Source organism: Mustelus asterias, chromosome 12 (genome assembly GCF_964213995.1).
Source record: "Mustelus asterias chromosome 12, sMusAst1.hap1.1, whole genome shotgun sequence".
In the NCBI taxonomy this organism is placed as follows: Eukaryota; Metazoa; Chordata; class Chondrichthyes; order Carcharhiniformes; family Triakidae; genus Mustelus; species Mustelus asterias.
Window position 1 is genome coordinate 17,550,770 of NC_135812.1, and position 897,648 is coordinate 18,448,417.

The 897,648-nt window shown below is 43.3% G+C and overlaps 6 protein-coding genes across 17 annotated transcripts; 4 read left to right on the plus strand and 2 right to left on the minus strand.

The window, feature by feature from the left end:
* Positions 1-493: 493 nt before the first annotated feature.
* On the plus strand, positions 494-157,180 carry taok1a (TAO kinase 1a). 4 transcript variants are annotated; one of them, XM_078224842.1, is made up of 20 exons: positions 494-861; positions 78,150-78,373; positions 84,016-84,087; positions 106,406-106,507; positions 107,041-107,086; positions 108,631-108,727; positions 110,337-110,450; positions 114,781-114,872; positions 115,094-115,187; positions 123,875-123,956; positions 127,827-127,994; positions 128,808-129,014; positions 131,236-131,370; positions 134,044-134,280; positions 137,948-138,076; positions 140,515-140,718; positions 143,527-143,766; positions 146,945-147,157; positions 150,685-150,867; positions 154,989-157,180. In XM_078224842.1, the coding sequence occupies exons 2-20, from the start codon at positions 78,242-78,244 to the stop codon at positions 155,448-155,450; spliced, it is 3,009 nt and encodes a 1,002-aa protein (XP_078080968.1). In that variant the 5' UTR covers positions 494-861; positions 78,150-78,241; the 3' UTR covers positions 155,451-157,180. The 4 variants fall into 4 exon arrangements, with proteins under 4 accessions (XP_078080968.1, XP_078080969.1, XP_078080971.1 ...); XM_078224843.1 differs by having other exon boundaries at positions 510-1,069; positions 154,989-157,172; XM_078224845.1 differs by lacking the exon at positions 494-861 and adding an exon at positions 1,054-1,073 and having other exon boundaries at positions 154,989-157,172.
* A 17,511-nt stretch (positions 157,181-174,691) lies between these two features.
* Positions 174,692-181,387, minus strand: LOC144501290 (protein ABHD15-like). The gene is made up of 2 exons (XM_078224858.1): positions 180,487-181,387; positions 174,692-176,069 (listed from the first exon to the last, which is right to left on the minus strand). The coding sequence occupies exons 1-2, from the start codon at positions 181,242-181,244 to the stop codon at positions 175,547-175,549; spliced, it is 1,281 nt and encodes a 426-aa protein (XP_078080984.1). The 5' UTR covers positions 181,245-181,387; the 3' UTR covers positions 174,692-175,546.
* A 26,064-nt stretch (positions 181,388-207,451) lies between these two features.
* On the plus strand, positions 207,452-208,441 carry LOC144501873 (armadillo repeat-containing protein 10-like). Its single transcript, XM_078225917.1, has one exon. The coding sequence runs from the start codon at positions 207,452-207,454 to the stop codon at positions 208,439-208,441; it is 990 nt and encodes a 329-aa protein (XP_078082043.1).
* Positions 208,442-225,527: 17,086 nt separating this feature from the next.
* On the plus strand, positions 225,528-260,722 carry tp53i13 (tumor protein p53 inducible protein 13). Of its 2 annotated transcripts, none has more exons than XM_078224855.1 (9): positions 225,528-225,977; positions 227,178-227,252; positions 231,896-231,931; positions 236,907-236,965; positions 243,903-243,981; positions 246,069-246,197; positions 249,096-249,302; positions 250,821-252,091; positions 257,921-260,722. In XM_078224855.1, exons 1-9 carry the CDS (start codon positions 225,891-225,893, stop codon positions 257,979-257,981), a joined length of 2,004 nt encoding a protein of 667 aa, XP_078080981.1. In that variant the 5' UTR covers positions 225,528-225,890; the 3' UTR covers positions 257,982-260,722. The 2 variants fall into 2 exon arrangements, with proteins under 2 accessions (XP_078080981.1, XP_078080980.1); XM_078224854.1 differs by having other exon boundaries at positions 250,821-252,087; positions 257,921-258,178.
* An 8,380-nt stretch (positions 260,723-269,102) lies between these two features.
* git1 (G protein-coupled receptor kinase interacting ArfGAP 1) lies at positions 269,103-463,531 on the minus strand. 7 transcript variants are annotated; one of them, XM_078224850.1, is made up of 20 exons: positions 463,212-463,467; positions 389,707-389,840; positions 380,201-380,313; positions 379,633-379,738; positions 365,527-365,613; positions 363,587-363,717; positions 361,137-361,231; positions 354,940-354,982; positions 338,025-338,073; positions 329,751-329,823; positions 311,965-312,062; positions 302,594-302,705; positions 299,843-299,994; positions 291,480-291,632; positions 283,771-283,974; positions 282,211-282,321; positions 275,880-275,956; positions 273,981-274,154; positions 272,344-272,407; positions 269,103-271,398 (listed from the first exon to the last, which is right to left on the minus strand). In XM_078224850.1, the coding sequence occupies exons 1-20, from the start codon at positions 463,261-463,263 to the stop codon at positions 271,186-271,188; spliced, it is 2,241 nt and encodes a 746-aa protein (XP_078080976.1). In that variant the 5' UTR covers positions 463,264-463,467; the 3' UTR covers positions 269,103-271,185. The 7 variants fall into 7 exon arrangements, with proteins under 7 accessions (XP_078080976.1, XP_078080973.1, XP_078080975.1 ...); XM_078224847.1 differs by having other exon boundaries at positions 283,771-283,989; positions 463,212-463,356; XM_078224849.1 differs by having other exon boundaries at positions 338,025-338,076; positions 463,212-463,356.
* Positions 463,532-464,274: 743 nt separating this feature from the next.
* ankrd13b (ankyrin repeat domain 13B) lies at positions 464,275-861,904 on the plus strand. Of its 2 annotated transcripts, XM_078224857.1 has the most exons (17): positions 464,327-464,523; positions 743,688-743,823; positions 765,862-765,986; positions 767,542-767,587; positions 786,436-786,579; positions 799,114-799,303; positions 803,992-804,058; positions 807,161-807,242; positions 809,301-809,387; positions 815,068-815,132; positions 817,000-817,130; positions 824,686-824,843; positions 827,721-827,873; positions 844,417-844,577; positions 845,954-846,030; positions 860,083-860,122; positions 861,531-861,801. In XM_078224857.1, the coding sequence occupies exons 1-16, from the start codon at positions 464,425-464,427 to the stop codon at positions 860,087-860,089; spliced, it is 1,728 nt and encodes a 575-aa protein (XP_078080983.1). In that variant the 5' UTR covers positions 464,327-464,424; the 3' UTR covers positions 860,090-860,122; positions 861,531-861,801. The 2 variants fall into 2 exon arrangements, with proteins under 2 accessions (XP_078080982.1, XP_078080983.1); XM_078224856.1 differs by lacking the exon at positions 860,083-860,122 and having other exon boundaries at positions 464,275-464,523; positions 861,531-861,904.
* Positions 861,905-897,648: the final 35,744 nt, after the last annotated feature.

An 897,648-nucleotide genomic window follows, 5' to 3' on the forward strand; every position in this document is an offset into this window, starting at 1 on the left:
CATTATACATAGTACAACGATGTAAGTTATCTAACGTCACTTTATTCTATTCAACGAAAGGTGGGGCAGGGGGCAAGGTCAGGGGGCCTTACTAAAGCTCAGCCTAGGGGTCCGGGTGGTAGTTATTCCGCCACTGAGCGTATCAGTTATCCCTCACTCCACACCTCTGCGAAAAGATTAGATGATTGCACTTCTTCAAGATGGCAAAGTAGCACTTAAACAACTTTTTGTCTCAAGTTACACTTGAAACAAACTGAGTAAAATTGGTTAATTTTGATCCCAACACGTTTGACCCAGGAGGGGTGGGGAGGAAAAAAGTTGGCAAGTAAGAAAAGTTGCCAAGTGTGCGCGCGCCCCCACCCACACGCGTGCACGCGCCCCCACCACCCTCGTGCACGCGCCCCCACCCCTCGTGCACGCGCGCAGGGGGGGGTTGGAATCTCGCGATGGCAGCGCGCGGGGCGGGTGCACGGGATTTGTGGGGCTTCCCGTTGGGCTGCGGTTGGAGCGACAGCGGAGAGAGAGAGAGAAGGTGGCGGCGGCGGAGAAGAGCAGGGACAAACCTCCCCCCATTCCACACCATTAACAACAAGATAATCCCTCTTTAATAACTCCCACCTCCTCAAATACTGACCAGAGGAAAAAAAACCCCACTCGAGTTGATATATAGTGGGGAAAAAAAAGAGGAGAAAGTGTGTGTGTGTTGAAGAGAGAAGCGGCGGCGGCGGCGGCAGCGACAGCAGCGGGGGACAAGTGGCGAGGCCTGCGAGTTGTCCTTGTTGTTGTCTCCGGGCGGGGCAGAGGGGGCAGCGGCCTGGATGCTGGAGGCGGCGGCCGGAGCCGGGGGGCCGAGTGGGTGAGGTAAATGTGCGCATAATCCGACCCTTCACTCCCGCCATCTTGAGTGTGTGGAGAGGGGAGAGAGGGAGGAAAAATTGGGAGGAGTTTTTCTCTCTCTCTCTGTGTCTTTTGCTCCACACTCCTGACATTCATTTTTTTTTATTTCTCTCCTCGGAGGGAGTTTTCTGGCTGGACTGGCGTGAAGGGCAAGCAAGCCGCCTTTCCAGTGGTAAGTGAGTGAAGTGTGTTACTTACCCTTCACCCCCCATCACTTCTTTCACCCCCCCTTCCCTTCCCTTCCCCTCCCCTCATAAATTCTCCTCAATCACTGTATGTTTGGATTAGAGAGGGACAGAGAGAGAGAAATGCAAGGATTCCGCTGCCCCAAATTCCTCTCTCTCTGACTGCAATGCTGCTACGAGCTTGCGTACATCCGTCATGTCTGTTTGGCAGAGGGGGGGGGGGAAAGAAAAAAACATCAGGATAAAGAAAGGCTTTATTGGAAAGGCAGGGTGGGGGGGACTGTGCTTTTCACCACATTTTTTTTATTGGAAAGGCGGGGGGGAAGGTTCTGGTTTTCACATTTTTATTGGAAAGGGGGGGGACACTGCTTTTCACTACATTTCTATTGGAAAAAACGGGGGACTGTGCTTTTCACTACATTTCTGTTGGAAATAAAAAGGGGGGACTGCTTTTCACTACCTTTCTGTTGGAAATAGAAAGGGGGGACTGCTTTTCACTACATTTCTGTTGGAAATAAAAAGGGGGGACTGCTTTTCACTACATTTCTGTTGGAAATAGAAAGGGGGGACTGTGCTTTTCACTACATTTCTATTGGAAAAAACGGGGGACTGCTTTTCACTACCTTTCTATTGGGGAAAAAACGGGGGCTATGTTTTTCACGTCATTTTTTAATTGGAAAGGCGGGGGGACGGTGTTTTTGACTACATTTCTATTGGGGGGGAAAAACCAGGAGGGACTGTGCTTTTCACCTAATTTCTCTTCATAAAAAAGAACCACAACGCATTTTTCACTTGCCTGCTCCATATATTTGTGTATTTTCGGGGGGGGGGGGTGGTAGTTGGCTGTTTACAAACCCGCAGAGTCGTGACAGTATTTTCGAAGGTTGCTGTTGATCATCATCTCCCCCTCTCTCGAAGGATTTTCCAGCCTCCCTCCCTCTTTTCCTTTTTTTAAAAAAGGAGAGAGATTCGTCCTTTTTCATTTTACAAAAAAAACATACCTGCCTCCAGTCCTGTCAGTATTGATGGCTATTGCGTTTCATTTAGGAATCCGATTTAAAAGTCCAATTGGAGGGGAAGGGGGTGTTGGGGGTGGTTTCCATTATCAGGCTGTATGAAATGGGGTATGCTCACTTTTATTGAACTGCAGTCATCGTTTTGAGCAAGATAAAAGCCTTTACTGTCATAAGTCGACTTTTTAGCTTGTGCATTGTGTGGTATTTTGCTAAAGAAAATATATCTTCAGCCCTGGGTGTTTGTAAATGTATTGTCAGACTACACAGATATAGGCTGAAAAAGTATTTATGAACATATGTTGTATTGGAATGCTGTAAAACTATGATCTATAAAAGTGTGTATGAATACTTCTTTTGTGGTTGAACTTGAGTTGTCCTGGAGTAATTTGTATTTTAATGTCAATCATGTATTGCTTTAATGTTGTGTATCTGAAAAGGTGATTGATTATAGAAGTTGTTCTATGGGGAGATGATGGCATAGTGGTAATGTCACTGGACTAGTGTTCTGGGGATATGGATTCGTATCCTACCATGGCAGCTGGTGGAATTTAAATTCAATTAATTCATTAATTTGGAATTGAAAAGTGGTCTGAGTAATGGGGCCATGAAACTACCATCAATAGTAAAATAAATCCACAAATGCCCTTTAGAGAAGGAAATCTGCTCTCCATTCCTGGTTTGGCCTACATGTGATTCCAGATCTACTCTTGACAGCACTCTGAAAAAGCCTAGCAAGGCATTCAGTTGTGCCAAACTGCTATTGATATCAGTTGTACTGCAGTGGTTCAAGAATTGGGCTCACTACCTATCACCTTCTCAAGGGCAATTAGGGATGGGCACCAAATGCTTACCAGACTTTGCCAACAGTACCCACATCCAATCAGAGAATTAAAAAAAAAGATTGTCTGGGAAAAATTAACTTTCATTAGAACAGTTAGGAAACACTATGCATGTAAATTGTCATCAATTCTCAATGCAAATTGCTATTAGCATGAATCTCTCTTGGAGAAAACTTTGACTGCATTAAATAAAGGTTGTGATTTCACTGCAGGCTCTTGACATGATACATGAGCATCTTTTAACCAAATGTAGGAATCGTAATGCTTCAACAAATAAGATAGTGAATGTTTTGTTGATACCAGCTGACTCCTATTGAGATGTTTTTCACCCTCTGAACCTGTAAAAGTGTTTGTGCAGCCTGTGATAAATAGTGATGATGACATTCTGGTGGCTTGAAGTATTTAATCCTGCATGTAAGCTTCCAAAACCATTGTCGCAGGAAATGAGGGTAAACTAGCATGTGTGTATGCACAGTGAATGATGGATACCTGGGAGTCTTCTGATAGAGGAGTTCAGGTGATAGGTATAAAATGCTTCAGCTTTTCTGTCAAACGAAACCCCTCAATTAGTTAACTGCCATGACATTTCTTTATATGTTTTTATTCAACGAGGTTATCTTTTGTTCAGTTTTCCTTTTTTTTGTTAGCATGATCTTGACTGCAGCTGCAGGTTTGTGTTGTACATTGTCAATCATTAAACTTGCTGTGTAATTGATTACTTTTAAATTTATGGAAAACTTGTTGTTAATTACAGTGTGTAGTTACACGCTCAGTTTTATTACCTCAAAATTGGAGAGCATGGAAGAACTTCTATCAAGCATTTGTAAAAGGTGTGTGAGACACTTAAATCAGTAAAACCAGCATACAAGATTTTATGACATTTGCAGTTGAACAGCATTGGAATGGAGAAGTTACAAGTGGAATTTAATGAGTTAAATTGCAAATGTTGTATCTTTCCCAAAGAAGAGATTGTGCTGGTAATTCTAACATGGGTGAATTCAAAATTGAATCCATTGTGATACGTTGAAGGAAGTTTCTATAATCAGTAAATTAGCATTTCTATATTCGGATCCATCCTAGCCTGTGCATGGGTTAAATTCTACAATTCTAGATGGCATTTTCTCATGCATGTTGAGATTGTTTTTTTTTAATCCCCTCACACTTACTGTGAGGTTACTGTAGGATTATTTTACATTGTGAATCATCCTTCATAAAGTCATTACTCGCATTCGAATCAATGTATTTGTCATGAGGTATCAGTTTTGAATTAAAAGCTAGAAAATGATAAACCTCTTTTTAAAAATCTCCATTTTATATGTATATTATTTGAAAAGATAAACTGCAAATGTTCATAAAATATATTTATTGAATAGAGGATGCTGTATAACAGGTATCCCAAATTAATTTTGATAGCAACCATTTTGGACTTGTACATTTTTGTCTCAAATGTCACTGGCTTTGCAAAACTGGTTGTCTGGCAGATTTTTTTAAAATGATAGCGGAAGTATGAAGTTTTCATCAAAATCTTCCACTACTATGCAGATTGCAATAGGGAATGGGCATTTTTACATTTCCATAATATCAAATGTTTTCATAATTTTGTTTAATTGTCATGCAAAGGGAAGAAAGGGGAAGCCAGTTTCAACATGCAAAATTGTAAAATCCTATGATGTGCAGAATGCAAGCTATCATAGACCTCCTAGATAAGTACCATTAACAATGAATCGATGGAAATGTAATCTTGGCTAATAGAATAGTGAATGCAGATATTAATATCTGTTTAGTGCACTTTACCTCAGTTTTGAAACGGTTATTTGCAATTTTTAGTCATTTGCTGCAGGTAGTTTGCATATGTCAAGGTGTCGCTTTTAAAGTTTCTACTACTGTAAGTTGACAGTGGTTAGAACAGTGGTTAGCACTACTGTCTCACAGCGGCAGGGATCTGGGTCCAATTCCGATCTTGGGTGACTGTCCGTATAGAGTTTACATGTTTTCCAGAGTCTGCATGGGTTTCCTCCAGGTGCTCCAGTTTCCTCCCACAGTCCAAAGATGTGTAGGTTAGGTTGATTAGCCATGCTAAATTGTCCCTAAATGTCTCAGGTTATGTAGGTTGGGGGGGATTAGCGGGTTAAGGGGATGGGACAGGAGGTGGGCCTGGATAAGATGTTTTGTTGGAGAGTCGGTGCAGACTTGATGGGCTGAATGGCCTCATTCTGCACAGTAAAGATTCTATGAAATTAGTGAATTGCTGTCCAGTGCTTCCGAAGGTGCAGTTTCAGGCTTTGGAAGTATGATGTTGCAGAAATGTCAAATTTCCATTCCTAATTGCCAAAATATTGTTCAATTATAGCAAGTGCTGTTGCATATTTTTTCCAGAAGAGAAAGCATATGATCCTTATCAAAACATTATAACTTTTGACCTTGACGAGCAAGTTTCTTGGTTTCATTTTTGATCATTCATTGCATTATAGGTCGTGAGAAATTGGCAAATATTCTATGAAGTAAAAATGTATTTTCGTGGAGAATTGCCTGTCTTGATTTCAAATTTATTGATCCAGATGGAAAAAGTTATTTTTTTTTTCTCTGAACAGTATTCAAAATTTCTGCCTTGTGTTTTGATTTTCAAAAAATAATTCAGATGTGTAACCCTATTTTTCTTATCTTGTTTTTAGCTTCATAATTCTCCTTTGTGCCTAGATTATATTTGTTAACCAAGAGATTTGTTGATAACTGGTTGAAAAGGCAGATCAATTATAGCGCTAAACTATACCTGCTTGAAGGTCAAAGTTTTAGTTTCTAATTTGTGATGAGTGGGCTGATCTTAACAGGGGTAACAGGTTGGGGCAATAAGAATGTTTCCGCACTCCTTATTTAGGGAGGGACAAAAAAAAGTTAGCCAAGATTTTTGTCTTAACTGCTATGCGATAACTGTTGCTGAAAGATGTGCCTATGTGGGTGTTGAATGTAAGTACGATCAGGCTTGATAATGATGCTCTTCACAGTTGACTAGCTTGCCAACATACTTGTGCATGAAGGATGAGCACTTGGGCTGCCACTGCCTTTGAATTGTACACCAGTGAAAGTTTATATTTTCAGGAGAGAAAAGGGGACGAAGAAAAATTGTTCTGTGGGTAGGGTTGTGGAGGGTAGGGGGTTATTTAGTTAAGTTATGGTCAGTTTTGTGCTAATTTTTACTGGGTTAAAACTATTTGTGCATCCTTGACTGGATTCTAATGCAACTCTTTTTGCTTGACAAAAGACTTAAAAACAAGAAATCCTGAATTTTGAAGCATTTTTCATGTTTTGTTTGACTTCTGATCAGTTTTAGTTTTGCCTGTATTTTATTTGCTATTTGATATTTATAAACATAAGATATTTTTAAAATCAAATTTGTATACAGTTTCTACTTTTTGTAATGTGCTACAATTTGGTCTTTGTTTAGATGAAATGTCATGCACAAAATGTAGTCAAAATGTTTGTATTGTAATATTTGAGTCTTTGTATTTCACTAGGCTTGCACAGAGAATGAATAGATTGCAATGGCTATTGTTTAATACTTAAAACATATTCAAATTAGAAGCTCAATTGTAATGTAATATGGTTTAACTTTAGGGCAATGGTGGCATTTGACTTGATTAAATCAAAGTTGAACAATACTTTTAAAAATATGTAACTCCCTCTGGTGGGCCTTTAATTAAACAGATTCGTTTGGCGTGAAAATTGGACCAAATGATGAATTATTGAGACTTCAAAGTTCATCACTCTTGGGTTTGAGATGCAATATTATGCTTTCTATGCTGATTGCCAAAGAAGAATTTTTTTTTATATGCCGTGGGATATGGGCATTGCTGCATTGCCATTCCCAATTGTCCTCATGAAGGTGATGGTGTGCTGCCTTCTCAAGCCACTGCAGTCTGTGTTGTAAGAACATTCATAGTGCTGTTGGGAAGGATGTCCCAGGATTTTGACCCAGTGACAGTGAAGGAACAGTGATATAGTTCCAAGTCAGGTGCTGTGTATCTTGGAGGGAAACCTTCAGGGAATGGTGCTCTCATGTATCTGCTGCCCTGTCCTTGTAGTAGATTGAGGTTGCGGGTTTGGAAGGACCCTTGCTGCAGTGAATCTTGGAGATGGTGTACACTTTGTCACCCTCCTCCACTGTGTGAGGAGGGAGTGAATGTATATTGTGGTGAATGGGGTGCCAATCAAGTGCGTTGCTTTGTCCTGGCTGGTGTTTAGCTGTGCTGAAGCTGCACTCATTCAGGCAAGTGGAGAGTATTCTATCAGACACCTGACTTTGTGCCTTGTAGATGGTGGATCCTCTTTGGGGAGTCAGGAGGTAAATGACTGAAATGGGGAAAGTTCATATTTGATTAATACTTAGAGATATTAAAAAATGAAGATAAAATTACCACTAATATTAAGCTTTGTTTATAAATCTGCAGTAATGCATATCTTGCATTTACCTGTACAGACAATTCATTAGTAGCTCAAAGGTTCAGCTTTCTGATTAGTACATTGTTTTCACTGTGAAGGTGTTCTATTTTTTCATTATATACTCAATTTTGCTTCCTTTGAGCTACAATGACAGTTCACTAATGGGACAACCAATATAGAAAAGTGCAAAAACATAACTAAACCCAAGACTTGAGTGATCAGCAGTTCACAGCTGCGATGGAATGCCGAGTGAATAATATTAGGAGGACATGCAGAGGACATGCATTGCAGGAATTTACAGAGCATGCTAACTTTGAAGTTGGTTGAAGGAAAGGTAAATAGAGATATGGGGATTTAGTGAACACACTGCGTTCGACCTATTGCTTGTGTGGGTTATAAACAGATACAGATTGAATTGAATGGTCTATGTGTTACCATTTCTGCATATGTCAAGGCCTTTCAGCCCTCTTTCTTGCAGGCGCCTATCATGTCACTTATCTTAATTCGTATGTTCTCCAGGTCTCCAATAGCATAGTGTGGGCTCTCCACTCACTGGTCCGTTGCACCTTGCCTTAACCCTGTGCTTCTGTTTGCTTTTGGGTATTGGCTCCTAGGATGGAGCCTAAAACTACCACCTCAATCTAATGACCAAAGAGCAACACTTGCAAGCAAGAAACAGTGGCACGCCCTGTGAACGGGCAGTTTTCTGTCAGTCGCAAAAATATTTATTGCCTTCTCTGGTTTTCAGGTTAGATGCTAAATCAAAGCTCTGCCTACATTGGTGTAACGGATCCAGTGACATACTTTCGCAGAGATGAGCGGAAAGTTTGCCCTCTAGTCAACCTCAAATCCATCAAAAATGATGAGCATATTCATTTGTTTCAATACTGTTTGTGAGACCTATGGTGCTGCTCTTGCATATGAAATATCAGTGACTTAATATCAAGCCAATCATTAATTGTGGTTTTTTTTATTCGTTCAGGGATGGGGTCGTTGTTGGCTGGGCCAACTTTTGTTGCCCATCCCTAATTACCCATAAACTCAGTGGTTTTCTAGGCTGTTTGAAAAGGCATTTACTCCAGACCCATTACTGTGGGCCTGGAGCCACATGTAGGCCAGACCAGATAAAAATGACAGATTTCCTTCCCTAAAGGACGTTAGTAAACCAGATGGGTTGTGCAGTACATTTGAAATGTCCCTTTGATGTGAAGGGCAGTAATAAATTGAAGTTCTGTATGCTTCCCTTTTAAAGTTCTTCTTAGCCTATCTTTTCAACCAAACGTTTGCTCACTGCTAATCTTTTCTCTCTGATGTGGGATGTGTTCATCCATTCATTTTTAATTTAAGTGCCAAAGGACTTTATGCCTTTATATAATTTTAACGTAAAATGTAAAAATTTCTTGTGTATATTGTTATGGTTGGAAACTGTATAGTTTGACCATGATCATACGTTTATATATTTAGCAAACTGTTATGCAATACAGTGATTTCTCAACTGTGCTGCAGTTACTTCATTTATGTTTGCTGCATAAACTATCATCGGCTTCTGGTGAATTGGAGGACGGTTATATTACTGATGGTACACAGGAAATATTGTGAAATCAGAAAAGTTGGCAAATCTTTTGAAGAAACCAAACTATCAATTAAGCTAATTGACCTGTGAATTTCATGGCGTACATATTTAGTTTTTTAAAAAAGTGTATTGCTTTATATTTTCTCCCCTCACCCACTTTTTCTTTGTTGAATAAACTATTCAACAAACTGATTTTTTTCCCGTAACCTTTCCAGCAGTGCACTAACATTACCTATGCTGTTACCTCTATGCTTGGTTTCACTTTCCATCAGGTCATGAATCTGGGGTGTGTTGAGACTTCAATGTGATCATTTATTTTGAAGTACGCCCATCAATTGGGATACTACATTACAAGCCAAATTGAGCGATAGTGGAAAGACGATCAATGATTTCAAAAGGAAATTGAGCGGGCACTTGAAGGAAATAAACTTGCAGGGTTACAGCAGGGGACTGGGACTGGCTAGTTTGCTCTAACGAAAATCACCATGGGCTTAAGAGTTGAACATGCCTTAATTATTTCAGCAGTTCATTATTTTAATAGTATTCCTTGACCTCCAGTGCAGTGGCTCTTAAAGTTGAAATAATCAGTTAACCGTTTTCATAGTCTAAAGAGCAAATAGAAAATCTTGGATTTGCATGTTCCCTGTGAAGGCTTTTTGTAAGCATGGAAATGATCGTCAATGTTTTCATACTGATGCTGCTTTGGTTTAGCATAGTTCTGCATGTCACCCATTTGTGGGCGGCAGTTTGCTGTGTTACAAGGAAGAAATAAAGCTTTCTAATATGTGAATTATTTAGCCAAGGTCATAAATGTTTTAATGTTTCACAAAATAAAATCTGTATCTTTTTAGATCTGTGGAATGCATAAACACCTCTTTTGTGATGCAATCGAGCTATGCTGTGGTAACTGTATGATGCAGTGAACTTTGTGTAATTTGGGTAAAGTAATTTAACAATTCATGATTGTGGAATGTCTTTTTATTTTCAGTTCAAAATGTTTGTGTACAGTATATTATTGATTTAGGTGGGCTTGATTTTGTTCCACTAAAAGCTTTGAAAGAGTTTGATCATCTTCAGTTGAGAATACAAGTACTCCTAATATTTCTAATTATGGCAGACATGACTAATCTCTCCCAGTTTTTTTGTACTAAAATAATTCATTTGGCTGAAATCTTCGTTATTTGTTTGTTTGGTTAATACTATAGAACTGGTGCTGGTTTTCACATGGATATTAACTGCCAAGTTTTCAAATATAGCTCTTGACACTAACATTTTTGTTTAGTGACTCAGTAAAACCATGCTGGAAATGTAATTATCATTTACCTTTCTTTAAGCCCAATCAGTATTTGTGTGGCAGCATTTCAGTTGAGTTGGTCTTGGGATCAGTCTGTGCCCATATGCAAGGTTAGATTGAAGTTTTTTCCTTTGACTGTCATGCTTATCAAACTTTTGGATTTATGCTAGTCATAGTTTATGAATGACATGCATATTTAGCTATGCTACTGGAGTTGCTGCACTTCAACCTGTATGTTGTTGTCTTCTCTGCAGTTAGCCAAATAAATAACAATGTAATTATACTAAGATTTGTCATTGTTTTAGAAAATTAATATTGTTAACAGATCATATTTGTTCTAAAGTTTCAAAATTTCTGACATCTGGTCAGAGGAGTCTGGTGTTTGCAATTTTTTGAGGGGAGGGAGGAACATAAGGATGCCAATTAGGTTGCAAGGATCATGATCAGAGCCAGTAACAGCTGCAAAGCAGAAAAATTCAATTCAAGCTACGGTTTACAGAATTTTAAAATTGTTACAATCCCATTGGGATTTTTTTTGTACAGTTTGTTTTTAAAAGCTGTTGGTACAAGTAACTAAATGACTGCTGACTGCCTATTAATGTACTCATCCACAGAAAAAGGCAGAACCAAATGCAGAATATTGTGGTCTTGCTGTTTGTGTACAAATAGAAGGTTTGCACTCTGCCAAATGATTTTTTTATTGATTGCTATTACATGTTAACTCTGACTTTAGCAATCCAGAGCAATTTTTTTCAGGAGAAAGTGTTTTAAATTGCACAGATATCTAATTCTTGTTTTAAAAAAAAATTACTTCACTGAAAAGTAGGGCAAACATTTGGAAAGGTTTCGCTAATCACTTTATAAACATCAAAAAATGCTTATTAATTCAGATTGTCGTCTTATCTGTTCCAGTCACTTAGTGTGTACTGCGACTGGTGTAATTGTAAAACAAGTTTTGAGGCCATTGTGTCATCAGTGTCTGAAACAGGTCATATCCAGCAAGGCAAATAAAGAGCCTAAAGCTCAACCTGCATGTGAGAAAATATTCCACAGAAAATTGGACTTAGTATTTATAAAAGCCCACAATATGTATTATATTAGAGATGAGTTGTTGGCTGTCATCATTGGCAATGTTGGATAAATTCATCACCAAACCGTATCTATATTGTCTGTATACCAGAAGGCCCCAAGTACGATTCACATTAATTTAGTTAGACTTTTTCGAAAGTACTAATTGAGATATTATACTTTGTCTGCATGCCTTTGGATCTGCAAGGAGAAAAATAAACTAGGTCCATTGCTCACTGGTAAGACCCTGCTAGAAATGGTATCGGCATAGTTCTTAAATTGGGTTTTGATGTTCCCTACAGTCAGTTTGCCTGTTGACTCGCACTTCTTTAGGTTCACACACACTTCTCACTTGTGTTAAGGATCATTAATGTGTAAAGAGAAATCCGAACATCAATAATTAACTGACAGAGCTATGCCATAAGATCTTGTTTTTTTTATAAACAAAGCAAGCACCACTAACCTTTAGCTTATAAAGTCTTGTGCAAAAAACTCAGTTCTATTTTTACTTATCCCAGGTTCCTTTATCTTATGGAGTCTTGAATGTTAATTTGCTTTTTCTGGGACCTACTGAAAAGGAATGCTATAGCCTTCCAGAATTTACTTTAACTGCCCTTGATATTCTAGCTACTCACAAATTACGCGGGCATCCATTTATGTACTTCTGGCTAAGCATTCCTCCGGTTTTTAAAAAAATCCTCCTGACTTGTGATTGTTCAGCCTCTCGTCCCGGCTTTGGACATGCTTCGACTGTTTTTTGTGGGCATCTCAAATTGCATCTGCCACTGTTGATTACTAAAGATCAAGGAAGTGTTTCATAATGAAGGTCATAGATTAGGTAGTCAACATGTTCTCCCCAAAGTTGGGGAACGTAAAACTAGAAGGCATAGGTTTAAGATGAGAGGGGAGAGATAAAGGGTCCAGAAGGGCAATCTTTTCACACTGGGTGGGGAATATCTGGAATGATATTCCCCACCCCAGAGGCAGCAGTAGAGGTGGATACAATTTTATCTTTTAAAAAGCATTTAGACAGTTACATGGGTAAGATGGATATAGGCAGAATCAAGTGCAGACTGTTTGTGTAACTTTGTGTACAAATAGAAGGGCCAAATGCAGGCAATTAGGACTAACTTAGTGGTAAAAACTGGTGGCATGGACAAATTGGGCTGAAAGGCCTATTTCCATGCTGTAATCCTCAGACTCTGTGTAGTCAACTGAGAAGTCATGGTTCTTTGCCATTGAGAAGAATAAATTTAAATGATAAGAACAAATTTAAGTGATAAATATTGAACATTTGCCTGTTCTTTCACTAATACAATGATAAAACATTGTGGCTCTTTGTTGTATGGTGGCTCCACACTGTTTTTAGATGCTATATGTTTCCAGGGTCATTGAATATTTGAATTAATATCATTATTTCTGAACTCTGCTATAATTTGTTTTATGATACCATCCTTCTTTCTGTAGCTGCTGAATCTTGCTGGATGTGGCTTCATGACACTGGCAGTCTCCTGTATCTCTCCCAGTTGACCATTCTTAATGCCTAAAGCCATGCCATGAGTTTTGGCAGCCCATTTGACTCTAAGGCATTAGAATCCTCATCTGTAGTCTGTACATGCTTATTGAAATTGACCCCTGCCTGATTATATTTTTCTTTGCTCATTTCTAGTAAGTTTTTGATTCTTTCTTGGCATGTATGCATTGTAGACTGGGCCAGCATTTGTTGTCCATTCCTAAATACTTTCGAGAAGTTGGTCATAAGCCTCTGCCTTGAACCATATGATGTAAGTACACTCAGTGGTGTTAGGGATGAAGTTCCAGGCTTCTTAATTCAGCAACATGATATAGTTCCTAGTCAGGATAGTGTGTGTGTTGGAGGGAAACTTGCCAATGGTAGCGTTTTCATGAAACTGCTGGCCACATTCTTCTAGGTGATGGAGGTCATGGGTTAAGAAGGTGCTGGAGAAGGAGGCTTGGTGGTTTGGGGATGAGATTAGGTCAATTATAGAAATTCAGTTGCTACATTTGTTGAGGCAACAATTGAGCACAACAATTGACTAACTTGATATGAACCAGGGATTAAGCATATTTCTGCTAGTTTGAGTTAGTGTCATCAGTGCAGAATAGGTGATATTAGCCAGACAAGTGCAGAGAATGGGTTTTTAATACACGTTGCATCAAGCATATATCGAGTTTCCATAATCTTTAAACAGTGGTTTAAAAATCATTTTTGCCTGAAACCAGTGTCATCCACAAAGCTGGTCCCTGCACAGATCAAAATAATAAGAATGGTGAGTTTCTGTTTGCAGCCATTTCAAGAGGCATTTCAAATTACAGCATCATCACCGCTTCTCTGAACGATCTGCCACCAGGAAAGTCAGTCAGAAGATGGTCTGTCTATTGTAATAATCTCTAGAGTAGAGTGTTCGGTATGTTATCAGGTGTGTGATAGAATGAATTGTCCATTATGTTGGATAAAAATTTGCAAATTCAACAGCTGAGCATAATCTTGGAATGGAACTTGAGTTAAATGGGCTTACGATGAGAGTGATAAGTGCAGATGGTTTAAATGTTCAATTTTATTTGGTGGATTTGCAACAGTGTCGTGTGATTAAAAGAGCTTTCATTGTGGTGGCCTGAGAAAGAAAGGTACTTTCAAGGTGATTACTGCGAGCAGGCAGCAGTATCCTGGCGGATACTGTAGCACAGTGGTTAGCACTGCTGCTTCACAGCTCCAGGGACTTGGGTTCGATTCCTGGCTTGGGTCACTGTCTGTGTGGAGTTTGCACATTCTCCTCGTGTCTGCATGGGTTTTCTCCGGGTGCTCCGGTTTCCTCCCACAGTCCAAAGATGTGCGGGTTAGGTTGATTGGCCATGCTAAAAAATTGCCCCTTAGTGTCCTGAGATGTGTAGGTTAGTGGGTAAAATATGTAGGGATATGGGAGGAGGGTCTAGGTGGGATTGTGGTCGGTACAGACTCGAAGGGCCGAATGGCGTCTTTCTGTACTGTAGGGTTTCTATGATTTCTATGATCCTTTTGGGGGATTTGTAGCTGAAACTTATATCAGGCAATATGCTCAGTGACCCATTTGTTAGAGAGTTGAAGGTTTTTGTGCTGAAGTCTTGGGTCAGTGAGTGGTGGAGAAAGATGCTCAGCTACCCACTTCTGATTTGATTTTCTAGCATTTTGTTTGATCACAGTTTCTCAATGTTGCGCTCCTGTGTAGTTAGTTCCTCATCTAGGCATAACATTTCACTTGGCTGAAGTTCTTCATTTCCTATTATATTGGATTGTACAGTTACTTTCAAACATGACGGCTGGCTTACTGGCTGAAAGGATGCAGGATTTTTATTTGATAAACTTTACAGGATTCCATGTGTATAGTGGGGAAATTAAGTAATTATATGGATTTGTTTAACATATGCTGTTAAATATTATGCTAAATTGTTAGTCAGTCATTCGTAGTCAGTCATTCCTATCGTTGAAGATGAAATAAAATTTGAGAAGCAACAAGAGCATTAAATTAACTTCAAGTTACCTAGTAACATAGACTAAGAAATGTTTATTTTTCTATAAGCTTGCACGTGCTGTGGGTCTGTTTTGTAACTGTCAAATGAAATTGCCAGCATAATGTAATGAGTTTTAGTGAGTGAAATGATCCAAATTTTTAATTGTTCAATGGGTAAAATAAACTTTCATGGAGGGCTTGTCACCGCTCCTGTAGAAGTTTTCCTTGTATTCTCAGGGATCAACGTTAACTGCAAACTTGGAGCTTTCTAGGGTGTGGGTGCACAGCTGTATTTCATTTGTATCTGCTGTCTTACTATGGAGCCATATTTCTATCTCTTTCCCTTGGGTAGAGAATGGAGGGCTAAACAGCAATATCATTTTGGCCAGTGAAACAAAATGGAAAGGACTGATTTCACTCGAGAGCATTTGCATCAGGGATTTTGGGGGGCATATTCTAAATTCTTCTTTCCCACTATCCGAGATTCCTAATTGTTTTTATAGAAATTGCACCAATATACTCAGTACAGGGTTAACACGCAATTGCAGGCATTAGATCAGAAAATGATAACTAATAGTTCTGTTGGTACAGCTGCAGAGAAATACTACTTGGATGAAGTTTTCACAACAAGAACAGCAGAAAATGCTGAGCTAAAAAAATCAGTAGGATAAACTAGAAACTGTTTTCAACAGCGAGGAGTCATTTTTTCGGTGTAATTTACCACTTCCATTGCTGTCAAATATTGTGGTCATTGTAACTAAAAGTGTCTAGCTAAATAGCGCAAGTTATAATATTGCATGGGTTGCCCTTCATTACATTTAAGTAAAGTGGTATGATGCAATGGCTAGCAAATTCTTTTCTTTTGGACTTGAATGCAGCCAGCTCCAATTGAGAAAAAATATCTGTCTTCATTATTGGAGTCCGAAACAAAATTGTGCTGTATCAACTCAACTCGAACTGGGAGTGGGTCCACAAAATTGGCACTGCGAAGCCACAAGTTTGTAGGAACAAGGGAATATAATATGTCAGTGGTGCAGCATCTGAGAACAGTTTAAAGGCACACTGTTGGCAAAGGGAGAATTCTTCATCTGGCTGTACTGTGGCCTGATGAGGGAATACTTTATTCTGATGCTGGGTGTGTGAGTGCGAGAATCTTTTTTTCCCTGGTATTAACTTCCTTTGTTTTGGTAAGCAAACTTTTTTTTTGCTGTTTTGTCCTTGCTAGGAGTGACTCCAATTGTGTTGGTTGCTTTCTATTTATCTTTCAAAGGTCATTATTCATAAAGTTTTGATGATGAGTGACGGCACTTTATTCAACTTTGGGGGGGAAGGGAACATAGAGCATAACGTCCAAATGTGCATATCCAGTAGAGGTCACTGGGTAGGTTCTGTAAAATATTTTCCCATGTCAAAAGTAGATATATGAATCCTGCCAAACCACAAATATAATTCATTACTTATGACTGCTCTGTAATAAGAGAAACCATAAATAAACATTCTCATTATAGCACACACCTCATTCTAACATATACATTTATGTAATAACTCTGGGTAATAGTCACTCAGATTCTGTGATGTTGAAGATTGAAATTCTGAGAGATTTCAAATTAATTGAAATTGTGGTCAAATTATTTAATATGAAACAAAGTTAGCTACATGATAAGGCACTATTTTTGGTTTGCAATGTTACTTCCATTATTAGAGTCGAGAGTAGTGCACTGAACAAAGAACAATACAGCACAGGAACAGGCCCTTCGGCCTCCAAGCCTGCGCTGCTCATGTGCCCAACTAGACCAGTCGTTTGTATCCCTCTATTCCCAGTCTGTTCATGTGGCTATCTAGATAAGTCTTAAACGATCTCAGCGTGTCTGCCTCAATCACCTTGCTTGGGAGTGCATTCCAGGCCCCCATCACCCTCTGTGTAAAATACGTCCCCCTGACATCTGTGTTGAACCTTGCCCCCATCACTGCTTCAGCTCCTTCATCAAATACAGATAAAGCTTTCTAATTATGTTTGTAAATTACAACAGTACATCTTCAAATGGGAGAAGGAATGCTCCATTATGGAAAATAGGGCAAGTGAAATGCAATGCATGTAGCAAACAAGTTCAAGAATTGCATTGCTTGATATCAAAAGTTTTCACTTTCCTTACAGTTGGGTATATTTTTCTAATTTGAATTATTGTAATGTTTTTGGGCTTTTTGGAGGGGGACTAGAGGAGGTTCACAAGAATGATCCCAGGAATGAAGGGTTTGTCATATGAGGAGCAGCTGAGGAGTCTGGGTCTATACTCAATGGAGTTTAGAAGGATGAGGGGGATCTAATTGAGACTTACAGAATACGGAGAGGCTTAGATAGAGTGGACTTGGAGAGGATGTTTCCACTAGTGGGAGAGACTAGAACTTGAGGGCACAACCCCAGAGTGAAGGCTAAAACTAAGATGAGGAATTTCTTCAGCCAGATGGTGGTGAATCTGTGGAATTCATTGCCACAGAGGGCTGTGGAGGCCAGGTCACTGTGTCTTTAAGACAAAGATAGCTTCTTGATCAATAAGGGGATCAAGGGTTACGGGGGCAAAGCAGGAGGATGGGGATGAGAATCATATCAGCCTTGATTGAATCTGCTCCGCCACTCGATGAGCCGAATGGCCTAATGCTGCTCCTTTACCTTATGGCCTTTTTGAAAAACCTCAAATGCTTATTCCTCTGGACTGTTAAAATGGCAGGTATTGTAGATACATCCTTGGCGGCACAGTGGTTAGTACTGCTGCCTCACAGCGCCAGGGACCTGGGTTTGATTCCTGGCTTGGGTCACTGTCTGTGTGGAGTTTGTACGTTCTCCGTATGTCTGCGTGGGTTTCCTCCGGATGCTCTGGTTTCCTCCCACAGTCGAAAGATGTGCAGGTTAGGTGCATTGGCCGTGCTAAATTCTCCCTCAGTGTACCCGAACAGGCACCGGAGTGTGGCGACTAGGTTATTTTCACAGTAACTTCATTGCAGTGTTAATGTAAGCCTACTTGTGACTAATAAACAAAAATGTAGTTCTGGAGAAAATAAGTGACGTTCAACCAAAGTGTCACTTTTTTGGGATATGGTTACAAAGAATAGTAACCCTGAATTTTTAGTTGTGTTGGAAGAAGTTTATTTGATCCATATTGTGAACATCCTTTGAATTTTAGTTATTTTGAAAAAGCTGTAAAACCTGTTACATAATTTGTGGCTGGAGATTTTGACAATGGAGCACTGTATAAGTCTCACACATTTCAAGTCTGCATATTTTCCACAAATTTTCTCACCTTGCATCCTAAAAGAGGCCATTTGTCTCATGGCAGCAGTTTTTTTTAGCTGGAGCTATCTACTCTAAATCTATTGGATTTTGCTATAATAGCAACAATAGTTTGTCCTTACAATAATAACAGTAACTTGTTTCTATATATTTAACATAAAATGTCTCAATGTGCTTCATTTAGGCATTGTAAAACTAAAGTTGGCACTGAGCCCCATAAGAGGATATTTGGGAAAATGGCCAAAAGCTTGGTCAAAGAAGTAGGTGTTAAAGAGTATCTGAAAGGAGGAAGGCTAGATTGAAAGTTAAGGAGGGAATTCCAGAGCTAGGCAACTGAAGGCATGGCCAGCAATTGTGGAGCATTAAAATTGTGGATGTTCAAGAGGTTGGAATTAGAGGAGCACAGAAGTTGTAGGGCTGAAGAATCTTCGAGATAGGGAGGGCCAAGCCATGGCTATAGCTTTGAAACAAGGATGTGAATTTTAAAATCAAAGCATTGCTTGACTGGGAGATTGTGGATCAATGAGCACAGAGGTGATGGGTGATTGGGATTTTTTGAGATAGGACATGGACAGAAGAGTTTTGGATAAGCTCATGTTTATGGAGGATAGAATGTGGAGCCTGGCCAAGGGTGCGTCAGAATATTGAGCCCACAAAGGTCTGGAAGAAGGTTTCAACAGCAGGTAGCTGAAGCAGGAGTCTGATCAGGTGATGTTACAGAGGCGAAAGTAGGAGCAGATGTATGGTTGAAAGTTCATTCCAGATTCAAATATGACACCAAATTATGAACATTCTTTTTGAGCCTCAGATAGTTCTTCGGGAAAATAATGGAATTTTGTGGTGGGACTGAAAACTTTGGCTTCAGTCTTTCCAGTATTGGAAGAAATTTCTACTCATCCTGTACTGGATGTCAAATGTGCAGACTCTCAATTTAGAGACAGTGGGGGGTGCCAAGGATAGGTTGGGGAACAGTGGAGGTAACAGTGCAGGAGTGAGAAGAGGTGATGGTCATTTTCTGGCTATGATTACTCTAATCAAGGTTTGAAAGGTGGGAGAATGAGGAGAGGTGATTGAAAGCTGAAAAATGTTTTGAAAATGTTTAGGGAGACAGCTCTGGTGAGTGAAACTGTAGTAGCTGTGTGCTCTGTCGTTATTGGTTGTGCCAAGGGAGGTGAAAGGAGTTGGAGCCCTGGAATGTGTGATGGGAGAGATAAGATTGTATGTAGGTGGTGTGAGGCCATGGAGCAATTTGGAATCACTGGTATTTTATATTTGTGCACTGGTTTCTTGTCCCCCCAGTGCACAATCAATGTGAATTTTGGTGATCGACATGCAGAACTTATTGTGAGACAGAGTACAGGTAGTAGAGTTTTGAATAATGGAGTATTAGAAGTTGGAGAAATCAAATCTTGAGAACTGCAACAATTTATATATTCTTTCCCCCTCACGCATACAATGTAAAAATATAAATTTATTCTCTTGTGATAACCTTGGAGATCATCTTGTAATATTTTCTAATGAGGAGAGCTGCATTTTCAAGCCTTTTTTTGTTAACTGGCTTTTAATTTTTTACTAATTCTTGTGCTTGTATTTCCATGCCGAAAGGATTAATCTTATGGGCATACAGAAATGCATGCAGTACTTAACTATGGTCCCAACCAGTCATGTACAAATTACTTCCTTTCATATTCAGTGCCTCTCTATACAAACTTAGAATTCCATCTCCATTTTAATTACTTGTCCAACTGCACTTGATTTTTAAATATATATATATATATATATATATATAATGGATTGAGTATGAACACCAAAAAGACAAACAATGGTATTTAGAAGGAATACATTAGAAGAAACTAGAGTGAAGATTGAAGTGGATGGGGTCACATTGGAATAACTAGATAAGTTTGTATATTCAGGACAAATAATGGCAGACATGACACACAAGTTAGAAGGAGGATCGAGATAGCCAGAAGTAATTTTGTGATGCTGAAGGATGTGTTGACAAAACTCAAGCTTGTAACGAGGAAAAACTCATTAGGTGCTATATTCTATCCACTTTCCTGGATGAAATGTGCTTGAAATAGCAAGAGCAAAAAGGACTTTTAAAAAGTGATGATTAAAAAGAGCCAGTATTTTGGCCATTTAGTCAGAACTGAAAAGCTGCAGAGATCTCTTCTAGAGGGCAAAATGGAGGATAGCAGAACGTGGGGTCGACTTGGGCATAGTTAAATGAGAAACCTCATAGAGCAGTTGCAGATGAACTGCAGTGGATGTGTGAGAATGGCACAAGACAGATGAGTGTGATATACCACGACAGCCAATCTCCTAACAGGAGTAAGTTACTAGTAGCAGCATGTAACTGGAAACGTGTCTCAGTTCCTTGATTTTGCTTAGAATATTACTATTTAGGGTCTACTTGCAATTAATTCTAAGTCACTTTTTCCCATTTTAAAATACACATTAACTACTAGTAACTTAAATAACAGACTGGAATAATAGCAAACTGTATTTGCTTTCGCTATGTTTATTCCCAAAATCTACTCTTTCACATCTGTCACCTTTAACATCTGTCAGCCCAGTTATCTATGTCCTCCAGCATTCTTCCATGCAGTTTGCCTGTCATCTTAATTTGGTATATTAGCAAACTTTGATCTCATTCCTCTTGTGTATGTGACCAAATCATTTATAGAAGAATGGAAAACAAAGATGGGTATTTGATACTGGCTTGGTGCAACCATTTCCCTGTATTGATATTCCTCACCGTCGGGAGAAAAATTGGAAAAAAAGTCCATATATGAAAATGTGCATTTATATTTGTGTTAAAGGAAGCAACTTTATACATGACAACATGCAGAACATGACTGTGATATGTTCAAAAGATCACTAAATAATTGTGATGAAAAAGGTTATTCAATCCATCTTCTTTCATCTGTCCAGAGAATCTAATATTGCTGTTTCATTGTAGCATCCAGTTCTTCCTTAAATATTTCTATGATATAATAGTCCTTCACTTGTCTTACCTGGAAAGTTATTCCACATAATTACATATTGTGTGAAAATTACTGTCCTTCTATTAATCTTAATTTACCCTTTACTGGTTTAAACGTCTATCCCATAATTTTTCTTCTGTGGTTTAAATTGAATTCTTGGTTAATAATTTTATTTATGTTGTCGTCTTTCTATATTAGAAATCCTAAATTCCTGTTTATTTTTCTTCCGAAACCAGACCCATGATGCTGGAAATCAGCCTCATAGCACTTTTCTGCACTGCGTCCAGCGTTGAAATTTCTCATTGCTTGACGGCCAGAAATGACTGCAATATTCAAGCTGCAGTTTGTATAGAGGTTGATAAATATTTCTTAGAACTTGTGCTCTAATGTTTAGGCTCCATGTTTCAACTTCTGAGTTTCGCTGGGTGCTGATTTGCATTGGTTGGGCATGTGGAGGAGTATAGACTCTAAGATTATAGGTCTCTATTTGCTTAATTTTAAGCTATTTAAACATAATTCATGTCATAGAATCATAGAATCCTACAGTGCAGAAGGAGGCCATTCGACCCATGGAGTCTGCACCGACCACAATCTCATCCAGGTTATCCCCATAACCCCATGCATTTACCCTAGCTAGTCATTTATGCAAATTAGAAGCAGCAATGATTCCTGAACTCCGATCTGTCCCCTCTCCCCTACTCTAATGCATTTTCTTGTTTGTCACCATTCAGTCAGGTTTTTTAAATCCAGTCCTATAGGTTTGAGCTTAATTAATAAACTGCTGTGCAAAACTTTATCCAAAGCTTTTGGAAGTCAAGGTACACAATATCCTATGGCTTACCACAATCCACTTGGATTACCGTTTTTGGGGTTACCATTTTTGTTAAATCATAAAGGTTGGCCAGGCAATTTTTTCTTCTTCAGAATCTATGATGACGGCTGTAAGCTAGGTGATATGTGTACGGAATAAAGACGAAAAAGGTGATCCCTGTTTATTCCTGATATTGCTTCTATTATTTTGCATGGGATAGAGTAAGGCTAAAGGGCCACTTGTGTCTTTGTTACCCTTTTTGAATATGCATACCAATAACCATGATTATAATAATTATCAGTGCCTCACAGACTGTCTCCCTAATCGTTTTCGGCATGATAGAATAAATCTGAGTACTTGTTTGTTTTCAACCTCCTTTAACTGTCTAGGACTTCCATCTCGCAATGAAGGCATTGGTTTTGCTTGGGAAATTTTGTTTAGAGTGGGTATGTTGCTCATATGTCCCCTTGTGAATACTTGAAGTATTCATTCAAAATATTTACTATTTTATGCTCCTCCTTAATTTGACACTCATTTGTGTGTCTTCTGCTTTTCACCCCCTTTCAGCCGCTCTTATTGTGGTACTGACAGACTTTTTGACCATTATTATTGCCAACAGCTGCTGTGTCTTTTTGCAGCTCTCTGCCCTCTGATCTCTACTTAAAATGTATTTTTGCATTTTCTTCTTCTCATTCCAGTGAGCCCCTTTTTCTCCCTGCAACACTTGTACAGCCCGTTTTTCTTCTTTATCTCACTTTTAATGTGCAAGTTGCTTCGTGTCACAAACCCAGCTGATAACTGCAAGAGTGCCCCAACTTGGAAATATTGATTTGTGGTGGTGCAGAGTTTTGTCTACAGGAACGGTGTAAGGGGCCACGTGTGATGCCCAGTGAGAACAGCAACCAGCCTACCTGCAGTAAAACACACATTTAAAGACATTTCATTACAATAAACAAAAGACACATATATCAACAGGACTATGAGAATCTGAAAGATTTACGTACAGGACTACTAAACGCACCCACACTTAAGTAGGAAATACCCTTCTGATCCAAAGTACATTTACAAGATCTGAACTCTCTCAGGACTCTGCCTAAACAACATCCAATCCAATAGATCTATAAGTAAAGGCCAGCTGTATACAGTTGTAATTATTTTAGGGAACATTTCCTCTTTTGTTCAGTGAAGGTATGGGTTTTAACTGCCTCCACAAAAGAGCCTCTGCGCACTTGCTTCTGACCTGCTAACCAGCGCCAGTTTATAGGCTGCGAGCTGGACTCTGCACCTCAGGCTGCAAGATGCTGCCTCCACAAAACGTTTGCCAATTATATCATGGATCCGTAGTGGTCAACACTGGAATGCCTTTGTTCTTTGAATGTGGGATTGGGCAGTGCGCAATTGCCTTGTTGGTTGTGACCTGCAGCAGTCCTTTGTTGGGCCCACAAACCATTTGGTTGGCCCTCGTATGGGATAAATATTCCTTATTTGCATCTTTATCTTGTACGGTACCAGGTGGTTATTTTCAGGTATTCCTGACTCGTTACCATTCTTCAAGGTTGCTCTGGCTTCTTGTATATTTTCCAGGTCATTAACAACCATTCAGCATTGCGCTCTCAGCTTCATTGGTGAAATGGGTTAAGAACCTTCGTGCACCCTACCTACCAACTCTTGCCTCTAAACCTCTTGGGTTTTCCCAACTTGTATTCAGTTTATTGAAGTCTACTATTTAAATAGCTTTCTATTTTCAAATACTTGTATATCTTTTTATGGAGCAAGCTATCTTCCTCCTTGCGTTGACTAAAGAAGTCTATAGTGTACCCCTATTTTGCCTTAGATTTCTATTAGGATTAAAGATATCTTTTGCAGGGTTGACTTTTTTGTTTACCCCGCAAGTGTCCCTAACAGAGCACTGCACTACCTCTTTTCTGTCTACTGTCATTTCTAAAGGCATTTTGCTCCTGAAATTTGTGTTCATTTTCATCCCTTGGATTAGCCATATTTCTGCTTTTCCCTCTATACAGTGCTTCCTAAATGTTTTCCCAGTGTGACCCCTTTTTACCCACTAAATTTACACTCTGGGGTCCCACCCACATCTGAGGTTAAGAGTTGATAGGGTGGGAGGCAGTTGGCACACCAAAATAAAGCAACCTCCACTCCTCAACTATTAAAGTGAACACTAACTTTAAACATATGACAATTGTGTTTTTAAATTTATTTGTGAAAATGTTATTACTGGGCCTAATGAGACATATGGGAATGCTTCTTGCGACACAGTCCCTCAAAATCCGGCATGGTGCATATCTAATCTCCAATGTAACATCTAGGCTTGAACAATGTAGACATCTGATACAGACCAGTATGCTTAAAAAACAATTGGGTGTACTCAAGGCTGACAGTGAGGCTGCCTATGCAAAGCCTGTTCACTCCCCTCCTAGCGAGTTGCAAACCAAAAAAAAAATCAGGTGGGCTCATGGCAGACGCAAAGCTGCCAGTGCAAAGCTTGTTAACTGCCCCCTCAGCGAATTGGAAAAGAAAATTCAGGTGTCGTATCGTGGGGCCTTGGAGTCAGTCTCAGGACTTTCCTGACAGAGCCTCTGCTCCACAATCACAATGATCATGGTGGTTAGCATTGCTGTCTCACAGCGCCAGGGACCTGGGTTCAATTCCCGGCTTGGGTCACTCTGTGCAGAGCCTGCACATTCTCCTTGTGTCTGCATGGATTTCTGCCGGGTGCTCTGGCTTCCTCCCACAGTCCGAAAGATGTGCTGGTTAGGTGCATTGGCCATGCTAAAATTCTCCCTCGGTGTACTTGAACAGGCAGTAGAATGTGGTGACTAGGGGGTTTTCACAGTAACTTCATTGCGGTGTTAATGTAAGCCTACTTGTGACAAATAAATAATGGCTTTAGAACTTGCAATCCTAAAATCTTGGCTCTGGTTTAGGAACCCCAGCTCAACAGGATACACACACACACACACACTGGTTGATTGTAGCCGTTATATTTATGATTTCAAACAGTGATGATAATGCTAGAAGGAACTTGATAAATTAAAGCAAACTGCGCAACAATCCATTGTAATCGGCAGTCACCATTCGCCAGAAGCAATTTAACGTTTTTCTAAAACTTGGCGCTAGTTTTGTTTTCTGTCTTAAAAATTAGCATGCTCCATTCCAAAAACTAGGAGATGAATACATAAAATTATACATGTGCAATGCGCCCTAAACATATTACAAGATATTGCTTCCTTCAGTACTTGTTTAAAACCTGTTATTTAGGTAACATTTTCCTGTTTAAACCAAAGGTCAAACATCAACCCTGTTTCTCTTTCCAAAGATGTTTCCCAACTTGTATTTTCTGTTCTTTTTTTCAGATTTCTAGCTTCCATAGTATTTATCTTTGTATTGCATTGAAATTCTTTGTTTTCTAGTTTGTGAGATGTGAATGTTTATCAACTATGGTGCAGGCAAAGCCCAAAGCTATCATGTGAGATTTCATCCTGGGACCATCCAATCAATTTGCAGTTATGTAATATTTCCAAAAAATAAATAAGGCAATGATGTATTTCTTTGTGGACAGCTGACTATAGAAGTGAAATAATGAAAGAGAAATTGGTTGTATTTTAGGCTTAAAAATCTATGCTGTTACAACTGTAGTAACCTCTGGTGTGTTCTGAGGGAGTAAATTTTGAGGTGTTTGAAGTAACAGAAGCAAGTTTGCCATTTTAGGGTAAATTATGATATTTGACCTACACTAGTAGCGATGATATTCACCTGTGGAATGTTCTCTTTAAAGTTGTTCAATTGCTGCAGGAAGTGTTGAGTTCTGTTGTTTCTGGATTGCAGCCAATAAAATCATGTAGTTTTTTTGTCCATTCGCCAACAGCATAATGCTATTGAGGAATTAAAGTTCTGAAAGATTGAATATTTAGTCTGGTATTTTAGCTATCTAGTTTTAGCTAGCTTTTCCTATTTTAGTTTACTGGTATCCTCAAATTTTGAACCACTGCTAATTTCTCCCTCAGCATACCTGAACAGGCGCCGGAATGTGGCGACTAGGGGATTTTCACTGTAACTTCATTGCAGCATTAATGTAAACCTACTTGTGACACTAATAAATAAACGTTAATCATGCCACAGCTAAAGTATTGTGCGCAGTTCTGTAATCCACATTATAGGAGTAATGTGATAGCATTGGAAAGGATGCAGAGGAGATTTGCTAGAATCTTACCTGGGCTGGAGAGTTTTAGTTACGATGAGAGATTGGATAGACTGGGGTTGTTTTCCTTGGAACAGAGGAGACTGAAAGGGGACTTGATTGAGATGTATAAAACTGAGGGGCATAGATAAACAGGAACTCGGCACAACATCGTGGGCCGAAGGGCCTGTTCTGTGCTGTACTGTTCTATGTTCTAGGAAGAATTTTTTTCCCCTTGCTGGAAAAATTAGTGACTAGGGTGCATGGATTTAAAATAAGGGGCAGGAGGTTCAGAGATGATGTGAGGAAAAGTGTTTTCACCCAAAGGGTGAGTATGGAACTCACTGCCTGAAAGGACAGTGGAGGCAGAGATTCTCATAACATTTAAGAAATATTTAGATATAGTTATAATTAAAAATTGGCCAAACTGGATGCTAGATTTCCAGCCTTTTAATCTTTCTGGACAGATACAGAAAGGCATGTCTTCTGATTCCTTCGGCTCCCAGAGAAAAATCTATCCCCAAACAGCAGAACCTCCGAGGAAGAGACCCACTTTCTGGCAGATCCCAGTCTCCAAATCCAGTGAAAGATAGAGACACAGAACTATTTCTCTCTAAAAATACCAAACAGCAACTGAGCATATTTCTCTGTGTAAACCTTGTTCTGCCCTGTTACATTTTTCCTGTCTATCAACCTAAGCAAGACCTACTCTGAAAGACCTCGGGGGCGGGGGGGGGGGGGGAAGCACAAATAACAACTGCATTAGTCCAGATTAAAACAAACACTTTAGCAATTAAGATCAATTATGCTTCTGCAGTATCAACTGGGGCTGCCGTTTGTAGACAAAGCAGCACCGATAAGTAGAACTGACACAAAAAAATCCTGCACGAGAAACATGGCACACATACATTTCTTAAAGGCACAGTCTCATCACATTGAATGTGTTAGCAGGAGTGAACATCTCAGTCCTTCTGGAGTTGAGATCCTGTCTTCATCTTGATGTACTTCATTGTGTCGGGTGGCTTACCAGAACATATTGAGTAGCTCAAAACTGGTGATCGACCAAGCTCGATGAACCATTACCAACAAAATTGTATGCAGTCGCACTCTAATCACATGGCCCAGCAAATCCCTCCCTCTAGTATTATCATAAAGCCAGGTGATCAATGAGGACTGTAGGAGAGCTTGCCTGGAGCAACACCAGAATGAAGTGCCAACCTTATTAAAGCTACAATGCAGGGCTACATGTATGCTGAGACATGGAAGCAGAATGCAATGGATAGAGCTAAGCGATTCCACACTCAATGGATCAAATCAAAACTCAGGTCATGAATACTCTTGGACAATTAAACAGTTAACTTGAGGTGTGGCTCCACCAATGCCCATACTCCGTGATAAGGGTGTCCAGCATGCCAGTGCAGAAATATGGCTGCTACATTCGCAACTATCTTCAGTCAGAATTGCCAATGGATGATTATCTTGGTCTCCCTTTGAGGTCTCTAACATCACAGATACCAATCTTCAGCCAACTCAGTTCACTCCACGTGGCACCAAATACAGAAAAGGCTCTGGGGTCCTGACAACCTTCTGGCTGCAGGACTGAAGATCTGTGCTCCAGAACTTGCTGCACATCCAGCTTAGCTGTTCCAATATACCTACAACATTGAGGATTACCGGAATATTGTTCATCTCTGGCCTGTTGTCTTTATATGCTCTGTTTGTGAACAGAACTCCCACTCACCTGATGAAGGAGCAGTGCCTGAAAGCTTGTGGCTTGTGCTACCATTTAAACCTGTTGGACTTTAACCTGGTGTTGTGAGACTTCTTACTGTTGACAAAAAGCGGGACAAATGCAATCCAGCCAATTACCACTGCATCTGTCTGCCGTCAATCATCAGCAAAGTGATAGATGGTGTTTTGTCAGTGTTACCAGGTGGCTCTTACTCAGCAATAACCTCACTTCTGCTTAGTTTGGGGTTCTACCAGAAACACTCATCTCTAGGACCTCATTACAGTCTTGGTCCAAACATGGACAATATAACCAAGTTCCAGAGGTGAGCTAAGAATGACTTCCCTTGACATTAAGACAACAGTTGACCTGGTGTGGCATCAAGGAGTCCCAGGAAAATTGAGGGGAATAGTGGGAAAACTCTCTACTGGTTGAGTCATGCCGAGCATAAAGGAAAGTGTTGTGGTTGTTGGAGATCAATCATAGTCCCAGGATACCACAGGAGGACTTTCTCAGGCTAGTGTCCTAGACCTAGCCATCTTCAGCTGTTTCATAAATGGCTGTTCCTCCAACATTAGGTCAGAAGTAGGGATGTTTACTGGTGATTGAACATTATTCACAAACATTCATTACTCCTCAGATACCGAAGTAGTCCGTGCCTGCATCAAGATTGAATTTATAAGTGACAAGTAATAATCGTGCCAGACAATACCATCTTCAACATGAGAGAATCTAATCATCTCTCCATGATGTTCAACAGCATTGCAGTCATTGAAATTCCACTGTCAACATCCTGGGGGTTACCATTGATCAGAAACTTAATGGACCAGCCACAGATATACTGTGGCTTCAAGAGCAGGTCAGATAGAGACTGTGAATTGTGTAGTGAGTAACTCACCTCTTGACTCCCCAAAACCTACCTGCCATCTGCAAGGCAGAAGTCAAGAGTGTGGTGGAATAATCTCAACATGCCTGGATGTCTGCCACGTCAACTCCACTCGAGAAGCATGACACCGCTGTCGCACAGTAGCAGCAGTATGTGCTGTATATACAAAATGCACTATCAACTTGCTGAAGCCTCCTAGAAGGATATGGGTAGAAGAAGGATAAGAATACCACCATTTGCATGCATCCTTCCAAGCTAAACACTATTCCTTCACAGTCACTGGGTCAAAATCTGGAACTCCCTTCTTAATAGCACTGTTGGTGTACCTGCATCAGATGTGCTGAAGCAGTTCAATAAGGCGGCTGACCCCTGTCTTCTCGAGAGCAATTAAGGATGCGGAACAAATGCTGGCTTACCAGCAATGCTCATCGTAAATGTCAGCATATAAGTTGACCTCTGAGGCCCCTCAAAATCTTCCAAAAACAGGACAACTAAACACAAAGTGTAAAATGTAAACCGTAGGTCTGCGTGGTTGCCATTTTTAAATATGGAAAAAAAACATAACCACACAGTTCATATTAATGTAGCAAGCTTTATTGAATAAACTAATTGTACAAAGATCTTTAACCACAATGAAAGCATTTTAAAACCCATCAAATTAATTGTCTTTGGCAAATAGTTCATTGAATTCATTGAGTCACTTTGGCTACGGCATCATTACAAAGATCCCACTCTGGATCAGATGTGCTTTCAGTATCATCTCGACAACCATTCATCATTCCAATACATGCTTGGCATGATCAGGCCAATGGCTGGTCGCTGTTCTTGTGCATTTAGGACATAGGAACATATAACTTTGGAATATGAGTAGACCATTCAGCCCTTCAAGCCTACTGTGCCATTCAATAAGATCATGGCCGATCTGGTTATGGTCTCAACTACACTTTGCCACCTGTCTCCCATAAGCCTTGACTCCCTGGTCTATTGGAAATCTAACTCTGCCTTGAATAAATTCAATGCTTTCTGGTAAAGAAAATTCCACGTACTAATGCCCCTTTGAGAGAGAGAGAACTTTCTTAATTTCTGTTTTAAACGGTAGAATTCTTATTTTCAAACTTTGTCCCTAGTTCTCGTTTCTTCCACAAGCGGAAACATCTTCCTGGTATCTACTCAAGATCAGCTCTGTTTTCTAAACTCAAGGCCCAGCGTTTTCAATCTTTCTTCACAAGACAAGCGCATAGTCCCAGGAATGAGCTGAGTAAACCTTCTTGAACTGCTTCAAACACAATTATTTTTTCAAATGAAGAGACCAAAACTACATGGTATTTTAGATGTGGTCTCTCACCAAGGCCCTGTACAACTACAGTAATACATCCCTACTTTTATGTTCATTTCCCTCTACATGAAATGCCAACATTTCTTTTGCCTTCCAAATCACAGAACTTGGTACAGAGGGAGTTGGGTGTCCTGGTCCATGAATCACAAAGTTAGTATGCAGATACAGCAAGTGATTAGAAAGACAAATTAAATGTTGCCATTCATTGCAAGAGAAATTGAATATAAAAGTAGGGATGCTTTATTGTAGCTGTACAAGGCTTTGTTGAGACCACACACATCAGGAGTAGGAATTTCCTCCCTAATGGCATTGTGGGTCAACCCGCAGCACCGTGGACTGCAGCAATTCAAGAAGGCAGCTCACCACCACCTTCTCAAGGGCAACTAGGGATGGACAATAAATGCTGGCCAGCCAGCGCCATTCATTGCCCACGAATGAATAAACAAAAGTTTGGTCTATTTATTTGAAAAAAGACAACTACTTTAGACACAGTTCAGAGATGGTTTACTCGTATATATTATGACTATAAATGCCACAAATATTTTTGAACATAAATGATTCTCAACATCATTCTATAAATGTTTCTAAACTTGATAATAGGATTTCTCATTGCCAATTTGGGTTTACTGAATTGCTTGACTCAGCCACTTCAGTTGACTGGTTCTTGGACTGGTAATGAGAAACTGATGGCATTTATTTTACCTCCTCTATCTGCTCTGATCTGTAAGTTATACCTGGAGTGGAGGTTCAGGAAGAATCCGGGTGGGAATAATGCATTTCTGGTTCTCAATCTTTGTTGTTTGAACATGGTGTGATAGTCAGTATTTGGCAAAATCTAAAATATGAACCAACAAGCTTACTGTTTTAAGAACTTCACAACACAGCTGTTTTGTATTAAAATTTTATCTTTTTGATCTGAAATTGTTTTAAAGATCACATTACTTGTCCTGTAATTCAAAAAATATCAAAACTATTTCAGTATGCTGCACCTGAAAAGCTGTTTTTCATTGAGGTTCTGTAAACTTTAAAAAAAAAGTAAAAGATAACTAGATAATGGCATGGTGATTTCCAAGACATTTTTTTCTAAATGTTCACATCCTCGTAACATGTGAAAAAGCAACAGAAAAATCAAAAAGATTCAAAAATCAGTGTTTAGTGTCTTAAAATTATGTTGGTGTGAGTTGCATCATAATTCACTGATGATTTCATCATGTAGGGAATTTGCCATGTTGTGTGCCTGACTCTACAGGAACCGGATTTAATGTTTTAACGTGAAACAACCACAAACTGCATTATGTAGATGATTTAAGTTATGCTACCAAAACAAGGTGATGTTCCAGTTAAAATAGGTATATTTGATTTGTGTGGATCCAATATATCATTAACTAATAGATACAAATAACAGTAATTAAAATATTGGCACTAAAGAGTGGCAAACGCATCAGACCAGATGCTTTCTATCTCGGAGTTTTAAAAGAAGTAGGTGAGAACATTGGAAAATGATACTTGGGGTATGTGCAATATTCTTTTGATTTGAGAGTTTTTTTCTTTAAATTCAAAAATTCTGTATGCCACTCCACTATTTATGGAAGATGAGAGAGAAACCAGGGAATGACAGACCTGGTTAGCCCAACATCCGTTACTGGAAAACTACTCGAATCTATATAATTAAGGATAAGATGACAACACCTTGAAAATTTTTAACCGATCAGTGCTGTCATCATGGGTTTGTAAAGGGCAATATGCCCGATGAACCTGATTCAATATTTTGAGGTAATTATAATAATGGACCTAATAGATGTTATTTATTTGAACTCCCAGAAGATGTATAACAAAGTCTTTCAAAAGAGACTGTTAAATTTGAAGCTGTTGGAACTGGAAACAAATTATTGCCCTGATTAGGAAATTGGATAAGTGACAGGATGCACAGAATAGGATTAATGCACATGTACTCTACAAAATGTGACTAGTGTGTGTCTCAGGATCTGTATTGGGATCTAAGTATTCCCTATTTGTTAATGGCTTTTGAATGTAAACCACATATCCAAGTTTGCCAATGGCTCAAAGATGGGTGGTGAATAGTGTAGATGGAAATGTAGGATTACAAAGAGATAGTGATAGGTTAACTGGGCAAACTGTGGCAAATGGATATCCGTGTAGACAAATGTGAGGTCATCTGCTTTGGAGCTGAAAACAATAGAAAAGGCTACTTCTAAATAGTGAAAAGTTAGAAATAGTGAAAGTTCAAAGAGATGGTCCAGGTATGCAGAGCAATAAAATTTCATGAACAGGTACAAAAAATAACCAAGCAGGCCAATAGAATGCTCGTCTTTTTAGAATTCAAGGAGGTTGAAGGCATGCTGCAGTTATACGAATCCCTTTGCAGACTACACTTGACGTATGGAGAGTTTGGCGCACTGCACCGTAGGTATGCAAGAAATAGAAGCAGGAGTAGGCCAGCAGGCCCTTCAAGCCTGCCCTGCCATTCAATTTGTTCATGGCTGATCTACGAAGAACACATTGGCCTTGGAGGGAATGCAGAGTAAGTTTACAGAATGCAACCTGGACTCCAAGGAAGAGAGGTTACACAAACTTTGGTTGTATTCATTAGAATTTAGGTGATTAAAGGGTGATCTTTTCAAGATATTAAGGGGAACTAATGAGGTAGAAAGAGAGAGAAACTATTTCTGCAAGTTGAGGAGTTTAGGCTTAGGGAGCATAATCTTAAAAATTAAAGCCAAGCTTTTCAGGAGTGAAATTGGGAATCACTTATACACAAGGGTGGTAGTTATGTGGCACTCTTTCACAAATGGGAATTTATGCTTTATCAGGTTTTAATTTAAAAAGTGGGGTGAATAGATTTTTGTTAACCAAAAGTATTAAGGGCTATGAGGCAAAGGAGAGTATATGGAGTTAGGTGACTAAGCGTGCTCTCATTGAATGGCAGAATGGGTTTGGAGGGCTAACAGGCCCACTCCTGTTCCTGTGTTCCTAGACAAAAGACAGGTTGTGTTTTCATATGATCTGTTTTATTTGAAATGAAGGAAGCTATATCAAAACAGGCCACTCTGTTAAATAGACATTAAATGAATATATCCATTGGATTGTAATTGTATGGGAATTTTCACTTAAAAAAAAAGAATATTTTCCATATGTATATGTGCTATGGCTCAATTGGTAGCACTCTTGTCTCTGAGTCACACATTTGTGGGTTCAACTTCCACTCGCACAAAAATTGAGATTGACATTCCAGTGTGGTACTTGTTGCAGCATTGCATTGTTGGAAGTACGTTCTTTTAGATGAGACCTTAAACTGTGCGCCATCTCAAGTGGATATAAAAGATCCTGTGGCACTATTGTTATAATCCAGGTCAAAAACTCCAAGGTATTTTATGAAGTCAGCCTAGACCATACGTTTTGCACGTTGAATTTGGCTAGGGTAAGCATATCTGTCTCACTTCATATATGATTCAAATGATTCACTAGGGAGTTTTTAATCAAAGTTTATTTAGGAATACAGCTAACATAGAAAATTAGCAATAACTTTTACCAATTACAAACAAGAGAAAAGGCAACCATGATATTGTATAAAACTTAACAACTAAATGCATTGTTCCAACATAACAAACCTCCTTAATAAACATGCACCTGTCATAGGTTTAGCCCAGAAAATAAGAATGCTCATTTGATACTGGATCCTTTGGTTATAACTGATCCTTTGGTTGTAGAATTGAAACTCTGACTTTCCAACCATGTAACTTTCAGCAGACCTAAAGGCAGAGATAATACCACTGGTGGCCTCTAGCTTTTAGCCAGCAAACCACTGCAAGAGACAGAGGCAATCCTTGCCTCTAGTTATTAGCTAGCAAACCCTGACACCATTTTCACTCCAGGGAGAGAGGCACAGAAATACTGCTTTTTGTTCTGGAGTCCAAACACCTAACTAAAACAGCAGCCCAAACTGAAATTGAAAGAAGTCTTGGGAAAGAGAAAAGGTGTCCCACCTGACCTGTCGGTCATTCTTCCCACAACAATTCAAAAAGTCGTAAACTCCACTAAAGTGCATTAGGCCTAGATTAAAAATAAACAAAACCCCATTTAAATCTTGTAAGCAGCAATAAAAGGACATTTAATCAGGCGGCCGTTGCTACAATAAAAACAAAAGGCCTACTTAGGCCTGCAGAGAATATGATTTTAAAAAATACATTTCTTAAAGGCACAGTACACTATTTTGCAGAAGACCAGGACCATTGCCCTGGTGTCCTGGCTAATAATTATCCCTCGGTCAACATCACAAAAAATCAGATATTCTCCTCATTAACACATGGTAATTTGTGGGACTTTGCTGTGTGTAATGCTGTGTTTCCTGCATTGCAAGTGTGGCTATACTGCAGAAGTACTTCATTGGCTGCAAAGCACTTTGGGATGTCAGATGGTCATGGAAAGTACTATTCGAATGCAAATCTTTCTTTATATCCACTGGTATCTCTGAAGCAAAATAGAGAAAAAAGTCCTTGGACAATCTTGAATCATGTTTGTATTTCATCAACATAAAGCAGAAACTGATGCACTTTCTTCAATCTGTGCAACTTTTAACTCGAGTTTAAAAGATTTAGCTTTAGCAGAATGTTTTTTTTATTGTAGTTTGAATGCTACAAGACATGGTTGAAATGTTATCTGAACCACTCAAATAATTTTGAAATGCAACATATTGTCTGTCACTGTTGAACTGCTTCGTATACAATTAGTTAAAACATTTCAGGTCTACATGTATATCCCAGAAATACATTAAGTGTGTGTGGTATAGCGCAAGTGCACCATATAAGGTTTCAGTTCTCTCATTTCAAAATAACTGAAATTGCTAATTATTGGAGGTGTAGAAAAGCATCTGCAACATGGGCAGCTGCTTAAAATTTATTTTCCAGTGGTATTGAACCAAGCTGAGGGCAGCACTGGGCATGGGAGTGGGGTCAGAAATAAATTGCAGATGGGCCAGGAAGCAACAGATTTCAATAAATAGCATATGTTCAAATTGTTAGCTGCATTTCTGTGAGCTATATCCAAATTTCTAAGAGTAAAATTCTATATCATTTATAACATCCTCATGGAAGGTATTGATCTAGATTTGGTGGTAGATATTGGCTCTAAGATGCAACTTTATATTTTACTTTTGAGTTTAACTCAGAAGGTTTGGGGGTGGTCGGTGCTCCCAGGCTCAAAACTAAAGTGTGTCTAGATGAGGTGTAATACTTTATTATGGGCATCTAATCTGATTTTTAATTATTCAAACAATGCATTTAGTTTGATTAGCCTCCCTTCATAGTTCACTGGTTTAAAATTTAGAATCATTGCTACCTTCTGAATATTTTTCTAAATATGCTTAGTGACTAGTGCATTAGTGCTTCACAATGTTGATATCAGTTTCTTATACATTTAAGCTGCATTTTGGGCAACTCGGCTCTGGTTTGGCAGAAGTCACAGGATTGAATAGATTTAAGAGTGATTTGCCTTTGCATCCATTTCCCTCAGTTACTGAGTTTTTTTTTACTGAGGACAACTTTGCCATATATTTCAAGATGGAAAAAACATTATTCTCTTGGGTTGGGAATATGTTGTGAAGACTGAACATATGTTCATCTTGTTTAATTGTTCATCTTCCCTTTCAGGAATGACTTTGGTTAAAGCTACATGAGTGTAACACGAGCAAGGATAGTTTTACAAACCCTTATGGTACCCTGTGCAAGATTCAATTTGCTTCTGAGGGACACACAGTGATCCTATTCAATGTGTGAAATCCTAATGTAAAATTGAATAGCAGGTTTTTGCATCGATTATTTTCACACATTTTAAATAGTATTTGGAGGCGAATGGGCTATTTTTGCATAATTCTCAGCTTTAACCATCAGATATTAAGATGCATCTTATTACTGAGCGAGCACAAGCAATCTATTTTAGAAATAATTGGGTCTCCTATGGAATGTTTACAACGAGTCAGAGAAATCTATCCCTTATCTGTCTTTGCCGGCTTTCCACACTGTTCAATTTATGTTGCTTCTCCCATTTCCTGTTCAACTTCAATCTTATTCATTGCATGTCATTAGATAAGCTCTTTACTGCACACTTCAACTTGAAATTTTTTGTGCTGTAACTTGCTAGAAGTGGAAGCTGATGGCTTGCTGAGGGCAGCTTTTTGTCAACTCATTTTTTACAGAATGTGGGTGTCACTGGCTGGGCCAGCATTTACTGCCCATCCCTAGTTGCCCTTGAGAAGGTGGTGGTGCGCTGCCTTCTTTAACTGCTGCAGCCCCTGGGGTGTAGGTATACCACTGTTGTTAGGGAGGGAATTACAGGATTTTGACCCAGCGACAGTGAAGGAATGGCGATATATTTCCATGTCGAGATGGTGAGTGATTTGGAGAGGAACCTCCAGTTGGTGGTGATCCTATTTATCTGCTGCTTTTGTCCTTCTGGATGGTAATGGTCAGAAGGTGCTGCTGAAGAAACCTTTGTGCGTTCCTGTAATTCATCTTCTAGGTGCTACACATGGCTGTCACTGTTCATTGGTGGTGGAGGGATTGAATATTTGTGGAAGGGGTAACAATCAAACTGGTTTGTCCTGGCTGGTATTGAGCTTCTTGAGTGTTATTGGAGGGGCACTCATTCAAGCAAGCGGAGGATATTCCATTACATTCCTGACTTGTGCCTTGAAGATGGTGGACGGGCTTCTGGGGGATGGGTTGTCAGAAGGTGAGTTACTAAGTGCAGGATTCCAAGCTTTGACCTGCTCTGGTAGCCCCAGTATTTATATGGCTACTCCAGTTTCTGTTCAATGGTGATGCCCAGGATGTTGATAATAGGGGATTCAGCATGGTAATGCTATTCACTGTCAAAGGGTGATAGTTAAATCCTCTCTAGTTGGAGATGGTCATTGCCTGGCATTTGTACGGTGCAAATGTTACTTGCTACTTGTCAGCCCAGGCCTGGATATTGTCCAGATCTTGCTGTATTTGGACATGAATTGCTTCAGTATCTGACGAGTTGCAATTGGTGCTGAACATTGTACAATCAGCAGCGAACATCCCCGCTTCTGACCTTATGATGGAAGGAAGGTCATGATGAAGCAGCTGGCAATGGTTGCGCCAAGGACAGTATCCTGAGGAACTTCTCCAGTAATGTCCCAGAGCTGAAATGATTGACCTCCAACCACCACAACCATCTTGTTTCGTGCCAGATGTGACTCCAACCAGCAGAGAGTTTTTTCCCTGATTCCCATTGACTCCAGCTTTGCTAGGGATCCTTGATGCTATACTCGGTCAAATGCTGTCTTGATGTCAAGGGCAGTCGCCCTCATCTCACCTCTGGCATTCAGCTCTTTGTTCATGTTTGAACAAAGGTTGTAATGAGGTCCGGAGCTGAATCCTCTGGCGGAATCCAAACTGAACATCCGTGTGTAGGTTATTGCTGACTAAGTGCTGCTTGATAGCGCTGTTGATGACTCCTTTCATTACTTTACTGATGATTGATGGGCAGTAATTGACTGAGTTGAATTTGTCCTAAAATTGCCCAGAACATACCTGGGCAATTTTCCACATTGTAGGTAACTGCCAATGTTGTACCTGTACTGGAATAGCTTGGCTAGAGTGCAGCAAATTTTGGAGCACAGGTCTTCAGTACTATTTCGGGAATATTGTCAGGGCCCATATTCATTGTCTTCAGCCGTTTCTTGGTGTTACACGGGCTAAATTGAATTGGCTGAAGACTGGTGTCTGTGATGCTGCGGAAGAGGCCAAGGTAGATCATCCATTTGGCACTTCTGGCTGAAGATTGTTGTGAATGCTTCAGCCTTGTTTTGTATTAATGTGCTGGATGGGAACATTTGTGGAGCCGCCTCCTCCTCTAGTGAGTTGTTTCATTGTCCACTATTCACAGCTGGTTGTGCAGGACTGCAGAGCTTAGATCTGATCCATTGGTTGTGGAATCGCGTAGCTCTGTCCATTACTTGCATGCCACACAGCATAAGGAGCAGGTAGTCCTGTGTTTTAGCCTCACTAGGTTAAAACCTTATTTTTAGGTATGTCTGGTGTAGCTCCTGGCATGCTCTCCCGCACTTTTCTTTGAACCAGAGTTGATCCCCTGGCTTGGTGGTAATAGAATGGGGGATATGCTGTGCAATGAGGTTACACATTGTGGCTCAGTACAATTCTATTGCTGCTGATGCCCACAGCGCGTCATGGATGCCCATGCTAGATCTGTTCGAAGTCTATCCCATATAGCACGGTGATAGTGCCACACAACATGATGGAGGGTATCCTCAATTTGAAGACAAGACTTTGTCTCCACAAGGATTATGCAGTGGTCACTACTACCAATACTATCGTGGACATTTGCATCTGTGACAGACAGGTTGGTGAGGATGAGGTCAAGTATGTTTTTCCCTCTTGTTTCCCTCACGATTTGCTGCAGTCCCAGTCTAAGCTATGTCCTTTAGTCCAAGGTGGTACTACCAAGCCACTCTGGGTGATGGACATTGAAGTCCTCCACCCAGAGTACATTCTGCGCCCTTTCCACTTGCCGTGCTTCCTTCAGGTGACATTCAACATGGAGTACTGATTCATCAGCTAAGGGTGTACGGTACGTGGTAATCAGCAGGAGGTTTCCTTGCCCATGTTTAACCTGGTGCCATGAGATTTCATGAGGTCCAGAATTGATGTTAAGGCCTCCCAGGGCAACTCGCTCCTGACTGTATACCACTGTGCCACCACCTCTGCTGGGTCTGTCCTACCGGTGGGGCAGGACATACCTAGGAATGATGGTGCTGGGACATTAGCTGTATGGTGTGATTCTGAGAGTATGACTGACAGGCTGTTGCTTGACTAGTCTGTGAGATTCCAAATTTTGGCACCGGCCCCAGATATTAGCAAGGAGGAATTTGCAGGGTCGAAAGGGCTGGGAATTGCATTGTCGTTTCCAATGCCCAGGCTGATGCCGGGTCCATTTGATTTCATTCCGGTCATCTTGGACCTTGGTGAATGACAGGACCAACAATATATCTTAACCAATGAGGCTGAATTGAAAAAGAAACAGCAAAGGTGAATAAGGGTCAAATCAAATGCAGCAAGAGAAATAAAAAGGACAGTTTAGTTCTGAGAGAAAGGTATGGAAAAAAAATGTTTTAAAAAATTGACATTTTAAAAATTTCCAGCTTAAGAATTGACTACATGCAAGAATGAGATTGAACAATTTCATTTTATTTCTGGTCCAGAGAGGTTCATTGGCATTGCATTGTATAAACAATGATCATGTTATCAAGGTACATGAGGTGTTAAGTTCCAACTCCTGTCATAACTTTCTGCAGCGAGTTTAATGAGTACTTAATGTGCAAATCCAGCATGTTCTCAATAATGATGGGGAAACTACGGGTGGGGTGATATTTGCGCAAAGCAAACGACAGAACAGCATAAATTGATGGGAAAATTCTGGTGATTCAGGATTTACAGTGTATCTCTTAATCTCCCGAATTTACTGGCAGATTTGCGCACAAATAATGGCATGCGTCATTAACATGCCGTTATTTTTCCAGCAAGATTCAGCCTGTTTTGCTTGTCTGGTTCATGTTTCTCCCCTTGCCCAAACCTGTTCGGTTTTGTGTTACTTTTTAAAATCTCTTTAATTTCTATTTCATTTGCTGGTTCTTCCCTCTTTCTGCTCCTCAGTTTTTTATTTCTCCCTCAATTCTGCTCTATACTTCTGTATGTTGTTTTCTTTCGAGATGGGTAAAATGATTCAGCCAGAAGTGGTTTAACCTGGCAGGGTATGTGGTGGTGCTGGATTGTTGGTGGAAGTGGGATTGGGTGTTTGTGTGGAGAGATTTATTACATTGATGCAAGTGATGCTTTTCACAACAGACCCAAACTGAAATAATTATGTTTTGGACACACTTAAGTGAATAAAGTGGTAAATTTTTTGTTTCCAAAACAATTCTGGAATTTAATTTTACCAGAAAAAGAACTTTTTTAAACTTTTCATAACATTTAAACAGCAAATTATTTAGTTTGGTATTTACATTTTGTCTAGGAACTGAAAATTATTCTGGTTAATATTTGAAAAAATTGAAAACTGAGCTGGAACCCACACAGTCATCTTACGTTCTGTTTATTTTCAGATGTGGGTGGGAAATGTTTAACTTGGATCAGCCTAGTTTAGCACAAAACAAAATGACGACATATTTATCTGCATGCAAGAAAATCTAGGCAAGTGGGTATATGTTCCAAGAACAGGTTAGTCAAGTTTTATAATGTTGCAGCCATTAAACCCCAAAGCATTATAATGTACGTTATGTTTCTGCCCATTGTGTGTTTACTGAAATTCATTTTTTTGAACAGTGCATGCTGATCTCTGAGGGAATTAGCTAGGAACACATCGGTGTGATGGAGCTGAGCACAGCAGGGGCCATGGTCATTAGCTTGTTGCATTTAGTGATCCTGTAATTTCAGCTCTGGTTATACTGTCATATGTTATAATCCAGGTTCAATTTTGTTGAAGTGAACTTGGATTTCTAACTTGTGTTGTAACTGGAGGATAGCAGCACCTTGCTCTTGCACTGTTTTGGTGATGTTACATTAGATGTACCAAACAGGTAAAGGTTTTAGACTGTAAAATCTAATAGGAGAAAGCCAGATGAGAGGTAAAAGTGGAAAGTGGCTATTTGATCTTTGAGGTCAGTGTTGGCTTTTTGCTGGACTAATTCTGTGATTGTCCTCAGCTTCAAGGTCTCTGCTTCAACCTCACTTTGTGGTAAACTTTCCATATTCCAGCATTCCTTTTTGTGCACAACTCCTTAACCTTGGCCTAATTGATATTTTGCACGATAATCTATATTGATATTTATCACTACTACCTGACTCTTGTACTATATGCCTCTAAATATAAAACACAAAAATTTTGTTCGTCTTTTTATAGCAAGCTTGTCCAACCTTTTTGCTCAGGGGGCCACATTTGCATATATTTCTCAATCAGACCAATAAGCAAATCTTTGCGTGATGAGGTTAGGCACAACAATAAACTTAATTTCAGAAAAAAGTTGAAGTTTTAAGGAAAGAAACAATAGCTGAACAAAAGTATAGCAATGCCATATCAATAAAAGAGCAAGTAATAAAAATTCACAGGGGGAGTGTGTATATGGATAAGTGAGTGAGAATACTGAGATTGGGTGCAAGACAGACTTGCACTCATCTCTATACACACACACACTCAATATCTTGCATTGCCCTCCACACACTCACTCGACGCTCACCTCCACACACTCACTCGACATACACCTCCCCAAATCAGAGGCGATCTCACCCTTGCAGAGCCAGATGTGACCTCACCCTCCCCTTGAGGAAAAAGACTGGGGCTGGCAGAAGTCTGGGTGGTACTCAGGTCTAAACACCCCCTCCCTCCCATCTTGTATGTGTCCACCACGCAAACGCCCCCCCCCCCCCCCCCCCCCAACGCCTTCAGCACAAGCAGGCAACTGCACCCTCTCCAGCTCCGAACACACACTGTGCGCACACATGCCTGCTCGTAAAAGTAAATTGGAGGTCGCCCGAGGTTGTGGCTGCTTTCCCAGGGCTGAGGAGCCGACTGCCTGCCCTGGTTCCCAGACCTCTGACCCACCCACTCCCATTGAACTTGCCTTTCCACATGGTCTCCAGCCAGAAACAAAGGTATTCAAAACTTACTCCGCAACTGATGACTTTCAACTCATACAATCACCCTCCATTGGTTGCTGATAGGTAACCACTACTCAGCCCATCAGCTGGTGATGTATGGAGAAACCAGCTTGTGATTGGATGAGCAGGCACTGAGCACTTTTTTGAAATTCTTTCTGGGAAGGTTTGAGGTTGGACTGTTACCTACACTTGAAGGACGTGGTGGCTCATTAGAAAATACCTTGAAGGCCATAACTAGCCTGTGTCTTGGGCAAGCATGTTTTATACTTTATCATAACACACGTTCAGGAAATTGGGTAAATAAGCCCTTGGTTGTTTCTTATCCGCACCCTTCATCTTTCCATTGAGTTTATACTTTTATTCCTTGCGTAGTCAAAAATGTATTACTTCACACTTACCAGAATTACTTTGTTTCTACCACCTGGATGCTCATTCTGCTAATCTGTGTCTTCCTGAAGTCTTTTGCAATCTTTGCTGTTTGTAAGCCCCGTACTTTTGTCAACATCAGACTTGATAATTGTTCCCTCTATGCTGTCCACACTAACTTAAATGTACCTAGGTGACCCCTGAGCCCACCGTTTTGAGTCCTTCTCCAATTCAAGGTGCACCTATTTATTTTAGCATTGGTTCCCAACCATCAACTACAGTGGTTAGCACTGCTGCTTCACAGCGCCAGGGACCCGGGTTCGATTCCCAGCTTGGGTCACTGTCTGTGTGGAGTTTGCACATTCTCCCCGTGTCTGCATGGGTTTCCTCCAGGTGCTCTGGTTTCCTCCCACGTTCTGAAAGATCTGCTGGTTAGGTGCATTGACCTGAAAAGGCGCCGGACTGTGGCGACCAGGGGAATTTTACAAACCAGGAGAATTTTACAGTAACTTCATTTGTGTTAATGCAAGCCTTACTTATGACTAATAAATAAACTTTAACCTTGTAGCCACACTACCCCCTTTCCACTTGTACCATGTGCTATGAAGATTCTAACAAAACTCTTGCGAGGCATCTTATTGCCACCTGAAAATCCATATACAATATGTTCATTTTTTTGTATCTAATCAGTTAGTTTTTTAAAAATGCTAAATTTGTCAAATGTAACCTGCCTTTAACTTTGTGTTGAAAGTTGGTCATTGACACGTGCAATTCTAAATACTTATTAACTTTATCTCAAATTGTCAATTCAGTGAGATTGACCATTAACCTAACTGGTCAATGGTTACCTGCTTTCTCACCTTCTTGAACAAAGCTGTTACGTTGGACACTGTCCAGTCCAGATGAGCATTCTGTGTAATTATAGATTTAACCTGTCATTGAAACCTCTGCTCTTCTGATTTTCAGCAGCCTAGGATTTATTGCATCAGGACCTGGTGACAGATTTGGCTTGAATTCTGCTACTTTGTTTCTCCTGAACCAATTGCTTTTCCACTGTTATTTAACCAATTAAAAAAAAAATCTTCATCTAATTCACCTTAATTCATGACCCAAATGGATGATGTTGATATGAAACCATTTTGAGTAGGGTTACCACTTGTTGCAAAGTTTAATGGAACAGAATGGGATTGTAGATTGAGTTGTTTCTGATTTCTTTTTTAAATACTGCAAATCTTACCAACTAATGAAAATGTGATAGAGGCAAAGTTCAATTGAAGTTAATAACCAAAGTTTAAAAGCAAGTCTTTGGTGTTAGGTTTTCATTAAAAAAAAAAAAATCCAGATCAATGACAACACTCCTTTTTGATTCATCTCTCCTATTCATCAGGGCATTTAACTATTAATGCACTTATCTTAACAGTGTCACGTAACTCCTCTAAACTAATTCTCAGCAGCATGCATCAAATAAATGCATCAAATAACTTTGAACATAGTTGTAAGTTTAATTTTTTAGAGATGCGATGCCCTCAATATTGCAATGGCAGCATGTATCTTTTTTATTATGGCTTGAAGAGGTGGCACGTCTATAATGTTCCCTATTCATGTCTGACCTCATTTTGATTGAATCTGGGCCAGATGAAAGTTAACTGGGACAAGTGAGTCCCTATTACCAGTCCCAAGGACAAGTTGGATATATTTTTCCAAAAGATATGCAGTCCGTAAAAGTACTGTGTTTTCTTTACTAAGAAATATTCAACAAATGAAAATGAGATGATTTTATATATGAAAATATTTAGGCTGTGGAGTATTTTCTACTTCAACAGAGGCTACAGAAGGATATAGATAGGCTGGAAATTTGGGCAAAGAAATGGCAGATGGAGTTCAATCCTGATAAATGCGAAGTAGGGAGGAGCTACACGATAAATGGAAGAACCATAAAGGGTGTAGAGACGCAGAGGGACCTGGGTGTGCAAGTCCACAGATCTTTGAAGGTGACGTCACAGGTGGAGAAGGTGGTGAAGAAGGCATATGGCATGCTTGCCTTTATAGGACGGGGCATAGAGTATAAAAGTTGGGGTCTGATGTTGCAGATGTATAGAACGTTGGTTCGGCTGCATTTGGAATACTGCGTCCAGTTCTGGTCGCCACACTACCAGAAGGACGTGGAGGCTTTGGAGAGAGTACAGAGGAGGTTTACCAGGATGTTGCCTGGTATGGAGGGGCTTGGTTATGAGGAGAGATTGGGGAAACTGGGGTTGTTCTCCTTGGAAAGACAGAGGATGAGGGGAGACTTAATAGAGGTGTATAAAATTATGAAAGGCATAGATAGGGTGAACGGTGGGAAGCTTTTCCCCGGGTCGGTGGTGACGTTCACGAGGGGTCATAGGGTTCAAGGTGAAGGGGGGAGGTTTAACACAGATATCAGAAGGACATATTTTACACAGAGGGTCGTGGGGGCTTGGAATATGTTGTCGGGCAAGGTGGTGGAGGCGGACACACTGGGAACGTTTAAGACCTATCTAGACAGGTATGGGAATGGAGGGATACAAAAGAGTGGTCTAGTTTGGACCAGGGAGCGGCGCGGGCTAATTGTTCTTTGTTTCTCGTTTCAAAGCTTCATTCTATGATCATCTTGCTGGTGCCAGTACAGAGCGAGACTGCGGATAGTTGGGAACCTGTCTCGGAGGCAGGGAATTCAGATGGTGTTCGTAAAGCAGAAGTGGAAATGAATAGGGTTGGGAAGCATTTTCTGATCAGGGCCAGTGTGATCTCCTGGACTCGTTTCGATCGCCTCAGGGGGTCGGAGAGGAATTTCCCAGATTTTTTTTTTCCCCATATTGGCCCTGGGGTTTTCACTCTGGGTTTTCGCCTCTCCCTGGAGATCACATGGTCTGGAATGGGGGGGTGGGGGTGAGTTAGTAGGTTGTGATGAACAAAGCATCGTAGCTGTGAGGGACAGCTCGGTGGATAGGATATTAGGATGTAGATAGGCTGGAAAATTGGGCGGGGATCCTGGATTCAGGATTCAATCCTGGACCGGGGAGCGGCGCGGGCTTGGAGGGCCGAAGGGCCTGTTCCTGTGCTGTATTGTTCTTTGTTCTTTGTTGTTCTTGTTCATTGCATGTTTTACGCTGTATATACCAACAGAATCCAAAGTTTCATCCTGTGTTCAGTTGTGATCTCTAGCAACATAGTTATACGCGTGTTTGAGTTGCCCTAGCACCATTGGGTTAGACAAGAGAAATAACTCTGGGTTCTCTTTCCTGATTACAACATAGCAATTCATGTTTAAAGTGAGTGTGGATGCCAGGAACAGCAGCCAAGAATTATTGTTGAGGCTCACACATGACCAAAGGATACTTGGGTGAAGTATTGGAAAACAGTTGATGTACGAACTTGTACCAATTTTAGATGTCTTCAGGAGAGAAGGGATGCTGTGTTAAGGAGAGGAGGGGTGGTAAGCCATTAGAAAAGATCTTCCTACAAAACAAACTTGACTTTTATGCAGAGGCATCATTTGGATTCATGTATGCACTATAAATACCCATCGTACGTATGAATCATTTTGTTAATGTCAATTACCAACTTTCAGTAGAGAACGGTTTTAAAGTAGCTGGAGAAGGTGGTTTGTGAGTGTATTTATCCACATGACATGATCTGAACAGTTGTTGTATAGTGCAATACACAGTGAGGTATTCGGGCAAGAGGAGAATTCTGCATTTTAAAAATTTTGTTTAAGAACTTGAGGAAGAACTACCCAGCCTAATGGTAGTAGTAGCTTGTCAATGTCTAAATAATTACATGGATGAAGGGAGCAAGTGTATGACAGTTAAATTTGCTGATTAAACCAAAATAATTAGGACAGTAAGTTGTCAAGAGGGGGTAGAGTCTGCAAAGGGGCATGTAGACAGGTTAAGTGAGTGGGAAAACATTTAGCAAATCGGGTATAACGCAGGTAAATATGAACTTCACTTCAGCAGGAAGAATAGAAAAGCAGTACACTAATTCAAATGGAGAAAGATTGTTGAACTCAGTGGTGTTGAGGGAGCTGGGTGCCCTGGTACATGAATCACAGTTAGTATACAGATATAGCAGGTGATTAGGAAGGCAAATGGAATGTTGGCATTTATTGTTAGGAAAAATGAATATGATAGTAGGGATGTTTTAGTTCAGCTGTACGGGCCTTGGTGAGATCACATTTGGAATAATGTGTACAGTTTTGGTCTCTATTTGAAAGCAAATATGTAATCGTGTTAGAAGCAGTCCAGAGAAGTTTCACTCAACTCATTTGAGATGCGGGCTTGTATGAAGAAAGGTTGAACAAGTTAATACTACACCCACTGGAGTTTCGAAGAATGAGCGGTGATCTTATTGAAACAGATAAAATGCTGAGGGGAATTGATAGGATGGATATTAGGAGGAGGTTTCCTCTTGTCAGAGATTAAAATTAGGGGGCAAAGGTATATCTTTCAAGACAGTCCTCAGAAAAAAAAATCTCCTCGTCTGTTAGTCTGTGGAATTCTCTTCCTCAAAGTATTGGGGGCATGGACTTATAGATTTTGGACAAGGGAGTTGAGAGTAATGGGGGGCAGACAGCAAAGTGGAACTGAGTCCACAGCCAGGTCAGCCATGATCACATCGAATGGTGGTGCAGGCTGATGGACTAGATAGCCTGCTCCTGATCCTAAGTCCTATGTTCCCATGTAGAATTGTTTAAAAACGTGAACATTTTGATCGTCTCTCTTTGGTTGTTAGAATAGAAGAATCATAGAATCCCTACAGTACAGAAGGAGGCCATTTGGCCATTCTAGTCTGTACTGACCACCATCCCACCCAGGCCCTATTCCTGTAACCCCACGTATTGACCCTGCTAATCCCCCTGACACGAGGGGCAATTTAGCATGGCCAATCAATCTAACCCGCACACCTTTGGACTGTGGGAGGAAACTGGAGCACCCAAGAAAACCCCCACAGACACGGGGAGAAAGTGCAAACTCCACACAGATAGTGACCAAGGCTGGAATTGAACCTGGGTCCCTGGCGCTGAGGCAGCAGTGCTAACCACTGTGCCACCGTGCCACCCTTGGCTATACCGGCACGGTAGCACAGTGGTTAGCACTGCTGCTTCACAGCTCCAGGGTCCTGGGTTCGATTCCCGGCTCGGGTCACTGTCTGTGTGGAGTTTGCACATTCTCCTCGTGTCTGCGTGGGTTTCCTCCGGGTGCTCCGGTTTCCTCCCACAGTCCAAAGATGTGCGGGTTAGGTTGATTGGCCAGGTTAAAAATTGCCCCTTAGAGTCCTGAGATGCGTAGGTTAGTGGGATTAGCGGGTAAATATGTGGGGGTAGGGCCTGGGTGGGATTGTGGTCGGTGCAGACTCGATGGGCCGAATGGCCTCCTTCTGCACTGTAGGGTTTCTATGATTCTATGATATGCATAGCCAATATACAAGTGTTTGTGTACAAAAGGAAATGTTCATCAGAATGCATGAGCACTTATTTTTGATCATCTAGAGATAGGGGTGACAACTTGGTTGGATGTATTCTTGGAAATTTGTGTACATCATGCCTAAATCTGTTACATTTGATCACTTAGTCTCATGACATCTTGGATGCTGAGTAAAGACAGATCCAAAACTTTATGATCTAGACTTTGGGAGAGGAAAGCAACAAATGTTGGCATGAGAATGGGAGTCTGAAAATCACTGGTGTTGCAAATGTTCAGGAACAAAAGTATTCTCTAAAAGCAGTAAATGCCAGCAACTCATTTGAGCAAATCACCAGACCTAGAGTTGGAGCATACAAGGTCAAAATTCTCTTGCTATCTTGAGGCTTTACAATATCCTGTTTTGTTCCAGCAAGATAACTTGGCATTAGGGCGACAACATACATCTCATACTCCCCCCAAAATGTGTGCCACTAATAATAAAGAACTGACCTTTTCAAACTAACACTACTTGACAATTTAAGTTTGTAATTTGTAATTTGGAAATTTAACCCAATGAAACAGTCATTTTGAATTTCTGAAAAATATTTTTCTCTTGGAGGCAGGCTGCTGGGAATCTAAATGAGTGAATTAGCTGCAACTTCCACCTTTGACTTGAACTTTCTCCACTCTTCTGCCAAATTATGTACTCATCCTGTTTGTTTGGTCTATAATGCATGTTGAGTTGCATGCATTTTCATTATTTCATTTCCTTTTAATTTTTTCCTGCGTTTTTATTTTTCTGCTTTGAAAATCTGATGTCGATCTCACATTGTGTCAATTAAAAGAGCAAACGTAGACCATTCAGCCCCATAACCTCCTGCTAGATAATGTCTTATTACTCCATTTTTCTTGATATTCTTATTTTAAAAAATGGATTCATCTTGCCGTTGAACATTAGATTTTTAAAAAAAAATTAATTCATAGGATGTGGGCATCACTAGCGAGGCCAGCATTTAATGCCCATCCCTAATTGCTCTTGCAAGGTGGTGGTGAGCTGCCTTCTTGAACTGCTGCTTTCTGTGTGTTGTAGGAACACCCACAAAGCTGTTAGGAAGCGAGTTCCAGAATTTTGACCCAGTAACAGTGAAGGAAATTCCAAGTCAGAATGGTGTGTGAGGCATGGAGGGGACTTTCCAGGTGGCGATGTTCCCCAGGCATCTGCTGTCCTTGTCGTTCTAGGTGGTAGAGGTCGCGAGTTTGGAAGTTGACCCAGCATCCACAGTCTTTGTGATGGGGTGAAGGTTGAGGTGCTGAGGCAGGGAATTACAGATTCTCTATTGTTTGTATGATTAAATGTGTCTGAGTTTCACTTCTAACTGCCCAAGTTCAGGTTTTAGGTCTATGCCCCCTTGTTCTGGATTTTCCCCAACGGAATAATCCAATTTTCTATATCTATGCTATTAAATTCCTTTATTTTAAACAAACTTAGTTCATTCCTCCACTTTCTAAACATAAGGGAATACAAACCAAGTTTATAGAACTTGTCTTTTGAATTTAAATTTGAGCTATTGCACCATTCTGGTGAATCTGCTGTACATACCCTCCAAAACCAACATATCCCCACATGGGGCCTGATCAAGGCTCTGTACAACTCAGTCACACAGCCAGTTATGACAAAAGGAGGCCATTCTGCCCATCAAGTCCATGTTGTCACGGTGTTGAGCAAAGGAGTCAGTCCCATTCCCTTACTCTCTCCCAGTAGTCCTGCAAGTTTGTTTCTGGTGCTCATCCAATTTCCCTTTCAAACCATCTTTGCTTCCAGCACCCTTATGGTTAGTGAGTTTGACGTCATTACCATTTGCTGCTGAAAAACTTCTTTGTCACATCCCCCCTGTATAGCTTTCTCAAAACCTTACATTTGTCTAGTATCATCAGCCAGTGGGATAAATGTTTTCAAGTCTACTCCGTCCAAACCTGTCAAAATCTTGTACACCTAACAAATCTCGTTTATTCTAAGGAGAACAGTTTCTCCAACCTAACCTTGTAGCTAAAATCCTTCATCCCAGGAACCATTCTGGTAAATCTCCTGTGCACGCTCAAGGATCACATCATTTCTGAAGTGTGATGACCAGAACTGGATGCAATAATCTAATTGTGGCCTGGCCATAGAATTATAAAGGCTCAGCATAAATTCCATCTTTTGTATTCCATATCTCCTATTTATGAAGTTTCAGGGTTCTACGTGATTTGCTAACCACACTCTGTTTCTGTCCTGCCCCCATTTAAGATCTGTGTGTATGCAGTCTCGGGTCTCTCTGCCCCTGCATGCTCTGAACTCTGCCATTAAGTCTACATCGTCTTTCCCTATCCCTTCTGCCAAAATGCATCACCTCACCTCTCTATATATCTATGTCCTGTTGAGTTGACTTGTAACATGCTCACTTTCCCACACCTCTATATTTGGTATCTTGAAAGAATTCTGAATTTTATTATATATAAATAAATCAAACAAAGCAGTAGTTTGAGCACTGACCCTTGGAAAACACCACTGTCAACCATCGTTCATGATGAAAAATAACTATTAACCATGACTTGCTATTTTCTGTCCTTAAGTCAATTTTTTTTATCCAAGCTGATGCTGACCCTCTTATTCCATGAGCTACAATTTTGTTAACTAACCATTTATATGATACTTTGTTAAATGCTTCAGTAGAATCTGTATATCTATTGAAATCCCTTCATCAATCTCCTGTGCTACTTCATCAGAAAATTCAATTAATTTATTCAAGCAAGAGATCTGCCTTTTACAAGCCTATGCTAGCTATTAATTAAGTCAATAGAAAGAGACTTTGGCACAATCAGATTTATCTTTTAGGACAATTAGTAGCCTCAGTGATAGCTGCCATGGAGAGTCTAAATCAGTTCCACACAAGACCCAAACCCACATGCTAATCGAGCAGTGAATTAGTCACCGTATCAAAGGTTCTTCCGGTTGAAAATCATGTCTTAATCGGTTTGAGATTGATTTTATCCCCCATTTCTAAAACTACCCACCATTGTTACCCACTGTACATTGTTAAATTAACTTGTCTGTAATAAATTCTATTATTAGATTGTAGTTCTGATGAAAGACCAATCAACCTGAAACGTTTACCACTGTTTCTCTCCATGGATGCCTGACCTGAGTTTTTCCAGCATTTTTTGTTTTTAAATTGTAATTATTAGGACTGCCCTTGCACCCTTTCTTGAGTAAGGCTGTCACATTTGGCGCACTCCAATCCTCTGGCACCACCCCCTTATCTAGGGAAAATTGATTATGGCAAATGCTTCTGTAATCTCCACCCCACTTCATTATAGTAACCTGAGATGCAAGCCATCTGAAGTCTATGCGTAGCCAGCCTTTCCAGTCACAAGAACATAAGGAGCAGGAGTAGGCCATCTAGCCCCTCGAGCCTGCCCCGCCATTCAATAAGATCATGGCTGATCTGACGTGGATCAGTACCACTTACCCGCCTGATCCCCATAACCCTTAATTCCCTTACCGATCAGGAATCCATCCATCCGCGCTTTAAACATATTCAGCGAGGTAGCCTCCACCACCTCAGTGGGCAGAGAATTCCAGAGATTCACCACCCTCTGGGAGAAGAAGTTCCTCCTCAACTCTGTCTTAAACCGACCCCCCTTTATTTTGAGGCTGTGTCCTCTAGTTTTAACTTCCTTACTAAGTGGAAAGAATCTCTCCGCCTCCACCCTATCCAGCCCCCGCATTATCTTATAAGTCTCCATAAGATCCCCCCTCATCCTTCTAAACTCCAACAAGTACAAACCCAATCTCCTCAGCCTCTCCTCATAATCCAAACCCCTCATCTCCGGTATCAACCTGGTCCCTCCAGCTTCTCAATTTTCACTACATTAAATACCTCTATCATCTCCATTTTCTTCTAATATTTATTCAGCTTCCTCTTCCTTTCTAAATGCTGACAATGTTCTTTCCCGGTAGCTTCAAACATGTATAACTCTTTTGGTTCCTAGTAGGAACTAAACCTCCTATTATTTGCCGACTATTTAGTGCTGGTAGACGATTTGTGGGTTCCTTAAATTGACTATCATTCTATTCTCGTATTCTCTTTATCAGTCTCTTGTTTTTCTCTTGACTTTCCCCCTCCACCTATTGTATTTGACCTGATTCTTGCTTGAAGAATTCACTTGACGTGACTTGAAACACAAACCTTTTTTTGTTTCAACATATTCATCATCATCCTTGTCACCCAGGGGCTCTGGCTTTGCTTCCTATTTTGTGCCATTATTGGAATGTACCCAGCCTATACCTGAATGTTGTCGTCCTTAAAGATCACCAAATGTTCTATCAGATTTTTTTCTCAGTCTTTTGGTTCCATTTTATCCTGGCTTGATTGCTTCTAATTCCATTGAAATTGCCCCTCTTCCAATTTAGACATTCTACTTAAAATTGTTCTTCACTCTTCTGTATTACTTGTCTAAATTTTGATACAATGATCATGCTTATTTAAGTGTTCCCCCACCGTTACATGGTCCATCTCCCCATCTCATTCCCCAGCAGCAGATCTTGCCACGCCGCCTTTTGTATTGGACCTAGAAGTTATCCTGAACACATTTCATAAATTTCCATCCCCCACCCTTTACTCTAACAGTATCCAATCGCTATATGGATAATTTGGGTCTCCCTGTATCATCACTCTGTAGTTCTTGTAGATTTCTCTGGTTTACCTGCAGATAAGTGCCCTATTGTCAGCATTCTCCACTTGCCTGGTTGAGTGCAGTTCCAACAACACTCGAGAAGCTCAACACCATCCAGGACAAAGCAGCCCACTTGATTGGCACCCCATCCACGACCTTCAACATCCAGTCCCTTCACCAATGATACTTAGTGGCAGCAGTGTGTATCATCTACAAGATGCACTGTAGCAACTCACCCAAGGCTCTTTTGACAGCATCTTCCAAATCCATGACCTTTACCACCTAGAAGGACAAGGGCAGCAGGTGCACTAGCTGCAAGGTCCCCTCCATGCCACAAACCACCCTGACTTGGAACTAAGCAACTGGTCCTTCACTGATTGGGTCAAAATCTTGGAATTCCCTGCCTACCATTGTGCGGGTACCTACAACACATGGACTGCAGCTGTTCAACAAGGCAGTTAACCACCACCTCGAGGGAAATTAGAGATGAGCAATAAGAATACTAGTCTAGCCAGCAACATCCACGTCCTGTGAAAGAATATTTTAAAAAGCCACATTTCCATTATCCCACCACATCATATGCCCATACAGGAAATTGTGCTTGTAGCTCCACAAACTGCATTTGGCCCACTTGGTATGTTCACTTGTGCATTTTAAAAATGTCTTTTGTATTCATTGTCATCCATTTGTCCCCTGATATTTAGTATGGTAGTATTTCCCTCATTTGGTTCAACACACTCACTTTATGCACCTTAGTCCTCTTTCCTGCGTCTATAAGCTGGTGTTCTCTCTTCTTTCTCTCTCCTCCTCTCTCTCTCTCTCTCTATCTTCTCTCCCCCCCCCCCCCCCCCCCCCCCCCCAAAACACCCAGCAATATTGTTTAATCCTCCCCGATCTCTCTAGAGAACTTTCCTGAACTGATGCATAGCATTTTTCCCTTTTTTGTATTCCAACCTTTTTGTGGTAACAGCCAACATTCCATTAGACATTTTAATTAATTATGTACATGGACACCCAAGTCCCACTGCTCCTCCAAAGCCCCTATTCTCATCATTAAGAAAATATTTACAATTTGTTTCTTTAAATCCAAAGTAGGTGATCTCTTCCTTCCAAAACAGAACTCTACCAGCCTTAGTTTTTTTTTTCCCCCCCCCAGTTGCTTATGTTGTCCCTTTGTGACATCCTGTTCCAATTCACACTAGGGTGTTCTAAACCAGTGTCATCTGAAACCTTGTATTTGCATTTCTATTCCTTCATTTCAGCGTACACAATTGAAGAGCTGAAATCCCAGGATAGATCTCTGGGGAGCACCAACTATCATCCTGTAAAACAGAGAATATTCCCATTATCCCCACTGTCTGCCTCCTACCATGCAAACAGTTACCAATCCATGTCATGAGATTGCTTCAAATTCTATTCTTTTTCAGTTTTGCCAATCTTTTGTGTGGAATCTTATCTTCTGAATGTCCACATAACATGCATAAATATCGCCTTAGCCACCACCACAAAGTTCAATTGGATTGGTTAGACACACCTATTGTTTACAACTTCAGTTTCTTACAGAACATGTATTGCAACGTGCATATCTAGTTCTTCCACCCCACGCTACTGCTGTAAAATCCCATCATTGATATATGTGGTCTGTGTCTATTTTTTTGTACACTTGCTCACAGACTTGAGAGCTTCTTCTGCCTGTTCTGAAGAAAAATACATCTAAACTCTCAAAATTGCATAAAATTCCATGATATAGAAACACATCCGAAATGAGCTAGACCAAATACAATTTTAAGTATCAAAAAACCGTCCGTATATGGTACAAAATCAACCCATCCAGAATACTGAATGGATATTGTGATTAGTTTTCCTTTTCCCTGTCTTAAGGTTTAGAAAGTCTCAAGATATTCTTGAGATTGAACTCACTTTAACTTTAGTTGTTTTCTCGGAAGTTTTTAATACTATCTTGGAGGCGCAGTGCTATAACAGGACTGACTCCACCCGGGTCGTAACAGCTGTAGTCTCTTTTGCTGGGCTTGGCCTGGTTCAGCACACAGGCTACTTTGCTTCATTACTCTCCTGGACAGCTGAAACACCGGTTCTTTTTCTAACTTCCCCATCCCACCATTTCTCTCTCTTCCCCCAGCTAAACTACTCAATTAACAACAAAAGATAAATTATCTTGCAGGTGAATCTGCTATAATCTGGCTGTCCCCCGGTACCCATCCCTGCTGGAATATTCCATTTCCCACTTATTGACTTTAGCCTCAGTTCTTGTCTACTACATCTCTCCTCCGATGTCCCACTTCTTTTGCAACCACATGTGCTTTCTGCCCCACACTATCTACAAGCAAAATTATTACAGATACTGCATAAACAGTGTAACCACTGTTTAGCATGGTGGACAATTCGCACATGTTAAAGTCCCACTGAAGTTAGATGATTCAGCATCAAGTGACAGATTGCTGTTGATTGTGGAGCCTCTATCAGTAACCTCCAGCAACCCTGTTAGTGCTGATAAATGGTGATATGACAACATCCTGGACCATGACGTTTGTCTTCCTGATGCTGATGGTTAAACCAAACTCTCTACACACACCGCAAAAGCTATAGTTGTTCCGTCCAAGTTAAGTAAGACAGTGTGAAACAGTAGCAAATTTATTGAGAACAACTTGTGATTCTACCAAGCCTGGGTCCTCCGCACACTCCTCCACAGCAGCATATGCTCAGTAGGAGAAAAGGCTGAGCAGTTTCCACCTTCGCTGTTTCAGGCATATTCTTGGCAGGACATGGTCATCAACTCGGAGACCTTGGAGTGCACCACATCTCATGGCCGAGTAAGTGCAGACATTGTTGCCTTGGCAATGTTCATTAAATGGGTGACAGTTGTATACCCAAAGAGCTCCTGTACATTTAATTGGCCACTCTGTCCTCCTGGGCCTCTATACCCCAATATGGGGACACTTGTAAACGAGATATGAAGATGGCGGACGTTGACACTGACGACTGGAAGCCAGCCAGCCCCCTGACGGTTGTTTCCTTTGAAGGCTGACTGTTGGAAGGTCATTGAAGATGAACAGAAAAAAAACTCAGCTGGCTGAGAAGAGGGTCCAAAAAAAGCAGAAACTAACAAATTGTACACCTTTTCAGCCCACTGTCTTCCTCTGAAGAAAATGCAGCAGAGATTGCTATGTCTGAGTGGGACTCCTGAGCCACATCAGGTGATGCTTAACCATGATCTCTCAAGACAGAAGGCTGCCACCATCATCTCTGAAAGTCAAATGCTAAATGAGCAGTTAATCTGTTTTTGTCTCATCTTTTATAATTGTATACTATACCACCCTTTCCTATTATAGTTACTTTAGATGTGCAGTGTGAACATGTTTGAAACATTGAAATTTTGTTTGTTTTTCAACTTCACAAAAAATTAAAACAAAACTAATGTAAACACTTGTTGGTCCTTGTTTAATATTGATGCCACAACTTGAATTTACAGCTAATGAAAAGAGGCTGTGAATAAAAATGGAAGGAACTGATAATGATTTCAGCTGGATTCCTGCTTGCTAAACTACTCCATTGACGAGCCCCTCAGAAAGGGCACCACTTGTAAAGCTGACTTATGATATTCTATCTCTCTGGACAAATTGGACCTTGAGTTCTTTTGTTTTCTGTAATCCTTGTTGTTAATAGGCCCTTGAGTGTTGCTGAAAAAGAGACATGCTGTCGAGAAGCTTTTTGCCTTGTACTCATCAGGACAGATTCACAAAATAAAAAGATATAAAGGTGAAGTCACCATAATCCCAGATGAACATAGGTTCCCCTCCAAAGGGGAGAACTGACTGGTGTTGATTTTAACCTGAGGATCACCACATCTCCGAGGCAAGGGACGAACAAGGTTTAGAAGGAGGATCTTCATGAATAACCTCAGCTGGTATGGGAATTGAACCCATACTGTTGGTGTCGCTGTGCATCACGAACCAGCCATCCAACCAACTGAGCTAATCGACTCCCTGCACAAGAATGCCAGTTGTAAAGGGAGCAGCAATGTATATTGCATGAGAAGAGAGTGCTGATTGGTAGGGGTGTTGCCATGTAGAATACCCCTACCAATCAGCACTCTCTTCTCATGCAATATACATTGCTGCTCCCTGAAACAGTTAACTGCCAAGCTTTTGTTTAAATTCAAACCAGTTAGGTCAATTCTGGTCAAGACATTATCATGGGGAATAGACCAAGGAATTGCTGACCTTTGTGCTTTTGGTTGAAAAAAGTGCAATTCATGGACATGCTCTTTCTGTTTGCAAAGGACAAGGCCCTCTGTGTGAATATGTGTAGCATCTAGCATGCGTAAAGGAGCCACTCTGAGTCTGACAAATTTTAGTTGTTAGTGTAATTAGCACAATCAGGATTGTATAGCAAGTGCTGTCCAAACACGCAATCACATCTAATGTTGGACAGTATGTTTTGAGTTTTTCCAAGCACAGGCTGGTTGGGTAAGGTCAGTATTTTCTGTTGCATAGCTTCACTTGCTCAGATTTTGAGACACCATACCCTTCCAGGGTAATCTGGGAACCTTTCAAGACCAGAGGTGGCAGCCTTATCTCTACATCACACAAACAAATGAATAGACCTAACAATCTGATCAGGGTTGCTGTTATCCCGCAAGATGGTTTGATGTATGTTCTTATGGTGTGTCCTATTTCAGCATCAAACTTGCATGGTGAGCAAAAAGCTCTGGTCCTATTTACTAGATTGCCAATAAGGCGAGATTTATAGCATGAGGAGCTGTAGTAATCCAAATGTGTATTTTAATCTGTAAAGTTAGGTTAGTGGTAGGTAGATTCTCTGTTACTGTCAGCAGATTTCTCAACTAGCACGTCAAGGAATGGGAGATAACTTGTCTACTTTAATTCAAAGGTGAATTTAAGCGCAAGATAGGGCCTATTAAGGCGTGTAAAGAAATTCTAGAGGGGATCCCATGGCAACACCATCTGCTTGACCATACACAGTGTTGTTGAAACTGAACTCAACTGCTGAGTTGCTGAGTTCATAAAATCATAAGACATAGGAGCAGACTTGGGCCACTCAGCCCATCGAGTCCGCTCTGCCATTCAATCGTGTTTGATTTTTTTTTCTCATGCCCATTCTCCTGCCTTTTCCCCATAACCTCTGATCCCCTTTATTAATCAAGAACCAATCTTTCTCTGTCTTAAAGACATTCAATGACCTGGCTTCCACAGCCTTCTGTGGCAAAGAGTTCCAGAGATTCACCACTCTCTGGCTGAAGAAATTCCTTCTCATCTCTGTTTTAAAGAATCGTCCCTTTAGCCTGAGGTTGTGTCCTCTGGTTCTCGTTTTTCCTACTACTGGAAACACCCTCTCCACATCCACACTATCCAGACCTCGCAGTATCCTGTAAGTTTCAATAAGATCCCCCCCCTCATCCTTCTAAACTCCAATGAGTACAGATCCAGAGTCGTCAACCGTTCCTCATACGACAAGCTTGTCATTCCAGGGATCATTCTTGTGAACCACCTCGACCCTTTCTAAGGCCAGCACATCTTCCTTAGATATCGGGCCCAAAATTGCTCACAATACTCCAAATGGGGCCTGACCAGAGCCCTATAGTCTCAGTACATCCCTGCTCTTGTATTCGAGCCCTCTCGACATGAATGCAAACATTGCATTTGCCTTCCTAACTGCTGACTGAACCTGCACATTAACCTTAAGAGAATCTTGAACAATGATTCCCAAGTCCCTTTGTGTTTCTGATTTCCTAAGCATTTTCCCATTTAGAAAATAGTTTATGCCTCCATTCCCCCTTCCAGAGTGCACTTTTCCACATTGTATTCCATCTGCCACTATGCCCACTCTCCTAATCTGTCCAAGTCTTCTGTAGCCCCCCACCCCCCCGCTTCCTCAATACTACCTGTCCCTCTACATATCTTTGTATCATCTGCAAACTTAGCAATTGTGCCTTCAGTTCCTTCCTCCAAATCGTTAATGTATATTGTGAAAAGTTGTGGTCCCAGCACTGACCCCTGAGGCACACCAGTAGTCACCGGCTGCCATCCTGAGAAAGACCCCTTTATCCCCACTCTGCCTTCTGCTAGTCAACCAATCTTCTATCCATGACAGGATCTTGCCCTTAACACCAGGGGCACTTAACTTACTTAACAGTCTCAGAAGTTCAGTGAAAACAGACTCGGACAAGGTGGCATGTCTAGATCGCTATGACATAGTAATGGGATGTGATGTAAATGTCTATGGCTTTCTTGAATAGTATATTGGTGACTAAGCTGGTAATATCGAACAAGCATTGCATGTTGGTAGCTGTCCTAAGTCCTGTATAGTCTTCATAAAGGAAGGAATACTTCATATGTATTTGGAGAACTTGCTCAAAATTGGTTGTAGCAACTTGCTTACCTGTTTGGCCAATTCATGTTGTACAGAGCCAGTCATAGACAAGATAGGGTGTAAAAAGATGTCATGTTTGTTTAATACCAACAATAGATATGATTCTTAGATTGGACACCACTGGCTAAATAATCCTGATTGTGCTAAGAATTACACTGAGAACTAATTTAAGATTATCAGTTGGGTTGGCAGTATGGCTCACTTGTGTGTATTAGAAAATACAAAGATTCATACACAGGACCCAGTTCTTTACAGACACGCAAAGAGCTTGTCCATGTATTGCATCTTTTTCAACTAAACAAAAGCTTGGAGATGGCCATTCTTTTGTTTGTTCCTCATGGCAGTGCCTTGACTATTCAGAGTTGACATGCCTAGTTTGAATGTAAACAAAAGCTTGGCAATTCACTATTCCTGGTTTATTCTCCATGGTAACGTCTCTACCAATCAGAATCCACTTACCTACCAATCAACACTCTTCTCATGCAGTATAAATTGCCCTCTTTACTATTGGTATTCTTGAGAATCTGTCCTGATAAGTGCAAGATAAAAAGCTTCGAAGGCATGTCTCTTCTGTTCAGCAATACTCAGATCCCTACTGTCTTAATTTGATAGGTGTATGAGTTCTCCTGAAGTTACTGCCTTGGAATTAATCATGTATAATCTGCATAAATGTGTTTCAGCATTCACCATAGGTGGTAAAAACAAAATGGCCAGTGAGTCTGCTATCCTCATGATAAAGCAATTTTTCATGATTTGATATCATATTTTGATCAAATCTAAATTGTGCAAAAAAATCAAAACTTGAATAGTAAATTATGTACTTGTGCTGGAGGATGTTTTGAAAATGTGGACTGGAAGTGTTGAAGATATTATGAGCAAAATAAAGTTCAAGCTCTTTGTTCAATCCTACAACACAGGATTAAAATTTTCTAAAATATAGTCAAGGCTTTGTAATGTATCAGCAAGACTCGAATAGAAAATATCATTGACTTAGTTGTTGGTGAGGTGTACAGTTGTCAAAAAGTAAGTCTTGATATAAAGGTTAAATTCATCCATAGACTTAGTGTAGGTATGGTATAAAATCAGTCATGTTTACAAGGCATGTTCAGGATAACAATGGACAGCATGAACCAAAGCTGCATTTCTCCCCAACCTGCCCTTAGGCCTTTGAGATACTCTAGAAGCCCCTCTAATTGAATACACGCCAGGAACCAAACTTGAAAAAATACTGCAGATACTAAAATGGAATATGCTAGAAATACTTCAGCAGGTCAGTCAGCATCTGTAGAAAGAAGAAGATAGGGATAAAGTTTCAGATGGATGACTGAACTTCTGATTTGTGGATCCAATTAGTTACAGTAAGAAGTTTAACAGCACCAGGTTAAAGTCCAACAGGTTTATTTGGTAGCAAAAGCCACACAAGCTTTAGCGCTCCGAAAGCTAGTGGATTTTGCTACCAAATAAACCTGTTGGACTTTAACCTGGTGTTGTTAAACTTCTTACTGTGTTTACCCCAGTCCAACGCCGGCATCTCCACATCCAATTAGTTATGCAGTTCACACATTCTGCATTTTCAATTCTCTAATGAGATGTGAGCATGAGCAATTTTTTCCCATCGCTGATTGCCCTTTGAAGGTGTTGGTGAACTGTTGCAGTCCATGTGGTGTAGGTGCACCCACAGTGCCGTTTGGAAAGGAGTTCTAGGATTTTCACCCAGTGAGGGATAGTTTTGTGTCTGAATGGTGTGTAACTTGGAAAGGAGGTTGCAGGTGGCAGTGTTCCTTGTGTCTCCCAACCATGTCCTCTTAGGTGGAAGGCGTTGTGGATTTAGATGTCTTCGAACAAAGCTTTAGAGAGTTGCTGCAGTGCACCTTGTATATAGTACTCACTGCTGCCACTGCGTTGGTGGTGGACAGGATGCTGATCAAATGGGTTGCTTTGCCCCAAATAGTGTTGAACCTTTTGTGTTCTTGGAGCTGCACTCATCCACCAAGTGGAAAGCATTCCATCACACTCTTGACTTGTACCTTTTGGACAGGTTTTAGGGTCAGGACGTGAGTTACTCACTAGAAATCCCAACCTCTAACCTATTCTTGTAGTCACAGTATTTATGTGGTTGGTTCAGTAAAGCTTATGGTCAGTGGTAAACCCCCAGGATGTTGATGGTAATGCCATTCAATGTCAAGGGGTGATGGTTAGATTCTCTCATTAGTGACTTCAGCTATGCTTAATATAAGCTCTAGGTTTGGACTTCAGTTTTTTCTATTGTTATAGACAAGATATCCTAGTTCACACCAGGTATGTGTTTCTTTACTTATGTCCGCCATCTAAATTCTTTTCTTGTTTAGGCAATTGGTAAGCAAGGCAAGTTTTGTACTTTATCATGCTTGCATTGTATTTTCTACATTGAAACTCTGTTATGGGAGTGTAGTTTATTTTTTCAACCCTGAATCAAGCCCCCCATTAACTTGCTGGTGAAGTCTGATTTAAGACTCCAGTGTTAGTTACTGCTGGCAGTTAAATTTTAAAATTACACTATTAACGCTAGCTCCTTCGACCATGGATAATCTTCAGTGGCACCTGCATGATCTTTGTTTATTGTGTAGATTTGAACTGCAAAGCCTATTACAAATTCTTAAATTATTATTAGAATGCAAAATTTTGAAAGTAAGAACTTCAAGGAATGTTTTGTTTCATATGAATCTGAAGCAGATGGATGCATTCCAGTTCCAAATTTCATTCCAACATGCTCACTGCACCAAAACGGAATAATCTTCACAGCCTGGCAGGGCTCATGAGTTGCGCCACAGTCCTAGTCCTAACCCTGAGTCAATTTATGGAATTTCTTATTCTACATGATATGTTTGCCTATCCTTATATCTCTGAATAAGGTTCAGAGTTTGGATAAGGGGTGTGGGGGAGAGGGGAAGTGGAAAGAGTGGAATTGGGGTCAGTGGTGCATGCAAGACTAGCTTTTGTAAGAGGATAGTGACTTATCACAATCTTCTTGGCCAATTATAATCACCAATTGATGTAGTCAGATTGAAAAACTCTAAGCACATTTTAGTATCTTAATATTATATCGACTGTCAAATCATTGTAATCAATGCCACTTTATTGGGCACATATTCCCAAGAATCTTGTTTCCCTGTTGATTTACAAGCAAAGATTGTTTGGCCAAGAAGGCGCACTCCCTGTTGATCCACAGTCAAACATTTTAGAGATCCTGTTGGGGCAGAATCGGAGGAGCTGGTGGAAACTGCCTCTTACATTTTTATCCTACACATTTTAAATTGAATCAGGTAAAGATAAACAGTTTGTGTACAACGTGAAATAATGTTGACATAAATATTAGTTGCATGGAGGGGCAAGAGATGAAAGAAACAGAAAAAAGTGTTAGATTTTGACTTTGAATATTATCCCTTGAAGTGACATTCATTTGAAGCCCTTAACCCCTGTTCATTCCCAGTTGGAAAGATTACTGCTAATTGTCTGAGCTCCATCCTCTAATTCTTTTAATCCCATTTGGAGTCTATTAGGAAATAATTTGACCTATTTGAAAAATAATTCTCCATTCATCCAATAAATGCACCCATAAAATGGATTTTCAGTCTTACATTTTCAAATATACTTAATTATTTTTGTTTCAAGAGCAAATAGAAATACTAATTTTCTCACACTTGTGTGAAAGTACCCATTCTCTCTCATTTGAAATTCCCAAGACATGTTATCATGGACAGCATTTTTGAGGAATGCGATTACCCAAGTCTAGAATTAGATTTGTGAAATCCCATAACTGAATATAATTCTTAACATGTTGTCTTGGAACTATATTGCAGTTTCTTCGGTGGGTCAGAATCCTGGAACTCCCTCAATAGCACTGTGGTTATGTTTAGACAACAAGGAGTGAATGAAGTGATCCAAGAAGAGCAATTTGGTATGGGCAAAAATGCTGGCCTTGCCAGGGACACCCACACCTACGAACAAATTTTTTTAAAAAGGTGGCAGAGTTGAAAGCTCCTGCTTGGTGGCAGATGGATAGTGATTGTATAAGGATGCTATATATACACAGTGCTCTGTTGAACAGATAAATTGCCAGTGAAAATCTGTATAATACGATCCATTTAAAAAAAAAAAAATCTCAACAGCCAGACACTTAAGAAGCGTAACTTCAATCTAAGTGTTACGATTCATCTTAACAATGCATTTTACTCATATTTGCAAAAGGACCATTTTTCCTTAAAGTTTGTGCTTGTGTTAAACTGAAACTTTACTTTTATGTTTGAAGTACATAAGAAAGCCAAGGGGAAGTAGTGAACCCTGAAACTGTTGTGATAATCGGCAGAAGTAGCATAGTTTCTCTACGATTTTCTGAAGATCTCAGAATTTGTAGATGACAGCATACCGACATATTGTTTAGACTAGAAACTATTAAACTTGAGTTTATTTCAAGAGGTAAAATTATAGCAGATGCAAGAATAAGTCAACCAATACCCATGATAAATATTCCATCTGTTCCAAAATTATAATAAATGTTCAGAAGCTTATTAGTTCTCCTCAGTAAATTACAAATGATAGGTTGGAGGTGGAAAATTAACTTAGTGACCCAATTAACTCCCATCTTGAAGAAAGATTTACATTTCTTTGGTGCTTTTCATAACCATCAGGTGTCGCAAAGTGCTTTACAGCCAATACACTACTTTTGAAGTGTAGTCACTATTGTGATGTAGGAAATGCAGCAGCTAATTTGCGCCCAGCAAGCGCGCTCAAACAGCAAATTGATAATGAGCAGTTAATCTGTTCTTGTGACATTAATTGAGAGAAATATAGGCCAGGACATGGGTGACTTCCCTGTTCTTCAAACTAGTAAGAAGTTTAACAACACCAGGTTAAAGTCCAACAGGTTTATTTGGTAGCAAAAGCCACACACTAGTGGCTTGATCCATGGGAACTAGTGCCATGGGATCAATTGCAGTTCACTTGTGCAGTAGATGGGGGCTGGGTTTAATGTATGATCTGACTGTAAAGAAAACAGTCAAGAACTGGGGACAATTATTTCTTTCTGAAGCAGATAGACAAGATTTGTGTAATTTTCACCTCCCTTTCACAAACACACACATGCAGTGACAGATGTTAAGTGTCTTATAGCCAGTTGGTGAAGGAGCCGACCAGAAATCAGTCTTTACTCAGTTTTAGATTTGTTCATTGTGAGACATTATAAATGTATAGCTGCTAGCCCTACAATCCACCACCAAGGTCAATAAGTGTATTTTTATGTGTGCAAGTGATTATCCAGTTGGTGCCACCCCCTCCACCTGGAGACATTTAACCTTATAGAATTAACAGCAGAAACCCAATTATACACTTATTACACTATTTGCCTAGCTATGTAAAATTGTGTGCGTATATTCTTTTGCCTAAAGAAATTAATGATCAACCAACTTCTTGAACTGCTGCAGTTCTGGTAGTGTCGGTAGACCCACAATGTTGTTAGATGGGGAGTTCCAGAATTTTGATCCAGTGATGAAGGATTGATGTGTGCGTGGGTGGGGGTTGGGGGAGGGGGGGGGGGCACTTGCAGGGGTTGGGGTTATGCTCATGCACTTGTTGCTATTGTTCCCAGTGATAGAGATCACAGGTTTTGAAATTGCTGTTGAAGAAGCCTAGTTGAGTTGCTGCATTGCATCTTGTAAATGGTACTCATTGCTGTCACTGTGCTGGCTTGTGGATTGTGTCAAGTTTCTCGAGTGTTGTTGGCGTTATGCTGATTCAGGTAAGTGGACCATAATCTATTACATTCCTGGGGTGTAGCGTGCAGACAAATTATTTGAGTCAGAAGGTGAGTTCATTGATACTGAATATTAAACCTCTGACGTACTCTTGTAGCTATAGTATGCGCCTTGACCACAGGAATTAGCAGGAGTAGGCTATTCAGCTTCTCAAGCCTGCACTACAATGGCTGATCTGATTATGGCCATGGCCCCACTTTCCTGTCAGTCCCCCCCATAACCCTTTACTTCCTTGCTGAACAACAATCACCTCAGTCTCAAACATATTCAATGACTTTTCCTCCATTGCACTCTCGGAAGAGAATTCCACAAACTAGCAGTCTGCTGAGAGAAATTTGCCTTAGTTTTAAATGGTAGCATCCTAATTTTTAAACTGTCCCGATCTTGTATGTTTGAATAAGATCACCTCTTCCAAACTCTGTGGATAAGCCCAGCCTGTGCAAACTTTCCAATAAGGTAACCCCTTCATGCCAGGAATCAGTCAAGTGAACTTTCTCTGAACTGCTTCTAATGCAATTATATCTTTTCTTAAGTAAGGAGATTAGAACTGTACACACTACTCCCAGATGTGATTTTACCAATATTCTGTACACCTATAGCAAAATGTCTCTACTTTTATAATTGATTCCTCCTGCAATAAATGCCAACATTGCCTTTCTAATCACTTGCTGCGCCTGCATACAAACCTTTTGTGATTCATGTACCAGGGGCATTCAGATCCCCCTCTACTGTAGTGTTCTGCAGCCTTTAATCTCCATTAAAATACTATACTGTTTTTTTTTCTCTTTTTCCTGCCAAAGTGGGCAAGTTCACATTTCCTACATTATACTCGATGCCAAATTTTTGCCCACTCAACTTATCTAAATCCCCCTGTTGACTCTTTAGTCCTCTTGGCAACTTACTTTCCTACCTATCTTTGTGTCATCAGTAAATTTAGCTTCTGTGCCTTTAGTCCTTTCATCCAAGTCATTGATATAGATCGTAAAATATTGTGGCCCTAGTACAGATCACTGTGGCACTCCACTAGTAACAGCTTGAAAACAACAACCTGAAAATTACCCAATTATCCCTATTCTGTTTCCTGTTAGCTGACCAGTCCTCTATCCTAACTTCCACATTAGGTTTTGGTCTTTGATTCTCAGATGTTTGTGGTGGGGGATTTAGTGATGATGATGATTCAAGGGCAGGTGCTTCAACACTTGCTTGTTGGTGATGGTCATTGTCTCGCACGTGTTGACAGGAATGTTAATTGCCATATATGAGTTCATCATTGAGTGTTCCCCAGGTCTTGTTATATGCAGGCATGGACTATCGTTATTTTAGGAATTGTGAATGGAACTGAACACTGTTTACAGAGCAGCTCTACTTCTAATTGAACAATGGAAGAAAGGTCTGGCATTGCTGCCAACATTGAGATCCTGTGAATAGTGCCAATTGCAACAAAGGTTGCCTGCTGCAGCCATACTGCACCCTTGGGAGTGGTCTGACCGGCCATGGGTACGGGTTCATCTTGATTATGTTGGTCCATTCATGGGCACAATATTTTTTCTCCTTGTCAATGCACATTCAAAGAGAATGGAAGTGTTTGAGGTGAAGTCTCTGATGGTGGGCCATTATTTGAGCTTCTGGATGTGTTTGAATGTCCCATTTAGCATAGTGCTAGTGCCACACAAGATGATAGAGATTTTCCTCAGTTGCAGAGAGGCTATTGTGCAGTGGCCATTCTTACCAATACTATCATGGACAGATGCCTTTGTGACAGATGGATTGAGGGTAAAATAAGAAATTTTTCCCCTACTATTGGTTCCCTCATCATCTGCCACACACCCAGTATGATGGCTATGTCCTTCCGGACTCATCAGCAGTGGCACTACCGTACAACTTTGCAGATTAACTGGGTTGGGTGTGCCTTTGTCATGTCTTGCACCTCGTTCGATGACAGGATGGCCCATCTGGTTTTATTCTCAAATAAGCAAAATGCTGGGATCTGAAACCAGAACAGAGGATACTGGGAAAACTCAGCAGGTCTGCCAGCATCAACCATTCCTGAAATGATACTGGCAGACCTGCTGAGTTTTTCCAGTGTCCTCTTTTGGTTTTATTCTCATTACCTTTCTGATAGCGATTAGATACAACAGAGTGGTTTGATAGACCACGTCACAAAGCAACCAGTCAACCACATTTCTGTTGGTCTGGAGTCGCATATAAACCAGCCAGAGTATGAACAGCAGATTTCCCCCTCTAGGAAATAATTGAACCAGATAGATTTTTACAACAGTAAGTTGTTTGATGGTCACCATTACTGATACCAACTTTTTAAAATTATTTAATATAAATTCCCCAGCTGTTGTCATGGGATTGAACTCCTCTCTCTCCCTTAGTTTCTAGATTACTTTCTAAGTGTGCATTGATCAAATGTCTGAATATCTTAAAATTGGGTGACATCTATTAAGTATTTGCTAAGTTTCACTATATTGACTGTTATCCTCCAACTTTTACTTAATCACATGCTTGCATACATATTGCTAAATCTGCTGAGAAGGTGGTAGGTATCAAGACAAAAATGTGTGTTTGACATGTAGTATAGAAAAACAACACACCAGTCAAACACGACTGGGTTTTTATTTGTAATTGTGTAGAGTTGTAACCTCATTAAACAGACACTATAACAGACTTATTTTAAGTTTGAGGAGCTCATGTATTTTTGTCTGAGATTGAGAATATCCAATCTTACCTCACTGAGACAAGAAATAAGACATAATTCTGCTTTTACCTTATCCAGAGAAAGTTCCCTCAGGCCAATGAAGCTACTCTCAATTTGGGAAAAAGCCCTCATTGAAAATACGAGAATCAATTTTGAGGGAATAGACCACCTGTAGAGAGATGGCCCATTTAATTTAGTTTCAGTCCCTCTGGTAATGCACAGTGCATGTTGCCATGCATTCACACCTGCCCTTTATTAAATGGTTGGTTCCACAATTTTACCCCTCAAACTCACAGTGGAAGATGTAGAGGTTCTGTTCTGAGATATAGCCTGTAGGTGTTTCACACAGATATGTTGTGGGAACTACGCTGTGCACTAAGAAAGGCAAACAAGATCTTGAGGATGTAATGTATCTTTTCAAATAAGACTTTTTATTCACCAGGGCATGGAAAGATTACTCTTTACTGCATTTGATGATTCAGTGAGTTAGTTATAATAAAAAAAAATTTTGTAAATTGAATGCATTGGAAAATATTCATTTTTAATACTCCCTTTTGATCCAGTTTATGGCCATGCCAGCTGAAGAACCTAGAGTCTCATTTAGATATTTCTTCATTCGCTCTCATCCTTTTTATCATTGGTACACTTAGCTGCTGAATCCTATAACGGGCATTATTTTTGTCTTCAATTTTTGAATGCCAGAGTATTTATTTATTGTGCAAGGCCTTTGTTGCTTTTGTTGTTACATGATTGAAAAGATTGGTGAACTTGTCACTGAAACTTACTGTATATATCGAGTTCTTATGCTAAATGTTTCAAAATTGAGTGGAACAAAAGCATTATGCTTTTAATTAAAGCAGCTATAACACTGCAGCAACTGCTTAATTCACAAATTGAAATCTAACTTGATGTGACATGCAATCTAGATTTCTTCTTGAAGATGGAAGAATCAGTTAATGTAAATTTTATATCAGTTGCAATTTAATTAGAACTTGCGAGCCGTACAGGCAAGTTGCTCGGTTTTAGTTTTAAGGTATCATCTTTGTAAAGACTGAACTGTGCACGAAGTTGACTGCACATTTCTTTAAAAATTATAATTAATTCTCAACCTACTTCTCTATACTTGTATTTGGTAGAATAACGATATAATTGAAAGGTTTCAGAGCACAAATGCATTTCCTGGCATATATTGCACGTTACACCCAGTCCACATCTGAATCACAGAAAAGAATTGAACTAAATTAAAAGACAAGATGGGGCTGAAAGGAAAAAATGGTGTGTAATGAGGGAGGGGGGGATACATGCATGAAAATACAGACAAAAAGTTACACACTTTGATTAGGACAAAGGGTTGACGATTGACTCGTCAAATGTACAGATGCTTTATTTTGTCTTGGTGTGTACGTTGTGAAAATGTTGAACATGATCCACAGATGAAAATCTACATAAAGTTGCATTGTTGTGAGCTGTAAAGGCCTCCTTGTAGCTTCAGGGAATTAATTTGAATATATATATATTGTTTTAAAATCCAAGCATGGTATGTGAAATGTTGATGTTGATGAAAGGAACTTTCTAAATTGCTCATTTATTTAGTCAATCAATTGTAATCATTAAATTTTAAATCAATCTTGTATTTTACTTTTCACAAGAAAATTCACAGCTGTTGTACTGAGTGATTGAGTTTTTAAAGAAAATATCTGATTTCATAAATTTGAAATTACCTATAAGTGAGAAAAATTGGTACTTTGCTATCTTTACATTTTAAGTACATTCGTTAGTTGGAAATTTTCTGGGAGGACTGAAATGTATAGAATGTATTGTGCAATTGTGTAATAGATGACATTTTATTTTTAACACAAAATAGAATATATTTGTGATGCAATTTTTGGCCCAACCTGGCACGTGCAAGTACATTGCTGAAACATTGAGACAGCAATGTGACATTAAATTTTTTTAAAAAGTTGTTTAAAAGGAAGTTGAAACCAAGATGTCATCTGTGTATGGCAACAGATGTGGCTTTGTACAGAAATGCAAACATACTTTGGAAAGGAAGTATGGTCCTAAAGTAATTGAATGTACTGATCGCATCCGATTACTAGTTTCCATTATTACTTGAACATGCATTTTACGGCAGATCGTTTAAACTATGCATTTGGCTTCGGAGGTGAGCAAAGTTTGCAATATTAATGTGCAAGACTCGGAATATATACTACAAACCTTTTAAAATTTAAAAGTAAAATTAAAAAGTTCCCTAATAGTCTGTAGCATTTTTAATGATCGAATAATGCTCTTCATTATCAAAACTTTCTTCAATATTTCATGCCAGTTCTCAGAACCTAGCATATTTTCTTCACACTCCACCTGTTAAACTCTGATGATTGAGGTGACGCCAATGCTATTGGTGATGTTAGGAAATGATTTAATTACAGGGTAATGGAAAAGTTGCCAAATGTGTACATTTTCAAACTTTAAAAGATTTGGCTTGTACTTTAGTTTAAGTTTATTTATTAGTGTCACAAGTAGGCTCACATTAGGACTGCAATCAAGTTACTGTGGGCGGCACGGTGGCACAGTGGTTCGTACTGCTGCCTCAGAGTGCCAGGGACCCGGGTTCGATTCTCGGCTTGGGTCATTGTCTGTGCAGAGTTTGCACATTTTCTTCGTGTCTGCGTGGGTTACCCGAACAGGTGCTGGAGTATGGTGACGGGATTTTTACAGTAACTTCATTGCAGTGTTAATGTAAGCCTAGTTGTGACACTAATAAAGAAACTGTGAAAATCCCCTAGTCACCACACTCCGGCGCCTGTTTGGGTACACTGAGGGAGAATTTAGCATGGCCAATGCACTTAATCAGCACGTCTTTCGGACTGTTGGAGGAAACCGGAGCACCCGGAGGAAACGCGCACAGACATGGGGAGACCGTGCAGACTCCTCACAGACAATGACCCAAGCTGGGAATCGAACCCGGGTCCCTGGGGCAGTGAGGCAGCAGTGCTAACCGCTGTGCCAACGTGTCATGTATTTAGGGAACCATTGTTACTTGGACACTATTTTACAGCAAGCTTCAATCACTGTGTTGCAAACGTTGCCAGCACGCTGCCTACATTACTTCAAAACGTGAGCCATCTGATGTGTCCAATCTTGATGGAGGACTTTCCATATTTTTTCAAGTGAGATTGTGTTTTGCACGAGGAGATGTGTTGGTGGTGGTTGGAGTAAGGAGTGCATGACTACTTCTGTTGGTAAAAGTGAATGTCCTAGGTGTTGCAAACATTTTCAAGGCTTCCCTGGTGGCATCATTAACAATTTCAATCAATTATGTTGGATAAATTCTGTGATCCTTGAGATCCCTAAACAGAAAATTTCAAACCAAGGATATAAGCCTGTTAATTATTATGAATAATGACACTGTACATCCCAAAGTTTTCTGCCCTAATATGTGGAACTTATTCGTACCCAAAGGAAACCACTTCTTTGAGCTAACAAATGACAGGATTATCAAGCTTTTCCAGGGCCACTATTGGATGTTTTTGGCTAGAAAGGGACCAGCTGCCTCTGATGAACTTGCAGAGAAAATAACCAGGGAGCATATGTCTGATTTGATTTGTACAATACTTGATTAATCTGTGTAAACTAAAAAAGTGCTTTTAGTTTCACCATTATCAAATTACTTGAATTTGATTTCTAATTGTTCATCAATTAGTGGTGCACCCAGTATTCGTTTTGTGTTCTATATTATTCATGAGAACAAAGAAATGACAGACCTGAATTTAAATGTTTTTTTGTACTGGTCATGTTTTTCTAAACCTGTAAAATGGTACAAAAAGATAAATGTTCTCAAGTCAATAAATTGAAAAGAAAAACAGAAGTGCTAACTTCTCATAGTTCTGTGACCACAGTCTAAAGAGGATTTTTAAAGAACTTGACACGAGTGTAACAAAATGCAGTGGGCCACCTGGAACCTCCTGCAGTGCAAATGCTGGATCAGCATAGTGAGCATTCTTCTGAGAGTAAAAATTACACTTACTGATGACATTTGCCAAACAATAAAGCCAAACAGAAGTGGAGTCAGTAAGGAAGCCAAAGAATAATCCCCTCAGCTGTCTTCCTGATTGTGCCATGTGACTTTATGTCATACTGGCAGCTCACTCTACCAGCCAAATCAACAGATGTATGGAGAACTGCATGTTGGGATAGCAGCAGTTGTTCTTGAACAACAGTGTCCTTTTTGTAAAAAGCCACGCTGCGAAAGGATGCAACAACGTGACATCATCTTATCCCAAGAACATTCCTTCACTGTTCTTGGTTTTACTGTGTTTAAAACCTCCTCCCCCATCGTTTCAAATCCAGACTAAGATCATATTGTCTATTGTTCAGCAAAATGCTTGAAGTATTTACTGTATTTTTATTAATAGAATCAATGAGTGCAGCTCTCATACTCCCTGGTCTGTGAGCATTTCATCATGCAGTATTGTGCAGTTTTGATGAATGCCATATAGGTTTTGAGGGAAAAGGTTACTGTCTAGAAATAAATTCCAATGACCACCATGTAGCCCTATATGTATGTGAAGAATAATGAGAATAAATTAGAATTAAGGTTTTGGAATATTTTGTGCAAGTGGTTTAAGATAATTGAATATTAAATATAACTGAAAAATCAATGGCCTCTTAATATGTAGGCCATTTAAAAACAGTTAACTTTGTTGCATTGCTTTTGCTGCAGAAGTTGATGTAATTTAGACTTGGGTACATGCATGTTAGACTTTAGAAAGCTGTTTGAAATGTACGCAAAAAGCATGTTACAAGGTTTTATTGATCTGTTTTATGTTTGCCAAGGGGAGAGAGTCATACATTTGCCTTAATGGTTGAATTACACTGGTGAGCTTTACTTACTACATTGAATAGCTGATACAATTTGATTAAACTTGATAAATATTGAAGATGTAGTTGCTTTGAATTAAGTAGAAAAGGTTGGAAATTCCTCAGGTGGCTTAGTCGTTAAATGCTGGGTTGATACAGAACTGAGTTGTGTGCGCACAACAAGTTTCCCTGATTTGTCATGAGCTAGGCAAAACTGATCCATGGAGAACATTATAGTTGACATTGGTGCCCTTGACCAGGAAAGGGGAAAATCATTGAACTCATCACGTGATTTTTGTCGGAGATGATTGTGCATGAATGTAGCGTGAGAAGAAGCTGACTTTGGTTGTGATACTTCCCATATTATCAATTAGACAGCCAGAACTTGCTGTGTAAGCTAATTATCATGTTTCAAATTTTCTTTACATTTTTTCCACAATTGGGAAATGGAGAAGCGCTACTTTTAATGTTGGTTTTTGTAAGCTAAGTGTATGGAAAAGCCTGAGGTACTCGATTGTTTAAAAATGCTAATGAGCTGATGCTGATAAATCTTTATAGCCTGTAAATAATTAATTCATCAGACTGTCAGCAATCAAAAACATCTTGTTTGAAGCTTTAGGTTGTGGTGAAGGGAGTGGGTCTTTTTGAAGCAGGAAAGCTGCAAAGGTTTGTTAAAGGGCATGCTGTGAATGCTTTTGATCTTAGATGAGGCAAAGAAATTAGAAATGGTGAAAGATAATTAGAAGCCATCTTATCTAGGTCAAGTAAAATGGCACACTTTGGGGTCAAATAAAGTGTCTCTGTATTACAACACATTTTGCAGGAATATAAAAGGAGTGAACCATTTGGCCCCTTGTGCCTTGTCAGCCTTTAAGTGGGATCATAGAATAGTTGCAGCACAGAAGGAGGCCATTCAGCCTGGAGCAACTCAGCTAGTTGAACTCTTCTCTCTCTCTCTCTCTCTCCTTCCCACCACCACCTCTCCACCTCTCTTTCCCCCCCCCCCCTTCCCCATATGTGTTTTCTTTGTGCTTAGCTAATTTCCTTATGAAAGCCCCGATTGTACATGTCTCCACCAGACTCTCAGATAATGCTTTCCAGATCCCTAACCACTGACGAAGTAAAGATTTTTTCCTTCTGTTGCCATTTTTTCTTTGGCCAACCACCTTAAACCAGTGTCTTCTGATCCTTGACCCTTATGCCAATGGAAACAGTTTCTCTCATCTATTCTGCCTGGACCTTTTCATGATTCCTATCAAATGTCCTCTCAATCATCTACAAGGAGAGCAGCTCCCAACTTCAATCTATCCACATAACTGAAGTCCCTCACCCCCGGGACCATTCTTGTCGACCTTTTCTGCACCCTCTCTCAAGCCTTCACGTCCTTAAAGTGCGGTGCCTAGAATTGGACACACTACTCCAGTGCAGGCTGGTTTATTAATGTTCATAACTTTTATTTTGTATCCTCCGCTTCTATTTATATATCTCAGGATCCTGAATGTCATTTTAAACTCTTTCAGCTGCTTTGCCATATTCATTGATTTGTGCACATATGCCCCCAGGTATACTTATCTGGCAGGGGTGAAACCATCATGCAGGGGACGTGGCTAATCATTGCACGTGGGGTGTGCTGACGCCTGTGATCGTGGGTTTCCCGGAGTAGAGTAAGCGATTAGGGTAGCCAATGAGGTTAAACCAAGGCTTAACATGATGCAATTTTTCAAAGCCATCTCAGCCTTTTGGCTAAGATGGAGCATTAGATCAAACCTTGGAGGGGGTGTAAGGCCTCATCCTGCCAGCTTGGATCTTGTTTGATCAAACCCAAGATCAGATGTATATCCTTGTCTTGTCAGCTTGGATCTAGTTTGTCCCTCATGCAGGGACTCTGGACTTGATTAGCTTTTTTGATTAGGAATAAAGTACCCCCAGATGAATTCCTCCTTGCAACCCTTTGATATTGTATTGGCTTTCCTTGTTTTGCCGAGCACAATATACTACTTCACACTTATCTGCATTAAATTTTAACTGCCACGTGTCCATCCATGGAGTGGAAATCTGCAGATTTCCACTCCACCTGACGAAGGGGCAGCGCTCCGAAAGCTAGTGGCATTTGCTACCAAATAAACCTGTTGGACTTTAACCTGGTGTTGTTAGACTCCTTACTGTGTTTACCCCAGTCCAACGCTGGCATCTCCACATCATGACTACTTATAGATGTTGCCAGACCTGCTGAGATCTTCAAGCATTTTCTCTTTTGGTAATTTTTCATTCCAGTTTACCTGGGACAGGTCCATTCTTAACAGAAATTAGCCCTCTGCCAATTAAATATTTTTACTCCAGAATGCTGCTTTATCTTTTTCATAACTAATCTGATCCAATGATACCGTGATCACTGTTAGCTAAATGTTCTTATATTAACACTTAGTGCATTTGAACCCACCTCCCCCAGAAAGCAGTGGGGGTTGGGTTACTTAATTTATTCAAGTTTGAGTTAGATGGATTTTTCATAGACAAGGGAGCCAAGGACTATGGTGTGCAGACAAGAAAGTGGAGTTGAGACCACAATGAGATCAGCTGTGATCTTATCAAATGACTGAGCAGGCTTGAAGGGCCGAACGTTCCTATGAACTTTATCCCCCAATACCCAAAGCAATAATGCCTCCTTTCTTGTCAATAAAAATCTCTGAACATGTTTCAGGTACTTTTTCCGTTCTCTGGCATTTAGACTATTATCCCAGTCTGTATTAGGACCATTGAAGTGTTCCATTATCACTACTATATAGATTTTGCACACCACTGTCACTTCCCTGAAAATTTGCTCGTCTATCTTTTCCACTAGTTAGTTGCATATAGAACGCATCCAATAATATAATGGTATCTATATTGTTTCTTAACTGTAAACAAATAGCTGCTTTCCTTGACTCTGCCAGGACTGTAATATTCTTCTTAATCATTGCAGCCTCCTCTCCTCCTCTTCTCCATCTTTCCTGAGAAACTTGTATTCAGAATATTTAATGCTCAGCCCTGCCTTTTTTTGTTGAAACAAGTGTCCATTATCCCTATAAATGATATTCCCATGAGGCTATTTGAGTTGTAGATCACTAGCTCTAATTACTGCTCTTCATGCATTAGCATACATGGACTGTAAAACCCAATTTAAACTTTATTGCATAGTTTATCTGTGGCCTAATAGCATAGACACATCTCCTTTTCCTCTATATTCCTTAATATCTTTGGTTAACAAACATTTATCAATAATAGATCAATCATCACTATTGTTTGTGGAAGAGAGCAAATGCATGTAGAACTATTTTGTAACATCACTTCCCAAAAGCCTGGCTTTGATATTTAAAGTTAAAGTTTAGTTATTAGTCACAAGTAGGCTTACATTAACACTGCAATGAAGTTACTGTGAAAATCTCCTAGTCGCCACATTCCGGTGCCCGTTCGGGTTCACTGAGGGGGAATTTAGCATGGTCAATGCACCTAACCAGCACGTCTTTGGATTGTGGGAGGAAACTGGCAATTTCACTAGTGCTTGATAACACACTCCTCCTCCTCCTTTAACCTGGGTTAGATTTCCGGCTTGGGTCACTGTCTGTGCGGAGTCTGCATGTTCCTCGTGTCTGCGTGGGTTTCTTCCGGGTGCTCCGGTTTCCCCCCTCAGTTTGAAAGACGTGCTGGTTAGGTGCATTGGCTATGCTAATGCTTTGCTACAGTTGTGTAGAGCATTGGTGGAGTAGTGTGTGCAGTTTTGGTCTCCTTATTAAAGATGCAATGTAAATGTATTAAAGGCAATTCAGAGAAGGTTCACTTGACTGACACCCAGGTTGGGGTTATCGTGTGTAGAAAGGTTGGACAGGCAGGGCCTGTATCCATTGGAGTTCAGAAGAGTGAGCGTTGATCTTATTGAAGCGTACAAGATCCTGAGGTGGACTTGACAAGATGGATGCTGAAAAGATGTTTCCCCTTGAGGGAGAGATAAGAACTAATGGACAGTTTAAAAATAAGGGATCTCGCATTAAGATTGAGAGTAGAAGATTTTTTTTCTGAGGCTTGTCTCTTTGGAATTCTTCTTAGAGAGCACTGGAAGCAGGATCATTGAATACCTTAACCTGGTGTTGAGACTTCTTAAAGTCCAACAGGTTTATTTGGAATCACGAGCTTTCGGAGCACTGCTCCTTCATCAAAGCTCGTGATTCCAAATAATCCTGTTGGACTTTAACCTGGTGTTGAGACTTCTTGCTGTACTCGCCCAGTCCAACGCCGGTATCTCCAGATCATGAATACTTTAAGGCAGAGATAGATTGACTGCCTTGTTAGTTAGGCATCTAAGGACATCTAGGATAGGCAGAATGTGGAGTTCAGGCCACAGAGATTCACCATGATCTTATTGATTGGCTGAGCAGGCTAAGGGGCCCTCTTCCCAATTGGTATGTTTGTATAAGCTTTGATCCATCTTCCTACTTCCCTGCTCACCATAGATTTCTAATTTCCCCTCTCCAGAAATGTTTTGGTGAGCAGGTGGGAATACAGTCTAAATGGGGAATTATTAGGAGTTGAGGGTAAATTAACAAAGGGATTTAAGTGTCCAGTTATTAAAAGCTAGCTTTCAGACACACAGTGATCTAAAAGAAAAGTGCTGCTTTAGCAAAGTGGCTTGATTTTGTATAGAATGTAAAATAAAGGAAGTGCGATTGCAGTTTAAAGAGCAGTGATCAAGCCCTGTTTACAATATTGTGGCAGTTTGGATATCCCATCTTCAAAAGTATTTGGCCCTGGAAAAAGTCCAACAACAATTCACTGGAATGAAAACTAGGATGATGGGGGGGGGGGTTAGTCTATGGTCATCTGGGACTATGGTGACTTTAACTTTGATCTGGGATGAAGGAATTGAACTATGATGAGACTGGTGAAGTTGAGTTATATTCGCTGCAGATAATGTTAAATGATTTGCTCAAGATATTTAAAATAAATTTGACAGGGTAGATAGGCTTTGGTAGAGTAATCCAGAACATAACCTTAGAATGTGAGCTAAACCACTGAAATCAATTATAACTTTTCCTATAAGAAGTAGCAAGAATGTGAAACTGTTCCAGAGGTCACAGTCAAAATCAGTTGAAGTGTTTGAAAGGAAAGAGAGATAGAAGGCAAGTAATGCTTGATTGGATGAATGGCAGACCCTGTTCCTGTGCTTCTCAGTGGGTGCCTTTCACTATGAATATCCTGTTTGTACTGAATAACAGATTTCAAAATATGTATTAGTCAGTTAAAGGCACTCCTAGATCCTATACAACAGTAGTTTATACTTTGGAAATGTGTATGTACAAGGAGGTAGAAGTTAAACTTGAGCTATATAAAGCCCTGGTTAAATCATATTAGCAGTACTTTGAGCAGTTCTGGGCACCACACCTTTAGGAGCAAATGTTGATCTTGGCAGGCAAGCAGCATACTTTTACCAGAATATTACCTGGATTTTAAGGATTAACTTAGGAGAGATTAGACAAAGTCAGGTTGTGTTCTTTGGAGTTTATAAGGTTAAAGGAGTGTTTTGATTAAGGTTTTTTGGATATTAAGGGAATCGGTGTTTGGGAGTCTTGGACTCTAGGGTTGAGGGAGTGGTCTAAAACTTAGAACAAGATTTTTCAGGAGTGACATTGGGAAATACTACATACAAATGGATGGTGAAAATTTAGAATATTTTGCAAATTACAATTGATGGTTGATGATTTTTAAATCTGAGATTGATAGATTTTTGTTATCCAGAGGTATTAAGGGATATATATGGCAAAGATGGATATATGGAAATAGATTGCAAATCAGCCACAATCTCAATGGTGGAGTGGACTTGAAGCTCCTTCTGCTCCTATGTTCCTATTTGACTAAATTATTCTATTATACAGACAAAACCACATTGTTATCCATGTTTATGGAATTTCTAAATGACCAGATTCTGGTTAACTTGTGAGTTCATGACGACGTGAAGAAAATTTCCTTTTTATCAGTTTCATTTGCTACAAGTAAAATAGGCTGCCCCCCCCCCCCCCCCCCCCATCTTAAGAGCATTCAGAGGGTTTGCAAATTCAATAATTAACATTTTTTTCTTTTTCAGTTGTCCATGTTCAAGAGACGTCATTGATGCAAATGCAGCAAGAATTAAGACGGTGTGCACCCAGATAGTCAGACGGCTGACCCCACAGTAGGATGCCGTCAACCAACCGAGCAGGAAGCCTAAAGGACCCAGAAATAGCAGAGCTGTTCTACAGAGAAGATCCTGAAAAGCTGTTTGTGGATTTACGAGAAATTGGCCATGGCAGCTTTGGAGCAGTTTATTTTGTAAGTATGCTTTTTAAAAAAGAATAATAAACTTAGTTATTTGAATCACAGAATAGTGTCAGCACAGAAGGAGGTCATTCAGCCCATTGTCTCGGCAGGCTCTCTGAGCAGTGCACCTTGTGTCATTCCCCCTTTTATCATTCTGGACTTAACTTTACAATTTAAATATAAATTTTAATGAACATAATTTTAAAAATTGCCTCCCTATTTCATATCTTAATCGAAAGCTCATATAGTTTTGCCATGTCGACTATTTTGCTGTATATCCAAGTTTATGGCAATTAAATACTAAAATTGCATTAATGCCTATGCTAAAGTGGTTATAAGTGTACTGAGTCTTTGTATTTTCAGTTAAAATTATTGGAATGCATCCAATTTCATTTACAGAAGCAAAAAGAATCCTAATTTGCGGCACGGTAGCACAGTGGTTAGCACTGCTGCTTCACAGCTCCAGGGTCCCGGGTTCGATTCCCGGCTCGGGTCACTGTCTGTGTGGAGTTTGCACATTCTCCTCATGTCTGCGTGGGTTTCCTCCGGGTGCTCCGGTTTCCTCCCACAGTCCAAAGATGTGCGGGTTAGGTTGATTGGCCAGGTTAAAAATTGCCCCTGAGGTGCGTAGGTTAGAGGGATTAGTGGGTAAATATGTGGGGGTAGGGCCTGGGTGGGATTGTGGTCGGTGCAGACTCGATGGGCCGAATGGCCTTCTTCTGCACTGTAGGGTTTCTATGATTTCTATGATGATTTCTAATTCTCAATGTCCTCATACCAGTAGGCATTTTCATTTTGGTTAAATGAAATGAGATAGAGGGAATGTATGTGTGGAGCCAGATGAGGCGGGTGAGGTCCTTAACGAGTACTTTGTATCAGTATTCACAAAGGAGAAGAATGTGGTTGATGGTGAGTGTAGAAAGCAGGATGTTGACATTCTAGGACATGTTGAGATAAAAAGAGAGAAGGTATTGGAGGTTTTGAAAAACATTAAGGCAGACAAGTCCCCAGGGCAGATGGGGTTTATTCCAGAATACTGAGAGGGGCGAGGGAAGAAATTGCTGAGGCCTTGGCCAAAATCTTTGTATCCTGTTTAGCCACAGGCAAGGTACCAGAGGATTGGAGAGCAGCTAACATTATTCTTCTGTTTAAGAAGGGCAGAATCTGGGAAATTACAGATCTGTGAGCCTTAGCTCAATGGTGGGGAAATTATTGGAGAAGATTCTTAGGAACAGGATGTATTCACATCTGGAAGAGAAGAGGCTTATTAGCGATAGGCAGCATGGTTTTGTGAAGGGGAAGTTATGCCTCAAACTTCTTTGAGGAAGTGACAAGGAAAATTGTTGTATACACGAACTTTAGTAAAGCCTTCGCTAAGGTTCCTCATGGCAGGCTGATACAGAAGGTGAAGTCATGTGGGATCAGAGGTGAGCTGGTAAGATGGGTACAAAACTGGCTTGGGCATAGAAAGCAGAGAATAGGCGTGGAAGGGTACTTTTCTAACTGGAGGCCTGTGACAAACTGTGTTCCATAAGGATCAGTGCTGGGGTCTCTTTGTTTGTAATATATATAAATGATTTGGAGGAAACTGTAGGTGGTCTGATTAGTAAATTTGCAGATGATACAAAAATTGGGGTGAAGTGGATAGTAAGGAGGATTGTCAGAGGATACCGCAGGATATAACTCGGCTGGAGACCTGGGCCAAAAGATAGCAGATGGAATTTAAACCGGACAAATGTGAGGTGATGCGATTGGGAAGGTCTACTGCAGAAGGAAAGTATACAGTAAATGGTAGAGCCCTAAGAAATATTAACATACAGGGATCTAGACGTGCAGGTTCACAGTTCCCTGAAGGTGGCAACTCGGGTGGATAAGGTGGTCAAGAAGGTGAATGGCATGCTGGCCTTCACCGGTCTGGGTGTTGAGTATAGGAATTAGAAAATCATTTTGTAACTGTATAAGACTGATTAGGCCGCATGTCGAATATTGTGTACAATTCTGGTCACCACACTACTGGAAGGATGTTGATGCATCGGAAAGGGTGTAGGATGTTGCCTGGTTTGGAGGATATGGACTATGATGAAAGGTTGAACAAACTTGGATTGTTTTCATTGGAGCATTGGAGGATGCGGGGGGGACCCGATAGAGGTTTACAAGGTTATGACAGGCTTGGATAAAGTGGATAGTCAGAGTCTTTTTCCCAGGGTCAAAGGGTCAATTTCTTGGTGACCTAGGTTGTAAGTGAGAGGGGGAAAGTTTAAAAGAGATGTAAGGGGCAAGTTTTTCAGACAGAGGGTGGTGAATGCCTGGAACGTGCTGCCGAGGGAGGTGATGGAAGTAAATTCTATAACATTCGAGGCATCTGGATAGATGCATGTACAGGCAGGGAATAGAGGCGTGAAAATATTAGATTAGAGAGACATCAGTGTCGGCACAGACTTGGTGGGCAGAAGGGCCTGTTCCTGTGCTGTACTGTTCTTGTAACTAAAGCAGGTTCTTGCAGTATGATTTTGTTTCTTTTTCTATGATATGCAATTTGTCTACCTCTGAAATCCTTTTCCTTTTTGTTGGATTTCAGCCCCAGGTCCTTGTTAACTTTGAGTTCTGTTAAGAAACTGGTTTGTTACTGCAGAAACTTTTCCTCCTCGCCATCTTTTTTTATTTTTCTAGAAATCCCAGTGGAATTTTAATCCTTGTATTAACTCGCCAAAGTCTTGCTGCCATTCACACTGGCGGGATCTTGTGGTCCCACCGATGGTGCATCCCCGCCAGGGGTTTCCCAGCAGCAAAGGATGCGTTTAACGGGAAATCCTGTTGACAGCAGCGGGACTATAAGATCTCACCACCAGTGAGTGGCGTAGCATGCCATCTCCCCATTCTGTGGAGAGGAAGAAAAATAATGCCCTGTATGTAGCATAGAAGGTCGAGATACCAATGGTTGACTGTTACCAAACACTTCATTGTACACATCATCAACACATTTTAGCACTTGGACCTCTCTGAAAGGCCTCGGTTGTTTATTTTTAAAAATCAGTACATCAGCTTGTCTGAAGTGTTTAGTGAAGGCTCCTACGTTACAAACTGTAATTTGGCATAAGTGCCAGTGCTCAGATGTCAAGGGCAGCATTTAAAACGACTTTGTTTTTTCCATATGAAATGCAAAAGGTAATTATCAATTTCGTGCATATTTTTTCTGAGATAAGACTGCAAGGCATTTTAAAAGATTGAGTTACAAGAAATGATCACGTGTAGGCAGTGCTCAAGTAGCATTAAGTGTAAAATGTTTAATTAACTTGACTTAATTGATTACCATCAGCTTTGAGTTTCCAAGGCTGGAACAACCACATGAACTCAAAGCAGAGAAACCATTGGCGGCGCACTGCACTACATGAGGGAGGAACGGTTCCTGGAAAGTATACTGCATAGATGGACAACTCACATCGAGACACGATTAGTGCGACCTAAGGAAGGAAACCATTTACTAAAATGATAGGAAGGTGCAGAAAACTCTTGGTGAGGGGGGAAAATGACTGAAGTTGCCTGATCTATATACAATGCTGAATACATGCAGATATGAATGGTAATATGTAGGTTGCTCCACCTCGATTGAGGTCTATAAAACTGAATAAAGTTCATGAACAATTAAACGACTTGGCCTGATGGGGGAACATCAGCATGAATTAATAAAGAACAGAATCTGTTTGATTAATTTATTTGGAATTTTGAGAATATTAGAGTCATAGAATCACTACAGTGCAGAAGGAGACTGTTTGGCCCATCAAGCCTTCACCAGCAGCAATCCCACCCAAGCCCCATATATCCTCATAATCCCATGTATTTGCCCTGATAATCCCCCTGACCCTAAGGGGCAATTTAGCATGGCCAGTCAACCAAAACCCCACATCTTTGGACTGTGGGAGGAAGCCAGAGTATCTGAAGGAAACCCATGCAAACTCCACACAGTCAACCAAGGCTGGAATTGAACCCGGATCCCTGGACCTGTGAGACAGCAGTGCAAATCATTGTCACCATGCAGTGAGGGCAGCAATGTGATGATGGTCCATATTAGCTAAAATACCAAGTCAGCTTTTCCACTTTTTTTATAGTGCCACCAGACCTTTTACATGGCATTGCCAGTGCATTGTCTCCATCGGGTACCATCAAATGTTAGTTTCACCAAGTGGAAGTTTGGACTTTCAGTAGCAATTTCTTGCCTCTCTGAAATCAAGTCAATCAAGATATAAAAAGTCTGAAATAAGTGTGTGGACACATTGTTGCACTTTAAGATAGTATTTGCCAGCACCATCCAAATATTTAATGATGTTTGTCAAAGAGAGTGGGCTCTAAAAAGGAGCTTTGAGTATATAATGACGTTATTGTAATCTTAGTTCTTAATTGGGAGTGAAGGCTTAGCAATTTTGATAGCCAGTATACAGATTATTCTGACACAATGGGCTGGGTTTTATGGGGTGCTGCAGTTCCCTCCCCACCTTAGCCAAAATGTTCAGAGATAATAGATGACTGACTCTGTCTCGACAACTGCCCTGCAGCAATTTAATGCTGGGCAGAGCATTAATTGCTTTAACGCAAGACTTTCACCCCTTTTTACACGAGGATGCCCCATTTTATCGGCCGGGCAGTTGAATGGATAGCAGCTCTCTAATCCCAAAAACAGTGACTTCAGGCACTCCCACTACACCAGGGAGTCCAGATAATTCTGGACTCATCGGCCTCCGTGATCAGGAGGTTGGGGGGGGGGGGGGGGGGGGGCAGGTTAAAGGATGGGATGACCTTGTGGGGGAGGGGGTGGCCTTTTTCTGACACCTGCATACCATGAACCTGCACCGCCTCAGATTTTAAAAAAAAACTGGTGATAGCAGGGTGCCACTTAAGTGTCTCATTGGCTCAAGGATGCCCTACCCACCCAACACCACTCCCGCCTCCCTGGAATTTCAAGACCAGTCACAGTGGGAGGGTTGGTCAGTGGAAGGCCAACCATTGGATTTTCTATGCCCTCCCCTCGCCTTCATAGCCTCTACCAGGGGAGCGTAAAATCCAACCCATGTTTTTACATGTCCTGATGGCAAATAGATGTTGGTTAGCAAATCTCAGTTCCTTGTTGTTTTTCCTTCTAGATGAAACATTTCACTTAGTTTTATTTTTTTCTTCCTGTTTTCTGTTCCTTTATCATTATCCCTTTTTTTGTATGTACTTGTTTTGCCACTTAATGGTGATAGCCCTTCAACCATGTTGGTTTCGTTGTGTGAAACCACTGTTTGAATTAATAAAATTTGCAATATGGTACCACTAACTCTTGCAGGTACATTTGAAATTCCAGATCCTGTTCTTTAATGTTAAGAATTCCAAAATTGTTCTAACCAAGGAAGAAAAACACAATTGAGAAATGTTAAATTCCATCAAGAGTGAAGTGGGTAATCCATTAGGACTGATTTTATTATGGATTAGTTCTTAGTTTTTAAACAGTTCGACGAAAATTGGTAGAAAGTGTTAGTCCTGCAATTTCAAAGGTCTGGCCCAAGATATTTTGTTTGGGTTGTTACTTTTGTGTTCTCTGCTGCTCTGTTACTTTTTCATATAATGTTCAATTTAGTTTCTTAAACAAACTTGGTAACGTCTGGTTTTAAATCTTATAGGCACGAGATGTTCGCACTAATGAAGTGGTGGCTATCAAGAAAATGTCATATAGTGGTAAACAGTCGAATGAGGTGTGTACATTCTAAAATATGCATGAAGCAAGGTGTGATTTTGATGTGTGTGTCGTCAGTTGCAATCAATGAAGAAATAAATGCATGTGCAGAAGAAACCTGAGGTCTGCAGAATTGTGAAGTTGATCATAAGCATTTCTAAAAATTGTAGGTACAGGTTGGGGGGTTTATGTTACGAATCTGTTTTGTCTACTCGACTGACAATGATGCATCTGAGTATCTGCAAAAGTTTGAGCTCGGGCTTCATGCACAGGCCACCATTGGAAAATGTTTTTAGACATGAATCTGGATAGAAAATTGGATTATTTAGCTAAGTTTAATTAACTTTGTTAATGTTGTATTTTTAAATGTGTTTATTATGTTGCAAACCTTATTTCACCATTAATAAATGGAGAATCTAAATTTGTATTTAGAAGAGGTTTTGAATAATTTGATTGGTTAATCCTTTTCTTAATTGGTTATTTTTGCTGACTGCCTTTTTAGATTTTTATTCTATTTTAAATTTACTCAATGGTGCTTCTAATTCTGCTTGCTGTATGTATCTTTCCTACCTGCTACTGTTTTATGAATATGGAATCAAATGCAGATATTACACAGAAATATACACATGTAATACAATACTCAATGTGACAAACAATGATCATGTTAGATGCAATATTTTAATGTCTAAAATATGTAACACATTTGATTATAAACCTGAGCTTTTTTTCTAGTGTCCTGCAGAAATTCCATTAAAAGTGGGAATTCAAAGTATATTAAATCAAAAAGCTTCTTATCAGTTACTTTTAGGGTTATGAAATTTTATGAATGCCAGTCACTTTTTCTACTTTACTTCGAATTAAGGTGTGGCATGTTTGCAGTAGTTAAAATATCTCAAGCATATATAGATATATATAATGTATATATTTAGTTTAGAGGATTTAGCCACATGCTTAAGAGAAAATGGTACCTTACCAATGCTGCATTCAAAGTAACTTTTTAACTGAAGTTAAAGTTCACCTTTTATTCTTGGCTGTAAAGATTTACAAAACTTAAATTAATCTTTCAGACTAATTATTCCATCTATCTTTGATTTAATAATATATCACAGAGTGCCTTTAACTTTCTCATAGGCTTGCATTAAGGTGAAATCTAGGTGCTAATTGAGTATAATACTGATTAGAAAGAGCTTGCACTTAACAAAAAGCATTTCACATCCTTGGGATATTGCGCAGCATCTTGTGTTCAATTAATTGAAGTGTCATAGTGTAGGAAGTCTTGTTATGCAGACAAAAAGACCTTCCAGTCTGTACTCAGCAAATGAGATAAATGGCCAGTTAATCTGGCAATACTTGAGGAATAAATCTTGACCATTGCATCATTCCTTGCTTTGTTTGACTTAATGCCAGGGGATCTTTTGTATTCACTTGAACTGGCAAACTTGGTTTAATTTTGAGTCAAGAAAACAATGCTTCCCAACAAGCAGCACACTGCATTGAACTGTCATTCTACATCATGAACTCTAGTTAAGGACTGATGCTTGTAGCCATGATCTGATTGGGGCAAGAGTGCTACCACTGAGCCAAGCTGAGGTCAGCAAAACTGTCCCTTCTATGATATAGTTTATTGAAAATTCATAGCAATTTATATAAAGCCTATAACTTCTGAGTCCTTAATCCTAATTTCTATAGCCCACAATGCATTACCAATACATATTTTCATCGTTGGGTGGTTCTCATGTTATAAATCATGCGCATCCATATCTAATTTTAGAAGTGGGTAGACTGTTCATCATGCATGGGTTTTTTGTAGGGAATCCAGAATCATTTCCCATCCTCCAGAAACATTTTTTTTTACTTAATGCCTGTATTGGCATGCATACCAAAAATAGACTCGTGCAGTACAAAGGGCAGTGAATGTTGGCCTAGTCAGTGAAGCCCACATTGCTTGAATGTATTAAAGCTCATTACTTCCACAGGCCTACATAATCTTCATCAGATGTTGGTTACTTTATATTATTTGCTTATCTTATGTCATTTTCTGTCTCTTTTGAAATCGGGAAATTGCCCATTATTTGAAATATATATTCTGTACCCAAGTAAACTCCATTATTTGCATCACTAAGACAATCTATTTGCACCTCTGTACATCTTCCAACTTCGCCTTTATATCAGTTCACCTGCTGCTGAAACCCACATTCGTGCCCGACTACCTTTTAGACTTGACTGCTCCGAGTAGGCAAATTACTCCATGGCCTTGATTTGTATTAGTACCTGATCAGTTGCTTTTTTTTTAAACCAACCTTTCGGGCAGTATCTGACTTGTGTAGCACCACCACTGGATGCCGTGGCTAAAATAAGAAGCTCCGCTTCTGCTGAAAATGAGAACACAAACTACATAGTTAGGTACCTAATTGAGTGCAAGGAAGTGAGATTTTGGCATAGCCTCCAAAAAGCTGGCAGAGGAAGGGAACAGAGTTGAATGTGCTCTTTGTCCAAGTTACAGCCCTGTAATTGATTCAGGTATAAACGTGTTATTTTTCCTCTAGAACTGTTGCATGTTGCTGCATAAAATTTCAGATCACATTTATTAAGCAAATAATTTGTTTGAAAACCTAACTCTAGGTAAAAGTGTAATAGTTTGGATCAGCCATTTTACACCGTGGCAGAATGAAGTTTTAAAAATGTCAAAACAAAGAGCACTCACGGTTAAAGGAGTAGCTGGTGGTGATGTTTCAAAAGCAACTTGTAACATGTATGCAGCTATGTTGATAGCAGACCTGGAAGATCTGTGAAAAGGGAGGTGAAAGACTAAGAGAAAAACAGTGAAACAAAAAGGAGGCATTTTTAAAACTTCCGAAAATATTACCACAGTGACCAATCTTTAAGTTGACTTGAACAAGTTCAGCTTTCTATAAAAAATAAAATGTACAAGTTTTACTACTTTTTAACTCAAGTTTGTAATTTGCTATTTGGGCAAAATGTTCCAAAATTAATGGAGGAATGCAACTTCAAAACTTAGCTAAAGTTTTCTAGTAGCTCTCTCTCTTCATGATTCTTAGTTGAATCCAATAATATATTAAAATTGACTTGATTAGATCAACCAAAGTATTGTTAACCATGCTTAGAATTGGAGCATAATGTATCATTATCAGATACGCCAATTACTGCTCCCCATGCACAAGGTATCAGTGACATATGGGCATAATTTTATTTTAAGGTAAGATACAAATACACACCACCTGTTTATAACTACCTGTTCCTGCAACACTTATGTTAATATTCATAATAGGATTATCCTTTCTTATTGGGAAGGCAGTGGCGTAGCAGTATTGTTGCTGGACTAGTGATCCAGGGTAATGCTCTGCAGACCCCTCTGCAAATCCCTCAAGAGCAAATGGTGAAATTTGAATGCAGTAAAAATCTGGAATTAAAAGCCCAATGATGACCATGAGACCATTGTGAATTGTCATTTTAAAAGCCCACCTGGTTAGCTAATGTTGAAGGAACATTGTCATCTTTAACTGGTCTAGCCTATGTGTGACTCCGGATCCGCAGCAATCTGGTTGACTCTTAAATATCCTTGGAGATGGGCAATAAGTGTTGGTCCAGCAACGCCCACATCCAATGAATGGATTTTAAAATGTGTATACTTTGCCTGACGCTAGGCCCTTTGGCTCGTTGCCTGCCAATGCTTCATCCAGAGCAGTTTTTCTTGGCAGTCTTTTCGTTGGTAGTGGTTTGCCATTGCCTTCCACTCTGGGCAGGGCGAGAAGACGGGTCCCAAGTCTACCTCAGCCAAAGTGGAAATCGACTCAACACTGTTGGCTTAATCTGAATCACTTCCAGCTAACCGCTCCAATGGATTATGTATCAGAATAATTAAACAAACATTTTATAATTGGGGAAAAATGTACCTAAACATTTTTTTACAATGGTTGATGAATAAATTGAATCAATCTCTCGATATTTTTTTTAAAAGTCAGCCATTTTTCTTTGTAAATGGCATTTCTAACATGGTTTTAAATTATATAACATAAAATTACATATTTTGCAATTCTTTTATTCTCTAAATCTCTTTTTAAGCTTGCTTCAATACCTCAATTATGGACTTGGGAATCCCAAAGTCTTCTATGAGTATATAAGTAATAAATGGGTGGTAAAAGAAAGAGTAGGGCCAATACGGGATATAAAAGTGGACTTCATATGGAGGCAGGAGACATAGCAGAGGTATTAAATGAATTTCTTTTTTATTCATTCATGAGACATGGGCGTCACTGGCTGGCCAGCATTTATTGCCCATCCCTAGTTGCCCTTAGAGGGCAATTGAGTGTCAACCACATTGCTGTGGATCTGGAGTCGCGTGTAGGCCAGACCAGGGAAGGGTGGCAAATTTCCTTACCTAAAGGACATCAGTGAAGCAGATGGGTTTTTCCGACAATCGACAATGGTTTCATGGTCATCAGTAGATTCTTAATTCCAAATATTTTTACCACTTTGCATCTGTCGTTGCAAAGAAAGACGATGCTACCCAAGCTGAGGTGGTGGCTGGTAAACTAGGAACATTTACAATTGAGGAAGTGTGAGAAAGGCTCTGTTTGCTTAAAATTGATAAGGAACCACTACTGGATGGGATCCATCCAAGACTACTGAGTGAAGCGTGTGTGGAAATTGCCGAGGCACGAATGATCTTCCAGTCTTCCTTAAACGCAGATGGTGCCGGAGGACTGGAAAAATGTGAACGTTACACTCTTGTTCTAAAAGGAGTGCAAGGACAAAGCCGGCAACCATTGACTTGTCACTTTGACTTCAGTGGTGTAGTACGGAAACTTCTGCAAAGTATAGTTCGGGACAAAATCAATAATCACTAAGCAAAGAAATCATAGAAACCCTACAGTGCAAAAAGAGGCCATTTGGCCCATCGAGTCTGCACCGACCACAATCCCACCCAGGCCCTACCCCCATATCCCTACACATTTACCCGCTAATCCCTCTAACCTATGCATCTCAGGACACTAAGGGGCAATTTTAGCATGGCCAATAAACCTAACCCGCATATCTTTGGACTGTGGGAGGAAACTGGAGCACCCGGAGGAAACCCACGCAGACACGAGGAGAATGTGCAAACTCCACACAGACAGTGACCCAAGCCGGGAATCGAACCCAGATCACTGGAGCTGTGAAGCAGCAGTGCTAACCACTGTGCTACCGTGCCGCCCAAGATGGTTCTTTTTTTGCCCAAGATGGCAAATAAAGGCAGATTATTATCTGAATATCTATTAATTGAGAGGGGAATGTGCAATGAGACCTGCAGCCAACAGGATACTACATCCCCAAGGGAACCAAGTCTCAAGAAGGAGAGTAATCCAGAAGTCCCAAAAGGGAATACCTCTGGGGAGGATGACCTACTCCCCACCCGACATACCCTCCATCTGACCCAGATAAACAAATTGCTACTGTCCTAAACTACTCAATCGAGCTAAATTAGGGTCAATGACGCACTGGAAAATGGGCCAAATGGCCAAGAAATGCTTGTTTTTCAAATTGGAGAAAGATTTGTTGTGGAGTTCCCCAGGGGTCATGTTTGGGAACCTTGTCTTTCTGATTATATTAATAACCTTGATTATGGTGTTCAGGTCATGATTTTAAAATTTGCAGATGATACGGAGATTGGAAAGGGGGATAGTCTTGAATTTCAAAAGGACATAGACATGTCAGTGGATTCGAATGACGATGAAGTTCAAGATGTGGAGATGCCGGCGTTGGACTGGGGTAAACACAGTAAGAAGTTTAACAACACCAGGTTAAAGTCCAACAGGTTTATTTGGTAGCAAAAGCCACACAAGCTGAAGAAGGGGCTTAGAGCTTCGAAAGCTTGTGTGGCTTTTGCTACCAAATAAACCTGTTGGACTTTAACCTGGTGTTGTTAAACTTCTTACGATGAAGTTCAACGCAGAGAAGTGTGATGTTTATTTTGGCAAGAGGAATTTGGGGTGACAAGATATAAAATAAAGGGAGAGACTCTAAAGGCGGTGCAGGAAAAGAGGGGCTTTGGTGGATACGTGCAGAAGTCATTGAAGATGGCAGGGCATATTGAGATCAGTTAATAAAGCATATGGTACCTTAGGCTCTATCAATAGGTGTATTGAGCACAAGAGTAAGGAGGTAATGTTGAACTTGTATAAGGCACTCGTTAAGTCTCATCTGGAGTAATATATCCAGTTCTGAGTGCCATAATTAAGGATGGGTGAAGGTATTGGAGAGAGTACAGAGAAGATTCACAAGAATAATTCCAGGGATGAAGAACTGTAGCTATGAGGATAGATTGGAGAAATTGAAACTTTTCCTTGGAGAAAAGACGACTGCGAGGAGACTTGGTAGGATATTCAAGAACCAGAGGGTACAGATTCAAGAAAATCGGCAGAAGGAGTAAAACTGATGGAAGGAAAATCTTTTCACGCAGAGGATGGTGGAGTCTGGAATGAACATCTGCAAGAGTGGTGGGAGGAGTTTTAATCGAGGTCTTCAAAAACAAATTGGATTGCTATCTGAGAACGAATGTGCAAGGTTATAGAGATATGCAGGGGAGTGGGACATGGCCGAATGTTCTTTGAAAGCCAGTGCAGATCCGATGGGCAGCAGGGTGGCACAGTGGTTAGCACTGCTGCCTGTCAGCACCAGGGACCTGGGTTCAATTCTGGCCTTGGGTGTCTGTCTGTTTGGAGTTCACACGTTCTCCATACCTCTGCTTGGATTTCCTCTGGGTGCTCCAGTTTCCTCCCACAGTCCAAAGATGTGCAGGCTAGGTGGATTAGCCATGCTAAATTGCCCTTTAGTGCCCCAAGGTATGTAGGTTGGGTGGATTAGCCATGGTAATTGTGTGGGGTTACGAGTTAGGGTGGGGGAGAGGGCCTGGGTAAGATATTCTGTCAGAAAGTTGGCGCAGACTTCATGGGCCAAGTGGCCCCCTTCTGCACTGTAGGGATTCTATTCTATGAATGACCACCTCCTGCACTGTAAGGATTTTGTGATTGATATACTTACCAGTGCAGTAAAAAAAAATTGCATTTTTATAGTAAATAAAGTAGGTATATAGACCACTGGACATCTTAAAGCGCTTTACAGCCAAAAATGTACTTTCTTGAAATGTCACTAATGTAATGTAGTGACCTCTGCCAATGATGGCAGATCAAATAAATAGGAAGTGCACAATTCCCCAGAATGCAGTAGTAGCACTTAACCTGGTCAAATTAGATGTTTTTTCCCTTTTGCCAGCAAATTTGATTTATTGCCTTTTCAACATTACTTGAAAAAAAGCTAGATGATAAAGTTCAGAAACTGAAATTTTTGGTATTTCAAAAACTGAAATTGGTTTTAAAAAATGATGACCAGATTAGCAGTGAAAGTGTGAATTAATAAACATGCTATATTACTTGTTCAGTCATTGTAAATCAAAACTCTGATGCTAAACTTTACATGTCATGAACTCCCATATTGTTATATTATAGTCTATCCTCTGACTTGCCAGAAGCAAAGGAAATGTGTAAATATGAAAGGAAAACTATTGACTTAAGCTATGTTTAAATAGAGAATGCGTGGTCAAAAGCTAGGAAGCATTTCATTCTTTGCACGCATGAATATTTAGAACTTTGTTTCTTATCTGTTAATCCTCCAATAACACAGAAATTTTTGATATTGAAAAATGCTGAGCAGTGGGTGGGTGTCTTAAGATGCTGGTCAAGCCATTTTACAGTGCAGTGATTTTTGTTTACTGAAAAGAGCTGTGTCAGGGCATCTTAATTTTTTAATGGTTAGACTGCTGACAATTTTGGGAAATTCCAGACTCAACTGCTTATATTTCTATTCACGCAATGCATAAGACTAAAGCAGATAACAATGGCCCAGAATTTGAGAGGCTTGTGGCAGTGAACTGTCAGAGCCAAATATCAGTAAAATCACCATTGTTCTTGTATTGCTGTTATAAATCCCATAAAAAGTGAAACCTTGCTCGGTGAGATTTAACTGGGTTTCTAAATGGTGAGCTGAATAATAGCTGCTGCATCTGGTCTTGAAGTAATTTTATATTTGTGGAACGTTGTTAGATTTCTCGTCTCACAATTAAATAGTAGATTTTTAAAACTAAATTTTAAGTTTTGTTTTGATCATTCTACCCTAACCCCATGCGTATGCCCCAATCTTCATTTTGTCCCCTCAATTCTTGAGAAGTGATTTGATTATTGGTGCTTTACATTTCCTGTTGGCTGTCTGATAATTCTTTAATGCATTTGGCTGTTTCAGCATCTTGATATCACGCAAGCTCGATGCTAGAAATCTCCATTAAACAATGCTGCAATTATTGTCCATTAACAGAGGTTAAAGTTCTTTTCCCATAAGTTGCTAGATTCCTCAGCATAGTTTTCTTCGAGTTCAGTAACAAACATCCTTGCTTTGTTGACCGCAAAGTCCGGGTAAATATTGTATACTTCTATTTATATTGTGTTTGGTCTAATTTCAAAATACATTTGAATTGCTTCCTGATATCTCAGGCTGTGCTTTATTATTGCAACATCAAACTTAATTGTCAAAAAACATTTTGTTTCTACAACCTTTGGCCATACTTGCATCTGTTTTTTTCCAAATCTAGCCATTTAACTTTTAAGAATTCATGTCACTTATTCCCACCTCTTTCTCTTATTCCCACCTCTGTAACATTGCTCAACTTCAGTTTTGTCTAATCTCATCCATGCCTTCATTACCTCTAGACTCGACTATTCCAATGTATTCTGGCTGGTTTTCCACATTCCAGCCCCCGTAAAATTGAGGTCATCTGCTACCCGTGTCTTAAATTGTAGGAAGCCCACTCTCCTTTCACCCCTGTGGTCGCTGACCTACGTTGCTTCCCAGTCGAGCAACATCTTGCTTTTAAAATATTCATCCTTGTTTTCAAATCCTCCATGGTCATGCCCTTTCCTACCAACCGACAACCCCCTGAGATATCTGCATTCCTATAATTCTGGCCTCTTTTGTGTATTCCCAACCATAATTGCCATGTCTTTTGTTGTCTCAGTCCCAAACTCTGGCATTCCCTCTCTACACCCCTTTGATCTTTCTACTTTGCTTTCCTCCTTTTAGATAATTGTTAAAACCTTCCACTTTGGCCAAACGTTTGGTCAACTGATCTAACATCTTCTGTGGTTAGGTGTGATACTTAGAATGCTCCTGTGAAGTGCCTTGGGGCATTTCATTACATTGAAGGCATTAGATAAATAAATACAAGTTATCTTTTTAACATGTAATGGATTTCACCACCTACTTTGCAGATGGGAACTGACTTAAATAAACTAGCTGGCTTTTGAAACAGGTTTTTAACCAGGGGTTTTAATTTTACAATAGAGAAGCTCTGATATAAAAGGTTGATTTTCCCCCCCCCTTGGATGCACAGAGTTAAAATTGCTAAATAAACAAAATGCAGGCTAGTGCAGAAAGAAATCTCAGTAGAACTAAGACTTCCTAACAGCTGTGGAAGGAATGTATCAAATGAATTGTAGCATGTTTTTTACTTCTATTTTCATGCCAAAAATTAGATCATAAGCAGAAAGTGTCTATAATTGGCTTTGAACATAAGAAATAGGAGCAGGAGTAGGCCATCTAGCCCCTCGAGCCTGCCCCACCATTCAATAAGATCATAACCCTTAGTTCCCTTATTGATCAGAAATCTATCTACCTGTGACTTAAACATATTTAACGCGGTAGCCTCCACTGCTTCAATGGGCAGAGAATTCCAGAGATTCACTACCCTCTGAGAGAAGAAGTTCCTCCTCAACTCTCCTAAACTGACTCCCCCTTATTTTGAGGCTGTGTCCTCTTGTTCTTGTTTCCTTTCTAAGTGGAAAGAATCTCTCTGCCTCTACCCTGTCTAGCCCCTTCATTATCTTATATGTCTCTATAAGATCTCCCCTCAGCCTTCTAAACTCCAACAAGTACAGACCCAATCTAATCAATCTCTCCTCATAAGCTAACCCCCTCATCTCCGGTATCAACCTGGTGAACCTTCTCTGTACTCCCTCCAAGGCCAATACATCCTTCTGCAGATAAGGGGTCCGGATGGGATGTACCCCAGGTTACTGTGGGAGGCGAGGGAAGAGATTGCAGAGCCTCTAGCGATGATCTTTGCGTCGTCGATGGAGACGGGGGAGGTGCCGGAGGATTGGAGGATTGCGGATGTGGTTCCTATTTTCAAGAAGGGGAATAGGGTAGCCCAGGAAATTACCGACCGGTGAGTCTAACCTCAGTGGTTGGTAAGCTGATGGAGAAGATCCTGAGGGACAAGATTTATGAGCATTTAGAGAGGTTTAGTATGCTCAAGAATACTCAGCATGGCTTTGTCAAAGGCAAATCGTGCCTTACGAGCCTGGTGGAGTTCTTCGAAAATGTGACTAAACACATTGACGAAGGGAAAGCGGTAGATGTGGTTTATATGGATTTTAGCAAGGCGTTCGATAAGGTCCCCCATGCAAGGCTTCTAGAAAAAGTGAGAGGGCATGGGACCCAAGGGGCTGCTGCCCTGTGGATCCAGAACTGGCTTGCCCAAAGGAGGCAGAGAGTGTGTATAGATGGGTCTTTTTCTAAATGGAGGTCGGTCACCAGTGGTGTGCCCCAGGGATCTGTTCTGGGACCTTGCTGTTTGTCATTTTCATAAATGACCTGGATGAGGAAGTGGAGGGATGGGTTGGTAAGGTTGCCGACGACACGAAGGTTGGTGGGGTTGTGGATAGTCTGGAGGGATGTCAGAAGTTAGAGGGACATAGGATGCAAGACTGGGCGGAGAAGTGGCAGATGGACTTCAACCCAGATGCGTAGTGGTCCATTTTGGCAGGTCAAATGGGATGAAGGAATACAATATAAAGGGAAAGACTCTTAGTACTGTAGAGGATCAGAAGGACCTTGGGGTCCGGGTCCATAGGACTCTAAAATCGGCCCCGCAGGTGGAGGAGGTGGTTAGGAAGGCGTATGGTGTTTTGGCCTTTATCAATCGAGGGATTGAGTTTAGGAGTCCGGGGATAATGATGCAGCTATATAAGACCCTCGTCAGACCCCACTTGGAGTACTGTGCTCAGTTCTGGTCGCCTCATTACAGGAAGGATGTGGAAAAGATTGAAAGGGTGCAGAAGAGATTTACAAGGATGTTGCCTGGATTGAGTGGGATGCCTTATGAGGATAGGCTGAGGGAGCTCGGTCTTTTCTCCTTGGAGAGACATAGGATGAGAGGAGACCTAATAGAGGTATATAAGATGTTGAGAGACATAGATCGGGTGGACTCTCAGAGGCTTTTTCCCAGGGTGGAAATGACTGCTACGAGAGGACACAGGTTTAAGGTGCTGGGGGGTAGGTACAGGGGAGATGTTAGGGGGATGTTTTTCTCACAGAGGGTGGTGGGCGAGTGGAATCGGCTGCCATCAGTGGTGGTGGAGGCGAACTCAATAGGGTATTTTAAGAGACTCCTGGATGAGTACATGGACTTAATAGGATGGAGGGTTATAGGTAGGCCTAAAAGGTAGGGATATGTTCGGCACAACTTGTGGGGCCGAAGGGCCTGTTTTGTGCTGTAGTTTTTCTATGTTTCTAAAATTGCACACAGTACTCCAGTTGCGGCCTCACCAGTACCTTGTACAATTGCAGCAAGACCTCCCTGCTTTAATACTCCATCCCCTTTGCGATAAAGGCCAACATTCTATTTGCCGCCTTGATCACCTGCTGCACCTGCAAACTGAGTTTTTGCGATTCATGGACAAGGACCCCCAGGTCCCTCTGCACAGTAGCATGTTGTAATTTTTCACCATTTAAATAATAGTCCATCTTACTATTATTCCTTCCAAAGTGGATAACCTCACACTTGTCAATGTTATACTCCATCTGCCAGATCCTCGCCCACTCACTTAGCCTATCCAAATCTCTCTGCAGACTCTGCTCTAGTATCATCATGTTAACCTTGGATTGAGCATATTAGTACCAACATTAAACCAAATTCGAACTGACCACTATTATGGCTGTTGTGACATTGATCACAGCTCCCTTGAAATGACTGATGTAAACGGATGATTCTTGCACATTAAACTGTAGAGAAATACAAAACATAGCTATGGTATGCAGAACTCTAAGCTGAGAAATTACAAGATATGCAGGTCATGCACATCCAAAAATAAATTGACATCCTTAAATATTTAATTGTAATTTAACCTAAATATTTTTAGATTGAAGTGTTCTAATGTAGTAGTTAACTGTCACGGAAAGGTACATGGTGATTTTTACTTTTGAGTAACTAGCAACACCAATTCCTACCAAAGGAAACCATTGTTGCTCGAGTACAACTGATGAGCAAAATTCTGTGCATCTGGGATAGTTGTCTTTTCAAATACAATAGCGGGATTCTTTCCTGAATTACTGTGGTATCCTTTGAGTCACAACCCTTACATCAGAATTTACAATTTATGCCAAATTATTGCACATGATCTGACAATAGACTTGATGGTTCTGCGGGAGCAACATCAACACGCTGCTGAAAATGGTCAGGAGAAAATGATCTGCACGTGGCACAGTGGTTAGCACTGCTGCCTCCTGGCGCCAGGGGCCCGGTTTGGTTCCAGCCTTGGGTGACTGTGTGGAGTTTGCACATTCTCCCTGTGTCTGCGTGGGTTTCCTCCCACAGTACAAACATGTGCAGATTAGGTTGATTGGCCATGCTAAATTGCCCCTTAATGTCAGGGGTACTAGCAGGGTAAATACATGGGGTTAAAGGGATAGGGTCTGGATGGGATTGTTGTCAGTGCAGGTTTAATGGGTCAAATGGCCTCCTTCTGCACTGTAGGTATTCTGTGATCTTTCTTGCAATTTCACACACGCTGACTTCTGTGATTTTGAACTCCACGGTCATTACAAGTATTGTTACCTAAATCTACTTGGAATAATTAACAGCTCTAAGAACCTTTGGAGATTATCATTAAATATTGAAGTGTGATATTCAGAAAAACATAGTTTCTTGGTATCAGGGTTGTGAAATTCTGGTCCTGCACCTCATATTATAACTCACCTCAACAGCAAACATCACCTCAAAGGCAATGCTGCAATAGTATTACTCTATTGAAAAGTGAGGATGTGATTTTAAAAGTATTTCAGATTGGATTACAAGTGTGGGGGGTAGTGCACTTTATCATTTGCTGTATTTGATGTGGTTTCCACAATTTCTAAATAAAGTGGGAGATAACATTTTATCGCCTTTGAAATGGCATCAGTAGGAGTTAAACTTGCACATCGAATATAGTCTGTTAACTATATCTATCTATATTATTAAGAATTATTGCATCTAACAGATCATTATTCTGAGGTGTTGTTTATTTTGTTGCACCAAGTTTATTAACACTTGAATGCTAGTGGTAAAAACATCATATTCTGTCAAAAACAACAAACCACAACTGGATGAGTGGATTAACAAGAAACCGAGCAAGCAAGTGCAAACAGTATATAAGAAACGAGCAGCAGTTGCAATCAGCAAGGAGAAGGGGAAACCAATGAAAAACATACCCAAGTATTTTTTTTCTTTTCAGCTGCTTTCTTGTTAGGTCATCACATAGTGCTAAAAATATTTGTTATCAGCAGCTGAGATAAACTTTAAAAAAATTGCCAAATCTTTAAACTTGATTGTAAAGTTGTTCATGGAATCTTGGAAATCGATCCAGTACATTTAGGCATCGTAGGCCTACCTTGTCCCTCAGGGCCTTGAACTTGAGTTTTGAGTATGCTTGGATCTTACTTTGCTGAGCTTGTGTGGAAGACAGCAGAAAAGTTGAAGTGCCTGATCTGATGTACATTAGCTTCAGGCCTCTGCCTGTGAAATCTCAGTGCCTTGTAAAATATCAACTCTTCAGTTGGTTGTTAGCTGACTATTAAAAATGGTCAATGTATCTGTCAGAGACCCATGCCTGTTGCTCAGCATCTGTGAGCAATGTCATGAGATCTTAAAGAACATAAGAACTAGGAGCAAGAGTTAGGCCATCTGGCCCCTTGAGCTGCTCCGCCATTCAATAAGATCATGGCTGATCTTTTTGTGGACTCTGCTCCACTTACCCGCCCGTTCATTATAACCCTTAATTCCTTTACTGTTCAAAAATTTATCTATCATTGTCTTAAAAACATTCAATGAGGTAGCCTCAACTGCTTCACTGGGCAGGGAATTCCCACAGATTCACAACCCTTTGAACAAAGAACAGTACAGCACAGGAAACAGGCCCTTCGGCCCTCCAAGCCTGTGCCGCTCCTTGGTTCAACTAGACCAATCGTTTGTATCCCTCCATTCCCAGGCTGCTCATGTGACTATCCAGGTATGTCTTAAACGATGTCAGCGTGCCTGCCTCCACCACCCTACTTGGCAGCGCATTCCAGGCCCCCACCACCCTCTGTGTAAAAAACGTCCCTCTGATGTCTGAGTTATACTTCGCCCCTCTCACCTTGAGCCCGTGACCCCTCGTGATCGTCACCTCCGACCTGGGAAAAAGCTTCCCACTGTTCACCCTATCTATACCCTTCATAATCTTGTATACCTCTATTAGATCTCCCCTCATTCTCTGTCTTTCCAAGGAGAACAACCCCAGTCTACCCAATCTCTCCTCATAGCTAAGACCCTCCATACCAGGCAACATCCTGGTAAACCTTCTCTGCACTCTCTCTAATGCCTCCACGTCCTTCTGGTAGTGCGGTGACCAGAACTGGACGCAGTACTCCAAATGTGGCCTAACCAGCGTTCTATACAGCTGCATCATCAGACTCCAGCTTTTATACTCTATACCCCGTCCTATAAAGGCAAGCATACCATATGCCTTCTTCACCACCTTCTCCACCTGTGTTGCCACCTTCAAGGATTTGTGGACTTGCACACCTAGGTCCCTCTGTGTTTCTATACTCCTGATGACTCTGCCATTTATTGTATAACTCCTCCCTACATTATTTCTTTGTGTGGAGAAGTTCCTCCTCAACTCAGTCCTAAATCTGCTCCCCCTTATTTTGAGGCCATGCCCCCTAGTTCTAGTTTCACCCACCAGTGGAAACAATTTCTCTGCTTCTATCTTATCTATTTCCTCAATCTTATATGTTTCTATAAGATCTCCCCTCATTCTTCTGAATTCCAATGAGTATAGCCCCAGTCTACTCAGTCTCTCCTCATAAGCCAACCCTCAACTCCGGAATCAACCTAGTGAATCTCCTCTGCACCCCCTCCAGTGCCGGTATATTCTTAAGTAAGGAAACCAAAACTGTACACAGTACTCCAGGTGTGGCCTCACCAGCACCTTATACAGCTGCAACATAACCTCGCTGTTTTTAAACTCCATCCCTCTAGCAATGAAGGACGAAATTCCATTTACTGCCTTAATTACCTGCTGAACCTGCAAACCAACTCCTTGTGATTCTTGCACTAGGACACCCAGGTCCCTCTGCGCAACAGCATGCTACAATTTTTTACCATTTAAGTAACAGTCCATTTTGCTGTTGTTCCTACCAAAATGAATGACCTCACATTTACCAACATTGTACTCCATCTGCCAGACCCTCGCCCCCTCACTTAGATTATCTAAATCCCTTTGCAGACTTTCTGCGGCCTCTGCACACTTTGCTCTGCCACTCATCTGCGAATTTTGACACACTACACTTGGTCCCCAACTCCAAATCATCTATGTAAATCATAAACAATTGTGGTCCCAACACTGATCCCTGAGGCACACCACTAGTCACTGATCGCCAACCAGAAAAACACCCATTTACCCCCACTCTTTGCTTTCTGATAGTTAACTAATCCTCTATCCATGCTAATACATTACCCGTAACACTGTGCACCTTTATCTTATGTAGCAGTCTTTGGTGCAGCACCTTGTCAAATGCCTTCTGGTAATCCAGATATACCGCATCCACAGGTTCCCCATTGTCCGCTGTGCATGTAATGTTCTCAAAGAATTTTATCAAATTAGTCAAACATGACCTGCCCTTCATGAACCCATGCTGCATCTTACCAATGGGACAATTTATATCCAGATGTCTCGCTATTTCTTCCTTGATGATAGATCTTTAGGATTTTAGTACCTAATCCAGGCTGACGCTCCTAGTGTAATAGTGTCAGAGTGTTGTCTTTCCTCTGAGACATTAAACCAAGGCATTAAACCCTGACACAAGGGTACAAGAAATAGAAGAGGGAGTAGGTCACCAGGCCCTTCAAGCCTGTCCCACCATTCAATTCAATCCTGGCTAATCTATGCTAGCCTCAACTCCTTTTCTGTGCCATTTCCTCATCGCCCTCTCTCCCTTGATCGATCTATCAAATATTTATCCACATCCAATTTGAGCACTTTTAATGATCCAACCTCCACCACCCTTTGAGGCAGAGAATTCCAGAGATTCACCATCCTCTGCGAGAAGAAATTTCTACAGACCTCAGTTTTAAATGACCAGTCCTTTATCTTGTAGTTATGTCTGCTTGTTCGAGACTCTCCTACAGTGAAAACATCTCGCCATCTACTCTGTCAAGCCCCTTCATGATCTTATATGTTTGAATAAGGTTACCACTCACTCTTCTAAGCTCCAAGGAATGCAGACCCAGACTATTTGGTCTGTCTTGATAGGACAACCCTCTCATCCCAGATTAAGGCTGGTGAATTCCCTATGGATTGCCTCCAATGCTATTATTTCCTTTTTTAAGTAAGGGGATCAAAACTATGCAATATTCCAGGTGAAGCTTCACCAGCACCCTGTACAATTGCAACAAAACCTCCATATTTTTGACTCCAATCCCTTTTGCAATAAAGGCCAATATGCTGTTTGCCGCTTTAACTACTTGTTGGATCTGCCTGCTAGCTGTTTGTGATTCTTGCACGAGAACACCTAGATCCCTTTGTACTTCACTCACCTGCAGTGTGTCTCCATTTAGATAGTAATCTGCCTTTTGATGCCTCCTACGGAAGTGTATGACCTCACATTTCCCCAGATTGAACTCCATTTGCCAGGTTTTTGCCCAGTCACCCAATCTATCTACATCCCTGTATCCTCATCACAACCTGTCCTTCCACCTATCTTCGTATCTTTGGCAAATTTGGAAACCTTACATTCTGTTGCTTCCTCCAGGTCACTAATGCAAATAGTGAACAGTTGCAGGCCAAGAACTGACCTCTGTGGTATTCCACTAGTTAACATCTTTCCACTCTGAAAAGGACCCATTTATTCCAACTCTCATTTTTCTATGTGACAGCCAATTTTAAATCCATGCTAACACACTTCCTCCAATTCCATGGACTTTTGCTTTATGCACCTGCATCTTGTCAAATGCTTTTTGGAAATCTAAGTGCACTACATCTACTGGTACCCCTCCGTCTATCCTCCCTGTTACATCCTCAATTTGAGCAAATTTGTCAAACGTGATTTACCTTTCATAAAACTAGGTTTGATTATATTCAGCTTTCCTAAATGATTAGCTATTTCCTTTTTGATTATTGACTCCAGTGTCTTGCTAATAATGGATGTTAAACTAACTGACCTATAATTCCCTGCCTTCTGCCAAAATATCCCATGGCATTACTTCCCATTTAACGCAGATGCATGTGTTCAGCCAATTTATTTCATTCCACATAATATCAAGAAACAGATGAGGAAATCTAGATACGGCAAAGGCACTGGGTCCTGACAACATCTTGCCTGGAGTGCTGAAGAGTTGTGCTCCAGAATTAGCCATTCCCCCAGCCAAATTGTTCCATTACAGCTATTACACTGACAAAGAGGAAAATTACCCAGGGATTATCCTGTCTATGAAAAGCATGACAAGTCCAATCCAGTCTCCTCATTGGTCTCCTCATTGGTGCTCTCCCAATCTTCAGCAAAGAAATGGAAGCTATCATTGTCAGTGCTTTCAACCAGCACTTACCAATAACCTCAACAATGCTCAGTTTGGGTTCTGTCAGTTAGGCTTCACCTGGAGTACTGTGTCCAGTTCTGGGCACCATACTTGAAGGATGTAAATCCATTGGAGAGAGAGTAAGTACAGAGGAGATTGCCAAGAATTATTCCAAGGATAAACAATTGTAACTATGAAAATAAATTGGAGAAGTTGGGTCTGTCTTCCTTGGAGAAAAGAAGGCTGAGAGGACGTAATAAAGGTATTCAAGATCCTGATGTGTATGGACAGGATAAATAGTGAGAAACTGTTTGCTCTCATCAGTATATCAAACTATAAGGCAGATTCAAAATAATGGAGAAGAGGAGTAGAGGTGATCTAAGGAAAACTTTTTCACCTGGAGTCTGGAATGAATTTCCTGAAAGGATGGTGGAGGCCGGTTTGATCTAGATATTCTAGATGAGTTGGATTGTTATCTGAAAAGAAAGAAGATTACAAGGTAAAGCAAGGGAGTGGAATTAGGTAGAATGCTCTTTCACCAAGCCAATGCAGACTTGATGGGCTGAATGGCCTCCTGTTCCGTAAAGATTCTGTGAATGAATGCAGCTCCAACAACATTCAAGAAGCTTAACATCGTCAAGCACAAAGCAACTTCTTCATTGGTACTCCATCCACCACTGAAACATTCAATGCCTCCACTGCCAACAGGCAGTGATTACATCTACGTAATGCACTGCAGCAACTCACCAAGGCTTCTTCAACCATCTAAATCAACGGCTTCTACTGCCATTCCTTCACACTCAGGTCAAAATCCTGAAACTTCCCACCTACCTGCTGTAGTTCAAGAAAGACTCACTATCACATTTTCCAGAACGATTTGGGAGTGCTATATCCTTGGCCTTTCAAGCAATGTTCACATCCCATGAATTAATTTTAAAAATGATCAAGAGAATGGAAGCTCTCCCTGGTGTCCTGGTCAATATTCATTACCTGCTTTATCTACATTTACAACACTGATTACCAGGGTCAATTTCTTTTTCCTCGAGGGCTGCTTTTTCATAGGCTCTTTGGATCTAAAGCTTTAAATTATAAACTAATCTTGGTGCTCAGCAGGCAGCCGAAAAGTCAACAATAATTGAACAGTTTTTCATCATTCACCCACCCCGTCCACCCTGTCATACTCTTCCGAGTGGCTGATTCTGAAGCAAACCCGAGGCCTGAAATGCTGGACTCTTCTAAATCGAGTGAGTTTCCAATTTGTCTACAAATCAAAGCTTTTTAAAAAAACATGCACAACAACAGCAAAAATGTGTACTATTAGACATGTGTAGCAGAAACATTTTTTAAGAGCTTAGGAAACAGAAACTGGATTTCCCTCGGTTTATATTCTCCCTCTTCCAGATCTCTCTCCTGTAAACCTCACTGCAAATAATTTATTAGACAAATATAGAGATGATAAAAAAGACAACTGGAAAGGATTTAACTTTGTTTACTTTCTCACTTGGTTACTGTTGTTACAGCAAATTTGTAAACTTGAAAGCCAGGCTCAGGAGCAGGGCTTTAGAAGGAAAGGTAAATATTTTTAAGAGTTGGGAAGTCATTTGCATAAATGAAATAAACTGAGAGATCCCTCCTCTTCCTTGGTCTCTTTCCTGTTCATATTTTCTCTCTCATTTTCTCTCTCTCTGACACAGCCAGAGCTGCTTTTACAAGCACTGGCTCCCCCCCCCACCCCTTTCCTGTCTCTCGCATACTGCTGCTCCACGTTCTCCGGACACAGGTTCCCTCCCTTCTGTCCTGCTGCTCGATCAACCATAGGTTCCCTCTGTTCCTCCTCCAAAACTACCTAAATTAGCTGCAAGTGCTATGGATTGTCCGGAGGTCAAAATTACACTAATACTGCAAGAATGCCAATTGGCTTCAGATCTGGTGTGTGACCTTAATGCTAAGTACTAATGATGAAGCAGCCTGCTCAGTTCCAGTCCTTGCAAAACTGCCCATTTAAAAATCTATATGTGGAGTCCTGATGTATTTGATGTAAAAAGTTAGACATAATGCTGAATCTTGCCCATGATCCATGATCATCTCTGCAAAGCTCCCTGTTGGGCTGACGTCAGTATAGCTTCCAAGCATCTCACTCCTCCAGGCCTTCAATAGAAAAAGCATCAATGACATCCTTTGTGATTTTGAAAGAGGTGCTTTATCACCCTTTGTGCTCCTTGACCTTTCATCTTACAGTTGACCATGCTGTCTTCCTCCTCTCTTTTATTGTTCAGCTTTATGATTGCTGCCTTGTCCAACATATTTTCAAAAATGACACACTCTGCCCTTGCGCAGTCACCTTCATAATCCTACCAGGCTTCATCCCCTTCCTTCTGTCTACATGCTGCCTCTTTATGACATCATCTGCAGATGATCCGGTTGATTACATATGTGGGTGACACCCAGCTGTTTCTGCATCACTTCCCTCAAACCGACAATCACCTTTGATCACCAAACAAGCAGTTAAATCATGACTCAATCATAACTTCAACTGAAACATCAGGATGAGGTAAACCATTATTGATTCTTCCAAAAACTCTATCCCACTACCTGGCTCAGACTATTTGAAACCTTAGCATCCTGTTCAATAACAACTTCCATTTATGTCACCTGTTTAAAATAGAAAAATATCTCAAGATACCATCACACTGTCATGTGAAAAGAATGGACACTGAGCAAAAAGGAAAGATTAGGAGAGGTGATCTAAAGTTTGGTCAAAGTGAATGGGGGTTATAGTTAGATGAGGGAAGGTTGAGTCTGAGGATGAATCTGCACTCGAGATTAAGATATTGGCCGGAATTCACCAGCCATTCAGGTCGGCAGGGTTCTCTGGTTCTGTCGACAGTGCACCCCCTGCGGCGGATTTCACAGCAGCGTCGGGTGGCTTCAGTGGGAATTCCTCTGGACAGCGGTGGAACCAGAGGACCATGTCGCCAATGAACAGTCCGTCGCCTCCCACCACCATGAAAAACGTTGAAGGGAAACCAAAGAATCTCGCCCATTGTTTTTGGTCGCGATCTTATTGTGCTAATCACAGCGAAACTGTCACCATTTTCTGCCATTGTTCTTCTAAAACCTACAGCAAATTCTGGAGTCTGCACATGTGCAGTCAATTGTGAAGTCGCTGTTTCGGGTGCTGCTCCATTGGTTGTGCTGGTGATGTCCTCCCCAGAATGTAGTCAATTAGAAGCATTTGAACTGACAATACTCCCAAGCTCTTGTCTTTCATGTTGAATAAAGTAAAGCTGGCTTTTTATTGGTGTACTAAGTTCATAATTACTGTTGAACTGTCTCATTGGTGCTGATAGAGTAATTTTATATTTGATGAATATCAAATTCCTCCATTATGATAAATTCTACATCTTTAAAATATTTTTTGAATTTTTTAATGGTATTTTGTCTTCAATCTTAATCCCTTGTGTGTGTCCCAATCATCTATTTCACTGAGATCTGTAATTTGGCACGAATTTAAGCTGACTTCAGGAAAGGGGAAATTCCTGCCACAGAGATCACTGTGGACAGTTTTCTTTGGGGTCAGCAGCGAGTGCCATTGCTTTGTCACTGTCCTGAATTTTACATTCACTGGCAAGTTCATAATGCTGACACTTGCCTGCCGACTTCCTGTAGGCTTTGCACTGGAATTTGCGGTAATTAGAAATCCATTTTGCAGAATGCCCTCGACTGAGGGTCTGAGATCTGTGTGAACAGACAGTCAACTGTGTATCTACTTAACCAATCAGATTGAAGAACTCTTAACAGGGGGTACAGGGTCCAAACCAGGAAGTATAATTTAGAATGTTTAAGTCAATGGCAAATCATGGGCAGAAAGCAAAATAGATCCAAAGAAAGATCAGAATCAAGATAAGAGGTAAAAGACAGAAAGGAAGGGTTTGTTTAGAAAGTATATATATTTTTTAACTTAAACAATAGTTATGAAGGATAGAGATTCCACACCTGTTAGTTTTCGGTGCTGGGGAATTTATTGGCAGTATTTAAGATTAATTGCACAGTTAAATATCCACTTGCAAGTAAATGGGCAAGCTGTTTCATTTCTGCCAACTTTAGTGGGTATCTGGTGAGTAAATGCAGCAACTTCATACCCATCATATGATCCAATAGTGAGTCTCTGGGTAAAATACCAGTTTAGTAAAGCTTCTTGAGAAGGACAAAATCCTGATTTCTGCATTTAACTGGTTGTATGCAATATCCAGTAGTGGCTGACAAACTATTTAATATTAATAGAGCATTGACATTCTCTCCAGTATTTTTACTGCAAAATCAAATGTAATATCTTTTGTCCTTGTTGGTGATTTGTTTTAAACTAGGTTCAAAAATATGTTGCAATTTTGCTAACCATTACAAACATTTCTTACAGAAATGGCAGGATATTATCAAAGAAGTCAAATTTCTACAGAAGTTAAGACATCCAAATAGTATTGAATACAAAGGTTGCTATCTAAGGGAACATACAGCCTGGGTAAGAAATGTAATTTATTTACCAATATGCAAACTGACTGCATGCCACCTGTGTATATTGTTAATGAAATATCTTAGAGCTCCTTAGTAATTTTATGCTGAATGTTGTTTTCAATCTTGGAGCTATTGGAAAACAAATTTTTGTTTAAACAGGCTTCAAAGTCTGAGAGCTGCAATTTAGTTGCTGGAACTGTTTGTTCAGAAGGACAAAGTTGGTTACAAATGGTTAATATAAGAAATAAATGTTTATGCACAAATCTCTTTGGCTTATTTGCTTTATTACATTAACATCTAATGGTGATCAAAATGAAACCTTTTTTAAAATACCTATCTAATAATCCATTTTCAATCGATGGAAATAAAGGTGAAATTTCATTTCATTAAACATGTATCCAGTGTACATTCTTTGCTGTATAATTAGAGATGCGGCAATCCCATTTTCTTTCTAATGAGACCTGTGAATATCCAAAAATTGTTTAACTTAGTTAAGCTGTTTTAAACATAATTTTATCAGCTGTTTTGCTCTTTTTGCAGCTGGTCATGGAGTACTGTTTAGGGTCTGCTTCGGATCTTCTAGAAGGTAAAAAAAAATTCAATTCTCTGCTTATTCCTTTCAAGTATCTGCAGAAAACATTTAGTGAGATATTGGACACTATTCAAGTAATTGATATATGAATCTCAATTTTACTACATATCTAAATAGAACAGAGCAAAGCCTGCTCACTGGGTCAAATGGCCTACTCGTTCTTTCTGATGCTCTGAAGCATTTCAATTTAATGTTTCTTGTTTGCCATTTCCTAAATAAATTAAAGTTACAAACAGTGAATTCAGTACAGTCTAGTATAGCCTGAGCAATAAATTTAGTTGCACACGAAGACCTATCTTGTATATAGGCTTAAGTATTTTGTCATTTTTTTCCAGTTTCATTCTTACTCTCCCTTCCTTTCTGCATCCTTACAATATGGCAATCATGGTAATAAAACTTCAACTTAAATGTTGTTAAGCTGTTCAACTGCAAAGTGTGGCACCTCAACTGGGAGGGGGAGCGGGGTGGTGCTCATTTATTGCCCCCACACAACATTTCAGCAAGAGTCACTCTGGTCGTGCTTAAGATGAGCACTCTGGATGCTGGAAATCCGAAATAAAAACAGGAAGTGCTGGAAATCCTCACGAGGTCAGGTGCTTCTGTGGAAAGAGAAACCACGCTAACTTTTCAAGTCTATACAGAAACTACCTGGTCTAATGAGTATTTCCACCAGTTTCTGTTTTTATACATCACTAAAGTTGAAATGAGCTAACTCGGTGCACACAAAGCGTTGAAGTTAGGACCTCCCAATCAGGGTTGTTCAGTACTACATCATTGAGCTCACCATATTTAGAGTTCAAATGTAACCTTGATTCTTGTTAAAATAAATACAAAATATTTTCTTAATTCTTTAAGCCTTTTATTTCAATGAAAATAGTGGTGGTGCAGAGAAAATTTGATTCCCACGCCTCGCCTATTTGAAATTTTTTTGTTGTATTTTCCACCTATGCAATCAATTCCATTCTTACCACCTTCATGGAGGAAATTAAAGGCAATTTGTTGGCAGGTTGTGCTGTTTTCACAGTTGACAGAATAAAGGTGAAAATATAGGTCTATATTTGTCTTGCACTAATACTCTATGCATTTTCTTAATGCTTTGGTTCAAATGTACACATTTAAACAGTTCAGTTCCTATCTTTCCATGAATGTTGATGCTCATGTTCAGATACATGTTTTATTCTTTTGTAATGAGCAGATTTTGTGATGCTAGTACTCTGTCCCTCCTTCTAATACTCTCTCTCTCTCATGCATATAATAAAAGTCAGTTTAGCCTTCCATCAGGCGCAGGTAAAGAAAACCTGTAATATTCATTTGAAGCCTTAGATTGCTATGGAACACTTGGCAAGTATCATCCTTAAACCTGAACAATCAAAATTTAATTAATAATAAAAATAATCCTGCTCAAAATTTGAGATTGAAAAAAATGTTTTATTAATTGTGTTTCCATCATTGCTTTAATAATGAATGGATACCAATCATGATTTACAATCTTAAATGTTCCTCTAATAGCACATTTATTAAGTATTGTTTCATTCCAGTTCATAAGAAACCACTTCAGGAAATTGAGATAGCAGCCATTACTCACGGTGCTCTACAGGGATTAGCCTATTTGCATTCCCACAACATGATTCACAGGTAAGTCTCTGCAGTGGAACACTGAATCAGGATGACAATATTTTAATAAGTAGCATTTGGGCTGATACTTCAATACCAAGTTTGTGTCAATGAAAGCTCAACATGTGGTTCAGAGGCAGTCTAACTAGAGGCTGCCAGCTGTATAGCATGTGATATCAATACTGATCTGAAACACATGTCAAAGTTAAATTGTTGATTTACAGATTTAGCAAGGAAAATATTGGAGATTGAAAATAGTTTTTTATTTCAAACACATTCTGCATACTGATGCATTTTTTAGTGTCTCTCAAATACAGTTATACTTATGTCGCTAAAAGATTGCAATGACGATTTTCCAATAAATTAAGAGTACCCAGATTTAATTTATTCTGAGAGCACTGAGAATTGATAAGTGCTCTTCTGTTTGTCCAATTCCACTGAAAATGTGGATCCTAAAGATGTAAGAATTATTTAGTAAATGAAAGAAACAAAAGTGCAAAGCGTGGAAGTTGTCAAATGTTCAAACAACTTTATATACTGGGTGAAAGTTATCCGTAAGTTTGCAGTAACCACACAGTGATTCTCATTTACCATTATGAGCTGTAGGTTACCATAGAAATGCAGTAAAATAAGATTTAAGCATAGGTAGAAAATTTTCTTTTGATATTTACATGGGAAACAGCTTCTGGTATGAGATTGTATTTGATATAGATAAGATGAATATTTGATCCCAAGTTGAGCTTCTGATCACATTCACACCATCATAAAAACTATCTATTTCTAGATAACTTTGCTTCGCTCTCAGTAGATCTGCTGCTGAAACTCTCATTCATGCTTGGGTGGATTGGCCATGCTAAATTCTCCCTCAGTTTACCCAAACAGGCGCCGGAGTGTGGCAACTAGGGGATTTTCACAGTAACTTAATTGCAGTGTTAATGTAAGCTTACTTGCGGTGATAATAAATAAACTTATTACCTCTAGACTTGACTATTCCAGTGTACTCTGACTCGTCTCCCAAATTTGTACCTTCTGTGAACCTTAAGATCACCAGAAATTCTGCTGTTCATGTCTTAACTCGCACCATGCAATGGTGTAAATTTGTACTCTGATCTGCAACTCTTCTGGGCTTTATTTTTTTTTTGTTTCTAGTTAATACTAAGAAGCACCCATTCACGAAGCATTAGCTTTACTGGACCATTGCACTCAATAAAAAGAAAGACATTCTTTTATAGAATGCTTCTCACAACCGTAGGATGTCCTAAAGCGCTATATAGTCAATGAAGTATTATCGAACTGTAATTGTTAAGATTCTGGAAATGTGACGAATGTTTTGCACACAGCAATATGAAAATCATCTGATCTGTCGTTAGGCATTGGTTGAAGAAAATGTATTGGGCAGGACACCAAGGAGAATTTTCCTGTTCTTTGAGTTAGTTATATTGGAATGAAAGGCGCAGAGGGCCTTTGTTTAACACCTCATCTGAAAGATTTCATCTCCATCAGAGTCTTAGCCTAGATTATGTGCTCAAATTGCCATTACATTATTTGATACAGCTTACATGAACAATATTTTGAGTTGACTGCTGAATTTGTTGACTGTTAATTGTATTTTTACTTGTTTTGTAACCAGAGACATAAAGGCAGGTAATATCCTCCTGACAGAACCAGGCCAAGTGAAGTTAGCTGATTTTGGATCTGCTTCCATAGTATCTCCTGCCAATTCATTTGTGGGAACACCATATTGGTAAGAAGCCTTTCTTCAAGGCATGATCATTTGTCTTTAATGTATTATTTATAGTCACAAGCAGGAAGCCATTTGGCTATCATTCGCAGTTATAACCATCACCTTGGCGTGTGTTCCGGTAATCCCCTGAATGATGCCATTAGAAGCTCCTTACTCCTGTATGGCCACACATGGTGACCAGGTTGGAGGGAGATGCCAGACAGTGTAGTCCAAAATGTCCTCAATGGCAGACAAAGCAAGGGAAGACAGTGTGTCACCATGGCTCTGAAGGTGGAAGAAGGCTCCAGCCACAATGTGATCCTGGTCATTGTGGTTTGATAGTCTCCTGAGTCTGATCACCAATGCATCAAGATTTTGTGGACAGTGACAGCCTCTCCAGGTCCCCTCATCAAACAAAGTCATGTCCAGGCTTCTACCAGTGTTTAAAATGAGCTGGTACAGAGGAAAAGAAAAAGAATATTGTTGAAAAAAAGAAACACGTTATCAAATGTTTTTGTTTTTCATTTATCGTGAAAGCTCGCAAAAATGTTCTAATTGTAATGGAGGAACAACAACTTAACTGCATGAAGAGAGAGTGCTGATTGGTTGGCAGGTGAACTCTCTTTGCTGGAGGTGTTGCCATGGAGAATGCTGCATGGAACAGCTAACCGTGCAGCTTCGTTCAAATTCAGACCAGGCAGGTTGTCTCTGACCTCGAGAATGAACTAGGGAATGACTTCCCTAGGTTTTGTTTGGTTAAAAAAGGCTCGATGTGTGGACATGTTTCTTTTGCCTGCAAAGAGCAGGGCCCTTTGTGAATATATGTAGCTTCTAGCATGCAAAAGTGAACAACATTGCAAGCCTAACTAACAGTCTAAACTTGATTTGCAGTGCAATTCTTTACGCAATCAGGCTCTTCAGCAGAAGTTGTCTAATCGCAGAATCACATTTAACGTTGGACGCTGTGGGCCCTATTTTACCATTTTGATTCTAAGTGCTGGGCGGACTTGAGTGTTTCAGATCTGACTTTTAGACCGAGTTCTCAGGTGCCCCCATACTCACTCTGCCTGAAAAAATATCAGCAATTCCGAATCGTGCTGTAGAAGCCTGTGGGCGGGGCTTAACGCACCCGAAATCCTGCAGTTGTGATCGGTGCCTCCAGCTGCGCATGTGCAGAAAAAAAAATTATAGAATGCGGCTCCCTTGCCACATCGCTCCCAGCCAGATAAGGCTACCATTGGCCCCCACAGACATTGCCCCACCCCACAACGTTACTGACTCCCTTATTCCCCCCACCCCCTCTGCCACCCTGACTGATTGCAGGCCCCCCCCCCCACCCCCCCCCCCCCCCCCCCCCCCAACAATCTCGGGCAGAGTGGCAGTAGACCCCCCTCACTGGTAAAATCAGGCCCTATGTTTTGGGTTTTCCAAGCATGGGCTGGATGGGTCAGTGGTTTGCCTATTGTGAACAGCCGAAGGGATGTGCTGTCTGATATGATCCACCTATTGATTGGACTTATATAGCCTATATATCCAGCATCACATTGGCACTGAAATTCATACACCATGTTGCTCATTTGTGTGATAGGCAAAACATCTTTTTAACTTGATGGGTGCACTCAGTTCATGGAGAATACTACTTGTGTTGCTATTGCATAGTAACAATGTGCAACAGCTAGGTTCACCTGTTTCTCAAGCTCTTGAGAAACCTTGCCCTCCAGAGTAATCTGACATAGACTGGGCATGTTTCAGGATCAAAAGTGGCGGCCTTAGGCCCATTCATGAGTTTGCATGGCATACAGTGAGAAATTATCTGATCACGGTAGCCATTATTCTGCGATGTGGCTTTGATGCCCTATTTTAGCATCAAACTTACATGGTGAGCAAATGGCTTGGGCCCTATTTAGGAGGTTTTCGGTGAGGCCAATCCTATAGCACGTGGAACTGTAGGAATGCGTATATTGATCAGTGAAGGTAGGCTTGTGGTAGACAACAGTAGAGAACAAATTTCTCAACCAGCCTGTCGAGGAAAAGGAGCTTATTGGATTGCACCATTTCAAAGGCGATTTTTGAATGCAGGGTGAAGCCTGTTAACCTGTGTAAGCAAGATTTCACACGCAGCTGCGGATTCAAATATGGTAAATATTTAATCTACGAATTGAAAACATGCAAGGGGTAGGAGATTGGGTGTCATTCCATTGAAGAAAAGGAAACCAACCCTGCATCCCGGATCCCCTACCTCATGGGACGTCTACCTGCTGTGCCCAAACATCTGCAGGTCAAGAATCAGCCTGTTAAGCACATGAAGATGAAAGGCAGAAACTCGCAACCCTGGGTAGACATCATCCTCATATTGAAAGCAGCCAATAATGACATTTATAAACATTGAGTTAAAACCAAACCAGAAAGGAGACTTTTCATGTGCACCTTTATTTTGAATGCTACAGTTACATTTGCAACAGCAAAAAATCATTTCCTCTACCTTTTTAACAACCTGATGTATTATCCGGCATTCTCTTAATACGGAATGCAGTTTCAGAAAGAATCCAGCTTTGTCCATTTCTTCCATGTGATAGGAGTTAATGTAACGTAAATAGAATTAGAATAGGAGGCAGAACGCTATCTTTCATTTCACCAGCTACATTGCTGTTCGTTGGTGAAAGTACTTAAGGTATATTCATGATGGTTTCACCAACTGATAGAATTACACCAGAATGCTGCAAGTCTGAGCATAAATTGGGTGCAATATGTAATCTATAAAAATAAAACTTTTAAAGAATATTTAAACCTTCAAAACTAAACCCCTTTTTTTTGTCACTAATAAACCTGGATAAGATTGCACAGCTTTCGCTGTTATTTTTAAAATTTTTGTTCCATTCTAAGTTACAAAACCAATGTGGAACGTGGACTGGGCAGACACACACCCATTTTGCTTGCTCCAAAAAACATTCAAGTTGAATCCAATTCATGGTCCCCACGAGAGACAAACAAGATCCAAGCCGACAAGAAAAGGCATTGCACCCTGTCTTGGGCTTGATCTGACACTTGATCTTAGCCAAAAGGCCAGGAAACTCACCCTAAATACACAAACTGGCGAGGTGTTGAACAGTGCAGTTCCAGGTTAGATTCTTGGGCAACACTGACTTAAATAGCTCCAACTGAGCCAAAGGTAGAGGTGTTACATTGGTGTCAGTACTGCTAAGAGGACAAATCATCTGAACTTTACACTCCTTCCCAATGTCATCGAAACCTGCTGGAGAAGGCAGAGTTTGGATAGGTAACTGTAAATTGAGCTTGCCTTTGATATAAGCATCATCCCTTCCCAAAATCAAATTGTTTTTCAGCCTTGCAGATGAAGTGTGAGTACCATGGCTGCTGATGCTTGTTGAATGTACTAATCAGTATTGAGGAGTGGGTTAGAACGAAAATGCTGAGATATGTTTTCAGTCAAATTATCAATGTAATCATCGCAGAAAAAATGTTTGTAGCAGGAATTAATTTTCTGGAGCCTAAGAGACTTAGAGGTGATCTTCTAGAGGTCTATAAAATAATGTGGGCATAGATCAGCTAGATAGTCAACATCTTTTCCCAAAGGTAAGGGAGTCTAAAACTAGAGGGCATAGGTTTAAGGTGAGAGGGGAGAGATACAAAAGTGTCCAGAGGAGCAATTTTTTCTCTCTCAGGATGGTGAGTGGCTGGAATGAGCTGCCAGCGGCAGTAATAGAGGCGGGTACAATCTGTTTTTTAAAAAGCATTTAGACAGTTACATGGGTAAGATGGATATAGAAGGATATGGGCCAAACGCGGGCAATTGGGAGTAGCTTAGTGGTTTTAAAAAAGGGCAGCATGAACCAGTTGCACCGAAGGGCCTGTTGCCATGCTGTAAACCTCTATGACAGGATCTGGTACTTGTGCATTAGGCCTTTTGATCAAGGACACAAGAAATTGAGAATGTCAGTCTTTGCCGTTTATCACACTGGAGAGCTGAGTCTCTGCTTCATCGTGGTTAATTGATATTATTGAATAGCACAGAAATAAAAAAACTTTTAAATTTAATTCAAGACAGTTTAAGTTGTAATATCTCAAACTAAATATCTTGATAAATGGAACACCTGGCTATTTTTAAAGTTCACTTTTAATTCGTTTTTAAACAAAAATATCTAGATAAATACGATTTAAGTACTTGAATTTCAAATACTTTGTTATGTCAGATGTAAATGCCTCATGCCTCCATCATAATTTTTGGAGCTATAATTCTATTAAGAGTATAATAATGGCAATATCAGTAAAATTATTATTGTTACAATGCAAATTAATCAAACTAAAGCTACTATTTTATATTTTGAAAAAGGATGGCTCCTGAAGTAATCCTTGCCATGGATGAAGGACAGTATGATGGCAAAGTAGATGTTTGGTCTTTGGGAATTACATGCATTGAATTAGGTAAGTCACTGCAGTTAACCAAGAACGTGAAACCAATTAACAATGGCTTGGGGAAAATGCTATAATCACAAAGTATAATCAGTTGTGCTTGATAACTTTTACTTTCAATACATTTAAAATGATTGCAATTATATTCTAAATGAGTCCTTAAATCTCTCAATGAAAATTACCATTTCATTGTTAACAGTTCTGAAATCTGATTACTGCTACTTTACCCACAGCGGAGCGAAAGCCTCCTTTGTTTAATATGAATGCAATGAGTGCCTTATACCATATAGCGCAGAATGAGTCACCTGCTCTTCAGTCTAATGAATGGTGAGTACACATTCAGAGTCCTGAGATTTGTATAGAAACAGATGTTTCTAAATCATAAACAACTGCCAGTTTAAGAAATACTTGTCAGTAGATGAAGGTTTATCTCTAATCCCGAGTGTTTAAACAGATTATCCTAAAATGCACTGCATAATCTTTAAATAGTATTTGTATATTTTTGAAGATGCTAAATGTTGAAATAGCTGTATTTGTACCAAGAAGATTACTGTCTTTGAAAATCTTGCTGGGTGTCATTTAGGACAATTTCTAAAAACGTTCAATTAATTCAGACTAATGACAATGTGATAAATGCTGGAGTTTGGTCTATTGGTAATCCATATAGAATTCCAAAGTAAATGTTTTATTTGACTAGTAACACCAGTTATATAAAAATCTTAACATGCCCATATTTTTTGCTTTCATTTGGTTGTCTGCAAGATTAGTCAATTAAATCCAGTAAAGGCACCTTCAATTTCAAACTTTGTGCACTTCCATAATAAATAGCTGTATTACCTTTGAATTATAAGCCATTTATGATCAGTGTCCTTTGCAGTGATTGTAACAATATTGTGCCATATTCAATACTGCACTGACACGAGCTATAATATTTCAAATTCAAATCCCTCTTGTAATCAGTTCATGCAGCTTCCATTGTGTCTCATCTAAGTCTATGCATCTATGTATGTCCCTCCTATATGTATAAAAATCTGTTTTCTGGCACATGGCGTTCATATCCCCAGAAAACCCCACACCATTACAGAACAAAATATCTTTTTATAAAGAGAAAGAAAGCATCCATAATTTACAAGTAACTGCACCTTCCCTTTAATTGACCTCAGCAGTTTATTAGTAGCTACAGATACCTGGATTTGTTGATTAGAGCAGACCTTAAATGACCTCAGCGGGTTATCAGCTAAACATTACAACTGTGCTTCAAACCCAGGATTATCCACGCACAGTGTCACATCCATTCACTGATACTAAATCAACTTTTTACGTCACAGGTTTGCCCAAATATCAAATTTTGTTCATCTAAATCATTTTAGGCTTTCTGTTCTTTAGAATCATCATTGTTTTGCATTTATTAGATATTATCCTCCATGTTTTGCTGTAATTTCGTTTAATTCCTAAGTAAGACTTTTTTATTATCAGAGCTTGTTTCCAGAGCCACTTGTTTGTAGTTTGATTATATAACTCTTAACTTTTCCCCTCTTCCTTTTGGGGAAAAATCTGATGGGAAAGGCATTTAAATAATTTTCATAAGCAGATATTGTAATCGTTCAGTATGAAAGCTATGCATAGGGAATCTAAGTAACAAAATTATATAGTTCCTTAAAATATCTGTGTGGCATAATATGGACAGATAAATATTTTTACGCCCACTTAGTAAAAACACACAATTTGCATTTTTTTAAGCTGTTAACATTAAATCCATAACTTCAATTTTCTACCTTAGCTACACATTAAGTGGTAATTTCCTCAGAGGTTCACCTGAATCACCTCACGTATGTATAGTTATTGTATATCAACAAACCTATAATGCAGCCATTTGACAATTTGCCTGTATCATTTTTCAGTGATGGACAGTGAATAATGGAAACAATCAAAATAGGTCGTACAAATGCATACAAATTATATTGCTAAGTTATATTTGGGGAACAAATTTATGATCCTAGATTAAACCATTCACTTCAACTGAATAAGAATAAGAATGAAAATATTGTGTATTTGACTTTATCTCATCTGCAAAGCATAAAAATGGGCAAAAGCCTGTTTGGTTCCTTTAACTTTTTTAAAAGGCATGTGGTACTTAAATTTAACTGGTAAATATACCATAGATTTTGACCATAAACGATATATGTTAATATCCTGATTAATTATTCTGGGAGATTTCAAACAAATAACTCGATTGTTCAGCAATGTGTCCAAGTAATTACCAAAAAATGTTTAGGCTTAATTTTTCTTGCACCAAGTTTCTTATTGACTCTGTAATGTACTGCATTGATACCTTCCATTATCATCATCAGATATATTCATTAAATTTAAGATGGCTTTGGTTTTAAATGTTCTTAGTGCAGTAAAATATTCCTCTTTCTCGAAGATGATTCTCTTTTATTTTGTGGTCTAGAAGATGAGGGAGGAGCATGTAGAGAAACAAAAAGCATTTGCTGTTTGCTAAGGGTAAACAAGAATTATATAATAGATCATATTACAATGCCTACATGTCCTTCCAGTAAGAAAATAATAGTATAAATGGTACCATTGATCTATTGAGTCTTCAAATTGTGAACATGTTAAATCTTGTGATCTATCACTTGCTGGTATGATTGTTAAATATCGAAAATGAAAACACTGGCTTTCTGCAGTGGTTGGGAAAATAAGAATGAAAATATTGTGTATTTGACTTTATCTCATCTGCAAAGCATAAAAATGGGCAAAAGCCTGTTTGGTTCCTTTAACTTTTTTAAAAGGCATGTGGTACTTAAATTTAACTGGTAAATATACCATAGATTTTGACCATAAACGATATATGTGGAAAATATAATGGGTAGCTATATATATTGGACAGAAGGAAGTTATTACATCTTGTAATAATTGAAGGTCTGTTGAAATCAACAAAGTAAAGCTGTGGATGTTTGTGAAGATCCTGAAATCAGATTGCAGCCCTGAATGTTTTTGAAGTTTATTTATTAGTGTCACAAGTGAGCTTAAATTAACACTGCAATGAAGTTGCTGTGAAAATCTCCTAGTCACCACACTCCGGCACCTGTTCGGGTACGCTGAGGGTGAATTTAGCATGGCCAGTGCACCTAACCAGCACGTCTTTCAGACTGTGGGAGGAAATCGGAGCACCTGGAGAGAAACCATACAGACACGGTGAGAATGTGCAAACTCCGTGCAGACAGTGGCCCAAGCTGGGAATTGAACCCGGGTCCCTGGCGCTGAGAGGCAGCAATGATGACCACTGCCACCGTGATGTCTATGAGCAATGACAGCATTCTGGCAATAGAACTGAAGATTTGTGCTCCAGAACTCGCCACATCCCTGCTCTGGCTGTTCTAGTACAGCTACAACACTGACATCTGCATGGCAGTGTGAAAAATTGCCCAGGTATGTTCAGTCCACAAAAAGCAGAACCAATCCAACCCAGGCAATTACCGCCCTGTCATTCATCAGCAAGGCGATGGCAGGTGTCATCAATGTGCTATCAAATGGTGCTTACTCAACAACAACCTGCTCACAGCTCAGTTTGGGTTCAGCCGGGCTACTCAGCTCCTGACCTCACTACAGCCTTGTCCAAAACATGAACAAAATAGCTAAATTCGAGATGACTTGAGAGTGACTTCACTGGACATCAAGACACCATTTGACCGAGTGTGACATCAAGGAGCCCTAGAAAAATGGAAATCAGAGAGACAATTCTCTGCTCGTGGAGAGCTACTTATTACAAAGGCAGATGGTTGTGATTGTTGGCGATCAGTCTTCTCGGTCACGGGGCATCACTGCAAATGTTCTTCAGGATATCATCTGAGGCATGACCTTCCCTCCATCAGGAGGTCAGAAGTGAGGATATTCGCTGATGATTGCATAGTGAGGATGTTCGCTGATTGCACAATGTTCAGCACCATACATGACGACTCAGGTACTGAAGCAGTCTATGCCCATATGCAGCAAGACCTGGATAACCTTGAGGCTTGGGCTGATAAGTGGCTAGTAACATTCGTGCCATACAAGTGCCAGGCAATGACCATCTCAAACAAGAGAGAATCCAGCTATCACCCCTTAATATTCAACAGCATTACCATCACTGAATCCCCTATTGTCAACATGCTTGGCATTACTATTGACCAGAAACTAAAATGAGTCAGCCATAAAATTGCTGTGGCTACACAACCTGGTCAGAGTTTTTGAATTCTGCAGTATGCAACGCCACCTCCTGATTTCTCCAAAGTCTGTGCACCATCTACAAGGGCAAGTCAGGGGTGTGATGGAATATTCTCCACTTGCTTGGACGAATGCAACTGAAACAGCGCTCAAGAAGCTTGGAGCCATCCAGGACACAGCAGCTGCTTGATTGGCACCCCATCCACCACCCTCAAGATTCTCTGTCTTCACCACAAACACAGAGCGACAGCAATGTGTACCATCTACAAGATGCACTGCAACATCTCACCATGATTCCTTTGACAACAACTTTCAGACAATCCCTACCACCTGGGAGGTCAAGGACAGCAGGCGCATGGGAGTGCCACCCCCACCTGCAAGTTCCCCTTCAAGCCACACATCATCCTAACTTGGAACTGTACTGCTTTTCCTTCACTGTCACTGGGTCAAAAACCTGGAATTCCCACACCACATGGACAGCAGTGGTTCAAGAATATGGCTCTCCACCACCACCTTCCTGAGGACAATTGGGCATGGGTCATAAATGCTGACAATGACACCCAAGTTCGATGAAATGATATATTTTATCTGTTTTAAGCAGGTTTTTAAAGCTCTCCGGAGACTGAGAGATTAGGGAAGGAACTCCATGCAGTGGTTGCAGTTGATCTGTCTGCCAAAAGCGGGATGCACAAAAAGCTAGAGTAAGAGAACTAAGTAGTGAAGAAGGGGGTGTAAAGCTGGTGGGTGTTGCCAAGGTTAGGTGAGGCCAAACCCATGAGATCTGAAAATGAGAGCAAGAGTACCAAATTGATTGAATTGGATGAGAGGACAGCAATCTCATTAGGTAAGCAAAAAATGAACAAATGGAATAGTTGGCAAAATTAATTCCAAAGAGTTTTGGACAAGTTGAAGTTTAGAGGCTTTGGGGATGGCCAGGATGGTATTTTAAGAATCAATTTTGGAGGGTGACACAAGTTTTGATAAGAGCTGTGGTTGTTGGAATGAAATAAAGTTAATGAGGAAATTATTCAGCACATTATGGAGCAGAATTTGCAATGTTGTACAAACCTATAAAACATTTAAAAGGTGTGAGTGAGCTAAATCACAAGACAAAAGCATGAAAGTTCCATACCATGCATAAAATGCAAGAGTTAGAAATGTTGCAGGCTTTGTGTAGGTGAAATTAGTTTGGGTAATGTTCAATTACTAGCAACTCCTGATTTAATTATGGTAGTATAACTTCAGTCATTGCCTATCATGGCAGTTGTAGGCATTGAGGAATGAATTGTCAAAATAGGTATGCGTATTTTGTGTGAATACAAGACAAGCAGGATGATGGAGAATCCACAGCCCTCTTGGGGTTCATAAACTTTTGAGTCATGGAAATTTTCCCCTAAATGATCAGCCCCTTATCCTGAGAACTTGCCCACATTTTCCAAATTTCCCAACCAGCGGAAACAATATCTCACTGTTGACCCTATCAAGTCCCTTCAGAATCTTGCATGTTTCAATGAGATCACTTCTCATTCTTCTAACCTCCAGAGAGTATAGGCCCAATATGCTCAGCCTCTCATTCTCCGAGGGAACAATCTAGTTCTGTGTACTGCCTTCAATGCAAATATATGGTTCCTTGCATATGGAGAACAAAACTGCACACAATATTCAGGTATGGTCAGACCAAGGCCTTGTACAATTGTAGCGAGACTTTTTTTATTCCCGTGCTACAACCCCCTTGTAATAAAGGCCAACATACAATTTGCCACCTTAATTGATTGCTGTACCTTCATACTGACTTGAGTTCCTTGTACAAGCACACCCAAGTCTCAGAATATCAACAATTCTAACTTTCATACTTTAAAAAAAAGTTTTTCTATTCTTACAACAAAAGTGAATAACCTCACACTTCCTCACATTGTATGCCATCTGCCATCTTGTTGCCCACTCAACTTGTCTTCCTGACAACTTAAATTTCCACCTAGCATTGTATCATCAGTAAACTTAGGTGTGCAATTGCAATATAAAATCTTAGGTTCTAAAGTCCTATATGAACCACCTTCTATGGACTTTGTTAAATATGTCCAAGCCTATCGGTAGCCATCCTTCCTACATGCAGTTGTTGCTCTGATAGGATTTTTGGTATTAATTTCCAACTCCTAACTTAAAATACTTAATTCAGTTTAGATAAGAAAATTTACTTTTTTTAATCAGATAATTTTCTTTTCAAATGAACATGTTGGGATCATACTGCATAGCTGTGCTCTTATTTATTGTAACCAAATTGGAACTCCTTACAGGCCCGTTTCATGTTGAAGTCTTAAATTCATAGATTCGGACTTTTATAATCTGTATAATTTTGAGGTTAGGGACCAGTTTACCTTATTCTTAATATCATTTGAACATGTTGCTTTGAGTATTTCGAAATATTTTATCTTCTCAGAAATTTTGCATGAATTTCTATAATCATTTGTGTCGGGCCTTTGATTTTTCTTCAATCCTCTTAGCCTTCTATGCATAGTTTTGGTAATGCGGTTTATTTTCTTTGGTTCAACAATTGTTACAAGCCGTTAATTATTTTTGTTCATTGTAGTTTTGTATTCTCTGCAAGCGATTTGTCTAATAGGTGCATGTTACTTCATTTTCATTACAAATGGAATAGGCGTCGTCCTGTTTTCAGGAGCCATGTGAAACACATCAAAGGAATGGACAAATATTTTATAGGGTTTTTTAATTATTCAGGAGCCATTGCATATTTTATATGTTTAGTGTATATGGAGGCACTGCAGATATTTTAACAATTTTGAAAGGCTCTTCAGGTTGAGCACAGCAAATTGTACTTGCATTTCATATCAATATCTTTTTTTTGGTGCCAATTCTACTTTTGGCATGCCTAAAGTAAAGCTACTGTTTTAAGCATGCATTGTGTTAAAAATGTACAGTGGTCCATGACTTGGGCAGTACTTGTGCTGCACACAATTGGCCCTTATGAGTGGAAAAGATCAAAAACGGCTCATTTAGAAAAAGTGATGTTCCGCATACTGCAGATAACAAAAGCTTTTAAAAAAAATATACTCCCGTTTGAGATTGACTTTTGATTTTGTTTTTGCCACTTCTATTTTTTTTAATTTTAAAGATGCTTTTGGTTTTGACATTGCAAAGCCATTAGTGTTTCTAGTGCAAATCAAGGCAATAAGTGTTTTTATTTTCAGTTTGTTGCAATTTTGACTTCAATATGGAAGAAATCGAGCCTTTTGCCTAATCTGCTTTTGAATACTTTACCAGCTTTGAAAAAGAATAAAAAGGCAGCATTTTCCACTGGTTTTCTCTTACATTTCAGTGGTTTTAAATATTTGGAAAAAATATTTTCGAATTCCAAGTGCTAAGTGCTGCTGTAAGTGCTTTCCAAAGTCGGGTTATTGCACATCTTCATCTGTTTTGTGCAAGCATCATATTTACCACAATTACTTTAAAGCACTCAAGGCTGTGGGTCAAGTGCTGGTAGATGGGTTTAGGTGGGAGTTCAGGTGTTTCTCGTGTATCAGTGCCGACTCGATGGGTCGAAGGGCCTCTCCTGCACTGTCTGATTCAATGATTCTTGATGGCCTTAAATAATCTTAATCTCTCTCATATAGTAGGTATTTACAGAAATGTAATGTCTATATGACCTTTCTGTTTAAAAATGCCTACTTTTTGACGTGCAGTCACTATTGTATTGTAGGAAATGCATCAGCTAATTTGTGCACAGCAAGGTCCCCCAAACCGCAATGTAATAATCACCAGATAATTTGTCTTAGTGGTGCTGGTCAAGGGATTGCTATTATCCTTGCTATGGAATCATTTTATACTGATCTGACTGAGGGTTAAATTAGATGCCACATCCAAAACATCCCACCTCGTACTTGAAATACCAACCTGAATTTTGGCTTCAGGTCTCAGGTGGGACTTGATTGAATTCACTATCATCTCGCTCAGAGGTGAAAGCGCTAACTAAAAAATAGTCATTTTAAATAGACTGAAATTCTTAACAGTCTCTAGTTATATTTTACGTTCTTTCGCCATGCAACAATTTGCAAACCTGCGAACTTGTACCCCTTTTCATCAGATGTGAATGACAAGGCACACAAGTCAGCAAACCTACCATGAGCAAATGATCTCCGATCATTAGCAGCCTTATCTTCCTTGCGATAACCCGGTAGCACAGTGGTTAGCATTGCTGCCTCACAGCACCAGGGCCCCGGGTTCATTTTAGCCTTGGGTGACTGTGTGGAGTTTGCACATTCTCACCGTGTCTGCGAGGGTTTCCTCCGAGTGCTCCGGTTTCCTTCCACAATCCAGAGATGTGCAGGTTAGGTGGATTGGCCATGCTAAATGCCCCTTAGTGTCCCAAGATGTGTAGGTTAGATGGATTAACTGTCGTAAATGTGTGGGGTTACAGGGATATGGCAGGAATGAGGACATGGGTGGGGAAGTTTGGTGTGGACTCGGTGGGCCGAATGGCCTCTTATGCACTGTAGGGATGCTATGAACTGTGAGATACCTAACAGAAAACCACCTGGAGTATGGGTCATTGATACTGTCCCAGTTTTTATGGTGTGCCAGATGTTTGTAACTTGTGCCACGATTGGATTTAAAAACAATAACAATGTTTATAGTGATAATAAATATGAATGTTTGTACAAAGCACACATTATCAATGTAGATTTCAGGCCATAGGATCATGGGCTAACTTTATTGTGAAACTGTAGCATTTTACTGAATATATTTTGTGGAAGTTTGGTACTTATTGAATCTTTTTATAATTTCCCCAGGTCTGACTATTTTCGAAACTTTGTAGACTCCTGCCTTCAGAAAATTCCTCAAGACAGACCCACTTCAGAGGAACTTCTGAAAGTCAGTAGGATTCTCTATTCAGTGCAGATATATTCTTAATCCCTTAAGTATACTTTGTTTATAAACTAAAGAATTTGATTATTTTTTTGTTTTTATTCCTACTTGATGACCTGATTTATCCTGCAGAAATATAATTTTCCGAAGCCGCATATTTGAAGTTATGCAAAATCTACACCAATTTTGTGCATTGGAGCAGAATGGTACAGGGTATTAACAATTAAATTGCAGGCCTTCTCCTCTGCAGATGAATACCCTAATCTGTCCCAGAAGAATATAATGGGAAAATCACCTTTCTTTTGTAGGCAACTAAGGGTTTCCTTTGGAATGAGTGTTTGGCATTCTGTTGGGTTTTCTTGAGACATTTTTGGGAAGAAATCTTGAGAGATTTAGATTGACAGTCTGAAAAGCATAAATGAAGAATGTTACCTTTTTTGGATGTCTAACAAAAAGGCAAAGTTTTGACACAGTTGTGATACAGTTTTTACATCTCAAGTCCTTAGTCTATTGTGATTTCACTTGTGTAATACACACAAAGTAGCATTTCAGAGCCTGCCGTTCGCTCAAACTTGTGTAATGCAGTCGTCACAAATTGTTCATGTTTTGTTCAGAAACTAGATTTCCACTGGGTAATGTTTTGTCTTATCTGGACAAAGTACTGTACATTTTATTCTGTGTTCCATCGTTGTATACTGATTTCATGCAAAATAAAAACTGAAGATGGGTTTTTTGGTCATTGTGGAAGAGGACATTTTTTTTTAAATGCTGCAGTCTACATTTGCAACTTATGTTTTCACATGCAGGTTTTTTTGCATTTGTGGTTTTTAGGCCAGAGTATGGAATTTGTGTTTTTTTGTTAAATTCTAAACATCTGCATTTCCATAAAACCCTTGGTTGCAACTTTGACCAGTTCTGCTAGTTAGTTCTGACGGACTTACTAAATAAATCCTGTTCTGGTCGTTTTTCCGGAGGCTTTTGTCCAGCCCTTATTTGCTTGCAAACTAATCTGTAATAACAGAACTGACATTTATTAACATCAAATGTTGGAGTGCACTATTCTGCAAATTTAGCATTGCTGCTTTGTGAAGTTAAAGAATAACCTGAATCTAGCTTTCACTGCTGAGTTTGAAGTCACATGGAGTATCCTCTGAACATCCTATGCCCTTTTTTAAATTTGCCAGGAGTTGATTTTAAATGGAGGGTTGCCATTCCCAGCTGCATTTTCCAAATACTTAAAGTGAAATGGCCAAGTAGAAAGGGAAGCTCACAATGTAAGCATACTCACACAGAGCTTCCCTGGGTGAGCAAATTCCAATTGGAACCAGGCAGTATAAATGAAGTTTTGCTTAAATAAAATCTGTATGACAGCCACTGTAGCTTCAATATAAATGCACCCTTAGCTATGATTGAAAACTAGCACTGGGGTTGCTTTCACTACATAGTGAAACCTTTCCACATCAGTGTAATATGATCAAATGTTTTTACCACGTAAGGGAATCTTCATGGGGAGATGGCAGTGTAGCGGTAACATCACTGTGCTAGTAATTCAGGCCAATACTTTGGGGACATGAGTTCAAATCCCACCACAGCAGCTGGAATACTCAGTAATGGCAACCATGACAACGATCATCAATTATTGTAAAAAAACCCATCTGGTTTACTAATAAGGAAAGGAAATCTGCCTTCCTTACCTGGTCTGGCCTACGTGTGACTCCAGACCCACAGCAATGTGCTTGACTCTAACTGCTCTCTGTAATGGCCTAGCAAGCTGCTCAGTACAGGGGAAATTAGGGCAACAAGTGTTGGCCTTGCCAGTAACACCCACATCCCATGAAGGAGTAAAGGATGTGAGATGTCATTCATGTTGTTAAATTTCATAGTGTGAATAAGAATAGAATTTTGTTTGTTACTCCTTCCCCTGTTAGGCACTTTTTGCTTACAAATTCTTTCACCCTAATTAAAACAGATTGCTGTAGTAGCTAACTTTGGTTCCAAAACAGGTCACTTTTTTTTCCAGCTGTATCTAGATCACCAGATTCTTTTATCCACATTTGGTTATCTTCATAACTTTTGATTTCTTCACACTTTTTAAACCAGTGTTTTACCTTTTCCTTCTGCCACTGTCGTTCTCTCTTTGAGCAATTAATCTTTTCAAATGTTTTATTTTGTGTAAGAAGCAGCTTAGAGAGCAAATAAATAAAAGTTTTGCACTGACAACAGGAAAAAGGCCACCAGAGTTAATAGATTAATTCCAAAAGCAAAAATAAATATATCGCACTCTTGAGAATGGCAGATTTTCATGTTTAATTTCTCACAAAGTAAGTGGATTTAGATTGCTTTTATTGAATTGAGTACATTAAAAAAAATACACTGAAAAATTTAAGAGATTTGCAGATATATCATTAATTTTTAATTACAGTAAAATCTTTATCATCTGGCATACGCAGGGAATGGGTGGTTAATTAATAGTACTGATTAATCAAAAATGTTGGTTAAGGGAGGGTTCCATTTACCAATGGACTGCTGCGCAATACTTGCAGCATAAACTAATATGCAAGTACTCGGGAAGTAAAGAACAGTATTTCTTCTTATCTTCATTGGTGCATTAAAACAAAGTATAAAAATAATGTAGTGTACAGGTAGGGCCTCCAAATAGCTACATAATTGCTGCTGATTGGTAAAGTGGTGATTCGTATTAGGGGAACATCATAAATTCCAGTTAATAGAGAATTCTGATTGGTAACGTGGTAGAGATAACACAGTTTACTGGATTAATAATTGGATTATTTATTCAAGCTTTTGTTATTCGTGGCATAGCAGTTCTTCGTGCATCTACGGTAAAAGTCCTCTTTATAATGGAGAAAGCCAAATGGAGCTCACCTCAATTACATTCATGCGGGATGCTGTCAATTTCTCAGTTGTGACCTGGTGTGAAACGTTAGCAAATAATTCTGGCAACTTCCAGTCCCTCATCAGTGCAGAATTTTTATTGTTGGCTTTTAAAATATTAACTTGCTATACTTCAGTAAATTGTTTTCTGTTCAAAATTATGGACCATAATTGAAGTAAGCTGCCAAGTCTTAAAGTATTTGTTTGCATAAATGATAATTGTATGTTTTAGTGCAGAAATTAATTGCTGACTGTTGCAGTTTAAACATATGCCCTATGAGAATGTACTTGATGTTTTCTCAGCTCTATTCTACCTTTTTGTGAATGTAACTGAATCAAAACCGGTTTTAGAATCTTATTGTTTAGCTGTTATAAATAGTACTCTGAATTAGAATATAATTGAAAACTGAGCTTTTTTTACGTCTGTATTTTTTAATTCCTAGCTTTTCTTTGGGGTAATTAAATAATACCTCAGTTCAGTTTAAGTATCTTTAAAGAACAAGTGAAATTGAACCAAGCAATTTTATTGCCTGTGTGAAAGCTGTAAACAGCGCAAGCAACAGACAGTACGGCTTGAGAGATCATCTAGAAGAATGAAGTGTTGTCGGTAATGTCTCCATCCTGACAGCAAACGAGGGTCCAGAGGCGAAGCAGTCATTCCAATCCAAACAGGAAAAAGCTGAAGTCAAGGGCGTATAAGTCGATAAGAGTGAGAATGAATCAGAACAATTTTGGAATAATGCTATTCTTGGTCTCTACTGGAATATTCTTCCAATTGACATATATACGTGTTCCTGAATTTGAATTCTGAAGTTATTGGATGGGTTCATTCTTTAAAATTTCTTCCGAATGTTTTGCTTTAAACACATATATATATATATATATGAATCGTGGAAGGAAATGGCTATTTGTATTTGCAAGGATTGCAAAAATTGTCAGACTAAGACATTATTTGTAATTTGCCTCATTTTGTTTAATTTGTAGCACGCTTTTGTTGTTAGAGAGCGCCCCGAAACAGTGTTAATAGATTTGATCCAGAGGACGAAAGATGCCGTAAGAGAGCTTGATAACCTCCAGTATAGAAAGATGAAGAAAATCCTTTTCCAGGAAGCACACAATGGACCCGCAGTCGAGGTCCAGGAGGAAGAGGAGGTAGGAAAGATGTCCGCCATCTTAGTTATGTAAGCGGAACTTCAGCATCTGAACTTGAAGAAAATAAGTAATTTATTTCCTTAAGACCATAAGATATAGGAGCAGAATTAGGCCGTTTGGCCCTCCAAGTCTGTTCCGCCATTCAGTCATGGCTGATAAGTTTCTCAACCCCATTCTCCTGCCTTTTCCCCGTAACCTTTGATTCCCTTACCAACCAGGAACCTAACTATCTCTGCCTTAAATACACTGAACGACCCGGCCTCCACTGCCTTCTGTGGCAATTAATTCCATACATTCACCACCCTCTGGCTGAAGAAATTCCTCCTCAACTCGGTTCTAAAGGGTCATCCCTTTATTCTAAGGCTGTGCCCTGGGATCCGAATCTTGCCTCCTAATGGAAACATTTTCCCCATGTGTACTCGATCCAGGCCTCTCAGCATTCTGTAAGTTTCAATGAGATCCCCCCCAGCACATCCTTGATCCTTGATTTCTTTGCCATTTCAACTTTCTATTTTAGTTGACTAAGACTAGAAGGCGGTTTACGGCATTAATCTGAATGCTTTTAAATATACATTTAATTAATGCTACTTCGATTGTGGAATTGTCCTTTGGATTTGTTTTACTTTAAGTGACAGAAAGAAAAGAATTTATTTTAACAAATATTGAATGTTCCTAGTTAATGTGAATCACCTGTATTTAACAAAAGCATGCTTTGTTACAGATATAGTTTGATTATTCTCTTCAATCTATTATGAATTCATAAAACACCATCTTAAGACAATAATGTTGATTTTTTTTTGTTCTACTTAAAAGGAGCCTGAACACAGTGTTGGTGGGACAGGCACTGTTAACAGCGTGGGCAGTAATCAGTCTATACCAAGCATGTCTATCAGTGCTAGTAGCCAAAGCAGTAGTGTCAATAGTCTTCCAGATGCTTCGGATGATAACAGTGAGATTGCCATGATGCAGGAGGGAGATCATACAGTGATGTCAAATAGCTCCGTTATCCATCTAAAACCAGTAAGTTTCTCTTAAGACCTTTTCCCCTCATTGCTATTGTTTAGAATGCATATAAATATATTGTATTCCATAGTCTTGATACTGGGTGCAGTGGTAACCTAAATTTTTGATGTCATTAAAAAAAATCCTAGTTTGTATATTTCTGCAAATGTCTGGAATGCTGAAAATATTTTTTTAAAAGCAAGTTCACATTTTTTTTCAAAATATGTGGTAGTTAATTTTGAAAAGATGTTTCTTTCAATTAACCTCCATATTTAAATAGGAATTAATGTTATCCCATAGGGAAAGGACGTTATCTTTTCTGATGCATACTATCGTTTGGTTTATATGATTCCATGTATCATTTGTGCTGTGGCTTTCTTTTTTACCAAAATTGCACCTGCATCTTCATATTTCCTTGTACATGTCACTAAAGTGATATATACTATATATAATTTTTTGTACGGATCAGTTCAGAATTATATCTAAACAAATTTAGCCAATTGGCTGTTTCCATCAAGAGATGGTAGTAAATTGTGTCGCAGAATGTATCATCCATTGCTATTCATTAAATGAACAGAATGCTGTGGAATAGGTAACTAATATCTAGTTTGAAGTTACCTGTATGACTATTACCTGGAACATATTACTTTTATTGAACATTATCAAGATGATAGTTTATTTGTAATGTGCAAAACCAACCTGAAGATGTGGCAACTTAGAATCCCTCCATCATTTTCTGCAATACTTTGACAAATATTCTATAAGTCAACAAATGAAAATGAAAAATTATGGCCATGATCCTTGGGAAAAATGCAACCTGCACTACCAGGCAATTAAATTTGTTGCTCAGCTCCCTTTCTCATTTAGAGAATCGTTTCTCTGATTACTGAAAGTATATATTTTTATGCATTCATGGGATGCGGGCATCACTGGCTGGGCCAGCATTTATTGTCCATCCCCAATTGCCCTTGAACTGAGTGGCATGCTAGGCCATTTCCTTCACGAAAGGACATTAATGAGTTCTTACAACAATCGACAATGGTTCAACTTTCAATTCCAGATGTTTACCAAATTCAAATTTCACCGTGGTGGGATTTGAACTCTGGATTGCAATTCCAGTGACAATACCACTCTGCCACCTTGACATCTGACCTCAACCCAACACCTCAACTGCACCACTCGTGCAACCTTAGTTTTAAATGTAAATGCCATAATTGGGCAGGAGGCAAGCCCAGCACCCATTTAACGATGCCAAGCCTCAAGGTGACAGGAGCTGCCGCCTTATCGCCAGTGTCAAAAGGCAGCCATGATGAGGCCTGTCACTGCCTAGCCAAATGAAGCAAACAGCTCCTTGAAGGGCCTGCAGTGTTAATGTGGAGGAAGGTGGCCATTCAGGAAAAAATAAAGATACTGCACCTAAACCAGTGCAAGTTGGCCCATGATGAGACCGTTTTACACACTTAATAAGAAACTTTCAGATTCCCCTGCAATGAATGTGACAGCTGAGCACTAACATGCGCCAGCCTGTTCGGATTCACCAATTTGCTTTTTGAAAATCCTGCCCTCGTCCTCCCCAACAGTTGCTTTTGCTCGTCGTGTCATTTGTTGAGATGGAATTTTTAAAGTTTAGTGATGCAAAGTATTGTGAAAGTTACAAGCATATACCTTGATTTTCTGGTTCATTTTAATTGGAATGCATCAGTAGCAAGCCTGGACATCTATACAGAAAGTTGGCTCCATATGCTTCGCTAGAGAGTACATCCTAAATGGAGTTGGAGCTTTGCTGTGACTGGCCTTCGAGCCTGACCACATCATAAGATTGCGAACACCCTCAGTATTGGTAGATAAGTGCTAAAATGAACTTAGAACATTGTTTGATCCTTCCTCCAAGGTTCTGTATAAGGCAGCCCTGTAAGAGCAATTCCGCAGGCCATGTATGTGAAAAATGTTTGGGCTTCCTCTTGCTCACTTTTGAGCACTGGCTGGGCTTAACAGGAATCCCTTGAGTGCAGCATATCTCCTTTATTTGCATGTCCTTTCCATTTGCACACCCAAGGTGTGTAGCTTTTGTGCTGATTGGCCCCAGCTGGGAAATACGGGTGATGTGGTCACAAAGAGACGGGTGTACCCGCAGTGAATCAGTTCCACTTTCAGTTTTGGCCATTGTTAAAAATCGTACAATTAAAATATACTTTTACAGTTATGTTGGGCCACTTATTTTTTACACTCTTCTTATCAGGATCATGATCACTATGGCGAAGAAGTTGACCACAGACCCAGAGGTTCAGAACCACAGTCACCACCTCCAGTTTCACGCCATAAATCGCACTATCGAAATCGAGAACATTTTGCCACAATACGTACGGCTTCCTTGGTGAGTAATTTTGTTTGAAAGCTGGCCATGGTATGTGAGTTCCTCCTGTGGAAAGTACTGGTGTGCTGCAGTAGTTGGGAGTTTTTTTTGTTCACATGTTAGATGGGAGATGTTGCCACATGAACTTCCAGAAGTCAATTCATGTCTTTCCACATGGAAATTATTTGCAAAAATGAAAATGCACAGAATTGGAGGCAGCTTTGTGGCATGGAGTGGCAAGTGGTTGAGAGACCTGAGACAAACCTCAGGGATATAGGGAGCGTTCTCTGGAAAGTGGTCTGTCCTTCACTTTGGAAAGTAAGCCTGTATGATTTCTTAATGGACAGATTTAAAATCACTTGTAAGTTGTCCATTTGCTCATGCGCAGTTAATGAACATAATCTTATTGAGATCTTATTGAGATGTAAATGATTTGGGAAGAGATTTTAGAAACTCGCTCCACCCCACCACCTACTGGCGACAACTAAAAACTACATGTTGCAGGATTTCCATTCTAGGTTGGCAGTTTTAAGATTAAATGCTGACAAAAAAAAATGTCTTAAGATCGACACATGAAGAAGGCAGCTGGAAAAGTGTGAAGATTTTTAATAATGCACTAATTGAACTCCCATGGCATTGCACATGGAGTCAAGACCATATGCAGACTTGTTCTGAAAAAGCCAATTTTGAGAGCTAAGCACAATATGATCACGGCTTCCAAATACAATTCAGTCCCCATTTTTTGTCATCTTTGTTGTCTTTCTCTTCCCATTTTTAGTTCTTGCTCTGTTTTTACTCGCCTTTTTCTTCTTGCCCTTTGGTCGGGTGGTATGTTGTGATCCGATCCAGCAATAACTATCGACTCAATTTAGAGTATAGGCTGCAAGGAAAATGTGTTCCAAAGTAACTCCCTTCCCCATCCCTCTCCAGTCACTCATTTTTACCTCACCTTCTCAACCCTTCATGTTCTCCGATGCCACAACTTTCCTTCCCTACAGCGCTCCTATTTTCATCACTGTCCTAGCTCTTTCCAAGCAACTACCTGCTCACCCCTGTATTTCTACCTCACGCCCTGACTCCCTCTGCTCCGCCGTTATTTAGTTCACTTTAACCATTCATCCATTTCCTCCCCCTAAGCGCCAAATGCCACCCTCTACCTGCAAGGACAGATGAGTGGTCCGAGGCTTCCTCACTTCAACCACTTTCCATCTTTCTCATCCCCTCTTGGCTTCCCTTTCCAACTTTCTCAAACAGGCTGGGCTTTCAAAATTCAAGTAGCTTGTTAAAAGAATGACTCAAATTAGAATAAAGAGAAAAATTGTTTCTTCTCCCCCACCCCTCCTTTTCTTTTAGGTGCATCTTTGTCTCATGGAAGTAAGCCATAATATTTGATCTCTTCTAACTGAACAAAGCATAGTTGATATTATTTAGCCCACTTGAAAGCATCAGCTTTGAAGACTGGAGTAACATTACACAAAGGCACACTCTCTCTCTCTCTCTCTTTGATTCTGTTGTCTGTCTCCTTGTTTCACTTTGCAAAGTTTATAGAAAACAAAACAAAGACAAAATAGGTGGATAACCATTACTCTACATGTAGCCTCTCGTTTTTTTTTTAACTCTGTGAATCTTGCCTCAAATGCTTTTTCAAATTTGTTCTCTGGCTTTTATTCAAAATAATTTTAAAAAAAAACATTTGGGGGAAAAGAAATTGCCAGATGCTAAAGGAAAAAAATCCCTCCGCGCTGCCGGCTGAACGGTGTTAATGCTTCCTTATAAGTTAGATAACCTCTGCTTCCTTCGACTACACAATCCAAATGTAGCTCAAAGTGATAAAACCCTGGACTTAATTCCAAGCTCAGGCTTTCAGGAAAGTCTGAATCCTTCCATTAAAATCAAAGCATTAAAAGACAAGACAATGGCTAAAAGTAATCATGTGAAATAAGTATGTTCTTTTAATTTTAAATGTTGGCTTGAGATTTTAAAATGTCAGTTTCTGAAAAAAAAACTCACCGATGAAAAATAATTTGCAGAAAACTTTTGAAATAATTGGGCAACAACATCAAATTGGTGCGCTTACTTACATATTTTCCATTACAAAATGTTGGCACAAGCTTTTATAATAGAAATAGTTGACATGAAAGTGTGACAAACACCTGACATCAGCACGTAAGGTCTGTGGGCAAGAAATTTGCACTGGCCGATGATTTTTAATATAGATTGGAATACCGTCTCTGGACATCCAAGGCTGTTGACCAGTTTGTTCCCAGTGAAACCTTACGCTTTCAGTACACATCGATCTGTTCATCCTATCTTGTTTGCTGTAGAACTGCTGCACCATGCTGCCCTTGCTGTGAAATTATCTTTGAACGTGTTTATATTTGTTTGAGGAATTTTACATTACATGCCAAATTTATGTAAATAGAATGCAAGAAAGATGCGTGCTCTGCTTGGCACGAAGGATAACTAAATGATCTTTATGCAAATATCATAGTTTAAGATAGTTACTGAAGGTTCTCTAATTCTGCAGTTTAAAAAACTATATGTACCTTAAATTTGTGTAAAATGTTGGTTACTGCGGTTGAAAGATTTTGCAGACTTTGATCAGGAATTTTCAAAGAGTTTGAGCTTATATTTCTGATATAGTTAGTGGTTTATAGCTGTTAGTACATCACTTTATATTTTCATTGTGTTCAGGTCACAAGGCAAATCCAAGAGCATGAGCAAGATTCTGAGCTTCGGGAGCAGATGTCTGGTTATAAACGCATGCGACGCCAACATCAGAAGCAACTAATGGCGCTGGAGAACAAGCTAAAAGCAGAGATGGACGAGCATCGGCTTCGGCTTGACAAGGAGCTGGAAACGCAACGCAACAGCTTTGCTGCAGAGATGGAGAAACTTATTAAGAAACATCTGGGTATTATGGAAAAAGAGGTACTTTGCATAAATACTGATCTCATAACTTTGTGCAGTGTTCCTACTGATTGAGGAGGGTTTGTTTAAATTCACTACTAAGTGGAATAATAGAACTGCACGATTAATATTGTGCCTAGGGGCAATATTACTAATATACCAGTGTCTTGTGTGTAACTTTACATTGCTATTTGGTTTAGCAGAAAAACGACTAAAAGTGAGGATTGTGCATGCACTTTCACGTTGGTTCTAGTTGGGTGGCACAGTGACACAGTGATTAGCACTGCTGCCTCACAGCGCCAGGGACCCAGGTTCGATTCCCGACTTGGGTTATTGTCTGTGTGGAGTTTACACGTCCTCCCCGTGTGGGTTTCCTCCAGGTGCTCCGGTTTCCTCCCACAGTCTGAAGATGTGCGGGTTAGGTATATTGACCATGCTAAGTTGCTCCTTAGTGCCAGAAGGATTAGCTAGGGTAAATGAATGGGGTTGTGGGATGGGCCTGGGTGGGATTGTGGTTGGTGCAGACCCGATGGGCAGAATGGTCTGCTTCTGCACTGTAGGTCTCTATGAATAATTGAAACTGACATGGTCAACCTGTTTATTGTACAAGTTGAAAAAACCTCCCACACCCCCTTAACCTAGAGAAACTGGTAACCCAGGCTCAATGTATATACGTCCAGGTAAAGTAAGCTACAAAAAAACGAGCATTGCAGTTTCTTCATCTTCAAATAACTGTATGCGCCGTTTTGCACTGCAGTTCAGAGAAAACAAGAATACTCAGTGTAGATTAACACAGTGTAGATAGAACCTTTTTCAGAAATGGTCCTGCTCCACTATATAACTTCGGTGGTAGTGTGACAGATGTATCACGTGCAATACCAACAGGGTAATCTGCTCACTGACGCTCAGTTAGGTTCTGACTGGGGCACTCAGCTCCTGACTTCATTACATCCTTGCCTCAAAAATGGACCAAGGAGGTGAGAGTGACTGCCCTGGACATCAAAGCAGCATTTGACAGAGTGTGGTATCAAGGCGCCCTAGCAAAACGGGAGTTAATGCCAGCACAAAGGTTGTGGTTTTTGGAGGTTAATGATCTCGGTCCTAAGACATCACTGCAGGAGTTCATCCGGGCAGTGTCCTTGGCCCACCCATCTTCAGCTGCATCGTCAATGACCTTCCTTCCACTATAAGGTCAGAAGTGGGGATGTTTGTTGATGGCTGACAATGTTCAGCACTGTTCATGAATCCTCAGAAACTGAAACAGTCTGTGTCCATATGCAGCAAGACATGGACAACATTCAGGCTTGCGCTGATGAGTGGCAAGTTGCATTAGTGCGAGGCAATGACCATCTCCAACAAGAGAGAATCCAATTATGTCCCCATGGTCATGCTGAATACCCATGACCAACATCCTGGAGGTTTCCATTGACCAGAAGCTTAACTGGACTAGCCATATAAGTATTGTGGCTACCAGAGCTGGTCAGAGGCTAGGAATCCTGCAGTGAGTAACTCCCCTCCTGACTCCTTAAAGCCTGTCTGAAATCTACAAGTTAGGAGTCTGATGGATTACTCTCCACTTGCCTGGATGAGTGCAACTCCGACAACATTCAAGAAGCTTGACACTATCCAGGACAAAGCAGCTGCTTGATTGACATCCCTTCCACAAACACACTCTCTCTCCACCACCGATGCACAGTAGCAGCAGTGTCTACCATCTATAAAGTGCACTGCATGAACTCAGCAATTAGACAGCACCTTCCAAGCCCATGACCAGTACCATCCAGAAACAGATGCGTGGGAACACCACCAATTGCACGTTCCCCTCCAAGCTACTCACCATCCTGATTTGGAAATATATCGCTGTCGCTGGGTCAAAATCCTGGAACTCCCTCCCTAAGGGCACTGTGGGTATTCCTGCACCATATCAACTGCAGAGGTTCAAGAAGGCAGCTCACTACCACTTTCTTGAGAGCAATTAGGAATGGGCAATGAACACTGGCCTATCCGGTGAAGCCTACATCCCATGAATGAATTTTAAAAAAACAAACACAAGTGCATTGGAATAGTCAAGTCTGAAAGTGACAAAGATTGTTAAGATTGTTATTTTAAATTTTGACTCCTAATCATGTTTTTGAATCAATAATTTTGTTCAAAAAACATTAATATTTTTCTTAGTTCCCCCCCTTGCTATTTACTGATTTTTATCTGCATAATTTTTATGTCTCAATCAAATGGGGATGGTCTAGGGGAGGGTAGAGACAGGGGAGTTAATGGGAGGCTCAAGCAAATCCAACAGGCGGAAGATGTTAAGACATGTCAAATGGAATGCAGGTTTTTCACTGGAGTAAACTGCCCATGCAATTCTAAATTTACTAAACTTGTTGCAGCCACAGCTGTGTGGAGTAAGTAATATGACACATACAGCATCTGCTTTTGAAGGAAAATAAAGCATTTCTCAGTAATGCAGTTCTTTAAAACTTGCCTCGCTGGCATATGTCATGTGGCATAGGTTTTTATTACTGTATTTTGTTGTGCATGAGATATCAATACAACTACTGTTTTGTTGTAAAAACCCATCTGGTTTACTGATGTCCTTCTGCACTCTCTACCTGGGCTGGCTGAGATGCAACTCCAGACCCACAGCAATGTGGCTGATTCTTAACTGCTGGAATGACCTAACAAGCCACTCGATTGTATCAAACCGCTATAGAAAAGTTTAAAAAAGAATGAAACTAGGCAAACCACAACAGCAGCACACTCAGCCCAGTCAACCCTGCAAAGTTGTCCTTATTAACATCCGGGGACTTGCGCCAAAATTAGGAGAGCTGTCCACAGATAGTCAAACATAGTCATACTCACTGAATCATACCTAAAAGCCAATGTCCTCGCCTCTCTGTCCCTGGGGTTATGTCCTGTTCCATTGACAGGACAGGCACATCAGGATATAGTCAGGAGGGAGTGTCCTTAAGTACTCTCAATGTTGACTCAGGACCCATGAAGTTTCACGTGGGCAAGGTGAACCTCTACTGATTATCACCTACCTCCCTCCCTCAGCTATTGAACCAGTAATCCTCTATGTTGGACTCACTGGAAGAAGCACTTAAGGGTGACGGTGCAGGCTGTACTCTAAGTGAGTGGCATCAATGCCCATCATCTGGAATGACTTGATAGAACTTCTAGTGCCCAGGCTGGTTGATTCCTGGAGGGCGTTTCTGCCTGACTGAGCACGCAGCAGGCGGTGAGGGAATCAGCGAGAGAGAAAATCTGCTTGATCTCACTCTCATCAATCTCCCTGTCGCAGATGCATCTGTCCGTGACAGTGTAGGTAGGAGTGACCATCACGGTCTTTGTGGCGGCAAAGCACTGAGGATGCTATCTATTATTGTGTGGTACCACCATCATGCTCAGCGGGATAGATTTCAAACAGATCAAGCAGATCAAAACTGGGTATTTGTGAGGTGCTTTGGGCCACCAGTAGCAGCAGAATTATATTCAACCATAATCTGTAGCCCAGCATATTCCTCACTCGACCATTGCCATGAAGCCAGGGAATCTGATTCTGTGAGGAATAGAGAACATGCCAGAAGCAAAGCCAGGCAGACCTAGTTTTCTTTCGAAATAGTAGCTCTGGTAAGGAATCGTTTTTTTAAATCTCCAAAACTTGTTTTTTTCCCTCCTATTTTGTTAGACCAAAGCAGTTTCTACTGAAGAAAAGAAATTTCAGCAGCACATACAGGCACAGCAGAAGAAGGAGTTAAATAGCTTCCTGGAATCCCAAAAGAGGGAATACAAGCTACGTAAGGAACAACTAAAAGAGGTGAAAAGATGCCTGTATTCTCTGTTTCCTTAATAATAGGTGCATATTGTTTGAGAGAGTCACTTAAAATATTCATTGTGTTCTGAATAAGTTCTTCATATGGTGCTTAATCTGGCATGTGGCTTAAGTAAGCAATAATTATACAATAATACGTTATGATATTAATTCTAAAGGGGGTGTAGGAGCAAAGGGATCGGGGTGTATATATGTGCATAAATCATTGAAGGTGGCAGCACAGATTGAGTGGTTAATGAAGGATGCAGCATCCTCGGCTTTATTAATAGGCACCTGGCCAACAAAAGCAAGGAAGTCATGTTAAACTTGTATAAACCACTAGTTTGGCCTCAGTGAGAGTATTGCATTCAGTTCTGGGCATCACACTTTAGGAAGGATATGAAGGCATTAGCAACAGTACAGAAAAATCCATGAAAATGGTTCCTGCCATGAGGAACTTTGGTTATTTAGATAGATTTTCCATGAAGAGAAAGTTGAGAGGAAATTTGGTGGAGGCATTCAAAATCGTGAGGGGTCTGGACAGATGTGGAAGAAGCTGTTCCCATTGGTGGAAGGAACGAGAGTGAGAGGACACAGATTTAAGGTAATTGGCAAATGAAGCAATGGCAACAAGAGGAAAAGCTTTTTCACGCAGTGAGTGGTAATCTGGAATGCACTGCCTGAGAGTAGAGTGGAGGCGGGTTCAATCGGGGCATTCAAGAGGGAATTGGATTATTATCTGTTAAGGAAGAATGTGCAGGGCTACGAGGCAAAGACAGGGAAATGACGTGAGATGTCTTGCTTCTTCAGAAATCCAGCACAGACATGATGGGCTGAAAGGCTTCCCGCTGTGCTGCAACCATTCTGTGTAGTCTATCAAATTTATTGTAAACTTTGTCTGTGGATCAGGTCGATTGTATGACTTGGCCCTAAACCGTTTGTTGATTGAGTATCATTGTTTCACAATACAAGCACCAAGAGTGAAATTTCCTATAATGCATTATTTAAAAATTGTCATACACTTGTACCAAAAACTAAAATTGTTATTACCGTTTCCTTTAATGTCAACATTCAGTGCAAAGGATATTTTTAATATTGAGAAAAAAAACCTTGATATTAGATTTATTTTGTATTTGAGTGCAAGTTTTCCATATGCCCTATTTTCCTTTATTTTGACTTATTTTCCTTGGGTTGTCCACCAGATTCATTTTAGTAGCCTACCCCAGGCCAGCAGAATTGATGTTCTATTCTAGCTGTTAAAGAGGCACAGAAGAGGATGTAAGACAGAAAACATTGTCCTCAGTGCTGCCAAAGGTCTTCAGGGTTTTTCAAAAATAAAATGTAAACTGAGCACTTATTATGGCCAACCTTGGCGTTCCCTGCATTCTAGGTGAAACTTTTCTATTATGTGTCAGCGCGCACAGTTTGTGTTATCATTTAATTCATGTAAACAAATATTATGTCAGTTCAGATTTTCAGAAAATGGATATTAAATTTTAAAAAGTTAACCATAGATGCCTACTTCACAAGTAATGGTTCATGTAAATTTCCATCAAAATTGGAAAGAGAAAAGACAGCAAACCATCAGGTGTATCCATGCTCATCTTGTGTAATTGAAGGTACATCACACTCCCCAGCTGCTGCTATCTGCTATGGGAGGTGAAAGAAATTGTGTTCAGCTTTCAGAACTTAATTTATGTCTGTAGGAATCTCCTCTATAACTTCCCAGAGCAAGCAATCAAGCAAGCTCCAGTGTTCATAATTGTATCTATATTTGTACTTAAATTAACCCCTCCATTTTTCCCCTCATTCAAGTTGTAAAACTGTAAATGACCTCCTTCATCCATTTGGCCAGTTTTAAGGTTGACTATCCCACTTGACGTCTTTTAACCATCAGTGCCTAAAGATTTCCCCATCTTCAAGTTTGTAGGATACTCTTTTTCCTTATCCTTAGACTGTTGCATATAATCCCTCCATGAAGAAGCTGAATCTTAATGCTGTGTTTTAATTTCTCATAAGTTTAAATGCGTCTGAAAATATTGAAGATCCTCAGTATGATAACTTTAAATTGACCTATCTATAGTGTAAAATCCTCCTTAATCTTTTCTCAGAGCCCAGGTAGCCTATCAAATGAGTTACCCTCCTTTAGGCTTTTTCCAAGACCAAGATGTAAACTTAGAAATTCATAATTGTATTTTGTGTGTTGACATATTATTTAGCATTGAAAATATACAGATCATTCACTTTGTTCAATGCAAGCTTTGAGTGCAGAAACCTGAATGTGGTGTGTAGATTTCACCAATAAAATGTGCAAATCTGATTCCTCATTTCTAATACGTGCTGTGTAAAAAGAGTAAAAGTGAGAGAGTAAAGAATAATAGATCATTTGAATAGGCTTAACTGTTGTCTTAGCACATTACGTGTAACATGTTTGCTTTTGGCAGGAGCTGAATGAAAATCAGAGTACTCCAAAGAAGGAGAAACAAGAATGGCTGTCAAAGCAGAAGGAAAATTTCCAGCATTTCCAGGCTGAAGAAGAAGCTAACTTACTGCGGCGCCAGCGTCAGTACCTAGAACTGGAATGTCGACGCTTCAAACGGAGAATGTTGCTTTCGCGTCACAATCTTGAGCAGGATCTAGTACGGGAGGTATGTTGTTAAATGAATGTTCTCAAAATTAGCAGCGAGTATGACTGTGAAACGTTAGTATTCAAGTACAATCAGTGTATTTACTCAAGTCCAGTCTTGATATGTTGACTATCTCTACATATCAGAAATAGTCTACTTTCAAAGAGATTTTTAAAAATGGAAAATTAACCTGAAATAAAACTAGGCCTGTACAGTTGTGGTCTATGGGTGAAGGCAGTGAACTCAGCTTCCAAGCAAGCCTTGGGTCAGAAATATCAGTCTTGCCTTTGGAAGATTGTGGATCCAGACACCACTCTAGGTCTTGGTTACATAATCTAGGCTGGACGTTTCAGTGTAGTCCCGAGAAAACAATTGCCCTGTCGGAGGAGGTATGTCTTTTGGATGACACATGCCCATCCAGGTGGCTGTGAAAAGCCCAGTGGCACTTTTTGAAAAAGAGCAGGGAAGGACTCTCCACCAGCAAACTGCTCGTTCACCTCATTGCTGTTTGTGAGAACTCTGCAGATTGGCTCCTGTGTTTGAATGCCAAGCCACAGTGACAACACTTCACATTTAGTGATTCTAATCTTTGGTTTAACAGAGCTCAGTCTGCAAGTTATTCATAATTTTCCTTTAATTAGTAGTTTAAATAATTATAGAATTTACAGGTTGGAAACAGGCTGTCTAGCCCAACTGGTTCAGCCTTCTGAGACAGTGTTTATACTTGAGAAGCCTCCCATCCACCTTATTTCATCTCAACCTATCAACATGGAATTTTAGGAATGTTTTATTTGTACAATTAAAGTTGAAAAACAAATTATTTTTTGCTTCCCTTCTAATTAATATGGAATGTGAATTTTGCGCTTTGAATACAGGTATCAATTTTGTTTAGTCTTTATTTCTAAAGTAGGCGTAAATGATTCCTAATTGTGTGTTGCTCTAAGGAATTTTGATATTGGAGAACAGAACCCATTCTCCTTTTTATGTCTTGTGACACAACAGTAGAATTGTTAACTAAAGCAAGTGCCATTTATTGCACTGATCTTTTATAGAAACACCAGTTCATAGAATCCCTACAGTGCAGAAGGAGGCCATTCAGCCCATCAAGTCTGCACCAACCACAATCCCAAACGGGCCCTATCCCCATTACCCCATGCATTTATCCTAGATAGTCCCCCTGACACTAAGGGGCAATTTAGCATGGCCAATCCACCTAACCCGCACATCTTTGGACTGTGGGAGGAAACCGGAGCACCTGGAGGAAATGCACACAGACACAAGGAGAACGTGCAAACTCCACACAGACAGTGATCCAAGCCGGGAATTGAACCCGGGTCCGTGGCACTGAGGCAGCAGTGCTAACCACTGTGCCGCCGTGCTGCCCACATTGCTTTGGTCAGTTTTATGGATTAATTTGTACTGAAATTTATAGTAAGGCAAGCCGTACTAATTTTACTTTGAATATCCAGTAGCCATGGGAAAGGAGATGCTCACCTCCATCTTGGATTCAAACAATTCTAGATCTAGAAAGACAATTCACCCTCTGGGCTATCCAGTCCTAAATATGTGATTTCGTTTGGAAACAAATTTTATCAACTGAGGTGTGTTTGGCATGAATATCTGTGTAATAGTTTTCCCCTCATGAGCAAAGTATAATTTTGAACTTACTTAATTTCGAAGATTCTTAAAGGTAAAATGTATTGCACATAGTTGACATGCCGACATGTAAAATCAAAAGTGTAAAATCAAAAGTGTAACATGATACTGGTACTAAGATGAATGTCAATTTAGGCTGTGATTTACAATAGTGAATTGATCATCCTGCTGGTTTCATGGTGTAAGGATGCTAGGTTCTTCCATCTAGAGGGATCTCGACATACAGGTTCACAGTTCCCCTGAAAGTGGCAACACAAGTGGATACGGTGGTGAAGAAGGTGAATGGCAGGCTTGCCATCATCGGTCGGGGTATAATGTATAAAAATTGGCAAGTCATATGCAGCTGTATGGAATTTTAGTTGGGCCACATTTGGAATATTGCATACGGTTCTGGCCACCACACTACCAGAAGGATATGGAGGCTTTGGAGAGGGTACAGAAAAGGTTTACCAACATGTTGCCTGGTTTGGAGGGTATTAGCTATGAGGAGAGATTGGGCAAACTTGGGTTTGTTTTCACTTGAAAGTCAGTGGGGCGACCTGATAGAAGTTGCCAAAATTAAGAGGCATGGATAGCTGGAGTCTTTTTCCCAGGGTAGAAATGTCAATTACTAGGGGACATAGGTTTAAGGTAAAAGGGGAAAAATTTAAAGGAGATGTGAGGGGCAAGTTTTTTTTTAAAGAGGTTGGCAAGTGCCTAGAATGTGCTGCCTGAGGAGGTGGTCGAAGCAGATACAAAAGCAGTGTTTTAGAGGCATCTTGACAGATGCATGAATAGGCACAGAATAGAGGGATATGGATTGTGTAGAAGCAAATGGTCTTTAGTTTAGAAAGGCATCATGTGTCACGCAGACTTGGTGGGCCAAAGGGCCTGTTCCTGTGCTGTACTGTTCTTTGTTCTGAAGGATGGAAGAAAAAAATCAAGTTCACAAAGATCTATACAGTTCACTTTGAAGCTATTTTGGTGCATTTCCTCAGCACCCAGTTAAATGACAGAGCTGAGGAATTGATCTAAAGATGGTAAAGATATGCAATGCAGGGTGAATTTAATGAAGAGTAAAAAGAAAAATATTCACAATGTTGGATTTCATATTTTAAGCCCCTCAAAATTGCACACAGGATCATTTATATGATGCCCCTCATGTTTTAAGGTACGGTGTTCTTTTTGTCTTAGGAGCTGAACAAGAAGCAAACACAAAAGGATCTGGAGCATGCAATGTTGCTGCGTCATCATGAGTCCATGCAGGAGCTGGAATTCCGCCACCTCAATACTATTCAGAGAATGCGTAGTGAGTTAATTAGGCTGCAGCACCAAACTGAACTCACCAATCAACTAGAGTACAACAAACGGCGAGAGCGAGAGCTGCGGCGGAAACATGGGATGGAGGTCCGACAGCAACCCAAGAGTCTGAAGGTACAGGTGGTTGTGAAGTGGAAAGATTAAAATAGACTTGTATCTTTTTAAAAACAATTATTTTACCTCGAGTCAAAAGTGCAACCCCTACCACTACCCTTTCATGCATCAAAGAGGGTGACCCACACTTGGGTCGCTGCAATTATTGCTCTTGAGCTGCTGCATGTGTGGAAAACTGGGTCAGTTAACATTTTTCTTCCTTCACTCTTAAACTCTTTCCTTTGAAGGCACAGCAAAAGCTGAACACTTTCTATGTTGTGGGATGATGGGGATAAATATTTGTCTTGCCATGGTGCAATGCTGCCCAGACTCTACCTTTTGCAGACTTCAGCCAACTAACATATATTTAGTGTAAGGTTATGTAACTGAGAATTCAATTGATTTTAACCCTCGTCATTGACTTAACTATAATTATCTAAGCGTCATTTATTTTCCAGCTTTCAGTTACTTGTTTTGCATGTTATTTTTGTCACGGTTTGCTTTGTTTAGGAGGGTGTGCGTAGTATCTCTGTAATTCTTGGGTTATCAACTAGGTGGGCCCTTTCTGATTTTCAGATGCAGGGTTGCAGTAACCAATTTGCCAGGTAAAACACCCCATGCTCATGTGAGTGGCACTACCTCCTGCTTTCTATTGTTTGACGCATTGAGATTGTAAGAGGTTTAATTGTCAAATGATTGCATCATCAGAAGTAAATTATAAATTCCATAATTTAAAATAAGCTTCTGTTGTTTCTCACATGGGATTCACTTGTTAGAAACACTTTTATAAATATATCCCATATAAGTTGTATGTTAAATAAGATATTCCCCAACTCTTAGTTACCTTAGTGGTGCCATTGCAAACACATTCCTTACCCTCTAAATACTCCTCAGGAAGGATCCAAACCTGGAAAAATCACTGTCTTAAACTTGATGCCTCGCAGTTAAAGAAAAATTGCTAATTAAAAGCATTTTCAATAAGCCACTCACTGACTGTGCTGTTGCTGATATCAGCCAGGTTTCTGATGAAAGAAAATAAATGTAGTTGTCAATATTTGACAGAGAAATGTCAAGTACAAAGAAAATTACAGCACAGCTCCAGGCCCTTCGGCCCTCCAAGCCTGCACCGACCATGCTGCCCGACTGAACTAAAATCCCCTACCTTTCCGGGGACCATATCCGTCCATTCCCATCCTATTCATGTATTTGTCCAGACGCCCCTTAAAAGTCACTATTGTATCTGCTTCCACTACTTCCCCCTGCAGCGAGTTCCAGGCACCCACCACCCTCTATATAAAAAAAAACTTGCCTCGTACATCTCCTTTAAACCTTGCCCCTCGCACCTTAAATCTCTGCCCCCTAGTAATTGACTCTTCCACCCTGGGAAAAAGCTTCTGACTATCTACTCTGTCCATACCCCTCCTAATCTTGTAGACTTCTATCAGGTCGCCCCTCAACCTCTGTTGTCCCAATGAGAACAAACCAAGTTTCTCCAGCCTCTTCTCATAGCTAAAGCCCTCCATACCAGGCAACATCCTGGTAAATCTTTTCTGTACCTTCTCCAAAGCCTCCACATACTTCTGGTAGAGTGGCAACCAGAATTAAACACTATATGCCAAGTACGGCCTAACTAAGGTTCTATAAAGCTGCAACATGACTTGCCAATTTTAAAACTCAATGCCCCGGCCGATGAAGGCAAGCATGCCGTATGCCTTCTTGACTACCTTCTCCACCTGCGTGGCTACTTTTAGTGACCTGTGTACCTGTACACCCAGAGCTCTGCCTATCAATACTCTTAAGGGTTCTGCCATTTACTGTATATTTCCTATCTGTATTAGACCTTCCAAAATGCATTACCTCACATTTGTCCGGATTAAACTCCATCTGCCATCTCTCCGCCCAAGTCTCAAACCGATCTATATCCTGCTGTATCCTCTGATGGTCCTCATCGCTATCCGTAAATCCACCAACCTTTGTGTCATCCGCAAACTTGCTAATCAAACCAGTTACATATTCCTCCAAATCATTTGTATATATTCCAAACAGCAAAGGTCCCAGCACTGATCCCTGAGGAACGCCACTTGTCACAGCCCTCCATTCAGAAACGCACCCTTCCCCAGCTACCCTCTGTCTTCTATGATCGAGCCAGTTCTGTATCCATCTTGCCAGCTCACCTCTGATCCCATGTGATTTCACCTTCTGCACCAGTCTGCCATGAGGGACCTTGTCAAAGGCTTTACTGAAGTCCATGTAGACAACATCCACTGCCCTACCCTCATCAATCATCTTTGTCACTTCCTTGAAAAGCTCAATCAGGTTATTGAGACACGACCTCTCCTTCACAAAACCATGTTGTCTCTCGCTAATACGTCCACTTATTTCCAAGTGGGAGTAAATCCTGTCTCAAAAGAATTCTCTCCAATGATTTCCCTATCATTGGCGTAAGGCTCACCGACCTGTAATTTCCTGGATTATTCTTGCTACCCTTCTTAAACAAAGGAACAACATTGGCTATTCTCCAATCCTCTGGGACCTCCCCTGTAGCCAGTGAGGATACAAAGATTTCTCTCAAGGCCCCAGCAATTTCCTCCCTTGCCTCTCTCAATATTCTGGGGTATATTCCATCAGGTCCTGGGGATTTGTCTACCTTACTGTTTCTCAAGAACCCCAATATCACCACCTTTTTGATCTCAACATGACTCAAACTATCTACACACCCTTTCCCAGATTCATCATCCACCAAGTCCTTTTCTTTGGTGAATACTGATGCAAAGTACTCATTTAATACCTCGCCCATTTCTTCTGGCTCCATGCATAGATTCCCTCCCCTGTCTTTGAGTATCTTTGTTATTTTCTAAACTTGTAATGGGGAAATATTTTTTATTCACGGTCTTCATTCTTTAATTTTGACAATCATTATAAATTTGTTCCAAACGTAGCACACCATTAAAAAATCTTTGTGCGTAAGAAATTTGAATTAAATAATTTTTATATTTTAATTGTAGCGGCTAGTTCATTTTAAAATTATTATTTAAAAATAAAGTTATATTTAAAATTTGTGTATTTGATCAACTCAGATTACTTTTTTACTGTAGAAACTGTTGCAGTCCAATCTTGAGAATTTGTAATTTTGTTCTGTGGCAACTTAGTGTTGATCTCTGGAGTAAATCGCTTAAAACAAGTTTTGTGTATTTTCTAGTCAAAAGAGTTGCAAATCAAGAAACAATTCCAGGACACTTGCAAGATTCAGACACGACAGTACAAAGCTCTTCGCAATCACCTGTTAGAAACTACCCCTAAGAGTGAACATAAAGCAGTGCTGAAACGACTGAAGGATGAACAGACTCGAAAACTGGCCATACTTGCTGAACAGTACGATCACAGCATTAACGAAATGCTGTCAACACAGGCAGTAAGTATACATTTGAATTTTAATGATCCAATTTCATTCAATTGAGTGAACAGCTCCTTTGGTTTTGGATACAGAAGATTCCATGGTATCATCCTCAAAGAAGAACAGGGAAATTCGCCAGTGTCCTGAGCAAAATGTCCATTCCTAACCAATACCACCAAAATAAAATTAAATGGTCACTTGCCTTATTGCTGTTTGTGGAACCTTGTGCATAATTGGCTGTTATGTTCATATACAAAGCTATAAGTTTTTTGTTGTAAAGTTCTATGGGTTGTCCTGAAGACATGAAACGTGCTTTCTACATCTATGCAAGTTCCTTCCTACTTTCTCTTAATTATGCCACATGGTGATCCACAAGTTGCAAAGGTGAAATGAAGCTTCCTATTAAATTCCCTACCCAAAGATGGTAAAGGGCAGTCAGAACTGAAATCCAGGATAGGATGGCTGAAGACTAAGAAAATTATACTAATAGTCAATTGCCAACTTTTTGAATATATTTGAAGTAACCTTGATAGCAACAGTAACTATATACATGAGCTTATAATGTAGCAGAAACACATGCTGTAAGTTATATGGAGCTGATCCTACCACTTTAAGTTCCTTGCTTCACTTGCTGCCACAAGTTATGTTCTGTTATTAGCTACTCAATAAAAAGGTAAACCCATCTCTTTCCAGATATTAAATGGGGACTTTTTATCAAAGCATTCATAAATGGGTTTTAGGAATATGTGTTTGTGATTTAATGCTTTACTTGCTATAAAGCTGGTACCTAATTGGCTGAAAACATTATAGGACATTTAACTTATGGGAATGGACTATCTCACAGCTGAAAAGATATGACAAGTTTAGTGATTATGCTACTTTTTTTGGCTTTCAGTTTAGAATGGCAATACGATTCGTGGACGTTTGCATTTACATTTTACCATTTCATTGATCTTTGTGGATTTTGTCAGTATTTCTCATAGCCAGTAGATGGCAGTAATATTGCACAGTGTCTTCAACAGTAACCTCTGAATATAAAGTAATTATATAAAGGGATTATATGTGAAAGTTCTGCATTCTTACTAGTTGATCTCAGTTGTGCTATTTGACTGAGTTTGCAGTCTGTACACTTGTGTAATTTGTGAAAGAATTTTGTGATTGTTTCTGATTTGCACGAACACTTTAAAATGCATTTTACTGTGGATTGTGTTTACCCAAAACCTCTGAATCAAATACTTATTAGTACCAGCATGATCTGAGAAATATCTGCAGCAGTCTTCAGGTATTATACAAACCAATTGGATATTGGTTTGTGAAGTTTGCATCAGTTTAAATCTGTTAAAAAAAATTTGTTTCTAACGCAGCAGAAATTGAGAATGAAAATGAAGTAATTGGATCAACCACGCAGCATGTTTTTAAGTCACTGAAGTGTCCTGCAGGTGCTGGCCCAGATTTTCCCCTTGAGGGCTTTTCCCATTCACCTCATGTGCAGTTGTCCGTAGAGCTTTTGCAGGCTTGTCAACAGATTCCAGTCACTCACCATCTGTTTGCATGCAGCACCCTCGAGGGGATCTGTGCCATCTTGAACAGGGCAAGCGATAGCAAAGCTCTTCAGCTAGTGAGATTGAAGAATTCTCATAAGTTATAAAGAGTCTAAACCAGGACGTTTTTTTTTAAAAATGGTGTTTAAATCATGGTAGCCATGATGTGGAGATGCCGGCGTTGGACTGGGGTAAACACAGTAAGAAGTCTCACAACACCAGGTTAAAGTCCAACAGGTTTATTTGGTAGCACAAGCCACTAGCTTTCGAAGCGCTGCCCCTTCATCAGGTGAGTGGGATTTCAGTTCACAAACCGGGCATATAAAGACACAAACTCAATTTACAAAATAATAGTTGGAATGCGAGTCTTTACACGTACCATGCCTCGGGACATCCTTTCCTGCAGCATATCAGGTAGACAACGTTGGCATGGTACATTGGGGAGACCATGCAGACGCTGCGACAACGGATGAATGGACACCGCTCGACAATCACCAGGCAAGAGTGTTCTCTTCCTGTTGGGGAGCACTTCAGTGGTCACGGGCATTCGGCCTCTGATCTTCGGGTAAGCGTTCTCCAAGGCGGCCTTCACGACACACGACAGCGCAGAGTCGCTGAGCAGAGACTGATAGCCAAGTTCCGCACACATGAGGACGGCCTCAACCGGGATCTTGGGTTCATGTCACACTATCTGTAACCCTCACGACTTGCCTGGGCTTGCAAAATCTCACTAACTGTCCTGGCTGTAGACAATGCACATCTCTTTAACCTGTGCTTAACTCTCTCTCCACTCACATTGTCTGTACCTTTAAGACTTGATGACCTGTAAAGACTCACATTCCAGCCATTATTTTGTAAATTGAGTTTGTGTCTTTATATGCCCTGTTTGTGAACTGAAATGCCACTCACCTGATGAAGGGGCAGCGCTTCAAAAGCTTGTGGCTTTTGCTACCAAATAAACCTGTTGGATTTTAACCTGGTGTTGTGAGACTTCTTCCTGTTCATGATTTAAACACAGTATGTGAAATAAAGGTTGGGAATTGCAGATGAGATTTGGGGGGAGAGATAAAATCATAGAAACCCTACAGTGCAGAAGGAGGCCATTCAGCCCATCAGCCCGAGTCTGCACCGACCACAATCCCACCCAGGCCCTACCCCCACATATTTACCCGCTAATCCCTCTAACCTACGCATCTCAGGACTCTAAGGGGCAATTTTTTTTTTAACCTGGCCAATCAACCTAACCCACACATCTTTGGACTGTGGGAGGAAACCGGAGCACCCGGAGGAAACCCACGCAGACACGAGGAGAATGTGCAAACTCCACACAGACAGTGACCCGAGCCGGGAATCGAACCCTGGAGCTGTGAAGCAGCAGTGCTAACCACTGTGCTACCGTGCCGCCCAGCATTTGTAATCCCAAATCTTCAGCATTTGTAAAATATTTTCAGAACCACAGAGATTATTCAACAGTAATTATCACGTCATTGAAAACTCATTAGTTCCAAATGCACTAGCCCTAACTATTCAACCATTTTTGGGCAGGAGTGATGTGTAGGTACCCAATGCTCACACCATGCAGTGACTTCAGTGCTGAATCTTATCATTAAGAGCCCGGGGATCTCTGACAGCAACTGTTGGATTTCTGTGTTTTATTGAACATATGCAGGCAGCAGAAGGTGCTGTCAGATTTATCTGGCAATAAGGACAAGCACTGATAGCCTTTCTGTACATCAAAATCTGAGCCAATATTTTGTAATTACGCAGAAAACACTCAAGCCTGCAGGATGGTGCAATGCCAGAGTCTTATCTGGCGTTAATTTCATTTCTCGTAAGTATCGATAAACCAAAGCTGAACAGTGTAATATTATAGAGAAGTTGGTCACTTAAGGATATATATCTCTTGAATTTATACATTGCAAAACCACTTTAAGCTTATCTGAGCAGTTCATCTGTCTTCCTTCCAAATATTAATTCTTGATTTTCTTTTTTCACTTTTTACAGTTGCGCCTAGATGAAGCTCAGGAGGCTGAATGCCAGGTTCTAAAAATGCAATTGCAGCAGGAACTTGAGCTACTTAATGCATACCAGAGCAAAATAAAAATGCAAACGGAGGCGCAGCATGATCGTGAACGCAAGGAATTGGAGCAGAGAGTCTCATTACGCAGAGCCCTGCTGGAGCAAAAGGTACAGCTGACACACTGTGAATACTAAAATACTCCTCTCCAAAGCTTCAAAAATAGTTAAATGTTTTAAATAAGTCTTTGAGGCAGGTTGAATCCAGGGACCTCTACTGTTGCATCAGTGATGGAGTTTCAGTTTTTGTGCTGCATTAGAACATAAGAAATGGCACCAGGAGTATGCCCTTCAGCCCTTTAAGCCTGCTGCACCATTCAAAGTGATCATGGCTGATCATCTACTTATGCATCATTTTCTTGCACTATATCACAGAATCCCTACAGTGCACAAGAGGCCATTCAATTCTGCACTGACTCTCTGACAGAGTTCCTTACCCTGCCTGGCCCTCTTCCCCCGCCCCATCCGTGTAATCCCAAACATTTACCATGGCTAATCTATCTAACCTACACATTGTGCAAACTCAACAGACAGTCACCCAAGGCCGGAAATGAACTACGGTCCTGGAGCTGTGAGACAGCAGTGCTAACTATTGTGCCACCCCCAATCCCTTGATGTTTTTAATGTGTAGAAATCTATTGAGCATGACTGAATCTCTACAGCCCTCTGTGACGGAGAATTCCAAAAAATCACCATCCTCTTGAGTAAAGAAATTCTTATTCCTCTCTGTCCTAAATGATTTGCCCTTTTTCTGCTGCAGTGTTCTCAAGTTCTAAACATCCCTGTCAAGAAAAGTATCCTTCCTGCATCTCCTCTGTCAAGTCCTGTAATATTTGAATGAGATCACCTCTCTAAACTTCAGAGTATAAAGGCCCGGAGTGGGATTCTCTGATTCCATCCATTCCCATCCCGCTGCCTGTGAGAATGGAAAAAATGGAGCCCAGCCAAAACTCCATTCACTGCAGCGGCACGGAAGAATCCCAGCCGCAGACAAGGTCTGAGGTTTCCAGCGCCAAACTATTTAATCATTCCTCATAAGACAATCCCTCCACCCTAGGCATCAGTCTGGTGAACCTGTGTATGGCAAGTATATCTTTCTTTGGGTAAGGAGACCAAAACTGCACACACTACTCCAGGTGAGGTCTCGCCAAGGCTTTATATAATTGCAGTAAGACATCTTTACCCCTATACTCAAATCCTCTTGCAATATATTTGCCTTAATTGCTCGCATTTTAAGACCATAAGACATAGGAGCGGAGGTAAGGCCATTCGGCCCATCGAGTCCACTCCACCATTCAATCATGGTTGATTTCAACTCCATTTACCCGCTCTCTCCCCATAGCCCTTAATTCCTCGAGAAATCAAGAATTTATCAATTTCTGTCTTGAAGACGCTCAACGTCTCGGCCTCCACAGCCCTCTGTGGCAATGAATTCCACAGACCTACCACTCTCTGGCTGAAGAAATTTCTCCTCATCTCTGTTCTAAAGTGACTCCCTTTTATTCTAAGGCTGTGCCCCCGCGTCCTAGTCTCCCCTGCTAATGGAAACAACTTCCCTACGTCCATCCTATCTAAGCCGTTCATTATCTTGTAAGTTTCTATTAGATCTCCCCTCAACCTCCTAAACTCCAATGAATATAATCCCACGATCCTCAGACGTTCATCGTATGTCAGGCCTACCATTCCCGGGATCATCCGTGTGAATCTCCGCTGGACCCGCTCCAGTGCCAGTATGTCCTTCCTGAGGTGTGGGGCCCAAAGTTGCTCACAGTACTCCAAATGGGGCCTAACCAGTGCTTTTTAAGCCTCAGAAGTACATCCCTGCTTTTGTATTCCAAGCCTCTTGAGATAAATGACAACATTACATTTGCTTTCTTAATTACGGACTCAACCTGCAAGTTTACCTTTAGAGAATCCTGGACTAGGACTCCCAAGTCCCTTTGCACTTTAGCATTATGAATTTTGTCACCGTTTAGAAAATAGTCCATGCCTCTATTCTTTTTTCCAAAGTGCAAGACCTCGCACTTGCCCACGTTGAATTTCATCAGCCACTTCTTGGACCACTCTCCTAAACTGTCTAAATCTTTCTGCAGCCTCCCCACCTCCTCAATACTACCTGCCCCTCCACCTATCTTTGTATCATCGGCAAACTTGGCCAGAATGCCCCCAGTCCCGTCATCTAGATCGTTAATATATAAAGAGAACAGCTGTGGCCCCAACACTGAACCCTGTGGGACACCACTTGTCACCGGTTGCCATTCTGAGAAAGAACCTTTTATCCCAACTCTCTGCCTTCTGTCTGACAGCCAATCGTCAATCCATGTTAGTACCTTGCCTCGAATACCATGGGCCCTTATTTTACTCAGCAGTCTCCTGTGAGGCACCTTGTCAAAGGCCTTTTGGAAGTCAAGATAGATAACATCCATTGGCTCTCCTTGGTCTAACCTATTTGTTATCTCTTCAAAGAACTCTAACAGGTTTGTCAGGCACGACCTCCCCTTACCAAATCCATGCTGACTTGTCCTAATCCGACCCTGCACTTCCAAGAATTTAGAAATCTCATCCTTAACGATGGATTCTAGAATTTTGCCAACAACTGAGGTTAGGCTAATTGGCCTATAATTTTCCATCTTTTTTCTTGTTCCCTTCTTGAACAGTGGGGTTACAACAGCGATTTTCCAATCCTCTGGGACTTTCCCTGACTCCAGTGACTTTTGAAAGATCATAACTAACGCCTCCACTATTTCTTCAGCTATCTCCTTTAGAACTCTAGGATACCATGAGCTTTCAGTGACTTGTGAACAAGGGCACCCAAGTCCCTTGGAAGTTCAACACTTCCCAGCCCCTCTCCATTTAAGAAATACTCTGCCTTTCTATTCATGTTAAAGTGGATGACCTCTCATTTCTCCACGTTATTTTCCGTCTGTTGAATGTTTGCCCACTCAGCCTCCCCAAATCCCCTTGAAGCGTCTTTGCATCCTCCTCACAACACTCACTCCCACTAGTTTTTCATCAACTTCAAACTTGGAATTATTACCTTTTAATCCCCACATTCAAATCATTGATATGGATTGTGAATAGCTAGAGCCCAAGAAGTGCCCATGACTCTGTCCATCTTGAATAAGGACAGTGTAAGCACTTGGCAAATCCCCTCATTCATTAAAATTAGTTATCCACATGCTTGTATGAAAAGAAATTGAGACAAAACTGAAACCTAATTCCAATAGATTCGAAATATATTTGCTTGACATGAGAGGCAGGTTTTCTTTTATTATTCTGGATATATTTCAAAATCAGCCCTGAGGATTCCTAAAATCTTTAACTTCAGCCATTTTTACACTTGTTTCATTTTAAAGAAGGATAACTGAAAATTATATCAACATCAATACACATTCATAAACAGCTTGCATGCTTGGCTTCCAAAGATATGCGGGTTAAGTCGATTGGCCATGCCAAATTGCCCTTTGGTGTTAGGGAGATTAGCAGGGTAAATACGTGGGGTTACGGGGATAGGGTCTGGGTGGGATTGTTGCTGGTGCAGGCTCAATGGGCTGAATGGCCTCTTTCTGCACCATAGGGATTCTGTGATGATATTTCAGTGCTCTGAGTAGATGGTTGGATTAAAACTTCCTAATGGAACAGTTGTCCTGGTAAAGGTGTCACCACAAACTACCAGCTAGTTAAGAGTGCATGCCATTACTTCTGTTTAGTTTTCTGACTCAAAAGATTCAGCTGTCCCTGTCACACTCGTCAGTAAAAAAAAAACTTACTAGCAATAAGGCATTTGAAGCTTTGTGATACTGTCCTTCTAAATATTTTCTGGTGGCAGTATTACTGCGTTTCCTGCTTCCATCATCAAACAGATGGTACTGGTACTACACTAGCATTGCTTCCTGTTTGTGATTTGGGAAACTAACTATTCAGAATCAGCTGTACAGTTCATGATGACTTGGAAGCTATAAATTATGTCAATTGTATAAGCAGATGGATAACCACTGCTGTAGAGTATTTTCCTTTGCTGCGTGTTCGTTAAAATATAAAGTGTAATCTTCAAATAATTGTTGCAGGCAATATTTGTAAATTAAATCTTACAAACATTTTATCACTTGGATGTAAGTCGCACATCAGTTATGCAGCAGATTTCCTATCAATCTCCACTCAGGAAGTTTGGATCAATTAAAAATCAAACTGGTTACAGTTTCAAATCTACCATTTGTATTTTCCATTTCCAGATTGAAGAGGAGATGCTGGCACTACAGAATGAACGCACTGAGAGAATACGAAGCTTACTGGAACGTCAAGCCAGAGAAATAGAGGCTTTTGACTCTGAAAGCATGAGACTTGGCTTTAGCAACATGGTCCTTTCTAATCTGTCTCCAGAGGCTTTCAGCCATAGTTATCCTGGAGCTACCAGCTGGTCTCATCATCCTTCTGGAGGAGCAGGGCATCACTGGGGTCACCCCATGGGTGGCCACCCTCCAGCCTGGGGTCACCCTATGTCAGGTGGATCCCAGCCTTGGGGACATCCTGTTGGCCCTGTTGTTGCTGTACCCAGAGGAGGTAGTATGGGGGTCCGCAACAGTCCCCAAGCTCTCAGGCGGACAGCTTCCGGAGGCAGATCTGAGCAAGGCATGAGCAGGAGCACAAGTGTCACATCACAAATTTCAAATGGTTCACACATGTCTTATACATAATTTTAATAGGTTGGGGGAACAGTTGTGTTACTGCTGTCTTGCCTCCATGCTCTGCAAAAACCGCTCATTATGCATCATTTTGAAAGCCTTCTATTGGTACTGCGGTTGGGTTTCAGGATGCAGGCATGTTTGTCCAGCCTTTCAGGAAAAACAGGTCTTTTATGTTAATACAGAATTTTTTTCATTTGTCAATACATCATGCATTATCTGTTTGATCAGCCCTTGAGGAAAAATGTGAAGGAAGGCCAAAAGAAAAATCTTGCTGAGCCTTGTTTTCTCCAGCTGGTGGCATTGTGACACCGTGACGTCCCTTTTCTAGTCCTTATTTAGCAGTATACTTTCCAAGTTGTGATACTGGAAATGTTCTTCTTTTTAAAAAAAAATACATTTGGTTGCCATTGGTTTCATTAGTCTGGCCATCACACCATTGTACTTTTTCAAGGGCTGAACCAGTAATCTCACCAGCTGCTAACCAACCTTATATTTGTTTGCCTGAGGCATTTATCTGCTGAAATAGGTATTATATGAAAAAAAAAGTTTAGATTCTATTCCTTGTGCAGAAAGAGTATATAGTGAACAGACTGGAAGTTGGGCTGTTTTGAAAGTGGGACCGAATTAAAGTCTGGTACAAGCATTTGGTATTTATGTACAGCCACAAATCTGCATTTGTTTACTGGTCAGTTATTCATCTGGCATTAACCCTTTGCTGCATTATCTGTGAATTATTTAGCCACTAACATGCCTAGAGTATGGAACTAGTTAATAGGAGGAATATTAATTTTAACTAATGCATAACGATGCCATAATTAATTCACCAAATAATAGATTAAAGAAAAACTGCCTTTTGCTAATTGTTTTGACTTTCCCCACTCCATTATTTTCAGATTTATTCATTATGTGCAGCATACTCCTTCCCACCACCCGCTGAGCATGCTCTGTGGCTCCAAATGGTGATACTGCACCATAAAGAACATGCTCCAAATCTAAGGTGTTTACAAGCTACCATAGAAAAACAGTTTTAAACTCTACATATGAGAATTAACACATTACCATTACTGGAAATCACATATATTGTTCTTAAAACAGTTTCGATACAGAACACTATTTTTAAATTATACAGATAGTATAATTTTATTTTTTAATAAGTAAAAATTACAGTGTTTTTGTAATAGACTGTTGTACAATGTGTTGACCTATGGCACGTTTCAATAAAGACTTTACATTGTGCGTGGCCTATGAGTTGTACAACAATCTATTGCCACTATACTGTGAACATTATTGTCCCTTCAGAAAGAACACTGCAGTAAGTAAAACGCTTCCCTAAAATTCAGGTTACATCAGAAACGTTTTTTTTAAATTGAAGAATGTATGTATCTGTAAATATGTAGTAAATTGGAATTGCTGAGCTGCTGGCCTAGTTCCTGACTTTTTATACTGAATTTAGGTTCTGTCAACTAAAGAAAGAACTTAGTGCCATTATTAGCACCAGTGAGCATGCCTATGACTTTTTAGCTTTCTATGTATCACTATTACTACACTGTAGTATAATGTAACAAGTCTTAAATGTGTTATACGGACAAGAAAATACATCTGAAAGCTATGCTTGCTTCCCATCCTACAATGCTGACTGACTGGGCAGTTGAAAATTCCTGGTATATACTGCATTCCATACAAGAACTACTGTTGGTATAAACTTATGCTGAGATGACATTAAATCTTGCCAATAGCCTAACTTGTTATTTCATGCTGCATTGTGCGACCTGTCGCATAAATTTAATTGTCATTTCTTTGCCAAAACCATCAATATGGGTAGGAAGAAAGGCGAGTTAGGTGTTTTCACATGTTGAACTTCACTGTTACTCTGGCATGGTTTGAATTTTCCCTCCTACCCTCTCACCCCCTGTGATTGGTTTGTTTCTCCTATTGGTTGTAGTTTTAATACTAGATTTTCGTGCCCAGTAATTTGTTGCCTGCACTAAGTAATTCTAAATTATAATTATTTTATTTAAGGAATAAGGGGAGAACTAAGTGCTGAGAACAGAACATTTTTCAACTTTGCATTTGAGAGATGGTGCAGCGATCATTTGTGCAAATAATATTTGCTGGTGGAAATTTTAATTTCTAAACTGCAGACTTGTAGTTAACACTGCTTAGATAATAGCACATAGGCATTGTCTACTTTGATATTTGAGAGCAAGCAATTTGTGTGATAACCTTGCTGGTTCAAATATCTTTGTTACATTAGCTGACACTTGCGTGTGCATATTCCACTGAGGACATTAGTGAATTTGAGGAGCCTCCCTTTCTATGATTGACTGCATTCTGAAAGAAGACATGCGATAACCATTCGGGCAACAGTGGATCAAAAACAGAAGTTGCTCCTCTGTCACAGGCTTAGTTACTGATATCTTTTAAAGCTGAAATGTTTATTTTGTGCAAATTGGATTTAAAGTGAAAGTTTAGCCACAATTTAAAACTTCTACCACAGTAAATTACATTTTTAAATATAGTTTTTGTTCAGAATTTGTGACAAAAGTATTTTATTAACTGTTTCCATTATTAGTAAATGCAGTGTCCCATAATTTTAAAAATTGATCTACTTATGGCTTTCTGTTTATAGATTTGTAAATGTTAACTTTTGGTCTTGATACAACTCCTATTGTACAAAGTTGGGTACATGATCTGCTCAATGCCTCTACCAATGCAGCTCTGTGACCAGCCTCTAGTGTGTCAGAATGATTTGATTCCTATTTTGTTGTCTTTTTCCTCCCCATAAGACATAGGAGCAGAATCAGGCCACTCAGCCCATCGAGTCTGCTCCGCCATTCAATCATGGCTGATAATTTTTCTCATCCCCATTCCCCTGCCTTTTTCCCATAACTCCTGATCCCCTTATTAATCAAGAACCTATCTATCTCTGTCTTAAAGACACTCAAATGACCTGGCCTCCACAGCCTTCTGCGGCAAAGAGTCCCACAGATTCACCACTCTCTGGCTCAAGAAATTCCTCCTCATCTCTGTTTTAAAGATCGTCCCTTTAGCCTGAGGTTGTGCCCTCTGGTTCTAAGCTAGAAATACCTAGTTCCCACCTAACACTCCCTGATTATATAGTGGGGGTCAAAAATTCACCTTGGAGAGGTTAACTGACAACCTGTGAGTGCATTGTACAGCACGTTAAAATTCAACACACGCTTGCCATCATGCTATCAATGCCATGAGTTTTTTCTTGGCAGACTGAGATGATGGGTGAAGGTCCCAGTTTCAGCCATGCTACCTCTGTGTAAGATATGGGATGAAATTTATTAACTTAGAGTGAGCAAGTATTAGCAGAAAATAATTATAATCGCATTGGTGAAACTGAAAATGTTTCCAGCTCCATGAGTGCTCTTGTAAAAGTGGCCCAGTTGTGATATTTTAACTCCTGAAAGAGTGAATGTCAGCAATGATGCTCATCACACTCTGTCACCGATTCTGTTTCCTGCCCTGGGTCTGTATAGTTGAATATTCATACTCCAAACTTAACTACTGAACAATTTATACAGTCTAATTGCTGGCATTATCAACACTTTCATTGTATAAACAGAATGCCATATAGGTCTTGGTGGCGGGACCATATTTATACAATGCTGACCCTGACTAGATATAAATACTAACTTTGCCCATTAGGCAATCACTCACTCAAGCGGGCAATAAAAGTAGTCACTGGAATCTGTGGTGGTCTACTTTTACACCCCTCGTAATTGCAATGCTCTTTGTTTGGTCTAATTATAATTCAAGTTAGTTCCACTGAATTTACTGTATCAGGAAATTCTGGATATTTAGGTTGCCTCCATCTTCTGTAATGTTTACATTAAAATAGTTCTGCGTACCAATTTAGTGAGAATTACAAAAGAAAAGCATCCTCTTCAATTCCTTCTGACACTCGCATACATTCTAATTTTGCCTCCATTCAGCATCTCTTCCTGACTGCCCAGTTTTGAAGTAGGCACATCAACACTTGTACCAATGGCCTGAATGCACAACTCTGCCACAAGACATTGGTTCAAGGTATGTTTTATGACTGATTACCATCATATTTAATACTAAGGCTGTGTAAGCTTTTTATCCACAGAAATAAGGTGACAGTTAAAGTAGTTGGAAGTAAACGAAGGTGCCAAGAATTTAATTTTTTAAAAAGTCTTTATTAAAAAAACATTTCTGCATAGAAGAAATGTACTGCCAATCATAGTTTTGGTGAAATGAGTAGCAATGCAAGGTGCTCCTAACTTTGCTTTGGAACCTAAACTTATAGGAGGGTGTGCGTCGTGGCTAATCATTTGAGTATCAACATGTAATACTGATTTGCAAAGAGAGCATTTCAATTACCCATAGAAATTAGTCTGAGTATAACCCATAATCCAGTTGGATTTCTATTTGTCTGGTGGTAATACTAATTAACTTGCTTTGTTTTCCATTTTTAATTAGTTTTTTTGTAAAACAAAGGGCAGAGTTTGACTGCTGATGTGCAGTTTTAAGTTCAAACTAAAATTCTCCCATCCTTCAATTGAAACCTGCTGTTCAGGTAGCTGCTACATGGGGGACAGGTAAAAAAAAAAGGCTGAGCTCTTGATTAGCTCTCCTCCATCAGTTTATATGATTGCATCTAGTTTAAAAAAAAGCTGCACTGAACTAGACGATTCTACTCGAGTAGAAATCCTCCAAAATAGCATCAACAAGATGCACATTTTTGGGGTGAATACAGGATGATAACTAGTGTAGAATCCAATGAAGTCATTGAATGCAAAGAAATCATTTTACAATGCTGTCAAATCACCATGTATGTCATTTGTTTTAAGAAGCAACTACTTTCAAAAACGTGCCAACAGTGTTGCTTTTTGTAATTGACTTTGAGAATTATCCTTTTTGAAGAGATTACATAGTTGCCAATTAAGAATGCTAGTGTGAGGGGTGGCATTGTAATAGTACAATTTGCACAGTGACTTCACAATCTAGGTTATTTGCAATTTACTGCAGTGCTGGAGATTAGCTATGTTGGTTTTCACGCAGGTTGGGTGGAAACATGAGGTGCTTATTTGGCTGTTGAACAAGATTGCGTCAAGGTTGTGAATCGTTAGATAGATCAGTGCTGTCTAGTTGAAATCGAGGTACTGGCATGATTGCAGTGAAACCATTTTAGCAAAACATTCTGATTTTAATGGATAGCATCTTGCATATACCTACACACCTTGCAGGTGTGTTAAAGGTTTAAAAAAAACACGTATACACAATGCAAGTGAATGTTGAGATCATATGCTCAATGTTTCTTTATTTGCTAATCAAAAATGAAATTAGTCACAACAGATTCCCAGTTAGCCATCAGTGGCTAATGGCTAATGTATTTGACAATATGGCTATAGATCATTTATCTGCACTCAAAGGTAGCAATGTGACAATGAACAGTCATAAATGAAGTAGGTTTGGGAGGTGAAAAAAAGATCTAGCTGTAATCGTTGCCCAACACCAAATGTCACAGAATTTGTTATTTCACATGGGGCTATGATACAGTTTTCCAAACTGCTCCAAGTAAGCTTTTGCTTAAACTTTTGGAATGCCCTAATTGGCCAATACTGCTGCCCAGCAGTCAGGACAGGAGGAAAGGGAGCTCACCAAGATCAATCTAGTACTAAAATCTGTGGAATATTCAACAGTAGGTCATTATGGTATAGTAGTAATCTGTTAACGTGTAGTACTGAGCTTTACCCACCGTTGAGGTAGGGAATGACTACATGCTGTTTGGTAAGCTAATCTAATGTCCTTAGTTATACAAAATCCCTTTTCTCTTGCTATAGTTGTCGCTGGCTCTGAACAAAGAAAAATCACAGCTCTTACTGGGGATTCTGAATAAATTAACGCAGTTCCAGTTTTAAAAAATATATTATAGAGTGCATATAATGAAAGATGGCCTAATGACTTGACATCTTGTAAATGCATAATTTTATTAACAATTTCTTTGCAGTAAGATATTTATATGGTGTAAAGGGTTAAAGAAAACCACTAAACCCACACAGTACTTGAAAAGGGTATTTGTACTAAAATACAGATGTTCATTACTAACTATGCTACTATCAGAATCCCTTTTGTTTTAGTATGCAACAAAAAAGATAGTTTAATGTGCATTAGTAATGAATGAGGGACTGTGAGAAATGTTAATATTGTACATTTTAAATAGCTTGCAGGAATTGTGACAAAAACTTGAGATTTCTAACATAAACATTAAAAATGTTTTAACACTAGTCCCATGGGGTGAAGACAACACATCATGAATGTATAACCTAATCTAACCTAGAGCAACTGGCTGGTTTTAACAAATCAGACAGCATGTTTGAGCTTCTTCAACTTTTATCTTTACATTTCTATTCTATTTTGGAGTTTTTATGTTCTCAGCATAATTCTGAATTTTATTTGCACATATATGGTAGAAAAATCTGAATTTTAAATTTTAACAACCAAATCTACTTTAATCATTTTTTTAGCCATATGTTATTCCAGTTGTTCATAGCCGGTTACCAATAAGTTCCTTCGCTTACTGGTATTTCTTTTAAAATTGTACAGTAAAAATGTCAGTATTCTGGTAACTTCTGGTTCAACATACATTAGCTCATATAACCTGTATTAATTGTATAGATTGTGAAGTTAAGCTGTTACCAAGTGTCAGAGAGAGAGAATAGGGTCATATGTAATATTTTGTTTGTAATTATCCTTTGTATTGTTACAAAGGAGATGTTAAAATCAACTGTAATAAAGTAATTTTAGTACAGCTTGTGTATTTTTTGCTCATTTATCTGTTATTTCAGATGGCTGCCATGTTATTAAATTGCGATTTTTTTTTTTTACCTAAATAGAAATCTACATAATTTGATAAGAGTATATAGTTCGATATAAATATAGCTATGTTGAAATCACTTGGGTTGAATCCATTGAGTACAATTGGGAACTTTTTTTTTAGAAAGGTTAAACAGTTTTCCATCATCCCATTTAATGAAGTAAGCAATTTGGTATTAATTGCAGCAGTCACTTTTGAAGCAAAGATAAATTAAATAAAAGGTAAATCAGAACTTATACAAAAAGAATTTGTACATTTGACTTTTAGATTCTTTTAAAAATCTATACACTTGTTCACTCCTAAATATTTTATTTATGTACACCTTAGATGCTAGATTTGCACACTGCATTTTTAGAAGGTGATTTATAGTGTTTGGAGACAATCTATTGTTTAAAAAAAAATAGGGCTTAAGACTTTTGGCTCAATTTTTCAGTTGTTACAATAAAATCCAAGTTTGACAGTAATTGTATAGAGCAGTGGTACATAAATACTTGCGGATATAGGAAAACAAACTAAGATTGCTGCTCGACCTCCCTGAATTAAATAAAGTGTGTGAATTTTGTGCTCAGCAAAAAGAAGAATGTTGGTGAACTGAGTGGTCTATTCGACCATTTAAGAGGACAGTTAGGAGTCAACCACATTTGTGTGTCTGCAATCATGTGGGCCAGACCAGATAAGGATGGCAGATTTCCTTCCCTAATGAGTGTTAGTGAGTCAGATGGTTTTTTACAACAATCAGTGATAGTTTCATGGTCACTATTACTAAGACTAGCTTTGCATTCCAGATTTATTAACTGAATTCAAATTCCAGTTACAGTAGTGGAATTTGAGCCCATGTCCCCAAATTATTACCTGGGTCCCTGGATTATTAGCCCAATGACATTACAACTATACTACTATCCCCCCAAAGTACGAGGAGCTCATGGACTTTGTCACTAAGATCGAGACAATTTGATCAACTACCTCTGCCGTGCTCCTCACTTCCACTAGCCCACCTGACCAAAGTTCCCTTTATTGCCACCAGTGGCCTCACCCCCCGGCCTGAACTCTTATCTTTGCTTAGTTTCTCCCCCCAGACGTTCTGAGGTTGCCTTGGCCATGAGACCCACCTCTTGATCCTGCAATCCTATTCCCACTAAACTGCTAATCATGCAACTTCCTTTCTGCCTCCCTGATAACTAACATTGTAAACAATCCTCTATTTTCAAGTGTTGTTCTTCTCTTTTAAATCTACTATCATCATCTCGCTCCTCAAAAACAAAACACTTAACCCCACTGTCCTTGAAAACTTCCATGCCATGTCCAACCTCCCCCTCCTCTCCAAAGACCTTAAATGTGATATCTCCCAAGTTTGTTCCCATCTTTCCCAGAATTCTATGTTTGAATCCCTCTGATCTGGTGTCCGTGCCTGCCACAGAACCAAACAGCTCTTATCAAAGTCACAAATAAAATCCTGTGTGACTGTGACAAAGTTCTTGACCTTTGCGCAGCCTTTGACATGATTGATCACACCATCCTCCTTCATTGTCTCTCCACTGTCATTCAGCTGGGTGAGACTGCTCTCATATGGTTCTGTTCTTATTCTAATTGTAGGTAGAGGATTACTTACAATTGTTTCTCTCCCTGCTCCCACCCCATTACCATGATGTTCCCCAAGATCAATCCTTGGCCCCTCCTAGTTCTCATCTGGCCCTTGGCAACACCATCTGAAGGTACAGCATTAGAATCAAAGAATCCCTACAGTGAAGGAGGAGGCCATTCGGCCCATCGGGTCTGCACCGACCACAATCCCACCCATCCCGTAGCCCCACGTATTTACCCTGCTAGTTCCCCGACACTATGGGGCAATTTACCATGGCCAATCAACCTAACCCGCACATCTTTGGACTGTGGGAGGAAACCGTAGAACCCAGAGGAAACCCATGCAGACACGAGGAGAATGTGCAAACTCCACACACTGACCCAAGCCGGGAATCGAACCCAGGTCCCTGGCGCTGTGAGGCAGCAGTGCCACTGTGCCACCCTATTAGTTGATGACATTCGGCTCTACCTCACCATCACCTCTGACTTCCCTACTGTTGCTAGTTATCAGAACACAGTGCAGTCTGAACTGAGTGAGAAGCTAGGAGTTTGAGTTCAGTAAAGAGGGGGAGGGGGTACTTCTCCCTCCAATATTTATTTTTACATCAGTGCAGATGAGAGAAGCTAATTGGTGAGTAGCTGGTAAGTTATACTTGTAATAAATAGTTTGTAAGTTAAGGTATGGCAGGACAGTTCGGTGAAGTGGAATGTGCTTCTTGTGGCGTGTGGGCAGTTGTTGAATGCATTATGTCCTAGACGAACACATCTGCAAGTGTCACCCAGCTATAAAAGCTTGAGCTTCAGGTTTAGGAACTCTAGTGGTGGCTGGAGTCTGTGATTCATCCACAAGGCAGAGAACTGTATGGGCAGCACGTTTAGGGAGATGGTCACGTTGCAGGTTCAGAACTTGCAAGCAGAGGGAATGGGTGACTGCCAGACATTTAACAGAACCAGGCAGTTAGTGCAGGGGCCCCCTGGGTTGATTTTATTTGCTAACTGTTTTTCCATTTGGGACCCTGCTGAGTGCAGTGGTTCCTCAGATGAGTGCAGCAAGAGCCAAGTCTGTGGCACACGGGTGACTCAGTTTAAAATGTATTAGTGTCACAAGTAGGCTTGCATTAACACTGCAATGAAGTTATTGTGAAAATCCCCTAGTTGCCACACTCCAGTGCCTGTTCGGGTACACTGGGGGGGAATTTGGCACAGTCAATGCACCTAACCAGCACGTCTTTCGGACTGTGGGAGGGAACCGGAGCACTGGGAGGAAACCCACACAGACACGGGGAGAACGTGCAGACGCCGCACAGATAGTGACCAAGCCAGGAACTAGCGGCAAAATTGGTTGTGGTGTAAATCATGGGATTAGAGCTGCATGTAAGGTGGTAAATACACTAATAATAGAAAAAGTCAATTTACACACAGACTATATAACCCTAATTGGCACTAATGCTTTGGAGGATGAATTCCTGAAGTATGCATGAGATGGGTTTCTGGAGCAGTACGTTGAGGAACCAACTGGGAATTGGGCTATTTTAGATTTAGAATTATCGAATGAGAAATGGCTAATTAATTTTGTTGCAAAGAAGCATTTTGGAAACCATAATAAACCATTAGTGACCATAATATTTTACATTAAGTTGAAACTGATGGGATCCTAAATCTCAACAAAAGGTGTGAAGGACAAGTTGGTTATGGTGGATTGGGAAAATGCATTAAAAGCTTTGATGGTAGATAGGCAATGGTTAGTATTTTAAAAAGTATTGCATGGTCTGCAACAAAGGTGTATTCCTCTAAGACACAAAAACCCAACAGGAAGGGTGAATCAAGCATGGCTAACAAAATAAGTTAAAGATGGCATTAGATCAAAATAAGTGGTTTATAATCTTACCAGAAGAGGTGTAAGCTCAAAGATTGGGAGCAATTTAAAAATCAGCAAAGGATGATCAAGAAATTGATAAAAGGAAAGGAGAATGTGAATGCAAGCTTGTGAGCACCATAAAGGTGGGCTGTAAAAGGAAAAAATTGACACAGGCAAATGTGGGCCCATTACAGGGAGAGAAAGGAGAACTTATAATGGTGGAAAACTAAACAATGCCCTGAATTTTTAAGATGGTGGGGGCTCGGAGTTGGTGGGAAATCTGGCAGGCTGTCTGTAATTTCACACCCAGCCTTGATTGGCAGAAGGCAAGACTTCAGTTCTCACTTGGGCAGAAGCCCCACCTTGGCTTGCAGCTCCCCAGCTGGTCCAGGCACAATGTTGCAGTGGCCGGAGGAGGAACTGCTTTAACATGCCTGGAATTAAGTGCAGGGCGCCGGAGTGAAGTTTAGTAGCAGGGAAGGGAGAGGATGCATAAGGCGGTTCTGAGGGGGATGTTTGAGGTCCCAGGGTGGTGGAGGGGAGGTCCAGAGCTCTCTGGCTTTGAGGGGAAGGTGGTTCCCAGTCAGAAAGGGACTTCTGATGGTCCTCCCTTCTGAATACTTCAGAATTTGCTGTTGACTCAAAACGAGGTGGGAATGAGAATTGTGAAGAGGATACAAGGTGGCTTCAAAGGGATTTGGACAGGCTAATTAAATGTGCTAGAATATGACAGTTGAAATATAATATGGATAAGTGTGAAGTTATCCACTTTGGAAGAAAAACACAGAATATTTCTTAAATGGCGAGAAATTGGGAAGTACTGATGTTCAAAGGAACTCGGGTAACTTTGTTCCTGAGTCACTCAATGCTATCATGTAGCAAGCAATTAGGAAGGCAAATGATATGTTGACATCGCAAGGGGATTTGTGCACAGGAGTAAAGATGTCTTGCTGCAATTACATAAGAGCCTTGGTGACACCTCACCTGTAATATGGCTTTGGGCTCCTTATCTAGTGGAGGGTAAACTTGTCATAGATGGAGTGTAGCAAGTTCACTAGACTAATCCCTGGGATGTCGCAATTGTTTTTTGAGGAACAATTGAGGATACTGGGCCTGTATTCTAGAGTTCTTAAGAATGAGAAGTGATCTCATTGAAACTTAAATTCTTCTCGGGCGTGACAGGGTAGTTGTGGATAGAGTATATTTCCCCTGGCTCAGTGGTGGGCAACCTGTGGCCCATTTGAATTCTGTGTGTGGCCCATGAGATAATTTGTTGACTGTCGGCCATGTGCAGGGTTGCCACATTCCGCTGATTTCCGTCCGTGCAGTTTTTTTTCCTACTGATATGACTGAAGTGATACGTACGTAAAGCAAGGGCAGGTGAGGTGCATATTGATTGCACACAACATTGACGTTCGGGAGGAACTTCCAGGATTTTGACCCAATGACTGCGAAGGAACGGCAATATATTTCCAGGTCAGGACCGTGAGTGGCTTGGAGGGGAACTTGCAGGTGGCGGTGTTCCCATGTATCTGCTGCCCTTGTCCTTCTACGTGGAAGTGGTCTTGGGTTTAGAAGGTGCTGTCTAAGGATCTTTGGTGAATTGCTGCAGTGCTTCTTGTAGATAGTACACACTGCTGCTACTGAGCCTCGGTGGTGGAGGGAGTGGATGTAGATGTGGTGCCAGTCAAACGGGCTGCTTTGTCCTGGATGGTGTCCAGCTTCTCAAGCTGCACGCATGCAGGCAAGCGGAGAGTATTCCATCACACTCCTGACTTGTGCCTTGTGGATGGTGGATAGGCTTTGGGGAGTCAGGAGGTGAGTTGCTTGCCGCAGTATTCCTAGCTTCTGACCTGCTCTTGTAGCCACTCTGTTTATGTGGTGAGTCCAGTTGAGTTTCTGGTCAATGGTAACTCCAAGGATGTTGACATTAATGCATTTAATAGTGTTCATGGGGTCATGGTTAGTGACCAAGCCTGATTTTAATTTTGCGGCCCACTGAGATGAAAGAGGGCCAATCACTAGCCTAGGTTGCCCACTACTGCTGGCTGGTGAGGGACACAATCTCAATAGGGGGAAGGTAATTTAAGACAGATCAGGAGAAATTTCTTCACTCAACTGCAGTGATTCTTGGAATTCTCCACTGGCTGTGAAAGCTCAAACATTGCGCATGCTCAAGGCAGAAATTGTTAGATTTCTGGATATCAATGACATCAAGGAATATGAGGATATTTGGGGGGGAAATGATGTAGGGGTAGATGATCAGCCATGATTTATTCGAATGGGCCAAATGGCCTGCTACTATTTCCTATCCTCCTGTCAGGCAGCTTGTCTGACACCTTGTGCTGGATAAGTAGATATTTCCTACAGTTAAAAATTGGGAAGACTGAAGCCGTTTTTGATCCACATTCCATTCTTTAGCTACTGATGGTGACACAGTGGTGAGCACTGCTGCCTCACAGCACCAGGAGCCCAGTTTCGATTCTGGTCTTGGGTGACACTGTGGAGGTTGCATGTTCTCCCTGTGTTTGCGTGAGTTTTCTCTGGGTGCTCCGGTTTCCTCCCACAGTCCAAAAATATGTAGATTAGGTGGATTGGCCATGGTAAATGCACAGGGTTACGGGGATAGGGTTGGAGTGGGTGGGATGCTTTTTTGGAGAGTTGGTGCAGATTCAATGTGCTACATGTCCTCTTTCTGCACTGCAGGGATTCTGTGGATTCTAGGACTCTATATCCCCCTTCTGGCAACAGTCTGAGATTAAGCTAGTCTGCACCCTTAGTCTCTCATTTTATTCTCAGACGAGCTTCCAGCCTCTCATTTCTGCCTTCACCAGGACTGCCTATTTCCACCTCTAACATTGCCTGATCACCCTTGTCTCAGCTCTTCTGCAGCTGAAACCCTCATTCATGTCTTTAGATTTGACTAATACAGTGCACTGCTGACTGCTCTCCCACATTACTCTCTGTAAACTTGAAGTCATCCAAAAATCTGCCACCCATATCTTAACTTGCAGCAAGTCCTGTTTCCCTATTGTCTTGTGCTCACTGTCCTACATCGGCTCTCAGTTAAGCAGTTCCTCAGGGCCAACCATCTTCAACTACTTCACCAAGGACCTTGGATCATAACATCCAATTTGGGAATGTTTGTCAATGACTGCACAATGTTCAGCACCGTTCGTGATGACTCAGATACTGAAGCAGTCCATGTCCAAATGCAGCAAGACCTGGACAATATCCAGGTTTGGGCTGACAAGTGGCAAGTAACATTCACGCCACACAAGTGCCAAGCAATGACATCTCCAACAAGAGAAAATCTAACCATTGACCAGAAACTGAACTGGAGTAGCTATAGAAATTAAAATAGAAAATGCTGCACAAACTCAGCAAGTCTGGCAGCATCTATGGAGAGAGAAACAATTAACATTCCAAGTCCTTATGACTTCAGAGTGCCATATAATTATTATGGCTACAAGTGAGGTCAGAGGCAGGAATCCTGCAGATTATCTGACTCCCCACAGTCTCCATCAGCTACAAAGCACAAGTCAGGAGCGTGATGGAATAGTCTCAGCTTGCCTAGATGTCCTGCAGCGCCAACAAAACTCAGGAAGTTCGGCATCATCCAGAACAAAGCAGCTTGCTTGCTTGGTGCCCTTCTACAAATATTCACTCCCTCGACCACTGATGAACTTTGGCAGCAGTGTGTACCATCTGCAAAATGCATAGAGCAATCTAGAACAAGAGGTCACAGGTACAGGTTGAGAGGTGGTAGATTTAAACCTGAGATGGGGAGGAACTACACGCAGAGGGTGGCGAATTTGTGGAGCTTGCTGCCCCATAGCAAGGTGTAGTCTGAATCATTAAATGGTTTCAAGAAAGAGATAGATATATTTCTGATTTTAAAATGGGTTAAAGGGATATGGGGAACAGGTAGGGAGGTGGATTTGAGACCAGGAAGAGACCATCCATGATCTGATTGAATGGCGGAGCAGACTCGAAGGGCTGAATTGCCTACTACTTCTAATTCCTATGTTCCTTCGGCAGCACCTTCCAAATGCATGGCTGCTCCCATCTTGAAGGACATGGGCAGCAGATGGCTGGGAACACCACCACCTGGAAGCTCCCCTCCAAGCCACGCGTGATCCTGACTTGAAAATATATCACCGTCCTTAGCTTTCACTGTGTTAAAACCCTGGAATTCCCTCCCTAACTGCATTGTGGGTGTACCTAAATCACATGGGCCGCAGCGTTTCAAAAAGGCAGCTCTCCACCATCTTCTCAAGGGCAACTAGGGATGAGCAATAAATGTTGGCCTAACCAGTGACACCCATGTCTCGTAAATTTTTTAAAAAGCAATATCAGGATTTTGAAGTCCTGATTTTAAAATCCTTTGTGCTCCCTATTTCTATAATCTCCAGCACCACCATAATCCTAGATATTTGCATTCCTTTAATTTTGATTTCTTGTCTGTCCCCAATCTTAACCGTTTCACCATCGGTGGCTGTGCCTTCAGTTGCCTCAGTTCCAAACTATGAAATACCCTCCTACCTCTCTATCTCCTTTTAAGGCACTCCTTAAAACCTTAATTTTTGTCCATACCTTTGGTCACCTGAGCTAATATCTCCTTACGTGATTCGGTTCCATTCTGTTTCTCAATGCTCCTGTGAAGCACCTTTCATTGCATTTCATTATGTTAAAGGTGTTATATAAATAAAAGTTAACGTCTTTATTTTTCTGGCAAAGCCAATGACAGAAACCTTTCCAATTATATAGACGTGATGATCCAAATTTTAAAAGACAATGTTTTTATTCATTTTTTAAATCTCCTTTTGAACAAGGATGGCAAAATTAATTTGGGATTCTTTCTTCATGTGGGAATGAATGACAGATACTTTATCAAATTAGTAATATTCTGGCAAAAGTTGAACATCTATCTAACAGAAAGCAGAGAGTCGGAATAAATGGGTGCTTTTCCGGTTGGCAATCAGTGACTAGTGGCGTGCCACAGGGATCGGTGCTGGGGCCTCAACTATTTACCATATACATAGACGATCTGGAGGAGGGGACCGAGTGTAGGGTAACAAAGTTTGCGGATGACACAAAGATGAGTGGGAAAGCAAATTGCGTGGAGGACACAGAGTCTGCAGAGAGATTTGGATAGGCTAAGTGAGTAGGCAAGGATCTGGCAGATGGAGTATAATGTTGGTAAGAGTGAGGTTATCCACTTTGGAAGGAATAATAGTAAAATGGACTATTATTTAAACGGTGAAAAATTACAACATGCTACTGTGCAGAGGGACCTGGGGGTCCTTGTGCATGAATCACAAAAACTCAGTTTGCAGGTGCAGCAGGTGATCAAGGCGGCAAATGGAATGTTGGCCTTTATTGCGAGAGGGATGGAGTATAAAAGCAGGGATGTCATGCTGCAACTGTACAGGGTACTGGTGAGGCTGCACCTAGAGTACTGTGTACAATTTTGGTCCCCTTATTTAAGAAATATATTAGCTTTGGAGGGGGTACAGAGAAGGTTCACCAGGTTGATTCCGGAGATGAGGGGGTTAGCTTATGAGGAGAGATTGAGTAGACTGGGCCTGTACTCATTGGAGTTTAGAAGGTTGAGGGGAGATCTTATAGAGACATATAAGATAATGAAGGGGCTAGACAGGGTAGAAGCAGCGAGGTTATTTCCACTTACAATGGAAACAAGAACTAGGGGGCATAGCCTCAAAATACGGGTGAGTCAATTTAGAACAGAGTTGAGGAGGAACAACTTCTCCCGGAGGGTAGTGAATCTTTGGAATTCTCTGCCCAATGAAGCAGTAGAGGCTACCTTGTTAAATGCGTTTAAGTCACAGATAGATAGATTTTTAACCATTAAGGGAATTAAGGGTTATGGGGAGCGGGTGGGTAAGTGGAACTGAACCCACTATCAGATCAGCCATGATATTATTGAATGGCGGAGCAGGCTTGAGGGTCTAGATGGCCTACTCCTGCTCCTATTTCTTATGTTCTTATCTAAGGATGGATGACATTTGACTATCCCCTGTTGCACATTCGGTGCAGAGTGGCACTGGTTCATGAGCAGGGACAGTTTTCAGGTCCCAGGCTCACTTTGTCTAACCAGGAAATATGGGGATGGGGGGGGGGGGGGGTAGATTTTCCGTGAATCAGATGCTTCCAATTGAGTAACTTGAAATTAAGCCTCAGTATTTGAGTTATTGGGCTTTATAATACATAGATCTGTTCCTTAGGTTACACAGCTGGCTCAAGATCAAGTATGTGGATAGGAAATGTTATTAACAATTGATTCAACAAAGTGTAAAGATCTGCAATACATTATTGCTCAAATTACACATATTTCCATGAACTGCCAAACTAGTGAGTGAAGGTGTAATCAAAGTACAAACAGGTTTAGTATTTGGAAAATAAGTACTCTTTATTAAAAAAGGTAAACTACAAATCTATTCATTATTGTCCATTATCATTAAAGAATTGTCAAATTTCTCAAATTATGCCTTTGTTGCCTTTATACTCGACTTTTCCAACATATTCCTAGCCAGCCTCCCATCTTCCACCCTTTGTAAACTTGAGACGGTATACAAAACTCTGCCTTTGTCCTAATTCCACTAACTTCCATTCACCCATCACCCATTATCAACATTAACACCAGGTTAAGAAATCCTTTCATTTTAAAATTCTCATCCTCGTTTTCCTCCATAGCCTCACCCCTTGCTTTCTCTGTAACCTCCTCCTGCCCCTATAAACCTCTTGTGATAGCTATGGTTCTCCAATTCTGACTTGTTGTCCATCCTTGATTTTAATGGTGGCTGTGCCTTCAGCTGCCAAGGCCCGAAGCTCTGGAATTCCCTCCCCAAAGCACTCCAACTCTAGAAATCTGCCTCTTTCTGCCCCAATATCTCCTTATAAGGCCCGATGCCTGAAAATGCTCCTGTGAAGCACCTGGGGATGTTTTACTACATTAAGCGCACTATATAAATCCAGATGGTTGTTCACATATAGCTACAATTTATATTGACTGGTATAAAATATAGTCTGATTCTGTCAAGTAATGTTTAGTATTGTGCTGTGCTAAAGGAGCTGTGTAAAACACGTCTAAATTGATATCCTTTGTCAGTGCTATGGGAGCTAGAGTAGATCATTCAACCCTTCGAGTTCCTTTCATTGTTCTATTACATCACGGCTGATCGGCACTCAGCTTCTTCTATCCACTCTTATAAGCTCCATAGCTTTGATACCCTAAGCTAACATCTATCAATCTCACTCTTAAAAACTGCGACCAGTGAAGAAATGATTCTTTTCACTATATACTAATACATGTAATAATAAACCAAATCAAAAGCCTCCACAGCTTCTTCCAGATGTCCATTACCTTTTGTCTGGAAAATGTACTTCACTCCTAAATTACCTTAATGTTAATTTGCATAGTTCTGGTTTGCCATCCGCCCCCCCCATCCCCACCACCTCCTCTCTCTTCTGCCTCCCCACCCCCGCCACCTCCCCAATAGTTATCCTGCATAAACCTTCATTCATTTCCCCCCCCGCCACCTCCCCATCAGGGGGAAATAGTTATCCTGCATAAACCTTTATTCAATCTCTTTAACTTTGTAAGACTTTGATCAACCCTGAACGGTCAAAGCTCAAGTGTGCAATTTGATGCCCCATACTTTAGTTGTCGGGATTACAGGCAAAAGACATTTCGTTCCAATTCAGAGATTTAAACTGAGGTCAGTACCGTTGATTGGTAATGGGCGCGTTTTGTTTTAGAATTTTTCTATCTCGTACATATTTCAGGATAAGCCATTAACTCTACAGGGAAAAGTCAACAGAATATTCAAGGCAGCATCTATTCTCTCATGTTTGACAGTTTTCAAAGGCAATCTTGCGTCACTCCCGTACTGCAAAAAGTTTCAATTTGTAAGAGCAGTTGGTGGTAATTCTGGAAGTATCAGGAAAGAGCAATGTGTTGGCGACCTTCCTTCATAACAAAATTACGATCTCCCCCAGGATCATCGCAGATTCATTATCAAAAAGCAATGAATGCCAAATTTTGCCACCCAGGCCCTTAGAAAGTATGACACTCATGCCAATGGCAGCTTTCAAGGGTGTATTGGGATTGTCACTGCTCAGAACAAGAACATTATAGGTCTTTCACACATCTCTTCCTCCCATACAGATAGGAAGAAACTTTTCCCCTTGGTGGATGGATCAATGACCAGGGGGCATTAAGGTAAGGGCCAGGAGTTTGAGAGGGGATGTGAGGAAAAACCTTTCTCCTCTGGAGAATGGTGGAAGTCCGGAACTCACTGCCTGAAAGGGTGGTGGAGAAGGGACCCTCATGACATTTAAGAAGTATTTAGATATGCCCTTCCATGCCGAGGCATTTTCTGCTTTTATTAAGGTAGTGTTGGATAATTCCAAGACACCTGACAAAGGAATCTAATTCATAATGAAACTAAATTTACTCCTCATACACTTATGGAGGCTAATTTAAGATTATCATGCTGGAGTCACATAATTCCTTTCAACAAAAAGAAACTAGCCCTCCAATTTGGTGAAGTTTCAAAATTATTACCTGTCTGCACAAATATATTTAGATATCCAGAAAGCCGCCTAACAAATAAGGAAATTAGGAAAAATTGTAAATGCTGAAATATGAAATAAAAGAAAGATATTCTGGGATATATGGCAGATCTATCAGCGTATGGTAACAGAAAGATGGGTTAACATCCCTTGTCCCTTCCCTGGGTCAGATAAAATGTTTGAAATTGGGGATAATTTGTAACTGGGTGATGGATAAATGGCAATTAATAATCCATTGTTTGTCTCACCCATATTTTCCTTTCATTAACTTGAGGGTGGGACTATCAGGAATTTGGAGCTGAGTGGGAATTGAATGGGTAAGTCTTTTTCTCTCTCTTTCTTGTAAGTGTAGTCGTAAGTGCAGTAGTCTAATTAAAAGGTCAATAAACATATTGAAACATATAATATCCTGAGCGAACTTGGCAGGATAGATGCTCAGAGACTGGTTCCGCTGATGGAAGAGATCATTAGGGTACAGTTTTAAATTAAGGGGTCTTTCATTTAACATGGAGATCAAGAGATTTTTTTTCTCTTGAAGGTTGTGTGTCTATAGAAATCTCTTCCCCAGGCAGGGGTCATTGAATATTTTTTGAGGCAGAGGTAGATAGATTCTTGATTAACAAGGGAGTCAAAGATTATTGGGGGTAGGCAGAATGTGGCATTGAGGCCAATTAGATCAGCAATGATCTTACTGAAAGATGAAGCAGGCTCGAGGGGCCAAATGGCCTACGCCTTTTCCTCAAATACATGTATATTTCGAACAATTTCAGTTTTAATTTCAGATTGGCAAAACTTGATGTTTTGCATCCAAAGTTGTTTGAGTAAGCTGCAATGAGGTAAATACAAAATATTTTGCTGTTAAATTGTTAATACAGCACATACAAATTAATGTTTTCATACAGTACAAGTATATTACTGCCTCCAAATCTCTTTCACAACTTTATAATTGTCCAGTTATACTTTTGTAAAGTACTTTATATTTACATCTACCCTATGTAACATTAAAAAGTAACACTAAGTTATAAAATGTTTGCACAATATATCAGAAATGTATTCAAAATTAATAAGTATACTAAAAGCTAAACTGTCTTAATAGATCTATTTTTACATGGGTGTGGACACCCAATCCAACAATTCTATTCTTGTTGATCCATTTTTACACTTGAGGACTGCTACCAAAGGTAAAATGTTTATTTTTCATCTTGTATATGATCTATGCCAGTTAAAAATTTCATGAATGTTATGAGAACAAACTGATTCCTTTTTGTGAGGAGCTTCTCCCCTTCGTTTGTGGGGTGTCATCGACACTTTCCTTTTGTAGACGTTCTTTGTTCTTTCCTCAACCCGGAAAAACTCACTGACTGATTTGAAGTATTCCAGTAAAGCTTCGTGGCTCCACGAGGACGATCGGCTTGTAAAGAAGCCACAGTGTCCACCGTGCTTGGTTAACAAAAGGAAGAAATAGGGGTTGGTTTCAAATAACTCAAAAGGCAGTGTGATCTCTGGGTCGCCTCTGCACGGATCATCCTTGCTGCAGATACACAGAAGGGGAACTGCGACCTCGTCCACGTCCCTCAGCGGATCATTCTTCTCCCAGTAGGAAGCCCAACTCAAATTACTGATCTTTGACTGGCAAAACAGCACTTCCTCCAACTCCTTCAGAGTGCAGCTTCTGAATAATTTCTCTGTATCTATTATTTCTCCAAGAACAGTGGCATATCTAGAAACACAGAGCAATGTAACTGTGAAATTCATAGAAAAGATTGATGCATTTTCTGATGTTCAAAATTTTCGATAAAAAGGTTCAGTAAAAAAGGATTTGGAAAGACACATCAGATAATTGCAAAGCAGCAGTTCACCAAGCCAACAACTGAATGCTAAATTATTTCACGACACCAGTTTGACATAAGGATGCATGAAATTCTAAACCAATATCCTTGTCGGATTGCTTCTCCTCTGCCAAGGTCAGTTTTGATCACCAGGGCTTGGAGCAACTTTCAAGCCATGGAGGCAGTATGAGGAAGCTGATCTCATGTGGCAGAAGATTGGGTTACAAGGAAAGACTAGAAATTCAGGAATAATAGTATTCGAGCATTAGAACTGTAAATAAGACAAATCTAGCAACTTCACAATGAGTAAAGATTAAGAAAATTTTGTATTTATGTAATACATTTAATGAATCATAGAATAGAATCTCCTACAGCGCAGAAGAGGTCATTTCAGTCCATTGAGTCTGCACTAACTTTCTGACAGGTCTTACTTAGAACCTTTTCTCCCACCCTATCCCCGTAACCCCATACATTTCCCATGGCTAATCCATCTAACCTATACATCCTGGGACACTAAGCGATAATTTAGCTTGGCCAATCCACCTAAAATGCACATCTTTGAACTGCGGGAAGAAACCCACGCAGCCACAGGGAGAATGTGCAAGCTCCACATAGCTCAATTCCTTGGGTGACTTTCTGTGAGGCAGCAGTGCTAACCACTGTACCATCATGCCACCCATGATCACAACATCTCAAAGCACTTTGCGACCAATTAAGTACTTTTGAAATGTAGCCATTATTAGGAAACTTAGTAGCTAACTTCTGCGCAGCATATTCTCACAAACAGCAGTAACTGATTGAGGGCTAAATATTGACCAGGACACAAACTTTTGCTCTTCAAAATATTGCCAAGAGCTTTTTAACCTCCACTGAAATAGCAGACAGGTACTCAATTTAATGTCACATCTGAAAGGCAGTATTTCTGACAATACAGCACTCCCTCAGCACTGCACTAGAGTGTAGCCTTGATTGTGTTTAAGTTCTAGAGCAGCTCTTTACCCCACAATTTCTGACTGAGTGCTACCAACTGAACCACAGCTGACAACATATATACTAGGACATCACCATCCTGGAAGTTACCATTGACCAGGCACTGAACTGGGCCAGCCAAATAAATACAATACTTACGCAGGTCAGAGACTGGGTATTGTGTGGACAGTGACACCATCTGATTCCCCAAAGCCTGTCCATATCACATATCACCATCTGATTCCCCAAAGCCTGTCCATATCCTGGCACATATCAGGAGTCTGCTGGGATACTGTCCACTTGCCTGGATGAGTGGATCTCCAACAACACTCAAGAAGCTCATCACCATCCCGGACAAAGCCCACTAGACTGGCACCCCAACTACCACCTCTAACACTGATACATTGTCAGCAGTCTGTACTATCTACAGGATGCACAGCAGTAACCCACCAAGGTTCCTTCAACAACGCCTTCCAAGCCCATTACCTCTACCACCTGAAAGGACAAGGGCAGCAGATGGATGGGAACACCACCACCTGCAAGTTCCCTTGCAAGTCACACACCATTCTGATTTGGATGATTACCATTGTTCCTTCACTGTCGCTGGGTCAACATCCTGGAACTCCCTTAATTTCCAACGTTGTGGCTGTTCCAACAATTCATGGACTACAATGGTACAAGAAGGCAACACGCCATCACTGTCACAAGGATAATTAGGGATAGACAACAAATGGTGGCCTAACATAAGCATCCCATGAACGAATATAAAAAAGAATAACACTGGTGAATTTCTTCAGATGAATAATGGTCAACATTTAGCCAAGTATCAGGCTTGGGTTGTGGGAGTGTTTTCGATGTTTGGAAAGGTACAAGTGGAATGGTCGAAATGCATCTCGTCCCTTTTGACTGTTGAGGGTCTTTAAGTGGATCTTATTGCTTCTGCCTTCAGGCAGAAATAAGACTCTAGTTTAAGTTCCAGCACGAGAAATTGTGTTATAATTTGAATTTTTCTAGCAACCTATCACATAGTAACTCGAGATGTTTCACATTTAATGAATTACCTTTGAAATACGGCAGCTGCAACCACTTTATGCCAACAATATCCAAAGTTGTCATATCAATAACCAGGTGCTATTTTTTGATTGTATTTTTGAAGGGGAAGCACTAGCTATGACCTGGGAGCATTCACCATTCTTTGGTTAGTGCAAGGAATCTTTAATCCGGAGACATGGGAGTTAATGCTTCATCCTGTGAATTTTCTCAGCGCTTGTATTGGCATGGGGGGGGGGGGGGGGATTTGATCACAGCTTTGTGATCAACAACTGAGGATTTTATCAACTGCTGATTAAAAAGGTGAGTCTGGCCTGACAAATTTGATACCCAAGTATTTAATTACTGTTATGATGTTCTGTAATGTTCCATGCTTTGTCATGGATTTCAGTCATATAGATTTGGTTTGCAAATGCTGAACCTCCTGTTTATAAAAGAGATGATGTGGAGATGCCGGCGTTGGACTGGGATGAACACAATGGAAAACCACTCCATCTGACGAAGGAGCAGCGCTCCGAAAGCTTATGGTATTTGCTACCAAATAAACCTGTTGGACTTTAACCTGGTGTTGTGAGACTTCTTACTGTATAAAAGAGATGGCAGATTTCCCAAATTTCTTTAGGGATGATCTACCAAACAAAAACTATATTTAGACATGGATTCACATTCTGTAACATTCAACATAGGGCGGCACGGTGGCACTGCTGCTTCACAGCGCCAGAGACCCAGGTTCAATTCTCGGCTCGAGTCGCTGTCTGTGTGGAGTTTGCACGTTCTCCCCATCTCTGCGTGCTCCAGTTTCCTCCAACAGTCCAAAGATGTGCGAGTTAGGTGGATTGGCCATGCTAAATTGATCCTAGTGTCAGGGGCACTAGCTAGGGTAAATGCATGGGGTTTTGGGGATAGGGCCTGGATGGGATTGTGGTTGGTGCAGACTCGATGGGCCGAATGGCCTCTTTCTGCACTGTAGGATTCTATGACCTGATTTAGTAACTATATATCCCTCAGCTGAAAGGAAGCTTCTCTGCAGGATAGGTTTATTGCAAATTATGTCCGACTGAACATATATTTGACTTGATATAGAACTATTTCAGAGGTTGAAAGTGGTGACTGAAGTATAGAAGATTTAAGGTAATTTTATATGTCTGTATGCCAGGATTGGTCATATCTGAGGTAGCCTTAGGCTAGTTTTTTTTCAGTGAGCCACAGTAAAGATCTTTGATGTAATTCTAGTAAACGCAACTGGAATTAGAGTATTTTATAGTCAACAATGAAATGGAATCATTTGCAATGTCCCCAAATCCATCTGAATTCCAACATTTACTAGTATCCCATCTTTAAAGAAAGAAATTCTGCGATTTAAGTCATTGATATTGATTGTAATTAGCTGGGGCCAAGCACTGATACTTGAAGCATTCCAATAGTTAAACGCTGCATCTCAAAAATGCTCTGTTTTTATCTCTTCAACCAATGGTCAATCAATTCTGATATATTACCTCCAAACTCATGAGCCCTAATCTTCCAGGACAATCTCCTGTGCGGCAGCTTTCTCCACCTTTCTCAATTTCTTGATCAGCCTTTGCTTGCTTCTCAAATTCTTCCAGTCCTTAGGATTGGTACTCATTTTGGGAACATCGTAAGTCTATTCTTTAGTTGGCCATTGCTGCACCACCGTTACTGGTGGAGTTTTTAAACTCCAGAAGGAATGTATATTCATTGAGAATTATGTCTTGAAATACTCGCCATAACTTTTCAACCATTATATTTTAATCTAATTTCCCAATCTATTTCAGTCATCTTACCCCTCAGACTTTCATAACTGACTCTTTAAATTCAAGACCCCAATTTCAGACTCAAACACATCACTATCAAACTTAATATAAAAATCGTTATATTATGATCACTCTTCCCCAGAGAATACTTTATCGTAAGATTACTTAATCTTCTCCCCCCAGAGCCCAAATCGACAATTTGAACTATATTTGGTATTTTTAAATAAAGTATATATTTGTTTGCAAACAATCCAGTCTTTCTCTTCTCTCCCCAGAGCCCAAATTAAGCATTTGAAATATATTTAGTATTTTTAAATAATAAAGTATATACATGTAACCAATCTCCTCTCCCCATAACCCAGATCGACAATTTGTAATATATTTGTTTTTTTGTATATGTTTGCAAACAATCCTGTCTTTCTCTTCTCTCCCCATAACCCAGAAGGACAATTTGAATGATAATTGGTGTGTTTTTAATACAGTTTATATACCCCAGTCTCTCCCCTGTCTGAGTTACCTGCTGAGGCTGATTTTTTGGTACAGCAGCATGATCCAGCGGTAGAAGGGGAAGGGTCCCGACTCCAGCCACTCCTGCAGCCGGAGGATGGGTGAGATGCAAGCGGCCGCGGTGATGTAGCTGGAGGAGCCGCACTCGCCCAGGTAGGAGAGCAGGAGCCCGGAGCCGCTGCTCTCGCTGGCGGCGAAGAGCGGGGCCAGCGGGTGCTTGTGGCGGATGTAGCCCACCGCTTCCCGCAGGTCGGCGGGGTCCCCGCAGGGCAGCAGGCGGCGGCTGGTGAGCGGGACGCCGTTGTGGAGGCGCCGGTGGAAGAGGACGGGCCGGTAGCCGCGGCGGAGGGCGAGCAGGCAGAGGGCGGACGAGTGGCCGCTGAGCCAGCCCCAGGCGCTGGGCACCAGCAGCAGGACGGGCGCCCCGGCTCCAGCTCCCCCCGGCGGCTCTCCCAGCGCCCAGTCCAGCGCCACCAGCCCCCGGTCCGCTGTCTGCAGGTACTCCCTGCAGAAGCGCAGCTCCCCCGCCGGCCACACGCCGCTGTACAGGGTGTGCAGGCGGGGCCACCGCCTCCAAAGCAGCCGCGGCTCCCGCCTGAAGCTGCTGCAGCTCCGCACCAGGTGGCTGGCCAGCGCTGAAGCTTTGCAGACCAGCTGCGGGGCGCTCTCCCCCTCTTCCTCCTGCCCGGAGAGAGCCAAGCACAGCTTCAGCAACAAGCACACACAGCTGAGCAGCAAGCAACACACTGCAATGCCCCACACTGGCATCTCCACACTCACTGCAGCGCTGCTCACATCCGATCTCCAGCTGGCCACAACTCAAAAACCTGAGGATACTTATTCTCAACTCTTCACCCGGGCAGCCTTCTCAATGCAGGGGTGAGCATTGCAACTCTTGCAGGAAGTTCAGTTACTTTCTCTCTCCGTCTCTGCGGAAGTTAACCAAGATATCTCCAAACGTTAGCTCTCTCCTCTCTCCACAGAAACTGCCACTCTCTCTTTGCAGAATTTAATCAAGATATCTCCAAATGTTAGCTGTCCTCTCTCCACAGAAACCGCCACTCAATCTTTGCAGAATTTAATCGAGATATCTCCAAATGTTAGCTCTGTCCTCTCTCCACAGATACTGCCATTCTCTCTCTTTTTCTCTCTCTGCAGAACTTAATCAAAAGATCTTGAAACATTAACTTTTCCCCCACTCCACTGATACCGCCTTTCTCTCTTTTTCTCTCTCTCTCTGCAGAGGTTAATCAAAAATATCTCCGAACTATAGCTCTGTCCTTCCTCCACAGATACTGCCAGACCCACTGAGGTTCTCCAGCATTTTCTGTTATCTCGAGATCGAGTTTAAACATCCCTCCCTCCTGCCTGTGTCACTGTGTGGTTTTGTGAGCTGCCCCAGTGGGGGTGAATTACCTTCAGGGCACTTGTTCTTCGATCGGTGGAGATTAACTGCTGAAGATTTATTTCCCAACAATGTCACCTTTCGCTTTCAGTATCAGTGTCCCTGTACACGAGCAAGGTTTCAACAAGCCTTGGCAAGGTCTGAGGAACTGTCGTTTATATAGTGCCTCATCACACCCTCACAATATCTCCAGTGGCTTCACATTCAATTTACTCTGGAAGTGCTCTCAAATGTTTGGGATCCTGGAGATGACAGTCAATGTACACCGCAATAAGATGAATGTATAATTAATCTGTTTATGGCGATCTTGGAATTGAATCATAGAATGGTTACAGCACAGGGGAGGCCATCCGGCCCATCGAGTCTGTCCCGTGCCAGCTCTTTGCAAGAGAAAAGTAGCTAGTCCCACTTCTTCAAACCTTTTTGTAGCCTTGCTTAATGCCCCCTTCATCCTCCACTTGCCAATTCCACTATGAAAGCCAAGATTGAATCTACCTCCACCACACTGTCAGGTTGCCCATTCCAGACTGTAACTCCTCACTGCGTTTTTAAAAACAAGTCACCTTTGGTGCTTCTGTCAGTGGTCTTGAAGTGGAGTTATCTGGTCCTGAACACTTCTACCAATAGGAACACTTCCTTTCCATCCACCCTGTCCAGACATTTCCTGATTCGGAACACCCCGACCACATCTCTTCTCAACCTTCGCTTCTCCAAGGACAAGGACCACAATTTCTCCAATCAATCCACAGAACTGAAGCTCCTCATCTGTGGAAGAATTCTCAGCAATCTTTCCTGCACCATTTCTAAAGCCTCCACGTCCTTCCCAAAGTGCGGTGCTCATATTGGACGCAATTGATGTCAATGCTTTATAAAGATTCTTTATGACTTCCGTGCTTTTGTACTTTATGCCTCTTTTTTATAAAACCCAGAATCCTGTTTGCCTTTTTAATCGTTTCCTCTAGCTGCTGTGCAACCTTCACAGATTTGTGCACATATATACCCTCTGTTCCCCTTTAGAATTGCCCCATATAGGTCGCATTGTCTCTCCATATGTTCTTCTTGCCAAATTGTTTCACCTCCACACGGCATTAAATTTCATCTTCCAAGTATCTGACGTGCCCTTTTGAAGTCAATCACTATCCACCTCACAGTTCACTTTATACTTCCAAGAGTTCTGAGTCTGAGAAATGCATATTGATCACGAGACCCCCTTGCCTGTCTTGTGGTACCGTGAGACTTTAGAGTCCCTTGGAGCCATAGGAACAAAATGAGTTTAAAAATTGGCAAGTCATGTTGCAGCTTTATAGAACCTTAGTTAGGCCGCACTTGGAATATAGTGTTCAATTCTGGTCGCCACACTACCAGAAGGATGTGGAGGCTTTGGAGAGGGTACAGGACAGGTTTACCAGGATGTTGGCTGGTATGGAGGGCATTAGCTATGAGGAGAGGTTGGAGAAATTTGGTTTGTTCTCACTGGAACGACAGAGGTTGAGGTTGATTGAAATCTACAAGATTATGAGGGGCATGGACAGAGTGGATAGCCAAAAGCTTTTTCCCAGGGTGGAAGAGTCAATTACTCGGGGGCATAGGTTTAAGGTGCGAGGGGCAAGTTTAAAGGAGATGTATCATAGAACATAGAACATAGAACATTACAGCGCAGAACAGGCCCTTCGGCCCACGATGTTGCACCGACCAGTTAAAAAAAAAACTGTGACCCTCCAACCTAAACCAATTTCTTTTCGTCCATGAACCTATCTACGGATCTCTTAAACGCCCCCAAACTAGGCGCATTTACAACTGATGCTGGCAGGGCATTCCAATCCCTCACCACCCTCTGGGTAAAGAACCTACCCCTGACATCGGTTCTATAACTACCCCCCCTCAATTTAAAGCCATGCCCCCTCGTGCTGGATTTCTCCATCAGAGGAAAAAGGCTATCACTATCCACCCTATCTAAACCTCTAATCATCTTATATGTTTCAATAAGATCCCCTCTTAGCCGTCGCCTTTCCAGCGAAAACAATCCCAAATCCCTCAGCCTCTCCTCATAGGATCTCCCCTCCATACCAGGCAACATCCTGGTAAACCTCCTCTGCACCCTCTCCAAAGCCTCCACATCCTTCCTGTAATGTGGGGACCAGAACTGCACACAGTACTCCAAGTGCGGCCGCACCAGAGTTGTGTACAGTTGCAACATAACGCTACGACTCCTAAATTCAATCCCCCTACCAATAAACGCCAAGACACCATATGCCTTCTTAACAACCTTATCTACTTGATTCCCAACTTTCAGGGATCTATGCACACATACACCTAGATCCCTCTGCTCCTCCACACTATTCAAAGTCCTCCCGTTAGCCCGCACACTTCTCCGCATTAAACTCCATCCGCCACCTCTCGGCCCAACTTTGCAACCTGTCTAAGTCTTCCTGCAAACTACGACACCCTTCCTCACTGTCTACCACACCACCGACTTTGGTGTCATCAGCAAATTTGCTAATCCACCCAACTATACCCTCATCCAGATCATTAATAAATATTACAAACAGCAGTGGCCCCAAAACAGATCCCTGAGGTACACCACTTGTAACCGCACTCCATGATGAATATTTACTATCAACCACCACCCTCTGTTTCCTATCCGCTAGCCAATTCCTGATCCAATTTCCTAGATCACCCCCAATCCCATACATCTGCATTTTCTGCAGAAGCCTACCATGGTGAACCTTATCAGGCAAATGTTTTTACACACAGGGTGGTGGGTGCCTGGAACTTGCTGCTGGGGGAGGTAGTGGAAGCAGATACGATAGTGAGTTTTAAGGGGCGTCTGGACAAATACATGAATAGGACGGGAATAGAGGGATATGGTTCCCAGAAGGGTAGGGGGTTTTAGTTCAGTCGGGCAGCAGGTCGGTGCAGGCTTAGAGGGCCAAAGGGCCTGATCCTGTGCTGTAATTTTCTTTGTTCTTTGACCCAGAGGCTAGAACTATGCTGGACTTAGCACAAACCCAAGCCTATGTTTGATAGGAAACTAGGTCTGCCATTTTGTAATTGCGAAATGGCACACAAAATATTTACCTTCAGGCAGCGCATTCTATGTGTGGGTGAAGTGGCTGACGTCCATATTGTGACACGTAAGTTGTCACAATTGTGTGGACAGTGCAGGTGGACCAGAGGATTTTTTTCACAATAGTTATTGTTTGTAAATGTTTAAACATATGTCCCAATGCTGATATTTTAAATTATCCAGTCCAATTAGTGTACCCAGTCTTCCAGATATTATCACAGGAAATATATTCAATATACAAAGGTATCTTCAGTTTTGCAGTTAAGATTTGGAGGGTGATGCATGTTGATAAAAGTCATGATTTTATATATATGTAGTCTACGTTGTTCTAATCCAGAATGCACTACCAGCCAGGTTGGTGGAAGCAGATTCAATCGTAATTTCAAAAGGGAATTGGATATATTTGAAAACTAAGTATCAGGGTTGCAGAGAAGGAGCAGAGGAGTGGAACTAATCGGAGAGTTTCTTTTCAAACAACCAACACAAACATAATGGACCAAATTACTTCCCCCGACCTGTGCTTTGCTATAATTCTATAGCTATTTATTCCAAAGGCTTTCAAATTACAGTCCCTATGTGGGGTTTAGGGAAAGGAGTGAATCTGGGCGTGATGCAAATCCATCTGATTTCTGCATTGTTCTGTGTTGTTGACTTACTGATTAGTTCTGTTGTATATAAGCAACATTTTTTTTTACAATTTATGGAGTCACCGAGGGTCTGTTAATATTTGCGTGAATGTGTTCATATTTGAAGGAATCCCCAACAGTAAACTGGTCACAGTCTGAGATCTGTACTGGGAGAATCAATTCTGGCAGGTATTCCATTGCTAAGTGCCACACTCCAGAATGAATCTTCAGGGCCTGTATGAATAAGTGCAAGTCTAGACACCTACTTGTGGGTGGCACAGTGGTTAGCACTACTGCTCACAGCGCCAGGGGTCTGGGTTGGATTCCCAGCTTGGGTCACTGTCTGTGTGGAGTTTGCATATTCTCCCCGTGTCTGTGTGGGTTTCCTCCCACAGTCCAAAGATGTGCTGGTTAGGTGCATTGGCCATGTTAAATTCTCCCTCAGTGGGCCCGAATAGGCGCCGGAGTGTGGCAACCAGGGGATTTCCACACTAACTTAATTGCAGTGTTAATGTAAGCCTACTTGTGACTAATAAATAAGCATTTAAACTTTAACTTTAAAAACTTTACCAGCTTGGTTAATTGAAAATCTTTTGAGAGTATGGGGGAAGCTACTAACTGCTGGATTTTTGATCAACTCAATGTAAGTTTTTAAATAGGACCTTTGAGCGATGTTCAAACCAACCTTGACACTCACTGAAGTTACACTTGATGTATATTCTCGCTTATATGGCTCAATGATACATAGACAGAGAAGAGTGTCAAAAGGAGAATTTAAGAAACATCATACTTGAATTTGAATCCTGTCCTCAGATCTTGCACTGGGTCTCTGAATTACCAGTCCAGTAACAATACCACCACGCCACCAGCGCTCCCACCATAGAAGGATAGAAAGGTTGGATAAAAAGAGGGAAAGAAAGACAGAATACAAGTAAGAAAAAAAAGACATTTCTTAAAATCTCAAAAAAAAAACCACAACTCAAATGTATAAATTGTTGTCTTTCTGTGTCAATAAGTTTGAGTGGCATTGTAGGAATATCATTCTTATAATTGAAAAGGTACAGACACTCACAGGGGATGATATAGATGGCATGGTGGCGCAGTGGTTAGCACTGCTGCCTCAAAGCGCCAGGGACCTGGGTTCAATTTCCAGCTTGGATCACTGTCTGTGCGGAGTCTGAATGTTCTCCCCATGTCTGTGTGGGTTTCCTCCGGGTGCTCAGGTTACCTCCCACAGTCCGAAAGACGTGTTGGTGAGGTGCATTGGCCATGTTAAATTGCACCTTAGTGTACCCGAACAGGCACCAGAGTGTGGCAACTAGGGGATTTTCACAGTAATTTCATGGGTGTCACTGGCTGGCCAGCATTTATTGTCCATCCCTAGTTGCCCTTGGAAGGCAGTTGAGTCAACCACTTTGCTAGAGTCACATGTAGGCTAGACCAGGTAAAGACAACAGATTTCTTTCCCTAAAGGGGTTTTTCTGACAATTGTTCCACAGTCATCAGTAGATCCTTAATTCCAGGCATTTTTTTTTCCTCATTGAATTCAAATTCCACTATCTGCCATGGTCGGATTCGAACCTGGGTCTCCAGGACATTAGCTGAGTTTCTGGATTGCTAGTCTAGCGACAATACCACCAGAGTATCGCCTCTGTTAGACAAGAAAGCAACTTTGGAGGCGACTGACAATTTAACCTGAAAATTAAGAGGTAAGGATTAGAAAACAAAATAACTTATCCATTCAGATAGAACAAAAGTCCATAACTGGTTCACCAATACTGAACATGCACGCGGTAACAGAAAGATGGGCAGGCTGAGCAATACTTGGGAGTAATAGCTTCAACGTTTTTGGCAAAACCTTAGTATAAAGCAATGGAAATTTTCATGCAGGGTTTGTTTTGTGTTGTTTGTGAACTTCAAAAGCATGACGGAAACTTGAAATGTTCCCATGTCACTAAGTCTAGTTCCTCCGTGTTAGTTGGATCTGAGATCGGTGCTCTATAGTATGTGCCACCTCAAAAAGGTTGTTTCATTCAAAGGTCCTGTCGCTTAACAAGCTGTGTCAGGGTACATTTTGAAAAGGGTATTTTATCCCTGTTGGATTTTCTATCTTCATGCTTTAAAGTTTTGTATATTGCTGTGCCTATTTTGTTTTATAATAATCAATTTTTTCTTTCTCATTCAGGCTGTTTGTAACCACTGGCTTTCCAGATGGGAGGCCAAAGTAATTTGGGGTTGCAGATTTACCTCCACTCATAGTCTGGGTTTAGCTCTGAAACGGACCATCAAGGAGTACAACGGAATCAGAGGGATTCGAATGTTGGCACTCTGTGTTTTTCAGACAGGACTAAGTTTCATAGAAACATAGAAAATAGGAGCAGGAGGCGGACATTTGGGCCTTCGGGCCTGCTCCGCCAATCATTATTATCATGGCTGATAATCCTACTCAATAGCCCAATCCCACCTTCCCCCCCATATCCTTTGATCCCCTTTGCCTCAAGTGCTATATCTGACTGCTTCTTGAAAATATACAATGTTTTGGCCTCAACTACCTTCTGTGGTAGCAAATTCTACAGGCTGACCACTCTCTGGGTGAAGACATTTCTGCTCATCTCAGTCCTGTATCCTCAGTCTGTAACCCCTGGTTCTGGATACCCCCACCATCAGGAACATCCTCCTTGCATCTACCCTGTCTAGTCCTGTTAAAATTTTATCGATTTCGATGAGATCCCTCCTCATTCTTCTGAACTCCAGAGAATACAATCCTAACCGACTCAATCTCTCCTCAAATGTCAGTCCTGCCATCCCAGGAACCAGTCTGGTATAGCTTTTCTGCACTCCTTCTAGAGCGAGAACATTCTTCCTCAAATAAGGAGACCAAAATTGCACACAATACTCCAGGTGTGGCCTCACCAAGGCCCTGTAATAATCACATCAAGACATCCCTGCTCCTGTGCTCGAACCCTCTCGCTATGAAGGCCACCATATCATTCAAGTTTACAGCCTTCAGTTTGGAATTGAAACGCCCAGCTTTCTGGCTTGTTTTAAATGTAATCTGTTATTTACTTTCTTTTTGATTCACATTTTAATGTGTGGAATTTCCACAAGAAGCCCGTTTACAGTACTGGACCCAAGTTGACAATATGGACCTGAGGTTCATAGCCAAGATTTCATACTTGGTAGACTACTGTTCCCTCTAACCACCTTGATAAACGCCTTGACTTAAATGATGCAAAGTGTTCGTTTACCCAAGAAGAAAGATCGAGCAAGGGGGTCAAACTTCATCACTTTGTTTCAGTTGATAACAGGTCAGCATGAAAAAGGTCTGAATAAAATTCCCTACTCTTCCCTTCCAGCTAACAACTGGGCCCTAAGGCCTCACATGGCAATGAATGGGGTTAAAGGGGTTGATTCATTTACACAACTCTAAATTCAGTTGACGCATTATACAAATTGAAGTTAAAATTTGGGTCCACACATACCTGATCCCAAGCCTCGAATCACTCTGATGACCTTGGTAGGCATGTTTTAGTCTAAGTTTAACACTTCTTGGCAATGTGCTAATCAGACCTTGACTGCAATAAATCTGTGTAAATGCTAGTTATATTTTTATAATTATCCTTTCAAAGATCAAACAAAGTTTGATGGTATATTACTCTCCCGGTAATGAGACAATAATATTTTATGCTAAGGTGTCCTGCAGATGTGCTGCTCGATTCCTGTCGCACTAACGCCTTCTTTAGTAAGATAAATGACTGCCGATGTCAAGAACAGTCAGTCATCTAATGAAGATTATGTGAAAGATTCAACATTCAAGGACATGTGAGACAAATCTGCCTGATTGCTGGCAATATAGCAGCAATCAGTCTTTAAGATTGCAGCCAGTTTGTGACCACGACAGAGAAACTTGCTTTTATACAGAGAACATTGAGTTGTGAAAAGATTGAGGCTGGCAGCTGAGCAGTGTGCTGGTCTGTCAATGCATTGCAAAAGGGGATGGTGAAATCTGGGTTCTCTCGCTAGGATGTATCGTTTATTGCCCTTATTTTATTAAAACTGAGAGATCAATTAAAAAACCCAGGGGGAGAATTCTCCCTGGGAATCGTAGCAAGCGGGGAGTGGACCACACAAAGGTCCATTGACCTTGGGCGGGATTCTCCGGTTTTGGGGCTAGCGCAGTCGGAGAATCCCACCCCAGGTCTGTGATTGGGAGGAGTTTTTTTTAAAGGTTATTAGTGTCACAAGTCGGCTTACATTAACACTGCAATGAAATTACTGTGAAAATCCCCTAGTCGCCACACTCCGGCGCCTGTTCAGGTACACTGAGGGAGAATTTAGCATGGCCAGCGCATCTTTCAGAGCACCCGGAGGAAACCCACGCAGACATGGGGAGAATGTGTAAACTCTGCACAGATAGTGACCCAAGGCCAGAATTGAACCCGGGTCCCTGGCGCTGTGAGGCAGCAGTGCTAACCACTGTGCCGCCAACTTATTCCAATCACTTGCAGCAAGTCAAGAATGTCCAGAATGAGCTTGGCAGCCAAACTACAAGGAGGACAATTAGAATAGGAGTCAATCTGCACTATTCTCATCGCATTCACCCAACAGACTAATGTTTACAGAGGCCTCAGAATAGATTAGGTGGCAGATTAACCCGTGACATTACATATCTAACTGAGATGAAAAATATACATTTCAAAATGTTCACCTTCTCATTCTCACTTTGTTTCATAATTAATCATTTTTTCTTTTTATTTTGTACCAGTGACGCTTGCTAAGGTCAACTTTTGTAAATGTAATAGAAAATACTTGTGTATTTTGTTAGCTGGGGAAGATATTCAGTGAGAGTTGAATCATTCCTTTTGTCTTTTCTTTGTTGCAGTTTTTCCTTCATTGTGAATCAGGCCAACGACATTGGTTTTGGGGAGGACAACAATCAACCAAAGTGTATATTCATGCATGTTTTTTGTAACACTATATTAGAGAGATAGAAACTAGAAGCAGGAGTAGGCCATTCGGCCCTTTGAGCCTGCTCTGCCATTCATTTTGATCATGGCTGATCATCAAATCCTGACCCCACCTTCCCCCCACATATCCCTTGATCCCTTTAGCCCCTCAAGCTATATCTAATTTCTTCTTGAAATCAGACAACATTTTGGCCTCAACTACTTTCTGTGGTAGTGAATTCCACACATTCAGCACTCCCTGGGTGAAGAAATTTCTCCTCACCTCAGTTCTAAAAGGTCCACCCCTTATCCTCAAACTATGACCCCTAGACTCCCCCCACTATTGGGAACATTCTTTCTGAATCTACCCTGTCTAACCATGTTAGAATTTTATAAGTTTTTATATTTCCAAATATTAATTCAGAAAATTCGATCAAAAATCAAAACAAAATAAGTATATTTTTGACATTATTTCAAGATGGTTTTATAACTGCAACAATGACTGCTTTAAATGCTACAATTTCTACCTCATCTGTATAACTAATCTGTGTCTACAGTGAGAGGTCTCACAACACCAGGTTAAAGTCCAACAGGTTTATGTGGTTGCACGAGCTACCACATAAACCTGTTGGACTTTAACCTGGTGTTATGAGACTTCTTACTGTGCCCACCCCAGTCCAACGCCGGCATCTCCACATCATAATCTATAATCTAGCTACCAACAAATCTTTTGTGGCTTAGATTTTAATTTGGTTTAAATTGGGATGATTATTGGTTTACAAAATTGTAAATCTTATCTTTTTGTCTGTTCTATCAAGGTGATTCTTAATACAAAAGTCTGCGCTTGACAGCATTTGCTTATTTCTGTATTCTGAGGTGCGTAACTCCTGCAGTGTGTTTACCGTGCTGATATTTCCTGCTATGAATTCCAGTGATTCCATGTTCACTATGGTTGTTAACATTGCAATGTTTACTGCAAAGTGGAATTAACTCTGAGAAAAAAATACTCCCTTGCAACTAAAACTATTTTGAATAGATTAGAGAGTGAGAAAAATAGAGAATAGGCCAAATCTTTTTTTTTAAAGTTTATTTATTAGTCACAAGTAGGTTTACATTAACACTGCAATGAAGTTACTGTGAAAATCCCCCAGTCGCCACACTCCGGCGCCTGTCTGGGTACACTGAGGGAGAATTTAGCATGGCCAATGCACCTGACCAGCACGCCTTTGGACTGTGGAAGGACATCCCAGGACACTAAGGGGCAACTTAACATTGCCAGTCAACCTAACCTGCACATCTTTGGACTGAGAGGAAACCAGAGCAGCCGGAGGAAACCCACGCAAACACAGGGAGAACATGCAAACTCCACACACAAAGTGACTCAAGCCCGGATCCCAGACACTGTGAGGCTAACCACTCTGCCACCGTGCTGCCCCCTGTTCAATGCATTGAGGATGACCAAGCGCTGAGCATTTTGAAATGTGTTCCACGCGATGAAACAGATTAAATATAAGGTTATTGAGATTATCTTGCGTTTTGTTGTTAACATCCACAAAGGTGGCAAATGCCGACCTGGTTCATATTACCAGTTGCCAACAGTAATCAGAGGTGGCGTATGTGATGGTGGTTGTCTGCATATTGCATGTAGCTGAGATTCTGCTTTATGGAGTTGTGAACAAACATGTGGTTAAATATTATTTTGTAAGGTGCTGTGTAAATCAGTCTGACCTTGCAACTTCCTTCAAACAAGCAAAATAATACCGGCTTTCACAACATTGACTGCATCCGTAACAAGAGATAAGAGATAGAACCACTAAAATGTGGAGTTTGTGACCCGGCTCTTGAAAAACCATTGTCGTCATCATCAATCTCTCTTCACAAAGAGACGAGCTCATGGTTAGAAACACAAGGTCAGTTGTGGGGGAGGGGGAGAATTCACACTGCACGGCAGCAACATGGCTCAGCAGCATTTTCACACAACTCGGTGACATTAAACACTTGGGCGGCGCAGTGGTTAGCACTGCTGCCTCACAGCTCCAGGGACCTGGGTTCGATTCCCGGCTTCGGTCACTGTCTGTGTGGGGTCTGCACGTTCTCCCCATGTCTGCATGGGTTTCCATTGGGTGCTCTGGTTTCCTCCTACCGTCGAAAGATGTGCGGGTTAGGTTGAGTGGCAATGCTAAATTAAATTGCCCCTTAGTGTCCCGGGATGTATATGTTAGAGGGATTAGCAGGGTAAATATGTAGGGTTTCGGGGATAGGGCCTGGGTGGGATCGTTGTTGGTGCTGATGGGCCGAATGGCCTCCTTCTGCATTGTAGAGATTCTCTGTTCCGATTTTGGTTGCCTCTCTTAAAGAAGATTTATGGGTTAGATTGATTGGCTGTACTCAATTGCCCCTTAGTGTCAGGAAGATTAGCAGGGTAAATACGTGGGGTTACAGGGATAGGGCCTGGGTGGGATTGTTGTTGGTGCAGGCTTGACGGGTTGAATGGCATCTTGCACTTTTGGGAATCTTTATACTATGATTCTTAGTGCTACCTTCATGAAAAAAAATGTTTGGCAAACCATTTTTTGCTTGTGAAGTGTGAATTGTCAGCACAAACCACATATTATTTCTGTCTTCCTGTAGTTGCATGTAATCGATGTGGTGATAACTTTTAGTACAACTGATGCTGTTGTCTGCAGTTGAAAATAATTAAATACAGTTTGCTAAACGCTATTGTGGGGAAACAAAATGATAACAGCGTCTGAAAAGACCAGTTAATGACTCAGACATAGATCCTTCATCAGAATTGGAATCAGAGTTCTATCTATTTGAACAGTGTAACTATACAAATGAAGTCCGAGAGGCTTTGATGGATGTAAGCTTAGATTTTTACAGTGCCTTCAATAAAATAAGATACCCTAAGACACTTCACAGGAACATTGAGAAGCAAAGTTGGACACCAAGCCAAAAATGGCAAAAGCTGAATTCACAGAATCTTTACAGTGCAGGAGGAGGCCATTCGGTCCATCAACACTGCATTGGCTTGGGTGAAAGAGCATTCTATCTAATCCCACTCCCCTGCCTTATCCCCGTAATCTTCTTTCTTTTCAGATAATAGTCCAATTCAATTTTGAATATCCAGATAAAACCGGCCTCCACCACCCTTTCAGGAAATTTATTCCAGACTCCAACCACCACCTGGGTGGAAAAAGTTTTCCTCGGATCACTTCTACTCCCTTTCCCCATTATTTTGAATCTGTGCCTTATAATTCTTGATATATTCTTGAAAGCAAACAGTTTCTCACTATTTATCCTGTCCATATACACCAGGATCCTGAATACTTTTATCACATCTCCTCTCAGCCTTCTTTTCTTCAAGGAAGATGGAGCCAACCTGCCCAATCCAATTTCATAACTACAATTGCTTATCCCTGGAATAATTCCTGTGAATTAATCAAAGAGGTAGGTTTTAAGATGCATTGTAAAAGAGGGACAAAAGATAGAGAGTCTGATTGGTGTAGCAAGGAAATTCGAGAGCTTAGGGCCTAAGCAGCTGAAGACGCAGAAACCAATGCGAGAGTCATTAAAATCGGGGGTGCTCAGGAGACGTGAGTCAGATGAGTGCAGATGTATTGGAGGGTTGTGGGGCTGGAGCAGAATTCATAGTGAGGGAGGGGCCAGGCTGTGAGGGATTTAGAAACAAGAATCTGAATTTTAAATTCAAGGTGTTGCTTGACAGCCCAGCGCAGGTCAGAGATCACAGGGATGTGGTAGGCGAACGGGATTTGCTGTGAGTAAGGAAAAGGACAGCAGAGCTTTGTAATGGCCTCAGGTTTCTGCAGGGTAGAATGTGGAAGACCAGCTCGGAGTATGTTGGAATGGTCGAGTCTAGAGGTAACAAAGGCTTGGGTGAGAGTTACAATTGCAAGTGAGCTGAGGCAGGGACCAATTAAGTTTAGCGATGCTATGGAGGTGGAAATAGACCTTAGAGATGATGCACATAGAGTCATAGAGCAATACTGCACGGAAACAGACCCTTCGGCCCAACTGGTCTATGCTGACCATGGTGCCCTCCCAGCTAGTCCCAATTATCCGCGTTTGGCCCATATCCCTCTCATCCTTTCCCATCCATGTACTTATCCAAATGCTTTTTAAATGTTGCTATTGAACCTGCCTCAACTACTTTCTCCATAAACTCACCATCCTCTGTGTGAAGAAGTTGCCCCTCAGGTTCCTTTTAAATCTTTCCCCTCTCACCTTAAACCTATGTCCTCTAGTTTTCAATTCCCCCATCCTGGGAAAAAAGACTCTGTGCTTTCACCCTAACTTTGCCCCTCATGATTTTATACACCTCAATAAGGTCACCCCTCATTCTCCTGTGAATCCCGCCACAGCAGGTGGTGGAATTTGAATTCAACAAAAAAAATCTCTGGAATTCAGAATCTACTGTAGCAGGGGATACAGAAACCCTGGCTTTTTTAGGACTATTAAAACAAAGTAGATTAGTTTAAAATAGGGACCACAGTGTACTTATATATATCAAAGATATCACAAGTCCTAGCCTGGCCAACCGCACCCTATAACTCAGGCCCAGTAGTCATGGCAACGTCCTCGTATGTGATTGGGAGCTTATCTCGGGGTCAAATATGACACCAAGGTTGCAAACAGTCTGGTTGAGTCTCAGACTATGGCCAAGAAGTTGGCAGCTAGGGAACAGAGTTCAGGGCAAGGACTGAAGACAGTGGTTTCAGTCTTCCTAATATTTAGTGGTAGGAAATTTCTGCTCATCCAGTACTGGATGACAGAGAAAGTAACAGCCTGATAATTTAGCAACATTGAGGGAGCCAAGAGGCTCAGTGCAAAGCTGTGTGCCATCAATGTATTTAGGTAAACTACCGCGGTGCTTTCAGAAGATGCCATGAGGAGCAGCATGTAGGTGAGAAATAGGAGGGGGCCAAGGATGGATCCCTTGGGGGGGGGGGGGGGGGGGGCACCAGATGTAACAGCATGGGAGCAGGAAGAGCAGCAGTTACACATGATTCTGTGGATAAGATGAGAGAGGTAAGACTGGAACCAGGCGAGGGCAGTCAGCGAGCTGGACAGCAGTGGAGAGGCGTTGAAGGAGGGTGGTGTTGGTCACCAATGGATAAGACTTCACATCGGTCACAAAGGATGGGATGGGGAATTTACCTTTGTCACAGGTAGGGGAGGCAATGGCCTAGTGGTATTATTGCTGCACTATTAATCCAGAAACTCAGCTAATGTTCTGGGGACCTGGATTTGAATCCCGCCACAGCAGGTGGTGGAATTTGAATTCAACAAAAAAAATCTCTGGAATTAAGAATCTACTGTAGCAGGGGATACAGAAACCCTGGCTTTTTGAGGACTATTAAAACAAAGTAGATTAGTTTAAAATAGGGACCACAGTGTACTTATATATATCAAAGATATCACAAGGTGCCTCATATTATACAAAGGTATTGTCTGTGTAAGCACATATATAATCATTTTTGAACATGTATTATAGAGTTAAACTGTATTTTTGTATTTTCTTGTGAGCTTTGGTCAACAAGCAATTTACCCCTAGGCATAATGGGAAATAAGCTTAATTAGACAGACGGCATTCTTTTGGAACAATGAAGCATAGAACATATACCCTATTATCAGGGGCAGGCCAGGCAGCTACAGGCTACCAAGGTTTTTGAAATCAATAGAAGGATTCAGCTTCTAGCTGCAATGAGTAGACGTATTCCGCCTCCACTGATAAGGGGACAGAAAACAGACAAGAAAGATGACTCCCTTTTCATTCCCAGGACTGCAGGTGTTAAGAGCAACCCTTGAACCTATCGGATTTGGGTAGGTAAGGTTACTAGGCAACGGGGGGAAAACATCTGGGTTCGGTTGACCAATAAATTCCTAATTCTGCTGGAAAGTTGAATGCTATTAGCCAAAGTAAATAAAGTGTATTAATGTAATTGGACCATCTAGCTTGGATGACAGGTTGGGCGGGAGGATTGAATCTTCAGAAATGTATATCTGTTGTGCTCATGTGATGGAACATCTGAGAGAAGTTGGAATCCTCTGACTATCTCCCAATACGTGTTGGACAAATAAAGAACGTATTTAACTGCATGCTGTCTTTCGCAAATCCTTGTGTTAGCTGAGATCAGCTGAATACAAGACCCCTAGAGGGACACCCTGAGAAAATTCCCTTACACTACTAATGACCATAAAACTATTGTTGATTGTTGGAAAAACCCATCTGGTTCCCTAATGTCCTTTAGGGAAGGAAATCTGCCATCCTTACCTGGCCTGGCCTACATGTGACTCCAGAGCCACAGCAATGGGGTTGATTCTTAAATGCCCTCTGAAAATGGGCAACTAGGGATAAGCAATAAATGCTGGCCAGCCAGCGATGCCCATGTCCCACGAATGAATAAAACAAAAGTTACATACAATGTCATTTATGACTTTGAAAAGGTGGGGTGGGTGAGTGGGATAACTTGATTTGAGAGATTCAAGCAAGTAGTTGTGGGAAAATTGAGTACAGAGTTGGGAGACAGCAACATGTTTAAGGATTTTGGAGAAGAAAGGGAGGTTGAAGATGGAGCAATAATTTGCAAGCAGGGTGGGGGCCAAGGATTGTTTTTTGAGGAGAGGGGCGAAAGCAGTAGATCTAAAGGAGAGAGGGACAACACCTGAAGAGAGAGAAGCATTAACAGTACCGGCTAACATCGGGACCAGAAGGGGGAGTTGGGTTGTCAATAGTTGAGTGGGAATGGGGTTGAGGAAGGAGAAGGTGGGTCTCGTGGACAAGATGAGCTTGGAGAGAACATGAGGAGAGATAAAAAAGAACTGGAGAAAGATGTGAGTTAGGGCTAGGGCAGGAATTATAGAAGAACTTTGATAATATTCAGGAAGCAGAACTATGGCGTGCGATATTTAAAACAGGTAAGCTATATATTAGAATAAAAAATAATGGAGGACTTGAATATTCTTGAGCAGTGATGGGCGGCCTTGGCTAGTGAGTGGGCTGCATGAGCCAGGCTTATTCACTAACCGAGACCCCATGAATAAGATTAAATACACTTAATACATGCCAAATATTTCATAACAAGTTATATAAATGCTCGATCATTCATATATTAATAGAACTGTCATCAAGTTCAAGTGGTTAAAAACTAATTATTTATGCTTGATTGGATACAAAGGCAATGCACGTCTCTTGCAGTCAATGTTGTGACCAATCAGCACACACCTCACTTCACCAGCCCTTGCTTTATGTGCGTATCGCTTCAGTAAAATCGGTAGGAAAAAGACTACACGGATGGAAACAAGTGGAATGTGGCAGCCCCGCGCGTGGGCAACAGTCAACAAAATGTCTTGTGGGCTGTACTCAGAACCCTGATGGGCCGCATGTGACCCCCAGGCTGCTGGTTGCCCACTACTGTTATTGAGTCAATTCAAGGTTGAAAGGGATTTGAGTTTGACAGTGAATCATAGAATCCCTACAGTGCGAAGGAGGGCATTCGGCCCATCGAGCCTGCACCGACAACAATCCCACCCAGGCCCCATCCCTGTAACCCCACATATTTACCCTAACACCAAGGGGCAATTTATCATGGGTTGTTGAAGCTTGCAATCCTCAGAAGAAGAAGAAGAATGTTTCTTTGTTAAAGCGCCAGATGAGACAAATGTTGAAAGAAAACTCTAGACTAGGCCAGCTTTGAGATAGAGCGAGTTGCATCCTCCCAAGTGGAGGTCAGGAGCATGCAAGTGGCTGCACCTGGCAGAGTGTGGATCTCGAGTCGTGGTGGGAGCAGTGGGTCGAGGGACACTGACAACTTGGAGACACATGTAATCGTGGGTGGATCTGAAACATGAGGAGGTGACACCTCCGTGAGAATCCGTGTGTAATAAGTTGGAGTTGGAGTCAGTTGAGGAAATGAAGTGGTTGTGAAAGCAGGTTCTGGTAGATATTCAATCAAACATGAGAAGGAAAATGGAAAGAAATGGATATGAACGAGGGAGAAGAGACAAACAGAAATCCTGTCAAAGAGAACCGAACAACTTCAATGTGGGCAATCCCGGAAGAGAAGTGACAGCGTTTTAAACACTAATATCACAGGTGCCGGAGATCTGAAATAAAAGCAGAAAAAACTCAGCAGGTCAGGCAGTATCGAAAGTTTTATTTATTAGTCACAAGTAGGCTTACATTAACACTGCAATGAAGTTACTATGAAAATCCCCTAGTCGCCACACTCCGGCGGCTGTTCAGGTACACTGAGGGAGAATTTAGCACAGCCAATCCACCTAACCAGCACGTCTTTTAGACTGTGGGAGGACAGTCACGCAGACACAAGGAGAACTTACAAATTCCACACAGGCAGTGACCCAAGCCAGGAATCAAATGGACATAATCATCTAAATCTATAAACCTGAAAGACAGCAGTGCTAACCACTGCACCATTGTGCCGCCCTGTGGAGAGAGAGTTAACATTTTAGGTTGATAACCTTTGATCAGAAAGTTATTGCCTTCAACATACTCTTGGATACAGTGATATGTACTGTGAATGGTTTGAGTGTTCTACATTCCGTGCTATATCCATACTGCCGTATTCTGTGATCGTAGAACCCGGGGGTGTAACAGTAGGTGCCCCTTCATGACCTGGACTGGACATTTGTGTAATTTTCACACATAATACAACATGCACCTCTCCAATCTTTCCAAAGGCAGATTGATTGAGAAAGGGCCGGGTACAAATGGTTAGGAGTTGTCATTTCTCAAGAGTTATGATGAGAATCATTGAATTAAATCAACACAAATTGTTGTCATGTTAGGTGGATTGGCCATGCTAAATTGCCCCTTAGTGTCAGGGGGACTAGCTAGCGTAAATGCATGGGGTTATGGGGATAGGGCCTGGGCGGGATTGTGGTCAGACTTGATGGGCCGAATGGCCTCCTTCTGCACTGCAGGATTCAATGTAACAACATAAAATAGGGAATATGCTATTTTTCCTCAAATCAGTGGCTTACCTTGCTTGAGTTATGCAAAATAATTTCTACTGACCCTCCTGCATTCTAGTTATTAACATGGTAGAAGGTTATGCTTGCATCCCCCTAGTTAAACAGTTGACTGGGTGACTGGTGGTGAGTTTTCTTTCACCCTCCCTTTTTATTTCCCTTCACCTCAATTCAAGGAGAGTGCCTTTGCCAGCATGCCTCTGCTGAGGGCCTGGAACCAAGAACTTTAAATGGTTTAAGCAGCTCTGGTGAAACTGTTTACTCCATGGAGAGCGTTGTTTTTGCTCTACATCATTTCTTACAGAACAATGAAGACTTGTTCCTGGGGAAGTTCCAATTTCTCTCCTGCCTGTGTGTTCACAGCAATTGTCCTTTTCTCTGTGAGATTCTAACCATTGGAAATCTGGCACCCGACAGCGCAATGAGTTCCTATTCAAGTTTCTCGCCACATAGCAACCTGAAGCCATATGTGTATTTCTCAGAACTGAGGTGTTTATCAGGCATTCATCACCTCCCCCCCTTTTTAGAACATTCTGCTTCAATTTAAATGAAAGGGGCTTTTTAAAACATAATCATCTTGTAAAGTTCAGCACTCATGACACAGGCCGTTCGGCCCAACCGGTCCATGCTGGCATTTTTTACTCCACTCGAGCCTCCTCCCATTTTTTCTTGTCTAAATCTATAATCATTACTCTCTATTTTAGTTCCTTCTCCCTCATATGCTTGTCTAGCTTTCCCGTCAAATGAATCTATACTATTCCCTTCAAGCAAAGATGTTTCTTCAGAATTCCCGATTGGATTTAACCATAGAAACCCTACAGTGCAGAAAGAGGCCATTCGGCCCATTGAGTCTACACTGACAACAATCCCACCCAGGCCCTATTCCCGTATCCACCTGCTCATCTCTCTAACCCTCATATTTACCCACTGATTCCTCTAATCTACGCATCCCAGGACACTAAGGGGCAATTTAGCTTGGCCAATCAACCTAACCTGCACATCTTTGGACTGTGGGAGGAAACCGAAGCACCCAGAGGAAACCCACGCAGACACTGGGAGAATGTGCAAACTCCACACAGACAGTGACCCGAGCCGGGAATCGAACCCAGGTCCCTGGAGCTGTGAAGCAGCAGTGCTAACCACTGTGCTACCGTGCTACCAATTTCTTGGTGGTTATCTTATACCAGAGGCCTCTACTTGTGCTCTTCCCACAAGAGGAAACATTCTCTCTGTATCCACTCTCTCAAAACCTTTCAGAATTTTAAAGACCTCTAGTAAGTCACCCCTTAGCCTTCCTTTTTCAAATTAAAATAGGCCCAGCCTGTCAGTCCTTTCCCGATATGTATACCCAGCCATCCTTGTAAATCTTCTGTGCATGCCCTCCAGTACATACCTCTTTGTATACTATGGGGATCATACAAGTGGGCTAATCCAGTTAGATTGGTGGCTGATGAAGCTTTTCCTGTTTGCTAATAAAAGACTAGTGGATTGGCCATGCTAAATTGCTCCTTAGTGTCCAAGGATGTGCAGGTTAGGTGGATTGGTCATGGTAAATGCACAGGGTTATGGGGACTGGGGGAGGAATGGGGGGGGGGGGGGGGGGGTGCATGTTGGAGGGGGCATGTGGAGGGGTGTGTGGGGGTGTATGGGGGGGGCGTGTGGGAGAATGTGAGGGGGCAGGTGGAGGGGTGTGTGGAATTGTGTGGGGCGGGGATGTGTGGGGCGGGGGGTAGACCTGGGTAAAATGCTCTGTCAGAGACTCTCAATGGGCTGACTGGCCTCCTTCTGCACCGTAGGGATTCTGTGGTTCTAACAAACTATGACAACGTTCAAGCCTTCAAAAACATCATCAGTTGTGTGCAAGTCAGCCAGAGGTGAGATTAAAGCTCTAAACTGAGCTGGAACTTTAATCAGGTTGGATTGATTAATTGATCACATAATGAGGACTTTTACAAGATCTTTTTTAAAACACTTCATTTATAACCAGAGAGAATTTCAGTTGCAGGTTCTGGGAGATGATGACGTTTGAGGTGATATGTCTGTTATTCCTCGCAGCAGGCTGTTCACACTCAGAATGTGATGACACCTCTTCACGTTGACATGTGTTGCATTCCTTGTGAAAGAAGTGAAAGGTGATAATTAAATGCAGGACCAAATTAACTTGAATTTGTGATTTGAGCAAAATAAATGTATTGATAATGTAACTGTGAGTGAGGCACGTTATGTCAAATGGTCAATAAGAAAAATACACAACAGGACAGGGAGGTTAGCACTGCTTCCTCACAGTGCCAGGAACCCGGATTCGATTCTGGCCTCAGTGTCCGTGTGGAGTCTGCATGTTCTCCCCGTGTCTGCGAGGGTTTCCTCCTGGTGCTTCGGTTTCTTCCCAAAGATGTGCGGGTTGAGTGGCCATGCTAAACTGCCCCTTGGTGTCCCAAAATGTGCAGGATTAGTGGGGCAAATATGTGGGGGTTACGGGGATAGGGTAGGGTGAGGTGGTGGGTTGGGTAAGATGCTCAGTTGGAGAGTCGGTGCAGACTCGATGGGCTGAATGGCCTCCTTCTGCACTGTAGCGATTCTGTGATGGGAGTTTTTGTTCAGTTTCCAAGGCTAGATTATAATCTACATTGCTGCACCTCCAGAGACCTCGGTCAAAAATATCTCACAGTTAGTTACGTCAATAGAGTGAGTCGGGGAAAAATCAAATGCGGCACAAACTTAAAATGGATCTTTGTTTACTAACAACAGGAACTGTGTAGTTATAAGAATACACTGGCATGTCTCCTGCGGCAATGTTCATCATGAGTCACCTTTTTTTGTAAAAGGCGTTGCGATGTGGAACTAGGGGAAAGGTACACTGCAGAATGTATAGCTGAGCACATCTTCCTGTCAAACCTGCCTCAAGATTCGATTCTTGTCTTACAGTTGAATGATGACACTTCAGTCGTGATCTCATTGGCTCGCAAAGGCTTTGCGGTGTGCTGTGGATATAAAAGGCACCACAAAGTAACGCAAAAGATCAATGTTGGAAATCTGAGTTTATAAACTAGAAATGTGAGGTAGGCCAGATAACACCTGTGGGGAGAACAGATAAGGAAATGTTTCCGCTTTGGAGCCTTTTCAAATCTAAAATGTAAGAGACCTACATTAAATTAATCTGAAAGACGGGATGGAAATTTTAAAAAATTCATTTGTGGGACATGGGCATCGCTGACTGGCCAGCATTTATTGCCCATCCCTTGTTGCCCTTGAGAAGGTGGTGGTGAGCTGCCTTCCTGAATCGCTGCAGTCCATGTGCTGTGGGTTGACCCACAGTGCCGTTAGGGAGGGAATTCCAGGATTTTGATCCAGCGACTGCGAAGAAACGGTGATATATTTCCAAGTCAGGATGGTGAGTGGCTTGGAGGGGAACTTGCAGGTGGTGGTGTTCCCATGTATCTGCTGCCCTTGTCCTTCTAGATGGAAGTGGTTGTGGGTTTGGAAGGTGCTGTCTCAGGATCTTTGGTGAATTGCTGCAGTGCATCTTGTAGATAGTACACACTGCTGCTACTGAGCAGTGGATGGTTGTGGATGTGGTGCCAATCAAGCGGGCTGCTTTGTCATGGATGGTGTCAAGCTTCTTGAGTGTTGTTGGAGCTGCACCCATCCAGGCAAGCGGAGAGTATTCCATCACACTCCTGACTTGTGTCAAAAGACAGACAAATCCAGAGATCAACCATGAATTGTACTACTTCAGTCAAATAATGCACAAAAACATCAGGATGTTCAAAGAAAGGATGTGTGAATAGTTAAGGGATGGGGAGCAAGTAGGAAAGATGGAAAAATTTTGACTTCATTCGATTTATTATTGTCACATGAATTGGAATATAGTGAAAAGTATTGTCTCTCGCGCACTATACAGACAAAACATACCGTTCACAGAGTACATAGGGGAGACAGAATGTAGTGTTACACTCATAGCTAGGGGGGTGTAGAGAAAGATCAATGTAATATATGGTAGGTCTATTCAGGGGGATTAACAGGGTAAATAAGTGGGGTTTCGGGGATAGGGCCTGGGTAGGATTGCTGTCAGATTGCTGTCCGAAAGACGTGCTGGTTGGGTGCACTGGCCATGCTAAATTCTCCCTCAGTGTACCCGAACAGGCGCCGGAGTGTGACGACGAGGGGATTTTCCACAGTAACTTCATTGCAGTGTTAATGTAAGCCTACTTGTGACACTAATAAAATAAACTTTAATTTTAACTTTGCACCAAAGCTTAAATATAAAATTCAGTTTGATACAGCATGGTTTGTCAACACCAAGTCCTCAGGGTATCCTACCTGAAAGTTTAAATGTTTCAAAGATGGTTACAGCTCTGATTATTTCAAGCTCTAACTGTTAGACGGCACTCTGAAATTCCATGCATTAATGTTTGGGTATTGCTGGAAAAAGAGGCATGCTATTGAAGCTTTTTGTTTTGCACTCATCAGGCCAGATTCACAAGAATATCCAATCTCAAAGGGAACAACAATTTATACTGCATGGGAAGAGAGTGTTGATTGGTTGGCAGGTGGACTCTGATTGGTGGTGGCCTTGTCATGGAGAATGCACCAAAGAACAAGGGTCAAATTTTCTCGGCCCGCCCGCCTTGGGAATCGCAGCCTTGGGGCGAGCGCAGCTGGAAAATCCCACCCCAAATATCTACCCAAACTTTTATTTAAATTCAATCCAGGCAAGTCAATTCTCATTGACCAAGGTATTGCCATGGGGAATAAGCCAGAGAATGGCTGCGCGCACACCCTTTGTTTAGTCGAAAAAGGCACAACACTTGGACATGTTCCTTTTGTTTGCAAAGCACAGATCCCTGTGTGTGAGCATCTGTAGCTTCTACAGTGCATAAGTGAGCCATTCTATGAGTCCAACTGCTAATCTTAAATTAGTTGTTCATGTAATTCTTAACATAATCAGGTTTGTTCAGCAAATGTTGTCCAATTACAAAATCACATCTAATGTTGGACAGTGTGTTTTGAGTTTTGCAAGCAGAGGCTGGTTGGGTACAATCAGTACTTTGCCTGTTATGAACAGCCGTAGCGACGAGCTGTTTGATACAATCTGCCAGTTGTTGGGATGTACGACCTACATTCCTGGCATCACACTGGCACTGAAATTCATATACCACAATACCACACTGCGGCTCACTTACATGTGCTCGAAGCTATATGTGTTTGCAAAGGGCCCTGTCCTTGGCAAACAGAAATTTCTACTCATTGCATCACTTCCGACTGAACAAAAACTTGGGGGCCAGCCATTCCCTGGTTCATTCCTGAGGGCAATGCCTTGACCAATCAGAGCCAACGTGCTTGCTTTGAATTTAAACAAAAGCTTGGCAGTTAACTGTTGGCTGGTGCATTCTTCATGGTAATGCCTCCACCAATCAGAGTCCATTTGCCAACCAATCTGCACCCTCTATAACTAATGCAGCATTGGTTCTTGTTCCCTTTGAGATTTGGTATTTTTGTGATCTTGACCTGATGAGTGCAAGATGAAAAGTTTCGACAGCATGTGTCTTTTTTTGGCAATATTCAAGTTCTGTACTACGAAGTGACACTGATTTTGCTCAACACAATTTCAAGGATAGTTAGTTTCATCATTTATTTGGTAGAAATTCGTGCTTTCTTGAAGACAAAGCAACAAGATACATCTATCTTGTCAATCTGTCAATCTCAGCACCAACATTACCACGATGACATTGAATGAGCTTTGTCTGGTTTAGCCCACGCGTTTAACAGGGGCAGTGCGTATGGATGCTTCATTGAAAGGGGAGAAGTGCTCAGTCATATAAAAATTGGTTTGGCGTTAAATGTAGAGACTGGAAACAGAGTAGAAGAACTTCAGCTATCTGGTTGATAAGTAGAGTGCACTTTGATTGCAAAAGTTGGTTTCTTTTGCAGTGAACATAATGAAAGCCACAAGTAAAGTCAAGTATCATTCACTAATGAAACAAGATTTGTTTTACGAAGAAGCAAGATTTTTTTCTGTAGAGGAGACAGCAAACTCTAAAGGAAATTAAAAATTCATGCTGCCTACATGCATCTGACCTACTTTTGATTCAAAGTACAATCCCTTTCAGTCCACTGATGTTCCTTGGAGTGCTTTGTTTCATTTGCATTCGAATATGAATAATTCAGAACGTTAAGCTTTTGAGAATGGATTGCACTGACTGTTATGTCTCCTGTCAGTTTCTGACTCTGGATATATTGTGGATCAGTTAGAAAAGTATTCAGAATATTCTTCCTTTCTGTTATTCCATCTTTCTTCCATGTCATTTTGTGAGAATTGTTTTGCACGGCTCCGTAGGGCAATGTTATATCAGCCCCTGACTGAAGGCTCTTGTCAGTGGCATTAGTCTACCATCAACTTAGCAAGTGGATTGGTGGTGGTCTTGTCATGGAGAATGCACCAGAGAACAAGGGTGGAATTTAGTCTGCCATCAACTGGGGCAGCATGGTGGCACAGTGGTTAGCATTGCTGCCTCACAGCACCAGGGACCTGGGTTTGATTCCGGAGTTTGCACGCTCTCCCCGTGCCTGCAAGGGTTTCCTCCCACAGTCAGAAAGATGTGCTGGTTAGGTGCATTGGCCGTGCTAAATTCTCCCTCAGTGTCCCCGAGCAGGCGCTGGAGCGTGGCGACTAGAGGATTTTCACAGTAACTTCATTGCGGTGTTAATGTCAGCCTACTTGTGACACTAATAAATAAACTTTAACTTTAAAACTTTAAACTTTAACTCTACTCCAGAGTCGTAAATGAAAAAATATGATTCGACTCATCCAAACACATCCCTCGAGTACCCCACTCCAGGGATTTGGGCTTACGGTATAACCAAAGATGTTAACACCTTTTCCTTTGTATTTTCAAAACTGTCAGTGTTGGAAGGGTGTTGGTGACAGAACGGTGTCCCTTTAAGAAGTCTTCTTGGTCTTCAGTAGGTTAGCTGTAAGTATTTATTGACAAGCTGAAATATTTACGCATGTACAGTATAGGGAACAGGCTCGGAGATAACTCCTAGGTTTTCAATCTTAACCCATCTCTGCTCAACACCACACTGACCCCTGAGCCTACGTCATGTCCTTCCTTACATCATCGTATAGTTAGCTCTACATACAATCCCACATTAACTCGATATGTGCCAGATCCTTATACTACAGTCAGTAGGTTGCATTAAAAATGTGTGAAGGCAAGGAGCATGAAGTATCCTTTGAAGCGTTGCTACTAACTTCCACGGAGATTCATTTATTTTTATTCATTTGTGGGACATGGGTGTCGCTGGCCAGTCAGCATTTATTGCCCGTCCCTATTTGCCCTTGGAGGACAGTTGAGAGTCAACCACTTTGCCATGGATCTGGAGTCACATGTAGGCCAGGCCAGGTAACGACAGCAGATTTCCTTCCCTAAAGGACCAGATGGGTTTTTCCAACAATGGTTTCATGGTCATCAGTAGATTCTTAATTTCAAATTTTTTTATTGAATTCAAATTCCACCATCTGCCATGGCGGGATTCGAACCCGGGTTCCCAGAACATTAGCTAAATTTCTGGATTAATAGTCCAGCGATAATACCACTAGGCCATCACCTCCCCTTAAATCAAGGATTACGGAGCACAACTGCTGCTGAAGGTTGTGGATTTGTACCTTTCTCTGTGGTGTGATGCTGCATTGATTACAGGGCCTGTATTAACTGTGAAACTATCCCATCAACCTGTCATTGCTGTCTCATGTGTGTCCATCATTATGATGTCAGGGATCATTATGACACAATTATTGCAAAGCTTCGACGCGTGCAGAATGTACAATTTAATTGGAACGATATGTATTGGGCAGTGCCGGGTTTACAGCAGATTGATGCCAATCTGGCAGCCGGGGGAAGCAATACTCATTTATAATGGGGGAACTCTTTGATGAAACATGCAGGAAGAGGTTAATAGGGATTCTAACTGGCGCAGGAGCTGTATATTTACTATACAGAGCTATCCGATCAGGACTAGTCAGTCCGCCAGAGGACGATGAAGACCTGCTTATCGACAAGTGCGGGAATAGTACTCTGGACAGTATTGGCGCTCTGGGGGATCACTCTGGTCCATCAAATTCTGTTTCATCTAACTCTGTCAAGATGAATATTCGGGACCTGAAGACAGTCTTGACTATCCTTCATGAAAGTAAGGATCCCGTTATCAGAGGGACGATCCTAACGAGTATTTATCGCATCCCCGGCTTTTCCACCAGCCAGGAGCTATTCCGTTCGGAAGGTGGGATCTCCATCATTGCGGAATCACTGGATGATCCTCTCAACTACATCAAGGCCAGCGCTGTGACAGCCTTCAATTTCCTCAGCAATGATCCCGTAAATCGTGATTTGCTGGTGAAATATATCCCGCAGGTCCTGAAACTGACCACTTCCACCTTCCAAGAGTTTGAGCAGTTGCCGTGCCTAAGGTTCCTCACCAAGATGTCCCACAACCACCAGAACCACTTCCTGCTGAAACATGCAATCCCAGACTTCTTCCACTTGCTGCAAACGGGATCATCCAGCATCAAGTTCCAAGTGCTTCAGATCCTCATCAACTTCTCCACGAACCTGGAGCTGACCTTTGACATGCTGAACGTGCCGGTCCAAGCGTCCTTCCTTTTCCTCTTTAATTATTTCCAGCGGCAGGATGTTCTGAACGATCTCCTCTTGTTGATAAGCAACCTGAACGAGGTCAGGAGGAGTCTACCCTACAGGCTGAACAACCACGAATACCTCGAGGACTCGATTTTTGTCCTGTTGTTTGGATCCAACTCTCAGTTTTCAAGTAGGCTTGTTTATTTAATGGCCTTTCCAGATGATAGGATTAAGCTGCAGGCTGCTCGGATTGTCACTAACATAGGGTGATGCAAAGGGTACGTGAAAGGATTAAGACTTTTATATATATATAAAAAAAAGAAAATAAAGAAGCATGAACCAAAATTGTGATTTGTTTTTATAAACAAAGCGGTGTGCCTCAGGGATCAGTGCTGGGCCCACTGTTATTTGTCATTTATATTAATGATTTGGATGAGAATATTGGGGGCATGGTTAGTAAGTTTGCAGATGACACCAAGATTGGTGGCATGGTGGACAGTGAGGAAGGTTATCTTCAATTGCAGCGGGATCTTGATCAATTGGGCCAGTGGGCTGACGAATGGCAGATGGCGTTTAAGTTAGACAAATGCGAGGTAATGCATTTTGGTAGATTGAACCAGGGCAGGACTTACTCAGTTAATGGTAGGGTGTTGGGGAGAGTTACAGAACAAAGAGATCTAGGGGTACATGTTCATAGCTCCTTGAAAGTGGAATCACAGGTGGACAGAGTGGTGAAGAAGACATTCGGCATGCTTGGTTTCATCGGTCAGAACATTGAATACAGGAGTTGGGACGTCTTGTTGAAGTTGTACACACACTTGGAATACTGTGTGCAATTCTGGTCACCCTATTATAGAAAGGATATTATTAAACTAGAAAGAGTGCAGAAAAGATTTACTAGGATGCTACCGGGACTTGATGGATTGAGTTATAAGGAGAGACTGAATAGACTGGGACTTTTTTCTCTGGAACGTAGGAGGCTGAGGGGTGACCTTATAGAGGTCTATAAAATAATGAGGGGCATAGACAAGGTAGATAGCCAATATCTTTTCCCAAAGGTAGGGGAGTCTAAAACTAGAGGGCATAGGCTTAAGGTGAGAGGGGAAAGATACAAAAGTGTCCAGAGGAGCAATTTTTTCACACACAGGGTGGTAAGTGTCTGGAACAAGCTGCCAGAGGTAGTAGTGGAGGCAGGTACAATTTTATCTTTTAAAAAGCGTTTAGATAGTTATATGGGTACGATGGGTTTAGAGGGATATGGGCCAAATGCGGGCAATTAGGATTAGCTTAGGGGTTTTAAAAAAAATAAGGCCGGCATGGACAAGTTGGGCCGAAGGGCCTGTTTCCATGCTGTAAACCTCTATGACTCTATGACTATAAATGCCAATTTTGAGAGCCATGCTATACGCTGGGGGACCAGGAAGGGCAGAAGGAGATACATAGGAAATTACATAGGAAATAGGAGCAAGAGTAATCCATCAAGCCTGTGATACTCTTCAACTAGATTATGGCTGACCTTCTATCTCAATGTCCCACACCATCCCCACATCCCTTGATGCCTTTAATATTGAGAAATCTATCAATTTGTCTTGCGTGTACTCAAAGATTGAGCCTCACAGCCCTCTGGGGTAGACAATTCTGAATATTCGCCATCCTCTGAGTGAAAAAATTCCTCCTCACCTCAGTCCTGAATGGTCTGTTCCTTATTCTGGTTCCAGATACCACCTTCGTCCCCAGCCAGGGGCAACATCCTTCCTGCGTCTACCCTGTTGAGCCCTACAGGAATTTTGTAAGTTTCAATGAGATCACCTCTCATTCTTCAAAATTCTAGGGAATACTGGCCCACTCTCCTCAATCTCTCCTCATAAGACAACCCTGCAGTCCCTGGAATCAGAATGGCGAACCTGCTTTTCTTCCTCTATGGCCAGTACATCCTTCCTTAGATAAGGAGACCAAAACTGGACACAATACTCCACGTGTGGTCTCACCAAGGCTCTATACAATTGCAGCAAGATTTTTTTATTCATGCTTTCAAACGCTCTCGCAATAAAGGCCAACATACCGTTGGGATGCACCTGGGCTGTCCAAATGCCATTGGTGAAGGACACAGAGGAGATTGCTTCCCCAGACTGCACTGTTCTTTTTGCCTCTCAAAGAAGAGCAATGGGATGGTGCGGAGGATGGGAGGGTGGAATATCTGACCAGAAGAAGAAAGTGATAAAATAATTGTCCAGAAAAGCAATGGATAAAATCCCACCCCAAAAGAATAGTTGAGCATGTTCTGTTTTCTCATCCCCTGAGGTAGAAATCTTTCCAACCTCTTGTGGTTAGAGGCTCCTCCACTCTTTTTCCCTATTTAACTGCTTGTTTGGGTGACAATGATGATGGTACGAGACCGGATTCCTTATCCATTCTCGTTCCGCCACTGAGTCTAGTTGCAAACAGCATTGCGAAGCTGTAGACCAGCAGAAATAATCCAATTGTAACTTCTTCAAACGGTCTCCCCTTGCCCAACCACAGATCAGTTCCTTCAGACTGAAGCTTCTTCACAACTTCCCATGACATTTGACCTCTACCTATGCCAAAGTGAATCATTTTACCATCATAGAATCCTACAGTGCAGAAAGAGGCCATTCGGCCCATCGAGTCTGCACCAACCACAATCCCATCCAGGCCCTATCCCCATAACCCCTTGCATTTACCCTAGCGAGTCCCCTTGACACTAAGGGTCAACTTAGCATGGCCAATCCACCTAACCTGTCCATACATCTTTGGACTGTGGGAGGAAACCGGAGCACCTGGAGGAAACCCACGCAGACATGGGGAGAATGTGCAAACTCCACACAGACAATGACCCAAGCTGGGAATCGAACCCGGGTCCCTGGCGCTGTGAGGCAGCAGTGCTAATCATCAAAGCTGAAATGAAAAAAAAAACAAATCCCAGTGTTGGAAATGACCAAGGAACAAGTTCAACCACATTCTAGACGGTGATCACAGTGGACAGCTCTGCTTGGTGATGGAAAGGGAGCCCAATGAAACCAGAGCTTGCCATGCAGTGAGGAGTGAGGCTCAGTAATGAGGCAGTGCAGAGTGAGGTGGAGACAAGCCACAGAGTGAGTACCTGGTTTGGGGGAGGCATCAGCAAAGACATTGGGAGCCAGTCATTGACCTGCAGGGAGAGAGGAAGAGGCAGGAAAGACTCTTGACATCTTAAAGCTATTCCCTCACCCTGAATAGGAGAGGAAATGCAAGTCTTCAGTTTCACTGGCTGACCAGTAGCTGACCAGCAGTAGAATTTCACCAAATGAGCAGAGACCTGGGCTGGCCTCTGCTTGAATCTAAAGTTAAAGTTAAAGTTTATTTATTAGTCACAAGTAAGCTTACATTAACACAGCAATGAAGTTACTGTGAAATTCCCCTCGTCTCCACACTCTGGAGCCGACTGCAACTTGTCAAACTTTCCCATCAGCTATCCTTTTGTTTTATGTTAATATCAAAACTATGGTTTCCATTAGAAAATCAAACTACCAATGATTTTCAAAAGCTTTCCTGGATAGGAAGGAAAGGATTTGGATTTACTTTAACGCCTTTCACAATCTCAGGACATCCCAAAGTGCTATACAGCTGTTGAAGTGTTCTGTTTGAATCATAGAGTGCAGAAGAGGCCCTTTGGCCCATCGAGTCTGCACCGACACGTGGCAGCCCAATTGTGCACAGCAAGTTCCCACAAACAGCAATGAGGTAAATGATCAGATTTTGGTGGTATTGTCCAGGACACAGACAGGACCCCCCCTGCTCTTCTTTCAATGAGATATCTTCTACTGGGAGGACAGATTAGACCTCCGTTTACTGTCTCCTCTGAAAGACAACACCTCCGGCAGTGCTGCACTCCCTCGGTAAAGCAATAGCAGCGGGACAAGGAAAAGTCTGATCGACCAAAGAGATTGATTTAAAATTCAGGAAAGATTCACGGTGATGAGGAAAGATACAGCTTAACTGGAACGTGAGACTACCTGATGTTCCTAAACAGAAGTTTCTTCTGATCCAGTGGAAAGTACAGAATTTGAGTGCACAACCAGGACTATGGTCCTGATTTTACCGGCATGCCAATTTCGGGGCGGGCGAGGCTCGCAGAACGGCATTCTCCATTGGCCTCGGACGCGATCTTACGCGCCTCGGGCAGGCGTGCCGGTAAAGCTCCGGGAGCCTATATATTAAATAAAGAAAATGGCACAGACATTCTGTTAATTTCTCATGAATTCATGCTCCGTGTAATGTACAACGTGATTAATACAGTGACAAAGTTGACCTTTGTCGATGAGAAGTAGCAATATAACATGAACAATGACAAGGCAATTAGGCATGGAGCAGCCTTATCTAAATATCTAAATTGCTTTAGATATTTTCCACTTGTTCTCCTATTCCTGGTTCCAGCAGTTGTGAGATTTCACAGACTAGCTCATCAATGTGTTGTGACACTAGGGGGCACCATCCAGCCAGCAGCCTCTGGAATATTTTATTGTAGCAAAAGTGAAGTTGGAAATGCACAAGTCAGCCAGGGTCTGTAGAGAGGCTGCAGCATAACTGAAGGTGTGTACCCTCCTGAATTGGCAAACACATTATAAAGTGAATGCGACAGAGATTTTAACAAAGCATAGAAAATAAAGAGCTCACAGAGTCCCTACAGTGCAAAAGGAGGCCATTCGGCCCATCGAGTCTACACTGACTCTACGACAGAGCACCTTACCCAGGACCACCCCCTGCCCTGTAACCGCACATATTAACCTCGTTAATCCCCTTAATTTACACATCTTTCAACACCAAGGGGCAATGTAGCATGGCCAATCCAGCTAATCCACTCGTCTTTGGACTGTGGGAGGAAACCGGAGCACCCGGAGGAAACCCACGCAGACATGGGGAGAATGTGCAGACTCCACACAGACAGTGACCTAAGGCCGGAATTGAACCCGGATCCCTGGCGCTGTGAGGAAGCAGTGCTAACCACTCTGCCACTGTGCCGTGCCACATGTTCAACAACTTTAACACTGGTTAACACTGTGCCAACTGACTAACTTCTCCACTCTGTTGTTGAATTGAAACACCAGTGCTTTAGGGTGCATATCAGTGATGTGACACCTTATTCCACAGACGGACCCAGACGCAGAACGATGGGAGATTGAGACATTGAAAAGAATGCAGTTCCCCTTTAATATCCCGTCAGATTTTAAATCTAATTTACATGTTACAGCATATTTTAATTGCGATAGCAAATGCATTTTCACATAAACTGAATTTCTCAAACTAAACCGAAGGTGAGGGATGCATTCAGCAGATCACAGAGCTAGCATTTCAGGTAGAACCCTTCATCAGAACTTCATCACTCAGTATTGTTTCTGTCTGAACATACCACAGTCTTCCATCCTATGGGATGATGGTTTGCACCGCGGTGGTCAACTCCTTGTTAAGCATTGCCTGGTGCGGCTCAGAAGCCCCCCTCTGACATGACAGTCTCTGCTGCACTTGCTAGAGGAGGGAGACAATGGATTGGGAGGTGCAGGATTCACAGTGACCCTGTACTACGGTCAGCGCTGTGCTATCTGTGTTGAGAATGCTGTTTCAGGGAGTCACTTCTGGTGTAGCCAATGCCCTGATCTACAGGACACCTTGTGACATGGTTTGTCCTGAAAGAAAGTGTTAATTTACCCAAAGTTCGAGGTAGCAACAAGGCTGAAGTATTCTCTGCGCATTCTCATTTATCTTTCCCTGGCCATGGTGCCCAAGGCGGGAAGGCCATGCCTCACGGTCTGCAGACACTCTTGTATTGAAATCCCTCAGTAAGTAATGGTGTTCTGCTGATAGCAGTAAGCTCCTCATACAAGTGGCCTATTGTCTCTCTAGTGGAGCGCAGCTTTGAAATGTACATATTCATGAGGCTAAATGGCCTTGTTTTTATTTGAAAGGCAGAGGGATCATTGAATCATAGAATCTCTACAGTGCAGAAGGAGGCCACTCGGCCCATTGTCTGCCCGACTCTCCGACAGAGCATCTTACCCAGACCCTATACCCATAACCCCACATATTTACCCCGCTAATTCCCCTAATCTATCCATCTTGGGACACTAAGGAACAATTTAGCATGGCCAATCCACCTAACCTGCACATCTTTGGAGAGAAGACATTTGGAATAATTTGTCGAGGAATCAATCATCGCGATCAGTGAGTATCTTAGAGTGAAGCCTATACCTTGCTCAAATATTTTCTCTGAACTTTTTCCCTGTCAGATGAATGTGTAATAGAATCATAGAGTCATAGAGGTTTACAACATGGAAACAGGCCCTTTGGCCCAACTTGTCCGTGCTGCCAGTTTTTACCACTAAGTAGTCTCAATTGCCCGCATTTGGCCCATATCCCTCTATACCCATCTTACTCATTTAACTGTCTAAATGCTTTTTAAAAGACAAAATTATACCCGTCTCTACTACTACCTCTGGCAGCTCATTCCAGATACTCACCAACCTCTATGTGAAAAAATTGCCCCTCTGGACATTTTTGTATCTCTCCCCTCTCACCTGAAACCTATGCCCTCTAGTTTTAGACTCCCCTACCTTTGGGAAAAGATATTGACTATCTAATGTTTGTCTTTCAGTGGTCCACTCTCTGCGAACCTGTCTCCTGTAGAGGAACCTCTGACAATGTCCAATTTCCATGTCCATCGCAGCTGTCCTGTGCACGCTTTTAACCTGCAGCAAGTTGTCCGGCCCTGACATTCCAGCTCGCCAACTGCAGAGTGGCAACTTCTTCCTTTTTGTTTGTCTGCCGGGCACAATGTCCACTTTTTAGGCAGAGACTTCAAGCTCCAAACTCCCACTGAAGCAGGTGGACTGTGGTGGGTCAGCACCTTACAGTCGGGGGCTACCCGACTCGAGGTGGGCAGTGTGATGTGACAGTCCCTCCAGCTATTGGAGGCAGCCCGTAGCACCTGGTCTCAATGCCAATCAAGTTGGGCTTACCACTTGTAACTGTTTTCTCCCCATCTTGTTGACCCTCTGCATGGACAAAACTTATTGATACTATGAGCTGCTCAAATGTCAAAGATCCCTCTTGGTCTCCCAGTTGGATCCAAGGAATGGGAAGCAGTCCGTTTGGCACTGGGTTGGTTGCAGGAGTGGGAAAGATGATTTAATAAGACATCATTCTGTCTTTTGGTTCTACTCCGGATTTCTTGATGGGGTTTGATTTCCACATCAGTGCAGCAAAAGAAGCAGATCAGTAACTGGGATTATTAGAGCCTGCATTGTTTTATCAGTATTGTAAAGTTTACTGGCAGTGCCGAAACCTATTGGAGGTGTAGGTTTTATTAGTTATAAATTAGTTATTTGATTTTGATTTGATTTTAGTTTATTATTGTTACATGTTGTTGTGGGAAAAATCCACTAGGAGTCAGATCTCGAGATTCCAAAACACAATTTATTCAACGGAGCTCTGTGGAGACAAGACACATGTCTGTAGCAAACCTTCTCTCAGTAAAATGTCGGGAACGGTCCATCTTTATACTCTTTACACAATAGGTGGACCGGTGATTTGAACATTATCACATCGTTATAGGCAGATACAAACAGGTACAGACATTTAACATAGTATTGTTCTTATGAATGGGTACATTTCCTATGTCTGTGGCTATCAATGGTTGGTTTCAGCTCATTCAGGTGCTAATCGGTTTCCCTGCATTCATATTTTCCCGCTCTTCCTATGACTAATCTATTCCCTTTGTCTTGGGTTTTTCCCTTATCTAAAAGATGTCTCGATCCTTGGCTTGGCTTCCTGAGGTGTTTGTTCACTTTAAGTCACTGTCTGTGATTTAGAAATGGCTTGTCTGTTAGGTTTGATTTGAAATGATCTTTGTATCAGTGGAAGCCGGTGTCTGCTTTATGGCTCCTTTCCCAGTTAACTCTTTATGTGCCAGGCAGCCATTTTAAAGTGTGCTTTCCTTACATTTTCCCCTTACACATGTATTAGTATACAGTGAAAAGTATTGTTTCTTGCGCGCTAAACAGACAAAACACACCATACATAGGGAAGGAAAGGAGGGAGTGCAGAATGTAGTGTTACAGTCATAGCTAGGGTGCAGAGAAAGATCAACTTAATGCGAGGTAAGTCCATTCAAAAGTCTGATAGCAGCAGGGAAGAAACTGTTCTTGAGTCGGGTGGTACGTGACCTCAGACTTTTGTATCTTTTTCCCGATGGAAGAGAGAATGTTTGGGATACGTGGGGTCCTTGATTATGCTGGCTGCTTTTCCGAGGCAGCGGGAAGTGTAGACAGAGTCAATGGATGGGAGGCTGGTTTGAGTGATGGACATTACTTAACACAGTGGAGATGGCAGGGCAGGTGATGTGCTGCGATGGCAGGATGTGGGAGCTTCTGGTGTGATCCAGGGCTGCAGTTAGTGTTTGCGGCTGCAGGAACTTTAGTTCAGTCATTGAACTGGAGGCTGAGCTGCAGACACTGCGGAACATCAGGGACAGGGAAAGTTACACGGACATTTTATTCCAGGAGGCGGTGACACTCCTGAGCTCTGAGGTGCAGAGGGATCCTTATGCCTTATGGCATGAATCACAAAAGGCAAGTGTGCAGCTACAGCAAGTAATAAGGAAAGCTAATCGAATATTATAATTTATTGTGAGGAAAATTGAATACAAAAGTAGGGAAGTTACGGTTCAGTTATACAGAGCACCAGTGAGACCATATCTGAAGTGCTGTGTACAGCATTGGTTACCTTACTTAAGGAAGGATGTAAATGCATTGAATGCAGTTCAGAGAAGGTTTACCACACTGACACTTGGGATTGATGAGGAAAGGTTGGACTTGTGTCAGCTGGCTTCTATCGGATGGCGTTTAGCAGAGCAAGAGGTGACTTGATTGAAACATGTTAGATCCTGAGGGGTATTCACAGGGTGGAACCGGAGAGAGTGTTTCCTCTTGTGGGAGAATCTAGAACTAGGAGTCATTGTTCAAAAATAAGTGATCGCCCATTTAAAATGGAGATCAATAGATAGAACAGTACAGCACAGAACAGGCCCTTCGGCCCTCGATGTTGTGCCGAGCTTTATCTGAAACCAAGATCAAGCTATCCCACTCCCTATCATCCTGGTGTGCTCCATGTGCCTATCCAATAACCGCTTAAATGTTCCTAAAGTGTCTGACTCCACTATCACTGCAGGCAGTCCATTCCACACCCCAACCACTCTCTGCGTAAAGAACCTACCTCTGATATCCTTCCTATATCTCCCACCATGAACCCTATAGTTATGCCCCCTTGTAATAGATCCATCCACCCGAGGAAATAGTCTTTGAACGTTCACTCTATCTATCCCCTTCATCATTTTATAAACCTCTATTAAGTCACCCCTCAGCCTCCTCCACTCCAGAGAGAACAGCCCTAGCTCCCTCAACCTTTCCTCATAAGACCTACCCTCCAAACCAGGCAGCATCCTGGTAAATATCCTCTGCACTCTTTCCAGCGCTTCCACATCCTTCTTATAGTGAGTTGACCAGAACTGCACACAATATTCCAAATGTGGTCTCACCAAGGTCCTGTACAGTTGCAGCATAACCCCACGGCTCTTAAACTCCAACCCCCTGTTAATAAAAGCTAACACGCTATAGGCCTTCTTCACAGCTCTATCCACTTGAGTGGCAACCTTTAGAGATCTGTGGATGTGGACCCCAAGATCTCTCTGTTCCTCCACAGTCTTCAGAACCCTACCTTTGACCCTGTAATCCACATTTAAAGTAGTCCTACCAAAATGAATCACCTCACATTTATCAGGGTTAAACTCCATTTGCCATTTTTCAGCCCAGCTTTGCATCCTATCTATGTCTCTTTGCAGCCTACAACAGCCCTCCACCTCATTCACTACTCCACCAATCTTGGTGTCATCAGCAAATTTACTGACCCACCCTTCAGCCCCCTCCTCTAAGTCATTAATAAAAATCACAAAGAGCAGAGGACCAAGCACTGATCCCTGTGGCACTCCGCTAGCAACCTGCCTCCAATCCGAAAATTTTCCATCCACCACCACCCTCTGTCTTCGATCAGACAGCCAGTTACCTATCCAATCGGCCAACTTTCCCTCTATCCCACACCTCCTCACTTTCATCATAAGCCGACCATGGGGGACCTTATCAAACGCCTTACTAAAATCCATGTATATGACATCAACTGCCCTACCTTCATCAACACACTTAGTTACCTCCTCAAAAAATTCTATCAAATTTGTGAGGCACGACTTACCCTTCACGAATCCGTGCTGACTATCCCGGATTAATCCGCATCTTTCTAAATGGTCGTAAATCCCATCCCTAAGGACCTTTTCCATCAATTTACCAACCACCGAAGTAAGACTAACCGGTCTATAATTACCAGGGTCATTTCTATTCCCTTTCTTAAACAGAGGAACAACATTCGCCATTCTCCAGTCCTCTGGCACCATCCCCGTGGACAGCGAGGACCCAAAGATCAAAGCCAAAGGCTCTGCAATCTCATCCCTTGCCTCCCAAAGAATCCTAGGATATATTTCATCAGGCCCAGGGGACTTATCGACCTTCAGTTTATTCAAAACTGCCAGGACATCCTCCCTCCGAACATCTATTTCCTCCAGCCTATTAGCCTGTAACACCTTCTCTTCCTCAAAAACATGGCCCCTCTCCTTGGTGAGCATTGAAGAAAAGTATTCATTCATCATCTCGCCTATCTCTACTGACTCCATACACAAGTTCCCACTACTGTCCTTGACCGGCCCTAACCTCACCCTGGTCATTCTTTTATTCCTCACATAAGAGTAAAAAGCCTTGGGGTTTTCCTTGATCCGACCCGCCAAGGACTTCTCATGTCCCCTCCTAGCTCTCCTAAGCCCCTTTTTCAGCTCGTTCCTTGCTAACTTGTAACCCTCAATCGAGCCATCTGAACCTTGTTTCCTCATCCCTACATAAGCTTCCCTCTTCCTTTTCACAAGACATTCCACCTCTTTTGTGAACCATGGTTCCCTCACTCGGCCATTTCCTCCCTGCCTGACAGGGACATACCTATCAAGGGCACCCAGTATTTGTTCCTTGAAAAAGTTCCACTTTCATTAGTTCCTTTCTCTGACAGTTTCTGTTCCCAACTTATGTCCCCTAATTCTTGCCTAATCGCATCATAATTACCTCTCCCCCAATTGTAAACCTTGCCCTGCCGTACGGCCCTATCCCTCTCCATTGCAATAACAAAAGACACCGAATTGTGGTCACTATCTCCAAAGTGCTCTCCCACAACCAAATCTAACACTTGGCTCGGTTCATTTCCCAGTACCAAATCCAATGTGGCTTCACCTCTTGTCGGCCTATCCACATATTGTGTCAGGAAACCCTCCTGCACACACTGCACAAAAACTGCCCCATCCGAACTATTTGACCTACAAAGGTTCCAATCAATATTTGGAAAGTTAATGAGATGAGGCAACATTCTTTCTCAGAGGGTCGTGAATCTTTGGCATTCTCTTCCTGAAAAGGCACTGGATGCAGAATCTGAATATTTTTAAGGCAGAGTTGGATAGATTCTTGGTAAGCGAGGGAGTGATTGGTTATTGGGTGTCGGTGGGATACAGATTTGGGGTTACTATCAGATCAGCCAAGTAGAAATGGTCGAGAGCTTCAAGTTTCTAGGTGTCCAGATCACCAACAACCTGTCCTGGTCCCCCCATGCCGACACCATAGTTAAGAAAGCCCACCAACGCCTCTACTTTCTCAGAAGACTAAGGAGATTAATCATGTCCGCTACGACTCTCACCAACTTTTACAGATGCACCATAGAAAGCATTCTTTCTGGCTGTATCACAGCTTGGTATGGCTCCTGCTCTGCCCAAGACCGCAAGAAACTACAGAGGGCTGTAGCCTCTGTAGTATAGAAGTCCAGTCCATCACGCAAACCAGTCTCCCATCCATTGACACTATCTATACTACCCGCTGCCCCGGAAAAGAACGCAGCATAAGTAAGGACTCCACACACCCCGGACATACTTTCTTCCACCTTCTTCTGTCGGGAAAAAGATACAAAAGTCTGAGATCATGTACCAACCGACTCAAGAACAGCTTCTTCCCTGCTGCTGTCAGACTTTTGAATGGATCTATCTCGCACTAAGTTGATTTTTCTCTACACCCCAGCTATAACTGTAACACTACATTCTGCACTCTCTCCTTTCCTTCTCTATGTATGGTATGCTTTGTCTGTATAGCGCGCAAGAAACAATACTTTTCATTGTATGTTAATATATGTGACAATAATAAATCAAATCAAGATCTTATTAAATGGCGGAACAGGCTGGAGGGGCTGAATGGCCTATTCCTGCTGCTTGTTTGTATGTTCACTCCCTTAGCCTTCAACTCTCCTGTGGTGTCTACAAGGCATTGAAGCTATACACCCACTATTAAAGAGGTTTTGTTAATGAGCAGCAGGGCATGTCCACACTCCATGGCCCTGCACACTGCTTATCTGGGGTAGGGTGGAGGTGGAGGTGGGGGGGCGGGGGGCACGGGGGTGGCGGGGGGGGGGGGGGGGGGAGGTGGGGGGAGTTAAGAGGAACCCAATTTCCACGCTGATTTTCACATTGCTGCTAGCCAGTAGTGCAAGCTGGAGGTGAGAAGCCAAGCCAGCACATAAAAAACAGGCGCACTCTCATATTTTATTTAAACAGTTTATTTATTAGTGTCACGAGTAAGGCTTACATTAACACTGCAATGAAGTTACTATGAAAATCCCCTAGTTGCCACATTCCGGCACCTGTTCAGGTCAATGCACCTAACCAGCACGTCTTTCAGAGGGAGGAAACCGGAGCACCCGGAGGAAACCCACGCAGACACTGGGAGAATGTGCAGACTCCACACAGACAGTGAATCAAGCCAGGAATCGAACCCGGGTCCCTGGCGCTGTGAGGCAGCAGTGCCACTGTGCTGCCCCATCACCCAATACAGTAAATGTCCAACCTATCAATCTTAGTTTTGAGATTTCTAACTGAGCTAGCCTTGTGGCAGCAGCTTTACACTTTGAGTAAAGTCTGCGGTATTTGCGAAATTACTGCGCCATTAGTCAGCTATTTATGTGACCACAAAGCAAATTTGCAAAATCATTTTAACTTTAGTGCTTCGTATTTTCTTACACAGTTGTTTTGTTTTAGATCACTTTCGCAAACTTTGGCTGTTCCTTTAGCACATCTGCTGCTCCAGATAAGAAGAGAACTTTGACCATTTGCTGTTAAATTAAACAGAAGCTTTGGGTTTCTCCCAAATAGTATGGGCGGCACAGTGGTTAGCACTGCTGCCTCACGGCTCCAGGGACCTGGGTTCAATTCCCGGCTTGGGTCACTGTCTGTGTGGAGTTTGCACGTTCTCCCAGTGTCTGCGTTGGTTTCATCCAGGAGCTCCGGTTTCCTCCCACAGTCTGAAAGACGCGCTGGTTAGGCGCATTGGCCATGCTAAATTCTCCCTCAGTGTACCTGAACAGGCGCTGGAGCGTGGCAACCACGGGATTTTCACTGTAACTTCATTGCAGTGTTAATATAAGCCTACTTGTGACTAGTAAATAAACTTTATAGTACAACATGATAGAAGTTTGCCAAATTATTAGAGGCATGGATAGAATGGAGAGTCAAAGTCTTTTTCCCAGGGTAGAAATGTCAATTACTAGGGAACATAGGTTTAAGGTAAAAGGGGGAAAGTTTAAAGGAGATGTGAGGGGCAAGTCTTTTTACATAGAGGGTGGTATGTGCCAGAGGAGGTGGTGGAAGCAGATACAATAGCTGAATAGCAGGGAATAGAGGGATACGGACCGCGTAGAAGCAAAGGTCTTTAGTTTAGAAAGGAATTATGTGTTGGCACAGACTTGGTGGGCCGCAGGGCCTGTTCCTGTGCTGTGCTACTCTTTGTTCTAACAATTGGGCAAGACTTTTTTTTAAACCTATTGATCAGCAAAGTCCTATGTTCATGCTGGCATGGAATATCATTGCTTGTGAAAAAAGCTTTCCAAACCTGGAGGTCCACTATCAATGCCTCATACACTGTGTAGTAAACTCTGCTCTAAATAAACACCTACTCTCTTCCTGTGTATCATTATCCCCAATGATATTCTACTTCCTGTGTTAGCTGGTTTTCAGGTTACCCATGTCAAGGAATGACATGTGTGGAATTGTAGGGAGTCTTATGCTGCTTAGGAACTAATAAGAGGATGTGCAAGTAACTAGGACACTGGAACTAAACCTGAAAATGTTGAGAACACACTTCGGGTCAGTCAGAATTAGAAGAGTTCTAAGCTTAAAGTTTTAAGTTTATTTATTAGTGTCACACGTAGGCTTACATTAACACTGCAATGAAGTTACTGTGAAAATCCCCTAGTTGTCACACTCCGGCGCCTGTTTGGGTACACTGAGAGAGAATTTAGCCTGAGGGCACCCAAGTGTCCCTTCTAATCCTACCTTTCTGCACTTGGCCCATAGCCCTGTAGCTTACAGCATTTAAGGCGCAGATCCAGGTGCTTTTTGAAAGAGTTTAGGGTCTCTGCCTCCACCACCAACTTGGGCAGTGAATTCCAGACACCCACCACCCTTTGTGTAAAAAAGCTCTTCCTCATGTCCCCTCTACACCCACTGCCACTTATCTTGAATCTCTGTCCCCTGGTTCTAGAATTCTTCACCAAGTGAAACAATTTCATCCTGTCCACTCTATCATTATTTTGTGCACCTCTATCAAGTCACCCCTCAGCCTCCTTTGTTCCAAGGAAAATAACCCCAACCTCTCCAATCTCTCCTCATAGCTACACCTTTCCAGCCCTGGCTACATTCTTGTAAACCTCCTCTGCACAGTCTCCAGAGCAACTTCCTGTAATATATAAAAAATGCATAATGTTAGGTTATGCTCATCACAAAACACACAAAGTACCAGTGGAATGTTTGTTGGATGATGTCAAAGATCATCTGTGTCAGATAAAAGAAAGAGATACTTATAAAGACATAGGGGACATGGGACAAGCTCAGAGAGTGACATTCTCGCTGAAGGGAAAGGCAAGTACTTTGGAAGAAACTGAAAGCACAGGAATGTAGATCAGATCTAAGGCCACTGGGCAGCAAGCTGAGACTGTCTGAGCTCCATTCACATGGATCAACAGTGGTGGGATACTCATTCATCAAAACAGGTTCAAACCCAGGACCCTGTGGAAAAACAACACAGCCTAAACCCACTCTACAATCCAGTTCCCGTGGGCATGATACCTTGTGGGACAAGTTACAATGCAACAGTGTTAGAGAGTTAGAGAGTTAGAGAGAGAGTCTTAGAGAGTTAGAGAGTTAAAGTGTTAGAGAGAGAGTGAGTCAACGTGAATTTGTGTTTTAACCTAGGGTGAGAATTTAGGCAGGTTGTTTCACCCCAGCCCAATGATACCTGGGTGTTTCTCATTTTGATCTCTCTTGAATCGAATGGGGCTGGCGCGGTGACCCAGTGGACGTTTGTGGAAAATTGGGCAGCTCCAACTTGCTGAGGAAGCCAAGGAATGGGCATGGGTGAGATACGCAAGGGGAATGTGGTCCAGGATGGGGCTGGTGGAATCTGAAAAGCTTGAATTATTACAGCAGGAGGGACACTCCTGCTCCTCTTAGCTCACAAGAAACTTTACAAACATTTAAAAACATTAGAATTTATCCAGTTTTCATTGGGCTTCACTTGAGGGACAGAACCTCATCTTCCGACTGGGCACCTTACAGCCTCCCGGAGCACTCAGAGCACGAACTCTCTCCTCCTGGTTGTATCACAGCTTGGTATGGCTCCTGCTCTGCCCAAGACCGCAAGAAACTACAAAAGGTCGTGAATAAAGCCCAATCCATCACGCAAACCAGCCTCCCATCCATTGACTCTGTCTACACTTCCCGCTGCCTCAGCAAAGCAGCCAGCATAATTAAGGACCCCACGCACCCCGGACATACTCTCTTCCACCTTCTTCCTTGGGGAAAAAGATACAAAAGTCTGAGGTCACGCACCAACCGACTCAAGAACAGCTTCTTCCCTGCTACTGTCAGACTTTTGAATGGACCTACCTCGCATTAAATTGATCTTTCTCTACACCCTAGCTATGACTGTAACACTACATTCTGCACTCTCTCCTTTCCTTCTCTATGAACAGTATGTTTTGTCTGTATAGCGCGCAAGAAACAATACTTTTCACTGTATGTTAATACATGTGACAATAATAAATCAAATCAAAATCAAAACCTTCACCCCATTTCTATTTTATTTCATTTCTTCTTTCCATCTCATTCATCCATTTTTATCACTCCTCTTTCTCATTTCTATTTTTCCACTTTTGAAATCTCGCTCACCATCTTGTCTCCAAACCACTCACCCCACCCCCCGCCCCGCCCCGCCCCGTCCCAGGGCCAACTGCCACATTCCTCAGGTAGCCCCTGAACAATCACTACCTTTATTCTGCTATTCACACATTCCCATCACTTCATGGACGCTTTTAGCACCTGTCTCAGCCTTTATCACCCCCGTTTACATTTCCTTTATCCAATTACATCCCCCCCACCCCCCTCACAGTATAAATCATGTCTGATTTTCTTTGCCTTCAGCTCTGACGAAGGGTCGCCCAGACTCGAAACGTTGGGCGGGATTTTATGGCCTCGCTGGTACCCGAAACCGTAAAATCCCGCCCGAGGTCAACGGACCTTTCCGTGGTCCGCCCTTCGCCCGCTCCGATTCCCGTGGTGGGAGGGGTGGTAAAATTCCCACCGTTGTCTCTATTCCCGCTCCGCAGATGCTGTCAGACCTGCTGAGTTTCTCCGGCATTTTCTGTTTGTGCGTACGTGGAAAAAAAGAACAGTATTGGACTAAAATAAAAGCAAATTCCTGCGGATGCTGGAATCTGAAACCAAAAGAGAAAATGCTGGAAAATCTCAGCAGGTCTGGCAGCATCTGTAAGGAGAGAAAAGAGCTGACGTTTCGAGTCCGGATGACCCTTTGTCAAGACAAAGACAAGACAAGAAACGTCAGCCCTTTTCTCTCCTTACAGATGCTGCCAGACCTGCTGAGATTTTCCAGCGTTTTTTCTTTTGGTTACAGTATTGGACTAGTTGTTCTTCCTACTTTGTGAGTGGCCAGTGTCACCCATGGGAATGGAATGAATCTGACAAATTGCTTTCGAAGATAGACCACAGCAAGAGAGAAATAAAAAAAAAACAAGAAAGGGAGGTGTGTTGTGGAGTGGGTGGGAAGAGGCAGACCATTTCGAGTCAGTTGCTGCGCGGTTTGTGTGTTGGTGCTGGGGCGCCGTAGCAGCTGAGAGAGTGTTTGTTACATTTGGCAGTGTATCAGTTTTAGAGGCAGCTGTCTGTTCCATCGGGGTGCCTGCATTTAAACTTGAATTCAACCTCAAGTTTTATTAGGAGTCCAGGGGTGAGTGAGAGGGGGGGAAAGGTCAGCAGTCTGTCCCCCTCAAGGAGTGGCAGCGATGGCTGGATCCCTGCGGCCAGACCCTGGGAAGCCGCTGCCGGAGCGGCGACATGTCCCGGCACTGAGTGAGTGAGTGAGTGCGAGCGAGCCTCGGGCTTCCCTGGCCGGGGCTGCCGCCTCTCTCGCACTGAGAAGCGGTCGCTTCTGGGGTAGGGCTGGGGGAGTTTTGGCCAAGGGTTGTAGGCTTGGGGATGGGGCTGGGAGTGGGGTTGCTGCTCCTTCTCTGTTTGCCTCTCTCGGAGTTGGGGACGCGATGGACTCCCTGTGATAATGGCAAGGTGAGTACACACCACCCTGAATGTAATCCTTCTGACACCTTTACTTCCTATAACATTAATACAAGCTGCAGGGGAAAGAAATGTTTCATTGTAGTTTCTGTTTTGAGCACTAGATATTCACTTCCTCAAACTGCTAAAGACCCTGATTTATTTCATGTTGATTAGCTAGTTTAAGTTTATTTTTTACTGTCACATTACGGTGGGACAGTGGTTAGCACTGCTGCCTCACAGCACTAGGGACCTCGGGTTCGATTCCGGCCTTAGGAATTGTGGAGTTTGCACATTCTCCCCGTGTCTGCGTGGGTTTTCTGCGGGTGCTCCAGTTTCCTCCCACGCTCCAAAGATGTGCGGGTTAGGTTGATTGGCTATGCTAAATTGCCACTTAATGTCAGGGGATTAGCAGGGATGTGGGGTTATAGCAATAGGGCCTGGGGAGGGGGGGGGTTGTAGTCAGTGCAGAATCGATGGGTCAAATGACCTCCTTCTGTACTGTAGGGATTCTATGATTCTGTTCTATGATTAACACTGCAATGAAGTTACTGTGAAAATCCCTAGTCGCCACACTCTGGCGCTTGTTCGGGTACACTGAGGGAGAATTTAGCATGGCCAGTGCATCTAACCAGCACATCTTTCGGACTGTGGGAGGAAACCGGAGCACCCAGAGGAAACCCACACAGGGAGAATGTGCAAACTCCACACAGACAGTGACCCAAGCTGGGAATCGAATCCGGGTCCCTGGCCCTGTGAGGCCGCAGTGCTAACCAGTATGCCACCGTGCCGCCCTGAATGGAATCTATCATCTAAAAACCCAGGATTTGGGATTCTATTCCATTCCAGTCACTATCGTTGAAAGGACTCTTAGAGTAACAACACCCACTCTTGTTCCTCTCTCCTGACCTGCTGAGTTTTTCCAGCACTTTTGTGTTTTTTTTTAATTTCACATTTCCAGGACCTGCATATTTTGCTTTATTTCAGCACAGTTGAAAGGTCAGTTTAAGTGGGTAACATTTTCTGGGAATGAGTTGAGGGGTGCTGTCTTATTCTCGGCCTTCAATGGTTTATCTGTTGGACATTGTCGATGCGAAGCCTCTATTCACCTGACAAGATGATTGTTTAAATAGCATTGCTCGAGTCTGAATTACTGACAGCGTTTAGATTGTTCTGCTTGCTTACCATAACTTCATATTTATTTTTGTTTAGATTAATCTTCAAATGGATTTACCACCAGCAGAACACTTTCTCTGTCCTGGATCCACTTGGCCACTACCAGAAAGGGTAAGGTATTAAAGTTCCCTCCATGATTCCCAATGAACATACTTTCTATTGTGGATTAAAAACTACCGGAAAAGTGGAGCCGGAGCTAACTAGAGGAATTAGGGACAATATTAGATTAAAAGAAAAATGACAAGCTATGTGACTGTGACAATGATAAACTTTCGTCCTTCCCAATCTGTCTGCAATCTTTGACACAGTTGACCACACCATCCTCCAGTTCTGCTCCACTTTCCTCCTGCTGGGTGAGACCGCTCTCCCCTACTTTCATACTTACCCATGGGCTATCATTTGCAATGGCTTCTCTTCCTTGGGCGGCACGGTGGTACAGTGGTTAGCGCTGCTGTCTCACAGTGTCCCTCCTATTTCTAATCTAGCCATCTCTCTTCAGTGGTATCATCTGAAGGCACGCCAGATCTATCTCACCGCCACCTCTGCGGACTTCTCCACTGTTAGATTATCAGCAGCTACCTGACATCTAGTGCCTCTGATTTAAATATTGAGAAGACTGAAGACATTGTTTTCAGTCCTTACTCCAGGCTATGTTGTCTAGCTACCGACTCCACCCATCTCCCTAGCAACAGTCAAAAACCACATACTTGATGTCACGTTTGGCCACAAGATGAGCTTTTGACCTCATATTTGCACCCTTATCAAAGCTGTCTATTTCCCTTTCTGTAACACACCCCAACTTCACCCTTGCCTCAACTCTACTGCTGCTGAAACCCTCATTCGTGCCTTTGCTACCCCTCATTCTGCACTCTCGTTTCCTTCTCTATGAACTGTATATAACAACTCTCTTGTCTGTAAAGCGTGCAAGGAACAATACCTTTCACTGTATAATAATACATGTGACAAATCAACTTTAATTTCAAATCTGCCCGTTCTTAACTTGTAGCAAGGCCCGTTTCCCTATAACCCCAATTGGCTCCCGGCCAAAGTCTTGATTTAAAAATTCCCACGCTTTTCAAATCCCTCCTTGGTCTGTCTCCTTCCTAACTCTGGGAACCTTCTCCAACCCCACAACCCTTTGAGATATCTGTGATTTTCTCATCTTGACCTCCAGCATTTCTCATTTTAGTTGTGCCACTATTGGCGGCCATGTCTTTAGTTGCCTCAGCACCTTAGCTCTAGAATTCCCTCTGCACGCCTCTATCTCACTTCCTTCCTTTTCAGACGCTCCTTAAAACCTACCTCTTTGACCAAGTTTTTTTGCCAAAAGACCTAATATTTCATTGTGTGGTTCAGTGTCATATCTTTTTCCTAATACTCCTGTGAAGTGTTTTAATATTGTTGCCAAAATAAATAATAAGCCTGAGGATTGGGAGGGTTTTAAAAATCAACAAAGGATAAGCAATACATTCATAAGGAGGTAGAAACTAGACTTTGTAAACTAACAAGGAATATAAATCCGGAACCTTTCCAAGTGTGTAGAAAGGAAGGGATTAGAGAAAGTACACATGATCCCAGGAATGAAGGGTTTGTCAAAAGAGGAGTGGTTGAGGAGTCTGGCCCTATACTCGATGGAGTTTAGAAGCATGAGGGGGGGAATCTAATTGAAATTTACAGAATACTTGAGAGGCCTAGATAGAATGCATATGGAGAGGATATTTCCACTAGTGGGAGAGACTAGAACTCGAGGGCACAACCTCAGAGTGAAGGGACGCTCCTTTAAAACTGAGATGAGGAAGAATTTCTTCAGCCAGAGGGTGGTGAATCTGTGGAACTCGTTGCCACAGAGGGCTGTGGAGGCCAGGTCATTGAGTGTCTTTAAGACAGAGGTAGATTTGGTTCTTGATCAATAAGAGGATCAAGGGTTAGGGGGAGAAGGCAGGGGAATGGGGACGAGAATCATATCAGCCATGATTGAATGGCGGAGCAGACCTGATGGGCCGAATGGCCTAATTCTGCTCCTATATCTTATGGGTATAGAGGTTGAGACAGAAGACATTGTAATAGGTAATAAGGAAATGGCAGAGATGTTGAACAAACATTTTGCGCCTATCATTACAATAGAAGATGCTAGGAACATGTTGGAAATTGTGGGAAACCAAGGATCCCCCCCTTTTGCGGAGAGATGATGGCCCAGTGGTATTATCACCTAGACTATTAATCCAGAAACTCAGTCAATGTTCTGGGGACCCGGGTTCGAATCCCGCCACGGCAGATAATAGAATTTGAATTCAATAAAAAAAATCTGTAATTAAGAACCTACTGATGACCACGAAACCATTGTCGATTGTCGGAAAAACCCATCTGGTTCACCAATGTCCTTTAGGGAAGGAAATCTGCCATCCTTACCTGGTCTGGCCTACATGTGACTCCAGAGCCACAGCAATGTGGTTGACTCTCAACTGCCCCCCAAGGGCAACTAGGGATGGGGAAAAATTGCTGGCCAGCCAGCGATGCCCATGTCCCATGAATGAATTTTTTAAAAATGACAGCGAGGTACATAAAATAATTAATACGAGTACAGAGAGAGCACAGGACAAATTCCCTGGATCTGATGTACTAAACTCTAAGATTTTAAAGTGGTGGCAGCAGGTATAGTGAATGCAATGGTTTTGATCTTCCAGGATTCTCTGACTTGGTCTCCACAGTTCGGAAGGTAGAAGATGCTGTTCTGGAAAGGAAGGAGAAAGGAAGCCAGGAAATTATAGGCCAGTTAACCTGGTGGTAGGGAAAATGCTAGAATCAATTAGAAAGGACATTGATTAACTGCTCATTATCACACTCTTTTTGTGGGAATTTGCTGAGTGCAAATTGACTGCTGTGTTTTTTGGGCGGCACGGTGGCACAGTGTTTTGCACTGCTGCCTCACATTACCAGGGACCCGGGTTCGAATCCCGGCTTGGGTCACTGTGTGGAGTTTGCATGTTCTCCCCATGTCTGCGTGGGTTTCCTCCAGGTGCTCCGGTTTCCTCCCACAGTCTGAAAGACGTGCTGGTTAGGTGCATTGGCCATGCTCCATTGTCCCTCAGTGTACCCGAACAGGTGCCGGAGTGTGGCGACTAGGGGATTTTCACAGTAACTTCATAGCAGTGTTAATGTAAGCCTACTTGTGACACTAAAAAATAAACATTAGCATTCCCTACTTCGCAATGGTAACCATGCTTTGAAAAGTACTTAGTTGCCTGTAAAGCATTTTGCAACGTCCAGTGGGTTTGAAAAACACTATGTGAATCCAAGTCTTTCTCTTTAACTGCGTGGGAAAGGAGGTAACAGATGGAGTATAATTTGGAGAAGTGTGAAATTATCCACTTTGATAGGAAGAATGGAAAGAAGAATATTTTTTCAAAGGTGAGATGAATGCATGTTAGGATTCAGAGCGATTTGCATATCACCAGAAAGTTAGCTTGTAGCTGCTTCTTTCTTTGTGAGTTTTCTGCCTGAGGACATGTCCTTGGCAACTATTTACCTAACCACAGCAACGTACCATGAATTTATACCGTGGGTAGGGTGAGCAGGTAGGCCCTGAGTCTACTACCATCGCTTGAACAGGGATTAAACTCCATGCATTCATCTGATGAACCTACTGGCTTTCTAGCCAACTGAACTAACAGGTACCACAGCATGCAGTTAGGGAAAGCAAGAGGGAAGGCAAGAAATATGTTTGCCTTTAATGCTGGGTGGTTGAAGTAAGGGTAAGATGGTCTTGCTGCAATTTATGTAGGGTCTTGGTGAGACCACACCTGGAGCATCATGTTTTGATCTTCTTACCTAAAGAAGGATATACTTGCCTTGAAGATTGCTTCCTGAATGAAGGGGCTCCTCTATGTGGAGTAATTGAGTACAGTGGGCCTAAACTTTTGGGCCTTTGGAAAAATGAGAGATGGTTACATTGAAATGTATACATTTTTTTGAGGGGTAGAGACTGTTTCTCCTGCCTGGTGAGCCTAGAACTATGGGATCGCAGTCTGAGGGTAAGATGTCAGCATTTGGGACTGTGGTGAGGTGACAGGGGGAATTCTCTATCATAGAAGATTATGGATGCTTAGCCGATGAATATGCACAAGACTAGGACCAAACAGATTTTTTGGACACTAAGGGAATCAAAAGATCTATGGATCTAGTTGGAAGGTGGAGTGGATGCAGGAGATTAGCCATGATCTTGTTGAGTGATGGAACAATCTTGAAGGGTGGTATGGCCTACTCCTGCTCCCATTTCTTATGTTCCTCTGGTGATTTAATATAATGAACACCATTTTCAGATTCTGTGCTGTCCATTGTCAGAAGTCCTGCGCCTGGCACCTCATTTTGTACTGGGACACCATATGGTATGGGGCCTTCTCTTATTGTGACCCAATGAACGCCCCATACCATAAAACATGATACTTAAATCTACAAATGTTGGGACGTGGCCTGACTGAACCTGACAATGATCTCTGAAAGACAAATTCAAAACTAGGGCTAAACCCCAAGAGTTTCCCTCGTGCTGTACTGTGTGACAGGAATGTCCAGTTCCCTGGATGACTTGATCTGGGAATCTCTTTCTCTGTATCAATAAACAGACTTCTAGTCTATAAGGGCAGTAAAGAAATCTGGCCCCCCAGTAAAACAATTTGGAAGTTTTTTTTGTTAAATGAACTGTAGTAAACACGTTGCTTCTGAATCACCTTCTAACCTGTGCTTTCTCCTTCTTTCAGGTAACCCCAAGTGTGGCCAAAGTATATCCTGAACAGGTATGATTAAATACTACTGACACATTGGGCTGAATCTTGCCTCTCAAGAATGGGTGGGTTTGAGGTCATGTCAAAGGTTAAAGTGTAAAGATGTCGGAAATGGCTCAGCTCTGCCCTCTCCAGCTGTGATGTGGAGATGCCGGCGTTGGACTGGGGTAAGCACAGTAAGAAGTCTCACAACACCAGGTTAAAGTCCAACAGGTTTATTTGGTAGCAAATACCATAAGCTTTCAGAGCAATGCTCCTTCGTCAGATGGAGTGGTCTCTGTTCTCAGAACAGAGACCACTCCATCTGACGAAGGAGCATTGCTCCGAAAGCTTATGGTATTTGCTACCAAATAAACCTGTTGGACTTTAACCTGGTGTTGTGAGACTTCTTACTGTGCTCTCCAGCTGTAACAGAGGCAGGATGAGGGCTGGGGCCTGGCTTGCAGGAATTGGGTTGGCCATTTAAATGGCCTTTGTTTGAACCGGTTCTTCTGTTTCTAACTCCTTTCACACAGGCCTCGGCAAAGCAGGGGATGAGAAGGGCTGAATTCCGAAGTTAAGTCCTTTCGCTGCACCTGCTTGTGGGTCAGGAGGAGCAAGAGGGTTTCCTCCGGGGCTTACCAGCTTCTCCTGGCTGCCCTTTTTATTCTTCTCCCCTACGGCCAGCATTGGCTGGAAAGGCGATGATTGGGTTCAGCTGGGTTATCTCTCTCGGTCGGATCTTTTTCTGGCTTTACATCTGAATGATGGCCATCTGCGCAATGTACCAGAGGTAGAACCACAGTGCAGAGATGAGATGAGGAGGAATTTCTTCAGCCAGAGAGTGGTGAATCTGTGGAACTCTTTGCCGCAGAAGGCTGTGGAGGCCGGGTCATTGAGTGTCTTTAAGACAGAGATAAATAGGTTCTTGATTAATAAGGGGATCAGGGGTTATGGGGAAAAGGCAGGAGAATGGGGATGAGAAAAATATCAGCCATGATTGAATGGCGGAGCAGACTCGATGGGCCGAGTGGCCTCATTCTGCTCCTATGTCTTATGGTCTTATGTTCTATTTCCCACATCCAACATTTAAACATGACGTAACGTAAAAGATAGGTTTGATTGAGCAATTTTCAAAGTAGTGCCGATAAAAGAATCTTGCTGAACCAGTAATTGTAAATGTCAAAATACAAGAAACTTGCTTGAAACGGAAGTTTAAATTGCCAAGATACATTGTCTGCATTAATAGCTCACATTTACATATCTCTTATTGGACGTGCTAATCCTTTACCATAGTTTAATGCACACCTCAATGAGCTGTGATACATGTCCCTTTGGGAATTTTTAATATCAGGCTCTTATAAGATTCACAATAGTGTGCTGTGTTATTTGAAGGATCACCCCTTCTCACAGAGTAATCTGACATGGTTTGTTTCAAATGCTTCTGCTCGCTGTAGTCAGTGTGCAGCATTCCTGTAATCCTGATTCGTATCTCAAGTGTGGTTAACTTTTTGTTTAAGCATTCATGGGACATGGGCGTCACCGGCTGGCCAGCATTTATTGCCTATCCCTAGTTATCCGAGGGTAGCTGAGAGTCAACCATACTGCTGTGGCGCTGGAGTCACATGTAGGCCAGACCTTGTAAGGGCGGCAGATTTCCTTCCCTAAAGAACATTAGTGAACCAGATGGGTTTTTCCGTCAATCGACAATGGTTTCATGGCCATCAGTAGATTCTTAATTCCAAATTGTTTTTTATTGAATTCAAATTCTACCATCTGCCATGGTGGGATTCGAACCCGGGTCCCCTGAACATTAGCTGAGTTTCTGGATTAATAGCCTAGTGCTAATACCACTTGGCCATCGCCTCTCCTGACTCTTATGGAATGCACTGTGACTGAGCAGAGCCAGTTCTCCCATTCGGTGCCCGTTCCATGTTCACATTCGCTCTATTCTCTTTAGGGCAGGCCTTGACAGTTAGCCTGACGTTGGGTTGTTGTCCTATTGCAGTGAGCTGGCCCTAACATCTGGCCCCCAATTGATTTGTGCTGGTTCTGCCAAGATTAAAGATGGGACAAAGTTCATGGTCGCTGGAATGTTCCCCCCACCCTCCTCCCCTGCTGTGAACTTTCAAGCCTAGCTTTGAGGTGAATGGCATACTGACAGTGGAAATGTTTGAGCTGGAGAGCACCTTTGGCACCCAGTGACAGCATCAAACGTTCCCAGGTTATTTACAACTTGATTAGCTGCAGAATAAAGTCCCTTGTGTATTGCCTCAACACCATTTGCCAACCCCAGCCTTAAGCAATCATATCCTATTGTAGCAATGATGTGGAGATACCGGCGTTGGACTGGGGTGGGCACAGTAAGAAGTCTCACAACGCCAGGTTAAAGTCCAACAGGTTTATTTGGTATCATGAGCTTTTGGAGCGCTGCTCCTTCATCAGGTGAGTGGCTGATGAAGGAGCATGGCAAAAGGATGATGGCGCACGGAAATGAAGACTTGAAGTCTTGTGAGGCAGTGAGTAGCGTCCTTGCCTCTGAGCCAGAAGCTCTGGGTACGAGTCCCACCTCCGCACTTGATGATCAAGGAAGGTGCATTCATAATGTGGCCAAATTAGCTGAATGTCTCAACCTGTAAATCCTTCCAAACACGCCAATGACGGTAAGAGTGGGAGAGATTTCTGGTCGGCAATGTTTGATGTGGAGTGGCACCCCTCAGGCTATAAGCCCCTGGGACCTGTTCCAGGAATAACTGGCTATGGAAAGAGGTGAAATTCTGCCTTAGTGCACCATTAGGTGTGGGAAGAGAATTGGAATTGGAGGCTGCCACTAGTACAAGAAAGAATACAAAAGTTGAGTCTAGAGATGGTGTAAATCACAAGAGTAATATCAATTCCAGCAACCGCCATTCAGAAAATTGAGGGGCAGTGGTTATGATCTGAGATTGTTGAACTCGGTTTTGGACCAGGACGGCTGTAACGTGGTTAATTTAAAGATGAACTGCTGTTCCTCAAGTTCGCGTTGAGCTTCATCGGTACAGTGTAGAAGGCTAAAGGTAGAGGTCAAAGTTGGAGCGAGGCAGCCAGTTAAAATGACAGCAAGCTCAGAGTCATGCCTGAATGGAGATGTTTGCAAAGTGTCCATCCAATCTTGCTTGGTCACCCCACTGTCATGTTGAGAGCAGCGAATACAGAGAACGCTGAGTTGAAAGGAGGACAAGTAATGGGTCTGTTTTGTAATTATGGGTGGATCTGAAATGGGAAGGGTGGATTTAATTTGGAATGCACGCGGGATAAGTCCGAGCCAGAGGTAGCTGCCGTGCAAAGACTTGTGGCTGAGAAGGGGAGCTTTAAATACCTGACCAAACGTGAGAAGGGCTACAGAAAGTGATGACAATGAGCAAGGTAAAAGATTCGAAGCAGTAGTCCCATTGGAGGGAAGTAACACAAGGCAGGAAGCGCTGGAATGTACAATGAAACCATTCTGCTGGAAGATTAATTTCACAACTTTTCAATTATGGGCAGTGTTTTCATGTGGCCAATAGATACAGAATAAAAATGTCCCCAAGCACATTCCTGATGCAAACAGCAGAGAAAATCTTTGCCTCATTTGCCTCAGCTAGGTTTTCATCTAGTTTGTGAAATGTGCTCCCCACCCCAGCAACCCATTATTTGGCTCTCCCAAGTCTTGATTGATAGCTCAGTAATGTTTTGAGTTTATTTATTAGTGTCACAAGTAGGCTTGCATTAACACTGCAATGAAGTTACTGTGAAAATCCCCTAGTCGCCACACTCCGGTGCCTGTTCGGGTACACTGAGGGAGAAGTTAGCATGGCCAATGCACCTAAACAACAGAGTACAGGAATGAGACAGAGAATCTGGTGAACTGGTGCAGCAACAATAATCTCTCCCTCAATGTCAACAAAACGAAGGAGATTGTCATCGACTTTAGGAAGTGTAAAGGAGAACATGCCCCTGTCTATGTCAACAGGGATGAAGTAGAAAGGTTCGAGAGCTTCAAGGTTTTGGGCGTCCAAATCGCCAACAACCTGTCTTGGTCCCCCCATGCCAACACTATAGTTAGGAAAGCCGACCAACGCCTCTACTTTCTCAGGAGACTAAGGAAATTTGGCATGTCAGCTACGACTCTCTCCAACTTTTACAGATGCACCATAGAAAGCATTCTTTCTGGCTGTATCACAGCTTGGTATGGCTCCTGCTCTGCCCAAGACCGCAAGGAACTACCAAAAGGTCGTGAATGTAGCCCAATCCATCACGCAAACCAGCCTCCCATCCATTGACTCTGACTTCCTGCTGCCTCGGCAAAGCAGCCAGCATAATTAAGGACCCCACGCACCCCGGACATTCTCTCTTCCACCTTCTTCCGTCGGGAAAAAGATACAAAAGTCTGAGGTCACGTACCAACCGACTCAAGAACAGCTTCTTCCTTGCTGCTGTCAGACTTTTGAATGGACTTGCCTTGCATTGAGTTGATCTTTCTCTACACCCTAGCTATGACTGTAACACTACATTCTACACACTCTTCTCTATGAATGGTATGCTTTGTATACAGCGCAAGAAACAATACTTTTCACTGTATACTAATACATGTGACAATAATAAATCAAATCAAAAACATCTTTTGGACTGTGGGAGGAAACTGGAGCACCCGGAGGTAATCCACACACACACAGGGCGAACGTGCAAACTCCACACGGAGAGTGACCCAAGCTGGGAATCGAACCCGGGTCCCTGGCGCTGTGAGGCAGCAGTGCTAACCACTGTGCTACCCACATCCTGTTTGTGGTTGTGAAATGTGCTCCCAAGCAATCCGTTATCTGGATATTCCCAAGTCTTGATTGATAGCTCAGCAATGTGCGGGTTAACTCGAGCTGGCTGGCTTTCCTGTTCCAGTTGTGCCTGCGGGACGGATTTAGTTACTTTGATAAGGGTGTTAAAGAAGCAGGAAGACCAGTGTCCTGACACAAGGTGCTCTCTCTCTTCACAGGAGGCTGCTGGTGTGTGTATGGCTAAACAGATTGAATACAGTCAACAAATCCCAAACAGGTATTGGCAGATGACAACACACAATAAAAACCTCAACTTTTAAAATTCTTTTATCTTTACTGTTTAAACCTGAAAACATCAGAACGGTTGAGGGTTTGCTGCAGAATGTTCCAAGCTGTACATTAATTTAATTTCAAATCTGCATCATTGTCAAATCACACAGTGTATTTTAATATTTGTTTCTGGAATTTGAGCATCCAGGGCAAGTATCCATTGCCTATCCATTACTGGCCTGGGGAAGGTGGTGGTATCGGTTACAGATGGAGTCCCTGAAACATCAGCTTTGTTTAAAAACAATAGTATTTTTGTGCCAAATATAATGTTGATCAGTAAACTCTCAAAATGCCTCACATACCAGGCTGATTCTTGGGACGGCAGCTCTGTCATATGAGGAGAGACTAAGTCCATTCTCCATAACCCTTCAACCCATTACTAATTAACTATCTGTCTCTCTCCTCAAATTTACTCAATGTCCCGGCACCCACCGTACTCTGGGGTAGTGAATTCCACAGATTCACAACCCTTTGAGAGAAGCCATTTCTCTTCATCTCTGTTTTAAATCTGCCACCCCTTATCCTAAAACTACGACCTCTTGTTCTAGATTGCCCCACAAGAGGAAGCATCCAAGCTAAGTCTACTTTGTCAATCCCCCCTTATCATCTTGCACACCTCAATTAGAGTTCCCCTCATTCCTAGATCGCCCCCAAAGGAAGCATCTGCTCTACGTCCACTTTGTCAATACCTTTTATCATCTTGTCTATCTCAGTTAGAGCGTCTCTCATTCTTCTAAACTCCATGGAGTTAAGGCCTAAACTGCTCATTCTGTCTTCATACGACAATCCCTTACCTCTGGAATCAATCTGGTGAACCTCCTCTGAACTGCCTCTAATGCCACCACATCCCTCCTCAAATAAGGGGACCAAAATTGTACTCCAGCTGCAGCCTTTACCAATGCCTTGTATAGTTACAGCAAGATGTCCTTACTTTTATACTCTATTCCCTTAGCTATAAATGTCAAAAATCCATTTGCTTTCCTTATTACCTGCTTACCAACTTTCTGCGATTCATACAGGGAGACACCTAGATCCCTCTGCACCAAAGCACCCCAAAGTCACTCTCCATTTAAATAATAAGTTGCTTTTCCATTTTTCTGACCAAAATGGATAACCTCACACTTACCCACGTTCAAAGAATCATAAAATCCCTTCAGTGCAGCAAGAGGCCATTCGGCCCATCAAATCTGTACCAACCACAATCCCACCCAGACCCTATTCCTGCAACTAGGGTCCCCGGACACAAGGGTCATTTTAGCATGGCCAATCCACCTGACCACATCTTTGGAGTGTGGGAGGAAACCGGAGCACCCGGAGGAAACCCACGCAGACCCGGGGAGAATGTGCAAACTCCACACAGACAGTGACCCGAGGCCGGAATTGATCCTGGGTCCTTGGCACTATGAGGCAGCAATGCCAATCACTGTGCCACCTCTTAATGTTAAACTCCATCTGCCACATTTTGACCCACTCACCTACCCTATCTTTATCCATTCGTATCCATTATTTCCTCATTACAACTTACTTTTCTACCTATTTTAGTGAATGGTTATACAATTCCAAGTCAGGATGGTAAGTGGGTTGGAGGGAAACTTTCCTTCCAGGTGAATCAATGCAAGTGGAGGCTGCTCGTGTTTGAGGGAAGGATAAGAATTGAGCAGACTTTTTGTTTGTACAGCAGTGGCTCATTAGATTTTGGTAACCATATAAACTGTTTACTTTGTTAATGCAGCTCATTTGTATAATTAGTGTGTGGTCCCGAATTCAGGAATTAGTGTGGATGATCATTAAGTGTAACGTCATTGCTTTGTGCTGATCACTGTTCAATGATGTCTTACTATCGCATAACTGTAACATCAGAATGACATCAAGGAACAGTTTAAACTCATTGTGCTTTGAGCTTCAAAGTGCATTATCAGGGTCAAAAGTACTGTAGGAAATGCAGTCCAAGGAAACTGTTTTTATTATTCATTCCTGGGATGTGGGCGTGGCTGACTAGGCAAGCATGGATTGCCCAACCCTAATTGCCCCTGTGAAGGTGGTGATGAGGTGACACCTTGAGTCGCTGCAGGCCACCTGGTGTCTGTATTGTTTGGAAGGGAGTTCCAACATTTTAACTCAACAGCAGTGAACATAGAACAGGAACAGGCCCTTCGGCCCACCATGTTGTGCTGAACGTGATGCCAAATTAAACTATTCCCTTCTGCCTGTCCTTGGTCCATGCCCAGTGAAGGGGGAATGCTGTAGTTCCCAGTCACGATGGCGCGTGGCTGGGAGGGGAACCAGCAGGTGGTGATATTCCGATGTTGTCCTTGTCCCTCCAGGTGGCAGGGGTTGAGGGTTAAGATTCTGGTGAAGGAACATTTTCTTAATTCTTTGTTATAAAATAATATGTTAGGAATGTATTTAAAAGTGTGCAATGTATTACTGAGGTAAATAATGAAATGGTAGAAGATGTCTTGCCAATTTTACCCTTCCTGAAAAGACCAATGATTTTTAAAGACAGAAATTCAAACTTCCGGTTGATAGCTGAAAGGTTGACTCAACAAAATTTAATGTTTTAAGACTTTTACTGTAACAAACAGACCCTAAAAGCACTTTCACTAAACACTTTGTAGGCAATTTATACTTTGAACTCTAGGACAGAACTTACCCATAAGATGTAGGAACAGATGTAGGCCATTCGGCCCATCGAGTCTGCTCCACCATTCAGTGAGGTCAAGAGTAATCTGATATTATCCTCAACTCTTCCGCCTTATTCCCATAATCCTTGATTTCCTTACTGATTACAAATCTGTCTATCTCAACCTTGAACATATTTAACTACCCAGCCTCTAAGGCGCTCTGCAATAAAGAATTCCACCTATTTACTACCCTCTGAGAGAAGAAATTCCTCCTCATCCCTATTTTAAATGGATGACTCCTTATGCTGAGATGTGGACACAGTGTGTGTTCCTAGACTCTCCCACAAGGAGAAACAATCTCTCAGCATCAACCCTGTCAAACCCTCTGAGAATCCCACATGTCTCGATAAGGCCGCCTCTCTTTCTTCTAAACTCCAATGAGTATAGGCCCAACCTACTCAACCTCTGCTCATAAGAAAATCGCTCCATACCCAGGATCAACATAGTGAACCTTCTCTGGATTGCCTCCAATGCCAGTATATCTTTCCTTGGGTAAGGGGACCAAAACTGTTCACAGTGTTCCATGTGTTGTCTTACTGGTGTCTTGTAGTTTCAGGAAGACTTCCCTATTTTTATACTCCATTCCCTTTTGAAATAAAGGCCAACATTCCATTTGCCTTCCACTTTTACTTTGAACACAACTGAGAAGCCCATTTTTCAGATACACTTTACAATGTCCCCGAAGATTTTCCTGGACTCTGACCGTAGTGATTCTGAGCTGCCAAGGATTTACCTCCCTTTGTTTTCTTTTCCAGCTTGGTAATTTTTATCGCCTCAAGCTGTCTTTGACAATGAGAATTTTCCCCTAGTGCAAGCTGGGTGAATCTTCCAGCCTTGTTTCAAATCCTTGTGAATTTGGTCTTTTTGGTCTTCAATCAGAATGTGAGCTCTGCTCGCATTCCTGCACAGTGAGACTTTAGCTGTATTCAGTGATATTTTAGGAAAGTCCGCAACCCTATCTGACGATGGCTTCCTTTTATCCTCCTCTCCCCTTCAAAACCCATCTCCATGGCCAAGTTAATCACATGGGCCTTGTATCTAGGTAGAAATGCTGATTAGCATTCCCATAACCCTTGATTCCTTTACTGATTACAAATCTGTCTATCTTAGCCTTGAACATATTTAGCTACCCAGCCTCTAAGGCGCTCTGCAATAAAGAATTACACAGATTCAATATCCTCTGAGAAAAGAAATTCCTCCTCATCTCTGTTTTAAATGGGTGACCTCCTTATGCTGAGATTATGCCCTCTGGTCTTGGATTCTCCCATGATGGATAGTTTAAAACATAACTGTTTACAACGACACATTTTCAACACCTTCCTGTAACTTTGGAGACTACCAGTCTAGCCACTGTAAGCACCAATATAGTATTGCTGTCACCTTCAAATGTAAGCATCTTATAACTTTCCAGCAAAACAATCTCTGCTTTCCTTGCATCTTTACCAGCCCCATGACCCAGGCCAGACAGTCTTCAACCAGATTAATGTCCCCCTTTCATTTCATCCTAAATGAACACAGTCCCAAAAAACAATATAATTGTAACACTAAATGTGACCGATATGGTTAGCTTGATGCTGTGCTGTTTTTAGATGTAGGATGAGTATTATTTGTTTCTTAGACGGGTTGTTGGGAATGAGCTGGAGTGTTACACTGATGGTGTCACTCCAGTGGTATGTCTAACACATCCATCAGAGAAGTACCTGCACTATTCCGTACTCTTGTATATTGGCCTGGATTTTTAAGTTTTAAGTCTATTTCTTAGGATCACAAGTAGGCTTACATTAACACTGCTCTGGGAACCTGGGTTTGAATGGCTTCGGATCCCACCATGGCAGATGGTGACATTTGAATTCAATAAAAATCTAGAATTAAAAAGTCTACTGATGACCACAAAACCCATTGTGGATTGTCATAAAAACCCATCAGGTTCACTAATGTTCTTTAGGAAGGAAATCTAAAGTAAAGTAAAAGTTTTATTTATTAGTCACAAGTAAGGCTTACATTAACACTGCAATGAAGTTATTGTGAAATTCCTCTAGTTGCCACAGTCCGGCGCCTGTTTGGGTCATTGCACCTAACCAGCACATCTTTCTAAACGTGGGAGGAAACCGGAGCACCCGGAGGAAACCCACGCAGACACGGGGAGAACCCGGGTCCCTGGGCGCTGTGAAGCAGCAGTGCTAACCACTGTGCCACCATGCCGCCCTATCTCATAAATCCCATAAATCTGCTGTCCTTACATGGTCTGGCCTACATGTGACTCCAGAGCCACAGCAATGTGGCTGATTCTTCACTGTCCTCCGGGATGGGCGATAAATGCTGGTCCAGCCAGTGACACCCACATCCCATGAATGAAAATAAAATTTGGAGATAAGGCATCATGTCCAAATATCTTGATAAGAGCAATGCAAATCTCTCAGTTTTTATTTATTTTGACAGCAAGATGTTTAACGATGCATGTATTGGAAATCTGAAATAAAAATAGAACATGCTGAAAATATTGAGGCAGCATCAGCGGAGAGAAAAACAAAACATCCAAGCCTTTTGTCAGATCCTCTTTACAACTTGCTCTCCTACCTATCTGAAGGGATTAAAATCATTGAATGTAGTAGAGTTCCCTTGTGAATTACACAGTCCCCTGGGAAGCTGCTGAGAAGATGCTTCAATGCAGTTCCTGCATTTGCATATGGGCAGCACAAACAATCATAGAATCCCTACAGTGCCCATTCAGCCCATCGAGTCTGCACCGGCCACAATCCCACCCAGGCCCTATCCCCATAACCCCATGCATTTACCTTAGCTGGTCCCTCTGACACTAAGGGGCAATTTAACATGGCCAATCCACCCAACCCGCACATCGTTGGACTATGGGAGGAAACCGGAGCACCCAGAGGAAACACACGCAGACACAGGGAGAATGAGGAAGAATTTAGATGTGGAAGCATTGGAAAGGGTGCAGAGGAGATTTACCAGGATGTTGCCTGGTATGGTGGGAAGATTGTATGAGGAAAGGCTGAGGGACTTGAGGTTGTTTTCGTTAGAGAGGAAGAAGGTTAAGAGGTGACTTAATAGAGGCATACAAGATGATCAGAGGATTAGATAGGGTGGATAGTGAGAGCCTTTTTCCTCAGATGGTGATGACTAACACGAGGGGACGTAGCTTTAAATTGAGGGGTGATAGATATAGGACAGATGTCAGAGGTAGGTTCTTTACTCAGAGAGTAGTAAGGGCGTGGAATGCCCTGCCTGCAGCAGTAGTGGACTCGTCAACATTAAGAGCATTCAAAGGGTTATTGGATAAACATATGGATGATATTGGAATAGTGTAGATTAGAGGGGCTTTAGATTGGTTTCACTGGTGGACGCAACATCGAGGGTCGAAGGGCCTGTACTGCGCTGTAATGTTCTATGTTCTAATGTGCAAACTCCGCACAGACATTGACCCAAGGCCGGGAATCGAACCCAGGTCCCTGGTGCTGTGAGGCAGCAGTGCTAACCACTGTGCCACCGTGCTGACCAAGAGATAAGAGAGTGAGAACTCTGACAATCACGAGGTGGTAGCCATAACAACAGATGTGGATGTTTAGATGATGTGACCATGTAGGTTTACATTGTTAGTAATTAATCAGTATAATTAGACAAGTGTATATATTGGCTGTAACTGGTTAAATATATTCACCTGATATAAATGAAGTAATCAGAACTATTAGTTGTAATTGGATATCAATGACATTAGAACAAATATATACTTGTGTTTGGTATATGTGAATTATTTGCAAGATAAGCAAAGGTATAATTGTGCATGCCCATGTATCACTCAGCCAGTCTGTACACCACCTTGTGAAAGGCAGACTTCCTCGCTATAGCTTGAATAAAGGCCAATTTAAAACTCCAAAAGCTTTCTTTCTCTCGAGGGTACATAGTACAAATTTCACTGGATTGTGGTGACATTCCCTTTCACTATCTTTGTGTCATTAACAAATTTAGCAACCACACCTTTGGTCCCTTCAACCAAGTCATTGATATAAATTGTGATTGTTTTTTGACACGGTTTCTCTCTCTCACTTGAGTGAAGTCCTGTTCCTTTGGATGAATTGTAACAGTGTGCAGGTGTTAGCAGACTAGCTAATGGTGTGTGAGGGAGATAACTCCCCTCGCTGCTTGCTTAACTCTTTCTGTTTTTCTTTTTGAACTGGCTAGTGGCATGTACCGACCTGCCTGGGCGTCGTATGGAGAATACTTGTATGTCCCTCCCCAGCGCTGGGTCCACAACCTGCAGGTATTTGCATTATTCATTAATATAGTTAAGCTTGCTTTGTTCTAAATGGAACTTCAGCCATGTGAATATTAACTGTGTCCAAATGGGAGGGATGTGACTGTGGGATGAGGAAGTTATGGTGTTTTCTAGCAGATGAGTAGTGGAAAATCATGGACTACCAGATGTCAGGTTCTACAGTAGTATATAAAAAGAGGTGAGGCAGCCATGTGAAATGATGAGTATCTGTATGGGTGAGACTGTATAGACAGTTCACCAGTTCTGCAAATGAAAAGCCCCCGCCAAGGCAGTAACTGTGCCACAATGTTGGCTAGCTATCTTTTATTTACTGCACGTGTAAAACGCATTCTAGAAAAGCTAAACAACTTAAGTCATAGAATCCCTACAGTGCAGAAGAGGCCATTCGGCCCATCGAGTCTGCACCGACTCTCTGACAGTGAATCTTACCCAGGCCCTCTCCCCTGGCCCTCTCCCCCATTACGCCACGTGTTTACCATGGCTAATCCCCCTCGAACCTATACCATCTTGGGACACCAAGGGGCAATTTAACGTGGCCAATCCACCAAAGCTGCACATCTTTGGAGTGTGGGAGGGAACCGGAGCACCCGGAGGAAACCCACGCCGACACGGGGAGAACGTGAAGCAGTCGGTTCTTTTTTAAAGTGAGGAGAGTCTTTTCATTTTGCACTGTGATTTCCATCATTGTGGTGAGGCTCTTCATTCAACTACATGTAAATAAAAAAAGTGATAACATTTCATAATGCCCTCATTCCTGATGCTTTTACGAATTGGTTTGCAATATTAACAATTTATTGGTATTAATTTCCAGCAATTGTGCTGGCTGTTTATTAAACACATGGCTGTCTCATTATTCCATGTTTATTTGGCAGGGCACTGCCCGAATGGTGATAAACTGGTCTGCTGTTCCTGGTGGTACCATGCCGGGAAACTGACTCACATTCCTTCAGGCCTAACCTCCTCCTCGAGCTTTCATCTCCAGCCGCATTTGGAGGCAGAATCAATCAACAGATTCATTTCCAATTCCAATTCTCTTTCAACAGATTCAAGGAAGAAATAGATATATGTTTCTGATGAAAAGAGGGAGAAAGGGCTTTGGGGAACAGGCAGGAAAGTGGGGCTGAGACCAGGATAAGATCAGCCATGATCATGTTAATTGGCAGGGTGGGCTCGGAAGGCTGATGACCTTAGTGGTGTTATCGCTAGACTATTAATTCAGAAACTCAGCTAATGTTCTGGGGACCCGGGTTCGAATCCCGCCACGGCAGACAGGAATTCAATTTTTAAAATCTGGAATTAAGAATTGACTGATGACCATGAAACCATTGTCGGGAAAAACCCATCTGGTTCACTAATATCTTTAGGGAATCTTTAGGGCGGCACGGTAGCACAGTGGTTAGCACTGCTGCTTCACAGCTCCAGGGACCTGGGTTCGATTCCCGGCTTGGGTCACTGTCTGTGTGGAGTTTGCACATTCTCCTCGTATCTGCGTGGGTTTCCTCCGGGTGCTCCGGTTTCCTCCCACAGTCCAAAGATGTGCGGGTTAGGTTGATTGGCCATGCTAAAATTGCCCTTAGTGTCCTGGGATGTGTAGATTAGAGGGATTAGTGGATAAAATATGTAGGGATATGGGGGTAGGGCCTGGGTGGGATTGTGGTCGGTGCAGACTCGATGGGCCGAATGGCCTCTTTCTGTACTGTAGGGTTTCTGTGATTTCTGTGATCCTGTGAAAGGAATCTGCCATCCTTACCTGGTCTGGCCTACACGTGACTCCAGAGCCACAGCAATGTGGTTGATTCTCAACTGCCCTCGGGCAACGAGGGATGGGCAATAAATGCTGGCCAGCCAGCGATGCCCATGTCCCCCAAATGAGTAAATAACATTTTTAAAAATTGCCTACTCCCGCTCCTATGTTTCATTCCCAGCAGTACTGTTCCTTCGACTCGCTCACCGCTTCTCTGCCCTTTCACAGGCCGTCTCCTCCATAATTCTGCATTTTTGGTTCAATGTTTCCTCTGATTAGAGTCAATTTGCTTTTGTGGCCGTCTTTAAGTTTTATTTTCCTTGTCTAGCGTGGTGGCATTGCTTTCCTTTATCACCCGTGTGTGCACCCCAGATTGAAGGAGGAGCTCTCCCTGCTGGCGAGAGCATGCATGTACAAGCACATCATCACACCACACCTCAATCTCAGTCGGCAATGGGTAAGCAGCTTCTTCAGCTGAAGTTTAAAGTTTATTTATTAGTGTCACAAGTAGGCTTACGTTAACATTGCAATGAAGTCACTGTGAAAATCCCCTAGTTGCCACACTCCGGTGCCTGTTTGGGTACAGTAAGTAGTCTCACAACACCGGGTTAAAGTCCAAAAGGTTTATTTGATAGCACGAGCTTTCAGAGCGCTGCCCCTTCATCCATCACTCACCTGATGAAGGAGCGGCGCTCCGAAAGCTCATGCTACCAAATAAACCTGTTGGACTTTAACCTGGTGTTGTGAGACTTCTTACTGTGCTTATCCCAGTCCAACGCCGGCATCTCCACATCATGTTTGGCTCCACATCATTTTCGGGTACACTGAGGGAGAATTTAGCATGGCTGATGCACCTAACCAGCACGCCTTTCGGACTGTGGGAGGAAACCGGAGCACCCGGAGGAAACCCACGCCGACACGGGGAGAACGTGCAGACTCCGCACAGACAGTGACCCAAGCTGCACTGCAAGCGGCGTTGAGGCTACATGATCGATTTTCTACCAATGACCTGTCCGTATATTCACGCACAATCTCCACTGAACTTTAAATTGTGGATTGTTGTATGGTCCAATGGGCTGAGGATCAAGCTGTATAGAACCAGCGAACTCTACTGTGCTGGCCAGTTGCCAAGAGTGCTAGGAGACAGCTGGATTTTGCATATATTTGGAGTAAAAATTATCGGAGACCAATTTATAACAAGGCATTGTAGTCCGTGTGAACTAATTGGGCACTGTTTTTGTGCTGTGGACTCTTATGAGATTCTAGATTAAGGGCTGGATTTTTGGGACTGAGACAGACTATATTGTAGCAACATTTCTAACCTTACCTTTTTTACTTAAATTTTAGAAAACAAAGCCCTACAAAAAGATCTGAACCAACTAGTTAAAGAGTGTTAGTGTTAACTATAAGCATTGGTTCAAGACTGCTTTACACATTTTTGTTCCGGGTAGGAGTTTGTGGGATAGATTGCGGCCCGTTGATCAGATAGCGGGCAGCCATGGGGGGCTGGCGAGAAAGCTTGCCTCTGAGACTTCATCCCAGTTGTTTGAGAATTTGTTAGGCCCTCTAACCTTCACCCCTCAAACCCTTGGATGCCAAGTCATGACACCCACCCCCCCCATGCCCCAAATACCATCAGGCTGCCTCCATAGCCAGTCACCCAGTATGCACAATGGGCAGACCTCAGCAGCCATGTGGGGATGAAAAAAAGTTAAACTGACAGCTCTCATTCCTACACACCTGTCACTAAAACTCCCATTCAAAGATTTTAAGTCCCCTCGAGTGTCAGATCAGTTATTTTAAAAAAAACAAAAGTTCTATTGAGTAACCACAGTTCTATTTCGTAATCAAAAACAGATAAATCCTTTAATAACCTCTTAAATTATCAAAATGTGAGCTCAGCACCAGCAGCTGAGATAAGTGCATTCCAAGCTTCTGAAACTCAGTCAAGCATTCATAATGACCTTGGGTGTAGTAACAATCCTTGGGGAATATCAACAAAGAACTCTATTGAAACTGCAGGAACAGATGGTAATGTCTTTTTCTAGCCACATACCAGAAGACCTGGCTTTTTTTTTCACTTTAACTGACAGCTTCAGCCTGCTTTATTCCTGAGGATTCACAAGGTTACAGATCATGATCTTTAAACGGGCATTATCTCCCCTTCATTTACTCTCCTCTATAAATTTGTGACAGATTTAAGGCCCTTGGAACAGCGAAAAGGGGACCCTGTTTGAACTCAGCATTGATTTCAAGGAGTTTGGGTTCCCCAGCCATGTGATGCATGCCCCTGAGGCAAAATGGGATGTGTCACGAATAGGGGCGGGCCATCCACGTCTGGGTCCTGCCCACCTTTTCTCAAAAATCTCTGGAGTCAGTCCAACTCCAGCCCCATGAGTTTGAAAGCAGCCAAACATTCTCAACTATGACTAACAACATGAAGACATCTTGTAATTCATAGGATCATAGAATCCTACAGTGCAGAAGGAGGCCATTTGGCCCATCGTGTCTGCACCGACCACAATCCCAACCAGGCCTTGTCCCATTACCCCATGCATTTACCCTAGCTAGTTGCCCTGACACTAAGGGACAATTTAGCATGGCCAATCCACCTAACCCACACATCTTTGGACTGTGGGAGGAAACTGGAGCACCCGGAGGAAACCCACTCAGACACAGGGAGAACGTGCAAACTCCACACAGACGGTGACCCAAGGCTGGAATTGAACCTGGGTCCCTGGTGCTGTGAGGCAGCAGTGCTAGCCACTGTGCCACCGTGCCGTCCTGCAGGTACCATTAGGAGAAACTGTGACTGCATTGGAGTATAACAAAAAGAGAATGTAGAATCCCTACGGTGCCGAAGGAGACCATTCGGCCCATTGAGCCTGTGCCCACAACATTCCCACCCAGACCCTATCCCCTTAACCCCACATATTTACTCTGTTAGTCTCCCTGACACTGAGGGGCAACTTGGCATGGCCAATCAACCTAACCTGCATGTCTTTCGGACTGAGGGAGGAAACCGGAGCCCCCGGAGGAAACCCACACAGACATGGGGAGAATGTGCAAACTCCACTACCCAAGCCAGGAATCGAACCTGGGTCCCTGGTGCTGTGAGGTAGCAGTGCTAACCACTGTGCCACCGTGCCGCCCATGGGATTGATTCAACTTCCCACTCTCCACAGTGCAGTTCTCAGGTTGTTCTGTTCCTTTTGGTATTCAGAGGAAATAAATGCATCGTTATTTTTTTGGCATAAAGAAGTGTTCCTTTTTTTAACACAATCAATCCTGCCTTCTTTAACACTCTCTCTCCTTCGAGCCGGGTGGATTTAATTCTCCTGTTCTACTTTTGTAGCCCCTGGCCCTGGTTGCATGGGGCAACAGCCTGGAAATGTCAAAGGTTAACCTAGCGGAAGCTGTTACGTGGCTGAGGGAGAATGTAAAACGGGCCAGTAACTCGGAAATGAGGGATGATGGTGCTTACGATTACCTGCTGATCTGGAAAGCAAAGCTGCTGTCGACTAGCACTGACCGAGTGACCTGTCCTGAAAACCAAGTGAAGGTAAATTGACCTCCTGCTGAAAGAGTAAAATTAAAAGTCCCTAATGAAGAAATCACTTTGCTTCACTCACTCTGCTACCTAAGCAATGAGACCTTTTTTTTTAATATAAGCTAAGGAATTGCTGTTACAGACAGGGTAGAAATTAATTATTCATGGTTGCTAGGACACCTGGCCTACATGAAAGATGAACTCTGGACTCACTCCAAGTTAGGACTCAAAATTCATAATAGGCCTTGGATTTTTTAAAATAACTAATCTAATGTATTGCTCAATCACAAATGTTACTTAAATTCAGTTCAGTTGTTTTTGCACATGAATCTTAGTTTAAAAAAAAATATAGCGGAAGGATTAAAAAAAATAATCACCAGAATTGATCGATACTGCCTCTTAAATAAATTAACAATCCATGAGACCCACAGAGTCCACTGTAGGCACTTTAAACAAGAGTCTGGTGTAAAACTATACAGGACAAAGTCCCCAGGCATGGGGAGGTAGTGGCGCAGTGGTATTGTCGCTGAACCAGTAATCCAGAGGAACCCGTGTAATGCTCTGACTCTGGGTTCAAATCCCACCATGGCAGATGATGAAATTTGAATTCAATAATAATCTGGAATTAAAAGTCTACTGGTGACCATGAAAACCATTGTCGTAAAAACCCATCTGGCTCGCAATGTCCTTTAGGGAAGGAAATCTGCCGTCCTTACCCGGTCTGACCTACATGTGACTCCAGACCCACAGCAATGTGGTTGACTCTCAACTGCCCTCAGGGATGGGCAACAAATGCTGGCCCAGCCAGCGATGCCCGCATCCCATGAAATAATAAATGTACTGTATTCATCGAGGCAATAGGCGCGATGCTATAAATGGCCCCAGGGTGGCACGGTAGCACTGCTGCTTCACAGCTCCAGGGACCTGGGTTCGATTCCCGGCTCGGGTCACTGTCTGTGTGGAGTTTGCACATTCTCCTCGTGTCTGCGTGGGTTTCCTCCTGGTGCTCCGGTTTCCTCCCACGGTCCAAAGATGTGCGGGTTAGGTTGATTGACCATGCTAACAATTGCCCCTAGTGTCCTGAGATGCGTAGATTAGAGGGATTAGTGGGTAAATATGTAGGGATATGGGGGTAGGGCCTGGGTGGGATTGTGGTCGGTGCAGACTCGATGGGCTGAATGGCCTCCTTCTGTACTGTAGGGTTTCTATGATTTCTAGGTAACCTGGACATCAGCGTGGGAGACGTTAGCCAGAATTCTCACTGCCACTGTGATGATATTTGAAAGCATGAATATATCAGGTGGAGGTAGATTAGGGGGTCTACTTGCTGTGCATTGGCAATCAGGACTGTTTAAACACCTTTGAAACGCTTTGGGACATACTTGTGCTGTGAAAGGCAATGTGTAAAATGTAAGCTTGTTCTTTCATTCACAAATGTAGGAGTTAAATACATGTAATGTTCTCCTTCTGAATGAGAAACTGTAAAATAAGCAATACTGAAATGTATAACATTGCCGTTTGCTTTGGCAGGAACTGCAACGCCACTTTAGGAAAAGTGAGCTCCAGTCAGCAATGGGAAAATGGAATAAAGTTGGAGTGAGCAGGATCAGCAAAGGGCTTTCGAGGAGGAGAAGGAGAAACTCGGGGATCAGAGACCTTCCACAAAGCAGCCGAAAGGTCGAAGGGGCGACTTCCTTTTCCAGGTCACCTGTGCAGAAGCGAGATGAGGGTTCTGCAGAGAACGCTTCCCTTGTCCATGCAGAAGTGGTAAGGAGTCAACCCAATGTGCCGGCAGCAATTGCTCACGATCCTAAGAAGGGGATGGCGAGCGGGACTCGTGAAAACCAGGAGGGGGACTCTGAAATTGGAGGCGAACGGGGCGGAAAGAGAGATGGATTGGGGTCCACATTTTCGAAAGAAGTCACAACACCGACGTTAAAAGAGCTTCCAGTAAGTGAAGCCCACCCACAGGGCTTGGCCGGCAGTGCTGACAAGCAGTTGAAAATGGACGACTTGACTAATTCTCTTCCGCGCCAACAAACCCACAACGCTTCAGATTCTTCATTGGATTCGCAAGTGAAGGCTCAGCGGGCTAATAGCGAAGATAATTCCTCAATTAAAAGTGGTGAAAGTATCTCTGGCAAAGCTACCAACCAAATGGCCGTGAACCCTGCCATTAAAGAACAGCAGATAGTTAAAATCATTACTGATATCAACCATGTTGCAGACAGTCAAGGTCTCACTGGGGACACCAGTCAGATACTTCAGAATGGGAAGAAATTAAGTGGGAAAAACGTAAAAGTTCCGCAGCCAGTGCATCCTTCAGAAATATCTTCCAAAAATGACATTGGACCTCAGAAGAATGAGGATAGAGAGACGGGCAGGGACAAAACAGTTCAAAAAGTCAAGGTGGAGGAAACCAATACCTCAAAGGCAAATGAGACCATGACCCCGAACGCTCGGGACGCTGAGAATGAAACTGCAGCTGTAGATTCTGGGAGCGTGAAGTGTAAATGTGAAGATGGGGCAACTCAGTTGGTGTCCAATGGTGCAGATTCCAATAACTTGAAGGCGGGGGGGGCTCTTGGGAAAAGCCAGCACCGTGTTGAAGACAGGATGCTGTATATCCCCACACCGCGGACAGAGGAAGCGGCCTGGGCTGCTGCTGCACTCGCATTTCTCTTTGTGTTCCTGACCCTGGCAGTGTTGTACACGAGGCTGTACAGAAAATTCATAAAGAGTGACAGTTTGTACTGGGCACCGGTCCCAAGCACAGATTGGCAAGAGAATGTCGCAGGCAGGTGAAACTATATATTTTAAAAAATGTTTCCTATCCGCAAATTTAGAACGTGAAACACTTGGTGGAGAGGCGATTTTTTTTTTTAAAAAAGATGCAATGTCTGGAGATGGTAAATTCTGCAGCTCCTGCCTCTGATAGCACTATCCCAGTTTGAGCTGTTTCCACAGTAAATGGCAGTGTGTTGGGGTCTTCCGCTAAGAGTGAATTAGCCAACGCTAACCTACTGGCCATCAGTCACACGTGACATCTAGCCAGAAGAGCAGCCAGTGAAACAGTTACATAGAATGGGAAATAATGGGCATGTTTATAGGGGCAGCAAGAAGCCCAGGTCTGCACATCCCTTCTGAGAAATAGTTAGAATGATTAAGATGTGTTTAGCGAAATTTATCGTCACCAATGCGCTTTTGGAAAAAATAGAGTACTAGTGACGGGGAGGCGATGGCCTAGTGGCATTATTGCTAGGCTAATCCAGAAACGCAGCTAATGTTCCAGGGACCCGGGTTCGAATCCCGCCACAGCAGATGCTGGAATTTGAATTCAATAAAATATATCTGGAATTAAGAACCTACTGATGACCATGAAGCCATTGCCGAAAAAACCCATCTGGTTCACTAATGTCCTTTAGGGAAGGAAATCTGCCATCCTTACCTGGTCTGGCCTACATATGACTCCAGAGCCACAGCAATGTGGTTGACTCCCAACTTCCCTCTGAAATGGCTTGGCATGGCACTCAGTTGTCAAGAAGGCAGCCACCATCACCTTCTCAAGGGCAACTAGGGATGGGCAATAAATGCTGGCCAGCCAGCGATGCCGATGTCCCAAGGATGAATTTTTAAAAATTAGGATTTGAGCTCAAGGAAACTGAAACACCCTAACTAAATATCATTCTAATTGGGTCACCAAGGCTACTTAGCACACAGAATGAGGTCAATCATTCACTGAGTTCATGTCCACACTCTCTCAAGGTCAATCTGGTCGGGCCTGTTGCTCCACAAGTTTATTTCCCTCAAATGGCCATCCAATTTCCTTTTGAAACCATTGATTGCCTCAGCTTTCACCAGGTTATTTACCACTCGCTGTTCTTCTGACCCCAACTGGTGTTACTACCGGATGGGAAAGTTCCAGAATGGAACCCTGGTTCAGAAGGCCGTAACTTTATTTTAGAGGAACAGAGTCTCAGAACTGCTAATTGGTTTTTTAACAACAAGAGAAAAGAACATTTCTTAAACATTAAATGTTTGATTATTATAAACAGTACTCCTTCAATCCCCTATTTCTTCACAAATATACACAGATTTCAAGGAAAACACCTCTCTCTGAAACCAAATGGCAAACGCCACTCGATCAATCTTCCATGGATTACTCCTTCAATTCCCCCCAGATGATTGTCACATTAGTGTTTCAGAATTCTACTCCCAAAACAACACGCTTTAAAATCTTCTTTCAAACAATGCATTGCATCAGCCATTTTCATCAAAAATTCACCTCTGGTTTTTCCAACTATCCTTTCAAACAAAGCTTCTTCTCCACTGTTTTAACAAGGATCCGCCTCCAGGTTTTTCAACACTTCTTTCAGGATTCCTTTGTCTCGAAAGCTTTTACACCAATTCTTGAGATCCAGCCAATGTCTCACAAGCTGTAGCAAGATATCACAAACCTTAGAACCACGTCAGATATCTTTCTGGCTTCTCACTAGCCAACTGCTCCTCCGCTCCATCTGTCTTCGCCGGACAGTGTCCATTTTCCCCTCTGTTCTGTTCGTTTCAGATTTTATGGAAACTTCTCATTTCTCTAGTTTCTTTGATGAGATGCTCTTTAGATTCCTGGCTCTTGCTTCCTTTGCCCCTTTATTCTATTGAATGGCTTTTCTTTTAGCAGAGCTGAAAGAGATGTTTCCTCTTTAGCTGTGAAGTTCCTTTTATTTTGGCTTCCAGTTAAAAAAACTAAACTCAAAAAACTCTTGTTCCTAAAGGTGCCCCTGGTTGCTAAGCAACAATTCTTCCCTTCTCCAAGCTTTCACGCCATAAACCTCTCTAAGAACAAGACAAACATAGTTGGACCTGACCAAAACCCCATACATGCAAACACCTTTGTTTAATATGAATCTAACAGATTTTTACCCTTTCCTACACAAATCCACTAATTTAAACCCATTTAAATCTATGCCTTATTTCTACTATTTAATAAAACAAATATAGACCACCTCTGCTTTCATGACACTAAAATAATTTCTTCCTCACATCATCCCTTTACCTCTTGCACGAATCCTTAAAGCTCCTTAACCCTCGTACGATAAGCTTTTCTTATCTACCTTATCTAAACGTGCCATAATTTTGTACCCCTCCAACAAATCTCCTCTCAATCTTCTTTGCTTCAAGGTTTGTTCACTCTTCGCCACTCCGTCCTAAGCTTGTATCTAAATTCCCTCACATCTGGAACCCATTCCGATAAATTCTTCTCTACCACCAAGGATTTGCCAATGCTTCCGATAGTGGTGACCAGAACTGAATGCAGTGCATGGCCTGACCAGAACATTATAAAGGTTCAGCATAACTTTCCTCCTGTTATACTCGATTCCTCTAGCGATGAAACACAGGATTCCATATGCTAGTTATTCCACGTTTTGTCTTGGATAAGGGTAAATTCCTCAATCAAGAAACTAGTGGTCTGAACATGGCCATCCGCTCTGTCCCAAAAATCTTATACCCCCACAGCCATGGAATCCACAGAATCCCTACAGTGCAGGAGGAGGCCATTTAAGTCTGCACTAACCATAATCCCACCCTATTCCCGTAACCCCACATATTTACCCTGCTAATCCCCCGACACGAAGGGTCAGTTTATCAACGAAACTCACACATCTTTGGAAACCCACACCGACATGGGGAGAATGTACAAACTCCACACAGACAGTAACCCAAGGCCGGAATTGAACCCGGGTCCCTGGCGCTGTGAGGCAGCAGTGCTAGCCACTGTGCCATCCATCCAACTCTCTTGCTGGCTTTGCTACTGTTGTGGACTAGAGCGAATGCTTTAAGATCCTGAGGCGTCTTGATAGGGCGGATGAGGAGAAATGTTTTCTCTCAAGAGGATCGTGACTGGAACTCTCTTCCTCAACAGGCAGTGGAAGCAGAATCATTGAATATTTTTAAGGCCGAGCTAGATAGATTCTTGATTAACCTGGCGGGGGGAGAAGAGGGAGGGAGGGAGAGCAAGAGAGAGCGGTTCGGTGAAAGGTTATTGGGGGTAGGCAGGAATGTGGGGTTGAAGTTAAAAGCAGACCTGCCATGATCTTATTAAATATGTTGCGAGAATGTTTCCTATAGTGGGAGAATCTCGAATCTAGGCGTCACTGTAAATAAGGGGTTGTTCCTTTCAGGTAGATGAGGTGAATTTTATTCTGAGGGTCATAAGTCTCTGGAACTCCCATCCTCAAAAGGCGATGGAAGCAGAGTCTTTGAACATGTTAAGGCAGAGCGAGGTAGATTCTTGAGAAGCAGCAGGGTGAAAGGCAATTATTCTGAAGCAAGATCTCACAAACTTCAATGTGACAAAAGCCCTCCTTTGAAACTAACTGATGCAGTGGAAACCAGTGGGTCGAATGCATGTTTTACAAAATATTTGCATTTATTTACCACTCGAGTCGAGTAACTTCTGGGATAGATTATCTAATGGTTGGATGATCTCTGATTAATATGCAAGAAAGGAAGTGAGAGAATCCTCCACCTCATCATGACCTTTTACTGATCAGTGCATTTGAGGATGAAGCAAATTTACATAACAGCAAATAAGGGGTGATTATATCCCACTGTTCAAGGTGTCACAGCCACAAGTTCATAGAAACATACAATCCCGACAGTGCAGAAGGAGGCCATTCAGCCCACTTTCCGACAGAGTGTCTTATCCAGGCCCTCTTTTCCCCCATCTTGCCCCCATAATCCCACACCTTTACCATGGCTAATCCATCCAACCTATACATTTTGGGACACTGAGGCCGGAATTTTACCGGCACGCCCTACCGATTCCAGAGGCGGGCGGACGAGGCATTATGTAGGCAAATACTGGTTAAACAGTCTCATGCTGAAGAAGTCAAACAAAAGCAGTTGTCTTATGTCAGATCAACTAGTAGATTGTGAAACAAAATAGCACAAATGAAGCAACATTTACTTAAAACTTTGAATTGAATCAGTGATTCCCCTTATTTAACTATTCTCAAAATAATGTTCACTGAACAATTATACTGTAGATTAATTCATTTTTGTAGATGTGCTGGTCATTAGCAATAATGAGATGAAAATGTCTTTTCAAAAATTGTTTGATCTACTTGCTGATGGAGCCGTATCAAATTTCCCTCTCAGGATATTGGTGCTCCTCTGGTTCAGGTGCACCCCAACCTGTTTGTACAGGTCCCACCTTCCCCAGAATGTGTTCCAATTATCCACGTATCTGAAACCCTCCCTCCTACACCATCCCTGCAACTACATGTTTAACTGCATTCTCTCCCTGTTCCTCAACTCGCTATCACGTGGCACCGGTAACGTACCAGAGATGACCACATGTTTTGTCTTGATGTAAGGTTCACCAGCCTATAATTACCTGGATTATTCTTGCTACCCTTCTTAAACAAAGGAACAACATTGGCTATTCTCCAATCCTCTGGGACCCTCCCCTGTAGCCAGTGAGGATACAAATCAAGTTTCTCCAACATCTCCTCATAGTTAATGACCTGTAGCCAGTGAGGATACAAGATTTCTCTCAAGGCCCCAGCAATTTCCTCCCTTGCCTCTCTCAGTATTCTGGGGTATAATCCCATCAGGCCCTGAGGACTTGTCTACCTTAATGTTTCTCAAGAACCCCAATACCTCCTTTTTGATCTCAACATGACTCAAACAATCTACATATCCTTTCCCAGACTCATCATCCATCAAGTCCTTCTCTTTGGTGAATACTGACGCAAAGTATTGTTTCTTGCACTCTATACAAAGCATACCATTCATAGAGAAGGAAAGGAGAGAGTGCAGAATGTAGTGTTACAGTCATAGCTAGGGTGTAGAGAAAGATCAACTTAATGCCCAGTAAGTCCATTCAAAAGTCTGACAGCACAGGGGAGAAGCTGTTCTCCAGGGTCCTAAGGATCGCCAGATCATAGAATCATAGAAACCCTACAGTGCAGAAAGAGGCCATTGGGCCCATCGAGTCTGCACCAACCACAATCCCACCCAGGCCCTACCCCCATATCTACCCGCTAATCCCTCTAACCTATGCATCTCAGGACACTAAGGGGCAATTTTAGCATGGGCAATCGACCTAACCCCGCACATCTTTGGACTATGGGAGGAAACCAGAGCACCTGGAGGAAACCCATGCAGACACGAGGAGAATGTGCAAGCTCCACACAGACAGTGACCCAAGCAAGGGAATCGAACCCAGGTCCCTGGAGCTGTGAAGCAACAGTGCTAACCGCTGTGCTACCGTGCCGCCCAGATCTGTAAGATATTGCATTAAAGCATTGTTAGAGAGTTTAAAAGAGTTAGAATAAAGTTTTAGAAGCATAGAATGAGAGTAAAAGATAGAATTAGAAGGTAAGCTGGGCACAGCTTGCAAGAAGTCGCCACGCTCCACCACCACGTCCCAATAGGCTGCATCAACTTTAGCAGTCAGCAATTTCCTTCAAGAAATTCAGTGCAATTAGTCTGTTGTGACCGACTGGGTTGAAAATCCATTTAATCCGTGCCCCACCCCAGTGACCCATTGCATCACAAGGTGTGCAGCTTTTAAATGTTCTACTAATTATATTAAAACCTATTTTGTTTCTTTTGGACTCTTTTAGACGTCATAAAGAGGAGACTCAGCAAGTATGGCAAGAGGAGGAAGAAAAGGCCACCACATAAAAAGAAATTAGTTTCACCCTATGAAGTTCTTCCAAGTGACAACAGTGACTAACGCTACCAAAGATATTCATCGGGGCTCCTGCTCCATTACATTCAAAGACTGCGGCCCAGCCTCAGACACTTACTGCAGTGCAGAGGTGGAACCATATCGCTGCAAAAAAAAACCCAGCAACACTGGGGAAAAAGTGAAGAAGATGGCCCAGAAATTATACATTTTACCTAAAGATTTGTGACACAATTACTTTAACATGCAAATCATATTATTGTCAGATTTCATTATGGAGATCTGAGCAGTGGAGGAGATTAGCAGTGTTCTGTTTCATAGCCCGAGATTTCACTGTAATATTACAAAGCACAAATTTACACAATTACTACCTGCAGAGTTTAAACATACCCATGAAGTGGTCGACATAGGATTATAATGCTGTTTATAGCAGACTTCAAATCATACCCCCTTCTGAACCAGCAGTGTCAAAGACTCTCCATCATTTGCAACTGCAATCCACAGCATACTTGAGGGCCCCTCATTTGGAAGAACGTTAAAACTTCCCAATACTTAAGACAATAAGATTGAGCTGTCAAAGTGGTGTCATCAGGTTCAGCACAGAATATCACTTTATTTGGTTCCAATACAACTGGAGTCGCACAAGGTAAAAGGGACCTTTGACAAGGTCCCTCATGGGAGGTTAGTTGGGAAGGTTCAGTCGCTGGGTATACATGGGGAGGTAGTAATTTGGATGAGACACTGGCTCAATGGAAGAAGCCAGAGAGTGGTTGTGGAGGATTGCTTCTCTGAGTGGAGGCCTGTGACTAGTGGTGTGCCGCAGGGATCGGTGTTGGGTCCATTGTTGTTTGTCATCTATAATCAATGATCTGGATGATAATGTGGTAAATTGGATCTGCAAATTTGCTGATGATACGAAGATTGGAGGTGTAGTGGACAGTGAGGAAGGTTTTCAAAGCTTGCAGAGGGATTTGGACCAACTAGAAAAATGGGCTGAAAAATGGCAAATGGAATTTAACGCAGACAAGTGTGAGATATTGCACTTTGGAAGGACAAACCAAAGTAGAACGTACAGGGTAAATGGTAGGACTCTGAAGAGTGCAGTTGAACAGAGGGATCTGGGAATACAGGTACAGAATTCCCTAAAAGTGACGTCACAGGTGGATAGGGTCGTAAAGAGTGCCTTTGGTACATTGGCCTTTATAAATCGGAGTATCGAGTATAAAAGTTGGAGTGTTATGATAAGGTTATATAAGGCATTGGTGAGGCCGAATTTAGAGTATTGTGTACAGTTTTGGTCACCTAGTTACAGGAAGGATGTAAATAAGGTTGAAAAAGTGCAGAGAAGGTTCACAAGGATGTTGCTGGGACTTGAGAAGCTGAGTTAGAGAGAGAGATTGAATAGGTTGGGACTTTATTCCCTGGAGCGTAGAAGAATGAGGGGAGATTTGATAGAGGTGTATAAGATTTTGATGGGTATAGAGTGAATGCAAGCAGGCTTTTTCCACTGAGGCTAGGGGAGAAAAAAACCCCGAGGGCATGGGTTAAGGGTGAAAGGAGAAAAGTTTAAAGGGAATATTAGGGGGGGGCTTCTTCACGCAGAGAGTGGTGGGAGTGTGGAATGAGCTGCCGGATAAAGTGGTAAATGCTTTAACATTTAAGAAAAACTTGGACGGGTTCATGGATGAGAGGGGTGTGGAGGGATATGGTCCAAGTGCAGGTCAGTGGGACGAGGCAAAAAATGGTTCGGCACAGACAAGAAGGGCCAAAAGGCCTGTTTCTGAGCTGTAATTTTCTATGGTTCTATGGATAGTGGCATTTGGCAGTGAGGTGGGAAGAGGTTCCTTTCCAGAATTAAGACAGCTACAACCAGTTTCTGTGCAGTTGGTTCCATTAGTTGTGAGAGCTGGGGGAAGAGGCCTGCAGGACAGTAATGCACAATCCATTGCTGTTTGTTTCAAAGCCTGACAACCTTGAGAACAGTTAATTTTTAAAAAAATTGAAAGTTAGCCATGGAGCAGAAACTGTTGCAGCAACGGGTGTGTGCGCGTGCGTGGGCGCGCGCGTGTTTGACTTTCAAAGATTAACAACTGAGCCAACTGCACCACCTAGTCTTGTCTAAAAATGTGCGGGTTAGGTTGATTGGCTATGCTAAATTGCCAGTTACTGTCAGAGGGATTAGCAGGGCAAATGCGTGCGGTTACGGGGATAGGGCCTGGGTGGAATTGTTGGTAGTGCAGGCTCGATGGGCCGAATGGCCTCCTTCTGCACTGTCGGGATTCTATAATATTCTTAAAAGGATATATTTAGGACTTCAGTTTCAAACTCGAAATAACTGGCTGTTGCGTCAGAGTGTGACAGAATAACCGGATCAAATGCAATTATCCAAGAAGAAGAAAGTGGCAGCCTGAATGTCATATTTGGCAGTTGGCCAACTTTCATTACACACTCGAAAAAATAAGCACCATGTCGCTCTCCCGACAGAGAGAAAAGAAATCTCCAGCAAACGGGCTTTTCAAACCAAACGCTGCACAGGTTCCACTGAGAACGCAAAAACTAAATTACCTATCAAGCACAAAGAGAGAGTGCTGCCACATCATTATGAACACTGCAAATCATTTATATTTGTAGAGTGAATTATTTTTGTATTATTGTTGTGTGAAGGGCTAAATTGAAAGCTGCAGTGGTGTGGGACTAATTTTGTGGAGTTCTTACTGCCTAGTAAAATATTTATACTAATAGGCGTACAGTCGTATTTATATTTAATACAGGCTGAGTATTGTAGAGTATTACTGGCTTTTGTATTGATACAAACCGAATTAGAAATGGTACTGGGAGTACATTTAAACATGTAGTGCTTTATCAGTTTAACGCAGCATTACACAAATGTTGGCTCGTGTCAGCCACGAGACATTGTGCCCTGGAAGTTCATCGGCCAGGTTTAAGAGCTGCAAATCTATTGGTAGTGAAAAGCCCAAAAAAGTTCTGCAGCTTTCATTTATCTTGTACAGGCAGTTGTCAAGAGTGAAAGTCAATTATTTCCTTAAACGTTGGTGAAGGGGGGGGGGCAGTGATTGAGTTGCTCGGATCTGGGTTAAAAGAACTAGACACTTAAAGACACTGGGAATTATTTATGCAAACTTGGGCAGCAAAGTATGTCAAGTCCACAAGATTGGTCGTGGGATGTCATGTCGCATCAAATCACTTAGTGACTAAGAGAAAACAGCTTCAAGTAAATGTTCGTGATATTGCTGTATGATACAAGAATTATTTTTCCAGGAATAATTAAAATTTTAGAATTTACTTTTATCAGTATCAAATGGTCCAGAATTCTTTACTTGAAAACAGTAAAGCCTTGTTTTCTGAGCTTACAACCAGATGACCATTTTATTTTGAAGACTACATCTATCTACCTACTTCCTCTCCTCACTCCAAAACATATTCAGGCCACTATTCCCAAAATGCTAAGTAGTTAAAGTGAAGAGCTCCTTTACAAAATGGGAAGATGGAGCTTAGGGATCCCACAGCCAACAGATCAGATCTAAGCTCTACATTCTTGCTACATCCAGTCGTGAATGGTGGTGGATAATTAAATAACTAACTGGAGGAGGCTCCACAAATATCTCTATCCTCAACGAAGTACATCAGTGAAAAAGACAATGCTGAAGTGTTTGCAACTATCTTTGAGCAGGAAGTGACGAGTGGTGGCACGGTGACACAGTGGTTAGCACTGCTGCCTCACAGTGCCAGAGACCCGGGTTCAATTCCAGCTTCAGGTCACTCACTATTTGTGCGGAGTCTGCACGTTCACCCCGTGTCTGCGTCGGTCTCCTCCGGGTGCTCCAGTTTCCTCCCACAGTCCAAAGATGTATGGGTTAGGTTGATTGGCTATGCTAAATTGACCCTAGTGTATGGGTTAGGTTGATTGGCCATGCTAAATTGACCCTAGTGTCAGGGGATTAGCAGGGTAAATATGTGGGGTTATAGGGCCGAGATGGTATTGTGGTCGGTGCAGACTCAATGGGCTGAATGGCCTCAGTCTGCAGGAAGGGATTCTAAGAGTACATGATCTACCTGAACCCCCTCCCGAGGTCCCCAGCATCATTGATGCCAATTTTCAGCTATGTGAGATCAAGAAATGGCTGAAGGCACTGGATACCGCAAAGGCTCTGGATCCCAACAGCTTTCAGGAAATAGTTCTCAATACTCATGTGCCAGAATGAGTCTTGTCCCTATCGAAGTTGGCATTGACCCGGAGATGTGAAAAATTGCTCAGGTATGTCCTGTTCCCAAAAATGTACAAATCCAATCGGTCGATTACCTTTACTCGCAATCATCAGTAGTGATGGAAGGGGTCATTGACAATGCTATCAAGCAGCATCCTGTCAGCAATAACCTGCTCACTGATACTCAGTAGCCCTGGCAGAGCCCAAACTAACTGGAGGAGCTCATTACAACCTTGGTCCAAATATGGACAAAGGAGGACAGGTGAGAGTGACTGCCCTTGACATCTAAGCAGCTTGACATCAGGCTCCTTGATGGCTGTGTGGTATCAAGGAGCTCGAGTGAAACTGTCAATGGGAATCAAAGGGAAAATTCTCTGCTGGTTGGAGACATACTTAGCACAAATGCTTGAGATAGTTGGAGGTCAATCATCAGGCCTAAGAATCATTGCAGGAATTCTTCAGGGTTGTATTCTAGGCCCGACCATCTTCAGCTGCTTCATCAATAAGGTCAGAAGTGCAGATGTTTGCTGACAATTGCACAATGTTCAGCACCATTTGCGGCGACTCAGATACTGAAGCAGTTCATGTTCATGTGCAGCAAGACCTGGACACCATTCAGGCTTGGGTTAAATGGCAAGTACATTCACATCCTATAAGTGCCAGGCACTGACCATCGCCAATAACAGAGAATCTAACCATCTCCTATTAACATTCAATTATATTACCTTTGCTGAACCCCCTCTATCCTGGTTATCATTTACCAGAAACTGAACTAGACCAGACCCCATGTTTGCGTGGGTTTCCTCCAACAGTCCAAAGATGTGCGGGTTAGCTTGATTGGACATGCTAAATTGTCCCTTAGTGTCTCAAGATGTGTAGATAGGGAAATTAGTGGGGTAAATATGTGGGGTTATGTCAGAGAGTTGGTGCAGACTCAATGGGCCAGATAGCTTCCTTGTGCACTGTAGGGATTCTACATAAATATTGTGGCTCCAAGAGCAAGTCAGATGTTGGGAACTCTGCAGTGAACTCACCACCAGATTCCCCAAAATCTGTCCATCATCTACAAGGAGTATGATGGAATACTCTACTTGCCTGAATGAGTACAGCTCCAATAGTACTCAAGAAGCTTGACATCATCCATGACAGTGCAGCCCACTTGATCAGCATCTCATTCACTATCTCACTCACGCCACTAGCGTACAGTGGCAGCCTAATCTACAAGCTGCACTACAGCAACTTGCCAAAGCTCTTGTGACAATCCCTTCCAAGCTTGCTGTTTCTACCACCTTGATCAATAAGTGCAGCATATGCCTGGAATGTCACCACCTGCAAGTTGTCCTCCAAGTCACACACCATCCTGACTTGGAATCATGTCACCATTTCTTGCTCCGAAAACTTATGGTATTTGCTACCAAATAAACCTGTTGGACTTTAACCTGGTGTTGTGAGACTTCTTTCCATTTCTTCACTCAGGTCAGAATCGCAGAACTCCCTCTTTAATAGCATGAGTGGACCATAGACTGCAGGGGTTCAAGGCAACTCACCACCATCTTCGAGGACAATTAGGGATAGGTAATAAAGGCTCCCATTGACATCGACTCCCACACCCTAAGAATGAATAATTGAAAACATAGCAAAGCCAAATCATGAGAACCCTAAAATGCATTAGAGTACATTCTTAAATATAATTCTGTAGAACTTCTATAGGAGGAACTTGCTACAATCCAGCTTCTGCAGTCAAACTGGTGTCAGCCTTACCTGAGGGGTAGCTCCTTCGCTCAAGTCAGAAGGTGCAGTTTCAATGGCCATTCTGGTACTGAAGTGCACATATTTGACTGACACTTCAGTGCAATGCTGAGTCCTGCACTGTGGAAATTAATGTTCTTCAAGTGAGTTAAACAAATGCCCCAAGTGGCATTAGTGGCACAGTGGTTAGCACTGCTGCCCCTGGGCCGGAGACCCGGGTTCAATTCCCAGTTTGAGTCACTGTGTGGAGTTTGCACATTCTCCCTGCGTTTGTGGGTTTCCTGCGGGTATCCCGGCTTCCTTCCACAGTCCAAAGATGTGCAGGTTAGGTTGATTTGCAATGTCAAATTGCCCCTTAGCGTCAAGATAAATACATGGGGTTGTGGGGGATAGGGCCGGAGTGGGATTGTTGTTGGTGCAGGCTCGATGGGTTGATTGGCCTCCTTCTGCACTGTAGTGATTCTGTGTTTATTGCATGATGAGTAGGGGGTTGTCCTGATGTCGTGGCTAATCTTTATCCCTCAAACATCACAAACAAGTTAGGTTTATTTTCTCATTGCTGCTTGTGAGACCTTGTACACATATTGGTTGTTGCTTTTGTCTGTAATGACTACACTTCAAAAGTGCTTGATTGACTATGCAATGTTTTGAGAAGTTAGGAAGGTATTTTATAAATGCAAAACTTTCCTTTCTTCTAGGATGACTACATTGATATTGTATGGGGTTTGACCCAAGTGACGGAAGCAGATATTACTGTCAAAATAATGTTAATATCACACATCGCTATTTGGTTAAATAATGCAAATTGAAGTGAGGAGCATTTACACAGCATAAATATCAATGGCCAAAGTTGATGCGCCACTTGTTAGCTTTGCAAAAATGGTACTATGCCGTCTGTGTCACCACTGAAACACACAGAATATTATGCAGTTGCTCTATTTGCATAATGAATAGAAAGCAAACTAACCACAATTATGTCTTATCGTTTCAAGTGTAAAGATCTGATGACCCAGCTGATCTCTCTGGCTGTGTAAACTATTATAAGTGCAGTGTCTCATTGCTGGAGTTCTGTAGTTCATTGACCTGTTACAGCAAAATCTGGCTAATTGTATTACAAGGAAACGCAATAACAACATGTATTCACAACTCGAGTTAGCAAAGCAGATACAATCCATCCCACTGGAATGAGAGAAACTGAGAATCTTTGTACCTGCGGAAGAGTGAATTTCAGTGGGCGAAAATGTCTTTTCCTTGTCTTAGTGTCAGATTTTTCCACTGCAATTACATTTTCAAAATAATCATGTATCCAATTTAATGGAAGCTTGCACCATTTTACTGCTTTTAAGTTTGTGATGCACAGCACAATGAAAAGTCTTCCTTACTTTTTGACATGAACCAGACCATACTCTAAAATTCATGCATGCAGGACTGAAATGGCTGCGTTATATTTATTTAAAAGTGGGCTTGAAAATTGACATACATCTTGGAAATAAATTCCAAATGTTCTGATCAATGCACTGTATCAAATCATAGGATCAAACTTTATATATCTTAATTTTATTTCCCTTGAACATTAGAATATCAGCTCAACATCTAACACAACCATCTAACCAACTAGCTGTCTGCTAAAGTGGAGTGTTACTATATTTATATACCCAATGAAAGTACTAGAGCAGTACGAGCGGACAATCAAATCCTCAAGTGACTCTTTACAATCCAGAAACTTTTATTCAAGGCATTTCACCACCTGAAATGTTATGTTCTTTACACCAACCTTCAATATTTTTTTCTGAACACAATTTGATGAATCCAAGATGTATGTAATAATTAATAAACATTGTTTAGTATTTTTCCACATTGTAATTAAATCCACTTGTTTGAACATTGTTTAACCTACCCTATCAAATTAAGAGGTCAGTATACAACAAGCATTGTGCACAACTGAATGTATTTATTTCAATACAAATGTACAATAGATGAGTTTACAAGGAAGCCCACCACCACATTTCCACTACCAGCTACAATAGAGTGCATTTCTAAATGGAATTAGTTACAGTTAGCATTCATTGCACAACATAAACATTAAGTAGGTCAGTGACTGTCCTTGTTAAATATAACTTTTAGCACTCAATTGTTCAAAAGTGCATGCTTAATACCAATTGTTTGAGAGATCAGACATTTGGATTTTAAAAAAACATTTTGTACCACACATTGGGTCTTAGTCATGGAATATAGAAAACAAGAACGAGTTACAAAGCTGGACCCCAGAGGGATCTCTTCAGAAGGCAGTCTAAAACTGTGAGAGCAATACAGTTTATAAACAACATCTGAACCCAGAGGATTAGATCGTAACTGAACTCACTCCAAGGTACTGATTTCTTTTATAATATATACAACTTGTTTTGGTAAATGTAAAATTAATATTTTTATTGGTGGTGTTCCAGTGCCTCAGAAACATGTGCTGCAACGTTACAAGTAGGAACTAATCTCCTCTTATCTTAAGACCATAAGACCATAAGACATAGGAGCGGAAGTAAGGCCATTCGGCCCATCGAGTCCACTCCACCATTCAATCATGGTTGATTTCAACTCCATTTACCCGCTCTCTCCCCATAGCCCTTAATTCCTCGAGAAATCAAGAATTTATCAATTTCTGTCTTGAAGACGCTCAACGTCTCGGCCTCCACAGCCCTCTGTGGCAATGAATTCCACAGACCCACCACTCTCTGGCTGAAGAAATTTCTCCTCATCTCTGTTCTAAAGTGACTCCCTTTTATTCTAAGGCTGTGCCCCCGCGTCCTAGTCTCCCCTGTTAATGGAAACAACTTCCCTACGTCCATCCTATCTAAGCCGTTCATTATCTTGTAAGTTTCTATCAGATCTCCCCTCAACCTCCTAAACTCCAATGAATATAATCCCACGATCCTCAGATGTTCATCGTATGTCAGGCCTACCATTCCTGGGATCATCCGTGTGAATCTCCGCTGGACCCGCTCCAGTGCCAGTATGTCCTTCCTGAGGTGTGGGGCCCAAAATTGCTCACAGTACTCCAAATGGGGCCTAACCAGTGCTTTATCTTCTTCCTACACTCGAGTGTAACCTCCAGAGATTATATGGAAATTTGATATGTTGGTATACAAGTGTTTTTTTATACCATTGCCAAGGTGAATACTGATTATACTTGTAATACATGGATGGATGGTTGACATTAATAACTTCAGATGTATTCTGATTTAACAATCACTGGCCTCATTTGAATATCTTTTACAGCAAATCAGCTATCACTGCATTGAGAAAATGTGTTAATTCTTCCAGGATTCAGATATTTCATTTTTTTAAAAAAAATATTTTAGTGTGTATAACTTATTTGATACATTCTTCATTTCCAGAGTACAGATATAAAATTTAATCTACTCTCTCTCTCTTCCACCCCACCCAAAGAAAATGTCAGTTGAGGAACGGTAGAAGGGAAGTCCAAGGCAATTATACAGTGAAGGAGCTCCGCTGATGTGGAGCGGAAACCTTGTATGGTATGTATAAGTTATCAGCTACTACCTGCACCCACAAATCATGTTACTGCTTTTAGCCCCCTTGTTTTACTCTCTATAGATTTACTTAGTTAACAGTTGCACGTCCCGGGTGACTTATCAATATTTAGATCTGCCTCAAATCCTTCCAAAACGTCAGCGAGTGTCTAAAATCACAACCTTCCTCAGCGAGATAAGGATAATGTTACATGAATTTAAATGTTACCTAAATGTTGTACAGTTAAATATGTGAACGAGGGAACAATTTTGTTTATCCCTGCAGGCAGGGGGCAAAGAAACATGTGCATGACATAATTGAACAGAAAATATATTTAACCCATCTTCCGAGCCACTTTGACTTTGTTAGTTAAGAGTTTTTTTTAAAAAAGAGACTACAAACGCATCTCCTTCAGTCCCAGTCTGACTTATTTGTACTGCATCATCTTTGTCTGGTTGTCAAACTTTTGCTCCGGAAATATGCATGCAATACTGACAAACTTACTGCTTGCTTGGTGTCCCTGTTCAACACAGAACAAGGGACATATAAATCCATGCTATTCAGAATGCATCTAATTTAATCCCATCTTTTGAGGTTATGACAGTGAAGATTTTTGGACCTCTTCTGAAATGCATTCGTGACCGAGGAAGGTGTAATTTTTTCAACAGTGGATGCACTAAAATGTGAGATGACAAATTACATAGGAAATTAGTTTCTTCCACTGCTGTTAACTGCCCATTTGATAACTTGATAGTTATTTTGTACCCAAGTATATTAAAAAAAAACTGCAGAGTTAAGGCATTCCAAACAGAAATAGTCTAGGAGAAAATCGAAAGTTTAAATGAAATGTTCATTCAAAATTTCACCATTTCATGACTTCTGTTGTAAACAAGACTTGATACTGAAAGAACCAAACAAGGCAATGCTGTACACAATGTGCCAGCTGTCCACTGAGTTTTAGCATTGCAAACTAAAGTCATAGAATCCTGACAGTGCAGAGGGAGGCCATTCAGCCCATCGGGCCTGCACTGACAACAATCTCACCCAGGCCCAATCCCCATAACCCCACGTATTTACCCGGCTAATCCCCCTGACATTAAGGGTCAATTTAGCATGGCCGATCAACCTAACCTGCACAGCTTCGGAGTGTGGGAGGAAACTGGAGGAAACCTACGCAGACATGGGGAGAACGTGCAAACTCCACACAATCACCCAAGGCCGGAAATGAACCCGGGTCCCTGGCGCTGTGAGGCAGTAGTGCCAACCACTGTGCCACCCAAGAGTCGGAACTGGGCAATGAGAAGCAATCACAAGTGATCACATTTCATCTTTTCTCTGGCTATCTGCACATTTCCCAACAGCAGCTTTCACATCAAAGCGACAAAAGGTTGTTGCACCAAGTTAAACCTTGCCATTTACCTTCCTTAAATATTTTGAGCCATCCTTTATAAATGCCCCGAGCCAATCTAAATATGAATGTATCGTGTGAAATTAACAAGTCATTGAGTATCGAGAAATAAAGTGTAATTCCTTCTGACTTCACAGTACGCCTGCCCACATTGCCCCTGCAACAGCTTCTTCAGAATTTTATATTTTTCTCATTGAACCAATGTTATTGTAGTGTTCTTTAATGTTTCACTGAATTAATGCAAAAACAATAAACACATTTTACAAGGTCAGTACGTCTTTTAGTACTTTGATGAGTACTTTATCAAATGAAGAACAAGTAAAAAGATTCACAAAGGTTCATTCGACAAATTACTTTGCCTTTTACACTCGGCACAAGCGGAATTCAGCAACTGAATCTGCCCAGTGCCAATGTAGTGGTTTTGGTTACTCCAGTTACATCATTAACTAGTAAGATTAGAGTGATAAAAAGTCCTTTTGTTTAACATTATTAAACTATGCACATTTACTTTTTTTATATATACAAAACAGCACCCCAATACTGTATACCCGGGACTTCAATTAAGGCTGGAAAAAAATAAAAAAAAGCTGTGCAAGTGTGCATACCTCATACTACAGAAGAATCTCATTCATCCAAGTTTCTTCCAATCTGTGGACAGCAAAGTCCTCCCTATTTATCATTCCCTTCTCATCAAATAAGTTTTCCAGCATTTGAAAAAAGCTGCATCCAAATCTGATTTCCGTCTGCCTATAACTGCAGAGAGCCATCATCATCAACACTTTCTCTTCAAATAGGATATTTGTTCAGCTCACAAAATAAACATCGCAACTTTAACTACATTGTACTTAGAATGTTCTTACTGATAATTTTTCCACTACCTATCATGTCTGTGGCTCATGAATACATGGCAAGCGAATAGTTAACATCAGGGTGCTGAAATCATTAGGTTGTATCAGTTCACCAGCCCGCATTGCCCCAAAACTTCCAGCGCAAGGCAAATGCTGGGGACGCTGCTTTTTCCGTGTACAATGTTTCTGGAAGCAAATATATGGCGAATTAATTTTCGTAGATAAAACGAAACAGTGGATCATTATTCTTATTCCAAGAGTGAGAACAAGTATCACGTAAATCAAGTCGTGTATAGTAAAGGCCAATCTTCTCTATCCACGACAATCAACTTCAGCAGGCTGAAACAATAAGAATGTGGCAAACTGAAAATGCCCCCACATTCTCCGCCCAAAGTAATACGAAGTCATGTGAAGGGGAATTTACTGCACCCATCAGTTACTGTAGTGTGGCCCAAGATAATATTGATATCCGTTGGGTGTTGGAGGACAGTGTTCAAACTTTTAAACCATGGAACATCCAATACAGGGTAAAACAGCATTTTGAGCCATTGCACAGTAATTACTGTACTTTAATAAACCATCAATGAACTCACACTTTGACGCAGATTCGTGATCCTTGGGCTGCTCAATGTGAAAAATAGTGCCACTACTAAAGCAAAGCGTGAAGACTATATTATTATGGGATACAACTGTTTAACACGATTCAACTGTTATAAGGCACACAATGCACATAGATGCAATGGTACTGATGGTTGCCAGTTACAGTCACAGGTTCACAGTATTCTATACAAAAAAGGCACCCCACTACTTGTATTTTTTCTAATGGTTTTTAGAACATCTATTGTCCTTCAGCCTCAGGTGATGGCAAAATGGATTGGTGAGTAACTCATTGATAATTCATATTAAACTTTAGGTGGTCTCGTACAAGAACTCTCAGCAACTTTCAAGGTGTGGCTTTACTTGCAGTCCATTTTCATTTAACAGTTACTGGATACATGAAGCTTTTGTTGCACTGAACTTTTACATCATAGTGTTCACCAATAATGGTACGTTCGTAAAACAACTTATTCGTAGAAGAGTCAAGAATTCCAGTGTAACATAAACCGATGGTCGAGAAAGTAAATATTCACATCTTGCCAAAACGTTAAAAGTCGAAGATTGTTGGCTATCACCGCATTGTGACTGTGTGTTTTGGCCGTGTCATTATATAGTGGTAGCAATTCCGATTAACTATGACTGGTGAGTCCTACCACAAAATTGGAAGTTTAAACTTCCCAGGAGCTTTCATCTATTGTGAAAGCTAACACAATCTATTGCAGAAAAAAAAAATCCACAGTACTTGAATCAGAATATGTACAGGGATTTCAGTTTGTTTTCGAAGAAAGATGCATGTTTTTAATCTCCCAAGCGTACTCCAAAAGAGGAATGTGAATGAAGTGCTTTATCATTGTTTTTTCTCACGAGTTGTTATGGTAACCAGTTGCTTCGCTGCCTTGGCAATGTCATAGGCACATTGGATGACTTGCTGTGTGAGCAACTGAATGTCAACAGGTGCACCTGGCTCCGGTGGAATCGTTTTCCTGCACTCGCACTGCAGTCGGAAGGCACTCGCGTTTAGCAATCTCAATGAGCACCGAACTGTGTCCAGGGCAGGCTTCTGATCATTTAAAAAAAACATACGCAAGTTAGAAACCTCTTTTTTAAAAAAAGTGCAACACTAACAGTTGCTTCACTGCTACAGGTTTACAAACCTAAACGTTCTTCACTGAGCCAGAACAAATTACTTTGCTTTTACACTTATGCAGGCTGAATTCAGCTACTGAATTCGCCAGCACCGTCATGTAGCAATTTTGATTAATGAGTTAAATTCGAAAATTACAGACTGATAAAAAGTCGTTGCATTTAACATTGTTAAATGACATTGACTAGTTTTTGCAACACGTCTGCTGCACTCAGCTCCACATTCAGATAAGTTACCTACCTTCACCACTGGCAGGCAATCCAGAGGCTTAGAGTCCTCGAGTGCAGCGAGTGACAGTGCTGGCTGCCTCAGGGCAAACCAATCTTGGAGAGGCATTTAGCCTCTTTATTTGCATACATTATATGAGAGAGACACTAATGTATGCGCGAGTGAAAAAACAACTCTTGTTTATCTTTACCTAATTTGATGGGCAACACTTCTGTTCAGAAATGTGCGCCTGTTTCCTCCCTGCCACATTGGCACTTTAATCGTGACCTTCGTACCACTCCCTCACCCCTCCGGCAATCTCCTATTTATTCTGCATCCACCCCTGGCTGCCCTTCTTACTGAACAATGAGTCTGTCAATTTGACTGGCTGTTGGGTGAGGAACTGGTTGAAAAAATTAAGTCATCCTGCAGTTAATTCCAGCATTGTCCAGGACATCCATTCTTTTGGATTTCTAGAAACCCACCCCCCACTTTCTGCTGCCCCATCTCTTCACCGCTGAGTAAATAATAGTTAATATCCCTAATTAAAGCCAAAATCTGATCCATCCTGTACCAACTTACCAAGAGGACCAGAATCACACCTACGAATTGGTTAACTCTTTCTAAATCAGGTATATTCTAATGAAACCTTACCTTTGGAAAGAGAGAAGCCATTTCGGTGACTGCAGAGTGTATCTTTTCAGAACACGGCACAAAACTGTAAATGAAATAGACAGATTAGGATTCATTCATTGACGTACAATTAGAATCGTAACATACCATATATCTTAAATACTTTTACATTTCTACCATTGCAACAGGACAGTGGATTCAAAGTGATTAGAATCAGGAAAACAAAACATTATATAGAGGACAGAACAAAAAGGAAAATTTGGAGGGGCTGAGGAAAACAAAAGCAATATTTAAGACAAGAATTTTGAGATAGTTTTTAAAAACAGACACAAAAGCAGCAAGGCAGAGGGAACTACAAAGGCAGTTTCAGCTGCAGTAGCCCAGTGATTGAATAAATATTAACCAACAACTGAAGGGAGTGGGTGTCAAGAAGACAATCTGTGCTAGGTAAGCAAGGAAGATGGAGAGCAACCAAGGTAGAATGGGGCAAGTTTAGGCTGTGGTGGGATGCTAAGAATTTGAACTTGCTGGAGTAAGAAAAACCGGTTGGCTTTGAAGAGGATTGGGGAGTGATGGGAATTTTGCAGTGTTTTAATGGAGATGAACCTTATTGAAGATAGGGCTGGAAGGCCAGCTAGAAAGAGATGAGAAAAGTCAAACATCAAGGTGATGATGGATGTAGAGATGGGCAATGTTGAAGTGGAAGAAAACCATTAAGACAGCAGGTCTGGAAGGGCAAGGAAGCCCGGGATTGAATAACATATTGAAGTCCCCTGATCCAACCTTAAGTGTAGCCAAGGAGGTTATAGAGATCAAGGTCAAAGACATAAAGGTGTTGATGGCAGCCAAAAAGGATTGCTTGAGGTACGGCAATACCGAACTAGAATAAAGTTTGACTCATCCACTCTTGACAATGGACAGATGGTCAAAGAGTTTAGCGATTGTCTTTGAATTAGTGAAGGAGGTACAGAGCTGTGGAGCTGGATATTTCCAGGACATATGGAAGCTAAATCCACTATTCCTGATACTTTTACTATTAACTTAGGATGTAGACTTCGAATGAGGATGGGATTGACAATGAACATTGAGAGTTTACACTGCAAGCTGAGAAACCATTAGAGGGAATGAGGAAGTTGCCTTGTGTTGGATATGAGCACAAACAGATAAAAATAGTGTCATTGAGGCAGTGACAGAGATACTGGGAGAGAACGGGATAAAAAACAAGGCAGCAGGGAGTTTGCAAGGGTTTGAGAGAGACAGAAACTCAAATAGATATTTGAGTTCGACCAATATGGTCAGTGCTGCATTTGTTGCAGAATCCAGATTTCAGAGTCTTGACTTAGAATCGGTGAGGCATCATTAGTTGCAGTTTGATGGTTGTTTACTATTGTATAATTACAATTAACAGGAAGAGTGAGGTTTAAAGCCACTGAAACACTGCTAAATGTGTTTTCACATGCCATGTAAAGAATTAATAAATAGATGCCCTAGAAACTCTTATAAAATGTCTGGTAGCCAGTATAGCCAATAAGAGCCTTTTTGGGTATAATCTTTAATAATTTGAAACTCACTGGGGTTACTCAACCTATAGCATGTGACACTACCTTTAGCGATTTCCATACTAACGTGACGCTACCTTTAGCGATTTCCATACTAACCTTTCATGCTTACACTCCTGTGCAGCTCGCAGAAGCTCCTGGATGTTTTTAGTGACCTGTTCCGTTTTAAGGATTACATCCTCTGTACTGGGAAGGCTTGGATCCAGCTCACCCTCATGCTCGTCGTACTCCAGGTGGAAGTCATCATCCCTTCCCATCCTCCCATCAGCGATACTATTAAAGGGAAAACAAGAGTGAACACAAACACAATATAGCAGAATAGCAACCGAAATGATGCCCACAGTGAGAGTTTTCAGCACAGTATCACGTGCATATAGAAATCAGATGCCTGAGAGTGTGTTACAAAGGCTGTAACCAGATTGACGGTTCAGATCATACCATAAATGGTAATGAATCACCTGAACCCCAAAAGGCCTAGGCTATAGCATTTAATAGGTGGTGGCTGCAAGCTGTTGGGTGAGCGAGTACATACATGAGCAAGTGTCAATGACCAGAGACTTCTGGATACCTCAGATTAAATTTCAGGAGGCTGCAAAGGTGTGAAGGAATTCATCTTGCACTGGCAAATTTATACTTGCCTTCATCAGTCAGGAACTGGTCGATGCTAGAATTTCCAGAAAATAATCAATTACTTTTCATTCTTATAATTATTTCTACCAAGAAGTCTTGTAGTTCAACACAAAAGCAGCATCGTCACTGCGTAATGCAATTTATGACACTTCGGGTTTGCATGACTAGCTTGGTGGCAATTATGGCTACCTGTTCAAAAACAAACATTTCAATAATATGAAGACCGTCAAAAGGTCTCAGACTGTATCAAGGCCCAATTGGGTACAGTCCGAGTTGCCCGAGTCCAACTCTGTAAATAAAACATCACTGCGTTGTACCTGTGTTGGATATGCAGATTGGATCATTTCAACAGTCTGCAGAGGATTTTGGTAACAATATTATAAAAATCAGGACTCCCCAGTAGGAAATAAATGCATCAAGTGACGTTTCAATGAACTATAAAAATCAGGTTCAAACATGTTTTGGTTGCTGTAGCTAACAGCCATGGGAACGCTACAACTATCCTTGGTGTCTCTGTTCTTTGAGGAAAGTAACGGAGAGAAAAGCCTAGATGAAAAAAAATACAGCCAGTTCCTGGTTGCTGTCAAATGACTTTTGCTTGACTGTGCGCCTGGATATCTAGACTATGATGCTTTCCACAGTCAACCTGGCAATGCTCACATATGAAAAAAGGCTCTTTTGAAGAGGTACATTTTATTTTTATTTGTTCATAGAACATGGGTGTCACAGGCAAGGTTAACTTTTATTGCCCATCACTATTCACCCTCAAGGTGGTGGTGATGAGTTGCCTTCTTAAAACGCTGCATCACGTGGTGCGGGTATGCCCACAGTGCTGTCACGGGTTCCCTCCTCTGGCAATAATGGAACAATATAATTGCACAAATCATTATCTTCAGTAAAGAGAGGAAAATTGGAGAGATTGTTTCACAAAAATAAAAAAAATAATTTCAGAACTTTTAGGTACATAACGGTTTTGATAATTTGAGAGAAACCAAAAATGCTATTGCTATTTTCACAATAATACAAGGCAGAACTGCAAAACTGGTTTCCACTCTATTGCTTCAGTGATGTTCTGTTTTGCAGAATTAAACACATATTTCCCTCGATATTTTAAAAACTACACTGTTATTAAGAACATAAAGGCAAAAACAGATAATTGTTAAAACAGAAACAACTAGCACATCTCCATTAACAATTCAAGGATATAGCATGAGGTCTATTCTATGGAAGGAACAACAGGGAAACAATCTCCAAAATCCAATTAAGAAAATAATTCAGGAATGTACATTCTGCAGGAATTCTGCCCATGCTGAGTTCCATTAAACGCAATCAACAAAACATTACAATCTCCAATCAGCTTCTACTCACCCCAGTGGCAGCTCGTTGGTCTGGGTATTGTCATAATCACTGTCTGTTCCACTGCCACGTTTGTCCAGTTTGGACACCTGTAAGTGGAAATAAAACGTGAGTTTGCAGTATAGTGTACTGATGCATAGGTTTTATTGTTAGAGCAACCGTTCATTAGTAATTATTTCAAGAAAATTTACAGGCAGTTAAGTAGGAGAGGTTACCCCAATTTCCGATGATAAACATGAAAGCAACTCTGAGAATAGCTATGCCAGATCAAGTCTGTCAGTGATCAAATTTCATACCCAGGTTTCATAATTCTGCATTTTGGTTATGAATGAGTTGAGGGCCAAACAGTTTTAGTTTGCTCAAGATAAAAGCAGTTAATATTATTTAAGCGTTCCATGAAGGGCAGAATGATTGGATTCAATAGTCCTGATTTCCTTCCACATAAACAGGGTCAGTACTCTTTCCCCCTGCCCCCCCCCCCCCCCCCCCTCCCCCCTATTGGGACAATAGACACCCTAACACTGTTTCAGGCCTTACTTTTGAGTGTAGAAATTATAGAATTTGATGAGGTGCAAACCCTAAATTGAATATTGTTCATTTGATTCCTCGGAATAGGGAGGCTTCTGTTCCTTTCATGCTAATCCCATTAAACGCCCAATCATGCAACTTCCTTTCTGGGCCTCCATTTTAGCCAATATCATAAATAGTCACCCCATTGCCTCAAGCATGGTTCTTCTGCCTTTCAATACAGTCACTATTCCCTCAACAGTGGTTAGCACTGCTGCCTCACAGTGCCAATTGAACCCGAGTTCAATTCCGGCCTCAGGTCACCATCTGTGTGGAGTTTGCACATTCTCCCCATGTCTGTGTGGGTTTCCTCCCACAGTCCAAAGATGTGCGGGTTAGGTTGATTGGCCATGCTAAATTAACCCTAGTTTCAGGGGTGTTGGTAGGCTAAATATGAGGGGTCACGGGAATAGAGTCTGGGTGGGATAGTGTTCAGTGCAGACTATATGGGCCGAATGGCCTCCTTCTGCACTGTAGGGATTCTATTCTGTGATTCTAAAAAACCCACGATGCCTTTATCCTTACTACTTATTGCCGTCTCCAACATCCCTTTCCTTAAATCTCAATTAAAATTAGATGGTTGAAGAACACAAGCCAATTACAGAACTGTAATAACTCAATACAGTGTTGGTATACTTAGATGGAGTTCCATTGTAAATAGCCAGAATAAAAATGACAAACCAATTATTCACCAAGCCCCTGGCTCAGTAGATTTGAATCCTTTCAAGGACTGTTTAAAGACTCTTTACACATTAAAAATACTTAGATCATTTTATACTTAAATGAACTCAATTTTTTCACATGGGATCAAGAGTAGGAACAGCAGATTCCTATACTTATCTTGGAACAACATTTTCAAATGCCCAGTTGGAGAATTCCTTAAATTACATTCTCAAAGTTAATTTCATCTTAATGAAACCAAGAACTGTACAAAAAAGAAAAGGTAAAACATAAGGTTTCGCTGAATTGGATACCAGGTTCACATTTAATAGCAAAATTTGTAAAATCTAATGGAAAATTTTCCAAAAGATTTGCAGGAAAGCCATAATCTGCAGATTCAATATTAAAATCAAAATCTCAGAGGTACAGAGAGATTGACGTACGAAGTCGAAGGAATGTAACTCCAAGACAAACCTCAAGATTCCTACTGCAACACCAGTTTGAATCAATGAGACCACTACTTAAAGTAATGAGCACACAATACAGGGCATTCGGCTAGAACACAAGCTGGTGGGTGCACAGATTGGATGGGGGTGGAGAGGGGGCTTGAGGCCCGAGGTTTTAAAAATTCTCCCCCCCCCTGTCAATATTATACTTTCAAAATGGAAAGCTAAGTTCCAATTATTTCTTCTTTTAAACAAGGAATTAAAATGCTGTGGAAGTGCAAATCTGCCAGCTGCATTACTAACATGTCCTGGGATCCTTTAAAGGACGGTGTGCATCTGACCAACCAGAGGGTTTACAAATTTTGCTCTGCAAACCTGGACTATATATGATTTCAGAACATCCAACTCTTAATTGCTTTTTTGGATGGTTGTTTCAATTCGCAACAGCTCTGACACCATAAAAATATACATTAAATTCACTGGTTAACAAAATAACAAAGATGCCTCTAAAAGCCCAAGACTCTTTGAACCTTTTGAATGTTCTGAATCACAAGCTTTACAATTAGATCTTAACTGGCATACACGTCGAAGTACAGTTTAAATATTTTAAACTTCTTGACATTCCCTTGTCCCTGCACCCAAAGAGTCAGCAGTTTTGGGGTTAACAGAAAAGGAAAAGTAATAAAAGTGCATGCATTCTTGGGAAGAGATTAACCTTTTTCCGTTAATACCTACATTACGGCAGATGGTTCCAATATATCTCAGTTTTCCTGTTTCAACAGCATCTTTCTAATGCTGCAGAACTAGCTGATTGCAGGTTTTGAACATTTTTCTTTTTTCCTCATTCCTGAATTTCCCATACAACAGGATTTTAAGCAAAACATTTTCACATGTATATGCGAGAACTGGACATACTAATCAAGTATTGAATTTTAAATGGAAGATCAAGTCCTCCCTTCACCACTGTAGTTTCATAATGCAAAACCAGACTGGTCCCAAGTAACAACTTTCAAGTCCTTAATGTGCTATGACTGTACTAGTTATCTTCATATCTAAGATGGAAAGAGCCATACACAATAATGTTAGGGGGCGTGGGGCATTGGAGGAGGAGGAAGGGGCAAAGTTCCACATTCTTAAGCTAACCTGCTTTCAAGCAATGCATTTGAAATGGACATGTCTACAATTAAATGGGCAGTTGTTACACAGAAACCTATAAACTTCACCAAAGCTTAAGATTTGTTGAAATTTGACTTTTGATGGCATCAATGGAAGGCACAATACCTAGATGCTGCCTCTGTAACACTGGTTTTGTACTTTCCTTCCAAAAATGAGGAAAGTGGGAGAATCAAGTGCACATGATACACCCATAGAACTGCATAATGCAGTTTCACACAAAAGGGAGATGAATTAGAATAATTTCTCAAATATTTCTGTCAGATGGCTTTCAAGAACACTATCAAATTATTTTTTTCCTATAGCTATTCAAAAATAACTTTCTTTTAAACGTAATTTTGCCAGCTTCCTGCAAGAGCAAATTTGCTCCCATAACTGTATCGCTCAGTACATGACATTTATTTTATGCAAATTGTAAGACTTCATTAAAATAATTAGAGATTCGTGAATACATCGATTGATTACGCAAACTATATGTACACACAAAGTTAATACTTGCACTTCTTTGGAAGGGATACAGTTGTCTAAGAATGCCATGAATTCAAGTACAAACTTGAAAATAAAAACAAGATCTGAACTGGACTCTATCCAGATTTCAAATCAAATGCTGGAAACACTCAGCAGGTCTGGTAGCATCTGTGAAGGGGAAAAAATTCAAGTTTCAGGTTGACTACCATTCCAGAGTTCTGAAGCAGGTCATTGACCTGAAACATTAACTCCATTTCTCTCTCCACAGATGCTACCAGTCCCAATGCGCAGTTGCAGCATTTTCTGTTTTTCATCCAGATTTCCAGCATCTGCAGTATTTTGCTCTCCTGTTCAGATTTCCTTTGTTACCCTCACCTATAACCTAAAAGAATAAAGGACAAGGAATTTCTAACACCAAACTGTAACTAAATCTCGATTCAAGGAAACCTTGCAAGGATTTACTACGATCAACATGAACGGTGAGATCTCAGAATCATCTGCCATTATGCATGATGCCTTCTTCATGCAGTTTACTAAAATTATAAAAATATCCTTTTATTTTACACGAACAATATCAGCGTCTTTGATTGTAATATTCTCAATCAAAAAAGCAATCTTGACTAAACGCTAAGAATTTAACCCTTTGAGGACTACAGTAGCAGTCGACTGTTGCATTTCAAGGTTGCAATTCTTTTTCTATTCATTCCTGGGATGTGGGTGACGCTGGCAGGACCAGCATTTATCGCCTCCGAGAAGGCGGTGCAAAATGGGAAGTCTTCCCCCCCCCCTCCCGCATTACGTATTTTGATGCTTTTGGTTCGATAATATTTAGTGGGAATTTACAATAAATCCCACTAATGGAAACAACAGGTTTTGACCATCTGAGCAGGCACCGAGTCTCAGGGGATTAAAATCCCTGAGGATTAGGAGGACAGTTCTACGTTTCCTTTGAGAAAAATCTACTGGAATTTTGATTCAGTATTTGTCAATCTAAAATGGATGAAATTAATTGTGGGAAAGACAGCTATCTGCAATAATTGCAATGAACTCAGTTCAAAAATATTGACAGTCAAAAACTTATAGACAACAAAACAAAGGAAAACCATTCACAGGGAAAGAAAAACATTTTCGATGAACAGAAAGGTACCCCTAGTTTCTGCGTGCAAGAGTAAAAGTGTGTGAATATTTTCCTTCAATAGTTTGACCCTCTGCTGATTTTGTTCAGCCACATTACCATTGATCTCCTGCACCCCCAAAGGCTTTTTATAAATTAGACTATAAAAAACACAGATGTTTTAGTTTTATAATGCTTCGGTTAATGGCTTCCATACCCGCTATTAAAACATAATTCATCAGCTGCTTTTATTTAAATTTACAAAACCTGCGCCTCAATTCGACTGAAAGAGGGAGGAAAGCAGTGCTCAAAGGGTTAATACATGGAGAAATTGGAACAGTCAGCAGAAAACAATAAAGATGTAAGAGTACTTGAATGGCAAATGGCCTTGCTGGACAAAATACGTGATCACCGAAGGTCAATATGCTATTCAAGAGGGGAAAAGGTGTTGAGATTGTTAAAAGGGAAGCATTATTTAACTATGCAGTGTTCACATTAACAGCTGAGCAAGAGGGGCTTATCTTTTGGAATGCACACTGCATAACCATTTCAATTCACCTTATTCATGTTTTGTTATGCAGCTTTTTAGTTCAGTTGTAAATAATCCTCATTTTCAGACCACCCTATATTAATAGTTGAAAAACTTTTCACTTGAGGGCACATATCAAAATTAAAAGGATAACATTCTGAAAATTCACACTTGAGATTCAAAAAATGGTTGGAGCAATGCTCTGTTTCATTTTTTCAAGTTTTGTAAAATATTAATGCCACATGTAAACCTGTGTCTAACTGTAACTTTGCCACCTCTTCAGTATATGGGGACCCATAAAACAATAGGCCACTCAGCCCCTCAAGTCTGTTTCAGTCTTCTATGGCGCATCTGAATCTCAATTCTATTTGGCCACCTTTGCTCCTCATCTTTTGACACTCTTACCCAATAAAAATCTTCCTTCAAAACGTCAGTTGATCCCCATATCCTTTTTTCAGGGAGTTGGAGTCAGAGATCCAAAATTTCCCTACCCTTGATTTAAAAATGTTGTTCCTAATTTCTCTCCTAAAAGGCCTAGTTTCCTTATCCTGTACTCAGCCACCAAACTAGGTTAAAAATTGATTTGATTAACATTAAGTTGGAAGATACTGGGGAGGGGGGAAAAAATTGCTTCATTTAATTAGTCAAGTTATTAGGGAAATAAATGAACTGGTAAAATTGGTATGAAATGGCAGGAAGATCTTTCAGAAATGAGGCTAGATGTGTCTAATGATTTTTTTCAACGCATACCACCATAGATGATGATTTAGGACAGTATTATTTTGGACCAACTTCAGTGATGTGCTGTAAGCATAAAGTTTCTCGAGTTCTTTTTCAAGTGACCAAGTTTCTATTTTTTTTAAACTGTACCATGAACTAAGTTGACTTAATACAAGGTTGCCAATGTAATACACCATATGGTGTTCAGGCTAATTGACAACACAATGTGGTTCTGCAACAATTTACTGACTTGCATAAATTCTATTAGAACACACTGGAAGACTGCAAATGGTGGATTTCCATAGGTCCTTCCATGACCGAACTAGCACTACATTACAAGTCAAATAACTCCTGTGCCAACACTTCAAATGGAATTAACAACTGCGGTATCATGAGAAAAGATCATGGTTATATTCATTAACCTAAGTATATTGCAGTGAAACTTATTAACAAAGTGCAGTTTCACTTTCAGTTATGTACTTCATTCCAAAACTGAAGAAAAATATTGTTTGAAAGTTATTTTGACATATTCAATTAGGCATTCCAAAAAAGAACCTCCCATCTTTAAAGGGAAAAGAGAAGCAAAGATTATAGAGGAAGAAAATCCATGCAAAAGGCACGGACACTCCTAGAACACTTGCTGGAATCCTTTCTGCCCCTTCTTACTTGAGCCCAACTGAGATGGTACTTAACCACGGATCTGCCGCAGTCCTGTGAACAGGAGTGCAGCGGAGAGAAGGGAAAAGGCACAGAGGTCACGGAGACACCCCTGCGAATCTGTAACATGGAAGGGACAGTGTAAACAATGACATGCACATTGACATTAATGAACTTTTAAAAAAAAACATGCATGTAACTTGTTATTGCCAACTTGCATTATGTAGACAAATACTGGTTAAACAGTCTCATGCTGAAGAAGTCAAACAAAAGCAGTTGTCTTATGTCAGATCAACTAGTAGATTGTGAATTTTGTTAATGCAACGTGCATATGCTATTAATGAAACAAAATAGCACAAATGAAGCAACATTTACTTAAAACTTTGAATTGAATCAGTGATTTCCCTTATTTAACTATTCTCAAAATAATGTTCACTGAACAATTATACTGTAGATTAATTCATTTTTGTAGATGTGCTGGTCATTAGCAATAATGAGATGAAAATGTCTTTTCAAAAATTGTTTGATCTACTTGAAATTGTTGGCATATATAAAAAGTGTGCAAATCTGAAATGTGGTTTCAAATATTTAATACCAGCACCACCTGACAATTCTATATTCATACCTACATCTATACATTAAAATATTTATGCACCCACAGTAACCTGTTCTGTCTCCGCATCTCACTGAGTGCATCAATCCTAGAAGTGACTGACTCTTATATCTGTTCATTATCAGTATATTGATGATAGACTCCACCAGATTTTGTTCATCATTAGATTTAGAGCCATTATGCAGAATTCCAAATATGTTAAGATAATTAGCGAAACCCGATTGGATTTGGGCTTGGTTCATTTTCCGAATTTTGAACGTTTATTTTTCCCTTATCCGTTGGGGCAGGGTAGGGCCAATTCAAGGATTTGGGAATTATACCCGTCTCCAACTTTTTCGTTCAACCCAGTGTTAAGGATCAGAAGAATTAATAATTTGAAAGAGTAACCAAGGTGAATTCAACTGAAAAACAACTTAATTACACCAGTTGCATGGAATGTGGGATCACAAAAATGATGAAGTATTCAAATACTGCAAATCGTGAACAAAGACAAGGACCAGGAACAGAGCCACATGCATCAAGTGTGTGTGTTTTATGATTGCTCAGTGCCACATGTCCTTGCAAATCTCTATCCTTGTGTAACTGATGGGATAGTTTACAACTCGCACGTGTATTAGACATGGCCACTTTATCACACAAATGGGAATTTTATACAAAACTGAATGCTGAGCACGAACTGTCTTTGACAGTGCATCTGAACACAACGGCAACTCACTTGCAAATTATAACTAGAACTCTGCACTGCAGCTAGGGTTAGAAGATGAAACACCTCATTAATGAATGCTGGAAAATATTTCTCCCCCCAGAATTTTGAGCCTGGGAAATGAGAGACTGTTCTACAATTCCTAAACTAAACAGTTATTATTGTTTTGTTAATAGTGATTAAGCAACAAGCTGAATTGAAGGTCAATGCACTTGGTTTGAAATGAAGTCCCCATCGTAAAGCATTAACTCACATTGCAATCCAAAGGCTGAAGTCTTGTGGCAATGTCATCAGTAGTTTGTCCAAAGGATTTCTGTCCTGATCTGGTTTCATACATGGACACGGCTTGTCGGTCACGTCTACTTGCGCTTGGGTGGGGGGCAAGGTCTTGGCGGTCACTAGTAGTTGGTGATGGATGTAGACTCGGAGTTTGCTGTTTCATTTGTGCGTTCTCTGTCTGCAATTTGTTAATCTGAAATTTTATCAAAAGGGATCCACAACATCTTAAAATAATTTATTAAAGGAGCCCTCTTCATTGCAAAATTTAAACATTTGCTTTATCAAAAATTACACACAGCAACATATAAAATAGGAGGGTGTAGATGGCTAGGATTACACTCTTCAGATGTGACTAAATTATTTTATATTTCATATCTAGGTTTCCATCATTAAAAATCGATGATTACTAAATATTCATGTGGTTTCATACAAAAATTTTGAATTTGTCTAGTTCAACATGCCAAATAGGATAGGATGTCTGAAACCATCTGAAGAAAGTGAGGGCAGCATTAAGTTCGGCAAAGTGAAAGCATTTAAAGGTATCAGTGCAGAGTGCTACAGCATGTTGGACACAAGTCTGCATCCTCAGTTTTCCTACATGAAAAATTGGTAACTTTGGGCATGTCATCAGAACAGGTAATAGTTGCAGGCAAGAAAAGAAATAACATTGGCTACCATTGACTGTCCGGGAAATCATTTTATTTTAAACACAGAAGGCCATTTGGTCGTCACTCTTAAATAAAGAGTTATAAAATTTGTCTCAAACCACCAGCCTCCCCCCCCTCCACCATATCATTTTACAGATTACTTTTTCAAATATTTGTCCTAGTTTCTGGTGCAAAATAACAAAAAATATTAGAATGCCTATTACAGCGGATGTGCAGTCGAACAGCCATAAAATAATTACATTTTAGACCCGAAATCTGATCACTGACTCTCTAATTTATTAGGTCTATTTATATAAAGGCGAACCACAGGAATATTCACACCTCAGTTAGATGTTCATGGTGTCTGATTATTTGCATGTTACACATTCTTTGCCGGTGCTCGGGACTATTAAAATAATGCAAGATGCCAAATAAGTGTATAGTGACATAAATTCAAATGCTGTACCAAAATGAGTTGGACAGCAACAAACAATTTGGTGCAAAACTGGGGTAAATTCAATTACAAGTTACTAACATAAGCATCATTAATGTTCTTGCCTGAAAATTCCTTGCTGTTAAGTTGGCTTACTGGATAACAATAATATTTTAATGTGACATAGCTCCCTGACTCATTTTTATTTTACACTAAAGCTTAGAGATCATGCAATCAAGTCTCCAAAGTGAACATTAACTTTGAGAAATTATTGAAAGTCTCTGGACCACAGTCATACATTGACTAGCGGTTTTAACTTTATTTATCGTAGCATTGTTACCGTTCAACAAAAATACCACAACACTGAAGTTAGTCTGCAGTGCTAACAGATATTGTGCAAATACAGCAACTAACACTTAAAATGACCAATGCCATTGACAGATATAGAATCACAGAATGACTACAGCACCGAAGTAGTCGATTTGGCCAATTGTGCCCATGCCAGCTCTCTGCAAGGGTTACTCAGCAAGTTCCACTCCCCTGCATTTCCCCTGGAATTATTTTCCCTTCAGATATTATCCCATTCTCCTTTGAAAACTACCTTCAATCTGCCTCCACCACTAAGTTTAGGCAATCCTAACCACTTGCTGCAAGAAGAGGATTTACATCATGTCACTTCTGCTTACATAGAATCCCTACAGTGCAGAGAGTCTGCACCGACTCTCCGAAAGAGCATCTCACCCAGGCCCACCCCTCCCGCCCCAGCCTTGGAACCCTGCACATTTTACCATAGCTAATCCACCTAACCTTACACATCTATGGACACTAAGGGACAACTTAGGTCTATTCACTGAACCCAACAGTCCACATCTTTGGATTGTGGGAGGTAACTGGAGCACCCAGAGGAAATCCACACAGATACGGAGAGGTGGTGCAAACTCCACACAGACTGTCACCTAAGGCTGCCATCAAATCCAGGTCCCTGCCGCCGAGGTAGCAGTACAAACCACTGTGCCACCAATTTCTTTTGCCAATTACCTTAAATCAGTATCCATTGGTTCTCGACCCTTTCGTCAATGGCAAAAGTTTTCCCCCATCTACTTTGTCCAGACACCTGACTACTTTGAACACCTCCATCAAATCTCCTCTCAACTCTAAGGAGCAGAATCTCAACTTTGCCAATCTATCCACATAACTGAAATTTTTCATCCCTGGAACCATTCTGAAGTTGCTCCTGCACCCCACCATTGCCTCCACAGCCTTTCTGAATTGTTGGAATTGGACACAATACTCCAATTGAGGCTGATCCAATGTTTTATAAAAGATTCACCAAAGCACCCTTACTGTACTCCATCTTTCACCATATTTGTAAATGTAGTCGTGTGAAAATACATAAAGTGCACTATTACAAGTTGTATTGCAGACTGCAATAACAACTACTGTATTAAAAAAAGAGATGTGGTATGTTGTCTGGTGTCTAAAATGCTGGGGTGGAGTCGTAGATTTTTGCTTCACAAACTCAGCTTGCTTAAAAAAAAACACTTGCCACAATGTAGTCAAAATATTCCTTTAAGGATAATGCCATTTGGCCGCATTTGGAATACTGTGCCCAGTTCTGGTCGCCACACTACCAGAAGGACGTGGAGGCTTTAGAGAGAGTGCAGAGGAGGTTTACCAGGATGCTGCCTGGCATGGAAGGGCTTAGTTATGAGGAGTGATTGGGTAAACTGGGGTTGTTCTCACTGGAAAGACGGAAGATGAGGGGTGACCTAATAGAGGTGTATAAAATTATGAAAGGCATAGATAGGGTCGGTGGTGACGTTCACGAGGGGTCATAGGTTCAAGGTGAGGGGGTTTAACACGGATATCAGAAGGACGTATTTTACACAGAGGGTGGTGGGGGCCTGGAATGCGCTGCCGGGCAAGGTGGTGGAGGCGGACACACTGGGAACGTTTAAAACTTACCTAGATAGCCACATGAACGGAGTGGGAATGGAGGGATACAAAAGAGTGGTCTAGTTTGGACCAGGGAACAACGCGGGCTTGGAGGGCCGAAGGGCCTGTTCCTGTGCTGTATTGTTCTTTGTTCTTTATTATAGTAAAAGCTACAATATGACATATGATATTCGTTCATGTGCGCTCTGCTTGAAGGCAGGTCCTTGCCTCATTGTCTGCTGACACTTCATCCTGAGCTATTGGTTTTGACTGTTTTGTTTTGTTAGTGGTGATCGGTCATTGCCTTCTACTCAGAGGCAGGGCGAGGAGGCAGCCTACTCAGCTGGAACGAGAATCAAACTTGCGCTGTTAGTGTTAGGCCTCCCCTAAATAATCTCAAAGAGGCAGCTCAGGGATCAGCAGTGTACTGTTGCGTCTAGTCCATTAGCTGGGAGCATTTAACATCTCAAAAATAAAATATACAGCCAAATATTATTTATTCATAGAATGCCAGAAAAAAGATTTAATTCACGAGACCAGGTTTGCTTTCCTGTTAGTTTTATTTTACTGTAGATAACGCTATGCCCTTCGATGTGCTGTGACTTTTTGCATAACTTTTAGTTGATGTGCAGTGACGTTTGGATGTTACAGTAAACAGGAGACCGTAGTGCGTTTTGCAGGGCTAATCTTATTGGTATGGATGGAGGGAGCAAATTATTTTAACAGATTTCATTCATATCAAACAAATGAGTATAACAAAATCTATTCAATACAGGACTAATCTATAATGCGCTGTGGTGGACTTCTTCCAATTAACCATAGGAGACCCAGGGACAGGTTGCAATATTTTATTCAAATACAAGCATGGAGGGAACTACCCCAGAGAACCTCTGGAGTAGCACCTTCCTCTGCTGCATCACAGGGAGAGCATTCTACTACGAGCATTCTAATACAACTCTCTGCTCCAAGTTACATACAGACTGTTAGCCATTATGCAGAACATTGTTTAAATTTCAGGCTCGTCTACGTAGGTTTATTATTAAACCTTCACCCAGAAGCTTTTCGGTAATCTCTTTATAAGCTTATTTATTAGTGTCGCAAGTAGGCTTACATTAACACCACTATGAAGTTAGTGAAAATCTCCTAGTTGCCACATTCTGGTGCCTGCTCCAGTACACTATGAGAGAATTTAGCATGACCAATGCACCTAACCAGCACGTCTTTCGGACTGTGGGAGGAAACCGGTGCACCCGGAGGAAAGCCACGCAGACACGGGGAGAATGCGCAGACTCCACACAGACAGTGATTCAAGCCGGGAATCGAACCCAGGTCCCTGGCGCTGAGAGGCAGCATTGCTAACCACTGTGCCACCAAAACTGTCTTTTTCAAACAAGTAAACAACCTTTCTGGCAAGTTCTGCTGATACTAGGACCTTGAGGTAGAGCATTTGACTAGCGTGTGATTTTACGCTAATGCGGGGTGTTAGATCCACCCCCGTTTTACTATATCTATTAATTCACTCTTACAAATGCATGTACAACATAGACTTCCATAAATGGTGAAAGGTCTGCACCAAATATAATGGTGTATTGGACTTTTATATAAAAAGCAAATTTGGCTAATTTTCCAGAACAACAGACCACTGCATTGCAAAATGAAAGCTTGAAGAAAGTTCATCACCAACACCATCTTTTCCCAACTAATGGAAATGGGGAAAAAATCCAAACTCCTTCACACCGAATAAAACCAGTGCTGCTCTGTAAATTAACAGAAGGTACTAATTTCTGTGGGACAAATTTCCATAATTTTGCTACTGCTACCACTCAGTTACAAGTCTCAGTTAGATTTTAGTTACAGCCTAAGAATCCAGCCACCAACGGACTAAGAAAGCCATGCTGCATATGGGTTGGAAAGTTGGCTGCAGCACAAAACAAACCAAGAACTACAGCAGTACAAAAGGCACTAACTATTCTCATGATAAGTAGGCTACAGCAACTTTTTAAAGATTGCTTCGCCCTTAACGTTACCAGTGGTGAAACTCCAATCTTAAGTGATTGAAGCGCATAGGTCTATTTTAGGAAGATCCTTGCTCATAGAAAGGATTTCTTGGAAAAGGGCAACCGAGATTCCCCGATTGATATTCTAACATAACCCAGGAAAGCAAGTTATCAATCTGTTAATTTTCATGCTTCATAATGAAAGCCAATAAGTAGGTGGACATTTTTTCTTAAATTATATTTTGTAAATTGGTCGGACAGTACCAGACTCTAATTGTTTATCATTTTCAATGTTCATAACTTAATGTTAGGAGGGCTGCTACAGCTGGAAAAAGCTCAACTTTGTTGGCCAAGTAATACCTACTTCAGTTTCACATCAAGCACTTCCTGCCAACATCAAACGCTGTGAAAGTTATAGAAGCAAAATGGAGCAAATGATGTCAACAGGAAGACATCCAAAGGGCTAGCAGCATGCATTGGCTTTAAATTTAACAAGATTGCATGCAAGTAGCTGATATGTCCAGATGGCAACAAAACCAATGCACCTGGTGTTAATAGTACATAGTAAAAAACCCGGACAGAGAGAGAGACAGACAGAGTCAATCAAGTGGGGCAACTGAGGGGAACAAGGAGAGGACTTGAAAGAGTGAGAATAGGAGAGGCAATGACCTAGTGGTATTATTGGTAGACTATTAATTTAGAAACTCAGCTAATGTTCTGGGGATCCAGATTCAAATCCCACCACGGCAGATGGTGGGATTTAAATTCAATTAAAAAAAATCTGGAATTAAGAATCTACTGATGACCATGAAACCATTGTTGATTGTTGGGAAAACCCATCTGGTTCACTAATCTCCTTTCGGGAAGGAAATCTGCTGTCCTTACCCGGCCTGGCCTAGACGTGACTCCAAAGCCACAGCAATGTGGTTGACTCTTAACTGCCCTCGGGCAACAAGGGATTTTATGGGCAATAAATGCTGGGCAGCCAGTGGCACCCATGTCCCACAAATGAATAAAAAATAAAATCTGCAGGTGCAAGCAGTAGATTGGCATTTATGTTAAAGGGCCTGAAAGCAATAACTCTGAAATATGGCAAAAACCGTGGGCGGTGCTTTGATTTCCAGCACAAAGTGCACCAAGTCAATTTCACCACTCACCAGGCTTAGGCTGCATGGTAAGACCAGCAGGTCCAGTACTACCCATGTTGGGCTTCAGAAACGGAATGCTTTTGGGATGGATTGTTATGGGAATTGTGGACTAATTTGAGGGAGCACCACACAGAGCAAGTTAGACAAAATAAAAAAAAATAACCAACACACAAAAACTCTGAATGATGTTGAAATAACTAAAGATGACGTGGAAAGGGAACTGTTTTTAAAAATTCATTTGTGGTATGTGGGCTTCGCTGGCAAGTCCAGCATTTATTGCCCATCCCCAATTGCCCTTGAAGTAATGAGCTGCCTTCTTGAACTGCTGCAGTCAATGTGGTGTATGTCTTCCTTCTATACTTATTAGCAGTTCTGATACAATTGAGTGGCTTGCTAGGGCATTTTAAGAGTCAACCACATTGCTGTGCACCATGTAAGGATGGCACATTTCCTTCCTTAAAGAACAATGGTGAACTAGGCAGTTCATTGTTTTTATTGGTCACTAACAGACTTTTAATTCCAGATTTTTAAAAAAAAATCGAATTCACATTTCACTCTGGGGACCCGGATTCAAATCCTACCAAAGCACAAAGTTTCTGATTACTAGTCCAGTGACGTGCGTCTCCACACTCCCCGACACCCCCATCCCTGTCAATTCCAAGTTTCAGCAGATATATATCTAAGCAATGGAAAACAGTAAACAACATAGAAAATAGAATGTTCAACTGCTCTGCCAAAATCAATTAAATGCTAGTTAGGGGAGGTCGAGATCAAACCACTGGTCAGGCCACATCTCGAGTTCTTTACCTGGTTCTGGTCACCAAGATACGTTGTGTTGCGGTCCATAATCCTTTTCAAATGGAAGCACTGGTGAAACTAATGACAGGTCTAAAGGCAACTTTTGCAGAATTATTGCAGGAAAAAGGTACTTTCAAAATGAATTTGACGGGGGTTTCAGGATAGGGCCTGGGTGGGATTGTTATTGGTGCAGGCTCGAAGCGCCGAATGGCTCCTTCTGTACTGTAGGGATTCTATGATGATACCAGTTTTTATGTAACCCAAGAAAAGCAAAAATGTACCAGCTGGAATTCTACAATCTTGTACGCCCTGTCACCAGAGAGAACGGAGAATTTGGCACTCAGCCAAACCTCCTCCACTGCAGCGGGACTGGAGAATCCCAGCCGCAGGTGAGCATGGAGAATTCCGGTCACCATCTTTTGCATATAATCATATGAAGACTTAGACAAAATGTTAACTTATCAGTTCTTGATGCAATATCTGCCATATATTTGAATCCTCTCTTTTTATTTAGTTTTCCTTTTACCTTTATTGCAAATGTTTATTGGCACTGTCCAAAAATAACTGGCTCATCAAAATCACCAAAATCCAAAAGCAAAAGTGCAGAATCAAACATTGACTCTTGGTGCAAATAAAAAAATAAAAACACCTTTAAATCTTCTGCAGCATTTACTCAGAAACAAACACTCATTTAGCTATCAGAATCCTCATTTAGATTCACTCACCTGCATTTGAAGTCTGCGTAGTTCCTCACTTAGATTGTTATTGACTTTCATTAACTGCTGAACCTTAGCCTCTGAAGCAGCCAAAGCTTTTTTCACCTCCAAGTATTCCTGCAGTGTTATGGGGCCGTCTGATAAGTCAGATGAATCCATGCTCTTAATGTCAAAAAGAAATAAGGAAAAAAATGAATAACCAATATATTCAAGTAACGTGGGGCTTTTAACATCACTAAAACATGGCTGTAAAAGTACTCAGGCCATTTCTGAAGCAGGCACATACATATAGTTGCACAAAGAAATGAAAAACTGCCATCTCAATTCACAACACTTTTCTAATTAGTCTCTTGCCCCCTCTTGCACTGGTTCCCTGCCTTTCTTAATCCTTTACTGTCCCCCTCTTAGTTTATGGAGACATTTATACCCACCCACTTTTTGTAAACACCTCTCCTTACTTGATCAATCATAGAATGGTGCATACAACTCATTCTATGGTGCTGCTTTATTGGGGGAAATCCAAGGCAGCTGTATATGGGTGTAAATTCCTGACCCAACACCAATATGTTTTTTAATGGCAGACATGGGGTCCAGATTTAATAGTTTACAATCTAGATGTTGGTTATGCCCCTTGCATTTGAGTCGTCCATCAGTAGAGGTACAGGATTAAATGGAGGTTAGCAGTGGTATTTTCCACAGGCAGTACAATACAGGCAATTTCAATAATATGATGCGTGGCAGTAAGATTGTTGGGCAGGCTTTACGACAAGTCTTCATTTAGCTGTAACCGCTGGTTTGCTAATTATGGTCCACCTTCCTTCAAAAAAGCAAATTTCAATAATGTATTGGTTTAGAAGCAGCTGTTCTTTCATGTTTTTCAAAGTAAAGTTTTTTTTAAAGTTTATTTATTAGTCACAAGTATGGCTTGCATTAACACTGCAATGAAGTTACTGTGCAATTCCCCTAGTCGCCACAGTCCAGGTCAATGCACCTAACCAGCACGTCTTTCAGACTGTGGGAGGAAACTGGAGCACCCGGAGGAAACCCACGCAGAGACGGGGGAGAACGTGCAGACTCTGCAAGACAGTGACCCAAGCCAGGAATCGAACCCGGGTCTCTGCCGCTGTGAAGCAGCAGTGCTAACCACTGTGCTACCGTAAAACGTTCAGAAAGGGTAAAAGTTACTACTCGTGAAGCTGAGAGCAATATTAGTTCTTTGATATTTAAAAATATTTCCTCAAATTTTCCTCTTGCAGAGCTTGTTGGAATCTTAGTGGGTCAGACCATACATTCAAAGAAGCAGAAGTTCAAACTTGTATTCCCACTGAAGATGGCACGCTCATGATCAAAGCAACTTAAGATTTTTAAAATATTTTATTCATTTTACAAGATTTGGGCATCACTGGCAAAGCCAACATTTATTGATCATTCTTAACTGCCCTCGAGAAGGTGGTGATGAGCTGTCTCGAACAGTTGCACCCCCATAGTGTAGATATTCCATCGGTGCTGTTAGGGAAGGAACTCCAAGATTTTGACCCACCAACAGGGAAAATTACTTGCCACTTGTCAGTCCAAGCCTGGATATTATCCAGGTCTTGCCACATTTGGGCAAGGACTGCTTCAGTATCTGAGGAGTCACAAATGGTGCTGAACATTGTGCAGTCATCAGTGAACATCCCCATTTCTGACCTTATGATGAAAGGAAGGTCATTAATGAAGCAGCTGAAGATGGTTGGGCCTAGGACACTCCCTTAAGGAAATCTGGCAGTGATGTTCTGGAGCTGAGATGCTGACTTTCAACCACAACCAACTTCCTTTGTGCTACGTATGACTCCAACCAGCAGAGTTTTCCACCCTCCTGACTCCAGTTTTGCTGGTGCTCCTTGAAGGTACACTCAATCAAATGTGGCCTTGATATCAAGAGCAGTCACTTTCACCTCACCTCTGGAGTTCAGCTCCTTTGTCCATTTATGAACCAAGGCTATAATAAGGTCAGGGGCTGAGTGGACCTGTAGGTTATTGCTAAACAAATGCCTCCTGACTGCACTGTTGATGCCCCCTTCCCTCACTTTACTGATGATTGACAGTAGGCTGATGGGGTAGTAATTGACCAGGTTGGATTTCTCTTGCTTTGTATGCACATTTGGGCAATTTTCCACATTGCTGGGCAGATGCCTCTGTTGTAGCTCTACGGGAACAGCTTAGCTAGTGGCAAAGCTAGTTCTGGAGTACTATTGCTGGAATATTGTCAGCGCTCATAGCCTCTGTAGTATCCAGTGCCTTCAGCTGTTTCATTTTTTGATATCTCATCGGGTGATTGAATTGGCTGAAGACTGGCATCTGTATTGCTGGGGACCTCCGAAGGAGGTCAAGTTGGATCATTCATTCGACACTTCTGGCTGAAGATTGTTGTGAATGTTTCAATCATATCATATGATGTGTTGGGCTCCCCCATCATTGAGGATGGGGATATTTATGGAGCCTCCTCCTTCTGTGAGTTATTTAGTTGTCTACTGCCATTCGCTTCTGGGTGTGACAGGAGTCCAGATCTTAGATCTGGTCCATTGGTTGTGGGATTGCTTAGCTGTCTATCACTTGCTGCTTATGCTGTTTGACATGCAAGGAGTCCACTGTTGTAGCTTCACCAGGTTGACACTTCATTTTTAGGTCTGCCTGGTGCTGTCCTGGCATGCCCTCCTGCACTTCACTGAAGCAGGGTTGATCCCCTGGCTTGGTGATAGTGGTAGTGGGGGATATGCCAGACCATGAGTTTACGGATTGTGATAGAATACAATTCTGTTGCTGATGGCCCACAGTGAATCATGGTTGCCTAGTCTCGAGTTACTAGATCTGTCTGAAGTCTATTCCAGTTAACAATGGTAGTGCCATACAACACAATGGAGGGTACCCTGACTTCACTTCCACAAGGACCCTGTGGTGGTCAGTCAATACCATCACGGACAGATGCATCTGTAGCGGGTAGGTTGGTGACGATGAGGTAAAGTATATTTTTCTCTCGTTGGTTCCCTCACCACCTGCCACAGATCCAGTCTAACAGCAATGTCCTTTAGGACTCGGCCAGCTTGGTTACCAATGTTACCAGATCACTCTTGAAGTCCCCAAACCAGAATACATTCTGCGCACTTGCCACTTTCAGTGCTTCCTCCAAATTGAGAGTACTGAGTCATCAACTGAAGGGGGGGGAAGGTATGTGATAATTAACAGGAGGCTCCCTTGCCCATGTTTGACCTGATGCTATGAGTCCTCATGGAGTCAATATTTAGTACTCCAAGGACAAGTCCCTCCTGACTGTATACCACTGTACCACCCACTAGATCTGTCCTGCCTGTGCGACAGGACCTACCCAGTGAAGGTAACGGTGGCACCTGCAACATTGGCTGTGAGGTATGATTCCAATGTCAGGCAGTTGCTTGACTAGTGAGGCAGCACTCCCAATTTTGGCACGTCCCCAGATGTTAATGAGGGTTGCAGGGTCGATGGGGCTGGGTTTGCTGTTGTCGTTCCCAGTGCCTAGGTCAATGTTTGGTGGTCTTCTGGCTTTATTTCTTTTTGTACACTTTGTAGCAGTTTGACACAACAGAGTGGCTTGCTAGACAGACCATTTCAGAGGACATTTAAGAATCAACCACATTGCTGTGGGTCAGGAGTCACATGCAAGTTATTCCTTTCCTAAAGAGCATTAGTGAACGAGATGGTTTTTAAAAAAATGACAATTGACAATGGCTTCATGGTCATCCGTAGACTATTTAATCCCATATTTTGTATTGAATTCAAATTCCACCACCTACCATGGTGGGTTCGAATGCAGGTCCCCAGAGCATTACACTGGGTCTCTGGATTACTAGTTCAGTGACAATATCACAATGCCAGTCCCTCCCCTCCTCATGTGTACATTTTGCACAATGCTTGAGCATTAAAGGGGTTAAATTATTAAATCCGTGTGCTGGTAGGGGTACACGGGAAGCTGGTAGTTCTGGAAGGAAACATGCAATTAATTTTTAGAGCCACAGTTTCAGAGTAATAAAAGGAAATGTACAAAACAACATGGTATAATCAGTTATGATTGAAACAGAATTAGCTGCAAGTTGTTACATATTCAATACATCCCACACATTATGAGTCGTCATTTGAAAGCCTCCTCCTATGTGCTTGTTGCTGAACGTGCACCAAAAATACTTAACTGAATGGCTGGACAGTACACATCAGTTTCTGGGAAATGGATTAAATCAGCTTTCCTTTAACTGATTAGGAATGCTAAGAGAATGTGAGCACAATCTCAATTCAGTTACAAGTGAATAAATGCCTATAAAGCATAAATGTGATTTAAAATCTACCATTATTACAAGTGGTGTACCTCAGGGATCTGTTTTGGGGCCACTGCTGTTTGTAATATTTATTAATGATCTGGATGAGGGTATAGTTGGGTGGATTAGCAAATTTGCTGATGACACCAAAGTCGGTGGTGTGGTAGACAGTGAGGAAGGGTGTCGTAGTTTGCAGGAAGACTTAGACAGGTTGCAAAGTTGGGCCGAGAGGTGGCGGATGGAGTTTAATGCGGAGAAGTGTGAGGTAATTCACTTTGGTAGGAATAACAGATGTGTTGAGTATAGGGCTAACGGGAGGACTTTGAATAGTGTGGAGGAGCAGAGGGATCTAGGTGTATGTGTGCATAGATCCCTGAAAGTTGGGAATCAAGTAGATAAGGTTGTTAAGAAGGCATATGGTGTCTTGGCGTTTATTGGTAGGGGGATTGAATTTAGGAGTCGTAGCGTTATGTTGCAACTGTACACAACTCTGGTGCGGCCGCACTTGGAGTACTGTGTGCAGTTCTGGTCCCCACATTACAGGAAGGATGTGGAGGCTTTGGAGAGGGTGCAGAGGAGGTTTACCAGGATGTTGCCTGGTATGGAGGGGAGATCCTATGAGGAGAGGCTGAGGGATTTGGGATTGTTTTCGCTGGAAAGGCGGCGGCTAAGAGGGGATCTTATTGAAACATATAAGATGATTAGAGGTTTAGATAGGGTGGATAGTGATAGCCTTTTTCCTCTGATGGAGAAATCCAGCACGAGGGGGCATGGCTTTAAATTGAGGGGGGGTAGTTATAGAACCGATGTCAGGGGTAGGTTCTTTACCCAGAGGGTGGTGAGGGATTGGAATGCCCTGCCAGCATCAGTAGTAAATGCGCCTAGTTTGGGGGCGTTTAAGAGATCCGTAGATAGGTTCATGGACGAAAAGAAATTGGTTTAGGTTGGAGGGTCACAGTTTTTTTTTTAACTGGTCGGTGCAACATCGTGGGCCGAAGGGCCTGTTCTGCGCTGTAATGTTCTATGTTCTATGTTCTATTACATTTACTTCAAACAAAGAACATTTACTTCAAAGATGAAAAGAGAAGAGTTAGGAAGGCAATTGCAATGTTAGCATTCATGTTGAGAGGGCTAGAATACGAGAGCAGGGATGTACTTCTGAGGCTGTATAAGGCTCTGGTCAGACCGCATTTGGAGTATTGTGAGCAGTTTTGGGCCCCATACCCAAGGAAGGATGTGCTGGCCTTGGAAAGGGTCCAGAGGAGGTTCACAAGAAAGATCCTTGAAATAAAGAGCTTGTCGTTTGAGGAATGGTTTAAGACTCTGGGTCTGTACTGAGTTTAGAAGGATGAGGGGGGATCTTATTGAAACTTACAGGATACTGCGAGGCCTGGATAGAGTGGACGTGGACAGGATGTTTCCACTAGCAGGAAAAACTAGAACCAGAGGGCACAACCTCAGGCTAAAGGGATGATCCTTTAAAACAGAGATGAGGAGGAATTTCTTCAGCCAGAGAGTGGTGAATCTGTGGAACTCTTTGCTGCAGAAGGCTGTGGAGGCCAAATTATTGAGCGTCTTTAAGACAGAGATAGATAAGTTCTTGATTAATAATGAGATCAGGGGTTATCGGGAAAAGGCAGGAGAATGGGGATGAGAAAAATATCAGCCATGATTGAATGGTGGAGCAGACTTGATGGGTCACGTGGCCCAATTCTCCTATGTCTGATGGTCTTATGGAGAGGAGAGGCACAAATTTGTGCATGTGTTATGACTAAAATGTAATGACAGCACCTAGGTATCCTGACAAGAGGCTTGCGAGGCAAATGAGATTTAACACCTGGCAACTGGAATATGCAACACACCAAAACAATTAAATGAAGTACAAAGCCCTTGTAACCATGCTCAATAAAGGAGCAATGAAAGACATTACTGCTTTGCATCAGTTTCTTAATCTGCAATTTAGATCTTGGCTGCATACCAGACTACAAAAATGACACTTTTATATATTAAAAAAACAAGTGTGGTTAAGACCCTAAACGACAGTCTTGCGTTGGCAAGCTTAATGGAATTTCCTGTCGTTTTGCAAGAGTTTTGACTCTTGGCAGGAATATGTTGCAAAATACAGGCACTCTTGATTCTGGGATCAATTTAAAAACTTTATCAACAGAAGAGTTAAATTTCTGATTTATTCTCTGAACTCCGCAGCACAATTGATCAACACTTTGGTGGGGAGCAGAGTGTCAAAGGGCATTGGCATTCAGAATAGAAATGGGCAGAGCTGACCACAGTCCACATTAATCACTAAGTTTTTAAACACTAAAATTAATTCAAAGCATCGATTAATCTAGAAAAGTGACCAAAAGTTGAAAACTTCAGCTTTGTTCAGGACCAGTCAACCGTGGACGAAGTTAGATTACCAGTACTCAGATGGGCAAATAACTTGCTTGCCTCCACCTACAATATAAAGTGCAGCAATTCCACAGGGGAGCCGGCCACTGCATCTCAGCTGCTGTTACAGAATTTAAATTAGAAAAGAATATTTGATGGAAAGCAACATTTCTGAAGACTTGCAATAGATATTCAGTGATAGAAATGGCATTATTTACTAGGAATGAAGGAATTTGTTACAGATTTCTTTAGATACTCAGCATCAGCAGGTTTGAGGCGATATGTATTTCAAAGCATGTTAGTATGTATCACCATTCACTGTACCAATCTTGGTTTTTTTTCATAAACTTAGTTTAAAGTTTATTTGTGTCACAAGTAGGTTTACATTAACACTGCACCGGCGCAGTTCGGGTACACTGAGGGAGAATTTAGCATGGCCAATGCACCTAAATAGAACACCTTCCGAACTGTGGGAGGAAACCAGAGCACCCGGAGGAAACCCACGCAGGCACGGGGAGAACGTGCAGACTCCCCACCGACAGTAACCCAAGCCAGGAATCGAACCCGGGTCCCTGGTGCTGTGAGGCCGCAGTGCTAATAGTTCCAGCAGATCTGTTGATATACAATGCATTTAATTAATGCAAATTTAGGTCGTGCATCAACTACATTCGTGGGAAAATTGTCCTAGGTCCTGCAACCTGAAAATTAAATTAATAAATTGTGCAAAGAAATGTTCTAAATCTAACAGGCAATCTTTCAGTTCATGCACCAAAAAAATTTAACCGAGGTTTGAAAATGAAGACATGCATGACCTAAACTTTATTTAAAATCTATATCAACATAAAATCAAGGTTGCATTAGTTTGCCAACATTTAGTTCCAACATAAACAGAATGAGGACTCTGTGCCAACACTTTTAAGTTGTATAGTATCGGAAACTAAACATTAAACCTAGTTATGTAACAAAATGAGACATTTGAGTCTGAATGAAGCTTCTTGCTCAAAAACAATAAAAATTTGAGATAAGAAAAATTTGTTTATGAATGGATCGATCACTAATTGATGAAACAGCCATATTCATTTTACTACTCAGTCACCTTCCTTGGTTTTCCCCAGCCATCCAGCTTGATGCATGTGTTACAAGATAGCCTACTGAGGTAGAAAGCAAGAGTTTCAATGAGCTAATTTCAAGTGGAAGGACATGGATTTGCAGATTCTCGAAACATTATTGTATCTCAGTTGTGCCATGAAAAGTCAAGAGTAAGCACATTGAAAGACTTCTCACTGCAATAAGCAGCTGCCTTAGGAAGGATATCAGAGCCGGTTTCCAGTTTATTCTTCTGAAAAGTACTGAGCATGGAGATGTGGCATCAAGTTGGATGTTTGGGGGAAACCAAGAGAGTTGATTGAGTAGTAAAATGAATATGGTTGTTTTGTCAGTTAGCGATCAATCCATTCGCAAACAATTTTTGTAACCTCTTTTTTTGTGTCACAAATTCTTATTGTTTTTTGAGCAAGAGGCTTCATGTGGACTCGATAAGTATGTTGCTGCTGTTGATCGCAATCAAGAAACAAACTAGATGTACAAAAGGCAATTTCAAATCCTCCATTAACTTATCCAACTTAAAATCACGCAAGCTGTCAAGATCACACTTCTCACCTTTGCTCGGTTGTTTCTGGCTGATGATGCGTTTCGGTGTAACTCAGCGTCTGTGTCCTCATCAGAAGCTACACTATCATAATCATGCTGATCGTCACCAAAGTCACTGTCAGGGCGATCATTCTGGTTCCGCAGAAGATAGTCAATATTTTCTGGGTAAAAACAAGGCAGCTTAGGCTTGCATTTGCAGCATTATTTATTTTGCTAGTGTTTAAAGGGCTAAGTTAATAATCTCACACAGGTGCATACACATACAAACAAAAATCAGCATTGTACTACTGTGAGGTACTGAGTAGATATGTCCCGCAAGCAGAATGGGAAAGTTTGCCAGTCAATCCATTTCAGACAATGTTCCTCCAAGCAACCCATTACACACAGGTCCAGCAACGCGTCAGCAATTCTTAAACCTGGGGAATGATTTTAGAGAATGTGCAGAGGGTTCAAGGTACTGGTATTAGTTAGTAGCCTTCTGAAAGAATCCAGGAAAGAGAGAGAGAAACAAACTACCCAAGTCTGATGAGAAATTACGGTAGTTTTAAAACAAACACACTAAGTTTTCTTTTAACAACTTGTGTAAAAGAAAGAGACTGTCAGAAAAGAAGCAAACAATACAAAAATCTCAATGGATAAATGTATTAAATCTTGACCACTTTTTGGTCAAAAGCTGTAGTGTGATTGATTGGTTGGTTTTGATTCACTGTAATTGCACACTAAGTTTTTTGGGGTGGCATGAGGAAGAGCTACTTTAAATACAAAGTCCTTTCCCTCAGCACTTCAGACATCTTCAAAAGTGAATTTCTCCATTTTCTTTAAGATTTGTCCTCAGTATGTGGTCAATGGCATATTTATTGTCCACTTGTCATTGCCCTGAGATGGTGGTGACTAGGTCACTTTCCTGAATCGCTGCAGTTCCTTGTGGTGATGGTGCTCCCACAATGCTGCTTGGAAGAGAATTAGATTTCAATGCGGGAACAATGATATTTGTCCCAATCAGAATGTTGTGAAACTTGCAGAGAAAAAAAACATTCCCTGACTTTGTTGCTCTTACTCTTCTCAGTGGCTGAGGTTTGCAGGCTAGGAGATCAGTGTGGAGAGAGAGGTACTGCAGTGGATCATTTGATAGCCCATGCTCAAACGGGTTAAGTGGTGGAGAGTTGAATATCAAACTTAACAGCAGGGGTGTCAATCAAGCAACTAGGCTATATCCTGAATGGTGTTGACATTTTGAGTGTTGTTGCTGCACCTATTTAGGCAAGTGGAGAGTACCCAACCAAGAGTTTTAACTTTTGACCTGTGGATAGTTTTTTGAGGATTCAGGAGGTAAGCCATTGAGTACCTAGTCTCTGCCTTATCATGGTATTGATATTCAGGTCTAGTAAAGCTTCTAATTAATGGTATTGCTGAATATATTGGGTGATACAGCTGTGGCGGTTCAGTTCATTTTGCGAAAGACATACTTTTCATATATATTGTCAGCCTGGGTACAAAAATGGCTTCAATATTCTTGGTTTTTGCTACAGTTGATCAAAGGGACAGGGAGGAAGGGAGATGTATGGTGGGGGTGGGAGGCAGAGTCTTGAAACAAGTTATTGCTCCCATTTTGATCATTATCTAGAATGGCAGTGCTGGAAGAAGGTGCAAGGATATCTAGAAAGATCAAGACCTAGTGACAGCCACGTATTATGTAAACAAAATACCACGCAATGAATTATTCTACCGATGTGTGATCCTGTGGAATAAAAATTGCTCATGCAGCATTTACAACTTTTCAAATTGCAGCTTTTCATTTGCATGAAAATTTGGTGATCGACTTCTTGAACAGCTGCCTCTGATTACAAACTTTTGGCCTCGTACTCAAAGGTTCTCACATTTGCAATGCATTGCATGCCACTGAACTTGGAACATCAGATGAATCAGTGTGGAAAGGTACTACGTGGGGAAGGCAGGGAACTGGGTCATCCTCGGAGTATTCATACACGCCTCCAGACATCTTTCTTAAGAAAGGATTTTCAGTGGTGCTGCAGAACATGCTCTGTCCAATGTATCTGGCTTTTGTGAATCAGAGACCAATAACATCAAAAATGAAGGAATTAAATACCTTTAAAAATCGAGTTTTAACATAGCAGTAATATGCAAAAATCAATGCATTTAGGCTCCTTTCTGTCCAATATGTCTAAATATTTCCGAACTGCCACACAGATATTTAAATTACGTTAGTTCTCTTTGACGGGAGTGTGAGGAGAGTGCCACAATGTGAGCACTAGGGGGCTCAAAGGCTGCCCATCTCCTAATTTGGCAATGCTCCCCCCCCCCCACCCAATCACAGCACCCCTCAATGACATTCCAGCAAAGTGTGCCACATAAAAGGGTAGTGAAAATAAATGTCTCACTGCACTACAATGTATCCGAAATAATTTTAAACTGATTATGCTGCAAGGCCGTAAAAACAAATAACTTGAATAAACATTGCAAGATACTGGAAAAGCAGCAGAAATACCAAATAAGCTACATCATCGTTCCCTCACTCCTCATTAAATATACCAGGTCTAGACTGGCTAATACAAGTATCTTCACAAAACTTTTCTATTTTGTCCTACCGTTAACAAGGTTTAACATACCTGCTCCTGTGTTTAATTTCATGTTGTCAATAATTACGTAAAGTTAATGATCAAGTCATTGTATAGATATATAAACTTTAACAGTTGAAAAAGTTAAGTACATTACCATGAAAGTTTTTAAATGGTTACTTACCAATTGGACTACCTAGTGTCTTTCCATGCTGCCTTCTCTTTGCATCACTAAGAATATCAATAATCAGGGTCGCAAACTCACGGGCGTTAAACCTGGCAAGTTTTTGCCGTCCCTGAAAAGAATAATGTCGAAGATTGTGAATAACTAATTGACAAGAGGTCTCGCTACAAGTCCTTCAGCCCGAATTGAAGAGAGAGGCTGTCTTCTCTGTTAATGTTTTTTTCTCTTGTTCCTCGTCTGGCCGCAGTCTGCTGACCCACTTTCAAATAGTTTTTAAACCACACAGTCAAAGTAACCAATGATCATTGGGATCACTTGAACCCAGCTGGGGAAATATGCAAGGCGTGCCAGCAGCTAAACCAATCAGGAGACACTGAAAATATTTCAAAGCAGGGGGAAAAAAAAACCAAAAATTCGACACAGACCACAGGGCCAGAGCACGCCAAGGAATAAACTGTTCATTGTTAAAAATAGATCAGATTTTTTCCTCATTTACAGTGCACAAGCATACAGAGGAATGTGGACAGAAAAGGGAATGCAGAGTCACTGTAATTCTTCGCTGGTTTTGCTGACCTGCTGCTATTCATTATGTCAATCCAACTCCAAACGGAATCAAAATCTTTTTTTTTTGAAGTAAATGACCTCAGTTTTAAAACATCTTTGCAGACACTGGATGAAAAACTATTCTCCGCATTCTACTGCAGCAGCATTTCATTTTGCACAGATGAGCTGCGTAGAAGCATGTGAAAAGTAATGCACAGCATCTGGTACGAACATGGTTTTAAACAAAATGCACACAAAAAGTGAGACATCAAAAGGCAAGTGGCAGAATATTGTTACCTTAATCAACTTAAACTGGCAGCTGCCATAAGTGCAGGATCCTGAGAAACTTTGAAACCAACTTGAACCTGGTACACTCAAAATGTGTATGAGCCAATATAATAGCTGGAGTTAACTGACAGAATAGGGATAATATTCTAGTGTTGCAGTTTTACTGCAACCACCAGGCTCAGATACATACACAAAGTACAGCCTTCAAGCTGACAGATCCAGGTTCTACTGACAGTTCACCTCACCTTAATTTTAACAATGAACAGTTCTATGCTTGTGCTTGAACACGTGCCGAGCTCTGCACTCCAGCCAGCTAATGTTTACTGTTGAGAATTTGGGCTGAATATCCATTTTCCCCCAGTATTCAAGTAATGAAAAGTAAGTGTATGAAGTGCCCAGGACCATCGGGAAGCTTTGAGTTATATCTCTTTAGTGCAAAATCAAAATGGCAACCATCTTTTCACTGTCAGATAACAATTGTCATTATCACACACATAGTCAGTGGCCACCTGAATTCCAAGCTACATAATCATTTTTGGATGATGGGAACTCGGAAAAACATTGCTTCAAAAAAAAAAAATTGCATTTATATGGTATTTTTGACAAAAGCCCCAATGGTAATCAAAAAATAATGGACACCAAGCCAGGCTGGAAATACTTTTAAAAGTTTATTTATTAGCGTCACAAGTATGCTTACATTAATACTACAATGAGGTTACTGTGAAAATCCCCTAGTCGCCACACTCCACTGCCTGTTCGGGTACACTGAAGGAGAATTTAACATGGCTAATGCACCTAACCAGCACGTCTTTCGGACTGTGGGAGGAAACCCACACGGACACGGGGAGAATGTGCAGACTCCACACAGACAGTGACCCAAGCTGGGAATCGAACCTGGGTCTGGGCTGAGGCAGCAATGCTAACCACTGTGCCACCCTAGGAGGGATAACCAGAAGACTGATTGAGAAGGTGAGTTCTCAGGAAGGTGTTAAAGGAGAGAGGAAGGTAGAAAGGCAGAGGAGTTTAAGAAAGGAAATTTAAGAGTGAGGGGGCTATCGAGTTGTTGGCACAACTATCCAATGATGGAGTTTGCACAGATGGTTGGGAGGGGTGTGGGGTGGCAGTGATGATGAAGCCATCAATAGATTGAAACAGGAGGATGAGTGATTTATATGGTGGTGCTGGGGATGAGGAGCCAAGGTCAGTCAGTGAGAATAGGAATGGGTGATGAGTGAGTGGCAGTTGGTGTGGGATACAATACAGGCAGCAGAAATGAGGATATTTGATGTTAAAAAGGGTGGAGGTGCAGCTCGGAACACAGTGGTATTGCCACAACTGAGGGTGACCAAAGAATGGAAGAGGTTTGCAGCAGCAGATAAATTGCGATAGAGGCAGCAACTTGTGACATTAGAGGTCGAAGACAATCTTTAAATAGGACAGGATATGGGGTCACAAATGTAGTACAGGTTCAAATAGGATGGTAAGATTGCAAGCGGACTAGGTCAGCCCGAGGCAATAGCTGGGGATTAGGCAGGCATTAGTGCTAAAGATACAAGATTTGCAGCAGGAGGCTAAAAATGCAAGCTTCAGACTTCCCAATGTTTAAACAGAGAAAATTGTGGATCATTAGTGATGGGATGTCTGATCAGCAGTCTGACAAAACAGGGGGAATGGAGTCACAATGGGGAAGTTAAGCTGGGTGCCAACAGCGTATGTGGATAATGGTGAGGAGGTGGAAGAACAGCCATTGCTGGAGATGCTTGGCTGTGAGTCAAACGGGGCAGTGGTCCTGAGATATAGACATTGCAGAGGAGGATGGTGTGACTGACCTCAAAGACTGTCGAACAGTTGAGGAGAGTGGAGGTAAGAAAATGCACCATGGACAAAATAATTTATGATTTTGGCTTGTGTTAATTCGGTGCGGTGACAGGGTGGGGAACTGATCAGAGAAATTCAAACATGGATGCATATTTGGGAACTGGCGACACTTTCAAGCACTTGAGAGGAAAGAATAGTCTGTAAAGACAGATTGAAGAAGGGTTTTTTGAGGAGGAAATGATGATAGCCATTTTGAAAGGGAGTGCGAGGAAAACAGTACTTGTGGGGAGGGAGCCATTTACAATGTCTGTTAGCATGGGCCTAGGGAAGGGAGGTTATAGATCAGCAGTCTCATTAGAAATCAGAGGAGAAGAGGCGAGTCTCAGGGACAAAACAGGCTCAGGATAAAAACTCAGGTTTGGGACAAGAGCTTTGATCTGGTCTGTTGGTTGCGAGATCACTTAGCTATATTCACTTTGCTGCTTCCACTTTACAATACACAATTGTATTATCTTGCATAACTGGTCAGGGCACGCAGCCCTGTTTTGCAATTTTACCAGGTTGGAATCTCATTTTTTTAGGTATGCCTAGTGCTGTTGTTGGCCTCTCTCCTACACTCCTCGTTGAACCAGGGTTGGTCCCCAGGTTTGATAATAGCAGAATGAGGGATATGCCAGGCCATGAGGTTACAGATTATGGTAAAACTACTGAAGCCCCAGCGAACAACAATGTGTTTCTAGACTGTCCTTAATGTAGAAACATGCCCCAAAGCATTTCAGAGTTGTAATCTCAGAAAGACAAGGAAAACCAGATAGCTCATATCTTCAGGCAGTCTTCAATAAGGATCACTATAAGAGATTGCCATAGAAACCATGTAGGAATTTAAGGTAAGACTTGAATATGGATTAGCAATTGGTTGTGTGGAATACCCATGGGGATGTGCAGGAGTGGAGCAGGCCAGGGTTTACTCGAAGGTCATACCCGATTTAAACAACATTAAATGACTTGGATTCAGAAATCCAATGCAAACTGATTACATCAGCAGATGGTACTAAACAAAGGTGGAATGGGTGGTGAAGCACAGGAAGGCCATCAAGTCACAGCTGCCATAAGGAGCTAGAATCTGCACATGAATAAATACCCGTGAAATTATACACAAAAGAGAGAGGTACCATACATTAGAACAAAAAATGCTGGCAAAAATATATTCCGAATGATGCAAGAATAGTTAAACATGTAGAAGTAAATTTGAAGAAGAAGATAGCTTCAAGTTTTGATAACATCAATTTGCCACAGAGCAACAATGGATGAACAGAATGTTGATTTATGTTACTAGATCGGGACAGCACAAGTCAGGAATTGCATGCTATCATGGTCAAATGCACGTTGAACACTGCTGTTTAGTTTTAATCACATTAAAGCCATGGTGCAACATAAGGAGTTAATCTCTTGGTGCAAATAATTCAGTTAAGAGAAAAGATTAGAAAAAGTTGGACAAACTGTTTGAACAAAAACTACTGATTGTTAATCTTACAGAAATATGAATATTACATCCGGCAAAGCTAGAGCATTGCAACAAGCTGGGATAAGACATAAATTGGACACCCTGAAGACAATTTAGGATAAAACTGGGCAAGAACTTCAAGCAGAAAACAATCAGCATTGCAGCAGTCATTTGGATCGCATTGGGTAGACAAAACTATGGATTCATTCTTGGTACAGCTGGAGGATGTGATAGGGAAAGGCCAAATTTAAAAATCTGGATAGATGAACCGAGTGTTCTTCCTCAATTGTATTATCTTGCAGAACTGGACAGGAAAAGACTGCATTCTTCCTGTGAAATATCAACTTACCTGCATATGCAGTTGTACAGCATCTGTAACCACACCGCAATACAGAACATTCTGAAACTACGATGAACATAACAAATGAACACAGAAAGGACTCAAAATGCTATTTCTCCAACTGACCCCCTAATTAAAGTAGACGGGCTGAGGAGATTCATGATGGAAAAGCAAGGGACAAAAGGGAGGGAGGAATTTAAAATAATCACAATCACTAGAGAAAAATTCCTAGGAAAGCTAATGGAATAAAGGCGGATGTTTGATGGCCTGCATCAGAAGGTCTTGGAAGGAAGTGATTGCAGAGATAGCAGATGCATCTTCCAAAACTCCCTAGAATCTGGAAAAGTCCCAACAAATTAGAAAACGGCAAAAGTAATCCTTCTATTCAAGAAAGGAGACTGAAAGCAGGAAACTGTAGGCCAGTTAGCCAAACATCTGCGCTTGGGAAAATGATAGAATCCATTAAGGTGGTAGGAGCAGGACATTTAGAAAATCATAATACAATCAAACAGAGTCAACATGGTTGTGTGAAAGGGAAATGGTGTTTGACAAATCTATTGAGTCGAGGATGTAACAAGCAGGGAGTAAAGGGGACCTGGTAGATGTAGTGCATTTGGATTTATAAAGGCAGTCAGTAAGGTGCCACCTAGAAAGGTACTGCACAAGATAACAGCTCATGGTATTGGGATGATAGATGTGGGCAAACATTTGGCAAATAGAGTATAATGTGGCCAAATGTGAGGTTCTCCATCCTGGCAGGAAGAATAGAAAAGCAGAATATTATTTAAATAGAGAGAGAGAGAGAGAGACTGCAGAATGCTATGAAAAAGTGGCTGTCCTTTTACATGGAATCACAAAAAGTTAGCATGCAGTTACATAAGTAATTAGGAAGGCTAATGGAACATTGGCTCTTATTGCAAGGTGAATGGAGTATAAAACTAGGGAAGTCTTGCTGAAACTGGTCATTGGTGAGACTACGGCAAGGGTACTGTACATAGTTTTGGACTCTACATTTGGAAGCAGTTCAGAGAAGTTTCACTAGATTGAGTCCTGGAAAGAAGTTTTGTGAGGAAAGGTTGAGCAGAATGAGAGGTGATCTTATTGAAAAACCCAAAAGATTCTGAGAAACTTTGATAGGTGGATTCTGAGAGGATGTTCCCCTTGAGGAAATCTAGAACTAGGGGACCCAGCATAAAAGTAAGGGGCATCCCGTTCATGATGGAAATGAGGAGGAGTTTATTCTCGGAGGATTTTAGCCTTTAGAATTCTTTTCCACAGAGAGTAGTGGAGGTTGGGTTATTGAATATGTGCAAAGCAGAGTTGGCCAGATTTTTGATCAATAAGAGAGTTAAAGGGGACAGGCAGCAAGTGGGCACAACCCAATGAGCCATGATCTTGTGAATGGCAAAGTAGGTTTAATGGGCTGAATGGCTACTCCTGCACCTATTTGCGATCTTATGAAAGCTGAACGTTCAAAATTTCTATCTAGCTTCAACAATATTTGTATCTCTGCTAGTTCAAAACAATTGTCAGCAATAACATGTTCTAAAGCCAATCAGCTAACTTCTTTTAAAAATACAAAAACCTCACTTGTAGCTAGTTTTCAGAGGAGCTCATTTATTATTTTTAGCACAGCATTTCATTGGGGAAAATCATTTTTGCAGTCATAAGATTCTAGAAAAAGATATGTGCATTTTAAAAGCTATGAAAGTCACCGAATACTCTGTGGCATGAGGGAAAAAATGAAATATCAAATCTAAATATATTGAAAACAGAAACCATAAAACTTAAAGAATATTAAAATAAATTCATAAAAGCAATTTGTTTTTCTAAAGCACTGTGATTTAGGACTTTCATTTTGAAAAGAGTTATAAACAGGATATACAAAAGCTGTAGTATTTGTTGCATGTCATTTCACTGTTTATCCCTATAATACACTGTGGCTTCAAATGTTTTAGAAACTTTTCACTGGGAATCGCCCACAAATGTTTAACCTTCACGTATTTAGAAAGAAAAATTTTGGAAGCAACTTCCCAACCACTGAAATGATGAACAGAAATAAATGATAGTGTGTTGTCAGTAACAATATATTAAGATACACTAACAGGACAGCTACAGCATATCCTCCTCATGCCACTTTCACATCAGTGCCTACTCCAATAGTTGATTGTACTTGTGCTCCCTTCCTCCCTCCAGTTGGTTATTTACCACCCCCCCCCTCCACCCCCCCATACCCCTTAAAGCTGTCACTTAACATTCCAAGGCCACTATCTCACCTACTACCTATAAGTGCTGTGAAGTTCTTGGCAGCAGAGACGGTATACTCCCAATAGGTGGATAGGATGGTGGTTTGGAAAACAAAAACATCTTCCCCAGCTTTCTACCTGCATTCATGTCTCCTCGTGCTGGTCTATTGCTGAATAGGTCGCAGGGGACCTTTCAGGACCCAGTTATTCTTCATGAATAAATATTTAACAGTCCACTTGAATAGGAAGCTATGTGCTAAACTGGATTGTTGCATAAACGCACTCCAAAAAGACGGGAAACACTAGCCTGCACCCCAATCTCCATCTTCTGCTTTGTTGAAGTCAGTTGCAGTTCCACAACATCTTCAGCTGAGATATAGGATAAGAGTACAAGAAATGGGAAACGGCTACAAAAAAACGAGTCACCAAGCATGTGGGCAGCAGTCAGACTTGGGGGCTAGGGAAGGGTAGTATGTCTGCTGCTCCCAGCAGGGTAAGGTCGCACATGAGTTCTGCTACAGGGGATTCTAATGAGGTCCTCAATGGGATGGCATTCGGAAGAATGCGGGCAACAATGCACACCAAATCGTTTAGTACAATGTCAAACCTGTCAGACAGTCTTCTGCCTAAGAGCACGGAGCAGCCCGGCTCCCATTACTGCCACTCACTCTGTGTCCTTGCTGTTGCACCTCAGCCAGCAAGCCCAGGCTTCTGCTGCTAAGTATCCCAGGCTTTATTAAGAGTGGCATAGAGTACAAGAACAAGGAAGTTATGCTGTATAAGACACTAGTTAAAGCTCAGCTAGAGTATTGTGTACAGTTCTGGATGCCACACCGAGGAAGGATGTGAACGCATTGGAGGGTGCAGAAGAGGTTTGGTTCCAGAGAAACTTCAGTTATGAAGACAGATTGGAAAAGTTAGGACTGTTCTCTTTGGAGTGGAGAAGGCTAAGAGGAGGGCAGATAGTGTTCAAAATCATCAGGGGCTGGACAGAGTAGATAGGAAGAAACTTTTCCCACTCGTAAAAAGATCTAGAATATGAGGGCACAAATTTAAAGCAATTTGTACAAAAAGCCTTTTCAGATACTTCAAGAAAATGATAGAAGCAGATGTCTTTCTTTTGTGTCCTTTGCTAGACCATGCACCACACGATTAATGCAAAGTGGTCATCAAGATGGAGACACTCATGCAAGATTTTAAATTGAGATGACGACCTCCATGGCAGATTTTACACCCTATCTACCCAACTTTCCCATAAACCAAGATCTTATGAAATAAACTCTGGTATTAGAGTGAAGTTTCCTCACTCACCCTCCCTCACCAAATCCCCTCATTTTCCTCTGCCAGATGTGTGTTAAATGGGGTAGTCATACCAGACACTTCTACCATTAAAACAGAACAATTAGTCTCCATTTTGCAGCAGGGGATGACAAAATGCTAACCATTAACCCTCTAGCTTCTCTTGGAATTTAATTGGACTGAAATAGAATGCAACAATGCCAGTGCACACTTGTTGAATTTATCCTTCTCTTGAGGATTAGGCCACTCATATTTTACTGTTTTAAGCATTTGAGCCAAGTCTATTTTAGAAAGTTCAAATGTCAGCATATTTTTGCAGTTACATGGGAAATGAAGTGACAAGACCCCAATGGCTTGACTTTTTGTGGGGAAGATTATGTAATGGAATCTAACAATCAAAGGAAATTGTTTTTTGCTGCAGTATATCTGAATAAGCACAAAGTTCAAATGTGCAACATATTAATTTCTCATGGTCAGCTTCCTGTTAAGAATTTAGTAGCAAAACACTTCTACAGAATTGTTGTCAGGTACCTGACGAAGGTGGTATAACTTACAAAATAAGTTTAGATCTAAAAAGCTGAACAGTTGGGTATCAAATCTGGAGAACAGTTAAAAATGACACGTACAGCACAAAATATTTCATAGTCAAGTAGATAAATGAAGTGGCAAAACAAAATTAAGATTGTGAGATATGTGCATGCTATTGTAACTACTTTAATATTCAACTGAAAGAGTTAGTTTTTTTTGGGTTATAAACAAGCAACTTGATGGTTGTAATCATTGATTGCCAATTAATACAGCAGGCCAGTCCAGTCACCACGATGAGAAAACTTTCAGTATCGTGCCATCCTGCTTCCATCGAAGACGAATATGGGCAAAGGGGCTCAATCAAGTTTGACAACATTAAGACAAAATATAGTCTGAAAAGACCTCAAAGATGAGCAAGTGGCCCAGCTTGCTATAACATGTAGCTTTGTACCTGCGATTCTGAACACAGGAACATCCCAAATTTCAACTGCACTGTCAGGAGGGCTAGGCAGACATCATCAAAATCAAAAAAGTCTCACTCACACACCTTCCTAATGGCCAGTTTCACTAACAGGATGGACAAAACTTAAAGAAACAACTGCACTGTGAATTTGAAAAGTGGAAAAAGGCTGATGTCTCTCTTTTTTACTCAACATTCATTCTTTCCTGTTATAAATGTATAACATAATAGGCACAAATATATATAAAATACTTCAATATATAAGCTTTACACACATGCATTATCTTAGGCACGATAAACACAAACAAAAATATATATTCAACTGACACTTGTATTTTAACATACCTGGTTCCTAGTTGCAGAATATTCTGGATTTACTGGAAGAAAAGGCACAGCACTGCGCTCAGTCACTAATGTGCTATGATTCTGAGTGGCCAGCCACACTACAAATACAACAAGACAATAATATTAGTGAGCATGAAATTGTCCATTGAAAATAGTATTTTACAAGCTCCGGTGAACAGTGTGTGCTTTATAAACAAATAAGCTTGCCAGAGAAGTGCTCAACTGGCCAATTTATGCTTCTACTCTCCTACACCAAATTATTCTGCACAAGATGGCCCAACTGCAGGGATATTTTCCATTTTAACACTTAGATCAATCCTAAAGATTTGTGACTTCCCTGTCCATTAAAGGGTACTACCATGGAACGAGAGTAGTTTTGGATCTAGTAGGGCCCAAACTAAAAGAACCACACTATTATAGCTGCAAGCTAGCAATGCTAGTTTTGTCCCAAAATTTGATGAGCACAATATGGACTGTACAAGTTATGACTGTCTTAAATCAATAGGTTAATTAATGCAATTATCTGAAAAAGGTTTAGAATACAGATGAACAGGGTTAAATTTACACTTGTTCACATCCATGTTAGCAGGTCTTTCATGAACACAAAAGTGATTCTGTGGAAGGTATAAAGATTTATTGGTGTACTGGAAACATTAAGATCCTCCAGGATTTTCAGCATCCTCTAGTGGTTAAAACATACAATGCACCTAGTCACTTTACTGCACATTTACTCTAATCGGGACCTTCACAAAATATAATTTAGAAGACAGTGGACCATGAAATTACCAGCCTGGTAGTTTGTCTTCCCTGAAGCAATGGGGGGATTTATAGCAGATGCTTATAGCAGCCCACGCTGAAACTCCACCTTGCAGCAGAGTAATCAAAAGGTGGCAATAACTTTAATTTTCAGTGCATGTTCACAATTCTCAATGTTATGCAGCTGTGCAAGAAACGTCAAGATGTCGTTCAATTTGACTTTTTGACTAAAAGGCTCAAACTTTATGATTTCCCCTCCATCCAAGACTCTGACCCAAATTTTGCAGTGAGTGGCTGAAATAAGTCAGCAGAGGCCGGTGTCCCTTCACCAGATTCCCTTTTATTTACAAGCACTATTACAGTTCATAGAGTGCTACAGGCTCTCTGTCACCATCCAGAGTAAGAAGTTTCACAACACCAGGTTAAAGTCCAACAGGTTTATTTGGTAGCAAAAACCACAAGCTTTTGCTACCAAATAAACCTGTTGGACTTTAACCTGGTGTTGTTAAACTTCTTACTGTGTTTACCCCAGTTCAACGCCGGCATCTCCACATCATGACCATCCAGAGTGCCAGGAGACCCGACACTCCCAAGTTATATACACAGAAAAGACTCCCTGATTGGGCAGGCAATAATGAGCTCAATTAGAGAGTTCATGTTCCAAGAGGCTAACTTCAATGGCCTCATTGAAGTCATTTGAGGGTCTTTTTCCGGCTGGAGGCCTGTGACTAGTGGTGTTCCGCAGGGCTCTGTATTGGGACCTCTGCTGTTTGTGATTTATATAAACGATCTGGAAGAAGGTGCAACTGGGGTGATCAGTAAGTTTGCGGACGACACAAAATTGGCAGGACTTGCAGACAGTGAGGAGCATTGTCAGAAGCTACAGAAGGATATAGATAGGCTGGAAATTTGGGCAAAGAAATGGCAGATGGAGTTCAATCCTGATGAATGCGAAGTGATGCATTTTGGTAGAATGAATGTAGGGAGGAGCTATACGATAATTGGCAGAACCATAAAGGGTGTAGATACGCAGAGGGACCTGGGTGTGCAAGTCCACAGATCCTTGAAGGTGACGTCACAGGTGGAGAAGGTGGTGAAGAAGGCATATGGCATGCTTGCCTTTATAGGATGGGGCACAGAGTATAAAAGTTGGGGTCTGATGTTGCAGATGTATAGAACGTTGGTTTGGCCGCATTTGGAATACTGCGCCCAGTTCTGGTCGCCACACTACCAGAAGGACGTGGAGGCTTTGGAGAGAGTACAGAGGAGGTTTACCAGGATGTTGCCTGGTATGGAGGGGCTTAGTTATGAAGAAAGATTGGGTAAACTGGGGTTGTTCTCCCTGGAAAGATGGAGGATGAGGGGAGATTTAATAGAGGTGTATAAAATTATGAAAGGCATAGATAGAGTGAACGGTGGGAAGCTTTTCCCCAGGTCGGTGGCGACGTTCACGAGGGGTCATAGGTTCAAGGTGAAGGGGGGGGAGGTTTAACACAGATATCAGAAGGACATATTTTACACAGAGGGTGGTGGGGGCCTGGAATGCGCTGCCAGGCAAGGTGGTGGAGGCGGACACACTGGGAACGTTTAAGACTTATCTAGATAGCCATATGAACGGAGTGGGAATGGAGGGATACAAAAGAATGGTCTAGTTTGGACCAGGGAGCGGCACGGGCTTGGAGGGCCGAAGGGCCTGTTCCTGTGCTGTATTGTTCTTTGTTCTATTACAGTGGCAAAGTAAGGAGCTCACCAATGACCTTGCAGAAAGCTTCCCATGTCTATTTAGCGATCTCTGGAGCGCATTCCACATTTCTCAACATCAGTTTGAATCTGGCAGCAAGTCACAGTGATTGTCAGCCAATTACATTGATTGATGTATTCACAGATGGTAAACCAGGAAGTAAAATACACTAAAGTTTTCCTTTTTAATTAAAAAAAATATTTGTTGGAATGTGGGTGTTACTGGCAAGGGAAGCATTTGTTGTCCATCCTTAACGGCCCTTGATCTGAGTGGCTTTACGGCATCATTTCAGAAGATACTTAATGGATCAAACAAGGTCAGGATGGCAGATTGTCCTTCACTAAATGACATTAGTGAACCAAATAGGCTTTCACAACAATTGGGGGTAGTTTCATGGTTACATTTCCGATGCTAGCTTTCAGTTCCAGCTTTTGTTTTTAATAGATTGAATTTAAATTCCACCAGCTGCTCTGGTGGGATGTGAACCCAAGAACATTGCCTGAGCCTCTGGATTGCTGGTTGAGTGACAGTCAGTACCACTATGTCACTGTTTCCCCCTTAATTAAAATTTTAAAGAGAACAAAATAAATTGAGACATACAAACATAAGGGTAAGAGCCGGGGGTGGGTTGGAGTCAGACCCAGAGCTCTTCTGGACAATTGCTGAGTAAACTATTACGTGGGAGTTTCCTAGAGGGATTCCCCAGTGCATCATTGGGGTACCAGCCCCAAATGTGACCCAGGCAACCACAGAGTAGAATCCCTATAGTGCAGAAAGAGGCCCATCAAGTTTGTATTGACTCTCCAAAAGAACATCTCTGCCCTTTCCCTATAACCCTGCACATTCACCATGGCTAATTCACCTAGCTTGCACATCTTTGGACTCTGGGAGGAAACCAGAGCACCCAGAGAAAACCCATGTAGAGGGGGAGAATGTGAAAACTCCACACAGAATCAAACCTGGGTCCCTCGTGCTGGAGCAGCAGTGCTAATCACTCTGCCAGCATGCTGCCCCTTAAATTCCATCAGCTGCCCTGGTGGGATTTAGAATCATAGAATCCCTACAGTGCATAAGAGGCCAATCGGCCCATCGAGCCTGCACTGACAACAATCCCACCCAGGCCCTATCCCCGTAACCCCGTGTATTTACCCTGCTAATCCCCCTGACACTAAGGGTCAATTTAGCATGGCCAATCCACCTAACCCGCACATCTTTGAACATTTGAACACATGTTCCCATGTGATTAACCAACGGGAATGCCAGTGACATTACCACTGTGCTGCCATCTCCTCTGGGATGCTTATAGGCCCGAACATTACAAAACAGATGATGCAGTTTGTTAGCTCTGAGCTTTCCAATTAGACCTTTAGAAATACGTATTTTCCCAAATATTTGTCCTTTTCCCTTAAGTATTAATGAAGTCACTTCTACTACCTGTATCTGGTAGGACATGGAATGTCCTAACAACATATAAAAATGCATCTCCTAATCACTCCCTTTTTTTGGTGATGAGTCTGAATTTATAGACTCGAATCACTCAGAGTACAGCTACATATTGCAATTGCGTTATGATTTTTAAAAAACCTCGAATAGGTGAATTCATATTTAAATAGAAATGGTTTTATGCTAACGTACATTATTGTATGATAGCCAAATTAAATGTGAAAGTGCACTTTGAAAACCTAAAAATCAAATTAGAGATTTATTAAGAATCCGTGTCTTTTCCACATTATTTTAGTAGGCTGTTCATTCAATCTTTAATCAAAAGCATCAAAAACAATCACAAAGTAGAAAGCTTTAATATATTTCGCACATATGAATCAGTTGCCATCTCATCAGTTGAGTGCTGTCATTGGATTTATTTAACACATTGCTAACACTACCAGATAGGCGAGATGACCTGTAAGCCAATTTGCTTCAATGTTTTTGTGCAACATGGTCCCATTATTATGGATTTGTCTTGTGAACAGGAATTCATCCTGGTGTTCCGCAGCTGAAAATACTCAAAAGGCTTAGATTTGGAAAACAAGCCTATATGCATTGTTCACTTTCTCAAGTGTAAATAAAAGTCTCACAAAATACATCAGCCCCACGATTCCACTACATTGAAGACCTAGAGTGTTCATGGAGTTTCAATAATTGGAAATACACAAATAGATTTTTAAAATATATTTATTCCTTTGTTGAAAGGGACAAAAAGTGTCACAAATTAAGCTCTTAAATAATAAATTAAATGCATAAAATTGCAAACATTTAAACTAACCATTTTATTCCTTACTAAATTGTTGGGTTTATAACCACATTTCACCGTTACCTCTACATAAAGCTAATTATGACAAATCTATTTGAACAGAGTACTGAGGACATGTGGGGAACGGTCTAATTTAGGGCATATATAGTACCCAATAGTCAGATCATACATCGTGACGCTGAGAGAAAGAGTCAAAAGCAATTCAGCTGGTGATAGAATCTTTGGGTGTTAATTAAATTCTCACACATCAGCAGGTTCAGTTCTCTCCCCAAAACAGCCTTCTTGAAATGACATCATTTATATTTACATGAAAAATATTCACAAAGGAGAAGGCAGGTACTTCTTTTCAAAATAAACAATCTGAACAACTGGTTATGGATCCTTTTTACACTACTGAATGGACACTGGGTATTGAATTTCACAGTTTGCTTTCTGCTATATTGCTAGACCAATGTTTTTTATTTTTCATTAAAATCAGTAAAGCCAAAACTATGCAGTTACTAACCCTCTGTTCACCTCCCGTTCATGTGTCTAAAAAGATAGACCTTGAACGGTGCTAACATGCCTGCTTCCACCGGCAGTATATTCCAGGCACCCACCACCCTCTGAAAAACTTTCCCCGCATGTCTCCCCTAAACTTACCACCTCTCACCCTAATCCTGTGCCCTCTTGTAGTTGACCCTAACATCCTGGGAAAAAGCCTCTGACTATCCACGCCTCTCAATTTTGTAGACTTCTATCAGATTGCCTCTCAGCCTCCTCCATCTTTCCAGTGGAAACAATCTGAGTTTATCCAATTTCTCCTCATACTTAAAACCCTCCAGACCAGGCAACCTCCTGGTAAACCCTCACCAAAGCATCCAAGTCCATCTAGTAGTGTGGCAACCAGAACTGCATGCAATCTTCCAAATGCGGCTTAACTAAAGTTTTATAAAGCTGTAACATAACTTGCCGTAAGAAGTTTAACAACACCAGGTTAAAGTCCAACAGGTTTATTTGGTAGCAAAAGCCACACAAGCTTTCGGAGCTCTAAGCCCCTTCTTCAGGTGAGTGGGAATTCTGTTCACAAACAGAGCTTATAAAGACACAGACTCAATTTACATGAATAATGGTTGGAATGCGAATACTTACAACTAATCAAGTCTTTAAGAAACGAAACAATGTGAGTGGAGAGAGCATCAAGACAGGCTAAAAAGATGGGTTCATGTCACACTATTTGTAACTCCCACAGTTGCGTGGACCTGCAGAGTTTCACTGGCTGTCTTGTCTGGAGACAATACACATCTTTTTAGCCTGTCTTGATGCTCTCTCCACTCACATTGTTTCGTTTCTTAAAGACTTGATTAGTTGTAAGTATTCGCATTCCAACCATTATTCATGTAAATTGAGTCTGTGTCTTTATAAGCTCTGTTTGTGAACAGAATTCCCACTCATCTGAAGAAGGGGCTTAGAGCTCCGAAAGCTTGTGTGGCTTTTGCTACCAAATAAACCTGTTGGACTTTAACCTGGTGTTGTTAAACTTCTTACTGTGTTTACCCCAGTCCAACGCCGGCATCTCCACAACATAACTTGCCAACAGTTTATACTCGATGCCCGGCAATAGATTCCCCATGCAGACACATTACTGGAAAGACACCTTTATTCTGTTGCAAAGTTCAAAAAGATTCTGTGGAGTACATTAAGCTTAATAATTGAATGCATTAAAGCATTTGCAGAAGTATCTTCTGAATATTCAATGGCTCACAAATGAGAACAAGGAACAGATAGTGGCTGTACTTGGTACTAATCTTAGAATCATAGAATCCCTCCAGTGCAGGAGGCCGCCATTCGGCTCATTGAGTCTGCACCGACAACAATCCCACGCAGGTCCTATTCCCGCAACCTCACATTTATCCTAATCTCCTGAGAGGGTCAATTTAGCATGGCCAATCAATCTAACCTGCACGTCTTTGGAGTGTGGGAGGAAACCGGAGCACACCCACGCAGACAGGTGGAGAATGTATAAACTCCACACAGACAGTGACCCACACAGTGACAATTCCAGGCCGGAAGTGAACCTGGATCTCTGGCGCTGTGAGGCAGCAGTGCTAACCACTGTGCCACGTGCTGCTACCAACCTACAAATGCTATACAACATACCAAAATTAACATTTTAGCCACACACTAAAGTAAAAACATTAAAAAAATATTCAATCACAGGATGATTAAGTATGCAATTACACATTTTCACCTGCTAAGATTATAGAATGAAATACTCCTGTTTTTTTAAAGAAGGGAATTACTTTAAGTTATGTGAAACAATCAAAGCTTACATATTTTCTTTAAGTTTATTAATATTTTTTGCCCAATAAAGGAACAAGAGTGCTGGAAATTAGAAAAACTTTTTATTCTCAATCAGCATCAATCACTCCAAAATGAGCAATAATACAGGTCCTATCGTCTCCTATTCTAATCTGCCCCAAAACCAATTTTTCAAGACCACTCCCTCTTTTGCATCAGTTGTGAGGATTTCTATTTCCCCAGCAATCAGTCTCCTGGCCTGAGTGAATCTGCCAGTCTAGTCAAATTGTGAGGATTTAACACCACATATCTAAACCCACTAAGACTGCAGTTTGGTAGCATTTAACGGAACTTACAGACAGCACAGGCATCGATTCCATAAGTGTTGGCTGGATTTGAACCCAGATGGGCAAGTATGCAAAACTACAAAACTTAATTTAAAAAATGTATTTTAATTTATGACAACATGCATTTGGCTCATCATTCACTTCATGGTAAATGAGTATGCTCTCCAATGACAACTACAATAATTATGGACGACTTTAATCTACACGTAGATTGGGAGAATCAAATTGGCAAAGGTAGCCAAAAATGAGTTGTGTGTGTTTTGAGGACAATTTCTTAGAGCAGTACGTTCTAGAGCCAACCAGGAAGCAGGCTATTCTATACCTGGAAATATGCATTGAGACCAGACTAATCAAGGAACATCTAAGTGAGAGTGATCACAAGATATTATTGCACGTTCAGTTTGAAAGCGAGAAGTGTGGGTCCATGACTAGGGTATGGAGGCAGAGTTGGCTAAGCTGAATTGATAAACTAGGTTAAAAGGTGGGATAATAGAGTTGCAGTGGCAGACTGAAGGTGATATTTAACAACTCTCAAAGATTTATCCCAGTGAGGAAGAAAGACTCTTTGAGAAGGATGTATCATCCATGGCTGAATAAGGAAGTCAAGGACAATGTTAAATTGAAAGAAACATTGTACAAATCTGCAAAGATTAGTGGTATATGCATAGGATTGGACTTTTAAGGACCAGCAAAGTATGACGAAAATGGATAATAAAGAGACAGAAAGCAGAGTATGAAAGAAAGCTAGCTGCTAATATAAAATCAGATAGTAAGAGTTTTTACAAGCATTTGAAGAGGAAAAGAGAACTAAAGCTAGTGTTGGTCCATTAGATAGAGTATGGGGTACTGATAATGGAAAACAAAGAAATGACAGAGACATTGAACAAGTATTTTGTGTCTGTCTTCACAGAAGACGACTTAGAAAACTTCCCAAAGATAACTGAAAACCATGAGCTGATCACCATCATCAGGGAAAAGGTGCTAGGAAAACTATTAGTCCCAAGGCCGATAAGTCCCCAAGACTGGATGGCCTGCCTGAATCCTAGGATCTTATATAAAAAAAGGAGTATTTATTTATTAATTAGTGCCACAAGTCGGCTTACATTAACACTGCAATGAAGTTACTGTGAAAATCCCCTAGTCGCCACAGTCCGGCGCCTGTTCGGGTACATGAAGTGGCGGTACAGATAGTTGATGCATTAGTTATACTCTAAAATTCCTTAGATTCAGGATTGGAAAATAGCTAATGCAACACCTTTACCCAAGAAAGGGCAGAGGCAGAAAGCAGGAATTTATAGGCTAGTTAGACTAACATCTGTCATAGGGAAAGTGCTAGAATCCATTGTGGAGGAGATTATAGCAGGATACTTAGAAATCCATGCCAAGATCAGGCTGAGCCAACATGGTTTTGTGAAAGACAAAGCAACATTCAAAGTGGACAAAGGAGAACTCGCTAGATGTGGAGCAATTGGATTTCCAAATGGTATTTGATAAGGTGCCACATCAAAGATTACTACACAAGAACACATGGTGCAGGGGTTAACTATTAGCATGAGTAAATGATTGGTTAGCTCATAGGAAGCAAAGAGTAGGGATAAATGGGCAACTTTCAGTTTGGCAAGCTGTAACTAGCAGAGTGCCACAGGAGTTGGTGCTGGGTCCTCAACTATTTACAATTTATATCAATGACTTGGATGAAGGGACCAAATGTATGGTAAGCTAAATTTGCCAACACCACCAAGATAGGGAGGAAAGCAAGTTGTCAAGAGCTGGTACAGAGTCTACAAAGGAGTATGGGCAGGTTAAATGAGTGGGCAAAAGTTTGGCAGATGAAGTATAATGTGGGTAAATGTGAATTTGTTTGGCAGGAAAAATATGAAAGCAGTGTGCTATTTAAATAGAGATATTGCAGAACACGGTGGTACAGAGGGATCTGGGTGTCCTGGTTCATGAATCACAGTTAGTATGCGGGTTCAGCAAGTGATTAGGAAGGTAAATTAAATGTTGGCATTTATTGCAAGAGGAATGGAATATAAAAGTAGGGAAGTTTTACTGCAGCTGTACAGGGCCTTGGTGAGACCATATCTGTGGTAGTGTTCAGTTTTGGTCTCCTTATTTGAATGAAAATATAATTGCTTAAGCAGTTCCAAGATGATTCATCTGACTCATTCCTGGCTTATCTTGAGAAAGGTTGAACAGGTTAGGCCTATACCCATTGGAAGTGATCTTATTAAAACATGAAGATTTTGAGAGGACTAATAGGGGGGGACACGAGAAGGCTGCGTTGTCCCCTGGAGGAAACTAGAACTCAGGGACATAGATTAATAAAAGGAATTTTCTAAAACAGAGGAGAGAATTCTTCTGTGTTAGAATGTCATTAGCGTGTGAATTCTCATCCCCATAAAGTAGTGGAGACTGGGTCTTCAATTGTATTCAAGGTCGAGTTGGATAGCTCTTTATTAGACAATGGAGTCTAGGATTATGGGGTGCAGACAGGAAAGTGAAATTGAGACCAAGATCAAATCAGCAACGACCTTATTGAGTGGTGGAGCAGCCGAAAGGGCTGAACAGATTACTCCACGGTTTATTCACAGGAACGTAGAACTTAAGAACATTGTCTTAGCATAGGACTTAATGTTATGTTCTTATGAATACCCTCGAAACTGAAACTGCATTTTCCGTAATGCATCTTCATTGCACTAACTTATAATGTGCAGTTCAAATGTTACGGATATTGATAATTAGACTATTATTAGGGTAGAGGTGGAAGCAAAAGAGGGGCTCATTTGTTAATCTGAAATATTTAGCACTAATGTAATACAACTTCAGTTCAGGTGACCATTTGCACTTGACACGTGATTTAAGATAGCAAATCCAGTAAAAGTCTTGTCATTTTCTTTTTAGCTGAAAGCCAGCAAAAATAGTGCTACTAACAATAATGTTGTAGAATTAGGTCAAACACTATCCTTTCACGTCTACATTCTGATCTGATTCCAAGTCTGGTAGACAAGAAGGGGGCTGAAGCAGTTCCTTCCCCCACAACCATTAAAACATCCTCCATGTATTACAAGTTTAGTCAGCCTTGATCCAATTACGAACACACGTGTCCACATTACTGAAGCACTTTGAGAGGATATTCTAAAAAAATGAAACAGCTCTTTGAAGATTTGTTCTCATTTAGACTTGCAGGCACTTGACAAATGCAGCTGTCAGCTATAAAGCTACATTTGGATGAAATATACCAAGGCTCTTCCTTAGTCCTATTGACATGTAATTGCCCATTTGCTGTACTTATTTGTACAACGTGCCTGAAAGAGGGAAACACACATCTTTGCTATTCAAACACTGATCATTACTTAAGACATTGCCCTTTAGCCTCTGGTATAAATTAATCTGCAACTTGTCAATACTTCAGACAATTTGCGACTGGATGCCACAGACGCCAATAAATTCATATACAATATACTCAAATTTCAGAAGTTAAGCTATTGTGTTTTAGACTCTCTTTTGGTAGTGTTGATACTTGTTCTGATTAATATATAGGCCAAATTACACCAGGTTTTGTAGACTACCTCACCTGTTATACATGATTGCGTGAAGAAATAATTAGCTGAAAATAATCTGAACTCAAAGAGCATTTAGGAAAACAAGACTAATGCCTGCAACCCCTCCCTGATGTCAAAGAAAGCCTTTACAATACAACAAAATACACAAATTATCTTTGACTAAATTTTCAGATAAAGCATTTTCCAACCAGTTTCCAGAGAACACTGAAAATTCAGCAAGGCAATTTAGAATTCAGCAAGACAATTTAGAAAGACTATACCTGACGAACCTGATAAAAGTTCTTTGAGATGACGACAAATGTGGATGAAGTACAGTCCATAGTCTTTCATAGAATCCCTACAGTGCAAAGGAGGCAATTTGGCCATCGAGTCTGCGCCGACCCCAGTTCCACCCAGGCCCACTCCCCATAACCCCATGTATTTAGCCCTGCCAGTCTCCCTGCCACTAAGGGGCAATTTAGCGTGGCCAATCAACCTAACCTGCACATCTTTGGAGTGTGGGAGAAAACCAGAACACCTGGAGGAAACCCACGCAAACACCGGGAGAATACGCAAACTCCACACAGTCACCCAAGGCTAGAATTGAACCAGGGTCCGTGGTGCTGTGAGCCAGCAGTGCTAACCACTGTGCCACCATGCCACCCCATCTGAAAGCATATCTCACAGGAGACTGGTAAAGAACATTTTAGGGTATGGAATATGTTTACTTAAAAACTGTTTAGAACGGAGGAAACATGTTAGGAGTTGAAAGCAATTTCTCAATGTAGTTGGATATGGTAGAGGCATCCCATAGGGTTCAGTTCACTATGTGCATTATTGATTTGATATGGGGTTACAGACTGGCCCAATTTACAAGCACTAAGGTAAAAGGTATATATTAAACTATTCAAAGGAAGTTGCGTGGGAAAACTGATAAAATGAAATATGGGAAAACAACAACAACAAATGTCAATAGTGTCAGTAAATGCAAGATGGTACACAATTCAAAAAAATTTACTTGGCATGGGGAAAATCTGGGTATGAGAACAGAGGAATTTGAGGAGCAAGTGGTCACAAGAAGTAGGTTTTAAAAGGTATAGAATACTAAAGTCAGGCTGCAATATTTCACAGAAATTCAACTGTAGTAAACTTTGCATGCAGCTTGTGCACCATGCAATGGGATGGATGTTGAAGCAATAGAGAGGATGTACTGTAGATTAACTTGGCCTAGAATGAGCATTACAAATACAAAGAAAAACTCAAAAGATTGCTTTTGTGATAACAAAGACTTTGAGGTTATTTGGTAGAGCTGTTTAAACAAGGGATGAGACAGAATTCATGGAAACAGACCTATTCGAGGGGTTCAGGGGTCTGGAATAAAGGAACAGCTATGCTAGATTTAGAAGGATTTGGGGGGGTGGGGGGAAACAAAAAAACTAGAACAGTTCTGAGGCTTAGGAACTCACTACTGGAGGTGATTGAAGCACAGACCATTTGAGAATAGGTTAGGTCAGTGGTTGAAATTAAAAGAATAAAGGAACAGAGCAGGCACATGAAATTAGGACTTCTGCTTAAATAGTGGATAAACACCACCATGGGTTGCATGGGCTGAAAGGTCTATTTTCATATTCAAGGCGGGAATAGATATGATTTGTAATTACTCTGGGAACCAAGGGATATGGAGAGTAGGCACGAAAGTAGAATTGAGGCAAATGATCAGTCATGATTTTTTGAATGGCAAAGAAGGCTCAAGAGGCCACGTGCTCTACCTGTGCTCCAAATTCTTATGTTCTTATATTGTAGCTCTATGTAAAATATCAATTGCTTAAGGTTCCACAGAACCTAGTCAGAACAATACATGGTAAGCTTCAACTTTCCCCTCTGCAACTGAATTTGTTACCAGCATTTCACCGAATTTAGAATTGCAAGATCTCAGCAACCTCAGGATGCTACAAAGATTTTACTGCAGGAAGGTTTGACCCCCAGTCTGAGCTGAGTTAACCAAGATTTAAAACTCATTTATGGGATGTGGGCATCACTCGCTAGGCCAGTATTTATTGCCTATCCCTAATTGCCCTCGAGAAGGTGGTGGCGAGCTGCTTTCTTGAATTGCTGCAGACTATGTGGTGGAGGTACACCCACAATGCTGTTAGGGAGAGTGTACCAGGATTTTGACCCAGCAACAGTGATAGCAACAGATATATTTCCAAGTCAGGATGGTGAGTTCCTTGGAAGGGAACTTCCAGGTGGTGGTGTTTCCATGTATCTGCTGCTCCTAGATGATAGCAGTCATGGGTTTGGAATGTGTTGCCCAAGGAGCCTTAGTGAGCTCCGGCAGTGCATCTTGTAGATGGTATACACTGTTGCCACTGTTCGTTGGTGAAGGGATTGAATGTTTGTGGAAAAGGTGCCAATCAAGCGGGCTGCTTTGTCCTGAACTAAAATTCACTGCACTGGGCTAGGAAGAATGAAAAAAGCCAGCATCTTTATTTCTAATAATTATATAATGACCGCTGTAGGAAATAATGTACATCAGGAAAAGATTAGGCCCAGCTGCAATGTTGCCTACCAAGTCTATGTTCAGAGGTACAAATTATAATTTAGGCAAAGGTGCACAAGATGGCTGAAAACTGCACCATCATAAGAGCATTGTGAAGTGGGGAAGGGGAGAAATTCTGAAAATAAACATTAGCAATGCAATTATTTTATACAGTAGGCAACTTTTTCATTTAGTTTTCTGTTCCAATCATTCCAATCTAGCCAGTCTTCACAAGACACCTTTGCACCTCACTTTTTAACGTTCAGTTAACAACAATAAAAGACCAGGCACCCAGTAGTCAACAATGTTTAGCAGGCATCCACTTTTAAAACAAAGAACTCAAATCCAAACTTCACAGGCTTGGTGGGCCGAAGGGCCTGCTCCTGTGCTGTATTTTTATTTGTTTTCTTAAAATAGGCCAGGTTCTGAGCACTCCATTTTACCAAACAATTAGCACTCTGGAAAAGGGCGTTTAACAACCACCACAAAGCGAAACAACCAGCTTCGTGGAAAATTAAAACAGCTTTCGTCTCCAACACAGTGCAGTGAACAAAGAAAATTACAGCACAGGAACAGGCCCTTCGGCCCTCCAAGCCTGCACCGACCATGCTGCCCGATTGAACTAAAACCCCCTACCCTTCCAGAGACCATATCCCTCTATTCTCATCCTATTCATGTATTTGTCAAGACGCCCCTTAAAAGTCACTACCATATCCACTTCCACTCCCGGCAACGAGTTCCAGGCACCCATTACCCTGTGTAAAAAATCTGCCTCGTACATCTCCTTTAAACCTTGCCCCTCGCACCTTAAACCTGTGCCCCCTAGTAATTGACTCTTCCACCCTGGGAAAAAGCTTCTGACTATCCACTCTGCCCATGCCCTTCATAATCTTGTAGACTTCTATCAGGTCTCCCCTCAATCTCCGTCATTCCAGTGAGAACAAACCAAGTTTCTCCAACCTCTCCTCATAGCTAATGCCCTCCATACCAGGCAACCTCCTGGTAAATCTTTTCTGTACCCTCTCCAAAGCCTCCACATCCTTCTGGTAGCGTGGCGACCAGAATTGAACACTATATTCCAAGTGCGGCCTAACTAAGGTTCTATAAAGCTGCAACATGACTTGCCAACTTTTAAACTCAATGCCCCGGCCGATGAAGGCAGGCATCCCCCGTATGCCTTCTTGCCTACCTTCCCCACCTGCATTGCCACTTTCAGTGACCTGTGTACACCCAGATCCCTTTGCCTATCAATACTCATAAGGGTTCTGCCATTTACTGTATATTTCCTATCTGTATTAGACCTTCCAAAATGCACCTCCTCACATTTGTCCGGATTAAATTCCATCTACCAGTGCATCTTCATAGCTGTGAAAGTGGTTCAACTAGCTGAAAAAAGGCCATGCGAAGCTGGCACAAGTAGCCACAATAAAAAAATTTAAACAATTCTTACCTTCTTTGATATTAAATTTTTCTGTGTATAGCAGTTAGGGTAGCAAGCTAAAGCACTTGTGTGTTGTTTGTGCCTCCTGCTCTCAAGCATGAAGCTGGAGTATGTTTTGATATAAAAGCTCTCTTCCTGTCTTGATAACTAGAAACTACGTTTAGGAAATGTATCAAAAGACCCAATAGGCTGATGAATAACAAATGGATTGAACCTGATCCATATGCAGCAGAAATGAGCTGTCTGAACGCCAAACAGCACATTTTCCACACCCTGCAGTGTACACACACAGTTAAATACCCACATGTTCTTTAACCTCATCAGATAATGGGAAAATGCTACAAGCAAAAACTTTTCCAAAAATGGATAGGTTTTTCAGTCATTGAATGTCTGTTGGCTGCAATAACACGCACTCCCCGCAGTAAGCACATTCCAATCAAATTTCCTGACTGAATTTGTTTTTGTTGATAATCAGGCAGCTGGTTCTAATGTTACATTATATTATTCACTTTCTTCAAGAGACTAATTGGAGACAAAAGTGATTTTAAACAATTACTTCTGTTTTGACATCTCTTTAAAAAAAAAGATTGTGAACTTTTCAGCAAATTAATCCAAAATAATTTGGTAATTTGCTCAAAACTGATTTTCAATGGTGTGTTATATTAAACCACCTGACAGGAGTTCCGGTGGCTCTTTTAGTGAATGGACTGGCTAGTGCGGAACTGAATGGCAGCAACTTTAAGATCCCAAGGCCATTCACTGGCCTGTGCGATGGGGGAGGGGGGCGGGGGAGGTGAATGAAGGATACTGCAATTGGCCTCAGACCCTGTGGGCTAGCAAATGGAGAAGGCAGCTGTCAACAGTTCTGCTCCCTGCAACTTGCTAGATAACCAAATAGCTGCTGGCATTTTTGTGCATACAGATCCTCTGAGGACAAATTCAAGCTGGACTGGGTTGTGTCCTTCCCACGAGTAGCTTGAAATATTCACACAGTAGTTTTACAGGGTACAAGGGAGGAGGAAAGAAAAAGAGGAGAAAGATAGGAAGAAGGAAAAATGTCTTCCATGATGAAGTGGTCATTACCTGATACTCATTTTAAATACTTGATGGCTGAGTAAGTTAAATCTAGATATTGACTCCATATGTTCTGTATAAGCAGCAAGTACTGGTTATTAACCAGATTAAAGAGCAAAAAAAAGGGGCAGATAGTACAGGATTGAAAAGATCTCTATTTTCACTTGCTTGTTTCAGATGTTAAGATGTATCTCCTATTGAAACCAATATGATCTTGTATTGCTATCTTGCATCTTTATGGCAAGGCAAAATTCAAAGTGGTTCCCATGGTTTCTCAAGATTTTTAAACGCATATCTCATTGCCAAGAACATAAGTTGGAGAGAGGAGCCAATTTTACTGCAAGACTGAAAACTGTAATATTCATACTCCTATGAATTTTTTTATTTGACGTTTCATTAAAGGCCCGAAGAGCAAATTACCACTTGCAGACTGTCAAAACTAAAACAAGATTCTTGCATGCTCATTTTACAGATACTTGAAACGTTCAGCTTATGTTGCTTGTTCCTCTAATTTACATGGCAGTGAAGCACTATTTGGCTCACATCTGTTGCACCAGCTCCTGCAAAGCCTATCCTCACCAGACCTTTGTGTCATTTGGCAGCCACCTTGCTGCCTTCTCTTGATGATCTTAACAAAGACAAGACACAAAAATTGCCAACTCAGCAAAGAAACCATGGAACACAAATAGAGGCATTGGGAGACTACCCTGTGACAAATTAGGGTCAAAGTAATGTCTCAGTGTCAGATAACTAGTCGGATTTGGCAGGGCTATGGGACAAATTGGATAGGTTTAAAAGAGCAAGGTATTGATGGGCCAAGGGACTCTCATGCTTGATGATTCCACAACTGAGTACTGCAAAGCATTAAGAAAAAGGAATGCTTAAAATGCATTAAGATGTACAACAATTCAATTTGTGTCTCCAGTACAATAAATTTGCTGCAGTCTGGCCTTTAAAATATTTTAGTTTTAAACACTACATACTTCCATGAGTAACTAATTGGATAAGAAAATACAGATCAAACTTTGAAATAGTGACTAATAAAGACTTTTTGCCACAAATGTATATTTCTCTTCCAAATGGTTAGTCAGCAACCCCTGTTGGCAGATCATGTCCCGGTATCACAGGAGGACAGGGCTAACCACGATGCTGTCAGTGAACCACAACCCGATAACGTGTCCATGCTTTCTAAGCAAGGGAGGAAAACTGAACAGGAAGCTAGTCTTGCATTTCGAAGTATCTAAAACCAGGCCTCAGTTCAAAAGTTAGTTGCTGATCTTCTCAACCACATCATTTTGTACATCAAGGTAGACAAAAGTATATCTGTAACTATAACAGGATTACAGTGGGATATAAAGAAATCTGTTTAAGATTGCTGGGTTCTCATAAGGTTTCAGTCATTTTTTTCCCTTCGCGCTCCACTTTGAGCATTCACTAACGGAGTGATGGGTGCAATGCAGAATGAAACTTCTAACAACCAGATTCTGCACTGCATACAGATATCAATTTCAGCTACAACACTGCTTCTTAAACTCAAAATTCAAAAGAACTTGTTAGTACAATAGTTCCACTTTCACTACTAAAAATCCTTACTGTCTTGAGTAAATTTGCTTATTCAATGCAACACATAAATGATGGTTAGTTTGAGGCTGATTCCTAGTAGGAAATGAGGTGAAAATATTCAAGCCCATGGCGTGTAGAATCCTTCAAGCAAATAGATTACGAACACCACTCCACGTACCATTGATAAATATGAAAAAGGTCCATATAGTTTTGTATTTATGGCAAAAATGCGTGAAACTTTCCACATACCTGCATCATTCTCACGTCGATCAACTTCATCATAAACATCCATTGCAAGTTCTTCAAAAAGGCGGTTATTCAGCTGCATATAGGAAATAGAAAATGAATACACAGCAATTTATAAACTTCAAGCATCTTTTGTACTGTCCAAACTGAAATCAAGTTGTTTTGTACTTCACTGATGCAGTTGAAAGGGAGGCTTGCACTGACCAGTATGTCTTTATGCTAAACAAGCCATGCTCTAAAACATAATTAACTAAGAGAAGACTAACAAAGTGTTAGGTGTTGACCATTTCTATTCAATCACTGCATTTTTTCCCCCTGTGTACACAGGCCCCATTTTAAATTTTCACTTAATAGCTGCTACATTTTAATTATTGCAAGCAACTTTCCCACATAATGAACATATTAGACAATATTTACTAGTTCATAATTCAGGAGCAACTGGAAATACTTTTTTGACAAGCAGAATCATGGAAATCTGAAATAAAAACAGAAAATGCTGGAAATGTTCAGGAGGTTGTGGCAGCATCTGTGGGGAGGAGCAGAGTTAACATTTCAGGTCTGTGATTTTTCATCAGGACATGGTAAAGGTAGAAATATAATAGGTTTTGAGCAAGGGGCGAGTGGGACAAAGACAAAACGGTGATGGGGTGAAAGACAGGAAAGATTGAATGACAGAAGAGGGCCAAAGAAAATAATGAATGGGGCAAGAAAACAAATGAAATATGTTCCTACAGTAGGTGGGCTGCTGACTTCAAGCAGAAAGTAAGACTAAAACCAAAACATGCCTTTCATTTGTTTTCTTGCTGCATTCATTATTCTCTTTGGAAATACTGAGAGGGGATATATCTGAGGGTTTGCCCACTGAGCCTATATGGTTGGAATTGAGAAATAAGGAGGGGGAAACCACTTTGATAGGGTTGTACTATAGGCACCCAAATAGTCAGCGGAAAATTGAGGAGCAAATATGTCTGGAGATTACAGATAGCTCCAAGAAAAATAGGGTGGTAATAGTAGGGGATTTTAATTTTCCCAATATTGACTGGGACAGCCACAGTATTAGAGGGTTGGATGGAAAGAAATTTGTTGAGCGTATTCAGGAGGAATTTCTCATTCAGTATGTGGATGGCCTGACTAGAGAGGGGGCAAAACTTGACCTCCTCTTGGGAAATAAGGAAGGGCAAGTGACAGAAGTGTTAGAGAGGGATCACTTTGGGACCAGTAACCATCATTCTATTAGTTTTAAGATAGTTATGGAGAACGGTAGGTCTGGCCCAAATGTTAAAATTCTAAATTGGGGCAAGGCCAATTTTGATGGTATCAGACAGGAACTTTCAAAAGTTAATTGGGGGAGTCTGTTGGCAGGCAAAGGGACATCTGGTAAGTGGGAGGCTGTCAAATATATATTACAGTAAGAAGTCTCACAACACCAGGTTAAAGTCCAACAGGTTTATTTAGTAGCAAAAGCCACTAGCTTTCGGAGCGCTTGCTGTTCCTTTGTCAGGTGAGTCAAATATATATTAACCAGGGTTCAAGGCAAGCACATTCCTCTTAGAGTGAAGGGCAAGGCTGGTAGAAGAAGGGAACCCTGGATGACTCAGGATATTGAGGCCTGGTCAAGAAGGAGGAGGCACATGACATGCATAGGCAGCTGGGATCAAGTGGATCCCTTGAAGGGGATAGAGGGTGTAGGAGTAGAGTTGAGAGAGAAATCAGGAGGGCAAAAAGGGGACACGAGATTGCTTTGGCTGATAAAGCAAAGACAAATACAAAGAAATTCTACAAATACATAAAGGGCAAAAGAGTAACTAGGGAGAGGGTAGGGCCTCTTAAGGATCAACAAGGTCATGTGCGGATCCACAAGTGATGGGCGAGTTCCTAAATGAATATTTCTCATCAGTATTTACTGTCGAGAAAGACATGGATGTTACGGAACTTGGGGAAATAAATAGTGATGGCGAGGAGTATACATATAACACAGGTGGTGGTGCTGGAAGTCTTAAAGCGCATCAAGGTAGATAAATCCCCGGGACCTGATGAAATGTATCCCAGGACGTTGTGGGAGGCTAGGGAGGAAATTGCTAGGGGATCTGGAGAGATATTTGAATCATCAACAGCCACAGGTGAAGTGCCTGAAGATTGGAGGGTGGCAAATGTCGTGCCTTTGTTTAAAAAGGGCTGCAGGGAAAAGCCTGGGAACTACAGGCTGGTGAGCCTCACATCTGTAGTGGGCATGTTGTTAGAAAGTATTCTGAGAGACAGGATCTACAGGCATTTAGAGAGGCAAGGACTGATTAGCGACAGTCAGCATGGCTTTGTGAATGGAAAATCACGTCTCACAAATTTGATTGAGTTTTTTGAAGGGGTAACCAAGAAGGTCGATGAGGGCAGTACGGTTGATGTTGTCTACATGGACTTTAGCAAGGCCTTTGACAAGGTACTGCATGGTAGGTTGTTAACATAAGGTTAAATCTCACAGGATCCAAGATGAGGTAGCCAAATGAATACAAAATTGGCTGGATGACAGAAGACAGAGGGTGGTTGTAGAAGGTTGTTTTTCAAACTAGAGGACTGTGACCAGCAGTGTGCCTCAGGGATTGGTGCTGGGTGTACTGTTATTTGTCATTTACATTAATGATTTGGATGAGAATTTAGGAGGCATGGTTAGTAAGTTTGCTGATGACACCAAGATTGGTGGCATAGTGGACAGTGAAGGTTATCAAGGATTGCAGCGGGATCTTGATCAATTGGGCCAATGGGCTGACGAATGGCAGATGGAATTTAATTTAGCTAAATGTGAGGTGGTGCATTTTGGTAGATTGAACCAGGGCAGGACTTATTCAGTTAATGGCAAGGAGTTGGGGAGAGTTATAGAACAAAGAGGTAGGGATATAGGTTCATAGCTCCTTGAAAGTGGAGTCACAGGTGGACAGAGTGGTGAAGGCAGCATTTAGCATGCTTGGTTTCATTGGTCAGAACCTTGAGTACAGGAGTTGGAACGTCTTGAAGTTGTACAAGACATTAGTAATGCCACATTTGGCATACGGTGTACAGTTCTGGTCACCCTATTATGGAAAGGATATTATTAAACTAGAAAGAGTGCAGAAAAGATTTACTAGGATGCTACCCGGACTTGATGGTTTGAGTTATAAAGGGAGGCTGGAACTTAGGAGGCTGAGGGGGTGATCTATAGAGGTCTATAAAATAATGAGGGGCATAGATCAGCTAGATAGTCGATATTCTTTCCCAAAGGTAGGGGAATCTAAAACTAGAGGGCATAGGTTTAAGGTGAGAAGGGAGAGATACAAAAATGTCCAGAGGGGCAATTTTTTCATGCAGAGGGTGGTGAGTATCTGGAACAAGCTGCCAGAGGTAGTAGTAGAGGCAGGTACAATTTTGTCTTTAAAAGAGCGTTTAGACAGTTACATGAGTAAGATGGCTATAGAGGGATATGGGGCAAACGCAGGCAATTGGGACTAGCTTAGTGGTTTAAAAAAATAGCGGCATGGACAAGTTGGGCCGAAGGGCCCGTTTCCATGCAAAGAGAAGGAAACAAAATGAGCACCGAGATTATGGTCTGAAATTGTTGAACTCAAGAGTGCGGAAGGCAGTAAAGGATCCAATTGAAAGAGGTGCTGCTGCTTTTCAAACACACATTGATCACTGTCTGTGTGGAGTTTGCACATTCTCCTCGTGTCTGCGTGGGTTTCCTCCAGGTGCTCCGGTTTCCTCCCACAGTCCAAAGATGTGCGGGTTAGGTTGATTGGCCAGGTTAAAAAAAAAAATTGCCCCTTAGAGTCCTCAGATGCGTAGGTTAGCGGGATTAGCGGGTAAAATATGTGGGGGTAGGGCCTGGGTGGGATTGTGGTCGGTGCAGACTCGATGGGCCAAATGACCTCCTTCTGCACTGTAGGGTTTCTATGATTTCTATGATTGAGTTTCACTGAAACAGTGCAATAGAGCAGAAATGTCAATGAGAGAGCAGGGCAGAAAAATAAAATGACAGGTCTCCAGAAGCTTGCAGATTGAATGGAGGTGTTCCGCAAAGTGATCACCCAATCTGCATTTGGTTTCTCTAATGTAGAGGTGACCACATCGTAAGCAGTAAATACAGCAGGCCAGATTAAAGGAAGTTCACCTAAATTGCTGCTTTGTCTGGAAGAGGTGTTTGGGTCCTTGGATAATGAAAAGGGACACGCATGCGCACACATACAGATGGAAACTGCATGATTCAATGACTCGGAGCACAAAATAGACCAGGAGCCAAAAAAGACCACTGGCTTACAGTTCCTAACTTTGCCCAGTTCCGTTGCAGGGTCACAAGCCTGAAATATAAACTCTGTTCCTCTCCACAGATGCTTCCGTAACCTGAGTATTCCCAGCATTTTTTGAAAATACTGTGCACTGGGGATGTCCAACTCCAGTTTATCAGTTTCAATGGCACATTGAGGCAGATATGACTGATCTGCTGGTGGGGAACGAAACACAGATATTGCAGCAGTGGGTTGGGGTGCATTTCACCTCCCACTGTGCAAACTATGTTATTTTTATTCCTCTCCTTCCAAAGATTAGTCTTGTCAGTCGGTTTCTCAAAGGGAGTGTTTTTCAATTGTGCTCCCTCAGCTGTGGCTTGGGTGCTGAGAGCTAGAGAGATGGTCACTGCCAGGTTGCTGATCTGTGGTGTGTTTGCAGCTTTTTTCACTTTCAGATGCACAGCTTTTATCGCATTTTGCTTTTAGTTGCTGTTGAAAGAACACTCAATAGCCCTTACACAGGCTCACACAAAGTATGAATATGCCAGCACTCTGCCTGCATCTCCTAACAGGGATTTGTCCAAGTCCCATTTCTGTTGCCTCTGACCCAACCGCCTGAAAGCACAAAATAAACCAGGAGCTGAACAAGCACTACTGGCTTGCAGTAGTTTTAGTAAGAAGTTTAACAACACCAGGTTAAAGTCCAACAGGTTTATTTGGTAGCAAAAGCCCCACAAGCTTTCGGAGCTCCAAGTCCCTTCTTCAGGTGAGTGGGAATTCTGTTCACAAACAGGGCATATAAAGACACAAACTCAATTTACATGAATAATGGTTGGAATGCGAATACTTACAACTAATCAAGTCTTTAAGAAACAAAACAACGTGAGTGGAGAGAGCATCAAGACAGGCTAAAAATGTGTATTGTCTCCAGACAAGACAGCCAGTGAAACTCTGCAGGTCCAGGCAACTGTGGGGGTTACAAATAGTGTGGCATGAACCCAATATCCCGGTTGAGGCCATCCTCGTGTGTGCGGAACTTGGCTATCAGTTTCTGCTCAGCGACTCTGCGCCGTCGTGTGTCGTGAAGGCCGCCTTGGAGAACGCTTACCCGAATATCAGAGGCCGAATGCCCGTGACCGCAGAAGTGCTCCCCAACAGGAAGAGAACAGTCTTGCCTGGTCATTGTCGAGCGGTGTTCATTCATCCGTTGTCGCAGCGTCTGCATAGTTTCCCCAATGTACCATGCCTCGGGACATCCTTTCCTGCAGCGTATCAGGTAGACAACGTTGGCCGAGTTGCAAGAGCCTTGGGGAATGGGGGGATGGCTGTGGGGAAGGCCATTCCCACACCCCCACTTCTTGCCTTCAAACAACCACACAACCTCAAACAGACCATTGTCCGCAGCAAACTACCCAGTCTTCAGGAGAACAGTGACCACGACACCACACAACCCTGCCACAGCAACCTCTGCAAGACGTGCTGGATCATCGACACAGATGCCATCATCTCACGTGAGAACACCATCCACCAGGTACACGGTACATACTCTTGCAACTCGGCCAACGTTGTCTACCTGATACCCTGCAGGAAAGGATGTCCCGAGGCATGGTACATTGGGGAAACTATGCAGACACTGCAACAACGGATGAATGAACACCACTCGACAATCGCCAGGCAAGACTGTTCTCTTCCTGTTGGGGAGCACTTCTGCGGTCACGGGCATTCGGCCTCTGATATTCTGGTAAGCGTTCTCCAAGGCGGCCTTCGCGACACATGACGGCGCAGAGTCGCTGAGCAGAAACTGATAGCCAAGTTCCGCACACACGAGGACGGCCTCAACCGGGATATTGGGTTCATGTCACACTATTTGTAACCCCCACAGTTGCCTGGACCTGCAGAGTTTCACTGGCTGTCTTGTCTGGAGACAATACACATCTTTTTAGCCTGTCTTGATGCTCTCTCCACTCACGTTGTTTTGTTTCTTAAAGACTTGATTAGTTGTAAGTATTCGCATTCCAACCATTATTCATGTAAATTGAGTTTGTGTCTTTATATGCCCTGTTTGTGAACAGAATTCCCACTCACCTGAAGAAGGGGCTCGGAGCTCCGAAAGCTTGTGGGGCTTTTGCTACCAAATAAACCTGTTGGACTTTAACCTGTTGTTGTTAAACTTCTTACTGTGTTTACCCCAGTCCAACGCCGGCATCTCCACATCATTGCAGTAGTTTCACAGAAGAAAGAAAGAAAATCATAGAATGAAATTAAGACTCCAATAAAAACCAACGAATCACGCAATGAAAAGGGAAGTTGACTTATTCAGTCACTGTGTAGACTTTAGGCATAATTGTGATAATTTTCGACTCAGGAGTATTAATCATATGGTCAGTGCTATGGCACATGGATCTAGTCTTCTGCTTCAAAATATTGGACATTACTTCTTGAAGAACCACAATTGTTTTTCAGTTTTACAAGGCAAAACTTGTTACAGGCTTTTTGAATAAATTTACAAAGAGCTCAAATATTGCCAATAGATGACTTTGTACCATCATGTAGCGTAGAGCACGGATGTGTCCAATTTTTTCCTCTTATGCCAAGCTACCCATTGCAACTACATCCATAGGGGATGAACCAAAATAGAATGCAGGGAGAACTAAAAGACAAGATTAGCCTGGATAAAATGATTGAAGTTTATGGCACAGTACTTCATGAACAGGCTTTTTGAAAGGAAACATTTAGGTTGATCTAATTTCTCTGCATCTTCCTCTGTTTCATATATTAATTTAATTTTTCATTAAAAAGTGCAACAATCATCTAGCCATCAAGATTACCCTGCTTTTACTTCAGCCTTTGATCCAATCATATCTTGAAATCAAAGGGTCAATTGAATTTGCTACCACAAATTGCTTCAAACATTTATTGCCGCATGAATAAAGATTTTTTTCAAACAGTTTATGTATTTTTGTCAATTTAAGTTAATTTACTATTCAGAGGTACGATATTAAGTTTATCTTCTAAAAGTTCATGATTACAAATCAAATCAGTGCTCAAAGCACTTGACTATATTTATCATCTCTGGTGGTGGTGAAGATGCCACACCACTTGCTTTTGCACCTCAAAGCGTCATTCTAAGGTTCCTGGCCACACTTCAGTGGTCCCCTACTGGAGAAGGTGCATGTGAATGTTGACAGGCTAGGATCAGCTAAAACTCAGATTCTAGATCATTTCAGAAGAAATTGTGGCCTTAGAATATCAAACATGTGGAAGTCTGTGGCCACTAAAGTTGGTTCCTAAACTCTGTGACAATGAAAGGCAAAGTTCTTACTGTGGGAATGCTTAGATTCAAACGAATACAAAAGAGAGTCAAACCCTTAAGGGTTTTCTGGTAAGATAACAACTATTTGAGCTACATTACCAGAAAGTAGAAAACACACAATATAAAATTCAATGAGGAAAAAACACCACATAAAGTGCGATAGAAGCACCCAATATTTAATTTTCATAAAGCTCATAGCAACATGTAATACCTTGTGATACATGCCCAAATGAAGGATATTGCATCAAGCTGAACTAGATTTTACACAAACTTAATTCCATTGGCTTTAGCAAGCCAATTCTCACTGACTTTTACCAAATATATTTTAACATTTGGTACCATTATTTCATGGCTGAATATTAATAATGGTTGATGAAATAAATTGCTGCAGTTAATTTAACCAACACTGGGGATTTATATTATGGTCAAGAAAGCCATCCACATATTTAAAAGGTTAAAATTGTGGAAATACAACAGTTGTAACAAGCAGTCGGTAAATGAAACATTAATTATCTTTTCAAATACTGACTGACGTGTATTTGCAGCATTTTCTGCTTTTATTTCTGTTTTCTATGTTTGTTATGCACAAATGAAATTGCAACATATAAAGGCAAATACATTTTCATAATATTTATACAAGGGAGCTCCAATTGTCTGGAAGAAAAAAAATGCTATTGGTAACAATACGGAAGTAATTGTTTATTCATAACTTACTGCTTGAAGTTTCTTTTTGGCAGCCTTAGCCAGTTCTGACAAGTCCAAACTACTGAAGAGAAACATGAAAGCAACCATAACTCAGGCACCAGATCAAAGAAAACATGCATAAGAAAAATACTTTTACATGAAGCTTGGTTAAAAAAAACTCCTGTGAAGAACTAATGTTTCCATAATTCTGTTTATCACTGTGTTCACAAAGGAAAGTGACTGAAACCATTTTGAAGTACAGCAACATCCTAAGGCCATGTAAAACATTGAGCTTTGTAGCGGAGCAGCTTTAAGTGTTCATTATAAAGTACGTAATTTAAAACAGAGATGTAATATTGCTGCCACATGGCCATAGAACCCAACTACTGCGAAATAGTGCTACTCCCTAGCAACGTTACTTAACGATAGCGCACAACAATGTATCATGAAAACAGCAGCTAGCAATAGTATCCATTTAATTCAAATATGCCATTTTGAAGCCAAATTGAACTGATCAACTTTATAATTGCTGGAATGAGAAATAGTTTGTAATAATGAATATATCTTTTTTTTACAAGTATGATGAATTTCCTGCGTACTTAATTGGTGGTGCCCACGATTAAATGTTCTTCCGCGTCAATACCATGCTGAGGTGACAGGAATATATATCCAGCTAGTAAAACATTTTCTTTGATTTTCTTTCACCTGCTTGTGCATTTGTTATTATTTATACCAAATGTTCAGTTGGACAGGGAGTATTTTTAAACTAATTTTAATAAATTATAAAGACAATAATGCTGCAACCAAGTTCTCATGCATTGCTCAATTTTCCAGACAAGGGAGCAAAAAAAGAGAAAAAGAAACATAGCAAAGAAGCTATGTTTGTTCTGTTACCCAATTTAGCACAACTCTTAACTGGAAAATATGCCACAGGAATACTGAAGGCCCAAACAAATAACGAACAGTGCTCCAACCAAGAGAAAAAAAAATCTCAGAACCAAATTAAATGCAATGGAATCATAAAGGGATTACTTTATTACTGGTCTGTGTTTAGTTCCCAGTGATGCATCCAGGTGGTATCCTTGGTGAATTGTTTAATTACACAGCAGCATTTACACAAGTGTAACAAAAAAAATCTGTCCCAAGCAGATTGTCTAAATAAGATGCTTTAAATTAAAAAGCTGAAATGAGCACTTTTTTTTTCCAGTTTCCATTCCATTTTAGTTCAGAGTTTTGTTTACTTGAATAGGAAATCCTTTCTTGTTGAGCTGAGCAAGTGCGTGGGTGGCTGTCAGAGGAGGGAGGGAATAATTGTGCATTTGTTAAGGATATAACTGAGAAGGAGAGAAGAATCTGGAGTTTGGAAACTGCAAGGATTATGGAAGGTCCCAATCAGATAACCCGAAACCCTGGAGGAAAGTTATTGAACAAATTCATAGGAGTCCACTGATTAACTTTTAACACAAAGAATAAAACATTAAACAAGAAAAACATTAAATTGAATTATACTAGACAAAAAGGTTAGAAAGATCTTGATACAAACACAAGAAAATGATTCAAATATTCACTAATCTTTCACCCCAGCTATATCTTTACAGACACACAAATTCAAAGATAAAACAATTGACCAGATCTATTTTGTACTCTAATATTCATGGCAAGTATGCTGTATATATGAACCAGCCAGTGAGCTGTGGTCAGACACTCCACACTCCAAAGTAAATGACAGATACGAGCAAAGCAGATTCTATGGATTTGTCAACAACCCACCCAGACGCTTGTCACACCATGAGCCAACTGGTCTCATTGAAACTCTTGTCTTTCTCATGATTCCAACATTTGAAGTTCCCTTGTTAACTTTCTCCCATATGCTACTCTCATTTGCTAGATTTCAACCAGGATTGACCTCCAGAGATTCAATCTCGCTTTCTGAGATTCTTTTCTCCTGGATCGTCACAGACACTCAAGCTTCACCTTCCAAGCACAACTTCAGATCTTTGGCCATGCCAAGCAGAACAGCACTGCTCCAAAGGCCTGCAGCAAGGAGTCACCACCTCTCTTGGATCTTCAAGCTTCTCTCAAGGCCATTTTGCTTCAAGTCTGCTCCCTGCCATTTCCTCTCTATTTTCGAAGCCTTTGTCTCAGCATTAATTAACAGGATGTTTCTGATTGCTGGCCTTGCCCCTCACCTGGGACCTTCTGGGACCTATTTCTGCCCCACTCTCTGGATTGGGATCTACTCCTTTGTTTGTTCCCGCTCCCAGTGTCCTCTTCCCTAAGACGCCTCCTCTCGAATGGTGCTCTTTTTCAGGTCACCTAACCTGCAGTTTCACACAGTTTCATCTTTCTTTTTCTTCTGCAAATGTATGAGAGGTTGGTCCTGACCTGAAGATGGATGAACTGTGCACGTGACCCTTTCCCAGCTGGAGCACGTGCAGAGGTCGTGAGGCCCGCCAGGAACTGTAGTTCACAAACTCCGTACCTAAACTCAAGTATCAGGGTTCATTACAGATTTCTAATGTGTCAAGAACTCAACAAAACTAGAACAGTGATCTAACAGTGAGAATGATTTTAATATTGTACGTAAGAAATGCTACAGAGTAATTCCAAAATGCATCATATTTCAAGTTCTCAGCTGTAAAATATCAATGTTTTAAAAGTTCTGATCTATTTTTGAAAAGTCAAATTAAAAATAGTACAAACTAATCTGCTGTAGAGCCAAATAGATTGATGCGCATTTAGAAACTATAAATAAATCCGTGCAATGATTGAATAATACTTAAACGATAAGACTGATTAATATTGAGATCAATATCTTCAATTTAAAAACCCAAAATATTAACTATTTTTAAAGAGTGTTCTGAGATTATTTGAAAATAATTCAGATTACGAATAGTTTAAAAAAGTAGCGAACCTCAGGAAACCAACTTTAGCAGGAAAGCTGCCCATTTATAATGCATCCTGCTTCAGGGAAATAGCACTTCAACAATTCTGGCTTCTGGATGCTGTAAAAAAATAGCACTTGTATTGCATTATGGCTTGTACAGAGTTTCCATCTTGAAGTCCAAATCTGAAATACAGGCCAGGGACTATCTTCCCCAATGTCGGAAGATCATCTTTGGTGAGCAGCAAATATAGAATCAGTTCATTAAGCTCGGAGTTGTTCAACCAGCCTTCAAAGGTGAGCCCACATACTGTTTCTGTTGCTAGTAACCTAGTGCCTAGTAGGGGCCAAGCAGCAGCAATGAGCAACATCCACTGATGAGATAGCAACCGCTTATAGTGATTATACTGTTGCTTAAAATACGGACTTGATCCTTCAACAGCACATTCTCCAGTTAAAATTAACATTTTATGTTAATGCTCATCATAAAAAGGTGTTCCGCCAAAGAGCTTTGGCCAGGTTACAATCTATTCTAACAGTGTATTGTCAGGTAATCACTAGTGCCTAAAGCAAAGTCTACAATTCTCACTTCCCCAAAAGAGGTTGCAACGCAATCACATTGAAATATTATTGATGCATTTCTTTCATCTCCTGACACACACACTCCCAATCATACACAATTGCCTTAACATTCCTATATTCAGTTCTCATTTACTTTAATCGTAACGTCAAAGTAATACAATTTGATCAATCCCAAATTTTCACTAGTCTGTGTATTAGTTTCAAAAAGATTTCACTAAATGCAACTTCTACCAATCAGGGTGATTTAGGATTAAGAGATTTATTGATCTCTTAATAAAGAGATTCTTTCCAACCCTGCATTTTCTCTCCAAATGTTATCGTGGCCATTTTACTACTATAAATTGAAGATGTGAAGCATGCCTGCAAAGGAAACATGTTTTAAAAATTGAGGACATTTAAGATTGCTTAAAAGCAGCTAAAGAGTTTTAAGATGGCTATGTAGTGTTGACCACCAACACCACATCACAAATTCTATTTCAGGGGAGAAGGGATTCTTTTTTTTAAAAAAAAGGACCAAGTTGTAGCTTTGAAGGTTCCGCACACTTGATTTTGAATTTTTCAGATTTTAATGCGTATTAAAAAAGTTCCATTATGCTTCCTAATCAAAGAATGGTATTTACACTCAAAATGCAAAATTTTTACGCTCTCGAATTCAAATGAACTTTCGGATGCTGCATTTCAATTTATGTTTGTCACCTCCAGCAGTAAATCTTCAATGTTTGGGAGGTAGGTTTGTGGACAGCACCGAAAGAGCATAATTTCAAGAGCTACCTTCTCCCCATCTCCACTGCTGGAAACATTGTTGAATAGTAATGTTAACAGCTGTCCTTTTTTCCTGGATATGGATGATTGCTTTTGCAATGGTCGCCTGCACAGACATGAAAGGCAGGTCTGTGGTCACAAGACAACCACTGCTCTATTTCAGTTGCACAATATGTATTAGTTGCTATTGCAGTAGATTTTACCAAGTCCATGTTTCACAGCCTGTAGACCCGAATTCAAATCCTACCACCGCCCAATTCTTTGACACAAACCATACACAAGATCATCGACAGAACTTCAGTGTCGTTCCTCCAAGTGGGAAAAGTCTGCTAATGATCAGCAAAGCGTGGAGAATCGCTGGTGTCAAAATGTGGATGAACCCAACGTTTTGCCAAATTTTTAAGCTAAAGAAATAAACACATCTAGGATCCATGGAGGAACAGGACGGAGTGAATATAATGTTTATGAGTAAGCGGGGAAAAAAAAGTAGGGGAGGGATTCCCTCGAGTTAGCTGCAGGACTTGAATAAAATTTTAACCACAGTTGCGCCAAGAAAATTACAAAAAGGCGATGTGTTCGAGAGACCTTTCCTCAACCCAACAAACTTCTGTTTGTCATAGGAGATGTCAGCTATTAGCTTATGAATTTCTCATTTACTAATATAGGATGAGCACAAATGTGACAATACCCAATCATTTTGTGAGAGAAGATGAGGCAACTGTTAGACGACAGTACATTGTATTTACATACTTCAGGGAACTAGAGAATCTATTTACAGTAAATCAATTCAAACACAAGCATTTCAACAATTACCAATGTGGCTCCAGTTGGTCTCTGCGTGCTGTACTTTGTCAAACAACAAATTACAGGCATGGAATACACAGAAGCACAGTTCGAAGTTGAGATAATATTGGTACAACGTGCGAACAAATGGAAGATCTAAATGAAAAAATACCTCTGAGTCATGCATTTTTGCCGTGTTCTATTTTCCAAGGAATGCAAAGGAGGAAAAACAAGAAAATTTGTTAGAATAAGCAACCTAAGATGCCTCCAGACTTTGAATATATGTGGATACTTTGAAACTCACACCTAAACACATCCCCTTCTCATGAGGCATTGACAGATTACAATACAAAATGGTTTAATCAATACAATAGTATTCTTGCATTAATGCTGAAAATAATAAGGGTGTAAAGTTATACTTAATTTCAACAAAAATTGCTGTCTGATTAGTTCATTAATGCTTCAAGTTTAAAAAAAACACAAACACCCAGAACTCATCATCCATTGCAACCATATAGACTGGGTCAATTGTATTCACCCACTCTCGCCCATTTACATGAGACTCAAGTAATTCAAGTATAGTTCAGCAATGTACTCCCAAGGTCTGACTACAGTGTAGGGATTTTCAAAGCCATTTAAATGGATAAAGCTTTAAACAGTCAGAGAAATGTATGATTCACCATAGACACATGAATAGATGGGGAATAGAGGGATACAAGTGGTTGATCTAGATAGGACAATGTGATCAGCACAGGCTTGGAGGGCCGAAGGGCCTGTTCCTGTGCTGTATTGTTTTTTGAAACAATGGGCAACATTACAAGTAGTGAAGGAGAATGACGAGGTTATAAGTAGAAAGGATTAATTCCTTCTGCAGCAATAACCCCAGGAGTCAAATTAAATCAGAATTGAGTGGGGAGAAGAATTTAAACTTATGCATGGCATTCGCCTCTTTCGCCAACTCCAAAAGAAAAAATTGTTGTTGTTTGATGAGTTTTCGTTCATAAAGGAATTCATTTTTGTGTAAATTGGACTTCTTGAAGGTGGTAGCACCTTCATGAAAATTCTTTGCACACACTGATTTTGCTGTAGCAATTAGACATACTTGCCCTAGCACATTTAGGGTTTCAAACTGTTCTGTAGCAGTTTGAGATTGCAATGTCACAGTGAGAGAAACAGGATGTGGAATGTGAGTGAGCTGGGTATGCAACTGGGTATCCCTTGACCAATTTGAAGGATTATAAAGTAAACAATGCACACTGAAAAGGAAAATGTAAATTAGTGGATGAATTTAATATTAAATCAGGTACGGTGAAGGACAAAAAGTTTACTTTTAAATTTGACATTTAAATTCTGCATCAATTACGACCTGAAGGAATGGAGTCCATGCTTGTAACAAGTTTCAGTACAAGAGGTCAAGTGGCAGTGATTAACATTTATTTAATTAGAAGGGTACTTTTAACATAACTTTCTGTAGTTTAGTTCTCGTCTACTTGTAAAAACAGCAACTTTACACTGATCAATGTATTTCAATGGTCGGGTGCACAAATGCTGTATTCTCAAAAGCTAATGGCAAAACAGCACAACTAAAACAGCAGCTTTCGGATATTTGAAATTAATCACTCACCACCCTTCACCTGAAATTGTAGTGCCACTTGCAAATAATGGCAAGCGCTAAAAGCCTATTATTTTAAAGAGCAAAATCTGGCATAGTATTGTGTGCGCAATTAAACACAATGAAATGAATAATGTAAAGATATTTAATTGCATAAAGCATACTAGATCTTCTCTACCTCAACAAAGTGAGTGTGGTAACAACGAAGATGCCAAGAAATCTAAGGAACTCAAAATTACTTGATCTTTTCAGATGGTCCCAAGTACAGCCTGCCCTTTCGAAATTTCAGCTGTCCAGCCATCTCAAAGATCCATTTCAAACCACACACAGCAAACTCACAGCAAAAGAAAGATGCAGTTTCGACTGACTTCTGACAAAGGGTCACCCAGACTTGAAACGTTAGCTCTGCTCTCTCCACAGATGCTGTCAGATCTGCTGAGATTTTCCAGCATTTTCTGTTTGTGTTAAAAGTACCAAATGTAATTTGTAGGTCAGATATATTTTTTTTTCCAAATCCTGTGAAGGAGGCATTTATGTTCTAACATTCACTGAGAATTTCCAATTCTATGCTTGCCAGCCTGTTATATTTCTGGCCAGCACGTGGGTGGACATAAATTCACAAGCTGGAAAAGCAGAGGTGGAAAAATCCATGGCCGTCGCTCTCAAGCTTTCAAATGGTTTTTGCAGTCATAAACATGCTGTTTCTCTAGTGGCTTATCATGGCAATAGAAAATTATGGTTTTAATTTTAAATTCAGTTCTCAATTTCACTGGTTTTATGAACGGCTTCAGGAAATGGAGAATTTAGTCAGGATTGTAATGTACTGGTCTTTCACAAAAGTTACTGCCATCAAGAATTTAATGCAAATACATATTTCACATTGTGGGTGCTTGGAAGTGGATAGTTTTGTACTTGAAGTGGATCCAGCCATGGACAGCATGGTGTGAATTTTCATATATTAACCCTTCTTACGGCAAAATAAGTGATTCATTAGAATTTTCAGAAAACAATGAAAACCAACTTAAGTGACCAGCTAAAATTGGGTCTTCAGGTGTCACTTCCACAACCTGAGCATTCCACTACCTAATTCCATGTCTCTACTGCAGGTAGCCATGAGATGGCAGAACAGTTGAGTCTTCCGTTCAAACGGTTCAGCCTCCAAAAACATTAAATACCAGAAATGATTGTTTTGGATTTCCAACATCTGCAGTTTTTTGTTTTAGGATCTGCTCCAAATTGCCCACTGTTCTTAACATGTTCGGGCAATTCTTCAATATAGGGCGAGTTGTCATTTAAATCAACTCTCCATATGAAAGCTCATGTTTCTTTGAAATGATAGGATTTCATGACACAAGGAGTTTAAGGTGTTTAAATCACGGATAGATGGATTCCTGATCGGTAAGGGAATTAGGGGTTATGGGGATCAGGCGGGTAAGTGGAACTGATCCACTTCAGATCAGTCATGATCTTATTGAATGGCAGGGCAGGCTTGAGGGGCTTAGATGGCCTACTCCTGCTCCTATTTCTTATGTAAGGAGGTAATTCAACCCATCATGTTCATGTCGGATCTCTGAAAAAGCAATCTACTTCAACCATTTTAAAAGAAAAACAGATTTTGGAGTGTACTTTTTAAACTGACCTAGATTTTGATTCTTTTGCCCATAAAGAAAGTATGTCAAATTTTTAACAGATTCTACTGAGTGCTGAGAGAAAGCAAGCATGAGAGGCAGAAAACAAAAAGAGTTTTAATAGAAGAGAATGGTGACAGTAGGCAAGGTGAGGAGGCAAAGGGATTGTGAGGGAGGGGGCAGAAATGGAGGATTGAGTGAAGTATGGAAGAACAGAGAAGTAAGGAGTGAAAGGGGAAGGAGAAGAGGCATTGTCCAAAAACCAAGTTTGATGGTCAATAGGAATAATCAAAGTGTGGTAACCTTTCTCCATTTTAATGGATATAATTTCACACAATGAATCAAGATGAAAAGGCACCAATAGGGAGGCGAGGAGATAGAGAGGAGGGGACACAAAAGGTCAGATTTGAGGAGCGAAGATAAAAGGGCAGATTTAAAAAGAGAGCAAGTAGTAAGAGGAAGGGAATGGACATGTGATTTTGCATTTCAGATGGCAGGGAAATGAAGGAGAGATAGTAGTCCTGGCCATCAAAATATGACTTGGCAGTGAGAGTGGTTCTAGTTTATTCTTTAGTCACAAGTGGTGCTCATTTGCCAACTACTGAAAATTGTGGGGGTTCCAGTTCACCTCTTTTGTATCTCTGCTGGGAAGAGGACTGTTTAATTTGGCTCATATTGGTACGTGGGAGTGACAGCGGAGATTGCTTCTAGTTATATTTTCAGCCTAGTTCAGTCACATGCCTGTGTAAACTGCATCTGCATCAGTTTTCCATCTTTATTTCCTGTTCATTTTTGGTCCCTCGCCCATTCAGTTCTTGTCCTTTAAGTACAGTTACCCTTATTATTTGCATTTTACTGAACCTTGAAATGTTCTTTTCTGCTATTTCTGTTCAGATGTGGGGTTAAGAGCATTATTCTTTCCACTGACACATTTAGCTATGTTCCCATAAGCCTGGATTCATGAACTGGTTTCCAATTCAAATGAGTTCCCTCCCATCTCGGGGGTCTGACATGAAATTAAGGTGCTGGCTTTAGATGCAAATTCTACATATTTAAATTGGTGGTTCTGACGTGTAACTTTATATTCATAGGACAACCTTGGACTGCAATGCCTTAGAACTTTTGAGATCTTTATAGTAGCTATATTTATATATCCACAGATCTATTACAAGTGGAATAATGCTCAAACCTTGCTCCATCGTTTAGTATTAGATGAAACTAATTTTAATATGGAAAACATGAGATTTCCTCTTTTCTCCGGTTTTTCTCCAAGAAGCTGAATGTACTATTAAAACTCAATCTTTCCAAGTTAAATCAGGTAAATCAATGCTAGATTCTAACACCTATCAGGCAGATTAAAACCGGCCTTCCCGAACAGTCAGGTGGTGATAATTAGCTGGCTTCAATTTCTTGTTCTCTCATTCAGCCTCAAGTTTTTTTTAAAAAACTCAAGTCAATGTAATTATTAATTCTTCAAAAATTATTTGAAAAGCAACTGGAAAAATTGACTAGAAGCTAAAGAATAATATTCCACCATTGCAGCTGACTGTTAGGCTCACAAGAGTTAGGAACACTGTACATGTCCAGACTGCACAATTCAATTCAGCTCAAGATCTAACGACATTTTCAGGAAGGAAATTTGCCATCCTTACCTGGTTTGGCCTACATGTGACTCCAGAGTCACAGCAATGTGGCTGACTCTCAACTGTCCTCGGGCAACTAGGGATGAGCAATAAATACTGGCCAGCCAGCGATGCCCATGTCCCACAAATGAATAAAAAAAGAAAGATCCCCAGCTTTAAGCAAAAGTACTCACCCAGGCCATTTATTTTTGGAATGGCTGAGGCCTTCAAATAAAATCTTTAATGAGGATAGTAAAAGACAAAAAGGTAATGCAATGGATAACTTAAAGAATCTCAATTTGGACATTAGGAATTTCAGTTAGGGAATAAAAAATGTAATTGAAAAATAATTTCAGAAAGCAATTTGAACAATCTAAAACCTAGGTAATCGAACTGCACAAATCATAGGATGATATACTTTCACCATAAAATAATAGCTATTGTGTCGCCTGGTGCAACACATTTAACATTAAAAAGCCTGCAAGGCATAATGAATCATGCCCCATATATCAAATTAGATAGCTATAATAGATAGTTAGAAAATTTTCAGAACACTTTGTAATGTACTGGAACTACTTTAAATTAATGTGCCTTTAAAAGGAGATTTAACATATTTTAAATATTTTCCCCCGGTTTTTCCACAGAATTTTATACAATACCAGCTTGACTGGGAAAGCTGAACTAGTGAATACTAGTCTGACACATGGAAGACAAACAACAGGATGAAAGGAAATTAATTCTGTTCTAGCTTCCCTCTAAGGATACATTTGCAGGGAATGTTCTAAACAGTCCAAACGTGAGAAAGTGATAAAATGCCAAGAATATAAAAATTGATGCCGTGGGAGGCATGTTTGCTCGATTAGATGCCATAAGTGGCATTGCAAAAGTTGAAGCATTGCGTAAGCTGAGCAACAGTAATTTAGGATAGGACAGTCAGAGGTTACATCGCTGTAAATTAAATCATCGTAATTTCGATGTCGGACACTGCTTGCAAGCTGTTGGGATGTGTTTTGAAAAGATCCATGCACCCTGTAGTAGAACCATAATAAACTAATGTATCTCTTTTTGGAATTTGGTCATCACAACTGCAGATGGGACAAGATTGAATGAAGCCTTTTGCTATAAAAAAAACTGCCATGCTGGAGAGGAGACGGTGACTTAAGAGAATCTGTATTCAGTACTTTGGACTTTACTTTTAATTACTATTACTCTATTGCCTCTCTATAATGGGACTTTAATCCCTGACTGATGAGCAGACAATCTGTCTCAGGGCATTTGTAATGTAGTTTTTGAGAATAGCTACCGGGCAGGGACAATTCAGGGTAACGCTGCTTGATTTCTTCCCTCTTGTGAAAGACTGCCACTACTTCATGATCCAAATAGCATGACCGGCTCGCAACCTGTCCTTAAGTAAGGTGAAAACAAGAAGTAGCCAGTCTAAGTGACCAAGGATACACTGAGCTTTCATCACAAAGCATATCGGCCTTTTGGCCAAGCGTCAGATCAAGCCCAAGATAGGGCACAATGCCTTATTGTGTCAGCTTGGATTTTGTTTGTCTCTCTTGTGGGGACCATAAATTGGATTTTGAATTTGGTTTTGGAGCTGGCAAGGAATGGATTTGGGTTTGCCTGGTCCATTCTGAGGATTGGCTTTGTAACTTTAAGGATGGAGTAATTTTCGTTTTAAAAGCACATCAAAATTAAACACAAAAGTAAAACACATTTTCAAATTCAGATGCCCAAATCACAGTTTAGAAATTCAGATCATTAAAAAGCTAAACCAAGTGGGTTCATTGCTAGAATACAGAATTGAAGAGCAGAGAAATCATGTTAAACCAGCAAAGTGCCTTGGCTAAACCTTACTTCGATTACTACTGTAAAGTATTCTGGTCACCATATAAAAATAGAGGGGCACTGGAAAAGATGGAAATAAAACCAGAATGATAGCAGAGCCATCTATCAGGAAAAAATGAACAGGTCTGGACATTTTCCTCTAAAAATGAGAAGTCTGGGGTGGTGGTCTGGAGGTGGGGATGTTGTGGTGACCTGATAGAAAACTAGGAAAGGGCTTGTAGAGTAGACAGAGGTACTTCCACTTGAGGGAGACCAGATTAGGAATCATAAATACAAGGTAGCCACAGATGAGTCAAAAAGGGAATTCAGGAGAAACTTCTTTAACCAGAGGATGGTTAGAATATGGAACTTGCTACCACAGGAGTAGCCGGTAACCAGCACAGATGCATTTAAGGGTAAGGGAGATAAATACTTGACGGAGAAAGCAACAGGAGGATAATAAAGTCAAATGAAAATGGGTGAGAGGAGGCTTGTGTGGAACATAAGTGACTTATATTTGTTGGGCCGTAAATACTTTGCAAGACCACATAGGAGTTCAAGCATGGTAATGAACTAAGAAAAAACAGAAAATGCTGGAAATAGTCAGCAGCTCAGGTAGCATCTATGGAGAGAAAAACAGTTAACTTTTCCGGTTGATGACCTTTCATCAGAACTGGGAGAAGTCAAAAATGCAATGGGTTTAAGCAAGTGAAAGGTGGAGAGGGAGGGATAAAAAACAAAAGGGAAGATCTGTGATAGGGCGGAAAACAGGAGAGATCAATGAAAAAGGAATTGATGGTGCAAGGCCAAAGTGTGGGGTGATGGAACAAGTAACACAAGATGTATCTAGAGGAGATGTGAATGGTAGAACGATGAAAAACTGCTACCCGAAAGCCAAAACAAGAGACACACTAATTTAAACCAAAATCAGCAAAGGAAAAGAAAACAAAATGGGAGCAGAGGTTACAGTATAAAGTTATTGAACTCAACGTTGAACCAAGGCGGCTGTAAAGTGCCTAATTGAAAGATGAATGCTGTTCCTTGAGCTTAAGTTGAACTTCATTGGAACAATGGAGAAGACAGAAGTCAGCATGAGAGCAAAATGGCGAATTAAAATAACAGGGGCCTGGAACAGCAGTGTTCACCAGCACAGTCATCCAATGTGTGTTTGGTCTCCTCAATCTAGATCAGGCTGCATTGTGAGCAGCAAATACAACATATTAAATTAAAGGTAGTACACACAAGTCAGTTTCACTTGGAAGGAGCATTTGGGGCCATGAATGGAGGAGACTGAGGTGGTAAGAAAAGCAGGCATTATATTTCCTGTGCTTGTATAAAATGGTGCTGTGGGAGGGGCTGGAAGTGCGGGTGTGAAGAGTGGACCAGGGTATTGTGGAGGGAATGGTCCCTTTAGAATGCTGAGGAGGAGAGTGGAAGATGTGTTTGGTGGTGGCATCATAATGAAGGTGGCAGAAATGGTGGAGAATGATCAGTTGAGTAAGGAGACTGATGAGGTGCAAGATGAGGACAAGGACAACCGTAACGTGCATCTGGGAGAGAGGGGGAAGGGAAAGGCTAAGATCAGAACTGCAGGAAGTCGGCACAGCTGGTTGTGGTCCCTCTAGGGGGAAAGCCTTGATTGAGGAAAAAGATGTATCAGATGAAAGGTTGCATCGTCAAAACAAATGGGGAGACAGCGAACTGGGAGGATGGAATGGACATAACTGTCTCAAAGTCCAGTGGTCTTAACACAACAGATTAAAAATTCAAGTGCAGAAGTGGGATTTGAGGAAGTGCAGTTGAGGGTGTCACTGGATTAATGGTGATTTGTTGTTGATAGCCAATCCCCAGGATTGAAGACAGAAGTCAAATAAGGGAAGAGTCAGAGATTGACCATGTGAAGAGAATAAATTGGAAACAAAGTTGATTAAAAAAATTTTCAGGATGAGAGCAGGAAATAGCACTGAAATGCTGATCAATGTAGTTGAAAAAAAAAAGGCGAGGGAGGTGACTTGAGTCACACAAACAATGCTCCCCACACCCTACAAAAAGAAATGTAGGCACAGCTAGGCAACACATGCGAACCTACAGCAACAACTTTTATTTTAAGTCAATGGAGCTAAAGGAGATGTTGTTCATTGTGCAGAATGCCCTGATGAACGATATCCATGATAGAGATGAGATGGTTAGGGCAGGATATTGGACAGCACCTAAAGAGTCACAAACGTAGGTGGGAAGAGACGGGACATGGTTTTATGATCCCTATAGAGAGCAATAAAGGTGATATTTCCATTGACCACACACTAAGTGGATAGAGTGGACGTGGAGAGGATCTTTCCACTAGTAGGAAAAACTAGAACCAGAGGGCACAACCTCGGGTGGATGGAGCTATTACAAGGGGGCATAACTATAGGGTTCATGGTGGGAGATATAGGAAGGATATCAGAGGTAGGTTCTTTACGCAGAGAGTGGTTGGGGTGTGGAATGGACTGCCTGCAGTGATAGTGGAGTCAGACACTTTAGGAACATTTAAGCGGTTATTGGATAGGCACATGGAGCACACCAGGATGATAGGGAGTGGGATAGCTTGATCTTGGTTTCGGATAAAGCTCGGCACAGCATCGTGGGCCGAAGGGCCTGTTCTGCTCTATGTTCTATGTTCTAAAGGACAATCCTGTAAAACAGAGATGAGGAGAATTTCTTCAGCCAGAGCGTGGTGACTCTGTGGAACGCTTTGCCACAGAAGGGCGTGGAGGCCAGGTCATTGAGTGTCTTTAAGACAGAGATAGATAGGTTCTTGATTAATAAGGGGATCAGGGGTTATGGGGAAAAGGCAGGAGAATGGGGATGAGAAAAATATCAGCTATGATTGAATGGCGGAGCAGACTCGATGGGCTGCTCCACCATTCCACTTCTATGTCTTATAGTCCAATAAGATTTCACATTCAGACTTTTACTGTAACAAACAAACTAGACTAAACATTACTTAATTGGCAACTAATGCACCAAATTACAGAAAAAGTATACTCCATTAATCTGATTTCTCAACACAACAGATAACGCCACATCACATTTATATATCACATCGCACTCTCGGCAGAAATTTAGTCTTCTTTATAAAATCGTGAATCCATGGCTTCAATGGAATCCCTTCTCCCTGTTCTACCAGGGTTAATCATCCAGTGTCTTTTAAAATAAAGCCCCTCCACTCAATCTTGAGTATAATTGAATGGACTTCTAGTAGCAAAATGCCCTCTGACAAGACCATGGTCTTTAAATCTTTACATTTCTTCAAGGAGGAATCAGTGCCTCCCTACCAGCACTCTTCTTGGCGATTAACCAGAAAACAGAGACATTTTCCTTGCTTAGCAGCACCTGTTTTAAGTCCTTTCCCCCAATTCTTGGTCTCATCAACTCTGACAGCCTGAATCTGTGTGCAACACAATCAGTTACTTTGTGCCCAGGTATTAAAATTTGCACCTTACTTTCAATATGTTTCCCACTGTTCCCACGACCACTAGAGGGAGGTAGCAGGAACCGATGGAGTTGACTTTTGGCCTCTGCAAGGTAGAGGTCAACTAGCCAGACAACAGCAACACTACCCTTGTCAGCAGGTTTGATGACAATGCTAACGTTGAAACTAAGAGTTCAGCAATTGAAGTGGCGACATCACACGAGAAATTCTAAATGGAGAACCCAAGAGATGAGGTCGGATGGAGCAAGAATACTGGAAAGGAGTAAAAAAAAAGTCTGCTGTATGGGGAAAGATTCCTGCTGAGTACTTTCACCATTTTCTGTTTCCATTTCAGATTTTTAGCAGCATTTTGCTTTTGTACTTGTGAATTGAGAAAGTGCCTAACACGTGAAGTCCCACTTTGCAGGAGATCATTCTGCAGTTAAAGAAATGTCATCTCCTTCCAGTGTTCTAGCAAATATGCATAATTTGAATGCTCTGAAAAAGCACAAAGACATTTGAAAAGGTATTTCCGAAACACCTGAACACTTGAAGTGAATAAACTGGCTCAAATGATAAAAAGGGCCTCTGATAAATTAAAGGTTATTGTACAGTTACATAAAAATTACATGTGTGGTTTACAGGGATGAAGGGAACAACAAAACCATAAGAATGGAACGCAGAGCCACACATGGAATGTCAATGCGGACAATAGTGAAGTCAGAATGGCAGTGAATGGGGAACCATTTGATATTATGAAAAGGGACACACTTCATTACAAATGCACACAGGCGATTCAGAATGAATGCTAAGTGGGGATAGGAAGTTGTATTTGTGATAAATGTCCGCTTCTGTTTTGGCTGCCACAGGTGACACACAATTCTTTAAAGCCTGGAGTACAGCTGGAAAAATGAAGCTCAACAAGGTACTTTCACAATTTTATCTATTGCAAGCACTTTTGTTCACCCATCAAAAATACAAGCTTAAGGGTGTGTATTATAAATTAGTTTGAGCTTATAATTGTACCCAATAATATCTACTACACAATCATAACATTTTAAAGCATGTTATTGCTACAGTTTATTGTACTAACAAGCCAAGAAATGAAAGAGTACACCATTCAAATGAATTGTAAACAGTCAAAGTGCCTTCTTACAAAGCAACATTGAAATTTAATTCTGTATATATTAGATGTCCTTTTCTTGACATATCAGCATAATGAAAAAGAGGTTTGAAATTTGGCCATCAACCAGAATTTGTAAAATGGATAAAACAAAATAAAAACCTTCAACTATCACCACCTCAGAATACAACAAATATTCGTTTCCAGATCACTAAAAAGATGCAACCATTGCACGAAAATAAAGAGGGCTAATTCTCAAAACTTTGCAACGCTTATCGGAAAGCGATTATTGTATTGCCCAATAACCATGTGGTCCTGCAAACACTGACATAAGCCAACTCAGACAAAAGGAAGTTTTTAATTAATTGCAATCCCGCACAGATTATTCCACAAATCACAACTTTAATTTGAGAAACCCATTTTTAAAATTAAAAAGTGAAAGTAGAGTTTTGGAACAGGTTTTTGCATCGTGAAGTTCTGAAACAGGGACAACACTAAAGTACAAACAAGAAAAATAGAAAAAGAACCGTCTTTCAAACAAAAAGGCATTCTCAGCACGGTGAAAATGAGCAAATCTCAAATCAGTTAAATCAAATATACAGAAACTGGTTAATTAACTTGTTGATCCCTCAGGTTTGATATAAAACAAGATGGAGTCTCACCTGTCAGCCATTTGGGGAATGACGTAATGCCCATTTTTGTGATCTGTGGAAAAGGAAGAATGAAAAACATCAGTGTAATGCTAATAAACCACAAAGGGGCACGGCCTACATCAGAAGGAAGATTGTCTGGCTCTTAACGCGAGTGAACAATCCTTAGAGGAATATTCCAGGCTTCAGATTCAGTGGAAAGCAAGCAGTATTTTCCAGTGCTTTGAAATTAGTCTGCCCAATACATACATACATTAGATGTTAAATAGGACATTTTTAAAAATGCAGCTGAAGTAAATTATTCTTATATTTAGGTTTTTTTTAATGGATTTACCTAATGAAGATAATGCAAAATGCTGCATTTTCTTTGTACATTGTATTCATAGTTGTTAGAACATAGAACATAGAAAGCCACAGCACAAACAGGCCCTTCGGCCCACAAGTTGCGCTGATCATATCCCTACCTCTAGGCCTATTTACAGCCCTCAATCCCATTAAATCCCATGTACTCATCCAGAAGTCTCTTAAAAGACCCCAACGAGTTTGCCTCCACCACCACCGACGTCAGCCGATTCCACTCACCCACCACCCTCTGAGTGAAAAACTTACCCCTGACATCTCCTCTGTACCTACCCCCCAGCACCTTAAACCTGTGTCCTCTCGTAGCAACCATTTCAGCCCTTGGAAATAGCCTCTGAGAGTCTACCCTATCCAGACCTCTCAACATCTTGTAAACCTCTATCAGGTCACCTCTCATCCTTCGTCTCTCCAGGGAGAAGAGATCAAGCTCCCTCAACCTATCCTCATAAGGCATGCCCCCCAATCCAGGCAACATCCTTGTAAATCTCCTCTGCACCCTTTCAATGGTTTCAACATCTTTCCTGTAATGAGGTGACCAGAACTGCACGCAGTACTCCAAGTGGGGTCTAACCAGGGTCCTATAAAGCTGCAGCATTATCTCCCGACTCCTAAACTCAATCCCTCGATTAATGAAGGCTAGTACGCCGTACGCCTTCTTGACCGTATCCTCCACCTGCGAGGCCGATTTAAGAGTCCTATGGACCCGGACCCCAAGGTCCTTCTGATCCTCTACACTGCTAAGAATGGTACCCTTCATATTATACTGCTGCTTCATCCCATTGGATCTGCCAAAATGGATCACTACACACTTATCCAGGTTGAAGTCCATCTGCCACTTCTCCGCCCAGTCTTGCATTCTATCTATGTCTCGCTGCAACTTCTGACATCCCTCCAAACTATCCACAACACCACCTACCTTGGTGTCGTCAGCAAACTTACCAACCCATCCCTCCACTTCCTCATCCAGGTCATTTATGAAAATGACAAACAGCAAGGGTCCCAGAACAGATCCCTGGGGCACTCCACTGGTCACTGACCTCCATGCAGAGAAATACCCCTCCACAGCCACTCTCTGCCTTCTGCAGGCAAGCCAGTTCTGGATCCACAAGGCAACAGCCCCTTGGATTCCATGTTGCATGGCATTGGAAAAGCTTTTGCAAATAAAGATTGCTATGCACCAGACTAGCCGTGGTTTGTGTTGCTATTATTGCTTCCTGCTTTATAAAAATTCCAATTTAATCGCAATGTGAAGAATGTCCCGAGGAATTGCAATTAACCAAGTTTCACTATATATGGATTTATTAGTCACATTCACTGCAGTAAACAGAAACCAAATGCAGACAACTACTGCCACAAAAAAGGTGCTGGTAGACCACCTCCTCCAATTGCTGCAGTCCTTCTGATAATGGTGCTCCCACAATGGTATTATGCAGAGGATTCCAGTTCATTAAGCCTGTGCCAATGAAGAAATAGCAGTACAAGCCTAAACCAGAATGGTAAATTGAAGAGGACTGTGGAAGTAATGAAACAACCATGATCTTGCTGTTTTTACCATTCTTGGTGGTAGATGCTGTGGGGCTGAGAAGTGGGAACCTCTAGTCTAGTAGCAGTTACATCAGTGAAGCAAACTGATGTCCGTGATGGTGCAAGCTTCTAGTGTTGTTGCAGTTACTGTGACAAGTCTTCAGTCACACCCATGACCCTTGTAGACGGTGAAGTAGTTTTGTAGGGTCAGGTTATCAAGCAGAGTATCTTGAAATTGCTAATTTCCCATTATAAACTAGGCATTACATTATAGGATGCAAAATATGTCAAAGCAAGTTTTCAATTTAGCACCGACTTATAATAGGTTTGGTATTGGGGCTCAATCCCCATGACCAAAACTGCACACAATACTTTGGGCGCGGTCTCACCCAGGCCCTGTGCAGCTGCAGTTAAATATCTGAGCCTGTATTCAAATCCTCTTGCAATAAAGGCTAACATGTAATTTGCCTTCCTAAATGCTTACTGCACCTGCATGCTTGCTTTCAGTGACTAATGTATTAGGATGCCTTTGTATTTCCCAATCTATCACCATTTAAATAATATTCTGCCATTCTGCTTCTCCATCCGAAGTGGATAACTTTACATTTATCCATGTTGTACTGCATCTGCTGTGTATTTGCCCACTCATTAAACTTGTCTAAATCACCTTGAAGCCTTTTAGCATCCCCCTCATCACTCACATTCCCATCAAGTTTTGCGTCATCAGCAAACTTGGAAATATTACATTTGGTTCCCTCATCCAAATCATTGATATATATTGTGAATAGCTGGGGTGCAAGCACTGATCCCGGAGAGACACTGCCTGCCACTTTGAAAAAGACCCTTTTATTCCTACTCTCCACTTCCTGTCTGCTAACCAAATCTTAACCCGTGCAAATGTATTACCCCCAATTCCACATGCTTCAATTTTGCACACGAACATCCTGTTGGGACTTTATCGAAAGCTTTCTGAAAATCCAAATACATCACATCCACTGGTTCACCCTCGTCTATTCTGCCAGTTACATCCTCAAAAAACTCCAGTATGTTTGTTAAATAGGATTTTCCTTTCATAAATCCAGGTTGACTTTGTCTAATCCCATTGATATTTTCTAGGCGCCCTGTTATCACATCTTTTATAATAGACTCCATCATTTCTCTACTGCTGATGTTAGGCTTACTGGCCTGCAATTCTGTGTTTTCTCCCTCATTTTAAAAATTTTTTACATTTGCCACCCTCCAATCTGCAAGACTGTTCCAGAATTTAAGTATTTTGGAAGATGACAACCAACATATCCGCTACTTCCATGGCTGCCTCCTTTAGTACCTTGGGATGTAGATGATCAGGTCCTGGGGATTTATTAGCTTTCAGTCCCATTTATTTTGCTAGCACTATATTTGTAGTAATACTGATTTCCTTCAATTCTTCCTTCTCATCAGACTCATGGTTCACGAGCTTTTTATTAATTGTGTGTCCCTCTGTGAAAACAGAACTAAAGTAGTTGGTTGATAGCTCTGCCACTTCCTTGTTCTCCATTAAAAATCCTCCCTTTTGGACTGTTAAGGGATTTACATTTGGCTTTGCTAAACCTTTTTCTATTTACATACTTATAGAAGCTTTTACAGTTACTTATGAGTTTACTCCCATACTCAATTTTATTCCTCTTCATCAATCACTTTGTACTCCTTTTCGTAATTCTGCACTTCTTCCAGTCCTCGTGCTACGTTTTCAAGCAACTTTGTAGGACCCCTCTTTAGATCTAATACTATCCTTAATTTCGTTTGTTAACCACAGTTAGGCTGCTGTTCTTGTGCTTTTGAGCCAGAAAGGAATATATAACTGTTGCAATGCGCACATTCATTTCTTAAAAATTAGCCATTGCAGATCCATCTTTTAATGAAGTTCCCCAATCTATCATAGCTAACTCACACCCGCAATGTACATGGCTTCCTTGAGTGGCAAATTACTGAACAGGCTCACAATGCCAAATGAGCACACACACGCATATTACTGTCGATATGCAAGGCACATAGTCTTCTGTACAAGTGAAGGAATCCTTCATTGTAGAATACTCAGAACTGGTTGTAGCAACACACTCAGTCATTTGACTAATTCATGTTTTGCAGAACCAATCATTAACAAAATAGAACGTAATAAGACATCACTTCAAATAGTTACAAAGCACCAATTAAACCATTTATTTTACAAAAATAGCACGAATATTGAAAATCTGAAACAACAAAATGCTGAAAGTGCACAGGCAGTCAAAATCTGAAAGATGAAGATAGATTAACATTCCATGTAACCTATCTTTTCACAGATGCTGATAGACTCATTGTGCATTTCATGCTCTGCTTCCTTATTCAGTTTTGGGTCGATAGGCAAACTAGGTTCATGTTGTCATGTGAAAGATATCTTATGACACATCTGCCCAGATCTTCCGGTCTCTGGATCATTTGAAGACCAGTCGTAGCTCTCAAGGTGAACTTGTGCAGACATCCTGATGCAGTGACTCAGTTATGATTGCCATTGGCTTATCAGCTAATGCAGTGTAAATTGCTGTTCTGTTTGAAACTTGGAAGGCTTTGACAGCATGTCTCTTCCTTCAGTAATACTCAACTGAAACACCGTGGTTTAATCCACCGTATCACCCGGTCCTCTCCATTTCTGCTGATATACTTTAAGGCCATTACTTTGTCTTATTATTTAAGGATTGAGAAGCACCAGAGGAAAAAAATTGATGCCAAATCCTGATATAGGTATAATATACAGTACCACAACAATGAACAGAACTAGTAATTATGGGGAAAACAAGTCTCTTGCATAGTACATCTTTATTAGTTTCCTCTCACCCATTAGTCACATCTTATAGTTCAGTGACAATAATGGAAGATAGAGACATAATTTTACAATGAGAAGATTAAAGGTCTTTGGCACAATTCAGCCAACATGAACATTTGAATGCCAAACTGAGAACTTGATGGCCAAAAATAATTTAAGCATTCCCTGGAATTAATGCTGAGGAATGAAAGGCTATAATAAAATTCTGGAATTGGGGAAGATTTTACCAAAATTGCTCGAGTCATGAAATCCTTTGATCACGTTGCAGTATTACAACATGGCTCTGGCTGGCTGGAACCTCTTGAATTAGGAAATAGAGTTTGGACAAGAGATGTGAACAGCCATGGTAGCTTAGTTCTTTGATGACCAGTACTGTTGTTGGCTGGAGGGAGGATGGCAAGATAACAGCATAAAAAAACAGAATGTTTACAGAAAATTGTTGCCATTGAAAAGGAACAGTAGCATGTTGAGTCTGGGATGCTAATCCTGAAGTAGTCAGTCCATGACAAGATGGCAGCATAAAACAATAAGAGGTGCTCTGTAACTTAGAACAATGCATTAACTTGAAAATGTATGTGGACTATCAGGCCAACTTGAGAACCATCCACAAACTATCTCCTGACGCCACAAAACTTGCCCGTCATGTACAAGGCACAAGTCAGGAGTTTGATCGTATACACTCAATTTGCAGTTTGAGTGCGGTTCAAACAACACTCAAAGATTAACACCTTTCAGGACAAAGCAGCTTGCTTGTTTGGCACCCCATCATCCACTTTAAACATTCACTCCTTCAACCACTGGTGTATAGAGGTAAGTGTGCATTAACAAGATGTAACTCACCAAACCTTGTTCAACAGCACCTTTCAAACTCATCACCTCCAACACAGAGAAGACCAAGGACAGCAGGCACATGGGAACACCATCAGCTGCAGGCTCCGCTGCAAGCCACACACCATCCTGACTTGGAACTATATTGCCATTACTTCACTGTTGCTTAATCAAAATCTTGGAACAGCATTGTTGCTGTACCTACACCAGGACTGCAGCAGTTCAAGAAAGCGGTTCACTAACACCTTCTCAAGAGAAATCAGGGATAGACAATAAATGCTCGTGCCTTGCCAGTGATACTCTCATCCCATGAAAGAGCAAGGAGATAATATAGAATAAAGTTGCAGGAGTGAAAAATACATGGATCACAGCTTCACAAGTAGGCCATTAACAGGAAGACATTTATACAATAGTATGCATTTCAATTCCCTCCTTGGATTGTGTTATTGACAATTACACCTATTTTGAAAAAGCTTCAGTTGAAAGTTTAGGCTTAAAAGTTGTATTCATTATTAATTTTTAGGTTTGGAAAAGGGAGAATTTGGCCACCTCATTGAATAAAAGCAATTGGAATCTATATTTCAATCACACTTATATTTATCCATAGTATAAACAGGGTGCATGCACTTCAGGTGCCTTTGCGGAAATCACTCACCTGGCCTCCGTCCGCAAAGGTAAAACGCCAATCTATCCGTAAGTTCATATTGACACTCCACCAGCCTGTCAGCAAGATCATGGTGATTTGCTTGCCTACCAAGATTAAAGAATAAAGATCATAGGGAGGCGAGAAAAAGAATTTAGCCCATCTCATGGTCAGTCCCTTACAGTCACACAACACATTTTGAATTTCAGACAATAAAAATCATAAAGATTGTCCTTGGATAACTAGCAAAGTAGTCAGAAAGCACTAATCAAACTGTTTTATTCAGTTTTGACAGATAGGTAAACTAGATTCTTGTTGTCACGTGAAAGATATCTTGTGACTTATCAGCCCAGATCTTCTGGTTTCTGGATCGTCAGAGACCAGATAAACCTTCTATTAATTCTGTGGGAATTGCCTGGGAGGTTTGAATTTCCAATGGGCAATTCCCCTGCTCCAACATACTCCTTAAAACCCTGAGCTTTCTGAAAAGAAGGTGGTATGTCTGTGTGCGCATGTGTGCAAATTATTTAATTAACCTGGGGAAAGGTTAATGGGGACCATTTGTCTGGAAGAATTGAGACATGAAATGGTGAAGGTGCTAAATGCATGCATTTATAATGAAACTATGGTCAAGATGGTTTTCTAACTAAATAGGCTAGGTTTAGAAATTTGATTAGGAAATACATAGGGACTACATTCAGCTGGTAGATTTCAAAGGGGAGTAAGGAACTTTTACAATAAAAGTTTCACAAGTATACAAGGGAAGGCGTTACATTTTATTTGACACAAAAATGGGGGCCACAGGAAAACATGAAAGATTTTAATATTTTGGAAAAGTTGAGTTAAAGAAATGCTGAGAACAGCGGAATCATAAATGAAAGCGAAAAAGGAAAGTCAAGGAGAAATGTTGATTAGGTGTTGACTGCACGAGGAAGATCTTGGGAGAAAGTGCAATCTGAATCAACCAACCAGTCAAGCCAGAAGAATGTTGGGCTGTGAAAAGCAGTCTTGTTCTGAAGTTTTGGATTGCCACAGCAGAGTGGGAGTGAGTTTGAGAAGTCATGGGCAATATTACTGGATTTTTATAGTTAGATATCTGTAAGAGAGTGTTCTCTGACCAAGTAGGGAGTCTTTAAGGCAATGCTTTAAAAGACTCATTTTAACTGTGTAACTGTAATCTTGTGTGCTTAAATTTTCTTTGCTTTTAATAAACTTTTAAGTGGAATTTTTAAAAATCCCAAAAGTGTTTAAGTTTTCTTTTCATTGTCAGAATACAAAAAAAAACAGGTATGACCCATAAGCCAAGTTTCCCTCTAAGATTTTGTTTGCTCAACAATTAACATCTGCTGTGTTCATAACAATATCCATGTGCTTGGAAAATTTGGGCCATAGTTTTTTCAAGATGATTTTACAGTTTCAGAATAATGGTCTGTGGACAATACTCTCCTGATTATCAACAGGGGTCACTAAATGATTGGACCTTACTTTCATCCCATGAGTGAATTTTGAAAAAAGGTGCTCAGTCTGAACTGAACTTTCTTCTTACTGTTTCTGTATTATCAAAAAAAAATCAACTACAAAAACAGAACAATAATCACACTTTATGCATTAAAGGGGAAGGCAGACCAAAACCTAAGGGAGAAGTAAATAGGTAATGCTGTTTAGGTTAAATGAAACATGGTGTGAGCAGGCTCGTGGGGAGCATGACCACCTGTATAGATCTGTTGGGCCGAATGGCCTATTTCTATGCTGTAAAATTCTATGCAAATGCAAGTCTATACAAGATCTCTTTGGAACAATACATTGAATTCCCATTCTGGAAAAATTATACTAAATGGATTCTCATTTGTTGCCTGCCGCCTAGTATGTTGGAGGTCGGTTGCATTGAACATTGGCTTTTGATTTTAAATACTGATGACTATATTAAGCGCAAATGACTGCCCACCTGGATGCTGTTACAATCCTTGGCCAGGCCCCCAGGGCTGTTGGTTGGGCCCAGTTAGTGGTTTGTTTCTCTTTTATAACCAGTAACATTTTCAGGGCATGTACAACTAATTCTTCAGATGAATTTGTATTGCTGACATCATATTAAAACAGTATGCATTTTCCTGAGCATATGCCAAGGGCACACCCTTTGGGGATTTAAATTATCGACAGTTTGTAACAAAAGCCTGCATCCATCTTTCATTGAAATACTTTAATTTTGCTTAACTATTTCCATAGCAAAAACATGAAACAGAACATAAATATCAAAATGTACGCAACAGTACATGTCCTGAAAAGGGATGTATTTTTATGAAACAATCCAAATGTAAAACCAAGGACTGTATTGCTTCCCGACACATTTTAAAATCAACTGCCACAACAATGGCTGTAGCCCCCTAGAGTGAGCAATGATTTGGAGCAATAATATAAATGAAATAAAAATGTACAAAATGAGGGGATCTTTCCTCCCCACTGACCTGGCATAATCTATGGGAGTTCTGCCATTAACATCAGGTGCTCCAGGATCTGCACCGTAGACAACCAGAAGTTCAGCCTGATGTATTTGTCCTGCTTTAGCAGCCACATGCAAGGGAGTGGTACCTTTCTCCTGATGAATCGAAAAAATAAAATATTCAATAAAAACAGCAAATTACAAGTACTGTAGTGCATTAGCTTACTTACGCAACTCCATTTATGATGCAGCAGCACTTCACTTACAAGAAATGGCAGAATCAATCTCAGGTCTTGTGTTAACCAGGCTTAGCTAGAATCGCGTCTCTATGAAAAATGTAGGGTGCAACAGTGGAGAAATGCAAAGCCTGAAAGGGTAGTAGAAACAGATTGAATAATACATTTCAAAAGGGACTTGGATAAATACTCATGGGGGAGAACCATTTGTAATGCTACAGAGAAGAGTTACTGGATCACTCTTCCAAAAAAACAGACAGAAATGATAGGTTGAACGACATCCTTCTGTGCTGTGTCATTCTCTGATTTTATGGCTGTGTTTCACTTCAGTCTGGAACCCTGATCTTCTATTTGTGGACATCTGCAAAGGACTGGAATAAATTTGGCTACAATGCCCTCTGATGGTCAAACAGCCCACCAATCTTCATGGTCTTAAAAAATAAGAATTTAAACCTGTGGAATTGCATGTGAACATTTTTTTGGAAAGTAATGATGTGAAATAAAATGAGTGGGAGATTATTATAGATTGAATTATAGTGTATTCACTATACACTATTAGCCCAATTTTCATGTGTTACAATGACAGACATTAAGATGTTTCAGTGCTGTGACCCATTTATAAATATCATTCAAATTCAGATGAATTACACCTTTGTAACGCAGACAAAAACTGCTCAATTTGAACTATTCCAAGGTATTAAATATTTTGTAGTTTATAACATTTTAATCCCTCAATTCACACTTTCGGAATATATTTTACACTTCCACTCTATTAAGTGGTACCTTTAAAGTAATGCAGCGAGTCCAGAAAATGCAATCAATTGGAGTGTTGGCACACTGAATCACACAATAGGGAACAGATGACTGGGAGAGTACAGTGTCTTTAAAAAATTGGTCGATATCTTAAACCAAGAGAGCAGAGCTTGACTGATTTACGATCCAATCCTCAGCTACATGGGGCAGCCTTGAACGTACATCTATTTTTTTTTAAATTGATGAGGTAATGGCACCAGTGAAGTAGCAAATTTTTGTTCAGACTATCTGATAATGTGATTTTTGTACACTGCAAACTTAGACTATGCTGCTCAACCGGATTAAAATACTGTGCACTGGTGGCTGTTTTATTGAAAAATAAATGGCATTGAATGGTAGTGTGCATAATCTGCGTAAACTATTAAATTTGAAAATCTTAAGCTACTGGCTGTAATCAGCTTTCAATTTTGTAAATAAAAGTTGAGCTTGCTGACATGAAAGAATGCCTCAATTTACCGTGCTCTTTTCCCCAAAAATCTAGATCCCGGAGGGATGATACCGGAAATCCAGATACCAGAGGGAGTCAGTGAGCTCAGTTGGCTGGACAGCTGGTTTGTGATGCAGAGCGACTCCAACAACACGGGGTTCAATTCCCGTACCAGCTGAGGGTATTTATAAAGGGCCCACCTTCTCAGCCATGCCCTTCACCTGAGGGGGAGAGATCCTCAGGTTAAATCACCATCAGTCAGCTCTCTCCCTGAAAAGGGAGAGTAGCTTATGGTCATCTGGGACTATGGCGACTTTACCATTTAATTGAAAATAGTAGAAACAAAAAGAAAGAATGTAAAGTAGGTTAGTCAGCATCTGAAAGATCATCAAAATGGCTTTCTCGCTGGTGCTGACTGGCCTACTTAATTTAGACTGATTATGAAATGCTTCGAATTACAGAACATTATTATTTCATAATAAACATTACCGGGTGAAAGAAATTGGCCTGTGCTCCCAGGGACAGTAGCCTGAGACATGTCTCCAGATTCCCTGTGCGCACACTGGAGTGTAGTTGCTGTTATAAGACAAAAGAGTATAAAGATTAGCTAAAAATTACTGTAATACAATTAAATTTTAACATTTTGGAACAGTCAGATGATGTGTTTGGTGTATTCATCAAGAAGGGACAGTGTTTAAGACATTTGTTCAATTATTCCAAATTTCTAGTTACTTACACACACGACACGCACACACTGGTGCACAGTTTTTGATATGGGGGAACTTTGCTTTCTACGTGACCTAATGTTTGTAATCTGTGTTTCCAATGACACAACTCCGCCACACAAAACAATTAGGGTTTCGTCAGAGCCACTCAGTGCCTTATCTCATTACAGCCTTGTTCCAAAATGGACAAAAGAGTTGAACTCCAGAAGTGAGGTGAGAATGACCACCCATGACATTAAGACAGCATTTGACCAAGTGTGGCATCAAGGAGTAGGTACAGAGGAGATGTTAGGGGTAAGTTTTTCACTCAGAGGGTGGTGGGTGCGTGGAATCGGCTGCCGGCAGTGGTGGTGGAGGCGGATTCGATAGGGTCTTTTAAGAGACTTTTGGATAAGTTCATGGAAGTTAGTAAGATAGAGGGTTATAGGTAAGCCTAGTAGGTAGGGACATGTTCGGCGCAACTTGTGGGCCGAAGGGCCTGTTTGTGCTGTAGCTTTTCTACGTTCTAAGGAGCTCTAAGTCAACCATCTCAGTCCCGGGTCATCGCTGCTGGAGTTCCGCAGGATCCTAGGCTCAACCACCTTCAGCTATTTCATTAATGGCTTTCCCTTCATCATAAGGTCAAGGTCAAGAGTGGAGATGATCGCACAAGGTTCAGAGCGATTCCTCAGATACTGAAGCAGTTCATATGCAGCAAGACTTGGACAATATCCAGGCTCGGCCTGATAAGTGGCAAATAACATTCACACCACACAAGTGCCAGGCAATGACTATCTCCAACAAGAGAGAATCTGACCATCTCCCCATGACATTCAATGGCATTACCATCGTCAAATCTCCTATCATTATCTGGGGGGTTACCACTGACCAGAAACTGGACTGGACCAGTCAATTAAATACTGTGGCTACAAGAGCAGGTCCAAGGCTGTGAATCGTGTGGCATGTAACTCATCTCCCGACTCCCCAAAGCTTGTCTACCACCTACAAGGCATGTTGGGAGTGTGATGGAATACTCTTCACTTGCCTGGATGAGTACAGCTCCAACAACACTAAAAAAGCTAAACGTCATCCAGGACAAAGCAGCCCACTTGATCCTACAGCCCTTCCACCACCACCGATACATAGTAGCAGCAAGGTGGGCCATCTACAAGATGCACTTCAGCAAATCACCAATCTTCTATCCCAGCATCTTCCACGACCTCTAATACCAAGAACAAGGGCAGCTGACACATGGAACACTAGCACCTCCAAACAACAAACCTTCCTGACTTGAAACTAAGCCATCAATCCTTCACAATGACCAAAGTCCTGGAACTTATCTTCCTAACTGTGGGGGCTCCTGCAACTCACGGACTGTAGAAGTTTAAGGCAGCAGCACACCTTCACCTTCTCAAGGGCAATTAGGGATGGGCAATAAATGCTGGCCTGGCCAGCAGCCCATGAACAAATATAAAATATAACATGTGCTCCGTTCTGGTCGCCTCACTATAGGAAGGATGTGGAAAAGATTGAAAGGGTGCAGAGGAGATTTACAAGGATGTTGCCTGGATTGAGTGGCATGCCTTATGAGGATAGGCTGAAGGAGCTCGGTCTTTTTTCCTTGGAGAGACGAAGGATGAGAGGAGACCTAATAGAGGTGTTTGGATTTAATATCAGTTGTTTGGATTTAATATCAGTTGTTTGGGTTTAATCTCAGTTGTTTGGGTTTAATCTCAGTTGTTTGGGTTTAATCTCAGTTGTTTGGGTTTAATCTCAGTTGTTTGGGTTTAATCTCAGTTGTTTGGGTTTAATCTCAGTTGTTTGGGTTTAATCTCAGTTGTTTGGGTTTAATCTCAGTTGTTTGGGTTTAATCTCAGTTGTTTGGGTTTAATCTCAGTTGTTTGGGTTTAATCTCAGTTGTTTGGGTTTAATCTCAGTTGTTTGGGTTTAATATCAGTTGTTTAGGTTTAATATCAGTTGTTTAGGTTTAATATCAGTTGTTCTGGGTTTAATCTCAGTTGTTTGGGTTTAATATCAGTTGTTTAGGTTTAATCTCAGTTGTTCGGGTTTAATCCGAGTTGTTGTGGATTTAATCTCAGTTGTTTGGGTTTAATCTCAGTTGTTTGGATTTAATCTCAGTTGTTTGGGTTTAATCTCAGTTGTTCGGGTTTAATCCGAGTTGTTGTGGATTTAATCTCAGTTGTTTGGGTTTAATCTCAGTTGTTTGGATTTAATCTCAGTTGTTTGGATTTAATATCAGTTGTTCTGGGTTTAATATCAGTTGTTTGGGTTTAATATCAGTTGTTTGGGTTTAATATCAGTTGTTTGGATTTAATCTCAGTTGTTTGGGTTTAATATCAGTTGTTCTGGGTTTAATCTCAGTTGTTTGGGTTTGATATCAGTTGTTTGGGTTTAATCTCAGTTGTTCTGGGTTTAATCTCAGTTGTTTTGGGTTTAATCTCAGTTGTTTGGGTTTAATATCAGTTGTTCTGGGTTTAATCTCAGTTGTTCTGGGTTTAATCTCAGTTGTTTGGGTTTAATCTCAGTTGTTTGGGTTTAATATCAGTTGTTAATATCAGGGATTTGTTCCCAGGAGCAGGCTGAGGGTAAGAGAGTGGGTTTTCTGACTTTAATTAATTATTTATTTTTTCAGTTAATTTTGGGTTTAAAATCGGAGGTTTTTTTCAAAACCGGAAGTCGGGCCAGGAGAGGCCTGGGGAAGTTTTTGGAGGGTTTAAAAGCGCACCAAAGTATACAGCGGGCAGCATCGTAGCGGGCAGCAGAGTGAGTGGGAAGTTGAGTGAGCTGTCAGGGCTTTGGCTCACAGGGCTTGGACGAGCAGGGGTGAGTTTTTGTTTCCTTACACTCTTATTAACTTTTCACTGTCTTACTTGACATAAAGTGTCCAGTATGAGTGTGAAACCAGTGTGTTGTTCCCAGTGTAGGATGTGGGAGGTCCTGGAGGCATCTGGCCTCCCGGACATCCACATCTGTGAGGGGTGTGTCGAGCTGCGGTTCCTGAGGGACCGTGTTAGGGAGCTGGAACTGCAGCTCGAGGATCTTAGGCTGATGAGGGAGAATGAGGAGGTGATAGACAAGAGCTATCATCAGGTGGTCACACCAGGGCAACGGGAGGCCAAGTGGGTGATGGCCAGGAAGGGTAAGGCTAGGGTGGTTGAGAGCACCCCAGTGGATTTGCCCCTGCACAACAAGTACTCCTGCTTGAGTACTGCTGGAGGGGACAGCCCGCCTGGGGGAAGCAGCAGTGGCCGTGTCTCCGCAGTGGAGTCCAGCCCTGTAACTCAGAGGGCTAAGGAAAAGAGGAGGAAGGCGGTATTAATCGGGGACTCGATGGTGAAGGGGACAGACAGGCGTTTCTGCGGAGGTAGGCGGGATTCTCGCATGGTGGTCTGCCTCCCTGGGGCCGGGATCCAGGATGTCGCTAGTCGCGTCCCGGAAATCCTGAGGTGGGAGGGAGAGGAGCCTGAGGTAGCGGTACATATTGGTACCGCTGATGTGGGTAGGAAGGGAGAAGGGGTCATGAAAAGGGAGTACAGGGAATTAGGGAGACAGCTGAGAAAGAGGAAAGCAAAGGTAGTAATCTCAGGATTACTGCCTGTGCCACGGGAAGGTGAGGGCAGGAATGGAGTGAGGTGGAAGATGAATGTGTGGCTGAGGGACTGGTGCAGGGGGCAGGGATTCAGGTTCCTGGACCATTGGGACCTCTTTAGGGGCAGGGGTGATCTGTATACAAAAAACGGGTGGAACTTGAATCACACGGGGACCAATATCCTGGCCGGTAGGTTGGCTAAGGTTACTGGGGAGAATTTAAACTAGATAGGTTGGGGGGAGGGGAGCTAGAAGAGTTGACTAGGATCAAGGAACTAATTGATGGGGTGGAGGATGCAGGGGTAAGGGGAATTACAAAATTAATGGTAGAGGAGAGGGTGCAAGTGAATGAAGGCGGTAATTTAGATAAGGGAGTAGAGGGAGAGGGTGTTCGCGACTCATCAAAGCGGGTCCAGATAAAAGCTGGAATAAGGACACTTTGCCTGAATGCACAAAGCATTCGGAACAAGGTAAATGAGTTGATGGTGCAAATCAGCACGAGTGGGTACGATCTAGTGGCCATTACAGAAACGTGGCTGAAAGGTGACCAGGACTGGGAGATGAATATCCAGGGGTATCAGGCGTTTAGGAAGAATAGACAGGAAGGAAAAGGTGGTGGGGTCGCGCTATTAATAAGAGATAATATCAGGGTAGTACTGAGGGATGACATAGGCTCTGAGGAACAAAACGTGGAATCATTATGGGTAGAGATGAGGAATAGTAGAGGGAGAAAGACACTAGTAGGTGTGGTATATAGGCCCCCAAATAATAATGTTGAGGTAGGGAGGGCTATAAACAAGCAGATAAGGGATGCGTGTAAAAACGGAACGGCAATAATCATGGGGGACTTCAACATGCACATTGACTGGCAGACTCAAGTCGGTAAGGGTGGAATGGAGGAAGAGTTCTTAGAATGCTGTCGGGATAGTTTCCTTGAACAGCATGTTACGGAACCGACGAGGGAACGAGCTATTTTGGATCTGGTATTGTGTAACGAGGTAGGTAGAATTAAGGATCTTATTGTGAAGGACCCTCTTGGGTCTAGTGACCACAATATGGTCGAATTTCTGATTCAGATGGAAGAGGAGAAAGTTTGGTCCCAAACCAGTGTCCTCTGTTTGAACAGAGGGAAATATGATAGGATGAGGGATGAATTGGCTAAGGTAGACTGGGAGAGCAGGCTGGCAGGTAGGATAGCTGAGGAACAGTGGAGGATTTTTAAGGAGATCCTTTTCAGTTCTCAGCAAAAATATATTCCAGCAAAAAACAAGGATTGTAAGAAAAGGGAGAACCAGCCGTGGATAACGAAGGAAATAAAGGAGAGTATTAAAATAAAAACAGCTGCGTAAAGAGTGGCCAAAAATAGTGGAGAAAAAAGTGATTGGGAAAAATTTAAGAAACAACAAAGAGAGACTAAGAAAGCGATAAAGAAAGGAAGGATAGACTATGAAGCTAGGCTAGCAATTAATATAAAAAATGATAGTAAAAGTTTTTATAAATATATAAAAAGGAATAGAGTGGCTAGAGTGAATGTTGGACCCTTGGAGGACGAGAGGGGGGAGTTAATAGTGGGAAATGAGGATATGGCTGAGTCTTTAAATAAGTTTTTTGTGTCGGTCTTCACGGTGGAGGACACAAATAGTTTGCCAAATATTAACGATAGAGGGTTGGCAGCAGGAGAAATACTTAATACAATTAATGTTACCAGAGAGGCAGTGCTGGGTAGACTAATGGGACTGAAGGTGGATAAGTCCCCGGGTCCGGATGGAATGCATCCCAGGGTATTGAAAGAAATGTCAGAGGTAATAGTGGATGCGTTAGTGATTATTTATCAAAACTCGTTGCATTCTGGGGTAGTGCCGGTTGATTGGAAAACGGCTAATGTTACGCCGCTGTTTAAAAAAGGAAGGAGACAAAAGGCGGGTAACTATAGGCCGGTCAGCTTAACGTCTGTAGTAGGGAAAATGCTGGAATCCATTATTAAAGAGGAGATAGCAGGGCATCTAGATAGAAATGGTTCGATCAATCAGACGCAGCATGGATTCATGAGGGGAAAGTCGTGCTTGACGAACATGTTGGATTTTTATGAAGATGTGACTAGGGCGGTTGATGGAGGAGAACCGGTGGATGCGGTGTTTTTGGATTTCCAAAAGGCGTTTGATAAGGTGCCCCATAAAAGGCTACTGAAGAAGATTAGGGCACACGGAGTTGGGGGTAGTGTGTTAAAGTGGATTGGGGACTGGCTATCCGACAGGAAGCAAGGAGTCGGAATAAATGGGTGTTTTTCCGGTTGGAGGAAGGTAACTAGTGGCGTGCCGCAGGGATCGGTACTCGGGCCGCAACTATTTACCATTTATATAGATGATCTGGAGGAGGGGACGGAGTGTAGGGTAACGAAGTTTGCAGACGACACAAAGATAAGTGGAAAAGTGAATCGTGTGGAGGACGGAGAAGATCTGCAGAGAGATTTGGACAGGCTGAGTGAGTGGGCGAGGATATGGCAAATGGAGTATAACGTTGAGAAATGCGAGGTTATACACTTTGGAGGAAATAATAACAAATGGGATTACTATCTCAATGGAAACAAATTAAAACATGCTACCGTGCAAAGGGACCTGGGGGTCCTTGTGCATGAGACGCAAAAGCCCAGTCTGCAGGTACAACAGGTGATCAAGAAGGCAAATGGGATGTTGGCCTATATTGCGAGGGGGATAGAATATAAAAGCAGGGATGTCTTGATGCACCTGTACAGGGCATTGGTGAGGCCGCAGCTGGAATACTGTGTGCAGTATTGGTCCCCTTATATGAGGAAGGATATATTGGCATTGGAGGGAGTGCAGAGAAGGTTCACCAGGTTGATACCGGAGATGAGGGGTTTGGATTATGAGGAGAGGCTGAGGAGATTGGGTTTGTACTCGTTGGAGTTTAGAAGGATGAGGGGGGATCTTATGGAGACTTATAAGATAATGCGGGGGCTGGATAGGGTGGAGGCGGAGAGATTCTTTCCACTTAGTAAGGAAGTTAAAACTAGAGGACACAGCCTCAAAATAAAGGGGGGTCGGTTTAAGACAGAGTTGAGGAGGAACTTCTTCTCCCAGAGGGTGGTGAATCTCTGGAATTCTCTGCCCACTGAGGTGGTGGAGGCTACCTCGCTGAATATGTTTAAAGCGCGGATGGATGGATTCCTGATCGGTAAGGGAATTAAGGGTTATGGGGATCAGGCGGGTAAGTGGTACTGATCCACGTCAGATCAGCCATGATCTTATTGAATGGCGGGGCAGGCTCGAGGGGCTAGATGGCCTACTCCTGCTCCTATTTCTTATGTTCTTATGTTCTAGGTGTATAAGATGCTGAGAGGCATAGATCGGGTGGACTCTCAGAGGCTTCTTCCCAGGGTGGAAATGTCTGCTACGAGAGGACACAGGTTTAAGGTGCTGGGGGGTAGGTACAGGGGAGATGTTAGGGGTAAGTTTTTCACACAGAGGGTGGTGGGCGAGTGGAATCGGCTGCCGTCAGTGGTGGTGGAGGCGAACTCAATAGGGTCTTTTAAGAGACTCCTGGATGAGTACATGGAGCTTAATAGGATGGAGGGTTATCATAGAAACCCTACAGTGCAGAAGGAGGCCATTCGGCCCATCGAGTCTGCATCGACCACAATCCCACCCAGGCCCTACCCCCACATATTTACCCGCTAATCCCTCTAACCTACACATCCCAGGACTCTAAGGGGCAATTTTTAACCTGGCCAATCAACCTAACCCGCACATCTTTGGACTGTGGGAGGAAACCGGAGCACCCGGAGGAAACCCACGCAGACACTAGGAGAATGTGCAAACTCCACACAGACAGTGACCCGAGCCGGGAATCGAACCCGGGACCCTGGAGCTGTGAAGCAGCAGTGCTAACCACTGTGCTACTGTGCCGCCCTTGGGTAGGTAGGTCTAGAAGGTAGGTAGGTCTAGAAGGTAGGTAGGTAGGTAGGTCTAGAAGGTAGGGATGTGTTCGGCACAACTTGTGGACCGAAGGGCCTGTTTGTGCTGTAGTTTTTCTATGTTCCTATTTCCCAAGATGGATATTGACCCAGATTAAAATGCAAGAACTATCCAACTAAGCGAAAAAGTCAACAGTTCTTTTTATACAAGGGCAATAGCTTATTATTTCAAAATGAGATAACTGACTTTTTCCATGATCAGTTCCTGATTTTAGTTAAGTGCATAGTACAGGTTAACTGCTTTCAAACAAATACACTGTTTTCAGAATTCTCTGGCAATACCATTTATAACGTTGAAACTTCTGTTTATTCTATCTGGATAATTATTTCCACTTTCAAATTTGAAATGAGAATTTTAATAAAAAATACTTGATCAGGCAGCATGTTTTAGCTTTATATCTTGGAGCATTGTTTAGCCATCCTTTAGGGAACTTAGAGTTGGGGACCAAGTGTAGTGTGTCAAAGTTCACAGAAGACACCAAGATGAGTGGCAGAGCAAAGTGTGCAGAGGACGCTGAAAGTCCGCAGAAGGATATAGATAGTTCAAGTGAGTGGGTAAGGGTTTGGCAGATGGAGTACAACATTGGCAAATGTGAGGCCATCCATTTTGGTAGGAACAACAGCAAAATGGACTATTTAAATGGTAAAAAAATTGCAGCATGCTGTTGTGCAGGGACCTTGCGCATGAATCACAAAACGTTGGTTTGTAGGTGCAACAGATAACTAAGGCTGCAAATGGAATTTTGTTCTTCATTGCTAGAGGGATGGAGTTTAAAAACAGGGAGGTTATGTTGCAGCTGTATAAGGTGCTGGTGAGACCACATCCCTGGAGTACTATGTACAGTTTTGGTCTCGATAGTTGAGAAAGGGTGCACTGGAGCTAGAGAGGGTGTAGAGGAGATTCACTAGGCTGATTCCAGAGTGGAGGGGGTTGGCTTATGAGAAGAGACTGAGACTATATTTACTGGAATTTAGAAGAATGAGGTGGGATCTTATAGAAATTACGAAGGGAATAGATAAGATACAAGCAAGGAGGCTGTTTCCACTGGCAAGTGAAACTAGAACTAGGGGGAATAGCCTCAAAATAAGGGGAAGCAAATTTCGGACTGAGTTGAGGAAGAATTTCTTCACCCAAAGGGTTGTGAATCTGTGGAATTCTATAGACCCTGGAACAGTCCCTTCAGATTGGAGGGTCGCTAATGTCACTCCAATATTCAAAAAGAGAGGTAGAGAGAAAACAGGGAATTATAGACCAGTAAACTTAACATCGGTCGTGAGGAAAATTCTGGAATCCATTATCAAGGACTTTATAGCAGAGCATTTAGAAAGCAGTGGCAGGATCAGACAGAGTCAGCACGGATTTATGAAGGGGAAATCATGCTTGACAGATCTGTTGGAATTTTTTGAAGATGTAACTAGTAGAGTTGACAAGGGGGAGCCAATTGACGTGGTAAATTTGGACTTTAAGAAAACATTTGACAAAGTCCCGCATGAGAGATTATCGTGCAAGATTAAAGCACATGGGATTGGGGAAGTGTATTGAGATGGATAGAAAGCTGGTTGGCAGAGAGGAAACTCAATAGCTTAATCCTGCTTTCTCCCCATAACCTTTGATCCCATTCGCCCCAAGTGCTATATCCAGCCGCCTCTTGAGTGCATTCAATGTTTTGACATCAACTACTTCCTGTGGTAATGAATTCCACAGGCTCACCACCCTTTGGGTGAAGAAATGTCTCCTCACCTCCGTCCTAAATGGTCTACCTTGAATCCTCAGACTGCGACCCCTGGGCTGGACACCCGCACCATTGGGAACATCCTCCCTGCATGTACCCCGTCTAGTCCTGTTAGAATTTTATAATCTCTGAGATCCTCCTTTATTCATCTGAATTCCAGCGAAAACAATCCCAACCTAGTCAATCTCTCCTCACACATCAGTCCCGCCATCCCTGGAATCATCCTGGTAAACCTTCACTTGACACCCTCGAGAACAAGATCATCCTTCCTCAGAAAGAGACCAAAACTGCACACACTATTCTAGGTGTTAATTGCAACAACACACCCCTGTTCCTGAACTCGAAACCTCTCGCTATGAAGGCCAACATACCATTTGCTGCCTTTACCGTCTGCTGCACCTGCATGCTTACCTTCAGTGACTGGTGCACAAGGACACCCAGGTCCCGCTGCACACTCCCCTCTCCCAATTTACAGCCATACAGGTAGTAATTTGCCTTCTTGTTTTTGCTTCCAAAATGAATAACCTCGCATTTATCCAAATTACACTGCACCTGCCATTGATTCGCCCACTCACCCAACCTATCCAGAATAGGTTGCAGGATAGGCATGTGCCTGTAAAAAAGGATAGGAAGGGTAGGATTCGAGAACCGTGGATAACCAGGGAAATTGAGGGATTGGTCAAAAAGAAAAGAGTGGCGTACGTTAGGTCCAGGCAGCTAAAAACAGAGGGAGCTCTGGAGGAATACAAAGAAAGTAGGAAAGAACTCAAACGAGGAATTAGAAGGGCAAGGGCAAAAAGGGGTCACGAAATGTCCTTGGCAAACAGGATTAAGGAGAATCCCAAGGCATTTTATTCATACGTTAGGAACAAAAGGGCTGCCAAGGAAAAAAATCAGACCTCTCAGGGACAAAAGTGGGGAATTATGCTTAGAGTCCAAAGAAGTAGGGGAAATCCTAAATGAATACTTTGCGTCGGTATTCACAAAGGAGAGGGATGTGTTGACTGGGAGTGTCTCGGAGGGGAGTGTTGACCCGTTAGAGAAAATCTCCATTACAAGGGAGGAAGTGTTAGGTTTTTTAGGGAATATAAAGACTGATAAATCCCCAGGGCCTGATGGAATCTATCCAAGGCTGCTCAGGGAGACGAGAGATGAAATCGCTGGGCCTCTGACGCAAATCTTTGTCTCGTCACTGGACACAGGTGAGATCCCAGAGGACTGGAGGATAGCTAATGTGGTCCCGTTATTTAAGAAGGGTAGGAAGCATAACCCGGGAAATTATAGGCTGGTGAGCTTGACGTCCGTGGTCGGGAAGTTGTTAGAGAGGATTCTTAGAGATAGGATGTATGCGCATTTAGAAAGGAATAAACTCATTAACGATAGTCAGCATGGTTTTGTGAGAGGGAGGTCATGCCTCACTAACCTGGTGGAGTTTTTTTGAAGAAGTGACTAGAATGGTTGACGAGGGAAGGGATGTCGTCTATATGGACTTTAGTAAAGCGTTTGACAAAGTCCCTCATGGTAGGTTGGTGCAAAAGGTTGGATCTCATGGGATAAAGGGGGAGGTGGCTAGATGGGTGGAGAACTGGCTTGGTCACAGAAGACAGAGGGTGGTAGTGGAAGGGTCTTTTTCCGGCTGGATGCCTGTGACTAGTGGTGTTCTGCAGGGCCCTGTATTGGGACCTCTGCTGTTTGTGATTTATATAAACGATCTGGAAGAAGGTGTAACTGGGGTGATCAGTAAGTTTGCGGACGACACGAAACTGGCTGGACTTGCAGATAGTGAGGAACATTGTCAGAGGCTACAGAAGGATATAGATAGGCTGGAAATTTGGACAAAGAAATGGCAGATGGAGTTCAATCCAGATAAATGCGAAGTGATGCATTTTGGTAGAACTAACGTAGGGGGGAGCTATACGATAAATGGCAGAACCATAAAGGGTGTAGATACACAGAGGGACCTGGGTATGCAAGTCCACAGATCCTTGAAGGTGACGTCACAGGTGGAGAAGGTAGTGAATAAGGCATACTTGCCTTTATAGGACGGGGCATAGAGTATAAAAGTTGGGGTCTGATGTTGCAGTTGTATAGAACGTTGGTTCGGCTGCATTTGGAATACTGCGCCCAGTTCTGGTCGCCACACAACCGGAAGGGCATGGAGGCTTTAGAGAGAGTGCAGAGGAGGTTTACCAGGATGTTGCCTGGTATGGAAGGGCTTAGTTATGAGGAGAGATTGGGTAAACTGGGGTTCTCACTGGAAAGACAGAGGATGAGGGGTGACCTAATAGATAGGGTGAACAGTGGGAAGCTTTTTCCCAGGTCGGTGGTGACGTTCACGAGGGGTCATAGGTTCAAGGTGAGGGGGGAAGCTTTTTCCCAGGTCGGTGGTGACGTTCACGAGGGGTCATAGGTTCAAGGTGAGGGGGGGGGGGGGGGGGGGATAGCCACATGAACAGAGTGGGAATGGAGGGATACAAAAGAATGGTCTAGTTTCGACCAGGAAGCGGCGCGGGCTTGGAGGGCCGAAGGGCCTGTTCCTGTGCTGTATTGTTCTTTTGTTCATATCATGCTGAAGGATCACTGCATCCTCGTAACTGTTCACCCTCCCACCCAACTGGTAGCATCTGCAAACATTGAGATGTTACATTTTTTTCCCTCACCCAAATCACCAAATCATTAATAGTTATTGTGAATAGCTGGGGTCCCAGCACCGATCTCTGTAGCACCCCACTAGTTACTGCATGCCAATTTGAAAAGGACCATTAATTCCTACTCTTTCCTCATCAGAGGATCTCAGAGTTATAAAATTGAGCTATTGAATTGGATGATCAGCCATGATCGTGATGAATGGTGGAACAGGCTCGACAGGCTGAATGGCCTCCTCCTACTCCTATCTTCTATGTTTCTATGAATTCCCTGCCCAGTGAAGCAGTTGAGGCTACCTCGTTGAATGTTTTTAAGGCAAAGATAGATTTTTGAACAGTAAAGGAATTAAGGGTTATGGTGAGCGGGCGGATAAGTGGAGCGGAGTCCACAAAACGATCTTGAGTGGCGGAGCAGGCTCGAGGGGCCAGATAGCCTACCCCTGCTCCATGTTCTTATGTACTGTCTCCTTATTGTCATGAATCACACCATACAACAGGATAAAAGATCCATATACATATTTTCTACATGTACATACACACACACACACACACATTATATTTCATTGATGAGGATCTTCACCGTTGAAAAGTAAATAAAAACACATTGTGTATATGCTTCCTCTACATCACATTAAACCTTCACTAGTGCAGCCGTTACACTAGTTATAGAAATAACCAGGCAACGATTTAAAGATTCGCAAAACCTTCTCCAGTAAATGAAGGTATTTTCCTGTGCCTCAAAATTGATCAAGGTATTCTCATTATAGATATTTTAATGAGATTTGCAGGATTCAACAAGGTCTGCTCCCATGAGCTTGTGCAGAATGACAATGCAATTTTCTTACAATGCCCCAGGGCATGATAATACCCTGTAATACTTCAGATTACAATCATGATGCTATGAAAAGTCTTCACTCAAAAACTTGAATGTGAAATTGAAGTACTGTAAATATGAAGAAGATGGATGCCAGAAGACCATCAATATTGATGAGTTGTGAGTTCTGCTGGTGACTGCACCGAAACACTAAACAGTATGATGACATGCTTTTATTATTGGCACAGGAGTCCTTTCTTAAAAAAAGAATCAAAAGATTCTCTTTATCCCTTTTATTTATTGAACTTGTCACTTCATTTCCAGGAAGTACATTTCAATGGTGTTAGCAATCTCCCAAAACCTCACTTAAGGAGGCCATTGTTCATGCACAAGGTCAACAGGCAGGTTTTTAATCATAGGCAAGAACCATACAGATGGGACACAGGACAGCAATTAGAAGCCAACCTTTTTTTAAAACCCATCTCTGATTGAGGCTAACTGTAGCTGACTCAATCATTTACTGAATAGTGCAAGTTGCCAAAAATGCTACTCAAAACTAACTCCTTCTGACTGGTTTTGAGAAGCTGAACTGCCTGAAATCAAGTGGTAAATGGACACTTAAACATTTGAGGCATCCAGGACAAAAAAAAAAGTGATATGCAAAAAGTATTAGTACTTGACTAAAATGGCCTCTAAAAGAGTGAAGTTTACATGGGTGATATTTTAAAAAGAAAGAGTGAACATACTGCAATTGAATGGCAATCACTAGGTACTGAGTACAACTAAAAAGTGATTTGGTGTACAATTGGAGGGAACACTGCAGAAAACCGACCAGAATTTTATACTTTAAGCCTGCTTAAAGGCTAGCTTGCTACATAAAAATCAAGTTCTGCATCAGCCACTCCACAGAGCTTGTGCCAACAAAGGTTTACAATGAAAAAAGGGGAATTGTTCAACCGAGAGATCAAGTTGGGTGACATCTTAACTAACAATCTCTTTTAATTTTAATTTCCAAATTTAGTCTAAATTTTGAAAAATAGATCTAATTTCATCACTGTGATATTGCAGCTGCAAATAAGACTTGTTCAAGACACCTCACCTTACTCAGGTCTTTAGTGGTAACACCGTCGTCATCACGACAAGGCAGTTTGTGAACGAATGCCAACATTTGATATTTGGCTCGTATGAATTCTGCCTTGGTGGGGCTGTGGTTTAAAGAAATACATAAAAAGGCACATTTTAGCAATAATATAACTGCAATCTCAATAAGTTTGTTGCAATTTCACAGTCAGTCAATCACAAGGTCAGACCCATCACTACCATAGCGATGACTGTACAGACCAGAAATCACTATTTCAAGATCCACAGGAAAAGATCAGCAGCAATTTATTTATTAGTTATAATTCCCAAACAACAGGATGAAATTCCTATGGATCAGATCCATATAATAATGAAATCTAAGGTAATCTATGCAAATTGTACACATCCTGAAATTTTCATTTAAAAATAAATTGTTGAATGAACTAATCACATTTTGGAACATAAATCAGCTACTACTTGCATGAAAAAGATGGGGAGCAAACAGATTTCACTGAAGAGAGAATGGTCTGTGTATATGCAATTTCAGTACAGCAGCCTTGGATTTTTAAAAGGCGAATGGAACTCACTGTACTTTATCCTGAGGATTTGGTTTGCGCCGTCCACTTTGCACTTGGGCTGGATCAAGCAGTGAGTGTTCCCAGATTGAGTTGGCTCCATTACTTGCTAAGGTCTGCACCATCTAAAATAAGGTTAAATGAAGATAGCCATTTAGAAATCGTTTCTAAAGACAAAAATTTTACTTTTGTGGCCAGATAATTCATTCACTTGTTGAGCTGAAGTATTTGTGTCTGATGATGGATGTTACCAGTGTTAGAAACTTTATCAGCGACCAGGCATAGGGGTGCCAATATGTCAACATTCTGGGACACAGAGTGAAGGAACAAGAATTTTCACCACAAACTTTGTCACTACACAGCAAATTCTTGAGATCAGTTTGCCCTGAGTTGTCAAGTCACCCAGCAGCTGCTCCCAGCAGGAAGTTATAGAGTGGCACTACTACATAAAAGGCTGAATACATCCAAGGGGGAATGATAGCTCACTGGGACAGTCAGTCAGAGAGAGAGAGAGAGAGAGCCACATAGAGAAAAAAGAGAAAGTGTGAGACAGCCAGAGAGAGAGAGCGCGCAAGCGACAGCAGGGCAGCCACACAGAGCAGGGGAGAGGGGGCACAGGGGAGAGGAGGAGAGGGAAAGAGGGGGCACGCGAGAGAGAGCCAGACAGCCAGAGAGAGAGCATGTGAGAGAGAGCCAGACATAGCCAGAGAGAGTAAAACCAGAAAGAGAAAAAGAAAACTGATTTCATTCACAGATGCACAGATAGAGTCACATCATAAAGCACAACACCATGCTGATTTTAGTGTAGGCGAGGAAAAGAAGAATCTTATATCACACTACTTATCTGATATGAATCAATATGAATCAACATGAATCAACATGCAGCAGGATGGCACAGTCATTGGCACTGCTGCCTCACAGCACCAGGGACCCAGGTTCAATTCCGGCCTCGGGTGACTGTGTGGAGTTTGCACGTTCTCTCCGTGGCTGCGTGGTTCCAGTTTCCTCTCAGCCCAGAGATGTGCAGGTTAGGTTGATTGGCCCCTTGGTGTCATGGAGATTAGCAGGGTAAATACATGGGAGAACGGGGATCCTGACTGTTGTTGGTGCAGGCTCCATGGGCTGAATAGCCTCTTTCTGCACTGCAGGGATTCTATGCTTTACCAAATAAACCTGTTGGACTTTAACCTGGTGTTGTGAGACTTCTTACTGTGTTCAAAAATCTTTGCCAGTCTCTGCAAACAGTCTGTTCAAATCACTTACAATCCTCCTCTCCCCCATGAAAAAGACAAGGCTTTTTTTCTGGGAAAAGAATCACTAGGGAAGGGAACAGGAAACCAAACAAGATAGCAGGTTGACACAAGAAATTAGATTTACTAATCTGCTTAGTGCAAATCAGTCCCATTTCAAAAACCAAAAAATAGAATAAACCACTTCAATCAGGCAATTACGATGAAACAAAAATGTCTTCAATGTATTAGTTAAAACCTAAAGTTTACGTTATATTTAAAGCTGAGAACTTCTTTCCAGCAAAGAAAAAACATGTAATCTGGGTAACCAAGGATAGATTGAAATAGATGGGGAAACAGTACATTTGAATTATATCCACTTCATGTAATCTCATGTATGCAATATGCTTAGAATATACAGCACAGAAAATCTAGCCCTCCCATTTTTTCACATCTAAATCTACCATCATAATCAGATGTTCACCTAGTCACCCCTCAAATGTTGAACTGTTTCTACTCTAAGCAATACTGTAATTTGCTGGCACTTCCCATGTTCTAAAATTCATTCCATTTACATTCATGTTGTGTGGTGGATCTCAGAGCCCTGGTGGCACTTAGAAGAATGAGGGGTGATTTAATGTAAATGCACAATGTTCTAAAGGGGCTCGACAAGGTAGGCAGCAGAGGTTGGTTCCCATGGCCTGTGAATGGCAGAGCACAGGTGTGGGGCAGGTCATTTACAACTGAGATGAAGGGATTTTTCTTCAGAGGGTCGTGAATCTTTCCAATTCTCCACCTCAAAGGGGTTTGCAGATGCTCCGACAGAGTATGTTTAAGGCGGAGATGGATGGATTTTTGGTCTCTCAGGGAATCAAGGGGTTTGGGGAGCAGACAATAGTGGAGCGCAGGCAGATCAGCCCTGATTAGACTGAATGTTGGAGCAGGTTCAAAGGGCCTTACGGTGCACTCCTGCTCCTATTTCTTATGTCCTTAAAACAGCCTGACACTTCCTGTTAATATTCAAATGTGAATAACAGTCACTTGAGGAAGGAAAAGGGGGCAACTGGTGCCCACTCCCGAACACAGAAACCCTTAATTTTATTTGCATTTTCAAATGGGGTTACAAGAGCACGTTTTGAGAAATTCCAGCCTAAAGCAAAAAAGTAACTGGAGCATTTTATTTTCTTCAATTAACTTCTACAATTAATTATTCCATAAATCCTTTCTAACATATGCTCAGAAAAATTGGGAATCTTCTCCACAAATGCAAATGAAATGTCTAATCAGTAGGACAACACAGTAAATGAACAAGGCCATGAAATATATAGTAGAGGTTACAAAGAACAAGTGGGTGAATGATTTTTTTCCCCTCAACTTCCCTTCTTTTCAATCCTGCTCAGATTTTGAGTTTGACAATATTTCAATAAGTCCCTCATAGTATTGTGATGAATTATTTGCTCCTCTTCCATTCTTAGTTTTGCATTTAGATGATCACACCATTTTTAAAAGCCCTTATGAGGGTTGTTAATGTCATCTTCCTCATTATAAACTTGTCTGGAACATTTAATTACAATAGCAGGCTTAGCTTGAATAGATTTTCAGGCTTGCACAAATGCCAACATCATTTCTCAAAACACCAACTGGTTTCAGGTGTACTATTCAATTATCTGTCAATCTAGAAGCTTTGAAGCCATTCATGGTTCTATGTTCAACTCCATCAACTACCAGTGTCACTTATTCAGAAGTGTACAAGCATTGTATTCTACTTAAGTATGAACCAAGATTTCAAACCCATCTTTGCCAAGACCACCTTCTTCCATCCCTTCCTCCTCCAATCTGGTGCAAAATATTCTCATCCACGTCTTTACCACAGATGAGGTTTCTCAAAAGCTTTCCTCCACAAGTTCTCCACATCCATCCATCACAAACTTCAGTTAATTCAAAACTTTAATGCCCCAGGACTCAGTGCTTGAAATTCTACACGGTGACCTTGTCATTGTCCATCTCTGCTGGACTCTTCTTCAGTGAATCAGTTTCAAAATCCTCATTTTATCTTTCAAATCCATCCACAACCCCTCTCCAACTCATTAGGGAAATTTCTGCAGCTACATGTCCAAACCCATAATCTCTGTCCCAGGGACACTAGTTTACAAGTATTCTCAAGTGCTCATCTCAAAAAGCCATGGAAAGTAAATGCTTGTACTTCTGTCTTCTGTATTTCTCTTCCAAAATCTTTCCACCTAGCTGCTTCGCTACCTTCCTTCAAGCCTCCTAAAAGCATTCATCTGGTTCATCTTACATTTTGCCTCCTCTCCTGCTCATCAATCCTCACAGTTTAACCTTATCGATTGATCCAACTTTTAAAAAAGCTTGAATGCTTAATAAATGAAGGTGTACTTTTCCAATCTCATTTTGACTTGCTTTTTAAATGCACTGACAATTTTCTAAAGTCATTTTAACATGTAGATTGAGAGGGTGGCTGACCTCTCTCTATTTTGGTGTAGGCAAGTCCATGCAGGATCCAGGGAGTTAATCTTTGGCTACCATGTACCAATAGCTTGCATGGCAATCCAAATTTTACCAGGCAGCAGATGTTCACAAAAAGGAACACATTGCCACCAAATAGTAATTAGAAAGATCTTAAAATAATACTTGCAATAAGCTTTGCTTGATACAAGTATTTTTTTTGGGGGGGGGAATACCAGATTGCACACATCATCATAGTTGATTAACAATGCTAACAAAGATGTACCCAAAAGCCTGCATTTTGTATTACAAAATGCCCTTGTCTATAAACCAGATTTCAATCCATTAAAAAGAATATGATCTGGGAAACTACTTGCTTTTCCTGACTGAACCTAATTATTTTGGTGAACCAATTCTAATTTAATGTCATTGATTTTTCCTCTCTGCCCTTGTTAGCAGTTCACTACATTATGTAGAACCAAAAATCAAGTTATTTTTAAAACTGATGCAACTCCTATTCAGTTGCAAACAAGTGCTTGCATGCAACTACAGGACAATATATTTTAAATCCATCTCAAAATTGCAAAAAGCTTACCTTCACAAGATGTACCTCATTACAACTACTCACCTGGTTATATTACAAAACTGATGTCCACAATTTCTGCTATTTCAGAAAGGCATATTTCAAAGAATGGATTCTGCCAACTCAATTTTCTTTCATGGGTAAATAAAACTGTCCATGGGCAAAAATGGCATAAGCTACAAGCAACTGACCCAAAGTTTAACTGAAACAAAGTTTGTAGAAGCTGTGTGTTCATACAAATCGCTCAAATACAGTCTTGGACTTCACGTTGGGGGCTTGGTTCTTAAAATAATTTTATATTGTAGCAAATAGCACCAAGGTTGCAGTGTTACGCACAAGACCTATCATCTGAGTATGCTGTCCTGGTTTTCATTCACCACTGTATTATGAACACCGCCAGGCCTACGGAAGAACATTTTTATATTTTACACATCTGATCCACATGCTCAAAACACTGGACAAATTAAGTCCTAGATGCTGTGAGGAGTGGAGTTTTTTTTTGTTCTGAAAGCATTTCCATTTCTGCTGATGCAATGTTCTTGTTACAATGAACAATCAATAATGTAAAAACACCTTTAATGAACCCAAACAACAGAATAAATCTGCACAATCAAGAAACATCTCAGCTAATGATTTACTTGAGTTAATTTGTCTTCCTTATATGGGATTCCAGAATAGTGAAGGACTATTTATTATTTTATCATCATACATCATTCAAAGCAGATCATTTAAATTTTACATGACTACTTCTACAACAAGTCAATTTTGAATTCAAGAGCAGTGCTACCACTGGCCTTCTGGCATTTATTCTTCCTCTCTCTACAATCCTAGGAGGGACAGTGTTACAAAATATTCCTGCAGAGGGTCCTGTGCAACCTTATTCTATAACAGGCCAACTCCTTTAGGAGAAAAATAAATTGATTATCCTATGAGTTTAAAGTTTATTTTTATTAGTCACAAGTAAGGCTTACATTAACACTGCAATGAAGTTACTGTGAAATTCCCCTAGTTGCCACATTACGGCACCTGTTCGGGTCAATGCACCTCACCAGCATGTCTTTCAGACTGTGGGAGGAAACCCACGCAGACACAGGAAGAACGTGCAAACTCCACAGACAGTGACCCAAGCTGGGAATCGAACCCGGGTCCCTGGAGCTGAGTGCTAACCACCACTCTTCAACCGTATGCCTCACATGCATCTGTCCATGACATTACATTATTATTCTTTTTTTTTTAGACCAATCTTTCAGTCTGCAACTCCCTCTCGTTCTCTCCCAGTCTACTTTAATCTCTGTTTTAAACTTTCTATAATCCATCAATAAATTCGACACAAAAATTAAGGACAGCCTTTTTACACGTTGAATCTCTTATACAGTCAACACTTCAACTTGGAATAAACATGATCACTGTCAGAGAATGAAGGAAGAAAGAAAACTATTCTCTTTGATAATTCAAGTTGCTACCCAGTAATCATGAACAAAAATCAAAAAGCAATATCTAACCCCCAGAAAAATAACTTTCAAATCCTTATTTAAAACAGGAGAATGCAAAATTACTCAAAATGTCTGACAAATGAGTTTTTCATCAGCATTCAATTCACTTATCATTTTCCTCCCACTGATGTTGCAGAATGCCAACTTCAAAGCAGGTTATTTTTCCAAAAACTAGTTACTTAACTACAGCTAATAAAACAAGCCTCAAAATATTTATATGTATTTGAGTGAATACTTAAGATTTAATTGAGTGGAAGTTCATATCTCTCCAGTTTACAATCCAATACAAACAGGTTTCCTATAATATCCATTATTGCTTTTTAAAATAATGTGCATCATAGCATGCATGTCATTCAATTGCCAGGCAATGACCATCGCCTCCAACACATCTTCCCTTGACATTCATAGCATTAGCAATACTGAATAACTCACCAACAGCACTGACTAGAAATTTAACTGAACCAGCAAAATAAATACTGAAAGCAGGTCAGAAGCTGGGAAGACAGTGGTGAGTATCTCGCACCTGGACTTCCCAAAGCCTGCACATTCTGTACAAAGCACAAGTCAGGAGTGTGATGGAATACTTTCCACTTGACTGGATAAGCATTGTTCCAACAACACTCCAGAAGCTTAACAGAATCCAGGACAAAATAGCCCTGATTGGCACCCTATCAACCACCTGCAAGTTTCTCTTAAGTCACATGTCATCCTGATGTGGAGATATTTCACTGTTCCTTCATTGGGAGTCAAAAACCTAAAAACTCCCTGTGCATGTATCAATTTCACATGAATCAGAGCAGTTCAGGATGGCAGCTCACCATAATCTTCTCCAGGGCAATTAGAAATGGGACAACTAATGTTGGTTTTGCCAGTTACAGTCATATCCCATGAACAACTAAAAAATACAACTGAAAAGACCAAGAAAGGAAATTACAATTAAAAGTAATGTCGGCAACAACTGTTGATTTACCAACATGTTGCAACCCAGAGGAGCAACAGGGGAAATTGTACTTGCAAATTCATATCTCTACTCAATCACTGGACTGAAAGGGAAGAAAAGGAGAGACTTGGGTGTTCAACATTTCATTCATTGAAAACTATAAACCAAATTTATAACTGACCACTGGGCTCTCAACAATGAATGTATGAATTAACCTAATAATTAAGTATAGAATACCATTCACAACAACATAAAGACACAGTCTTGTGGTCTTGAACCTGCAGGGACTGAAGCAACAAAATAAAATGATCCTTCTCCAAGATCCTGATTAAAGTATATATATGAAGAGGTCAAGTGCTGCAGAACTCAGGAGCCTAACCAGATTGATTGAAAATATAATTAGAATACTACAGGAACAAGCTCCTGGAGAATGAACAATCATTTAGTCAAAAGGTCAATGCATTAGACATCAATGAAAATACAGAAGTCTATCACCAGCCTTTTACCTAACGAGTATGGGCATCCTTTTTTGCTCTCCTGGAACAACTAGATACTTGGGGTCCAACCACCATTACTTTTGGTTAATTATCAGTAACCTCTGAAGCAGCAAACATGCTATTGTGTTAGTAGCATATTTCCATTTACAGCTTTGAATTCAAAATATCATAGTAAAAATCCAGCTTCCCATAAACACAGCAGGTTGTGTATATATGTCATTTCCAAAATTATTGTGCCTTTAGCAAGACTTATTTTACTAGCAATAAAAGGCAAAGTTGCCATAATCCCAGATGATCATAGGCTGCGACTGCCGGTGATTTAACCTGAGGTTAAACTCCGTACCTCAGGCGAGGGGCGAGGTTGAGAAGGCAGATCTTCATGAATAACCTCAGCCAGTAAGGGAATTGAACCTGTGCTGTTGGTTTCAGTTTGCATCGCTAACCAGCTGTTCAGCCAACTGAGCTCAACCCCAATACCATGCATTTAACCAGCTTATTTCACTTCTCTACACAATACATTCACAGACCATGTACCTATTTCATACAGAAAAATACTGAGTTCTCCAAAAACATCTAGAACAAAAAAAGTTTTTAAAATCTGCCAAAAATATTATCGGAGATATCTGTGCTCCTCTAATTCTGGTCTCTTCAGCTTTCCCAATTTTAATTACTCTACTATTGGTGGCCATGCCTTCAGCTGCCTAGGTCCTTAACTTTGGAACTCCTTCTCAGCCTCACTACCTTGCTTTCCTTCAAGACACTCCTCAAAACCTACCTCTTTGACCCAACTTTTGGTCATCTGCCCCAATAATACTCAGGCGGCTCAGTGACTTATTTTGTTTTAAAGCTTGGGACATTTCGGTACGTTAAAAGGTGTGATATTGCTGTTGAAGTTCTATAAATCCTTAACTTATAACTGCTGTCCTGGAGAACAGGATTGGAAAGTTTAGCAAAGTGGTAAATTATTTAATTATCGACTCCTTTCCTATAATATTTTTAAACTCCTCCTACTTGTAAAGGAAATGCGTGGGTGTGTCCCCGAAGCACCATTTGCAATGCAGCACAGATCTTTGGCATTATCCACACAATTAGTCTCATTTGATGGAGCATAATATATGGAAATATAATAATTTCCACATTACAAGATCTGCTCCACTCCTAATGCACACTGGAGCCAGAACAAAGTAGCAATTAAAAAGCTTGCAGATTACATGAAAAGGAAGGAGAAATACTGTAGCCGGAAAAATCACAGCAGCAGCCAAATTGCTCTGGCAAGCCTCAAAGCCACCTAATGGGACATTCTCCACATATGCATCTAGACAAAGGACGCCCACAGGCCATTCAATGCTGGTCAGCATGACAGGGAGATTTAGCCCAAATGAGATTCCATAACAAGAAAAATGAAACTGAATACTCCAGAATAGAGCATTTTTCAACTTTGACATTATGACACTGTCTACAAGGCACGAGTCAGGAGCGTGATAGAATGTCATTTGTTTTCTGGGCTAAAGAGAGTCTAATATGGATACCTAGTACTTACATGTTCAAGCTTAAACAGAAAATAGGTATTTTTCTTTTTCCCTTAGTATTTAGATTTCTGAACACTTTATATAGAATAAAATTACAATTTCAACTGCATCTAAAAAAAACCTGAGTTTGAATAGATAAAAGCTGCAACTGTCTGCAGTTCTAACTGTTCTTTCTGTACTACAGAAAAGCCAAAAAATGTCTGCTCCTTAACAAGGGGTATGTGACCAGTAATTCAAGAACCAATAACACAAATAAAATGCAAAGCGAGGCAAAAAGACTTTTGAGCTCTTGTACAGTCAAAACGTTTGCCTGTTTCTGCTTAATAAGCTACTTCTATGTACCATATTTCATTGCCCATTCAAGAAAGTGGAACATGGCCACCCACTTTACACGTCTGTCATTCTGTCCCTTGGCTGGTCTTTAGCAAATTTACCAATTCCAATGGGGACACTACCCGACCATTGCTTCGTGAATGCTGCTCTAACTTCAACAAATCTTTGATCTCAGCAGTGAAGGGAAATTACCAACATTAATTTGTCCTATCATTCATACCCAAGCATATCAATGTGATTGGAACCATAAGATTTTGTTCTCTTTATACATCTACAAATATCTAAAGGACACCTTTTAGCTTTCAATTGCACTATCCTAAATTCACGTGATCCTTTCATCCAAGGGAAATTAAAAGTAGGTTAGCTCAAGAAAATACACCCTCTGAAACTATCTTTACTCTACAGGTAAGAATAGCTGAGATAACTCCCGCATTCACACGTTACTCACATGTAAGAGAGTTGGAGACCATGAACTGTGCCGAAGATGTTTCACCATCGAAATGTGTCGACCAAGGCTGCGATGAACACTGCAGCATTCATCACAAACTAGCACTCCACGGTTAATTGACGCCCAACCAGGATCTGTGCAAATTACAATATGCAATTAGTGGATACATGCTATTTCAATTAAGGAGTTGCTGTTTTTAAACAAGGTAAAAATAAAAATGTAATCTTTGCTGAGCTACTGAAATAAGTTTACAGGAAGAGCAATTTACAGGATTTCATGCATGACAATCATTGGAAACAGTATGCTGTAAGCAGAGCTAAGCAATCCCACAAGAAATGGAGCAAATCGAAGCACTACAGTCCTGCCACATCTGGTCAGGAATATTGGTGTACAACTGAACAATTAATCGAATAAGGTCAATGAGTATCATCATTGAATCTCTCACCAACACCACCTTGGGCATCACCATTGACTAGAAAATTAACTGGATGAGTCTTATAAACACTGACTACAGGAACAAGCAAAAGCTGGGCACACTGCAGCAAGTGACAAAACTTTTCCACTGTCTACAAGGTACAGATGATGTGGAGATGCCAGCGTTGGACTGGGGTAAACACAGCAAGTCTCACAACACCAGGTTAAAGTCCACAAGGAGCAGCACTCCGAAAGCTAGTGGCTTTTGCTACCAAATAAACCTGTTGGACTTTAACCTGGTGTTGTGCGACTTCTTACAAGGTACAGTTCAGCAGTGTGATTCTGAGTGCAACTCTAACAACATTAAGAAGCTTGGTACCATTCAAGATAAAGCTGTCAGCTTGATTGGCATCCTATCCATCACTTTAACATTCTTTCCACTTGTGCTGCACCATGGCAGCAATTTGTACCATCTACAAAATACACTGCAGCAACCTGCCAAAGTTTTCTTGGCCAGCGCTTCACAAATCTGCAATCTCTGCTACTTGGGAAAACACGGGCAGCGGCTTCCACTTGCAAGTCCCCCTCCAAGTAGCACACCTTCCTGAATTAGCAACATATTGCCTTTGTCAATGCTGGGTCAAAGACTTGGAACTCCCTTCCAAACAGGACTACATAAGAACCAAGAGAAGTAGACCATAAAGTCCCTCAAGCTTGCTCTGCTTTCAGAATGATCTTTTGATTTCAAGAAAAAAAAATGCTCTATCTCAGCCATGGAGCATCCATAACCCTCCACTGTAGAGATTCCGAAGATTCACAACTGAATGAAGAACCTTCTCTCCATTTTGGTCCCAAACGATCATCTCTTTATTTTGAGACTATGCTCTGTATTCTAGATTCCCCATCCAGAGGAAACAACCTTTCAGTGTCTACCCTGTCAAGCCCTTTCAGAATCTTGTACGTTATCTCTCATCATAGAACAACTTTCTCATCCCAGGATCTTGTCTGCCTCTAATGCCCCATGCCTCCCTATCAATTTAAGGCATATCCTTCTTAAATACAGAAATTAAAATGGTGTACAGTACTCCAGATATGGTCTCAGACCTATACAATTGTAGCACGTACTCCCTTTCACATGTACTCCAGCCCCTTGGCAATAAAGGCCAACATACCCTTCCCCATACTAATTTCTTGCTGTATCTGCATACTAACTTTGTACTCCTTGCACAAACCCACCCATGAACATACAAGTTTCACACCTTTTTAAATAAATATTCTTTTTTTAAATTCTTATGACTGAAGTGAACAACTTTACACTTCTCCACATTATACTCCAGCTGCCAAATTGCTGCTTAAATCACTTGACCTGGCGAGATCTCTTTACAATCTTTGTGCTCTCCTTATGGCTTACATTCCCACCAGCTTTATATCATCAGCAAATTTGCTTACATTACACTGGGTTTCCTCACCCAAGTCATTCATATAGATTGAAATAGCTAAGGCCACAGCACTGATCCTTGCTGCATTCCCACTAGTTACAGCCTGCCAACATGAAAATGCACCGTTTAACCCCTACTCTGCTACCTGTCTGTTGGTTTATTTACCAAATAAACCTGTTGGACTTTAACCTGGTGTTGCGAGACTTCTTATTGTGCTTACCCCAGTCCAACACCAGCATCTCCACATCATGGCTACCTGTCTATTGACCAATCACCCATCCATGCTAATATATTATCTCCAACTCCACGAGCCTTTATCTTGCCTATAAACCTTTCATTTGACACCTTTGTTGAATGACTTTTGGAAATCCAAGTAGCATTTATTAGCTTCCCTTTATCCACCTGACTAATTATATTTGCAAAAAATCCCAATAAATTTGTCAATTATTTCCTTTTGCAAAAGCCATGTTGATTTTGTCTGATCATACTTTAATTTCCTAAATGCATTGTTAAATAACAGATCCCAGCACTTTCCTGACAAGTGATGCCAGGCTAATTGGCATGTAGATCCCCATTTTCTCTCTTCCACAGAAAATTTATGATTGGGGCGGTCATTCTGCCCATCATATGCCAGTCCAGTTACCCAGTCTAATTTCACATTCCTGCGCTGGATCTGGAGGCCTGTGGCTCTCCTTTCTTGAATAGCAGTGTAGCAGTTTAATGTTAAGTATCTTTCAATCCTCAGATTGCTCGGGAATCTGGGGAATTTAGGAAAATCATAACCACCATCTCTACCATCTGGTTTAAGGTTGGATAGTAGGATCTGGTGAGAGGCCATGCTGCCCAAGTCACCACTGGTCTCCCATTGTGACAGCAGGTCAATTTGCAGCATTAACTTCCCAGGAAATCCCGTGTAATGAATATAAACGGTGACTTTCTACTCTTTGATGGAATTTCAACTACAAAACAACTCAGTTCAATTCGCTGGACAAACTGCTAATTATCAGCACAGGCACCGCAGCAGAGACCAGAAGGTAGAACTACAAGTACAAACTGAATTCCTAAAATTTATCACAGCTGCAAGAAATGGAATATCTTTAGAACAGATGATGCTGGTAAAAAATGATAGAATTGCTTTAGGTCTCAAATGTACATCAGGAGAAAGAAAATTGCAATGCAACTGCGGGACACAATTTTATAGCATGTCCTGAATTTCAACAAGGTCTTTAAAGGGGTTCTCATTACTGCAATTTATTGGAGGAAAACAGCATAATGCATTGAAGTTTTCATATCAGCCATTGAGTGGTGGTGGAATGAAGAGGAGAGAAAATAAATAACTGGCTAAGCCACCCACCTTCACACATCCTAGCAACCAAGTCAAGAGCTTGATTTCAGCCAAGCTGTCAGTTGATTTTGCTCCTCATTGTTTAAGTCTCATCTCATTATGGGTTTAGCCTTTGGTATTCAATTTAAATCTAAAATAATCGTATAAGTGTATATCATGTTCATGGCTTTAGCTTTTCGGGGAGTTACAAACCTCAGATCTGTTACTGCATTCCTGAAGTCAACTGCAATTTCAATTATTTGCCACATGGGGGCTGCAAACATTTGCAGAAATTCAGTCCAGGTCAAAATGTTAAACATGTTTTTATTATCAAAAACTCCACTCGCCCTTGAACGACCATTCTCCGATTTCTAACTAAGCAAATCTGTAATCTCCAAACCAAACAACAGACTTAGTGGTAGCAGTTTGTACTGAGAACATCAATATAAATTAGACATAATTAATCCTTGAGCCTGGGACAAATAGAGCTAACCTGAAATTTGACAGAAGCTGCTCTTAAGAGTCCAGCAACTTCGAAGATGGTCTTGTAGCAAGCTTGAGTAATTAATTAAAACACTGGGGTGAGCGCACATTAAATGCAGAATGAGAGAGAAACTGGCTCATTTCCCCATAACAAAAAATAATTTTCAACAACTATTTTGCGTGGAAATGCAATTAAATTTCGGATCAGATTTGGCATGTCTCATTCACCTTTCAATCCGAAATCACGCAGACCTATTGTGATGAGGTGGACGAAGACAACCTGCACTATTCAGTGACATGCAGAGGAATTCCCAGTGTCTCCTTCCTACCCAACTATCACTGCCTGCCCCCCGCCCCCCACCCCCTTCAATACATACTGCCAAAGTACGGCTGAATGGCCACCTTCTGCACTGTAAAGATTCTGTGATAATGGCTCCTCTATGAACCTTTGATTTGATTTATCACGTGTATTAGCATACAATGAAAAGTATTACCTTTTTGCGCGCTATACAGGCAAAGCATACCATTCATGGCGAAGGAAAGGAGTGTGTAGAATGTAGTGTTACAGTCATGGCTAGGGTGTAGAGAAAGATCAAATTAATACAAGGTAGGTCCATTCAAAAGTCTGATGGCAGCAGGGAAGAGGCTGTTCTTGAGTCTGTTGGTACGTGACCTCAGACTTTTGTATCTTTCTCCCGACGGAAGGTGGTGGAAGATAGTATGTCCGGGTGCGTGGGGTCCTTAATTATGCTGACTGCTTTTCCAAGGCAGCAGGAAGTGTAGACAGAGTCAATGTGTGAGGCTGGTTTGCGTGATGGATTGGGCTACATTCGCGACCTTTTGTAATTTCTTGCGATCTTGGGCAGAGCAAGAGCCATACCAAGCCGTGATACAACCAGAAAGAATGCTTTCCATGGTGCATCTGTAAAAGTTGGAGAGAGTCGTAGCTGACATGCCAAATTTCCTTAGTCTTCTAAGAAAGTAGAGACGTTGGTGGGCTCTCTTATCTATAGCGTCTGCGTGGGGAGACCAGGACAGGTTGTAGGTGATCTGGACACCTAGAAGCTTGAAGCTCTCGACACTGCTTTAGGTTTCACTGTGCATGATATGCTTCAAAGTGATTGAAAGATAAAAGGTTCTACATAGGTGTAACTATTAAAAAGAAAAACGGTTCTGCTTCTTTACTTCCTCCCCTTTAATAGGAGAACTGCAAATGCAGCTCTTTCCCTTTTCCAAACTACAATCGAAAATCAACTTGATGGTTATATAAACGCTAACACCGTACGTAGCTTAACATTACAGGCACCAAAACCCACCGCTTTGGTAAATAGGCAATATACCAATACTATCTTGACACCAAGGAGATCATCTTTTCACCACATATTCAAACGATTAAGCCTTGGCTTACGACAATATACCAGATAGCCACAAGCAAATCACCTTCAAATGTTCATATCTGACCCAGGGCCAGTCGTGTTCTGTTTATACTGGCCCTGGACGAACAGAACAAACGTTAATACCAGAAATTTAATTTGGTATTGGTAAAAGCAAAATACAGCAGATGCTGGAAATCTAAAAATAGCAAAGTGCTGGAAACATTCAGCAGGACTGGCAGTATCTGTGGAGAGGGAAGCAGAGTTTAGGTTTCAAGTCAAGCTCAAAATTGGTAAAAGCTACAGTCCCAGAGCAGCTATGATTTAGATTCAGCTGTATAATTGAAGTTGCTTCCCTCAACTGTAAAAAAATAAACTTGCACTTATATAGCACTCTTCACAATCACAGGACATCCAATTGCATTTTAAAGCCAAATAAGAACTTTTTGAAGGGTGGTCACAGTTGACATGTAGCAAACAACAGCCCATTTGTGTACAAGTTTCCACAAACAGCAACAAAATCCATTACCAGATAATCCAGCATTTTTTCCCAGTAATTTAGGTTGAGAAACAAGTATTGGCTTGGACACAGTTCAACAAGCTAGAGAAGCTCATTTACAAACAAAACGGACCTTAGTAACCAGGGCATGGGAGAGGGAGATGCAAAAAGTGCTAGTTACTGGGGCCCATGTCTTGGGGGAAGCAGGCTAAGACAGCATGATCCCCCTCTGAAACGACCACCTCAATGCCCCAGAGACACATGACCATATCCACAAGCTGCACTAACTCTGAAACCTGGCCAAGTCAACAGGGTAGTGTCCTAATTGCCCAACTCCCGGGAGATCTAACTGACAGGCAGAACAATACTAGTGCACCTTCTCTCCCCAGGCCTTGGTCAGTCTTCGTGCTGTGATCAGAGCTCACAATTAGCAGCTCAGATGAACAAGATGCAGCACTGCCCTTGGGCCAGTGATGCAGAAGTGAGTAGGTAAAAGTTGCTTTGCCACCTCCAACTGGATTTACAGGAATAGAAATGCAGTTGACTTTAACTGTCCTCTAAAATAGATCAAGCCATTCAATTGCATCTAACCGCTGTAAATTTCACAAGGAGAAAGGAAACTGGATGGGTCACCAAGCATCAACCTAGGGACTAGTAACACAGCAAATCTAGCCTTATCGAAATTACTAACATCTGAGGGTTTGTGCCAAAATTGGCAGAGTTGTTCCAGACTAGTCAAGCAACAGCCTGATAATCATTCTCAGAATTATAACTTAATAGACAATGTACCAGATCCCATCACTACCTACTGACAGGTGAGACCCAGTATAGATAGCAGCACAGTTATATACAGTCAGAAGGGAATTGCCTTGGAGTTCTCAACATCGACTTAGGACCCCATGACATCTCATGGCATCAAGTCAAAAAAGGGCAAGGAAGCCTCCTACTTACTACCATCCCCCCTCCAGCTGATGAACTAACAAGGAGGAAGAACTACTTGATCTTGTCATCACCAATCTACCTTGTTCATAACAATATTGGTAGGAGTGACCATCGCACAGTCTTTGTGGAGACAAAGTCCCATCTGCACATTGAGGATACTCATTATGTTGAGTGGCACTACCACAATGCTAAATGGAATAGATTTCAAACAGATCTGGCAACTCAGGATTAAGCATCCATGAGGTGCTGAGGACCATCAGCAGCAGCAGACTTGTGCTCCAGCAGTAGCTGCGCCTTTAGCCAAGTTCTTTCAGCACAGCTTCAACACTGACATCTACCCAGCAATGTGGAAAGCTGCCCAAGTGTTTCCTGTCCACTAAAGCAGGCCAATTTTAACCCAGCCAATACCGCCTCATCAGTCTACTTGCAATCATGCACAAAGTGATGTTAGGAGTCATCAACAACGCTATCAAACAGCACTTACTCAAAAACAAGCTGCCTCAGTTTGGGTTCCACCACTGCAACTCAGCTTCTGACCTCATTACTGCCTCAGTCCAAATGGACAGAAAAGTTGAACTCAGCCACATTTGACTGAGTGTGGCATTAGGGAGCCCAAGCAATACTGAAGTAAATGGAAACCAAGGGGAATGTCAAAGTTGGAGTCACATCTCTCACAAAGGATAATCACTGTGGTTGTTGGAGGTCAATCATCTCAGTACCAGGACTTGACTATAGAAGTCCCACAGGGTACTGTCTTAGGCCCAATCTTCTTCACCTACTTTATCAATTACCTTCCCTCCAACATAAGGTCAGATATGCGGATGTTCTCTGATAATCATACAATGTTCAACACCATTCATGACTCCTGAAATACTAAGGCAATCTGTGCCCATTTGAGACAAGACCTGAACAATATTCAGGCTGGCACTAAGTATTAACAATTGCGCCACCTAAGTGCCAGTATCTACCATCTCTAACACAACAACACCCAATCAACCACCCCTGGCATATAATGGCATTACCATGACTGAAGCCCTCACTGTCAACATCCTTGGGGGTTACTGTTGACTAGAAACTGAACTGGATCAGCCATATAAATAGAGACTATGCGAGCAGGTCAGAAGCTGGGAATTCTGTGGCATATAGCTCATCTCTTGACTCCCCAAAGCGTGTCCACCATCTATAAGGCACAAGTCAAATGGAATACTCTCCAATTGCCTGGATGAGTGCAGCTCCAAAACATTCAAGAAGCTCGACACCATCCAGGAAAAAGCAACCTACTTGATTGGTACCCCATCCATCAAATTCAACATCCACCTCCTTCACCACCATCACCACAGCGGCAACAGCATACATCATCTACAAAACACATAGCGACAACTCACCAAGGTTCCTTAGACAACACCATCCAAACCTGCAACCTCTACCACTGAGAAGGGCCTGGGCAGAAGATGCATGAAGATTTTTTGCCACTTTTAAAATTTGGAACTGAAATGAGGAGACTTGCGCCAATCAAATACATTATTGTGAGTTTAAGATATTCTCACTTGTACATGGGAGTATTTTCCATGTTGCTTGTGTCTGTTGGGTGTTGCGGTCTGGACATTGCATAGGGCCAGGTTCAAAAAAGCGAAATTGTTTGCATGATATAAATGACCAAGTTGTGCGCAATTGTCTGAAAGCTGTGGTTGTAAAGTGTATCATAATGAAAGCTGTGCTTTCATGGGCTTTATAAAAGAGCCTTAAGAGTACAAAAGCTATGAGGTTTTGCTGAACCTATATAAAATATTTTGACCTCACCGTGACCCTGTGCCCAATTCTGGGCACTGGAAAGATATAATTTTTTTTAAAGAATCCCTATTGTCAGGAGGCGGCCATTCGGCCCATTGAGCCTGCACCAACAATATCCCACCCAGGCCCTATCCCCTTTACCCACGTATTTACCCTGCTAGTCCCCCTGACACTAAGGGACAAATTTAGCATGGCTTATCCACCTAACTTGCACACGTTTGGAGTGTGGGAAGAAACCCACGCAGACACGGGAAGAACATGCAAACTCCACACAGACAGTCACTCAAGGTCGGAATTGAACCTGGGTCCCTGGCGCCGTGAAGCAGCAGTGCTAACCACTGTGCCACCGGACTCTAATTTCTCATTCCTGAAGCCATTCCAGCAATCTCTTCTGAACTTCAGAAGGGATTGCCAGAATGGCTTCAGGAATGAGGGGTTACAGAGAAGCTGTGGCTGGTCTCTTTTGAGCTGAGAAACCCAAGGGGGTTTGATGGTCTGAATGAAATTTTGAAGGGTTCAGATAGACTAAATAGAGACTGTTTCCAAAGGCTGAAGGATTGATAATCAGACAGCCATGATTTAACTTCATTCAAGTTGATTGACAAAAGAACCAGAGGTGACACGAGGAAAATCTTTTACTCAAAGAGTGGTTAGGATTTGGAATGCATTCCCTCCCTGATATTGTGGGGGATATAGATTCAAATTAGCGTTCAAAAATAAATTAGATAAATAAATGGAGAGAAAATAGGGAAAGAACAGGTTGGGACGAGGTGCGGTAAGACTCACTGGATTTCTGTTCGAAAGAACAGTTGCAAATTTCAGTTGACTGAATGGCTTCTTTCTGAACTGCACTATTCTATTATATAAGATCCGGGGCACATCACAAAATTGCTCAACAGGGTTAAAAGGTGGAGGGGTGTGGTGGTGCACAATCATCAGCCCAGAAACAAGAGAAGCAGAAGCCCATGATTTGTCTCCCTGGCCTTGCTAAGTGCCATCCATCAAACAAAAATTGTACTGATCAAATTCAAGAATGTGTCATTTGAATACTCACATCACTGATTCAATTCTGCTTCCACAAGTCAGGGCCAGAAAGCAGAGACAAAAGAGAAGGGAGGGGACTTGCAAAATGGAAACTCTGCCTTATGGAGATTGACCTCTGCTGCAGAAACTTAAATTTTGTGTTTACGATCCATGTAAAAAAACAAGAAAAGGGGCAGGAAAATGGGTCTCAGCTCCACTGTCAAACCTTAAAATACAATCCAACAAAACCAAAACAATTACTTAAGGCTTAGAGGAAGAAAGCCATGGGGGCTGAGTTCAGCTTTTCCCCCTCTCAACAATGGAACACCATATTCTTGAAAGAAAAGTTCCGTTACTCTCAGAACACAATAGATCATGGGACAAGTGAAAGTTAATATCTGTTCAGGTTCAAAAATTGGCTAGGTTTTTCATACAGAAAGAGCAGAAAGAACTTGCATTTCTATGACAACTTTTAAATTATGGCACTTCCAAAAGTACATTCCAATAGGTTACTTTTGAAATGGAGTTACTCATAAGCAAATGCTGCAGCCAATTTTCACAGAAAGATTCCACAAACAGCAAATGAACAGCTACTTCTTGTTGCAATCTCTCCCAGCTACTGCATAGTATCCAACACATTATCAGAACTTAAAGAGAAGGAAAAAAGAGTCAAGCGGACTCGAAACATTAACTGTTTTCTCTCCCACAGATGCTGCCAGACCTGCTGAGTTTTGCTTTTGTTTCAGATTCCAGCATCAGCAGTATTTTGCTTATTTCACGGTTTTTTTTTTGGTGAAAAGAAGAATGCTTGTTTAGGCATACGCTGTTCATGTTTGAACAGTGTCATCAGATCGCTCACATACATCTTTGCACGTAGGTTTAGTGTCATCTCCGAAAAACAGCATCTCTGAAAATGCAGCACACCCTCACTGCTGCGCTTATGTGATCTTATCTGCCATAGGACTTGGAACAGTTTTCTGCATCAAAGAACATGAGTGCTACAGACTAAACATAGCTGATGTTTGTGAAAAGTTTAATTTAATGACACTACTTGCAACACGCATGTGGGTATCCGAGGAACAATTCTTCTGGTCACAAGTTAAGAATTTGTGCTTTTTGTCCCCCCATAATAAAGGTTCCAGATTTCTGCTATGTGTGCATAGCTAACCAAACCAATTTCATAAAATTGCTGCTTAGCATACATTTAGGTTCTTTTACTCGAAGGTACGGGATTCACTTAATTATTCTGGTTTGAACACATTTCCTTCCTTTTAGATTTCCTGCTTAACTTTGTGTTCCTCAAAAATCGAGAGAATGTCACAATTTCTACTACCTTTTGCACTGAGGTCAGCTAAAAGTTTGGGCTAAAGATGAGGCAATGTTATATCTCTCTTACCCCAACAGGGTGCCTAATCTCCAATCTCAAACAAACGTCTTCCTTCGTACCATTAAGATATCAGTTTTCTCTCACTATCAGCTAAGGTTCCACAAAGGAAATTTCCCATGCAGATTCAAATGCAGAACGCAGCAAATTTCACTCAGAACCTTTAACAGCTGCCAAAGAAACTTTCATCCCATCTGTCTAAATGAAATTTGAACCAAGGTCCCAGATGTGAAGAGAACTGCCACGTTACTGGCACTGCACTGCAATGGAGGGAATTAATTTGATTGATAGCTTTCATTATGATTCCATTCTCCTCTCTGATGTACTCATTATCCACAATAGCCTTTTAAGCATTTTAGAGACAGGTTCAAAAAATGATTCTTCCATGCTATCATTGAAAGCATTTTATTGCTCTTAATTCAAAACCACACCCAAAATTAATTTCTTTGCATTACATTTTCATCTTAGTGTTTACGTTGCTTAATTTTAATAAGCAGTAGTTAAAATTTTTATTGCAAAAATATGAATTATTAGGAGTGGTCTGTTGGTGCATCTATTTGAGCAAGCTAAAAACAGTCAGCCATGCAATGATATACTGTTTGCCGTGAACTACTGAACAGCAGTGCAGTTCCAACCTTGAACATGGTGGTGTTTTAATCCAAAATGGCTCACCAATGCCTGCTCCTGAGAGGTGCAATGAATACGTGCCCAGCCAACGACACTCATCATGAGAATTTACTTCTTTTGAAGTGCAGTTGTCTGGCTTTTTGAAGCTCCAGCCCTACTATACGAGTGGCAACCAGGGGCTTTTCCATTTAAACGGATTTTCTCCATGAAAAGTTACTGAGTTATTTCTTTATTATTTCATGTGGCTGAAATTCATCTCAAGTCTTAATGGTGAGCAGACAATGCAGATATAGAAAATACAGCACAGCAACAGGCCACGTGGCCAAATCAGTCCATGCTGGCATTCATACTCAAATGCTCTTTTGGAGAGTTGCAGATTTGATGGGCCGAATGGCATTCTTTGCACTGCAGGGATTCTATGATTCGCACCATCTATTGGTTAAAGTAGTTTCTTCTGAATTCCCTATTTGATTTCTTGCTGACTCTCATGTATTGATGACCTTTAGTTTTGCTCTTCCCCAAAAGTGGAAATCGTGCCTACTCCATCAAAACCTTTTGCAATTATAAAGTCCTCCACTAAATCCAAAAGATGTCCAAAGATGTGTAGGTTAGGTGGATTGGCCATGGTAATGTGGAGTCACGGGATAGGGTGTGGGGGCTGCGTAAAATGCTCTTTGAGAGTTGGCGCAGACCTGATGGGCCAAATGGCTTTCTTCTGCACTGTAAGGATTTTATGGTTCAATGGGTCATCCTTCAAAGCCTTCCCTTTTCAACAGAATAGACATAGCCTGCTCATCCTTTCCCGATTTGACTTCATGTTGACTTTTCTCAAGGGTATTTTTAGAAATTAAACTGATACTCTAACTGGCTTCCATTCCAATAAATTGAGACAAACAATAAAAGTTTAAAACTAGAATCAGCCAGAAAGATAAAAAAACATACTGATGTCTTTCAGTCAGAAACAGATGGGAAATAGTTACAATTTAAAGTTTGCATAATTTCAAGTCAGTTACTAAGAAAGAGAAGTTGATAATGATAAGGTCCATTCAGCTCTTCTACTAAAGATAGACTGGCCTTTGTGACAGTCAAACCTCATTCTTATGTCCAGCCTCTAGAGTGAAGTCACCCACCGCACAAAACAAAGATCCATAAGTTTTTGCAGAAATGTTTGCCCCTACATATCCTTATCTTTCTGACTGATTCTAGTTTTAAACTTTTATTGTTTGTCTCAATTTATTGGAATGGAAGCCAGTTAGAGTATCAGTTTAATTTCTACAAATACCCTTGAGAAAAGTCAACGAGGCCAAATCAGGAAAGGATGAGCAGGCGGTGTCTTTTCTCTTGAAAAGGAAAGGCCGAAGGGTGACCCACAGAACCATAAAATCCCTACAGTGCAGAAGGTGGCCATTTAGCCCATCAGGTCTGCATCAACTCTCTGAAAGAGCATCTTACATTTAAGAGTATAGCTAATTGTATTGAATGTAAAATCCATTAGAAATATATTTACCCAAAGAGTAATTAGGATGTGGATCTTCCTACTACAAGGAAAAGAGGCAATACCATAAATGCATTTATGGGGAAACCAAATAAGTATATGACTTACTTATTAGAAAGATTTGTTGATCAGGTTAGATCAAGGAGAATAAGAGGCGGCTCATGTGGAGCACACCCTGGTTGCGAGGAATGTTATAATTCTGGAAGGTTATTTCAATACAAGTTCAAAATCCATTTTGAGGGCCCGTGGGGATTTCTTTAATGTTAAAAAATAACTATATCAATGCAACTTGTGACTCAAACAGAAAAATGTTATAGCCTTTCTCATTTTCTCAAAACAGACCATGATAATATGGCCACATTACATATGAATGATCTCTCATTTGTAGCATTGAATGGAATTCACTAATGATAATGCTGTGCAAGGGTTACAGATCAGCCTGCACTGCATACTTAAACTATGCGAGAAGTATTTGCGTAGATACCATTGCTCCTGTTGTGGACAATCCAATTGCTTTAGTGGTTACAATTGCTTAACAATGAAATGATGCAATGGATTCATATTGCAGCAGATTCTGATCACAAACACAGGATTACTCCTGTACGATCAGTGATAATAACCTGAGATTCCTAGTTCATTCTCGAGCATTTTGAAAAAACAATCTTCAGTTATGGCGTATTGAACATGGTAATTGATATAATATGTAACTGAGCATGGTGTAAAATCTATCTATATTCTTTGCTTAAACAAAGCAATTGTTAACTGTGTTTATAATGTAAAATGGGCACTTCTGTTCTGTAGCCTTTTGAATTCCAAGTAGAAAGGACAGAAATTTTAATTACACCAGCACCATCTTGAAAATGTCATGTTCTGTAGGTTTAGTTTAATAGGTTCTATTTGTTTGTTAATCGATTTTAAAATGCTGCATACAGATTTGCCACTGAATAGCAAGTGCCGAGGACACTCGAAAGAGAAGTTTAACCTCCCTCCGCCCCTCCAGTCACACAATGTTTATAAGTTAGATAATTTCACTGACTTAATGTTTATTAATTATTATTCAGCTCCATCACGCAACTGATTCGCATCATTGCCATTTCTTTGGTTGTGTTGAAAATGTTGCCAAGTAATGACAGTATTATGCCACGTACTTGCTGTGCAAATGGCTCTAACTGTGGTCAAGGCAAGAATTACCCCATTCCTACAATCAGGTGGGGGAAACAAATAGCAATTATTTGAAATGCTATGGAACATGTTCCCACATGTCTGCTATCAAATTATGTTTAAATAGCAAAGCAGATTAGTACATTAAAAGAAAGCTAAATACAAGACTTAGAACTCATTTTACCCTTCGACACACACTTAGAAGGAATTGCTTCCAGATGCAGATTTAATAGAATTTATTTTTACATAATCCAATATTTAAGCTCCACCAAAGTGTTTTAAGCTATCCAGCAACATAAAATTGCACTTTCACATTCCAACTCAGTAAAGCATAAATGCTTGCGAAGATGGAATTTGCACACCTTCTTGAAAATTAGCTTTCCACAACACAGCGTAATTGCCCAAGGTGCTATCTTTGGCACGCTTAAAGCTACAGTAAATTGCAAATTTGGCACACTTATTTTAATATACAAGTTTATTAGTGTCACAGGTAGGCATACATTAACAATGCAATGAAGTTAGTGAAAATCCCTCAGTCGCCACACTCCGGTGCCTGTTTGGGTACACTGAGGGGAATTTAACATGTCCAATGCACTAACCAGCACGTCTTTCGGACGGTGGGAGGAAACTGGAGCACCAGGAGATGGAGGAAACCAACGCAGACACGGGGAGAACGTGCAGACTCCGCACAGACAGTGACCCAAGCGGGTAATTGAACCCAGGTCCCTGGAGCTGAGAGATAGCAGTGCTAACCATCGTGCTATCCTTCTAGAACTTTCCTTAGCAGTTTATCTATTTTGTAATATTCCACAGAAATCACAAGTAATCCTATGGGTGGGATTTCTAATGTATTGTTAGAATTCGCTAGGAGTTGCTTATAAAATTATGAGTCTCTAGTTACAACTGAAAGCAGGTTCTTCGCTAGAATCATCAATATTCAATGGCTTTGAGGTCGTTCTTTCCCTTCCAATCAATTGTTCCCTCATCTGAAGTCACTAGTTAATGCTGGGGTATTGTTCCAAAGCACCAGCATCCCTCAGGTATCTTGCCTAAGTATACTTCAAGGACAAGTCTAGGCAGATTAGACGTTTAGGCAACCATAGCCAATCACAATCCTGTCCATACTGTCCTGTCCATACACTTGCTACCAGAAAGTCACTGGATATCAATGCGGTACACAAAGTATACATTTTTTCTTCTTCCTGGCTCAGGAATGTCAGAACCAATTTTAGTGCCACCACCAAGTGCAGCATGATAACTGAATGTAACCCAGGGATCTAATTGAGCATTTAATTCATCTGTTTAACTCAGTATCAAATATAACTCCTTTAAACTGCTGATCTGCTCAGCCCCATTCATGCTGCTTCAAAAGATACTCAAGGGGATCAGTGTAAAGGGCAAGATTGACAAATGACAAACTGTGCAGAAAGTGAAAACAATTGGTGCACTGAATACAGATCGAGTCTCTTGGTCAAAAATTGTGCTTTAAAACCTACATGCCGTATACTGCAAATACAAATAATTTTACAATTTGCAGCTGATTGCTCATCATAATCTAGCAAGAATACAATGTATTCTGTGACCACAATCTATTGGGGGAATGAGGTCAGTAATCTGGTACCCTGATCCATTTTAAATCAAGAGGATTCCATGGGAGTAGCGTATCTGTACTAAAAATCTTAATCTATTTTTTTTTAAAGTGAGCTCGTTGTCATTATATGCCAAATCCAGGATATCACTGTGCCACCTCTACATTACAAAATCATTTTTGTGCCAAATTGACAACTGATGAATTAGGTCAGATGTTCCCAAACTGGGTTCCATGGAACTCTGGAAAGGGTGAAGAAGCGAGGTAGCAACCAATTTTTTTCTCCTGGCATTACTTATATTTGATAATAGTTTGCTATTCGTTTTGGAGGCCCAGCCAAAGCCATCTCTCCAAATGCACTGCCTCCTTTATAGATTTATCACTGAGCTGTGGCTGTCACTGGCAGCAGCTGCACTGTAAAGGCGGTTCTTTGCAAAGTTGTTAGACTTATTGTATGTTAATATAATATTCTTTCCTTAACATTTGTCTTCATCTCCAGTATTCCCACCTCTGTGGACTCTGTCTCCATAATTCATAAGATGTCCAGTCAAAAATATGCAAGTGTGAAATTTCAGTTTGCTTGATTGACCAAAGCCCGAACACAAACTGTCACTAACTCAGCTCATTTGTGGTTTAATTTTCTCAATTAATATCTATTTTTAAAAAAATCTATAATAATTTTAGAGAATCCGCATTTTGTCAATTGACACTATTCAATTTGTTTTTAATGCTTCCCTGGAGATTTTAAACATATTTAGATTAAACACCAAGGGGATCCAATACTGGCCAGGAAATTGAATCTTCCATCAACCACAATCCCCGATAGCCACTTGTAGGAGACTATTTGTAAAACATTCCTGCATAACCCCAAGGACACAAATTGGAAGATCTACAGTATAATTGGCACCAAACAGTATCATAGGAACATTGGAACAACAGTAGGCTCTTCATCCCTTTGAGCCTATTCTGCCATTCAACAAGATAACGGCTGGTCTGTGACCAAATGCCATGTATCAAAACCCATCAGGGGCCTGATACAATTACTTCCCATTTTTAATGACTGCAACGAGTTAAAAGGGCAATATCTGCTTCAATCATTAAAAAATTCACTGGCAGCCTGAAGTGAGTGTGTAAAGTTTTATGAAAATCTGTGCACAAAGCTCCATCCTGGCTCTCATTCAATAAGTATCCAACCAGGATATAGTAGTAAGTGCTACCCAATTGCACCATTGTTAAAGATGCACCAGCACACTACAGCTGCCAGTATAATGAGTGGGATGTTGCATAGTTCCATATGGGCAATTCAGGTTGGGCATTTAACATGACCTGGAAATACTGTCAAGTGACATTTTATATTAAAAGGTGAGGATTATGGCTTAATAGTATTAGCATGTGACATGCCATAAGCAAAACAGAAGTACTCTCCTAAAAATCTCAAGAGTAAGAATAAATTGGGCTAATGTTGAATTCTGCATACATTTGAGTTTTTGTTTACTGTTTTATTAAAATGTTCACTTAAATAGTGGTGAAATTGTGAGCTTAACAATCCATGTAAAGGGAGGTAACATTGGTCTTGAAATGTGTCAATTCAGGGAAAATAAGTGTAGTCTCAGTTGGGACAGATCGGTTTTACACCCAATGATCCCAAAAGCTTTCCTGCTGTAAAACATGAGCAGAATGCTGTGATCTTAAGTTGCACTGACTCCTATTTTATTATCAACGCTATGGTTCCAAACAGTTTTAAATCACACTATTCTTAATTTCACAAGGGAGGAGCTACACCTTATTAACCTTTCCCAACGTATCATTTGGATGAAAATACCTGTATTATGAAACAGGTGTGGAAAGACTGCAACTGAACTTTGTTTACCAATTAAGATTACTCACCATGAAAGGTTGCATGCAAATTAAATGAAGGTGAAATTTATTGCACCAAAATGGTTTACAGCATCACAAACACGAGCTAGTGGTTAGTTCAAGTAACTTGCATAAAATTTAAACAATTAACAGTTCAATCTCACACACCCATATGATTGCCGGCTCTTCGATTGGAGCTCCATTCAAGATTTCTTGCATGTTTTTATATTCCTTCTCTTCAGCTATTTATCCAAATCCTTTTTTTAAAAAGGGATGTTAGCACAGATATCTGTGACAAAGCAATTCACTCCTAATTACTGAATTAAACAATTTTTAAACTGCTGCTTTCATCCTTTCAGCAACATCTGGGCTTTCATTACTGATTCACCCATCAGTAGAAACAATCTTATTTACCATCTTAAAAATGTCAGTTTTTGAAACAACCATTAGATTTCCCTGAATCTTTCCTACCCCAAGTGAAAAGAGCCCCTTTGTGTGTACTTGTTCACCAGATAAAAATTCAATCATAATTAGGGTAGACTTCCACTCGCTGCTTTTAAAAATGCATTCTATTGACAGCGAGCACTGTAAATACAAAAAACGTCTTCAGTGTAATTTTCAAAATGAATGGCCTCCATAGCACTGAAGCTTACTAAACTACGTAAATTCATTTGATAAAACACAAAGCTGTGTTTCATGAAAGAGACCTTTGTTCATGATCAGAAAATGAATATATTGTTAACTGTGGTTGGAAAACGCTATTTGTGCTGCAACTGCCAATAAAATACGTTTAAACACCGATTTGTAGTGTTCCTACTGTGGCAACTGCCTTTATGGTTACTAAATATCCACTGATTTCACCCAAAGTTATGCTTTCTCGGATCTAGTGAAATTTTTAATTTTAGCTGAGTGAAATTGAGCAAAAGAGTTAAGCAGCTGCCTTTTACAGTTCAACTTACAGCTCCTAGCCACTCTTAACATCCTACAATGGCCTACTCCATGAGTGTACACAGCCAAGTCTAGTACTAAGTAATATAGATTGGAAGTTGCCTAGCACGATTTTCAATCCAACTTGAATTAGATCATAGATGGAACAATGAGAATATTTTTTTTAAATCCAAGCCTTCCTGCTCTATTCCCAACATGTCTGCTGTGCAAGAAGCAACATCAGGTTTGGCTGTAACATTCAACTAGGCTAACGCAAAGAATGGGAAGATGCAAGAGATGCTGGTGGACTACTGGTATGTGGGAAATTTCTGTACTTTCAGAAATTGGTAATCAATGCCACTTGCTGTTAGAATTAAAGGTGCACAGCAAATTCACCGGCTTAAAAATATAAATACGTCAGATCAGTGCCCCTATAAAGCAACTGCTTTGTGTATTAATGCTGATCACACATTTAGGGAGCACAATGCAGCAGAGGAGAAGGGCAAAGCGGCGAGCAGCCCACAAAATGAAGCATGAGCAAGACTGCTGTTTTACAGTGACTGATTAAACCAAGTTAGTCTAATTCTACTTTATTACATGGTATTCCGGGACTATCATCACTGTTCTGGTGACTGCATCCTGCCAGTTTATATTTAAGGCTAATGATTTATAGTGACTGAATAAGTCAAAGTACCTATTAGGAACACAAGTTGGCCATTCGGCCCATCAAGCCTGCTCTGCCATTCAATTAGATCAAGGCTGATCATCTACCTCAATGCTGCTTTCCCGCACTACAATAATATCCCTTGATGTCATTAATCGCCAGAAATCCACTGATTTTTGTCTTGGACCTGCTCAATGATAGACTTTCCACAACCCTTTGGGATGCAGAATTCCAAAGATTTACCACCCTCAGTGAAGAAATTCATCCGCATCTCAGTCTTAATTGGTCCACCCCTTAATCTGAGATAATGTACCCTGATTTTAGACTCATTAGCCATGGGAAATATTTTTACATCCATCTTGTGACACTCAATAATTTTGTAAGTTTCAACAAGGTCACCCCTTGTTCTTCAAAATCTTAAGGGTTACAGACCCAGTCATGATCTCTCCTCATACGACAATCCTGTAATCCCAGGGATGAATCTGGTGATCCTTCGTTACACTCTGTCTATGGGAAGGATATCCTTCCTTAGATACGGAGACTAAAACTGTGCACAATACTCCAGGTGCTCACCAAGGCTCCAAATAATTGCAGCAAGACATCTTCATTCCTGTACTCAAATCCCCTCTCAAATGAAGGCCACATACCATTTGCCTTCCTAATTGCATGTTGCACTGGACACTAGCCTTTAGTGACTCATGAACAAGGGCATCCACACTTAACATTTAAGAAATATTCTGCCTGTTTTTTCTGCCAAAGTGAATTATTTCAGACATATTCACATTACATTCCATCTGTCGTGTTCTAGCCCATTCACTTAGCCTGTTTAACTCCTCAAGTCCTTTTGCATCCTCCTTGAGGATGGAATTGCAATCATGTTCTACAATTCAGTACATTTTTCTTACGAAAAATGCAGATCAGTAGCCATGGAGCGATTTGTTAAAATGCAGAGAAAGTGGTGGCCGTGACACCTGTGTCAGAAGGCTGTGGGTTCCACTAAAAAGCCATTTCTGGCACACTGAGCCAAACGGTCTCCTCCTGTGCTGTAGAATTTAAAGTCCTACTCCAGAGACTCATGTACATAATCTAAGATGACACTTCAATCCAATACAGAGGGAGTGCTGCACTGCTGGAGGCACTCTTTGCAAATGTGATGTTAATACTGAGATCCCATCTGTCCGCTTACGTGAAAACATTTGAAAGAGTACATGTTCTGATGACCTGGCTAATATTTATCCTTCATCAACATCACTAAAAACACTAAATTTCTGCTTCAGTTACCAGAAGCTCAAGGTCATGCTTGCAGACTTAATGGAGGTGTTCTGCACCTTGCTCTCCACTCCATTAAGGAGATAGATTGAGGAACATGTCGATTCAGTCTGCAAGCTTGACTGAGTTTTCGGTGCCCCATCATTTTAGTTCTCTTCTCCACTCTATTCTGAACTCTTCAACCTTGGCTTTCTGTAGCTCCAAAGAAGCTCAATTGGAAGCTTGAAGGGACAGCATCTTATCTTTCAATTAAGTGTTTTTCAGCCTTCCAAATTCTAGAGGTCAACAATTTCAAAGTAGTCACCACTTTTTTCAGGCCAGCTGCGATAGCAATGATATAGTTATCAACTATAGACCCATCTGTGTTTTACTTGGTCCACTTTTTTTGCCTTGCACCATGATCCCTTGAATCGCTCTTGCCTTCTAATCCATCACAGACCTTCTCTTTCCTCCCTCCCCTTTCTTTTGAACTTAAAATCTGAACCATCTCTTAAATTTTCTCATTCTGATGAAAGATCAACCACCCGAAAAATCAACTTTTCTTTCCTCTTGCCAACAGACAGTACCTGACCTGCTGAATTTACATCATTTCCTGTTTATATTTCAGATTTCCAACATCTGCAGTATTTTATTTTAAAATAGGTATGAACAGTACTGCTAAGACTCAATTTTGCTGCGACATTCAACAAGTGCTGTTGCTAAATTTAATCCACATTGGGAAAAATAAGATATATTCTGTATAGATTTCTGAGCATGCTTCAAAAAGTAGTGACAGGGGCAGAGCTCAATGCCTGTGGAAATACAGCCAAATTATTATCTCTGAAAGTTAACCTAACCTATTCCACCAAAAGTCGCTCAATTTAGGAAAAGAAGGTTTTATAAGGAGAGTAGACATTCCATGATTTCCTTCAATGTACAAAAATTTAAACGACGAGTTAACAATCCCTTTTGATGGTGATCCACATTCCCGTGGGAAATCTGGAGTAACCTCAACTATACAACAATTTACATCCGTACGCTGCCTTGAACATAGTAAACTGCCCCCAAAACACTTCATAGGCAAATGTGACCCCAAGTATCTTGAGACAGCAGAAAATGTGGCCAAAAGCTTTGTCAAAGTGGTAGGTTTTAATGATCATCTTGGAAGGAAGAAAGAGGCTTAGACAAGGAATTAAAGAACGGGGCCCCAAACAGTTAAAGGCACACATCAGTGGGGAGGGAAAGAAATTGGGAATGCACAATAGGCAAGAAGTGAAGAAACACAACTCAGAGTTGGGGCAGGAAGAGATTATAGAGATAAGGTGAGGATGTGGAAAATTCAAATACAAGGAGGAGTTTAAATTCAAGATGTTGCTCGATTAGGTCAGTGGACACATGGGTGACAGCTAAGTAGGACATGGTGCAAGTGGGGATGCTGGCAAGACATGGTGCAAGTGGGGATGCCGGCAGCAGAGTTCTGAATGAGCGCAAGTCTACAGATAATGGAAGATGGGAAGCTGATTGAGAGAGCATTGGAATAGTTGAATTTAGAGGTAACAACGTGATGGCTGAGGATTTCAGCAGCAGACATACTGAAGTGGAGTGAAGACTCAAGAAGATAAGAAACAGGGAGATTAAGTCACAGCCCCTTTTGTGTCTTGTCTGCCAATCAAAAAGATCATAGTTCAATTCCACCTTCCAGAACAATCTCAATATTGCTTTATTACCCAAGTAACCAAAAATCTCAAAGTTTTGAACATATTCACCCACACCTCTCTAGGGTAAAAAATTCACAATAAAGTGAAGACATTTCTCATCTCAGTTCTCAATGCCCGACTGCTTATTCTGCGACCTTATTGATTACTTCTATATTCCCCAGCCTGGGGTAACTTGTGTAGCATAATCTCCAGGGGTATCGGCCAAGTGTTGGAAAATGGGATTAGTGTAGTCAGATCTTTGTTGACTGGCATGAACATGGGCCGAATGGCCTCCTTCTGTGCTGTAAGCATCAGTGAATTTATGAAATGTGCTTCCAACATCTATGATGTCAAGCCCCTTAAGAATTTTGTTTTTCAAATTAGGTCACCTTTCATTCTTCTAAACGTTAAAAGTAGTTTACTTGATCTCTCCTTTGAGGATAATCCCTGCATCCCTGGAATCAGTCTAGTAAATCTGCTTTGCACTCTCTCTAAGACAAGAATATCCTTCCTTGGGCATAGAGACTGTGTACAGCACTCTAGGTCCCACCAGGGTCCTATATAATTGTGGTAAGACTTCTTTACTCTTTCACATTCAGTATCCTTTGTAATGAAAGGTAACGTATTTACTTTTCTAATTGCTTATATTGACTGTATGTCAAACCTTCAGTGATTCTGTAAAGGACACACAGGTCCACCTGAATACTGATGTTTTCCAGTGCCTCCATATTTAAAATATATTCTGCTTCCCATTTTTCCCCATCAAAGTAGATAACTTCACATTTTTCACATTATATTCCAGCTGTCACATTCTCTTGCCAAAACACTCGACCTATTTAAATTCCTTTCCAACCTCTTTGTGCTCCCTCCACCAGACACTTTTCCATTTAACTTTGCAATAATTACATTCAGTTCCCTCAGATAAGTAATTTTTTTTTTAAAATGTGAACAGTTGAGACTCCAGCACTGATTTTTGTGGTACCACACTAGAGACAATCTGCCAACCAGAAAATGATCCATTGATTCCTACCATTCCCTGGGACTCATTTCTGGGATGGAAGTACCATTGCAAGGTCAGCATTTAATACCCATCCCTAATTCTGCTGGAAAAGGTGATGGTTCCAGAATTTTGTCCCAGCAAAGATGAAAGCATGGTGACACATTTCCAAGCAAGGATGGGTGTGTGACATGGATGAGAACTTGCAGATGGCGATGCTCCCTTGCATCTACTGTCCCTTTTTTTTAGGTGGCAGAGGCTGCAAGTTTGGAAGCGTCTGTCAAAGGAGGCGTGATAAATTGCTGATGTATCTTGTAGACAGCAGCACACTGGTGGTGGAGGGAGTGAATGCCTGATGTGGTGAATAGGGTGCCAAGCAAGCCTGGCTGATTTGTCCTGGATGATGCCAATCTTCTTGAGTTCCATCACACACTTCTGATTTGTGCCTTGTATATGGTGGAAAGGGAATTAGGAGGCAAGTTACTCAAATACCCATCCTCTGAGCTGCTCATGTAGCCACAGAATTTATGTGCCTTGTCTAATGGTGATGAGAGATGTTACGGAAGTCTTGATGGGGCAGATATGGTTCAGCATCTAATAGGAGACCAAATTTGCAAACAGTGTAGCTCAGCCTCAGACAGTAACCAAGAAAAGTGATATAATCGGTACTATGGAAGAGATATTTCGGCAGGCGCCAAAGAAAACAGCTTCAGTCTGCTCAGTATTAGAATGGAGGAAAGCTTTTGCTTGGACAAGAAGCTTGATAAATCACAGGCAGTGGAAGGGTAGAGAGGTGATGAAGTACAGCTGGGTATCATATGTAAATGTGGAACCTGATGGGTTTTTGAGAGTCAGCACGTTAATGAGAAATAGTGGAGGGGCCAAGGGAGTCCTTGGGAGGGACGGGACGAAACTATGGTACCTGTGAAGGAACAAGAAAAGGGAACAGGAGATTCTCTGGCAACGTGTGGATCAATAAGAATGGATCAAGATGTGGGCAATCTTTCTCACTTAATTCCTGCAATGTACAGCAATAAAATTGAAATCAAATTACATAATTTCTTTCATTAATTTTAATTCAAGTTCCTTCATTTATTTTGATAATTTCCAACTAAAATTTGTAACTTCTCTAAAAGATAATCAAATTAATGCCACAATCCCCAATCCCTCTTTCTCCCAAGACAAGTTAAGTACCAAAACACAATAATTAGGTCCGCTCTTATTAATAGCTTACTGATATCATTGATGGCCATGCCTCCAGTTACCCAGGCCCCAAGCTCTGGAATTCCTTCCCCACACTTCTCCACCTCGCTACCTCACTTTCCTCCTTTAAGATGCTCCTTGAAACCTTCCTCTTTGACCAAGCTTTTTGATATCTGACTTAATATCTTCTCATGTGGCTCGGTGCCATAAATGAGTTTTAAAATGTCTATGTGAAGTACTCTGGGTCATTTCATTGTGTAAAAGGCACTTTACAAGTTGTTACAGACACCACAGTCAGTCACAGGCATTATTTGCAGCATTTCAGTTCAAAAGCCAAGCTAATTTCTTCAGATACAAATACAATGGCTACGCAATCAGAACATATTCAAAATGAGCATCTATTTAGCACTAAAATGCTAACGTGATTTAACAGGATAAGTATTCAATTGCAGTAAATCTTAATCAGATTAATTTTAAAATTAGATTGCAGAAGTCCATTAGGTTTACATTCCAATCTACATACTTTTGCGGAGTCACTTTTTAATTTCCTTTAAATGCAAGAAATACCCCTGCAATGTCATGATTTTTCACAAATTCAATAAGCATGCCTCAACTGGAAAAAGGCATGAATAGAAATATCCCTCAACTACTTCCTTGACAACAAAGCTTCACTAAATAATTAGACATTTAATACTTTAAAAAATATATATGTACATACAATGGGAGTGAGAGTATGCACGCCTGCATAAAATGAGAGTAGAATAAGGCCAAAAAGCTGTCTGAACACGTGTTGCAGTCTACCATGCAAACCCAGCTGACACATCTGAAAGGGTAACCTAAATGCAGTAAAAAAATACCCAAAGGATAACAGATGGCCAAGCAGCAAAAAACAACAGTAGCTGAATCAAGGGCCTCCCAAGAGGTCAAAAACCATAATAATTTCAGAAGCGCTATTGCTGCCTTTGTATTCACAAGCCACTTTGAAATGCATGCACATACTGCTAGTATTTATCACTGACATATTGGTTCAGATTGGTACAGTCAAGCTGCTATAAGGATGGAACTTCTTACAAATGACAAGTGAAGGGGGCAATCTCAAACTAGAGATGTTAAAGTCGAAAGCACAAATATGATTTGCATGCAGAAATGCCAGGGTACTTTGCAGGATCCAGCATGCGGTATGTAACTATACTTTTGGTAGCAAACATAAATCAATTCAGATTTCACACCTCAATGATTTATATAAACCATCAACCAGATATTTTACAGAAATATGCAGGTATTCAATAATGTAGTTTAAGTAAACATTTATGCATTAACAAAAGGGAAAGAAATATTTAATTTTAGAAGTGACAATTGGTAATGATTTCCAGTTCTTTTCAACTGCTATTTATGATAAAACGCATAAAAGAAACCCAGAGCTAAATGAACATACTGAGAATACTATCCAAAATTTCAATATGATTGATCATGCTCAGGGCTATTCAAGTAGGTAACTTAATCAAGCAACAATACATTTTCAACAGTCAGTTGACTTGTCCAATACAATTCTAGTGGTTAGTCGTCTGATTGAAGGCAATTTGGCTTTATAGTTACATTTTCCTTAGTCGAGAGAATTTGCATCAATGTCTATCAAATTCCGACATGACCAATTCTCTGCTCCTTTCTCCATTAATACAGAACTATAAATTAACCAGTATGAAGTCATTTGGTTGTATAAAACTAGGGAATTGCTGAAAAAAATGTACACACCTGTTTTAGCCAACCAAAATAAGTGATAGCCATTTGCTGGTTCATTCCACATGGAACTGCCTTGACCAGAGTCAAGTTGTCTGGTTTCCATTTCAACAATGCTTGGCAGTTAACCGGCAGTCACCATCAACTGGTACATTCTCCTTGGCAACACCTCTACCAGAGTCCACTTGCCAACCAATCAGCACCCTCTTATATAGTACACGGTCATCGTTTCCCCCGACACTGATATTTGTGCAATTGTCCCAATAAGTGCAAGATGAAAAGCTTTGACAAAATGTCTTTTTCAACAATACACAAAATGAATATTGACCCATAGACAATTTGCAATGTCCATCAATAAAGTGGCCCTAAAGCTTGTTCATTTCTAGATTGTACTGGATACCAGAAAGTGTCATTCACAACCCAGAATCTTACAGGAGACCCTTCCACCCATCCTAGATGTATTAACTCTTCAAAAGAACCATCAAGTACCATCCTCTATTTCTCCAAAGCCTTGCAATTGTTTTCCTTTTCAAGTATTTATACAACTCTCTTTTGAAAGTTACTTTTAGATCTCCTACCCATACCCTTTCAGGCAACATATTACTGGACACAATTCTATATGTGAAAAAAATCTAATCTCATTTTGGTTCTTCTGTCGAGTATTTGAAATATGCCCTCGTGTTACTAACCCCATCTGCTAATGAAAGGTATTTCTCTTCTCTTACTCCATTAAAATTCATCATAATTAAGATAATCTATTAAATCTTTGCTTGAACAGCTCCACTCCAAAGAGAACAATTCCATCAATGGTCTTCACCAATGGTCTGATAGCCAAGTCCCGCACACAAGGACGACCTCAACCGGGATCTTGGGTTCATGTCACACTATCTATAACCCCCACAGCTTGTCTGGACTTGCAGAATCTCACTGGCTGTCCTGTCTGGAGACAATACACATCTCTTTAACCTGTGCTTAATGCTCCCTCCATTCACATTGTTTGTACCTTTAAGACTTGATTATCTGTAAAGACTGCATTCCAATCATTATTCTGTAAATTAAGTTTGTGTCTCTGTATGCCCTGTATGTGAGCATTTCTCCACTCCACCTGATGAAGGGACAGCCTGTTCCAAAAGCTAGTGGCATTTGCTACCAAATAAACCTGTTGGACTTTAACCAGGTGTTGTTAAACTTCTTACTGTCTTCACCTAATAGAGCAGGGTACCAATTTGTGTGGCAGGAAGGGTCAGAGCATACAAACAGAAGAATGCACCAACAGATGAAGCTAGAGATTGCAAAAAGGCAGAATTAAAAGGTCGCTTTCTGAATACGCGCAGCAGTCATAACAAAACAGATGAATTGTTTGCACAGACAGAAACAAATGATAACTGTTACAGATATGGTTGCAATGAGACCAATATTGAAGGGTATGTGACACTTTGAAGAGACAGGAAACTATGAAAGGGCAATGCCCTTAATCCAGACTATCATTAGAACTGTAGAAAGGGATGACCTTAACTTGAAAGAGCAAGACAGAGTCAGTTTGGGTACAGCCAAGAAATAGGAAAAGCAGGAAGTCAATTGTGGGAATAGTTTATAGGCCCAACTGTATACAGAAATAAATAAATGGGACATATAGGAAAGGTACCACAATATTCATGGGTGACTTTAATCTACATGTAGATTGGGTAAATCAGATTGGCAAATGTAACCGAGACAATTTCTTAGAGCAGTACATAGAAGAGCCAACCAGAGAACAGCTATTCTCGACCTTGTAATGTGCAATAAGGCAGGATTAATCAACAGCCTCATGGTAAAGGAGCCTCTAGGCGACAGTGATCATAACATGCTTTCTCATAATTTCTCATTCAATTTGAAGGGGAGAAGTGAAAGTACGAGGCACAGCTGGTTAAAGCGAACTGGAAAACTAGGTTAAAAAGGTGCAACAGTAGAGATGCAGTGGCAGATTTATAAGGAGATATTTAATAATTCTCAAAGATTTATCCCAGTGAGAAAGAAAGACTCTCATCATCCGCGACCCACGGATTGTATAAAATTAAAAGAAACATTGTACAAATCTGAAAATATTAGTGATAGGTCAGCAGATTGGACAGATTTTAAGAACCAGCAAAGAATAACAAAAAGTGAAGGAGGAAACAGTACAAAAAAAAGCTAGTTATTATAAAAAGAGACAGTAAGAGTTTCTACAAGCATTTAAATAGGAAAAGAACTAAAGCTAGTCTTGGTCCTCTAGAGAGAGACTTGGGGAATTGATGATAGAAAACAAGGAAACAGCAAAGGCGTTAACAGATATTTTGTCTGTCTTCACTGTGGGAGACAGAGAAAAATTCCCAAAAATGCTCAAAAGTCAAATGATGGAGGGAGGAACCTATCACCATCACCAGGGAAAAGATGCTGGGAAAACTATTAGACCTAAGTACCCAGGACAGATGGCCTACCTCATAGGGTCTTAAAGGAAATGGCTGCAGATATTGTAGAGGTATTGCTCAACATCTTCTAAAATTCCTTAGATTCTGGAAGGGTCCAAGTGGATTGGAAAATAGTAAATTAACACCCTTGTTCAAGAAAGGCAGAAGACAAAAGCAAGAAATTATAGGCCAGCTAGCTTAACATCTGTCATAAGAAATTTCTAGAATGCATTATTAAGGAAGTTATAACAGGAACAGGCAGAATCACTGTTTAATGAAAGAGAAACTGCATTAACTAATTTATTAGAGTAATGAAGTAACAAGCAACATGGATGAAGAGGAACATATAGATGTGGTGTGGTGCGCCTGGTTTTCCAAAAGGCATTTGATAACGTACCACATCAAAGATTACTTCATAAGATAGCGCAGGGGGTAACCTATTAGCACGGATTGAAGATTAAGTAACAGGAAGCAGATTGTAGGGGTAAATGCATCATTTCCAGGTTGGCAAGCTGTAACTAGTGGAGTGCCACAGATTAGTACTTGGTCTCAATTACAATCCATACCATTGACTTGGATGAAGGGACTAAATGTATGATAGCTAAATATAGCAAGTTAGGTCAGAAAATAAGCTGTCAAACAGAGGTAGGGAGTCTTCAAAGATACAGAATGTTGGCATGTATTGCAAGGGCAATGGAATATAAAAGTGGGGAAGTTTTACGGCAAAAGTACAAGGCATTGTTGAAGCCACATTTGTAGTACTGAGCACAGTTTTGGTCTCATTTGAAAAAAAGGATATACTTGCTTTTTTTGTAGTACAGAAAAGGTTCACTTGACTCATTCCTAAGATAAAAGGCTTATCTTAAGAAAGGTGGAACAGGTTAGGCCTATACCCACTGGAGTTTAGAACAATAAGAAGTGGTTTTATTGAAACATAAAAGATCCTAAGGAGACTCAATTGGGTGGTATGTTTCCTCGAGGAGAAGACTATATAATACCTTTGAATACAAGCTCTCCCTTTTAAGACGGAGGTGAGAAGGCTTTTCTCTGAGGTCGTTAAAATAGAGAATTCTCCTCCCAGAAAGCTGTGGAGGCTGGGTGATTGAATTTATTCAAGATTGAATCGGACAGAGTTTTAATACGTCATTACATCACCTTCTTGCTTGCCACCATTCTGTACTTGAGGCTACTCTACACTATCCTTCACACACAACCAATATTTATATTCTGACAGATGGGTAAAAAATGGACATGACCTGGGTCTTTTAAAACAAAACCTGGTACAGTATACTCAAGTGAAGGAGTGATCACTCCCTCTAAATGTAAACAAGTTAACTGACACAGAAATTACATTTCATAAAACAGGAGAATAATCCAAGCATTAGATTTAACAGATTGTTTGGGTATATCAAACCTACTATATTCTCAGCAGTACAAATTCAGGGTGAGTTATATTGCCAATTAATACACCTGTATCGACAATGGCTTGCAGCCTATCTGGTATAGGTGTATTTAGTTCACAGGCATCTAAATTGACACCTACTCAATACCTTCCCAGGGATGGGTCAATTTAATGTAGATGGCAGTTTGGGAAGTCAGAGTATACAGTGAACCAAACAATGGTGAAATCTTGGTTAATATTAGAGTCAAAACTGACATCAGTTCCTTCACTTTAAAGATAAGCATTTGGACAGATTTATCTGAATCAAACAACCTGCTCTGAACGACTGTGTACAAACTACTACGGTAGTTACTATAATACTTATTAAAAATCTAGAGGTCTCACAGCATTGATCAAAAGCCTGTGAAGCCAAAATCAAAATAAAAACAAGGAGCATGTAACCAATTTGATGACTCGAATTTTCTGCACAAGCAAAGCATTAAAAAGTTTCCTGCAGCATAATTGGGGTAATTACTGGTGACCACATTTCCACTGGGAAAATATACATTAGTTCATTGCATGATGAGCCACATCACTCATGTAATGTTCTGATTCATGCCAAGCAAGGCTGCCAAGTCTGATTGAAAGATATTTCACAAGATTTCAGCACAACTATTCCATGCCCACATTCCCACCATTGCTTACTTGATGCACAAATCTTTGCAGCAAGTGGTCAATTAATAACAGCTACGATACTCTCAATCCTCTCTACGCTCTAGAAATTGATTGATTTGCCACATAATCCTACTATTTTGAGCATGCAAGAGTCACATTTCTGCTGAGTTGTTCTCAACATTCTCCATCTTTAATTCCAGAAGATCCAAGGGCACCAATTACCAATGGTTCAGATAAAGGCGATTCTGATGGATCTATGTAACCAAAACTGACAATGGCATAGCTGATGAGAATCTGTGGCTGAATCCTTGAAGAAAAGGAGCTTGAATTCTTCCTGAGCAAGATTAGAATCTTGAAGGACTTTGTGCCTGAAATTTAATGTCCTATGCCAAGTGGGCTGTTTGATAAATCCAAAAGATGCATCATGTTGTATCTGCTTTTTAATGTGTAATTTGCCCATTATCCATGCTTAACAACTAAAAAAATCAACATAAATTCAAGTCATAAAAAATTAAATATCGTCCATTGGATTTGTTCATTAAATTTGGTTCTTTCGGTTCACTGATCTCCACGGGGATCATAGCACGATAAGGTGCAGCAACCTGGCATGATATTTTTCTCCTCTAATCCAGTGCTGTAAATATTGATTACATCACCTCTTCAGCTTTGCTAGCTTATATCAGTTAACAGCACGAGCTGCAAGCTTGGGAACTTCTTGTCCTGTGTGGCTTAAAATTAGTATTTCAGTAATAGGTAGGCAGATAAACTGCCAGGTTGGACAGGGGCAGCCTGTGAGCTGCCATGGGAACCTAACTGAAGTTCACCACATCTAAAATAATGACTTTAAAGCCAGCATTTTGAATATTGCTAAAGAGAGTGACATGTTATTGAAGTTTTTAGTCTTGCACTCATCAGGACAAATGCAAGAATGTCAAATTTCAAATGATCACCATAATTTATACCACAGGAGAAAATGGTGTTGGACTCTGGTTGGCTGAGGTATTTCCATGGAGAAAGCAACTGGGAACTATGGGCTCTGGAAGTTTCCGGGTAATTCAAAAAGGTGCAAGGCTTGAACATATTCCTTTTGTTTGCAGAGAATGCATATGGATGGATATCTCTTCTAGCAAGCTTAAATGAGCCATGTTACAATCTCAGCTGATCTTTGTTTTGGGTCTAGCAAGCGTGGGCTGGTTGAGTATGGTGTGCACTCTACCTGTTATGAATAACCAAAGGAACATGCTGTTGCATTCAATCAGCCAATCGCTGGAACAAATAAACACCTACTTGTTAGATGTGATCTAACAATCAGGCTGCACTTGCCTGAACAATTCTGAGTGCACAAATAGCTATGCTAAGAACACACTTAAAATAATCAGCACACTTTGTTAATGATTGTTTCAAATTTGGCAGTGTTTGTCCTGATGAGTACAAGACAAAGCGCTTCGGCAATATGTCTCTTATTAGCAATATTCAAGTTCTGTACTAAGTGACAACCAGTATCTACAAAATTAATAATTTGAGAAACAAAGAATGATGCATTTGCAGAACTGATTCCTTTTGCACTATTGTTATCTTGTGCTAGCATTTGACATTCCCAGGATGCACACAATGTCAGGAGAGTAAAATTTCCTGTTCTCATGGACAGAACAAAGTGGTTATCCAATGTACTACCCAGTTCCTCAGCAACTTCCATTATTTTGATATTCGTATTTTGTGCCAAAAAGAGGATTTTTCAGACCACAGTACTGAAAGAATAGGCAGCCTTTTGCAATCATAATATGCCAAAGTTTGCCAAGAATTTGCTAATTTTGAATCTTCAAGTCCAAATGTCCACAACTGTCGGTCAGCCATTCTATCAGCCATGTAGTATGCCAAACAGTCTTCTATGCATTCCATCCTCTTTTCAGCCAATTTCTGTACCTCTTCCTAGATGGTGGAAGCTTCTAAAAGATTTGTTTGTCTATGTTATCCCTTGCCTTGAACACTTGTTGCATTCAGCTGTCACTTTAGTGCTCTAGTTGCTGGGCAACTAGAGCCTAGTCAAAGGGCATTTTGCTTCATAAATTGATGCGGAGATGCTGGTGTTGGACTGGGATGGGCACAGTAAGTCGTCTCACATTACCAGGTTAAAGTTAAACAGGCTTATTTGGTATCAAGAGCTTTCGGAGCGCTGCTCCTTCATCAGATGAGTGGAGAGTTGGGTTCACAAACAGGAGTATATATAGACACAGACTCAATTGCAAGATAATGGTTGGAATGCGAATCTTTACAGGTAATCAAGTCTTTACAGGTATAGACAATGAGAGTGGAGAGAGGGATAAGCACAGACCCAAGCAAGCAATAGTGTTAGGGGATTCGCTAGCTAGAGGCACAGACAGGTGCATCTGTGGCCGCGATCGAGACTCCAGGATGGTATGTTATCTCTCTGGTGCCAGGATCAAGGATGTCTCTGAGCGGTTGCAGGACATTCTTAAGGAGGAGGGGTGAGCAGCCAGAGGTCATTGTAACACATTGGCACCAATGACATGGGTAGGAAAAGGAATGAGGTCCTGAAATGTGAATATAGAGTGTTAGGCAGAAGGCAGGACCTCGCAGGTAGTAATTTCTGGACTACTCCTGGTGCCACGTGCTAGTGAGTAGGAATAGGAAGATTAGACAGATGAATGCGGGACTTGAAATGGCTTGGGCCAAGGATTTTGATTTGTGGATCATTCGGATCTCTTTTGGGGAAAGGGTGACCTGTTCATGAACGATGGGTTGCACCTGAACTGGAGGGGGGCTAATATCCTGATGGGGAGATTTGCTAGAACCGCTCGAGGGGGTTTAAAACTAGTTTAGCAGGGGGATGGGACCCAAAGCAGTAGGGAGACAGAAGAGAAGGTTGAGGACAACACGGAAGTTAAAGAGAGCACATTAAATAGTGAAGGTGGTGTCAGCAATCCTAGTATGAGACAGGTCAGGCAAGAGCAGGGCAGAGAGCAAGGGAAGTCTAGATTAAACTGCATTTATTTCAATACAAGAGACCTGACAGGCAAGACAGATGAACTCAGGGCAAGGTTGGGTACATGGGTCTGAGATATTATAGCTATTACTGAAAAAAGCTTTGACAAAGGATCATCTGGACTCGACTGTCAGCTCTTTTCTCTCCTTACAGATGCTGCCAAACCTGAGATTATCCAGCATTTTCTCTTTTGGTTTCAGATTCCAGCATCCGCAGTAATTTGCTTTTGGCTATTATTGAAACATGGCTAAGGGAGGGACAGGACTGGCAGCTCAATGTCCCAGGGTACAGATGCTACTGAAATTTAGAATGGCAGATGGAGTTTAATTTAGATGAATGTGAGGTGCTGCATTTTGGTAGCTCGAACCAGGGCAGGACTTACTCAGTTAATGGTGGGGAGAGTTATAGAACAAAGATCTAGGGGTACAGGTTCATAGCTCCTTGAAAGTGGAGTCGCAGGTGAACAGGTGGTATTCGGCATGCTTTGTTTCACTGGTCAGAACATTGAATACAGAAGTTGAAACTTCTTGTTGAAATTGTATAAGACATTGGCAAGGCCACACTTGGGATACTCTGAACAGTTCTAGTCACCCTATAATAGAAAGGATATTGAACTAGAAAGAGTGCAGAAAAGATTTACTAGGATGCTACTGGGACTTGATGGTTTGCGTTATGAGGCGCTGAATTGACTGGGACTTTTGTCCCTGGAACGTAGGAGGCTGAGGGACGATCTTGTAGAGGTCTATAAAATGATGAGCGGCATAGATAAGGTAGATGGTTAACATCTTTTCCCAAAGGTAGGGGTGTCTAAAACTAGAGGGCATAGGTTTAAGGAGAGAGGGGAGAGATACAAAAGGGTCCAGGAGGGGCAATTTTTCACGCAGAGGGTGGTGAGTGTCCGAAACAAGTTGCTAGTAGTAGTAGTAGAGGCAGGCATAATTTTGTCTTTTAAAAAGCATTTAGACAATTGCAGGAGTAAGATGGCTAGAGGGATGTGGGCCAAATGCAGGCAATTTGGACTCGCTTACTTTTAAAAAAAAGAGCAGCATGGACAAGTTGGGCTGAAGGGCTTGTTTCTATGCTGTAAACCTCTATGACTATGACCTTGCATTCATGCCCACCTGTCCATCCTTGGCCTGCTGCAATGCTTCAGTGAAGCCTGGCACAAGCTGGGGGAGCAGCTCTTGAGACATAACAGAGTTCAGCAACTTTAGATTTTGACCTTTCTCCTCCATATTAAACTACCCTTTCTTTTTAAAAAAATATTCCATACATATATTGCCTCAATGCAAAATACCCTCTCTCCCTCTCACACCTGGCCATGTGTCAGTTGTTCTCAAAGTTGCTACTTTTTGTTGTTGTTTCTTTTGCTGTAAAAGTCTCCCTCCTTTAGCTCTGACAAAGGGTCTGTGACGCAAAACGTTAACGGTTTCTCTTTGGAAAGATGCTGATAAACCTGCTGAGTTTTTTCAGCATCCTCTGTTCTTGTATTAGCTGCCACAAGATTGTGATGCTATGACTTTAGCAACATTTTTCAGTAGAGTAAATAGTCTGCCCTACATTATAGGACAAGGTGTTATATCAACATGCTGACTCACTGGGCAACCTGGTGGCAGGTGTCAAAGTTACTGTATATATCTTGCCCTTTTGGAAAAGGGCATTAGAATCAGAAAACAAAATGTAGGCAAACATTGCTTGCTTTAACCAGCTGCTGCACAAGTCACGATTACTAATATGATCACAAAGCCACTTTTGTAAATTGATTGACAGGTGCACAATCAGTTCTCAGGATTACTGTATGGTATGTCAGTGTTCTCTACTCTGCGCCATTTAATAAATGTGTGCCCACATAACAGCTGCTTTAGTGAAGGCATGATATCAGTGCAGAATTCTGAAATACCAGCACCTTTCACTGACTGATGTGAAGATGGATTTCAATTAAATTTTTCATCCATTCAATATGCAAAACTGTCACCCGCCTTGGTCCCACTTCATTGTTTATTGTAATATTTGGAATGCAAGAGGCATGATCAACTGGAAAAAAATTCCCATCACTCACTAGTGCTGCAGCTGAGTGTCCACTGACATTTAGCTGTGAAAGGATAATTTAGGTCGGAATTTCAACTTCTACTGATCTGCATTTATTTCTGACAGACATGGCTAAGGTTGATAGATGGAGTTTTTAAAATAAAAAAGAATGTTCATTTTTTCTCCTAAAATCTAGCCCGCTCACCAGTTTAGTAAATCCTTCTAGGCAGAAAAACATATTACCCTATTCACCTGAAACCATCAAGTTAAAATAACAGGAAAGAAAAGGATTTTCATACCATTGCAAGTGTCAACTGCAAATTTATTAACCAATTACAATGCCAATCAAGCTAGGCTACCAAAGTGACACAGTTCAGAAATATCAGCATGAGCCACAAGGATGTAAAACACTCAGGTTCAATTTTTACTGTGTGCTGTGCTCGTTGAAACATGTATGTTTGGGGCAGTACTGGTCTAACATGGTAAGAACAATTATGATCAACCATGTCCAGAGCTCCCGTCTCCATCTCGATCAAGCTGATGCCACTGGAAAACTTAATGGTGGAAACCCTACCAACAGTTTCATTACTGAATCTAGACAGCGAATGAAAAGAAATAACTCCTTCACAACCCAGCCACTGGTTTGCAGCCCTGATAAATAGGGAAGGTTAGGGGAAGAAAGGGCATCCAGCTGTAAGATACACTATCAAATCCAAAAATGATGGCAGATATGAATGGAACTGGGGAAGTTCGATCAATCAGCATTGTGGCAATACCATCTATCATGGGTGAAAGCCACGTCCCAAAACACTTTACAGCTAAGTATTTTTGATGTGAAATCACTTATGTAGAAAGGCAGCAACTAATTTACACAGTGATATTTTATAAATAGTAATAATGACCAGATAATCTAAATTTCGAGTGATGGTGGTAGAAGGGACAAGAACTCCCTCATTTCTCTTCAAAATAGGGTGTGTTGGTGGTGGGGGAAGCAATGGGTTTGATATATCTATAAATCAAAAGGTATGGAGACTCTCCTGGAAAATTTTAAAATACTAATTATTCCATTCTGTTATGTATATCCTTCCAAATGCAGGTACACCCTTATTAGCTTAATAGCTACATATTGTAGCAAAGTAATGTCAAACAATTCTAAAAGGAGACAATACAAAAGTGTAAAATAAACTAATTAAGTGAATGTTGGATTGGACATGATATATCGCTTTTCAAACAGAGTTCAACTTAGCTCAGTTAGTAGAACAGTCCTCTGAGGCTCAAATTTCAAGTTTCCCAACGGAATTTCAGTGCATAATCTAGCCTGGCTTTTGGTGCAATACTAAAGAACTGCCTAATTAGAGGTTCCATCCTTCAGATGGTAAAATGGGCAAAACACCTGTTTTGGTCAATATTAAAGATCTCTTGACACGATTCAAAAAGCAGATGCAATTCTCCCAATTCCCTGGACTGCCCTCAAACAAAAAAGTTTTGTACTCAAGAAATTGGCAAATGGGGAATTGATCAAAACACTTCCAACAAACTAGTCCTGCTTGTGTTTTTTCAACTGTGGAGTACCGTGCTTCATATGGTTACTCTTCAGCCATTAACACAAAATTGATACTGAACTCAATTAATTCTGGAGGATCACCACAGGAATTTTGAAACAGACTCCCACCCCGCCTTACAGGGATTACAATTCAGGTATTAAATTACCAATGCTGGAATAGAACTGACTTCCGACTGAACTATATCACCAGGCCTATTAACGTGGACCGATAAATTATAGTTTGACCAGGGAATAGGTGACAGTTGCTAACAGAAGTTATTCGTGAGCTGCATAACCGATCAGAAAACATGATAACAGTGCCAGCATCCTCCTGAAGCCAGAAAGATACACACCATATTCTGCTAGGTGGCAAATTTACCAGCTGGTTAGTTTTCACAAAAATTTCTAATGCAGCCTACTTCTCTATAATCCAATCTTAGTAGGTATAAAGCCAAAAAAAATATGGTATGTACGTATCTTCTTTATAATGGGAGAACCAATACATGGAACCTTATGTCCTAGATTTCCAATACAAAGTGCTGGATCTCTTACCACATGCTACTTACCACAAGGCTTCATGTAAATTACTGCGTGTAGAGGCATGCAACCATAACGCTGACTTTCTAGTTAAGGGTACTTGGCACCACATCCCTTCTTTGCCATAACCACTTCCCTTAGCCATGAAACACCTACAACTTGGCCCTGGATTTCTCACAAAGGCCTAAGAAGGCCTTCTGTAAAATTTCATAGCAAAGCTATAAACAAGAGAACATTTCATGCAAGAAATTTCTCATTAGCCCCAACATAGTCATAGTATTTTACACAGTGTTCATCCAACTCAGATTAACAGTGCAACATATATAATACAAGAAACTAGTCACCACATTGATTTTCCAGCTGACTGATCAACATCCAGAAAGCAAGTTGCTAGGACTACCTAATGAAGTGTTCATGAATGTGCAACACATTGGCTGTAAATGCAACGTTTCTTGCAATATGGGATGCCCATTATTTTTTATTATGGGCAACAATATTGTTAAAAGTTTTATATCTTTCCAGTGGACTTTAATTAATTTATAAAGTGAAATCGTAATCTGGAAATTTTTCTGAAAACTAACCATGAAGTAGGGCATGTAAAGTCGCTGAGGGGCAAATTTAAAAGTGACATCAATACTTTTTCAATTTTAGAAAAGATATGAAGTAGTGGAACAGATTCACAAAATAGCAACAATTGCTCACAATCGTGGGTTAACAAAAGAGCTCCGAGAATTTAATAATTTTTCCATAGGAAATGATTTCAATGTGCATTGAAAGCAGAACAAAACAATCCATTTTGTTTTGACAAGTTGTTTTCCATTTTCACAGGTCATCTTGCACTGCTCAAAGTGATGATTAGCAGGCAATCTGCTCCCAAGCACCTGCCAATATCACAATGCCAGTAAGAATGAGTGCTTTGCTTCTCCCTCTTCTCAGTGGGGAACTATTAGTGTTTTCTTCCTCCCTCTGGCACAACAAATATTGAAACTTGCTGTTTGTAAACTGTGAAAGCAGACTCATTCTTCCATAACTATGGATTAGGGCAGTGGAATACCACCATGCCAGTTTAGTCACAAAGATGGTGATTTTTTAAAACAGAATGAAAAAGTCAAGACAGTCACCATCTAAAACACAATTGTTGAGAGTCAGATCCCCACCCTCCACACCACAACAATGAATAAAGATTCCACTAAAGCATTCACTAAAAGGTAAAAGACAGACTTCCCATTTGGTTGGAAACAGCTGGATATATATATTCAAAACACAACTGCAAAAGGGAGTGTGTGCACAAGTCCAGCAAGATAATCAAAAACTGCAAGACAAGCGGAAAAATATCAAGGCCATTCTACTAGTTGCTAACAACCTTTCATTGACAATTCCTGTTTAGTTGAATAGAAATTAGGAAAGTTTTGGTAGACTCTGGAATTATGCCAGGCAAGTCTCACTATGATCCAAATTTCTTGACCTCATGCTATCTGAAAGCTAGTTAGGATATGAATTACATTGCTCAAAATTCAGTTATGACAGAAATGATTTGAATGATGCTTTGATACAATTTTGAATTAACGTAAATGGAATACAGCAAATGCTGCATTTGAAACTCACTGATTTAGTTAGAAACAAAGATGGTTCTGAAAATTGAAACACAATTAGCACATTAATTAGTTATTTGAAACTGGGGAAAAATAAGCTTGGGCTCTTGGCTTGCTTCATCCACTTTTGAAGTATTTTATGGAGATAGGATTGGCTGCTAAGACCAGATAATACTATGGATACTGTTCTTAAATGAAGAGTTGACCGCTTAAATGGAGTAAGATGGAATTAACAAGCTCTTCAGCAGTAAAACTACCCACTCACTGCCCAATGTCTTCCTTGCTAATTAAGTGATCTTAGCCAGTAATGTAGCGGGGGTGCTACATGACTGTATTGCTCTTGAGCCGAGGAGATAAAAGTTGTCAGGATTCTCACACCATCCTTATTCACTCATGCAGAAAAGTGCATGTGTTTGGATATCGAGAGGTCTAATCTGGTTCAACTGTGGCACCCTTCCTGGGAAAGCTAGTCGGCCAGGTTCAAATCTGAAAACTGGTCACTTGGAAGAACTAGGGGTCAATACCTTCAATTCAAGAGATTAGTGAAGAGGATAAAACTAAAGGAGCCCCTTAAAATACTGTCCAAGGCAGAAAGGTGGTCAGGGTGTTGGGACTGCAGATAATTTTGCACATAAATCATTTTTTCCAGAACAGCCAGCCCAGGAGCTCAAGAATGCTAAACCAGAAAAAAAAAATCAGATTGTCCAATGGCCACTAATTCTGCAGCTCGTTTCCATGGAGACGGTCTTCCCTCAGAAACCTGTTACTGTGCAGGTCAAGCTTGGCACCAAATAAACCTGTTGGACTTTAACCTGGTGTTGTTAAACTTCTTATTGGGCCAAGGGCCAGAGCTGGGACAGTAGCTAGCCAGGGGCAATTCATCAACATCTGTGGGCTAGAAATGTAGCCTGGGATTCGGGCAGGTGAGGGAGTTCAGTGTGTCAGGCCAGCCAGGAAAGGACAAGCTTAGGCACCTGTCAGAGTTTTGCTGTGGCAGAGAGCAGAAGAAATTTGAGCAAGTGAAGACCACGCGGCTGGTCAAGCCTGCTCCAGCTTTCAAAACGATCATGGCTGATCTTGAACTTAAACTCCACTTTCCTACCAGCTCCCCATATTCCTTGATTCTCTGAAAGACCAAATTTCTTTGTCTCAGCTTTAAAAGTATTCAAGAATGAATGTGGCAAACACAACCCACTGGAGATAGAGAATTCCAAAGATTCACAATCTTTTGAGTCAAGTAATTTCTTCTCATCTCAGTTGTAAACAACTGACCCCTTATCCTGAGAATGTGCCCCATGTTTTAAATTTCCTGTAAGAAGTCTCACAACACCAGGTTAAAGTCCAACAGGTTTATTTGGTAGCAAAAGCCACTAGCTTTCGGAGCGCTGCTCCGTCAGGTAAATGGGAGTTCTGTTCACAAACAGGGCATATAAAGACACAAACTCAATTTACAAAATAATGGTTGGAATGCGAGTCTTTACAGGTAATCAAGTCTTAAAAGGTACAGACAATGTGAGTGGAGAGAGCGTTAAGAACAGTTTAAAGAGATGTATATTGTTTTCAGACAGGACAGTTAGAGAGATTTTGCAAGCCCAGGCAAGTCGTGGGGGTTACAGATAGTGTGACATGAACACCAGATCCCAGTTGAGGCCGTCCTCGTGTGCGGAACTTGGCTATCAGCTTCCGCCCAGAAACTCTGCGTTGTCGTGTGTCGTGAAGGCCGCCCTGGAGAATGCTTACCCCAAAGATCAGAGGCCGAATGCCCGTGACCGCTGAAGTGTTCCCCAACAGATGGATCCATCTCCATCAAGGACAGTCACCTCAGCACTTGACAGTACCGCAAGCCCACGGATAACCTCACGATACTCCACTTCTCCAGCTTCCACCCTAAACACGTTAAAGAAGCCATCCCCTACGGACAAGCCCTCCGTATACACAGGATCTGCTCAGAAGAAGATGATCGCAACAGACACCTCCAGACGCTGAAAGATGCCCTCATAACAGGATATAGCGCTCGACTCATCGATCAACAGTTCCGACGCGCCAGTGAAAAACCGCACCAACCTCCTCAGAAGACAAACATGGGACACGCCGGACAGAGTACCCTTCATCGCCCAATACTTCCCCGGAGCGGAGGAGCTACGACATCTTCTCCGGAGCCTTCAACATGTCATTGATGAAGACGAACATCTCGCCAAGCCCATCCCCACTTCTTGCCTTCAAACAACCGCACAACCTCAAACAGACCATTGTCCGCAGCAAACTACCCAGCCTTCAGGAGAACAGTGACCACGACACCACACAACCCTGCCACAGCAACCTCTGCAAGACGTGCCGGATCATCGACACGGATGCCATCATCTCACGTGAGAACACCATCCACCAGGTACACCGTACATACTCTTGCAACTCGGCCAACGTTGTCTACCTGATACGCTGCAGGAAAGGATGTCCTGAGGCATGGTACATTGGGGAGACCATGCAGACGCTACGACAACGGATGAATGAACACCGCTCGACAATCACCAGGCAAGAGTGTTCTCTTCCTGTTGGGGAACACTTCAGCGGTCACGGGCATTCGGCCTCTGATCTTTGGGGTAAGCATTCTCCGGGGCGGCCACTTACAGAACTCCCACTTACCTAACAAAGGAGCAGCACTCCGAAAGCTAGTGGCTTTTGCTACCAAATAAACCTGCTGGACTTTAACCAGGTGTTGGGAGACCTCTTACTGTGTTTACCCCAGTCCAATGCCGGCATCTCCACATCTTAAATTTCCTGACCAGTGGAAACAATTCCTCAGCATCAACCTATCAAGTCCCTTCAGAATCTGGTTTGTTTCAATGAGATCGCCACTTATTTATTTAGCAAATGCAAAGTCGCTAAGCCAAGCAGTTTTTTCCAGTTCGGCTATGTTGATTACAGATAGGCCTTTGTTAAGCCTGTGGATTGGACACACTTCTTTGTGGTGCATAGCTTGCTTTCTCTCCACAGGCACATAGGGGGCTGGCACTAATGTCCAATCTATGGAGGTTGGCCAAACAAGAGCAGTGGCCAGTCCTGAACATGTTTAGGGTGGACCACTCTTTCCTTGGAAGGTTGAACAAGATAGCTGTTGGGTTGGGTTTGAGATCAGGTTCTTGCTTGTCAGTTCCAATGATTCCCATTAATTTGTCCAGGTGGAATTTGCGTTGAAGCCCTGTGTGGGAGGAATTTCCAAATCAGTCTTCTTGATAGCAGTCATTGCCTTGGGTGGGCTAAATAGATCAGCATGAAGTGACAAGTAAACGTTTTCTGTAATTTTGTGGGTTGTACAAGTCGACTGACATACAGAGAAGTGATGTTTGCCAGGAAAGGAAGCCTAGGGAGTGGTGCTGAGCATAGCATTCCAGAAATGATACATATGGTAGCATTCAGCAGGATGTCAACTTCATGTGTGCGTGATGATTTTGACCAAACAGGGGTGCAGTATCCGGCTACTGAGTATGAGTGCGTGAGTGCTGAGGTTTGGAGGGTGGTGGTAGCAGCACCCCAGTTTGAGCTGGCTAGTTTGACAATCAAGTTGTTTCTGGACTTTACCTTGTCTGCAGTTGTTTTTAGGTACTCTAAGATCAGTGTCCTATCTAGGGCCATTCAGAGGTATGCTCATGTTGTGGTGGTGCTTTAATTTGTAGCCATTTACTTGGATGTTGAGCTCTTTATTGAGTTTGGCATCGTGAAGATGGAATATGCTGGATTCTGTTTTTACAGAGCTTGGCTTGAGGCACCATGTGTAGCAGTATCGATCAGGTTTTAACAAGTCCTCTTTTAGGATCTGGTCCAAGGTGTTGAAGTTGAGGGCTTGAGCTGTGAATTTTTGGGTAGTTGTTTTTGGAAGATAATTTTTGTACAAGTTGAACAGGGTTGGAGCCAGTACCGAGCATTGGGGGAGTCCATTTGTTTGGAGATCAAAACAGCACAAATTATTCTAGATTCGGTCATACCAAAGTTGTGCACTTTGGGAGCAAGACTTCTTTACTCTTGCAATAAAGGCCAATATGCCATTTGCCTTCCTAATTGCCTGCTGTACTCAAATGCTAACTTTCTGCAATTCTTGTACAAGAATACCCAAGTCTTTCTGAACATCAACAGTTATAAGTTACGCTCCTTTTTAAAACTATTTTGCTTTTCCATTCTTACAAAAAAAAGTGAGCAGCCCAGGAAAGGTGCTGTTCAGGGCAGTGACTGTTTGCATTGTTCTTGGCCCCAAAATAAAAAATGCATCAAGGCCCCAGAGAAGGGACAGATCAGCTGAAAACCGATTGTTCGATATAAAACCGGACTAATGACCACCTCAAGTTGGCCTTGTGCTGCCTGCGTTCAGCCAACTCAATTTTGCAATGGGAGGGCCTCAGTTAGATGTTAGGACCCATTTATGCATATGAAAATATCTTAACCGATTTCAGGCAGAAATACTTTATCTGCCTATATCAATGTATTGGGTAGCACACTTCCAACATTTAATAAGCATTCTCATCCTGCCCACAGAGTACTTTGGTGCCCATTTTGAGTCTGAAAAATGGCCTGGAATCATCAAATTTCTAAGTCATAATTACAAATATTGCATTTGTAATTTGCAAAATTGTTTCATATTGTACTGAGTTCAACAAATGATTTGATAAAGAGGTCAAACAGTAGCTTTCTCAGTTTTGTATTAATCTTCATTTTCTTAAACTGGGCTTTAAAGTGTTTCAGTGTAATTGTTATCAGGGCTGCCTCAACATTCTAGCTTTAATAAAGTTATTTCTCAGTTAGGTAAGCACAATCAAACAATGATTAAAATGCAAATATAACCTGACGCATTTCAGGCTATTGCAGAAAGAAAGGTATCCTGCGTCTAACACAGGGGCCTTTCACATCGTCAGAAAATCATTAAGTCAATAAGTGGCACTTTTTTTGAAGTATAGTTTGTTTTGTAGGAAAAGGTGGCAGTTGATTTGTGCAGCGCAAGATGTCAATAAACAGCAAGTAAATGACTAGTAATCAGATTTTATAGTTGTTTAAGTGGCTAACTAAGGATATGTACCGCTACCAAAATAAAGTCTGGACCAGATGTGTATTTGACCAAAACTGGGAGCCTCAAAACAAGAGTTTAGCAAATAATTGCTATTACATTGTGCCACTAATTAAAATATCCTGGACAAACAGATAAGAGGAACCTGCCAGAGTTTAAGTCACTACATGGCAAACCAGATACTGATGGTGGTTAAAGTCATGATATTAAACCTTTAATGATAAAAACATGGAAATTGCTCCTATGAGTTAAAGGTGTGAGTTGCCTCTTCACAAATATGGCTGTAGCCTACTCAGGGAAAATAATGCAATTCAAAATATAACTTAATTTAAGAAAATGAGTGGATTTCTAGCTTACAGAAGACGACATAAATTGTCATAAGGTTTGTCAGAATTTTAATTTCCCTTACAATCGATGCTATGCGTGTTTTTAAGATTTGGGTACGCCATTACATTGTTTGTCAGAAGAGTGAGAGCACAATCCTGTAACGTGGATGCTGAATTTGGAAAGAAAGTGTTGCAAAATCTCAGCAGGTCTGGCAGTATCTGTGGAGAGAGGAAGAGAATTAATGTTACAAGTCAAATATGACTCGATTCAATTTCTCCCTCCGCAGGCACTGCCAGACGTGCTGAGTTTTTCCAGCACTTTCAGTTTTTATTTCTGTCAAAAGAGAAAGGTTATTGCAAAAATAGCATACATTAGAGAAAGCTACAAAAACTAATCAAAATATATTTTGTAAATGTCAAACTTCTTGACCGTTGAGATTAGAAGTGAAAAACAAATTGGTACATAAAGTTATTCTATTCCAATCATTTATATTTCAACATCACATTACAACCATTAACCTTAGAACAACCACTCGCCCAAATCATTGGGTGTCGCAGACTAAACACAATTTTGATTGTGATAAAGTGTAGGCTAGTCAGTGCAAATTTAATTTTCAGCATACCCAAAAACTGCATTTACCATCTCTAGTCCAGTTGCAACATTCCAATAGTGACGGAACAATCCAGTAACCCATGAGAAACAACAGGATTAGGCTTTTTAGAACATAGAACATAGAACATTACAGCGCAGTACAGGCCCTTCGGCCCTCGATGCTGCACCGACCAGTGGTACCAATCTAAAGCCCCTCTAATCTACACTATTCCAATATCATCCATATGTTTATCCAATAACCACTTGAACGCTCTCGACGTTGACGAGTCCACCACTGCTGCAGGCAGGGCATTCCACGCCCTTACTACTCTCTGAGTAAAGAACCTACCTCTAACATCTGTCCTATATCTCTCACCCCTCAATTTAAAGCTATGTCCCCTCGTGCTAGCCAACACCATCCGAGGAAAAAGGTTCTCACTATCCACCCTATCTAATCCGCTGATTATCTTGTATGCCTCTATTAAGTCACCTCTTAACCTTCTTCTCTCTAACGAAAACAACCTCAAGCCCCTCAGCCTTTCCTCATACGATTTTCCCACCATACCAGGCAACATCCTGGTAAATCGCCTCTGCACCCTTTCCAACACTTCCACATCTTTCTTATAATACGGCGACCAGAACTTTAGCACTTCAAGTTTGTTTCACCATTTAATGACATCATGGTTGATCTGCAATCTAACTCCACATACTCACCTTCGCCCAATATACCTTAACGCCATTTGGTTATTTCAGATTTAAAATCAATTGACTTAGCATCAATTGCCATTTGCAAAAAATTCCAAACTTCAAACTTGTGTTGGGACTTTTCTACTTTCACTCACGAAAGGTCTGGCTCTAATGTTTGGAATACTCCCAATGTCCTAGATTCCCTGACCAGCTGAAATAGTTTCTCTTGATCTACTCCATCTATTGCCCTTAACATCTTTAAAACTTCGGATCAACATGCTAACCTTCTGAATTCTAGGAAATATAACCCCAGTTTGTGCAATCTCTTCTTGCAATGTAACCCTTGGAGTCTTGTTATTATGTTAAATCAATTTTGTGCTCCTTGCAAATCCAAAATAACCTAAGACCTGGTGCCCAGACTGCTCAGAGTAACTGCAGCTGTGGTCTAACCAAGACTTTGCACAAAGCAGCACAACTTCTACTCCCTTGTATTCTAACCCTCTAGATTTAGAGGTCAGCATTACATTAAACTTTGATTTTTTTATACCTGGGGTTCATGCTATTTTAATGATCTATGTACCTAGATTCCAGAGTCTGTTTGAACCACCAGTATTCCTAGGTTTTTCCCATTTACAAAATATGCACTCTTAAGAAATTATTCTTAGGCCTCTACCATGGATGTTCCATACACTGATACTGGAACCTGCATACATTGGCAAGTCATACACCAAATATAACATTGATACACTATCTTGTGCCCAACTATTACTGAACTTTAGAAAGTACAATATACCTCAGTACTCAGGCAAATGGTATTAGGATATGGAAGACCAGAAACACAGGAAGCATTAGACAAAGATATTAACACATTGATGTTACTTTGGCAACTTGCTTTATTTTTAGTGATTAAGAAACTCTGGAAAGTAATACACACCAAAGTTAATTAGAAAAGCTTCCAGCCACTGCACCTCCCAGCAGGCTGAACGCTTAACGCAAGATTCTTGGAAAACAGCTATTACTGAACTCAAGAACGTATCAATAAATCTGTTGTTTGTTAGGGCATAATTTCCCACTTGACAGTCTGCAATGGAGGATATTGACCTAAAGGCAAGAACATTGGGAACCAACAACAGATAAAATTCTATAGAAAATGGTACCCATGGTAAAATCCTGAAAACGCAGAGGAAAACTAATGCAAGCTGTTCAAAGTCAGTCACTATATCAGGTTAGGAGAATATAACTGAATTTCAGGTGGTAGCTGAGAAACTACAAAGTTGGGGGGATATTACCCAAGTGGCCGGAAGAAGTTATATGGACAAAATGAAATATAACACCTTAGAAGAACAAACAAGAAGCCACATAAGTAATCATGGAATGATATTGAAACAGCAAAATTGTGAAGTTGAACAGTGCCAAGAGTGTAAGTAGATTAATTGTTCAATATGTCTAATCACTACAAAGCAGCAATTAAAGAAATCAGAATGCCATTCACCCGATGGTGAAGAATCCAAGGTGTCCAAAGGTATGTTTAGGCCTTGGCCCAACTGTCCCATTAGTGTCTGCAATCCTGCTTAGCAAAACAATGAACACATTCAAATTTCAGAAATGTTGTATAGAAGACAAATAATCTCTTCTATTAGTGCTACAAAGAGTGATAGCATTTGGGATTTCAAGCTAAGAGATGAGACCTTAGATAGCAGTTTTGTCCAATATGTTAGCCATTAGCCACATGTAACAAATTAGAAATCCAGGTGCATCAAACTGCATATTGGCATAGCCATGTCTACTTTCAACTTTTTATACATTCGATAACAGTAAGGCAAAATACAGTGTGTGAGTATCTCTTTGTTCTGACTGCTTTATTCCTTAGGTTACCGAATGTTGGCAGAAGCTTGCCAAGTAAATATGTATATCAAGTACATTTACCTATATGTCAAACATTTTCTGCTAAAATCAGTGCATGTAGTCAAGACACATCATCGCCAGAGCAATTTCCATTGGTGGGCATTGGTGCAAGAACATTACTTCAAGTTAAATATTAATCAGAGACTAAGTATAGGTTTCAATAAGTGATAGACAAATTTAGGGCTCATGTCAAAAGGTTCTTCAAACATACTATGAGCACTATGTGGAACGACTGCTTGGTAGAGTACTGGAAAAAAATAAAATGGAATCATTTAAGAAACAATTACACATTGGGTTGGGAAAGGGAAAGAAAACTAGAATCTTTCTGGTTATTTAGCCAGGGTAGAGAAAAGGGCTTTTTCATCAGTATCAACCTTGCAATCTTGAACCTCAAAGCACTCAAGCCAAATAGCATCATCTGCAGGACTGGTAGGAAGACATAAATTATTTATTTAATCAAAGCATACAGATATAACTTCATACTCAAACAGTAAATCGGGGAGCAAACACACTGCAAGATTGAAAATCACACCAAGTCATTACACTGCACTTGTGATTCCAATGTTGGCAAGAACAGTGATGAGTAATACTTCGGAAAAACTCACGGCAAAGCAATAGTTTATATCAGTTCACTTACAAGTCCAGTTAAAATTTTTACCTCCAGTCTTGGAATCAAGGTCGGGATGACCCAGACTACAATCAATGTTCAGTGTTTACATGAAAGTCACTGTCTATAAATGTTACAATTCTTTTGGAAAAATTCAATTTCCTACCTTACGTATACACCAGCCACATATGATTCTAATTCCATAGAGCCTTGGGCAATTCAGGTGGCGTTTTTAATTTCTGAAATTGAACAGTAGTAAATAGCTCCATGCTCACGTAATTGGCTGCTACAGATTGTGCTGCAAATTCAGAACAGATCATATTTGCAGCCACGGGGCAATACAGTAATGATTTTGTATGTGGCAAGATCAATATCTAACCCTGGCCCCATACAAAATAAATACTGATGGACTCTTTGACCTCTGTCGGAATTTTCAAAAGAATGCCAGCCACCAAAGAAATACATTTGTAACATGGCAAAAATTCATAAATTTGACCAAATGTGAAGAAATCCGGTACTATCAAGGACCCCCACACTAACGGCTCATGCCAGTTCTTCAAACGAGTTTGAAAACCTACGAACAGGATGCTAATGGAAAATCTGAAATAATGCATTCAGGACAGTGAACAGATTTCATTCCGTAAGCTGCCTGTAAACTGGGAAATTAATTTGCTCATTGGTTATTTTCTGAAAACATTGCATTCGTCTAGGTTGGACTTTTTGTTACTCTAACAAGCTTCTCATCTCCATTCTGCGGTCTCCCAAAGTACCTACTCCAACTATTCCAAAACCTGCAGCTTGGCAAAGAATTACGTTCATCTGATATCGCGTACAAGATATTACAATGACTACACACTCAAAGGGAAATAAACTGAAGTCGTGCAATTTGAATACTTCTTTAATATAAGAGAGGGGATCCAGACCATCTGCATATTGCTCCAAGAACAATAACGTTGAGTCAGTATGACTTCTTCAAAGCTCTGAAGTCTTTCAGATTCTAAGGTAACACTATTGCTCTCTCCACAGATGCAGCCAGACCTGCTGAGTTTCTCCAGCATTTTCTGTTTTAGATTTCCAGCATCCTCAGTCTTTTGCTTTTATTCTTTATACTACAGCAGATACAGGTATTTTACTCCTAGTCAGTCAAGGACTGCAATACACTAAGTAGCTACCACACTAATAGTCCCCTGAAGATGCAGGTCATTAAACCAGAGGTTGATTTAGGTAACAACACAAGGCACTGTTTACTATCATAATGGTTCTCTGTGCATCACAATTTCTATCCCATCATAACTAAGTGGCTGGAGGCACAATATGGGTTCAATGTTTTTCAAATAAAATCAACTTGGGTTTTATCAGGAATCTAACCAGTCCCACATAAATGTCTATGAACTGCAAATAATTGAGGGTTATCATTTTGCTTCACTGCAGTTCTTTGTTTCGAATTTTAGTGTTGCCCATTTTCCAAAGCAAAATGGTTCTCTTTGTATTTAATTTAGTTTGCTAAGGCCCATTTGTTGTCCTTTAAATAAAATATAAAATCTTAAAATGGGTTTTTAAACTGGCAGTAAAAACTGACTGTAATGACCCTTACTCATACTTTAAGCTCGGCAACTACAAAGTCCAAACTTTTTTTTGTTAAAATGCCAAGTTTTGTCAAGTCATCCTATAAAGCAGATATCACAGGCTTCAGGCTGCTCTGACACCTAGATTACCACATGACTTCACAGCAAAGGATTACTGCTAACTAAAATAGCGCACTATGAAAGCTAGCTGCTTCTGTCAACATAATTCAAAAGGCTTTTAAAACAAGAATCAACTAGTTAGTGTCAACTGAGCTTGCACCAGCAACTGCAAGTATTATTAATGATTTGCTTAACAATAAACCCTGGCAGTACGGTTATGATCCGGAAGACTTCTGTAGGTGAAACACAAAACATTTTCGTTGCAAAAGGTTTTTGGTAAGGGAGCAAAAGGAGCCATTTTCAACTTCTTGGTTCTCATTTGCATCCACAGTATTCCTTGCGATGTGGTATTATAAATGCTGCTGCCAGGACTTCATTTCTTGGGGCGGGCAGAGGGGCAGGAGAGATGGGATACAGGAAACAGGGAGGAAAAACGAAGGGTAATAGAACACACAAGCCTGTGTACTTTACCTAATGTGGAATATTCATACCCTCATCTGCTAACGAAGTAGAAAGGGTCGAGAGCTTCAAGTTTTTAGGTGTCCAGATCAACAACCTGTCCTGGTCCCCCCCATGCCGACACTATAGTTAAGAAAGCCCACCAACGCCTCTACTTTCTCAGAAGACGAAGGAAATTTGGCACATCTACGACTCTCACCAACTTTTACAGATGCACCATAGAAAGTTGGTTGTATCACAGCTTGGTATGGCTCCTGCTCTGCCCAAGACCGCAAGGAACTACAAAAGGTTGTGAATGTAGCCCAATCCATGATGCAAACCAGCCACCAATCCATTGACGCTGTCTACACTTGCCGCTGCCTCGGCAAAGCAGCCAGCATAATTAAGGACCCCACGCATCCCGGACATTCTCTCTTCCACCTTCTTCCTTCGGGAAAAAGGTACAAAAGTCTGAGGTCATGTACCAACCGACTCAAGAACAGCTTCTTCCCTGCTGCCATCAAACTTTTGAATGGACTTACCTTGCATTAAGTTGATCTTTCTCTACACCCCAGCTATGACTGTAACACTACATTCTGCACTTTCATTTCCTTCTCTATGAACGATATGTTTTATCTGATTAGCACGCAAGAAACAATATTTTTCACTATGTTAATACATGTGACGATAATAAATCAAATAAATCTGTAAACACGAATATTATTGAATGCTCCCTCTAGACATTGTCCAAGCTTGGAGTGTTAAAGTTTAAAATGTTGGCGAGTACACAAAGTTCTAATGGTCCAAGTATGAAAATTTCAAATGCTCACCATTTCACTTAACACAAATCATAACACTACAGCACAAACATATTGGTAACAGTTGTGGTATTAGTTACAGCAATCAAGGGTCTTGCAATAGATCATGTAGTGTAAAGCATTAATATCAGAAGCTCATGATGCTGATATGACGATGACGTAACAGCATATAATTGAATTAACAGATCTGGGGGGAGTAGAAGTTCCACCCTTAGTGCAGAGTTCCTAATATATATATATTGTAGCTGTAAATAAAATGTAATAGTTTTAACAACTATAGTTTCAACCAGCATACTTATAGACAAACTCTAAACAACTCAGATTGGCCCCCAAAGACATGATGAAAAATGGTGGCAGTGAACAGCAAGTAAAAGACCCATTCCACAAAGCACTATAGATCTTCAAGTCAATAGGTCCTGAAAAAGGGCAATAGGAAAAGATTCAAAACTCATGGCACAGGGTCATCTCACCAATAACCATGCCTACAAAATGGTTTTCAGGAATGGCCACAGTCTCAAAGCCAAATAGCTCAATTAGAATCTGTGTACGTTCAACCCAACTAAACAAATGAGTGGAGTGTGAGGTTCACCCAATGGCATCAGTGAATAAGAGCATTGCCAAATTAGCCAAGAGTACGCCATTCACCAAATTAGATACACAGCAAATTTTGGCAGTTGCCTCTGGACAAAAATCCTGATCACTGACCACTTATAACACCATTCAATTGTTATTTCTTCAATAGGTCACCATTGGAACTGTGCCAGCTCCTGAAATTTTCCAGAGAACAATGTCGCACAGATAGCACAGAAAGAGTCATATGTCCTTTGAATGATATACTTGTACATGGATCCCCGAGAATAGCATGACCATAGAGTTAGAGTTAGGCCTGCATCCTGAAAATCTGTGATGTGGAGATGCCGGCATTGGACTGGGGTGGGCACAGTAAGAAGTCTCAACACCAGGTTAAAGTCCAACAGGTTTATTTGGTAGCGCAAGCTTTCGGAGTGTCGCTCCTTTTTCACCTGAAGAAGGAACGACACTCCAAAAGCTTGAATCATAGAAACCCTACAGTACAGAGAGGCCATTTGGCCCATCAAGTCTGCACCGACCACAATCCCACCCAGGCCCTGCCCCCATATCCCTACATATTTTATCCGCTAATCCCTCTAATCTACGCATCCCAGGACACTAAGGGGCAATTTTAGTATGGCCAATCAACCTAACCCATACATCATTGGATTGTGGGAGGAAACCGGAGCACCCGGAGGAAACCCACGCAGACACGAGGAGAATGTGCAAACTCCACACAGACAGTGACCCAAGCTGGGAATCAAACCCAGGTCCCTGGAGCTATGAAGCAGCAGTGCTAACCACTGTGCTACCGTGCCGCCCCTTGTGCTACCAAATAAACCTGCTGGACTTTAACTTGTTGTGAGACTTCTTACTGTCCTGAAAATCTTGCAGAATGCAGGCCTAGCTCTGAATGAAAAATGTGAGTTCACTAAGCATTTATTACATTTCTAGGTCACATTGTACAAGCCTCTGGAAAAACAGTCAACGCACAAAAAAAGAAACATGATCAGAGTTTTCACAATCCAGGAATTCTACTGAACTTCAGAGATTCCAAGTAGGCCAATTCCTACCAATTTTGCAGAGGCCACTGAGCCTTTGAGGCAGCTGTTGACATGATCAGTGGTGAAATTAACACTTGAAATTTTAGTGCATTACAACCCAAAACTAATGGTAACAGCAGTCTATAGTCTGGGTGCAGTATTATTTCCAAGTAGAGAGAGAGAGAGACAGTAAACTGTTTATCATGCCCTAAAGACACAAAAGAAAACATATGCTACACTTGAGAATGAAACATTGGCATCAACATGGACATGTAAGAACTTCTCAGCTGAGGTAATGGAATTGCAGTTCAAAATTGAGACAGATCATAAACTACTAATCACTCTTCTGAACATGAAAGATTCCAAAGATGCTACCAGGAATCCAATGGTTCAGATTAAGATTAATGAGATATGACTCCATAACAAAGTACTTTCAAGGAAAATTCCAGGCAACAGCAGATACACTATTGAGGATACCGGTTGAAGGAGGGGATCAAGAAGATTTGCATTTTATCAAAGAGGTAAAAGCGTACACATCTCATTACTCAACACCTACCAGCTACTACAAATAAGTTGCAGGAAATAAAACAAACAAAGCAGCAAGATGACAAATGTATCCAAATAAGAAACCACTGTCTGGAAGGATGACCAGATATCTTCTGAACAATCCAATACTAAGGCAGTACTTCAAACACAAAGCACCTCACAATCACTGATGAACTCCTAGTTTTCCATGACAGAATAGTCAAATAACTTTTTGGCTTGATATTCTACAAATACTTCAAAGTCATTTAGGGATGGGAACATGTCCAGCAATCAGTCTCGTGGCCAGGTATTATTTGTTCTATAGAAGAAATGATTTCCAATTGTGCAGTAAACAACCAAGAATAAAAAGAACCACCATCACCTTCTACGTTTCTGTCAAGGCCATGGGTGCATCTGGGGATGGATTAATTTGATTTTAAAAGACAAGGTATTCCTCATCATTGATTGCTATTCAAGGTGGATTGCAGTGAACAGTCATTCAATCACTCGGGAGAATCCATATAACTCATGGCATTCTGAATATTGCGGTGTCAAGGCAACGGTCTGTAATTTGCTACTGAATTATTCAAAAATTTTGCAAAGGAATATGGAATCATTCATGTAACCAGTTCACCTCATTATCCTCAGGTAAATGGAGAAGTTGAGGGAGGCTTGGGAACCAAAGACTTGAAGAATGAAGGTCTTAATTTATCTCGAGTTACAGAACCTCATTGCTACAAATTGGTTACTCACCATTAGAATTGTTGATAGGAAGGAGACTGAAATACAACTTCCAGCTCTGCAACTGAAACTGAAACCTAACATTACCTTGAACGACAACGAGAGGCTGAAACAGTGCAAGGAAGAACAGAGAAACAAACAGGCTTGTAACATTAACTTCAGGCACAGAGCATGAAAGCTATCAGTACTGATACTCAGGTAATACGAGTATAAGACCAAAAGAAAGAAGGAGCTCCACAACCCAGATCGTGCAAAAATTGAGGTGATCCAGGATACTATAAGGAGAAACCGTAGCATCTTTTTATTCTTGGAAATAGAGCCAATAGAAATTTGGACCTACTACTCAGATTCTGATGCGAGATAAGGAAAAAACAAGACAAGGCTCTACGAGCACCTAGGAGGGCATTCTTACTGACAGAAGGGAGAAAGCTGAATAACCTTGATCTCAGAAAAAGGTTAAGGAGATTGCTCAAGGCATCTCTTGATGAAATTCAAATACCTTAATCTGAAGTCAGAGGTCACAAACTCAGGTAATTGACAAGTCCTGGGCCTTGTGCGTGTGCGTCAGCCGCACATGCACAGTTCATTTATTTTACCTTCTTCAGACCAGGAACCAACCCTGTGCACCTGCACACAAGCAAGGAAAGACAAAATGCAAGAAAGGTCAGATTCCCTGTAGGGAATCTATGACTTTCTATGAATCGAAGCACCATTACCAAGTAGGTGTCCAAGGAGCAGGGGAAGTCCATGAGGGAAGTTGCAGATAAGAGACAAGGATCAGGAATGGGTCCCATTAACAAAAGATGAAGGAGCAGCGCTCCTAAAGCTCGTGCTACCAAATAAACCTGTTGGACTTTAACCTGATGTCGTGAGACTTCTTACTGTGCCCACCCCAGTCCAACACTGGCATCTCCACATTAAAAGAAAGGAACAGAGAAAGTTTTAGTGAAATTGGATTTCTCACATTGTGAGCCAACCATCAAATCTGTTTTGTCGCACTTGTCATTTATCCTCGAGTGTTCAGTGTATCAAACGGCAACATTGTTGGAGAAATGGCTGTGGATAGGAAGCAGGGAATAGGAATATACGGACATTTCTCACATTGTGAAGATGCAGCTAGTGACAAGTTAGAAATTGTCAGAACTCATCCTAATTTGAGCAAAGACAGAGGAAGAACGTCAACATTTGCTGACAATAACAAATGGTATGGTAAACTCCGAGGAACAACGTGGCAATTGCAAAAGGACGTAGGTAACAGGAGTTAGTAAATGAATGGTAAAAATATAGATAAACAAATATATTTTAAGAAAATGGAGATGTTGATACGGGGGGGGGGGGGGGGGGGCGCAACTTACTACCAATTTCTCAAGACCAATTAGGGATGAGCAACAATAACTAGCATTTCTAGTAACACACATACCATGAAAGGATAAATGAAAAAATAGGATGCAGAGAATAAATAGGACTCTGCGGTAGACTTCTCGTTGCTCAAGTATGTCCAAGCTGTAAGTGATTTCATCATCTTCTATGGGTTCCCTCATGAAGAATCTGATGCTTAATCAACATGGACATACACAGAACTGTTAGCACATCTTGTTATTAATGCTTGGCAAAACTTCTGTAGCTGTGTCAACACTGGCCTTCCCCTGGGGATTTTGGATGCTGCGAGTTTAGTGTAGTCCTCAAAACATGCTGAACCAAATTTCAGTGCTTTCCTCCACGAGCGCTCCTGGAATTGGAAGATGGTTGGTGCTTGCGTTGGGATCCCTGATTGGCACATTCCTTGTGCTACATTTCTGGGCCACCTTCTCCTCTCTGCCAGATTTTCCCTATCTTTCCAATTCTCCTACTCCATCTGAACATTGACCTCTTCCCTGTACTCATCTTTTATTCCTTTTCTAGTCAGCTGCGGTGTTTTCCCAAAAGAGGTGGTTTCAGTGCAAAGGTTTGTACAGCTCCCTTTACAACTGTGCTTGTATTATTTGTACTGACCACCTTGATGTTGTTTGACCTCAGATAGTGTGCCATAGAAGATCTGTTTGGGGTATGTAGTCATCTATGTAGGAGACATGACATACCCATACAAGTTGAATTTTCTCGAGGGTTTTTTCCATGCTGTTGGGCATAATGAAGGACCTCATTGTTTGAGATTTTGTCCTGTATTTGAATTCCCATGATGGACCTCGGACCCTGCTCCTATTTTTGATTATTGTTGGTGGAAGTGTTCCAGAACCTTGACTTGGTGCCGATAGCAGACTCAGGATTCTGTGCCATACAGCAGGGTGGTACGGACAGTAAGCTGGTAGTGTTTGATTTTAGACTGCTGTTTAATGCCATTCTGCTTCCAGACATGATCATAGAGTCAACCATAGCTAGAACATGCTTTCTGGATGTGCCCACAAAGAGCAGTATTTCTACAGTCTTGAGACTGATGCCATCAAGGGTTATGTCTGTTGCTGACTGAAACATAACCTTTATCTTGGGAGATAATGATGCAGAGGCCAAAGCTTTTGACAGCACTTAAGAATTTCTTCCTCGTTGTGAACAGCTAGGGTACAGTAAGCAGAGAGCATACAGAAGCTCTCTGCTTACTGCCTCAGTCTGGAGAGATTGAATGGAGTCCAGAATGGAACAAAGTTTTAATGTACAAGGACATTAAACATAGGTGTGAGACATAACAAACTAGGGACTTATTCAGTACAACACAGATTGTTGCATGCAAATATAAAAGCTTTCAAAATTTTAACCACAATTTAAGACAACGGCGAATTATATGGGGATAAGTTACAACAGGGCTCCTGGAAATGGAAGGGGACTTGGGATCCCTGATTTGCACATGGTGGGCACATGTAGTCCACCCATCTTTCTTGTGCTATATCCCTGGGCCACAAGAACCTTCTCCTCTTTGCCAGATTTTCCCCATCTCTCCCATTCTATCTGAACATTTACCCTGTACTCATCTTTTATTTCTTTACTTGTTACATTACCACCTCATTTTTGGCATGCACAATCAACTTCTGTAATCTAATTACTCTTGCTTTCCATCCCAACACAGATTTCATTTTGTACTTTCCTCTCTAGCCTCCATCTTCCTGACTGTGGAGCTAAAAACAACTGTGATTTTTCCCTAAAAGGGATGCTATGTCTTTCAAAGTTTTCTTCTTGTGTCAGACTTGCAGCGTTCACATTTTTGCTTTTGTTTTAGAGAAAGACTTCCAGTGATTGATGAATCAGTATTGAGGAAGTGGGGAAATAGATCCAAGTTTTTCCACATAAATTGACACCAGAATATGGAACATGACAATACTAGCACCTACTGAAGCACAGCATTTAAGAGGGAATTCATGATGAGAATAGATAATTCCATTGCAATGGAGTAAATAAGAACTGCCAAGTAGAATGGTGGAGGTGGAGTGGGGAGGAAGAGGAACAACTTTATAAAATAAACATGCAACAAAATTGATATGGTGTTTTGGAAGTCATTTAACAAGCTAATGTGATTTGAATATAATTAACACAGATCATTGCATGTTTAACAGAAATAACAATTCTAGTTAAACATTTAGTACTGTCTAGTCACACTAGTCATTGTTATTCCAAGTCCAGACTCATCCATCCAAATTGACGACTTCTAAATTCAGCCATACTCAGCTACATCTGACAAAAACCATTAAGTAATCACCCATTTAAAAATGACAGGAATTAAATGAGTTATGGAAATGTCACTACATGTCCATTGGAAGCAAGTAGCAAACTAGTACCTTGGAACAAAATAGGACTAAAACATTAAATACCCTTTCACATCCACCTATCATGTTATTCCAGGTGACACTAACAAAATTAGAAATTTTGTCTGTGTAAGCTTGAGCATAGTTTTATGTAAGTAACTCAAATTAAGATGGATGCTGCTTTTCCCTCAAATTTAAAAGAATGCAGGAAGTTTCTTTTTGAGCAATATTCTGGGTAAGATAAAAACTTTTTGACCGGAATGTGATTGACGTGTACTTAAAATGCAGATGAATGTTATACAATGTCAGCATCTCAGCAAACACCAAGGGCTTACTGACACCAACATGAAGCAGTTTCACTTAATGCTGATGCTGCATTATTGTGTAAAGGTATCTAAATCCCAAATCAGGGAACTAATAATGAAATTAAGCAAAGTGAGAATTCCCGAGGAGGGAATTGCATACTATTTCAGTTCACATTCATTCTGGTCATATCTGATTTAGGCAATGGTAGGGCCAAACTAAAACACCTGGAACCAATCTTAAATTGGTAAAATGCACTTTTTTTCTACCATATGATCAACTTTAGTATTGCATAGCAAGGTAGACCACTGGTATTGTAAATGATCCACCAGCAATTTACAACAATTAGCCCTTTAATAAATCAAACAAATCTTTCCCTAAAGCTCAGCAGTCAGCAATTTATTTCTTAATCTCAGCACGCCAGAAGGAATAAAGGACTCTGCAACATAAGCTAATATTACAGCTTCAAAAAACTAAAACACTGCTGGTCTGGATTTTATTGGGTTGATTGTACCATTGAAACTGGTATGGATTTGTTTCTTAAATTAAAGAGGTTGAGTGTGCTAAGAGCTTTCCTATGGTAAATAATTTGTATAATAGTAAATTAAGACACTGCACATGAGATAAGTGCAAATAAACATGGCTACGGTTTTAGTACGCAATTGTCTGGACTTGCCTTTTAAATTGATTGAACTAGAACAACAGAAAATGATATTTATATTGCGTCTTTAACGCAATGAAACACCCCAAGGCACTTCACAGAAGCATTAAAAAAAGGTAAGACACCGAGCCACATAAAGAGATGTTAGGCCAGATGACCAAAACTTAGTTCAAAGAGGTAGGTTTTAAAAGGGGAAGGGAATGTAGAGGCAGAGAGATGTAGGGATGGTATTCCAGAGCCTGAGGCCTAGTGCAAGGAGTGCAGATATTTCAAAGGTTCTGAGGCTGGAGGAGATTGCAGATGTAGAGAGGGGTGAGGCCATGAAGGGATTTGAAAAATAGGGTGAGAATTTTAAAATTAAGAAATTGCTTGACCAAGAGCCAATGTAGTTTAGTGAGCAGAGATAACAGAGAAATTAGACAGCTTGCAGCAAGATTTTGGATGACTTCAAGTTTACAGAGGGTAGAATGTGGGACAGCAGCCAGCAGCAATTCTAAAGGTAACTAAGGCATGAATGAAGGTTTCAATAGATGAGCAGAGACAATCTAATAAAAGGTGGAAATAAGTGATCTTAGTGACGTCACAAATGTGCAGTCAGAAACTTACCTTGGGAGCAAATATGGCAACAACACTGCAAACATACTGGTTTAATCTCAGACTGTTGCCAGCGAGATGGATGGAGTGACAACTAGGCAATAGAGTTTAGAGCAGGGACCAGAAACAATGGTTTCAGTCATCCCAATATTTAACCAGATAATATTTCTGGTTATCCAGTGCCTTATATCTGGAACATCTGGAACAGAAACCAGAGCAAGAGAAGGCTATTCAGCCCTATGAGCCTACTCTGCCATGCAATAAGATCTGGTTGTGATCTCAGCTCCATTTTCCTGTCTGCTCCCCATAACCCTGGATTCCCTTGTCCATCAAAATCTCTCACTGCCTTGAATAATTTCAATTAGCCTCCACTGCTCTCTGGGGAAGAGAATTCCACATACTAATGACTCAGAAAACATTTCACCTCAGCCTTGAAAAGGAGACCTCTTGTTCTTGAACTGTTCACCTAGTTCAATTTCAAGTGGAAACATCGTCCTGGTATCTAAGTGTTTCAATAAGATCACCTCTCATCAGATTAGTAGTCTGATAATTTAGCAACAACAGAGAAGTCACGAGAGGTGATAGGTGTCATCAATATGAAATCCAATGCTACACCTTCCAAGAGGTAGTTTCCAGACATGAATTGGAGGGGGCCTAGGTTAGATCTTTGGTGAACACCAGAGATAATACTGCAGCAGCAGGAAAAGAAGCCATTGTTAAGTGTTTCTCATTTAGAATTTATCACAGCAAATTATTTGATTCAGGGGCATTAGTCCTTGCAGGGGACTAATTAAAACACCAAGTGCATTCACAAAGGCCAAAGGAATTCATAGGAATCACTACAAAATTATTGAAAAGACCTTTTTTAAAAATTACCACCACATGAAATGCTTTGTTACCCTTATTTACATAGTCCAAAACCCGAGTACTCAAGTGTGTGGAAATGATTTCCTCTGTCTAGTCTAGTTACCAGCACAAATCTACTGACCCCGGAGGGTCAGACTCAAAATGTGAAAGCAATTTTGTTTTTACGGAAGATTTTGCAGGAAACAAAATAGCCCCTCAAATAATATTCTCACCATTAAGTATCAAATTGCTAATATAAAAGCATTGAATGCACTCTCATTCCAGTGGAACACCAACTCAAATCTCAGACCTCAATGTTTGTTTTGTGGCATTAGTCTATTAAACATGGTCAAAAATTTTGAAGTGTAAGCATTCATCATTTTAAAAGCATTTATATTCCAGATGCCTATTAAGTTTGAAAGTGGCTTTGAGAAATGTATGCCTCATGGTAGCTAACAGCCACAAAACCACAGGGAATGGAACACATTCAATATGTAGGAGTAGAAAAACTGGAAGTATCTAGTTTCTTACTTCAGTGCCATTATTTAATGAGGGCTTCTTGGCAATACACTGGATATACCAAGCATAATATTGTCCCCAGCACTGTTCAGGAAAGGAGCTGCAGAGTTTGCTTTTACTTTACAGTGCAAGAATTTGTTCAATCAACTGAAAAATCAATTTTCCGGCTGAAGCCCCACTTTCTGGGATCCAATCCATCCTGATAAACCTGTCCAACCTGATTGGCCTACCCCTTTCGGGACCAATCAGATGCCAGACTTGCAGCTGGTTCCCAGCACGGCAACAGCTTAACCAGCCACCCTTCCCTGGCCTCAAATCCTCTGGTTTTTCCATCCGGTCTCATTCTGCCACTTTCCCACACAAATTCACACAAAGCTCTGCTAGCTTCATTGGGGCATTTGTTCAAAATTATCCCTACACAAAATGTTATCTCATTTTAGCAGTACTTCAAACACAAATCAGAATAAGGCTGAGAAAAGATGAGTGGGACTTGGGATAGGTTCACGAAGGGAAATGGCTGCCAGAGAGTAGAAAGTGAAGATAACAAAAACACGGGAGCTGGAAGAACATAGGAAAGAAAATAAATACATAACACAAAAGCAGATGAGTAGGAAAGGAGGACAGCAGTTATACGACAAACAAACAAATCTGCATCTTGGGTCATCCATGATCTCATTTCTAAAGCCCTGTTCCACCAGCCTCAGTTCCAACCCACAAACACTAGTATATCCACAATCTCATGGGCACCCTGTGCTTGACTATTTCCTGTTCTTCAATCATTTTTGTTCACACTGACTCTCGATTCTCCAGCTCACTGAGGACAAGGATTTTGAAATCGTTTACAAATTCTTCATTTCCCTCACCCTATCCGACCTCCACAATATTTCAGTCCATATCCCAATTTGCTTCTTCTGCTCTGGGCCGATAATAATTGGCTGGTTTCCATTGCCTGTTTCTCCACAGATGGTGGAACCTGTAATCATCACTTTCCAGCACACTTGAATTCTGTTCCTAAACACATCTGTTGTGTGTATTTTAATCTTCAAAAACTTCAAAACAGTCCCCTTCAACCACACCTTCAATCTGCACCTTCCTCGGTGTTAGATTTCTTTCCACCCTCTCCCATCCAGCTTTTACGAAATAGCTTAGAATGTTTTGCCGAATCAAAGATGCCTTATTAAAAGACAGTTTCTGTTTGAGGGTCTAACTCCTCCTCACCAAAAACACACCTGGCTAAAAAGTATTAAACAAAACAGACCCAGGTGGTAGGCATCCCAGAATAGCATAACTATATCAGGAATGAAAAATTATGATTATGAAGGGGCAGAAAATTTACAGTTTTAACTGGAACTGTGAATGATAAGGGGCCCAAATACTGATTTGTAAAATTATGAAAGCTTTTGAGGGGAGAACATCTGTTGATGAAGCAAGCAATATAACAGGTAACTTACTAATATTTTAATTATAGTACATAATGGCATGGCAAATCTAGTTACACTTTGAAGAGATAATAATAAGTACCACCAAAATTTCAGCTGTAGATGTCCAACAGCTCCTATAATCTCCTTCCAAAATTTGCATTCATCATATACCTAAACTACAAAATATAGGTAACTGTAACCAGGACACCAAACCTGCAGTAATGCATAAAATCAGAAGTGTTTTAAACCACCCAATAGCCTGGAAACATTACAATGTCATTTGTTGAACATCTGATCGATCCAGAATATTTCCATTTCTGTCGGTGCACCAGTAATGTGCTCTATCACATGGCAATTTGAGTTTCAGGTAAGGACACTGGTTGCTAGGATTCAGAAATTATATTCCAAAATAAAAGCATCACCACTCATTAGTCAACGATAGCTGGATTGATATTGACTGATAATAGAGCATTCTATTGCTGAAGCATAAAAAAGCTGAAAATGTAGATTTTACTTTTCCTATAGGATATGGACAATCATATTCAGAAAAATATTCCTTCAATTCATCCCACATAGTAATTAGGCATTGGATTAGTCAGGCATGTCTGAATAAATTATACATTTTCACACTTCTTCAGTTGATGAATATTCAAGGTATAAAAATACCCAGGTTCAAACTGGTAAATGAATGGCTTAGAAATTAAGGGGGGAATAACAAATTACTTCATGAGTGAACACAACTCAGATTTTTTTTTCTCTCACTGATGCAGGAAAATAATTAATTTGGGAGAAATAGAACAACCAACAAAAATCAATGTGTAGCATAATATTTACTCCCAGACTGTCAGTATAATTATAAAACAAAAGCAACAACAACTTGTATTTACATAGTCCCTTGAAATGTTTTATTCATTCATCTGGTGTGGGTGTTGCTGGTTAGGGGGCAGCATTTATTGCTCCAGCCAGCAACATCCATATATATTTCCAAGTCAGGATGGTGTCTGGCTTGGAGGGGAACTTTGAGGTGGTGTGTTCCCTTGTGTATGTTGCTCATGTCCTTCTAGATGCTAGTGGTTTGGAAGATACTGTTACATAGAAACTAGAAGCAAGGGCCATTTGGCCCTTTGAGCCTGCTCTGCCATTCATTTTGATTATTGAATTCAATAACCTGATCCCCCCCCACCCTTGCCCCGCACCCCTTTAGCCCGAGAGCTGTATCTAACTTCATCTTGAAATCAGACAATGCGTTGGCCTCAACTACATTCTGTGGTCGTGAATTCCACATATTCACCAGCCTCTGGGTGAAGAAATTTCTCCTCCCCTCAGTTCTAAAAGATTTACCCCTTATCCTCACAATATGACTTGTTATAATTCAGGTCAGAAACTCAAGTATTTTATGAAACCCGCCAGGATCATAAGTTTTGCACTTTGAATTTGGCTAGGGTAAGCATTATATGCTTCACTTCAGGTATGATTCAAATGATCCACCCGGAAGGGAGCTTTTATCAAACAAAGTTTATTTAAGAACATAGTTAATATGTATGGAAAGAAAATTAGCAATAACTTTTATCAATTACACACAAAAACAAAACAACCAAGATAATGTATAACCCAGAACATATATACCTAAAACTTTTTCAATCCAACAAAAACTTCCCATAGACAAATAAAAACCCTTTCCACGGGTTTAATACAGCAAAGACTAATGCTCACGTGATACTGGGACTGAATTTGGATGAATGCTGCAGTTCTCTTGAGGCACACAGACAAGCTTGGAGTCAGAACAGCTTCCCAGAACACCAGGGAGAGACTCTGTTCGAGCCACCAACTGCAGATTCTCTACTCCAGGAAGGCAAGAAGCCTTGCTTTCAGTTAAACAGCAGAAATTCTAAAACCGGGGAGAGAAACACTTCTTTCCAGCTTGATGTCCCTTCTAAACTAAACTGCTGCCAGCCAAAACAGAAAAATGAAACCTTAAATTCACTAGGAAGAAAAACTGTCCAAAACACATGACCTTCCTCCTAACAATGCAGGGTCATAAAAAAATCCCAGAGTAAAAATAAACAAACCCCATTTAAACCACTGGAGGAGGAGTAAAAGGATTTCTAGCAGCTAGCCCGGCAGCAATGAAACCAAAACTGCTTCTCGCTGCAGAGAACAAGGTACACTAATGTCACAAACCCCCAGTTCTGGACTCCCCTACCAGTGGGAACATTCTTTCTGAATCTACCCTGTCTAACCCTGTTAGAATTTCATAATTACTATGAGATCCCCTCTCACTCGTCTAAGCTCCAGTGAATATAATCTAAACTGGCTGAGTCGCTCCTCATATGACCGACCTGCCATCCCAAGAATCAGCCTGGTAAACCTTCCCTGTACTCCATCTATAACAAGGACATCCTTCCTCAGATAAGGACACCAAAACTGCATGCAATACTCCAGGTGTGGTCTCACCAACACCCTATACAATTGCAGCAAACACCCCTATCTCCATACTCAAATCGTCTCACCATGAGGGCCACCATACCATTTGCCTTCTTTACTGCCTGCTGTATCTGCGCGTTACTTTCAGAGACTGATGCCCAAGGACACCAAGGTCTCGCTGAGTGGCCACCTCTCTCAATTTACACCCATTCAAGTAATAAACTGTCTTTCTATTATTGCTACCAAAGTGGATAATTTCACATTTATCCACACTATACTGCATCTGCTTACACACGCACACACAGCCTGTCCAAATCATGCTGAAGCATCTCTGCATCCTCAGCACAGCTCACCCTCCCATCCAAATGTGGAGATAATACATTCGGTTCCCTCTTCCAAATCATTTATGTGATGGCTGGGGTCCTAATACAATCCCAGCAGAGCCCCACTAGTCACTGACTGTCACTCAGAAGAGGACACATTTATGCCAGCTCTTTGCATCCTATTTGCGAACCAGCTTGCTATCCATCTCAAGACATTACCTGCAAACCCATGTGCTTTAACTTTACATAGTAGTCCATTATGCAAGAGCTTGTCAAAAGCCTTCTGAAAGTCTAAATAAACCACATCCCCTGGTTCTCCTCAGTCAACTCTACTAGTTACATCCTCAAAGAATTCCAATAGATTCATCAAGCATGATTTTCCTTTGGCAAGTCCATGTTGACTTTGTCTGATTATACCACTGCCTTTCAAATGCTGAGTTATGAAATCCTTGATAATGGACTCTAGCAACTTCCCCAGTACCGACGTCAGGCTAACTGGTCTATAGCTCCCTGTTTTCGCTCCACCTCACGGTGGCACAGTGGTTAGCACTGCTGCCTCAGTGCCAGGAACCTGGGTTCAATTCCCCACTTAGGTCACTGTCTATGCGGAGTCTGCACGTTCTCCTCATGTCTACGTGGGCTTCCTCTGGGTGCTCCAGTTTCCCCCCACAGTCTGAAAGACATGCTGCTTAGGTGCATTGGCCATGCTAAATTCTCCCTTAGTGCATCCAAACAGGCGCTGGAGTGTGGCGACCAGGGGATTTTTCACAGTAACTTCATTGCACTGTTAATGTAAGCCTACTTGTGACACTAAAATAAACTTAAAACTTTTTGAATAGTGGGCTTACATTAGCTACCCTCCAATCTGTAACAACCAGTCCCGAGCCCAAAGAATTTTGGAAAATATCCACCAATGGATCTACTATTTCCAAGGCCACTTCCTTAAGTACTCTGGGATGAAAATAATCAGGACCTGGAGATTTATCCACCTTCAATTTCCCCAAAACCATTTCTCTATTAATGCCGATTTCCTTTAGCTCCTCACTAAAACTGTTAAAGAAGCTTTGGTGAGTTTCTGCAGTGCATCTTGTGGATAATGCATTCTGCTGCCACTGTGCATTGGCAGGGGTGGGAGTGAATGTCTGTGGATAGTGTGCTAATCAAGCAGGCTTCTTTGTCCTGGATGGTGCCAAGTTTCTTGAGTGCTGTTGGAGCTGCACTCATCTGGCCAAGTAGAGAGTATTTCCTCTCACTCCTGACTTGTGTCTTATAAATGGACAGGTTTTGGTAGTCAGAAGGTGAGTTACTCGCGCAGGATTCTGAGCCTCCGTCTGCAATTGCAGCCAACATATTTATATGGCTTTAATGTAATAGCACATCCCCAAGAGATTCACAGGAGCATTATCAAACAAAACTTGCTACTGAGCCACATAATTAAGAAGCATCTTACAAGGTGAGAGAGAGATAAGGGCGTTGCAGTTTTCAGGAAGAGGATGGAATCGGAGCGAGGGAGCAGAACCTAGGGTGTGGAGCAAAGATAATAGCTTTAGCTTTCTCAATCTTTAATTGGTGAAAATTACTGCTCATTCAGTACAGAATGTCAGACAAACAGTCTGACAATTGACAGTGGAGGGGTCAAAAGAGATGGTGGAGAGGTAGAGCTGTGTGCTCTCAGCTTCCACACAAACATGTGGATGTCAAATGGGAAGGGACCAAGGATGGATCGTTGGGAGACACAAGAGGTTACAAACAGTGGCGTGGAAGTGAAGCCATTGCAGATAATTTAGTACCAGTCAACTCCAGGGGTTTAGTTACTGGAGTAGCACAAACAGAAACTTATTAGAAAATCGCCTTCCCATTCGATTGTCTGGGGCATTGCGGATAAGAAAAATGGGTGACCTAATAACTAAAAACCTTCAAGATCACAACTTGTAGTGACAACCAGAATGAAGCTGCTTAAAGCTAATTTGATTTGTTTTGGTGGTACACATATACCAAATGCAAAGCAAAGTGCCCAATTCCATTCACAGCATTAAGAACAGGAGTAGGCCATTCAGCCCCTCCAACCTGTTTCACTGTTCAATTCAGTGACATTGCCAATTCTCAAAAGAAGAGTACTTACAATGCCAATGATCATTTCTGTGCTGAGCAAAACTGAATCCTAATAAAAGTACAGACGATATACATGTATTTGCACATTTGAGATATAGAATTTTTAAATGTTGTCAAATCAATGACAAGAACAAAGAAATTTATATAGGTATAAATGGGTAAAAATGAAAGTCGAAGTTCTAGTGCTAGAATTACACAGCAGGTCCAGCAGCAACCGTGGAGACAAACAGTTAATGTTACAGGTCGATAACCTTTCATCAAACTGCCGTGATCTTTTAGATTAGCAGCAAGAGAACAACAAAAGCAAAGAAACAGCCAATGAGTCTAAAGATGCAAGTATATAACTTAAATTCAATTTTGCATTAAAAAAACTTCTCTCCCTTTACCTTCAGCAATCCCTGTACTACAGTGATGGAAAGTTAAAAGAAATGCTGTATTGAATGGAAGTCGATGACCAATGGTGGTTGAGGGGAAAACATGAGGGGTTAGAAGTAAATGTAGCAAGATTACATATTCTCCAATGTGCTCCAAAGGCCACCCATAACATGTAGATTTCAGAGTAGCCACGATTTAGTGGATCCAAAGGCAAATCAACCCAATTATAAACTAACCTATTTAAATTACAACCAAGACGCATGTATGAAGAAACTAAATTTAAAAATACCAGTACTCCTTCACTGATTAAAAGTTGACCAAGCAGAGTTAATGAACTGCTATCATTTTATAAGACCTGTACAAACCTAGTGAGTAAGCTTTCATGAGTTTTTCAACCCTGAACGGAAACATAGAATTCCTACCGTGGAGGAGGTCATTCAGCCCATCGAGCCTGCACCGACAACAATCTCACCCAGGCCCTATCACCGTAACCCCACATCCTTACTCTGTTAATCCCGCTGACACCAAGAGGCAATTTAGCATGGCCAACCTAACCAGCACATCTTTGGACTGTGGGAGGAAACCGGAGCACCTGGAGGAAATCTACAGGCACGGGGAGAACATGCAAACCCCACACAGTAACCCAAAGCCAGAATTGAATCTGAGTCCCTGGTGCTGAGAGGCAGCAGTGCTAACCATTATGCCACGATTAATGTGTTTAATAACAGCCAGTAAGATTGTTAGAAATGAATACCAATAGATTGTTAATATTGCTAACCAATGAGATTTCTTAAAAGCATTAGGAATAAGGGCATGATGAAATGTATCACTTTTTTAAAAAACACGTAGTTGAATGAAGAGCCTCACCACAATGATGTCAACTCTGGAAATCACAGTGCAAAATGAAAAGACTCTCATCACTAAAAAATAACTGACTGATTCAAGTTGTTTAGCTTTTCTAGAATGCGTTTTACATGTGCAGTAAATAAAAGATAGCTAGCCAACATCGTGGCACAGTTACTGCCTTGGCGGAGGCTCTCCATTTTCAGAACTGGTGAATTGTCTATACAGTCTCACCCATACAGGTGCTCATTCCACATGACTACCTCATCTCTTTTTATATACTACACTAGAACCTGACATTCGGTAATCCATGATTTTCCATTAGTTATCTGCTAGAAAACACCATAACTTCCTCATTATACAGTCATATCCCCTACTCTCCTATTTGGACACAGTTAATAATTGTGTGGCTGAAGTCCCATTTGGAACAAAGCAAGTGAAAGAACATCAAATCCAGTCTTCACTTGACACCAACATACATGCACTTCAAAGCAGTGATCAATAGAAAAAGAGCAAGAACTGCTCCCTGGCCAATTTTTCTCTTTCCAAACCCAGGGACACCAACTCTATTGAATCTGTACTGTTTCACTGAGAGCAATCAACCAAGTGTCAAGGCTGGGATCTTGCTTACAGAACTATGCACGTTAAATGGGCAGTGTATTCATTACCCCTTGCTGACATATTGAAGGAAAAGGTTGAGTTTTTAAAGCAAGGTTTAAAGTTTGTCATAAAAATTAAGTAGAAAAATTTTGAAAAAAGGTTTTGCAAAAATAGGAATCACAGGATGAATTAATATGGTCAAAAACAAATCAGAGCAATTGGTTCATTTTCAAACACCCATTGATTGGGAAAATATTCTCAAAACATTTGAAAAGTCTGCATTATTGACATCTTGTCAAATTTTACAAATCTACTTTAAATAGCGATCCAACTGTTTTCAAATTCCCTATAGTTAAGTAAATGCACCACGTTGTGTGGTTATCTAATGGCAGCCAAAGCAACATTGAGGCAATACATTTTAGCATCTCTGGGCAGAGGTGAAATAAGAAAAGCAAAGTTAGTCAGTATTCCACTACATGACTGTTATCAAGGCAGATATAGAGCGATGACTGCCAAAAGAACTAGAAGTGGCATAAAGAAAACTTTATGCAACAGTGGTTAGGATTTGGGATGCACTGCCTGATGGATACAGATTCCATAGTAACCTTCATAAAGGTAACTGGAAAATATTTGGAGAAAAAACATTGTAGAGATGAGGAAATTGGACTAATTGAATCTCTCTACAAGAGCCAGCGCACTATCTTGATAAGCTGAATGGCTTCCTTTCCTGCTGTACAGTTCTACGATTTTACATAAAGAACAATCAGTCAACACACTGTAAACTATCCATCAAGAATCACCTTATAATTCACTCTACCATGACATCCAATTATATTTCCTAAATAATTTAAAGGTGATTGGTAGAAGAATTAGAAGGGACATGAGGAAAAGCTCTCTCATCCAGAGGATGGTGGGCATCTGGAATTCGCTCCCCAAGTTGGTGGTTGAGGCCGAAACGCTCAGCTCGTTTAAAAGGTACCTGGGTCTGCATCTGAAGTGTTGTAACCTACAAGGTTACAGACCAGGTGCAGGAAAATGGGTTTAAAATGAGTGGCTAATTTCTTTTTTTTGACTGACACAGACACAATGGTCTGAATAGCCTTTATCTGCACTGTAACTTTTCAACGGTTCTACAATTTCATAGATTCCCTCACTGCCCTGATCCAGGAGGTAATCACTTGTTTTGTGAAAATCTTCTTGGCAGAAGTCTTGCATTTATTTGCCTTTTGCTCATATGAACCCATGTCTGATGTTGCGGTATAACATTGTCTCAACATTAAATAAAAATAAGAATCTGAAACACTCAAATTAACAAGGACATATCTCATTCACCTCCTTTTGAGGCTGAAAACACTAGGTTTTGCCATTCTGCGCAAATTGGTCCTTCACTGGCCTCGTTTGAATCATGCCACAAACCATTGCTGAAGCACAGTACATTTTAAAATGAGGGGGCTACTTGAAAGAGGGGAACATTACAGGATACAGAAGCAAATAGGAGTGGGATCAGACCAAGTAGTTAACGCATCAAGAGTACAGGGACAGTCTTGATTGGCCAAATAGGCTATGTCATATCATAAGATTTTAAGTATGCTTTACAGAATGGAAATTTGCATTTCATTACACTCTTGACGAAGGTTCAAGTTAAATTAATCGATAGATAAATTTCTCAGGCACTTGGATTTGGACTTCATTTATTTTTGAGAAAGTTAGGTTTACTTTTCCGACCACGATTGCAACCAATAGACGATGGTTAGCTATTACCCATAGGAATAGGAGTTGGTCATTCAACTCATTGAGCCCGTTCTGCCATTCAATAAGATCATGGCTGATCTGTGGTCCAACTCCATGTACCTGCCCTAGGCCCATATCCCTTGATATCCCTGCTCATAAGACAATTGTCCATCTCAGACTTAAACCTAACAACGGAACCAGCATCCACCGCCATTTGAGGAACAGAGTTCCAAATTTCCACCAGTGTGCATGTGTAGAAGTGTTTTCTAACATCACTCCTGAACGGCTTGGCCCTAATTATTCACCCAATCAATATCGTGTTGTAGTTTTACGCTGTTCCCATCTGAAAATGTTTCACTGAATGTGATCAATCATAGAATCCCTACAGTATAGAAAGAGGCCAGTCGGCCCATCGGCTCTGCACCAACCACAATCCCACCCAGGCCCTACCCCCATATCCCTACATATTTACCCACTAATCCCTCTAACCTACGCATCTCATGACACCAAGGACAATTTTAGCATGGCCAATCAACCTAACCCGCATATCTTTGGACTAAATTATCCTAATCCTAAATTATAACTGATAGTATAAGATTTGCAAATTGGTTGTTCAGGAAGCAAATATACTTTAGTAATCTTTGGAAACAAACTGTAATAACTTCAGATCACTCAGCTTGTGCAATCTGCTTAACATTTTCCTCTTCAGTGTCTATTGCATACAGCACAGTCCATTGCTATGTGCTTTCCAACTCGATATCTATTTGCGTAGGTGTGTGTTCATGCCGCTTGCTTAACACATGCACATATGGTTTGGGCGTTCTCTGAAATTCTCCTTCCTCTTGGAGAATTTGAAAATTTGAATTTCCAGAGAAACTGTTATCTGACGTTTTGGTAAACTGTCCTGTGTCAACTTCCTTTGTTTGACGTTATCAATAGTCCAATTCAGTTTTTTTTTAAAAAAGGATTCGCCCATCTGTGCCAATGAGCTGGAACTTTGTTCAGTTGGTGGCACTAATAATGCAGTTAGCTTGCATCGATAAAGACAACTTTCACTCCCCACTTTAAATTGAATCACGTAAATATTCTCATCCACCGTCCAAAAGACAGGTATTGGTATAAATCAGTAACATGCAAAATGGTTTAATTTTTAGCAGTATATTTCATCCCATCTGCTTTAAAAGCGCATAGCTTTTAATTTGGAAGTGAAAAAGACTGCCTCAAAATGTACAGAAATTTAACCTTTAGGGATAGAGAAGTTGACACAATCCATATTTTTAAAAAGTGTACTTGCAAAATATTTCACAATATTATTGATTACCTGAGCCTCACAAATATACTAACAGTAACTGTAAACAGTTAACAGATTCACCACTTGTATATAAAGCGCTAAACAGTAGAAATTATGCTATCAAGAATTGTCTTTTATTTATGACAGGTCTTGAGTTACCACTAAGAACACCACCTCTGACTCTTTGCCAACCTAACATTTTACAAATGCATGAAAGGAGTCTCAGCTGGACAATTCCACCACTCCTCCATCCCGTTGGACCCATGTATCCTCATAGCATCTTGGGTAGAAACAAGTGCAAACTACTTAACACAGCAAGAAACCCTATGCCTGATAAAAGCAAAAAACTGCACTAAGATAAAAGCATAGTGGCAGTTCAGATCCTCTGCTTGAGCCTGGATGAACACACTAGCTGACCAGAAGACCATTCAAGGGTGCATTTTATTTTTAAACACCGAACATGCACAGAGAGGATGTCGAACATAGAAACGAACAATTTCAAGAAATATCTATTTTCTCCATATTGGAAAGCAGGAATAACACAAATGTCAAAGTACGTCAAAAATTACCTCAGGATAGATAGGAATTCGTAATTAAACCACAAGCCAATGTATTTTACTGGCAGTAAACTGTATCACAAACTTAAATACAATTCAAAATGTGAAGATAACAAATAAACAATGTTCCAATTACATAACATCTTAATTACTGCGAACTCCGACTTTAAACAAAACAAGCAAGGATTTTGCTCCAACAAATCTGATATCTGCTAAATCAAATCTGATATCTCCAACATCAGACCTAAATCACAGCCCAACTGGCAGGAAACCAACTTGCATTTGCGCCTCAGCTGTTATGTAACTGAGTGAATTTCGCAAAATAGAACATTTCAGATGAACTGAATGTGTGTTTAAAAAAAAGAGTATTCAGCATTCCACCTCAAATAAAAAGTCAAATTGCTGGTGCCTCCTGGCAAAATGCAGTGGTCGAATCCACAAACCCGATGCCAATGAAAAGTTTTACACATCAATTGAAAGACTCTCGGTGGGGGTGGATGAGCTGAATCAAAGTCGTTGCAGAGAGAAAGGAGGGGGGGGGGGGGGAGGTTAGAATAGGAATAATAACATGAATCACAAAGAATCACGGGGTTTGTTTCTTACGGCTGGCAGTGTTAACTCATCGAGCAGCTCACAGCATCGAATTTATGAAGCCTCGGGACAATGGGGAACTTAACATTTCCAAAATATTGGGGACTTTTATAAGAATAAAAAAAAAGAGGTGGGGGTCACTGACAACAATAAAAAGAGGGAAGGAAAAGGGACCATCTTCTCCACATTCAAGACGACTAATGGGGAGGGAAATGGGAGGGGGGGGTCACTTCAGTTTAATTCTCTCCTGCACAAAGTGGGTTCACCCATCCACATTCAAAACGACAAATGGGGAGGGAAAGAGATGGGGAGGGAAAGAGATGGGGAGGGAAAGGGGAGGGGGTCACTTCAGTTTAATTCTCTCTCACACAAAGTGGGCTCACCCAGCTACTGCTGAGCTCTTTGACTTGACAGGCCCCGAGTCAACTCAACCCCTCAACCAACCACCTCCCCCCTTCTGATTACTCGGGCCTCCGACCACCACCACCACCACCACCCTCTATTCCCCCCCCCTCCCCAAATATTCACACGGTCACGTACCTGAGGCGCTGCAGTCGGCGCACACTTCGTTGGGCCGCAGCTTTCGGGACATCTTTGTGGTTGGTGAGGTGAGGCGAGGGGAGGGGGGCGGGGGGAAAGGTTTGTATTTTTTTTCTCCCCTCAATACAATTATTATTCTCTCTCCCCCTCCTCTTGTTTATTTATATCCGACACTGACCCCCCTCTATCCCCACCCCCTTCCCTAACCCACCCACCCCGACCACGGCCTCTGAAGTCTCCCAGGGCCGGTGTATGTGTGTGGTGTGTGTGTGTGTTTAGGGCAGACGCATCCGGTTCCGAGACAAGTCCGTTGGAAAACCGCAGCTTCCCTCGCTCTGCCGCTCCGCTCCCCTCCCCCCGCAAACTCCTTCACCCGGAAATGACGGCACGCGCGCGCCGCCCAACCGCCCCCCAACCCGCTGGTGGAATTCCCACGCGCCGTCAGCTGATTGACAGACGGCGCCGACCAATCAGTCAGGCCGGCCGCCTTCCATTACGTCACTGCCGGCCAATCAACTCCCTTCTCTCTCTCTCCCTCCCGCCCCCGACTCCCATTCAAGATCCCGCCCACCTTTAATCAGGGCGCCGCAATGGATGCCGGGATCTGTAGTCCTCCCAGCCCAGCTGGTTCCAGGGTGATGTCATGGGGCAGACTGCAACACATTGAGCTGCATGGCACTCTCTGTACATGCGAGCATTACTGCCGGGGGGTTTGTCCAGAGGCTGCAGCACGTTTCAAGTTGCAAATTGCCACCAACAATCCTAACCCCAGCCGTTGAACTACAGCTCCCAGGAGGGTTTTACAGCCGCGCACCTCCAATTTTGCAGGCAATGGGGTTGCCCATCAAAATAAAAGCCCAATTGTTGCATTTTCCCCCCACAATCAGACCTCCAGGCTGAATGCGCAAAAGATTATATTGCATGTCCACTGGCCATCTGGTAGATTTTCCCTCATATTATTGGCAGCCTGCACTCCCTCCTCGTTCTCAGTATGCAAGTTTCCCCCACGCTAAGGTGGTAATTCCTCGCCCTTCGATTTTTCTCCCACTTCCTCTTTCCCAGTACAGTAGAAAGCAAGAATTACAGCGCTTCCTATCGTCTGATATTCAGCAGCCGAGCAATATAGGGATTGGTGCCTGTTGCCAGGGTTTTTTTTTACTGTCTGCTGCAAAGGTAGTTTGTATGATATCTGGAAGAGAAGAATGATATCAGAATGATTTCTGCGAGAAGGGTGGCAGAAAAATATCCGTTGCACTATCTGGTTTGGCATAACAAATACAAGGAGCTGGAAAAGGAACTTAGCACCAAGCAGGTGGGTGATGTGTGTGCTTGGGGTGGTGCAATGCAAGTGGAATTGTCTGAATGCTTGTCAGATGCAGTAGCATCCGCAAGTCGCTGTTCAATTATGTATCGGAGATTAAATGCTGTCAATGAGAAGAAGGGTTATTTAATCTTGCTACGTTAAAAGAATACTCGAATTGTGCCAATGTCCGTTTTCATGCATTGGGTTAATGGAATTGTGCTAGCCCCGTATAATGAGTTGATTCCTTCGTTGGTTTAGGTATTGTCTCAATGTATTTCTTCCAAAAAAATCGCGATCTTGACGCTTCCATTATTTATTTACTTTCTGTCTGAATTTTCTTCGGTCACTGGAAACGAAATGTGCGGTTACTATTCTCCGCTTACTATCTCGTATGGAAATGAGGCATCCATAGTAATACGGGAACCGTATGCCTTGTGTAGTGGAAAGAAGATTATGCCAACTGCTTTAAAATATTCCTGTAAAACTGTGCTGCACATTTAACTCTCTCCACTATCGAAATGGTTTCACATTTCAGAAAATCTAAAAAGGAAGTTGTACTGGCATGGCCAATGAAAAAAAAAGCATTGTTTGTTTTATCAAATTAAATATTATGCGGAACTAAAACAACAAAAGCTTGCAAACTAAACACGCACCTACATTCAAAATAAGCACACGAACTAAACGAGGCTAGTTTATGTAACAGAAGTCTGCTTAAAAATAAATATTGCTCGCGCCAGGACCTGGCATTTCAATTTATTTCTAAACTATGTAGAGAAATAAACTATCTTCCGTAGTGTTGTGCCCGTTTCCTATCACACTGATACATTTTTCTGTCTGATGTAGCTTGTCTGATGTAGCCACGTTTGATGAGCAACTTGCAAGACATCTTTGGGCTCGGGGTGTCGTTGAGCCAGTTTCTCTGGTGTACAATGCCTCAGATAGACACTTGATACAAGAACCAAAAAGAAAAAGGGGGGAGGGGGTGGTCGGTGTCTCTGTATGGGCTGTACTTTCACAGCTGTACGCTTTAAAGAGCTGGATGCACAGTTAATCGCGCAGGCGTCACTGCGCTCCCTCCACTACTGTGCCATCCAGCTGTAACATCGCTCTGCCAAGCATGGTCCTGTCAACCACAGCTGATTCTGAAACCGTGTAAAATTGCTTGCAGGATGGCACAGGAGTAAAAAAAAAGGCAACAAGGAAAATCCTTCCATTAATTAAAATGTGTCAATATCGTCTTCCTTTTTTTAACCGTCATTTCAATTGAAAATTTAGAAATGGCTATTTACCACCGCATTAAGTAACATTTTGACGGATTCAGGAGTGCAAACGGGAGTTCAGAAATGTCCCCCCAATCCTACATTCTGACTGTCGGGTGTCCCAGGAAAGCTTTCGTACAAAGTGGGGGTAAATCGCGTCTTGTTTTTAATTGATTGGGGGCAATTTACACAAAATGAGTACATCAGAATGAATGTATTCTTGGGGGGGGGGGGGGTTATGGTTGTAGCAAGTTACTATTTTTGAAAGGATTGTGGAGGGTACGTCCAAAACTGAAGATTGACAGCGATTAGGGGACACGCAGGACACGACTAAGAAAAGCTTATCGTATTTTTTTCTCAAGAGGATGTTCATATTCTCATTTACGGGTTGATTTTGACACGGACTTGCAACATAGCAATTCGAAACCAGGCTGGGGAACATTTCGGCTGTGGTCTGCATCTCCGCAACTTCAAGGACAGTTTTAGATTTGCAATAAAGCCGAACCTGAAAAAATGTTCACAGCACAGAGACACAATCTTCTCCAGCAGCGAGAGAACTGTGTTAATGTTAAAGACGCCTTGCAACGCCAGTGCGAATAGCCTGACCTGCCGACTATGTTTCACCTGGTCCCGGATCCGCTACATTTTGGGGCCCCGGGATTCCCAAAATCCGCTTTCTCCACCTCTTTTTGGAAAGAAGAACCCCCCAAAATCATCCCACCCCACAGTCAGCTGAACCTCACCACGTTGTGACGAGCAGTAAATAAATTCTTTGTACCCATTCTGTTGCCTTTGGCATACTGTGGCAGCGTGTAAGCACGGAGCGAGGCAGCATTGCACAGACCACACCATTCCCACAACAGCTTTTTAAACCACAATCCGCAACTGGCAGGTTGAGAAAAAAAAATACCCACAAAGAATAGATAAACATTACTCCGGACCGGAAATGCAGCAAACGGCGCAAGACACATTTCTAGCACCTCTTTGTAAATGGGGTAGGGAAAATATAAAAAGGCTCTTGAGCCGTGGGTGGATGTGGCTTAATTCACCTCGACTCCGCAAACAGAGAACCGCCACGGACCTTCCGTGTAGCCCGAGAAACACCCGAAATATCACTAGCCAATTATTGGGAACTAGTTTGGACGGCTAGCATGTTAGGAATAGGGTGCACCGAGTTTCCAGTTAATCTGGTGACTGCAAAGTTCTAGACGGTGGCAGGGCTGGGATCTACAGGATATTAGATTGTGGATCTTCCTCCAACAACAATCTTGTCTCCCCACCCCGCCAAGTCAGGTCATTAGAGCAAATATTCTACAGTCTACAGGTCATGTACAATATTTGGACAACTCTGTGGGCAACGTTATGTTTCATGTATAATTTCAAAATGTGTTCCCAATTTGGCTCGAATGTAAAACACAAAACAGCCTTTCGTTACTATACCATTGTGGAAAGTTTGGTGTCCATTTCAGCCTTGGAGTGGCCATAAGTAACAAGATTCAGCAATCTGTGGTCTAAATTGATCTTCCCCACCGCTCCTCCCCCTATGTCTAACCCACAGCTCTGCAACTAACAACGAATAAAACATTTTAAAAATCGCCCATACAGGATAATGGAAGTGGACATTATTCAATAACAGACATTGACAGGGTGGGGTGGGAGTTTCTCTGCTGGTGCAGATATTGCCTGCAGCGAAGGAGGCAATGGACACCCGCCAGTTTGATTTTACAGCATTGTAAATCCACCTGAACTTCATACATCCCTGTGGCGCACATTCCCGAATGTTTACTGGAAATCAGGGCTTTGCTGTTGCAAGGTGCAGTAAATTTGAGAATTACTTCAAAATGCAATAATATTTGCTGAGAAAAGAGACATGCTGTCAAAGCTTTTCCTCTTGCACTCATCAGGACAGATGCAAGAATGTCCAAATTTCAAAGGGAACAACAATGAAAAAAGGTGTGCTGATTGGTTGGCGAGTCAGCTCTTGATTAATCAAGACGTTGCCATGGCAAATACACCAGGGAGCTTTGTTCCCCCATGCATGCTGAGTCATTGGACTCAAAATGTTAACTCTCTTTCTCTCCCTTCAGGTGCTGCCTGACCTGCTGAGCATTTCCAGCATATTTCTAATAGTGTATTTCTGTTGTAATAGAGCAAGTTGTGATTTTTTATCTAAATTCCCTCTTTACTAATAGGAATTGATAATGCATTGTATCATTACAGCTAATATAACCAATGTTGTTTACTGGAAAAATGAATACACATTTTTACTGAAGATGCAGTAAGTAAGTTTGATGAGCTGCATGTGCAGATAGCCACATGGGAGGATGATGTTGTGGAAATAACGACTCACAAAAGGGCAGGACTGTTTATAAATATTCTTAGATGCAAGGTCTTCAGGAAAGTTAGCGAAGGAAGAAAAGGGGCCAGGGTGGCAGTTTGATTAAGGAGAATGTTACAGTAGACAGAGAATGTCCTCGAGGGGGTAAAGAACAGAATCTACTTGGTCGGAATCAAGAAACAACAGAGGTACGATTACATTAACAGGTGTATTCTGTAGCTGTCAACTTGTGAGAAAGATATGGAGGCAACCAAAGCTCCCTGGATAATGAAAGAGATGGAGAGTAAAAAGGAGCAACAAAAAGGGTGCAGATCACAGATGTCAGGTTGACAATACAAGTGCGAACGAGGTTGCATGTAGAACAAGAAGGTGGCACAATGATTAGTGCTGCTGTCTCACAGCGGTAGGAACCCGGGTTTGATTCCCAACTTGGGTCACTGTCTGTGCGGAGTCTGCACATTCTCCCTGTGTCTGCATGGGTTTCCTCCGGGTGCTCCGGTTTCCTCCCACTGTCCAAAAGATGTGCTGGTTGGGTGCTAAATTCTCCCTCAGTGTACCCCAACAAGCGCATAGGGGATTTTCACAGTAACTTCATTGCAGTGTTAATGTGAGCCTACTTGTGACACTGATAATTAAAAAATTTAAGAGGGGCATAGAGATGGAGGGTGTGAGAAGAGGTAGGAAACTAACATAATAGATATCTACAGCCAGTTATTGGCACATAAATAATGTAAAGGTAATAGGAACGGGGTGTGACTGATTAGTAACCAAAAAGATGAATTCTTTATGAAGGCAGAAGGCACGACTGAGGTACTAAATCAGTACTTTGCATCTGCCTTTCCAAAGGAAGAAGATGCTAGCAAAGCTATAATGAGAAAGGAGGTAGCTGAGATAGCGGATGGGCTAGAAATTAATAAAGAGGTGGTGTTAGAAAGGCTGGCTGTACTTAAAGGTGAAAAGTCACCAGGACTGCATGAGATGCATCTGAAAACATTGAGGGATGTACAGATGAAAATTGCAGAGGTGCTGGTCATAAAGTTCCAATTCTCCTTAGATGCAGCAGTGATGCCAGTAAATGTTGCACTCTTGTTCAAAAGGGGTATTAATATAACCCAGCAACCACAGTCCAGTCAATTTAACTTCATAGAATTCCTACAGTGCAGAAGGAGGCCATTCAGCCCATCGAGTCTGCACCGACCACAATCCCACCAATGCCCTATTCCCGCAACCCCACATATTTACCCTGCTAATCCCTTGACACTAGGGTCAATTTAGCATGGCCAATCAACCTAACCTGCACATCTTTGGACTGTGGGAGGAAACTGGAGCACCTGGAGGAAACCCACGCAGACACAAGGAGAATTTGCAGACTCCACACAGGCAGTGACCCGAGGCCAGAATTGAACCCAGCTCCCTGGCGCTGTGAGGCAGCGGTGTTAACCACTGTGCCATCGTGCCACCCTTCAGTGGTGGGAAAACTTTTCAAAGTGATAATCTGGGTCAAAATTAATATTTACTTGGACAGGTGTGGATTAATTAAAGAAAGTTGGGTGAGTGACAGGAAATAGAGTCATGCTGAACAGTTGTCTTTCAGAGTGGGGAAGGGTATTCTTCCCCAGTGCTAAGACCACTGCTTCTCACAATCTATATTAATGACCAAGACTTGGATGGACAGGGTACAATTTCAAAATTTGCAGATCTGAAGTATTGTGAACTGTGAGGAGGATCAGAATAGACTTTGCGAGGACAGATAGAGAGAAACATTTCCCATTTACCGCAAAAAATGGTCAGACCCAGAGGCTGCAGGTTTAAACCGATTAGCAAATGGATCAACAGTGACATGAGGAAGAATATTTTTATGCAGCGTGTGTTTAGGAACTGGGATGTACTGCCTAAATGTGTGATGGAGGCAACTCAATTGTGGCTTTCAAAAAGGAATTGGATGAGCACTTGAAGAAAAAAAAATGCAGGGTTACAGGTAAAGGACAGAGGAGTGGGATTAGCTGAATTATTCTTGGAGTGGGCTGGCAAGGACACAGTGGGCCAAAAGGCCTCCTTCAGCGCCGTAACCATGCTATGATCTGAAGACAGTTACATGCTCTGATTAACCATGTACTCTGCATGCAGCATTATGGTTTGGAAGCAGAACTCTCCTTGCCCAGTATTCTTTTCCCTATCATGATATAAAGATATGTTGTTTTATATTCTACACACACAATGCATTAATGCGGCGGGGAATTAAACTGTTTCTGATTTTCACCTTTGCAAATAGTAATTGTTCATCTTCAGATATCCGTTGTTCAGTCAAAGTATTGAAGCCCAGGTAATGTATATGTGAGAATTCTTACCTTTACCCTAATTTAATTGGATGCTAATGCAGTGATTCTGATTAATAAGAGTGAATTGATGTTGAAATATTAATAGCATGCCATTGGGGTTTTCTTACATCTGACAAGAATGTATGTAAATTGAACAACAATTTTAGTATTCAAGATGGCACTGAATGAACAAGCTTGTTGGCAATGTTACAATGTTTATGGAGTGGTTTAATATCGTTATTTTTGATGAAGATTACACCTTTACTCTCTCCACAGGGTCATTATTCTATAAGATAGCAATGGTCATTTTTACATGTCTCTAGCTTGTATTTGTAATGCTGAGAGTTCTGTCTGCCTGAAGCAGTTGCCATGCAGTATTTCTTTCTTTACTTCCACATATTGCAGATTGCTCCCACTGAAAAGAAAAACAGGCAGCGTTGTTTGAGAGATGAAATGTTGAAATTGAACAGTGGGCGTTGATTCTAGACTAATTTGGAGCTCCTGATTGAAGATGCTGAAATGTAGAATTTGACATAAATAGCAGAACCTCTTTCATCCAAGTGAGTTGTGGTCCACCATTCAAAGGCTGTGTTACACTTAGCTAGTAAACCTGCACACATAATGGAATAGTTAGATGTGCAAACAGGAGTGTGCTTTCAGTTGAATTGTGTGAAAACTCAGTCAAGTTCCATAAATATATGCACAAATATATTTATTAGGTATGAGTGGTGGCGATATTGTTATAATTTCAAAACATAAATGTTGTCTTTGGTTGCTGATTTGATTTCAAAGAATGAAGTGAATGAAAACAAAAATTTTCCACAGTCCTTCAAATCATTCTAAATTCTGGAATTTAGCTACATAGAATATCCGTAAGTTAAGACTTATGTCCATTATAATTAGATTGCAATCGACAAAGTAGTACAAGAAGATTAAATCTATTGAATTCACCTTACCAGTAACAGCAACTTTGCTTTTCAAATAGAATTCTTGTTATTAATAATTATTGATAATTCATTGTCATGGAGTCAGATCATATTTATTTTTGAATGGAAAACTTGACCATATATTTTTTGGTTAAAACTCATTGTAAATATAATACTTTCAGTTAAAAAAACAATCTTAATTTGCGAGTAACATTTATTTATCTAAAGTGAGTATGCAGTATAGAGTGCAAGACAAAATTTAATCCAGTAACCAAATTATTGCATGTAGGGCAGTCACAAATTCACAACTCTGTCAGCTGCAGATATAGGTTCCGGTTCAGTTGAAACAATACTGCCAAACATGAACTGCTATGAATCAGTAGAGAAAACATGGTTCCACGAAAGCTCAAAATTATAACACCTTTCCTATAAGATGACAGTTAGTGTTTATGTGTACAGAATAATTAATTCAAGATTATTTATAAAGTGTGAACACTACATTGCTCTTAATAATAAAATTAATCATATCTAAATGGTATACTCTTATATAGTTCTGTCCTTCATACATGGAGTCACAATCAATCCCTCTCTCAGGCTTTATCACAGTAACTTCAATTCAGATAACTCTATTCTAAGTACAACCTAATCCCTTTACTGCTGCGCTTCTGCTATAATGTAATACCCAGAGCTGTTTTTTTGTAATACAGACACTGGTCTCCGCTGTTAATTCAGCATGTAAATACATTTTATGTTGAAGTTCAAAGCCTTTCAGATGAGCAAAGCCCCATTCCAATCCATGCCTTTTGCTTTGTGAGCTGATTTTAGTGAAAATAATAGTATAGGTAACATGACTGGCTTCGGAAATAAAGAGGGTAGTACAGGAAAGGTTCCTGTTTCTGATTGTTAATCGACTGGCCCCTGCTGTGTGTGGGAGTTGGGCACACTTGAAAGGAAAATAATTTACAGGGCTATAAGGGAAAAAAACAGGCGGTGGGACCATAGAACCATAGAAAATTACAGCTCAGAAACAGGCCTTTTGGCCCTTCTTGTCTGTGCCGAACCATTTTATGCCTAGTCCCACTGACCTGCACTTGGACCATATCCCTCCACATCCCTCTCATGCATGAACCCGTCCAAGTTTTTCTTAAATGTTAAAAGTGACCCCGCATTTACCACTTTATCCAGCAGCTCATTCCACACTCCCACCACTCTCTGCGTGAAGAAGCCCCCCCTAATATTCCCTTTAAACTTTTCTCCTTTCACCCTTAACCCATGCCCTCTGGTTTTTTTCTCCCCTAGCCTCAGCGGAAAAAGCCTGCTTGCATTCACTCTATCTATACCCATCAAAATCTTATACACCTCTATCAAATCTCCCCTCAATCTTCTAATTGGATAGCTCTTTCAAAGAGCTAGTTTAGCCCTGATGGGCTGAATAGCCTCCTTCTGCGTTGTATGGTTCTGTGGTTGAGGAAGAAACTCGATGGGTTTGGGCTTTATGGCCGTGTCTCCCACAATTGACTATCTGCCAACATTTAATGTTTAGTCTCATGCATGAAGAATGGCTGTGTAGATGAGATACTGGAGGTCTGCCATCAACCATCAATCTATGCTGTATGAATCATTACCTTCAGAAGAGGAGAGGAGAGCAAACTTTTTATCTTGCTAACAACAAATTGCCAAATGAATTAACAACATTTAAAATGCAGCAAATTTTCTTTCAAAAATGAATAAATTACATATCCGTAAACGTTTTCTGGCAAGTGTTTTAATACTATACGGAGAGTCATTTTTAAAACATTTATTTGTACAATGCCCAAATCCAAGTTCGGGCAGATATAAATCATTTTAGATAAATGTGTCTTAAAAGCTACATCAGATCATTAGCACAATGTATCATTATTAACAATGTTGACGTCGCACATTATTTGTTCCCCACACAATGATTCAAACAACTAAACGCAATGGAACAGCCATTCAACATATAACAATTTACCGACCATTATTTACTTTAAGAGGCTGAGGGAGGGAATGCAAACCTATTGCCGGTCAGGTTGAAGGACAAGGATAGGTGGATGGGGTGCCCCCCAACTGTTCCACCAGACTATAGTGGGAGTCTGACCGAATAACTTGTAAAAAAAGAGATTGGGAATTCACAGTTGGGCTTTTAAAAGATGAAGTCTCTGCCCAACCCTTATGAGGCCAGCTATGTCTGAGGAACCTATCAGCCATGATTGAATGGCGGAGCAGGCTCAATGGGCCCAATGGCCTAATTCTGCTCCTATATCTTATGATCTTATGAAGTGAAGCCAAAGGGAAAAAACTTCCTTTCTGCCATTTCCCGAAGGAATTGACATGAGACTGGAGTCCAGTGCACCTGGTGAGATGAGGCTTATTATCTACTGGAACTGAACGCCAATAGGGAAGTCATCCAGGAGATGGGGAAAACTTTCAGAAATGTTTGCATTGACCCAAGTACACACAGGACCACAAAGGGGATGAAATGAAGTCTTGGGAGCAGCCTGGACATTCTTATTGCCTGTGTGGCAGCTGGGCACTGAAATGTCTGACAGCATGGGGAAGGCAGCTCCTTGAGATGTGGCTATAGTATTGCACGCCTCTGTCAGGGCCCTTGCAGTTGAGGTGTTCCTCCAGTAACCGTGTATACCCCAGATGTGATCCAGAAGAGGCCCCTGAGGTCATGTCACATGCAATTTCAATATGCAAATCTTTTGTCGAGATGCAGAGAGAAACTCCACTGTTGGAAGAGGAAACAGAAAGGGGTCTTTGAAGTGGGAAGAGATAGAATTAAGGAGGCAGAGGGGAAACCCGACAATGGACAGGGGAAGGAGAGAGAATACCAAAATTCTATTCAGGGGATGGGATAACGAGCGGGTAGAGAAATATTGTAGTGAGGAAGAGAGGTAGAGAAACCTCCTGAGGGGTGTGTAACAGAGAGACCCTATTGAGTGAAGGGGGAGGGAATACCACATATTACTTAGGGTACATGATTGATGTGTATAAGACTATGAGGGATATGGGCAGGGTGAGTCAGGAGCAGCTGTTCCCCTTGGTTGAGGGGTCAATCACAAGCGGGCATAGTTTTAGGGTAAGGGGCAGAGGGGATTTGAGAAAAAACTTTTTCACTTAGAGGATGGCGGGAATCTAGAATTCACTGCCTGGGAAGATATTCGAGGCCGGAAACCTTACAACCTTTAAAAAATATTTGGATGTGCATTTGAAATATTACGATATTCAAGGATATGGGCCAAGTGCAGGAAAATTGGATTAGCGCGTCTTTAGTGGTAGATTTTGTCGGTGCAGACTTGACTGTCTGAAAGGCTGAAGGGCCTTTTCTGCACTGTATGACTCAATGGCTAAATTTTCCTGTCCCGCCCACCACGGGAATCGTAGCGGGTGGGACACGGATCATGCAAAGATCCATTGACCTTGGGCGGGATTTTCTGGCCTTGGGGCAAGCATGGCCGGAAAATCCTGCCCTATGACTCTATACTCCTATCCAGTGACCCTGTCAGAAAATGGCATTTCTGGATATTGGGCGCTGCAAGCATCCAGCTGATATAGGCAGCAGAGGTACAGGCGGATGTTTGGTAGCTTTTGGTTTACACATCAATGATAGCTCTGGTCTCAGGGTGGGCTCTGCTCTAAGACGTTCTGTGACAGGTGTGAGCTGCTACAACACCACATTATCAAGCAGCTTAATGATTCTGACCACGGTCACCAGCAATAATTACAGAGTCCCTGCCAACACCAGAATTTTGACATTGCTGCCACTACCGCTATCATTGCTGTGGACTCAGGTTTCACAGACAGATCCAGCAGATAAAGACACTTCTGACCTTGGCTTCTTGGCATCTTTGATCCCTGTTCTGCAGCCTTTGCTTGCTTCTCGCAACTATAACCCTGCTTCTGTCACAGTCTCTGGGCTACTTTGCTGGCTTACCTTTCTTTGGCTCTTCCCATTATGGGTACACACATCTACTCTGTATCCCCAGCCTCGTACTCAACAATCCACAAAAGGAGCAAAGCAAGAACGACAAAAATAAATTCACAAAATATAGTTGCAGAAAGTCAACAAATGGAAGAACATATTTTATTGATATCAACTTCTCACAGTTGCAGAATACATGATTAACCTATTTTAATAAATTGACAAAAAAATAACTCACCATCTTATATGCAAAGATTTATTAATTTGTGCATCACTGCAGTATGTGATGGTCACATATTCATTTAGTTCCCTGTGGTTGGTGTGCAACACTTGATAATTATCTGCTCAATTTTCTTTATCCTTCAGCATTGCTGTGGAAGATTCGATGATGTTATTTACAATGCTTGTGTATATTTTCTAAGGATAATAGATGGGGAAGATTTCAATGAAAATAACCTCATCTCAGGTCTCGGGTTGTAATAAATCGGTCAATGTTTGCTTGAGGTTTGGATTTGTGACACGGTCTGAAAACTTAACAAGGTTATTTTCTCGCAATCAATCTTATCCACTCATCATTCTCCATAGTTATTAGAATTTCATGCAAAACCAGAATGCCATAAATCATTTCAAAGAGGAAAAAAAACATCAAGCATCATTATCAAAACCTGTTCCTGCACTGAAATCCCAAAAGGTTGCTGCACTCACTCTACTCAAATGTTTGTATTCTTACATGGAATGACCAAATCGAAAGATAGCTTCAGTGGCTTTTTGGTGTGGGAATTGAGGTCAGTTGTCCCCATTGTCTGGGTGTTTGTAGGTGTTGTTTGGGGAACAAAATGTTGTCTGCATCATGCACGCATACTTTTGGAATGAGACATTTGATTTGATTTTTGATTTGATTTGATTTATTATTGTCACCTGTATTAGTATCCAGTGAAAAGTATTGTTTCTTGCGCACTCTACAGACAAAGCATAGCGTTCATAGAGAAGGAAAGGAGAGAGTGCAGAATGTAGTGTTACAGTCATAGCTAGGGTGTAGAGAAAGATCAACTTAGTGCGAGGTAGGTCCATTCAATAGTCTGACAGCAGCAGGGAAGAAGCTGTTCTTGAGCTGTTCTTGGGGCGGCACGGTAGCACAGTGGTTAGCACTGCTGCTTTACACTCCAGGGACCTGGGTTCGATTCCCGGCTTGGGTCACTGTCTGTGTGGAGTTTGCACATTCTCCTCGTGTCTGCGTGGGTTTCCTCCGGGTGCCCCGGTTTCCTCCCACAGTCCAAAGATGTGCGGGTTAGGTTGATTGGCCATGCTAAAATTGCCCTTAGTGTCCTGGGATGTGTAGGTTAGAGGGATTAGTGGGTAAATATGTAGGGATATGGGGGTAGGGCCTGGGTGGGATTGTGGTCGGTGCAGACTCGATGGGCTGAATGGCCTCTTTCTGTACTGTAGGGTTTCTAAGATTCTAAGATTTCTAAGAGTCAGCTGGTATGTGACCTCAGACTTTTATATCTTTTTCCCAATGGAAGAAGGTGGAAGAGAGAATGTCCTGGGTGCGTGGGGTCCTTAATTATGCTGGCTGCTTTGCCGAGGCAGTGGGAAGTGTAGACAGAGTCAATGGATGGAAGGCTGGTTTGCGTGATGGATTGGGCTACATTCACGACCTTTTGTAGTTACGTAGCAGAAGCATTGGTGGGTTTTCTTAACTATAGTGTCGGCATGAGTGTCATTGCATGAGTCATGCAATTTTGGTGAAGGGGTCAGCATTGTGCAAAGGTGAATATTTGCTGGAGTACACAGAGTAGGCCGATTATGACATCAACAAAATATGGATATTGAGTTGATCTTTCTCTATACCCTAGCTATGATTGTAGCACTATATTCTGAACCTTTTCCTGCTCCCCGATGTACTCTATGAATGGTATGTTTTGTCTGTATATTGCTCAAGAAACAGTACCTTTCACTGTATCCCAATACATGTGACAATAATAAATCAAACCAATCAGGATGCAATGCTGATTTGGTGATGGTGCTTCAGCTAACACCCCCTCTTTAGCTTGCACATCTGAAAATGTGTGAAGTTACAACGTGACCTCTCTCTAGATCTCTACAGTGAAATTGCATGCAACATACCCTTGGACGGTGCTATTTAAAGGACCATCAACTGCTCGCAGGTTAGTTGCTGTTTGATTTCTTCTGCTTGTTGCTTTGATTCCACAAATGTTTGGTTCTTTCTATAGTTTGAATTTTCAGAAATCTGCAGGAAAGGCTGTGACAGGTGCTGACGGAATTATTGTTGACTTCAAGGTTTCTGCATAAAGCAATTTGCTCCCAGACATGAATCCAGTAGGACTCATTCTCCTTCAAGTAGAGCGTGACTTGAAGTATAGTCAGAGGACATTCAGAGCAGGACAAGTCCAGGAAGCAAGCAGACAAAAACGCCTACACCTAGAGACAGAACTGAACCAGACAACGTCCATCTCTTCCAGGGTTACTGGAAATTGAGGGAAAGCAGGATATTGATCAAGTGGCTTCCTCACAGTTTCCTGTCCTGCCTGCACAATTATTTCCAGAGGTAGTAATCCAGGATTATCCAAGACTTCATGAGCAAGAGGCTTACAAGGAGTCATCCCTCCAGAAGTAAAGGTGGACAAAACCACCAAAAGGTGGTTAGCTTCAACCCAGCAGACAAGGATAGGGAACATACCAAAAGCAGAGAGTGGGATAAACCCACAAAGTCCAATCATGAGCCAAATGTTGAATGAGAGAGGTATAACAGCAAGGAGAGGAAACAAGAGGATCAAGTCTAGATCCACATGAGAGAACCTTTAATTATACATTTGAGAGAACCTGAGATTCAGAGTCAAATTGGCAATGTACCCGATACTGCAATTCGTACAGAAAGCAACCAAGTCAAAGCAAACAAGCACTGGGAAAACTCAGCAGGCCTGCCAGCACCTATCAGGAAAGGAACAGTGTTAAAGGGCGCAATTTTGAGGCCGCGCTCATTCTGAAACCGTAAAATCCCACCCGAGGTCAACAGGCCTCTGCATGGTCCGCCCCTCACCCACTCCAAATTACAGCGGCGGGTGGAACGGTAAAATGTTTTGAGTCACAGACTCTTTCTTTGTCAGAGCTAAAAGGAGGGAGACTGTTACAGCAAAAGAAACTGCAACAAAAAGTAGCAACTTTAAGAACAATTGACACATGGCCAAGTGTGAGAGGGGGAGAGGGTGTTTTGCATTGAGGCAGTGCATGTATGGAATATTAAAAAAAAGATAAGGTAGTTTAATATGGAGGAGAAAGGTCAAAATCTAAAGTTGCTGAACTTGACGTTAAGTCCCGAGAGCTGCAATGTGCCCAACCAGAAGATGAGATGCTCCAGCTTGTGCCAGCCTTCACTGAAGCATTGCAGCAGGCCAAGGACGGACAGGTGGGCGTGAGAGCAAAGTGCTAAAATAAAATGGCGCACATCAGGAAGTTTAGGGTCATGCTTGCGAACTGAGCGAAGGTGTTCTGCAAGCAGTTGCCTAGTCTGCATTAAGTGCCCCCTATGTAGAGGAGACCTCATTGGGAGCAGTGAATACAATAAACCAAATTGAAGGAAGTACAAGTGAAATGTTGCTCCACCTGAAAGGAGTGTTTGGGGCTTTGAATGATGAGGGGGTAAAGGAGCAGGAGTTGCACCTTCTGCGATTGCAAAGCAAGGTGCCATGGAAGGGCGCCATTTTAATTCAGCACCTTGCACTCATGCCCACATGTCTGTCCTTGGCATGCTGCGATGCTGCAGTGAAACCCGGAGGCCGGAGGAACAGCATCTCATCTTTCAGGAAATGGGATAGTACGTAAATAAGAATGTAATATATATTTGAACAAAGACCTGTGGGGGAGATGTAGTATTAGGGTGTTCAGGGCAGGAAAGTGTTAATGTGTGGAACTGGAGAAACAGTACATGATTTTGATTTGATTTGATTTATTATTGTCACATGTATTAGTATACAGTGAAAAGTATTGTTTCTTGCGCGCTGTACAGACAAAACATACCGTACATAAGGGAGGAAAGAATAGGGTGCAGAATGTAGTGTTACAGTCATAGCTGGGGTGTAGAGAAAGATCAACTTAATGCGAGGTAGGTCTATTGATAAGTCTGATAGCAGTAGGGAAGAAGCTGGTTTTGAGTCAGTTGGTACGTGATATCAAACTTGTGTATCTTTTTCCCAATGGAGGAAGGTGGGAGAGAGTATGCCGGGGTGCATGGGATCCTTGATTATGCTGGCTGCTTTTCTGAGGCAGCGGGAAGTGTAGACAGAGTCAATGGATGGGAGGCTGGTTTGCATGATGCACTGGGCTTTGCTCATGACCCTTTGTAGTTTCTTGCAGTCTTGGGCAGAGCAGGAGCCATACCAAGCTGTGGTACAACCAGAAAGAATGCTTTCTATGATGCATCTGTAGAAGTTGGTGAGAGTTGTAGCAGACATGCCAAACTTTCTTAGTCTCCTGAGAAAGTAGAGGCGTTGGTGGGCTTTCTTAACTATAGCATCCGCATGAAGGGACCAGGACAGGTTGTTGGTGATCTGGACACTTAACAACTTGAAACCCTCGACCATTTCTACTTCATCCCCATTGATGTAGACAGGGGCATGTCTTCCACCACGCTTCCTGAAGTCGATGACAATCTCCTTCGTTTTGTTGACATTGAGGGAGAGATTATTGTCATTGCATTAGTTCACCAGATTCTCTATCTCTTTCCTGGACTGTGTCTCGTCTTGTTTGAGACCCGACCCACAACGGTGGTGTCATCAGCAAACTTGAAAATCGAGTTGGAGGGGAATTTGGCCACACAGTCATAGGTGTGTAAGGAATATATAAGGAGCTGAGGACACAGCCTTGTGGGGCACCGGTGTTGAGGATGATCGTGGAGGGGACGTTGTTGCCTATCCTTACTGGTTGCGATCTGTGGGTTAGGAAGTTCAGGATCCAGTTGCAGAGGGAGGAACCAAGCCCCAGGCCACAAAGTTTAGAGATGAGTCGCTTAAGATGATGTAAGAAAGAGACAAATTACCAAGATTTTACAATGAGAAAGCCCCTGGTTTAGACTGAGTAACACCTGTAGTCTTGTGTATATAGTTACGGTCATACACTAAACCAGTTATTGTTCCGGCATATCTATGTCTCTGCAATTGTTCCTTAGCCAGTTGCAACCAACATACAACATCCACTGCCTTCTGGTCCAGTGTATGGTGGGCCTTCTGGCCCCAGTGGATATGGGCCGGTTCACCCACTTTCCACCTCCTCTGCCAAGGTCTCTGGAGCAGCATCTGAAAACCTTGGAGGCCACTCTCTCCCCTGTGGCACAATTCTTCACCATTTCACAGGCCGGATTCACTTTCTGCACAAGTGCCAGGACTGCGGCAGCCACAGTACGCCTCCCTTTTCAGATTCGTAGGCTAACTGGAAGCAGCGCAGGTTGGCTTTTACTGATGCTGGCTGCTCACAATACTGGCTTCCCTGCTCAGCCAATCGAACCAACCAACATCGCGGTGAGCACTCGGATGCTAAAATTGTTTGAGAAAACAGGTAGCACCAAGGTGACATGCTTTCTGCATTGTAGACAATGGGAGGAAGTTAACAGCGCATCACAATCCCCCGTTTTGGGGGGGCTCATGAATTTCACCCCCTTTTATCTTCTAATTGGTAATGAAAAATGAGAAATAAAACAAAGACATGATAAAAATATACTTCTTTGCAGTATGTTAAATACCACCCACCCACCCCTCACCCCTCACTCCACCCCTTTATAATAAGCAAATTAAGCCCCTGACTGCAATGCATTTAGCTGGTACCAGGCTCACATGGGCTATCACCAAATTTCCCTTGAAAGGACATTCAGTCTTATTGACAGGTGGTGATTGGCGATTTTTAAAGTTAAAGTATTAGTCACAAGTAAGTGTTACATTAACACTGCAATGAAGTTACTGTGAAATTCCCCTAGTCGCCACACTCCGGCACCTATTCAGGTCAATGCACCCGACCAGCACATCTTTCAGACTGTGGGAGGAAACCAGAGCACCCAGAGGAAACCCACGCAAACACAGGGAGAACGTGCAAACTCCACACTGACAGTTGACACAAGCCGGGAATCGAACCCAGGACCCTAGCGCTGTGAAGCAGCAGTGCTAACCACTGTGCCACTGTGCCACCGTGCCACCCATTACATTACATTAGATTAAGTAACATCTTAAATTGTGACTGTTAATCCTGATTAATGCCCTTCAATGGAGAAATGTCAGAGAAAGTACAAATATTTGTGTTTTGGTATGGCGTCATATTGGCAAGCTAATACTGCAAAGCCGTTTTGGTTGATCTCAATTTCTTTTTTGGAAAAATGACCTTTTCTCTTGACGGTGCTTTGCCGTGGTGAAAGTTGACTCAATACCTCACTTACGTGTGAACCCAAACTGTGAGCAAAGGGAAGACATTAGAGTTGAACTCAATCCTGTCCTCACCTGATTAACAGACATTGGAGTCCCTGGACATCATTCAGAAGTGGCAGCCCAATAATTCTGGGAACAATCACAGCACCCCTCGGCTAAAATTAGACATTTAGCGCAGACGTTTCTTATTTTGTCTGGCCAGTACCACACATAGTGGTAAATTCTGCTGCAGAACCCTCGCGGGAGTCAATGTTTAAAAGAAATCGCAACCACAAGAGCTCTGCGGGGAATCTTTGTGAAAGAAAAAACAAGTGCGGTAAATAACGTTGCATGGACAGATGTGTTTGGAAATCAGCTTACTGCCTTGGACCTGCCCCAGCTGAATGCTTGACACATGCTGCATTCAGTTGAAACACTCTGGCCCACTGCCCATTCCAATAGGTAGACGATTCACAACAGCGTGGAAGTAACATGAGATTAAATAACCCACTCAGAATCAAGTTATGGAGGTCTCAATCGTAAGTGAAATATAAAATCGCAGCTATTAAAGGGAATTAGGTACTCAAAGTGTTAAGAATTTTACTGGTCTCAGTGAAACATAGCCCGAAATACTGGGATCAAACTGTTCCTGGGAGAAAGAAATATAATCACTTGCACTTTTTACATAGCTGATATATCTGTAAAAATGTGTAACTTTGAGTGTTAGGAAGGCAATGTTTAGGCCTTCAATCTATCTTCCATATTGCAGCAATAAATTTTCTGTATTTGTGATGGTAAAATTGCCATCATAATAATACTGCCGGGGAAGGACAATAAACTTCAATAACCACACTTCAAGTACCAGCATATTTGTAAACAGGAGATCTGCAAATTATTTTGATAATTCAGACTTAAAGAGCACATTGTCACTGAATAAATGAAAGGTTGTTTTATTAACTATTTAAGGTGAGGAATATTACGGAGATTGTGTTTAGATTTAGACAGGTGTTAAACCCAAGTGTTAAGTGGTATTGTTATAATTTAACATTGCAATTGTTCTCATGTAAAATTCCTCATTGAACAATAAATTGAGCTCCCCCAATGGAAGGAGCTTTTCTAATCTAATCACTAGAACCCTACAGTGGAGAAGGAGGCCATTCGGCCCATCGAGTCTGCACCGACCACAACCCCAACCAACCTCATCCCCACAACCCCCTGCATTTCCCCAAGCTCACCCCCCTGACACTAAGGGGCAATTTAGCATGGCCAATCCACCCAACCAACACAGCTTTGGACTGTGGGAAGAAACTGGAGCACCCGGAGGAAACCCACGCAGACACATTTTGGTAAACAAAATAAAACCATGGAAGCAAAGAATCCCTACAGTGCAGAAAGAGGCCATTCGGTCCATCAAGTCTACATCGACTCTACAAAACAGCATCCCACTAAGGCCCTCCCCTCCGGCCTATCTCCGTAACCCTACATATTTAGCATGGCCAATCCACCTAACCTGCACATTTTTGGAGTGTGGGAGGAAACCGGAGCACCCGGAGGAAATCCAAGAAGACACGGGGAGAACGTGCAAACTCCACACAGACTGTCATTCATCCAAGGCTAGAATCAAACCCGGATCTGTGGCACTGTGAGGCAGCAGTGCTAACCACTGTGCCACCGGTGGATTGGCCATGCTAAATTCCTCCTTAGTGTCAGGGGGATTAGAGGGGATAGGGCCTGGGTGAGATTGTTATCAGTGCAGGCTCAATGGGCTGAATGGTCTCCGATTGCACTGTAGGGATTCTATGGGATTCTGGGGCCGGAATTTTACCGGCACACCCATCCCGATTCCCGGGGCGGGCGAGGCTCGGAGAACGGCATTCTCCATTGGCCTCGGGTGGGATCATACGAACCTCGGGTGGACGTGGCGGTAAAATTGCCCTAGGTGTGAATTCCTTAATTTTCAGATAATAGTTTGAATGTTCATAATGGATTCAAGGAGTTAATAAAAGAGTGGCTTTAGTAAGATTTCTCACACGAATTGAATGCATTTAAACAAAAACTGCCTGAAACTCTTTGTCAGCAACAATGAGTTCATTACCCAGTGCGCAGCTGAACCATACACACCAGAAGGAGTCTGGTTTGATTCCTGATCTGTGCTGAGTTAGCTGAGCTCAGTCACATGGATCCATTATTCATGTGTGAGCCGCAACAGTGAGTGTTAGCAGGTTATTTAAACATGAGGTCAAAATTTGAATCTGATCCTACACTTATCCAACATCCACAGATGCACTGCTGGTGAGGTTCACTGGATGACAATTAGGAGTGGAAACCCTAGCTGATTTCGACCAATCTATAACCCGATTAGTGAGATGATTTGCAGTCTCCGTATCAAACCTTGGCCAAGATCATTAACTCAGCACAGGCTTGGGATCACAGCTCAGTGGCAAACCTTTTGGGTAAAGGAGACCTTAGTAGGATTCCCATTCCTAATTGCTTTGCTTGAACTCCTATTGTAGAACTACATCTATTATATTCTGCAGAAGTGCCAGAGAACAGGCAAATACTTAGGCCAGGATTTTATGATTTCCCCGCGGTGTGTCTCCCCCCAGCTGAGGCGGTAGGCCATTTAAATTGCCGTTTACTTCAGCGAGACTGTAATATCCTACTGGGGGTACCGTGATACCCTGCCTGGTTTGGGAGGTGGTGGGTGGGAATGGTGGGGGGTGCTGTAGAATCTTGGCCTGATAGAATTGCACCTCACGTGTTCCCATTCTTGCAATCTTTTCTGGTGGGATCTACTGGCCAGGATTTAGTCAAGGGCATGCCGTTCCTCGTATCATAGTTGGGACTGAGTGCCACTTACCCTCACTTTCCTTCGCCCATTTCCCACGTGATTACAATTAAAATTCTTAAGTGCCCACAGCGTACATAGAAAAGGCCTGGGATTCAGCCGCAGGGGACTTTGTCATTGGTGAAACCCTCCATCAGCTGACAATCGGTGGAAACCTCCGATCTTGTCCGTGGCTGGGATTCTTGGCGCCGCTGTAGTGAATGGAGTTTTGACCGAGCGCCAAATTCTCCACCCTCACTGGCAGCGGGCGCGGGGCGAATGAGATCGGTGAATCCCTTCCAATGTAATAGCTATAGGTGGGCTATTCAAAAGAACCTCCTGGTCAAACAGGGAGGACTTGCATTACAGCCACAACCTTCGTGCCCCACTCCATTGCCATGAACATAAGACTTGAAGCACAAAGGTGGCATGGGTGTTTTTCAAATTTAAATTTCACTTGAAGTTTGTTTCACATTATATATTGGTTTCATTTTTTTTCACTGGAGCAACATGGTTATTTGTTGAGACTTGCTTAGTCAGCGAGCTAAATGTACTGGCACGCCTCATGACTGGCATGAATTGATGGTTATGGCGGCACAGTGGTTAGCGCTGGTGCCTCACAACGCCAGGGACCCGGGTTCGATTCCAGCCTCGGGTCACTGTCTCTGTGGAGTTTGCACGTTCTCCCCTGTCTGCATGGGTTTCCTCCGGGTGCTCTGGTTTCCTCTCACCATCCCAGGATGTGTAGGTTAGGTGGATTAGCCATAGTAAACGTGCAAGATTATGGAGAAAAGGCGAGGTCCTGTGTGGGATGCTCTTTCAGAGTTGGTGCAGACTCAATGGGCCGGATGGCCTCTTTCTGCACTGTAGGGATTCTATGGTTGCAGAAGAGTTAGGGACAAGCCCTGTATTGTGGGAGAAACAATGTTGTGTTTTTTTTTGTTCACTCTTTGTTGAATGTTCATGTTACGTGATGTAAGATATGGTTGAACTTTCAGGCTCAACTGGCCCTGCCTTCTATGCATTGTAAAGGATGTTGTCCTAGGTCACTCTAAACAGGGATAACTGAAATGTTGTAGGTGAACTCCAAGCCCTGTAAAATACTCTTGTCAACCAACAAGCTGAGATGGACACATACTTTCTTACCTTTACTGACTATCCCCAACATACACCGCATGACAGCCAGGGTGCCGAGCCCTTCCCACTTCACTCCTCCGTGCCCTCGACCCCACTCCACATTCACTTCCCTCCCCCTCCACCCCTTCACCATTGACTCACCCTTGCCACCAGTCCCAAGCCTCCATGCAAGTTGCCATTCTTTACTCGCCTCACTTGCGCCACAGAGTTTAAGGAAACCGCGCTGACCTTACACACCACCACGCAAATCTGACTGGTGCACGCCACCTTTAAATGATCATGAACTGGGTGCCACAAGATTCTCATGTGTCATTGACTTTATTAAAAACTGTTTCACGCTAATGTGTGTGCATGGCACACATACACTCAACTGTACTACAAGAATGTACCCACCATGGGGGAGGGTGCATATGATGCCAAATATGCTGCAAACATGCTGCTGTCTTTATCTCCATGCCTCAAACCACCATGTGGAAATCAAAATTTTGCATACCGCCCGATTAGCTGACCTTGCACACTATGTTTCCCACCCTATATGAGCTCCATAAAATCCTCCCTCTGTGTGAACCTTTGCAGAAATAGTCTGAGTGGTTAGTTTAAGGGACACATCTCATGTAAATTTCTCTCAATAGCTGTCACTCAGATCAGTTTCACCAGGAATGTCAGGACAGTGTCACGACTGTGTCATGAGTCCATAGAAAACCCATATTGGAACAAAGGCATATTCTGGTCATTCAGCATTAGAAGAAGCATTATAATCTTTTTTTGCTGTTGCATTAGGAGTTGTATTGCTGCTTCTAGAACCTTTTAAAAAAACAACTTAATCATTACCTTCATTATTTTTGTGTTTTTTCATGTTATTTTTGCAAGTCCCTCACTCCACCCTTTTCACCATAAGGCTCTTATTGCCAGCTGCATCTCCAAGTTGGGAATTGCTTTTGGTATTCCTTTGTCACTCAGGGATGAGGAGTGTCAAAAGGAGGAGCTATAACCTTCTCTGTGCCTCTCGCCATACAACAAATGTCGGGGCATCTCCAGGGATCTTCGTGGAAACAAACAGTTGTCCAGCGCGGAGTAGGGTGAAGACCTGAAGTAGGTTTTACACGCTGACTACCTCATGTATTTTGGAGCCCAAAGTCTCAAAAGCTGCAGTTGATTCAGGAAATAAACTTGAGGACTGTCCCTGGCTATGGAGTTGAATGTGCTCCATGGTGACCTGCAGTTCTTGAAAACCATCAAAGACCACCCCACAGATGTTCAATAGTACACGTTGCCACATTTCAAGCAGATTTGAACATTAGCAAATGGCTTGAAGCTTTGTTGTTCAGCCTCACTGTATGTGCAGATCCAGAATAGTGCCAAACCCTGGCCTCAGCAACCAACCAACGTTCAGCTGTTCCTCTGACCAATTGGTTCCAATTGCTCCTCCTCAATATTCTTCTCTTAACTGGAGATGATAAATCCTCCTGGCTGAACGTATTGTTAACTGCATCTGATGGAATGAAATATACATTCTTTAAGATATTGTGACCTCTGGATGTCTCAAAACAATTTCTGCACTGCAAGATCCCAAAAACAGCAATGATTTTTGATTTGATTTATTATTATCACATGTATTAGTATACAGTGAAAAGTATTGTTTCTTGCGCACTATACAGACAAAGCATACTGTACACAGGGAAGGAAAGGGGAGGGTGCAGAATGTAGTGTTACAGTCATAGCTAGGGTGTAGAGAAAGATCAACTTAATGCAAGGTAAGTCCATTCAAAAGTCTGACGGCAGCAGGGAAGAAGCTGTTCTTGAGTCGGTTGGTACGTGACCTCAGACTTTTGTATCTTTTTCCCGACGGAAGAAGGTGGAAGAGAGAATGTCCGGGGTGTGTGGGGTCCTAAATTATGCTGGCTGCTTTTCCGAGGCAGCGGGAAGTGTAGACAGAGTCAATGGATGGGAGGCTAGTTTGTGTGATGGACTGGGCTTCGTTCATGACCCTTTGCAGTTTCTTGCGGACTTGGTCAGAGCAGGTCCAATCGGTGGGGGCCAGGAGTAAAAGGCCCCAACTCTAGGACTGCAGCGCCGGCCCCCAGATCCACGTGGTCGGCTGTTCCGGGTCAGCTCCAGATCAGGAGTTTTCAGGGTCCTGAGGATCGCTAAATCTGAAAGAGATTGAATGAGAGCACTGTTGGAGAGTGTATAAGAGTTAGAGTAGAGTTTTAAAAGTATAGAATAGGAGTAAAAAAATTAGAGGGAATGCTGGGGACAACACGCGAGAAGTCACCTCGCTCCCCACCTTGTGATAAATGATCAGATAATATGTTCTTTGTAATATGAAGTTGATTGAAGAATAAATATTGGTGAAGGGCACCAGTGGTAATTTCCCAGCTGTGTTTCAAAATAATGCCATGGGATCTTTTGCGTGCACCTGAGAGAGGAGTCAGGGCTGCCGGTAGGGCCTTGGTTTAATGTCTCGTTGGAAAGAGGGCATCTCTAGCAGTGCAGCACTCCCTCAGTACTGTAATGGAGTGTCAGTCTGGGATCATGTGCTCAAGTGCCTGGAGGGGTGTGTGAACACACGGTCTTCTGATTCAGAGGCGAGAGAGTTTTTCACTGAGCTATAGCTCACATTTGGATGCTGCTGTCAGTTTGTTTAGTGACAGCACAGCTGACACTTCCTATTCAGAAAAGGTGAAAGAAAGGGATCTGTTCCAACAGAGGGGACATGTTGATGCACTTTGTGACATGTAGTTGAGAAGCAATCTGTGCCTCTGGTAGTGAATGGCTAGTGGGAAGAAAAGAAGAAAGGGATGCTGTTAGTCATGAGCTTGCACAGTGGTTACAGCGTCAGGGACCTGGGTTCGATTCCCGGCTTGGGTCACTGTCTGTGCGGAGTCTGCACGTTCTTCCCGTGTCTGCGTGGGTTTCCTCCGGGTGCTCCGGTTTCCCCCCACAGTCCAAAAGACATGCTGGTTAGATGCATTGGCCATGCTAAATTCTCCCTCAGTGTAACCCGAACAGGCGCCGGAGTGTGGCGACTGAGGGATTTTCACAGTAACTTCATTGCAGTGTTAATGTAAGCCTACTTGTGACACTAATAAACAAACTTAAACTTAAACATCTATGTTTTTCTAACTGCGGTCTTTTAGCCAAGGAGTTGTAGAGACAAAAGGTAAAACTTTCTTCTGTCTATTACATGCAGACTTTTCACATCAGCAGATAAAAATTGTGCGGGTGTTATTATATTTTGGAAGACTAGTACCCTGTCTATGTGGCTGTTCTGAGAATGCACAGAAAGAAGTAGCTTGTGAGTATCCTCTGGTGACAATGTGCTTTGTGGCCACAACCGCCAAGATTTAGATCATGTTAGAAATAAATTCCAGTGCCACAAAGGGATTCTTCCAGACAGTTTGCTCAGCTGGGACAGTCTTTGCTGCTTCTTCTCATCCCCATTCTTCTACCACTTCAGAAATTCAGTTATTTGCTCATCCATACAGATAAGTACCAATGGTGATGGCCATGTTTCTTTCTCACTTACTATTCTGCATACCACTGCAAATGTCCTTCATAATATATTTATATATAAGCAATAATCTTATGTCAGGCATGTAGGGTGGCACAATGGTTAGCACTGCTGCCTCACAGCGCCAGGGACCATGGTTCAATTCTGGCCTTGGGTCACTGTCTGTGTGGAGTCCGCACGTTCGCCCCTTGTCTGCTTGGGTTTCCTCCGGGTGCTCTGGTTTGCTCCCACAGTCCTAAGGTGGTGCAGGTTAGGTTGATTGGCCATGCTAAATTGACCCATGGGCCGGAATTTTAACACCTCAACCGCCCCCGAATCGGGACAGGCGAGGCTCACGGAACGGAAATCTCCGTTGGCCTCGGGTAGGATTTTACGATCTCACCCAAGCAAGGTTGTAAAATCCCGCCCTAGGTGTCAGGCTGATTAGCAGAGTAAATACGTGAGGTTATGGGAATAGGGCCTGGGTGGGACTGACATTGGTGCAGACTTGATGGGCTGAATGGCCTCCTTCTGCAATGTAGGGATTGTATGATTCTATCCAATTATGTCCAGGCACCTTAGTTTCTGTTGTCACCATCTTTAGTTGTTCTATCTACATCTGTAATCGCTATGTAAACATCGTTCAGTCAATTTTACTATGACTGGAATTTTAAGGCCCCCATTCAAAATAGCAGGACCAGAAAACCCTGTCACTGTGGGGGAGCGGGAGGGGGGAACAACATTCCACCTTCTATGTGCCATCACTGGGAAGTTTCAGGATCTGGTCACTCAATAGCACTCGGGGGTAAGCTAGTGAAATCTCTCTCAACATTGTCACCATCTTGCATGTAAAAACCTGAAATGAATGCACAGCCTGTGGGCCACACCACAGGCAGTTTAATAATTTATATAAAACAATCAACATTCAAGAATTCCGAAATAACAAATGCGTAACTTACAAATACACTTACAACATCTTACCATACATTCAGCAAGGTTTCAGCTTCAAAGTCTCCCAATTCGAAGCAGTCTTGACATCGCTCTGTTTTTATTCCGACCCAATGGTGCATAAGGCCCCCATAGCAAATGCTTTCCTGAAACAGGTTGCCAGCTTATTGCCAGAAGCTTATAACTCAGGGGGCTGCTAGCTTATTGCCAGAAGCTTATAACTCAAGGGGCTCCATTCGGAATCAAGTATGGCTGACCAGGAGACTCTCCAGCTCTTACTGTCTGCCATTGGTTTACGTTAGAAGGATTTGATTTGATTTGATTTATTATTGTCATATGTATTAATATACAGTGAAAAATATTGTTTCTTGCGCGCTATACAGACAGCATAACGTTCATAGAGAAGGAAACGAGAGAGTGCAGAATGTAGTGTTGCAGTCATAGTGAGGGTGTAGAGAAAGATCAACTTAATGTGAGGTAGGTCCATTCAAAAGTCTGATGGAGCAGGGAAGAAGCTGTTCTTGAGTTGGTTTTTCCGTGACCTCAGACTTTTGTATCTTTTTCCCGACGGAAGAAAGTGGAAGAGAGAATGTCCGGGCTGCGTGGGGTCCTTAATTATGCTGGCTGCTTTTCCGAGGCAGCGGGAAACGTAGACAGAGTCAATGGATGGGAGGCTGGTTTGCGTGATGGATTGAGCCACATTCACGACCTTTTGTAGTTCCTTGCGGTTTTGGGCAGAGCAGGAGCCATACCAAGCTGTGATACAACCAGAAAGAATGCTTTCTATGGTGCGTCTGTAAAAGTTGCTGAGAGTCGTAGCTGACATGCCAAATGTCCTTATTCTTCTGAGAAAGTAGAGACGTTGGGAAAATTTTGAAGATTGATACTGTTCGGCTGCGTTATGAATGCACCTCCCTTGGTCATCTTGGCCTTCAAATCCTGGGGTGGGACTTGAATCTGGAGCTTCTGTCTCAGAGGCAGGGACATTAGCCACTGGATCACAAGACTTCCCTGCTCTGTTTTATGGATAGTTATTTTATTATACCACTATGTTCTATGGATTTCTGTGCAAGAATTATTTTCCTCTAAAAATCTTTGGGTTTCTCCTTCTGTGCAATTAGTAATCTTTCCATTCCTTCCCAGTTGATGTTGTGAGTATTCCACAGTCTCCACTCGTGATGAGTGATTTAAAAAAATTCTATTCATTTACAGGATGTGGACATCACTGGCTTGGTCAGCATTTATTGCCCATCCTTAATTGTCCTTGAGTGGCTATATTTCATTTAAGAGTGAACCACATTGTGGATCTTGAGTCTCGCATTGTTGCCTCGCAGCGCAAGGGACCTGAGTTCGATTCCCGGCTTGGGTCGCTGTTTGTGCGGTGTCTGCACGTTCTCCCCATGTCTGCACGGGTTTCCTCCGGGTGCTCCCACAGTCCAAATATATGCAGGTTATGTGGATTGGCCATGCTAAAGTTTCCCCTTAGTGCTCAAAGATGTGTCGGTTAGGTGGATTAGTCATGGTAAATGCATGGGGTTACGGCAGATGGGAGGGCTGCTCTCCCAGAGTCGGTGCAAATGCGATGGGCTGAATGGGCTCTTCCTGCACTGTAAAATTCTATGTAGGCCAGACCAGGTAAGGATGGCAGATTTTTCCTTAGCAAACCAGAATGGCTTCATGGTTCTCATCATTAGACTTTTAATTCTAGGTTTATTTTTAAATTGCATTCAAATTCCATCATCTGCCATGGTCGGATTTGAACCCAGGTGCCCAGAGAGTCTCTGGATCACAAGTCAAGTGACAATACCACTGCGCCACTATCTCCTCTTTCCAACAGGAGATCCAATAGACTTGTCAAATGTGTTCACTATAACTAACCCAACCCAGAACCTACTAACTTTCTCCTGTTTTGCAGATGCAATGTAATATAGGTAGTACCCAGCTTCTTGTCCACTCACATTATTTGGATTCCTTAAACCAGAAGAGCAAAGCTGTGAGCATTTCTCACAGACTTCAAACTGAAAAGTATGCGACAGCTGTGAACACACTCCCAATGATTGCTTTCTGAATTAGATATATAATTTAATTTTAAAAAACCTTTTGAAGCTTTCCAGTTGAAGTTTGTATTTTACAATCCTGTCAACCATGACAATTATCGATGGCAAGCTGCTCGGTGGGGCTCTGTCATGTGAAGGATGATTTATGGTTAAAATAGGGCCAGCAAACAAAAGGAGATCTTACAGATCGTTCTGCACTCTGGGCGGAATTTCACTGGTCCCCGGTAGTGGTACGGGTGGTGCTGGGAATCATAGAATCCCTAAAGTGCAGAAGGAGGCCATTCAGCCCATCGAGTCTGCACTGACCACAATCCCACCCAGGCCCTATTCCTGTAACCCCACATATTTACCCTGTTATTCCCCTGACACTAGGGTCAATTTAGCATGGCCAATCAACCTAACCCGCACATCTTTGGACTGTGGGAGGAAACCGGAGCACCCGGAGGAAACCCATGCAGACACAGGGAGAACGTGCAGACTCCACACAGGCAGTCACCCAAGGCTGGGATTGAACCTGGGTCCCTGACACTGTGAGGCAGCAGTGCTAACCAGTGAGCCACCCTGCCGCATTGTGAAAATGGAAAAACGGTGGGGAGATGTCGAGGACAGGCACCCCCCCCCTCACCCCCTCCCCCCCCTCACCCCCGCCCCCCCCTCACCCCCTCCCCACCCTCCCCCCCGAGGCAGACCTTCAGACAGGGGGCAGCCTAGGAAATGGATCAGTCGCCTGCATCAAAGAAGTGGCCAGCCAATTTGCATGTTCAAGGCTGCTGCAATTTAGAAGCCTCATTAGCTCTGTACCAGTGGCTGAATGACCTCCCGCTGCATGCGGGAGCCACCAGTTTATTGGAGGCAGCTTCCCTGCTGCAGACATGGGGAATCACAGCAGCCGCAATGAGGGGGGATTTTCCCTCCAAACCGAGGGATTGCCCCCTCAGGCCTGGCCCTCTGATTGATTAACTTAGCTTTGCCCCTGGGAGGGCACCTCCATTTTGTGTCCCCGCTCAAGGCCTACCTGCTTTGGCAGCTTTCACCTCGCGCAGTTGGCCTCCTGAGGCTCTGGACCTGCCGGCTCTCTAATTGTCCAATTACATTGGGAGTCTGCCGCCCACAGAGCTTAATAGGACGGTGAGCGCAAAGATGGCCAATTAGTAGGCCCCCTCTGGGAAAATCACCGGACTGGTTCAAGTGCTCGCGAGTGTCGGCTCAGGATCCCTATTTAGTCCCAAAAATCAACAGTAAAATAGTGCTACCTGTTTTGCAGCAAAGTGAATTCATGTAGGATAGTGCACATTTCTTTCAGAAACAAATCTAAGAAAAATACATTTCGAACTGACTGTGTCAGTGAAACCCTGGTGGAAATTGAAGTAACTCTTCAGAGGCCGGTATCCAGATTCCCTTCATTTACTAACTTATCTCCACTCCTTCAGGTACAAGGTCAGAATCTGGAATGCCAGTCGCCCTGACGCTACTGTTTTTATTCCCTGATGGGGCAGTGTAATAACTCCATGGAGGTGAAAGTCCCGTCACCAAATTACTTTATTTACACCATACATCTGTACGCTGCCAGCTCTCCAGTTGCTCCCTGTTGAATGCAGGCTGGGAGTCTGACACACCTGCTTTAAATAGGAAGCATGAGGCTCCCTGAATTAACCATCAATTAAGACTCATCAGGTTTTTTTTTCAATACCAACAAATTAAACTAAATCAAATTAACTAAGGGACAAATTAAAAGGGGCAGCTCCTCAAAAGGAGGGGGAACAGCCCGAACCAAAAATCTTCTTTTTTTTCTGGCATTTATTGCCATCCACAGTTGCCATTTCAGTTGAGAGTCACCACATTGCTGTGTCACATGTAGGCCAGACCAGGTAAGGATGGTAGATTTCCTTCCCTAAAGGACATTGATGAACCAGATGGGTTTTTGCAACAATTGACAATGGTTTCATGGCTATCGGTAGATTCTTAATTTCAGATTTTTTTTGTTGAATTCAAAGTCCACCATTTGCCATGACGGGATTCGAACCCAAGACTCCACAACATTTGGATTACTAGCCCAGTGATAATGTCACTCGGCCACCGCCTTCCCCCTAAGACTCATCAGGTAGTTCATACTCTAGAAAGCCAACCTCATTAGCCTGGCTGAAGTCATCACAGGCAGGCAATTGTTATCTCAATCAGGGAGCTCATACCCCAAGAGGCCCACCTCATGGACCTCGTTGAGGTCATTACAGAAATAACATTCCCTGCACACTGTTGAATTGCGAGTGAACCATCAACAAGGCAAACAGAATATTAACCCACCTGATAGTTTTGAGAAACATCACCTCAAAAATGAGGCAGTGAAGGGCAGCGTTTGGAATGGAATTCTCTTTTGTTTCCGCTCCTTAACAGGGTCAATGCTCCATTCATCGCTCTAATAGTAAAACATGGTTCACACTGGCAGCAAAAAATATTGAAAGAGGAGCTTAGATATTCTGATGGATGGATCTGTAAGGATCCGGACTGGTAATTTTGCAAGTGCCTGGAAAAGAGCAGCTCCCATGAATTTTTGATTAGTGCCAACTCAGATAGAGTCATTCATACGACAAAACGATGTTTGTTTTCTGAGGTTTGATACAATGCTACAATTGGAAGCCCAACAGAAACTATTCTCTGTTAATGAGAGCAGCATAAATATCTGATATACACATATATATATATATGTATATATCAGCTATCATGTCATGTAAGACTGTTGAGAGGTATAATTACAATTTTCCTATTACGAACGGCTCCATAAGTTGCCTTGATAGCTTACTGGGGAAATGCATCATAGTGTGACACTGGATCATAAAAAGCAGCAGGTCTTTTGTTTGAATGTTGATCTGCATCCAGTTAGCTGTTGTCAACATACTCCTGGAAAGTGGTGCTGAGGGAGGGGTGGGGATGAAAATGGGATTTCCTGCTCTTGGTGTGTGTGCAGGGCTTGTCTGCAAGGTCACACATGATAAATGGCATAACAAAATGCACTGTTTAGGATCACATAGGAAGGTAGTCACTTGGAAGGCATTCTGAAGGACACCTGGTGCTTGTGGAACCGTGATCAATGAAGGGGCCAACACCACTGGACCAATCCTGGCTATTATATCTCATAACTGGTAGTTACATCTGAATGTACAGCTGAGGGATTGCTCATTGTATCAATGCCTGGTGTTGTTTTGGAATTCCATCAGATGGCTTGCTGTTTTTAAGTTTTAAGTTTATTTATTAGTGTCACAAGTAGGCTTAAATTAACACTGCAATGAAGTTACTGTGAAAATCCCCTAGTGGCCACACTTCGGCGCCTGTTCGGGTACACTGAGGGAGAATTTAGCATGGCCAATGCACCTAACCAGCACATGTTTCAGACTGTGGGAGGAAACCGGAACACCCGGAGGAAACCCATGCAGACACGGGGGAGAACGTGCAGACACTGCCCAGACAATGTCCCAAGCCGGGAATCTAACCCGGGTCCCTGGCGCTGAGGCAGCAGTGCTAACCCACTGTGCCACCGTGCTGTCTGCGACTTCCTCTACAATGCTGCCTGAAATATGAAGTGGGTGGAAAGGTTGCTGAAATGCCAAATTATTCTTGGTAGTCGGCCAGGAGCAAGGAGTGTGTTTTGGGAAGTTATTCTGTTCTAACCCCAGTGTGTACATGATGTTTTCAGTTTAGGTGACTTTGTACGGCGATTCAATGATCGACATGAAGTGAGGGTGGAGCTTCCTATTTGCTGCTACATCAACGCACTGTCTGGCACTTGCTCGTCACCATGGGGGCGATTACTATGCAAAGACCCAGGAGACAATACATTGAACATGGATCAATTCTGTGTTGGATTTTTAAAAACATTTTTGAGTAGGATTTTTTTTGGCCAGGAATCTTGTTCAGAGGATGTTCATAATCGTACACAATACCCTGCTGTAGGCTCTCTAACATTCTGCTGGGACCACAGGACGACAACTCCCATTAAATCATCGTTGGCTGAGAAGCAGCTCTGCCTTGTTTTTAATGATCAGGCACTCACATAGCATTGTGCACAATAGGAGTCCCCCCGTGAGACTAAGATAGTCAGGCAGAGTATTCATTCGAACCATAATAAAATATTACATTGCCTACAGCATCACATTTTGCTACCGTGCTATTACAGTTTTGGCAGTTAGTAAATTAAGTGTATTTTATGTCAGAGAGCAGTCCACTCCATCAGGCCTTTCTCGGATATGATCAATGTGAATTTGTCCCTCACAGTGCGAGGGACCCGGGTTCAATTCCCGGCTCGGGTAACTGTCTGTGTGGAGTTTGCACATTCTCCCCCTATCTGCATGGGTTTCCTCCCGGTGCTCTGGTTTCCTCCCACACTCCAAAGATGTGTAGGTTAGGTGGATTGGCCATGCTAAATTGCCCCTCAGTGTCAGGGGAACTAGCTAGTGTAAATGCATGGAGTTATGGGGATAGGGCCTGGGTGGGATTGTGGTCGATGGGCCGACTGGCCTCCTTCTGCAATGTAGGATTCGATGAATTTGTGCCTGCTTAATGGTTATTCCCACAGTAAGTGCAGTGTGAAAAATAATGCACACATGATGCTGGCAACTACTGGTAAATCTTACTTATGCCTGTGTGTATATCTACCCTTAGTAGCATGCCTGGTGTTGCTTTGGACTGTTTTTGCTTCGATGGAATGCAGGGTGCCCCTCTATCTTGGTGAATGAAATAGAAATCTTCCATCAGAGAAGGACTGAGTAGGAGGTAGGAGGGAAACGGAAACAGATTTGCCTTCAGACCATTCTATTCCACCTCTTAGCTCAAGGGTATTGGATGAAGAAACATGAAGTGAAATGTTCCATTCTTACGACGCATGAGTGTCACGGTGGCACAGTGGTTAGTACTGCTGCCTCACAGTGTCAGGGACCCAGGTTCGATTCCCAGCTTGGGTCACCATCTGTGCAGAGTCTGCACATTCTCCCTGTGTCAGCATGGGTTTCCTCCGGGAGCTCCGGTTTCCTCCCACACTCCAAAGATGTGCAGGTTAGGTGAATTGGTTGTACTAAATTGCCTCTTAGTGTCAGGGGGACTAGCTAGGGTAAATGCATGGGGGTTATAGGGTTAGGGCCTGGGTGGGATTGTGGTTAGTGTAGACTCGATGGGCCAAATGGCCTCATTCTTCATTGTATGATTCTATTCTATACCTGAATAGGGGTGGAGTGTAACGACGAGGGGGGATTTTCACAGTAACTTCATTGCAGTGTTAATGTAAGCTTACTTGTGACGTTAATAAATAAACTTTAAAACAGTGATCCTCATTTTAAAAAGAAAAGAGACTTTGGTTTAAATAGCATCTTTCATGACTTCAGGATGTCATCTGGCACTTTAGAGCCCGTCAAGTACTTCTGAAGTGCAGTCACTTTTGTGATGTAGAAAACTCAGCAGCAATCTCCTGCAGGCAGCAATGTGATGACGATGCGATAATCCGTTTCTGTAGTGTTGAGGTTTATATACTGCCGTGCCAGGACATTAAAGGCAGCTCCCCTGTTCTTCTTTGAAAGAGTGTTACATGATCTTTCATTCCCTCTATGCTGCACAGGAGTGCCAGCTTTGATTCTTGTGCTGAAGAGTGGGACTTGAACCCACTCAAAGACGAGATTGTGACCAACTGAGTCATGGCCAATACCTCATAATATATATCAAACTGGATTAAGGCCTAAATATTCAATCTCACTGCGGCCATTTTACAGATGTAAAATCATAGAGTCATAGAATCCCTGCAGTGCAGAAGGAGGCCATTTGGCCCATGGAGCCTGCACCGACAACAACCCACCCAGACCCTATCCCCGTAATCCCACGCATTTACACTGCTAATCCCCCTGACACTAAAGGGTAATTTAGCATGGCCAATCCACCTAACCCGCACAACAGTCTAAGGCAGTGGACAGAATGCGTCTTCTTTTTCTGTCATATCATAAATATACTGTGGCATATTGCATAAGATACCCCGTCCGGCTATCTGTCTGAAGCTGGCTCTAGGACACTTATAAATGCAAATTCAGAGGCATAACATATATTCCAGGCCCATTTGTGAAATTTGTTTGTGACTCCCTACATCAAACTTGTCCTTAAAGTAATCACTGCACTGAGATAGCTACTCAGTTTGGACATGATCCATTTCCTAGGCCTACATTTCTGATTTTCATAGTAATTTACCCAGATCTTTTCCTAGGAATATTAGTGTCTTTGATTTTTCCTGCCTTGTTTACCCCATGGTATATTTAGTCCAAACCAAAATTGTGTGAACAAATTGCTCCATAGAATCCCTACACTGCAGAAGGAGGCCATTTGGCCCATCGAGTCTGCACCGACCACAATCTCACCCAGCCCCCATTCCCGGAACCCTACATATTTACCCTGTTAATCCCCTGACATTAGGGTCAATTCATCGTGGCCAATCAATCTAACTCGCACATCTTTGGACTGTGGGAGGAAACCGGAGCAAATGCAAGCAGACAGTGATCCAAGGCCGGAATTGAACCCGGTCCCTGGCACTGTGAGGCAGCAGTGCTAACCACTGTGCCACTGTGCCACCCCAGCTACCAGCAAAAAATAATTTGGCAAAAGCTTGAAGAGTATTTAAATGAGCAAAAGGCTCATGCGATCTTAATTGTTGTTATTGTAGAAGGTCAAGGTTTGCCAATGCATCATGGGAGTTAGATCCCTGATGGGAAAACCACATTCCCACGAGTCACAATTGTAACACCTGCTCCGATGAGTGCTATGACCACTTTGGCACGCTCAAGTTCCATTTGTGGCTGCTGCATTCACAGTCAAAGATCACGAGGTCAGACTTCAACACGTTTCCATACAAAATAAATTAAAGAGTACATTACTTCTGAACATTGTTTTGTGTCCTTATTTACCTTTTTCTTTAAATGGAAAATCCAACCGAAAAGCCAAGGGCAGTCAGATACTGCCAGGGTCAACAAGTGTAGAAGAGAAGGGAGATAATCCAAGCAGCAAATGGAAGCATGTAGCATAGATCCAGAGGAACCATGGCAGCACAGTGGCACAATGGTTAGCACTGCTGCTGCACAGCGCCAGGGACCCGGGTTATGGGGGTCTTAGTCTTGAATCCACAGCTGAATGATAAACAGGATTTTTGGGGTCCGTTGCCTGCCCCCAGCTCCTGTTTTTCTCTCTACGTATTATTATTCAAATGACTATTTTGGGCGTGTAATTTTCCAAACCAGACCATCATTCCTAATTTCCCTTCCCCCCACCCAGCCTAACTACCTTTGCTTCTCTTTCATTGGTTTCCTTATACTGTTCAGTGGCAGCAGATAGGGGTGGGCGGCATGGTGGCACAGTGGTTAGCACCGCTGTCTCACAGAGCCGGGGACCTGCGTTCAATTCCAGCCTTGGCTCACTGTTGATGTGCGGTTTGCACGTCCTCCCTGTGTCTGCGTGGGTTTCCTCCGGGTGCTCCGGTTGCCTCCCACAATTCAAAGGTGTGCAGGTTAGGTGGATTGGCCCATGCTAAATTGTCCCTTAGTGTCAGGGGATTAGCATGGGGTTACGGGGATAGGGTCTGGGTGGGTTGTTGTTGGTGCAGGCTCGATGGGCCAAATGTCGTCCTTCTGCACTGTAGGGATTCTATGATTCTATGGAATGGAATAGAAACACTTTTATTACGGGGAACAGAGGAGTCTTTCGGTCCGATCAACATTATCTTCACTACCACTGGTTTACTGTTTCTGTGCTGCAGTAATCTCTAACAATTGAGTCAATTGTAAACAAGGCTTTGGCCACAGAGGACATTGAACCTTGGGATTTGGAGTATACACATCGGAATAAGGTGTATACCTCTGTTTATCTGATCCAGCAATTATATGAAAGCCAATCTAACCTGATTTTAGTCATGCTTTCCATATACTAAATAAAGATTCTCACAAAGGCTGTACCAGAGTGCCTGGGGATTTATAATGCGACTTACACTGATAGCTACAATGGAGTGGTCATGATATATTAAGATCTTCATTAAGCAAAGCGTTATTTTTTTTGGTATATATTTGAAAAAGTACTTTTAAATCACTTATGCTTGATGAGAGCTTAAGCAATGTAAACTTTAACTGGAAGAAAATCTTAACATGGAGAGAGTGAAGCATATTCAGAGTAATCTTAACCAATATTTTCAGACAAAGGCTCATTTGCTGCGGTTCAGTTTTATTCAGGAACTTCATACTTGACATCAGATAAAGATGAGCGAGCAATACATTTAATTAGTAGAATTTAGCATAACCCTGGTAAAGGTACCTAGGGTCTTCATGTCCTCAGTACAAGTTTCATGTCAATTCTCCAGTTAACTTCTTAGACTCAAGTACACAGCATCTCAGGTCAGATGTAGATGAAGAAACTAAGTGTAGCAATGCCACCGAGAATCGGAGAGAAGGTGATGTGAGAGAAGAGCGGCACGGTGACACAGTGGCTAGAACTGCTTACAGCGCCAGGGACTTGAGTTCGATTGTCAGTTTGGGTCACCGTCTGTGCGGAGTCTGTGCGTTCTCCCCGTGTCTGTGTGGGTCCCCTCCGGGTTCTCCGGTTTCCTCCCACAGTCCGAAAAACGTGCTGGTTAGGTGCATTGGCCGTGCTAAGTTCTCCCTCAGTGTACCCGAACTGACGGTGCTGTATGGCGACTAGGGGATTTTCACAGTAACTTCATCGCAGTGTTAATGTAAGCCTACTTGTAACACTAATAAATAAACTTTAAATCAGGTTTGGTCATGCATAACTTAACTTTAAATTTGTAATTTCCTTTGAATAAAATATAACTTTGCCCCCTGAAACCTGATGAAATCCAAAAATCAGTCTGATTGGCAAAATTGAATTAAATGTAAGTATATATTTTTAAATATTTAAGTTTGGCGCTCTATTATCCTACCCCAGATTTTAAAAAATTCTTTTTTTTATTCATTCATGGGACATGAGCGTCACTGGCTGGCCAGCATTTATTGCCCATCTCCAGTTGCCTTTGAGAAGGTGGTGGTGAGCTGCCTTCTCGAATCGCTGCAGTCCATGTGCTGTGGGTTGACCCACAATGCCGTTAAGGAGGGAATTCCAGGATTTTGACCCAACGACTGCGAAAGAATGGCAATATGTTTCCAAGTCAGAACAGTGAATGGTTTGGGGGGAACTTGTAGGTGGTGGTATTCCCATGTATCTGCTGCCCTTGTCCTTCTAGATGGAAGTGATTGTGGGTTTGAAAGATGCTGTCTAAGGATCTTTGGTGAATTGCTGAATTTTGGGTTAAGATTGTTGACATACAGGGAAAGAATGTTACCCTATCACCCTATGGCACCGTGACACACCTGAAGAAGGAGTGACACTCCGAAAGCTTTGCTACCAAATAAGCCTATTGGACTTTAACCTGGCGTTGTGAGATTTCTTACTGTGCTTACCCCAGTCCAACGCCGGCATCTCCACACCGTAAACCTTTGCCTCCTTAAGATACTGTCCATGCCATCTATCCTGAATCCCAATCCAATGATGGTGTAACAGAGCTTGCCTAAGTGGAGAATATTTTTTTGCCCTTGTCACAATGTGGACAGAGAAATTTTAGTCTGATTCTGAAGCATTGCATAACTTGTAATTAATCTCCTCCGTTTTTGCTGTAGTCAACTATTTGCCTTGGATTTTGTGTATTGAAGTCTAAGGGGGCCATGAAAGGTTAGTTAGTGGCAATAGTGGTATATGTTTTCATTTAGTGAGAAAGATTGCCGTCACTTACAAGTCCTTGTCAGATCGCTAAAAAGAAGTGATGGATGTGATTGTGTCGAGACCGTTTAAACTTGATCAACCTAATTAAATTGTACTTGTAATATTGACCTATAATGTCAGAACCCAATATGGTGTGAAGGACCTTATTTAAGATTCTTGTTCAGGTTTCATCCCTGCTTTGAAAAAAAAACTTGATTTTTTTTTGTACTTTGGAAAGAAAATGATGATGGAAAGTGGTGGAGGTTGACACGTAATACTAAAGAAGACCAAATTATTAGATGACATTCCCTTAATAACAATGAATTGAGCCAATAGACTTTTAAAAATAATTCATGGAATGTGAGTGTTGCTGGCAAAGCCAGCATTTATTGCCTAATTGCCCTTGAGAAGGTGATAATGAGTTGTCTTATTGAACCACTGCAGTCCATGTAGTGTACATACGCCCACAGTGCTTTATTCTGTAGTGGTTTGATACAACTGAATGGTTTGCTAGGCCATTTCAGAGGACAGTTAGGAGTCAATCACATTGCTGTGGATCTGGAGTCATGTGTAGGCCAGACCAGGTAAGAATGACATTTCTTTCCTGAAGATCATTGGTGAACTTGGGTTTTTCCAACAATCCAGTAGTTTCATGCTTACTATTAATCAGTCTGGCATTTTATGCTGGATTTATTCATTAATTGAATTTAAATTCCCTCAGCTGCCCCGGTGGGATTTGAACTCACATCTATGGAACATTAGTCTTGGCCTCTGGGTTACTAATTCAGTAACATTACTACATTGCTACTGTCACACTTTCGAACCAAACTACTGCATGAAGTCTGAGTGGATCCAGAGATATGACATCAATATCATTGTATTAGTTGGTCCCAAAACATCTTGTCAACTATCTTTATATTACTTATTGCAAACATGCATTTTCATGATCTTACATAGAAATCATAAAATCCCTACAGTGCAGAAGAAGGCCATTCGGCCCATCGAGTTTGCACCTACTTTCTCTGACAGTGTACCTTCCCTATCTTTTGAACTCTGCTCCTTTACCATGGCTAATTCATCTAACCTGTACATCTTGTGACACTAAGGGACAATTTAGCATGGCCAATCCACTTTACTTGCACATCTTTGGACTGTGGGAGGAAGCCAGAGCACCCGGAGGAAACCCACGTAGACATGGGGAGAACTTGGAAACTCCACAAGACAGTGACCTGAGGCTGGAATTGAACCTGGGTCTCTGATGATGTGAGACAGCAACCACTATGACACCTTGGTGCCATGTGTTGATCAGATTATGTAGATGGTATTTAGGGTCATTGTCTAGTATGTAAAATGATATGAGGCCCTCACAGGCACACAGTTCTCCTACTTATAGGTAATAATTGTCCAAGGATTGCTGAATTGTTGATATATAGGGAGGGCGGTTTACACAGTATTATTTTAGGGATTTGCTCAAATTCTAAGATGATGTGATTCTTTCATTTAATCTTAAGAGTAATGGGATAATGCTGATTCTCAATTGGCATTCTTCCGCCTGTTGAACAGCATCTCCTCACCCTTCAGCTACAAGAAAAAAAGTTAACTTTGAAGAATGGGCTGCATCTTCCTGTAAGTTTTGAATTTCCTTTTTGTGTTTTCTTCCTTTGGATGGGAGAGCACAGTGGGCAGAAGGGAATGGGCAACCTGGGGCTCAGGATTTGGGAGTGAAATAGATCATCAGGGACTTGGCAGCACTAGAGGAAGTGACTGGGCCAGCAGCATTCCGAGAGATTGGCTCAGGGCTTGGTCGTGCGCGAGTGGATTCGTTTTACAATGAGATACAATGAGAAATATTGATTGGGATCTTCCTAGAGTAAGGGGTGTGGATGGGGAGGAGTTTGTTAGGTGTGTTCAGGAGGGTTTCTTGACACAGTATGTAGATAAGCCTACAAGAGGAGAGGCTGTACTTGATTTGGTATTGGGAAATGAACCTGGGCAGGTGTCAGATCTCTCAGTGGGAGAGCATTTTGGAGATAGTGATCATAATTCTATCTCCTTTACAATAGCATTGGAGAGAGATAGGATCAGACAGAGATAGGATAGAAAAGTGTTTAATTGAAGTAAGGGGAATTATGAGGCTATCAGGCAGGAAATTGGAGGCTTAAATTGGAAAGAGGTTTTCTCAGGGAAATGTACGGAAGAAATGTGGCAAAGTTTCAGGGAATATTTGTCTGGAGTTCTGCATAGCAACGTTCCAATGAGACAGGGAAGCTATGGTAGGTTACAGGAACCGTGGTGTACAAAGGCTGTAATGAATCTAGTCAAGAAGAAAAGAAAAGCTTACAAAAGGTTCAGGGAGCTAGGTAATGTTAGAGATCTTGAAGAGTATACGGCTAATAGGAAGGATCTTAAGAAGGAAATTAGGAGAGCCAGAAGAGGTCATGAGGAGGCCTTGGCAGGCAGGATTAAGGAAAACCCCAAGGCATTCTACAAGTATGTGAAGAGCAAGAGGATAAGACGTGAAAGAATAGGACCTATCAAGTGTGACGGTGGGAAAGTTTGTATGGAACCGGAAGAAATAGCAGAGATACTTAATGAATATTTTACTTCAATATTCACTATGGAAAAGCATCTTGGTGGTTGTAGTGCAGACTTGCAGTGGACTGGAAAGCTTGAGCATGTAGATATTAAGAAAGAGCTCGTGTTGGAGCTTTTGAAAAGCATCAAGTTAGATAAGTCGCCGGGACCGGATGAGATGTACCCCAGGCTACTGTGGGAGGCGAGGGAGGAGATTGCTGAGCCTCTGGCGATGATCTTTGCATCATCAATGGAGACGGGAGAGGTTCCGGAGGATTGGAGGATTGCGGATGTTGTTCCTTTATTCAAGAAAGGGAGTAGAGATAGCCCTGGAAATTATAGACCAGTGAGTCTAACCTCAGTGGTTGGTAAGTTGATGGAGAAGATCCTGAGAGGCAGAATTTATGAACATTTGGAGAAGTATAATATTAAGAATAGTCAGCATGGCTTTGTCAAAGGCAGATCATGCCTTACGAGCCTGATTGAATTTTTTGAGGATGTGACTAAACACATTGATGAAGAAAGAGCAGTAGATGTAGTATATATGGACTTCAGCAAGGCATTTGATAAGGTGCCCCATGCAAGGCTTATTGAGAAAGTGAGGGGGCATGGGATCCAAGGGGACATTGCTTTGTGGATCCAGAACTGGCTTGCCCACAGAAGGCAAAGAGTGGTTATAGATGGGTCATATTCTGCATGGAGGTTGGTCACCAGTGGAGGGCCCCAGGGATCTGTTCTGGGACCCTCACTCTTTGTGATTTTTATAAATGACCTGGATGAGGAAGTGGAGGGATGGGTTGGTAAGTTTGCTGATGACACAAAGGTTGGAGGTGTTGTGGATAGTGTGGAGGGATGTCAGAAGTTGCAGCGAGACATTGATAGGATGCAAGACTGGGCAGAGAAGTGGCAGATGGAGTTCAACCCAGATAAGTGTGAGGTGGTTCATTTTGGCAGGTCAAATAGGATGGCGGAATATAATATTAATGGTAGGACTCTTGGCAGAGTGGAAGATCAGAAGGATCTTGGGGTTCGAGTTCATAGGACGCTCAAAGCAGCTGTGCAGGTTGAGGCTGTGGTTAAGAAGGCATATGGTGTACTGACCTTCATCAATCGAGGAATTGAGTTTAGGAGTCGTGAGATAATGTTGCAGCTATATAAGACCCTGGTCAGACCACACTTGAAGTACTGTGCTCAGTTCTGGTCGCCTCATTACAGGAAGGATGTGGAAGCCCTAGAAAGGGTGCAGAGGAGATTTACAAGGATGTTGCCTGGGTTGGGGAGCATGCCTTATGAGGATAGGGTGAGTGTGCTCGGCCTTTTCTCCTTGGAGAGACGAAGGATGAGGGGGTGACCTGATAGAGGTGTATAAGATGTTGAGAGGTATTGATCGAGTGGATAGTCAGAGGCTTTTTCCCAGGGCTGAAATGGTTGCCACAAGAGGACACAGGTTTAAGACTCCTGGGGAGTAGGTACAGAGGAGCTGTCAGGGGTAAGTTTTTCACTCAGAGGGTGGTGGCTGCATGGAATGGGCTGCCAGCAACGGTGGTGGAGGCGGATTCGATAGGGTCTTTTAAGAGACTTTTAGATAAGTACATGGAACTTAGTAAGATAGAGGGTTATAGGTAAGCCTAGTAATCGCTAAGGTAGGGACATGTTCGGCACAACGTTGTGGGCTGAAGGGCCTGTATGGTGCTGTAGCTTTTCTATGTTTCTATGTAGATAACAATGAAATGACCATATACTGTGAAAGGAGTGAATTCTTTTTTACAGACTAGTGAATCCCTTGTGGCTTTGCTGATAGTTAGTTGAAGCAATTGATACATCTTTTAGCTTGCCGCAACAGGCTAGATTGATGGGTGGAACAAGTCAGTGTCACAAGTAGCCGGAAGGCTGACTAGTAATGTTATCCATTAAAATAATAGGATCGAGTGTCACCATTATACTTCTTGGAACTAACTTTTAACATGAACAATGTTACACTACTAAATTGTTGGTGGGAGGAAATAGGTATGACAAACAGGAAGTCTCAAGCATTTATAGATAGTGATTTTTAATTGGTCTAAGCTTATTTATTAGTGTGACAAGTAGGCTTACATTAACACTGCAATGAAGTTACTGTGAAAATCCCCTAGCCGCCACACTCTGTTCGGGCACATTGAGGGAGAATTTAGCATGGCCAATGCACCTAACTAGCACGTCTTTCAGACTGTGGGAGGAAATCGGAGCACCCGGAGGAAACTCACGCAGACACGGGGAGAACGTGCAGACTCCGCACAGACAGTGACCCAAGCCGGGAATTGAACCCGGGTCCTTGGCACTGTGAGGCAGCAGTGCTAACCACTGTGCCACCGTGCCACTTTGATTTTTAATATGATATTTGGAACCATTCAACAAACTTTGTTCCCAATTGAACATTTTCCTATGACCTGTGATGTGCCCAGACATTTCTTATGATGCAGATAAGTGGTTAATTACAGGTGGGTTCAGGCACAAGTTCTCTCAAACCCCATTGAATAATATGACAAATGTGACATTCCAATCTTCACAAGGAAAGAGCGTTGATCTAGTACAAATCATTGTGGAAATTGTTGATGGCTTTGTATTCATTAATAATGATCGGACAGTCAACCAGACCACAAGAGGGGAGTCACTGCATTAGGACCATGCCTTGTAGCAGATTTTCTTTGAGATAAGTTCATAAGTTTATAAGATATAGGAGTAGAATTAGGCCATTCAGCCCATCGAGTCCGCTCCACCATTCGATCATGGCTGATATGCTCCTCATCCCCATTCTTCTGCCGTCTCCCCATAACCCTTCAACCCATTACCAATTAAAAATCTGTCTAACTCCTCCTTAAATTTACTCACTGTCTCAGCATCCATCACACTTTGTGATAGCAAATTCCACAGATTCACAACCCTTTGGGAGAAGTAGTTTCTCCTCAACTCTGTTTTAAATTTGCTGCCCCTTATCCTAAGACTATGACCTCTCGTCCCAGCATGCCCCACAAGAGGAAGCATCCGCTCCACGTTACACAGGACTCAGATTTGCCCCTGCGATCATGGTCTCAGTAACAAGTGGTCCTGACTAGAGTGAGTAATTACAGTGACAAAAATATAGAAGATGCATTTGCAAATTAGTCACAGATCAGCTCTTTATAAATCACAGGAAACCATTTCTGTCAAATACGACGCTGAGCGATTATATTGTCACCCTGCACTGAGTAACTTTTTAAAATAAACATTCAGCTAGCTTTCTATGTTTGGGGAGGATTATTCACTTGACGCAGGGCAAATCTGAGTCCTGTGCAAAATGACTGCGTTAGGTTCTCCCAATGGCTGGTTTGGTAAATGCACCATGCAATGCTATACTTGTAGCTACGTATCTTTACTCTTGTGTGGCAATGCACAGGGAGCTGGTTTGAACATCAGTGACATTACTGTGCTGCTGCAGATGGCAGCTGTAACGATTTTAATCAGACAATTGAGGTTGGCCTGCTTGAATATAAACTCCCTGATTAAGGGCCCTTGTTGCCGCCGGGCGGCGGAGGTCCCCAGTGGAGGTGCCTCTATGGAGGGATCTCCCCCAATTATCTCGGAGACCTGGGGTGGAGGGTGCTGCACGCAGCAGTGCCGTACAACCGTAGGTTTTTCCGGTTCACGGGCTCCCAAGACTGCCCTTTCTGTGGCCTTGTGGAGTCCGTGGACCATGTCTACGTTCTGTGTTTTAGACTGCACACCCTTTTTGGTTTCCTCAAACACCTCTTATTGATGTTTTGTTTGCACTTCAGTCCCACGCTCCTGACCTACGGGCACCTGGTGCGGAGAGGGGCGGGTCGGGATGCCAACCTCCTCGTGAACCTGCTCCTGGGCCTGGCGAGACGCGCCATCAATAGGTCCAGGCAGCGGGCGATCGACGGGGCCGTCCATCCCGACTGTCTGCCCCTCTACCGCGGCTACATTCACGGCCAGGTGTCCCTGGAGAGGGAGCATGCGGTGTCCACGGGCGCGGTTGACGCCTTCCGCGACCGCTGGGCACCGCAGGGGCTGGGGTGTATTATCGACCCTGATAATCACCTTTTGGTTTGATGTTCTAAGTTTCCTTTCGACTTTGTTTTTGGTTCGGGCTGTTCCCCCTTCCTTTTGGGGAGCTGCCCCTTTTAATTTGTCCCTAAGTTAATTTGAGTGCGTTTACTTGGTTAGTGTCAAAAGACATCCCTGATTAAGGGCCCAAACTGATGGTCCAATCAGGGAGCCCCATGCTCTGTAATTAAACAGGAGTGTCAGTTCCTCTGGCACTCTGGATGTAGACTGCACCCTGAGAGCAGTCTGTATAGTGTTTGTGGGATCTTGTAAAGAAAGGTGAAGGTACTTCCACCTCCGAGGATTTATTACAGCAGCCCTTACTTTGCAACCAGCACAGCAAAGGAAACAAGGTGGTGTTGCTGCCTGCAGAGGCTCCATGTCCCTCCTAAGTGGTAGATTCCACCATTGCCTTTCACTCATTGGGGTGAACAGACCAACTTGTGTGATTGATGAAGGTGCCATTCATTGTCACATAGAAAATGACATATTGTGATGTTAAAACGAATGGATATGCATGGATATTGATTTATTGTTCTCGTGTTGTGTGAATGCCCTCCACGCAATTAGGGGAGCATTTTCCACACTATCAAAATCCAGGGCTGACACTGCAGAATCACTGCTTGGAAATGTCCCTGCAGTAGAAGTAGACACAGCACCAATGAGGAGGACAATGATTGATGGAGCACCAAACTTTAACAGCGTTAACTTACAGTAACACGGGGCTAATTTGTCACAAGGTCAGGTGTGGTACACTATTCTTTGAATACAGTACACCTCTTTCATTTACTATGTTTTGCAAAACAGTAATTGGTAACATTGGTAACCAGTTGTGCATGTAATCATTAAATTCAAAACTCTTACCTGTCAGTTTAATAGATGAAGCTTCTGTTCAGTTTATCAGTTTGTTCATAATACTCAGCGGCAATCAGAGATAATATTTAAATGTGTAATCTGATGACCAAATAATAAAAACACAGAGGAAAAACAAAGAATCATAGAATCCCTATGGTGCAGAAGGAGGCCATTTAGCCCATCGACTCTGCACCAATGACAATCCCACCCAGGCCCTATCCACATGTATTTACCCTGCTAGTCCCCCTGACACAAAGGGGCAATTTAGCATGGCCAATCAGCCTAACACACACATCTTTGGCGAGTGGGAGGAAACCCATGCAGACACGAGGAGAACATGCAAATTGCACACAGACAGTCACCCGTGGCCAGAATTGAATCCAGGTCTCTGGCGCTGTGAGGCAGCAGTGCTAACCACTAAGCCACCGTGGCGCCCTCGTAATGTCAGAAAGAAAAACCTTTAAAATCAATAGAGTCTGTAAGGGAAATTCACGCTTAAATAATATCACAATAACCTTTTTAACAACAAAATATGTTTTAAAACCGTCAGCTTACTGTGCCACCCTTGTCTGTTATGTATATCTGAGGGGGATTTCATAGAATCATAGAATAGAATCACAGAATTATAGAATCCCTACAGTGCAGAAGGAGGCCATTCGGCCCATTGAGTCTGCACCGACAACAATCCCATCCCTGCCCTATCCCCGTCACCCCACATATTTACCCCGCTAATCCCTCTAACCTACGCATCCCAGGGCACTAAGGGGCAATTTAGCGTGGCCAATCAACCTAACCCGCACATCTTTGGACTGTGGGAGGAAACCAGAGCACCCGGAGGAAACCCACGCAGACACGGGGAGAATGTGCAAACTCCACACAGACAGTGACCCAAGCCGGGAATCGAACCCTGGAGCTGTGAGACAGCAGTGCTAACCACTGTGTCACCGTGCCACTCCCAAAATTACAAACTTCTGTCAGTTTTAAATGTTATTTTCTCCCCGTATCAGGCACCTTCTCCATTGGGAGAAGCATTCCCTGTAAAGGATGCTTGCTCCGGTTTCCCCAAAGTGTGTCGAGCAACACATTAGAGAAGTAAAGACAGAGTGAGGTTTTCAGGGAAGAAAGGGAGGGAATTAGCCAGGAGCAGCAGGTTGGAGGGGGGGGGGAGAAACCAGATGTGATGTTTTGGGAGGGGGAATAAATGGGGGTGGGGTAGATAAGCCATGAGAAGTGCTCATGGGGGCAAGAAAGTGGGAGAAGGGGAGAGCAAAACTTTGGGAATGGACTTTGAGGGGGAGAGGAATGCCAGTAGTAATTGGTGGAAAGGGAGGAAAGGAGAGTGTCAGCATTGACTGATGGAGGGAGAAAATGGGAAATGTAAGCATTGTCTACGTGGGGAATGAGGAAAGACAGCGGATGGGGAAGAACGGGGCCATCATTAACTCAGGGGTGGGGGAGCATGGCAAAATGGAGCATAGAACATTCCAAATGAAGCAAGATGGCGGATAAAGAAAAGAAACTGCATTTAATAGCAACATGGAGGAACGAGAAGCTTTAACTAAGGGAGGAGGGATGAGAAGGGACACTGCAACATGAACAGGGGGTGGAATGTCACTATCCATTGACATGATAGTGTCCGTGTAACTGCAGTCTTAGTTCCTCACTAGTTACAAAGCTCCATTTCAAGTCTTTTCCACTAAGACTCCTTCATCTTCCAAACCAGCGACTTCTGCACCTGCCAGTTCCCCACTCAGTCACACACCATCCCAACTTGGAAATAATCACAGTCACTGGGTTACAATTCTGGAACTCCCTTCCTGACAGCACTGTGGGTGATCCTACAAATAAACCTGTTGGACTTTAACCTGGTGTTGTGAGACTTCTTACTGTGCTTACCCCAGTCCAACGCCGGCATCTCCACATCGTGATCCTACAACACATGGACTGCAGCGGGTCAAGAAGGCAGCTCACCACCCTCTCGAGAGCAATTAGGGATGGGGCAATAAGTGTTGGTCTGGCCAGTGACACCCACACCCCATGAATGAATTAAATATCCTAGCGATTTTCATGGTGTTCTGACAATATATAGTGAAATTAATCCATTGCATTCTCATTAGCTGTTCCTCATATTGGAAGGGGTAGAAGAGATGATCCTTTCCTATTTTCCTAAGTTCACAAAACTAAAGAACAAAGGTTCACTTTACTGTGACCTACTGACAGTGCAGTCCTATGAGCCTTGTTAAAATGTTATTAATTATCATTAGGTCATTCAATGGTTCTAAATGTCAATGTCACCATATTGTACTTGTACATGGCCGAGTGCATCATCTTGTTGTGATTGACATAAAAAAAAGACGCAGTTGCTATGAGAGACACTCGAGGTTGTTGCTGGGAGTTTCAATAGCGCTGTGGTAAATGCCTCAAAATGCCCTACAGTCATAACCTTTTGCCTTCAGATAAATCAATAATGTCTCCTGTGGAAAATTAAGACACCCTTGTGGATTTGTGTAATGACAATTTCCTGGAAAGCTCAATCCAGATTTGCTAATTGTGCGGGCAGTTTATCGTGGTCGGATGAATGTAGTACACTGATCTGATCTGCTGCATGTGAATGCCTTGTACGGATCATAACTCCCCCACACCCCCAATTCCCCCCCCCAATCCCCCCCCCCCCCCATGTTATGCTCAATGTAAAGAATGCATAAGCAACAAAACAAAATTCAGAGGTGCTGAAAATGCAGAGCTGGTCAGCTGACACCGAAAGATAAAGATGAGTTACCATTTTAGGGGTGCCCCTTCATCTAAGCATGGAAGGATGTGATGGCCCATGGTATTATCGTTAGACTATTAATCTAGAAACTCAGCTAATGTTCTGGGGACCCGGTTTGAATGCCACCATGGCAGATGGTGGAATTTGAATTCAATAAAGAAAAATTGGCACGGTGGCACAGTGGTGGGTGGCACGGTGGCAGAGTGGTTAGCACTGCTGCCTCACAGTGCCAGGGACCTGGGTTTGATTCCGGCCTCGGGTCACTGTCTGTGTGGAGTTTGCACGTTCCCCCCGTGTCTGCATGGGTTTCCTCCAGATGCTCTGGTTTCCTCCCCACACTCCAAAGATGTTCAGGTTAGGTTGATTGGCCACGGTAAATTGACCCCTTAGTGTCAGGGGGATTTGTAGGGTAGATAAGTGGGGTTACATGGATAGGGCCTGGGTGGATTGTGGTCGGTGTAGACTTGATGGGCCGAATGGCCTCCTTCTGCACTGTAGGGATTCTATAATTCTATGAAAAATCTGGAATTAAGAACCTACTGATGACCATGAAACCATTGTCGATTGTTGGAAAAATCCATCTGGTTCACTCATGTTCTTTGAGGAAGGAAGTCTGTCACTCTTACTTGGTCTGGCCTACATGTGAATCTAGAGGCACAGCAGCATGGTTGACTCTCAACTGACCGATGAAATGGCCTAGCAAGCCACTCAGTTCAAGGGCAACTCGGGATGGGCAATAAATGCTGGCCAGCCACGCCCATGTCCCTCGAATGATGAATAAAAATTCTGGGGTAAATTTTCCTGTCCCGCCCACTGCAGAAATTGTCATGGGCGGGACGGAAAATTTTACAGACCATTTAGACCTCAGGCGGGAATTTCTGTTCTTGGAATGGGAATGACCAGAAAACCCTGCCCTCTGTCTGAGGCTCTCAGGGATGGTCAACCTATCTTTCTCTTTCAGATCCTGTACATTCACTGTACTTTCTGTTTTAATCCCAGCATTCGTGCTGGAAATGATTGAAATTGTTGTGACTGTCATACATTTTATCCATAGAAAATGGGCGAGTTGTAAATATTTAGGTCAACAGTTGCCTGCGTCATCCAGCGGTTTGTTAAAAGTCAGAAAAAGAAAAGAAAGTCCGATTTGCACGGTGCCATTCACAATCTCAGGACATCCCAAATTGCTTTGCAGTTCAGTGAAGGCCAGAATTCTCCCATCTCGTACGCCCTGCCACCGCTGCCAGCGAGAATGGAAAATTTGGCACTCAGCCAAAACTCCATTCACTGCAGCGAGACTGGAGAATCCCAGCAGCTGGCGAGGTTGGAGAGTTGCAGCCAAAGTATTTTTGAAATGTAGTTGCTGCTATAATGTAAGAAAGTAGTAAGAAGTCTCACAACACCAGGTACCAAATACCATAAGGTATTTGCTACCAAATACCATAAGGTATTTGCTACCAAATAAACCTGTTGGACTTTAACCTGGTGTTGTGAGACTTCTTACTGTGTTCACCCCAGTCCAACGCCGGCATCTCCACATCATAATGTAAGAAACACAGCAGCCGCCTGCACACAAACAGCAACGGGGCAATGGCCAGATAACCATGTTTGTGACATTGATTGAGGAATAAATATTAACTATAGCGTCGGCGTGGAAGGTATGGCCATAGTTCATAAATTCAGGCATACAGACTAGTGAAGAAAAATGTCAGCTGGGAAGCTCGGTTGCAAACCTTATTATATCTATATTTAATAAGCATTAGCATTTAACAGTTCGAGCTGAAGATCCGGTTTTCCATATTCCTGTTCAGCTAGCCATTTGTGCCAGGCCTGACCGCTCTACACTAATGCTGATTATTCAGATGACAAAGTGTTTTCTTCCTCCATCTTATTTTACTTTAACTCTGTAGAAGAGTTATTTGGATTCATAGATATTTCTCATAGAATCCCTTCAGTGCAGAAGGAGGCCCTTGAGCCTGCACCAACTCTCTGACAGAACATTTTACCCAAGCCCTCTCCCACACCCAATCCCTGTAACCCCACATATTTACCCCACTAATCCCCCGAATCTACACATCTTGAGACACAAAGGGCCAATTTATCATGGCCAATCTGTCTAACCTGCACACCTTTGGATTGTGAGAGGAAACCGGAGCACCCGGAGGAAACCCACGCAGACACGTGGAGAACGTGCAAACTCTGCACAGACAGTGACCCAAGGCCGGAATTGAACCCGGGTCCCTGGCAGTGCTAACCACTGTGCCACCCAACTCAAAACGTTAACTCTACTTTCTCTTTCCACAGATGCTGCCAGACCTGTTGGGTTTTTCCAGCATTTTCTGTTTTTCTTTCACATTCCAGCATCTGCAATGCTTTGCTTTTATTTTAGAGAAAGACGGTGTGCCATTTATGTCCCTATTTTTGGAATGGCAGCTTGATACCAGGGGAGACATCTTAGCAAAAAATGGCAGACTGTTGGAATGCTGGTTTTCTCTACAAGCCTTACAACAGTTTGGTTAAAAAACTCAAGCAGACGTGTTTCACACCATCATCCAGGGGGACGGGGCCTCAACTCACCAGCAAAACCTGGCTGCACAGATCGGGGCGCCATCTTGAAGAGCAGCCCATTCATAACCTGAGTAAACTCCCCCACCAACCACGGAGGTGTCAGTGGCACCACCACCCCCGGCATCCCAGATCAGAGTTGGCACTTCTTCCCCCCACCCCAATCATCAGCCCCTTCTCCTCCCTCCCCACTCCCCCCCCCCCCCCCCCCCCACCACAGTCGGAGCCGGCAACCCCCCCATCTCCCCCTTACCCACCCCCCCAACAGCCATCACTGGCATCATCTGCTCCTCCATCTGCTCCAAATCTAAACAAATCCCCCCCCCAATGAGGCTTCCACTGGGGCCTGCTCCTTGGCACAGATTGGCACTGCCAGGTTGGCACCATGCCCATGCCAACCTGGCAGTGCCAATGTGGCAGTGCCAACCTGTGCTGGGGCAGTGCCAGGCCACTGTCTGGACATATCCCTCTTCTCGAGGGCTATACTTACCTTTACACCCCCAGGGAGACCCTCACGACAGGTTCAGGTCGAGGTGAACCGGTTGTAAACCCCGCCGGCGTGACGCCATGTTGGTGTGGTGTCAGTTTATGGCAGGAGGTCAATATCTGGTGAGGGGGTGGGTTGATGATGTTAAAATTTATTGAGATGCAATGCTGATGACATCGCTGGCGTGGGGCGGCAGGGAAGATCCAAGATTTGCGACTTCCAGATCTTGAGCCCCCCGCCGGCATTCACACGGGCAGCGAGTGTGGCCTTAAGATCGCACCACAGGGCTTCAGGACTGTAGAACAGATACTAATGAAAGAAACTAAAAACTGTGTGATACTATTTGCAAACAGATAATCTATAACAGATGAACAGACGCACAAACCCGTATATAAACTGACAAGTTATTGGGCCAGAACTTGCTATAGCAGGACATTTCACAGCACGTCTGTCATTAGTTAGACTTGTCTCTGCATCCTTCAGGTAAAAAAACAAAAGCTGCCCACAAAGTTGCTGGAAGTGTAACTGATAATGGTGCAGTGAGGAAAATAGGGGAAGAAAGTGTACCTCCTTCACTAATGGGATTTTAGGATTGGGAAATAAACACTGAGGAGCGAGGAGGAGATGAACTCAGTGTCAAGTCAGGTTCAGAGAAAGAACTAAACAGCAGCAAAGATCAGGAGAGAAAACAGAAAGAGACAGAAAGAAAATCAAATCAAGATTAAACTTTGATATTTTAAAAAACTTACCCAAAAAATTAATCAGTAAAGTACATTTGTTAATCACAAGTAGGCTTACATTAACATCGCAATGAAGTTACTGTGAAAATCCCCTAGTTGCCACACTCCGGCACGTGTTCGGGTACACTGAGGGAGAATTTACTATGGCCAATGCACCCTAATCAGCACATCTTTCGGACAGTGGGAGGAAACTCATGCAGACACGGGGAGAACATACAGATTCCACACAGACAGTGACCCACGCCAGGAATCGAACCTGGGTCCCATCGCGTTAGCACGGCGATGTGAGCAGTGCTAACCACTGTGCCATCATGCCCCCTGCTTTATAATATATATAAGGGTGAAATGTCTGTCTGTCCATTTGCTTGTTGGTGGGCAAACCCCTCCAAGGTCCTTCAGCCAATCTCAACCGAACCTGATGTGGTTATACCTTGGTCCAAGAGACATGTGGTAGAGAAGTTGACATCTAATCATCCCCACTGAAGGTGGCTTTGACCTTTGACCTTCCGGCAGGAGATCCCGTTGCCCTACCTGCACTGTGTCTGCTCTGACACTGTAATTCAGACATGCTTTAACCAACATTAACCGTCCATTTCAAAGGAGAATGAGATGAATCTATTTCATAAATCCCCAAATTTCTTGCATATTTCATTTGTTTCATGTAGTTAGATCCTGAGACACTGCGCACTGTTACTTGGTAAGGAAAAGCAGCAGGCAGCAATCAGAGAATGAGAAGATGAAGAGGTCAGAACAAGAAGGCAAGAAGTTGACGGGGAGCAACAGAACACCAGAACAGGCAATGCTGCAAGTAAGAGACCAGTACTCTTTAAGGAAGCTTTCACCTCTGATCCTCACCATAACTATGAGTCAGATCCAAAATATTCCCTTGACAGAGAACCAGAGATCTGTGAATATCGTGGAGAAACAAAGAGCAAAATAAAAAGACACCTTCGACATATTATCAAATGGTGCAGTTGCCATCCTTAAGTGAGCCACCTGACCCACTCAAAAGACTTCTTGAAAAAGAACAGGAAATCTAACAGCTGAGTTGGATCACCAAGAAAACTCTTCATTTTGGCTCAAGAAGGAAGAACTTGTTAACGTGTTTTATGATGCAATATTCAATGTTTAACCGCACACTGAAAATGCAGACAGTGCCGTTGAAAATATAGTGAGTGATGCTACTGACATTGGATGTGATTGTCAGGGCCTCTTCGCCATGGGCACAAATCCATAATGGCTTTTAACTCTCGTTGAGAGGGTCATAATGAGATGACGTGATGTTGGCAAAGTTTGCAATAGACTTTGAAAGACAAAATTCAGGCAAGGGGATCCCCTTGGAGACGCAAAGGTAAGTATGGCCTCCAGGGGGAGAGGGGCAGGCCCTGGCAATGCCCCAGCATAGGTTGGCACTGCCAGGTTGGCACAAAGTCAACCTGGCAGTGCTAACCTGGCAATGCCAACCTGTACCAAGGGGCAGTATCGGGGTGGGCCTTCATGGGTGCCGCATGGGGCGGGGGGTGGTTTCTCGTTATGTGTAGTGGCAGGAAGAGCGCGCAGTGAGGGGGGAACTTGTGGGCAGGAGGGGGGGGGAGAGGGTAGTGAGGTGGGGAACACTGGCGATATGTCTGTGGTGGTGGGGGGCAGGGGAGAGAGAGCCCCTGATATTTGTGCGGGGTTGGTGGGGAGAGAGCCCTCGATGATTGTGAGGGGGGTTGGTAGACCTCGATGCCTCCATGTTGGGGGAGTTCCGCCTCAGTGCTGATGGGAGCACCCTTTAAAGATGGCGCCCCGATCTGTGTGGAGCTGGCCTTGCCTGCTCTATCAGGCCCCGGCGCACCAGAGTGATGGTGTAAACCCCACCCACTCATTATTTTAAACTCAGAGCAGCTCAAGATCTGGAGAGAAAATTGGGCTGTGTGACTGGAGAGCTTCATACCGGTTTTCAGTCTGACACTTTGAAAGTATATGGCAAGGTTCTGCCAAAGTACCATTTAAAGGGTTAGAAATGTCAGATCTGAACTTGCTGTGGCAAGTTTAATAGACAATTAATGGGCAAATACAGCAAGTTCCTAAAAAAAGGTGAGACTCAGGGTGAGATGCTGTTTTTGTGAAATTAATGATGGAGCAGTGCAACTTGGACAGCAACCTTTATATCTTCAGATTTAGCCACACAACTGTTCCTTTTCTGAAGTTTCTGTCGCATTGTATAAAGCAAGTGCCATTAACTTTGCCATTATTTAGACAGCAAGTCTAAATTGTTGGCGATGGTGCAGGCAATCATTTAACACATTTACATGGCATTCCTCTATCTGTTACTTGAAGTTTAAGTTTATTTATTAGTGTCATAAGTAGGCTTACATTCAGACGGTGGGGGAAACCGGAGGAAACCCACGCAGACACGGGGAGAATGTGCAGACTCCACACAGACAGTGACCCAAGCTGGGAATCGAACCCGGGTCCCTGGCGCTGTGAGGCCAGTAAGAGTTTTAACAACACCAGGTTAAAGTCCAACAGGTTTATTTGGTAGCAAATACCATTAGCTTTCGGAGCGCTGGTCCTTCGTCAGATGCAGTGGAAATGCTGTGAGGCAGCAGTGATAACCACCCCTTTGAAATAAATGTGTCATTGTTTGCACTAAAACAGTTGCAGACTGATATCGCCAACTTTTATTCGCAGACTGTAGTGATGGGAAGGAAGACATTGCAATACAAAAACTGAGGTGCATGGCAACAAATAGAAAACAAGGTAGTGACAGTTTGAAGTGTGCGGATTGAATGTTCATCATTATAAATAGGGGTCAAAACAAATGATCCAATAAATAACTTCAAAATGTACATTTTTCTAATGCTTGCTTGGTGCTACTTAATGAATATTAAACAGACATGCAAATGAGATGTATTTGCATTGGCATGTGTTTTGTTTATGCAAACAAGAATAATGCATGTGTGCAGCAATCCCTCAATAATTCATTATTCCCCAGTTGTATTATTAATCTCTAGTTTCTACATTGTAGACCCTGTTGTCTGATGGGCAGGTGCGCAGTGAGTACAGCAGTTCGAACAATGGGCATTCAATAGTGGTGTATATTCTAACAAAGTTATCAAGAAAAACACAAATCAACACTGACGAAACAAAAGGGTCTATCCCCCTCTCTCCCATTCCTCCCCAATAATCCACCCACACTATATGCCATGTGATTGTGTGTGTCTGTGTGTGTGCACATGCCTGTGTGTGTGTGGTTGTACCTGTGTGTGTGTGTGTGTGTGTATGTATGTGTGTGATTGTACGTGTGAGTGTGTATGTATCTATCTGTGTCATTGTCTGTGTGTGTGTATGTGTGTGTGTATATGTATGCATGTGTGTGGTTGTGTGTGTGTGTGTGTATATATGTATGTGTGTGCGGTTGTGCGTGTCTGTATGTGTATGTACGTGTGTGTGTGTGGTTGTGCATGTCTGTATGTGTATATACGTGTGTGTGTGGTTGTGCCTGTCTGTATGTGTATGTACGTGTGTGTGTGGTTGTGCGTGTCTGTATGTGTATATACGTGTGTGTGTGTGGTTGTGCGTGTCTGTATGTGTATATACGTGTGTGTGTGTGGTTGTGCGTGTCTGTATGTGTATATACGTGTGTGTGTGTGTGGTTGTGCGTGTCTGTATGTGTATATACGTGTGTGTGTGTGGTTGTGCGTGTCTGTATGTGTATATACGTGTGTGAGTGTGGTTGTGCGTGTCTGTATGTGTATATACGTGTGTGTGTGTGGTTGTGCGTGTCTGTATGTGTATATACGTGTGTGTGTGTGTGTGGTTGTGCGTGTCTGTATGTGTATATACGTGTGTGTGTGTGGTTGTGCGCGTCTGTATGTGTATATACGTGTGTGTGTGTGGTTGTGCGTGTCTGTATGTGTATATACGTGTGTGTGTGTGGTTGTGCGTGTCTGTATGTGTATGTACGTGTGTGTGTGTGGTTGTGCGTGTCTGTATGTGTATATACGTGTGTGTGTGTGTGGTTGTGCGTGTCTGTATGTGTATATACGTGTGTGTGTGTGGTTGTGCGTGTCTGTATGTGTATATACATGTGTGTGTATGGTTGTGCGTGTGCACATAAATGACATGAGAAGGGATATTGGGGCATCAAATCATGCACTAAAGACAAGGAAAAACACTGCAGACACTCCGTAGGCCAGTCGGCAACTGAAAGAGGAAGACTGGTAATAAAATGTTAGCCTGTCTCTCCTTCACAGTTACCACCATTATCTGCTGTGCTTTTCCAACATTTTCTATTTTAATTTCAGATTTCCAACCTTCATGGTTCATTTCTTTTCTCAGCAGAAAGCTTGTGCTATCTGCCCGGCAGTGGCATTTATGTGAATGTGTAGAAAAAGCAATTCCACATCAGCAAAGTACAAATGTATTGGTCGACAAAAGCAATCATCTTTCAGTGCGAAGGAATACTCTAGTTTTTAATTTTCATCATAACGCCTCCAGAAGATGTACTTTCCTCTAGTTGCTGCTTCAGTTATAAAAAAATGTAAAGTAATGTTCCCGTGTAGTACTTTCTGTGCAAACAACTACTCTATTTGCTTGAAATATTTGGTGGAAATGCACTGTACACCCAGATGTCCCAACCCACAATGCCCACCATTAGGCATGATGTGGGGATGCCGGCGTTGGACTAGGGTTGGCGCTGTAAGGAGTCTCACAGCATCAGGTTAAAGTCCAACAGGTTTATTTGGAATCACGAGCTTTCGGAGCGCTGCTCCTTCACCTGATGAAGGATTTCTTACTGTATCACTTGGGAGGCAGAGTATCAGAAAGGGGAGAACAAAGAACAAAGAAAATTACCGCACAGGAACAGGCCCTTCGGCCCTCCAAGCCTGCACCGATCATGCTGCCCGGCTGAACTAAAACCTCCTACTCTTCCGGAGACCATATCCCTCTATTCCCATCCTATTCATGCATTTGTCAAGATGCCCCTTAAAAGTCACTAATGTATCTGCTTCCACTATCTCACCCGGCAGCGAGTTCCAGGCACCCACCACCCTCTGAGTAAAAAAGACTTGCCTCGTACATCTCCTTTAAACTTGTCTCGTACATCTCCTTTAAACCTTGCCCCTCGCACCTTAAACCTATGCCCCCTGGTAATCGACTCTCCCACCCTGGGAAAAAGCTTCTGACTATTCACTCTGTCCATGTCCCTCATAATCTTGTAGACTTCTATCAGGTCAACGTATGAGGCAGGACTCAGTCTGTCGTCAGGCAGTACTGGGTTGATATTGATTTGATTATTGTCACATGTACTGGGATACAGCGAAAAGTATTGTTTCTTGCGTGCTACACAGGCAAATCATACGGTTCATAAAGTACAAGGGGAGAAGAAAAGGAGGGTGCAAAGTGTAGTGTTACAGTCATAGCTAGGGTGTAAAGATCAGCTTCATATATGATAGGACCATTCAAGAGTCTGGTGGCAGCAGGGAAGAAGCTGTTCTTGAGTTTGTTGGCATGTGTTTTCAGACTTTTGTATCTTTTTCCCAACAGAAGAAGGTAGAAGAGAGAATGTCCGGTTGCGAGGAGTCCTTGATTATGCCGGCTGCTTTTCCGAGGCAGCGGGAAGTGTAGACAGAGTCAATGGTTCGGAGGCTGGTTTGCGTGATGGACTGGGCTACATTCACAACCCTTTGTAGTTTCTTGCAGTCTTGGTCAGAGCAGGAGTCATACCAAGCTGTGATACATCCGGAAAGGATGCTTTCTATGGTGCCTCTGTAAAAGTTGGTGAGAGTCGTAGTGGACATGCTGAATTTCCTTAGCCTCCTGAGAAAGTAGAGGCATTGGTGGGCTTTCTTAACTATAGCATCAGCGTGGAGGGACCAGGACAAGTTGTTGGTGATCTGGACACCTAGAAATTTGAAGCTCTCGACATTTCCACTTCATTACCATTTACGCAGACAGGGGGCATGTCCACAACTACGCTTCCTGAAGTCCATGACTATCTCCTTCATTTTACTTCATTAGAAACTCTCTTGTCGGGACCATGAATTGGATTCAATTTGAATTTGGTTTTTGGAACAAGCAAGGAGATGGATTCGGATCAGCTCAGCCTGCTCTGCGCGTTGGCTTTGTAACTTTAAGAATGGAGTAAAAACACTTTTTAAATCAATGAGTTTCGCTTCTGAGCCTTTTGGCTAAGAGCAAGCGTGGGATCAAGCTCAAGATGCCTTTTCTTGTCAGCTTGGATCTGTATGTCTCTCCTGTGGGGACAATGAATTGGATTCAATTTAAATTTGAATTGGTTTTTGGAGCAAGCAAAGAGATGGATTAAGGGATTGTCTTGTCCATTCTGCACATTGACTTTGTAACTTTAAGAATGAAAAAAAGAATCAATGTGTTTTAGAGTCTTACTCTGCCTTTATGCCAACTGTTATGTGTCAGATTTTGTCTGATGATAAAAGCAGAAGAACATAAGAAATAGCAGGAGTCCCATTTTCCTGCACTATCCCCCCATCCCTTCATGCAGAAATCTATCAATCTCAGTCCTGAACATACTAAAAAACTGAGCTTTCACAGCCCCATGGGGAAGAGGATGCCAGAGAGTCACCAGCCTCCTGAGTGAAGAAATTCCTCCTCACCCCAGTCCTAAATGGCCTTCCCCTTATTTTGAGACTGTGGGCGAGATTTTCCGATCCCGTCTGTACCCACCACACTGTATTTGCACCCAAATGGATTATGGAATCATGGAACCATAGAATCCTACAGCACTGAAGGAGGCCATTTGGCCCACCGAGTCTGCACTGACCACAATCCCACCCAGATCCTATCCCCATAACCTTAGCTGGTCCCCCTGACACTAAGGGGCAATTTAACATGGCCAATCCGCTTAACTCGCACATTTTTGGACTGTGGGAGGAAACCGGAGCACCCGGAGGAAACCCACGCAGACTCGGGGAGAACGTGCAGACTCCACACAGACAGTGACCCAAGGCTGGAATGGAACCTGGGTCCCTGGCGCTGTGAGGCAGCAGTGCGAACCACTGTGCCACCTAACAAAAGGAATCTAAGATATTGATTGAACAGACCCAAACACTAATCCCTCACTTGTATTGGATTAAATCATCTCAGCTGAGAGAGTGACACGAGCACAAAAAGCTAACAGTCTGATATCAAGGAAAGGAGAAACCAGCCAGGTTTCCTGCTCTTGTTTTTATCAAGTGAAGGCGGGTTTGTATTCAACTGTGATATCTTCAAGCAAGAACAAAAGGGAAGCTTACATCATCCTCATGTGATTCACTGATTTCAGGAGCAGAGGGAAACACATCAGAGAGGGAATAGTAGAAAAGAAATTCAAACTGCTTCTTATGTTTCAGGGTTCTGGATGGCAGTGGTGAATGCAAAATAATTTTATATATTAAAGCTATCTATCCTAGAATCCCCACAGTGCAGAAGGAAGCCATTTGGCCTATCGAGTCTGCACCAACCACAATCCCACCCAGGCCCTATTCTCCTAACCCCACATATTTACCCTGCTAATCCACTGCCACTAGGGTCAATTTAGCATGGCCAATCAACCTAACCCACACATCTTTGGCCTGCGGGAGGAAACCGGAGCACCTGGAGGAAACCCACGCAGACACGGGGAGAATGTGCAGACTCCACACAGACAGTGACCCGAGGCTGGAATTGAACCCGGGTCCCTGGTGCTGTGAGGCAGCAACGCTAACCACTGTGCCACCTTGCCGGCCAACAATAAATTTAGTAATTTGGTCATTTTGAAAAGTTCCTGTTTAATTTACAAACAAACAAAGAACAATACAGCACAGGAACAGGCCCTTCGGCCCTCCAAGTCCACGCCGCCCCCTGGTCCCAACCAGACCATTCTTTTGTATCCCTCCATTCCCACTCCGTTCATGTGGCTATCTAGATAAGTCTTAAACGTTCCCAGTGTGTCCGCCTCCACCACCTTGCCCGGCAGCGCATTCCAGGCCCCCACCACCCTCTGTGTAAAATATGCCCTTCTGATATCTGTGTTAAACCCCCCCCCCCCTCGCCTTGAACCTATGACCCCTCGTGAACGTCACCACCGACCTGGGAAAAAGCTTCCCACCGTTCACCCTATCTATGCCTTTCATAATTTTATACACCTCTATTAGGTCACCCCTCATCCTCCGTCTTTCCAGTGAGAACAACCCCAGTTTACCCAATCTCTCATCATAACTAAGCCCTTCCATACCAGGCAACATCCTGGTAAACCTCCTCTGCACTCTCTCTAAAGCCTCCACGTCCTTCTGGTAGTGTGGCGACCAGAACTGGGCGCAGTATTCCAAATGCAGCCGAGCCAACGTTCTATACAACTGCAACATCAGACCCCAACTTTTATACTCTGTGCCCCGTCCTATAAAGGCAAGCATGCCATATGCCTTCTTCACTACCTTCTCCACCTGTGACGTCACCTTCAAGGATCTGTGGACTACGATCGAGGTTTCCGGCTTGTTCTTTCTACTTGTATTCTAGAATTTACACCTCAGAATTTATATAATGGAACACTTCAGTGTGACATCTGTCACTGCCTTGTATATTTGCAAAAGCTTTTCTGGGGTCGAGGAGCGCACACTTGCTGCTGTCTCCCACTAAAGCAACCATTATGGCTGTTCCCCTGAAATCGCTCTCTCTGCTGCAGTTGATGACTATTTTCCCATTGATTCGAGAGTGCTGCAAAGCCATTTCCCATTCTGTTCCTTCTTCATATCATTGATCTCCAGCTATTAGTCATCCCTATTATTCATACTCAACATTTCACTCTGCACCCATAAATTTCCTTCAGACTGTATTCCCTCGGTGTTCCCCATCTCCATATCTTTTGCGATGCAGTGGCTGAATCCATGCATCTGAATTCTTGTCATTCCCTTCAGTGGAGCAACAGGAAACTTTTTGCTAATAAAAATATTTCAGAGGAAGTCCCTTAGTTTCTCACGATTCTAACAAATACCACTCTTTCTTTTGATAGTCCAAACTGTCTTCATCTTTGGAAATTTCTGATTCCACTATCTCCCCTGATGTTAACGGGAATTTCTAGGTCACCTGCATTGCTAAAAATGCATCCTAATTTCAACCTCTTCCCCTGGTTGACTCAGAACTCTCTATAAACTCAGTCAACAGTGATAGCTCCCACACAATACCAGAAAGAAACTAACATATTCATCTCATGTTTGAGAGGTTCTCCTCGGATCTCTGGGCAATGGACAGCTTGTCACCAAACATATGATCCTTTTCATAACTCTAACCTCCAAACTCTCTCTTCCTTTGCAACATTATGTATCTTTCATTGACGACCCAACTCTGTCTTTCTCCAACACTTTAGATTCCACAGTCCATTTTGCCTGGTATTTTTTTTATTCATTCATGGGCCTCACTGGCTGGCCAGCATTATTGCCCATCCCTTGTTGCCCTTGATGAGGGTGGTGAGCTGCCTTCTTGAGCGATTGATACAACTAAGTGGCTTGTTAGGCCATTTCAGAGGGCAGTTGAGAGTCAACCACATTGCTGTGGTTCTGGAGTCACATATAGGCCAGGCCGGGTAAGGACGGCAGATTTCCTTCCCTAAAGAACATTTGTGAACCAGATGGGTTTTTCCGACAATCAACAATGATTTTGTGGTCATCAGTGGATTCTTAATTCCAGATATTTTTTATTGAATTCAAATTCCTCCATGTGCCATGGCGGGATTCGAACTCGGGTCCCCAGAACATTCGTTGAGTTTCTGGATTAAAAGTCTCGCGATAATACCACTAAGCCATTGCCTCCTCCCATCATCGTATGTGAGCCATAGCTTTCTCCAACTGTCTGGCTTTGGGTTAAAAAGAAAAGAAAACCCGCCAAAGGTATATAGTGTTGCTGAGGTTATATTACTGAACCACTTATCTAGAGGCTTAGACTAATAATCTGGGGACAAGACTTTAAATCCCACCACAGCAACTGGGGAATTTAACTTCAATTAATTAAGTACATCTGGAATAAAAGCTTAGATCAGGAATTTTGCAGCCGTACCTGTGATGGGACTCGCTGTGGGGATGTGACGGGCCATCCAAAACTCCATTCACTTTCAGCGGGGCTGGAAGATTCCGGTAGAGGGCGGGGCCAGAAAATCCTGGCTCCAGTATCAGTAATGGTGGCCATGAAACTATCTCTACAAACCCATCTGATTCATTCCTTTAAGGAAGGAAATCGTCTGTCCTTACCTGGTCTGACCTACAAGTGACTCCAACCCCTCTCAATTGCCCTCTGAGATGGCTGAGGAAATCATGCACAAGAAGTTGGCTCAATATTATCTTCCCAAAGGCCCTTGGAGATGGAAAATTCAAACAGAGCTTGGTAGCAGCATCCACATCCCATGTATCATGAAATCTCTACAAAGAACAAAGAACAGTACAGCACAGGAAACAGGCCCTCCAAGCCTGTGGGCCAATCCACCTAACCCACACATCTTTGGGCTGTGGGAGGAAACCAGAGCACCTGGAGGAAACCCATGCAGACATGGGGAGAATGTGCAAACTCCACACAGGCAGTGATCCGAGGCCGGAATTGAACCGGAGTACCTGATGCTGTGAGGCAGCAGTGCTAACCACTGTGCCACTGTGCCGCATGAATTGATTTTTAAAAAATCAGCTAAAGACTACACTCCAGATTGACATCAAAGAAAGTGTATAAATAAATAGAAAATGCGAAGTTAAACCTGGTAATACTTCTCAAAACTTTGGGATATCTGCAATCTAAAATGAAATGGATTGGTGATCAGGGATTTGGATCCAAGTCTGGCATCTATGCGGCCTTGCGGATGAGTTTGACAGCCTCAGCTGTTCTTTCTGCTTGTGGCAAGGAAAACAAGCCTCACCGATAGGCCTTTGTCACTGCTCGACTGACTCCTGACAGCTTCTGAGGGAACAACTTTGACAGCCTTCATAGAGTTGTCTCTGGACTGGAGACTCTGGCTCTCCCCACTGGATAGCACACCATAGCTGAGTGTTAGGATTAAAAAGCACGGACAAAGAAGAAGGTATTTTTGTAAAGCGCTGTGCTCATGCAGAAGACTTTCGTACAAGAAACAGCTTTGGGAATATTTTTTAGCACTGTGCTCAGAGTGTACTTGTAATCTGGTGGCATGCTGCAAAAAACCAAAATTACATTCAACGCAATTTGCTTTTTAAAAAAAAATCCTCTTAAACACAACTTCAGGCTTTTCACATGGAAAGGGCCATGAATAAAAGGTTACTGGAATAGGGCAAGAAACAAAAGGTTCAAAATTACCCATATCGCTTCAGTAGCTTACAGCTGAGTGTTCAAAACGAGACTGTCTATATTTTATGGAGACTGTGTGGTGTGAAATTGAATGGGAATGTGGCTGAATATAGATGAAATCCACTCTCTGTGAGCCTAGTAGCTTAATGCTGTCTGTTGATTTTTCTCTCCACATTTGCCTTCATTCTCCCCTAAAGGCTGAATGGAAGGAGAGAGGGACAGAACTGGAGGAGAGGGAACCATTAACAATGCCAGCTAAAATGTGCGACAGGAAGGGAAGTTGTGGGGGGGGGGGGGTGGGGGGGTGGGGGGGGTGGGGGGGTGGGGGGGGGATGTTCAGTACTTTAGTGGGAAGTGGGGGCAAGAAAGCAGGAGGCAGGTCTGATGGACAAGATGAACCTATGGAGGGAGTGATGGGGGGGATTGGTATACGAAACTAGGCAGAGAAAAATACAAGCTCAGAGGTAGGGCGGGGGGAGTTTAGAGGAGGTTTGGCCTGGCGGACTAGGGGAAGGGAGGGAAGTGGCAGAGGCAGCTAATCGAATGGTCCCAATCCCGGTGACAAAGAAGTCCAGGAGCTTCTTTCACTTGTTTTTGGAGGTGAGGGTGGAGGTGGCAGGGGAGATAGATTTAAGAAGATGTTTGCAATAGAGTTGAGCAACTGGGAGAGTTGGGGGTTGGTGGGGAGGGCGGCCTATGGTCATCTGGGACTATGGCAACTTTACCTTTCCCTTCTAGATGGTAGTGGCCGTGGGCTTGGAAGGTGCTGGCAACTCCTACATCAAATAAAACAGAATATTTAATTCGATGGCGTTTTTGAGGATTGTGTTTTGTTGTGAAAATATCTAATTTCATGATTTGTACGTTGCAGGAACATACCTTTTAGCTTGGGGATTGAAATTTTTAAAAGTAAGATAATGGAAGCACCTGGTGAGAAACTGGTAAATAGATGTGAAGTAATTTTAGTTTAAAGGACAGATGTCCTGTGTTTATTTAATAAGGTAAGAGTTGGAAGGGGGAAATCATTAAACAATGGATGGCCCTTTTCCGAGTCTTGAGGGAGATGTCACCAGTTGTCTTCATAAGGGATACAAAATATGCATCTAGGTCCCAGAATCAAAGGATAATGGTAAAGGTGACTAGTTTCCGTCTCTATATGGGACATCCTAGAAGTGTTATGTTGCCGTGGGGATAGGTGCCATGGATGTACTCTTGTTTTGAGTTTATCTCTGTGATTTTTCACAGAAAATAGGCAGTTGATGTCTGGAGCTGGAACAGTTTAGAAACAGGTAGAGAGAAAGATGTCAGGAGTCAAGATGATTTGGCTTGAGAGCGGCCTTGAAAACACAAGAACTCAAGAAATAGGAGTGGGAGTAGACAACACGGCCCATCAAGTTTGATCTACTATTTGATATGATCATGGCTGACCTTGGGATTCAGCTCCATTTTCCCACCTTAATACCCCTTAATTCCCTGAGAGATCAAAATCTGTCTATCCCAGCCTTAAATGTTACTCAACATTTAAGCACCCACAGCTCTTTGAGGTAGAGATTCTAGACATAGAATTTTCCAGATACTGCCCACTAGTAGCAAAAGGGCTATCAGAAACAAAAGGCGTTGTCTGATTTTGGTGTCACTGAAGCAGTGAGGCCCATGCTCGAGCCAGGATCTCCATAATCATGAGGTACTTAAAAGGAGTTGGATGATTGCCTAAAATGATGCTGACGGGAGACCCCCAAGAAATTGCACACCTCAGAGAATAGCAAAAACACTGAAGGCAATCAAAGTGAATTCCTAAGAGCTGTGGCACACCATGGATTGATCCCAGGGGAAGTGAAAGAACGTTTAAGATCCTGGAAAATACAGGGGAACTTGTGGGTGGAAATAAGAGCAGAACAGAAAGTGTTCTGTTGAGATTTTCAGGCTGAAAGGATCAATGTTTACTATATATGTTAAGGTACTTGCTTTGTGGAACTCTTGCACAGTAAACGTTTTTGAACTGTGAAGCCTTGTGGCGAAATTCTTTCACTTAATAACTGTGAGTTTGAATTTCTTCCTTTTAAAGTTAATGGTCTCCCTCGAGACCATATCAGTATTTCTACTGGCACCGGCTTGGCTAATATCCTTCAGTCTCACCTGAAGTAATAAAGTGTTAATTCTCTCGTTGCTGCAATTAAGCTTTGAAAGTGCACAGACTGAGCAATTGCGTTAACTTGGAAGCAGCCTTGGCTGACCTCCTGGCACTGCTTATTGGAGAGGAACAATGCATCGTTCATAGGTCTCCATATTAAAAATGTTTGATATTTTTACCTTGCACTTACCTCTGACAGCGTAATTCTCAAAAAGTTTAATCAAATGTCCATAATTATATTGAAATTGAGTTGCGGGAAGCATGCCTTCACATAAATATAACTTGAAGCAACTTGGCAGGAATGGAAGAAAATGATTTCAAATTTTACACTCAGTTATAAAAATAATGGGTCTGTATAGATACACTCTCGCTCTTGTGTAGCTTCCTCTTCCACACTGAGGAAACCATTCCATTTTGTGTTTCTCTGGGTGGAATTTTAACTATATCTTTTCACAGTGCCAGGCTCTGACTGAAAACTGTCACGTGGCCCTCCAGTCGCACAGCCCGGTTTTCACTCCAGATCTTGAGATTTGTGCCGTTACTCTGGTGGGGCAGGGCCTGATGGAACTGGCAAGGTCGGATCCTTAAAGATCAAGGCGCTATCTTTAAAGGGTGCCCCAATCAGCACATAAACTGAACCGACCCCAGCACCTACCCTCCCCCCCACCCACGTTAATGTTAGGATCCCCCCCTCAGAAGCATTGGTGACACGGCCAACCCCACAACTGCACAAATAACAGGGCTTGACCCCCCCCCCCTCCCCACGACTCCAACATGGGCACCCCTCCCTTCACAGGTATTGGCACGATTCATAGAATCATAGGACCTATGGCACGCAGATAGGCCCTTCGCCCAAACTGGTCCATGCCGCCCAAAAAAGCCCATCTAAGCTAACCCCATTTGCCTGCATTTGACCCATATCCCTCCAAACCTTTCCTATCCATGTATCTGTCCAAACGTCTTTTAAATATTGTCCATATCCCTGCCTCAACCATTACCTCTGGCAGCTCATTCCACATACGTACCCTACTCCCTCACCACCGCAGTCTTGGGCCCAACCCTGGCACTGACTCTTGGCAGTGCCAGGTTGGCAGTGCCAGGTTGGCACAGTGCCAAGCTGGGGTAGTGCATGGGCACTGCATGGGCATGTCCATCTTGCGCTGGGGTGTTTATACTTACCTTTGCCCCCCCCCCCCCCCCTCCCCCAACGCCGAGGGGAATCCTGTCAACTGAATTCCATTTTTAAAAGCTGTTGTGAACCTCACTGATGTGACAATCGGCAAGATTGGAATATTCTGGGAGGGGGAATTAGGTGGCGGGGGCTGGCTAATTATATTAAAACATATTGAAACCATTTAAATGAGGTTCTCGCCCTTTGTGGGTGTGGCCTCGTAACGTCACGGACAAGGGCCTTGGATAATCGGGAAATGCAATCTCTCTGGAGAGAATCACGGGGGCGATTCTCCCAAAAGTACTGAATTGGTGGGAAAACTGTTCTAGATCACGACTGTTTCCTCAGTTCAACTTCACACTCAAATCTCTGCACTCTGTGCACTGCAGAGGTCACAATGGTGAATAGCATTAAAAACCTGGGAGGGTGGGGCTTATTCGCGCTGGAGTTTGACAGCTCTGGAACTCTGCACATGCGCAGTCGTCCCGATCTGTCAGTCTCCCCGGTTGCTTAGCTCAATCGCTGGCCAGCCCAGGACCCCCGCAGTGCTGCCCCTCCTGCCCTCCCCCACGGCCCAATCGCGGCCCCCACAACAATTCCCGGGCCGGCCCTGACCCCCCCCCTGCCCTGGAGCGCCCCGATGTCCAGCCCACACCCCCCCCCCACAGTGGCAATTCCCCCATCCCCCTCACCCCAGTAGGCCCCCCCAGCAGACCACCCCGCCTCAGCCCGTCCTGATCGCTGGTCACCATTCAGCCCAGACCGATCGCCATGCAGAGTGACAGCGGGACCTCCCACCCCCACCGATTGCCCCTAGGCCTCACCCACAGTAGGCCCCGCCTCTCCTTGGCACTGCCTGATGCCCGATGGACAATGCCAAGATGCCCCCTGGGCATGGACACTTTGCCCCTTGGGCAGTGCCAGGGGGCGCAGGCTGGCACTGCCAGGATGCCCATGCCCAGGGGGCACCACCCCCACCGCCTGACCCCCTGGGGGGCCCTGATTGCCCCCCCTTCATTCCGGCGGGGTCTCCCGCTAGTTCCCCGAACGTGGGGAGCTAGTCTGAACCCTGCAGGAATGAAGCACTCCTGGCGGGGTGGGAGATTCGATCGGGACTGGCAAGTTCCCGATAATCGCATGCAAAACGTATTTAAACATAGACATAGACATAGACATAGAACAGTACAGCACAGAACAGGCCCTTCGGCCCACGATGTTGTGCCGAGCTTTATCTGAAACCAAGATCAAGCTATCCCACTCCCTATCATCCTGGTGTGCTCCATGTGCCTATCCAATAACCGCTTAAATGTTTCTAAAGTGTCTGACTCCACTATCACTGCAGGCAGTCCATTCCACACCCCAACCACTCTCTGCGTAAAGAACCTACCTCTGATATCCGTCCTGTATCTCCCACCACGAACCCTATAGTTATGCCCCCTTGTAATAGCTCCATCCACCCGAGGAAATAGTCTTTGAACGTTCACTCTATCTATCCCCTTCATCATTTTATACACCTCTATTAAGTCTCCCCTCAGCCTCCTCCGCTCCAGAGAGAATAGCCCTAGCTCCCTCAACCTTTCCTCATATGACCTACCCTCCAAACCAGGCAGCATCCTGGTAAATCTCCTCTGCACTCCTTCCAGCGCTTCCACATCCTTCCTATAGTGAGGTGACCAGAACTGCACACAATATTCCAAATGTGGTCTCACCAAGGTCCTGTACAGTTGCAGCATAACCCCACGGCTCTTAAACTCCAACCCCCTGTTAATAAAAGCTAACACACTACAGGCCTTCTTCACAGCTCTATCCACTTGAGTGGCAACCTTTAGAGATCTGTGGATATGGACCCCAAGATCTCTCTGTTCCTCCACAGTCTTCAGAACCCTACCTTTGACCCTGTAATCCACATTTAAATTTGTCCTACCAAAATGAATCACCTCATATTTATCAGGGTTAAACTCCATTTGCCATTTTTCAGCCCAGCTTTGCATCCTATCTATGTCTCTTTGCAGCCTACAACAGCCCTCCACCTCATCCACTACTCCACCAATCTTGGTGTCATCAGCAAATTTACTGATCCACCCTTCAGCCCCCTCCTCTAAGTCATTAATAAAAATCACAAAGAGCAGAGGACCAAGCACTGATCCCTGCGGCACACCGCTAGCAACCTGCCTCCAATCCGAAAATTTTCCATCGACCACCACCCTCTGTCTTCGGTCAGACAGCCAGTTGCCTATCCAATCGGCCAACTTTCCCTCTATCCCACACCTCCTCACTTTCATCATAAGCCGACCATGGGGGACCTTATCAAACGCCTTACTAAAATCCATGTATATGACATCAACTGCCCTACCTTCATCAACACACTTAGTTACCTCCTCAAAAAATTCTATCAAATTTGTGAGGCACGACTTGCCCTTCACGAATCCGTGCTGACTATCTCGGATTAATCCGCATCTTTCTAAATGGTCGTAAATCCCATCCCTAAGGACCCTTTCCATCAATTTACCAACCACCGAAGTAAGACTAACCGGTCTATAATTACCAGGGTCATTTCTATTCCCTTTCTTAAACAGAGGAACAACATTCGCCATTCTCCAGTCCTCTGGCACCATCCCCGTGGACAGCGAGGACCCAAAGATCAACGCCAAAGGCTCTGCAATCTCATCCCTTGCCTCCCAAAGAATCCTAGGATACATTTCATCAGGCCCAGGGGACTTATCGACCTTCAGTTTATTCAAAACTGCCAAGACATCCTCCCTCCGAACATCTATTTCCTCCAGCCTATTAGCCTGTAACACCTTCTCTTCCTCAAAAACATGGCCCCTCTCCTTGGTGAACACTGAAGAAAAGTATTCATTCATCACCTCGCCTATCTCTACTGACTCCATACACAAGTTCCCACTACTGTCCTTGACCGGCCCTAACCTCACCCTGGTCATTCTTTTATTCCTCACATAAGAGTAAAAAGCCTTGGGGTTTTCCTTGATCCGACCCGCCAAGGACTTCTCATGTCCCCTCCTAGCTCTCCTAAGCCCCTTTTTCAGCTCATTCCTTGCTAACTTGTAACCCTCAATCGAGCCATCTGAACCTTGTTTCCTCATCCCGACATAAGCTTCCCTCTTCCTTTTCACAAGACATTCCACCTCTTTTGTGAACCATGGTTCCCTCACTCGGCCATTTCCTCCCTGCCTGACAGGAACATACCTATCAAGGACATCCAGTATTTGTTCCTTGAAAAAATTCCACTTTTCATTAGTTCCTTTCTCTGACAGTTTCTGTTCCCAACTTATGCCCCCTAATTCTTGCCTAATCGCATCATAATTACCCCTCCCCCAATTGTAAACCTTGCCCTGCCGTACGGCCCTATCCCTCTCCATTGCAATAACAAAAGACACCGAATTGTGGTCACTATCTCCAAATTGCTCTCCCACAACCAAATCTAACACTTGGCCCGGTTCATTTCCCAGTACCAAATCCAATGTGGCCTCACCTCTAGTCGGCCCATCCACATATTGTGTCAGGAAACCCTCCCGCACACACTGCACAAAAACTGCCCCATCCAAACTATTTGACCTACAAAGGTTCCAATCAATATTTGGAAAGTTAAAGTCCCCCATGACAACTACCCTGTGACCCCCACACATATCCATAATCTGCTTAGCAATTTCTTCCTCCACATCTCTATTACTATTTGGGGGCCTATAGTAAACTCCTAGCAACGTGACCGCTCCTTTCCTATTTCTAACTTCAGCCCATATTACCTCAGTGTGCAGATCCCCCACGAAGTGCCTTTCCGCAGCCGTTAAACTATCCTTGATTAACAATGCCACTCCTCCACCTCTTTTACCAGCTTCCCTACACTTAGTGAAACATCTATCCCCGGAACGTCCAACAACCATTCCTGTCCTTGTTCTACCCACGTCTCCGTAATGGCCACAACATCGTAGTCCCAAGTACCAATCCACGCCCCAAGTTCATCTACCTTGTTCCGGATGCTCCTTGCATTGAAGTAGACACACTTCAACCCACCTTCCTGTCTACCAGTACCCACCCTTGACCCTGATACCTTCCCCAATACCTCACCACCCTCACTGACTTCTGGACTACAACTCCCTTTCCCACTCCCCTGACAAATTAGTTTAAACCCCCCTGAAGAGCCGTAACAAATTTCCCTCCGAGGATATTGGTGCCCCTCTGGTTCAGGTGCACCCCGTCCTGTTTGTACAGGTCCCACCTTCCCCAGAACGTGTTCCAATTATCCACGTATCTGAAACCCTCCCTCCTACACCATCCCTGCAACCACATATTTAACTGCACTCTCTCCCTGTTCCTCAACTCGCTATCACGTGGTACCGGCAACGTACCAGAGATGACCACATGTTTCGTCTTGGCTCTCAGCTTCCAGCCCAGCTCCAGAAATTCCAATAAACGGCATTAAAAAAAGATTCAAATGACTTACCTATCTATCTTCCTGCCGGTTTCCAGCATGGTCTGGCCTGCGACTGTTCTCCGGCTTTGGGAGATGCGCTTACGTTCCCGGCGCATGCACAAATCCTGGAAAAAGGCTGACGACGCACATCTCCCAGCCCGACCCGCCAGAAAAGTTGTGGGTCATGATGAGAGAATCACCCCCCCCCCCCCACCCCCACGTTTTCCGATTCTCCCGGAATTTTCCCACCCACGTAAGCGATCCCATCGCGGACCGCAACCTGAACTCAAAATCACCCACCCTTTTGCAAATGTAAAGACTGGAACAGGTAAAAAGTAAAACCAAGACAAGCGATACCCTTACTTTTCACCCAGTGACTTAAGTCGATGGAGGCAACACCCGAGGTGGTTGCTAAAAAATACACACAAAGAAAATCCTACGGCTTTCATCCCTACTTTCTGTCTAGTTTCATTTCATCTTTGCGAGGGAGCAGCTGGCGTGTTGTAATTGGTCCCAAAATCCCAGGGCTGGCAACAGGAAGAAAATCAGACAGGGTTTTCCAAGACTGACCTCTGATGGAAAGTTCATCGCATAAAGCTTGATCAGGCTTGACGCTATTGCCTCTCTCAGTTGAATTACCCACTGGAATGCTGTCTGGGGGGCAATTACTTTTCTTGATTGTACAAAGAACAACAGGAGAAATGCCGGTTTTGCAGCCCAGTAATGAAATGCGGGTGCACAATTTTGAAAAGTGTGCTTTTTGAAAATGTAATTTTAGAACAAAAAAAAATGTTCCAATTGCAACATACCTTTAAATGATACTTTATAAACCAGGTTTTTGTCCCCCTCTGGTTCCTCATCAGATCCTGGGAGGAGACACTGTAGGGAATGTGTTTTCTTCACATGCTCTCTATGCGGATAGTATGTGTGCCCCGGTTTCCTCCCACAATCCGAAAGGCGTGCTGGTTAGGTGGGAGGAAACCAGAGCACATATTATCCACAAAGTAAAGAGAACACAGCACCTACGGTGTCTCCTCCCAGCAACTGATGGAAGAAAGGGATCTGTTCCGACAGAGGGGACATGTTGATGCGCTTTGTGACATGTAGTTGAGAAGCAATCTGTGCCTCTGTTAGTGAATGGCTAGTAAGAGGAAAAGAAGAAAGGGATGCTGTTAGTCGTGAGTTTGTACAGTGGCACAGTGGTTAGCACTGCTGCCTCACAATGCCAGGGTTCGATTCCCGGATTCGATTCCCGGCTTGGGTCACTGTCTGTGTGGAGTCTGCACATTCTACCCGTATCTGCATGGGTTTCCTCCATGCGCTCTGGTTTCCTCCCACAGTCCAAATGACGTGCTGGTTAGGTGCATTGGTCATGCTTTGGGGCAGGATGGTGGGCTTGGCTGTGTGAAAATCTGGGAGAAGGACAAGGACAAAAGACCACAGCCGCCCCCACCGAGATGTCATTTGTGGCTTTGATTATAGCTGCTTCAAGCGCTGTGGTAGGGTAAACACCCCGATTGGAGAGATTTAAACATCAGGTTGCAGGAAACATGAGCACAGGTTTCTGAGGTGACACCATGCTCCAGGATCTTGGAGATGAAAGGGGAGTTGGAGATGTGTCTGGTGGTTTGTAAAGGCCAGGAGCTGGTGCCCATTTTTACATTCCATTTCGCAAGACCATGAGATTATTACAGATAAGAAAGACCATTCGGCCCATCTCAATTCATCCCTCCTAAATTTCAGCAAAAATGTTGCTGCATTGCACAGCAGAGTCCAACAGGGTTACAGAGACTGGTACAGAACAGAATATCCAAAAGAGAAAGGTTACACATGGAGATTGCTCATTTTTTAGGTAATATAAAGCCCCATTAATTTATCTTCTTTGTATTGTTGATTATACTCACCTTTAAATGTTACACCCTTGTCTGGTGCTGATGTTATTTTAATAGTGTACTATACCTACCCTACCATACAGGGGAGGTGATGGCCTAGTGGCATTATCGTAGACTATTAATCCAGAAATACAGCTAATGTTCTGGGGACCCGGGTTCGAATCCCCACATGGCAGATGGTGGAAGTTGAATTCAATAAAAAGAATGGAATTAAGAATCTACAGATGACCATGAAACCATTGTCAATTGTCGGAAAAAACCATCTGGTTCACTGATGTCCTTTAGAGAAGGAAATCTACCGTCCTTACCCGGTCTGGCCTACATGTGACTCCAGAGCCGCAGCAATGTGGTTGACTCTCAACTGCATTCCAAAGGCAACTAGGGATGGGCAATAAATGCTGGCCCAGCCAGCGACACCCACATCCCATTTGCAAATCACTTTTTTGTTCAGAGAGAAACATAAAGAAAATACATATAACACAATGCATGCGTAAAGTAATGGCATCCTTTGGCCTGATTCATAGAATGGCCTTTGCAAACTAAATTACCCTAACGATAATGCCTTTCGAAATCAATGGGAGAGGAACAAAACTCAAAAATACATTAAAAATGATCAGCATTCTTTCGGTCTGTTTTTTTTAATCGAAGCACTGATGCAAATACATCGAAGTGCATTCAATTAATTTCTTAACATATTTCACAGCATTGCAATCGCACTGAGAAAGAAAATGCAGCTATTGCTAACTAGGAGAAGGAAAATCACGTCCTCTCGAGTTGTCAGAAAGCACTTCCGATCGTGGAAAAATCACTGGAAAAATAGAACCATCAGAGAATCAATTTCCTTAATTTGGGACAGCTGCTTGTGAACAAACTGAAGCAATTTGATACCAGAAATGATTTTAACCAGGTTAAACCCACTGTTACATCCCAGTTAGAATGGACAGGGGGACATCATATCAATGAATTAAATATTCACCTGCAATTATTGCCAATGTTAATTTCCAGTCTTTCACTTTGACTGGTATATACGCAATGGTGAAGTTGGCCCAGGGACCCTCTACATAAATAGGCTTTTCCTCCCAGTACTTCACATCGAGTCTGCACCGACAACAATCCCACCCAGGCTCTGTCCCCGTAACCCCACATATTTACCCTGCTAATCCCCTGACACTTGGGTCAATTTAGCATGGCCAATCAACCTAACCCGCACATCTTTGGACTGTGGGAGGAAACCAGAGCACCCGGAGGAAACCCAGCACGGTGGCACGGTGGCACAGTGGTTAGCACTGCTGCCCCACAGCGCCAGGATCCCAGGTTCAATTCTGGCCTTGGGTCACTGTCTGTGTGGAGTTTGCACATTCCCCCCATGTCTGCGTGGGTTTCCTTCATGTGCTCCGGTTTCCTCCCACTGTCCAAAGATGTGCGAGTTAGGTGGATTGGCCATGCTAAATTAACCCTAGTGTCAGGGGGTTTAGCAGGGTAAATGCATGGGGTTACGGGAATAGGGCCTGGGTGGGATTGTGGTTGGTACAGACTCGATGGGCCAAATGTACTGTAGGGATTCTATGATTCTATGATTCCGTTCAACTGAATCCAGTCACTCATTGAATAAAATCATTGAATCCCTACAATGCAGAAGGAGGCCATTCAGCCTATCGAGTCTGCACCAACTCTCCAACAGAGCATCTTGCCCAGGCGGGGCAGTTAGGGATGGGCAATAAATGCTGGCCCAGCCAGCGACGCCCGCCCCCTGTAAAATGAAAAAAGAAGTTATTTGTTTTAAGTAGATTGCGGGAAGTATATTGTTTAAACTGATAAGGTATATAATGGGAAAAGTGAGAAACAAACTTCTATTCAATGTACTATAACTGGCCTCAAATTGAAGTATATCTGGGTGTTTACTGTGCTGTAGTCTGACTGTGCAGTGACTGGATTGCCTTTTTTATGCTTCAGAGATTTCCGTTGCTGCCAAAGAAGTTGAATTTTTATTTCAATCGCTCATTTTATTGAAGAGCTTCTGTTCTTCGTAGCCTTCAAATCAGAACCAGTTTGGGGGAGATGGTTCTTGGAACATCATTCTTTTTCGATTTCCACTGTAGATAGGGCTAATGGGAGCTGAATCAAGTGTTCATTCAGCTCCTGTTTGGTGCTATGATTTAGGTACAAGTGTCAACTGAGGACAACATTCAAACGTTCAAACTATCATCCCATCAGCCCAGAGCAAGAGCTGCCAGCATCCTTATATACACTCAATTCTTACTTTCTTTGATTTGATTTGATTTGATTTATTATTGTCACATGTATTAACATACAGTGAAAAGTATTGTTTCTTGCACGCTACACAGACAAAACGTACCATTCATAGAGAAGGAAACGAGAGAGTGCAGAATGGTCCAACAGAGCTGGTTGCCAACTACAGTCATTACTTGTAAGAAGAATACATATTAATGTAGAATATTGAACAATTTAATGTGTGAATTACGAATAGATTTGAAGAATTTAATTGAAATAAAGGTTTTTTACGTGAAAAATTGGCTATGAAATACAACCTTGAACGATGGTCCAGTTTAGCACAGTAAGTCCCTATGATTCACAATATGACAGTCATAGAATCCCTACAGTGCAGAAGGAGGCCACTTGGCCCATCGGGTCTGTGCCGACCACAATCCCACCCAGGCCCTATTCCCGTAACCCTACTTATTTACCTTGCCAATCCCCCGACACTAGGGTCAATTTACCATGGCCAATCAGCCTAACCTGTACATCTTTGGACTGTGGGAGGAAACCAGAGCACCCGGAGGAAAGCCACGCAGACATGGGGAGAATGTGCAGCCTCCACACAGACAGTGACCCGAGGCCGGAATTGAATCCGGGTCCCTGGCACTGCGAGGCAGCAGTGCTAAGCACTGTGCTACCGTGCCTTTGAACGATGAAAATAAACGAGGCTGACCTGATAATGGTCTGTTCCTTGCTGTGAACTGATATCCTCTGGGTAGAATTCTGGGTTCGATTCCTGGCTTGGGTCACTGTCTGTGTGGAGTTTGCACATTCTCCTCGTGTCTGCGTGGGTTTCCTCCGGGTGCTCCGGTTTCCTCCCACAGTCCAAAGATGTGTGGGTTAGGTTGATTGGCCAGGTTAAAAATTGCCCCTTAGAGTCCTGAGATGTGTAGGTTAGAGGGATTAGCGGGTAAATATGTGGGGGTGGGGCCTGGGTGGGATTGTGGTCGGTGCAGACTCGATGGGCCGAACGGCCTCCTTCTGCACTGTAGGGTTTCTATGGTTTCTATGGTTTCTAGAATGACTATCACTACAAGACAATGCAACACCCCCCACCCTCCTCCCCCCACATTGTGCTGAGCCGGTCTTTGCTCTGATTTTGCCCTTCTTCCAGGGTGAGGTGGATTCACAAGGCTGGTGCCAGTATGACCACCACCAACAACTTGCATTTATCTACCACCTTTAACATTCAAAGCATCCCAACACACCAATATAGGTTATCGCCCTCTGGGGGCTGGGGTTCAGAGTTCCTTTGTGGGTGCAGGCATCTTGACTCATTTGCTGGAATTTTACCGGCACGCCCGCCCTGATTCCGGAGCGGGCAAGGCTCGCAGAACGACATTCTCTGTTGGCCTCAGGTGGGCGAGGTGGTAAAATTCAGGCAATTGTATTTTACTGTTATTTTGATGGCTGTATTAAAGTTCAACGTTTTCACCTCAACGCTGTTGGTATTGTGGTCTTGTGTATGTGCCAATCTGAAAGTAAACACAGCATGCTGGCACAGTGGCAGCATTAAAATATTTTCACACCCCTCTTCAAAGTAAATTGGTGAGTTTACCAGGCACTAATTCAGATGTTGTCCTTTGTGTAATCCAGAATATTACAATATAATAATGGCGGAAACTATGGCAGCCTCGCATCAGGCACTAAAGCAGTGGTGCTTAGGAGAACTGATTTGGTCAATTCATTTGAGCATTGGTGTCAGAACCTTATTTCCACTTTGATCCTAACTCTGTCCCCTTCCTCATTGACGGTTTCGTATGCGAGAAGAGAACCAAGAATAACCCTCTCCATGGGTTCAGAGACACAGAAGGTGAAGAGAAATCTTCGGGATTCACAGCTCAAGAAAAGATGAATCTATTGGACCTGATGCTGGGGCAATTAGTTAATTACTGCTCCATCATATCACACAACTCCATAGTTAAAGTACTGACGCCATCTCGCCAATATGTCAGACCATCCGTCCACCATGTGGCTTCCAGGCCACCGGTGCCTAACTCGTCATTCTGGCTGATTTGCAATCATAGAATCCCTACAGTGCAGTAGGAAGCCATTTGGCCCATTGAGTCTGCACCAACAACAATCCCACCCAGGTTCCATCCCCATAACCTCATGTATTTACCTTGCTAATCCCCCTGATGCTAAGAGACAATTGAGCATGGCCAATCAACCTATCCCGCACAACTTTGGAGTGTGGGAGGAAACCGGAGCACCCAGAGGAAACCCACGCAGACACGGGGAGAATGTGCAAACCCCACACAGACAGTGACCCAAGGCTGGAATTGAACCTGGGTCCCTGGCGCTGTGAGGCAGCAGTGCTAACCACTGTGCCACCGTGCTGTCCCTATGGGGAATTTCATTTCCAGATGAGAGGCACGAGGATCTGATCAGCGTCTAATGGCCTTCCTTGAGGATAGTCTCTTACAGAAAGGTGAGGTCAGTCATCACAGTCTACCTGTTGGCGAGGAAGACCCTCACTGGAGAACATACATTGGCTACAACCCATTCATCCTAACCTACCAAGGTGTGACTGAAATCTGCGTTGAAAGACAGATTGTAAAGGGCAGAGTGGCGAGATGAAATGATTTAAAGAGGGTGTTCCAAATTGAAGGCCTGAGGTGACTGAAGGCAACTCCATGAAAGACGCTAACCATGAGTGTAATAATAACCTGACCAGCCTGGTTCACCACTGAAGCAGCCTAGCTGTTTTCCTCCTGAGAGTGAAACCCACTTTAATTATGAATGTGGGAGAATTGAATGGTAACAATTAATATGGCTACATTTCTGTTGATGCATCGCTGTAAGTGCAAGAAAATAAAAACACATTTAAAATGCAAATTGGTAGTGACTATGTAAATATGGACCAAAACGTTCCATTGCGGATGTGCCCAATGATTATGAATTTCTTTTAGTCAACACTTCCTTATTCAGAAGGTAAAATTCCCAAACTGCAGCTGTGTCTAAACAGATAGTTACAAGACCACGTCTCAGGCGACTGCCTGGACATGACTAGATTGACACCACACAAAAGGTATCGGCCATATTGTTTCCAATTTGGCCACACACCATGTCTGTTGTTTCCTGTTGGTCTCTTTACATTACAGTATCCGACATATCTACCATTGATATCTAAACACAAATATTAATGGACTGCAGCCTCTAGATATCTCACTAGCTAACCATAAGACCAGGTGTATTACTGAACTCATGCAGAGCTTATTAACATCTGAGGTCTCAAGATCTGTGGCAAGTGGGTTGATCTTGAACAGATTGACAATGAAGATGGGATGGGGAAAATGATCAGCCAAGGTTTATGGTCATGGTTTTATCTTCTAACTCATGCTGGGAAGAATGGTTTCACGGTGGAGACAGGATTCGGCTCAGCTGTATTGTTTCCCCTTCAAATAATCCTCAGAGTTAAAGTGCCTCACTATCGCCAAGTTTATCAGCTTGACTGGCGCAGTAGCGATATAGTAATAGAAGAAAACATAACTGCTATCTGGCCACTGAAGGCTTTCTTGACTTGGTCAGCTTCCCCTCTGCCTTAAATACACAAAAGCTTTATTAATCTAGCACATTAGGTTCTTATAACGTACTTATGGAATTTAGAAGAATGAGGGGAGGTCAAATTGAGGGATACAAGATGATAAAAGGCATGGATAAGGTAGATGTGGAGTGGATGCTTCCTCTTGAGGGGCATTCTAGGACAAGAGGTCATAGTCTGAGGATAAGGGGGAGCAAATTTTAAACAGAGTTGAGGAGAAACTACTTCTCCCAAAGGGTTGTGAATCTGTGGAATTCACTATCCCAAAGTGCGGTGGATGCCAGAACAATGAGTAAATTTAAGGAGGAGTTAGATAAATTTTTAATTGGTAATGGGTTGAAGGGTTATGGGGAGAAGGCAGGAAAATGGGGATGAGGAGCATATCAATCATGATCGATTGGTGGAGCAGACTCAATGGGCCGAATGGCCTAATTCTGCTCCTACATCTTATGAACGTATGACTCCAATGCTATTTAGATGCTCCAGATGATAGCAGGCATGGTGAACTGTGGAGCTCATTGTAGCGTGGCCTAACGAGCAGCCTGAGGTATTTCAGTATGTGTTGCAGTTTTGTGGGGTTTCTGCTGCCCTCAGAAAATGTCAGGAAAGCCCTCCCAATTGAGTGTTCCTTCCCTCTTAGCCCCTCTTATTCCCACCTACTTCATCTTGCCTTGACATAAAAGTTGGGGCAATCCTCGCGGACATAATTATACCCATGGCTGAAATTCTCTACTGGATTTTGTGCCAATGTCCTTCACGTCCCCTGACGCGGGGCAGCATGGTGGCACAGTGGTTAGCACTGCTGCCTCACAGCGCTAGTGTCCCGGGTTCGACTCCAGCCCAGTGCCCCATAGGTTAGGGGGATTAGTGGGGTAAAATATGTGAGGTTACGGGGATAGGGCCTGGGTAAGAGTCAGTGCAGACTCGATGGCTTGAATGGCCTCCTTCTGCAATGTAGGGGCTCTATGATAATTCACCTGACAACGCACTAAATTTAAATGAAGGCTGCTCACCAAAACTGATCTGGTCTCTTGCTGAGCTCACTGCACGGGCAGGTCAGAGCAACCAATCCACATCCATAAAAACCCAAGCCTGGGCTCACAATTGGCCATTTGGGATGGGGAGCTGGGGACAGCTGCACCATTGTGAATCCAATATAAGGCACTACTTTTGGGAGGAAAGTGGAGGAAGTTGGGAGAAAGACGCAGAAAGCCAGATCCAAGATCAGATAACACATCATACTCCCTGCAAGAATTGCTGACAGTTAATTCTTTCCAATGATCCTCGCAAACAAGCCCAGGCAGATTAGTGACCAACAAAACATACACAGTCGGGAAAACAAATACCTTCACATAAGTAACCAAAAGAGAAAATGCTGGAAAATCTCAGCAGGTTTGGCAGCATCTGTAAGGAGAGAAAAGAGCTGACGTTTCGAGTCCAGATGACCCTTTGTCAAAGCCTTCACATAAACGTTGGGGCAATGCTAGCGGACATAGTTGGCTAAAATCTCCAGTTACCCAACAGAGACAGAGGGCCATTAGTAAGCATTTCTATGACAGTATTTTTATTTCATTTACTAGTTTCACAAGTAGGCTTACATTAACACTGCAATGAAGTTACTGTGAAAATCCCCGAGTCGCCACACTCCGGCACCTGTTTGGGTACACTGAGGGAGAATTTAGCATGACCAATGCACCTAACCAGCACGTCTTTCGGACTGTGGGAGGAAACCCACGCAGATACGGAGTACACAGAGGAAACCCACGCAGATACGGGGAGAACATGCAAACTCCGCACAGACAGTGACCCAAGCCGGGAATCGGGCCCTGGTCTCTGGCGCTGTGAGGCGGCGGTGCTAACCACCACACCCCATGCTGCTCCAATTCAAAAAAGGAGTATTTCTGAAATTCTCAGGGGACTCTCTGTGAGATGGAATGCATTAACACTGCAATGAAGCTACTGGGAAAATCCCCGAGTGGCCACACTGTGGCGCCTGTTCGTATCCTGTTCATACGGGATTTTACACTTCTGGAGCAGCAAACACTGGTGCCAAGTTGTTTAGAAGCTACAATTGTCAGCCTTATTTTCTGATCACTCACCTTTCTGTGAAGCCTGAAGCAAATCTTCATAGACTAGTCATCATCCAAATATATCCTTCACAAGGGGACTGACTATACAGTGTGAGACTGGCAGAGAAGGTGGTCTCCTCTAGGTCCAGTTGACTGCCCTTACTCTGCAGCTACAGTGCTGCTACAGTCAGCTCTTTCTGTCGGTACCGATGTCTGTTACCTAGCAATTCTGCTGCTAAAGTCAAGGTTACCATTGACAACGGCATTGTGAAGTAAATGCACCATTGGTCTGCCTCAAGGAACCAGCAAATAAAAATTAAACAGGTTACAAGGTAGTGATGGAATATCATGATCCAGTATTCAGAAAAAGGTGGATACCAGTAACAATGAATACTGAAAGAGTAATCAGATGACAAAGTACCTGGTGTGTGTAAATGAAATAGGCAAGAAATCTGCCATATTAGTGCCGATTTTTGGGTACAAGTATCTTTAGATCTCCAAAATGAGGTCACATTGTACATTGTACACACCAAAAGATGGCATGGTCTCTACTCCAACTGACCCCTGAGCCATAGCATTCCATTCACTAACAATTCTGTGTGAAGGGATATCTCCTAATCATTCTCCCTGAATTACTTTTCTAGTGTGTGTCAAGTCTATCAACTTAATTATCAATTCACATGTTGTGTTACGAATTTGATTTGATTTATTATTGTCACATGTATTGGGATATAGTGAAAAATATTGTTTCTTACGCATTATACAGACAAAACATACCGTTCATAGAGAAGGAAAGGAGAGAGTGCAGAATGTAGTGTTACAGTCATAGCTAAGGTGTTGAGAAAGATCAACTTAATGCAAGGTAGTTCCATTCAAAAGTCTGATGGCAGCAGGGAAGAAGCTGTTCTTGAGTCAGTCGGTACATTACCTCAGACTTTTGTATCTTTTTCCTGATGGAAGAAGGTGGAAGAGAGAATGTCTGGGGTGCGTGGGGACCTTAATTATGCTGGCTGCTTTGCCGAGGCAGCGGGAAGTGTAGACAGAGTCAATGGATGGGAGGCTGGTTTGCGTGATGGATTGGGCTACATTCATGACCTTTTGTAGTTTCTTGCAGTCTTGGGCAAAGCAGGAGCCCATACCAAGCTGTGATACAACCAGAAAGAATGCTTTCTATGGTGCATCTCTTAAAGTTGGTGAAGAGGTTTGAAATGAACGTCTTTAAGTCAAACAATCTGGCTGCCAAGTAAGAGCTTCAAACTCCAAGTTTACCTGGTCCTTCAATCCCTCTGACAGATATCTACATTGCTTTATGAATATCCTGTCGGGTTCTAAGTATTTGATGCAGAATTACCCCAAACGGTTGACTTTCTTTTTAAAACAAGGAAGGCCATGTTTTCCACTTTTGTCCAGTTGGAGTCTCTGTGATCCTGAGGTGGTTGTCGGTATATCGGCTTTACCTCCCCCCCTCCCCCCCCCCCCCCCACCCCCTCCCCCCCACCCCACCCCTGCCAGAGTGCACTGCGGCATGGTGGCACATAGGTTAGCACTGCTGCCTCACAGTACCAGGGACCCTGGTTTGATTCCTGGGTTGGATCACTGTCTGTGTGGAGTCTGCATGTTGCCTGCGTGGGTTTCCTCCGGGTGCTCCGGTTTCCTCCCTGAAACAGTCCAAAGATGTGCAGGTTAGTTAGGTTGATTGGCCATGCTAAATTGACCCTCAGTGTCAGGGGGATTAGCAGGTTAAATACATGGGGTTATGGGGATAGGGCCTGGGTGGGATTGTGGTTGGTGCATACTCGATGGGCCAAATGGTCTCCTTCTGCACTGTAGGATTCTATGATTCTAAGTCCTTGCAGATATAAATTGGTTTACTTTTTTTTAGACAATTATCATTTACAAACCCTTGAAAATGGTTCTGCCTTGATAAATTAGGTGTAATTGGTTTTTTTAACGTCATACTATGTCTTAATTACTGCTGAACAACCTGTTTGACCCTGCGGAACTAATCTTATATTTGTCGAATGTCAAACCTCCGCATTCTGTGATATAATGTCCATTAATTTTTATAATAAAAATATTTTTTTAACAGAGGGCCATTATATTTCAGATTCTACCTTATTCCCACGTGTAGGTCCGAATCTGTAATTCGCTTTCTCAAAAATTCCAAACGGCGAATGATAAAATCTGCTCTCTACTTCCTGGTTTGCTGTCTGTCAGAATTCTTCAACATGATTGGCTGCTCAGCTGGCTTGATGGCATCACCGTTAGACATTGCCGGAGGTGGCGCCAGAATGAAATGAACGCTAGATAAGGTGAACTCTGCACACAAGAGAGCTCGCAAGATCTTTGAGGGCGTCAGCAAGCGCCATTGCCAAGATCTAGGCTAATATTTAAAACGAGAGAATTCACGCTCTCAGCAGCCTTTCACTCAGTTTGTCCTTTCCTCTGACCTGCTGAATTGCTGTTCATTATACAGGAGACTGGTCACAATGCATGGATCTGATTGACAAAATGGGATGCCTGCCCATTGAAGCTCTGCATTCAATTATATAGTGTGTCAGGGGGGAGAAAAAACTCGCAATCTTGTGTCGAGGGAATTGTTGCAACTTACCCTGGAAATTGATGACCACTTTTTTTAAAGTTTGTTTTATTAGTGTCACAAGTCAGCTTACACTGCAATGAAGTTACTGTGAAAATCCTCTAGTCGTCACACTCCGGCCCCTGTTCGGGCACACTGAGAATTTAGGATTTAGGAGGGAGAATTTAGCATGGTCAATGCACCTAACCAGCACGTCTTTCAGACTGTGGGAGAAAACCAGACCACCCGGAGGAAACCCACGCAGACACAAGGGGAACGTGCAGACTCTGCACAGACAGTGACCCCAAGCCGGGAATCGAACATAGGTCCCTGGTGCTGTGAGCCAGCAGTGCTAACCACTGTGTCACTGTGCCTGGACCTATTACTCTGTGTATAAAATATGAAAGGTTTGCAGCTATCTAATAACCCAGGGAGCCCATGCATAAAGAGCTCAGCTGGTGAGTCTGAACAATATAATCCCGCATGCCATCAGCGGCAGGCAAGTCCGTATCTATGGCATCACCTACTGGAATCCATTGGGAAATGAATTGCTTTCCCAAAGAGTCACCAAACCAAAACAGGCTCAAGCTGCTTGGTTTGTAATGTGCTATCAAATAACTGGTAATGGCATGTCGAGGCCAGTGATGACTGGAACATTTAGTGCAGAGATATAAAAGCCTTGACTGGGATGGCTGGGATAGCAAGATAGCAATGTCTATTGATTTAGCAATGAAGATTCAAAATGAGAAGACAGCAGCAGGCATGCTAAATAGACTACCCTCCCCCTCTCTTCCTTTACATATCACCAGTTCATTACCTCACATTGTCTAATTACAAAAGTGAAGGACAGGAAAAGACTAGCGGGTGCAGTGAGCCAGTCCAGCATTGTCATAAGTTCATAGATTCGTAAGATATAGGAGCAGAATTGGGTCATTTGGCCCATCGGGTCTGCTCTGTCATTCGATCATGGCTGATATGCTCCTCATCCCCATTTTCCTGCCTTCTCCCCATAACCCTTCAATCCATTACCAATTAAAAATCTGTCTAACTCCTCCTTAACTTTTACTCATTGTCCCAGCATCCACCGCACTTTGGGGTAGCGAATTCCACAGATTCACAACCCTTTGGGAGAAGTTGTTTCTCCTCAACTCTGTTTTAAATTTGCTACCCCTTATCCTAAGACTACGACCTCTCATTCTAGAATGTGCCACAAGAGGAACCATCCATTCCACTTCTACTTTATCCGTACCTTTTATCACCTTGTATACCTCAATTTGATCTCCCCTCATTCTTCTAAATTCCAGAGAGTATCGGCCTAAACTGTTCAATCTCTCTTCACACAACAAACCCCTCATTTCTGGAATCAATCTGGTGAACCTCCTCTGAACTGCCTCCAATGCCACTGCATCTTTCCTCAAATAAGGGGACCAAAACTGTGCACAATACTCCAGGTGCGGCCTCACCAATGCCTTGTACAGTTGCAACAATACTTCCTTACCTTTATATTCTATTCCTTTAGCTATAAATGCCAACATTCCACTTGCTTTCTTTATTATCTGCTGTACCTGCATGCTAGTTTTCTGTGACTCATGAATGAGGGCGCCCAGATCCCACTGCTCCAGAGCATCCCGAAGTCTCTCCCCATTTAGATAATAAGTCGCCCTCCCATTTTTCCGACCAAAATGCATGACCTCACACTTATCCACGTTATACTCCATCTACCACATTTTGGCCCACTCTCCTAACCTTTCTATATCCATTTGTAAGGTTCTTATTTTGTCATTGCAACTCACTCTCCTGCCTATTTTTGTGTCATCTGCAAATTTGGCTATAGAGCCTTCTATCCCTGTGTCCAAGTCATTAATATAGATTGTAAATAGCCATGGTGCAACTTCTTGCATGGCGCCAACCGGCAGTACCAACCTGTGCCAGGAGGCATTGTAGGGCACTGCCTGGTCATGGCATGTCCCACTCCCCCCTCCCCCCGTGGGTTATACTCACCTTAACACCCCCTGGGGGATCCCACGACAGGCTCACCTCTGGGTAAACCAGTTGTAAACGTTACATCAATAAGGTTTGAAAATATATAAGGGGTCAATATATGGCAGGGGGGTGTTTACTTGGATGAAAATATATTACAACGTACAAGGTTCATGCCCAATAGGCGTGAACCTAATTACGCTGCGGGCAAGGGGCGGCGAAAATCAGGTATCGTGATCTTGTCAGCGAGTTCCGTGATTAATGGTTTTCGCCGGATCTTGAGCCCCCACTGCCAATCCCACAGACAGAGAGAGTGGGCTCAGGGTCCTGCCCACTATCTCAAATACTTTCCAGGAACTCTTCATCCAGGCTACTATTGTCAATCCGATTATTCCCATTTATCTGAAGATTAAAATCACCCATGATTATTGCCATCACTTTATCACAAGCTCCCAATATTTCTTCTTATATACTTTGATCTTCATTGTCAGGGGGTCTGTAGACCACTCTGATAAGTGACTTCTTTCCCATACTATTTCTCATCTCCTCCCAAACCAATTCTACATCCTGATCTCCTGAACCAAGGTCATCTCTACCTATTGTACCAATACCGTCCTTGATTAACAGAGCTACCCCTCCACCTTTACCTAATTTCCCAATCTTCTTGAATGTGATATAGCCCTCAATGTTCAGGACCCAATCCTTGTTACCCTGCAGCCAAGTCTCCATAACGACTATCTGATCATATTTATTCAATTCACTTACTTTGTTGTGAATATACCCACTTTCAGATACAGAGCCTTTAGTACTGTCCTTTCGTTACCTTTGTAGCATTTTGAGGGCGATCTTACCAGAACTTGGCAAAGTGTCAGTTCAGGCTAGGAAACTGAGGTGAAGCTCTCCAAATACACTGAGCAATTTTCGCTCCAGATTTTGAGCCTCTAAGTCTGAAAGAAAAGAGTGGGCGTGGTTTACTTTGGTGACACTTAGAGCCGGCAAGATCGGCTAACACCTAGATCAGGGCGCCATCTATAAAAGGAACCCAATCAGAACACAAAGCTCTCTGCATCCACCCCCCCACATCCCCAAACTCCCACGATCGTTGCCAGCATCATGGTCCACATCACCAACCCCTCATCGCTGGCATTCCCATCCCCCACCTTCATCACTGGCATTCACACCCCACCAAGTGCCTGCTTCCACCACCCCCCACTCACCACCACAAATAGATTAGCCCCCCACAATGAGGTTGCCCTCAGAACCTGCCATTGGCACTGGCCCCGGCACGGTATGTCAATGCCAGAGTGCCAATCTGTACTGGGGCAATGCCAGGGGGCATTGACAAGGTAGTGCCTTGATATGTCCCTCTCCCCTGGGGCTATACGTACCGTTGCACCCCCCCCTCCCCCGGAGGGAATCTCCTCAGGTTTACATCTGGTCAAACCTGTTGAGAACCTGATGTGATGTGTCACGTCGGCGAGGTATGAAGATTTAGTGAGAGGGATAATTTGGCAATTTATATTTAAATTTAAATGTATTAAAATCTATTAAAAACAGATTCATTATTCATAGCAGTGAGAGGTGGGGAAATCGGAAATCCGGTAACCCTGCACACAGAGAGCCTGGTCTCAAGATCCCTTCATGGTTTGATTGTTGGTGCATTTTTATGTTTTCGCTCTCTGTACCTTCTTGCCATTCTCTGACCATCATTTCCCATGTTACTATTTTCCTCTCTTACCTTGTTTCTACTCTTCGACATGCCACATTTTTCCATACTTGTTCCCTTGCCCCCATTATCTCTACTTCCCTTGTTTTATGGTTCAGAAGAACATCAGTCCCAGCATGGTTCAGGTGTAGACTGTTCCTGCGGTACAGCCCTCACTTTCGCCAGTACTGATGCCAGTGCCCCACCAACTGGAAGCCACTTCTCCCACACCAGCCTTTGAGCCACATATTCATCTCTCTACATTCATGTACCCTATGCACACGGCTTAGTTAATAATACAAAGATTGTCATCTTTGAGGTTCTGCTTTTTAACTTGATGCCTACCTCCTCATGCTCTCGATGCAGAACTTGTTTCCTAGTTCTACCCATGTCGCTGGTACCTAGGTGAATCACGGCAGCTGGATCCTCCCCCTCCCACTGCAATTTCCTCTCCAGCCTTGAGCAGATGTTCCAGACTCTGGCAGTGGGCAGACAACACAGCATCTGGATCCTCGCTCTTTTCTGCTGAGAAAAGTGTCAATCCCCCTCACTATACTGTCCTCGACTGCCATTACATCCTTTTCTGATCCCCCCACTTGAATGGCTTCCTGTACTACAGTGCCATGATCAGTTTGCTCATCCATGCTGCAGCCTTCACTCTCATCCAAACAAGCTGAGAAAACCTCAAACCTATTGGACAGTTGCTAAGGCTGACACTCTTGTCCTCTCGGTCTCCTTACCTGCCTGACTCGCAGTCAAACCCTCCTTTCCCTAATGAAATCAGAAGACCTTGTCCTAAGTGGTATGACTGCCTCCTAGTACAAAGCATATAGGTGACCTGGTCCCTTCCTGGTGTGTTGCAGTGTCTGCAGCTCAGCCTCCAGATTAGCGACTCAGGGTCGAAGCTCCTTCAGCCAAAAACACTACTGCAGACGTGTTTGCCCTGGATCACACCAGCATCCAGGAGCTCCCACATGCTGCAGCTGCAACACAACACCTATCCTGCCATCCAATGTGTTTTAATTAATTACTTAATTATATTATGCATTTATTTATGTTGCATTCTTTTATGTATTTTGTTTACTTTACCACCAATTTGTATCCTATTTTAAACCTTTGGAGTAGAATAGACTTTAACCATTTACCAGATACTTACCAAACAGCTAGCTCCTTCCCCAGTTGTAGAGTGAGAACCAATTCCCACAAGGTGTAAAAGGTAGAAGAAGCAAGAGGAAATGGATTCCTCCTACAACCCCCCTCTGCCCCCACTTCCCCACCCCCCCCCAACTCCCCCACCCCACCCCTTTGTCAAATTCCCCTACTCACCAAACTCCCGGGTTTGTATCCAGGTTGCCTGGCTACACTGAAGAACCCTGTATTTCTAGCCAATTGAACTGGGGCTAGAGAAACCAGATTCAACCACAGTTAGCTAATTTACTACTCAGCTTTCACAGCAGAGAGTGTTTACCCTGTCTAAGCTGTGAGAAAGAAAGAAACTTTAGGGTGGGATTCTCCGGTCCGGTCTATGGTGGGACCAGTCGCGAGCGAGAACGGAAAATCTGACGTTCCAGCCAAAATTCCATTCACTCTCAGCAGCACTGGAAGATCCCAGCCGCGAACCAGGATGGGAGATTTTGGCCTTAGTCTAACTTCACAGTACTTTCCAATTATTCCTGATTATACAGTAGATTAGATTTTAAAATTAACACGTTAAACTCCCCCACTCACCAAACGAAAAGATTTGCACTCGGCTGCATTCATTTGTCCAGCTCATAGCTACAGTCTGGATATATATTGATCTTTTTGTTTCCCAGATTGTGTCTGATGCAATTTAAAATGTGGAGATGCCGGCGTTGGACTGGGGTGAACACAGGGCTCCGAAAGCTAATGGTATTTGCTACCAAATAAACCTGTTGGACTTTAACCTGGTGTTGTGAGACTTCTTACTGCAATTTAAAATGACAGGGTATCTTATAGATATAGGCCATAACTCTCCCATCCCGCCCACCATGGGAATCGTAGCGGGCGGGGAGATAGACCATGCAAAGGCCCATGCAAAGGGCGGCACGGTAGCACAGTGGTTAGCACTGCTGCTTCACAGCTCCAGGGACCTGGGTTCGATTCCCGGCTTGGGTCACTGTCTGTGTGGAGTTTGCACATTCTCCTCGTGTCTGCGTGGGTTTCCTCCGGGTGCTCCGGTTTCCTCCCACAGTCCAAAGATGTGCAGGTTAGGTTGATTGGCCGTGCTAAAATTGCCCTTAGTGTCCTGAGATGCGTAGGTTAGAGGGATTAGTGGGTAAATGTGTAGGGATATGGGGGTAGGGCCTGGGTGGGATTGTGGTCGGTGCAGACTCGATGGGCCGAATGGCCTCTTTCTGTACTGTAGGGATTCTATGATTCTATGATCTTGGGCGGGATTCTCCGGTTTTGAGGCGAGCCTGGCTGGAAAATCTCACCCATAGTTCTGCTTTTTAGTAATGTGTTCTGATTGCGCAATTTTTAAATGGCGGCATTAAGTCAGAGCTACGGGGATCACTTTGACTTTGGTTGACAGTGTAAAGGGTGACACGGTGGCACAGTGGTTAGCACTGCTGCCTCACAGCGCGAGAGACCTGGGTTTCGATTCCCGGCTTGGGTCACCGTCTGTGTCTCCACATTCTCCCCGTGTCTGCGTGAGTTTCTTCCAGGTGCTCTGGTTTCCTCCCACAGTCCAAAGACATGCTGGCTAGGTGCTAAATTCTCCCTCAGTGTACCCGAAGGGGCGCAGGAGTGTGGCGACTAGGGGATTTTCACAGTAACTTCATTGCAGTGTTAATGTAAGCCTTCTTGTGACACGAATAAATAAAACTTAAATCAGGTGATACCAACTCATCCATCCATTTTACATTGCTTTGGATTTTTATTTCAAGTCAGTAAAATCTCTGGAAAGGTGAATAAGTACCTTTGATTTGACAACAGAAAGAGTTGGAAATTCTTCCAGCCTCTTTGGGAAGGGAAACAGAGTTAACATTTCAGCTCAATCACTACCTGAAATGTTGCTGCTGTTTCTCTCTCCTCGGATACTGCCCGACCCTCTGAGCATTTCGAGCATTTTCTGTTTTTATTTCAGATTTCCTGCGTTGGCGGTATTTTGCTTTTCTATTTGAACAGAAATTGGCCATTTTCTACCGTTACCCGAGGTCCAAACCAGTCTCCGATAAATTTGAGAGGTGGTGGATTTTTAGCTGTGAAGCTACTAACAGCCTCCGCGGGGAAATCCAGAGTGAATTTCATTGAAACCTGGGCATTTTAAATTCTTATTGATTTCGCTAGCTTTCGGAAAATGCCTGCATCAATTATGTCAGTCTGTCTCATAGTCATAGTCATTCATTTCTCCATGACTGTGTGTGCTTTTTGCTGGATAAATGTTTACAGTGAGTGGAATAGTTTGAAGAAAAAACAGACAGAGTGAAGAGTTCTATCAGTGAATACAATAAATGTCCTGCTTGGGTGAATGCAAGTGTGAAAAAGCTAATCGACTTCAATAGCTGATACATAGATTCCCTGCGGTGCAGAAGGAGGCCATTCAGCCCATCGAGCCTGCACCGACAACAATCCCACCCAGGCTCTATCCCCGTAACCCCATGTATTTACCCTACTTGTCGCCCTGACACATTTAGCACGGCCAATCCACCTGACCCGCACATCTTTGGAGTGTGGGAGGAAACCGGAGCGCTCGGAGGAAACCCACGCAGACACGGGGATAATGTGCAAACTCCGCACAGACAGTCACCCGAGGCTGGAATCGAACCCAGGTCCCTGGTGTTGTAAGGCAGCAGGGCTAACCACTGTGCTGCCCAATACATGTTTAACACTTGTTGCATAAAGTTAAACCACACGGGATCCAGGGTGAGGTATCTAAATGGATACAAAATTGGCTTCTTGCCAGAAGCCAGAGGGGTGGTCGTAGAAAGTTGTTTTTCAAACTGGAGGCCTGTGACCAGCGGTGTGCCTCAGGGATCAGTGCTGGGCCCACTATTATTTGTCATTTATATTAATGATTTGGATGAGAATATAGGGGGCATGGTTAGTAAGTTTGCAGGTGACACCAAGATTGGTGGCATGGTGGACAGTGAGGAAGGTTATCTCCAATTGCAGCGGGATCTTGATCAATTGGGCCAGTGGGCTGACGAATGGCAGATGGAGTTTAATTTAGACAAATGCGAGGTAATCCATTTTGGTAGATTGAACCAGGGCAGGACTTTCTCAGTTAATGGTAGGGTGTTGGGGAGAGTTACAGAACAAAGAGATCTAGGGGTACATGTTCATAACTCCTTGAAAGTGGAGTCACAGGTAGACAGAGTGGTGAAGAAGGCATTCGGCATGCTTGGTTTCATCGGTCAGAACATTGAATACAGGAATTGGGACGTCTTGTTGAAGTTGTACAAGACATTGGTAAGGCCACACTTGGAAAACTGTGTGCAATTCTGGTCACCCTATTATAGAAAGGATATTATTAAACTAGAAAGAGTGCAGTAAAGATTTACTAGGATGCTACCGGGACTTGATGGATTGAGTTATAAGGAGAGGCTGAATAGACTGGGACATTTTTCTCTTGGAGCGTAGGAGGCTGAGGGGTGACCATATAGAGGTCTATAAAATAATGAGGGGCATAGACAAGGTAGATAGTCAATATCTTTTCCCAAAGGTAGGGGAGTCTAAAACTAGAGGGCATAGGTTTAAGGTGAGAGGGGAGAGATAGAAAAGTGTCCAGAGGGGCAATTTTTTCACACAGAAGGTGGTGAGTGTCTGGAACAAGCTGCCAGAGGTAGTAGTAGAGGCGGGTACAGTTTTATCTTTTAAAAAGCATTTAGGTAGTTACATAGGTACGATGAGTATAGAGGGATATGGGCCAAATGCGGGCAATTGGGATTAGTTTAGGAGTTTAAAAAAAAAATAAGGGCGGCATGGACACGTTGGGCCGAAGGGCCTGTTTCCATGCTGTAAACCTCTATGACTCTATGATTTTTGCAAGATACTCTTGGTCCACTATTTTAACATATACCTTAAGCCGTTTATTTTAAATTGGTTAACACTCCTGCTAAAATAGTGATTACAACATTGACATATTGGCCGGAACTCTACCACCTCGCCCGCCCAGAATCGGAACGAGCAAGGGTCCGACAATGAAACTTCCGTTGACCTCGGGCGGGAATTTCCAGCCTTGCCTGAGCGAGGCTGGAAAAACCCACCCATTAAGATTCATCCGCAAATATCAGAAATGGTCATTTCTAAGCTTTAGTTTATTTAAAAGCTAACAGTGCCTTTTGTCTACTTCAGTGAAAGGCGATTATGTTTTGTAATGTTGAGTGTAATTTTATTTACCAAATAGTACCGCATTGCAGGCACTACACACAATACACAATCTGTGGGTCAGTGACACTCATTTCCCCATTGTTAACACACTATTCTGGCAGTTATTCATCGGTGAGTAAGGCAGTGAGTGCCTTCTGAACTCTAAACTGTGTGGTGCTTTTAAACATACAGTTTGTTTTTTTAATTGGAGCTCTAACGACTTGTACAAAATTCAAACCCTATCATTTTGGCAGCGCCTTTTCCAGCCTCAAATTGAAGGGTGATGACGAATCTTATTAAAACACGGGTGTCCTGTTTAATTTTCTGACCGCAAAACATTCAGAAATTAATTGTTTATGGCACAAGCAAATAGGAGGTGTTTTGCCGAGGTTGAACGTCATCACTTGCCAATTTTAATGCAGTTAAAGAAGTGTTGTGTTTTTGACCTGATTCATGCCGTCCCATCTTAACCTTTGTCAAAGAATGAAAAAAAGGCAAATATTTTTTTCATGCAAGTGATAAAATAATAAGTAATAATAAATTGCCCCTTAGTGCCCAAATATGTGTAGGTTAAATAGATCAGCCATAGTAAATGTGCAGGGCTATGGGGATAGAAATATTGAAACTAGAAACAAGAATAGGCCATTTGGCCCTTCGAGTCTGCTCCACCATTCATTTTGATCATGGCTGATCATCAAATTCAATATCCTGATCCCCCCCTTCCCCCCCCTATCCCTTGATCCCTTTAGCCCCTAGAGATATATCTAATTTCTTCTTGGCATCAGACAACGTTTTGGCCTCAACTACTTTCTGTGGTAGTGAATTCCACAGGTTCACCACTCTCTGGATGAAGAAATCTCTCCTCACCTCAGACCTAAAAGGGTTATCCCTTATCCTCAAACTATCCTAGTTCTGGACTCCCCCACCATTGGGAACATTCTTTCTGAATCTACCCTGTCTAATCCTAGTAAGAAGTCTCACAACACCAGGTTAAAGTCCCAACAGGTTTATTTGGTAGCTCGAGCTTTCGGAGCACTGCCCCTTCATCAGGTGAGTGACGAGTTCTGTTCACAAACAGGGCATATATAGACACAAACTCAAATTCCCTGTCTAATCTTGTTAGAATTTTATAAGTTTCTATGAAATCCTCTCTCACTCTTTTAATCTCCAATGAATACAATCCTTACCAACTTAGTCTCTATTCATGTGACACACCCAGGAATCAGCCTGGATAGGGCACTGGGTGGGTCTGGGTAAGATGTTGGAGAGTTGATGCAGACTCGATGGGCCGAATGGCCTCCTTCTGCACTGTAGGGATTCTATGATTAATGATTCTATTATTCTATTATTTTTAAACATATCAAACAAAAAGAAAAAGTTACTGAGGTTATACCGTACTCTTGGTTCTGCTTTAAACCACCTTCAGTTGTCTCTTCACTTCCCCTCAGTTTCCCCTCTGGACCTCTGAAGATGCTAACTCATACTGGGTTGTGTTTGTCCCACCAGTACCTCACTCTATGGTTATTTTCTGTACATGGGCTTAAAAAGTGAGAATTGAGGAATAATCCCTTGCCTTGATGTGCTCACGTGAAATAGAAGCGTCAGTGAAACTCAAGAACTCAACAATTAACATCAAACCAACTATTAGCAATTTAAAACACACCTGAGATATACAAGCACCCCAATAAAGGGGAGAGCAGCCTATGGTTAAAGTTAATTTATTAGTCACAGGTAGGCTTACATTGACACTGCAATGAAGTTACTGTGAAAATCCCCTACTCGCCACACTCCGGCGCCTGTTCGGGTTCACTGAGGGAGAATTTAGCATGGCCAATGCGCTAACCAGCACATCTTTTGGACTGTGGGAGGAAACCGAAGCACCCAGAGGAAACCCACGCAGACATGGGGAGAATGTGCAAACTCCGCACAGACAGTGACCCAAGCTGGGAATCAAACCCGGGTCCCTAGTGCTGTGAGGCAGCTGTACTAACCTCTGTGCTGCCCCTAATGCAATGCCACAGATGATCTCAGAGAACTTTACTAAAACATTTGCCCACAGGAATCCCTTAAAATACTCATTGGACGGGATCTTACAGCCCCGCTGGATCTGAGACCGGAAAATCCCGCCCAAGGTCAATGGACCTTCCCAATGTCCGCCCCTCGCCCGCTCTGATTCCCATGGTGGGCGGGACGGTAGAATTCTAGCGAATAACTCAATTTAAAGTCACAATTTAAAATTGGTCATTGAATTTCTTAATCCTTCTCAGCCAAAATGTAACAGGAGCACAAAATAATGGTAACAGGCCTGAAATTGTCCCCTCAAAACCATATTCAAGAGGAGATGTTCATCATTAAATTTCCCTGAAATAAACCATTCCTTCCAGTCACTCACTTCTGGTAAATCTGATCAACAATATACATCAAGGGAAAGTGAGTAATCTTCATGAGAGACAGCAGAAGATTTTTGGACATTAAATTAGGAAAGGTGAAAGACTGAGTCAGGTCCCATGTTTGATCCCTGAGCTATATTGTGTTAGTCAGTAGCTCCTTTTATTCTGGTGCCATTTTAATTCGAATCATTTGAGCCAGCGTCTGCATTAAGAGATCTGGCTTCTTTTCAATCATTTTCTCACACATTACTTGACATGTTAGCATGGCCTTGCATTCGAAAGGAGTGTGGGCCATGCAATTGGTGAGGCAATGTTAATCTCTCACCTAGAATATTGTGTGCCACACCTAGAGTATTGTGTGCAGTTTCGGTCTCTTTTTCTGGGGAAGGATGTTCTTGCTCTCGAGGGAGTGCAGCGAAGGTTTACCAGGCTGATTCCGGGGAAGGCGGGACTGATGTATGAGGAGTGATTGACCAGGTTAGGATTGTTTTCACTGGAGTTCAGACAAATGGGGGGATCTGATAGAGACTTATAAAAATTCTAACAGGACTAGACAGGGTAGATGGAGGGAGGATGTTCCCAATGGTGGGGGAGTCCATAACCAGGGGTCACAGCCTAAGATACAAGGTAGACTATTTAGGATGGAGATGAGGAGACATTTCTTCACCCAAAGAGTGGTGAGCCTGTGGAATTCATTACCACAGGAAGTAGTTGATACCAAAACATTGAATGTATTCAAGAGGTGGCTGGATATAGCACTTGGGGCGAACGAGATCAAAGGTTATGGGGAGAAAGCAGGATTAGGCTATTGAGTTGGACGATCAGCCATTATCTGATGAATGGCGGAGCAGGCTCGAAGAGCTGACTGGCCTCCTCCTGTTCCTATCTTTTATGTTTCTATCTTCTGGGAGCATGGCTACTTTCTGAAGACACCAGTAAATTATGGGGAGGTAGTGGTGTAGTGGTATTATTACTGGACTAGTAATCCAGAGACTCAGGGCAGTGCTCTGGGGATCTAAATTCGTAATCCCACCTTGGCAGATGGTGAAATTGAATTGAATAAAAATCTGGAATTAAAAGTCTGATGATGACCATGAAATCATTGTCAATTGTTGTAAAAACCCATCTGCTTCACTAATGCCCTTGAGGGAAGGAAATCTACCATCCTTAGCTGGCCTGCATGTGTCTCCAGAGCCACAGCAATGTGGTTAACTCTTAACTGTCCCCTAAGGGCAATTAGGTATGGGCAATAAATGCTGGTCAGCCAGTGACATCCACATCACATGAATGAATTTAAAAAATGAATTTTTCAAACTCACAGTTTGGTTGCTCTCCATCATTCATAGAGATTGTGTAATCCATAATTTCTCTTCTAAATTATTACATGCTAAATTTCATTTTGACATAGGGGGAAATCAACTCCAAACAAGACTTGTAAAGACCCTGCCCCAACCTTATCTCAGCTACAGTTTCTTATCAACTTTGTCAACTGTAGCTCTCACCTCTGAGACACAAGGTTCTGGGTTCAAGTCCCACTCCAGGGCTTGAGAAGAAACATCCAAGCTGACATTCCAGTGCAGTACTGAGGGGGTGCTGAGCTCATCAGGACTGAGGGAATGCTGCTCTGTTGGAGGCGTCCTCCTCCAGATGAGATGTCAACTTGAGGCCTGGGCTGGATGTAAAAGACCCCATGGTGCTACTTTGAAGTAGAGCAGTGGAGTTCTCCTCGGTGTCCTGACCAATATTATTCAACATCACAAAAACAGCATTGCCCATTCCAAATTACTCCTAAACTGCTATTTCAGAGGGTACTTAAGAGTCAACCTCAATGCACTGTGGATTTACATGTAGGCCAGACCAGGTAATGACAGCAGATTTCCAAAAGGGCATTAGTGAACCAGTGGGGTTTTACAACGATTGATGATAGCTGCACAACGGTCAAGAGTACCAAGACTGCCTTCAACTCCAGATTTTATTAATTGGATTTCAATTCCACCAGTTACTGTGGTGGGATTTGAACCCGTGTCCCCAGGGCACTAGCCCAGGTCTCTGGGATTACTAACGCAGTGACATTACCACCATGTCACTGTCTCCACACATCTCATGAAAAGCAGGAGATACAGGTGGCACGGTGGCACCGTGGTTAGCACTGCTGCCTCACAGCGCCAGAGACCTGGGTTCGATTCTGTGTGGAGTTTCCATGTTTGCCTCATGTCTTTGTGGGTTCCCTCCAGGTGCTCCTGTTTCATCCCACAGCCCCAAGATGTGTAGGTTAGGTGGATTGGCCGTGCTAAATTGCTCCTTAGTGTGTAGGTTAGGTAGATTAGGGGTCACGGGGTTTGCGAAGGCGAGTGTGTGGGCCTGGGGTGGCACGGTAGCACAGTGGTTAGCACTGCTGCCTCACAGCGCCAGGGACCTGGGTTTGATTCCCGGCTTGGGTCACTGTCTGTGTGGAGTTTGCACATTCTCCCCGTGTCTGCGTGGGTTTCCTCCGGGTGCTCCGGTTTCCTCCCACATTCTAAAAGACGTGCTGGTTAGGTGCATTGACCTGAACAGGTGCCGGGACTGTGGTGACTAGGGGAATTTCATAGTAACTTCATTGCAGTGTAAATGTAAGCCTTACTTGTGACTAATAAATTAACTAAGATTCTGAGTCGGTGCAGACTTGATGGGCCGAATGGCCTCCTTCTGTGCTGTAGGAATTCTATAAATGCTGGTCTTCCTTTCACTTCCTGAAGTTGTCTGATTTTCCCTTACTTTCATGTTTACATCCAGCAGCTTTTCATGAGGGACCTTGTGTAAGGCTTTCCAAAGGTCTAGATATGTGACATTGTAAGGCTTTGCACAGTCCACTTCCTCTAAGTAAACGAGGTTGGTGTGCCAGGATTTTTTTCCCTCCTGAAGCCATGTCATGGGTTATTTACAGCATCAATTCCAAGATCCTTCGGCCTGTTGTCGGTGATGGATTGCATTGTTTTACCCGTTAGTGATGTAGGACTAATGGGCTTGCCGCTTGCTGGAGTGGATTGTCACTTCTCTGTAAAATATAAACATTGTTCTAGCTTCTTTCCTATCCAGCAGCACACTCCGCTTCCCCTGACAAACAATAGGCTCTTTTATATTGTGTTACTCCTGCTGATTCTCCCGCCTTCGGGCTACAAGCCAAATGCAAAACAGCCAGGATTTGCTAATGCCAGGAAACTCCACGAGAAACATTTGGTGAATATTGTGATGACTGTTAAGCACTTCGAATTATTATCCCCCTGGGCTGGGGAACGATTGGCTAGATTCCTTATAATTAAGCAGAGCCCTGTTATAAGGGAGCATGCATACAGGGCTTTGGTGTGAGAGCAGCCAGAGTATCATAGAAACCCTACAGTGCAGAAAGAGGCCATTCAGCCCATCGAGTCTACACCAACCACAATTCCACCCAGGCCCTATCCCCGTATCCCTACATATTTACCCGCTAATCTCTCTAAGGTATGCATCTCGGGACATTAAGGGGCAATTTAGCACAGCCAATCAACCTAACCCGCACATCTTTGGACTGTGGGAAGAAATCGGAGCACCCGGAGGAAACCCACGCTGACACAGGGAGAATGTGCAAACTCCACACAGACAGTGACCCAAGCCGGGAATCGAACCCGAGTCCCTGCAGCTGTGAAGCAGCAGTGCTAACCACTGTGCTACCATGCCGCCCATAGTAGGCCATGATTTCCCTCTACTCCTGCGATAGCCTGCAGATATTCACGGCTAAGATCACAAAAAGAATGGTCACTTGGACAAGATACAGGTGGCACAGTAGTTAACACTGCCGCCTCACAGCTCCAGGGACCTGGGTTCGATTCCCAGTTTGGGTCACTGTCTGTGTGGAGCTTGCACGTTCTCCCCATGTCTGCATGGGTTTCCTCCGGGTGCTCCGGTTTCCTCCCACAGTCCAAAAGATGTGCAGGTTAGGCGGATTGGCCATGCTAAATTGCCCCTTAGTGTCAGGGGGACTAGCTAGGATAAATGCATGGGGTTATGGGGATAGGGCCTGGTTGGGATTGTGGTCGGTGCAGACTCGATGTACCCGAACAGGCATCGGAGTGTGGCGACTAGGGAATTTTCACAGTAACTTCATTGTGAGCCTAATAAATAAACTTTAACTTTTTATGATTCTATGAATTGGATAAGACAATTGGTTTCAAAAGATAGCTCACCCATGTAACAGAGCTACATTGCCTCCGGCATGTCAACCAATTGGCCCTTGTAAGATTCTCACCCTTAGTGTCCTCACTGGAAGGTCATTCCAAGGGTTGATAACTGGGTGCGGAGCAATTCTTCCCACTGTCTCCCCTGAAATTTCAGTTCAGCAGTTTGAACCTATGCCTTTTCCTTGTCGAGACATAGGCTGGGATTCTCCGGTCTCGCGAGAACTGCCAGTGAGAACAAAAAATTCGACACGCATCCAAATCACCGTTCACAGCAGCGGGACCGGATAATCCCAGCTGCAGGCAAGGTGGGGAGAATTCCTTACCTGGTCTGGCCTACATGTGAATCCAGATCCACAGCAATGTGGTTGACTCCCAACTGCCTTCGAGCAACTACGGATGGGCAATAAATGCTGGCCAGCCAGCGACACCCATGTCCCATGAATGAATAAAAAAAACATTTTGTTTTGCCCAGCTTGTAGACAATGAGCACAATGCCAGCCTGGCTGAGATTGACAACAGTCCATGAAGTTGTGCACCAAGTTAATCTTAGCTCTGCTTTTTACCATCTTGTCCACTTCTATAATAAGCCTCCTTCAGGAGATATAAGAAATGGCTTTAAAATACGAAAGGATTCCAGGTTTTCAGTCAGGCTGAGAACCTCCATTTCCATTGACGGCTGGGATTCTCCGCTGCCGCTGAAAGTGAAAGGAGTTTTGGCTGGAACATCAAATTCTCCGTTCTTACTTGCAGCAGGGTGGGCACGGACAAGATCGGAGAATCCCACCCTCAGATCTTCGGAGCAATGTATCCAGCGTTGTACGTTTCCTCTTTGCTTTTATCCTACCACAGACATTCCTTTCTGTGCAATGGTTTAAATATTTCCATTATGGTGGGATTGTGGTCGGTGCAGACTCGATGGGCCGAATGGCCTCCTTCTGCACTGTAGGGATTCTATGATTTCTATGGTGACCAAACCCGAACTGCAGACTGAGTAGGTCAGTGTACAATTTCCGCAAAGTTTCTTCTGCTCAAACACAAAGGATCTTAAAATATAAGCATTTGGCTTTTGTTTATTGTTGGACAAAAGATGTGACAGGTTAAGTTTGACAAATGATGTCAAACTTAACATCATTTTCAGTTCCCTTTCTGCTACTTCTATATCGTGCACAGTTTACCTCATAGAATCCCTAAAGTGCAGAAGAGGCCATTCAGCCCATTGAGTCTGCACCGTCTCTCCGACAGAGTGTCTTATCCAGGCCCTCTCCCCTACCCTATCCCTGTAACCCCACACATTTACCATGGCTAATTCCATCTAACCTACACATCTCGGGATACTAAGTGGCAATTTAGCATGGCCAATCCACCTAACCTACACATCTTTGGACTGTGGGAGGAAACCGGAGCACCCAGAGGAAACACACGCACACGCAAACTCCCCACAGACAGTGACTTCAAGGCCAGAATTGAACCCGGGTCCCTTGAGCCGTGAGACAGCAGTGTCATAGAGTCATAGAGTCATACAGGTATACAGCATAGAAACAGGCCCTTCAGCCCAACTTGTCCATGCCGCCCTTTTTTTTTAAACCCCTAAACTAATCCCAATTGCCCGCATTTGGCCCATATCCCTCTATACCCATCTTACCCATGTAACTATCTAAATGCTTTTTAAAAGACAATATTGTACCCACCTCTACTGCTACCTCTGGCAGCTTGTTCCAGACACTCACCACCCTCTGTGTGAAACAATTGCCCCTCTGGACACTTTTGCATCTCTCCCCTCTCACCTTAAACCTATGCCCTCTAGTTTTAGACTCCCCTACTTTTGGGAAAAGATATTGACTATCTAGCCGATCTATGCCCCTCATTATTTTATAGACTTCTATAAGATCACCCCTCAGCCTCCTACGCTCCAGCGAAAAATGTCCCAGTCTATCCAGCCTCTCCTTATAACCCAAACCATCAAGTTAGCATCCTAGTAAATCTTTTCTGCACTCTTTCTAGTTTAATAATATTCTTTCTATAATAGGGTGACCAGAACTGCACACGGTATTCCAAGTGTGGCCTTACCAATGTCTTGTACAACTTCCACAAGATGTCCCAACTCCTGTATTCAATGTTCTGACCGATGAAACCAAGCATGTCGAATGCCTTTTTCACCACTCTGTCCACCTGTGACTCCACTTTCAAGGAGCTATGAACATGTACCCCTAGATCTCTTTGTTCTGTAACTCTCCCCAACGCCCTACCATTAACTGAGTAAGTCCTGCCCTGGTTCAACCTACCAAAATGCATCACCTTGCATTTATCTAAATTAAACTCCATCTGCCATTCGTCAACCCACTGGCCCAATTGATCAAGATCCCGTTGCAGTTGGAGATAACTTTCTTCACTGTCCACTATGCCACCAATCTTGGTGTTATCTGCAAACTTACTAACCATGCCCCCTATATTCTCATCCAAATCATTAATATAAATGACAAATAACAGTGGTCCCTGAGGCACACCGCTGGTCACAGGCCTCCAATTTGAAAAACAACCCTCTACAATCACCCTCTGGCTTCTGTCAAGAAGCCAAGTGCTAACCCTGTGCCACCGGGCCGACATGTAGAGTTAATTTTTAAAAAATCTTTCATGGGGTATGGCTGGGCCAGCATTCATTCCCCACCCCTAATTGCCCTTGAGAATAGAATAGAATAGAAACCCTACAGTGCAGAAGGAGGCCATTCGGCCCATCGAGTCTGCACCGACCACAATCCCACCCAGGCCCTACCCCCACATATTTTACCCACTAATCCCTCTAACCTACGCATCCCAGGACTCTAAGGGGCAATTTTTTTTTTTTTAACCTGGCCAATCAACCTAACCTGCACATCTTTGGACTGTGGGAGGAAACCGGAGCACCCGGAGGAAACCCACGCAGACACGAGGAGAATGTGCAAACTCCACACAGACAGTGACCCGAGCGGTGAAGGCGGTGGTGAGATGCCTTATAGAACTGTTGCAGTCTATGTGGTGTAGGTACACCCTCAGTGCTGTTAGGGAGGGAGTTCCAGGATTTTGACCCAGAATGGTGCGTGTCTTGGAGGGGAATTTCCAGGTGGTGCTGTTCCCATGTGGCTGCTGCCCTCGTCCTTATAGCCAGTTGTGTTTGCAGGTTTGGAAACTGCCCTCCAAAGAGCCATGGGTTCTTTAGCCCTACTTCCATCCACTCCTGACATCAGTACCCAGCATGCACCTTTCCCCCATTAAACTAATCCTTTACCTACGCTGTAATTCTTGCGAAACTCATTTTCCTTTCATATTTCATTTCTGATTGTCTTAGTATCTTAAGAAGCTGCACTCCTTAATCTCAGGCTTGCTACAGTACTCATAATATCCTAAACTAAGGTGTTCGTAGAGCATTCTGTCAAGTCAACCTATTTTAGTTCCTCGCTCTCATCTTTATTGTTGACTTTGCAGAAGGTCAACCCAAATGAACCCCAGATCATGTTGAGATTAGTCGTACGCTTGTTACTGTTCACCTGTAAGGATACTCCAGTGCAAGCAATAAAAGAACTAACTTCAGAAGGTAAATCAAATAAAAAAGTTTAATAAAGAAATTTCATTATACCACAACCTGGGCCACACAACTCCCCACAATCCCCATCTGTTGTCTATTTATACCAGGTCAGCTGACCATCACATCATTTTGCCATTGGTTACTTGTCTACCGGGTCAGCTGGTTAGCTGACCCTCACAGCATGTTACCATTGGTTACATTATAACAGATTCCAATGTTATCATTGATTACATTTATAACGGTTACCACCACGAAACACTAAGGTTTAAATGACTGTTGTGGTAGTCATGTGAAGGATGGAGAGTTGTGTGCCATACCGGTGGACTGCCACTAACAGGATGGTATCTGATGAGTTGCCAACTTTCAGACGAGGAGAGGGAGCCAGGAGGGGGATAGTGACGAAATTAGAGGGAAGCTGAGAGGAGCATAAAGAAAGGTGGTCTTATATTGCAGTTGGGTCTTATACTCTCAAAGCCTACAATCCCATACCAGCAGAACTGGAAGTGAAGGGCATGTCGTGTTGAGAGAAGATCTTCTCCTTTTCAGAAAGCCACTAATATATCATATGGAATCCTCAGAATCTTTAGAGTCATAGAATCCCTACAGGGCAAAAGGAGACCATTTGGCCCATTGAAACCACACCGACCGCATTCCCACCCAGCTCTATCCCCGTAACCCCACATATTTACCCTGCTAATCCCCCTGACACTAAGGGTCAATTTAGCACGGCCACTCCACCTAACCTGCATATCTTTGGACTGTGGGAGGAAACCGGAGCACCCGGAGGAAACTCACACAGACATGGGGAGAACGTGCAAACTCCACACAGACAGTGACCCAAGCTGGGAATCGAACCCGGGTCCCTGGCGCTGTGAGGCAGTGGCATTAATCACCGTGCCACCGGGCCGCCCGATCATTAAAACTGCAATACCAAGTGTATTTTCCATCATTGCAGAACTGTACTATATCTTTGCCTGTATCTCATTTTCCCTGATGTCAAGTTTGTTTCCACTTCGTACAGAATCACAGTCAGATGCGACACAGATTATTTTATGCGGAGGTGCCTTTGTTAATAGTCGCAAGGCTCATTGATTTGGCGTGAGTGCAGAGGGTGCAATTCAGGAACAGATAGCGCCGCAGTTATCTGAGACAGCAGAGTTAAATATCTCTCTGCAAATGTGTCGGCAAATGAAAGCAAGGCCGCCTTCATAGTTGTCATAAAAGCCTGTCTATTTGGAACGTATAATGATGTGCATCAGACTGTTACATCTGAAATGGGTTGGGACACCATTATGTTGCCACGGTAATCGTTATTGCTGCAGTGTCCACAGGCCAGTCTTCATGTTAGCCCTGTGATGTCCAGGCAATTTAACACTCTTAATAAAATGACTGAGCACCTAAAATAGCCACTACCCTGGGCAATCAGGCTTGCTACGGGACACACAATTTGCTGCATGATTCCTGAAATTGCACTGCTCACTCCCGACCTTGTTAACCCCACCAGTCTTGAATTTCATTCGCAATTTTCGCGACATTTATATTGTAGATCTGCTCCCACTTAAGGTCTGAAAAAAACACATTAGCAAGGCAGATAGCAGCCAGGGATAATGGCATCTTGACGTTTAAAAGCTGCTGCCTCCAGAGGCACCTGGGAAGGCCACATTTTCATGAGGATTCACCAAACCTCTGGAGACAAAGACGTCGCCTCATGGCATAGCAGCAAAGGAGTCAGGGTTACTGGAACTGACAGACAGTGGGTTAATATAAAATTATCCATCATCTTCGATACGCAAGTTTATGAGATACATCTTGCACACTTCCGCGCGTTACACTTACTCACTACTGTGGCACGTTAGAAAAACTTTTTTCAAAAGGCGTTTTGTTTCCCTCCTCTTTCAGAACAGTATCCTCAGCAACACAACACACTCTTATTATTGATCTCCGAGCCTTCCTAAACCTGATTAATCTCTAATTGATCGGAGAAAGTATCTAAATGCAATTAATCCCCGGCTGACTGGAGAATGTGTCAGCTCACAAAAAGGTTCTTAAAAAGGAGAATAATCCATTGTCTTAACGCTCCTGTAGTTACAAGGCTGACTTTCCGTAAACAGTGCCTTAGCAGACGCAATAGCACTTAAACAAAGAATTATCAGGAGGCGATTGAATTCTAAACAAACAACCTTTAATTTTAGATTAATTTAATTTTAGATCCATCATTAGAAACTCTTGGCCGCACAGTCTGGGCACTATGATAGAAATCACAGAATTCCCACAGGGCAGAAGAAGGCCATTCTCAAACCTGCACCACCCAAGCCCTATTCCCGTAACCCCACATAATTACCCTGCTAATCCCCCTGACACTAAGGGGCAATTTAGCATGGCCAATCAACCTAACCCGCACGTCTTTGGAGTGTAGGAGGAAACCAGAGGAAATCCACGCAGACACGGGGAGAACGTGCAGACTCTGCACAGACGGTCACCCAAGGCCGGAATCGAACCCAGGTCCCTAGCACTGTGAGGCAGCAGTGCTAAACACTGTACCACCGTGCTGCCCCAGATCCATAGCACTGTGAGGTAGCAGTGCCAACCATTGTGTCACCGTGACTTCCCAGGTCCTTGGCACTATGAGGCAGCAGTGCTGACCACTGTGTCACCATGCCACCCCAGGTCCCTCGCATTGTGAGGCAGCCATGCTAACCACTTTGCCACTGTGCACTGTGAAGTAGCAGTGCTAACCACTGTGCTACCATGCTGCCCCAGGTCCCTGGAAATGTGAGGCAGCCGTGCTAACCACTGTGCCACCGTGCCGCCCCAGGTCCCTAGCACTGTGAGGCAGCAGTGCTAACCACTGTGCCACCGTGCCGCCCCAGGTCCCTAGCACTGTGAGGCAGCAGTGCTAACCATTGTGCCACCGTGCCGGAGGAATTTCCGGAGGAATTTCATTTCCAGTATCAACCCACATTTTCTTTCTAACAATATGACCTTTTGATATAGTAATAAAGGTGTGGCAAAAGAGAATCTATTCTTGGTGAAATGTTGTAGATTTAATGTAGGAAGTATTCCCCCACCCAAACTACAATAACAAATACCAACACAACTGGCACTCCATTTTTCACGACTAATAGTCTGTCGGAACAGTCCTGGGATTTTACAGAAGTGACTGTGATTCAGCAATATTCTGCACAAAATTAATATTTCTGGAATATGAATCATATGTACCAATTGCATTTCCAAATGTAATTATATTTAAATATGTTTGAAATTAAATATTCAATTCACTGTTTAAATATAGACTGTGCTGTGTGGGTTTGCCATCCAGCAGTTTTTGACTTTAATAAACCTCACCAGTACGCAATGCTAAAAGCCTTCTGGGCCGCTCCTTCACACATGGTCTGCGTGCAGAGTGCACATCTGGCAGCCGTGAGTCAGTCAAGGACTCCGTGTCTTTTCCCCCTGAAGGCTTCCTAAAGTGTCTGATGCATTTACCGTTCCACGTTACGCGTCCAGAGGTCACCAAGAATCATCAGTTCTTCCGAGATAACTTATTTCCATCACCGAACCAAAATTCCTCCTCCAGTTAAAAGGAATCATTGATAGGTGCTGCCGCAGTGTTACAGAAAAATCAATGGATCTGAGGCGGATTTTTTCATATAATCCCCACGAAAGCCACACTCCATCGTTTTTAGCAGTAAGAAAGAATGGCCGGAGGGCAGTTTTGTCACAATGTTAAGGTGACTCTATTCCAAGTTTCCAAGAATTCTACTGGATTCCTTGAGTCCTTTTCAATAATGGCCCACAGTGCACTTTACCCTGTGAAAGACCCATTGGTCTACCTGCAAGAATGTTCTGCTGTGTCTTAGCTTTACTCGGCCTGAGTGCTAGATAGAAGCCTGACTGTTTGTTAATGTTACACTCCATCCAATGTTCCCAATGGTGGGGGGTCATTGTTTGAGAATAAGGAGTAAACCTCATAGAACTGAGGTGAGGAGAAATTTCTTCACCCAGAGGGTGGTGAATGTGTGGAGTTCACTGTCACTAAGGCATTTTATTCATATGTCAGGAACAAAAGAGTTGTCAGGGAAAAAGTCGAACCTCTCAGGGACAAAGGAGGGGAATTATGCTTAGAACCCAAGGGAATAGGGGAGATCGTAAATGAATACTTTGCATCGGTATTCACAAAGGAGAGGGACTTGTTGACTGGGAGTGTCTCAGAGGGAGGTGTTGTCCCGTTAGAGAGAATCTCCATTACAAGGGAGGAAGTGTTAGGTTTTTTCGGTAACATTAAAACTGACAAATCCCCAGGACCTGATGGCATCTATCCTAGACTGCTCAGGGAGACAAGAGATGTAATTGCTGGGCCTCTGACGGAAATCTTTGTCTCTTCATTGGACACAGGTGAGGTCCCTGAGGATTGGAGGATAGCGAATGTAGTACCGTTATTTAAGAAGGGTAGCAGGGATAACCTGGGTAATTATAGGCCAATGAGCTTGATGTCCGTGGTAGGGAAGTTGTTGGAGAGGATTCTTAGAGACAGGATGTATGCGCATTTAGAATGGGACAATCTCATTAGTGACAGACAGCATGGTTTTGTAAGAGGGAGGTCGTGCCTTACAAATTTGGTGGAGTTTTTTGAGGAAGTGACAAAAATGGTTGACGAAGGAAGGGCCGTGGATGTTGTCTATATGGATTTCAGTAAGGCATTTGACAAAGTCCCTCATGGCAGGTTGGTTAAGAAGGTTAAGGCTCATGGGATACAAGGAGAGGTGGCTAGATGGGTAGAGAACTGGCTTGGCCACAGGATGTGGAGATGCCGGCGTTGGACTGGGGTAAACACAGTAAGAAGTTTAACAACACCAGGTTAAAGTCCAACAGGTTTCTTTGGTAGCAAAAGCCACACAAGCTTTCGGAGCTGCAAGCCCCTTCTTCAGGTGGTGTTCCCACTCACCTGAAGAAGGGGCTAAGAGCTCCGAAAGCTTGTGTGGCTTTTGCTACCAAATAAACCTGTTGGACTTTAACCTGGTGTTGTTAAACTTCTTACTGTGTTGGCCACAGGAGACAGAGGGTAGCAGTCGAAGGGTCTTTTTTCGGCTGGAGGTCTGTGACCAGTGGTGTTCCGCAGGGGTCTGTACTGGGACCTCTGCTATTTGTGATATATATAAATGATTTGTAAGAAGGTGTAACTGGTGTTATCAGCAAGCTTGCGGATGACACAAAGTTGGCTGGACTTGCGGATAGTGATGAACATTGTCGGACAATACAGCAGGGTATAGATAGGCTGGAAAATTGGGCGGAGAAATGGCAGATGGAATTTAATCCAGATAAATGCGAAGTGATGCATTTTGGAAGAACTAATGTAGGGGGGAGTTATACAATAAATGGCAGAGCCATCAAGAGTATAGAAACACAGAGGGACCTAGGTGTGCAAGTCCACAAATCCTTGAAAGTGGCAGCAGAGGTGGAGAAGGTGGTGAAGAAGGCATATGGTATGCTTGCCTTTATAGGACGAGGTATAGAGTATAAAAGCTGGAATCTGATGTTGCAGCTGTATAGAACGTTGGTTAGGCCACATTTGGAGTACTGTGTCCAGTTCTGGTCGCCGCACTACCAGAAAGACGTGGAGGTTTTAGAGAGAGTGCAGAGAAGGTTTACCAGGATGTTGCCTGGTATGGAGGGTCTTAGCTATGAGGCGAGATTGGGTAAACTGGGCTTGTTCTCCCTGGAAAGACGGAGAATGAGGGGAGACCTAATAGAGGTGTACAAAATTATGAAGGGTATAGATAGGGTGAACAGTGGGAAGCTTTTTCCCAGGTCGGAGGTGACGATCACGAGGGGTCACGGGCTCAAGGTGAGAGGGGCGATGTATAACTCAGATATCAGAGGGACGTTTTTTACACAGAGAGTGGTGGGGGCCTGGAATACGCTGCCAAGTAGGGTGGTGGAGGCAGACACGCTGGCATCGTTTAAGACTTACCTGGATAGTCACATGAGCATTCTGGGAATGGAGGGATACAAATGAATGGTCTAGTTGGACCAATGAGCGGCACAGGCTTGGAGGGCTGAAGGACCTGTTTCCTATGCTGTACTGTTCTTTGTTCTTTGTTTTTTGTTTGTCACAGAAAGTAGTTGAGGCCAAAACATTGTTTGATTTCAAGAAGAAATTAGATATAGCTCTTGGGGCTAAAGGGATCAAGGGATATGGGAGGAAGGGGGGATCAGGATATTGAATTTGATGATCAGCCATGATCAAAGTGAATGGCGTAGCAGGCTCGAAGGACTGAATGGCCTAACAAAAAACAAAGAAAATTACAGCACAGGAACAGACCCTTCGGCCCTCCAAGCCAGCACTGACCTTGCTGCCTGACTGAACTAAAACCCCTGACCCCTCCGGGGACCATATCCCTCCATTCCCCTCCTACTCCCGCTTCTAGTTTCTATGTTTCCAGCTCTTGCCTTGATACATGCCCCAAATTAGTTTGGATTGATGTGAATGTGTTCGTGGAAGAGTAGTCAAGGATAGACTATGGTAAAGTAGATCAAATTCCCCATTGGCTCTATACTTTTTGCCCTTTTGGTATCAACCATTGGATCTTCCTGTGGATTTGTGACAATAGCCAGGACTACATGAATTTCCCTCAGAGAGCACGGGTAATGCTGTAGTCACAAGCACCGCAACCTCTGGTGTTTATGAAGCTCCCTCTCGTGTCAGGATTCTGAAATTGCAGAGGTGACCATCGACAACAGGAACAACTTACACTTAAGGTGACTTTAACGCAATAACATGTCCCAAGGTGCTGCAGAGAGCATACCATAAAATACAAAGCCACATCAGGAGATATTAGATCAGATTACCAAAAGCTTGGTCAAGGATATGTTTTTCTATTCATTCTTGGGACATGGGCGTCATTGGCTGGCCAGCATTTATTACAATAAGAAGTCTCACAACACCAGGTTAAAGTCCAACAGGTTTATTTGGTAGCACAAGCCACAAGCTTTCGGAGCGCTGCCCCTCCATCAGGTGAGTGGGAGTTGTGTTCACAAACAGGGCATATATAGATACAAACTCAATTTACAAAATAATGGTTGGAATGCGAGTCTTTACAGGTAATCAAGTCTTAAAGGTACAGACAATATGAGTGGAGAGAGGGTTAAGCACAGGTTAAAGAGATGTGTATTGTCTCCAGCCAGGATAGTTAGTGAGATTTTGCAAGCCCAGGCAAGTCGTGGGGGTGGGGAGGGTGTAGGGGGTGGGGGGGGGGAGGGGGGGCGGTGTTGGTGCAGGGCCATGGAGGCATGTGAAAACAAGGATTGGAATTTTGAAATTGAGATGTTGCTTGGCCGGGTCCAATGTAGGTCAATGAGCACAGGAGTGTAAGGCGCACATGCCCGGTGCGAGTTAAGACATGGGCAGCCTGATTATCTTTTTTTATTCATTTGTGGGACATGGGCGTCGCTGGCTGGCCAGCATTTATTGCCCAACCCTAGTTACCCTTGGAGGGCAATTGAGAATCAACCGCATTGCGGTGACTCTGGAGGCATATGTAGGCCAGACCAGATAAGGACACTAGTGAACCAAATGGGTTTTTTCTGACAGTCAACAATGATTTTGCAGTCATCAGTAGATACTTAATTCCAGATTTTTAAAAATTGGATTCAAATTCTACCATCTGCCGTGGCGGGATTCGAACCCGGGTCCCCAGATCATTAGTTGAGTTCCTGGATTAATAGTCCAGCGATAATACCACTGGGCTATCACCTCCCATTTTGCAGGTGACCACAAGTTTACGGAAGGAGGAATTTGGGAGATCAGCCAAGCGTGCGCCATGTCCAGAGAGTACATATATGAAAAAGTAATATTTAATAGATTTGCACACAATGTCATGTTTTGTTTGTGTCTCAAATAGCTTGTTGCACTCAAATATTGGTGTATGTTTATGTGTTCCCTTTAAGATCTTATTCTGGTTTTTGCATCAATGATCAACTAACAGGCAATTTTGCATCTGAAGGCAATCAATGCGTATTCAAATTCTCAGTCAGATCATCCAGATAGCTATTAATGTGCACATGTTGCTCACAGCACCAGCTTGAGCAGTGGGAATCCAGAGTCATTGGAAATGAATAATTGTTCTTGGAGAATTGCTACTTGGCTAAGGCTCTGATAGGCGGTTGGCACAATATCCCAGTTTCAGTCAGCGCCGTTGGGGCAGGCAGGAGAGAATAGAAGAGATAGTATTTTGAAAAGGAGCAGAGCTACTCCCCGACCGTACTCCACAGGGTAAGCTCCAACAATGAGCCGAGTTTTACTACTGAAAGATCTGCGTGCAAGGGACTGAAATTGTAATTATTTGAAGCGCACTAAAAGGCAGCAGAACCATTATCTGTCGGTAACAGCGGTGAAAAGCTGAAGACAAGGGAGGAAAATGTTCAAAGGATTTAGAATACCTTTAAATACAATAATGAATGCTTAATGGTAGACTAGAGATCTTCCTTAAATAGGTACACAGCATCAAAATTTAATGAAGATCGCAGAAGTTATTTAATTCAAGTTGACAAAATTTCAGAGCCATTTGAACAGTTGCCACAGAGACTGTCTCTGATAGAATCATTATTAGCGGAATGATTGTGGAATGGGAGCCAGATTTTCTACTGTAAAGCTGTTTTATGGAGCAGTATGGAGTATGCAATTTCTTTCTAATTGCATTGCCCTGACAGTTGCAATCGCCCAAGTTGATTGACAGCATCTTTAAAGTTAAGAATTAAAGGGAGCAGCCTGTCAAACAGGACATTGGCAATTTAATCTAGTCCCCAATGAAATCCAGGTCGATTGCTTTAGTTGTCATGGGATGTGGGCATCATTGACAAGGCCAACTTTTATTGCCCATCCCCTTGAGAAGGTGAGCTGCTCTCTTGAACCACTGCAATCTGTGTCGTATAGGCATGCCCAAAGTGCTCTTTGGGGAGGGGGTTCCAGGCTTTTGAGCCAGCGATGGTGAAGGAAAAGCGGCAATATCTTTCCCAGTCAGAATGGGACGGCAGGGTGGCATGGTCGTTAGCACTGCTGCCTCACAGCGCCAGGGACCCGGGTTTGACTCCCGGCTTGGGTCTGTGTGGAGTCTGCACGTTCTCCCCGTGTCTGCGCGGGTTTCTTCTGGGTGCTCCGGTTTCCTCCCAGTAGTCTAAAAGACATGCTGGTTAGGTGTATTGGCCATGCTAAATTCTCCCTCAGTGTACCCGAACAGGTGCCAGAGTGTGACGACTGGGGGATTTTCACAGTAACTTCACTGCAGTGTTAATGTAAGCCTCCTTGTGACACTAATAAATAAACTTTAACTTTACTTTAACTTTTGGTGTGTGACTTTCAGGGGGACTTGCAGGTGGGTGATGTTCCTCCATGTCTGCTGCCCTTGTTCTTTGACATAGTATGGGTTGTTACCGACAGGGGAAAAAGAGGCAAACTGAACTCCTTTATTTTTCTTGCTACCTGTCGGGAAGCAGAAGCATTTTAATTTTTGAAATAGACACTGGTTTGTTTCTCCCGTACCTCCGTCTGTGAAGTAAATTCTAACATGAATCGCAGCAAACTCTCTTCAGGGTTAAATCAGAAATATTGGGTGGGATTCTCCGATCTCGTTGCCCCCCACCCCCCCCCCCCCTTCCCACCGCTGCCAGTGAGAATGGAAAATTTGGTGCTCAGCCAAAGTTCCATTCAATGCAGCGGGACTGGAGAATCCTAGCTGCGGGCGAGGTCGAACCTTTCCAGCGATTGTTTATTCATACATTCAAACCCCAGGCTGGGGATGGTCGTCTCGGCAACAAGCACACAAGAAGAAAATAGGAGAGAAAAAGCATTTTACAACTGGGAATAACTTTAAAAAGGAGCATCAATGATATCGATATTAAATGTCAGAATCCAGTGAGGGTTCCTTCATGTATGAGGTAAAGTTTGGGGTGGGTTCAGCTGGCTGAAAACTGGAGTTGCAGAATTCCGTTAAAGTTGGTGATGACGGAGAAGGGTGAGGTTGCTATACAGAGACTTCATCTGGTCTACAGGTAATGGGAGGAATCATCCAGAGAGCCAGGCGTTGAGGGGGTTTAAACATGCGGCAGGCTTTGCTGTCAGCCTGGAGTCATTCTTTGTTGTTCGCAGGTTGGATGGTAGACTGGGAATCCAGCAGTATAACATTAACACTTTTCAAACGTTAGAAGAGCTTGAATCATGTGGTGTTGCCCATTAATGATTCAGTTTCAGGTAAATAATCAGTTTCTTTTGTTGATCTTGATTTGGTTTATTATTGTCACATGTATTAACATACAGTGAAAAGTATTGTTTCTTGCACTCTATACAGACAAAGCATACCATTCATAGAGAAGGAAATGAGAGAGTGCTGAATGTAGTGTTACAGTCTATGCTAAGGTGTAGAGAAGGATCAACTTAATGCAAGGTAAGTCCATTCGAAAGTCTGATGGCAGCAGGGAAGAAGCTGTTCTTGAGTCGGTTAGTACGTGTCCTCAGATTTTTGTGAATTTTTCCCAGCGGAAGAAGGTGGAAGAGAGTATGAACGGAATACATGGGGCCCTTAGTATGTTGGCTGCTTTACCGAGACAGCGGGAAGTGTAGACAGAGTCATCGGGTGGGAGGCTGGTTTGCATGATGGACTCGGCTTCATTCATGATCCTTTGTAGTTTCTTGCCATCTTAGACAGAGCAGGAGCCATATCAAGCTGTGATACAGCCAGAAAGAAGGCTTTCCATGGTGCATCTGGAAAAGATGGTGAGAGTCATAGCAGAAATGCCAAATTTCCTGAGTCTTCTGAGAAAGTAAAGGTGTTGGTGGGCTTTCTTAACTATAGTGTCAGCGTGGAGGGACCAGGACAGGTTGTTGGTGATTTGAACACCTAAAAACATGAAGCTCTCTACTTCATCCCCGTTGATGTAGTCAGGGTCATGTCCTCCACTACGCTTTCTGAAGTCGATGGTTAACTCTTTCGCTTTATTGACATTGAAGGAGAGATTATTGTTCCTTCGCAGTTGTGGACTGCCATGGTTTTGTTAGCTGATCATTCATGATTGAGAGAAACATTCCTCATCAACGTGAATAAAGCCCACTCAATTGATGCTTCACCCACCAGAGACAAAGTTTCAATGCCTCTGGTCAAAATCCATTATCCGCCTTACCAGACAGATGGTGGCTATTAGCACCTCTGCAGGTACAATGGATTTCAATGGCTCTGCCTTTGTTAGAAGTCTAGGCTGGGGAGGCAGACTTTCTGTTGCTACTGTGTTTTCTTTGCTTGTAATGGATTCACACAATGATAGATGTGAGATTCCACAAGGAAAAGAGTTGAGCTTTGTCCTGTAATTACTGTTGGATGTTTGCACAACCAACTTGCAAATCATGTGACCTGTAGCAACTATCTTTTTGGTCCAGCAGAGTCCATTTTTTAGATAAGCAGAAAGTAAGGTTTGACTTCACCAGTTTATGATCCCTTTCATGTGTGACGGACATGACAGGGGTTTGGAAGTTATTGTTGAATGATGCTTGGCGAGTTGATGCAGTGCATCTTGCAGTTGATGTTTGCTGCTGTCACTCTGTGCCCATGGTGAAGGGAAGGGAATGGATGTTCCAGCTGGTGGGTGAGGTATCAATTGAGTGGGCTTTATTCATGTTGATGAAGAATGTTTCTCTCAATCATAAATGATCAGCTAACAAAACCATGGCAGTACACAACTGCGAAGGAACAGCTGAGAACATGATTTTATTGGCAGGTAAATAAGAAGGAGAATAGCAGGCACTCTTCCAGTTATTGTGAAGAGAACATTTTCACCTCCCACTGTTCAAATCTGCACTGAAACACTCAATCTTCTCTGGCTCTAGGGCAGGACAGAGGTTTTCGTGATAAATAATCTTTAATTCCTAACTTTAAATACAGTGATATATGATGTTCAATGCTGCTGCCTTATCAGTATTGCTCATTGGAAACAATTCAACTGTATTAAACTCATAACAAACTCATAGCAATGAACGGGTGACATTCTGACTGTACTGAAGTCTGAATTGACAAGATTAGGATTAGATTTGAACTGCCATGTAATAAACACGGTTCTGCCCAATCTTAGTTTTTTTTTATTCATGCATGAAAGGACATTAGTGAACTAGATGGGTTTTTCTGACAATCGACAATGGTTTCATGGTCATCGGTAGATTTGTAATTCCAGATTTTTTTTATTGAACTCAAATTCCATCATCTGCCGTGGCGGGATTCGAACCTAGGTCCCCAGAATATTAACTGAGTTTCTGGATTAACTGTCTAGTGATAATACCACTAGGCCATCGCCTCCGCGAATGAAGGAGACAATTTTGGTACTGCTGTTGATTCCATGGGACTTCCATGTATGGAGCCAATGGTGGGAAAGCAGCTTGAGACGAATCTCAGTGGATCTGGTTTTGGGTGGCACAATGGTTGGCACTACCACCTCACAGTGCCAGGGACCCGGGTTTGATTCCGGCTTGGGTCACTGTCTGTGTGGAGTTTGCACATTCTCCCCGTGTCTGCGTGGGTTTCCTCCGGGTGCTCCGGTTTCCTCCCACAGTCCAAAGATGTGCGTGTTAGGTGGATTGGCCGTGCTAAATTGCCCCTGAGTGTCAGGGGTATTAGCAGGGTAAATATGTAGGGTTACGGGGACAAGGCCTGGGTGAGATTGTTGTCGGTGCAGGCTCGATGGGCTGAATGGCCTCCTTCTGCACTGTAGGGATTCTAAAATTCTATGATTCAAACAAAACACTGAACAAATTGCCCTTCAGATCAACCACTGTGAAAAGTAAACATTTATAAAGACTTTCCTTTTGAACCAACATCCTGTACATTCAACAGCCCAAACCGGTTTGGACATTAACAACTGAATGCTGAGTGTGCACCACTGTTCCGGTATGTGTACAATGCAAACAAGGTACCTTTGATGTTGCTGGAACTACCAATTAGCAACAAGGACAACAATTTGCATTTATATTAACATATAAAGAGACGCGAGGTACTCCACCAGGGAGTGAGAGGAAGAGGCAAAGGAGGGGGGATGAAGTGGGGCGGACAGCACCAAAGTGTTGTCCATTCCTGCACCCAGCAGGAACCTTAGTCCATTTAATAATAACGGGTGGCACAGTGGTTAGCACTGCTGCCTCACAGCGCCAGGGACCCAGGTTCGATTCCCAGCTTGGGTCACTGTCCCTCAGTGTGTCCAAACAGAGTGTGGCGACTAGGGGATTTTCACAGCAACTTCATTGCAGTCTTAATGTAAGCCTACTTGTGACACTAATAAATCAACTTTAAAAAGAACTTTAGAAAAAAGAAATAAAGTACTTGCATTTAATTTTTAAAAATTCATTCATGGGACATGGGCGTCACTGGCTGGCATTTATTGCCCATCCCTAGTTGCCCTTGGAGGGCAGTTGAGAGTCAACCACATTGCTGTGGCTCTGGAGTCACATGTAAGAAATCATAGAAACCCTACAGTGCAGAAGGAGGCCATTCGGCCCATCGAGTCTGCACCGACCACAATCCCACCCAGGCCCTACCCCCACATATTTACCCGCTAATCCCTCTAACCTACACATCCCAGGACTCTAAGGGGCAATTTTTAACCTGGCCAATCAACCTAACCCACACATATTTGGACTGTGGGAGGAAACCAGAGCACCCGGAGGAAACCCACGCAGACACGAGGAGAATGTGCAAACTCCACACAGACAGTGACCCGAGCCGGGAATCGAACCCGGGACCCTGGAGCTGTGAAGCAGCAGTGCTAACCACTGTGCTACCATGCCACCCTGTAGGCCAAACCAGGTAGGGATGACAGATTTCCTTTCCTAAAGGATATTAGTGAACCAGGTGGGTTTTTCCGACAATGGTTTCATGGTCATCAGTAGATTCTTAATTCCAGATATGTTTTATTGAATTCAAATTCCATCAATCTGCCGTGGTGGGATTTGAATCCCGCTCTCCAGAATATTAGCTGAGTTTCTGGATTAATAGTCTGGTGATAATACCACTAGGCCATTGCCTCCCCTATTAGTTACTTCTGAGTCCTCATGACACAACGTTGCACATAATGAATTATTTTTTGAAATGTTCTGTGTTGACAGCCAACCTGAGAAGTAGCAGCTTCTCACAACAACCATCCAAACACCTAATCCGTGGCTTTATTTGTGATGTTGGCTGAGGGATAAATGTTGACTTGGACTCCTCCCCTGCTCTTTGAATAGAGCTAATAAAATCTTTTACAACAGGCCTGGGTGGCTTTATGTTATGATGTGGAGATGCCGGCGTTGGACTGGGGTAAACACAGTAAGAAGTTTAACAACACCAGGTTAAAGTCCAACAGGTTTATTTAACATCATTTAACATCTCTTCCAAATGAGAGGCTCAGAAGTATTCTCTCAGTACAGCTTTGGATTGTCAACTGACATTCAACTGTCCGGTCCAAAAGCGGGCTTTGATCCAACAACCTTTCATTTCAAGGCAGAAGGATTACCAAACGACCCAAACTAACATCACATCGTGGCAGTGCGCCATAATGAGTATGGTGGCACTGCTCCAGAACGCACGTGGATTTACATCCACTACCCCACATACAAAAAATAAACAACTGTATGTTTACAGATTCAACATCACTCATTGTAAACTGGCCCAGTCTCTCAACTGTTAAAGGCAGCAAATAACTGAGCTCTGCAGACTAGATTTCAGACTCACCCTCGTTAGTTGCAGTGCTAGTTAAAAATCAGCCTGGGCTGTGAGACCAAGGCCTCCTGAATCGGGATTAAGTGTCCATGCCAGCGGGAAAGCTGGACTCCCGATTCTCTGGGACATCACGGTTTGCGATTGGAGCTAGCGGGCGCGGAGAATCCCCCCCCCTCCCCAATCACTGTTGAGTGATGTCTGCTGGAAGATGCATGGGTTCCCTGACGAGGTAGGAGCACTCGCAGCTCTGATCACCTCCATGTTGAACAGCTGCCCCAGAATTCCACCAAAGTCAGGCCTGACTCTGATTTCCCCAAAGAATCAAATTGTTTTCTGACTCTACAAGCCAAGACTCACGAGACTATCAAAACTTTCCCCCGTCACAATGAATTAGATAGTAAATGAGAGAACTGAGTGTCTTACAGAAAGCTGCTGGTGATGAGGAGAATCATAAATAATAATGTAACACATACTTCCTAGACATGCCAATGGGCAGCATGGTGGCACAGTGGTTAGCACTGCTGCCCCAGCGCCAGGGATCCGGGTTCGATTCCCGATTGGGTCACTGTTTGTGAGGAGTCTGCATGTTCTCCCCGTGTCTGCGTGGGTTTCCTCCGGGTGCTCTGGTTTCCTCCCACAGTCTGAAAGACGTGCGGTTAGGTGCACTGGCCGTACTAAATTCTCCCTCAGTGTACCCGAACAGGCGCCGGAGTGTGGCGACTAGGGGATTTTCACAATAACTTCGTTACTGTAAGCCTACTCATGACACTAATAAATAAACTAAACTATTGTATATCTTTCGGGTGTAATGCAGTATATGCTGCAAGTATTTGTGCTCATGAAGCACCCTTGAAGCACAAAGGCTGGAATTCGCCGACCTCGGCCGCAGCTGAGATTCTCCAGCCCCGCTGCAGCGAACGGCGATTCGGCTGTGCGCCGAATTCTCCATTCTCGCCAGCAGCAGTGGCCAAAGCATTTTATAATCAGATGTTCAAATTTTAAAAAAATAATCAGATGTCATTATCAAGGATAAATTGGGAAGGGTGCACTGCTTAGTTTTAGAATTTTAAATGAATGCCAACAGTGACAAACTCTTCCAATTACTGACATTTTATCCCCTCCCCCAGCAGTAATGCTGCTGTACATTTGGAAGTAGTGATAAGGGTGTTAATCAGCTGTAATCAAAGCCTGTAAACATGCCTGAAAGTTGCATTTGAATTTAATATAAAGTAAGCATTTGAAGTGGCTTTAATTAGAATTTGGTGTTATATAATCAGATGCTGCTTAGTTTTCCATTTCCCGCCTCTGTTCTGTAGCTGTTTTTTGATCTAATGATATGTTATCCTTCCATTAAATTAAAATAATATTTCATGTTCCTTGAATGAATTTACTTAAATGAATAGCTGCTGTTCCATTTAATTAAATACCATTTCATGGAACTTTAATGAGTCTTGTTATTATATTAAATAGAAATAACAGGATCTAGTCATTGGAAATCAGTCATAGGAATGTCTGCAGATTGGAAGATTGAAGGAATGTTAGTCTTCACGGTTGATTAATATTGATATCCTGGATCTTACTGGCTGCTCTAGTTTAAGCTCACAAACGCGGGGATAAGGGCACAAGAATATTTCTCATCTTTCTTCAATGAAAGGGGATTTTCACAGTAACTTCATTGCAGTGTTAATGTAAGCCTACTTGTGACTAATAAATAAACTTTACTTTGACAGTAAAGGTTCAGTGCAGTTTTAAGCTTGTAGGGTGTAAAATTTGTCATGACTTTTCTCCCAGGTCCTTCCATATTTCTCTTATATTCTCATCAAGTGGAAGTTATCTATCTTTAATTAACTCTGGAAATTCCAAACCTCCAGATTGAATCTGGTCTTTTCCAAAGCAGCAGCTAGGCTTATTGATTTGAAAAGGGCAAATCACACCGGTAAATGTCTTCAGAAATGTTACCAGGACTTCAAGGAATTTAAGGAACTGTGTGTTGAATTTAAAGATGTCATTAGCATATTTTTTGCTACACTTGATTGTTCCTTCAGTTGAGTTGTTTGACAATCTCAAAAGAATTCTTAATTTCAATCAAATGGAAATGAATAGAAAAGTCTGCTTGTGTGTGATGCACCATAAATCGAGCAAAGACTATTTTGTATGCAAGAACAAATAGGCTTTTATTAGCAAAAGACTTGGAGCACACCCATGCCGATGAACTGGTCCAGACTGAGGCAGGCGGGTGGGGAGCAGTCGCCTTTATACCTGGACCGGGGGGGAGGGGGGGGGGGAGATGGGGAGGAGTCTCGGGTAGGGCCGGCAGGGACGTGTCCAGGCATGTCACATATACAGGTAATAAGCTAACAGTGGTTTACCACAGTGTGGATATTGCTGTGCTATGGCTGTACTCAGAGTAGCAACAGAAGGCATCCGACCTGCACCTCATCAATGTCGCACGAGATTTGATTTGATTTGTTATTGTGGGATACAGTGAAAAGTATTGTTTTTTGTGCGCTGTACAGACAAAACATACCGTCCGTAGAGTGCGTAGGGGAGAAGGAAAGGATAGGTTGCAAAATAAAGGGGGCGATTCTCCCAGCCCGCTGCACTGCTCGAGCCAAGTGACTCGGGCCAAGTGACTCAAGCGGGGACCGTGTAGCGGGCTTCCCGTTGGCTGCCATGGCCTCTGCGCATCTCCGGTTGCCAGATTTCCATCTGCTCTGCGTCAGAAATCGGCGCGGAGCTGCATAAATTATTATCATGAGGATTTGCATCCCATTAGCGGGCCTGGGACTGAAATCTCCGGGCCCGCTAGATCTCTACACCCACCCACTAGGAGTGTTTCACTCCAGTGGGATTTACAACAGCTCCTCCGTAGCGGGGAGCTGGCGGCCCAACTCCGCTGGAGTGAAGGGGCGTCATGGCGACCTCCCAGAGTGTTGGGAGGTAAGGTGAGGTGAGGTGCCCCCTGGGCATTGCCAGCTTGGCAGTGCCAGCCTAGCCCCCTGGCACTGCCCAAGGGGCAAAGTGGCAAAGCCCAAGGGGCATCTTGGCACTGCCTACAGGGCAATGGGCAGTGCCAAGGGGGAAGGGCCAGAGGGGAGGGGGCCAATAGGGGCGGGGCCTCTGGGGAGCAGATCAGTGGGGGTGGGGGGGACCCGCTGCCACTCTGCACTTGGCGGTGATGGAGGGAGGGAGGCCAGTGATCGTGGCTGGCTATCGGGGGTCGGCCTGCCGGGAGGGTTGGGCTGCAGGGAGGGGGAGGTCGGGACTGCGGGAAGGGTGGGGGGGAGAGAGATCGTGTTGGGGGGGGATGTTGGGAATGGCACCCAGACCCGTCTGGGAGCCCAGCGATCGGGTGGTGGTGGTGTGGCGGGGGGAGGGGAGGCGGGGGACGTGGGGGTGGTGTTTGCACTGCCTGCGATGCGGGGTTGCGGGGCTGACCAGCGATCAGGAGGACAGCAGTGCGGGGCTACTGTGCATGCTCCAATCTCCGCTCTGACAGATCGGCGCGTGCACAGTGTCCCGCTCAGCGCTATGCTGCCGGCCTCTCCAGCGGGAATAGGTCCTGCTCACTGATTTTTCATGAAATTCACGCAAGGGCACTCTGCAGCGCACAGAGCGCGGGAGATTCATTTTGAAAATCCCGCTGAAAAAAACAGAGGGAGATTTTGCGTGAATTCGGCACTCAGAATGTTTTTGGGAGAATCCCACCCATAGTATTGCAGTTACAGATCGGGTGTAGACATAGCTCAACTTAATGCGAGATAGGTCCATTCAGACGTCTGATGGCAGCAGGGAAGAAGCTGTTTTTGAGTCGCTTGGTACATGATATCAGACTTTTGTATCTTGTTCCTGACAGAAGAAGGTGGAAGAGAGAATGTCTGTGGTGCGCGGGGTCTTTAATTATGCAGGTTGCTTTCCCGAGGCAGCGGGAAGTGTAGACAGAGTCAATGGATGGGAGCCTGGTTTGCGTGATGGACTGGGCTTCGTTCATGACCCTTGGTAGTTTCTTGCGGTCTTGGGCAGAGTAGGAACCATACCAAGCTGTGATACAACCAGAAAGAATGCTTTCTATGGTGCATCTGTAAAAATGAGAGAAGAGGATCGTAAAAAAGGGGAGAAACATAATGTTAAGTAGTTTGGACTGAATCAGCTGATCTCGACCAGGACAGACATTGGTTCCTCTCAGTTATCTCAGCACCTTTGGAGCAGTGAACCAGCCAGCATTCCCCCTCCTTGACTGTCTCATATCTTTACACACTCTTTGTCCGGGGGGGGAGTGTTGGAAGCATTAGCAGGTTAACGATCACCCTGTAGAACTATTTCATGAATGCTCCTTCTCTGGTCAACAAGTCCTGGAGTCGGATTTGAAGCCAGAGCATTCTGGGTCAGAGACGGAGGCTCACTCTATCAGCCACCAGGCTTCCCTAATGCCCCGCCTGAATAATGGCCACTTTGACAGCGTCAATAAACCTGAAGCAAGCAGAATGCTGAGCAAAGATGTCAGTCAGTTGAGTGCGGGTTTGCTGGAGGTGCACAGCCGTGGAGGGATTTGAAAACTGGGATGAGAATTTTAAAAGTTCAAAGGGGCGGCACGGTGGTGCAGTGGGTTAGCGCTGCTGCTTCACAGCGCCAGGGACCCGGGTTCAATTCCGGCCTTTGGTTACTGTCTGTGTGGAGTTTGCACATTCTCCCCGTGTCTGTGTGGGTTTCCTCTGGACGCTCCGGTTTCCTCCCACAGTCCAAAGATGTGCGGGTTAAGTTGATTGGCCATGCTAAATTGACCCTAGTGTCAGGGGGACTAGCTAGGATAAATGTGTGGGATTGCGGGAATAGGGCTTGGGTGGGATGGTGGTCAGTGCAGACTTGATGGGCCGAATGGCCTCCTTCTGCACTGTGGGATTCTATGATAGAATCCCTATCCCTATAACCCTATGCATTAACTCTAGCTAGTCCCTCTGACACTAAGGGGAAATTTAGTATGGCCAATCCATCTAAACTGCACATCTTTGGATTGTGGGAGGAAACCGGAGCACCCGGAGGGAACCCACGAAGACACGCGGAGAATGTGCAAACGCCACACAGACAGTGACCGGGAATCGAACCTGAGTCCCTAGCGTTGTGAGACAGCAGTGCTAACCACTGTGCCGCCGTGCCGCCCCACTGGGAGCCCTTTCGGGTCAATGAACAAGGGGCGGATGGATGAAACAGGACTTGGAGCAGAGTCCTGGACGAGCTCAGATTTGCAGAGGGTAGAACATTGTATGCCAGCCAGGACAGCAGTGGAATAGTTAGGTCTGGAGGCAACAACAGGCACAGATGAGAGTTTTGACAGCAGGGATGGAGTTGGGTGACACTATAGAGGTGGAAATATGTGGTTGGTTGCTCTCCTTGGGGTTACATGTGACACCAAGGATGGAAAAGAGTCTGGTCCTGCCTCAGACAGTTGCCAGGGTGAGGGATGGATTCCGAATTTTGTGGCGGAGACCAGATACTGGTTTCAACCTTCCTGATATCTAATTGCAGAAATTCCCGCTCACCCACATGTCAGATCAGCAGACTGATAATCTAGAGACATCAGAGGAGTGCAGCGAGATGGTAATGAGGTAGCCTCAGCACACGCATTGAAACTAATTGGTGAAGGAAGGTGAGTGAGGGGAAAATGGTGTCCAAATTGATCTATTTACATAGGTATTGGGTAATTCACATCAGCTGGAGAAAACTAAGGGCTAATTATAATCATACCCTGCTTGGGAAAAATGGGAGCATTTATTAAATGCTCAGAACATTTTGGACACTGCTATATATTGATGCTGAATTATGTTACATCACTGCAGCATTTTTACAAGAACCCACCACTTCACAATCTCTTACTTTCAGTTTTTTTCATTTCCTTTCCCTTAATAAAAATCTATTATGAATTGATTTTTAGGGAGCAGCTTTGCATCATTAATTTTGCTGTCAGGTTGCGTGGAATAATGAATTGCTCTCCCAGTTGTATCGATACCTCAGGTTTGCGGGTTTCTGGGAGAAATCCTTTTGGGGAAATTGCCTCATTGAGTTCTCAAAGTTTGAGTGCTGCAAAAGGCTTCTTACAAAAGGAATTGTCAATCATAGAATCCCTACAGTGAAGAAGGAGGCCATTCAGCCCATCGAATCTGCACCGACCACAATTCCACCTAGGCCCTATCCCCGTTTATTTACCCCAGTTAGTCCCCCTGATTCTAAGGGGCAATTTAGCCCATTTGGGCTGTGGGAGGAAACCAGAGGCAACCCATGCAGACACGAGGAGAATGTGCAAACTCCACGCAGACAGTCACCCGAGGCCCGAATTGAACCTGGGTCCCTTGGCGCTGTGAGGCAGCAGTACTAACCACTGTGCCACCGTGCTGCCCAGTCACAGCTACAGAGAATACATAAGGTAAACAGGAATGGATTCCGCCAAACTCTTTATTTTGAAAATAGATATCTTGTTCACATCATCAAATGGTCAACTCTTCTAAAAAATTAAACATGCCCGCAACATTTTTAAAGAAATGGTTATTATGATAATGGGATATATCATTGAATATACAGCATGGAAGGTGACCATTCGACCCACCTGGTTAATGCTGGGTCTTTGAAAGAGTGATCTGATCAGCCCATTTCTCCCCTCATGCACCATAGTTCTACAATTCTTTCCCCCTCGAGTATTTATTCAATTCCTTTTTGAAAGTTATTATTGAATCTGTTTCCAGATCACAACGACTTGCTGCGCAAACTTTTCTTTCTACTTTTCACCTCTGCTGGGTAAGTGAGCAATTGTTCTGTTAAAACAATTTGAGCCAGCAGGGTGGCACAGTGGTTAGCACTGCTGCCTCACAGCGCCAGGGACCTGGGTTCGATTCCAGTCTGTGCGGAGTTTGCATATTCTCCCCATGTCTATGTGGTTTCCTCTGGGTGCTCCGGTTTCCTCCCACAGATGTGGGGGGGTAGGTGGATTGGCCATGCTAAATTGTCCCTTAGTGTCAAGGGGGACTAGCTCGGGTAAATACATGGGGTTATGGGGTAGGGCCTGGGTGGGATTGTTGTCGGTGCAGACTCGATGGGCCGAATGGTCTCCTTCTGCACTGTAGGATTCTATGAGTCTATGAATTGGATAAGACAATTGGTATTTCTAGTTAAGAGATATCTGTCAAGTTTCATGTCATTGAGGTTCCTTTAAGATTGTCAGATCACCACCAAATATTAGTCGACAACACTCCTCATTCTTCAAAAACTCCAAGGATTATAGACCCAGAACTCCTCAACCTCTCCTCATACGCCAATCCCAGCAGCATCCCAGGGATTAATCTGGTGAATCTCCGATGCACTCCCTCTATGGTAAACATATCCCTCCTTAGATAAAACTGTGTACAATGTTCCAGGTGCAGTCTCGCCAAGGATCTATACAACTGCAGATCTGGATGCTCTGAATATTTACTCAGCTATTTTATTGGTGGTATCAGGGCCACCTCAAAATGTGGCCACGATGGAATTTGCATCTGTGATTAACACACCCACTACATCACTCGGTTTCTCTGCTTTGGATGCTTCCAGACCTGCTGAACATTTCCAGTAATTTTGTTCTTACTTCAGAACTCCAGCATCCACAGTATTTTGTTGATGTGTATTGTTCTGCTCTTGAATTATGCAGTTGTTTGCCAAAAATAGGCAGCATTGATGAAGCTTAATGTGCACTAGAATTATATGTTCCATGAACACATCTGTGGCCATTTATGTTAATTACAGGTGCCTATTATTTGATTGCAAGATTTGGCAATATGGCACTGCAGAGCATTTAAACACGTCTTTAGTTAATCATTAAGAATCTCTACTAGGGAATTGAACCAAGATCATTTGATCAAAGCATTTCTGGTGGAGTCCTGTAATCTAACTGGAACCTGATCTCCTGTGCAGTAATTTGATATCGGATATCCATCTCATTCTCTTCCCGCACCTAGTGGTGCAACACAAAAGAATTGCGTTGGTTTCCATGGCTAGTTATTCCTGGAACAGGTCACTCGTCTGTCGTCAGGGGCTTATAGCTTGAGGGGTGCCACTCCACATCAAGCATGGCTGACCAGGAGTCTCTCCCACTCTTACTAACTGTGGCACGGTGGCACAGTGGTTAGCATTGCTGCCTCACTGCTCCAGGGATCCAGGTTCGATTCCTGACTTGGGTGACTGTGCGCAGTCTGCACGTTCTCCCTGTGTCTGCGTGGGTTTCCTCCGGATGCTCCAGTTTCCTCCCACAGTCTGAAAGACGTGCTGGTTAGGTGTATTGGTCATACTAAATTCTCCCTCAGTGTACCCGAACAGGCGCCGGAGTGTGGCGACTAGGGGATTTTCACAGTAACTTCATTGCAGTGTTAATGTAAGCCTACTTGTGACACTAATAAACTGAAACAATTGGTGTGTTTGGAAGGATTTTGCAGGTTGACACTCAGACTGTTTGCCCACGTTATGAACCCAGCTTCCTTGGCCATCAACAACCTGGAGCTTCTGGCTCAGAGTCAGGGATTTTTACCCACTGCGCTACAAGGTCTTCTCTATATCGGGTATGGGAGTGCAATAATTTTTCTACCTTGGGAAGCCGAAGGCACGTAACTTTGAATTTCTAGAGATTTATTGGTTGGTCCAGGAGAGGAATATTCCAGTTGTGAGAGACTGATGGGTTAGTGTCACATCACCCTATTTGACTTCTTTTGTCAAGCTAAAGGATACATTACTTGTTCGAAATAAATACTGGTGTGAATTGTAATTCCGCATTTTGAGGCGGCCCTGATACAACAAACAAAATAACTGAGTAAATATTCAAAGCGTCCAATTCTGTAGTTGCACAGAGCCTTGGAGAGACCACACCTGGAACTCTGTACAGAGTATTCGTCCCCTTATCTAAGGGGGGATATCCTTGCCACAGAGGGAGCGTAACGGAGATTCACTAGATTAATCCCTGGGATGGCAGGATTGTCGTATGAGGAGTGATCAAGGAGACTGGGTCTGTAGTCCCCAAAATTTTGAAGAATGAGGAGTGACCAGATTGAAGCTTATAAAGTTCTTACAGGGCATGACAGTAATTAAATTTGATTTGATTTGATATTTATTATTGTCACAAGTATTGGGATACAGTGAAAAGTATTGTTTCTTGCGTGCTATACAGACAAAGCATACCGTTCATAGAGAAGGAAAGGAGAGAGTGCAGAAGGTAGTGTTATAGTCATAGCTAGGGTGTAGAGAAAAATCAACTTAATGTGAGGTAGGTCTGTTTTGATTTTTTTAAATGATTTAATTTTAAGACTTTTTATTTATTGATCAGGTAAGTTTATCTGATCTTTCAAAGGTGTATAAATTTGTGACTTAATGACGATCTATTCCACTTGTAAAAAATATAAACGTATGACTTTTTTAAAAAATGACTGACATTTATCTGACCTTTAAAAATATGTATAAATTTGATTCTTGTAAGTGATTCTGCTCAAAGTTATTCCATTGTTCTCAAGACGTTTTCATAGAATCCCTACAGTGCAGAAGGAGGCCATTCGGCCCATGAAGACTGGACTGGAGGGATTCTGTAGTTCTGGTTTGTATTCACTGTACTGTGCGATGTGGCCATGTGGAAGTGTGGAAGTAGATAAGGTGTTTCCCCTGGCTGGTGATTCCAGATTCAGGATGCACAATCTCAGGATAAGAGGGAGACCATTTAGCACTAGGATGAAGAGGAATTTCTCCACTCAGAGGATGGTGAATTCTCCATCCCAGAGGGCTCTGGAAGGTCAATCGTTGAACATGTCCAAGACGGCTATCAATGGATTTCTGGGGACTAATGACAACAAGGGAAATGGAGATAGTGCGGGAAAGTGGCGCTGAGGTAAATGATCAGTCATGGGGAGGTGATGGCCTAGTGCTATTATCGCTTGACTATTAATCCAGAAACTCAGCTAATGTTCTGGGGACCTGGGTTCAAATCCCACCACGGCAGATGATAGAATTTGGATTCAAGAAAAATATCTGCAATTAAGAATCTACCGGTGACCATGAAACCATTGTCGATTGTTAGAAAAACCCATCCACTTCACTAATCTCCTTTAGGGAAGGAAATCTTACCTGGTTTGGCCTACATGTGACTCCAGAGCCACAGCAATGTGGTTGACTCTGAACTGCCCTTGGGCAACTAGGGATGGGCAATAATTGCTGGCCAGTGATGTCCATGTCCAACGGATGAATAAATAAAATGATCTAATTGAATGGCAGAGCAGGCTTGATGGGCTGAATGGCCTACTCTTGTTCCTATCTGGCTTTTGTCACTTCCTACGTAGGTTGCTCTCAGCTTACGGCTGGGCAACGTTGTCAGCACTCATTTTCGTTGTGCCATTGAGATGCCCAGCAACCTGTATACTGGCATGCATTCCACATTGCTTCCGAGGCCTTGCCAAATGGCGTCCTTCAACCTCAAGGTTAAAAAGGAAGAAATAGCCCCGGCTGACAGCCCGCTAATCACCAAGCATTCATGTTGCAACATCCCGGGGGTGGGGTTCTCAGGCAGAGAGAGTTTCCAGGCTTGCTTGAGAATAATCCCAGGCCAGCAAGAACGCTAGTACTGGACAGCGTTTGCAAATTGTGATTAAATATATTCCCGGAGGTTTCACCACATGACTTTCCCCCAAGCCCCTGCCATTAATTAGTTGGCTAGCACAACCACCCTTGTGCACTGCCTTCCTACATCAATGAGAAAGCAAAAAGACTCAATAGCCAATTGATTGATGCCTGACAGTCAACCAAATGACCTTCCCCTTCCCCCCTCATTTTCAATATTTATTTATCTGGTGAAGAGAAATGTTCAAAGAAAGTGACAAAAAAATATGTTTTTTAATGTCCCAATGATTTTTCTCCAGGGTTGCTGCGTGCAATATCCTGGAGATAAACCTTCAATTCTTGGACATTCTTGATCAGAGCTTGGTATGGCTCCTGCTCTGCCCAAGACCACAAGAAACTACAAAGAGTCATAAATGAAGCTCAGATCATCACGCAAGCCAGCCCCCCATCCATTGACTCTGTCTACACTTCCTGCTGCCTCGGAAAAGTAGCCAGCACAATTAAGGATCCCACGCACCCCGGACATTCTCTCTTCCACCTTCTTCCGTTGGGAAAAAGATACAAAAGTCTAAGGTCACGTACCAACCGACTCAAGAACAGCTTCTTCCCTGCTGCTGTCAGACTTTTGAATGGATCTACCTGGCACTAAGTTAATCTTTCTCTACACCCTAGCTATGACTGTAACACTACATTCTGCACCCTCACCTTTCCTTCTCTATGTACGGTATACTAGTACATGTGACAATAATAAATCAAATCAAATCAATCCTGGAGAGTTGGCAACACTGGAACACATTTCAACTTTTAAAATGGTTCCCAGATCTGATATTTTAAAAATGATTTAATTTTAAGGCTTTTTATTTATTGATCAGATAAGTATATCTGATCTTTCAAAGAGGTATAAATTTGTGACTTAATGACGGTCTATCCCACTTGTAAAAAATATAAACGTATGATTTTTTAAAAAAAAGACTGACATTTATCTGACCTTTAAAAATATGTATAAATCTGATTCTTGAAAGTGATGCTGCTCAAATTTATTCCATTGTTCTCATAGAATCCCTACAGTGCAGAAGGAGGCCATTTGGCCCATCAAGACTGGACTGACAGCAATCCCACCCAGGCCCTATTCCCTGTAACCCCCCCTGCTAATCCCCCTGACACTAAGGGGCAATTTAGCGTGGCCAATCCAGCTAACACACACATCTTTGGAGTGTAGGAGGAAACCAGAGGAAACCCATGCAGACACTGGGAGAACGTGCAAACTCCACACAGACAGCGATCCGAGGCCGGAATTGAACTCGGGTCCCTGGCGCTGTGAGGCAGCAGTGCTAACCACTGTGCCACTGTGCCAAATCTATAGGGTAGCAGCTTATTGAGAGATTCTGTGACCCTGCTTTGTATTCACTCTACTGTGCGATGTGGCTGTTTTGTTCACCTTCAGAGATCAAGAGGGACACTGAGGACCATGACATAAGGGATATTTCCCTCCTTGCAAGTGAAATCCTTGCCCACGTCATCGCGGTAGTAAAGTTTACAGTTAATCAAAATGGTTAGCACCGTCATTGATCCCAAATTCCGGGCTGGGGAAACCAACACTTTGATCAATGTCTGGTGCGCTACTCTATCTGGGATGTGTATGGTTTGTGGATGTCGGGAGAGACAAAGACTGTGGTCCTCTCCAGCGTCAAGTAGTGCTCTGACCGTTGCAGTTAACTCATACATAGAGATTGGAGCTGGAAGCCTTGTAGTGCAGAGGGTAGCGTCCCTGCCTCTGATCCAGAAGCTCTGGGTTGGAACCGGACCCCCCCCCCCCCCCCCCCCCTCCCCCACCTCCGCCCCAGGACTTGATGGCCAAGGAATGTTGAGAATCAACTTGTAAATCCTTCCAGCATATGTCAATGGCAGGCAGTAAGAGTGGGAGAGATTCTTCATCAACCATGTGATGGAAAGACATTGGAGCTCTTATCATCACAGTACATATCTCCAAATTAACAAAGGGTCATGAATGAAGCCCAGTCCATCACGCAAACCAGCCTCCCGTTTATTGACTCTGTCTATACTTCCTGCTGCCTCGGAAAAGCAGCCAGCATAATTAAGGATCCCATGCACTCCGGACATTCTCTCTTCCACCTTCTTCCTTCGGGATAAAGATACAAAAGTCTGAGGTCACGTACCAACCGACTCAAGGACAGCTTCTTTCCTGCTGCCATCAGACTTTTGAATGGACTTACCTCGCATTAAGTTGATATTTCTCTACACTCTAGCTATGATTGTAACACTACATTGTGCACCCTCTCTTTTCCTTCTCTATGAACGGTATGCTTTCTCCGTATAGTGTTCAAGAAACAATACTTTTCACTGTATAATAATACATGTGACAATAATAAATCAAATCAAATCAAAATCAACATGTATATGAAAGTGCGTGTTGCCACGGAAAGCCAGCAACTCAGGGCAGGGAGGGAGCAGTTGGCCATCAGCCGGTCTGGTCAGATTGGTGCCAATGCTGTGGGCTTTGATGCCTGTTCCGGCTGGGGTAGATTTGGGACCTGCCTCCTTGCCTTACCCGTGGTGGAGGTTGTGGGGCTGTGGGTTGGGCTTGGCTTCGGGTAGAGAATGGAAGAAGGTGATAGAGATGGTCATCGGGGCGCGATACAGGCACCACGGGGATGCCATAGGGATGATCTACTGACTTGGTTCTACTGATGAAGAGGGGAGCCAACCAGCAGCCCATTAATTTCCCGACAGCTCAAACTTGGGAAGTCGTCCCTCATGCGCTGAGCTGTACCACGGGTGATAGTCATTTATGGCTTTCAGGAGAAAACTGGAAAAATAAAACAGTTAAAAACTCCAAAGGAACTACAGTACAAAATCCCAACAGAATTGTAGATGTCAGGGTTTGCTGAATCAGTGCTTATTTGTGGACAGAATCACAAGTGGTTAAGGGGAGACAATATTGATAAATTAAGGCTGGAATGTTACCACCATTCCTGCTGGCGGGATTTTCCCATCCCGCTGCAGTGAATGCAGTTTTGGCTGGGCGCCAAATTTTCCGAACTCGCTGCAGTGGGATCATGGTGTGAACAGCCCATAAGGTCGCACCCTGGGTGTGCAAGTCCACCGATCCTTGAAGGTGACGTCACAGGTGGAGAAAGTAGTGAATAAGGCATATGGCATGCTTGCCTTTATAGGATGGGGCATAGAGTATAAAAGTTGGGGTCTGATGTTGCAGTTGTTTAGAACGTTGGTTCGGCCGCATTTGGAATACTGCGCCCAGTTCTGGTCGCCACACTACCAGAAGGACGTGGAGGCTTTAGAGAGAGTGCAGAGGAGGTTTACCAGGGTGTTGCCTGGTATGGAAGGGCTTAGTTATGATGAGAGATTGGGTAAACTGGGGTTGTTCTCACTGGAAAGACGGAGGATGAGGGGTGACCTAATAGAGGTGTATAAAATTATGAAAGGCATAGATAGGGTGAACGGTGGGAAGCTGTTTCCCAGATCGGTGGTGACATTCATGAGGGGTCATAGGTTCAAGGTGAGGGGGGGGGAGGTTTAACACGGATATCAGAAGGACGTATTTTACACAGAGGGTGGTGGGGGCCTGGAATGCGCTGCCGGGCAAGGTGGTGGAGGCGGACACACTGGGAACGTTTAAGACTTATCTAGATAGCCACATGAACGGAGTGGGAATGGAGGGATACAAAAGAATGGTCTAGTTTGGACCAGGGAGCGGCGCGGGCTTGGAGGGCCGAAGGGCCTGTTCCTGTGCTGTATTGTTCTTTGTTCTTTTGTTCCAAACTTTTCATTTTTCAGTGGCTATTCTGTGTGTAGAAGAATTGGGTTCCAATAACTGGTGATTGGGACCAACAACAGGAGATGTTTATGAACATCAACTGAGCAGCTCTTATAGTGCATCTCTGCCCACGCTCTGGGAGAACGCCTATGCTCCTGAAACGTGACCCCATTTGTACCTGCATCATCCCAGTGTCCTCATGACATCCTGGTCTATATCTTCCCTGCTTAAGTTGGGACAACCGGTCATACTGAGGTGTGGAGGTGTAAGAGAACAGTCACCAGGTGTAAGCTGTTTTCAACATACCCAGTTAAACAGGGCTAACAACACATCACTATTTACATGGTGCAAAACACTGATTGGACTGCTACAGCTAGCGCACAGCCCATCCCGTCTCCCATCTCACCCTCCCACCTCCCGCCTTCTAAAAACAAAATCTATTTGCAGACTAGTTCTTAGAATCGTAGAATCCCTACAGTGCAGAAGGAGGCCCTTCGGCCCATTGAGTCTGCACCAACTATCTGACAGAGTATCTTACCCAGACCCTCTCCCCCGCCCTATTCCTGTAACTCTACACCTGGACCATGGCTAATCCCCCTAACCTACACATCTTTGGGCACTAAGGGGCAATTTAGGAGGACCAACCCACCTAACCTGCACATCTTTGGACTGTGGGAGGAAACCCATGCAGACACGGGGATAACGTGCAAACTCCACACCGTCACCCAAGGCCAGAATTGAACCCGGTTCCCTGACAGCAGTGCTAATCACTGTGCCACTGCGCCACCCCTCACAGAGTCCTTGAATCTTGGATTTGGTTGGCTCATGGGCCCCTGAGCCTGTCAGGAATCTTGGGCGGCAGCAACCTTAGGCATTCTTAGTCGGCTTGAGTGCAAATAGCACTAGGCACCATGCAAGGCCTTTAATGACTTGTGCACAAGGAGAAACCAGCTTGCAGCTGTCCTGCAAGTGTTTTCTGAAGTTACAGAAAAATAACTTGGCAATTATAGTCAATTACAGCAAATCAGGAACAAGCAATTTTTCTCATCCTTCATTTGCATACATAGTCACCAATTAAATCCTGGACTTTCGCCCTTTCTCATTCGATGAAAAACTGACTGCTGCTAATCTTTCATTTGCATAGCATATCCCCATATCTTGCCTTTGGTATTTGTTATGGAAAACTCTGGTTTTGCTCATCCTCTGGTGAAGGCCAAAAAACAGAATGTTATGGGCCTATGCATGAGACCATAAGGCCAAAAGACATAGGAGCAGAATTAGGCCACTCGGCCCATCGGGTCTGCTCCGCCATTCAATCATGGCTGATATTTTTCTCATCCCCATTCTCCTGCCTTTTCCCCATAACCCCTGATCCCCTTATTAATCAAGAACCTATCTATCTCTGTCTTAAAGACACTCAATGACCTGGCCTCCACAGCCTTCTGTGGCAAAGAGTTCCACAGATTCACCACTCTCTGGCTGAAGAAATTCCTCCTCATCTCTGTTCTAAACGATCGTTCCTTTGGCCTGAGGTTGTGCCCTCTGGTTCTAGTTGTTCCTACTAGTGGAAACATCCTCTCCACATCCGCTCTATCCAGGCCTCGCTGTATCCTGTAAGTTCCAATAAGATCCCCCCTCATCCTTCTAAACTCCAACGAGTACAGACCCAGAGTCCTCAACCGTTCCTCATACGACAAGCTCTTCATTCCAGGGATCATTCTTGTGAACCTCCTCTGGACCCTTTCCAAGGCCAACACATCCTTCCTTAGATAGGGGGCCCAAAACTGCTCACAATACTCCAAATGGGGTCTGACGCAGATGAAGGTTAGCCTGTTCGTGCTGTAATAGCAGACACTGACTCCTTTGAAGGTCTGCAAGCTGATAAACATTTAAAAACTGTGCAGAGAAGGCATGAAGCTTTAATTTGAGCATTTTAGCTTCCACACAATTTAGCTTCCAAACTACGAAACTTCAATCTGAACATTTTAACTTCCACAAGCCCCTATAATTTTTGAAGTAGTTACGACCTTTGCTAGCAGGTCACGTGTGACACATTCAGTCAGTAATGCAAGAGATCTTCGCGGTCATTCAATCATCAATATTGCAGCAGCAAACGGCACTAATGGAATCATTTCATCTCCCATACTGCGACACTTTTGGAGGGGTTGCTGTTGGTGAATTGTTCAAAGCAGCTGTTAGACTGCGGACGTCTGCCCACGAGGGACCGTATATATACTCTCTAACTTCATTTCACTCAATATCCTTGACAGATTTTCCAGTGAACATATTTTCACCTCCTTGGATTCAAGCCAGCTTTCCAGGAGCAAGAGAAGAGTGAATAATGAAAGTGTTCAGGTCCTGTCATTCTCAGCTGTATCACCAAATAAGATGCAACGGTGTCAGATAAAGGAGGAGAGAGAGCAATGCTTAGGTTGATATGGTGCCATTAACACGGTAAACAGCCCAAGGCACAGAATTTGACACTGAGACACGCAAGAGGATGTTGGTCGAGATTAGAGGTAGGGCTTGAAAGAATGCCCCAAAGGGAGGAAAAAGTACGCGAGAAGTAGAGGAGTTAGGGGAAGAAATTCTGGAGGTTCCTGGCGAGGCGGCTGAAAGCGGCGAGTGGCGCTAAATTTAGGCTTGCGCAAAAGGATTGATGGAGGCCAGATATCTTGTGGGGCTGGGGGCTGGGGGAGTTACAAGAGATAAGGAAGGAGATGACCAGAATGAGAATTCTTAAAATAAGGAGCAATTGGCCAGTGAACAGTTTTGTAATGGATGAATGGGAACTCTGACCCATGTGTCATATCCACTATCAGGTCTCGCTCACCATCACCCGTGGAGTTTGCTGACTTACACTGATTGCTTCTGTGTGCAGTCCTTCAGAATTTCTTCCCCTAACTCCTCTACTTCTCGCGTACTTTTTCCTCCCTTTGGGGCATTCCTTCAAGCCCTACCTCTAATCTCTACCAACATCCTCTTGCGTGTCTCAGTGTCAAATTCTGTGCCTTGGGCTGTTTACCGTGTTAATGGCACCATATCAACCTAAGCATTGCTCTCTCTCCTCCTTTATCTGATACCGTTGCATCTTATTTGGTGATACAGCTGAGAATGACAGGACCTGAACACTTTCATTATTCACTCTTCTCTTGCTCCTGGAAAGCTGGCTTGAATCCAAGGAGGTGAAAATATGTTCACTGGAAAATCTGTCAAGGATATTGAGTGAAATGAAGTTGGAGAGTCTTGGCCTCAGGCTCCCTATCTTGTAGCCTTTTGCTACTGTCCAGGATCCATGTTCCAACAACTCAAAACCTATGCTGCATTCCATCCTCAATTTGCATGGTTGGTGGGTGTGCCTTCTGCTCTATGGGCCCCACACTCTAATTCCTTCCATCTCTTCACCTTCTCCTTTTAAAAACCTCTGTAAACATTATAGTAACTAGAAGCAAGGGTAGACCATTCGGCTCTTCGAGCCTGCCTCGCCATTCATTTTGACCATGGCTGATCATCAAATTCAATATCCTGCCTTCCCCCCATATCCCTTGATCCCTTTATCCCAAGAGTTATATCTAATTTATTCTTGAAATCAGACAATGTTTTGGCCTCAACTACATTGTGCGGTGGTGAATTCCACAGATTCACCGAACCCGCACATCTTTGGACTGTGGGAGGAAACCGGAGCACTCGGAGGAAACCCACGCAGATACGGGGAGAATGTGCAAACTCCACACAGACAGTGGCCCGAGCCGGGAATTGAACCCGGGTCCCTGGTACTGTGAGGGAGCAGTGCTAACCACTGTGCTACCGTGCTGCCCATGCCTTATCCCATGCTAAATGGTTATGTGTGTGGCTGTGCAAAAATAATTTAGAAAGGACTGTGCATTGATAATGCTGGCTGCACACAGGAACAAATTTGAATGGGATCGTTGGTAGCTGCCATATGTAAGCTTGTGAGAGTGTAATTACACTTGGTCGCCAAAGGTGGCACAGTCGAGTCACTGGTTTGGGTCACCCAGCTCCTCCGCCCCCACTGCAGAATGGTGCCAATGCTCCAACCCATTCTACTTCCCAAATTGCTACTAGTTTGGTTATTTGACTATCCTTAATAAGATAAAACCAAAATGCTGTATAAAAAAATCAGACAGAATGTGTGCATGCAAAATGGACTGCCTGTGTGGAGTTTGCACCTTCCCTCCCTGTCTGTGGGTTTCCTCCAGGTGCCCCTGTTTCCTCCCACAGTCCAAAGATGTGTGGATTCCTGGATTGGCCATGCTAAATTGCCTTTGAGTCTCAGGGGGAATAGCAGAATAAATACGTGAGGTTATGGGGAGAGGGCTTGGGTGGAATTGCTGTCGGTGCAGGCTCGATGGGCCCGAATGGCCTCCTTCTGCCCTGAAGGGATTCTATGATTCTATGATTCTACTGAAAAATTCCAGTCGGCCTCTCTTAATTGGCCTTTAACTATGATGAAGCGATTACCCGCCATTTGTGGCCAAGTAGGCCTCTGCTCCCACTTCGGGGAAATTTGGCAGGTCAAAAATGGCAAACCCAGCGGATGGCGGCGTGATCTTTCTCTTCACCCTACCTGTAACTGCAACAGTGTGAGGGGGATTAGCAGGATAACTACGTGGGGTTACAGGGATAGGGTGGGATTGTGGTCGGTGCAGGCTCGATGGGCCGAATGGCCTTCCTTCTGCACTGTAGGGATTCTATGATTCTATGAATTACGCCTCTGCAAATTGGTTCATGATCTGAATCCTGCTTGACTTACAGGCTATAGTTGCTTGTGCAAAGCCACCACCAGCCACTGGTATTCCTCTATAAGAAAAACTTGCTGTCACAAAAATGTAAGCTGTTGAAAATTGCTGAATATTTTTGCATCCAATGAACAGAAATAAAAAATGTTCTGTTTTGAAGGGCCTGCTTGACAGTACATAATGCTGAATAGGTGTTCGTGCAAAAGATTTGAATATAGCCTTTACAAAAAGTTAAGATGATAATTCAGGACTCCCCCACTGACGCCAGCACCACACTCCTTTAGTCACACTTGACTCAGACTACACACTGCTTTCAGCATTCAGAAGTGCAGCACACATTATATCCCCCAAGTTGAATTAGGCACTTCAGATCTGAAGTGGCACAAATAAATATTAATATAACTGAGAAGTGTTTATTTTAGCTGATCTAAGTAAAATTCTAATCCACCTGATTCATTCCTACTGATTTTGATAATAGAGGAAGGAGCAAGGGTAAATTCTGTGCTGCCTGTAAAAGCCTCGCAGGAAGAACATGCAGGTTAAATTTTAGAATCCCTACAGTGCAGAAGGAGACCATCAGCCCATTCAGAGCATGCACCAGCAATAATCCCACCCATGCCCTATCCACCCTGCTGGTCACCTTGACACTAAGGGGCAATTTAGCATGGCCAATCCACCTAACCTGCTCATCTTTGGAGCATGGGAGGAAATGGGAGCACCCGGAGGAAACCCAGGCAGACACAGGGAGAATGTGCAAATTCCACACAGACAGTGACTCAAGCTGGGAATCGAACCTGGGTCCCTGGCATTGTGAGGCAGCAGTGCTAACCACTGTGCCACCGTGTCCGTTGGATATGCAACTACCAAGATGGTAGAAGGTGAATGGGATGGACCTCGATCTTCTAGTGTCCAGTATTTACTAAACTACTACAACAGTTTAGTGCTGATTCTCCAACATGCAATTAATTCTCTTTAGAGAATTTGTGCTCTACGGGTGCTGGATTGGGGGATTTATCCTAAACCTTGTACTTCAGCTTGCTTTGGTGGTGACCCTTTTGGACTCTGACTCAGAAGACCATGGTTTTAAGTCCCGCCACAGGACCTGAACACCTCAGCCTGGCAAAACATTCTGTCTATTCTTGAGGGAACGCTACATTGTTGGACGTGCTATCTTTCAGATTACATATTCAGCTGAGGTCAGATCTGCTTGTTCCGCACCAATGACATTATCTGAAGAGGAGCTGGGAAGCACTGCCAGTGTTCTGGCCCACATTCATAGAAGTGATACCAGGGAGAAGGAGACCATTCGTCCCATCATTCTTGTTCTATCTCTCAACCACCACCACCGTCAAAGTTAATCATTTCATTTGCTGTTTGTGAGATTTAGTGTGTGCAAGTTGGCTTTTATCCATCCTAAACAACAACCATGATTGGAACTTAAATGGAACTGACTGGTTGTAAAGTACTATGAGAGTTCCAGAGGGAAGCTGTATAAAGGCGTCTTTCTTTATGGATTTTGTTTGGTGTTGAGGAACAGAAATGTGTCGCTAGGCACCGTCCATACCTCACACAAGCATTGGATGGTCCTTCTTTCACCCCAATTCAGAGGCTTTGAGGCCAAAACTCAGCATGGCCCATTGAACAAAGCGGAAACTTTCATGTTCTGAAGGTTCACCAGTTCACCGTGCAGTGTGGCTGTTCACCCGAGCTGCCAGGGCACAATTCTCATTTCTTTTCTGGTCTCCTGCCAATGGCAGATTATGAAAAGTCTTTCCAGTCATCCAAGCTGTGTTTCATCCCGCGCAGTTGCACATCCTGCGTCATGTAGATATTTATCGGTATTGAAATGTGGGCCTGGCTTTTTAGGCCCTCATGATTTGATTTGATTTGATTTGATTTCCTTTAATTTCATTTGATTTATTACTGTCATGCTCCGAAGATGTGTGGGTTAGGTGGATTGGCCATGATAAATTGTCCCTTAGTGTCAGGGAGATTTGCAGGGTAAATACGTGGGGTTACAGGGATAGGGCCTGGGTGAGATTGTTGTTGGTGCAGGCTCAATAGGTCGAATGACCGCCTTCTGCCCTTGAGGATTCTATCATTTGATTATTGGCTTACAGTGAGAAGTATTGTTTCTTGTGCGCTATACAGGCAAAACATACCGTTCATAGAGTACATAGGGGAAAAGGAAAAGATTAGGGTGCAGAATGTAGTGTTACAGTTACAGGTAGGGTGAAGAGAAAGATCAGCTTAATATATGATGGGACTGTTCAAAAGTCTGATGGCAGCAGGGAAGGAGATGGGGACCAGCATTGAGATGGTTGGGTAAAGATTTCACACCCTGACCCACCAATTTTCCCCAAGGTGGGAGCAGAGGCCTACTTGGCCACAAATGGCAGATCACCACTTCACAGTGGTTGAAGGCCAATTAAGAGAGGACGACTGGAATATTTCAGTTGAATCATAGATTCATAGAATCTCTGCAGTGCAGAAGGAGGCCATTTGGCCCATCGCGTCTGCACCAACAGCAATTCCACCCAGGCCCTATTCCTGTCACCCCACATATTTACCCTGCTAATCGCCCTGACGCTAGGGTCAATTTAGCATGACCAATCAACCTAACCCACACATCTTTGGAGTGTGGGAGGAAACCAGAGCATCCGGAGTAAATCCACGCAGACACGGGGAGAACATGCAAACTCCATATAGACAGTGACCCGAGGCTGGAATTGAATCCTGGTCCCTGGCGCTGTGAGGCAGCAGTGCTGTCCTCCAGGCCCCAAGACACTGGGGAACAAACAAACTGCCTTGAGATGGTCTCCCAGTGGCAGACCGTTTCAGTTGGCCAATCGTCTCAAACTTAAATAAATATAAGTTGTTGTTTTGTACTGGAGAGTCCAATGTTTAGTCAGTCTGGGCACTGTCTGGTGCTGGATGGCTTTATGTCTGGTATTTTGTGTCTGAATATTTACTTCAGTGTAGCAATGGCAGGGCCCTGTGCTCACTACTTTTCCCATCTGCAGCAGCCTCTAAATGACTGGGACACTGGAAACACAGTTGAATTTCCCATCTTTTCCACCAGAGTTCCAGATTTGAGGCCCTTTCTAGCGTGGGCTGGAGTCCCTGCCTGGCCTGTGCTGCAGCTCCTGTCTGCCTGCCTGGCCTGGGCTGCAGTCCCTGCCTGGCCTGGGCTGGAGTCCCTGCCTGGCCTGGGCTGGAGTCCCTGCCTGGCCTGGGCTGCAGTCCCTGCCTGGCCTGGGCTACAGCCACTGCTTGGCCTGGGCTACAGCCACTGCCTGGCCTGTGCTGGAGTCCCTACCTGGCCTGGGCTGCAGTCCCTGCCTGGCCTGGGCTGCAGTCCCTGCCTGGCCTGGGCTGCAGTCCCTGCCTGGCCTAGGCTGCAGTCCCTGCCTGGCCTAGGCTGCAGTCCCTGCCTGGCCTGGGCTGCAGTCCCTGCCCAGCCTGGGCTGCAGTTCCTGCTTGGCCTGAGCTACAGCCCCTGGCTGCTTGGCCTGCAGCTCCTGACTGCCTGGACTGCAGTCCCTGTCTGCCTGGCCTGCAGCTCCTGACTGCCCTGCAGAGGGACTCCCCTTCCATGATGGTGGCCTCGCAGCTCAGGAGATGTTTTAAATTAAAAAGATTTAACAAAAATTGGAGAGATGGAGATCTCCATCTTGAGGTGCCCTCTCTCTCACCTGAAAAAGCAGGTTTCTGACCTTTCAGTGGTGGAGGACCTCCTGTTGGCCCTCCAGGCTTGGGGACCTACCTGCTGTATGTAATTGGGCAATGAACCCGCTCTCTGGCCATTAATTGGTCAGTTTGGGGAAAATCACTGCCAGGTAACTGTTTCGCTCACAGCCCAGTCTTCTGACCCTCATTTAGAATCATAGAATCCCTAAACTGCAGAAGGAGGCCATTTGGCCCATCGAGCCTGCACCGACAACAATTCCAACCCGGACCTAACCCCATAACCCCACGTATTTACCCTGTTAATCCCCCTGACACTAAGGGGCAATTTAGCATGGCCAATCAACCTAACCAGCACATCTTTAGACTGTGGGAGGAAACCGGAGCACCCGGAGAAAACCCAGGCAGACACGGGGGAGAACATGCAAACTCCACATAGACAGTGGCCCAAGACCAGAGTTTGAGTTTGACTTTGGGGTCCAGAAGCCCACAGGGAAAATTGAGCCCATGTAGTTGGTGCTGTAAGCATAAACAATCCACCTCACTCTGGGCGTTAAGACATCAGCCTCTTTCACTGAGGTTACGGTTCTTGGAAACTAACAGCTTGAATCGGGGCAATTTAGGAATTCCCTCAGTGGTGGTTGTGTTTTTCTTGTGCACTGGATGGCAAAACAACAAGGTGCAGATGTCAGTAACTGTAATGAGGACAGGAGCCTCTCTCATGGCTGTTGAGTGCTCAGATTGAGGCAGCACTTCTGCCTGCAAGTTAGACGTCGTGGGTTCAAGTCCCACCCCAGCCCAACATCTGGGCTCACACACCCGGTGCAGCACTGAGAGGGTTGTGGTAAACCACTGTTAAGCTTATTGCCTGTGTGTGTGTGACATGCCTGGGCATGCCCCTGCCAGCCCTGCCTGAGACTCCTCCCCCCCTGGTCCAGGTATAAAGGTGACTGCTCCCCAACCCCCTGCCTCAGTCTCTGGGCCAGTTCATCAGCATGGGTGTGCTCCAAGTCTTTTGCGAATAAAAGCCTATTTGTTCTTGCATACAAACTAGTCTTTGCTTGATTGATAGTGCATCAAGGGTGCTGTCCATTGGATAAACTGTTAAACCAAAGCCCTGTCTGCCCTCTCAGACGGATATAAAAGAACGCATGGTACTTTGAAGATGGATAGCATGGCTCTCTCCCTCTGTTGTTGTACTTTTGGTGAATAATTAATTGCTGATTGTGGGACCTACTGTGTACAAATTGCCTGCTGCATTTTATTCATTGCAACAGCGAATATACTTTGAAAATAATTAATGGGCTGCAAAATGCTTTGTGATGTCCTGAGGTTGTGAAAGACGCCATATAAATACAGAGAATAATAGAATCCCTACAGTGCAGAAGGAGGCCATGTGGCCCAACAAGTCTGCACTTACTCCCCATCCTCTGAAGTCCATGCTGCACTTTTGTTTGATTCACTTTCCGGGGAAGCGAGCTATCCTGATAGTCTACGGGTAAAGACATTCCCCAGTGTAATCATAAACCACGTGGACCAGGAGGTTAACCTGTGGTGGCATGGTGGCACAATGGTTAGCACTGCTGCCTCACAGCACTAGGGACCCGGGTTCAATTCCGGCCTCAGGTAACTGTCTGTGTGGAGTTTGCATGTTCTCCCCGTGTCTACGTGGGTTTCCTCTGGGCGCTCTGGTTTCCTCCCGCAGTGATGTGGAGATGCCGGCGTTGGACTGGGGTAAGCACAGTAAGAAGTCTCACAACACCAGGTTAAAGAGACTTCTTACTGTGAGACTTCTTACTGTTCCTCCCGCAGTCCAAAGATGTGCAGGTTAGGTGGATTGGCCATGCTAAATTGGCCCTATATGTCAGGGGGATTAGCAGGGTAAATACATAGGGTTACGGGGATTGGGCCTGGGTGGGATTGTTGTCAGTGCAGGCTTGATGGGCTGAATGGCCTCCTTCTGCACTGCAGGGATTCTATGATTCTAACCCAGAGTTAATTTTCAGTCTGTGGGGAGTTCGCCAGTGTGGGTGTTATCATTGACCTGAGCTGGAAAAGGGGAAAATGAGTCAGATTTGTTGATCCAGAAGGAACTCTTCCAGTGTAGATAATAAAAACATCACAAAATTTACTCCCACTTATGAATCAAAGAAATAAAGAAACTTCATTACTCCAAACCCAGGCCTCACCCTGGGCCAATCCAAGTTCCCCACAATTCCCAACATGTTCTTATTTATACTGAGTCAGCTGGTCAACTGATCATCACATCATTCTGTCATTGGTTACATGGTTTACTGGGTCAGCTGACCCTTACAGCTTGTTACCATTGGTCACATTACAGCAGATCCAACGTTATCACCGGTTGCATTCTAACAAGATTTCCCATTCTGATTGTGGGGTGAGGCCTGGCTGCGATGCTGCTGATGGATGGATATCCAGGCTTGCGCTGCATCATCGAACAATGTCCCCACAACCTGCAGGCACTTTGAAACCAATCACAGCTTGGTATGGCTCCTGCTCTGCCCAAGACCGCAAGAAACTACAAAAGGGTCGTGAATGTAGCCCAGTCCATCACGCAAACCAGCCTCCCATCCATTGACTCTGTCTACACTTCCCGCTGCCTTGACAAACCAGCCGGCATAATTAAGGACCCCCCGCACCCCGGACATTCTCCCTTCCATCTTCTTCCGTCGGGAAAAAGATGCAAAAGTCTGAAGTCACGTACCAACCGACTCTTTCCTACTGCCATCAGACTTTTGAATGGAGCTACCTCGCATTAAGTTGATCTTTCTCTACACCCTCGCTATGACTGCAAAACTACATTTTGCACTCTCTCCTTCCCTTCTCTATGAACGGTATGCTTTTTCTGTAGGAAACAATACTTTTCCTGTATACAATACATGTGACAATAATAAACCAAATCAAATCAAAGAGTGCCGGCCTTCAGAGAATTAATAAACGTTAGCGCTCGCTACTGGATTTCCGTTTAGCAGTGTTGTCTGAAAAACACTGACATCTTGTAAAATGGATCAGGTGACTGCCGTATTTCTGATTGATTGAATGCGCGATTCCTCCAAACAGTAGCTGCCCGGTCCCCCATCAAATCTTTCAAAATTGAAAACTAACAATGAAAGAACGGCATTGATATCGGATTAACCTACTTGGAGCATCTGACCTGATCCTTGCGGCTTTCAAATAAAATTAAATGCCATTACCTCTTTTTTTTCAAGGCAAACTGGCAGTGCAAGTGGAAAATCCGCTACCTGCAGCCTTCTGCGCAGTTTCGTCAAGGCCAAAAGGACTGTTTTGTTTAATTGCAGATCTGAACTGTCTCACAAGATGAAAACTCCTTGGGGATAATCTAAGGAAGCTCTTACTGCATTTATAAATTAATTATCGATGAATGTTATTGTGGAACGTGCATGGGCGGAATTCCTAAAACTGTGGCTCGACACAGACTGGAAGCCGATTCTGCTAACGCCAGTTGATGTGTGAGCCCAGTTGATTGCGATCATTAGCAATGGATAATCCATTATAAAATAATCAAGCATCGGGTGCACACACACAATCTCACCAGTGGTCAGGGATGACATGTGTGCAGTCATTAGACCACTTATAATTGGGCATCAGACAGAATGCTCTGTCAACGGGGCCATATTGAGGGCTAATTAGTGGCTAGATAGAGGCTGTCATTGGATTATCACTGACAGAGATCAGATGTTGCACTGACTGACATTAGGACTTTTATGATAAGATCACAATATTGAAAATTCTCCAGCCCATATCGGAAATTAAGGAAACCTTTAAAGAACAAAAGAAAGTAACGTGACACGCCTCACCCTCCAGACACCTCATCCTCAAAACACCTCACCCTCCAAACACCTCACCCTCCAAATACCTCACCCTCAAAACACCTCACCCTCCAAACACCTCATCCTCCAAACACCTCACCCTCAAAACACCTCACCCTCCAAACACCTCATCCTCAAAACACCTCACCCTCCAAACACCTCACCCTCAAAACACCTCACCCTCCAAAAACCTCATCCTCCAAACACCTCACCCTCAAAACACCTCATCCTCCAAGCACCTCACCCTCAAAACACCTCACCCTCCAAATACCTCACCCTCAAAACACCTCACCCTCCAAACACCTCATCCTCCAAACACCTCACCCTCAAAACACCTCACCCTCCAAACACCTCATCCTCAAAACACCTCACCCTCCAAACACCTCACCCTCAAAACACCTCACCCTCCAAAAACCTCATCCTCCAAACACCTCACCCTCAAAACACCTCATCCTCCAAGCACCTCACCCTCAAAACACCTCACCCTCCAAACACCTCATCCTCCATGCCCCTCAACTTTCAAGTTCCACATCCTCCAAACACTTCACCCTCCATACCCTCACTCCCCACGCCACTCATCCATCATGGGCATGTGTCACATTGTTATATTTGACAATAAGGGGGAAAGGCGTAAACCGGGACATTTAAATATTTTCATGAAACTTTTAATGCTCCGGGATATTTAATGGACAACCGTGACAGTCTTGTCAAAACTGAGAGATCGGGATCACACTATCCTTGTACCCTACACTAGCGTGAACCTTCAGAAGTAGAGAATCGATGCTGGGGGAGTGGGTTTGGGGGGGGAGGGAAATTCCATTCATTTATTTATAAGCGGAACAGTGGCAAAGAAAAGAGGTGATTTCACACACAACAAACTGGAGAGACCTTTGATATAATGAGCCAAACAGAAGCCATTTTGTGTGCAGCCATATCTCACATGCAGCAACAAGATGAATTGGCCATGAATTAATCAGCCTTCGTGATGTTGCTCGAGGGAGCAATGCTAGCCAGGAGAGTGGAGGAACTCCCTGTTCTTTGAATAGTGTCATGGATTTATAAAATCCACCTAAACGGCCAGAAGAGGCTCAGTATCTCAACCAACAGACAATGCAACACTCCTTCAGCACAGCACTGGAGTGTCAGCCTAGATTAGAAACCCACAACCTTGACCCAGGGATGGGATTGTTAATCAGCCAAACCAAATCTGATTGTGTCCACAAAGAGAAATAAATGAGCCGCATTACCAAGTCTATTCAGCTGTGCAGCAGATGGTGCTGGGAAGATAGTGGCATAGTGGTAATGTCACTGGGCTAGCAGCCCAGGCTAATGCTCTGGGGACACGGGTTCAAATCTCACCACAACAGCTGATGCAATTTAAATTCAATTACTAAATCTGGAATTGAAAGCTAGTCGCATTAAGTAACCGTGACCATGAAACTATCGTTGATTGTCATAATAATCCATCTGGTTCACTAATGTCCTTTAATGAAGGAAATTTGCTGTTCGTATCTGGCCTGGCCAATATGTGACTCCAGATCCACAGTAACGTGGTTGATTCTTAACTGCCCCCTGAAATGGCCAAGTAAGTCTCTCAGTTCAAGGGCAATTGGGGGTGGGTAACAAATGTTGGCCTTGTAAGTGAGGCACACAACCCCTGAAAGAATACATTTTTAAAAAACGATACGGCAAAATGTATTCTGCCAAACTTCTACCAACTGGGAGGACAAAGGCAGCAGATACATGGGAACATCACCACCATTACATTACGGTGACATTGGACAACATGCACCATTTCTCACACCCTGGATCCAGCTCTCAGTGAGGGCAAACATCAGTGACAAAACTCAACATCACCTTCAGTGTGCCAGCGCAGTCATAGAAACATAGAAACTAGAAGCAGGAGGAGGCCATTCGGCCCTTCGAGCCTGCTCCACCATTCATTTTGATCATGGCTGATCATCGAATTCAATATCATGATTCCCCCTCTTCCCCCCATATTCCTTGATCCCTTTAGCCCCAAGAGCTATCTCTAATTCCTTCTTGAAATCACAGAATGTTTTGGCCTCGACTACATTCTGTGGTAGTGAATTCCATACATTCGCCACACTCTGGGTGAAGAAATTTCTCCCCAGCTCATTCCATAAGGTTTACCCCTTATCCTCAAACTATGACTCCTAGTTCTGGACTCCCCCACCATCAGGAACATTCTTTCTGAATCTATCCTGTCTAACCCTGTTAGAATTTTACAAGTTTCTATGAGATCCCTTCTCTTCCAAACTCCAGTGAATATAACCCTAACCGACTTAATCTCTCCTCATATGACAGACCTGCCATCCCAGGAATCAGCCTGGTAAACCTTCGCTGCACTCCCTCTATAGCAAGGACATCTTTCCTCGGATAAGGACATGAAAACTGCACACAATACTTCAGGTGTGGCCTCACCAACGCCCTATACAATTGCAGTAAAATATCCCTATCCCTATACTTAAATCCTCTTGCTATGAATGTCAACATACCATTTGCCTTCTTTACTGCTTACTTTCAGTGTGGGAGTCCCTTCCCCATCTAAACTGCAGTGGCTCAAGGTGCCTCATCACCTTATCCATTTTAACAGTGTTATCATTTTAGAGCATTACACAAGTCTTAATTGATCTAAAATGCATCAGAAAATCTACCTCAGTGTATAAGTGGTTACCTGTGTTACGATCCTAGTTGATGTAATAACTGGATGGGAAGATCCCAGAATGGAACCCTGGTTCAAAACACTGCAACTTTTACTTTTTTTTAAGAAAACACGGAGTAACAGAGTCACAGGACTGCTAATTAGACAAAAACATTTGTTAAGTATGAAAAGTTTGATTATAATTCAACACTCCTTTACTCCCCTCTCAGCTTCATAAATGTATACAGTTTTCAAAAATAACATCCTGATCTGAAACAAAGTTGCCAGTGCCACTCAACCGATCTTCCATGGATTTCTTCTCGCAATCTCCCCCAGATGATTGCCATATGAGTGTTCCTAAAAGCCACGCTTCAAATCTTCTTTCAAACAGTGCTTTCCGTCAGCTGTTTTCATTAATAATCCACTCCAGATTTTCCAACTATCCTTTTAAACAAAACCTCCGCTCCACTTTTAACAATTAATCCAGCACCAGGTTTTCCACCTCTCCTTTCCGGCATCCTTTATCTTAAATACTTTTACACAAACTCCAAGTTCCAGCCACTGATTTGCACAATTATTTCAACTCACGTACCACAGTTTGTAGTAAACCTCACAAACCTTAAAAGCACTTTAAATATCTTTCTGGCCGCTCATGAACCAACTTCTTTTCAGTTTTATCTGTGGCTTTACTGAACAGTACCCTGCTTTTGTTCCACTGTAATGTTCAATTCTGGTCGCCACACTACCGGAAGGATGTGGAGGCATTGAAGAGGGTACAGAAAAGATTTACCAGGATGTTGCCTGGAATGGACGGCATTAGCTAGGAGGAGAGCTTGGAGAAACTTGGTTTGTTCTCACTGGAACGACAGAGGTTGAGGGGTGACCTGATAGAAGTCTACAAGATTATGAAGGGCATGGACAGAGTGGATAGTCAGAAGCTTTTTCCCAGGTAGAAGAGTCAATTACTAGAGGACATAGGTTTAAGGTGCAAAGGGCAAGGTTTAAAGGAGATGTATGAGGCAGGTTTTCTTACACAGAGAGTGGTGGGTGCCTGGAACTTACTGCCGGGGCAGGGAGTGGAAGCAGATACGATAGTGAGTTTTAAGGGGTGTCTGGACAAATACATGAATAGGATGGGAATAGAGGGATATGATTAAGGGGTAAGGGGTTTTAGTTCAGATGGCAAGCATGGACGGTGCAGGCTTGGAGGGCCGAAGGGCCTGCTCCTGTTCTGTAATTTTCTTTGTTCTTTGTTCTTTGTTCTATTTCTCTAATTTCCTTAACCAGCTGTTCTTTACGTTTCCACTGGAGATTGCTTTCATGCACATTAATCTATTGTATGGCTTTCCTACTTCTAGGAGAGCTGAGAGCTGTTCACTTTCTTGCTTCTTAGCCCCAACTGCTATGAATTCAGCTAAAGCTATACTCAAAAAGCATTCCTACCCTAAAGGTGCCCTTGGTTGCTAAGTAACAGCTCATTACTCCTCCAACCTCCTGTTTACTTTTCATGCCTTAAACCTCTCTAAGCACAATAGAAGCACAGATTGAGCTGACTAAAACTCCCACACGTACAAACACTGATGTCCAGCCCGAATCTAAGTAGAGTTTTACTCCTTCTACACAGAACCACAAAATTAAGCCCACTTAAATCTTTATCTTATTTATAATATGGTGGCACAGTGGCTCGCACCGCTGCCTCACAGCTCCAGGGTTCAATTCCGGCCTTGGGTGTCTGCGTGGGTTTCCTCCAGGTGCTCCGGTTTTCTCCCACAGTCCAAAGATGGCCACTTCTTCCCTGCTGCCATTCAGGCTTATGAATGGTCCTATCATATTAAGCTGATCTTTTTCTTCACCCTCCCATAATTGCAAAACTATATCCTGTACCCTCTCCTTTCCTTCTCCCTTATGTACTCTATGAATGGTATCTTTTGACTGTATAGCGCGCAAGAAACAATACTTTCCACTGTATCCCAATACATGTGACAATAATAAATCAAATCAAATTAAAAATGTGCAGGTTAGGTGGATTGGACATGGTAAATTGTCCCAAGATGTGTAGGTTAGATAGATTAGCCATGGTAAATACAGGAATAGGGCAGAGGAGAGGACCTGGGTAAGATACTCTCTCAGAGAGTTGGTGCAGACTCGATGGGCTGAATGGCCTCTCCTGCGCTGCAGGTATTCTATGATTCTATGAAATAAAGCTTATCTAAAACTATCTCCACTTTCTTGACAACTGCAACCCAAATTAACAGCTACAAGAATTGGAACACCCAAGAAAGAAATCCGCAGCTGGTGAAATGGAGTGTCGATAGATACACAGTTTGAGATCCAAACTGCTATTCACTTGCACAGAAGTTGCAAGTGCAACTGAGCCTTCGCTGCTGACACAGAGTGGCAGCAGTGTGTCCCATTGACAAGAAGCATTGCAGCAACTCGCCCAGGCTTGTTTGACAGCACCTCCTTTTTGTCACCAAGAAGAAGGAGGACAGCAGGCATGTGGAGGTTTCATCACCTCCAAGCGCCCCTTCAATTCACACATCATCCCAACTTGGAAATTACTATCTCTGTTCCATCATCGCTGGAACTGCCTATCTATCAGCATTGTGGATGTGCCTCTGCAACATACACTGCACCACTGGTTCAAGAGGTCAGCTCGCCTCCAGGGGCAATTAGGAATGCCAATAAATGCTGACCTTGCCCACTTCCCATGAACGAATAATAAACTGGTTTACCTGACCGTCAAGGAAGTCCGATAAATATTATTTTCACAATGTCCTTTCACTGACATTCAAATTTTAAGGAACCTTTTGACTTGTTTCGTGAAGTCAGTGGGTAACTCTGGCTGGTTTTTGCTCGCTGATGTAGACGACTGCCCATTGATTTAGCTCAATGAGGAAAATTACCTAGACATCAATTCGCGAGCGATGAATGGGAATGCAGTGTGGGTTGAATAACTTAATAGCTCCCAGCATGTGAGCCGCCTTGAAGAAGTCTTCAGAAACGAAGCTTAGAGAATCACATTTGGTTAAGATCACCTGTCACTGTTTCTAAGAGATGTTGTTAGTCGGTAAGACGTTACTTCACCTATTCCGCGGTGACACTGTCACTCGCTGATAAGCGACTTTACCCATCTTTTACAAACAGGCAATTTGATCGTGTCATTCGAATTGGAGAAAAATTGCAATTGATGTCAGGAGGGTGTCAGCCCTTTTGCGATCCCAATAAAGGACAGAATAAACCTTTCGTAGAAAGTGAAAACAAGTCAGTGGAAGGCAATAGCTGTAATGTAAAGGTCAGCACAGTGGTTAGCGCTGCAGCCTCACAGTGCCAGGAGCCCAGATTCTATTCCGACCTCGGGTCACTGTCTGTGTGGAGTTTGCACATTCTCTCTGTGTCTGCTTGGGTTTCCTCCGGGTGCTCCGGTTTCCTCCCACAGTCCGAAAGACGTGCAGGTTAGGTTGATTGGCCATGATAAATTGCCCCTTAGTATCAGGGGGATCAGCAGGGTAAATATGTGGGTTTACGGGGATAGGGCCTGGGTGGGATTGTTGTTGATGCAGGCTCAATGGGCCGAATGGTCTCCTTCTATACCGTAGGGATTCTATGATTCTGTGATAATGTGGTATGAAAGTGGCACTGGGGTAAGTCAGAAAGGGACTGAGCTAAGTGCTGGTGAATTCCTTTGTTTTTCAAATTTTCTGATGGCACTCAATGAATGGAATTTCCACAAGAGCGGTTTGACCTGGATTGTTTGCAAGATATATTGAAAATACTTTCGCTGTTACCTATAAATATTGCTATAGATTTTCTCACAAAATCTAAAATGCCTGCACTGGTCATGAATAAAGTGCTAATAAAACCGCACTTTTTCAATACAGCCTCTACACTGAGGATACTCACATGTAAATCAGGTTATTGTTTAAATTGGCTAAATGGCATTAACTATTTCCCATTGCAGTCCATTACAAAGTTGCCATTGATAACATGTTAAAAATTCTCTGTATTTCAGAATATTGTCTACTCCCCTCTCAAGTACTCTGTCCTCCCAAATCCCTACCTCACCCTTTCAGTGTCCATCAACCTTTCTGCTCCCCTGCTACTATGTCAGGTTTCACCTCCCTCTTAAATAAACCTACAGCTTCCCTCGGTGCCTCTCTTGGCATGCTCCTGAGGGGCCATTGAGACACTCGCTTGCCTCTTTATGAGCAACAACTCCAATTACCCCATCCCACTCTCGTCGAACTTTTAACCTAGTGTGCTGGCTGGGGCCTGATCATGCCAATTTCCTCCTTATCCAACTCACCCTTCTCAATGCTGATCTTGTGGACTCTTCCAGCAGATCAATTCTCACTGGCCCTCTCTGCATCTCCCTCCTGAATGTCCATTTACTCGTGAACAAAGCACTTGCGATCCATGGGTCTATTATGGATAATTGATTGCCTCAACATCTTGGCCTCATTGGAGACCAGGCTTGAGCAGTCATAACACCTTCCTCTAACTGAAGCCTCCTTGCCTTCCACTACTTACCTCACCCAGGCTGTCATGGTAGCAGCATGACTTATGATCGAATCACATCTTGGTTTCACCCCTTAGTCCTCTGGCACTAATTCCTCCTTTGGGCATCTGTGTGGTCAAATTCCGCTTAAATTCAATTTTCAAGTTTGCTGACGACACCACCGTAGTGGGTCATATCTCAAACAATGACGAGACAGAGTACAGGAATGAGATAGAGAATCTAGTGAACTGGTGCAGCAACAATAATCTCTCCCTCAATGTCAATAAAATGAAGGAGATTGTTACCGACTTCAGGAAGCATAAATGAGAGCATTCCCCTATCTACATCAATGAGGATGAAGTAGAAAGGGATGAGAGCTTCAAGTTTTTAGGCGACCAGATCACCAACAACCTGCCTTGGTCCCCCCATGCCAACACTATAGTTAAGAATGCCCACCAATGCCTCTACTTTCTCAGAAGACTAAGGAAATTTGATATGTCAGATACGACTCTCACCAACGTTTACAGATGCACCATAGAAAGCATTCTTTCTGGTTGTATCACAGCTTAGTATGGCTCCTGCTCTGCCCAAAGAACTACAAAAGGTCATGAATGTAGCCCAATCCATCACGCAAACCAGCCTCCCATCCATTGACTCTGTCTACACTTCCCGCTGCCTCGGCAAAGCAGCCAGCATAATTAAGGACCCCACGCACCCCGGACATTCTCTCTTCCACCTTCTTCCGTCGGGAAAAAGATACAAAAGTCTGAGGTCACGTGCCAACCGACTCAAAAACAGCTTCTTCCCTGCTGCTGTCAGACTTTTGAATGGACCTACCTCACATTAAGTTGATCTTTCTCTACACCCTAGCCAAGACTATAACACTACATTCTGCACTGTCTCGTTTCCTTCTCTATGAACGGTATGCTTTGTCTGTATAGCGCACAAGAAACAATACTTTTCACTGTATGTTAATACATGTAACAATAATAAATCAAATCAAATCAAGTCTCCCTTATTTCACTCTTCTCAGCTCTCACTAAGGACAATTTTCCTCACTGAGATATCTTCACTGCTTTCCTCCCTCAACCTTTGTCCTGTGTGACTCCTCATCACTCAGAGGGTGGTGGGAACCTGGAATGCACTTCCTGGGAAGGAAGTCGAGGCTGGAAACCTTACAAACTTTAAGAAATATTTGGATGAGTACTTGGAACATCATTACATTTGAGGATATGGGACAAGTGCAGGAAAATTGGGTTAGTCGCCTTTAGTGGCGGATATTGTCGATGCAGACTCGATGGGCCGAAGGGCCTTTTCTGCATTGTATGACTCTATGACTCATCCAGGAGAATTCAACCTTCTCCTCAAATCATTTTGTCTTGCCTGCGATTTCATTCCCCCCAACATCCCTAATTTCTCCCTCCATATAAACTCCTCAACCCATATTCATGGCGAACCCCCTTGATCTTGGCATCTCACATGTCCCATAATACCAAACACAAGTAAGACCAACTCTGATCACTTCCTTGTATCGCTCTCCACCCACATCCTTCAAGTGTGAATGGCGGAGCAGGCTCGAGGGGCCAGATGGCCTATTCCTGCTCCTATGTTCTAAGTCTTACTTCCTACTGCATCTGCCTGCCCCCCTAAACAATAATCCCCTAATTTATTAACAATTCTACTTTCAAAATCTCAACTTGCTAGTCTTTGGCTTTCTGTTAACTCTAACGTTTCTGTAGTAATTGATCTGCTCAACCAGACCCTCAACACTGCTTTCGAAGCTCTCAATCACATTAAAACCCGCACACTCTCTTATCCTGCCCCTTTCTCCCAGTATGGCCTTTATTTCTTCTGTCTTAATTCCAAAGGATATATACACTGTAACCTACCCCCTTCTCCTAGACCACTGGCCAAACGTCTTCTAAAGCTCTCCTTACACTAGCCCTGAACGTGTGTCATTCTCTGGTTTCTCTACTATCTCCCCTTATGCTTTTACAAGCTCATCTTGTACATTATCCCCACCACCTGCGTTATCAATCCTATTCCCACTAAACTACTGGAATCAATGGATATCAGGGGGCAAAACCTCCGCTGCTTGGAGTCATACCAGGCACATAGGAAGATGGTTGTGGTTGTGGAGGGTCAGTCATCTCAACTCCAGGACATCTCTGCAGGAGTCCCTCAGGGTGGTGTCATAGGCACAACCATCTTCAGCTACTTCATCAATGACTTTCCCTCTGTCATAAGGTCAAAGTGGGGATGTTTGCCAATGATTGCACAATGTTCAGCACCATTCGCGACTCCTCAGAAACTGAAGCAGTCCATGTTCAAATGCAACAAGATCTGGACAATATCCAGGCTTAGGCTGACAAGTGGCAAGTAACATTTGAGACAGGCAATGACCATCTCCAATAAGAGACAGTCCATCCACTGCCCCTTGACAGTCAATGGACTGAAATGTGTTGAAACCTCCCAAATGAATGCTAATCTTTCCCAGACTGTTTCAATCCCTGTTTCTGTCCCTTCCACAATACCAAAATGGCTCTTAATCACAGGATCATCACAGTGCAAAAGGAGGCCATTTGGCCCATCACATATACACCAGTTCTCCAAATGAGTATGATGATTTTGTGCCATTCTCCTGCCTTTTTCCCGTAACCCGTGCACATTTTTTCTATTTAAGAAATCATCTAACACCCTCTTGAATGCCCTGATTGAACCTGCCTCCAACACACTTCCAGGCAGTGCATTCCAGACCCCAACCACTCGTTGTGTGAAAAGATTTTCTCTCACAGCACATTTGCTTCTTTTGCTAATCATTTTAAATCTGTGCCCTCTTGTTTTTGATTCTTTTACAAGTGGAAACCTTTTCTCCCTATCTACTCTGTCCGGTCCCCTCATGATTTTGAACAAATCTCCTCTTGGCCTTCTTCTCTCCAAGCTTTTCCAATCTATCCTCCTCATTAAAATCACAAATTACATCCTATGTAAATGTAACAAAGTTTGTTGAAATGTTCACCCTTTCCACCGACTGATCTGTTTTTATTAATGTCGTCCCTCTGCCCGGCAGCTGTTCCGAGGCTGGACCAGATTGTATGCTACCCGGATGTCATATCTGACCTGGGGGTGAACTTCCACCCACATAACCGCGCCATCTCTAAGAGCACCCATTTCCACCTCTGTAATGTTGCCCAACTTAACCCTTGTCTCAGTTCATCTGCTGCTGAAACCCTCACTCATGCCTTTGCTCCCTAGAGTTAACTATTCTAACTCACTCCCAGCTGACTTCCCAGACCTGTAAACTCAGAATCACTCAATTTCTGCAACACACATCCTTATCATCAGTGATTAGCCAGACTTCTCTCCCTCAATCTCTCAGTCTCTCTATCTTACTCTGCTCCTTTAAGACATCCCTTAAAACCTATCTCGTTGATCAAATGTTTGGTCATTTGCTCTAATATCTTATGTGGCAATATTTTCTCTTGTAAATCACCTTGGAACACTTTATTCTATTAATTTGTCTCACTAAGGTGCAATTCCCTTGTAAACTCAATTAACTCTAATTTATGAGCCAACATAACCTCACCCACATGGTGTCTGCCAGCATCATCTAGGGGCTTCCATGCCCGCTGGGCACCGGGGTGACTGCAGTACATTATCGACTCCCTGAATCACATTGTGTTTTGATGTTTTACGTCTCCTTAGGGATTCTGTTTACATGGTAGTATCCCTTTTAAGGAGCTCCATTTTGAATTTATCCCACAGTTGCCTGATTTGGTTTCTTTGGCTAAAGGAAAGAAGCACAACCTCACCCAACCCTTTGCTCTTCCACAGCGATTGTTTGGGCTTGCTGAGATAGGGTTTTTAGTGTGTGGAATTCTCTTCCCCAGAAGGCTGGCTCATTTGACTTATTCCAGGCTGGGTTGGATGGATTTTTTGATTGACAAAGTTTAAAGTTTATTTATTAGTGTCATAAGTAGGCTTACATTAACACTGCAATGGAGCTACTGTGAAAATCCCCTAGTCGTCACACTCCGGCGCCTGTTCAGGTACACTGAGGGAGAATTTAACATGGCCAATGCACCTAAACCAGCACAGCTTTTGGACTGTGGGAGGAAACTGGAGCACCCGGAGGGAACCCACGCAGACACGGGGAGAGCGTGCAGACTCCGCACAGACAGTGACCCCAACCGGGAATCGAACCCAGGCCCCTGGCGCTGTGAAGCAGCAGTGCTAACCACTGTGCCACCATGAAGGAAGTCAAGGGTTATGGAGTGCAGACAGGAAACTGCAGTTGAGACTACAACCATATCGGCCATGATTTTACAAAATGGCAGAATGCATTTGAACGGCTGAACGGTTTGCTCCTGTCTCTAAGTCTGGTGTATGAAATGCTGTACATTAAATTCAGTTAAGTGGATTGGCCATGCTAAATTGCCCCTTAGTGACCCAAGATGTGTAGATTAGAGGGACTAGCGGGGATAGGGATGGGTGGGATGCTCTGTCAGAGAGTTGGTGCAGACCTGATGGGCCGAATGGCCTCCTGCACTGTAGGGATTCTATGAAATGGCTGCAGAGTTCCAATATAAGCATGAAAAAGAAACATGAAGCGAAAGGCAAAGAAGTCGATGCCACATTTCTCCGCTGGTTTCAGAATGTGCTTGGAAAAGATGCACTTAGCAGCAATCCCCATTTAGCACAAAATGTCAAGCAGCTGCTTAATGCACTTGGAAATCCTGCTGTCAATCCCTCGGAGGCTCACTTCAGAGATGCAGGACTTGCTGTAGTGCAAAGCTCACTTATGCAGAATGAGGATAGCTGAACTCCTGCTCTACAGGTGCAGAAATGTAGATGTAAATATGTGTGAGGTGGGCTCCTCAAACCTGATCAGCCCAAGGGTACCTTTAATTGTGATGGATCTGCTGTGTTCTATTGGCGTATTTCAGCAGAAAGACTCTGCGTGGCTCTCATAAAAAGACTGGCACATTGGTTGGCAGCTGGCACCTGGGAAAACCTATCTCAGCACCTGCAAGAGTAGGGGCAAGAACATTGTCATTTGAATTCAACTCTGTTCCTTGTGTACAATTATTTCAATTATTTCCTTTCCCTCTGGGTCCCTGGACTCTCTGTCTTTGTTAAGAGTTGTTGCATTTATATCGGTTTTTTCCCATGATTTATCCAAGAAGAACAGTTTTGTAGCTCCTCTTACTTTCCTATTCCTCCATGATGATTATCAAATTGCCTCCTTTACATTGCCAAGAGAGACATGTTGCTGAAGTTTTTTGCCTTCCATTCATCAGGACAAATGCAAGAATGCCAAATTTCAAACGATTACAACAATTCATACTAGGGTGGCACGGTGGTTAGCACTGCTGCTTCACAGCGCTAGGGACCCTGGTTCAATTCTGGCCTCGGGTCACTGTCTGTGTGGAGTTTGCACATTCTCCCCGTGTCTGCGTGGGTTTCCTCCGGGTGCTCCGGTTTCCTCCCACAGTCCAAAGATGTGCGGGTTAGGTTGATTGGCTATGCTAAATTGACCCTAGTGTCAGGGGATTAGCGGAATAAATATGTGGGGTTACGGGGATAGAGCCTGGGTGGGATTGTGGTCGTTGCAGACTCGATGGGCCGAATGGTCTCCTTCTGCACTGTAGGGATTCTATGTTGTTCTATGTACTACAGGAGAAAAGAGTGTTGATTGGTTGGCAATTAGACACTGATTGGCTGATCACTGCACAATGTTCAGCACCATTTCCCACTCCTCAGATACTGGAGCAGTCCCTGTCCATATGCAGCAAGACCCAAACAATGTTCAGGCTTGGGCTGATAAGTGGCAAGTAACATTCGTGACACACCAGTGCCAGGCAATGACCATCTCCAACATGAAAGAATCCAACCACCGCCCTCTTATCATTCTAGTGCATGACAATTGCTGAATTCCTGGGGATTACCCTTGACCAGAAACTGAACTGGACCAGCCACATAAATACTGTGGCTACAAGAGCAATTCAGAGTCTAAGGATTCTGTAGAGAGTAACTCATCTCCCCACTCCCCAAAGCCTGTCCATCATCTAAAAGGCACAAGTCAGGAACATGATGGAATACTCTCCACTTGTCTGGATGAGTGCAGCTCCAACAACACTCAAGGAGCTTGACACCACCCAGGACTAAACAGTCCACTTGCTTGGCATCCCGCCTTCAATGTTCACTCCCTCTACTACCAACAAACAGTGGCAGCAGGGTACACCATCTACAAGATGCACTGCAGCAACTCACCAAGGCTCCTTCGACAGCACCTTCCAAACCCATGACCATAATTAAAGATCAAAGACAGACTTTATTTAAAATTAAATGAGCTCCCAATTTAAGATCAGTTCTCACCATCAGTTCAGATTCAGCTCCTGTCTCTTACACGTGTGGCTTGGCACAGAATGTGTAAAATAACATTGTGGTGACTTGAGACCACAAATAAGATGGTTGAATGCATTGTTTCAAAGAAGGAAATTCTTTATATAAATGAATTGTGAAGTTTAACAATAACAGTAACTCAGCAGAACAGTAAAAACAGGTGTTGGTTTAGCTCAGTTGGCTGGACGGCTGGTTTGTGACGCAGAGCAATGCCAACAGCGTGGGTTCAATTCCCGTACCGGCTGAGGTTATTCATGAAGGCTTAACCTTGCTGCTCGCCTGAAATGTGGTGGTCCTCAGGCTAAATCAGCGCCAGTCAATGGGGAGAACAGCCTATGGCCATAGCTTAATAACAGTAGTAATTATGACAACAGGAGCAAGCACAGGTCTTGCATACAAGTGCCACAAGTAGGCTTACATTAACACTGCAATGAAGTTACTATGAAAATCCTCCAGTCGCCACACTCCGGCGCCTGTTCGGGTACACTGAGGGAGAATTTAGCATGGCCAATGCACCTAACCAGCACGTCTCTTGGACTGTGGCAGGAAACTGGAGCACTTGGAGGAAACCCACGCAGACAAGGGGAGAACGTGAAGACTCCGCACAGACAATGACCCAAGGAATTGAACTCGGGTCCCTGGCGCTGTGAGGCAGCAGTGCTAACCACTGTGCCACCACGCTGTCCCTACAGGTCACTCTCTGATGCGCGACAATTAAGCACGTGGAACCAAGGCTTCGATATTGAAGGCTTTTATTGTGTAACAATGGAACTACTAACACGAATACACCAGTTCAGACTGAAGGGGTCCTGCCGGAGCAGAGGGTCTTATACCTCGCCACCGGAGGCGGGACCCCACTGGAATGTGCCATGATAACACTTATAACAGGTAAACACCCTAACCCAACAACATTGTACAACCCCCACAGTAACAACACCCTAGCCCAACAGTAACATAATAACAACCCCCAGTGGTGAACCAACGATGGTTCACCACATTCACCCCTCCTTTAAAAACAAAAGGTGGCGGGGTGCAAGAAAAACAGGTCATATAAACAGAATTCACAAGTTCAGACGGTCTGGAGGACCACACCAACGCTGTGATCTCCTCAACACCGGTTGCGAAACCGGAGCAGGTGCTTGCGGTGGCGTTCTCTCCAAAACAACGTCCGGCTGTCCCCTCAAGGACTCCCGGGCCGGTTGGCCCTGGTGAGGCGGTGGTGCAGGGGATCCTGGAACCTTTGGTGGTGGTGGTGGTGGTGATGGTGGCGCCGATCTCCGAGTCTCAGGCAAGCTGTACATGGGAGTAAAAGTGTTATGCACTGGTCCCGGTGCTGACCGCGCCACGTCTGGGGAAGCAATGAGGAGTAGTGGATTCGTGACTGGGGGAATAGGAGCGACAGGAGTTGCTATGTCCCCTGCGGGCGCCAGGTCTCTAATGGAGACAGTGTCCTCTCGCCCGTCAGGATATGCCACATAGGCATACTGAGGGTTGGCGTGGAGGAGTTGGACCGGTTCGACCAAGGGGTCGGACCTGCGAGCCCTCACATGTCGCCGCAGAAGGACGGGTCCTGGGTACGTCAACCAGGCTGGCAATGAGATCCCCGAGGACGACTTCCGAGGGAATGAGAACATCCTCTCGTGGGGAGTAGCATTGGTTGCCGTACACAGGAGGGAGCGGATAGAATGGAGCGCATTTGGAAGGACCTCCTGCCAACGGGAGACTGGAAGGCCCCTGGATTTCAGTGCCAGTAGGACAGCCTTCCAGACTGTAGCATTCTCCCTTTCCACCTGTCCGTTACCCCTAGGGTTGTAGCTCGTGGTTCTACTAGAGGCAATCCCGAATGAGAGCAGGAATTGCCTCAAGTCGTTGCTCATGAACGACGAGCCCCTGTCGCTATGAATGTAGCAGGGGTACCCGAACAGGGTAAAAAGCTCACTGAATGCCTTGATGACGGTGGCAGTCGACGTGTCCGCACAGGGGACAACAAACGGGGACCGGGAGTACTCGTCTATTATGTTGAGGAAATAGACATTCCGGTCCTTTGAGGGAAGGGGGCCCTTAAAATCCACACTCAGCCTCTCAAAAGGGCGAGTGGCCTTGACCAATTGTGCCCAGTCTGGTCGATAAAAGTGTGGTTTGCATTCTGCGCAAATCCGACAGCTTCTCGTCACTGACCTGACATCCTCCACCGAGTAGGGCAGGTTGCGGGCTTTGACGAAATGGTAGAGTCTGGTGACTCCAGGATGACACAGATCATTGTGGAGAGCCTTCAAGCGGTCCTCCTGCATGATGGCGCATGTTCCGCGCGAGAGGGCATCCGAGGGCTCATTGAGCTTCCCTGGACGATACATAATATCGTAATTATAGGTGGAGAGCTCAATTCTCCATCGCAAGATCTTATCGTTCTTGATCTTGCCCCTCTGCGTGTTGCTGAACATAAACGCCACGGATCGTTGATCCGTGATCAGGGTGAACCGCTTCCCTGCCAGGTAATGGCGCCAGTGTCTGACTGCCTCCACAATGGCCTGAGCCTCCTTCTCCACCGCTGAGTGCCGAATTTCGGGGCCTTGAAGGGTGCGGGAAAAAAACGCGACGGGCCTGCCTGCCTGGTTTAGTGTGGCGGCTAGGGCGAAATCAGATGCATCACTCTCCACCTGGAAAGGGATGGATTCATCCACCGCGTGCATTGTGGCTTTCGAGATGTCGCTTTTCAAAGCCTTGAAGGCCAATTGGGCCTCCGGCGTAAGTGGGAAGGTCGTGGACTTAATGAGCGGACGAGCTTTGTCCGCGTAGTTGGGGACCCACTGTGCATAGTACGAAAAAAAACCCGAGGCATCTCCTCAGTGCTTTCGTGCTAGCGGGCAAGGGAAGTTCAGTAAGTGGGTGCATACGGTCTGGATCAGGGCCAATGACCCCGTTTTCCACCACGTATCCGAGGATGGCTAACCTGCGCGTACGGAATACGCACTTCTCCCTGTTATAGGTCAGATTCAGGCGAGATGCAGTGCGCAGAAAGTGTTGGAGATTCGTGTCGTGGTCCTGCTGGTCATGGCCGCAGATGGTGACGTTATCCAGGTACGGGAAGGTAGCCCGCAACCCGTTCTGGTCCACCATTCGGTCCATAGCACGCTGGAAGACCGAGACCCCATTGGTGACACCAAATGGAACCCTGAGGAATTGGTATAGACGACCATCCGCCTCAAAAGCCGTATATTGTCGGTCCTCTGGGCGGATGGGGAGTTGATGGTAGGCGGACTTAAGGTCTATCGTAGAGAACACTCGGTACTGCGCAATCTGATTGACCATATCAGAAATGCGCGGGAGAGGATACGCATCCAGCTGCGTATAACGATTAATGGTCTGACTATAGTCGATGACCATCCGAGGTTTGTTCCCGCTTTTGACTACCACGACCTGCGCTCTCCACGGACTAGCACTGGCCTGTATGATCCCTTCCTTGAGGAGCCGCTGAACCTCAGATCTAATAAAGATCCGGTCCTCAGCGCTGTAACGCCTACTTTTAGTAGCGATGGGCTTGCAGCCAGGTACCAGATTCTTAAAGAGGGACGGTGTAGTGATTTTCAGGGTGGATAGATTGCATGCGGGGCGCTTTGGGCAATTTGGAGGCTGTGGCTGATTCCCTACTGCCAGTGAAGGGAGTGCCCACCGTACTGTAGGATCACACTCTTCATGTGGACCATAAAATTTAGTCCGAGGAGAATTGGCGCACAAAGGTGAGGTAACACAAGGAGCCTGTATTGCTCGTAAATTGTGCCCTGTACCTCAAGAGTTACCATACATCGTCCTTGGATCGGTACAGACCGGGACCGTGATGCCATGGAAATTGTCTGCTTGGCAGGGAGAACCCGGAGTCCACACCTTTTAGCAGTTTCAGGGTGTATGAAACTTTCGGTGCTCCCACTGTCAAAAAGACAATTCACAGTTCGACCATTTACCTTTATATCCATCATGGAATTCTCAAGCCTGTAGTGCTTGGTCTGGTCCAGGGAGATCGACGCCACCGTTGGCCCCTGGGCGTCACTGCATGCCGCCGATGTTGATGCTGAGGACCCCTGCTGGTCGCTCCTAGTCGTCGTGGACCATGATGGCCGCCCCCATGAATCGCACGTGGGCGAGGGCGCCAAACGCAGCGACTCCTGGTGGTCTTCCTCCTCCTCCGTCAGCCACGATGGCGCCGTCCTGGGTTCGCACGTGGTCGGACCTCATGGGTACTGCAACGCCGAAGGAGATTGTCTCCGTTCTGGAGGGTTACAAGCTGCACTGCCGTTTTTAGACTTTGACCTGCAGACTTTGCCGTAGTGGCCTTTTTTACCGCACTGGCTGCAGATTGCCGTTCTTGCCGGACACTGTTGTCGTGGATGCTTGGCCCCACCACAAAAATAGCATCGCTGGCCACCTGGAGCTGCCGCCGTCGTCGGATCGATCTGGGAGCGCGGGTTAGCGGGGCGAGGAGGGAGCTGAGCTTGCTCCTGCCACGTTGACTGCACGTGGTCCTCGGGGTACAGCGCCAAGCTCTTCGACGCCGCTTCCAGCATCCCAGCCATCTCCATTGCTTGGGTCAAGTCGAGGTTCCCCTTTTCCAGCAATTTAAGCCTGATGTACGAGGACCCTACCCCTGCTACGAACGCGTCTCGGGCGAGGTCGTACATATATTGTTCGGCTGATACGTCTTTACAATCGCAACCCCTGGCAAGCTGCAGGAGCTCATTGGCGTAGTCCTCCATGGTTTCGCCCGACTGCCGACGTCGTGTAGCGAGGAGGTAACGAGCGTGTATCTCGTTGGGTGGCTTCGTGTATCGTTTTTTTAGGAGCTCGACGGCCCTCGGGTAAGTGGGAGCTGCACGAATGGCGAGATAAATCGTGTCGCTTACCCTTGCGTGGAGGACCTGGAGTTTATCACTGTCTGTAGTGATAGCTACAGAGGCTGCCAGGTAGTCCTCGAAACACTTCCACCAGTGGTCGAATGTGTTAGCGGCACCGACCGCACGTGGGTCCAGTGCCAGACGATCCGGTTTTAAGATCTGTTCCATACTCTTTTTTGTACAGCTGTGAGTTTTCTGTTACACAATAAAATTGATGCGCAACAATTAAGCACGTGGAACCAAGGCTTCGATATTGAAGGCTTTTATTGTGTAACAATGGAACTACTAACACGAATACACCAGTTCAGACTGAAGGGGTCCTGCCGGAGCAGAGGGTCTTATACCTCGCCACCGGAGGCGGGACCCCACTGGAATGTGCCATGATAACACTTATAACAGGTAAACACCCTAACCCAACAACATTGTACAACCCCCACAGTAACAACACCCTAGCCCAACAGTAACATAATAACAACCCCCAGTGGTGAACCAACGATGGTTCACCACACTCTCTTACAAACTGAAAAGCTCTCCAAAGCCCGCATATGCTTCGAACCCTAATTTGTAAAACAATTACAAAAGAGAAAGGCCTATAAGAACACTCTGTACTCAAAAATAATACTCTGTAACAGACATAAAGTGCTCAACTGGTCCACTTTGAGCATTGAGGTCTGTTTAAGTTCCTTGCACTGCTCGGGCATATTAACAAGTGCATGAGGGGTAGCTAAATGTTCCAAGTCCCAGACAGTACTGGGACTGCATGTGTTAAAGTTCCCTATAGTTGCATGGAGGCATATTGTGTTTATGAAAGTCAAATATGAACTCATGTAAAATAATCGTCCCCCAGGATTACGGCATGATTTACATGATGCACAGAAAGGTGTATAATATAACACAATAACACCATTCAAAACAGCCTTCAGCTCCAAGGGGAAATGAGGTTGACTAGATTGCTCGATAGAGAGCCAGTATAGACTTTGATGGGCTGAATAGCACCCTCTAGTACTGTTGCGACAATGAAATGAAAGGGACACCAGTCGGAATTCTCCAATGTCAGACCCCCCCCCGCCGCCACCGATGCCAATGAGTACAGAGAATTTGGCGCTCAGCCAAATCTTCATTCACTGCAGCGGGACTGGAAAATCCAGCCGCGGGGTGAGAATCCGGCCACCATTTGAGTACAGTTACTTTAAATATGTTTGAGGAACTTTGAACTGGCTTTTTCCGAGGCTAACACCATTGAGACCGAGGCAAATAGCAGGATTCACAATGGCAGTGGAAATGGTTTCCTGATTTGATGAGATTGTTTCAGAAGTTTCAGGGCGGCACAGTGGCACAGTGGTTAGCACTGCTGCCTCACAGCGCCAGGGACCCGGGTTCGATTCCAGCCTCGGGTCACTGTCTGTGCAGAGTCTGCACATCCTCCCTGTGTCTGTGTGGGTTTCCTCCGGGTGCTCCGGTTTCCTCGCACAGTCCAAAGATGTGTGGGTTAGGTGGATTGGCTAAATTGCCCTTTAGTGTCAGGGGGACTAGCTAGGATAATTGCATGGGGATAAGGCTTGGGTGGGATTGTGGTTGGTGCAGACTTGATGGGCCGAATGGCCTCTTTCTGCACTGTAGGGATTCTATGATAAATGTACAAACAAAATCACTCCAACCACAAGAAAGAAACTAATTGTTACCGGGTGGTTCATTTGAATAGGAGAATACAGTCATTTTTAAAAGTGCCCACTTATATCTCAACGTGAAAGGAAATGCAGATTTCTGGAACAAGAGTCACTTGTCAATGGAGACCATCTGCTCCAGTCTTGTGTGTGTCAAGCTATAACAACCCGTGGTGTCTGTGCTAATTTTCCTGATGATTAGTGCAATTTCCTGAGCACTTACTATACTTGGAACAATATAGAATTTGTGAAGTTTTCTTGCATATCACAGGGGCTGTAGCTCTCATTGGATTTAATGGCATGTGGAGCGTTGCACAGAGGAAGCTGGGTATGCTGCAGTATGTTATTTCCATTCTCAATATTCTCCAAATTGATTTCAGATCACTGTACTGGAGACCACTTAGGATAAATCGCGATTGACTCAAATTCAGCTTCAATTGTTAGTTCCCCTGCACGTAAATCGGATGTCTGTACAAGCCTGTAAGGTCCCTTCTTAACTAGGGGACATATGGCTATCTATATTATTATAAGTCTTGTATTGAGTATGCAGCCTATTTTAAAATGTCAAATGTCCATCATACCTCAAAGCATCGCAGAAGCCAAGTGTATATCACACTTCCTTCAATTCCTTCATCGCTCTAAAAAGAGCAAGGCACTGACGTGGTGGTAATGTCACTTGCCTAGTAGTCTATGGGGGAGGCAGTGGCGTAGTGGTATTGTCGCTGGGCCAGTAATCCAGAGACCCATGAAAATTCTTTGGGGACCTGGGTTCGAATCCCACCAGGGTAGATGGTGAAATTAGAATTAAATAAAAATCTGGAATTAAGAATCTAATGATGACCATGGAACGAGTGTCACCTGGTTCACTAATGTCCTTTGGGGAAGGAAATCTTCCGTCCTTACCTGGTCTGGCCTACATGTGACTCCTGACCCACAGCAATGTGGTTGACTCTTAAATGGGATGGGCAATAGATGTTGACCCAGTCAACGATGCCCATATCCCATGAACAAATGAATATAAAAAAATGTCTAGAAGTCTAAGCTAGTGCTTTGGGGGCATGAGTTCAAATCCCACCATGGCAGCCTGTGGAATATTAATTCAGTTAATAAAAAATCTGGAATTAAAGTTAGTCTCAGTAATGGGGATTAAAACTCATCTAATTCATGAATATACATTCTGCCTGCTATCCTCACCTGCTCTGGCTTACACGTGACTCCAGATCCATAGCAATGTGGTTGATTTTTAAATGAAGCCTAAAAGGAATTAAACTGGACTGACCACCTGGCATCGAACTGGGCACCAGAAATGCAACATTCTGCTCATTCAAATGCACATTCTCCCTGTGCCTGTGTGGGTTTCCTCCGGGTGCTCTGGTTTCCTCCCACAGTCCAAAGATGTGCAGGTTAGGGGGATTGGACCTGCAAAATAGCCCCTTCGTGTTGGAGGGATTAGCAGGGTAAATACATGGGGTTACAGGGATAGGGCCTGGGTGGGATTGTGGTCGGTGCAGGCTCGATGGGCCAAATGGCCTCCTTCTGCACTGTAAGGATTCTTTTGATCTTCAGATGCTTCATAACTGATGTCCTGTCCATCATGCAGAAATGGGGATGTTCATTGATGATATTTGCGGATGACTGCACAACATACAGCACCATTTGCGACTCCTCGGTAACTGAAGCAGTCCATTTGCAGCAAGATCTGGATAACATTAGGCTTAGGCTCATATGTGGCACATAGCGTTCAAGGGCCAGGCAATGATCACTTCCAACAAGAAAGGATCTACCGATATCCCCTACAACCACCACTCTCTTTCTCTCTACCCATGCCCCTACACCACTCTCTCTCTCTCCCTCCTCTCGCCCCCATCAACACTCTTTCTACCTCCCTGTGACCCCCTACCACCACCCTCTCTACCTTCCTGTGCCCCCTCCACTGTAATCTCTCTCTCCACACCCCCACTACCACTCTCTCTCTCCCCATTCCCCCTACCACACTCTCTCTTTCCCTCCCTTTTCATGCCCCATCGCCATTCCCTCTCCCCCCATGCCCCCTACCACCACTCTCTCTCTCTCCCCCGTGCCTAGTTTTAACAGGAACTCTCTAAATCAAAACAAAAGTGAAATACTGCAGGTGGATACAGTGCAAGAGGATTTATTCTGGAACCAAACCCAGTGTGAGGATTTGTGTCTGCACATTGCTATTCCATGACAACGTATGTTTTTAATGGTTGCAATATTCCAACGGTAGGAAGTGTGACATACATTTTAAAGTGTGATTGTGCTGCTCACACCTCCGTTTTAGATTTTAAATTAAAAGAGAGCAGCATAGTCACACTTTAAAAACATAGGATCATAGAATAGAATCCCTACAGTGCAGAAGGAGGCCATTTGGCCCATCGAGCCTGCAACAATCCCACCCAGGCCCTATCCCCATAACCCCACGTATTTACTCTGCTAGTCCCCCTGACACCACAGGACAATTTAGCACGGCCAATCCCTCTAACCCTCACATCTTTGGACTGTGGGAGGAAACCGGAGCACCCGGAGGAAACCCGCGCAGACACGGGGAGAACATGCAAACTCCATGAAAGACAGTGACTTGAGTCCGGAATTGAACCCGGGTCCCGGGTGCGGTTTGAGGCACCTGAGCTGACCATTGTGCCACCGTGCCGTCCTATAGGATATAGGATCCAGTCACTGAGTAATTGGTGATTGGATGGGAGGTGAGCCGGGAGATGCCATGATGCAAACATATCAATATAATGCATCTCTTGCTGTGCAAGTGGATAGAATTCAACTCGGAAGCAAATTGTACGGCGCTGTAAGTCTGGGGGAGGGAGGAGGGAACCACAGTGCTACACACTAACCACTCTCGTTGCTTCTTAGATCTGGGGTGAAATCAATCCCCCATTTCCGATCGGGGAAGCTGTTAATTTAGGGGAGGACATTTCAACCTTATAATTAGCCAGTGGGAGGAAACCAATGGACTATAAATTTACGAGCGCAATATTAAGCCTTACGAGTCCTGCGGGCGCAAGCTGTCAATACTGAAATTCAATAGGCGGTGGTCTGCAGTGACAAGCACAGTCCAGACACAGCAGTAAAACGGTGCAAGTGGCAAAATGACAGCGCCGCGGGGTGAGGGAATTGTGGACCTGGGGTTGACCTCTCCACATGAACCATGTTAGCTCACACCAATCGAAATTCTAGTCTCCTGAGCCTTCCTCACGCGCCTGTTGTAATGGTTGAAGGATTGCTATCAAATATTCATGGAGGGTCAGGTCATTGATCTCCCAGACCGGACTTCCATTCTTCACTTTGACCCCTCACTGGGTCTGAGAGAGAGAAACCAATCACCATTTAATCTGCCTCCTGGCTACTGCAGATGGTGCTTCTTGTTTTAGTATTAGTTTTAGCAATTAGACAGCGGCAGAGCATTGGAAAATCATAGTCACAGCACACTTCAACTGTGTTTACCTTCAGTCTCACACTGAATGTCACACATCATTGGGGACACAAGAGGACCAGAATAATCTTTGATAATTGCCTCCTCACTCTTTACCAGTCTGTTGAACCTTGTTATATAGCCTTTATATAGCCTTTATTATCCAACCATGTGACAAACCTCAGATTCTGCTCCCCCAAACTATTAATAGAGATAACATTAATTAGCAAATGATTACTGCATGCCACATTTTTCACTGTTGATGAGATTGACAGAGCAATTTCTGAAATAAAGTCATGGTTCCTGACTCATAGAAACATAGAAACTAGAAGCAGGAATAGGCCATTCGGCCCTTCAAGCCTGCTCTGTCATTCATTTGATCATGGCTGATCATCAAATTCAATATCCTGATCCTGCCTTCCCCCCATATCCCTTGATCCCTTTAGCCCCAAGAGCTATATCTAATTTCTCCTTGAAAGCAGACAACGTTTTGGCCTCAACTACTTTCGGTGGTAGTGAATTCCACACATCCACCAGCCTCTGGTGAAGAAATTTCTCCTCACCTCGACCCGCTGTAGAATGAATAATCAAACACCCATTAAATATCCTTTACGCTGGATAGCACTATGGAGAGGGAGTCCCTGTGTCTGCATGCCCTTCTCCCCGTGTCTGCGTGGGTTTCCTCCGGGTGCTCTGGTTTCCTCCCACAGTCCGAAAGACGTGCGCGTTTGGTGAATTGGCCGTGCGAAATTGGGCCTTAGTGTCCAAGGTTTGTAGGTTAGGTGGATTGGTCATGGTAAATGCCTGGGGTTACGGGGATAGGGCTGGGAGTGGGCCTTGGTAAATGCTCTTTCAGAGAATTGGCACAGACTTGATGGGCCGAATGGCCTCCTTCTGCACTGTAGGAATTCTGTGAGTTCCAGCTCCATAAAGCGCTGTCGACATTCAAACCGGAACCCAGAGTGAGTCACTCCTGACAAACACATCAACCTAAACTCAGAGGCGGAGCAGGAGCCACAGAATGCAAGCTGCAGATTTAACCAGGATACAGTACAGTCTGTCTGTGTGCCGCACTGCTGGAGATCTCATCCAGTGTAAAGAAACTGGGTCTAAAGCCGGCTGTACATTCATTAGTCAGCAGTGCTATACAGGAGCTTTTAGAGATTCAATTACCAGTTGTAGACCCTTAATTACCAAAGCCATTTGGGTAACTTAATCTTACACAATTAATTTCACCTTATAAGCTTCTTGAATTATTTTTCAGAGCATTCCTCCTTTAATTTATTTTGAACATATTTAACCAGCAAGTGACTGAATATGGGAATCACAGAATCCCTACAGTGCAGAAGAAGACCATTTGGCCCATCGAGCCTGCACCGACAACAATCCCACCCAGGCTCTATCCCCATAACCCCAGGTCTTTACCCTGCTAATCCCTCTGACACTAAGGGGCAATTTGGCGTGGCCAATCCACCTAACCCGCACATCTTTGGACTGCGGGAGGAAACCAGAGCCCCCGGAGGAAACCCACGCAGACACGGGGAGAACATGCAAACTCCACAGACAGTGACTCAAGGCCGGAATCGAACCCTGATCCCTGGCGCTGTAAGGCAGCAGTGCTAAACACTGTACCACCGTGCTGCAGAGAAGCAAGGTGTCTGGATGGTGCCCTTGGAGGACCACTCTGTCCACTGCACAGTATGTACCTTGGAATAATCACTGGCCTATCCGTCAGGGAGATGAGACTTCGGTTTAATGGTCTTAGTGAATGCTGGCATTTCCCAATAATATTTGAACCCCGTGATGTGAAGATGAGAGCAGGGCCGATGGAAAGCACATAGTTTCTTGTGGAAAAGATTGTGATCAGAGTAGCCAATTTTTGTTCAGGAGTTAATTGCATCACCCACGGGAAACTGCCAGTATTTATGTCAAGCCATGCCAGATTAATTTTCAGAATAAACACTAAAACTTGACAAAGGGCGTTATTAAGCCGTGTAATTTCTTTGAGTTTTAGAGCATCTCTGGAACTGCTCCAAGCTCTGGGACAATGATTTGTGCATCGCTAAATGTGAGCTTAACTAAAGCCTCATTTGTGATGAGTTGAGTTTACTTATTCTCCTCACTCCGTTTAGACTTTTGAAATCTCACAATAGCTTCTTGCTGACCTGACCAATGAGCGACCTGCTCCCAGAGCCCTTGTCAATGTTGTTCTTCAATTGGTTAATGGGGGAGATTATGTCCTGTACTGAAATGTCCTTGGAGGTTACCTTTCTTTGTGTCGAAGTGTTTTTCTGCTTGGCGTGACCTTGGATGCCATGACAACTGAACTCAGTTGACAAAACTGATGTAAAGTGGGTGTCATCGGCCCTTTCCCCATCTGGAAAATTGGGGCCAGTTATGTAACGGGTGGATGATTTGGGATCAGCTATACCACATCCTCAGTAACGTTGGAAGTTCTGCCAACTGTGCATGGGATTATGAAACTCAGACGCCCATTGTACCAGTGTCTGGTGGCACTCCCACTGTGCCACCTTAATCATAGATTATGGTCAGGGAGTCAGTGCAGCTACACTCCTTTGAGATCAGATTTTTTCTAAAATTTGTGCTTCCGAAGTTGAGGGACCTTAGTTCTGGGAATGCAGTTTGGACAATAAGCACTCCTGGGTAAAGTTCAGCGTGGATTAGGTAGCACCATCTACAAGATGCATTCAACAACTCAACAAGGCTCTTTCAATAGCACCTTCCAAGCCTGCATCTCTACCACCTCAAAAGACAAGGGCAGCAGATACATGGGAAGACCACCAGCTGCAGGTTCCCCTCCAAGTCACTCACCACCCTCACTTGGAACTAGATCACGGGTCCATCGCTGGGTCGAAATCCTGGAACTCCCTCTCCAACAGCACTGTGGCTGTACCTACACCGCAAGGACTGCAGCAGTTCAAGAAAGTGGTTCACCACCACCTTCTCAAGGGCAAAATTCTAAAATTCCCACCGTTCTACCACCAGAATTATAGGGACAAGCAGGAGAATCACCCCCGGGCATTGTTGGAAAATCCATGCCTGAAACTTATCTATTGATATTTTTCTTGTTGATGCCTGTGAGCCATAGAAACATAGAAACTAGAATGTGACCTTTCTAAGCGATTATACGACTCTAATGCGAATTAATGCCTATTTCAGAGCTCCATTTTCTTTTCTGACATGTCTTCCTCCACTCCAGTCACAATGGGCGGGGTTTTACGACCTCGCTCGTCCCGAAACCGTAAAATCCTGCCCGAGGTCAACGGACATTTCCATGGTCCTCCCCTCGCTCGCTTCGATTCCTGTAACATTCCAGCCAATGTCTTAAATTTTTCTTCACTTTTCTGTGGTGAACGTGTGGGTTTTCATGTCGAGTATTCATTGCCCACCGGAGCCTCTGCTTCTATCTACATTTAGTAAGCCCTTATCTTAGTTAAATCTCTTTCGGTCCTCCCTCGGTGGCACGGTGGCCTCACAGCGCCAGGGACCCGGGTTCAATTCCCGGCTTGGGTCACTGTTTCTGTGGAGTTTGCACATTCTCCCCGTGTCTGCGTGGGTTTCCTCCGGTGCTCCGGTTTCCTCCCACAGTCCAGAAGACGTGCTGATTAGGTGCATCGGCCGTACTAAATTCTCCCTCAGTGTACCCAAACGGGCGCCAGAGTGTGGCGGCTAGGGGATTTTCACAGTAACTTCATTACTTTGTGAATATAAGCCTCCTTGTGACTAATAAATAAATAAAGTTAAACATAAACTCTTGTCTATAGTCCCCTTATTCCCTCCTTCCTCCAGCTCTGGTCAGTTTGTTGTTATTTACTTATCCGATTCCTTCAGTTTTCCTCCAGAGGTGATGTTTTCTTCCCGTCAGCTTATCCCAGTGCTTTCAAACACTAATTACAGGACAGGGTTTTTTGTTTTTGAACAGGTCTGACTGGCCCACGTTCATTTCAGTGAAGATATGCTTCGAGGGGCGGATATGTCCTCGCCCAGAAGAAAATAATTCACTTGCAAAACACCTTGCTGCCTGTGTTGTCGTGCGCAGAAGTCACTTTGATAATGCTCTACATCCAATCATCCCGGCTTCCTCAGAGGCAATCCCAGGGAGACAACTCGAAAGGTTGAGAATGCATTTCGATTTTTTAGGAATCATTTTACCTCATTTTCCTAAAATATTCAAACATTCTGCTTCCTTTTGAGACAGAGGGATGAATTTACCACCCTGTCCCGCTGCAGGAATCGGAGCGAGCGAGGGGCGGACCGTGGGAAGGTCCATTGACATTGGGCGGAATTTACCGGGTTTCAGGGTGAGCAAAGGCTGGACAATCCCGCCCGGAGACTTCCAGGCTGAATTGACATTCCATTGGCTGCCACGGTGGGATTTGAACCCTTTGTCTCCCCGGGACATTAGTCTGGATTTCTGGATTACTAACCCACTGACCTTACCACACTTGGATTATGGAGTGGTTGCGATGCAGAAGGAGACCGTTCAGCCCATCGCGTCGTGCTGGCTCTCTGTCAAGTAATCCAGTCAGCCCCATTCTCCCCCACCCTGCCCTGTGACCCTACGAATTTTCTTTAGCAATCCTTGTTCACCTCTGCTTCCGACTCTTGGAGGCATCTCAGTTCCTACCTTTTTACATTTTTCCATGGTAAGACAGCAAAATAAAGAATAGGAACCTCACCACGGGCCTTTTAAGAAGGAACTTGATGATTGAATGAATTGAGGGAGCTACCTCACAGTTCATAACCATCACCCGAACCTCAGTTTACATTATCGCCAGTCACACCATGTTGTCCTTTACAATTTGGTATAACCTGGTATGTTTATTGCAGTTTTATTCAGATTGGAGGGACTTTTATGCTATGGCAAATACAAATGTCTTGTGCTGTTGACACATCAAATCATACACGCTGAAGGATTGAAATATTTTATCTTATAGACTCGATGGGCCGAATGGCCTCTTTCTGCACTGTAGGGTTTCTATGGTTTCTATGGTAATTACGGTAAGTTTGAGTGATAGTCGAAGGTCAGTTCATGTTGAAAGGAGAATCATGGATAGCTGTGAGTGTCATTTATTTGGAGGGTTCAGCATGAAGTTCTAATCTTACCATCTGGGCTGATATTAGATTCCATCATCCCCCTGGTTAAGCTTCCATAATGTCTGAGTGAGTGCACCACCAGCATGGTGGCACAGTGGTTAGCACTGCTGCCTCACAGCGCTAGGGACCTGGGTTCAATTCCAGCCTCGGGTGACTGTGTGGGGATTGCACATTCTCCCTGTATCTGCGTGAGTTTCCTCTGGGTGCCCTGGTTCAGGGAGATTGGCCATGCTAAATTGCCCCTTAGTGTCAGGGGGTTTAGCAGGGTAAATATGTTGGGTTACGGGGATAGGGACTGGATGGGATTGTTGTCATTGCAGATTCGATGGGTCGAATGGCCTCCTTCTACATTGTATGCATTCTATGATTCTTCCACATGGGGCACCAAACCACATCAGGCAGCATTCTCCCAGATTCATAGAATCATAGAATCCCACAGTGCCGAAGAGACCATTCGGCCCATCGCATCTGCACCAGCCACAATCCCACCCAGGCCCTATTCCCGTAACCCCACATATTTACCCTGCTATCCTCTGACACCAAGGGGCAATTCAGCATGGCCAATCCACCTAACCCACACATCTTTGGACTGTGGGAGGAAAACCGGAGCATCCGGAGGAAACCCACGCAGACACGGGGAGAACGTGCAAATTCCACACAGGCAGTGACCCAAGGCTGGAAATTGAACCCTGGCGCTGTGAGGCAGCAGTGCTTGCCACTGTGCCACTGTGCCACTGTGCTGCCATATTATTCCATTATTAGTCTGTACTGGATTCGCTGTTCCCATTTTCTTCTGCATTTGGGGATGTGAAAATGGATCTGTTCCGGACTCCCATCCAGCGAGCCCGGTTGGGGATTCTGGACATTGGATGGAAAAATGGTTGCATTACTTGCCATTTGAATGAAGTATTGGAATATTGAAAGCCTAATCCAGATGAGTGAAAGGAGTGAGTTCTTCCAGCTTGCTGTTATCTATTAGCATCTTTTTCTGTACTATTTCAATTTTCTCCTGATTGGAGATACATTTCATACATAGTGTGTGTATGTATGTCAACTGTCTGTGATGTGTGGTGGCCTTGCTCTGTACTGATATTTTTAGAAGAGCGAAAAAGATTAGAGGATTCTAATCCACAAGTGATTACTGGGAAATACTTGAGCTTCAAGTTAAATAATTTCATAGTTAAGCAGCTTTACATTAAGTGTGTACTTATATTTGTTTACTGTCTTCAGAAAGGAGACAAAAAGCTTCACAAATGGAGACATTATGGGTGCAATCTTACCGCTCGTTCATGCCACATTCCCGCTGCAGCGAGATCAGAGAATTTGACGGCCAGTCAAATCTCCATTCTCTATGGTGGGTTGGGAAAATCCCGCTGGCGTGAACAGTGGTAAGATTCTGGCCTACATGTGAGAAATGTAGGTAGCCATTTGCCTCAGAGACTACCTTGAGTTGGTTCAAGTTAAGTTCATTCCACACGGCATGGTGGCAAAGTGGTTAGCACTGCTGCTTCACAGTGCCAGGGACCCAGGTTCGATTCCGGCCTTGGGTGACTGTGTGGAGTTTGCACGTTCTCCCTGTGTCTCCAAGGGTTTCCTTCAGGTGATCAAGTTTCCTCCCACAAAGATGCACAGGTTAGGTGGATTGGCCATGGTAAAATTGCCTCTTGATGTCCCAAGATGTGTAGGTTAGATGGATAGGCATGGTAAATGTGTGGGGTTACGGGGATAGGGCTGGTACGAGAGCCTCGGTAAGGTACCCTGTCAGAGAATCAGTGCAGACTCGATGGGCCAAATGGCCTCCTTCTGCAATTCTTGGGTGAAGGATCCAGCTGACATATATTTCTGCTGTGGCGAGAGATACCCACTGGAAAAGAAATTGAAACTGCTAAACTCATTTCACTAAAGAGCTTTTAACTCAGAAGTCTGGGCTTCATTTAAACATAGAAAAATTAAAAAAAATATAACACATGGGTGGCATGGGTGGCACAGTGGTTAGCACTGCTGCCTCACAGCGCCAGGGACCCGAGTTCAATTATGGCCTTGGGTCACTGTCTGTGTGGAGTTTGCACATTCTCCCCGTGTCTGTGTGGGTTTCCTCCAGGTGCTCCCGTTTTCTCCCACAGTCCAAAGGTGTGCAGGTTAGGTGGATTGGCCATGCTAAGTTGCCTCTTAGTGTCAGGGGGACTAGCTAGGGTAAATGCATGCGGTTACGGGGAGAGGGCCTTGGTGGGATTGTTGGCTGCGCAGACTTGATGGGCTGAATGGTCTCTTCCTGCATTGTCGGGAATCTATGATTCTATGATAACCTTCTAGAAATCCCCTCGACACCGCATCATCTTGAATTACTCCTGCTTTCAAGGAAGCTTGGATTGTCTGGCATTTCTCAAAGCCGTCCAATATGTGGCAAACAGTTTGCCATGTTTCAGACAGGAATGGCCACTGATGGAAGTGTGGGATCCAGAATGGGGGGCAATGGGGGAGATAGTGGAAAAGCATACTGGGGTTGAGGAAAGTTGGTTAAAAAAAACACCAACTCATAGAATCATAGAATCATAGAACCCCTGCAGCACAGAAGAAGGCCATTCGGCCCATCGAGTCTGTACCGGCCACAATCCCATCCAGGCCCTATTCCCGTACCCCATGCATTTACCTTGCTAATCCCCTAACTGGGGATGGTGTGGGTATTCAAAGAGGATGGAAGCAGCAGGAGGAGGGAGGATCACAGGAAGACTGGGATAAAAGTACCGTTGAAGTGGAAACAAAGTGGGAAGAAGGCATTAAGGGCACAGTCCGTCACCAAGGACAGGGGTGGGTTGTTGATGGGACAGCAACGTACAACTGGAGAAATCAGGGCAACATGGCCTGAGGATGTGAGTGGTTTGGCGAGTTATGGGAGGAGGTACAAAGGAAAGATCGGAGTGAAAAAGACTCCTTCCTTTCCCTCTCCCAGAACTTAAAATAAAAATGCAGGCCTTACACAAGCTCTTTGTTGTATTGACAGTTACAGAAAGCGTGTCCATCACTGGGACGACACACTTCATGCAAGATTGTTAATGTGTTATAAATATGTAATATAAAAAATATACACAAATCCAGTCCATCACATTACAAATGTCACACATCATCTCATATAAATTGCAATGCCCCGCTTGAAAAAAATGCAAAAATAAAACAACAGCAATCATGTGGGCATCCATTAAACTCTCCAGCAACAGTAAATACTAAAAGCACATTGTTTGCAGGCATTTTAATGATCAAAGCCAGGACTCTGATCTCCAGCCTGAATAGCAATTAACCTTTAAATAAATTCACCTCATGTTTATGTAACACTAATTGCACTGGGTAGCCTTAAAGGTATGCCTTATCTCTTTAACCTGTGCTTAACGCTCTCTCCACTCACATTGTCTGTATCTTTAAGACTTGATTACCTGTAAAGACTCGCATTCCAACCATTATTTTGTAAATTGAGTTTGTATCTTTATATGCCCTGTTTGTGAACAGAACTTCCACTTACCTGATGAAGGGGCAGCGCTCCGAAAGCTAGTGGCTTGTGCTACCAAATAAACCTGTTGGACTTTAACCTGGTGTTGAGACTTCTTACTAGCCTTAAAGGCACAGAGCTTCACTTTAGCACCAGAATTGGGTAGCATGGTGGCACAGTGGTTAGCACTGGGACCCGGGTTCAATTCCAGCCTCGGGTCACTGTCTGTGTGGAGTTTGCACGTTCCCCCCGTGTCTGCGTGGATTTCCTCCGGGTGCTCCGGTTTCCTCCCACTGTCCAAAGATGTGCGGGTTGAGTTGATTGGCCATGCTAAATTGACCCTCGTGTCAGGGGGATTAGGAGGGTAAATATGTGGGGTTACAGGAATAGGGCCTGGGTGGGTTGTGGTCGGTACAGACTCAATGGGCTGAATGGCCTCCTTCTGCACTGTAGGGATTCTATGATTCAATGATAATAACACAGATGCATTTGGGGTATACTGTACTTTCATAAAATATCATGGGCGGGATTCTCCTGCCTCCCAGACGCGTGTTTGACGGGAGGTGGCATGTTGTTTGCTAGTGACGAGATTCTATGGTCTTCCCGCTTTCAATGGGAAACTTACGGGCGGTGGTTGCGCTGCGGCGGGACTGGAGAATCCCGCCGGCGTGAACGGCTGGAGAATTCCGACCTGTATCTCTGACTTACGATGAGCAATATCATGGGAGATTCCGAATACATGTACATATTTATCGATTACCCAAAATATCTTACAATTTAGAAGGTCCAATCTCTTCAGTAATAATAGAGTTTCTTGACATCTTAACAGGAAGGCAATTATCAATTCATTTTGAGAATTCTAGATGTTCTCTGCTTTCTTTTTCTCCTTTGAAATACACTTGGCTAACTCATTATATGTTGCAGATCCCTGGGCTCCCCTGACAGGTACATGCCAGACTGCTTCTCATTATTCCAAGATGCTTTGAAATCAAAAGTGACTTTCAGGAAGTGTCAATTAGTGGCTGGAATTTCATCTATTTCATTTTACTTTTTCCCTTGAAATTAATGGACCAGATTTTCGCCATTGAGGCAGGAAGCTTGAGTTAGGAAATTTCCTGACAAGGCAGACCTATCTCGACGGTCCTACACACGCTATTTTCACTCTGGAGAGGCAGGAGCGGGATTGGGTCAGACCACCGACCCTGGAAGCAATTCGGATGTGGCCGTAGAGGAGGGCGAGTGTCGAGGCTTTGACTCTCTAACCCTCACCTCTGACAACCCCCCCACCCACCTGCCCCCATGCTACCTCCATGCCCATGTCACTTCCATGGCCAACCTGCATCCTCCATGTCCCCTAACCCCAGTATGCATGGGGGAACCAATGAGTCTTATAATAACACTGGTGAGTCTTGACATGTACTTTAAAAGAATGCTCATCTGAGAACAGTATCAAAAGAAAGAAATGACCAGATATCTGATTCTCCAGATGGTTTCATTATGAATGCTTGGCTGAGCTCGTGAATGTAGCCCAATCCGTCACGCAAACCAGCCTCCCATCCATTGACTCCGTTTACACTTCCCGCTGCCTCAGAAACGCAGCCAGCATAATTAAGGACCCCATGCACCCTGGACATCCTCTCTTCCGTCGGGAAAAATATACAAAAGTCTGAGGTCACGTACCAACCGACTCAAGAACAGCTTCTTCCCTGCTGCTGTCAGACTTTTGAATGGACTTACCTTGCATTAAGTTGATCTTTCTCTACACCCTAGCTATGACTATAACACTACATTCTGCACTCTCCTTTCCTTCTCTATGAATGGTATGTTTTGTCTGTATAGCATGCAAGAAACAATACTTTTCACTGTATGTTAATACATGTGACAATAATAAATCAAATCAAAATCAGATCAGATCAAAACACTTGCTAATATATTAGCTCTGTAGTTTTCACAGGCTGAAGTTGAGTGCTTGCTTTGAATGATTGACATCTTTATGAGGTTATAATGCTATTATTTCTTTGATCTGTCTTTGCAATGTCTATATGTCTATATTTGGTGAAGATTAAGAGGTATGAATTGAGGCAAAGCTTCTGCTATTGAAACTATTAATGGCTCTGTTCTGATTGACAATTTTATAATGTTGTAAGAGTAGCAGTTTATTTAAAGGAGATATTTAAATGGGTGTCTTTAAGTACATTTCAAAACCTGCCATTGTTATTATCTGACTCATTGGTCCTATATGCATTGATCCTATATACTGGGTGAATGCAGGGTGGCATTGGAGGGGACATGGAAGGAGAGTGGGGGGCATGGAGATGGCATGGGCAAGATCTTTGAAACGTACATTTTGAAAGTTCCCTAATTCCGACTATGTTTGATGACTCCTCTTCGGATTGTGAGCCAGATGTTCACGACAATTGGTCTGATTCTCCAAGAGTTGCAGAGCGGGTATGAGATGCCTACCCACAATGGAACCGACTAGGTTAGGAATGCAGGGTGCAAGCTCAATACCCGCATCCTTATCCCATGCTGGTGAAAATTGCCAACAAAGGGAATGGGAGGGGAATCTCGGAATTGGGTCCTGCCTGCCATTTTTACAGGTCTCCAGATTTGGCCCCACTTTACGAAAATCCAGCCTAATAACTCTGTGCTGAGGCATGAGAACTTGGGTACTGGCCGTCCTGAAGTATCTTACCAAAGTGCCCATTCTTCATGTGCCAGTTTAGTCATTGTCAGGTTATGCAACCATGAAGACATTGTAACTAACCTGATTATGTCCTTCATGAAGACACCACTGGATAATATTGCAGACACACTGGCTAGATTCTCTTCTTTCTTCTGCATCCCCCCTCCCCCCGTCCCCCAAGCCCCCTCAGAATTCTTTCTCCAGGGATACTGAACCCAATTATTTCACTCCCACTCTGGCTTTCTTTACAGGGTAAGTAAAGAAAGAAGTGGCAGTGAGCATAATTACTCCATTGAGACATCAGCTCCCCACACCAAAATAATACTCATTAACATTGCAATCAGCTTCATAAAGGTCATAGAATCCCAACAGTGCAGAAGGAGGCCATTCGGCCCATCCTCTGGCAGGCGATCCCACACAGGCCCTTTCCGGTAATCCCACATATTTACCCCATTAATCCCCCTAACCTACACGTCTTTGGACACTCAGGGGCAATTTAGCATGGCCAATTCTCCTAACTTGCACATCTTTGGAGTTTGGGAGGAAACTGGAGCACCCGGAGGAAACCCATGCAGACACGGGGGAGAACATGCAAACTTCGCACAGACAGTCATAGAATCATAGAATCCCCACAGTGCAGAAAGAGGCCATTTGGCCCATCGAGTCTGTAGTGACCACAATCTCTCCCAGGCCCTATCCTTACGCATTTACCCCGCTAACCCCCTGACACTAAGGGGCAATTTAGCATGGCCAACCCACCTAATCTGCACATCTTTGGACTGTGGGAGGAAACCAGAGCACTCGGAGGAAACCCACACAGACACGGGGAGAATGTGTAAACGCCACACAGACAGTGACCCAAGCCGGGAATCGAACCTGGGCCCCTGGTGCCGTGAGGCAACATTGCTAACCACTGTGCCACCGTGCCACCCCTGTGCCATCTGGAATTCTAGCCAGATTCAAATCTAGAATTGAATCTTGGTCCCTGGCGTTGCGAGGCAGCAGTGCTAACCACTGCGCCGCCCTTGTAGTTGAATCTACAAAAAGAACCCCCTTTAGCTTAATGTTTCCGAAGTCGATAACTTTGCTCTAGAACAGATATTCTCATTTAAATCTTAAATGTGCTGAATAATGAACATGCGCCATGCTTCTGCTTAAAACAATTCTCATTTATTCTACTGCTGTTCATTGCAGCAGCTTCTTCAACCATCCATCTCAAGCTGTCACCCTCTCTGAACAACTCCATTGTCAAATCAACTGGCTGACAGTGAGAGGTGGAATGGCATAAAATAAAGCTAATGGAAACATGCAGTGGAATATATTCTACCACTTGCACTTTTATAATATGTTATCCCTCTTCATTTCACAGGGGTGGGAGGGGGAGGGTATCAGTTACTGAATTTGAAGATGACATGATTAGATGTTGAGGTTCTATTTTTGGGGAGGCTTTTGAAGGTGGGTTCAGTTAGCATCAGAGTACAGCAACTGCAGACTGCAGGTGAAACAGACAGAAGGGAATATGCACAGTGTACAGTCAGGGGAGTGTGTGCCATTCTGTCATATAGATTTGATTTGATTTATTATTGTCGCATGTATTGGTATACAGTGAGAAGTATTGTTTCTTGCACACTATACAGACAAAGCATACCATTCATAGAGAAGGAAAGGCGAGGGTGCAGAATGTAGTGTTACAGTCATAGTTAGGGTGTAGAGAAACATCAACTTAATATAAAGTAGGTCCATTCAAAAGTCTGATGGCAGCAGGAAAGAAGCTGTTCTTGAGTCAGTTATATGACCTCATACTTTTGTATCTTTCTCCCGACGGAAGAAGGTAGAAGAGAGTATGTCCGGGGTGTGTGGTGTCCCTAATTAGGCTGGCTGCTTTTCCAAGGCAGTGGGAAGTGTAGACAGAGTCAATGGATGGTTTGCATATTGGACTGGGCTTCATTCATGACCCTTTGCAGTTTCTTGCGATCTTGGTCAGAACAGGAGCCATACCAAACTGCGAAACATCCATTCTATGGTCCATCTGTAAAAGTTGGTGAAAGCCGTAGCGGACTTGCCAAATTTCCTTAGCCTCCAGAGAAAATAAAGGCGTTGGTGGGCATTTTTAACTGTGTGAAGGGACCAGGACGGGTTGTTGGCGATCTGGATACCTAGAAACCTGAAGATCTCGGCCATTTCCACTTCATCCCTGTTGAAGTAGACAAGGGCATGTCCCCCACTACGCTTCCTGAAGTCGATGCTTGAGGAACAGGGTCATGGAGACTATGCAAACAAGAACAAGGATTTTCCAATCAATTTGCTTGGGGACAGGTAGCCAGAGAAGATTAGCAAAAACATGAGAATAGTTGTGGGTCAGTTGCATATTGGGGATTTCAGGAATACTTGATGTTGGTGTAGGGTAAATCTCGGGAGGCCGGTAAAAAGAGCATTGTGGAAGTTGAACTGGGATGTGACAAAGACATGGGTGAGGGTATCGGCAACAGTAAGGGTGAGGCAGAGATGAAGGTGGACATGGACTGCTTTGGTAGTCAAGTGGATGTGACAGTTGAAGCTCAACTCAAGTGTTCCACTAAGGCTGCTCATTATTCTTCACCCGGCAAGCAGAAAGTCAGCAAGCGTCACCGTGTGCAAGGAGGATAATTTGATTTGATTTATTATTGTCACATGTATTAGTATACAGTGAAAAGTTTTGTTTTTTGCACATTATACAGACAAAGCATACCGTTCACAGAGAAGGAAAGGAGAGGGTGCAGAATATAGTGTTACAGTCATAGCTAGGATGTAGAGAAAGATCAACTTAATGCAAGGTAAGTCCATTCAAAAGTCTGATGGCAGCAGGGAAGATGAAGGGAATAATATGGAACAGCAAATGATGCAGAACACCACACTCAAAAACAGCTCTCCGAGTAAAGTATTTTAAACAGAAATTCTCGTCTGAAAAGAATATTCCATCCTTCACCTGTCAGACTGGTAGAATAAATCTTTCATAGTGTGCATTTTAAGCTGTCTCAGCCTCGTAGGCAGGTTGAGTGATGACTTCATAAATGTTTGATTTTTAATGCTGATATCAAATTTTTATTAATCCATAAATAGCACTGTCATCCCGATTTTCAAAGCCCTGTTAATTTCTGTGATGCTTCCAGCAGCTTTATAGAATTCCCTTTGCAAAAATCACAAGCCTGCCATATACACGTGTGCTTAATTGGTGAGTTATTAGTCCAGCCTATCTAACTCACAATGGCACTAACATTGTTGAGCAGTGTAACTGCCCACCAGCTCCCGAAGCTGCGTTGGCTAATGGACAAATTCGGCTATTCTCGGAGTACAATTTTAGTCTGACTAAACAGTTCTTCAGAACATCAACTTGTACTTTCATTATCACCCAGCAATTAAGTGCAAGGCTGATATTTCACTATGTTTTCTTTTATCCATTCGTGGGACATGGGCGTTGCCGGCTGGCCAGCATTCATTGCCCACCCCTTGGAGGGCAGTTGAGAGTTAACCACATTGCTGTGGCTCGAGAGTCACGTGAAGGCCAGACCGGGTAAGGACCTCAGATTTCCTTCCCTAAAGGACATTAGTGAACCAGATGGGTTTTTCCGACAATTGTTTCATGATCATCAGATTCTTAATTACAGACATTTTTTAATAATTGAATTCAAATTCCACCATCTGCCGTGGCGGGATTCAAACTCAGATCCCCAGAACATTGGCTGAGTTTTTGGATTAATAGCCCGGCGATAATACCACTAGGCCATCACCTAGAGCATGGTTGGGTAGGGGGAAGGAATTTAGAGTCAGACTCAATTCTTTTGGACCTCCACTCTTTTAACCTCCTGAAATTCTGATTGGAGGGAGAAGGTGATCTGTTGAAATGAAAGGGACAGTTTCCTGTTTTGCAGCAGTCTGATTGGTCAAGGCAATTATATCTGGAATTAAGAATCTACTGATGACCATGAAACCATTGCCGATTGTTGGAAAAACCCATCTGGTTCACAAATGTCCTTTAGGGAAGGAAATCTGCCTTCCTTACCTGGTCTGCTCTGCATGTGACTTGAGAGTCACCATGGGCAGCACAGTGGCACAGTGGTTAGCACTGCTGCCTCACAGCGCCAGGGACCCGGGTTTGATTCCCGGCTTGGGTCACTGTCTGTGCGCCGTCTGCACGTTCTCCCTGTGTCTGCGTGGGTTTCTTCATGGTGTTCCGGTTTCCTCCAACAGTCCGAAAGACGTGCTGGTTAGTAGATTGGCCATGCTAAATTCTCCCTCAGTGTACTCGAACAGGTGCCGGAGTGTGGCGACTAGGGGATTTTCACAGTAACTTCATTAATGTAAGCAGAGTTTCCCATGAGAAGATTTTCAGTACTGTTTAATAAAACTTTTCTTTTGGTAACTTAAAAAATTATCACTCATAGGTTATGGCCACCCCTGCCAATCTATCTACATAACAGATCAACTCATGGTGGCACGTTGGCACAGTGGTTAGCACTGCTACCTCACAGAGCAGGGGTTCAATTCCTGGCTTGGGTCACTGTCTGTGCGGAGTCTGCACGTTCTCCCCGTGTCTGCGTGGGTTTCTTCATGGTGTTCCGGTTTCCTCCAACAGTCCGAAAGACGTGCTGGTTAGTAGATTGGCCATGCTAAATTGCCCCTTAGGCCGGAACTTTACCGCCCCACCCGCCACGGGAATCAGAGCGGGTGGGGGTGGGGTGGGGGGTGAGGGAGAGGCGCGGACCATGGAAAGGTCCATTGACCTCCGGTGGGATTTTACAGTTTCGGGACAAGTGAGGCTGGAAAACCTACCCTTAGTGTCCCAAGATGTGTAAATTAGATGGATTAGCCATGGTAAATGTATGGGATTACGGGGATAGGGTAAGATGCTCTGTCAGGGAGTTGGTGCAGACTCGATAGGCCGAATGACCCCCATCTGCACTGTGGGGATTCTATGATAGGCCATTCTGTTGAACTGTTGCATGGAAGGAAACTTGATGTTCCCCTGTCCAAATTGTCTTAGTTCCTCTAAGCCAGGAGTCAGCAACCTTAATAATAAGAGCCATCTTTTAAATTGAGTCAAAGATGCAATATCTTAAGAGCCGCAATGTTGTTACTCAAATGTCAATAATAATGAAAAATAAGGCAGACACATTATGGATTTTAATGCAAAATCATTTCATTGACACTCAATCACATACCCGCACAGAAGAGGAATCTGTGCAATATCAGCAACATCACACAGGCTTGGAGAAGACTGGAGATGAATTTATATCCTTAATATACTGAGTGGTGATGCGTGTGGTTAGTTTCATTATTCTGTCCCTCAAAGTGGTTGTAGACATTTCAACCCCTCTAATTGTGTCAATTTTTTCAAATTAAATTCAAACGCTAATGAGATTTTTTTTAAAAATGGCTGCCTATCTTAATATTCCATGCAGTGCTAATGACGAGTGTTGTAAATTGATGTTTCCCCCCCAAGGAATTCAATGTTTCACAGCAAAACAAGAACCACAATTAGTTCCTTTATTGATGTGTACTTCTGTGAGCGACTGATAGAATCATAGAAACCCTACAGTGCAGAAAGAGGCCATTTGGCCCATCGAGTCTGCACCGACCACAATCCCACCCAGGCCCTACCCCCATATCCACCCACTAATCCCTCTAACCTACGCATCTCAGGACACTAAGGGGCAATTTTAGCATGGCCAATCAACCTAACCCACATATCTTTGGACTATGGGAGGAAACCGGAGCACCCGGAGGAAACCCATGCAGACACAAGGAGAATGCGCAAACTCCACACAGACAGTGACCCAAGCCAGGAATCGAACCCAGGTCTCCGGAGCTGTGAAGCAGCAGTGCTAACCACTGTGCTATGTGCCACCCATCGTGTGATTGTCTAGTGGGCGGTAGGTAAGACACTTACTGCAATGGGGAACAACATGATTTTGCTTGGCTGAACAGTAAAACGGTAACTTATGACTTTTGATCCAGCAAGTTTTCAATCGAATTTCATAGTTTTGCGGTTAAACATCTCCCAAGTGTCAGTTGTTATCTGTTATATTATCCATGGCCAAGAAGATTTGGATGTCATGGTGGCACAGTGGTTAGCACTGCTGCCTCACAGTGCCAGGGACCCGGGTTCAATTCTGGCCTTGGGTGATTGTCTGTGTGGAGTTTGCATGTTCTCCTTGTGTTTGCATAGGTTTCCTCCGGGGGCTCCCACACTCTAACGATGTGCGAGTTAGGTGGATTGGCCATGCTAAATTGACCCTAATGTTAATGGGGTTACAGGATAGGGTCTGGATGGAATTGTTCTCGGTGCAGACTCGATGGGTCAAGTGGCCTCCTTCGGCACTGTAGGGATAAATAAAATTTTAAGATATCTCACGATCTTTTAAAAATTAAAAACACAAGATATCTATTTTCTAAAAATTGATAATGAGGGAGAAAAGGCTTCGATCGATCCACATCGGGGCAGCGGCACGGTGGTTTGGGGCGGCACAGTGGTTAGCACTGCTGCCCCACAGCGCCAGGGACCTGGGTTCAATTCCGGCCTCGGCTGACTGTCTGTGTGGAGTCTGCACATTCTCCCCGTGTCTGCGTGGGTTTCCTCCAGGTGCTCCGGTTTCCTCCCACAGTCCAAAGATGTGCAGGTTAGGTTGATTGGCCATAGTGTCAGGGGGATTAGCAGGGGTAAGTAAGTGGGGTTGTGGGGATGGGGCCTGGGTGGGATTGTGGTCGGTGCAGACTCGATGGGCCAAATGGCCTCCTTCTGCACTGTAGGGATTCTATCTCCTCAATGAGTTGCATGTGGCTCTGAAACCACAGATTGCTGACCTCTGGTCTAGTCGAACACACAGGTTTACTGGTGAATTTGGGGTTAAATCAAAAATCCAGGATTCCATGGTTTCAGTGGGTGCGACAGATTACAGAAAACTGCATGAAATTAGTTTCTCCGCACTGGGAATTAAGAAACAAAATGCAATGTGATTTGGATGAATTAGCGAAGCAATCACTATTCAGTGTACAGTGCGCTAAGTGAATAAATGTCAATCGCAGTTGTAATAATTGTGAGGAATATTAATAAATGTTCTCAAATCAAAATAATGTTCAGAAACTACTCTTCAAAAGGCGACTAAATATTGACTCCGTAATGCGTCTCCATGGAAACAAAGTAATAGAGATCCCAGGAAATTCCGGAACAGAGTCCGGGAGGGAAAAATCAAGAAATATTTCAAAATGCAACAAGGTGAGACGGTTGTCTCGCCAAGAGTGACCACCCGACCGAGTGACCTGTGCCCATTTTTGTTGGCGTTTGTGCCATTGCTGGGGGTTAATGAGACCCATTTTCATGGCCTTGCCATCCATCCAGGTGAGGTGAGGTTAACTCAGCACAAACCCCTGGGACTGAACCTTCAAGCTTCCTGGTCTGTCTGCCTCGGTACCTCACCAAGCATCGCGTCTGGGCACTGCGTCTCCAAGGGAAGGCATAAATGAATGTTCCACACCATTCCCAAAATGGCGGCCCAATCATCTCTATATTTTTTAGTTGACTATATTTGGGCACAGGGATGATTGAAATATGATTGGATGTTGATTTTAGTACAGAATATTATATTACAATTTTTCTAGGGTATAGCAAAGATAAAGATGAAGTAGTGGGAAGTGTGATAGATGCCCAGAAGGAAGAGACAGTAAAACCGGGGAAATAAGAATATTGGTCTAGAATGTTTTTCCTTCTGGGTTTACGATTTAATGCGGATCATTTGAGAGATGGAAAACTTGTTTTCATAGAATCACAGAATCCTTACAGGGCAGAATGAGGCCATTCAGCCCCTCGAGTCTACACCAACTCTCTGAAAGAGCATTTTACCCAGGCCCAATCCCCGTAATCCCACGTATTTACCCCACTAATCTTCCTAACCTACACATCTTGGGACACTAAGGGTCAATTTAGCATGGCCAATCCATCTAACCCACACATCTTTGAACTGTGGGAGGAAACCCACGCAGACACATGGAGAACGTGCAAACTCCACACAGACAGTGACCCGAGGCTGGAATTGAACCCCGGGTCCCTGACGCTGTGAAGCAGCAGTGCTAACCACTATGCCACTGTGCCACCCTTATTTGGCTGCATTTTTGTGTATTTTGCCTCCTTGTTGGTTCCTGAGACTCTGAGCTCCTTTCATTCTTCTTCGCTTAAGAGGAGAGATAAGAAAGCCACATTCTCCTTGAAGTCTGTGCCCGTAAGCTGCTTGTATGGCTGACTTGCCCATTCCTAAACTTCCAAAACCAATTTCAAGCATGGTTGTCTCACACAGTGTAGTGGGAGAGTGAAGGATGATTTTCTTCACAATTTATGCTGTCCATCTTCTTAAGCTTATCTTGTGTCAGGCGAGATATCTCCTTAGCTGAGAGAGCAGATGGGCAGTTAGGCTGTTCCCAGACCTACTCCAAGTCATTAGAAGTACAACGAGAGATTAGTTTACCCTATGGTTTGTCCCATCCTGACCTTGAGTCAATATCTAGCCTTACCTCGGTACCTTCCCTGAAGGCATGGGTGAAAATGAGAGTTCATGTGATGCACTCAGGGCTCCCCCAGATGACAGGTTACTGATCTCGGCTATTTACTTGGTCACGGAATCAAACAGAGAGAGAAACAGCAGGAACCAGGAGCCCAAGAGATAAGCACTAGCTGGAGAAACCCTGTTGTGGCATGTGGCATAGTGGTTATCACTGCTGCCTCACAGTGCCAGGGACCTGGGTTCGATTCCTGGCTTGAGTCACTGTCTGTGTGGAGTTTGCACGTTCTCCCCGTGTCTGCGTGGGTTTCCTCTGGGTGCTCCAGTCTCCTCCCACATTCTGAAAAATGTATTGGTTAGGGTGCATTGACCCGAACAGGCGCCGGACTGTGGCGACTAGGGGAATTTCACAGTAACTTCATTGCAGTGTTAATGTAAGCCTTACTTGTGACTAATAAATAATAAACTTATTTATCTGAGCCTTGGGTTTCTACATAAAGTTCATTTTTTTAAAAACCCTGCACGTCATGGACTAGAACATTTGCTAAGATGTGCAGGTTAGCTGGATTAGTCAGGGTAAATGGACAGGGTTATGGAGATAGGGTAGAGTGGAGGGCCTGGGTGGGATGCTCTTTTGGAGAGTCGGTGTAGACTCAATGGGCCGAATGGCCTCTTCATGCACTTTGGGGATTCTATGGTTCGAATATAAAAGAGGCAATTTAAGGAGATATCATCAGCATGAGAAAGGTATTGGCAAAGCACAGTTTGCTTGAGACAATCAAAATCATTCTTGTCACAGCGACAGCACACACAGGTAACGTGGTGACTTTTTGATGCCAGTACACGGTATATTTATAAACCTAGCTTTTCATGAGAATTATTGCCTCTTTAAATACCATGAAATAAAATAAATAGTTTCTACCAATTTCACTGTGGTTTGCACTTGAATTCCTGACTTGGCCCAGTTTTCAAACTCCTCTCCGAACAACATTGACCTTGGCATTTTGTCCCCCCACCCATCCCCACACTACCGCCCCAACTGTGAGGGCACATCTCCAGTGGGTAGGGAAAGGGACAGCATGATCACCTTCCGTCCACAATAAGTTGCATTTATACAGTGATTCTCTGGCCTCCCAGTCGCGTGTTTCCCGGTGGCGGGAGGCGGCATATCGCTGGCCGGCAGTGGGGTTCTCTGATCCCGCCATGGCCAATGGGATTTCCCATTGATTCCACCCACACCACCGGGAAACCGGGGGGTAGCTTGCCAGCAGGACCGGAAGATCACCCTGGCATGAACGGCCAGAGAATCCGGCCATTTTCTTTCTATAGAATTTGCAACATAAAAATAAGTAATTTGACCCAACTGGTTTATGTTCCACACGAGCCTCCTCCCATCCAATTTCAATGGATGCTACCTACATATCCTTCTATTTACTTCTTCCTGATATACTTATCCAGCTTTCCCTGAAAGGCATCAATGCGTCTCACCTCTACCACCCCATGGGGGAGCAAGTTCCATCTTAACATAGTAGATAAGGCACTTTTCAAGGGCTTTATCAGACAGAATTTGATTGGTGCCACCCAAAGTGATATTACAAAGTAGGTCTTAAAGAGTGTCCTAAAGGAGGAGCCAGAGGGCAGAAAGCTTCTGAGAGGAAAATCCAGAGTTTAAGGCCTACGTAGCTGGAGGTACGGCTGCCAATGGACGGTGAAAGAAATCTGGCACAAAATGCCAGAAATGGAGGCCAGGGGAGATCTTGGCAGGACATAGAGCTGGAGAAAGTTACAAAGAGAGAGAGAGGGGTGAGGCATGGAGGGGAAAGGCTGAGGATTCAGGATCATAGAATCATCAAAACATAGAAACCCTACAGTGCAGAAGAGACCATTCAGCCCATCAAGTCTGCACCGACTCTCCGAAGGAGCATCTTGCCACGGCCCACCCTCTACTCTATCCCCGTAACCCCACACATTTACCCCACCAATCTCCCTAACCTACACATCTTTGGACATAAGGGGCAATTTAGCATGGCCAATCCACCTAACCTGCACGTCTTTGGACACTAAGGGGCAATTTAGAATGGCCAGTCCAACTAATCTGCATGTTTCTCAGGCTGTGGGAGGAAACTGGAGCACCCGGAGGAAACCCACACAGACATGGGGAGAATATGCAGACTCCACATAGACAGTGACCCAAGCCGGGAATCGAACCCAGGTCCCTGGTGTTATGAGGCAGCAGTGCTAACCACTGTGCCACTATGTCGTCCAGGAAATTGGATGTCGGAGTAAAAAGATGAGGACATTGCAGATCATATTCCTGAGCACTTTCTGCCCCCTGCTGTGTTGATGGGCCTTCGCTCTTCGCCCCTCAACCACAGGAACCAATCTACTCCTAAGTAGCCTTTGCCATCTTTTCATAAGTTTTAAACACTTTTATTACACTGTTCCATACCCTGCCTTGCTCTAACAAGATATAAATCGAGAAGACAGGAAGAAACCTTTTCCCTTGGTGCAGGGATCAATGACTAAGGGGCATAGATTTAAGATAAAGGGCAGGAGTTTGAGAGGGTGGCATGGGCCTGGAACCCACTGCCTGTAACGGTGATGGAGGTGGAGACCCTAATAATATTTAAGAAGATGTGCACTTGCGGTGCCAACGCAATGGGCCAAGTGTTGAGAAATGGGATAAGTACAGTTGGGTGGTTTGTCTTTGACTGGTGCAGATGCAATGGGCCGAAGGGTCTTTTTCAGTGCTGTGTGACTCTACAGTCACATATCACAACTTTAAATTCATCTTTCCTCACCAGTTTAAAAGTGTCAAAAGGTTGCCTCAGCATGCTCTGAATCTAAAGACAGATCTTGCTGCAGAATCACCAGTTCAGCTGCTTCAAAATTTAAAGCCCCCTTTGCTTAACTGAGCAGTCGTCTGGCACTGCGTGAGTGGCTCCCTCGGGAGGCTGCGGGTCCGTGCAGTTTCAAGCCAGACTCCAGCTATAGAGTTAATGAATAAGACTATGTGAGAAAATCTATTAGCTGCAGTGCTGACACCCTCCGGTTGACTGCTCTTGGTATTCTGCGCTGATGTAATGAACGAGGCAGTGGTGAGGATCTTTCATGTCTGTAATCGATAATAGCATTCAGGGGGGTTTTTGAGACACCAGGTAACGACACGATCAGGAATGCTGGCCACCCATATCTGTTGGGGGAGTGAGCCATTCACTTTCTAAAACAGTATTTGAACACAGTTTAGATACAAAAATGGTCAGGCCTAGCTTATTCATGCCATCGATCTGTTGTCATACCGCTGTTAGAGCCACAAAATCATAAAATCCCTGCTGCGTGAAAGAGGCCATTTGGCCCATCAAGGCTGCACTAACTCTCTGAAAGAGCATCCCATCCAGCAATCCCGCTGCCCCGCCCTATCCATAACTCCACTCATTTACCATGGCCAATCCACCTAACCTGCGCATCTTGGGACTGTGGGAGGAAACCAGACACCCAGAGGAAACCCATGCAGACACGGGGAGAATGTGCAAACAAAGTCATCCAAGGTCAGAATCAAACCCATGTTCCTGGCACAGTGAGGCAGCAGTGTTAACCACTGTGCCATCGTACGTCTTTTAACATGACTCACTACTATTCACTCCCGGAACTAAAAAATTGTTTCTACCAACATGTTTACCCATCTTCTTCCATTTTAGATACTGACAGACTTATTAGGTGGGACTTTCCAGCTACACTCACGCCAAGGCTGGACACTCCCACCCAAAGTCAACGGACCTTTGCATGGTCTGTATCCCGCCTGCTACGATTCCCATGTCGGGCAGGGCGGGGAAATTCCTCCCATTCTATATTTGCATTCTAATGAACCAACTGGTAATTCTCCTGCAGTGTTACACATGGGGCGTCAAGATCGGAAGTGGTGTTCAGGCAGGGTTAGACGGCGGAATGAGTGGACCAGGTGTAATTCAGTTCATATTTTAAAGTCATATAGCACAGAATAATAGCATTTGCACTATCACAGTTGGGCTGGCTCTTTAAGAGTTATTCAGCTCATCCTACTCCCTTTCCATTCTCTGGAGCATAACTGCCCTGCAAATTGTCCCTCTTCAATATTTATCCAATTTCCCGTTGAAGGTTATCATTCGGACAGCTTACACATTTTTACACAATACAAAATATCAGAATATATTCTACCCTTATTGTAACATATTTTCATTTTATATTAATACAATATTAATTGCAAAATGTGCAGCAATTTGGGAAGCAGTGATCTAGATTTAATTGCAGCCTGTTCGATTCAAGAATTCACTGACACCTTATAGGTCTTGGGTACAAGTTTATTAGGAATTCCTTCTATTGTCTCTCTTACAAGGTGGACACCAACTTCTCAGTCTTGCTCACTCTCTCCCTCTCTGATTTGATTCGATTTGATTTATTATTGTCACCTGTATTAACATACAGGTTTCTTGCGCGCTGGACAGACAAAACATACCGTTCATAGAGAAGGAAACGAGAGAGTGCAGAATGTAGTGTTACAGTCATAGCTAGGGTGCAGAGAAAGATCAACTTAATGCGAGGTAGGGCCATTCAAAAGTCTCACAGCAGCAGGGAAGAAGCTGTTCTTGAGTCGGTTGGTACGTGACCTCAGCCTTTTGTATCTTTTTCCCGAAGGAAGAAGGTGGAAGAGAGAATGTCTGGGGTGCGTGGGGGTCCTTAATTATGCTGGCTGCTTTGCCGAGGCAGCGGGAAGTGTAGACAGAGTCAATGGATGGGAGGCTGGTTTGCGTGATGGATTGGGCTACATTCACGACCTTTTGTAGTTCCTTGCGGTCTTGGGCAGAGCAGGAGCCATACCAAGCTGCACATACAACCAGAAAGAATGCTTTCTATGGTGCATCTGTAAAAGTCTCTCTCTTACGAGATGTCACCAGTCTCTCTCCTTTCTATTGTTCTAACATAGTATGGGTTAAAAAATTATTAATTGCTCCAGAAATTATTCATTGCTCCAGAGAACGGCCATTTAAATTGATTGGTTAATTATACACATCTGCAAAGGGTGGCCAACACTAATTGGTTCTGATCTCTGATCATGCATTGTGCACGAGTTAATGCTCTTCTATCAAGGTTAGCTAAATCACACACTGTGAGTATGTGACAAGCAGAGCAGCACATGTAACATTGTAACATGATCCCAGCATAAGTGAAACTTGAAGCTTTAGTAGGATTTGTCCCGTGTGAAAGTGTTAATATGAATACACCGTAGAAAATGAGATGAAAATGTTATAAAAAAACTAAAATAAAAGTAAACTAAAAGTAAAATAAAACAGTGGCTTCCCACAAACCAGAAGGCCCAAGATGATGCTACGTCAGATGTCAACTTGCCAAATGGTGTGATGTGCAGATGACATGTTGGCAAATTAAAACTCTCATTACACACATTGGGAAAAGTTGACACGAGAGTGTGAGGAAAATATGGTGACAGATCGAAGGTTTGCAGATTGAAAATAGAAGCAGAGATACGATTTTTTAATAAGTTGTGGATTATAGACCACCTGGGGATCCAATGTACATATACCTGATTTAGCCCTGAGGCCCAGTCAATGACAGAGCTCAGCATGAGGATGAATAAGTGTAGCCATCCTTGAGTAAACTCAATTAAATAACAATGATACATTAAGGTAGCTGTATGAAGCAGGTCTTAGGGTCAATCCTTGAATGTGAATCTCACTGCCAATCAATGCCTTCTGTTTACTTTCAAGGAGGGATGTCCCAATTAACAAACAATCCATTAAACTTTGCTCATAAGTTTGCTTATTTTTTAACTAACATTCTACATCCTAAGCCACGGTGGCACAGTGGTTAGCACTGCTACCTCACAGCGCCTGGGTTCGATTCCCGGCTTGGGTTCACTGTCTGTGTGGTGTCTGCACGTTCTCCCCGTGTCTGCATGGGTTTCCTCCGGGTGCTCTGGTTTCCTCCCACAGTCCGAAAGACATGCTGGTTAGGTACATTGGCCACGCTAAATTGTCCCTCAGTGTACCCGAACAGGCGCCAGAGTGTGGTGACTAGGGGATTTTCACAGTAAGTTCATTGCAGTGTTAATGTAAGCCTATGTGTGACACTAATAGATAAAAAAAATTAAGTTCTAGTTTTTTCGAATGTTGCTGTCTAAGATTACAAGTTGAATTTTTATGTCTCCCGCTGTCTGACACTTATATTTAGTCACAGCAGTGGCATCATGTTTTACATAATCATACTGCTGTGAACAGCCTCATTCCTTCCTAGTTTATTTTGTCTGGTTTGATAAGCATTGTAATTAATATGCAATCCTTGCAAATGACAAGTTGAGTCTAGTGCAAGATGTTCCAATAAGTGGCCCCAGGCTCGAAGGTACATCATATCTACAAACTTAATACCCATTGTCACATTTTCCGATCAGCATTCCCCATTAGAAATTCCTATGTTTACATTCATATCGGAAACTGGACATGAAAACTTGTCATGTAATTATACCGTGTGGTCAATTTTGTGCAGCATCTCAGTTTTGCATCTCCCCAGTTCCTCTCGATGAGCCAAGAACCTTTATCTCTGCTGGGGTGCAGTTCCATGGGTGCCACTCTGAGATTGTGCCCTCTATTCCTAGACTCTCCCACAGAAGACACAACCTTTCCGCATCTACCCTGTCGTCACCTTAGAATCCTATATTCTAAGGTCACCTCTCACTCTTCTAAACACCAGCAAGTACAGGCACAACTGACTCAACCTCTCCTCAACAGAAAACCCCCCCATTCCCGGGATCAACCTAGAGAACCTTCTCTGGGCTGCCTCCAATTCCAGTCTGTCTTTCCTTAGATAAGGGGACCCACTACATTGTATGATTCTATGATTCTATGAAAACTGTTCACAGAATTCCGGGCAAGATTAAGGAGGTTACGAATGGGACAGAAGCGATGGTCGGCACGGTAGCACAGTGGTTAGCACTGCTGCTTCACAGCTCCAGGGTCCCGGGTTCGATTCCCGGCTCGGGTCACTGTCTGTGTGGAGTTTGCACATTCTCCTCGTGTCTGCGTGGGTTTCCTCCGGGTGCTCTGGTTTCCTCCCACAGTCCAAAGATGTGCAGGTTAGGTTGATTGGCCAGGTTAAAAATTGCCCCTTAGAGTCCTGGGATGTGTAGGTTAGAGGGATTAGCGGGTAAATATGTGGGGGTAGGGCCTGGGTGGGATTGTGGTCGGTGCAGACTCGATGGGCCGAATGGCCTCCTTCTGCACTGTAGGGTTTCTATGATTCTATGATGGTCAAACAAATAAACGTTGAGGAACATCGTTGGCATGGTGCCCAAGTGGCTATTATTCAAAGTAACATTTGACAAAGAATTCCTGCTGACATGGTCGCCACTCGCTATCTAAACCACCAGAGCCAACGAATGGAGCAAAAATAAGTCTTATTCACTAACCAAACATTGTGGCTGGAATTTTACTGCCCCGACCGTCACAGAAATCGGAGTGGGCGAGTGGCGGACAATGGAAAGGTCCGTTGACCTAAGGTGGGACTTTACGGTTTTGGGACGAGCTAGGCCGTAAAATTGTATCTCAAATAGGAGACTGGACATGCAGAATTGCTCACGCGGTTCTCAAAAGGTTAAATAATATATTTTAGAAAGTTCATGATATTCCAACTGGTCTCAGACCAATTACTTTTTGACTTGTATAATTACCTAAGGCAACGCTTCATTTCTCCCACATCACATTCATTTTTTTCCAACCTGTAGTCGCTTTATATCCTCCCAAGTAAAAGGATTTTGCATCAACTGATGCCACTTAGTGCCCTATGTGGTACATTTCAGCGATAGAGCACACACAGTTACAGGTGGAAAGCGGTGTTATCATGATTAACTGTTTGAAGGGGCATTATTTCAATGGAAAAGCGTTCATCAAATTCTTTGAAGTGGGAAAAGCCAAATGTCATATTCTGCCCAGTACAGTTTGATTTGTGGAATGCTCTGTTTCCATTCGAACGATTTGTACGCATTATATTGGTAAACAAAGGAAAGAAGAATTTACTTCATTGTAAATAAAAGTTGTGAAGTTGACAAAGACAATACCTGATTTCCAGTAGGATCTTTGTACCCATCATTATGATCCTTTACAAGGTTTGCAGAACCTTTGGACATCTTATCTTGTCAACGCCTTCAGGAGATGAGATTTTGGTTTGATTTGATTTGATATTTATTATTGTCACATGTATTGGGATACAGTGAACAGTATTGTTTCTTGCGCGCTATACAGACAAAGCATACTATTCACAGAGTACATGGGGAGAAGGAAAGTAGAAGGTGCAGAATCTAGTGTTGCAGTTACAGATAGCGTGAAGAGAAAGATCGGTTTAATACATGATAGATCCATTCAAAAGTCAGCAGGGAGGAAGCTGTCCTTGAGTGGGTTAGTACATGATCTCTTGTATCTTTGTATTTTATTCCCGATGGAAGAAGGTGGAAGAGCTCGGGGAGAGCCCGGGGTGCCTGGGGTCCTTGATTATGCTGGCAGTTTTCCTGAGGCAGCGGGAAGTGTAGACAGAGTCAACGGCTGGGAGGCTGGTTTGTGTGGTGGACTGGGCTACGTTCACAACCCTTTGTACAAAGAACAAAAAACAAAGAACAAAGGAAATTACAGCACAGGACAGGCCCTTCGGCTCTCCAAGCCTGCACCCACCATGCTGAACTAAAACCCCCATTCTTCCGGGGGCAAGATCCCTCTATTCCCATCCTATTCATGTATTTGTCAAGACGCCCCTTAAAAGTCACTATCATACCTGCTTCCACTACCTCCCCCGGCAGTGAGTTCCAGGCACCCACCACCCTCTCTGTAAAAAACTTGCCTCGCACATCTTGCCGCTCGCACCTTAAACCTGTGCCCCCAAATAATTGACTCTTCCACCCTGGGAAAAAGCTTCTCACTATCCACTCTATCCATGTCCCTCATAATCTTGTAGACTTCTATCAGGTCGCCCCTCAACCTCTGTCATTCCAGTGAGAACAAACCAAGTTTCTCCAACTTCTCCTCATAGCTAATGCCCTCCATACCAGGCAACATCCTGGTAAATCTTTTCTGTACCCTCTCCAAAGCCTCCACATCCTTCTGGTAGTGTGACAACCAGAATTAAACACTACATTCCAAGTGCGGCCTAACTAAGGTTCTATAAAGCTGCAACATGACTTGCCAATTTTTAAACTCAATGCCCCGGCCGATGAAGGCAAGCATGCTGTATGCCTTCTTGACTACCTTCTCCACCTGCGTTGCCACTTTCAGTGACCTGTGTACCTGTACACCCAGATCCCTCTGCCTATCAATACTCTTAAGGGTTCTGCCATTTACTGTGTATTTCCCATCTGTATTAGACCTTCCAAAATGCATTACCTCACATTTGTCTGTATTAAACTCCATCTACCATCTCTCCGTCCAAGTCTCTAACCGATTTATATCCTGCTGTATCCTCTGACTGTCCTCATCGCTATCCACAATTCCACCAACCGTTGTTTCGTCTGCAAACTTACTAATCAAACCAGTTACATTTTCCTCCAAATCTTTTATATATATTCCAAACAGCAAAGGTCCCAGCACTGATCCCTGAGAAACGCCACTTGTCACAGCCCTCCATTCAGAAACACACCCTTCCACTGCTACCCTCTGTCATCTATGACCGAGCCAGCTCTGTATCCAACTTGCCAGATCACCTCTGGTCCCATGCGACTTCACCTTCTGCACCAGTCTGCCATGAGGGACTTTGTCAAAGGCCTTACTGAAGTCCATGTAGACAACATCTACTGCCCTACCCTCATCAATCATCATTGTCACTTCCTCGAAAGACTCGATCAAGCGAGTGAGACATGACCTCTCCTTCACAAAACCATGTTGCCTCTCGCTAATATGTCCACTTATTTCCAAGGTGGGAGTAAATCCTGTCTTGAAGAATCCTCTCCAATAATTTCCCTCCCACTGGCATAAGGCTCACTGGCCTGTAATTACCTGGATTATTCTTGCTACCCTTCTTAAACAAAGGAACAACATTGGCTATTCTCCAATCCTCTGGGACCTCCTCTGTAGCCAGTGAGGATACAGAGATTTCTCTCAAGGCCCCAGCAATTTCCTCTCTTGCCTCTCTCAGTATTCTGGGGTATATCCCATCAGGCCCTGGGGACTTGTCTACCTTAATGTTTCTCAAGAACCCCAACACCTCCTCCTTGTTGATCTCAACATGACCCAAACTACCTACACACCCTTCCCCAGACTCATCATCCACCAAGTCCTTCTCTTTGGTGAATACTGACACAAAGTACTCATTTAATACCTCGCCCATTTCCTCTGGCTCCCTGCATAGATTCCCTCCCCTGTCCTTGAGTGGGCCAACCCTTTCCCTGGCTACCCCCTTGCTCTTTATATATGTATAAAAAGCCTTAGGATTTTTCTTAATCCTGCTGGCCAATGACTTTTCGTGACCCCTTTTAGCCCTCCTTACTCCTTGCTTAAATTTCTTTCTACTTTCCTTGTATTCTGCACTTGCTTCATGTGTTCCCAGCCTCCTAGCCTTCCTTTTCCTCTTTGACTAGGCTCACAATACCTCTCGTTATCCAAAGTTCCTGAAACTTGCCATACTTATCCTTCATCCTTACAAGAATACGCCGGTCCTGAATTCCTGTCCACTTACACTTGAAAGCCTCCCACATGCCAGGTGTTGATTTGCCCTCAAACATCTGTCCCCAATCTACATTCTTCAGTTCTTGCCTAATATTGTTGTAATTAGCCTTCCCCCAATTTAGCACCTTAACTTGAGGACTACACTTATCTTTATCTATCAGTATCTTAAAGCTTACTGAATTGCGGTCACGGTTCCTGAACTGCTCCCCGACTGAAACATCGACCACCTGGTCGGGTTCATTCCCCAATACCAGGTCCAGTACGGCCCCTTCCCTAGTTGGACTATCTACATACTGTTTCAAGAAGCCCGCCTGGATGCTCCTTACAAGCTCTGCCCCATTCATGCCCCTAGCACTAAGTGAATCCCAGTCAATATAGGGGAAGTTAAAATCTCCCACCACAACAACCCTGTTACTTTTACACCTTGCCAAAATCTGTCGACATAACTGTTCTTCTGTCTCCCGCTGGCTGTTGGGAGGCCTATAATAAACCCCAAACATTGTGACTGCACCCTTCCTATTCCTGAGCTCTACCCATATTGCCTCGCTGTATGAGCTCTCCAAGGTGTCCTCCCACAATACAGCTGTGATATTCTCCTTAACCAGTAGTGCAACTCCTCCACCCCTTTTACATCCCCCTCTATCCCACCTGAAATGTTAAATATCCTGGAATGTTAAGCTGTCCTTCCCTTAATCAAGTCTCTGTAATGGCAACAACATCGTAGTTCCAAGTACTAATCCAAGCTCTAAGTTCATCTCCCTTACCTGTTACACTTCTCGCATTGAAACAAATGCACTTCAGTCCACCAGACCCTCTTTGATTAGTAACCACACCCTGCCTGCTGTTTCTCTGAGTCTTACTGGCCCTACTCTCTGGTTTCCCTTCAGTTTATTCACCTTTACTTTGATTCCCACTCCCCTGCCAAACTAGTTTAAATCCTCCCATGTGACACTAGCAAACCTCCCGGCCAGAATATTTATGCTCCTCCAGTTTAGATGAAACCCGTCCTTCTTGTACAGTTCCCACCTGTCCCGGGAGAGATCCCAATGGTCCAGATATCTGAAACCCTCCCTCCTACACCAGCTGTTTAGCCACGTGTTGAGCTGCACTATCTTCCTATTCCTAGCCTCACTGGCACGTGGCACAGGGAGTAATCCTGAGATTACAACCCTCGGGGTCCTGCTTTTTAACTTTCTACCTAACTCCTTAAACTGCTGCTGCAGGACCTCATCACTCTTCCTACCTATGTCGTTAGTACCGATATGTACCACAACCTCTGGCTGTTCACCCTCTCCCTTCAGGATGCTTTCTGCCCATTCAGAGACATCCCGGACCTTGGCACCAATTTGTAGTTTCTTGCGGTCATGGTCAGAGCAGGAGCTATACCAAGCTGTGATAGGTATATCCAGAAACCAGAAAGGATGCTTTCTATGGTGCATCTGTAAAGGTTGGTGAGAGTTTTGGAGGACATACCGAATTTTCTTGGCTTCCTGAGAAAGTAGAGGCGTTGGTGGGTTATTTTAACTATAGCGTCGGTGTGGAGGGACCAGGACAGGTTGTTGGTGATCTGAACACCTGGAAACCTGAAGCTCTCGACCATTTCCACTTCATTGCCGATGACGAGAGGAGAGAACTGGAAATCAAACTGCTCTCGTCAAAAGTAATGCATTGTGGGAGAGACAGTCTCAAATCATTGCTCCTACTTCTGCTCCTAGATCTTATGGCCTAATGTTTGCTGAATGTCCATTCCTCACCATTAGAAAACACTTTCCTACTTTAAATTAACTATTAAAGTGAAAATTCATCGAATCATAGAATTATAGAATCCCTACAGTGCAGAAGAACAATGGTTGTAATTTTTAACTGAGTTGGGTCGGGAGTGCAAACCTTCTGACTTGCTAAACCCCAAGATTAGATATTTAAATAAAAGCAAAATACTGCAATTTCAAATCAAGGTGTAACAGCATTCATGCAGAGAGTTAATTTAAAGGGTTATTTATTTTAAATGGATATAGACTTTGTGAATAGAGGAAATCCAGTTGAACATGTAAACCAATTTGTTAAATATAGCACAGAGAACATTCTATGCTCAAATGTTGATTAATCAATATCGCCGAGCTTATTCCATGAAATGGCTCCGAGCTATTTTGAATGTTCAAATCTGTACAAGCTTCAAATTGAAATGGAAGGAAATTGAAAATCCCCAGTGAATTAACGTAGGGATCGGAACTCTCCTCAAAAATAAGCACTGCACCAACACAGTTACTGAATGCATGTTTCTAAATTATGATTTTTATTTATAATTTCCAATGAAACATACAAGAAATGATTATACATTGGTTATTTTTGATTATATAATTCGACGAGCTTCAAAAAATTCCTCAATATTTATTTGTTTGACCATCCCTTCTGTCCCATTAATCTTGCCCGGAATACCGTGAACAATTTTGGTCCCTTATCTAAGGAAAGATAAACTGGCACTGGAGGCAGTCCAGAGAAGGTACACTCGGTTGATTTTGGGTATGGGGGGATTTTCTGTTGAGGAGAGGTTGAATCGGTTGGGTCTGTACTCACTGGACTTTAGAAGAATGAGAAGAAGAATGAGACTTGACCTTATTGAAACATATTGGATTCTCAGAGGGTTTGACAAGATAGATGTTGAGAGGTTGTTTCCCCAAGTGGGAGAGTCTAGGATCAGAGGACATAATCTCAGAGTTATGGGGTCGCCCATTTAAAACAGAAATGAGGAGGAGTTTCTCCTCTCAAAGGGTAGTGAATCTGAGGAACTCTTTACCGCACAGGGCTGTAGAGGCTGGGTCGTTAAGTATGTTCAAGGCTGAGATAGACAGGTTTGTAATCAGTAAGGGAATCAACAGATAAGGTGGAAAGTGGAGTTGTGGATTATATCAGATCAGTCATGATCTCGATGAATGATGGAGCAGACTCAATGAGATGAATGGCCTACTTCTGCTCCTATATCTTATGGTCTAATGTTTGCTGAATGTCCATTCCTCACTATTAGAAAACACTTTCCTACTTTAAATTAACTATTTAAGTGAAAATTCATAGAATTATAGACACCCTACAGTGCAGAAGAACAATGGTTGTAATTTTTAACTGAGTTGGGTCAGGAATGCAAACCCTCTGACTTGCTAAACCCTAAGATTACCAACGCCGGGTAGATACTTAAATAAAAGCAAAATACGGCAGGTGCTGGAAATCTGAATGAAAGACAGAAAATGCTGGTTAAACTCAGCAGGTCTGGCAGAGAGAAACAGAGTTAATGTTTCGAGTCCACGTGACTCAGAGTCATAAGGATTTGAAACAGATTTCTCGCTCCACAGATGCTGCCAGACCTGTTGAGTTCTGTTCTATTTCTGGTTAGGTACTTTCCTAGTGATTCCATCATTTGACCTCCAGCCATCCCTTACCGTCAGATAACCTCACCCCACCTCCACCATCTTTTTACAAATAAAACTATTCAAAGTCCAAAGATGTGCGGGTTAGGTTGATTGGCCATGCTAAAAATTGCCCTTAGTGTCCTGAGATGCGTAGGTTGGAGGGATTAGTGGGTAGATATGGGGGTAGGGCTTGGGTGGGATTGTGGTCGGTGCAGACTCGATGGGCAGAATGGCCTCTTTCTGTACTGTAGGGTTTCGATGATTTCTTCTATGAAAGAAAACCCATTTTTAAACATGTTCTTAAGGTTTAGCTCCTGGGTTGCGTGCTGCAGTGTCCAGGAGATTATTGTTAAATTCCATGAGGTTCCAGCGATGCTGGATGTTTGGCACTCTGACTTAAGTTGAGATGACCTTCAATCCCTACATCCTTGCCACTTTGAAGACCATTTCTGCAACCCTTCCTATTTCTGACCTAGACTTGGAAGGCTTCCTGCATCTACAGGTGCATGAGGCAGATGAACCACATGCATATGTATGTTTCCATAGCTCACATTTCCTGGAACAGCTCACTAGTCTGAAATCAGAGGCTAGAACTTGAGGGGCCCACTCTGCATCAAGTATGGCTGACCAGGAGCCTTCCATATTCTTACTGCCTGCTCCAGCCAGGTTGGAAGGACTTGCAGCTTGATACTCAAAAACAGGAAGGCAAATTATTATTTGAATGGATGTAAATTGAGAGAGGTGGATATTCAGCGAGACCTTGGAGTCCTTGTGCGTCAGACACTGAAAGTAAGCATGCAGGTATAGCAAGCAGTAAAGAAGGCAAATAGTATTGTTATAATCCAGGTCAGAAACTCCAAAATGTTTTATGAAGTCCGCCTGGATCATAAGTTTTGCAATTTGAATATGGCTCGGGTGAGCATGAGATATTTCACATCAGGTATGATTCAAATGACCCACTAGGGAGCTTTTATCAAACAAAGTTTATTTAAGAATACAGACAACATATAGCAATAGCTTTTACCAATTACAAACAAGAAAAAAAATCAACCATGATATTGTATAAATCTTAACAACTATATGGAATATTCCAACCAAACCCCCTCATAAACATACACCTGCCACAGGTTTAACCCAGAAAATACAAATGCTCACGTGATGCTGGAACTTAGTCCTTTGCTTGGAGAATTGAAACTCTGACTTCCCAGCCTTGTAACTTCCAGCATATCGTGAGGTAGAGATAATGCCATTGCTGGCTTCGAGCTTTTAGCCAGCAAACCACTGTAAGAGACAGAATTCTCACTCCAGGAAGGCAAGAATCGATAATACCAGGGAGAGAGAGAGGCAGAACACTGCATCCAGCCTTAAGTAAAGCACCTTCTAACCAAAACAGAAAGTGAATTCTTGGATTCCTCTGTGGAGGAACCACCTGACTTTGACTTGTCAATCAATCTTCCTACCACACTTCAATAAACAAACCCCCATTTAAACCATTTAAGCAGCAATAAAAGGACTTCTAAGCAGACAGCTTGGGGCCTGCTTATAATTGCAGAGAATATGATTAAAAATACATTTCTTAAAGGCACACTAATGTCACAGTATGTTGGTCTTCGTAGTGAGAGGATTTGAGTACAGGGATAGGGATGTTTTACTGTAATTCTACAGGTTGTTGGTGAGGCTACACCTGGAGTATTGTGTGCAGTTTTGGTATCCTTATCTGAGGAAGAATGTTCTTACTATAGAGGGAATACCGGGCTGATTCCTGGGATGGCAGGTCTGTCATATGAGGAGAAACTAAGTCAGTTAGTTTTATATTCATTGGAGTTTCAAAGAGTGAGAGGGGATCTCATAAAAATTTATAAAATTCCAACAAGATTAGACAGGGTAGATTCAGAAAGAATGGTCCCAATGGTGGGGGAGTCCAGAACTAGGGGTCATAGTTTGAGGATAAGGGGTAAACCTTTTGGAACTGAGGCGAGGAGAAATTTCTTCACCCAGAGGGTGGTGAATTCACTACTACAGAATGTAGTTGAGGCCAAAACATTGTGTGATTTCAAGAAGAAATTAGATGTAGCGCTTGGGGCCAAAGGGATCAAGGGATATGGGAGGAAGGGGGATCAGGATATTGAATTTGATGATCAGCCATGTACTATCCAATGACACTTTCAAAGTGTCTTTTTTTCAATGGAACTAAGGCTGTCATTTGGTCCAGCTAGGTCCAGGAGCAGAGGTGGGCAGATGTGGAATTCTGTGCCACTGGTCAATGTGCCTGTTTCCCAGTCCCATCCCTCCCTGGGTCATGCTCCAGAGGCAGAATGGAGCGGTGGCAGGCAGGGTAGCCAATTGAGCTTGTTAGGGGCCACTTACAACAAGGTTTCTTGAATTAGCCTCCAGTTCCCCTGTAGGTGATGGGGGAACAGCTCAGTTGCCTGGGGACGCCTTCCTTGCAGCAGAGCTGGTGTGGGGTTGGGGGTTTTGGGTGTGAGGAAGTGCTTACAGTCCCTGTCTGGCAGGCTGGGTGCAGCAACAACTGCAGGTCACCATGTGGAGAGAGATTCCCCCCTCCTCATGGTTGAAGACTGTTGAATCTTTTGGTCATGAACTGGCTGATACAAGGAATATCAGAGGGAAGTGACCATTCCAAACAAGTGCGGGCTTCTGCCCTCCATTTGAGGCTGAGTCCAGGTTCGGAATTCCGCAGGGAAAATCCTGAACTAACTTCAACTGCTGACCCAGCAAGTAAAGGCTGTTGTTAAACTATATAGAATCATAAAATCCCTACAGTGCAGAAGGGGGCCATTCAGCCCATCGAGTCTGCATCGACCGCAATCTCACCCAGGCCCTATCCCCATAACCCTACTTATTTACGTTACTAACCCCTGTAAGGGGCAACTTAACATGGCCAATCAACCTAACTCGCACATTTTTGGACTGTGGGAGGAAACTGGAACACTCGGAGGAAACCCACGCAGACACGGGGAGAACATGCAAACTCCACACAGATAGTAGCCCAAGGCCAGAATTGAACCCAGGTCCCTGGCGCTGTGAGGCAGCAGTGTTAACCACTGTGCCACCGTGCCGCTCCAACCATATAAGCCTGAAAGTTCCAGGTTTAATCCTTGGATTGTACTGAGTTACCTGATTTCAATTAAGGCAGCAGTTGAGCGGCAGAACTGGAGGGGTAAGTCAATCCGAATTCCCAATGATTTCTCCCATCATTGTTATGATTAATATGTCCCTTTGTTCCAACATTTCGATATTTCAATCGACCCTCACTGGCTTGAGCCTTGCTCTGGTGACCCCCTCAGTTAAATACAATGCTGCTATGTGGGCTATCATCAAGAATGGGCAGGGTGGCCTCCTATGCTGTTGTTATTTCTGTAAGTCTAAAATTGACCCCCTACCAAACTTAACGTACACTGTTCACAGAAAGTACATGAGCAATGACCTAGATTTCTCCTTACATCTACAATGCGATGGGTTAAATGCCTCTGCAAAATTATACCTTTCATACTTTCTTTACATGGATGCTGTCAGGCACCCTTGAAACACTGGTTTCATGTTGTCAGACTGTTGAATGTCTATTAATAACAAGGCTCCACGTATAACTGTATTTGCTCCTGTCATAGAATAACATTTCAAGTTAGAGATAGAAATATAAAGTGCATTAATAATACAATAATTTTTTTCCTCACACTTTTTTAAAGGAGCAGGTCTTCTAAAGAATTTTCCTGCCACTGACATCTTGCTTGCAATAGAATTAGACAGGGCAGGCGAAATTTTCTCAAAAATATTCTATGAGTAAAAACGGACGAGAAAACGAGAGGTTTTCTTGCATGTTTTCTTCAGCGAGGTACATAATGGGAGTTTACGGGCAAAACAGAAGCCGTAATGTGAGTCCCGCCAGTAGGGGGCGGGGTTGGAGTCCCAGCTCGCCTGTGAGGTCGGTTGCTGAGCTCTAGGGGCGCTATCGCGCAGGCGCCCCAATCTCCCAGTGGACTCCGTGGCGAGCCGGTAAGATCGCACCCGACATCTCTCATGAATTGAGCTGTTTCTGATATTTATGGAGCCAATGCGCCAAAGGTACGATTGCCAATCGCCAGATTGAAAACTATTCTTTTCAGCGGTGGTCAGTTGGCCGAGGTTTTCCAGCTGGACTAAGGCACACAGGTTCAAGGGAACGTTGGCCAATGCTAAGAATTCAAAACCACCGTGTGTCGAAGGATGTCACTGAAGCTCAATTGCGGTCGGAATCTGCGATCCCCAAAGGGCAAGGAGTCCTTTTCCTTAACCAAAAGAGAAAATGCTGGAAAATCTCAGCAGGCCTGGCAGCATCTGTAAGGAGAGAAAAGAGCTGATGTTTTGAGTTCAGATGACCCAGTGTCCTTTTCTTCCGAGCTTTCTGTTCAATTCCAGCTTTCTGGGATGGAGTTTGAAGTTTCTGACGTTCATGTCTCAGTGTCCACAAGTAGGCTTACATTAACACTGCAATGAAGTTACTGTGGTTTGGTGGTCAGAATCTCATTGTACAAATATTGAAACTATGTAGGCAACTCCATCACTCATTGTCCAGTTACATTAGAATTTGTATTTTTTTAAATATGTGGTGAAGCGCAGGGGAAAGGGCTCGCATTTATATTACACTTTTCACAACCCCCCGGGGACAACTCGAAGTGCTTTGCAGCCACTGAATCGTTTTTGAAATGTAGTCACTGATTTTGAAGGCAAACATAATGGTCGATTTGCGCACGACGCGGTCCCACAAATGACAAATGAGATGAACGAGCAGTTGGTCTGAAGGAACCCAGAGTTTCCCCTGGCGGCTGGGTGAATTTATTCAGTGAGTAGTTCAACACCCGACACCAGGAAGCTCCCAGATTAATAAAAAAGCTGTTGACGTTAGCCTGTGCCGCAATGACATTGATGGACTGCGTGCTGCACTCATGACTGCTTTGTCTATGGTGAGTGAATTAGTTCAAATTCACTTTTCATGGGCTTTGGGGTTTGCGAATGTTTTGGGGATTGTGTTCTGCAAGGTTGTCCAGTTATTATTAAAGACACCGGATCACATAATGGCAGAAGTCAAATTCTGTTTTGAATCACATGGGATTCCAGCATTTGCAGCGTTACGTGAGTTGCATTAAGCAATTTATCTTCGTTTCCAAGGAAAACGCTTATCTTATCAGACCCTTCTCATGATCTACCCATATAACCTACCCATTTGCCATTTGTGGATGACGTCATCCAATTATTTGCTAGGCATTTCTGGAACTAAATACTTTATTGACCTTACTACATTAAAAGCTTCATCTACATCTATACTCCTGATACAAGAACAGATAACTAAGCCTCGGTTGGTATCCTTTTTCTATTTGTTCATGGGATGTGGGTGTCGCTGACTGGGCCAGCATTTATTGCCCATCCCTAATTGCCCTTGATCTGAGTGGCTTGCTAGGCGTTTTCAGAGGGCAGTGAAGAGTTAACCGACAATTGTTGTGGGCCTGGAGTCGCATGTAGGCCAGACTGGGTAAGGACGGCAGATTTCCTTCCCTAAAGAACATTAGTGAACTAGATGGGTTTTTATTACAATCATTCCATGGTCATCTTTACATGGTGGCGCAGTGGTTAGCACTGCTGCCTCACAGCGCCAGGGACCTGGGTTTGACTCCCGGCGTGGGTCACTGTCTGTGCAGAATCTGCACGTTCGCCCCGTGTCTGCATGAGTTTCCTCCGGGTGTTCCGGTTTCCTCCCACAGTCCAAAAAATGAGCTGTTAGGTGGATTGGCCATGCTAAATTCTCCGTCAGTGTACCTGAGCAGGTGCCAGAGTGTGGCAACTGGGGGATTTTCACAGTAACTTCACTGCAGTGTTAATGTAAACCTACTTGTGACACTAATAAATAGATAATTGCAGATTTTTTTATTGAATTCAAATTCCACCATAAACCATGATGGGATTCGAACCCAGGTTCCATAAAGGATTACTCCAGGTCTTTGGATTACCTAGTCCATTGACAATACCACAATGCCACTGCCTCCCCAGTATCTATTGAAGTAAGGTTGTATCTTTCAATGTCCTCTCATTCCACTGCTTATATTCTAACCCACTTGATGTCTCACTGACCATCACCCTGGGTGGAATTTATGGCCCCTCGGCCCTAACACTCTACCCGCAGTCAGCACAACTGCCCTTGCTATGGTCTACTGGTATGGACATCCCACACCTTCTTCCCAGTAAGACAATCTGGGCCCCCCATTAACCTTTAACAACCAAGCTACCCAGACTTGTCATAAGACAACGTTTAGAACAGGTCACATGACCCCCTTCATTCCTCCATTTAAGAACATAAGAACTAGGAGCAGGAGTAGGCCATCTAGCCCCTCAAGCCTGCTCCGCAATTCAATAAGATCATGGCTGATCTTTTCATGGACTCAGCTCCACTTACCCACCCGCTCACCATAACCCTTAATTCCTTTACTGTTGAAAAATTTATCTATCCTTGCCTTAAAAACATTCAATGAGATAGCCTCAACTGCTTCACTGGGCAGGGAATTCCACAGATTCACAACCCTTTGTGTGAAGAAGTTCCTCCTCAACTCAGTCCTAAATCTGCTTCTCCTTATTTTGAGGCCACGCCCCCTAATTCTAGTTTCACCCCCCAATGGAAACAACTTCCCTGCTTCTATCTTATCTATTCCCTTCATAATCTTATGTTTCTATAAGATCTCCCCTCAGTCTTCTGAATTCCAATGAGTATAGCCCCAGTCTACTCAGTCTCTCCTCATAAGCCAACCCTCTCAACTCCGGAATCAACCTAGTGAATCTCCTTTGCATCCCCTCTAATGCCAGTATATCCTTTCTCAAGTAAGGAGACCAAATCTGTACACAGTATACCAGGCGTGGCCTCGCCAGCACCTTATACAGCTGCAACATAACCTCGCTGCTTTTAAACTCCATCCCTCAGCAATAAAGGACAAAATTCCATTTGCCTTCTTAATTACCTGCTACACCTGCAAACCAATTCTTTGAGATTCCTGCACAAGGACACCCAGGTGCCTCTGCACAGCAGCATGCTGCAATTTTTCACCATTTAAATAATAGTCCATTTTGCTGTTATTCCTACCAAAATGGATGACCTCACATTTACCAACATTGTATTCCATCTGCCAGACCCTCACCCACTCACTTAGATGGTGGAATTTGAATTCAATAAAAAATATCTGGAATCAAGAATCTACTGATGGCCATGAAACCATTATCAATTGTCAGAAAAACCCATCTGGTTCACTAATGTCCTTTAGGGAAGGAAATCTGCCGTCCTTACCTGGTCTGGCCTACATGTGACTCCAGAGCCACAGTAATGTGGTTGATTCTCAACTGCCCTCAGGCAACTAGGGATGGGCAATAAATGCTGACCAGCCAGTGGCGCCCATGTCCCACAGATGAATAAAAAAAAGTTTGTACTTGTAACATAAGTCAGGCTTTGGTCTGTGCGACTTTGTGCATTTCTGAAAGAAAAAACATTGTTCTATGACTACAATTTATGAATACTTAAAATGAATTCCATGGCTATGATTATTCAGATGAAAGCAATAACAATTTTAGGGTATGTGAAAATATGATAAGTAGAAGCATGAGATATAGCGGAAAGCTCAAACTTTCTCCACACAGCCATTTTCATACGTACAGTCACTCCCCCGAGTATTTGTGCATTTGCTCAGTTAATAAGTTCCAGAAAGTTCTGTAGTCGAGAATCCTTTCCACACCCAGATTAGAGTATGCTCGAGACAGGATGTCAGGGTACGGGGATAGGGCCTGAGTGGGATTGTTGTTGGTGCAGGTTCGATGGGCCGAATGGCCTCCTTCTGCACTGTAGATTCTATTCTAGGGCTAAATGTCTCTGTATTAATGGGTGTTTTGCAGGAAAAGCAATTTGATCATGATAATTTTGCCAATAGTTAGCCCAAGTGACTTCCCTTCACTTGGATTGTGGATAATTCAGCCTGGGGATGACAAACTGTTGATAGAACAACAGGCTGGCTGAATGATAAATTGCACATTTTCTGCCTTCCCTTTCTTCACTATCAGCATAATTACAATCTAGATTGATCCTAACAGCCATTTAAACCCCATCAACACATCCTGCATGGCATCCTAATCTAGCCATCCTACGTGTGTGTACTGGGGAAGTGATTGGAGACAGCTATGTTATTGTAGATTTTAAGATGATTCATTGAAGCAGTTTCATTTACTCAACACAATAGTCTGAGTCTTCATTATCCATTTTTTTTTATCTGATGATGCTATATATTGACTTTGGCTTAATGTGGGAGCACAGCAAAGAAATACACCTCACCCAAACAATTTCTACTTGGAGCTGCTGTAATACCCCGACTGTAATGTTAAAAGGATCATCATTTCAGTACTTTAATGTTATTCCTTCTATTTTGTAAACAGCCAAAGATGTGCAGGTTAGGTGGATTGGCCATGCTAAATTGCTCCTTAATGTTCAAAGATGTGTGGGTTAGATGGATTGGCCATGATAAATTGCTCCTTGGTCTCCAAAAATGTACACAGTAGGTGGATTGGCCATGCTAAATTGCCCCTTAGTGTCCCAAGATGTGTGGGTTAGGTGGATTAGCCATGGTAAATGCATGGAGGTTACAGAGATTGGAGGCAGTGTTGGGATGGGCCTGGATACAATACTCGATGGGCTGAATGGCCTCCTTCTGCACAGTAGGAATTCTATGGTTTATCCATTTCATACCGGGCGGCACGGTAGCACAGTGGTTAGCACTGCTGCTTCACAGCTCCAGGGACCTGGGTTCGATTCCCGGCTTGGGTCACTGTCTGTGTGGAGTTTGCACATTCTCCACGTGTCTGCGTGGGTTTCCTCCGCGTGCTCTGGTTTCCTCCCACAGCCCAAAGATGTGCGGGTTAGGTTGATTGGCCATGCTAAAATTGCCCCTTAGTGTCCTGGGATGTGTAGATTAGAGGGTAAAATATGTAGGGATATGGGGGTAGGGCCTGGGTGGGATTGTGGTCGGTGCAGACTCGATGGGCCGAATGGCCTCTTTCTGTACTGTAGGGTTTCTATGATTACTGTAATAGCATTATCAATGCTGATTCAGATCAGAATGAGATCACAAGATCTCATCTCATTGTGTATGTTCCATACAATATGAAGCACTCAGTGATCTTAACTGCATCCGCCATCATAGTTAATGTAAAGTTGGACAGTAAACACTTTTACTCAAAACGTATCAAAGGATAATCTGAAAACAAACATTTCATTTTTACAAATATATTTTCTCTTGTGTTTCACTGGATGATGAATGATCATCATGATTCCCATCGAAAACAGATTATAGAGCTTTAGCCTGTTAGTTATCTTTAATTTTTCTTCCGCATTTAATTTAATTAGTTACCATGAACACATTACATCGCAAAGCAATAGAACAGAGGTGGGTGGAATTTTACAGTCCCGTCGAGGCAGGGGCGGGTCTTGAAAATGCAGTGAGCCATTCAGAAGTCCATTGACTGCGGCGGGACTGGAGAATCTTGCTGGCAGGAGGGGCAGTAGAATCCTACTTCTCATGAGGATATTTCCATACATAGGATCTACAGTATAGAAGTTGGCCATTTGGCCCAACTGGTCTATGCTCGCAAAGACCAGTTGGGCCAAAGCTGAATTTTACATCAAGCACATCTGTTCAAATCCAATCTTTCTCTCTTGATTTTAAAATTCCTGAAAAGTTTAACATGTAGAGATCCAGGTGGGGATCAGGGACCCTTTAAGCAGGAATTAGTTGGCGTTGCATTGCAATACAACAACTTACTATAATAGAACATGGCAGAATTGGTAAAGTAAGTTTACAATCTTGACCCTGTTCAAAGTTTATTTATTAGTTACAAGTAGGCTTACATTAACACTGCAATGAAGTTACTGTGAAAATCCCCTAGTCACCACTCTCCGGTGATTGTTCGGGTACACTGAGGGAGAATTTAGCACGGTCAATCCACTTAACCAGCACGTCTTTCAGATTGTGGGAGGAAACCAGAGCACCCGGAGGAAACCCACTCAGACACGGAGAGAACGTGCAAACTCCACACAGGCAGTCACCCAAGCCAGGAATCGATTCAGGGTCCCTGGCGTTGGGAGGCAGCAGAGATAACCTCTGTGCCGTGTTCTGAAAGAATGGAAGGTTCCTCATGGAGAAGGATGAAAGGCTGAAGTGCCAGGCACCCAGATTGCTTTTACACCTCAACTGGACTGATTGAAATATATGGTATCAGAGGCTTGAGAGACAGCTCTTTATAGCTGCATTTCAGAGTGGTACCTGTTATGGTTCTTCTTCCTTAAATCTCTTTGTGTGACCAACTCTGAGAATCTGAGAGTTTGGGCACAGTAAGGCCAACTGCCAGTCCCTTGAAGTCAAGGCATTAAGCCCTGCACCATATTTTCAATGAGTTTTGACCTGGGCCCCTGTCCCCTTGATAGCCTGGTCACATGGGCTTGTCTCTGGGCAGATTTCACAGGAGTCCACATCCTCTCACCAAACTACTCCATTTTACCTTGAATTAAAGGAGACAATTTAAAACAAAGTTGTTGCGGGGTCTTTTCAGAGACTAGGCATCGCCAAAAACTTCAGCTAATACAAAGACTCACAAAGTCAGTGTCCTGGTTAAAGACGTATCTTTATTTGACCAACGATCGAATGGAAAGATTAGCGTTGAGCAGTCCAACGCCCCTCTAGGAGAGAAGGCCCTCAGCATTCCAATACCATTCTGAGGACACAATGCACCCGTCACAACAATTATACATTTCTCATGTTTGCTTTTCCTGCCTTCCCATTAGGGATGAACCAGTCATCATTCGTACAAATCAATCGTTGTTAACAGTTGTCATATACCTTAGTCAATTATATTCCACTCTCTGACATCATGGGATTTCATTGGTCCGTAGATGCTTCTTCCCCCTGTTGCTTAACAGCCCCTGATGCTGAGCTATAGGGTTCAAAGGTGCTGTTCTCATCAGCTCTCAATTATGTCAATGGTTGAGCCAGACAGTTGATTTTCTCATGTCTGAGAAGCGCTGTCAGTACAGACTGAACAGCTCTATTCATTCCATGGCTTTGGAAACCTATACTGTCCATAACTTATGCTGATAAGAATATGTACACTCTGTGGCTTCATTGTTCCAAAGAATGTGGTTCGTCTTGCTAAGCCTTCATCACATCATGCCCTTGGAAAGCCTGCTTTCTGGCCAAAGTGCACAGATCATTTTAAAAATACATCTGAAATACATTTTAAAATTCAAAATATATGTTCAAATCTCTCACTTTGTTTAAATCTCTTACTGTGGTATATGTGTCTATATGCAGATAGCACCTCTGTTAGTCTGTAAGTCTGATCTTAAGTTAATTCACTTCAATTTTATCAGTGTCTTAAATCTCTGATTATTTGAAATTTCTCTAACAATAACCATTTATAAACTCCAGTGTTGGTAACGTGCTGCACTAACTGAAGTGCCATAGTGAGGTTGCAATATTAAACTGAGAATTCATCTGTTTGTTCTGATGGGTTTTTTTTAGAACAGATTTTTTCTTTTCTTTTATGTTTTACTCCATCCTTAAAGTTACATAGTCAATGCGCAGAATGGATCGGGCAAAACCGAAATCCATTCCTTGCTCCAAATGCCAAATTCCAAATCCAATTGAATCCAATTCAAGGTCCCTCTTGAGAGAGACAAACAAGATCCAAGCTGACAAGATAAGGCATTGCACCCCCCACCTTGGGGTTGATCTGACGCTTGATCTTAGCCAAAAGGCCAGGCCAACATTATCTCCCTCGGGCCTACAATACTAATGATGGTTGAATTGCTCCTTCACCTCGTTGATATTTGGGGAACTGCGCTGTGAGTAACAATATGCTGCTGGCTCCCCGCATAATAGCCACACGTGAAGTACTTTGAGACATTTCTCAGAGATGTGGGAAAGCTTCAAAACATTTTCTTTTCCTTTTACTTAACTTCAAACTATGTTTAACACGAATTCATCCTGAAATCAAATGTCTGCATGTTTTTATTCCTTCCCACAGAAGGTGCAGTTTCAAGAGCTGATCAGTATTCTGCATGAATTCCCTCAGGAAATCTTTGAGTCTATACAGAGAATAGTTTTGAATCTTGGGAGCTTGGTTGGTGAAAGATCTTGCCGTTAATAAATAAAAGTGCCTATCAATGACCAGAATGACAACGCAATGTGGCCATGCCTGCAATTCCTTCTGGCCTCATCAGTTTTAATAAAACCCAAGGGCGGAATTTTCCCACCCGCCACGGGAATTGTAGCGGGCCGAGGGCGGGCCATGCAAAGGCCTGTTGACCTTGGGTGGGAATTTCCGGTCTTAGGGAGAGCACGGCTGGAAAATCCCACCCTAAGACTATGGCTGGAATTCTCTGGCCCTTCGCTGGCAGCAGAATTCTCTGGTCCCGCTGGCAGCGCACCCCTCCACCTGCAAGGTTCCCGATGGCATGGGGTGGCATCGATGGGAAATCCCATTGACAGCAGCGGGACGAGAGAATCCCCTCCACAACAGCGAACGGCGCGCTGCCTCCCACTGCCGAGTAACAGGCGGCTGGGAGGCCGAGGAACCCCACCCACAGCTTTAAGACTTGTGATTGCGAACCACCGAATATCACCAACTGAATCTGCCTCGCAGCGCCAAGGACCCGGGTTTGATTCCCGGCTTGGGTCACCGTCTGTGTGGAGTTTGCACGTGACAATAGTGACAATACCACTAGGCCACTGCCTCCTGCTATGGTTATACTTGGTTATTCATTGATGCATGATTTTTCTTTGCACATGATGAAGTAATGTGTCCTATTATTGTATTGGGTATTTTACAATCTTTCCATTTGAAATTCTGCATCATTTGCTGTATGTGCCTTGTCTGGCTTTATTCTAACATAGTGGAGAAGAATTCACAGTGCTTTAAGTGACAGAGTGCTTGTGTACAGCCTACCCACTCAATATGTTAGTGTGATGAAGACTGATAATATAGCATCAGGAGTAATGACTGTCGAGACGTAGCCATAGAATACTAACCTAATTAGCATTTATTGAAAATATGCGTCATACCTGGCAGGAACAACCAGCACATACAAGTCGGAAATGTGAAAGGAGTTCAAATTTCTTTTTCTAATTTCATTTGTTTATGTGCGTTAGAGGGAAGGCTGGCTTTTAGACAATGCAATGTTGGTTTTTCAACTGCGAAGCCATAGGTAAAAGGAAAACTGTCACAGGGCCACAGCAATTAGTCTCTCCCGCTCCCAAGTCCTCATTAGTGAGCAATGCCAATGGATTGCTTTAGATGCCACATTGGTCAGATTGCTCTCCAGGGGTGCCAGATGTGTGCGACACAGAGCAGATGTTTTAAAACATCAAGTGCTATTATTCTGGTTTAATACTGCTGTAATGACACCTCTGGGAAACAATTGTACAATTAAATGGCAATATGATTCGAACCTTAAGCATTGGCTCCGTGTGGCCCAGCATTCTTAACTTGTTTCTTCGTCAGCTTAGTTAATGCTCGTTAAAGTGAGGGGTAGCGATCCCTGGGCGGTGGGGCACTGTTTTGTTTCCAGGTCCTCATGTCAGGATCAGCTCCTAGGTCTGGTGCGAAGTTGCAAGATAAATGTGGTTGACTCTTCATCGCCCTCAGGGATGGGCAATAGATGCTGGCCCAGGCGGCGACACCCACATCTCATGAACGAATACAATAAAGAATATATTCCCATCGAATTGGGATACAAGCTATAAGGTAGAAATGTCTTTTATTAACTGCAGATATCCTTTATATAGATAATGTTCAAAGATGCAGTCAAAAGCTGTGGGACCACTTGTGCAATAGTCCCCATTTGGCAGTCTATTTTTGGCTGCATTGAAAGAGATCCACCCAAAGCACGGCGGATGCTGGGACAGTGAGTAAATTTAAGGAGGAGTTAGACAGATTTTTAATTGGTAATGGGGTTGAAGGGTTATGGGGAGAGGGCAGGTAAATGGGGATGAGGGGCATATCAGCCATGATCAAATGGCGGAGCAAACTCGATGGGCCGAATGGCCTAATTCTGCTCCTATATCTTACGAACTTAAGAACGAATGAACTAGTAACAGGTCTGCAATGCATAGATGTCTGAGCAGATTTCCATGTGGGGATCTACCATGGACAAATGGCAGTAAGTGGGTGGGATTCGATGAAGGGCCACATTTGCCTCCTCTCTCTCACCGATTCTGTTGGTGATGGAGAACATGCCAAGCAAAGGAGCATTGTGGGATTGCTGTTCCAAGGCTTCATTGTTCAAGCCGGATTGGATCTAGAGTGAAAGGAAACTTTTAAAATTCATCATTTGTTCTTGTAGGAGCTTTTCTTTAGCATTTAAAGAACTTTATAACATTTTAATAACTTTCCTTAATTTAGAAAAAATGTTTTTTCAGCGAGTTTAAAAGTATTTTTAAGAAGGTTAATAGGTTCTCTTGAAAGGACTTAGCTTTTAAACTTTAATACTGTTTCTTTAAAAAGTGAACTTGGTAGAATGGACTGGCATCTCCCTTGGTCCTCTTTCATTCACAGCCAAGTCTAACTGTGTGTATGGGACCGGACCATGGACATCTCATTGGAGCCTACAAGCTGAATCCTTCTTTGTTAGTGTGATGGTAGTGTGTCTTTAAGAATTCTTTTTAAAAAAACATGCTCTCTGTCGCAAAGCCTTAGGTGATGTCACTGTGGGAGGAGAAATAAAGTATGTGCAGGTTAGGTGACAAGGGTTGTGCTCAGTTTCAGTTCTGAGCTGCAGTGTTAGAAGCATAGCTCGAAGAAGTCTCTCGGGTTTTTATTTTGAAAATTTTACCAGCTAGGTGAAAGCACAACTTATTGCCACCCTGCAGTAAAGAATCTGCGTTTTGGTGTTTTGGGGAACTGATACCATTACAAACTGCTCTGAGTTTTCAAGATCATTTAAAATCAGCATTCAACATAGGGAATTGGATTCCAGTATCATGTGAGCTTCAGCATGTGCAGTGATAAACCTGTGAAAAGGGTTTGTTTTTGTTATCTATGGGTTTTAATTGGAACACATTAGAGATATTCATTAAGAGTTATACATTATAGTGGCTGTTTTATTTCCTGTTTGTAATTGATAAAAGCTCTTGCTAATTTTCTTACTATACGTGTTAACTATATTCTTAAATAAACTTTCTTTGAGAAAAGCGCCCTGGAAACTTATGATCCAGGCAGGCTCCATGAAACACCTCGGGGTTTCTGACCTGAACCATAACAGTTAGCGTGCAGACAGTGAGCTCAACTAAAGAGGGGCAGCACGGTGGCGCAGTGGTTAGCACTGCTGCCTCACAGCGCCAGGGACCTGGGTTCGATTCCCAGCTTGGGTCACTGTCTATGTGGAGTCTGCACGTTCTCCCCGCGTCTGCGTGGGTTTCCTCCGGGTGCTCTGGTTTCCTCCCATGCCCCGAAGATGTGCGAGTTAGGTTGATTGGCCATGCTAAATTGTCCTTTAGTGTCAGGGGGATTAGCAGGATAAATATGTGGAGTTACGGGGATAGGGCCTGGGTGGGATTGTTGTCGATGCAGACTCGATGGACCGTATGGCCTTTTTCTGTACGGTAGAGGTTCTATGATTCTATCTTTAAATATATATATTCAGTACCTTGCAGGAGCACATGCTTCAGAAGCTGCATTGAGTAAATTGTTACTGATGGAAAATAGTTTGCCTTGACCCGTTCAGGTACCATAGCAACGATGGATTCCTCCCAGCGCCCTTACAGGATTGTGTGGCTTTTGAATTAAGGAGTCTCCTGTTTATTTTTTATGTGCGAGTGTTTGCGTGCACATCAGTGGCATATTCAGTTGGGAGTGCAATCAAATCACCTCTAACTTCGCTGCCCATATGAAAGCCCTCACTTGTCAGCAGGAGCTGCTAACAGGAACAGACGCCCTGGCTGATTTTCTCCTGTCTGAGGTCAATTGCAGACCCTCTTTCCATCAGCTCAGCGAAGAGCAGCTCCCTCAGACTGAATCCGCAACTTTCTCAATCTATGTGACTTGTCCAAATACCCGCGGTCCCTGGATCGATAACCTGTGATTGCTACGTTATTACTAAACCTGTGACAATACTACTAGGCCACTGCCTCCTGCTATGGTTATTCTTGGTTATTCATTGATGCATGATTTTTCTTTGCATATGATGAAGTAGTGCATTTATCTGTCTTCCCATCTTCAGGATATTTTCCTAGCCATGCCTAAATCCTCAGCCAAGGTAACAGGCAAGATTCCTCCTCCCTTGCCCATTCTCTGTCCAGCTGTTGCGCGGTTTGGAAAAAACAGGCTGGGGAGTTACTTTTAGGCAGGATTCTGATTTAGAGACGTTCATTCATAATCCCACAGATAGTGGCTTCGCACCATTGACCCCTCGGCCAAGCACATACACTGTGAGCGAGATTCTCTGGCCTCCCGGCCACGTGTTTATTGCCGGCGGGAGGTGGCGTGTTGTTTGCTAGTGATGGGATCTCTGGCCCCGCCGCTGTCAAGGGGAGGCCATGGCCTGGTGGTACGATCGCGAGACTATTAATTCAGAAACTCAGCTAATGACCCAGGTTCGATTCCTGGCTTGGGTCACTGTCTGTGTGGAGTTTGCACGTTCTCCCTGTGTCTGCGTGGGTTTCCTCCAGGTGCTCCGGTTTCCTCCCACAGATTTATAAGTGCGAGGTGATTCATTTTGGGAGGACAAATTTAAGTGCGGATTACAGGGTGAACGGCAGGGTTCTGAGGAATGTGGAGGAACAGAGAGATCTTGGGGTTCATATCCACAGATCTCTGAAGGTCGCCACTCAAGTGGATAGAGCCGTGAAGAAGGCCTATAGTGTGTTAGCGTTTATTAACAGGGGGTTTGAGTTTAAGAGCCGTGGGATTAGAAATCATAGAAACCCTACAGTACAGAAAGGCCATTCGGCCCATCGAGTCTGCACCGACCACAATCCCACCCAGGCCCTAGCCCCATATCCCTACATATTTACCCACTAATCCCTCTAACCTACGCATCTCAGGACACTAAGGGCAATTTTTAGCATGGCCAATCAACCTAACACGCACATCTTTGGACTATGGGAGGAAACCGGAGCACCCGGAGGAAACCCACGCAGACACGAGGAGAATGTGCAAACTCCACACAGACAGTGACCCAAGCCGGGAATCGAACCCAAGTCCCTGGAGCTGTGAAGCAGCGGTGCTAACCACTGTGCTACCGTGCCGCCCCATTATGCTGTAACTGTACAGGACCTTGGTATATTTGGAATATTGTGTGCAGTTCTGGTCACCTCACTATAAGAAGGACGCGGAAGCATTGGAAAGAGTGCAGAGGAGATTTACCAAGATGCTGCCTGGTTTGGAGGGTAGATCTTATGAGGAAAGGTTGAGAGAGCTAGGGTTTTTCTCTTTAGAGCGGAGGAGGATGAGAGGCGACTTAATAGAGGTTTATAAGATGATGAGGGGGATAGATAGAGTGGACGTTCAGAGACTATTTCCTCGGGTGGATGTAGCTGTTACTAGGGGGCATAACTATAAGGTTCATGGTGGGAGATATGGGAGGGATGTCCGAGGTAGGTTCTTTACTCAGAGAGTGGTTGGGGTGTGGAATGGACTGCCTGCTGTGATAGTGGAGTCGGACACTTTAGGAACTTTCAAGCGGTTATTGGATAGGCACATGGAGCACACCAGAATGATAGGGAGTGGGATAGCTTGATCTTGGTTTCGGACAAAGCTCGGCACAACATCGAGGGCCGAAGGGCCTGTACTGTGCTGTACTGTTCTATGTTCTATTGAAAGACGTGCTGGTTAGGTGCATTGACCCGAACAGGCGCTGGAATGTGGCGACTGGGGGAATTTCACAGTAACTTCATTGCAGTGTTCATGTAAGCCTTACTTGTGAATAATAAATAAACTTTATTTTAACTAGGGATGGGCAATAAATGATTATGATGTGGAGGTGCCGGCGTTGGTCTGGGGTAAACACAGTAAGAAGTCTCACAACACCAGGTTAAAGTCCAACAGGTTTATTTGCTAGCAAATACCATAAGCTTTCGGAGCGCTGCTCCTTCGTCAGATGGAGTGGAAATGTGCTCTCAAACAGTGCACAGAGACACAAAATCAAGTTACAGAATACTGATTAGAATGCGAATCCCTACAGTCAGCCCGGTCTTAAAGGTACAGCCAATGTGGGTGGAGGGAGCATTAAACACAGGTTAAAGAGATGTGTATTGTCTCCAGACAGAACAGCTAGTGAGATTCTGCAAGTCCAGGGGACATGCTGTGGGGGTTACTGATAATGTGACATAAATCCAACATCCCGGTTTAGGCCGTCCTCATGTGTGCGGAACTTGGCTATCAGTTTCTCCTCAGCGACTCTGCGCTGTCGTGTGTTGTGAAGGCCGCCTTGGAGAACGCTTACCTGAAGATCCAAGGCTGAATGCCCGTGACTGTTGAAGTGCTCCCCCACAGGAATAGAACAGTCTTGCCTGGTGATTGTCGAGCGGTGTTCATTCATCCGTTGTCGTAGGGTCTGCATGGTTTCCCCAATGTACCATGCCTCAGGACATCCTTTCCTGCAGCGTATCAGGTAGACAATGTTGGCCCAGTTGCAAGAGTAGGTACCGTGTACCTGGTAGATGGTGTTCTCACGTGAGATGATGGCACCCGTGTCGATGATCCGGCATGTCTTGCAGAGGTTGCTGTGGCAGGGTTGTGTGGTGTCCTTTGCCAGCCAGCGACGCTCATGTCCCATGAATGAATTTTTAAAAAATTCCCATTGGCGTCACCCCAAGCCAGCGGGAAACCCACAGGCGGGGGTGCGCTGCCGGCGGGACTGGAGAATCCCGCCGGTGTGAACGGCCGGAGAATTCCGGCCTAAGCATCTGAACCCACGGTTCATCTCGTACTGAGCAGGATTACAAGTGCAACAACACATATCATCAGTAGGGCAAAACTAATCTGTCTCACTGCTCTTCCATCTCTTCACGCGGGGAAACAGCTGGCTTCCTCTGGGTGCTTCGCCCCGCTGTGATGAAGATTAGCATTTCAGTGACTGCGGAACCGTATCTGCTCAGATTATTTTGTTAACACTGCATTGACCTGCGCTTGACGTGATTAGATTGAATCGAATCATATCATCAAAGAACTTACTGATAAACGTTGTGATGTGTAATGAGAATCTGAATTGAAATTAATTCACCAACAGCATCGTAGGATCGAAAGCACTGGCATGTTGTAATCTAATTAAATTGAAATGAGATTACATTATGGCTGTGGAATGTCTGAATACATTGAGTTTGGATGGGCCTTTTAGCCAATCGAGGTTTAAATACTCCTGCAATTCTGGCTTCTGGTGCATCCCTGGTTTTCCATAAGACCATAAGACACAGGAGCAGAATTAGGCCACTCGGCCCATCGAGTCTGCTCCGCCATTCAATCATGGCTGATTTCATCAATCCACCACTGGCAGCCGACGTAAGACGTGGAATTCTTGCAATGTTTTGCCAAGTTGAAGGCACCACATAATTGCAGCTTGTACATTTTCGGAGTTCAGTTTGATGCAATGGGATCTCTCCTGGGCAATGGTAGCAACCCGGGCCTAGGTAGCAGAAGAGCCAACCATCCTAATGGCAAAACGATTCAGGTCAGAGATGCTCATGAGGCCAGAGGCAGGTAAGCGCAGATGTCTCGGAGAGTCATGCTCACCGCTGGGGAGGGGGCAGACTCTGGAAGGACTTGAAAACAAGGATGTTTCTCTCCTGTGATTTTCCAATTGTGCAATTTTCTGGTGTTTTGCTTCCTGCCTCCAATGTGTAACCACAGAGGAGTTAAGGAGAAAATCAGATCTATGGCACCAAATGGGGAGGCGATGGCCTAGTGGTATTATCGCTAGATTATTAATCCCGAAACTCAGCGAATGTTCAGGTTCGAATCCCACCACGGCAGATGGTGGAATTTGAATTTAATTTTAAAAATCTGGAATTAAGAATCTACCGATGACCACGAAACGATTGTCGGAAAAATCCATCTAGTTCACTAGCGCCCTTTAGGGAAGGAAATCTGCCGTCCTTACCCAGTCTGGCCTACCTATAACTCCAGAGCCACAGCAATGTGTGGTTGACTCTCAAATGCCCTCGGACATCTAGGGATGGGAAATAAATTCTGGCCAGCCTGTGATGTCCATGTCCATGAATGAATTTTTTAAAAATTCAAACTATTCCTTCTCAGTCCAGGTTGCCTCTTGCTAATGCATTCTCATAGCAAGCAAATGTACATTTATCTTTATTCATTCATGGGACATGGACGGCCAGCATTTATTGCCCATCCCTAGCTGCTCTTGGAGTTGAGAGTCAACCACATCGCTGTGGCCCTGGAGTCACATGTAGGCCAGACCAGGTAAAGATGGCAGATTTCCTTCCCTAAAGGACATTAGTGAAGCAGATGGGTTTTTCCAACAATGGTCATTAGTAGATTCTTAATTCCAGATATTTTTTATTGAATTCAAATTCCACCAGCTGCCGTGGCGGGATTTAAACCCAGGTCCCCAGAATATTAGCTGAGTTTCTGGATTAAGAGTCTAGTGATAATACCACTAGGCCATCGCCTCCCCTGTTCGATGTGTAACCCACAAAGGATTTAAAGGCAAACACAGTTCTATGGCATCGGATTTCAAACTATTCCTTCTAGATCCAGGTTGCCTCTTGCCAATGCATTCTCGCAGCAAGCACGGTAAATGCGAATGATCCCGGTGAGACATGTAGAAAGAAATATGGAAGAATTCGGGAGTGAGGACCAAGCCAAAAGGAACTTTTCTTTTTGTTGCTCCAAAAGCAGAAAGAGTTCAATTAAATGTGGTTAACACTGTCCCCATTCAAGTAGCCAGAATTGAACGGCACGAATAGCAAATGAAATATGTGCGGTATGAAAAGGTGACAAGGATTATCTGTCGAGTCAAAGTTTATGTTTGTTTGTGAGTGAGAAAACCATGGTTCTATTTATAGGTCTAATTGCTGTAACCAGCCTATTCACAAGGCTTTATTCATGTGATAATACAGAGGCCACTCTGACAGGCTGTTCTTTAATGATAGCATTGACATAAAGGAAAGTCTTAGAGATAATGGTGATGTTCGCTGAACTGGATCCAGCGGGTCTGCTGCTGGAATACAGAAGACCCATCTCAGAACTGCGTAAGAGAGCTGACTCCCAGAATCCAAATCCAAGAAAGAACAATATGAAAAGCAGCTTTTGAGCTCTGAACTTGGATAGGTTTGCAGCACAAGTGATTAACACTGCGGCCTCGCAGCTCCAGGGACCCGGGTTCGATTCCCGGTTTGGGTCACTGTCTATGTAGAGTTTGCACATTCTCCCCGTGTCTGCGTAGGTTTCCTCCGAGTGCTGCGGTTTCCTCCTACACTTCAAAGATGTGCAGGTTAGGTTGATTGGCCATGATAAATTGCCCACGGGTGTCCTGGGATGTGTAGGTTAGAGGGATTAGCGGGGTAAATGTGTGGGGTTGTGAGGGATAGGGCCTGAGGTGGTTTTGTTGTCAGTGCAGATTCGATGGGCCAAATAGCCTCCTTCTGCACTGTAGGAATTCTATGATTTCTAAGTTGGGCAAGCAGAATCGAGGATTGTCGAGGCAGGACCTGGCAGTAAGTCCGTTACAGCCGAACTAGACAGGGATCAATGCCGCCGGCTCCCAGACCTGTGCTTCTGAGCACTACTGAAATAGGGACAGGAAGATCCCTTCAGAAACAGACAGGAGATTCACTGACCCATTAACAATGGTTCCAAATGGATTCTTTGGAAGATTCTTTCAGAGCACGCCTTTAAAGAAGATTTTCAAAACCCATAACTGCCAAATAATAGTCTGGAGCAGCTGCTTTTGGAAGCTGCACCTTTACTAATTATTCCTCTACTTTCAACCACACTTGCAGATGATGCTTTATGCCACGGGTTTGACCACTGCCATGTAGTTCATCAGTTGTGGGAATGCTAACCTGTGGACGAACTATATCGCAAGTCTGATGTTTGGAAATGATGTTATAAAGCAATGACCCTGCCCACTTAACTGTATACACCTCCCAACCCGTCAGAATGGATTTTAAAATATTGTGAACTCACAGAAAGAGGCCCTTCAGCCCATCATGTCTGCTCCAGCCTTTAAGCATCTATCCTATTTTCCAGCACTTGGTCCGTAGCCTCCTTGCTTTTCGGCCTATGCAGGATCACACTTTAGAACAAGGGACAAAGAAAAATACAGCACAAGAACAGACCCTTCGGCCCTCCAAGCCTGTGCCGATCATGATGCCCTAACTAAACTAAAAGAAATCTCTGCCCTTGCTCGGTCTGTATCCATCTATTCCCTCCCTATTCATGTACCCATCCAGATGCCTCTTTGTGAGCACTTAGAAGATTTGAATTGCTTTATTATTGTCACATGTATTGGTATACAATGAAAAGTATTGTTTCTTGCACGCTTTACAGGCAAAGCATACCATTCATAGAGAAGGAAAGGAGAGGGTGTAGAATGTAGTGTTACAGCCATAGCTAGGGTGTAGAGAAAGATCAACTTAATAAGGTAGGTGCCCTCTTCCCCGGAAACCTTCCCTCCCTCCCACTGGCTGCTGAGCACCTGGGCCAAACACATGAGCTTTGTATCTCACTTTCAGACAATGCAAAGGATGGTACACACAACAGAAAAAGTATTTCTGTTACGAGCACAAATCTGGCATGCTCCTGCCCACGTGAAAAATGGGAATCTGAGGGATGGGGGGATATTAGAGAGAGAAAGACAGGAACTGCACAGGGGTGGGATGTGACAGTGTTCGACTCATTTCCCCTGCCTGCTTGAGATCCACAGAAAAGTACACGTTACAGCAATGCGGAGTCTGAGCCCTGATGCTTAGGCGGAGATGATAAATTGAGCCACAGGAGAGTCACCATTTCAGTGATTCTCAGCACCTTCAGCTGCATCTCAATAACGGGACGCAAATCAGTTTCATGCCGGCCACAGTGGATTTCCCAATCTGCTATGGTGGGCACCAACCAGACTTCATAGAATCATAGAATTCCTACAGTGCAGAAGGAGGCCATTTGGTCCATTGAATCTGTACCGACCACAATCCCACCCAGGCCCTATCCCTCATAACCCCATGTATTTATCCTGGCTCGTCCCCCTGACACTAGGGGGAAATGTAGCATGGCCAATCAACCTAACCCACACATCTTTGGAGTGTGGGAGGAAATCGGAGCATCCGGAGGAAACCCACGCAGACATGGAGAGAATGTGCAAACTCTGCACCAGATCCCACAAGAAATTCACACCAGCATAAAACCGATTTTTGGGCTCCTGCTGAATTCTCCCCCCGAACCACCGCCATTCGACCTGCGAATGGGGGCTTGGGAGAATCCTGCCCAAACAGCTCAGAACGCCTTGTGCTATTAACCAATCTTTCAGACAATGCAAAGGATGGTACTTAGCCAGCAGTCAAGCAGCCAGCACAATTAAGGACCCCACACACCTCGGATATTCTCTCTTCCACTTTCTTCCGTCGGGAAAAAGATACAAAAGTCTGAGGTCACATACCAACCGACTCAAGAACAGCTTCTTCCCTGTTGCCATCAGACTTTTGAATGGACCTACCTCACATTAAGTTGATCTTTCTCTACACCCTAGCCATGACTGTAACACTACATTCTGCACTCCCTCCTTTCCTTCTCTATGAATGGTATGCTTTGTCTGTATAGCGCGCAAGAAACAATACTTTTCACTGTATACTAATACAGGTGACGATAATAATTCAAATCAAAGGTTGCAGTGCAAGAATGAACTTCAATGTTCTGGATCAATAAATTATCCGATTTTCCAGTACCCCATCCATCCTCCTTTTCTCTCTCCTAATGCTTCCTGCATGAATCAGGGTGTTCTCCTTTATGTATTCCTATTTATTATTTTCCCGCCTCTGTGAATCAGATTAATACTTTCTTTTACATCAAAGGTGCTACCAAAGTATAAAATGTTGATAAACCTAGAAGAGTTATATAGCAGTGTGGCCTATTTTGGCTGGGACTGTATATGATTATGTGAAGTATTCACTACGCATGGTGGGAGAGAAAGCCTTGCAATGACATTAAAGACTTGCGCATAAGTATTCATGAGCTAGATTGCAGTTGCCAACTGCTGATTGGGAACCATAGATCATATGAAAGTGAAGCAGTGGAAAGGTGGCCATCACTCATGCTTGGTAGAGCTACGAGTAGCATTTGCAAACCATGATGAATACATTTATCCTTTGTGATAGAGCTTTCTAGTTTTATGCATCGTGTGAGCTTGAAGTATGCAAGGTTCAACATAAAGTGACTGGAGCCATTGCGTTAACCATAAATAAAACAAGAAGCTGTAAATATTGGACACTGGGTGACTACCATTGAATTATCCAGAGTGTTACCATGAATGAAAACAAGGTATTATTCTCACTGACGGTTTCAGATGGCATTGCAACTCATTTCAACATCACTCTTGATACCAGTCCCAAGTAGCTGCCGTTTCCACAGTCACAGAATCCCTACAGTGCAGAAGGAGGCCATTTGGCCCATCGAGTCTGCACCGACTCTCCAACAGGACATCCTTCCCAAGCCTTACCCCAGTAACCCCACATATTTACCCCGCTAATCCCCCTAACCCACACATCCTGGGACACTAAGCAGCAATTTAGCATGGCTGATCCACCTAAACCGCACATCTTGGAGTGTGGGAGGAAACCGGAGCGCTTGGAGGAAACTCACACAGACATGGGGAGAATGTCCAAAGATCTGCGGGTTAGGTTGATTGGCCATGTTAAAATTAATCTTAGTGTCAGGTGGATTAGCAGGGTAAATATGAGGCGTTACGGGAATAGAGCCTGGGTGGGACTGTGGTCGGTGCAGACTCGATGGACCGAATGGCCTCCTTCTCCACTGTGAAGATTCTATGATTCTATGTCTTCACAGAGGCCGGAATCGAACCCAGGTGCCTGGCTCTGTGAGGCAACAGTGCTAACCATTGTGCCATCGTGAATAAAATGGAAAGGTTGAGCGTGGTGTTTTATGCTTGTCAGGTTTGACAGCAAAATGGACAGGAATTTTGGGATAAAAAAGGCTGTCAATTTCCTTTTACAGCTGATTCCCAATTACATTATCCTTTAAGTATAAAAAAATCAAGAATCAAGATGAGATCAAAATTACTCAAAATTTACAGTTTAATTTTTCAAGCACGCCAATGAGACAAGCCATGACCCTGCGATCAACTATTGTGTACACGTGTACAATCTCCAGGAGAAAATCCTGACTGACTTTTTCCTCACCAAACAATGGACATTGTGGACAATTGAAGATGAGTGTCCATATTACTGCCATAGCAGTTCCGGCATCTTTCCTCGCGAGGGGAGAATTGGGAAAAGATAAATCCACTATTCTCTTCAGAAAGCAACAGTTCTATTTAAGACATTCCAGTTGGCTGGACAAAGCCATGAAGTATTGCCATAGCTACATTGGTCGTCAGACCTTTGATATTAAGGAGGTTACAGACTCAAATAAAGTTACGTGAGCAAATGTATGGCTGCTCGGGTTACCTGATTGCCAAAGACAAACACTTCATGAGGAAAAGCATTGAGAGAGGTTGAGAGCCCAATAAAATGAATAGATACAGAGGCTTTTTAGATTGATTTTCAAAGCAAAAACACATATGAGTCCAATCAAGATAAGTGAAATTCAACAAGTCCGTGACAGCGTTTTTAAAAATTCATTCATGGGACATGGATGTCACTGGCTGGCCAGCATTTATTGCCCATCCCTAGTTGCCCGAGGGCAGTTCCTGTGGCTCTGGAGTCACATGTAGGCCAGATTAGGTAAGGACGGCAGATTTCCTTCCCTAAAGGACATTAGTGAATCAGATGGGTTTTTACGACAATTGACAATGGTTTCATGGCCATCAGTAGACTTTTAATTCCAGATTTTTATTGAATACAAATTTCATCATCTGCCCTGGTAGGATTTGAACCCAGGTCTCTCGATCTTGTCCTGGGTCCCTGTATTGCTAGGCCAGTGACAATGCCACTGTGCCACTGCCTTCCCCTACATCCCACTGTTAAGCAGTCAATGAATGAAGGCCCATTAAGCATGTGAGCAGCAAGTCTGCCGAGGTCAAAGGTTTCGGGGAAGTTGGTGTTAAAGACTAAACTCAGTCCATCTGGTTCCTGTTTTCCCCCTCCCTCCTTTCTTGAAGAGCAGAGTTATATTTGCCAGATTCCAATCCTAGGGTGATCAGATTGTTAAAGGCCAAGAATTCCGACTGCCGCAGTGGCGCAGAGGTGACATCATCATGTATGGTGATGACATAATTGCGTATGGAGATAATGTGATCATATATGGTGACTAATTGTGGTTCAAGGTGGTAAAGGCCTAATTATAAGACAGAGATGAAGATGATGCCTGTATGTGTGAGTGTGTGTGCACATGTGTGCATGTGTGCGTGTGTGTGCATGCGTGTGTGCATCCATGCATGTGTGTGCATGCATGCGTACATGTGTGAAAGCGTGTGTGCATCCATGTTTATGCGCGGGTGTGTGCAAATGTGTGTGTGTATGCATGCTTGTGTGCATGCGTGTGCATGTGTGTGCAAATGTGTGTGTGTGTATGCATGCTTGTGTGCATGTGTGTGCGAATGTGTGTGTGTGCATGCATGCTTGCATGATGAGGGGTGAGAGCAGGCAGGTGGTAGCCCGTTTTCTGTGTGCCAGACTCTTTGAACCTGCTACAGACAAGGAGAGGAAAGAGCCTAGGCCCCTGCTAAAGCTAGTCACTGCAACATGGGTACTTCGGCACAAAATACCGGACATAAAACCATCCAGTGTGGCACAATGGCCGGATCAGATGAATGGACACCCTGTCCAATCCACTGGTCCATTTCAGAATCTAGGGAATTTTGGAAGTTCACATCGAATGACGGTTGTGTGTGGCACGGTGGCACAGTGATTAGCACTGCTGCCTCACAACACTAGGGACTCGGGTTCAATTCCCGGCTTGGGTCACTGTCTGTGTGGAGTTTGTACGTTCTCGCCGTGTCTGCGTGGGTTTCCTCCGGGTGCTCCGGTTTCCTCCCACAGTCCAATAGATGTGTGGGTTAGGTGCGTTGACCTGAACAGGCGCCGGAGTGTGGCGGCTAGGGGAATTTCACAGCAACTTCATTGCAGTGTTAATGTAAGCCTTACTTGTGACTAATAAATAAACGTACTTTTTTTTAGTGCATCCACTATCCCTGGTGCCACTTCCTTTAGAAACCTAGGACGTAAGCCATCATGTCCTGTGCTCCACAACACTTTTTCTTTACTAATATTAATCACTTTAAGTGCCATTCTCTTTGGGCCCTTGGTTCTTCACTATTTCTAGTATATTTTTGCGTCTTCTGCTGTGAAGACAGACACAAAACATTTCTTTACCTTCTCTGTTGTATCCTTGTTCCCCATTATAATTTCTCCTATCTCTGCCTCCTCGCTACTCACTTCATGAGTCACTTCCTTTCTACATACAAGCCCTCACTATCTGCTCGTATATCTTTAGCAAGTTTAACTTTCATATTCTATTTTATAGAATAGAGCAGCAAGGTGGCACAGTGATTTTATAGGGCAGCACGGTGGCACAGTGGTTAGCACTGCTGCCTCACAGCGTCAGGGACCTGTGTTCGATTCCCAGCTTGGGTCACTGTCTGTGCGGAGTCTGCATGTTCTCCCTGCGTGGGTTTCCTCCGGGTGCTCCGGTTTCCTCCCACGGTCCAAAAGACGTGCTGGTTTGGCCATGCTGAATTCTCCCTCAGTGTACCTGAACAGGTGCTGGAGTGTGGGATCTAGGGGATTTTCACAGTAACTTCATTGAAGTGTTAATGTAAGCCTACTTGTGACGCTAATAAATAAACTTTCTCCCCCTTCATCAATGTTTTTATCCACCTAGAAAAAGACTAATTGTCGGGCATAATATTCCCCAGGGTAATATTGTAAGCTTCTTCCTTTAATCCAATATCTACAATCTTTAACCACTTTGGTTAGAAACAGATGGCTCTCTTTTCCATTGGGGTTTTTATTTCTCAACGGACTGTAAGATAGAGAGAAGAACTTGCAAAATAAAAAGCGTGAAAATCTTCACTTAACCCCGTTGGGCTGAATTTTAAATTTGTTCAGGTCCAATAACTATAATATAGCCATTATATTCCAGAACACGCAAATCGAGAAAATCAATTGCATCTGTTTGGAGCAGGTTGACAGTTTATGATAATATACAGATTATATCATGAAGCAGTATGCTAATAAGCAAGCTTGATTATACTGTTTGCACATTCATTTATTCTGCAGGGCTGGAGAAAGGCACTTACAGATCTTGAAAGCAGTGCGATTGGAAGGAGTTATGTTTTAAAAGTAATCTTTTTTTTTCTGGGCACTGCAGGAATTAACGGCTGCAAAACAAAATTATTCAGAAGAATGACTTGTGACATCTAATTTATTCTATAATAAAACAAGTCACATTTTGACAACGCTACATATTGGAATTGGTAGATAATTTTGTTGAAGTTAAAATGCAAACAGCGTACTGAAAGAAGGCATGTTTAAATATCACACTTGAAATTATTTCCTGTTTGCTGCTGTTTCGTTTCAATCCAAAGTTACTAAATTTATCGAGGTTAACCCGCTTTATGGAGATACTAAAAAAAAACTACGCTCGGCAGTTTATTAATCATTTATTTATTTATGTATTATTTATTTCTTTATTATTAGTGTCACAAGCAGGCTTACATTAACACGGCAATGAAGTTATTGTGAAAATCCCCTAGTCGCCACACACTCCGGCGCCTGTTCGGGTACACTGAGGGAGAATTTAGCATGGCCAATGCACCCAACCAGCACGTCTTTTGGACTGTGGGAGGAAACCGGAGCACCCGGAGGAAACCCACGCCGACACGGGGAGAGCGTGCAGACTCCGCACAGACAGTCACCCCAAGCCGGGAATCGAACCTGGGTCCCTGGTGCTGTGAGGATCAAGTGCAAATGTAAAACATGGGGTTATGGGGATAGGGCCTGGGTGGGATTGTGGCTGGTGCAGACTTGATGGGCCGAATGGCCTCCCTCTGCACTGTAGGATTCTATCATTCTATGAGAATAGTAATGGAAATTGTGTCTCAAAAGAACTGCTGATGAAATCAGGAATGTTACAAGGGTGTTATAGGAAATGAATATAATTCATGAAGCCATATACATGACTTTTAGTACCTTACACATTGAGAAATGTCGGTACCCTTTCCAGTTTATGAAACCAGAAGGATCTTGGTGTATGAATATATTTCCCTTACGAGCACCATATAAGCAAACATACAATAGCTCAAAAATATGGATGTGACCATAAAAAGAGTGAGACGGATCTATTTAAATAAATATTGCTGGATAGAGACATGTTACTGAAGCTGTTCATCCTTCACAAACACATGAATGCCAAATTTCAAACAATCACAACAATCCATACTACAGGAACGAAGAGTACTGATTGGTTAAGTTTATTTATTAGTGTCACAAGTCAGCTTACATTCACACTACTATGAAGTTACTGTGAAAATCCCCTAGTTGCCACACTCCTGCGCCTGTTCGGGTTCACTAAGGGAGAATTTACCTGGCCAATGCACCAGTCTTTCAGACTGTGGGAGGAAACCGGAGCACCCGGAGGAAACCCACACAGACACGGGGAGAACGTGCAGGCTCCGCACAGACAAGCCGGGAATCGAACCCGGGTCCCTGATGCAGTGCTAACCACTGTACATTGTTATTCATCAGCAATTATCTGGAATGATGCTCAGAGCAACTCTCAGTGCCGGTTACTGACCAGATCCTCAATAGCAGTGTTCATTTTGTAACAGAGCTTTAATTGAGTATATGTGAGTGTGTGTACCTAGTGGTACACACAATCCACTGTACTATGGTACTGTTCCGAAGCTAGAAAAAAATAATGCATTTCTATAGCACCTTTCTTGACCTCCGCACCTCCCAAAGCACTTTGCAGCCCACATCGGCACATTGCAGGAAATGCCACAGCCAATTTGTGCACAGCAAGATCTCACAAATAGTGCTGAGATGGTGACCAGATAATCTGTTTTGGCGATGTCGGTTGAGGGATAAAGATTGGCCAGAGCTCCGGGGAGGATTTGTCTACTCTTCTCCAATAATAGTGTCAGGGGACCTTTCAGATCCCACCTGAAAGAACAGATGGGATCTGGCTTTCACACTTCACCTGAGAGACAGTGGGCGGGATTCTCCGGCCTCCGAGCCGTGTGTTTCCCGCCAGTGGGAGGTAGCGCGTTGTTTGCTGGTGGTGGGATTCTCCAGTCCCGCCACTGTCAATGGGAATTCCCATTGATATCACCCCATGCCGGCGGGAAACCCAGGGGCGGGGGCGCGTTGCTGGTGGGAGGGGAGAATCCCGCTGGCGTGAACGGCCGGAGAATTCCAGCTAGTGCCTCTGCCAATGCAGCACTCCCTCAGAACTGCAGAGGATTGTCAGGCTAGATTTTGTGCTCAAATCTTGATATAATTTGGAGTCATCGCCATATATATTGATTGGTTCAGAGCGGGGACAGGTTAGAAGTGACAACAATGCCTGTGTAAATGAAATATTGACCAGAATTATTCAAGCACATGTTTCAACTGCAGCTAGCAGTTTTGATATCGAAAGACAAAATCTAGATTGTACAATATCACGGTAGCACAGTGGTTAGCACTGCTGCTTCACAGCTCCAGGGTCCCGGGTTCGATTCCCGGCTCGGGTCACTGTCTGTGTGGAGTTTGCACATTCTCCTCGTGTCTGCGTGGGTTTCCTCCAGGTGCTCCGGTTTCCTCCCACAGTCCAAAGATGTGCGGGTTAGGTTGATTGGCTAGGTTAAAAATTGCCCCTTAGAGTCCTGAGATGCGTAGGTTAGAGGGATTAGCAAGTAAATGTGTGGGGGTAGGGCCTGGGTGGGATTGTGGTCGGTGCAGACTCGATGGGCCGAATGGCCTCCTTCCGCACTGTAGGGTTTCTATGATTTCTATGATCATGGGCACGATTGTGAATAACAAAATGGCATAACGTCTGAGCTTCTTTAGTTACAGTTGGCCTTGTCCTTGGTACTGTCTGTTTTAGAGCATTACCTCGTGTTTGTTTGTTGTTGTGAGGATGTTCATTGTCTGGGGTGTTGTGTAGGGTTCCGGTGGGACGTAGGTGGCTGCTGAAACTGATCTTTTGACCGGAAGGTTCTGCTGCAAATGGGACGCAGGGGACCGCAGATTATTGAGTTTTGAATAAATTGCTGGCTCGGGATTTCCTCTCCTTGTGTTTCCTCTCTGCTCTGATACCCATCGAGTTTTGAAGGCTGCCACACCATTTTTTTTAATTTGGTGTGCCAGGTGCACAATCCTGGATGATCTTCTCCCAGGTCTTGAGGCTGACATCGACACTTCTAAGTGATGCCTTCAGAAAGTTTTTGTCATGCTTCCTATGTCCATCATGTCAGCGCACCCAAAACCCAAACTCTCCAGGGAAGATTCACGAGTGTCAGACATTCTGGCTACAGGACCACCTCAACTCAGTTGCGAATGTCTCGATATGGTGTGGACGCTTGGCATGCCAGTTTGGGTGAGCAGCTCAGTGACTGGTATTTAGTCCTGCCATCCTGCCAAGGCAGCTCAAGTGAATCGGTTGAACTTCTTGGCATGTCTTTGGTACCCAGTCCAAGGGCGTGATCTTACCGGCCGTTTGCGCCACGCTCCCCCTGCAGCGAAGTCGGAGAATTTGGCGCTCAGTCAAATCTCCGTTCACTGCAGCGGGATGGGAAAATCTTTTTGGCATGAACGGTTGTAAAATTTCGGTCCATGTCTCACATGTGTAGAGCAGGGTGGGTAGGACCATTGCTCCACATATGCAGACTTACTCCTCTTCATTCTCAAACTGATGCGTGCCGAAGGCTACACTGCTATGGCAATACTTGCATGAGTCTCGTCGTCCATATAGACAGCTCGGGAACTGTCCTGTTGACGTAAGTGAACTTATTCAGGGCTAAAGTCAAAATGTTGTGGATGCTGGAATCTGAAACAAAAAGAGAAAATGCTGGAAAATCTCAGCAGGTCTGACAGCATCTGTGGGGAGAGAATAGAGTCAATATTTCGAGTCTGAGTTGACAGGTTTTAGTCATGGACCTCGGGCTTCAGATGGGGCTTTCCTGGAGCAGGCTGTTACATGACTTCAGTTTGCTTTGTGCTGATTGGAAGGTTAAAGTTTTCACATGCAGTAGAGAACAAGTCCATGATACATTGCTTGCCCAACTTTGAAGCAAGAACTGGTGTCAGTTATTGGCAAACAGGAAATCACAAAGTACGTCCTTGGAGGCCTTTTGGAACATAGATGCAAAATTAAGAAGAAAACCTTTATCTTTCCGAGTGCGAAAATCAAGCATGAATTATTAAACCTCCCCTACAGCTAAAATACCTCAGAAATCTCAACGATCACCACTGTGTGTGAGGAGCACATTGTCTCAAATAAGTATGCTTCACTCCAAGCCCAGTGTTCTTCTCTTTTCTGAACTCCACTCTCAAAAGCATCGACCCTGGCTGAATTCCAGGAGTCCTTCAAGTATAGTTCTCAATTTAGTATTCCTCACACATGAATCTAGACAGTGAGTGGTGAAAGCTAGTTCGATCTGGTGGGTAGCCCACTACAGAGTAAAATTTTTTGCAGCATGCAACTCTGAGAAGGGAATCTCTCTACTTCATCTGTACTGGAGGAAGCCACCCCCTGTGAAGGCAGTAGAATGATAGGTTGAGCACTTCAGTAATCTACTAAGAGCGCTGGTCAGCCATGGAATATCTATCGTGTAGTTTAATCAGCAAGTAAGGGTTTCTGAGAGAAATCATGATTCAAATTTAAAGTTTATTTATTAGTGTCACAAGTAGCAACTGTGAAAATCCCCTAGTCACCACACTCCTGTTCGGGTACGCTGAGGGAGAATTTAGCATGGCCAATGCACCTAACCCGCACGTCTTTCGGACTGTGGGAGGAAACCGGAGCACCCTGAGGAAACCCATGCAGACACAGGGAGAATGTGCAGACTCCGCATAGACAGTGACCCAAGCTGGGAATTGAACTGGATCCCTGGCGCTGTGAGGCAGCAGTGCTAACCACTGTGCCACCGTGCTGCCCAAGTGCCCCCAAGTGGGCAGACTCTCACTCACTCTGTAAAGATGGGAGTTTTTTTTATTTGTTCAAGGGATGTGGGTGCCTCTGGCTGGGTCAGCATTTATTGCCCATTCCTGAGGGCAGTTAAGAGTCAATCACATTGCCGTGGGTCTGGAGTCACATGTAGGCCAGACCCAGGTAAGGACGGCAGATTTCCTTCCCTAAAGGATATTAGTGAACCAGATGGGTTTTTTCAACAATCGACAATGGTTTCATGGTCATCTTTTAATTTCTTTTAATTTCAGACTTTTATTGAATTCAGATTTCACCATCTGCCGTGGTGGGATTTGAACCCGGGGCCCCTGACCATTACCCTGGGTCTCTGGATAACTAGTCCAGATACTAGACCTTTCTCAGGCTTACTAAATTGTAATGGAAGGGTTGTCCCTAATCTCGTGACTATTCTAAAACTCTTGCGCACTCTACTTTGTCAAAACAGAAAGTGGAACTGGCCGGATGAATGTAAGAGAGAATGTGTGTGAAGCTAAAGAGGTACCACTCACGTCAGAAGTCCTGGCACATTTTGAGTGAAAGTTATCCCTGCAATTGGTATGTGACGTATCACCTTACGGGGTTGGGGGGGGCGATGGATTCCCACATAATGTCCACAGGCGAAGAGAAGCCAAAAAGCCTTCACGTCGAGGACCTTGAATAAAGCCGAAAGCAGCTCATGTGCAGATGGAGAAAGAAATTCTAGGAATCATTTTTGGAATAAAACGGTGCTACCAATTCCATTTTGGGAGGAAATCCACATTATCGATGGACCATCGTCCACCAACAGTGATTTTTGGGCCTCATACCGGGATTCCATCACCGGCAGCGAGCGGGATGCAGAGGTGGGAATTGCAGTTATCAGCACACACACACACACACACACGTATACACACACACACATGTATACACACACACACGCACACACACGTATACACACACACACATGTATACACACACACACGCACACACACATGTATACACACACAAACACGCGTATACACACATGTATACACACACGTATACACACATGTATACACACACACAAAACAAAGTATCGTCAGTCAGATCTGCATGGGAACGCAGATGGATTCTCCTGACTACTCTTACCAAATAGTTCGTCAGTCAGCAGTTTGTGTGGAAACTTTTTCTACTTTGAGCATGTACATAACACTCCTGTAACGGCAGTACAAGTTAAGAAGCATGCCAGAAATGATCCAGTACCCTCAGAGGTTATGGACTTCCCGAGAGCATGACAGTGACCGAGCAATGGGGAAAGCAGAGCCAGTCAACCTCAGAACACTCCGCCAACTCCAGTTGAGACAACCATGAACGATGTTCAACCCAAATTAAAGACCCAGAGGTTGCAGCAAGCACCAAAAAGCAGAAGATAGATGCAAAATACTGCAGATGCTGAAATCTGAAACAAAACAGAAAGAGAAACTGAAAATGCTGGAAAACCTCAGCAGGTCTGACAGCACCTGTGGAGAGAGAATAGAGCCAACGTTTCGAGTCTAGATGATTGTCTGATGAAGGGTCATCCAGACTCAAAACGTTGGCTCTATTCTCTCTTCACAGAGGTTGTCAGACCCGCTGAGATTTTCCAGCGTTTCCTGTTTTAGTTGTGACTAAACAACAGAAGCCTGAGGTTCACTGACAACCAGACAGACAACGATGGCCTTCGAAAGGTCTGTCCTATTGACTGTAATGATTATTGATTGTTCATGTTATACTGTTTATTGTGTCAAGGACCTTTGATTTAAAGGGTGAGGAAAATATTGTGTATTCATGGTATTGTTAGTGTTTTTGCCCTAGCAGCCTTGCTGTGGAACAGGGGCACTTTAAGAGACCGATCATGTGACATCATCGGATTGGCCATTTGCATGGGCAAATGGGTAGTGTTACATAGCAGCCTGTATTGTTAACATTGTCTAATGAAGCTCTTTATTTGTTTGAAGCGCTGAGGCCTGCAGACTTAATTTTAAAGCCACCACGTTCACACCTTCCTGCACGAGAGAATTCCAAAGAGCGGCTAAATGGTTGACCCATTCTGGGACTGTGCCCCCGAGTTCTAACCTCCCCAACCAGAAGAATCATCCTCCCACCGTCTACCCCACAAGTCCCTGATGAATTGTATGTGGGGGTGAAGAATTAATATTGTGGGGAGGGGAGATCTGGGGGTGGGATTCTCCAGCCGCACTCGCCCCAAAACCGGAGAATCCCGCCCAAGGTCAATGGACCTTTGCATGGTCCGCCCCCATCCCCCCACCCGCTACAATTCCCGTGGAGGGCATGACGGGAGAATTCCCTCCCAGGACTGGGGTTAAGCGGGGGATGGGAAGAGAGTGCCAACTGGGGCAGATTAGTTTCGAATCCACCCTTGGAGCACAGATGGGTCTCCACTAGTTCTCCTGTTCCAGATGAGGTGAAGTTGTCATTGTGGTCTATATTTGATCTTGTCCCTACAGAACCCTAAAAACAGCAATCATATCAAACCATTCAATAGTCTCTTTTCCAGTGGGAACATTTCAATTTACATAATCACTTCTCACAATCCAATCCCTTCACTCATGCTGTTCTCCCCTAATGTCCTTTTATGAAGCAAAAATCTGATTAAGTGTCAAGTGTTGATTGAATAATGTGTTTAAACGCAGAGACGTGTGTTAGTCCATTTCCATGCGAATTCGCAGTACTTATTCCACATGTAACAGTAAGAGCAATGGACAGTGCTTATTTGTATTCACAATAGATCTAAAATAGCAGATCATTAGGATGATTCTGGGCCCTCTTTGATCCAAAAGAAAATATTAAACTTTTCCGCTTGTAAGTTAATTAAAAAATGAAGAACTGGCTAGGTCAGAAGGTGAATTTATTTAACTCACTAATTCTTCTATTTGAGGATTAAAAGGAACTTCTTCTCCAGGTTTTGTATCATCATTGGTTTATATCATTAACTCCCATTTGCATTGCCATAGCAACTCCAGCCCTCCTACACAAACTATAGCAAATAGATATGCAAATTAAGTAGAGATAGGACAAGGAAAGGTCAGACACCATAAATAATGTCTCAAAGTGACATCTCAGGAAAGTTGCAAAGAGAAGCTACAATCCTCTCTTATCTGAATTCAGAGAGTCAGACATTTTAATTAGAACCTACGGTTCAGTATCTACCTAATGATCGACCGGTGGCATTCGCAAACGTTGAGATGTGCAGGGGAAAGCGTTCCCTAATGGAGTCTCCAGTCTATGTTGAGTGTGCTATGCTCAGGCAAAGTGGAAGTAGCAACACTGCAGTTAACTGGCCACCGATCCCTTGAAACATGGGGAGCGACCAACCAACTAGTGGGGGTCCCACTTTAGATCACCATCCAGTGACTCCCACTAGAATGGGGAGTCAATATCCCGCCATTTCCGGTGAATTTTCCAAGAGGGACTGGCAGCAATGTTGAGGAAATCTACAGGCCCTGTGGGGATCACACATGTGTCTGATGAACATCCTGACATCAGTCCTAAATTCATAGACATGCAACAGTGCAGAAGGAGACCATTCGGCCCATCGGGTCTGCACTGCCTCTCCGACAGAGCATCTTACCCAGGCCCTATCCCCGTAACCCCATGTATTTACCCCACTAGTCCCCCTAACCTACACATCTTGGGACAGACACTAAGGGGCAATTTAGCATGGCCAATCCACCTGACCTGCACATCTTTGGACAGTGGGAGGAAACCGGAGCACCCGGAGGAAACCCATGGGGGAGGACGTGCAAACTCCACACAGACAGTCACCCGAGGCTGGAATCGAACCTGGGTCCCTGGTGCTGTGAGGCAGCAGTGCTAACCATTGTGCCACCATGCCACACATTGGAACCTGTTTGTGTGACATCATGATGAAACATTGAGCAGCTCTGACCAAAAATACAAAGCTGACTTTGTCCCGGCTATGCTGATGCAATCAGGTGCATCTATCTATGTTTAAGATGCGATATTTCATTGTGTACCATCCTGTCTATCGACTTAATTTGGCCCTAACCGTTCCCCTGTGGACGGGTTGGAATTTTACCGCCTTACCCACCCTGGAATCGGAGCAGGTGAGGCTCACAGAACGGAATTCTCCGTTGGCCTCGGGCTGGATTTTATGAGCCTTGCCTGAGGTCGTAAAACCTCCTAATTAGCACTGCTGGCGTTTACTTCTAGGAAATGTCTGTTACCTTTGTATTCTCATCAGCCCATGAGTACTTGCTGGACCCGCAGACATTGTGTGGGCAACTGTTCGGTTATTATGCTTCACTCCTCTTCACTCCCACTTGCGAGGAGGAGTTCAAGGACTGTGCATCTGCTGGAGCTCAGCTTAAGAATCGGGCAGCTCCTGAAGGACTTGCAATGAACGTTGAAACATTCCAGTGTCTTTCAAAAGCGAAGAAGAAGCCTGGTTCCAGCAGCTCTTGGCATCCAAAATGGCTTTGTTACAGGAATAGGATTGCTGTTTTCAGTCATTTTATCACAAAAATACTAGGAGTTCCTGTCCTGTAAAAGAAAGTTGCTTGCTCCACCCAGCTGTAAAACTTGCTTACCTGGAAAGATGTAACAGAAGTGGCAGCTGTAATATACGTGAACTTGATAATGCTCCAGATTTGCAAGTATATGTGTTGGTTGTACTGCTGTAGTTTATTTATAAATTATAATCTCATCAAGTTGGCTGGAAGTCGAGCTGTAAAGGAAATTAAGTGGATAAAATCTGGACGTTTGCTGTAATTCTGAGCTGGTGTGGACTGATTGGCTTCATGATGCAGTAATGCTGGTCACAATCCAATTTCTATTCGACAATCATAGCAAGAGCGGTCTGGAGATGAAAGGTGGCAGATTTTGCCAATCCTAAACTTATTATTTTCTGCCAACATACTCATGCTCCACTTCTCTATTTTAATTAGTTATGTTAGCATGAACATCTGGTTGGAGTTTAATAATCCAACAGTCTGAGAATACACCTCTTCATTTAATCGCTCACTCCAATTCAAGGTCGCAGGGAGTTGGACGGACACCGGGCACTAGGTAGGGTACACCCAGAACGGGACACACACAGAGGACACACATTCACACAAACTGAGGGGCAACTAAATCAATCCACCTAACCCGCACATCTTTGGACTGTGGGAGGACTTTTCTCCAGAGCACCCGGAGGAACCCCACGCACGGGGAGACGATGGCCTTGTGGTATTATCGTTAGACTATTAATCCAGAAACTCAGCTAATGTTCTGGGGACATGGGTTTGAATCCTGCCACAGCAGATGGTGGAATTTGAATTCAATTTTAAAAATCTGGAATTAAGAATCTACTGATGACCATGAAGCCATTGTCAGAAAAACCCATCTGGTTCACAAATGGCCTTTAGGGAAGGAAATCTGCCATCCCTACCTGGTCTGGCCTATATGTGATTCCAGATCCACATCAATGTGGTTGACTCTCAACTGCCCTCGGGCAATTAAGGATGGGCAATAAATGCTGGCCCAGCCAGCGATGCCCATGTCCCACGAATTAATTTTAGAACGCGCGAACTCCACACAGACAGACACTCAAGGCCGGAATCAACCCTGGGTCCCTGGAGCTGTGAGGCAGCAATGCTAACTACTGTGCCACTGTGCCACCCCCATGAGAATCCAGTATACAGGTAACTCTGAGTAGGACCATTGTTGATACTATGGGCCCGACAACTCTGTAAAGGGAGTATCACTGGTTCAGTATAGGTTCTACATCCCAGGACACAACATCAGCTTCCAGGGATTGGTGTAAAACCATTCAATACTGAAAAACTGGAGTATTTGTAATAGGTCTGCACTTCATAGCAAGTTAATTGTGTATGTTTAGCTCAGTTGGCTGGACAGCTGGTTAGTGATGCGGAGCAATGCCAACAGTGTGGGTTCAATTCCCATAACGGCTGAGGTTATTTATGAGGCCTTCTCAACCTTGCCCCTCACCTGGGGTGTGGTGACCCTTAGGTTAAATCACCACCAGTCAGCTCTCTCCCTCAAAGGGGAGAGCAGCCTATGGACATCTGGGACTGTGGCGACTTTACCTTTTATTGTGTGTGAAAACTTTTGGGACACTTTGACTTTTACCCTTTATTTACTTCTCTCCAAATGTTCTTTATCCATTCACCTGAATTCCAATTGAGTCTCCTATGTGATATTTCATCAAAAGCATTTTGAAAAATCTATATAAACCACATTTATTGTGTTGCCTTTAACCATTTCTTCTGGAATTGAAGGAATCCTACAAGGGGTATCTTGCCTTTTGCAAATCTACCTGATGATTGCCATTGATTTACTGAGTGAAGAGTAACCTTGTTCTGTATTACACTGATAGTAAATGTGCACAGCACATTTCACCGAGGGACGTCACTCACTACAGGTGGGGTTCTACGGCTGCACCTCAAAACCGGACAATCCCGCCCGAGGTCAGTGGGCTTGTGTGTGGTCCGCCCCTCCCCCCCCGCTACGATTCCCGTGCTGGGCGGGACAGGAGAACCCCTCCCTACATCTTCCCATCTCTACTCTTTGCCAGAATCAACCACATAACTCACTCTCATCGAATCCTCTCTGAGTCATTTAACACTCCAGTTGTACCAGCTGATGTTAGTACAGTGTATTTGTGAGATCTATTCAATGGAAAGAGAGAGTTAGGGGAGATAACTGAATTTTTTAAAGTTACATGTTTTCAATTTACAACTGTGAAAACTAACATGGGAAACACTACAAAGTATTTACAGCTCAGAGACAGGCCATTCGACTGAAGATGTTAATGATATCCTCAGGCTATCTCCTGCATTGCGCAGCCAATAAACTATCATAGAATCCCCACAGTGCAGAAGGAGGCCATTCGGCCCATCGGGTCTGTACCGACAACAATCCCATCCTGGCCCTATCCCCGTAACCCCACATATTTACCCTGCTAAACCCCCCCTGACACTAAGGGGCAATTTAGCATGGCCAATCCCCCTAACCCACACAACTTTGGACTGTGGGAGGAAATTGGAGCACCCAGAGGAAATCCACACAGACACGGGGAGAATGTGCAAACTCCATACAGGCTGGCATTGAACCCGGGTCCCTGGCGCTGTGAGGCAGCAGTGCTAACCACTGTGCCCCACTTGAGAAGTGTAATTGCTATTGGTTTCCTTTAGGCAAATCCAGAAGCTAATTGCTCATGCCACAAGGTACCACAAACAGTAAATGAGGCGATGATCAGTAAACAATTTTTTTCTTGGTGGCTAAATGTTGACCACGACAGCAGTGCTCCTTTGAAAAGTGTCATAAATTCTTTTTGGGGTTGCCAACTCTCCAGCGCTGGCCTGGAATCTCCAGGAATGGGGATCAGCAGCAAGGGCAGAGAAGATGATTCGGCCCCTTTCTGAGGTCGGGTTCCTCAATCAGGCACTGAGTGCCTTTGAGTGAAGGATGCCCGTGCCCCCTTTCTGGGAGAGACAATATGCATCTCACACTGTGCTCGTGCTCCCTGCATGATGATAGGCCCATCTGCTGCTACGGTGATAGGGATAAGGCCCAAAGGTGATAATTAATTACCCACTCAAGGGCCTCAGTCGGCAGAGGTGCAAGAAGCCTGAGCATTGGTCCCTCTGCCCTGGACTTAACGGATTTGGAAAGGTGCTGCATGCTCACAGGCCTTCCCCCAACCCGATTAAATACTTTCCCCACCTCCAGACAGAGAGGGCATCAGATTCCACCATCAAACCTCCATTAGATTTGTGTCTTCTTCTATTGAGTTTGAGCCAGTCCTTCACCTCTGTTTGCAACTATAATGAAGGTAGATGTTCACTTGTCCCTTCTTTACCAGCATGGTGGGCACTGTGGTTAGCACTGCTGCCTCACAGCACTAGGGACCCGGCTTTGATTCCCAGCTTGGGTTCCTGTCTGTGTGGAGTTTACACGTTCTTCCTGTGTCTGCGTGGGTTTCCTCCGGGTGCTCCGGTTTCCTCCCACACTCCAAAGATGTGTGGGTTAGGTGGATTGGCCATGATAAATTGACCCGAGTGTCAGGGGGTTTAGCAGGGTAAAGACGTGGGGTTACAGGGATAGGGCCTGTGCGGGATTGTGGTCGGTGCAGGCTCGATGGGCCGAATGGCCTCCTCCTGCACTGTAGGGATTCTGTGAAATATTTCTGAAATAGTCAGGAGAAATGATAAGGAAGTACACGCCGGAATTTTACCACCCCGCCCGCCATGGGAATCGGAGCGGTCGAGGGGCGGACAGTGGGAAGGTCCATTGACCTCGGGCGGGATTTTATGGCTTTGCTCGAGCAGAGACCGGAAAATCCCGCCCATGGTGTCAAGGTTAGTTGTATCTCTGTCAAGAAAATTAAATTTTGCCAAGAGTCTTGCTGAGGTCGAAACACAGCTTTTTATGTGCACATCAGCTATAAAGCTATCACTGCACATTTACGTGTGGAACTGCTGCGGTTATGTTATTTACTGAGTGAATCTCAATAATCAATGATAATTCCATTAAGATTTCACAAAAGGACAGCTTAACTGTCCTCTCATGATCCCGGCTATTTCGGAGCTATTCGCCTCCCTGATCCCCTCTGACCACTAAGTGCGGAAATTCATCAGTGTGGATAAATGGGCCTGTGCTGAATCTCGGCCCACACTGTGGCATCGTCATCCTGCCAGGAGCGGGGAATCCCCGCACACAGTCTCATTTTTCAACAGTAACCTCAAAAGCATTCCCTGCCAATCTGGGGACCTCGTGCCAATTTGACTGGTACAGAATAAAAAGAACACTGTGGCCAAATGTAATAGAATCAAGGGCCCATCAGTGATCCAGAATGGCCGCCTTTCAGTTCTAACTTAATTAGAACAAGACACAACACTAAATTATGCCAATTATGGAAGCAACGTGGGGGTAATACAGAAGAAGAGAATTGAAAACTGTACGCAAGAGCTGAATCAACACCGGGTCTTAACTCAAGGGGTTTGAGTGATTGTCATGTAAACTGTGTGGCAAGGTAATCCAGCACTCTCAAAGAATCAGGGCGATAAGAATGTCTATTGGCATTTCATCCATTTTGGGAGACGATGGACTGTACCCAGGGTATCGAACATCATCTGTTTTATTTTATTTATTTTATTCATTAACAGGATGTGGGCGTCGCTGGCTGGGCCCTGCATTTATCCCTAACTGCCTCCATTTCAGTTGGCATTTGAGAGTCAACCACATTGCTATGGGTCTGGAGTCACATGTAGGCCAGACCAGATAAGGACGGCAGATTTACCAGTTGAATAATAGGCATTCTTCCCCACCAGAAGCAGTTCAACTGAATTGTTCATTTTTTGAAAACATTGACTTGATGGGATTCCACTGCCTACTCTGGGTTTTGATTTTTTAGACCTGGTACGGATAAAGTTGTCTGTTAATAGCTTACTCTCAACTTCACTTCCTGAAGAGAAAAGCCAAAGGAGGAACTGCACAAATCCCAGCTGGCTGGACCAGCATTTATTACCCGTCTTGAACAGCCCTCCTCTTCAGAGGGCATTTGAGTGTCAACCACATTGCTGTGGCTCTGGAGTCACATGTTGGCCAGACCGGGTAAGGACGGCAGATTTCCTTCCCTAAAGGACATTAGTGAACCAGATGGGTTTTTCCAACAATTGACGATGGTCATCAGTAGACTTTGAATTCCAGATTTTTATTGAATTCAAATTTCACCATCTGCCAATGGCAGGATTCAAACCCGCGTCCCCTTGCTCTGGCTCTCTGGACTAATAGTCCAGAGACAATACCACTCTGCCATTGCCTTCCCTGTTGTGGCTGTAGAGGCTGAGCTGTGAGCGGCAGTCCCATCCGCAGCAGGCACAGATGAATGGCCTGAGCTCGGCTGATGTTTCTTTCTTCCAGCAGGGTTTCGCGTCTACTAATTGGCCATTTTTTTTGTCCTCTGCCTTTTTTACACCCTTCCTGACCGCCCAGATACTCAGTCAGCAGCAAGCATTGCCCATGTCCCTGCTCCGATCCCAGTCAACTTGCGGCCATCCTTGTATCGCAGTCATGGCCAATCTGCTGGTCTGGTACCAATAATAGGCTCGCCAAGGAGCAAGCCCTTGGAGACCCGCCCATCATCCATTTGCCACATATGACCCAGTCAGTGGAGTCTCTGCTGACTCAAGGGGGGGAAGCGTGATGGAGGATCCAAGAATGCTGGTGTAATTCCATATTTGGCACTCCATCTTGCCAAGAAATGCTGAATATTTGTCTGAAACAACAGAGGTGTAAGCTGTTCAGCTGCTTTTTATGGCTTCCATACGTTGTCCATGCCACGTTACTGAGCTGAGGAACAAGCCTGGTACATATGGAGCTTTGGATTTTTCATTAGTCTGATGTTGGTCCTGTTATGATTCCCTGTCCCCTCCCCCCTGTTTGGGATCTTTCCCTGTCCCCTCTCCCCAGTTTGGATTCTTTCCCTGTCCCCTCTCCCCTGTTTGGGTTCTTTCTCTGTCCCCTCTCCCCTGTTTGGGACCTTTCCCTGTCCCCTCTCCCCTATTTGGGATCTTTCCCTGTCCCCTCTCCCCTATTTGGGATCTTTCCCTGTCCCCTCTCCCCTATTTGGGATCTTTCCCTGTCCCCTCTCCCCTGTTTGGGATCTTTCCCCATCCCCTCTCCCCAGTTTGGGTTCTTTCCCTGTCCCCTCTCCCCTGTTTGGGTTCTTTCCCTGTCCCCTCTCCCCTGTTTGGGATCTTTCCCTGTCCCCTCTCCCCTGTTTGGGACCTTTCCCTGTCCCCTCCTCCCTGTTTGGGATCTTTCCCTGTCCCCTCTCCCCTATTTGGGACCTTTCCCTGTCCCCTCTCCCCTGTTTGGGACTTTCCCTGTCCCCTCTCCCCTGTTTGGGATCTTTCCCTGTCCCCTCTCCCCTGTTTGGGGCCTTTCCCTGTCCCCTCTCCCCTGTTTGGGATCTTTCCCTGTCCCCTCTCCCCTGTTTGGGGCCTTTCCCTATCCCCTCTCCCCAGTTGCCCTCTGTCTGGAACACCTGTTGGCTATGGCACTCCGAATCCGGTCACCTGTCCCGGGGTTTTAGCATCGTTTCTCCAGCACAAGTGTACTAGGCCTTGAAGAACATTAACATGCTGATCTGTGCATGTGCAGCCTGCTCCTGACCTGCACACAAGCAGGAGGTCTGAGGATTGGCGGGACGTGGATCTCCTGACCTCTGTGTTTAAGATAAACATAAGTTGGGTTTCCTAACCGTCCGCATTCGACTTCTCAACTTTGACTTGACAGCTGTGGGATGGCAATGGTGGTGCTAAATATACCTGATGATGGAGCAGCGCTCCGAAAGCTCGTGATTCCAAATACACCTGGTGGATTTTAACCTGCTGTTGTGAGACTTCTAACAATGACCTTCAGAGTGAGGTTGTTAATGCTGAAGGAAGGTGGAATCTGCATGTCCTTGTCCATAACTTCAGTCTTCCTGATGCGGAATGTCAGCCCAAACTTCTTTCAGGCACAGGAGAACTGATCTACGAGCTGTTATAAATGAGTTTCAGTGTGGGAAGCCAGTGTAGTGCCATTAGCAAACAGCACCTCACAGACTATGACATACGCTCTCTGGGTCTTGGTGTATAGTCTTGCCAAGTTAAGCAGCTTGCTGTTAGTTCAAGTTTAAAGTTTATTAGTCTCACAAGTAGGCCTACGTTAACACTGCAATGAAGTTACTGTGAAAATCCCCTAGTCGCTACACTCCGGTGCCTGTTTGGGTACACTGAGGGAGAATTGAGCATGACTACTGCGCCTAACCAGCACGTCTTTCAGACTGGGAGGAGACCGGAACACCCGAGGAAACCCATGCAGACACGGGGAGAATGTGCGGACTCCACACAGACAGTGACCCAAGCCGGAAATCAAACCCGGGTCCCTGGCGCTGTGAAGCAGCAGTGCTAACCACTGTGCCACCATGCGGCCCGTAGACATCCTCATTTGAATTGCCAAAACTGTATAACAGCCGCATGGAGGAAAAAAAACCCAAAGAGAATTTAGTGCTGGGACACAGCCTTTATCCCACTGCTGATCCTGACAACCTCCAAAATACTCCATTATAACTGGTTAAACTTTGCATGTTCCCCTGGGACTAAGACATTTCACCGGCAGTCCAGTGGGCAGTCTGTTTTCTGCAGCAGTTTAAAGAGTCTGTCTCTGCTGACAAAACTGAAATCCTTGGTGAGATCTATGAGGCAATGTAGAGTAATCTGTGCTGTTCACATCAATTCGCCAAGGTGAGGAAATCACACAACTGTCCATCTGCCAGCTCTGAGCTCACTGAGACTCAGGGTCGATACCTGGTGCCAGGGTTTGCAATCTGGCCAGAGCCACCTGAGCAAAGACCTTCCACACAATACTTAACAAGGAGTTGCCTCGGTGATTGTCACGGTCACTGCAATCCCCTTCGTTTTTGTGCAAGGTGACTATTTTCACAGCACAAATGTCTTGCTGCATAAGTGTTTCCTTTCAGCAGAGACACAAGTTCACGGAGATTCTGCAGCAGAGCTGGGTTTCCACGTTGAACGAGTTCAGGTGAAATGCCATCGTTTCCTGGGGCTTTACCACTGACAAGACGGTCAATGGTCTTGTTCAGCTTTACAATGGTGGGCTCACTGTCCAGCTCCCCCTAGACAGGAAGGTCTGGAATGGGACTGCGAGCTTCTTCAGTGACAATGTTCTCCATTGCATAGAGTTTGAAATAATGTTCCTCCCACTTTTCCATCTGCTTGTTCGGTTCAGTAATGACTATCTCTGTCTTCAGGGGAGCTGATTTGGTTGCTGCCGAGCTTAGTTTCTCTCTTGATTTCTTCATCCATCCCTCAAGCATCCCCGGATTCAGTAGCAGATTGTACAACGTTGCAGATCTTCAACCAGCATTGACTGGCTCGGAGCCGAGCAGTCTGCTGAGACCTGATTTTGGCAGCTCTGCAAGCATCTGCATAAAAGTATACAAAAGAAAAAAGACCCGACAATTCTGACACCCCCACCTCAACAGCAATTTATTCCGCTCTCCATTGTGCGAAAGAGAGATACTTCAAATCTCTTGAGGAGAGCAAACAGTAATAAAGAGAGAAAACTGGATTTAGGTTGAAGAGAGAAGAATACATTAGTGCCACCTACACGTTGCCTACACCTCGACACATTCGAGGCAATGTGTTAGTCTGAGCGATAATTGTACATTGCAGTGAAGGGAAGCCTCAGCCGCAGGGGGTTGTTGCTTATTGTCAGCAGCATTCTGAGATGGAGAGATGATAACCTTGTGGTAAGCAGCTGGGAGGTTAATACATGAGAGAGTCCAGATGAATTCCACGGAACGCTGGCTTGACATCAACACCTCAGAAAGATCCAGCAACTTCAGCAGAGGAAGGGAAAAAAATGGCAACCTTACCTCCCCCAACAAATATCAACAAGAATAAAACTGTGATTTGATTAGATTTGATTTGATTTATTATTGTCTCATGTATTAGTATACAGGGAAACTTGTGCGCTATACAGACAAAATATACTGTACATAGAGTACATAAGGGAGAAGGAAAGGAGAGGGTGCAGAATATAATGTTACAATTTTCCTTATCTTCTTGCTTAATTCTTTCTTGTCCCCGTTTGTTGAGTCTTTGAGCTTTTTTTTAAGGCATGTGACGGTCTCCAAATTTTTGTGCCCTTTTTTAAAAATGTGGCCTGGGGCAGCCATTTATTTGGGGGCCTGACTCTGCCTCCATGAATAAAAATCACCATTCTATCCAACCCAACACAAATGGGTGTGGACATCTCTACAGAGATTCTGATTTTTCTGGAGGTGGAAGATAAAGGGGAAATGGACCAGTAGCCAAAGATGAATTAGAACTCGATTTTCAAGTTTGCTGATGACATCACCATAGTGGGTCGGATCTCAAACAATGATGAGACAGAGCACAGGAATGAGATAGAGAACCTGGTGAACTGGTGCAGCAACAATAATCTCTCCCTCAATGTCAACAAAACGAAGGAAATAGTTATCGATTTCAGGAAGCATAGTGGAGAACATGTCCCTGTCTACACCAACAGAGATGAAGTAGAAATGGTCGAGAGCTTCAGGTTTTTAGGTGTCCAGATCAACAACAACCTGTCCTGGTCCCTCCTTGCTGACACTATAGTTAAGAAAGCCCACCAATGCCTCTACTTTCTCAGAAGACGAATGAAATTTGGCATGTCCGCTTCGACTCTCACCAACCTTCACAGATGCACCATAGAAAGCATCCTTTCTGGTTGTATCACAGCTTGGTGTGGCTCCTGCTCTGTCCAAGACCGCAAGAAACTAAACGGTCGTGAATGAGGCCCAGTCCATCACGCAAATCAGCCTCCCATCCATTGACTCTGTCTACACTTCCCGCTGCCTCAGCAAAGCACCCAGCATAATTGAAGACCTCACGCACCCTGGACGTTCTCTCTTCCACCTTCTTCCATCGGGAAAAATATACAAAAGTCTGAGATCACGTACCAACCGACTCAAAAACAGCTTCTTCCCTGCTGCCGTCAGACTTTTGAATGGACTTATCTCGCACTAAGTTGATATTTCTCTACACCCTAGCTATGACTGTAACACTACATTCTGCACTCTCTTCTTTCCTTCTCTATGAATGGTATGCTTTGTCTGCATAGCATGCAAGAAACAATACTTTTCACTGTATACTAATACAGGTGACAATAATAAATCAAATCAAATCAAATCAAGAAGGTAACGTACAGCACATGGAAGTGTTGGCTTTTCTTGAACAGTGAGACAGAGATTAATCCAAATCCTTCAAAGGGCATTAGCTCCATTTTTGGATTGGAGAAGGGCCTTGAGAGCGTCTCTAATTGGTCTGTCCCCCAACAGTGAAACAGACCCCTTGCTCAGGATTAGAAAGACAAATTATAGTCGATGTAAGCATGCATGCAGGTGATGATGTGAAAATGTATCTTATTTTCAGGCATGGCTCTGGAGAGCCCCACTAAGAGATTAGTGGAAGAGTGATGTGTTTGACTGGTCTCTTGAGAGGCTTTCCCCTTCATCTAGAAGGCTGCTGTAATCTGCAGGACACTGCTCTGTCGCTCCATCTCACATCTCTGCGACTGTAGCTGGTGAGGCAGATGGTCTTCGTTTTCAAGGGTGATGTGGCTCCTTGCCTGTCATTAACACCACTTCCAAGGCACACTCACTCAAAATAACATTGCCCCCGTTTCCTAAGAGATACCAGAATTTGTATTCATTTTGACAACACTTTCACCAAAGCTGTTGTCCATATCAAGATGGATCAAGTTGTCAGAGCTGGGTAAGGTGGCTGGATGGTTTTGGAGCGAGGAAGTTGGGTTTCCAGTGTAAATGGTTCCACCACTCTAGGTTAAAAAGAACGTGTTTGTGCAGTTTTAAGGTTTTTTGAAGAATCTTTCCCTGAACTTGACTACTCTCTTGCCTTTGTACGCCAATTAAAGTGCTGCCAGTGTGGTACCCACATGGCAATGAGAGAAGAGTGCAAATGCGTTCCAACGCAGCAGCACAAGGGGCAAAGTTCAATTCACTCCTCAAGGTGGGATTGGAGGCAGGGTGGATATTTAGCTGGGTAGAAGGGTGGCAGGGGGGAACCCACCATCTTCCCATCTCCATCCTGAAGGATGGTGGACGACCCTCCTGTCCTGCCACCAATCGAGGCCCTTAAGTGGGCAACCATTGCTCATTTCAGGGCCTCATCCTGCCTCCACTGGTATGAAATCAGCAGCAGGTGAGACAGTTGCCATGCAGGAAGCTTTAAAAGTAAACCCTGCATGTTGGGGGTTGGGAGGGTGGGGGGGGGGGGGGCGGGGGGGGGTGGTTGACCCTCTTTCAAAAACCAGATTGAGAGATATGGCATTGGGAGGGGTGGGGGGCAGAGGGGGTGGCCCGCTGAGGGATATCCTCCTGTCCTTGCTGCTGAATCCCTTTCCCCGTGATCTCGATCTCACTCATCTCTGGCCTGGTGGCCCTTGGCGTTCTTGGCGACTCTGTTGGGTGCATTACCAGCAGCTGCCACCGCTCTCACTGGCGCTGCCTCCAATGCACAGCTGCCAGCTTCTGATTGGTCAGCAGCTCTCAGGGGAAGGGGGAGGATTTGGGGTCCTTGGTCTTGGGAAAAGCCCGCCTCTGGCCACTTCAGTGCCCGATGGTCACTTGATACAGTTGGCCTTCCCAAAAGGAGGTGACAAGGGGCTCTTGAGCCAGCAGGCGAGGCCTTTGACCTCTGCATTAAATAGCGCCCAAGTTGTCCGGTTCCACAGTGACAGCAGAATTCCAATTCTGGCAGGGGTCAAATATCCCTGGATTCCCTACACTGTTCCAGAAAGGAATTTGAATGTCACAGTTTTTCATTCACTGTCAAGCTCCTCTTGTATGAGTTTCCACCTTAGCATTATACAGTTCCTATTCCATGAGGTGGCACGGTGGCACAGTGGTTAGCACTGCTGCCTCACAGCGCCAGGGACCTGGGTTCAATTCCTGGCTTGGGTCACTGTTTGTGTGGAGTCTGCACATTCTCCCCGTGTCTGCATGGGTTTCCTCCGGGTGCTCCAGTTTCCTCCCACAGTCCAAAATACGTGCTGGTTAGGGTGCGTTGGCCGTGCTAAATTCTCCCTCAGTGTTACCCGAACAAGCGCCGGAGTGTGTGGTGACTAGGGGATTTTCACAGGAACATCATTGCAGTGTTAATGTAAGCCTACTTGGGACACTAATAAATAAACTAAATCTAAAGCACCTGTGCCTGACAGAGGAAGAACAAACTGCTTATTATTGAAAAATAAGGATTAACAGGCTGTCTTTTATAATACATCAGCTACTATTGAGTATCGCACTATCATATGTTTGTAATAAGAATGTTTAATTGAATAGGACCCGGGTTCAATTCCCAGCTTGGGTCACTGTCTGTGTGGAGTTTGCACGTTCTCCCCGTGTCTGCGTGGGTTTCCTGCGGGTGCTCCGGTTTCCTCCCACAGTCCAAAGATGCACGGGTTAGGTGGATTGGTCATGCTAAATTTCCCCTTAGTGTGAGGGGGACTAGCTAAGGTAAATGCATGGGGTTGTGGGGATAGGACCTGGGTGGGATTGTGGTCGGTGCAGACTCGATGGGCCAAATGGCCTCCTTCTGCACTGTAGGATTCAATGATCTATGAATTGCTTGTGCAAAACTTTGGGGCCTGGAAGTGCCAGGACTCAAAATAACTTGCTTAGAAACCTAATGTTAAGCAGCTTTGTCAAGACATTTACAGGTAATCACAGTCATCATTGGACTTCCATGTTATTTGCCAAAAGCTGCCTGAATCAACAGGTATTAATTAAGAAGGTCAATAAAGCATAACAAATCTGTTTGATTTCCTCTGGGATTTAAAAGCCTACAGATGAGCAATGAACAGTATTAAAAGCTCCTTGTGCCGCCTCCAATTTCCCCTGCTTTTAGCGGCTATTCCTGTCAGATTTGCTCCTTAGTAATTGCTTTGCTTTATTCATTTGTGGGACATGGGTGTTGCTGGCTGGGCAAGCATTTATTGCCCATCCCGAGTTGCCCATCCCTAGTTGCCCTTGGGAAGATGGTGGTGGCTGCCTTCTTGACAACTGAGTGCCATGCTAGGCCATTTCAGAGGGCAGTTGAGAGTCAACCACATTGCTGTGGCCCTGGAGTCACATGTAGGCCAGACCAGGTAAGGACGGCAGATTTCCTTCCCGAAAGGATATTTGTGAATCAGGTGGGTTTTTCCGCCAATCAACAATGGTTTCATGCTTATCAGTGGGTTCGTAATTCCAGATGTTTTTTTCATTGAATTCAAATTCAACCATCTGCCGTGGTGGGATTCGAACCTGAGTCCACAGAACATTAGCTGAGTTTCTGGATTAATAGTCTTGCAATAATACCACTAAGCCATTGCCTGCCAATCAGTGATAAGCACTGATGGCTTCACCATTCTATCTGAGCTATTGCATGGCATTCAGGACAATAAGGAGGGTAAGAAAACTATCCCAGGAAGATTATCAACGAGTTGATACTGTAAGATTCCCATTCCTATGAATTGAAATATTGTCTTGTACCACCTGTGTATGATAGAGGAATTTCTTTTAACTTCTTGAAGCATCAGATCGTGATCGCCTCCCGACTCAACAACGACCCAAGATTGGATTGATCTGTCAACATTGCTTCAAGTCCATGAAGAGATTCACTCGTGATCAGAAACCAATCAAGGGAGCTGGATAGGCAGGAGGCTGGCATTGGGAATGGGGAAAAATATCTGATTGGTGCAGATTGGGGTGATTTCTGAGGTTGGAGTCAAAGCACTTTGCTCGAGGCAAATGAATGGGTGAAATGGTATGAGATGAGTTGCTCATTTGGACAGTGGGCCGAATGGCCTTCTTCTTCACCCCAACAATTCTCCATTCAAAACTCCAACTCACCTCCAAACTCTGTGGCCTGATGCTCGACACCTCCCTCTGCGACTGGATCCTGAACTTCCTAACCCAAAGACCACAATCAGTAAGGATAGGCAACAACACCTCCTTCCCGATCATCCTTGACACCGGTGGCCCACAAGGCTGTGTTCTCAGCCCCTTACTATACTCCTTAAACACCTATGACTGTGTGGCCAAGTTCCTCTCCAACTCGATTTCCGAAGCGGGTCAGATCTCAAACAATGACAAGACAGAGTACAGGAATGAGATATAAAGAATCTGGTGAACTGGTGTGACAACAATAATCTCTACCTCAATGTCGAAGGAGATAGTTATCGACTTCAGGAAGTGTAGTGGGGGACATGCCCCTGTCGACATCAATGGGGATGAAGTGGAAATGATCGAAAGCTTCAAGTTTTTAGGTGTCCTGATCACCAACAATCTGTCCTGGTCCCCCTATGCCGACACTATATTTAAGAAAGCCCTGACACCTCAATTTTCTCAGAAGACTAAGGAAATTTGGCATGTCCGCCACAGCTCTCACAACTTTTAGAGATGCACCATAGAAAGCATCCTTTCTGGATGTATCACAGTTTGGTATGGCTCCTGCTTTGCCCAAAACCGCAAGGAATTACAAAGCGTCGTGAACGAAGCCCAGTCCATCACACAAACCACTCCCATCCATTGACTCTGTCTACACTTCCCGCTGCCTTGGAAAAGCACGCAGCATAATCAAGGACCCTCCGCACCCAAGACATAGTCTCTTCTACCTTCCTGTGTTGGGAAAAAGATACAAAAGTCTGAGGACACGTACCAACCAACTCAAGAACAGCTTCTTTCCTGCTGCCATCAGATTTTTGAATGGGCTTACCTCATATTAAGTTGTTCTTTCTCTACACCCTAGCTATGACTGTAACACTACGTTCGGCACTCTCTTCTTTCCTTCTTTATGAACGGTATGCTTTGTCTATATAGCTGCACGAAACAATACTTTTCACTGTATCCCAATACATGTGACAATAATAAAGCAAATCAAATCAATTCTGTGATTCTGGGAAATGAGCGTTTACCCAAGGCTAGGAAATATGAAATTCTCTCACAAAATCACTGGAAGACGTTGAACACTTAAGTTTTTTATGAATGGGATTATCCGAAAATGTCAGCATTAAATGGGGTGGGGTGGGGGGGGGTGGGGGGGGGTAGCATACTGTAAGCATACTGCACATCGCCATGGCAATATTGTCACTCTGTTACACCTGCCACAATGCATTGCAGGTGGATTCGGGCATCTCTTGGTCAGTCTGACTGATGAAGCAGCTGATGATGGTGAGGTTAAAATGCTGGGTGTCGAGGGGACACAGGAGGAGGATAAATCAACCCAAACCACAACGCCATCAATTACTTCTTTGTCTAGAAATGGAGCAGCTCTGCTGGTTGTCATGGAGATGCCCCTAATCTTCCTCTGTGCTGAAAAGGGCTGGGAACAGACCCAAGTGAGACAAATAAACAAGGCAAAAACAGAGGAAAAAAATTAAACAGCAAATATCTTGCCAGTACCATTGAGCTTAGATCATAGAATCCTACGGTGCTGAGGGAGGCCTTTTGGCCCATCGAGTCTGCACCGACCACAGTCCCACCCAGGCCCTATCCCTATAACCCCATGCATTTACCTTAGCTAGTCCCCCTGACACAAAGGGGCAATTTAGCGTGGCCAATCACCTAACCCGCACATCTTTGGACTGTGGGAGGAAACCGGAGCACCCGGAGGAAACCCACGCAGACACGGGGAGAATGTGCAGACTCCGCACAGACAGTGACCCAAGGTCAGAATTGAACCCGGGTCCCTGGCGCTGTGAGGCAGCAGTGCTAGGCGCTGTGAGGCAGCAGTGCTAACCACTGTGCCACCGTGCCGTCCAACTTGTGGCCGTGAAAGACCCGTTTCATACAAGGCCACAGGCACATCGACTTGGGTGTGAATTTCACGAGGGACGTAATGTTCACTTCCCATCTCCCCCTGTGAGAAAACTCAGTTGAGAACCTACCGACTTCAATAAAGGTTGTCCTTCAGCGATGGTGTGTTTAGCATGTTTAACGTGGGAATTACACCCTTCGGTGGAAGGAAGTCATGCCTTCCAAAGATGTTGGCCAATCAAATTCACTCTTTGTGGTTTTTCCTCAGAAGAATCAGGCTTGAGTTTTATAACCACGGTGATACACAATTGGTTCACTTGGTCCCAGGTCGTATTTTAAATATTGTATAAATTATTCTGACAAAAACAATATGGGTGAAATTCTCCGGCCTCCGGCAGGAGGTGGCGCGTTGTTTGCTAGCGGTGGGATTCTCTGGTCGCACCGCTGTCACTGGGAATTCCCACTGACGTCACCCCACGCCGGCGGGAAGCCTGCGGGGAGGGGTCTGCTGCCAGCGGGACTGGAGAATCCTGCCGGCGTGAACGGCCAGAGATTTCCGGCCAATGGACGGGATTTTACAGCCTCGCTCTGGCGAGACCGGACATTCCCAGCCGAGGTCAACGGAGATTTCCATTGTCGGACCCTCACTCACTCCGATTCCGTGGCGGGCAAGGTGGTAGAGTTCCAGCTTATATGCTTTTGTCTCAATATATTTGTCCGTTGGATGTGAGCATTGCTAGAATGACAGAACTTATGGTTCAATTCCTAAATTGTCCTTGAGACGGTGATGATGAGCCACTTTCTTGAACTGCTGCAGTCCATGCAGTGTATGTACACCCACCGTGCTGTTAGGAGGGGAGATCCAGGAGCTTGGCCCAGTGACGGTGAAGGAACAGCGATATACTTCCAGGTCAGGATGGTGAGTGGCTTTAGTTGTTGTGCAGTTTTCCAAGGGCTTAGAGGGCAGGTGGGGACCTGATGAAAGGCTTTTTCTCAAGGGCTTCCTCGAGGGAACCAATAAAGGTTTGAAAGCAGCAGCCATGCACTCTGAACTCATGCTGTGATGGATTATAAAGAAAGACCTGGATTCACATCCTTCCAGCTGCAAGAGATGCTGGAAATGCAGCAAGCACTCATAGCGTCACAGAATCATCCAGTGCAGAAGGAGGCCCATTCGGCCCATCGAATCTGCACCGACCACAATCCCATCCAGGCCCTATCCCCATAACCCCCATCCATTTACCCTAGCTAGTCCCCCTGACACAAAAGGACAATTTAGCATGGCCAGTCCACCTAACCCGCACATCTTTGGACTGTGGGAGGAAACCGGAGCACCCGGAGGAAACCCATGCAGACATGGGGAGAATGCGCAAACTCCTCACAGGCAGTGACCCAAGCCGGGAATTGAACATGGGCCCCTGGTGCTGTGAGGTAGCAGTGCTAACCACTGTGCCACCGTTCTGCCTGCTCTATTTCAGTGGGGCTACTTCATTTGGGTGCACCCTTGCTAAAGGCCATGAATGCCAAATTTTGGGAGACAGGCTCTGCCACGGACACAACACATGAAGCTGACAGCTTGCATTGTGAGTTATTATTTTTCGCCAGGGTGCTGTAGCCCCTGGTCATCGCAGTGGTACATAGCAGCTCACAGGATGTGTTGCCATTTCCATCCATTACCAGGTGCTGACTGCCAGGTGTGATAGTCAATCATATCATAGCATCCCTATCGAGCAGAAGGAGGCCATTCGGCCCATCGAGTCTGCACCGATTCTTCGACAGAGCATCCTGCCCAGGCCCTATCCCCATAATCCCACGTATTTACCCCATTGTCCCTTAACCTACACATCTTGGGACACTAAGGGGCAATTTAGCATGGCCAATCCACCTAACCTACACATCTTTGGACTGTGGGAGGAAACCAGGTTCAATGGTTATGGCCTCCATGGCTCGCCTGAAGCAGAGCATTGGGAGCCCCACTAATTGGTTGGCTACAACTTTATTAAGTTTAACAACACCAGGTTAAAGTCCAACCTGTTGGACTTTAACCTGGTGTTGTTAAACTTCTTACTGTGTTTACCCCAGTCCAACGCCGGCATCTCCACATTACAACTTTATTACCATGGGAAAGGTCCTTGGGTATGTAACCATCTTCCACCCAGTGAATAGCCCTGAGCCAATGAAGCCACTCCAGTTTGATTAGTGCCAACACACTTGGACCTTTGCCTTTAAAAGGACTGCAGTGTTTGTGAGTTTGTCCTGCCAGCGTGTACCATAGTGCACCACCAACAGTGCAGACAGAAATGATTGAGCTTCTTTCCTTGGTAGCGATGAATCACCCATGTTTCACACCCATACAGCAGGGTGCTGGGAATGTAGGCCTCATAAACTGACAGCTTGCTCCTGAGGGACAGCTTGGTGATATCCCATGCGCGTTTCGCAAATTGACTACTCTCCCGTTGTGTGTGTCAAGCTCTGCGTCAAGGGATAGAGTGTCTGTCATCGTGAAACCACAGCAGTGGAATTTGCTAACTACCACCAGCAGTTATTTAGTGTGATCAGGGGCAGAGATACAACACCGTGACCGTGATTTTCTTGACGCTAATAATCAGGGCGAACAAGTTACTGGCAAGAGAGAGAGAGACAGTCCGTGAATCTGTGTAGCTGAGATGTTATGTGGGGGACCCGATCAGTACCCAGTGTGTTTTCACCTTCGATTTCAGTCTTGCTAAGATGGTGGAGCTCATCATCTGACCTAATGTGCAAGTGGACTCTGTCTATGTCTGCGGGAAAGGCAGAGGTCATGGGCATGGAGAAGAAGATGTGAGTGATACATTTTGGGAGGAGTAATTTGACAAGGAAGTCCTCAATGAATGGTAGGACACGAGGAAGTTCTGTGGAACAAAGGGACATTGACGTGTTTGTCCACAGATCACTGAAGACGAAGGACATGTTCGTGGGGCAGAGAGAGGGGGGGGCGCGGGTTGATAAAAGCATATAGGACACTTACCTTTATCATTTGAGGCATAGATTACAAAAGCAGGGAAGTCATGTTGGAGTTCATAGAATCATGAACTCCAACATGTTCAATGCAGAAAGAGGCCATCTGGCCCATCGAGTCTGCACCGACCACAATCTCACCCAGGCCCTACCCCCATATTCCTGCACATTTACCCGCTAACCCCTCTAACCTACAAATCTCAGGACACTAAGGCAATTTTAGCATGGCCAATCGACCTCACCCGCACATCTTTGGACTGTGGGAGGAAACCGGAGCACCCGGAGGAAACCCACGCAGACGCGAGGAAAATGTGCAAACTCCACCCAGACAGTGACCCAAGCCGGGAATCGAACCCAGGTCCCCGGAGCTGTGAAGCAGCAGTGCTAACCACTGTGCTACTGTGCCGCCCTGTTGTATCGAACTTTGGTGAGGCCACAGCTAGAGTACTGTGTGCAGTTCTGGTCACCACATTATAGGAAAGATGTGATTGCACTGGAGGGGGTGCAGAGGAGATTCACCAGAATGCTGCCTGGGATGGAACATTTAAGTTATGAAGAGAGGTTGAGTAGGCTTGGGTTGTTTTCGTTGGAGCAGAGAAGACAGATGGGCAACCTAATCGAGATATACAAGATTATGAGACATGGACAGAGTGGATAAAGAACAGCTGTTCCCCTTAGCTGAATGGTCAGTCATAAGGGGACATAGGTTCAAGATGAGGGGCATGAGGTTTAGCGGGGATTTGAGGAAAAACATTTTTACCCAGAGGATGTTGACGGTCTGGAATGCGCTGCCTGGGAGGGTGGTAGAGGCAGGTTGCCTCACATCCTTTAAAAAGTATTTGGATGAGCACTTGGCACATCATAACATTGAAGGCTATGGGCCAAATGCTGGTAGATAGGATTAGGTGGAAGTTCAGGTGTTTCTCGCATGTTGGTGCAGACAGATGGGCTGAAAGGCCTCTTCTGCACTGTATGATTCTATGAAGATACCAAGCAAATCGGGGACTAGAAGATGGACCCATACCTTATCCATCTGTGGACCATAGCAATGCAGTGGCAGGGCATTTGCTGTCCTGCTGCGTGTTTAGCTGTGATAATAGCTGAGTGTGGAGAAGGCAGTAACATTCTGAATCATGCTGTTGAACAATACGAATTAACGTATGAAGAGGATGAATGAGCCATTCATTCCACATCAGAAATTTGGGACCAGTTGGAAAATCATAGAAATCATATCATAGAAACCCTACAGTGCAGAAAGAGGCCATTCGGCCCATCGAGTCTGCACCGACCGCAATCCCACCCAGGCCCTACCCCCATATCCCCACATATTTACCCGCTAATCCCTCTAACCTATGCTCTCAGGACACTAAGGGGCAATTTTAGCATGGCCAATTAACCTAACCCGCACATCTTTGGACTGGGCCCAAAACTCTTGATGTTCACTCCTGGCAGGCAGGGTTCCAGGCTGGGAGTCCAAAGTTGAAAAGTTACCCCTTGAGTAAGCCTCTGCAATCTGCAACTCTATTGGAACGATTGATGGAATTCAAGAAAATATGGGTAGTTCACAGCTTGGTTAGGCAGTGCTACTGTCATGCAATCCTCACCTAATCTAGTTGGACAGATTAATACATCATGAATCGATGACTGCCTCAACAGTGCATAATTACAGTGTTTTATGGGCTCCATTCCCATCTATGCACTTTACTCTCTCTCTCTCTATGAATCTCTGAGCGTGTTAACTGCCTATATAAGCTCCACATGTTCACTGATGCTACCCTGTGGCCATAAAGCCTTGCACTAAATCGAGGACTAACATCGCAGGCACAATCTCAAGGCTTGAGTCTTTGTCTGCAGCTCCTGTCAGCAGGGTTCTGGGCAGCATGTGTGAGGAATTGAATGTTTATCACAGTAAAGGATGCAAATACTGGGGAATGCAACACTTTTTCCATTGTTACCACTCAGGACACAGGCTCCCCAAACAAGGTTAGCACTGCTAGCTGGAGCCTTAAGCTCTGGTTAATGTATCTTAGCTCCAACCTGAGAGGATTATCACCTAATGAGTCCCTGTCACATTTTGTGCTTGCTCATAAAGCACCATTGTAGTCTCCCTGAGTGAGATTATTGAGTCAGGTCATGTTGCATTACCAATGTGTTGCTGAGAGCCAACATTCATAGAACCATAGGATCCCTACAGTGCAGGGGCGGCAAAGGTAGCACAGGGGTTAGCACTGCTGCTTCACAGCTCCAGGGACCTGGGTTCGATTCCCGGCTTGGGTCACTGCCTGTGTGGAGTTTGCACATTCTCCTCGTGTCTGTGTGGGTTTCCTCCGGGTGCTCCGGTTTCCTCCCACAGTCCAAAGATGTGCGGGTTAGGTTGATTGGCCATGCTAAAAATTGCCCCTTAGTGTCCTGGGATGCGTAGATTAGAAGGCTTAGTGGGTAAAACATGTAGGGGTATGGGGGTAGGATTGTGGTCGGTGCAGACTCGATGGGCTGAATGGCCTCTTTCTGTACTGTAGGGTTTCTATGATTCTATGATAAGGAGACCATTCAGCCCATTGAGTCTGTACCAACTCCCTGACAGAGCATTTTACCCAGGCCCTATCCCTGTAACCCCACGTATTTACCCTGCTAATCGCCCTAATCTACACATCTTTGGACACTTAGGGGCAATTTTTCATGGCCAATTCACCTAACCTGCACATCTTTGCAGTGTGGGAGGAAACCAGAGCACCAGAAGGAAACCCACACAGACACGGGGAGAACAGTCACCCGAGGCCGGAATTGAACCCGGGTCCCTTGCACTGTGAGGCAGCAGAGCTAACCACTGTGGCACCGTGCCACCATTCAAAATGTGCTGCAACTGGCTATGACATGGAGTGTGGGAGAAAACTGGAGCACCTGGAGCAAACCCAGGCTGACACGGGGAGAACATGCAAACCCCACACAGTCACCCGAGGATGGAATTGAGTGCTTGTCAAATGTTGTTGAATTTGTGAATGCATGAATGTGTAAATCTGACACTGGGAAATATACACATTCATACACTTACAACTGAAAACTTTTAGCCACCTGTATGGAGTAGAGATCATCGAGATTTACAGTATACTAACCTTGAATGGATGAGGTGGAGGGCTGTTGTAGGCTGCAAAGAGACATAGATAGGATGCAAAGCTGGGCTGAAAAATGGCAAATGGAGTTTAACCCTGATAAATGTGAGGTGATTCATTTTGGTAGGACTAATTTAAATGTGGATTACAGGGTCAAAGGTAGGGTTCTGAAGACTGTGGAGGAACAGAGAGATCTTGGGGTCCATATCCACAGATCTCTAAAGGTTGCCACTCAAGTGGATAGAGCTGTGAAGAAGGCCTATAGTGTGTTAGCTTTTATTAACAGGGGGTTGGAGTTTAAGAGCCGTGGGGTTATGCTGCAACTGTACAGGACCTTGGTGAGACCACATTTGGAATATTGTGTGCAGTTCTGGTCACCTCACTATAAGAAGGATGTGGAAGCGCTGGAAAGAGTGCAGAAGAGATTTACCAGGATGCTGCCTGGTTTGGAGGGTAGGTCTTATGAGGAAAGGTTGAGGGAGCTAGGGCTGTTCTCTCTGGAGCGGAGGAGGCTGAGGGGAGACTTAATAGAGGTTTATAAAATGATGAAGGGGATAGATAGAGTGAACGTTCAAAGACAATTTCCTCGGGTGGATGGAGCTATTACAAGGGGGCATAACTATAGGGTTCGTGGTGGGAGATATAGGAAGGATATCAGAGGTAGGTTCTTTACGCAGAGAGTGGTTGGGGTGTGGAATGGACTGCCTGCAGTGATAGTGGAGTCAGACACTTTAGGAACATTTAAGCGGTTATTGGATAGGCACATGGAGCACACCAGGATGATAGGGAGTGGGATAGCTTGATCTTGGTTTCAGATAAAGCTCGGCACAACATCGTGGGCCGAAGGGCCTGTTCTGTGCTGTACTGTTCTATGTTCTATGTCTATGAATTGGATCAAAATGATGTATATGATGCAATGGCTGTAGCCAATTCAGTCCAATCTGCACATCATATTGAAACATCATTGCTACCAGAAAACAGTAAAGTCAGCAAACAGATTGTACTTGAACAGCACACTACAGAAAACACTCCACAGAAACTATTTGAAAGGATTTTCCATAAATTACAGTAAACGGAACTCATTGCCACAGCTATAGCAATATCCCACAATTAAAGCAGACTTATTTCTTCTGTATAGATGTAGTGGTCCCCTTGGTTCACAAATTGTATTGTTCCTTTGCAGTGCTGTACACATAGCAGAGCACTGGGTCAATATTGCAAGCTCAGCTTGATTTAGGATGGATCAAGAATTTAGAAATGTTCCCTTTTCCACAAAGAATCCCATTCTTAAGACTAGTAAATGGCAACAACCGTAACTTCTATTCAGGTGGTTAACCCAGATAATGGTGCCAGTGGCAATGAACTACATATCACTGTGATGCCTCTTCCGTCATTGTGGATGGGACATTAGTTGTTTTATGACACAAAAATAGACGGGACAGTGAGTTGCAAAGAGGAAATAAGAACCTTACAAATGGATACGGATAGGTTAGGAGAGTGGGCCAAAATGTGGCAGGTGGAGTTTAATGTGGATAAGTGTGAGGTCATGTATTTTGTTGGAAAAATGGGAAGGCGACTTATTATCTAAATGGGGAGAGACTTTGGGGTGCTCTGGTGCAGAGAGATCTGGATGTCCTCGTTTATGAGTCACAGAAAACTAGCATGCAGGTACAGCAGACAATAAAGAAAGCGAATGGAATGTTGGCATTTATAGCTAAAGGAATAGGATATAAAGGTAAGGAAGTATTGTTGCAGCTATACAAAGCATTGGTGAGGCCGCACCTAAAGTATTGTGCACAGTTTTGGTCCCCTTATTTGAGGCAAGATGTACTGGTATTGGAGGCAGTTCAGAGGAGGTTCACTAGATTGATTTCAGAGATGAGGGGTTTGTCATATGAAGAGAGATTGAACAGTTTAGGCCGATACTCTCTGGAATTTAGAAGAATGAGGGGAGATCAAATTGAGGTATACAAGATGGTAAAAGGTACGGATAAAGTAGACATGGAATGAATGGTTCCTCTTGTGGGACATTCTAGGACGAGAGGTCACAGTCTTAGGATAAGCGGTAGCAAATTTAAAACAGAGTTGAGGAGAAACTATTTCTCCCAAAGGGTTGTGAATCTGTGGAATTCGCTACCCCAAAGTACGGTGGATGCTGGGACAGTGAGTAAATTTAAGGAGGAGTTAGACAGATTTTTAATTGGTAATGGGGCTGAAGGGTTATGGGGAGAAGTCAGGAAAATGAGGATGAGGAGCATATCAGCCATGATTGAATGGCAGAGTGGACTCGATGGGCTGAATGGCCTGATTCTGCTCCTATATCTTATCTCATGAACTTATGTCCCAATGCCTGATCTGAGCCACACACAGGAGAGTTTTTAAGCTCTCCATCTGTGCATCAGGTATCCGTATCTGTCATGATTTGATTTGTGCGGGATGCTTTGCAGTAGATCGAAGCCAGGGAGGTCTCCTGAGTCAGATTTTCCACAAGAGATTTATCTGTAACTTCTTGTGATCTCCATTCTACTTTCCAAATTTCATCAGGGTTGAAATCGTATTGCTGAAGATTAAGCAACTGGGTCCAAAATGCCTTGTACAACTTCAAACGGGTGTCGAGGAATGTTATTGTGATCTGGGGAAACATTCATTTCCTCAATTTGCTGGATTCCCTGGAAAGTGGAATTGTGGCAAATGGATGGGGGCGGGGGAATGGCATGCAACAGTGCAGCCAGAGTGTTGGGGTTGACATGCGTGTTCCAGTGTTACAACTGGACATTAACAAGTGTGGTGTGGCGACTATCAGTCTGTACCAAGGCACTGTACTCAGCTGCAGTGTACACAATGACCACTGCTGATGCTAATACACACCAGCTTGTACCCTCCCATGTCTGGACCAAGCTAACCCATGTCCCCATCTTGGGAAATATCTTTGAAGTGAATTCACCGTTACAAAACATAGCAACACAAAACGACACAACATTGAAAATTAATCTGCTCATTTGGTGGGGATTAATACTGCGGCTTACACCATGAGAAAAATGATTCCAAATAGGCGCTGGGAATGTTCTGGGATCATGCCAGCAGCACTGCCACAGAAGATCACTTTCAGGGTCACTTAGAACACAGTAACTCTTCATTTATGGGGGTATTAGTCTTGAGTCCACAGATGAATGATAAGCAGGATTTTTGGGGTCCGTTGCCTGCCCCCAGCTCCTGTTTTTCTCTCTACGTATTATGATTCAAATGACTATTTTGGGTGAGTAATTTTCCAAACCAGATCACCATTCCTAATTTTCTTTCCTCCAGCATAACTACCTCTGTTTCTCTTTTATTGGTTTCCTTATACTGTTCAGTGGCAGCAGATAGAGGTGGGCGGCACGGTGACGCAGTGGTTAGCACTGCTGCCTCACAGCACCAGGGATCCAGGTTCGATTCCAGCCTTGGGTGACTGTCTGTGTGGGGCTTGTACATTCTCCCCATGTCTGCGTGGGTTTCCTCTGGATGCTCCAGTTTCCTCCCACAATCCAAAGATGTGGTGGATTGGCCATGCTAAATTGCCCCTTAGTGTCAGGGAAGAGTAACAGGGTAAATACGTGGGGTTATGGGGATGGGGCCTGGGCGGGATTGTTGTCAGTGCAGACCCGATGGGCCAATTGGCCTCTTTCTGCTATAGGTATTCTATGATCCCATGATTCTATGAATAATGTGCCCTTAGCCATCCTTTGATGCTAGTTTGAGCAGCTAGCCAGGATCATTGCTTTGCCTCTCATCAATGATGTGACTGAGGTGAGCAACTGAATGGTGTTGGTGAGGATCAGTGCTGTGGTGCATCGTCTGACAGTAATTGAAACAGAGCCATCTGCAGGCAACAGCTGGATGCGGGAAGTCTGAATTAGGCTGAGATCAGTGTTTCCCAATTGACAAAAAAAATGACTTAATTTAAATCTTTAAAAAATCAATTCCAAAGCTCTTTATTGCCTTGGCCGACATATTTCTCATTCAGAGGACATTGCTGGAGTACCAAGCACGATCAGCATAGTTACTTGAAAAGAATGCGTTCGGCAGATTGAGCCCAATCATTCAATGTTCCAATAGAAGTTTGAAGAGATGGCAGATCATGGAGCTGGTGCTTGTACACATTAATACTCTAAAGATTTACAACTCCTCTTGCCAAATATTGCTCTCGGAACATTCCCAGCGTCTATCCGGAATCATTTTTCTCATGGCGTAAGTCGCAGTATTAATCCCCGCCAAATTAACGTGAGCAGATCAATTTTCAATGTTGTTTTGTGTTGCTGCGTTTTGTAACAACAAGTTCACTTGTTGTTTATTGGATTTGATCAGGCAGTGTGAAAGATGTGGGAGAAGGATTTCCCCTGGGTGTTTAGCAAACACATTGGGCCACATTTTGAGGTTGGAAATAGCGGTGAGGTTGAAAGCGCTCACCATTATTTATGTGTGTGTTGGAGCGTTTGGCTTTCACAAATGTGAAGTTAAAAACGGAAATCAGGAAGTGATTGCCTTATTGCATGTTCTTCCAAAAGCTGTACAATAATGGAATCTTGCCCAGAGTCTTGCCCAGAATTTTGGCGAGACTCAACAGAGTGGAATTCTCCATTGGCCTCGGGCGGGATTTTACGAGCCTCGCCAGAGCGTTCAAATACATGGAACGGCGCAATACTGCAGTACTTACCTCAGAGATAAGTACCAGTATTTTACAACCTTGCTCAGGCGAGGCTTGTAAAATCCCACCTGAGGCCTACGGAGAATTCCGTTCTCACCCGCCCTGATTTGCGGGCGTGCCTGCAAAATTCCGGCCAAGAGCTAAACATTCCCAGAAAAAGTTAGGGCTTCTCTATTTCAGCGGAAGCAGCCTTTTAATGTTCTGCTATGTCTTACCTACTGCCAGCAACCTCTCTGGCACTGAAAATTATCATTTACAGATGTGGAGTCACATTCCTTCAGATTTTAATTATTGACAGGGTTATTTTTAAATAAAGAAAAAGTATTTTTTTTAAAAACTTCCTGTAGGTTTACCTCTCTCCCTTAATATAATCTGCCTTGCCCTCTCCTCTGTGTTGAATTTTGCCAGCCCTGTAGATGGGTTAGGGGATGAGTGGACCCTGTGAATGATGGCGGAAGACAATTTGAGGGGAGCCCACATCTTCCCACCAATGTTGGATCTTCTCAATGGTGAGAATGTCAGCAGTGGGCTGCCCAGCGATTACAGGAGGGCAGCCAGTTAAACCAATTAATTCGCCAATGAACGGCATCTTTCCAGCCCTGCCAAGATTTTACCAGCGTCGGTATGGGCACTCGCTCAGTATGGAAATAAACCGCGATGGCCTCTCGGCAGGTTCTTGGGGGAATCCTTAATGGCTGCTCCTTGCCCCAACGAGTGGGCCACAGTGACAATGGCTGCTCCATGCCCCTCCGCTGCTGGCCCCGCTGGGGATTTTATCCCTCTGATCGCTGGGGCACAGTCAAAAAATAAAACTTGAAAGAAAAAGGATGCCATTCGATTGGGGCAGCAGCAGTGAGATGAGGGCTACTGTCTTCAACTGGATCTAATGGTGGCACCTTAATTGACTGCCACGAATAAGATGCTGCCTTGGGTCCTGTTGTCCATCCATGAGGGCCCGAGACCGGCTTTTAGAGCTGGCTGTGGGACAACCTGGGATTTGGTAAGATGCTGGTTTCTGTTTCGCTTTTGGTACATGATTTTACATCAGTTCACCATTCTAACTGACTCTCCCTGGATCAGACTGTGCTGCTCGTTAATGACTCCTCAGTCTGATGGTTAAGGAAATGCACAGTTGTTCAGCTTTTCCATGCAGGTCCCTATAGAGGGCATCGTGCCAATTTGACTCTAACTTAGAGTAAACATCCTTGCCATATCCCACAGAATGTCTGTTGTAAGTGTAATGGTTGGAGAGTGCCATTCATTCACAACCCCCGCCCCACCCACAGTGGCACAGTGGTTAGCACTGCTGCCTCACAGCGCCAGGGACCTGGGTTCGATTCCTGGCTTGGGTCACTGTTTGTGTAGAGTTTGCACGTTCTCCCTGTGTCTGCGTGGGTTTCCTCCGGGTGCTCCGGTTCCCTCCCACTGTCCGAAAGACGTGCTGGTTAGGTGCATTGGTCATACTAAATTCTCCTTCAGTGAACCCGAACAGGCGCCGGAGTGTGGCAACTAGGGATTTTCACAGTAACTTCATTGCAGTGTTAATGTAAGCCTACTCGTGACACTAATAAATAAACTTAAACTTTAAACCTATCCCCAGAGCACAATTCAACCATTGTACATCGATGAGGGTGTCTTTCTTTTATTTTTACTATTACAAGTTTCTAACTGTATTTTTTTGAATGAATTTAATTGTTTGTCAAAATCTACTCACAATGCAACAAGGAATTCCCCCTCCTAGTCTCTCATTTGTAAAGTATTATAGTCTCGTTTATCGAACAAAAGTCTAGTCCCATGCCCAATTCTGTTTGGGGAAGATATAGCTATTGTTCTTTTTAAAACTTATTTCCTCCCTTTCCTTGTTCAGATCTTCCCAGCCAGTTGTCCAACTACAGGGAGGCATGAATAGATGGTGACATCCCTGTAAGGTTTTGACAAATGTGATTTTTGAGACAATCCCACTAGGTGCACAAGCTGGTTCCAGCTCACTCTCCACTTTGATCTCCCACAATGGGATGCGCCAGACCTTTGCTTGCCTCCTGTTGCATGGACCTAAGCAGGTTGAATGCTGAGAGATGTGAACCAACTATGTGGACTTTGATGAATAACCCCTGGTTTTCCCTTACTAATTTGCAAGATATATATTATCTCTGGATGTCAATATCCTGGCTGAGACCTTAGATCTATGCTGAGGGAAATGATGGAGAGAATCTTTGTGACCCAACAACTTTCCATTTCAGCTTTTAAGATGAACCATCGTAATTTACTTGAACATCAGTACTGTTCCCTTGGGTATCCATGTCTGTGCAAGCTGTATAGATTCATTATCCCAGCAGTTCATTGGGAACAGATATAGTTTCATCAAACAGTATTACTTCACATCACGATCCTATTCTTCCATCTGCGATAATAAAATATTTCGGCTCCTCAATCTCCATCTTGAGGTCACGTATGGTTGCTGACTGATCTACGATTTTCCTCTCATAGATGACGAGCTGCTATTGATATTCATGCAGTTTATATTCAGTTCATTTCAACAATTTAGGAACAGGCTTCAAATTAGTCAACTTTTTCTGTCTCTAGGCATGCTTTCCTTATTCACATCAGCATCCAGTAACTTGTTCTCCTTCTCTGCCTTTGCCAGTCTCACGTTGCACACTACTCATGAGTGGATTAAGTCTATATGGGTGTTGCTTAATTGGAACAGCATTTCCTACATCTACATAATGCACAATTACTTCAGTACTTTCCAGTTTGTTCCCACGTATAATTCTATGTGATCATTTTCCTCCAGAAGGTAACTCAGTAATTTATCCCAATTTCTGATAACATCCTCATTGTCCAATCTAATTTGAGAAATGTCAAATTCAGAATCATCTGGATTTGTTTGTTCATTCTCAGTTGTGAGAAATAACACATCCTCCTTCGGCTTTCATTCCCTATCAAAATACCACTTGAGCATATTAATATGACACACTCTGTGAACTTTCTTTCTATCTGGCGTTCTTATCAAATAACTCACCTCACTCAATTTCCTTTCAATTTGATGAGGCCTGCTAAATCATGCTTTTAATAGTTCACCTACCACTGGTAATAGTGTTGATATTTTCTCCCCACTAACAAAACTACAAATTTTTGATCTCTTATCCGCTTCCTTTTTCAACGCATGTTGTGCCCTTTCAAATGTTGTCCAGCCAACTCACCAGCCCTAGTTAATCTTTCCCTAAACTTTGACACATAGTCCAACAATGTAGTTTCAGAACATTGACTCACCAATTTCCCCTTGATCAACTTAAGTGGTCCTCAGATAGACTGAATTTAGTTGATTCATTAGGTGCATCCCTAATTGCAAAAAATATAAATGAAATTCCTTTATCCCAATCCTCTGGATAATCCTGACTATACGCCCTCAACATGGCCCTGATGCTATTGTTCTAACACTCCCTGCATTTCTGGGTGATACGCAGTTGATTTAAATTGCTTTACTCCGAAGCTATCCATAACTTCCCTGAATAACTTCGACATAAAATTGGATCCCTGATTGGATTGAATTTCTGTGGGCAGTCCATATCGGGTAAAATAATTTAAGTAATTCCTCTGCAATCCTTTACGTAATATTACGTAATGGAATGGCCTCCAGAAATCTAGTGGACACATCCATTAAGGTCAACAAAAATTGATTCCCACTTTTCTTTTTAGGGAGAGGTACCATGGCATTGATTAGGAGCCTCATAATAAGTTCCTCAAATGCTGGAATGAATACTAAGGGTGTTGATTGATTACCGCTTGAGGTTTTCCAGCGACCTGACATGCGTAACATGTACAGCAAAATTCAGCTACATCTTTATGCAGTCCAGGCCAATAAAAGGGTTTTTGTATTTTCATTTGAACCAAGAACAAAGAACAATACAGCACAGGAACAGGCCCTTCGGCCCTCCAAGACCACGCCGCTCCCTGGTCCAAACTAGACCATTCTTTTGTATCCCTCCATTCCCACTCTGTTCATGTGGCTCTCTAGATAAGTCTTAAACGTTCCCAGTGTGTCTGCCTCCACCACCTGGCCTGGCAGCACATTCCAGGCACCCACCATCCTCTGTATAAAATACGTCCTTCTGATATCTGTGTTAAACCTCCCCCCCTCACCTTGAACCTATGACCCCTCGTGAACGTCACCACCGACCTGGGGAAAAGCTTCCCACCGTTCACCCTATCTATGCCTCTCATAACTTTATACACCTCTATTAGGTCACCCCTCATCCTCCGTCTTTCCAGTGAGAACAACCCCAGTTTACCCAATCTCTCCTCATAACTAAGCCCTTCCATACCAGGCAACATCCTGGTAAACCTCCCCTGCACTCTCTCTAAAGCCTCCACTTCCTTCTGGTAGTGTGGTGACCAGAACTGGGCGCAGTATTCCAAATGTGGCCGAACCAACGTTCTAAACAACTGCAACATCAGACCCAACTTTTATACTCTATGCCCTGTCCTATAAAGACAAGCATGCCATATGCCTTATTCACTACCTTCTCCACCTGTGACGTCACCTTCAAGGATCTGTGGACTTGCACACCCAGGTCCCTCTGTGTATCTACACCCTTTATTGTTCTGTCATTTATCGTATAGCTCCCCCCTACATTAGTTCTACCAAAATGCATCACTTCGCATTTATCTGGATTGAACTCCATCTGCCATTTCTTTGCCCAAATTTCCAGCCTATCTATATCTTTCTGTAGCCTCTGACAATGTTCCTCACTATCTGCAAGTCCAGCCATTTTCGTGTCGTCCGCAAACTTACTGATCACCCCAGTTACACCTTCTTCCAGATCGTTTATATAAATCACAAACAGCAGAGGTCCCAATACAGAGCCCTGCGGAACACCACTAGTCACAGGCATCCAGCCGGAAAAAGATCCTTCCACTACCACCCTCTGTCTTCTGTGACCAAGCCAGTTCTCCACCCATCTAGCCACCTCCCCCTTTATCCCATGAGGTCCAACCTTTTACACCAACCTACTATGAGGAACTTTGTCAAACGCTTTACTAAAGTCCATATAGACAACATCCACGGCCCTTCCCTCGTCAACCATTCTAGTCACTTCTTCAAAAAACTCCACCAGGTTAGTGAGGCATGACCTCCCTCTCACAAAACCATGCTGACTATCGTGAATGAGTTTATTCCTTTCTAAATGCGCATACATCCTATCTCTAAGAATCGTCTCCAACAACTTCCCTACCACGGACGTCAAGCTCACCGGCCTATAATTTCCCGGGTTATCCTTCCTACCCTTCTTAAATAACGGGACCACATTAGCTATCCTCCAATCCTCTGGGACCTCACCTGTGTCCAGCCTTTGTGAGGCCAGACCTAGAGTATTGTATGCAGTTTTGGTCTCCTTTTCTGAGGAAGGATGTTCTTGCTCTCGAGGGAGTGCAGCAAAGGTTTACCAGGCTGATTCCGGGGATGGCAGGACTGATGTAAGAGGAGAGATTGATTTGGTTAGGATTGTTTTCGCTGGAGGGATCTCATGGAGACTTATAAAATTCTAACAGGACTAGACAGGGTAGATGCAGGGAGGATGTTCCCAATGTTGGGTATGACCAGAACCAGGGGTCACAGTCTGAGGATTCAGGCTCGATCATTTAGGATGGAGATGAGGAGACATTTAGAACATAGAACATAGAACAGTACAGCACAGAACAGGCCCTTCGGCCCACGATGTTGTGCCGAGCTTTATCTGAAACCAAGATCAAGCTATCCCACTCCCTATCATCCTGGTGTGCTCCATGTGCCTATCCAATAACCGCTTAAATGTTCCTAAAGTGTCTGACTCCACTATCACTGCAGGCAGTCCATTCCACACCCCAACCACTCTCTGCGTAAAGAACCTACCTCTGATATCCTTCCTGTATCTCCCACCACGAAGCCTATAGTTGCCCCCTTGTAATAGCTCCATCCACCCGAGGAAATAGTCTTCTTCACCTAAAGAGTGGTGAGCCTGTGGAATTTATTATCACAGGAAGTAGTTGATGCCAAAACATTGAATGTATTCAAGAGGCGGCTGGATATAGCACTTGGGGCGAATGGGATCAAAGGTTATGGGGAGAAAGCAGGATTAGGCTATTGAGTTGGATGATCAGCCATGATCGTAATGAATGGTGGAGCAGGCTCGAAGGTCAAATGGCCTCCTCCTGCTCCTATCTTTTATGTTTCTATCATCTCTCAATTGCAGCATCGGCCGAGATTACTTGCTCAATAGGGATTGAATCTTGAATCTTTTGATTCAGAGATGAGCGTGCTATCACTGAGTCATATCTTCCTGTTTTAATCAAAGTGTATTTTTAATTCAGTAACGAACTGTATTAAACTGAGTCACTGCTAAGCAGTAATCCCACAATGGTGTGCCGTTGCGGATGACACCAAGATTGGAGGAGTAGTGGATGAGGTGGAGGGCTGTTGTAGGCTGCAAAGAGACATTGATAGGATGCAGAGCTGGGCCGAAAAATGGCAGATGGAGTTTAACCCTGATAGGTGCGAGGTGATTCATTTTGGTAGGACAAATTTGAATGCAGGTTACAGGGTCAAAGGTAGGGTTCTGAGGAATGTGGAGGAACAGAGAGATCTTGGGGTTCATATCCACAGATCTCTGAAGGTTGCCACTCAAGTGGATAGAGCCGTGAAGAAGGCCTATAGTGTGTTAGCGTTTATTAACAGGGGTTTGAGTTTAAGAGCTGTGGGGTTATGCTGCAACTGTACAGGACCTTGGTGAGACCACATTTGGAATATTGTGTGCAGTTCTGGTCACCTCACTATAAGAAGGATGTGGAAGCACTGGAAAGAGTGCAAAGGAGATTTACCAGGATGCTGCCTGGTTTGGAGGGTAGGTCTTATGAGGAAAGGTTGAGGGAGCTAGGGCTTTTCTCTTTAGAGCGGAGGAGGTTGAGAGGCGACTTAGTAGAGGTTTATAAGATGATGAGGGGGATTGACAGAGTGGACGTTCAGAGACTATTTCCTCGGGTGGATGTAGCTGTTACTAGGGGGCATAACTATAAGGTTCGAGGTGGAAGATATAGGAGGGATGTCCGAGGTAGGTTCTTTACTCAGAGAGTGGTTGGGGTGTGGAATGGACTGCCTGCTGTGATAGTGGAGTCGGACACTTTAGAACATAGAACATTACAGCGCAGTACAGGCCCTTCAGCCCTCGATGTTGCGCCGACCAGTGTAACCAATCTAAAGCCCCTCTAATCTACACTATTCCAATATCATCCATATGTTCATCCAATAACCATTTGAATGCTCTTAATGTTGACGAGTCCACTACTGCTGCAGGCAGGGCATTCCACGCCCTTACTACTCTCTGAATAAAGAACCTACCTCTAACATCTGTCCTATATCTCTCACCCCTCACTTTAAAGCTATGTCCCCTCATGTTAGCCATCACCATCCGAGGAAAAAGGCTCTCACTATCCACCCTATCTAATCCTCTGATCATCTTGCATGCCTCTATTAAGTCACCTCTTAACCTTCTTCTCTCTAACGAAAACAACCTCAAGTCCCTCAGCCTTCCCTCATACGATCTTCCCACCATACCAGGTAACATCCTGGTAAATCTCCTCTGCACCCTTTCCAATGCTTCCACATCTTTCCTATAATGTGGCGACCAGAACTGTACGCAATATTCCAAGTGTGCCCGCACCAGAGTTTTAGGAACTTTCAAGCAGTTATTGGATAGGCACATGGAGCACACTAGAATGATAGGGAGTGGGATAGCTTGAAATTGGTTTCGGAAAAGGTTCGGCACAACATCGTGGGCCGAAGGGCCTGTACTGTACTGTGCTGTACTGTTCTATGTTCTATGAACTCCCACTTTTTCAGAGTTGGAAACACGTAGCTCCATTATGTCAAGTATTTTTGTTCTTTTTAATGTTAACATCCTGTTACTGTACAAAGAACGAAAGAAGTGTACAGCCCAGGAACAGGCCCTTTGGCCCTCCAAGCCTGCACCAATCATGTTTACCAAACATGTTTCCCACAGTCCAAAGATGTGCGGGTTAGGTTGATTGGCCATGCTAAAAAATTGCCCTTAGTGTCCTGGGATGCGTAGGTTAGAGGGATTAGTGGGTAAATATCTAGGGATATGGGGGTAGGGCCTGGGTGGGATTGTGGTCGGTGCAGACTCGATGGGCCGAATGGCCTCTTTCTGTGCTGTGGGGTTTCTAAGATTTCTAAGATTTCTATCTAAACAAACTGCTTATATCCCTCTGTTCCCCGCAGGTTCATATGTCTATCCAGATAAGTCTTAAATGTGGCTAATGTAACTGCCTCAACCACCTCACTTGGCAGTGCATTCCAGGCCCCCACAACCCTCTGTGTAAAAAACTTCCCCCGCACATCTCCACTGTACACCGTGCTCAATGCACAGTATTATCCTGCTCCAGCATAAGGCTCAGTGTGCTTTCCCATAAGCATTTGTGATACAATCAACAATCATTCAATTGAAATATAGCCTCGTAAATCACTGTCAATGGCGTATTACCCTCTCCTCAAATGATTATTGTAGGAGTATTTTCCTCGGGCAGCTTAAAGAATCTGTAGATCAAGAGGCACACAGTTGCTTCAGGACATACATAGGAGTGGAAACAACAGTGTAAATGTCAGTCATCATTATACAAGGTACAGATAAAAGCGGGAGGGTGATAATTAAACATACGTTTTGTGAATGTTCTTTCTATGACGACAGTTCACTGGCCAGATTCAGGCGAGTCTGAATTATTTGGAAGATTTTAACCTACGCGCCTGGCACAAATTAGGCAGGCAAGACTGTTAAAACAAGCCACGACAATTAATCTCCAGCCACCCCATAGCCGCGTTAAACCTAAATAGGAGTTGGAACCAGTGCTAATATTATCCACAAGACCTGTGAACGTTTGTGCACATCACTTTCTCTGGTACAAATGAAGGTGCTGAGAAGTTATCAACACTTGACGGCATGTGGAAAATATCAAAACCTATCGATAAAAAAAGCTCATATTAGTATGTAACTCGCTGGCTGCACTCATTCCTTCTGTTGTTGATGCACTGTCAATTTCTTAAGAATTTCTTTTGGAGTCCAGGTTAAGTGAATACCTCGGCGGTTGACCCAACATCCATCACCCTGGTACCTCATGGTCTGCCTCCAGGAAAGGCAATATACCCTGAGAACACATCTATTCTCCTGCCAGTTTTCACCTGGTTATCAATTTTTGGAACAGCGGCCGTGTTTTAACACAAAGCTAAAAGCAAATTACTGCGACTGCTGGAATCTGAAACAAAACCAGAAAATTCTGGAAAATCTCAGCAGGTCTGACAGCATCTGTGGAGAGAGAATAGAGCCAACGTTTCGAGTCTGGATGACTCTTCATCAGAGCTCTGTTTTGCAGAAGGGTCATTTAGACCCGAAATGTTAACAATAATGTCACCAGGGGTCAGCTATGAAGGAACAGTGATTTATTGCACAAGATAAAGTAAAGCAAAAACCACAAGCCTGTGGTGAACACCAACAGGTCCCAACTGATTGAGGTGTTCACGATTATGAGGGGCATGGACAGGGTGGATAGGGAACAGCTGTTCCCCTTAGTTGAAGGGTCCGTTACGAGGGGACACATGTTAAAAGTGAAGGGTGGGAGGTTTAGGGGGGATTTGAGGAAAACCTTTTTTACCCAGAGGGTGGTGACGGTCTGGAATGCGCTGCCTGGGAGGGTGGTAGAGGCGGGATGTCTCACATCCTTTAAAAAGTACCTGGATGAGTACTTGGCACACCACAACATTCAAGGCAACGGGCCAAGTGCTGGCAAGTGGGATTAGGTAGTCAGGTCAGGGCCTTTCATGATTCGGTGCAGACTCGATGGGCCAAAGGGCCTCTTCTGCACTGTAGTATTCTGTGATTCTGTGCGGGACAATAGAATAATGGACCCACTCAGGGGCTTACTTTGTACAGGGCTCGGTATATGAGCTCCATCGGGTAAGGTAATTACTAATCACCAGGGAACATGTATTCTATGAGTCCTACAGGGAGGTCAATCAGTGATTCCCCATGCAAGTCCTTGGGGTTATCACATTAACTCGATTTCTCTCTCCACAGATGCTGCCAGATCTGCTGAGATTTTGCAGCATTTCCTGTTTTTATGTCAGCTTCCCTGCATCTGCAGTATTTTGCCTTTATTATCCACAGTGCTCCCTGTTGGTTTCAGGAAGGACAGGCAATTATGTAAACGGCCTTGTGTCGCTTGTGACATGATAATGAGAATTCCTCTGGAATTCTCCCTCCACGTATGGAAGGTGCAACCGTTAAAGAAACTGAGGGTCGGAATTCTCTGATGTTGCACGCCCCACCATCGCTGCCAGCGAGAATGGAGAATTTGGCACTCAGCCAAAGATTCATTCACTGTGGCGGAACTGGAGAATCCCAGTCGCAGGCCAGGTGAGAGAATTCCAGCCTGGTAGCTTGAAAATTATAAAATGCAAAGAGCTGCCAAGTTGTTGAGCGGTGACCCATTTTATTTCAGTGAATTGATAAACGGCCAAGATGAGACTATTTATCCAGTTCCAACAGAACAAATGCCAAATCCATTCTTGCTCAGTGCAAGATGCATGGCACTTCAAAACAGAATGAAAAGTTGGCCTTCCCTGCCTTCCTTATGGGCTTTCTGCAGTATTTGCAGAGACATGGCGAGAGGGCAAAGGTTATTACATTTCTGATATCAAGCAGTTTGATCCATTAAAGTTTATTTATTAGTGTTACAAGGCTTACATTAACACTGCAATGAAGTTACTGTGAAAATCCCCTCGCCACCACACTCCAGCACCTGTTCCAGTACACTGAGGGAGAATTTAGCACGGCCAATCCACCTAACCAGCACATCTTTCGGACCGTGGGAGGAAACCGGAACACCCGGAGGAAACCCACGCAGACACGGGGGAGAACGTGCAGACTCCGCACAGACATCGACCCAAGCCGGGAATTGAACCCGGGTCACTGGCCCTGCGAGGCAGCAGTGCTAGCCACTGTGCCACCATGCCGCCCCACATTACAGTACTTGGGTTATGCTAAATGATATCTATAGTAAAACCTTCATCAGCGTAGTTAATGAATACTGCACATATAGCTTCTCGCAATAAAACACCGGTATCTGACAGGCCAATTTTTCAAGGCAACATTCATTTCCTAAACACTAAAGACCAGCTAGTTATGTAACCATTTAACTAACCAATAATGCATGGGTAAAGATTGGAACCATAAAGCATGAGTTAACTGGTTTCCAGTCTATTATCGCACAGAATGATTAAATTATGTTCTGGCGCAGATGAATTTCAAAATTTTACCGTGGCTTTTATAATAGATATCATAGATTTGAAATCTACCCAGTTAGTGGATATTATATGCTAAAAATCCAGGCCCATTGCTGGAGCTTATTCCATAAGAACATAAGAAAGAGGAGCAGGAGTAGGCCATCTAGCCCCTCGAGCCTGCCCTGCCATTCAATAAGATCATGGCTGATCTGATAGTGGTTTAGTTCCACTTACCGCTCCCCATAACCCTTAATTCCCTTATCAATCAGAAATCTATCTACCTGTGACTTAAACATATTTAACGAGGTAGCCTCCACTGCTTCAATGGGCAGAGAATTCCAGAGATTCACTACCCTCTGAGAGAAGACGTTCCATGCCAATGTGCTTCTTTGCAATTATAGTTCTTACAATTTTTGGTGACCAAAATATTGCAGCTATAGTTTAAGTATTAGATTTATTCATTAGCATCACAAGTAGGCTTACATTAACACCTGCAATGAAGTTACTGTGAAAATCCCCCAGTCACCACACTCTGGCGCCTGTTCGGGTACACTGAGGGGAGAAATTAGCATGGCCAATGCACCTAACCAGCACGTCTTTCAGACTGTGGGAGGAAACCGGAGCACCCAAAGGAAATACATACAGACACGGGGAGGACGTGTAGACTCCGCACAGACAGTTACCCAAACCAGGAATCGAACCGGGTCCCTGGTGCTGTGAGGCAGCAGTGTTAACCACTCTGCCACCATGCCACCCCTATCTGCTATCCCAGCTTGTTGGAGTCACAAGGGGCAGGAGGAGTGATGCCAAGGAGAGTGTAACTGAGAGGATAAGCATTGTAAATCCAGCCATGCAGCATTCATTCCTGGAGGCCAAGAGTCTACTGTTTGTTTGATGTGTAAAAGTTAAAGTTAATTTATTAGTCACAAGTGAGGCTTACATTAACGTTGCAATCAAGTTACTGTGAAATTCCTCTAGTCACCACACTCCAGCACATGTTTGGGTCAATACACCTAACCAGCACGTCTTTCAGAATGTAGGAGGAAACTGGAGCACCCAGAGAAAACCCACGCAGACACGGGGAGAATGTAGACTCTGCACAGACAGTGACCCAAGCTAGGAACCGAACCCGGGTCCCTGGTGCTGTGAGGCAGCAGTGCTAACCACTGTGTCACCGTGCCACCCCTAGGATCAATGTGGTCCTAGATTGCAACACCCACTGTATTGGTAAAGACTAAAAGACCATTGCAGGCCCCAGGCCTCAAACAGGCAGACCGTCCTTTGAAAGTGCAAAGAAAGAGTCGAGCTCTTATTTGCGGCCCTCACTCGGAGACTGAATTATCCTGAGGCAGGCAGTGTTGCCATTGGCTGCATTCAGGAAAATTAGATCCGCATCAAATCTACCCAAACACTACTGCCCCATGTGTTCACCAGCACTATCCCCCCCTCCCCACCCCCCGCTCAGTGCTGTCACCTCCACATTTGATCAACGCAAGATCTTTCCATCCAATCATCCCCTCTGCCTCGCCATCCAAAAAAACTCTTTGGAAAATAATACAGGCTGGTTTGTGAGATTCTGCCCTTTTTTGGTGATCTGTGCCCCTTTTGGTCTGTGTCAGTTGATCTTGAACTATAATATGTGCAGAATCATAGAATCCATACAGTGTAGAAGAAGCCATTCAGCCCATCGAGTCTGCATTGACTCTCTGACAGCGTATTACCTCGGCCCTCTCCACCGTCCTATTTTGTTGCAAACTGCCTGCCTCTTAACCATTAACCCAATCGCCATCGCTAACTCCATTCCCGGTCACCTCTACCTTAACACCCGCTGGTCAGGCCTACCCCACCACCCACTCCCCCCCCCAATCTGGTTGTCCCTTCCCAGTTACTCCTGTTCTTCCATTGTCTGAGAATCACCACGGCAACGGCACCTTCAACCACACTTTACTTGCAGGCCGCCGCCGGCTGATCTTTCGGAGGGTCGGTTTATTTGCGCTTTTAGGTGAGTATCTAAAGTGACTCTTCTCATGGTGGAATAACCATTGCCTACTCTCACACGTGAAAAGTGGTCACTTGGTGAGGTGCTGGATGAACACCCAGTGCAGGTCAGGTCGGGGTAAGGGAAGGAATGAATTGGGAGCTGGAAAAAGGATCGAGTCCGGTCGAAAGTACGTCAGCTCAAATCTCACATCATGCGGACAAATCCCAGCTTAAAACTGGTTGCAGTTCAGATTTTAGCACAGATGTCAAAACAGTGAGTCCCATCGAAAGTGAGCCTGTCACTGGTGTGACCGATTTTACTTTCCCATGTTTATTTATAAATCAAAATAGCAAACAGGTGAAAAAAACAACTGCTAAGCATTTCCTTTGATTGGCAGGTTGAGATTGAACAACTTGACCCACGAGGGCGGACTTCATTGCACCTTGCTGTTACGCTTGGCTACCTGGAGTGCACGAGAGTTTTACTAAAGCATGGCGCTGATGTTAGTAAAGAAAATCATAATGGATGGACAGGTACTGTAATCTCTTACTCGCAATTGGGAGAGTTGAATTCTCTGTAAAAATACTGTTGAATTATCATGTTTTAATTTTAGGCTTTTGTCAAAATATTTCGCTCTGCGTAGCCTCACACCGGCCTCCATGATTGGACCCGAGATTTTCCTAATCTCCACTTTTGGAATTGTGTGATTCATACTTAACCTATTGTTGCATCTGTGGCCCTATAGACTAACTATAACGTCGAGCAATTATTAACCGGGAGGTGATGGCCTAGTGGCATTATCGCCAGAAACGAATCCAGAAACTCAGCTAATGTTCTGGAGGCCTGGATTTGAATCCTGCCACGGCAGATGGTGGAATTTGAATTCAATTTTTAAAAATCTGGAATTAAGAATCTACTGATGACCATGAAACCATTGTCGATTGTTCAGAAAAAACCCATCTGGTTCACCAATGTCCTTTAGTGAAGGAAATCTGCCATCCTTACCTGGTCTGGCTGACATCTGACTCCAGAACCACAGCAATGTGGTTGAGCTCAACTGTCCTCAGGCAATTACGAATGGGCAATAAATGTTGGCCAGCCAGCGACGCCCATGTCCCATGAATGAATGAATGAATATTCCACTTCCTTCAACAACAGAAGAGTATTGAGCCAGTGTTTGCACAATTTGTTATCATTGTGTTCTCTTTCAGATTATAGCAGTGTGATAATTTCGGACCATGGGCTGAATTTTATGGCCCCGTCACAGAGAGGGTGGGGCTGGAAAATGCGGCGAGCCATCCAAAAGTCCATTGACTTCGGCGGGAGCGGAAAATCCCGCTGACGGAAAATTTCACCCTGTATCTTTAAGTTTCAGGTCAATGAAAAGTGCTGTGGTCTGCCTGACAGGAAACCTGTGTGGTTTCATTTTAAAGGTCAATTGGAAGCCCAGATTGTTTTATTGAGAGGGAGATGCTGAATATTTACACTTGGGGGTCAATGGGAGCTGTTTCTATGTCCACAGTTAGAAGACCTATAGTTTCCTAAGACCCAGAAAGGGGTTGTCGATATCAAGTTGCTGGAACCTGCCCCTCTTGTTTCTAAGGGTGAAAGGCAGATGGGATCAGAGTTAACTGCATCCAGCCTTTCTATTTGGATACAAAACTAATACATTTCTTGCAGCCGTGAAGAAGGGGATAGAGGAAGCCATTTTGAGATTAGGTTACTGGCTTCCCTATAAACCCAGAAAAATCACAGACTGATAGTAGCTACATCATTTTGGTCTTTTCTGGCCTGTGGCCAACAGAGAGGAGGAGAGCTAGGAAAAGATAGAGACTGGAATTCACACCAGTGGGATTCGCTGGTCCCACCGTCAGTGCACCCCCGCCCATGAATTTCCTGGCGCTTGGGGTGTCTTGAAAGCCCATTGCCAGTAGCGAGACCGACGAATACCGCCACCAGCAAACAGCATGCCATCTTCCGCTGCCGAGAAACACACAGCTGGGAGGCCAGAGAATCCCACCCAGAATTCAGCCAGGCTTGTATCTTAAGCAGAGAAAATGCTGACTCTGTTTTTCAACATGCAAGACATGGCTGGGGGTTTACGCTCAGTTTAGCAACCAAGTTGGTGCAAAGCTAAAACAAGACTGGAGGCTTCGCCTAGCTGCAGCTAGAGGAAGAATCCCCAGGAAAACTTTCATTGTGGAAGGTAATCCTGGGAAAGGAAGTAAATCCTTGGGGGCTGAAAAGAAATGGTTGTAGGAAAATTGAATATCTACCTAAGAGGCCAGTAACATAACAAAACTGGGGGTTTTCAGTTTCACTAAAATTTGAAAGGGTCACATTCAGTTCGGTAATTTCAAGTATAAGTTGCCAACGAAGTAAAAATAATGTCCGGAATTCTCCAATCTCACCCGCAGCTGGGATTCTCCAGTCCCGCTGCTGTGAGTGGAGTTTTGGCTGAGCACCAAATTCTCCATTCTCACTGGCAGCGATGTCGGAGTGAACACGATCGGAGAATCCCAGCCAGTGTTTGGTGAATAATGTTCTTTTAGCATTTGCCTCAGTAAAATGTGAAACTTGATTGGGTGACCAGGGCAGCATTGTGGCACAGTGGTTAGCACTGCTGCCTCACAGCGCCGGGGACCCGCGTTCGATTCCCAACTTGGGTCACTGTCTGTGTGCACATTCTCCCTGTGTCTGTGTGGGTTTCCTCCGGGTGCTCCGGTTTCCTCCCACAGTCCAAAGATGTGTGGATTAAGTGGATTGGCCATGCTAAATTGCCCCTTAGTGTCAGGGGGACTAGCTAGAGTAAATGCATGGGGTTATGGGGATAGGACCTGGGTGGGGTTGTGGTCGGACTCAATGGGCTGAATGGCCTCCTTCTGCACTGTAGGGATTCTATGATTCTATAACCTTCTTCCAACTAATAACTGGAAGTTCATATTTCTCGATGAAATATATCGGTCTTCAGAGATATCCTAGCAAAGTCAAGACAACTAAAATGATAATGCACAATTCAGGAGGAAGCATGAGAAAATATAATCAAATAGTACAATGTACAGGCATTAAAGGCAGAAAAGGTGAGGAAAGTGGTTTGTTAGCATTTTTCAAGAAAACTCTGGAAAATAACACAGGCTGCTTTGTGAGATTCTGCCCTATTTTGGTGATCTGTGCCCCTTTTGGTCTGGGTCAGTTGATCTTGAACTATAATACGTGCAGAATCATAGAATCCATACAGTGTAGAAGAAACTATTCAGCCCATCGAGTCTGCATTGACTGATAATGTATTACCTCGGCCCTCTTCCCCCATCCTATCTCGGTCATCCCACACGTTTACCCTGGATAATCCCATCTAACCTACACATCTTAGGACACTCAAGGGGCAATTTAGCATGGCCAATCCACCTGACCTGCACATCTTTGGACTGTGGGAGGAAAGTGGAGCACCTGGAGGAAACCCACGCAGACACGGGGGGAACGTGCGAACCCGTACACAGACAGTGACCTGAGGCCGGAATCGAACCCGGGTCCCTGGAGCTGTGAGGCAGTAGTGCTAACAACTGTGCCACCGTGCCACCCCTGTGCCCACAGGCTTTGTACCCCAGTCTCAGCTTCCTGTTCCTATTCAGTTATTTCCCGTTCTAGGCATCTTCCTAGTCAAATTAGATGAGATTCACATTCAAGTAAGAAAAATGATCCTTTCAAGAATCCTAATAAATCCACACTGATAACTCAAAAGATTTTAATAGATCCAAACAGCAGAACAGGTTTGTGCTGAGTGGCACAACACCATCAAAACCATCCATCTCTAGGCAGAAATCTTTTGCTTAATATTCAAATCTCTAGACAAAACGAATAAACCATTCATCTATTTAACTGACAGGAAATCAGATATTATTGAAGCTCCCATCAAGTGGAACTATTTGGCAATTTAAGACACTAAACTCATCTGTTCAAGGAACAAAGGCTCTTGAATAATAAGCTCTGTTGGGCCATTGGTTAAAATGGCTGCAAGCAAATCCATATATTGGTGACGTTCCGGGCTGAATATTTCTTTTACCATGTGACCCTAAAATTGAAATTGGACACTGTGGCGACTACCATAATCCCGCCCCTAAAATTGGCCCACCAATACATTGCTGTTGGATGTTTCTAAGCCTTCCTGGAAATCTTTGTCATTTTGTCTTTATTTTCTCTTGGTCTTATGGTCACGTCATAATCCCTTACTGCCCATGGGAGATGGACACTTTGGCCGGAATTCTCTGACCATTCACACCCCGCCTTCGCTGCCAGGGAGAACGGTCAGGAGTGCGATGGAATACTCTCCCCTGGCTGGAATGAATGTAGCTTCAGCAACATTCTAGAAGCTTGACACATCCAGGACAAAGCAGCCCACTCGATTGGCATCCCTTCTACAAGCATTCACTCCCTCCATCACTGACGCACAGTCAGTTGGTACATGTCCTCAGACTTTTGTATCTTTTTCCAAATGGAAGAAGGTGGAAGAGAGAATGTCCGGGGTGTGTGGGGCCCTTGATTATGCTGGCTGCTTTGCCGTGGCAGTGGGAAGTGTAGACAATTTTAATGGGTTCAAGACTGGTTTGAGTGATGGACTGGGCTTTGTTCACAACCGTGTGACAGCCGTGTGTACCATTTACAAGCTGCCCTGCAGAGACTCACCAAGGTTCCTTAGACAGCAACTTCCAAACCCATGACCACTACCATCTAGAGGGACAAGAGCAGCAGATACATGGGAACACCACCACCTGCAGATTGCCCTCCAAGCCTCTATCCAAGACCACAAGAAACTACAAAGGGTTGTAGGAATGAAGTATGTGTGGGGGTCACAGCTTGAACCACTTGAAATAATTGTTGAGCTACCAGGAAGGAACAAGGGAGTTGGACTAATTAGGTAACTATTTAAAGAGTGTCCAATTCTAATTCTCTTCCCACACCTAGTGGCGCATTAAGGCAAACTTTCAACTGTTTCCAGAGCTAATAATTCCCAGAACAGCTCACCTAATCTGTAGCTTGAGGGGCACCACTTCACATCAAGCAGAGCCGACCAGGAGTCTGTCCCACTCTGACTGTCAGCCATTGGCGTGTTTGGAAGGATTTGCAGGTTGACACACTCAGCCAGTTTGACCGTGTTGTGAATGCACCTTCCTTGTCCATCAAGGTGGAACTCGAACCCGGAGCTTCTGGCTCAGTGGCAGGCTCGTTACCCACTGCACAATAAGACCTCCTATTTAAAGAGTGAGCATAGGTACAACGTGCGTTGTATCATTCCACAATTCTACATCCCCAAAAAAATGAACTCTAAAGGTTGCTCATAGTAGAGTTAAAGATCCGTCTTAATTTGTATTTACCAATGAAGTATAATGCAATCAGACAAAGACCATTTCACATCGCCTGAGGCTGCCAACACTCTTGGACACTCTTGACTTTCCTCATGTTGTGTCTCTTGGATGAACTTTGCAGCAACAAAAATTATTTGGAAATGCTGGAATTTCACCCATTTATCCAGTCGAGTTCACAGATTTTTCACACATCAGTCTGCATCTTGTACCTAAATCAAGCGCAAACAGACACATATTTGAAAGGATCCTAGGTGCAATCTGTTAAATCTTATCCCTCTAATACATGGTAAGACTGGTGCAGCCAAATTCAAGCCTCAGACACAGTTGGCATGGGGGGTTGTGAAATTGCAATGTGGAGATGTCACAGAATTTACCCCATGGAGATCATAAAATCATGGAATCCTTAAAGTGCAGAAGAGGCCATTCAGCCCTTCGTGTCTGCACCGACACTCTGACAGAGTATCTTACCCAGGTCCTCTCCTCCGCCCTATCCCCATAACCCCACTGATTTCCCATGGCTAATCCATCTAATCTACACATCCTGGGACACTAAGGGACAATTTAGCATGGCCAATCCACCTAACCTGCACATCTTTGGACTGTGGGAGGAAACCGGAGCACCTAGAGGAAAGCCACGCAGACATGGGGAGAATGTGCAAACTCCACACAGACAGGGGCCTAAGGCTGGAATTGAACCCAGTTCCTTGGAGCTGTGTGGCAGCAGTGCTAAACACTGTGCCACCGTGCCGCCCAGACTGCAGGAAAGGTGTAAAGGAAGAAGCCATTTAGCCAACCTTAAGTCATCCCTCCAGATAAAACTGAGTCCCCATCATGGTATTAACTCCACCTCTACCCTGAAGTCCATGGCCACCCTGAAGTAGCATGGCCAATGCACCTAACCGTACATCCAAAGTTTTGCGGATTTGGTGCATTGGCCATGCTAAATTGCCCCTTAGTGTCCCGGGATGCATAGGTTAGAGGAATTAGTGGGGTAAATATGTGGGATTATGGGGATAGGGCTTGGGTGGGATTGTTGTCGGTGCAGATTCGATGGGCTGAATGGCCTTCTTTTGCACTGTAGGGTTTCTATGGTTCAATGGTCTCTATGTCTGAAGATGAGCACCCTGATCCTGGACCTACACTTGGCTTTTGACAGTTCCAACCCTTGATCTGCTGTTATGGCAACTCCCTGAATTTGTTGAAGCGTGCTTTACCGTCTTACTTGCCTCTACCCAGAATTCTTTAGTCATTTCCTTTTGAGGTACTCGTTTTTACCAAGTTCTCATTGAGGTCACTTCCTTTGCTAGCTGCCCTACTTCATAAACATTGTTATAAATCCAAAACAGCTCAGTGCAATAATATTACTGTAGCCAAAACAGGAACAGAATTTCATTCACAGTTCAATGTGTTCGGTAATTTAATGTAAATTGAGAATTTAGTTTTGTCAAATAAATTGCACCATTTTGAGCACCTGTAGGAACATAATGAGGTTTATTCGGCAGTGTAAATTTTGTAAATTACAGTCCAAGTAATTGGTTCGTTAGAAAGAATTAGCTGTGAATTTCTAACAAGCAAAGCAAAGTTTTTGAGAGTACTGGAGATTATCATAGAATCTCTGCAGTACAGAAGGAGGCTATTCAGCCCACCGAGTCTGTACCAACCACATCCCACCCAGGTCCTATTCCCGTAACCCCACCCTGCTGATACTAGGGTCAATTTAGCATGGCCAATCAACCTAACCTGCACATCTTTGGAGTGCGTGAGGAAACCGGAGCACCCGGAGGAAACCCGCGCAGACACGGGGAGAACGTGCAAACTCCACACAGACAGTGACCCAAGGCCAGAATTGAACCCGGGCCCCTGGCGCTGTGAGGCAGCAGTGCTAACCACTGTGCCACCGTGCCGCCCATTTTGTTATGATAGCATTCTGTTACCAGATGATTTATAATATTTTTAAGTTCTCTTTTACCAATGGTTAATCATTGAAACATAGAAAATAGGAGCAGGAGTAGGCCATTCGGCCCTTCAAGCCTACTCTGCCATCCGACATGATCACCGCTGATCTCATATTCCAGTACTTTCCCATACCCCTTGACACCTTTAGAGTCTAGAAATCTGTCCATTCACTGATTTGACCTCCACGGCCTTCCATGGTAGAGCATTCCTCAGGTTCATCACCATCAGAGTGAAGAAATGTCTCCTCCTCTCAGTCTTAAACAGACTACCCCAAATCCTGAGATATTGACCCTTATTCTTGACCCTCCAGCCAGGGGAAACAATCGTCCCTGTATCCAACCTGTCCAGCCCAGTCATAATTTTATACATTTCATTATATCCCCTCTCATTCTTCTAAATTCCAGTGAATACAGGCCCAATCAACCCCATCTCTCTTCATACGACAACCCTGCTATCCCAGGAATCAGTCTGGCGAATCTTTGCTCCATTCCCTCTCTGGCAAGTATATCCTTCCTTAGATAAGGAGACCAAAACTGCACACAATATTCCAGACGTAGTCTCACCAAGGCCCAGTACAGCTGCAGCAAGACATCCTTGCTGCTGTACTCAAGTCTTCTTGCAATGAAAGGCCAACTTACCATTTGCCTTCCTAACTGCTGCTGTACCTGCTGGCTGAGTGTGGTCTTGAGTGAAAGGTTCTGATTCCAAATTAAAGCAGCTTAATTAAGTCATCATTAAATCTTCTGCATCATGAAATCATTCTGCTGCGTACTGTAACAAAAACATTTTTTACATGAGTAAATAAGATAAAGTCCATCCGGCAAACCAGCCTCTCATCCATTGACTCTGTCTACACTTCCCGCTGCCTCGGCAAAGCAGCCAGCATAATTAAGGACCCCACGCACCCCGGACATTCTCTCTTCCACCTTCTTCCGTCGGGAAAATGGCACAAAAGTCTGAGGTCACGTACCAACCGACTCAAGAACAGCTTCTTCCCTGTTGCCATCAGACTTTTGAATGGACCTACCTCGCACTAAGTTGATCTTTCTCTACACCCTCACTATGACTGTAACACTACATTCCTTTCCTTCCCTATGAACGGTATGCTTTGTCTGTATAGCGCGCAAGAAACAATATTTTTCACTGTATACTAATACATGTGACAATAATAAATCAATTCAAATCATAATCAAATCAAATTAAAACCCATACCTACTCGTTCCACAGTGAGCGAGAGAGAGTGAATGAGAGAGAGTGGGAGAGAGAGAGAGAGAGAGCTGTCAATAATGACCACCTTCGGGACTCCTTTCATTTTAACACAAAATCATTTCTATACAGAATGGAAGGACGGTGGCTGAGCACAACATTGAGTACTTATACTCGACCATGCTGCCATAGTCACCGCTAAGGATGTAAGTATTTATAGGTGGATCAAGTGAGGCTGTTCCACTTCTGTGGCTAGCCACCCAATGGAGCAACTCATGGGTGTAATTATGATTTTTTTTGTACATTTGCAGATGTGCAGACTACACACGGAATGGGATGTACGTGTGGGACACAAATATTTAAGCTTCTGTTTTCCCTCCCGGCAGTAATAAAAAGGCTATTTCTGGGGTGGTGCCACACTCCAGTACCTCACCCAATCGACTCGTTTCCATGCTTGAGCCTGAACAGGAGGTGTGAATGCAATAAGTTCATGGGGGCAGAAGTCTCTTCGCCAGAATCCTTTTATTTACAATTCCAGCAGAATACCAGCAGAATACAGAGTGCTGTCAGTCAGCAGTCTACCTTTGGGAGTGACAGGGGAACTGACACTCCCAGTTATAGACAAAGTAAAGTCTCCCTGATTGGCCCATCAATTAGCCCTCTAATCACGGTGTTCGTATTCCAATAGGCCAACTTCAATGGCCTGACTGAAGTCATTACAGTGAATAAGCTATCTGGCGGTGTGCGGTGTGGCAGACACGTTGCCGTCCGTTATGTTATGTCCGTGTATGAGCACTTTACTGCGTAGGCCTCGGAGCAGTAATCAGCCAGGCTGATTTTCACAACTCCTTAGCTTAGCGGTGCTGGAGCTAATTGTAGCTGATATCTCAGGGAAATTGGTTAAGTCAGCACGAGAAGGGACGGGAACTTCTCAGGCATGACTAGAATTTCTCTGCATCATGAACCATCCATCCAGCCAACTGAACCAATTAGCTCTCCATTCTATCAATGATAGGCTAATGGTGGATTAGTTTTCCCACTGGTTGGTGCTGTGAGCATTGACATTCACTTGCACCTCATCAAACGTGAGTAAACTTTTATCTTCCGATTTTAAAATACCCCAAATCCCGTTTGTGTCTGTTGTTGAAAGTCTCAAAACTCAAAAGATTGAAAACATTCGCTCCAAAATATACATCTTGTTGCGGACTACTATGGGGTGCGGAGGAGGGGGAGAAAAATGATTCCACCATCTCTCACTCATCCATAACGCGGAGGCATTCTCCCTCGCCAACCTTCCCTTAAAAAAAAATAAAAGATAGAAAAAGCGGCCGAACCACCACTGTGAGCAGGTGGAATCCCTCTGGAGGACTCACACTGAGGCAGGGAAACAGGGTCCGTAGGAATGTCTGGAGTTCTGGCACCTCAACCTGACACCATGTGTCCACCTCCAGGTAGAAAACTAGAGACAATCACCCGAAAATGACCAGCAACCTCAGCACATCCGGAAGGTTCTGCCCGCATTCTGGAACTTTTGGATTTGGTTTGATTTATTATTGTCACATGTATTGGGATACAGTGAAAAGTATTGTGTCTTGTGCGCCATACAGACAAAATGGGGGCGATTCTCCCAGCCCACTGCGCTGCTCTAGAAGACAGCGGGCCGGGAAACAGCAGCAGAGGCCGTTTCACGGGTTTCCCACAGGGGGCCATGGCCTCCACGCGTTTCCGTCATCAGCTTCGCGCCGGAAATCGGTGTGGGGCTGATTTCAATATTATAATCTCCATTTGCCTATCATTAGTGGGTCCGGGACTGAAGTCTTCAGGCCGGCTAGTGCCTCTCCCCAACCCACCGGGAGTGTTTCACTCCAGCGGGATTTACAAGTGCTCCCCACTAATGGGGAACAGGCGGCCTGACCTCGCTGAAGTGAACAGAGGCCATGGAGGCCCCCTCAGGAGGTCGAGGGTAAGGAGGGGATGCCCTCTGGGCAGTGCTAGTCTGGCCCCCAGGCACTGCTCCAAGGGCAAACTGACAATGCCCCTTGGGGCATCGGTGGGGGGATCGGGAGATCGGGGTTGGCTGGGTGGAGGTTTAGGAGATCGGGTTGAGTGAAGGAGGGACATTGAGCTGGCCCAGAGAGGTCAGAGAAGCGGTCGGAGCGTGGTGGGGAAGGCGGGGGTGGGGGGGTCGGAAGGCCAGCGATGCGGAGTCACGGGACTGGCCAATGATTGGGCTGGCCAATGATCAGGAGGCCAGCAATGCAGGACACTATGCATGCGCTGATCTCCGCTCTGACAGATCGGCGCGTGCACAGTGGCCTATTCAGCTCTATGCTACCAGCCTCTCCAGCGGGAATGGACCCAACCCCCTGATTTTCAGAGGGAATCCCGCTAGAGCACTCTGTAGTGCTCAGAGTGTGGCAGATTCAATCTGAAAAACCCGCTAAAAAATCCAGGAAGAGTTACTCCAGTTTTCACGCGAATTGGGGATTTAGAATTTTTTGGGAGAATCCCGGCCAATATACCATTCATAGAGTACATAGGGGAGAAGAAAAGGCGAGGGTGCAGAATGTGGTGTTATAGTCATAGCGAGGGTGTAGAGAAAGACCAACTTATTATAAGGTAGGTCCATTCAAAAGTCTGCTGGCAGCAGGGAAGAAGCTGTTCTTGAGTCGGTTGATACGTGTTCCCAGCTTTTGTATCATTTTCCCGACGGGAGAAGGTGGAAGAGGGTATTTCCGGGGTGCATGGGGTCCTTGATTATGCTGACTGCTTTTCCGAGATAGTGGGAAACGTAGACAGAGTCAATGGATGGGAGGCTGGTTTGCGTGATGGACTGGGCTGCATTCACGACCTTTTGTAGTTTCTTGCAGTCTTGGGCAGAGCAGGAGCCATACCAAGCTGTGATACAACCAGAAAGAATGCTTTCTGTGGTGCATCTGTAAAAGTTGGTGAGAATCGTAGCGGACATGCCAAATTTCCTTAGCTTCCTTGCCACACAGCTCAGGCCATTGGGGTAATAATCAGCAGCATCTGAGCTATCGGGTCCAGGTAGTTGTGTGGTAACTCGTTCCGTGTGCAGCTCACTTAATTCCTCCTTGTCATCTGTTTCTGCTTTTTGTCATCCCGAGCCATCACTTGTTTTTGGAAAACAAAATATTGTCCGTACTGAATAAAATTAGAATGGATTATCTACCTTACATTGTGGGGGGAATTCAAAGTTAAACAATCTCAATAAAAGGAGACCAAAGTCCATCAATTGTTCGACAATTTGTTTGAAGAGAAGTAGTCAGTGCTGGAACTGAACCAAATTGGGACACCATTGCAGCAGCAGCAGACAGAAGGGGAACTTGGTTGACACTCAATTATGGATTGGCATGTTCTGTAATTGTATTTTCAGTCAGCTATGATTTATCCCAATCCACTGAACCCAAGGCATTCAGCTGCTCAGAATATTTCACCCAACAAATTCAAATTTCTTTATTTGCACATCCCCTCCCTGAATCAATATTGAATTTCGGTTCTTTTTTTAACTGGATGTCAATGTTCCTGCTTCTCTAAAAGATGGCACAGTGGTTAGCCCTGCTGCCTCACAGCGCCAGGGACCGGGCTTCGATTCCCGGCTGGGGTCACTGTCCGTCTGGGGTCACTGTCCCCGAACATTGATCCCCGATTTCCGAGATATCGCTGCCAGCTTCAAAGACTAGTTTGTTTTTATTTATATTTATTCATTTTACGGATGCGGACATTACTGGCTGGGCCAGCAATTATTTCCCATCCCTAGCTGCCCTCCATTTCAGAGGGCATTTGAGAGTCAACCACATTGCCGTGGTTCTGGAGTCACACGTAGGCCAGACCAGGAGAGGACAACAGATTTCCTTCCCTAAACCACATTAGTGAACCAGATGGGTTTTCACAACAATGGTTAGAAAACATAGAAACCCTACAGCACAGAAAGAGGCCATTCGGCCCATTGAGTCTGCACCGACCACAATCCCACCCAGGCCCTACCCCCATATCCCTACATATTTGCCCACTAATCCCTCTAACCTACGCATCTCAGGACACTAAGGGCAATTTTAGCATGGCCAATCAACCTAACCCACACATCTTTGGACTGTGGGAGGAAACCGGAGCACCCGGAGGAAACCCACGCAGACACGAGGAGAATGTGCAAACTCCACACAGGCAGTAACCCAAGCCGGGAATCGAACCCAGGTCCCTGGAGCTGTAAAGCAGCAGTGCTAACCACTGCGCTACCGTGCCGCCTTGTTCGCCCGCTACCGTGTTCGCCCTGGAAAGATTGAGGCTGAGGGGCAGTGCTAACTGCTGTGCCACCATGCCGCCCCAAAGTTTGGAGATGTAAGATTTTGTTGCTTTATAGAATTATGGAATCCCTACAGTGCAGAAAGAGGCCATTCGGCCCATCGAGTCTGCACCAACAACAATCCTACCCAGGCCCTATCCCCGTAACCTCACCTATTTAGTCCCCTGACAATAAGGGGCAATTTAGCATGGCCAATCAACCTAACCTGCATATCTATGGTTAAATTTATATATCAAATTAGATTTTATATAGCCCATTATAAGGAAAATATCAAACAGCTGGGAATGTGGTATAAAGTTTAGAACAAAGTGCATGGGTTTGGATTATTCATCCATTCTGAACAGGGTATGTTTGAGAATGTGCAACAAGGAGCCTTTCATGTTATCAACGCAAATTGGAAATTTGGGCACATATTGCCGACAATCTTCAGCCCTGTGGTCAAAACATTATGAGTAATATGTGTCTGAATTCCTGAATCATTTTGCTGAAAGACAAAGCTCTCCGTGACTGCAGTGCTGTCGACAGATTGGGAAAATAACATCCCCTCATAGCTTCCACTGTCACTGTTAGAACTGTTCAGTTGTTGCTAATGGATACAGATAAAGAGAAAAGAACAGTACAGCACAGGAACAGGCCCTTCAGCCCACCGAGCCTGCGCCGATCACGTTGTCCTATCTAGACCAACTGCCTGTATCCCTCTATTCCCCGTCGGTTCATGTATCTATCCAGGTAAGTCTTAAATGTTGCTAACATGTCTGCCTCAACCACCTCACTTGCCAGTGCATTCCAGGCCCCCACCACCCTCTGTGTAAAAAAATCCCCCGCACATCTCCACTGAACCTTTCCCCCCTTACCTTGAACTTGTGCCCCCTTGTAATTGTCATTTCTGCCCTGGGAAAAAGCTTCCAACTGTTCACCCTATCTACACCCCTCATAATTTTATAAACTTCTATCAAGTCACCCCTCAGCCTCCGTCTTTCCAGGGAGAACAATCCCAGTTTTATTCAATCTCTCCTCATAGCTAATACCCTCCATACCAGGCAACATCCTGGTGAACCCTTCAAAAACTCCACGTCCTTCTGGTGGTGTGAGTCAATGGAAATAGGAATTGGTTGGAATGTGGACACCCTATTCTTTCACAAATCACACAAAAGTCAAGATTTGACCCATGAAATGTTCCTGCAGTATTTGCTTCAAACTTCTAAACTTGTTCCTTATAGACTCACAGAGACATAACAGCACAGAGGGAGGCCATGCAGCCCCTCAACTCTAGGGTGGCACGGTGGCACAGTGATTAGCACTGTTGCCTCACAGCGCCAGGGACCCAAATTTGATTCCAACCTTGGATGACTGTCTATGTGGAGTTTGCATGTTCTCCCAGTGTCTACATGGGTTTCCTCCGGGTGCTCCGGTTTCCTCCCACAGTCCAAAGATGTGCAGGTTCGGTGGATTGGTCATGCTAAATTGCCCCTGAGCGCCCAAAGATTAGGGGGATTAGTGGGGTAAATGCATGGGTTATGGGGATAGGGCCTGGGGAAGATGTTCTGTTGAAGAGTCGGTGCAGACTCAATGGGCTGAATGGCCTCCTTCTACACCGCAGGGATTCTATGATCCTCTGGGGAGCAATCCGCTTCGGCCCACTCTGCTCCACCTCCCAGCTGCCCCCCCTCAGATGTCTATACAATTTTCATTTGAAATAATTGAATTTGCTACACAGACAACAGAAATTCTGTCTCTTGATAAAGATTTCCGGAGCTAGAAATGTCTAAATAATTTGGTCCAACAACATCGCATAATATCACTCTCAGAAGAAAGCCACTTTCAATGCCAGCGCGACTTCTTACACGGGCTCTTTGCGCTACTCCAGGTCCCCTTAATGCTAAATCAGGGGCTGGTATTTTGCTATGAATTCAGGCACAGGTAAGCCTTTCCCAGCAGAGAGAGGAGACAAATCAAACCCATTCAATGTCCAATTCTTCGTACAACCTGTTCAAAAAGTAATGGTTTCATTTACATATACAATAGCTATCCAAGTTACTGTGATGCAGATAATCACTGGTTCACCTGCTTATAGCTTCTGGGCAGATTGTCTCCAAACAATAGCTTTCCCACTGCTGATAGGATCAGTTCAGTGATGGAGTATGCATTCCACATCGCTCCCAAGTTCAGACCATTAGCAGGAAAATTGGAAATTCCAACAGCGTCACTTCAGGATAAAAAAAAACTGGGAGACAGATTGTGAATCAAATGAAATCTGATGACTAAATAACTTTTCATACAGAGACAGGTTTCACAAAATCAGTGAACCAAACGGAATATGCACAAGAGTTCCAGATCAGCGACAGTATACATCGGAATAAATTCAGTAGGAACAAGCATTAGAAATATTTTGTTTGAGATTAAGAACTGATCTGTCCGTTTCCCATTCCCAACTTTTGAAGTCTCAGAGACAGATTCCAGGTCGAGAGCTTGAAGTTTTTCGGTGTCCAGATCACCAACACCCTGTCCTGGTCTCTGAACGCTGATGCTATAGTTAAGAAAGCCCACCAACGCCTCTACTTTCTCAGGAGACTAAGGAAATTTGGCATGTCCGCTATGACTCTCACCAACTACAGAACCATCATGACAATTTTATCTACCTGTCCTAGATGCACCATAGAAAGCATTCTTTCCGGTTATATCACAGCTTGGTATGGCTCCTGCTCTGTCCAAGACCCGCAAGAAACTACAAAGGGTCATGAATGAAGCCCAGCCCATCACTCAAGTCAGCCTCCCATCCATTGACACTGTCTACACTTCCCGCTGCCTCGGCAAAGCAGCCAGCATAATCAAGGACCCCACGCATCCCGGACATACTCTCTTCCACCTTCTTCCATCGGGAAAAAGATACAAAAGTCTGAGGACACGTACCAACCGACTCAAGAACAGCTTCTTCCCTGCTGCTGTCAGACTTTTGAATGGACCCACCTTTCTCTACATTCTAGCTATGACTGTAACACTACATTCTCCACTCTCTCCTTTCCTTTTGTATGTATGGTATACTTTGTCTGTATAGCGCGCAAGAAACCTTTCACTGTATACTTATAAATATGACAATAATAAATCAAACCAAAAGGGTACCAGATGGGTTCTTATGACAATCAATGAAAGTTGTCATGGTCACCATTACTGAGATGTGAATCGCTGAGACTTACTTTATATTCCTGATATTTTTTTCATTTAAATTCCACGAGTTGCAATGGTGGGATTTGAACTCATGTCCCCAGTGCGTTAGCCTGGGGCTCTGTGTTGCTAATTGAATAATATTACCACTGCACCACCATCTCCTCTCCCATGATTCTACAGCAGAATGGCTTTGTTGACTTACTGTAGCTGAGTTGAAATTAATATCTGAATTGGATATTGGCTGCACAATAATGTGTGATCGTATGTAGGCCATGTAGGAAGTGCTGGAGGACCTGACTGCACATGTCGGGACACTTCTCAACTCTTTATTAGGTTGCAAAATCAATTAAAATCAAACTTAATTTTACATTTCAAAATTTCATTACTTGAGGATCTATAATTTTTGCAGTTAAATAAAGGAAGCATCGCAGGCATGACATTGATTACTGCTATTTTTCTCACATTAGGCTGCTTGTAACTTACAGGCTTGTAATTACCTCTCAGACTGTCACAGCCATTCATTCTGAGTAATAGCCAAATTCCTCTTTTGATCTAAAGACCATTTTGCAGTTCAAGGCCAAAATGTGTGGCGAGATATTCCGATAATGCCTTGCTCGAGAATCATAGAACCCCTACAGTGCAGAAGGAGGCCATTCAGCCCATCGACTCTGCACCGAAATCTACACCAAAATCTCACTAACTGTCCTGGCTGGAGACAATACACATCTCTTTAACCTGTGCTTGGCCCTCTCTCCATTCACATTGTCTGTACCTTTAAGACTTGATTACCTGTTAAGACTCGCATTCCAACCATTATGTTGTAAATTGAGTTTGTGTCTGTATATGCCCTTTTTGTGAACACAACTCTTCACTCACCTGAGGAAGGAGCGAGACTCCAAAAGCTTGTGCTGCCAAATAAACCTGTTGGACTTTAACCTGGTTCTGTGAGACTTCTTACTCTGATTCTCTGGTGCCAGCTTGTTATGAATATATAATGAATATTAGAGCCAAAAATTACATTTGACAATGTACATGATGTCAGATGGAGACTCTACAGTGCAGAACTCCCATACCAGTTGTTAATTCATTCAGTGAATTTGAATGTTGCCAGCAAGGCCAACATTTGTTGTCCATTCAGTGTATGCAATAAATGCCACAGGACTCCAAGCAGTGCTTTTTGTTACACGGTGAAAGGCACTTCACATTAGTCTGGTGGAGTTTTGAAGCAGACATGTGGTTTTAAGTGAAAATATAAACTGCAGTCCAGTTCTAACAGTAGGCAGCTACTCTCACTGTCAGGAGTATAGGCGGAGGGAGAATCAAGTAAAGTTTATTTATTGGTCACAAGTAAGGCTTACATTAACGCTGCGATGAAGTTACTGTGAAATTCCCCTAGTCACCACACTCCAGCGCCTGTACAGATCAATGCACCTAACATAGAACATAGAACATAGAACATAGAAAGCCACAGCACAAACAGGCCCTTCGGCCCACAAGTTGCGCCGATCACATCCCCACCTCTAGGCCTATCTATAGCCCTCAATCCCATTAAATCCCATGTACTCATCCAGAAGTCTCTTAAAAGACCCCAACGAGTTTGCCTCCACCACCACCGACGTCAGCCGATTCCACTCACCCACCACCCTCTGAGTGAAAAACTTACCCCTGACATCCCCCCTGTACCTACCCCCCAGCACCTTAAACCTGTGTCCTCTCGTAGCAACCATTTCAGCCCTTGGAAATAGCCTCTGAGAGTCCACCCTATCCAGACCCCTCAACATCTTGTAAACCTCTATCAGGTCACCTCTCATCCTTCGTCTCTCCAGGGAGAAGAGACCAAGCTCCCTCAACCTATCCTCATAAGGCATGCCCCCCAATCCAGGCAACATCCTTGTAAATCTCCTCTGCACCCTTTCAATGGCTTCAACATCTTTCCTGTAATGAGGTGACCAGAACTGCGCGCAGTACTCCAAGTGGGGTCTAACCAGGGTCCTATAAAGCTGCAGCATTATCTCCCGACTCCTAAACTCAATCCCTCGATTAATGAAGGCTAGTACGCCATACGCCTTCTTGACCGCATCCTCCACCTGCGAGGCCGATTTAAGAGTCCTATGGACCCGGACCCCAAGGTCCTTCTGATCCTCTACACTGCTAAGAATGGTACCCTTCATTTTATACTGCTGCTCCATCCCATTGGATCTGCCAAAATGGATCACTACACACTTATCCGGGTTGAAGTCCATCTGCCACTTCTCCGCCCAGTCTTGCATTCTATCTATGTCTCGCTGCAACTTCTGACATCCCTCCAAACTATCCACAACACCACCTACCTTGGTGTCGTCAGCAAACTTACCAACCCATCCCTCCACTTCCTCATCCAGGTCATTTATGAAAATGACAAACAGCAAGGGTCCCAGAACAGATCCCTGGGGCACTCCACTGGTCACTGACCTCCATGCAGAGAAAGACCCCTCCACAGCCACTCTCTGCCTTCTGCAGGCAAGCCAGTTCTGGATCCACAAGGCAACAGCCCCTTGGATCCCATGCCCTCTCACTTTCTCAAGAAGTCTTGCATGGGGGACCTTATCGAACGCTTTGCTGAAGTCCATATAGACCACATCCACCGCTCTTCCTTCGTCAATGTGCTTGGTCACATTTTCAAAGAACTCAACCAGGCTCGTAAGGCACGACCTGCCCCTGACAAAGCCGTGCTGACTACTTTTGATCATACTAAACTTCTCTAGATGATCATAAATCCTGTCTCTCAGGATCCTCTCCATCAACTTACCAACCACTGAGGTTAGACTCACCGGTCGGTAATTTCCCGGGCTGTCCCTGTTCCCTTTCTTGAATATAGGGACCACATCCGCAATCCTCCAATCCTCCGGAACCTCTCCCGTCTCCATCGACGATGCAAAGATCATCGCCAAAGGCTCCGCAATCTCCTCCCTCGCCTCCCACAGTAACCTGGGGTACATCCCCTCCGGTCCCGGCGACTTACCAACCTTGATGCCATTCAATAGTTCCAACACATCCTCTTTCTTTATGTCCACATGCTCGATCCTTTCTGTCCTCCGCAATCCAGCAGTACAACCACCCAGATCCCTTTCCACCGTGAATACCGAGGTAAAGTATTCATTAAGCACCTCCGCCATTTCTAATGGTTCCGCACAAACTTTTCCCCCTTCACCTTTTAAGGGTCCTATGCCTTCACATCTCATCCTTTTACTCTTGACATATTTGTAGAAAGCCTTGGGATTCTCCTTAATCTTACCCGCCAAGGTCTTCTCATGACCCCTTCTCGCTCTCCTAATTTCCTTCTTAAGCTCCTTCCTACATCGCGTATACTCCTCTAAATCCTTAACACCTCCTAGCTCTCTGAACCTTCTGTACGCCTCTCTTTTCTTATTTACCAGGTTCATCACAACCTTCGTGCACCACGGTTCCCGTACCCTACCAACACCCCCCTGTCTCATCGGAACGTTGTCATGCAGAGCTCCAGACAAACATTCCTTGAAAATCCTCCACTTTCCTTCGGTACTTTTCCCCAAGAATGCCTCCTTCCAATTTACCCGTCTAATTTCCTCCCTGATGACACTGTATTTCCCTTTACTCCAGAGAAACACTTTCCTAGCCTGCCTGACCCTATCTCTTTCCAATGCTATCGTGAAGGAGATAGAATTATGATCGCTATCCCCAAGATGCTCACCCACCGAGAGATCCTCCACCTGTCCAGGTTCATTAGCCAGCACCAGATCAAGAACAGCCTCTCCTCTAGTAGGCTTATCCACATACTGTGTCAGGAAACTCTCCTGGACACACCTAACAAACTCCTCTCCATCCAAACCCCTAGCCCTAGGGATATTCCAATCTATGTTTGGGAAATTAAAATCTCCCATCACGACAACTCTGTTATTCCTACATCTCTCCAGGATCTGTTTCCCCATCTGCTCCTCAACATCTCTGTTACTATTGGGCGGCCTATAGAAAACGCCCAGCAAAGTTACCGACCCCTTCCTGTTCCTAACCTCCACCCACAGAGATTCCGTAGTCAGTCCCTCCACGGCGTCCACCTTCTCTACAGCCGTGACACTATCCCTGATCAACAGTGCCACTCCCCCCCCTCTCTTGCCTCCCTCCCTGTCCTTCCTGAAACATCTAAAACCCGGCACCTGAAGCACCCAGTCCTGTCCCTGAGACATCCAAGTCTCCGTAATGGCCACCACATCACAATTCGAAGCAGCAATCCACGCTCCAAGCTCATCCACTTTATTCACTACACTCCTGGCATTAAAATAGACACATCTCAGACCTTCAGCCTGAGCACTTCCCTTCTCCCTCACTCGTCTAACCTCCCTCTTACCCTGTCTACATTCCTTATCTATTTGCGAGCTAACCTCCTCGCTCTCAGTCCCCTCATTTCGATTCCCTCCCCCCAACCTTTCTAGTTTAAAGTCTCACCAGTAGCCTTAGCCAACCTTCCCGCCAGGATATTGGTCCCAGCATGCCTTTCAGACTGTGGGAGGAAACCTATGCAGACGCGGGGAGAACATGCAAACTCCACACAGACAGTGATCCAAGCTGGGAATAGAACCCGGGTGGGTCCCTGGCGCTGTGAGACAGCAGTGCTAACCACTGTGCCACCCTGCCACCCACGGGGAATCAGGGCACTGGTACTTTGGTTCTATCACTGACTACACTGAGATCATCCCCATAGAACTAACATCTACTGAAGTGAAATGATTTGGAACAAAAATTCTGACATAAATAATGTTAATACTCAATACGTATTTAGAAGGAGCATCTAAGTCCATGTACTAATTCTGGGCAGCACAGTGGGACAGTGGTGAGCACTGCTGCCTCATAGCATCAGGGACCCGGGTTCGATTCCTGGCTTGGGTGACTGCACAGAGTCTGCATATTCTCCCCGTGTCTGTGGGGGCTTCCTCCGGGTGCTCCTGTTTCCTCTCACAGTCCGAAAGATGTGCTGGTTAAGACTCACATTCCAACCATTATCTTGTAAATTGAGTTTGTGTCTGTATATGTCCTGTCTGTGAACACACCTCATCACTCACCTGAAGAAGGAGTGAGACTCCGAAAGCTTGTCCTGCCAAATCAACCTGTTGGACTTTAACCTGGTGTTGTGAGACTTCTTAGTCCGAATCTCTGGTGCCAGCTTGTTATGAATATATAATGAATATTAGAGCCAGAAGTTACATTTGACAATGTACATGATGTCAGATGGAGACTCTACAGTTCAGAACTCCCATACCAGTTGTTAATTCATTCAGTGAATTTGAATGTTGCCAGCAAGGCCAACATTTGTTGTCCATTCAGTGTATGCAATAAATGCCACAGGACTCCAAGCAGTGATTTTTGTTACACGGTGAAAGGCACTTCACATTAGTCTGGTGGAGTTTTGAAGCAGACATGTGGAAACCATTGTCGATTGTTGTAAAAATCCATCTGGTTCACTAATATCTTTGAATGAATAAAAGCAAAGTTGAGGGCTGGTGTCAAAGATTTGATTTGATTTATTATTGTCACATGTATTAGCATACAATAAAAAGCATTGTTTCTTGTGCGCTATACAGACATACACTCTACCATTCACAGAGAAGGAAGCGAGAGAGTGCAGAATGTAGTGTTACAGTCATAGATAGGGTGTAGAGAAAGATCAACTTAATGCAAGGTAGGTCCATTCAAAAGAGGACACTTAGAATGGACTCTCGTGCAGTGCAATGGAGGTGAAATGTAGTGTCGCATTTATGTAGAACCTGTCACAGCCTCCCAGAAGCACTTAGCAGGCAATGAAGTACATTTGAAGTGTAGCCACCGTAGTAATGTGGGAAATGCAGCAGCCAATTTGCACACAGCAAGGTTCCATGAACAGCGATATGCTAATGACCTGCCAAGCTGTTTCTGGGCTGTTGATTCCTTATCTGAGGAAGGATGTCGCACTGACCACAGTCCCACCCAGACCCTATCCCCGTAACTCCATATATTTACCCTACTAATCCCGCTGACACTAAGAGGCAATTTAGCATGGCCAATCCACCCAACCTGCACATCTTTGGAGTGTGGGAGGAAACCAGAGCACCCGGAGGAAACCCACACAGACATGGGGAGAATGTGCAGACTCCACACAGACAGTGACCCAAGCCGGGGAATTGAACCTGGGTCCCTAGCGCTGTGAGGCAGCAGTGCTAACCACTGTGCTACCGTACTCTGCATAGACAGTGACCCAAGCTGTGAATTGAACCTGGGGCCCTGACGCTGTGAGGCAGCAGTGCTAACCACTGTGCCACCATGTCACTACAGTGTTAACAAATGATGCAACATAACAGCAATTCTTTGGCAGGGGCCATTTTCTTCAGACACTGCTTTCTCAACAGGAGCTCTTGTGTTGTGGAAAATACTTTTTGGTAAAACAGCCATCAAAATCCGAATGAAATGTTTATTAAAGATCTTAGGAAGTAAGTCACTTGCTTTCACCAACAGAGTTCAGCAGCCTTGTTGTTGGTCTTTTCACCCAGGAACTCCTCCTTTTCTATTTGCAGGTCTCCAGGAAGCTATAAGTACAGGGGACTTGGAGTTGGTGCAACTTGTTCTTCAATATCGCGATTACCAAAGATCTATTAAACGATTGTCAGGGATCCCGTGTCTATTAGAGAAACTCCGTCAGGTAAAGCAGCAGAATTCTCACAATCTTTCCGCTCTCAGTTAGGCTCCTTGTAGCCATTTCTAATGCCGGATTTTGTGGGGGTGGCGGGAGGGAAAGGAAATGAGGCAGTTGTAATCGGTTTCTGTGTTCCCTGGGTGAATGGCTCATCCTTTCAGAGCCTAGACATGCCATCATTGGAAGTTGCGGGTGCTTCTCCACATTCAGGGGAAAATCAGAGGCCTGGTTCCTCCTCCCAGCCGATTCACACAAACTGCCTGCCACTGCCAAAGGCCTGGGACCAGGCCTCCACCAAACTCTCCTTTCCAACGGGGAAGGTATCTAATGTGGGGAGACAATAATAGGAGAGAAAATGTGAAATCTTTGCAAAATTGAAAATACGTTTACCTGTTAGCAGGGCAGGTGTACGAGTGCTGGTGCAAAAAATAGGAAAACAAATGTCAATAGTATGTACTAATCAGAGAGGTTTACAGCATGGAAACAGGCCCTTCGGCCCAACTTGTCCATGCCACCCAGTTTTTACCACTAAGCTAGTCCCAATTGCCTGTGTTTGGCCCATATCCCTCTCTACCCATGTAACTGTCTAAATGCTTTTTAAAAGACAAAATTGCACCCTCCACTACTACTGCCTCTGGCAGTCCATTCCACACACTCACCACCCTCTGAGTGAAAACATTGCCCCTCTGGACCCTTTTGTGTATCTCTCCCCTCTCACCTTAAACTTATGCCCTCTAGTTTTAGACTCCCCTCCTTTTGAGAAAAGATATTGACTATTTACCTTATCTATGCCCCTCATTATTATATAGACCTCTATAAGATTACCCCTCAGCCTCCTACACTCCAGGGAAAAAAAGTCCCAGTCTTTCCAGCCTCTCCTTATAACTCAAACCATCAAGTCCCAGTAGCACCTCAGTAAATCTTTTCTGCACTCTTTCTAGTTTAATAATATTGAAGAAAGAGACAGCTCAGAAGTCAAAAGTAAGAGAGCTTTGATTAAATGATTGAACACATTGGAAGCTTTTGTAAATATATTGCAAACAAAGCCTCTATTTTTCAGATTACATTAACATGAAAATGCAAGGAAATCCATGCTAGAATTCTACTGCCTCACCTGCCACGGAATCGGAGCGGGCGAGGGGTGGACGATGGAAATATCCGTTGACCTCGGGTGGGAATTTCTGGTCTCGCTCGAGCGAGGCCATAAAATCCCGGCCCATGGAGTCGGAATGAGCCATTCAGCCCATCAGGTCCATTCTACCCTGGGTCTATGAACGATTATTCCAACATAGACCCTTGCACTTCTCACCATCAGCTCAACCATTCCTTCAAGGATGGGTTATCTCCTTCCCTTCCATCCTTTGAAATTGGAAATTCTTCCAGCTAACCACAGGAGATTCAGGGACAGGTTGTGCAATTCTTTATGCACGATTCAAGGATGGGAGGGGCCCTACCCCAGAGAAACCTCTGAAGAGGTCCACCATAACACCTTGAAAAACGAAATTTGGCATTTTCAGTTAATAACTCTGTCACCCTCAATCCTTTCCTTTGTTTCCAACAGGCACAAGATTTTTACGTTGAAATGAAATGGGAGTTTACAAGCTGGGGTAAGTTCAATGTAATCCATTTTGCGAAGGTTTTGAGAAGCTTTTTCCCGAAGTATCATTTTCACCACATTTGGAATTTTAGAAACTTTAAAAACACGGGAGCAAAGTTTTCTGGTCATGCCTTACCTTTCTAGAGGGCCGACACATCGTAATATTTATACCCTTACAGTGAGGAATAAGGAAAGAATTTAAAAATGCAGAACTCTATCGACAGGCTTGTCTTGGAACCATAAAATGCCGCCCAAGGTCAATGGATTTTTCCATGGTCCGCCCCTCCCCCTCGCCCTCTCCGATTCCCGTGGTAGGTGGGGCGATAAAATTCCAGCCATTATCTCTAATAGGAGATTACAGGGAGTGGATCTTAAAGTGGTACGTCAGTTAATACACAGTATAAGAGCACTATTTTGAGGAATGTGAGAATGATTGAGAACAAGGCTAAACCTAGCAAAGTTGAGGGCTGGTGTCAAAGATTTGATTTGATTTATTATTGTCACATGTATTAGCATACAATAAAAAGTATTGTTTCTTGTGCGCTATACAGACATACACTCTACCGTTCATAGAGAAGGAAGCGAGAGAGTGCAGAATGTAGTGTTACAGTCATAGCTAGGGTATAGAGAAAGATCAACTTAATGCAAGGTAGGTCCATTCAAAAGAGGACACTTAGAATGGACTCTCATGCAGTGCAATGGAGGTGAAAGGTAGTGTCGCATTTATGTAGAACCTGTCACAGCCTCCCAGAAGCACTTAGCAGGCAATGAAGTACATTTGAAGTGTAGCCACCGTAGTAATGTGGGAAATGCAGCAGCCAATTTGCACACAGCAAGGTTCCATGAACAGCGATATGCTAATGACCCGCCAAGCTGTTTCTGGGCTGTTGATTCCTTATCTGAGGAAGGATGTCCTTGCTATAGAGGGAGTACTGCGAAGGTTTACCGGGCTGATTCCTGGGATGGCAGATCTGTCATATGAGGAGAGACTAAGTCAGTTAGAATTATATTAATTGGAGTTTAGAAGAGCGAGAGGGGATCTCATAGAAACTTATAGAATTCTTACAGGGCTAGACAGCGTAGATTCAGAAAGAATGTTCCTAATGGTGGGGGAGTCCAGAGCTAGTTTAAAAGTTTATTTATTAGTGTTACAAGTAGGCTTACATTATCATTGCAATGAAGTTACTATGAAAATCCCCTCGGGGTCATAGTTTGAGGATAAGGGTGTAAACCTTTCAGGACAGAGATGAGGAGAAATTTCTTCACCCAGAGGGTGGTGAATGTGTGGAATCATTACCACAGAAAGTAGTTGAGGCCAAAACATTGTGTGATTTTAAGAAGAAGTTAGATGTAGTTCTTGGGATCAAGGGATATGGGGAAGGCAGGATCAGAATATTGAATTTGATGATCAGCCATGGCAAAAATGAATGGCAGAACAGGCTTGAAGGGCTGAATGGCCTACTCCTGCTTCTAGCTTCTATGGGTGAATATTGACCAGGACAGCAGGGATATCTCCCCTGCTCTTTTGACTCTGCCACGGGATCTTTTGCATTAACTTGAAAGGGTAGATGGGGGTCTTGATTTAACATTGTATCTAAAGAATGGAGCCACAGTAAGTGCACCCTTCCCTCAGTGCGAGATTTATACATTCAATTCTTTGACATGGGGCTTGAACGCATGGCCTGTTGCCTCTCATGGCCTGCTGCTGTCAGCTACGACTCTCACCAACGTTTACAGATGCACCACAGAAAGCATTTTTTCTGGCTGTATCACAGCTTGGTATGGGGCTCCTGCTCTGCCCAAGACCGCAAGAAACTACAAAAGGTCATGAATGTAGTCCAATTCATCACGCAAACCAGCTTCCCATCCATTGACTCTGTCTACACTTCCCGCTGCCTCGGCAAAGCAGCCAACATAATTAAGGACCCCACGCACCCCGGGCATTCTCTCTTTTACCTTCTTCCTTTGGGAAAAAGATACAAAAGTCTGAGGTCACGTACCAACTGACTCAAGAACAGCTTCTTCCCTGCTGCTGTCAGACTTTTGAATGGACCTACCTCGCATTAAGTTGATCTTTCTCTACACCCCAGCTATAAACATAGAAATTAGAAGCAGGAGCAGGCCATTCAGCCCCTCGAGCCTGCTCCACCCCTCACCCCGATCATAGCTGATCTTCGAATTCAACATCCTGATCTCTGCTTCTCCCCACCATGCATAAATATTGACACACTCCCAGGGATCATCTACAAACATTAACACACCCTCATTGATGGTCTACAAGTATTCACACACTCCCAGAACCTTCTGAACAGAAGGTTGGCACAATGTCACAACATTTCCCACATTACTAACCTTCTGTAACCTTCTGTTACAGCTATGACTGTCACACTACATTCTGCACCCTCTCCTTTCCTTCTCTATGAACGGTATGTTTTGTCTGCATAGCGCGCAAGAAACAATATTTTTCACTGTTAATGCATGTGACAATAATAAATCAAATCAAATCAAAAATCAGAGGGAAGAAGGCTACTTACTTAGTCTTGCGAATGATCCCCAAGTCTTAGCCAAAGCTAAGGCTTGGGGTTGTTTGCAAAGCAGTTCTTGGGGTGACTTACGGAGTCATTCACCGAGTGCCAGCAACCCCACCCAGAAAGAAAAGGCTTTATTTTCAATTCAGTAAAAATTCATTGACAAGATCAGTTATTTCTTCATCAAATACTGGAATTGACATTGAGAATGATGTTTTGGGTGGACTGTGGTGGAGAAAACATTACTCAAGATTCAATTAAATGATGCAGCGGGGGACAGTATTTTTTTCCCTCTAGATTGATGAGTTTGCTGTCCTATATTTATCCTGTGATTTTGTTTTCTGACCTTGTGGGTCCAACATCATTTGACAATAATAATGAAAGCAAATTAAACTTATTGACAGGACAGTCAAACCTTCTTCAAAGTAACAGCCCTTATCCGTAATCTATTAACAGAGCTCTTATCCTTAAAATAATAACTTTTCAAATGAGTGCATATCAAGGTCTTAATAGATTTTCAAAGCCTTGACATTCACATGTGTTATGGCCTTTTGTGTTAGCCTAATGAACAATTTTAGACTTGCCTCAAATAGTCTTTATCTGTCGTGGTTGAGTTGTGCCCCATTCTGCTTCTGAATACCACTTAAAATATTGGTCTGTTAAATGGATATTAAGTTTTAAGTTTATTTATTAGTGTCACAAGTAGGCTTACATTAACACTGCAGTGAAGTCACTGTGAAGATCCCCTAGCTGCCACACTCTGGTGCCTGATCGGGTAAACTGAGGAAGAATTTAGCACGGCCAATGCACCTAACCAGTACACCTTTCAGACCGCCGGAGTAAACCGGAGCACCCGGAGAAAACCCACGCAGACACGAGGAGAACGTGCGGATTCCGCACAGACAGTGCGTCAAGCTGGGAATTGAACCCAAATCCCTGACGCGGTGAGGCAGCAGTGCTAACCACTGTGCCACCAATTGGTGCACTAACCCATAATTTGTTTATTTTAAATGGATTAACTCCTTGAAAAAGATAGGTGTCCAGGTGGCCCCTCCCACTCCTCCCACCCCCACTCTTTCCCAAACCCTGGAAAACTTTCCTTTCCAAATGTACATCTAATTCCCTTTTGAAAATTGGCATTGAATCTGTTTCCACTATCCTTTCAGGCAGTGGATTCCAGATGATAACAATTGGCTGCACAAACGTATTCTCCCCTTATCCCTTTGGCTTTCTTTTACTAATTATCTTCACCCTGCGTCCCGTGGTTACCAGTCCTCCTGCCATCAGTAACACTTTCTCCTTATTTACCCTATCATAAGAATATAAGAAACTGGAGCCTCATATCCCTCAAGCTTACTGTGCCACCCAATTAGATTAAAGAACAAAGAACAAAGAAAATTATAGCACAGGAACAGGCCCTTTGGCCCTCCAAACCTGCACCGACCATGCTGCCTGTCTGAACTAAAACCCCTACTCTTCCGGGACCATATCCCTCTATTCCCACCCTATTCATGTATTTGACAAGATGCCCCTTAAAACTCACTACCGTATCTGCTTCCACTACCTCCCCCGGCAGCGAGTTCCAGACACCCACCACCCTCTGTGTAAAAGACTTGCCTTGTACACCTCCTTTAAACATTGCTCCTCGCACCTTAAACCTATGCCCCCTAGTAATTGATTCTTCCACCCTGGGAAAAAGCTTCTGACTATTCACTCTGTCCATGCCCCTCATAATCTTGTAGACTTCTATCAGGTCACCCCTCAACCTCCGTCGTTCCAATGAGAACAAACCAAGTTTCTCCAACCTCTCCTCATAGCTAATGCCCTCCATACCAGGCAACATCCTGGTAAGTCTTTTCTGTACTCTCTCCAAAGCCTCCACATCTTTCTGGTAGTGTGGCGACCAAAATTGAACACTATATTCCAAGTGCGGCCAAACTAAGGTTTTATAAAGCTGCAACACGACTTGCCAATTTTTAAACTCAATGCCCCGGCCCCAATGAAGGTAAGCATGCTGTATGCCTTCGTGACTACCTTCTCCACCTGCGTTGACACTTTCAGTGACATGTACACCCAGATCCCTCTGCCTATCAATACTCTTAAGGGTTCTGCCATTTACTGTATATTTCCTATCTGTATTAGACCTTCTAAAATGCATTATGTCACATTTGTCTGGATTAAACTCCATCTGCCATCTCTCCGCCCAAGTCTCCAACTGATCTATATCCTGCTGTATCCTTATCGCTATCCGCAATTCTGCAAACTTACTAATCAAACCAGTTACATTTTACTCCAATCATTAATATATATTATGAACAGCACAGGTCCTAGCACTGATCGCTGAGGAACGCCACTTGTCAAGCCCTCCATTCAGAAACGCACCCTTGCTTTGCTACCCTCTGTTTTCTATGATCGAATCAGTTCTGTATCCATCTTGCCAGCTCACCTCTGATCCCTTGCTACTTCACCTTCTGTACCAGTCTGCCATGAGGGACCTTGTCAAAGGCCTTTCTGAAGTCCATATATACAACGTCCACTGCCCTACCCTCATCAATCATCATGATCAAGATCACGGTTGATCTTAACTGCACCTTCCTCCAATCCCCAGATGTCCCAATTCCCTTTGTATTCAAAAATATTTTGATGTATGTTGTGAATATATTTAATGACTGAATTTCCAGTGAGTAGAGGATTCCAAAGATTCGCAGTCTGCTGAGTGAAGATATTTCTCATCTCAGCCCCCTAGTTCTAGACTCTGTAGCCAAGGGAAACAGCCTTGCAGTATCAACCCTGTCCATAACACCATAAGATCATAGGAAATGGAGTCAGGAATAGGCTGTTCGGCCCCTCAAGCCTGCTCCACTTGTAGAATCAGTAGAATCTTGGCTGATTCAACATTCCTCACGTGCACTTTCCTGCCCTTTCCCTGTAACCCTTGATCCCCTTGCTGATCAAAAATCTATCTACTTCAGCCTTAAATATGCACAGTGACTCTTCCCCTACAGCTCTCTGTGGCAAGGAGTTCCAAAGACAGTCATAGAGTCATAGGCCGGACTTTTACTGGCATGCCCACCCCGATTCTGGGGGCGGGCGAGGCTCGGAGAACGGCATTCTCCATTGCCTCGGGCAGGATTGTACAAACCTCGGGTGGACGTGCCAGTAAAATTCCGCCCATAGAATCCTATAGTGCAGTGGGAGGCCATTCAGCCCATCGGGTCTGCACCAAACACAATCCCACCCAGGCCCTATCCCCATAACCCCATGCATTTACCTTAGCTAGTCCCCCTGACATTAATTTAGCACGGCCAATGCACCTAACCCGCACATCTTTGGACTGTGTGAGGAAACCGGAGCACCCGGAGGAAACCCACGCAGACATGGGGAGAACGTGCAAACTCCACACAGACAGTCACCCAAGCTGGGAATCGAACCCAGGTCCGAGGCGCTGTGAGGTAGCAGTGCTAACTACTGTGCCACCATGCCACCCACGGTCAACCCTCTGAGAGAAGAAATTCCTCCTCATCTCAGTCTTAAATTGGCGCCCTTTAATTCTGAGACTATGCCCTCAGGTTCTGGACTCTCCCATGAGGGGAAACAACCTCTCAGTATTTACCCTGATAAGCTCCATAAGAATTCTATATGTTTAAATGAGATCACCTCTCATTCTTCTAACTTCCAATGAGTAGAGTCCCAACGTGTTTAACCTTTCCTCATAAGACAATTCCGCCACACTGGGGATCATCCGAGTGAACCTTCTCTGAACTGCCTCCAATGAAATAATATCTTTCCTTCAATAAGGGAACCAAAGCTGCTCACAGTACTCCAGATGGGGTCTCACCAGTACCTTGTACAGTTGCAGCGAGACTTCCCAACTCTTCTACTCCAACCTCCTTGAAATAAGGGACCACATTCCAATAGCCTTCCGGATTACCTGCTGCACCTGTGTGCTATCTTCCTGTGTTTCGTGTTCAAGTACCCCCAAGTCCCTGCTTTCTGTAGTTTCTCTCCATTTAGATAATACTCAATTCTTTTGTTCTCCTGTCCAAAATGAACAACTTCACATTTTCCCACGTTATACTCCCATTTGCCAACTTTGCTGCCCACTTACTTCACCTATCAATATCTCTTCGTAACCCGTTTGTATTTCTCTTGCAACTTGCCTTTCCATCTGTTTTTGTGTTGTCTGCAAATTTGTTTACAGTACATTCGCTTCCTTCCTCCAAGTTATTAATATATATTGTAAACAGTTGTGGTCCCAGCACTGATCCCTGTGCAACCTCACTGGTTACAGATCGCCAACCTGAAAAAGAACCCCTTATCCCCACTCGCTGTTTCCTGTCCATTAGCCAATTCTCTATCCATGCCAATATATTACCTCCAACACCATGGGCTCTTATTTTATGATTTAACATTTTGTGAGGTATCTTGTCAAATGTCTTTTGGAAGTCCAAATACAACACATGTACTAGTTCCCCTCTATCCACTCTGGTTGAGGCTTCCTCGAAAACTCCAATAAATTAGTCAGACACAATTTCCCTTTCATGAAGCCATGCTGACTTTGCCTGATTAGATTATTATTTTCCAAATATGCTGCTCTTACTTCCTTATTAATCGACTCAAACATTTTTTTCAACAATAGATGTTAGGCTAACGGGCCTCTAGGTAACTGCTTTTTTCCTCCCTCCCTTTTTGAATAGGGGTGTCATGTTGGCAGTTTTCCAATCCTCCAGTACTTCTCCAGAATCCAAAGAATTTTGGAAAATTACAACAAATGCATCCACTTTGTAGCTAGTTCTTTTAGGAAACTCTCCCTAATGCACTCTGTGGATTTGTTGTCATAGCTACCCTTTCCAACTTGATGAACCCCAATCAACATGAAGATTAAAGTCACCCTTAATTGTTGCTCTATTATTTTTACATACTCTGACGATTTGCTGATTTATATCCTCTCCTACAGTGTGGCTGCTGTTTGGGAGTCTATATACTGCTCCTACCAATGTCTTCTTTGTCTTGCTGTTTTTTTACCTCTACACAAATTGACTACATCATCCAAGCCTAGATCATCTCTCACAACAGACCCCATTTCATCTCTTATTAAGAGTGCTACCACACCAACCTTTCCTCCCTTCCTGTCTTTCTCAAGGATCCAATATCCCTGGATATTAAGCTCCCAGTTGCGATCTCATTTTAACCGTATCTCTGTAATGGCTATGAGATCATTTCTGTTTACCTCGCTTTGCGCTGTCAGTTTGTCTACCTTATTCCGAATGCTTTGTGCATTAAGATACAAAATCCTTTAGGCTTGTCTTCTTGCCATCTTTAATCATCTTAGCTTTTCTTTGTACTGTGGCCCTATTTTCCCCTCACCCTTGATTACCCTGTCTCCCATTTTTTGCATTTCACTGTTCTTACTTTTATTACTGTCCTTGCTTCTCTTTCCCTTGTCACCCTGCTTAGGTTCCCATCCCCCCTGACATTCTAGTTTAAACCCCTCCCCAATCACACTAGCAAATACTTGTCCTAGTCCTGTTCCTGCCCAAGCCCGTCCAGTTGGTACTGGTCCCGCCTACTCCAGAACAGGCCCCAGTGTCCTAAGAATCTGAAACTCTCCCCTTCACACCATCTTTCCAGCCACATATTGATCCGATACATCCTGGAATCTCAACTCTGACTAGCACATGGCACTGGTAGTCATCCTGAGATCACTACCTTTGAGGTCCTACTTTTCAACTTACTTCCAAACTCCTAACTTTTAGGACCTCATCACTTTTTATTACCTATGTCATTTGTACCAGCGTGTACCATGACCACTGGCTGTTCACCCTCCCCCTCCAGAATGTCCTGTCGCCGCTCTGAGACACCTTTGACCCTAGCACCAGGGAGGCAACAAACCATCCTGGAGTCTCATTTGCGGCCACAGAAATGCCTATCTATTCCCCTTACAGTTGAATCCCCTATAACTATCATATTTCCACATTTTCCCCTCCTTCCTGTGCAGCATTGAATTGGGCTGTTACTCCTTTTCCCTAAGAGGCCATTCCACCCCCCCCCCCCAACAGTATCCAAAGTGGGATATATGTTTTGCAGGGGAGTGGCCCTAGGAACTTTACACATTTCAATGAGATTACCTCACATTCTTCAAAACACCAGAGAATATAGGTCTTTTCTATTTAATCTCCCCTTATTACTTATCTCTATTAAGTTTCCCCTTACACCTCTCTGCTCTAAGGTGAACAATCCCAGTCATTGCTAGCTGCATCCCTCTTCCCTCGCATCATTTTAATAAATTTCCTTTGCAATCAATTGTGTTCAATCATTTCTATTTGCTCCTGCCTGCTTTAGTCACATAAGGAAGCCTGCAATGATCTGAAAATGCTAGCTAAGGAGATAGCTGTGCATCTTAGCCACATTTACCCGACAGCAGTGTGACCAAGTGACATTCTGTCACACACATGGCGTAACGCTGCCACCTCTGGAGACACAGAGAATTACCAAAATAAAGTGAGCACGAAAACCAACGTTGCTTAATTGTTTCCAGCAATGAGAAGATTACAATGCAAATTGGCACTTTCTACAGCACCAGGCGTCAAAACAAAATAGTCCACTTCAAGTGAGAGGAATAAAAAATTTGCATTTATATAGCACATTTCAAGGCCTCTAGCCATCCCAGGCCATAAGATCAGAAGACATAGGAGCAGAAGTAGGCCATTCAGGCCATCGGGTTTGTTCCAACATTCAATGAGGTCATGGCTGATCTGATATAATCCTTAACTCCACTTTCCCATCTTATCCCCATAACTCTTGATTCCCTTACTGATTACAAATCTGTCTATCACAGCCCTGAACATACTTAACGACCCAGCCTCCACAGCCCTCTGTGATAAAGAATACCACAGATTCATGACCCTCTGAGAGAAGAAGTTCCTCCTCTCCTGTCTCTGAAATGGGCAACTCCTTACTCTGAGATTATGCCCTCTGGTCTTGAAATAAGTCGGCAGAGGTCAGTGTCCCTTCACCAGGTTCCCTTTTATTTACAAACTCTATTTCAGTTTATAGAGTGTTACAAGCTCTGAGCCAGCATTCGGAGTACCAGGAGACCTGACACACCCAGTTATATCTACAACAAAGGCTCCCTGATTGGACAAGCAATAAAGAGCTCAATCAAGGACATCTTTTGTTGTCCAACCAAATAAACGAAATCAAACTAACTTAGGGACAACTCAAAAGGGGTAGCTCCTTAAAAGGAGGGGAACCGCCCGAAACAAAAGACAAAGCGGAAAGGAAACTTAAAACATCAAATTAAAATGCGATTAAAGGGGTCAATAATACACCCCAGTCCCTGCGGTGCCCAGCGGGCACGGAAGGCATCAACGGTGCCCTCGGATACTGCATGCTCCCTTTCCAGGGTTACCCAGCCGCGAATATAGCCATGGCAGAGAGGCAGACAGTCAGGTTGGACGACCCCCCCTCGGTCACCCACTGCCTGGACTTGTAGATTGTCTCCTCAATCAGGAAATTCATATTCTAAGAGGTGAACCTCAATGACCTTATTTAAGTCATTACACGTCTTAGACGTTTCCAAAAGGGGAAACAACCTCTCAGCATCTAACGGTCTAACTGGTGTCTCGTATAGTTTTAGCAAGACTTTTCTATATTTGTACACTATTCCCTTTGAAATATACACCAACATTGCATTTGCCTTCCCAATTACCTGCTGAACTTGCATGCTACCTCTTTGCATGAGGGCCCCCAAATCCCTCCGTGCTATGGCTTTCTGCAGTCTTTCTCTGTGAAAAAATAATATTCAGCTCCTTTATTCTTCCTTCCAAAGTGCACCGCATTTTCCCACATTGTATTCCATCTGCCAAGTCTTTGCCCACTCACTTAACCTGTCTGTACCCCCCTGTAGACTCTGTTTCATCCTCACTACTTACCTCCCCATCTATTCTTGTGTCAAACTTGGCCAGAGCACATTCACTTCCATCGTCCAAGTCACTTTACAGCCAATGACGTTCTTTTGAAGTGTAGTCACTGTCCGACAGATGCAGCAAGCTCCCAACAAACGGCAATGTTTTAATGACCAGTTAGTTTTTTTGGTGTCATGTTGGTTGAGGCATTTTGCCCAGGGCACCAGGAATAAATCCCCTGCTCTTCTTCCAAAGAGTGGCACGGGATTTTTTACATTCACCTGAACTGAAAAAGATCATAAGGTACAGGAGCAGAATTAGGCCATTCAGCCCATTTAGTCTGCTCCGCCATTCAATCATGGCTGATACGTTTCTCAAACCCATTCTCTCGCCTTTTCCCCATAACTTTTGATCACCTTACCAATCAAGAACCTATCTCTCTGTCTTAAATACACTCAATGACCCGGCCTCCACAGCCTTCTGTGGCAATGAATTCCACAGATTCACCACCCTCTGACTGAAGAAATTCCTCCTCATCTCAGTTCTAAAGGGTCATCCCTTTACTCTGAGGCTGTGCCCACGGATCATAAACTCTCCTACTAATAGAAATATCTTCCCCCACATCCATTCTATCCAGGCCTTTCATTATTCTCGATGAGATTCCCCCCTCATCCATCTAAACTCCATCGAGTACAGACCCAGAGCCCTCAAACGCTCCTCATATGCCAAGCTTCTCATTCCCGGGATCATTCTCGTGAACCTCTTCTGGACCCTCTCCAAGGCCAGCACATCCTTCCTTAGATATGGTGCCCAAAATTGCTCACAATGTTATTGGGGTGTTCCACAATGACCTCTCACCCCTGGAACCCAGATTTAGATTCTTGCCCGGTCTGAATGGGTGGGAATCTTCTTGCAATAAGAGGAGACACAAACTGAGGGTTTTTTTTAATACTTCTTCTCTCACCAGCACACAATTCCAATGCATTAAAGTAAATGTTGGTAGATCATGGCTGGGGGAGCACAGAGGCAGAAAGCCTTGCCAGGAGTTTTGATTAAAAGTGAGAATTTGATAGCAATGTCGGAATTTCACCGACACGCCCGCTCCAGAACTGGGGCAGGCGAGGCTCGCAGAACGGCACTCTCCGTTGGCCTCGGGCGGGATCTGATGAGCCTTGGGAGGGAGAGGCAGTAAAATTCCAGCACACAGGTCTACTAGGGCACTACATTACTCAGTGTTATAGAATCTCAGCACCCATCAGCTTCTCGAAAATATATTTTTGTTACAATAGAATTTAGTTAGACTTAAAGGATTGATCGTGTTTGGAAAAGGGAATCAAACATTGATAAAATGTACAGCAGATACGAACAACAGTTTTCCATTAGCCCCCCGCTAGCTTGTAATAATGTACCTTGAAACATTACGACTGCCCAAGAGACCCCTGGAGATGAACAATCTGTTACTTCACTTCAGCCAGAATTGAGATTAAGGAGAAGGGAATGAAAATATCCTGAGGGTGCGGGCAGGTGTACGGAGAGCTCATTTTGTACTCTGATTATATAGGGCTGCCAACCTGTACCTTTGATGAGAAAGCTCTGTCATTCTGCCAAGGCCACATGGCATTGGTGACACATTCCAAAGCACCCGGCTACAGGACACACCTGTGACACAATTTCCCCTTGGTGCTTTCAAGACTTCAAAGTGGCTGGAACTCCGCTGACAGCTCGCTTTGGAATAATTGTTTACATGCTGACCTTGAAAGCTGAAAACCCATTAGAATAGTGGCAGAAATCAATCCAATTAACTAACTGTACCAAACAAATTATCCTTCAGTTAAGAAAACGTTGTTATTGGTGTGTTTACAGAGTCCTGACATCAACATGGCCGAGAGGTTAGCACCTCTGCCTGGGCCACACACACTTTGTGTACAACTTTGATATTGATTTACAGAGCAGTCCTTGCTGACTAAGTAAAAAGTAGATGACACAATCATCTTCAGCCATTTCCACCCAGGTTTTAATACCCACATCTTCCTACCTCCTTCCAATCTCATTTCCTCCTGCGTTTAACCCCAGGAAGGCTCTTCCATAAGTCACTTAGCACTGCATTTTCAAACTCCCAACTGTACAAATTTTGACCCTTTGTCCTTTAAACATCGATTTGCTCAACCAATTGCTCTACCTTTGATACCCTCAAAATGAACCAATCTCTGTCCCAATCCTGGTTACCACATGGTATTGCATTAATCTTTGCTCTCACCAGAGGTGCAAATTTGAGAGTGTATCTGGCAGACAACTGGTTGAACCATACACCACATCTGATTTGATTGCCCCGAGTGCTATTGGTCTCACTCCCTTTGCCAAAAAAACCCACTACTCCAAGATCTTCTTACAACTCAAAAGTTGTCAATGGGAGTTTGCTGTGTGCAAACTGGCTGCTGTGTTTCCCACCTTACAGTCTCTCCATTGCAGTGTACAATTGTAGCAAGACTTCCAACCTTACGGTACTGACTACTCTAAAAAAGTACCTCATGGGCTTTAAAACACTTTGAGATGTCTGGTGGTCACGGAAAGTGCACGTTTTAATTGTCTTTCTATTATAAAAACCTTGTATCAGTTTGCACTTGCTGCCACCTCTCTCGATTATCAATTCCTGTATCCATATTCATAATGACAACTGTCTTAATAGGCTTGTCACACTGTAATTACCAGCTCCCTACCTTGAACCCATTTATTTGGGGAATCTAATTCTGTGACACACAATCATATATGCAGTTGCACACTTCTACCATTACTTGGCGCTTCAGATCATAGAAATCATAGAAACCCTACAGTACAGAAAGAGGCCATTCGGCCCATCGAGTCTGCACCGACCACAATCCCACCCAGACCCTACCCCCCTATCCCTACATATTTACCCACTAATCCCTCTGACCTACGCATCTCAGGACACTAAGGGCAATTTTTAGCATGGCCAATCAACCTAACCCGCATATCTTTGGACTGTGGGAGGAAACCGGAGCACCCGGAGGAAACCCACGCAGACACGAGGAGAATGTGCAAACTCCACACAGACAGTTACAGGTCCCCCACTATATAGCACCAGATGCTGTCTTTTGGAACACTGTCCTGTATATGTGGGATGGCACGGTGGCCCGGTGGTTTGCACTGCTGCCTCACAGTGCCAAGGACCCAGGTTCAGTTCCGGCCTCGGGCCGCTGTCTGTGCGGAGTTTGCACGTTGCCCCCACGTCTGTGTGGGTTTCCTTTGGATGCTCCGGTTTCCTCCCACAGCCCAAAGATGTGTGAGTTAGATGGATTGATCATGCTAAATTTCCCCTTAGTATCAGGGTGATAAGCAGGTTAAATACGGGGATTGGGGAATAGGGCTTGGGTGGGATTGTTGTCGGTGCAGACTTGATGGGTCGAATGGCCTCCTTCTGTCTGCACTTACTGGATTCTCTGATTCTATGATATTCACCACAATATTTGTTCAATAGTGGCAAAAAACCACTACACACATTTGACTCTTGGTTAACATTGAATACCCACTTATGATTATAGGGCATCAAATGTGAAACCAAAGATCTTCAATTGCTTGACTAAATCCAATGCACCATTAGATTGTCCCCCAGCTAAACTGTGGTGTTCGCACTTGTAACATAGAGCTACGTTCATCAATACAAAGGCTGCAGTATGACTGGGCTCTGAAAATGGATAATTTGCACTTCCAGTAGAGCCTAAAGCAGTATTCTGACAATGGGATAATTGTCCTGACAGCCTCACTTCCTCGATCTGACCTTCAATTAAATCCTATCTTTCGGTTTGTTAAATGTGTGATTTTGTGCAGAAAATTTGAGAGGACAATCCCGGGAGCAAGGTGAAGGGTGAAATTGCATTTTTAGATCAGGACTGGTAAGGTTTATATTGAGGAGAACCTTACTTACAAAAGTCATAGTCATGGAGCGGGATTTTATGGCCTCGCGTGTCCCGAAACCTTAAAATCCCGCCTGAGGTCAACGCACCTTTCCATGGTCCACCCCTCACCTGCTCCGATTCCCATGGCGAGCGGTGCGGTAAAACTTTGGGTAGAATCATGCAGCGCTGAAAAGGCCCTTCTGCCCATCGAGCCTCCACCAACAATAACTACCACTAAAGGCACGCTAATCCCATTTTCCAACACGTGGAATCATAGAATCCCTACAGTACAGAAAGAGGCCACTCGACCCATCAAACCTGCACTGACAACAATCCCACCCAGGCCCTATCCCCGTAACCCCACTCATTTACCCAGCTAATCCCCCTGACATTAAGGGTCAATTTAGCATGGCCGATCCACCTAACCGGCACATCTCTGGACTGTGGGGGGAAACCGGAGAACCCAAAGGAAACCCATGCAGGCACGGGGAGAATGTGCAAACTCCACACAGACAATCACCCCGAGGCCAGAATTGAACCTGGGTCTCTGGCGCTGTGAGGAATCAATGCTAACCACTGTGCCACCGTACCACCCCAATATCCTTGACTGTTATGATGTTTCAAGTGCCCATCCAAATACCCATCCAAAGGTTGTAATTTTTTGGTCTCTTCAACCTCCCCAGATGGTGCATTCCAGATTCCCACCACCCTCTGAGTGAAAAAATGTTATCTCAAATCCCCTCTGAATCTCCTGCCCCTCAACTTTGCCCCCTTGTGGTTGACAATTTACATTGGTTATCAGCAAGCTTCACATATGTGGAGTTAGAGAGCTGGATTTTCTGTGGGAAGAGATGGGACCAGATTTCCAAAACACAAACACAATTCACGACTGATTTTGCTGAGTATTTTTGTTTTCTCACGCAGGGTTTTAGGTTTGCAGTGTAATTTGCAAGCTGAGATGGAATGCAGGGGCAGTGTAGATTCAGCAGCTCTGTTTCCAATATTATTTACATGCCCCTTAAATCTCACCCATCCAACCCCAATGCCCCTCTATGCCTCCTCATGCCCTCCATGGCCCTTATAGTCCCAACCCCCCACCGTCCCCCGCCCCCATCCCCATCCCCCCAATTCCCCCATGGCCTCTCATACCCCCATGCCTCCTTCATGTCTCTCAGATTCCCATGGCCCCTCCATATCTCCTCAGATCCCTATGTCTCCTCCGTACCCTCTCAGATTCCCCCATGCCCATTTCATGCCCTCCATGTATACCCGAGAGTCATTCACCCAGTATTTACTATGTACAGTTTACAGAAGCCACCAGTAGCAATGGAAATTATTTTAAATGCAGATGTAAAGAAAATAAACCCAGAACAAATTTATCAGAGTTTTGTTCAAACAGAAAAATACATGCCCTTATAGAAAAGATATTTAGTCACTTAAGTGGTCATTATGTTGTGCAAACAAACAACCAATTAGCCAGAAACCACATCAAAGGCAGGCTATGTTATTACAAACTCGCAAAACTGTCAATCATTCACTTAGCACTGTCAATAGAACACCTGCTGAGCTCAAGATATTGCTAGATTTTGGAGCTCAGTCAAGCATTTAGGGGGGGGAGACAGTGGCATTGTGGTAAGGTCATTGGATTTGTAATCCAGAGACCCAAGTTAATTCTTTGGGGACAAGGGTTCAAATCCCACCAAGGCAGCTTGGTGGAATATGCATAGAGTTAATCAATCTGGGATAGAAAGGTAAAGTTAAAGTTTATTTATTAGTCACAAGTAAGGCTTGCATTAACACTGCAAAGAGGTTACTGTGAAATTCCCCTAGTCGCCACAGTCCGGCGCCCGTTCGGGTCAATGCACCTAACCAGCACGTCTTTCAGACTGTGGGAGGAAACTGGAGCACCCAGGGGAAACCCACGCAGACATGGGGAGAACTTGCAAACTCCACACACACACACACACAGTGACCCAAGCTGAGAATCGAACCTGGGTCCCAAGGCGCTGTGAGACAGCAGTGCTAACCAGTGTGCCACCGTGCCACCCAGTAGTCTCAGTAATGGTGACCATGTCAGGTAGTCTCAGTAATGGTGACCATGAAACTATCATTGATTGTTGTAGTTAAACACTTTCAGGTGAGGAAAATCAGGGAAAGATAGTGAACTTTGATGGCCATGGCAGATTGCATTTATTCAATGATGAGTAACCATGTATCATCTAAGATATCAAGTGTAAACTATCTGTTTCTCTCCATTTGCAAGTTAAACACCGCACTGTAACAACACAATAAATGAAGTATTGTTGGATAAGGAGCATATTGTGTGCTTCGTATCAGAGATCTGGGATATTAATACTTGTACGCGATAGTTATATAAACTGCTGCCAACATTTTTCTGCACACCATTACTCCCCACCATGCAGCTTGGAATTTAAACTGACGGATCAGAGTGCCAAGCGCTCTAGAGATAGAATCGGTGTGAAGTGAACATCTTACTAGTTACGCTTCCCTGCCCAAAAGTTTAATAAGTGAATGCTAATAACGTCTTAAGTAACAGGAGGCCCTGCATGCCATGGAGCCAGACTCAGCACATCGGGAAGTGTGACTTTGAGGTGGTATTTGAAACTGCTGCCGTGCTGACAGTGTGAAGAGGAATCAATTTGCAGCATTGGCACAGGTTACAGCAGTGGGTCGGGGTTGAGTGATGGGCTGCCGCCGCTCCAGTAACTTCAGGCTGCAAAGTGGGAGCGTGTCAGAGCTGGATTGTTCATCCGAGCTGTGCAAAATGTGATAAGAGCCTGGAGCAACTTTATTCATTCCCAGCAATTCCATTAAGGAAAAGCCTATGGACTGAACTGAAACGGTGCCTACATTTCTGGGGTGTAAAAATGGATCTACTGTGGCTAACAGCCCTGAATAATACATGGAGTGCTGTTAAATGTCTCACTTATGATTAATTATGTTTTTTTCTATAACTGAACACAATTTTTAAAGAGATTTTTCAGGCTATTTCTGCTTCTATTTTCACTTCACGTATCCGTCCCAATCTGTAAGATTTTTTTAAGTGATTTGATAATTAGTGCTCTCTATTTCCTGATGGGCTGTCTATGAGAATCCTTTCATGTGATTGGCTACTTAAACCACTTGTTTGTATCACTGCGGCTCGACACTGGGAATCCCCTGGGAATTAAACAATGTTGCAATCAATTACACATTGGGAGAGATAAAGTTCTCACCACGGATTGGTCAATGTTTCAGCAAGGTTGCCTTCAAGGCCAGCGAGAAGTGCCCTTGCATTGCTGGTGATTGCAAAATCTGAGTCAAGGATATGTGATCATAAATGTATTGGCCTACTGGGCTCCCAGTTCATAGAACTGAACTAGAATCTAAATTTGCCATGTGTAAACTGGCAACTTTCTGATGTGGGCACGAACTTCGTTCACTCGTCCAGTACAAAGATGTGCCGGTTAAGTGGATTAGATGTGCTAAATTGCCCCTTAGTGTCCAAAGATATGTAGATTAGATGGGATTAGCCATGGTAAATGTGTGGGATGGAGGTGGGGGGCGCAGGGGGGGAGGGGGGAGGCCTGGGAAAGATACTCTGTCAGAGAGTCGGTGCAGACTTGATGGGCCGAATGTCCCCTTCTGCACTGTAGGGATTCTGTGACTTCACAGAATCCTACAGTGCAGAAGAGGCCCTTCAGCCCATCGAGTCTGTACCAATGCATGAAAGGCCCTGACCTGCCCACCAAATCCCACTTGCCAGCACTTGGCCCATAGCCTTGAATGCTATGACGTGCCAAGTACTCATCCAGATATTTTTTAAAGGATGTGAGGCATCCCGCCTCCACCACCCTCCCAGGCAGCGCATTCCAGACCGTCACCACCTGCTGGGTCGGAAAACCTTTCCTCAAATCCCCCCTAAACCTCCCACCCCTCACTTTTAACTTGGTGTCCCCTCGTAACTGACCCTTCAGCTAAGGGGACCAGCTGCTCCCTATCCATTCTGTCCATGCCCCTCATAATCTCGAACGCCTCAATTAGGTCGCCCTTTCAGTCTTCTCTGCTCCAATAAAAACAACCCAAGCCTATCCAACCTCTTTTTATAACTTAAATGCTCCATCCAGGCAGCATCCTGGTGAATCTCCTCTGCATCCCCTCCAGTGCAATCACATCCTTCCTATAACATGGGGACCAGAACTGCACTTCCAATGTCAGTATATAGCAATCAAAAATAGTTTTTAAATAATTACAATTTTAATGTTAAAGATGTTGAAGAGACATTATTCAATTAACCTATCAGGTTGTATCAGACCTGAGATAACTGTTGTGATGGAATGTGCTGGTGATTAATATTACTGGGTCCACTTCTCTCTTCATTGCAACATATAAGTTTGTCTGTATTGGTGGCATCTTTACTGGATGACTAAACACGATTTATTCTGCAGAAGAGCATTGTCTACACAAATCTGAATGCTAATGATTTTCTCGCATGGTTGACTGTTGCAGTGCCCCTGGTCTCTAAGATCTGCCCGAGTGATACTTACAGAGTTTGGAAAAGTGGACAGAATCTGCGGGTTGACACGACATTGCTGGGCTTTGATCACATGACCTGGCAGCGGGGGAATCGCAGCTTTGTCTTCAGAGGACAAGGTCAGTTTTAATAAAAGGGACCTTCGCATTGGTGTTGGCTTGAAATCCACGAGGAAGCAAATGTGCGCAATTTCTTAAGTGCTACAAAATCCTTCATTCGTAGGCAGCCCTTCATCACGCTGTGCTACTGTAAGATATTACCACACAACATGTCACTACCCCTTTCTATGTGGAATCCTTTCATATTCTCCCTGTGCATAATATTTAAGTAAGAAGTCTCACAACACCAGGTTAAAGTCCAACAGGTTTATTTGGTAGCAAATACCATAAGCTTTCGGAGCAATGCTCCTTCGTCAGATGGAGTGGTCTCTGTTCTCAAACAGGGCACAGACACAGAAATCAAATTACAGAATACTGATTAGAATGCAAATCTCTACAGCCAGCCAGGTCTTAAATGCACAGACAATGTGGGTGGAGGGAGCATTCAACACAGGTTAAAGAGATGTGTATTGTCTCCAGACAGTACAGCTTGTGAAATTGTGCAAGTCCAGGAGTCAAGCTGTGGGGGTTACTGATAATGTGACATAAATCCAACATCCCGGTTTAGACCGTCCTCATGTGTGCGGAACTTGGCTATCAGTTTCTGCTCAGTGACTCTGCGCTGTCGTGTGTCGTGAAGGCCGCCTTGGAGGACGCTTACCTGAAGATCCAAGGCTGAATGCCCGTGACTGCTGAAGTGCTCCCCCATCTCTTTAACCTGTGTTGAATGCTCCCTCCACCCACATTGTCTGTGCATTTAAGACCTGGCTGGCTGTAGAGATTTGCATTCTAATCAGTATTCTGTAATTTGATTTCTGTGTCTGTGCCCTGTTTGAGAACAGAGACCACTCCATCTGACGAAGGAGCATTGCTCCGAAAGCTTATGGTATTTGCTACCAAATAAACCTGTTGGACTTTAACCTGGTGTTGTGAGACTTCTTACTGTGCTTACCCCAGTCCAACACCGGCATCTCCACATCATAATATTTAAGCCTTTTTATGTGCTCTCAAGGAGAGGTCCGAATAGTAGAGTCGTAAGTCATCCATAGAATCAAAGAATGGTTGCAGAACACAAGGAGGCCATTGTGTCTTATGTTCCTGCCAGCAGAGGTGGCACGGTGGCGCAGTGGTTAGCAGTGCTGCCTCACAGCACCAGGGACCCGGTTCAAATCCGGCCTTGGCTTACTGTCTGTGTGGACTTTGCACGTTCTCCCCGTGTCTTCGTGGGTTTCCTTCGGGTGCTCCGGTTTCCTCCCACAATCCAAAGATGTGCAGGTTTTGTGGATTGGCCATGTTAAGTATGGAGGCTCACCGGGATAGGACAGGGGAAAGGGCCTGGTTATGATACTCAGAGAGTCAGTGCAGACTCAATGGGCCGAACGTCCTCTTCTGCACTGTAGGGATTCTCTGATGCTCTGTAGGAGCTACTCAGCTAGTCCCACATCCCAGTATTTTCTTTCCAGCACTGTAATGCCTTTCTCTTCCAATCATTTTCCAATTCCCTTTTGAAAGCCAAGATTAAATCTGCCGTCAGCACATTCTCAGGTAGTGCATTCCAGACCCTAACCACTCACTGCACAGAAAGAATTTTCCTCCTTTTGCCATTCCCTCTTTTGTCAGTCGCCTTAAATCAGTGTCTCTGGTTCTCGATCCATCTGCTAATGGGGACAGTTTCTCCACATCTGAAATGTCCAGGCCACTCATGATGATGAATACCTCTATCAATTCCCTCTCAACCTTCTATGTTTCCATAAATGTCTTCACCCAGAGAGTGCTGAATGTGTGGAATTCACTACCACCGAATGTAATTAAGGCCAAAATGTTGTCTGATTTCAAGAAGAAATTAGATACAGCTCTTGGGGCTAAAGGAATCAATGGATATGGGGGGAAAAGGGGATCAGGATATTGAATTCGATGATCAGCCATGATCAAAATGAATGGTGGAGCAGGCTCGAAGGGCCAAATGGTTTCTTCCTGCTTCTAGTTTCTATGTTTCTGTCCTAAAGAGGACAGCCCTGAATTCTTTGAGCTATCCTTGTAACTGAAGTCCCTCGTCTCTGGAACAATACTCATAAATGGTGTAATTGTACCTGTCTCTACCATCTCCTCTGACACCCACCCTCCCCCCTCCCCCCCCTGCCCCCCACCCACTATGATTGCTGGGGCGGGCGGGACGGGAAAATTCCCCCTATGACTCTATGACTCTCCCTTTGTCTTGACCAATTATTTTCTTCAATGCCCCAAGCAAAACTTCAAAAGATCTTAATTATCTGTGAAGAGTTTTGGATGATTTGAGGTTGCGAAAGGTGCTATATAAAGATATAAAGACAAGTCTTTCTTTTCTTTACAATGGAAAATGAATTTCATTCAGCAGACCAAAATTATTCCATTTTTTGTTGCCTTGGAAAGGCTGCTCTTTGAAGACTCATCTTTAACCATTGGCCACCTTCATTGCTAATCAAAACCAATGCTTTTTTTTATTCATTCGTGGGACATAGGCGTCGCTGGCTGACCAGAATTTATTGCCCATCCCTAGTTGCCCTTGAGAAGGTGGTGGTGAGCTGCCTTCTTGAATCGCTGCAGTCCATGTGCTATGGATTGACCCACGATGCCGTTAGGGAGGGAATTCCAGGATTTTGACCCAGCGACTGTGAAGGAATGGCAATATATTTCCAAGTCAGGAAATACTTGGAAATTATTCCAAGTATGAGTGGCTTGGAGGGGAACTTGGAGGTGGTATTCCCATGTATCTGCGACCCTTGTCCTTCCAGATGGAAGTGGCCGTGGGTTTGGAAGGTGCTGTCTAAGGATCTTTGGCGAATTGCTGCAGGGCATCTTGTAGATAGTACACACTGCTGCTACTGAGCGTCGGTGGTGGAAGGAGTGGATGTTTGTGGATGTGGTGCCAATCAAACAGGCTGCTTTGTCCTGGATGTTGTCAAGCTTCTTGAGTGTTGTTGGAGCTGCATCCATCCAGGTAAGCGGCGGAGAGTATTCCATCACACTCCTGACTTGTGCCTTGTAGATGGTTGATAGGCTTTTGGGGATCAGGAGGTGAGTTACCTGCTGCCAGATTCCTAGCCTCTAACCTGCTCTTGTGGCCTCTGTGAGGTGAATCCAGTTGAGTTTCTGGTCAATGGTAACCCGAAGGATGTTGCTATGATCACCTGTAACCATTGGCACATTTCTTGCTAATCAAAGTGGTTTTTTTTGTTCCTTTGAAAATAGTCATCGTTAAACTTGAAGACCACTCTTCACTCTTTTCATTAGTAACGCTCAGTGAGTTGCTGTTTCATTGCCATTCATACATTCTGAAGCTCCATAGGAGCGTGGAATCTATAATTGCAAGCCAGTCAGTCAACATAAATAAGAACAAAAGGGAATGAGCCAGTGAGCTGGCTCCTTTATTGTCTAAAAGGGCAACTGTCAGCCCCATAATGTACTGCTGCTATTTGGTTCACAGTCAGCTCAAAATATTATGTCAAAGAAAGTCATCAAGTTATCCCCAGAACTGACTGTGCGTTAACTAAAAAAAGGAAATGGAGCAACATAATATGAGGCTGTCGTGATAATCAAGTGAGCTTGCTCGTTGGAACTCATTGAATTTACTCTGTAAAATTGTAGCTCTCCATTCGCTTGGTAATTTAGAAGATTTCAAGATCTATCTTAAAATGCAAAAAAAAACCCCACAAATTACCTGGTGCTAAAAATGCACGGAAGGATTGCACAGTCTGCCAGGGCAACCAGCTGTCACTGACACGTCTCACACTCTCTGTAACAGGTTGTTGAATTTGGCCAGACCTCTTGGCAAAGGTGGTTTGCAGTGAATTATTCACTTCCTGACTCACCTTCTACTAGATATTATTCAGGGGTGTGATGGAACACCCTCCGCTTTCCATAAAGAGTGCAGCTCCAACCACACTCAAAAAGATCAAAACCACCCAGGACGAAGCAGCTTGTTTGATTGGCACTCAAACCGCCATCTTAAACTCCCTCCGGCATCCTCCATCTCCCTCCAACTACAAGAGGCACTGCAGCAACTCAGCAAGGCTTCTTCAATATTGTCTCCCAAACCCATGCCCTCTACCGCTTAGAAAGATAAGGCCAGCAAGCGCATCGGAACGCCGCTGCCTTCAAACTCTCCTCCAAGTCACACACACCATCCTGACTTAGAAATATATCACCGTTCCATAATCATCCTTGGATCAAAATCTTGGACCTTTCTCCCTGAAAGCTGTACCTTCACCACACGCAGACCAGCTGTTCAAGAAGGTGACTCACCACCACTTTCTCATGGGCAAGTAGAGCTGGGAAATAAATGCTGGCTTTTCCGTCACATCCACATCCTGTGAATGAATTTTTTAGTTTATTAATTCACGGAATATGGGCATTGCTGGCTGGGTCAGCATATTTTACCCATTCTTAACTGCTCTTGAGAATGTGATGTTGAATCACCTTCTTAAGCCACTTCAATCCACATGGTGTAAGTGCACCCACAATACTGCGAGGAGTATTGTGGGTGCAATACTCACAATATTGTATCCCAGGACTTTGACCCAGTGACAGTGAAGGAACAACAATGCAGTTTCAAGTCAGGCTGGTGTGTGGCTTGGAAGGAAACCTGCAGGTGGTGGTGTTCCCAGACGTCTGTTGCCCTTGTCCATGTAGGGGGTGGAGGTCTCGGCTTTGGGAGGTGTGGCTGTGTATCTTGTAGACGGTACACAGTGCTGCCACTGTGCCTCAGTGGTGGAGGGAGTGCATGTTTAAGGTGGTGGGTGGGCTGCCAAACATATGGGCAGCTTTATCCTGAATAGCATTGAGCTACTTAGAATTATAGAATCATAGAATCAGTGCATAAGAGGACTTCGGCTCATCAAGTTCGCATCGACACATTAGAAGGACCTGAACTCTCACCTAATCCCATTTACCAGCACTTGGCCCATACCCTTGAATGTTATGATGTGCCCCCAAGTGCTCATCCAGATACTTTTTAAAGGATGTGAGGCAACCCGCCTCTACCACCCTCCCAGGCAGCACATTCCAGACCGTCACCACTCTTTCTGTAACAAGACTTTTCCTCACATCCCCCCTAAATATCCTGCCCCTCACCTTAAACCTATGTCCCCTCGTGACTTCAACTAAAGGGAACAGCTGCTCCTTATCCACTCCGTCCATGCCCCTCATAATCTTGTACACCTCGATCAGGTCGTCCCTCAGTCTTCTCTGCTCCAATGAAAACAACCCAAGCGTACCCAACCTCTCTTCATAACTTAAATGGTCCATCCCAGGCAGCATCCTGGTCAATCTCCTCTGCACCCCCTCCAGTGCAATCACATCCTTCCGAAAATGCGGCGACCAGAACTGTAGACGGTATTTTAGCTGTGGCCTCACCAAAGTTCTATACAACTCCAACTTGAGTGTGGTTGGAGCTGCACTCATCCAGGCAAGTAGAGAATATTCCATCACACTCCTGACTTGAACTTTGTAGATGGTGGACAGGCTTTGGGAAGTCAGGAGGTGGATGACTCGCTACAGGCTTTCCACCCTCTGTCCGACCTGCTCTTACATCCACTATATTTATATAGCGAGACCAGTTCAGTTTCAGGTCAATGGTAACATCTAAGATATTGATATTGGGGTATCCATTGATGGTAATGGCATTGCATGTGAAGGGGTGATGGTTAGATTCTCTCCTGTTGGAGATGGTCATTGCTTGGCACTTGCATGGCAGGGTGTTACTTTAAAAAAAAATCTTTTTAAAAAGGTTACACGTTAGTTACAGTTCATTACTTTTCCCAACACTTCAACCTTGGTTTGCAGTAAGGATACAACTTACACGGGCAGACTGACTCTCTTGCCAACTGACCTTTACGCATTCTGTGAGTGAGATAAAATATGATGGAATTAACAGTTACGCATAACCATGTTATCAAACTCTGTGGAATTCTCCTGTCTGAATTTATGGAGGAGATAATGAGGAAAAGTTCAGCTTCTGAGCCCTTCTGTCACATCATTCTACCTGCTAGAATCTTGGCACAGCAAAACATGAGAGCTGAGAATGTCAATCTGGAGTCATTCCCCACTAATCGTTGTCTGTGATGAGTAAAACCGAGGGGAGCGGGTAGGGTTAACAGCACAAATAAATAAATTAGGCAAAATAATTAATTGTTCATTTAACATCAGATTTTTCCACGCGCTGATACCTTGGCATGGTGGCACAGCATTGCTGGCTCACAGCGGCAGGGACCCGGGTTCGATTCCCGGCTTAGAGTCACTGTCTATGCAGAGTGTGCATGTTCTCCCCGTGTCTGCGTGGATTTCCTCCGGGTGCTCCGGTTTCCTCCCACAGTCCAAAAGACATGCTGGTTAGGTGCTAAATTCACCCTCAGTGTACCCGAACAGGCACCGGACTGTGGCGACTAGGGGATTTTCACAGAAACTTCATTGCAGTGTTAATGTAAGCCTACTTGTGACACTAACTTTAATCTTGCTGATATACAAAACCAATACAGTCATACCATATATAAACTCATCAAAAGTTAGAGTGTTTTCTGGCAAGTAGATCATCTCCAAAGGGACTATTTCTGCAAAAGGTTTACAACAATAGGAGCAGTATACTGGAATGTGTGACCAGCAGTGTCTTCCTTCATCAATTTAAAAAACTAACTTGGAACCCCGAGTGACCGGATCCGACCTGCAACCAGTGGAAAAGTAAGCACATGTTTCATACAATAATTTATAGAACAAGCTATTAGGAGGGAGGTGGTGGCATTTTTGTATTATCACTGGACGAGCAATACAGAGACCTAAGGGCATGTCTGGGGACCCAGGTTCAAATCCCATTAAAAGTGTAATGATGTCCGTGAAACCATTGTCAAAAAAACCCATGTGGTTCACTAATGTCCTTTAAGGAAGGAAATCTGTCATCCTTACCTGGTCTGGCCTACATGTGACTCCAGACAACCATGGCAAATGCCCTCTGGAATGGCCTAGCAAGCCACTCAGTCAGTTCAAGGGCAATTGGGGATGGGCAATAAATGCAGGTCCAGCTAGCATTGCCCACATGCCATGAATGAATTAAAAAAATGAATCAAATGTCCTGTGAAATGGAACCACTAATGGATTCTTGTGAGCTCTTAAAAAGACTGTTTAGAAGGAAAGTCAACAAAATAATCTTTTGGAGAGAGGAATCTGGGACTGCATCCACCTGCAACAAGTACTGTCCATTTACCACTCCTGGAACAACCACTATACACCCACCCACCACTGCGTTAGAAACTGAGGAAGGAGGTCAGTCTATCACCGGAAATGTCAACTGGAATTAATCTACTCTTACTTCCACTCTGTCTAAGTGGCCACCTCCTAATATTTTATTGAACTGTAGGCCAGTTTGAGTTGGCACACTCAGGAGAGAAAGCTAGAAAACATTTTTTAAAAATTAATTTGGTTTTAATAGTAGTACGATTGCACGCTGTCAATCCGTTTGGTTACCTGGCGAGTTGTTGTCATCTGATGTCAGGTACGGTAACAAGCGTGACACTGCGTGTAATCCACCTGTCATCATATGATGTGCTGTCAAGGAGCTAGTCAACCTAAAGGGGAAATGTGCAAAACAGCTTTTAAACACAATGGCACACATTGAAAATTGCAGAAAATTATCTCTTCAACGTACAATTTTTCTTTGCACTGTAATTTATAATGATCCTGAAAAGAATAGGAATTAAAAAAAACAAAAATATGGGTAATGATAAGCTAATTCTTATCCGTGCTCCTATTACCAGGGCTCATTGCAAAAACAAGTAGCAAGAAAAAGGCAGGATATAAAATGTTACGATGTATAGAAATAATTTTCTGGACGTGCTGATTCCCAGTGAGTGAGTGAGATCAGCCACCCCATCAAACCTCACCCCCAAGTGACCATTCTTGATTTGTGAATCTCGACTTTTATTTATTTTTAAAATTCATTTGTGGGACCTGGACATCGCTGGCTGGCCAACATATTCCAACGCCGGCATCTCCACATCAGCATTTACTGTCCATCCCTAGTTGCTCTTACTGAGTGGCTTGCTAGGCCGTTTCAGAGGGCAGTTGAAAGTCAACCACATTGCTGTGGCTCTGGAGTCACATGTAGGCCAGACCAGGTAAGAACGCAGATTTCCTTCCCTAAAGAACGTTAGTGAACCAGATGGGTTTTTTCTGACAATCGACAATGGTTTCATGGTCATCAGTAGATTCTTAACTCCAGATATTTTTTATTTGAATTCAAATTCCACCATTTGGCCGCAGCAGGATTTGAACCTGGATCCCCAGAGCATTAGCTGAGTTTCTGGATTAATATTCTAGTGATAATACAACTTGGTCACCGTCTCCACTGTGTGATGGCTGCCTTTGTAATGTCTGAGAAAGTTAGAGGAGAGACATGCCAGCCAAGCCTATCGCTACCCTGACCTATTGTCCACACACATTTGCTTTGAACAGCTATCACTGTAGGGAAGCCCTAGCTCCCTAGCTGATTGGTTTTCTTCTTCCCTTTAGACTTTGAGGCTAGTTATGGTCCTCCTCTGGCTAAAATCAGCTAATTAGACACAGGCCACAGATTAAAGCTGGAACCTTCTTACCCATCCTGCATAGGAGGGGTGGGGTGGTCATCATTTGGTACAAGCCTTCCAACACTCACCACGGTACCAATTTAATTGAAAGCACCAAAAATTAAGCAGATTAAAGTCAATGCCTTAAGATCTGTGTTTGAGAATAGGACAGGCAACCTGATCATAGAATCTTTACAGTGCAGAAGGAGGCCATTCAGCCCATTGAGCTTGCACCAACAACAACTTTATCACACCCAGGCGCGGCAGGATTCGAACCTGGATCCCCAGAGCATTAGCTGAGTTTCTGGATTAATATTCCAGTGATAATACAGCCCCACGCATTTACCTCACCAATACCGCTGACACTAAGGGACAATTTAGCATGGCCTATCCACCTAATCTGCACATCTTTGGACCATGGGAGGAAACTGGAGCACCCGGAGGAAACCCACGCAGACATGGGGAGAACGGGCAGACTCCACACAGACAGTGACCCAAGGCCAGAATTGAACCTGGATCCCTGCTCTGTGAGGCAGCAGTGCTGACCACTGTGCCACCCTTGGTGACCCTTATGATGGAGTCCTACTACAAGCCAGGGAAAAAAAGAGGTTAGGAAAAGTAGGATGGGAGGATAAACACCAGTATAGACTCGATACAGGCGCCAGAGTGTGGTGACTGGGGGATTTTGACAGTAACTTCATTGCAGTGTTAATGTAAACCTACTTGTGACACTAAGGGGAGGCACGCTGGCAAAGTGGTTAGCACTGCTGCCTCACAGTGCCAGAGACCCGGGTTCAATTCCCGGTTTAGGTGACTGTCTGTTCGGAGTCTGCACGTTCTCCCCGTGTCTGCATGGGTTTCCTCTGGGTGCTCCGGTTTCCTCCCACAGTCCAAAAGACTGGTTAGGTGCATTGGCCATGCTAAATTCTCCCTCAGTGTACCCGAACAGGTGCCGGAGTGTGGCGACTCGGGGATTTTCACAGTAACTTCATTGCAGTGTTAATGTAAGCCTACTTGTGACACTAATAAATAAACTTCTAAAAAAACTTCAATAATAAATAAAATAAGTAAATCACTTGTTTCTGCTAACGACTGTGCCACCATGCCACCCCTGAGAATCACAACATAGTACCCCTCTCCACAACGGGTACTATTCATCTCTTTGTTAAACTCTCCCACGATTGGTTCCAATTTAGTTTTCCAAAAATTAGCAAAGGCAGGAAATACCGTTTCGTGTCATCTTTTGTTTGCAGCTTTTGTGTCTGTTGATGTGCTGGGTGTGTCTGGGATACATATTATCTGGCTGCACCTTCCGCCTTGAATCTGACCTGCCAAATAGTCTGTACCATTCAACTTAGCATTGAATCACATGGTGGATAATGGATGCAGCATGTCCGTTGGGGCTCCAGTTACCTGGATCCTGACTCTGGCCTATCAGTTTGTCTATGTATTTTATTACTGGAGCCATTGATTATCCAGTAGTTGATTAGCTGGACAGTGCAATGAAAGAATGATCATTGAATAAAGGAGATTAACTTTTTGTCACTTTAATTGAACTGTAGGCCCACAGTAATTGAATTTACTCACCCGTGTGCTGCAATGTGCTTTGTTTATTGGATTTCTGATTATACCTATGTGCGTTTTGAAGGAATGAGATTTGTTTGGTTGATGTAGAGCAGGCATTATAAGTAATCCAGATCATTAAGATCCTGGCAAGGCAAAATTTCAGCTCTGTGGGAAACCTGAAGGTAAACCCAGACCGCTGCTCGGGCCGAGATGTTCCTATCCACTGTGCCAGTGCGATCTTCTGATCCGGCTAAAGGTGACCCCCCCTGGTGGTGGATTCACTGGTGGCACAGCCGGTGAGCAATTCAAATGGCCATTGACTTGGGCAGGACCTGGATGCTAACAGATCTGTCAAATAAATGAAACTGGCCTCCGACCAAATGAAACATGGAGGAATAGACTTTGTGCCCATTTCCCAAGTACTGCAGAGAGGAACTGAAAGACATGTGTTCATTTAACATCTTCCAGGATGTCCCAAAGTGCTTTAAAGCCAATTAAGCACTTTTGAAGTGTAGTCGCTGTTGCAAATGTAGGACGGCACGGTGGCACAGTGGTTAGCACTGCTGCTTCACGGCGCCGGAGACCTGGGTTCAATTCCGGCCTTGGGTCACTGTCTGTGTGGAGTTTGTATGTCCTCCCCGTGTCTTCGCGGGTTTCCTCCAGGTGCTCTGGTTTCCTCCCACACTGCAAAGATGTGCAGGTTAGGTTGATTTGCCATGCTAAATTTTCCCTTAGTGTCAGGGAGATTAGCAAGTTAAATACGTGGGGTTACGGGGATAGGGCCTGGGTGGGATTGTGGTCGGTGCAGATCCGATGGGCCGAATGGCCTCCTTCTGCATAGGGATTCTATGATCCTATGAAAGTGTCAGCCAATACGTCCACTGCAAGGTCTTAGGAACATTAATCTGATGATGACTGGATAATTATCTTTTGGGGAAACTCCAACCAGAGGACACGTCTCAGAATAAGGGAGAGGCCATTTAGGGCTGAGAGGAAGAGACATTTCTTCACTGAGAGGTTGACAAATCTTTGGAATTCTCCAGAGAGCTATGGAAGATCAGTCATTGAGTATGTTGAAGCCAGAGATGGAAAGATTCCTAGTTATTAAAGATATCAAGGGATATGTGGATAGTGAGGGGAAAATGGCATTGAGGTAGACGTTCACCCATGATCTTGTTGAATGACAGAGCAAGTTCGAGGGGCTGAATGGCCTACTCCTATTTCCAATGATCCGATAGTTTGTTTTCATGATAACTATTGGCCGGGACATGGAATCCTCTGTTCTTCAGTGATTTGTGTAATTGAATCTTTTATCTCCACCTGAAGCAATCAGGGTCTTGATTTAATGTCACTTCTGAAAGATGGTGTCCCCTGTCAGTGCTGCACTCCCACAGTGCACAATGTCAGCCATTGTAATCCAGTCTGTAATGGGACATGAACCGACAACCTTCTGACCGAGAGGTATAAGTGCTACACTGAGTTGCAGCTACATGTACGGAGACCCAATGACTGTCTTTGACAATCTCACATCAAATGCGTAAGAACCAGATGGGTGCTTTATAAATCATTTTTTAAAATTATAAGTAGAGCATCCTGTTGTGTGGTTTTAAATTAAGTGATCAAATAATACTGAACACCAAAGTCAAAGTATCTACTTGATGATTAAGTTTTTCTTACCTGGTGGCACAATGGTTAGCGCTGCTGCTCACAGCGCCAGGGACCTCAGTTCAATTCTGGCCTCGGGTCACTGTCTGTGTGGAGTTTGCATGTTCTCCCTGTGTCTGCATGGGTTTCCTCCGGCTGCTCCGGTTTCCTCCCACAGTCCAAAGATGTGCGGGTTAGGTTGATTGGCCATGCTAAATTGACCCTTAGTGTCAGGGGGATTAGCAGGGTAAATATGTGGGGTTATGGGGATAGGGCCTGGGTGGGATTTTTGTAGGTGCAGGTTTGAGAGGACGAATGGCCTCCTTCTGCACCATAGAGATTCTATGATTCTATGAAATTGGGCATTTCTGTGTGCACCATATGTAACAAATTCATAAACCCATTCCTTTTCAATGAGTTTATGTTTTTGGTGCACTTAGCCACAATTTGATTTTGATTTGATTTGATTTATTATTGTCACATGTATTAGTATACAGTGAAAAGTATGCGCGGTATACAGACAAAGGATACCGTACATAGAGAAGGAAAGGAGCGAGTGCAGAATGTAGTCACAGCTAGGGTGTAGAGAAGATCAACTTAATGCAAGATAAGTCCATTCAAAAGTCTGATGGCAGCAGGCAAGAAGCTGTTCTTGAGTCGGTTGGTACGTGATCTCAGACTTTTGTATCTTTTATTTTCCCATTTAACTGAAGGAGGCGGTGCTATTAATGTTCTGTTATGTCTTTGTTTCCGTTAGATAACTGCGCCATTGTCATGGAGATTGACCATGATCGACAAGTGGTATACTCAGAAACCCTGTCGCTAGCTAACTATGACCGGGACATGCTGTTGGCTGCCGTGCAGCCCTCAGAGGAGCAGGTGGCAAGCCGTCTAACCACCCCGATCGTTACCACCCAACTAGATACCAAGAACATCTCATTCGAAAGGTAACAGCTGTTGGCTACCATCAAAACAACGACTTTCATTTATTTAGCACTTGTTATGCAGTAAGAAGTCCCAAAGGGTGACCTGGGAGCACTATCAAATAAACAGTTGGCACCATGTAAACAGATCTTAGGAAATCTCAATGCTCAGGTAGAATCATAGAATCATCGAATAGCTAAAGTTAAAATTTATTTATTAGTCACAAGTAAGGCTTACATTAATACTGCAATGAAGTTACTGTGAAATTCCCCTCGTCGCCACAGTCCAGCGCCTGTTCGGGTCAATGCACCTAACCAGCACGTCTTTCAATCTGCGGGAAGAAACCGGAGCACCTGGAAGAAACCCACGCAGACACGGGGAGAACGTGCAAACTCCACACAGACAGTTACCCAAGCTGGGAATCGAACCCGGGTCACTGGTGCTGTAAAGCAGCAGTGCTAACCACTGTGCTACCGTGCTGCCCCTACAGTGCAGAAGGGTGCCATTCGGCCCATCGAGCCTGCACTGACAACAATCCCACCCAAACCATATCCCCGTAACTCTCTACCCTACTAATCTACCCTGACATCCCCCTAACACTAAGGAGCAATTTAGCATGGCCAATCAACCGAACCCGCACATTTTTGGACTATAATGTGAAGTTCCTATGAAGTATTATAGGACAAAGATCCCAATAGGATAATTTGTGCTTGCGAGGACTAAGCTTCGGAACTTTAGATTTGAATTCAGAGAAATCCTTCAGAATTGTTTTGGATCTGAAATTCTGGTATAGAATTCTAAGATGAAGAACAACAAAAAAATCTACGTTTGGATCAAATTTTTGAGTCAGGCCATTCCTTTAGTTCCAAGATCGGAATCCAAATCCCAACCTATTCTTTGGACAAGTTTTGAAGGGTTTGTTTACATTCAACAAACTCCCTCCTGCTCCTCCTTCAGGTACCATGCCCTAAGAGGGCATTAGGGACCATCGGCTTCCATTGGATTGATCAATGATTATACTTAGAGAAATTCATGGTTTGCCATTGTCTCTGCAGGACTGCTGGCCAGGAAACTCTCCTGGTCTTTTCACCTGCCATCAGATGTTCAGAGGATTCACAGGCCGATAATCGACCTGTTTGGCCACATTATGCACGTGCCTTCCAAGGCCATCAAGGCCTGATGCGGCATTTGAACTCAGAGCTTCTGGCCTATAGGCAGGCATGTCACCACTGTGCCCCCTCACTGCAACAATCTTACCATTTTAATCCATAGAATTCATAGAATCACTACAGTGCAGAAGGAGGCCATTCGGCCCATCAAGTCTACACTGACCACAATCAGGCCCCATTCCCGTAACCCCACATATTTACCCTGCTAATCCTCCTGACACTAGGGTCAATTTATCATGGCCAGTCCACCGAACCTGCACATCTTTGGACTGTGGGAGGAAACCAGAGCACCCGGAGGAAACCCATGCAGACACGGGGAGAACATGCAAACTCCTCACAGACAGTGACCCGAGGCCGGAATTGAACCTGGGACCCTGGCGCTGTGAAGCTGCAATGCTAACCACTGTGCCACCGTGCCACCGGCTTTCCCCAATACCTGGGCCAAAAGACAAACAAAAGAAAAATGAAAACCATGAAACTTCTTCCTTTACATATCCACAAAGAGATAAATAAATTAGAGTAGCCAGGCTCATGGGTACATGGGATAGGATTTTATTTTTACGAAGGGTTAAGAAGAAACTGGACAGTAGTTGCATCTATATTGCGATTGTGAGATTTTTCCACAAGTCTTTCACCTCCTCCCAGTACAGATGTTCCAAAACACAGAGTGCTCATCCTGATTTTGGTGCCAGACATTGCTTCATCAGTTGTCCTGATTGGCCACATTATTGTTAAAATTTTTGGACGGAATAGAAATTTTCCAACACCTGCTTTATTTGTATCTCCCAAAAAGTTAATTTGAACGTATTTGATATAATACATTGTAACAGTGGTCAGATCTTTGCACACTTCTGCTTAGATATGATAGCAGACAAGTTTTTCAGTATTCTATGGGTCAAAGCTAGCAATTGTATTGAGTTGTATAGATAACACTACATATATTCATAGAACCACAGAATCATACAGCACAGAAGAGGCCCTTTGGCCCATCGAGTCTGCACCAACACATTGGAAACACCCAATCTCCCACCTAATCCCATCTGCCAGCACTTGGCCCATAGCCCTGAATGTTATGATGTGCCAAGTGCTCATCCAGGTACTTTTTAAAGGACCCGCCTCTACCACCCTCCTAGGTAGCACATTCCAGACCATCGCCACCCTCTGGGTAAAATGGTTTTTCCTCACATCCCCCCTAAACTTCCTGCCCCTCACCTTGAACCTATGTCCCCTCGTGACTGACCCTTCAACTAAGGGGAACAGCTGCTCCTTATTCACTCTGTCCCTGTCCATATACTGGGTTGCTCAGTGACGTTTGATCTGCAGTGAGTTACAGTGTGGATGGTGAAGCAATGTACACAATGTTTCGGAGTACTTCTTTGAAAATTTAAAATTAATTAAATGTGCGAAGGAACACAGGTTTCTTGCTAAAACTCAAAAGTGTTGAAAGCGCTAAATAAAAAATGAAGTGGCTGCAAGACAAATATTACATTAGAAGAAGAAACACAGAGAACTTTCTAAATTGAAGCAATGAAAATTGCAACATATATCACAGCCCTAATATTATATCTTGCCGCCTTCAGAGGAGAAGTAAATAAAGGCACGGAGCTGTACTGACCAGGAAGATCTCAGGTTCTTTCTCCAGTTGAGTTACTTGCAGTCTGCATCTATCCTATATTACAACGCCGCATTAATATTTATTAACTCCTTCAACGGTATGTTGGTGATGAAGGTTAATTATTAAGCCTACTTCATGGCATTCCTTGGCAGTTGAGCTAACGCTAAGTCAGCACAAAGTGGTTTGTGTGTAACAAAATCTAAAGAACCATGCAGAAACCACTAGAAGTCCATGGGCGGCACGGTGGTACAGTGGTTAGCAATTTAGCCTCACAGCGCCAGGGAACCAGGTTCGATTCCCGGATTGGGTCACTTTCTGTGCAGAGTCTGCACATTCTCCCCATGTCTGCGTGGGTTTACTCTAGTTTCCTCCCACAGTCCGAAAGACGTACTGGTTAGATCCATTGGCCATGCCAAATTCTCCCTCAGTGTACCCGAGCAGACGCCGGAGTGTGGCGACTAGGGGATTTTCACAGTAACTTCATTGCAGTGTTAATGTAAGCCTATTTGTGACACTGGTAAATAAACTTTAAGTCCAGAAACACATTTGGGTGAGATTTTAACTCACTCAAAACCCATTCAATTGCCAGACATAACATTGGGCTCAAAGTGTGAGAGAGGTATGAATTTGGGATCCAAATTCAACATCTTCAAGGTGAAGAATAATGGGAGAATGGGACGTTGCCTGGATTTTAGCCCAATGTCAATACAAATATTTGACGTGGAGTACAACTCATTGTATTCAGATCAATTACAATGATATACCTTAACCTAGCCACGGATAAACAACCTCTCCTTTGCCATTATGATTTATCTCCATTCCCCACACGAACCAGCCTTGCAATGCTTCTATGTAAAATGGCCAATTTATGCTAAATTTTGTATATCCGTTAGGAATCAGGTTGAAGTTGCCCTGATAGTCAACGGAAAATTCTTAGCTTCATCCCAACAGTCCCAGATTCAGGTCCATGTCCCAGAGATAAAAGCAAAATACAGCAGATGCTGGATTCTGAAACAGAAACAGAAAATGCTGGAAAATCTCAGCAGGTCTGGCAGCGTCTGTGGAGAGAGAATAGAGCCAACGTTTCCAGTCTGGATGAAAGAGTCATCCCAGTGGGCAGCAGTGTAGGCGCGTCAGCCTCTGCAATTGTCCAACAGGTTTGAGGTTCTTTCAGCTCTGATGAAGGGTCATCCAGACTCGAAACGTTGGCTCTATTCCCTCTCCACAGATGCTCAGTAAGAACTCTCACAACATCAGGTTGCCCCAACAGGTTTATTTGGTATCACGAGCTTTTGGAGCACTGCCCCTTCATCAGATGAGTGACTCACCTGATGAAGGGGCAGCACTCTGAAAGCTCGTGATACCAAATAAACCTGTTGGACTTTAACTTGGTGTTGTGAGACTTCTTACTGTGCCCACCCCAGTCCAACGTCGGCATCTCCACATCATGGCTTCCACAGGTGCTGCCAGGCCTGCTGAGATTTTCCAGCATTTTCTGTTTTTGTTCCAAGTCCCAGAGGTCGGATTATCCCTTCCAACCTCTGAGGAGGAAACCTATCACCTTCCCAGCTTTGACTGGCCAACACATTGCAAATCTATTAGCAGGTGTTTGACAAGTGGTTACTTGATTCATTTAATAATTAAAATTGAACAAAAATGTACCTGCTTTTACCAATTAGACTGGGACATAAAGCAAACATTCAACTATCAGCTAAAATCAAAAACATTTCACAAATGCTTCTTTCTTCCCATAAGGTTTGCATGAAGTAATCTTCATGCTTGCCAGTTTCAAATGCCTCAAGTAACAAGATTTGAACTGACTTGCTGTACAACACTGAATAATGTATTGGGTCTGACGGTTTGCTGCAGTCGGAATGTGTTGAAGATGACTTCATCGCCACTTTCTGTTTCAATTTTCCTTTCTCAGAAATAAATCTGGAATCCTGGGTTGGAGGAGTGAGAAGACTGAGATAATAAACGGATATGAGTCCAAGGTAACAGAAAGTGCACACCATTTCACTGTTCCCGCTTGTGGGACCGTCTAGAGCAAGAGGTCATAGATATAGGGCGGGATTTTCCAGCCACGCTCGCCCCAAAACCGGAAAATCCCGCTCAAGGTCAATGGATCTTTGCCCCCCCCCCCCCCCCGCCCGCTATGATTCCCATGGTGGGCGGGATGGGAAAATCTCCCCATAGTGTGAGGGGAGGTAGGTTCAAAGCTGAGATGAAAACAAAGAACAAAGAACAGTACAGCAAAGGAACAGGTTCTTCGGTCCACCAAATTGGTGCCAACACAGATGCCCCTCTAATCTAATATTTTCTTGCCTCTATGTGGTCTATATCCCTCTACTTCCTGCCTATTCATGTATCTATCCAGATACTCTTGAACGTTACTATAGAATCTGCTTCCACCACCTCCTCTGGCAGGGTGTTCCAAGAATTCACCACCCTCTGTGTGAAAAACTTGCCCCTTACATCTCTTTTAAACTTTGCCCCTCTCACTTTCAACCTATGCCCCCGAGTAATTGACCTTTCGATCCTGGAAAAAGACTCTGACAATCCACTCTATCCAAGCCTGTTATAATCTTGTAACCTCTATCAGGTCCCCCCTCATCCTCTGACGCTCCAATGAAAGCAAGGAGAAATGATTTCTCCCAAAGGGTTGTGAATCTGTGGAACTCGCTGCCCCAGAGTACAGTGGAGGCAGAATCAATCAACAGATTCAAGAAAGAGATAGATATGTTTCTGATGAAAAGCGGGATAAAGGGATATGGGGAGTAGGCAGGAAAGTGGAGCTGAGACCAGGGTAAGATCAGACATGATCATGTTCATTGGCAGAGCGGGCTCAAAGGGCTGAATTACCTGCTCCCACTCTGCGTTCCTATGTTCCTAAGTAAAGGCCCTGTTACGTGCTTTTCAGGGATCATGCCCTGATCCACTCACCTGAAAAAGGAGCAGCGCTCCGAAAGCTCGTGATTCCAAATAAACCTGTTAGACTTTGACCTGGTGTTGTGAGACTTCTTACTGTGCCCACCCCAGTCCAACGCCGGCATCTCCACATCATGGCTAATAAGACCATAAGACATAGGAGTGGAAGGCCATTCGGCCCATCGAGTCCACTCCACCATTCAATCATGGTTGATTTCAACTCCAATTACCCGCTCTCTCCCCATAGCCCTTAATTCCTCGAGAAATCAAGAATTTATCAATTTCTGTCTTGAAGACGCTCAACATCTCGGCCTCCACAGCCCTCTGTGGCAATGAATTCCACAGACCTACCACTCTCTTGCTGAAGAAATTTCTCCTCATCTCTGTTCTAAAGTGACTCCCTTTTATTCTAATAAGAGAAGACTGAGGGGAAAGCAAAATACAGCGGATGCTGGAATCTGAAACAAAAGCAGAAAATGCTGGAAAATCTCAGTAGCCCTGACAGCATCTGTAGGGGGAGAATAGAAACAACAATTCGAGTCTGGATGACCCTTCGTCAGAGCTGAAGACAGTAGAACAAAGGATGATGTTTATACTGTCAGGGAGGGGAAGTGGGGGGAATTGACAAAGATGTCATGGGCAAAAAGACAAAGGGAAGTCAGTGCTGGTGATCAAGGCTAAGAATGGTGCTGTTAGCGGCCAGTAAGAGATCAGAATGTGTAAATAGCAGAGCAAAGGTAAGCAGAGTGTCAAAGGACAACCTGAGACATGGAGCAGATGGCCCTGGTGGAGTGGAGGGAGGGGAGACAGTGGTGAGGGAGTAAAGATGGAACGTGAGATTTAAAAACATGGAAAAATGAAATGCTGAAAAAAATGGAATTTTTTTTAAAAATAGGATAAAAATGAAATAAAATAAATTGGTGGAAATGGGGTGAAGGTGGAGGAGAGAGTTCACGCTCTGAAGTTGTTGAACTCGATGTTAAGTCCGGAAGGCTGTAAAGTGCCCAATCGAAAGAGCTGTTCCTCCAGTTTGCGTTGGGTTTCACTGGAATATTGCAAAAGGCCAAGGACGGACATGTGGACAGGAGAGCAGGGTGGTGTTGAAATGGCAAGTGACAGGAAGATCTGGGTCCTGCTTGTGGACGGACCAAAGGTGTTCTGCAAAGCGGTCACCCAGTCTGCGTTTGGTCTCTCCATTGTAGAGTAGACTGCATTGGGAGCAGCGAATGCAATAGACCAGATTGCAGGAGGTGCATGTGAAGCGCTGCTTCACCTGAGAAGAGAGTTTAGGTCCTTGGATGGTGAGGGAGGAGGTAGAGGGGCAGGTGTTTCATCTCCGACGATTGCATGGGAAGGTGCCGTTGGCGATAGGTGAGGTGTTGGGTGTGATGGACCAAGGTATCCGGGAAGGAATGGTCCCTGTAGAAGACTGAGGGGAAACTTGGTAGATGGCATTAAGATAATGAGAAGGCTCGATAGAGTAGATGCAGAGAAGAGGGTTCCACTTGTGAGGGTATCCAAACCTAGGCGGAGCTCAATAAAGTCATTAATAAATCCAATCAGGAATTCAGGAGAAATTCTTTTCCCTGTGCGTGGTGAGGAATGGGGAATGGGCTACCACAAGAGTAATTGAGACAAATAAAGGAGAATGGGAAGGTAGAGAAGCATGTTAGGGGGAGAGTAACTGAGGTACATATCGGGGCGGCACAGTGGCACAGTGGTTAGCTGCTTCACAGTGCCAGGGACCTGGGTTCAATTCTGACTTTGGGTCACTATCTGTATGGAGTTTGCACATTCTCCCCGTGTCTGCGTGGGTTTGCTCCAGTTTCCTCCCGCACTCCAAAGATGTGCAGGTTAGTTTGATTGACCATGCTAAATTGACTCTAGTGTCGTGGGATTAGCAGGATAAATGTGCGGAGTTACAGGGATAGGGCCTGAGTGGGATTGTGGTCAGTGTAGACTTGATGGGCTGAATGGCCTCCTTTTGCACTGTAGGGATTCTATGATATGCTGATAGGATATAAGGAGTAAGGTGAGAGGATGGTGATGTGCAGAATAAATGTTGGCCAGTAGCAGTTGGATTTGGTGGCCCATTTTCAGTGTATTCTCGATGTAACTTGATGATTTTCTTTGCAAAATAAAAAAATCCCTCTCGTACATCTTCATAGGTCTATGGAGCTTCCAATGTGGAACTGGTTACTAGGACAAGAACAGAGCACCTCTCCGACCAGAACAAGAGTAAAAGCAAAGGTAAGTAAAGGAGTGCATTTCTGGGCCAGCGGTGAGAGGTGTAAACAGGTAGAGCAGTGAAAGCTGATTAACACCAGCACTGGAAAAGGGAAAGTGAAAAGAGGTGAAGCTTTCTATTCCTTATGGACAATAATAACTGCAAATGCGCCAGTAACAGGGATAGTCTCTCAGAGTGTGCAGTTAGGGGGAAGGTAAAGGTTAGTTTCGAAAAGAGATATTATCAATTAAATATACCCAATGTCCTCTGTCTGTGGAACATTTCATAGAATCTACGGCACGGAGACAGGCCCTTCGGCCCAAACTGGTCCATGCCGACCCAAATGCCCATCTAAGTTAACCCCATTTGCCTACATTTGGCCCATATCCCTCTAAACCTTTCCTATCCAAGCTGGAGGGAGCATTAATGTTGGAATCCTTCTCTCTCCATATCCACACCTTGTTGTTGAATACATGGATCTCACTCCAGTAAGAATGCAATCAACAAAAGCTGATTTCCAAACCAGATCCAATCCAGTTCCAGCGTATTATATCACTGCCCGTTTATTCCCAGGGTGCAGATTTCACATGGCAGGCTCAGCATTAAGCATATGATAATTAGGTGCTTGACAAGGGCTTACTAAACCATAATCCAATTGGATGGTTTTGATGAGATTATACAGGACAAGGTTGGAACTCAAGATGTCGAACATGTATTATACTGGCAACATGATATTAACCTTTGTCAGGAGACTACCTTTAGATGACAAAATGGCAAAGTCTTGTTGTACTGATGTCTAGCCTGGCAATGACAGCTTTCTGCAGTGCCTAAAGAGTAAGCCATATTGAGATAGTTGATAAATCATTAAACACATAGGAGCTTAACAAAAAACTAATGGTCTAGAGGGACAATCATGTGTTGGCATCACCTGACTGACCCAGTAGTAATACCAGTTGGTTCATCTCCTGGAAGAATACAAAAAATTACATTTTATCTTTCTGTATAATAACATTAAATATTAAAATATTTATACGTTCATCTTCACCAGACTGAGAACATGCGGCTAAAGATTTAATTTAGATTCACTTGCTTCAGCAATGATTTAATTAACTTAAGGTTCAAATATTGCAAATTAGTTTTCTTTCACAATAAGTGGCTTATAAAGATTCTGATATAAGCATGCTGTTTCGAGGTTAATTAGTTGTGGTATTTAATATGGAATTGAACAGCAGTCTGACTATGAAGTCAGGCCACGGGTGATTATTCTAGATAAGGGCTGGCTGGTCTCTTTTTAATGTGCTATTTGGGCTCCCTATAGGTGGACCCATGAGATGAGACCCACTTGAAGCTAGACACTTAGTATTAGTGAGGCAGTGAAGGTCTAATACAGAAACAGAAGATGCTGGAAAATATCAGCAGGTCTGACAGCATCTGTGGAGAGAGAATAGAGTCGACATTTCGAGTTAGCGCTCTGAAGGAGGGTCATCCAGACTCGAAACGTTGGCTCTATTCTCTCTCCACAGATGCTACAATATGGAGATGCCGGCGTTGGACTGGGGTGGGCACAGTAAGAAGTCTCACAACATCAGGTTAAAGTCCAACAGGTTAGTTTGGAATCACGAGCTTTCGGAGCGCCGCTCCTTCATCAGGTGAGTGGCTCCAAAGAGCTCACCTGATGAAGGAGCGGCGCTCCGAAAGCTCGTGATTCCAAACAAACCTGTTGGACTTTAACCTGGCGTTGTGAGACTTCTTACGGTGCCCACAGATGCTGTCAGACCTGCCGAGATTTTCCAACATTTTCTGTTTCTGTTTCAGATTCCAGCACCTGCAGTATTTTGCTTTTATCACAGCGGAAGCTCCAATGTCAGGGCAAGTTGAATTTTTTTCTCGGAACTAATCTTTGCAGTGGAAACAAGTTTCGCTTAGTGCCACAATTGCTTCTGTGAAGCCTTCGCCGTAATTGTTTGACATGCTGATGTTGTTCGGATTTGCTATCTGGGGGCAAAGAGCTGGTGCTACACCACCCATTGGCATTTCTCAAGCCCAGATTGTGTTTTGTTTTAAATTGTTTCAACCTCTAGGGCACCGACGGCACAAACCTGTTTCACCAGCGTCCACTCTGTTGGTCCACCAACGAGTTACCCCAACGAACAGCCAGAAGATCAGAAGTAAAGTGTTTTTATATTTGTTCAAATTTCAAGTGTTCATGTTAGTGACCTCTGACTAAGCTTACTGACAGTGGAACCTCCATTATCCACATTCCTGTTAGCTTTCCGTATCTGCGGAATGTTTCTCCGATCGAAAGCCTTGAGCTAGGATGTCGCCCGGTTGTCCTGCCCATTTTATTGAGCAAAGAACAAAGAAAATTACAGCACAGAAACAGGCCCATCGGCCCTCCAAGCCTGCACCGACCATGCTGCCTGACTGAACTAAAACCCCCTACCCTACTGGGGACCATATCCCTCTATTCCCTGTATTTGTCCAGACGCCCCTTAAAAGTCACTATCGTATCTACTTCCATTACCTCCCCTGGCAGCGAGTTCCAGACACCCACCACCCTCTGTGTGAAAAACGTGCCTCGTACATCTCCTTTAAACCTTGCCCCTCGCACCTTAAACTTATGCCCCCTAATAATTGACTCTTCCACCCTGGGAAAAAGCTTCTCACTATCCACTCTATCCATGTCCCTCATAATCTTGTAGACTTCTATCAGGTCGCCCCTCAACCTCCGTCGTTCCAGTGAGAACAAACCAAGTTTCTCCAACCTCTCCTCATAGCTAATGCCCTCCATACCAGGCAGCATCCTGGTAAATCTTTTCTGTACCTTCTCCAAAGCCTCCACATCCTTCTGGTAGTGTGACGACCAGAATTGAACACTATATTCCAAGTGCGGCCTAACTAAGGTTCTAGTGTTGCTTGTATTACATTTCCTTCTGTTACCCAATCAAACTCCATTCACTTGTTAATTGTGCCGCGCTTGTCTTCATTCCTGTGCCGAGGGAATTGCTGTGCTGTTAGAAGATCAGGTTTGGAGACTCTCAATTGTTCGCCCATTTCCATAATCCACGCCATCTGGTGGATAATGGAGTTTCCGCTGTTCTTTCATAGGATTTCATTCAGCGTTATGAAAAATTGATAGCCCGGGGAGTCTGGAATTCCCCGGGTGCTGTTGGCAGTCTGAGAATTAAGTTTCAGCAAAACACTCCTTTGTCTCACTGGAAAATGCTCCAATGTTGAATGAAGGCAGGAGGAAGGAAATATGGAATAAAGGGAAAGTAGGCTGAATATAAATGAACGATGTCCATCAGTGCCATTGCTGCTCATCGCAGACGCCAAAATGACAACTTTGGCATTTATGTCATTCCGTGTTACTGAATATTTTGCATTGGGAACGGTTTGGTTACTGATGTTGATTCCTGCTGTGCTAAAATATATCATTATATTGCTAATGCTACTTCAGTACTGTGGTATGTGTACAAATCTGGAGACTTTATCCATCTGGCTAGTACGTTCCCAGGTGCTGGGGAGAGATCCATATAGGCCAGCAATGCTAAACATGCACTGTTGGCCTGTGGGGCCTTTGGCAGTCACCAATATGGGAGTCTAATGTTAAATACTGTCAGAGCACACCGTTTGTGTGTTCTGCAGTCAACAGTCCTCATCAGAGGCTGAAATCCCATTCCAGGATAATATCGCTGCCTCTGGCACATTTATACTTCAGTACACTGTGCAATTGAGCTTTCAATATCAAAGGCAACCATACCCCATCAAGGACTCGTTGGTTTGTCTAAAATTGCATTTAAAAGGAATGCAAGCAATCAGATTAGTCCATGCAAGTGCGGCAGGTGTACAGAACTAACTTGCATAACTTTGCCAGCGTGGGCGGCATGGTGGTTAGCTCTGCTCCCTCACAGCGCCAGCGACCCGGGTTCAATTCCGGCCTTGCATGATTGGCTGTGTGGAGTTTGCACGTTCTCCCCGTGGGTTTCTTCCGGGTGCTCAGGTTTCCTCTCACACTCCAAAGATATGCAGGTTGGGTGGATTGGCCATGCTAAATTGCACCTTAGTGTCCAGGGTTGGCTGGCTTAGCTGTGGTAAATGCATGGGGTTTGGGGAATAGGACAGATGGAGAACCTGGGTAAGATGCTCTTTCAGAGAGTTGGTGCAGACTCGATGGGCTGAATGGCCTCCTTCTGCACTATAGGGTTTCTACAATTCTCTGAGTAAAACTGGAATATATCATAAAGGGGAGAATTTCCATGGGATTTTTCAAATCTATTACATTTTTTTGTATTCATTCACGGGACATGGGCTTCGCTGGCTGGCCAGCATTTATTGCCCATCCCTAGTTGCCTCAGGGCAGTTGAGAGTCAACCACATTGCTATGGCTCTGGAGTCACATGTAGGCCAGACCAGGTAAGAATGGCAGATTTCCTTCTCTAAAGGACATTAGTGACAATGGTTTCATGGTCATCAGTAGATTCTTAATACCAGATATTTTTTTTTAATTATTAAATTCAAATTCCACCATCTGCAGTGGTAGGATTCGAACCTGGGTCCCCAGAACATTAGCTGAGTTTCTGGATTAATAGTCTAGCGATAACACCACTAGGCCATCACTTCCCCCAGAGGATTGGCCAAAGACCTGGACACAAAGCATGTGCAGCTGTTTAAAGCCACTGATAATGTTCTCTGGTCAATCTTCTGATTCCAGCTGGAGAAATCCTATGGAAATTCCAGGTGGAGAACTTTATGATGCATTTCACCATATTCAAAATCCTACTAGAGTGGAAAGATTGCCATGCTGCATGTTGGTCTCCCCACTTAAACTCGGCAGCTAATAGGGGTGGCACGGTGGCACAGTGGCTAGCACTGCTGCCTCACAGCGCCAAGGATTCGGGTTCAATTCTGGCCTCGGGTCACTGTCTGTGTGGAGTTTGCATGTTCTTTCCGTGTCTGCGTGGGTTTCCTCCGGGTGCTCCAGTTTCTTCCCACATGCCAAAGATGTGCGGGTTAGGTTGAGTGGCCATGCTAAATTAGTCGGATTGGCAGGGTAAATATGAGGAGTTACGGGAATAGGGCCTGGTTGGGATTGTGGTCAGTGCAGACTCGATGGGCCGAATGGCCTCCTTCTTCACTGTGGGGATTGTATGAATAGAGCTGCTTAAATTTTAAAAAGAACTTCATGTGCCTAACAAAGCCCAGACGTTCCTTCACAGTAAGAGAGGGAGGTAGGGAAGAGTAGTCACCCTGGAATTCTCCTGCACATTCTAGTTGGTATACAATGTAGAACGGAGCCACAAAAGACAGGAAGATCTGATATTCCGTTCCTGGTGTTTGCTGTGTTGTGATCTCAGACATGGTGACAGCAAAACAGGGTAACAATTGATCTCAACTACTGAGAGAAATCATCAGCCGAGATTACACTTTTACAGATGGAAAAGGTATATTTGATTCTGAAAGGGGCTGTAAACTCACCACGTAATAAAAATAAATCGATTTTAGGCAATGGCTCTCTGCTCCACCTGTTCATAACCATAAACACATTAAAGAATTCCGGCCGGGATTCGCACCGCTGCCAGTGAGAATGGAGAATTTGGTGCTCAGCCAAATCTCCACTCACAGCAGCGGGACCGGATAATCCCAGCCACGGATGAGGTCGGAGAATCCCGGCTTCTGTGTCTAAATGTACTCCAAAAGCTGGCATCCTCATGCTACCTTGTCACTTTTTGTGTTATCGTCTTTCATTTCAGATGTCCTTTTATATCAATTTTTATAATGGAAAGTAACTGTAAACTTACCGTGTAATAATACCCTCTAACAAGTGTCTCTTTAGTTTTGTATTCCTTAGCCTCTACTGCAAAGTATCTCTCCTCTGCTCCACCCATTATTGCTTTTCAAATTGCAACATCTTTCGATGTCTAACTATAATTACGATAAGTTTAAGGGATCATTTACTTTGATAGTAGTAAATTATCCCTGCCCTCTAACCCCATGTCAGTAAGCCTTGTGTGATATCAATAATCATTAGAGGAAATACAATTCAAAGACGTGCAGCTAAAATCAATCCTCTTCCCAATTCACATTTTCAATGTAATGCATTTTGCACAGAATTGCTTTATGGCCCAACTAGTTAGCCACTTGGACAACGGTTTTGCTCAGCTGGCTGGTTGGTGATGCAGAGTAACACCGACAGTGTAGGTTCGATTCCTGAGGTTATTCATTGAAGGTCCCACCTTCTCAATCTTGCCCCTAGCCTGAAGGAGTGGGGGTCCTCGGGTTAACATCACCACCAGTCACTGACTGTGGCGACTTACATTTTAGTTATTGACAAGTCAGCAAGGCCTCAGAACCCAGTTTGAAGGGGATTATGCGCAGTCTGGGTCTGTACTTAGAAATATAACAGGGCTTAGTGACTGTAGCCCTGATCCCTGGAACTGAAGAGTGGGGCGGCACGGTAGCACAGTGGTTAGCACTGCTGCTTCACAGCTCCAGGGTCCCGGGTTCGATTCCCGGCTCGGGTCGCTGTCTGTGTGGAGTTTGCACATTCTCCTCGTGTCTGCGTGGGTTTCCTCCGGGTGCTCCGGTTTCCTCCCACAGTCCAAAGATGTGCGGGTTAGGTTGATTGGCCAGGTTAAAAATTGCCCCTTAGAGTCCTGAGATGCGTAGGTTAGAGGGATTAGCGGGTAAAATATGTGGGGGTAGGGCCTGGGTGGGATTGTGGTCGGTGCAGACTCGATGGGCCGAATGGCCTCCTTCTGCACTGTAGGGATTCTATGATTCTATTCTATGAAGAGGTTTCCCCTGACGTCACCTTTAACCAGGTGCAATATTTGGCATTTGGCGACTTTCACCCATTAAACTCATTCGAGCTAAAGAAGCCTTCATCTAAAAACTGAATGAAAGGAGACATTAAAAAAAGTGACATTACTTCTGAAGGGATATTAGCGATGTAAAAATGAAGCGATTTGACACTTAATAATTCCATAGAGCAATCAGTATAAATCAGCACAAATTCATATTTAATGTTGAGTCAATGAGACTGACCTTGAAGCTCATCACGAATATGCTGCACAGTAATTGGCCTGTAACTAGATTCGTGTGCAGTTAAATCGTACTTAAGAGCATGGTGGCACAGTGGTTAGCACTGCTGCCTCACAGCGCCAGGGACCCGGGTTCAATTCCGAACTTGGGGTGACTGCCTGTGTGGAGTTTGCACATTCTCCTCACGTCTACGTGGTATTTCCTCCCACGGTTTTGCTCCGGTTTTCTCCCACACTCCAAAGATGTGCGGGTTAGGTGGATTGGCCATGCTAAATTGCCCCTTAGTGTCAGGGGGACTAGCTGGGTAAATACGTGGGGTTATGGGAATAGGGCCTGGGTGGGATTGTTGTCGGTGCAGACTCAATGGGCTGAATGGCCTCCTTCTGCATTGTAGGGATTCTATGATTCTTTGAGTACAAGTGGTGACAAGTCTATTCACCAGATTGAGGTGGGATGATGGTAAAACGAAAAGCTCAAACACTGGAAATACTACATTGAACGTGATAGCTTAATTAACAGAACCAAAAGCTGAAAACGTAAGGTAATAGATCAAAGTGTTCTGCACACGTCTCTCTATGACAGCTTAATTCCAAGTAAAATGGAATCAGAGTTCCTCATTGATCATTTTTATGTTATTTTGTTACATAGGAAATCTCATCAGAAGTCTTGCCTCTCAAAAGAATGAGTTGAATTCAAACAGTTCAAACTCAGCAGGTTTACACCTTCAATGCAGAGATCAATCATTGCAAACACACTTACCATGAAGTCCACTCTGTAGTGAACAGCACCACTTGTCTTTTGCAGGTAGTAAAACCCCTCTCCAGTCTTTCCTGGGCATCGCAGAACAACATGTTGGACCACACAACGGGGTTTGTATTGGAAATTCTGTTCTGTTACCTTAGCCACAGCTTCTGTCACAGCTTATAGATCCTGTGGTATTAACCCAGTCAAAAGCTGCTCTCTGTCACAGAATATTATAAATGGACTTTTTTTTTAAGCTTTCAAGCAAGTGTTTCGGAAGCCTAGTGTGTTGAAGTGCTTCTGAATCTATCATTAAAACCATCCGTTCCCCCCGACCCCCCCAGAAAATGCTGGATAAACTCAGCAGGTCTGGCAGCATCCGTGGAGAGAGAAATGGAGTTAACGGCCGGAATTCTCCGACCTCGTCCGCGACCGGGATTCTCTGGTCCCGCTGCTGTGAATGGAGGTTTGGCTGAGTGCCAAATTCCCGGTTCTCGCTGGCAACCGAAGACCGGAGAATTGCAGCTAACATTTCAAGTCCCTTTGACTCTTCTTCAGAGCTGAAGAGGGGGGAGAAATGTGATGGATTTTGTGAGCAAGATGCTCGTAATCTGTCACGCCTGGTTGATGTGAATGCTTTAGAATGAAAAAGCTGAATGAAGTACAAGACACTATCCAAGGTTGAAAGAGCAGGAAAGAAGATAAGGTGAATCCCATTGTGATTAAGTGGTGCTGAGTTTGGGTCATGCATTTTGTCATGCAATGTATTTAAGGGATGAACTAGGGTAAGGATGCCTAAAAAAGAGAAGATATCTCAGTGGAGATTCTTCTGAGCATACCTTCAGTGCAAATCCCCAGTAAGTAGCATAAACAGTCATGAGTGCTGTTTCTCCGAGGTATCTGATGACCATCCACCACATCTATGCAGCACGATTGGAAATACCCCTGTGAAAATTCAACTCATTAATCCTGACTATGGGCAGGATTTTATGGCCTCGCTCGTCCCGAAACCATATAATCCCACTTGAAGTCAATGGACTTTTCCATGCTCCGCCGCTCGTCCACTCCGATTCCTGTGGCGGGAGGAATGGTAAAATTCCGGCCAATGTGTCCAATTCACCAAACTTTTGCCGGCCAGTGAAAATGTATGAGTCGAACACTCAGTCTCGCAAACATTTGTCTGCATGCCAGTTTGCATTAGACTATATGAAGGCCCACTTGTTCATACTGACTGGGGTGGCACAGTGGCACGGTGGTTAGCACTGCTGCCTCACAGCGCCAGGGACCCGGGTTCGATTCCCGGCTTGGGTCACCGTCTGTGCGGAGTCTGCATATTCTCCCCGTGTCTGCGTGGGTTTCCTCCGGGTGCTCCGGTTTCCTCCCACCATCTGAAAGACATGCTGGTTAGGTGCATTGGCCATGCTAAATTCTCCCTCAGTGTACCCGAACAGGCGCCAGAGTGTGGCAACTAGGGGATTTTCACAGTAACTTCGTTGCAGTGTTAATGTAAGCTGACTTGTGACACAAATAAATAAACTGATTTTGATTCAATTACAGGGGTTTCAAGGGTTGTCACTGGAGTTTTGCAAGTTGCGTTCTCTGATTCTGTCCATTATTATGCGGACTATCTGTTACAGTAACCCAATAAGTCACATTCTGTTTTACCCGGGAATCGGGATTTTCACTGTTCCAGGGGTTACATTCCTGATTCTCTCATTTTCATGAAGACTGCAAATCAGTAGCCCTATACCCTGATCTCAATTTCAAATTGATTCAACAAGATTGAGCTGTAATGAATTCCTGTTTCATTGCAGTTAAATCCAGCCCATGGGGGCGGCGGGCGGGATCAGGGTGCTGATTTTGATGATCTGCCATGATCGGGATAAATGGCGGAGCGGGCAGGCTTGAAGGGCCGAATGGCCTACTCCTGTTTCTAGTTTCTATGTGATATACATGAGGACCACAGTAATTAGCTTGTGTCGTTTTGTGATCCAGGCATTCATCACTCAGACATTCAGCAATACCAATCCAACATCTATTACTCCAGAGGAATACTTCAACTTGAACTTTGAGCTGGGAAGCCGAGATATTGGACGCCCCATGGAGCTCACCACAAAAACACAGAAGTAAGCAGAAAGCTTCTTTCTTGTCTATAATTGCTAATAATTATGATGCAATTTCTTGCATGCTGCCATGGACGTAACGTGACAAATGTATAGCAAGGACTCCGATCTCTTGTAGTAAATACAGCTTACAGCACTGAACCATCATACTCTCCCTCCAATGAGACAAGGGGAGGCAAGATGACACAGTGGTTAGCACTGCTGCCTCACAGCGTCAGGAACCCGGATTCAATTCTGGCCTTAGATGACTGTCTGTAAATTTGCCCATTCTCCCCATGCCTGGGTTTCCTCCAGATGCTCTGGTTTAGAATCATAGAATCCCTACAGTGCAGAAGGAGGCCATTTGGCCCATTGAGCCTGCACCGCCCACAATTCCACCCAGGTCCTATCCCCATAACCCCATGCATTTACCCCAGCTAGTCCCCTAACACTAAGGGGCAATTTCGCACGGCCAATCCACCTAACCTGCACATCTTTGGACTGTGGGAGGAAACCGGAGCACCCGGAGGAAACCCACGCAGACACGGGGAGAGTGTGCAAACGCCACACAGGCAGTGACCCAAGCCGGGAATTGAACCCGGCTAACCACTGTGCCACCGTGCTGCCTGGGTTTCTCCCACAGTCCAAAGATGTGTGGGTTGTGTGGGTTGGCCGTACTAAATTGCCGCTTAGTTCCAGGGAGATTGGTGGGGTAAATGCGTGGGGCAGGGGATTAGGGCCTGAGTGGGTTAGTTATTGGTGCAGGCTCAATGGACCGAATGGCCTCCTCCTGCAGCTAGGGATTCTATGATTCTATGAAACCGATTTCAGATCCAAGCTACCAGACAAAGGAGTTAAATCCAATCTCAGGATTGTGATTAGGTTTATAAAAAGTAACAACAACTTGCATTTATATAGTACCTTTGACATAGGAGAACATCCCTAGTTGCTGCACAGTAACATAAAGGACATCATGACAGGGGTGCAGTCAGGGAACAAGTTACTCAACAAATAACAAATTGGCTAAGAATGAAAAGTTGAAAAAGAAAGCGTGGGTGAAGGGTAATTATTCAAATTGGAGGAGACACCATGCTGGAAATAATATTATTCAGCATTTCCATTAATGATTTGGACCTAGATTCAATTTCAGAATTTACAGATGCTCCTAACTGGGGGCTATAGACTGAGGATGATACAAGAAGACATTTAACATTGACGTATGAGATGATGTACTTTAGAATGAAAAATGCAAACATTACCTACACCTTTGAAGACACGAAACTGAATGTGATCGAAGAGCAAAGAGATCCAGGCATATAGAATCACAGAATTACTATGTGCAAGAAGAGGCCATTTGGCCCATCATGTCTATACCGGCCTTCCAAATGAGCATCATGACTTAGTGCCATTCCTCTACCTTTCCCCATACTCCTGCATATTGTTTCTATTCAAGTAATCATCTAATATCCTCTTGAATGCCTCCATTGAACCTGTCCCAATCACACTTCCAGGCAGCGCATTCCAGACCCAAATGACTCGCGCTTACTTCTTTTGTAAATAATTTTGATTCTGTGCTCTCCCATTCTTGATTCTTGTACAAGCAGGAACATTTTCACCCTATCTGCTCTGTCCAGCCCCCTCATGATTTTGAACACCTCTTTCAAATCTCCTCTCAGCCTTCTTCTCTCTGTTGGGCTGGAGGATCTGAGCTATGAGGGGAGATTGGATAGGCTGGGGCTGGAGTAGCGGAGGTTGAGAGGGGACCTGATAGAGGTGTATAATGTTATGAGGGGCATAGATAGGGTGGATAGTGAGGCACTTTTTTCATTAGTAGAGGGTTCAATGACCAGGGGCAGAGATTGAAGGTAAGAGGTAGAAGACTAAGAGGCAAGTTGAGGAGAAGCTATTTCACCCAGAGGGTGGTGGGAGTCTGAAACTCACTGCCTAAAAGGGTGGTTGAGTCAGAAACCCATATAACATTTAAGAAGAATTTAGATATTTACATGTGCTGCCTTAACCTCCAGGGCTCTGGGCCAAGTGCTGGAAAATGGAATTAGTGTTGTCAAATCTTTATTGACCAGTGTGGACATGATGGGCCGAATGGTCTCCTTCTGTACTGTAAACCTCTATGAATCTATCAATGTGGTCTCAGCAATGTCCTGTACAACAGAAGCATAACCTCCTAATTTTGTAATCAATTCCCCTCACAATACTCGATAACATTCGAATGGCTCCCCTAATTATTTGCTATACCTGTATACTATCCTCCTTCCCCACGCATTTACCACGCCAATCCCCCTGAAACTAAGGAGCGATTTAGCATGGCCAATCCACCTAATCCGCACATCTTTGGACTGTGGGAGGAAACCAGAGCATCTGGAGGAAACCCGCGCAGACACGGCGAGAATGTGCAGACTCCACACAGTCACCCGAGGTCGGAATTGATCCCAGGTTCCTGGCAGTGAGGCAGCGGTGCTAACCATTGTGCCACCGTGTTGCCTCGTGTCTCATTGGAGGAAGAATATGATTTTTTTTGTGATTCATGCACTAGGACACCCAGATCCCTCTGCACCTCAGAGTTCTGAAGTCTCCCACTATTTAGATAATATGCTTCTTTTGTATTTTTCCTGCCAAAACGGACAATATCACATTTGCCCATATTTTACTCCATTTGCCTGACATGTTTATGAAACCTTCCATGATCCCAGGACGCCTCAAAGTGTTTTACATCTAATTAAACACTTTTAGTGTGTGGTCACGGTGATAACATTGGATAGATTTGACAAAACAAAATCGGGACCCATCATTGAGAGGCACACAAAATTAGGGTAGAAAACAGAGCATAAAGCAAAGCAGATGACATACAAAGGAGTTAATTATAAAAGCAGCACTTTGCTGGAAAGATATGAATAGAATATTATAGTTTTGTTCATGCTATCTGGGAACGTACAGTTCTATCAGTCAGCAGCATGTTTCATGAACCGCTCAATTCTGAAGAACTGTGTGTTGAAGTCAATTCCGATGATTAGCGATTTCTTGAAGGAAAAGATTACATCACTTAGCAATTTGCAGGAACACTGAGTGTTGATACGAGATGCCGCTGACTTTTTTTTTCCAAGATGGCACCGGAGCGTGGCGACTTCTTACAAGCTGTGCCCAGCATACCTTCTAATTCCATCCTTTACTCTCGTTCTATGCTTCTACATTCCGCACTCTCTTGTTCCCTTCTCTATGAACGGTATGCTTTGTCTGTATAGCGCAAGAAACAATACTTTTCACTATATGTTAATACATGTGACAATAATAAATCAAATCAAATTAGATCAAATAATGATCCAAAATGCCTTCTCCTGTAACAAAGCTGCGTAGAGGGATAATCATAGAATCCCTACAATGCAGGAGGAAGCCATTCGGCCCATCGAGTCTGCACCCATTCTCTTGGTAATGACTGAGTTGCTGTGATTTTTCATTGCACAGTTTGGAGCCACCAATTCTGCCCCCCCCCCACCCCATCCCAACACCCCCACACTCCCTTCCCCACCCCCCCCCTCCCCTACCCCCAGCTCCTGGCTAAAGCCCCTCCCCCCTTCCCAAACAACATCTGCCAGATCTGAACCCTCAGCCAGAAGGAAATGCTGACACTTTGCAAAACCTGAACAGCTTCATTGGATCTCAGGATGGTATCGCTCCCATCAGCTACTTTGGGGCTGATTTGGGATTTAATTATGGAACTTGTCCGAGTCAGCAGGTTGTGTGTTCAGGTCCGGCACAAAGGCTGAGCACAAATTCTTGGCGGCTGCCTCCACAACTGTTTTGCAATCTCAGCCAATTTTAACACTTGAAAATTAATGTGACGCCAGACACCAGAGAATGCAAAACAGCAAGGCAGCAGCATTGTAATGTGCTGTATCTAATTTTTGAAGTTTACATATTATAGATCATAATAATACATCGTGTAAATATGAAAATCTTTATGTAGGTTTCGACCAAGCTCGGCCAAGGCAGCACGATGGCACAGTGGTTCGCACTGCTGCCTCACAGCTTCATGGACCTGGGTTCGATTCCTGGCTTGGGTCACTGTCTGTGCGGAGTTTGCACAGTCTCCCCGTGTCTGTGTGGGTTTCCTCTGGGTGCTCCGGTTTCCTCCCACAGTCCAAAGATGTGTAGGTTAGGTTGATTGGCCGTGCTAAATTGCCCCTTAGTGTCCCGGGATGTGTAGGTTAGAAGGATTTAGCTGGGTAAATGTGTGGGGTTGTGGGGATAGGGCCTGGAGTGGGATTGTTGTAGGTGCAGGCTCGATGGGCCAAATGGCCTCCTTCTGCACTGTGGGGTTTGTATGATTTTTCCATACTCCCTGTGCATGGGGGCAAGACTCAGCGTTGCCCCTTTCCCTCCACCCCCCCCCCCCAACACACACATACATATTGTAATACCCCACTATTCCCCACCCCACAACCACACACACATGCACACCTTCCCAAACCTCCTCCGCCCACTTACTCACCCAGCAGCCCCTCTGCCCTTCTCCCACAGTGCCTGTGAAGTTGAGTTGCTAGGCCGGGATAAGAAGCCTGTACAACAGGCAGGCGGGAGCAGATCTACAGGCCGGGATTCTCCCACCGACCTTGCCCGAGGCTGGGACTCTGAGCTCACTTTGGGCTCACTGTCCGCCCCGTGCTGATTTGGCCAGATTGATCCAGTGGGTCCAGGGCTATCCCGGCAATGGCCCCACCTGACTGGGCCGCCTCCTCTCCACAGCCACCATTGCTGCCTCAGAGGCAAAGGAAGCTCACCACCCCAATGGGAGAGGAGGGGGCATTAACCACAGTTTGGGAACTGGTGATCTGTCTGGTGTTCCAATGCAGTAATGAGGGATTTGATTTGATTTGATGTATTATTGTCGCATGTATTAACATACAATGAAAAGTATTGTTTCTTGCTCTACAGACAAAGCATACTGTTCATAGAGAAGGAAATGACAGAGTGCAGAATGTAGTGTTACAGTCATAGCTAGGGTGTTAGAGGGTATTTCAGATGTGAGGTACAGACATGGCTCTCTCTGCCCTCTCAACTGGTTAGCACTGCTGCCTCACAGCACCAGGGACCCGGGTTTTGATTCCCGGCCTCGGGTCACTGTCTGCGTGGAGTCTGCACGTTCTCCCCGTGTCTGCGTGGGTTTCCTCCGGGTGCTCCGGTTTCCTACCACTGTCCGAAAGGCCTGCTGGTTACATGTATTGGCCATGCTAAATTCTCCCCCAGTGTACCCGAACAAATGCCAGAGGGTGACTAGGGGATTATCACAGTAACTTAATTGCAGTGTTAAATGGAAGCCGGCTTGTGACACTAATAAATAAACTTTAAACTTCAAAAAATGTCCATGGCATTATCTCGAAGAAGAGCAGGAGAGCGCCCTCTGGTGTCCTGACCAATATTTATCCTTCAATCAACATTGTTGAAAGAACAGATTTGTAGCAATTACCATGGTGCTGTTGACGGGTGTTTGCTGTGAGCAACGTGACTACTGAATTACAACAGTGTTTCATTGACTGTAAAGTTGTTTGAGACATCCTGAGATCATGTGTAATAAGTCCTCGGAGGCAGAAGTCCCTTCACCAAAATCCCTTTATGTATAAGCCTGACAACAGCACACAGAGAGCTTTCAGTTAGCAGCCTTCACTAGGTGTCCCAGAGGAACTGGCACACCTGGTTAAAGACAAAGCAAGAGGCTCCCTGACTGGCCCATCAATTTGGCCCTTAATCAGGGAGTTCATATTCTAAGAGGCCCACCTCAACTGCCTGATTAAAGTCCTTACATCATGCGATGTGCTATATAAATGGAAATTCATTTCATTTTACATCTCACAGGTGTTCTGTCTTTAAGAGTTTTTTTATATTTCCGCATTGGTTTTACTCAATCATTCCTCGATTAATCCCCAATTCTTACCCAAACTTCATTAAACAAGATGGTGACTATTCACTTCAGCTGCTTTCTCTAAATGTATGCAATACGACATTTGAAAGGAAGTCTTTCCGAGGGAGTTTTGCTCCATTTTGCTCAATTCTGAGCTTTGCTGCCCAGGCTGCTTTAAACCACTGGTCAGTTTATATTGTTGAAATGAACTATCCGGTTGCATCATATTGTACTGCAGCGAAAGAAATCATCGCTTTTAAAACACCTACTTGATATTTATAATACTTTTTTTAAAGATAAAAGCAAATTCACTGCATTCCTTTCAAAGCTAGAATATTCTCCACAATAAAGCATGTCTTTTTGGAATAATTAACGAGTTCTTTTGTACAAAGCATGTCTTTCAACCTAAATTAAATTCTCACAGTGTAGATTAATCTCCATTTTTGGCACCGATGTCTTCAGTTTATCTCAAAGACAACATTTAGTTACAAAAATGCAGAATTTATTAGTGAAATGGATACAGTTCAATTTTTTTAAACAAGTCCCGTTATCAAAGCGTTCTTCAACATGCCTTGCATCTTTTATGATTGGTTCACAGCATGTGTTTGCTATGTTCGTACAGTCTGCGATACTCATACTGGCTGACGTATTAGACTGTGTTCATCCTCTAATAAAACAGATGAGGGCAAATTAATTTTGCACTGATACAGTGCCCATCACACCCTCCCAGTGTCCCAAAACACTCCATAGCCGAGTATTGTCACTGCTGCTAAATGCAGCCATCAACATACACACATCAGGATGTGGCTATCAACGAAACATGAATGACCAGATGACGGGCGGCATGGTGGCACAATGATTAGCACTGGTATGGCGGGGATAGGGCTGGGGGGGTTGGATGCTCTTTCAGAGAGAGTCAGCGCAGAATCGATGGACCAAATTGTCTCCTTCTGCACTGTAGGGATTCTATGGTTCTATATTTTAAATTAGTCAAATGTATCTGAAGTGTGATCTTACAAATGTGTACTAATTTCTCTCTATCCAATGTTCTATCTATGAGAGGTATTGATAGAGTGGATTCTCAGAGGTTTTTACCCAGGGCTGAAATAGTTGTCACGAGAGACCACAGGTTTAGGGTGCTGGGGAGTAGGTATAGAGGAGATGTTAGGGGTAAGTTTTTCACTCAGAGGGTGATGGGTGCGTGGAATCGGCTGCCGGTAGTGGTGGTGGAAGCGGATTCGATTGAGTCTTTTAAGAGACTTTTGGATAGGTTCACGGAGGTTAGTAAGATAGAGGGTTATAGATGAGCCTAGAAGGTAAGGAAATTGTTCCGCGCAACTTGTGGGCCGATGGGCCTGTTTGTGCTGTAGCTTTTCCATGTTCTAATGCCATAACAATCCTACCTCAGGTGTAAGACTACGATGCAAGAATAGATTTTTCCATATGTTAGTAACATACTTGATTCTTTCAAATCCAAATGATGTTAATATTGTTAACATTAACCAAGGGATTTATTCATTCCAAGGCATTTGTTTTTCTTAAGGCAGGATCAATAGAAACAACGCTTAACTTTTCTCAAGCCTCTTTCCATTAAGTTGATTCTACAGTACATGCAAAGGAAAACAATGTTGAAATGCTAATTATACCTTTCCTTATGTCTCCGACAAGGTTCAAAGCAAAGCTGTGGCTGTGTGAGGACCACCCACTGTCCCTCTCTGAGCAGGTAGCTCCCATCATTGACCTCATGGCAATAAGCAATGCGCTTTTTGCTAAACTTAGGGATTTCATCACTCTTCGCCTCCCACCAGGATTTCCAGTCAAAATAGGTAAGCGTCTGCAAAGGGGCTTTGTATTTTCACACACCTTTGGCCTTTCCGAATATTACATCTGGAGACCAACTAAACTTAATCATGTTAAAGAGAATCATGAATTATAAATTCCTAAGGGCTTAGCATTGCCCTTTTACAAAAAAAAAACTAGCTTAATTATTGCTTGTGAAAGTTGAGGGACTTGTGAGACCCACAACAAAACTGCTAGGATGGGGTTGTGTTTAGTTCTGGGGCGGCACGGGGGCACAATGGTTAGCACTGCTGCCTCACAGCGCCAGGGACCCAGGTTCAATTCTGGCCTCGGGTCTGTGTGGAGTTTGCATGTTCTTCCCGTGTCTGCGTGGGTTTCCTCCGGGTGCTCCGGTTTCCTCCCACAGTCCAAAGACATGCTGGTTGGGTGCATTGGCCATGCTAAATTCTCCCTCAGTGTATCCGAACAGGCATCGGAGTGTGGCGACTAGGGGATTTTCACAGTAACCTCATTGCGGTGTTAATGTAAGCCGACTTGTGACTAATAAATAAACTTTACTTTATGCGGGGTTACGGGAATAGGGCCTGGGTGGGATTGAGGTCGGTGGAGACTCGATGGGCCGAATGGCCTCCATCTGCACTGTAGGGATTCTATGAACATAGCCTGTCTCTTTGGACCACTGTTCAGGCATTGGTTGTGGGAAAGTGGTCAAAACAGTCCTGCCCTGAGGTCAGTTAGAGGTAAATTGGTGGGAGATGTTCGGGAGATCAGTAGCTGATTTAAATTTCCAACTCCTTACCCTCCGGAAAGTTCAGAGTGTCAAGGTGAAGAAGAAATGGAACATGTTGAAGTCCATTCCCTTTGAATTATGAGATCCTAAAAGTGAGATGTTACCCTTGTTGCCCCCTGGTTTGTGATCTTGGTGGTTACACCAGAGTCACGTGCAATGGTTCTCCCAATGCTGATGCCAGCAGAGTTTGTACAGACGCAGCCAGCTCGCTGGCATTTTCTAATGGCTGCAGCAAGACTTCACACATTACACAAACCCTGAAATCTCCCAGCCATATCACCATGTGACTTTTTGACAGTCTAATCCAGTCAATATCCTTGCTCCCACTTAACTGGATATATGTGTGTGTGTGTGTCTCCCCAACCAGAACTTAAACTGTGCTGATACTTCTGAAGAAGTATCTCACCTGAGGAGGGGACTTGGGGCTCTGAAAGCTTGTGTGGCTTTTGCTACCAAATAAACCTGTTGGACTTTAACCTGGTGTTGTTAAACTTCTTCCTGTGTTTACCCCAGTCCAACGCCAGCATCTCCACATCCTGATACTTCTGTGCAGTACTGCAGGAATGCAGCATTGTCAAAGTAGTCACCTTTTGGGGAGACATTAATTGAGATCTTTTCTGCCTGTTGAGGTAAATGATAAAGAGCCTGGGCGGAATTCTCCCATGCCCCCTCTGGTGGCTTCGATGGTGGACGGAGGGAGGGTAGGGGGGGAGGGGGGGGGGAGCAGGGGGGAGGGGGGGGAGAATTCCACGGCAGGCCCAAAAATCAGTTTCCCGCTGGTGTGAATTTCCCATAGGATCTTCCATTGGTGCCCGCCATGGCGGATCAGGAAAACCCTTGGAGGCTGATGTGAAAGTGATTTGTATCCCGCTAAGGGGATGCAGATGAAGGCCCGACTGAAATCTTCCTGCCCTGCCTGATTCTCTGCGATGCCAGGGAAAAAACACACCGGCGTGAAACCACGGCAATTAGTTTTTAACAAATCACAGTCGAATTTGTGTATGTCATGAACACGATTTTCAATGACTGCTCAGCGAGCTTATCACAATATTAATTCCCTCTTTGGCGGAGCAGTTCCAGCAGACAAATTTTAAACTTGTCCAGCTGGGAATTCACTTTGATTTAATAGCAAAGAATTAACTTAAGTCGTATCAAATGCTTCCTGCGTGTTGGCTCAAAAGTCTGAAATAGAACAGATCTTCTGCCCCCAACAAAGAAGAGTAGGGAATTATCCCAGTGTCAAATACCTGGGTACAAACAACACTAGGCACTAAGAGCACTCAGACTTCCAAGTTTTAATTACTAGTGCACAAGTGAGAACACAATACAGTGCAAAGCATTGCAAGATGTTTTGTTGATTCATACAGAAAATGTAAGTTATAGTTCACCGTACCTTGGTTTTTGGAATTTTGTTATTGAAAAGGGACTTATTTTCATCCTGTGGCCAAGGCTGGAAGCGGTGTTTATGGAACTAACACAAAGTTTAGATTAGTCGCTTATCCCGAGCGCTGGCCTCACTGAAGGCCTTACTGGCTAATAATCATTTTCCATTACTTAACAGAGTTGGTTGTCACAATTTCCACAATTGTTGTCACCTAATTTTTCCATACCAGTATCTGCAGTTTTTAACTGCTTTTAACTATAGTTTCATTTTGTTTATTCCTTCATTTGAAGTGAGCATCCTTAATCTTGCAGAACAAAGTGAATTAAATATTTGGCCGTAGCTGGAATTGCAACTTAATTTCTATACCGGTTGACACCCCTTGGCTCATGTTAGCAAAATAAAACTGGCGAACTGGGATTCCTCTCGTTCAACAACAAAAATGAAAATGCTGGAAAATCTCAGCCGGTCTGACGGCATCTGTGGAGAGGGAATAGAATTATTCTCTCAGCACTGATTCCAACAATAGTCACTGCTTTGAGATTCTTTGAGAGTGCGACAGGTTGTTGAATAAATGCAACTATTTTCTCTCTTTGAATCCAATTATCTCAACAGTTTTGTAATAGACTCGAAAGGGAATTTTCCTCTTAAATTCCAGTGTCGATTTGAACTTGCCACTTCTTTTTAAAGTTTTACATGGAGACCTCAGCAATATTTCAATCTTCTCCGCAGAAATTCCGATTTTCCACATCCTGAACGCTCGCATCACCTTTGTGAATCTGAATGGCAGCGATGAGCCGATGAATTCCATCAGGAACAGTCCGACCAGTGAAGCCCCATCTCCCAGCAGTGAGACATCCAGTGTGAGCAGCTCCAGCTCCATGAGTATGTATTGAGTCCCAGTCTGTGATTCATTATCTAGAGTGAGTACAGTCAGCAGCCGATTAAACATGTAGGCTGGGATTCCCCCAACAAAATTCCAAGGCCAGAATTTTACCGGCACTCCGGCGGGATCGTATGAAACTTGGGCGGACGGGCTGGTAAAATTCCTCCCTAAGGGCCCGATTTTACCATTGCGTCGCGTCCATTTTCAGGCACGAAAACGTAGTAAAGTCGGGTGTGAGGCCATTAACGCGATCCGCAGACTTCACTTTACTTGTGCACAAGTGAGAACACAATACGGTGAAAAGCATTGCAAGGTGTTCTGTTGATTCGTACAGAAAATGTCACAGTTATAGTTCACCGTACCTTGCTTTTTGGAATTTTGTTATTGAAAAGGGTCTTATTTTCATCCTGTGGCCAAGGCTGGAAGCGGTGTTTATGGAACTAACACAAAGTTTAAATTAGTCGCTTATCCCGAGTGCTGGCCGCACTGAAGGTTGCCACTTTACAGAAACCCGGGAATGGTGGCAATCCGATTCACGCCCAAAACGAGTGCAATGGCGATTTAAATGCATTTGCATGCATTTAAATTGAATTAATGAACTGCCCGCCCAACTTTATCAGCATTCCCCCCTTTACCACCGCGTTTGCCAATCGGAATCATGCTGTAATGGACCTGCTAAATAAAAGTCTGAATCGGGCGCTCCAGCTGCTGAAGAGCGCATTCAGTGCTTCCAACGGCTCTCTGACTCAGAACGGTGGTGGGGGGGGGAAGGAGGGAGGCAGGTCAGATCATTCTCTGGTTGGGAGGGGGGGAAGGGAGTGAGGCCAGATCATTGTCTAGTTGGGGGGAGGGGGTGAGGAGGAGGAGGCGGGTCAGATGTTCCCCTGGAAGGGAGCGGGGCAGAGTGAGGCCAGACCATTCTCTGGGGGGTGGGAGGGGGAGAGTGAGGCCAGATCGTTGTCTGGGGGGGGGGAACGGAGGCAGGTAAGATGTATCTCTGGTAGGAGGGGTGGGGGGAGGCCCGATTGCTCACTGGTGGGGGGGGGGGGGCAAATGGATGTCTGGTGGGGGGGAAATGGGGGGGAGGGGGGTCCACTGCCACTCTGTGGGCGATTGGTGAGGGGGGGCAGGGGTGGCGATCGGTCTGGGTAGTGGGGGGGGGTGGATAAGGCGGACAGTGATGTGTGCGGGTAGTGGGGGGGTGGATAAGGGGGCAGCGATGTGTGTGGGTAGTGGGGGGGTGGATAAGGGGGACAGTGATGTGTGTGGGTAGTGGGGGGGTGGATAAGAGGGACAGCGATGTGTGTGGGTAGAGGGGGGCTGGATAAGGGAGACAGCGATGTGTGTGGGTAGTGAGGCGGGTGTGGATAAGGGGGACAGTGATGTGTGTGGGTAGTGGGGGGGGTGGATAAGGGGGACAGTGATGTGTGTGAGTAGTGGAGGGGTGGATAAGGGGGACAGTGATGTCTGTGGGTAGTGGGGGGGTGAATAATGCGGACAGTGATGTGTGTGGGTAGTGGGGGGGTGGATAAGGGGGACAGTGATGTGTGTGGGTAGTGGGGGGGGGAGGTGGATAAGGGTGACAGTGATGTGTGTGGGTAGTGGGGGGGGTGGATAAGATGGACAGTGATGTGTGTGGGTAGTGGGGGGGGTGGATAAGGGGGACAGTGATGTGCGTGGGTAGTGGGGGGGGGTGGATAAGGGGGACAGTGATGTGTGTGGGTAGTGGGGGAGGGTGGATAATGGGGACAGTGATGTGTGTGGGTAGTGGGGGGGGTGGATAATGGGGACAGTGATGTGTGTGGGTAGTGGGGGAGGGTGGATAATGGGGACAGTGATGTGTGTGGGTAGTGGGGGGGTGGATAAGGGGGACAGTGATGTGTGTGGGTAGTGGGGGGGGTGGATAAGGGGGACAGTGATGTTTGTGGGTAGTGGGGAGGGTGGATAAGGGGGACAGTGATGTGTGTGGGTAGTGGGGGGGGTGGATAAGGGGGACAGTGATGTGTGTGGGTAGTGGGGGAGGGTGGATAAGGGGGACAGTGATGTGTGTGGGTAGTGGGGGGGGGTGGATAAGGGGGACAGTGATGTGCGTGGGTAGTGGGGGGGTGGATAAGGGGGACAGTGATGTGCGTGGGTAGTGGGGGGGGGTGGATAAGGGGGACGGTGATGTGTGTGGGTAGTGGGGGAGGGTGGATAATGGGGACAGTGATGTGTGTGGGTAGTGGGGGGATGGATAAGGGGGACAGTGATGTGTGTGGGTAGTGGGGGGATGGATAAGGGGGACAGTGATGTGTGTGCGTAGTGGGGGAGGGTGGATAATGGGGACAGTGATGTGTATGGGTAGTGGGGGAGGGTGGATAATGGGGACAGTGATGTGTGTGGGTAGTGGGGGAGGGTGGATAATGGGGACAGTGATGTGTGTGGGTAGTGGGGGGATGGATAATGGGGACAGTGATGTGTGTGGGTAGTGGGGGGATGGATAATGGGGACAGTGATGTGTGTGGGTAGTGGGGGGATGGATAATGGGGACAGTGATGTGTGTGGGTAGTGGGGGGATGGATAATGGGGACAGTGATGTGTGTGGGTAGTGGGGGGGGTGGATAAGGGGGACAGTGATGTGTGTGGGTAGTGGGGGAGGGTGGATAATGGGGACAGTGATGTGTGTGGGTAGTGGGGGGATGGATAATGGGGACAGTGATGTGTGTGGGTAGTGGGGGGGGGTGGATAAGGGGGCAGTGATGTGTGTGGGAGCCATCGCTCCTGCTTGTCGTTCCCGGGCCACTTTCTCTGCTTTCTGCGGCCCGGGAGCGATCTGACACGGGCGCGCTTTTCAATTTTTTTTCTAACTGCACATGCACAGTTCAGAGCTCCGATCGTTCCGGCCGCGCTGAGCCCCACCCACAGCACGAACGGGACTAGCGATGTTTTTTGCAGGCTGAGTGCGTATGGGGGCGCCGGAAAGCAGATTTCTAAATCGGTTCTGCATTACGCCCAGATTCAGCACTTAGAATGAAAATGGTAAGATCGGGCCCTAAGTGTCTAATTCACGTAAAAACTGGAGTAAATCCCGCTGATTTTGTTTCAGTGGGATTTTCAAAATGAATCTCCCACACGCTGTGCACAGCAGAGCGCACTAGTGTAAACATCATTAAGAATCATTGGCGGGGCCTATCCCCACTGTAGAGGCTGGCAGCACAGCGCTGAGCGGGTCACTGTGCATGCACCGATTTGTCAACACCGAGAGTGGCGCATGCGCACTAGTCCCCGCACTGCCGGCCTCCCGATTGCTGGCCACTCGATCACACGCCAGCGTCACGACCCCGCATCATTGGCTGTGTGAACACCCCATGCCCCCAATCACTGGCCCCGCCGGAAGTATCTGGACCCACCTCAACCCACCCCACCCCCCCCCACAATCCCGACCCCGGGAGGAGGGGTGGTGGAGAGACTCCAGTGGGGACTTCAGCCCTGGGTCCGCTAATCATACTCAAATCCCCATTTAAATAAATTGTACAGCTCCGTACCGATTTCTGGCGTGGAGCCGGAAAGCTGGCGGACAGAGACTCACGGAGGCCGTGGCGCCCAGCGGGGAGTCCGCTACACTGCCACCGCTTGAGTCTCTCGGCAGCTGCACTGCTTTAGTAGCGCAACGAGCTTGGAGAATCACTCCCGTAATGTTCCAGTGTATCAGTTAAACATTGCTCAGTAACTCACACCGGAGTCATTTTGTTTTTGTGCAATAATATAACATGGACAACTGCACAACTGTTTTACACTTCTCCCAGCTTTCATTTGTCCTAAAGGCATGGCCGTACAGTGGTTAGCCTCACAGAACCAGGGATCCGAGTTCAATTCCGGCCTTGGGTGACTGTATGGAGTTTATGCATTCGTCCCCTGTCTGCTTGGGTTTCCTCCAGGTGCTCTGGTTTCCTCCCACACTCTGTGCACTGCAGAGTGCACTAGCGTAAACATGCAGTAGCATTAAAAATCAGTCGGCCGGGCCTATCCCTGCAAAGATGTGCAGGTTAGGTGCATTGGGAGACGGGAGAGGGGACCTGGGTGTCCTTGTGCACGAGTCACTGAAGGTAAGCATGCAGGTGCAGCAGGCGGTAAAGAAGGCAAATGGCATGTTGACCTTCATTGCGAGAGGTTTCGAGTACAGGAGCAGGGATGTGTTGTTGCAATTATACAGGGCTTTGGTGAGAATATTGTGCGCAGTTTTGATCTCCTTTTCAGAGGAAGGAAGTTCTCGCTCTCAAGGAAGTGCAGCAAAGGTTTACCAGGCTGATTCCACGGATGATGGGACTGATGTATGAGGAGAGATTGACTAGGTTAGGATTGTTTTCGTTGAAGTTCAGACAAATGAGGGGGATCTCATGGAGACTTATAAAATTCTAACAGGACTAGACAGGGTAGATGCAGGGAGGATATTCCCAATGGTGGGGGAGTCCATAACCAGAGGCCACAGTCTGAGGATTCATTTAGGACAGAGGTGAGGAGACGTTTCTTCACCCAAAGAGGGGTGAGCCTGTGGAATTCATTACCACAGGACGTAGTTGATGCCAAAGCATTGACTGTATTCAAGAAGTGGATAGATATAGCACTTGGGGCAAATGGGATCAAAGGTTATGGGGAAAGAGCAGGATGTGATTATTGAGTTGGACGATCGTGATGAATGGGGGAGCAGGCCTGAAGGGCCGAATGGCCTCCTCCTGCTCCTATCTTCTATGTTTCTAAGTTTCTATTGGCAATGGTTAAAAGAAAATGTCCCTTCATGTCCCAAGATGTGTAGATTAGATGGATTAGGCATGGTAAATGTGTGGGGTTATAGGGATAGGGCAGGATAGAGAGCCAGGAAAAGATATTTTGTCAGAGAGTTGGTGCAGACTTGATGGGCTGAATGGCCCCTTATGCACTCTTGCAATTCTATGATTCTATGTGTTAAAACTCAGGTCAGAAACTCCAACATGTTTTATGAAGTCCACCTGAATCATAGGTTTTGCATTTTGAACTTGGCTAGGGTAAGCATGAGATATTTCACTTCAGGTATGATTCTAATGACCCATGAGGTAGCTTTTATCAAACAGAGTTTATTTAAGTATACAGTTAACATGGATAGAAAGAAAATTAGCAATAACTTTTACCAATTACAAATAAAAACAAAACAGCCACAATATTGTATAACTCTTAACAAATATATCTAAAATATTCCAATCAAACGAAAACTTCCCATAAACAAAGCTAACCCTTTGCACAGGTTCAGCACAGAAAATACAAATGCTCACGTGATGCTGGAACTTAGTCCTTTGGGTGGAGAATTGAAACTCCGACTTCCCAGCCTTGTAACTTCTAGCAGCCCTCTGGATATACACCCAGAACAACCTGAAGTTAGAACAGCTTCCCAAAGCACCAGGGAGAAAGAGGCTCTAGGCAAGCCAACCACCAACAGTAGATTTTCCACTCCAGGAAGGCCAGGAACCTTGCCTCCAGCTAAAAGCAGAATTTCCAAAACCAGGGAGAGAGATAGAAACATTGCTTTCAGTCTGCTGACCACCCCCTTATAAACCAAAACTAAAAATTAATTCTTAGATTTTTTTCTGTGGAGGAACCACCTGACTTTGACTTGTCAATCAATCTTCCCTCTCACAATGCAAGGTCATAAAAAAATCCCAGAAAGTACTTGAGGCCCCAGAGTAAAAGTAAACAAAACCCCATTTAAACCATTGAAGCAGCAATAAAAGTACTTCTCCAGACAGCCCAGCAACAATGAAAAAAAACAAAGCTGTTACAGCTGCAGGGAACATGATTTTTAAAAAAATTTCTTAAAGGTACACTAACATAGAATACCTACAGTGAAGAATGAGGCCATTCATCCCATTGAGCCTGCACCAACAACAATCCTACCCAGGCTCTATCCCTGTAAACCAAACTATGTACCCTACTAGTCTCCCTGACACTAATGGTCAACTTAGCATGGCTAATCTGCAGATCTTTGGAGTGTGGGGGGAAACTGGAGTACACAGTGGAAACCCACACAGACACGGGGAGAAAGTGCAGACTCCGCACAGACAGTGACCCAAAACCAAAATTGAACCTGAGTCCCTGGTGCTGTGACGCAGCAGTGCTAACCACTGTGCCACCGTGCCACCCACACATCACATGTGATTCTCCCTGTGTCTGCTTGGGTTTCCTCCGGGTGCTCCAGTTTCCTCCCACAGTCCGAAAGACGTGCTGGTTAGGTGCATTGGCCATGCTAAATTCTCCCTCAGTGTACCCGAACAGGCGCCGGAGTGTGGCGACTCAAGGATTTTCACAGTAACTTAATCGCAGTGTTAATGTAAGCCTACTTGTGACACTAATAAATTTTTTAAAACTTTAATTTTACAATTTTGGGATGAGCAAGGTTGTAAAGTCCCACCCCAGTGAAACTGGCTTTCCTAACCTGGTGGAGTAGTTGTAATGTTGTGGAGATGCCGGCGTTGGACTGGGGTAAGCACAGTAAGAAGTCTCACAACACCAGGTTAAAGTCCAACAGGTTTATTTGGTAGCAAATACCATAAGCTTTCGGAGCGCTGCCCCTTCGTCAGATGGAGTGAAAATCTGTTCTCCAACAGTGCACAGAGACATAACATCAAGTTACAGAATACTAATTAGAATGCAAATCTCTGCAGCCAGCCAGGTCTTAAAAGTACAGATAAAGTGGGTGGAGGGAACATAGACATAATATGAAGGCCTATGAAGTTGTGGGATCATGAAACATCAAGGTTACTGTGGGGACATGTGTGTATTTTGTTGGCTATGTTTCTGTAATATAAAAACAAAATTGCATTTGCTGAAAAAAGAGACAGGCTGTCAAAGCTTTTTGTTCTGCACTCATCAGGACAGATTCACAAGAATTCCAAATATTAAAAGGGAACAATTTATAGTGCATGAGAAGAGTGTGCTTATTGGTTGGCAAGTAATGTTGTGGAGATGCCGGCGTTGGACTGGGTCAAGGCATTGCATTGACCTGCCTGGTTTGAATTTAAACATAAGCATGGTAGTTAACTGTTACCTCGTACATTCCCCATGGCAACACCTCTACCAATCAGAGTCCACGTGCCAACCAGTCTGCACTCTCTTCCCATGCAATATAAATTGTTGTTCCCTTTGAGATTCGGTATTCTTGTGAAGGAGTCTGGATGTGTGCAAGACAGAAAGCTTCTTTTTCAGCAATACTCAAGTTCTATCCAACCAAATGAAAATTGCATTTGTTGGCAGCTGAAATCTAATTTGTCAGTAGAATCGCACCTGGAGTGAAACAGCTTATCCTCACACTAATGCCAAAATAGAAAATTGTTGGGGTCTAGTCTGGCTTCATAACATGAATCTGGAGCCAGCAGCAGTACTGGGAGGAGGGAGGGGGTTTTCAGATTAATATTCATCACAGCACTGTGCTGAGATTTCTTTTATAGTTTCCTGCCCATCTTATGTAGGGCCGTGAGATGCCCCAGCTCCCTATTCAAGGCTACCGACTAAGAGTGAAGCTATTCTGGGAGATTCTTCTTACTCTCTGAACATGATGACGTTATCAATTGAACTTTGATCTGTCATTTGCCAACTCATTCACAATATTTTTTTTAGTTTAGCGTGAGACTCGGCGCCAAGTTTCCCATAGAATAGTATCATAGAATTCCCACAGAGCAGAAGGAAGCTGTTCAGCCTATCAAGCCTGCACCGACAACAATCCCACCCTATCCCTGAACCTACATATTTACCCTGCTAATCCCCCTGACGCTAAGGGGCAATTTAGCATGGCCAATCCACCTAACTCGCACATCTTTGGAGTGTGGGAGGAAACCAGAGCACCCTGAGGAAATCCACACAGACATGGGGAGAACGTGCAGACTCCACACAGACAGTGACCCAAGGCTGAAATTGAACCTGGGTCCCTGGCACTGTGAGGCAGCAGTGCTAACCACTGTGTCACTGTGCTGCCCAGTGGGAAGCTTTCCAAATTTGGCCTTTTAACCAATACAATTTTTCTCACCAAGAAGCTGGAAGCAGTGCTCCCTCTTGCCTCTCTGCCCATTGGGGCTTTCTTTTCAGCTGGGGTTGGAGGAGCCTCTAAAGCTTTCTAGGTTGATCTGGATTGGTGGATATGAATTTTCTAGACTGTCAGGGGCAGATGAACATTCAGACTGTTGCCCCTAATCACTCACTCACTCCTTTATCTCCCAGCCGGGCTGGCTCCTTCATGCTCTAACTTCTCTGTCTCTGATGTGGAGATGCTGGCGTTGGACTGGGGTGGGCACAATAAAAAGTCTCACAACACCAGGTTAAGGTCCAAATAAAGCTGTTGGACTTGGTGTTGTGAGACTTCCTAAAGTTCTCTGTCTCTGTCGCAACTCAAGACTCACTCTCAGGCTCAGCGTTGGGTACCAGTGGGAAAAACAGAGGCAGGACAGCAAGAAGCGACGATCGTGAGTGCAGTGCGTGGGCGCAGACGCGACATAAATATTCCATGCCATCGCCCTGCGCAAACACAAGCACAATCATCCATCACCATTCAGTTTAATGGGCTCTGTGGCCCATTTAACACCATTGTTGAATGGAATCCTATTGTTACAGAGTCTTCCAGGCCACTTTCAATAGACGCTGGGAGATTGGGAGCAAGTCCAATTGGTCTCCTAGCCATTCCAGGAGGGGTGGCAACCCTATCCTTAACCCACCCTCTCACTCTTGCCCCTCCAACTACAACTCCAACTCTATCTACAAAGGCAGGAAAGAGTTTAACATGGAAAGGCGACCTAGAAATATATTGTAATGGGACACAGATACTCTGATTCAAATTTGTTGTTCAGTGCTTGCAACTTTTTTCCACATAAAGTCAATTTTTTTTTCACCTCTTGACTGATTTTCCACTCTGGGAGAGCAGGGCTGTCAAAGCCAGTTAGGCAGCAAGCCTGCGTTTGCTCTGATGTGCGTCAGTGAAGCAGATTTGTTTTTGCCCTGATCTGTATTCTGTGCGTCAAGGAAACTTGGAAGCTAAGAAAGGAAAGAGCTCAAGGTTTCCTCAGTGAAGTGTGTGCAATAGTTATAACACTGTGTATGGAAAGGTTGTCTGTGCCTGGCAGCACCTGAGTATCTGAAAATGATCGTATGTGGCTCGAAGATTCATAGAATCATAGAATCCCTACAGTGCAGCAGGAGGCCATTCGGTCCATCGAGTCTACACTGACCAGCCCCTATCTCCGTAACCCCACATTTTTACCCTGCTAATCCTCCTGACACTAAAGGGGCAATTTAGCGTGGCCAATCCACCTAACCTGCACATCTTTGGACTGTGGAAAGAGGCCAGAGGACCCGGAGGAAACCCACGCAGACACGGGGAGAATGTGCAAACTCCATACAGACAGTGACCCAAGCCGGGAATCGAATTCGGGTCCCTGGCGCTGTGAGGAAGCAGTGCTAACCGCTGTGCTACCGTGCCACCCTAACCACTGTGCCACCATGCTGACCCTCAGAAGGTTTGGTCACCCCTGTGGTTTCCTTCACAACAGGTTAGGGATAAGGTTCTTCCCACAATAAAAATGTCAATTTCTAGAGGACATAGGTTTAAGGTAAAAGGGGGGAACATTTAAAGGAGATGTGAGAGGCAAGCTTTTTACACAGAGGGTGGTAAGTGCCTGGAGTGCGCTGTAGAGGAGGTGATAGAAGCAGATACAATAGCAACGTTTAAGAGACATTTTGACAGATTTTTAAAAATTCGTTCATGGGACATGGGCACCACTGGCTGGGCCAACGTTTATTGCCCATCCCTAGTAGCCCGAGGGCAGTTGAGAGTCAACCACATTTCTGTGGCTCTGGAGTCATATGTAGGCCAGACCAGTTCAGGATGGCAGGTTTCCTTCCCTAAAGGATATTAGTGAACCAGGTGGGTTTTTCCGACAATCGACAATGGTTTCATGTTCATCAGTAGATACTTAATTCCAGATTTTTAAAAATTGAATTCAAATTCCACTACTTGCCTTGGGGGGATTTGTACCTGGGTCACCAGAACATCAGGTGAGTTTCTGGGTTAATAGTCTAGAGATAATACCACTAGACCTCCCCAATACATCAATACATAGGGAATAGAGGAATACAGACCGCATAGTGGCAAAAGGTCTTTAATTTCGAAAGACATCATGTGCCAGCGCAGGCTTGATGGGCCGAAGGGCCAGTTCCTGTGCTGTACTGTTCTTTGTAGATCATTAAAGAAATCTGGCACACTGTAGCTTTTAGAAATTGCTGTGACTGGGATGTGTTGTAAAAACTGGTCACAGCACAGACGGTAGGTAATAGGATTTGACAGTTGGCCTCAGCACCACTGGGTTAGAGTGAGGAAACGCAGCCAGGACTCCTGTTCTTGATTGCTGTTCTTCTTTCGTTGAGTGACAGCAGAATGGGACTATGATGTTTCCCCTACAGTTGAGTAAGTTGTAGCCTGTTCCCGCCTATGCTTCCAGTTGGAGTATTGTCAACTTGGGCATATGCCCGTGGGCTAAGGATTGTTGGCAGATGTAAAACCTTACCCTGACACAAGTCAGAAGAGGCGGAGGGAAAAGAGCCAACCTTTAAATATAACTTTATACTATAAATAAGATGGGATTGCATTATTAGGATTTATGAATGTTTCATATAGAGTAAGCTGCAGTAATTATTTTGATAGATCTACTATAATTAAGGTCTATCTGTAACAAACAGATTTGTTTTGACTGTGCTATTAATGTTGAAGGAAAACTCCATTCTTGATTATTACCAGGAGCCCGGTGTAGGAATGCCAAAGAGTGCCACTAAAAAGAGATATAAAATCATTGGAAAGCTGGCACTACTTCTGACTGGAATCAGAACCCAGGCCAAGTAGTTCTTGGCAGCAGCAGTTGAAGACATCATGCATCATGAGCGGGAATTTCTGGCTTTTTCCGCTGGCACAATATTCTAGTCCTGCTGTAGGTGAACCCCCAAACCCCTGCATCCTCCCATCGGTAGATTCCCCGGGTGACCAATGGTGAGCTGCCTCCACCGCCTGGAAACACACTGCAGCGGGGGGGGAGGGAGGGGGCTGGAAAATCCCACTCCAATTATTCAATATTGACTATACTGCATATTTTGGCTCGCAGCTGGAATTCTCCAACCTCACCCACAGCTGGGATTCTCCAGTCCCGCTGCAGCGAATGGAGTTTTGACTGAGCGCCAAATTCTCCACTCTCGCTGGCAGGGCGTGGCAGGGGACGTGCGAGATTGGAGAATCCCGGCCCTTGTGCTTCGTCTTCCACATTCCGTGCGAACAAAAGTACATTTTCCTTATGAAATATTGACTGCCGACCACTGTTTGCTGTGAATGGGATCTGTGATATCTGGTGCAGCAGGCTTTGGGACTCCGCTTGGGGACTGGGGGAGTACGGGAGTGGAGAGGAAATAGATCAATCATTAAATGGAAGACTTGAAGCTACTCTTAAACAACTCTGACAGCTTTTCTTAGCAGAAAATGTGAGGATTGTAAAACTGTTGGAGAATAACAGAAGTAGCTGTTTGTTGTATTATTTATTGTAACTAAGATCCTCAAGGAAGCAAAATGACTTTTTGGCTTTCCATTTGTTCCAATTTACTCAGTGCCAGTGATGTAAATCACGTCAACACTCACAAATGCATCCTGAAGTCTTCATTGTGTTGTGCCATTTCATTACAACTTCTCCCACGCCCGCTGGAGTTGGGTATTTATCATTGAATTCGCTTAATCTCTGATGTGACATCAACAAGACTGAATCGGTCAATTATTTTGCCCCTTTTCCGCTGACTAAATAGACATTTGTGAGCATAAACATTGAGTGGTGTTGATAAATGTAACCAATGTCATGGTCACACGCTCAGGAATGGAGGGGTGGAAATTAGAGCAATCTGGTCAGACAAGGAGGGATAAAAAAATACTGGCAGATGATTAGAGACAGAAGGAGAGACTAAAAATGACACCCATTTAAACTAGACATCACCCACCCAGTAATGGTGCCTTTAATAGAATAGAAAATAACAACAAGGGGCTTTGTGTAACTCTTTTAGAATGAGATATTATTTTATCGTAAAAGGTAAGCCTCATTAGTGCTTACCACTCTCACTATTGCATATATTGCGATCTGAAATCCAAAGTTACTGGTGATTCGATCCTTAACACTCTAAATGCAGAAGTAGAGGAAATATTTAGCACCACATTGCTGGAAGTGATTAGATATTGGTTATGTGAGATATTTGCTTAATTTCCGTTATCCTTCCATGGGTTGGCAAGGCCAGCATTTCTTGCTCTTGAACTGAGTGGCTCGCGAGGCCATTTCAGAGGGCATTTAAGAGCCAACCGCATTGCTGTGGGCCTGGAGCCGCGTGTAGGCCAGACGGGATAAAGACGGCAGATTTCCTTCCCTAAAGGACATTCGTGAACCAGATGGGTGTTTCCGGCAATTGACAATAGTTTCGTGGTCATCATTAGACTTACAATTCCAGATTTTTATTAAATTCACCATCTGCCGTGGTGGGATTCGAACACGGGTTCCTAGAGTATTATTTATCCTGGGTCTCTGGATTACTGGTGTACTGTTACGCCACCGCCTCCCCAACCTATGAACCATTAATTGCGCTATGATTATTTCTTCCAATAATTTAATGGGTTTATGAAGCTATTCATTTGAAATGGGCCAACACCTCAGTTGCTGTACAGCGTGTTGTTTTTCAGAGAAAACTCAGAACGAGCACAATTCGTGTTTAAGTAAATGTTCACATTAACAGGAAGCAAATAAGCAATTGCTTCATATTGTTCAACTGTCTCCTGCTCGCTATGTCCCGCACAGTCAGTGCAACGGCAGAATAAACCTGTCTGATTTACAGACTGGTGGCTCACAGGAGTTATCCATCTGTGGGATACTGAACGATGCATTTATCAGTCATGGTAAACCCAGAAAAGTCATCATTAATATCAGTAATTCTTAGGTTTTTACTATGCTCACAGTCTAATCTCATTAGATGCAATGAAACACGAGGGTTTAATCAGAGAAGTGTATGACTTGAGCTCGATGTCGTCACTCCAATTAATCTTTGCTCTCTGAAAAAAATAGAAATTCTAGATGATTCATGAAGGGTAAATGAAAGACGGATTTATATAGCGCCTTTCTCGACAGCCAAAGGAGAATTTTTGAAGGATAGTCATTGTTGTTATGTCAGAAACGCAGCAGCCAATGCGGGTGCAGTCAGCTCCCATAAACGGCATGGTGGCACACTGGTTAGCACTGCTGCGCCACAGCGCCAGGGACACAGGTTCAATTCTGGCCTCGGGTCACTGTCTGTGGGAGTTTGCGAGTTCTCCCCGTGTCTGCGTGGGTTTCCTCCGGGTGCTCCGTTTTCCTCCCACAGTCCAAAGATGTGCGGGTTAGGTGGATTGGCCATGTTAAATTGCCCCTTAGTACCAGGGGGATTAGCAGGGTAAATACGTGGGGTTACGGAGATAGGACCTGGGTGGAATTGTTGTTGGTGCAGGCTCGATGGGCCGAATGGCTTCCTTCTGCACTGTAGGGATTCCATAATTCTATGAACAACACGATGATGACCAGTTAATCTGATTCTGTGAACTTGACTGAGGGATGAGGATTGGAAAAGTTTTAAAAACTAACAAAAGATGACCAAAAGAAAAGAGATGATGGTAAATTAACAAGTAATATAGGAATGGACAGTAAGAGCTTCTTTAAATATATAAGAAGGAAGAGAGAGGCCAAATTGAACAGAGGTCCCTTAGAGAATGAGACTGGGGAAATAATAATGGGGATCCAGGAAATGGCAGAGAAGTTAAATAGATACTTTGTGTCGGTCTTCACGATAGAAGCCACGAGTAACATTCCAAAAATGCTAAATAATCAAAAGACCAAAGTGGTGGTGGGGAGGGAAATAAACACAATAACTATCACTGGAGGAAAAGTACTAGAGTAACAAACACTCCTGTGCTTCTTCAATATGGCACCATGGGATCTGAAGGGACACTCAGGGCATTGGTATTGATGTCTCATCTGACAGACCGCACTGGTGACAGTGTATCACTCCTTCAGTAATGCACAGTAGTGTTTGCTGCATTCCTGTAATTAAGTTCTGAAGTGGGTCTTGAACCCACAACTTGCTGATTCAAAAGCGAGAGCACCATCCACTGAGCTACACATGGGCGGCACGGTGGGCACAGTGGTTAGCACTGCTGCCTCACAGCTCCAGAGACCCGGGTTCGATTCCCGGCTTGGGTCGCTGTCTGTGTGGAGTTTGCACATTCTCCCTGTGTCTGCGTGCGTTTCCTCCCACAGTCCAAAGATGTGCTGGTTAGGTTGATTGGCCGTGCTAAATTGCCCTTTAGTGTCCCAGGATGCGTAGGTTGGAGGGATTAGCGGGGTGAATGTGTGTGGTTACGGGGATAGGGCCTGGGGTGGGATTGTTGTTGGTGCAGATTCGATGGGCCGAATGGCCTCATTCTGCAGTGTAGGGATTCTATGGATTCTATAACTGCATTGCGTTATACTTTCATTCAAAGTCATTGGGCCACGCTCGCCCCGAAACTGGAAATTTCCGCCTGAGGTCATCGGATCTTTGCATGGTTCACCCAACTCCCCCCACCCCTCCCCCCGCTACAACTCCCGTGGCGGGCAGGATGGGAAAATTCCCCCCATTGAGTTACGAATTCATAGAACCTCTTTTTCATTTTAGCAACCATATAAGTAAAATAAATGAATTAGCTTTAAATCGGACACAACTGGGACAATATAATTAGACTGGCTTTATCGTGTGATGATATATAATTGCTGCTGTTATGTTGTTCTATGCAGCTGGCTTCCACTGAGTGAGTGAGTCTCCTGCAAGCTCCTAACATATGGGTTTTAAACAGTTAGTGGTGACACCAACAAAGATATGCTAGATTCTTCAAGGCTTATGGTTGGATGATCCTTTAGTTTAATTAACTGGGGTTTCCTGGCCATAAACCATTGTGAATCCAGCCACTATACTTTCACTTTGGCTCGAGCAGAACAACGCACATTATCGGAAGCCAGTGGTACTAACACATCACAGAAGCGAATTAATAAAAGCAGCTAATCAGCTGTCTCATGTTGTGGAAAAACTTCACTTATAGGGAATTCATGCTAATCATAGAATCCCTGCAATTCAGAAGGAGCCATTCGGCCCATCAGGTTTGCACCAACCACAATCCCACCCAAGCCCTACCCCCACAACCCCACATATTTACCCTGCAAATCCCCCAATACTAAGGACAATTTAGCATGCCCAATCCACCTAACCTGCACATCTTTGGACCGTGGGAGGAAACCGGAGCACCCGGAGGAAACCCACGCAGACACGGGGAGAACGCGCAAACTCCACACAGACAGTGACCCGAGGTCAGAATTGAACCCGGGTCCCCGGCGCTGTGAGGCAGCAGTGCTAACCACTGTGCCACCGTGCCACCCTATAGTGCAGAAGGAGGCTATTCGGCCCATCGAATCTGCTCCGACTCTTTAACAGAGAATCTTACCCAGGCCCTCTCCCCGTAACCCCATGCATTTACCCCACTAAGCCCCCCAACCCACACATCCTGAGACACTATGTGGTAATTCAGCCTGGCCAATCCACCTAACCAGCACGTCTTTCAGACTGTGGGAGGAAACCGGAGCATCTGGAGGAAACCCACGCAGACACGAGGAGAACGTGCAAACTCCACATGGACAGTGACCCGAGGCCGGAATTGAACCCGGGACCTTGGCGCTGTGAGGCAGCAGTGCCAACCTCTAGCACCATGCCACTCCATTGTAGCATTTATAATTCCTACAGTCCTTTACTTATGTGTCATTCCTGGTCACAGCAATTAGGCCACTGCAGTTGGCCTCAGTGCTCCTGTGGCCCACACCTTCCATTCTGGAGTCTAAGAGCAGTGGCGGGCGTGAAAGTGGGAGGGCTGGCCATCTTGTGCTGTTCAGCTCAGTACATATGTATGCATTAGAGAAATGAGATGGATTGTGAGAAAAGACTGGCTAACATAAAGGGGAATCCCAAAGTCTTCATTCGGTATAAAAATAGTAAAAGGAAGAGTCGGGCTGATTCGGGATGTAAAAGAAGATTTACACATGGAGGCTGCAAGCATGGCTGAGGTAGTAAATGAGTACTTTGCATCTGTCTTATTATAAGTTATAGCTCATTGAATGAAATGGTTTCCAATGCACTTAGAATCAATCAACCAGAACAGCAACATGTCATTTGACCCATCATATCTTAGCCATCTCTTTGAATTTAACCAGTTTCTAATGTCCCCATCATGAAAGCAGCACCCTTTTAAGAAAAACCAGATAATGGAATATACTTCCCATGACACATTTCCATTCAGAGGCCGCTCACATAAACATTGACTGATGTGTGCTGACGGCCCCAGTGTTTCTCTGAGATAATAAAATGGCTAATGGAATCTGTTTCACAAGGAGTGTGACCTCGGTTAAATGTCCAAGTTTTTCTTGGCAGCTTCCTGCCGTGGCTGTGATATGGACCCGGCGCTCTTTGAAGTACCCAGAGGCTACACCGTAGTTGGCAGCAACCGGGACTCTCTGAGGGAGGAAGATGACGACCTCTTGCAGTTTGCTATCCAGCAGAGTTTGCTGGAGGCAGGAACAGAATATGATCAGGTGAGAGAAGCAAACAGATCCCCTCTGGTGCCCGGGACAAGAGCTACATGCTATATTCACACAGATGTTAAAACAAGTTAAATACTGAATAGAAGGAGACTGACTATTCATACATCATCTGGGACTAACAGTTGAAGCTTCAGATGTGCTATAATAATCAATTATGGAAAGAATAATAAAAATCTGGATGCGATTAAAACAGTCATCTAATTGAGCAAATCAAATAATGCCGCAAGATCGAAGCTTAAGCTGTTTGTAACTGTTATTTAATGAGGTAATAGCCTTGAAATCTCCTCCGGTGACTACAAAAGCTGGGATTGTCTATCATTTCAATTTTAATTGTGAGTTTCTTCGGCATCGGGTTAATTCTTGTGCTGACAGCTGGTGCCATTGCGATGATAATTCCCAAGCGTCAAAGCATCTTGATGTGCAGTGACATTCATACAAGAGGGTTGAGGACTGGGATCTTATTGCTACATAATCATTTGAATTGATAACTAGGGAAATCGTTTCACACCCAGGATATCCTGAAGCCACGAAAAGGCACTATGTAAATGCATTCTTTGATCCACAACACAGTATGATTAGGCCTTCTATGTTTTGAATTAATGTATTCCTGAATCCAGATGGAGAAACAATTCTGTGTGAACTTATTTTTGGTCAATAGGGGCGGCACGGTGGCATGGTGGTTAGCACTGCTGCCTCACAGAGCCAGGGACCTGGGTTCGATTCCCAGCTTGGGACACCGTCTGTGCGGAGTCTGCACTTTCTCCTCGTGTCTGCGTGGGTTTCCTCCGGGCGCTCCGATTTCCTCCCACAGTCCGAAAGACGTGCTGGTTAGGTGCATTGGCCGTGCTAAATTCTCCCTCAGTGAACCCGAACAGGCGCCAGAGTGTGTGGTGACTAGTGGATTTTCACAGTAACTTCACTGCAGTGTTAATGTAAGCCTACTTGTGACACTAATAAATTAACTTTAAGAGGTTCATAGTTAGTAGGCGTGGCAATTTTTGGAAGACACAGTAAGAGTTTTAACAACACCAGGTTAAAGTCCAACAGGTTTATTTGGTAGCAAATGCCATTAGCCTTCGGAGCGCTGCTCCTTCGTCAGATGGAGTGGAAATCTGCTCACAAACAGGGCATACAGAGACACAAAATTTTTGGAAGAAACATGAAATACTTGAGCCAATAATTTCTGCTTTCCTTGCCACCATACCTCCGCCAGCCCCGAGTAAATCAATGCTCACAGTTGTCTTCAGTTAACTTCATAGCAGTGCCTGCTTGTGACACGAATAAATAAACTTTAAACCTAAAATTAATGACATTATGGACAGCGTCCAACATTATTCACTATTTTTTTATTCATGTTGTTTTTCCAGGTGACCATCTGGGAAGCGTTGACAAACAGCAAGCCTGGAAGCCGCCCGATGACTTGTGAGGAGAGGAAAGGCGAAAGGTAGTGCAGATTTGGCGAGATTCATTAACTCTGGATTTTGGTACCTCAGGATTTTAGCTAACACTTGGATTGCAGGCATTTTATTGTTTACTGTTATAAAGGCATTTCTTTTGAAACGCATTCATTCGGTGGGAGAAACCTGTCAGAGGATGACACCATTATTACACATGTCCCAATTGAATTATCTCAAAGCATCATTTTAATGATTAACGACAGGGAAAAGATTCAACAAAGCAGTGATTAATAACTTCTGATAAGCCATAATCCATTGGCCATGTGTAAGGCAGCGTTTATGTTTGATAGGTTTGCTGTAACATGTGACCTAACTCTTGAAATCAGCCGAAGACAGATTAATTTTCAAACAGCTAATCTACAGTCTTGTTACTTCACTCATTTTACAAATCCAGCTCGGTGATTAACTAGAACATTCCAGAACGGGTAAGACATGTTCAGAACCCCCACATATATTTCCTGACTCATGTCAAGCACAATGTGATGAGAAGACTAGATCATAAGACTATAAGATATAGGAGCAGAATTAGGTCACTTGGCCCATCGAGCCTGCTGCACCATTCAATCATGGCTAATATTTTTCTCATCCCCATTCTCCTGCCTTTTCCCCATAACCCCTGATCCCCTTATTAATCAAGAAACTATCTATCTCTGTATTAAAGACACTCAATGACCTGGGCTGCACAGCCTTCTGCGCCAAAGAGTTCCACAGATTCACCACTCTCTGGCTGAAGAAATTCCTCCTCATCTCCGTCCCTTTAGCCTGAGGTTGTGCCGTCTGGTTCTAGTTTTTCCTGCTAGTGGAAACAGCCTCTCCATGTCCACTCTATCCAGGCCTTACAGTATCCTGTAAGTTTCAATAAGACCCCCCCCCCCTTCATCCTTCTAAACTCCAACGAGTACAGACCCAGAGTCCTCACCGTTCCTCGTACGACAAGCTCGTCATTCCAGGGATCATTCTTGTGAACCTCTTCTGGACCCTTTCCAAGGCCAGCAGATCCTTCCTTAGCTAGGGGGCCCAAAACTGCTCACAATACTCCAAATGGGGTCTGACCAGAGCCTTATACAGCCTCAGAAGTACATCCCTGCTCTTGTATTCTGGCCCTCTTGCTATGAATGCTAACATTGCATTTGTCTTCCTAACTGCCGACTGAACCTGCACGTTAACCTTAAGAGAATCTTGAACAATGACTCCCTAGTCCCTTTATATTTTTGATTTCCTAAGCAGTTCCCCATTTAGAAAATAGTCTATGCCTCCATTCCTCCTTCCAAAGTGCATAACCTCACACTTTTCCACATTGTATTCCATCTGCCACTTCTTTGCCCACTCTCCTAGCCTGTCCAAGTCCTTCTGTAGCCTCCCTGCTTCCTCAATACTACCTGTCCTTCTACATATCTTTTTATCATCTGCAAACTTAGCAACAGTGCCTTCAGTTCCTTCTTCCAAATCATTAATGTATATTGTGAAAAGTTGTGGTCCCAGCACTGACCTATGAGGCACACCACTAGTCACCAGCTGCCATCCTGAAAAGGACCCATTTATCCCCACTCTCTGCCTTCTGCCAGTCAGCCAATCCATGGCTGAGAAGTTTCTCAACCGCATTGTCCTGCTTTTTCCCCATAACCCTTGGTCCTTTTACCAATCAAGAACCTATCTATCTCTGTCTTAAATACACTCAATGACCTGGCCTCCACAGCCTTCTGTGGCAATGAATTCCACAGATTCACCACCCTCCGGCTGAAGAAATTCCTCCTCATCTCAGTTTTAAAGGGTCGTCCCTTTACTCTGAGGTTGTGCCCTTAGATCCTAGTTTCTCCGACTAATGGAAACATATTCCCCACATCCGCTCTATCCAGGCCTTTCATTATTCTGTAAGTTTCAATGAGATTCCCCCTCATCCCTCTAGACTCCATCGAGCACAGACCCAGAGTCCTCAGACGCTCCTCATACGTCAAGCTTTTCACTCTCGGGTCATTCTTGTGAACCTCCTCTGGACCCTCTCCAGGGCCAGCACATTCTTCCTTAGATATGGGGCCCAAAATTGTTCACAATGTTCACAATATTTACTATAAAAAGAGATGGAGAGCCTTGAATGCCTTTTATTCTTAAAGTTTAAAATAATCCCTTACCTATTTGTCTAGATGCGCAGGGCCAATATTTTCCAGTCGCCCCCACCGGTGGGATCTTCTGCCTGTATTTCACCTGTATTTCATTTCTGGTAGACTGTGCATCTAGTCATCTAAGGGTTGGATGTATAAATGATCATGGAGTGCAATGTACAATCGTGGCAACGTTTATTCTTGCTTTCTCGTGTAAGATACAGTGACTCATATCTAAAGAACTAAATAATATGAGTGAGTTGCTTCGCCTTACTTTCCACAGATGACAATCCACTTTTGAACTTCTGCCATGAATGCCTACATTTTAGACCTGTAAAGCAAAACTTAAAGCGGAACGTCAAAGAAATTGTGTTGACCCCATCAATACACAGAGCAGGAATGAAATGAAATCCCAGCCTAGGATAGATACGATGCAATTTAAAACAGGTTGCTGATTCCTCATTCCTCCTGACCACATTGACTCCACAGGAAGCCTTTCAGAATGCGGTTTGCTATCTGTTGCTTGTAAATGCTCCCAGTTTCAGTGCAAGAAAACTGTAAAGTAATTATCCTCTCTCCCAACAGAGGAGGCGCTGGCCTAGTGGTATTATCGCTAGACTATTAATCCAGAAACTCAGCTAATGTTCTAGGGACCAGTGTTCAAGTCCCACCACGGTAGATGCTGGAATTTGAATTGAATTTAAAAATCTAGAATTAAGAATCTACTGATAGCCATGAAACGATTGTTGGAAAAGCCCACCTGGTTCACTAATATCCTTTAGGACATCCTAACGGACATTAGTGAATCAGATGGTTCCTTAGGACATCCTAAAGGACATTAGTGAACCAGATGGTTCTTTAGGACATTATCCTTTAGGACATCCTAAAGGACATTAGTGAACCAGATGGTCTGTCCTACTTGTGACTCCAGAGCCACAGCAATGTGGTTGACTCCCAACTGCCCTCTGAAATGACACTCAGTTCAAGGGCACCTAGGGATGGGCAATAAATGCGGCCAGCCAGTGTCCCATGAATAAATAACAAAAAGATACTACTATTGGTAAATACTGCTACAAACGAAACTTGAGATCTCTGTGTCAGAAACAAAAGTTGAGTCCCTCATTTCTTTATATATTTAATCGAAGGAATGATGCAGACAACGAAATGCAAAGTTGCTGAGCTCAGCCAGGTGATAGGCTCACAAACTTTGTGTAACAATGGTCTTGCCTTTATCTTTCTGTTGAAAGGCCATTGCGTCATACCTCTTCAAGGAACTGTTTTACATTGATTTAATGCAGTCCATCACTCCATGGCATTGTTGACTTCTGTGATAGCATTGGAAAAGGTGGCAGGTGGAAGATCCATAATGGATCCCAGGGCATAAGGAAAAATCTCTTGTCCCCATTCATATACCGAAAAGATAAAGATAAACTTGTCAATCAGATGTAGCCAGGAGGTTACATAAATAACAAAATAATTATCCTTATGTCGATTATGCCAACCTTGCAATGGGCCTTGGATGTTTTGAGTTGACGTTTGGCTACTTTCCAGTTTGCTGCGCCCAGCTGATGCTGGCAAAGCTGTTTGTTCCTTATGAAAGGGAGTTTTAATACAATGGATAATACCACATTCCCCGCCAGGATTCCTAATGAAGGCAATGCGAACAACAGCTGTTCCAAGGTCTTTTGGAAAGTCCGCCAATTTGATGTGAATGACAATTAAGATCTCATTGATTCTGTGGTACAAAGAACAAAGAACAGTACAGCACAGGAAACAGGCCCTTCGGCCCTCCAAGCCTGTGCCGCTCCTTGGTCCAACTAGACCAATCGTTTGTATCCCTCCATTCCCAGGCTGCTCATGTGACTATCCAGATAAGTCTTAAACGATGTCAGCGTGCCTGCCTCCACCACCCTACTTGGCAGCGCATTCCAGGCCCCCACCACCCTCTGTGTAAAAAACGTCCCTCTGATATCTGAGTTATACTTCGCCCCTCTCAGCTTGAGCCCGTGACCCCTCGTGATCGTCACCTCCGACCTGGGAAAAAGCTTCCCACTGTTCACCCTATCTATACCCTTCATAATCTTATACACCTCTATTAGATCTCCCCTCATTCTCCGTCTTTCCAAGGAGAACAACCCCAGTCTACCCAATCTCTCCTCATAGCTAAGACCCTCCATACCAGGCAACATCCTGGTAAACCTTCTCTGCACTCTCTCTAACGCCTCCACGTCCTTCTGGTAGTGCGGCGACCAGAACTGGACGCAGTAGTCCAAATGTGGCCTAACCAGCGTTCTATACAGCTGCATCATCAGACTCCAGCTTTTATACTCTATACCCCGTCCTATAAAGGCAAGCATACCATATGCCTTCTTCACCACCTTCTCCACCTGTGTTGCCACCTTCAAGGATTTGTGGACTTGCACACCTAGGTCCCTCTGTGTTTCTATACTCCTGATGACTCTGCCATTTATTGTATAACTCCTCCCTACATTATTTCTTCCAAAATGCATCACTTCGCATTTATCCGGATTAAACTCCATCTGCCAGCTCTCCGCCCAATTTTCCAGCCTATCTACATCCTGCTGTATTGCCCGACAATGCTCTTCGCTATCCGCAATTCCAGCCATCTTCGTGTCATCCGCAAACTTGCTGATTACACCAGTTACACCTTCTTCCAAATCATTTATATATATCACAAATAGCAAAGGTCCCAGTACAGAGCCCTGCGGAACACCACTGGTCACAGACCTCCAGCCGGAAAAAGACCCTTCGACCACTACCTTCTGTCTCCATGGCCAAGCCAGTTCTCCACCCATCTAGCCACTTCTCCTTGTATCCCATGAGCCTTAACCTTCTTAACCAACCTGCCATGTGGGACTTTGTCAAATGCCTTGCTGAAATCCATATAGACGACATCCACGGCCCTTCCTTCATCAACCGTTTTTGTCACTTCCTCAAAAAACTCCACCAAATTTGTAAGGCATGACCTCCCTCTTACAAAACCATGCTGTCTGTCACTAATGAGATTGTTCCGTTCTAAATGCACATTAATCCTGTCTCTAAGAATCCTCTCCAACAACTTCCCTACCACGGACGTCAAGCTCACCGGCCTATAATTTCCTGGGTTATCCCTGCTACCCTTCTTAAACAACGGGACCACTTTCGCTATCCTCCAATCCTCAGGGACCTCACCCGTGTCCAAAGAAGCGACAAAGATTTCCGTCAGAGGCCCAGCAATTTCATCTCTCGTCTCCCTGAACAGTCGAGGATAGATGCCATCAGGCCCTGGGGCTTTGTCAGTTTTAATGTTACCTAAAAAACCTAACACTTCCTCTCTTGTAATGGAGATTTTCTCTAACGGGTCAACACCTCCCTCCGAGACACTCCCGGTTAACACGCCCCTCTCCTTCGTGAATACCGATGCAAAGTATTCATTTAGGATCTCCCCTATTCCCTTGGGTTCTAAGCATAATTCCCCTCCTTTGTCCCTGAGGGGTCCGATTTTCTCCCTGACAACTCTTTTGTTCCTAACGTATGAATAGAATGCCTTAGGATTCTCCTTAATCCTGCCTGCCAAGAACATCTCGTGACCTCTTTTTGCCCTTCTAACTCCCCGTTTGAGTTCTTTCCTACTCTCTCTGTATTCCTCCAGAGCTCCATCTGTTTTCAGTTGCCTGGACTTAGTGGGTGAAGATTTAAAGATAACCTCCTTCAGAGGCTAATCTTCAGACCCCAACCCCTTCTCCCCGAATTAATTTGCGACATCAAGAATTAACAGAGTTACGGTTGCTCTGAGAGTATGTTCATTCTCTGTGTGAGTGGCAGCCGGTAAATCTTTTACACGATGTGAATTCCAGAACCCTACTGTAAGCATAGAGTAAATGTCAGTTATAATTAAAGTGCAGGCACACATAATAAAACCGTAATAATTTTAAATCCTCTAACATTTACACATCATGACGGATGCCTGTGGGACTGAACGAGCTCAAACCACCAAGGTAGACATCCAAGGTAACTCTTCTCAAAGCATTTCATTTCATTCCACTGTAACTCAGGTAATAATTCAATGGTTGATTTAATGTCACTGGCTGTGAGTTGGGATCACATTGATGCTGGCAATTGAATGTTTCTGTTTTGTGCATGTTTCTTTTTGGCTAATTTTGGGTGCTTTAATAGATAATAAGTTAAGGCCAGACAGCACACTATGAAACCATCCCGAGCTTCACAATCAGTCATGGGCACAGCAAGGCTCTTTGCTTCAAATCACTCGCAAGTGTTTCACTGTTTTGCATCTAACTGCAAAGACTGATGTAATGAAATATTGCTGACTGGATCTCGACACTATTATCTGCACTGGGCTGGGTTTGAAAAAACTGGATGAGCGTTTGTACGTCACTCTGTAAACCCCCACTGATATTGCCAGCACCTAGTTGCTTGTTGAGCCTTTAGAGCAGAGAAAAGCAGAGATTGCATGGCCAAGGTTCTTACTGCTGTAGAAATAGCATTCTTTCCCCCCACTGACCCTCTTATAATGAATCCCTTGAGAGAGCTGAAGGACTTAGTTGATTTTTCCTTTTATTCAATATTTCAGAGAAACCTACATTTTCAGTTACATATCTGAGACTTACACAATCTAAATTTGAATATCTTGTAAGCATCAGTACACAGAGCAAGTCTACACTGCAGTTCACTCTCAGTGGATATGGAGAATTCTTGGGCTATTTTTGGACACAGTGCAGGAAAGCGTGGCAGTCCACAAAGGGTTAACATTTCTACTTGCTAAATTTATCCTTTGATATCAATATTTCCAAACATTGCAGCATGTTATTTCATGATTCAGAACTGTAAAAGGATTTTAAGTTAAAGCATTTGTTATGTAAGACTGAAGGGTTTAAAAAAAAATCCTCTGCCACTGCAAGCACAAACCCAAATTACTTATGCTGTATGATCCATTAAAGTTGGTAACAAAATGAATTATTTATCCCACTATCAAAAATTCAGGTTATATAACTACTATTCATTGGGGAACTCCCAAAATGTTTCCACAATTTCTATTAATATCCAATGAACCTCTAAACCTCATTCAGGAAGATTAAAATTTAAAGTGGGAATCACTTGCAATGAAAAGGTGGGGGCTAATATTTGCTAAAGTAGAAATTGGCATGTAGTGAAGAGCTGAAATCATGTGCGAAGATGCCTTACACCTCTTAATTGGCAAGGTAATAATAATAATAATAATAGCTGCTTCTCCAATGTCCTTCCATCCGTCATAAGATCAGAAGTAGGGATGTTTGCTGATGATTGCACAATGTTCAGCACCATTTGCGACTCCTCAGATTCTGAAGCAGTCCTTGTGCAACTGCAACAAGATCTGGACAATATCCAGGCTTGGGCTGACAAGTGGCAAGTAACATTCACGCAACGCAAATGCCAGGCAATGACCATCACCAATAAGAGACACTTTAACCACAGCCCCTTGACATTCAATGGTGTTACCATCACTGAATCCCCCCACTGTCAACCCCTTGGGGTTCTCATTGACCAGAAACTCAACTGGACTCACCACATAAACACAATGGCTACAAGAGCAGGTCAGAGGCTAGGAATACTGTGGGGAGTAACCCACCTCCTGATTCCCCAAAGCCTACCCACCATCTACAAGGCACAAGTCAGGAGTGTGATGGAATACTCCCCACCTGCCTGGACGGGTGCAGCTCCAACAATACTCAAGAAGTTCAACACTATCCAGGGGAAAGCAGCCCGCTTGATTGGCACCACATCTACAAACAACCGCTCCCTCCATCACCGACACTCAGTAGCAGCAGTGTGTACTATCTACAAGATGCACTGCAGCAATTCACCAAAGATCCTTAGACAGCACCTTCCAAACCCACGACCACTTCCATCTAGAAGGACATGGGCAGCAGATATATGGGAACACCACCACGTGCAAGTTCCCCTCCAAGCCACTCACCATCCTGACTTGGAAATATATCGCCGTTCCTTCACAGTCGCTGGGTCAGAATCCTGGAATTCCCTCCCTAATGGGATTGTGGGTCAACCCATAGGACATGGACTGCAGCGATTCAAGAAGGCAGCTCACCACCACCTTCTCAAGGGCGACTAGGGATGGGCAATAAATGCTGGCCAGCCAGCAACACCGGTGTCCCACAAATGAATTAAAAAGAAATACACTACAGGATATACCACACTCACTGTGCAGTAGGCTAGGTGTGTGCTGTGGATGGTGCTTTCTCAATGCCTTGCTACTGCTGCTTCAGAAACTAACCCCAGAATACCAAACCTCCCACAGCAATGATATGCAGCCTTTCACAAGGCTCATGTTACAGTCTTAGTGAGTGTTTGGGTATGTTAAGACACATGTAATGATCAAAAATAATCCGCTTTGAAGGATTAGCTGAACTTCAGGCATGTCAATTACTGTGTCGGGATTATAAAGAAGCAGAGGTTAAATGGCACCACTTTTTCTCATTAGATCCGAATGGCTTATTTACTTATTATACCCATGGGGGACACGGTGGCACAGTGGTTAGCACTGCTGCCTCACAGCGCCAGGGATCCGGGTTCAATTCTGGCCTTGGGTAACTGTCTGTCTGGAGTTTGCACCTTCTCCCCGTGTCTGCATGGGTTTCCCCCGGGTGCCCTGGTTTTCTCCCACAGACCAAAGATATGCAGGTTAGGTAGATTAGCCATGGGAAATGTGTGGGGTTACGTGGATGGGGTGGTGGAGAGGGCCTGGGTAGGATACTCTGTCAGAGCGTTGGTGGGCCGAATGGCCTTTTCTGCACTGTAGGGATTCTATGATTCTATGGGGGCGATCTTACCAAAAAAAGTCGAAGTGCCAAACAAGCGTGAAAACGGGAGAGAATCGTACCTTTTTTTGGGCGAGCTTCCAGGCGCAGTCGTATGGCACTTAGAGAAAAAGGTCCCAAATGTGATTTTCGCCAGTAAGGGGAGTGGGAGGAGCCAATTGACAATGGGAAATCTGCTGCTGGGCTGTAGGGGCGCTATTGCGCATGTGCCCCAATCACTCAGTTCACTATATACAAGTGTACACAGTGCACTGAGGATCTGGCACTGCCCTCATTCTCCCGGATGCCATACCCCCACCCCTAATCACCCCCAGGACATTGCCGCCCCCCCCCTCCCTAATCACTGCCCCCCGACTCGCTGGCCCCGATCCGCCCCGGCCAATCACTGGCCTTGATTTCTGCCCTCCCCCCAGACAATCGCTGGCTCCTGCCAATTCCCCCACCTCCCCCGCTGCCCATCATTGCCCCAGACGATCCCCGATGTACAGTATACACCCTGCCTCCCCATCATGGCCCCACCCCATCATGGGCCTGCCCCTTCAAGCCTCGCCCATTCAGACTCAATCCCCTCCCCTTATTCCCTGCTACTTGCCACTGCCTGGTGCCCAGTGGGCAGTGCCAGGGTGACCAGTGAGCAGTGCCAGGGTGACCAGTGGACACTGGCGGTGTGCCAGGCTGTGGAGATGCCAGCGTTGGACTGGGGTAAACACAGTAACAGTTTTAACAACACCAGGTTAAAGTCCAACAGGTTTATTTGGTAGCAAATACCATTAGCTTTCGGAGCGCTGCCCCTTCGTCAGATGGAGTGGTTATCTGCAGATTTCCATTCCATCTGACGAAGGGGCAGCGCTCCGAAAGCTAATGGTATTTGCTACCAAATAAACCTGTTGGACTTTAACCTGGTGTTGTTAAAACTGTTACTGTGCCAGGCTGACAGTGCCAGGGTGACCAGTGAGCAGTGCCAGGGTGACCAGTGGACACTGGCAGTGTGCCAGGCTGACAGTGCCAGGGTGACCAGTGAGCAGTGCCAGGGTGACCAGTGGACACTGGCAGTGTGCCAGGCTGACAGTGCCAGGGTGCAGGCTGGCACTGCCCAGCTGGCTATGCTCAGCCCTGCCCCTGACTGCCTGGGGAACCTCAATGGCCTCCAGGCCCACCAGCTGGACCATCACATCAGGTCCCGGTTGGTCGTTAAGGCAAGTAAGCCCGGACAATGTGTCTGGGATTCACTAATAATATTAAAATTAGGTTGTAAATATTCAAATCCTTCCCGAGCGTGAGGCTGATTATGCCAGCAGAATGGGGCTGGTAATGTTGCGAGAGGCGAGAAACCAGGCGTGAACCAAGTTTTTCATCTGTTGCCTAATCCTACTGGCTCAACATCCCGATCAACCAACATGGCAAGCTGGTAAGCTCGTTCCCCTACATCAATGCATTCATCTTCCAGATAAGTTTACAAGGTGATAATAGTCATTGAAAGATATTTCAAAATTACCTTATTACCACTCTTGAAGTGAGTCAATAGCGGTGTGGAGGATTTATAATACACTCAAGCCCATACCAGAATCCAAATTGGTGGGAGAAGTCTCACTGCACTTTGTTTTCAAGTTACTTTGGTGTTGAAACTGCTTTTCACAATGTTAATTAAAGCTTACGAAAGAGAAGCAGGAATAGGCCATTCAGCCCATTGACCAGACTGCGCCATTGAATACAATCTTGACTGACGTTCTACCTCAACTCAGCTTCCATTCCCGAATCCCCATGTATCTTGAGTCCTTCGGTGTTCAAATTTTTAGGCTGGAATTCTCCAGTCTCGCAAGCCTCGCTACCGTTGCCGGCGAGAATGGAGAATTTGGCGCTCAGCCAAATCTCCTTCCACTGCAGCAGGACTGGAGAATCCCAGCCGTGGGCTTGGAGAATTCCCGCTTTCAGGTGAAGGTACTGTTAATGTTTCTCCGTCACCCAATAAGTTTAACAGAGTTATGGAAACAGAAATTTCTGGGAATACTCAGCAGGCCAAGGCAGCATTTGTGGAGGACGTGGGGCAAGGAGAACAAGATTAACATTTCAGATATTTGGAACAAATACCAATCTGAAAAGTTGTGTATTCCTGTCTTCACAGGAACTGTCTGACCTACTAGAATCGTAGAAACCCTACAGAGCAGAAAGAGGCCATTCGGCCCATCGAGTCTGCACCGACCACAATCCCACCCAGACCCTCTCCCCATATCGTTACCCACTATTACTGAATATCTCCAATATTTTCTGTTTTTATTTCAGATTCCCAGCTTCTGTAAAAAATTGTGTTGGTATTAAAGTTTAACAGGATGTCTTTTGTCATAGAGTCATAGAGGTTTACAGCATGGAAACAGGTCCTTCGGCCCAACTTGTCCATGCCGCCCAGATTTTACCACTAACCTAGTCCCAAATGCCTGCGTTTGGCCCATATCCTTCTATACCCATCTTACCCATGTAACTGTCTAAATGCTTTTTAAAAGACAAAATTATACCTGCCTCTACCACTGCCTCTGTCAGCTCATTCCAGACACTCACCACCCTCTGAGTGAAAAAATTGCCCCTCTGGACCCTTTTGTATCTGAAAGACAGTGGGTCACTTTTACGTGGATCAACAAAACAACAGTATAAACTGATATCATTTCACAAAAATATTGCCCACATCCTTGTAAAATAGCACACTTCTTCTCTTTCCTTCCATTTTTTTCCCAAAGCATCCTGGTGCCATTTTAAAAGATTTTTGTTGTGTTAAGGTGGCCTGGTGGCACAGTGGTTAGCACTGCTGTCCCACAGCACTAGGAACCCGAGTTTGATTCCAGGCTTGGGTCACTGTCTGTGCAGAGTCTGCACGTTCTCCCTGTGTCTGCGTGGGTTTCCTCCGGGTGCTCCGGTTTCCTCCCACAGTCCAAAAGACGTGCTGGTTAGCTGCATTGGCCATTCTAAATTCTCCCTCAGTGTACCGGAACAGGCGCTTGAGTGAGGTGACTCGGGCATTTTCACAGTAACTTAATTGCAGTGTTATTGTAAGCCTATTTGTGACACTAATAAATTAAGAAAAAGCTTATTCAATTTGGCCTGGGATGCAGAGTCTGTGACAGATGTCCTAAGTATCCATATTTTGGAAACATGTTCAAATCTTCTTGTCAGCCCTCTTAACGTAAGATCAGCAAATTGCTTTTCCAATTATTCATGAGAAAATAGGGATTTTCACACAAGGAGTTGGATGAAAGATCGAGTCATTTCTCAGAGGGATTGATATAAATGAAATATATATGTGATAAAATCTAAATCAGATTATACAGATCAAAAGCCCACAAGGTAACATAGCTAAAATTGATGCGTGTGTGGGGAGTAATGGACTGGATGTCAAAACAGGAAGGCTACAAATTTTAATGCAGTTGTTTTTGCTCCCAGATCTAGATTATACAATAGCCGACAGTGCTAATTTATCACATCACTCCTGCAATGATTCAGAGCTGAGAAAAAAGATACTACCCTGTGGACTTGTCTCATGTGCTATTTAGGTCAGTGCAGCATTTTATCTTAGCCATAGTCTGTCTACAGTGAGACCAGAGTCCACCATTTCATTGACTGCTGCCAGTTTACAAACTGCAGTTTACATAAAAGCAGCTAATGCTGCTTTTCGGCTGGTGAACACCAGTTCGATAATTAATTCAGGCGATCGTAAGCCATGCTTTATTCTTGAGCTGCTGCAATTCGGGCAGAATTTTACCTGATGCGGCCCAAGTAATGAATTGCTAGCAAGTGCGGTACCAATTACTGTGAAGGCACTTCCACTTATCCTTGCAGTTGTTTTGGGCACAACATATAACCAGGGTGGCACGATGGCGCAGTGGTTAGCACTGCTGCCTCACAGTTTGCTTCCTGGCTTGGGTCACTGTCTGGGCGGAATCTGCACGTCCTGCCTGTGTCGGCGTGGGTTTCCTCCGGGTGCTCGGGTTTCCTCCCACAGTCTGAAAGACGTGCTGGTTAGGTGCATTGGCCGTGCTAAATTCTCCCTCAGTGTACCCCGAACAGACGCTGGAGTGTGTGGCGACTAGGGGATTTTCACGGTAACTTCATCACAGTGTTAATGTAAGCCTACTTGTGACGCTAATAAATAAACTTTAAATTTAAAAATAGACCCTCTTAATATGCATTCTGGTTGAGTGTGTGTGGTAAGGGTGTGTCCAGTCAGCCTTATACAGATGCAATACGGTGAGCTGTCTGCTCCAGACTGATTGCAGCATGAGGCTGCCAGATAAAGCAGTTAATAGATATCTAACAGTCAGCTACAAGGCAGCAATTGAATTAGGCAGTTCAAATTGCATCATAACTCTTGAAATCAAAGCACACAAGCTGCTCTATTTAAAAAGTCATGATGTGGAGATGCCGGCATTGGAAAAAGTGCCAGAGATTTGCTGGCCTTTACATTGCAGTGTATACTTGATTGTTCTTTTAAAAAAGGTCACCAGTACGGGGATTTTCACACTCTTTCCAGCAAGCAAAAGGATTGAATGGCAGTTTAAGATAAAATAAAGTCTATCGTGACACAGGCCCCGAAGTCAAACAGCGTCACGTAGCCGGGAATATAGTAATATCGGCTATTTTATGGCAACAGATTTCCAAGATAAATAAGACATCCATTCAAGTAATAGCCTCCACTTCTGAAATGTGATGATGTGGAGATGCCGGTGTTGGACTGGGGTGGGCACAGTAAGAAGTCTCACAACACCAGGTCAAAGTCCAACAGGTTTATTTGGAATCACGAGCTTCCGGAGTGAGTCACCTGATGAATGAGCAGAGCCCTGAAAGCTCGTGATTCCAAATAAACCTGCTGGGCTTTAACCTGGTGTTGTGAGACTTCTTACTGAAATGTGCTCATTGTTAGGGGCCTGGACTGCAAGAGATCCAAAAATGGTACAAGGTTTGAACTTTCCATTTCTTTTGCATAAAGAGGAGTCTGTTTGACACTTGCTGTACTTTGTCCAATGTTTTTTTTTGGTATATTTCTTTTTACCAAATTTCTCACTCTTGCGATACCGTTGTGAGGACATCTGTATATATGATGGCAAACATGTTTGTTTTTCAGCAGATAAAAATAAAGTCCTTCAGTGCTCAAAGGGTTAAAGGTAAGGATGGAGACGGGGAAAGAAGCTCTTTTCTCGCTCTGAAGTGATTCCTTTGCTCTGAGCCAGTGGTGCTGAAAGCCAGGCCAGATGCAGTCACGTCCTGGCTTTCTATGGCAATATGGTCTTTACAGGTCCAGTAGCACTCATTGGCAGCCTAAGAAAACTGAAGAACGGTAAATGGGATCACCTAGGCCAGTAATAAGCATATTGCCAAATCTAACTAGTGTTATTAGTACCATTCTCTGTTACGGCCCTATAGTTCTGGTTTCCTATGCTCTGTGGCCGCTTTGTCATGATGGGTTAAGGTGGCTTTGAATCTGCATTCTGATAGTACCTCTTTAAGCCTTTCACGTCTTCTTGCTGATGTAGCATAATCGTATCTTGTGTACACTTGGGTGTTAGTTCTAGTCATTGATCAAACTGTTTCTATAACAATGGATGTACATTGAAACAATTAGTGACTATAGCTAAATTAAATTAACATACAATTTGGTTACATAACCGGATAATATTCCAATTGCTATTGGTGTTTATTTCCGACTAACGACTAATTGCTAAAACTCATAATCGATTGAGTTTCAGGAGTTTAACTGTCATTTCAAATGCACTTGTCCATTGTACAATTTCGTTTTAAAAAATCTGCTTGAAAATTTAAGGTTGGAATGATCCACAATTTTCCCAAAGAACCCTTTAAGCATGGTAGATTGTCACAGAGGTCCCTGAGCTTTGTAACTCACTCTGAAACTGGGAGTATTTGGTATAGTTGTTAGTGATGATTGGGAGAAGTTTTTATTTTCCTAGCACTCTCATACCTGGCTTCAAAAACTATGTATTCTGTAGTCTCCTAAACTACACTGATTTTCCTGGCATTGCCCCACATGATTGTTAAATACGACTTATAAACAGACTGACACCCAAGATCATCAAGGTTGTTTTTCTGTACCAGGGTTGTAAGTATTTTATTGTCAATTGTTATCTTGCCTGGACAAAACGTTTGGTGGTTGGCGTCAATTTAAAAGGACTGATTCCTTGAGTTGAAAGATCTAATCTATTTTTAGACAGCGTTAGTATCTATTTTGGATTTTGCCTTGTTTCTTGAAAAAGGATCACAAAGTAGTTTCCAGTTACCTACCCCCTAGAGGATTATGCCCTTTGATGCTACAAATGGAGGAAATAAAGCCTAGGATTGGAAGTTCTTGTTGCAAGTGCTTCCTGGATTCTAGATAGCCAACTTCTTAGAATTCCAATGGTTTGAATGACGTTTTCAGGTTCCTGTAAGCTTTACTTCGACTCAGAAACTTAATACTAACAGTGTAAATGGTCTGTCTCCAGGCAGGATGATCCACTAAAGAGTTCACGTGCAATGATTTGTCACTTGTTTCTAACTGTGCAAAAATAACTGTTTCAGAACACCACAACACAACATTCTCAGTCAGCCCAGCACCCAGCACATACCCAGCAACCAACTGTACCCCAACTATGACGAGCAGTTGCGACTGGCTATGGAACTCTCCACAAAGGAGCAAGAGGAAGCAGAGAAACGTAAACGGCAGGAGGAGGAAGAACTGGAACGCATTATTCAACTTTCACTCACTGAGAAATAATGTCACCACTCAAATGTTCTTTCACGGCAGAGTACTATAAAAAAAAATTAAAAGTAAAAGACGATACGTAAGGTCACCAGTCCATGCATTACTACTGAGCACGAAAGAGTGTCAACAGTAAATCGGAATGCAAGGCTGATTTAAAGCCACACAACAGTGCATTGAGCGTGCACCATTGAAAAAAAAATGCCTGAACAGCACATCTTTATTCTACTGTCTTTCACACAATTCTTGCACTTGGCTCAAGAATAATTATAACCAGGGGTTCCTTTGTTTCCAATGTTGATTGGTGGACAGCTAAATTATCTGTCAGTGGAAAATGGCAAGTAGATTCTTGGCTATTTAAATTTAAGCTGTTGGAGACCACTGGTTCCTCGAGGGCTTAGAAATTGAACTGAGCTCATGTGAAAAGCTTAAGACCGCCGCCCCCCTCCTCCCCCCCCACCCCCACCTCCCACACACATCTCACTTGCCAGTTAATAAGGGTCTTTAGTAAAACAAGTGGAAATCTAAATCCAATTTCCCGCAACTACATACAAAACTTTATAGCACAATTTCTGTCAAGGGAACTTATAAATCTGATAGGAAATGCCACCACAGTGGTGCAGTAGATGAAGTTTCCACTGTATATGACATCCATGCTCATTGTCAGAACAGTGTAGAATCTGTGGACTACACATCATTCTGGGAAAACCTGATTGAAAGCAAGTTTAGGCGATTGTTGGTTACAAACTGGACCAAATCTCAATTTATATTAACACCAGAGTAGTGAGTTCGAGGTCCGATGTGGACCACTGGACCAATGAAACTTTAAAAGCTAGAATTATCTCAGATTGAAGAGGAATGGCCATCTTATTAGCACATGATGTTAGCCGTGCCTTGATTCACTGAACAATAGCTTGGTCTCTCCAATATTGACAGTCCAAAAAGCAATGGATTTGCTTGGAATGTTTACATGCAGTAGGGGCAATTTTCAGAACCTGTGTTGAAGTTAGCTGCCAGAAGTCGCTGATGATAAAAATGAACCAAACATTGAAGCATCTTAGCTCCAAAACTGCAAAGAGCAATCTTCAGAATAATGTAGGTTAGATGCATTGTAATTCTATTATTTAATTCTAAATTTCTAAATTTAAATATAGAAACCTCAGAATTGTATTGTGCGTAATGAACAGGTGTTTTTTCAGCTACCTTTGCTGCTAATATTGGTTTTCTGAATCTTTGGAACAAATGTTCCTGCCCTAGCATTAGATGCACCGGACAAATAGATTCTAACTACATTAACACTAAAATGTAAACTGTTTTTATTGATCAGCCAATCCAATCTAGCTATCATTGAGCTTCATTCTCAATTGAAGCAGTTCGAGGCATGTGGTGTCCAGTAACTTTCACAGTGGTGAGTTCACTTGCAACCCAGAATCATAGAATCCCTATAGTGCAGAAGTAGGCCATTCAGCCCATCGAGCCTGCACTAATGACAATCCCATCCAGACCTATCCCTGTAACCCCATGTATTTACCCTGCTAATACCCCTGACACTAAGGGGCAATTTAGCATGGCCAATCAACTTAACCAGCACATCTTTGGACTGTGGGAGGAAACCGGAGCACCCGGAGGAAACCCACACAGACACGTATCAGACTGAGCATCAGGCCTGACTTTGACTGACATTTTGGCCTCGGCAAATACATGTTGGCAGGTTTCTGGCGTGGACCACTAAATGGTTTTATTAACACCAGTGGAACATTGTAACGGAAAAGTGTGGTTTTGCTAGCCAATCACAATAACAATGTGGACAGAAAAGCAGTTTCCCTTGTCTTGTCTGTTGGAGATTTTTTAAACCATCCCCTTTAACAGATGAGACAGAGGCAGTAGGTGGGATTTTCCGGCCGTGGATGCCCCAAGACCAGAAATTCCCGTCCGAGCTCAACGGATCTTTAAATGGCCAAATTCTCAGTCCCGCAGTGGGGGAGACAGGAGAGCTTCAGCCATTGTAAGCACTGTGAATGCAACATCAAATTCCAAAAAGAAATAATAGATTAAGCGAATGGACAAAACTGTGGCAAATGGATTTCAGCACAGACCAATGTAAGGTCATCCAATTTGGACCTAAAAAGGATAAGAACACAATTTTTTTCTGAATGGTGGAAAGCTGTTAACAGCGGAGCTCCAAAGAAACTTGAGGGTCCAGTTACATGGAACCTTAAAGTTTCAAGAACAGGTGTGGAAAATATTGAGAAAGGCTAATGACTTGCTGGCCACAGCATACCTTTGGAAGGATAGATTGTCCCCGGAGGGAGTGAAGCATAGATTTAATAGAATGATACCTGGTCTCCAAGTGCTAAATTGAGGAGAGATTTTACAGATTAGCTTGATTTGATTTGATTTATTATTGTCACTTGTATTAGTATACAGTGAAAAGTATTGATTCGTTCACGCTATAAGGACAAAACATACCATTCATAGAAAAGGAAAGGAGAGAGTGCAGAATGTAGTGTTACAGTTATAGAACCAGAGTAAAAGATAGAATTAGAAGGCATGCTGGGCACAGCTTGCAAGAAGTTGCTTCGCTCCAGTGCCATCTTGATTACAATTATCTTTATATTCCCTAGAATTTAGAAGGTTCAGGGGTGGTTTTTTCAACCTTTATCAAGATATTAAGGGGAATAGACAGGGTAGATTGTGAGAAACAATTCCTGCAGGTTGGGGCCTCTAGGACTAAGGAGTATAGTCAAAACTGGAGTGCCAAACCTTTCAGGAGTGAAATTAAAACACACTTCCTCATGGAGTGTTAGAGGTTTGGAACTCTCTTCTGCAAATGGCAATTGATGTTAGATCAATTGTTAATTTTAAAACTGAGCTTGATAGATTTATTTTAGCCAAAGATATCAAGGGATATCTTGGGGTGGCACGGTGGCACAGCGGTTCGCACTGCTGCCTCACAGTGCCAGGAACCCCGGATTCGATTCCAGCCTTGGGTGTCTGTGTGGAGTTTGCACATTCTTCCCATGTCTGTGTGGGTTTCCTCCCACAGTCCAAGTATGTGCAAGTTAGGTGGATTGGCCATGCTAAAAAAAAATTGCCCTTAGTGTCCCAAGATGTGTAGGTTAGGGGGATTCGTGGGGTAAATGCACAAGATTGCAGGGATAGGGTGAGGGGCCTGGGTAAGATGATCTGTCAGATGGGCCAAATGGCCTTCTTCTGCACTGTAGGGATTCTATGAGTCTATGATATAGGGAAAAGGTGGGTATATTGAGATAGGTAAGCTAAATGGCCTACTCCAGCTCTTATAGTCTTATGATCATTTAGGTCTGGAACACCAACTAAATAAAAAATAATGGATGAACATTCATTGAGGGATTCAGATAATATAAAAATATAAGAATAACTATTGTGGAATTGACTGGGTTGCAATAACTGACGACGAGGGACAACCAACAATGAGGGTTTATTTACAGTACAGAACATGCTGTGTGCCTGCCTCTGCCTAGGGGAGAACTCCCACACTACAGACACATGACTTTCATGGTGCCCGCATCATCCCTGTGTCCATGTGACCAACCAGTCTACAACAATTGTGGCTTATTTTGTCAATTGACCTCATCTTGAACGATTATCTTTATTTATTGCAGTGTTATTTTAACCATCAGAATAAGGAGTCGTATCTATAGTTCTGGGGACCCAGGATCAAATCCCGTCACGGCAGTTGGTGAAATTTGAATTCAATAAAAAATATCTGGAATTAAGAATCGGGTGATGACCATGAAACCATTGTCGATTATCAGGGAAAACCCATCTGGTTCACTAGTGTCCCTTGAGGGAAGGAAATCTGCCGTCCTTACCTGGCCTGGCCTACATGTGACTCCAGAGTCACAGCAGAATGGTTAACTCTCAGCTGCCCTCGGGCAATAAATGCTGGCCCAGCCAGCGACGCCCATGCCCCATGAATGAATTTTTAAAAAGTTGTTATGAGGAACGTGTTTCTTGTTCAGCACTGAATGTTCAATCCATTAACGCACGATAAAGTTCTCTGTGAAAAATCAAATTAACGACTGCAAGGTTCGAGTTTAATCTGCCAGTGGTATGTTCACAGTGGCCTTGAGCGACTGGCACCTTCCAATAATAAACTTTTAAATACTTATTGTAAGGTTGCAGTAATTGAATCATAATTAGAAATGATGTCAACACTTGCATCAGTTATGCTGGATGGGCTGCCCAGCAACGTATGTGTGACATCTGAAAGGCTAGAAAATGAACCACTTGGAATAAAAGTAAAATGGAAGTGATTTCAAGGCTGTTATCTCTTCTCAGGGTCCAGTTAACAATAGCTGTATACTTCAATGCCACGATCAGTAGGGGATGTGAGTGAAAAAGATGCTAATTAATAGTGAGAATTAATAATTAATAGAATCATACAGCACAGAAAAGGCCATTCGGCCCATCAAGTCTGCCACTAAAGGCACGCTAATTCCATTTTCGTGCACTGCCTCCATACCCTTGAATGTTCGGATATTTCAAGTGCTCATCCAAATGTTTTTTAAAGGTTGTAAGGTTTCCGGCCTCCCAGGCAGCACATTCCAGATTCACACCACCCTCTGGGTGAAAAAGTTTTTTTCTCAAATCCCCTCTGAATCTCCTGCCCCTCACCCTAAGTCAATCAGCCCTTGTGATTGACCCCTCAACCAAGGGGAACAGCTGCTCCCTACTCACCCTGTCCACACCCCTCACATTCTTATACACCTTAATCATGCCCCCCCTCAACCTTCTCTGCTCTAGAGAAAACAATCCAAGCCTATCTAGTCTCAAATGCTCCATCCCAGGCAACATCCTGGTGAAAAAAAGCTGATTACTGCGGATGCTGGAATCTGAAACCAAAAGAGAAAATGCTGGAAAATCTCAGCAGGTCTGGCAGCATCTGTAAGGAGAGAAAAGAGCTGACGTTTCGAGTCCAGATGACCCTTTGTTAAACCAAAGGGTCATAGTGATATGTTAGAAAGGAACAGCATTGACAAAGGGTTATCCGGATTCGAAACGTCAGCTCATTTCTCTCCTTACAGATGCTGCCAGACCTGCTGAGATTTTCCAGCATTTTCTCTCTTTGGGTTCTCTCCCATCCTGGTGAACCTCCTCTGTACCCCCTCAAGTGCTATCACATCCTTACATCTTTACATGTTGTTACCTTGGTGGAAAAACCCGTGACAAAATCAGCTTAAGCGGGTTTTAGGAATGTTCCTTGATCGCGTGAGAAATTGAGTCGATGGATTAACGATATATTAGAAAGGAACAGGTTATAGAATCATAGATTCATACAATGCAGAAAAGGCCCTTCGGCCCATCTGCACTGACAATATCTACCACTAGGGTTAGTTGGAACTAAAACCCTTCTCAAAATCCGAAAGAGGATGATGAAGTTCGCAGCACAATTGATATAGTCACTCCAGATGTTCATTGCTCTGTACATAAAAATTCGACTAACTTCAACTTGCTAAGTTTCATCTTAAAATAAGACAGTGGAATAAAGTTGAATCCTAATTAATGTATGGTTATGTATGGTTTTGAGTTGTGCTGATTTAAATGATGTGTGCTTCCATCTGTTAAAAAAGCCCTTTGGTAATCCAGGGAATATCTTCATTTGCAGCCTCTTTTTGGATTCATTTCATAGCTGCCCCATGATAAAGCGGCATTTTCATTGATTCAGGGAATGTTGCAGTTGGGGGGAGGTCCCGTGGTGACATGCAGTGTTGCGCCTTCTTAACAAAAGGATCAGCATTTACTGTAACTTATTTCTGCGGATCTGTATAATTTTTCTAAAAAAGCATTCCGAAAGCCGCAATAGACAATCAGTACTCAAAGGGTTACGTTTGATTGTTTTTTTAATATAAAGTCTGCATTCATACCCCTTTCTGTGCCATTTGGGACTATGAGTTTTATATGTCTAGGAACACGACTGAGTAAATATGACCTGAACTTAAAAGCATTTTAGTGCGGATGCTGGAATCTGAAACGAAAAGAGAAAATGCTGGAAAATCTCAGCAGGTCTGACAGAATCTGTGGACGGAATAAAGCCAACGTTTTGAAATGTAGGGCGGAATTTTCCCATCCTGACAACCACAGGAATCGTAACGGCAGACCATGCATAGGTTTGTTGACTGCGGGTGGGATTTTCCGGCTTTCGGGCAAGTGCAACCGGAAAATCCCACCCATTAACTTTATTCTCTCTCCACAGATGCTCTTAGAATCATAGAATCCCTATAGTGCAGAAGGAGGCCATTTGGCCCATCGTGCCTGCACCGACAACAATCCCACCCAGGCCTATCCCCGTAACCTCACGTATTTACCCAGCTAGTCCCCCTGAGGGGCGATTCAGGATGGCCAATCAACCTAACCCGCACATCTTTGGACTGTGGGAGGAAACTGGAACACCCGGAGGAAACCCATGCAGACACGGGGAGAATGTGCTAACTCCACACAGACAGAGGCCGGAATTGAACCCGGGTCTCTGGCACTGTGAGGAGGCAGTGCTAACCAGTGTGGCACCGTGCCTACCCTGCTGAGATTCTCCAACATTTTCTGTATTGGTATGACCTGAACTTGCTGTGAATTTGGAGAGACTGGCCTAGAAATTCGATTATGCCTGAATTGGGATGCACTCCATGCCAATCAATGGGTGGCAGAAGTACAAAGAAAAGATCCACCAGCCTCACTAGGATAACACCAGCAAGCTGCTAGTGCCATTAGTTTTCTTGTGATCCAATTTCAAGGCCAATGTCTCCCAATAGAAGAAACCAAACCTCTTTTAGTTGAAATGCTCAAATTCCACCAAGGATGTGAAGTACAATAACTGTGTGATAACACCTCAGCATCGGGCTCCAAAGAATACTTTGCAGTTCATGCCTTCTTCATGTTGTCCCAAAGGTATTCTTGTTAATGTGCTTGAAACTGTCATTTCTCAAATGAACACGTCAATGTAAAAACTGAGGCATGATGGATATTGGCACACTGATGGATGTAGATATACGATGTTCATTAGAGTTTCAAGACCACAATTTGATTTATCCAGAATGGAGGAGACACAAAGATCAAAACAGTTACAGTACAACTGCAGTTATGTGACAATGTCACATTAAGAATGTAAATGAGGTGTTTTAAGTTACTTTGAGTTATAGAAAGTGCAGTTCGGAGGGTCCCATATTTGTAGGCTAATGCATCTTACCCCGGTTCAAAAAAACCTTCTGCCTCCATCACTTTTAGTGTGCAGTATCTTCTTGTCCTATTAAATAATACAATTGCAATCAGTGGTTTCATAATGCAAAGAGTGGGAAGAATTATTCTGGTTGCTATATAAAAATTTTAAAAGTTTTCTTTTAGTGCCACAAGTAGGCTTACATTGACACTGCAATGAAGTCACTGTGGAAATCCCCTAGTCGCCACACTCCGGCGCCTGTTCGGGTACACTGTGCGAGAATTCAGCATGGCCAATGCACCTAACTCCTACGTCTTTTGGAGTGTGGGTGGAAACCGGAGCACTCGGAGGAAACCCACGCAGACACAGGGAGAACGTGCAAACTCCACACAGACGGTGACCCAAGCTGGGAATCGAACCCAGGTCCCTGGCACTGTGAGGCAGCAGTGCTAACCACTGTGCCACCATGCCACCAATGTAACGACATTGGAAACTAGTTCACAAAGAATGGAATTTCGCTCTTCCATGACGATTAGAACAATTCTTTCCCTTCTCTGTCCATGTAGCGAATCATAGGCGAAGACTGCTTTGTCTTACCTTTCCACACCATAGTGTGAGCAACAGCAACCCTACCCTCGAACAATTAGGAAGTTAAAGGGGCATTGACTTTGTGAGTGACTTTTACAGACATCTTTCTTCAGAAAGACGTCGCTCTTTTTATTTTGCAAGAAAAATGAATATACCCAAGCTAGTGCAAGAGAGCAATTTTATATGCAAGTTTCCAAGTAGCCAATCTTTCATGACCAACCAAATAAACTAAATCAAATTAACTGAGGGACAAATTAAAAAGAGCAGCCCCCGAAAAGAAGGGAACTGCCCAGAACAAAAAAACAAAGCAGAAAGGAAACTTAAAACACCAAATCAAAACGTGATTAAAAGGGTCGATAATACATCCCAGCCCCTGCGGTGCCCAGCGAGCACGGGAGGACTCTATGGTGCCCTCGGACACCACACGCTCCCTCTCCAGAAAAACCCAGCCGCGAATGTAGCCGCAGTAGAGGGGCAGACAGCTGGGCTGGGCGATCCCCTCGTTTGCCCGCTATCTGGACCTGTTGCTGGCGAGTTTGGCTAGGCCCAGGAGCAGGTTCATGAGGTCCTCCGCCTTCCCCGTCCCCCTTCCGCACCGGGTGCCCGTAGATCAGGAGCATGGGACTGAAGCACAAACAAAACATAAACAGAAGGTTTTTAAGATAACTAAAAAGGGAGTGCAGCAATTTCCAAGTAGTCAAGGAAGAAGAGTATGGATATTGAGTAGAGTGCTCTAAATAATGGCAATGTCAACAAAACACTCAGCGTGAATCAACATGGTAAGAATTCACTCGCAAAATGAGGCAATGCTATATATAACTGCCATTTGAGAATGAATGGGCTTTGGGTTGCCAGGTTTATATGGAAACTGTTGTTTGGCACTTTACATCAATAGGGGTTTAAAGCTTCAACAAACACTAGTCTCATAAGAGGGAGCCATAAAAAAATCTCCAGGAATCATGTTTAAGAACAAAGAAAATTACAGCACAGGAACAGGCCCTTCGGCCCTCCAAGCCTGCACTGACCATGCTGCCCGACTGAACTAAAGCCCCTACCCTTCCGGGGACCATATCCCTCTATTCCCATCCTATTCATGTATTTGTCAAGATGCCCCTTAAAAGTCACTATCTGATGCAAGTCATTTACTGATGTAAGAACTCAATTACGTGAATGGAACCTAATGCCTGTGATGCCTTTGGGTTTAGAACGAAGAACAGGAACAGGCCATTCGGCCCTCCAAGCCCATATTTTTCACTAGTCGCCACGTGTTGGTATAATTATCTTTTATTAGCACAGAGTTTTCTCTCGAACGTATAATTCAGTGAGATGGAGCAGGTTTCTGGAATATTCTTCCTTGAGGTTTCAGCTTTGCAAATCACACAGTAGAGAAATTTCTATCAATTTCACCGAACGGTGGGAGTGGGAGTGGAATATTTCTGAATGAGATTCGGAGAATTATCAGTGTCCAAATGTTATTTCCAAATTGGCATTCAGAATGAAAAATATGTGATGTTAGAGAGAAAATTTCTCGAAATGGCTGAAGAAACGAGGCAACATTTTTACAAACAACTTAATTCCCAATACGGTAGTTTGACAAAGCTATAGGTCAGTACTGGGTGGTGGAATAAAGATTTATGCCAGCCACTCCTCACATGTTGACTTCCAGATCACAGCCAATGCTGTCTAGTCTGGGCACATACATTGGCAGAGGGCGAGAGTCTCCCTCCCCAGCAATTTTTTTGATATTGGTTGGGACCCTTTCCCCTTTCATGTCAAATCCCAGAATTCCCTCTGATTGCCCCTTAGTGTCAGGGGGACTAGCAGGGTAAATAATGGGGTTACGGCGATAGGGCCTGGGTGGGATTGTTGTTGGTGCAGGCTCGATGGGCTGAATGGCCTCTCTCTGCACTGTAAGGATTCTATGATTATACAATGAACTACCAGAGGAAAGAAAATGGACTTTTACTTTTAAAACAGTGAAAGCTCCGGACAATCCTCTAAAAGAGGGTAATTAAGTGGGAACTCTAGTTAAGATGTCTCACCCAATGCTGCTGATTACTAACCAAATCTGGCCCTGCTTATTAATCATTGAGCTTTTCCCAAATCTCCTCTAGTTTTGTTTCTGTAAATCAGAGGGAGACATTCACAGCGCAAATAGAAACGCCAACATATTGGTGTCCTTTAAGTCCAACTCTGAGTGTGTGTGGTGAGTGTGTGCATGTGTGTGTGTGCATGTGTGAGAATGAGTGTGTGTGTGTTCATTGTGTGTGTGAGTATGTGCGTGTGTATGTGTGTGTGAGTGTATGTGTGTGTGTGTGAGAGTGTGTGTGTATGACTGTGTGTGTTGTGCATGTGTGTGTGTGTGCGTGTGTGTGTGTGTGAGAGTGTGTGTGTGTGAGTGCATGTATGTGCATGTGTGTGTGTGTGTATGTGTATGTGTGTGTGCGCCTGTGTGTGTGTGAGTGTGTGTGTGAGTGTGTGTATGCGTGTGTGTGTGAGAGTGTGTGTATGTGAGTGTGTGTGTGTGAGTGCGCGTATGTGCGTGTGTGTGTGAGTGTGTGTTATTGTGAGTATAATTGTGTCTGCGTATGTGAGTGTGAGTGAGAGTGTGTGTCAGTGTGTGTGTGTGTGAGAGTGTGCGTGTGTGTGTGTGTGTGTGCGTGCGAGAGTGTGTGCGTGAGTATGATTGTGTGTGTGAGTACGATTGTGTGTGAGTACGATTGTGTGTGTGAGTATGGCTGTGTGTGTGTGAGAGTGTGTGTATGACTGTGTGTGTGAGAGTGCGTGTGTGTGTGTGAGTGCGTGTATGCGCGTGTGTGTGTGTGAGTGCATGTATGTGTGAGTGTGAGTGAGTGTGTGTGTGTGAGTGCGTGCATGTGTGTGTATGTGAGTGTGTGTTATTGTGAGTGAGATTGTGAATGTGTGTGTGAGTGTGTGTGCGTGTGAGTGTGAGAGTGTGTGTGTGTGTGAGAGTGTGAGTGTGAGAGTGTGTGTGTGAGTGTGAGAGTGTGTGTGTGTGTGAGTGTGAGTGTGTGTGTGAGTGTGAGAGTGTGTGTGTGTGTGAGAGTGTGTTTGTGTGTGAGTGTGAGAGTGTGTGTGTGAGTGTGAGAGTGTGTTTGTGTGTGTGTGTGAGAGTGTGAGTGTGAGAGTGTGTGTGTGAGAGTGTGTGTGTGAGTGTGAGAGTGTGTTTGTGTGTGTGTGAGAGTGTGAGTGTGAGAGTGTGTGTGTGTGTGAGAGTGTGAGTGTGAGAGTGTGTGTGTGAGTGTGAGAGTGTGTTTGTGTGTGTGTGAGAGTGTGTTTGTGTGTGTGTGCGTGTGAGTGTGAGAGTGTGTGAGTGTGAGAGAGTGTGTGTGAGAGTGTGTTTGTGTGTGTGTGTGAGAGTGTGTGTGAGTGTGTGTGTGTGAGTGTGAGTGTGAGAGTGTGTGTGTGAGTGTGAGTGTGTGTTTGTGTGTGTGTGTGTGAGTGTGAGAGTGTGTGTGTGTGTGTGTGTGTGCATAGAGTGGTTCACTGTACAGTTAATGAATTGTATAAAAAGAGTCCCCACAACTCTTTATGCTATCTTGTTCTACTATAAACATTATGCAATTAGCAAATGTTTGGAAGCCCAAGGGTTGACCTCTTGAACATTGGCAGCACAGCAACATCTGAGTTGTCAAATTCTAGATTTTCCTACTTTTTTAGAAGCACGTCTTCATTTTATACATTGTATTTCCACGGACTTTTAAACCTTTCAATAATGTTAACAATATACACTCACTGGAAAATCTATTTTAGCACACGTACAGGTGTACAAACTATCTCGGTGTTCACTACCTGCCGTTACATTCAGACCGATTGGAGTTCACATTTTCTGTAATTTCCAGTTTTAAGGAGTGGTCACAATGTAGGATTTTTACATCCTGAAATTGATGGTCAGAGTAGGAGGTCAGATTTCATTTAAAAAATACGTTTCAAAGAAAGAAAAGTTTATCGGGCTCAGAGATGCTTATCCGATTTGAACCTTGCACACCCCCAACCTTGGGCAGCACAGTGGCACAGTGGTTAGCACTGCTGCCTCACAGCGCCAGGGACCTGGATTCGATTCCCGCCTTGGGTCACTGTCTGTGTAGAGTTGGCACGTTCTCCCCGTGTCTGCGTGGGTTTCCTCCAGGCGCATGTGTGTGTGTGCATGTGTGGTTTCCTTCCACAGTCCGAAAGACGTGCAAGTTACGTGCATTGGCCATGCTAAATTCTCCCTCAGTGTACCCAAACAGGCGCCGGAGTGTGGCGACTAGGGGATTTTCACAGTAACTTCATTGCAGTGTTAATGTAAGCCTACTTGGTGACTAATAAATAAACTGTAACTTTAACCTGCTCCCGAGTAATGTTGAACCCTGGGTTCCGTTAGACAAACTGATATGATTGCACATTATGCAGCACAAGACATGGGTAACTAACACCCCTCTCCTCACTCTTCCTGCACCATTGGGAACCATTGTCCATCAGTTCATAGGCTATAAACAAATTGCAATTTTGCATTTTCTATAGCCACTTTTTGCCTCAGAGTGCTTTATAGCCAATCCCGTGATTTCATCTGAAGTGTGCTCACAGTGGTAATGTAGAAAAAGTGACAACCAATTTATGCACAGCAAGCTCCCACAAACAGCAATATGATAATGACCAGGCCGTCTGCTCTTGTCATGTTCAGGGTTAGAAATTGGCCATGACAGCAGGGCTAACTGCCCTGCCCATCTTTTGAAATAGATGCCCTGGAATCTTTTACATCTACCTGCAAGGTCAGATTGCTTTGACATTTCGTGTGAAAGGCAGCACCTCTGACAGTACGGGACTCCCTCAGTGTGCGCTGAAGTGTCATTTATAATTCTGGTGCTCAGGTCCCGGAGTGGGATTTGAACTCAGAACCTTGTGGCCCCGGTTCCACCAACTGAGCCACTGCTGACACATAAGACTATTATAATCTGTCGCACTGGTGCCAGAGGTACCGCATCCCAACTGTTATAATCCTAAATATCTCAACCAGATCATCTTATAGCACAACTGCCAATGCTGTGTATAAACTTGGATGCCCTTCACACATGCGCATGCATGCACACGCACACATCACATGCACATCTCACACCTCACACGCAAACATGCATGCACACCTCACATGCACACATGCACGCAAACCTCGCATGCACACCTCACATGCACACATGCACGCAAACCTCGCATGCACACTTCACATGCACACACACATGCACACCTTGCATGCAAACCTCGCGTGCACATCTCACAGGCATACCTAACATGCACACCCGCACGTACACCTCGCACACACTTACTTACAGCTATAATTTCCCCTCGCTAAAGTTAGTAAGAAAATTACGATTATAAATTCATGGGCCAGAATTTTCCAGCTGTTCACAATCTGCCGCCGCTACAATCGAGGACGGAGAATTTGGCGCTCAGCCAAATCTCCGTTCACTGCAGCGGGACCGGAAAATCCCACTGGCATGAACGGCTGGAAAATTCCGTCCATGGTTTTCCTCGACGGGCGGCACGGTAGCACAGTGGTTAGCACTGCTGCTTCACAGCTCCAGGGACCTGGGTTCGATTCCCGGCTTGGGTCACTGTCTGTGTGGAGTTTGCACATTCTCCTCGTGTCTGCGTGGGTTTCCTCCAGGTGCTCCGGTTTCCTCCCACAGTCCAAAGATGTGCGGGTTAGGTTGATTGGCCAGGTTAAAAAATTGCCCCTTAGAGTCCTGGGATGTGTAGGTTAGAGGGATTAGCGGGTAAAATATGTGGGGGTAGGGCCTGGGTGGGATTGTGGTCGGTGCAGACTCGATGGGCCGAATGGCCTCCTTCTGCACTGTAGGGTTTCTATGATTCTATGATTGCCATCCCTTTTTATCCTAGCATTAAAAATTGAAGCCAAGTTAGATACCACTGACCACTGAATGGAATTGTATGACATGACTCAAATTGTGATTTGATCAGCGCTTTCTAAATGCAATCATTTTTAAAAAACAAATACATTGGGTTGAATTTTAAGGATGGATGGATTGGGCGCTCGCCATCCTGAGAGTCGGCATGTAACGCACTACTGCCAACTCTCGGAAAGCCACTGCCGTTTAACACTCACTCGAGCGTCGATTGGCAGTAGGCGGGATTTCCATCCACCCTTGGAAAGAAGTCCCACCCGTGAGAGCAGTCGGCCAACCAGGCTCAGGCATGGCGCTGCAGTGGCCAAACGCAGTACTGCAGTGCTCTTCCTGGAACTAAGTCCCAGGGCCATTGTAAAGGTAAGTCCCCAGGGGGTCCTGGGGTGGGAGGGTAGGGGATTCCCTGGCAGGTTTTCAGGGAATCCCCTAACCTACCAATTGTGGCTTCAATGTAAACCTATATAAATTGTGGGTCGGGGGAGGGAAGGACGGCTGGATCTCTCAGGTCCTAGAGGGGAGGGCGCCCCAAACCTACGGGGGCCTTTAGATTGAGGCAGCTCTTCTCTTCCTGCCTGAGGTGGAGAAAAGTTTATTCCTCTCTATCCCACTCTACTCGCACCCATTTCCTCCAGCCTAAACAATTGAGGCAGGGTGGGCAAAGACCTTTAGGTGGATGGGCATTTAAGGGCCTTAGTAGGTGAATGGGCAGGTCTCCAGCCCGAGACCCTGCCCACTCAACCATGCAGTTCCGTCTGGGTTTGGGGCGGGCGGGACCCCAGAGGTCCATTCAATTTTACACACTCCCCCCCCCCCGCCCCCCCCCCCCCCCCACCTCAGAACCCACCTTGTGGGGAGCTGAAAATTCTGCCCAATTGATGCTATTATTTGATAATATTCTTGACCTTTCCTTTTCAAGAAAATTAGCACTACATCTGGTCCCAGTAAACAGCATTTTGAGATCCTGATTGATAATGTCTCTGCCCGCAGTTTAGCAGTTGAAAACAGTTGAAAACAATCTTGTTATTCTGAGATTCTTGTTCAATAACTCGCTTTCTTGTCTCTGAAGAATTTCTGTCATCATCTCTGAGGCATGTCCTAATCCCCATAAGACAATATTCCCAGAACTTTGTATTAAAGAGGTTTATTGCATATTGTGTGTGAGATAACGCCACAGAATCTCTTCCCATTGACTATGAAAAATGACAATTGGTTCAACCTGTGTGCTACCCCTGTACTCGTCCCAAAAATTGTGCTTAACTCAAATTTGGAAATCTTCAAAAAATTGCTTTAATTTTCTCACAAATGCCAGTGCTGGGGAGTGGCGGCAAAAGCTCTGAATTCTTACAGAACGTGAATGGGAAATTAAATGTTCCCGTTGGATGCATGAGCCAAGGATGGGCCAATTAAGGGCCTTACATCATCTCCAAATATTTGATCACCTGCCAACAGTTCTTGTAAAAATATATTAGCGTTCCCACTTTTTCTTTCAATGGGCTGGGTCCCTCAGGCTGTGAGGATTGAGCATTTGGAAGCTGTTTTGTTTCTTAGCTAAATAGAACTCATTTTGTCAAGAGTTTTGAGTTTATACAAAAGGATAGGCTGCTGGGAGAAAGGTCAGTGAGCTGCAACGCCATTCATTATCGTTTGTATTGGACTGATGGCAAAATAGCACACACTCAACTCCCTGAAAAGCACTGAGAGGCGAGACAGTGTGCTATTGTAATTGTCTGGCTGCATTGGAGGGGTATGTTGTCAAACACCGTAGCACATAGAATCCCTACGGTGCAGAGGGAGGCCATTCGGCCCATCGCGTCTGCACCGACCACAATCCCACCCAGGCCCTATCCCCGTAACCCCACTTATTTACCCTGCTAGTCCCTCTGACACTAAGGGGCAATTCAGCATGGCCAATCAACCTAACCCACCCATCTTTGGAGCCTGCACACCTCTGCCCCTTCTGTGCCTCCATGTTACTCTTGTTGAACCTGGGGGCATATGGACAGCATCAGTCATGGATTTTCCACGTTTGCTGTTAACAGGAGGTGATACAAGTTGTACCTTATGGAATGTCTGCTCTCCCACCATTCTCCCTCCGCCCCCCCCCCCCCCCCAACCCAACCACCATTTTGGAGCCCACCCCAATGAATAGCCAGGCCTGATTGTCGCTGAGGGTTAGTGTTCAGCGGCAGTTACCCTTGCATGTGAGTCCAGTACTCTACCTCTAACACCACTGGGCCTTCCAGGAGGGCCTTTCTTTATTAGGAAGGCAGCCATAACCAGTCTGTGCTGTATTAATGGTGTTCAGTATCTCAAGACCGCCATGGTGAGGAACTGGCATAAAAACAGATAAATTCTGTCAATTAATCCTAATCTGATATGGTATGGCTCAAATATGTCCCAGTTTTGTCTGATGCGAGCTGGATAAATTATATGGCCATAAGCAATAGTGCAGCCATTTGAGAGAAGCCAGTGTCCATTTGTCTAGCATTCGAAGTACAAGGCACTAATGAATAGGGTACAACTGCAGGACAAGATGTGGACTGCACCTCACACATTTTATCGGCAACACCAGAGACACAGAAGAACACAAATAAATAAGACTCCAGTAAAATGCCAACAATTCCACAGGTAAACTGCACATTAACAAGGCAACACTCATGCTCTCAATTCCTTACTGGAACTATTTGCAGTTATGGCCTACTTTTTAAAGAATGCAATGTTTTAAATGTTTGATGAATGTGGAGGTGGATTGACTCGAACACAACAATAAGGCCCCAGAATTGTTCATTTATTGTCGCGATGTTTCTGTTCATGTCTTTTACAACCAATGACATTTTCACATGTAAGTTATCAAATTGAGATGTTTACATGATTTGTTGAGTTTGAAGTTATTATTTGATAACCAATGTTTCTGGCTGACAGGAGACCAATTAGCTAAGGTTTTAGTGTAATCTTTATGGTGCTGTTGAATAAAATTTGAAATACGATTTTATATCAGAGTAAAGTTTTTATTTCTCTGTCTGTTTATTCTATACACTGCGGGATCTTACCGACTTGCCACACCGGTCATTCGGCATGGCGAACCGATTGACCATAGAGGGGGGTGTGGCTATTGACAGGATGGGCTCCGAACATGAGGAGGGGTAATCGACTGGGGCAGTGATTGGGAGGGGGTGGGGGCAGGGTGTGATCGGCTGCTGCATTCATGGGGGTGGCGAGCGATTGGCCGGGGCAGCAATTGTGGGGGGGGGTTGGTGATCAGCCGTGGCAGCGATTGCGGGGAAGGGGGTTGGGGGGATGTGATCTGTCGGGGCAGCAATCGGGTGGGGGGATGATTGGCCGGGGCAACAATTGGAGGGGGTGTGATGCTCGGGGCAGCGATCGCGGGGGTAGAGGGCGATGTCTGTGGGTGGGTTTCGGGAGGGGTGACAGATTAAGAATCTACTGATGACCAGGAAGCCATTGTTGATTATCAGAAAAACCCATCTGGTTCGCTGATGTCCTTTAGGGAAGGAAATCTGCCGCCCTTACCCGGTCTGACCTACATGTGACTCCAGAGCCACAGCAATGTGGTTGACTCTCAACTGCTTCTGAACAAGGGCAAATAGGGATGTGCAATAAATGCTGACCAGCCAGTGATGCCCATGCCCCATGGATGAATTAAAAAGGAGAACACTTGGCAAGAGCAAGTCTGTCCCATTTTCTGTTCTGTTCTCTAATCCTGAAGGTGAGCGAGGTATTGAGTTTGCTTACTCTTACTATGTTAAATCCTGGAGAGGGATTAAAATCTGTTACTGTCTCAAATGAAATGTCACCTGTATTTAAATCAGACGTACCAAGGAAAGTGAACCTCTGCCCTAGATCAACCAAATAGGAATCTGCACAGCAAGAACCCATTTTGAGGGCAGTGTTAATATGGGAAAGAAACATAAAAGAGGGTCATCTAAGCTCTCACAGGTTCAGAAGTTGGGGTTCGAGTCAGAAACTTCAATGTGTTTTATGAGGCTCACCTGGATCATAAATTTTGCACCTAGAATTTGGCTAGGATAAGCATGATATGTTTCATTGCAGGTATGATTCAAATGACCCACTCGGGAGCTTTTATCAAACAAAGTTATTTATTAATATAGTTAACTTGTATGGAAAGAAATTTTTTTATCAATTACAAACAAAAACAAAATAACCACAATACATAACCCTTAACAAATATGTCTAAGATGTTCCATTCAAACAAAAACTTCCTTTAGAAAAACCTCTTCCACAGGTTTAACACAGCAAAGACTAGTGCTCACGTGACGCTGGAACTGAGTCCTTTGGTTGAATGCTGCAGTTCTCTTGAAACACTCAGAACAGTTTGAAATCAGAACAGCTTCCCAGAACACCAGGGAGAGACTCTGGTCAAGATCTTTCGCTACCACTTAGCTATGACTGTAACACTACATTCTGCACTCTCTCCTTTCCTTCTCTATGAACGGTATGCTTTGTCTGTGTAGCGCACAAGAAACAATACTTTTCACGGTATGTTAATACACGTGACAACAATAAATCAAATCAAAAAACTAACAGCGGATTTTCTACTCCAGGAAGGCTTTCAGCTAGCCAGCGGAAGTTCTCAAACCCAGGGAGAGAGAGGGACTGCTTTCAGTCTGATGTTCACTCCCTCCTAAACTAAAACCCGTAGCTCAGGATTAAAAATGAAAGAGCTTCTGTCATCTGCCCTGCAAACCTTCTTCCTCCGAACAATGTAGGCTCATAAAACTAATTCCCAAAGTAAAAATAAACAAGCCCCATTTAAACCACTGAAGGAGCAATAAATGGACTCCTCGTAAACAGCTCGGCAACAATGATATCAAATAAGGCAGTGAGCTGCAGAGAGCATGATTTTAAACAAATCTCTTAAAGGTACAGTAACGTCACAAGACATTCTCACTAAAGTGTAATCATTTCAGGAAACTCTCCATTCCTTTTTGGCTCCAAAGGTTACAAGAATAACGATGTCCCTCATTGGAATAATCATGTAATTGGACGATTAATCCAGAAACTCGGCTAGTGTTCTGGGGACCACGGTAGATGTTGGAATTTGAATTGAATTTAAAAATCTAGAATTAAGAATCTACTGATAACCATGAAACGATTGTCGGAAAAGCCCACCTGGTTCACTAATATCCTTTGTCCTCACTGTCCACGGGGATGGTGCCAGAGGACTGGAGAGTGGCGAATGTTGTTCCTCTGTTTAAGAAAGGGAATAGAAATGACCCTGGTAATTATAGACCGGTAGTCTTACTTCGGTGGTTGGTAAAATGATGGAAAAGGTCCTTAGGGATGGGATTTACGACCATTTAGAAAGATGCGGATTAATCCGGGATAGTCAGCACGGATTCGTGAAGGGCAAGTCGTGCATCACAAATTTGATTGAATTTTTTGAGGAGGTAACTAAGTGTGTTGATGAAGGTAGGGCAGTTGATGTCATATACATGGATTTTAGTAAGGCGTTTGATAAGGTCCCCCATGGTCGGCTTATGATGAAAGTGAGGAGGTGTGGGATAGAGGGAAAGTTGGCCGATTGGATAGGTAACTGGCTGTCTGATCGAAGACAGAGGGTGGTGGTGGATGGAAAATTTTCGGACTGGAGGCAGGTTGCTAGCGGAGTGCCACAGGGATCAGTGCTTGGTCCTCTGCTCTTTGTGATTTTTATTAATGACTTAGAGGAGGGGGCTGAAGGGTGGATCAGTAAATTTGCTGATGACACCAAGATGAGGTGGAGGGCTGTTGTAGGCTGCAAAGAGACATAGATAGGATGCAAAGCTGGGCTGAAAAATGGCAAATGGAGTTTAACCCTGATAAATGTGAGGTGATTCATTTTGGTAGGACTAATTTAAATGTGGATTACAGGGTCAAAGGTAGGGTTCTGAAGACTGTGGAGGAACAGAGAGATCTTGGGGTCCATATCCACAGATCTCTAAAGGTTGCCACTCAAGTGGATAGAGCTGTGAAGAAGGCCTATAGTGTGTTAGCTTTTATTAACAGGGGGTTGGAGTTTAAGAGCCGTGGGGTTATGCTGCAACTGTACAGGACCTTGGTGAGACCACATTTGGAATATTGTGTGCAGTTCTGGTCACCTCACTATAAGAAGGATGTGGAAGCACTGGAAAGAGTGCAGAGGAGATTTACCAGGATGCTGCCTGGTTTGGAGGGTAGGTCTTATGAGGAAAGGTTGAGGGAGCTAGGGCTGTTCTCTCTGGAGCGGAGGAGGCTGAGGGGTGACTTAATAGAGGTTTATAAAATGATGAAGGGGATAGATAGAGTGAACGTTCAAAGACTATTTCCTCGGGTGGATGGAGCTATTACAAGGGGGCATAACTATAGGGTTCGTGGTGGGAGATATAGGAAGGATATCAGAGGTAGGTTCTTTACGCAGAGAGTTGTTGGGGTGTGGAATGGACTGCCTGCAGTGATAGTGGAGTCAGACACTTTAGGAACAATTAAGCGGTTATTGGATAGGCACATGGAGCACACCAGGATGATAGGGATTGGGATAGCTTGATCTTGGTTTCAGATAAAGCTCGGCACAACATCGTGGGCCGAAGGGCCTGTTCCTTTCTGTACTGTTCTATGTTCTATGTAAGATCTTAATGGCAGCAGATAAACGTAACTCAGAAAAATAAAGCCTATCCAGAACTAGAGATTGTGTTCTGCAAACCAATTTCATTGCCACCCTCACCAATCTGTCCAAGGAGCCTTCACCAACAGTGACAATTGGAATTATACACTTACCAGTCTCCCACACTGAACCAAATATAACTGTTGAGCTTCAGTTTAACCTAAGTGTGAGTTGACAGGGTTCCTTTTTTTCTTAAAGAAGACAAGACAAAGAACAAAGAAAATTACAGCACAGGAACAGGCCCTTCGGCCCTCCAAACCTGCACCGACCATGCTGCCCGACTGAACTAAAACCCCTACATTTCCGGGGACCATATCCCTCTATTCCCATCCTATTCATGTATTTGTCAAGACGCCCCTTAAAAGTTACTATCATATCTGCTTCCACTACCTCCCCCGGCAGCGAGTTCCAGGCACTCACCACCCTCTATGTAAAAAACTTGCCTCGTTCTGGTTTAAATCACTTCGTCTCAGATGATGAGCTAAGTGCCATGAATTTTGTAATCCCTGTGGTCAAGGAAGGACCTGATTTTGGCAATGGCCGTTCATAACGTTATAATGTAATTATAGAATCATAGAATCTACAGTGCAGGAGGAGCCCATCGAGCCTGCATTGAACACAATCCCACCCAGGCCCCAACCCTGTAACCCCACGTATTTACCCTAGCTAGTCCCCCTGACCTAAAGGGGCAATTGAGCATGGCCAATCAACCTAACCCGCACATCTTTGGACTGTGGGAGGAAACCGGAGCACCCAAAGGAAACATCACGCAGACACGGGGAGGATGCGCAAACTCCACACAGACAGTCACCCAAGCCGGGAATTGAACCCGGGTCCCTGAAGAACAATCAGAAAAATATCTAACTTTAGAGTTCTTTGTTTTGAGGACAAACATGTATGTATGAGTCAGGTTGGATGTCAGAATGTACTTGCTTTCACAAAGACTCATTGTCCCTTCCAAGGGAAACAAAATACTGAGATACTGATTATGAAATTACCTGAATCATTAAAAAGGGAATTAAACAAGTCCCTGAGGGAGAAGACTGCAAAAGCTCGTGTTATTTAGTGGAGCGTCACGGTGACACAGTGGTTAGCACTGCTGACTCCCAGTGCCAGGGACCCAGGTTTGATTCCTGGCTTGGGTCACTGTGTGGAGTTTGCATGTTCTCCTCGTGTCTGCGTGGGTTTCCTCCCAGTGCTCCGGTTTCCTCTCACAGTCCGAAAGAAGTGCTAGTTAGGTGCATTGGCCGTGCTAAATTCTCCCTCAGTGTACCCAAACAGGCGCCGGAGTGTGGCGACTAGGGGATTTTCACAGTAACTTCATTGCAGTAAGCCTAGTGTGACTCGAAGAAATAAATTAAACTATTTACTTTAGATGAGTGGGATATGATTTACATACATACACAATGGTGAATGGATTTAATTTGTTCCAGTTAGATAGGTTATTTAAGATGGATAGAGGTTAGATGTCATGCTAATAAAATATGTATGTATGAATCAGGTTAGATGTCAGAATGTACTTCCTTTTACAAAGACTCAATGTCCCCCCTGAGGGAAAAAATGGTGAGACACTGATTATAAAATTACCTGAATCATTTAAAAGGGAATTTAACAAGGCCGCGAGGTAGAAGTACTTTTCGGTTATAGAGTTACATGAAGCCCTTGCAAACAGCCCTCAGCTTCAACCTCCATTTTCTCTTTAAATTCCTTAAACAAATCTGTGCCCACCTTTCTCTGAAGTCCACATTGGATTCCTTCCAATCAGTGTTCCATCATTGATTTAAAATGGCCCTCATCAAAATCACAACTAACTTCCCATATGACTGTGATCATTGTAAACTATCCCGTCTCTCACCTCCCTCTACATTTGGTACAATTGACCATAACATATTCCTCCAATTATTAAATTCTTTACTACTGAGGGATATATTTCGGAAATCACTGCACAGACAGGCGTCAGGGAACACAGATATCGCAGTCTTACTTGCTCCACACTCCGAACGACAACTGCCCTCTCAGAGTGGTTCCTGGGCTGATCAATTCACAACCAGGATTACCTGACCTGTTCCCTTAAAGGGGATACACTCCAACATACATAACACCAGTGCCTCTCCTCCATTGTCCAGGCGAGTGGGAGTGTCACCTTAAAGTTTATTTATTAGTCACAACTAGGCTTACATTAACAACGTAATGAAGTTTCTGTGAAAATCCCCAAGTCGCCACACTCCGGCGCCTGTTTGGGTACACTGAGGAAGAATTTAGCACGGCCAATGCACCTAACCAGCACATCTTTCGGACTGTGGGAGAAACCCGGAGCACTGGGAGGAAACCCACGTGGACGCGGGGAGAACGTGTAGACTCTGCACCGACAGTGGCCCAAGCCAGGAATCGAACCCGGATCCCTGGTGCTGTGAGGCAGCATTGCTAACCACTGTGCCATCGTGCCACCCTTATAGTGGTTTCTCTTCCCATTCCCACACCATTGTGTCTGAGGACCTTTCAAGGACCTTCAAGGACCTTTCCTTGGCTGCTTCCTCTTTTTCTTTACCATAGCGCCTTTGGTGACACCATCTGAAAATGTTTTGGCCTGACACGGAGACAATGTGCAAATTCCACACAGACAGTGACCCCAAGCCAGGAATCGAACCCGTGTCCCTGACGCTGTGAGGCAGCAGGGCTAGCCACTGTGCCGCCATGCCACTCATAGAGTGTGGTAGCAGCCTCATTGATAGACTTTGCCCTGAAATCAATGCAATAAGAGAACGTTTGCTCGCCTACTGATTCCGCACTAAAGATGGTTGGAAAAATGAGGACAGGTACGTCAGGGGTAAGTGAATTTGTAAAGATGTGATCCCTGATACTTACTGCTGAACAAATACTGGGGACCTGAAAGAATTGTTTTACAAGTTTGGAGTCTCATTCATTCATTCATTCAGAAATTAATAAATGTTGGATTTTTTTTAACTTTGTGGGTGCGATCTTACCGACCATTCACACCTTGCCGCTGCTGTAAGCAAAGATGGAGAATCTGGCACTCAGTCCAATCTCTGTTCACTGCAGCGGGACCAGAAGATCCCGCCAACATGAATGGCCAGAAAATCCCACCCTTTTATCTCTCTCTCTCAATCTCATTCATCTTTCCCAATCTTTATTTTGCTTTCTATGTATGATTTAAATCTCATTTATATTTCCTGTTTTATCTCCCTGGCTTACACACTGCATGCCACAATCTTCAACCTGATTGGGTGTTGAGCTACACTATTAAAGGTTTATTTCATTTATTAGTCACAAGTAGGCTTATATTAACACTGCAATGAAGTTACTCTGAAAATCCCCTAGTCGCCACACTCCGGCGCCTGAGGGAGAATTTAGCACGGCCAATGCACCTAACCTGCACGTCTTTCAGACTGTGGGAAGAAACCGGAGCACCCGGAGGAAACCCACACAGACAGGGGGAGAAGGTGCAAACTCCACACAGACAACGACCCAAGCCAGGAATTGAACTCGGGCGCTGTGAGGCAGCAGTGCTAACCATTGTGCCATTGTGCCGCCCCTATTCCAAGACCAGATGCCAGAGACTCTCCTTTGGAGGGCACAAGTCTCCATTCTAAAGGTTTATGGGGAGCTGTCATCAAGTTGAGTGCTGACCACTATTACCTTACCACTGACAGCCTCGCAATCGGAAAGCAACTTGGCAGCATCTTTCTTGAATTGTCTAGCATTTTCTTCTCCCAGAAGACAGCATGGTTGAGGAAAGATATACAAAGTGGCCATTGTCTGTAAAGGCTGGTCATTTGTCAGTTCATACGTTCATGCTTAGTTGCTGGAGTAGCACGGTGGCTAGCCTCACAGTGCCAGGGATCTGGGTTCAATTCCAGTCTTGGTGACTGTGCGGAGTTTGCACATTTTCCTTGCATGGGTTTCCTCCGAGTGCTCCGTTTTCCTCCCACACTCCGAAGATGTGCAGCTTAGGTGGATTGGCCACAGTAAATGTGTGTGTGTGTGTGTGTGTGTGTGTGTGTGGAGGGGTGTGTGTGGGTGTGTGTGTGTGGGTGTGTGTGGGTGTTTGTGTGTATGGGTGTGGGTGTGTGTGTGAGTGTGGGTGTGTGAGTGTGTGTGTATGTGTATGTGTATGTGTGGGTGTGTGTGTGAGTGTGGGTGTGTGTGTGAGTGTGGGTGTGTGTGTGAGTGTGGGTGTGTGTGTGAGTGTGGGTGTGTGTGTGAGTGTGGGTGTGTGTGTGAGTGTGGGTGTGTGTGTGAGTGTGGCCATGCCTGTTGTGGTGCAATGCCCCTCAAGCTGAAAGTCCCTGGCGACAGACTGGTGATTTGTTCCAAGAATAATTAGCTAATAATTACAGTGGGTGGCTGCAGGCAGATTCACCAGAATGATGTTGGGGCTACAAGTTTTGAGAAGCTGGTTTAGATTTATTAGGATGCTACCGAGACTTGATGGTTTGAGTTATAAGGAGAGGCTGGATAGACTGGGACTTTTTTCCCTGGAGCCTAGGAGGCTGAGGGGTGATTTTATAGAGGTCTATAAAATAATGGGGGACATAGATAATGCAGGTAGTCAACATCTTTTCCCAAAGATAGGGGGGTCTAAAACTAGAGGGCATAGGTTTAAGGTGAGAGGGAAGAGATACAAAAGGGTCTAGAGGGGCAATGTTTTCACTCAGAGGGTGTTGAGTGTCTGGAACAAGCTGCCAGAGGCAGTAGTAGAGGCGGGTACAATTTTGTCTTTTAAAAAGCATTTAGACAGTTACATGGGTAAGAGGGGTACAGGGGAATATGGGCCAAATGCGATCGGGTTAATGGTTAAAAAAAAGGGTGGCGTGGACAAGTTGAGCCAAAGGTCCTGTTTCCATGCTGTAAACCTCTATGACTCTATGGTTACATGGACTAGGATTTTCATACAATCACAACATCAAAAAAAACAGGAGGCCATTCAGCCCATCGGGTTATGCCAGCTCTCTGCGGAACCATCCAGTCAGTCCTCTGCTCTCTTGTATCTCTGCAGGCTGATTTCCTCTATGCCCATGCATGTTTCTTTCAGAATCATTCATTGCCTCCACCACCATAGGTATCGAACTCCAGGCCACTGTCATCCACAATGTAAAAACATTCTTTGTCACAAAAATAAACTACAAAGAGTCGTGAATGAAGCTCAGTCCATCATGCGAACCAGCTTCCCATCCATTGACTCTGTCTACAATTCCCGCTGCCTCGGCAAAGCAGCCAGCATAATTAATGATCCCACACACCTTAGACATTCTCTCTTCCACCTATTGCCGTAGGGGAAAAGATACAAAAGTCTGAGGTCACATACCAACCGACTCAAGAACAACTTCTTCCCTGCTGCCATCAGACTGCAATAGCTTCTTGGCCTTTTGGCTAAAATTTACTGTGGCCAATCCACCCAACCTGCACATCTTCAGTGTGTGGGAGGAAACAGGAGCACCCGGAGGAAACCCACGCAAGAAAAATGTGCAAACTCCACACAGTCACCCAAGACTGGAATTGAACCCGGGTCCCTGGCTAACACAGTAAGAAGTTTAACAACACCAGGTTAAAGTCCAACAGGTTTATTTGGTAGCAAAAGCCACACAAAGTTGGACTTTAACCTGGTGTTGTTAAACTTCTTACTGTGTTTACCCCAGTCCAACGCTGGCATCTCCACGTTGTGAGGCTAACCACTGTGCTACCTCACATTACGTTGATCTTTCTCTACACCCTAGCAATGACTGGAACACTACATTCTGCACCCTCTCCTTTCCTTCTCTATGAACAGTATGCTTTGTCTATATAGCGCACAAGAAACAATACTTTTCATTGTATACAAATACATGTGACAATAATAAATCAAGTCAAATCAAATTGCTCACTTGCCCAAAACCTTAAGCCTGTGCCACCTCGCACTTGCAGAATAAGTCATTGGAAACCGGTGTAGCAGATAAGAAACAATTTTCTCAAAACAAGGAGACAAAAACCTTAGATTTAAAATGAGGCCATCCGGGGATGATAGCAACAGGCTTTTGTTTACACAAATGCTACCCCCCCTCAAAAAAAACTGCTGAGAAAAACTCAAAACTGAAGTTTTTGTTATTTAACAATATCAAGAAATATGGAGCAGGGCAGAGAAATGGAATGAAGACACTTTCTAGACATGAACAAAGTTGCATTGGAACAGGCTTGAAGGGTTGAATGGCCAGCTCCAGCTCCAGTTCCTGTTCCTACTCACTGTTCATTCTTTGCAATCACACCAAGATTGCAAGCCCATATGTAGAACCCAAGTCCAATTCACTCCATGGTGCAGCATATCACCGAGTCAATATATACCCAATACGTACAAAGTCCAAGTGCAGGCAGTTAAACAGGCCATCATATCAATTACCTTTTCATCTAAAGTGCCCAACGAAGAAAGAATGCCTTCAGTGCTTTCAAACCCACCTCCAAAATGTCCAATCCCGTGTTGAATTTCCAGGCAGGGCGGGGAAAGATCAACCACTCACCATCAGACCATTCAACATTTCTTTATTGGCATGATGGTATTGTCACTGGAATAGCTTCTTGGCCAAGATCAAACATGAGATCAAGCCCAGATCAAGTGCAATGCCTTTTTTAAAAATTCATTCCTCGGACATAGGCGTCGCTGACTGGCCAGCATTTATTGTCCATCCCTAGTTGCCCTTGAGAAGGTGGTGGTGAGCTGCCTTCTTGAATCGCTGCAGTCCATGTTCTGTGGGTTGACCCACAATGCCGTTAGGGACCCAGCGACTGCGAAGGAACGGTGATATATTTCCAAGTCAGACCAGTGAGTGGCTTGGAGGGGAACTTGTAGGTGGTGGTGCTCCCATGATTCTGCTGCCCTTGTCCTTCTAGATGGAAGTGGTCATGGGTTTGGAAGGTGCTGTCTAAGGATCTTTGGTGAATTGCTGCAGTGCATCTTGTAGATAGTATACGCTGCTGCTACTGAGCGTCAGTGGTGGAGGGAGCGGATGTTAGTGGATGTGGTCCAATCAAGTGGGCTGCTTTGTCCTGGATGGTGTCAAGCTTCTTGAGTGTTATTGGAAGTGCACTCATCCAGGCAAGTGGAGAGAATTCCATCACACTCCTGACTTGTGCCAGGTGGACAGGCTTTGGGGAGTCAGGAGGTGAGTTACTTGCCGCAGTATTCCTAGCCTCTGTCCTACTCTTGTAGCCATTGTGTTTATGTGGTGAGTCCAGTTGAGTTTCTGGTCAATGGTAACCCCAAGGATGTTGACAGTGGGGGATTCAGCGATGGTTACACCATTGAATGTCAATGGGCTGGTTAGAATGTTTCTTATTGGTGATGGTCATTGCTTGGCATTTGCGTTGCGTGAATGTTACTTGCCACTTGTCAGCCCAAGCCTGGGTAGTGTCTAGATCTTGTTGCATTTGGATATTTTCTTGTCAGCTTGGATCTTGTATGTCTCTCCTGTGGGGCCCATGAACTGGATTTAATTTGAATCTGAATTTGGTTTTTGGAGCATGCAAGGAGATGGATTAAAGGCTTGCCCTGTCCACTCTTGCGCATTGGCTTTGTAACTTTAAGAATGCAGTAACATTAGCTTTCGGAGCGCTGCTCCTTCGTCAGATGGAGTGGAAATGATGGAGTGGAGATGGAGTGGAGTGGAATGTTTCCACTCCATCTGACGAAGGAGCAGCGCTCCGAAAGCTAATGGTATTTGCTACCAAATAAACCTGTTGGACTTTAACCTGGTGTTGTTAAAACTCTTACTGTGTTCACCCCAGTCCAAAGCCGGCATCTCTACATCATGACTTAGATGGATTAGCCATGGGAAATGTGTGGGGTTCATAGAATCCCTATAGTGCAGAAGGAGGCCATTCGGTCATCGAATCTACACCGACCACAATCTCATCCAGGCCTTATCCCCATAATCCCATGCATTTAACCTGGCTAGTCCCCTAATACTAAGGGGCAATTTAGCATGGCCAATCCACCTAACCCACACAGCTTTGAGTGTGGGAGAAAACGGGAGCACTCGGAGGAAACCCACGCAGATATGAGGAGAATGTGCAAACTCCACAGACAGTGTCCCAAGCCGGGAATCGAACCCGGGTCCCTGGTGCTGTGAGGCAGCAGTGCGAACCACTGTGCCACCGTGCAACCCCTAAGAGGGATTACTGGGATAGGGTGGGAGAGAGGGCCTGGGTAAGATGCTCTGTCAGAGAGTCGGTGCAGACTCAATGGGCTGAATGGCCTCTTCTGCACTGTAGGGATTGTATGATTCTATCTTCAAACAACCAGTGGTTGCATTTCAAAACAAATCTATTAACGTGCTTTTGGGTGTCCTTGATTGAGAGAAGGCGCTACTTAAATGCAAGTTCGTTATCTGTCTTAAAAATAGAATTGTGGACAAGGATGGCCCCTCCTTTGATTTAGCTTTAAATGCACACGGTTGAAACTTTAATTTGGACAAACGCATTTGGCTTGTCTGCACCCCATATACCCAGCTGTTTAATTTCACAAAGCGCCCTCGTGAAGCTCGAGAACGGATTGCGTTATCTCAGGTGTATTATCAGAACACAGATGGTGTCGTCTTTCATGACTGATTTGAATGACATTGAGTTGGAAACAATCCTGAGACAGTGAAAGAGAGTGTCAAACTCAAGCTTCAACACACCTGCAGTTGTTGTTGGAAACCGGTTTGGTGTAATTTGGGGCATCTGCTGTTTTTTTGTTAATTAAATCACAATTCAAGTTTAAATGTTTTCTTTTAGGTGGATTCTACTTGCAGCCAAGAGAAGAAGAATCTGGAAGGAGTATCCAAGGGTGCTGGCTAATATGAAGAATTACATGACTATCCAACACTGTAACTTCTGCCACCAAACAGGGGGATGGTTCCCCTCTCTGCCACACCATGCTTTCTTCCAGCCACTATGGTTGTCCCACCACTGGTGGCTGTGCCTTTAGTTGCCTAGGGCCTGAGCTCTGGAATTCGCTTCCTACATCTATCCCTGTCTCCACTTCATCTCCCTCCTTTGAGACACATGATAACACAGAACTTCCCTGAGGCGGCATGGTGGCACAGAGGTTCGCACCGCTGCCTCACAGCGCCAGGGACCTGGGTTCGATTCCTGGCTTGGGTCACTGTCTGTGTGGAGTTTGCACGTTCTCCCTGTGACTGTGTGGGTTTCCTCCGGGTGCTCAAGTTTCCTCCCACAGTCTGAAAGACGTGCTAGTTATGTGCATTGGCCATGCTAAATTCTCCCTCAGTGTACCCAAACAGGCACCGGAGTGTGACGATTAAGGGATTTTCACTGTAACTTCATTGCAGTGTTAATGTAAGCCTTACTTGTGACTAATAAATAAACTTTACTTTAACTGGAAAATTATTGATAAGAGAGACATGGGGGACAATCTTACCGGCCCTGGACTGCCGAACGTGAGGCTGATTTAAATGTTTAAATCTTTATTTAAATATTATTAGTGAGTCCCAAAGGCAATCACCTGGACTCACTTGTCTTATCGGCCTCATTGGCATCGATAATGTATGGTCCCCACCAACAGTGACCTGTTGGAATGGCCTCGCAGGTGGCCATCCAGTGTTCCAGGCACCTCCAACCTCCAGGTTGGAGGTGCCTGGAACCCTGGCACCTCCAACCTGGGATCCTGGCAGTGCCAGCCTTGCACCCAGGCACTGCCAGCCTGGGCACTGGTCAGTTCCAAGGGGTGGGGCTTCAGGGGAGGGGCTAGGCCAATATGAAGCAGAGTCAAAGTGGAGGTGGGGGTTGCTGCGCAGTCTACAATCAGGGATCAGCTGGGGCGGTGATCGACCAGAGCAGGGAGGTGGGATGGGGGGGTGGGGGGCAATCAGTCATAGTGAGGGGGGTGGGTGGTGCGGCAATTGGCCAGGGGTGAGAGGGATTGACCAGGGAAGCCAGTGATTGGGGTGGTGATATCTGAGGGGAGGGATGGGGGGACTGAAAGATCTTTGTTTTGTTGCACAGAACACTGAGAAATCTGTGTATGTGCAATAGCGCTCTCCAGAGTGAGCAGCCGGCTTTCTGGTGAGAATAGACTCCATCTACTTCCCCTCCTGGCGTGAATCACACTTTGCCTCTTCCTTTCTACGAAGTGGCATATGATTGTGTCTGAAGGCTTGCTGAAAAATGGTTGCGATTCTCCTCCCATTGTCATGCTCATTCAGTGCTTAGAATGTTTTTGGTAAGATCGCCCTTATGGGCCGGAATTTTCTGGCCGTTTATGCCCCGCCGCCACCGCAAGAATGGACAGAGAATTTGGCGTTCAGCCAAACCTCGGTTCACTGCAGCGGGACCGGAAAATCCCACTGGTGGGGACGGTCAGAAAATTCTGGCCTTGATGTCAAAGCTTTTCATCTTGCACTCATCGGGGAAAAGCAAAAATGTCAACTTTCACATGATGACAACAATTTATGCTAAAGGTGGAAAGGGTGCTGATTGGTTGGCAAGGCAACCCTGATTTGCTGGGATATTGCCATGGAGAAAGCAATGGGCGACTACAAGCTCTCCAAGCTTCTGGATAATTGAAAAATGATGTAAGACTTGAGTGTATTTCTTTTGTGAGCTCGACTGGTTATCTTAAATTTGTTGTTCGCATAGCTACAAATGCACTCAGGATTATTTAGCAAGTGCGCCCCAATCGTGGAATTACATCCAACAATAGACACTTGTTGTGGGTTTTGTTAGCGTGGGCTGGTTGAGCATAGTATGTAATCTGTCTATTGCAAACAACCAAAGGATCATGCTGTTTGATTTGTTGCTTTCTCAATGCAATACCTCAGCCAATCAAAGACTACTTGCCAACCTATCAGCATACTTTTCTCCTGTAGTATGAATTGCTGTGATTGTTTGAAATTTGGCATTCTTGCTTTTGTCCTGATGAGTACAAGGCAAAAAACTTTAGCAACGTCTCTCTTTTCGGCGATATTCAAGATAATTCTTAATACCTCCCACTTTGACCAAACTTTTAGTCAACTGACCCAATCATACATTAAGCTCCACCTTGAGCCTTGAACCAGTTTCAAAATGCATCCAGGCAGAGGGATCAGGGTGTCTATGTTCATGAATTGGAGAAAGTTAGTATGCAGGTGCAGCACGTAATTAAAAAGGGAAATGGGATGTTGACATTTATTGGAGTATAAAAGTAGAGAAGCATTGTTGCAATTGTATAGGGTGTTGGTGAGACCACATCTGGAGTATTGCGTCCAGTTTTGGTCTCCTTATTTGAGGAAGGATGCGGTGGCACTGGAGGCAGGTCAGAGGAAGTTCATCAGTTTAATTCTGGGGCTGAAGGGGTTGACATATGAGGAGACACTAAACAGTTTGGGCTTGTACTCGCTGGAGTTTAGAAGGATAAGAGGGGATCTGACTGAGGTATGTAAAATTTTAGAAGAGGTTGATAAAGTAAATGTAGACCAAGATTCTCCCAAAAAAATTCGAAGTGTTGAATTCACGTAAAAACTGGAGTAAATCCCTTTGGTTTCTTCAGCGTACATTATGCAGCTAATTTCCAGTGTGGCACTGACAGCGTCGGATCTCCGGCACTGGGAGACATGCTCAGGCCTGGATGCCCAGTGTGGATCATGCGAATCAGGCGCCGCTTGAATCTTCTGGCCTGCTGCGCTAAAAAATCAATGCAGCGGGATGGGAGAATCGCACCCCCTACTCCCCCCCGCCCCCCCCCCCCCCAATGTTTCCTCTTATGGAGCAATCTAGAACAAGAGGTCACAGGTATAGGTTGAGAGGCAGCAGATTTAAAACTGAGATGAGGAGGAACTCGCTGCCCCATAGTGCGGTGGAGTCTGAATCGTTGAATGGTTTCAAGAAGGACATAGATATATTTCTAAGGAAAAAAAGGATGAGGGGATGTGGGGAACAGGTGAGTAGGTGGATTGGGGACCAGGGAGAGATCAGCCATGATCTGATTGAATAGCGGAGCAGGCTCGAAGGGCTGAATTTGCCTAATTCTGCTCCTAATTCCTCTGTTGCCATTGCTGATTGTGCTAAGCCGTATGTGTATCAACAAATAGATGTATTAAAAGACATATGTGTAAGTTTTGATTTATTTTATTCTCAAATTATATACTTTTATAGAACAAAAACTGATTCATGTATGGCAATGTATAAATAACTGTCTAATTTACTGAGTACTTACAAAACAACCACCAGACCAATATAATAGTTTACAAAGAAAATGCAAGCTTAACCTTCCAGGATGTGTTGCATGAATTGACTTTACCACTTTCCATATATCCAACACAATTTAGTTCAGTTCAGTTCGTTCTTTCCACGTCATATGAAAGTTAGCTAATCCCTCTTTTAAGGGTTGCAAATATTCTGCAAATTACCCATGCATTCAACAACACCCATAAGCCAGACCAATATTCTTCGAGGCGGCAGGGTGGCACAGTGGTTAGCACTGCTGCCTCACAGTGCCAGGGAAACTGGTCCGAATCCTGCCTTGGGTCACTGTCTGTGCGGAGTCTGCATGTTCTCCCCGTCTCTGCGTGGGTTTCTTCCGGGTGCTCCGGTTTCCTCCCACAGTCCGAAAGACGTGCTGGTTAGGTGCATTGGACATGCTAAGTTCTCCCTCAGTGTGCCCGAACAGGTGCCGGAGTGTGTGGCGACTAGGGGATTTTCACAGTAACTTCATTGCAGTGTTAATGTAAGCCTACTTGTGATGAATAAATAAACTTAACAACTTCAACTTCAGGAGGGAGAAAGTTTTGTGCGCTCCTATAATAATGCAGTGCATTCTCCTGTTGAGAAAAGTGACCAAAACTGGTTTTGATTTATTACAAAGCTCTGTGGGTAATTTTTTAAAAATATACAATTTAATGGAGTGATATACTATTGAAAAGTGACAGGATGTGTCTATCAAGATATTGAATTTTTTTTCATCTGGAAGTACAGGTAAATTTGGAAATCAGACACTCCCAGCATAGAGATATATTCAATGGGATCGCTGACCAGGGAACTGGTGCTATACTGTTGGATCCCAATCTTCCACCCATGTTCTCTCCATTAGTTCAGCTTCCTTCTAGTTGCACTATATTTATCTTATTTATGGTTTAGGTGGATTGGCCATGCTAAATTGTCCCTTAGTGCCCCAAGATGTGTAGATTTGGTGGACTGGCCATGGTAAATGTGTGAGGTTATGGGGACAGGGCGGGGGAGGCAGAGTCAGTGCAGACCCGATGGGTCGAATGGCCTCTTATGCACTGTAGGGATTCTATGATCTTCCATTTTAATATTGCTTTTGATTTGGGTGTAAGAAACTCCACTACAGCCTATTCCATTGGTTACTCCTAATTCACAAGTGTTGAAACTATGTCACTTATGTATAAGAATCACATATTTGGGGGAAACAGGACTTTTATATCCATCATCTCCAATGCGTATAATAATTGGCAGAATATAAGACATTGCTTCTTATACAAATAAATATAATTTCTGTCAAATAAATAGTTGAAAAATAGACAGGGTATAACTTTTTTAATGCAAATTTCTTTGCGCAATTTGAGTTCAATATTTTCAGTAGATTTTTAACTAATTAAGTTGTTACTTCTTAAGTAGAGTGCCTTTGTAATTCTCAATTTCATTGGTGACCCTATTAAAGGTCTTCTTTTACATAGAGTCCCTAAATACTACAAAGTGATACACCAGAAGTGGAGTTTCTTTTGACAACCATTTAGTGCACTTGCACAGCAACTATGGAGCTCTACAGCTCCGGAGAGCCCTGTTTGAGATTAAATCCCAGCTACTTTTTCCACGAATGTCCAAAGATGTGCGGGTTAGGTGGATTGGCCATGCTAAATTGCCCCTTAGTGTCCCAAGATGTGCAGTTTTTGGGGATTAGCGGTGTAAATGCATGGGGTTAGGGGGGTTAGAGCCAGGGTGGGATTGTTATCGGTGCAAGCTCGATGGACCAAATAGCCTCTTTCTGCACTGTAGGGTTTCTATGATTCTAGGGAGTCTCACCTTCCTTAAAGAGAGATAGCGAGTTGTTTCTTCCTTGCGTCTACGTGCATCTCGAGGCATGTTGCCACAAGGAACAACACTAACAATATGTGCAGGGACAGGCACTTTCCTAATCAAGGTCAACAGTGTGACCAGGGAGGGTGTTAGCTTTGGGGAGTAAAGGACAAGGGGGCAAAGGTTTTTTGAAAACCTCCCAGACATCAGATATTCCTGTTCTCAAACTGTAACTTCCATATTCCGATATCAGACTGCGTTAACGGTACAAACCGGTACTTTTCAGCACTGCATTATTCAGCCATTGTTTATTTGAAAAACCATCCACCACATTGTGCTGATTACGATCAAAGAATGCTAATAAAATTCACATTGGAAATCCAGTTACCTGCAAAGCCTCTCTTTTGTAATAGGGAGTATCTTTTGAAGCAACGAGCTCCTCATTTTTTCTGTAATCTTTTCTCATCAGCCTGGGTTGACAGTTCTGAAGATTAGAGAAAAGGTCCACACCCTGTTTCCCCCACTAGTACTTTTAGTTCACTACGAGTAGTAAGAAGAAAAAGACCATCTGTGCTTTTCACCTCCAACTTTCCCTCTTTTCAGCTGGAATATGCTACATCCTCTGTTTCCAAGAATCATAGAATCCCTACAGTGCCATTCAGAGGCCATTCAGCCCATTGAGTCTGCACCGACTCTCTGAAAGGGCATCTTACCCAGGCCACCTTACCCCGCCCTATCCCTGTAATACCATACCTTTCCCATTACTAATCCAGGGGCAACTTATCATGGCCAATCCATCTATCCTGCACATCTTTGGACTGTGGGAGGAAACTGGAGCACCCAGAGGAAACCCATGCAGCCATGGGAAGAGTGTGCAAACTCCACACAGTCACCCAGGTCTGGAATTGAACCTGGGTCCCTGGCACCGTGAGACAGCAGTGCTAACGATGAACCACCATGCCGTCACATGACGTTTCTTAAGCTTCATCTCATAACTCACATCTTGCATCTTTTTGTCTCTTTGGCACTGAGTGCACTAAAAGTCATCGGCACTATACTGCCCCAGTAAGCCTGGTTTGCAAAACCCTCCCTGGTTAAATTAGAATCAGATCTCTGAACTGATAATAAACCAAATCACACATCTATATCAATTTTGATTTTATATTGCCTTCTTAAGAAACAGGTAAATGCCAATGATTAGAGAAAGCCCCAGTATTGGATTGTCCATCATATGTACTTATGAGGCAATCTATTTGGAATAAAAGATGCTGGAAAGTGATACTTTCATAAAAGACTCAAATGGAAAATTCTTTAAAAGATCATTAAAGGCTTGCAAAACTTTACATTATTATCTATCCCACTGACATCTTTAAGTAATTGGAAGATAAAGGAATCTTCTCAACCCACACAATGGAATCCTCTTAAGAGCCACTCTGCTAAGATCAAACCCTGTTTGGTGAGGCCCAAAGCTATTCTTTTGCTGCAACTTAATCATCAAGTCATATTTGAGGTCAAGAATTGGATTTTATTTTTTTAATCCATGCTCGTTTAATGTTAATTGCTATTCT

What these genes read in the sequence shown, in the direction of transcription:
- taok1a (XM_078224842.1), top strand. Translation starts at nt 78,242, where the DNA reads ATGCCGTCAACCAACCGAGCAGGAAGCCTAAAGGACCCAGAAATAGCA. An exon ending in GTGGTAAACAGTCGAATGAG is followed by an intron (nt 84,088 to 106,405) that starts GTGTGTACATTC and finishes CATTTCTTACAG; the next exon opens with AAATGGCAGGATATTATCAA. An exon ending in AATTACATGCATTGAATTAG is followed by an intron (nt 114,873 to 115,093) that starts GTAAGTCACTGC and finishes CTTTACCCACAG; the next exon opens with CGGAGCGAAAGCCTCCTTTG.
- LOC144501290 (XM_078224858.1), bottom strand. Translation starts at nt 181,244, where the DNA reads ATGCCAGTGTGGGGCATTGCAGTGTGTTGCTTGCTGCTCAGCTGTGTG. An exon ending in CAAAAAATCAGCCTCAGCAG is followed by an intron (nt 176,070 to 180,486) that starts GTAACTCAGACA and finishes CTGTGTTTCTAG; the next exon opens with ATATGCCACTGTTCTTGGAG.
- LOC144501873 (XM_078225917.1), top strand. Translation starts at nt 207,452, where the DNA reads ATGGGGGAACTCTTTGATGAAACATGCAGGAAGAGGTTAATAGGGATT.
- tp53i13 (XM_078224854.1), top strand. Translation starts at nt 225,891, where the DNA reads ATGGGGCTGGGAGTGGGGTTGCTGCTCCTTCTCTGTTTGCCTCTCTCG. An exon ending in CCAAAGTATATCCTGAACAG is followed by an intron (nt 231,932 to 236,906) that starts GTATGATTAAAT and finishes CTCTCTTCACAG; the next exon opens with GAGGCTGCTGGTGTGTGTAT. An exon ending in TCAATCTCAGTCGGCAATGG is followed by an intron (nt 246,198 to 249,095) that starts GTAAGCAGCTTC and finishes CTACTTTTGTAG; the next exon opens with CCCCTGGCCCTGGTTGCATG.
- git1 (XM_078224846.1), bottom strand. Translation starts at nt 463,263, where the DNA reads ATGTCCCGAAAGCTGCGGCCCAACGAAGTGTGCGCCGACTGCAGCGCC. An exon ending in CCAAAAAGAAACTTCAAGCA is followed by an intron (nt 329,824 to 338,024) that starts GTAAGTTATGAA and finishes TCCTATATGCAG; the next exon opens with CTGAATAACCGCCTTTTTGA. An exon ending in TGGCTTCTCTCTTTCCAAAG is followed by an intron (nt 271,399 to 272,343) that starts GTAAGGTTTCAT and finishes TTAAATGATCAG; the next exon opens with AAGCCTGCCCTGGACACAGT.
- ankrd13b (XM_078224856.1), top strand. Translation starts at nt 464,425, where the DNA reads ATGATTTCTGCGAGAAGGGTGGCAGAAAAATATCCGTTGCACTATCTG. An exon ending in GAACAGCCAGAAGATCAGAA is followed by an intron (nt 809,388 to 815,067) that starts GTAAAGTGTTTT and finishes TGTCTTTTGCAG; the next exon opens with GTAGTAAAACCCCTCTCCAG. An exon ending in GAGGAGAGGAAAGGCGAAAG is followed by an intron (nt 846,031 to 861,530) that starts GTAGTGCAGATT and finishes TAACTGTTTCAG; the next exon opens with AACACCACAACACAACATTC.